The 1,042,874-nt window shown below is 41.6% G+C and overlaps 3 protein-coding genes and 2 non-coding genes across 8 annotated transcripts; 2 read left to right on the top strand and 3 right to left on the bottom strand.

Annotated features, from left to right (window-relative positions):
• Positions 1–200,388: 200,388 nt before the first annotated feature.
• Trnas-cga (transfer RNA serine (anticodon CGA)) lies at positions 200,389–200,463 on the bottom strand. The gene has a single exon. It is a non-coding gene; the product is annotated as a tRNA-Ser (tRNA).
• A 44,369-nt stretch (positions 200,464–244,832) lies between these two features.
• Positions 244,833–244,907, bottom strand: Trnas-cga (transfer RNA serine (anticodon CGA)). Its single transcript has one exon. It is a non-coding gene; the product is annotated as a tRNA-Ser (tRNA).
• A 173,972-nt stretch (positions 244,908–418,879) lies between these two features.
• On the top strand, positions 418,880–536,977 carry LOC126263358 (Down syndrome cell adhesion molecule-like protein Dscam2). Its single transcript, XM_049960448.1, has 7 exons — positions 418,880–419,096; positions 485,697–485,865; positions 490,948–491,087; positions 503,544–503,661; positions 512,372–512,582; positions 526,071–526,320; positions 536,637–536,977. The coding sequence occupies exons 1-7, from the start codon at positions 418,880–418,882 to the stop codon at positions 536,975–536,977; spliced, it is 1,446 nt and encodes a 481-aa protein (XP_049816405.1).
• An 8,246-nt stretch (positions 536,978–545,223) lies between these two features.
• LOC126263695 (Down syndrome cell adhesion molecule-like protein Dscam2) lies at positions 545,224–829,402 on the top strand. Its single transcript, XM_049960822.1, has 22 exons — positions 545,224–545,343; positions 560,523–560,804; positions 561,880–561,999; positions 562,112–562,285; positions 562,396–562,683; positions 568,377–568,673; positions 568,748–568,818; positions 592,995–593,235; positions 615,505–615,651; positions 620,363–620,521; positions 640,732–640,874; positions 660,822–660,978; positions 683,601–683,960; positions 691,507–691,692; positions 721,854–722,141; positions 736,769–736,913; positions 737,034–737,218; positions 746,724–746,993; positions 763,409–763,675; positions 783,819–783,927; positions 825,111–825,296; positions 828,645–829,402. The coding sequence occupies exons 1-22, from the start codon at positions 545,340–545,342 to the stop codon at positions 828,694–828,696; spliced, it is 4,131 nt and encodes a 1,376-aa protein (XP_049816779.1). The 5' UTR covers positions 545,224–545,339; the 3' UTR covers positions 828,697–829,402.
• A 2,984-nt stretch (positions 829,403–832,386) lies between these two features.
• Positions 832,387–916,020, bottom strand: LOC126263696 (DNA repair protein RAD52 homolog). Of its 4 annotated transcripts, none has more exons than XM_049960825.1 (6): positions 915,684–916,020; positions 883,338–883,518; positions 837,242–837,393; positions 833,712–833,910; positions 833,369–833,596; positions 832,387–833,290 (listed from the first exon to the last, which is right to left on the bottom strand). In XM_049960825.1, exons 2-6 carry the CDS (start codon positions 883,516–883,518, stop codon positions 833,097–833,099), a joined length of 954 nt encoding a protein of 317 aa, XP_049816782.1. In that variant the 5' UTR covers positions 915,684–916,020; the 3' UTR covers positions 832,387–833,096. The 4 variants fall into 4 exon arrangements, with proteins under 4 accessions (XP_049816782.1, XP_049816783.1, XP_049816781.1 ...); XM_049960826.1 differs by having other exon boundaries at positions 915,830–916,019; XM_049960824.1 differs by having other exon boundaries at positions 915,812–916,017.
• Between the last annotated feature and the right edge of the window lie 126,854 nt (positions 916,021–1,042,874).

Here is a 1,042,874-nt window from a genome sequence, read left to right on the forward strand (position 1 = left end):
CGCAGGTTCGAATCCTGCCTTGGGCATGGATGTTTGTGATGTCCTTAGGTTAGTTAGGTTTAACTAGTTCTAAGTTCTAGAGGACTAATGACCTCAGCAGTTGAGTCCCATAGTGCTCAGAGCCATTCACCGCCGGTAATCATTAAAGTTGAGGTAAAATATTAGTATGAAAAGCAAACCGCTTTAAAATAATTTGTTGCGAACATCATTCGTAACCTAAGTGATTGCCCATATGATTGCTGATATTGCATTTGAAATATCTAGTGAATTCGAACAGGAGAATCGACTTGCCTAAGCCACCAAGTTTCATCAGCGCCACATTTTTTATGACCTGACTGAAAGTAACTGCAACTAAGTGAGGGTTTTTCGTATCTTCTAGAGTGAGGCCCAGTACGTTGAAATACTAGAAACACGTCAGCAAGACGGCCACAACGTGCTTGACGGCGATTCTGATACGATCAAAATACTACACATAATCTGAAGACTCATAAAAGCATACTTGGATCCATTGAAAGTTCGAGACATTCTGTACCTTGTGTTAACTACACACTATCCGATAAAAAGTATCCGCACACCTATCGATCAAATTCAACGTGAGGCGTGTACACACTTTTCGTTTATGACGAACTCTGCTGGTGTCTGTATGTCTCTGAATGAATGGCAGCTCATTACTCCTCGAGAACCAAAACCAGATAATGTGATCTCGATCGACCTTGTGGTCTGCAGCGAAGTCGATATTCTATCTGGGAAGTGTTCCATTGAGTTCAGATCGGGTCTCTGGGCAAGCCAGTAGATTTTAAAATTTTATTGTCCCTAAAACACTGCCTCACCAATGCTTCTTCATGACGGTACACATTGTCACGCTGGTACAATTACAGTCTCTGAAGAGTTCCTCTGCTGTAGGCGATGCACAATGGCGCATAACGTGTTCATAGTTTTCCGCATTTAGCGTTTCTTTAAAAGCAATAATTGGATCACACCCTAACCACGAAAAACACACCAATACCAAGTATCGCTTAGCATCGACTACAGAAATGTGTAGTTTATGAGGAGCTGCTCGATCATTGTATCCCATCCCCACTTCCCACGTGCATTCGTTATGCTATATGGATTACTGGTAGCACTCTGGAACTCACGAGTAATTTCTTCGACAGATTTCATGCATGTTTTTATACACCCATTCTTCATAATGCTCGATAGTCCCTGTCCAGTCTGTCAGCACATGAGATCTGCGTGCTGTTGGTTTAGTTTTGGTTGTTCCTCTCAATCCACTTGGCAGCTGTATCAGCTTTAGTGGGTTTGAATGTCACTGATGAATTCGTTACTCAGCTGACATCCAAGGACTATACTCCACGTCAATGAGCTCTCCTGACCGACCCACTCTGACGTCACTGCTTCTCTACCGACAACCCAACACTCCCCAACTCCGTTTATGCTCGCTGTTCCGTTTTTCTTGACGTCTAGTGGTCAATTCGGAATTAGATAAGAGTACCCAGACAGTGTAGCAGAGCAGCCTGAGCTGCGGTCCACAGGGCGCAGTTTCCGTGCGGGCGCAGTTTTCTCATAGGCTGTAAAAAGGGAATGGACAAAAGAAAAGGAAAACAAGGATGAACAGATGACACGGGGAAGAAGAAAATAATTTATTGGGGTGGTGGTGTATCAAAGCGAATCATGAGCGTACTTGGATTGGACCATGTTGAGGAGAATTTCCATGAGACCTACCGATCCCTGGTAAGAGTGGTTTCGGTTACTACATAGAACTCTCATCAAGTTTTGCAAAGTGAACCAAAGTAATGAAAGTGTAAAGAGTACATTTTGCGTGCTATGTTTTGTTTGTTACAGCTTTGATCTGATTAGCAGTTAAACAATGAAAAAGTTATCAAGTAGCTGTAGGCAGTGCGACTGTGCACTCTGTCTTTTTCCATGATTTGAACTGTGCCTTCCAAAGAGAAGTACTGAAATGTGCACCTTTTACTTCGTTGCAAAATCGTACTGATTTCGATAAACTAACGGTGAATAAACAAATAATGGGGAGAAGTCTCACACGTCAGGTTGTTTTTCGGTCGCCGGAGAATTACGAGGGCAGACGTATCATCGGCTACATTTTATACGATACAAAGATTCCTTATTTGATAATACCTCAGTTACTAGCTTTAATGTTATCTTCTCCACATGTGGAACTCATCGTCTCCAGTATTTCCGACATCTCCTGCGTCTAGGCGCTACAGTCTGGAACCGCGCGACTGCTACGGCCGCAGGTTCGAATCCTGCCAAGTTCTAGGGGATTGATGACCTCAGAAGTTAAGTCCCATAGTGATCAGAGACATTTGAACCATCTCCTGCGTCAATGATTCTCTCTGTGCCACTGCATGTGCAGTGAGCTGAGGTTTATGTTTAGATAGTTGACGCCCAGTCTGTAAGGAGGAGGTGGTTCTCGATCATTGCTCACGGCAGTTGGCTCTTCGCATGCGGTTTTACCTGTACAGAAGTACCGAGAGAAGTACACGCTGGATTCGCATTCGGGAGTACAACGATTCAGTTCCCGTTCGACCATTCAAATTTACGTTTTCGTGATTTCCCTAAAATGTTCCAAAAAAATAACAGGATGTTTCCTTTGAAAAGGGCACGCCCGATTTCCTTCTCCAGCCTTCCGTAATTTGAGCGTGTGCACCGTCTTCAATGACCTCGCTGCCGATGGAACGTATCTTCCTTCCTTCCTTCCTTCTTCCGATTAGAGGCACTGGTAGTACATGCGTAACGCGGAGGTACGTGAAATTAGACGTTGTACCGCAATATCGGTCGAGTGTATCGTCAGGTCGCTATGGCCGAGCGGTTCTAGGCATTTCAGTCCGGAACCGCGCTGCTGCTACGGTCGCAGGTTCGAGTCCTGCCTCGGGCATGGATGTGTGTGATGTCCTTAGGTTAGTTAGTTTTAAGCTGTTCTAAGTCTAGGGGACTGATGACCTCAGATGTTAAATCCCATAGTCCTTAAAACCATTTGAACCATTTGAACCAGTCACCCATTGTGAGCTGTAGAAATGTCTAAATTGTTCTTCTTGAAAAAGTTCTATTCTTTACGCTAACGACATAGTGGTTGTCTCACCTACGCCGGCCAGAGTGGCCGAGCGGTTCTAGGCGCTTCAGTTTGGAACCGCGGGCCCGCTGCGGTCGCAGGTTCGAATCCTGCCTCGGGAATGGCTGTGTATGATGTCCTTAGGTTAGTTAGGTTTAAGTAGTTCTAAGTTCTAGGGGACTGATGACCTCAGATGTTAAGTCCCATAGTGGTCAGAGCCATTTGAACCATTTTTTTTTTTTGTCTCACCTACGGTCGTAAGGCTCATTTTCTCTGGTGATTCAGCAGATATTTGCAATTTCGTTTATGCAATGTTTAGCTGGAGTCGTCCCAAGCAAATACTGCTCAAATGGTTCAAATGGCTCTAAGCACTGTGGGACTTAACGTCTGAGGTCATCAGTCTCCTAGACTTAGAAATGGCTCTGAGCACTATGGAACTTAACATCTGAGGTCATCAGTCCCATATAACTTAGAACTACTTAAACCTAACTAATCTAAGGACATCACACACATCCATGCCCGAGGCAGGATTCGAACCTGCAGGCAGGGCGGGCCATGGCGGTGCTGTCGGTGCTGGAGTACTGGGTTATTCTTCGTGTTTTATTGTTCCTGTTAATACACGTCGATAAAACGAAAATCACACTAGGCTAATCTGGGATGTATCTTTCAAGCTTAAACACTGCAGCCTTCTTCCTTTAACGATTAAAGTAATATATTCTAAAATTTTGAAACTTAATTGTGGCCTTCAGCCATTTGTATTGCACCTTGCATATGTTTGTTCTATCTACTTTGCCTTGAGGCTTTCCAACTAGCTGCTATGTTTTCAAATGATTTTATTTGCTGTTTTAACTACATTATCTTGTTGATTTTAAGATTTCTTGTTTGGAGGCCTTTAGCCGTGAAAGAGTTGCATTTGGTAAAGTTTCGGCTATATGCCGCTTTGGTTGTAAATGTGTTATTAAATTACAATAAATTACAATTAGGTGAAACTTATCCCAACCTTATTTGGCCCTTTCCACAATCCTAATTACCTGTTCTGCCCAGCGGGTTTAGCGGGCATCTCATTAATAGTTTGAGAAAAAATTATGAAAATACAAAATAAGCTTAGAGTGATTCATGTAGGGTGTTTAAATTGCGAACGTATGTTAAAAGTCTCGACGGCAGTTAATCATGAAGGTCAATGTCAGTTTATTAAGATTCAGTTCAAGCGGGAATCATCGTTCTGAACGCTTAATACAATCTCTGGAAAAAAATCCTCTATTACATAAAATGCCGTTTTGTAGTTTGCGGAGAGAACTGAGTGCAGGTGTTCCCCCGGTGTAGGACACCGTTATAATTGTTGTGCCACGCTGGTCACTTTGATGTTTTACTGGTTTATTTCTAGCCAGTAGCAGTTTTATATATTTTTGCGGCTACATTGAGCCCAGTTAATACACGTTGTCGATGACAATAACGGCGCTGCTTATAAACACATGCAGTACTGCAGGAGTATAATTTATCAGCTCCTGCTTCTGTCCAACAGCACCTGTGTACTTCATGAAACTCGTCAACAAATGATGAGTGCCATGTATGGCTTATTTCAGTGAACCGTTTTACGTCTTCTGAGTGTACTTAATGCACTACAGCAGAAGAATGCTATCTCCACTGGGAAGATTCTCGAATCTAGCGGAACTTGTCAAAGTACCGAAAACGTGCAGGTTACTGATTGCTAAAATAAGAGCTCTGATTTAGATTCTGCTTCATTTTAGTTTGTTGATTTTTGCCTTGATACATCCACGACAAATTACGATACAGAGTGTGATGGTCCATATACAAATTTAAACTGTAACACAGTCCCAAGAGCTTCTACGGCACCGCGCTTGTAATTTTCATCATTTTGTTTATGCTTATTTATCCTTTGATTATCCAACGTAGAACTAATTCATGTTTTTTGTATATAAAGCACACTTATTAACACAAGTGAATGCTCAGCTTTCAAGAAATTCTGCTAGGGAGAAGTAGGATATAAACACCAAACATCATTTTCATTTGTTTTTTAAAACTATTCCCTTTATTATTTCTACTAGTACCACTTCTAATTTTGAATTATGTAAATCTTTTTCATCTTAGTACTACACCTGCTTCACTTATAATGGCATACATGTAATACGGCGTGGTCGTCAGTAAAATGAATTTTCTACAGTCATCTACAAGATGGTTTCATTCTGAACAAGACATACTATTCTTATTGAGTGTTTATGAGCTACGAGTACTTACGTCTATTCTGTAAAATTGCCCTTCGATATTCCTTGTGAATACTCCTTTCATCTGCTTTTGTTTAGTGTTTTAATATAAAGTAAAATAAGAGATTTTATGCGGTAGCAAATTAACCGATTTAAGTATATTGGTTTAGTCTAAATTTTGTGGCAGCCAATTTGCTGAGAATCACTTAACAGTTTTCAAGAAACTCCCATGTACCTTGTCTGGTGCTACAGTCCTTTTTATTAAATTGGACTATTAACGTTATAATAAGGAGCAAAAACGAACTACTGCACTTCTTTGGAATATATCTTTAGAGATCTTTTATACGTGTCAAAAACAAGTTGATTACCAAATACTGAATTCTGTAGGAGCAACTACTCTTCACTTCACTGCGAACGACAATTTATTACTAATACTCTCTGAGTTTCTTAATGCAAATCTCTGTAGCCTATTACTGAACTATACTGAAGATCAGTTTATCACTTTAGCTCTTAAACGTTTGTAAGGGACGATGTTTATGATTCCATACAATAATGTTATGAATGGTGGGAACAGTTCTGCCTTGCATAAGTCACAGATAAATCAAGTTGACAGTATTTAACTGTTATGAATTGAAAGATGAACTTCCGGTTTGTTAAAGCTCTGAAATTAATAGTAAGGTTGACGAAACAGTGTATTTTTCAGACACTTGCAGTTGTTCTACAACACACAATCTTCACCTAGAACATAAGCTTGGAAAGTAGTTGATAAATATTAATTCTATATTGGTTTCTTACTCGTTACGGAGCCCAGCAGAGTGGTTCTGAAGCACGGAACGTAACGTGTTGCTTAACTGACTGTACATGTAGAAAGTGTGACCTCCAGGTAGCGTCGCAGTCAAACTCAAATGCGGCCTCGCTAGACGTAATATTTTCGTTGAGTGCAATGAAAACTCCCCCTTTTTTAGTCTTCCAGGAGGGGGAAAAATTCAGGGTCTTTGTTAACGATGATTTAACAGTTTTGGCGTCTAAGAGGCAGATGAAAACGAGACAGATGGAAAAAGGTGTTTATTATTGCGAAGGTAATCACCATAACTGTTAAAACGTTTACTCCACTGTGCTACATCACGGTCAACGCCTTCATGTTAACAGTCGCCAACGGAACGATGATTGTACCCAGGCGTACATCTCTCCGTACGAAGCAAATAGACGGACACGAATGTCTTTCTTCAGGTCTTTAAAATACGGAAATTACATAGAAAGAAGGCGAGACTGTATAGAGGATCTGTAAGGGCTTCCCAGTGAAATTTCTACAACCTTGGCGACATGTGGCTGGGCATTATCGTGCAACAGAATGATGCCTTCCGTCACCGTTCGTGAGCGTTTGTCCTTGATGCCGCACTTCAGCTTCTGTAAAGTATCAACCCACCTTGTACGTTGACTGAAACGCGCTGTAAAGCCATAACGTCCAGGAATTCTGTTGCAGGGCAAGGTCTGCTCACATATTTCCAAGATTGTTCGACTACGCTGCAGAAGTTTCGAGCGAACCCATTACACATCATTCATAGGGTCTCGATCTCTCCTCATGAAATTTCAATTTTTTTTATGAGCCCTGAAGAAAGATTCGCTTCGGATGAAGAGGTGCACGCATGGGTACAATCATGGTTCCGTAGGCAACCACAAACATTTTCCTATGAAGGAAATGATCGTCTTGTCCCGCAGTGAGATAAACATACTAATAATATGGCGTTTACCTTTGATATAATAAACAATTTACTTAATATTTTTCCCATGTGTCTCCTTTAATTTCACTGCTCCTTATATGTTCTATGCCTAGTTCAGTATTTCGCATCTTCGTAATTCGGGTTTCATTCAGCTCTCGGATCCGAGTATAATTTGAGCGCGATAGTTTCCCAGGAGGCCGATAAATTCAGAGTCTTTGTTAAGAAAGCTTTGACAGTTCTCTGGTGAAATGTTAACATTCAAAATGTCTCTTCTTCTTACACGCTCTCTGCAGACTGATATAGGCTTATCCGGAAATATAACTACTCAAGGTGACGTGTTGTGTAACAGATTGCGGTAACATGCACTACCTGATCAAAAGTATACGTACACCAAATGGAGTGTGTTCAGCCTGAGCCATTATAACGGCTTGAACTCTGCTGGGGACACTTTGAATTTTTTGTCTAATTATCCGTGGAGGAAAGAAAGCGCGTTCTTGCTCACGGGATGAAACAGAAGAGGGTAGTGACGTTGGATGCTGGGTGGAGCGAGGTCACGTTCTAACTCATCCCACTGGTGTTCCACCGGGTTCAGGATGATACTGTGGGCAATTCAGTTCTCTTCAGGAATGTTATTGTCCACAAACCATTCTCACAGATGCTGCTTTATGAAAGTTGATACAAACAGTCGTGTCTACCCAACTGTTTCTCTACTGTACGCAGCACGCAATGCTGTACAATGTGTGTGTGAATTCCGAAGGGACGAAACTGCTTAGGTCATCGGTCCCTAGACTTTCACACTACTTAAACTAACTTATGCTATGAACAACACACACACCCATGCCCGGGGGAGGACTCGAACCTCCGGTGGGAGCGGCTGGGGCAGTCCGTTACATGACGCCTCAAACCGCGCGGCCACTACGCGCGGCTGCTGTACAATCTTTTCATATTTCCACATTTAGCGTTTTCTTACCGCAATAAGCGGACCACACACTAACCACGAAAAACACCTTCATGTCGCTACACTCTGCAGATGTACATTGGCACATGACAGCAGATAACTTTCTCTAGGTTATGGCCAAACCCAAATCCTTGTAGAGGATTGTCACTGGGCATAGCGCGAATTGCCACTCCAAATCAATCGTTTCTGGTCACCCACTGGCGTCCTAACTCAACTCCAAGCGTCGCTTAACATTAACTACAGAAGTGTGTGTCTTATGAAAAGCTACTCGAGCATTGTGTACCATTGTTTTTAATTCCCTAAGCACAATCATTGTGCTGTTTAGACTGCTGGTAGCGCTTTGAAATCAATATGTGATTCCTACTGTCGATATCATGCGATTTTTAGAACCACCTTCCGCAATATTAGACCGTCCATGTTCCCCAGTATACGAGGTCTGTCTTGTCTTGGTTTAGCTCTGGCTGTTTCTTGGCGTTTCCATTTCACAGTCGTATCACCAGCTGTTCAAATGTACAGCTTTAGAATGAGTTAAATGTCTGCATTGTATTTGCTACTCAGGGGGTATCCAATGACGAGTCACTGAGCTCTCCTGACTGATCCGTTCTGATGCTACACTGCTTCTCTGCTGACATCACTATACCACACGCCTCCTCCTATATTGGCTGGCTCCGCCTGTCGTGACATCTAGTGATCATTTTCACGTGAGATAGGGGTGTCCAGATACCTTTTATCTGATAGTGTACACGATGTTCCGAAACCGTATCGAAAAACTTTGACGTATTGTAGGAGACAATTGGAGGCACAAATATAGGATAAGAATGGCTACCACAACGCTGCTATAGAGTATCATAAGCACCTACCCGTAACTCATCCACGTCACTACTGGAATTACAAAAAATGGTTCAAATGGCTATGAGCACTATGGGACAGCTGAGGTCATCAGTCTCCTAGAACATAGAACTACTTAAACCTAACTAACCTAAGGACATCAGACTTCCATGCCCGAGGCAGGATTAGAACCTGCGACCGTAGCGGTCTCGCGGTTCCACACTGAAGCGCCTAGAACCGCTCGGCCAGACCGGCTGGCTGGCATTACACCATGCAGCAGTATATACTACCCACACGTAAGTTTGAAGAATTGGTTGATGTTGAGATTAACCATATTGTTGAAATGATAACAGTTACAGGAAGAATAAATCTTTTCTGAGACTCTATGTTTATTGATCATGAATTTTCGGTGTATGATACAGTGCTGACAATCTAAGTATTTCAAGAAAATGAAAGTAAAACACAAAAGTAATTATAAATAAAGAACGCGGTCCCGACAACTTCCTGCGAACATACAATAGAAGGAATCATTCTACTGTGATTTCAAACCACACAGCATGTTCGTGCCAGCAGACACTATTCTTTAATCACTACTAACTGTAAAGGGGGGTTTGCGGTGTTTATTTCCAGTATTTGCAGCACCTCTGAAACCCGGTGTATTCAGTCCAAAACGTTCGACACTTTGCCACCGCTTTCGTAGGCTGTATGTTTTTTGACAAAGACCTGTGTGATTACTATAGCGTCTCATAACAACGTAATTCAAATGAGCCCAAAAAAAACTATGTCCAACGGATGTGGTCAGGTGAGCTATCGATGCATCCCTGCATTTTCGGCGCTCTTTAGCAGCGGTGATGCCTTTTCTGTATAAGGGTTCCTGATATTGATCTTTCAGGTATCCATTACAGTACGTTGCTCTTTATTCTTCACTCTGCTATGCCCGGTAAAGGCATATCAAGATTTTAGTAAAAATCTGTTACGTCGTGTACTGAAGTCGTGTCTAGACAGCTCAGTCGGTAAAAGGTTGCTCTGGTAGTTCTAGGGTTCGGGCACAGTCCCAGACACGTACATTCTTTTGATCTCATGACACTGCAGGGTGTAAGGTTTATTCAAAACTCGAGTACTGGGATAAAAGGAGACGTACGCTTCAGCGTACAGTATCCCAGAAAGGCTCTGTTGTTTCTGGTGAGAGGAGAATCCCGCCACTCAAAGTTGGAAACACTGCTACAGTGAACAGGCGGCTGGCGGGAGCTACAGGTAGCAAAGGGACGTGTGTGTAAGAGGCGAGGTGCAAGGAACAAGGCAGGCTACCAGGGGCGGCAACGCTGTTAATTAACCGGCCCTTTGCTGAGCACGTGCCTCTGCGATATGTAAGTAGGCAGCCCGCAACGCGTGTCTAACCTTTGTACCGCACGCACTTTTTCTCCCAGCGCTGAGAATGCAGCGCTACCTCACTTGTCTGACAAGGTACTGGAGGCGAGATTAAAGCAAATAAAGACGCGAGGTAACCTGGAATTCTGACGTTTCTCAGTACTGGAGATAGGCAGCATTATTTACATTTGTTCGGTAATGGCGATACTATTTGTATTGTTTTTAATTTCCGTCCATGCAGCTACCAAAAGGTTATTGCGTAACACCATTCTTATACCGACGCTATTAGTTATTTGTTTTTACTACAATGTACACAACGTTCATCAAACTTTGCGCCCATTTTGAAATTTGTAAAATGTGAAAATATGTAATAATGGATCACGCTACGACTATGGATTCAACCTAAATTCTAAAGGCTATGTCTCGACTCATGCTACATCAGAATGACAATACAAAGTGGTAAACAACTTCAAACTAAAAACGAGAGATACATTTTTCTAAAATTGTATCGGTGCCGACAATACTAAATATCACATATTATGCGTGTATGCATCAAATGTGCGCACACAGACACACACACACACACACACACACACACACACACACACACACACACACACACACACACACACACATACTTTCTTTGAGTTATAAGTCTTCTGACTGGTTTGATGTGGCTCGCCACGAATTCCTATCCTGCGAAGTCCTTTATATCTCAGAATAACAATTGCAACCATGTTTCAATAGCATACAATGCTGTGCTCCGAGCGTACAGGAGTTCTGCCTCGGATTAGGTCTGTGTTTGATATCAGTAAACTTTTCTTAGCCAGGAATGTCATACTTGTCAGTGTTAGCATGTTCTTACGTCCTGCTTCCTCCGTCCATCGTGTGTTATTTTGCTGCCTTGTTAGCAAAATTCCTTAACTTCATCTGCTTCGTGGTCAACAGTTCTGATGTTTAGTTTCTCGGTGTTCTCATTTTTGCTACTTCTCATTACTTTCGTTTTTCTCGGTTTATTCTCAAACCACATTCTATGCTCATTAGACTGTCATCCCATTTAGCACATGCTGTACTACTTTTTCATTTCCACTGAGAATAGTAATGGTCAGGGAATCTTATTATTTATATAGTTTCACCTTGAATTGTAATCCCGTTCCTGAACCTTTATTTTATTTGCGCCATTCCTTCTTGTTCCATTTTGGTTTTGGTACAGACTACATATTACCCGTTTTCACAAAAGCGTACCGCTATTTTTCCCATAATTTCGAACATCTTGCTCCATTCTACATTGTAGAACCCTGTTTCAGGTCGGTAAACGGTAGAGCACTTGCCCGCAGAAGGCAAAGGTCCCGAGTTCGAGTCTCGGGCCGGCACACAGTTTTAATCTGTCAGTAAGTTTAATTAACTCTCCATCTGGAACATTTTTAGTTTTTGCACGTTGCGTTTTTTTCAAGTTTTTTAGATGTTCCTAGTTAAGACAAACACCATACATACAGGGTATTTCAGCAATACCTTTACAAACTTTGGGACATGTTCGTTTCACCAAAACAAGAAAAAAAGTTCATACAACGTGTGTCCGAAAATCCGCTTTCGAGCTTTTAAGAAAAGTTTACAGCTTAGGTGATTGGAGCTCAGAAACAAACAGACTTATGACAAACACTCAAAATGTTCTCGCCTTGCTTCTAAATTCTCATGCTATCGTCCAATTTTGGACTTTCGCACCCTTTCAAACACCTCCTGAATGTTTCTAATTGTTTCGCGGGCTTACATGAGACGTCGATGATAAGTTTTAACATCCGGGTGGTCTGATGCATAGATCAATTTTTTAACGCGCACCCAGTGACAGTAATCCGACTGACTGAAGTTCTCCTCTGCTTTTACATGGTAGATGTCAGCCAGTGCATCTCGAACACTGAGAAATGTGCTGGAGATTAATCATGCATCAGCTTCTTATTTGCAGGGACACATTTTGTAGTAGGTCTAGGAGGCTGTTCTGAATAAAGGTCGTGTAAATAGCACCTGTAAGACGTGTTAGGAGAACGTACGGTTCTACCAGACAGTCACCTACAGTTCCAGCCCACACAGTAATCTTGAAGTGATCAGACTTACAGACAACACGTGGTCTTCCTCAGTCAACAGTTTGTGATGCTACGGATCCTGTCTCGACAATGACACACAGCGCTAAAGGTTGGATGACTCAGCTGTCTTCGGGCTTTGCATGTACACTGTGCCACGCGTACAGAGGCTCTGAACAACGAGCGCCCTTTGTCGCCGTAGTATAGAACGGCCGGCGGCAGCCGCACAACCCGCTCGCGCTTGAAGCCTCTTCGCTACGTGATACTACACAGACGCCGTCTACTCGCAGCTCCGACACTGCCGTTCTTGCTTTAGTTCACAGAGCCTCATTCTTGTTGCTATTATACGAGCTAAACTCTATTTCTCGCTGCATTATTTGTAATGAGTCTTTGTATGCTTGGAGAAATACAAGTTAAATAAATTGCCTGTTTACTGCGTTAACTGGTTCGCTAATCATTTCTGCTCCTGTCCAGATTTCCTACAACGACAGTCCCCACATCACTCTCAAGCCCACCTCTCCTTACCGTTGTTTACCATGTTCTACATATCAAACTCACCAACTGCAGTGCTTGTACACAATGGACATGTTGAAGTCAGACAAATGACGAAGGCAGACAAGTTCAAATGGTTCAAATGGCTCTCAGCACTATGGGACTTAACGTCTACGGTCATCAGTCCCCTAGAACTTAAAACTACTTAAACCTAACTAACCTAAGGACATCACACAACACCCAGTCATCACGAGGCAGAGAAAATCGGCAGACAAGTCTCGCTGTCAACATGTCATCTAGGATTCAATTAGCAAACGGGTGCATAGATCTGTGAAGTTGCCGGAAAGCCATTGAGCGTCTAATTTGATTACATATAAATCCGACCAATGTACACATGTACATATTGTACACCATTGCAGTCACCGATCTCCTGATGATCCGTGTCAGTTGTAACTGACAAACCTTATTAAGCACTGTCAGCTGATTCAAAGATTACACTGTTTATCTGTGTTAACGAGCAACATGGCTGTACTGACCAGATACATACAAACTTTGTATCCACTCCTGTGGTTTGCGTTAGCGTCTGTAGTGCAGTGTAATAGAGTGGCAATCTGGAAGTATACACAGTTTTTCGATGCACTCTGCTTTTACATGTAGGCATGGTTCAAATGGCTCTAAGCACTATGAGGCTTAACATCTGAGGTCATCAGTCGCCTAGACTTAGAGCTGCCTGAACCTAACTAACCTAAGGACATCCATGCCCGAGGCAGGATTCGAACCTGCGACCGTAGCAGCCGCGTGGTTCCAGACTGAAGCGCCTACAACCGCTCGGCAACTGCCACCGGCCACGTAAGCATGGATAGATTACATTGTCGTATATCACTGCACCATCATTCGAACGTTCCCGCCTCTCTCATGAGGCACAAGACATTCTAGATCTCTCTCGTTGTGGATGCCGACAGTCAATAACATCAGCTGATGACTGTTGCCTAAAAATTATGATCCGTAGGTACCCCGCGGAGATTGCAGCAGAACTAACTGGGAGGCCTGGGTCAACACACATTGGACATAACCGTCTCCATACGATCAACTGTGCGTCTACGTTTCAATTGTGCGTAACGCTTAAATCCTACCAACTTCATAATGCGCAAAGTAGGGTGGACTAGGGAGCACTTGTATGGATCCTGGGTCACTTATCTAGATACTCTGTTACCCCCAACAAAGAGAGGAATGAATAGGTATTCATACATTCTGCTCAGATTAAGATAAACTTTTGAGAGCAAATTTTACAAAGTTTTAATCAATGTAAAATTGAAACAGCGCGTGACTAACTGAACCGTAAACGCAGATTTAAGAGAAATGTGTTATCCATAATACTAATCTATTCTTATCGCTACAAACATAAAGGTTTTACTATAGTTCAAAGACCCTTACCAATTGATCTTGTCAAAAAATTATCACTACTTTCTCAGCTCAGTGCTTTAACATACGAGTACTTCTCTCATTTCTTTCATTCTGCGCTGTGTCTTTTTTCACAAGAGGGCTCGTGCAACAGCTTCTCTGGATCTCAGAAGAGTTGGAAAAAGAGCCAGCTTAGAATTTTGAGTCATTAAGTAAAATTTGCTCTGTTGGCTCAGTTGATAAGAACATTTCTCGCAAAATGTGAAGGTATTGGTTTGAGTCCCGATCCCATGAGCATTTTTAATTTTAGGAGTTCCAGTGCAGCATACTCTGATGCAAAATAAAGAATTTAAATGATTCGTTCTGAAAGGATTCAGTGAATGTGATATTAAGCTATTACTGTCAAGTGATTTAATAGCTTACGCCCGTCTGTAATTAACAAGAAAGTGAAAGGATAAAGCAAATATGAGAGAAATTTCAGGTTACACTTTCTGCCTACGAAGCGCTTTGCCTACCGCCGTCTCATTAGAGTTGAAGCCACGTGGAGCGTGTTTATGAGCTCCGGCGGAATAGCAAGTGGGGATAGGGGAGCTGGGGATGGGGCGGAGAGCGACTACACTTCGGGGTGAGCTCCTCTTGCTCGGGGTGGGAGTTGGGGGGAGGCTTTGTAGCATCCTGCTAGCGCGCCACCGAAGAACTGGTGGGCGTGGCGATGTGGGATGGCGGGGTAGGGGGCAAGAATAGGAAGGAGCTGCGCTCGGGTCGGCCAGCATTTCTTGGAGGCGTCTCGATCCGCTTCGCAGAAGTTTGTATTTACTGCATGTAAATGAATTAATGGCCGAGAAGGACGTCTTGGAGTCTTTCTCAGAACGTGCCGAAGTTTGCGAGTTACCCCGGGGTTCTCGGGCAAGATACTGGCAGCCAGGCTGGCGAGCGCCTTCAAAACTGGAGTTCATACTCTGTGCGCTGCCAGGGGCACGGGCTCGGGAAGTTACCCAGCACAAATTTCACACAACTGACGCTTTCTGATTCAGTTTCAAAGATCACATAAAATGCCAGCCATGCTTAATAAATAGCAGGAGCGTTTTTCCGTAGAGTGTAAAAGTGTAATCAAAGAGAACGATGGTTTTTGTTCGAATTTAACACGTAAATTGGATTTCGCTAGCCATAGATTCTCTGTCTGTTACCAATAGCTTTTTGTCACTGTATTCCTGCCAACCAATTCACTTCTAGTAGCTACCGGAAGGAAATAATATAATCTCATCTGTGTTCACACAGCTTTCTCGTTAGTAACAGACACATTTAGAGAACAGTATTTATGTTATTGACATTTCGAGAGGTTAGGAATTACAGCTGCGTCAGGATAAGCTAAATTTAATTGCCGCAGATATATACAGGATGTTTCACAATTCATGTTACGCACTTCTAGAGGCTGTACATGGGACTTAGTAGATCAATTTTTGCATAGCAACCCATGTCCAGAAAATTCATACAACGCCGCTACACAGCTGAAAGTTATAGGCGACAGTGCCTGCAAGCTTATGTATATACAGGGTGATTCCGTGACGATGTTACAAACTTTCTAGGATTATGGAGAAGGATAAATGTATCAATTTGTGGTAAGGGCCCCTTGTTCGGAAACAAACCAGTCGAAAATTACAAGTGAAAACCGTTCTGATATCTCTGACAGTACAGGTACTGTTGTTCCTGGGATTGTATGGTAGCGATAAAGGATCTGACTGGGAGGGCGACTTTGTCCGTGGCCTTTAGTCTCGGCTTTTTGCCGACAGGCTCAAAACCGAAACTAGCAGTTTACCATTCCCACCGAGGAATAACCTCTCCCGAGGCAGACCAGAAGTTTCACGTCGATGGGATTTACAACATCTCTGTTAGTGGGTTTTCCAGTCTAGTTTAGCCAATGACAGTGTCTCCTGAGAGGCAATGTTCCCCTAGAGACTCAATGGATGGTGAGTGTGTAATGATGGTCTACACCACTTGCATTAAATGTGACGATAGAGAGAAAGTTGAGTCGATAGAGCGAGGCACATTGACTGGCTTGTCGGCCACGACTTGAGGCATGGTGTTGTGTGGTGCAACCAGCAGCTGGCGGTCTTAGGCGTGAGCAGAATGAATGGACATTTCCGGATTAAGGCGCTCGCCGCTGCTGAGCTCCCCCCCCCCTCTGCCCCCGACGCCCCTCCCCCTCCCCTCGCCGAACTGGTCAGGTGGGGTGGGAGTGTCCTGTTGACCGACAAATGTGGTTCTGCAGCCTCTGTGGTCTCCGACATTCAATTATGACAATTATAGATTGGATCGATTTACAAAGTGCACTGACCATAAATCGAGTATTCAGTTACACAACTGCAGTGATTCTATGTCAATGACAGGGGTTTGTGAGGTACTGTAAACCCTGTATACTTATTTCCTAGACAGTTGTGTGTAGGAAAGACAGTGTTCTGTTCATGTGTTAGTGTGTAATTTTTTATGTCAAAACCGCTGCTAAGCATTTGTCTATTTCCTCGTAAGATGTCATTGTTTCGTGCATTTTCCGTTGCTCACGATCATTTTATAGGACTGATGCGAGCGTAGCATAATTTCCGAACTGTAATCGGACGTGAACCATGTGGGCTGTCTACCTCCGGAAAGTTATAGAGTGCTTGTATCACAAAGAATATATGTTCCCTCTCTCTCTCTCTCTCTCTCTCTCTCTCTCTTTGGCGTAGGAAGTTGCAGTTATATCATCTGCATGTGTCTTCCCGTAGTCAGTGAGATATAATACTTGCTTGGCCGCATGATTATAGGTGACATAGCCATTAAACTCCTCCCTGTCCAACACCAACAATCTCTTCCATTCAACACATCTGAAAGACTTACGTCATCTTGTCCTGGAGCTCAGCACAGACTAAAGATTCTGCAGAAGTGGAGGAGGAAGAAGTGAGGGAGGAGTGGGGGATTAGGAGGAGGACAAGAACGACGTCTGGTGGAGGTAGTGTGAATTAGCTCTGTCAGTCCCTGCACGTCAAGGTGAATGCACAGAGTTAAGTTACAGGTGGTAGCCTAATTGAGCTATTAATAAATAAATAAAATAAAGTGTCTTCATCTTCAGCACAGAATTACCGTTTCTTGCCCTTTCCATGAGTAAGATTAGCCCAATTGACCTTTTCCCGCCATTCCATGGTTACATCATATGAGGGCTGAGGCATGGTTGACGTCATTGGAGGGGTGATAGGAGGTGGGAGGAGTGGAGAGGGAGTGGACAGGGGGAAGAGGAGGGGATGTTAGGTTAATGGAGGTAAATCAATCGACCTTTTCTCGCCAAAAATTTCCCGAAATATCCAGGGGTTGAGTGGGGTAGGTGACGTCATGGGCGGTCTGGGGAGACCGCTGCCATTTTTAATAAATTATTTGGGCTCGTACTGGTGCAAACAGTCAGATATCTGTAGCATCTTCTTCTTCACACATAACGATGCTAGAACAAACTTGAATGAATTGCACGACTGGTCTGCCACGTGGTGATCGGGTTAAAAGATACAGACAACAAAATCTCATAATTCGGTGTTTCTCAAGCCTATGGGATCTCGAGATGGAGCAAGTAAGTAGAGGCGTGATAGAAGAAAAGAAAAGAAAAACGCGACTGTAGGTCATTGCTTGACGTTGTGGTCACATCCCGTTTCTCGATGAAAAGGCTAGGAGGGTGGTGGTGATGTGCAAGTTAAGAACGTGACGTCATAGTTTGAGAGACTGTTATTTATTTTCAATATGTTCATGATTCGTGATGAAATCTGAGATACTTCAATACTCACAAGATGATGTTAAAAAAGTGGCGTTCACCTAATAGACCATGAAACAGCTGAAAGCGCACGAGAGGAAAGGTAGTCTACATGTGTGTAATGAATGTGTCAAAGCCACCGTTGTTTTGTGCTTCAGTAGAAAGAATCCTTGTATTTCACAGATAAAAGATCTCATTAGGTATTATAGGCCTCTGACTGCCTTCCTGGGAAACCAATGGATCGACAGGGCAACACGTCTTTTTTTCATAATGGCTTTCCAAGCTTTCCGCTTTTTGTACAGAAAATCCGTAATACTACCCGATAGACATCATCATTAAAACATAATTAATAAAAATTAGTGACTGCTTGAAAATCAGTATGTAGGTAATACTGTATGTAGGTAATACTGTACCTATGGATCACGATTTCACTAGGCAGGGAGATACATTCATACATCAACAAAAATAATAGCTATAAGAGGTAATAAACACTTCGTTATTAAGTTTTTCATTAATTATTACTGAAAGCACTAAGTACTACTAAAAATTATTGATTACTTTCACATTATACATAAGAAAAACATTCCGAATAAAAACTAATGTTTTCCCAAGCTAAAGTTATTTCTGTTCATCGCATAACCGAATTCGAATTATATCTCTGTAATACTGTATGACAATTACGAGAGGGTCAAAACCAATACAAAATTTTTTTTCCGAATGTACCGCTCTGTTTAAGCGCATCTCTCACATTTTGCGTTATCGCTGCTACTCCTTAGCATGGAGTAGTGAGAAACTTCGTGAGCGTTAGGTAGAAGGGGAATATAGGTGCCCAGTACCTTCCCTCGACAACTAACCAGTGTGGACACTCCATTCCAGTCCTACTGGACCTAATCAGCCGACGAGGTTGACAGCCGAGGAAGTAATGTGGTTTTATAAGATGTTAATCGAATAGCGTTTTAGTGCTGTGTAGTGTTGGTACAACTCCGTTCCTTGGTTATTTGTTGGACTGTGGACAGAAGGCCATCTCTTGAGGAATCTTGACGTCGAAACTTTTGGCTCTGAGCACTATGGGACTTAACATCTATGGTCATCAGTCCCCTAGAACTTAGAACTACTTAAACCTAACTAACCTAAGGACATCACACAACACCCAGCCATCACGAAGCAGAGAAAATCCCTGACCCCGCCGGGAATCGAACCCGGGAACCCGGGCGTGGGAAGCGAGAACGCTACCGCACGACCACGAGATGCGGGCTCGAAACTTTTGTTATCAGCCATTTCAAGATACCACTCTTGATGCTGAATGCCTTAATAACACCAACTACACTTCAAAATAAAAGAAGAAATTTGTTAGTAATTAAAAATCTACTACGCAACGTAATTTATCTTTTAGATCTTAAGGGAAATTAGTTGAAATCAGGAAACAGGAAAAGCATACGCTATCATAAATTGTTACTTGCCACTAAGAACTACAGTGAGTGTTACAACATTAGATTATAGCGGAACATCTGCAGTGTTATAATTACTCTGAGCCGCTGAGCTTACTTGATGTCATTTCGATCCGTGGAATGCTAATAGAGCATGTTTCTCAGATTTACTCTGTCCTAATTAGCAATCATTCTTTTCGTCAATACAGGTAGCATAATTTTATGCATTTTACCAAACTGGGGACTATATAGCCTATGTCAACAATGGAATCTGTAGCTCCAAAAATAAAGTTACAGCACGCGGTGAAATCTTAGTTCGGATGCAGAGCGGCAATATAAATAGCGAGAAACAGCTCCGAGAGTATATCTTCTTCCGTTTCGCGTCTCACTCGATTCACGAGAACCCACGACCGTCTCAATACTAATAAAAAAATTCCAATAACTTCTCAATATTGTCATGTGTGTTTGACGCTCAAAGAACCGCTCGACGAGTAGGAGTAACTCCATTGCTCGACCCACATTTATGTCGCTTTCGTGCTATAAATAGAAGCACTAGAAGCTTTTTGTTGTCAGATGTTTCGTTAACACTCAGGATAAGAGCAAGACTTTAATCGAGGCATTTACTGACATTGCATCCAACTGGTTAATAACCGTGTAGGCATTTACATACAATACTTGTATTTGCGTCTGTCATAGTTTCTACTTTATTCAGCTTACGAGGCGACTTTTTCTCATGATATTCGAAGCCAGAAGAAACACTGTGGGAGATGCAAAGAGTAACAGCTCTGGTATCTTAAATAGCCCGAGATTGGAATTAAGTGCGTAACGTAACGTAGATACGATTGGAAAATCAGATTGTGCTCACTGAAAGACAGTTTCTCAGGGCACCTGGAAAATCGTAAATCATCTAATTTAAATAAATCGATCTGATGATGGGAGTATTAACCTCCGAAACAAACAGTGGAAATATAAATAAATGTGACTGGTCGTAGTGATTCCTCTAATCATAACAGTTATAATTAGACTATTCATTTTGAAACAGAGAAAAGAAGATGGAAAATTGGGATGGCATTCATATGTGAAATGAAATAAGCTCACCGGAAAAGCTTAAGTCAAACGATGGAGACATCAGGCTCATACCGCACAACACTACATCTAGCTTTTAAACTGTCCTCAGTTTGGCTACGAAGAGAGTCCGCACGTTTGTTCGGTTACACCATAATGAAGCGACTCATTCTAGATTAGATGCCGCAGAGATAATAAATTGCAGGGATGTTGATGACTACGTTTCGCGAACTGTCCCAGGCTTTTTCTATGTGAATGAGATCGAGTGATTTAGCGGCCAGTCGAAGAGCATTATGTTGTCTAAGTGTTCGTCAAATCAGAAAACTATGCTTTGCAGTACTGTGAAGACGGCTGCTGTCATTGTCATATTGAAAAGAAGGGAGTATCAATAGCATAATCATGAAAATGCAGAAGAAAGGGGAACACTTGGTGGCCGCGAATATTGAAATAAGCCTCCTGGAGTGTATTCACGATACGCTACACATCTCTAGTCAGCTACCTCCGATAGTTACGCCATTTCGTCTATTGAAGACAGATAGCTCCGAGAGCTGCTGTGAGAAATGAGGTAACCGACTCCATTTCATGCAGTTTTACTTGTAGTGTTCGTTCGGAAACTAGTTGAGATGGACCTTCATTTAATTACAGCAGCAATTTCTATCAAGTTTGAGACGGATGTCGTTTGGCAGAGCTTGACACTGGTCTCCATATCATGTCGGTTAATGTCTTTTGTACACTACTGCTCTTACGCCGAGTGGTGCACCACTTCGTGTAAATACGTTGGACAGTTCACGTTGATGTACCTACAAATCTAATAACTTCATTCACTCTGTAGTCACGAGCAGATATCCAAAAATATGGAAACCCCAAAACACAACACATTACTGCGTCCAACACGGTGTAGGAATACCGTTGACGTTCAAAATACAGGTCCTGCAAGCTTTCAGTGGAATCCTATGGCATTCTTCCACAAAATAGTCCCATGTTCAGGTAACGATGATGTAGATAAAAAGCTATCACGTTGGTTCAGTCCGAAGTACACCACAAAGGCTTAATAACATAGAAAACTGTTGATTATAGCGTCCAAGGGAGGTGCGACAATTCATCGACGTGCTCCCAAAACCATTCCTGGACGACCCAAGCTGTGTGAACAGTGTCTTGTCGTCTTGGAGCATCGCCATTTGGGAACAATCATTGTACCATGGGATGGGCTTAATCGGCCAAAATGATGCCATAATCGTTGACAGAAATGCAACTTTGCAGAGTAACCGTGGGATCAATTGAATACCATGATATTACTGCCATCATCATTACCGAACTCCCACAATGTTTCACTCTTGGGACGTAAACATGACCAGAAGTTGGAATCAGTGTTGTACAAAACTCATCCGACCAAATGACTTACTTCCACTGCTCCACAGTCCAGAGTGTCTTGCTTGAGACCAAGTTTTCCTGTTAACGGTTTTTGCATCACCGACTTGCGATTTTCGAATTCCAGCTCGCCCTGCAGTTGTCAGCTTATAGAGCTTCCTTAGTGTTGTTTCGGTGCTGGATTGGTTCGCGAGTGAGACATTCAGTTCTTCAATGACTTTTGCAGTTGTCATGCTATGTTTCGTTACAGTCCTCTTCAGTGACAGTCTACAACGATCATTCAACACACACTTTCGTCCGCGTTTTCACTTAGCGAGAATGTTTTTCGCTTTCCCTATATGCGTTTTCTCTAGAAACACTGAACACTTCAGTTCCCTTGGTAACGGAAGGACTCACCATACGAGCTCCAATAATTTGTCGTAGTTCGAAGTCACTTAGCCCCAACATTATGCACTCACAACAACACAGTACACTGCCCTGACTATGGCTGGCACGTGATGCGCACTGAGGCACTGCGCAGGTACACTTCGTGATCAAAAACAACAGCGAAACCGGCATGCTTGACTAGCATCTGCAATTATGTTGAAGCATGCATTTCTGGCCGTGTTTCCAAACCCACTAGCTCCTTTCTGCCATATGGCCACGTCTTCGAGTTGAGCAACATCGTGATTCCATACGACTGCCTGACACACACGTACCCCATCGCTATAATACTTTTTTCTTCAGCAGTGGACAGTGACGTAAGATTCCGGTGACACTTAAACACCATCTAAAGCGTTCCATTGCGAGTAGTGTGCTTTTTTAAGGGGGAGATTAATACTTTTCGAAGAGAATACCCAGACACTCGACATCAGAGCTTCCATTAGAAGAAGTAACTTCCATTCATCCTAAGAGTCGTGCTTGGTTAGCATAATTTCTGGCGCGCTGCGACCAGGCAGCACGAGTCTAGGTACGAATTTTGGCCTGATACACAGTTGAAAATGGTCTCATACATTTCGCACTCACTCCTAGGTCGTTGTCTAGCATTAGCTTCCGATCTGATGTCCACGTTGCCACGAAAACGTACAGTTAGCTGGTATTGAGCTCACCTCATTCCCCCAATCGCTAATTATGTATGTCTCGGCTCGTTTCACATTCTGAATGCTAACTTCATTAGAACACTTTATATATCCACACCTGCATCAATACTCCACAAGCCACGTTATGTTACGGGCGGAGGGTACTCCTGGTAGCACTTACTGATACCCCTTCCCTGTTCCACTCGCGAAAATCAGTAGGCATGCGAAATCCTTTATTCATTCACTAGGTGACCATCAGTGCTTATTGGTTTTACTGATGACGAAGACCCTTTTCGCGTTTTCACTCAGATCAAAATTTCACTTGCAAAGCCATTCAACGCCGTTCTCTTTGTTTACGTATTACTTTTTAACTCGCCTATGAAACCCTTCTCGAACATACTTGTTTAAGGCAACTGATCGACGTTTTTGAATTTTTCCCAACTATGTTCCACGTCTTCGTCCTCAGCACAGAATATTTGATGCTGACTACTCAGATATTATGTAATTTGTATTCTATCACTCTTGCTAACTTAAAAATATTTTCCTGCCTTTCTTAACATTCCTTGTAGTCATAGATTACGATGAAAACGTTGCTCGCCAAGATGCTGCATTAAGCTCTCAGTAGGAGTCGGATAAGTATAAACTAACATGCAGTAAATTCATCGTGTAGTATCTCATAAAAGTCTCAATACAATGAATGTGAGACGAATTCACGCAACCTTATGCAGAAAAGCGACTGTAAACCATACCTAACTGAACTGACATTCTACACTTTCCTATGGTAATCTGCTCAGAGAGTCAAAGTCGCCTTTCTCTCGATTTACGCATTCTGTGGGCGCCGCCAATAACGCCATAGACTGACGTGTTACACTACAATCCTCGCTGCTGCTACGGTCACAGGTTCGAATCCTGCCTCGGGCATGGTTGTGTGTGATGTCCTTAGGTTAGTTAGGTTTAAGTAGTTCTAAGTCTAGGGGACTGATGACCTCAGATGTTAAGTCCCATAGTGCTTAGAGCCATTTGAACCATTTGATCTACAATCCTAGTTCAGGGACATGCACGCGGCCGCGTAAGGTCCGATGTCGTTTCACCATCAATAAGTTTCCCTTTACTTTATGATTATCTTACATTCACTAAGTGTTCTCGTTTACTTTAATGCTATCTTACATTCACTTATTGTTCGCCAGTGTGATAAAAAAGAAGCCACAGACGATGGTGAAACACGTTTCAAACACGAATGGGTGAAGAAAAACCAAGATTTTTTTTTCTTTTCAAGTTGGAAATTTAGAACCATATTTCAAGAGCACCGTTAAATCCAACTTTCCACCTCCACTCCAATGTATTGAGGCATTCTGAATCGCAACCGAAACATTAGAAACATTTAAGAATCCAAGTTATTAAGCCTACATGGTTTATGAACGCCTGAAAATCCTGAAGAATATCTTAGCAGAACAGTCGAAACTTCTTGGTAGAAAAAATTGAACTGCCTAACATCCTAGAAGAATTTTTCTTTAGTTGATTTAGTTCGGCAGCACAGTGCTTGGGCACATGGGCAGAAGAATGTACAACCCTTCGAAGAGGAATAAGAAGAAGAACGCGTATCGCTGTCTCTTTGACCTACACGTTCACGCGACGCGATCGAATATTATTGTTGGGAATGTTGTTCGACACATCTACATAGCCGTCCACAACTCCACCCGTACTTAAAGTAAACCATTTTACATTTTCTGCCACAAGGTATATCTGGCATCAATATTATTTCGCCAATTGCATAACGAATTATGCTGGGAAGCAACGACTTTCGGAAGCTTCAGTAGGAGTCATAATTTATCTTGTTTTCCTTGTAGCGGTCGTTTCACAAGACGTACGTGAGAGCAAGCAATGTTGCCTGAGCACCCGCTACAGTAAACCTCTCCTCTACCAGCTCTTCTCCAGTAGCGTCTGTCATTGAATATATTTCATTAGCATTTCTGTAACGCTCTCGTGCATATTAAACGAACTATTGACGAAAGACGCCATTCGTCCTTGGATCCTCTCTGTGTCCTCCACCAATCCTATCTGAGACAGCTCCAGGCTGAAGTGCAACATTGTCTTGCTCATAGAAGAGTGTTTTCGCCACTCATCGAGGCACCAAAATTCTTCCGCAACCATAGGGTGCATGTTTCACGAAATCATTATGCTGTAGTATCATTTACTCAGCCGATTACGGCTTAGATTCACAAGTCTGTTAATTGTTTATGCCGAGAACAGTACAGTTATTTAACTAACTATGAATCTGGGCGACATACGTCGTTGCTAGTTTTGGAATAGATTTTCAAAATTACATCTTTCCTCAAGATTTCCTAAATGTATCCCAAAGTGGAACTGTTGTTACTACGTGTAGTTTATCGTGGCCGTCCCGCTACTCCAAGAAATTTCAGAGTTGTTATTATGGAAAACAAAGAATGAAGAGCTGGGATTGGTGCAAGTTTGTGACGCAGTCCTTCACCCTCACTGATATACGTATCGAAGAAACAACGAAAGAAAGGTCCAGGAGTGGGATTAAAATTCAGATTGAAGGAATATCAATTATAAGATTCGGTGATCACATTTCTATTCTCAGTGAATGTGAGGGAGAATAACAAATGGCTCTGAGCACTATGCGACTTAACTTCTGAGGTCATCAGTCGCCTAGAACTTAGAACTAATTAAACCTAACTAACCTAAGGACATCACACACATCCATGCCCGAGGCAGGATTCGAACCTGCGACCGTAGCGGTCACGCGGTTCCAGACTGAAGCGCCTTTAACCGCACGGCCACACCGGCCGGCGAGGGAGAATAACAGGAGCTATTGAATTGAGTGAATAGCCTAATGAGCATAAATTATGATTGACAGTAAACGAACGAAAGAGGAAAACAATGAGGAGAAGCAGAAATGAAATTAACGGTAAACTTAACACCAAAATTGGAGTCCATGAAACGGGTGTAGTAATTCCTCTAGCTTGGAAGTAAAATAAAAGATGAAACTTCCTGGCAGATTAAAACTGTGTCTCGGTCGGGCACACAGTTTTAATCTGCCAGGAAGTTTCATATCAGCGCACACTCCGCTGCAGAGTGAAAATCTCATTCTGAAAATAAAAGATGTCGATGCAAGGAGGATATAAGAGACTATTACAGGCAATAAAGACATTCCTGGTCACAGGAAGTGTGCAAGTATCAAATTTCTGCCTTAATGCGAGGAAGGTATCTATGATAATATGCACAGCAGTGCGAGGTAATGAATGACGGCCTGTGGAAAAACTGGAATAGAAGAGAATCGAAGCGTTTGAGATGTGGCGCTACAGAAGGATGTCGAAAATTAGATGCTAAAATGAAGTTACGCTGCGCCGCATGATACCAGCCAAAGACTGAAAATCACAAAGAAGAACGCTCTCTCCCATCGACATACATACACATACATACACACACACACACACACACACACACACACACACACACACACACACACACACACACACACACACACAAATTTCCTGGGGTTAGAACTTTGTTGAATACAACAGCATCAACCACAAAGACTCCATGGAGCTTCGGACGACATGATGCACGTAATTCACTTTTATCTTGAACAGTAAATTCCTTAAGGTCTTCTCGAAATTACTTTGACGTGCAATGATGTGTTGGGTTGCACCTGCCAGGATATCCTGAGTCCAGTCACAATTTTTTTTCCTGTATTTCGTTAGTTGGCAGTTCAATCTCTAAGAGAAAATGCGGAATTTTATCAAGTGCTTTCCTAAAGTCGAGGAGCATATGATACTGGCAATCGCAAAACAATAAATATAACTACTTCTGTCTGGATGACTGGATGAACAGTCTAGAAGTAGTAACCACCCTTGTTGCTTCGAGGACTCGCATAGAAGTCGCACTGATTGAGATCCCGTAGGCACATATCCACGGGTTAAATGATTGTTGTTTAGAGGTGCGTGAGGAACTTGACATCACAGTGATGTGATGTGATATTACGTACGGATTTGTTATGCCATAGATCTGTAATCCTAAAGATGTTTGTATTGTCAGCTGCTTGAACTGACGCATTAAATTTATTACTAATAATTAGTATGAATCATTTTTAGTGTTCAGTAGCATTTCTTGCAAAATAAGAAAATCGTTTTGCATAATTACGTACAAACCAGTAGTCATCTAAATTACGAGACTGCTGCGGCCGCAGCTTCGAATCCTGCCTCTTGAATGGATGTGTTTTATGTCCTTAGGTTAGTTAGGTTTAAGTAGTTCCAAGTTCTAGGGGACTGATGACCTCAGTGCTCAGAGCCATTTGAACCATTTTTTTCATCTCAATTAACTATATAGTATATGAAATATTCCTCCCTCCTTTTCCGGTGGCCCTTATCCTGTCAATGCCAGATCGTGTCTGATTTCGCACGTCTCCCATTTTGTGCAGAACCAACTATACCCACATATCGTACGTTATTACGATGAGATCATTTTAGAGTTACTATCAGCTCATCTGAGGGAGATATCCATGTACCTCGTCTGCCTGCATCTATTACAATCGCATAGTCAAATGTAACATCATTTTTCAAAGAATGTTCGCACATCGCATATCTGAAGCTAAACATGGGAATTAGGTATTTACCTCAGTGGACGTGGAAAACCAGGACGGCCAGCACACCAAATCCCGTCGTTATTGCCCCAGGCGGCTTCGATATGGGGCAAATTTGCGGAGGAGGAGGAGATTAGAGTTTAACGTCCCGTCGACAACGAGGTGATTAGAGACAGAGCACAAGCTAGGATGAGGAAAAGGTGGAGAAGGAATGCGGCAGTGCCGTTTCGAAGGTAACATCCCGGCATTTGTCTTAAGCGAATTAGGGAAATCAAGTAAAACCTAAATCAGGATGGCCAGACGCGGGTTTGAACCGTCGTCCTCCATAATGCGAGTCCAGTGTGCCAATCACCGCTATGTGGCAGGCGTGCCTACCGAGTACCAGAAGCGGGCGCCTTAACGCTCTCGGCTTGATGTGAAATATTAGTGAAACAAAACAGGAATTTGGGAACACTTTGGGGTAATATGTTGTGGTGACCCTGTTGTTCGTCGGGCCCGGGCAGGCCGAAACGGCCAGCGGCGCCGGAGCGTCAGCCGCTGCAGTATGGCGGCGGCCCAGCGCCGCTTCCGGGAGCGGGCGGGGAGGCGCCTTGTTTATTAGCCGGCAGTTCTTCCCGAGGCACTCTGTATTACGGCCGCCGCCCACTGTATACGAGACAACTGCGGCGTCGCGAGAGGCGCGCATAATGAAATAGGTCCCCGCATTAGCTTGCAAACGACGGGGGATTTAGGAGCAGCAGCATCCCGTCCGCGTAATATGACTCGGAGCACGGCGTCACGGCCAGAGCCGACACGAGGCGTCTGGTCGGACTCATACGGCTGCATTTTCAATTACTCGACTGACGGGATGACCACCTCACATCACAACTCGCAGATAGTTGCTGCACAAACACGTAAATACACTACGGTCTGGAAAAAGTGAAACACCAGAGCCTAAGAGACGTGAAAACAATCAAATTTATTCCAACGATTAGGGATGTGACACTACACAAGCATTACAAACCTGTGCATGTGGATTGTGGAAATTCAATACGGACTAGCGCCACCACAAGCTACAATCAGAGCCGCTAGGCGTCGTGACATGGAATCAAAGAGCTCCTAAATAATCTGCAGGGGACTACTCCGGCGTGCGGTTTATAGGCGCGTGGACGTATCATCAAATTTTGCTGCAGTAGGACCTGGTCAAACAAGCTGCCGATCGGCCACATCCCAGGCATCTTCGATCAGCGACATGTCAGGAGAACGGCAGGCAACGGAAACAAAGGCACTCGACGTACTTCGAAGAAGGTTGCACATTCCTCGACACATGTGGCCGGGCGTTGTCCTGCTGAAATATGGCATATGGAATGAGCTATAGGAGGGGTGGTGCCTCTGGCTGTAAAACGTGTAGCGGTAACTGTTCAGATTGCCCTCAAGATGCAGGAAGCGATATTGCGTGTTACAGACAATGGCGCCACAAACCATCACAGTTTGTCCGCTAGACTGTTCACCATGGATGCGTCCGTTGACGCGTATACGGCCATCGTTGGAGGACAAGTTGAAGCAGGACTTGTCCGAAAACACTATATTTTGCCACTCAGCACGCCATTGTTGGCGTTCACCTGTCTATTGCAATCTGCGGCGTTGATGGGTTCTGGTCAATGAAGTCCTACGCAATGGAATGTGTGCCAAGAGTCCAGGCTGCAGAAGACGCCATCGAACAGTCGATGCAGATATGTTCAAATCCTTTTAGTGCTCCAACGTCGCACCAAAAGTACAGACGAAGGCGTTTTGTCCGTTACGGTCAAGCGGACAATATGGCGCTCGTCTCGCACTGTGGTCACATTCTGTCGTCCAGCACCTCGTCGGTGCCGTGTACGGCCCTTGTCTCTCCACTGAGGACATATATGCCCCACATTTCAAGTAGCGTGCCCTCTATGAGCCACAGTGTCTAGGAACGATAAACCCTTCCGGAGACCAGTCATTCTACCCCATTCGAGCCCGCTTACACCGCAATATTCCACCCTGTGATGTCGGCGAGAGATAGTGGCTCTTGGTTACATGTTACCACTTCGTAACACGGCTCTGCACAGGTGAGTGTTGCATAGAGTTGACCCATTCAGGACACAAAATAGGGCGCTGTTGGGCTTACGTGCAGGCCACCATTCTGCCATTTAAATCACTTACTGTGATTCGGCTGTTCTACATTTCCTCTTACCGTGCCTACTGCTGACCATCAGACCATTGCTTCTGAATGTTTCACTTTTACAAAAAGTAGTGAGGAACGTTTGCTCATATTCATCGACGTGATGGAAGGAAACTGTGTTTAACAAATATTTATCTTTTGTTGTAACTGCGCCGCAGGTCAGTGCTACACACTCTCCCTGCTATTCCTACACCTTCTTCAACACCATTGGCTTCAGAAGCAAAGTTAGCTAGAGTGTTCAGTCCCCGCTATTTTCTATACTGGCCTTCTCTTTTGATTTTTAGTTTCTAACGAAAATCAGATAGTGTTTCTGGGATTTTCCTAGGGAAGTGTATCGGTTCACCGTGTTATTATTTTTACTTAAATAGTTTATTTACTGACCCCCCTCCGTAGCCGACATCGCTAATACGTGGCTATGCAATGGCGCTCGACTTGGAGGTACCCCGCTTTGAATCCTCATGGTTTAAATTTTTTCTTTCCAGTATTTGGCCGGCAAAGAGAGGAGAGGCTGTGATGTAATGTTCATGATCACCAGTCACTGAGACAACGTCTTGGATTAAATTCCAAGCCTCATGAACTGAGGGCACGTTCAACTTGGCGTCTCCCTTCATTGGTTCTGTTCGAGAGGAGTAGGCCATGTGTGGATATTGAATGTCACCCCCCCTCCCCCCCCCCCTCTTCATCCACAACAACACAAATCCAACACTGCACTGTACAAGCACTCACCACAGTCATCCACACAAACTTGACACTTCGTAACATACGAGATAATTAGCGGCAGCACCTTACACCGTGTATTTAAATCTCCTTACTCAAATGCGACTGGTTTTGGTGACACACAACAGAGTCATCGGCCTCCTCTACTGGAAAAATCTGGAACTGTAGCCAACTTTCCGTACTGCCGTAACAGGTGGATAAAATGAAACTCTCCATCCGAAATAGGCGGATGTAAACTGTGTGATCAAAAATATCCAGACACCTGGCTGAAAATGACTTACAAATTCGTGGCGCCCTCCATCGGTAATGCTGGAATTCAATATGGTGTTGACCCACCCCTAGCCTTGATGACAGCTTCCAGTCTCGCAGGCATACGTTCAATCAGGTGCCGGTAGGTTTCTTGGGCAATGCCAGCCCATTCTTCACGAAGTGCTGCACTGAGAAGAGGTATTGATGTTGCTTAGTGAGGCCTGGCGCGAAGTAGGGGTTCCAAAATATACCAAAGGTGTTTGTTCTATAGGGTTCAAGTCTAGACTCCGTGCAGGCCAGTCCATTACAGGGATGTTTTTGTCGTGTAACCACTCCACCACAGGCCGTGCATTATGAACAGGTGCTCGATAGTGTTGAAAAAAAAAAAAAACATGTGTGAAATCTTATGGGACTTAACTGCTAAGGTCATCAGTCCCTAAGCTTACACACTACTTAACTTAAATTATCCTAAGGACAAACACATACACCCATGCCCGAGGGAGGACTCGAACCTCCGCCGGGACCAACCGGTAGTGTTGAAAGATGCAGTCGCCATCTCCGAATTGCTCTTCAATAGTGGGATGCAAGAAGGTGCTTAAAACAACAATGTAGGCCTGTGCTATGATAGTGCCACGCAAAACAACAAGGGGTGCACGCCCCTTCCATGAGAAACGTGATCACACCATAACACCACCACCTCCGACGTTTACCGCTGGTACTACACACGCTGGCAGATGGCGTTCACAGAGCAAATCTACAACCCGCCATGGGATCGCCACATTGTGTACCGTGATTCGTCAATCCACACAAAGTTTTTCCACTGTTCATCGTTCAATATTTACGCTCCTTACACCAAGCGAGGCGTCGTTTGGCATTTACGGCGTGATGTGTGGCTTATGAGCAGCCGCTCGACCATGAAATCCTAGTTTTCTCACCTCCCGCCCAACTGTCATAGTACTTATAGTGGATTCTGATGCAGTTTGGAATTCCTGTGTGACGGTCTGGGTACATGTCTGCCTATTTCACATTACGACTCGCTTCAACTGTCGGCGGTCTGTCTCAGTCAACAGATGAGGTCGGCCTGTACGCTTTTGTCCTGTACGTGTCCCTTCACGTTTCCACTTCACTACCATATCGGAAACAGTGGACCTAGGGATGTTTAGGAGTGTGTAAATCTCGCGTACAGACGTATGACGTAAGTGACACCCAATCACCTGACCACGTTCGAAGTCCGTTAGTTTCTAGGAGCGCCCCATTCTGCTCTCTCGCGATGTCTAATGACTGCTGAGGTCGCTTATATGGAGTACCTGACAGTATGTGGCAGCACAAAGCACCTAATATGAAAAAGTATGTTTTTGGGGGTGTCCAGATACGTTTGATCACATAGTGTACGAAGTTTCGCAACAGTTCGGAGGAAGGCACCACCCCACTAGGACCTTTGCGAGCGACAATGCAGAATTCCTGCATCTGCTACCCTACGCTCGTTCCCTAAGAATGGGACTACTCTTCATTTACACCGTTTCTAATATGACAAACGGTAGTTCCCAGCGTTGTTTTACTTCGAAGCTTTTGTAACCCTTGAGACGATCTTAAGCTACTACCATAGCTCAGATCTCTATTTATTACAACCTCTCCAACAGCATTATCACCTACATGGTCGTATACATGATCGCGTCCACACATACTGGAATTGATCTTATTCATATGAAAGATCTATTTGAGACCGCTTCCGGTCATCGCTTATAAATTCAAAAACTCGTGTTGCGTGACGATCAAAATCTGATAGTGTTACCTGTTGGACTGAAATCAAGCTTTATCAGCTTTTAATCCTCACAAACATACCTCTGTTTTTATAAGCTGTTCAAATGGTTCAAATGCCTCTGAGTACGATGGGACTTAACATCTGAGGTCATCAGTCCTCTAGAACTTAGAACTACTTAAACCTAACTAACGTAACGACATCACACACATCCATTCCCGAGGCTGGATTCGAACCTCCGACCGTAGCGGTCGCGCGGTTCGAGACTGAAGCGACTAGAACTGCTCTGCCACAGCGGCTGGCTTTTTATAAGCTGTTTAGACGGTGTCGTTAAGGTATGCTTTATTGCGATTCACATACCATTCTATAGGATCTTCAAGAACACCTTGCCAAATGAACAGTGTCTTTCTTACTATACAGCCTAATCCGATCAATAGTGCTATATTCTCATATATGTCTTTTCTCATCCATCTTCACCTACATGTCGAAAAATTTGTTTATCTCAAATCTCGAATAAAATGTTTCTCTTACATCTGTTACGTTTAGTGATATACAAACAAAATCACACCTACAATCTCCCAATCTGAGAACGCGGAATACATGTACACGACTTGAACGTGACTGGATGAAAGTATTGCACTTAGTTTTGATTGATTACAGTGTATAATTTGATAGTGTTATTACTACTAAATAAATCCATTTTCTTTTCTATCACGATACGTTTCTTAATAGTACGGAATCAACATTCACTCTGCCTCTAAACCAAGGTCAAAACTGCGTGAAACGGATGTCTTGTACAATACAACTGTGGCAAACTAATGCAGATTGTATATGAATCATAATCTGCTACTTGTTTTCGTAACGCGACACTCACACTTTCTTTTGTCATCAACCATTTCATTCGTATTGACAATCATCTTGACACTTGAAGCATCCGAGCTAGTAACAAGAATAATAAACAGCAGAATCGAAGAGAAAATTGAGGAGCTGCTAGGTAGGATCAGTTTGGCTTTAGGAAAGACAAAGACACCAGAGAGGCAGTTCTCTCGTTGCGGTTGATAATGAAAGTAAGACTGAAGAGAAATCAAGATAGGTTCATGGGAGTTGCCGGGCTGCAATAAGCGATCGACTATGTAAAATGGTGCAAGGTGTTCGAAATTCGGAGTACAACAGGGGTAAGCTATAGGGAAAAATGAATAATATACAATGTTTACAAGAACAAAGAGGGAACAATAAGCCTGAAAGACCAAGAACGGAGGATTAAAATAGGTGTAATAAAAAGGATGTAATCTTTCGCCCCCTACCTCTATCTTTACATCGAAGAAGGAATGATGCAAGTAAAAGGAAGTTTTATGAGTAGGATTAAAATTCAGGGTGAAAGGATATCAGTGATATGATTCGCAGATGACGTTACTAACCTCAGTAAAAGTGAAGAAGAATTACAGAGACTGTTAAATGGAATGAGAAGCAGCAGAAATAAGAACAGTGAGAAATTTAGATTAGGGGATCACGAAGCAGACTCAGTCGAGGAATGCTGCTACTTCTTTTTCAGTCTTCTGACTGTTTTAGCATGGCCCGCCATGATTTCCTCTCCTATGCCAACCTTTTCATCACAGAATAGCACCTGCAACCTATGTCCTCAATTATTTGCTGGATACATTCCAATCTACAGCTTCGTCTACAGTTTTTGCCCTCTACAGCTCCCTCTAGTACCATGGAAGTCATTCCCTGATTTCTTAACAGATGTCCTACCATCCTGACCCTTCTTCCTGTCAATGTTCTCCGTACATAACTTTCCTCACCCATTCTGCGGAGGTCTTCCTCATTCCTTATCTTGTTATTTTACCTCACTTTCAACATCCTTTTGTAGCACAACATTTCATACGCTTCGATTCTTCTCTGTTCCGATTTTTCCATAGCCCTTGTTTCACTATCATACAGTGCTATGCTCCAAACGTACATTTTCAGACATTTATTCCTATCTTTCATGAAATGAGATTATTGTATGACGATATTGGCCGGTAGGTCCCATCCGGGGAAGTTGACCACCGAGTGCAATTTCAGTCGACGCTACATTGAGCGACTTGCGTGCCGGTGATGAGGATGAAATGATTATGAGGACAACACAACATTCAGTCCACGAGCGAAGAAAATCTCTAACCCGGCCGGGAATCGAACCAGGGCCCGCTGCATGGAAGGCAAGCACGTTAACACTCAGATAAGCAGACGGACTCCTATCTTTGATACTAATCGACTTCTCTGGACTGCCCTTTTCGCCAGTGCTAGTCTGTTTTATATGCCTTCTTGCTCCGTATGTCGTAAATTATTTTCCTGCCTTGGTAGACCCTAAAAGGCGCAATAATCAGCGATGATCAACGCCTTGTAATGCAGAAGAGAAGAGAAACTACCACACTAAAGACACTTAATCTCCAGGAGGGGACTTTGTATGTTGGTTGCAATTGCTACTCAGAGGTGAAAGGCTGGAACAGGAGAAGAAACAATGGTTCAAATGGCTCTGAGCATTATGGGACTTAACATCGAAGGTCATCAGTCCCCTAGAATTAGAACTACTTAAACCTAACTACCCTAAGGACATCACACACAACCATGCCCGAGGCAGGATTCGAGCCTACGACCGTAGCGGTCGGGTGGTTACAGACTAAAGCGCCTAGAACCGCTCGGCCACACCGACCGGCGCAACAGGAGAGGAAGTCAGGGCTGGCCCCATCAAAACAGTCAAAATACTGATAACTCAAAACTTAAAAAATAAAAAATCATTTCTCAACATAGTCATAGCAACGAACACATTGTTCCTCAACGAGAGACTTGTTTGCTGATACCTGCACTGTAGAGGGTCCTACTTTGTTGATGAAGCTACAACATCACTTCTTCTTCATTATCAAACTGAAGTCCTCAAACATGTTCTTTAAATCTTGGAAACAAATGGAAATCAGACGGAGCCAGCTGAGGACATTATGGAGGACGATTGATGACAACGAAGTCAAAAGGTCAGGTTGTCTCAGCACTCATGTGTGGTCTGGCATTGTCATACTGAAGGAAAGGGTGCTCGCTGTGTGGACGAAGCTCGATTACAGCACTGTTTTTCACACATAGACATAGCTACGTTACACACGGCCATGTTACACACTACGATTCCAAGGCCTCTAGCGGCAGGGGCGAATAACATGCTTGACATGTTATATATTAATCGATATTGAGAATAGAAAAAAAAGTTGGAGGCATTACTTTGCAGAACGCTCTCGTGTATCGTGCTAAAATCATAAGTTTTACACATAGGCTACTTTTTTAGAACTTTTGTACAGTTCGTGATTTATTTACGATAATGATACATTTAATTTATTGTGTACAATATTTTTCATCAATACGGCTCATTTATGTAGTATTTATCAATCACCATTAATTTTTATTAAATCTGCTTCTAATATTATAAAACCTGCTAAATCTGCGTAAAAAAATTTTTAATGATAAGTGGAGGGGGAAGGGGAAGGGGCAGGGTATACAGCTTTTGCAGTGGCGCAGGTTCACCTCGGTACGGCACTCCTCGCGATAGGGATCGGTTTCGAGTCCGATCAAGAACAAAGTTTCATACCCCTTCGCCTGACGTATGTTTAATGTCACCTAGCGAGTTGGTTGTCACGATGTGAACAGTGTCGCCTCTCAGAGCTGGTCGCTGAGCGTCGCCACCTGTCCGTCGTGTTCTAGGGTCGCTGTCGTCGCACCTGCAGGGCCCGGTGTTCCTGCAGGAGCCGCCGCCTCGACTCGACTTCTCCAACAGCACGGGCGCCATGCTGAGCTGCTCTGCGCACGGCAGCCCGCCCCCGCACATACGTTGGCTTGACTCTTCCGACAAGGAGCTCACCCACATACCACGCCTCAGGTACGTGTCCACTACATAACTTCCATAAAAAGCTTAGCAACCTTTTTCTTGTACAGTTTGTAACACCTCACTTCATTATATGCAAGAAAAATCAACGTAGGGAGACTTTTGTCTTTCTCTTCACGATCCTGTAGCACTCAGCACAGACTGCGTCAAAAGGAGACGATTAAATAAAATTTACTTCCTTTTGATTATATGGGGATGTTTTGTTACTGAAGCTCATTTTGCAGTGTTGTCTTCTCTACCAAATTTTTCTTGCTGGCTACAAATATATTGTTTTTCTTCCCAAATAAAACAGTAAAAGTTATAATGTACAATCATGATTTATCCTGAATTATTGCTATTCAAGTGAAACTACTTCAATCTACCAATTGACTCCACTTCCATTTGATTTTTGACACTCCTGTCACAAAATTGCTTATGGTACTGACTGTGGGCAAATAAGACAATTATAATTTTCAAAATCTTACATCTGTTTTTCATAATATCAGTATCGGACTATAACATTTTTTTGTATTTTATTGAAATTTTAATATTAAATCTGAAACGTACATATTTTAATTTCTGTAAGCATGTTTTTGGCAGTTACTCTTCTTTACGATTACGCTACTCTCTGAAAATAATTCGTTAAGATTATTACATCACAAAGCCCAATATTTCAGCACTTTCAAAGAAAATAACAAATCTGGTACAATTTTCTTCAATAAAATTACGTAATATTCATTCACTTACGCTTCATAATTATTTTATTTGTTCATAAACCTGTAAAACGTCACTTGACATTAATTTTGGACACAACATCAATCGACAATCAAAAATCCTCTTCATTACAATTTTAAGTATCGTTTCGTAATTTGTAGCAACAATATTTTTTGAAAGGGCTGTCATATACATGGTCTTTAAAAATGAGATAGATAAAGAATTCGATAGTTATTATGTGATTCGGAGGTCAGGTAGAACAATACATCAACATTTTCTCAGTCAGTTACTAGGACTAATATTGACGCCTTACATAGTTAAATGAGCCTTGTTTCAGTACGCTGTTTATGTTGTAGTTCAAACATGAAATGCTAAAAAATAAGATTTTTTCCTTTGATGTAGGAGATCGTTGATGTATAAGGTTTCACTGATACATGCGGAACACAAGACGTTGAAAGCAATAATGAAGTAATGAGAACAGATTTACAAGCCAATGTTCAGGGTAACAATACATAAATCTATGCATTTTCACTGTACGTCTCATCTGAATCCACACAACCTCGTACGTCTGAATGCACAAACTTCAACCACTGTGCCACACGGAGTGGCCGTGCTGTCTGAGGCGCCATGTCACGGGGTGCGCGGCTCCTCCAGACGGAGGTTCGGGTCCTCCGGGTATGGGTGATGTGTTGTTCTTAGCATAAATTAGTGTAAGTAGTGTGTAAGTCTAGGGACCGATGACTCCAGAAGATTGGTCCCTTAGGAATACATACACATTTGAACACTTTTTTCTCCAAGCACTGTCAGTAATTTGACTAGGAACTGATGTTGCGTATAATGTTGAAAACATACTTCCTCAGCGTGCTATTGTCTGCACCTGGAGAAAGGAAAAAAACCCGTGGTTCTAATACAAAAAAAAAACTGATGTCGTGAAGGGTAGAAAAATATACATCGCTGCTACACAACAGATAAGTATTTCTTCGAATTATATATATGAGTAATGCTAATCAATATGTGCCCCTAGAGTACACTAATTCATCCCACTAATCTAAAAAGACGTGCATGCTGATGAACAATATATATTAAACTTTATTAATTCTTACATTCTCTGTTCGATTACTAAACGTGTCTTCCCGTCACGTCACACGTTTCCTTTTACTAACTTAACATATCGTCAGTGTTGGAAGAGAGTCGTTTTAAGCGTTTACTGTCCTATTTCTTCTTACATAGTGCTAAATCGTCTTCAGAACAAGACTAGATGCGGAGAGGCCACCTTTGGCCATGGTTTAACTGAATATATCGAATGTTTTTTTTTTTTTTTTGGCCATCAGTCTACTGACTGGTTTGATGCGGCCCGCCACGAATACCTTTCCTGTGCTAACCTCTTCATCCCAGAGTAGCACTTGCAACCTACGTCCTCAATTATTTGCTTGACGTATTCCAATCTCTGTCTTCCTCTACAGTTTTTGCCCTCTACAGCTTCCTCTAGTACCATGGAAGTCATTCCCTCATGTCTTAGCAGATGTCCTATCATCCTGTCCCTTCCCCTTATCAGTGTTTTCCACATATTCCTTTCCTCTCCGATTCCGCATAGAACCTCCTAACCTCCTCATCCCTTACCTTATCAGTCCACCTAATTTTCAACATTCGTCTATAGCACCACATCTCAAATGCTTCGATTCTCTTCTGTTCCGGTTTTCCCACAGTCCATGTTTCACTACCATATAATGCTGTACTCCAGACGTACATCCTCAGAAATTTCTTCCCCAAATTAAGGCCGGTATTTGATATTAGTAGACTTCTCTTAGCCAGAAATGCCTTTTTTGCCATAGCGAGTCTGCTTTTGATGTCCTCCTTGCTCCGTCCGTCATTGGTTATTTTACTGCCTAGGTAGCAGCATTCCTTAACTTCATTGACTTCGTGACCATCAATCCTGATGTTAAGTTTCTCGATGTTCTCATTTCTACTACTTCTCATTACCTTCGCCTTTCTCTGCTTTACTCTCAAACCATACTGTGTACTCATTAGACTGTTCATTCCGTTCAGCAGATCATTTAATTCTTCTTCACTTTCACTCAAGATAGCAATGTCATCAGCGAATCGTATCATTGATATCCTTTCACCTTGTATTTTAATTCCACTCCTGAACCTTTCTTTTATTTCCATCATTGCTTCCTCGATGTACAGATTGAAGAGTAGGAGCGAAAGGCTACAGTCTTTTCTTACACCCTTCTTAATACGAGCACTTCGTTCTTGATCGTCCACTCTTATTATTCCCTCTTGGTTATTGTACATATTGTATATGACCCGTCTCTCCCTATAGCTTACCCCTACTTTTTTCAGAATCTCGAACAGCTTGCACTATTTTGTATTGTCGAACGCTTTTTCCAGGTCGACAAATCCTATGAAAGTGTCTTGATTTTTCTTTAGCCTTGCTTCCATTATTAGCCGTAACGTCAGAATTGCCCCTCTCGTCCCTTTACTTTTCCTAAAGCCAAACTGATCGTCACCTAGCGCATTCACAATTTTCTTTTCCATTCTTCTGTATATTATTCTTGTAAGCAGCTTCGATGCATGAGCTGTTAAGCTGATTGTGCGATGATTCTCGCAATTGTCAGCTCTTGCCGTCTTCGGAATTGTGTGGATGATGCTTTTCCGAAAGTCAGATGGTATGTCGCCAGACTCATATATTCTACACACCAACGTGAATAGTCGTTTTGTTGCCTCTTCCCCCAATGATTTTAGAAATTCTGATGGAATGTTATCTATCCCTTCTGCCTTATTTGACCGTAAGTCCTCCAAAGCTCTTTTAAATTCCGATTCTAATACTGGATCCCCTATCTCTTCTAAATCGACTCCTGTTTCTTCTTCTATCACATCAGACAAATCTTCACCCTCATAGAGGCTTTCAATGTATTCTTTCCACCTATCTACCCTCTCCTCTGCATTTAACAGTGGAATTCCCGTTGCACTCCTAATGTTACCACCGTTGCTTTTAATGTCACCAAAGGTTGTTTTGACTTTCCTGTATGCTGAGTCTGTCCTTCCGACAATCATATCTTTTTCGATGTCTTCACATTTTTCCTGCAGCCATTGCGTCTTAGCTTCCCTGCACTTCCTATTTATTTCATTCCTCAGCGACTTGTATTACTGTATTCCTGATATTCCCGGAACATGTTTGTACTTCCTCCTTTCATCAATCAACTGAAGTATTTCTTCTGTTACCCATGGTTTCTTCGCAGCTACCTTCTTTGTACCTATGTTTTCCTTCCCTACTTCTGTGATGGCCCTTTTTAGAGATGTTCATTCCTCTTCAACTGTACTGCCTACTGCGCTATTCCTTATTGCTGTATCTATAGCGTTAGAGAACTTCAAACGTATCTCGTCATTCCTTAGTACTTCCGTATCCCACTTCTTTGCGTATTGATTCTTCCTGACTAATGTCTTGAACTTCAGCCTACTCTTCATCACTACTATATTGTGATCTGAGTCATTATCTGCTCCTGGGTACGCCTTACAGTCCAGTATCTGATTTCGGAATCTCTGTCTGACCATGATGTAATCTAATTGAAATCTTCCCGTATCTCCCGGCCTTTTCCAAGTATACCTCCTCCTCTTGTGATTCTTGAACAGGGTATTCGCTATTACTAGCTGAAACTTGTTACAGAACTCAATTAGTCTTTCTCCTATTTCACTCCTTGTCCCAAGCCCATATTCTCCTGTAACCTTTTCTTCTACTCCTTCCCCTACAACTGCATTACAGTCGCCCATGAGTATTAGATCTTCGTCCCCCTTTACATACTGCATTACCCTTTCAATATCCTCATACACTTTCTCCACTTTTTCATCTTCAGCTTGCGACGTCGGCATGTATACATGACCTATCGTTGTCGGTGTTGGTCTGCTGTCGATTCTGATTAGAACAACCTGGTCACTGAACTGTTCACAGTAACACACCCTCTGCCCTACCTTCCTATTCATAACGAATCCTACACCTGTTATACCATTTTCTGCTGCTGTTGATATTACCCGACACTCATCTGACCAGAAATCCTTGTCTTCCTTCCACTTCATTTCACTGGCCCCTACTATATCTAGATTGAGCCTTTGCATTTCCCTTTTCAGATTTTCTAGTTTCCCTACCACGTTCAAGCTTCTGAAATTCCACGCCCCGACTCGTAGAACGTTATCCTTTCGTTGATTATTCAATCTTTTTGGCAGTCCCTTCCCGGAGATCCGAATGGGGGACTATTCCGGAATCTTTTGCCAATGGAGAGATCATCATGATACTTCTTCAATTACAGGCCACATGTCCTGTGGATACACGTTACGTGTCTTTAATGCAGTGGTTTCCATTGCCTTCTGCATCCTCATGTCGTTGATCATTGCTGATTCTTCCGCCTTTAGGGGCAATTTGCCACCCCCTCGGACAATAGAGTGCCCTGAACCTCTATCCGCTCCTCCGCCCTCTTTGACAAGGCCGTTGGCAGAATGAGGCTGAATTCTTATGCCGGAAGTCTTCGGCCGCCAATGCTGATTATTTATCAAGATTTAGGCAGTTGCAGGGATCGAACCCGGGACCGAAGACGTTTTGATTATGAATCAAAGACGCTACCCCTAGACCACAAAAGTGGATAATGCGTTGAGCAGATTCATAATATCGAATTGCACGAAATTTTACTAGGGTGAGATCCAAAAGCCACTCAAAATAAGCTCTAATTTCACCGAGCCTTCACATCGAGATTATTTAATTCGACAACACCTGGTTGTGGCACATCGTATCATACTTCAGATAACGACAACTCACACAGAAATAGCGAAGGGACCGGTGTATAATAACACGTTCAGGAGGAAAATGTAGTTTTTACCCACGGTAGTCACTATTTTCCTGATACACCTGTCACGCATGCGCCCCATAGAGACTTCAGAAAATTAACTTGTACGTATAATTTTAGACTCTATTCTTTAGAAATCGAGGCTGAAGGGCTGTCACGTTTTTTTCCATAGCTTCCTTTCTTATAGTTTCAGACTCTCAAATAGCAATCGTAGTAGAACAAGATGATTTTGTATTTAAGTATCCGAAATAGACTCAACTCCGTAGCACGTTACTAACTAATAAACCTATTTGATTATAGGCATCGTCTCCAAGAATAGTCTTCGAAGAACTCTGAATAAAACTCAGAAATGAGAATTAATCACAAAAATTAGAACCGGTATTTGAAGCTGACTGGAGAGCGATTCTTCCGCCAACGTATTTTGCACGAAACTCCCACGACGATAAGAGCAACTGGGGATCATACGGAGGCATATAGACAGTCGCCTTTTTCTCGCTCAATTTGCGAGTGAAACAGGAAAGGTAATGAATAACGGTGATACGACTTACCCTCCCCCAGGCACCATACGGTGGTTTGCTGCATGTCTATGTGATCATAATGTGTAGGCTTACCAGGCCGTCGTCTTCACTAGTTAAAACGTCCGGGGTGAGAGGCCGTTGTCAATCTGAAAACCTTCTTCTTTCTGACGTTTCATTGCTAACTGCAGGCAACATCTTTCGGGGTTGGGTCAACGACTGGCTGCCAAGCTTTTTTCTTTTTTTCTTTATTGTGATTTCATTCCCCTGCCCCATATGGACAGGGGAGGGCTGTCAGCGGCACTATCCGCCGCTCTTCAGCTGAGTCTAATGACAGCTAATACAAGTAGAAAATGTTACATATGTTGTTGTTGTTGTTGTGGTCTTCAGTCCTGAGACTGGTTTGATGCAGCTCTCCATGCTACTCTATCCTGTGCAAGCTTCTTCATCTCCCAGTACCTACTGCAACCTACATCCTTCTGAATCTGCTTAGTGTATTGATCTCTTGGTCTCCCTCTCCGATTTTTACCCTCCACGCTGCCCTCCAATGCTAAATTTGTGATCCCTTGATGCCTCAAAACATGTCCTACCAACCGATCCCTTCTTCTAGTCAAGTTGTGCCACAAACTTCTCTTCTCCCCAATCCTATTCAATACCTCCTCATTAGTTACGTGATCTACCCACCTTATCTTCAGCATTCTTCTGTAGCACCACATTTCGAAAGCTTCTATTCTCTTCTTGTCCAAACTGGTTATCGTCCATGTTTCACTTCCATACATGGCTACACTCCATACAAATACTTTCAGAAACGACTTCCTGACACATAAATCTATACTCGATGTTAACAAATGTCTCTTCTTCAGAAATGATTTCCTTGCCATTGCCAGTCTACATTTTATATCCTCTCTACTTCGACCATCATCAGTTATTTTACTCCCTAAATAGCAAAACTCCTTTACTACTTTAAGTGTCTCATTTCCTAATCTAATCCCCTCAGCATCACCCGATTTAATTTGACTACAATCCATTATCCTCGTTTTGCTTTTGTTGATGTTCATCTTATATCCTCCTTTCAAGACACTGTCCATTCCGTTCAACTGCTCTTCCAAGTCCTTTGCTGTCTCTGACAGAATTACAATGTCATCGGCGAACCTCAAAGTTTTTACTTCTTCTCCATGAATTTTTCTTTTGTTTCCTTTACTGCTTGCTCAATATACAGATTGAATAACATCGGGGAGAGGCTACAACCCAGTCTCACTCCTTTCCCAACCACTGCTTCCCTTTCATGCCCCTCTACTCTTATAACTGCCATCTGGTTTCTGTACAAATTGTAAATAGCCTTTCGCTCCCTGTATTCTACCCCTGCCACCTTCAGAATTTGAAAGAGAGTATTCCAGTTAACGTTGTCAAAAGCTTTCTCTAAGTCTACAAATGCTAGAAAAGTAGGTTTGCCTTTTCTTAATCTTTCTTCTAAGATAAGTCGTAAGGTTAGTATTGCCTCACGTGTTCCAACATTTCTACGAAATCCAAACTGATCTTCCCCGAGGTCCGCTTCTACCAGTTTTTCAATTCGTCTGTAAAGAATTCGCGTTAGTATTTTGCAGCTGTGACTTATTAAACTGATAGTTCGGTAATTTTCACATCTGTTAACACCTGCTTTCTTTGGGATTGGAATTATTATATTCTTCTTGAAGTCTTAGGGTATTTCGCCAGTCTCATACATCTTGCTCACCAGATGGTAGAGTTTTGTCATGACTGGCTCTCCCAAGGACATCAGTAGTTCTAATGGAATGTTGTCTACTCCCGGGGCCTTGTTTCGACTTAGGTCTTTCAGTGCTCTGTCAAACTCTTCACGCAGTATCTTATCTCCTATTTCATCTTCATCTACATCCTCTTCCATTTCCATAATATTGTCCTCAAGTACATCGCCCTTGTATAAACCCTCTATATACTCCTTCCACCTTTCTGCCTTCCCTTCTTTGCTTAGAACTGGGTTGCCATCTGAGCTCTTGATATTCATACAAGTGGTTCTCTTCTCTCCAAAGGTCTCTTTAATTTTCCTGTAGGCAGTATCTATCTTACCCCTAGTGAGACAAGCCTCTACATCCTTACATTTGTCCTCTAGCCATCCCTGCTTAGCCATTTTGCACTTCCTGTCGATCTCATTTTTGAGGCGTTTGTATTCCCTTTTGCCTGCTTCATTTACTGCATTTTTATATTTTCTCCTTTCATCAATTAAATTCAATATTTCTTCTGTTACCCAAGGATTTCTATTAGCCCTCGTCTTTTTACCTACTTGATCCTCTGCTGCCTTCACTACTTCATCCCTCAGAGCTACCCATTCTTCTTCTACTGTATTTCTTTCCCCCATTACTGTCAATTCTTCCCTTATGCTCTCCCTGAAACTCTCTACAACCTCTGGTTCTTTCAGTTTATCCAGGTCCCATCTCCTTAAATTCCCACCTTTTTGCAGTTTCTTCAGTTTCAATCTGCAGTTCATAACCAATAGATTGTGGTCAGAACCCACATCTGCCCCTGGAAATGTCTTACAATTTAAAACCTGGTTCCTAAATCTCTGTCTTACCATTATATAATCTATCTGATACCTATTAGTATCTCCAGGATTCTTCCAGGTATACAACCTTCTTTCATGATTCTTGAACCAAGTGTTAGCTATGATTAAGTTATGCTCTGTGCAAAATTCTACAAGGCGGCTTCCTCTTTCATTTCTTCCTCCCAATCCATATTCACCTACTATGTTTCCTTCTCTCCCTTTTCCTACTGACGAATTCCAGTCACCCATGACTATTAAATTTTCGTCTCCCTTCACTACCTGAATAATTTCTTTTATCTCGTCATACATTTCACCAATTTCTTCATCATCTGCAGAGCTAGTTGGCATATAAACTTGTACTACTGTAGTAGGCATGGGCTTTGTGTCTATCTTGGCCACAATAATGCGTTCACTATGCTGTTTGTAGTAGCTAACCCGCACTCCCATTTTTTTATTCATTATTAAACCTATTCCTGCATTACCCCTATTTGATTTTGTATTTATAACCCTGTAATCACCTGACCAAAAGTCTTGTTCCTCCTGCCACCGAACTTCACTAATTCCCACTATATCTAACTTTAACTTATCCATTTCCCTTTTTAAATTTTCTAACCTACCTGCCCGATTAAGGGATCTGACATTCCACGCTCCGATCCGTAGAACTCCAGTTTACTTTCTCCTGATAACGACGTCCTCTTCAGTAGTCCCCGCCCGGAGATCCGAATGGGGGACTATTTTACCTCCGGAATATTTCACCCAAGAGGACGCCATCATCATTTAATCATACAGTAAAGCTGCATGTCCTTGGGAAAAATTAAGGCTGTAGTTTCCCATTGCTTTCAGCCGTTCGCAGTATCAGCACAGCAAGGCCGTTTTGGTTAATGTTACAAGGCCCGATCAGTCAATCATCCAGACTGTTGCGCCTGCAACTACTGAAAAGGCTGCTGCCCCTCTTCAGGAACCACATGTTTGTCTGGCCTCTCAACAGTTACCCCTCCGTTGTGGTTGCACCTACGGTACGGCCATCTGTATCGCTGAGGCACGCAAGCCTCCCCACCAACGGCAAGGTCCATGGTTCATGGGGGAAGATGTTACGTATAAGGCGATAAAAAAGTGGGACATGAAACAGAGTAAGGGGACATAGTGAGGTAAAAATACATTGACGTGGAGACGTTCATGGGGGAACAATTAAAAAAGTCGACATAAAGTTAAAAAAACACAGTTGACGATTTGTAGAACACAAAAAAGACACTGAAGTCACACGCACAGGTTAAAAGTTGGCCACACAATTAAAAACGCTCCAGAACAATACACTTTCAACCCACATGGAACACACACGATGAAGAATAAAACTGCCAGATTGTACCTGCCGAGGGAGAGGCCAGAGAGGATGAAAGAGGAGAGCAGAGCAAGGTGCAGGAGGGGAGGGGGTGGGATGAAAAGTGTAGGGGTGTCAGCGGGTGCACCAAGAGGCAGGAGACAGGTGGGGCAGGAGATAAAGAGGGAAGAGAAAGCAGGAGGAAGTGCAGAGACACTAAAGGGGAGCATAGGAGAGAGAGGGGGAGTAGGAGGGGGAAAGCCTCTCAGGAGAAGGGAGGGGGAGGAGAGGGACCCCTGAGGAGCAGGCAGGAGGAAGGTGGGGTTAGAGTTGGTAGGAAGAGTAGATGTCAGGGCGAAGCTCATCATCCGAGAGGGATAGGTGCTGAAAGTTGCGTTGGGAAAGGAGACGGAGGGTATTGAGACGGAGAGAGGATGGGACACAATGGTAAAGGCGCCGCAACGGGCTGGAGGGGAGAAGAAGGGAGACACCAGGGGGTGAGGGGGATCAAGGCGGCGGACAATGTACAGGGTGGGGCTGACTGTAAGTCTATCTCTTACCAACGTCATTATTCTCGATTGAAGTTAATCGATTGTCACATCGTTGGTACAAAGTCAAACAACATAACTTGTCTAACTTTAAGCCTTCCTCTTTTCTGTTAAAATTATTGTGGTGTTCCTTCATATCTATAGCTTCCCTATACGTACGTGCATAATAATGAGATGTCCTGGCAAGCACACTCGTCTCACTAAATTTTATTTCATGATCACCATCTATAAAAAAATGTTCCGCTACAGCTGATTTGTCGGTATGTCCTAGACGACAGTTCCTTTTGTGTTCGGTTAAGCGGGTATTGACACTTGTTTTCGTTGTTCAAATATAATAGAAAAGAGGTAGGCTTAAAATGAGGCAAGATACGGCGGTCGACTTTGCACCAACGATGTGACAATCGAATACCTTCAATCGAGAGTAATGACTTTAGTTATATACTTACAGTCGACCCCAAATGGCATATGGTGGTGCCCTCTAGGCGCTCTATATAAACGGGGCCGCCACTGCCTGGCAGCCAGTCGTTCACTCACCTCGGAAGATGTTGCCCGCAGTTGGCAACGAAACGTCAGGCAGAAGTTATACAGGTCGACCACAGCCTCTAAGCTCGGAAGTTTTAACTAATGAATGTCTATGTGATGTCTGGGACTACTTAGAAAATGGGTTAGGATGTACTAGTTAATATCCCCACAATTTGGAAGCTCTACAGATACTGTTCATCAATGCTTGGCTTCAGCTGGGTTTGGTATATGAGAAGAAACTTTCGAATTGACAGCATTGTCACACTGCTGCATGTGGTTGGGCAAGTCGTTAGCGTGACGCCTCCCTGAGGTGATTTTTTATTTGGCATGGTTTGCTTGCTTTGGAGTACACTGGACGCTTTTCGTATCTTAGTTCTGTTTTGAGGTCATTCAGCTGTGGTTTGAATACCGATTCGCATTCGATGTGCCGTGCAGCATCCTCCCGAAGTACGCGTGGTACCCTTCCGTATCGGAGGCTTCCGACTGCAGCATTCGACGCATAGCGCAAATACCTATGGTCGCGTGGGGGCGAGGGAGAGAGAGACAGCCGGCAGGCGACCAGCTGCGGTGGGCAGGGAGAGCGAGCAGGGGGACAGGGGGCAGGGGGACAGCGGATGGGATTGGACGGCGACGTGACGGGCCCGGCGTGGCCCGCGCCTCCCCGTGGGGCTGTTCCAGCGGCGCCCGCGATCGAAGCGCCGCTGTCCGTCGCGACGTCAATTAGCATCGGCGGCGGTAGCGGCGCTGCGGTCCTCTGGTGCGATCGCACTGCGCGCGCTTGTTACCTCCCTGCGTCCCTCCCTCCCTCTCCGTCGCTGATACCTGTAATTTTTCCCCGGCACATTCTGCGTGGGGTTTATGTAAACGTATATTGTTACAATACCGTAGTATTCAGGTCTGCATCTTTATTTGTGCAAAACACATTGTATAGTAGGGATAAGTACGGGGGATGAACAAACAACATGACCAGTATCATTGGGTTAATGCATAAGTTCGTACCATTTTTTCCTAAGTTTAATAAATTCAAGAGACACATAACAGACACTTTAGTCATCACTCATCAATAACATATTCTCCTTCACAACACGAAGAACTCGTCGAGCCACGTTCGGTGCGCATTTTCATCCAGAAAGGAAGTTCCTTGAAGGTTGTTAGATAGAGTGAAAAAGATGGAAATCGGAGGGCGCCAGATCAGGTGAATAAAGTGGGTGGGAATCACTTCCCAACTCATCTCAGCTATAGTTTCTTTTGTCACTCTAGCAGAATGCTGGCGGGCGTTATAGCGGAGTAGCTTCACTTAAATCAGACTTCCTGCTCGTTGTTCTTGGTTTGCGTATGCTAGATATTTTAGCTGACAGTAAACATCAGCAGTGTTGGTTATACTTCGGGGAAGCATGTCGTAGTACACTACACTGTCGCCGTACCACCATAAGCATAACATTGTCTTTTATGGACGCTCACAGGGCTTTGTAAGGGAATTTACTGCTTTGTTTGGGCTCAGCCATTCCTGTATAAAGAAACCATTTCTCATCGCCAGAAACAATACAGGATAAAAACGGTCGGCGTAGTCACCCGCTGATTTTTGTGATTTTGGATTAGAGCATGCGGTACCAATACACCCGATTTTTGAACCTTCCCCACTGCACGTAAATGTCGCGTTGATACCCTACGTGTACCATTTGGGATTAATGCGTTTAAAGATCTTCCTGAAACTGGAGGTCTCACTAAAGTCACAACGACCTTCCTTAAAACGAGAAAATTATTTTCTTGTCGTGCTCCGTCCAGCTGCATCATGTCCATACATTGTGTAGATATTTCTGGCTGCCTCCGCTGCTGTCACCCCTCTATTAAATTGAAACAGAATAATATGTCGGAAATGTTCCGATTTCTCCACTTGGCACTCCATTTTCTAGAACAGCTCCACTCACAATCCCCAAATAACCAAACGAAAATATTTTTTATCAGCTAGCAACAGTAACTAAAAATAAACAAAAAATCGATATTTATCGAAAATCGATAAATAAACCCATTGCAACCAGAATATTAGTGTTCAAAATAACGAACTTAGACCCAACCTAATACTTCGGAATTACTGGTGACCCAGCAGCTGATATTTATGGAAGTTTAGCCAGTATGCCTGAATTACATAGTGAGAGAAAGACTGATTTCACTACAATTAGATGGTATGCGTGCCATATTAGCTACACAATATGGTACATATTAGTATAGTAAAAAAATCCATCATGAGACCCTGTGCACCAGACGTGGTATTTTCACTATAGAAGTTAACGGTGATTGCTCACATACAAATATTGTTTGTTGGCTAGAGTGGTTTCGGCATTTAATCGCTGTATCCCGCATCATACGACCTTTGCTGCTGTGTACCAATGTCTGAGTGAGACCGGGTCATTTAGCAGATTACCTGGACAGCGACGCCGTCGCACGGTAAGAACGCTGCAGTTTGAGAAAGCTGTCTTGCAGCACGTGGAGCGGGATCCTTCAATCAGCACACGTGCAATTGCACGTAATATGGGGACGAATCAGACGAATGTAAGAACAGTCCTACGAGAGCAATTGTTACTTCCATTTCACTTACAGCGTGTCCACAACCTGGAACCAGTTGATTATCCACCCAGAGCACAGTTTTCGAAGTGGTACCTGGAAAAGTGTGAAATGCATCCAACATTTCCATCCTCTATGTTGTTTACCGATGAAGCAACGTTCGGGCGTGATGGAGTCTTCAACATGTACAATTCGCATGTTTGGAGTGAGTGTAACTCACAGGCCACTGTTACTAGCGCTTATCAAGTGCGGTTATTCGTTAATGCGTGGGTCGGTGTTGTTGGGGACTGTTTAAATGGACCGTATCTGCTACCTAGGCCATTAAATGGCAGGCACTATTACAATTTTTTCGGCAGAGCACTGACAGAATTGCTGGAAGACGTTCCGCTCCCTACAACGCATATGGTTCCAACATGACGGGACGCCGGCACGTTTCAGTCATCCTCTGCGTCGATTCCTGGACCGACGGTTCCCAGAAACGTGGATTGGCAGAGGTGGTCTTGTACCATGGCCTGCTCGATCCCCAGATATGTCCCCTCTGGACTTTTTTGTGTGGGGTGAGATGCGCAACTTTGTTTACGCAACTCCTGATGCATCAGAAGAGGATCTGGTTGCCCGGATAGTAGCAGCAGCAGCAGCAACAACAATTCAGGATACTCCTGGGGTTTTTGCGCGTATCAGACAGATCATGTTCTGACGTTATAACTTTTGTTTACGTGTTAACGGAGTCATTTTTTAAAATCTACTGTAATTGAAATTGGGTTGTGTTAATGTGTTGTCTCTTGGTCATAAAAAAATTGAAAAGTGTTTGTTGGTTTAATTAATTTGCCGCCAGAGAAATCTTCCTCTACCGGTTTAAATACTCCTCATAGGGAAAAATGACATTAAGGAAAAAATATTTGTTTTGATGTCCACTACAACCTCCCAGAGTTTGTCGGTTTAAATACTTTGCACCCTGTACTTTTTACGAACAACATTCGTGAGCAATAACTGTTAAACACTGCAGGGCAGCTTACTGCGATCTCCTCTGCTCTTTGCGAGCTATGTGGCAATACTAACTTGATATTTTAAGTCTTCCTTCTGGCATTAACTTTCTTCGTCCATTACCGGTTATGACTCTTCGTTGTGACATAATTCAAAAATAATTCAATAGGTGAGGGTTGTCCAGCAAGCAGTCAAGAGATGTATGTTGGGAACTGTTAGAAGAAACAGGGAACAGATGTACAGAATAGGGAAGAGACTGAAGTGAAAAACGTAACTGAGTTTAGTGAAACAAATTTTAAAACCTAGGTAAGTCTTTCCGATTAATCAAACACTTCTCGCGTAACTGTTCTCACGCTTATTTTGCTTTATTTAAGCTTTTATGTGTCAAGATTTTGGCTTCGTTGAGGTATCTACATCGGAAATATCGGCCACTAATTGACCCAGCCTCAAGCTTTAGAAGTGTCACTGCTTCTGGCGCGATTAATGTTTTGAAATTGCAGTAGGGAAAACCTTGATGGCAGAATGTGGCCGGGTGTGGCAGAGCACGCATTAACCGGTCGGCGCGTGCTTTACTGCTCATTTCCCGACTGCACGTCAAGAGCAGTCAGTAAAGCAGGGGCCGGATTGGCTCGCAGTAAACTTCCACATGGCAGCGCGCGCGTCCCGTCACTCAACACATACCTCACGCTGCCGTATCTCACTGGCGAGGAGTCCTGCTGCCTCCCGGAACACAATGACGAACACTTGTTCCTTTACGGCTTCTAAAGTAGCCGGCATTCTTCGGTAATGAAATTTTACGCGCCAGGGACGTCGGAACGGCGCTGAAAATTTCCGTCGCGGAAACGCAGGAGGGGAAATGGTTTCCAGTTTCTGGCGTACTGCCGATTTTATTTTCTTCTTTCCTCTACAGGAATGTGTCTCCTTTATACGTAATCTAAAACACACGTCTACACAAACTCTAACTTTTCTCTTTAGGGATTCAGACAGAATAACTCTATCTGAAGCAGGAAGCATTCTTTTGAAAATTCACGCCTCTTCTTCGTGTATAGATCTGGAGTGAATGACCTTTGGGACTTCCAGGATGGTTATGAACCTTACGTTTCGGTTCTCTCGTGCATTTCGGTTCACTCGTGCATTTCGGTTCTCTCGTGTTCTGGAATACGCTTAACAGTTTGCACACATGAAACTTCCTCATTGTGGAAAACTGTTTTTTATTGGGCCTAGGTATTACATCCCAGCCTTACCAAGGCAGTTCTTAACGGAGCTATTCAGGTTTCAATCTATAACAGTAATATTATAGGATTTTTCTCTGAACTAATAAAAAACCGCTATAGCAGGGATGTTCTATATAAGGCACTAAGGTCAAACAGAAGAAGTGACCTTCGGGTATGTACGAAAACTATATCGCAAAGAAACATTTCACAGAATAGTTGTAGCAATCGTTCAACTGCGACAGTATGATTTTAATTGAGTTATTTGGTCATGCCGTGGAAAAAGATTATATTCTTACAGCATGAATGTCTACTGCGTAGGGAAGGTAGGAATACTACAAAGTAACGCTCCATCATTGGGAAAGATTGCTAAAGGAAGACATCCGCGCCCTATTTATTCTATACGACTTTCAGGAAAGCACGGGAAACTAACACTGCAACAGAGGCGAATTTGAACTCTCGAATGCAGGTCCAGTGTCTGAATCATTGCCTCCTTTCTATGCGTCTTTCCGTCTGTGACTGGAACCTGTGTACTACCTACATCTTTCCGTTGACATTAAAGTGTCAGGAGAGGAATATATCGATGTAAGAAAATAGAGAAATCGGTATTATAGGATGCATGATCAAAGATCTTCCAGAGTAGCGACAGCCGAAAATATATCGTTTGCTGTATCTAACGTAGATTAGCGTTCTCATGGACCAACGTAAAACCTGCAATAAGTATTTCACATCTGAAGTCCTGAATTAGAAATCTTAAGCCAACAAAAATGGTTCAAATGGCTCTGAGCACTGAGATCTGTGGTCATCAGTCCCCTAGAACTTAGAACTAGTTAAATCTAACTAACCTGAGGACATCACACACATCCATGCCCAAGGCAGGATTCGAACCTGCGACCGTAGCAGTCGCGCGGTTCCGGACTGGACGCCTAGAACCGCGAGACCACTGCAGCCTATTAAGCCAACAGTTCTTTATAAGGAACTCCCTTCCTGCTCCATGTGGTGACCACATATTTAGTGTGGACGTCATCTCAACCGTCTAAATATGCCTATCAATTCCTTATGTGCCTAATAATGACATCCAGCTCACTGACTAAACAGAGCTCACGTTAACACTGCGATCGACGTTAGTTTCAGTGTGATAGAAATTTCTGCTGAGGATTCATCCTCACAGTTGGCTGGAGAAAAATTCGAAGATGCGGTTTTCTGTTGCTACGCTCTAGATGCCCACAGATTTTGCTCAACTACTGAACGCCATTTAAGATGACACCGAGAATTCGCCCCCGTATAAGGTGTGTGAGGAGAGATATGATGGCAGATCAGCACCACAACGATCACAATAGATATGCAAATTCTTGTAAGGCCCAGCATTACGAGTGATGATTTTCCGATTTGTCTCTGACTATACTGAGGTTTCCGCTGACTGTTGGAATAATATTACGGAAGACAGAGATCATCCCGTCCCATCGGTTATCAAGGCCAGAAGATGGAGACTGGTGCTAGACTGGAACTGTTCAGAAGGCAGTTCAGAATGTCCCAGCGGATACGAAAGCACATACTTGGTATTTAATCGTTTGAGTCCCAACAACATGTAAAATTGTATAATTTTAGAATTTTTCACATAGTTGAATTGTATCATCATACGAGTAGTAAGCAGTGAATACAAAAGCAAATTGGCAAAAAGTAAAGAGGTAGTTGTTTGAAGGAGGTGGTTTTACTTCGAAACCAATGGGACATAATTTTCAACCTTCCATCATTTCGAGTGATGCATTTGAAAGCAATTTCACATATTTCGTAGGCAAAATACCGCATCACGAAACTTATACGAACTCGTAACGCGTAAAACAAATCATAATCCTAAATAAAAAGCAAGAATGGGCCTAAAATTTACTAAATGTTGTATCAAGACTACATACTGTTCCAGTGCATGCATTTCGATAATAGCCATAAAAGTAATAGTACAAATTCAAATTTATGTTACAATAATTTACATACACTTATTTTCACAATCAATTATATTCTCAAATGGTCACTGTAAAAAAAATTTAAAAATAAAAAGAACCTCATGCCAGAATCTCTTAGAATCACGTAGCTCAGTCTCCGCCGACTGTCTGTTACTTTGAGCGCTATGTGTCTCCTACAATGCGCTATATTTGTAGTTGGACCTCAGAGTACCAATAAAAGTCTCTGTCTTGTAAGAACGTCGGTGGTTTAATGCGAAAGGCAGTGGTCCTTCAAAACAAAATTAGTCCATTGGTTGTTTCGGACAGAAGCTCCTCGTGCTGAAAGGGCTGAATAAGCCACACCTTGTTCATTATTATGGGGATGGAGGCACAGACTGAGGATTCTTCATAACATCCGAATTATAATGAAAATTGCGATGTCTTGTACTGCATGTCAGGGTGTAGCGTATTTCAAAATTTAACCACCAAATTTGAATGAATAGAGAGGCGTTCACTTGAAATTATGCGTTCAGTCTTACTACTTCATCTGTACTCATGAAAACCGGTTGCTATGTTCTGTTTTGCAGTTTAAAACTCATAGAAGCTAAATTTGAACGCTAAAGCTTGCCTGTTTTTAATTTTCACGGTGCACTGTACTGCGAAGATTGATACTTTGCTGCTGTGTATCAGATATACAGATATATACGATGTGATCAAAAGTTTCCCAATACGTATTAGTGGACGTTAATATGTATCCACTCTCTGCCTTTATAACGGCTTGAATGCTGGAAACGCCTGCAGTGACGGTTCTTACTCTCTAGGAAGACCGTTGGGTTCAGGTCGGGATGCTGGGCAGTCCAGTCCATTTCAGGAATGTTATTGTCCACAAACCGTTGCCTCACTGATGCTGATCAATAACAGCGTACATTGTCATGCTGATACAGTCAATCTTCATCTCCGAATGTTCTTCTACTGTAGCGTATACAGTACAAAATTCTGTAAAATGTGTCCTTATCCTCCTGCATTTAGCATTTTCTTAAGCGCGATTAGGAGACCACGCCCTAACCATGAAAATCGCTCCCAGACCGTAACACCACCTCCACCGTACTTCATTATTGGCACTACACGTGATGGCAAGTAACATTCTCCAGGCCTTTGCCAAACGCAAACGTTTCCATCGGACTGGCACGGAGTATGGCGCGATTCACCAGTCCTCATCAGTCGTTTTCAGTCGCTCTTCACACAATCGGCGCTTAGCTACAGAAACGTGTGGCTCCTCTACCACTCTTTGTAGCTTCCTAACCACAGTCATTGTGGCAGATGGGTTGCTGGTAACACTTCGGAACTCAGGTGTGATTCCTTCTGCTGATATCGTGCGAATGCTCGAAGGTCGTTCTCCGTCATTACATAAGGTCTGTCTGGTCTTCGTTTAGATGCGGTATTTCCTTTGCCTTACCACTTGATCCACATCATCACCAGTCGACGTGGGCATCTCTAGTAGTTTCAATGTCCTTCATGGATTTGTTGCTCAGATGACATTCAGTATGTAATCCACGTTCGAAGTCATTGAGCTCTCCTGGAAGACCCATTCTACTGTTATTGCTTTTTTACTGACGACACTATACTCCCTGCATCCTTTTGTATGCCTCTCCTGGAATCCAGTGGTCAGTTTCGCAATACGTAGGGTGTCCGGATGCTTTGATCAGGTAGTGTATTATCACACTGTGTACTGTGCGCTCCAAACTACACAACTGCATAAGAACAGAAGACGAAATCAGGTGCAAAACTACAATGTAATTATACTGTACTTATATGGCGATACAAATATAGGTAAAACTACGTTAATTGAGAAATCAGGTCACATATATACCGTATTGCTTTGAGTTCGGGTTTGGAGGATATAATGCTCGACTTCACAAAGTCATTTTGTTTGAGGAGTTTCACTGAAATCGCTGGAGACAGTATCCAGTGTATTGTTGAATGTAGAGCGATGAGTGTTAATGCTAAAAATAAGTTCGGCGTAACAATTACGCACCATGGTTTACTTATGAATGATTTTCATATACGTGACGAGGCTAACATTAGATAAATGTTATTCATACAAGTTGCCATATAACACACGATATTATTGTAAAGTTGGAGAGGGTGACGTAGTCGGAGAGCTATTCGACCTCGTGTGTGGACGTCTCGAGTGCGTCTACTAGTGAAATGAGACGGCGTCGTACACTCACCAAGTGTTTATGAAAACGTAAACGGTTAGGGACACTAGTACCTTGCTTTGGTCCAATGGATAGATGGGTTATACAGTATGTTAACATTTTTAATGTGGAATGTAAATACGCCAACACTGCGATTGAGGGGTACGCTGTTAATTTTCCTAGCCTTGATAAGTGTAAAATTAAGAATGAATTTTTTTTAAGAACAAGTATAACACAGTAATTATTAATAAGATGAAAGTGCATGTTTATCTTATTTACTTACGCACTGAGAGAATCTAGAATCTCCTGAGACAATACATCAAGAACAAAATAGTACTGAAAAGCCACATATCGCATTTAGTAATGAATTTGGAATGTTCTCTGTTCAAGGATTTGACTACACTACTACATCATGGCGTTCCTATAATGGTACAGATCTACTATATATTCAATATTTAACTGAAAACCTAAGAAAGCTGTTGATACTGATAGTGTTTGTAATTGGACTGATTTGGAGAAATTATGTGAAGCGGAGAGCAAAGTGTTTTACGATACTAATTCATTTTTTGTAGTATAGTATCTGTATTGGAATCAAAATCCGATGATAAAGAAATAACTCAGATAAAATATTTGTCATTTATAGTTAAAACCAAAGTTTGTGTAGTTTTATGTAAGAAAGGATCAAAGACGACATTTTAAACGAAGATTTCTTGTTTTCCAATAAACGTCTGCGTTGTAAAATATATATGGAGACCCATCTGCCCCTACCGCTGTCGTTTTATGCAACCCGTAATTTTATAGCTGGCCTTCATAAACCACGCGTAACATTTTCATATTCTCTCGCTGCCTAGGTGCAAACTAGTAGTCGTACATAAAAAAATGAACATGAGCTTTTTGTAAGAAATTCAATGTAGTTAAATTTTGTACTCGGATACGTTTTTCGCAACAGGGTGTAGTTTTAGAGTTAGTCAAGAGAAACATATACAAGTGACCTTCAAACGCAAACCCACATCCACATCCACTTCAGGGGAACCCCCCACCCCCCCTCTGCCACTGTGCAAATATTACCGACTGCGCAAATTATTTTCCACATTCGACGTTTTTTGGCCTTCAATGACTGGTATTATTAAGCCCTCGGCTTAGTCGAGAGGTTACAAATTGTACACAGCATAAAATAAACAGTTACATCATTTAATTCGTCAGGCATTCTGACTATGACACTGCTCTACTTGTAAGGGGTAAGTTTAGATCGAATAGCCAACGTAATTAGTTTGAGCGTAACGTTTACAAAAGTCTTTTTTTGGTTCATTACCCTTGCCTGCACGTTTAAATGATCAATGTTGACGTATCAGCCGACTTCGCTCGTGATGTAGCAGTCCAATCAATATAGACCAAAATAGGTGGAATATCGGGGATAGTTAGTGCAATCAGAAATTTTTGTACAGTGGTAAGTGGGATTGCCACGAACAACATACTAAATCGTGATTGGTGAGAGATGAGTGTGGGGTAGAAGTGCTTTTGAACGTCACCTTCGTACGTTTTTCTTGAGAACACGAAAACCGCTGCTTCCAGAAAAAATGTAGTCCAGTAGAAAATTTAACTACGTTAAATTTGCTGTAAAATTTTCCTGCTCTTTTTTTCTGTAAGGCTAGTAGTTCGATCGTAGAGAACGAGAGAATGTGATAATCTCACGCACGGTGTAAGGTGGTCAGTTATAACAATGTGGGTTGCATACAACGACAGTGGTAGGGGCATCTGAATCACGTGGTGTCTCAGATTTCACCCTGACGGGAAATATTTCAGCCAAGATGAACTCTCGTTACGTAGACGTCTCCATCTGTTCCTCTAAGAAGTTCAGAACGTGCAGAAAGTCGGAAAAAGGCGGTGGTCCGTTGGAGACATTTCAGTCGCCGGCGGCACCGTATTTTCCCAGCACAGACTGCGCGTTGGCCTGCAGCGAAGACTTCACCAGTTAGACGACCCACGCCGACCGCCGACCGCCACGACAAGAAGCTCGTTAAAAGTTGTTGCTGGCCGACATCATCGGCCCGATAAACGGCGGCTGCGTCCACGTGTATGCCGCTGCTAGGGGCGCGCTGAACTTGCAGCGGACGGCGGCTAATGAAGCCATTGTGAGCCTCGCCGTCTTAAAAGAATCATAAAATTTTCTGTGTGTGTATGTGTAAAAGTCAAAGAGGCCGAGAGATAAAAAGAGGGAGAGTGAGACTGAGGCAACGAGAGAAATCCCGGGCCAGAGATGTAGAGTCAGTACTTTTCTTCACAACTCAAAAAATTTGCTAAACTTGCTACATGTAGGTCCTCAACACAGCGTCGCACAGTTCATGGAGTTGCCGTGATAACGATTCTGTGATAGTAAATGCTGAATTCTGAAACAAAAGGAGTCATAATATACTACAACAAAAGCAATTATTTAATATTACAAAACTACTAAGAAAAGTTCATTACGTTGGACATAAATTAATACAGGCTGTCAAATTGCTAGGAACAGAGGCACCTACACATTCATTACCACGTTTCAGAGATGCTATCTTGCAAAAGAATTGATACAGCTTCCAAATTACTACAAACATGTTCTCGCACTCCGTTACAAAATGTCGTTGTACGACGACTGAAACTACATAAAAAATGGTTCAAATGGCTCTGAGCACTATGGGACTCAACTGCTGTGGTCATAAGTCCCCTAGAACTTAGAACTACTTAAACCTAACTAACCTAAGGACAGCACACAACACCCAGCCATCACGAGGCAGAGAAAATCCCTGACCCCGCCGGGAATCGAACCCGGGAACCCGGGCGTGGGAAGCGAGAACGCTACCGCACGACCACGAGATGCGGGCTGAAACTACATAACTGGGACTGATGGGGCAATTTTGTGTACCTACAAATCAATTACTCGTAGACTTCTTTAGAGTATTATTTCAGCCCACAATCATCTCATTCGTTCGTTCCACAGCACAAATCATTTCTGCAAGTCTTTTTCCGGGAGCAGCGCAGGAGCCCCACCAGTCAAGTTTTCCTACGCTCTGCAAGTAACGAAACAGCAAAACTCAAACATAGCAACGTGTGGAAATGACGTGGTTCTCTATCAACGCTCCACTACAGATTATAAATTAAAGTCACCGTGCTACGTTTTTTTGTCTGTGTGTTCGGCCTGATATCAGGAAGAGTCGAATGTATTTTGATATATTTTTCACTGAAAGACTGACGCACAACGAAGCTTTGTGTGTACACTTTATAATGTTTCGTGTAAATTGGCTTAATTACGATGATAGTTGTTGTTGAAGTGGCGCCTCGTGGGAGGTTTCTTGACGTGCGCTCCGTAAATTCAAGTTAGATGGTAATGATGACATTCAATGACCTAACTTTGTTCTCTGAATTTTAATAATAACACTAAACACTAGCCCGAAAACATAATCATCGCTACGCCATTCAAGTCGTCCACTCGTAGGTACAAGGAGTTTTCGATAACGTGCGGACAGTGCGGTACATCTGATGGGCCCTCTGAGTGTACTGTCTTCCAAGATGAACGGATCGACAATAATGGTGCTTATGTATCCACACCACACAAGCACATACGGCGAGTGCAGTGTCTCTTTGAGCACAACATGCGGTCTAGCAGTACCTCAAATTCGGCAGTTCTGTTTGTTCACTGCCCCCAGTAGTGTGATATGTCCCTCTTCACTCCACAGAATGTTACCCGGTCACACGTCATCAACTTCTATCCGTGCCAGAAACTGAAAAGCAAATTCAGAACACTGCTGCGGATCCTGAGGTTTCAGTTACTGCACCGTTTGGATCTTGTACGAGCACCAGTGTAAAACAGAGAGCAAAACTTTCCGTACTGTCGATCATGGTATGGGCCAATTTTGAGACGCTGCTAGAGCACTAGCACTACCCGAGATACCAGGAAGGGACTCTCTCCTTTTACAACTGCCACATCAAGCTCACTGCGGTTTCGAATTTAATTATCATATTCTTTAAACCAATTCTTTAAACCATTTAATGCTATTGGGCTTCTCATCTGACCCTCCTGTCATCGACACTCTCTCAAGGCAGCACTGTGGTTGCTGCCGTTCACATTAAAAAGCTTCACTAACAACGTACAGTCTCTCTCTTAGATAGCCATTCTGTTCACTCACGTTATGGCTTATCAAATGATAGGGTGGATGTCATCCCGTCATGCAAACAGTGAACAGAGCAGTATTTACACCTGATGACCAAAATATGAACTATTTTTTTTCAGCGTAAATCTGTTCCGCATTAGCATATCCATTAAGCTTCGCTGCCTTACGATAATTACTGGCCACGCTGGACTCCGTGAGCACCTGTGCGAAAACGGAGCCCTAATGCGACTAAATCCATCGATTTTAACGGACTTCGTCACATCGGTTGGACACAGTTCAAGGTAGATTGCAATGTATATTTCGTTAGAAACGTGAACAGTGTTTTTTTTTCCTTGTAAGAGTGAGTAACCGGTGTGAAGATATTAGCAAGTGGCACTGGCAAAGGGCAAGTAACTAGAAGACGTAACAGCGCTATCGGAGATCTCTCGCGAACAGAAAGGGCTGCTGTCAAGCTTTGGATCTATTCTCTGCTATACTGTTGGAAATGGAACCAGTCGGGTTTACTAAGTAATGCATTGGACCATAACTGCAAGGTGTCATCTAACTGATACTTATGACAGAAGACTTGCTGATGTTCTGACGGCCCTGCATGGCAGCAATGTTGGAATGGATTGAGATTTCACAGAACGTGTGAGTTCACTGTTACATGCACGAAGCGTAGGAGCACGCAAAAGGCATTGCCCTAGTTGGGAAAAGCGACAGATACGAAACTTCGGCACAAATTGTTTCAGACTTTGCTAACGCTTCACTTATTTATCTTGCACCACTGCTTCACAGATATAATGCCCTCCTCTGACAATGAGTCGCAATAATCGTACGTTTCTATCACAAATAAGCTGAAATTCTTACCAGTCAGAGATGATGATGGGAAATGATGGTTGGTTGGTTAGTGTTTAACGTCCCGTCGACAACGAGGTCATTAGAGACGGAGCGCAAGCTCGGGTTAGGGAAGGATTGGGAAGGAAATCGGCCGTGCCCTTTCAAAGGAACCATCCCGGCATTTGCCTGAAACGATTTAGGGAAATCACGGAAAACCTAAATCAGGATGGCCGGAGACGGGATTGAACCGTCGTCCTCCCGAATGCGAGTCCAGTGTGTTAACCAGGGAAATGATGGCTTGGGATTCCATTCTGATACTGAACACCAGACAGTGCAAAAGTTTACCTGAACTCACACTTGCGATCGCTTGAATTGGATGTAGCTGCTTCTCTCGCAAGACGGAACAGAACAGCTCGATGTATAACGTGACTGGGATGACGTTGATTGTTTAATTGGTTGCAGATGGCCAAGACGTGTAGGCGTTCTCCTTGACGTGCAGCCATCTCAAGGAAGTGCTGCTTGTTGCTTCGATCTGGAGGAAGATGTCAACGACAAAGTCAACTGCTGTGCTGTCATGGATTATAAAAGAGGATACGATTGCCACATTCAGCAAATCGCTAGCCATTTAATCAGACATACCATGAAATGCCAGCTTCTCACTATGAGCAACGGCAACTACTGATGCTCGCCGCAGACCGTAGAGACTGGAATGTAATAAGCACTGGAAGTCTGCCTTTGGTAAATCGTAGTACACGTTACTGGAAAACCACAAGAGGCTATCCAACCCGTAGCCGATAATGTCTCTTTCAAGAGGGCGCAGCACGAAATTAAAGTGGAGGCGTGGTGGGAGACGGCGACAGCGGAGTGTCTCATACTGCTGTCACCATCTTCCGCCTTACTGAACACATTTGGGATATCATTGAGTGCGATGTGCGGGACTCGGGTGGCTCCTGGATAACACAACGAGCCCCACGTCATCAGGACAACGCCACACTCTAGCGGCCTCTGGTGTAACTGATTCAATTGCTCACAAGTGTGCAGGGGTTTCACAATTCCTATTACTTACTTCCACGTGTTGGGGAGTGGAGTCAGTAGACAATATATTGATAACATGTGAGTTATTACTCTGTTCACAAGTCACCACTCACTATCAATGTTATGAACCGACACTGTAATGTAGTGTATTTTTCTAAAATCATCTCTCCGCATATCTGTGCTGGCTGAACAACTATCTTGTTTCATTGCTGCAATAATTTGCGGAAGGACGGTCATTCGTGCAAATTTTGCAGTGTTAGGAGGTGCTCTATCACTGTCGTAGCTATGGTACAAGATCTTTAGCGGTCACCGTTCCGATGGTTCCTCCAACGGCGACAGCCTTCTGAATGAAGCCTCGCCCCTCCACACCATGGAATGGACGCACATCTAGTGCCACATATACCTCAGTGACTTTTTGAAACTATCGCACACATCCAATAGCACAGAAAACTGCAAAAATTGTAGAGGGTTCAGAATTACTGTCGGTTATATTCTTAGGCAATGGAACTCTCTAATGATAAGCAACTACATCGTAGACAGATATTATTCATGTCTGTTTTAGCAGACGACTGTGGCCGAGCGGTTCTACGCCCTTTAGTCCGGAACCGCGCTGCTGCTACGGTCGCAGGTTCTAATCCTGCCTCGATAATGGATGTGTGTGATGTCCTTGGTTTAAGTAGTTTTGAGTCTATGAGACAGATGACGTCAGATGTTAAGTCCCATGGTGCTTAGAGCCATTTTTTGTCCGTTTTACCTGTTTTTAACATGCTCTGCTTCGGTTGGTGCACACTCGTCTTCGCAGAATTCGAATCAATGGATAATACGTGCTTGGAGTTCACACACTGATCAGATCCAGGAATAACTGTAGTGTCCTGCGGTCGGCAGGAAACAACTAATGGTCAGGGGTGAACACACTTTATTTAACTAAAACACCTTCTTTGCGTGCACTACTTTCCAAACTCAATAACAACGAGAAATGCAATAATCTTGTGGTAGCAAAAGACAGATAAAAGTTACAAGACAATGAAAAAATAATAACGACCAAAATACTACGCTACACGATTCCAATGTGGCGTTACATCCAACAAGATACAAATTTCTACAGAAACACTACGGCGAGTGTCTACTAGGCCAGATCCGGCATAGCTACTGGCCAGAGCTGTCTTAGCTGTAGGTACATACTACCGGTCTGAGTCTGCCGTTAGTTCCAATTGGTGGACCTCTCACATGGCTTTTCAGGGAATTAGTGCCGTGTTTATGAGGAACGTTTGTTGATGTTTACATTCGCTGGCGATCTTTTGATATGAGCTCTTCTAGGGAGGTCGGCAGCCCATTTTGCTTATCTCTTGTGAGGGCACTCTAACTGATAAGGGGCCGCTACGACAATAATAGCGTTGTCCCAATTTTTCATTGCATAACATTTGGGCTAGACTTTGCTTTCTGCTTTATTGAATTCTTCACCTGTGAACTGAATAAGGCAGCCACTGTTTCTTAGTAAAGTCAACAGTACCCGTATTCAAAGATCAAAAACACCAGTTCACAGCAGTTAATCAAAGAAACTGTGCGAGAGCTAACAAACGACGTAACTACCGTCAATAAGTGCGTTAACAATTTAATAGGACTATAATTCTTAATAGATTGTCTATGAGAGGATTTGTTTCTATCAGCTGTGATTGTAGAGAAAGCCCTCCAAGGCAGCTCAGTCAGAGGGAATCCAGAAAATCGCAGTTCTTGTAAACGAAAAACTGGGAACAGATTAGACGGCCTGCAAGTGGACTCCTTTCCGTTCATTACCTCTGATGCATGTGTGGAACAGTTTTCTGTTTCCGCTTACTCTGCTTACTGCAAACGTAGTATTATTTCTTATTCCCCACTGGATTCTAAATACGTTATTTAGTATTAAAGAAAAGCTCAAAAATAAGTAAAGAAGCAATTACTTTGCGGAAATGAGGCATGAGATGTGTTTTTCGACAATTTAAGATTTGGTGCCCCTTCAGGGTCTGTAAAGAGTGATTTTGGTTTCCGTTAGGTGGATGTCTGCTGCATCCCTCGCAGCTGTGATGTGTCATACATTGGTCAGACCATACGAACCGTGGAGGACCGGCGTACAGAGCGCAAGTATCACACACGCTTACGACAGATGAGTTAGTCTGCTACTGCGGAACATTGCCTTGGTACCAGTTATCCTAAAGTCTATAACAACAGAGATTCTGGCGTGCATTTCCAATTATCGAGATAGTGTTATTAGGGAAGCACTTGAGATTAAATTTTCTTAAATTCTGATTGAAATGAAAAAGATCTCTTCCTGATCAAACAACTGCAGCAGAGTTAATACTTTTTCACACATTGGTTGAAATGGCTCTGAGGACTATGGGACTCAACTTCTGAGGTCATCAGTCCCCTAGAACTTAGAACTACTTAAACTTAACTAACCTAAGGACATCACACACATCCATACCCGAGGCAGGATTCGAACCTGCGAACGTAGCGGTCGCGCGGTTACAGAGTGTAGCGCCTACAACCGCACGGCCACTCCGGCCGGCTCACTCATTGGTAATTAATATTCACTACTGATTGTTTCTGATGTTGATAATTTTGCTTGTGTGGTGGCGCGATCTGTTTACGGTGTGTGTGTGTGTGTGTGTGTGTGTGTGTGTGCGTGTGTGTGTGTGTGTGTGTGTGTGTGTGTGTGTATTTTGTCTTCCTGCATTTGTCGTGATATGGTTCTTGGTCAGCATAACCCTGCCCAACAAGAGTTAAATTTCCCTGCAAGGTGCTCTCTTATTGCATTTGTGTCTGGAAATTGATAGTGTGTTCACCCATCGAAATAAAGGTGGTTGCCAAAGACGAAACCCGTCTGCATTCCCGTAAGTTGCTTGGACATTTTATACGCAGGAAGAAATTTAACTTTCAAATTAATATCTTGCTACATGGTTCATTTCTACATTATCGAGACAGAAACAGTATTAAGATACATCGAATATGGTATTGTAAAATAACTAACCTAAGAAACTGTTTCGACCATTCGTTATTTGCAGAACTTCTGCATAGCCTCGAGAACAGGTTTGCTTCGAGAAGAGGTTTCAAAGAAATCGTGATTATAGTCTGCGGCGTCATAGACGTAGATACAATTTTCTTCCCCCTCTGTGTTGTAACTGGTTTGATGCGGCCGACCACGAACTCCTCTACTACGCCAACCTCTTCACCTCAAAGTACGACTTACGCCCAACGTCCTCAACTATCTGATGTTGTGTTCAAATCTCTGTCTTCCTCTACCGTTTTTACACTCTATAGCTCCCTCTAGTGTCATGTAAGTTATTCCCTGATGTATTGATACAGTCCTCTCATCTTGAGCCTGTTTCTTGTCAGTGGTTTCCATATCTAAGTTTCTTCGCCTATTCTATGGAGAACCTCGTCATTCTGTATCTCTTCAAGTACTTCAACATACTTCTGTAGTATCACATCTTAAGTGCCTTTGATTCTCACCTTTTTCGTTATTCTCGCACCCCGCGATTCACTGCTGTGCTCCAAACATACAGTCTCATAAATTTCTTCCTGAAATTAAGACGTAGGTTTGATGCTAGCAGGCTTCTCCCGGCCAGGAATTCCATCTTTGCCTGTGCCAGTCTGCTTTTTATATCCTCTTTTCTTTCTCCATCAGGGGCTATTTTGCTTCCGAGGCAGCAAAACTCCTTAACTTCATCCATTTCGCGATCACCAATTTTCTTAAGTTTTTCGCTATTCTCCTTTCTGCTACTTCTCATTACTTTCGGCTTCCTTCGCTTTATTTTCAACCTATTCCCTACACTCAGTAGTGTTTCGCAGATTTTCTTACTACTTTTATTATTTCATTGACACATGTCTTCAGGCAAAACAAACGTGACATGGGGACAAGGCTGTACAGTTAGATGCCGAACTGGCGCGGTGGCCAGTCGCCGTAGCTGGCTCGGTCAGCGCCGCCCCCGGTAGAACGGCACGGCAGGTCCGCCCATCGCTAATGGAGCGCCGCCGGTCTAATGGACGGCCGCTCGCCCACTCGTCCACTCGCCAGTCGCTACCGCGATCGCTCCCGTACGCCGCGGGTCGATCCCGTTCCGCGTGCTCTTATTCACTTGCCGCCAACGGCCACGCCATTCGGCGCTACGGGCCCGGAATTGCTGAGCGCGGGTCAGTAACTTGGCAGGAGTAGCCTCAACTATTCTGACTGTCGGTAAGCAGTCGATATTGCCCCCGCCGTGCAGGTCGAGATCAGTTAGCACAGTTACGCATACATAAAAACTGATGTTTCGAAAATAGCTTCTATGCCTCTAGTCACGTAAACGGAAAAGGGGAAAGAGGTTTGAAGGGAAGAGAATTTCTGAAAGAGCTTTCATACTGGACAATGATTCGCTACCTGCAGGTCTATGCAGTGAGGCAGGTAGAACGGGTGACTATAATTAAAATGACAGTGTTACGAGTGCTGCATTGCAGGCTGTATACATCGCAGGACGCTTAATATTCGTAGGTACGCTCATTAAACGATGCGCTCACCGAGCGCCCTGAAAAAAATTGTAGTTCCACTTTCTGCCACAATATGAAAATGTAGCGCAATAAGCTGTCACAATGTGAAATGTTTCCTATATTGACGTCAGTATGCTGTCTGTCGCTTAGTGACAAATGATTTCTTTTGTGAAACGTCTGTTGCTGTAAGGGGTTAAGAAGGCTACCTGTTTTAATGAACGGCAGCAATAACAACGCTAAATTGCGTTAATGTCGCCGAGAGAAGCAGCTGCGAACATGACCCATGACAACAAATGAGCTAAACAATATGATCAAGAAATTTGAAGCCGGCCGGTGTGGCCGTGCGGTTCTAGGCGTTTCAGTCTGGAACCGCGTGACCGATAGGGTCGCAGGTTCGAATCCTGCCTCGGACATGCATGTGTGTGATGTCCTTAGGTTAGTTAGGTTTAAGTAGTTCTAGGTCCTAGGGGACTGATGACCACAGATGTTATGTCCCATAGTGCTCAGAGCCATCTGAACCATTTTGAAATTTGAAGAAACATTTTAAATATGTGGTGCAGCAGAGAGATGGAGGCAACCCATTCCCTTGGCAGTAGTTGTATTTATAGCCGATCGTGCAGTACACGCCTCAAATTCTGCAGCCAATGCTCGAGCCGCGTCACGGAAATTTTCTCACCCCTGGTCTACGGTTCAAAAGATTCCGTGGCGCATTTACGCTGGTGTTCAAGACTCCAGACTACCACGCTGTGACTTTGCCCTTCCCTGACCTTTTTTTTTTTTTTTTTTTTTTGCGAGAAAATGGATGACACTTGGCCGGAGAATATTCTTTGGACGTGGCACGATGCCATAATGCTCAGAGCTGTCGCATGTGGGGTTCTTCTTCGCCACATATCGTGAAGGAACTTTCACTGCACCTCTTTAACTACAGTCACAGTATGTAGGAGCATGGGACAAAACTTTGGTTTCGTCAAACAGTCCCTACATACTGGAACTGTGTAATTAAAGAGGCCATATAAATAAGAATGTGCGATATAATCTTAGTGGTGAAAGGAAGCCAGCTCTCGATGCAGAAAAGAGCTACATATATTCGTAGCACTGTGTACCCTATGCTGGGAGCTGTGGCGCCACCCGTGCAGATATTGACACGATCTGCGACACCACTATGCAATTTCCAACCAGAGAGAAGCCGTCTAAGGGTTGTATAAGGCCACCTCAGCGACAGTTTTGAACTACCCACAATTCCAACTGCTATACCTTCTATCCCTCTCATGGTGTTCCCCAAGGCTCCGTCCTGTCCCCTCTCCTCTATCTGCTTACCCGCCTGTTCATCTACTCTAATTTGCTAAGGCCACCGCCTTCCTACCCTGCAACGGTCCCAACATACTCTCCAAACCCACCTAGACCAGTTCACCACTATGTGCATCCAGTGGTCCCTTCGTATCAACCCCTCCAAGGCCCCGGCGATCATCATATGCTGCACCACCCACTTTCTCTGTCTCCATGATTTCTACCTAACCGTTTATGGCCGTCCTATCCACCTCACTCCTACCCTCAAATACCTTGGCCTCATCCTCGACCGACACCTGAACTGGAATCCCTATCGCCTTACAATCCAACACAAAGCCCACAACAACCTCTGGCCGGACATGGGGACTGCATTCTTCCACCATCCTTCACACCTACAAATCCTTGATACACCCCATCCTTTTTTACGTCGGCATCGCTTGGATTTCCGCCCCACCCAGGTTCTATAAAGCCCTCCGAACCCTAGAACACCATGCACTCAGCCTTGCCTTTCGTATCTGCCTCCTGCCCCCCCCCCCCAAGTGCATCCTCTATGACCTCATTCCCTTCCCCCACCTCCTCCTTGAACACATCCACACCCTGTATGTTGTCTTGCGACCTGATCTCCCCCACCACCTGGTGTCCCCCTTCCTCTACCCCCCAGCCCATTGCCACATCTTTACCATTGTGTCCCACCTTCTCTCCATCTCCGCAACCTCCACCACCTTTCCCAATGCAACTTTTAGCACCTACCCCTCCCAGACGATGAGCTTCTTCCTGACATCTATCCCTCCTACCAAGTCTAACCCCACATTCCTTCTCCCTCCTCCTCAGGGCTCCCTCTCCTCCCACTCCCTTCCCTTGAGTGCATTTCCCCCTCCTACACCCTCTCCTGTGCTCCCCTTCGCGTGCGGGATTACCCGAGAGGTCTTAGGCACTGCAGTCATGGACTGTGCGGCTGGTTCCGGATGAGGTTCGAGTCCTCCCTATGGCATGGGTGTGTGTGTTTGTCCTCAGGATAATTAAGGTTAATTAGTGTGTAAGCTTAGGGACTGATGACCTCAGCAGTTATGTCCCATAAGATTTCACACACATTTGAACATTTTTGTGCTCCCCCTCAGTGTCTCTGCACTCCCTCCTGCCTTGTCTTCTCTCTTCATCTCCCACCCAGCCTGTCTCCTCTCACCCCCTGTCCCCCTTTTCCGCCCACCACCCATCCCCCCTCCCCTCATTTCCCTCCCCTCCGACCTCCCTCAGCACGTCCTTACCAGCAGTTTTTATTCTTTGTTAGAGTTCCATCGTTTCCAGTGGTTTTGTTTTCTAAGTGCCTCGCTCTGTGTGATTCTTATACTGTGGCCTACTTTTAACTTGTGTTTGACTTCTGTGATTTTAAGTGCGCAAGGAATTGCCAGCTGTGTTCTTTTAACTTTATGTCGACTTTTTTAGCTGGCCCCCTGTGCATGTCCCTGTATTAGTGTAGATTTTAACTCCCATCATCTCCATAAGCTATGTGTTTTATGTCCCACTTTTATCACTCCCTTTTTATAAGCGTTCCCATGGGGCAGGGGAATGAAATTACAGTAAAGAAATAAAAACAGTTTTGACAGTCAGTTGCTCCTGACGAAGTCTATGGACGTAATCATAAAAAGCTCGAGGTTTTACCCTGAATTCACATGGCAAGAATTCCGAGAACATTTCATAATGGTGAACACTTTTCAACGTACAAAGTTTGAGAATTTTCAGTTCAGCAGTAGTAGTATAAGCCAGGATTTGCCATGATATTTGCACAGTCCAATCACATTAACATAATCAACGCCTATGTTCGACGAAAACGTGCAATAACCACTCACAGACGGCGGGTTGCACTGCTAGCATCGGAGGGTTTTTTTTTTTTTTTTGGTCATCAGTCTACTGACTGGTTTGATTGCGGCCCGCCACGAATTCCTTTCCTGTGCTAATCTCTTCATCTCAGAGTAGCACTTGCAACCTACGTCCTCAATTATTTGCTTGACGTATTCCAATCTCTGTCTTCCTCTACAGTTTTTGCCCTCTACAGCTCCCTCTAGTACCATGGAAGTCATTCCCTCATGTCTTAGCAGATGTCCTATCATCCTGTCCCTTCTCCTTATCAGTGTTTTCCACATATTCCATTCCTCTCCGATTCTGCGTAGAACCTCCTCATTCCTTATCAGTCCACCTAATTTTCAACATTCGTCTATAGCACCACATCTCAAATGCTTCGATTCTCTTCTGTTCCGGTTTTCCCACAGTCCATGTTTCACTACCATACAATGCTGTACTCCAGACGCACATCCTCAGAAATTTCTTCCTCAAATTAAGGCCGGTATTTGATATTAGTAGACTTCTCTTGGCCAGAAATGCCTTTTTTGCCATAGCGAGTCTGCTTTTGATGTCCCCCTTGCTCCGTCCGTCATTGGTTATTTTACTGCCTAGGTAGCAGCATTCCTTAACTTCATTGACTTCGTGAGCATCAATCCTGATGTTAAGTTTCTCGCTGTTCTCATTTCTGCTACTTCTCATTACCTTCGTCTTTCTCCGATTTACTCTCAAACCATACTGTGTGCTCATTAGAATGTTCATTCCGTTCAGCAGATCATTTAATTCTTCTTCACTTTCACTCAGGATAGCAATGTCATCAGCGAATCGTATCATTGATATCCTTTCACCTTGTATTTTAATTCCACTCCTGAACCTTTCTTTTATTTCCATCATTGCTTCCTCGATGTACAGATTGAAGAGTAGGGGCGAAAGGCTACAGCCTTGTCTTACACCCTTCTTAATACGAGCACTTCGTTCTTGACCGTCCAGTCTTATTATTCCCTCTTGGTTGTTGTACATATTGTATATGACCCGTCTCTCCCTATAGCTTACCCCTACGTTTTTCAGAATCTCGAACAGCTTGCACCATTTTATATTGTCGAACGCTTTTTCCAGGTCGACAAATCCTATGAAAGTGTCTTGACTTTTCTTTAGCCTTGCTTCCATTATTAGCCGTAACGTCAGAATTGCCCCTCTCGTCCCTTTACTTTTCCTAAAGCCAAACTGATCGTCACCTAGCGCATTCTCAATTTTCTTTTCCATTCTTCTGTATATTATTCATATATTCTACACACCAACGTGAATAGTCGTTTTGTTGCCACTTCTCCCAATGATTTTAGAAATTCTGATGGAATGTTATCTATCCCTTCTGCCTTATTTGACCGTAAGTCCTCCAAAGCTCTTTTAAATTCCGATTCTAATACTGGATCCCCTATCTCTTCTAAATCGACTCCTGTTTCTTCTTCTGTCACATCAGACAAATCTTCACCCTCGTAGAGGCTTTCAATGTATTCTTTCCACCTATCTACCCTCTCCTCTGCATTTAACAGTGGAATTCCCGTTGCACTCTTAATGTTACCACCGTTGCTTTTAATGTCACCAAAGGTTGTTTTGACTTTCCTGTATGCTGAGTATGTCCTTCCGCCAACCAATCATATCTTTTTCGATGTCTTCACATTTTTCCTGCAGCCATTTCGTCTTATTTTCCCTGCACTTCCTATTTATTTCATTCCTCAGCGACTTGTATTTCTGTATTCCTGATTTTCCCGGAACACGTTTGTACTTCCTCCTTTCATCAATCAACTGAAGTATTTCTTCTGTTACCCATGGTTTCTTCGCAGCTACCTTCTTTGTACCTATGTTTTCCTTCCCAACTTCTGTGATGGCCCTTTTTAGAGATATCCATTCCTCTTCAACTGTACTGCCTACTGCGCTATTCCTTATTGCTGTATCTATAGCGTTAGAGAACTTCAAACGTATCTCGTCATTCCTTAGTACTTCCGTATCCCACTTCTTTGCGTATTGATTCTTCCTGACTAATGTCTTGAACTTCAGCCTACTCTTCATCACTACTATATTGTGATCTGAGTCTATATCTGCTCCTGGGTACGCCTTACAGTCCAGTATCTGATTTCGGAATCTCTGTCTGACCATGATGTAATCTAATTGAAATCTTCCCGTATCTCCCGGCCTTTTCCAAGTATACCTCCTCCTCTTGTGATTCTTGAACAGGGTATTCGCTATTACTAGCTGAAACTTGTTACAGAACTCAATTAGTCTTTCTCCTCTTTCATTCCTTGTCCCAATCCCATATTCTCCTGTAACCTTTTCTTCTTCTCCTTCCCCTACAACTGCATTCCAGTCGCCCATGACTATTAGATTTTCGTCCCCCTTTACATACTGCACTACCCTTTCAATATCCTCATACACTTTCTCTATCTGTTCATCTTCAGCTTGCGACGTCGGCATGTATACCTGAACTATGGTTGTCGGTGTTGGTCTGCTGTCGATTCTGATTAGAACAACCCGGTCACTGAACTGTTCACAGTAACACACCCTCTGCCCTACCTTCCTATTCATAACGAATCCTACACCTGTTATACCATTTTCTGCTGCTGTTGATATTACCCGATACTCATCTGACCAGAAATCCGTGTCTTCCTTCCACTTCACTTCACTGACCCCTACTATATCTAGATTGAGCCTTTGCATTTCCCTTTTCAGATTTTCTAGTTTCCCTACCACGTTCAAGCTTCTGACATTCCACGCCCCGACTCGTAGAACGTTATCCTTTCGTTGATTATTCAATCTTTTTCTCATGGTGACCTCCCACTTGGCAGTCCCCTCCCGGAGATCCGAATGGGGGACTATTCCGGAATCTTTTGCCAATGGAGAGATCATCATGATACTTCTTCAATTACAGGCCACATGTCCTGTGGATACACGTTACGTGTCTTTAATGCAGTGGTTTCCATTGCCTTCTGCATCCTCATGTCGTTGATCATTGCTGATTCTTCCACCTTTAGGGGCAATTTCCCACCCCTAGGAATAGAGAGTGCCCTGAACCTCTATCCGCTCCTCCGCCCTCTTTGACAAGGCCGTTGGCAGAATGAGGCTGACTTCTTATGCCGGAAGTCTTCGGCCGCCAATGCTGATTATTTATCAAAATTTAGGCAGTGGCGGGGATCGAACCCGGGACCGAAGACGTTTTGATTATGAATCAAAGACGCTACCGCTTTTTATCCACTTTTTTGAATTTAATGATTTATTTTTTTACATGATTACAGTTAGGAAACGAGTACAAATGAGTATTCTAGTAACTAAGTGTTACAAGTAAGTGTTACAACAACAAAAGTGGCATAAAACAGTTATCAAAAAAATAAAAATGTAAATCACTGATGCAATTCCAACTAAAAGGTTCTTCAATAATTGTAACTGGTTCCACTTGGTGCTTCGCCATCGTTATCTGATATCTCCAACAGGGCCTTTGAAGGGCATCGGCAACGGAGGAATTCTGCTTCGCTAGTGCCTCAAGGAAAACAGCATCCTTGCAGCAGCCTGTCTCTTCCGTCGCTCATGGCTGACAAGGCAGAACGTTCAGCCGTTAGTGTGATGCGGCTCAGAACGTTAACCGCAGCTTGGCACTCCCCAGCTGAGTGGGGGTTTAACATATAATAATTTGCGAAGAGCGTACGGTATTTCGGTGTGCGTTCGAGGACATTGTGAGCGTTTTGTAGGAACCACCAGTAATCAAGTTGCTCTTTCTCTCCGTCGCTAAAGATATAGCCGACGGTAAGTCCTTTGAAACATGTAAGCGCATGACATTTTGCGGCCGGGAAGTAAGTTTCATCTGGACAGAGTAGGGTCTGAGGGTCAATCATATCAGGTGTGACCAAGAGGTAAAAAGCCAATATCTTCTGTGTTAGTCGCCAAACTCCGGACGATGATGAGTAAGTAAAACGATGTTCGTCGGTATCCAAGAGGTGACAATCTGGGCAATAAGGTGAGTCTGCCAGTCCAATAGTGTGAAGTCGCTGTCGTGTGGCATATTTTTTGTTGGCGATCTGATACCACTTCGAACGCACCGTGGATGACAGAAAGTTGTGGTGTATCGTTTTCCACACTCTTGGCCAGTGAACCGTAGGGTACTTGTTTTCCACCACGTTATGGGGAACAGCCCGCAGAAGGTTGGTATAAAAATCTTTCGACTTTGGTGGACGTGTGGCGGAGAGGTTCGAGCTGACATAGCTGTAATCAAGAATGAAGGTCGACACATGGGAGAGCTGTGGTGCGACGTGCGCAACCGACACCGGCGGGACGTTATAGACTGGCATCATAACCTGTAGTAAACGAGCCGTTTCCTCATGTTGCTCATGTAAAGGGCAGCTGCTCTCGCCCTGACGTTGACCAATCCCAGCCCTCCTTTGTGCACTGGGAGGGTAAGAGTGTCGTATCATACTTTAAAAGATATGACCTGCGGAAACGTAGTAACTGAAGGCCGCCTGAAGCCGGCGACCTATCTGCAGCGATAGTGGGAGGACCTGTGCCACGTGGTTGAGTTTTGATGCCACGTAGAGGATCAGGTATTCAACACGTTGTAGCTGATTCAAGTCCCGGAGCAGGTTCTGTCGCACCATTGCGCGTATGATCTGTAATAACCGTCGGTAGATTGCTGCAGCTGTTTTACGTACGTCTTTCTTGAACGTGATTCCCAAATATCGCAGATCAGAAACTGGTGGGAGGGGAGCGAGGGCTTCCGGTCCGAGACCACGCCCAATATCCAACGCCGCCGACTTGTTGATGATCAGAAAACTGCCTGCGGCCTGTCCGTATCGCTCAATCCAGGTTAGTACGCTTTGAACTTCGTCATTGGAACGAACCAGCAGTAGCAGGTCGTTAGCGTATGTCCTATAGCGAAAGGTGACGTCCCGCAGCGTGATGCCAGATAGGCGGTGGTTAAGGCCCCCTAGGAGTGGCTCGAGTGCGATTGCATAAGGGTAGGTAGAAAGGGGGCAACCCTGTCGTCGAGACCTCTTAATGGGTACTGGTCCTACCGTCCTTCCATTGACCTGGACGTGTGAGCTGGCTGCGGTCCAAACACGCCATAGGGTGTCGATGAGGCCCGGGGGGAATCCCATACAGTCCATCACGCGTAGGAGGAAGTTGTGGTGCACTCTATCAAAGGCGCGGTTGAAATCGATGGAGACGATCGCCGCTCTCAGACGGCACGCAGAAGCGATCGCTATAAATTCCCTGCAGTCACCGGTGGCCTTGTGTATGTTGGCTTCTCCCCCATGCGACGTCTGTTCTGGAGCGAGAATCATCGGCAAAGTCGTCTTAATACGGCTCGCAATAAGCCTGGCGAAAATCTTGTAATCGGCGTTCAGCATTGTAAGCGGCCCATAGTCGTTAATCGATAGCCCTCCACCTGGCTTGTGTACCGGTATGAGAAGTCCTTCTACAAACGCTGGCGGCACAACACAGTCTGCAGACATAAGTTCGCGGAACATTATAACCCAGCGAGGCATCATGATGTCACGGAAAGTCCGATAGAATTCGATTTCCTGGTAAAGATGACGAAAATGATCCTCCACCGCCTTTACTATGGTTGCTTGGGCTGTACATAAGCGATCGTCGTGTGTCCTGAGTTGTGTGATTAAATGTTGGCGTTGTCGGCGCTTATCCGCCACAACGTGGTGCATAGTGGATTCCTCTGCAACCGTTCGGTCGTGCCGTCGCGAGCGGACTACTGCACCTTCTAGTCGGCGCTTCGTCAATGATAGTATGTGAGCCTTGATTCTGCTTTGTTCATGTTGACTCTCCGGGGAAGGGGGTAAGGCGTCGAGGTCCGTGAGTGCCGCGTAGTAAAAATCGAGGGGCTGTCGATGCCACGCAGTCACGTCCTTGCCATATTGCATAAGTGCCCTACGGATTGCTGGTTTGGCACAGAGGAGTCACCACTCCAGGGTGGCAGCGTTCACAGTCAGTCCACGTTGCTGCAACTTGCCGACGGCAATCCAGGTCCTGGAGATGAGTTATGTTGAGCTTCCAAAAGCCATTGATGCGCCAGACTTGTTGGGGGCGTAGGTGTATAGTGCAGATATAGGCACGATGATCGGAATAGGCTAAAGGTCATAGTTCGGCGTCCACCATACCTTGTGTGAGATCTTGTGACACATATATGCGATCAAGTCGGCTGGCCGAATGACTGGTAAGATGAGTGTGGCCAGAGCGGTTACCGTGGACGTTTTCCCACGTGTTGCACAAGTGAAGTTCTTGGATCATGGCACCCAGTTCCGGACAGGGCATGTAATGTGGGATTTGGTCCTTGGGGTGAAGTACGCAATTAAAATCGCCGGCGAAGACGCTGTGGTCGTACCGTCCAAGGAAAAGGGGAGCGACATCTGTGGAGTAGAATCTGGCGCGGCCGTGACGTCTTGTGGTACCCGACGGTGCGTAAACATTAATGAATCGGGTGTTGAGCGCCGTAAATGCTATTCCTCGCGCAGAGGGAAGATACGTGACGTCGGTAACTTCAATACCATCACGCACTAATATTGCCACTCCGGTGTCTGCAGGGCTACCGGGCGTCACAGGTGTGGCGTAACCGTAAAAGTTCTGGAGTTCGGTCGTTTTCACTTCTTGTAGGAAAGGAAAGTCAACTCCCATGGCTCGTATTGTTTCTTTCAAAAGTTGGATCTTGACAGGAGAACTTATCATGTTGATATTCATTGTCGCCAGGCGGTAAGCCTGGCAACGCGTTGTTTGGGCGAGGTTATCTATGTTGATGTTGGAGAGAAGTGAACATCGGAAGTGATGTCACCCCCCGCCGAACGCGGTCCTCCTTGTGCTGCTTATGCTGCGTGATCCGGCGGCGCCTCAGCTGGCCGCGGATCGGGATCTTGTGTCTCGACGTCCTCGGCCCACGAAGCGGGCGCGGATGTCTGTTCATGTTCCATAGACTCGGAATGTTTGATAGTAAGGGACCGGGCGACTTCGCTGCCTGCACTGGTTCCTTCCCGCTGCTCACTGTTTATGTCAATGGGCTGATGGTCGAAAGCTGCATGTTTTTCTGTCTGTTCTGCAAGGTTGGAGTCAGTGGAAACAGCCTCAGCTTCGCTGCTGGCTTCTAGAGTGGTCAGATGTTCTTCCCCGGCCGAATGCGAACCGCTGTGTTCAGACACGGTCCGGCGACGGCGCTTTCGGCGTTTCGGTGTTCGCTGTTTCCTCACATGGCCTTCATTGTCAGAAGACGGCACTGACTCACGCTCTGCCGGGACAAATGCTTCGGTCGGTACAATAAGGGAATCAATTGCCATCTTGCTGTCGTCAATGTCTGTTGCGTTCGGTAGCTCCAGAGTCGTAGTACTATTTTCCACCACTGGCCAGGTCGGCGGATCATCCAGGTTTTTGTCCGTAGAAAGTGATTCCTGTACCGCTGAAACGGTCGGCTGTGTCTGTTGTGTGGAGAACGTCGTGAGCGCCGCCGCGTAAGTCACGGGTAGAATAGTCTTCGTCGCTGGTGGTGCAACGTCCTTCGGTGGGAGTTGTGTGATCCGACGCTGGAGGCACTCGGAACGAAGGTGACCTTCCTTGCCGCATCCGGAACACGTCTTCGGCTGGCCGTCATAAATATGGCCCGGCATCCTCCTATCTGTAGATAGGATTTCACATGTCGTTGGAGATCAATGCGCACTTGGCGTACTCCATTGAGTACTGGATACGTCTTAAACTGCGTCCATTTTTCAGCCACGTGTTCGTGTACCGTGCCGTAGGTGCGGAGCGCCGCTACAACTTCTGCCGCCGGGAGTTCAAATGGAAGTTCGAATATGCGTATAGTCCGCAGTCCCATTGCGGCATGGCCGACCTCGACGTTGCCGACATTTCCATCTGCGTGGCAGAAGCGGAGTTCTTGTTTCATCTCACGAAGCACCTTGTCGCATGTAGTTTCGTTTATCAGCTTTACATACACCGTGCTACTGACGATCGAAAAGTGAATGCCGACAATGTCGGCAGCCGGTATCTTGGCTTCCTCTTTTAAAAATCGTTCGACTTCGAGCGCCTTTGGTCGGGTAAAGTCGCCGGCCGAAGTGGCCGCGCGGTTCTGGCGCTGCAGTCTGGAACCGCGAGACCGCTACGGTCGCAGGTTCGAATCCTGCCTCGGGCATGGATGTGTGTGATGTCCTTAAGTTAGTTAGGTTTAACTAGTTCTAAGTTCTAGGGGACTAATGACCTCAGCAGTTGAGTCCCATAGTGCTCAGAGCCATTTGAACCATTTTTTTTTTCGGGTAAAGTCGTTCCGAAATGTAAATTTCAAGGTTGATCTTCTGTATTGGTTTGCCATGGTCTTCTAGCGCTACGGCGTCACGTTAGTGTCGGCCGAAGAAAGTAAACATGGCGCGAGGGCCCTCGCTGAAGGCGGAGAACACACACCGCACGTCTGCTTCGCTCGGCTGCGAGAGCCGCACTGTCCCCACTTCAATCGCTCGCCGCGGACAGACTGTCCCCTAGACCACGGGTCTATCTCGGAGGGTATATAAAACGTCTATGGGGACACGGAAAACAGTCCTTTCGTTATCGTTATGTGGACTCGGAGAAATTTATCTGTCCATAAGAACATGACCATTAGCTTTCAGACCAGGGTGGAAGCATTTCCGAAACAGCTAAGTTTTTTAACCGTTGACGTGGCGTCGTGGTTAAAGTATACCAAGCATGGCAAAATGGCACTATTCAAAAACGGTGCCGAGGCAACTGCGAAACTGTGGCGCACCACGGGCCGTAGATGACAGGGGTGAAGGACGGTTACAGAGATGTGTACGTGTGAACAGAAGAGCAGCTTTTGAGCAACTGACTGCCCATATTAACAAGGGGCTACCAACAGTCTTTCCTCAAAGACTATTCAGCGAACAATGGTGCATATGGGCCTCGGCAGCAGGCACCTGCTGACTGCTTCTCATCTGCACAGATGAACGTCCACTGTGGTGACTGGTGTCCTTTTCAGATGACACACTCCTTATGCTCCATCGAACAGATAGCCGTCGGCGTGTACGGCCCTACAACAATCATCGGAAGGATCCAGGTCGGAGGGGAGTGCGTTGTAGTCTGGGGAATGTTTTCGTGGCGATCCCTGTTATTCTGGAAGACACAATGGATCAACAAAAATATGCATCTGTCCTTTGGGACCATGTCCATCCCTACATGCAGTTTTCTCCTCAACACGATGGTATCTACCAGCAGGACAATGATGCAACGTGTCACACAGTTCGCAGTATACGTGCGTGGTTTGAAGAGCAGCAGGAGTTTGCCATAATCCGCTGCCCACCAAACTCCCCGGATTTAGGCTTAATCGAGAATATGCGAGACCACCTCTGACCGGACTGTTAGCGTCATGGATCCTCAACCGAGAAACGTGGTACAGCTGGCCACGGCGCTGGAGTCGGCATGACTTCAAAAACCTCTATGTAGCCCGCCTCGATAGCTGCGCGGTCAGCGCGAGAGGTTGCTAGCCAAAGGGGCCCAGGTTCGTTTCTCGGCCAGGTCGGAGATTTACTCCGCTTCGAGACTGGATGTTGTGTTGTCCTTACGTTTATATCGTCGTAACTGACAAGAAAATCGTCTGTAATTGGCTATCATATTGTTTTCCATTACTTAGATGGCTGACTGGGCGTGACCCGAAACCACATAAACTGAAATTTAAAAAAATATCGCATTGACTACTTCCAGAACCTTACTACTCTGTTCGTGCATCTCCGAGCTGCAAAGGTAGTTAGACAGGTTATTTTGACAGGTGATAACATCAATGCCAATGGACAGTTTAATATGTAGGTGGTTGCATGCAAACACTAATAGTATAATTTTCACTGTGAGAAATGGGATGGGAATATGCATTTTTGGAGAATTCTATACGTTATCTTACAAATACTTCATTAGCCCAAAAAACTCTCGATGCTGCTTTCTTCTTCTTTCGAATACCGGAAAGCATTAAGGAAGGGTGCAGAAAAGGGCAGCTCGTTTTGCATTATCACGTAATAGGGGAGAGAGTGTGGCAGATATGATACGCGAGTTGGGATGGAAGTCATTAAAGCAAAGACGTTTTTCGTCGCGACGAGATCTATTTACGAAATTTCAGTCACCAACTTTCTCTTCCGAATGCGAAAATATTTTGTTGAGCCAAACCTACATAGGTGGGAATGATCATCAAAATAACGTAAGAGAAATCAGAGCTCGAACAGAAACGTTTAGGTGTTCGTTTTTCCCGCGCGCTGTTCGGGAGTGGATCGGTATGGAGATAGTATGATTGTGGTTCGATGAACCCTCTGCCAAGCACTTAAATGTGAATTGCAGAGTTATCATGTAGATGTAGATGTAGATGTAGGCATCATGCTACGATTGTTACAATATTTAATCGTCACTAATATCCGAAAGTAAGAACACTCTTACGTAACTATTTCTCCAAAAGCATGTTCCATTTATATATATATATATATATATATATATATTTAGCTGATTGGAGTACACTGGTGTTCATACCACACCAGATCAAAGTTATTCGACTGGGATCACATCTGGGAATTGGACTCGTCAGTTCAGCAAGTCAAAGAATTTTTCATCGAATAATGAGCTATTAGCACCCGCCCGTGGACAAGTGCGTCATTATGTTTATATAGAAAGATTCAGAGTAAAAACTTTGGTGACGGCATGGAAAGCATAATATCGTCTTTACGTTTTCGCAAACATATGTGTTTATTTTTCAAGCGACTAAAACTAGCAGTTCGGGGCGCAGTTAGGGAAAACCATATTTTAGACCACCACTCCATCTCTAGAATAATTTCACTGTTGCCATCACACACACAAATAAATGTCATTTTGTAACCGCCTACCGACCGCACGGAAGTCTATGCGGTCCTGTGATTCAATGCTCCGTAGAACCACTTCTGCTGTCTCAGGTGTAGCTGATTAATTTCTCCTAGTGTTTGACTAGAAGGCAAAAACGTTTATATAACAGCATGGAAGACTGCATCTACCGACGCAGCTTAACCCCACATTTCGAAAACCAAGACATGTTTTCCATCACATCTAGACTACCACTTCAGCTACCGAGTGAGGTGGCGCAGTGGTTAGCACACTGGACTCGCATTCGGGAGGACGACGGTTCAATCCCGTCTCCGGCCATCCGGATTTAGGTTTTCCGTGATTTCCCTAAATCGTCTCAGGCAAATGCCTGGATGGTTCCTTAGAAAGGGCACGGCCGATTTCCTTCCCTATCCTTCCCTAACCCGAGCTTGCGTTTCGTCTCTAATGACCTCGTTGTCGACGGGACGTTAAACACTAACCACCACTTCAGCTAGTTAGCTGTGGGCTGTGGGAGTAAGTTCTGCTCTGGATGGTAAAGCAATTTGCTGGGTTCTGATATATGATATGGCTTTAAAACAACTGTTATTTGAAGTTATGTGACTTCACAGAGTGTTAATGAAACATAAAGAAGCAGTTCCGCCTCTCTTTTTATTTGTATATGTGGTTAGCAGAAGTCTGATGTAATGACCTCCTAGGCTGCCATCCTCCACCACACACTTCCGCTCTCTCTCTCTCTCTCTCTCTCTACCTATCTATCCATCTGTCTCCCTCCTATGGCCTGCACCGCAAAAATGCACCAGTTACAGTGACGCTGCAGGAGGAGACCAGCGCGCCACCGACCAGCCATCGGTAATGTTTGCGTGATAAGAAACAACGGTCTGCTTTTTAAAAATCTGGTGAAATAAATTTCGTATTTGCATTAATAGCGTATTGTTTATATTCCATCAGCTCCATTCGTGCGTTTTATCCCTCCAGACTTCGATTCAATTAAATCTGCGTGATTACTTTGGCCGCCTCATTGTGCCCGAACTCATTATCTATCTACCCCATAATTCATTTGCGCAGATAGACTTGGTAAACAACTAGGAATTTCATTTTTTACTACTTATTGGTATTTCTCAATTTTAGCTCTAAGTGTTTTTTTATTTCTTTCCATGCCACCTGTCTTTCTGCTTCTGGTAGAGGAAATTGGTTTGTGTGACACTCATATCCTTATTTTACGAGCGTTTCCATTTCCACATTTGTGCCTTCTAACCGTTAACTCAGAACAAACAACAGCTTTTAAGTTGCAGAGAACATTTACTCCGAAAAGAAAACCACCGGGAAAATAAGGCGACTGTTTTGAGCACTGGAAATAATTTGATTAGGTCAATTTGGGGATTACCTATCAATTCCACAGAGAAAATTTAAGACAGTGGTATTTGTCAATTTCTTACATCTTGCTAAATTTCTTTCAGCGACGTCATCTAGATAACACATCGCTTTAAAGATGGTATTGAATCTGAAAGAAATACATGCTTGAAAGCAACACTATTCAGTAGACGTGACATAAATAACCGTTACTAAACTACGACAGCAGTGATATCTTGTGCGTCAAGCGCTCACTGTATTAAAGAGATGTGTTTCAATATTAACTGGAGCTAAAGCAAAAACTGTCCCAAATAGTAAGATTGTTATGACAAGCGAATAACATTACAATATGACTTCAAGACCCGTTTAAGAAAAGAGATAACCCAGTTGCGAAAGGTACTTCAAAACGAATGACAGTAATCAAATTTCTGTCGAAATAGAAGTACCCTTGAATACGACCTGCATAACGATACATTTCGGTCATTTATTCACAGCAGTCATCAAAATCTTTTTAATATTCAAATTTATTTTTAATTTAAAATTCTCCTACTTTCCTCTCCTGGTCCGTCATTCCACTTTCCACACGAAGATAGAAACGTCACTCACCAGCGTAAATACACTCCTGGAAATTGAAATAAGAACACCGTGAATTCATTGTCCCAGGAAGGGGAAACTTTATTGACACATTCCTGGAGTCAGATACATCACATGATCACACTGACAGAACCACAGGCACATAGACACAGGCAACAGAGCATGCACAATGTCGGCACTAGTACAGTGTATATCCACCTTTCGCAGCAATGCAGGCTGCTATTCTCCCATGGAGACGATCGTAGAGATGCTGGATGTAGTCCTGTGGAACGGCTTGCCATGCCATTTCCACCTGGCGCCTCAGTTGGACCAGCGTTCGTGCTGGACGTGCAGACCGCGTGAGACGACGCTTCATCCAGTCCCAAACATGCTCAATGGGGGACAGATCCGGAGATCTTGCTGGCCAGGGTAGTTGACTTACACCTTCTAGAGCACGTTGGGTGGCACGGGATACATGCGGACGTGCATTGTCCTGTTGGAACAGCAAGTTCCCTTGCCGGTCTAGGAATGGTAGAACGATGGGTTCGATGACGGTTTGGATGTACCGTGCACTATTCAGTGTCCGCTCGGCGATCACTAGTGGTGTACGGCCAGTGTAGGAGATCGCTCCCCACACCATGATGCCGGGTGTTGGCCCTGTGTGCCTCGGTCGTATGCAGTCCTGATTGTGGCGCTCACCTGTACGGCGCCAAACACGCATACGACCATCATTGGCACCAAGGCAGAAGCGACTCTCATCGCTGAAGACGACACGTCTCCATTCGTCCCTCCATTCACGCCTGTCGCGACACCACTGGAGGCGGGCTGCACGATGTTGGGGCGTGAGCGGAAGACGGCCTAACGGTGTGCGGGACCGTAACCCAGCTTCATGGAGACGGTTGCGAATGGTCCTCGCCGATACCCCAGGAGCAACAGTGTCCCTAATTTGCTGGGAAGTGGCGGTGCGGTCCCCTACGGCACTGCGTAGGATCCTACGGTCTTGGCGTGCATCCGTGCGTCGCTGCGGTCCGGTCCCAGGTCGACGGGCACGTGCACCTTCCGCCGACCACTGGCGACAACATCGATGTACTGTGGAGACCTCACGCCCCACGTGTTGAGCAATTCGGCGGTACGTCCACCCGGCCTCCCGCATGCCCACTATTCGCCCTCGCTCAAAGTCCGTCAACTGCACATACGGTTCACGTCCACGCTGTCGCGGCATGCTACCAGTGTTAAAGACTGCGATGGAGCTCCGTATGCCACGGCAAACTGGCTGACACTGACGGCGGCGGTGCACAAATGCTGCGCAGCTAGCGCCATTCGACGGCCAACACCGCGGTTCCTGGTGTGTCCGCTGTGCCGTGCGTGTGATCATTGCTTGTACAGCCCTCTCGCAGTGTGCGGAGCAAGTATGGTGGGTCTGACACACCGGTGTCAATGTGTTCTTTTTTCCATTTCCAGGAGTGTAATTAATTTATAGCTGGATTTAGAGTATTTAAAGTTATTTAATGCAAAGGTATCCCAAAAAATTTTGGTAAGAAAGTCAACAAAGAATAAAAAACGGTAATATAAAATTGTGCGAGTGGATTGTGATTAAACTTAGTCAACTTGTAGAACATACATCAAACCAAAAATAAAACCGTTAACACTACATATATTCGGGCATATAACAAGTCTAATATTGAGACACGGATATGTTACTGCAGTTGAACAATGTAATGTCAATACGGAGTTTGCACGAACTTCAGTACAGCACATTCGGCAATGCGCGAAGGGGCGTGTGGTGTCTGCAGGCTCCATAAAAATATAATTCATTCTCTTTGCAAAACTACACAGCCCGGCAGGTTTAGAGATTGGACAAGCGACCCAAACACGAACAAGTTTTGCGATTCACGCCAGAAGATGGAGCCGGTCATGCTATTCTCAAATTGTTGAAGATACCTGTCCGCGGCAGGAGCCCTTTAAGATCTAACTGCGTCGTCTTGTAGGAATAAACACTAAGTATTCCACCAGAATGATGGATTATATCAACTCAAAGGAGTTGCTCACTTATAATTCTAGGCGTAATTCTTTGAGTCCTGCTTAGAATGCCACGGTACACAAAGAAGTGTCTCCTCTAGAGGTGTCTTTGCACAGATGTTTGATGTATGATAACAGGTTCAGGCATCACGACAAATTAGTACACGTTCGTTATTATTACGGAGGCGAATCCAAGCCCAGTCGGCGAAGAAAGCGTTCGTTCGCAATTATAATGTCCAGTTTACTAGTAAGTGCATCCACTGCAAACCTATATATGTGACATTCATGGGGGCTTTCGTGTACAATCCGCTATTTGGTTTGTCCACTTTGTTCCGTAGTGTACTAACATATGGATATTTGGAGTCGTACAACTCTTAGATCGACAACATATTGTAAAAATTGAGACATCTGATTGGAAGATGCCAAGCATATATTATTAAAATACGGCCAAGAATTCCACTTGGAAAGAAGTGGATGCTAACGTTAATGATGGCCGCAGTTAGAGTGCTTTACAGCGGACATTCGTAATGCACTCATGTCGTAGTCATTGACTGCCTTTACTGACCTTTCTAAACTGTGAACCGGTTATTACGTGTTACTTCGACAGTTTTTAAGGCAGTGTATTTATAAACTGTCTCCGATCAGCTAAGCCCAATCAGAAGTCCTAGAAGTTTTCTCTCGCACTCAAAGCGCGTGCTACAGTTCCATTCTTAAACCTGCGGTTTCTGTCACATTCAGATGACTCAAGTGAATTGAAACACTGCTGGATTATATGCGGTAGTTCAGACGATCAGTATAGTTCCAATGACAATTTTATGTCAGTAGACATTATTTTCACAAAATTCTTCTTTTCTCGTGGTTTATACATAATTTATGAAAATTATTATTCAGTGTTATAATGTAGATGTATGACTTCCTTGGACGATAGAAATCGAAAAATAGTTTTCTTCTGCGTAAAATGGTGATTGATTATAGTGGTAGGAACTTCAGACACTACGTGAGGTAAGATGATGAGTTTATGAAGCATATTCGTGATGCTGCTTTTTAAGCTGTTAAGCGATTAAACTGCAGTGCCACAGATTATGAGTGTCTTTCTTAGTTACTCGAGAGTGTGTAGAGTTGCTGGACTGGAACTGCTCATACTTTGGTACAATGGTGCAATGCTTTATTGTTCCCGCGCGGATGCAGTTTGTGTACTTGGAAGTGTATCATCTGTGGTATGTTGTTTCTCTTTTCGGGACGCGTCAGTTTTCTGTGACTGGAGCGCGATGTTCAGAAGATGACACAGTGCACATAAATTAAAATCATATAATTACAGTTGGACTCTGCAAGACAGTATGCGCCTGCGTAGTACACCATTTACATATTACCTCATTCCCGTAATGTCTGTGGAGTTATTAGACAAACGAAATTTTGTGAGAATAAAGACTTCAACGGCGAAGAGATGGGCGCACTCTCGTAGACTGCACGTGAGCGGCGCCTGTGATCCAGCGGTGAGGTGACCGGCGCACAGTGTTTGCGTTATGCTCGAGAACATGGCATGACGTCAGAGCAGCTCTAGGACCGCCGATCGATCAGCACAGCCTACCGTTAATCCACACAGTGCAGCGTCCGGTCCTAGGGGGATAGGCTAGCACAGATCAGCTAGGTCCCGTACCCACCTCAAAGCTTCGCTTCGCCAGCCGGTTCAGTGCCAATGGAACAGACACCAGACCCTGCACACGATGCGAGAACTACGTGTCGCCCTTTGTTGTTTAATGACCTCCTATGTCATGGAAAACGTTCATAAAAATGTGAACTAACGCGGATATTTATATTGTCCGACAAAAAAGTGCGCCGATTTTGATAAATGAAAATACGAACTACATTTTTTTTTAAATACGTTAACAAAAGATATAAATCTCTTCGTCACACCTTCACATTTCAGGTATAGAAAATGATTTCTGGCGTACGACCTCCTTTACTGAGCTGGCATGCAAGAAATTCGCTAATACTGCCCGACAAAACTCCTCTCGGTAACACTTCGTATCCCCCCTTTAACCCAATGATATTTCGGGATACATAGACATACATGAAATCATTGATGTATGTCTATATATCCCGAAATATACAACCACAAAGAAAAAAAGCATAACGTCTCACTATTGGTTACCATGAACTGATATGAAGATATCCGGAAACCGCTCATGGAGCACCTCAGTTATTTCGCGGTAAATACGACTGATGACACCATTCTGCAGAAACCACAACTCTTGAACGTGCATTCTATTGAAATGAGACAACAAATCCATCATCCAACGATATAGGGTCGATGATGTGGGCTGAGCAAAAGCTACACCAAACTGTCACTAGATGTGTATGTACTTCCTTCTCTGGGACCCCTAGATACGCCTGTTTATTAAAAAATCTATTTAAGAGCAAGTGGTCCTCGTCGTGTGATCAGACAGGAGAATTCATCGTATTGAAGAATATCCTATATCCAATTCTTTAATACTGCGAAGAAACAACTTCACCGGACTAACAGCCACACTGTCACTAATCACCGCAATGTTTCGCACAATCAGGCCAGAAGTAGGCCGCCCAGAAGTCTTAAAGTTAACTGTTGATCCCATTTCATTCAACTTCTCTTAATTGTTGATTCATTCGCTCTTTCAATGTGCCTCCAGGATCGCGCAAAGACGTCTTACAGTTACTGCATAATTTTCTCCGTTCTGATATAATGTACTCACTATTAGCACACACGGCGGAATGATAAATTTCTCCATTGTTATACTCACAACGAAGAAATGCGAAAAATTCAGACTGAAGCAACAATCGGGTCTTCCATATGCACATGTTATTTCAATAATTAAAATGCTTCGAAAACGTCATCTGCAATAAGAAACACAGTAATTCTTCATGGGTACTACTTTTCTTGTATCCAGACTGTAAACAGTCGGCAACTGTCATTTGACCAGCTTCTTCTGCACAGCTGTAGTCGTCGGCTGGTTCCTGAGCCGTTCATAAGAAGAAACGTTCTTTGAAACTGCGAAACTGCAGCACGTGAAGCGGTACGCTGGTTATTACATTGGGCTTACATTTGCGTCCCAATACATGTTCGACATCTCTGTAATAGAGTTTATGTGATTTTTTTCCGAACAAAGCCAGAAGGTTCTTCCAAAATTCACTCCCGATTTCCTCGAAGACAGAGATAATGCTCTGTATCTCATTCCGATGTTAACGACACGCTGAACACTAAATTTGTTCCCCTTTTGTAATGATACAGTTTTGACAAGGTGTTCTCCGATGAACTTCTCAATTCTAGATAACGTTTTAGACCAGAAACCTCATTAATTTCTTCCGAAATAGTTTCTACATCTACATATATACTCCGCTAGTCACCAAGCGATGTGTGGCGGAGGGCACAATTCGCGCCAAAGTCACATTTTCCCCCTCTGTTCCACTCGCGGATCGCGCGAGGGTAAAACGACTGTCTGAACGCCTCAGTACGAGCTCTAATTTTCCTTATCTTTGAATGGTGATCATTGCGCGATTTGAAAGTTGGTGGTAATAATATACGCTCTACATCCTCAGCGAAGATCGGATTTCGGAATTTAGTGAGCAGCCCCTTCCGTTTAGTGCGTCGTCTATCTGCAAGTGTGTCCCACTTCAAACTTTCTATGAGATTTATAACGCTCTTGCGATGGCTATATGTACCAGTCACGAACCTTGCCGCTCTTCTTTGGATCCTCTCAATCTCTTGAATCAGACCCAGCTGGTGAGGGTCCAATATAGACGAACAATACTCTAATAGTGGACGAACTAATGTATTGTAAGCAATTTCCTTTGTTGAAGGACTACATCGCTTCAGTATTCTACCAATAAACCGCAATCTAGAGTTCGCCTTGCCCGTTATTTGTGTAATCCGATCATTCCGTTTGAGATCATTTCGAATAATCACACCCATATACTTGACGGATGATAGTAGCAAGGGAAACCACGTATTTTACACGTCTTCTGAAATTGTGTTTAGAAAACAGAGCAAGTTAGATAGCTCAGACAGTTTTGATCAAATGGCAGCTAACTACAATTTTAGAGGTCGTCAGTAGTCGTTCTTATTGCGTTACTAGTGTCTATACAGTCCTTTTGGTAGTATCAATGTTATGCAGCTGCAGATACAGGCGATACTCATAAAGAATGAAAGAATCAAGGCCTTGCCTACGTCGTTCCTGCTGAAATAGTTTGGTGTGAATGCTTGATGATAAACAATGGTAATACTGCTTCTAATATCTAGTCTTGCACATTGTATTGGTTGAAGGTATACCACAGCAGTATCGACACCAGGAGGAAAGCTTTTTTAGAGACTCGAGTTATGTTGGGGAGGGTGGAGATTCAAATCCCCGTGTTGCTATGCTGATTGAAGTTCTCAAGTATTTACCTTAAATTCTTCGAAGCACATGACGTTTTAGTTTCCTATATAAAGCTACCGGTAATTTCCTTCCTCATATGAGACCAGACCGAGATTGTGCTAATAATTACGTACTTACCAGAAATACAATGACGGTTCTACGCTTTTTTATTACCAACAGCCGTATTTAAATTCAGGTTTCTTCGTAGATCGTTGATTTGTAACGTGAAACAGAGGGGTGTGGTAGTAAACCTAAAGAAAACGATACGTATTTATCACACAGCTCTAGAAAAAGCAATTTTCTAAAAAAAAGGTAAACCAAAAGAACCACAAAACAAAAATGTATCAAACATCGCTCCATACTTCGTCGAACTTTTACAAACCATGTTTTAGTTATTCACAAACAACTTTCGCTTTGATCAATGACAACAGGAAAATCTTTGCCTTTGATCACGATGAAGAACGTCCCATTGAGTAGAAAATAACGACTATACTTACGTACATTTTATGTTATGCATGTAAACTGTAGATAAAAAGTAATTACTTTGGTTACATGAAATTAAAGTGCATAAGTTAAGCAGTCAACTAATTTTTATTACTTATGAAATGAAATTTATCTTATGTAAGGATATAAAATACACCACGGACTAACACTGAATGATGTGCTCTTCTATTTATGTGCATAACAAACAACGAAACAAATAAAAAAAACGTCGGAGAAGCCGTCGGCTTCCAGTTACTCTGTTACACTTTTACTTATATTTCTTTCCCTAGCAATGCTACCAATACTACTGGTAATCCTACAGTTTACTATATTCATGTACTACAGCCAAACCTAGTAAGCGTCATACGGGGCCAGCACATGGCGTGATGGGATGGTGTGGCACTGGTTCACATAGTCCGTAATTTGCACAAAGTGCATTACATTTATGACTTGTTAAGGCTGATGGCTGTACCCTATCTTCAGTGTCTCCGTGGTGTTGTATTTCAACAAGATTTAGAAGTTGTTCGACTGCTATCCAGGCCACAACCTTCTCCAGATCTGACAGCCACTGAAAATATTTGATAGTGGACTGCCGACAGACTGGTGAGCCAGCACTCGGCAGCCACTACGGCTCATGACAGCTGGCGCACAGCTGAAGGTGAGTGGAATGACGTTCAGTCAGGCACGATGTCCAGCCGCATTTGGGTCGTCGTTCTTTTAGAGATGGGAGCTCTACGTACTAAATCCCCACCCCACCTCCTGTACACCACAAATCACCTACTAATTTAATCGTGTATTCTTTCTTCTATACAGTATGATATCTCATATCCCTGTCCACGCTCATTACCAAGTAGAATATTATGTAATAACGTAAATTACTGCAAAGAATACATTACTGGAGATAATAGAGGAGGAAGTGGAATAACCATCTATTATCGGAGCAGAAGCTGAGAAATCCTTGAAGCAGATGAAAGGAGGCTGGGTCAGATGAACTGAAAGTAGATATGGTCAAGGCAGCATGTATCCAAGGAATACAGTGGCAACATCGAATACTGGGAATCATTTGGAAGAAAAATAAAGTACCAGATGACTGGAAGAAGTGGATTATATTACTACTGTTCAAGGTAGGAATTAGGACAAAGTGTTCTAATTACAGAAGAATCTCCCTGTTATCACACTGTCTTAAGATACTGGGAAGATCAAAAAATTATTGAGATTACTAAGATTAAGATCACTGTTACAAAACCAGTTTGAAGAGGAACAGCATGATTTTAGGAGCAACAGAGGAATAACACACCTCATATTTGCACTAAAACAATTAATGGAAAAGTATTGGGAAAAAGGAAAATATCTCATAATTGTGTTTGTAAAATTTGAAAAATCATGTGACAGTATGTCAATATGTAAGATCTGAGAGTGTTCAGAAAAACGAATGGTTCCAAATTCCCTAATAAGGAAGGTGCAAATCCTATATGAAAGGTGCAAATGTTGTAAGCAAGTGGGCAATGGCAGACTGGAATGCGGGGAAGTTTTAAGTTGCCCGGGAAGTATAATACAAGAAACGGGACTGCCAGACTAGAAGTACCGCGTCTCTGGAGTCGAACGAAGATGACGTTGATGATGATGATGATGATTATGATCATGATTATGAATAAACTGTGGCGTGCTAGCAAAATATGCAGTGCAAATGACTAATACAAACTGTATACAAACCGAAGTTATGGTTTGAAAAACTTTGAACATAGCTGCTAAGGTTCAGTGACTGTGTCAGAATTATATTAGAACAAATAAGCCCTTGGTCACAAATATTTTGACTTAATATTTGTGACCGAGGGCTTGTTTGTTCTAATATAGTTATGGTTTGATTTCTATGCAGTTAGAAAAGTAAGACGGCGTTTGAGTGGACCTATACCCGTTGGGTGCAGAGGATTGGACTATCCATGTCCCTGAAGTGGTAGAGACTTGAAATAGTCCGTTGTCAAAGGTACCGTTTGGGTAAGAAAAGTACATACTAAAATTCTGCCGGCTGGTGTGGCCGAGCGGTTGTAGGCGCTTCAGTCTGGAACCGCGCGACCGCTACGGTCGCAGGTTCGAATCCTGCCTCGGGCATGGATGTGTGTGGTGTCCTTAGGTTAGTTAGCTTTAAGTAGTTCTAAGCTCTATGAGACTGATGACTACAGCAATTAAGTCCCATAGTGCTCAGAGCCATTTGAACCATGCTTACATGTAAAAGCAGAGTGCGTCGAAAAACTGTGTAAACTTCCAGATTGCTACTGTATTACACTGCACTACAGACGCTAACGCCGGTGCGCCGTCCGGAGCGGCCGTGCGTTTCTAGGCGCTTCAGTCCAGAACCGCGCTGCTGCTACGGTCGCAGGTTCGAATCTTGCCTCGGGCATGGATGTGTGTGATGTGCTTAGGTTAGTTAGGTTTAAGTAGTTCTAAGTTCTAGGGGACTGATGACCTCAGATGTTAAGTACCATAGTGCTCAGAGGCATTTAAACTAAAATTTTCGTAATAACTGGTCTAAGTGTTCATCTCGTTCTTCGCAACTGGTACTAACAGAAGTGTCTCAGTTGCGTCGGCTATGTAAATTGACGTATCTGACATCAAAGATTTGGAATATATTACAAAAGAAGGCGGCGGTCCCCTATTTGGAAGAGACCGTAATGAGAGTTATCTGAATGCAGATCATGCCGATGGGGTCGGTCGAACCTCAGTGGAGCAACTAGCTGAATTATTAAGTTATCAGATTTTGTCAGCCAACAGCCTAGCCGCAGTGGTAACAGCGGTTCCCATCAGATCACTGAAGTTAAGCGCTGTCGGGCTGGGCTAGATCTTGGAGGGCAGACCGCAAAGGTGTGCCGCGCACAGTTGGCAAGCGGGGCGCACTGAGCCTCACCACATGAACCTCCGTATCCGCATCCAGTGACGCATGGCGACTCAGGATGACACGGCGGTTGGTCGGTACGGCTGAGTCTTCCGAGGCCTGTTCGGACGGAGAAGATCTTATCAAGTGAAATATGTATATTCGCACTGAAAGTGACTTTGATTAGTGAACAAAAGTTTTATTATGAATCGTGACAATAATTACAGACTTAGATGAGGATATAGCAAATGAACAAAGCTTCTGCCGCTCTTCTGTGTCATTGCTCTCCACGTACCAATAACAAGGACCATACCAGTTGTCCTGCTGCAAATATGTTGTTCCCAGTTTTCTGTCATTTTGCCCACAACGCAAAATCAAAATCCGACGACTGCTACTTACAAGTGCTTGCTCGTCAACAGCTCGGCAGCGATTGCTTGTTTCCGTAGTCGTTAAGAAAATTAGGCATGCGCATTGCGTAAGCCTACAAACATAGAGTGGGCGCGCAACCCGATAACATTGTTGGTTTCAACAACAAAAAACCAGCGTCGGATACTTCTTGAACAGCCCTCCTATTATCAGTGGTCGTTTTAGATAATCGCCTTGCGGTCGTGAGTGAGTAGGCAAACAGGATGGGGATGGAGAATTCTTTGGTGAACGGTGCCAAGCACTATTTCAATATCCTGGTGTTTAGTGTATGAGGACCCACGTGGCAGACTATCTTTTACAGTCATCGTTCCATGTGCTAATGTTCACCTGCTATTTCACCTTCCACGAGTATCACGAGACGGTAGAGAGTATGATGGGATGACGGCTACTCCGAATTAGTCATTTTTGTTAAGACTTCTTGAATTCTGTTGTCAAGAACACATAGCTTTAATTAAGTGAAGGTGGCAGAAATCATGAAAAAATCATATTTTTTTATTTGCTTCTTTGAAAGTAAACATAATAGAGAATCTTCCTCGCAGATTAAAACTGTGTGCTGGACCGAGACCCGAACTCGGGATTTTCACGGGCAAATGCCCTACCATCTCGGTCCAGCACACAGTTTTAATCTACCCGGAACTTTATATTAGCGCACACTCCACTGCAGACTGAAAATTTCTTTCTAAATATAATTGATATTATTATTCCTACTTATTTCTGTGATATTGGAACTACAGATGGTACGAAAAAATTAAAACTGTAAACAGTGTAATGCGCCATGCCCACTTTTCATGGTGTCCACTTTTGCCTATGAACCTGGAAAATATAGCTTTAGAAGGCTGTGTCTTTTTGTGTACAACAGAGAACAAAAATACAAGAAACTGTTACAGGAAAAAGGAAATACGAAAGGTTGAAGCAGCTAGCTCGAAACCTGACGGTCGTCAGTTTGCCGAATCCCCAAAAATTACAGATTCTCCTGACCCTTTAAATTTGTTCACTATATTGACAGCCTGCAAGTCTATTACGGTGCTGCAATTAGAAATAATCTCACAAATTTGAATAGTATGAGCAAGGCAGTATGGGCTAAGTGGTTTCATTACTTGTCGACGGACACTACACCTCAACATGGCCTATGTTCTAATGAGTGGTGGAAATTTCGAAAAAGCTAGGAAGGGGAGAAAGTTTACAGCCATAAAAATAATCTTCCTTATGAGGTTGCAATGGCCATTAAACCAACTTTTCATGCAATTACTTCACCAGAACTGCTAGAAAAATGTCTGCATGACAAAACGCAGAGCCCAAATGAAAATTTCAATGCTGTTATTAGAATGATATGTCCGAATACTGTGTTTGTTTCCAATTTGGTAGTAAAGATTTCTGCTTTGGAAGCTGCATTAGCGTTTAATGATGGGAATGTGGCAAGACTTCAAATCCTCAGCAAGTTGGTCTTCTCACCTGGAGTCATCACTGAGCAGATACTGCGAATCATCGACGAGCAACGAATCGTGAAGGGGGGAGACTTCAGTAGGGAATACAAAAAAATTGCTAAACAAAGGATCAGAGCGGCTAAACAGAGGATGATGAGGAAGGATTGGAATATGGAAATGAGCAGTTTTAATTTAGCTAAGTTATGATTAAAAATTTTTTGAAAACATTTCGTCCAAACTGTAAAACGATTTTTCTGCAACTTGAGGTTTTCTACTTTCAGGAACACCTATATCAGAAACTATTGGAAGGATTTCGATGAAATTTGGCACACTTATTCTTTTACATGGAAGCAATATTCAAGCGGAATAAAATTTTAATCTAGACATCATAAACAGTTTTATGGTAGATAATACGCGGAAGACGTGTCCGTAAAAAAATGTTCACATCCAAAATATCACAGAAAATAGTAGAAATAATTTGCCAAAAAGTAACTGCACTTCATTGTATATCTATTTGTGAAGATTACTTTACTGTAGAAAAAAATTGCCAAATTTGACAGGAAAAGTGTGCCTTAAAATAATAATGTCACAAAAAATTAAAAATTTTCTCCCAGCATTAAAATTTTATTAATAATTCTGTAAATATTATTTAATGGATAATGGATCAATACACAAAAGTGTGCAAAATTTCAATAAGATTGAACAAAAAATGACAGAGATATAGATTTAAAAGATAGCAATGCAAGTCTGCGAACGCCTCCCCTTAATCGGTGGAACAGGGGCTCGACAATAAAGTCGGTTTTTAACAAACGAGATTGGAACTCTTTCGCTGGGCAACCCGCCTCCTTTCGTGCCCTATCATTTGGTTCAAGATACACACACGTGTCATCATAAGCAGAGCGACGTCACATCATGTGCAATGAAAGTGAAACAGATAAATTTTACAGGCAGGAGCATCGATGAAGTCTCAGACTCGTCGAACCAAGTAGACGAACGCGTTTCACAAAGTAGTTGTGCGTGTCTGTAAACCGGTTAGCGCTACTGCTGTTTTTTTTTTTTTTCAAGCATTGTATTTTGTACTTCTCACCCAACTGATACAACCTTTGCAAAATTACGACGCACCTTAATCAGTTAAAGGTATACACTAATGGTACAAAAGTCATGCGATAGCGATATGCTCATATACAGATGGAGATAGTATTGCGTATACGAGGTATAAAAGGGCAGTGCATTGCCAGAGCTGTCATTTGCACTCAGGTGATTGATTTGAAAAGATTTACGACGTGATTACGGCCGCACGGTGGTTATGAACAGACTCTGGACGCAGAGTGATAGTTGTAGCTAGTGGCATCGAACATTCCATTTCGGAAATCGTTAGCGAATTCAATATTCCGAGATCCACAGTATCAAGAGTGTGCCGGGAATTCGAAATTTCAGGTATTACCTCTCACCACGAACAAAGCAGTGGCCTACGACCTTCACTTAACGACCGAGAGCAGCGGCAATCAACATTGCGTAAAATACCGCAGAAATCAATGTGGGACGCACGGCGAAAGTATCCGTTTGGACAGTACGGCGAAATTTGGGGTTAATGGATTACGTCCACAGACGACCGACGAGAGAGAGCTTCCGCTAACAGCGCGACATCACTTGCAGCGCCGTTCCTGTGTTCATGACCATATCGGTTGGGTTTTATACGAATGGAAAACCTTGGTCTGGTCAGGAGAGTCCGGAAATTAGTTGATAAGAGCTCAAGATCGGGTTCGAACTTGGTGTAGAGCCCACGAAGCCACGGCCCCAAGTTGCCAAGAAGGCAACCTGGTGGTGGCTCCGTGAAACGGATTCTCTGGCCCAACTAAACCAATCATTGACTGGAAATGGTTATGTTTGCCTACTTGGAGACCATTTGCAACCGTGTATGGACCACATTTATATGGGTAACAATGCACCATGCCACCGGGCCGCAGTTGATTGTGATTGGTTGGACGAACGTTCTGCCACCTATCGAACATTTATTGGACATAGTCGAGAGGTCCTGTACCGATCCTGCACCGGCAACCCTTTCGCAGTTATGGACGGCTATAGAGGCAGTATTTCTGCAGGGGACTGCCGACGACTTGTTGAGTCCATGCCACATCGATTTGGTTCAAAAATGGCTCTGAGCACTACGGGACTTAACATCTGAGGTCATCAGTCCCCTAGAACATAGAACTACTTAAACCTAACTAGCCTAAGGACATCACACACATCCATGCCCCAGGCAGGATTCGAACTTGCGACCGTAGCGGTCACGCGGTTCCAGACTGAAGCGCCTAGAACCGCACGGCCACACCGGCCGGCCACAACGATTTGCTGTATTACAACAGGCAAAGGGAGGTCCGACACGATATTAGGAGGTATCTCACGACTTTTTTACATCTCACTGTACACGCACGATTAGTAAAAGTTCTCATTTTGCTACTGGCGTCAAAATTTTAATGTTAAAATTCATGGTGAAACATTCAACTGTAATTTATTTTGCACAGCTGGAGGTTTTACCATGATTTTTAACAGTTATTTGGCGCCTGATATCCACACCTGCAAACATACATAAAAGATTTAATGGCCTGCAGTATACTGAAGATGTTTCAACGAGTGCCTACGAGGCTCACAGGAACAGCGCGATGCCGGGCCTGGGAGGCAGCACAGCCGTGTCCGTCCATCAGCCAGCCGGCCAGAGTGCCTCCCGTCGCACAGTGGTGTGGTGTGGTGTGCAGCGCCGCGCCGCGACGGCTCATTTGGACCGGCGGGGTCGCAATAGCGGCCATTAGCCGGGGGTGGCGGGCGCGCCGCTCGTTCGGTTTGATGTGGCCGGACCGCGTGCGCTCCCTTACGACCGGGCCGCGCCGCGCCGCCGCTCGCGATCGCTGGGAGCCGCCCTTTCCGACTGCGGCGCCGTTATGGGCTATTAAGAGGCGCGGGCCGTCGTCGCTGGCTGACGGAAGTTCCCAACTTTGTGGCGCCGCCGTCCACGCTAATCGTTCACTACGAGCTCCGCCATCTCTCCCCTGAGGAAGGAAAGCGTATCCGATCCGGTACGGCGTAGATACGGCGGTCGTTTACCTTATAGGAACGACTGGATGCCGTTTGGGTACTTGGAACGATCTACTGTACGATCCGGCAAAACACACCGTCAAGTTGCCTTAGAGTGGAGGTTCTGATGATTGTTATATACCTCACTAAACGGATACTCTAACCTTTAATCAATTACATTTGCGATGTCTAACGCTTCACTAACTACGTTAGTTGACAAATGTAAACACATCAGAAATACGCGTACAAAGTTGACAACGACGCCTAGGGCATGATTGTGTTCAAATGGTTCAAATGGCTCTGAGCACTATGCGACTTAACTTCTAAGGTCATCAGTTGCCTAGAACTTAGAACTAAATAAACCTAACTAACCTAAGGACATCACACACATCCATGCCCGAGGCAGGATTCGAACCTGCGACCGTAGCGGTCGCTCGGTTCCAGACTGTAGCGCCTAGAACCGCACGGCCACTACGGCCGGCCATGATTGTGTGTGATGTCCTTAGGTTATTTAGGTTTAAGTAGTTCTAAGTTCCAGCGGACTGATGACCTCAGATGTTAAGTCCCATAGTGCTCAGAGCCACTTTTGACAACAACGTACTTGTTGATACACTTGTTTGCTTTATGTAAACGGCTGCAAAAACGAAATTGTAAAGTATATGCACAAACGGGTGCATTAGAAGAAATTCCAACATTGATCAGTGGCAGCAATGCACAGTATACAGCAAAAAGAGACGATTAGTTCCTTTCACTTAGGAAAACTTTTAAACTAGAAATTCCACAACATGTAAGATTTTAAATATTCATAGGATAGTGGGCAAAATCTACATGCAAGTTTTCTTATTAGTTATTCCGTCAGCAAGATAGTATATTACAAATTTTATATTCTCCTACAACTTTTGCCATCTGCGAATCACAGAAGCTACTCCTTAATTTTTTATCCTGTCATCGTATCCCATCTCCTATTTAGTGTTTCCCACTTATTCCGTTCCTCGCTTGTACTGAAAAGAACATTCTCAGTTTTTAATCCCATCACTCCATTTTAACATCCTGTAACATCACAAATCAGTTACATTCTCTTCCATTCCAATTCCCACAGTCTATTATTCACAGACCATTATTTACATCAATAAAGCACTGTGCTCCGCATGTATATTCTCATATAGTTCTTTCCCAAACTGAGGGCTACATTTGATACTTGCTAGATTTATTTTGGCGAGGAATGCTGTCTTCGGTTGTAGTAGGCCGCTTCTTAAGTCCTCCCTGCTTTATACGTTATGCTTTGCTTTCTTTCAAACGTAATTCATTGTATTATATGCACTCATTTAGTACGTCATCGGCCAAGTTTTGTGTGTTCTACAGCAGTATTTGCATTTCAGGTGCCATGACTCAGTGGACAGGGAGGAGCCGGTTCCCGCTCAGTGTACACTGTACTCGCACCTGTATGTGCAGGGACTGGACGCTCTTAGATTTTCATTGTAGGAACTGCGATAGTGATTTAAATTCCATACGTGCAGCTTTTGGAGATACAGTTCTCAATGCACATGTTGCGTAACGAACAGCAAAAGTAATAAAAAAGTAAATAAAGAACTGACAGTTTCAGTTGCTTAGCTGCAAATGTTGAACATTTTTAACAGTTTACAGTACTAAAGGCAGTTTCCCTAAATATTTGCTTTTGAATGAAAACTATCACAAATGTCTATAAAATATGTTTGACAGGTATACGTGTAGATATTACTACAGGTGCCACTGAAATCTTCTTATATAAAATAATTCTGATCAAAATGGTATTGTGGCTGAAGCTCCTCGTCTCAACAAAGGTGAAATAAAGAACATTACCGAAATAAAGACTTTCGCGAACATAATGAAAATTGGAAATTTTTGGTAACGTCTTATGGGACGAAACTGCTGAGGTCACCGGTCCCAAAGGTTACGCAGTAATTAATCTAACTTAAACTAATTTATGCGAAGGACAACACACACACACACCCATGCCCGAGGAAGGACTTGAACCTCCGATGGAGGGAGCCGTGTGGACCGTGACAAGACGCCCCTGACCCCGCGGGCTACCCCGCGCGGCCGAACATAATGAGTTACGAAGGTTTTCGTGTAATGAAAGCTTAATTTCAGCCACTCAATGGATTAAGTTCTTGTAAACCTTCTGAGACGAAAACACCAAGAATATATCTCTTCTGCAGAAAGCTAGCGCGTATTACGGAAGCAAAAGAGACACAGAGAGCCCTGGGGATCAATCTCGACCACGAATAGCTACGCCATGCCAGTACCATGCCGCAAGTCTAGTTGCAATCCTGACAGAGAGCACAAGGAAGACCACTAGAAGATTCCTGTGAGGCTGCATATTGTTTGAATAAAATTGTTTGTTACTAAATGGCTAACCCAAAGAACAGTCCCACTAGCAGGTTGCCTATGTAACGATTTCCGGGGGCATACTATATTCGTCCAGCGTTTAATAATGAGAGCACTTATCGACTTTCGAAAAAATCTCTGTAATCACACGCTCGAAGCTGTTATATACGAGGGAGTCCGATTCTTTAAGGAATCGAGGGTGGGGGGGGGGGTGTTGTGTCTTTCTTTTTTATTTTCTTTTATTGAATTTCGATTCCCCGGAAGGGAGCGGGCTGGCAGCTGCTTAGTACGCTGCTTTTCAGCCTACAGAATTTTTAAAAAATAAGAAGATAAGAAACAATAAAAGTAGACGATAAAACGGTGACGCAAATTGTAAAACGGCGGAAAATAGTGGAAAGTTAAAACATAAAACAAAGGGTGGGCGATGCTAATAAAATACACAGAAAGCAGACCGGTAAAATAGTAGACATACAATTAAAAAACATTCTGGTTTCTGTTCGCAAGAGATATAAAAATCACACCCAGCGAAAGCATTATGTCCGTTCGCAACACTTCGGAAACGCCGCACAACATTTAACAATCACTGGAAACACTGCACGAAAAAGTCGGCACGAAGATGACACCACAGCCAAGGGCAGACTGGGGGGTGGGGGGACCTGGACAGATGAGGGGGGGGGGGGGAGTGGGGGAGGAGAGGAAAAACGAAAGGGGGGGGGGGAATGTATTGTGTCCTGCCCACTCCTCTAATATAAGATGCCTAGGAAACCAGCTTTCTCGGATCGCTAGACAATTCAAGCAAATCGTATTAATGAGATTTTATTACAGTAAGATAACTGGCAATACTTTGAGCGTTTACAATGATAGACAATGCCAATACAAGCGAAACGATACATTTCCTAAATCACTGCTGTAGAGCTCGTAGACGGAAAGGCTTGAACTGGCTGCGGCCAGGCGGAGCGGCACTTACGTTCTCTACGCCTGCAGGCCGCTGCTGTCTCGGTGTCGTCCTTCAGAGGCGTCGGTCAGCGTACTATTGGCTGACGTCGCCCCACAGCCCTCTCTGCTCTAACGTTCTTGCCCGTCGTACCGGCGCCTGTCTTTACGCCGAAACAGTGTGTTACTGATTTCATCGTAATAGACATTTTCGAGTACGTCTAGTACACATACCAACGTATGTGAACGAGGGGAACTGCCTACGTAGAAAGTGACGTCCTAAGTATTTATGCAATGATGAGATATAAACATGCGAAGTAATAAGAATCTAATACATATAAATAATATACATTGTTATACGTAATTAGTAGGTCGTACAAGAAGTCAAAAAGGAAGAGAAAATGTCGAGGTATCTTCTAAACACATCATCAGCACACATAAAATGACAGGAGATTTTATGCATAATATTTGACAGTATCAAATCTTTTCTGTTGAATAATTCAAGGACAGATCTACGTGGAATATGCGTCGCCATTTTCTTTTACGTTTTTTTTTTCTTCATTTCAGGTGAAAATTACCCTAAGTTTGAAACCGGGCAATAGTGGCGAATGAAGTACCTTATTCTAATCATATAAAACCCATCGAAAATATGACTGTGGATGCAAGCACAAGGAAAACAACTGAAATAAAAAACCTTTGCTTACAGCACGCAACGAAGAGTCGTCGGCTACAGACTAGCTTTTCTTTCTATCATCAACCTTGCTCGGCCGAAAACACACTATTATCAACAAGCTAGAGATTATCTTCCAAAGTACAACAATAATCACTTTGTACATTTCCCTATTTTATCATTTCCTGTTAGCACATTTCGAGGAATTCCTGGGTCTTCTGAAATAATTATTTTATACAATATTTGTTGATTTAATTATCCGAAAAAAACGAAAGAGTAAGCCTTGAGTCAATAAGAACGTCATTAGTGAGGGAAGGCTGAGGGAAAAAATTGGTCATGTATCGTTATGCTATCCGGCTCCCATGATCAGTACGAAATATGGAAAATACGATTGTCCAACAAGGTACAGATATTCGCAGTATACGACCTCAATATGATGAATGATTACTACCACTGTTATCTGCACCCATCTCTATCCTCCGCAATTTACGGTAAAGTCATGGGAAGAGAACTTCACATTTACCATTCCGTTGAGGTCTGGAACATGAGATGAATGTTTATATGGACTGTCATTAGTCTGATTTTACCGTCATGGTCTCTATGAAAGGGGTATGCAGGAAGTTGGAGAAATTTATAGATTTCAGAAACAAAAAGTTACCTTGAAGGTTTTTGTAAAATATTAATCGTATTCCTTCAATCGCCTGCTAGTTGATTTTTTTAAAGAATTCTGTTAGATTCTAGGTTAAAAACAAGTTTCATTCTACAGGTATGACATGCTGGAAACGTACGCTCGCCTTCTTCCTGGTTTCCGTCTGATCGACAAAGTCCGATCATATCTGGCCGTCTTGCTCATGGTTGAAGACATTTCGCGTCTAGAGTTACTATTTGCTGCATGTAATTAGACTCTATTGAACATATGGAAGACTGATCAGCAATGAGAGCTGTTACAGTGAGTCATGCCGTTCAGCATGTGGACATTTTTTGCATCTTGTTATCCGATGGCATCACATCACACATTCACTACCGGTAGACTGTTTTCCTACGTACATTGTAACCTTATCACTGTGTTATTGTCAACATCAAAATGTTGTTAGGGTACCTTTTAGAGAACTCGTTACTGTACACCACATAATATTTCATGGCTGGAGAAGTGTGTACACTTCCCAAGAATCCATCCGACCATTTTCTATATTTCAACACAACACACTGCGACGCTACTTGGAACGTCTGACGTAAACTGTTCTGAAAAATCTTCGAACCATAGTACTCCCTTTTCCGTCTAGGTAGCTGCGCGCTCAGTGCGGCGAGTTGCTAACCGGAGAGGTCCGGCTTCGATTACCGGCCGGGCTAGAGATTTTCTCCGCTCTCACGAGAACTGGGTGTTGTAATGTCCTTATGTTCGTATCGTCATAATTGACATTCCACTATTGAGACGGCTGTAGGGGCAGGTCCCGAAAGCCAACAAATTAAAAATGTATTTCTAATGCTTACTGCATCGTGTGAAATCGGAACCTCTCTCGGGGTCGGAGCTATAGTCCAGCAAGCACGTAAGCCGCCAGCTGCTGTGGGGAAGACCGTGCGGCCGCAAGCACGGTCCCGCTGGCTGTGCACGCAGCCCTGCGACCGCTACCGCTGCTGGTGGCGCCGGCAGCGGCCGCTCACGCACGTAAAGTTTTACGATGCGCGGAACACAGCTCGGTGACATGTCGGCGTTTCCCGAGCGTTGCATTACCGGGCGGGCCCGTATTTACGACCAGCCGCCGAGTATTACCAAGTTTGCCGTAGCACACGCCGCCCTCTTATTTCATTATTAAGTACGACGAAAGTATGGTCGTAAATAACGACCTAAAGTGTCCGCTAAACTTTGCGCTCGTGAAGTTAACTTACAGGCACTCGCGTTTTCATGCTAATTTCCAAAGTGCGGCAACATATGGGCACGCACCAAAAGTACTGTAGTGCGCGGGACAAAGAAGAAGTTTCCTTAGCCTGTCCATGTGTTGGATGACTAAGAGACTGAGACAAAGAGCCGCTTAAAGCGCCATATATGGACGTCAGAAACGTAGAGGTCACTCAGGGGATTGAGAATTTCCGAAATTAGAACCGTACGTAAATATTTACTGTCGTAGCGCCATTCGAACACTGTTAAGTACCTGCTTGAAGCGTAAGGGTACATTTTTGCTTTCTCCCAACACAGTTGTTTCATAAAATTGTTAAGGATTTAGTGGCCAGTTGTTGACTTTTTTTTTTTTTTTTGCCTCGGGATCTTCTCACAACGTTTGTTTAACGATTTTTTTGACGTTTTGCCAGTGTGTAAAGTTACTAAAGGTTCACTTTCCACCTACAGAACTGGATAAAGCCTTATAACTTTTCTAATCTGTAAGATCAGAAACATATGCTTTCAAGATTAAAACATAGTAAGCATCGTAAAACTAGTTAGTTAACTTACATTACGTTTCACAGCCCACATGAACTTGTCAAAAGTTGAAACAATAATTTAAGACGGGATGTAAGCTCTCTTGCGATAGTTAAAATGTATTAATACAACAACTGATGCTTCCAAACATGTTAAATATAGGAACACCAGACCAAAGATTAAACATGCACAGGACGCATCACGATTATGCTGTGTTGATAAAGGCATTATTTCGGAGTCGGTGTTTCTTCAGGTATTTTATAACCAGCTGAAGCCACTGTTTGACCCTTCAGAGCCAAAAAAGTGCAGGGATCCTGAATGCTACGTATCATCTACTATTACAAATACTCAAAGACTTTTCTAAATAAAGAAAAGTGCGAAGTCATTTCCATGAGTACTACAAGGAATCAGCAAATTTAGAGATTGAAATTACGAATAAATTAAATTTGAACGATCACTTAGATAATGTTGTGGAGAAAGCTAACCAAAGACTGCGATCTATTGGCAGAACACTTAGAAGATGCCAGGACTACTAAACAGACTGCCTACACTACGCTTGTCCTCCGCTTCGTCTTCGCAAAGTCAGAGAATCGTGGTGCTTGGGTTGGCCCGGTAGTAGTGATTGTTGAACTTTCAACCATTGAATGTCTGCCGTGCTATAACTGTCGTGAAGCTCCTTGATGTTTGTGCCCCATTATACCATGATACTCTTTGAATCGTGGGATAAATTAGTGCATAGTGACTGCCTTTGATTTTAGATGTCCGTGACCATTCTCCTTGCCAGCCCTAGGACAACCGGTTTTTGAGCATTGGTATCATATCTGTGAGATATTTGCTTTACTAGGGTATCTACTCGTTCATTCCCAGGTATTCCAGAGTGTCTTTTCATCAGTACTATCACGATGTTGCGACAGTTCCTCTCCAGCCGACACTCAGCGTCGACAATTGCTGCAACTATGGGGTTGGTACATCTATAATGATTTATAATCAGTTGTAGGTCTGAGATACTATTACAGATGATGACTAATGTGTCTGCTGTGGTAGTCTGTGCGAAAAGTAGGGTTTCCAAAATGGAAATCAGTTCTGCTGTCATAATAGTGGAGTGTGGATCCAGCTTGTACAGGCCTTGTTATTTACTTCCAGGTATCCAATAAGCTCTACCAGGAAATTCACTAGGCTTGGATCCATCTGTATCCACCACAAATCCGTATACACTACGCTCGCATCGTGATAGTGAGACAGGAATTCTAATATACGCCACTCCATGTCATGACTTCCATCGGCAGTGGTGGGTCTCATGACTGCCTGTTGCCAGTCCTACATCATCTACAGCGCTCCAGAGCGCAAAGACTTGCGTGGCCTAAGCCAGAAGTTTGTTACTTTAAAAATCTTTATTCAATAAACCATTAAGCTCGCTGTCTTTCCCTGACAATGCTGTGCTTCACTAACTCAGAAAGTAAACTGTAACATCAGAATCACGTAAACACGTTGGTAAATGAAAACAAATTTCGTACACTTCATTACAAAAACAGTAATATACACATTCAATAGCATGTGAGAGTCATACAATTAAATGACAAGGTGAACTCGAGTGTGAGAACGAGAACATAGTACTGACGAAGTAAACACAGACGATCTGTAATAATATCTCTTCTAGCTGTCATTATCTTAGGAACAGGACACAACACGTGTCTCCAGCTCGTGTAGATGTACTGAGTAGTTACAATTTACGGGTATTATGCTTCCTCCCCCTCCCCGTCGTCAATCTCGATTCTGATCAAGAATTACGTAAACAAAACAGCAAACTGTCACGTACCACATCCAAAACAGTTGGACTTCTGTGCGTCCCTAGTAGTTGCATGGTCAAGTGCCTCACTATTAGGAGGTTAATCCCACCACTTCCAGGTGGCAGAATGCTCTCAGTTTCTGATGATAACTGAGGAGCTATCTCAAACACAAGTGGCAGCTCCGGTTTCGGAACGCAGCTTATAAGAGAGATCAGTGTTCCAACCACACGTCCCCCAAATATGCCATCCTTTGGTATCTTTAGGCCTTGTGTTATGTAGCGGACGTTAGCCTACGAATGGTAGTGTAACAGAGTTTAGCGTTCGTTTACACTTCGGCTACCTCTGTGTTATTTGAAACATCACAGTCACACGTTCGGAAGGGATATGAGAGGGCGTAGATGAACATATAAATGTTACATTATTCCTGAGTAGTTCGGGAACGCAAAGTATGGTCATTGTTTGTCAACTACTGTACGATACATATTTGAACATAAGGATGATAATAAAATGTTAATTAGTACGTAAAGATAACTGTAGTGACATCAAGAAACGTAACATATGAAACAAAAGTAAATGAAAAAAAAAAAAACACAGAAATGTTCTCTACATAGAAAGATGGACTATAAGATTATGTATTGGTGTGTTATATGAGTTGTGTGAGGCATTGATACGTTTTTATTTCTAGAAATACGGTATCATATCGTTTTATAATTAAAGGTTCACTGGCTAATATCCCAGACATTCGCCAGGCACATTTTATAAGCGTACAGTCGAACATCCGCTACTCGCTTGATAATGAAATGACTGTAGGAATATTTTAGAGAGTCTGGGTGACTCTCCTGTGGATATGTAGGAATGTGCTCGAGAGGCAAATATCGAGAAAACAGTGCTTCACTGTACGTGGCAATCCAACTATTGACGCTCCAAGACGCAATGCGAGTAGATTGTCAAAATTACGGACAGGCGCTTAATGTGCTGGTCAGAAAAATCAGAGTGTGGGCATCTTCCGGGCCATCAAATTAGGATATGGAGATTTTCATGGACGGAAAGGAAGTTTATTCGTTATATCTGGTATAGTCATGGTGGTTACGATAGATGATCGTTAGAAATGTAAATCTGTCGTTTCGGCCCTGCACCCACAAAGGAACTGGAGAGGAAACATGTCATAGCTAAATGATTCCTGTGGCAGACAGAGCATGCAGTTTCGTCCGGCATTCTTCCCGGTGGTCAGCAGTCAACATGCGACTCCTCTACCATGATCTCTAACGGCTACACACAGCTACTACATAGAAATCACACTTTCAGAACTTTCACGTGAAGACACCATCTCTGCTGAGGTGACGATCTTACTTGGTAAATAGGCGGCACTGTAGTATAATTGATTAATACTAGAAACATATATAAGGAAAAGTTCGAAACAATAATTAGACTATCTGGGGCTCCTGTGTAATTTGCTTACAGAAAAATACGCATTAAGTGACTGATATGTCTCTGCGTATACTTCTGATTTCGTACTACTTGGATGTAGGAACGGGCTGTACATTGTGTCTTCTGTGTCATTACAGAGATTGTTCACAACAAATGTAGTGTATTACTTATAAAAATGTAGATAGGCGCAACGTACTCAATCACACAGTCTGTTAAGTTCGATAGCGGCCGCAGGGGTTGGGAATATTGTTCGCATCTTTTTTTTCTACTACTGATGCACGGGACAACCACAGTGCTTTTTAGCTCCTATCTATGTGTTAATGGGCTTTTAATATTATGACATAACGATTACGTGTTCGGGATGCATCTTCCGGATATTTTAATTGGCACACTGGACCGCAACACCACACAATGTTGGAATAAACAAATGTAATCATCTAATTCGTTTGTCGATGACAATGAAACGTGGGAAGCAATTCTGAACTGGTAACGCTAATGCATCTGTCAAATTATGTCTAACTTCCTGTCTGACCGGGGTCGTTTTATTGCAGAGCAGATCGTTTCTCACCACTTCGACTATTGATGTTAAACAAGCCCCCAACTAGCACTGGTGATCGATTTAGAGGTCATCACATCCTTATTACCGCCGAAAAATGGGTTCCTTTGTGTGTGTGTGTGTGTGTGTGTGTGTGTGTGTGTGTGTGTGTGTGTGTGTGTAGGAGTTAGAGGTAGATTTCGGCTGTTCAGAGCTAAGGTTATTACCGTACTAGAACCCAGGAATGCTGTACGATTTAATGCACACATCAAAAAAAGTTTTGCATCACCTCGGTTCCGAGAGCTCCGGAACCTGTACGGAAAATTGGAATATACATCAACATAAACATCATTTCCGCCCTTTGTATTGTTCATGAAGACCACACATTGCATGTTGTCCCGCCATACAGCGAGACCTTCAGTGGTGGTGGTCCAGATTGCTGTACACACCGGTACCTATAATACTCAGTAGCACGTCCTCTTGCATTGATGAATGCCTGTATTCGTCGTGGCATACTATCCACTAGTTCATCAAGGCACTGTTGGTCCAGATTGTCCCACTCCTCAACGGCGATTCGGCGTAGATCCCTCAGAGTGGTTGGTGGGTCATGTCGCTCATAAATAACCCATTTCAATCTATCCCAGGCTTTTTGATAGCGTTCATGTCTGGAGAACATGCTGCCAACTCTACTCGAGCGATGTCGTTATCCTGAAGGAAGTCGCTCACAAGATGTGCACGATGGGGACGTGAATTGTCGTCCATAAAAAGAAAGCCTTGCCAATATGCTGCCGATATGGTTGCACTGTCGGTAGGAGGATGCATTCACGTATCGTACAGCCGTTACGGCGCCTTCCATGACCACCAGCGGCGTACGTTGGCCCCACATAATGCCGCACAAAAACAACAGGGAACCTCCACCTTGCTGCACTCGCTGGACAGTGTGTCTAAGGCTTTCAACCTGACCGGGTTGTCTCCATACACGTCTCCATCGACTGTCTGGTTGAAGACATATGCGACACTCATCGATAAAGAGAACTTGATGACGGTCCTGAGCGGTCCATTCGGCATGCTGTTGGACCCATCTGTACCGCACTGCATGGTGTCGTGGACGCAAAGATGGATCTCGCCATGGAGATCGGGAGTAAAGTTGCGTGTCATGCAGCCCACTGCACACAGTTTGAGTCGTAACACGACGTCCTGTGGCTGCACGAAAAGCATTATTCAACATGGTAGTGTTGCTGTCGTGGTTCCTCTGAGCCATAATCCGTAGGTAGCGGTCATCCACTGCAGTAGTAGCCCTTGGGCGGCGTGAGCGAGGCTTGTCATCAACAGTTCCTGTTCCTCTGTATCTCCTCCATGTCTGAACAACATCGCTTTGGCTCACTCCGAGACGTCTGGACACTTCCCTTGTTGAGAACCCTTCGTGACACAAAGTAACAATACGGACGCAATTGAACCGCGTTATTGACCGTCTAGTCATGGTTGAACTACTGACAACACGAGCCGTGTACCTCCTTCCCGATCGATGACTGTACCTTATCGGCTGTCTAATAGGCGCTGCTCATATGGTTGTTTACATCTTTGAGCGGGTTTAGTGACATCCCTGAGCAGTCAAAAGGACTGTGTCTGTGATACAGTATCCATAGTCAAAGTCTATCTTCAGGAGTTCTGGGAACCGGGGTGATCCAAAACTTTTTTGATGTGTATAGTGTCTTAATATGTAGAAGGTGCCTTAATGACGCACTCATCTATCTAATTCATTATCTCACACGTCTTGCGGCAGTACGGCAAAGGGAAAGAGGCGGAGTACAGAAAGCTGGTCTGAAAACTCCTGACTCAACCACAAAGCTTAAATAACTGAGACTGCGTTTACTTACCGTAATTAGTAGTAAATGTTCTACTCTTCGTCACCGCAGATTTCATGTTGTACGTAACACACATATTTCTGGAATAATCTTCTTGCTTTTTTTCAGATGTGTGACAATGAAGATAACTCATACGCCGCGATCGCAGTGCAGACACATCATCTACTGCTCCAAGAGACTGGTTTTAACAGTCTTCTGCTGCCATCATCTGATCTTCTGGAACTTGCTATAAAATTACCATGTTACACATTTCAAGAAGTCAGAGCCTAAAAAGCACTCCCCTCGTATACATCTCTTGATAAAAATGCAGTCGATAAAATACAACCGGCCGGGGTGGCCGAGCGGTTCTAGGCGCTACAGTCTGGAACCGCGCGACCGCTACGGTCGCAGGTTCGAATCCTGCCTCGGGTATGTATGTGTGTGATGTCCTTAGGTTAGTTAGGTTTAAGTAGTTCTAAGTTCTAGGGGACTGATGACCTCAGAAGTTAAGTCCCATAGTGCTCAGAGCCACTTGAACCATTTTTGATAAAATACATAGAGTTGGTAAAACGTACACAAGTGATGAAAGGCTCACAGTTTTACCAACTGTGTGTATTTTATTGACTGGATTGTTATCAAGAGATGTGTACGTGGGGAATGATTTTTATACTTCGTATAATTTAACGTGTAATTTTATAGCAAGTTCCAGAAGAGCAGATTATGGCAGCATTAGACTGTTGAAACCGCTCATCTTGGAGCAATACATGAGTCTGCACTGCGATCGCGGAGTATGGAGTGTGTTCACTGTCAACCATACCGATCGCCCCCAGCAAAATATGTGTACCTTACATTTCAGGTACGATAATGTTTGGTTTGTGGGGCGCTGAACTGCGCGGTCATCAGTGCCCGTATAATGTCTTAAGTTTTACACAGTCCAATTTACCCACTACGAAGAATGATGATGACGATGACGATAATATGATGTGAACAACACAAACACCCAGTCCCCGGGCAAAGAAAATCCCCAACCCGGCCGGGAATCGAAACTAGGTCCGCGTGATCCAGAGGCAGCAATGAAAGATCGTAGACCACGAGCTGTGGACTGTTACATTTCAGGTATGTGCTTCTATAATATAAGCAGTGCCGATTGCAAGGATTTATTTACGTACAGGGAGGTATACGATACTGAATGAAGTAAAACCGTCAATATCTGGGAAAATGAAAAACAAGATGAAATGGCAACAATTTAATAGATGTGCTGCACATAAATTCGAAAACGTTCAAAAGGTGTGAAAAGGACGAATGGAAAAAAAAATTACAGCAGGTATTATGAAAATGTGAGTATTCCATGCTAATTGTTATAGAAACTTAAGCCATTAAATTAAATTATTTGGAAACATCTACTGGAGGATATAATGAAGCATTTCTTACAGAAAAGGCTGTAAGTGACAAAAGAGCTCAAAACACGAACTTTTGTTGGTTAGATACATCATTTCATCGGATACGAAGCGCTTTAACTAACAGCAGAGATAAAATTGTACCAGTGTTCTAAAAAAGATGTCCACCAAGAGAAAGTAATCACTGGATTTTTAATATTGCATTCTACGATTCAGAAACCTGTTCAGTAATTTGCAATCTATATTACTAATCTCTACCTACCACTTCCCTCCAACACCTGCTTTCTTTACTACGATATTTGTCAATGTCATGCCTTGGCCCATATGACATTACATGTAAAACATGAGTGTAACATTTTTCTTTACTTACGTATACACTTCACAGTGGTTAATCACATAGCATATAATCCAACAGTCTTCTGCGGCATTACGTTTCAATCGACCCCATAACTATAAAAGGGATGATGGGCTGTGACATTTATGGATGCAGGATGACGAAGCGTGGAGCACAGTGTTTAGGGCTGTTCCGGAACCATGGACGCTAATGAGTATGCATTAGTGAATTATACATTTATTAGCTTTAGTTTTAGCACTGAATCATCTTCTCCGCGGCGAGGAGGGCGACGGTCACAGGACGCAGACTGGAAGCCAATTACGTACTGTTCAGCAGACTCCGGAAGCCATCTGTGAGGTCACGGCAGCCGACGCAGCCGGGGCGGCGCCGTGCGGGTAGCCGACCCAGCTGGTGGCAGGCGTTTCCCGCCTAGCGGATTCGCCCAACAGCTCGACGACGCTTTTGACTAATCCACAGTCGTGGACCTCTAAGGAAGTGCCCCAGTAAACTTCCAGCAGCTCTGCGTGGGACGGCAATGGCATGCAGATATACATCCTGGCCTCCACAGCTGCAAGCCGGTGGGACGGGGAAGGGAAGGAGTGGAGAGGAGTGGAGGCGGAGGAGGTGCAGCACCTCACCAATACAAGACAATGTGATACTGTATTACGCTCCATCAGGTTGGCCCCCAGTGAGATCATCAGGGAACGAGAAATCGGCAGCTGAGGATGTCTAGGTCCACAGACCAGGCTGGCTGCAGCCTTGAAGGCGACTAATGGGCAACCCATTGCGGATCCTGTATCAAAACTGGCTGACTGCAGCTGGAATACGGAATGGCCTGGGAACGTGGGTATTTACAACTGTCTGCCAGAGGCAGTTACGTTATATTTTGGCTGGGATGACCGAATGTGGTTTGATTTTCTATGTTAGTGAGCAGTTTTCACTGCACATCAGTATCTTAACTGTGGATTTTTGTTCTTTAGCCTTGGCACTTTCTGTAATCAACAGACTGAAGAGCATTCTTATGTAAGACTTACATGTTGTTACGACATCTTGCAGTGCTGTTACATTGACTTAATGTTTTCTCTTCAAAGAGGTCACATTGCATTGATCATTCAGATATCTCACTCGAACTATGTGTGGCAGTGGCGCAGGCTGTGTGCCAAAATATTGCAGTATCAGCCCTTCTGCCTGTTGGTCATTCCAGGTGCAACTCTGCGCTCAAGCCTGTCTTGGCTTGGCTTGGCGCTGGTTGGTGAAAACTAAATTTTTACATTTGCAAGAACTTCGACTGATTTGTGCCTTCCACTTTTCATTTTTCGCTTTGGTTGGTTGGTTGGTTTGGGGAAGGAGACCAGACTGCGTGGTCATCGGTCTCATCGGATTAGGGAAGGATGGGGAAGGAAGTCGGCCGTGCCCTTTCAGAGGAACCATCCCGGCATTTGCCTGGACTGATTTAGGGAAATCACGGAAAACCTAAATCAGGATGGCCGGACGCGGGATTGAACCGTCGTCCTCCCGAATGCGAGTCCAGTGTCTAACCACTGCGCCACCTCGCTCGGTTCGCTTTGCTATAGTTCGGTATGAAGGTTGAAAAATAGTATTCCCTCACCCTGTTGAAACTTTTTATATTCAAAATTTCTCACTTCTGACCAAATCTATTTTTAATGTCTGTCCCGCTTTGGTTCACGTTTAACATCTTATCCTAGGTGGAAGACTCACTTTATCACTCCCGACTGGTCCTGCGCAATTTTGTTTTTCAAGTTATCTTTGTCCATTCTTCTAATCTCAGTTACTGAAGTGCAGGTGTTCAGCTTTATACAACGCAAATAACTTTAACTTTTAGATTTTTTCTTGGCTATCGCCATAAGGTGTACGTCATTTGAGAAACACTAAAGAGTATTCATACTTCATCTCAACTCCTGATACTTCTCCTTATTTCTGACATTCTCTAATTCACACACAGGATTAAAAAATAGGCCAAGTTTCAACCTTTCTTAACAATCATTCTAAAGTAGCATGGGTTTAAAGTTCTGCGATTGTTATTTGGTTTTCACATATGTGTAAAAGTGTAATCACTATATTGATTGTTTCTCATTTTTCTTGTATTATTAAGAGCAAAAATGAAGTCTTTCAGATGGCTTACCGTTTGGATGCAGAAGTGACCGTCTCTTTATATTCTTTTGTATATTATTCTAGCTAACAATCTCTAAGTATGTGGTATTTCAAATAGGATCTTCTATTTACCTCATTCTTGCTACGAAAGCTACAAAGAGCTACGCGACCCTAAAGAACAACGTAAAAATAGCTGAAGAAACATTTTAATTAATTCTAGGTCATTTCAGTCGTTCATTAATTAGATATTAAAACTTACATTAGTGACACTTGCAAACAAAGATCCTAGTATTCTGAAGAATTATTGCCGAAAGAATTATTGTCCACAGCAGTAAATGTAAATAGTCAATTTGGAAAATAGCGATTCCTTATGTGAAGTATATGAAGAGAAGGTAAATTCGGGTAACTCTTAGTGAATAGAAAGTTTTTACATGAATATAGAGAGATAAACAGCTCAGGTTTCTTTTTAATACTGCTGTGTCCGCCAGAAGATATGACACACAGCCAACACAGTGATACACAGAGAGGATGGCTCAAGGAAAGGCTAGCGTGGAGAGAGGCCAACGTACTTACAGTCAGACGCCGTAGAGAGCGCGCACAACACAGACTGTGATATGTTATTTCACCCAGATAATTTCCAGGTGGATATCCAAAACGCGGATGTAAGAAGACGCACGGCTCCACTCATTCAGTTAGTAGCAACCAGTAAATGTCCAATTCTTTAAGAAATACAAATCCCATGTATAAAACAGCTTCAACTGTTTGACTACGTTATACATTAGTTAATTTGTTGAAGCTTCCTGGCAGATTAAAACTGTGTGCCCGACCGAGACACGAACTCGGGACCTTTGCCTTTCGCGAGGGCTCTACCATCTGAGCTACCGAAGCACGACTCTCGCCCGGTACTCACAGCTTTACTTCTGCCAGTATCTCGTCTCCTGCCTTCCAAACTTTACAGAAGCTCTCCTGGTCCGTAGGAGAGCTTCTGTAAAGTTTGGAAGGTGGGAGACGAGATACTGGCAGAAGTAAAGCTGTGAGTAACGGGCGAGAGTCGTGCTTCGGTAGCTCAGATGGTAGAGCCCTCGCGAAAGGCAAAGGTCCCGAGTTCGAGTCTCAGTCGGGCACACAGTTTTAATCTGCCAGGAAGATTTATATCAGCGCACACTCGGCTGCAGAGTGAAAATCTCATTCTGGAGTTAATTTGTTGTTTGAGACAGGCACGTTACCGCCCAAAATCTTAGGAAAATATTGAGATTGAGTATAAAGTTTGTTGAAACTCGCTAAGTGCACTCATTCTCAAACATTGGATGAAATAAGTACAGGTAACTATGCGCCGCCAGTTTCACTGCCTCAAGACAAACACAGTTTCTATAAAAAAAGTAATACTTGTCTTATTTTATTCAACTTTTAACATTAGATTATACCACTTCATGAGTTGGTTATGACAGAATTTACATTCTTAAATTCGGTCATTAATTATGCGAAATATTGAAAATTAATTTTTTGTTGCCCCTGGAAGCTGTTAGATAGGCAACCCGCAGTTGGTACTGGAATCCAAGATAGTCACTTAGTATACAACTGGCCATTAAAATTGCTACACCAAGAAGAAATGCATATGATAAACGGGTATTCATTGGACAAACATATTATACTAGAACTAACGTGATTACATTTTCACGCAATTTGGGTGCATAGATCCCGAGAAATCAGTACCCAGTACCTTTGGCCGTAAAAACGGCCTGATACGCCTGGGCATTGAGTCAAACAGAGCTTGGATAGCATGTACAGGTACAGCTGCCCATGCAGCTTCAACACGATACCACAGTTCATCAAGAATAGTGAGTGGCTTATTGTGACGAGCCAGTTGCTCGGCCACCATTGACCACACGTTTTCAATTGGTGAGAGATCTGGAGAATGTGCTGGCCACCGCAGCAGTCGAACATTTTCTGTATCAAGAAAGGCCCGTACAGGACCTGCAACATGCGGTCGTTCATTATCCTGCTGAAATTTAGGGTTTAGCAGGGATCGAATGAAGGGTAGAGCCACGGGTCGTAACACTATGAGCGCTTTTGACAGCTTTCAACTGCGAAGCACGAAAGGCTGTAGACGAAAACATTTGGCCGGCCGCTGTGACCGAGCGGTTCCAGGCGCTTCAGTCCGGAACAGCGCTGCTGCTACGGTCGCAGGCTCGAATCCTGCCTCGGGCATGGATGTGTGTGATGTCCTAAAGTTAGTTAGGTTTAAGTAGCTCTTGGATGTTAAGTGCCATAGTGCTTAGAGCCATTTGAACCACTCGAAAACATTTGTCGTCTATAGAGATATGAAGAGCAGTTGCCATAGAGACGTTTACAAATTGACTTTATAGACACGCGAAGCAGTGCGCCCAGTGCACAGAAACTGTCCGGGACCAGGTTACACGTTTGTACATTATGTTTATTTCTCTGTGCGACTATTTCATAATTCCAAAGGTGTTTTCATGAATACATAAAAATGGTTCAAATGGCTCTGAGCACTATGGGACAGGTCATCAGTCCCCTAGAACTTAGAACTACTTCAACCTAACTAACCTAAGGACATCACACCCATCCATGCCCGAAGCAGGATTCGAACCTGCGACCGTAGCAGTCCCGCGGTTCCGGACTGCAGCGCCTAAAACCGCACGGCCACCGCGGCCGGCATGAATACATAGAAATGAAATTTTATCGATACTTCACTACAAATACAGCTCATATTTTGTTTTCGTTCGTAATAGAAAATTGGACAAGTGAATACCTCGACAATACCGGCTTTGTCATTTAGTAAATTAACAAATAAAAATATACACAGATAAAATACTTTCGGTGGTAAGCGATTCCGTCCCCGCAACCTACATTTGGTGTATGCAGCAAACAACCGTTCTTCCATTCTTGTTGTCTGTTCTTTACTCGTTGCTTCTTTACCAGTTAATTTATTAGTAAGTACTTGCATTGAAACACACAAATCTCATTTAAATCAAGTACATAGTGAACTGTCGAAGTTTAAGGGTAAGCAAGTAATTATTACGGTTTGTTTATCGAATGGTATTTTGTATACTTTTTTTCAGTTTGCAGGCTCTCTTAAACTGAATAACGTCTGTCATTGGAATTATTATTACGTAAAAACTGAATAACTAATTATCCATTGCAACTAGGCAGGCATACAAAGACACAGTTATGTACTGCCATGCATACCCATCACACCCTAAAGACATGAAGAAATGTGCGGTAAAAGCTAAGTTAAATACTGCGAGAATAGATGCAAACAGAGATAAATAAATACGAAATTCATATCTTGGAAGAGCTGATGTATAACGCACATCCGGATACCGTAGTCGGAAACTTCTCAGAGTTTACGTCGATGTTGACAAGACGTAAACTTGGCTCTCACCCTCCGGGAACTATAAGTTGTGATCCACAGGATAAAAGCAATAAAGTTATCTTTTTACGTTGCAGAGTTGCGCTAGACGCGTCGAAACTTGCTGGTTATGCAAACTGCGTTACATCTACGAGAACAGCTCGTTTTCCGGGAGAATTTCGCTGCTGTGGAGCGTCGCAAAACCCGGAAGTAAAAAGGCGGCGGCCATAACGAAACCAAGGGGCGGCTGCGGCCGCGGCACCTACGAGGAACGCGGCCGGCTCAGCGCGCTGCCTGTCCGCCTGCGTCGCCGGTGCGTGCGAATTGTAGAGCGGGCCGCGCGCAGCCGGTGGAGCGGACGGGCGCAACTTTTTAACGAAGTGGCGGCCGGGCGGCGCCGGGGACGTCAGGAAGCGGCGGCCGGCCGCGGGCGGCCTCGTTAACTTGTTTACTGCCGCCGCCACCGGGCCGGCCGGCTCTCCGTCGTGTATGCTCCGGCGGACCCAAGTAGTCGCGCAGCGCAGCGCAGAGTCCGTTCAGCATTGTGGCGAAGCAGGTACTGTTTGCCGCAGTTGGAATGTCCTTAACCACGTTTCCTGATTCCACGAGGCATACTGCGAAAGTGAAATCACGTTACTAAATCCCTCCAACCATACTTAAGAGTTAATTTCAAAGTTTTAGTACACACTCGTAGAGCCTAATTTCCTTCATAAATGTGGACGTCGGAGAAAGAAGAGCAGTGCATTTCGTTTCTGCATCCCCTACTAAGCGTCACGGAGATACCATGGTTGTGGTTTAGTGGTAAAATTTCGAGAGCGTACTTCCTTAGGTCAAGCAATATTTCGCGAATGGAAAAGGGTGAAGTGACAGCGGTACACAAAATACAGTCTGCCACACACTGTAAAGTGGCTTGTGGAATGTAACTTCTTCAGACCCAAGCAAAAATTTTCAATTATTTCAAATATTTGTTAGTAAGGGTGTGGCATATGGACGCATAAATGAGCATTGCAATGGTAGCTTTTAGTTATTAGTCATACGGTTAAGAGTTTTTTTTGTCCGCTGGCTGGACTTAGTATACTCTCGGGAATAAATAATACTCTACAGGCCATTAAAGTTGCTACACCAAGAAAAAATGCAGGTGATAAACGGGTATTCATTGGACAAATATATTATACTCGAACTGACATGTGATTACATTTTCACGCAATTTGGGTGCATAGATCCTGAGAAATAAGTACCCAGAACAACCACCTCTGGCCGTAATAATGGCCTTGATACGCCTGGGCATTGAGTCAAACAGAGCTTGGATGGCGTGTACAGGTACAGCTGCCCATGCAGCTTCAACACGATACCACAGTTCATCAAGAGTAGTGACTGGCTTATTGTGACGAGCAACTTGCTCGGCCGCCATTGATCAGACGTTTTCACTTGGTGAGAGATCTGGAGAATGTGCTGGCCAGGGCAGCAGTCGAACATTTTCTGTATCCAGAAAGGCCCGTACAGGACCTGCAACATGCGGTCGTGTATTATCCTGCTGAAATGTAGGGTTTCGCAGTGATCGAATGAAGGGTAAAGCCACGGGTCGTAACACATCTGAAATGTGACGTCCACTGTTCAAAGTGACGTCAGTGCGAAAAACAGGCAACCGAGACGTGTAACCAATGGCATCCCATACCATCACGCCGGGTGATACGCCAGTATGGCGATGACGAATACACGCTTCCAAAGTGCGTTCACCACGATGTCGCCAAACACGGATGCGACCATCATGACGCTGTAAACAGAACGTGGATTCATCCGAAAAAATGACATTTTGCCATTCGTGCATCCAGGTTCGTCTCTGAGTACACCGTCGCAGGCGCTCCTGTCTGTGATGCAGCGTCAAGGATAACCGCAGCCACGGTCTCCGAGCTGATAGTCCGTTCTGCTGCAAACGTCGTCGAACTGTTCGTGCAGATGGTCTCGCGTTTCTAGGCGCGCAGTCTGGAGCCGTGCGACTGCTACGGTCGCAGGTTCGAATCCTGCCTCGGGCATGGATGTGTGTGATGTCCTTAGGTTAGTTAGGTTTAAGTAGTTCTAAGTTCTAGGGGACTGATGACCACAGCAGTTGAGTCCCATAGTGCTCAGAGCCATTTGAACCATTTTTGTTCGTGCAGATGGTTGTTGTCTTGCAAACGTCCCCATCTGTTGACTCAGGGATCGAGACGTGGCTGCACGATGCTTTACATCCATGCGGATAATATGCCTGTCATCTCGACTGCTAGTGATATGGGGCCGTTGGGATCCATCACGGCGTTCCGTATTACCCTCCTGAAACCACCGATTCCATATTCTGCTATCAGTCATTGGATCTCGACCAACGCGAGCAGTAATGTCGCGATACGATAAACTGCAATTGCGATAGGCTACAATCCGTCCTTTATCAAAGTCGGAAACGTGATGGTACGCATTTCTCCTCCTTACACGAGGCATCACAACAACATTTCACCACGCAACGTTGGTCAACTGCTGTTTGTGTATGAGAAATCGGTTGGAAACTTTCCTCATGTCAGCACGTTGTGGGTGTCGCCACCGGCGCCAGCCTTGTGTGAATGCTCTGAAAAGCTAATCATTTGCGTATCACAGCATCTTCCTCCTGTCGGTTAAATTTCGCATCTGTAGCACGTCATCTTCGTGGTGTAGCAGTTTTAATGGCCATTAGTGTGTGTAACGGTGTTAGGTTACTATACTGACCGTAGCGTAATTTGTTGATCTGTTTACAACAACAATGGCGATAAAGAAGTACAGAAAACTCAGTATGACATTCGTACTTATGTTTCTTTCGAGTAGACGTTGCAGAGAGATCGCCAGCAGCTGCGGCCATGTCGCAGTGAGCGGAACATCTCAATATAGCCATCAGCACAAAAAAACTATCACCGGAAAAAATTTCTGAACACAGCTGAAGTATCCAGTGCACTGTACACACGGTTCTAGCATAGACGAAACAGTAATTGAACTTAAACCAAAATAGAGATGTTACGTCCAGCCAGCTGGACCTTCTACTGAAAAGAATAGATACAGATGTAGATGAACAGCAAACAACAGTTTCATGGAGATACAGATAGACCATATTAAATTTTGTTTCTTGTTTCATTAAGAACTTACATAAATTTATTGGCCAATTTAGCGGTCAGTTCAAAGGATTAAGATTCGACTAGCAATATCACTATGATCCTGAGGAAACGGAGTGTTACCTTCTCAGTTTATAAATTTAATAACTTTGTGCTTCTTCCTCACATCACGGTGTATCCGAAATGAGCATAGCGTGGAGAGCTCAACTGGCGACATCCCTGGATCTGGTAGTCGTGGCGATGGCGACATCGATGATGACGACGACAGTTTCCATACAAATCGTTTAAAGCTGATACTTTATGACCTTTACAACAAAGATTATATCTTCAGTTTTCACCTACCAACGAAATGAAATGTTTCTTGTCAAACAACTCTAATAATACCGAATGGTCACAATTAACACACACATCCTTTATTTATATTACACATTATCTACGTTACATAAACCGAGTCTGAGAATAACAAAAGATCGAAACACTTCTGCAAACACTTCCAACCACAGATCAGCATGGATTTAGAAGACATCTATAGTGTGAGAGTCAAATTTCCCAGTTTTTCTCATTTGAGAAAGGAAAGAAGATCAGGGATTAACATCCCGTCGAGCTCGAGGTCATTAGAGAGGAAGCACAAACTCAGATTGATTCAAGGATGGGGAAACAAATCGCCCTTGCCCTTGCAACGGAACTATCGCGAAATTTGCCTGGAGAGATTAAGGGAAATAGGAAAAACCCAAACCAATATGGCCGGACGAGGATTTTAAATGTCCTCCCGAATGCGAGTCCAATGTACGCCACTTCGCTCAGTCTTCTCACATGATATGCTGCGAAGCACAGATGAAGCGCAGCAGGCAGATTCCACAATACTAGATCTGCGGAAAACGTTTCAGACGGTGCCCCACTGCAGACTGTTAACGAAGATGGGAGCATACAGATTATGTTCCCAAATATGAGAGTGGATCGAAGACTTCTTAAGTAACCGAACCCAGAGCGCTACTAAACCTTTCTAGCCAGCGAGTATTCATCAGAGACGAGGATATCGTCAGGAGTGCCCCATGGAAACGGCATGCAACCGCTTTTGTTCTCTATATACACTAACGATCAGACGGACAGGGTGAGCAGAAATCTGCGGCAGTTTGTTGTGGTGTATGGGAAGGTATCGCCGCTGAATGACTGTATGAGAATGCAAGACGACTCATTGTCAGTTACAGTTGTAATGTACATTCTCGGAGTGTTAACAGTAAATCTCTATCCATGACTGATACACGGTGCATTTCTTGTGGCAAATCTACTGAAGTTGAATAAGCATTTCTCATGCTCTTACTTTACTAAATGAACCTCTGAGGACCACACTGATTTCTCCTAATCTTTTAATCCCACCCGATAAGAGTCGCAGGATGAGAAATCTACAGCAGATCAAACGAGGAATCCTTAAGTTACGACCTTTATGTGTGAATTACAAATTCTTAGGATTCTTTCAATGAATCTCCGCCTGGCATCTGACGTTCTTGCAGCTGTTTTGATATAGTCATTATGTTTAATGATCCGAGCGTGTGGTTCTAAATGGTTAACGATTGTGGCGTTATTGAACGGCTGATCTCCGGCCATATAACAAAACGTTAATGATCCTTTGCTCATACGCAATACATAACATGTGTTGATGTCTAGGGTCAACTTACACGTTCCTGAATATAACGCAGGTCCTGTGCAATTCCTAAACTCATGCGTTGTTGTGACTTCTCCGTATACAACTAGTAAGTGGTCAGTGGATTCGACTCGCATTCTGGAGGACGATGGTTCAAATCTCAGTTCTGCTATCCAGATTTAGATTTTGCCTGATTTCCTTAAATCACTTAAGTAAATGCCGAGATTTTTCCTTTGAAATGGTACGGCGTACGGCTGATTTCCTTCCCCATCCATCCCAAATGCGAGCTTGTGCTCCGTCTCTAATAAGTGACGAAATATAAGATTTATTGTTGGTCAAAGTCCGACTCTAGTCCTGCGCGAAGGTGAGATAGAGTGTCTGCATCTGCGTGTAGCGCTATTGGCTTCTGCTTTGTTGCATAACTGTAGAAGCTGAGGAAAAGTGACCAACAGTGGAGCCGTTGTGCTGTTCGTTGTGGAAGACTGAAGCGTGTTCCGAATAGAGGTACCACCGGTTTCTGGTCCTTGCTGAAAGTGAACTTAGTCAAGAATAGGTAAACATGGATCTTCCTAATTGGAAGAAAATGGTATAAGACCGGGTTCGGAGCGCATCATATTCTTTAAATGTGAAGAAGCGCTCACAGGCTGCTGTCCACCTGTACTGAACACCTTCGTTCCCCAAATGGTTTCGTGGTTGCATGATATGAGCCACTTATGGAAGGAAACCTCAACAATAACTCACGTTTCCGAAAAAAGTTTGTAGCTGTTGTACGTTTCGGGGCAGGGTAGGGAGTCAATACCTGTTACTTTGTGATAAGTGGACTGGATCCCTCCTTCGTTTAGCAAATGCCCTAGGTATACCACATGCTCGTGTAAAACTGGCATTTACATAAGCGACACGCAATGTTGTAAATATCATGCAAAGGTTTGTCAGGTGTTCCTGACAGACATGTACAGACATGGTTCACTATTCCAGGTATTTCTACAAGACTATAGGAGCGGAAGAGATGCCAAAAGGCAGGTGCTTGTACGTGAACAATTCAAATGGAGTGTTGACAATTACGACGCTTTGCGACTCTTCATCCAGCAGTTTTCGTAAATATGCATTTGCAGGGTCGATCTTAGAAAAATTTTCTCCTACGACAAGATCTGTGACAATATCTTCTGGAGGTGGTATAGGGTAGGTTTCTACTTGTGTTTGGGCTTTAATTTTTTATTTAAAATTGAAGCATAGCCGTAGGAAGCTACTAGTAACATGGCCCAATCCTCTGTAATAACTCAGCCATTCTGTCTTCTTGAAGTGAGTAGAGTTCCTGCATAACGACTGTCTGTATCAACATTGGAACCGGCCCTCCTCGGCAGAAACGGAAGAGGAGATTATTGTTAACGTCCCACCGATACAAGACCATTAGAGGCGGAGCACAAACTCGGATTAGGGAAGGTCGGAGAAGGAAAGCGGCCGTGCCATTTCGATAGAATCATCCCGGCATTCTCCTTAAGCGATTTAGGGAAATCGCGGAAAACCTAAATCAGGACGCCTGGGCATAGCTATGAACCGTCGTCTCCCGAATACGAGTCCAGTGTGCTAACCACTGCTCTGTCCCGATCGGTTCGACAGAAACAGGGCACCACATCGCAACGAGAGATGTATCTGGAAATCCATGACACACAGAGGTCATCAAGTTACTCTGTATCGATATGCTCAGAGACGACCAGAACATCAGCGAGGGAGAATCCACACAACTAGAAGACATTCAGACCGACAAAACGTGCAGCGAGGCTGCTGGCAGCTCATTCTTCGTAATGACGACAGCCTGAGTCTTGTTTCCGTTGAAGGGTAGCCGCCATGCTGTCACACAGTCACGGATTTGATTTTTCGCCGTCTGAAGTATTTATACATTCAGGCTGTTGATAAAACAAGGCTGCATCATCAGCATACAAGGCTAGCTTCACCAGTGTTGTTGTGAGCATGTCTTCCTTATACAACGTATGTAGGATCGGGCATAATATCACCCTCGCTGTGCACCAGCAGTGATGGGGCGATGTGATGCCTCTCCGTCGGTAGCACGTACATCAAATGTGTGTCCATTAATGTAGTCATACAGTAGCCTGGCCTGCGGTGTTGGGACTCTGTATATTACCAAATCATGTCTCTTGGAGTTTAAAGCTTTGGTGACATAAAGCAGCAGGGCTCCAAGCCTCTTATGGTGTTCATCGTCCATTAAGCACATTGTTGGGCTGTCAAACGCCCTTTCCAGAATCTGAACTTTGCTGCGAGGCGACCGCGATCTCCAGCAGGCCGGCGGTATGGCGCCGCGGCAAGGAGAATTTAGAGCTCGCGGTTGTAACAGCTCCACCATGCTACCGGGGATCCAGGTCTGCGTTGGGGGCGGCCTTTCGAAGTTGCCGGGCCAGGATACCGGACTTGTCATCTATGCCAGCACGCGAGCCGCTTCGAATGGAACGATGGTGGAAATACCTGCGGTACGTGCAGATCCATCAGTCAAACCAGCGACACTCATTATTTACGGCTCGTCAACACGAATGTCGCGCAGCGATAAACGAGTACTACCTGCGCGCCTGCCAGAGAGGGTGGTGGGGGTGGGGGGGTGGTGGGGAGAGGAGGGGCGCCTATTGTGTGGTGAGACGGCTCTAACGCCCCGGCCGCAAGATTAATTAATTGTCCTCCACGCCGACAGCCGAGCTACGAATGCCTGCTGCTCGCCATGCACACACAACCATTCCTTAAAAAAAAAAAAAAAAACAATATTAATGTGCGAGAATCGTCGGTCTACAGCTATTGCACATTTCGCACTCGCATCTCTTCCCTCGTGCGCTTTTATTCTCTGTTGAGTATCGTTTTTTTTTTTTATTCTTTTGCCACCTTCCTCGATTGCATTGCCACTGCATGCCACAGCGGCAGCTGGAAAAAGCAAAAAAAAAAAAAAAATGAAGGAGAGAAAAAGTGAGGTAAATTTTTAAAAATGTTTAATCCCGCTGCAGTTCTCTGTTTGCGCGCGTTTGGGATGGCTTGTGGAGTGACGACGTTCGTATTTGTGGCCGCTGCGGACTTCCCAGCACAAGGTAAGTATTTACCGACTGGCTCGTGAAGCGCCAAAATCGAGTGGAACAGATTTAATATAAATGCAACGTTCTCCACTGGGCTATTTGCTGTGATGAAGAGCAAGCAGAATTAATTACTCCACTTTTACCGAGCGAGGTGGCGCAGTGGTAAGACACTGGACTCGCATTCGGGAGGACGACGGTTCAATCCCGCGTCCGGCTCATCCTGATTTAGGTTTTCCGTGATTTCCCTAAATCACTCCAGGCAAATGCCGGGATGGTTCCTCTGAAAGGGCACGGCCGACTTCCTTCCCCATCCTTCCCTAATCCGATGAGACCGATGACCACGCTGTCTGGTCTCCTTCCCCAAAACCAACCAACCAGATTACTCCACTTTTGTGTTTATTTCTTTTTACCCTAAGATTCCAAAGCCTTTCCGAGTTTTTTAGTCTGTTTTATAGTTTTCGATTGTATTGGAGGAGCCAAAATCAGTCCAAATGTGCAGCATTCAAAGGGCATCATCGCCGCCGGTAGCTAAGTGGTCAGCGCGACAGAATGTCAATCCTAAGGGCCCTGCTTCGATTCCCGGCTGGGTCGGAGATATTCTACGCTGAGGGACTGGGTGTTGTGTTGTCCTAGTCATCATCATTTCATCCCCATCGACGCCCAAGTCGCCGAAGTGGCGTCAAATCGAAAGACTTGCACCCGGTGAACGGTCTACCCGACGGGAGGCCCTAGTCACAATACATTTACATTTTAGAGCATATCATGAAACAATTCTAGAATAAATACAGATGCCTACTAGGTATCTTAAAACAGATCAATGAAACGTCGGAAAGCGAGGACCTGGGAGTGAAAGGGGTAGACGGACAAAAATTTATGCCAAAGAAACAGATTATTTTTATTTTTTGAAGCTAGGGCACAAAAATACTGCGTTATGTAGTTTTATATCCGTGAGACTTAACAATAAGATAATCAACGACTCACTTGTCAAACTGACACCAGAGTTAAATCAGGCAAAATACGATCAAGAGTCGTCCTCTCTCAGTAAGACTGGACGCACACCCCACTTGGCAAACGTGAGGAAAACCGTGGCAATAAACAAGGTTATACAAGAAAAATGAACTCTGACAATGCAGCGTGTTATCTAACATGTGAGAAACATCTGGGGAGTAGATAGAGGATTTAGAAAGAAGTTCATGTATACGTTTATGCAACAGGTATCACACAACTTCTGAACTGTGAATGTGCTACGGTCGCAGGTTCAAATCCTGCCTCGGGCATGGATGTGTGTGATGTCCTTAGGTTAGTTAGGTTCAAGTAGTTCTACGTTCTAGGGGACTGATGACCTCAGATGTTAAGTCCCATAGTGCTCAGAGCCATATTTTGTGAATATACACGGTGTTATCTAATATGCGGGAAACTAAGGAACTGACAGAGGATTTAAAAAGAAGCAAAAAAATTTTGATCATTTTTTTATTTTCTTAGTTACAGACACTTTTTTCGTGTTACATGTTTGCTTCGTTTCTGTCTTTTTGTTACTAAATTTCCAGCCTGATTTTACAGGTTGTTTTTTTTTTTCAAATATTGTTTGTCTTGCAACGTGTTAAAGCCTTCTAGTGTTTATCTTAGTTGTCACAGTAGTAGTAAATGAGCTTTTTATGGCACATTTAAATTTCCCACTACAAGTCAGAACATGTTGTTCATGCACGATGGGCACTATCTCATTTTGCTCTACAATCAAGGACAATTTTAATCAGCGTTTTCCAAATAAATGGATAGGTTTTTGGGGGAAGCAAAATGTTAGCCATCCCGATCTCCTGATCTCAATCCATTGCATTTTTATTTTTAGGGGAATTTAAAGGATATAGCGTACACAAGAGCTATTTCGAATATTGACACTCTTCGCCAACGTCTTCAAGAAGGGTTTCAGCAGATACAGCAGACACAGAAATGGATAGAGGATTTAGTAACAAGCAAATAAATTAAGATATGATACATTTTTTAATTTTCTTACTTACAAGTTCTTTTTTTTTTCTTACATGTTTGCTTCGTAACTGACATTGTCTCCAAATTTCCACCTGGTTTCTTCAGGTATTTTTTTCTTTTCAAATGTTGTTTGTTTTGGGAATTCTTAAGTCAGTGCCTTCTTATTTTTTTCTTAATTGTCATGGTATTAGTGAATGAATTTTTAGTGGAACATTTAAATCGTTTGCTGGAGGATGTATTGCTGCACTTCACGTTAGAACACGTGGTTCATACACTATCGGCATCAGCTCATTTTGCTCTACAAGCAAGATCAATTTTCGATCAGCGTTTCGTAATAAAGGTCGCGGGGCTGCAATATTTGACCTGCCCAATCTTCTGATCTCAAAAATTAAATATAGATAATACCCTGTATATTCACAGTTCAGAAGTTCAAATATGGTTCAAATGGCTTAACATCTGAGGTCATCAGTCTAGACTTAGAACTACCAAAACCCAGTTAACCTAAGGACATCACACACATCCATGCCCGAGGCAGGATTCGAACCTGCAACCACGGTTCTGATCTCAGTCCACCACATCTTTATTTTTGGGTACATTTGAAGGAGGTAGTGTATTCAGTAACAATTACGAATTCCATCATCCTTCGGCAGCGTATTCAACAAGGATTTCAGTAGATACCACGGATACAGGAGTGAGTATGACAATCAATCATGCGGCGTTTAGAAACTTGTGTCACACATAATGGTAGACTTTTGAACATTTCACTTACCCATCAGAAGACATCATTTGGAAAGGAAAATATACCTGCAGAATGAAGCAGGAAATATGGAACGTAACAACAAAAAAGTATTTAAACAAGAAAATAAAATAAATTGACTATAATATATAAACGAACTTTTTTGCTACTTTTCAAGTCTTGTGTCTATTTTCCAAAGGTTTCCCACATAATAGTATTATTACAAAATATTAATATTCTTTTTAAAATTTCATCTCTAAAATTTTTTGTCTAATACCTTTCTCACAATTTTTTCTTCTTTTCTTGTTTGTCTTCTTTTTTATTTCATTCAAAGGTGCTAAATTAGAATTTATGATTGATATGAGTATTTTCGAGTATTTTCACTGCAGTATTGTCTTCTAATGTTAATTCTAGAACGCGAACACGTTGTTGTAAATATGTTTTATAATTTTATTCTGTTTTCCTTTTTTCATTCATTGATTATTACATTTGGACACATGCATACAACAAGATAAACTACATAAACAAAACAAAAACTTTACTCTTCTCTAATTCGACTTAAAGCCCTCAAATACGATTCCTGGCAAATGAAATACAACTGTACTACCGCTTTTTTGTTGGCGCGACACCCGTGTCGTTCCCTCGCTGTCACAGAAACAGCGCAGCGGCGCATTGATATCGGCGTATCCTTCTGCGATAGGGAGTCAGTCCGGCGCAGAAATGAGATAAATCGTAAATGCGTAAGTGATACGCGCGTTATCTGCTCAATTGCTCATGATCATGTGAAATTTTGCCGTGAAATATGCGGGCCATATCGGCCTTCGTACGCAGGCCACGCGAAAGCAATTATTCAAAGCGTAGTCATCTGTCCAGCTGATGGAATATCGGCTGTCAGTCGCAGAGCGGGGGTCGCCAGCTCGTGCAGCGACGTCAGCTGCAGCCACCACCGGCACCCTGTCCATCAGCGACTTGACTGTATCACAGCAGCTCAGCTCACATTGGACCGGGACACAGTTTGCCATCATTTAAAGTCCGCACGTACATCGTCCGTCACGTCAGCTGTCCATGTTGGGTAACAGATTAATTTTTGTTCATTGTCGGAATTTATGTGCTGTCACATTTTAAGAGTCTCAGCACACCATCAAGTGAACATCTGTGAGTCACTAAACATCTGAAATGACTGATTTCTAACAGTGTGTACTGTTATCTTCCAACCGCTCCCTGTGCAATTTATTTTACTAATTTTCTTAGCCATCAGCGATTAATTCAAGTTAGAAGAAAGTAAGCGATATTCTCCATCGAGAATCACTGCATGTCCCACACAGCAATGAGACAGTACTGAACGTTATGACCAGCTATCAAAGCTCCCTTCAGTCAAGTCCGACATCTCTTCAGCAACATATTGTGATGACGGGCTCCGTTCTCGCGGCTGCGTAAAATAGGATGATCTGTCGCCCTGTACGAGAGATTAAGGGAGAAGTCTATGAGCACTAATCGATATGCAAGACGAGTGTAACGAGCTAAACTCTCATCATATCGTGTGGCGTCCTTATGGCTGAATTTACAAACATTTTTCCGGGGACACAAGTTTAAAGTAGTTGTGAGGGAATTTCTCTGCTACGCCGCAAACTGAAGAGCGTATGTCATAAGCAACTGAGCTACTGTTAATCATCTACAGGCAACCTACGAGACACATGAAAGAGAGGAAAGTACTGTGCACAACTGGAGCGAAGAAAATAAAGTGGCTACACAGAAACCGTAAAAATGATTGGAAAGTAATAGAACACTGTTGACTGCTGTGTAGAGCAAAAGAGCATGTGAACATCCTAACTTTCCACACCTTGCGGGTATATTGGTTATTTGTCTTTGAATGCTGCTAAACGCAGACTTTATCCGCGTTCGTTCTGCATAAATCCTGCTAGATGATAGCACACTCCTTAGATATGCTAATTCACTCGCTATGTACTGTAGTATAATTAGACTGGACGTCAGTATTTGTTAAAGCTTTACTGACAGTAAATCTATTTTGTGGGTTTCTGAATGGGTTATAACATATTAAGTTACGAATTTTATCATGCAGTTATACATTTGAGGCGCTGAGAATCATAAGGATCTAATGTACATCACCGTCAATTGCGAGATTGTAGTATTTATTCATGCTACTGAAATGTGTTGATCTTATGGCGAGTCAGGTTTATCTGTGCTATACGCCCACATTGCATTTATGAAAATTCACGATGAGCTGTATCAGTGGTTCCTCCGATATTCATTTAATTGTGGCATCGACGGTGGTATGCTTTCGGCCCTTTTGGGTCACAGCGCCTCATTTGTATTCCAGTCACGTGACCTTGTTAGTAGACATTACCACTTGAGTTTAATCATTTCCATAAACAGCACTTCGTGTTTGGAGTTGGTTGTTTACTGTGCGGGAATCGGCTTTCGTGTGGAATGTAAATATGAAGTATGTTGGATTTATTTTAAATGCTAACAGAAAAGTACAGCTGTGAGGACAGGCCGTGACTCGTGCTTGGGTATCTCAGTCGGTAGAGCACTTGCGCTCGAAAGGCCAAGGTCCTGAGTTCGAGTCTCCGTCCAGCACACAGCTTTATTCTGCCAGGAAGTTCCATATCAGCGCACACTCCGCTGCAGAGTGAAATTCTCATTCTGGGAACGCAAAACTAAATTACCAGGAAACGTTAACCGGGAAGGAATTGGGGCCTCCTAGAACAGATCCTTTGATTGAGAAAGCGACGAAGTCAAATAAGCTTGAGTACAAGCGAGCATTTAAAGGAAGTGTACAATTAGCACAGGTTGTTATGTGGGTGTAGCTTAAGAATATCTGATTTTCCGCGTGGAAATAAATTCGTGAACTAATACAGCTGTTAGGGATCTCGTAAATTTGTCAGAAAAAATGGAAACGCACAAAAGCTCCCACTTACACATAAATTCGAAATAGAGAGTTGCGAAAGATTACACATTATTTCGTTATTGCCCTAAACTGTACTTAATTATGTACAAAACAACAAAATCCCACAAAAACAATTCTTTCTTTTGTCAGATAAGTTATGCATCTTATTATTATTATCATCAGTACTGTTATTATGGCAGTGGCTGTAGCTGTATAAACTTGTCGATAAGCATAACTGTTATACCTCAGATGCCATTAATTTCACACTCTCAAATTTATCTTAATCTAAAAATTTGCAGACGCCCAGAATGTACACTCAGAGCCGCCACTGGAATAGAAAAGCAAAGTAGAAAAAAGTATGTATTTACAAAATAATCATGTCAAAAGCAACTTACGAGTAGTAGTAACGCGAGTGCAGGTATGTAAAAGATTGTGAATACAATACAAAAAATTCATACTGTACGAAATCAAGAATTTTAAGTATTTGGTTCAATGTAAAGAGGCTGTAGCGTATAAACAACCACACTAGTCCATATATTACGAAGTACATAGAGGAATATTTTGATATGGCGGATTGAGGATTATTTAACAGTACCAGTATAAGCTCTTCTGATTATTACTGACGTCTGATTCATATTACTTTGTGGGGCATAGAGACATTTTTACTGTCTTATAAACAGTGAAATATCCATACTGAACACGCTCTGATACATCCACGTTTAATGACATATACACAGGGAGTCGTGTAACTTGTAACGTGCGCGTGGGGCACACAATACTCCTTAAAGCCTGTACTATGGTACGTGAACGGGCTTCACCTTATGAGAAAGGGTTTTCGTATAGATATCGACCGCGTGTACCTGAATGGTGGCAAATCAGACTTACACCCACTCTGTAATAACAATGATACGTCAAGTAAGTTCGAAATGCAACTACACGTCAGAACGGACAAAAAGCGACGCAGAAGATGCTACCAATTTGTTAATAATACGGTCGCCAGCCTAATTAGGCATTAACTGAGTTTCTTCCCTGTACAAGTTGGCAGATATTCGTGCAAAGCAACAAGTAGTAACACTGCATAATATAGTAGAATTTTAGAACCAGAAAGTCTATTGAACTGATAGTTTCAAGTTCTGTACTGATATGGAAAAACCATAAATACATAACACTACACTATAATGTATACTACAAAACTTCATACTGTCTACTGATCTGATTAAAATCGGGCATAGGTTACCCTAGAAATAGCACTTTCGAACCACCCACAAAATGTCAATTTTGATAAAGATAAAACACTGATAAATTTTACATATATATTGACTTTAACTTTTGCTGGTCAAACTAATGTGGAACACTTCAGAATTCAAATGAATAAAAGTCGGGGGGGGGGGGGGGGGGGGCTGAAACTGTTATGATCACTGTATTAAAAAAAATTGATTACTGAAATTATTATGCGCTCAAGATTTCCAGTTTATGAGTTACTTCTCTTTTTATCTTATTTCCTGCGTATTTAAATACCTTTATATCTGTCACGAAATAATTAAATTTCATTACTATATCAATCTTAAAGTTATCTTTCAACTTTGTTACACCTTCGTTATTCATTTACTGGTTCATTAACAAAACAGTTCTTTAAACACCATTCTAACATAACTAGGTCTGCAAGTAATTATTATTAACACAAATTTTAATTTTTCATTTCGGGACATTCGGATTGCACAACATTTGGTAAGGACCCTATCTAGGTTAGTTGTGAGGATAATTAAATGATAGGAAAGTTCTGGTAAAATTTAAGTTGTTATTGAATAGTTCACTCTCTGGTCCATACGAATACAGTACTAAAAGTTTCAACCCGCTTGTATCGATGCGGCGGTCGGCGGGCGGCGGGTATTCACCCGAGGTTTTGCATTCTACATATTCTAACACATTGCCTACGTATGGACCAGACGCACAGTTACAATTTTAAACATCTTACAACAGTCTCAACATTTGTTATATTTCAATTCTATTACAATATTGCTTGACATTTGACGTAAACATTAATATTCACATTGAAAATTGTTTACAGTTTTCTTAACCCAATGGCATGAAACATAAAAGAAATGAAAGCAGAACATCAATTACTCAAGTTTATCGAAAAATCAGAAGAAAAAAAATTACAAAATTGTTAAGGCTTTCGTGGCCACTTGTTGACAAACTGCCTATTGGCTTCTGTCTCGGGTTCTTCGGCCGACGTTCATCTAATGATTTTTCTGACGTTTCGCCAGCACGAATGGCTGGCATTGTCAAAGCTTCACCCTCCATTGCCGGTGGTGAACTGGAGGCGAGCTCGCGACCGCAGACTATATGTACCTGGCGGGCCAACGTCCGAGGGCTTCTCCGCGGTCATTTCCGGTGCGGTTCTCCTCTTGCTACCTGCTACGGTCGTTCGCTGCAGTACGGGAAGCCAGGATCCGTTTACCTTAAGGCTTTCCTCTTTCTTGTTGAAACTGTTCGCGTGTTTTTGGATTTCTACAGCTTCTCTGAACAAGCGCGTGTGATAGTGCTTCTCTACAGCCAGAACTTCCGTGTCGGCGAATTTTATTACGTGGTCGGTCTCATTCAGTGCGTGCTCTGCCACGGCCGATTTCTCCACCTGTCCCAACCTGCAATGTCGCTTATGCTCTTTGATCCTGGTGTTAATGGATCGTGTATCGAAAACCGACACACACGGACCGATACCTGCACAAACTGTCAAATCACCACCCGAGCCAGAAAAGAGGCATGATTATTACGCTCGTAACGAGAGCAGGACGAATATGTGAGCCTCAACACCTCAAACGAGAAATGCAACACCTGGAAACTGTTCTGAGGAGTAATGGGTACTCCACAAATTACATTAGAAGTGTAACAGAGCCAAACACTCGGCGAAGTAAGGAACCAGAAAAAGAAATGTCGGGTACGGCCTTTCTGCCATACATTCCCAGAGTGACGGACAGAATCGGCCGTATATTGCGCAAACACGGCGTAAAGACGATTTTCAAACCGACAAGGAAGATCAAAGAGTGTCTTAGATCGGCGAAGGAGAAAAGAGACCCACTTGCAATGTCGGGAATATACCGTATACCTTGCACATGCGGAAAAGTTTATGTCGGAATGACTGGACGATCCATTAACACCAGGATCAAAGAGCATAAGCGACATTGCAGGTTGGGGCAGGTGGAGAAATCGGCCGTGGCAGAGCACGCACTGAATGAGACCGACCACGTAATAAAATTCGCCGACACGGAAGTTCTGGCTGTAGAGAAGCACTATCACACGCGCTTGTTCAGAGAAGCTGTAGAAATCCAAAAACACGCGAACAGTTTCAACAAGAAAGAGGAAAGCCTTAAGGTAAACGGATCCTGGCTTCCCGTACTGCAGCGAACGACCGTAGCAGGTAGCAAGAGGAGAACCGCACCGGAAATGACCGCGGAGAAGCCCTCGGACGTTGGCGCGCCAGGTACATATAGTCTGCGGCCGCGAGCTCGCCTCCAGTTCACCACCGGCAATGGAGGGTGAGGCTTTGACAATGCCAGCCACTCGTGCTGGCGAAACGTCAGAAAAATCATTAGATGAACGTCGGCCGAAGAACCCGAGACAGAAGCCAATAGGCAGTTTGTCAACAAGTGGCCACGAAAGCCTTAACAATTTTGTATTACGCCTCTACGGGGAGGAGATTTGCAGATTGTACCGACGCCTTGACCAACGACGGAAGAAGAAAGCGCGACTGATGTCCTCTCCCGCCTTTCTGTCACGGTGCCGAGATGAATGTGCTACACCGAAGTTCTTGAGATTCAAGCGCCTATTCACCACCGCCCAAGCACATCGTATCTACGACGGAATGGAACGAGCTTTTCTTCGTGAGCGAATACATACAACACGGAGAGACTTGGCAAGAACGGATCAGGAACTTCTGGACATTTTCTATCAACTAAGTAGCAGAATGCATCGAGACGACTGGGACAAGATCGACAGCATCACTCACAGGAGCATGCAGAACGAACTCGAGCGCTGCACCGAGCGGCAAAAGAAAAAGTTTGAAAGATGCCGGAAGCAGACCGACAAGGCGATTCCCGACATGTCACGCACAGTGGTCAACCTCACTGAACGACAATTGACCGAAGAGGAAGTGTCAATTCTTCAAAAAGGAGGGAATTTCGCTATCATCCCGAGAACTATACCTATGGAGGACATCATTGCCAACACCGAAGCTGCCATTCGGACCCTTCATTGTGAAAGGGCAGAGGAAATACGCACTGAAACAGCCAGGATACTGCGCCGAACAAAACCACCAGCATGCAACCTGAAGAAAGAAGAGGTACAAGCCATTAAGAATCTCAACGCCGACAAGAGTATATTGGTACTGCCTGCCGATAAGGGGAATGCGACCGTCGTAATGAAGACCGAAGATTATGAGCAAAAGATCCGAGACCTATTATATCCGACGACGTACCGAAAACTAAGCGCAGATCCGACGCAGCGTATCACTCGGAATACGAATCGATTAATCAAGGCGTCTTCTCTGCCGGCGGACATACATAGAAACCTGCGCAACTCAGAAGCCCTGCCACCTCGGCTGTATGGATTACCCAAGATCCATAAGAACAACGTTCCACTGAGACCGATCGTTAGCGCTCCTGGCTGACCAACGTATAAACTGGCGAAACACTTGGCCTCTCTGCTCCAGCCACACGTGTGAAAGACCGACACATACATTAAGGACTCAGGACATTTCATTGAGAAGCTGAAGAAACTGAAACTTGCGCCAAACGACATCCTGGTCAGTTTTGATGTTGTTTCGTTATTTACGAAAGTGCCACTCAGCGACGCTCTGGAGCACATCGGTTCCATGTTCCCGCAAGACATCAAAAAGCTCTTCCATGCATGTCTCACCACGAGCTATTTCACGTGGAATGGCGATTTCTACGAACAGCTGGAAAGCGTCGCCATGGGTAGTCCTCTCAGTCCAGTGGTGGCCAACTTCTTCATGGAACAATTCGAAGCACAGGCACTGGACTCGGTGACTTGCAAACCTAAGGTGTGGTACAGGTACGTCGATGATACTTTCGTGGTGTGGAGCCATGGTGAAGAACAGCTCGGTGAATTCCTGAGACACTTGAACAGCCTCCATGCCAACATAACATTTACCATGGAAGTAGAAAAGGACAAGAAACTGCCATTTCTAGATGTGCTGGTCACAAGGGACGGCGAAAACCTGGGACACAGCGTGTATCGAAAACCGACACACACGGACCGATACCTGCACAAACTGTCAAACCACCACCCGAGCCAGAAAAGAGGCATGATTAGTACGCTCGTAACGAGAGCAGGACGAATATGTGAGCCTCAACACCTCGAACGAGAAATGCAACACCTGGAAACTGTTCTGAGGAGCAATGGGTACTCCACAAATTACATTAGAAGTGTAACAGAGCCAAACACTCGGCGAAGTAAGGAACCAGAAAAAGAAATGTCGGGTACGGCCTTTCTGCCATACATTCCCAGAGTGACGGACAGAATCGGCCGTATATTGCGCAAACACGGCGTAAAGACGATTTTCAAACCGACAAGGAAGATCAAAGAGTGTCTTAGATCGGCGAAGGAGAAAAGAGACCCACTTGCAATGTCGGGAATATACCGTATACCTTGCACATGCAGAAAAGTTTATGTCGGAATGACTGGACGATCCATTAACACCAGGATCAAAGAGCATAAGCGACATTGCAGGTTGGGGCAGGTGGAGAAATCGGCCGTGGCAGAGCACGCACTGAATGAGACCGACCACGTAATAAAATTCGCCGACACGGAAGTTCTGGCTGTAGAGAAGCACTATCACACGCGCTTGTTCAGAGAAGCTGTAGAAATCCAAAAACACGCGAACAGTTTCAACAAGAAAGAGGAAAGCCTTAAGGTAAACGGATCCTGGCTTCCCGTACTGCAGCGAACGACCGTAGCAGGTAGCAAGAGGAGAACCGCACCGGAAATGACCGCGGAGAAGCCCTCGGACGTTGGCGCGCCAGGTACATATAGTCTGCGGCCGCGAGCTCGCCTCCAGTTCACCACCGGCAATGGAGGGTGAAGCTTTGACAATGCCAGCCACTCGTGCTGGCGAAACGTCAGAAAAATCATTAGATGAACGTCGGCCGAAGAACCCGAGACAGAAGCCAATAGGCAGTTTGTAAAAAAAAAATTACTTATTTGTACAATAATACAGCGTTGTTGTTGTTACAAACTGATATCCCCAGTGATGAAGAAACTGTGTTAATGAATAATATTTCCTCATCAAAGACTTTTGTCAAATTTTTAAGTTGGTAAGAGGTGTAACCGCACTTCTAGAAAGGGAGTTAATTGGAGGATAAGTGATTAATGTGATTGTAGGCTGCTGGGAACTCAAGAACATGTAATTTCCATTTCTAATCTGAATACTAATATTACAGATGATGAGAGAAAGTTACTCATCAATAATAGAATTTATAACATAAGGACGTACTATTATCTGAAACTATCCAAAAAAATAGCACACCAATTATAACTTCGCGATAGAAGCACAAGAACCTGTTATTTTCTTATTTGTTGGTATTTTAAAGATGTTATGCACAGCTTCGCTCTGCTAGCTGGAGTCCCATATTTAATAAGTGGCTCCAACAATTGCTAAAACCGTATCGACTTCAGTACATTTACTTAATGCTGCACACAACAACAGAAAAGAATACCAGTGGCACATCACATGCAACAAGACATCTAACGGCCCAGTTCTTCGATCGATGCCAGCTCACTGTCTTGGGGTAACACCTGCTTCCTTTAAGCAGGTCAACCCGCCGTGCGCTCAGACAAGACGGGATCCGCCTCGCAGACGTCGACCATTTCACGGAGCTATCGTGGAGACCTTGTGGCTGCTTTGATGTGGTCAGCTGCTTTCTTGGCCACAAGTGCAGCGGGTGCCAACAAAGTAAGTTACAGAACGGTCCCGTTAGCCTAGTTGCATTAGATAAGACCGACTAGCCTGCCTGCAAATTATTTCAAATAACTCCTTCACAGTGGAAGCACATCTACCCGAATTAGAGTTTCTTGCAAGTTCACAATGCTGTCTCGAATCAACGTGTTTTCACCGGTAATCGAAAATTGTGGCAGGAGTATGCAGCAATATATTCAGGGTGTTCAAAAAAACGCGTCGAGTGCTTTGAGAGATACTGGTACTCACCGAAACAAGAAAAATAAGTGCAATAAACATGGGGTCCGGAAATGCATACTTTCAGGATAAACACATAAACACTTATTTACAGGAGGAGATACAACGTGGCGTTCATTCATGACAATGCTCCCCTCTGCCCCCCGGCATAATGAATGACGCACCCTTTGAAGTATACCCGGTTGTTGTTGCGCCTGCTGGCACTCATTGAAGACAGGACCCTGTAATGTAAACGTATCGTTGACTAGCGTGGCGTAGACTAATTCCTTCAAGTGTCCCATAACCGAAAATCGAGGGGATTGGGGTCTGGGGAACGAGCAGGCCAAGGTATTGGGTCCCAACGACCAATCCAGCGGCTCTGAAATCTCTGCGTCAGATATTGCTGCATATTGTGACGAAAGTGTGCTGGCGCGCCCTTATACATGAACCACATTTGCATTCGTTGTTGCAATGCCACAGTGTCCAGCAAGGTAGGCAATACATTGATGAGTAAGCCCAGATAATGAGCACCAGTTAACCTTTGTCGTAGCACGTAAAGCTCTAATAATCTGTCAGCAAGTACGCGTGCCCATCGTCGCACACTGGACGCAGGGGTTGTTCCACAGGCTCCTCCATGTCAGGCGTGCGGACTGTGAGGGGCCTTCAACTGGCAGTCTTCCAATGTGCAAAGTTACGTGTGTACCTCAGACGCTGGAAAGGTCTGCCGACCAGCTTATCAGAGGACACTCTGCGTTGTGGATATTTTTCAGCGTAAAGGGCGCGGGCTGGCAGGCTCCGTCCATTTGCTAAACCGTAGAAGTATGTCATGTCTGCCATTTCACTTGTCGAGTACTAGGCTTGCATTGCTAACAAGTGAGGGAAGAGAAAAAAAGTAGATGTATTACACAATTCGTATGTACAGACAGCGCAACAGTAGTAAACACTTAGGTGCATCTGCGTTTGGAAGAAGGCAAACATAATGATAAGTACCCAGGATTGACAGTACTGTACAATAAGACACACAAACACGACGAAAACTAACGTAGTCTACAACACTACTCGAACCACACTGCTGACTGCAGATTGCCTAATGGCAGGTAGAGTACTGAGAGTAAGACGTCATAGGCCTAAGTCATAATATCCTGCCGACACATTTGACGGAGCGCCACTGCAACGACTGTGCTAACATCCGCAACCAAGCGTCGCACTTCCGTTCCTATAAACACATGTTTATCTCGGAAAGTAATCGTTTCTGGACGCATGTTTATTGGACTTATTTTTCTTTTTTCGATGAGTACTACCATCTTTCAAAGGTTTTGAACACCCCGTGTACCACTGCTCACATTTTATACCCAAGTAACACTGCCTGGAGTTTCCACAGAGGGTGTGGATGGAGAGTATGGACGGATGTAACTGTTGTTCATGGACAGCGTTCCACACGTTAGCATGACATGTGCCCACCGCCTGCTGCACTTGAACAAGGCAAGAGGGCCGTTCCTTTTCGGAGTGTACCAAAACGTTCTGTTCATAGGCAAAAGCGGTTCTAAATGAGCACGGACGACCGGCATCCGATTCTGACGTCTAATACCGGACAAAAATGCAAATTAATTGAGTTATATCACTCAACTCCTCATTCGAAGATCTTTCGAATTCTATTGAAAATCTGACTTTAATACCTTGATTGGTATGGGAGTTCAGAGCATTACCCGTACAACCATAAAAATGTTCAAATGTGTGTGAAATCTTATGGGACTTAACTGCTAAGGTCATCAATCCCTAAGCTTACACACTACTTAACCTAAATTATCCTAAGGACGAACACACACACCCATTCCCGAGGGAGGACTCGAACCTCCGCCGGTTACAACCATAAGATGTGCCCTCTGTCTATTATAATTTGCCGAAAACGTCTTTTTATACTAATGAAATAAGAGGAGGGTATGTGTTACGTAATTCATTCTGAATCCAGAAAAACAAATATTGTCATTCTGTGACAGCATTACCTAGACATATTCTACTAACTACCTTGGATTTCCCCAGTCTTTTGGTTACAAGACTCTGTTTCTCAGATTAATCTCCGTTCAGTGAGACGGCCTTACGCTACCTTAGTGTGTGAGCCCGTGCGCACGTGTGGTACCGACCGCTCGAATGGTCGGCGTGGGAGCCAAAGTCTTGCTGCACCAGTAACCTCCCCATCATCCACCTACTGCTTTCCGCGAATTGCATCCTTCATTAGGTCAGACAGCACAAGTAGCAGGCAGTGTGTTCCGGGCTGTAGGGTATTGAGGAAGAAAAGTCCAATGAAATTCCCAGAGCTCTCTCTGTGCGTAGACGTATGTGAGGCCTTGTGTTGTCATACAGAAGGAGAAATCCGCTTGCGTTTTTGTGGTGACGAACACGCTGTAGTTTCTTCAGTTTCTTAAGAGTAGTACAATACACTTCAGAGTTGATCGTTGCCCGGCGAGAAAGGACATCAAACAGAGTAACCCCTTCACAGTCCCAGAAGACCGTCGCCATGACAATCTCTTCGGAGGAGAGGTGGGATGGCACCACTCGACGTATTACCGTTTTGTTACCGGTTGGATATGATGAACGTTTTCATCGCCTATGACGATGTTCGACAAAAGATTGTCACGATCAGCCTCGTAACGCGCAGGCAATTCCGCATAGATGGTCCTTCGTTGCTCTTTGTGGTCTTCTGTCAGGCGGCGAGGAACCCAGCGGGCCCACACCTTCGAATTCTCCAACAGGTGGACGAATGTGTCAACACTACCAACAGGAACGTCCTGCTGAGCAGCGACGTGTTTGACCCTGATCAGTGGATCAACTCGGATGAGAGTGTTCAGAAGTTCCGGAAGCATTGCAGGAATCACAGTTGTGTGCGCCCAGACGATACGCGGGAGATGGACAGGTTTTCACGATCTTGTTACAATTATAGCAAACGCCTCACCCAAAGTTTCATCCTTCTTAGGGTCACTGTAAGGTCTCCGTAGACACTGTGCAAGCTCTTACGAATATCTGCGATGTTCTGGTATTAAGCCAGACGAAATTCAATAACCCCTCTGCTTGGTTGCATCTTCGTTACAGATGCCATTTTGCGGGCTACGTGGAGCGCTGCCTGCCATCGGAACTTCATGAAATGACACAGACTTAAGCGAGAATATTCCGCGATATCCCACGACCAACTGAAACTGTCGGAGGAAAAAAGTGTTGCATTACTTATCGAACGCCCCTCGTACTCTGTTGGTGTAGCACGCGCGTGCTAGTTACGTAGAGCACGAACGCGTTGCCTCGGGCCCCCACCGGCATTATACGTGGAGGGCAATATCGGCCCGGCCTTTCGCACACTCGCTTGGAATCTCTCTTTGGCGGCGCTGTGTTGTGATTCCGTCCGGGTCGGCGCGCCCCCGGGGCCGTTCGCCGCGCGCAGCCTGAGACCTCTCCATCAGCTGTCAGCCGTGCCACAGGCTACGCCACGCGCAGGATGAAAGGCCGCGTGCGTCGCAGCGGCACAAAACACCACGCGTGCTCTCAATATGTGCATGTCAGCTTGTGTCAAGCGTATACTGTCTGATACTATTGCGAACGGTGCATCAAAAGAAGTAGCGCATGGAAACAGCAACGGAAAACGCGACACTGTTGCATCTGTGCACCCAGTACAAGTCTCCAGAATGTAATTATAGAGATGACTGTGCCATTTCCTAGCCATTCTGTCTTGATTGTAGTTACATAGTCCGATGAACAGCACTCACGTTTTCTCAGGATTATTAATTCCTCACTTAGCATACGAGGGGAAGTCGGAAAGCTTTGCCGCGCGGTGTAGCCGCGTGCTCTAAGGCTCCTTGTCACGGTCCGAGCGGCTCACCCGTAGAAGGTTCGAGTCCTCCCTCGGGCATGGGTATGCGTCTCGTCCTTAGCGTAAGTTAGTTTAAATTAGATTAAATAGTGTTTAAGCTTAGGGACCGATGACCTCAGCAGTTTGGTCCCATAAGATCTTACCACAAATTTCCAATTTTCGTAAAGCTTTCATTATCACCTCGAAAAAATAAAGTTATATAATTAATATTTTCTTTACTTTCGGGTACATGTCTACACTTACTACACACTGAAGGCCCCCACGATATCACAGTACCACTACAGTATAGGCGTGAAAACAAAATGTGGCAGCCCACTGATAAAGAAGAATATCGTGCGGTAATCCGTTCTCTGCATTTGAAGAGGCACAATGCTGCAATACCCATACTTCGTTGAGGGAGTGTACGACAATAACGCACCACCATAATATACACTGACTAGAGACGTTATCAGAGTGACCAAACAAGTCCCCATGACGAAGAGCAAAGAGGCAGACTACCTCCACACTTAAGTCTGTTCGCTGCAAGCCATCTTAGAGTTATTCGGAGGGAACTTCTGGTACCGACATCTGATCCTTACTTCCCTGTTCTGCCGCGAATGGCATGAGAAGAATAATCGTCGATAAACCTTAGCATAAGCTCAAATTTCGCAGATTTTCTCGTTGTAATCATTTTGCGAAACGTATGTGCGAGGAAGTAATATCTTGCCCGACTCTTCCCGGAACGTTCTCTCTCAGAATTTCGACAGTAAACCTCTTCGTGCTGTGCAACGCCTGCGACTGGATTTTATAGAGCATCTCTATAATACCGTAGCTAAACGCGCTGCTCCTCTTGGCTTTCGTCTATTAATCCACCCGCATAAGTTCCTTAGGCTGATGAGCAACGCTTAAAAATTGGTCGAACAAGTGTTCTGTAAGCCACTCCTTTCGTGGATTAATTATATTTCCTGAAGATTCTTCCCATGAATCTCAACGAGGCACGTGCTTGTCCTCGTATTATGTTGTCATTCAACTTTAGATGGCTTCGAATATGTACTCCCAGGTATTTTACGGTAGTTACTGTTCCCACCAGTTTTTCATCAATAGGGTAATTGTACAGTAGTCGATTTCTTCGCCTGTTTATGCAAAATATGTTACATTTATTTACATTCAGGGTCAATTGCCAGTCCCTGCTCAATTCACCAATCCACCTCAGATCTTCCTGCGGGTCGCTACCGTCTTCTGACCTCCTTTCTTATAGACATGCACACCTCATATGTAACCAGCCTCATAGAATTTCCTACTGCCGGGCGGTGTAGCTGCGTGGGCTCGGTCGCCTTGTTTCGGTTCGCGCGGCTCCCCCCATCGGAGGTTCGAGTCCTCTCTTGGGCATGGGTGTGTGTGTTGTCCTTAGCGTAAGTTAGTTTAAGTTAGATTAAGTAGTGTGTAAGCCTATGGACCGATGACCTCTGCAGTTTGGTCCCACAGACCCTTATCAAAATTTATCAGTTTCCTACTTTGTCCACTAGATCACTTACACATTTTGTAATCTGTAATCCCCCGGCAAACTGAAATCTCTCCTTATTACAATAAAGTAACCGACAACCTTATTCGCGATATTCTGCAGGTTCTCTCTGCCACTACAGCTCTGGATGCAGGTGCTCCACAAAAACATCTGATTACTTCACTGGTATTATTTCACAATCGGGTTCCGAATTAACCTCATTAGATATTAGCGAATTCTATAATACAATAAAGAAGCCGCCGCCACTCTCGTCTAACCGTCGCTTGCCATAGTTATTCCGGTTTGTATTTAGGGCTTTGTATTTAGGACTTTTCGGTATTCACTTTCGGTTTGATTCAGCTTCCTGTTCCTGACTAGCTGGGCATAATTAACCTTTAATTTTCAGAGGGCATCTACAGTTCTCCCCCACCCCCCCACCCCCCCCACCCCCCACCCCTTCGCTAGTGGAGACAGAGCGCATCCATTATCGTCGTACAATCGTGTTAGCCTCTGGTTTAGAACTTCCAACCTGCTCCAAACCAGAGGACTGCGGTTGACCTGGGATACGATCTTTCAGACAGTGAGCCGAGCTTGCATCTCCTGTGTGGTGCTAGCAGCCATCCCCCTGTAGGAGCTGAGGATGGTATAACGGCCCAAGCGACATGAATCACAATTTGCAGCCCGTCGCACCCAGTGCCTTCCATAGCGACCAGCAGAGCTTCTCCAGGTCTCGGAAGAGATCTCGGCGGACATACCGAGTGCACACTGGCATTATTGACCGACCGACCTGCTTGCTATTTCTCTGAGAGGCTTCGTTACCTGCCTAACACTGGAGCTCCCAAAGACTAGCACACCCACCCTTTGTACTTGCTCGGCCTGCTCATGAAAATCCTGCTTTGTCTCGAAGCTATTATCAGTGCTGAGCGACCCCTCGTATCTGTTGCTAAGGCGTTAGGATTCAGCCGTGCGGCCAGTTCCCACTTTCGTCCTCCGCCTAGAGATAAACACACTACTGGCCGCCATTTACCTTGAGTGAAGACAGGTTGGTTAGGCGTTGTGTATCGTAAGATGTAGTAACTACGGGGTTACCAGGGGATTCCAACGGCTGGGAATGTGTCTCAGCTGTCGCCACTAGTGTCCCGATATTTCAGCTTTGTGCAGCAGCCTGATGCTTTTCGACCGCGGCCAACTCGGCTTCGAGCCGCTTCTCGACTGCGGCAGCACACAACTATTATGGTCCATATCCATACAGTGTAACAAAACTCTATTAATTTTTTAAAAAATACAGTCATGACTAATCGATAACGAAGAAAGTAACCTCACGAAATATAAACGAGAAAAATGAAAAAAAAAAGAATTAGCACTAGAAGCTGGTCTACCAACCGCTCACTCTACACTAAGGAACAAAGTCTTAAAACAAATGCTAATAACTCTGTTAAAAACATATGTAATCAGTTACTTTTCACTTGTAACGCACCTCCCGAAAAGATAATGCACGATAAAAATACACAAGCATTTAGGAAATATATTTAAACGTTAGTCAATCTTATTAACTTCCTGACGGATGCTAGGAAAACACTAAACTAAACGCTGCGTACAAACACAAATCGCATCTGTTGCTAGGGTGCTGCCACCGAGAGATAGGGGGAGGGGGTTGGGATTGGTTTGGAACCCTGGGTTTTCTGTGGAGAGTCGGGACATGGAGGCCCTTATGCTTATAGACCGGTTTTCCCATACTCGAGGCGGTAGTGGAAACATTGAGAACCAAAGATGGTTCACTTTTCAGCATCGTACACAACATTTTGAAAAAGAGAAAGGTCGATGGACGGTAGATTCTTCAGAAGTTCACACCCGTTCACAACGTATGTCAAGCTGAGGCAGTAGCGGAAGTATGTCAGCTGTGTGTTACGTTTTCCAGATAAGTTTGTAGGCTCCTTGTCGGCACGGCCGCGTGCCGTGCGTATCGGCAAGACCACAAGACAAAGGAGAAAATCAAGCATTGGAAGCATGTCGCTTTACCTGTGGTCAAAAAGACAAAGACCCAACTATGACTTTGCAAAGCGATTCTGCTTTTTGCTATTAACACGGACCGATGTTAGAAGATTATGCTCGTAAGAGGTAAATCGTCGCATAGACGAGCAACTAAAATGAGTACGGTACAAAACGAATGCGGCTGAAATCTACCATTAAATACGGCGCGAACGTAAAAATTAGTCTGCGCTACAGATCGTCTGTTGCCACTACCTTTATTTGGCATTCATATTTGCTGGATCCGCCAACTCACAACCAAATTATCACCTCTCAGGGAAAACACAGACATCGGGCTACCCTACAAATCAGTGTGTTACCAAAAAGAAATCGACCAATTTCAGTTGAAGACCAGTTGTTCCGTACTCATTTTAGGGACCCTTGAGCGTAGCAAAGAACAAGTCAAGACGAAATGTGGCGGGTTCCAGCTCACGCTGCACAAGCCACGCTCATACAAACTGCTTTTTTGGGGCAATCATAATTTTGCCACTTCCCCACTATTCTCCTGACGCGGCAACCAAAGACTAGGCCTACTTCATGTTTCCTTAAATGGAGAAATCACTGTGTGGCAGGCATTTCCAGATGATCACGAGGTGATTATCATGTGGTACATTCCCTGAAAAGCCAAAAATGCAGTCTTATGCGAGTCAGGTCTGCGCAGAGTCTTCCATCGAAGGGTTACTTTGTAGATGATAACAAAATCAGTATGTTTTCTGGTCGCTGATAGGTTTTCCCGAGGCGGCAAGTGAACTACAATTACCAGTCGAGTTACTGAACCACTTAATCCAAGGAAAGCTTTAAACACGAGGTATTTTGTCAAAGGGTTATGGCAATGTGGAAGAAACATGGGACTTAGGGAAGGCAGGAAAAGGTGTGGACGGGGCGTTATACAGTTACCGTTAGTTGCTCAGTTTTCTTTTTTTTTCTTTTTAACACATAAATTATATTTGGAATCAACTGCATATAAGGTTGACAACATGCAACAATTATGAAATTTGACTGTAAGACAACATCTAATTAAAAATTCCTTAAACAAATTGCATTCACGACTGAAGGCCTTATTGACCAGATATTCAGATTATTTGTCGGCTGAATGTCCCAATAGTAACTACTCGAAACAAGTTGACGGCTGAAGGCCTAGATAGCAAATTCTTACTAAAATATTCTAAAAATAACAATCATATTAAGAAACAATACCTAAATTTAAAAATTTCTTGAGTCAAAGTCGCATTCATGGCTGAAGGCCTTATTGACCAGATATTCAGATTATTTGTCGGCTGTCAGCCACGAGCAATACTTCAGAACAATTAACAGCTGAAGGCCTGAATTACAAATGAAGAAGACAATTACACGTCTAAAATACTAAAATCTTTTTTTAAAACAATCATATTTAAAAAATTGACTGTAACAGAAGCTACACTGACGGCTGAGGGCCTTATTAAGAAGAATTCAAAAATATTTGTTGGCTGAAGTCCACGAACAATAGGAATAATTTAAACAAAATATTATTTTTAAACAATTGACACACTCAGACCAAATAAAGAAGGGAATGATCCACAGACAGTGCTCCAAGGATCGACCTGACAAAAAGTCCCTACAGCTGCGTAAGTGGTGAGACAGGCAGCCAAGAGTTATGCTCACTTAACAGTATGGCAGCTCAAACTAGGGACAGCTTAAACGCCGACCGGCACACTCGCAAAATCCACCTAAGATGCGATAACCAATAACACGATAGAATAACAGTTAACATCGTCAAATGAGAAGCATCTCCGGCGGGAGTGGCCGTGCGGTTCTAGGCGCTACAGTCTGGAGCCGAGCGACCGCTACGGTCGCAGGTTCGAATCCTGCCTCGGGCATGGATGTGTGTGATGTCCTTAGGTTAGTTAGGTTTAATTAGTTCTAAGTTCTAGGCGACTGATGACCTCAGAGGTTAAGTCGCATAGTGCTCAGATCCATTTGAACCATTTTTTTGAGAAGCATTTAATTACACAAGTTGGCTCCACCAAATCCTAATAGGCAGACAGGGTTAAGACCAAACTGCCTATTCAAAATCTGACTAGATGCACATGGAACCGCAAAAGACAGTTCCACAAACAACTCATACAATGCTAAAACAGTCACTATACAGCAACAAGACAAATTGCACGTCGACATGAACGCTAAGATCATAGAAACGGTCGAAAGACCAAATACACGTTGTTCACTGAGACGATCGACCGAAGACCAACCATCGGTCGCTGCCAATCAAGTCAGGCAAGGGAAACGTCGAAAACCGCCAACTGACAGCTTGATGGCATGAGGTCACTTCGACAGACGGACACACACACACAAGTGAAAGTTGCACTACTCGAATATAAGGATCCATTCAACTTAAACTCGCTGAATCCGGACCTCGACGTGGTCGTGCACTCTCTCGACCACATCCTTCCATCGGGCAGTGCATACCGGGTGATCGAAAAGTCAGTATAAATTTGAAAACTTAATAAACCACGGAATAATGTAGATAGAGAGGTAAAAATTGACGCACATGCTTGGAATGACATGGGGTTTTGTTAGAACCAAAAAAATTTCTAGACGCGTGAAAGATCTCTTGCGCGCGTCGTTTGGTGATGATCGTGTGCTCAGCCGCCACTTTCGTCATGCTTGGCCTCCCAGGTCCCCAAACCTCAGTCCGTGCGATTATTGGCTTGGGGTTACCTGAAGTCGCAAGTGTATCGTGATCGACCGTGATGCTGAAAGACAACATCCGACGCCAATGCCTCACCATAACTCCGGACATGCTTTACAGTGCTCTTCACAACATTATTCCTCGACTGCAACTATTGTTGAGGAATGATGGGGGACATATTGAGCATTTCCTGTAAAGAACATCATCTTTGCTTTGTCTTACTTGGTTATGCGAATTATTGCTATTCTGATCAGATGAAGCGCCATCTGTCGGACATTTTGTGAACTTTTGTATTTTTTTTTTTTTTGTTCTAATAAAACCCCAAGTCATTCCAAGCATGTGTGTCAATTTGTACCTCTCTATCTACGTTACTCCCTGATTTATTCATTTTTCAAATTTATACTGACTTTTTGATCACCCTGTATATCGCTCGGCGAGTACTGCCGCTGACGGACGTCACTGCTGCTCCGTCCCCACTGAACTCCGACACACGACGACCCGGAAATACTAGAGGTAGCTCCAAAGACAGTACCACAGTACTCGCTATGAACGGACTAAGAAAACAAGAGGTCACAATCCGAACACATGACGCCAACCTGTCAGTGGCACGAACACGAGCTGGAGCACGGCTCAGTAGAGGTGTTCATTGTGTTATTCTACCCTGATATTACGTCAGCTTACGCCGGAGAAAAACCTCACCTACAGTGTATGTGACATTAAAATAATCTTCTGAGGGTGGCAGGGCTGTGAGTAACTGAGCCACTTGGCTGCCGCCACGGGCGCATCCCCCACCCCCTCTCCATCCCCGCGGTCCACGGTGCTGCGGGGCCAGTGCTACGTGCCCCAGACAGCTCACCCTCCACCCCCTCAGCACCCGCCATGCCACGACATGTGACGCCGGTTCCTGGAATGACGGGCGCGCCCTCGGAGAGCCCCGCCTGCTAACGTGTCCCATAGCCAGTAATCAGGTTAGCACGTGTCGGCTGCAATTACCGCACTCTGATACGCGCGTGCTGCAACCCAATTATGTGGCGCCCCTCCCTCGGCCGCCTTGCTCGCGGGACGTGTGCCCTCGCCGCAGACACGAGCCGCCTGCCAGCCGTGCGACCGCGGGTCACTGCCCTCTGCTACGACGAGAGGAAGAAACAAGAGACACAGTGCGCAGTGCGTGGCACTGAGCCGCGGCTAGAATTGCGGGAACTTCTGGAAACTTAGACGTGAAGATTATACTTTGGAATACGGTATGTTCAGAAAACGGCAGTTACAAGTTACCTTTTCCTAGGTTCCTGCAAGTCATCCACATCTACATCCATACTCCGCAAACCACCATAATGGGCGTGACATTCACGCATGAAGCGAGAGAAGAACGGCTAAATGCCTGTGTGCGCAATGTGATTAATTTCATCCTCACGATCCCTGCAGGTGCAATACGCAGCAGGTTATCGTAAACTCCTATGTTCACCATTAAAGCTAGATTTTGAAACTTAGTAAGTGGGCTTCCTCGGATAGTGAGAGTCTATCTTCAGTGGTAGTTGAGTTCTTTTCAGAATCTCTGGGACACTCTCCAAAAGGTAAAAATAACTGTGTCCATTCGTGCTTACCCTCTTTGTATATGTTCAATATACCCTATGCTGTACGGGTCCACTTGAGCAACATTCTAGGATGGGTCGGAATTTCCACACACGACTTAACTGGTCATCGGGACTCAATTCGAAGTGGGATTCATCGCTGAACACAATTCTACTCCAGTCAATGACATTCCAGGCAGAAGATGTGACTCGTGACGCCCCGGACAGCAGTGGAATTCCAACCTGAGAATCGCTCGCCATACTGCCCGACAGCCAGATGTGACGGTCTGAGGTGCCACTTCTTTCATCTCTTTACCATCCACGACACCCTGACAGTGTTACATGGAGGATATTCTACGCTCCATTTTGTTCCCCTTCATGGTAGGCCACCCTGGGCCTACTTTTCAGCAAGGTAATGTCGGTGGGCACACGGCGAGCGCTTCCACTTCTTGCCTTCGTGCAAGACCAGCAAGGTCGGCGGATCTCTTCCGGATTTTGACGATCGGCCCGATTAGACAGGATCTGGCATGCAGGACTGCTGTCCGGGGCGTCTCCAGTCACATCTTCTGCCTGGAATTGCACTGACTGGAGTAGCACTGTGTTCAGCGATGAATATCGCTAAGACGAGTGTGGAGATTACGACCCATACTAGAATGTTGCTCTAGTGGACCCGTACAAAACCGCATAGGGTATATTGAACTTTATCCATCAATGACAAGCCGAATAACTGCTTGCATAAGGGCCAGAGATGGGCCAACGCGTTATTGACTTGCTCAATTTATGAAGAGCTTTCTTTTGGATAAATCAACCAATTTTACTATAATTGTAATCATTTGTTTGTCCGCACATATACATCACATCTAACGATTTCTGTCCAATAATTTCTTCGATGTGCGTCGTTTATTTTTTATTTTTTGGCTTTCAATCTATAAATAAAGAAACGTTCGAACTGCACAGAATTTGCAAATAGCTAGTTTCGTGACACCTTTTACCTTAGCGTACCAAAGATGTGCACTGCAAACTCAGTATATACCGCAAAAATAAACCAATATGTAGAGCTCAACAAACCATCTTCCCTTTGGGACTTGTAAGTGTCTAGCGATGTAAGTGACTTTTCGGATAATTTCATAATAAGGCCATTTCTATTATTTTTTCAGCCTTCTTTATGTCACCTTAGAGCCACGCTGCTTTGAACGAACACAGTTTGCAGTAAATCAGGTGCGACAGTTCATTCGACAGTGTAACGGTCTCTCCCTTCTTCGAAAACCAGTTCGTAGCCAAGGATCGTCGGCACTGCAAGCACAAATAATCCATGAAGAGCCAGTGACGGAAATCTAAGTACCGCAGCAACGTTCGTCGTTGATGCTGCCCAGCAGATCGCTATGGTAAAAAGCATGGAATTGAAACCAAGTTGCAAGGTGATGTGATCCTAATGCGGTATATACTCTACTGGCCATTGTGCTTATCTGAATTCTGACAGTGCTGAAAATGGTCAGAAAAATAAAACATCTTTGTGCTCATCTGAATTCTGAAAGTGCTATACAAGGTTAGAAGAATAAAACAGCTTTGTGCAGTGTAACTTTCTGGTATCTCTAAAATATGACAGGTACTCAAGTGTCGTGTGAGGGCCTCTCTGGGCTTTTGTGAGAGAATCTGGAGATTTTTGTCCTAACGAATTTGTGAGATTATGGGAAGAAGAACTTTTTTTCCCATCAGATTTCTTCCAACTCAGGTTGGAGACTATTGGTCAAGGCCATATGACGCAGTGCGACCTGCGATGGCGTCAGCTCAGTCTTGCGTAGTAGCGGGCCTCCCCTGGCCACATACCATCCTCAGCTGCATCTGGCAGGTCTATTCGATATCCCTGCCGATTACTAAATCTATTTCTTTGCTGACGTGACTTTAATGTGCTGTTAAGTCCCAATAAAACATTAGAGCAAGAAGAAAGTTTCTCCACTTGGCACAGAGTTTACGAAGATGTTAACGAAATTTGGCATCCTTTTTTACAGGTAAATATTGCACAGTGATTTCATTTGTGTCATATCCTCTGCGTACTTAAAATACATATACAGAAATTCAAATGCTCAGTTGTAATAAGTATTGAACTGCAAATGCTTTTACAAGAAATTCAGGGGTCCTCCGAGCTTCTAGATGCAAACATATTTCCGTCTCTCACGTTAGTTGCAAGATTTCTTCATTATTTTATTAAAATTAGATCGTTTAATTTGTCAGCCTCCCACATCACACAATAAAACTGTTCAACTATAGTAACCAGTCACTGTCGTTGCGACTTTAGCTCCGTATGGATCTGCCTACGTACTTGGACTATACACTGCTCTGTTTACAAAGGATGGCTCGATAAAGTCGTATGGTCGAGCTGTACATGTCTGCTTTCATGCCTGCAGCTAAACTCGCTGCATATAATATCATGCGCCTGTGATCCTGCAGTTAAATAGTCCACACACGGAATGGAACTGCGAATTAACAAAATAACCCGAAAAATTAAACAAAAGATAAATGTATAATTAATAAAAAGGGTTTTATTCTAACGCCTGAAATTGATTTAGTGAATCATGTTGAATAATGTTTCTTCACGTAAGTAATCAATATATATTGTAAAAGTAAGTGAACAAAGTGGGTGCCGCTAAAACTCAGAAGCGAGTCCCTGTACAATCGAGGGGGTTAAATCGAGTGGTAGCCCTCTATCCCCCAACCATGAAGGAGGGTCCCGTTTTTATTGGAAGGGAGTTCTTTTGAGGATATAAGGGTTGGGAAGTTTCGCCATCTAGAAATTTATGGAACATTCCATAATATTCTACAGTATTCGAAAATCTTTTCGAATGTTCTGAAATCTTTCAGAACATTCGAGAGTATTTAAGAGCATTTCACAACATTCCAGACTGTTCAGGAATGTTTCACAACGATCCGGCATGTTCTAGAATGTTCGGGAATAGCCGTCACTGGCGGGGCTACCCTTTCGTAGCGGTGTATAAAGCAAGACCCGTCGTAGATTCGAACGTCAGTTTCTTATCGATGATGAAGGGAGAAACCGAAAAGGTAGTGCAGTGAGTAAATAAAAACAAACAGTGAAGTGTCAGTACTCAAAGTGATATAGTGTCTAAACGTAAATCGAAAATCAAATGTGAACAGTTTGTAAAGTGTGCTTAGTGTATTTGTAAAAGAGGAGGTGTTCCTGCCAATTCTGAAGCAAAACGGCGAAAACAGAAAGAATAGAGAAAAAACGAAACGGACGAAAAGCGCAAAGCACCTTTAAGTTCCCAGTGAACGACAATGAGCACCATGACAAGCAGAGAAACTGAAGAACAACGATATGATTGAAGAATCAAGAACTGCAACACAGTTTTATAATAAAAGACTCAAGCTAGCCACGAAAATATCACCCTACATGTAGCGCGGACAAATAAACAGTACAACTTAACAAATGAAGCATTCCACTACGAGCCGACGAAAGAATATAACAAACACAAATACATCATAATCGTAAAAATGGATAACATCTGCAAATTTTGCAATGCGAAAAAATTCAGTAGAGAAACACCAGGAGTTGCATGAATAGAAAAATTCAATTACCCCATCACTGGTAGAAAATCCGGAGGAATTTTTACATTACATGGCGGAGAATCTCCAGAATCAAGTCAATTTCTTCAAAATATAAAAGCGCATAATGTCAGCTCACAAATGACTTGTTTCGGTGTCACTTCGATCAACCACTTAGATCAACACTAACAGAGATGAAATCGATTATGGTTTTTTTTTTTCATACAAGGATAAATCTACCATAACATGATATCATTACTACCACTACACAACGAAGACAATAAATTTCTGCAAGTGTATTTCATCGGAAATGAAGAAACAGAAACTGATCAACGACGTACAAATATCAGTGGATTGAGACGAGAAGATGTACAGAAGATCTTACTGAAATACAATCAACTGATTCACATATTCGAAACAGCACTAGACCGAATGATTTCTGATATTCATAAAATTATGATTCCAGGCGACTGGAGAACACTAACGTCGATTTAATGCACCTCAGATAGACGAAGTCACCATCGTAATTGTGGATAATGAAAACATAACGCGTGACATAATTGTACAACGAAGAAGAGATGGATGGGAGATTTTCGACAAACACTTCCTGTTGTCCTCGAGTCAACACTAGCAAATGAGATCAGTGCATGCTTTAAAAGAACGCAACCCTTGCCACACATACAAATACTACGACTAACAAGAAATATGAGGGTTGAACTATCGATAGACGAGACAGCAGCACATTTTGCTCAACAACTGTTACAAATGCGTGAAGGCACATGTCCTACTGACCAGACGATCGGTTTCCTTAGACTCAACAGTGATTTCTGTAACATAGCCACTGCTGAAAACGAACTCATCTACCAAATTTATCCAAACATTGGTCATAAGTATACCAATCTGGACTGGCTATTCCAGACTGGCTATTGGAATGGACAATTCTGGCGACAAAAAATAATATTGTCGACGATATCAACTTTAATATTCAAAGAAAATTCATCACTGAATAGCACTGTCAACCAACGTCCTCAAGTATATGCTGGAAATATTCCAGTCTCTGCCTTTCTCTACGCTGAAAGAAGTCTCAACTTCCCTACAGAATTTATAAACTCTTTGCAAGTACTAGGTATGCCGCTACACTGCTATCAACTTAAAATTGGATCTCCTATCACATTACTCAGAAATCTCAACTCACCAAAACTATGTAATGGAACAATGATGATCGTCATACAGCTATGGATGGAATAACGTAATCGAAGCCGAGCTTACGACTGGAAGGTACTATCTATCCCCAGAATACCACTGATCTCTACTGAACTGCCATTCCAATTCAAGAGACTGCAGGTTCCAATCAAATTATCCTACAGTTTAACAATTAACAAAACGCAAGGACAGACTTCAAAATATTTTGGCATCTACCTCAAAGACTCCCCCTCCTCTTACGGTAAATATACCTAGCTTGCTCTCGAGTAGGAAATTCGAAAAATTTGTACATACATACCCCGGATTACAAAATGCAAAGTGTTGGTTATAAACAAGTATTGTAAATAATTAGAATTTGTTTTCAATTTTTTTTCCTCTTGTACTTTAAAGTGTATCCTTTTATTTCACATAATCTCGTATCAACTCCCTGAGTGACGTCAGGTATCCCACCTAGTCTCAAATAAACGGAACTTGATCCTGTAATCAATAATTACAATAAACATAGAAATATAACGTTGTTAAAATGGAATAAAATGCGTTAAGTGCGTTACAAGAACGGTAGCGCAGTCCCCAAGCTAAGTAATAATCGAAGACGTGCGGAAACTACGTTCATTTCATGATCACAAAAACGAAATATTCACCAGCTGAAAATATATCAGAGTTCAGCATGACGATTTATACATCAATTCACTAGAGATAAAGAGTATAAACTCATGTTCTTTTCTACTTTTAATTTAATAATGTGAGAGGAAAAAGTTAAAGTTCCGAACTACAGCACAATCAGACTTCATGAAAATTAAAGTCTCTTCACCGCCCACTATCCGTCACTGACCAAATATCACCCGTTACCTCAGAAAGGTCTGCTTTCTTCCAGATCTAAATGTAAAAGTGTACTGTATCGCGCCCTTGCACACACCACTCAAGAAGTGCCTATCTTCCCTTAACCTCGGTACTGCTCCACCATTGCTTAATTCTTATTGACTGAAAACCATCCTCATCAAAAATACGTTGTTCTTGTGTTTCCCAGACACGATGTGACTCAACTTGCCACTTTCTACGCTAACTAATTACTTGTAACAATATTTAATAAAAAGAATGTTATAACATTTGGTCACACTAAGACCATTTGCAGTAAGTATAAATAACACTTCGTTCATAAATAAAAATTCCAGAATTCTTGTGCATAAGTGCTAACGTTACTTGACAGCAATTTTTTTTTCAGTCATTAGTCTTCTTACTAGTTTGATGCGGCCCGCCACGAATTCCTCTCCTGTGCCAGCCCCTTCATCACTGAATAGCACTGTCAACCAACGTCCTCAAGTATATGCTGGAAATATTCCAGTCTCTGCCTTTCTCTACAGTTTTTGACCCCTACAGCTCCCCCCGGTGTCATGGAAGTCATTCCTTGATGTCGCAACAGATGTCGTATCATCATGTCCCTTTTCTTGTCAGTGTTTTCCACAAATTCCTTTCCACTCCGATTCTGTGCAGAACCTCCTCATTCCTTGCCATATCAGTCCACTTAATTTTCAACATTCGCCTTTAGCACCAAATTTCAAATGCTTCGATTCTCTTCTGTTACGGTTTTCCCACACTGCATGTTTAACTACCATAAAATGCTCAAAATGCACATTCAAAGAAATTTCTTCCTCAAATTAAGGCCTATTTTGATACCAGCAGATTTCTCTTGGACAGGAATGCCCATTGGCCACTGCTAGTCTGCTTTTGATGTCCGCTTTGTTCGTCATTCGTTATTTTGCTGCCTAGACAGCAGAATTCCTTAACTTCATTTAATTCATGTCCATCAATCCCAATGTTAAGTTTCTCGCTACTTCTCATTACTTTTGTCCTTCTCCATATTCTATATTCATTAGACTGTTCAATCCATTCAGGAGATTCTGTAAGTCTCCTTCACATTCACTCAGGATAGCACTGTCATCAGCGAATCTTATCATTGACATCCTTTCACCTTGAATTTCAGTCCCACTTATGAATCTTTGTTTTATTTTCGTCATTGCTTCTTCGATATACAGACTGAACAGTAGGGACGAAAGATTTCATCCTTGTCTTACATCCCCTTCAACCCGAGCACTTTGTTTATGGACATCCAATCTTATTATTCTCTCTTGGCTCTTGTATGTTACCCGTCTCTCCAAATGGCTTACCCCTATTTTTCTCAGAATTTCGAACATCTTGCACCATTTTACACCTTCGAACGCTTTTTCCAGGTCGACAAATCCTATGAACGTGTTTTGATTTTTCTTTAGTCCTGCTTCCATCATCAACCCTAAAGTTAGAATTGCCTCTATGCTGCCTTGACCTTTCCTAAACTAATCGTCACCCAACACATCGACAGTTTACTTTTCCATTCTTCTGTATATCATTCTTGTCAGCAACTTGGATGCAGGAGCTGTTAAGCTGATTGTACAATAATTCTCGCACTTGTCAGCTCTTGCCGTCTTCAGCATTGTGTGGTTGATATTTTTCCGAAAGTCAGATGGTATGTAGCCAAATTCATACATTCTGCACACCAATGTGAATATCGTTTTGATGCCACTTCCCCCCTCCCCCCGCCCCCCATGATTTTAGAAATTCTAATGGAATGTTGTCTATCCCTTCTGTCTTATTTGTACTTAAGTCCTCCAAAGTTGTCTTTAATTCTGATTCTAGTACTGGATGCCCTATCTCTTCTAAATCGACTCCTGTTTCTTTTTCTCTCTCATCAGACAAATCTTCCCCCTCATAGAGGCCTTCAATGTACTCTTTCCATATATCAGCTCTCTCTACTTCATTTAACAATGAATTCCCGTTGCATTCTTAATGTTACCACCATCGCTTTTAGTTTCACCGAAGATGGTTTTGATTTTCCGGTATGCTGACTCAGTGCTTCCGACAATCATTTCTTTTTCGATTTCTTCATGTTTTCCATGTAGCCACTTCGTTTTAGCTTCCCAGCACTTCCTGTTTATTTCATTCCTCAGCGACTTGTATTTCTGAATTCCTGAATTTTCCTGAACATTTTTGTGCTTCCTTCTTTCATCGATCACCTGAAATATTTCTTCTTCTAGCCAATGGTTTCTTCGCAGTTACCTTTTTCGTACCTATGTTTTTCTTTCCAACTACTGTGATTGTCAATTTTAGAGATTCCTCTTCATTGTATTGCCTACTGAGCTATTCCTTATTGCTGTGTGTATAGCCTCAGAGAATTTCAAGTGTACCTCGTCATTCCTTAGTACTTCTGTATCCCACTTCTTTACAAACTCATTCTTCGTGACTAATGTCTTAAACATTAGCCTACTCTGATGAATTCTTCTCGGGTTATCAGCCGAGTGGTGGCGTCGTCTTGTCGCAACGTTTCAATGAACTCATTGCGACAAGACGGCGCCACCACTCGGCTGATAACCCAAGAAGAATTCATCAGTGTAATACGCCGAGAAAGACTGAAATCGCATATATCAGCCTACTCTTCAGCACTACTACACTGAGATCTGAGACTATATCTGTTCCTGAGTACGCCTTGCAATCCTGTATCTGATTTCGGAATCTCTGTCTGACCATGATGTAATATGACTGGACTCTTCCCGTATCACCCTGCCTTTTCCATGTATATCTCCTGCTCTTGTGATTCTTGAACAGAGTATTCCCTGTTACTAGCTGAAATTTATCACAGAACTCAATTAGTCTTTCTCCTCTCTCATTCCTTGTCCCAAGCCCACATTCTCCTGTAACCTTTTCTTCTACTCCTTCCCCTACAACTGTATTTCAGTGCCCCCTGACTATTAGGTTTCCATCTCCCTTTACGTACAGTATAACCCTTTCAATATCCTTATATACTTTCTCTATTTCTTCATCTTCAGCTTGCAGCGTCATCATGTACACCTGAAATATCGTTGTCGATGTTAGTTTGCTTCGATTTTAATAAGAGCAACCCTATCACTGATCTGTTCATAGCCCAAATAACTGGTACAATTAGTAGTACTGTATGCCACGTTGTTCACACTGGCTTGCAGAGATGTAGATATGTGAGCAGCAAGCCGCCGCAGCAAGGTCGCGCGCGCATAGGTTACAGGCATGAGGATCACTATGATTATACTGAAGACATTTTCCCGTCCTTTTACAGTGTCTTCTGTCATCTATAATGTCAAATTTATTACGTTTTATAACTGAATACGTTTTCCTCTTCTTTTATGGCGTCTACTATTGTTTATAATGTCATCACTGGTTTTGTAAGAACTTTCATTGCTTTATTCTAGTAAATTTCTTTCAAATTGCGTGAGCTGCAGTTTTTAAATAGAAAGAAACGAAATAAGTGTAACACACCGTCGAGTTCGTGTCGTTAGAGAAGAACTACTGTCTGCACAACTGGACTTTTCTATATACTTTGTTTACGACCAGGATTCATAATTACGCGTTTTTCTTTTGCTATAGTTCAGCACACTGATTAAATACTGTGCCTGAGCACGCCTTAAGCTATACAATTACGCGTATTCCAATAGGCATGCGTTTCCTCACCAATAGCGGTGTAATTAGAGGACATTTAGCATCCTGTGACGTTTTATTCCGCTTCGCAGTTACCCTCATCCTGTGAGGTTCACATTAGACTCCAGTATACAACCGGCATTTAACAGGAGATATCCCGACGAGATGATGTGAATATGAGTATCACGTTTCCCACAGCGAGGCAGTTAAAAGTAATAACTTTGAGAGGTGGCATGAGCCCCCTCTCATATTTCTATCTTACGATTCTCCTCTCTAGTTGCATGCGGTGGAGGGTTGCTATTCCTTCACACGCGGACTTCCCACGCAGCGTCTCTCGTCACCCGGGTGGTCCGGTGACAGGCGGGTTAAGCCGACGTGTGTGAGGCAGTCGAGTGAATGCTTTGCAGACGCCGACATTGTCAAGAGACACGCCCGCTGGGGTGTGAAGTAGCGGCTGGGCTAGAGGTTCCGTTACTTCGGAGAAACTTAGCGAAAACACTTTCTGGCGGGCTACCAGCGAGGCGTGGGAATGACTTGTGTACCCAGGCAGTTGTGGCGGGAAAATTCCCGCACTTTCTGCAAAATAGTAACGGTGATTGGTTTGCTCAGGGCATGGCGCCGTGACGTAGCAAAATCAGCACAGAAATTGGCGCCAAGAATCTCCATTGGTGGAATGGTAGTGCTCCGGCAATGGAGTGGAATTTCCGCTGTTTTCGACTTGCTGATTGGAACGTTTAACCACGACCACTGTCGTGGGGGCGGGAATGTTCTGTGTTCGGCCTGTACGGGTGCTCTTGTGGGTAGTCGGGGGTCGCCTTTCGGTCGAGGACGTCGAAGCAACCAGCCCTCGCCTGCGGTACGCCAGATCGTGTTCTGGCAGTTAAAAAGACAGTTTGGTAATGTATGTCCGCAGCACCGGCAGATAGGGATTTTCCTAGGTGATAATCAGAGCTCAGCAGAGCGCGCCTGTTCATCCTTTTCTAACTTTGTTCTGTCTTGAGTAGCAGCAATTACTGTTGTTGTTAGCTGTGTGTCTCTCTTGAGATTTGAGTGGCAAGGAATTGGCTCCACATACCACTTCGTCTTAAACCTCACGATCTAGTTTAGGGACAACTTCACCTTCACAGCATTTGTTTGTGTTTCCAATTTGAGCCAATTTAATGTATCATAAATTAGAATTCATGTGTTTTTGTTTATTATTTTGTGCTTAGTCGTAATAAATCATATTGTTGTTTTCGACAGAACTTTCATTCTGTTAATCGGTAGAGCAACCCATCATTTCTCACTACGTTTATGACACCTTCCTTTATTTAACTTATTTATCAAATTAAATTATTGCAGGTGCCAAACGCTTTTCTACTCCACTTGCAGGGTTGATTACAGTCAGTTCGCGTATATTTTTAATCCTTGTGCAACAGCAAAAGTCGGAGTTAGAAAAGGGGGGGCTTAGAGCATCATTTACATATGTAGCTTCTAGAATTTAGTGTTAAATACACTGCTTGCCCCGGCACCTCGCAACTTCAATACCTTAACAGGATGTTACTAAATTTATTACGAAAAATGTAGTTCCAAACATGGCCATTTCGTTTGCCTTCAGAGACGAAAAATTTTTTCTGGGTCTTCGGAGGCTGTAAAATGCAAGGCTTAGTCGTAGAACTAAAACCACAGCCAGACGAGCTTAGTTTATGGCGACATTTATGGAAGCTTTTAGTATATCAGCATTCAACAAACACAATGTACAGGCGAACTTTTCCACAATTTATGGCTACAAGGAAGACAACATATAACACTCAATAACTCGCGTATTACTTCATTGTAAGATATAAATTTACGTAAGGTTCTCTAGTCCATACACTGTTCGGCAAGAATATCCTGTAGTTGTTAATAGCAGGGCTTAAATACATCAAATGTTCTCGTGGTGAAAACACACACACGCACTAAAGCACACACACTTGCGCGCACTTGAAGGTACGAACTATGTACGGACACGTAAGATAAGCAGAATATTGCGTCGTAGTTGCAGAATCATATATTTATATGAACCATATAGACTTTTAAATAATAGAACATATCGGTAATGAATAGCAAACAAAAATTGATTCTAACATTCGGATAAATTGCTATACAACTAATTTTCATGTTGCACTTTGTATCAATGCTATTATTAAGTTTCCTTTTGCAGTCCATAAGCTACCTACATTTTGAGCATTTGATCTTGTTATAATTTAGAGATCATTTCGCTCATTTCATCGTTCTTGGATAGCTCTATGTCCTCAGATAGTATACTCGTCCCTATAACACCCAACTTTATGGGAACGGGAAACTTATATTGTGTCCGAATACATACATTATGTTTCATGCAGTACATGTGTACTACGTCATAGTTACACAGCGACAGACTGGAATTGTATTCGATAGGAGATGGAAAGTAAATTCCTCATCCACATTTTCTCTAGTTACGCTAAACCACTTTAGACAAATGCCGAGATGGTACGTTTCAATTAACCACGGTTGATATCTCATCCCACAACAGTTCTGTGCTCCATCTCTAATGACTTCAGTGTCAGCGGAAAGTTAAACTCCAATCTTTGTTCTTCTTTTAATTTTGTTATAATAGTTCAATGAAGAATGAAGAACAGACAAAAGTTCATACAAGACGTTTACTAAAACCTCAGCGAAGAGGAGAATTATAAGCTACATCTCAGTAATTATCAATGAATGAACTGACCTATCAGGCATTATCACTAACTTGGACGATTCTACTTTCAGTGCATTTTGATTTTAGTAAGTAAAAATATGAATGAACTGACCTATCAGACATTATCACTAACTTGGACGATTCTACTTTCAGTGCATTTTGATTTTAGTAAGTAAAAATAATTACTCCAAGTATGTTAAAACAACAACTGTAGTGTGCGGTTAGTTAAACACGTAAACTGGGATAGAACGAATAACAAAAGCAGCGAAAACGATTATTTCGACGTAGTGCGATGCAAGAAATGACATATTTTCAGTTTTATGTACACCGGTACTTTGTCTGCATAGTAATAGACCATAAACATCCCACACATACTCTGTTCTCGTTGCAGATTGTGCCACAGTCTTTTCGCAAGCTGTGTAATACGTAAAATAATTAAATCCCCTTTTACAGCATCACTTCTTTCATCAAAGGAAACTACGACAAAGAAGACAAAAGAGAAATTCAATTTATCAGAGACCAGATAATATCAGAATTCTCAAATGAGTTTCTCTTTCAAGTAAAAAGCAATTTACAGTTCTGAAAAAAGAATCTTTACTGAACGAAGCGTCATAATGACAATAGGATCAGGTGAGTAAATCAGTGCGACTTTTTGTAACCGGGAGGCTGTTGAGACAGAGAGAAACGAATAGAACAAAGGTAAGAAAGTTTTCAATTAACAGTTCGTTTTTAGTACGCTTGGTAATCCCTGATTCGTCTGCAGATCATTTTTTGAGGCATCTATATTTCTTTTTCAAGTATTCAAAGTATAACAAAGATGCAGTAACAGTTATGGACCTATATCGCAGACGTAAATCTGTCGAAAAGTTGTTGAATATGACTTATGCTCACGTACTATGACGCTTTTGGAGAATGAAATTCTCCGCCATACAAAAAACAACAAAGGATTCCGCAGACTGAGGTCTTGCGAAACTCAGCTTGCTCTGTTCATTCGTGAGATCCATAGCACTGTAGACAACGACGCTGATGCTGGTGCGGTGGTGTTCCTTGAAATCAGGGAGAGATCTGACTTCGTCTCGCATTGCCATTTAGCGAAAAAAAATAAGAGTCTACCAAGTGCGGACCATGTATGCGAGTGAATTCAACAAAATCGACAGCTCTAAAGGTAATTTCAGAAGTACCCCAAAATACATAAATGATCTAGTAGAAAACATCTGAAGTTCCATAAGGCTGTTCGCAGATGATGCCGTTGTCGACAAGAAGGTAGCAAAGCAGCGGTTTGCAGGAGAACCCGCTGAAGATTGATGAATGATGCAAGGACAAGCAGTTAACTATGAACGTAAACAAATGCACATACATAGGAGAAGAAACCCACCATTGTATTACTACACTATTGACAAGAAATTACTGGAAACAGTATCTACCATAAAATACCGAGGAGTAACTATCGGAAGCATATGAAATGATCACCTAAAACAAACAGCAGGACAGGCGGATACCCGAATTTCATAGGACGAATCTTAAGGAAATGTAATTGATCCACGAAAGAAGTGGCTTATGAAACACTTGCCCCACCGATTCGTAAGGACTGCTCATCAGTCTGGGACCCTCAACGGATTGGACTGATAGAAGACAGAGACAGGTCGTAACGAAGAGCGGCGCGTTTCGTCAGAGGATTGTTTAGTCGGCGCGGGGGTGTTGTGGAGATGCTCAACAAATTCCAGTGGCAAACGCCACCAGAGAGATGCTGTGCATCGCGGAGAGGTTTACAATTGAAATTCTGAGAGTACGTTCTGGTAAGAGTCGGCAAACATATTACTTTCTCCCATATACATCTCACGAAATGACCGCAACGAGAAAATGCTAGAAATTAGCGCTAATAGTGAGATTTACCGCCATTCGCCATTCACGAAGCAAACAGGGAATGAGGGGATCAGATTGTGGTAAGACCCTCCTCCGCACACTATCAGGTGGCTTGCGGAGTATTGATGAAGATGTAGATGTAAGGTTAGAAAACACAGATTACAGGTCTCTTAGTTGTCTGACCCCGTATTTAACAATCATACAACCACTAGCTCGACGAAAGAGCTTTACCTAGGCATTGCAAAGTTTCACAGTTCATCCCAAAACACAAGAAAATAAACAAAAATAATGTACTGAATGATACACATCAATTTGCAGTAACATTTTGGAACAAATACTGTGTTGTAACATTATGAAATATCTGAAAGAAAACGAGCATTTGACACATAGCCAGCGCGGATGCGCCGGCCGCGGTGGTCTAGCGGCTCTAGGCGCTCAGTCCGGAGCCGCGCGACTGCTACGGTCGCAGGTTCGAATCCTGACTCGGGCATGGATGTGTGTGATGTCCTTATGTTAGATAGGTTTAAGTAGTTCTAAGTTCTAGGGGACTGATGACCATAGATGTTAAGTTCCATAGTGCTCAGAGCCAATTGAACCATCAGCGCGGATGCAGAAGATATCATTTTTGCGAAACACAACTGGCCCTTTACACACACGAAGTAATGAATACTATCGACACTTCTAGAAGGCTCTTGACACTGTTTCTCGCAACAGTCTACTAATCAAATTGCTTGCTAATGGATTCCCACAAATGACATACTTCATGGAACTGAAGGGAAGTTATCGAGTGAAACGCAAGAGCTTTGGCGTTACCCAAAGAAGTGTTAGTTTTATATACCTTCCGCTGCTTTTTCATTAACAAGGGGCAATGTAACACATTTTCTCTCGCCCAGTTTAGATCGAAGAAATTCTGAATTTTTTGTGGCGCATAGTGGAATATTCCGGATTCAGCACCTAGAGTTTCATGAAGTTCCGACAGGTAGCGGCGCTATAAGTAGCCTTCAAAATAGCGTCTGTGACGTAGGTGCGTTCCAAGCAGAGAGCTGTCACAGTGTTTCCTTTGCTGGAAACCAGACCATTGCCGATATTCACGGGCGCTTTCAGAATTACTTCGAAGACTAGGCAGTGAACAAAAGTCTTTAGGCAAGGGAAACGCCAAAGCTCTTGCGTTTCACTCGATGACTTCCCATCAGTTCCATGAAGTATGTCCTTTGTGGGAGTAAATCACGAATCCAGTCGCAAAGGGTAATCCATTAGCAAGCAATTTGATTAGTAGACTCTTGCGAGGATGTGTCAAAAGCCTTCTAGAAGTGTCGATAGTATTCATTTCTTCGTGTGTGTAAAGGGCCAGTTGTGTTTCGCAAAAATGATATCTTCTGCATCCGCGCTATGTGTCAAAAGATCGTTTTCTTTCAGATATTTCATAATGTTACAACACAGTATTTGTTCCAAAATGTTACTGCAAATTGATGTGTATCATTCAGTACATTATTTAGTCGAGGCGTCTGTCATCATTGCAACGAAGTTTCGCGAACTTGTCCGATGTCTCGTTTGCCGGGTGGCCGCACACAGCTGTGACACCTGCAGTGTTGGAACGTGCGGACACGCTCATTCTAAGTGATCGCTCACTACTCAACTGGTCTCTTAAGGCGTTATTTCTTGTGATGTTCTCCCTTGCGGTGCAACGATCAACTCTGAAATGTATAGTGATACTCTCACGAAATTGAAGTAACGCCTTCATCGAGTTCATCGCCACAAAAACGCAAACGAACTTCTCATTCTCCACGACAACGCAAGACCTCACACAACTCTTCGCATCCGAGAGGAGCTCACAAAATCCCATTCGAATGTTCTTTCTCATCCTACCTACAGCCTGGATCTCGGAACTTCCGACTTCCATCTGTTTGGCCCAGTGAAGGATGCATTCCGCGAGAATCAGTATGTGGATGAAGAGGAGGTCACTGATGCAGCAAGACGCTGGCTCCGACGTCGACAAGTAGAGTGGTACCATGCTGGCACACCAAGATGGCGAAAGACCGTCTCATTCAAAGGAGATAATGTTGAAAAACAGAATTATGCACCCAAAAGAATGGAAAAAATATGGTGTATTGCAATCTTGAATAAAGCACCTGCTGTCAGAGAAAACTGTGCTGCATTGCTTAGTGAAGGCGCTTCATACCGTATGTAAACGATTTGGGAGACAAGACGGACAGCCCTCACAAACAGCTTGCAGATGATGCTGTCATTTAGTTTCTAGCAAATTCGTCAGAAAATCAGTAATAATTACAAAATGATGTAGACGACATATCTGGGTGGTGCGAAAACTATCAGTTGACACTGAAAACTAAACAGCGCGAGAGCTCCTCCACATGAGTTCTAGAAAGAATGGGCAAAATTTCGGTTGCACGATAAATAATCCAAATTTAAACGTTGCCTATTCAGCTACACACTTAGGGATTACATTATGAACAATGTCAACTGGAAACATCACATAGGAAATGTTATGGGGATGGCGAACCAAAGACTTAGTTTTGTTGGCATAACAGAAGATGCAACAGGTCTCCTAATGAGGCTACCTGCACTAAGATCATCAGAAACTAAGATTTTGGCTCTTCTACTACCCGTCAATCGGAACAGATGACTGGGTCACAGGCAACAGACAATGCATACTAACCCGGCAGAATTCCACCGAGCGAGGTGGCGCAGTGGTTAGCACACTGGACTCGCATTGGGGAGGACGACGGTTCAATCCCGCGTCCGGCCATCGTGATGTAAGTTTTCCGTGATTTCCCTAAATCGCTCCCGGCAAATGTCGGGATGGTTCCTTTGGAAGGGCACGGCCGACTTCCTTCCTCATCCTTCCCTAATCCGATGAGACCGATGACCTCGCTGTTTGGTCTCTTCCCCCAAACAACCCAACCCAATTCTTACACCCTGTCGCCTCTCAGAGGCATGACAAGTATCAAACAACGCCTCGCTTCGTAGGAAGCGCCGGCGTACATTTTGTCTCTAACAAAAGTTCTGCGCCATAATGTCATCATCGCTTCTATACATTTCTCGCAAACGTTTTGAAACGCCCTTTTTACAGGGATATGAAAAACGAACCTTCGAGAGATGAATGACATTCATCGGTGCTAATCGCAAGATTACGTCATTAACTGACGTTACAGTGGACTTGACAGCAGCCCCATCCGTTACTCGTCCGGGATCACAGCGACTGGAACCTCATCAAGCAATCCCAGCTGCCGGCAGCAGCAGAAGCAGCAGTGACTGGTGTCCAGCCGTCCGCGACGTCGCACAGGCAGGGGTGCGCCGCGCCAACCCCCCGCGCTGAATTATGCAGGTATTCCGCGGACTTGATCTCCGCCGTGTGGGCGGCGCGCAGGCACCTGTGGCGCCTCTGCCGCCCCGCAGGCAGCTCGGCTCGGCGGTGATCGTCGCCTCCATCCCAGAACTGCTCTCTCATTCTCTTTTGACGTCTACAGCTCGGAAAAGTGTTTTGTTGTTTCAGTCATCATAATCCGACATTTTGATGTTCCACAGGTACGGTTTTCCTCCTTCTAACAGGCCTGCTACTAATCCCATCCAAACTATATTTGATTTCAACGGAAAAAAATACTTCTTCAAATGAGGGTGTAGTGGTTGTAGCATTATCCTATTCGTGATAGTAAGAATCCTGGAAAACCATATAAATGAGTCACATAAAATAAAAAATTAACTTACCTCAAGTTCACTCGAATTTTATTGTCCAAGGATATGACCAGTTCCTGTAAGATAGTTTGTATTCAAATTTTTCAATGCCGTTGGCGAGTAAATTGTTTCCATTACTTCAGTTATTTCATTTTTTGCTTTTATTCTTGATTATAACTTTGATGGTGCTGTTCGTACCCTCATAAGCGAGAGTTGGGAACACTCAATGCTCCCAGGAACATTGTCGAACATGATCGTTTTGGTGGTGCAGTTGTAATGGTGTGGCGAGCATAATGTACCATGACGTACTGACCTCCAAATCTCGAATACGCAACACTCACCAGTCAACGTTTATTGTGACACTCTTCTTCTTCCCCGTGTGGGTCTTTTCAGGACCACATTCGACCCTGTCTTAATTTTTATGGATAAAAATGCGCGACCGCATCGATCTGCGCATGTGGAGAAACTCTTGGAATGAGAGGATATTCCGTGAATGGGCTAACCTGCCCGTTACGCCACCTTAAATCCCATCGAGCAGGGGTGGGATGCGTTGCGGAGAGATACAGCAGTACGTCGACATGCACCAACGACCAACGACCATCCAGCAGTTAGGTGAGCTAGTGGATGAGTGGAAAGTCCTGCCAGAAGGTCCTTATCAGCCTTGTGGCCAGCAAGGGAGCACGTTGCAGAGTATGCATTTCCGTTAGTGGTAACACACACCCCATTACGTACATACCAAGTAACATCTTTTATAATTTGCATGGGACTATCATGAATCGCGGTATCGTCTTTCAGTAAATGTGTCTTTTGTACCGAATGAGGTGGCGCAGTGGTTGGCACACTGGACTCACGTTCAGGAGGACGACGGTTCAAATGCGCCTCCGTCGACACGATTTAGCTTATCAGTCATTTCCCTAAATCTCTCCAGCAAACGCCAGTATGCTTCTTTTTCCACGATTTTCTTCTCCCATTCTTAAAAAATAAGAATTTGAGGTTATGCTCTGTCGGTGTCGACGAGACGTTAAATCCTTTCTTTTTCATGTGAAAGTTACTTTCGTTCTTAAGTTTTGTACACCGTTGTAATTTTGTAGTAATATAATCATTTTTGAATACGATATGTTAAACAAATGCAGCAAAAACTATTATAATTATTACATTGTAGCCCTAATGACATCTACATTTATTGGGAATGTTATCTCTGAACATAAGCATGCTCACATACATTCAGCACAACATTATGGATTTATTATCCTATGCATCACAAGACATCATGAAATCTTACAACGAAAAGATTCTCGACGAGGTAATCCAGAGGAACCCCATGGAATTGTTCATTCGTTACAAATTCATAGTCTTCCTTTTGTGAAACAAGAAACTCCACGCCCCGCGGGATTAGCCGAGCGGTGTAAGGCGCTGCAGTCATGGACTGTGCGGCTGGTTCCGGCGGAGGTTAGAGTCCTCCCTCGGGCATGGGTGTGTGTGTTTGTCCTTAAATAATTTAGGTTAAGTAGTGTGTAATCTTAGGGACTGATGACTTTAGCGGTTAAGTCCCATAAGATTAAAAAAAAAACCTCCATCAGTCCGCTGTAACCTGAGAAAAATTCACAATGATAAATTACAACACCCAAATAGGGTCCGCTGTTATAGAAATGAGACGTAATAAGCCATAAAGAAAAGTATCTCAATTTATATCGGAAAATCCGTGACAGAGATTTTTCAGCCACTGATGTAAATAACAGGCATACTGATCCAATATCCACCTTTTTATCCTTGGCTGCCGTACACTAAACCTACTATGTACGAATTCACAGAGAGAACTGTCATATTTCAGTGGTCATGAAAGGTTATGAGAGTTTAATCGTTCTTCACGCTCTGTAAATTTAATATGTTCATATCCTGTACCGTTTTTCGTTCCTCTTAGTTGCGTTGTGACTGACACTCTTTGACTATTTACTTCTAATTTATTTATTGCATTTTTGAAATAGCTTCTGCAGACCTCCATTTAAAAATCTGCTATTTTTCAGAACAGAACCAACTACAAAACCTGTAAATCAACAACTTAGAGTCATAGGATGTAAATATTGACCACAAATATGTCAACAAATCCTTATAAGTTCAGGTTGACTTCAAATACAATATTCTTAGTTTAAATATTATGTACGCCGCTTCATTTCAGTTTCATGAAAAAGAGATACAGCGTAACGTAACTTTTATGTTTTTGGTATTAAATTCTGTTAGAAAGTAACCAAACCGGTAGTATTTTGCTACGTTGCTTTTCTGCAACGGAAACAGTTTCATTTTAGAATCGACACAATAATTATGTTGTCCTCCGACAGTTTCTGATAAAATGATCACACCGTACTCATAGAGTTTTGTAAAAACTGCTGACCACTAGGTCGTGTTTCCGTGGGGTGAATTACACTGCATGAACCTAAATTATGTATTTTAATTTACCGCGGGTAACTAATCTGGAATCTTCTGCGCGTAACTAAATCCGAACACGGAATAAAATACTCAAATTTTATCCTATCATATTCTGTGTACCAAAATACTGTTGCGGAAATCAGCTCATACCGGCAGCAATGTTCAACCTCATATTTACTGACAAAAGAAAATATGTTTAGAGTGATAAGGACACGAACGTATGAAGCTCTGAATCTATTAAATAGATTTTCCACAAGTGTGACTTATCTCAGTTTGCAAAATATATTTCTAGATCAATCCACATATTTTTCTAGATCGTCCACCCTACAAATATATGTGGAATACATGTACGTACTATTCACGTTATCTGTAATCTGCTTTGTAAAACAGATTTCTTTTGGTTATTATACGGAAGATGTCAATTGCCATTTTAAGAATAGGTCGACTCTCACAGAGCCGAGCGGAGTGGCTGCGCGATTAGAGGCGCCGTGACACTAATTGCACGGCCCCTCCCGCCGGAGGTTCGAGTCCTCCCTCGGGCATGGGTGTGTGTGCTGTGTTTAGCTTAAGTTAGTTTAAGTAGTGTGTAAGTCTAGGGACCGATGACCTTAGCGGTTTGGTCCCTTAGAATTTCACACATTTGAACATAGATATACACACAACGACTGTCACAGAAAAAACTGCAAAGATTCTCTTGTTAACTACTTAACTTTATTACTTCAATAATTTATTGTGTTTTATTGTTTTCGCATGTAAAGCGGATACACGAAGAACTCTGATAATCTTAAATGCAGCCTGCTTATCATACTATATCGATATTTTAGAAAAAAAAATTGTTTCATGGAGAATTCATGAAAACTTTAATAGGTGCAAAAGCACTTGAGCACGGAAACAACACTGCATCCACCGAAACGTTCAGGAAAGTTCAAAGTGAAATACAATTGCAGATGTGTTCTATAGTTACTAAAATATCGAAGAGAATAGTAATATCTAGTGTCTACACATTAAAACAAATGTTTATAGGTATAATGCTCCTGTGCAACGTAGGAATCTCGAATGACCGCTTCACGGTTGCTACTGTAGAAGGTGTGAAGGTTGTACGCCAACTTAGGCTTGTGAAACTGATTTCAGAAACTTTGTATGCCTCCAGGAATTCTAAAAATGAAAATATACTGTAGTCTTTGTATAGCAGAAAAAGTCATAAGTAAACAAGAAAATCGTAAAAAGCACTATCCGCCATCTGACTCTTTATTTTCGTCTCTCGAAGGCAGCTGTCTTTCAGCAGAATCGCATACAGCTGTGCCAGAAGTAATCAATTGGTACGGTACTTCGTGAACGACTTTATCAAGTACGTTAGTAAAAGATTTGCCGGAAAGCAGCATTTCAGACAAGAATGAATCCTTAATACCAAGGTAGTTGATTAAAACACCACGCATCTTACACGATTTCCAATTTCAGTTATTCCCCTATTAAAAAAGTTAATTGAGTGAAAATCCATGTACTATGTAGACAGACGCGCGAAGAGAAATCAGAGTCACTGACCCAGAACACCCAATTTTCACGGTATATGTCCATAGTATGGTGCCACACCCCACAAAGCATTACCCATAATGTTACCGTTTCGACGACGGTGGGAGAAACAGTATAACCGCTGCATATCCAGCTGATCAAAAATAATCACAACAGTGGAAATCTTGCTAAGAGTAGAAGGACTTCAATCTCAGTTAGATACGTGGAAGCGCGAGAAGGCTGTTTGTGGAAAACCGAACACGGAATAACTGCAGCAAAGAGCAGAAGAACCTACAGACTTGCCGACGCTTGGTCTAGGGTCAAGCCGCAGGGCTCGTGTCGTAAAGAAACATAACTTGTTGTCACTAACACGGGCGGGAAGGTCAATTATGTTACTGAGGACAGCCAGGATAGATAAAACTCTTGGAGTATGCGTCCAAAGCGATTTAAATTGGACCGAAAACAGAATATTAGTTGTCGGACGGGGAGAACCGATACTGGTTCACCGCAACAATTCTAAGGAAACGGAATTAAAACACTGAGGACGTAGCTTACAAAACTCTCGTTCCGCTGATTTTAGATTATCTTCCTTGTGTGACCCTTACAAGGTAGTAGTAGTAGTAGTTGTAGGAGGAGGAGGAGGAGGAGGAGGAAGAAGAGAGATACAAATGATCTAAAGATGAATTTCGTGTTTTGTCAAGAGTTGTTTTAGTAATTGTGCGAACGTTACGGAGAAGCTCATAGAATCTAGAATCAGACAAAATGTTCAAATGTGTGTGAATTCCTAAGGGACCAAACTCCTGATATCATCGGTCCCTAGAGTTACTATTTAAACAATCAGTGACATGGCGCCTCAAACCGCACGGCAAGCAGACAATGGAAGAGTGGTTTTGTGCTTCAGTGTTATACTAGGCTACAATTATGACAGGATGCCTGAGCAGAAATAAAGTTCTAAAAAAGTGGACCAAAATTATTTTCCGGTAGATGATATGATAAACATTTACGACGTGCCTGAAGGTTCAGTTATTTCACCCGCAATCGTTAACACTTTGAAACGAAATGGGTGCCATAGAATATAGCTGTAAATAAAACCGAGTGTTCGTGGAAATCACCTCCACTTATAACCTGCTAATGTGTGCAACCCCATAATGAACATAAGAAACTAATCTGGGTAATCTTCGCTCCTGTCCATATTCGTTTAGCGGTAAGCGGATGCTGCTCTAGTCCTGTCGGACAGCAGTAGCAGTGTCGGCCATATTTTCTTCACAATACGCGCGGATCGCGTAGTGCGTAGTTCGGCTTAAGGCTGGAGCTCATGTTCTCGACGAAGCACCAAATCTCCGGACGGAAATAGAAAAAAATGTCGGGTGGTGGTGCGGGGGGTGGGGGTGGGGGCAGAGAAGGACCTGGCCAGCACAGGGCAGCCCGCGCGGCGCTACTTCATTTGCTTATCATGAAAATGCATGAGCATAAGCCCGCTGCTGCCTGCCGCCGACCGCCAACCTCACCGGGCTTTTGTTAAAAAAATGGATGGGAAAGAAAAAAATTGTGAAATCCGGGTGAGTTGGCGGCAAGAACTGGCCACAGCCAGCACTACAATATAGTCCAGCGGCTCAAGCTGGCCTACCGTTCACCCCTTCAGTGGAATCCCCATACATAGCCATTAGTTTTATCTTGTTGACCACTAGCCAAAGTTTATACACAAGCTTATCATAACTAACTGAAGCGATTTCATAAATTCACTGTAGCTACATTGACATATTGTCACAAAACTAAACACACATATAGAAAAACTAAAAAGCATTGTATTGTCGCAGCCGCACTCCAGATTTCTGCCACGAGATCGCAGCAGTGAGCAGTTAGGCAAGGTGACGGCAGGTGACGAGAAAGCGTACGTTGTGCTTGAAAGGGCACAGCGAACAGACACAACGAGCGAATCGTGGGGACAGAGAATCCACACGCCATCGTGCAGCACGTTCGAGATTTATCTAAATTTAAAGTGTTCTGTGCAGCCTAATAGTTTAAAATTTTCGCTCCTTTTTTCCATCTGCAAAAAGACAGTTACAGGACATGCTGGAAAATTGGCTCATGCTCCAACTGGACACCGACAGCGTGGACTTCATCAACCAGTAGGATGGTGTTCCACCACCCTTCCATCATGTTGTTAGTGAATTCTGAAACAGGAATCTGAGAAATCGATGGATCGATCGTGGTGTGAGTGATGATCACCAATTCATGTACTCTCCCGACAAAACCCAATGTGATTTTTTTGTATGGGGTTTTGAGAAAGATTCAGTGTTTATACCTCCTCCACCAACCAACTCACCAGAATTGCGAGCTCGCAGCGCTTTTGAGCAGATTGATAGGGTCATGATGCTCCGAAATGTGGGTAGAACTTTACTATCGACTTGATACCTGCATTGTCAGGAGGGAGAGCCCTGTGATAATGTGTTAAATAATACAACTACAGCGAATCTGTGAAGTCCCTTCAGTCATTTTTAATAACCACGGCTGATCATTGGTCAGTAAGATAGATATCACCGCGAAAAACAAAGCTGCGACCATGACACGTGGTGATGGTCTTAGTTCTTTGCTACATGTTCGTTCTTCAATGCTACGTATTTTTCGCTAGGATGACATGATTTATCGACGAAGAGAGGAGGAAGTCAGTAGATGCCACAACAGGAGAATGCAGGACATTAGGCAGAATTTTATGGCCCAAAGGAGCAGTGTGTAACACCGAGTCCTGTGCAGATTGAGCTGCGGCGTTGAATACTGAAAACATCTCTTAGGGCAGCTCTCCACAACGCTTCGTCCTCACAGCCTTCCATAACCTCTTTAGGAGACTTCGACATTACGATCCTGTGACGGTTTGCCCCTTACGAGCGTAACCCAGGAATTCTAGAAAGGTAAATATACTGTAGTCTGTGAATAGAAAGAAAGTCACGAGAAAACAAAAAAAATTCCTCAAATATACTATTCGGCATTTGACTAATTATTTATTTTCGTCTCTCGAAGGCAGCTGCCTTTCAGCAGAATCGCATACAACTGTTGCAGAAGTAATCAATAGGTCCGGCACTTCATAAACTATTTTACTCAGTATATTAGTAAATAATTTGGCGGAAAGCAGCATTTCAGACAAAAATGAATCCTTAATTCCAAGGTAGTTGATTCGAGCAGCACTCAGCTTACACGATTTACATTTTCAGTTATTCCAATATTGAAAATGCACTTAGTTAATTGAGTGGCAATCTCCAAGTAGTACGTAGACAGACACACGGACAGAAATCAAAGCTACTGAACCAAAACTCCCAATTTTCACGGTACATTCTCGCAGTATGGCGCCACATCGCACACAGGATTATCCATAATGTTGCCGGTTTATCGACCGTCGGAGAAACAGTATAGAGAAACAGTACATCAGCTGCAGGCCTAACTGACCAAAAATAATCATAACAGTGGAAATTTTGCTAAGAGTAGAAGGATTTCAAGCTTCAAGTGGAAGCTCCAGGAGGATGATTGTGGAAATCCGAACGCGAAATAATTGCAACGAACAGCAGAAGGACATACAGAAGGTCGACGTTTGGTGTAGGATCAAGCCGCAGACCTCGTGTCGTAAAGAAACATAACCTGTTGCCCTTACATAGGCGGAAAGATTCATTATGTTGACTGAGTACCCTGTGACGATGAATTACTGAAAACAGCCAGTACAGAGAAATCTTAATGCATGCAAAGCGATTTAAGGTGGACCGAAAACATATAATTAGTTATCGGACAGCCAATATTTAACGCAGTTATTTAGTTTCTTAGGTGAGGTGAATAAGTGATTTTAGTACGTGCCATAGTGAGCATTCTCAAGGTCCACTTTAGCGACAGGTGTGTGTGGCTATGACGCATACGGCAGGCCACATGTCGGCCGCCACCAAACGCTACTATACTGCAGGCTTCCATAACAGCTTGCAATAAGGTAACAAACGTACTACAAAAATCTGCAGTCGCGTAATAGCTGCGACGCTGCAATATTTCGAGAAGATCATGACAGGGTACTCAAAGACATCAGTGTAAAAAAGGCCACTGGAGTTGGCAGCATTCCCTCAGAGATATCTTGTGTACAAAATATTTGAAATGGGCGAAATACCCTCACACCTCAGGAACAGTATAATAATTCCATTTCGATAGAGAGCAGATACTTACAGATGTGAATATAACTGAACCATCAGTTTAATAAGTCATGGTTGCAAAATATTGACAAGGATTATTAACAGAACAGTGGAACAACTGGTAGAAGTCGACCTCGGGGATGATCAGATAGATTGGAGAATGGCAGACCTGTGTTTATACCGTTACAGTTTTAGTGCAATATTTTGACAATGTTTACTTAGGACACTCTGCATTTCCGAACCTACTAGGAATAAAATACGGGGAGTGAAAGCTTATTTACAACTTATACACAAACCTGACTCCAAGAAACCTGTAAGGGTTGAAAGACATGAAAGGAAAGCCACAGTTGAGAAGGGAGTGAGATTCGGTTGTAGCCTCTCAGCAATGTTATTCGATCTGAGCGTTAGGCAAATTGTGAAGGAAGCTAAGGAGAAATTTGGAGAAGAAGAAGAAATAAACATTTGAAGGTTTGCCATAGATGGCAGTTTGGAAGAACTGTTGAATGGAATGGATACTTTCTTTAAAAATGCTTATTCACTACGGTGAAAAAGTCATGAGATATCTCTTAATATCGTGTCGGACATCCTTTTGCCCGGCGTAGTGCAGCAACTAGACGTGGCATGAACGCAACAAGTCGTCGGAGGTCCCCTGCAGAACAGTTGCAGAAACGTTGCCTGCGTAGGATTTTGTCCACAAACTGACCTCTCGATTATGTCCCATCAATGTTCGAAGAGATTCATGTCGGACGATCTGGGTGGCCAAATCATTTGTTCGAATTGTCTAGAATGCTCTTCAAACCAGTCACGAACAATTGTGGCCCAATGGTATGGCGCATCGCACTCAGTAAAATTCCGTGGTTGTTCGGGAACGTGAAGTCCGTGAATGGCTGAAAATGGCCTCCGACTAGCCGAACATACCATACCCAGGGTACTCCACGTAAACACAGTCCACACGATTGTGGAGCCACTACCATCTTACACTGTGCCTTGTTGACATCTTGGATCCACGACTTCATGAAGTCTGGGCCACACTCGAACCCTACCATCAGCTCTTACCAACTGAAATCGGGACTCATCCAACCAGGTCGCAGTTTTCCAGTCTTCTCGGGTCCAAGAGCCCAGGAGAGGCGATGCAGGCTACGTCGTGCGTTTAGCGAAGACACCCGCATCGGTCGTCTGAGACCATAGCCCATTGATGTCGTATTTCGCCGCATTGTCGTAGGTGATACGTTCGTCGTACGTCCCACACTGATTTATGTAATGTTTCACGCAGTGTTGCTTGTCTGTTAGAACTGACAGTTCTACACCAATGTCGCTGCTCTCGGTCGTTAAGTGAATGCCGTCGGCCACTGCTTTGTCCGTGGTGAGAGGTAATGCCTGAAATACGGTACTCTCGGTACACTCATGACCGTGTGGTTCTGGGAGTATCGAATTCCCTAACGATTTCCGAAATGTTCGAAATCTGTAAATCTGTAAATTCCCGTCGCGCGGCCATTATCATCTCGACAACGACTTCACTTTTATCACCTGAATACAAATAACAGCTCCGCCAGTGTACTGCCCTTTTACACATACCACCGTCTGTGTATGTGCATATCTCTACCCTATGATTTTTGTCACCTCAGGGTAAGATGAAGAATATCTACATAAGGGAGACAAGGGTAATGCAATGTAGCCGAATTAAATCAAATGATGCTAACTGAATTAGATTAGGAAATGAGACACTAAGAGTTGTAGGTAAGTGTAGCTCTGTGTCACAGTATGCGAAAAATGCTCGTTTAAATATCCCGAGAGGTTGTGACCTGTTCTCTCAGTCTCTCAGCTCCGGCTACTGGCCCTGTTAGCTGAGTGATGCCGTCACGGTAGCTCAGCGTGTTCGGTCAGAGGGTTAGCTACCCTCTGTAATAAAAAAAACTGAGTGAACGGATCAACGAACAACCCGAACAAGTGTCATCGGACGTCCGCCACGAACAAACTGAACGAACAATAAAAGCCGGCACGGTAGCTCAGCGTGTTCGGTCAAAGAGCTGCGTGCTCTCTGTAATAAAAAAACTGCGTCAAAGAATCAACGATCAACTTGAACTGATATCTTGTGACGTCCGCCCAGACCAAACGCAACGAACAATATCGAACAAAATGAAATAGCCGGCACTGTTGCCCAGCGTGTTCGGTCAGAGGGTTAGCAGCCCTCTGTAATAAAAAAAACTGAGTTAATCGATCAACAACGAACTTAAACGGTTGTCGTACGACGTCCGCCCCGAGCAGGTGGAATGAACGAAAGCGAACAAAATGACATTAAAAAAAAGTGGTCTGTGCGACAGAATATCAATCCTAAGGGCCCAGGTTCGATTCCCAGCTGGGGCGGAGATTTTCTCCGCTCAGGGACTGTGTGTTGTGTTGTCCTAATCATCATCATCATTTCATATCTATCGACGCGCAAGTCGCCGAAGTGGGGCCAAACCGAAAGACTTGCGCCCGGCGAACGGTCTACCCGACGGGAGGCCCCAGTCACACGACATTTACATCTAGCTACTGGCGTGTATTACATTACCCTCTTCTGCACAATTTTGAGGAGGCAATGATCTAGTTTTTAAACAGCAATCAAGCATTGGCTCAGTAACTGTACGTAATATCTTTACTGAAACACAACCAGCCTTAGTCAAACAATAGGGGCATTAAGAACATTAACCAGTGTTGTTCGTAATGCCTGTAGACGGTCTGTCATTTGATTGAAAAATGATGTATACAGTTGCTGTATTAAATCACGATTCTTAAGATTTTTCTGTTACACCAATTTAAACAGACGTTCCGAGCATTAATTGGACGAGGGCATATTAGGAGAAAACTATTTAATAGGAAGTTATTTACAAAAATAAAAGAAGAAAAAAATTGTTCAAATGGCTCTGAGCACTATGGGACTTTACTTCTGTGGTCATCAGTCCCCTAGAACTTAGAACTACTTAAACCTAACTAACCTGCGGACACCACACACATCCATGCCCGAGGCAGGATTCGAACCTGCGACCGTAGCGGTCGCGCGGTTCCAGACTGTAGCGTCTAGAACCGCTCGCCCACTCCGGCCGGCTAATAAAAGAAGTACTCTAGCATTCAAAAGACCAGTAACAAGAAACCGCGCCTCGTATTTCAACTGAAGGTAAGACAGGGGAATGCACCGTAATAGCAAGAAAGTAATCTAACGTGTTGGAAGCAATAGCAGCTGCGCATTGTCCCGGCGAGCATGTTTGGCGCGATAGCAGTGCGCCGCCGCTGTAAGTGCGCGGGCCCGCCGCTTGGCTGGCAAAGCGCGTTCCCTGCCGTGCCGCTGAATTGGTACACAGTGGCGCGGGGCGTCAAGCGTCCATTAACAGCGGCTATTGTTCCCGCAGAGGCCCTCCAACGCGCCGGCCCCGGCGCCCTGGCAGAGCCGGTCCAGGCTGTAGGCCAAGACACGTCCTCACGGGCCGCACTGTGATTGCGGTCGGCACAACACCTCACCGTTGGGGCGGCAATCGAATCATTTCGGAAACCAGACATTGAACTTCCTACGAGCAACGTGTATATCACAACAATGACACGCTATTCTAAAGCAGCAGTCATGACTGCTGAACTTTGTTGTTATAAGAATACTGGACAAAAAAGTTAGTCACCCTCAAGTCATCACGCAAAAAAAAAAAAAAAAAAAAAAAAAAAACGAGTAACACCACCTGTACCCTTAATAATGGCCTCAGTTCGGCGAAGATGAACAGCCCTATGTATCTTCGGCTCTGCCTGGTAGTCGAGTAGTCTGCTTTCGACAACGGTAAGGCGAGCACGTCTAGCTTGCGTCTCGCTTGTACTGCTTGCGAGAGAGCGTTTGTTTTCTTCCGCGTAGCTACATTTATACTCCGCAAGCCACCCTGCGGTGTGTGGCGGAGGGTACTTAACGTGCCACTGTCATTACCTCCCTTTCCCGTTCCAGTCGTGTATGGTTCGCGGGAAGAACGACTGCCGGTAAGCCTCCGTGCGCACTCGAATCTCTCTAATTTTACATTCGTGATCTCCTCGGGAGGTATAAGTAGGGGGAAGTAATAATTCGATACCTCATCCAGAAACGCACCCTCTCGAAACCTGGACAGCAAGCTACACCGCGATGCAGAGCGCCTCTCCTGCAGAATCTGCCACTTGAGTTTGCTAAACATCTCCGTAACGCTATCACGCTTACCAAATAACCCTGTGACGAAACGCGCCGCTCTTCTTTGGATCTTCTCTATCTCTTCTGTCAATCCGACCTGGTACGGATCCCACACTGATGAGCAATACTAAAGTATAGGTCGAACGAGTGTTTTGTAAGCCACCTCCTTTGTTGATCGACTACATTTTCTAAGGACTCTCCCAAGGAATCTCAACCTGGCACCCACCTTATCAACAATTAATTTTATATGATCACTCCACTTCAAATCGCTCCGCACGCATACTTCCAGATATTTTACACAAATAACTGCTACCAGTGTTTGTTCCTCTATCATATAATCATACAATAAAGGATCTATGTTAAGGGTCCATTGGCAAAAGATTCCGGAATAGTCCCCCATTCGGATCTCCGGGAGGGGACTGCCAAGGGGGAGGTTACCATGAGAAAAAGATTGAATAATCAACGAAAGGATAACGTTCTACGAGTCGGGGCGTGGAATGTCAGAAGCTTGAACGTGGTAGGGAAACTAGAAAATCTGAAAAGGTAAATTCAAAGGCTCAATCTAGATATAGTAGGGGTCAGTGAAGTGAAGTGGAAACAAGACAAGGATTTCTGGTCAGATGAGTATCGGGTAATATCAACAGCAGCAGAAAATGGTATAACAGGTGTAGGATTTGTTATGAATAGGAAGGTAGGGCAGAGGGTGTGTTACTGTGAACAGTTCAGTGACCGGGTTGTTCTAATCAGAATCGACAGCAGACCAACACCGACAACGATAGTTCAGGTATACATGCCGACGTCGCAAGCTGAAGATGAACAGATAGAGAAAGTGTATGAGGATATTGAAAGGGTAATGCGGTATGTAAAGGGGGACGAAAATCTAATGGTCATGGGCGACTGGAATGCAGTTGTAGGGGAAGGAGTAGAAGAAAAGGTTACAGGAGAATATGGGCTTGGGACAAGGAATGAAAGAGGAGAAAGACTAATTGAGTTCTGTAACAAGTTTCAGCTAGTAATAGCGAATACCCTGTTCAAGAATCACAAGAGGAGGAGGTATACTTGGAAAAGGCCGGGAGATACGGGAAGATTTCAATTAGATTACATCATGGTCAGACAGATTCCGAAATCAGAGACTGGACTGTAAGGCGTACCCAGGAGCAGATATAGTCTCAGATCACAATATAGTAGTGATGAAGAGTAGGCTGAAATTCAAGACATTTGTCAGGAAGAATCAATACGCAAAGAAGTGGGATACGGAAGTTCTAATGAATGACGAGATACGTTTGAAGTTCTCTAACGCTATAGATACAGCAATAAGGAATAGCGCAGTAGGCAGTACAGTTGAAGAGGAATGGACATCTCTAAAAAGGGCCATCACAGAAGTTGGGAAGGTAAACATAGGTACAAAGAAGGTAGCTGCGAAGAAACCATGGGTAACAGAAGAAATACTTCAGTTGATTGATGAAAGGAGGAAGTACAGACATGTTCCGGGAAAATCAGGAATACAGAAATACAAGTCGCTGAGGAATGAAATAAATAGGAAGTGCAGGGAAGCTAAGACGAAATGGCTGCACGAAAAATGTGAAGACATCGAAAAAGATATGAGTGTCGGAAGGACAGACTCAGCATACAGGAAAGTCAAAACAACCTTTGGTGACATTAAAAGCAACGGTGGTAACATTAAGAGTGCAACGGGAATTCCACTGTTAAATGCAGAGGAGAGAGCAGATAGGTGGAAAGAATACATTGAAAGCCTCTATGAGGGTGAAGATTTGTCTGATGTGATAGAAGAAGAAACAGGAGTCGATTTAGAAGAGATAGGGGATCCAGTATTAGAATCGGAATTTAAAAGAGCTTTGGAGGACTTACGGTCAAATAAGGCAGAAGGGATAGATAACATTCCATCAGAATTTCTAAAATCATTGGGGGAAGTGGCAACAAAACGACTATTCACGTTGGTGTGTAGAATATATGAGTCTGGCGACATACCATCTGACTTTCGGAAAAGCATCATCCACACAATTCCGAAGACGGCAAGAGCTGACAAGTGCGAGAATTATCGCACAGTCAGCTTAACAGCTCATGCATCGAAGCTGCTTACAAGAATAATATACAGAAGAATGGAAAAGAAAATTGAGAATGCGCTAGGTGACGATCAGTTTGGCTTTAGGAAAAGTAAAGGGACAAGAGGGGCAATTCTGACGTTACGGCTAATAATGGAAGCAAGGCTAAAGAAAAATCAAGACACTTTCATAGGATTTGTCGACCTGGAAAAAGCGTTCGACAATATAAAATGGTGCAAGCTGTTCGAGATTCTGAAAAAAGTATGGGTAAGCTATAGTGAGAGGCGGGTAATATACAATATGTACAACAACCAAGAGGGAATAATAAGAGTGGACGATCAAGAACGAAGTGCTCGTATTAAGAAGGGTGTAAGACAAGGCTGTAGCCTTTCGCCCCTACTCTTCAATCTGCACATCGAGGAAGCAATGATGGAAATAAAAGAAAGGTTCAGGAGTGGAATTAAAATACAAGGTGAAAGGATATCAATGATACGATTCGCTGATGACATTGCTATCCTGAGTGAAAGTGAAGAAGAATTAAATGATCTGCTGAACGGAATGAACAGTCTAATGAGTACACAGTATGGTTTGAGAGTAAATCGGAGAAAGACGAAGGTAATGAGAAGTAGTAGAAATGAGAACAGCGAGAAACTTAACATCAGGATTGATGGTCACGAAGTCAATGAAGTTAAGGAATTCTGCTACCTAGGCAGTAAAATAACCAATGACGGACGGAGCAAGGAGGACATCAAAAGCAGACTCGTTATGGCAAAAAAGGCATTTCTGGCCAAGAGAAGTCTACTAATATCAAATACTGGCCTTAATTTGAGGAAGACATTTCTGAGGATGTACGTCTTGAGTACAGCACTGTATGGTAGTGAAACATGGACTGTGGGAAAACCGGAACAGAAGAGAATCGAAGCATTTGAGATGTGGTGCTATAGACGAATGTTGAAAATTAGGAGGTTCTATGCAGAATCTGAAAGGAATATGTGGAAAACACTGATAAGGAGAAGGGACAGGATGATAGGACATCTGCTAAGACATGAGGGAATGACTTCCATGGTACTAGAGGGAGCTGTAGAGGGCAAAAACTGTAGAGGAAGACAGAGATTGGAATACGTCAAGCAAATAATTGAGGACGTAGGTTGCAAGTGCTGCACTGAGATGAAGAGGTTAGCACAGGAAAGGAATTCGTGGCAGGCCGCATCAAACCAGTCGGTAGACTGAAGACAAAAAAAAAAAAAAAAAAAAAAGGGGGGGCAGTTGCCACTCCCTGCACTAAGTGCCTATCCGCTGCAGATCTTCCTGCATTTCGCTGCAATTTTCTAATGCAGCTTGTGTTCGTATCCGACCATCATGGTGTTTTCCTATCGCCAAGCCACGATTGAATAATCTTTTCCTTTCAATCATGCAAGACCAATAGCGTATAAAGTCCAGCTGTTTGCACGGGACGAAATGCGTCTCCTAGCGCAAGACGTTCTCGAGATTCAATTTTCGATATGTAAATATAGAAATGGCGAATGAGGAGCTGTGCACCGTGGTTCTCAAGTTCAGACTGTCGGCCGTATAGGGACTGCCGTGATTGATCATGCTGTTTTTTGGCTTCCAAATGTTGAGGGTTTCCGAACTCCCGTGTGAGGAGCCGTTGGACGTTGTGGTAGCTGCCTTTAAACCTTACGGCAAAGTCGTCAGTCACGTTTCCGAAATGTGGAAGACGTTCTAAATCCGCGATGTCCTGAATGGAGTCTGCCAGGTCAAAATTGAACACAGGGACAAGTGCCTTCTTACTTGGTTGTTGCTGCCTTCACGGCTGTCATCATATACTGGAACCCATTAATGGGTTCAGGATAGGAAAGAATCAAACATAAACACGTGGAAGGGAAACCCATCAGATAGTTCTTCGTTTTCACTGGAACCCATTAATGGGTTCAGGATAGGAAAGAATCAAACATAAACACGTGGAAGGAAAACCCATCAGATAGTTCTTCGTTTTCATCAAATTAACATGTATGTAAGAAAATATAGTCATCAATTAAATTTCAGATTAATAAAATGAAAACCATCAGGATTATAGTGATATATAAAGTGAAACTACTGAGATTTACCTGTATAACCAAAGGGAAACAGTATTCAATCAACACATATCGTCTGAGTTAATAACAGAAAAAAATGAAATATGAATCGTAATTTACAAAGTTCATGACTTAATCCCACAAAACTCCACAGCCTACAATCCTGGCGGCAGTCCCTCAACCCAGGTGTAATTCCAAGAAACAAGACAACTACTCGACTTTTGCTAGGTATGACAGACGATGCGGCACTGCGCTCCCGCGGCTGTAACTTAGACCTCGGGCGATGGGCAGGATGCCGCCAAGGTAGCGGCCCAGACGTCACGGCTGCAAACACCAAGGTAGAATAGCATGTTTCGCAATCAACTGTGAACATAAATCATACGCGAGGTAGCACCTTCAAACAATAGCAGAATATACACTCACAAATGATGATACTCACTTTAGCAAGGTAAATACAACTCGTAACCTTAGATAAAACAACTAGTTAAAGCCAAAATTAAATATGTATATACCTTCGCAAGGCTGTTAATCAGATCAGAGGAAACTCGCTAAAATTTAAAGAGATAATTAGAATGGATCTGTCGTACACAATAAATACATACGCCTCTGTCTAGATAAGATGATAAGCGAGTACATGTAACTAACAAGCTGCAGGTACAAACAGAGCAGTTGCAGTAAAACACTTAAGCAAGGGAGAAAATTTCACTCAGTAGTAGCCCTACGTAATTCAATTATGATTAAAACACGCCAACGTAGGTTATAGTAAATACACTTTACTAAATCACAAGTAGATTTCAAATTCATACCCAATACCACGACATTGCCACCGGGTACAATGCCACTCACAGGTGCTACCACTTCAATCCATAACATCACAGGCCGGCTGGTGTGACCGAGCGGTTCAAGGCGCTTCAGTCCGGAACCGCGCTGCTGCTACGGTGGCAGGTTTAAGTAGTTCTAAATCTAGTGGACTGATAACCTCAGATGTTAAGTGGCACAGTGCACAGAGCGATTTGAACAATAACATCTTACTCCAAGCGGGTGCACACAAACGGTTTACCAATTAACAGAAACATGTGGCTTCAAAGAAGACGACGCCACTCTCAATCCAAGGCACATTGTAGAACAAACGAATACATATTATTCACCGAACACAACACAATAATATTGCGCCAATTTTCCTTTAAACAATAAAAGCACAGCGCCAAAATGTCCATAGTTCAAACGTGTGTGAAATCTTATGGGACTTAACTGCTAAGGTCATCAGTCCCTAAGCTTACATACGACTTAACCTAAATTATCCTAAGGACAAACACACACCCATGCCCGAGGGAGGACTCGAACCTCCGCCGGGACCAGCCGCACAGTCCCTGACTGTAGCGCCTAAGACCGCTCGGCTAATCCCGCGCGGCTGAATGTCCATGGGCAGTATGTTATGGTGCAGCCTACCCACCATTAATTATCCTTTTAACTCCTCAAGTAACAGCAGGAGGCCCCCGTCACCAGAGCTCCAGAGCACGCCTTTTGTCACCTTCTTTAGCGGCGGTCCAACATTCGACAAGTCGCTCGACGATCCGGCTGGGTTAATGCGTTGTCCATTCCAAACTGCCCAACCAAACCTCCCCGCCAGGTATTGCTGCTCCAGCCCTCCTCCTTCCTTACGTGCGGCTCACAACTCACCCGCAGTGCCGAGCCTCCACACGTAAACCAGGAAAACTAAAGATAAGTCACAAGAGAGGTAACTATCAGCACCGGGGGCAGAGGTAGTTAGGCCAGCAAACCGAGCCGCCACGGTTCATATACGATAGCCAGCTGTTCAGTTTTTAAGGTTGTGGCCAGGAAAGCCATGTTCGTTCGGAAAGTCTCCGAAGCAGACCGGTTGAGGCGCCGGTAGGAGACGTCGCTCTCCTATGACTCCCACTGTGTTACTTTTGCACTGTGAATCAGCAGGCACCGGCGTCGAATCCTATCGATGACGAGATGGACGTTTCGCTCATCTCTCCCACGGTGCCTCCGGCTGCCGTTAGCAGCAACAAGACGTCTCCCCAACCATATGGTTGTTGATTATGGAGCTACACCAGACTTCACTTTTCTGCTATCTGACCATATGTCGGACGAAGGCCGTCCGCCATCCGACGATAACGTTGACTGTACCCACATGGTAGGATGAGGACATCTTAATACAGAGTATGTAGATGCAAGTGGTAATGGGGCCGCATGTTTAACGCGGTCCTTCAGCTGGTGTTATTCTCTCGCCAAATGGAGCGCCAGTCCTTTGAGGTGGAGGAGCGTCAACGACGCCTGGTGCGTCTTCTGCCTCCATTTCAGCAGCCCAGCCACCGAGAGGGGAATGGGTCGGTGACGGTGCGTCTTCGCACAGTGGGTTGCGTCACCTGGTCTTTATCCTGAGAAGCTTCAGTCATGTCCGCAACTCGTGGTCGTGCGGTAGCGTTCTCGCTTCCCACGCCCGGGTTCCCGGGTTCGATTCCCGGCGGGGTCAGGGATTTTCTCTGCCTCGTGATGACTGGGTGTTGTGTGATGTCCTTAGGTTAGTTAGGTTTAAGCAGTTCTAAGTTCTAGGGGACTGATGACCATAGATGTTAAGTCCCATAGTGCTCAGAGGCATTTGAACCATTTTTAGGAATGATCATTCGAAGCAAAAAAAAGTATAGTAAACATGGGCTCTAAAATGCACACCTTCAAAGCTATGAGCACAGGGCCAGTTGAAGAGATGTGTTCACAGTAGCGAAGATGAACAACTGCTCATAGCTGCTAAGGTATGCACATTAGAGCCCATGTGTACTACACATTTTTTCTTTGTTTTGGTCCATACTACCTCCTCCCAAAATATGGAAGGCAAAAAGCCTGTAGTAGAATACACTTGCTTCATAGTATCGAAGATGAAAAAGTGCTCATAGCTCTTAAGGTATAAATTTATAGACCATGTTTACTAGAATTTTTTGCTTCGAATGATCGATCGTTCCCGTCATGTCCCTGACTGCTGACCATTCTTTCTTGGACGACCTCTATAGATACAAGGAAAGTAACTGCGTAAAATTCAAATATTCTTAGGAAGAAGGAAGTACAAAATTTTCAGGAAAAGACAGGAATATAGAAGAATGCAATCAACAGGAAGTACAGGCAATCTAAAGCGAAATGGCTTTAGGGAAAGTGTGAAGAAATAGAAAACGAAATAGTGTTTGGAAGGAAAGATTAAGCCTGTAGTAAACCCAAAAGAAATTTTGATGAAATTAAATGGCTCTAAGCATTATGGGACTTAGCATCTGAGGTCATCAGTCCCCTAGACTTAGAACTACTTAAACCTAACCAAACTAAAAACATCACAAACATCTATGCCCGAGGCACGATTAGAACCTCCGACCGTAGCAGCAGCGTGGTTCCGGACTGAATCACCTAGAACCGCTCTGTCACAGCAGCCGGTGATGAAATTAAAATCAAAGGTGTCAACGTTAAGATCGCAGATATAATAGCATCGTTAATGCAGAAGAGAAAGCGGATAGGCCGGAAGAGTACACTGGAGGTGGGGGAAAAACTATCTCTCGACATGTTAGATAAAGAAATGGCTGTCGATTTGGAAGGCATATGGGCTACAATATTAGGAAGACACAGCTAAGTAATGCTGAAGAGATACATAGCATACTTTCGGTACTGAGGAACGTGACAACCAACGACTATTGAAGTTGTGTGTAGAATGTGTGATCCTTTTGTAAAATATGATCCAAACACCAAGCAGATAAATTTGAGAACTATCGGACAATCGAGTTTCGGAAAATAATTATTTGAAGAATAATAGAAAAGAAAATAAAGGATGTCCCAGATGAAGATACGTTTGAAGCTTTACGCGTCAAAAAGGCAGTTCTCAGGTTGTGATTGATAATGGACGCAAGGATTAAGAAAAATCAAGATTTTTAGTAGGATTTATGAACACAGTAAAAGAGTTCCAAAATGATGTTGGAAAATCACAGTATAATGGTTATTTGCTAAAGGGAAATAGAACGTCTGTAAGATGTACAATATACAATATGTACAAGAGCGAAGAGCGATCAATAATAATGGAAGATCAAGAACATAGTGCTTCGATTTTACATTGTGAAAGACATGATGCAGTCCTTCTCTCCATCTTTTCAACCTGTACATCGAAGTAGCAATAATGGTTATTGAATAAAGATTCAGGAGTGGAAATAAAATTCAGAGTAAAAGTAAATGGATAATAAGATTCATTAATAACATTACTATCCTCAAGCGAGAAACAATTATAGGACTTGTTGAACGGTGTGGAAAGTCTAATTGGCACAGAATATGGATTGAGATTAAGACAAACAAGGGGCGAAACTAATAAGGAATAACAGAAAACAGATTAGCTATATACGTAACATAAAAATTGAGGACGACATAGCAGACGAAGAATAGGAATTCTGCTACCTTGGGAGCAAAATAACGCATGACGGGCGAAGCAAGGAGATTATAAGAAGGGTCAGCGTAGGCGAGGACAGCATTCTTCGCTAAAAGAAATCTACTAGTGGCTAACATCGTCCTTAATGTGAGGAATAATTTTCTTGAAAAGGTATGTCTGGAGCATTGCGTAGTGTGAAAGCGAATCAAGGGAAAAGCACAAAAGAAGTGAATCGAAGCGTTTGAGGTGAGGTGCTGTCGACGAATGTTGAAAATTTGGTGTACTGATAAGAAACTAGGTTCTCTGCAGAATCGGCAAGGAAAGCAGACAAGAACGACTGAATGACAGGACATGAGTTGAAACACCAGGGGATATCTACCGTAGTACTAGAGGGAGCTGTAGAGGGTAAGAACTGTTGGAAGGAAGAGTCTGGAGTGTATCCGACAAGCAATTGAGGAAGCTGGATGTAATTGTTAGACAGGAAGACACTGATACAGAAGGGAAAATGCTGGTGGACCGCATCAAACTAATTACAAGACCGAAGACAAAAACTGTGAAGTAGAACAGTTGTGTTGAAACAGAAATCGCACGTCTTTCAGATATTATAAGAAACAAATTAGTACCAACAAATTCCTTTTCCTGCCGATCTGCTTCATTTGTTCCTACAATGGCCCTACACCCAAAATTCCCCCTAACTCTGAAGCCAACGTTTCACGAAATGGCGTGGGGTAGGACGCCTCGGCCTCCCTTTGCTCCGTGCACCCTCCGTCGCATTCCAACTGCCATTCTGCCAGAGTTTCGAACAAGGCGCGCCGCGCCGTCTTCAGGCCTGCGGCGGTGATTGCGATTTAACGCGCGCTGGCGCCCCGCGATGGCGCCCCCGGGCCAGATTCGGCCGCCCTGCGGAGGAGATGCACTGCGGCCCAACTTCGCGCCGGCTCTAAGTGTAAACTAACCACTCCGGCAAATTACAGCACGGGGCGGCGGCACGCACAATCTGGCGCCGCCTGTTCCCCCGCAAGTTTGCACTCGCGGACGCAATCGCAGAAACCGCTCGTCCGCACCTGAGACTCGGCTCCGTAATTAATTGGAACTCGAGTGTGCGCCGAGCATTCCGTCAGGGAGCGCGTATGCCTGACACCTGTCGCCTCCCACATTTTCCAGCACACTAATGCGACGATCCACGCTCGAGTCAGTTCTCTGTAGTTGGTCCCAATGCTGGAAGTCACTGAAGTGCGGCGTACATGTACTTTTAAGAAAATGCCAACTGTGCTCTGATAACGCTTTAAATGACATTGGTAAATACATATGAGGGTTGGCTTCATAAGACCGAGAAAAATCCAAGAAAAATCGTTTCGTATTGCCAAAGGCACATTCTCAAGCAGCCCAGGCAGAAAGTTCTGTAGGAAGACCAGGTACGTCCAGGCGTTGTTGAATAATATCCGGTCCAAGTACATGGTCGCCAAGAATCCTTGCCCACACATTGGTGCTGAACCGGTGCTGATGAGACACCTCAACCATTCCCCGAGGACTATCTGTAGCCCTTGAACCCTATAATTACTACTGGTTCACCAAAGGTTTTTAATCTCAATCAATACACAAAATGTTAAGTGGAAGTAGGTGCCAAGGATTAACTGGTGAAATTACACACAATTTTCAATAACATCCTTTATTTAAATTTGGTGCAATACTTTACGATTTTTTTAAAAAGAAAGACCAACAATCATTTAACAAATAAGTCACAATTTACGATAGGAAATTACTTTTAAATTATTAAATTATTATAAAAAATTTCACGCCAGTAAAAGGCAAGTACAGGTAAGCAATTTAACGTATACAAGGCGACGCTGTATAATATTTCAAGCTCAGCTAAATTACAGGTGAATTTTACTCCATTCATTAAATGACGCAGAATCTAAGTTGTCTGCAACATATAAAGACAATCCTGTTTATAAAAGTTCTCAAAATAGAAAAACCAAAACGCATGAGTCATGCACACGGGGGGGGGGGGGGGGGGACACTCACAGCTAATAACATTAACATTTCCAAAATATATAAAAAGAAACAAATTTTATAAATTTCTGCCACATAACACACACGCTCGCCAGGTAGGACTTTTACAACATTCTCCTTTCAAGGCAACAATTTCTATCCGTAATGAAATGGAAAACTTTTGCACGGCAAGAAAACACACTAATAACTAACTACCTGAATACAACACATAAGCACGTTGAGTAAAAGCCTTAAAAGGTATTGAATTGGAAAAACACACAAAAGTTTTTGCTGACTAGAAACAATACAAAAAATCCACTACGGCGTACATTAACAACCTTGCTTATTGTAGCCAAATATACATAAACACAAATTTACGTAAGTCACAGCTTCCAGATGAGCAGGAATTCGTTATGGAGTTGACTAGTTTTTACCACGAGGCAAAAGGAATTTTTCTTATTTCTTAGAGTACCTTTTACACGTGAGTCTAGTAATACTAGTTATGGCAGGCGATAGAATGGATCAGGTCTTAGTGCCTTGCGTTTTAAACAGTGCAGTCATTGGTGTCTTAGACTTTCACAGACATGGCAGAGGCTAACAGTCGAATAACCCCGTAGGTAAGCTGGGAGGGGAAAGAAGCAATCCGAACCAGAGATTTACTCTAACTCCCCCCCCCCCCTCTTTCGTCCTCAAAGACAAAGGGGACAAACGGACCACCATTTCTAATATTACCGCCTTTTCAAAAAAAAAAAAAAATGTTCAAATGTGTGTGAAATCTTATGGGACTTATCCGCTAAGGTCATCAGTCCCTAAGCTTACACACTACTTAACCTAAATTATCCTAAATACAAACACACACCCATGCCCGAGGGAGGAATCGAACCTCCGCCAGGACCAGCCGCACAGTCCGCCTTTTCGCGGGTGGGTAGACGAGAATGAATGGCGGGAACCCCCCCCCCTCAAAAACTAATACGGCTGGTATAATTAACAAGAATAAGTAAATTGAATTCAATTAAACTTCCTAAAATCTGTTAACAATCAATACTCAACTTCTGGTACGTTACGACTCTCAGGACTGAACCAACGCAGCACCTCCAAATGCTCTGCCGAGCCGTCCGCTGCCAGCCGTTTCAACGGACGCAGGAAGGCGCGCCGATTTTCAGAACCTCCTCGCCGGTCGACAGCATACGGCCGAACTGCAGATTAGGCCCCTTGCGGACCCACGCTCAGGAAGATTCCTTTCGCGACGTGCAGTTAACGCGCCATACCACGGAGCCGCTGCTCGCGTCGCTTACGCTGATGCGTGCTGTCCCTCTAGCCCCGGCAGAGAAGTCGCTTCTTGATGCCCCGACTGCCAACGCTCTCCGAGAGCCCCTACAGCCACTTCTTAAACCCACCCGAACAGCCCACTTTTCCCCTTTCCCGCTAGACGGACACACCGAAGCCTTCAATTGCGACAACGGCGCCACCGCCAGAAAACGGAGGGCGCCTGCTTCACGCTAAGCGCTGCGGCGCGCTTTTCAAAGCTAACTTTACTACGGCTCAGCCCTCAGATGACGATTATGCAGATTGATGATGAGAGATCTGGTAACGTTTGCTTCGTCGGTAAAGAGAACTGATGACAGAAATCCCATAATTATGAAGGTCTGTTGCAAAAACCATCGACAAAATCCTTTCCATAGAGGGAAATGCACTGCTAATAATCCTATACTCGGTGGGTATAGTAGCGGTTGTCGTGCAGGATACATATAATTGTACGTTGGCTTACATCATGTTGGCGGACCACTTGCCTAGAGCTTGTACTAGGGTTCGTCTCAATATCCTGTGGAACCCTGTCTCCAAATCTGATGTACCCACCATCCCCCGTCTCCCCGCACGTTCGTCAGTCTGAGAGATGATCACCCAAACGCCCAAAAATCGCTTGAAATGTTCTGTGACGTAGCTGGTGTCTGTGAAGGTAATTGTTTTTCTATAGTGTGCTGCCTCTCGACCGTTCCCATCTGCTTGGTCGTACACACCACCACCTCGGATTGTTCTCGACATGAGTACCGAGCCACTCTGCTGCTTACAGTACGCTGCATCAATCGCACAGTCTGAAACGCACAAGAAAAACACGGCACGTGATCAGAAGAACTTTCATTCATCAGTGCCTTCTACCGTGGCAGCGATGCATTTCCGGACACTTATTCATAGAGCATTTTTCCCTCCATTTCCACTCAGGTATCCGTCCCTGGAGTTTGTCGGATTTATTAATGTTCACCCTGTAGTGGCTGACTGCAGCCAACATTTTCTTATTTAATATAAATTCTTCCCAGCAAGCCAAAGTTTCGATTTAGGGAACAAGAGGAAGTCACTTGAGGCTACGTCTAGTGAATAGGGTGGATGGGAAATCCATTCAAAGCCCATTTCATTAACGTTCACCATTGTTATTGCTGATGCGTGGGATGGTGCATTATCTTGTGCGTTTCAACCTTTTTACTTTTTCAGAAAATGTAAGTTTCAAACGATCCAACAGAGAAGCATGTTAGGGTCCAGTTATCGTTCTGGCTTGTTCCAAATAATCTATTAGGATTATTTATTGGGAAACCCAAAAAACAGTCACCATCAAATCACTCAAAACTTCCGGGCTAATAGGCCGTGGGAGACGTATGAAACTTTCTCCTAACGTTTCCTCTCCGACTGCGGGAGAGGTAAAGTGGCGAACTGCAATCAAAAGTCGAGAAAGTGCCGAATACATGGGCAATATAAAGGGCACCAAAGTCTATCAAGTGACGTCGGCTACGAGATTGTCTGTGGTAATGCCAACATTCTCAGTTGAAAGTATTCGGTAGTCATTCTTACGTTGTAACGTTGAGATCCAAATTTTATCTAATTTAACACCTGCCTTTTTCTGTTAAAATTATTACGGTTATAGATGCACGCTTGATAATTCTATGCTTCCGATAAGACTCTCGTCTCACCGAATGTTATTACTTGATCACCCTTTGGTAAACATGTTCTGCTATGGTCTTGACCTTATCAGCTGACAGGTTGATCTATGTCTTCTTCGGTGCGCTTTCACCAGCCTTTGTCCATTGTTTCGACTGCCTCTTTGACTCTGTTGTGTAATTATGGATCCAGATTTAATCAACAGTCACATATGGATGCCAAATTTCTTACGCATTCCGATTAAACATCGCGAGACATTATATTGAAATGTTGTACCCCACTAGCTTTTGGTCGACTTGAACAATCGCGGCACCCACCTCCCACTCAGCTTCTTTATAGCCAGTTCTAGGTACAGGATATTATGCACTCCCTTTGCATTAACATATCATGGCTTTTATTAACTACTTCCTTTAAGTGATATCAGTTGGACGGCCGAGGGCGCTTCGCTTTCGATGGATATCCTACCATGTTTAAATGCGTAAATCCGAAAGTAAATGGTCTTCACTGATGATGCACAGTCAGCGTAAACTTCATCCAATTTTGTTTTGATTAGTGTTGCAGTCCAACCCTTCAAATGAAAATGATTAATAACAGCACGAAACTCGATTTTCACTATTTTCAATCTCAGTCAACACACTGACTATTTCAGACGGTTTTCAGCAATGAACTGTATGCAGCATATTGTTGAAATTCTTTACACGATCCTTGAAATAATCAACGTTACAAATCAACGTTACAGACCATGAAGGCGCAACAAAAATGTTCCATTCTTTTATGAAAATTTACCAAACTTTTCAAAGCACCGTCGGTACAACCTAAATTACCATGTGTAGACCATGTATGATTTTTTCCTCCTGATGCACTGGTATGAATATTTACCACACGATACCTCATGGTTAACTTAGAAATGAATCATTATTCCTTACTAGTGACTCACCATGGCTTCGCATGCATAGCCGGACGGCTTGTCTCCCGTAGCAGTATTTTCCTGTGAGGAACGCTGCTAAGGTTATGATTAAAAATCAAAGGACAACTTTAACTGAGTATCATCAATTGACATAAAATTTTTCTGAATATCGTACCGCTTTATAATGTAAAAAAACTGTACTGGAGAAGGAAACGTTTCGGCCACGGTGGCAGTCACCTATTTCATCCGTGGACCCGGGAGAAGGCCACTGTAACCATGGCCGAAATATTTCCTTCTCCAAATTTTTGCTTTATGACGCGGTACGACCCTCAGAAAACTTTTATGTCATCTGAGTGGTTTAAATGTTGCAGTTGCATGTCAGTTCGGTGAATTGCGTCTCCCTAGCCAGACATCAACCGGAAGAAGACGATCAACAAAAAAAAAAAAGGTTGAAATGGCTCTGAGCACTATGGGACTTAACATCTGAGGTCATCAGTCCCTTAGAACTTAGAACCACTTAAACCTAACTAACCTAAGCACATCACACACATCCATGCCCGAGGCAGGATTCGAACCTGCGACCGTGGCGGTCGCGCGGTTCCAGACTGAAGCGTCTAGAATCGCTCGGCCACAACGGCCGGCAAGACGATCAACAAATTTAAGTGGAATCCATAACACGTTTCGTCTGTGTATGTCCATCTTTCTGATTAGAAGTTTCACGGACTTCGGCCCTTCACTTATGTAATAAAATGGAACACATACAGCCGTCATTGCAGCCGGCCGAAGTGGCCGTGCGGTTAAGGCGCTGCAGTCTGGAACCGCAAGACCGCTACGGTCGCAGGTTCGAATCCTGCCTCGGGCATGGATGTTTGTGATGTCCTTAGGTTAGTTAGGTTTAACTAGTTCTAAGTTCTAGGGGACTAATGACCTCAGCAGTTGAGTCCCATAGTGCTCAGAGCCATTTGAACAGCCGTCATTGCGATGTTGTTTATTATGTGGCTACTAGTTCCGCTGCTTCTGTGTGTCATCTTCTGGCCATAAATGACCCTGAGGAAGTTAACTTCAATTGCACACACGATTCATCATGGTCAACATCTATGAACTGGTTTTCGCAGGCTACCTGTAACAACATTGTTATGTCGCTCACTTCACAATACACGGGCTTGTCCTTGTGGTGGAGTGAGCGAGATACACATGACCGGACGTCTGGCAAACGGCCTTGCCGTTCTGAGTCTCCGATGCACAGTTTGTTGGGAAACAACTGCTGAGGCAGCTGCAAACTCTGCAGCCAGTTGTCTCGCAAGTATACTCCATTTTCTACGTGCAGCTATGGCCAGACATCGGTCGTGCTGAGGGTTGTGTATTCTTGATCGACCTTGTACTGGTCTACGCCGAATATCTCCGTGTCTCGAAACCTTAGTCAAAGCCTCGAAATGACACTTTGTGGCATACACGAGAGTACTGAGATCTCGATCTGTGTCTTGCCCGCTTCCAGGCTGCCGAGCCTGCAAAACAGGTACTAAATGTCGTCTTGTGGCATTACGTAGTCATCTTCATCAGACTACACTCTGCTCACTATGAACGGACAAAAAGACTGATGTCAAGCACTGTTTGTGTTTATCTTTCGGTTGCGTCGCCATTCGTAGCACGAAGTACTTCTTTCCTATACAGAGCGAACAAACAGGGTTCTTACTTAACTATTTCCGGTGATGTTAAGGTGTTGCTCACCTCTTCTATTCATTTTCGTGTTTTCATTATCATGATTAACTTTTGGGCACTAGTGTAAATCCATGGACAAGTAAGTCTCTGTAGGCACAAGGTATTGTATCAGTCATAGTAACTTACTGTTCAACTACGTTAATTTACCTAAAGACACCAGTATCCCTCACCATTCGCTGTGGGTGCTTTTGCTATCGTTTTGTCGTGTTCTCTATACCGGTACTGACTATTTTCCCTAGCCATTTCTCTCCCACTATTTTTCATTTCCACCACCACCGCCATGACACATGATTTCCGTTCAGTCTTTGCTACGTGTAACGCTAAGTGACATGTTTTTAGAACAAAAGCGTTAGAAAATAAACACTACATCTCACATCTGTGAGGATACTTCTTGATGTTTCTTTGGGTCCTTTGTGTTGTGTCACTGGTTACAGTGATTTTCTTCACGAGAATGTTTTGTCACTGTGGTCCTTCATTCTCCTTGCAGGCTAGTTACTGTCCGTTTTAGTTGTCTCTATTTCAGAATGATTTTTCACCAGCGACGTTATTTTCTGACTTTACTGAAATTTAGTTGTTCCACTTTCTATGTTGCTACATTTCCGCATATAGGCGCTAAACAGGGTGTTTCAGAAAGGTACGGCCAAACTTTCAGGAAACATTCCTCACACACAAAGAAAGAAAATATGCTATGTGGACATGTGTCCGGAAACGCTTACTTTCCATGTTAGAACTCATTTTATTACTTCTCTTCAAATCACATTAATCATGGAAAGAAAACACACAGCAACAAAACGTACCAGCGTGACTTCAAACACTTTGTTACAGGAAATGTTCAAAATGTCCTCCGTTAGCGAGGATACATGCATCTAGCCTCCGTCGCATGGAATCCCTGATGCGCTGATGCAGCCCTAGAGAATGGCGTATTGTATCACAGGCGTCCACAGTACGAGCACGAAGAGTCTCTACATTTGGTATCGGGGTTGCGTAGACAAGAGCTTTCAAATGCCCCCATAAATGAAAGTCAAGAGGATTGAGGTCAGGAGAGCGTGGAGGCCATGGAATTGGTCCGCCTCTACCAATCCATCGGTCACCGAATCTGTTGGTGAGAAGCGTACGAATACTTCGACTGAAATATGCAGGAGCTCCATCGTGCATGAACCACATGTTGTGTCGTACTTGTAAAGGCACATGCTCTAGAAGCACAGGTAGAGTATCCCGTATGAAATCATGATAACGTGCTCCATTGAGCGTAGGTGGAAGAACATGGGGCCCAATCAAGACGTCACCAACAATGCCTGCCCAAACGTTCACAGAAAATCTGTGTTGATGACGTAACTGCACAATTGCGTGCGGATTCTCGTCAGCCCACACATGTGGCGGTGAATCGAGGAAGTACAGTACATACTGACGAAACTAAAAATGGAAATTAAGCGTTTCCGGACACATGTCCAAATAACATATTTTCTTTATTTGTATGTGAGGAATGTTTCCTGAAAGTTTGGCCGTACCTTTTTGTAACACCCTGTATATTGTAGGCAATTGTGTTCGCTACTGACATAATGCGTTCCGTGTTTGCTGAGATTGCGTTTAGGTTTTCTCCAAGCTGCCTGTGGCATGTGTTTCTCCTTAACTTTTTTTGCGAATTTCCTTCATTTTACTTTTTTCCAACTGTCTCATTTCTAAGTGAACTATTCCTCTTTCGACAATATTTTTGTTTGTTTAGTTTTTCTTTGGGGCTGAAAAAGTTTCACATTGCAAAGTTATTTTGTGGAATGTAAAGGCCCGACATGAACCATTTTCCTGTTCTTTATGCAGCTGGAAACGGTCATAAATTTGACTATGGAGTGAAATTTAGTACATGTCAAATAATCATTTTTGCAGAAATATTCTCGTACATTAACACAAATACTGAGTCAGTCGAGCTGACAGCCGGCCGCCGTGCCGAGCAGTTCTAGGCGCTTCAGTCCGGAACCGCGCGACTGCTACGGTCGGAGGTTCGAATCCTGCCTCGGGCATGGACGTGCGTGATGTTCTTAGGTTAGTTAGGTTTAAGTAGTTCTAAGTTCTAGGGGACTGATGACCTCAGATATTAAGTCCCATACTGCTCAGAGCCATTTGAACCATTTGAGCTGATAACCGCTAAAGATCTCGATGCAGGGTAAATAGTGGTGCTACGCAATGGGACGAGTACAAAGCTGTATATTCCTGCTCGAAACTGTTTTGTCGGCCTACGTATTTTATTAACTATGTCTCTGTTTCAATGTTTCGCTGTACCATGTTTCAAAAGCAATAAAATCCCTTCAAAATGGAGCCTAGTGCTATAGTATTCCGAAAACAGGAACATAATAATTATAAAGAACAAAACTACCGGCACTAGCCCGTTTCGGTTTTTCGTGTGTATGCGGAAAGGAAAGGAATCGCCACCGTGCCGACAGTCTTGGTCTTATGTGTAGCACATTCCCCATCTACCACATCCTTCCCCTTTTTTATAAGTGAAATGTCACTAAATTACTTTGTTAAGGAATTATCAGTAGTCTCAGAAGTCCCCAGAAGTGTCAGATTAGCGCCGCGTGGGATTAGCCGAGCGGTCTCAGGCGCTGCAGTCATGGACTGTGCGGCTGGTCCCGGCGAAGGTTCGAGTCCTCCCTCGGGCATGGGTGTGTGTGTTTGTCCTTAGGATAATTTAGGTTAAGTAGTGTGTAAGCTTAGGGACTGATTACCGTAGCAGTTATGTCCCATAAGATTTCACACACATTTGAACATTTTTGTCAGATTAGCAACTTACGTGATTCACCCTATACATCTTGCACGACTGCAACGAGCGTATACGCTGTGTAGATCTCTATTTATTCCAAAACTAAAGTAGAAATGTAAACTATTGCACGAGTGAATTCTCCGCTTTTCCACATTGCTTAGACGGATAACTACTCACCGGGTCTCTAGTGACCTAATGCGAAGGTTCAGCATATTGGGAAAACGTCAGGACACGATTTAATTACAATGATAATATTACCCTGTTCATTCTATTTACTGTTGCAGTGTCTTCGGGAATACGTGAGCTTGTCCACATAGAGAAAAAAAAAACAACCACATGTTATCAGCATAGAATTAGAGCCGTTATTATTAAACCAGCGAGTGAAAATGGAAGAATTCTATTACTTAGACGTTGAATGTGAACGTTGTAGAATAGATTACTGTGCTCGCTGTAATTTTGGTGATCAGGGAGCTGAGCAGCATATAGAGAAAAACATCAGAGTAATTACTCAGAATTTATGCCCAACTAAATGGACTGTTGTATGACTACAAGAAAAGGCGCAATGGAAAGAATGACGAACAGAAAATGAAACGCTTCATCGCATATCGCCCCTGCACAGCAGGAGAGTTAAGACTTCGTATGGAAGCTGAACAGCTTTCATAGTGGAGTGGAGCAGGCAGATGTCAGATAGATTTAGCGAGGCAGTCGGCAAAGCGCGCTCCCCGAAGACTTTTCTAGTGCCGAGAATATCTGACAGTGATGGAGTGGCACACGAACGAGTTTGGCATCGATCCGTTTGCGATCGCGATAGAGGGCCGAGCCCTCGCTTAAGGCGCTCTATCGTCTTCCCGGCGCAATCGAGTTAAGGATATACGATTGTCTCAAGTTCGCAGAAGAACAGAGAATCTTCACAAACTTTCCTACTTATTTTTCCATTGATATTTTCTCTCGCAGCAAAGACTAGAGGGTTAAATTATTCTCCGGATATTCATTTCCTTTGATTCAACATTTTCCTCTCATAAATGAAATACAGCCTCGTTCTTCAGTTGTTACACAGCACCACCGTCAGGTAACAGATGATAATTATAAAGTGATAAGAACGAAAATTGGGAGGATGTCAGAGAGTATAAGACGAGATGTTCAGTTTGAACGTGATAACTGCCTTTCACAATTTAAAACTTTGACGTTTCTGCTTTATGTTCGTCACTGAACTTCAGTTTTCTGAATGCAGTCGGTTTATTTTCCCACTCAACAGATACGAAATTCACAAGAAGTCGATACAGGTAACAAGAATAGTTTAGTTTACTCGTGTACTTTCGTATCTTTCTCACATCGGTTCTTAGTTTTAGTCTTATTATCCTAACGGAGCATACCTTGTAGCCTCAACTAGTACCCGTCTCCCAGTCATGTATTCCTCCACTCTTAAGCACTGTCGAAACTGAAGGTATTCTGAAACTGAAGGTATTCGTTACGGCCGGCCGAAGTGGCCGTGCGGTTAAAGGCGCTGCAGTCTGGAACCGCAAGACCGCTACGGTCGCAGGTTCGAATCCTGCCTCGGGCATGGATGTTTGTGATGTCCTTAGGTTAGTTAGGTTTAACTAGTTCTAAGTTCTAGGGGACTAATGACCTCAGCAGTTGAGTCCCATAGTGCTCAGAGCCATTTGAACCATTTTTTATTCGTTTCGTCACAGCATGTTTTTGGTATTCTACGCGGATGTCTTTTTCTTTCTCTGATTTATTTTCTTGGAAATAACTTAGCTGTAACGTATCCAGCGTCAATAAGAAGCCATATTGTATAATAATTAAACTGCTCTTAATTTACTTGCAGTGTTCGCAGATTCCGAAAGTGACATGATCGGTAGTACGTGTGGTTCTTGACCAGGGTTGTTACTGTTTTACTTTTGCCCAGGCTGCCTTTGTTCTTGTTTGATAAAGCGTCGTAGACTTATTATACTCACATGGAAAATAGTAATTGTATATGGCGTACGTCTCTTCTTAAATAGAGCATACATATTTTGTGAATTTACTTCTTTTCCTCAAGTCTTTCAATCTCAGATGTGAAATCAATTTTCTTCTATCCATTATGTCATGGAAAAATCATTTTCATGCATATGACTGGAAACGCGTTTTATTGAACAGCTATTTTGTGAAAAATAACGGATTTTCATTAACTTTCTATTATTCTTAATGCTGTTGGAGACAATATAACAATTTTGATTATCTAGTTGCTGAATTTCAGTGGTGGCGTGAAATAACAGTTATTACATGGGGAATGATTCAGTTAATCTGTAACAGCTGAAGACGTCGCAACAAGTTGTTTGACAAATGATATCACGAAATGGAAGACCATAAATCTATATGTGTAACTTTAGAAGTTGTTTTATCTATCTACATACAGAGTCAACTACGAGCTTATTTAAATGACACCCTGTTTTATCTCTGAACAGCATTAGAAATCCTTTGAAAACAGGAGTATAGTGTTACGATGGCGTTGTTTTATTTAATTTTTCGCGAAAAAGTGTAAATATATAGTTTTTCCGATCGTTTTCGCTGCAAATTTTAAGAAGCTTCATATAGCTACGTGCATCTATTAAAGTTACAGAAATATGTCAGAGTAATAGCTTATCGATTCACCCTGTATAACAAGCATGATTGCAATAAAAGTTTGCGAAGTATAATTTTGTATTTATTTATACGTTAATATAGAGATAGATATTGTAAGGGAGAAGTAATACCATTATTGACGGCATTAAACTTTTAAACAGATTTAACACCCGATTGTTTTTATGATTGCTGTCATACGATTCAAAAAATTGTTGAAGACGGTGTCATACAGTAACAAAATGTCTTAGTTTTGTAAGAAATAGGCGGGATTACAACTCAAATGAAACTGAGAGATGTTTCGGAGTACCGGTGTTTGACAGAGAAGAAGCATGACTGGAAAGAGGCGTCTACTAAAGAAACGAATGTAGGGTCGCGGTAGAGGATCGACACATACAGATTCGTGTGATTGTTGCGATGATAAGAATGTTAAACTAACTAGCGTCACAAAGACGTTGAGAGAGCGATGAGTGGATTTTAGATCGGAAATGGACTAGAAATGAATGAATTCCTTCCATAGTTGAAACTTCCTGGCAGATTAAAACTGTGTGCCGGACCGAGACTCGAACTCGGGACCTTTGCCTTTCGAGGGCAAGTGCTCTACCAACTGAGCTACCCAAGCACGACTCACGCCCCGTCCTCACAGCTTTACTTCCGCCAATACCTCGTCTCCTACCTTCCATAGTTCTTTATTCGCGCTGCAAATCCATTTTATGAATTATATATGACGCCAGTTAAGCAACAGAAAAACTTATGCGGAACATTCTATAGAGATCTGCTGTAATTCACAACAATTCGCAGAAAAATTGAATGAAGGCGTCATAGTATATAAGATAAACTGTATCTGTTTGGCATAGGCTCCTGTAAATGCAACCCCTGAAACGTTTCACAGATGGTATAAACAAATAATATAAACGCACTTCCGAAGATTCTTTAGTAGAAAAACGTGAGATTTCGTTGCCAAAATTGAAGAATATTTCGGGAAATATTATAGTGTACAAGAGCGAGAAATTTCGTAGCATCCTATATTTTGAAAACACCTACGTCACTTACTACAGGAAATAAAATTTTTGCATACGTTATTTCAGACGTGCATACTTCATAAAACATGGCCAAGAGTCTGAGAAATATCAAGCAGAAGATTTATGTACAAAATTTATCGCCAAGATGGGAGAAACACGACGGACGTACAGGTTTTATGAAAACAGTAAAAGAGTATCAATGGAAGGTTCGAAGGAAAGGCAGTGGTTTACTTGCAAGAGTTCTTCCGAATTAGATGCTAGTCACGGCATACAGTTTTGACTTCGCACAAAGTATCAGCCGAAAACTATTTACCGAAAATTGTGTAAAAAGTTGTATATTGGGATAAGTGCCGCCGTGTAACAGAACGAAAGTATAAGGAATACTTTCGCATGGAACTTATCCGTTCAAATAAATGTATTGCATGTAAAATTGTATATTTCTCACCTTGGCTTTCGTAAGTGTTAAACTTTGCAAGGCTTATTACTGGCTGTAACTATCGACACTACTGTCTTGTCTCTAGCATGTGATTAATATGAGTACAAAAGACTGCTAACAGGCATCGTAATCTAAAGAAGGCAAGGCATCATGACATTCGACGTTTTACATCATGGAAATCTTTTGAGTCTACAATCGGTGGTTGTTCATTAAGCCTAAGGCTTTCATGGCGATTACGTATTCCTTAAGATATCATATTAAAGGAACTATGAAGTAACCAAAACCAGTGCTCCCTCCGATCTTATGCAAATTTAAAGAGTGGTATTTGAGACATTTTGTTGTCTTGCTTAGCTTAAATCTGTATAACTGATTTATGTTCACAATCATTTTAATATCTGTCGTTTACATGAATTTCTAACTTGCACACCACAGAAACTACCAAAACAATTAGCTACCACATTCAACAATAGCGCTATGTTCAACGAGGGTGTCAACTTATATAACGGAAACCATAAACAAATGTCGGCTGTCTTTCCTCCAAACGAGCACAAAATTATCTACACGAGATTAGTCTCTGTCAGTGATTTGGCTGTGTATGAATAATATACGGCCCTAGCAAAGCCTCCAGGTCAGACTTCGCAGGAGTCTCACAGAAAATCTGCTGAAAATCTAAAGACGTTTCGCGGTACGGAGGAAAAATCTTGTCTTGGTCAGTACCACGGCAGTTCTTGTGAAAGAATGTGATTACTCGACGTTCCGTAACCATCTTATGATACAGTCATATCGAGACTTCGGATAAGCTAGCGACAGAGCCTTGACCTTAAGCTTCCTTGGCACGAGAGGACGCCACTTCCGCGTGTGTGCCTTTCAAGACGATGCGCAGGTCAGGTGCGATACTGAAGAAGAATGCCGTAAGCAGGATGTAGACCGACAGTCTGCTAGCAGCGAGGAATAAGAGAAGATCGCCCAGGACAGTGAATAGTATTGATTTTTGAAAGGCGACAGGTTTTCCCGTTTGGAGGTGGCTACGTGGCGGGTTGCAACATGTAAAGTCGTCGCTTCTTCCATGCTATTTCCATTGCTGTCGCGGACATTCAGTGTGGTGTAACCACAAAAGTACTTCATCGAAGTGTAAGTTAACTGCTGCGAGGATGAGTGGCAGTTATTGCCATCACATAACGGAAGTTAATGGTGAGCTCCTCTCTGCCGTATTGCGAAATAAATGAGTTGCGCCAGATGCGAGTGAACTTACAGTCACAGTTCTGCTGCCCAACCATATATCAGTATCTTTTATTCAAAATTCTAGTTGGTATGACAGTGGTAGCATGGGTGTTTCTCGTGTAATTTGATTTCTTTTGTAGTTGTTACGCCGCCTGTGCTGTATTCTGTCATAAACTGCTTGAGGCATAACCGACAGAGCTGACACTCAGTTAAAAGTCTGCGATTCAGCAAAAGCGATCGTCTAGTAAATGATCATTCATTTGCTAAATGAATTTATGATGTAATTGATGCGTAAGATAGATATCTCTTTGTTTTAAGGCATGTGGTAACACAGGATTTTTCTGTTTTAAAGCTCTGGAACTTAATTGTTTTTATTAGATTACAATTAACTTAAATGTTTTTATTAGGGTATAATTTATCCTGCGTCATTGGAAGTCTGTTGGTGCTAACTTCAACTCCATGCAACGGTACAGCGTTTATCCTAATTGTGATTTTAAGTTTACCCAGGGTAGTAAAATCTTAAGTAGACGGTAGCCGACTGAATAACCCAGAACAATTCATGTTTACTCCAGTTACTAGTGCCCGTTAAATAATTTTTTATATTATATTGTTTAATTTAGTATTTGGTGTTTAATAGGTTTTTTTATGCTCGAAAGGAAAATTCAGGTTTAATCCAGATACAGTGGAAGTCAGTGAAGTAAAACTGAAAGAATACAAGGATTTCTGGTCAGATGAGTATAGAGCAATATCAATAGCAGCAGAAAATGATGTAACGCATGTAGGATTCTTATGAATAGGAAAGTTGGGCGGAGATTAAGTTACTGTGAACAGTTCAGAATGGTTCTCATCAGATCTGACAGGAAATCAACACAGACAATAACGTTCATGGGTATATGCTGACATCACAAGTGCAAGATGCAGAGATAAAGAAAGTGAATGAGGATAATGAAAGGGCAATTCAGCAGGTAAATGGAGATGAAAGTCTGATAGTCACGATGGAATGGAAAGCGGTTGTAGTGTAAGAAGCAGCATTACGAGAGAAATGAACTTGTAGTAGCAATGAGAGAGGAGAAAGACTAAGTAAGATCTCCAACAAATTTCTGCTAGTAATAGCAAATCCTCTGTTCAAGAATCACAAGAGAAGGAAGTATACTTGGAAAAGGTCGGAAACACGGGAGGATTCCAGTCAGACTACATCGTGGTCAGGCAGAGATTCCGAAATCAGATATTGGACTGCGAGGCGTACCCAGGAGGAGACACAGACTCAGGTCACAATTTAGTAAAGATGACGAGTAGGCTGAAATTTAACGGACTAGTACGTGTTGTTATTTATTTTTCTGCAAGCTTTAACTAATTCAAATATGCCTGCTGTTTGGTTTCTGTTCTACATACTGTCTGATTAACCCATTAACCGATGTCCCGAGTCAACGACGGATCCAAGAAGTTTAAGAGAGTAGTCAGAAATTACTAGGTAGTGAAGTGGTACGCTCGCAGTTATCTGAGGCTATAGATACTGCGATAGTGAATAGTTCAGCAGGCAATTCGTTTAAAGAGGAATGGACATATCCAAAAAAAGCAATCACAGAGGTTGGAAAGATAACATGGGTACAAAAAAGCTAACTGGATAGGAATTATGGTTAACAGAAGAAATACTTCAGTGGATCGACGAAAGAAGGAAGTACAAAAATTTTCAAGGAAATTCAAGAATGCAGAAATACAAGTCCATTAGGAATGAAATAAATAGGAAGATCTGGAAAGGTAAGGCGAAATGGCTGCATGAAAAAGTGAAGAAACCAAAACAGAAATGATTGTCGGAAGACTGATTCAACATATAGAAAAGTCAAGACAACCTTCGGTGAAATTAAAAGCAAAGGCTGTACTGTTCAGAGTGCAATGGGAATTCCACTATTAAATGCATAGGAGAAGCGAATAGGTGGAAAGAGTACATTGGAGGTCTCTATGAAGAGGAGCACTTGTCTAAGGACGTGCTCTAAGAAGAAACAGGAATCGACAGGGAAGAAATAGAGGATCCACCATTATAATTAGAAAGGAGCTTTGGATGACTTAAGATCAAGTAAGCCAGATGGCATGGATAACATCCCATTTGAATTTCTAAAATCATTGAGGAAATCGGCGACAAAGCGACTGTCCAGAATGAATGAAGCTGGCCATATACCATCAGACTTTCGGAGAAACATGATTCACACAGTTCCGAAGATATCAAGAGCCGCCAAATGTGAGGATTATCGCACAGTCAGCTTAACAGCCCATACATCCAAGTTTCTGACTAGAATAATATACTCAAGAATAGAAAGAAAATTGAGTATCAGATGATGATCAGTTTGGTTTTAGGAAAGGTAAAGGCACCAGAGAGACAGTTCTGACGTTGTGGTCGATAATGGAACCAAGGCTGAAGAAAAATCAAGACACATTCATAGGATTTTTTGAACTGGAAAAAGCGTTCGACAATGTAAAATAGTGCAAGACGTTCGCAATTCTCAATAAAATCTGTAGGCACAGACGTGTCATATACACTATGTACAAGAAGAAAGAGGGAACAATAAGATAAATGGTGTAAGACAAGAATGTAGTCTCTTGCGTCTAGTGACCAATCTATACATCGAAGAAACAATGGAAAAGAAAGAAGGTTAGGGAGCAGAATTAGAATTGAAATTGAAAAAATATCAATGACTAGATTCACTAATGATATTACTATATTCAGTGAAAGTGAATAAGAATTACAGAATATGGTGAACGTTATGAACAGTCTAAGGAGTACAGAATATGGACTGAGAGTAAATCAACGAAAGACGATAGAAATGGGAAGTAGTGGAAATGAGAACAGCGAGGAACGTATCATCAGAATTTGTGATCACGAAGTAGACGAAGGCAGCAAAATAACCCATGACGGACGGAACAAGGAGGACATAAAAAGCAGACAAGCACTGGCAAAAAGGGTATCCTTGGCGAAGAGCAGTCTACTAATACCAAACATAGTTCTCAATACGAGAAAGAAAGTTCTGAGACTGTATGTTTGAGAACAGCATTGTGTGGCACTGAAGCATGGAATGTGGAAGAACCAGAACAAACAAAAAATCGAAGCATTCAAGATCTGATACGACAGAAGAAAGTCGAAAAATAGGTGCACTGATAAGGTAAAGACTGAGGAGGTTCTCTGTAGAGTTGGCGAAGAAAGGAACACATGGAAATCTGTGACAACAAAAAGTGACAGGATGATAAGACATCTGTTAAGACATCAGGTAATATCTTTCATTGTACTAGAGGGAGCTGTAGAGTGTAAAAAGTGTAGAGAAAGACAGTGTCTGGCATTCATTCATCCAATAAACGAGGACGTAGGTTGCAAGTGCTACTCGGAGATGAAGAGGAGGACGGGCCGCATCAAACCAGAAGACGATGAATCAAAAAATTATTCGCGCCTTGAACTATTTAATCCTTTAAGAATGAGCGTGCTTGATGGCTATTTTAAAAATTATTCGATTTTAAACTGTTTTGATTTTGGTAGCCTTACAAATATGACTTTATCAAATTTGCTCTGGTACCCAGCGTGACCCCTTTGCATTGTTAGTGCTGCAGTAAAATTGAAAAGATATTTCTGCTGAGCCTGGTCTTTGTCTTTTAGCACTCCCGGACAGCCTGTCAATATCACTTTACGAAAAAATGTGAACGGTGATGAGGTCGTCTGTGCTTGTGACGTTAGAGATTTCAGTGGCCTCTTATAGACGAAAATCGGTCGGCAACAAATCCAGACATTATGTGGACACTGTGGACACCGAACACCGAATCCGAAAACAAGTACCCGAAAACTTTTAACTGAAATTTTAAAAGTGTACTGATGGAGCTTGATACTTTCTGCGTATAGGATTGTCCGTAAACATGTGTCACCTCTTACGAGGACTACTGCACTCCCTCAGTCCGTCAGGTTGATAACCTGTCCATTCTATGTGTACAATGAATGTGCCTCGACTGCACTCAGGTAAGATGCCTTCTCGTGCAAGATCCGTCGTCCTCTGAAATCTCTGCAGTCAGGTTAGATGACAATCGCGTTGACATAAAAACATGTCTGGAGCACCCCAGTCCCACAGTAAACTTTTATTCATATAAAATCTCGCATGAAACTGTCTCTATGAACTGTACGGTCTTCTGTTAACCATATAATTTAATAACAGGTATTACTACAATAAAATATTGTATAAATACGACCCTGCCATTACCTTCTTACTAGGATTTAGCCTGTTTCATAGCACGACAAAGAGAACACAGCAATCTACTGTTTCCATGGATAGCTCTTACCTGTCGAAGCAGATGACGTCGTCCACTCAGGTTGCGTTGTCATTATTGTAATAACGACCGAGAAGGCGAGAAAGAATAAACGAAATACAGCGCCTGGTTTGGATTGCTTGTATCACAGTCTTAGTTTAATTCCAAACATTTCTACTGTTTCGTTTGGTGTACTTTAACCTCGACATTCTACTGGTTAACCTTGTCAAACTACAAATACATATTTCTTCAATCTGTTCCTGCCATTTTCCAAAGATTTTCAGAAAACACAAAAACCAGATCAGTTTAATTCGTGGTTTCTACTCCACTGAGACACTTCAGTTCAAGCTCGTAAATAGAACGCCGAATGATTACAAAAACTATTCTTATTTTTCAGTACTCATTCCCTTCCTAGGTCAAACTGTCATTACTAGATGATTGTGCAGATGTATCTGAGAGTGAGATGATGTTCAATTACGGTGACTGCTCGAAAAACTTTTCCAGTTCGTCATGCACGTGTCAATTGAGCTTCTTTGTGTAACTGAAACTGTTATAATTGAGTTAACTCCCTTACCTAAAGGAAAGATATGATCCGAAACTATCGAAAAGCCACAAATTGAAATCGTTTTAACGATCGCATGGGAGGTGATTGGGTCGTCATTAGATCATTAAGACTGCATCTGACTACCTAGGGCAATTTGAGCGAGATAGCCTTTCCCAAAATTCAATTAGGCTGGGGCTGTTTGATAGTAATCACTGGCATACTAGAGCTATACTTGCTATTTCGCTGATCTAATCAGCATCCATGCCTATTTTAGCTGTAAATGTTTACAGCCCGAGAGCTTGCTAATAATGCTTTCTGTTATTTGCAATAATTGTTTTCTTTACCAATTCACAATGACTGTCGCTAAGAATCCATGATTACTAAGGAACACCGTTGAGATTCATTTCCATTACTATCCCAGGGATCAGGTTTAAATTAAAACAGACATCAAATATTTAGAGTAGCTAACAAAAAATACATTTAAATATACAGTAAGAATGTGTTCCTAATGTTACATGCAATTGCCAGCGTATTAAACCATTTTTTTTATTTTTTTCGATAATTCATTTATATTCATAATACTTACACTTTCTTGGATGTCTATAGTGACCCTCAGAGCGCAAATATTTACTGTGTGATCTGGAATTGAACTTAAATCTATTTCCACCTCTTGAGAAATAGTTTATCTCTTTCTATTAATTTTTTTTACATTTAAAGTACAGAATTCATTGTTCTAGAAACACTGAATGAAGTTAACGAAAAAATATTTCTATAAAGACAACACGACCATAAAGGACATAAAAAACTGTAGGTATGATTTTTGAAACCAGAAACAACTTTCCAACAACGTTATCCAGCAGCATCTAATTTTTTTAACTGTCATATGTATTACTTCATAAAAACTCTGTTATGTCTGTTATTCCTATAATAAAACAATAATGTGTCCCACATCGATCAAATAAGTTATTCTCTTCTATTCTTTTTCTATTATTTTCTCTTTTCCAGAAGTTCCATAAAAGAAAGATATTGAAGAATAATAATCTTAAATTTTTGTAGCACAAAACTAAGTTTACTCAAGCACCATTCCTATAGCGTTAGACAGATTTACAATGTGCTGAAGTGTGGTGACGTGAATGAGTGAAGACTCTCCGCTGACTCAGATAAGGGCTACGTGGAGTCGCGATATCAAGAAGATGGAGCATAATACCTGCACACATGGGACGTCAACGTGAATTTTTACTGTTGCTGAATGTCATACTCCGTCTCTGATGACGGAGTTGTCGACGGATTGTAAACCCTAATCTTCCTTCCTTCCTGGATATCACACAGAGATCAGCCGCAAGCAATTCACAGGAAGAGAACTCCTCTAACAGAAACTACAATAAATTCAAGATCTTTAACTATCGGCATAAATTATGAGAAATTTTCTAATAGCAACGTATATATTTATTTCATTTTTCATTCTTTAGATAAAGATATGCCATACTGAAAAACATTATACGAGGGTAATCCCAAAAGTAAGGTCTCCTATTTTTTTATAAGCACATAGACCTGTTTATTTCTATAATGGTTTATATCAGTTTACAGCTTGAACATTTAGCTATTTTTCGACATAATCACCATTTCTGTCGATGCATTTATGTAGACGCTGCGGTAGTTTTTGTATGCCCATGTCATACCATCTCGCCTCCATGCTGTTCAGAAAGCTATGAACCTCTTCTTTCATCTCGTCGTCGGAGCTGAATAGCTTTCTGGCCAAATGTTCTTTTAACCTAGGGATAGTCACTCGGCGCCAAGTCAGGACTATAGGTTTGGTGGATGATTATGTTCAACTGAAAATGTTGCAAGAGAGCAACGGTTTGCCGAGCGATATGTGGGCGAGCGTTGTCATGGAGAATGTGTACGCCCTTGCTCAACATTCCTCTTCTTCGGTTCTGAATTGCCCGTTTGAGTTTTTCAGAGTCTCACAGTACCTGTCAGCGTTAATTGTGGTCCCAGCGATTCAGTTCCGTCGACGAGGTGAAATAAGAGGTTCATAACTTTTGGGATTACCCTCGTAATAGCTATTTTCTCAACATTTCATAACCGATGCGAGTATGAAGGCTTCCACAGTCACTGACAATTTGAATATCATTAGTCTGCCTCATTTTGAAACTAAGAACGTCTATTAAAACGAATGTTTCGGCCGTCTTTCAGGCTGATTGAAGAGGTACGCTGCGGATATATCGATATATCATTTCTAATAATGGTTTTAATTTCAAAATTACGCGGAGTAATACCAAAAAGATTTTATTGGAATTAAGTAATTTATTAACAACTGCAACATGCTAGAAGATAACTGTGTTTACAACTAAAATCAGCAATCCAAATTCGGCTGAATTTTCAGCGATTCGATTTTTAAAGGTGTTTGTAACTGGTTGTATAAGTAATCAAACAATATTTTGCTCGTCCCTGCTATACCGCCATTTACAGCACTCCAACAGTGTCCACGTTTTGGTTCTTTTTTGTTGACAGTGCTTGAGGCTCTAGCCGCATTACTATAAATGCATGATACATTCTACACCTGGAAAATGCGTTAGGGGTATGCGAACAGAGTCCCCTTTTTTTTAATTTCATATTTTTAGTCGGTATGGTGGCTATTAACGAATTGTTTTGTTACTGCACCCTCCAGGGAATTCCAATAAATGCTGTCGTGGCGTATTTTGCAGGGTGAATTGGGTTTGCGCAGCAAAGCTTTCCGACACGGCACATTCTGGAACCTTGATATATATCTCGATGAAGGCCAACAGAAAAGGCACAAAAGAATCTATGCCCTTTTGAGAAGACTTCAAGAAAATTACACCTGTCCATCTGTGAAGCTTCGAGAGAGATATTACAGCAGGGAAGCCGATAGAGCGCAAAACTTCCGCGTTTCATATTGCTCAGAGATGAAGAGAAACCGGAGAAGCTTAGGGGGAAGAGGGGAGGGGGGGGCAGTGGCAGTCTGGAGAAGACAGCTGAAGAGAACGCGCTCTCTCTGGCCCTCTGTGAGGAACACGAGAGGCTATCTATCGCTCAGAAGACTGGTGCTCCACCATTTCGTCTGGCCTGGGCTCTTCGGCCCGAATACCTTATCGGACACGTCACAGGGATGGGGTGTATGTGCGAGGAGGAGCGAGAGGGGTATAAGGGCGCATTCCAGCCGTTCCTGCAGTCGCGTCGCATTCCACGGCCGCTGGTAGTGACGATGCTCCGTTCCTCGCCGCGTCAGGCAGGCAACGCTCCGGAAAAACCTAGCGACCCTCGGCGCCGAGTGCTCCTCTCAAATGTTTGCCGACGCGTTTATTGGGAATCGATAGGGGGGCCACCGCCGATGCCGCCACCGCTCAGCTCTTATGAAGCCGGCGACGCCGAGCCGTGGTTTGTGCATTGCCTTCCGGAGCTGCCTTCTCTCTCGCACGCGCTGTCCTCTCGTCCACCACCTGCCCCAAGAAGCGCGCGCCTGACTCACTGTAACTGCTTATGTGGGAAGGAAGCAGTAGCCGTGGGCGAATCCCTTCCACGCCATCAGACCGCGCAAGTAACGGGGCCGCCAATGTCTCTTTCGCCCGCAGCACAAAGTCGTTTCCTGGGCGGTCTGGTCCGTAACGGGCTGTGCCGCTGCGAGCTTACGTCAGCCCCACTTTGCAAACCAAAGAAGTCGTACTGTGGAAAAACGTGCACTTGGACCCTGCAGAGTCAGGTGTTCGGAGCTTGAAGGAAAAAAGTATGTGTCGAGCCTACTGAAAATGACGTGTGTTAGATGAGTGTTCCTTCATTGTGTGCCACCGCTAGCACTGCCAATTTTAAATTTATTTTTTTTCTTCTATTCCGTGGAACAAGATGAGTTACTGCTAGTCAGTTATGAACGAGTCACAATATGTTGCACGTAGAATCCCAGATCGCCGTTTGGAGTGGCCGAGCGGTTCTAGGCGCTGAGTCTGGAACCGTGCGACCGCTACGGTCGCAGGTTCGAATACTGCCTCGGGCATGGGTGTATGTGATGTGCTTAGGTTAGTTAGGTTTAAGTAGTTCTAAGTTCTAGGGGCCTGATGACCTCAGAAGTTAAGTACCATAGTGCTCAGAGCCATTTGAACCAATCCCAGATCTAGGATGTATTTTATGTAATTATTTTTTTTAGGCTAGCCTTTGAAGCCGAGTTGAATGGTGAACCTCGAAGTCCTAGGAGCATGTTGGTACTGGTACTGGAATTCTAAATCGACTAGGATACTTAACTGCTTTCGTTGAATAGAGTCGTCTGACTCTAGAGCGACAGAAACTTCGGAAGTTGTTCAGATGTATATGGGACCGTTGATCTCCGAGTACTCGTTACGGAGTAATTGCATTTAGGTTTTCTTACTCCGATATACGTACGCTTTTGTATTGCACTGAAAATGTCTGTACAACAGTACAAGTGTCTACGGTATGCGCTGAACCCTTTATTTGCAAACAAAGATATTCCATCAGCCACTGTACCTGTTACTGGAAACAGTAATTCCCACTTTACTCTTCGCCCTCTAGCTTGCAATGGACACTGCAGCAAAAAATGCAGTACCCTCACGGACCGTATTCTGTAGCACCAGGGAACAGTATGTGCGTACTGAGAGTTTGTTATGACAGCGATTGATTTGTAACGTTCATCGGCGATCAGGTGGCCTGTGCTCCCTCTGTTTTCACTCTGCAGGCAGTAACTGTTCTGAGTTTAGAGTTGAACAGTGTTTGCAACATTCATTTCAGGGTACAACCAAGCACCACCGAGAAGTAGGTACTCCTCCTGCAGAGCTTCAGCTATTTGAACGGGGTCGCCTTGTGATCTTGCGGGAAGTTGGATGTACTTGTTGATGGACTGCTGTGTTGTGTGGTTGCTTTCAACAGTTGTGAGTGGATCATGCCCACACGTGTAAACCAGGTTCCGGACGTCCTCGTGTGCGAGTAGCGGTGGCCGACCGAATGATCAGGGACGGAATTCGGTCACGTTTGCTCTGTCATCAGGAACCGTAGGAAACAGTCTGTTTGCAGCAGGATTAAATCCGCTGGTGTCTCTGGCCAGGCTATCACCGACACCATGACAGCACCAAGTATGGTTATTCTGCAGCCGTAAAAGAGTTAACTGAGAGTGGAACGGCGCTCTATTGTCTTCAGTGATGAGAGTAGGTTGCGTGAGCATGCTAGTGATGGACGTATATGTCTGTGTCGCAGACCCAGTGAGCTGCCAGAGTGCATATGGCCACGACTAACTTGTCTCGTCCCAGGCTTCCTGGTGTGGAGGGCCATCAATTATAGCTCGCTGTCACATTTGGAGTTTCCTCACAGTAAACTAACCAGTGCCCACTACATTGCATCTATTATTATCCCCACGCTGCTTCCATGTGGTTATGTGCTTTTTCAGCAGGACAATACATCTCAAGATACGGCTGCTCTGATGCATCATGCTTTTCGTGGTGTACAGTAACTGTCCTGGGCAACAAGGTCACCAGATCTCTGGTCAACTGAACCAGAAACCTACTTTCTCCAGGGCCTGCACGAACAGCTGCCGAATTGCAACAAAGACGCAAGATGCTTGGGGCAGTCTATTGCACGATGCCGTTGCGGATCTTTATGATAGTTTGCATGCGAGAATACACGCCTGCTTTGCCGTCAGAGGTGTTGATGCAAACCTATACTTTGGTATGTGTATTTTATCTGATATTATTTACAATACACTCCTGCTATGATGAACATGTCAGCCCACTTGGGAATGATATAAACTTGATGGTGTTGCATTCCTTTCCGGCAGCGTACTACTGTTTTGTTCCGTCTCGGGATTGTCTTTACAGCAGTCATAGCTGTATCAGCGATACATACAAGTGTTGTCCTGAGTCTCTCTCTGGCATGCGCTCACAGAATAAAAAGGGAGAATGGTACAATGACGCTTCGCTGAGCTGTTCCCACGGTGACAGCAACCACATCACAGAACTTCTGCACCTGTACAAAGGAATCTGAGACAAAATGGATAGCATATCAAAGGTTTTTTCGCTGTTGTGAAGTCATTTTCATAGAATGAAAGATAATAAACAAACGACTATTAACGTTATAACTTCGTAAAAGCAACCTGAGCGCAGGGGTCTCTTACGCCAAATAACTCAGACCTTTTGTCGGTGGAGTCCAGGTTCACCATATCAGTTGTTGGTACACCTCAGCTCATGTGGAACAGGGCTCTCTCACAGAACCCTATTTTGGGTGAAAAGATTTTTGTGATGCTTCATCTATTCAGTTTTTCCATACGATTTATCATTTCGGCTTTACTGATGTGAAACAGAAACTTTGTTGGTTAAAAGAAGTATTTAAAATATCTCTCATATGACAGTAGTGAGGAAACAACATTCTCCTACACATCTCAATTCAAAGAAGCTGTGTAATTCATTTCGAGGATAAAATCGTTTCTTTAGTGACTATACTAGCTGAGAAACTCGACGTTCAAAAAAATGGCTCTGAGCACTATGGGACTCAACTGCTGTGGTTATCAGTCCCCTAGAACTTAGAACTACTTAAACCTAACTAACCTAAGGACATCACACACATCCATGCCCGAGGCAGGATTCGAACCTGCGACCGTAGCGGTCGCACGGTTCCGGACTGCGCGCCTAGAACCGCGAGACCACCGCAGCCGGCAACTCGACGTTGCCCAGGTATTTATGTTTAGCTGTGCGTTCACGCTTATACTATATAACTTACTTAATATTCCTGACATTTCTCCTGAGCTACGAATCGTACAATGATATAATTCCTTAGGGACATTCAGCGGCATATTTACATACTGTGTACAAAATGTGTTGCTAATGCCGGTAATAGTAAAGAAGTAATAAGTTATATCGTCGAGCCTCATGCAGTACTTTCACTGCTGAACAGAGGAAAAGTAGTAAGCGATAAACATTTCTCCTTTCAACATTTTTTAGGGGTTGTCACAGGCAAAAAAATTCGTAGTTTGAAACTATGTGTAAAGTTTGTTGCAAATCATTAAGTGCTCTCATTCTCAAATACTAAATGCAAGAAGTCTGGAAATTCACGAGTCGTGAACTACACTTCTTTTTCACCCCCATCCCGTTTTATAGGTTGGTGGTTTTTACACCCTCAGAGATTGTTACTTGACAGTGAGGTATATATGTACCAAGTTTGATTGAAATCGATCCAGTGGTCTAGGAGGAGAAGTGGAACACGCACGCACACACACACACACACACACACACACACACACACACAATTTTATAGTATGTATGGATGAACTTGACCTTATGTACATCATGCATAACCAACTGGTTCGGCTGTACCATTTGATCAATGTATGCGTAAAACAAGTTCGGTTTCATTGATTCATTTGGAACTGCTCGATTTGTCGCTAAATGAACCTGCGAATATTTGGGTGAAGATGCACGTCAAGTCTGCGATTTTGAACATATCCCAGATATACATCCACACACTCATCACTTCAAATTGACAATTATACCCCAGAATTCCGTCTAACCAGCACAGCCAATAAAGGAGCACAGACTACACCAAATAACTTCTTCCTGGCTAAGGATCACAGTTGGTTGGTTGGTTGGTTGGTTGTTTTGGGGAAGGAGACCAGACAGCGAGGTCATCGGTCTCATCGGATTATGGAAGGACAGGGAAGGAATTCGGCCGTGCCCTTTGAAAGGAACCATCCCGGCATTTGCCTGGAGCGATTTAGGGAAATCACGGAAAACCTAAATCAGGATGGCCGGACGCGGGATTGAACCGTCGTCCTTCCGAATATCACAGTTGGAAGAAACTATTACTTTCAAGAGCAAAAATTTTGTAATTTCCATGTTTGGATATTGTGGCCAAATTAGAAACAAGAAGCTTTCAAACTGACTCCAAAAATCGTTAAAAACTCTCTTTTATACAACCGTCATTTCCGAAATTACAGTACTACCTCAGAGTGTGCCGGGACACAATGGAGTAAAAATATGAACCTTCATTTACATTTAATCGCCAGTGGAAAGGACATAACAAGATGCGAAATTGTAAATTTACATGCTTTCAGTTCTTTCAATTTCCGATGTAATACTTCATTGTTTGTGTGATAATTTTGTAAGTGCTGCATCTACGTCTATAATCAACCTGATGGTGTGTAGCGAGGGCATTTTTTTTACCACTGCTACGTCCAAGTCCTGTCGCTGATGGTTCATGTGCTTAACGATTGCTGATAACACTCCGTAGGAGCTCAAATCTCTCTTCTAGAAACGTATGCCCTAGGGATTATATCAACCGCACCATGAAAAGGAACTATTCTCTTGGAGCGTCTGCCACCGGTGCTGTGTGAGCATCTCCATTAAGTTTTCGCGCTTACTAAACGAACTTTAAATAGACACCGACTCAACAAACTTTTCGCTTATGAAATAATGCAACAAGTCAGTAGGCTACATAATTAGCAACAAGAAGTCATATTAATCTGGGTCAAAAGCCATAACGGCATTTGCGGCAATGAACAGGCTGAGTAGTTGGTTAAACATTTCGCAGCTTCAGGAATGCCGCACACAGACTTTTTTTTAATTTTTTTATTTGTGAACCATGAGTCTTGTGACTGGTTTTATGTGGGCCAACCTCTTCATCAAAGTGCAGCACTTGCACTCTACGTCCGCATTTATTTCCCGGATATATTCCAATCTTCCTCTACAGTTATTACACTTTACAGCTCCCTCCAGTACCAAGTTATTCCCCGACGTCCTAACACATGTATTATAATCCTACCCTTCTTCTTACCAGTGTTTTCCATATGTTCCTTTCTTCGACGATTCTGTGGAGAACCTCATTCCTTACTTTATTAGTCCCCCTAATTTTCAATATTCTTCTGTAGCTCCACATCTCAAATGCTTCGATTATCGTTTCGGTTTTCCTACCGTCCATAATTCACTGCTATACAATGCTGTGCTACACTCTCAGTATACAAAACAGCTCGTAAAAATCACTAGAAAGAAATTCGAGATAGCTCAGGAAGGTCGCAGCCTCTTTCCTAACTCCTCCTGTTCTATTGCGGCACCGGATCCCTCTCCTTGGTTTTATCGTAATTTGAAACGTTTGTATCAAGTGGGCAGTGGAGCGAGAACTGGTTGTCAAAAGGCAGACAAACACTTTCAAACATTAATTACACTGAAACCTTCCCGTCTCCTCTATATCTCTTTTGTTTCGCAACATTCCCTTCTACAATAACCTATGAAACCTTCCCTTAGGATTTCTTGCTTAATAATAACAAATTAAATCTTCCCTTTGAAATTAATTCTCTTGCTCAATAATAATAAGTGCAATCTTTGCAAACATATTTAAATGCTACTTATTAAAAGTGATTTGCTGATTATTTCGACGAAACATAGAATGTGTCGTCGTCGCGGCCCTCAGTCGTTACCTGCAATAACCCAAAACTGTTCCTTACCTTTTTTACTGTTACTGGATCGCCATCTGACTGCTACATCGAACTGCGATATGAATATACTTACTCTGTTTTACTATATTAGCAGCTGGTGGGCTGTCATAATAAGTGGCTGTACTTATTACCAAAGCTGATGTTATTCTTAAATAGCAAAGCTGACGTTATTCTTTAATAAATTTCACTGAAGTTACGTAATTCATAGTTAAACTTTTTCTTGACTATGATAAAAGTTTGCAAAGGTTTACATTGATGGTTTTTGGGATGGATTATAATCAGTAATGCAATATTGCTGGCAAAATTTAATTATATTCTAAATGAAATGATTTTACAAACGTTCAAATGGGACTTAATTTTTACAATAATCTTATAACTAGCATTGCGCAAACATACCTTCAGTAGTCTTGAGTTTGTCAAAAATATAATTCAATAATATTAGTTACTCTTATGATAATAGTTAGCTGATGTCTCTGTACATCCGTTTATAATCTCTTGCAAGGACTTGGAAGAGCAGTTGAGTGGAATGGACAGTGTCTTGAAAGGAGGGTATAAAATGAAATCAACAAAAGCAAAACAAGGACAATGGAATGTAGTCGAATTAAGTCGGGTGATGCTGCGGGAATTAGATTAGAAAATGAGTCAATTAAAGTAGTAAATAGATTTTGCTATTTGGGGAGCAAAATAACTGATGATGATCGAAGTAGAGAGGACATAAAATGTAGACAGGCAATAGCAAGGAAAGCGTTTCTGAAGAAGAGAAAGTTGTTAACATTGAGTATTGATGTAAGTGCCAGGAAGTCGTTTCTGAATGTATTTGTATGGAGTGTAGCCATGTATGGAAGTGAAACATGGACGATTAATAGTTTTGACAAGTAGAGAATAGAAGCTTTCGAAATGTGGTGCTACAGAAGAATGCTGAAGATTAGATGGGTAGATCACATAACTAATGAGGAGGTATTGAATAGAATTGGGGAGAAGAGGAGTTTGTGGCACAACTTGACTAGAAGAAGGGATCGGTTGGTAGGACATATTCTGAGGCATCGAAGGATCACCAATTTAGTACTGGAGCGCAGCGTGGAGGGTAAAAATCGTAGAGGGAGACCAAGAGATGAATACATTAAGCAGACTCAGAAGGATGTAGGCTGCAGTAGGTACAGGGAGATGAAGAGGCTTGCACAGGATAGAGTAGCATGGAGAGCTGCATCAAACCAGTCTCAGTACTGAAGACCACAACAACAAATCATAACTGGTGGCTGGCAGGCACACCGCTCCTCTCAACCTCTCGCTTCAGGCCTGCTACCGACTCGCTTCACTTCTCGCTTGCTATTGACTTCCTACGAATGCTCAAGTGCGGTCTCTCCAGCCAACAATGCTTTCTGGTGCAGATAATCCCTGCTACCATTACAAAATGTGTCAATGCGCGGTCTTTCCCGCTCTTCTCTTAAAATGTATCCATACGCGGTCTCTCCCGCCCTTTTTAAAATTACACTCCTGTAAATTGAAATAAGAACACCGTGAATTCATTGTCCCAGGAAGGGGAAACTTTATTGACACATTCCTGGGGTCAGATACATCACATGATCACACTGACAGAACCACAGGCACATAGACACAGGCAACAGAGCATGCACAATGTCGGCACTAGTACAGTGTATATCCACCTTTCGCAGCAATGCAGGCTGCTATTCTCCCATGGAGACGATCGTAGAGATGCTGGATGTAGTCCTGTGGAACGGCTTGCCATGCCATTTCCACCTTGCGCCTCAGTTGGACAAGCGTTCGTGCTGGACGTGCAGACCGCGTGAGACGACGCTTCATCCAGTCCCAAACATGCTCAATGGGGGACAGATCCGGAGGTCTTGCTGGCCAGGGTAGTTGACTTACACCTTCTAGAGCACGTTGGGTGGCACGGGATACATGCGGACGTGCATTGTCCTGTTGGAACAGCAAGTTCCCTTGCCGGTCTAGGAATGGTAGAACGATGGGTTCGATGACGGTTTGGATGTACCGTGCACTATTCAGTGTCCCCTCGACGATCACCAGTGGTGTACGGCCAGTGTAGGAGATCGCTCCGCACACCATGATGCCGGGTGTTGGCCCTGTGTGCCTCGGTCGTATGCAGTCCTGATTGTGACGCTCACCTGCACGGCGCCAAACACGCATACGACCATCATTGGCACCAAGGCAGAAGCGACTCTCATCGCTGAAGACGACACGTCTCCATTCGTCCCTCCATTCACACCTGTCGCGACACCACTGGAGGCGGGCCGCACGATGTTGGGGCGTGAGCGGAAGACGGCCTAACGGTGTGCGGGACCGTAGCCCAGCTTCATGGAGACGGTTGCGAATGGTCCTCGCCGATACCCCAGGAGCAACAGTGTCCCTAATTTGCTGGGAAGTGGCAGTGCGGTCCCCTACGGCACTGCGTAGGATCCTACGGTCTTGGCGTGCATCCGTGCGTCGCTGCGGTCCGGTCCCAGGTCGACGGGCACGTGCACCTTCCGCCGACCACTGGCGACAACATCGATGTACTGTGGAGACCTCACGCCCCACGTGTTGAGCAATTCGGCGGTACGTCCACCCGGCCTCCCGCATGCCCTCTCGCAGTGTCCGGAGCAAGTATGGTGGGTCTGACACACCGGTGTCAATGTGTTCTTTTTTTCCATTTCCGGGAGTGTATATCAATAAGCGGTCTCTCCTACCAACGATACTTTGATGCAGACATTCCCTGTTACCACAGTTATTTCCAATATGACAAATATTAATTATTCCTACTTAATCCTATTAATAAAATATAAACATGTTTCATAAATTGTGGTTTGACAATAGACAATAGAAATATACGAGTCTTACACCTCTATAAATTTTTACCTCCAAGCGTACCAATTAAAAAAACAAAAAAAGAAATTAAAGTCTTTCGCAAGAACCTTGAAAGAGGCCAAGCTCTCGTGGCTTGTCGCCTTCCATTATTTTGCCTTGATTCAACTTTTTGTTGTTAAGTAACCGAGTGGTGACGGCCAATTAAGATCATTGGAGTAATAAAATCTGAAATGCTTTGATTTTCTTTAGGTAGCAACTGGGTGACGGGGCTGTCGCACTTTATTAGGGGTGGGACGATGTGTGGTGGCGGGGCTACTTGAGCGACATGAGCAGAGTACAGCCCACTCTTTGCCTTGGCCTTTTGCAGCGAGACGAGCAGAGTGCCTGGGACGTGGGCAGCAGCGGCGCCGGCGCCTCGCGCATTGTTTTAGTGCACTGGAGCCCGCCGCTCGCCTACCAGACGACGCCGCACAGCTGCACTGTCTACGACACTTCCGAGAATTTTAGTGTGTGCCTCCATTGGGGGTCGACAGTACAGCGCCCACGTAGATCACTGCCGTCTAACGTCCAGGGGCAGTTTCAGGTCTTACTCGTGGACCGGCTGATACAAAAGAGCGCAGTCCGAATTCGGTGGGACGATCCGTGGTAGGAGGAAAATTTGTTGTAATGGTCTGGGGAGAAAATGAGCGGCAGAATCTAAGAGTATCATTTGCAGCTGTTTCTGTGTGCTCCAACAATTGGAGATTTTCTTGCACGGTCGGGGCTAGGTAGTAATCTTTCAGTGTGAAGGCAAAGTGACGGGTCCAGGTACGCGCTTCTGGACGGCCGGAGAGATTGGTCGTGTTTCACTTCTGGACCGCCAGAACAAACTTTAGAGTTCTTCAGTTCTGGTCAGCAAGAGTGAAGGTGATCGCAAGAGCGAGAAGTATTACTGTAGTCCGAGCAGAGCCTGTCTGTTATCACTTAGTGACAGCACTCGGATTTGTTTGTCATTTCGCGCTCGCACTATTTCGGTCGGTCTTTATCCACGGGCGCGGATAGCCACTGAGAGCAGCTGCAACATCATCCCTGTGCTCCGAGCTGTCGGCGCGCGGCCAGTCTTGCCGGTGGTAATGTATTCGCAGCACAGGTGCAATAGTCTAATTAACTTGACCCCTCCCAGCTTACGCTGTCACTTTGTCGCCACGGCTTGCATCTATGATCTGTATCAAGGGCTCTCATTCCCCATCGATAATGTTTGTAGTAGTGAGGGGTAACGTGTTAAGGTATACTCTCACAAAGTTTGTAGGGCAGTATAACATGATAGTTGGATCACACTCCGGTATGCGAAATCCGTCAACATCTCATTACCCAAGTTACATTGTTCTTATTTATATTCCATTCAATCCTTGCGTTTGGTAATACTTTAGGAATCATCGCAATAAATCACTCTGTGATACCAAAAGTTTTGTATTACTTAGTAGTTAAATTTCATCTTTATTATCAGGGCACTTTGCCAGATACAAGTAATTAATTATTAAATTATCATAAATAGAATTATATCGAAGGCGCAACTCTTAAATTGACCACACACAGGTTATATGTTTCGTGATAGTAACTGTGGTAGTTAAAGGTGGGGCAGGGGGCTGGGTTGAGAATATTAGCCTAACTGACACGGATTTCCTTCTCAAGCCCGGAACCTTTCAACCTTTATTTCCAGTCAACGGAATTTAAAAACATAAAATTAAAAATCATTCGCCAGAACAAATTTAAACAACAACAACTCCTTGTAAGAGTTCTAAATTCTTACGGCTCTATGGTGAAGGTACCCTTTTCCTTTTCGAATCATAAGCTGTTCATTTTAACGAACTCCATTGGTAATCCACAAATATTAAACAATAAATTTTAAGAGATCATTTACGCACCTTGAAATCAATGAAATATCCAAAACATATGATACATTGAAACACAGTGACGATAATTAACACTTTTCTAAAATACAAGACTCCATCCAAAAAAATAGTTTCCTGGGGCCTTACTTCGTTCAACACAATCAAGGGGCCCCAGTCCGCTGCTGGCCAGGTATTGCTATCAGCCGTGGCTCCTCAGTCGGTGACATCGGATATTTCGAAGCCGAACACTTATTGGACCTCCAATGTCCATCCATAACACCAAGAACAATAACTAACATTCGGAAAGCAAACGGCTTATAAGTGATAGCCAAGTTACAAGATAATTACAATGATAGTACGAACGAGTATTTCCTCACTCTCGATTTCATTTGTCATATTAATCACACGACTGTATTCATGATAAGATAAACACTCACACAATATTAGTACTTTTAGGTAAGCCCATCCATTCGCAACATACAGTAATAAAACAAATCCCTCGGGTGCTAGCACCAGTCCTTTACAAATTTCTGTGTCATAATACCAACAACCAGTAGAAGTTTTCGTACGTGCGTACTTAACCACCTCCCCCCCCCCCCCCCACCACGCAGCGGTGTAGGCATATGGCGTATCAGACCAAAGACCATCAGACCAATAAATAGTGTGAAATTCAGAAAAATGAGAATAGTATTGGATGTCACAGAAGAACTGCCTGAGGACTCCTTCGCTTTATGACTCCAGATGACCAGCGCGGATCAAGGAGCTGATTATTCGCAGATGTGGCGCTTATCGTCACACTTATTATTTCTACTGCGTTACCAGGTTTATTGTTGTTACCTTCATTCCAGTAACTGCATCTGGCTAATTCTAATTGCGTGCCGGTATATGAAAAGGATACTTCACACTGTAGAGATGCTAATGTAAAAAATTAAATGTCTTGTGGCATCATTGTTTATGATAACCCTCGGGGTGGTTTCAGTTGTCTGTTAGAAAGCGGATTCTTCCACTGCCCACGTTGGCTCCTTACCTTGCGAATGTATTAGAGTTGCGTAGTATGTGTATTTGTAGAGTGAAGTTGAGTGTAATGGATGCGTATATAGCGAAATTTTATGTTTGTATTGTACAATGATGATGAGGGAAAGGAGAAGGTGAAACCCGGTACCGGCACGTACCCGGCTTCTCTCAAATAACCCCAAGAGAGCAACCGGGCTTAACATCCCCATCCTCATGGCCATCAATAGCGTCGCATGCTCTCACGTCATGAGACACTGCGGAGAGGTTTGGAATTTAACCCAGGACATCGGCGCGACGTATGGTGACCAGGAATCTCACGCTACAGCCTTTCCCTCTTTCACCGGCGTAATACAGTCAGTGAAAATTTCATCCATCACCATGATCCAAACCAGCTGACCTCCGAGCCGAGCGCCACCGCACAGGCGTGCGTTGCCGATCTCGGCTAAGGAGGCTGCTGAGGCTCCAATCGACCACAAACACTGAAAAACGCGAGAGTTTGATGTATGATACAAAAACTGCCTGTATATTTTTCTGGTACGTGATTCACCAGGTATTCCTCTCTTACTTGTTACTTACACCGCCGAACTAAACTCGTCATTCATTACCTACAACATAAATCGATAGAAAGTTATATCCTCTATATCTTCCAACAGCACTCACAGGAAGTCTGTCACACAATGCAAAAGTAAAATTCTGCGCTCACTGAGCTGCGCAGCGTACACCAACCATGCTTTTCTCACGAGAAATAATTTCCGGCCGGTTCTTTTGACTGTGGCGCTTCGATTTTTCTGTCGTCTGCTGCAGGCTTGTTGCCAGAGGCTGAGAGTTAAAGAAAAAACTCGTCAAGAAGCAACTAAATTTTCAATTAAGGTCCTTTTTTTCATCGTGTAACCGTACAGCATTTTTCTCTGAAGTTTATTCGGAAATGAAGAATTTTCTCGCACAGCAAACTGGGCAGAAACCATAGAGAGACCGAGCTATTTGGCTACCGTGCTCAGAAGAACAAAAGTCATGTGGATAAAAATCAGCACATTGTAAGTGGTTTGTCATAACTTAAATATATAAAAATATAAGGCATCTTGTTTAAATGACCATGTCCATATATATAACGCTCACAGAATCTTGTTACATCACAAAAAAATATCTGTACACAGTAGCTGTGCTACTGTGTACTGTGTTTTTGTGATGTAAAAAGCATCTCTGAGCGATATATACAGGCTGGGGTAAATAAAAATTCCCCGGAGGACAGAGTTCCGAGGCAAAGGAAGCACAGTAGAGGAAAGGAAATACAGCACTAACCTGACTATAGCAGATGTTGGAAGTGACCACCATGTCTGAGGTATATCGCAACAACCTTCATAGTCTTCAAGAGCTCCAGCAGAACATTTCGGATCAGACTGCAGCAATTCCACCAGGTCTAGCGTTGATCCGCCTTCAACAAGTTGCTGATCGGTACGCTAAGCGCTTTTGGGCACCGATCAGCAACTTGTTGAAAGCGGATCAACGCTAGACCTGATGGAATTGCTGCAGTCTGATCCGAAATGTTTTGCTGGAGCTCTTGAAGACTATGAAGGTTGTTGCGATATACCTCAGACATGAGAGCTCCCCACACAAAGTGATCACACACTGACACATCAGGTGACCCGTGTGGCCAGCTACGGTAGCGACCAGACTGACCTCTGATAACAACTCTCTCAATCGTGAACATTATGTAAACGTGCTCCGAGTTTCGACGGCTGTACAGGCAGTTGCACCATTCTATTGGGGTGTAGTTATATGCATACATTCACGTCCAGTAGTATGCAACCGTCCAGGCCATTTCCACAAGATGCTTTACGTTTTTAAATAGTTTAGTTATGACAAACCATTTATAATGTGTCGATTTTTATCCACATAATAGCTTGGCGTGAGGTCCAACGTAAAATGAACATGTTTCACAACAAAAAGATTTTTTGTGTTCTGAAGATGACAGAAAAATATGCGATCTGCGCTGTTGAATGTTTTTATCAATCATATTTCAAAATAACTCTATCGTAATTTTCTTTGGTGACACGTACTGATGTTATCAGCAAAATCCAAAACGTGTAACATTGTCTTCTTTAAGCGTTTATTTTGTCTTTTACACTTGCTTGTCCCGAACATGATTAGGAAATGCGTCAAAATGCTGCTTTAAAATTGCTGATAACCTCATAGTATTTTACCATCGAAATTTTCAGAATTTTCTTGAATTTCCAATTGATCATCGCCATACATGGACCAGTAATCGAATGCATACCGTGGAAAAAGTTAATGCCACAGTCATTATGACATTAAAAATGGGGCAGTAGTCAATAAGATCACATAATACTGTACAGTAACTAATCATTCCGGATTAATGGTTGTCTTTTCAATCATCTTCTGATTGGTATGACGTGGTCCGCCACAACGTTCTCTCCCGAACCAGCCTCTTCTTCTCAGAATATTACATCTAACGTCCCAGATTATTCATTGCATATGTTACAACAACTGGTTTTCCTGTGTTTTTTGCCCTAAACAGCATGTTGTAGACTTAGAAAACTCTTTCAGAATATAATCTGTATCTATTGTGAATTCAAAATATCGCTTCCAGTAGTTAATTTGACACTCCACAAATCTTTCTTAAGAAAGTGTTTATCTAATGTATGTCTTTACCAACTTCAATTTTTGAAAGACTCCTTCCCCACTAGCTACACATATAGCTAAAATCAACAGTTTAGTAATTTTATAAAATTATTAGGAAAATGTCTTTTTACAACGTAAGATGACGAGCTTTGTGGAGAATTTTCACTCGAAGTATGGGCGCTAAAACTTAATCGCTTCCCTTTTATGTCTCATTCATCATCAATTAACACAGTCTGAAGATCTATGCATGCCACTTTCAATTCCCTTACCCAACGACTTCTGATCATGAGTGCCATATAGAAAGCTGAATCTCTTATTATGACCATCCATAAACTTAAATCTATATTTAGTGAGCAGATAGATGCATCTACAACAAGATAATAAAATTAACCTTTAAGGAGTAACCTTGTCCACCTTTGTCAATAGTCTAATCGTTCAATTCTTAGGTAAATTACCTCTTCACTTTACTGGGTCGGATATTCTCTTTTTCAAGTCTGGATGAGATCGGAGTTCATTAGCAAACACTTTTGCACCCGTTATCACACTATAAACTCCTCTTCGGATCACGTTTTCTTCCAAAATAATTATTAACACTTTCAGCTAAATATCCAGCATTCTCTAGGTTATCAGTAACTCTTTGGAGAGCTTTACCGAGCTGATTTACAATATAATTTCATGCAAAAGCAATGTACAACAAAGAGCACTGAATTCTGGTGTCACTCTCAGCTTGGCTCCTCAAGCGGTCGGTTGAGTTGCTACGGCCTTAAACCGGACTTGTGCCGTTGATCCAAGTTGCTTCTTCCACCTTTAGGGCGTTTAACCATCCGAAGGGCAACAGTGCAGCCTCAAACGTATCCTCCACTCCGAGCAACTATGACAATGCCTTTGGCCGATTGAGTGCGACTAGTCTTCGACCGCCATCGGCTGCTGAGTTTTACGATGAGTATTTCACGTTATAACAGCAAATAGGTCACAGTTCAGCAAATCACACACCAGTTCACACACTAGTTGATGGATGGCAACTGCCACTCAGAACCTCATCACTCATCTGATTAGTATGGGCGCAGGACCATAGCCACTAAATGTGTGCTCGAATCATTCCCACAGTCATATGTGCATCTAAAGCTTTGCGTTTCTCCTCATTGTTCTTGTCCATTTTGCACTTCCTTCCAATCTTATTTATATAGGCCCGTTTTTGGTTTTGTCTGCTACACTTCCAGTGTTTTCACATTTTTGTCCCTTCATCGAGTAAATTCAATGTCTCGTGAGTCATACAATTATTCTATTTGGTTTTGCCCTTTTACCTAGTTGTTCATCTAGTGGCATTACTATTACATCTCACAAACCTACCTATTCGTCTTTTATTGTGTTCCTTTCCTGCTTTTAAGGCAACCGCTGCCTAATACTCATTTTTGAAACTCTCAAGAATCACTGGGTCTTTCAACTCACACAGGTCCCATATCACTAATTTCTTTCCTTAATGCAGTCTCTTCAGTTTTAATGCGCAAAACATAACCAATAAATCATGAGCAGAGTCCACATCTACCCCTGGAAACATTTTACGGTTTAAATCCGGCTTCTAAATCTCTTTCTTCCCATTATATAATGTAAATGAAACTTTCCGTTGTCTTCAGGTCCCTTGCATGTATATAAGCTTGTTTCGTGATCCTTAAACCAAGTGTTAGCTATGTTTAAACTCTGCTGTGCGCAAAACCCTTTCGTTCCTTTCCCCCAGTCCATGCTTCCGTATTTTTACTTCTCCTTTTTTTCCTACCATATAATTCCAGTCCCCCATCATGATTAAACTTACGTCTCCCTAAAAGAATAATTTATTTTATCGTACACTCTATCAATCTCTTTACAATCCTCAGAGCTTGAGGGCATATGAATCTGTACTGCTGTGGTGGGTATTGGCTTTGTATGTGTCTTGGCTATGATAACGCGTTAACTGTGCTGTTTACCCTTCACTTACAGCTATAAATTTAAAAAGGCCAATGAAGATCTTCGGCAATTTTGACTGTTAAGAAAATGATGGAACTGGAAATACACTTACATATTTCCAGTTGGGAACGTTCTGTTCTCAGAGTTCAACAAAGCCAACTCGGGTAGTGAAAGCATTTTTTAAAGACTTCGTTCTTCATTGACTGTCTAACCATTAAGTGAAGAGAAGCTAGAGTTGTAAGAAGAATAACTTTAAGTTTTACAGTGCTTTTGTCTCGATTCGATTAATGAGGCTCATAAGCTGCCTTGAATTTCAAGTCTTTCAGATATGAATGAGTCTTTCTCACCTACAGAAATCGCAGAATATTTCGTCGCTGTTCAGTTGCGTGTTAATGATGTGTTTTGAAAATATTTATGACACGACCTCCGACCCCACTCAGTTCACGGCGCTATTGCACCATAATTTCTCAAAAATGGCTCTGAGCACTATGGGACTTAACATCTATGGTCATCAGTCCCCTAGAACTTAGAACTACTTAAACCTAACTAACCTAAGGACATCACACAACACACGGTCATCACGAGGCAGAGAAAATCCCTGACCCCGTCGGGAATCGAACCCGGGCGCGGGAAGCGAGAACGCTACCGCACGACCACGAGCTGTGGACCATAATTTCTCGCGAAACTATGCCATTAATGAGTATGTGAGAGCTGTTATCGGGGTACATCGATGTCGGTAGCTTTTTTTCTGACGTAAAAGAAGGGCTGAAAACGAAGGTCAGAGTTTGTCGCGTGTTAATTATGTAGTTGGAAACAAGAATTAAGGTCCCTGGAATTGGGCAGAAAGAGAGAGAGGAGGGGCTGAGCTTTAAGTGCGACCAGGAAGGCATTAGGAGAAGGGCTGGGGTGGGCGGTGGCGCGTGCGGCTAAGCCGCGGCCTTGAGAGCTCACTGCGCGGGCACTCGAGGCGACGTGAGCTGGCCGCTACTGAAGAAAGCTTTTAGTGGCAATTAAGGGGCCGCCAAGGTGACCCACGCGCTGCGCAGACTCCCAGCCAGTGCCCGCTGAAGCCAGCCGAGGGAACACGAGGCCGCGCAGGCGGGCACTCTCAAGACACAACCAGCAAAAATATTGTCTCTGCACACTGAGCGAACATCTCTCATGCGGCGAATACTCTTCCCCTAAGGCGAACGCAAACACAGACTCAACGAACAGTCTCCTCGTAACTTACATAATAAAATAAAAAGAATCGACGATTCGAAGCGAAACAACAGTTTGGGATAACTGTTGTCGCCTTTAGAAAGTTCTAGAAAATACGACCTGCTAAAGAATTAGAATAGCAGAATAGAAGAATATAATAATTCCAATCCCAAAGAAAGCTGGTGTTGACAGATGTGAAAATTAACGAACTATCAGTTTAATAGCGGTTCTAGGCGCTTCAATCTGGAACGGCGCGACCGCTACGGTCGCAGGTTCGAATCCTGCCTTGGGCATGAATGTGTGTGATGTCCTTAGGTTAGTTAAGTTTAAGTAGTTCTAAGTTCTAGGGGACTGATCACCTCAGAAATTAAGTCCCACAGTGCTCAGAGCCACTTATCAGTTTAACAAGCCACGGCTGCAAAATATTAACACCAATTCTTTACAGACGAATGGAAAAACTGGTGGAAGCCGACCTCAGGGAAGATCAGTTTGGATTCCGTAGAAATGTTGGAACACGTGAGGCAATACTGACCCTACGACTTATCTTAGAAAATAGATTAAGGAAAGGCAAACCTACGTTTCTAGCATTTGTAGACTTAGAAAAAGCTTTTGACAGTGTTGACTGGAATACTCACTTTCAAATTCTGAAGGTAGCAGGGGTAAAATGAAGGGAGTGAAAGGCTATTTACAATTTGTACAGAAACCAGATGGCAATTATAAGAGTCGAGGGGCATGAAAGGGAAGCAGTGGTTGGGAAGGGAGGGAGACAGGGTTGTAGCCTCTCCCCAGTGTTATTCAACCTGTATATTAAGCAAGCAGTAAAGGAAACAAAAGAAAAATTTAGAGTAGGTATTAAAGTCCATGGAGACGAAATAAAAACTTTGAGGTTCGCTGATGACATTGTAATTCAGTCAGAGACAGCAAAGGACCTGGAAGAGCAGGACAGTGTCTTGAAAGGAGGATATAAGATGAACATCAACAAAAGGAAAACGAGGATAACGGAATGTAATTGAATTAAATCGGGTGATGCTGTGGGAATTAGATTAGGAAATGAGACGCTTAAAGTAGTAAATGAGTTTTGCTATTTAGGGAGCAAAATAATTGATTATGGTCGAAGTAGAGAGGATATAAAATGTAGACTGGCAATGGCAAGGTAAGCGTTTCTGAAGAAGAGAAATTTGTTAACATCGAGTATAGATTTAAGTGTCAACAAGTCGTTTCTGAAAGTATTTGTATGGAGTGTAGCCATGTATAGAAGTGAAACGTGGACGATAAATAGTTTGGACAAGATGAGAATAGAAGCTTTCGGAATGTGGTGCTACAGAAGAATGCTGAAGATTAGATGCGTAGATCACATAACTAATAAGGAGGTGTTGAATAGAATTGGAGAGAAGAGAAATTTGTGGCACAGCTTGGCTAGAAGAAGGGATCGGTTGGTATTGGAGGGCATCGTGGAGGGTAAAAATAGTAGAGGGAGACCAAGAGATGAATACACTAAACAGATTCAGAAGGAGTAGTTTGCAGTAGGTACTGGGAGATGAAGTAGCTTGCACAGGATAGAGTAGCATGGAGAGCTGCATCAAACCAGTCTCTGGACTGAAGACCACAACAAACAAAGAATTATTCACTGTGATTTTATACGATTATAATTAGATTCGCGAGTAATGGAGAAGGAACACTGTAAGTAGGCTGTTTAGGTTCTTATATTGTTAACGCCACCGCCACGTAGCGCTCTGTATGAAAATCACTGGCTGCGCTGCGTGCAGTCTGTGGCTGGTTTGCATTGTTGTTGGCTATTGTAGTGTTGGGCAGTTGGCTGTTAACAGCGCGTAGCGTTGCGCAGTTGGAGGTGAGCCGCCAGCAGTGGTAGACGTGGGGAAGTGAGATGGCGGATTTTTGAGAGCGGATGATCTGGACGTGTGTCCATCAGAAACAGTACATTTGTAAGAATGGATGTCATGAACTGCTATATATATTATGACTTTTGAACACTATTAAGGTAAATACATTGTTTGTTCTCTATCAAAATCTTTCATTTGCTAACTATGCCTATCAGTAGTTAGTGCTTTCAGTAGTTTGAATCTTTTATTTAGCTGGCAGTAGTGGCGCTCGCTGTATTGCAGTAGTTCGAGTAACGAAGATTTTTGTGAGGTAAGTGATTTGTGAAAGGTATAGGTTATTGTTAGTCAGGGCCACTCTTTTGTAGGGATTATTAAAGGTCAGATTGCATTGCGCTAAAAATATTGTGTGTCAGTTTAGTGTTGATCAGAATAAGTAAAGAGAGTAATGTCTGAGAACGTTCAGTTTTGCTCAGCTGTTTGAAAAGCAAATAACGTAAGAGGTTTATCAGCACAGTAATTCACTAATTTTTCTAAGGGGACGTTTCAACACTTTCAGGCCATCACCCCACGTACGTGTAGTTTTTGTTTCATAGGTCGCTCAGAAAATATCATCATAACAACTCACATATAAAGGATACTCAGAAACAGTCTGAAAAGCTTGTGAAGGTGCAGCGCTTTAGGTTTGGCTGAGAAATACTTGTTCAGAAAAAAATTCGATAAGTTGCGCCGTTCTCGAATTAATTAGCCATGAAGTTAGCCAACCGGTCCATTGCGCGTTCAAGTTCAAGCGGCCCGCCAGAGACGGTGTCGCCAAACATCTTTTTACTTACTTTCTTAAAACCGTACAAGAGAGCGATACAAAAATTGGGCATGGGACAGTAGTAAGGATCTAACCTGAGCCAAGGACTGAGGAGTCTCCTGCGCTATCATCTACACTATGAGCACAACTGAGCAGGTCACTTAAACTTGCCCGTGTGACGGCCTGATTACCTAACTTCAATGCTAATTAACTCGGAAAAAGTGCAACGTATCGATTTATGTCTTAACACAACCTACGCTGCTGCACCGTTACGAGCTTTTCAGATTATTTCTGACCACCCTGAACAGAGTGCGTTAGGCAACAATTTCTGTGTCTCATGTAACCTCATCCAGCTGCAACACAGTTCTGCAATGCTGCCTACGGACGAGCTTAGTGTAGCGGTCATATTGCGCTATGACCGTTTCACCAACACCAGCATTGCGGGTTGCCTCCAAACCAACACGTGCTGTGGACTGGGATCTCCAGTACCGATGCGACCGTGGAGTCAAGAATGCTTACTCAACAACGACGTTCTTTACCAATCAGTGCCTCCATAATAGAGTCTGTGTCTCTGATACAAATGCCAGGGGTGGCTAAAGAGCAGTGTGTGAGGAAGTGCCGAAGCAGTAGGATGCTGTGACAGCATAACAGCTCTTGTGGCGACGAGCGGTCTTGTTGACACAATGGGGGAGTCCGCTCCTCGCAAATGAGACTAGACTGTTTGGACAGTGTACACTGCTCACGGCCCAAGCCCTCCCGTATCGAACCCAAAACTCTCGTAGACTGACTGGCTGGAGTAGGGCGGTGGCACCCACTGGCCCCGATGGAGTGCCGCTAACGCCTCAGCGGCGATTTATATACTTGCTCGATTTGCTCCAGTTGCTTGTGCGAGCAACTTTTTCCGCAGTGAAGAGAAAGAAATCAACACACAGAAGCTCACACACAGAGCGCTCGGAAAGTGGTACGTCGACGCTGTAGTGAAAAGCAAAATTAGTAGATATCATTGACATACAGGGTTTTTGTGTTTAATGTGTGAATAAAACATTCACGAAATACAAGTTGATGTCTGTTTCAACTTCGACCGAAAACGATAGTTATCGCACGGCTGTATCAGTCGTAAGGAACATCATGTTTCCTAGACAGCTGCCCCATTTTCTTGGTCTCAAACTAAAATAAATGTAAGTTTCATTGCATTGTCATTTCTAATCACTGCAACAGTCTTAACGAAATCAATTTGACACAAAAGGCATTACTTAGTCACAGCGAAGCTATACATCTTCGTAGAACTAACATTACCGGTTGTAGAATATATTTATTGATAATAGTCTCTCGTGCCGAGATGCTTTGTTCAGATTCCTGTTCCCCTCCCCTCCGCTTCCCCCATACTTTTCCCCATCATTACTGCCGAGGCGCGAGCGGGAGCCGGCTAGCACGTGTAGATCGGTGAACAGATCTGATGAAGACTACGAATATTTCTGTATACTCATTGAGCAATAAGTGATGCGCAAAGTGTCGCTAAAGAAGGACTGAGCGTTAATGTGTGAAAGGAAGTCTGGAAGAGAGAACTTTGTTCGTAGCCTAACTTCCAGCAAAGCATTTTAGATGGTCCAGCTGACGGTCTAGGAGAAATGTTTGATGTGTGGTCAATTTAACTGAGACTATACGTGCAGAAGTTTTAAACACACTACGGGATTAAGATACAGAAAGCTGGGGAACGTCAGCCACTTGTGAATTAGAGGACACTACGTACTGCCACGTTGTCTTTTGGTAAAGGACAAAATCGACGGTTTCCGAAAATGGGTTTTGTCACACTGTGACAAATGGTTCATTTAGATAATGCTGTTAAGTTAGATATGTACATGTGGAATAAACCGATTATGGAGTGTGGTACGCAATGACGAGGCTACTGAGTGACGCAATCTGATCGCAACACGGAGTTACTCCTATCCTATTCACTTCGCCGTAACCGACAGTTCTTTTCGTCCATCGTAGGCTCGATGCTGGAGGGCTGCAACAGATGTGAACTGTGAGCGTCGACGGTTCGACGGTGCGTGTTGCCAGCTGGAATAGTGAAGACATTGTAAGCAGTTCACCACCCTGCTGCAGAAAATGTGATTTCGATGTATTGCTCACGCCCTGCCGGCGACAGAAAATATCTTTGCTGCAACAGAGTCGCAGATCAGAGCAGTCTCGGCAGTTGTTGCAGTCGCTCGCTGCTACAGGGCAGTCGTAGTCCGTCGCTGGTACAGAGCAGTTCACAGCCATGCACTGTAAGGTAAATTTTATTATTTTTATTGGCATGCGCGTTGTTAAGTCACTTGTCTGAGATGTTAATATGAATTTGTTTCAATCTTTTTGTGATTATTCAGCACCAGTTGACCCAGATTTGTAATATTCAATTTTGCATATAATGGATTGTAGATCGTTATCAATAATGTAAAAGATTTTCAGGACATAATTTTTACCAGCCAACAAAAAAAGGAAGGAATAATTTTGCCTTAAGTCATTACCAGTCCTGATCCGGTCATTTATTTAAATTTAAATATTTAAGAAATTTTCTGAGATCATAGTCATGTGTTCTTTAGTAATCAGACCGACCAGGTGCGTAGCTATGTCAACAAGCAAAGTCAGTTTTTCTAATAATTCAGATCTCAGACAAATGTTATCCAGTATTAGTAGATAGGCCAGCATTGCACTAAGCTGTGCCATTCACGAGCCGATATATAGACAGCGTTATCCGGCGACACCATCATGAGGTAAGAAATTTCCAGTATATTCAGACTGATTTCACAGGGCCATGGTGTAGAGCTGCTTACGTCAAAATTCATCATTTTTCATGATATTAACAAAAAAAATCATCATTTTTATTATTTTATAAGGGAAGGTTAGAATTTGGAGCAACGCATTTGCTAATTTGTCATATTTTTTCACAGATCATCGGCAATTTATTGCTCTTTATTGTCATTGTACGTGCTCCACTTTGTGTCCGCTTTGTCTTCGATTTTGTGTCCACCTTTGACTTATGAAAATGCCGCGAAAAACTGGAAACAGTATATCGCGAAGTGCAATAAATGAAAACGACGATTTGAGTAGTTTAACTGAAAATACTAGAGATATTCAGTCTCACAGTTCTAATTCTTCAACCTTAGACAATCAGTGCGTGTCAACCACCAGTAACATTTCAAATTTAAACGATGAGCAAACAGATTTAATTATGTCCACAGTCAATGTAACAACAATTTATGACGTTCCACTACAACGAACGCTGCCCAGTTTCATACATCGGATGTACAGAATTTACACAGTGAGCAACTAAATGTTGCTAGTGAAGACGTGCAATTTACTCAAAATACAAGTTTATTTTGTACCGATATAGTGACTAACAGTGCACAACTGCTCTGACAAAGAAGAACATTAGGCCCTTCGCCAACTGAACGCGTATGGGACGCTATGCAGTCTAACCTTCCCGTATAAAATAATAAAAATGATAATTTTTTGTTAATATCTTAACTCATGAAAACTGATAAATTTTGACTTAAGCAGCGCTACGCCATGGCCCTGTGAAATGTCTGAATATACCGGAAATTTCTTACCTCATGATGGTGTCGCCGGATAACGCTGTCTATATATCGGCTCGTGAATGGCTCAGCTTAGTGCAATGCTGGCCTATCTACTAATACTGGATAACATTTGTCTGAGATCTGAATTATTAGAAAAACTGACTTTGCTTGTTGACATAGCTACGCACCTAGTCGGTCTGATTACTAAAGAGCACATGACTATGATCTCAGAAAATTTCTTAAATATTTAAATTTAAATAAATGACCGGATCAGGACTGGTAATGACTTAAGGCAAAATTATTCCTTCCTTTTTTTGTTGGCTGGTAAAAATTATATTCTGAAAATCTGTTACATTATTGATAAAGACCTGCAATCCATTATATGCAAACTCGAATATTACAAATCTGCGTCAACTGGTGCTGAATAATCACAAAAAGATTGAAACAAATTCATATTAACATCTCAGACAAGTGACTTAACAACGCGCATGCCAATAAAAATTATAAAATTTACCTTACAGTGCATGGCTAAGAACTGCTCTGTACCAGCGACGGACTACGACTGCCCTGTAGCAGCGAGCGACTGCAACAACTGCCGAGACTGCTCTAACCTGCGACTCTGTTGCAGCAAAGATATTTTTTGTCGCAGGCACCGCGTGAGCAATAGATCGAAATTACGTTTTCTGCAGCAGGGTGGTGAACCCCTTACAACATGCCACTGTGCCGTCCTCCGTTTTCCAAACATTAGAAACATCTCGGGCTGCAATGGATTCGTGAACACATTCCTCGAAGAACTGATGCACTTCTCGGACTGTGGTGGCCTCACATGTATAAAAATTTACCGTCGTCAGCTTTTATTGTTGAATATCACATCGGACAAATGCAAAGTGTGATGGCTGGGGCTTCAGTCTGCAGAGATTACTACATCGAACCTCAAATGTTGACAGTAATCTGAAAAAAAAAGGTGCAGCCAACCTTGGGTACAAATTACACCCCAGGTCACACGTTGCCCCTTCTGTCCGGCCTTACTGTTACTCCGGCCAGCACAATCTTTAGATTTATCACCCACTGAAAACACCTCATCATGGGTTGCCGAGTGACCGGCATGCAACAAGTTGCCAAACACTAACATTCTGTCATACAAGCTCAGTTGGACTCTGTGCCAAGCCTGGTTAGAGACATGCTTTCTGCCAGAGATGAGAGTTCTATCTAGTGTATTTCGCAAATTGTACACCTCCAAATCTGTAGACTACTATATCAAGAAAAGTCGTAGTTTAAGTTTTACTTCAAATTTTTACATGATACTTTAATAAATGCTCAGACGGACATAGGCTACATACCTTTTTAATATTCATAATATATAAGTGTATATATGTACTATAGAAAGTGGAGGCTACATACATTTTTAATATTCATAGTATATAAGTGTATATATGTACTATAGAAAGTGAAAACGTTGTTACCAAAAATCAAGAAAAGTTCTAAATCGATTTACTTCACATTTGTACATGTTATTCCAATAAACATTTGAATGGACGTAGGCTTTTTTTAATGTATATAATTACAAATATAAATATATCATACGACTATATATCCATATATAAAGAAGAAAAGATGGCAAAAATCTCGAAAAGTTATTGACCGATTTACTTCAAATTTTCACACGGTACACTAACAAATATTCATATCGTTATAGACTACATTTAACGACAATTTGTCGGTTTTCTGCTTAAGTTATCTATGAGAAAGAACACGCTGTTCTATGAAAATGCGTAGTTTTGTTAACATATGCACAATCAAACTAAGATATAGGAGCATTTAAACTTTTCTCTCAAATATATTCTTTCTTTTTACATGTATTTCTAAACAAAAATTGTATACACAACAATGTGCAGTTCTTTCTTCTTCCTCGCTCTTGGTTTTAACAGAAGACAGGAAAGTATTTTCTATTGCTTACTCGCTTTTGTTCAGAATACTGCTACTGAGCTTGAATCATCCGAAACTTCGTAATCTTATGCAGAATAGTGTCATTGAAGTTACTATCCTCTCAGATCCAACAGCTGAAGATCTCTCTCTCATATCCCGCATACCAATTGTACCAACGATTTTCCCGTTCATTTTAAGCGAATTCAACTCTCAGTCAACGTTTCGTTTGAAATAACAGTAAACAAGGATCAAGATGAGGGAAAGGGTGGAAAAGGAGATGGAAGAGGAGATTGATGAGGAGGGGGTGGACAAAAGAGGGGAAGGTCAGAGAGAAAGGGAAGAGAAAATTAAGAGAAATAGATGGGAGGAGTCATGGACAGAGAGAGGGGGGCGGAGGATGAGATGAAGAGAGGACAGAGAGACGGGAAATAATGAGATTAGGATGTATATCCAGTTCGCAGACATGTTTAGCAATTGTGAAGCATTGCCGGGTTCGCCAGTCACGTAAAAATCCATTCTTCCTACGGTGCTCTGTAAGCACTACAAGTAAAATTTCATTATTTGGTGTCCTCCTTTATGTAGATTTAATGGCCAGCAGCGTAAACAGTGTTTCACTATTCCCATTACCCCATTATAAGGTCTGTAGACAGGAAAGCTTTGAAAAAAGGACCCATGTCGCAGAATGTACCGTTTGCATAAAAAGAAGTTTGGAGGCTAGATCACTTTCTAATTTTCCGGTTCTCGACGCCATCGTCGGTACGTGTTGGAATTATGGCACCACATACCATACTGTGTCAACTGCTGCGAGGAACTGGTACTTTCACAACTACGAGTATTGACGGTAATTCTCTTCGGACACGCCGCACTCTCAGCTTTTAAGAGGACATCCTTCGTCAGCTAGAAGAGAGCCAACGGCAAGTACTCGAAACATTGCCCATACCAGGAGCTACTGCAGAGCACACAGGTCAGAGCTCTGAGCCTACCGTGAAGCGGGGAATTTGGAAGTGATGCGGTCTTCAAACTCATTTTACATACTAGTGGTACATTTCCGGACATGGTTCGCTTATCAAGTCTCCGCCCTGCGGCCCCTAGAAGCCTGTAATAGGAATTGTTAACCATCCTGTGCATAGCTTCAGAAATTAATTGTTCTCTTTGAAGTAACAGCGCACATCTAGACACGTGTAAAGTGTTTTCTAAAGAATCAACCAGCAGGAAATGGCAGATCGTAACTGTAATGTTTCTCATTTACTTTGCATCCCTCCGAAACGCTGAACATACAGAGTAAGATCACGCCCCTGTAGCGTCCTCGCGTCACACTAGAACACGCTTACAGCGTAGGCTGCCGGGTAATCACGAGCGCTGCACGGGTGGCCGACCTCCCCGATTGCTTCTGGCTGGTAATTATTGGGTTAATGCAGGGCCGGGAATAATTAACGAGCCCCGTCACGCGGCCCAACGTGCCACAGGCCGGCCGCGCTAAGCCGCGCCGTAGCGGACCGCCGACCGCCGACCGCCGCTCGCAGTACACCCTCAGTGTCCCAGCGCAGTTTTCGCTGCTGGTTTCTGCTCCCGACCTCTTGCTCCCTAAATTGAAATTAGGGACTAATTTGAACGTCACCAACAATCACTGAAACAGTCACCTTACAAAGTGCATATATACGATATGGACTTCAATCACTATTACCGAGAACTGCTATTATGTATTTAATCTCTCAGTCGCACTGTGTTTCCATAAAAAGTGAATTCGCCTGAAGCTAGAGTTAACAACTTATTATATTCTAGCAGTAGCCCTAAGTAAAACATATTTTACAAAATGTGGGAGGTTCTTCGATTGAGATGATACCTGCTGTGTCTCTCTCACAAATAGAGTTGTAAAACTTTATTTAATTATGTGCAAACGAACAACCAAATACACAAAGAGAAGTCGTCGGGTCCCAGTTTCTCTCTTGCACATTCATTAATGTTTCTTTCCTACCATTACTACCAGAAATCCTACATTTTACTGCGTTATTCATATGCCGTACCAAAACTACCAAACAGTAGTTTTCGTAGTGAGCAATTGTACTCACATATAATGAGAATTCTGTGTACTCTTTTGTATTCATCAATACAATAATTTAAATTCTTAAGTTACTTTGCATCAAGTGTGATCGTTGCTCTAGGAAGACCTTGTTGCTGAATATAGCTCGTGCAAGGCTGCAAAAATCCCTCACCGTGACGGTCTCATGGTCCAAAGCAGTATTCACTAACTTGCCTGAAATTGCACATTCATTCCTAATTTTATTTATTCGCTTCCTCGTCAAACTGATTTTCTCAGTCAGCGTCGGTTACTTGGAAACATGATTTTAGTAGAACTATGTGACAGCCGAAATAGCTGATCATGTAGGATCTCCTTACTATAATGCTATAAAAGCGATTAGCAGCAAGTCACAAACTATTGGAAACTATTGGAAACCATTATCATTGTCATCACCTTTTCGACATCCACTGCCCTAGGTTTTTCCATATATTACCGTCTAATCCATGCTGCTCCTGTATGTTTCCTAACGTCCTCTAGCCACCTTCAGTTAAGTCATCGTCTCTCCTTTTCTTAAGTCTTGCCATCCAGCAAATAACTTCCTTACTCCATCAGCTCTAATTGGTCTTGCTACACGTGTCGCTCTTCTCCATTTACAGTCATAATTATGTCTTCCACCTAGTCCGTTATCTTCTTCACGTATGGAATTGCATTATATACCTCATCTTACATTACTTCGGAGATGGCATTATCATCATTGTAAACAATGTTTCTGACTGATACAAAATTGTTAAGGCTTTCGTGGCCACTTGTTGACAAACTGCCTATTGACTTCTGTTTCGGGTTCTTCGGCCGACGTTCATCTAACGATTTTACTGACGTTTCGCCGGCACGAGTGGCTGACATGGTCAAAGCTTCACCCTCCATTGCCGGTAGGAACTAGATGTTCTGGGACGGTTAGAGATTACGATACACAGCAGGAAAAATGAAAATACATTAAATAATCAGAATACAGGAAAATAAACCACTTTTTAAATACTTTTGTAGATCTGTTATAATATGAACCTCTGGTTAGCTAATTTGATTATAGCCATATCGTTCACATTAAGTGTGTAAGGAGACTCGAAGGCCCAGGCATCTCCGTAATGGAGCACATTATTTATGATCGTTGGAAGCAGTGTCTTTGATTTCTTAATTATTCACACGAAGCGCTCAGTAGCGTCACATGCGCCTTTGTATCCGGGTGTGTCATTCGTGGAGATATACATATAGACCGCGCACGTTGGCGTGACACTGCCTGTATTCACGGAGTAATTTGTTTGTGTTTTTACCGACTGGGCAAAAATAAAGCCAAAGAATACATTGGAAGAGGCGGTTACAAGTGAAGTGATCCCGAAATTTTAATATTTTTATTTATACTTTTGTCTTTCTTGTAGATTAATTCTGATCCTGAAGGCTTGCTCCTTGGAAATGCGTCCATTTTAGTACCTTTTCATTTTGAAAGATGATTGAGTCTAAATTTTCTGCATTGAGTTTAACAATTGCGACTTCATATCCAGTATGGACAAAATCAGAGGAACTACTTTGTGTACATTCATCGGCATATTGGTGACTATGCAACAACTATAAAACTAACGATTCAGCTTCCAATACACGTTTAATTGAGATACTTGCAACACTAAAGTGGTTTCAATACAGTGAGACAGGTTTATGCATACAATTTTCAATGGCTCTGAGCACTATGGGACTTAACTGCTGTGGTCATCAGTCCCCTAGAACTTAGAACTACTTAAACCTAACTAACCTAAGGACATCACACACATCCATGCCCGAGGCAGGATTCGAACCTGCGGCCGGAGCAATCGCGCGGTTCCGGACTGAGCGCCTAGAACCGCTAGACCACCGCGGCCGGCCATACAATTTTGCTTCTGAATAGGTAGTGATATCACATATATGCAATCTACCGGAAGATTTAGTTCACCATTTAAAAAAAATGAGAAAAGTATTTGAAACATCACAAAAAAAGAAAGACAACAACGACACATCGAGTATTTATGCTTAAGAAAAGGGTATACGTACTAACCAGCCGCCACAGATCGTACGCTGTCTTTCGGACTACAGATACAGATTTAGAAGTGTGGGATATAGCACAGTATATAGTTTTGCAGTTCTGGCACTGACATCTCGGAACACCTTAACACACACAGTTTCTTTGGAAATGAGCATTGCTGGTAAGTGTCAACGAACTAACCGTTACCGGAAGCATTGAAGAACTGAGCAAATCTCGAATGAGGGTCACTATCTTTACCGTATCTTCGTACTTGATAAACAACGGTCTTTAAAGCTTTTTTCATTTTGATATTACGTCTGGTTATGTCATCTAACGATTATATTAACATTTTACGTCTTCATCTCTTTACTCATATTTATATACTCAGCCAGTCCAAAAAGGTTCAAGACTGGGATAACAAAACACGAGAAACGTAAGATGGTGATTTTAATACTTCAGGTGCTCTACATAGGTTCTCCATCACACGAGTACAACGCACAGAATGTTCACACAAACATGTTAAACTGTCAGAAAAGTCGTTCTTTCGAATGTTGTTGAACTAGTGTGTCACAACTGCTTGAATGTTGGTTATGTCGTCAAAGTGTTGACACTTCGTGTGAGTTTTATGTTTTATAGTATTGTGTTAGGGTCTTATTGATAACATCAGATTTCGTCACCGGTGAGGACATTTTCCAGATGAGAACTGTTGGTGTTTTGCAATTCAATCAAGTCGCGGCAGGAGTCCACGGGTCGTTCGTTTTGTCCAGAAAACAAGGTGTATGGAAAAAAATTTCACACACACTCTTCTCTTCTTCAAAATATTCTGCAGAATATCGAACTCTGAATTTGGAGATTTCACCCACCGACATACTACGGCAGCACGTCCACTAGCTCACAAGTGATTATTTGTAAAATGCCTGACACAAGAAGTGAAACACCCAGAAGACATTGTCAGGTGTACACACTACCGACTGGTGTATAAATGATTACAGTTTAAATTCTCCGAGACAGGTAGAAAGGCCACCGGAGCGAATTACTGTTGTTGTTTACTGTTGCTACCAGCCCTGCTAGGGTAAATATGTGCGTCAACAGCATCAAACGTTCAGTGATCACTGGGAAAGATGCAAAGAAGTCGCGCACTCTTGTGTAACACAGTTTTCAGTACCTTTTCGTGAGTCTCCATTCGGCCGGCTGATCGAATCGCGTAATACCGAGATTTGTGGGGTATTCAGATATGACAGTGGTAGGAGTCGGACTACATGGGAACATGAGCGCAGGCACACCAGTCGTCAACGTTCCGGTCGACCACGTGTGGCCACCACTACATGGAATCACAAAATTTTGCATCAAACGCATCGTAACTTCTTCGCTGCCAAGCGAAAGCAAGTCGTTGACGCCTTCAACATTCTGTGTCATCGTGCACCATTAGTCGTAGACTAGCATTAGCCGAACTAGCAAATTACCGGTCGTTGTGTAGGTTGCCGTTAAAACACAACACAAACAGCTGCTTTTGGTGTGATGTCGTGACCCGGAAGAGTAGACTGCTTACGACTGGCGTTGCACTGCGTTCAGTGTTTAATCGCTCATCTGCACTACCGCTGGCGAGAACAGTGGCGACTTACGCACACAGATTCCATTCTTCGAATGTTTTGGGGATAATATCGGTGATACTCCTGGCGTCATGGCGTGAGAAGTCATCGAGTATTAGTGGTTAAGGGAACCCTGATCGCACAACAATACGTCACGAACATCCTGCGTCGACATGAAACAGTCTCTTTGTGCCAGTTTTGCTCAGGACAATGTTGTTCATACATGAGACGGGTCAGGATGAACAATCTACGTGAGGCTGATGTACTCTCGCGGCAGGATCTGAAGATATGGCCCCGAAAGTATATATATGGAACGTCAGCTCCTCCCCAGTGCCAGCATCCAAGACATCAAGTACGAGTTACAATAGTTGCTGTGGGCCATCTTGGCGCAGGAGAGAACGGCCTTACGACACCCTTGCCATCCGAATCGATGCATGCTTCCAGTACACAGAGGACGCAACATCAAACTGCCCAGTTCTTTGTGAATGTGACATTTTGTGATCACTAAAATATCATCGCTACCCTCTTACCTGTAAGTTTTATTTCCTTTCTTCCTCCGTTTCTGGATGCTTTACTTTCTTTGTCAGGCAGTATACGTGCACTGTGTGATCAAAAGTATCCGGTGGTGGTGGTGGTGGTTAGTGTTTAACGTCCCGTCGACAACGAGGTCATTAGAGACGGAGCGCAAGCTCGGGTTAGGGAAGGATTGGGAAGGAAATCGGTCGTGCCTTTTCAAAGGAACCATCCCGGCATTTGCCTGAAACGATTTAAGGAAATCACGGAAAACCTAAATCAGGGTGGCTGGAGACGGGATTGAACCGTCGTCCTCCCGAATGCGAGTACAGTGTGCTAACCACTGCGCCACATCGCTCGGTAAGAGTATCCGGAAGCTGAAGCTGACTTAACAGTTCGTGGCGCCCTCCATCGGTAATACTGGAATACAATATGGTATTGGCCTACCCTTAGCCTTGATGACAGCTTCCACTCTCGCAGACATATGTTCAATCAGGTGCTGCAAGGTTTCTTTGGGAACGGCAGCACATTTTTCACGAAGTGCTGCACTGAGGAGAAGTATCGACGTCGGTCGGTGAGGCCACGCACGAAGTCGGCGTTCCAAAACATCCAAAAAGTGTTCTGTAGGATTCAGGTCAGGACTCTGTGCAGTCCAGTCCATTACAGGGATGTTATTGTCGTACAACCACTCCGCCACAGGTCGCGCTTTATGAACAGTTGCTCGATCGTGTTGAAAGATGCAATCACCATCCCCGAATTGCTCTTCAGCAGTGGGAAGCAAGAAGGTGCTTAAAACATCAATGTAGGCCTGTGCTGTGATAGTGCCACGCAAAACAACAAGGAGTGCAAGCCTCCTCCATGAAAAACAAGACCACACCGGAACACCACCGTCTTCGAATTTGACTGTTGGCACTACACACGCTAGCAGATGTCGTTCACCGGACATTTGCCATACCCGCACCTTGCCATCGGATCATCATCACTTTACGTACAGTGATTCGTCACTCCACACAACGTTTTTCCACATTCAATCGTCCAATGTTTACGCTACTTCACCAAGCGAGGCGTCGTTTGTCATTTACCGGCGTGGTGTGTGGCTTATGAGCAGCCGCCGGCCATGAAATCCAAGTTTTCTCACCTCCCGCTTAACTGTCGTTGTACTTACAGTGGATTCAGTTTGGAATTCCTGTATGATGGTATGAATAGATGTCTGCCTATTCTTCAACTGTTGGCGGTCTCTGTCAGTCAACAGACGAGGTCGGCCTGTACGCTTTTGTGCTATACTGTCCCTTCACGTTTGCACTCCACTATCACATCGGAAATAGTGACCTAGGGATGTTATGAGTGTGGAAATTTCGCGTACCGTCGTATGATACAAGTGACTCCCAATCACCTCACCATGTTCCAAGACCGTGAGTTCCGCGGAGCGCCCCATTCTGCTCTCTTACGATGTCTAATGATTACTGAGGTCGTTCATATAGAGTACCTGGCAGAAAGTGGCGGCACAAGGCATCTAATATGAGAAACGTACGTTTTTGGGGGTGTCAGGATACTTTTGACCACACAGTGTACCAGTAGAGAAATGCTCGGAACCAGCTACCTCTATTCTCATTCAACCTTTCTCACCAAAAAATTTGGCATGCAAAAATATTCACTCTTAACACGGAACTTTGTAATTCTATTTATCCAGTCTCTCTTCGTCATTCAGCCTTCATGCTCAACATCTCTCTTTTATTTCCACTGTTTACGTATGTCTCTCTCACACTATCTCCTTTTTCTACTTTTGGCATTTACTCCTGTCTGTCTCTCCCACTATCGCTGTCTTCATCCCTTTTTCTTGCTCTTCTTTACTACTGCCTTCTTCTCTGTCTCTCGCTGTCACTATTTTCTCTCTCTTTGGCTCCCATTGCTGTTGCCAGCTTCTTTCTCTCTCACTGCCACTTTCTCTCTCCCACCTACACTGTTACATCGCTCTTTCTCTCCCACTCTCACTGTCTTCTCTACCATCTGTCGTCACTGATTCTCCATTATCTTTCATCACAAAAAAGCGTGAATATAATCTCGTGGCAAAATTTTTGGTGAGGATCGCGGGATGAGGATTAAGGCCGCTGGTTCCCCATTATTCTGTCGGAGACTTTTAAAGAGCAATATTTTCCTGCTGGTTCCCTTCCTTTCCCTGTTACCGCAGGGTGTGCTGCTTACATAAAACGAATTTTAAATGTCAGTAAACTTTCGTCAGTTTGAAACTTCCTGGCAGATTAAAACTGTGTGCCCGACCGAGACTCGAACTCGGGACCTTTGCCTTTCGGGGGCAAGTGCTCTACCAACTGAGCTACCGAAGCACGACTCACGCCCGCTACTCACAGCTTTACTTCTGCCAGTACCTCGTCTCCTACCCTCCAAACTTTACAGAAGAGCACTTGCCCGCGAAAGGCCAAGGTCCCGAGTTCGAGTCTCGGTCGGGCACACAGTTTTAATCTGCCAGGAAGTTTCATATCAGCGCACACTCCGCTGCAGAGTGAAAATCTCATTCTGGAAACATCCCCCAGGCTGTGGCTAGGCCATGTCTCCGCAATATCCTTTCTTTCAGGAGTGCTAGTTCTACAAGTTTCGCAGGAGAGCTTCTGTAAAGTTTGGAGGGTAGGAGACGAGGTACTGGCAGAAGTAAAGCTGTGAGTACCGGGCGTGAGTCGTGCTTCGGTAGCTCAGTTGGTAGAGTACTTGCCCGCGAAAGGCAAAGGTCCCGAGTTCGAGTCTCGGTCGGGCACACAGTTTTAATCTGCCAGGAAGTTTTATATCCGCGCACACTCCGCTGCAGAGTGAAAATCTCATTCTGGAAACATCTCCCAGGCTGTGGCTAGGCCATGTCTCCGCAATATCCTTTCTTTCAGGAGTGCTAGTTCTGCAAGTTTCGCAGGAGAGCTTCTGTAAAGTTTGGAGGGTAGGAGACGAGGTACTGGCAGAAGTAAAGCTGTGAGTACCGGGCGTGAGTCGTGCTTCGGTAGCTCAGTTGGTAGAGCACTTGCCCGCGAAAGGCAAAGGTCCCGAGTTCGAGTCTCGGTCGGGCACACAGTTTTAATCTGCCAGGAAGTTTCATATCAGCGCACACTCCGCTGCAGAGTGAAAATCTCATTTTCGTCAGTTTATTTACTTGTTTTGTCACATTAATATAGTTTGATACATATAAACAACAAATTAGTATGCACAATAGAAGGTTAACATAGAATGCCGAATAGTTCTTTTCGCGCAAATGAGAGTCACCGTTCGTTTCATCTACAAGCGTACAGCGTAAAGTGATCAAATCTCAAACTAAATGCTTACTCACTTCACACTACTTTAGATAAAAATGCACTAAAGTATAGGCTTTTTCTACAGTATACCAAAAAATGCTGTGTTTGATCTGCGATTACAAGAAATTTCAAATGACATAGAAATTTTTTGTGAGCTGTTTACGCCGCCAGGTGGCACCATTAAGTAAGTTCCTGTCAAGGGAGCATCTATAGGAGTGAAGTGCCCATTATACAGAGACAGCCTATCATGAAGTTTTATTGGACCACAAATAACATAGTTTGGTGACCTCAGGACACTTACGAAGATCCTAAAACTGTATTTACGCCCAAACAGGATATTAAGTGTCCATTTTAAGAACATGAGCACGATAACTTTGAACTTCTGGATCTCGGTGACGGATAGACATGTTGAAAACAGTTTCAAGGTTCCATGATAATATCGTCTTAAGAGTATATGAAAAACTATCGACAATCTGACGAACAGAAATTACAGAAGTGGTCATACCCACACCAGGTACTTTCATACCCAATAACGATGGTCTTCGGGATATTCTCAGGAACGGTCCATGAACAAAAGGTACTTTAATCAGCCGCCTAAGATCCGCCCTATTCCACAACTAATACAAAAGAATCAACCGATTTTTTTTTCAATTTGCTAGGATGACTGTTCTGTAGGATACCTACAGCATGCCCTTTCCTCCGCAAGGTAAACAATTCGTCGCTATGCCAAGGGCTGGATCCCTTAGCTCTTTAATAAATAGAACCAGAGATACGGCTCCCTGAAAAATAACATTTTCGGGCACGGCTTTTTCTAAAATATAGGTTCCGCTCACGACCGATGTGTAGGGTAAGTCAAGTAAGACGTAAAACTCCTTTTCGCTGCAGTCATGGACTGTGCGGCTGGTCCCGGTGGAGGTTCGAGTCCTCCCTCGGGCATGGATGTGTGTGTTTGTCCGTAGGATAATTTAGGTTAAGTAGTGTATAAGCTTAGGGACTGATGACCTTAGCAGTTAAGTCCCATAAGATTTCACACACATTTATAAAAAAAACTCCTTTTATTTCGTGAATGGCTCAGGAAACAGGATTTCCGGCAAATGATAGTAGTCAGAGGAACACGCAGTTTTGTTGCATGGATAATAGTCTTAACTTGATGTTGTAGCAGGTAAGTTTCTTTTGATGGAACGATGTACTTTTTAACGGAATTCGAAAGCTATAGAAAATAAGAGTACAGTGACGTAAGGTTCGTTATCATTGACGTCGAAAATTCTAACAAGAGTATCCGAGAAATGAGCTAAACGAAATATTGTAAGGCAAGGTATCAGGAATCGGCCATTGCGTTGTAAACATAGCCGAGAAAGCCTTTCATGTCATGCTCCGTCTTCATATCTAGCAAGAAGTTAGGCCTCGAGTGAGAAGACAAAATGTATTGCCTCTTTGCCTGACCCTACACAACATAAATCCAGGCCACCACAGTGAAAATAAAAAATAATTTATTCGCTGTAGTTAGCTACACCTTACAGCTATATAGTCACCGCTCCGACTTATACATTTGTCATAGCGCTGTATCAACATTCCAGTACCCTATTCACACAAGGCAGCTGCCTGTGCTTTGTGCCAGTTCTCCACACTCGTTTACAGCTCGTTGTCTGTGCCAATGTGTTGTCTTCATAGCCAGTGGTTCATGTGAGCAGAGATGAAACTCAGGACGAGCCAATTACGGGCTGTGGTGGGTGTTCAAACACTTCCAAGCTAAAACGCTGCAGGAGCGTCTTCATTACCCATGCACAGTGCAGCCAAGGATTGTCATGAAGAACGAAACGCATGACCGCTGTGTGATGTGGGCTGCATGACATCAGGCAGACTGTCTTACCAGGCCACCATACTTGGCGGGAGACACTGTTTTCTAGCCATCTTCACGTGCTCACTGTGCGCACAGAATTGAAAAGAGCAACGTACTGCGATCGACGGGCATACTAGACATACTACCCAACACATCTGTGCAAAACGTCATCGGTTTTTTACAGTTGTTTCCATTTTACGACCGATAGGAACATACTTTCCGAAAAGCCCTCGTATCATAGTACGCGTATTTGTAATAGATTTTGAAATATACGTAAATCGCTTCATTAAAAAAACAAAGGATGCACTTGCCTCCGTATCTCTGTTGACACAAGAGTGAAGAGGATTAAAGACACAACATATAAAGGCACATTTGCATGCCGTGGGTGAGTTTCCTCGGAAACGCGAAATCTTAATTAAATAATTAATCTCTGACAAATAAATAAAGCCTATGGCACAGAACTGCAGTGCTATGTCGCTGATAAAACAAAATACAATTAAGACACTCTTATGTTTGTTTAAGAAGGGACAGGTTTTGTAGAATAGCTGAGGCTGAAGCACGTATATTTTATTAACTGGCACACCGCCATATTTGATGTTACATAAGAACACTGCGAGTTGCAATCTCACTAGGCACTCGATCCTGTAAAGATTCTATATTTATGAAAGTAAGTTGAATTATTTAACTGTAGGCTTATTCGTTGAATATATCTGATTTAACTAACTGTGTAAACTTTTTTATGCTTAGTAGACAGTCACCTCTGTACGACGTATTGACATGGCTGGCAAATTATGCTAATATTGCACCTACCGCAGCAGTCTTTGGAAACGATTTAAATACGAAGTCCGATTATTTGAATCACATTTCACGGTCAACTACGAATAACATTGAATTTACGAAAAAGCCATTGTCAAGCGTCTGATACCAAATAATTAATCGTCCACGTTCCAGATAAGAAAATATTAATTACAACCAATCACTATCATAAATATACAAGAATTAATATTTTATAAACATAATTCATACCACTCTGCTTTCTATCATTTGCACAAATTAGTTCCATTCAGTCTCACGCTCTTTACCCCGTACATAGACGTTTCTTCGGTTGGCTGACCTTCTTGCACAAGCATGGATGTGACTACAAAATGTAGACATAACGCAAATTTTTCACTATAGGCTACACTGAAATGAACATCATCACGCAGTGCCGACTTTTTAGAGTTATTAATACGATTATGTAGATGGCAAAGTGCAGCATTTGGTACTACATACTGCATGACTAATCGTGAGGAGGGGAACAAGGCTTCAGAATCAATAAAATACTCGAACAACAGAATCAATGGAAGCTAATATCATGTCTCCGTTAAGAGCTTTGCTTACAGGAACTTGGGCAGTTGACTCTGATCCACGTCAATAGCTTCTAGCGAGAGTAGACGTTTCTTTAAAACTGTAACGATAATGAAATCAAACACATTCATTAACCCTCTGCCAGGCACTTAAATGTCATATGCAGAGTATCCATGTATATGCAAATGACAGACTATGTCGTGCAAAATAAAATAATTCATCCTGGATGTCACGACTGCGAGACAGGAATAAACCTGCATCGATCGAACACAGGACTAAACCAGGATAGGGAGATTACTCCAACAGTGTTCCTTTTCACGTCGACCATCGAAATTTCATGTCATTTTTATGAAGCGATCATAAGAGCCATCAAAGGCTTCTAAGTTTACTGTTGTTTACCTATTATCACCCAGCGCTAAACAAAGGTATGAAGTGATTCTGTGGATACTGAAGCTGTAGGAAGTTGGTTGGGTAGTGGTAAGGTATTGGGCAAATTATATCTTATTTCCATCAATAACGATTTATTATCCCTTAAACAAAAAAGTCTCTCAGTAACAAACGGTAACAATTAAGGTGGGAGAGTCAGTGGCCTATAAGCAAATACTTAATTCGAAAATAATTAAGTGAAATATTCAAAATTTCAAAAGCACAGAACAGTTATACAAGTACTGCAGCACGTAAAATAAAATTTCGGGACGAGTCAAGGCAGCATTTTCAGTTTGTGACCAAGAGCTTCAGGCCAAGAGATAAATTAGGAACCTAGGTCCAGTGAAATTGTTACAGAATAGTTCACTAGAGTACAAGAAGGCTCAGCAAAGGTATGTCTACAATGTTAATAGATAGTATAGCAAAAAATCACCTGCCAGCATGACAGTGAAATTAAAGCAAAACCACTTTGAGGCAACAAAATTAAACGCTCAATTAGAAGAACTAACATTTAAAACAGTTAGTGGTTGTGTACAGCCAGAAATATAGACACTAAATAAGCCCACTGTGGCAGCAGAGGGAGACACAAACACGCAACGCGACAATATCACAAGAGGCGAGCACATTCAAACGCAGTTAGAAGTAAACATCTAATAATAAGGTGCATACACGAAGTTAACTCGCCGGCCGTGTTACGATGAAAAGAGATACCTCTGTCCAGTGGCGTAAGGGATTAACAGAACCCCGAGGTGACTCTTGTTCCCTACTTTTTCTTTTTTCTTTTTTTATAACTAGCCGTGAACTTAGTTCCACTCGGCGGCAGACAGGACAATACAGCGAGATCCACTTCCAGGCTCCCTGCTGAATTGAATATAACAATAATTGTGAAATGAGCATTAGCTCCCTGCAACATACAGAATGAGTAGACTAAAACAAGAGAACTAGTGGGGCAAGGTTGGTGACCACAAGAAATACAAACGCCAAGAAAGTTTCAGAACAATTACTCGCCATGTATCTCACCACACAATTCAAAAACGCGGAGCTTGTACAAAACTGCCAATAGTAAATTTATATTAGCCCGCATTTGCCACAAGTCTCGATACGTGCCAAAAACGGCTAGAGAGTGCTTACACGTCCCACAGTATATCGGGCCAGCCACAGGAAAATCACCTGCAATCTCGAACGGTAAACTGGATCCCCGTGGCCACAACACTTGTTCATCAAATTCAAAATTGCTGTCTGTAGTGCAAAATAAGCGCTCAGCATAAAATCCACAGTACTCAGGTGAGACGTATTCCCAAGGCAAGTTTGCTTCCTCCAAATGGTTGAGTGTGAATTCCAGTCAGCGTCTCTGCGTCAGAAAATACACCCCAAACCAGACTGCCGACTTCACGCGATTTTCAGCCCTCAGGAGATGGGCAACACGTCTGCTTCAACAGCAAACCCCGAAATACCCAGCAACTAGCCAAGAGACATTAACCGTGAACGGCCACTATTATTATAAGCGAGCGGCCTCGAAACGGAACACGTACGGCTCAGATACGTTGTCGTGTAAACAGTGAGAGAAATTGCCGCTGACATTTCTGTCGTAATTATTCACTAAGGCACTGATCATCCACATGTGGCGGTCAGTGTTCGGAAGTATTTGGCAAAAAATGAATCCGATATGTTGCATAAGCTCCCCATTAAGCTACGAATTTCCAACTCTGAGATATCGAACCATTTGTTTCTTGCGTCAGAGGCCAGTAAGTACACAAAAATAACTACAGATAAGAAAGCTGAAACCATGCTAACCTGTCATAATTTTGCTCCAGAGAAAGTGAAAAATTCCAAAAGCTGAAAGTCTTGCTACTGACAATAACTGAAAGTCCAGTGACAATTTTATGAACAATGATGATAAAATGTCTGCCGTATTATGAAGTGTATGACTCTCAACGCGTAAAACAACTTTTCAAAGATAATATACTGACGAGAAGTGTTACACCATTAGGCGCCAGTCTGATCTCCTATATTTATGTATGTATGTATGCGAAATTTTTTACAACTAAATGGGTGTTCAGTGATTAAAGTCTCATTCCATTCAGAACTGATATCTATTAGGCATGAGGTGTGATCCCCACACGGACGAACACATTCCTGTAACCTTTTGGTATGGAAAAACAGACTCTGACTATCATGCTGAGAAATTTTTTTCCTTGCTTCAAAATGTTGCTGTATCAGTTGCCTTCATAGGAATTTGTGACAGGGGCTGATGTGAATTTAAACATTTTCCAGTCGCATAACAAAGATACTCTATGGGTGGCAACTCATAGGACCAGGTGGGCTACTCAAAAGCGGTATAGGGTCTTGCATTATCCTGCCTAATAATGTTGCCTTATCATGAAGGGTTTAGCACTCTTGCCACATATTAGCCAGCATTCAATCTGCCTCCCAAAATTACCAAGTTAAGCTCATTCCACATTTCCAAAAGGTGGAGAAGTGTGGCTCTCGAGAATCGTTGTTATCTACGACCTTTCACCAGCTGGTCTTCTGATACGCTATCGTCAGTCGGACAGCTACCGACAGAGCGAGTCTCATTACAGAACGCAACGCAATGCCACTTAACGTCCTAGTTAACACTGGCTCTACAGCATACAAGTCCCCGTTGTCTGTGTAGAGCATCAGCGATAAACCATGATTGTTGACTGAGATCTCAGCTTAAAGTGATCTGTTCCTGACGGTTAACGGTAAATGGCTATAATTTCAGCCCAGTTTCCAGCTGTTGTCATCAGTCTGTTTATTGGAGCTGACGACCAATTCTAGCACCTTCTTGAAAGACCAGCACCTGCTCTTCTGACCTAACTTTTACCCTATCTCCCCGCCACTTGTTTTGGAATCACTGTACGAGAGCCAACTGTCTGCGTGATCTATCGGTATGTTGATCCCCTCATCCCAATGATGCGACCTTTCTCAAATAGCGAAAGACGATGATGAGCTACACGTGTACGTCATCTGCACCTAAAAAGTGACAACAGAGGTAAGCAATAGTCATAATGCGATCACACTATTCTTCGTCGGTAGGAACTGCTTTTTTCTGTAGCTCACACAAGGATGAAATTTTAATCAATATATCCTACAGGTATGGTCATACTGGTGGTGGTAAGTTCCCATGGGGCCAAACTACTGAGGTCACTGGTCCTTAGGCTTACACATTACCTAATCTGACTTAAACATACGCTAAGGACAACACACACTCATGCCCGAAAGAGGACTCGAACTTCCGATGGGGGGAGCCTCGCGAACCGTGGCGAGACGCCCAAGACCGCGCGGCTACCCAGTGCGGCTATCCCGCGCGGCATAGACATACTGCAGTGTCCGTTTGGCAGCGTTCGTTCTTAGATTATGGTGCTGCACTTCACATTAAAGTCAGCGAATTTGACGGTGTGACAGAAGTATCACGTGACAGGACGGATGTGGGAGAGGAGAGACTGAGCTTCACCAGTCTGGTAAATGTGGAGGTTGACCTATTTGGAAACTGGTGCATGTCCAGAGAGCTCCCAGATTAGGAAGTGGCGTTCGGGTGGCGGATACAAGAGCGCAGCAGAGCGGGCGCTGGCGCTAACAGCCTCAAGCGACAGGGAGGAACCCGCGCTGAGTGTGTGGGAACTACGCAGCAGCGGTCAGCCGGCCGTGTGGACCAGTTGAGCTCTGACAGGCTGCGCGGAAATTAAAAACCAAGCAGGTGCGAGATTAGTGGCTCGTCCCGGGGCCCCGCAGACAACGGACGAGACGGCACGGGTAGCACGGCGGTAATTACGCTGTCACAAAGCGCTCCTCCTAAATTCTGCAATCTGCGTGTGGTCCCAAATACTTCTCTCCAATATGTAGCTTCCTTTCATATATCTGCGTCGTACCGGGGACAGACGTACGGAAACAAGCAAATGCCAGCAAAATTTCAAATAAATGGCGGTGTTGATACGAATTAATAATTCGGCTTTTAGAAAGACATGGTTTGCATTCGTTGGCTGAGTCTTCTCTTCTCCAATTACATTATTTCTCACGCCTAGTTCCAGTTATATGCTCCGTGTTCCTTTATTTCGGGGCATCTTGATAAGATTCATTTTCATAAACGTAAAATTGTACACTCTTAGATAAAAAAATTCGTAATACCGTATGAGTACAATAAAAATGAATCACAGCTGGAATCAACCAACTCGTGAAATTACATTGTAACTATAAAGTTCATTTGTACACATCAACCACGGGGTATTAGCCGAGCGCTCTAAGGCGCTGCAGTCATGGACTGTGCGGCTGGTCCCGGCGGAGGTTCGAGTCCTCCCTCGGGCATGGGTATGTGTGTTCGTCCTTAGGTAGTGTGTAAGCTTAGGGACTGATGACCTAAGCAGTTAAACCCCAAAAGATTTCACACGAATTTGAATTTTTTTGTACACAGCAATGCTTTGATCAAATAAATTTCCTACTTTCCGTGATCTACTTCTCTAGTAAAACTAAAATTTAACTCAGTTATTTTCTTCCTGCGGGGTACAACAGCCGTATATTTGTTGAAAGACATTGCAGTTGTCGCATGTCGGCTTTTCTTCACATGTATTTGCTTTAATTTCGATTTACTTTAATTTCGCACCACGGCCAATTTCGGCTTGATGAGCCTGTAGCCATTCTCAAGTGCTGTTAAAAAATCTCTGATTTGTTTTTGTTTTTCTGTTGTTTTTTTTTCATCGCTTGAGAGTGGCCTGCAAGGTCGAAATTGCGAAACTGGCGCATCACGTGAAACTAAAAAAAGTAAATACGTGTGACTTTCAGCCAAGGTGAAACTATTACAGTGTCCTCCGACAAAAATAACCGTAACTGTAATTTGCAACAGGGGCCGAGTTAGATTTGATAAATGTAAAATCATGCAGGAATAATAAAGGGATATGGCGCTACGAATTTACGGTGTTCATTGCTTTAAAGCCAGCGCCACCAAGTTAAGTGCCCCAAAATATTTGCAGACTGCTGTTTACGATTGCTTCTTGTTCTCAATTACTGTCATTTGCAGGCAACCTCTGTTTTAAACAGTAAATATTACAGTGCTTTCGTGAAAAACACAGCGCCAGGAAAGCCTTTCCAGGAATTTTTCTCGTTTTAAATGCATTGTTGACCTAGTAACACAACACATTTTGGCCTCGTACATGTCAGTTTCTTTTTGTTATGTGTTTCGAATAACCAAGATGAGAAATATGTGATGTCAAAAAACTGCATTCGTAATCCAGCTTTTCACTTAATACTGAGTGGCAATACTGATCTTCGGCCTATGTCCTCTTTCCAGAAATGCTGTTAACACGTTTTGCTGCCGGCCGAAGTGGCCGTGCGGTTAAAGGCGCTGCAGTCTGGAACCGCAGGACCGCTACGGTCGCAGGTTCGAATCCTGCCTCGGGCATGGATGTTTGTGATGTCCTTAGGTTAGTTAGGTTTAACTAGTTCTAAGTTCTAGGGGACTAATGACCTCAGCAGTTGAGTCCCATAGTGCTCAGAGCCATTTGAACCATTTGAACCACGTTTTGCTATATTTATTCAGTTTACAATCTTTCCTTATCACAACGTTCACCCAGAGAGCTTTCAGAGTTTTAGAGACAGGAAATCTAAAGTCAAATGAATAAAGATAAAAAACACAAACCAAATTCATGTATATAACAAAAATATCGCTTGAACGAGTCCCTTTATGAGCGAAACGTGTTTTTAAGATAATTCTCATTTATTGCTCCATTTCAGTTGCACATTTTTAATTGGATTACATGTTTCGACCATTCTAGATCATCCTCAGATATAAGCAGCTGCGTCTGCAACCCATTTTGTCTACTCAGAACCACACAGTACTGCCCTCTGATATGTAATTCTGAATAGACAACACGAGTTGCTGACGCAACTACTTAGCTCTTAAGATGATCCAGAGTGGTCAAAATATGTAACATAATTAAAAATGTTAAACTGAGACGGAGCAATAAATGTGAATTGCCTTAAATATTTACACAGTTGCTGAATATCTCAACACGATTACGTCTACTATAGTGACTGTTTTGTCTAATGCTTGTTCCTCATGGTTGGTGCACATAATTGTTAAATTTTTCTTTTAGATTGGAAAAAATAGCTGCTTCACAGTTGAAAAGTGACATACATTAAAGTATCATTCTATTAAGTAAACGTATTATTCTTTCAAGTAACTGTCCCAAGTTCATGAGCGATTATTTGCTAAACTCTACATTTTAAGTGCAAAATACTAGACCATTTTGCATTAACGCGGTATTACGACAGTTATTAGTGCTATTCATTTATAACATCGCTGAGCTTTTCAGTTATGAGCGACATCATTTGTGGTAACTAATTTTTCGACCACATTATCAGCCTGTTGACTGCGTATCTAAATTTAGGGGCATTTTTAAGTAAGAAGTGAATTAACAGCTACTGAAAAATAGTATGACAACACACAAATGTTGTGTGTTAGAGAACTTTGATCTCTAAATTTCTTTCATGTGCTAAATATTCACTTGGGTGCAGGATTCATCGATTTAAGTCCCTAATTTTCTTATTTAGTGACCTTTGGGACACGCTGTATAGCTAAAAGCATTGTAACGTGGTTGTAAAAATTTATAGGGATGTTAAATATCGCTGGTAGGCAATGAAAACCTCACAACTCCATTTTCTTAAATTTTGCAGGTGAAAAAAAAACTGTTTCCGAAAAAAACAAAATAAAATAATACAGCAGGATGCTACACGTGTATCTGTATAGTAAAAGCCTAGTTATTGACAGATTAGAGAAATATATGCACTTCAGACGTATGGAGTTAACGAAGTTTTCATTGCCTACCATCGATACAATGAACACGTAGGCTCAGACATGTAAGAGTCGATCAAAAAGTTTCCGTTCGAAGGACATAGAGTCCAGAATCGGTATGACAATCAAGAAAAATCGCAGCGAGCAATGAGGCAACCATCCAGCGACACGCCAGGTTGAAGATACTCGTTTGGTAAAACACGATGCTGCGTGAAGAAGTCCGTAACTGCCTGCTGCAGTTTCTCGTTCGACAGGAATCCTCGACATTCCAAGCCCTTTCTGAAGGGACCGAATGCTCGATATTCGCATAGGGAGAGATCAGGACTACGGGGCACAAGCTCGACTGTCTCCGACTTGAGTTGGCGAAACTTCTGCGTTACGACATTTGCGATACGAGAACCTGCGTTACCACGAAGCAGCACCACCCGTCTTCACCGTTTCCTTGGACGTGGTTTCCAAAAGACATGCTGCACCCTACACATTCGTCATTCTCCGATCGATGTTTACCGGTGTTTGTCCCAACAGCACGTTGGTCCTGTCTGGACGCATTTGGTAATAACGTCGCCATAGCTCACGTTTCGGCATTTACTGTACGAACGTCGGAAAGGCACGAAAGTCACACTAATCCGTTACCCACATGCCGTTGTTTATATGCACGTATCCGTGTCGGAATGCAACATTGCATAGACGCTGTAGCAACGCCCTCAAACGGAAATTTTTTGATTGCTCCTTATAATAAAGGAGACAGCAGATTTAGGTTCATTGGTACGGTAGTGGCAATGCACCGTCTATGTGTCAAACTTTTCACTCAGATTAGAAATTTCAGCCTACGTACCCAATTTTTCCGCTACAGTTTTTACTCTCCCCACCTTCCTCTAGTACCATGGAAGTTATTCCCTGATGTCTTAATACATTTCCTATCCTCTGTCCCTTCTTCTTTTCAGTGTTTTCGATATGTTCCTTTCCTCGTCGACTTTTCGGAAGACCTCATTCCTTACCTTACCAATCCAACTAATTTTCAACATTTTTATGTACACTACTGGCCATTAAAATTGCTACACCAAGAAGAAATGCAGATGTTAAACGGGTATTCATTGGACCAATATATTATTATACTAGAACTGACATGTGATTACATTTTCACGCAATTTGGGTGCATAGATCCTGAGAAATCAGTACCCAGAACTACCACCTCTGGCCGTAATAACGGTCTTGATACGCCTGGGCACTGAGTCAAACAGAGCTTGGATGGCGTGTACAGGTACAGCTGCCCATGCAGCTTCTTCAACACGACACCACAGTTCACCAAGAGCAGTGACTGGCGTATTGTGTCGAGCCAGTTGCTCGGCCACCATTGACCAGACTTTTAAATTGGTGAGATCTGGAGAATGTGCTGGCCAGGGCAGCAGTCGAACGTTCTCTGTATCCAGAAAGGCCCGTACACGACCTGCAACATGCGGTCGTGCATTATCCTGCTGACATGTAGGGTTTCGCAGGGATCCAATGAAGGGTAGAGACACGGGTCGTAACACATCTGAAATGTAACGTCCACTGTTCAAAGTGCCGTCAATGCGAACAAGAGTTGACCGTGATGTGTAACCAATGGCACCCCATACCATCACGCCGGATGATACGCCAGTATGGCGATGACGAATACACGCTTCCAATGTGCGTTCACCGCGATTTCGCCAAACACGGATGCGACCATCATGATGCTGTAAACAGAACCTTGATTCATCCGAAAAAATTACGTTTTGCCATTCGTGCACCCAGGTTCGTCGTTGAGTACACCACCGCAGGCGCTCCTGTCTATGATGCAGCGTCAGGGGTAACCGCAGCCATGGTCTCCGAGCTGATAGTCCATGCTGCTGCAGAAGTCATCGACCTGTTCGTGCAGATGGTTGTTGTCTTGCAAACGTCCCCATCTGTCGACTCAGGGATCGAGACGTGGCTGCACTATCTGTTACAGCCATGCGGATAAGATGCCTGTCATCTCGACTGCAGCCGGCCGAAGTGGCCGTGCGGTTAAAGGCGCTGCAGTCTGGAACCGCAAGACCGCTACGGTCGCAGGTTCGAATCCTGCCTCGGGCATGGATGTTTGTGATGTCCTTAGGTTAGTTAGGTTTAACAGTTCTAAGTTCTAGGGGACTAATGACCTCAGCAGTTGAGTCCCATAGTGCTCAGAGCCATTTGAACCATCTCGACTGCTAGTGATACGAGGCCGTTGGGATCCAGCACGGCGTTCCGTATAACCCTCCTGAACTCACCTGTTCCATAGTCTGCTAACTGTCATTGGATCTCGACCAACGCGAGCAGCAATCTCGCGATACGATAAACCGCAATCGCGATAGGCTACAATCCGACCTCTATCAAAGTCAGAAACGTGATGGTACGCGTTTCTCCTCCATACCCGAGGCATCACAACAACGTTTCACCAGGCAACGCCGGTCAACTGCTGTTTGTGTATGAGAAGTCGGTTGGAAACTTTTCTCATGTCAGGACGTTGTAGGTGTCGCCACCGGTGCCAACCTTGTGTGAATGCTCTGAAAAGCTAATCATTTGCATATCACAGCATCTTCTTCCTGTCGGTTAAATTTCGCGTCTGTAGCACATCATCTACGTGGTGTAGCAATTTTAATGGCCTGTAGTGTAGCATCACGTATCATATGCTTTGATTCTCTTCCGCTCCGATTTTCCCACAGTCCATGTCTTACCACCTTGCAATGCTGTGCTCCAAACGTACATTCTCAGAAATTTCATCCTTAAATTAAGACTACTTTTGGGCAAGAATGCCCTTTTTGCCGGTACTAGTCTGCTTTTTATGTCGCCTTGCTCCGACCGTCACGGGCTATTTTGCTCCCTGAGTAGCAGAATTCCTTACCTTCATCTACTCTGTGATCCCCAATTCGGATGTAATATTTCTCGCTGTTCCCATTTCTGCTACTTCTCATTACTTTCGTATTTCTTCGCTTTATCATCAGTCCATATTCTGTACTCATTAAATTGTTCATTCCATTCAACATCGAATCTTATCACTGATATCCTGTCACCTTGAATTTTAATTCCAGTCTGAGCTTTTCTTTCATTTCCGTCATTGCTTCTTTTATGTATAAAGAGTAGGGGCGAAAGAATACACCCCAGTCTTACTCCCTTCTTAATCTGAACACTTCGTTCTTGGTCTTCCGGATTTATTGTTCCCTCTTGGCTCTTGTATATATTGTATATTACCCGGCTTTCCCTTTAGCTTACCCGTATTTTTCTCAGAATTTCGAACATCTCGTACCATTTTACATTGTCGAACTCTTTTTCCAGGTCGACAAATCTTACGATGTGGATTGATTTTGCTTGTAATTTATCTGAATATCGTTTTGACCTTTCTGTAAGCTGAGTCCGTCCTTCCATTGTCGGTATGCAGAGTTCAATGGTGCCGAGTGACAGCTGACTTAAAACATTCTATACATATTATAGTTAAAGGTCCCCGCCGTGCTTTCTGTCTATATGTGGGAACCAACCTCATGAACTGCTGTAGCGATTTAGATACGGTTTTCACTATTTGTGTATATAATTTTTAGCCGTACGGCAGAGAAGTCGTCTGGTCGTAGATATTTGACACACACGCCTCATTATATTTGCTGAGACAGTTTACAGAAAGATTAACATAGGTGGATGTTTACCTTCTGTCATCTTTCAAAAAAATGGTTCAAATAGCTCTAACAAGGGAACCTCCCCATCGCACCCCCCTCAGATTGAGTTATAAGTTGGCACAGTGGATAGGCCTTGAAAAACTGAACACAGATCAATCGAGAAAACAGGAAGAAGTTTTGTGGAACTATGAAAAAATAAGCAAAATATACAAACTGAGTAGTCCAAGTGCAACATAAGCAACATAAAGATGAAGGTGAGCTGAGGAGCGCCGTGGTCCCGGGGTTAGCTTGAGCAGCTGCGGAACGAGAGGTCCTTGGTTCAAGTCTTCCCTCGAGTGAAAAGTTTACTTTCTTCATTTTCGCAAAGTTATTATCTGTCCGTTCGTTCATTGACGTCTCTGTTCACTGTAATAAGTTTAGTGTCTGTATTTTGCGACCGCACCGCAAAACCGTGCGATTAGTAGACGAAAGGACGTGCCTCTCCAATGGCAACCGAAAACATTTGATCGCAAGGTCATAGGTCAACCGATTCCTCCACAGGAAAACACGTCTGATATATTCGATACGACACTGGTGACGGCATGTGCGTCACAGGAATATGTTGTCGACCCGCCTAACTTGTACACTTGGCGAATGGGTAAAAAGGTTCTTCTACCTTGCCCGATTTAGGTTTTATTTTGGATGTGATAATCACTCCCGAAAAAGTGATCGCATCGGACGGACGAACGGACAGATAATAATTGTCTGAAAATAAAAAATTTAAATCTTCTCTGGAGGGAAGACTTGAACCAAGGACCTCTTGTTCCGCAGCTGCTCACCCTAACCAAGGGACCATGGCGCTCCTCAGCTCGCACTTTCCTTGATGTTGCCTACGTTGCGCATGGACTACTCAGTTAGTACGTTTTGCTTATTTTTTCATACTTCCACACAACTTCTTCCTGTTTTCTCGATTGATCTGTGTTCAGTTTTTCAAGGCCTATCCACTGTGCCAACTTATAACTAAATCTGAGGGGGGTGCGATGGGGAGGTTCCCTTGTGAGTATGCGTATAACTCCTTCCTGCAGAATGGATGTAAACTCAGTCAATGAATATCATTGATAGTCTTACCGTAAGTAACAATTTCCTTGTATTAATTTATAATGCAATGTTTAACCTTTGGTCTTTAGAAAACTGTGATACAAGTGATCTTTGTAGGTGAAATGATTGACCATTTTCCTCTTTTGATGCCTGCTGGTACGAATATTAATAGAGCACCAAATGTCAGACGCATACGTGCCCCCGACAGACCAAAAAAAGCACAGTACTGGTAAATGCTTATAAAGGTCGGAGATTCTGACCGGAGTAGTCACCGAACGACAGAGAGTTTTATTACTTTAAAGATTTTTCACCAAAATGACGTTGTCTTTTATCGAATTTAGTAGCTATCTGGTTAGCTCCCATGTTACACATATCATATGGACCATTCCTATCGAAATCATGTGCACTGACGTAACCATCTCACTATACTAGGATGAATCTATTACTCTGCTTTGTTCGTTTCAGAAGGAGAAATCAGAGTAATGATCTTAAGAAATTCGGGTCTATTATTCACCAGAATCTCACATGCCATCCATGTCAGAAGGGTATATAGCTATCTGAGCCTAAATGAATAACATTTACTCAGATGACACGCACCTGGAGATTGTCTAGTTAAAGGAGACCACGTCTTCAGTACGTATCCAGTTAATACTCTGTAGCAGAAAGTGTGTGCACTTCTCGTGAGGTGTACATGAGCTCAACACGTAAGAAACACTGCAAAAAATTGTAATATCACGAAGGAACTGTAATAGGAGCATCAAAAGGATGCTACAAAACACCACTGACGGCCAACTAACGTACTAACAAGGGAGCTTCCCCATCGCATCACCCGCAGATTTAGTTATAAGTTGGCACAGTTGGTAGGCCTTGAAAAACTGAACACAGATCAATCGAGAAAGCAGGAAGAAGTTGTGTGGAACTATGAAAAAAATTAGTAAAATATACAAACTGAGTAGTCCATGTGCTAGATATGCAACATCAAGGAAAATTCTAACTGAGGGGCGGCGTGGTCCCGTGGTTAGCGTGAGTACCTGCAGAACGAGAGGTCCTTGGTTCAAGTCTTCCCTCGCCTGAAAATTTTATTTTCTTTATTTTCGCAAAGTTATGATCTGTCCGATCGTTCATTGACGTCTCTGTTCACTGTGATAAGTTTAGTGTCTGTGTTTTGCGACCGCACCGCAAAACCGTGCGATTAGTAGACGAAAGGACGTGCCTCTCCAATGGGAACCGAAAACATTCGATCGCAAGGTCATAGGTCAACCGATTCCTCCACAGGAAAAGACATCTGATATATTCTATAAGACACTGGTGACGGCATGTGCGTCACATGACAGGAATATGTTGTCGACCCACCTAACTTGTACACTTAGCGAATGGGTAAAAAGATTCTTCTACCTTGCCCGGTTTAGGTTTTCTTTTGGATGTGATAATCATTCCCAAAAAAGTGATGAAAACATAAGAGTTTGTCACATAAACTGAAAATAAAAAATTAAACTTTTCACTCGAGGGAAGGCTTGAACCCAGAACCTTTCGTTCCGTAGCTGCTCTCGCTAACCACGGGACCACGGCGTTCCTCAACTCCTATAGTCCTTGATGTTGCGTATCATCGCATGGACTACTCAGTTTGTATATTTTACTAATTTTTTTCATCGTTCGACACAACTTCTTCCTGTTTTCTCGATTGATCCGTGCTCAGTTTTTCAAGGCCTATCCACTGTGCCAACTTATAACTAAATCTGAGGGGGATGCGATGGGGAGGTTCCCTTGTAAGCACTATGGGACTTAACATCTGAGGTCATCACTCTCCTAGACTTAGAACTACTTAAACCCAACTAACCTAAGAACAACACACACATCCATGCCCGAGGCAGGATTCGAACCTACAACCGTAGCAGCAGTGTAGTTCCGAACTAACGCGCCTAGAACCACTCGGCCACAGCGGCCGGCTGTCATCTTTCATTCCTATCCTGCTACCGTTAAATATTGTAAGTGTAACAGCCATTTTTCCTCATTCTTTCCTATCTTCAACTAATTACTTTTGCTTTCTTTTTCACGGTTCTCATTTCCTGTGCATGTATCATCTTAGTCGCGTTAATTTTGCAACGGTGCCGGCCGCTGTGGCCGAGCGGTTCTAGGCGCTTCGGCTGGGAACCGCGTGACTGCTACGGTCGCAGGTTCGAATCCTGCCTAGGGCATGGATGTGTGTGATGTCCTTAGGTTAGTTACGTTTAAGTAGTTCTAAGTTCTAGGGGACTGATGAGCTCAGATGTTAAGTCCCATAGTGCTCAGAGCCATTTGAACCATTTGCAACGGTCTCAATAACTGTTATTTTCCTCTTATGTCAAAGGGTACAGTTTTTCATTTATTGTTTCACTTAAGCCGACTACCCACTTATTGACTTCGTTGTGGAGACGGTTCCATACGTCAGCCGCGATAAGACGCAATACCGCCCTCCCTCTCTTTCTGACAAAGCGGCATGTTTAAAAATTAATAAAGAGGAATGTTGCTGACTGAAGTTCCCTCCAGCTCAACTACCGACTCCACTGCTCGCTTCTTGGCGTGCATCGTTTTATCGCCGGGACGTTGCAGAATTCCATTTCGGCAACAGATTACGAAAGTTCTGATGGATGCGTGAAATGGATTTGAAAGATCGTACCATAAGCACTTGCCGAGGCTTTTCTTACATCTTGGCTCTGGAACGAGCCCTTCCAGTCTTTTTTCTTTGCAGTTTTTCCCTTTTTTTATTTCTTGTTAACCCTTTTCTCGCAGTCCTCCCTGTAAAGAGAGGGATAGCGCGCAGCAGACTCCACTTTAAGCAAATCGCCGAAGGTGGGGTGAGATGCTCTTTGCGTCTGCTCTCCTCTCAAATACACCGCTGGCAGCGAGGTTAAAAGGCAGCGCTAGCGACCAATGAATAATAAAAAAGACTAAAATGGTCGATGCTAGGCTGTGGAACGATCATAAGCTGTGAATGTTGAATGTGTAGCGAACTATTTATTCGTTTCGCCACTTTTATTTCCCCCATAACTTTTATTTCATATACAAGTAGCTTAATAATTTATAATGGGTATCACCATGCAGTCATTAACTGGTGACTTCACCTGCAGGCTCTGCTTACGAAAATGGAAGACCACACGAACAGAGAATAACATTAATAGGAATAACATTAATAGAATACTGCGTGATGCGTAATTTCTGAAAATGTTACGTTTATTCATACTGTTACAGTGGTATACCAATTTCGAAATAAGTACAAAGTCTTTGTGCACTGTTCACTCGCCCTACCTTCAAAATTTAGAGTCGGTATATTTTTCTTTCGTGGTAAAATCAATTCAGGTCGCTAAATAAGGGGCAGAGTCAAATTTCTAGAATACATATCGAGTTTATTTCCATTGCATTCTTTGTTATGTGACGTTCCACTATATATCGACACATTCAAACGTAGTCTCAAGTTAGTAACGCGTCGCACATTACACTGTGGGGTAAGTTTTTCTCATTATTTGCGATACGCTTCCGTTTGCATTCCAGCAAGTTATGTTGATGCTTTCTTTTTATTATTGCTAAATATACAGGCATACACCGCAGGTCGGTAAAGTTCCGAGACTGGTTTCATTCCCGGCGTATAGGCAACATCAACGCAGTAACTAAGGTGGCAGATTGAACTAACAACTGTAAAAAAAGGAGGTGCATTCGACCAGTTAGTTGCAAGCGCGTAGTGGTGAGATTATATAGAAAACCTTAAGTATTAAAACCGCCATCTTAACGTTTCTCTATTTTTTTATTCAATCTCTTTTTAGACTGGCGGAGTGGTGCAGGTATTTTTCCTTGTGTGGGACACTTCCGATTTACTTCGTAAACTCGTGATTTATAATAGGCTAAAGACTGGGAAGCGATGAATTAGGGCACAGTGAAATATACTTTTCGTAGCGCAACTTCTGATTAGCGATCAGCTAGGACCGTTTGCCAATGAACAAAGTACCGACGGCAAATCTCTCTGTGTGATACAAAAATCTCGTACATCTCTTACAGGTGGTGATATTTTCTTCAGACGAGAAATGAATTAATTTAATCTGTCAGCAAAGTATGGTAATGGGCTATTGTTGATGTAAAGATGAGCTGTTGAAATTTTAGAACTATTTGTTATGGTTAGGATCCTCATAGCTCATTGCAGATATTTAACTTATTTCGAGAATGAATCTTTCACTCTGGAATGGAGTGTGCGGTGCTTTGAAACAGCTTGGGTTGTTGAAACTGTGTTCTCTACACGAATGAATTACCCGAGCATTGCTAAAGACCCCCTCACAGCATCATTCCACTTCCACTTTCCAAACTACACGGAACTACTTCTGCATACCTTGCGGAAGTAGCACGAGAGGAACAAACACTTTACTGCAGCACTTTACGCGTTGTATACGGAAGGTAACCTGTCGTGGGTCTCAACACTCTGGCGCACGATTCTCACCAAGCGCCACATCAGTGCAGCCAGCAGAACAGCGTGAAGTGTCTGAATGTAAGCTCACAGCCCCAGAGAGCGGCTCGAGAGCTCTGAGCGTGCTGCCCTGTATTCAGATTAGCTTTCTATTTGCCTTCATTAGCCACGCTACCCAGATGAATCATTCCTAGTTTGTGACAGATTAATGGAGCGAACGCGGGTGGATTGTAATTAGTTCGCAAGTGGTCGGTCAACAAATCAATGGCGACCGCTGTTTCCAAAATGTTAGCTACCCACGCGTGGCAAAGCACTAACCGCCAGTTTCCGCGAGATAATATACTGGTCATGAACATCAATATTTGCATATTTACTGCTGTTTAAGCAATTCCGTGTGTCTCTTCTGTTACTCTATATTACTGATGAAAAATTGAAATGTTTATGGTTAGTCCGGGCATTTTTTTGTTACTTTCAATACAACAGGCATCTGACATTTAGATATTGCAACGTTCGGCGAAACAATTCCACCCGCATTTTCAATAACGTCTTGTTATATAACCAATACCACAACAGTCTTCTGATGAGAGTATGATGAAAGAAACATTAGCTTCTACAGTAATCAATGAACCTAATGGCCAAGTTAGCAGTGAGATAACGTTTCAGATAATGTGCTATAGTTACCTAATAATATGTCGTTCTGCATTGCACCGTCTGGTGTATCTCAGAGATTATGGCGTATACCCTGCATCGCAGATATTACGTAGTATACAAGTATCATACTACTCTGTCGTTTCGCGGGAGGTGCACACGAGAAACAACTATTGGTACACCGCCTAGCAAGCCTAAATCTCTCATTTTAGCGCCATGAACATTAGGCGCAATGAAATGAATAGAACCGTGGAGTGACTGTCGTTGTTAAGCGTGGGATCGACCAACTGTCGCTCCTCGCCTTAGCACCATTTATCTATTGCCTTCACAGAAATGAATGTCGACTTTCTTTAAAAAAAACTCCCAAGAAAAGTTAAAACTTTGATTCTGCGAAATGCAATTTTTGGTGACTTCTATTTCTACCGGGTACTCATTTCTCAAAAAAGTATTGAGGAAATTATTGATGTTAAGTTAATAAGAAGTAAGGAGTTTGAGTACTATCTCTATAAAATTAAGCTAATTATTGTGCATTTTGAAAGTCAGAGAAGACCGAGAAAATTAATAATAAGTTTCAAGAACAAATTAAAATCACTCGACATGGCCGCGCGGGATTAGCCAAACGGTCTGGGGCGCTGCAGTCATGGAATGTGCGCCTGGTCCCGGCGGAGGTTCGAATCCTCCCTCGGGCATGGGTGTGTGTGTGTTTGTCTTTAGGATAATTTAGGTTAAGTAGTGTGTAACCTTAGGAACTGATGACCTTAGCAGTTAAGTCCCGTAACATTTCACACACATTTGAACATTTAGAACATCCTTTGCAGAGCAAGATGTCAACACGTGAATCAATCTATAGTGATACGATATATTACAAACACACACACACACACACACACACTGGGACGGAGGGAGGGAGAGGGAGAGAGACAGACAGAGACGTTAAATCCCACATAGTTACACATCCACACTTGTATCTGGGATCTGCATTGTTTAGATGGCGAATAATTTAGACTACAAACGTGACGATCGTGTAGTAGCAAAGATAGAAACTGAAGTTTAAAAAGCATCATCCCTGTCCTTGAGAAACAACTGAAAGGGTTGAAAACAAGTAAGTCCCTGGGTCAATAAATAATTCAGTTTTTACAGACAGTACACTTTGGCACTGCCCCATACCCGTACAGGCCTACTGACATGTAATTATCGTGAATCTTTCATCCAGCAGAAAGGGCCATGCGATTGGAGAAATGCGTAGAACTTGCTAAACTACAGGCAAATATCCTTAATGTCTATTCACTGCACGATTGTTGAGCATATTCTAAGTTTAAATGTAAAGAATCTCTTTCAGACAAAATCATCTATTCAGAAATCAACGCATGTTTAGAAAGTATCGCTCGTGCGAAACACACCTTGCCCTTTTGTCACACGATATACTTCAAACCAAAGCTGAAGGGCAACAGATTTCACATTCCTAGGACTCCCGAAGCATTTGACAGCATCACTCTGCAGACTGTTAACCAAGATCCGTGCACTCGAAAATAGGTTCACAGTTGTATGAGTGCCTCAAAAACTTTAATAGAACGGTCATCGGAGACAATGGTACCTTCAAGAGTGCCCCAGGGAAGTGTGATAGGATCTCTCTTTGTCTTTTTTGACGATGGGGTTAGCAGCAACCTGCGACTGTTTGCTGATGTCGCTGTAGTGTGCGGAGAAATGCCGTCTTTGAGTGGCTGTAGAATAATACAGCTTCACTTTAACAGGTTTTCTATTTGGCATCGTGAATGGCAGATTTCTCTAAATGTGGGAAAATTTAAGTTGATGCAGACGAATAGGCCAAATAATCATGCAATTTTCGAATAATTAGTGGTGTGGTGGCTGACAGTTATGTCGATTAGACATCTAGGCACAACTTTGGAAAGCGACATGAAATGGAGCGAGCACTTAAGGTTCGTTGTAGGAAAGGAAAATGGTCTATTTCAGTTATTGGGAGAATTCCAGGAAATTGTAACTCATATATAAAGGAAAACGGGAACAGACCACTTATCCGACGCATTCTTGAGTATTGTTTGCGTTTTGGAGATCCCCAACAGAAAGACTCAAAGCAATACAATGACAGGCTGTTACAAATTTTGCAAATAGGTTCTCTAAACACTATAGTAGGCCTATTCCGGAAATGCTCTGCGATCTGAAATGGGAATTCCCGGGGGGGAATAAAACCTTTTCGGGAAGCACTATTAAGAAAGTTTAGAGAACCTGCATTTGCGACAAACTGCTCAACGATGCCACTATCACCAACATACATCTTGCTCCATTTGCGAATGGATCAAGATAGTGAATGACTACAGTGGTACAAGGTATACTCCGTAATGCTCCGTGTAGCTGCAGATCCAACTGTAGTAGTGTAAATATTGATCACAATATTTCTGACCTATTCGAACCCACTTCGAGCCGATGACGTGGCGAAATGTTTTTCTAAAAGATCCCACCATCCGCAGAATCTGGTGAAAACTATTTTCCGAGGAATGATTCTTAACCAGATCGGCGTAGAGCGTCTTTCGCATGAATTAATAAGTCCTAGATGATGTCACGGAAACATTTCATTTCATTTATTGTATTTTTAAAGACTTGTTCCCTGATATTTTAAAAAGTGTTACATGAAATAGTACATTGCTCCATATTAATAGTAAAGTTTTTTTGAGCAATAAAACAATGGTAATAGCAATGAGTTAGAAAGTTAACTGTAGGAACGGTGTGTTAAAAAAAATAATAGTAATTTATAAGAAAATAATAGAAAGATAAGAAAGGGGCAATCTGCAAAGTTTCTTTTACTGTTAAAACAAAATATAACATATACATTATGTTTCGTGTTGTTGCAGGTGGGAGAGCCTCGGTAGAAACATCGAGCTGTTCCACCTGAAGCACCATATAAAATTATGCATTTCGTTTAGTGACATAAGACGATATAATTTTGTATGCTATTTCATGTGGGATAGGCTCGATGTTTATGCCGAGGCCCTCCCAACTGGAGTAGCAACAACACAAACCATAATTTATGTTTTATATTTTGCAAGTAATGGGTAACAATGTAATATTGCATGTAGAACTGTACAATGTACGACCTTCTTTTTAAAATACCATGCAGCACGTCTTTGGATATTGCACGGAAACAGTCATCAGACCACGGCGCTGCACCGCTACGTCTAATTTTAGTCGTGACAGCGGGTGTTCAGACACTATTGCTGGCTGCGAGTGAAAGTGGTTAACCCAGGAAGGCTTCTCGTAGACGATCAACAACATTTGAGTTGAGACAGTGTGGACAAGAGGATTTGCAGAAAATAAACGCATGGTGTAATGATTGGCAGTTATCTCTCAATATTATTAACTGTAACCTACCGCGTATAACAAGGCGAAAATCCACATTAATGTGTGAGTACAAAATAAATGATCAGTCTTTGGAAGCCGTAACATCAGTCAAGTATCTGGGTGTGTGTATTCGAAATGATCTCAAATGGAATGATCAGATTACACAAGTAACGGGTAAGGCGAACTCTAGATTGCGGTTTATTGGTAGAATCCTGAAGCGGTGCAGCCCTTCAACAAAGAAAATAGCTTACAATACGTTAGTTCGTCCAGTCTTAGAGTATTGTACGTCTGTATGGGACCCTTACCAGTTGCGTCTGGTTGAAGAGATTGAGAAGGTCCAAAGAAGACAAGAGCGGCAAGATTCGTGAATGGTACATTTAGCCATCGCGAGAGCGTTGCAAATCTCATAGAAAGTTTTAAGTGGGACACACTTGAAGATAGACGACGCGCTTAACAACGGGGCTGCTCACAAAATTCCGAAATCGAATCTTCACCGAGGATGTAGAGCATATATTATTACCACCAACTTTCAAATCGCGTAATGATCATCATTCAAAAATAAGGGAAATAAGAGCTCGTACTGAGGCGGTCAGACAGTCGTTTTGCCGTCGCGCGATCCGCGAGTGGAACAGAGGGGGGAAATATGACTTTGGCGCTAATTGTGCCCTCCGCCACACACCGCTTGGTGGCTAGCGGAGTGTAGATGTAGATGTAGAAAAGTATTTTTTATCACGCCGTTACGTAAATGTATAACACAACGGTTCAAATGGTTCAAATGGCTCTGAGCACTATGGGACTCAACTGCTTTGGTCATCAGTCCCCTAGAACTTAGAACGACTTAAACGTAACTAACCTAAGGACATCAAACACATCCATGCCCGAGGCAGGATTCGAACCTGCGACCGTAGCAGTCGCACGGTTCCGGACTGCGCGCCTAGAACCGCGAGACCACCGCGGCCGGCAACACAACGGTAATTGTCGACCTAAATTTAAATAATGTAAATGACCGTGCAGTCACGTGGTTGTGTTATACTGAGTGAACGTAAGTGTGCTACTTAGTAACTCCACTTACGTATCTCTGGCCCAAAAGAATGGCATTAAATTTACCTTGCAAGTCAAAAGCAATAACACTGTACTTATACATTCGTCTTCCAACGCTACTCTAACATTCGAAAATCAGGATCAAGAAAATTGAATAAACATAATTTTCCGGCATTAAACGTGATTTCCACAAGTACTTACTTCAAAATGGTTCAAATGGCTCTGAGCACTATGGGACTCAACTGCTGAGGTCATTAGTCCCCTAGAACTTAGAACTAGTTAAACCTAACTAACCTAAGGACATCACAAACATCCATGCCCGAGGCAGGATTCGAACCTGCGACCGTAGCGGTCTTGCGGTTCCAGACTGCAGCGCCTTTAACCGCACGGCCACTTTTTTTTTTTTTTTATTTATTTTTTTGTGTAATTGATCAGAGGCCTTCTGCGCCCCGCTGGTAATATGTTGAGTCACGTCTTCTCGAAATTGATGTGTTCCGTTCAATTGTTCAGAAATGTTCATTGGTTCAAACAGGAAACCTTCTTCTCTCTTGGCTTAACACATTCCAGCTGCGAGGCGGCTCGTGGAAAGCACTCCCAAGGAAGTTCGAGAAAAATTGTCTGTATTTTGGGTGACGGACAACGACATAATGACGGTCATTGAGGTATGTCCAAAAATCGAGTACAGAGTCTACAGTTTGTCCAAATAAGTAGTGAATGGCATGTCCGCGAATCCAATTCACAGCATTGGCCTTTGTCCGAGGAAAATATTCACGTTCCGGAAATAATAATGAAAGGGGAGTAATCCGATCCGGAATGTCCCGCGTTAGAAAAGCCACAATACGTCGAACCAAGTGCCAAACCTCCGCCGCCGGTCCGCAAACAAACCGATGTTCATCATTGTCTGGCACTCCACACGTGGAGCATAGAGGTGATTGGGCGAGGTGGATACGATGAAGGCGAAATTGGTTGATTTGCTTACCATTGACAGTTAGGTACCAGACAGATTGAACATTCGTGTCAAGGTAACAGGCGAACACCGCGCGCCATACATGACGCCAGTCAACCTGGGGGAACTTTTGTTCAATCGGGTTAGGTGGACGACCTAATTGGAGGACATTGTATACTGCCTTTGTCTTGAGTAAAAGCTGTCTTGGTAAGGTGAGGCGTAGATAACTGAGTTCCAGAAAGAAGTACCGGAAATAATGGAACTGGGCCGGAACATCCGAGATCAGCACTGGGGCTGACAGTGAAACCGGCGAGTATGCCGACAGGAGGAGACCAGTGAGGCTCGTTGGGCAACGGTTCCATACCGTCATCTGGGAGCTGATAAATAGGGCGCGAGCTCTATCCGGCACGTGAAACAGACCTATCCCACCTCGTTCACGGGGAAGAGTAAGGGTTGTATAGTTAACTTTGAACAACATCCCAAAGCTGACGAAAGATGCCATCGCTGCCAACATGCGACGTGCCACAGTAAGCGGGAAAGGTAGAACTTGCGCTACATGGGGAACTCGGGATGCGATATATGTATTGACATATCGAGCTCGTTGGAGAATATCTAGGGATCGAAGGCGATGGTCCATAAGACCTGCTCTGATCATTAAAAGGAGGCGTCGGCAGTTGATGGTGGCTGAACGCCGGAGATCAGATGAAAAATCTATTCCCAAACAACGAATGGTATCAACGATGGTGAGAGGTGTAACGCACTCCACGGGAAGTCCCGTGCCAATGAACATAACTTGTGACTTACGTACGTTTAAAGAGCTACCCGACGCCTCACCATAAGTCGCTACCCACGTCAAAACAGCTCGAACCTCGTCGGCATTACGTAAACAGATGACTACATCGTCAGCATAGGCCGTGCAACAGAATCGGTAGCGATCTATGGACAACCCTACCAAACGTTGTCTTAGTCCACATAGCAAGGATTCCAAGGAAAAGGCGTACAGAATTGCTGATAGAGGGCAACCTTGACGTACAGATCGACCTATTGTTATCGGTGGAGTGAGTCTGCCATTGTACATAATCCTGGATGAGGCACCCCGCAGAAGGCGCATCACTACCGTGATAACGGCGACTGGGAAACCCATATGGTGGAGAACGGCCGTAAGGAACGAATGGTCAACCCTATCAAAAGCTTGACTAAAGTCCAAAGACGCAAGTGCCCCAGAGAGGCGTTGTGCCTGGGTAACGGCGATCATATCCCTGTAGCGGCATAAAGCCGTGCGAATATTATTATCTCCTCCCAAAGATGCTTGGTCTGGCGACACAACATATCGGGCAACGTTTTTAAGTCGTGCTGCCAAAAGGCGAGTGAAGATTTTCATATCACTGTTAAGGAGGGTGAGGGGCCGATAATCACTGATATTGTTGCCACCGTGCGGTTTATGTACAGGAATAATAATTCCTTCCATGAAAGCGTCCGGCACGGGTACTTCCGGAGACATCAGTTCCCGACAGATGGAGGTGAAGGTGGATTCTAACAAATCACGGAAGGTGCGATAAAATTCGAGGGGAAGACCGTCGGGTCCTGGGGAGCGATTGATGGTTCCTGCCCGGATCGCATCGCGGACTTCCTCACCAGTCACCTCCGACATCAAGTCAATCGCCGCATCTCCTGGGATACCACCGAAGTTGAGCTGTGAGACTTCCTCGATCAACTCTGGGGAATGTGGAATTGCGGCGTAGAGCTGCCGGTAGTGGGCGTGAAGCACATTCCCTATTGCAGATTGGGTTACGTAGCGACGCCCTTCTTGATCCGTTAGGACGTGAATCAATTTTCGGCGTCGATTTTGTCGTTCTTGGATGATATGGTACATCGACGGATGTTCATGAGGCATGCGATCAGCAGTACGAGATCGTACTATCGCTCCTTCCAAATGCCGTCGCATGAGATTGGAGATTTGGGCCTTAGCTTGGTTCATCCTTGTATGGCGCTCAGGGGAGGCTGGCATCGTGGAGCATTCTCGTAGGATCCTGTAGGAAAAGTCCATAGTGCTCTTCCTCCAGGCGACAACATCTTTGCCATACCGGATTAAAGTTTTTCGAAGAGCAGGTTTTGCACACTGGATCCACCAGGATATGGTAGACGGATACGTGGGTCGGCGTCTATTACATGTAATCCAAGTGTCTTCTATTAGAAGTCGACAGTCAGGTGAATTAAGAAGTGCCGTGTTCAGTTTCCATAAACCACGTCCGTGCCATACTGCCTGTCTTGTGAGAACAACATCACAGAAGTAAGCCTCATGGTCTGAGAAAGCAACAGGCCAGATTTCAGCCTGTCGAGTGTGTTGAATTAGGGATCGCGAGATGTAGATTCGATCCAGTCGGCTAGAGGAGTGCGCAGTGTAGTACGTAAAGCCCAAAAGATCACCGTGAACATGTCTCCACGTGTCGACAAATTGTAGCCGCGTGACGACTGTTTCCAGAGCTGCGCATGGTGAGTGACGCGGCAATTGATCCTGAGGTCGCTGGGTGCAGTTGAAGTCTCCACCCATGACCCAGTCATCGTGTGGTCCCATAAAAAGGGGTGTGATTTCATTCGCGAAGAAGGCATTGCGTTCACGACGGTAGCTGGAGCCCGACGGCGCATAAATGTTGACGATGCGTACACCAAAGAGAGTAAGGGCCATACCTCTGCCGCTGGGGAGGTATAGGACATCTTCGGCAGGAAGACCTTCGCGTAAGATGATGGCAACACCACTACCGGTGTCCGAAGCGGGAGAAAGATGCACCGTGAAGCCATGTGGTGGTGAAAAATCGGCGACATGCACTTCCTGAAAAAGCGCAATATCTATGTCCGCATCATAAATCATATCGCGGAGCAGCGCTAGTTTGTGGGGCGCACGAATGGTCGCGAGGTTAATCGTTGCGACACGATAATGCTGGTGTTGGAGTCCCACAGGCACAGGTGGGGCTTCTTCTTCAGGAACGAGAGGTCGTCGATCTTGCCGGTCCGCTGAAGAGGCTGCTATTGTGGAGAGTTTGCGGGCGCGGGCGCAACCGATGGGGGTGCCCCATCATCAGCAGCGTCCACCCCAGTCCCTTCGATCTCCACGTCGTCTGCCCAGGAGACTGATACTGCGGTAGGGCATCGGCTGTGCACGTCATCCACGTGGAGAGGAGACGTAGTTTTCGTCTCATCGGATAGGCTCTCTTCAACGTCGACCTGTGGGGGCGACGGCGTCAGTAAGGAGGGGTGTTCGTTGCCAGTGGTCGCCTGTGGCGGGTCTTTCGCATCAGACTTTGGTCATCAAAGAGCGGTTTGTCGTCCATCTTCGGGTCTGCATCCCTGGTATCCATCCGTAGAATGGATTCATCAGGGGGTGTACGGCTACGTTTCTTTCTCTTTCGTGTCGACCCTTGTTTTCTAACATGTCGTTCAGAGTCCGATTGCGGGTGGCTTTCGTCTGACTCTGGACCAGTCTGAAGGAAAGCAGAAGTAGGTACCACTCCCGGATCAACATCCATCTCAGTAGCATTTTCAGTCACAGTGCTGCGATGATTCGGCAGGTTAGGATCTGGCGTCTGGGGCACCTCAGAAGGAATCTCAGGAGCGGTTGCATCTACCTGATCAGACGACGTCAACGGAGCAGGAAGACTCTGTGTAGACGTGCTACCTTCCTGGGCAACCTTAGCGTATGTGACAGGGATCTGAGTCATCACTGCTGGGGACGCTTCCTCGCCGACCGGCGTCTGGATCAGGCGGCGTCGCATGCAGGCGGATCGGACGTGGCCTTCTTGTCCACAACCCGCACATGTTCGGGGTTGGCCGTCGTACATGACAATGGCTCGCACCCCGCCAATGGTCAGGTATGATGGAATATGTTTTTTCAGTTCAATTTTGACCTGACGCACACCATTAAGGACATGGTAGGTCGTGAAGGTTTGCCATTTTTCCTCTACGTAACCGATGACGTTACCGTATGGTTGTAACGCAGAGACAACTTCGTCCTTCGGCACTTCAAAAGGTAGTTCAAACACCCTAATCGTGCGTTGACCGTACTCTGCGAGTTCAAGTGTTACAGCTCCGACGTGACCATCAGAGTATTTGAACTTAAGTCCATTGGCATGGCGGCGAATAACATCTTCACACACCTCGGTGTTTGTCATTTTAATATGAACGACACTACTCGTGATCGAAAAATGGATTCCGATAACGTGGTTAGGATCTAAACGAACTTCTTCACGTATGAACGTTTCAACTTCATGTGCACGAGGTCGCGCATGTTCAGCTGGGAAGGAAACTTTAAGGGTCGCACGGCGGTAAGCGCTCGACATGTTGTTCACGGTGGACGGAGACAAGCCTTAAAGCTACGACGCGGAAGTAAACAACGCCTGCAGCGGAGCACTGGCCGGCGCGCGGGGCCGTCCGCACGCTGCCACGGCTGAGAGCCGACTGTGAACAAAATTCCGAAATCGAATCTTCACCGAGGATGTAGAGCATATATTATTACCACCAACTTTCAAATCGCGTAATGATCATCATTCAAAAATAAGGGAAATAAGAGCTCGTACTGAGGCGGTCAGACAGTCGTTTTGCCGTCGCGCGATCCGCGAGTGGAACAGAGGGGGGAAATATGACTTTGGCGCTAATTATGCCCTCCGCCACACACCGCTTGGTGGCTAGCGGAGTGTAGATGTAGATGTAGAAAAGTATTTTTTATCACGCCGTTACGTAAATGTATAACACAACGGTTCAAATGGTTCAAATGGCTCTGAGCACTATGGGACTCAACTGCTTTGGTCATCAGTCCCCTAGAACTTAGAACGACTTAAACGTAACTAACCTAAGGACATCAAACACATCCATGCCCGAGGCAGGATTCGAACCTGCGACCGTAGCAGTCGCACGGTTCCGGACTGCGCGCCTAGAACCGCGAGACCACCGCGGCCGGCAACACAACGGTAATTGTCGACCTAAATTTAAATAATGTAAATGACCGTGCAGTCACGTGGTTGTGTTATACTGAGTGAACGTAAGTGTGCTACTTAGTAACTCCACTTACGTATCTCTGGCCCAAAAGAATGGCATTAAATTTACCTTGCAAGTCAAAAGCAATAACACTGTACTTATACATTCGTCTTCCAACGCTACTCTAACATTCGAAAATCAGGATCAAGAAAATTGAATAAACATAATTTTCCGGCATTAAACGTGATTTCCACAAGTACTTACTTCAAAATGGTTCAAATGGCTCTGAGCACTATGGGACTCAACTGCTGAGGTCATTAGTCCCCTAGAACTTAGAACTAGTTAAACCTAACTAACCTAAGGACATCACAAACATCCATGCCCGAGGCAGGATTCGAACCTGCGACCGTAGCGGTCTTGCGGTTCCAGACTGCAGCGCCTTTAACCGCACGGCCACTTCGGCCGGCCAAGTACTTACTACTAATGTTGCTGAGTTATAAGTGTGCAAGCACCCAGAAAACTCACTCAGTTGCCTGAAATACACTGACGCTCCCAACCCATGCAACTCGGGGAATGTGGTAAACAAATCAGGCCCAACCACATGTACACCAGCTGTCAAATACAAATACCGAGCAGGCTTCATAATATTAAAGGCACGTGTATAATTTGACCAAATGGAGACGTGGATGTGGATAAAAGTAATGTGGCACCGTCGCTAGTATTTTCGTGGCAATGTTACTCCATAATGACTGGTGATGGGCAGGAAGATTGCAGTGTCACGACTGGGAACTCGTAGAGCGCCCGTCACCGGCTGTGACGGGCGGCCCACACGACAGAACTTGCGATTAGTTCGAGCCCCTGGACATATTGATCCGCACGGTCGTCATTTCACTTGTCAGCAAGCAGGCGGGCGACTGCGGCTGCCACCGGCGCGATTACGGGATTAGCAACGCTCGGCGCTCGGCGCTCGGAGCCCGCGCCCTAAGCCCCGCCCGGGAGATGAGACCTTTATTCCGGCAAAAATGGGGGCAGCGAAAACACTCCGATGGAGCAAAATGTTTGCGCGGCGTCACGCCCGAGTGACAGTGTATACAAGCATCCACTGGGATTATACAAAGACGGCAACGCTTCGCTGATGTCACTTTCACTGTTCTCACAGTTCCTGTTCCTACGAAGTTTCAAATGAACTGCGTTACGGATGATGCATGGTGAGATAAACGTCAGATACAAAAGTGTGCATTTAAAAATTTATCTTTATCAAAAAAAGATCCCCAGGCATAGACTCAAGTGCCGTAAGACTTCCACATCAGCCCATCGGACAATATGTTAGTTACTACATAGAAATAGTAGCTGCACTGGGTTGTAAGTGGTGTCAAACTGGTCTCAGGCGTACGTGTACCCTCCACCGTCGGCCCCTCCCGCCGGAGGTTCGAGTCCTCCCTCGGGCATGGGTGTGTGTGTTTGTCCTTAGGATAATTTAGGTTAAGTAGTGTGTAAGTCTAGGGACCGATGACCTAAGCAGTTTGGTCCCTTAGAAATTCACACATATTTGAACATTTGAACCCTCCACCGTTGACGGTTGTCATAAAAGTAAGTTGTTGCATAGACTTTGGAACTTTGGAATTATTGCGGCAAGAAGGGTGGAGATGGAGACATGACAGAATGGTTGAAAGGAAGTCACGTTTTTGGACTTGTCCGTGGCCACGTCGTGAACGAAGCTGCCCGATTTGTTGGTGTATCAGTGTGGATTGTCCAACGTGTCTGCAAAGAATGGTGTAATACTTTCAGTCCTGTGTTGGCGTAGGAACAATGTCCGCAAAAAGATCTTGACAGGGGCCGGATATGCGCGCCACGCCTTTCTAATGGTGATCGGCTTCAAATCCGTCAGAAACTGCTGCTGTGAGTGAGTACGTGCTCGTCTCAGCCAGTTTCCAAGCGAACATTGCGAACTGCATGTGACGGAAATTTTAAATCCGGTACCTCGTAAAAGGCAACTTCTCACATCGCCTCATAAACGTAAACGTCGCCGATGGACCACTCGACTCGGAAACTGGACTATAGCTGTCTTTGGCATGTATTTTGGTTCAATGAGACGATATTTTGCCTCTTTTCAGATGTTGCCAGGTGTTGAGTGCACCAACGGTCCAGTGAGGCGTTCTGTGATGCTTTGAGGGTGTTTTCGTGCCGTGTCTTTGTCCCAGCCATTCATGTTACCCTATCTTGAAAATGAAACGGGACTTTTATTCAGCGTCATCTGTGGCCAAGATTTTCCCTATTTCCTATATCTACGTGATGATTATGTTGTGGTCAATCGGGTCTTCCGAGATGATTTGCTCACAGTGTTACACGCATTGGTTTCTCGTTTGACGAACACTCAGGCATCCTGTCACAGACCTAACTCCCCAGTCTGCTACCATCTGGAGCAGTGTGTGAAACGTAGCAACCAACGGCCTCGCAGTTTGATAGTACCTATCGTATCTGTTCATCAACGAGTGTCTTCAGCTGAACATTCATATCTGGAGACACTTGTTCGTTGTCGAAATGAGGTCTTTATCAAGGTTACAGGCGGTGTAGGACGGTGTTAGCATCAGGACTCCTTAATGTGATTAATGTTTTGTCCTGCGTGCTTAGTTTCTTTCACAGCCCACTTTTCTTACTACAACAAATATCAAGAATGAGAAATTATGCTCTCTAACTCAGAAAATACCAGAGCATGCTGAAAAATTGTACCTCCGATTATTTTATGTGAAAACTCTTAAAGCCTTTTAAATTAAAAAAACGTTATTTTCGTCATCTTTATTCTTCATGTCTACATATTTATTTATGTCTACCCTGGTGACAAAAACATTTCTCTCGATGAGAGACTAGTTTCTTGAAACCATCACTGTAGAATGTGTGTTGACGGAGCCACAGCCCCACCGCGGCTCGCACCGCTTCATCGCTATATAAGAGAAGTCCTTCACGATGTCCTTTAAGTTTTGAAAACAGATGAAAAGCGGTTGGGACAGTCGGAACTGGATGGTGGATGGTGTTCAGCTTGGGAGCAGTGCAATTTCCTGTTTCCTTTTCTAAGACGCTTCGTTGTGCTGCTTTATATCGTGAAGACAGCGTTACATTTGAAAGAACTGATGTCTCTTACCCCATGAGTAACATCTAGAATTCCTTTAAGTATCAGATTAAATTGAATTTCATATGAATTTGAGGAAATTATCCTGGGAAAGGTGCAAGCCAGAAATACAAGTGTTGAATTTTAATGCTAGTACTGCTACTAATGAAAGGTTTTATTTGTGTTCGTTGTTATGTAATTAAATCCTGGCGGAGTGGCTTTACCGTTGAAATATCAGAGAGTAGTTACAAGCCCTACTGAAACCAATGCTTAATTACTAATTTACCCTGTAAACATTCGTAGCATTTATATTTACCACTGAACTGTTTTTCTTGAAAGCCGGCACGTAGTAGATTAGTTCTCTGAGATACAAAAAAAAAGATTGAATATTAAATATTATTTTCGTATATCGTGCAGATAATAAACGGCGGTTTTTTGAACGCCCTGTTGAGAGGAATTTTTAGGTACGAAGAAGTGCAGTGACACTTTCTTCCGTAACAAAACACCTTTTTCAGAAAGTAAAATCTCCGATAGTTCGTGGTAAATGTGTGCTCCAGTCATTCCAGAATCATGCTGCCCGATTACTTAGAAAATATTCGCATAAATTTTTCTGTAGCGTAAACCTACATTTCCTTGTTATGCACCACGATAAACTATTATACGTATTTAGTGCGAACAAATGTTAATACTCACTTGATTTCAAAGAGTTGCCACCTGATTTTTGATATATAGCTGCCTTTACATTTAAGTGTGACAAATTAAAGTGAAATAAAGGTAAACAATTCGAATTTCCACTTCTAGGTCATTAGAGATTGAACTGCGTTTCATTCAGACAAGGACGACAGAGGAAACTGGTCGTGGTTTTTTTATAGCAGCTATGCCACTGTTTAATGTCAGCAGGAGCAATCACAGAAATCCGACATTTGAATTGCTCGGAGAGGTTTTGAATTGCTCGACGAGATTTTGAACCCAGAACCTCCAGAACATTAGCAAATTGACCTATCAATATGATGTTTAGTACATATTCACGGTTTCCTGTATCAGTATTTGCACCGATAAATAACAGTGTTGCTCTGCAAAGCAAATGATGAATTGCAGAATGAAACATTTACCCGAATTTGCTATCTACCCTGTAATCAGATCTCCCGAAAGACTGAAATAGCACTGAGAGCCAGACGGCCACTGAACGTTGATAATTTGTAAATTTTAAAAATTTACTCACTTTCCATATTACTGATACTGATCTGACCTGAATGTAGACTTGTAACAATGTTTTATTTCTCAGTACTGCTCTATGCACACACGTGCTCACACGCACACATTTGCTTAGGTACCATCATATTACCATCATCATCATCCTAATGCTGTGAGCAGAAGGGTTCACGTTGTCAGTAGAGTGTAGGCCGACAGTAAACCAGTATATTGTTTTCCGTATGTCATCGGAGGATACTTTCCCAGTAGGTAAGCCACCTTGTAGTCTGGTCTTTCACGGCGAGGCCTTCTTTAGCTTGAAAAGGATCAGCGCAGCCGAGAGCGTGCTGAAAAGGAATGCCTACGAATTTTTATACTGGTCTCAGTATCGGTTGGAATATTACATGCCATGCATATTACTAGGTCGACTTTCTCACCTCTCTGACGCGACTTGCAGCCCTCTGCCGCTAGAGCCCTCCGAATTGCAGCGTATAACATCGCAGTGTGTAACGTAAGTATGTCGGTGCATGCGGAACAGCGTGCTACGGTCGACTTTCTAACCGCACAAATGTTCATCCACATACGGACCACCCTCTCCTTTAGCACAAGAATGCCAAGACTATAAACGAGCGCTGCGATATCTGCAGCAAATCGACGCCTTGGTTTCACTGTCGAGGTAATCTATGTAGAACAGGTAATGCAGATGCCAGTAGTGGCCGAGGCTCATGTTTAAGAGGAAGACGCTTTTATCTGCAAGTACGCACTCCCACTTCGGAACTCAGTGGACCAAACTATCTGTGACCTAGATCGGCTAACAGTATAGGCACTTCTCTGAAGAAATAGCGACGAGTCCCTGCACTCAGGACGGCATTGTCGATCCAGTACCCGGATCCAATGCCTCCCAAAGACGAGCCACTCAGAAATTGAGTACAGCCCCCTCCTCGGAAGCAGTTCCGTGATGGGAGAGTCTGCTGGGACCGCTGCGGCCTAAGCACCTACGTGCAGTTAAGAACTCTATGCTCAGGATGCATCAAGCGAAGAAATAAGAATGTAAATTACAAATACGTTTCTGGGTAATCGTCCGTACTGGATTCGAGTGAAACGCTATTTCCTTATGTCACATCAGTTCACTCTCCTCAGATTTAAGACACAATCGTATCGGCTTCGGATGTTGTACAGTAACTCGTATTCCCCAAGTCAAATGCTGGATTGTAAGGAGTACTCAGATCAGTATTTAATGATGGACAAGAGTAGGCTCAATTTCAGAGATTTGTCAAGAAGAAACATTGCGCAAAGAAATGGGACATGGAAGCACTAAGTGACGAAGAGGCGCCCGCCATAGGCCAGGAGTGATGGTGGGGGGCTCCATTTCATTTCATAGTAGGGCCCCTTTGTCATCGGCGGCACCCTTACACCACAGCGGCTACGTCGACGATATTCTGCTCAACCTGTGAAGCTCTTTCTCTTGAATAAATTATTCTATTTTTCTGAAATTGTAATCATTTGTTTGGCTGTACAAGTACATCACATCTACCGATATCCGTCCCATTCTGATAATTCATTCGCTGTTTGTATTTCTTCTTCTTCTGCCTACAGGAAGTTAAGAAATAAATTAAAACGTATGTCAGTCTTTGCTAGAAAGTAGAAACAATCTTTCCTCATAGGCAGTACAAAGTGAAATCCTACTTTCAGCCGTGGTGCTTCCTACGGCGTACACATAAGTTAAGTGGACTGACAGCTCTGGTATGCATGCAGCACTCAGCTGCCGAGAGGAATTTGAGCCATTTGAATGGTGCAGTGGTTTGGGTGAGCATTGTTACGTGCACTTAACAGTACGCGCCATTCCAAAATATTTTCACAAATTTTTCAAGATATTGAACGTTGCTACGCTTCATCAGCTGTGCATGCCAGAACTGCAATGGATTGGAAATAACAGCCAACCAATTGCAAAATACATGTTTATGAAACTCTGACCATGGTTTAGACAGTTTTGAAGCCGTCTTCCTCATAAGGTATTGTACGTTGAATCACATATTGTCTATATCAGATGTGGGAGTAATTGACTCTCTCTAGTACATTCGCGTGTCATCCAGACAGAACACAGTCTTAAAACTGCCAAAACCATGATCGAGGTTTAATAAACCAGTACTTTGCAAATGGTCAGTAGTTATTTCAAATCCACTGATTTTCACAAATGCAGTTACGTCGTCATTGTAATTGTGACCGACTTCGTGAGATTAGAGTGACGTATATATGCAAGATATTCAACAATTCCTATCACAGACTTCTAAGGGTTGTAGATAGGACTTATTGCTCATGAGTAGTCTGGAAATGCACAGTATGGATGCACACATCGGAGGCGATAAGCTCTGACCCGTATCTCTAGAGGAGCCCTTGGCATGGGCTGTACTTCGAAAGAAGGAAGGAAGGAAGATTGGGTTTAACGTCTCGTCGACATCGAGGCCATTAAAGACGGAGCACAAGCTGGGATTGTGCCAAAGGATTGGAAGGAAATCGGCCGTTTCCTTTCAAAGGGCCGTGCACTATCAAAGAGCAACCTTTATCTACTAACAAGGGAGCATTCCCAGATGTAAATAACGAAATTTGACAGGCATGTAAAAGGGTCAAAATCATGGAACACGTATTTTTTGAGAGGTAGAACACAACCTCAAACATAATTTGGCGTATTACATTTAGAGGAAATATCTTCGAAACCAAGAAATATTAAAAATGTGTTCCATATGAGAGTTGAAATGTTATTAACGGTCGTGAAAAGTGCATAATCAACAATTGTAATAATTTAAAATTTTGCAAAATACCTCACCACCAGTAATTAACTTTGAAAAATCAAAACTTTGTTAAACCATATATTAAAGAGGTTCTCACGCCATAGACATCCATGTTTCGTAAATCCGGTTTTTTAAATACCATTATTGGAAAATGAGCTGTACACAATATTCTGTAGCAGTATATCCAACATAGCTAATTAAAATATTGACTTATTTTTGTTTTATGTTTCAAGTTTTTATTTTACGTTTTACATACATCTTTTTTGTTTTTTAGTTTACCGTTTCACAAATGTTTATTTTATTAATTGAAAGTAATAAGTAACTCTTTATTATTATATAAAATCATTACAGTGATGATTGTATGTAAAGAAATGCTTAAAACATTACTTTCTGTACACCAAAAAAGTAAATTAAACCAAATTTATTCACATAATACACACGACGGACAACACAGTATAAAACAAAATTCAGGAGGAATTCAAATTGTGGTGGGTGATACTCTAATCATCTTGGTTTGTACCAGGCATGTTTCAGTATGTAGAAACCTTGGCAAAGAGTATTAGTTATGTACTAGTGACTGCGGATTGATTATATTGTTTGTTAAGTGGAGAATGACATCATAATCATTCAGCAGAACTAGATCTGAAAATCTTCCCGTAAAGTTCTCCCAAAATCGAATTCCATGTATCTTTTGACTTCGTCAGACGATAATTTACTAGATTTCGATGCTGTCACAAGAACATACGGAGCTTCAAAAAGAGATTTGCGAACTCTCGTCCCAAACTCTCCCTTAGTTCCTTTTGAAACGAAAAAAAGAGGACGGTGGTAAGTGTAAAAAAAAAAGCTGTTTTGAGCGTCGTACCTATTGCATTATTTTGAACCCTCTAAATACTGCCAAATTACATGAAGATCGTATATTTACTCCTGACAAAGTTCTCTTGTAAGTCTTCTCCACAACCGATGGAAGCCTATAATAAGATTTGTCAAACACTCTGTATTAAATCGGCTCACCTCTTCAGTTACTTTCGGAGTAATATCAGTCAAATTCTTCATTAGTATGCTATATAAAGAGATTATTACTACTAGTACTGTGTATACAAAAATTAAATGCATTTTTTACCTAGATGCAGGTTTCGTTTATTGAGCTGAAACATTGCCAGTGGTAAAGATTTTCGTGCTTCTTGTTTACAGTCGCGATGCACGTTTTACACGAATTTTCCCTCTCCTTCTAGTATTGTATAGAAAAAATGAAAGAAAATGTGACAACACGAACGGAGAACAATGAAGCATAAGGCTGACAATGAAGTCTAGAACTAAGGAGATTTTTTTCGGACGCCTAATACTGCAGCAGACGATAGGCACTCACAGGTCGTAAGGGGGCCACTTGGTCTCTCATCGGCATTCTTCTCAGCTGTGTACTGTATATTTTTACTATACTATTGTGACAACGAACTCCACTTTGCTCTTAATTTATTGTTGCTTCTTTCAGAGATATTTCTCTAACATACGAAAATCAATATAACTTCGAGTCGTTAGCGCAGGTCAGTATTGACTCTCTTCAAATAACACTATCAGATTGCTGCAAATATAACCTCTTAAAACGCTTATCTAGCCTTGCCATCTGACAATAAAATAAAAGAATACTGAAATAATTCAGACAGAGATTTCTTGAATCGTACGACATAGGCTTCCCGTTAAACAACTACCGGTCTCGTAGTTTGTGTACATAAAACATCCACGCTAGACGAACAAAGTTCGTTCATTGAGTTGTGGCGCCACATCTCTCTATTCCACAGCAGCGCCGCCCCTCTCGTTTTTAGCTGTGAAAGAACAGTGGCCGCGTCGGAGCGAGTAGGGCTTCCCTCACCACGTCCGAGACTCCCCCCCCCCCCCCCCTCCAGCCCGTAGTTCTTTCAGCAGTAGCAGTAGAGTTCCCGTGACGGCGACACGCCGCGGCGCCGTTATGGTCTAGCGTGGCTCAGCTGTTGCCGTAATTAGCGCTCCCTTGCAACCGACAGCCCTTCGGGGCTTCGCTTCGGCCCCCTTGCGTCGCAGCGCTCCGCAATTAGTAATGCTTCCCCCGGCGCCAAACAACGAAATCGTGTTTGAGTTGTAACGCACCACGAGGGTTTCATAAGCGCTACTCTCACACGCTCCTACCTATTCGAAGTACAAACGTTATTGCGAACAACAGATGTCACCGAAACCGAGAACTTTGTCCGCTAAATAGGTCAATGTAACTTTCTTCCGAAACCACGTAGTTGCACAAAAATGTGCACCAACAGGACACACATAGTTTCCAATTTGCTATCGACTTAGAATTTTTTTTTTTTTTTTTTTTTTTTTTTTTTTTTTTTTTTTTTACATGTGAGGTCGTGTAGCCTCGTGTGGCTTTGACTTCTCACTGACGAGGTTGCCTTTTCCACAAATTTCTTGAACATTCCGTGAAATCCAAATTAATCGATTTGGAGGTTTATTTCACCTTTTATATCTTAATGTATTGTCAATTTTATGTTGCGTTTTACCACTACATTTCTTAAAAATTCTGTGAAGTACTACATTAATGTAATTATATGTTCTTACTTTCTTTATTTTTAATGTTTATTTTCTCACTTTGAAAACGTATAATCTATCAAAGAAACCTTCTCGGTTAGTTTCAAAAAAATGTTCAAATGTGTGTGAAATCTTATGGGACTTAACTGGGAAGGTCATTAGTCCCTAAACTTACACACTACTTAACCTAAATTATCCTAAGGACAAACACACACACCCATGCCCGAGGTGTGTCTCGGTTAGTTTATTATCAGTTATACATACTACTTCTACTACGCTAAAAGCCGTAGATTTAGTGTTATTGTTTGCACTATCGGTACTGTTCTATTTAGGTACAGTCTAGAACTCACGAATGGGTGTTTCTGAGGGCGTATTGTAAGCAATTACCTGTTCATTGTGAAACAGAACATACCTTGTGTATTTAGTGTTACATAACCTAAACGTATAGCGCAGAATCCTCTGTATCCACTGCTGTAACATAGTAAGTAAAGAAGTCATCAATCCGAAGATCATTTTGAACAGCACAGTGCTTTACTAGAGATGGCCCTGTTGGAGGTGGTATGCCATTGCCGTCCTTAGAGCTTTGAACTGACTTACTCAGCCAGTTATAGGGGGACCCACAGTTTAACGTGGATTCAAAACCACGGTGTATCTCGGCATTTTTCACATCAGCAACCATTGCCAAAGTCTAAAGAAGTGACCAGTTACAGACAAAAGTATTAAGATTGACCTGGGAAGGAACCAGAGACCTTCGCATTTTTAATCTGACATTTTACCACTAGCGTATCATTTACATAGTAATAACGAATGTTGCACCATTACCTCGGTTCTCAACCTATTTTCAACCCGTATGTTCTTCACTTTTAGCAATGCCGGATTATTGTTTCAGAAGGAAAAGGACGGTTAGGCTTAAATATCCCATGGACAAGCATGTCCATGTAGTTTAAGCTTGTCTCGAACGTGGTGTGAGAGCGGTGTGAAATACAATTCGTATTTGTTTCTAAGGAATAGTATTCGAATTTTACTTAACTGGTTTGGGAAAGTCACGAGAAACCAAAATTGCAAAGTTGAAAGAGGATTTGAATCTTCCCCTAAACGAAGTCCACTGTCGTGCCAAAGGGAACGTTTCACTCTATAAATAAATGTAAAAAAGGAACTGGAGATGTTTTTAACACGATAAATCAGTTTTTCAAGATATGAGCGATGTCTTTGGTGACAAGTTAGTAGCCATGATTTGGATAATTGGCCTTCACACAACAATGATACGCAGAAGGAGAGTACGCTCATTTAAGTTTTTTTGGTGTGTTTCTGTCAGTACAGATCATATTTACTCAGTATTGGTGTCAGAGAAAGGTAAAAACCCCGAATGTGTATGAATAACCACGGGTCTGATGCTTCTGGTGCAAAATATCGTGTCACATTTATGGTTCCAATTTCTTCATACGACAACTAAAACGCGTCCTACACTTTATACATTCAATACTATTGCAACTGAACTGGACTATGAAGAACTGCAGTACACTACAACCAGCAGCATTAACCAGCAATGTCACATAGCACTAGCAGATGGAGTCGAAGTTTCAAAAACAGTTCATTACAGCTCTGCCTGATTATTTTCTACGCAATTCTGTGAAAGCGATGTTTCGCGAACAAATCGCAAAAAATTAAACAACAAAAAACGATGTGATACGTGTCTGTCTACCTAATTTCTGCCTCGTACTCTGCATAAAACGTCACTGGCCGTTTGTACAGCTGACTATGTGTCCAGGACATGTTTTCTTTGATGTTCCTTCTCAGTGGTCCTCACTTTGATGGGCTACGTTCCATTCCTCCCATCAACAAAACATTATTGAAGTAGGTAGGATAGTGAGCCAAACACCTGATTTACATTTCTAGTTAGAACACCCCCAACTCTTAATGTGTGATGTTTAATGTTTTTTATAAAATAAGTTGATTCATTTGAAATTTCGTTTCACTTTTTTCGTTAACAATGAATGTATGAATGTGGGGTATAACAAAACAGTAATACGAAAGCGAGAAAAGCCGGACCACAGAATTCATGTAAATAAAAGTTATTCAGTAAGTCGTGAATATGGAACAATACGCAATAACTGTTTTGTAATATTCTCGATATTCAAGAAAATTCCCTGTCTTCCCTTAAGATCTTGTAATGTCTCAGACGTAAAATGTCTTGTGGGCAACTGTGTTAGGTGCTTGTGTACTGTACGTTTGCGTCTGTGGCGATATGAATGAGTAGACACGTATTTACTCGTAGGTAGAGAAAGGATAATAGAAGTCACCTCGGCATTGTTATCAATGTCCTGAAATTAATATCTGCAAAGGTCACTCAAGTGAGTAAACAGCATCTTTTTATTCTTCTGTTTCTCGTGGAGAAAATGCGATTAATTATTTTATTAGTTAGGTTCAGCATTGTTCATTTTCAGCTGTATTGTTAAGTACATAACTGTCCTTTTCTAACAGAAGTAGAAAGAAATCTAGGAATGCTTGAAGTTAAATAGAATCAAAGGGAATACAATTAATAGACTTGTACAATCTCCTGCAGCGTTATCGAAATAAACAAGGAAACAGTGACGCTGCAAACATTGTTTGACGACATGATTAATACATCTAGAAATCGGAGAGTTCTTTGCGCTCGCCTATTAGTTTCTTGGGAACTACGTAAGAGGACGCGCCAGTGTGCGAGTAATCGAGTATGAAACCTCCAGTGCATCTCGTTCAAAACAAAAGCAAAATTCCCTTTAAATAATGCAGAATTGTCCGTTTCCTGTGTAGATGCAGTAAATAATGTTTTATACCACGTGTAATCCTTGGTCGTTGTGCATATTAACGCATAAAAGAATAGGCGACGGAAAAATTTCTAAAGCCCAGGGAAACAATAAAATCCGAAGGCCGAAACTGAAATTTAAATATTTACCTTTTAGGCGTGTATAACACCGCGGGTGTGAGACGAAATTCAAGCTACGTCTCTCACTATGCATTGTGGGAGAACCTACGTGCAGTCTACGAAAGAAGACCAGTGCTAAAATTTCGCAAACGGTAACACACTGCCTATTAATGGTAATTAATTTTGTTCGAGTCGTGTATTGACAGTTTTAAGATGTCGTTCATAAACATCAGTGCATTTTTTCCTTTAAGAGTAACAGATTTTATTCTAAACATGTATACTATCTGATCAATAGCATCCTGACATCCCTATGCAATGCACAATTGACCACTAGGCGTCACTAGAGGCGGACAGTCAGGTTAAAGCGGGCCAGGGGTATTTTGCTGTCAGTAGAGTAGCAGTAACAGAAGAATGGCTCCGTCAGGCAGGCTGAGTGACTTCGAACGTGGCTAGTCATTCGATGCCACCGTAGTAACAAATCCACCACAGACATCTGAACTCTTATAAAACAGCCTTCATCGAATGTTGGTGATTTGTGTGTGCTAGACAGACCTCATGTATTGATGAACGGGAACCGTCGATCATCGCGGAGGATGATTTTAAAAAATCACATGAAATGAATACTGAATTCCATACGGCTAGCAGCAGTACAGCTAGCACTAAGTCTGCGTAGGCAGTTAAAAAGAACGGGATCCGACTGTCGAGCAGCTCACTATAAGCGACACAACTCTGCAGTCAATGCTAACCAACGCTTGAGGATGTGTGGATGACTGGACAGTGGATGACTGGAACGGAGTGACTTGAGATGATGAATCACGCTGTAGCCTGTGGCAATCCAACAGATCGGTTTGGGTTTGATAAATGCATGGAGAAAGTTAGCTGTCACCACGTGTAGTGCCAACAATGACCTACAGAGTAGGTTGCGCTACGGTATGAGAGTGGTTTTCGTAGTTATGGTGTATTTTATTGCGCTTAAGGAAATGCTTAATGCGGTAGAATATGAAGAGCTTTTACAACATCTGCGCGGCATACAGTAAAGGAACTGTTCTGAAATGATGATTGTATCAGCGTGGCGATGTACCCTGTCGTAAAGCAGCATGTGTGAGACAGTGGTCTGTGGATCAGAACATTCCTGAAATGGACTAGCCTGTCGAGAGACCCAAACTAAACCTTTGGGATGACGTAGAACATATGTTCTACTCCATACCCCGGGGCCCAAAATCCTCTTGTTTCGGCTCTCGAGGAAGAACTGGTTGCCATTCCTCCACAAACATTCAGACACATGAAACTTCCTGGCAGATTAAAACTATGTTCGAGACCGAAACTCGAACTCATGACCTTCACCTTTCGCTGGCAGGTGCTCTGCCATCTGAGATACCCGAGCACGACTCACAACCCGTCCTGACAGTCTCAATTCCGCCAGTAACTCGTCTCCGACCTTCTAAACTTCACAGAAGCTCTCCTGCAGATCTTTCAGAAGTAGCACTCCTGGAAGAAAGGATATTGCGCAGACATGCCTTAGCCACACCCTGGGGAATGTTCCCAGAATGAAAGCTGTGAGGACGGTTCGGGAGTCCTGCTAGCTCAGACGGTATAACACTTGCCCGCGAAAGGCAAAGGTCCCGAGTTCGAGACTCGGCACACAGTTTTAATCTGCCAAGAAGTTCCATATCACCGCACACTCCGCTGCAGAATGAAAATTACATTCTGCATTCAGACACATCGCTGAATGTACCCGCAACAGAGTTCAAGCCGTCAGAAAGGCTAAGGGTGGACACGCACCATATTAATGTCTGCTAATTGGGGGTCAAATACATCAGATAGTTTACCTGTTACATTCCGATTAATTGCCTGGCTCCTGCAACATTTGTTCTTGTGATCGCCAGAGCAGAAAATAGATTATTTCTTTAACAACAATGAATCAATAGTACCGGTCATTCGAAGATCCACTGTAAATTGCAGGTACGTAGACTCGGCACTGAACCTGCGATATCGAGTTGCGCTGTGACGGTGACACGGCAGACTACAGGAGTACTAGCGTCACTCGCTTCTTTCAAGCGAGAAAACGGCCGTCCAGCCACGGCGTTGCGATGCAAGGATACCGAGAGCTCTTAAAACTCGCCCGCTATTGTCTCCGTTCTTGCTGTTGCTGTTGCGCGAGCTGCATTCTTACTGGGAGGGCGAAAAAAAAAAAAAAACGGAGAAAGAGGAAGGCATTGTACGGCGGTCCGGCCGGCGAGCCCCAGGCGGGACGGGCGCTCGGAGCGCGCGGCGCGCACCCCGACGACGCAGACGGCGACGGCGCCGCCGGCAGTCCCCGCCTGCAATTAAGAGAATGGCGCCCGCGCCATCAGCGCCGATGTGCAGGGGATGCCCGCTGGCCATTATTTACGAAATTCACCAGGGGCAGCCGAGGGCGTGCTGCGCTACCGTTTCGCCTGCTCCAGGGCGCTCGTTTTTAGCGCATCGGTAACGACCGTCCCCTAATGAGAACAGTGCGCGTAGCTGACGTCGTGAATACCAGTGGCGGAAACTGCCAGGCCGTGAGTCCGTACATCGGAGTACGCGCCTGTGTTAAGAGTGAAGGTGGCAGCGGCTAAGTACTTACAGGCGGAGGCGACGACGTCGGGATCACAGATTTACTTCGAAATTTGTACGCCTTTAGAAGGCCATTAAAACAACATAATTCCGAGAAAATCTCAAGAGAAGTTTTACGCGTCTGTTATGTAACTGATGTATCTGTGCGTAGATGCTGCACGTTAGCGTTCACAGCGGTCACGTAGATGCCGGCACGGTGGCTCAGCGTGTTCGGTCAGAGGATTAGCTGCCCTCTGTAATAAAAGCTGAGTGTGTGGATCAACAATGAACTTCAGCGGGTATCATGGGACGTTCGCCCCGAGCAAATGCAAGAAAAAAGTGAGATAAAAAAAAGTGGTTAGTGTTCGAGCTACGTAAGACAAACATGTATGAGCCGCCGGTTCGACTCCCGGTCAAACTTAATTTTTAACCTATATTTTTTTCATCACTGGTGTTATTATTTAATTTATACATTTGAAATGTAATATGATTTAAAAAAGCCACATGTGTTTGCATAAATTTTTAGCGAATTTCATATTATTTGACTACTCACTATTTGTAATCAAATTTAATTATTAGAACAAACATGTTTACAACTACCGAAAAGTAAATAAAGAAACGTATAGAGTTTTCCTGAAAATGTATGCCTCTCGTGATTTGCGAAATCCGTTATACATGCAGTCTGGTAAAGTACCCGTAACTACTTTGCATTCGACGCTTCGAGCTGCAGACACAGAAGCAGGTCCCATTTGGCAGTTAGTAGTAATAATGAATAGTGTAGGTGCAAATTTTTTGAATATCAGACAATTTACACTTGTAGCACAAAAATGAAAGTTTCTCGGAATTGCCAGATTAGTGCACCTTACTACTTGCGCATTATGTTGTTTTAATGGCCTACTGAAAGTGTACAAGTTTGAAGTAAATCCGTGATCCCAACGTGGTGGAAGACGATAATACCATAAACCAATTTGGTGCCTCACTTGGTAACATGCTGCTTTCAGTGAAAAAAGTATCCCCACTGACGAATCTAACTACAGTTATATGCTAATTCGCTGAGTTTTAAAGAGTGAACATGCCCACATTAAACAGTTTTTGAATCTGGTGTTGCTGTTGTACACAGCCGAAAAAAAATTTGTGCACCTAGAAAGACGACGTTGATTTTGACCCGATGATGGCGTACGCCACCCTGTGGATGTATGTATGTATGTATTGAACTGGAGACCTAGAAACGACGGAGAGGCTTCGTCCCCACAGTTGCCCTCTGTGATACGCATCCCCACAACATTCTACAGCAGTCCACTCACCCCACCGCCGCCCCACACCGAACCCAGACCCTGTGGATGGTGGATGTAATGACAGTGGTTTCAACATCGTCCAGTAACAGATACCGTGGTCGCATAGCTACCACAGCGCTATCTGTGTCTACCCTTTAACAGGGAATGCTTACAGCCAGAAGGCTCAGTGTAGAGCAAAATGTGAAGCAAGCAGGCAACCATGTCACAGAGACGCACTCGTTCCTCTTGCAGCCAACTGAGCAAGTTTTAGGTCAAATTGTCGCTTTCCGAGTGACGAGATGGTCCTTTTGGAATATTGGCACACAAGTTGGACGTGCTACGGCAGTTGTGATGCTTGCGACAGTAATCACGTGAACATTCTCACACCCGTAGATGCTTTAGACGTCCGACACAGGCGCCCGCCAGGATCGCGGAACTGTAAGAAAGGGCAGCAGTGGCAGATCGTACAACTATCATAGCACAGATAAGAGGACGCGTGAGCCCAGAGATGTCAATACGAACTGTTGCGAACCGGTTGTTAGCAGTGGGTACGTAAATGTCTAGCCACCTTCCACACAGGCTACTGCAACGACGAGCACGGTTCGACTGTTGCCGTCAGAGGATCACTTGGATGATGGAACGGCACGCCGTAGTATTCAGCGATGAAAGCAGATTCTGCCTGCACGCAAGTGATGGTCGTTTGCGTGTGCGACGTAGAACTGGTGAGCTCTGTCTCGTAGAGTGCACTGGCCTCAACCCCAGACCTTCTCCTCTGGGGTGTGATAAGCTACAACTCTCGTTCACCTTTGGTGTTTCTCAAGGGGACGCTAACCAGCGCCGGTACGTGCAGACTGTTTTTAGACCTATTCCTTTGTCATTCTTCCACCAGGAAGGTTATGTATTGTTCCAACACGATAATGCTCGCCTACACACTGCCCATGGAACTCAACGTGCTCTCCAAGATGTGCAGCAACTTCCCTACCCAGCACGATCTCCGGACTTGTCTCCGATCGAGCACGTGTGGCATATGATGGAACTAGAAGTGACTCGTGCGACTCGTCAACCAACAATTCTTACAGAACTACATGAACGGACCGAGCAGGTGTGGCTGACGTAACCCAGGACTGTATTCATCATTTGTACGACAGACTGGTTGGCAGAATCAACGCCTGCATTGCCGTCCGTGGAGGTTACACCGCTCACTAACATGCGTGTTTCAGCACGGGTCTATACCTGGTGCCTCAGAACCGCTTATTCTATTGGTCTGTAAAAGTAATCGTTTCATGTACGCCAACGCACTGTTGCGACAATAAATCTTAATCAATAAAACTTAAGATGAAAAAAATGGAGTAGTATTTTCTTCCAGCTGTGTATGTCACCTTCGTTGTGCCCAGATTTTCCTGTACAAAGAAATGTGAAATTCTCCAGAATTGTAAAAGTTCCATGGATCACTAACCACGATATAGTAAAAGCCAAATATTCCAAGCGAGAGTGGAAAGACCATATTCTTTTAGCCAAAGAATTTAATTATTAACATCGCGGCCAAAAACAGTATTTAGACTGAAACAAGTCCTTTGCGTCAAATCAATGAAATTTTAGTAGAAATATAGCAGATAACTTTATAAACATTACGTTGTCATGTTTCAATACACATCGCATGTAAATAGCAATAAGCAAAATATGAGATTCACTTATAAACATTTTTGTACGATGCTATTGTCTTACAAATGAAATTATCGATGCTCACCGATATCAGAGTGCTCATAATGTGCATTAGGCTTCATTACATCACACTGTCCCAAGTCTGACTTCTTTCTCGCAACTGTCAAACCTTGGTGAGGACATCGACGAACTCTGTCTCCACATCTGCATTTGTGTTTCTAATTAACAGACATGTTTTTCTATTAAATACTGGAATTCATTGTACCTTTTTAAGAAATACAGTAAGCTCCCAGCTAATTGTCGGAGGGTGTACTGCCTGATTTTCAGATTATCCGCGCATACACTTTATGAGCAAAAGTATCCGGACACCTGGCTGAAAAAGACTTATATTTTGATGGCGCCCTCCATCGGTAATGCTAGAATTCAATATGGTGTTGGCCCACCCTTAGCCTTGATGACAGCTTCCACTCTCGCAGCCATACGTTCAATCAGATGCTGGAAGGTTTCTTGGGGAATGGCAGCCCATTCTTCACGGAGTGCTGCCCTGAGGAGAGGTATCGATGTCGGTCGGTGAGTAGTGGAACGAAGTCGGCGTTCCAAAACATCCCAAAGGTGTGCTGTAGGATTCTGGTCAGGGCTCTGTGCAGGGCAGTCCAATACAGGGATATTATTGTTGTGTAACAACTCCGCCACAGGCCGTGCATTATGAACAGGTGCTCGATCGTGTGGAAAGATGCACTCGGCACCCCCGAATTGCTCTTCAATAGTGAGAAGCAAGAAGATGCTTAAACCACCAATGTAGGCCTGTATTGTGATAGAGCCACGCAAAACAACAAGCTGTGCAACATCCCTCAATGAAAAACACGACCACACCATAACACCACCGCCTCCGAATTTTATTGTTGGCTCTACACACGCTGGCAGACAACGTTCACAGGGCGTCCACCGTACCCACACCCTGCCATCGGATCGCCACATTGTATACCGTGATTCGTCACTCCATACAACGTCCTTACACTGTCCAATCGTCCAATGTTTACGCTCCTTACACCAAGCGAGGCGTCTTTTGGCATTTATCGGCGTGATGTGTGGCTTATGAGCAGCCAATCGACCATGAAATCCAAGTTTTATCACCTCCCGCCTAACTGTCATAGTACTTGCAGTGGATCGTGATGCAGTTTGGAATCTCTGTGTGATGGTCTGGATAGACGTCTGCCTGTTACACATTATGATCCTCTTCAACTGTCGGCGGTCTCTGTCAGTCAACAGACGAGGTCAGCCTGTACGCTTTTGTACTGTACGTGTTTCTCCACGTTTCCACTTCATTACCACATCGGAAACAGTGGACCTAGGGATGTTAAGGAGTGTAGAAATCTCGCGTACAGACGTATGACACAAGTGAGACCCAATCAACTGACCACGTTCGAAGTCCGTGATTTCCGCGGAGCGCCCTATTCTGCTCTCTCACGATGTCTAATGACTACCAAGATTGCTGATATGGGGTACCTGGCTGTAGGTGGCGGCACATGTGCACCTAATATGAAAAACGTATGTTTTTGGGGATGACCGGATACTTTTGATCACATGGTGTAGTTCAGCGATTTAAAAAAATAAAGAAAGGACAACTTGAGCTGCTCTAATTATAAAGAATATTTTCAATCAGAATACAAATTTATTGGAGTGTATGATAAACCATCTGCAAGTATTAAAACAGTGATGCGAGTGTACAAGAACTTGAACAGCTAAGCAATGCGAATATATTGAACAAAATACGTTCGGCAGCCGGAGAGAGCCAAATGTGGTCATCGAGGAACACGCCGCGACACTAAAATGAATTGATCCGTAGATGGGACAAAATTCGTTTGATTGTACCGATGTTTTGACAGTCTGGATAATAAGCACAATCATAAGGAACGAAGTGAATCAAAGACTGAAACAAACAAAACTAGGCTATTACTTCCCGACAGTGAACAATAAGTAACCGATAAGAAATATAGTGTGTTATAAATGTATGTTTTTAAATAATTTCTTTTTAGCGAGTAACACTTAACTACTGCAGAGACCTATCATATGTGACTTGTAGCGTTTATAAATACGATAAATAGCAGTCATCGGTAAAAAAAAGTTTAAATTGGATTATCCGTGTTTCTCGGCTATTCATGCCATTCAAATGGCTCTGAGTACTGTGGGACTTTAACATCTGAGGTCATCAGTCCCCTAGAACTTAGAACTACTTAAACCTAACTAACCTAAGGACATCACACACATCCGTGCCCGAGGCAGGATTCGAACCTACGACCGTAGCAGTCGCGTGGTTCCGGACTGAAGCGCCTAGAACCGCTTGGCCACCACGGCCGGCTATTCATGCCGTGTTTTGTCTCTGTTAAAGGGAATAATCGGGAGATTCTTGTACATAAGGTGCCCCAACATTGGGGTTCAAAATTATGTAGACTATAAACGATCTTAAGCTGAATGTTTTGAAATGAGGAGTGATTACTTCAGGTGGATCTTGAATGGCAAATAGTGCGAGACATGTTAGTGCAATTGTTCCACCACCGACATCTATAAAGATTTAATGGTCTGCGATTTGCGTGAACTCTAAAAATCCGCTAGCGTATGAAACCCCATTAGAAGTTGAATAGCCTCTCTCAGTTTGCAGCGGGCAGCAGAAGATATTTGACAACGTGTGGCGAAAATTCATGCCCTGTTGTGATTCTTGTACTGAGATTGGCGAGCGTCACTATAAACCGTTTCTATGAGCTTAGGAATGTCGCTGTACGGCGTAATTTATGTCAGTATAAAGGTACTGACTAAGATCTCATTTGACATAGGACGATAGGATACGTATTAACACATCGGAGAATAGCTTCTGCAATACTAAAGGGAACCGTATAGGGCGAAAATCGTAGCTGAAGACAGAATATCAGAAGTGAAAGAAGTCCCGTACTCAGGGAACGAGCGTTCTAGACAAGGTCCCATTGGTGGAGGTTTTCCATTGCCTTACTCCGACCTGTTATGAAGTGTTGTTCAAATGGCTCTGGGCACTATGGGACTTAAATTCTGAGGTCATCAGTCCCCTAGAACTTAGAACTACGTAAACCTAACTAACCTAAGGACATCACACACATCCATGACCGAGGCTGGATTCGAACCTGCTACCGTAGCGGTCGCGCGGTTCCAGACTGTAGCGCCTAGAACCGCTCGGCCACTCCGGCCGGCTATGAAGTGTCAAATGGGTATTTGTGTCGTGGGATGGCTATGATGAGTGCTTGTACGGTTTAGTGTTGGGTTTGTGTCGTTAGTTTGTGTTGTTACTCGTGCCGGGTAGCAGAAAGGGGGCAGCCGAGCTTCGATGGACCGACCACTATCAACAATGTTGGATGGCCTCATTTCATGACACGCTGCAGAAGGTTTGGAATTTAAACAGCAAATTGGCCCTAAGACTGATGACCAGGAACTTCCCGTGAACACTCCTCGTCCCCTTGCCAGCCAAATATCGACATCGTCTGGATTCGATCTGGCTTGCCTACCAGTCTAGTGTATCTGTACAAGAGTGCGTTTCTGGCCTCAGTTACGGAGGTGCGTGAGATTAACATACGTAAAACAAACAACTGACAAACAAATGACGACGTTCTTACTCTGAGAGATGTCGAATGAGAAAAAAGAAATAAAAAATAAAACCAAACATAGTTGTGTTCAATTTTTATAAATAATCCAAGGAAACTGATCAGCGGATAGGATAATACACTGTCGTTGTGTAGTTCTATTCCGTAACAGGTACAAGCAGTTATCGCATATCGTATTAGTGATTTGCCGCGGCTTCGCTCGGGTGGCAGTATGTATCAACGAACCCACCCGGTTAGCCGTGCGGTCTAATAACGCACGGCTTTCCGGATTGGGAAGGAGCGCCTGGTTACCGGTACGAATCCGCCCGGAGGACTTGTGTCGAGGTCCGGTGAGCCTGTCAGTCTGTGGATTAGGAGGTTTTCCATCTGCCTCGGCGAATGCGGGCTGGTTCCCCTTGTTGCGCCTCAGCTACCCTACTCGGCGATTGCTGCGCAAACAAGTTCTCCACATACGCATACACCACCATTACTCTACCACGCAAACATACGGGTTACACTCGTCTCAGGTGAGACTTTCCCTCGGGGGTTCCACGGGGGCCGAACCGCACAATAATCCTGAAAGAGTGGTTCGGTGTGAGGCTGCGGAGGGGTGAAGTGAACTGCGGTAGTTGTAATGGGGTTGCGGACCACTGCGGCTGCGGCGGAGACGGAGCCGTCATTTCTAGGCCCCCGGTTAACATACAATAAATGTCTCAACGACCGGACGACTTGCGTTGTATAGCGGTAATTATTTACGTACACAAATCTTGTTCGTGAATCTGTCTATCCATCAGTGAAAACTGTATCAAAATTCCTAAGTTGTCCCTGGAATCAGCCTTTACATGAAACCAAAAACAAAAAATGCAGTGGGGGACTTCAATTTATAATGCGTAGGGGTCTATAAACATTTAGTGACATATGTATTGATTCTGATCAATCTTCACTGCTGTATAGAATTGCGGTGGCTGTTTATAAGTACTTTACTGCTTTTTCCGCCAAATACCAACTTCTCCGAAACTAAGTTGCTCGCATGTGTCGTCATTGCCCCGAAATACATCCCAAATGCTAACAAAATTTGGTACAAATAACACTGCAGATTTTTCAAATGCATCATTACATTTCGGGGATGACGGAGGAACTAAGGGACCGTGGACCGGAAACGACCCAGTTGAAAGTTATAAGCGGAAATCGGTGACCCCTCTGAAAATGGTTTACATGTATTGGAATTGTTGTAGCTATGATTGTGGGATAGACAACTTTCAGAGATGGTGGTATGGACCAAAACAAGAAAAAAATGTCTAGTAAACGTGGGCTGTAAAACGCATCCCTTAAGAGACATGTGTACTTGTTCACCTTCGGTACTGTGAAACATTTCTACTGAACAAGTGACCTCGACTCTTAAGGCATGCATTCTAGAGCCCATGTTCACTAGACTACCTTGTTTTTAACCATACTACTATTTCTGAAAGCTGTCTACCCAACAATCTTGGCGACAACAGCATCGATACATGTAGTTCACTGTCAAAGGTATAAGAAAGATTTTCGCTTATAACTTTTGGCTCAAAAGTGGCTCTGAGCACTATGGGACTCAACTTCTGAGGTCATCAGTCCCATAGAACTTAGAACTACTTAAACCTAACTAACCTAAGGACATCACACACATCCATGCCCGAGGCAGGATTCGAACCTGCGACCGTAGCGTACATCTTTTGACTCTGACCCTTTCCAGGGGGGTTTCCCTCTGATTGATATATTTATTCTTCACCATCATCCCAGAAACTTTGTAACATCGTCACGGAATCACCCTTTAATGATCATATGTGCATGTATATTTATTCCGAACAGTGTATAGTAGGTACCTAGAGGATAAATCTGCAACTACCACCCCTCCGTCCACAGGAAAGAAGACGTTACATTTTGGTCCTTGCGTAATGTCAATAAATTAATAATTCATCTCGTATTCTTTTTAAATGAATGACTGCTTGATCTATTATCTGTTATTATTTAACACAACGTCCAGTTCTTGCTTTGTTTTCATGCCCAGAATTAATTTTTCTTATACCGGTAATGAGTTTTGAGGCGAGCTGTCCGTTCTTGTATGTCAGCAAAGCTGCTGTTCTTTGATGCACATTTAATGTTTACATTATTTTTCGTTATAACCATGGAATAGAATCACAGATTCTTGCCAGTTTCTTAATGAAAATTATATTACACAAGTATCTTTATCAGTTACTTTGTCGATGCAGTAAGTGATTCGTCGTTTTGTTTGGAATTATACATACACTGTTAGAGCACGTGGACTCGCACATTTTACAGCGGACACCTTTCCATGCACACGCGATACTGCAGCAGAGAAAAAAAGCGTCGCTTTTTCACCGAGAATGCACACGCGCGGCAACGGACACGTTCATTTCACTTTAATTAAAGCCAGATCTGATACATTTCCTCTGCTATGTGCGGGCCAAAGCGTTCGTGCCGTTTCATTTGCACCGCTCATTAAATTTAATTACACGAGTTCAACAATATAACTCGGCGCGACTTTCGAAAATAATTAGAGCGTTTATTTCCACCGAACTAAGCGCGGCGGTATTTAGTAACTTTCAGATGCGGCAGTAGCGGCCGGTTAGTTTCGGCGGCGCCGAACTTTCTGAATGGTGTCCGGCGTTCTTTCAGGCAACCGCTGCCCGCCTACGCGACGGCGGCGGCGGCGCGCGGGGAGCAGAAAGCCTGCCTGCCAGCCGGCCGGGTCCGCAAGTCCCACTAAACAAACTTGGCCCGACGCACAAAAGGCGCTTGATATGAATACGCACAGTACCCGACCCCGCCGCGCCGAAGCCGTTCTCTCGTCCCCAGCGCCCGGTTCTGCTCTTTTTAGGTGCGCGCTCCATTGGGGCTGCCGCGGTGCCCGGTGCTCGCGCTGCAAGTTGACGGAGAGCGAGTAATTAAAAGGGCTTAAAGCGCCTAATGAGGCCGGCCCGCCATTGGGAAGCTACCGCAACCACCGAGAGCGGAAATTTCGGCCAAGTGGCGGCCGCGAACTGGCCCCCCCGTTTGTCGGGGAGAGGGTGCGGGGGAGTGGTTAGGGGAGGGGGGAGGGCAACGCTGCACAGCGCCAGGCCTAAGCCGATTGGTGAGCAGCGCCGAGCGGAGCAGTCGCTGGCTGCACTGCCCTGCGGCCGCAGCGCCGCCTCCACTTCCGGCCACCGGATGGCTCGCCGCCGGTCGTCTCCCCCCCCCCCCCCCCACAATCTCTGCCACGAACCGGCTACCTGCAGGCTGCCCGACCCGAAAAGCTCTCCCCCGTAGCGCAATGTACCAGGGGCAGTCATAAAGTTTTAATTATCGCCTTGCAAAAATAAAGTCATGTAATTAACTTTTCATTTGTTTCCAAGTACATGTCCGTAGGCCTGGTAAACATCGAAACGCTCGCGGCACAGCACCGTAGCACACCGCTAGAGGACCGAAAACAAAATAACGCAGCCCATTAAGAAAGTGGGGACTGGCTGCAACACGTATTTTCCTCTTGCGGCATGCTGCGCTACTGTGGCTGTGGGACTTAAGTATGTACAAGGACTGCAGGTATATACCTGGAAATAAACCAAAAAGTGTGTTATATAGCTGGTGCATAAGTTATATAGCTGGTGCATAAGTTCGTAGCTTTTTTTCCATAGGTTCAAACTGGCTCTGGGCACTATGGGACTTAACTTCTGAGGTCATCAGTGCCCTAGAACATAGAACTACTTAAACCTACCTAACCAAAGGACATCACACACACCCATGCCCGAGCCAGGATTCGAACCTGCGACCGTAGCGGTTGGCGGTTCCAGACTGAAGCGCCTAGAACCGCTCGTCCACACCGGCCGGCTCCATAGGTTCCCAAGTGATAGACATAACAGAAATTTAAGTCATCAATAAAATATTCCCCTTCACTATTTCCAACAGTCTACCAACGCTGGCCGAAGGACTTGTCGACCCATGTTCCATCAGTAAAGCAAGTCCCTTGAAGGTTGTTACTTTGAGAACAGGAAGATTAAAATCTGTGAGCGCTAGATCTGGTGAATAAGGTCGGTGAGGAATGACTTCCCAACCGATCTACTGTATTGCGTTTCTTGTCAGTGTAGCAACATGCGGGTAGGCGTTATCGTGGAGTAGCATCACTTCACGCAGTCTTCCTGGTAGTTGTTCCTGGATTTCGTCTGCAAGACGTCTCAGTTGTTGACAATAAATGCCAGCAGTCATGGTTACACCGCGGGGAAGGAATTCGTAGTACACCGCATCGTTACTGTTCCACCAGATTCATAACATTGTCTTTTGTGGATGTGCGTCGGTCTTTGTACGGGGGGTTACTGCTTTGTTTGGGCTCAACCATCCCTGCTTTTTGCTTATATTAGCATAACAACATCATTTCTCGTCACCAGTAACGATATAGGATACGGATGGTTGATAGTGTTGACGAGCCAACTAATCACGAGCAAGCAGAGATGCACTTATGGTCCCCCGCTAAGTTTTGTGATTTTGGCTTACTAGAACACCCGATTTTTGAACCTTCCCCAATGCATTTAAATGTCGCACGATGATGGAATGATCACAGTTCATGATATTTGCCAGTTGAGTACATTTCCGACATATTCTTCTGTTTGACTTCAGTAGAGGAATGACAGCAGCGGAGGCAGCCATAAACATTTTCGCTTTGTATGGGATAACGTCATTGGACACAGCACGACAAGAAAATGGTTTTCTCACTTTAAGGAGGATCGTTTTGACGTTAGTAAGTCTCTCCAAGCTCAGGAAGACCTTCGGAGTTTGATGAAGATCGTTTAAACACAGTGTAATGAATCAGCGTAAAAGTCCAGTCAAAAGAAGGCAAGTCGAGTGACCTGAGCGAACAGGCGAATCACACAGCCAAACAACTAAATTTTGCGCCACTTGTCGATCAACCTTGAACAGGATAATGAATACCGTGTACTGACGCTATTTTTCACCTATATTGTGGTCATTTATTTGAGTATTTGTTTTATCGTTAACTGTTTCCGCTCCGGTTTGAAATTTAATGCACTGGATTCTGTTTTTTATTATTATTAATTTCATTCAGGTCAGTCCTATTTTTGATCATTTGAAATGTCTGCTTTTAATGGACCCCTGGCCGTTGTAATTATCACTTCTTGAAACTTATTCATGCATTCTAGTAATTTCTTGAAATTGTCAGTGTGTTGGGTAGATGACAGTTTTAACAGATTCTGAACTGATTCGAACAATTGTGCAATCCTTGTAACGTCTGTATTGTCAAAGTTGTGTGACCAATTTTATTGTCATTTTGGTAAAAGCTTCAACAAAATTTTGATATTTACCCCTTTTGTACAGTTGTCTTTTGGGGTTTTGAAATAACGTTTATTAAACTTCAGATTTTATAGGCACAACACCTTACTAATCTGTCCTCCCGTTCCCTACCGCTTCAAATTTAAATAGTCTATTTATCTTATGAGAACCAGGATGAGCTTGAACAAAGACTTTATCATCCTGTCAGATTCATTCATACAGATCATCATCAGATCCGTAAACCAAGCTGATGTGCTTACTCACCTAATATACTGAAAACAATAAAATCTAAGTCGACTAGTTCTTTCATAATCACAGTCACCGGCATGGCAACTACAGTGGTCAAAACATGCCAGTCTTAAATGCCAGACGATGGAGATCATAAAAATATCATTTTCAAATGGCTCTGAGCACTATGGGACTTAACTGCTGTGGTCATCAGTCCCCTAGAACTTAGAACTACTGAAGCCTAACTAACCTAAGGACATCACACACATCCATGCCCGAGGCAGGATTCGAACTTCCGACCGCAATAGTCGCGCGGTTCCAGACTGTAGCGCCTAGAACCGCTCGGCCACTCCGGCCGGCAATATCATTTTCCACAAGCGACCGAGTTAGATGGCGCAATCGTCAGCATATTGCACAAGCATTCGGGAGGCGTCCGACCATCCGAATTTAGTGGTTCCGTAATTTTCCTAAACCGCTTAAGGCAACTGGGATAAAGAGAGTTCCGCGTTGTGACCCTAGACGGGAAAAGCGGGCACGGGCCGCCCGTTTATCCTCCACTAAAGGCGTCACTGGATGCGGTGTTGGTAGACACGTGGTCAGCACACCGGTCTCCGGATCGTTATTTATTATCAACCTAAGATGATGTACATGAGATCATGAACGTGTTTAAATATTCATGAACTCACCTACATAGTATTTACTGGAATGTCTTTATTCTGAATTACGTTGTTGATCATGTGCCAAGTTAAGTAATTAAATTAGAGACGCCCCATTAACAGCCTAACAACCGTCGATGCATTAATGCACAAGGCGTTGGAGCCATTAGGGATTTATACTGCACCGAAATTGCTGGAACAGCTTCTGTTGGTTTATCACATAATGGTGCTAACTGCACGCGTTCCACCTAGCCATACCAACAGCGATAATTGTGACGAAAAAAAAGTTAGGAAGTCAATGCTAACAACAAATATATATTTTTCTGTATATCACTGGGTTCAGCCGCCGAAATCATTTTTCACGACATCCACCACAAGACAAACACTTCTTTGATCAGATAAATTAAAGGATATTGATCGACAATGTGTATTGTAGACGCTAACAGGAAGTAACTGTGTCACATGACAGGGTACAGCTGCACTTCATTTCAGAGTACCTATTGCTTATTGTTATCAAATAGCGCGCAGGGAAGGTGTTTATGGTCAATTTTTCGCAGACACCTACTACAGTTATTAAATATATTGACGATAAGGACAAATGAGTGATAGTGGTGGTAGAATGGTAATTATTCAATTATATGCATATTCCTGGTTAAGGAAACCGTGCCGAGTGGGATTTAACGCTGATAAGCTTAATAAACCTAACTTGGATTTGTCTTTGAAAGGTGTCGGAATAAAAGGGAAGTCATGCACGAACAACTGCACATAATTCGTCATACATTTGGTATTTATGTAAATAACATTGCATCAAAAGTCAAGTAGCCAATGGTTTAATCAGACGATACCTAAATTCATTCACATTTCCGTTTGAAAATAATGGCTGACACTGTATGAGAATTATTGCCCAACAAATGTGCCACTCATTTTATGTTTGTTGTGCAAACGTATGGTGGCGTTGTTTTTATCCGACTTTTACGCTCATATATGATGCAGATTACCATTCATAAATGAAGAGCAATGTTTGAAAAGAAAATACCCGGAGGGCCACCTTATTCCAGAATTGTCTCTTACTAGCATATTATTATTTATAACAAATCGAATAATTTAGATCGTTAAAAGGTGAAATACAGTCCTAGTCAGTAACAAAGACGATCTTTTCGAGTTAGCCAAATGAGTCAATCTTCTTCTACTTATTGTAATGATGAAATTTTGAAAAATAAAATAGGTATGTGTCCCTCCTACTGTCCACACATCACACACGCCTGATTGAATGATCTGGAAATACGCGGACTAAGATCCATAACGTTAATATGTCACCCATGTATCTACTAGAGCTGAAACGACTCTTTGATGGATACAAAAACCTATGTTCTTATAAACATAAATATATATAAATCCACAGGCATTGTAGATACTAACAGCCTAGCCATGTGCTTCCCAGGACAAAAAGCAAATTGTATGTATGAACATCTGATATCGTCTACATCCGACCATGTACGACTGCCTCATAGAAACTTGCCACGACGTATTACAGTTGTTTTTTATGCCAAATCTGGACAACATACTTTAAAGTGAGTATTGATATCTTTTAAGAGAACAGTGTGAGTAACAATACATGAAAAGCAGTGGAAGTCCCCCATTATATTTTAAGTTCTGCCGTAACGGTGTATCTCACGAACCGACGTATGTGCGACTGTGCGGTGCTTTTGTTAACAGTGAAATGTTAATTTGAAATTCTGGAAATTGTCTTTCCATATCCGACCTGCTTCAGTTTCCAGTATAGTTACGTGAGGCAGATCAAAGGATTCTTTCTGTCGCTGTCAGAAGCACAAAGGCGCGATCTCCATTCGCTTTTCGATAAGCTATTAATGCAGATGAGTGGAAGAACGTTAAACGCGAAATACATTTCCGAATGGTAAATGCACACTCTATGAACGCATTACCTACGTCTCTTTCACTTGAATAGTCACGGTAGCTTCGCAAAGCTGTAGATACATTTTCATACTTTCTATAGTGAGAATAAATTGTGTAAAACTATCCTGTTCGGAAGATTAACAGCCTTCAAGAGTCAGACCGGACGTGATTAAATACTAAGCAATGCTTCAATGGTTAAAACTTTGATGTCTTCAGGTGGTTTCTCTGCGTGTCCAGCATACAATTTCTGTTTCTTGTGGCTACTGACTGCTTGTATCGTAGCAGGATTTATTCATTTTCTATTTGCTGTAAGTAGTTGGAGTATTCCATTACTTCAGAAATCACTATCACCGTGTAAGTCAATGTCATCTTCGCTCTTGTTATACGTTGATTTTTCTGCGGTCGAACACGTCAATCTTACCCACAATACACATAGAAAACCCACTCACACGACTGGTATTTGCGCATTTCCAGCCATCACTACCCAACGCAAAAGCGCTCTGTTCTAAGGACCTTAGTTCATGGAGCAAAAGCCGTCACAGTAGCTGAAATCCTGCCGCAAGAATTGATCCAATTAAAAAAAGTTTTCTGTGAGGTAGGCTATAACGTTCAACAAACATCAGAAACAATTTGAAGAGGTATCCACAAGACGGATACCGCATAGGTGGAGAGTAAAAACAGACTGCATTTTTTGCCATGTTATGATTGCTACTGTGAAGACTGGCCGGCTTCTGAAGAGACAGTCTTATTGCTTCCAGTTAAAGTGCGCCCACCCATAAGCCTGTGAAAGATAATGCAGGCCTCAGAGTTCCCGACGCTAACAAAATATATAGTGAATGCGAGCAGAATTACGTCGCTCAGACCATCCAGATGGTAGAAAAACGGCAGATCAAACATGAGAGGTGCCTGCGACTATGCTACGCAGAAAAATCAGTGGTAGCTTAACATGTCTTGGAAAATGGACTTAAAATGGCATTCGACGACAGCTCTGTCGTCAAGGGGCGCTAAAGGTTCCGGATTGCGCTATAAGAGAAGGGTAATAGACTGCTGTCGCTTTAAATCAAATGACGCTGGTCAAGTTAGATTATGAAACGGAACACTGAAAGCAGTAGATGAGTTTTCCTATTTTCGAAGCAAATTAAAGTAATGGAAGAGGTAAATATAAAAGACCGACCGGAAATAGCAAGCGCAGTTCTACCGAAATTGATCTCAGGAAGTATTTTCAAAGTATTTAGAGATTTATAGTGTAGCCATTTCTGAAGATGAGACGTGGACTATTAACAGAACCAGCAAGAAAAAAAATGGTTTTCTAAATGTGGCGTTATAAAAGCCAAAGAACAATTCTTAAGATTAGATTGAATAGTGAATGACAAAGCATTGAATCAAACAGGGGAGAAAAATTCGTGACACAGTTTGTGAAAAATGTGGGAGAAGTTGACGGAGAACATCCCGAGACGTGAGGATATAGTTAAATTGGTAATGCAGGGAAGAGAGTGGGTACAAATTTTTGAGCGAAATCAAGACTATATCACGCAGGTACAAGTAGTTGAAACAGGGTATAGTTATGCATATATGGAAAAAATTGCACTGGATACATTACTACAGGGATTAGTATTGAATCAGTCTTCTGACTGAAGAGAACAAAAACGGTCGCTAGTTTTCGCGTTGGCTGTCTACTACGAAATAATCTGTTGGTCTTGACATACCTACCAAAACAAACATCGTGCTACGTGCGTTAAAAAGACCTGCATGATCACGCTTATAGTGAGTCATGTCGAAAACTTCTAACCAATTTATGCACATTTCTCTAACCGTCGAACGCAGAGAAAGTGAAGACACATATCATAGTATTTTTCCACATTTAAAAAACAGCTAAAGACAGGCAAGGATCATGAAAATGTACGGATGGTTAGGAGACATAATGTTAAACTCATTCACAAAGGTTTGCGTCAGCGGAAGATCTATTCATGTTATGTGCACGAGTTAAATGGCAAACAGATGGGAACACGGTCGTAAACTAGTGGAAATTTCATTGGCACAAGTGAATAACGTTCATCTGTCCTGCAGACCGCCGTTCCAGAGATTGAGGACTGCTGCTGTTGTTTCGATGCATAGTAGTGTAGGCAAATGGCACAGTTGGAGTGTACAGCTGTCTGCATCACATTTCGACACATAGCCTTAGAGCGGCTTCGATGCCTAAATATGCCTTAGACCACAGATCCCAGGAGCTTTATAAAAGTTTCGAAACGAATGTCATACTCATTTGAAATTACATGGAAGAGGAATTAAAGTATTTTCTTCGCATGTGTCTATTGTATTCTTAGCAACACATATTTCATCGAACAGTGTGTGCCATGTTTACTAAAAGTTCATCCATAGCCACTCCTTCACGTTTTCCCTTGTATTCTCTCCGAACAGACTATAGTAGTAAAAGGCTGTTTGATTGTGAATGTATGCTTTCCCGGCGTATACAGCTGGCGAAGATTTCTCGGGCTTCCAGCCGGGTGGTGGTGTCTTCAAACTGCGACGTTTCGACGAGTGACATACTCATCATCTTCTGGCGAAGTGCCGAGACTTTGCGGATGCCGGTCCCTTTATACCTGCGGCGTGCCCCCCCACCACCTGGCCGCGGGAGGCTGGGTTCAGAGGAGCCGGCGGGAGGGGTGGAGGGAGAAACGGGTGCGCCGTTCGTGTCTCCGTCAGAGCATTCTAATCGCGTCTCGTGAGCTGGACGGTTCTTGGTGCGTTCCTGGCGTATTGCGGCTAATGCTGGATTCCAGGCCGCGCTCAGTTGATAGCCTTCGTCCCTGTTCACAAGATTCTCGTGGACCCGTATTTCTACTGATTCTTTAATGACGCTATCCCAATAGCTCCCGGCTCGGCACAGCACCAGGGTGCTATCCCAATAGCTCCCGGCTATTGGCATAGTGTGGGGGGGCACACCGCAGGTATAAAGGGACCGGCATCATCCGCAAAGTCTCGGCACTTCGCCAGAAGATGACGAGTATGTCACTCGTCGAAACGTCGCAGTTTGAAGACACCGCCACCCGGCTGGAAGCCCGAGAACTCTTCGCCAGGCTGTTTGATATTTTCAGTTGATGTGTGTTTATACATAATTAGTTTCTTGGAGTTTTTTATTCTATAATTCATTTGAACGCTATCATTCTAGAGCGTCAAAATCCAGATGTTCCAGTCTCCTCCTGCCTTACTGTATTTTCTGCCTCTCGTTCGTAATTTCTTTTGCCTGTAGTACGCTAGTCCTTATGCCTTTCTGGCTTCAGCCACTTCGTGTAGCCTATTTGGCAGATAAACCTCACTTCTTCCATAATTTCTGTGTCAGTTCTGATTATTATTTCGTTCTTATTCTCGTTTCTAATGTCCCTTACTACGCGTGTATTTGCTACACTTCTCCTTGACACAAATTCCTCAGTGCTTTCATCTCCAAGCTGTTAACTAGGCACAGTGATGGGAAATACAAAAGTATATTTCAGTAATGAAAGCTAACAAAGATTTCCAGTAATTTAAATCAGATTAGAATGATACATTAAGAATACTTAGGCCGGAAACAATATGTCAAATAGCAACGCTCAAGAACAAACTTAAGAACAAATTGAGAAATGTAATTCGATAGCATTAACATGCTGCTATTTTTGTTTTTCAAGATTCTTCCGTAGCAAAACATCTCAAATGCTTCTATTCTTTCTATTTTCTATTTTCTCACAGACCATGACTCACTACCACAAAATTCTGTGCTCCAAACGAATATTCTCAGAAATTCCTTCCTCAAATTAAGGCCTATCTTTGATACGAGTAGAAATTTCAGTAGAATGATATCGATCTCTTCTTCCTTATTTGATCTCAAGTCGTCCAGTGCTCTTTTAAGTTCTAATACTGGATCCCCTACGCTTCCTTATGGACGCTAATATCTTCTCCTATCGAGTAATTAGTCCTCCCTCTTGTATATTCAATACACTCTTTCCAGTTACCCGCTCTTTCTTCTGCTTTTAATAGTGGAGCTCCCTTTGCACTCTTAATGCTGCCGCCCTTGCTTTTAGTTTCATCGAAGGTTGTTTTGACTTTTGTATATGCTGAGTCAGTCGTTCCAACGTACATTTATTTTTGATTTCTTCACATTTTTCCTGCAGCCATTTCACCTTGGCTTCCCTGCACTTCCTACTTATTTCATTCCTAAGTGATTTACTTTGCTTTATTTCTGTCTTTCCCTGCACATGTTTGTACTTCCATCTTCGTAGATCAATTGAAATATTTCTTGTGTTATACAAGGTTTCTTCGGAGGCACCTTCCTCGTATATTTGTTTGGTTGACCAATATCTGTGATTCCCTTCCTGGAGATGCTCACTTCTCTTCAACTGAACTGCCTAATGTAGTATTCCTTATTGCAGTATCCACATGAACATCAAACGCGTCTTATGAGTCTTCAGTACTTCAGTATCCTATTTTCTTCCACGCTGATTCTTGTGATCAGAGTCTATGCTTGCTTCTGAGAACGCCATGCAATCGAATATCTGATTTCGGAATTTCTGTCTGACCATGACGTAATCCACCTGGAATCTTCCCGTGTCTCCAGGTCTTTTCGAAGCATACGTTCTCCTCTTGCGCTTCTTGAACAGACTTTTCGCTATTACCATCTGAAATTTATTGCGGAACTCCATTAGTTAGTCTTTCTCAACTCTCATTCCTCCAACCAGGCCCACATTCTCCCGTTATCCTTTCTTCTGTTCCTTTCCCTACAACCGCGTTCCAACCCCCTACGACTATTAGAGTGTCATCATCCATCACATACTGAATTACCCGTTCAACATCCTCGTATACTTCCTGTCTCTCCATCTTCGGGCTCTAGCTATGTGTTGTAAAAGTGAGCTGTCGAAATCTGCATCTCTGGAGATATTAAAAGAGATAAACATGGCCGGCCGAAGTGGCCGTGCGGTTAAAGGCGCTGCAGTCTGGAACCGCAAGACCGCTACGGTCGCGGGTTCGAATCCTGCCTCGGGCATGGATGTTTGTGATGTCCTTAGGTTAGTTAGGTTTAACTAGTTCTAAGTTCTAGGGGACTAATGACCTCAGCAGTTGAGTCCCATAGTGCTCAGAGCCATTTGAACCATTTTTTTTTTTTTTAGATAAACATGGACCACCTTTCTGCAGCGGTGAAATTGCGGCAGATCCAGAAGAGAGAATCTGTAACAGTTTGTTCACAGTAGTCTGAAGCCCATTCGCGATCACGTACCTATCGGGGATGTATAAAATAAACAGAATGCCCCGTTGCAGTTAGCACGAAACAAACATAAGACTTACCACATGTAGGTTACTGCGATATTCAATTCAATTTTCCACACAGGCCATGGGCTGCCACAAAGTTATGGAAGCAATCATTCGAAGAGCTGACAGAAACACAGACTGGGTACCCAATAAATACACAACGAGAACTTGCCTTGCATTACTGCTACACTGCGGTTTCTGTAGAATCGCATATGACGTCCGGGAGCTGTGCGCTCATGTCGCCAATACAGAAACAGGGTCTGTGTTTATTGACATATGGCTCTCCGTAAGTACACCTCAGTGGGCATTCATTGTGTAAGCATCGGCAGTCAATGCTTACTTTGCAGCTTATTGTAGATTGATAGACACACTGTACGTCAATACCAAACAGCCGCTGCGTACTTCGACAGTCCGTTTTGATTTTGTGTTGGAAGAGAAATGAAAATTTCGCTTACTGTCGATATCCTGGGGATCCCAATGCGGAAAACAGGACAATGACAAAGGAATTTCTAAATGACCTCATACACGATTCCGCAAGTGAGCTATGTATACACTATAGACAAATAAAAAATCTCTTCAGGTTTTCACCACGAGAGACAGGTTGTTAGTCTGCATGCATTATGGAAAAGATTAAGCCATAAATCATCTATTGTAAAATAAGTTTTCTCGTGCATTTTAATATGAATTTACACCGAAAAAATTATTCCAAGTCCCCTGCTGTAAAGAGACTTCGAGGAGTAGTCATAAGGTTTTCACTATTACGCCGCAAAAATTAAGGTGGATAATTAGTTTTTTATTTGTTTGCGTGTTTATTTTTGTATTCGTGGTACACATTGAAATTGCCCATCACAGTACAGCAGCAAGCCGCTAAAGGAGCCGAAACAAAATAGCGCAGCTCACTGATCATGCCGAGTATCGTGCTGTAATTAGTTTTCTGCATTTGAAGAGGAATAACGCCGCAACAATTCAAGCTGAGTTGGTGAAAGTGTACGACGAAAATGTACCAACATATGACACAATAGTTCGGTGGTGCAGTCGCTTCCATGGTAGTAAAAAAAAAAGTCTAAGTGAAGAAGAACTAAGTAGCCCAAATTGTTTCTGTGAAGAATCGGTAAGAGCAAAAGTGGAGTCTTTGATTCAGGAATACTGGTGAATTCCGTCGTGTGATACAAATACAATAACCAGGCGGCACTTAGACGCTAGAGCTTACCCCTCGCTCCCCCATCGGCCCGGTAGGCGGCGCCAGGGCGCGCTCTGCGCACACCACCGGAAAGATGACCCATACCGGTGGCGGGAATATCGCTGATCGAGCCACACGGATCACTATCCACAACAGGTTGTGTAAATACAGCAGATGCACAGGGCGTACAATGAACAATTAGACGTACTGCCTTAATCCATTGCTGTCCATAGGTCACCCAGCACATCGTACAAAATTCAACAATCCCCGCCTCGGGGCACAGTTGCACGATATCTCCCGACTGTGAAATCTGGATAAACACTGATCTCTCCTAAGGTCCACTGAATGCTTTTAGCCAGACAAATTAGCATGCAGTCGGAACTAAGAGTGCCTAGGAGGAACCAGCCGTTTCCCCATGCCAACTCGTACTGCCTGCCACTCTGTGCGTCTAGCTTCGGTCTCCGGCCGAGGATGGCGCCGCCTCCAAGTGCTGAAGACGATGGACATCACAAATGTCCACTCCACAAATCAGGTTTCAACGTCTTTTACGACATTTTGACACACTGCAAAGGTAACTCACGCCATTTAAAAAGCCCAATGAGCCGAGACAGCAGCAGAAATGCTGCGGTTTATGTAATTTCTTTAGCCGCCTACTCACCATGGACAGTGCATCACTATGACCCCCAAAGAAAGGAGCAATGTAAGCAACGGAACCATGTGGATTCAATACCACTGAAAAAGAAGACCCTACTATCATCGGGCAAGGTGAGGCTGAGGTTTTTTTAACTGCCACGGAATAGTGCCAACAGTCTAAGCCCGTAAGGGAGAAACCGTCACAAGAGAGTGCAACCAAAATCTCCCAGCGAAGTTGCTAGAGACTGTTAAGAAGAAGCGTTGTGGGTCGCTGTATAAGAGCACATTTCGACTCCATGACGACGCCCTAGTACTCTATGCATAGGACACAATCACGCCTGATGCTTCTTTGCTGGGTTATTAAATGTATGCTCCTGGTGTGGCACCCAGTGCTTTCTTCTTCTTTCTTCTCATGACATGCACTTGCAGAATGACAATTTTCGAGGTAGAACATTTCCTGAACAGCAAAAATACTGATTTTTACAACCAAGGTTTCTGACAAGCCGCCAATCGTTGGCAAAAATATCTGTCACTGAAGGGTGAGTATGTAGCGAAGTATGAACAGCGTAATGCTCGCAGCTTGACTGTTATTCGTACGAGGATTAGTCACATGGTTTTAATCATAACCTGTAAAAAAATCATTATTTTTTTGGAACTATCAGTAATTAGGACCAGACACTCTTATTTGCTTTAGTTGCACTCACTGTAAATACTCACGTAAATACTTCCAGCCGTGACTTGAAAGCCAATTATCATGCCCTTTTGGACGTGAGACAAATCGCTTCTTTTTCGCATTACGACAACGACTACCCTGTTTTTCGCATCCCCCCCCCCCCCCCAAGTTTCATATACTCACCACTTTTAGTGCTGCCACCTGATGTCTGTGAGTGGTTATTGCTGTTGACGTCTAACGTAGGCGGTGGTCACATTAACGTGACTGAGACGTATAGTTCGAATACACAAAGTTGCGTCCGTATTAATTGTTGCGTGACTTATCTTGGAAAACCAAAATTAGCTTCATTGCGAGGGAGAGGGTTTAATATGGAAAAACACTCGTTCATTAAAGACCTCCAGTGCAAAACGTACCTTTAGTATATAGCACCATGCAAAGTAGCAACCGTTACCTGCTACTGCTTCCGGGTTTCTGTGGTTACGGATTCTAAAATCGAAGTGCAGAGTTATCTGAAGGGTTCTTTTATTGACAAACCCACGTTAATTGGACTTCCTGTTTTTATAAGTATTGCCGCCTCTCCAATCATTCTTCATTTCTTCCTAATATCCGGCAAATGAGATGAAAATAAGGTTCCTCGTCCCATATAGGATTCGGCGAACGGCAAATCATTTAGGAATGAGAATCAGGCATAAAGTCCAGACATTCGCGTTTCCTCTAGCCGTTCTGTCGCCGTATTGACCTCAGCCTCACGTCGAACCAAAGGATTCTCCTGTGCGCTTTCGTTCTGCGGCTCCAGTTCCTTTATCTGGCATGTCATGGGGGCAGAAGGCCGCGCCGACCGCGGTCGTCACGTTAGGGTGACAGTGTAATTCCCGCGCCCACCGGCGGCAGGCCCAGCTACGCCGCAGCCCCGCAGGCGGACGGGATGAGCGTCCAGGGAGACAATACGAAGCCGGCCGGCCGACGCCTTCCCTCGTCTCGCCTGGTCGCAAAGCCGATCAGGCCGTCCTGTCCGCTACCAATATGGAATCCCCGGGTCGGTCGCTCGCGGATGACCCTGCCCTGTTGCTGCGGCCTTTCTGCCGTTTCTGCCCTTCCTGGCACTGACGTACCGAAACCCGGCAGCAGCAGCTAGCTTACTCAGCGGAAAATAAATGTGTCTCGAGATACGACCACATTCAAGAGAAAAAAACTGAAGGAACAGGAAGAGCTACGGACTTTTTTTTTAAAAAAAAAAGCTGCATTTACGTTCTCAGTGAACGACGCTCACGCTGAATATTCACGCTCACTGTAACCGAGGTGACTTCACGATCATAAAATTTTGCATAACGTCCTGAATTCTATAAGACCGTCTTGCTTTTGGTGACGACCTGCGGTGACTTTTAAGTTAGCTCATTTCGATATACCGGGTGATCAAAAAGTCAGTATAAATTTGAAAACTGAATAAATCACGGAGTAATGTAGATAGAGAGGTACAAATTGACACCCATGCTTGGAATGACATGGGGTTTTTGTAGAACCAAAAGAATACAAACGCTCAAAAAATGTCCGGCAGATGGCGCTTCGTCTGATCAGAATAGCAATAATTATCATAACAAAGTAAGACAAAGCAAAGATGATGTTCTTTACAGGAAATGCTCAATACGTCCACCATCATTTCTCAACAATAGCTGTAGGAATAATGTTTTGAACAGCACTGTAAAGCATGTCCGGAGTTATGGTGAGGCATTGGCGTCGTATGTTGTCTTTTAGCATCCCTAGTGATGTTGGTCGATCACGATACACTTGCGACTTCAGGTAACCCCAAAGCCAATAATCGCACGGACGCCAAGCATGACGAAAGTGGCGGCTGAACACACGATCAACACCAAACGACGCGCGCAAGAGATTTTTCACGCCTCTAGCAATATGGGGTGTTATTTTTATTTTATTTTATTTATTTATTTATTTATTTATTTATTTATTTTGTTCTAATAAAGCCCCATGTCATTCCAAGCATGTGTGTCAATTTTTACCTCTCTATCTACATTACTCCGTGGTTTATTAAGTTTTCAAATTTATACTGACTTTTTGATCACCAGGTACATATTTGAGAACAATGAATCGTAATGTTTGGATTTTTTTTTCGAATTATCTTCGATAAAGCGTCTACTTCCGGTTAATTTTCAATTTATGGTGGCTTGACGTGACAACAGATTTTAGCGTTCAGTTTTCTTGAGATAAATTTGGTTCAAAATGGCTCTAAGCACTATGGAACTTAACATCTGAGGTCATCAGTCACCTAGACTTAAAACTAATTAAACCTAACTAACCTAAGGACATCACACACATCCATGCCCGAGGCAGGATTAAAACCTGCGACCGTAGCAGAAGCGCGGTTCCGGACTGAACTCCTAGAAACGCTCGGCCACAGCGGCCGGCGATATAAATTTGCACACTGATTATACTATTAATACAATATTGTACTACTTTCAGTACGATACCATGCAACGTCGGGACGGAGATTTTTAAGTAAACAATTCTTCTTCTTCTTGTTTTAAGGCACTCTCCAGCTCTTTCTCTCTTGTTTAACCTTTCAATCTCGGCGTAACTATTTCTTTATTTATTGGTTGCTTTATTTGTTGCAGTTTTATCAAAAACTGCCCTCTTGAATTCCTGTTCTTGATCGCTCGACGTACATTACTGATGGATACATTACTGTCCATTATTGTTGACATTACTGCCGTAAGGTTTCTGTGGCAAAGCAAAATGTTTAAAACATCATAATGAGCTCAATGAAAAGAAATGATATGCTTCACTCCGCACCCTCCTGCTGTAAGTAACTCAGCACTGCTATAGTCTCAGTCAATTTCTGCAGGTTATCCTAATTCCAATTCCTTTTCTAAATTCTATACGCTACTTACATAATATTGTACAAAACAACCAATTATGTTCTGGTATATTTTAAATTTAAAGTAGCATATGTAGCTAATACACCTAAAAATCTTCTACAATGTTCCTCATCTTCCAGATTTTGTCAGCTGCTATCATATTTCGTTCCTACTCTTTCTTACAACGCCAAGTTAACTATTGCTGAACACCGTAGCAAAGGGTCCAATAAACTGTCTTCCTCTAGTACAGTTTTTCGACAGACTTCTTTTCGCGCCTATTTTTGTTTTAATCAGAGTGGCTTCAAATGGTTCTAAGCACTATGTGACTTAACATCTGAGGTCATCAGTCCCCTAGATTTAGAACTACTTAAACCTAACTAACCTAAGGACATCACATACATTCGTGCACGAGGCAGTATTCGAACCTGCGACTGTAGCAGCAGCCCGGTTCCGTACTGAAGCGCCTAGAACCACTCCCCCACAGTGGCCGGCTGTTTTAATCCCTATTAATATTGTGCTTTCCCGTACATTAAATTTTTCAAATTTATCCAGTTTCTTCTTTACCAGATCACACACCGTTCACTTTTCACTTCCGTGCGATGTTATGCTCCAGAAAAATACTTTCAGGAACTCCTTCTTTTCAGTATAAATATTTCGTAACACTAGTTAATTTTATTTGAAAAAAATTCTTTTCGTGTGCAATCTGTTTCTGGTACATTTCTTGCTATGACTACAGTGTACAATCTTACCGCCTAGGTTTGAGTACTATTTTACTTCTTCTGGACCTAAGTGCTTACTAATAATGATGTTTTGCTTTCTTTGTACTGGATATTTCAGCCGTCTTAGCTTCGTTTACCCTCAGCCCATGTTCTGTGCAGAGCACGTAGCAGGTTCTCCAAATCACCTTCAGTTTTGGCCAGTTGAGATATGCTGCACATCTTAACGTTAGTAGCTGTTTCTCTTATGCTTCATTCCTCAATCTCTGTAGTTCTGCCCCACTCGCCTCACAAGCACACTGTCTAAGGCTTTCTCTAGGTCCACAAATACTACGAAACTATTCTACAGTTTCTTTAATCTTCTTTCCTTTACAAGCCGGTATTGGCTGGTTTGTTTCCTTTCCTGAAACTGCTGCTATCTTCGTCTAGCAAATCTTCAATTTTGTCCTCAGTGTGATGTTCCGATTGTTTTCATTCTAATCTGCTCGTGTCTTCCTCGTTAACTTGATGATAACCACTGGAAGTCGATGGTAGCTGCTATCTTCGTCTAGCAAATCTTCAATTTTGTCCTCAGTGTGATGTTCCGATTGTTTTCATTCTAATCTGCTCGTGTCTTCCTCGTTAACTTGATGATAACCACTGGAAGTCGATGGTAAGTTACCCGTCTCATAGATTTTTGGGATTACCGTTTATAAAGTAATTCCTATATGTCCTGCAGATTTCAATATCTCGGTAGATATATCACAGCGATCTGCTGACGTCACTGAGCTCGGATTATTCATTGCTCTGTCTACGTTACTGGATCATCTGGTTACTACACATTACCCTCCTCCTCTGTTACACTTAGTCGATGTCCTAAAAAGCTATTAACCATTTTTCTGTATTTAACAAATGTTTTCTATCTGCACCTCGTAGGCTAACACTTTTTCTCTTCACTTCTTCGATGTCATGTTGAGTTTTTCTGTACACAACGTCAATTTTTTCCTATGTACTGCCCTTTGCAGTCTCTTAACTTGTATCTCTCATCCATTGCAATGTACCCTTTTAGCTTTTCCTGTTAATTTTGTTCCTAAGCAATCTGAGTTGCTGGTTTCCTATCTAATTCTTTGCCTAAGGTTTTCTTCTGTCATAGATAGAGCATTTCTGCATTATACATGACTTTTTTTGTTTTTCTTACATTGTGTCGATAGCGTCTTGGTATGAAGTAACTTTTCTTGATTACTTTCCACTTATTTCCTAGTGCAATATTCTCGAAGCTTCTACTCAGACCACTAGTCACTGCCTTGGGAAATTTGCACTCGACTCACTCTGTCGTAAATTTTCAGTATCCCAAATCAAGATATACTCTTTTTTTTCTTTATGCTCATGCTTTCTTCAGCTTCATCACTACTAGGTTATGATCCTTACACTCTGATTCCCATCGTCAAGCCTCCATTCTTCCTTCCATTATATCCCAAGGACTACTAAAAGTACGTTTCCATGGCAATACTTTATTAAGTCGTACTTTTCCTCAGTATTCTCACTATTTCATTCGTTTAGTGAATAAATGACCCCGTAGAATCGTGGTAGGCGTTCGATTATATTCAGTATTCGCGAAAAACAATACATTGCTAACAATAAATCACCTTATTACGCATCTTCCTATTCGTACATGTTCCAATATCTGTTACACCTTTCCGTGTTATTGTTACTTCACAATAATATAGCGATGCCTATTTGTCCTGTTTCCATTTAACTTCGCTAATAACCCGCTTACATCTATTTTCAGGTTCTTCAGTTTCCTAACAACATTCTAAGAACAACTTCTAACATAAAAAGCCTTATTCATCTTCCTCCTGGTAGCCCCTTCCTGAGAAGTGCTCATCTGAAGGTGTCTGGAGGTGGCGACCTCCAGTCATAGTAAGAATATTTCAGAAGACTGCATAACATGTAAATTAAACACAAACAGACCCCACCTTAATTAGTCACACTGGAATAGTCAGGAGTTCCAGTTCCTGCAATATTCGCCAGGGCCAATCCTGATGTATCAGTGTTGTTTCCGTGTGTTCGAATCGTACCGATTACGAGCACAATTTTGCCCTTCCGTTGTCGCATTTTGTGGGTTGCGCAGTTGAAGAGCCTCAAGTCTACATGGCACGTATTTCAGCCGCTGGATCTAGTTCATAGACGTCACTAAATCATGTCAGTCCAAGAGCAGAAAGGTCGTCAGCGCCATACGGATACGAATTGTTTAAATTATGTTGAATTTATTTTGATGTATTACATTAGTTTAAATTGTTGAATGCTTTTACCGGTCGCCCGATTCTACTGTGACAGTTATAGAATCATTCAAAGAGTCAATGGCCAGCAGCGCGTAAATACCCAGATCATGCATTACTACTTGAAGACGATTTTAACTTACCGAATCTATGGATTCCTTGCCAAGGGGGAGAGGGGGGGGGGGGAGTACAGATACAGTCATGCGAAGTATTCTTGAACACCTTTTCTGAAAAATTTTTTAAGCAACTAGTTTTGTTGCAGCCCACACGCAATTAAATATTATAGACCTTGTAGCTACAAATCAGGCGGATCTTATCGATTCGATAACGTAAGTAGAGAAACGGGGATTAGCGATCATGGTGTCATAATAGCAACCATGGTTACGAAAGTTAATAAATCAGTCAAGAAGGCTATGAGAGTGTTTCTACTACACTGAGCAGATAAGCAGTTGTTAGCACCTCACTTAGACAGTGAACTGACATCACTTAGCTCCAGTAAGGTGGACGTAGAGGAATTATGGGCAAAGTGTAAGCATATTGTAGATCGTCGTCTGGAGAATTATGTGCCGAGTAAATGCATTAGTGAAGGAAAAGATCCACCATAGTTTAACAACGAGATTCGGGAAATGCTGAGGAAGTAGAGGCTTTTGCACTTTCGGTGCGGAAGCGCTAGTGACAACAAGCAAAGGTTAGTAGAGGTTCGTGCGTCTATAAAAAGATCTATGCGCGAAGCATACATCTGCTACCACCGTCGTACTTTGCCAAAAGATTTGGCAGAGAATCCGAGAAAATTCTGGCCCTATGTAAACTCGCTAAGTAACTAAGGCTTCCATTCAGCCCCTTGTTGACCACTCTGGTTGCAAACAGCAAAACTAAAGCCGAAGTTTCAAATTTCACATTCAAGAAATACACTCCTGGAAATTGAAATAAGAACACCGTGAATTCATTGTCCCAGGAAGGGGAAACTTTATTGACACATTCCTGGGGTCAGATACATCACATGATCACACTGACAGAACCACAGGCACATAGACACAGGCAACAGAGCATGCACAATGTCGGCACTAGTACAGTGTATATCCACCTTTCGCAGCAATGCAGGCTGCTATTCTCCCATGGAGACGATCGTAGAGATGCTGGATGTAGTCCTGTGGAACGGCTTGCCATTCCATTTCCACCTGGCGCCTCAGTTGGACCAGCGTTCGTGCCGGTCGTGCAGACCGCGTGAGACGACGCTTCATCCAGTCCCAAACATGCTCAATGGGGGACAGATCCGGAGATCTTGCTGGCCAGGGTAGTTGACTTACACCTTCTAGAGCACGTTGGGTGGCACGGGATACATGCGGACGTGCATTGTCCTCTTGGAACAGCAAGTTCCCTTGCCGGTCTCGGAATGGTAGAACGATGGGTTCGATGACGGTTTGGATGTACCGTGCACTATTCAGTGTCCCCTCGACGATCACCAGTGGTGTACGGCCAGTGTAGGAGATCGCTCCCCACACCATGATGCCGGGTGTTGGCCCTGTGTGCCTCGGTCGTATGCAGCCCTGATTGTGGCGCTCACCTGCACGGCGCCAAACACGCATACGACCATCATTGGCACCAAGGCAGAAGCGACTCTCATCGCTGAAGACGACACGTCTCCATTCGTCCCTCCATTCACGCCTGTCGCGACACCACTGGAGGCGGGCTGCACGATGTTGGGGCGTGAGCGGAAGACGGCCTAACGGTGTGCGGGACCGTAGCCCAGCTTCATGGAGACGGTTGCGAATGGTCCTCGCCGATACCCCAGGAGCAACAGTGTCCCTAATTTGCTGGGAAGTGGCGGTGCGGTCCCCTACGGCACTGCGTAGGATCCTACGGTCTTGGCGTGCATCCGTGCGTCGCTGCGGTCCGGTCCCAGGTCGACGGGCACGTGCACCTTCTGCCGACCACTGGCGACAACATCGATGTACTGTGGAGACCTCACGCCCCACGTGTTGAGCAATTCGGCGGTACGTCCACCCGGCCTCCCGCATGCCCACTATACGCCCTCGCTCAAAGTCCGTCATCTGCACATACGGTTCACGTCCACGCTGTCGCGGCATGCTACCAGTGTTAAAGACTGCGATGGAGCTCCGTATGCCACGGCAAACTGGCTGACACTGACGGCGGCGGTGCACAAATGCTGCGCAGCTAGCGCCATTCGACGGCCAACACCGCGGTTCCTGGTGTGTCCGCTGTGCCGTGCGTGTGATCATTGCTTGTACAGCCCTCTCGCAGTGTCCGGAGCAAGTATGGTGGGTCTGACACACCGGTGTCAATGTGTTCTTTTTTCCATTTCCAGGAGTGTAGATCACACAGCACACTTGTACAAACATACCGTCGTTTGTTCATCGAACAGATTCCCGTAAAGACGACATAACAATAAGCATCCCTGACGTAGAGAAACAACTGAAGGAGTTGAAGAAGATAAATCACCAGGTCCGGACGGAATCTCAATTCGGTTTTTCAAAGAATACCGTGCGGCATTGGCCCCTTATTTAGCTTGCATTTGCGGCCAATCTTCCACCCAGAACGGACCCGCAAAATTACAGACCAATATTCCGAACATCGGTTCGCTACAGAATCCTTGAACATGTTCTCACATCGTATGTCATAAATATTCTTGACACAGAGAAGCTTATATCCGGAAAGCAATGCACATGCGATACTCAGCTTTCCCTTTTCTTGCGAATTACGGATGGAGGGCAACAGGCAGTCCCATATTTCTAAATTTCAGGAAAGCGTTTGACACGGTGCCCCTCTGCAGCCTGTTAATGAAGGTAGGAAAATGTGGAACAGATACCCAGATATATGAGTGGCTCGAAGACTTCTTAAGTTATGGAAGCCAGTATGTTGTCCTCGATCGTACCGTACTGTCAGTCTGATGAAGGCGAAAGGGAATGATTTCTTCTGATAGAGAGCGGTAAAAAGGGTAGAATCAACGTTTGTAACATACATTTATTCAATATGAGTTGACAAAACCCTATTTGTCATCAGAGACTGCATGCATACTGGGAGTAAAAATAAAATATTACGCGCGAAGTCCCTACATAATACATATTTCTGAATCTCAGTCATTCCCAGATCAGCTTACACCCACAGCCTATCGGCAATGCCCTGCTCATTGCCCGACGTCAGTTCTAACTGTCATTCCTGCAGAACGCTCAAAGATCAGATGAAAAGAGAACAGACTAGCATCTATCCGTATTACGACATGAGATCTCTCCTCGCAAGTGTGACACGTGTATCTATGTACACGACACCAGCAATGCTCTGAAGAGCGGCCTGTAAGCTACTCACAACTCGCGAACGTCTGACAAATTCCTTCTCTGTCTCCTTCCGTTTGAAATCCATCAACTCTGAACGTGCACTTACGACCAATGCTATATTGCTGTATCTGTCACGTGGTTAGCTACTTCTTTTCATCTTCCGACATTGACTAAGTAACCTTGTGGATGAAGAATCATTTATCGAAACTTTATATACGTGAATGTTCTGCGAATCTTTTGTGTGTTAAGCTAGAAACATTGTACAAGGCAACATATTACACGCAAACATGCGACAAACAGTTTAGAAATTTCAGTTACTTCGGCAAGTGTGCAAGATCAACAGTCGTTAATACGGCCCATTAATAGGATTTGATTCCGGCTCTTTTCCTCTCTTACCACGTTGCGTTACGCCCGTTATGCTATACAGGCAAATATGGGAAAAAATGGAATGGCTCTGAGCACTATGGGACTCAACATCTTAGGTCATAAGTCCCCTAGAACTTAGAACTACTTAAACCTAACTAACCTAAGGACATCACACACACCCATGCCCGAGGCAGGATTCGAACCTGCGACCGTAGCAGTCCCGCGGTTCCGGACTGCAGCGCCACAACCGCTAGACCACCGCGGCCGGCAAATATGGGAAAAAAGCTAGGCATGTTACAGCATAAAATATCCTCTGCAAAGCACTTGATTGTGAATTGCAGATTATAAGCATAAATGTAGAGGTCATACCGTAAGGTTTTCCTAATAGCCCCTTAGTGCAGGAACGTCGCCGAACTTCTCTATATTTAGATGACAAAAAATGGAATGAACTGGAAACATAAAAGGTAGATTTTATTCTGACGCTGTAACATCGAGTCGTGTAAGTGAGCGCAGCTTAGCAACGACGTGATGGAGGAAGCGGTAAACGGCACTAATCATCCCATAGTAGCTCTTGAATCGAGCGTCCTCAATTATTGGACCGATACGTTTCAATCTCTGTCTTTCCCTACAGTTTTTACCGTCTACAGCCCCCTCAAGAACAGTGGAACCTATTCCTTGATGTCTTAACACACGTCTTACAACAGCTCCGAACGTACATTCTCATAAATTGCTTACTCAAATTTACGCAGATGCTTGATACTGGTAGATTTCTTGCAGCCACGAATACCATCATTGCCTGTGCTAGTCCGCTTTTCATGTCCTACTTCCTTCGTCTGCTTTGATATCAGAATTTTTTCGTCCCCAGTTTTTATAGATTTTCTCGCTAACCTAAATCTGTTACATATCATTACTTTCGTTTTTCTTCGGATTACTCTCAATCAATAGATTGTTTACTCCATTCAGTTGAATCTGCATTTTCCCTGAGAATGGTAACAAATGTCAACGGCAGACTGCCCCCGTCCCCCTCCCTCTCTCTCTCTCCCTCGCTCTTTGTTAGCGTCTCCCTGTCGATTTACGGTTAATAATACATGACGATAAACATCTTCGTACATCATCTCAGTACATTGCCACCGGTCATATACCGAGCTAACTCTTTTCCTCCAGACACCAGAAGCGCATACACGTACATCAGAATCCAATGACACACTCACTACGAGGAAAAGAGACTGCAATTGCTCATCTCTTCCACCAACAAATACTGTCTTTGGCGTACACAATGCAGTTCTCTTTGAAACGTTAACAAAAATAATTATATATACTCCCCACTCCCAGCATAAAACGTTTCGAGTCTAGATTAATAAAAAGTACATAAAAGTTAAGCTAGTGGTTCTAATGCTTCAGATGTTCTACATAGTCTCCGCCATCTTCAGTACAACATACACTGAAACACTAAGAAAAGTCCTCCTGTGGGATGGCGTTCAACTCCCACGTCACATTCACACCTTCGCCCCTGGTGAACCATCGGAGACCCGTGCCGCGCTGCACTTTGTAACTTGGTGGCGGTTTCGTATCGATTAGACCAAGTCTCAATACCCATCATGATCTTTCCAGACAAGAACTGTCTACGGTTTTCATTTCAATCAAGCCGCGGCAAGCGACCACGAGTCATTGTGATTGTCCAGGAGTCAAGGTGTGAGTTGCTCCATTGCGATTTGTGTCTCAACAACGTCGACACACTTCAGCCGCAGGTCCACAACATGACACTGCCTGCTTACAACTGACTGGCCGAATGCACATCTGCTGTTTCAAGTTGTCAGTTCAACTAGACGTCACCTTTTCTTCTTTTTTTTTATCATCCGTCTTCCGGCTGGTTTGAGGCGGCGCGCCATGAATTCCTATCCTGTGACCTACGTCCTCAGTTATTTCCTGGTTGTATTCCTATCTCTGTCTTACTCTATGGTTTTTACCCTCTACCGCTTCCTCTAGTACCATGGAAGTCATTCCATGATCTATTAAGAGATGCCCTACCATGCTGTCCCTTCTTCATGTCAGTGTTTTCCATACATTCCATTCCTCTCCGATTCTGTGCAGAATCTCCTCATTTCTTACCTTATACGCCAGGAATAAAATCAGACTCTGAAGTTGTTGGACGGCTGGTGTAAATTTTATTTTTTACTACACATTCTACTGTTTGCATATCGTTCAGGTTTTTAAGAAAAGCCATCGCAAAAATAATAAAAACAGAATTACAAATTTGCATAGTCAGAGGGAAAGCATTTACACAAATAGTTCCCCACGTCACTAACAAATGGCACTACTTGTTTTGTTTACAGTATACTGAGCTACTTCAGCGTAAGTTATTTAAGAAATTGACGAACAAAAGAAACAATTTTTTTATGTAACTGCCGCGAGTTTTTCTGTGTCGTTACATACTTTACCCAATAATTTTAGAAATTTCGAAGGCTTTCCGAAGCTTTTTTACACTCTGACTCAAATACTGTATCCGCCAAGTCTTCCATCTGAGGTTTTTGTTCTGGCACACAGATATTTCCTCCCAATCGGATAGGCTTCCATGTGTCCTTTCCACCTATCCAGTCTCTTCTCTGCCTTTAACAGTGGAACTCTCATCGCACTCTTACGTTGTTTTTAATTTCACGGAAATTATCTTTTACATTTGTGTACACTGAATCCTGCTTCCGACGGACTTCTCTTTTTAGTTTTCATAGCATTTTTCTTGCTCACATTTCAGCTCAGTGGTTTCTCTGCACTTCCAGTTTATTTCATTCTTAAGTGACATGTATTGCTGTATCCTTTGACACTTCTTAATTCCTTCTTTCGTCCATCAGTTAAAGTATTTCTTCTGTTATCCAAGGTTTCTCCGCAGTTACCACCCTTGCACATATATTTGTCTGTTCAACTTCTGTGGACGCCATTTTTAGAGACGTCTATTCTTTCTACAGCTTTACAGGACTTCAGATCACCTCATCATTCCCCAGTACTTCAGGATCCCACTTAATAATAAAGGTAACATATGTGCCTATTGAGCATGCTGCTCGTAACATCTGGGCCGCCTTCACATTGGATTGCTCACCTGTACTACTGCCTTCTCGAAACATTGGTATTTTATTTTTATCGCGCTCAGTTTGTCACTTTTACATACCCGTCTGCCCAAGGCAATTTTGCCTGCGTAGTCTCAGTACGTCTGCGCGAATTGTTTCTCTTTCTTGTTTTTATTTTGGTGGCAAATGAATAATTTTACGGCGTGGTATTCCTGTCACTGACAACAGGACTGGCAGTTTCAGTCTGCAGTCCCGGACAGCGTTACGTCAGGCAGCACACTGTAACTTCCTCGAATTCTCGGTAAAACCCCCACTCGCACACACACACAGGAATACCGCAGCTGGACGTTGAAATTAAATGTTATACGTTCACCATATCTCTGTGGATGACGGTGAATAACATTTTTAGCGGTTGCTTTGTATTGACGTCCTGTGCCCGCAGCATTAAATTCCGGCCGTCGACTCAGCCCGCTCATGTCATTAGCAGAAATTGCAAAAATAACGTGGCACGGGACGGGTAAAATAAAGTAATATAGTTCCCGCTAAAGACCAAACATATGTATGCGACTCGATTCAGACGTGAGATAAAAGCATTTAATTTTTTTTAAAGTGGTCTTGTGTGGGGGTTTTGAAGGCCTGTGTCGGGTTATTTCAGTCATTTCATCCGCTGCGAAGGACTGTCGACTGCCTTTCTATGCGAATTTCGTTTGTTCGTAACATATTCAAATAAATTTCTCTTCCTGCAATATTTAGCCACCAAAATGTCCGTAACACGTCAGATTCAGAAGTTCTGTCCACCTCAAAATTACCAAACGAGTTGACAGAGTGGTTGCGGCAACGGACGCGGACTCGCGAGAGGTATGGTTTAAACCTCCATCCAGCCATACAGAGTTAGATTCTCTGAGGTTTTCCAAAGACAGTTTACGTGGAATTATGGTGCTTCCTTTGAAAAGGCCGACCGTTGTGGCCGAGCGGTTCCAGGCGCTTCAGTCCGAAACCACGCTGCTGCTACGGTCGCAGGTTCGAATCCTGCCTCGGGCATGGATGTGTGTAATGCCCTTAGATTAGTTAGGGTTAAGTAGTTCTAAGTCTAGAGGACTGATGACCTCAGATGTTAAGTCCCATAGTGCTCAGAGCCATTTGAACCATTTTTGAAGCTTTGGAAAGTGAATGATTTCCTCCCCAACCTATGAGCGTTTTGACCTTATGCAGCGACTATAATGACACCATAGTCGACTGGACCTTTCACTCAAGTCGAATGTAGATCACCACTCCATTTCGGTAGAGGAATCTGCGATCGTCTGCGGCCGTACTCGTCATGACGGAATTTTGAGATTGCAGCTACCTGTTATTTAAACCTGCTCGAATAGCAGTGCGCTAGCTTGCATGACACAGAGGTGAGCCGGTCCCGGATCAAATCCGCGCAGCCGATTAACGACGTTGGGTTGACATACCGGTCGGCCTGAGTGTGATTCAAAGGATGTTTTCCACGCTCCTTTAGCCAGAAGCTGAGGTGGTCCCGGAATTCCATCTGAGAGAATATGATACGCACAGTCAAAATACGTGACGCGCAGAACAAGTTTTACAGAATCCACAGGCAAATGATGCACACGATTCTCCCCTTTACGCTACCTTGACGAATGCGGCGCCAGGAAGAGCATCCGGCGATAAAGATGTATAACAAACTAATTTGCCGAATCCTGCAAAAGTGGAGCGCGTACTAGACGGGACAAACTACAGGAAAAAAGTCGATGGTCGAATAAATTCTGTTTCGTTAAACTGGTTTCGACTAACACATTTTCAGCAGTCCATTACTTCTTCGGCGCTGGTTAAGTCATAACATACATGTAATGATATAAACTATAGCATGGACGTAAGGTAGGGGCAAACGCTATGTTGACGTCGAAGTCGTTAAAGCACATACACGAGCTCAGACTGAATAAAGACAGGAAACAAATTCTGTATTAGTTTTCTTTTCTTCTCACTGAATTAATTTTTTGAAATTCCCGTCATCTCCAATACAACATAAAAATCATTGACACAGCCAAATATCCATAATCAAAAATGGCTCAACTTATTTTAAGAGTAAATTATTTCTAGGGTCTTTCTATTATAATTGCTGCAAGTGCCCCAAACAATACTTCCTATTTCCACTGATCGCTAATGTTCGAAGGTATATACTACTAAACGGCTAAACCGGTCCATGGCACCCGGTCCCAGTTGCAGGTTGCCTCTCTAACGATTTCCAGGGGCTATAAAAACTTGATCTTCTTTGTTTCATATAACTGAAAAAATTTAAAATGTCGTCCATAATCCATTCACTGCGAGGCATAATCTTATGTTAAAGGTATAATACGTAAGAAAAGTACTATAGTTATAAACTGCATATGTACTGCGCTAGGGCAACATACCCTCCGCAAAGACCGGACTATATTTGAGAGTGAGAGCATTTAGCAACGCTAACTGTATTTACGCATAGCTCTTATAAAATTTTTTCTCGCTGACACCCCCACAAAATGGTGAAAGGAACAAATTTTATTGTTTACTGCAGTTTCGTTGTTCACGAAGTAAAATTTCAGCATCATACCAGACGTTCTAATTTATTACTCCTTTAGTACTGACTCTATTTACAGCAGATTTTTCAAACAATCTCCATATCTAGCACTGAATGCACCTGTAAAATTATATTATCGTTGTACGACACATAGTTCAAGAGACAAGACATACTTAACATCGAGCCGGTCGCGGTGGTCTCGCGGTTCTAGGCGCGCAGTCCGGAACCGTGCGACTGCTACGGTCGCAGGTTCGAATCCTGCCTCGGGCATGGATGTGTGTGATGTCCTTAGGTTAGTTAGGTTTAAGTAGTTCTAAGTTCTAGGGGACTTATGGCCACAGCAGTTGAGTCCCGTAGTGCTCAGAGCCATTTGAACCATTTGAATTAACATCGAGATGTATAGAAAAATAGCTTTTGCTTAAAACGGAGCGCTAATAACCTAGACTACACGCAACGCAATGTCTGATACCGAGAGCATTTAGCGAGCTCCAACGAACTTTAAACATAATTTCAAATTTTTCTAAACTTTTTCTCGATAACATGATTAACAACAAATATTTGATACACTAACTCATTTGTAAAGTAATCAGAAGTTTGAAGCTGTTATATACGTGGAAGTCAGATTCTTTAAAGAATCGGGGTTTCCTGGCATGCTACTAAATCAGTAACAGAAGTTCAGACTGTCCATTCCTCTGCAGCACTGTTTTTTATGTCATGTTATCTTCTGGTACATTTTCCAAGATTCACTCATTAACAGTTAAATTACGGAACCTACCTGAGACACGTGCCGAGCAGCGCATAGCGGCCCCTGCTGCCACTGATGACAGCCACAGTGCGTCGCGTCTTTGATTCCACGAGACACTGGAATCGTTCGCGAGATATCCTGATCCATGACCTCTCAACCCTCGCTTAACACACTGAGACGGGCAGGAGAGCGACCAACGCATATACCTCACTCGGTGGCGGAGCTAGATGTACCCAAAAACTTTGACGTCAGATGACCTGAAGAGCCACACACGATACTTAGTATCGGAACCGATGGGATTACCTTGCCGAAGATGCAGGACGCCTGTAGGATGCTTATAGCCGAACGAATAAACGATCAGTATTTGTACCATGGATTCTTATGTAGATCACCAAACCGCCAGGGTAGCCGAGAGCGCAAACGCGCTGCTTCCTGGACTCGGGTAGGCGCGCCGGCCCCGGATCGAATCCACCCGGCGGATTGACGACGTAGGGCCGGTGTGCCGGCCAGCCTGGATGTGGTCCTTAGGCGGTTTTCCACATCCCCCTAGGTGAATACCGGGCTGGTCCTCAAGTTCCGTGTCCGTTACCCGACTCGCAGACATTTGCAACACATTCGCGCTATTCCATGGCTTACATTAGACACAGACAGCTGGGGTACACTAATTCCTTCCCGGGGGGGTACGGGGTGGCGGCAGGAAGGTCATCCGGCCATCCCTTAAACTTACCGTGCCATATCCGATTAACCGTGGCCGACCCTGCGTAACTACGGGGGGCAAGGCCCAGACAAAGAAGAAGAAGAAGAAGATTCTTATGTAGATCACCGATAAGAGACGATGGTAGTCACTGTCAGGAGCCCCACTCCATCCCATGTAAACATTAACCACATGAGGAAACGATAAGGGGACTTGTTGATAACTGGAATGCCCCGAATAGTGTAGTTTAAAACGCACTAGCGACCTACTATTAGAGTGTACCAAAGTGTTCCTTGAGTTACCTGTCCACCCAACTTTAATCTGTAACTAGTTACCAACAACGGTGTTTCTAATCTCATGCCAATCTCAATGTTCTATGACGTACATTTACTACGGGTTCAGCAGCAGAGCGGTAGCTTCTGTACACCATAGTGAGGATGGTATGTCTGCACTTGGCAAGTAATTAGCAGCACTGTTGCCCCTGTGCCCGGTATTAAAATCAATTACGGTCAACGGCGACGCCTTTGATAAACACTATGTTGTTTACTGCTTGTGACTATGGCTGTGACATTTTTCTCCGAATCAAGATACTCTCGGTCAACCACTGACCCGACGGCAAATGAAAAGGACAGCGCCTTTATAACCTCTAAACGGAGCTTCTCGTGTGGCTGGTATTCACTATTTGTTAATTAGAGCCAACCAGGGTTCCACTTGTTAACTGATGATACTGTCAATTTTGGATAATTAATCTGAAAAAGTTTTACTTGTAAAATAACCCAGCGCTATTCACAAATTGTATGTTCTGCAACGAAAATTACGTCATTCGTTTTTCATTCATACAGAGGTATGTAGCAGGTTTCAAAGTCGACATTATGAAGCCTATAAAAACAGTTTACTTTAGAAGCCTCTTCTAAATATGTAATAAAAGTGTAGTTTTACTTCAGATTTATTTTCCGACGTAAACAAACATATAAGTCGGTCACCTACTTCGTTGTTGCCGCTGCCTCGCTGCATCGGTCCATCAGCGAAGCTAAAAGAGTGTGGCTTATGCAAATAAATGGAAACATCATTCACTCGATATCGCCTGACTTGAACATCATTCACTCGATTGTCACACCGATGTCCGGTACATGGTCTCATGACATCCCCGTCACACTTCACGCTGAACAACTTCATTGCCCGTAGCGACAGCTGCAAGGGAGCTTTTTGCAAAACAACAGCTTTCTCCTATTGGAGAGATCTATATCATGATAGTATTCTCCATCTCCCAGTCGTATCATGTAACGAAACTTCCGTATATTTCTCAGACGTACCATTGATGCTTCTTCAGTCAATGCAGAAAAAATCGGAAACTCTTGTGCTAGATTTTAAGTTGGTATCTCCAGGCTGCCTGCACGGTAGGCGTATCCGGCTGCGCTGTTAAGAATGAAGTCACAGCGCCAGCTACCAACGGTCGCCAGACGTCCCAGATAACATCGGCCAACAGCTAGGTCACAGTGTGCCCGATCTCCTTCGGCAGTTTTTGGCAGGGTCAAGGTTGTTAAGGCCCCCGTAAAAGATTAGTCAATTTGTCCTGTTTTACTATGTTTGCCAAATATTTAACCATTTATGATGCTGTCTGAAGTGATTGCCAAACACAGATAGTGTTCTACTTATGTTTCGCCGCACATATTCAGGACAAAAAAACAGTTCTATTACAATTTATGTCCACAACTATGTAAACTACGATCAGCTGTAAAAACAAAATACCACTGGCATATACCAGCCATATATTGCGCAGGAAGACGTTAATAAGGAAATCAGTACTCTACGCAAAACACATAAGCGAGAAGTTCTCCTGTTCTTCCGCAGACAATGTAGGCTCTTTTATGTTTCCACGTTGAGGTATTTTAATAACCTAGCGTTAGAGGACCAAGTAGAAGACAATAAATTTTCGCATACTGATGCTTCTTTTTCAATGTGAAGGCGAAGCAATTCGAAACAAGTTATTAAAATTCACTGTCTCGTCGCAGAAAGTTCATTGTAATCGTCTTGTTCCGACTTCATCATTTTATATGTGTATTTCTCATTTTAAACAATTCCCTGGACTAGCGTCTTGCTTTCATCATCTCCTCCTTTTAAATGCACTGCCAGAGTCACTGTTAGAAATACATTATCTGCAGTTATAGCCATCCCCATTACTGTCAAAATACAGCATACACATTAGTGTATGCTTCAAAAGTTAGGTTAAATTGACAGGCTTTGTTGGTACGTATAAGGGCTTCTTTGACAAATCCGTGGCTAGTTAAGAATGTCTTCAATAAATAAGATGTTCGTCTATGAGGGCCATTAGGTTAGGTTAGAATCTATTCAACGTATGAAGTAGGTTAGATTTTAACCTCCTGGGGTTGGACGGATACTCAATGTGTCAGTGCTTGGAGACGAGTGCTGCAATGCGACTTTTTTCTATTAAAAAGATGCTGAATGCATGTGAATTAGCCATAACTATCTCGAAAAGAACTTGGCAGAGTACCGGTATTGTACACTCTGTCCTCTGTTATTTGAACTAATAAACAAGTTTCACTGATTTGTCAGGAGATGGAGGAAACGTTCTTTTACATACTCGAGTGGTTCGTTGTGACTTTGAAGACCAAGATTATGAATTCTCTGCCTTACTGAATTTATTTGTAGTTCAGTGGACATATGTCAATTAACCTTTAATGCCTGTAATTCAGATTACGTTTGAAACACAAACATAAAGCTTTGAATAAGATACTCTGAATACCTAAATCACTGGAAAGTGGAAACGTGAACAAAACATTTGAAACCCACTTCATGTAACAGAATCACCACCCTGATGGTATAAAAAGCCAGTAAGCTGTAATAATAATTTGTAGGCAGTTAATGTCCACATACAGCAGCACAAAGAAGATCCACTGCAGTAACTTTAAGCATAAAATACGAAACCCTTCTTATTTGAATTAATTATTTTTGGAGGTTATAATTGACGCCTAAAATTTCTGATAAAGTTTTTGCCCACTTGTGGTTTGCAATAAATTGAGATTTCAGCCCACAGATTCCGAACTATATCCCGGTTATTATCTTTTTCATTCTCAGGATTCCACAAAACCACAGTTTCAGCCAATATGACCCCATGAAACAGACTAATTTGGATTCCATTGATCGTCGTCCGAAGTCTGTACGTTCGAGTGATGAAATCGGTTACGCGCACGTAGTGGCGTACTGATTTGAAATGAACGGCCGATGTCAGTCGTCACAGAGTCCACCGATATCGGTGCCACTGTGACCGCAGTCTCTATCTTTCACTTTGTATCCGTATCAATGCTGTGCTATAAGGGCATACCCTTTGCTGTTCTGCGTACAAGCTTGCCGGCCGCGGTGGTCTAGCGGTTCTGGCGCTGCAGTCCGGAACCGCGGGACTGCTACGGTCGCAGGTTCGAATCCTGCCTCGGGCATGGGTGTGTGTGATGTCCTTAGGTTTAAGTAGTTCTAAGTTCTAGGGGGACTTATGACCTAAGATGTTGAGTCCCATAGTGCTCAGAGCCATTTGCGTACAAGCTGATAGCTCGCCATCTTAGACTGCCTGCACGGCGTAACCTTTCGGCTCCCTTCAGACATGAAGAAGTATAAGAAAATGCAAACTTCTGCAACAATGAAATGTTGCACCAATCGAACCATCAGCCCTCCCGGAAACTACCAAATGAGAAACACTTGGGAAGAAACAGGATCAAATGTCAACAGGATACGATACAGACCTTGCTGTGAAGCACAGATGGAGACTTCGTGAATCTTCCCACGTCATTTCGGAGCATCCGAGAAAAATTCATCAGCCGTCATTATTTCGAATTCTGTGGTGCCACCTCTTCCTAGCTCCTGTTATATCCCTACCAACGCTCAACATACATTCCCAAAATCTTCTGTATCGCGTTTACAATATTGGATAGAATGTTTTCGTTTCTTATTCAAATTAACGTATTTTTATCTGTTTTGGAACCACCAGATGTCGATATTGGATTGATTTTTAATTTTAATTTTTGATTTTAATATATAAAATTTAACAAGACACCTTTTAAGTTAGTGACAAAGCGTGGTCATACTGAGCAGCAACCGGGTCTAAGGATTGTATTATCTCATTATTTTATTGTATTTAATGTATTTTACATTTAACATCTCAAATCATATGCAAGATTTAATTTTTATTTTTAGTTCTCAAGACGGTTGCTTGAGTTAGTAGAAAACGGTGATCTAAAAAGATAACTGTATTTGAATAGCAAAATAAAAAAAACACAAAAGTCCAGTATAAAGTTATCTCTGTTTGATACTCTGGCACATTGACTCCGTTTACACATCTCTCATTTTTTTACGAACATTCTACATAAACTAAATTCTCCACCAGTTCTTTCTCTGTCCAGAGAATTTTGGGCACCTTTCTGAAGCACGACACTCCAAATTATCATAGTTCATTCTTCTTCAGTCTCCACATGGCCACGTGCTGCGTATTACGTCATAAGTAAATTGTAGAGCATATCGTGTGCAATGATAGTAACAAAGTTCCTAAACGAGTCTGTGATCATTGTGGATTTTTGCCAATAAATCCGTCTCATTCTCTTAATAATTTAACATTTGTAATTACAACGTTTAGGTAACAGCTATCAGTAGATCAATACCTTGAACTTGTAAAACAGTTCTGTGTCACTTACGATAAAACCTATGCATATGTGGGCCAGAGCTGGTGCCCTTCTGACAAGTATATTTTATTACAAGTTACACTGGACAGCAGTCGCAATGTCATAATAAAAAATATAAATATATTGAGCAATGCAGACGGCTTTATTCGCAAATAAAAGTACATCACGTCAATTTCTTGTCGGGTCTTCAGCCGGATCAAACTGTCATCTGTACAAAATATTTCCGCGGTCTACCTGACGATGGCGACCAGGTGGAGCGCGGATTTGTTGTATGCAGATGACAGTTTGATCCGACTGAAGACCCGACAAGAATTTGATCTGTTAATACGCCGGGAAAGTCTACATAGTCACAAAAGTAGTTCAGCGGAAATACCGAGTACCACTTCTTGACTTTATATGGTATACTCATTCTATACTGTACGTACTATTAGATGTTAAGCAATAATATGCTTTTCTGAAGAAGTTTCCTATGTTTATTGTTTGTACAACAGTAATTCATTAAACTGTTTTTCTGTAGTAAGCATTATATTATTATTTCGTCCCCTCCTTATCTGAATGGTCAGCGCGGCTGATTGCCATACGGAGCAGCCGGGTTCGGTTCCCGATACTGCATGGGATTATTTTCCCTGATGGAAGGACTGGTAAGGAATGCACTCAGCCTCTTGAGGTCAGCTAAGGTGCTACTCGAACGATTTATAGCGGTTACAAAGTCAAGAATCGCAAGAACGACCGGGAGAGTCGTGTTCTGACAACATGCCCCTCCATAAAGCATCAAACGATGCCGTTGAGAGAGGATGACATGGAGGTCGGTCGGGTCAGATTGATCCTTCTAGGGTCAGAACACGAAAAGCAAAATTTCATAAATAGCGGTGTGGAAACAGTGCACTCAGTAGCAGCAGAAAGAGATATACACCAGAGATACGTAACAGGACGGAAAATGTAAATACTGTACATTAACAAACCTAACATCCACCCACGAAACAATACTTCAGAAACGCACAAATAATTTTCTTCATGACTGCTTCTCAGACCACATGCTGTCAAAAACGACAAAAAGGACACTAAAACCCATTTATAATAACGCAGTTTCCCTAAGACTGTAGTTTTTAGATGAAAACCGAAACAAACCAAATAAAATGTTCATAATTTTTATGTCTACAATAGATAAATGGTTATAAACGTTGTATGTTACTTTCCAGAAATAAATCTGATACACAGAAGATGGCACCTGAGCGTCCAAACATATCTACACGAATAAAAAGAAATAAATAGTGTTTGCGTAAGGTCGATTTTCAAAACAACGCAAATTATCTACAAGGTTGATATCAGTTACTGCTGTTTTGAAACACTTTTCCACCCTGATGTTGTACAGGTCTTGACCTCTCATACATTTAAAGTATGCAATAGTTGTCTGCAGCTATGCTGTACAGTTTTACTCTCTGGACACAAAGTGAATGAGACAGCTAGTATTGCAATCGCAGTTTTCATCAAAATAGATCAGCTCGGTAGATGTTGACAACATTTTTACTACAATCGTGTTCTTGCACTATTTTGGACAATACTGTGTACGAGGACTAATACTGAAAACGCCTGTGCTGACAAAATATTTTGAATTAATAGTGATCGTTCTAAAAACCAACCCACATCGTCATACGTTGCTTCTATTGATATGTTTTTGCATGTCGGCTCCGGAATACGACTGTACATCTGCAGAAAATTACACGTTCAATGCCTCTGAATGTGTCAATGTTTGCGATACTGATCACAATACAAGGAGACAGTAGATGGTCGGAAATCCGACACACACCAAAGGTCCAGCACCAATAGCTATTAATTCATCCTTTTTATGTGGAATTGTTAAACTCATGGTCAGCTTCAGCTGGCCAAGTTCCACACACATCTGAGATAACAGTCGATACAGCACAATCCGTCATGTCTATCTAAGAATTTCTCATCCTTCATAGGTCCTAATCGTAAATAACTTTCTTGCAGGTACTCGCACGTCATTATCTGATGTATCAAAGAACAACTGTTACTTATAATCCGTCTTGATTCCAAAAAAAATTTTATTCACATGACCGGTTTTGGTTCCTCTAGAACGATCTTCAGATCTGCAAATTTCGGTTACAGGAGTAACCCGTCCTCACTCAGCAACCTTCACATGCTGCGTCACAGCACCGAAATTGCAGATCTGAAGATTGTTCTAGAGCAACCGAAAGCGGTCATGTGAATAAAAAAAATTTTGCAATCCAGACGGATTATAAGTAACAGTTGTTCTTTGATACATCAGTTTATGACGTGCGAGTACCTGCAAGAAAGTTATTTACGATTATGACCGATGAAGGATGAGAAATTCTTAGTAACAGTGTATAAAAAGTGAATGCGGTATCCCTGCAGACATTATGTCTGTTTTTCAAATGAACAACTGCATTGACCCAGTCTTCCGACAGTTTTTATAAACACACTTAAGGTGAGTTCTCGATACTTACGGAACTTCGCCTGCAGAAAGTATAAGTAATATGCAGAATAAAATGCCTTTTGCAATTTTTTGGAACGTATTTAGTCAAAAATTAAGTTTAAAAGTTTGTTGTTCATGAAAACGACCCTCGGACCTGAGTGTGACGTACAGAGGCAGTTGCACTCAGACGATAGAAAAGGCAGTCATGTAGGATACTTATTGGTTCATGTTGACTATCTCCGGTGGGTACATGAAAGGTACACCATATGCACGCGATAACATTTCAGTCAAATGTGGCTGAAGTACGTTATTTCTACACTACTGGCCATTAAAATTGCTACACCAAGAAGAAATGCAAAAGATAAACGGGTATTCATTGGACAAATAAATTATACTAGTACTGACATGTGATTACATTTTCACGCAATTTGGGTGTATAGATCCTGAGAAATCAGTACCCAGAACAATCACCTCTGGCCGTAATAACGACCTTGATACACCTGGGCATTGAGTCAGAGCTTCGACGGCGTGTACAGGTACAGCTGCCCATGCAGCTTCAACACGATACCACAGTTCATCAAGAATAGTGACTGGCGTATTGTGACGAACCAGTTGGTTCAAATGGCTCTGAGCACTATGGGACTTCACATCTATGGTCATCAGTCCCCTAGAACTTAGAACTACTTAAACCTAACTAACCGAAGGACATCACACAACACCCAGTCATCACGAGGCAGAGAAAATCCCTGACCCCGCCGGGAATCGAACCCGGGAACCCGGGCGCGGGAAGCGAGAACGCTACCGCACGACCACGAGTTGCGGACTGACGAGCCAGTTGCTCGGCCACCATTGACCAGACGTATTCAGTTGGTGAGAGGTCTGGAGAATGTGCTGGCCAGGGCAGCAGTCGAACATTTTATGTATCCAGAAAGGCCCGTACAGGACCTGCAACATGCGGTCGTGCATTATCCTGCTGAAATGTAGGGTTTCGCAGGGATCAAATGAAGGGTAGAGCCACGGGTCGTAACACATCTGAAATGTAACGTCCACTGTTCAAAATGCCGTCAATGCGAACAAGAGGTGACCGAGACATGTAACCAATGTCACCCCATACCATCACGCCGAGTGAAGCGGAAGTATGGCGATGACGAATACGCGCTTCCAACGTGTGTTCATCGCGATGTCACCAACACGGATGCGACCACCTTGATGCTGTAAACAGAACCTGGATTTATCCGAAAAAACGACGTTTTGCCATTCGTGCACCCAGGTTCGTCGAAGAGTACACCATCGCAGGCGCTCCTGTCTGTGATCCAGCGTCAAGGGTAACCGCAGCCATGGTCTCCGAGCTGATAGTCCATGCCGCTGCAAACGTCGCGAACTGTTCGTACAGATGATTGTCGCCTTGCAAACGTCCCCATCTGTTGACTCAGGGATCGAGACGTGGCTGCGCGATCCGTTACAGCCATGCGGATAAGATGACTGTCATCTCGACTGCTAGCGATACGAGGCCGTTGGGATCCAGCACGGCGTTCCATATTACCCTCCTGAACCCACATATTCCATTTTCTGCTAGCAGTCATTGGATCTAGACCAACGCGAGGAGCAATGTCGCGATACAATAAACCGCAATCGCAACAGACTACAATCCGACCTTTATCAAAGTCGGAAACGTGATGGTACGCATTTCTCCTGCTGACACGAGGCATCAGAACGACGTTTCACCAGGCAACGCCGGCCAACTGCTGATTGTGTATGAGAAATCGGTTGGAAACTTTCCTCATGTCGGCACGTTGTAGGTGTCGCCACCGGCGCCAACCATGTGTGACTGCTCTGAAAAGCTAATCATTTGCATATCACAGGATCTTCTTCCTGTCGGTTAAATTTCGCGTCTGTAGCACGTCATCTTCATGGCGTAGAAATTTTAATGGCCATTAGTGTATATTGACGTCCCTCTTTCCTTTGGTTCACGACTAAAGCTTCATGTACATTTTTCGATCAAAATGCTTCGTTTAGACAAAGCAGCTACATGACATTTTTTGTAAACGAACTGGTGTGACCAAACGAAACTACCTTCGCCCGTCGATAACTGTGGTTTCATTTATTGTTCAGGGAGAAGACTCATCGAACTAGAACACATGAAATATTAGTTCACTTCACAGCATAAAAGAATAAAACATGTACTCAACTTTGACACAGTTCTTCGCCATAGGTGTACTGGATACCCTGCAACTACAAGTGACTTTCAAGCATCACATGATGCACTAATTAACAGACTGTTCTCTTGAAGTCAATGTTCCACATTTACGAAAGTTCAAGTTCAGCTCGCTGGTCCAACACTATAACCTTGACTCCTCCTCACGGACTGGGCAGAGTTCTTGCATGCTCGACATTATATTGACCTCAGCGTGAGGGCGCTGCTGAGCTGAGAGGGAGGCTTCGACTCCTGGAGTGCCTCCCTTGATTGTTGAGGATTGCAGCGAGCCCTCACTAATGTCTGTGGTGTGGCCCCGCGACCTCTGGACGATACTACATCAACATTTTAGTAATTAAATAGTTAATGACCTTCTGACTTGACACTTGTGAGTTACAAAAAAGTAACGATGGCTTTAAATATTAGTGTGCATGAATAATGCTACAATAACTTTTCGTTTCAGCATTTAGTGTACGTCGTTTGATTTTCTCTAAACATCGCTCTCTGTTTTATTCAAATGGAAACTAGAAAGAAAGCAAACAGTCTTTGGTAATATCGTAACATCAACATGTGACATTTTATATTAATGTGTAATACGGAGTGCATCAGCATGCATTAAATAAAATAAGTTGAGGAGCTTCATATTTTAACAACTTCTCTGTCATATCTGAGCATGGTAATGCCACTTTACATTTGATGAAAACAGCTGAAAAGAAATATGATAAATAATACTTGCATCTGTAAACTCTGTGAGGTGACTGGGACGTTAAGCCTGAAGTATATTAGTAACGGCAGCAGAAAGTGTTCTCGTTGTTGATATAATAATAATAACAATAACAATGATAATAACTCACGCAACTTGACATTTAAGCGCGAACAGCTGCGGTTGATGTGGGGCGTTAGTAACGGCAGCCTGCAACTGAGACGTAGCGCGGCAGCATGTAGGGGCGTATGTAAATTGGGTCGTTAATAATATGGGTCGGCGGTCAGACAAGGCGTGTAAACAGGCGGCGCATCTGCATGTTATTACGGGCGGCCGGCGCGCGCTGTTGCAGGGAGCTGCTGAGCAACGGCAGCCTGTTCCTGCCGCCGTTCCCCGCACAGGAGTACAGTCCCGACGTGCACGCCGCCTCCTACCGCTGCAGGGCCACCAACCCCGTGGGCAGCATCGTCAGCCGCGACGTCCGCCTGCGAGCCGGTAAGTGACAGCCTTCTGCTTCAGTCCAAAGCGCTGAAGCAGACCAGCTAGTACACAGATACCTCTGCGAACAAGTGTTGATCAAATAGTAGGAGGGGCGTTCAGTAAGCAATGCAATACTTTTTCTTTTTGAAAGCAGGTTGGTTTTATTCAGGATACCAATACACCATACTATTCTCCACTTCTTTGGCTACGAGGGTGGCTTGAAAAGTTCTCGGAACGGAATATGAAAAAAGTACTTACATCACTGATTTTTATAATTATTATTTTCATTGTAGCCTTCTTGTAGAGTAATGCACTTCGTCCAACGATGTTCCAGTGCCTCGATCCCATCTCGAAAATGAGTTTCCTCCAGGCCTGCAAAATAGTTGTCAACTCCGGCTATCAGTTGTTCGTTTGCAGTGCATATTCGTCCACCAAGAAAAATTTTCAGTTTAGGGAAGAGATGGAAGTCTGACAGAGCCATATCAAGTGAATAAGTCGGGTGTGGCAATAATTCATACCTTAGTTCATGTAATTTTGCCATGGCGACGGCACATGATTTTGATCCAGCGTCAAGAGTCGCGGCACCCATCCTGCAGATAACGTTTCCATTTCTAATTCTTCAGTTAAATTGATGACATATGGCCAGCGTCAGTAATTTCACGCACTTCCAATCGGCGATGTCCCATGACCATTTTATGCACTTTTGCAATGATTTCTGGAATAGTGACACATCTTGGCCGACCACTGCGGGGATCATCATCTAAGCTTTCCCGACCAAATATAAATTCATTTGTCCACTTTGTAACAGTTGAATGTGAAGGAGCAGGGTCCTCCAGAGTATTCTGGTAATCGGCATGAATGTCCTTTGCTTTGATGCCTTTCTTTACGAAGCACTTAATCACTGCTCGAATCTCGATTTCTTCCATCACTACGCGGGAACAACAACAGAGCCACGTCACCGCCACAGCTGCCTCCCAATAGCACTGATGTGGCACGCGTTTACAGGAAACAGTCCAATGAGTATCACGGGAGCAACTCGTTGCTGTAGCACTGACCTCTCGTGGTGATTCTGAGAACTTTTGAAACCACTGTCGCACAATACCCTATTTTTCAACAAAATCTCTGTTCAATGCGACAGCCTCACGCCACCTTACTGGGAGGGACTGTATGCCCTGGTTTTTTTTTTTTTTTTTTTTTTTTTTTTTTTTTTTTTTTTTTTTTTTTTTACATTGTGCCTGTCTGCTTACTGTGTGTTGTGCCTGTCTACGTACTGTGTGTCTTCATTAGCATCGTCAACCCCGTGTTTCTCTATTTTAACGAGGACCATTCGGCCGAAACCTAGCCATTCCCAACTCAGAGCACTAGCAACGATCACCTTTTTTTTATTTAACAGTTTACTATTTATTTATTTAACTGGTTATTATTCTATATTAACATAAAATAATATACGAAGTTAAAAATAGTTGATGCTGTTAATGACAACTTGACGGTGTTTTGATGAAAATGAGGATTGATTTGAAGGGGACACATGGTCATTTGGACTGGAATGTGGGAAGCATTGGGCAGGATGTTTTATGCAAAAGGATCTGAAATGTGTACATGGATAGAAGCTGATAGATGGTATGTTCGGATTACATGATGTTTGGGATACCTTTTCGGATAGGAAAGGGCGAGTTGGAATCTTCATGTGGGATGAGCTGGGAAGGGTTGAAAGGAACGATACATTTCAGGTATACGTTCATGGTCTGAGTCAGCAAGTCATTTGAATTACGTTGCAAAACGACATGGAATGCTTGGAGGGAACTGCTAAACGGGAAAATTTGATTCGGTTGTGGGCACAGGTGGCTGTTATAGAGAAGGGGAATACATACTGGGCAGCTAGGGAGATTTGGTACAGGGTGTAGAGACATTCGAAAGGACGGTTGTTTTCGAAAAAACTGATAACAAGTTTGTCTTCAATTACAAAAATGGTTCAAATGGCTCTGAGCACCATGGGACTTAACATCTTAGGTCATCAGTCACCTAGAACTTAGAACTACTTAAACCTAACTAACCTAAGGACATCACACACATCCATGCCCGAGGCAGGATTCGAACCTGCGACCGTAGCAGCCCCGCGGTTCCGGACTGCAGCGCTAGAACCGCACGGCCACCGCGGCCGGCTCTCTTCAATTACAGGAGGGGGACGAAGGAAATGGGAAGGAGGAGATGGATTACGGTATCTGTGGACAGATTATGGTATCTGTGGATGGGGCTTCGTCCTTGTACTTTTGGGAGTACGTGGGATGGGGCCCACTGTAGGTTTCACAGGATTTTTGCATTTGTTACTGGAGACAATGGCCATCGAAGCTACGTAAGGCTTCCTTGCTCACAAGGGAACTGCCCACTGTGACATGTTGAAACCAGTCAAGAATACTTCCAAACAGAAAGAATACTCCGAAAGAAACACTATGCAAAAATTTTAGATGATAACACACATTGCAGGTATTTTTTTATGTTGAAAGTCGCCAAATTCCAATATCTCCAGGCATATGGAGAAATGTACGTTCCTGGCGTAGTTGTAGCGGGCAGCACATGCACAACGCGGTGGATATATTTCCTAGGTTAATGGCACATCCGTAAACAGATAACACAGCGCAACGTGATCGTAATTTGGAACATGAATTTCGGTTTCCATTGATAGTTTCTCTGACGCAGTTATTCACAGTTACTATCCACTCGAATTTACAACGCACTTAACATCCACAATAATTAGCAGTTGCCTTCGCTTAACCATCAAATGTTAACAATGGAGGTAAAACTGAACGAATTTTCTTTGTAATTTATTCGTGTGTGCTTTCATATAGCACGTGACTTTGAACAGGTTCTAGAGTTTCACAGTAATGTGGAATCCAATTAATGTTTTCAACTTACAAAGATGGAATACGAAGAACGTGATATGCGATCTAAATCTCCTATTTTTCCTAAAGATGTAGCCATGTGTTATTTATTAGTTAATTTCTTGGATATTCATTCGAATGATGTCGACATTTCGTTGTAAACTGTGGAACCATTAGTGGAAACAGGAAAAAACTCGTTGGATTACGTGAATTGTGATTCGAACGATGATTAGTCTGCTAATTAAGAGCGAGAACAGAAATACAGTAGGCTCCAAACCCAATCAAAACATGTACAGCAGTAACTTCCAGTAAGAAAGAATAGGCTACAAATTTTTAGTCAAAGGAAGCAGGCAGAAAACGCATATACACAAGCAATATGCAAAGGCGGTTTCGTTTCGTAAAATCTGAACTTGAATTTTATAAACGGATAAAAGATTTACAACAAATATGAAACTTGAGCCAAAATGAATCTCTCAAAAGTTTGGAAGGAAAGCTACCCGAAAGATACAGAATTGCTCGCGAGAAAACAGTGAGTGAGATTAGGAGACTGGACGCTCTGAACTGCAAGTGAGGTGAACATTACTCATTTCCAGGATTTTTGGACTTGGTTAAACAATTTCAGGAAACTATGCAGAAAATGAACTCAGAAAATAACGAAGTTTGCTTCAAGCAATAAATGTAGAGGTGATGTAATTAATAGGTAATACTACAGAGAAATTCGTAGCTAACGTGAAGGGGAAGTTTCCTGTTATACCCCCTAAAATAATGTGTATACAGCCGACCAGGCAGTTTCAGGGAACAACTGCTTGCTAACCGCACTTGACCATTTCGAACAAAAAAAGACAGAGTCCCTTTGTACTCGATGAATGATATTACACTTTAGCATACAACAATTCCAGTGGTAAGTATCTGTGAATTACTGTTTCCGAAGCTTTATATATTCCTTCAGGAGCCTCAGGGCAAAACAGGACCAAAAATTTATAAAATGACATTTTAGTTGCAAAAGTATTGTAAGTGACGTAGCAAAACCTGGAAAAATGGGAGTGAATTAGTTTCAGCATTGCATCTTCTTTTAGTTGCAGAAAATAATTCATTGCTTTAGTTGCACTCTTGGTCTGGGCATAAGAATACCTGTGTCTTGAGAAGGATAACGAAAACACTATTAATATAATGTGGATTCTACCCAGAACTGATACAGTGAGGTGACAAAAGTCGCGGGATACCTTCTAATACCGTGTCGGACCTCCTTTTCCCCCACGTAGTCCGGCAACTCGACGTGGAATGGACTCCACAGGGCGTTGGAAGTCCCCTGTAGAAATGCTGAGCCATGCTGCCTCTATAGCCGTCCATAATCGAAAAACTTTTGCCGGTGCAGGATTTTATGCACGAACTGACGTCTCGATTACGTCCCATGTCGGGCGATCTTATCGGCCTAGTCATTCGCTCGAATTGTCCAGAATGTTCTTCAGAACAATCGCAAACAACTGCGGCCGGGTAACATGGCTCATTGTTATCCATAAAAATTTCATCGTTGTTCGGAAACGTGAAGTCCATGCATGGCTGCAGATGGTATCCAAGTAGCCTTACGTAACCATTTCCAGTAAATGATCGGTTCAATTGGAGTCTCGGTCCGGCACACAGTTTTAATCTGCCAGGAAGTTTCAACCTGCCAACAAGTTTTAAGAAAAGACGGAAGCACTCGCTGGTGCACATCCAAGCATCAGGCCTAGTCTGGGCCCTTGTGATAACCCCAAATGTAATCTGGGATTTTCGTTCTACTAGACGCCTGCAGACACAGATACGTCCACTTGATGATATACCCTGATTGGGCACTCATATAAAAAAGGACGTGGTTCCTCTCACGCGTCCATTGTTGTCACGTAGTGCCCCACTGTCGGCATGACTCTCGGCTGCTGCGTGAAAGGAAACTGGAACAACAGCTGACTGTATAGATACTTTCCTTGCTGTAGACAAGCCCTTTTCTAGACTTGCGGTAAGTGAAGTGTACAAGTGAACAATATTGCTGCCCTCTCGGGCGCTAGTCACGTGGAACCATTGAAATCTTGCAACTCATGAATTCCATAATCAGATGACAATCGCAGGATACCGACCAATGCGTCCGGTAACATAGATGAACGACAAACCGCAGTCTTGATAGGCAATGACACTGCAGCTGTCAAATTCCAGTATGTGCTGGTAGACATTTCTCCTCCTTAAACAAGACATAACTCGAGCTTCTTACAAACAAGCAATATTCAGAATGCGATTACCGACTTATTCACGCTGAATACACTTTCTTTATATGCCGAATGTAGTTGGCGTCACGTCTGCCTGCTTCAAGCGGTTGTGCATAAATGATAATCATTTAAATCTCCAAGTACGTAATACGTTTCACGCCAATCTGACGTCCTTTGTGTTGTAACCGTAACGGCTAGCAGATAACTTTCCTATAATTTTTGCTTCTCTCTGGCCCTCGTCCCATCACTGGCCTTGTTTACCTTCTTGCCTACATTATGTCTTGCGCCCATTAAGGAAACTCAAGAGCCGCGTTGTCGTCGGTGCTGTGGCGCGGCAGCTCGGGTTTTCTGAGACGACGCGGCCAGCAACCGGACACCTACTGTAGGCCTGCGGCAGCGGCGGCCAGTCTCGGCAGCGCGGCCCAGCCTGCCAGCCTGCCAGCCGTCCAGATCGGCCGTCGTTAGCGGCGTAACGCGATCGCGTTAATGGCTCGGAGGCAGGGAGCGCGGGTGGCCGTCCCGTCTCCTGCAGGCCTGCCTCCGCGTCTTCAGCCCGAAACCTGAAACCCAGCAGGCGCTGCTGTCAGTGCGTCTCCTCAAAAGCGGCAAACAACTCCGGCGTCTCTAAAGATCTCATTATCCTCAATCCTCCGCTATGAGCGGCGACGCAGGGAGACCGCAGTCTCACCGGTCACAGATACACCAAAAATGTACGTCGTCTAGCGTAAGCAAATCTCTTTCGTCCGAATGGTTCTAATTCGTTTGTGACGGTCAGGATGCATTGTGGAATTCAGCTTTTACAATCATACTTGATAGCTTTTTATATTTCCGAGCAATAAACCCAGATGTAAAAATGAGTAAAAGTGATGAACACATAGAAGAATCGCATCTTCTGGTACATTTCTTTTACATGTAGTTATTTCAGTTTACGATTGACAGAGTGTAATGGTCGACGCTGACCCGCAATAACCTCAACAGTTATCAAAACTGAAACATGCGTGCCTGCCTTTGACTGTGTCGTACCGGCTGGAATATCAGATGTATTTTAAGAGATACCTGTCGGCGCGACACACACCAAAGATGGTCACACATATGTTTTAATTTTCATAATTGCTGAGGATATTGCGGTTTAGCGTCGGCTGTTAGAGCTGGAGAATCGTAAACTGCAATAACCACCTGTAACAGCAATATATGTATCAGAAGATGTAACTGAATATGTTGTCAAACGGGTAGTGTGAGTCCATAAGGACGTCAACACACTGTACAGTCAGAATATTACGAACATCGATCTACTGTCGATTTAAACCCGTCCAGGCGGTAGCAGCGTCACCTGACGACGAGTGACTGGTAGTCAGACACATGCACTGTGCATGTAGTAGCAGTGGGTGTGTTGTCCGTGTGTAGAATGGAAGGTGCACGATCTGTCTGACTTTGACCGACGGCAGACTGTCATGGCCTAGAGGCTCAGCACCAACATTTCGGAAATTATACGACTTGTCGGGTGTTCGAGGAGAGTTGTGGTGAGTGTCTTCAACACGTGGTGAAACCAAGGTGAGACAACGTCCAGATGTCATGGCATTTGGCGGCCACCAATCATTACAGGTGTCGGACGTCGTAGGCTGGGCAGACTGGTAAAACAGTCGGCGAACTGTGGCGGAGCTAACATCAGACTATAATGATGGGCAGAATAAAAGTGTGTCTGAACACACATTGCACCTAATACTCCTAGATGGCCTCCACAGCCGACGACCCATGCATGTGCCAATGGTAACACCGTGACATTGGTAACTACGACTGAAATGGACACGTTACCATCGGCATTGAACGTTGGCGCAGTGACAGAGTGTTGGATGGTCTGATGAATCCCGATACCTTCTTCATCATGCAGGTGGGAGGGAGCAAATTCGTCGTCTTCCAGGGGAACAGCTCCTTGACGTCTCTACCGCGGAAGGGAAACAAGCTACCGGCGACTCCATCCAGTGGAGTTCATGCAAGGCATCATGACGGCCAAGGAGGATCGTACACTGGTTGCAGACCACGTGCACCCCTTCATGACGATCATGTTCCATGGCGGCACTGTCATTATTCAACAAGATAATACGCCATGCCACAAGGCTAGGAGTGCCATGTAGTGGTTCGAGGAACACGTGGCGAGTTCCAATTGATGTGCTGGCCCCCCAACTGCCCAGATCTGAACCTGATCGATCACATCTGGGATGTGATTGGACGTGAAGTCAGTGCTCACCACCCATCCCTCCTCCAAATCTACGGGAATTAGGTGAATCGTGTGTGCAGATGTGGTGCCAACTCACCAGAGGTCCAAGTCACAACGCATCACCGCTGTTATCTGTGCCAAAGGTGGACATACCGACTCTTAGATAGGTGGTCATAATGTTCTGGATGATCAGCATGAATACAACTGTAATGGATTAACGAGCTTTCATTCAGCTAGATGTTCATCATTTTCACAGCTGTGTTTTACTGCTCGATCGTTCTATAAATTAGTACTTTAGCTGTGGTTGCCCTTGGTTTAAAATTATCTGCATTAATGACAACTCCCCTATCCAGTCTCGCACTGAAACTTAAAAAAAAGTCTTTCTCATGTTCAAAATGGTGGCATTGTCCTTGGATACCAAACGGAAGCAATTTCTCCTGAGAGTCAGAGGGTGGAACGCTTTTTAGTATCGGTAAAACTAGACCGTGAAGAAGTCAGTCATGTCAGAAATATTCTACCTGGTATACAATATATACGGGACAAGGAAAATACCCTCAGACTTAAAAAATAATACAATAACACCAATTTCAATGAAGCCAGGTGCTGACAGGCGTGAATATTATGGAACCATCAGACTAGTAAATCATCATTGCAAAATACTGAAGCTAATTATTTATGGAACAACGGAAACACTGATAGAAACAGTGCTCAAGGAAGATAATTCGGATTTTGGAAAAATATAGACATGCGAGGCATTATTGGCCTTACAATTCATCTTAGAGTGAAGAATGAGAAACGTACATTTTTAGTGCGTGCATATTAAGAAAAAGCCTTTTACAGTGTTGGATGGAATAGATTTTCTAAAATACTGAGGATACATGAACCAGTCACGTATCTGGGAACCTGTTCCTATGCTCGATCCTTCATTAATAATCTGCTGTGTGGGGACGTGTCAAACGCTTCTCAGAATTCTAGGAATGTGGAATCTGCCCGAAGCTCTTCCTTCATGGTTCGCAGAATATCATGTGAGAAAATTGGAAGCCGAGATTCGCAAGAACAATGCTTTCTAAATCCGTACTGATTCGTAGACAAAAGCTTTTCTGTCCGAAGGACTTAGAACATGTTCAAGGATTCTGCAGCAGACCGATGTTAAGGGTGCGTGTCTCTAATTTTGCGGGTTCATTCTTTTACCCTTCTCATACACAGAGGTCATCTGCGCCTTTTTTCCAGTCGGTTGGGACTGTACCTGTAACTTCAGCAACCATTAAAGAAAACCACAGAGAAAACTGTTGTGGGAATTAAAGTTTAGGGAGAAGAAATAAAAACAAAAAAAAATGTTCAAATGTGTGTGAAATCTTATGGGACTTAACTGCTAAGTTCATCAGTCCCTAAGCTTACACACTACTTAACCTAAATTATCCTACGGACAAACACACACACCCATGCCCGAGGGAGGACTCGAACCTCCACAGGGACCAGCCGCACAGTCCATGACTGCAGCGCCTAAGACCGCTCGGCTAATCCCACGCGGCAAAATAAAAACTTAGAGATGGCAAATGGCATGGAAGATCAGTTGAATGGAATGCATAGTACAGGTTATATGATGAACATTTCCATAACTAAAATAATGATAAAGTAGTATAGTAAAATTCAGTCACGTAGTGTTCAGGGAACTAGTCACTGAGACACTATAATCTGTAGACTTTTTTGCTATTTATGCTGCGCGATAACTGGATTGACTATGGTCGAAGTAGAGAGGATTGGCAGCAGCAAGAAAGATTTTATCAAAAAGTATAATATGTTGGCATCTAACAAAATGTGCCAGTAAGACTTTTCTAAAAGAATTTCTATTTAGTATAGGCCGATATGAATGTGAAACGAGGGCGGTAAACAAGAGGAAAGAAAATAAACTTCCGAAATGTGGCGCTACAAAACAATGCTGACGATTAGATGATGTTCTTGTGGTCTACAGTCCAGAGACTGGTTTCATGCAGCTCTCCACGCTACTCTATCCGGTGCAAGCTTCTTCATCTCCGAGTAACTACTGCAACCTACATCCTTCTGATTCTGCTCAGTGTATTCATGCCTTGGTCTCCCTCTACGATTTTTATCCTCCACGCTTCTCTCCAATACTAAATTGATGATCCCTTGATGCCTCAGACCGTCTCCTACCAACCGATCCCTTCTTCTAGTCAAGCTATGCCACAAATTCCTTTTCTCCCCAATTCTGTTCAGTACCTCCTCATTAGTTACTTGATCTACCTATCTAATCTTCAGCATTCATCTGTAGCACCTCATTTCGAAAGCTTCTATTGTCTTCCTGTCTAAACTATTTTTCGTCCATGTTTCACTTCCATACATGGCTACACTCCATACAAATACTTTCAGAAAAGAATTCCTGACACCTAAATCTATACTCAATGTTAACAAATTGCTCTTCTTCAGGTACGCTTTCCTTGCCATTGCAAGTCTACATTTTATATGCTCTCTAGATGATAGATCGCAGAAATAATGAAGAGGTACTGAATCGAACTGAGGAGAAAATAAATAACATTATGCCACAACGTGACGTAAAGAAGCGTTCGACTGATAGGACACATACTGAGCTGTGATATTCAGCTGTGTTATGAAGGGAAGTGTGGGGAGTAAAGTTGGAGAGAAAGGTTACAGCAAACAGCTTCGAATGGCAGTACGTTGCGATAATTATACGACAATGAAGAGGCGAGCACAAGATAGACTAGCACAGAGTTGCATTAAACAAGTTTTCGGACTGAAGATCGCGGCAGTAGCAATAAAGAAAACATCTAGCGAGTACGTTATCAACGTCAGCAATACCGTGCCCAGGCAATCCTTTTATTTGGTTAGCTACTTAAGAACTCTTCCCCCATGAAACATGGACCTTGCCGTTGGTGGGGAGGCTTGCGTGCCTCAGCGATACAGATGGCCGTACCGTAGGTGCAACCACAACGGAGGGGTATCTGTTGAGGGGCCAGACAAACATGTGGTTCCTGAAGAGGGGCAGCAGCCTTTTCAGTAGTTGCAGGGGCAACAGTCTGGATGATTGACTGATCTGGCCTTGTAACATTAACCAAAACGGCCTTGCTGTGCTGGTACTGCGAACGGCTGAAAGCAAGGGGAAACTACAGACGTAATTTTTCCCGAGGACATGCAGCTTTACTGTATGATTAAATGATGATGGCGTCCTCTTGGGTAAAATATTCCGGAGGTAAAATAGTCCCCCATTCGGATCTCCGGGCGGGGACTACTCAAGAGGACGTCGTTATCAGGAGAAAGAAAACTGGCATTCTACGGATCGGAGCGTGGAATGTCAGATCCCTTAATCGGGCAGGTAGGTTAGAAAATTTAAAAAGGGAAATGGATAGGTTAAAGTTAGATATAGTGGGAATTAGTGAAGTTCGGTGGCAGGAGGAACAAGACTTTTGGTCAGGTGATTACAGGGTTATAAATACAAAATCAAATAGGGGTAATGCAGGAGTAGGTTTAATAATGAATAAAAACATAGGAGTGCGGGTTAGCTACTACAAACAGCATAGTGAACGCATTATTGTGGCCAAGATAGACAGAAAGCCCATGCCTACTACAGTAGTACAAGTTTATATGCCAACTAGCTCTGCAGATGATGAAGAAATTGATGAAATGTATGACGAGATAAAAGAAATTATTCAGGTAGTGAAGGGAGACGAAAATTTAATAGTCATGGGTGACTGGAATTCGTCAGTAGGAAAAGGAAGAGAAGGAAACATAGTAGGTGAATATGGATTGGGGGGAAGAAATGAAAGAGGAAGCCGACCTGTAGAATTTTGCACAGAGCATAACTTAATCATGGCTAACACTTGGTTCAAGAATCATAAAAGAAGGTTGTATACCTGGAAGAATCCTGGAGATACTAATAGGTATCAGATAGATTATATAATGGTAAGACAGAGATTTAGGAACCAGGTTTTAAATTGTAAGACATTTCCAGGGGCAGATGTGGATTCTGACCACAATCTATTGGTTATGAACTGCAGATTGAAACTGAAGAAACTGCAAAAAGGTGGGAATTTAAGGAGATGGGACCTGGATAAACTGAAAGAACCAGAGGTTGTAGAGAGTTTCAGGGAGAGCATAAGGGAACAATTGACAGGAATGGAGCCGGCCGCGGTGGTCTCGCGGTTCTAGGCGCGCAGTCCGGAACCGTGCGACTGCTACGGTCGCAGGTTCGAATCCTGCCTCGGGCATGGATGTGTGTGATGTCCTTAGGTTAGTTAGGTTTAAGTAGTTCTAAGTTCTAGGGGACTTATGACCACAGCAGTTGAGTCCCATAGTGCTCAGAGCCATTTGAACCATTTTTTGACAGGAATGGGGGAAAGAAATACAGTAGAAGAAGAATGGGTATCTCTGAGGGATGAAGTAGTGAAGGCAGCAGAGGATCAAGTAGGTAAAAAGACGAGGGCTAATAGAAATCCTTGGGTAACAGAAGAAATATTGAATTTAATTGATGAAAGGAGAAAATATAAAAATGCAGTAAATGAAGCAGGCAAAAGGGAATACAAACGTCTCAAAAATGAGATCGACAGAAAGTGCAAAATGGCTAAGCAGGGATGGCTAGAGGACAAATGTAAGGATGTAGAGGCTTGTCTCACTAGGGGTAAGATAGATACTGCCTACAGGAAAATTAAAGAGACCTTTGGAGAGTAGAGAACCACTTGTATGAATATCAAGAGCTCAGATGGCAACCCAGTTCTAAGCAAAGAAGGGAAGGCAGAAAGGTGGAAGGAGTATATAGAGGGTTTATACAAGGGCGATGTACTTGAGGACAATATTATGGAAATGGAAGAGGATGTAGATGAAGATGAAACGGGAGATAAGATACTGCGTGAAGAGTTTGACAGAGCACTGAAAGATCTGTGTCTAAACAAGGCCCCGGGAGTAGACAACATTCCATTAGAACTACTGATGGCCTTGGGAGAGCCAGTCATGACAAAACTCTACCATCTGGTGAGCAAGGTGTATGAGACAGGCGAAATACCCACAGACTAATATAATAATTCCAATACCAAAGAAAGCAGGTGTTGACAGATGTGAAAATTACCGAACTATCAGTTTAATAAGTCACAGCTGCAAAATACTAACGCGAATTCTTTACAGACGAATGGAAAAACTGGCAGAAGCGGACCTCGGGGAAGATCAGTTTGGATTCCGTAGAAATGTTGGAACACGTGAGGCAATACTAACCTTACGACTTATCTTAGAAGAAAGATTAAGAAAAGGCAAACCTACGTTTCTAGCATTTGTAGACTTGGAGAAAGCTTTTGACAACGTTAACTGGAATACTCTCTTTCAAATTCTGAATGTGGCAGGGGTAAAATACAGGGAGCGAAAGGCCATTTACAATTTGTACAGAAACCAGATGGCAGTTATAAGAGTCGAGGGGCATGAAAGGGAAGCAGTGGTTGGGAAAGGAGTGAGACAGGGTTGTAGCCTCTCCCCGATGTTATTCAATCTGTATATTGAGCAAGCAGTAAAGGAAACAAAAGAAAAATTCGGAGTAGGTATTAAAATTCATGGAGAAGAAGTAAAAACTTTGAGGTTCGCCGATGACATTGTAATTCTGTCAGAGACAGCAAAGGACTTGGAACAGCAGTTGAACGGAATGGACAGTGTCTTGAAAGGAGGATATAAGATGAACATCAACAAAAGCAAAACGAGGATAATGCAATGTAGTCAAATTAAATCGGGTGCTGCTGAGGGGATTAGATTAGGAAATGAGACACTTAAAGTAGTAAAGGAGTTTTGCTATTTAGGGAGTAAAATAACTGATGATGGTCGAAGTAGAGAGGAAATAAAATGTAGACTGGCAATGGCAAGGAAAGCGTTTCTGAAGAAGAGAAATTTGTTAACATCGAGTATAGATTTAAGTGTCAGGAAGTCGTTTCTGAAAGTATTTGTATGGAGTGTAGCCATGTATGGAAGTGAAACATGGACGATAACCAGTTTGGACAAGAAGAGAATAGAAGCTTTCGAAATGTGGTGCTACAGAAGAATGCTGAAGATAAGGTGGGTAGATCACGTAACTAATGAGGAGGTATTGAATAGGATTGGGGAGAAGAGAAGTTTGTGGCACAACTTGACTAGAAGAAGGGATCGGTTGGTAGGACATGTTTTGAGGCATCAAGGGATCACAAATTTAGCATTGGAGGGCAGCGTGGAGGGTAAAAATCGTAGAGGGAGACCAAGAGATCAATACACTAAGCAGATTCAGAAGGATGTAGGTTGCAGTAGGTACTGGGAGATGAAGAAGCTTGCACATGATAGAGTAGCATGGAGAGCTGCATCAAACCAGTCTCAGGACTGAAGACCACAACAACAACAACTTAAGAACTATAACCATGTCAAAAATCCTCTTATGGCTGAATATTTGATTCGAACTGTTTTATGAAAACCTACTACTGAAATACAACGAATGACGTAATATTACAAGTTATTCTCTCAAGGGAGAAGACATGGGTTTGAAACTTATGTTATGTTGATCAGTGACAACAGAGTTTCCAGGCGTGATGTGGAGGTAACATTGTCTGACATGGAATTAGAATTTAATTTAATAGCCATACACACCTCAGGATTTTGCGGTATTTATTAGCTTTTTGCGCTTAGAAGACCACAGTACGGAGGCATAGTCATACGACATCTTGATGGTGGCTATTAAAAACATAGCAAGGAATCACAGATACTGAGGTGACGAAAGTCGTGGGATACCTCCTAACATCATGTTGGACCTCCTTTTGCCTTGGTGACAACTTGGGTCTATGGCTTTTTAGTGTCTGCGCCTCACACGAACCCTACCATCAGCTCTTACGAACTGAAATCGTGACTCGTCTGACCAGGTCACGATTTTCCAGACTTTTGGGGACCAATCGATAAGGTCACGAGCCCAGGAGAGGCGCTGAAGGCGTTGTCGTGCTGTTAGCAAAGGCACTCGCGTCGGTCGTCCCCTGCCACAGCCTATTAACGCCACATTTCGCCGCACTGCTCTAAGAGATACGTTCGTCGTACGTCCCACGTGTATTTATACGCACTGACAATGTCAACGCCGCTGCTCCGGGTCGTTAAATGAAGGCCGTCGGCCATTGCCTTGTCTGTGTTGAGAGGTAATGCCTGAATTTGATATTTTCGGCACACTCTTGACACTAGAGATCTCGGAATACGGAATTCCCTAACGATTTTTGAAATGGAACTTCATAGGCGTCTAGCTCCAACTACTGTTCTGCGTTCAGAGTCGTTCGCCATAATCACGCCTGAAACCTTTTCACGTGAATCATCTGAGTACAAAGACAGCACCGCCAGTGCACTGTCCCTTTATACCTTGTGTACGCAATACATCCCGTGACTTGTCACCTCTGTGTACTACTGATATATTGCGGCTCACAGGAGAATGTACATGCAAGTTATGAAGTTTACAGTCCGCCTCGATAGCTCGGTGGACAGTGCGGCGGAATACTACGAAAAGGGCCCGAGTTCGATTCCCGGTTGTGTTGGAGATTTTCTTATCTCGGGGACTGGTTGTTGCGTTGTCTTCATCATCATATCATCCCCATCGACCCACAAGTCGCCGCAGTAGCGTCAACTAAAAAGACTTGCACCAGGCAACCGGTCTACCCCACGGCAGGCCCTCGCCACACGACATTCCATTTCATTTCATCAGGTATACACATTTTCGGGTGTTACAATGGTTGTCATTTTATTCATTTTGCTTGAGGTACTGGTTGAGCTGTATGAACCTGCTGCGCAGTCATCCGATAATGTCCCACATCAAAGCTTGCTTTGAAATCATATACACTTTTTATGCTGCGTAGTTTCTTCCAGACAGTGTAACATCCCAACGTAATACTGCATTCTTGTGTGACCTACAAAACAGTAACCATTGTCAGAATTTTGTATAATAGCTCGTATATCATGTTAGAGCTGTACGAACTGAATCAACTAGCATCTACGTCCTATAGTGAAGAGATCTATTCACTCTCAAACGCATTCGTCTTCTAATAACTGATAACATAGGATAGTTGTGGGAATTAGATATCTGAATATATTTCCGGAAAACTTTAGATCACTCACTTAAGTACAACATATTGAGTTGCTCCTCTTGGACGAGCTAGACTGGGCAGTAACAGGTTGTCACCCTATGAGTAATCCTGAGAAGCTTTCACTCGAAACATTGAGTAATTTTCCGTAGCTCGTAGGATTATATTTGAAAGCAAATCCCTTGTAATGTTGTGACGTTTCATTGATACTTTATTGTTTGAAAATTACACTGCCAGGTAGAGTTTTTCCATCGCTTTTCTAAATGTTTTCCCCAGTCCGTCCACAGCTTCCCACTTGTTTCCAATCTCTCTCATCCAACCTTCTTATTTTCTTTTCTTCCAATTAGTGGTCGTGTCTGATATCGCTAATTGGTAGCACTCCAAATGTCGCTCGCCCCTTAATAACCGGATCATAAACCGGCTGTGGACGGCTTTTTCGTCGTCAGAATTTATTTGAAAAGGTGGCGTAAATTTTTCATTATTAATAGCAATTTTCTTTTTTTTCCCTTTCTACATAATGGGGGAGAACGTCTCTTTTGACGCTGCAGCGCCCATTCTTAAGCCTGCGGACATCTCGGCGCTTTTACAGAGACGTAAATTGCTCGTATCGGATTTAATCCTCCATCTTTTCAATTTCACCATCAACAAAATGAACACTGTGCGATACTGCCCACGCATCCGTCGCCATATTTCACTGTGAACAGAGAAATATAACAGATAGATTGCGTTAAACATCAGCAGGAGTAAAAATCTGATGTGTCATTTGTCCAAGAACCATTCGCCATCTCCCAGACATTACAGTTTTATAGAAGTTGAGTTTTCTGGAGGTTGCGGCTTAATTATTCCGCTATATGACAGAATACTCTCAACACGCAGTTTCACTCTTGCAAAGGACTATTGCATATGTGGCAAAGTAATTGATATGCAGTTACAAAATGGTTCAAATGGCTCTGAGCACCATGGGACTTAACTGCTGTGGTCATCAGTCCCCTAGAACTTAGAACTACTTAAACCTAACTAACCTAAGGACATTACACACATCCATGCCCGAGGCAGGATTCGAACCTGCGATCGTAGCGGTCACGCTGTTCCAGACTGTAGCGCCTAGAACTGCACGGCCACTCCGGCCGGCATGCAGTTACACAAGCAGGACCATTGATGGAACTATAGACAGTTACTCTGGCATATATGCAGATATGTAACGTCCCGGAAATTGTGAAGACGGGCTAAATATTTCAATATTTTCGAACCTGATGACGGTCTATATCAAGAAACCGGGGTCTCTTAACAAACAGCTGGTTCATTAAACCATGACCTTCAGAAAATAAATTACATATGTCAGTATCTATCAATTCATAAACTCAACCTGAACTGCCACTGTCATATTATTTTGTAAGTTACGAACATTCCAGAGTGTATCAGCAATAATTCTAAACACCAACAATTAACCTAGATGAGAATATTTTACTACACAGGTACTTGCAAGTGATGTATGTCAATTTCTATCAATACATAAACTTAAACTGCAACTGACACTTGTGCATTGCTTTATAAGTTATTTACATTCCAGCGCGTACGTCAGTAATAATTCGAAACACTAGCAATTAACCTAAATCAAAATCTTTTACTAGGTAGGTACTTGCAGACGCTTTAGTTCGCAGAAGAATCAAAGACGAACCATGTGTGACAAAATTCGTTCTTTCGTTTATATCTGTTACTTTATTAAGGCGATTATTACTATCTATTTACTAGTTTACCCACGAAAAACTGAATCTCAGTTTTCAAGACGACTAAATTAGCCTGCCGCCCATCTTCTACCAACATCATATGATTTTAGGAAACCAAAATTTTTATGGTTTCTGCAAGTATGGTAAGTCGTAGGGACGTTAATTTTTCACACTTATTGATAGAATTCAAAAAAATTCAAGAAGGCATGAGCACACAACTAACAGGCAATGATATTAACGGCTCGTTTTAAAATTACACTCTCCATATGGAGAGCGGGTAAAATTGATTATAGTTATTTATCCAACAGTCTGTTATTCATAATACTCAAGTAGGCTTCATGCCACAGTGAACAAATGTCACGTTTCCTGAACATCAATTTTCAGGTGGTAAGTGTCATACGATAATTTCTTCAAGCGTTTCGGTTATCGCAAGCAGCTAGAGCAGGATCTCTCAACTCGTTGACCAGTGACATACTTCGGAACAACTTTAACAAAGCCACATACCACTCCTTCTACGTATTTGAAAACTTTGCTCAAAAACTCATACATAATTTCCCATTTCTTTACACGAAGTTTATTTAAAGGCAGATACACATTCTTTGCACAGTTTCTCTGCCGAATAATCTTTGTACTTTCCTAGTACATGCAAAAGTACATGTGAAATTAAATTAACAGTACTGCAAATAAAGACATACAATGATCTAATGGACAGAGAAAAGTACACAAATGAAGTTCAGTTAAAATACGAGCACTGAACCTCAAGGAATCAAGATCAGGACAAACACGAGAAATGAAATTCCTCAGCTCGGTAGAGAGCAGGCAGAATCAGGAATAACTGCTGAATGGGTGGCTTTGCTAACAAGAACAAGAAAATAAACACATAGAGTACAAAATTAAGTATAATGAGCACCACACATAGACTAATATTAGAAACTGCTGACTCATGCTTATGATTGCCAACATTATGTCAAGTTACAGCTTCGTTTCAACTAGAATATGTAATTTCGGCATTTATTTTCATGTTTGAGGCGTCTTTATATTGTTTAGGCTGTATGAAGATGAGTTTTCGATAATGAGGTTACGTGAAAATAAACAAAGACTTAGCGAACGTAGGCATCGCCTGCAGGGAGCACGGCGCCATTAGGAATTATTGCACAGACAAACCGCCTTAGGTTACACCAGTTAAAGTTTTATGAAGACACTAAGTGTAGTTCTAAGCTACTGATGTGTTGCTATCAGGTAATTATTATCTAAAAATGTTCACCTTCGCAAATAAATACACATTAATAAAAAGCCAGACAATAAAAATTGTAGCACCCAGAAGGGGTGGAGGGGAAAACAGAATGATGACTCGCTGGGTGACAGAGAGCAGCTGATATTATTTCAATGATTACAAAATCAAGTCAAAACTACAAAGAACTTGGTAGTATGTGCCAACTTATCAGTATGACGTTGCATCTGCTCCAGCCTGGATGCAAGCACTGAATCGGTTGGGCATTTCCAACCTGGCCAAAATTTTTGGTAACGTTTTCGGAGAACAGCGATCTTGTAAGCTATATAAAATTAGTGAAAATCACTCTAAATCACAGTGGTTATTTTATTTAAAACGATCGGTTTCGGTCTGGTGTTGGGCCATCTTCAGAATAGCACCATCAGCTGAAGTTGACGATTTCCAGGAGAGTAAGCAGACCCCAGTCGCTGCAACTGCTGCGTCAACTTCAGCTGATGCCGCCTTTCTGAAGATGGCCTAAGACTAGGCCGAAACCATCAATTTTAAATAAAATAAACATTGTGATCCAGATTGTTCTTCACTAATTTTCTACACATGTTGTAACTGATTTTCTATATTATGGATACTGTCACTACGACGGAATTAATGTCCGAGCGGTTCCACGAAGCCGGCCGCTGTGGCCGAGCGGTTCTAGGCGCTTCAGTCCTGCTACGGTCGCAGGTTCGAATCCTGCCACGAGCATGGATGTGTGTGATGTCCTTAGGTTAGTTAGGTTTAAGTACTTCTAAGTCTAGGGGACTGATGACCTCAGATGTTAAGTCCCATAGTGTTTAGAGCCATTTTTGGTTCCGCAAATGACCTATAGGGGACAGACCTGGTAATCTTACTGACCACAGGGGCGCTTCAGCATCACTCATAGAACGAAATTACAAAGAAATCCAGACCATTAGCTGCTTACAGGCATTGATAAATATCAACGGGGATAGTTGTAATGTGTGCCCCGCCTGGGACACGAACCCGAGATCTGCTGCTTACATGGCAGACGCTCTATCCGACTGAGCCACCAAGGACACAGGATAGTGCGACTGCAGGGACTTATCTCTGGCACGCTCCCCGTGAGACCCACACTTCGAACTTACTGCCCACACATTACTATATTCATTACTCGCGTCAGTCAATCTACCGACTCCCGTGAGAGATCGGGCAATGTGCGTGCATCCGCACTAAAGATCGTTGGCCGGTGATCCTTATCTACATGAAGATGTTATCTGTTCTTTCGGACATGTCCGAATGAAACCCAGACCATTAGCTGCTTACAGGCGTTGATAAATATCAACGGGGACAGTTGAAAATGTGTGCCCCGACCGGGACTTGAACCCGGGATCTCCTGCTTACGTGGCAGACGCTCTATCCGACTGAGTCTGTCATCGGACCACTCCCGAGGTCGCTGCCATACTCGCTGACGATGGCCATCCGAGGTAGTGCAGAGCCGCGATGCATCGCTGAACATAATGCAATGGCATTCATCAGCAGTCTGTGCTTCCCAGCCACAGTGTCACTCCAAATGCAGCCGTTTTTGTTGTCTGATTTAGGGCAGCCAACACATGGAACGGTAATTCCCTAATCCGGATGGTGCCTCTCTCCGACTAACGGTGCGGGATGGCACAGAATGTTGCAGGGAGTTCATTGGTGCTTCCTCTCGAATGGCAGGCGCAGGTTTGAAGGGGTTGTTGTGTGATTGGTACACATTGTGGTTGTCAGACGTGGTCAACCGAAACCTTGACGAGAGTATGTCTGCCCTGACGTTCCAGCACAGTCGAACGTCGGGTCTGTAGCATCCGAATACCTCACACATTTGGATAATACACGATTAAACCAGCCGGCCAAATGGAGACTCACAACGTGCTATTATCAAACTAAGGTACAGGTAACACTGTCTCAGATGAATATGCAGCATCTCCCTGTCCTTGACCGAGCGCAGTGGTTAGCACACTGGACTCGCATTCGGGAGGACGACGGTTCAATCCCGCGTCCGGCCATCCTGATTTAGGTTTCCCGCGATTTCCCTAAACCGCTCCAGGCAAATACCGGGATGGTCCCTTTGAAAGGATTCCTTTGAAAGGGCAGGACCGACTTCCTTCCCCGTCCTTCCCTAATCCGCTGAGACGATGACCTCGCTGTCTGGTCTCCTCCTCCACAACAACCCAACCCTGTCCTTGACAGTGATCACTCATCGTCTGAAACTGTTTACGCCCCTCATATAGCCTACGAGGCCTGGTAACAAAGCTGAACACGAACAACGCTAATGGACCAGTGGCCGTTCTGCCTGCCACAGAGAACTGCAACCCTAGTCACTCACACACCGTGCAGATGGCATGTACGTGTCCGAAGTCAACTGACACACGACGATATCTTTTGGGTGCTTCACTTTTCGTCTGAGGCAACGTAAAAAAATGACATCTGTAACGGTGGAGGACTTGTTCCCAGAAATATTATCAGCTGCGGACTCATGATGATTTGCCCTGAAAGATTGGAGACGAAGATGGCGGGAGTCTCGGAGTGAGTTTGTCAAGTCAGAAGAAAGAAATTCGTTCCGACTAGCGCGCTTCGTAGAGAAAATACCAAGTTTCCATTGCTATAGAAATGACAGGACTCTTAGCGATAATAATGATCTTGTGTAAACTCATCCGCTGTATTTCAAAGGTGTGTGAGCTCAGTAAATCACCATAAGCCGATCGATAAACCCGTTTCGGAGACTGATTTGCTTTCCTGTAACTTTTCTCTTTGCACTTCCATGCTGCATAGCTGCAGCTAATGTTACTTTACTGCACTATTTTGGTGATCCGTTTTGAAATTCGATTCGTCGTCGTCCACAGCAGCAGAAAACTGATACATATACTTGAGTACGCAAACTTTAAAATGCATTCTTAAATCAGAAACAACGACAGGTTGTTTCATATTGCGATTACTGAAGTGACTGACACAATATACAATTTGAGGGATCAATAGCAAAGACAGTCCCAACACCCTGCATGTCATTTCGATGTCATCCTCGAATGCTGTATTTGATGCTCGCAAAAAAACTCACTATCTGAACTCCAGTTACTGTGAAGCACTGTTGGGTACGAGACGCTACTTTTGCACAAGTTTTACCACTAGTGTTGACATTTTCCTTATTCTAGCTATGCGTTTGTCTTCTGACACCGACGTTCCGTAAAATGTCCATCGCCAGGGCTCTTCGAGTCCCATGGATCAGACGGCTTGTGAAGTCTTTTTAATTTTATGTTGGTCAGAGCTACATCTACACCCACACGCTGCAAACCACTGCGTGCGTGGCAGACGTTACACCTCACTATACCGGTTATTAGGGATTCTTCCCTTTCCAGTCACGCACGCAGCGCGGGAAGAGTGTAATTAATCTGATCCCTACCGGAGTGATACGCAAGGTGTTGTAGTATATTCTTAGATTCGTGATTTAATGCAGCCTATTGAAATTTTGTAAGCAGGCATTCTCAGGATAGTTTGCTCCATCTTAAAGTTCAATTTCTTCAGCATTCCGTGACACTCTCCCATGGAACAAACAGATCTGTAACCACTGGTGCTGCTCTTCTTTGTATATGTTCAGTACTTTATGTTAGCACTGTCTGATACGCGTCCCACACATTTAAGCAATATTCTAGGATGGGTCGCACGAGTGTTCAATAACCAACCTCGTTCGTGTTGTACTTTTTTCCTTCGTCATCGGCCTTGGTGGGCTACAGTGTTAGTTTAAGAGACTAGCCGCTTCAGACTTGTGTACTGGGTAAGCGGGCATAGCCCCCTAGCGTTAGCCACAGGAGCGCCAGCGGCGACCCGGCGAGCGAGCAATGGGTCGACGGAGCCTCCAACGTGGTGTGTGCAGTAGACGCGTTGTCGTCTTTTGACAGCTCCTACGAGTGGTTTTGTTTTTTGATATTTTATGTTTTTGGCGAGTTACTTTGAAGAATTGTGTAGTTGCCATCGTTGACTATCTCGATTAGCTTCCGGCCGACGATGGGCATGTTCAATGATGCTCTGTTTTCCTTTGATATTATCTCTTATTAAGGGAATACGAGCAGGGGCTAAGAATTTATCACTTTTGGTGATATTTTGTTGCTCTTGTGTACTTTTTCTTTAAAGGAATTCGTTTGACATTTGTTAAGCTGTGTTTACCGTCCCTCTAGCTGTTCTCTAAAGATTTATGTGGTTTCACGTACTGCGCCGAGTAGCCGAGCACATATTAAGTCTGGTGTAATGCTGATACGTCGTCATTTTATCGTGTACAAGCCCGTCGGTGTTAGTAATATTTATGAGAAGCGGACTAGATACCTTTACAAGCATATCCGTCGAAAGGGCTAGTCCTTGGTTGCAAACATTTCCTTAAATTGTCTGTTAGCAAACAGCAACAGGGTTACGCTGCTCGTGGTTATATTTTAGCGCATCCAGAATTGAGTGGTCTCAGTTACCAAATTTTTCTAATAACTCGATAGGCGATGGTGCTCGTATTTATGGTTTTACAACTAAGTTTAATTGTTTGTGCTTCATTTCGTTTCCAGATTATGTTTACTGGTGGTCACTGGTTTTTGAAGTTGTTAAGAAGGGCAATCACTAGAGTATTCAACTGGAAATAAAGTTTTTAGTAGTAGTAGAAGTAGTGTTGTGACTGTTTTTCTCCTTTTCTTCCGTCACTGGTTCTTATTTGCTCTTCATGGACTTTAAGACAGTTCTAAATTATAGTAGATCTAATGCCCGTGTATGTCTTACGTCGGTTAAAGCTGCTCACTTGCTGTATTCAGTTGTTGGTGTCCATATATTGTTGTACTTCAGCGTATATAAACCTCATCAGTGTCGCATTTCTAGGTACACTGTGAAACACATATAATCTTAAGGCTCTCACAGTGGTAATTAGTGTGGGGCTTATTTGCCGTGAAGATTTTAGTGTATAGTAGGACTGCAGACATGTACCTGCTAACAAACAAAAAAAGTAATTATGTAACTTTATTTACTCGAGGTGATGATTAAAAACTTATAACTAACCCTCATAGAGTTGATACGTGCTGTTAGTTCAGAGTAGTGAATAAACGGCATCCTTGTGTCATTTATGCAGATCGCACATTTTGACCATAAAAAGTAGGCTTTCATGGCCGGTGTTTACTTTAGTTGAAACTTCCGAGCTGAGAAGCCGTGATCGATACACAAAACTATTCGCTGACGTTAAAAGGTGTGCTCCTTTATGTAAAAAAAGTATAGATTGCTCTCGTAACTCGTGATATTCAAAATGGTTCAAATGGCTCTGAGCACTATGGGACTTAACATCTATGGTCATCAGTCCCCTAGAACTTAGAACTACTTAAACCTAACTAACCTAAGGACATCACACAACACCCAGTCATCACGAGGCAGAGAAAATCCCTGACCCCGCAGGGAATCGAACCCGGGAACCCGGGCGTGGGAAGCGAGAACGCTACCGCACGACCACGAGCTGCGAACGTGATATTCAAACCCTGATACTTTCACGAAATGCAAAGTGTATAATTCAATTTGAAAACGCTATCTGACTCGTAGATCTCAATATAAATACACAGTGGACTACATTTAATATGTGTTAGCTTTATGTATATAGTGACCAGCTGTGCAAATAAGGTGTCTCTCCCATCTTATAATCCTAGATTTAGTATGCAAAAGTATTTAAATCAAGTGAGTGATGGTATAAATCCTGACTCTCATTCCTACTTTACATCGCAGCAGTGGGTGAGAATTGTTGGTTGGTTGATTTGTAGAGGGGATCAAACAGCGACGTCATCAGTACCATCGGATTAGGGAAGGATGGGAAAGGAAGTCGACCGTGCCCTTTCAAACGAGCCATCCCGACATTTGCCTCAGGTTATTTAGGGAAATCACAGAAAATCTAAATCGGATGGCAGGCGCAGGTTTGCACCGCCCTTTTCCCGAATGCGAGTTCAGTATGTGTGTGATGTTACGCAGCACAATGTTTTACAAACAACAATCAGCATAACAGTATGCATCGACCTCCCTTTAACAGCATCTGAAAATTAACAGCATACAAGAAAATCTGTATATTGAGCAAGCAGTAAAGAAAACAAAAGAAAAATTCGGAGTAGGAATTAAAATCCATAGAGAAGAAATAAAAACTTTGAGGTTCGCCGATGACATTGTAATTCTGTCAGAGACAGCAGAGGACCTGGAAGAGAAGTTGAACGGAATGGACAGTGTCTTGAAAGGAGTATATTAGATGAACATCAACAAAAGGAAAACGAGGGTGATGGAATGTAGTCGAATTAAATCGGGAGATGCTGCGGGAATTAGATTAGGAAATGAGACGCTTAAAGTAGTAAATGAGTTTTGCTATTTGGGGAGCAAAGTAACTGATGATGGTCGAAGTAGAGAGGATATAAAATGTAGACTTGCAATGGCAAGGAAAGCGTACATGAAGAGGAGCAATTTGTTAACATTGAGTATAGATTTAAGAGTCAGGAATTCTTTTCTGAAAGTATTTGTATGGAGTGTAGCCATGTGTGGAAGTGAAATGTGGACGATAAATAGTTTGGACGAGAAGAGAATAGAAGCTTTCGAAATGTGGTACTACAGAAGAATGCTGAAGATTAGACGGGTAAATCACATAACTAATGAGAAGGTACTGAACAGAAGAGAAATTTGTGGCACAACTTGACTAGAAGAAGGGATCGGTTGGTATGGCATATTCTGAGGCATCAAGAGATCACCAATTTGGTATTAGAGGGCAGAATCGAGGGTAAAAATCGTAGGGGGACACGAAGAGATGAATACACTAAACAGATTCAGAAGGATGTAGGTTGCAGTAGGTACTGGGAGATGAAGAAGCTTGCACAGGATAGAGTAGCATGGAGAGCTGCATCAAACTAGTCTCAGGACTGAAGACCACAACATCAACAACAACAAAGAAATGAAGGTGATTATTTTCTGTGAGTTATTGTATCGGAGTTCATTTATTGATTTCCAATATACCCTGAGTCATTGTGGAAGTGAAGCGATCGTAGAAGTTGTCACAAGATGGTACCCACACAGCGTGCCACACTCAAGCGCCTTAAAACAAAGATGTGGAGGGATATTTTATAATTACTCAGAAATATGTGAGATGATGAGCAAATGTGTTGAACTTCATACAAGGAAGTGAGATTAGAACCCCACAGGGCTAGTCAAAGCACCAAGTACAGGATTTAGGTTTACAACCAACAATTGAAACATTGTATTCGCATCTCGGAGTTTAATTGCAAACTGTTTTGCACCCGTACTTAAATAGAGGATAATATTTATGAATGTGTAGCGCAACTAAGTGAAGTAATCACATACGACACAATTATCATCTTCCATCCAATCAAGCACTAGCAACCTATGAGGTCCTATCTTACCACACGTAAGCACACATCCCTATTCCTATGCCCGGAGTGATCGCAGCTTCCAATCCGACCTCGGCACGCAATAACTTCACCACGGCAAGTAAAATAAACTCGTCTCACCTGATTCTTCAGTCATCTGTATAGCAGCAAGATCTCCACCGGACAAAAGCAATCTTCTCTTCAAATACGGCTCCATTTCACAACCATCCAATCAACCCGGGTCATCACATAGACTCGAATAAAACTCAGTAATGGCAAATTCCTCTTTCAAATAAGGAACACCACATGGGCATGAAGCCTCGAACGATTCTCATTGATCTAAAACAAACTGACTCGCCAAAGACGTAAAATACGATCGGTGACTAATCAAAGAAGTTGCTACGCTGCTTGTATCGACTAATCAAAACATTATATGAGACTCTTGTAAAGTATGGCAAAGGTAAATATCGCCATCTATTACAAACAGCATATAGTGGTTAGAAATGAAAGAGCCGCGTAAATAGGTGCATTTCAAAGTTTAGTCTGCGACTGCAGGAGACACCCAGCAGTAGCTATTTTATCTCCAAAGATGTTCCCAGCAATCAGAGCCGAAATATCAGGTAACAGTTTTATGTATCGACCAAGACCTCTCAGCCGGCAAGTTTTCACTGAAGCAAACACATTTTATTTTATTTTTCTGCTTTGGATAGGATACACAATCACGACCAAATTAACTCGTGATACGTGTTACGTTGGAGTGAATGGACGAATGAACAAGTTTCTTGTATCCCGTGACTGGGAAGTCGTCTGGCCTTGTATTGTCCGAATTCGTGACACAGAAACAGACGAGCACGCATACACACACACACACACACACACACACACAGGCGGGGGGGGGGGGGGGGGAGACAGAGGGGAAGGGGGTCATTGAGTCACTGACCACCTGAGCCACCTGCCACCTACCTTAGCCAACAATGAATTTGTGACAGGAGTCATTCTCGACCATTGTTATTGTTATTGCGGTTAGGCGAGCCACAGTGCTGCAAGTCATTCCACCATTCAGTGACTGATGTGCAGCTATACCATCCAGCACTACTTGCTAATCATATTGCGTCTTACATATATGCCTGTTCACCGCAAGGGAACGGCTAATAAAAATCAGCTAGGGCCCAGGAACATAGGCTATGGAGGCCCGAAAGATGAGGAAAAGTCGCGCAGACTGACGAGTAGTGACACGCGTTGGACCAGGTTGATAATGCGAGGAGCGTTCAGTAAGTAAAGAATCACATTTTCTTTTCTTTTCTGGAAGCAAGTCGGTCTTATTCAGGATTCCAATATACCATATTATTCCCCACTCTTTAGGCTACAAAACCGTATTTTTCAACGTAACATCCACTCAATGCGACGGCGTTACCCCGCCTTACTGAAAGGACCTGTACCCCAGCATGGTACTACTACACTAATCGACGTCGGAGCCACTGTCTTGCTGCATAAATAATCTCTCCATCATCCCCGTATTGCTTACAGCGGAACGCACCCATCATTGGAACAAACAGATGGAATTCTGAAGGTGCGACAGTTGGGCTGAAAGTTAGATGAGGAAGAATAGTCCAGTGAAGTTTGTGAGCTTTTCTCGGGTGTGCAGACTTTTGTGAGGCCCTGCGTTGTCATGAGAAAGGAGACGTCCGTTTGCGTTTTTGTCGTGACAAACACCCTGAAGTCGTTTCTTCAGTTTCCTGAGGGTAGTACAATACAACTCAGAGTCGGTCGTTGCACCATGAGGGTGACATCAAACAGAATGAAAATGGTTCAAATAGCTCTGAGCACTATGGGACTTAACAGCTGAGGTCATCAGTCCCCTAGAACTTAGAACTACTTAAACCTAACTAACCTTAGGACCATCCATGCCTGAGGCAGGATTCGAACCTGCGAACGTAGCGGTCACGCGGTTCCAGACTGAAGCGCCAAGAACCGCTCGGCCACACCGGCCGGCAAACAGAATGACTCTTCCAGAATCCATAAGTCCGTCGCCATGATTTTACCACCTGAGGGTACTACTTTGAACTTCTTCGGAGGAGGAGAAGTGGTGTGGCGGCAGTCCATTGATTGCCTTTCCGGTTCGAAGTGGTAAACCCAAGTTTCATTGCCTGTGACGATATTCGATAAAAAATTGTCACCATCAGTCTCTAACGCCGAAGCATTTCTGCACTGATGGTCCTTCGTTGCTCTTTATGGTGACCTGTTACGCAGCGAGAAGCCGAGCCGGCACACATTCTTTAGTATCCCTAACTGGTGGACGGGTATGTCAGCACTATCAACAGAGACGTCCAGTTGAGGAGCTAGGTGTTAGACTGCGATCCGTCGATTACCGCGAATGAGAGTGTTCGCACTTTCTAACACTGAGAGTGTCGCAGCTGTGTGCGGCCGGCCGGCACACGGGAGATAGATTTTCGAGACCTCCTTGCGATAACGTTAGACGCCTCTCCCAACGACTCAGTGTGCTTGTATTCACTGCCAGATATCCGAAGACAATCTGCAAACGCCCATGAATACCTGAGATGCCCCTGTTGCTCCACCAAAAGAAACTCAATGACAGCTATCTGCTTAAAACGCACCTCCGGTTAGGACGTCATTTTGAAGGTTACATATAGCGCCGCCACATATCAGAACATCATGAAACTATAGGACCTGAATCGGGAATATCCCACGATATCTCACAACGACTTTCGCATTTTTTCCAACCGAAATTGGCTGAGCAAAAAAATGTGTTGCATTACTTATTGAACACTCCTCGTACATTTCGGGCACTTCGAAAACCGCTTGAATCTATTTATCTTCCATGCCAACAGAGTGCCGATGAGGACTGAAAATAATATTTTCCATTGCAGATGAAGTTTATATGGTATGAAATGCTGCTAATACCACCGTCACCGTTTCTAATTGGTGGACGATACACGTACTCACTATCTGAAAGTGTACAGTCGTTTATTGATCGACAGCACCTTGCTGTATGCGATTGCTATCTTCTGTAAGACAATCTCAAGGCTAACCCGTTGTGTGAAAATGGTTTAAGAGCTCTGCCAGTACCATGACAACGATCTAAAACCTATTTAACACAGGAGCTCACTAGCGTATTAAAATTGCGCACATTGTATCCAACTCTGACCAGTCCCCCGGCGGTTCATGTGGCATAGAAGGGGATGTCTCCGTAACATTTTCAATCTCGTGGAGCCAACGCTACTCTGTAGTCACAGGGGAAACAGATACTTCACATACTGGTTAGCTTTCTGTTACTCAGTTGCTCATAACTGAGTTATTTTAACGATTTTCAAAGGCGTTCAGACATACTTGAGGCTCCCTGCTAAGCCCGCAGGACAAGACAGGTAGTTTAAATTGTGGAAAGTGGCCAAAATAAGCGGCCGTCAGGTACATTCGAACATACAACTTTATTTATTGAACCAAACACTACAAGAGCCAAGAAAATTTTTAAAGAAACACAGCATCAATTTACCGGCTGAATGCGCCATACAATCTCATGCCTTAAGGGCAAGACCACTTTAATTTAAAATCGGCTGAAAGTCAATAACTTAAGACTCAAACCAAAATCAGAAATTAAAAAGGCAGAAGACATTATCTTAAATGAGCCCTGTCAGTTAGGCTGAAGGCCCAAACAATCTCACACCTTAAGAGTAAAACAAATTTAATTTTAAAAAAATCGGCTGAAGGTCCATCTCTTAACTCAAGGCAAAATTAAATTTTTAAAAGGCAGAAGGCCTTATCTTAAAACAGTTCTTTAATTAGGCTGAAGGCCCAAACAATCTGACATCTTAAGAACAAAACAACTTTAATTTAAAAATCGGCTGAAGGCCTATCACTTAACACTCAAACCAAAATAAATTTTTAAAAGGTCAAGGCCTTACCATTAAATCAGGCTGAAGGCCCAAACAATCTTACGCCTTAAGCGCAAAACAACCTTAATTTAAAAATCCGCTAGAAGCCATACAAAAACAAACAACAAGAACAAATAAGAAAAGGCAGTACACCCAACGGCGCTCAGAAGTTTCCGAGGGTCGGCCTGGAATTCAAATACTAACGCTCGCTTAGGTAAGACAGGCAGTCGGCCCAACCATTCTCGATCCGACGACAACCCAACCTACAGACAGTCAATGGACCCACCGACAACATAACTTCCACTCCACCCGACCAGCACACAACAGCGAATTCAATGGAACAACGTAGAAGATATTAGCGCCCACAACCAATTAGACATTCAGCTGTCAAACTACACACCGTGCTGGACAGCCACAACACGATGAGGAAAATACGCTGCCTGAATTTACGTCAACGGCCAGGGTAGGTAAACGGAACGTTAACGGCCACAAGGCAGAAGATTCCACTGGTGCACTTCAATTCAAAATAACCAAGTACAGTTAAACTCCACCGGAGGGTGGATAAAATTTGCCAACTTGAAAACACACGTTGTTGCACGCGGGAATGTCCCAACAGCCGACAACGAAATCCAAACGACACAATGTGAACAGTCGTGACTTGCTGGTAGATTAAGTCAAAACTCAACTTTCGTGTCCAGGATGGGTGAGCCACGGACCTCGTAGCAATGGGAACAGCACCACACACTCCGACCGCGCGTGGACGCCGCCAGCGGCCTCGGCCAAACCACGAGCCGCGGAGATTTCCTCACTGCTCCACGCCAACCGACCAACAGGTCGCACACAGCACAGCCGGAAACTATAAGCGCCAGGCCAAAGATAGTGCAAGGTGCGAATATCGATAGACACCGCTGCTGCCACTCGCGGAGAGAGAGGATAACATCATAATCTCGATAACCGGTGGAGACTAAACACAGAATACGCTACCAAGGTTTAATACAACGCATAACATGAGCCAGCCACGGCTCAATACTTTACGACCGTATATTAATTGCTATTCTAGTAACAAGAACTCTACCCAAAATAAATTAAGCAGCTACTCATTGTACTGGGAAAGTTACTAAATCTTCAGATGTTGCTCCATCCTAGTAGAGAACAAAATATTCGTCCTGTACCAGTAGTTTTGTCTACTACAGAAGATATAAGGCACTGCAAATGGTCATCCAGTGCTGAAATCAGTTCAAATGGCCTTAGATGACTGTGGTGAAAGACATGTGTTGGGATGTCAACTGTTGAGAAAGTGGTTGTCCAGATGAACCAAGGGGCTACCAACAGTGTCTCCTGAAGGAACGTTCAGCGATCGTGCGATCGTGTCTGCATATAGGCCTCTGCAGCAGGCAACCGTTTCATGCACACCTGCTCACTGCTATTCATTGGCGACTAAGGCTGGAATTTGCCCGCAGCTGCCAAAATTGAACGTCCACTGAGTGGCGGTAGGGAGCCTTTTCAGAAAATCGCATTTGATGCTCCGTCGGACAGATGGCCGTTGGCATGTAATGCGTGAAACGCCTGAAGCCAAATAAACTGCAACAATCGTCAAAAGGGTTTAGGGTGGAGAGCATTCCCTGGATGATCTCGTCATTCTGGAAGGCACAATGGATCAACAACACTATAAATCTATCCTTGGGAACCGTGTCCACCCCAACATGTAGTTTGTTTCTCCTCGGCACGATGGCATCTACCAGCTTGACAATGCAACGTGTCACACAGCTCACAGTGTTTATGAATAGTTCAAAGAGCACCAGGATGAGTTTAACGTACTCCGCTGGCCACCAGACACCCCAGATTTAAACCCAGCTTAGAATCTGTGGGACAACTCCGATCACGCTGCTCACGCCGTGAATCCTCAACCGAGCCGTGGATCCTCAACCGAGAAACCCAGCGTATATGGTCACTGCACTGGAATCGGCATCGCTCCACATCCCTGTCGGTATCTTCCAGAACGTCACTGACTCTCTTGCTGCAGGCTTCTAACAGGTGGTTCTATTAATGTGATTGGAGCGTTTAAAATACAGACGCGCTATAGCAAGAAAATCGTTTCTAAAAATGAGGAATTTTTTAACTTCTTATGTAAATTTGAGCTTACGAAAGGTTCCGAAGGTATTTTTCTGGAGTGTAGCGTTGTACAGAAGTGAAAAGTAGACGATAGGCGAAAGCAGACGATAAACAGTTCAGCTAAGAAGATAATAGAAGTTTTTAAAACGTTCTGCTACAAAATAATGCCGAACTTGAGATGGGTAGATCGAATAACTAATGAAGAGGTACTGAATCTAAAGAAGAAACAAGAACTTTGTGGCATAACTCTACTAAAAGATGGTTCAGAAATGGCTCTGGGCACTATGGGACTTAACTGCTGTGGTCATCAGTCCCCTAGAACAGAACTACTTAAACCTAACTAACCTAAGGACATCACACACATCCATGCCCAAGGCAGGATTCCAACCTGCGACCGTAGCGGTCACGCGGTTCCAGACTGTAGCGCCTAGAACCGCACGGCCACTCAGGCCGGCGCTAAAAGATGGGATCAGCTGGTAAGACACATGATGAGGCATCAAAAAATAGTTTGTGTCGTAATGGAGGAAAGTGTGGAGGCTAAAAATTGTACAGCTAGACCAAATTTTGAGCTTGGTAAACATTCAAATGGCTGTAGGTTGCAGTAACTATGCAAAATGAAGAAGTCTATACAGGACAGACTAGGTGGAGCGGTACATCAGACCTCTCCCATTGAAGACCGCAATAACAAAAATACCTGATCTACGAACTAACAGCGAGCAGCATTTCTCGGCTCAAACCTGTCGCGTGGCAATCCTTAGTTCATGCTTCAGTCTATTCTACATATGGTATCTCCCGCAGACTTTATTACACGGAACTCTGGTATAGTACTGAACAACAAATGCAAGATTAAGAAAAAGCAAAGCTTTCATGAATGGTACCTAGGTTTCATTCTGTCGAACAAGATCCGTAAGAGATACAGATAGATGCTATTGAATTCCTTAATGCAAAGTCGATCATTTCTAAAAGTTATTCAGAAGAACTTTCGACATTGAAGTTCACAAAAATTAGCTCTGTTCCTATCCTTCCTTCTACGAAGTACTTGTTATAAGCTCATTAACACACACGTCAGCTATTGGGAACTGGTTGACTAATTAGTTTAGCACCGGCGTCAGTTTTTTAATTAAAACATTGAAAACAGCCCGAAACGGAAAGCTCGTATTGGCCAATTACCAGCAGCGTTGGACGCAGGCGCGAGATGAAAAATGAATCTGCGTACGCGCGTTTTTCCGAGTCTAATTTGAAATACCTTTCAGCCGCATGAAATTAATCCTGCGGGGTTTCTAAGTGAGGGCCGGTGATGAATGCGGCCGCGAGCGCCTGTCGGCGCCGACAACCTGTGCGCAGGCGCGGAAACCGGGAGCTCCGGCAGATTAAAATGCGCCGAATGTTGTGCTGCTCGCACGCTGAAAGGCCGCGGGCTTTTTAATGGCCTGAAAAAGTGCGTTTAGGTCCAAGTTCCTAGTTATTTCACGAACGTCCTGAGGTAGCTCAAAGCACGACGAACAATACGTGCAGCGTGCAATTGTCCGACTTCTACGCCGCGAACATGTTCCAAGAATTTCACGTGCTTTGGTTCACACAACTCTGCTTCGTACGTTGCAGTAAAGGACATGATGAAGGACATCTATTATCCCACTGCGGCTCCATTTTTGTTTTTCGGTACGAACAACTAGGAAACATACTTTTTTTTTCTAAAAAGGGGTGATTACAATCTCCAGGAGCAGTGCCCAGAAACGACCCGTCAGACCTTTGTTCTCGCATTTTCTTTCTTAATGAGCAATCAGTTTTCCGTTTATTTTGCGTCATCCTATAATGCATCGATTTCTAACAGACGATAGGAATTAATTCCATAATCTTTAAAAAACATTATATGAGTGGTCTACACTAATGGAACAGCCGTTTGCAGAAACTATCTTCATAGATAGTCCAGCTATCTTAGAAAGTCGGTTCAAGAGACTAACCTACTTTTATAGCATTTGTAGATTTATAGAAAGTTAATGATAATTTTGATTGTAATACCGTCTTTCAAATTCTGAAGGTTGCAGGGGTAAAATACACGGAGTTAAATACTATTTACAGCATATACAGAAACCTGACAGCAGTTACAGGAGTCGAGGGGCACGAAAAGAAAGCAAATATTGAGAAGAGAGTGAGACAGGATTGTAGCCTATCCCCGATGTTATTCAATCTTTACATTGAGAAACCATACATTGAGAAACCACTAAAGAAAACCAAAGAAAAATTTGGAGAAGGAATTAATCTTCAGGAAGAAAAAAAAGCTTTGAGTTTTGCCAGTGACAACGTAATTCTGTCAGAGACAGCAGAGGACTGGAAGAGCAGTTGAACGGAATGGATTGTTTCTTGAAAGGTAGATATAAGATCAGCATCAACAATGTAGTCCAATTAAATCAGGTGATGCTGAGGGAAGTAGATTAGGAAACGAGATACTCAATGTAGCAGACGAGTTTTGTTATTTGGACACCAGAACAGCTGATAATGGTTGAAATAAAGAGGATATAAAATGTGGACTTGCAGTGGTAACAGAAGCGTTTCTGAAAAAAACAATAAACATCGAATATAGATTTTAATGCTAGGAAGTCTTCTCTGAAGTAATTTGTATGGACTGTAGCCACGTATGGAAATGAAACATGGATGATAAACAGTTTAATTAAAAATAGAATATAAGATTTTGAAATGTGGTGCTGCTGAAGAATGTTGAAAATTATGTGGGTTGATCAGTTAACTAATGAAGAGGTTCAAATGGCTCTGAGCACTATGGGATCTAACATCTGAGGTCATCAGTCCCCTAGAACTTAGAACTACTTAAACCTTGAAACGTCCCCTTAGAACAATTATACACGTGACGGCTTAAACTGACATACAATATTTTTAGCGCAACGCAATCTGACTTTCAAAATTCCCTACAAAAGAATGGGCCTGACTAACATTAAACTATACCTTTCACAAATCACTTACCTCACCAAAAATCTTCGTTACTCGAACTACTGCAATACAGCGAGCGCCACTACTGGCAGCTAAATAAAAGATTCAAACTACTGAAGGCACTAACTACTGATAGGCATAGTTAGCAAATGAAAGATTTTAATAGAGAACAAACAATGTATTTACCTTAATAATGTTGAAAACTCATAATATACATAACAGATCATTGTATATCTTACAAATTTCCAAACTCCGCCATTTCTCTCCCCACATCCACCACTGCTGGCGGCTCACCTCCAACTGCGCAACGCTACGCGCTGTTCACATCCAGCTGCCGCTGCCCAACACTACAATGGCAGACAACAATGCAAACTAGCCACAGACTGCACACAGCACAGCCAGTGATTTTCATACAGAGGTGGCGTTACCAATAAAAAAACCTAAACAGCCTACTTACAACCTAACTAACCTAAGGACATCACACACATCCATGCCCGAGGCAGGATTCGAACCTGCGACCATAGCAGTCGCGCGGTTCCGGACTGAAGCGCCTAGAGCCGCTCGGCCACCACGGCCGGCTAGTGAAGAGATATTGAATAGAATTGGGGAGAAATGAATTTCCTGGCGCAATCAAACTAGAAGAAGGGATTGGTTGATAGGACACATTCAGAGACATCAAGGTATCATCAATTTAGCATTGGAGGGAAGTGCGTGGGGGTAAAATTTACAGAGGGAGACCAAGAGATGAATACAGAAAACAGATACAGAAGAATGTAAGTTGTAGTAGTTATTCGGAGATGAAGAGGCTAGCACAGGATAAATTAGCATGGAGAGCTGCATCAAACCAGTCTTCGGGCTGAAGACCATAATAACAACAAGAACAACATGACTGTTTTGTTGTTAGTGTCAGTAGGCGAACCAATTGCATCGTCATAATGTAGAGTCGACAGCAACAGAAGGTTCAAATAGCCCTAAGCACTATAAATCAACGGAAGTGTAATATCTGTCTGTGGTGACATTGCCTCCGGAATTATGTATAGGAACAACCAGGTTTTTTCGTACAGGCTTCCTCAGGATAGAGTAGCATAATCATGTTCTCTATAGTGGCTTTCGTTATTTCGACGTTTTGTAGCGATTCAAAAAAAATGGCTCTGAGTACTATAGGACTCAACCGCTGTGGTCATCAGTCCCCTAGAACTTAGAACTACTTAAACCTAACTAACCTAAGGACATCACACACATCCATGCCCGAGGCAGGATTCGAACCTGCGACCGTAGCAGTCGCACGGTTCCGGACTGCGCGCCTAGAACCGCGAGACCCCCGCGGCCGGCTTGTAGCGATTCGAAGACACTGTTTTCGGTACATTTTGAACATGTGGTAGATCATAACACAACAGAAACATGTCAACAGCGAAGTCGATGAAGATGAACTATTAACTCACCGTTGATGTAGGTGAAGATACAATGCTTCTTCTGCTGAAGAAAAGTCTGCATTCATTTTTGACTCAAAACAATAAAAAATCTAGTTCATGGTACCCGAGAACACTTTAAAACCCACATAAAAAAGAAAACAGAGAAGTCTGACTTGAATCATCTGTCCGCATTGAAATAACTATAGACATAGAATGAGATTTTCACTCTGCAGCGGAGTGTGCGCTGATATGAAACTTCCTGGCAGATTAAAACTGTGTGCCCGACCGAGACTCGAACTCGGGACCTTTGCCTCTCGTGGGCAAGTGCTCTACCAACTTTTAACTATAGACATACTACTAGCTCACATGGAAACAAATTTTTGAAACGGATTGCCTTCTAAGGAAAGAATCCAGCCATTTACGCGAAGGCAAACTGTGTTAATCAGTATGATAATTTAAACCAGGCTCGTACTGAAGTCCAGTGTAGCCTAATAACTGTATTATTTCCCTTACTCTTTCTCCTTACAACGGAACCAACGTCTGCCACGGTGGCACCAATTCCGATCGCATTGTATGCTCTTTCTTAATACAAATACCAGATTAACAAGTTCTTAAAATACTTGTTCGTTTTTTAATGCCGATATCGATTGTAATAATCCGATCATATAACAATGACCAACAAAAATTAATTTCGAATGTTGCAGCTGAGTTTATGGGTAACCCTGGTCTCCTGATAATGTTATATTAAAGGCCCAAATAAGTGGAGGAGTGATTTAGTCATTGATGACACTACCACTCCAGTCAAAACAGAGACACTTAATGCAAAAAAACTGCTGCAGTCCACGGAGACTGAAATGTCGACGCCTACATTCTCATTGGCGGTCGATCCTAAGACAATTCTTTTAAAGCTTGGGGTCGTGCTAGATAGTTCACAAGACTATAAGGGTATTTGCTGAAAACCTACCCAATGTGTATAAATTAAGACCGATTTCTCTCTGACACAAGGAAACTTTATCCTGATGCATAACTAAATATCAAACTGAAGTCAATCTTCATTAAAAAAAGAAAGATGGACGTTGCCAGTTTCCTGAGGTTACGTGAAAATGAGATCCTACATTAAAAAAAACAGTGTGACATGAGATAATGCTATTCTTTCCTCAGAGCGTTTGAAAATTTCTTGCGGCAACAATGGTCCGTAACCGTTCCTAAAATTCTAGGCCAAAAATGTTTTACGTATTTAAGGTCTTGAAATTATTAACTCCCACCAGATATTATTTCATAAGCAGGCTGGAAACTAAGTTGTCTGATAGCTGACTCTGGCCACAATGGCAAATAACTAAGCAGAAATGAAAGCATTTGAATACCCTGAGCCTCTGATAACACGCAGCCAGCTAGAAGTGAATCTGAGTATTTTGATATTATGAGAAACGGATAAACCTATGTAAGTGATCCTTAACCTTTGGATATCCACAAAACACTGAAATACCACTCTTCGGAATGCCTTCGCAGTATTCATTGATCAATTATAATCAAACAAAATGGAACAATACATTTTTATTATTTTACTCACTGTCAGTGTAAGTTCATGATTACAAGAGTCAGGACATAAAATTAAGTATCTTATTAGCATTATCTTGAATAAAATCATGGCAGAACAAATCGCTAATATTCCATAACTGTGAAACAGATGAAGGGTAATATTTTATATTGAAACCATGCAATGCTAAAACCACACGACCGAGTGGATTGCGCGAGTAGTTAATTCGCTGAAATATTATTGGGAGGAATAGAGTTCAAATGGCCGTCCGGCCAACGAGATTTCGGTATTTCTCGTTTTTTTCTAGATTGCTTGAACTGGATACCAGTAACATCCCAACTTGAGCAAGTGTTCCTCTCTAATGAATTCGTCCACGTAATGTTAAACAAAGTCCCATAGTGCTCAGAGCCATTTGAACCATTTGAACTTATTCTGCGTATCAGGGATCCGACAGTTTGTTGGTAGGTTTGTGGAGGTATGTGGCACTAAAGGGCTACGCACAGGTGATGTAATTCGCTTAAATAATGTGCCGCTGATTTGCGTACTCAATGATGGTGTCCGATAGCGTCCCACACATGGGTTTCATAAGTGTTACATCAGGCGAATTTGATCGCCGAGACATCAACGTGAGTTTATTATAACGCTCCTAAAACCACTGTAGCACGGTTCTGGCTCCGAGACAAGGACAATTATGCTGCTGAAAGCTGACAGCGCCGGGGGGAAAGACATCAATTATGAAGGGATGCAAGTAGTTCGCAGCTGTCAGCGTGTCTTCGATTACTACCACAGGTCCGATGCAAGCGCAGCAGAATGTCTCCCGTAGCATAATACTGCTCCCACCAACGTGTGTGCATGGCGCGCTGCACGTTTAGAGCTGCCGTTCACCACGATGGCGGCGTTTGTGGAGACGACCATCGACCTACTGTAGCAAAAATGTGATTTATACGAAGAGCCAACACGTTGCCATCGATCGGCAGTCGAATCCCGATGATCCCGTGCCCACTGCAATCGTAACTGAAGATGTCGTTGGTTCAGCATGTGATCACGTAGGTCTGCTGCGGAGCTTCCTGTTTAACAATGCATTATGTGCACCGAAACCCTTTGGCGTGCACCAGCATTGTGCCCTTTCGGCAGAGAAGCCACAAATCATCTGTCCTACTTCAAAGAGCGGATACGCCTCCGAACCACACGTTCTGTAAAGCGTCGTGGACGTTCTAACAACCCTACCACAACAAAGGTCAAAAATTAATTATGATTGTAGTGTTGCTCCCGCTGCTAAATATTGCATTTTCGGGCAACAACAAAGTTATATTATGTGGCAGGTGTCATTAGAGCACAATTAATAAAGTCATTTCTTGAAATAATGGATAAACTAGGCACTCATCTTTTCGTGTTTCCCACGCTGGTCTCGTTGTGAACTCACGGCTCAATCGTCGAAAATCTAGGTAGTGATGATTCCAAGCTCGGATGCAAAGAGGCCTAGGTGTTATTCTGCGATATTCAAAAGTTTTATAGATGTGTTTCATAAACCATCTTGAAGATTAAACTTTTGCAAGTTAGAACAATAGTGATGTAAAAAATTAATCAGCACTCCGAATTTAAGTTACACTTCGTTTTTATTACTTTTGTTGCAATATCACGTAACTCGTTCCAAAACATCACTTCACAATATAAAACATACTTGAAAATATCTTCCTCACTGTTAAAGTTCACATTTCATAAACTGACTACAATTTGCGTCTTTTTAACATGACGACCAAAGCTTGACTCTCCAATAACCGCTTACGCGCCCAAAAATCAGAGTTACAAGTACGTCAGAGATCATAGTGACAGAAGAAAGAATACACATAATAATAATATGATTGCAATATATACATATCGATGTATCGAAGTACCTCTACATTAATGAAATCAAATCTGAATGTTGTCACAGAAATATGTTAACTATTTTGTAGAAACACACTAGAATATTGCTACTATCGAGAGGTTGAGGTGAGGTGCCGTAATGGTTACGTAATTCAAGTACCATTACAACGTCCAGCCATTTAGCGCCTAGTGGTAGGTTCACTGTTCTTCTTCTTTCCGTAGATATTCACGACAGTAGCATGTGAACATTCAACCAGCATAGCGGTATCGAGATACTCGTTCACAGGCTCTGCGTAATAGTAATCTGTCCTTTGTCAAAGTCGCTTATCTCAATGGATTTCCCCATTGGCAGCCCATGTCTTCGCGAGTGTGATCCCTAGCCCGTGTGTGCACCGCTTTCATAATTTTGTCACCGCGACACGTGCTCGCAGCGCCACCAGGCGGCAAACAACGTCGCGGTGGGCTGTGGTCGTAATGTTGTGGCTTTTCGGAGTAGACACCACGGTGCTTTGAAGGTGGCAAACTGTTGCCTTCCTTCGGCCATTGAACTGACTTACCCACCCAGTCATATGGAAACCTACAGTTTAAAGGGTATTCCGAACCTTTGGTCAGCTTGCCATTTTTCACATTGACAAATCTTTTCCAGACGGGAGAGAAGCGATTAGTGACAGTAAAAGCCCCTCCGCTCTACTGAGGATCAACTTTTGGAGCTCTGGAATTGCAGTATTTTATCTACCCACTTGATATTAGAAGCTAGTTACTATTATAAAATACATACATCAAAACCGTCAGTGTTTTTGACTAGTAAGAGGCCGCTTTTGAGCCATCAGTCAAAACCCTCTATTCCATACAGATTAGTTACTTCCTCATTAAAGTTCCGATTCAGCAAAGTATCGTAATGAAAACTGTTCGTGACTGCTTACATAATACCTACCAAAATTTCTTAATTATTCAAAAGGCTAACCACCAAGTAGTTTGTTTTGTCCTCAGTACTGCTAATAAACTCTAATCACGAGAGCGTGCTGAAAAGCTATGACTCATAATTTTTTATGTGGAAGTTCTTAATGATTTGAAAGTAAAACAAACTTTATTACTAGTCTACATCTTTATTCTTCAAGTCTGCATATTTATTTCTCAACGTAGTCACACTAGTGACGAACACATTTCTCTCAACAAGTGACCAGTTTGTTCACACCGTCGCTGTAGAACGTTTAACTTTATTGAAAGAGCCATAACCTCACCTCAACGCTTCATCACTATGAAAGTTAAGTCCTCGAAGGTGTTCTTTAAGTTTTGGAAATAGACGAAAATCAGACTGGGCCAAGTTGGGATTGTATGGAGGATGATCGATGACAGTGAACCCACCGGATTCACTGCAGGCTGACTTGTGTGGACGAACTCTTCGAATTCGAAACTCGATTACAGCACGCTGTTTCTCACGCGCTGACATAGTTACATTAAGCCGCCCCCCCCCCCCCCCCCCAATGTTACACGCCTCACTACGGAGCTCTCTATGGTAGAGGGCTGCGCATATGTCGACATGAACAAAAAAGGTGTAGAATGTTAATAACGTTTGTTTTATTCAAAGGTCTGTAAGAGATTCCAAATAAAAACTTCGGAGGCATTGCTTTTCAGCTTGGACTCGCAACTTGACGCGGCAACATGAGTATGATGAAAGTTAAATGGCTCCAGAAGGAACTATACACTTACAGGGGAGTGTGAACTGTTATTCAGCTTCCTCGCGGATTAAAACGGTGTGCCGGACAGGGGCCCGCAATCGGACCATTCCCTTTGGCTGGCAACGCTCATAGCGACTAAGCTAGTCACGCACGACCCACTTCTGGCTTTCCATCTTTCATGGTGTAGTGACAGAACTGAAACTGTGGATAAGGGTCGTGGGATGTGCTTGAGTTGTCGGTCTTCTAAATACAAGGTGAAAAAACATTTGAAATTCAATAAGTGTTGACGGGTGAAACTCTGTTACTGTATTCTTCCACTTACGGACATATCCTGGAAAAAATGGTATTGTGTTGGCCGAACTCGTATCACGTAATCTGCGAAAGTGTAATATTAATAGCCAATGTAACCACAGCTAGATGAGAGAGAGACACGGAAAGCCATAATTTACGTTCAAGTAACAGATGCTCACGTTGCAAATATTTTCTATGTGAAATGCACAACAAATCATCCAAGTATTGACGTATATTGTATTTAACACCAGCAGAAATTAGTTCAAAAATGTTTAAAAATAACATGTCCCACTATGGAACAATTCCAAATTTCACATCTTAAAGAAGAAAAGAAAAGCCGCTGATGATGGCGACCATTCAGTGGAACTAGATTGGGGAGAACAACAAAATATTGACGTCAGGGCTGACCCACAAATTCCACACTGACAGAGGCAAAGACCTAATGAAGAATGTAAAGCGTTCTTGTCACTTCATAATGTGGTAATAGCGCCTTTGCTTTTTTAATACGAAGTTTGTTGCAATCAACCCAGTGAAACGTAAAGAGTGACCAAAATGGTCTCTCTCTTTAAGTGTCCTCTGTAAAAGATGCAGACACTATGACTTACTGATCTTTTAACTCGGTGTTTTCTTTCCTGATTGTGTTCATTAACTCTACTGTCCGTACCCGAAATTTGTCTGACATTAGATCCACTCTGACGACAGCTAAAGTGTTTTCAGTAACCGCTGCCCTGTGATTTTTCTAAGTTAGTGTAGCACTCGTAATTATTCTGGTTCGAAATGTTCTCAATGCTATCTGAAAGCAAACTGCAAAATTGGAACGTAAAAGTTATCAACATCGTAAACTTCAATGAACTGTGATCGAGCAACTGAAAGAATCCTCAAGAAACAAACAATCGTTTGAAAGAAAATAAGCATGTCGGCTTCCGTTACCTAGAAAACTCTTTCTAACAAAGGACGAGTGTTCCTGAAACCAATTCGCGTAAGCTGTCCTTACAATAAATGTTTGTGTTCAAGAAAACTAATTTTTTTTTTATTTTTAAACGAATACACCACAGTTTGACTGTATTGTTCTTTATTTAATTACGACCCATGTTTCGGTCTTTTATGCCTTCTCAAATGAAATTTAATAAAAAAATTATTAAGTATTAAAGTTAATTTAATGAAAAAATGTTAAATACGATCTGCTTCCACTCTTATTTACTGATCTTTTTACAAGTTGATGATTTTACATCTGGCATATGTGGGGAGCGAATATTTTTCTTAATTTATGGCCGATTTTGAGCTTGATGTCCTGCAGCATGTATTAATGACGTAAACTTCATTTGAAAACGACGTAAAAGGCCGAAACCTGGGTAGTAATTAAACAAGGAGAATTACAGTCAAGTGGCGGCGTGTTCATTTAAAAATTATTGTATGACTGTTTTTCAGCATCATCAGAAACTATTGACTGATTTTTCGTCTCTTTCATCAACTTCAGTGAAAGAAGGTTGACTAGCTTTATCTTCAAGAACTAACTTTTGTATGACAACATGTCCCAGATAGCCTTTCAGCTATCCTTCCTATAACTTGGTTCGAATTATCCAATATTTCAAAATACGTAATAAAGTTACAAGCATGTCTAAAAAAAATTTGTTCCATGTTGTCACTAACCTGTCCTCATCACTGTAATTGTCGGACTGTTTTTTCATCTTACAAGTGGTAACACGCCCATTTACGTTTTGCCTTGTTCACTCACAGTTAAGAGGAAAAGTTTCCTATTTTTGTAAACGGTGTTTTGTTCCTTCTGAGACGAAATCTTCCGTTTCTCCGTCGTTACGGACAGCTTGCCTCGTTAGCAGAATTCTATAAAGTGCTGAGTATCTCCATGTGACCATGTGCGAGTTCTTTTGCTTGCACCGGGTTCCAACAAAGGTAGTCGTACTCTCAGGACGAATTCAGCGGCGTTATGGCTTTGTATTACAAGCTTATGAGCGCAGAAAATATAAAAATATGTAACCTAAACGAACCGCAGAAAAACTTTTCATGACCAATAGGTGAGTTTTATGGTCTATAAAAGTTCATCACTTATAAAATTTTGCGGTGTTGCTGTCGTAAACGCACGTTACGGCTCCGTCCCGCGTCAGAGACGAAACTTGGTAGGGGAAACATGACACTATAGAAATATAAATTAGTAATAAAGACGGTATCTGCTGGAAGTGTCAAATACGACTGAGGTATAAAGGCTGTTATGGGCCAGACGTCACGGCTACATGAGAGTCCCTCGCTAGGTATGAGCGCTATTGGCCTGGAATCCATTAAACCTTAATTAAATGGGGCTGTTCCGTATTCCAGAGGGATTCATTGCCGCGCGCATAAAAGTGTATATCAGCAGGGAGCGGCCGATCCCGGCTCGCTCTGCAAGTGCGAACTGCGACTCGATGAACTAGTCTCACCGGCAAATAGGCCAATAAATTTCACGGCTGACTGTCAGTTAGTATTAAGATTTATTTATCAGTGCAGTTCCGCGTTTCTCTCCTCATCTTCAGGTGATAAATTTTCTAGTTAACTCCTGTAACAAGAGTTCCAAGAAGAGGGGGGTACGAAAATACTGCACGTTTCTGGACCCGAGAGCTCTTTCTTTAACAGAACCTACTCATGATACCACCTGCATTGCTGTGTAAACAAGTATTCTCCTTTTGTCTTCCAAAATGGTGTTGCCTTCAATAAATAGCAACCTTTACATAAACTGAGAGAACCTATGATTCCAAGAGTATGTTATTTCTTCATACTTTTAGGAACCGCAGAGTGGATTTCACGAAGGACAGTGACAGTACTAAACGACGATCCATATTTGTGAGTGTATATTATCATTATGATCTCTTCTGAATAAACTCAGGAAAACAATATCACATATACACCTTTAGGAAAATCACTAATATACCTCAATACATTGGCAGCTTCAGCACCAGAGAGTATATTATTGTGTACGTACGTCAATTAATAGTGTAAGCTTGGAAGAAAAATACGTAGTGCTTGATAACAAGCACGTTGGCTTTGCGCGCCCCATTGTGAATGTGACGGGTTCTGTGAGTAATGCGCTTCTCAGGACAAGACTCGCCACAGGAGAAATACTGCACATTTATTGATGGAAATAATTTTCCTTAAATACTGTTTGTTGATAAAAGATACTACGGCTAATTTCGCATTCAACTGTATTCACAACCGCTTCAGTTCCAGTATCCGTTTGAATAAGAACCTAAAACCACTAGCTCTCACTTCCCACTAGACATATTAATTTGTTTTCAGGCACCTGATCGGTTTATTCTTTTATACTTATCATGTGCATATACGACTTATTAACCTCCAATTAAAAGAGCTTTTCCGCACTGGAACAAAATTTATGGTAATTTGAATCTTTTAAACACGCTGTTTTCTATGTTACACAGTTGGGAGAATACACAATTCACTTGTCGAATGAAACGAACCGATAACTCCACTGACCGTGCTAAAACCTGCATTTAATGCCCGGCACACAACTGCAGGACGATAAACAATACTGAATATTTACAGGAGTGTGTACTGTATGGCCGGCCGAAGTGGCCGTGCGGTTAAAGGCGCTGCAGTCTGGAACCGCAAGACCACTACGGTCGCAGGTTCGAATCCTGCCTCGGGCATGGATGTTTGTGATGTCCTTAGGTTAGTTAGGTTTAACTAGTTCTAAGTTCTAGGGGACTAATGACCTCAGCAGTTGAGTCCCATAGTGCTCAGAGCCATTTGAACCATTTTTTTGTACTGTATGGAGCGTAGATAAGTGACTAGAATAAAGGTGGATGTGAAAACTACGCTACATGTTTCTTGGGTTGCACTAAACTATCTGATCAAAAGCATCGGGATACCTATTAGTGGTGGTGGTGGTGGTTAGTGTTTAACGTCCCGTCGACAACGAGGTCATTAGAGACGGAGGGCAAGCTCGGGTTAGGGAAGGATTGGGAAGGAAATCGGCCGTGCCCTTTCAAAGGAACCATCCCGGCATTTGCCTCAAATGATTTAGGGAAATCACGGAAAACCTAAATCAGGATGGCCGGAGACGGGATTGAACCGTCGTCCTCCCGAATGCGAGTCCAGTGTGCTAACCACTGCGCCACCTCGCTCGGTACCTATTAGTGGATATTAGTATGGGGTGTACATCCACCCTCCGCCTTTATCATGCCTTGAACTTTGCTGGAGACACTTTCAGGGAGGAATGGTAGCCCATTTTTTCTCAAGAGCCAAAACCAAAGAAGGCAGCGATATCGGACGATTGGGTATGGAGTCAAGTCGACGTAATAAATTATCCTCGAGGTGTTTAATTGGGTTCAGGTCGGATTCTGGGCAGGCCAGTCCATTTCAGGAATGTGACTGTCGGCAGACCATTGTCTCACATATGCTCCTTTGTGATAGGGTTCACCATCTTATTGATACAAACAGTCGTCCCCCTCATAACTGTAAAATGTGTCCATATCATTTCGCATTTGGCGTTTCCGTAAGGACAGAGACCACGCTCTAACCAGCAGAAACGACACCCCCCCCCCCCCCCCCCCATAGCGTAACACCACCTCTTCCGTACTTCAGTGTTGCGATACACATGATAGCAAGTAACGTTCTCTGAGCGTTCGCCAAACCCAAACCTTCCATCTAATTGTGACAAGTTATAGTGTGCTTCATCACTCCACTTGTTTCCTATGATCCACAGACCCGTGGCGTCTCTCTTGTACGAAGTGTCGCTCACCAATGACTCTAGAAATGTGTGACTTATTTGGAGCTGCATTTTAGCATTGTGTTGGTTGAACTGATGGTAGTACTTTGGAACTCACGAATGATCCCTTCCGCTGATTTTCCTACAACCAGCCTCCGCAGTGCTGGACGTGCCATGTCGATAAGCACAGGGGGTCTGCCTGGTCTTGGTTTAGCTACGGTTGTTCGTTACCGTGTTCACTTCACAATCACATCACCAACAGTCGACTTGGGTAGCTTTAGAAGGGTTGAAACATCACTGTTAGCTACGGTTGTTCATTCCCATGTTCACTTCACAATCACATCACCAACAGGCGACTTTGGTAACTTTAGAAGGCCTGTTAGCTACGGTTGTTCATTCCCGTGTTCACTTCACAATCACATCACCAACAGTCGACTTGGGTAGCTTTAGAAGGGTTGAAACATCACTGTTAGCTACGGTTGTTCATTCCTGTGTTTACTTCATTATCACATCACCAACAGTCGACTTTGGTAGCTTTAGAAGGGTTGAAACATCACTGTTAGCTACGGTGTTCATTCCCGTGTTCACTTCACAATCACATCACCAACAGTCGACTTTGGTAGCTTTAGAAGGGTTGAAACATCACTGTTAGCTACGGTGTTCATTCCCGTGTTCACTTCACAATCACATCACCAACAGTCGACTTTGGTAGCTTTAGAAGGGTTGAAACATCACTGTTAGCTACGGTTGTTCATTCCTGTGTTCACGTCACAGTCACATCACCAACAGTCGACTTGGGTAGCTTTAGAAGGGTTGAAACATCACTGTTAGCTACGGTTGTTCATTCCCGTGTTCACTTCACAATCACAACACCAACTGTCTACTTGGGTAGCTTTAGAAGGGTTGAAACATCACTGTTAGCTACGGTTGTTAATCAAAACACAAACATTAAACAAAGTTTCTTAGTATCTTCGCGATCACAACATGCCAGAAAACACTCAGTAGGAGACAATCTTTGTCTTTGTGTCGTGGCACCGATATTTTTCACAAATCCTTGAGTTGATGTGTTTCTTAGTTGTTGTGGTGTCAACGATGAGTGCCTATCACTGCATATTAATTTCCTACTAATGCTGAGACACGCTACTCAAGTTGGCGGATCCATTGGAAATGTATGGAGAAAGACCGTTTAAAAGGAGATTCGTGATATTGACCGAAGGGCGAATTACCTTGGTACCCTCGGTTATTGACATAAGTAGCATTGGATGTAATATGGAGAACTTTGGACATAACAGAGGACAAAGCAGTAAGGAGGAGAGAAAAAATACATAGCTATACGTTATTCTGCGACCTCAGTGGCCTCAAAATCGCATAGTTTCCTTACAATATGATGTGCATTGTTATCAGTAACAGAGGAAACTACAAAGAAAAAAACAATTGTCGCAACATGTTCAACGCTTTGAGCGTAATACAAATTTAAACGAAACCTGGGCCCTTTATCTAGGTGATTCGTAAAAATTAGTCATACTTATTGGTTATAAAGTCACAAGAAGAGGTAAGTAATAATTAATTGTAATGTCATCGAAATTTTTGCTTGCATTGTCATTGTTACATGTGGTTTAATAGGTCTCCAAACGTTATTTCCAATATGTGATAATAGGAGCCATGGCGCAATCATAATAGCTGGCAGTTTACAGCTCAAGCGATTTGATAATTCCTTATCGTTTATTTAAATTTAAACTTACTTTATTTGTGCTTTTAGAGACATGCGTTTATTACGTTTTATCTAGAGCTTCAAACGCTGTGTAAAATGGCGATAGTGGAAAATTCGAAATCAAAAATCAACAGCAAATCAGGAAGTGCCTATTACAATCCTAAAATCTTAGAATAGATAAATCTCACTACGTCAGAGTTGTACAGGAAATACGATAGACTGCGTTAACTCTCAAGTGGATTTTGTTTCTCTTTCAGTTAGATATCAAAGATATTTCTAAAACATCCCTTCTGAAGGAACATTATGTCACAAAAAGAACTGTTTCCAAGCTACAATAAGAAAAGGTAAATATTTTTTTCCTCTCCCCCACACATGCGCTGAATGGAGGAACCACATTATGACAGTGAACATTATTTGATTTGTAATCAGCTTAGTAGTTTGCTAAGGATGTCCACCTCTAAGGAACAAACCGAACATAGAGTATTCTTGTGTCACAGTACGCTGCTGACCTCTCTTATCCAATTGATATGCTAGTGCAACATTGGTCAGCGCTGGACACTGTTACTACACTAATTGGTTGCAGATTCAATAAACTACAGTGCCTCAGAGAGACCCTATAATTCTTTCACCTACCAGTCGGAGGAGAATGGGATACGTAGTTTTGTATTTTCATCATCATAAATCATATGATATATATTAGTGTTCCCTATGGAGTATGATCTTCAGCTATATGCATCCCTATTGCTCCGGCAAGTCTTCCAATCTCTTCCACCCACCTTCCAGTATGTCATCATTTCGAAATTTTATTATTTATTAACATAACATGAATAGGTCTGACGAGGAGGGGGCTCTAGTATGTGCAAATAATCAAAGACGTATATTTTCTTCAAATGCAGTATGCTGGAATTCCTTATTTTTATGAAAGGCTGTAATATTGCAGTGCTAATATTAAAAATACTAAAAAGAAAAAATGGATTTGAAGAAGTTCTGCGAAGACTGTGATGGAGCAGAAGGAATTGCTCGACGGGAAGTCCTTCAATTCAGTGTTTAAGTTCACCTAATTGTCTCTTAGCCATTTATCATTCCCCGTCATTTATGTGTATTTGTGTATCTACCTCCTTGCTTTGTGTGCTGTCGCAAAACCCTTTGCATCTTTATGATGGTCGTTCTTGATCCTAGTATTATATTCAGGGTTTCTACAATTTTTTGTGAAATAAATATTGATAATGACAAAAAAAATGGTTCAAATGGCTCTGAGCACTATGGGACTTAGCATCGGAGGTCATCAGTCACCTATAACTTAGAACTACTTAAACCTAACTAACCTAAGGACATCACACACATCCATGCCCGAGGCAGGATTCGAACCTGCGATCGTAGCGGTCGCGTGGTTCCAGACTGAAGCGCCTAGAACCGCTCGTGCACGTCGTCCAGCGATAATGACAAAGGACATTAATGAGTACATCTATTGTGAAACATTTTTCAAAATACCAAGTTTTTCTGAGTTCTCTGCAGGATTACAAACTAGGTATAATGAACAATATTTTTGTTTCCTGCAAATGTTATTCTTACAACTTATCGCTTCAGGAGAGTATCACGGAGTCTGTATGTGTCTGGACTTTCCTAGTCGAAATGATAGCTGCTCGCCTTTCACTGTAAATGAGTAGCTGATTAAAAACACACCTAAGTCCACTTTTGGTGAAATATGAATTATAGGCAGAACTGCAAACTCCGCTTGTAGCTTCTCGAGGCTGATCATGAAAGCAACCAAAGTTAGTAGTCTTGTGAATAAGGGTGTAGAGGTTTGTAGCAATAGTTATGTGAAGAAAAGAAGAATCGGACTATCGAAGAAATGGAAAGGAACATAGGAATTACAGATGCAAAGCAGTTCCGAAAAAGGTAATAGGAGAAGACTTCAAGGGTCGAAGAAGATTTTTAGTATTATTGCAAATGACAAGAGAACACTTGCTTTAACACATTTTCTAAACATGCAATGCAAGAATGACCAGAACCTTTTCCTGCAAGGAATGATCATAGCTTGTGATTTAAATGCACATCGCCCAACAGATGAGGGGAGGGGGGGCAGGTATAAAATAACTTTCATTTACTTTGTCCTGAACGATTTGGATACCGTCTCTCAGTTGTGTGACTGGATACGAGATCTCTTGTCAGATAAGTACAGTTTGTAGTAATTGTCGGAAAGTCATCGAATAAAACAGACGTGATTTCTGACGTTCCTCAAGGTAGTGTTATAGGTCCCTTGCTGTTCCTCATCTACAGATTTGGGAGAAAATCTGAACAGCCGTCTTAGAATGTTTGCAGATGGTGCTGTCGTTCATCGCCTAGTACAATCAGAAGATCACAATCAATATCGTTATTGTTGTTGTTGTGGTCTTCAGTCCTGAGACTGGTTTAATGCAGCTCTCCATGCTACTCTATCCTGTGCAAGTTTCTTCATCTCCCAGTACCTACTGCAACCTACATCCTTCTGAATCTGCTTAGTGTATTCATCTCTTGGTCTCCATCTATGATTTTTACCCTCCACGCTGCCCTCCAATGCTAAATTTGTGATCCCATAATACCTCAGAACATGTCCTACCAACCGGTCCCTCCTTCTTGTCAAGTTGTGCCACAAACTCCTCTTCTCCCCAATTCTATTCAATACCTCCTCATTAGTTATGTGATCTAACCATCTAATCTTCAGCATTCTTCTGTAGCGCCACATTTCGAAAGCTTCTATTCTCTTCCTGTCCAAACTATTTATTGTCCATGTTTCACATCCATACATGGCTACACTCCATACAAATACTTTCAGAAACGACTTCCTGACACTTAAATCTATACTCGAAGTTAACAAATTTCTCTTCTTCAGAAACACATTCCTTGTCATTGCAAGTCTACATTTTATATCTTCTCTACTTCCACCATCATCAGTTATTTTGCTCCCCAAATAGCAAAACTCCTTTACTACTTTAAGTGTCTCATTTCCTAATCTAATTCCCTCAGCATCGCCCGACTTAATTCGACTACACTCCATTATCCTCGTTTTGCTTTTGTTGATGTTCATCTTATACCCTCCTTTCAAGACACTGTCCATTCCGTTCAACTGCTCTTCCAAGTCCTTTGCTGTCTCTGACAGAATTACAATGTCATCGGCGAACCTCAAAGTTATTATTTCTTCTCCATGGATTTTAATACCTACTCCAAATTTTTCTTTTGATTCCTTTACTGCTTGCTCAATATACAGATTGAATAACATCGCGGAGAGGCTACAACCCTGTCTCACTCCCTTCCCAACCACTGCTTCCCTTTCATGCCCCTCGACTCTTATAACTGCCATCTGGTTTCTGTACAAATTGTAAATAGCCTTTCGCTCCCTGTATTTTACCCCTGCCACCTTTAGATTTTGAAAGAGAGTATTCCAGTCAACATTGTCAAAAGCTTGCTCTAAGTCTACAAATGCAAGAAACGTAGGTTTGCCTTTCCTTAATCTTTCTTCTAAGATATGTCGCAGGGTCAGTATTGCCTCACGTGTTCCAGCATTTCTACGGAATCCGAACTGATCTTGCCCGAGGTCGGCTTCTACCAGTTTTTCCATTCGTCTGTAAAGAATTCGTGTTAGTATTTTGCAGCTGTGACTTATTAAACTGATAGTTCGGTAATTTTCACATCTGTCAACACCTGCTTTCTTTGGGATTGGAATTATTATATTCTTCTTGAAGTCTGCGGGTATTTCGCCTGTCTCATACATCTTGCTCACCAGATGGTAGAGTTTTGTCAGGACTGGCTCTCCCAAGGCTATCAGTAGCTCTAATGGAATGTTGTCTACTCCCGGGGCCTTCTTTCGACTTAGGTCTTTGAGTGCTCTGTCAAACTCTTCACGCAGTATCGTATCTCCCATTTCATCTTCATCTACATTCTCTTTCATTTCCATAATATTGTCCTCAAGTACATCGCCCTTGTACAGACCCTCTATACACTCCTTCCACCTTTCTGCTTTCCCTTCTTTGGTTAGAACTGGGTTTCCATCTGACCTCTTGATATTCATACAAGTGGTTGTCTTTTCTCCAAAGGTCTCTTTAATTTTCCTGTAGGCAGTATCTATCTTACCCCTAGTGATATAAGCCTCTACATCCTTACATTTGTCCTCTAGCCATCCCTGCTTAGCCATTTTGCACTTCCTGTCGATCTCATTTTTGAGACGTTTGTATTGCTTTTTGCCTGCTTCATTTACTGCATTTTTATATTTTCTCCTTTCATCAATTAAATTCAATATTTCTTCTGTTACCCAAGGAGTTCTACTAGCCTTCGTCTTTTTACCTACTTGATCCTCTGCTGCCTTCACTACTTCATCCCTCAGAGCTACCCATTCTTCTTCTACTGTACTTCTTTCCCCCATTCCTATCAATTGTTCCCTTATGCTCTCCCTGAAAGTCTCTACAACCTCTGGTTCTTTCAGTTTATCCGGGTCCCATCCCCTTAAATTCCAACCTTTTTGCAGTTTCTTCAGTTTTAATCTACAGTTCATAACCAATAGATTGTGGTCAGAGTCCACATCTGCCCCTGGAAATGTCTTACAATTTAAAACCCGGTTCCTAAATTTCTGTCTTACCATTATATAATCTATCTGATACTTTTTAGTATCTCCGGGATTCTTCCATGTATACAACCTTCTTTCATGATTCTTGAACCAAGTGTTAGCTATGATTAAGTTATGCTCCGTGCAAAATTCTACCAGAAGGCTTCCTCTTTCTGTTCTTACCCCCAAACCATATTCACCTACTATGTTTCCTTCTCTCCCTTTTCCTACTCTCGAATTCCAGTCACCTATGACTATTAAATTTTCGTCCCCCTTCACTACCAGAATAATTTCTTTTATCTCATCATACATTTCATCAGTTTCTTCATCATCTGCAGAGCTAGTTGACATATAAACTTGTACTACTGTAGTATTCGTGGGCTTCGTGTCTATCTTGGCCACAATAATGCGCTCACTATGCTGTTTGTAGTAGCTTACCCGCACTCCTACTTTTTTATTCATTATTAAACCTACTCCTGCATTACCCCTATTTGATTTTGTATTTATAACCTTGTATTCACCTGACCAGATGTCTTTTTCCTCCTGCCATCGAACTTCACTAATTCCCACTATATCTAACTTTAACCTATCCATTTCCATTTTTAAATTTTCTAAGCTACCTGCTCGATTAGGCAATCAATAGCAAAATGATTTAGAAACGATATCTGTATGGTGCGAAAATTGGCAGTAGACATTAAATAATGAAAAGAGTGAGTTCATCCACATGAGTGCTGAAAGGAATGCTTTAAACTTCGGCCACACGATAAATGAACCAATTATAAAGGCCGTAAATTCATCTAAATACGTAGGAATTACAGTTACAAACTGCTGGAAAGAACACACAGAAGATGTTGTGGGGATGGTGAACCAAACACTGTGGTTTATTGGCAGAATCCTTAGAAGGTGCAACAGATCTGCTAAAGAGTCTGCCTACACCATGCTTGTCCGTCCTCTTCTGCGGTACTGCTGTGCTATGGGATCCTTACCTGTAAGACAGGATTAACGGAGTACATCGGGAAAGTTCAAAAAAAGCAGCACGTTTTGTGTTATGTCAAAATAGGGGAGAGAGTGTTATGGCCATGGTACAGGATTTGGGGAGGACATCATTAAAATAAAGGTGTTTCTCGTTGCGGCGGAATCTTCTCACGAAATTTCAATCACCAACTTTGTCATACGAATGCGAAAATATTTTTTGACGCCTACCTACAGAGGGAGAAATGATCATCATAATAAAATAAGAGAAATCAGAGCTCGTGTGGAAAGCTATAGGTGTTCGTTTTCTCCGCACCCTGTTCAAGAGTGGAGTAACAGAGAATTATTGTGAAGTTGGTACGATGAACCATCTGCCAGGCACTTAACAACCGTGAATTGCAGAGTAGCGATGTAGACCTAGACGTAGATGTGGATGTGGATGTCGAGGTATGCGGTAACTAATGAGAAAGATGAAATTATTCGTAAATTTCTATGTAATGGGTAGTCACCGAAAGATGGAAGTGGGAAAACTGAGAGTGTTAATTGCTATGCCACCTGAGGAAACTGTCAAAATTACAGATCACATTATATGAGAATCATTCCTCATCAAGGAAGGTCATTATGGCACCCGTATAACGCACTGCCTACACTGTGTGCTACCTGTGGAAAAATTGCACCAACTTTTTATTGCAAGCATCGTAATTCGCAAGTGAAATTCGAGTACTATAATAAGTTTTGTAGTGAAAACTTTTCACTTGTTTTCGGAGGACCTAAAGTAGACACTAGCTCACCTGCGAGGAGTTGCTGCTGAAGATTAAGTCAAAAACACTCAGCGTCATAAAGCGAGCATCAGTAGCAGAGAAGATTGTCCATACCTGAAGATCTACAAAATGGGAAAAGACAATCGCAGGCTGATCCTGGAACTACTGCTTTATGTTTCGACTACATGCAAAATGTTCAGCTTCAGTTACTGTTGTACATGCGCCAATTAACTGTTGCAGTACTTTGTACACACAACACACAAACAAGGTTCAAAATGGCTCTGAGCACTATGGGACTCAACTGCTGAGGTCATTAGTCCCCTAGAACTTAGAACTAGTTAAACCTAACTAACCTAAGGACATCACAAACATCCATGCCCAAGGCAGGATTCGAACCTGCGACCGTAGCGGTCTTGCGGTTCCAGACTGCAGCGCCTTTAACCGCACGGCCACTTCGGCCGGCTACACAAACAAGGTCATCAGTTTTTTTGTCTATCACGAAGGGAATGTTAAGAGAGGAGCCAATAAAGATTGTGATTTTCTATTAAGCTACATCAATGAATATATAGCCCGGTATGAAGAAGTGACTTCTGCTTTGCGATAACTGCCGACGACAAAACAAACACAACACAATGATCCACCTGCAATTAGCTCTTGTGGAATTATAATGGGTTGATATGACAGAACAATTTTACCCTAACCGCGGTTATTCATTCCTGCCGTGTAAGTCATTAAAAATGTGTACGGTTTATTCCTGGTAGTGAAAGTGCATCATCTTTCTGGGATAAAACATGTCATTAAAAATGTGTACAGTTTATTCCTGGTAGTGAAAGTGGGTTATCCTTCTGGGATAAAATATCAGCTTGGCCTACTACAGATGTGAAAGAAACATAGGTAGGCCCATCGTACTTTAACATTAAATACTATTTTGTTTTGTTGTGTTTTTCCTTCAGTAAAGAGTATTAATTCGCAAAACCAACGAAACATGTCGTATTGCAGTCCTGCAAGAAACATAAGAGCAGTGCATTGCTTTCTAGCCGGCCGGAGTGGCCGAGCGTTTCTAGGCGCTACAGTCTGGAACCACGGTCGAAGGTTCGAATCCTGCCTCGGGCATGGATGTGTGTGATGTCCTTAGGTTAATTAGGTTTAAGTAGTTCTAAGTTCTAGGGGACTTATGACCTGAGAAGTCCCATAGTGCTTATAGCCATTTGAACCATTGCTTTCTAGATAAACGTACTTAATCAGTTTTTGCATTTATTGAAATTTTTTATCAACAACTGCTTTGATCGAAAAAAGAGCCTAAATCCACAGCATAAAAAATCTTTCCCAATACAGATGGCATGGCAAGCTGAAGTGAGATGTCAGCAACAAACTTGCTGTCTGCCACTTAATCTTCAGTCCAAGTTTCTTCTCATTCCAACAATCCATGTAAATATTACATTGTTTTTATTACATTTCTTAAAATTAGATCCATGTGACGTAGGTTATTTTTCCAATCAGTGATTCAGGTACTTTAAGCTGGAGATAATATTAGAAAAAAAAACATTCCAGTAGTGTACTACAACGTTAACGTAGCGCTTAATGATTCAACACTCAATAACTGTTTCGTGAACTATTAATACGATGTCAGCACTAAACGTCTCCATCAACGACAAGAATTTTTACCTACTATTCTTCTTATCAGTCGTTCCCATTTCATTAGTTTGTTTAGTACACGAGAACTTTTGATGTTGCCAGAACAAAGTCGGTAATTTATTAGTGAAGGTCATAAGTGAAAAGTCGTTGGCTCTTGCTGCCAGTAATTCTGCCCATGGCTCTAATTTCGGGCTGCGGTGCGCCTGCGAGATATGCCGTCCCGCGTGACACGTCGCCAGGCAGCCTGCTGGCACCTGCAGCCGCAGCGGCGCAACTTTTCTCATTAATCTCCGCGGGCATTGTCCCGCCTGCGGGACTGTTTCCTTACGGGCCGCGCAGGTACTCCCGCCGCGGGAGGTAATAATTTTACAACTCAAATATTTGAAGACGGCGGCTGGAGGAGCGGCAGAATCGAGCCTGCGGAAGACGAGAGATTCGACAGCCGCGGTGGCGGCAGTGGCGATGACAAACCGCGTTACCGGCGTCAAAGGCGGCCCATTAACTACGTCGCGCTGTCACAAAGACGTAAGTACACCACAGAGGTGGCCACAAAACGTAGTTATACAGGAGATTCGCCTATACATTCCAGAAGCATGTGAACCACTTTTGCACCACGTATTATACCTAAATACAATACTTTAAGTGCTTAATAACGGTTCAGGGAAGAGTTTGTCAGTCAGGTCCACGTGATTCGACACATTTAAAATGGTATATTTTAATGGAACATGTCGACTGGAACAGATAACTGATAACGATTGGTATAGAGGTGAAGGAGAGGCGCAGAATGAGTGTACAGCATTAGCAATATTTGGATTGTCATTGATTTAAAACCATATAGCATTTAAAACATTCATTGATTGCTAGGGCTGATATTTGCGCGTTTTGACACCTACAGTGCTAAGAATGGAATGGAAACCACACAGCATTTAAAACATTCTCGGATTTCTAGGGCTGCCTACAGGCAGCACAACGCGCTGGATACCCGCGGCTCTCGGGGATCACACCACAGCTACGATACCTGAAGATTGGCTTATAACAGTCCGAAACCGGTCGTGTGAAAATAAAGAAATTTAAAACTGAAGCGGTATTTTCAACCTCTGCTATAATGGTCAGTTGCGGATCTTCTTCCAACAGGATTGTTTGTATTCTCAATTTATTATATATTCCAGTTTGTAAATCAACTAGTTATCACGCAAAAATACCTTCGCTTCTTTTCATATTAGAAAGAGTAGTTCTGTCACGATGGTATCCTTGGTAATTAGCTATCATTAGATTATATTCTTCGTATTAGTAAAGCCAGCTTTGGCTGTTCAACTGTACTGTTGTTTTGTACGAAATTTAGACTTTACTCGCCAACTTTAATTAAATATTTTGTCGTCGTATAATCAGTTTCAGAATCTTCAGTCGTCTTCTCAGATGCCCAAAAACATACGTACCGGGTATGTGTGTTGTCCTAATCGTTTCATCTCACCTTCATCGACGCACTAGTCACCAGAATGGCGTCAGATAGAAACACTTGCATCAGGCGTTCGAACAATTCCAGATGGAGTCTACCAGCCAATAACGGCATACCATCATTTCACTTCATTCTCTTGCATGTAGGTGTAAGTACGGTGGTACTCAGTTCTGCTGAAAAACGAAATTTTCCGGATGTTCTCACTAGCGTGGAAGAAACCAAAGGAACGCGTTTTCTGCCCCAAGGACAAACCTACCGCAAACCACGTGAGCTGACTGTTTACAATTGATGCCCAAGGTAAACTTTTAGTATCGGTGCAGTCTGCCTGCGGTCTGGCCAGAAGCCCGTTCATGGGCTGAGCGCCACAGACTTTACCTTTTTAGCGCTTCTCGGCGCGCCACTGCAGGCAACGCGGCGCTGCAAGGGCGCTAATCCTTAATGTCTTCTGCGCTGTTATGAGAATTTATCACAAGCAAGTCGGGGCTCAGAGGGGCTCTGTTTGGTTTGCTTTAACACAAACTGATGGCGACACCGGCAGTTAATGTAGCGGCCAGCGGGATCCCAGTGTCCTGCAGCCCCTACCACACCGACCGCCGTAATCCCCTATCACACCAGTCTCGTGCGCTTGTAGTGTACCAGGCGGTTGCCCTCGCTACCTTCCACAGATACGCTACCGCAACATAGCGTTGCTGTGAGTCGGTAGGCGTCACTGCTCCTGTAGTTGTCTGCTTCATTCCTTTCAGTTTAATTAAACATATTCTGCATGCTTTTCGCGCGAGCGTTGGTATTTGCAAATTAAATTTGCAGTAAGTCTCCCGTTTCTCCATTCCTCTGTTAACGAAGCTATTGAAAAATAGTTTATTACATTCTTTATTCTTTTAGGAACGTATTCGCAACAGCACACATGACAGCCTACGAGAAGAAATTCATAACGTGAAATTCACTAGTTAATCAAAAGAGCACTGTCACCTGCTTCTGACTACCGTCAGATTTCTATGTGGCATATTTTCAACTTCCATACAATAATAGAGATCCACCGACACTTCTGTTTATTGTTGTGATGTCTTTACGGGGACCGGGTTCTGGTATATATGAATTTTTATTTCTTCTTGTCTACCAAGGAATTTTACAAAACTTCACATTTTGTCTTCTTGGAGAAATCGACAATTTCTTCACTCCTGACAAACCACATGTTTTAATTGTGGACCATTTTTTGTGATTTTTAAATTTTTAAGCGTATATATTGTCTGTCGTGATCATAGATTGGCAACCAGAAAATTTCTAAATTTAAATATTTTCGTACTTTCCATAAACGTAGCCTCAATAAAGGTTTTTTAATTAAGTCTGAAACATGCTTTTAATTTACATGTGACAAATGCAGCAAACGGAGTTCACGGGTTCCGTCAATGCAACCACACTACTCTATCGTGCTGCAATGCAACATTCAGGTTCCTTCTCGTACACTGGTTTTGTATAGGGTATAATACCAGTATCGTGTATCTTAGGTTACAGAATGGTTAAGTTAGATCATTTTTTCTTCCCGCCGCAGATCTGAAGACAGTTCGATGGAACTAAAACCGATCATAACTTAAGAAATATATACAATCTAGACGGACAATAAAATCTGTTACATCAGTAAATTATCATAAAGCAGTCATCAAACGGAATGTGAATTTGCGTATAGCACCGCTTTACTAACGGAACTCCCACTGAAGGTGACATGCTCTTCACTTCATCCAATCCGTCAAGGGCGTCATCCAAGCAGGCCAAACCACGGTGCAATTTCGAACGTGGTACATAGCAAACAACTATGACGATGTTATATAACTAATGACAAGCCACAATCAAAAGAGATTACGATCTAAATTAAACGTGACAGATAATTGGTAACATGTTTTACTGATGCTATGTGTAATTGTGATATATGAGGAATGTGTTTGTAACTATGTACGAAATAATACCGCAGGTGGCTTAAACTGAACAGATCGTCCGTGAACTGCAAAAAAAAAACACTGCTTACAGCTTCGGACATGAAAGGAAAATTTTACTAACAAACAATGAAGAAATCTCCGAACACTACAAATTTTTAGGATTAAGTTAGTTAAACAGCTTCCTTGGAATTTTCATCGTCATGACATTGTTCATAAACTGTTGTGCCTTAAAGTGTACGCTCTTTTCCCTGAGACACAGAACCGCGAAAGTTTGTTTTATTTTCTTGCTCTCACTGCAATTTTTTGATAGGGTATCAGACTTTGGGACAATACACTGCATCTGCAAGGAACTTTCTTAGCCAGACAAGAGCGGTCAGAACGATTTCTGGTGTCAGCTCACAAACCTGATAAAGAACGTCCTTCACGCGTCTTTGAAGAAATAAAGCAAATTATGGTTTAACGTCCCCTTATGTTCACCTGGGAAGGAAATTGCCAATGGCCATTTAAAAGGCACTAGCCCAGAATTTGCCGTAAGTATTCGACTTAGGGAAACCATAGGAATCCTATGGAATGGGGATTTGAACCCCAATACTGCGAGTCCAGCATGCCAGTTACGTTCCCACTTTTTTCGCCCAGCGTCTTGAATATCTACTCATACGTATTCTCTATCATAGGATTTACAGGGTGACAATTATTGAACTGTATGAACGGCCTGCGTTAGGACGTACAAACTTCACGTTTGGCTACGGGGCATGGTGGGAATTACAAAAGCGCATGCATGGCTTGGATTAGCCACGAAGCCCATTTTCAGTTAGATGGGTTCGTCAACAAGCAAAATTGGCGCATTTGGGGGACTGCGAATCCGCATTTCGCAATCGAGAAATCTCTCAGTACGATGTTCCTTGATGGCACGGCGACCACCGAACGGTACGTGAAGGTTTTCGAAAATGATTTCATCCCCATTACGCAAAGTGACACTGGTTTCGACAAGATGTGGTTAATGCAAGACGGATCTCGACCATACCGGAGCAGGAGAGTGTTTTATGTCCTAGAGGAGCACACTGGGGACCGCATTCTGGCTCTGGGATACCCAGAGGTCATTGGCATGGGCCTCGATTGGCCTCCATATTCTCCGGATCTGAACAAATGCGACTCCGTTTTGAGGCTATATTAAAGACAAGGCGTACAGCAATAACCCCAAAACCATTGCTCAGCTGAAAATAGCCATTCAGGAGGCCATCGACAGCATGGATGTTCCGATACTTCAGCGGGTCGTGCAGAATTTCGCTGTTCTTCTGCGTCACATCATCGCTGATGATGGCAGGCATATCGAACATGTCATAACCTAAATCCGAATATCTGTAATGATGTTTACATGTTGAATAAAGTGTGTGCACGCCGTAGTTTGTAAGAAATTTCCGTTTATTTTCATATAGTTCAATAACTGTCACCCCATATGTAGCCATTCTCAGCAAACGTCAACATTCAGTCAGTGAACAGTAAATAAAAAAAAACGAGTTGCACTTCGGCAACACTTCCTTAATCATTATATAGAGGACCGAAGTATTCTGCAAGTTGCGTTTGCAATAGACTTCCGATAGAACTGAGAAATTTGTATGATGAGCCCCATATTTTTATGTCTAACTTCCACAATTTTTGTTTTATATAGGAGTTCCTCGTTTACACGCTTTTAAGTTCTGAATTTCATCTGAATCTCGTGACTTGGTCTCACTGAGCGTAGAAAACAATAAATAAGTAAATAAGACGCAACTAAGACATGGTTCGAAATTTGTGGTCGTGTTGAGTTATTAGTTATCAAAGCTAGTGGCGACCGTCTTTGGCATTATCATCATCAGCACAAAGCTGAACACCGAGTGTAATGATGATAACGCAAAAGATGGTCACCACGAATCTGATGTTTTCATGACAGTCTCCCTCTGCAATATTTGTTATTTGAGTTCCAGACATTTTTCTGACACAAATAAGACATCCTCGACATGGAATATTGATCTGGGGGTGAAGTGAATGGAGGGACAGGCAAAAAACTTCTTGCGTGCAATCCACCTTTGAATCGATAGAGACAGGGACACGCTTGAACAAGAGTGAAAGAAGTAACCGATTGTAATCTTACTGAAGGAACCAATCAATATGTACATTCCACTTCATTTAGATTTCATTCAAATATTTAATTAATGTACCTTTCTTGATCTATAAAAATGTTAGTATAGCATTAGCACAGTTAGTTAAAATTACCCCTTTTAGACCACTGAAAGACCCACGTCGAAACAAGGAATCTGGGTTGGATGACGTTCCCTCAGAATTGTTATTGTTCTTGGAAGAACATGTCATGACAAAACTCAGCTAGTACGCAAGAAATATACGAGAAGCAAAATACCCTCGTACGTGAAGAATAAAGAACCGAAGGTGCTGACAGGTGTGAAAACTACCAAACTGTCAGCCTAATAACTCTTGGTCGATAATCGTAATACGAATTATTTACAGAAGAATGGAAAGACTGGTCTAAGCTGACCTAAAAGAAGATGAGTTTGGGTTCCGCAGATACTTAGGAACGCACAAGCCAAAACGGGCCTCTGACTTATCTTACACGGCAAACTAAAGGAAGTTGAACATACGTTTGGAAAATTTTGACTAGAATACACTTTATGAAATTCTTTAGGTAGCGGGAATGAAAAACAGACAGCGAAAGGTTATCTTCTATTAGTACGGAAATCAGACTGGAGTTATAAGACTCGAAGGACAAGAAAGGGAAGCAGGAGTTGAGAAGAGAGTGAGACACTGTGCAGCCTAACCCCGATTTTATTCAATCCGTTCATTAGGCAATCATTAAAGGAAACGAAGGTGAAATTTGGAAAGGGATTTAAATTTCAAAGAAAAGAAATAAAAATTATCAGCGAAGCAAAGGACTTGGAAGAGCACTTTAATGGAATGAATGATTTCTTGAAAAAATAGGTTATGATATTAACAGCAAGCTGGCTATACGAAGGCAATTAGATTAAGAAATGAGACACTAAAAATAGTAAAAGAGTTCCGTTGCTTTGGTAGCAAAATAATGACAAGTAGAGAGAATATAAAATGTAGATTGACGACAGCAAAAAAAATCCCTTTAAAAAAAAAGAAATTTGTTAACACTGAATTTAAATTTAAGGGTTAAAAAGTTTTTCTGGAGGTATTTCTGCAGAGTTGGCCTTGTACAGACGTGAAATGTGGACGATAAATGGTTCAGACAAGAAAAGAATAGAAGATTTTAAAATTTGGTGTCACAGAATAATGTGAAGGTTTCATGGGTTGATCGAATAACTAAGAAATTTATGGCACAATTTTACCAAAAGAAGGAATCGGTTGATACGACACAGTGTGACCCATCAAGAAATCGTCAGATAGGTGATGTAGGGCAGTGTGGGAGGTAAAAACTGTTGAGGGAAGCCAAAACATGAGGTAAGCAAGTTCAAACGTATGTAAGCTACAGTAATTACTTACACAGGATGGAGTAGTGTAAAGAATAGGATCACACCAGTTCTCGAACTGAAGACCACAACACTAACAACAACAACATTTTGGTTCTAATTATGTTTATTTTGCAGTAGCGATTCATGTTCCGGTGCCAGCTGTGATGGGCGGCAGTCCTGTATTGGTTGCGCCACTATCGCTAATTTAATTGAGTACAAGTTGCTGTTGCGGCATGAATGCAGTTGAATTGGAATTCGTTTCACTTAATAAAAGAACGGCACCACGACAGAGTAATATTATTGCATATTACAAAGAATTACTGCTATTTACCTGTCAATAATTCATGAGTATACTTTAACATACAAACCCTTATTAGTTGAGTAAGTAAAATTTGTCTCCGTCCAATACAATCATCCCGTAACTGTCGATAGTCAGCCATTTCGGACGTTGGTGCAGCATTGTGACGTGGATTAATCCCTAGCCAGGTCAACAACAAAAACAACTACCATCAGTACGGCGTTCCTAGTATTTCAATTCTCATTCATCTGAAAGGTTATAAGAGTTTCTCCCGCTGGTGTAGGTTTCAGATAAGTTGGACTGTAAATGTGAATGAGTCAGCTGCCATTTGTAAATCAGAGTGCCATCTCGATCAGTCTTTCTCCTCCTATTCTATTCACCATTCACTTGATCGTTAATTCACGAATGAACAGCAGAAAATCCTTCCTCTTTTACAATTTTACGTTAGCTATTAATTTACTTGCTACTTCTCCCTTTTCAAAGTTAGTCACGGTCTGGAAGAAGTGAAATGTTAAGTCATAGTAAACTGTTGCTGCTGATGATAGTGATTTGAGTATTAGAGCCCTAAACAGCGAGGTTATCAGTGCACTCATAAACTGTGTGCTCATAAATTGTACTCATCGTCTCCAGGGGATTAAAGGCTAAATAAAAAGGCATTCTTGGATTTCAATAACATAAGAGTTTTTCCATTAGTTTTGTATGGGACATATTTCGTTGAGTGAGTCCCGAGTTACAGAAAATTCGACAGTATTAATTGTGCGTTCTGTCAGTTTACAGTCACGGTCTCGCCGTTTCCGAGGCGAAAGAAGCCGTGCCTGTGTACACATTCTATAGGTGTATGACATTTCCTGCAGACAGTAAAGGACAGCCACTGACCTTCAGCGTCCATATAAGCCCCTGTTTGGCTCGAACTATCGACTTCAAGTGGTGCTACTTAGTCTGCAGATGTTATTGGAACATCGTATCAACGCACTTTCATAGCAAGTACATATTCAGCAGAATTTTCTCACTACTGTTCAAAGGTTAACCGCTGTCGAGAAAAGGGAGAAACCTAACAGAAAGAGCGAACAGCAACAGCAAGTGATAATAGATGTTTCCCACAAAATAAATGTTGGTGAAAGCATACCCCCTTGCTTCGATATGGCTTTTCCTTGGAAGCTGACAAAAAGCAGTGCATCGGACTTAAAATATCTCAGTCGCACTACATATTTCATCACGCGAAGACTATGGTCTCTTAGTGAAGCTAAAAAAGTAACGACAAAAAACTGTTGTGAATCACAGAGCCTTCTGTCAGGTCAGGCTCAAGCCCCAGTTTCAGAAGTGCTGACTATGTTACAAAATATTATTTCAAGACTTCGGTGACGAGCAATAGACACAGATTATGTTCGTCATAGGTCACTGCAAGGCTGTCCAAGAGCAACCGCTATGCAACATGACCTGTGGTACCTCTAACACGATTATCTGTAGAAATTCCCTCGGTCTCCCGACATACAGTTTCCAGACAAACTGTCTATCACAGTCACAAAGAGTCGGACAGTGCATCGTGGCCCAGGAGGAATGGTCAGTGTTCAGTGATCTGACAAGAACGATCATCCGAAGCGAAGAACTCTACTAATCTTGGGCTTTAAGGTGCATACTGTAAGAGCGCTTTTTCAGTACAAGAGGTATGTTTCGCAGTGACGAAGATGAACAAGTGCTCATAACTCTTAATGAATGCAATTCAGAGCCCATGTTTACTGTTTTTTTTTATTTGTTTGGTTATCACTGCCACTTCTCAAAATATGGAAGGCATAGAGCTTGCGGTAGAGGAGATTTGTTTCACATTATCGAAGTTGAAGAACTGCTCGTAGTTACAAAGGTGCATTTTAGGGCCCATGTTTAATGGACTTTTTGTTTCAAATGGTCGTTCCCGTCAGATCCCTCGGTATTGACCATTCCTCCTCGGACACGCACCCTGTATAAGCAGACCATAGGATGGGAATGTCTTGTCTCGAATATGAAAGCCAATACAAATCTTCAGTTCTACGAAAATTATGGTAGGCGGTGGTGGTGAACGGAGCAGGCGTTACGACTCCACTTAGCATCATGGTGGTATGTATGAAAATGGTCTAAAACATACCGAAACCGGTAATCTCATAAAGAAAAGAAGTCTCTTGCAGTTGTACCTGTTCATGTTCATTTCTTGTCGTATAGTCTTTGTCATTGTTAGGTTCCGTTTGCAAACTCATCCAATGAACAATCGACACTGGTTACCACCCCTATAAATCTTCCTGCTGGGTCATAAAGTTTCCGTTCATGCGAATCGAAAAGTTCCTTGGCAGGGGTTTCACTGTAGCATCGGAACTGCCACATTATTCCTACGGTGTTTCATGTTGCGGCGCTTCACAGCTTATGCTGCGGGTTCTTTAGCGACTTCCGGGCCAGATTTTCTTCTGAAACCTGCTAAGTATTTCTTAGATTGTCTACTATTCAAGAACAAAACCACTTGTTTATCAAAGGAATAACTGTAAACCTTCGCTCAGTATCCCTCACCTCCCTCAGGAGGTTTCCCCCTCTGCTATCAGTCAGTCTGCAACCTGGGCAACCCTTTCCAAGCGAAGCAAACACTTCAGCTTAACCATACCTGTCTGGTTTTCAAGAGATTCTCACTATGTCCATGTTTGGCTTAAGTGGAGCCGTATTAACCTGAACGCCTGGCGGTGAAGTATTGCAGTATGCAGATATCTCAGAATCTCTAAGCTGCAGCAGTCATAGTCAATTTATTTGTCCACTGGGAAGTACAGAAATGTTAAAATTTAAATTTATGATGTCAAAAATGCAAATCAGAACGTAAGAGGATCCCATTAACTGACTGTGGTTCTCGTCATGTCATATCAATACCAGAAACCATATTTGAAATGTATCTCATTTATATTTATGTCAGGATACCGGCGTCAGCTACAAATGCTTTCGTTCTCGTGGCAAAAAAAAAAAAAAAAAAAAAAAAAAAAAAAAAAAAAAAAAAAGTCCTCGGGATGAAATGAAACATCCTTAACAACCTGTCGACAAAATTCAGTTAGTTTTTGTGTCAGCCTGCCATGTGAATATGCCTGCAATGCAACTGATGTTCTCAGACAAATATTTTGTATCAAATACGAAAACTTTATTGTCTTTTTCTTCTTATTTTTCTTGTGTCTTTGTCCCAAATCTCCGAAGGGTCATCATGGTTATTAACGGATTTGGTATGATTAATTTAAGGGGTGGCCCAATTATCCCCGCCCCTCCCCCGAGACGAAATGTGTGTACATCTACATAGCTACTCCACACGCCACCGTACGGTGCATGACGGAGGTTACCCTGTACCACTACTAGTCATTGCCTTTCCTGCTTCTCTTGCGAATAAAGCTATGAAAAACGACTGTCTCAATGCCTCCGTATAAGCCTAAATTTCTCTTATCTTCTTGGTATTTACGCGAAATGTACTTTGGCTGTAGTAGAATCGTTCTGCTGTCAGCTTCAAATGCCGGTTGTCTACTTTCACTCAATAATTTTCCTCGAGAAGAACGTCGGCTTAGTCCCTAGAACTCATTTTAAAACAGTCTTTTTTTCCTATATGTTTTTTTACTCCAAATTGTACATACTACTGTTTCTTCCGGCTTCAAAGCTCCGTTTATTCATGGCTGGACAAGTTGTACTATTATAGCATAGTGTCAACATTTATCGAGTTTCAGAGGACAGAGTACTGGAAGTGAAAGGTTACGTAAGTGTGTACTTGACTGATTTGCCGGCCGTAGTACAGCGAACACAATGGGAAGAATGCCGCCAATGTTTACATGAGGGCGAAATCTCTGCGGACCAACTGTTTGACCGGCCAACGTCGTGTCCGGCTAACCGCATTAGGGAGCGACGTCCTGGGGCGTGCGCCGGCATGCGGCTCCGGGAAGACACTGGTCAGATAATTAGTTTGCTGAAGACGGCTGCTCCGGGCGGCGGCGCCATGAATAATGGACGGTCACGAGCAGTGCGGCGCGCAGCTCCTGGCCGCGCTTGAGCCGCTGGCCGCCAGGGGCGCGGCTGTCGCAGCGCCGGCGTGCGTCTCTCGACGCACCGCGGTCGACTTTTATATTCATGGTCTGTGCGCTAGCATTTCGTTCCACTCGCTCGGAAATTCAGTTGGCCTCTGCCATGTGGTTTTCCCTTTTTTTCGTACTGCTTCACTTTAGAGCACTCTTAAATGTTCTATATGTAATTTACCGTTTCAAGTCCGTATGCGGGCTAGGCAGCGACACGCGGTCTGGCGCTTTGCAGGCAGTGGAACGTGGAGGAACGAGGGAGTAGGAACATAGTCTCATTTACTCTGACATTATGTGCAAGGTCTCCAAGGACATCATTAACTTATCATACAAAATTTCCTGCTATACGTCAGTTCCAAACCAGTTTCGCTTCTCGTCTTCCGTCGCAGAAACACTGGCCAACTTGTAAGGTTTTCTTCGTCGCAGAAGAACAATGTCATGATACTAGCACTTTACGCACGATTCCAGTGAAACGCCGCCGAAGCTGCGTAAGATGTATAGTCAAGTTTCACCAGAAGTGTCCAGTCCCTAGCGAATGAGACAGGAAGAGAAATTGAGGGTAGCAAAGCAAAAGCTGAAATATTTGATTCTGTTTTCAAATGTTCCTTTACGAAGGAAAAGCCAGGAGAGTTGTCCCAGTTTAATCCTCGTACCACTAAAAAGATGAATGAAATAAGTATTAGTGTCATCGGTGTTAAGTGACAGCTGAAGTCGTTAAAAGTGAACAAAGCTCCAGGACCCGATGGAATCCCTATCAGATTCTATAGTCACTTTGCGGCTGAGTTCGCCCCTCTTTTAACAATAATCTGTCGTAGACCTCTTGAACAAAAAACCGTGCCCAGTTCTTGGAAAGAAGCACAGGTCGCACCCATCTACAAGAAGGCTAGTATAACTGATCCAGAAAATTATCGTCCAATATCCCTGACTTCGATTTGTTGTAGAATATTAGAACATACTCTGAGCTCAAGCAAGATGAGGTATTTTGAACAGAATGGCCTCCTCAATGCTAACCAGCATGGATTTCGAAAACATCAATCGTGTGAAAACCGACTCATGCTTTCCTCACATGACATACTGAAAGCTGTGCATGAAGGCAGTCTGGTACGTGTAGTATTTCTTGATTTCCGAAAACCATTTGACTCAGCACCACACCTACGCTTACTATCAAAAGTACGATCATATAGGGATAAAGTAAAATTTGTGACTGGATTGAGGACTTTTCGGAAGGGAGGACGCAGCATGTTATCTTGGATGAAGAGTCATCGTCAGATGTGGAAGTAACTCCAAGTGTGCCCCAGGGGAGTGTGTTGTTGCACCTACTGTTCATGTTGTATATCCACAGACAATTTTATATTACAGACAATTTTAATCGCAACCTGAGATTTTTTGCAGATGATGAAGTACTGTCTCAAAGAAGCTGCATAAATATTCAGTCAGATCTTAATAAGATTTCAGTGTGGTGCATAGATTGGCAACTGGCTCTAAATGTTCAGAAATGCAAAATTTTCCACTTCACAAAACTAAAAAACGTAGTATGTCTACAATACCAATGGGTCACTTCTGTAACCGGCCAACTCGTACAAATACCTGTGTGCAACACTTTGTAGGGATATGAAATGGAATGATCACATAGGTTGGGTTGTGAGCAAAGCACGTGGTAGACTTCGGTTTATTGGAATGCTGGGGAAGTGCAATCAGTTTACATAGGAGATTGCTTACAAATCATTCGTGCGGACAGTTCTAGAATATTCTCAAGCGTGTGGGACCAGTACCAAATAGGAATAACAGGGGATATTGAACGTAAACAGAGAAGGACAACATGAATGGTCCCAGGTTTGTTTAATCCATGGGAGAGTGTCGCAGAGATACTGAAGGAACTGAACTATCAGACTCTCGAAGATAGACTTAAACTATCCTAAGAAAATATATTAACAAAGTTAATGATTACTCTAGAAAAATACTGCAGCCCCCCTACGCATCCCTCACATAGGCATCGTAAGGATAATACTAGAATAATTACAGCACGGGCAGAGGGGTTCAAACTATCATTCTTCTCGAGCTCCATATGTGAATGGAACTGGAGGAAACCCTGATAATTGGCATAATAGGACCCACCCTCTGCCGTGCACCTCACGGTGGTTTCCTATGTTGCGTCAAACAATTATTTAAAAGTTAAATGCAATTATTAAAATCTGACATTCATTAATTGCACCAGCGGCATATTTCTATAAAGTGGTAAATTACGTCTCGTGAGTGTAGAATATGGTCCCCTAAACTGTGTTAGATATCACAGTTGTAATATCTGTATGAAGTCCCATTGATTCGCTTGATTATCTCCAAAGCTGATAATGGAACGAAAGAAATAGCTATGGACATTTGAAACAATTTGTGAATGTCTCGAAAGTTCTCTCTGTACAAATTATTAATGAATTCCTTCTCCTCTGTGACAGCCGATTAGTAACGAACACCGACATATAAACTGCCGTGTGACGTTTAACTAAAATGTCGTGTCACAGAAAACTTAAACTTGCAAAATTTTTCGTTTTTATTAACGAAGTTACCGTGCACCCTAAAATCGCAGTCAGTCATTTCACAGCCCATCTGAATTCATGTACTGTTTCCAGAGCAAACTAAGTACCATTCCAGGTAAGCAGTCGTACACTGGAAACCTCTGTTTATGTGTAAGGTGTCAAAAACGACTCGTTTAGGAAGAACTGCATGCAATAAAAACTATTTTTGTGTACATTTCGTATACACAAATAAATTTTAATAGCCTTCAGTACATTATTAGGAGTAAACTCGATCTCCTTCCTTCAGCAGTAACGACTTCTTTGGTTTTGAAATGGCGAATCCTGCTGATACAAATTTTTAGGCTTGCTGCGCTGTATTGGAAAATTGTGCGATAGGAAAAACACATAAAATCAAATACAGTTGTTTCTTCTTCAACCGCTTTTAGTTCACAGACTATATTTTGAAGATTTCTGGAAAGTTAACATCATCGGCATTCCAGGTAGAAAGCACTAAATAGTTATCGACCATAGTACGGCGCTTGGAATAATGACAAAAACATCGAGAGGTGAAGAAGGTACATTCTGTGCTATCAAAGGCTGCTGATTTTACGGGGAATATGATATTTTGTTCCGGTTTCTTCCCCAATCATGAGCTCGCAGGTGAAGAGAACTTTCCATCGCTTAATAGAAAAAGTAGGAGATGAACCTGAATGGTGTACTTTTACGATGACGCTCTCTAAGCTTAATCTACCTCCCACCAGACATTGCCTCATTGATCTTCCTCCTGAAAAAGATATCTCAATGTCAGTCGACAAGGTATGTACCACTATTATTGATGACTCTCACTCAATCAACAGCAAATACCATCCTACTATCAAACACGTAGTTTTACGTTATGCATATCTACATCTACGTGATTACTCTGCAATTCACAATTAAGTGCTTGGCAGAGGGTTCGTCGAACCACATTCGAGCTACTTACAGTCTGGAACCGCGTGTCCGCTACGGTCGCAGGTTCGAATGCTGCCTCGGGCATGGATGTGTGTGATGTCCTTAGATTAGTTAGGTTTCAGTAGTTCTGAGTTCTAGGGGACTGATGACCACAGCAGTTAAGTCCCATAGTGCTCAGAGCCATTTGAACCATTCAAGCTACTTCTCTACCGCTCCACCCGCGAACAGCGTGCGGGAAAAACAGACGATTAAATCTTTCCGTGCGAACTCTGATTTCTCTTATTTTATTATGATCATCGTTTCTCCCTATGTAGGTGGACGCCCACAAGATTTTCTGTTGTTTTTTTTTATTTCATTATTTCTTTTTGAATCTGTTCTGACAGCAAATTTTGTTTAAAGCACTGACAGCGAATGTAATAGTGGCGGGACAATAATTGATGAAAAAAATATTTATTCACAAGAGGGTGGGGTGGTTCGTATTTCCTTTCTGGTTTTATCTTTAAAGGTCACTTCCTGCGAATACCGGGACGGTTTCCTCAAAACGACTGCTGCAAATTCCTTTCATTATCATCAGTCTGTAATGGCTTCGAAATCAAATTCTAACCTTTATACCTTCCTTCTTTACAATAAATTGTTAAGCTGCTGAAACAGCAGAAAATTCAAGTTCGCTTTTCATATAAGTATCTAGTGCTTATCATATTTACTCTACAGTGTTATTATAAAGATTAATCGTGTCATCTTAGCCACACTGTTTAGTGTGAAGGAGATAATCCATTATCCAAGCTAGTGATCAAGTTCCTCAGTGTATGTCTCAAAACTTGACAACGAAGGTTTACATTTGGTTGTCTTATAAGGTATATAAATCTAACTGCCGGCCGCGGTGACCGCGCGGTTCTGGCGCTGCAGTCCGGAACCGCGGGACTGCTACGGTCGCAGTTTCGAATCGTGCCTCGGGCATGGGTGTGTGTGATGTCCTTAGGTTAGTTAGGTTTAAGTAGTTCTAAGTTCTAGGGGACTTATGACCTAAGATGTTGAGTCCCATAGTGCTCAGAGCCATTTGAACCATAAATCTAACTGAACTCTCATTTAAAATGCAGTCTCATCTTCTCAAGCCATTAACCTACGAAGCAGTGTAGAGTAGAAAAATATCATACACGTTCATGACCCCTCCTAAGAAAATGAATATACATGTTCGCTTTTCTCGTTAAAACGAAGATTACATCCAAAATTCGTTTCTTTCGTTTAATGTTCATAGGTCAGTTACGGAATGCGTTCAGAATAAGTCATTTATGAATTGTTTATACAATTTCTCACAATAAAGGACAGATGATGTTCTCAACCTCATTTCTCCTACGTCAATTACCGAGTCAGCGCTGACATGGCGAATGGTATCTGTGACAATATACACGCAGACATAATGGCATTTGTCTACTTCAAAGAATCGCCAGTGCGTACAAACTGTACCCCGTTGGAGCCAGTTGACAGCCATATGAAAGCAGCCGTGATACAGACATTGCAAAGAATAGCTCTACGATGTAAGTGCACCTAGGGACTTCGAAAACTTTAGCGTGCATATTGATAGTAGAGTTCACTCAAACAGATCTTCGAGAAAAAGAGAGAATTTTTCAATGGTTCTCACAAATAAGGCTTTCCTTCCTTTATTTCAGTCCATCCTCGGATCTGTGATCATAGACAAAAAATAAAGGAAGAAATATTACACCTCCAGGATCAGTGTTTGTTTAAAAGAACTCTGTCGCAGGACATTGAACCTTAAATTCCGGTTCACCCATGAGGAAGCCGACTCAGAGTTACGCAGAAGAATAGAGTGGCAGGATACTGAACTTCTGTTAAGTTCTTGCACTGAGAGCGGAGAAGTCTACTTGTTTTCATTGTTCTTCTGAATTATTTAGTTCCACTGAGAGATTTTTCTCTGTTTTATTCCAACGAGATATCTAAGAGAGCACTTGGACAAATACGACGTATAAGAATTCGTTACAGCTGTCTGACTTGATAGGTGACACGTTCGCCACATTATCACTAGCGGTTCCGTCCTACATCAATATGTTCATCATGTAGCGCAGTAATGATGGCTGACGATCGCTGTTTCTTTATTTACCACAGAGACAAACCAAGTGGCCATATCTGGTCATTACATATCACATTAACAAAAGTTGATGAGACAGAAGCAGATTTTCTAACCTACGACGATAGGAGGTATACCTAGCGAGGTGCGACAATAGCGATCCTACCGAACCAAACTGTTGATAGCATGTAAATTTACCCCTGACGTGAATACGCTCCAGCCGAACAGCACCGACAAGAAGATTCCAGGTGGCGAGTACAGCTGGAGTGCAGGAAGTCACTACACCCTCTGTCACCTCACTACACAGTATCAAATTCCATCAGATAATGCAAAGCCTCTCTGACTTTTTGCAGCAGATTGGTTTTCATCCATACAATGCCCTATTGAAATACCACATGGTTTTATTCGAGTGTAAAGGAGTATTTCATAATATGGGGCGTGTACGACTTGGGGTGATGTAGAAATGTTCGAAAATGATCTGCTTGTTTCCTGTATTTAGTTAACTTGCAACACTTTTAAAAGTATGAAGTGCACTTTGTTTGTTATTTGTTCTGTTCAGTGTGTCAGACAGGTCGCCAGAAGGAGCATGGCACCGAGCCAATAACTTTATCAAAGTGTTTGACCTAAGATCAAATCGCAGATAAATTTAACACCCTCTCTGGGGTTGAACGATGTAAAACAGCATAGAATTGGACATATATTCGTGCAGTTATGTCGCGTATGCCTGTGTTCAATACCTACTTCTAAGCACCTCTAAAGAAATACTGTGGGTGTAGATACCACGAATCTCATATTAGGGACGGTTTTTTTTTTTTTTTTTTTTTTAGCGTTGTGATGGGAAGAGAAGGGAGAGGAGAAGGTGGACAGAAAGAGGAGGAGGTGAGGAGATGGAGGAGGAAGGAGGAAACGGACAGAGGAGAGGATGAGATGGACAGAGAGAGAGGGGGAGGAAGCAAATAGAGAAGGAAGGATGGGATGAATAGTGAGAGCAAGTGAAAGAGGGACAGAGAAAGGGAATTAATCGAGAGAGGGGGAAGGGAAAGGTGAACAGAGAGAGGGGGGCAGAAGGAGAGGGACGCAGAGAAGGGGCAGGAGACAGGCAGAGAAAGTGGTGGCAAAAGATAGACAGAGAAGAGGAAGGAGGAGTTGGAGGAGGAAAGGGTGGACCGAGAGAGGGAGGAGGAGGAGGAGTTACACAGAGAGAGGAAGGAGGAAGAAGTGGACTTATACAAGCTTGGAATAAATAAATACCCGCGAAACGTCGGGTTTCAAAATGGTTCAAATGGCTCTGAGCACTATGGGACTCAACTGCTGTGGTCATAAGTCCCCTAGAACTTAGAACTACTTAAACCTATCTAACCTAAGGACAGCTCACAACACCCAGCCATCACGAGGCAGAGAAAATCCCTGACCCCGCCGGGAATCGAACCCGGGAACCCGGGCGTGGGAAGCGAGAACGCTACCGCACGACCACGAGATGCGGGCGAACGTCGGGTTTCTCAGTCAGTAAACAATATGTACAAGAATCAAGAGGAACATTAAAGAATGCCAGACAGAGAGCTTAAAACAGGGATGCAATCTTCCTCCCTTCCTTCAACCAGTACAGCGAGGAAGGTACGAGAGAAATGAAGGATCGGAAATATGATAAAGTTCAGCTTGAGAGGGTGTAAATCATGAAATTCGGTGATGACTGTGATGTCCACAGTATAAGTAACGAAGACTAAAAATTTCTGTTAAATGGAATGAATAGTTTGGAATGATAGTAAACCAAAGAAAGACGAAAGTAACGACGAGTTCCACGATAAATTTAATATCTCACGTTGTAGATGAAGTTAAGGCAGTCTGCTACTCTGGAAGTAACGCATGACCGACGAAGCGACGAGGATATATGTAAGAAGCAGACAAGCACAGGCAAAATGATAATTCCTCGCTAGATGAAGTCTACATGTACAAAGCATAGCCCTTAATTTGATGAAGAAATTTCTGCGAACGTCCAGTATTGCGTGGAAGAGAATTATGGAATGTGGGAAAAACCGAAAAGAAGAGACTAGCATCCGTTGTCATGTAGTGATACAGAAAGATGTTGAAAATCGATCGGATTGATAAGAAGTGGCAGCTCTCCGCAGAATCACCGAGGAAAGTAATGCGGAAAACGCTGACTACAAGAATGGACAGGATGATAGGATATTGATTAAGACAGCAGGGCATAACATTCATGATATCCGACAGAAACAGCAGTATATCTTACAGGTAATAGAGGACTTTGCTGTAAGTGCTACTCTCAGATGAAGAATTTAGCAGAAGAATGGAAGCCATGATGGACCACGTCAAACAAGTAAGAGCAGTGATGATCAAGAAAAACTGACCAGTTCAAACAAGAGGGCCTCTATGACTGTATGTATGAACCTCTCCCCACAGTCTTAACCAATTATTTCCGTTCTGTGCATCTTCCGAATTTGCATTCTTCTGGAATATTGTTATCAGAAGCTGCATACATGAAGGTTATGGAATTTTAAGTAATGTTTCCGTATCGTTAGATTTCAACGGCCTTGTCGCGTTGGATACACCGACTCTCGCTCGATCACCGGAGTCAAGCAGTGTCGAGCCTGTTTGGTAGTAAGATGGATGACCGCCTGGGAACAGCTGGTCAGAGCAGTATCGTGGTGATCCTGCGCTACTATCACAACCGCCAAAGCTTCCAGCCATCCCAACTTCTGTCGTAAAATTATCGTTCTGTTTCCTACGCATATTTAGCAAATTTTGTAATTATTTCGTAAATAGGTCCAATAAAAAAGTGTAGCGTAATTCAAAAATATCAAGTGAATGACCTATATTGATGAAAAATGTAGCCGGCCGCTGGTGGCCGAGCGGTTCTGGCGCTACAGTCTGGAACCGCGCGACCGCTACGGTCGCAGGTTCGAATCCTGCCTCGGGCATGGATGTGTGTGTGGTCCTTAGGTTAGTTAGGTTTAAGTAGTTCTAAGTTCTAGGGGACTGATGACCACAAATGTTAAGTCCTATAGTGCTCAGAGCCATTTGATGAAAAATATAACACATCACGAATTAAATGTATCACTGTATCACACACATTGAGGTGACAAAATGTAATGGCACAGCGATATGTACATATACAGATGACGGTAGCATCGCATACCATCTAGTACACGAGGTACGAAAGAACAGAGCATTAGCAGAGCTGCTATTTGTTCCAAGGTGAATCGTGTGATAAGGTTTCCGACGTGCTATGGCCGCACGACGGGAACTAACAGACTTTGAAGGCGGAATGATAGTTGGAGCTAGACGCATGGGGCATTCCATTTCGGATATCGGTAGGGATTTCAATATTCCGAGATCCACAGTGTCAAGAATGTACCGAAAATACTAAATTTCAGGTGTTACATCTCACCACGGGCAACGCAATAGCTGACAGCCTTAACGACCGGGAGCAGCGTCGTTTGCGTAGAGCCGACTGCATTAACAGACAAGCAACACTACTTGGAATATTGATGTAGAACGTGCGACGAACGTAGTCGTTAGGACAGTGTGGCGAAATTTGGCATTAATGGGCTGCGGCAGCAGACAACCTACGTGAGTGCCTCTGCCAACAAAACGACTTTGTCTGCAGCGCCTCTCCTGGGCTCGTGACCAGGTTGTTTGAACCGTAGAAGACTGAAAAACCATGGCCTGATCAGATGAGTCGCGATTTCAGTTGGTATGAGCTACTGGCAGCGTTCGAGTGTGGCGCAGACATCAAGAAGCCATGGACCCAAGTTGCCAACAAGGCACTGTGCAAGTTGATGGTGGCTCCATCATGGTGTGGGCTGTGTTTATATGAAATGTACTGGGTCCTCTGGTCCAACTGAACCGCTCATTGACTACAAACAGTCATTTTCGGCTATTGGAAACCATTTGCAGCCGTTCACGGACTTCATGTTCTCAAATAAAGATGTTATATCCCCGGACCACAATTGTTCGCGTTTAGTTTGAAGAACATTCTGGACAATTCGAGCGAATGGTTTGGCTAGAAGCGGTTCTGGGCGCTACAGTCTGGAACCGCGCGACCGCTACGGTCGCAGGTTCGAATCCTGTCTCGGGCATGGATGTGTGTAATGTCGTTAGGTTAGTTAGGTTTAAGTAGTTCTAAGTTCTCAGGAGTTAAGTCCCGTAGTGCTCAGAGCTATTTGAACCATTTTTTTGATTTGGCTACCCAGGTCACTCGACATGAATCCCATCGAATATTTATAGCACATAATCGAGAGATCAGTTCGTGCACAACATCCTGCGCCGGCAACACTTTCGCATTATGGACGGCTATAGAGGCAGAATGTCTCAGTATATCTGCAGGGGACTTCCAACGACTTTTTGAGTCCATGCCACGTAGATTTGTGCACTACACCGGACAAAAGGAGGTCTGACACGTTGTTAGGAGGTATCCCATGACTTCTGTCACCTCAGTATAAATCATCTTTTTCGGTTGCTTCCTCTTCGATCGTTTCTCGCACCAGTCCCCGGTCGGCAGAAATGGACAAATGTCGTAAGCTTTCGTTCAAAAGGTCATATTTGGTCCGGATTCCGCTCGCAGATCCTTGTGATCCATAAATGGCTGTTACGAAGTAGACGTTTCATTAGGATGCTACTTGCACGAAATGACACCGTTTGCAAGCTACTACTCGTAAACAAATTCTAGCAACACGAGCGGTAGGAGATTTCATGTGTCTCCACGTTTAATTATTAGATCTTCTTCCTCAGTTTTTGCTCCCTCTTGTACCTGCGCCCTTGGCAGGAGCCGATCTCGCCACATCGTCAGTACGGCCCTGCACCTGGTGGCGTTGGCCGGCCGCTGTGGCCGAGCGGTTCTAGGCGCTTCGGTCCGGAACCGCGCTGCTGCTACGGTCGCAGGTTCGAATGCTGCCTCGGGCATGCATGTGTGATGTCCTTAGGCTAGTTAGGTTTAGGTAGTTCTAAGTTCTAGGGGACTGATGACCTCAAATGTTAAGTCCCACAGTGTTGACAGCCATTTTTTGAACCTGGTGGCGTTACCTCAGTGACATGCAATTCGCCGAGATGGGACCCAGTTGAAAGACTTGCACCAGGTCATGGCAGTCAGTGACATTATTGTTATTGTCGTAAAACGGTAGAACAGCAAAAGAACCCACACCATTAATGCTCGTGTTTTCGTCGGTAGTTTGATAACGATACTTCTACGAACATTGTTCCTTGAAAGTATAGGGGATGTTTAAAGAAAACGAAAAGGCGTTGCAAGAAGATGCCTCCTGCTGCGAAACGAGCGTTTGGAAACAATGCACGTGGGCCGCAGGTGGCGGCACGTGAGGCGCATGGGTTCGGCAGCGGCGCTATGGTGACGTGGGTGGAGTGGCGCGGCCTAACTCAGACTGATGACCGGCTAAGTGCCGGGCCCATCACGGCGCAGGCACGGACGCAGGCATTTCTCCAGGACGGCCATTCTTCTCCGGGCCCCGGGGGTACATCAGCCGTCGCCGGCGATTACGCTACTAACGAGGAGGTCGTGCAGGTTCCGGGTTGCCGGACACCGCGTCCCGCGACCTTTCCTTCTGCCCGCCCGTTGTCACTTCGCTAACGATAACTGTCTCCCAGAACACATACCACCTCTTACTTTTTATTCCACTAGACAAAAAAGTTGTTATGCCATAAAAACTTGTAATATTTAAAGTAACAAATAGACTGATTAGAAAAAACATCACAACCACCCACTCAACAAATTGTTGGTCCCACCTTAGCAACGCATTACAGCAGCGATTCTATGTGGCATATCTCCGACATTCTTGATAGGTTTTCGGAGGTGCGTGACATGAGACAGTCTCCTGTAAATTACGAACTGGTAGTTTATGGGCGCAAAAAAAAGTTTAAATGTGTGTGAAATCTTATGGGACTTAACTGCTAAGGTCATCAGTCTCTAGGCTTACACACTACTTAACCTAAAGTATCCTAAGGACAAACACGTACACCCATGCCCGAGGGAGGACTCGAACCTCCGCCGGGACCAGCCGCACAGTCCATGACTGCATTGTGGGTGCAGATCTGGCGCCCAGTGTCCTCCCAGATGAGTTCCATCGAGTTCAGATCAGGTGAATTTGGTGGACAAGACATCAACATGAGTTCGCTATCTTGCTTCTCATACCAAGTCAGTATGATTCCGACTTTTGGCATGGGGAGTCATCCTGCTGAAAGATGCCAGAACCATAGTGGAAGATATCGTGCATGAAGGGCTGAAGGTTGCCCGCAACAGCATTCATGTAGCCCGCAGTTTTCACGGTGCTTTTGATTACTCCCGCAGCTCTCACGCAGGTGTAGTTGAATCTCCCACATAGTCCCTGTGACTGCGTTCGTGGTGCGGTGCATGGTTTGTGCAATTTTGACTAGGATGGCGGCATATTATGCAGTATCATCAATGACCCCCAACGTGGCGCACAGAGTTTCGCGGTCAGGAATCAGACGGCGTTCAGCTCACGGCCGATGGGCGGCGGCACCACCGTCGCATAACAGCGCAGGCGCGACCAACCCTAAGCCGTTACCGCGGTAACGGCAGCAACGCCAGCCGGCGTACATACGGAAAATAGCAACTTACTGACTGTGGGCCAATCACGCCACGCCACGCCACCGCGGCCTCACCGGCGGCCTGTGCAATAGTACACGCCCGGACTAGTTAAAAGCGCACTCCCCGCCACGGACGGCAGAGCAAAGTCAGGCTGCAATCTTGTGAAGTCCTTAGACTCCCGCTTTGTAACTACGGACATATACAGACTTGAACTGATAGTGGTGTATGTTTGTGATAGGGACTCAGTATCTGGCAGTGTTTGTATTCAGATCTTGTGTGAACTTCAACTGAGAAATTTAACTTGTTTTTCCACTCACGCCGCCAATCTTTGTTTTTCCACACTTCCCCGATAGAACATACTCTGAAACGACCATCGACCTCGTGTAAGAAAAAAATATGATTTTTGCGAACAGAAGACAAGTTTCTATTGATCCATGGACCAACCTCGATGATTTCGTGCCCACTGCAATCTTAATTGGCGATGTCGGGCCAGTGTGCGAAAACGTAGCGACTGTCTGCTGCGCAGCCCCATTTCAGCAGCGTGCGCTGAACGGTGTGCCCCGAAGCACTTCTACCTGCACTTGCGTTATACGCTGTCGTCAGTTCTGCCACAGATCGCTGTCTATCCTGCTTTATACAGCGCTCAAACCACTGACCTCCGTCCACCATCTTGTCGTCTGCTCATGGTTTCACAGTCCTTCAAGAACTTTTCTTAGATCCTAACGACTGTGAAACACGTAAAGCTGATTATCTTCTCATTTTCCGAGATGCTCGTTCCCAGGCACCGGAAAATAACAATCTTCCCTTAGAAACCCTCCGATATAAGCAACTTTTACTCAATTTGCGATTCGCATCGTCGGTAGAATGATTTCTAATTTGTCACTGCTCTGCTTACGTACTTTCCTTACCCTGTCAAGTCTACGCAACGCCATTGGGAGGCATTCAGTCTCGTGGAGGACACTGCTCTTCAGTTGCGGCTCGCCAGTGTACATCACACGTCAGTTAATGTCTATCAGATACACGATTAGAACTCCACAGCAGGCACACTTGCATTAAAATATTTTATAACCGTTAATGCTGCCCTTCCCCACCGCTATAGAAACAAATATTACCTCAGGCGATATAAAACTGACGTTTGATATAAGATGAGGGCCGCAAAGTCACTGGAAGAATATTCCCATTATTTTGAGGATGCACCATGTGGCCGGCCGGAGTGGCCGAGCGGCTCTTGGCGCTACAGTCTGTGACCGCGCGACCGCTACGGTCGCAGGTTCGAATCCTGCCGCGGGCATGGATGTGTGTGATGTCCTTAGGCTAGTTAGGTTTAAGTAGTTCTAAATTCTAGGGGACTGATGACCTCAGCAATTAAGTCCCATAGTGCTCAGAGCCATTTCAAGCATTTTTTGCACCGTGTGCAATGTCCGCATGTTGCACCTACATACGGCTTTTATATATTGACCCGATATCTAAGCACTGTGTTACAGACAGACGTGTAATGAACATGACAACATGTCGCTAGTTAACCGACTTCAAACGTCGTACAATAATCGATATGAAAAGTAAGAATCGTAACATACCGGAGATCTCACAAGGATTCGAATTTCCGAAGTCAACAGTGACTAGGGTGGCTCTTTAGAATCACTGAGACAATGTGTCCAAACGCATATACTGCCGCACAGGATGATCACAAGTGTCTGACGAATTGCCTTCACGTCGCCTCCGTTGAGCCACGGTTGTGTACTGCATGACCGCCGCCACTTAGAATGTTGCGCATCAAGAATCTATTTCTACCGAGACTGTTAGGAGATTAATGCACAGCAAAGGCATCAGCAGCCGGTGACCGTCTCCTGTCCCACTGCCTTCCAATAACCTTCGACAACTCAGTTTATAAACTAAGGCTTTCTTAGTGGGAAGCGAAACAGGTGGTGCAATCCTTAAGACACTGGATTCACACTAGCTTGAAGTGTTCATCTCCATCCGCAATCCTGATTTAACATTCACGATAGGCGGCGCTTCACATCTATTAAATGATTAAATAATATCGTGTTGAAAGTATCACTGTTTTTAGAACCATCCTCGACCATAAACGATCATCCTAATCAAACACGATTTTTTGTCCTCGATGGTAACAAACGCAAATCTTATTGCCAGGGATAAAAAACTAAATCAGGTTTAACCTTATTTGACAGAGAATGGTCATGACTGTTTACGAATCAGCATGCGAAGATGATCGAATCTGTGCCTGGAGACGAACATAAACGATCGAAACAGATATTAAAAAAATGAACTGTCGCTATTTTCAATAAGACTTTCTTTGAATCATGATTAAGTTCCTGCGAGATTCTTCCAAACCTCCTAGGGGGGATACTTGATTGATACCTTAAACAGGTCTCCATCATTATCCAACTGAGCCATTGCTGCATGATGTAATGTTAAACGCTAATCTTCCTTTCTTCCAACCAGACATTTTGATTTACAAGTCAAGCCGTAGAAATATATTTTCCGCAGCGAAGAAGCGCTACAGATAAAAAGGAATTGCATCGACATATGGCTTCAGGGCTGTGCCGCAAAAAGGGTCTGACTTATCTTTCTACGAGAACCCACACTAGCAACTGATGTTAGGAACTCGAGTAATAGCTGACGGTTCCTACGATGTTCGAAAACCACCGCACCATTCTCTACTACGACCGGCCGCAGGCAGTCAGATATTGTATATTTGCCCGAAATTTTAGGTAAGGGACACCGTTGGAACACTTTTCCGAGCTACGTCTCTAGCCAGCCTTGTGATAGCAGATTAATATATTTTCTTATTCCATTTTTAAATGACGACATTTACTTTTTATGTGCTGCAATCTCCTTCCGAATTTGCAAAAATTACTCCAGAAAATTAAGGTATTTTTCCACATGTGAAGACGTGTTCCAAGACACATCGCTATGTACCTAGGAACTAATATTCTATTGAAATTTAAATACGGTGCCGCTCAGAAAATACTGTATTTAGTCGCCTATCTGTTATATTATTACTCCACTATACACCAATAATCAGTAAGGAATCAAATTAAGCAGCAGTTTTATCTATTACATACTGAAATACCTTTTGTGTCCTGTGGTTCTCTCTCCCTTCCCGCCCCCCACCTGAGTAGAGGTAGCTAATGCACGCCTATTGGAATGTTAGTTCAGGACAATTCCGTGAGCAGCCTTTGGCGTGTAACGAGAAAAGAAACATTCATATATCGCTACAGTTCCTGATCTACGGACTGCACAACAGTGCAGTGAATTGCAGCCCAAATTTCTTTGTATTACATGACTGTGAATCGGTCTGTGACATAGATGGTGACGGTTCATCCGCGCATTCAATGGAAATGTTAAGCATCGAGACTTCATTAGTGATACTATAGAGAAGTAAGATACATGCGAATATCAGACACACATGCCGTTGTCACCTAGACAAAAACAGTTGCAATGCAGGGGAAATTCAGCATATAGGATTTTGATTCTTGACGTACTCGAACTATGTCGGAAAAAATAGCATTTCATTTACAGTCTTGGATCATCTTCCTGAATTCTTCTAGTAAGGTTCGCCAGACATTCTTTTAAGCGCGAGACAAGGTTAATTACAACTCCCACATCACTAGTTTAGGCCCTGGTGATACCTGGGAGTACTGAGTAGGAAATCACACTGCACTTAACCTACACCAGTTTCCTTGGAATTTCGTTGTATCTCAGAAAAGAAACAAACCTCGAGATAGTAGTTCAAAATTAAGTAATTCAAACACACAACACTTCAGCTTCTACAGGAATATTTATTCCCACTTTAAATAACGTGGACACCTTCGTTCCATCTTACAAGACGTCCTCAAGCTAGTAATTGGCTCTAAGTAATGTAAGACAACCGCAACAAAAGGACACAGATAAACAACAACAACAACAAATCTATGAAAGTTTTCATTTCTTTATGCCATCAGTATTACCATTGATTTCACGTTGTTCCTCATCATTTCCTACGTGTGCTAATTTTTTTCATTCCTATGTAACGAATAAATCCTGCAACTTCTGTGATCTAGTTTGTAAATTCTAAAGTGTCCCTGCTTCCAGGAAGATTCTTGAGACTTGTTTACTCACCGTCTCTGTCTTGCAATTGCAAGCAATCCGTTGCGGGTTACGTGTATTGTGCTTTCCGATACAGTTATCATATCCACACTTTATCTGCCCAACCGCTCTATAACACTCGATAGTAACACATTTAAAATGTTTCCAGTTTCTTCTTCTCTGGACTTCAGATGGTGCACGTTTCACTTCCATACAATGCTGTGCTCCAAGAGTACACTGCGGACTCATTTTCGTATGAATATCTAATACCAACAGAGATCTTTCACTAATGAAATGTTTCCTCATATGAGTCAGACTTCACCTGATATCTTTATTACTTCATCCACACTGAGTAATCTTACTTCCTAGCTAGAATAATTCATTCACTTGTTCTGCTACTGTGCCGCCCCCAAATTTATTGTTAAGAAAATGGTTATTCTCCATTCTATTTCTCTTTGTCGCTTTGCTCTGTTTATGTCATATTCCGTCCCAGTATGTTGTTGACTCCTTCCTACAGGTTTAAGTCTTCCTTACATCCGCCTAGAATGGCTATGTCGGCCTCGTACCTTATTATTGTTTCTAGTTCTCCTTGTACTTTCATTCCTCCTTAGAATTCTTCTTTCGCTTCGTTTACTGCTATAACGGACATTAGCAATGAAATGGTTAGTATTAGACAGAACTAAAGCCATGAATAAACATACAGGAGAATGGCACTAAAGAAAAATATGTGCTGTAGGAAAGAAGATAACGCAGATATCGTGAGAAGGGTGCCGGATGCGATGCAGACGTATTTTATAAGACAGCGCACCATAACCTATCCACGTAGAGGTCGCATGCTGTTCCGCACCCAAGGCGCTTCAGACTGCCTGGGTCACGGAACATGAAAGGTTTAGGTGTGGGGACTGTCACCCGTAAGCCAGCGGAACGACAGTATATTCACGATAGCTCCCAGTCGTAAAAACGATACGACGCCATCAACTCTGCCGACAACAGCAGTAAGCTCTGGGTGCCGAGTTACGAGTGCCCATGAATATGTGTAAACGAGCCAAGATTCGACGCTGAAGCGTCCCTCTTACGTTACTTTCGCCTTGACAGCACGACAGGAGGTGATACAAGGCTATTCGTTCCCTGAAAGACGTCAGCCAGTACGTGAGGTGGTATTATCTCGTGTGTTGATGCATGCCATGCAGCGAATATCATGCTTATTTTGCGTAGCTAAAACGTAAGATGACTGGTATCAGGTGTGAGATGTTTCGTTACTGGGTGAATTGTGGGATTTCCATCATATGAAATCATGTTTCACAAAATCACCAAATGACATTACAGTCCTGTTATGAACAATGTGTTTCCGAAACACAAATGTCATAGTTAAAGAGACCAATAGTATCGCCCTTTCTAAATGGATACATTAAGATTTATCTTGGAGGACAACGGAGAGATTCTGCTTCTAAAGAGACGTATAAATTGCAATTTAATCTTTCATAGATCACTGAGGATCAGGGGATATGCTGGACTCTGTTTACTGATCGAATTAGACGACAGCAGCAAATGAAGCAATTTCGGTGTAATAAACAATTTAGAAACTATCAACAACAGCAAATTATAGGATTAGTGTGCCGCTAAAACCTGTTTGTTTCCTACCAGTTGCCGTATATTCGGTGCTCGGGCTCGAGCTTTCAGCAAACAGCAATATCTCTCTACAAACATGCGAAGACACAGGAAGTTACTCTCGTTTCATTAATGAAATTCGAAATGGTCGGACAGCAACGCTCACGTTTACGCCATCTCTATTTGTAACCAGAACGCTTACAGTACATATTCACGGAGCATTAGGTCACACAGACTAATTGTTCTATAAAAATAAAAAAAGTAAGGCGGTATATCGTTCTCATCATTAACTAAACATCTTCAGCAATGAACATGCTATTGGATGCTCTCCAAGAACATCATAGAATGATTGATAATGACATGATATTTCAAAACCAATTATATAGTAAGAGCCTGCAATGATTTAGGGGACCATTTTTTACAATAAAAAAAGACCTGGAGTTTATTAGTGTCTAAGGATTATGGAAGAGTCAAACAAAGACAGCAGCTTAAATACCGAACTACAGATGGACTTTCTTAGTTACATGGCCACAAGTTACCAAAAAAAGAAAAGGAAATATCCGTGTTAAAGGGTAAACTAATGGGTACAATATTTTCCTCACACAGGGAAATCTCAACGGAACATGCGCCAAAACGCCAAGAATGAGGTACCTCTTTGCATCAGAAGGTAAATAATGTAACGGTCTGAGTCTGCCGTATGTGCCTCAAATTACGTATGATGATAGAAGCAAAATACTCCTTAGCTGAGTTTCGTGCTGTAAAGAAGTGAAAATTTAAATAAGTACTTGAATAAGTTTTTACCTCCTTATTTCTCCCCCTCCATTACCATTATGTTGAAATAATTGTTGTAGGGTACAGGGCTTAAAAACCCACAGTGTCTCTCTTTAATCTGAAGACAACAGAATCAAAACAGAATTATCAATTTCCGCATTTAAAAATGCACGAAGACATTGTTGTTGTTGTTGTGGTCTTCAGTCCTGAGACTGGTTTGATGCAGCTCTCCATGCTACCCTATCCTGTGCAAGCTGCTTCATCTCCCAGTACTTACTGCAACCTACATCCTACTGAATCTGCTTAGTGTATCCATCTCTTGGTCTCCATCTACGATTTTTACCCTCAACGCTGCCCTCCAATGCTAAATTTGTGATCCCTTGATGCCTCAGAACATGTCCTACTAACCGGCCCCTTCTTTTTGTCAAGTTGTGCCACAAACTCCTCTTCTCCCAATTCTATTCAATACTTCATCATTAGTTATGTGATCTACCCATCTAATCTTCAGCATTCTTCTGTAGCACCACATTTCGAAAGCTTCTATTCTCTTCTTGTCCAAACTATTTATCGTCCATGTTTCACTTCCATACATGGCTACACTCCATACAAATACTTTCAGAAACGACTTCCTGACACTTAAATCTATACTCGATGTTAACAAATTCCTGTTCTTCAGAAACGCTTTCCTTGCCATTGCCAGTCTACATTTTATATCCTTCCTACTTCGATCATCATCAGTTATTTTGCTCTCCAAATAGCAAAACTCCTTTACTACTTTAAGTGTCTCATTTCCTAATCTAATTCCCCCAGCATCACCCAACTTAATTCGACTACATTCCATTATCCTCGTTTTGCTTTTGTTGATGTTCATCTTATATCCTCCTTTCAAGACACTGCCCATTCCGTTCAACTGCTCTTCCAAGTCCTTTGCTGTCTCTGACAGACTTACAATGTCATCGGCGAACCTCAAAGTTTTTATTTCTTCTCCATGGATTTTAATACCTACTCCAGATTTATCTTTTTTTTTCCTTCACTGCTTGCTCAATATAAAGATTGAATAACATCGGGGATAGGCAACAACCCTGTCTCACTCCCTCCCCAACCACTGCTTCCCTTTCATGTCCCTCGACTCTTACAACTGCTCTCTGGTTTCTGTACAAATTGTAAATAGCCTTTCGCTCCCTGTATTTTGCCCCTGCCACCTTTAGAATTTGAAAGAGAGTATTCCAGTCAACATTGTCAAAAGCTTTCTCTAAGTCTACAAATGTTAGAAACGTAGGTATGCCTTTTCTTAATCTAGCTTCTAAGATAAGTCGTAGGGTCAGTATTGCCTAACGTGTTCCCATATTTCTATGGAATCCAAACTGATCTTCTCCCGAGGTCGGCTTCTACCAGTTTTTCCATTCGTCTGTAAAGAATTCGCGTTAGTATTTTGCAGCCGTGACTTATTAAATTGATAGTTCAGTAATTTTCACATCTGTCAACACCTGCTTTCTTTGGGATTGGAATTATTATATTCTTCTTGAAGTCTGAGGGTATTTCGCCTGACTCATACATCCTGCTCACCAGATGGTAGAGTGTCATCAATCTACTGAATGGTTTGATGCGGCCCGCCACGAATTCCTTTCCTGTGCTAACCTCTTCATCTCAGAGTAGCACTTGCAACCTACGTCCTCAATTATTTGCTTGTCGTATTCCAATCTCTGTCTTCCTCTACAGTTTTTGCCCTCTACAGCTCCCTCTAGTACCATGGAAGTCATTCCCTCATGTCTTAGCAGATGTCCTATCATCCTGTCCCTTCTCCTTATCAGTGTTTCCCACATATTGCTTTCCTCTCCGATTCTGCGTAGAACCTCCTCATTCCTTACCTTATCAGTCCACCTAATTTTCAACATTCGTCTATAGTACCACATCTCAAACGCTTCGATTCTCTTCTGTTCCGGTTTTCCCACAGCCCATGTTTCACTACCATACAATGCTGTACTCCAGACGTACATCCTCAGAAATTTCTTCCTCAAATTAAGGCCGGTATTTGATATTAGTAGACTTCTCTTGGCCAGAAATGCCTTTTTTGCCATAGCGAGTCTGCTTTTGATGTCCTCCTTGCTCCGTCCGTCATTGGTTATTTTACTGCCTAGGTAGCAGAATTCCTTAACTTCATTGACTTCGTGACCATCAATCCTGATGTTAAGTTTCTCGCTGTTCTCACTTCTACTACTTCTCATTACCTTCGTCTTTCTCCGATTTACTCTCAGACCATACTGCGTACTCATTAGACTGTTCATTCCGTTCAGCAGATCATTTAATTCTTCTTCACTTTCACTCAGGATAGCAATGTCATCAGCGAATCGTAGCATTGATATCCTTTCACCTTGTATTTTAATTCCACTCCTGAACCTTTCTTTTATTTCCATCATTGCTTCCTCGATGTACAGATTGAAGAGTAGGGGCGAAAGGCTACAGCCTTGTCTTACACCCTTGTTAATACGAGCACTTCGTTCTTGATCGTCCACTCTTATTATTCCCTCTTGGTTGTTATACATATTGTATATGACCCGTTCTAATGAATTCTCTGATTACTTTGTTTTGTGGTTTTGATTCTGATGAAAACCTATGTGTGTGATGAATGCAGCTTGCCGCTAACTTGGTGTAATGTTTGTCTGTACAGAAGAGTATCTGTCTTATTTATCGCTCCTTCACTCTCACACCTGAATCAGTACAGTAAAGTCAGGGCTTCGTGTATTATGGCTGGCTGATCCGTAAGAGGACAGACAAACAATTATACTACTGGAGGATTCTAAGTAATTTCTAGAATTACATTCACTCTTTCTCTCTCTCTCTCTAATTTATCTGTGTACAATTCAAATATAAATTACTTGAGATCAGCCTGGTCGAATCTCCGGTAGAGCCCTTCGTCTTAATACTCAGCGGCGGTCTTGCTAGAAAAAATCTTTACATTTGTTATTATTATTAAGCGCTGCATTCAGTTGGGAAAATCGATCGTTTGAACAATTCGTTCAGTTTACGACAGATGTAATATTTCAGATGTGGACGAAGCCTTTTTGGACGATTTATAAAACTCATAGATTGCAGGTTCTCTTCGTCACAGCTGAAACTTCCCAATTAATTGCAGGCCTAGACAATCATCAATGATTCATACAGAGAACTCATTCTTCATTCACTCTGTAATAAAATGGTCACAAACCTTATTTCTGATGAAAGATGTATATTGAATCCTTGTTAATTACAGGTTCCGTTTCCGTGTATTTTAAGTCTCAGGAAATTTACCCTTTTACAGGTTTATCATTTCTTTATCTATCCCGCTATCGGCACAAATTTCCCTTGTTCGCTTTAGTGCGAAGAAGAGTACCTAAAACTTCTTTAGCAATCCAAAATTCCTCCCACCGATATTTCTGAAAACTGTTCCTCTCTCTCTCTCTATACTATAATAACCATGGAGCATACATATCTGTACCTCTGTTGTTCCAGAGAATAAACGTACTAGAAAATTACCTTGGCGTCGACGAGCTGTCGGCGCATATCTTACTAGAAAATCTGATCAGATATTTTTCAAACGTAAATAAATGTGGATGATTTTATTGATCACTATTAATTAGTGCGTGGTAGAGGGTAATTTTCTGTGGGGATATTACAATGCATATTACAATGCCCCTCGCAGCGAGCGAAGTTTGTGAGCTCAATTTTGATTCACCGAACACACTTCGCGAGCTATCTATTAGCGTGGATAACCCGGAAGTGATGATTGTCAGTCCTCCGACTGAAAAAGAATATTCTGTTTGAGACAGACGAAGAAAAGAAATGTGGAAAACAGAAGAAATGAAGAGACAGGTACCGCGACTGTATTGCTTTTACGTGCATCTCGGTGTTATGTTTGCTGTGCACAACCAAGGAAGATGATCTTTCATGAACTGTTGTCAGGGTCTACCCATTCGGGAACTTTCTTAAGCAGGGAAACCTTGGAAAACCTCTTAAGCTTAGACCCCCAGCCTACGGTACATAGAAGATAGGAAAGCCTATAGAAGAACAAAAATAATTTTGAAATTTATCTCTAAAGAAAAGATAGGGATCAATTTGTATCACGATTTGGAGAAGGGTAGTTTGTGCCTCTAGCAAAAAAACGTTTTACAATAAATAACGTGAATTTGCGTTTTACAATCTTGCTCCTAGTACAATATCTTGCGGTGCTAAACTCCCCCAGGTCTTGCATGTCCCCGACGTCCACATTTGTAGTCGGTCTTCTACGCGGCCCCCTTTGTAGTTGATCTTCTACGCGGCCCACCTAGGGAAGAGTAGAAGGAACAGGGATACTCGAATTCACATGCAACATTCATTCCAAAAGAATTAGCAGTGACCAAAAGGAAGACTCTTCCTGTAAGAGAACTGATTAGGTTGCACCATCCAAGATTCTCCTTTTTGAAAGCAAAATCCTTATGGCTTCATGGATCCTTTTTGTTACGACGTATTTCAATGAATTCAACTCTTAATTAATGATGTTGCCAAAAGCATCATCCGATTTACTCTCGTTTGAATACTCCTTTTGACTTTGCCTCCCCACTTGTACTTAGAAGTCCAAACGCTTTAACAAATTTTCTATGACTGATTTGTTCTTCGTAATTTAAAGGATTCATGTAACTTACTATAGATTTTGGATTCAAATCATCGAATAATGGAAAGTGTAGTTCATTTTATACCAAGACATCATCCATATTCCCTTAATAAGTTATATAATTTAGCTATCCTCAAAACCTTTTATTCTAAACACATATATTTCCTCGCTTTAGTGCTGAAATGTAAAAGTTATTAGCATAGAGGAATGCGGATTCGCTTCTTTCATTTACTCTCTGATTCATACTGCGTTCATCCATGCTCATCTATGGAAATGGATTTTTCAAACAGAATTCCCAAACGAACACAAACCATTAAACAACTATTAATTCTATGAATATTACTTTTTTTTAATTATTCATTAATAAATTAAAAACTCTTAACTTCTAATTATAACACCTATTCCTTTTAAAGTTCAACATGAATCAATTTATCCTCGCGTTTGGTGCGAGTCTCTTATAAAGCATATCTGTGTCGTCTCTATCGATTTTAATTCTCGCGCCGACGTCAACTGTTTTGCGCGGGAAATTGTCTTTGCGGCGTTAACCGTCACTCACGATTCACTACCACAACACATCCCTTCACACGTTTACCCATCTAAGCGTTCACATGAGATTATATATGAATATTCACTTTGAACCTTTTTTTTGATTATTCAGCGTCATTTGCGGGAAACATTTCATTCTTCTCGCAGGTCAGTCAGATACTTTATACATCTTGATCACATTAGCAAAGCTAAAGTTCTATGTTCACTCAAACCACAGGTGAAGCCTATCTCCACTATCCTTTTTACAGCACTCAATAGTAATAATTAGTCACTATTTCTATATTCTATGTCATTGATTAACTACTTCACTTTAAAGGTTTTTAACACTACACACACACAGTTCATTGTTATATTTTTTACGAGCGTTCACCTCCGTCACTCGGAACACCATTCCTCCCTATCTCCTATTCTTCATTATATCTTTTTAAGTCATTATGAGGAAATAACCCTTTTATTTTGTTCGATCCCGGGTATGCTATGTCACGACCAACAATGGGGAGCAGTATGGGCTTCAACATGCGATCTATTTCTTTTTGAACTTGAGCCTTTAACCTCCAGGGAACAGGATAGAAAGTTCGACAATATGTTTCATGCGGCTTAACGTAGAGATGGCATATGTATCCTTTAATCACTCCTGGCCTTTCATCAAACACGTTTTCATACACTAATAATAATTCTTTGAGCTGCTTCTTCTGGTCTTCAGTGATGCAGTCGGATTCATTTAACTTCTCATACACTAATTGACCGAAATCTCCTTTAACTTGGAACTCATTATTTGCGTGCTGTTTAGAATTCTGTGCAGTCCTGATTACTTGCACACTGATCCCACTATTATATTTTCTGGTAAGGCTTTCTTTTTTCAACAAGTCCAACTCAATTTCTTGTTTATTTACATTTAACCAAATTTTTCCTGTTTTAAAATCTATTCTGCATCCGTATTGACGTAGGCTGTCGACTCCGATAATGCAGTCTACCACCAAATTTTTCACAACAAGGAATGTGCTTAATATTGCTACATTTCCTACTTCTACACTAAGTAGTGACTGCACTTTTACATTCGCCGATCGAGCCCCAACGGCGCCTATTATTTTGCAATTTTGAACTGGAAAAATTGGTACTCTTCTTATATTTCTGATCTTGTTGAATAGAGCCTCCGAAATAACATTTGTGGTTGCAGCTGTGTCTAAAACCGCGGTTATAGGTACAGTCTCCAAAATGACTTGCACTTCGGTTACTGCCACCTGTTCCTTATCTTCATCTTTGGGTTCTAAGTCCTCGGTCAATTCATCTGCCAGTAATCGTCCATCATTGTACGTTAGCATTGGTACACATATCCTGTTGCCCCTCAACCTATTGTTGACCGCTCCTCCGGGGCACGAGTGGGTCCTTACAAGTTTGTTGGATTTTGATTCGCCTGGTTGTTGACATCGTCCGTTACTTCGGTAATTACCGGTTGATTCGTAGATGTCCGTCCCCACTGATGTTGGTTGTTGGAGTTTATTCCCCCCGGTTGATTCCACTTTCTATTACCGTTATTATTCCAAGCTTGCGGTCTGAAATTCCTTTCGTTTCCCCATACGGGATTGTATCTTTTCCCATTCCTGTTATTCCTTGGATAGCCCCTCGCAAGACTATTACCGGTATTATTGTTGATATTTTGAGGGGTTTCTCCACTATTTATCGATCTCTGTGCGTTCCCTTGCCTACCATTTGCCGGAAGTTCTATCTCTCTATACTGGAATCTGTTATTACGTGCTTTCTGGCTGTTCTCTTCTATAATGTCTATATGATCTAACGTCGTTAGGAACGACTCCAGGTCTTTATCGTTGCCGTAAATTAATTGATTCCGGATGCTAGTTGGTAATCTTGCCTTAAGTATGTTTATTATGTCTGGCAAAGGCATAGGTCTGTCCCAATATCTTGCTTTATTTATATATTTTTCAAAATACTTCCTAAGGCTTCCTTTCGAAAAAGAGAAAAGCTCTGGGTAGAGCACCTCCTGCCTTAGGCGTTCCTGTACCCCTTCTGACCAGAATTTTGCTAAAAACGCTTTTTCAAAATCTTCATAGGTCGAGCAAACAGAAGTCATGTCCGAGGCCCAGATCGCCCCCGAACCTTGTATATACCCAGTAACGAAACTGATCTTCTGCCACTCCGACCAACTTCTGGGTAGCACTCCTCTAAAACTTCGAATAAAAACAATCGGATGGACCCCCCTTTTGTCAGTGTTAAAAATCTGAAATTGCCGATGCTTTATCATTTTTTCTTCGGCATGACAAAGGCTTTCATAATCTCCATCCGCTAAAACGTCACGCGAACAACTAGCTCGTGGCCATTTGATATTCGAGTTACTTACACATGTCGGTATTGTGTGCGAATGTGCAGTAACGGGGTCTATAGTCGCTGACAACTTCTGCTGCTGGCCTGTATTCATTTGTTCTGAGCCTTGTTGTGAAACGCGTATCGACTCTTCGATCGTTTGTTTCCAGTGCTCGAAATCAGCACCTAACTGCTGTCGCACTTCCTCAAGTCCTTTCGCAAACAAATTCTCTTCCTGTTTGCCGCATAGACTCTGGAATGCTGCTTTAACATTTTGCTCAACGTTTTCACACATTAGCCTTTTGTTTTCTAATGTGATTTCGGATAATTTACCCGTTAATACATTAAGCTGGTGGTCAATAACGTCTTGACGTTCTGTCAGATGTTCCACACTTTCCTTTAGGTTCGTCTGCGTACGTGCCAATTCAGGAAGTTGCGCAATTGCACATGACATGGCATCTTGCTTTTGTACTAACTGCGGAACCATTTCCACCTGTTCGCGTACTGTATCTATCTTAATTGCCACATACTCCTTCATTTCTACACGTACGCGTTGAGTAGATTCCTCACATTGAGCTTTAACTAATTCGATTTGTGCAGTTAATTTTCGTTCCGTCTCTTCGGCCTGATCTTTTAGTTCCTTTGTCTTTTCCTCTATCCGCTGCTCTAATTCGGAAAAACTATCATGTAACTGCTGCTTAATCTCAGCTTTCAAATTTTCCTGCCCTTCAGTAACTGAGGCTAATTTTGTATTCAAATAGTCTTGCCCTTCAGTAACTGAGGCTAATTTCGCGTTAATGTCGTTTTTCAAATTTTCCTGCCCTTCAGTAACTGAGGCTAATTTTGTGTTCATATTATTCATGGTCTCAGTTAACATTTGCATCTGCCTCATTATAATTACTAATGGATCTAATCCATGTTGCATCCCTGCTGTTACATCTCCAGCCGTGTCTACCGGGCGTTCTATTGCGCTATCTGTAGCTATCGGTTCTACAACACTTCTTACTACCTCATTATCATCGGTGCTCACAGCTGAAGGCTGTTGCATGTTGCTCTGCTCTGCTTGACTCATCTTAAACATTGCCCTAGTTAAAACCATATAAATGTTCTACAGTGAAGATTTATATATATCTCCCTTCACACAAGAATACTTTCGTATAGTACTTATACGGTTAAATGCAACTAGGGCAGTTCAATCAAACTACGTCTTATATGAACACAATTAGTAAATGTTCAAATCTTCGTCTACTTCCAGAATACTAGCAAGCTTTAATTAAAAAATTATAGATCTGGCCTTTTGTCTGCGCCCTGCGTGCTAGTTATCTGTGGATCCAAGTAATTCGACTGCGAGTATTTCTTCTCTTTTTTCCAAGTTAGGTTGTCTCGTCGTCGTTCACATGAAACAAAGAACAAAATTATTTTAACAACGTCCAAAAACGTGTCCTGTCACGGATTGGCCATTCTAATGAATTCTCTGATTACTTTGTTTTGTGGTTTTGATTCTGATGAAAACCTATGTGTGTGATGAATGCAGCTTGCCGCTAACTTGGTGTAATGTTTGTCTGTACAGAAGAGTATCTGTCTTATTTATCGCTCCTTCACTCTCACACCTGAATCAGTACAGTAAAGTCAGGGCTTCGTGTATTATGGCTGGCTGATCCGTAAGAGGACAGACAAACAATTATACTACTGGAGGATTCTAAGTAATTTCTAGAATTACATTCACTCTCTCTCTCTCTCTCTCTAATTTATCTGTGTACAATTCAAATATAAATTACTTGAGATCAGCCTGGTCGAATCTCCGGTAGAGCCCTTCGTCTTAATACTCAGCGGCGGTCTTGCTAGAAAAAATCTTTACATTTGTTATTATTATTAAGCGCTGCATTCAGTTGGGAAAATCGATCGTTTGAACAATTCGTTCAGTTTACGACAGATGTAATATTTCAGATGTGGACGAAGCCTTTTTGGACGATTTATAAAACTCATAGATTGCAGGTTCTCTTCGTCACAGCTGAAACTTCCCAATTAATTACAGGCCTAGACAATCATCAATGATTCATACAGAGAACTCATTCTTCATTCACTCTGTAATAAAATGGTCACAAACCTTATTTCTGATGAAAGATGTATATTGAATCCTTGTTAATTACAGGTTCCGTTTCCGTGTATTTTAAGTCTCAGGAAATTTACCCTTTTACAGGTTTATCATTTCTTTATCTATCCCGCTATCGGCACAAATTTCCCTTGTTCGCTTTAGTGCGAAGAAGAGTACCTAAAACTTCTTTAGCAATCCAAAATTCCTCCCACCGATATTTCCGAAAACTGTTCCTCTCTCTCTCTCTATACTATAATAACCATGGAGCATACATATCTGTACCTCTGTTGTTCCAGAGAATAAACGTACTAGAAAATTACCTTGGCGTCGACGAGCTGTCGGCGCATATCTTACTAGAAAATCTGATCAGATATTTTTCAAACGTAAATAAATGTGGATGATTTTATTGATCACTATTAATTAGTGCGTGGTAGAGGGTAATTTTCTGTGGGGATATTACAATGCATATTACACCGTCTCTCCCTATAGCTTACCCCTACTTTTTTCAGAATCTCGAACAGCTTGCACCATTTTATATTGTCGAACGCTTTTTCCAGGTCGACAAATCCTATGAAAGTGTCTTGATTTTTCTTTAGCCTTGTTTCCATTATTAGCCGTAACGTCAGAATTGCCTCTCTCGTCCCTTTACTTTTCCTAAAGCCAAACTGATCGTCACCTAGCGCATTCTCAATTTTCTTTTCCATTCTTCTGTATATAATTCTTGTAAGCAGCTTCGATGCATGAGCCGTTAAGCTGATTGTGCGATAATTCTCGCACTTGTCAGCTCTCGCCGTCTTCGGAATTGTGTGGATGATGCTTTTCCGAAAGTCAGATGGTATGTCGCCAGACTCATATATTCTACACACCAACGTGAATAGTCGTTTTGTTGCCACTTCCCCCAATGATTTTAGAAATTCTGATGGAATGTTATCTATCCCTTCTGCCTTATTTTACCGTAAGTCCTCCAAAGCTCTTTTAAATTCCGATTCTAATACTGGATCCCCTATCTCTTCTAAATCGACTCCTGTTTCTTCTTATATCACATCAGACAAATCTTCACCCTCATAGAGGCTTTCAATTTATTCTTTCCACCTATCTGCTCTCTCCTCTGCATTTAACAGTGGAATTCCCGTTGCACTCTTAATGTTACCACCGTTGCTTTTAATGTCACCAAAGGCTGTTTTGACTTTCCTGTATGCTGAGTCTGTCCTTCCGACAATCATATCTTTTTCGATGTCTTCACATTTTTCCTGCAGCCATTTCGTCTTAGCTTCCCTGCACTTCCTATTTATTTCATTCCTCAGCGACTTGTATTTCTGTATTCCTGATTTTTCCGGAACATGTTTGTACTTTCATCAATCAACTGAAGTATTTCTTCTGTTGCCCATGGATTCTTCGCAGCTACCTTCTGTGTACCTATGATTTCCTTCCCAACTTCTGTGATGGCCCTTTTTAGAGATGTCCATTCCTCTTCAACTGTACTGCCTACTGCGCTATTCCTTATTGCTGTATCTATAGCGTTAGGGAACTTCAAACGTATCTCGTCATTCCTTAGTACTTCCGTATCCCACTTCTTTGCGTATTGATTCTTCCTGACTAATGTCTTGAACTTCAGCCTACTCTTCATCACTACTATATTGTGATTTGAGTCTATATCTGCTCCTGGGTACGCCTTACAATACAGTATCTGGTTTCGGAATCGCTGTCTGACCATGATGTAGTCTAATTGAAATCTTCCCGTATCTCCCGGCCTTTTCCAAGTATACCTCCTCCTCCTGTGATTCTTGAACAGGGTATTCGTTATTACTAGCTGAAACGTGTTACAGAACTCAATTAGTCTTTCTCCTCTTTCATTCCTCGTCCCAAGTCCATATTCTCCTGTAACCTTTTCTTCTACTCCTTCCCCTACAACTGCATTCCAGTCGCCCATGACTATTAGATTTTCGTCCCCCTTTACATACTGCATTACCCTTTCAATATCCTCATACACTTTCTCTATCTGTTCATCTTCAGCCTTGACGTCGGCGTGTATACCTGAACTATCGTTGTCGGTGTTGGTCTGCTGTCGATTCTGGTTAGAACAACCCGGTCCCTGAACTGTTCACAGTAACACACCCTCTGCCCTACCTTCCTATTCATAACGAATCCTACACCTGTTATATCATTTTCTGCTGCTGTTGATATTACCCGATACTCATCTGACCAGAAATCCTTGTCTTCCTTCCACTACACTGACCCCTACTATATCTAGATTGAGCCTTTGCATTTCCCTTTTCAGATTTTCTAGTTTCCCTACCACGTTCAAGCTTCCTACATTCCACGCCTCGACTCGTAGAACGCTATCCTTTCGTTGATTATTTAATCTTTATCTCATGATAACCTCCCCCTTGGCAGTCCCCTCCCGGAGATCCGAATGGGGGAGTATTCCCGAATCTTTTGCCAATGGAAAGATCATCATGACACTTATTCAATTACAGGCCTGTGGATACACGTTACGTGTCTTTAATGCAGTGGTTTCCATTGCCTTCTGCATCCTCATGTCGTTGATCATTGCTGATTCTTCCGCCTTTAGGGGCAATTTCCCACCCCTAGGACAAGAGAGTGCCCTGAACCGCTCCTCCGCCCTCTTTGACAATGCCGTTGGCAGAATGAGGCTGACTTCTTATGCCGGAAGTCTTCGGCCGCCAATGCTGATTATTTATCAAAATTTAGGCAGTGGCGGGGATCGAACCCAGGACCGAGGACATTTTGATTATGAGTCAAAGACGCTACCCGGAGACCACGGGTATGCACTTCTTTGTTTATAACTGGGTTTATATCTGAGCTTTTGATATTCATACAAGTTGTTCTCTTTTCTCCAAAGGTCTCCAAAGGTCTCTTTAATTTTCCTATAGGCAGTATCTATCTTACCCCTAGTGAGATAAGCCTCTACATCCTTACATTTGTCCTCCTGCTTAGCCATTTTGCACTTCCTGTCGATCTCATTTTTCAGACGTTTGTATTCCTTTTTGCCTGCTTCATTTACTGCATTTTTATATTTTCTCCTTTCATCAATTAAATTCAATATTTCTTCTGTTACTCAAGGATTTCTACTAGCCCTCGTCTTTTTACCTACTTGATCCTCTGCTGCCTTCACTACTTCATCCCTCAGAGCTACCCATTCTTCTTCTACTGTACTTCTTTCCCCCATTCCTGTCAATTGTTCCCTTTTACTCTCCCTGAAAGTCTCTATAACCTCTGGTTCTTTCAGTTTATCCAGGTCCCATCTCCTTAATTCCCACCTTTTTGCAGTTTCTTCAGTTTTAATCTACAGTTCATAACCAATAGATTGTGGTCAGAGTCCACATCTGCCCCTGGAAATGTCTTACAATTTAAAACCTGGTTCCTAAATCTCTGTCTTACCATTATATAATCTATCTGATACCTTCTAGTATCTCCAGGATTCTTCCATGTATACAACCTTCTTTTATGATTCTTGAACCAAGTGTTAGCTATGATTAAGTTATGCTCTGTGCAAAACACTACCAGGCGGCTTCCTCTTTCATTTCGTATCCCCAATCCATATTCACCTACTATGTTTCCTTCTCTCCCTTTTCCTACTCTCGAATTCCAGTCACCCATGACTATTAAATTTTCGTCTCCCTTCACTACCTGAATAATTTCTTTTATCTCATCATACATTTCATCAATTTATTCATCATCTGCAGAGCTAGTTGGCATGTAAACTTGTATTACTGTAGTAGGCGTGGGCTTCGTGTCTATCTTGACCACAATAATGCGTTTGTAGTAGCTTACCCGCACTCCTATTTTTTTTATTAATTATTAAAGCTACTCCTGCATTACCCCTATTTGATTTTGTATTTATCACCCTGTATTCACCTGACCAGAAGTCTTGTTCCTCCTGCCACCGAACTTCACTAATTTCCACTCTATCTAACTTTAACCTATCCATTTCCCTTTTTAAATTTTCTAACCTACCTGCCCGATTAAGGGATCTGACATTCCACGCTCCGATCTGTAGAACGAAGACATTACCACATCAATATCTGATCACTGCGTAGCCTCCCAAATAGGTGATGTCAGAATATGCACCAGAAGAATGGAAAAACATTTAAGACTCCTCAAAGTGAGCAAGCCACCTGGCTTGATGGAATTTCTATTACATTTTACCAATACCCAAAAATGGAAGTAGGAGTGATCCGCTGAATTACAGGCCCATATGACTAACGTCGATTTGCAGTAAGGTTTTGGAACATATACTATATTTGAACATTATGAAGTATCTCGAAGAGAACGATTTATTGACACATAGTCAGCACAAATTCAGAAAATACCGTTCTTGCGAAACTCAACTAGCTCTTTATACTCTTGAAGTAATGAGTGTTATCTACAGGGGGCAGGGGATGTCAAATTGGCTCCATATTTTTAGATTTTCAGAAGGCTTTCGATGCCGTTCCTCACAAGTGTCTTCTAACCAAACTGCGTGCCTACAGAGTATCGCCTCAGTTGTGCGACTGGATTCGTGACTTCCTGTCACAAATGATAGACGGAAAGTCATCGATTGAAACAGAAGTAATATCCGGCGTTCCCCAAGGCAGTGCTATAGGCCCTCTATTGTTCCTGATCTACATTAACGACACAGGAGACAATCTGAGTAGCCCTCTTAGATTGTTTGCAGATGATGCTGTCATTTATCGTCTTGTAAAGTCATCAGATGACGACCAAAACGAATTGCAAAGTGATTTAGATATCTGTGTGGTGCGAAAAGTGGCAATTGACCCTGAATAAAGAAAAGTGTGAAGTTATTCACATGAGTACTAAAAGAAATCCTGTAAATTTCGATTACGCGATAAGTATACAAATCTAACGGCTGTAAATTCAACTAAATACTTAGGTATTACAATTACAAATAACCTAAATTGGTACGATCACATAGTTAATATTGTGGATAGAGCAAACCAAAGACTGCGATTCATTGGCAGAACACTTAGAAGGTGCAACAGGTCTACTAATGAGACTGCTTACACCGCGCTTGTCCGCTCTATTCTGGAGTATTGCTGCTCGGTGTGGGATCCGCATCACGTGGGACTGACGGATGATATCGAAAAAGTACAAAGAAGGGCAGCTCGTTTTGCATTATCGCAAAATAGGGGAGATAGTGTCACAGACACGATACGTGATTTGGAGTGGCAATCATTAAAACAAAGGCAGTTTTCGTTGCGACAATATCTTCTCATGAAATTTCAATCACCAGTTTTCTCCTCCGATTGCGAAAACATTCTGTTGGCACCCACCTACATAGGGAGAAATGATCTTCATGATAAAATGAGAGAAATCAGGGCTCGCACAGAAAAATGTAAGTGCTGGTTTTCGCGCGCGCCGTTCGAGAGTGGAACGGTAGAGAGACAGCTTGAAGGTGGTTCATTGAACCTTCCGCCAGGCACTTTGTTGTGAATAGCGAAGTAATCACGTAAATGTAGATGTAGAAGACGCTGCCGACTAAGTCTCTTTACTGTCTCATATTTGTCGAGAAGCTGTCGTGCAGCGAATTGTCATGCGTGATTGGAAAAGAGCGCAAGTCACTTCTGTTGACAAAAAAGTAAAAGATCGGATACTAATAATTATAGGCCAATATTGGGAAAAAGCTTTTCTCAAAGAATCAGAATGAATTCAGGAAAAACCAACAGTGTTAAACACTTCTCGCTTTATCACACAGCCGGCCGAAGTGGCCGTGCGGTTAAAGGCGCTGCAGTCTGGAACCGCGAGACCGCTACGGTCGCAGGTTCGAATCCTGCCTCGGGCATGGATGTTTGTGTTGTCCTTAGGTTAGTTAGGTTTAACTAGTTCTAAGTTCTAGGGGACTAATGACCTCAGCAGTTGAGTCCCATAGTGCTCAGAGCCATTTTTTATCACACACATCTTGCAATAGTGCATACAAATAAACACATAGGTTACTCTTCCTAGTTGTAGAAAGATCCTCAACGCTGTACCACATACTCGAATGAAAACCAAAATAGATCGTAGGAAGAATCTTCCTAATATGAGATTGGGTAGAAGACCTTTTTACTAATAGATTGCAGAACGTCACACTAAACAGCGAATGTTCAATAGGAACAAAAGTAAATTCTGGAATTGCTTATAGTTTTATGTATAATGACGCTCAACATCGTGGTCATCAGTACCCTTACTAAAATAAGTTGAGAGGAATGTGGTTAAAATGTTCAACTTATGTTTTAAAAAGTAGAATGTGAAATTTGAATCTGGTGCACTCTCCTCCTTCTCACTCACTTGCATTCATTCTTCACATAAGCATAAAAAACACGTGTCTTCTACAGTGTCCACAGCTCGTGGTGTAGTGGCTAGCGTGCTGCCTCTGTATCATGGGGTCCCAGTTTCGATTTCCGACCGGGTACGGGATTTTCTCTGTCCAGGGACTGGGTGTTTGTGTTGTCCTCATCATTTCATAATGATCATCATCATTTGTGACAGTGGCTAGATATGACTTTGTAAATAATTGGACTGTGTAAAAATAGGGACTTGGTACAGGTGCTGATGTCCGCGCAGTTGAGCGCCCCACAAACCAAACATTGTTATGAAACACTGCCTACAGTCAATTTGTAAACCAAGTTGTTAAAATGCAAGGCATGTAGCTACACAATATCTAAATTAATGTAACAGGGAACTGCTTCTGGCTGTCTATATTGTTATCTTCGGGAAACAATTCGGTTTGATGACAGTATGGAGATGCGTAATGATTGAGAAACTATTTCATCTTTGCGTCATAAATGGCAGCTCTGTTTTCATGTTGATAACTGCAAAATAGTGAAATAAGAAAGTGATAGAACCAGATACTATGTAATTACAAGATTAACGGTAAAGCTTAGGAAGCCTTTACGTGTCTTAAATATTTAGGGTAACACTATGAAGCGGAATGAAACGTGTCTTTTCCAGAAGCGTCCTAGGGTCTACTAAAAACACAATGGGTGCATCTCTCATATGCAGAGACGAGCGAAGCGCACGTTACCTGTGAATAAATATTTCTCTTCGTCTACTGTTGGCAACAGCAAGCAATGTTATGTCACGCTAACCTCCGTTCTTTGTGTACGCGCAATGAATATCCTTCCGCCCGTAGTAGTTCCTATCTCGTAATGAAGTGGCCTTTAATTAACAGCATAGCAACCAGCCGGCACTGTAGTTGGCCACTAATCTAATATGAATGTCTCTCGCTCTGGTATGTTTACTTCTACCACCAGCTCTCAAGAGCAATAAGCACGGATAAACAAGCGAAGTTCTCCGTTTCATAGAAGAAAGATGTTTTGTACATCTATACCGCCGGTCCTCTACATTTGCGTTCCACCTCAGTCAAACGCGGCGACTGATAATCACAAAGATCTCACAAAGATTCGTGCCATCTCCCCAGTCATTCTCCGCTCCACGTCGTCCTGCACCGTCAGTATTTACCGGAAATGATGTATGTTAATGATTAATGGAAACCACTCCAGTTGCATTTTCACACATTTATTGTGTTATAATCGGTTACGTTTCTTTGAACATCTTCAGTTGCCGAGCTGTGCTGAAGCCAGGATATAGATAGTGTGGTTGTCGAACGTAATGTTAAAGGCAATATCGAAGAACACTGATTGCAAACATTCTGCCGACCGCTAGGTGGAAGTATGGCGAGCCGATACGGTATGCTGCATACAGATGTATCAAAATATATCACTTGTCTGATTTTTAATTAAATGTATTTGTTTATATAACCACAATGGCAAAAAATCAGTCGCCCCTAAAGCCTTGCAACACCGCCTCTAACCATAATACCAACGGAGCTTCAATTGTGCGAGGAAGTGAGTCAATCATCTAAAGGTACGTCATATCTAACTGAAGTCACTCATTGATGATTAGATTTCAATCAAATTGCGGAAATGTTGACTAATATGTTCCATCCGCTGTTCCAAGTACTCTCACAAATTTTCTATGGGTAAATTACCTATGGGAAATTTAGCTTACAGAACAGCCCAGCAGACATGTCTGCTGTCTTGGAGAACGGAAATGCACACAGCACATTCACCATGAAGATGTATAAGAAAGGATAATACTTGGTCACCAAGAATGTTGAGTTCAACATTCTGGTTCATGTTCATGGTAACATAAACGAGTGGGCTCATCACTGCATGAAAAACACGCCAACATTATCAAACTAGTTACCTCGAGGCCTGAACTACAACCTCCACACACTTTGGGTTAAACACCTCTTTAGGCCGTCGGTGCACTCGATATCTTCCATCATTTGAAAAGAGGCAGAATCGCGATTAATGGAACAATACCAAAAGGCTGCAGTTAGCGAATATCCAGATTCTGTTTTTCCGCCCATTGACAACGAGCGACTTTATATGCAGCTGTTGGCAACATCATTTTGCGAGGCATACGAATCTCAATGTCTATTGCAAGCCGTTCTCTCCGAAAAATTGTCAAGATGGGCTTACATTCACTGACAACATTTAATCTCGACTGAAACCGACTGTCAGTGACAAGGTGTGACACTCGTCTCTGATCCGTGTCGGTCGGCATCCTGTCTCAATTACTGTTCTTACGCTGTCTTATTGGCTGTGAGTGGTGCACTGTCTCTTTTAGAGACGTTGAAATGTTTTGCGTTGATGCACCAACAAATCGGCCAGCTTCATTCACGATGCCGTTATGAACACGTCCAAAAACTACAGAAATTTTCTGACATAATTTACACCACCGGTGGAGAGTCACACCGCCGTCTACATCGTTCTATTGCGACTACTATGCTGTTTTAATGGGATGACTAATATTCTCTCCAGTGAGTACAGATTCGTACAGACGTAAGTAATAAATGCAGAGATACTTCATATCAATGCACAGAATGGTTCAAAATGGCTCTGAGCACTATGGGACTTAACATCTGATGTCATCAGTCCCCTAGAACTTAGAACTACTTAAACCTAACTAACCTAAGGACAGCACACACATCTATGCCCGAGGCAGGATTCGAACCTGCGACCCCAGCGGTCACGCGGTTCCAGACTGTAGCGCCTATAACTGCTCGGCCGCTTCGTCCGGCTGCACAGATACTCTACTGATGGGTTTTATACAGTACGCAATACCTTCAAATACCATGTGCAAGATATTCTCTCGCTCGCTACGAGCAAACTATTAATCCTACAGAAAAAAATGAACAGGATCTTTTTGCAGGAAATGTAGTTAAATTTTGAACTGAGATACGTTTTCGCTAGAGGCCGTAGGTTCCGAATGATTCAAATAAAACATGCAGAAGTGACCTCCAAACGCGTTTTCCCCGAATCATTCGAAAACCGTGGCCTTCAGCGAAAACATATCCCAGTACAAAATTTAACTACATTAAATTCCCTGCAAAAGATCCTGCTGAAATTTTTCTGTAGGACTAATACTTTGAACGTAGCGAGCGAGAGAATATGAAAATCTCGTACGTGCTTTTTGAAGGCGTTATTGGTTGCGTAAAACCCATTGGTAGGGGCAGCTGAATCACCCTGCATACGTCGTTAGATAGTGAATACTTTCAGACTGTTCAGTATTAAGGTGCAGGAAGACGTATCTTTTCAAAATTGAGAAAAGTGTAGTAGTCAGTCGCTAATAATCTGTTTATTGCAGACCTATAAACAATTGTGTGGCCATGATCAGTGCTAAAAACATATAAAAATGCATTACGACAAGACACATGCATGAATCAAAAAATATACTGCATTTCACACGACTGGTTGTTCGTTTTAAAGTTGTTAAGTAAATAATGACGTTTTCTCTAATACAATCTTTTAAATCTACAGACATAATGACATCAGCATCTCTCCGTCTAGAAACTAATAATACATCGTGAGTTGGTATCTGTATCCACTTCCCAATTGCATTCTATTTAATTGTATACGGTTCTACCGTGAAGTACTGGTATTGCGCGAATATTCCTACAACTGGAAATTATATTTTAATGTGCAATCTGGCTTGATCAGTATCCTCTCTTACATCAGATATGCGATAAAGTTCTTACTGTTTATAGGCACGACATATTGTTGTCACCCTCAAAAGTATCTTTGTGCTTTCTGCAATGCCATCAAAATTTGCTGTGGATTTAATAACGGTGCGCTCTATTGTCCTTGAGTAGTGTGACTGCTTCACGCAAAGTTTCAACCTCAATCCTTTCATCGTCTAATCTGTCTGTTGAGGTCCATAACTATGCAGCTATTACCACTTTGTCATCTAGTTTGCTTAACCGGATTTGTATTTTCTCTAAATCACTATTTAAGACATTCCTGGTGTTCTGCGGATATTATTCTACCTCTGTTGTTACGTTTCGTACTGCTTTAGAAACATTCAGTATTCCCTGCTCCAGGTTTCCTATACATGTTGCGTGTCAGTGTACCTCTGCTTTTGTATCTTTCTGTAACGCTCACGAAAATCCGAAATCCGATCTTCGCCGAGAGACCATATATTATTACCACCATCTTTCAGATCGCGCAATGATCACGTTTCAAAGATAAGGGAAATCACAGCTCGTACTGAGGCGTTCAGACAGTCGTTTTTCCCTCGCGCGATCCGCGAGTGGAACGGGGGGGATATGACTTTGGCGCGAATTGTGCCCTCCGCCACACACCGCTTGGTTGCTAGTGGAGTATAGATGTAGACAAGCTTTGTACAAGAGCAGATGAGAAAGTAACAGACCGGCAAGATGCAAGTCAGGTCATCATTATATACAATTAACCCCAATAGACTATCCATGTCAGTATTTCAGTTCACAATGAGGCTGCTGTTTCAGTTATTATACAGCCAACTTCCAGTTATTATACAGCCAACTTCCAGTTATTATACAGCTAACCTTGGTGTATGCAGAGCTCTCTGTACATAGTTTAATACACAGAATTTTCTGGCCTTGTTCATAGAATGTTGGCTCATATTTGGGAAACATCAAACAATACAGATAAAAACATTGCTAAAAGTAGGTAAGTATGTATTATTCAAAAGTCAGTCGCCACTTATTCGCTGATAGACCTGACTCGTGGTTGCTGTGTGAACTAATAGTAGTTTGTACATTTTGCTGTATATAAACGTAGATAAATAGTAAAAAGTATACAATTACTTTTGTTTGCAGGAATAAAACTATGCTAAAAACTATTTATGAAAAACAATTGATTTAATTTTAACACCAGCTCCAATTAAAAATACACACCATAAGCTTTGGAAAGCCATGTACCAGCAGTGGTACATTATAAGAAACATATCACATTATACTTTACAATAAATTCACACCCAGATTTCCCACAGAATCATATAACTGTTGGTTCACCACTAATCTTTAAAGTATGTTGGCTGTTGATGTAGAAAAAAACCTTTGTTTAAATGATATTTCCGACATTTGAATCTACAATTTTTTTATTTTATATTACTCATGATTCAGGCCTCAAGCCGTTATCAGGTACAACGATGTTGGGTATAATTAGACTTCACTTCACAAAGCCTATTTACAGTATGTCCAACAGTGTTGTACTTGTTAATGGCTCGCTTTGAACGAAGTGGGCGGCAAAATTATATTTTTCAGTCACATTATTTCTTTCTAAAGCGAGAAAAGTAGATTACTTGCGACTGATTACCATACATTCTCAGTTTTAATAAACGCAGTTTCTGAGCACATGCGTTCCATACGGAATGCAACGTGATAAAGCTTCCTTCTCTGCCATTACCTCTTTAAAAGATATAACCTCGGAACTGTTCTAGATGAGTGCGAAAAACTAGTACGTAGGCCAGAGAATGTGAGCTGAGACATTCGAGGCACCAGGCTTACGGAAGCCGGGCAGGGCGTGGGGCTGCGGGCCCAGCTCCCGCAGTGCCGCCTCCGACACGGGAAGGCCATCAGCGGCAGCCGGCCGCAGACACCGCCCCGCATTTTTCACGACGGCCACCGGAGGACCGCTAACGCTCCGGGGACACTCAGCCGCCTTCCGGCGCCACACAGCCATTCATCCACTTTGTTCCACCTAATAGCGGATGCTTCCACTCTGCTGAGACGCGCATCTTCCAACAGCATCGAATCCTTTGTAAGACGTCGGACGTTCAGCTTACACTACGGAGATAATACGAGTTTGAAAATTTTTGTAATGACGAAGATAAATGAAGTTTGTTTCTATTTGACAACTACTGTCTAATGTTTTGCGAGTTGATTGTCATCTAGTTTGTTCGATTCGCTCTAATAAGTTGTTAATCTTCGTCATTAAAAGATTTTTCTATGCACCGAAAAACGAATGTGACTCCAGAACATTTCGGGGTTATGATTTTCTTTACTATTTTAAATCTCTATTAAGGCCTAAACAACGTGAAGAATGGCTCAGAAATGCAGTTGGCGAATAAACCACATCTTATTACAAAAATTTATAACTGGTATAGCGACTTCAAAAGAGATATGTTTTTTCAAAAATGGTTGAATTGGCTCTGAGCACTATGGGACTTAACTTCTGAGGTCATCAGTCCCCTAGAACTTGGAACTACTTAAACCTAACTAACCTAGGGACATCACACACATCCATGCCAGAGGCAGGATTCAAACCAGCGAACGTTGCGGTCGCGCGGTTCCAGACTGTAGCGCCTAGAACCGCTCGGCCACTCCGGCCGGCTCAGTTTTTTCTTAGTGACGAATTTCGCAAAGCGCTCCAACGGCTGTTACTGATGAAAATATTACTGCTGTTCGAGCAATGCTTCAAGAAAATCGACGGACATCCTATGGGTTTATTCGGGTAACAACGGACACTGGTATGAATCAAGTACAAAAAAATTATCACAAGTGAGAAAACTTTGTGGTATGTGGATTCCACATGCAGCAGCTGTCTATCAAAAACTACACTGATTGGTGCAGAAAAACTCTTGAAAAATTCCAACACTGCAATTCAAATTTCGTTTGGAACATCGGTTTTGTTCATGAAATTAGAATTTTTTGTTATGACACTGAACAAATAAGTCGAACGGCTCAGTGGTTCTTCCGAACAGAATGAAAGCCTAGAAAATCCCGATGAACTCGCCGTTCTAGTAAGAAGCTGGTGGGCTATATTGTATTGCATCAGAAGACAGAAGTGCCGGTACTGCGGACTGGTACGCAAATGTCTGTCTACCGAAATTTTTTGGAAAAGTTCGTGAAAAATCTCCAGAATAAGAGATAATTTCGCATCACGATAACGCATTGTCGCATACAGCAAAACTAACAATTAACTATCAGGATGTCCTAAAGGTCACAACGATGGACCCTCCAACAATACGCCCCCGACCTAACAAAAATGGCTCTGAGCACTATGGGACTCAACAGGTCATTAGTCCCCTAGAACTTAGAACTAGTGAAACCTAACTAACCTAAGGACATCACACACATCCATGCCCGAGGCACGATTCGAACCTGTGACCGTAGCGGTCTCGCGGTTCCAGACTGACCTAACACATGTGAGTTCTCTGTTCACATAAATGAAAGATACAATGCGTATAATCACTTTTTCGTCATCAGAACTGCAGAACGTTACACGAACTTGGTTTACGGAGTGCCAGATTACATTAAGGAGTGATTCCCCGAAATGTAAAAATGTAATAATTTTAAAGGGGAGTATCTTGAAAAACAACAACATTTAAAATTTTTTGAACTAATCTTTGTTTTATTTTTTTAAAAATGTTCAATGTCGTCCTCTTACGACCTACACTGAAAGCCAGCAGACTAGCTTGCCAATACAGAGTTGGTCATTAACAATAAATGAAATAATCTGAAGTTGTTTAATTTATTGCTATTATTATCCGTGGCTGTGTTCCCACCATCCATCATGATGGATGATTAAGGGTGGTTATTGTATTTCCTTTTATGTTTGAGGGCCGAAAACAGGATTCTTCCCTGCACAAATGCTTACCATTTCTCCATACACATCGTTGCCAAATGTGACTTTTGGTAATGAGTTCGGGCATATATCAATTTCATCATCTGCTTTCCATATTAAAATGAGTCTCAGAATACTTGTATCTTTTTAATTTTAGTTTTCAACAACATGCTTTGCCTTCATGATAAATTGAGAAGCACAGTGACGAAAACAGTGTTTCATCATGACCAAAGGCTGCCCAACTGACACTATAATATTTCCATGCATTTCGGATACGTTGCTTAAAATTTCATCCTTACGTTAGCATATTTTCTGTATTTCCAAATTGTTGATCTTTTTTTTTTCTTTTTAGTCAGTCTTCTGATTGGTTTGATGCGGCCAGTCACGAATTCCTCTCTTGTGGCAACCTCTTTATTTCAAAGTATCACTTGCATCCTATGTCCTGACTTTGCTCGGTAGATGTATTCCTGTCGCTGTCTTTCCTACAGTTGTTACCCTCTTACATCTTCCTCTAGTATCATGGTAGTTTTTAACTAACGTCTTAACACATGTCCTTTCACCCTGTCAGCGATCTCCATTCTTCAGTGTTTCTTCGAGGTTAAACTACTTTGTTTCTCCAACTTCTGTGAGTGCTCTTTTTTGAGGCGTCATTTGCTCTTCAATTCAACTGCATACGGCGTGGTGTTCATTATCACAGTATCTACACTCCACAGCCTCAGAGAATTCAAACGTAATCATTCCTCAGTGGTTCGGTATAGGACTTCCCTTCGAGCTGATTCTTCCTTTCTCTTAAGCTTCAATCTCCTCTACTAAATCTGCCAGAAATCTGACTGGGGGGATAAGCCGGTTTCTTTTGCCAATGGAGCGATAAATTACGATCTCTCTTTTTAATTACAGGCCACATGTCTTCTGGATGTACATTATGTGTCTTTAATGCAGGAGTTTCCATTTCCTTCTGCATCCTCACCCGTTAATCATTGCTGATTCTTCCGCATATTTAGGGCAGCTTCTCACCCCAAGAGCAAGAAGGTGCCCCGAGACCTTTTCAGCTCCCCCGTCCTCTTTGACTAGAACAGTAGCAGAACGAGGGTGACTTGTCATACCGGAAGTCTTCGGCCGCCATTTCTGATGATTTTTATTTTAAATTTAAGCTTCGCGAACACGGAACCCAGGACGTTTTCATTACCAGCCAAACACGGAAGGCCTATGCCACAGTCAACACTACAGCCACTTCTACAGATTAAGCATGGAGTCAGTACGTGATGACTATAGGGTGGGCGTAACATTACTGGAATTTTTCGCACGGCGAGTCCATATGACATGCATATTATAGCCATGCTTCCGAGTCTGAGAAAAGTCTAATCATTTTCTAGAAGGAGTCACAAGAATCACACCGACTGATCGCATAGATGAATTGTTGTTGTGCAACGATTACAGAATGAGTGGTGCCTAGACGGAATCAGGATAACAATGTAACACGCAAAGCAGTAATGTAATCTTCCAGAAAGGATTGGTTCAAATGGCTTAGAGCACTATGGAACTTAACATCTGAGGTCATCAGTCCCCGAGAACCTAGAACTACTTAAACCTAACTAACCTAAGGAAATCACACACATCCATGCCCGAGGCAGGATTCGAACTTACGACAGTAGCAGTCACGCGGTTCCGGACTGAAGCGCCTAGAACCGCTCGGCCACCGCGGCCGGCTCTAGAAAGGAGATCGTAGGATTGTTTGAATGGGTCTGACGAACAGACAGATGACAACAGTTGTCATCTGGACAGAGCTTAAGGGCAGTGTGTGTCCACAAACCGTAGAGAACAGAAGCCTGATTCAGATCTCGAGTTGGCATACGTTGTTTACCTCTGACGCCATTCCACAGATAACAGAGACTTGCATGATTAAAGCTAAAGTGATCCGGTACACCGAGTGGCATGTATGGTGCCTTCGTTTCTGTAGTGTCTGTAGATAACCCCGTGAAAGGACAAAGGAAGCAGTGATTCTCGAGATGCACATCTCTTCAACTCCTGGAATCAAAGAGTAGGAAGTCACTGCACACGACAGCAGTGCTAACTTGCTAATTGTTGATTGGAGGCTAAATGCTAGACGGTATTTGGAAAACATGGTAAACGTTGTTGTCATACGGGCTATGACCATATTACCAAATGGGAAATGCTAGCAGGAAAATGTAAAAATGCATCCTGCAGTTCACATCACAAACGCCGGATCGTTGTCTGGCCTGCCCGGTTTCCTGATTAGCCATCCACAGAGCACACGATGGGAATACGCAAACTTTCATACCAGCCTTCGGCCAGAAATCTTCATGACCTGCCACAGAACGCGTTTCGTTTGATAATAAACACCTCAAGATGATATTTGGAGTCTATTTGTTTCCGAGTCACATAGAGCACAAGAGTGTATTTGTGCCTATGGTGGTCACACGTCATACTGATATTGATGGCGGAAGTCAGATCCGAATAGAATGAAACTTTAATCATTTAATACCAGTAATGTGAGAATATCTCCACAAAGTTTGATAAAAATCGGACACAGTGCAACACTTTCCATTTCCACTAGTGCAATTATGCATTCGCTAAATAAACACAAGTAATCGTATGTAAAAGTTGGATACAGGTACGAAACTGGTAAAGATAAAATAAATTTTCATAACGAACCTTTTTATTGGCGTCATTGTGATTCTAAGCAGCCGTAGAGCACTATAGATATCGTAGATAAAACAAGGCCACATCTAGGAAAACCCAAGTAGTACTTAGTGATAATGCAACCAATACTTAGGCATACGTCAAATCCAAGTAACAAATGGTATTCCACCTGCACTGTCTTGTGCGCACATTATCAAGTATAAATGGTTCAAATGGCTCTAAACACTATGGGACTTAACATCTGAGGTCATCAATCCCCTAGACTTAGAACTACTTAAACCTAACTGAGAACTTTTAGCATACTGTAGCCCCGTCAGCAACTGCGATAGACTATCTGAGGCTGATTCTTCAAAATATTAAACCTAACTAACATAAGGACATCACACACACCCATGTCCGAGGCAGGATTCGAACCTGCGACCGTAGCAGCAGCGCGGTTCGGACTGAAGCGCCTAGAACCGCTAGGTCATGGTGGAAGGCTGTGAGGTGTAAATATTTGTAACACACAGTAGGACTGAGGTTTCTATTTCACCGTCACATCGCTAATAGGACACCTTACCACATGTTCAGGATTTGGAAAAAAATGGAAACTCCCCGAGAAATGCATGCTTGAACACATTTGAACCAGGCCTGCAGGTTGGACTGTTGCGTTTGACTACGAATGGCACCTGTGCAATGTACTCAGTACGGTGCAAGTGTAAGACGTGGTCAGAACAGTGTTCTGTGAAGATGTGAGTGCGTTATGTTGGAGCCAAGTGAATTTGAACGTGAGCATATTGTTGGTGCTCGTAGGGCGGTGCTTTCGTAACGAACGTAGCCGAAATATTTGGTGTTTCAAGAGGCATGACGTCGAAGATTTATATAGCATGCTGGGAAAACAGAAAAACATTATTTGCTAAGTCATAATGCGGGCAAAGCTGTTTGTTGAGTGATCGTGACGCACGATTATTGAAGACAATTGTGACGAAAAATGAGATGATGGCAGCTGTAAAAATCACTACCGAACGGAATGCTGTACTCGCGAACCCTGTCACGTCCAGAACAACACGAATGGAGGTACAGAAACAGGATTCCAAGACGAGCTGGAATTCCAAAACCACTCATCAGTGACGCAAACGCCCGTAACACAGAAACGTGGTGCAGAAGCCAAAAAACCAGATCTACAGAGCAGTGGAGGATTGTCATTTGGTCGGATGAGCCTTATTTCACACTGTTGCTAACTTCTGGCCGAGTTTGCGTGCCAAGATTGAAACATGGCGGGGATCTGGTGACGATTTGGGCATTCATATCGTCGTATTCCACGGACTCCATTGTTACTCCGCAAGGTCGTATTACTACCAAAGATTATGTGATGAGGTCATTCCATGGTATATTTCTCTTCTCCAATGGTTATACTATGTTCGTGGACGACAGTGCCCTTGACCAGGCAATTCTCGTCTTCCGGAACTTCGTGTATTATCATAGGGGTGAACTTTCGAATGCGACCAAAACTCATTATTTTTGAGACTTTGTGATCTATGGTCTGCTGTGGAGAGGAAGGTGCGTGTTCACTATCCACCTAAATGATCGTTACCTTAATTTGCCAGTATATGATTCCCTTAAAAATTATACAGGGCCTGTATTTATCCGTTCCGAGACGACTGGAAGTTTCTTTGAATGCCAACAGTTTTCCTATGCAGTATTAGGCATGGCAAGGTGTGTTTTTGGTGCTTCCGTACTTTTGCCCACCCCCTGTAAATCACGTGAAATAAATAAATCAACGAACTATTCATCTCATATTGTCACCACCTTCATATCTCGACTGGAATCTAATCACATTTTGGATATCCTCGGGAGCCGACAACGGGACATTAATCCCTAATCTTTCTTTATTTGTTATGGAAGCCACAGCGCTGCCGATTGTCCATCTTCTTTTACGTTTGCAGTCCGAGATCATGACTGCAGTACTAACTGAATTAACACACACACACACACACACACACACACACACCACCACCACCATCATCATCATCATCATCATCATCATCATTAGACAGCATGTGCTCTATTGTTACACTACTGGCCATTAGAATTGCTACACCAAAAAGAAATGCAGATGATAAACGTGTATTCATTGGACAAATACATTACACTAGAACTGACATGTGATTACAATTTCATGCAATTTAGGTGCATAGATCCTGAGAAATCAGTACCCAAAACAACCACCTGTGGCCGTAATAACGGCCTTGATACGCGTGGGCCTTGAGTCAAACAGAGCTTGAATGGCATGTACAGGTACAGCTGCCCATGCAGCTTCAACACGATAAGAGAGTTCATCAAGAGTAGTCACTGGCGTACTGTGACGAGCCAGTTGCTCAGTCACCATTGACCAGACGTTTTCAATTGGTGAGAGATCTGGAGAATGGGCTGTCCAGGGCAGCAGTCGAACATTTTCAGTATCCAGAAAGGCCCGTACACGACCTGCACCATGCGGTCGTGCATTATCCTGCTGAAATGTAGGGTTTCGCAGGGATCGAATGAAGGGTAGAGCCACGAGTCGTAACACATCTAAATGTAACGTCCACTGTTCAAAGTGCCGTGAGTGCGAACAAGAGGTGACCGAGACGTGTAACCAATGGCACCCCATACCATCACGCCGGGTGATATGTCAGTATGGCGATGACGAATGCACGCTTCCAATGTGCGTTCACCGCGATGTCGCCAAATGTCCGAAAAAATGACGTTTTGCCATTCGTGCATCCAGGTTCGTCGTTTAGTACACCATCGCAGGCGCTCCTGCCTGTGATGCAGCATCAAGGGTAACCGCAGCCATGCTGTCCGAGCTGATAGTCTATGGTACTACAAACGTCATCGAACTGTTCGTGCAGATGGTTATTGTCTTGCAAACGTGCCCATCTGTTGATTAAGGGATCGATACGTGGCTGCACAATCCGTTACAGCCATGCGGATAAGATGCCTGTCATCTCGACTGCTAGTGATACGAGGCCGTTGGGATCCAGCTCGGCGTTCCGTATTACCATCCTGAATCCACCGATTCCATATTTTGCTAACAGTCATTGGATCTTGACCAACGCGAGCAGCAATGTCGCGATACGATAAACCGCAATCGCGATAGGCTACAATCCGACCTTTAGCAAAGTCGGAAACGTGATGGTACGCATTTCTCCTCCTTACACGAGACATCACAACAACGTTTCACCAGGCAACGCCAGTCAACTGCTGTTTGTGTGTGAGGAATCGGCTGGAAACTTTCCTCATGTCAGCACGTTGTAGGTATCGTCACCGGCGCCACCCTTGTGTGAATGCTCTGAAACGCTAATCATTTGCATATCACAGCATCTTCTTCCTGTCGGTTAAATTTCGCGTCTCTAGCATGTCATCTTCATGGTGTAGCAATTTTAATGGCCAGTAGTGTACTAAACTCTGTATTGACATTACCTGTGCTGTACCACACTGACAAATCAATTCTGTATATTTCAGACGTGTTCCAAATTCGAACACAACTTCTTTGTCTGGAACTGTGTTTTCAATAATATGTTGAATTTACATGACATTCGACAGAAATGTTTTTTACCGTCTCTTACTTTCGTTATTTTGTCTCAACTTGTTTCAGCTAGGGCCTACATTTTCTCCAGGATAAAAAGCGAACTGCCAGTAGAGCTAGCAGTCAAGTGCGGAGGAGCATTTTCGTATCATAACGGCTCGTGTCGCGCAATCGCTACCAGCGCAGCCTTCTGGTCCGATGCACAGCGCTGTGTTCCCACAGAGCGGCGGTAGCGGCGGTAGGGGCCAGCGGCGGGGGCGAATGTTTGCGCACACGCCTCGTCAGAGCGGCGCAGTTGTCGCGTCGCCGGCCGCGGTGAATCGTTGCCACTGATAACCGGGCGCGCCCTCCTCGCTCGCCACAGCCCCGCCGCAGCCAGTGAAAACTGCGAGCGGCCGTACCGGCGTGGGCGGGGTGCTCCGCCGTCATTACGCGCGATAGACTGCGCGCCAGAAAAAGCCGGGGTGGCCGCGCAGGAACCGCTGATTAGCGCAATTTAGCGGCACTAAGCATCTCGTTAGGAGCAGGCGAACGGTTTGCACGCCCAACACACACCTCTTTCTCTTCTCTCTCTGTCTCGCTCGCTCGCTCACTCTCTCTTCCATTCTTCCTTTTTTTCCCCTATCCCATCTCTCTCTCTCTCTCTCTCTCTCTCTCTCTCTCTCTGTCTCTCTACATACACACACACACACACACACACACACACACACAACTTGAGAATCCAACCAATACTCTTTCTACAGCCAATATCTGACCACTGTATTACTTTTTGCCTTTCTCCCACTTTGTTTACACGTTCTGTCTCTATTGACAGGCGCACCTTCCCCTTCTCAACCCTTCCTCCCCCCCCCCCCCTCGGCCCCCCTCTACAACATACATACTCCGCAATCCACCATACGGTGCGTGGCGGAGGGTACCTCGTACCACAACTAGCATCTTCTCTCCCTGTTCCACTCCCAAACAGAACGAGAGAAAAATGACCGCCTATACGCCTCTGTACGAGCCCTAATCTCTCTTATCTTATCTTTGTGGTCTTTCCGCGAAATGTAAGTTGGCGGCAGTAAAATTGTACTGCAGTCAGCCCCAAATGCTGGTTATCTAAATTTTCTCAGTAGCAATTCACAAAAAGAACACCTCCTTTCCTCTAGAGACTATCACCCGAGTTCCTGAAGCGTTTCCGTAACACTCGCGTGATGATCAAACCTACCAGTAACAAATCTAGCAGCCCGCCTTTGAATTTCTTCTACGTCCTCCCTCAATCCGACCTCATAGGGATCCCAAACGCTCGAGCAGTACTCAAGAATAGGTAGTATTTGTGTTCTGTAAGCGGTCTCCTTTACAGATGAACCACATCTTCCCAAAATTCTACCGATGAACTGAAGGCGACTATCCGCCTTCCCCACAACTGCCATTACATGCTTGTCCCACTTCATATCGTTGTGCAATGTTACGCCCAAATATTTAATCGACGTGACTGTGTCAAGCGCTACACTACTAATGGAGTATTCAAACATTATGGGATTCTTTTTCCTGTTCATCTGCATTAATTTACATTTATCTATATTCAGAGTTAGCTGCCATTCCTTACACCAATCACAAATCCTGTCGAAGTCATTTTGTATCCTCCTACATTCACTCAACGACGACACCTTCCCTTACACCACAGCATCATCAGCAAACAGCCGCACATTGCTATCCACCCTATCAAAAATGGGTCTGATCACTATGGGACTTAACATCTGTGGTCATCAGTCCCCTAGAACTTAGAACTACTTAAACCTAACTAACCTAAGGACATCACACACATCCATGACTGAGGCAGGATTCGAACCTGCGACCGTAGCAGTCGCGCGGTTCCGGACTGAGCGCCTAGAACCGCGAGACCACCGCGGCCGGCTATCCACCCTATCCAAAAGATCATTTATGTAGATAGAAAACAACAGCGGACCTACCACACTTCCCTGGGGCACTCCAGATGATACCCTAACCTCCGATGAACACTCACCATCGAGGACAACGTACTGGGTTCTATTACTTAAGAAGTCTTCGAGCCACTCACTCGCTTGGGGACCAATCCCATATGCTCGTACCTTAGTTAGGAGTCTGCAGTGTGGCACCGAGTCAAACGCTTTCCGGAAGTCAAGGAATATGGCATCCGTCTGATACCCTTCATCCATGGTTCGCAAGATATCATGTGAAAAAAGGGCGAGTTGCGTTTCGCAGGAGCGATGCTTTCTAAAGCCGTGCTGATGCATGGACAGCAACTTCTCTGTCTCAAGGGAATTCATTGTATTCGAACTGAGAATATGTTCGAGAAGCCTGCAACAAACCGATGTTAAGGATATTGGTCTGTAATTTTGAGGATCCGTCCTTCTACCCTTCTTATATACAGGCGTCACCTACGCTTTTTTCCAGTCACTCGGGACTTTACGTTGGGCAAGAGATTCGCGATAAATGCGAGCTACGTAAGGAGCCAATGCAGTAGAGTACTCTCTGTAAAACCGAACTGGAATCCCATCAGGACCTAGCGATTTGTTTATTTTTTCTGTCGCCTGTCCCACTGCAAATGATGGGCCAGTATTTGTCTGGAAGAAACGGCGAAAGGGGGTGTATTAATTTGCCCTCTGGTACTTCTTTTGTTTCCAGTTACAAAACGGAACAGACTCGCTACGGGAAAGGGGGGAATTATACTTAAGGTTGTAAACTAGACAATGTTTTATGCGCAGTATTTTGCCTCGTGGCTGGATAAGTCTTTCACTGAATCTCCAAAGGTCGTACCGGACATCGACTTGTTAAAGTAACAACCCTAAGCCCTGCCCTTTTTAACTGATCCAACCAAATAGAACAAAATCAACAAAACAAACGCAACGAATGCGCTATATCCGGCACGACCATGGAGCGACGAACTTTTTGCTTTCATTCATGCATTTATTGTGCATCTTCTTTGATTGTTTCTGGGATCATTACCAAAACTATCTGAAGGAAAAGGAGCGGAATAAGCTTAACTGGCAGTAAGACTCCATCCAGGAAAGTGGTTAATTTTGTTATTATCATTTAATGGACGTAGCCAAAACATTGATAATCGTAATCTATTTTAGTCCTGTACATACACACACACAGGAGGGATAGATTACATTAATTTAGCATGATAATTCAGCATGGAAAGCCTCTTTATATTTTTGGAAGAATGAATCTATGGGCACCACATTGTACAACTTGTGTCTACAAAGTAACAGCACTGTTGCTCTGAACCATGTTATTTCAAAAACATGCTTATTTAATTGTTCAAATGGTTCAAATGGCTCTGAGCACTATAGGACTCAATATCTGAGGTCATCAGTCCCCTAGAACTTAGAACTACTTAAACCTAACTAACCTAAGGACATCACACACATCCATGTCCGAGGCAGGATTCGAACCTGCGACCGTATCGGTCGCGCGGTTCCAGACTGAAGAGTCTAGAACCTCTCGGCCACAGCGACCGGCATTTAATTGTTGTCATCCTCAATATACTCCTCTGTTCTATCCTTAAAACGCTCCATGCGAATTTTTGCTGTACTTCGCTGGGAACCTCTTAGAAAATGCTGTATGAGCCGGGGCGTTTTCTTGATGCAGAATCCATGACTTGTTCGTCCACGATTCAGATCTTTATTTTATTATTTTCTCACGACGTTAAGCAAGAACCTCAACGTAGTAATGTTGATTAATAGTCTGACTTTCAGGATCCCAGTGAAGATACACAATTCCGCGAAGAGCTATAAAAAGCAATCATCATCACTTTGATCTTGTTTTGCTCATTCGTGCTTTCGGTGAAATTGGGTCCTTTGAGTGCATGGAATGGCGGTTAGTTTCTAAATGAACATTCGCCACATGTTAACGCTCTTTCCAAGAAATTAGAATCATTTTTAACGGTGTTGAAAGTATCAGTACAAGCAAGAGCTTCTTTCTGTTCGATCGTAGAGAATTTTAAGCAAGAGCTTCTTTCTGTTCGATCGTAGAGAATTTTAGGGCGCTGATTTGTCTACAAAGATGCCGCATTTTGACTGAGAAGGCTTGACGTTTCACAGCTTTCGGTCGTTCATCTTTGGCTTAATCATGTTTTGTGACATTACTTTATAGCCACATACCGTACATACGTCCATTATTAGGTCTTAGAATTCGTCTCCCGATAAAACACGAAAGACTAATAGCAACATTTTTCCTTTGCTGAAAACGAACAAGTGTAAGAAGAATGAAACATACAGCAATCTGTTAATACTTCATTTTCATCTGACACTGTCGTAAAATCATTAAAACAATAACCGTCATCGGCATACACTGGCCATCAGCAAAACCGTAAAACGAAAGTAGTAGTGTAAGCCGATATCAGTTAATGTTTACAAGAGTTTTGACTCAGATGAGAACATAGTATAACTCTTGTAATGGCAGAGTTGTCGATACTGCAGTTTATATACCGCATCGACCCTTATTTATTCTTGACAAGCCGGAGGAGCACCGATGGTGCGGGGATGTTGTCATACCATACAGGTATGGTATGGAGCCCGCCGATTTGGCGCACATGAATGCGTGAGTCGAGCCTAGTTGCGCGTACCTATTGGGCCATGGACACTCGAGTTTGCGTGCGAATTAATGGTCGACGACGATTTTTGTTTTATTGTGGTCTTTAGTAACAACTCCGTTCTGATAATACTATGTTTATTATAGTTTACAATGAGGAAAAATGTCTATATTCGGGACACAGTCGTGGTCACTTGCTTTTGTATCGATTTTTCAAGACAACGTCATGATCAAAAATTGGCTTTCCAACTATAACATCCCACGCGTTGCCAGCATTCAGTGTGCGATTACGAGATGAGGGAAAGATCAAATAACTGGCCGTGTCTCACTGTATTCTATTACTGTCCGTGAGGAGAACGCATTAGCCATTTCCCTTCGTTAGTGCACACTATACAGTTTGTTCGTTCTTGGACTGCTGGCAGAGAGATTAGGCCAGCAAAAAGACAGGCTCTCAGTAACGAGAATTCATTTTGTGTGAAGTTGCATCATTATAGACTCTCAAGTTGGTAATTCTCTCATGCCACTCTTTCAAAGAATCTGCATCCGATCTCGTAGGCACCCTTCGTTCATACTTTCCATCCCAGCTAGTTGAGAGCTAGCGAGGACAGCAGATTTCGGGTATTTGATTCGGATGGGAAAGCAGTGTGTGGGTGAACAAGGGAGAAGTAAGCAAAAGTGCGTATCGCCGTTACAGACAATGTAGAAACGTGTAGAGGCTACATTTCTTTATGTGAACAATGCTGCCAGACAAATTCGCGAGCAATGAAAGAATATGTTAAATCACCGTAAAGTGTCTTTTTTTGTGCCCTACCCACCTACTTCGTGTTACACGTGATTTTGAGTAAATGGGACGCAAGACGACAAGTCCCAGATATTGTTGACACTCGCAAATAATGCAATTGGTGTAACCTTCTGAAGAAGGGCACTAAGTGCCTGAAATCGGTAAATAAATTGAATTTATTTTATGCAACTGGTTGCTTATTATTTCGTTATAACCGATTACAGTTTATGAGGATGGATAAAATACTAAAATTAAATCTTTCCACGCGAACTCTGATGTTTGCTATTTTATTACGATGGTTTGTCTGTTCTCCCAAAGTAGGAGGAGTCAAAAAAAAAACATATTTTCTCATTCGAAAGTTTTTAAATTCCCAACGGAAAACGGCTTGGTTTTAATGACTACCGGCTGAACTCGCTTATCATGTCCGTGACACTCTCCCCCTTATTTCACGAGAACGCAAAACGAGCTGCCCCGTATTTGAACTTTTTCGATGCCATCCGTCGGTCCCACCTCGTAAGGTTCCCAGAATGCACGGCTTTTCTCGTTGCATCTTCAATAGTGACGTGATCTGTTTTGTGTACCATGGGGCATCTGCTCAGCCTCGTATTAATTTACTTGGCCGGCCGAAGTGGCCGAGCGGTTCTAGGCGCTTCAGTCTGGAACCGCACGACCGCTACGGTCGCAGGTTCGAATCCTGCCTGGGCATGGATGTGTATGATGTCCTTAGATTAGTTAGGTTTAAGTAGTTCTACGTTGTAGGGGACTGATGACCTCAGATGTTAAGTCCCATAGTGCTCAGAGCCATTAATTTACTTGGTTGTTCAGTGTCGTCTGCAACAGTTAGCTGATGGATACAGCATACAAAAAGGAAAAAATTGTTATTTTACTGCTGTTTGACATGTTGTTTCATTGTTCTCGAGTTTTTCTGGTTACATTGTTCGCCTAAAAGAATCAAACCTACACATATTTCTTCATTCTCTTAAACAACACAAGCACTTTCACCTCCTGTTCCCTAGACGACTTACTCACTGCCTCCCACCTCACATTTACACCGCCAAACATGATCGTGCGAGCTCTCGACTCGCTGGGATGGAAAGCTTCTACGAAGGATGTAGACAAAGTTCACCTTTAATCATCTGCGTTCTATCTATTACGATTTCACGATAAGTGTTCTTCTTACAGCCTCATCAGTGAGACTATAATACTAATCACCAGGCAAGGGCGGCTTTTCAGCCTCTCTGAATGAACCCACTCCAATAATTTTCATGTATCCGCGACTGGCTATGTCGCCCTTGTATCCCTAAATGCGCATTGTTTTCCTTTTTCGTACCCTGCCTAACATGACATTTCTGACAACGGCGCAACTTTTTTTCTAATTCTGGCGCATTGTCCGATAATTTCCGGCCGGCGGCCTCGCTAATCACTGCCGCCCTCCGTGATTTGGTGTTATTTCAATCAGCCCGCGGCGAACCCTGCGACGCCGCCGCACGCTGCAGTTGGCGCCTAGTTGTCGATGGCTGCGCGGACGTGTCCGGGCCCTGACAGGCGCTCGTATAATATGGTTCGGCGCGCAGTGTGCTTTTGTTCCGTTGCGCCGAGTCCGCCATTTGGTAAATGCGGAACAAGCGACGGCCCTCCCACACGGGCTCCTAATGAATAATGGGCGAAATATTCAATGCGCGGATTACGTGATCAGGAGTTACAAATAACACAGGCGAACGCTGCGTTTGTGGGATCCGCGAGCGAGGTCGACAAAATTCATCGCCTGTGTAACTCAAAACTTTGTGCCAGCGTACGGCCTGGTACATCGTGTTGTGGCCGCATCGTCCACCGAAAAAGATCTGCAAATCTTTTAGGATTTCCTTTCTGGTATAATCCTGAGCAATGACTCCCGTTCCTGATAAAAAAAAATGCTGTTCTCGTGGATGTACTCGCACGTAAAAGAAGCTGATGTCGGAGAGAAGCGGGCAGATATACAATCGCAGGAACTTTCTGCTCATCGGTGACATTTACACAGTTCCTGTTTACCTTCTGTTTTTGGAGACTGGAAATAATTTTATGAACCTAACGGGCTCGGGATTTGTTTCTGGTTTATATAATGTTATAACGTCGCCCTATGCTGCTATGTCGTTCTGCCATCATGTCGAGCCAGTCAGACATCTAACGCCTGGGGAAATTTCGGCATCAATTTACGCGGTACGTCCATGACAAATCTACTTTGTGTATCTGAAAGTACTGGATCGAGTGTCTTGGTAGCATATAGCGCTCATCAGCGAACTTCGTCTGCTACAGGCAAATAGAAGAACGAGTAACCTCATTGAAAGAGGCAGGACTGTGTTAAACTGGATTTTTATCTCTAATAAGAATGCTACTTTCTCTAAAGTAACAACTTGCTCCACTATGTGTGAAGAGAGCACTGCGTCAATGAAAATAGTACAACGTGAACAGAACATATACGACAAAGAAATGCTATTGCTTGTAAATTAGGAGAATTCAAAGAAGAGGTGCCTTCTACTTGAACTACAGCACAATAGTAAAAATTTGATGCAGTCCCATGACTAGTGTGTTACACTGTTTCATATCCGATGATGCCTTTTCGCACGAGAAATCAAAATAAATCTTTTCTTGTGAAATTTCATATTCTGTGACTCATGTCAAAATAAGCCATTTTTGACGTTAATTTTTACATGCAGGTGTATTTACTTTCGTCATGATACTCGTAAATTTTTGTAATCAGAATCGTGATTATGTACAAGTGTGATGTTACTCTATTGATAATCATCTTTGTTGAGAGGTTTTGCGACAGTGAATGTCTTCAGCGATGTTATGGTTTGTTTATCGCCGTCTGTCACTGAAAATATTTGTATTAACTTTCGGCTGAGATGTTAACGGGGCCACAGGGACTGTTTCACTTACTTGACTCCCATAGTTTTAGAGTTTATTTGTCAATAGTTTATGACCAGATCGCTCGGATGAAGACCAACCTCTAAGACATAAGAGTAGACTATGTTGTTTACATAACTCGTACACTGAAGTTCTTACATCTATTGTTCTAAGGGCCGCTATGAAATTACTAGAGTATTAGTAATTTCAAAAGACAAGCTGTGATAAGGCTCTAAAGGAACATTTATAAGCATAATTTCTTTTTACTTCTTGTCAAGAAGAAGTTGCATTTGGGCCGCATCTGGCTTGCGACCAACAAAAAAAAAATGATTCAAATGGCTCTGAGCACTATGGGACTTAACTTCTAAGGTCAGCAGTCCCCTAGAACTTATAACTACTTAAACCTAACTAACCTAAGGACATCACACACATTCATGCCCGAGGCAGGATTCGAACCTGCGACCGTAGCGGTTGCGCGGTTCCAGACTGTAGCGCCTAGAACCGACCAACAACTAATGGTGTATCCGATAGGTAACATAAAAAGGTTGAAATAATCTGTCACTGTTGTACCAAATCTAGCTTTCCACTGCAGTTGTCCAAAGAGATGAATTTAAATGGCTTTGTTCTACAATTATCTCTATTGATCTCATTGTCAACAGATCGTAAAACCTTCTCTCCGTTCCTCTCGTTCTACGAGGGTTGCCCAGAAAGTAATGCGCCGTATCTTTTCCTCGGACGAAAAAGATGCAACGAATGCGAAACGTTACGTATGTATAGTTGAAGTCTCTTGAGTGGTACGCCCAACAGATAGCGTAGCTGCCGGACAGTTTCAAAATGGCGTCCGTAGGTGACGTGTGTTACAATCAACCTGCCCTCATTGCATTTCTCACTGCAGAAAAAGAAACTGTGGGAAATATTCACAAACGCTTGTCTAAAGTCTGTGGAGCATTGCTGTGGGAAATATTCACAAACGCTTGTGCAAAATCTGTGGAGCATCTGCTGTCGACAGAAATACAGTCTGTCGCTGGACACGGAGGGTGACAGCATCAGAAGGTTGTTCGGCGGAGCTCCACGATTTGCAGCTGTCGGGAACACCATCCGCGACTGTCACAACTGACACACCTGACCTAGCCCCCTCGGGCTTCCACTTGTTTGGGCCCTTAAAGGATGCCATACGTGCAAAACATTTTGAGGACGATGAGGAGATGATTCACACAGTGACGCACTGCCACCATCACCACCAAGACAAGGATTGATACCGACAGGGCATACACGGCCTTGTTCCGCGTTGGAGGAAGGCTCTAGAATGAGATGGAGATTACGAAGAAAAATAGGTCGTGTGTTCCTTGTATGCCTTTGGAAAACCGTGACCGTATGACTTGTTTTCAGGAGTGAAATTAAAGTGCAGTATACTGTTGCTATAATTTATCTAAACATGTCGTAAAATAGATCTCACAAGATCTGTTTTAAAATGTTTGCAAAATCATAGAACTGATAGAGGACTAGGTTACTAATGAAAATTTACAGTTATTTGATTTACACATGACAGCTAGGTTTGCCGACTACCTGTCCTGTCCATGTGACTAGGTGCTGTAATGAATAGGCAATGAATCAGATGATTACAACGCTCACAAAACGCTCGTTCGACCCTATTCCGAGTATTTATAGTCAGTCTGTGACTCTCATCACGTATTATTAACAGAGGAGACAAAAAATAACTGTTCAAATATGTGTGAATTACTAAGGGACCAAACTGATAAGGTCATCGGTCCCTAGACTTACACACTACTTAAACTAACTTAACGCTAGGGACAACACTCACACCCGTGCCCGAGGGAGGACTCGAACCTCCAGCGGGGGGGGGGGGGGGGGGGGCACAAAATTAGTGACATGGCGCCTCTAACCCCGCAGCCACTCCGCGCGGTGAGACAGAAAAGATCCAAAGAAGGGCGTGCGGTTCGGCGTGGGTGCGTTCAGTAAGCACTCCTATGGCAACGTTACGAAAGAAATTTCGGAGAAATTTGCTGTTAAAATCCAAACTGCGAACATTCTAAGAAGGCTGAGGCAACATAAATTTGGAAATTTCTGGTAAGGTCTTATGGGACCACACTGCAGAAGTCGCCGGTTCCTAAGCTTACACACTATTTAAACTAACTTAAAATAACTTACGCTAAGGACGACGCACACACCCATGCCAGAGGGAGGACTCGAACCTCTGACGGGGTGAGCCGCGCTAACTGTGACAAGACGCCATGGACCGAGCGGCTACCCCGCATGGCGAGACAACATACATCTTCCACACACATTCTCGTGAAATACCACGACGGGAAATCAAAGGAATTGGAGCTCTTGCGGAGGCTTATATTCATCTTCCCACGCACCATTACGATTGGAATATGCTAGGCGGGGAATGTTAGTGATACCAGAAGTGCACTCCTTCGCACACCTTAAGGTAGCTTGCGGAGTACAGAGTTAGACGTAAGTGCTCAGAGTGTAAGGGTATAGTCCACGAACTTCAGCTTCTCCATATCCGGTAGCCATAGGTTTTTCAGCCGCAGCCAAAATTTCGTGAGCCGCTGCGATAAATAACAAGTTCACAAATGAGGAAACTCCAAATTCTTTAAAGCCTGAGCTTTAATGACAGTATCAGGGGCTAATGGATCTATGACGTCACCCTTATCGTACGACCTACTCTACTCAACGCACGTAAACTGACAGCGCCGGCTTGCGGTTGCCCGAGCAGTATGTGATTGCTAATCATTTTTTCGTTGTTGCAAGAATTTTATCTGAGCCTCTGGCTGCGTGCGTTTCAACAGATACATAATCTGGAGTACTACGTAGGTTTGCAAAGAGATTTAGTTTTAAAGCAATTTATAAACAAGTGTGTTGCTAAGAGAACAAAAAGGGATATTGTCTACCAGAACCAGCCAAGTTATTTGCCTGGAAATGGAGACTTGTTCAAATGGTTCAAATGGCTCTGAGCACTATGGGACTTAACATCTGTGGTCATCAGTCCCCTAGAACTTAGAACTACTTAAACCTAACTAACCTAAGGACATCACACACATCCATGCCCGAGGCAGGATTCGAACCTGCGCCCGTAGCGTTCACGCGGTTCCAAACTGAAGTGCCTAGAACCGCACGGCCACACCGGCCGGCTGAGACTTGTTCGATGGTGCTATGAGTGTTATCATCTTTGGCTTCATCTAACGCTGGAAAGTACTAGGTGTTTCAAAAAGAATGACCTGATTTCAAAATTCCATATTTATTGATAAGACATACTAAAAACGGGGGATCAATTGTAAAATATTCACAAAATCTTTAAAGTTTTAGCTATGCTATTAATAAATGCTCTATGTGTACGTCAGCAACAGCACGAATAACATCTTGACGATGGCTAAATTCGCCATAATCTTTACACAATGTATCTACTTTTATACAAGTTATGGCAGCTGTTATTCTGTTCTTCACTTTTTCTGTGTCACGAAGTAAGGGGGAGATAAACACACATTCCTTCACGTATCCCCACAAAAAAACCGCGTGATATCATGTCTTGCGAGCTTGGTGGAAATAATGAAGGGTAATGTCTCGGGGACCCATGCGCCCTATCCATGAAGTAGAGTTCTACTGAGAAACTGATGTACGCTGTTGTCTCAGTGTGGTGGAGCTCCATCCTGTTGGAGAATTTAGTCATCGGAGTCCTCCGGAAGTTACGGAAAAAGCCAGTTCTGTAGCTCTTGAAAATAGCTCATTGCAGTCACTGTGTTTTCCAAAAAAATAAGGGCCCTATACTTTTTCAGCAGAAATGGCATAAAAAACCTTCACTTTAGGTGAGTCTCTTTCGTGCAAAATAATGTCATGAGAGGTCTGGAGACCCCACATGCGCGGTTTCCTCTACCACTAACATGAAATGTTGCTTAATCATTGAAAATTAAAAATGGTAATAATGTATCGTCTTCCATGTCCTCTGGCACAGCACTTTTAAAATCATCCCGTTTCCTTGTGTCACCAACAGGAAGAGCTTCCTCTAATTGTAGTCTGTAAGGTTTATAAATAAAATGACGCCTTAACGCTCTCCAGATAGTGGTATGAGGCATTAACAGTTATCTGCTTGCGCGGCGAGCAGATTTACGTGGACTTGGCTCGAACGTTTGCCGCATTCTTTCCACGATGTCATAGGATGTGCGAGGTCGACTAGGACTCTTACTTTTGCACAAGCATCCTGCCTCTTCAAATTGGCGATACCAATGACGAATGTTTTTGGGTGCAAGAGGATTAATGAAAAAACTCAGACGAAAACGACGCTGGGCCGAAAACACTGACTGTCTCTGGAAAATACAGCACACAAAACGCCTTATGTTGGACGGACGTTGTCTTACTTCCGACACACTGCAAACTGAGAACACGTATCGACTGATATCAAACGACGATATTCTGAAACTCTAGGCCACGCCCGTTCAAACAAAGGAATTTCCTTGCCTGCACGTCCCATGTTTTGTAACTATTACGTCCAAAATCAGGTCATTCTTTTTGAAACACCTTCCATTGCAACTATGGAGTATTAACTGTATTTTCTTAGATTGTGGCACGATGATTATTTATTGCTCTCGAATGAGTAGCAGTAACATTTGCTGTTGTTGGTGTTGCAGATATTCCTAAAAATGCAGTAGCTTTTGTTGAGAACATGACTCCTAAAGTTTTTAAAATTCATAATCCACAGTGGATTCCAAGTTCTTGCCTGTAACAGGCCCCCCTCCTGTAACAGGTGAACTATCAGTTTTCACCTTAGGGGCCTCGTGACCACTTTTGAATTGCCACTGGCACAGTTTCATTGACACACCTCGATGGTTGCTTGGTATAGAACATTACGTTTGAGATACGATACAAAGCCCTAACTGTGGGGTTGTCGTACGTTTAGTCACAAGCTAGAGGTGAAAGCAGATACTGAGAAAATCCAAATCTGTTGCAAAACGTCCTCCACCGGTGAAATAAAACGTTTCCTCCACGAAACCCTGAGTTAAGGCCACTGTAATAAGTCGAAACGTAGATTTTAAGTTTATAATTAAAGTATTTTATACAAGACGCGGTATAACACCCAGAAGAATTTTATCATCATATGCAATATACAATTTTCCGATCGTACTGCGTGATTCTCGAGAAGGTAGTCCGCGATTTCTGTAGAACGTTCACGTCGGTGTCCATGGGTCCAGTGGAGCTCATGCAAGGCACCATGACGCCCAAGGAGTATCGTACACTGGTTGCAGACCATGTACATTGCTTCATGACAATGTTTCCTAGGGCAGTAGCACTTTTAGCACGATAACACGCGATATCACAAGGCCAGGAGTGTAATGGAGTAATTCGAATAACACAGTGGCGAGTTCCATTTGATGTGCCGACCTGCCATCTCGCCAGATCTGAACCCGATCTAACACGTCTAGGATGTGTTCGATCAGGCGTCAGAGCTCATCGCCTCCTCGTCGGAATTTACGGGAAGCAGGTGACTTGAGTGTGCAGATGTGGTGTCAACTCCCTCCAGCGACCTACCACGATCTCACTGCTTCCATGCCACGACGCGTTCCCGCTGTTATCCGTGCCAAAGGTCCTCATACCAGCTATTTGGTTGGTGGTCATAATGCTCTCGCTGACCAGTCTGCATAAAGCGCGTCGGGAGGACGCGGAAAACAGCGCCGTCGCTGTCGAAGTGCGGAAACTGATCGATTTGTCTGATGTCTAACGAGACATGGTCATTGGCTTTCGGGCCAAGGGTAGAAGCACTTCCGAAACAGCTAAGTTTGTAAACTGTTTGCGTGCTCCGTGGCTAAAGTATACAGTGCTTGGAAAAACGGCACAACTTGGAAAAACGCGGCACAACACAAAACCGCGCATAAGAACCAAAGGGCTACCAACAATGTAGCTTCAACAACTGTGCAGCGAAGGTTGCTGCCTATCGGCCTCTGCAGCAAGCGCCTGGTTCATGCACCGATGATGACTGCTGTTCATCGACAGCAAACGGTGGAATTTTCACGGCGATACTGCAACTAGACGACTACTGAGAGCCGACGGAAGGGGTTTCCAGATAAATCACGTATTGTATTCCATCGGACAGATGGCCGTTGGCGTATACGGTGTGAAACGTCTGAAAGCAAACACACGGCTACAACCGTCGGAAGGGCCCAGGTCGGAGGTGGCACCATTATGTTCTGGGGAATGTTTTCGTGGCTCTCCCTGTCTGATCTCGTCATTCTGGAAGGCGTAATGCATCCACACTAGTGCATCTATCCTTAGGGACCACGTCCACCTCTAAACATTAAAACATTAAAATTGTGAGTAAACAACTCACAGACTGATGGTACCCACGACTTTTCTCCTTCATAGTTATGTCATTATAGAGACGGAATTTAAAAAATAGAATTAATTAAATTTGCCATTTCGTGAATGGTTTATTTCTGGTCCCTATTGGATTCTGTCGCTGCCATAACATAAAAGTGAGATTTTATATTAAATTAAAAGATGGAACTAATGAAACAATCAAAAGTTGCTAAACCCATACTTCTTTTGGGACTTCGATGCTATTTGCGTTTTTAAATCTCAATGTACAGATAAAATGTGATCGACGTACACTATTGGTCATTAAAATTGCTACACCAAGAAGAAATGCAGATGATAAACGGGTATTCATTGGACAAATATATTAAACTAGAACTGACATGTGATTACATTTTCACGCAGTTTGGGTGCATAGATCCTGAGAAATCAGTACCCAGAACAACCACCTCTGGCGGTAATAACGGCCTTGATATGCCTGGGCATTGAGTCAAACAGAGCTTGGATGGCGTGTACAGGTACAGCTGCCCATGCAGCTTCAACACGATACCACGGGTCATCAAGAATAGTGACTGACGTATTGTGACGACTAGTTGCTCGGCCACCATTGACCAGACGTTTTTAATTGGTGAGAGATCTGGAGAATGTGCTGGCCAGGGCAGCAGTCGAACGTTTTCTGTATCCAGAAAGGCCCGTACACGACCTGCAACATGCGCTCGTGCATTATCCTGCTGAAATGTAGGGTTTCGCAGAGATCAAATGAAGGGTAGAGCCACGGGTCGTAACACATCTGAAATGTAACGTCCACTGTTCAAAGCCAAGTGCCGTCAATGTGAACAAGAGGTGACCGAGACGTGTAACCAATGGCACCCCATACCACCACGCCGGTTGATACGCCAGTATGGCGATGGTGAATACACGCTTCCAATGTGCGTTCAACGCGATGTCGCCAAACACGGATGCGACCACCATGATGCTGTAAAAAACCTGGATTCATCCGAAAAAATGACGTTTTGCCATTCGTGCATCCAGGTTCGTCGTTGAGTACACCATCGCAGGCGCTCTGGTCTGTGATGCAGCGTCAAGGGTAACCGCAGCCATGGTCTCCGATCTGATGGTCCATGTTGATGCAAACGTCAAATGGTTCAAATGGCTCTGAGCACTATGGGACTCAACTGCTGAGGTTATTAGTCCCCTAGAACTTAGAACTAGTTAAACCTAACTAACCTAAGGACATCACAAACATCCATGCCCGAGGCAGGATTCGAACCTGCGACCGTAGCGGTCTTGCGGTTCCAGACTGCAGCGCCTTTAACCGCACGGCCACTTCGGCCGGCTGATGCAAACGTCGCCCAACTGTTCGTTTAGATGGTTATTGTCTTGCGAACGTCCCCATCTGTCGACTCAGGGATCGAGACGTGGCTGCACGATCCGTTACAGCCATGTGGATAAGATACCTGTCATCTCGACTGCTAGTGATACGAGGCCGTTGTGATCCAGCACGGCGTTCCGTATTACCCTCCTGAACCCACCGATTCCATATTCTGCTAACAGTCTCGCGATACGATAAACCACAATCGCGATAGGCTACAATCCGACCTTTATCAAAGTCGGAAACGTGATGGTTCGCATTTCTCCTCCTTACAAGAGGCATCACAACAACGTTTCACCAGGCAACGCCGGCCTACTGCTGTTTGTGTATGAGAAATCGGTTGGAAACCTTCCTCATGTCAGCACATTGTAGGTGTCGCCATCGGCGCCAACCATGTGTGAATGATCTGAAAAGCTAATCATTTGCATATCACAGCATGTTCTTCCTGTCGGTTAAATTTCGCGTCTGTAGCACGTCATCTTCGTGGTGTAGCAATTTTAATAGCCAGTAGTGTAGAAGCTTCTAAGAGTACCATTATATTTATCTGTAAATGTGAACGACAGATGGGGGATCCCGGCGGAGGTTCGAGTCCTCCCTCGGGCATGGGTATGTGTGATTGTCTTTAGGATAATTTAGGTTAAGTAGTGTGTAAGCTTAGGGAATGATGACTTTAGCAGTTAAGTCCCATAAGATATCACACATATTTGAACTTTTTTTTTGACATTTGGGAAATAGGTTGTTTTCTGTAACGCGAAATGTCTCAGAAGCTAATATTTTGTAGGAGTTAACAAGAACACAAGCGTAGTAGAGAATAAGAGTAAAAATAGTGTATTACCAACCGGGAGTTCAGCTTTAAGCCACCATTACCGGGACGACAGTTCTCGAGTTATTAAGTAGGTCCCATTATAAAGACAACGCTGACGCTAAGTTGCGACAACTGAAATGGCTTCTCACTGTCTTTCCCCGAAACTTCGGCAGTCCTCGCTTTGAAGGAATTAAAGCAAGGTTCTTTATTAGCAAAAGATTTTCCAAAGAGATATTGCGACAGTGAATTCCGTCAAGTGCATAGTTATAAGAGTTTGCGTTATGAATACCCAGTAAATACTAGACTGGACCCCTGTCTTTTTTACCTTTTGTCAAAGGAGGAAGTTTCTCTCTGGAGCAGCTGAGATTAAGGCATAAATCTTTCGCGCCACCCGCTATTCAATTTGGATAGGAATGCTGTTGATTTATCGAAGAGATAAGCCGCTTCGGTCCTCCTTGCTCCATAACCCACTCCTACAGGCCGGCAAGCCCCAGAATCGCCTTCAGCGAGCAGCTAGTATGGAAATGAGACCCATTTTAAGTTTCATTCGAGAAGCGTAACCGGCGCTTGACAATTTAGAAATAGTTCTGTCGTGATTCTGAGAAAGACTGATTGCAAGCCAAAAGGTCGCAATTTATGCTAAAAGTCAGGTACTGCAATTTACAGAGAATTACGAACTTACATGAAGTCCAATTTTTTGCTCTGGAAGATCTTCCTTACCGAGCGAAATAATGCATTAATTAATATACTAGACGCTCTTTCTGGAGGACAGAGGGTCAGAACATCTTCCGGCCTTCCAACTTTAGGCAAGTAAAATTCTGGCACAGTTCCTTTGTGTGGCACAGGATAATTTTGGATTTTCTGACATTTTGTATGAGCACCACAACAATGTAGCTGTCTTTACGGATGGGTCTAGACAGGGGCCTCAGTTGGTTGTTCTGCCGTTTTCCCGAATCGTGTCCCCAAGGTCCGACTGTCTCAAGAATTTACTGTGCTTGACGCAGAATTACATGCGATCTTGCGGGCCCTGGAGCACGTTCTTCCAGTGCTAAATTTCTTGCCTATTCTAATTCTCTGAGTTCCATTCACTCTCTGAAACGTTTGTACCCAGAAGATAAAGTATTCCAGAATATCCAGAATGCCCTCCTCCAACGACTGGGGAAGGAGGTGTCTTTTTGCTGGGACTCTAGGGGAACGAAAGGGCGGATCTAGCAGCTAAGGAGGCGTGTCGAGATGCTCATGTATTTCAGTGTGCCATCCCCTTGCATGCTATAACCTCGCTGTTGAGGTCTACAATCTTTCGTCAGTGGAAGAATGAATGGTTGGAAGTGACAAATAATAAACTCCGTCTAGTAAAGCCCACAACGCGACCATGGCGTACCTGCTTCCCGCAACGTCGGCGGAACGAGGTACTCCATATTCGTCTTCGCACTGGCCACGGACCTATGACGCATGGCTTCCTGCTCTGGTGAGAGGACACTCCAATATGTGGTGCTTGTGGCGTACGGATAACTGTGCGCCACATTTTAATGGACTGTGTTTTATTTTCCGACCAGCGGACCGCGGCGGATTTGCCGCGGGATATGCCCTCACATTTAAGTAATGTTGAAACGAATGTCTTTCGAGTTTTAAGGTTTTGTGAGTTGTCCAACATTTTTCCCAACATTGTTGTAAGTGGTCAGCCAGTCACATTTGCCTGTGCGTTTCTTTTAGCTCCTTTGTCGTTTTACTTTTGTTTTAATCTAAAGTATAGCTACTTTTACTGTTTGTACGTTGTTTTAGTGCATGTAAGATAGAGTGATTGTGTGCTCGATTCGGGTGCAGAATGTGGAACAATTTTTGAGGTTTTAATAAGTGCAAGGGCGCTGATATTTCGCCGTTGAGTGCCCATAAGCTCCAGACATCATCAACATCAAATGTATTGACAGTTTTGGCGATTACCTTTGAAATAATCAACAGTTAGTTACTTCCACAAATGGTTCAAATGGCTCTGAGCACTATGGGACTCAACTGCTGAGGTCATTAGTCCCCTAGAACTTAGAACTACTTAAACCTAACTAACCTAAGCACAACACACACATCCATGCCCGAGGCAGGATTCGAACCTGCGACCGTAGCAGTCGCGCGGTTCCAGACTGTAGCGCCAGAACCGCTCGGCCACCAGCGGCCGGCTGTTACTTCCACATCTGTCTTGTTTTCATTTCACTGCCTCTCATACAAATGTATCAACAGGTGGCTAGTTATAGCATCTAGCTCCATATGTTGATCCAGACCTTGAAAAGTGCATAAAACCCTTTGGGTTTGTTTATGTGCAACAAATAATTTCTTTTGGCCCAACTCCTTCACTTATTCGTTCTGTCATGTTCTTAAGGTAACACCACTAAACTAAAAGCTAAACTCCGCCCGAACATGCCATAAAGGCCGCAAGGTACCGGCCGCCATGTCATTCTTAGACCACAGGCGTGACTGGATACGGATATGGAGAAGCATGTGGTCATCACACCACTTTCCCGGCCGTGTGTCAGTTTATGATACAGGAGCCGCTACTTCTCAATCAAGTAGGTCCTCAGTTAAGATAACACCAGAACAAGAGTAAATGAAGGGGACGTCACCTATGCATTTAAGTCATGTCATTCAAAAGTATAGAAAATTTTTTAACACACGTATTTACTAAAATCTATCAAAAACTGAACACAAAACTGATATTCTACAGACTTTAATTGTTACTATGGAGAGAAGCATTATGCATTTAGGAGAAATCACGCTCAAGTTAGTCTATTTCACTATAGGAGTTACCCTAACATTGTTACAGCTAATTTAACTAAGCATGCATGAATTTCAATTCGATCAAACCATTACCCTCTTCCTCAGGTTATATTGATCTACGAGCTAATCTCCTAACTTAAAATATTGTACGAAGTGTACAATTAATTAAATGCGAGTTATACGACTATGGTAGTTCATTTTATACAAATAGATGACCAATTTTGAGATGGCTGTTTCCGGACGTTCCATACTGATTCATCCTGGACAGGTCGTATCGTTACATGTTACGTGCAGGAACGATGCTAACTTTCCCATTTGCATTTGAAACTATCTTTGTCGGTTTATATACAATTCACGAGTAAAACGATAATGAGGTGGCTCCATGTCGATTTGTATTCTAAGAATGACTTTATTCTCAGCAAAGGGTCTGATCGTACAGGGCCTCTACCACTACCTCTTCATTTCCCTACAAACAATAAGTATTAGCACTCCATTAGAGTAACTGAAATTTTGAACTTGTCTCCATACAACGACGTCTAGAATATTTCTATACTTTTAGCAAAATGTAATTGTAGAGTGACAATACGCAACTGCTACCCAGAGCTGACAACTGTTTCATTACTTTAGGGGAAAAGAAGACGAAGACATAAGTTCTACTAGAAGCCTTGTTCAATTAATTAATTAAATTTTTTTCGTAAGGGTGAAAACCTAACAACTGACAATATAGGTTGTGAAGGCTTTGTTCACCAAATACCGCCTATGAGTATATAGTCTGAACATGTTAAATGATGCTGGAATCGGTTATGACTATCATCACATCATTCCATAACTGGATGGATCTGATAGAAACATGTATTAATCAACTCAATGAATAGTTGTAATGTGGAAGGAAATTCGAATTTTCAAGAAAAGTTAGGATACAAGGATGACAACACAGGAAACAGCTTTTTTAACTGATTACTTAGGACACTCTTTCTATCGGAAGCTCGCGCTTAGTCTGAATGCCACAAATTCCAGGAGTTTTACTATGACACAGTTGTTGCTCTCATCACTGTCACGGTACGTCGCTGTAACGGTCGGGGATGCGAATGACCACTACTGGTTAGGGGTAGCCGACTAAGTGCGTGTCAGGATGGGCTCTGTTCCCACCTGCAGTGTCCTGGGAGATGAAAGCTGCAGACAAACAAACAGATCTTTATTAGTCTGTTAAACTTGAATAGTCATCTGAGTTCGCCCTCGTCTCCGGCGCAGTTTGACGTCGTTCCGCAGTATTTGTACTCGGCCCGGTAAGCGAGGCAGGTGCCCAACGGCGCTTCGTACGCAACTGGGAGGCCAGCTGCTTACGCGGGAATGCCTATTCGCGCTGACTCGGTGAGAGGAATGAGAGAAATCGATAGGTTAAAACTGATGTCAGTATTTTAGTTCTGAACAACCGGTATTTTCGGTATTTGTTTGGTCTCAGCTGTAATAGGTATTTTTATTTGTTACTAATAACCGGGCACGAAACCGGTAGAGGAATATGCAGGAACAGTGAGGTAAAATTTTTCGTTTTTAGATATAAATGTTTTTAAAAACCAGTTTGGAGCGAAGTTCTGTAGCTGCTCAGTGATATTGCTTCTGGTAAAAGGCGTCAACAAGATATATATTAATTTTTTATATGTGAATTCCTAAGGGACCAAACTGCTGCCGGCCGTTGGTGGCCGAGCGGTTGTAGGCGCTTCAGTCTGGAACCGCGCGACCGCTACGGCGGGAGTGGCCGCGCTGTCTCTGACATGACGCCTCAAACCGCGCGGCCACTCCGCGCAGCGTCGTTATAGAACGACTATTTACGAACCGACTGAGGAATAAATGTTCGCGATTCGAATAATTCTTTACTGAAATTTTAACTATTGTCTTGTACCTGTTCCTAATAGAAGTTACATTTTGGCCACTATCTAACCTGTTCATTTGAACATTTTAAATGAGCGTTTTTGGATTTGTCAGCAAAAAGATAAATTGCATTCAAATTACTACTAAAAACTAGAGATATGTATTTGATCGCAAAACTAGATTTTTATTCGAAGTAAATAAAGAATAAGAACGCTTCAAAGTTTACACAAGATCGTTCAAAAGGCTCTGAGATCTATGGGACTTAACATCTTAGGTCATCAGTCCCCTAGAACTTAGAACTACTTAAACCTAACTAACCTACGAAAATCACACACATCAATGCCCGAGGCAGGATTCGAACCTGCGACCGTAGCAGTCGCGCGGTTCCGAATTGAAGAGCCTAGAACCGCTCGGCAAACGCTGCCGGCTACAACGTTTACACAAAACCTTATTATTTTCTTCCATTTCTATGAAATAATAAAAAGAGAAAGGAAGTTATGGCAACAGTAATAAATTAAAAAGTTAACAGTTCACACATAATTTACAATAAAAGTAGAAAGTAGCTGATCTTCTGCCTGTGTCTACGTAACATGTCTTTATCTGTTCGGAGTCCTTGTAAAAAGAAAACTTACACGACACAAAAAATATTCTCCAACCTCAGTTTTCATCCCCTAACACTGACTATTCGTAATGCCCAAATATTGGTATGATCTTCGATTACAAAATGATTTTCGAGGAAGGATTTAAAAAATTAGTATCGTAGGAGAACAGTGGTCAATTTTCCGTGGTATTCAACCCCTCATTACTTTTAGAGAAATTGCACCGAACCGTGTACAGACTAAGGTTTCCTTTATTTGCCTATCTGAGTTGATGTTTTTATTCTATATGTCTTGAAACGTATAATGCAAAAGGTTGAGAGAGTCTTAAGTTTTTCCATCTTTGTTCGGTGAGTACGTTTATTGTTGGCAATAAAAGCAATTTAAAAAACCGAAAATCGTTTATTTCATAACCCGGTCATTTTCAACGATTTTTGCCGACAGGTTAAACTGGAGATGAAACCGGTATAACCGGAAACCGGTTCTATCAGCGATAACCGCCATCCGTACTCGGTATCGGGAGCAGGGCACTGGTCGCAGCTCTGCTGTGTCTTCTAGTGTTGCGTCAGGTGGCGGCGCGCCCAGAGTCAAACTCCGGACCGAAGGCTGGAGAGCAGCGGCGGACGGCTGGAGGACAGGCGGGCTGGAGTTGGGTGGTCGTCCGTTCATGCCTCCGACCGGGAGGGGCGCAGATACGTTGGCGAGCGCTCCCGAGGAGACGGTAGCAGGGTGCTGGTTGCGAGGGCAATCAGGCGGCGTTCGTTGGCTCGGAGCCCAGCGGCGGTGTTGACAGCTGCGACATCGCTATGGCGTTGCTCCGAGGTTGTGACCGACACATACTTGGTGCAGCAGCAGTGCACAGCTGTTCGAACGTCATGACGCCGTGCACCCACGGATTTAAATGCTGCGCTGACGTCGCAGAAGGGGCTGCGTTTCTGTATAGCACGGAAATGTCTGGAACTGGGTCGGTGATTGAAGTCCATTTGTTGTCATTCGGCAGTGAAGTTTGTTCAACACCCCATGTCGTTGGCACGTGGGACTCCTGTGTGGCAGTCCCCCTTGTGCTGTGCCGGTAGGTCGATGTCCGTAGCTGTTCTTGTGCTGTGCCCTAGATACGTCTACGAGTTGTGGCTGAGCTGCACGCTGTTACATCACGATCGTGACATTGTGATAGAGTAATGGTTCACTTTCGGCTGGATTTTGCCGTAAGGTGCTGTCTAATTGCGACAGGTCCTGCGTCTCAGACGTTGCAAAAGATTTTATGCACTTTGTATACTGACACAGCGTATTTGTTAACCACAGAATTTATCAGACAGAACAGAAAGGCGGAAAAAATGTGGCCTATAAGAATCCTAGTTGAGTTACTGGTACAATGATGATGACCGAACTTTGCGTACACTATGAAAGGGGGAAGAAATGGGGCCTGTGAGAGTCCTGGTTCAGTTACTGGTATGGCGACAGTAACAGAACTTCAGGCACACTATGAAGCTAGGGAAACGTTCATAAAATCACCTCAGAATATGTATTGCATATTCCTTAAAGATGGCGCCATGTCTTTTTCGTGAGTTTCATGAAGAATACATTTACTGTGAATCAAGAGCACAGCTTTTATCATCAGTGAAGGAAATGAAAATTGTGGAAAAGATGCCACTATTCGGTTTTCTTTTTCTGAACCCACTTCTGTTACATCGCTTTGTGTTTCTCGGTTTGTTACCATAAGGATTACTCAGACACAATGGCAGTGTGATTTGCAGCTGACTGTTGTTAGAGAAAATAACAGATGTCGAATACTTAGAATATTCGTTAATGTGTGAGCGCAGAAAATAATAGGGAAATGTGTTACAAGCAGAATACCGCAGTCTAATTATAATTTCAAATTCTTCATTTTCATAATTAGGACTTCTAGTATGTGTTCTAATTACTCAGTGTTAGAATAATACCTCGATTATCAGAATCAACCAATACTAACATTATTGCGAAAATGGCGAAAAACCTGTCTCAACAGTGAAGTTCAGAGTTTTAGTTTACCAAGCGGCTTCATTGAACAATGAAAGATTCATTCAGTCAAATAAGCCTTCTTATCTCCAAGACCAAATGACCATCAATGCGCTCTTTTGCTGCTCAGTCCGTGTTGACTTTAAAAGAATGTACTCGTTTGGGGGCTACGACGGTCTTTAATAGCCGCAACCTATGAGTCACATATTCCCATTATACTTTGGTATCAGTTGATTAGATGTTGTGATTATTTTCCACGCAACTTGAAAGTAGTTTACTCACGAGGTCTGTAATTACGTGTACAGTGCTTTCCTGTATGTTTGACGATAAGCTTCACATTACCAGTTATGTTCCGCTTTCCAGAAAAAAATTATCATATTTAATAATCCAACTGGTCCTTACCCTACACCTCTTATGAACCACATGTGCAAGGCAACAACCAACAGTTCGATGCAAACACTGCCGGACACGCTCAGTCATCGCTGCTGAATTGATAACATATCAACTACAATACCATCTCCCATTTCAGTCACACAGAAGAAACGGAACTTGATCCTTGAGAGACACCACACAACTTGTTTGTAGCATGCACTGCGCAGAGCGTACACCTTTGATTGTATGCACCCTGTATAGTCCATTGATTAAAGGATCCCCGACGTTCACGAGAACATTTCTCATCATGGTACAATTTTGTGGGTCACACTGTTGCTAGACTCCCTTTCTCCCTTCAATTTTTTTTTAATTGATGTAATTTTTCTAATCTTCGGTGTAGAAATTGCATTAATTTTACCACTCGCGATACTTATAAAAACATCAAACATTTTGATCTGAACAGTATCAACAATATTCATCATTCTCCTTTAGGAGGGTAATATCACGAATGAAATCAAGGAGCCCTTCAAAAAAAGCTTGTGCTGTACCTCGTACGCCGAGTGCGAGAACGCTTAATATGAACGCAACAGTCTGTGTACAGAGACGCCTTGAGTATTTTGCTATATTTGTGACCTGTGTACACACAGTATTAAACTTAGGAAAGTAGCATTCTCACAGTAAATACATATGGGCGGCCCTACCATATACTACACTAGCATTTTTTCACGGCTGTGTTGAAGGTTTCTGGAAGGAGGAAATATTCAACGGTAGCACAGGAGAGGTGGATAACGGTCACTATCTTTCCTGAAGTGAATAAATATGCCGACCAGCATTATTAAACTCACTGCTGTCGACACATCGCCCTTCAATTTGGATGTCGTCGCGTTTCAGCAGCTGCTGCTCAAACTCGATGATCTGTCAGAATTCTTCTCACACAAAGGCGTCGCGTCGTTCGACGAATGTGGTGCCTTGTTCACTGTAAGTGGACAGTGTGATTCCTGGAGACCGATCGTTGCCGTCAACATGACTCGGCCTGACACCATCCTTAATGACGTCTGTGTCTAAGGGACGTTAAATCCTAATCTTCCATCCTTCCTTCGACCTAACGCGTTACAACTCTATCAAAATTGTAGAAAGGTGCCGATGTGGTGGCACTAGTATACTCATCGGAGTGACTAGATGTGCTGCATACGTTGTCTACGTGTACCATGAAGGCTGCAGACCTTAGGGTTTGTATTCTGCAACGATACGTGCGGTTTTTCTCGTAAGGCGTACGGAGCTCAGTTCCATGTGACGGAAGTTTTCAACAGTACAAAACTGGAATCCTTATGTCACCACAATTAATCTTACAACGCCTCATTCTCAGTATTATGAGTTGCTATACCGGAGCCAAGGTAGCCCCTGAGGGCCGGCAACCCATATTACACAACAGAGGACGAGGTTGTCAATGCCCAAGGCGTACCAAAAGCACCATGGTAAAAACCTGCTATTTACTGGGTGATCAAAGAGTCAGTATAAATTTGAAAACTTAATAAACCACGGAATAATGTAGATAGATAGGTAAAAATTGACACACATGCTTGGAATGACATGGGGTTTTATTAGAACCAAAAAAAAAAGTTCACACTATGTCTGACGGATGGCGCTGGACAGCAAAACGTCAGTGACTGCGCGTGACAATCGTGTATAAAAGGAGCTGTAATGAGAGAGAGAATCAGATGCGCCAGCAGTCGCAGCATGTTGACGTTACCTGAAAAGGTGCTTTTAGTGAAGCTGTATTATCGCAATGGGGAATGTGCTAGTTCAGCGTTACGATCGTATCGCCATAGGAAGGGGATTCGAACGGGTAAAGGTCCATTGACAAATGCAGCTGTGGCGAGAATGATTTCGAAGCCACGGGCTGTTTAGACGATAGACCCCGTAGTGGCCTACCAAGCACAAGGCGTAATGCTGCTGAGACAGTTCAGGAGGAAATGGTGACTGTAGCGGATTCGTCTATGCGCGGGGAAGTCAGCGCTCGTGCAGTCGCACGTCGCACCGGCATTCCATACACTACTGTTTGGTTGGCACTGAGGCGTACCCTCCGATGCTATCCGTACAAAATCAATCGGCATCATGAACTGTTACCTGGCGATTTAGTGAAGCGGAGAGCATTTGCGCTGTGGGCGCTTCAAAAGATGAGGGAAAAGGACGATTGGCTGAGTAACATGTTGTGGACCGACGAAGCTCATTTCACGCTCCGAGGGTCTGTCAACGCCCACAACTGCAGAATTTGGGCTACCTAAAATCCTAGAACTGTCGTGGAAACTCCATTGCACAACGAGAAAGTCACGGTATGGGTTGGATTTACCAGGTCTACCGTTATCGGACCTTTTTTCTTCGAGGAAAGACGTGATTCTGGTTTTGTAACTGCTACCGTGACGGGTGAGGTACGCCGATATGTTACAGAATCGCATCATCCCCAGCCAGGCTGATAAACACCTGCTGGAACGTACGATGTTTATGCAGGATGGCGCTGCACCCCATATTGCTAGACGTGTGAAAGATCTCTTGCGCGCAAGGTTTGGTGATGATAGTGTGCTCAGCAGCCACTTTCGTCATGCTTGGCCTCCCAGGTCCCCAGACCTCAGTCCGTGCGATTATTGGCTTTGGGGTTACCTGAAGTCGCAAGTGTATCGTGATCGACCGTGATGCTGAAAGACAACATCCGACGCCAATGCATCACCATAACTTCGGACATGCTTTACAGTGCTCTTCACAACATTATTCCTCGACTACAACTATTGCTGAGGAATGATGGTGGACATATTGAGCATTTCCTGTAAAGAACATCATCTTTGCTTTGTCTTACTTGGTTATGCTAATCATTGCTATTCTGATCAGATGAGGCGACATCTATCGGACATTTTTTGAACTTTTGTATTTTTTTTTTGTTCTAATAAAAACCCATGTCATTCCAAGCATGTGTGTCAATTTGTACCTCTCTAACTGCATTATTTCGTGATTTATTCAGTTTTCAAATTTATACTGAATTTTGATCACCCGGTACATCCAAGATAATGGAAACAGACATTCCGAGCACTACTTCCTGCAGGGGGAGCGCGAGCCACGGCCTGCAGGAAGTATCACTACGCCAAAACCTGATTGGCTGTAGACAGCTGTTTAGGGGCTAGAACCAGCCCCGAAGTTAAATTCATGCCGGATGCTGACCTCGTGTACTGCGACCGTTGAAGATTACGTCTCTGAATTGGACTGTTACTAGCGTGTGTGTGTGTGTGTGTGTGTGTGTGTGTGTGTGTGTGTGTGTGTGTTACCACGAGCCTTTGTGGAAAATTAGAAGTGAACTTTTGTTTGCATCAATTAGGAGACTTTTACTGGCATCGCTATTGTTACCTTTCGTTTTTTTGTTCTGTCATCAACCTTGTGAACTTACATCAATAAAATTTGTGTTTGTGAAAAATTGCGAATTGTCAGTCACAACATGAATCATTCTGCATCATGTATTTATGTGTGAGAGGGCGTCTCTAAAATCAATTAAAGGGTTTAACTGAATGAAAATTACAACTGATCGTCGCTGTATCTTCTACAAACATAATTACGAGAGCACTGAAAAGTAATACCTCCGAATTTTTATGTGAAATCTCTTACAGCTTATTAAATAAAACAAATGTTATTAACATTCCATATCTTTACCCTTTATGCCTGCATATTTGTTGCCCTCTGCTGTTAGAGAGCTCCTAATTGACGCGTGTAACATGGTGGTGTGTAAGATAAATGTGTTGGTGTGTAAGAAATAGTGTGCTGTAATCGAGTCTCGAATTCGATGAGTTCGTCCACTCATGGAGCACCCTCTCCTTCAGCATGACAACACCAGTACCTAACAAGGGCTGAGACATCTGCAACAATCTGACGCCTTGGGTTCACTGCCATCGATCATCTTCCTTACAATTCAGGCTTGGCTCCATCCGATTTTTATCCGGTCCCAAAACTTAGAGAACGCCTTCGATGACTTTACTTTGATAGTGATGAAGCGGTAAAAGCAGAGGTGAGGTTGTGACTCCGTTAATGAAGTTCACCATTCTACAATGATGGTATCAACAAATAAGTCTCGCTGGCAGAAATGTGGTCGTCACCACGGAGATTTGGTTGAGAAGTAAATTTGTAGACATGATTAATAAAGACGCATAATGTTATTAACGTTTGTTTTATTTTAAAAGATTTAACAATTTTCACATAAAAAATCCGGGCGCATTACCTTTCTGCACGACCTAGTATAAACTCTCTCGGCAGTCAGTATATCCCATTTTAATATCAACATTTTTCTCGATTGTTGTCGTTCATATAACGTGTCATAAGGAGACACTGACAACCTTGGGTGCTCATCAGGGAATTGCCAGAAAGATAGTGCTCCTACAGCACTATGCTTGCGCTCACTACCCACTTGGTGAAAACAGCTTTGTCTTGTTTCCATTTTTCATTGATTCCACTCTTTTCTACACCACGCTCTCTCTCTCTCTCTCTCTCTCTCTCTCTCTTCGTCCTGATCTAGCGTCTTTCAGGCAGAAAACTTGAGCGGACTTCCCACATGAAATTTTTTCAGTTGTACGTAGGGAGGAAAGGAGTCTGAAGTTCTCCCTCACAACCCACAATTATTTCAATTTATTACGGCACATCGAGAGCCTTCTGTGTGCTAGAGGGATACCACGCTTGCTACTATGGTCAAATGAGTCTCGTTTTACATATCCAAAATCAAAAATCAATTCCATGCCTCAGACTCAACTGTTTATTTCTTCAGAAAGTTTAAACAAACAGCTGTTTTTCTCTGACGCATTGTTGAGCAAATATCCTGTTCTAAGGACAACAGATTTCTGGACATTACGACTTTGCTTATTTAATAATCAAGGTTTTCTGGCTGTATAATAAATGTTACAGTGCACTACAGGATTGTGTTAGTTATCGTATTTCTATCCTACCTTCATTTTCCCAACGACACGGTAGCTTAACGAATCTGTTTACGTCGCTTTCCAGACGTGTCACAGGGGTACCAGCTGCAGGTGCACAACGTGTTCTGCATCCGCGGCAACGTGGCGGTGCTGACGTGCAACATCCCGGCGCAGGTCCGCGGCCTGCTCACCGTCACCAGCTGGCTCAAGGACGAACCCCTGCTCGGCCGATCGGCGCTTCACCCCGGCGGCAGGTGAGGTTCAGCTGCAGCTGTTCTCCAGTCGGTATCAGGGCGTCCACCTTCTGTAACACACTCGCCCCTGATGGTCTATTTTCAACAGAGTTTACAACTCTTGTCGAGTGAGATAGCAGTTACTCTAGGTTTCATGAGAAACCTTACGACCTTGCATACATGGTATCAACAATTTATCATTTATTTTTGTTAAAACTCTCTACTGTTTATGTTAGATGTACTTAGAAATAATCAAATTATTCAAATGACCCTTTGTCTCTGCTAGAAGGTTTCTCGGTAAAGGATGACTCCATTTCGCTGAAACTCCATTCAGAACTACAGAGCTCCTCCAATGGACAGCGTCATTCAAAAAATTCTGTTAAAAATCGCGTATATCTTGGAGTATACATCAACAGAAAACATTTAGAATACGTTAAAAGCAAATAAATCACTTAACTAACAGAGTTACGGGGATATTATTCATCTGTCGATATAGTTGAAAATTTATGCCGTCCGGCAATCGAACCCAGATATCTTGCTTATTGCGAACAGACGCCATGAAACCTCTAGGACTAGCTCAAAACTTCAGTGTTACTTATCTTTCCCTCCGAACACTACAGTCAACGGTACCCTCAGGGGATATGCTGCAAGTAATAGGGAGTAAACATACCTGTTACTTTATGTCTGGGTCGGTTCTCGAAGCGTGCTGGATTGGCCTGATTGGTTAAGGTGACTGCCCGTGATAAGCAAGAGGTAGTATTCGAATCCCGGGATGGTACAATTTTTAATTGTCAAAATAGCTTCAAACTTAATTAATTAACCCAAGTTTTGACCCTATTTCTCCACTCAGCGCTTGAATGCAGCAACTTCGAATAAAACCAAAATTATGCTTAGCTTTACAGGACGATGAATTCCACCTTATGCACGACACCTTTTTTCTGTTTTTTTTTTTCATCCAGACGTGTTTCAGCACCCATAGGTCATGCAATCAGCCCATTCACTTCGCCAACAACATATGAGAGAGCACCACAATATCAAAACCATGAGAAGTTTTAGATTGTGTAGCAGAATAGATACCAAAATAAATGTCCAATAGCATCTTGTAAGTTAGAAAATAAAAAATAATCCATTGAAGATAGCACAAAAAGTGCTGAAACATGCCTGGGTGAAAGAAAACAGGAAAAAAGGTGTCTTGCATAAGGTGAAATTCCTCGTCCTATTTTCGTAGCAAGCACAGACATAACAAGAAGAATTGCAACACCACAAAATGATTATGCTTAGCTTTGTAAACCCCTTAACTTCATATTGACTGTGTTTTGTGGTGTGACTGATAAAGTTTTAATTACAGTTCCACTTAAGTAATCTAATAAAATTAATAATCCTTCAGAAAAATATAAGAGCAGTAGATGGACCGTTTTAATTATATTACTGAGGACACTCTGCATAGTTAAATTATTTCTATCCGTCTTACAGACACAAATTCAGAACATGGTACTCTGCAACAAAATGTAAACAGTACTGTGTGTGCACCTCATAACCTCTTCAACTGTACAAATGAACAAGCGAGGTGAGGCGCTGGTACTCTAAAGTACTATTCCTCATTTGTATTTCCTGCTCTTTCATTCGCCTAGTTTCAGTGTCCAGTAATCCAAAATATTGTCAGGGCACTCCTGGTCCGTACAGTTGTATTTTGTCGTGTTCCTACGTAATTTACCTAACTGCATGAAGAAGCTAGTTTGACTTTGTAACTTAATCTCTTAGTATTTTACTTTACTCCTTTTTATTTGTTTATGAACAGCTCGTTTGATGGCAACTTGCTAAGAATAGACATCATTTGTGTAACCCGAGGTTGAAAAATATAATTACAAGATTTCGTTACGAGGCGATCCCTGTGTTCCCCTAAGGCAGCGTTCCTAGTCTGCGTGAGCGCTTGTCCTCACCACTCTTGTAGAAATCAGTTTTTAGCCGTTAAAGCGAAGAGATAGTTGCCTGTATGCTAGTCACCTCACACTAAAATCAGGCAGTTTGTGTAATCTGGTACCTATTCTCTGGTGTCGATACACTCGGGAAACATTCACACTCGACTTTTACCGGAAATGCGAGCATTCACTGCAGCTCATAGGCATTTTTATGAAAAAGGGACTCCACAAACATTGTATCGAGATGTTGATCATCCTATGTTGACTATCCAGCATAATGTTTTTGTGCGAAGTGTAACTCGTCGACAATCGTGTTTCGACATGTTGATCTGTTCATGAAACACTGCAGGTATTCACGTTACAAGATCCAGCCGTCACATATAAACTATTAAAAAGTTCTTACAATTACTAGAATGGATATTCATTAAAATGTGATATTATAAAACTGCATTGAGGCAGAAGTACAAATAAAAATTATAATTCCCAAATACAATTATTTAGATACGTGAAGTTACGTTTATGTCATCAATTGTTCACAGCCAGATAAAGAAAATAAAATTACGAAGCATGAGAGAAAGTAAACATGTGAGAGCACTGTAATCAATCAGATTACGTCAGTAGAATAAATTGATCTGAACACAGAACGAGAAACAACAACAGTAAACCAGTTAATTTCACAACTGCTACAAAAAAAATGGCTCTGAGCACTATGGAACTCAACTGCTGAGGTCATTAGTCCCCTAGAACTTAGAACTAGTTAAACCTAACTAACCTAAGGACATCACAAACATCCATGCCCGAGGCAGGAGTCGAACCTGCGACCGTAGCGGTCTTGCGGTTCCAGACTGCAGCGCCTTTAACCGCACGGCCACTTCGGCCGGCGCAACTGCTACATTTAGGTGATCGTTATATAAGACTTCAGCAAATAAACTTCATCCGTTATATGTCTGTATTCCCTATTAGGGAAGAAGAAGAGTTCTGAGTATGAAATGACAGTATTACTGGTCCACTTCGCATCTGCACTGAGCGCCCTGTCTCAGACAACAATGTAACACGGCTATGTGCCGCCCTGATCGAGAGATGAACACTTCACTATGTGATTGTTGAACCTTACTACAATGGACGCAACAGTGATTCTAAAGGAAAGAGAAAAATTAAGAATTAACGTCCCGTAGACAACGAAGTCACTACAGATTGAGTGTAAGCCCGGATTTCAGAATGAAATAGGTCTTATATTATTGAAAGGAACAGTCCTAACATTTGTCTTAAGGGTTTTCGATAAACCACATAAAACAAATATCCGGATAGTGGCCGGACGGGAATTCGAACTGCCGCTCTCAGTACCTTAACCACTGTCCCACCTCGTTCTGTAAGACGATATGAAATTCAACCGTAGCAGCAATCGAAGGACCTGAGGCTGGTGCACGTAAATGTCTAACTCCGTTGTAGATACAGCTGCCACTATTGTTAATGAGACACAAGTTTTCCTCAGCCCTAATGGAATACAAGAAATTTAGCAACCCACATTCAGTTTTGAACCTGAACCTCGTTCTCGTTTACATAAGCATTGCGAATTTAAAATTGTCAAGTGACTTATCTGTGACAGAAGATTCCCTTGGCTATTTTGTTGTTCTCCCCTGTCCCGTCTTCAGGGTTCGTTGTTTCGGGGCTGAAGTTCATTTTCTCTGTGGCTTCCTATCGGTGGAAAATCTGACCACATGTTCCAGATAATATAGAACAAAGTAAACAACACTCCCTCTTCGCTACAAGCAAGAGAAAGTGTGGTATCCTGCAGGGTATCAGTAGACTTGGTTATGGAGGGCAATTAGTTGACAGATACCGTAGTTATGAAACGCAAATCTTCCCTATTAAGGATACATGTCGAATGATTCGCTAAAGTCAACGGACTTCAAGTTCCAACTGATAAAACCTTGGAAACCGCTCCAGCGAAAGTACTCACAGTTTTCTAGCGTCCGTAGCGTGGTCTTTCCGCCGCAGCACTTTTTAGTTGATTTATTTCCTGTTTAGTTGGACGAGGGCAAGCTTTGGTAAAGCAGCTACGTGTAATTTCTGTCTTCTGTTTCATATAAATATGAGACTAATGTGGCTCAAGCGTTAAAAATTTGAGACAGCATTTTATATTTTTTACCATTTTTGGCTTGCTTACATTCTGTTTGGTGCTAATAACACTATCGATGATCACCAAAACTACTATACCAATCGCAGTTTATACTGACCTCATTTGTTTAGTCAATAAACGTTGTATTCCTGCTGACCCACTACACAGACGGATAGAGAAATATTTTATGCCCAAGATCAACCTGTGATCCCAAGAAAACCGTGGATGTTTAAGTTAAATCTGAGCATACGGCACACAACATCCATCATTAGGATGGGGCTAGGACATGCATGTTTTCCAAGTCATCTCCATAGTATAAAAAGTCCTTATTGTTCCGTGGAAACTCTCCAGGTAGAGACTCCAAATACAGAATAATAAGTGTACTGCATTTAAGTATTGTTATACTTTGTGATTTTTGAGAACATTTCTCGTGGAGAAACAGCGGTCTAGCTAGAAGTACTTTCAAAATGGATCACGTGAAAAAGAGCGCGCTGGCTGGGGTGGCCGAGCGCCTTTAGGCGCTTCAGTCTGGAACCGCGCGACCGCTACGGTCGTAGGTTCGAATCATGCCTTCGGCATGGATGTGTGTTATTTCCTTAGGTTTAAGTAGTTCTAAGTTTTAGGGGACTGATAACCTCAGAAGTTCAGTCCCATAGTGCTCAGAGCCATTTGAACCATTTGAAAAAAGAGCCCTTACCGCAAAAACACTTATTTCGATGTCAACCGGTATCGGTCAGTGTTTGACCTTCTACAGACCCTCACACCACAATGGTAGGCGGTGGCGGTGAATGGAGCGGGCATTGTGACTCCACAAAGTAGTTGACGTTCGTGGAGTCACAACACCCGCTCCATTCATTGTCACCGCCCACCATCATGGTATGAGGGTCTGAGGATGGCCAAACACTGATCGAACCCGGTTACCTTCGAAATAAATGTTTTTGACAGTCGAAACTATTTTGTAATCTCTTTTTAAAATGTAGTTATAGTTTGTTTTCTAGATCAGTGATCGTTAAGGGAGGTGCTTGTACAGTTACATTGGCAGTAGTACACCGCCTACCCTTGCAGGTACACTCCGACGACGGGCGGCACGCTGCACGTGCGCGACACAGCGCCAGAGGACACGTACTCGCGCTTCTACTGCCAGACGGTGCACCAGCTGACGGGGGAGCGGCGCATCAGCATGCCGGGGCAGATCATCGTCACTGGTATGGAGCAGTACTTCTATATCTCACTTCACTTACGCTGTAGTTTAAGCAAATTACCTCTCTTCCTACTGCCACATTGCAGCGGGGCGGGGTTTGTACTTACAACCGCTGTACTTTCATGGACTGGATTGGATTGTGTGGGGGAGGAGACCAGACAGCGAGGTCATCGGTCTCATCGGATTAGGGAAGGACGGGGAAGGAAGCCGGCCGTGCCCTTTCAAAGGAACCATCCCGGCATTTGCCTGGAGCGATTTAGGGAAATCACGGAAAACCTAAAATCAGCATGGCCGGACGCGGGATTGAACCGTCGAACTCCCGAATGCGAGTCCAGTGTGCTAGCCACTGCGCCACCTCGCTCGGTGGTGGGGTTTGTTTTTTGTTTTTATTCTCGTTACGTCATTGTCACTGTGCAGGCTGCAAATTAAAATTCACCTACCTCTGAACGGCGTCTGCTCTATGTCCCTTCACTCGGCAACGTAGATACTTACAAGATGATGTAAAATCAGCTTTGATTAAAAAAAAAAAAGACACCATCTAATATATACAATTACTGAGGCCGAGCAACTCTATTCATGAAAGAAAGTTCTGTAGAAAAACTGTCATTCAATTTTATCGAACAGTAAAAAAATGCATTGGCTTCTGGAAAATAACGTTATAAATATCCACACAAAAATGTTTATGTTGTCCTTGATAGCAAAAAAAGGTACTACTCAATCCACATTTAAACTATTGGCTATTTTCTTCCAGTTCACAACTCATATACACATTTCACAAGCACAGCAGCCAGAAATCTGTCCAAACCCGACCCGAACTAAACAACGTTTTCACAGTCATTAATTTCACCACTAATTTGAGTTATTACATTAGGTCTTTCTTGTGGATTTCTAAAAAAGCAGCCGCTCGCCAAAAAAGCTCAGTGGCTGAAAACTGAAAAATGCCATGTGGATACTATGAAGGCCAATATTTCACACGCGAATATCTGTCCAACAGATTTAGTCAAAATCTCTGAAATTTCGCCAAGCAAGCCTCAACAGCAACTTGCTGTCGATTTAGCTCACCAATATCTCAAACACTAAGAAATTCTTCATCTTACACATTATTCTGACTTGCACTAGTAACATGACCGTCCGCGTTCAAAGCTAGCGAGCGACTTCCTTCTTCCACCCTCACTCCCAGTATAACTATCAGGTAACGATTGGGAACCATCTCAGTTCTGATTGGCTGACCATACTCGTTGCCAATCAGAATGCTCGCTTATGATCGTACTCGCGCCAAAACTGGCCTGCACCAATCCTTATACACAGACGCATTTGCATCAATCTGACATGCAAATATTAAAGTAATGTTTAATAAATGGAAACGAAAAGTCAATAATTCTAGAAATATTCTTTAGATACAGATTTTACTCCAGCTGACGTTCTGGCTGCGTCATCAGCAAAGTGAGTAAATCCCCTAGGATCATTTTCCCACGACAGGCTTGTGTAACTCTTGCAGGTTACTTAAGACGGTATATAATGCAACATTGAAATTAAACTAATGTCCCACATACACACTCTCATTTATTCACATTTACTCCCACAACCGTAATAGACACAAATAATAACTTTGTCTGACTTTTATATTACAAAAACGAAAAATAATTAAAGTTTTAATATGAAAATCTCAATTAATTATTTCTGCACACTGAGAGTTCGGTTTATGTTTTCCAATTATACTAAAAGATAAACTATCATATTTCCTAACTGAATTTAGTTCCCTAAGTGTCAGCGTTTTACTTTTTTGTATTTTTTTATCTCCGAAACTATGATAGTTACTATGTTTAAATTTTTTACAGTGTTCTCCTGTATAACAAAAGGGAGTGTACCGATTTTAAAAGGGTTGAATAATATTTAATATCATTTATTTACGTTCTTATAGGTGATGAATGTACGCGTCCAATAAAAGACCTTGAATAGGTTTCCCACTGCAGGCACTGACAAATGCTCGTGTGTCTCTTGGTTAGGCCGCTAGATGTCAGCCCCAAAGTTACATGCAGCAAGCTATCTTGAAAAAAACGTTCGCTCGAACAACCTGAGACGCTACAATATGAAAAGCTGCCAACGCTGTATATGATTAAATGTGTTGAACGTTTTACAAGCGCGTATTAAAAATTTGGTAAACATTAGAGTTGTAAAACTACCATAGACTACCGCAAACTATCATAAGTAAGCGTACATTGTGGTAATCTCCCAAGTAGCTTTGGTTGTTTATGGTCGTATCCGCATTATCTGTTCGTTAGGTTTGTTGCGTCACCTTCTAACAAGGGCTTTCTTTATGTATGTGATCAGTGTCTTACTAAATTCCTCCAGAGACTGAGAGCGCTGAACCATCTAGAAGCTGAGTCAGGATAAATAAAGGGCTGTGTAACCAGTGGAACATTTTTATTCTACTAGCTATTCTCCTGTCTGTCACTTAACAAATACGCAGTATTATACAAAATTCAAATTTTTAATGTCTGATTCAGGCATTATTCGAAAATTGGTTATTTGTAACGTGGAACAGAAGAATGTTGTAGTAAAAGTGAATAAAACCACACACATTTATCATATAATGCTAGAAAAAGCAATTTCCTAAATAAAAAAAGATAAAATAAAATAACTGCAAAACAAAAATATATCAAACATAGCTTTAATACTTAGTCGATCTCATATAAAACATGTTTCTGTCATTCACAAACAACTTTCGCATTTATTAATAATAGCAGGAAAATCTTGTCTTCATGATGTGAGAGAGGGAGTATGTTACGTGTCGTATGAGCGGTGTGGAGGGTATATATATGTGAAATAAGCGCGTTATAACTTGTCACTTCGTGAGACGGTCAGATAAAACAGATTCCACAGTGCACGAATGGCGTGTACATATCGGTTTTTCGGGATAGAAAAACCTATCTACAAGCACGTTAAATTACATACTGGTTTCGAAAAGCAGGAAAATTAGCCACACTAATTACAAAGAGTAGCTTTCATCATGGAAACTGGGAGAAATTAAATGTTAATACAGCTTTAGTTAACTGCAGGAACATCCGTGGAAGGATCACAGAGCTACTCTCATTATAATGGTAATAAGGCGCGCATAGCAGGGCTACTAGCAACAGGGAACTGGTTGCAGCCAGATGTGAAATGCAATGAAATTTTAAAAATCTCTTATTATCTATACTGTAAAAATCAGGTGGAACCAAGTGGTGGAGGCTTGTTTACAAGCGTAAATTATACCGTAACGTCTAGTAAGATTAAAACAGATTCAGAATGCGAAACATCTTGGATGGAGATAAGTGTTAAAGCTGGATCAAATACGGTAACCGGCTGCTTTTTTTATAGACCCCTTGCCTCTGGAGTCGTTGTGGCGGAATATTTTAGAGAGAATTTGGTGAAGACCGCACTTAATTTCGCCAGTCATGTTATAGTATTAAGGCGAGAATTCATTTTACCCATTACAAACTGGAAGACTCATGTTACAGGGCGGGGTAGTAGTGAACGGATTCGTTTTATATTATTCGAAATCGTTTATTCCAGAAAAAACTGCTATTGCGTGTAGCTTGTTAGACTTCATGTTCACTGAGTTGAAAAACTTGGGCCTATTTCTAACCATACAGTAAGGGGTTAGTGATCATAAGACCGTTAGAGCATCACTGACTACGGATATTAATAATAATGTAAAGGAAAGTGGGAACATATTTCTGCTTGTAAATTCGACAAGAAATAGGGTTCAGATTAAGTGAGTAGCCAACGTCAAATATATGACCCTGAGACTAAAAATGTTTTGAAAATGTACAAAATTCAGGAGTATTGTACAATATGGCTAAGACAGATGTGTAACAAACAGAGTTCTTTGGAACTGGAAAGACACATAGTGATTCGACAGCCTGAATAAAAAGCCGCAATAGAAAGCTGCTCCGAAAACAGAGAGTTTCACCACATACTTAAATGTAGCCAAAACCCTGTGGACGAAAAGAAATGGAACACGGCCAAAACCAGCGTGAGGAGAGATATACGTGAAACATTCAACGAATCCAAAAAGTAAAATTCCGTAGACCGATCTGGCACACAATCCTAAGAACATTTGGTCTCATCTTTAATTCAATAAACGGATCAAAGCAACTTGTCCACTCGAATGGCGACAAAGAGAAAGACTTAAAGCTAAATTCTTTTTTCTGAAACTGTTCCACAAGGCCGGCCGGTGTGGCCGTGCGGTTCTAGGCGCTTCAGTCTGGAACCGCGTGACCGCTACGGTCGCAGGTTCGAATCCTGCCTCGGGCATGGATGTGTGTGATGTTCTTAGGGTAGTTAGGTTTAAGTAGTTCTAAGTTCTAGGGGACTGATGACCACAGATGTTAAGTCCCGTAGTGCTCAGAGCCATTTCAATCAATTTTTTGTTTCACAATTGAAGACCACACTACGGTTCCTCCCATCAAAAGTCGCAGGAACAGCAAAATGACAAGTATAGAAATAAGTGAATGCAGGATAGAAAAACGAACTAAAGTCACTCGAGAAAAGGCGATCGGACGTGATGGGATACCTATACGATTCTACATAGGGTATGGGAAAGGACGGTCGTCTAGCAAAAAAATGGTTCAAATGGCTCTGAGCACTATGGGACTCAACTTCTGAGGTCATTAGTCCCCTATAACTTAGAACTAGTTAAACCTAACTAACCTAAGGACATCACATACATCCATGCCCGAGGCAGGATTCGAACCTGCGACCGTAGCAGTCGCGCGGTTCCGGACTCAGCGCCTAGAACCGCTAGACCACCGCGGCCGGCGCTCGTCTAGCAGCTGTTCCTGCAGGAAGTAAGGATTCGAAATGATATCGATATCAGGCGTGTCATTCTCGTTTTGAAGAACGGTAGTCGAGCAGATGCACATCACTGCAAGGCAATGTCGCTAACGTCTGTTGTATACGAGTGGGAAAAGATTTTATGATCGCTTATTGTGTGTTTCTGAAGACGGAAAATCTTCTTTGTAGGAATCAACATGCATTCCGCGAAAACGTTCTTGTGATACCCAGCTCGCTCAGTTCCTCCGCGAGACACAGAATTCAATATATTCCAGCGCCCAGATAGATGCCGTATTCCTTGACTACCGGAAGGTAAACGATGCAGTTTCGTATTGTCGCTTATGAAGAAAACACGAGCGTGCGGAATGTTTGACTAGCTTTGTGACTGCATTGAAGAGTTTCTGACAAATAGAACACAGCATTTAATTCTTAATGGAATTAAGGCGTGTCCAAAATGAGTGTTATAGGATCATTATTTTTCACAATATACGAGGGGCGTTCAGAAAGTAAGCTCCGATCGGTCGCGAAATGGAAACGACTATGAAAATCCGATAAAGCTTTGCACAGATGTGTTGGGTAGTGTCTCTAGTATAACCCCAGTTAGCATCACGTCGCTCTTCTCATTTCTGAGCTCGCAGTGAGTGCGTAAAAATGTCTAGAAAATAGTGTCTGCCGCCAAGTACGAGGGCCTGGTGAGAAATTTCGCCTGAAGCCATGCAGCTAACATTACATAACTGTCGTGCTCTTTCTTCTTCAAGACAATTCTCAGCCGCATTCTGCAGGGGCAATGAAAATGCTCCTGCATCGTTTTCAAATGGAAATGTGAGATTACCCACAATACAGTCCGCAATTGTCTCCCCCTGAGTTTCATCTCTGGTCACATGAACCGCTGTCTTCGAAAAAAACATTTTGACACAGACAACGAGGTGTAGGCCAGCGTGGAGAATTGGCGGAAAGCACTGGCGGCTGCCTTCTATGATGAAGCTATTGAAAAGTTGGTACAACGCTATGACAAAAGTCTAAGTCAGAACGGCGACTACGTAGAGAAGTAGCTGAAAGGTGTAGCTAATTGTTACAAGTAAAACATTTCTGATGTTCACTGTGGTTTCAATTTGGCAATCAATCGGAGCTTACTTTCTGAACAGGCCTCGTATATGAATGACGTAGTTGATAACGTCGGCAGCTTCATGACGCTGTTCTTGGATGATACCGTTGTACACAGTAAAGAAGTAACGCTATGAAATCATAGCGAAATAAAGGAAAATCTGCAGATGGTCGACGCTGGTGCATGGATCGGCAGCTTACGCTCAAAGTAAACGAATGTAACGTACTGCGCGTATATAGGAGGAAAGACGTGTTGTTGTTTCCCTACACAATTGTGAAACAATCAACTGAAAGTAATCACATACACTAAATAGCTGGTAGTATGCGTGGGAGCAGTTTAAAGTAGAATGAGTAGATAAAACTAATAGTAGGAAATGCAGATTCCAGACAGAGTCACTGGAAGAATCGTCAGCAATAGCTATTCACCTACGAAAGAGGTAGCTTACAAAACCCTCATTCGACCGATATTTCGGTATTTCTCCTCAGTCTAGAATGCTTATCAGATAGCACTAACAGACAAAACAGTGAATATCCAAAGCAAGCGGCGCGTTCTGTCATGAGTTCGTTCCGTATGTGCGAAAGTATCACGGAGACCATCCAACACCGGTGGCAGACGCTACAAGAGAAGTGTTGTACATAGCAGTGGGGTCTACTGTTGAAAGTCCGAGATTCTACGTTGCTAGAAAAGCCAACCAATATATTGCTTCCTCCTACATACGGGCTGTTAGGGGTATAAATGCACATATTTTCATTGGTGCCGGAGGACAGTGTACTGAAAAACATTACATTAGTATTTACTTCATTTCCAGACTAATAATTATATCTATTAGGAGAAGAATGCCATTAATGCTTGTTTGCCCCTGCGTAGAAAGCCAAGTGTCGAAGTGCGGACGCGTGAACGCAAAACAGTTAGTCTATAGTGACAGGCATAGTCCACATAATGGCGCAGTAACGATGGTGCTGAAAACAACAGGTGGTAAATTCTGTGACGTGTTTACGGGAAGATGGTTAGACGCAGAGAAAAAATAATTAACACACTGAAGTGGGTAACACGACTTGCGTCAGTGTGTTTCGTTTTGGGGCCGAGTTATGACTAAATTTCAGAGAACAACGTTAACTAACTAAATATCATCACTTCCATATAACTTATACAATGTAAGCACCGCAAAGCAGAAAAGTTGTCTGAAGGCATATATGTTGAGTGTCCGTATTGAATTCGCATTTGGAGTGACATCTCATGGCAATAATGGGAGCACATAATGATGTAAGTTATATGTTAATAATAAGTTTAAATATCGTATGCGAATCATGGGTTGCGTGTGTGAGAGATTAAATACTTATCTGAGGCTGGCTGAGGCGACACAAATAAAATAACAAAATAAGAAAAAATACGTATGATGTACATGTTAAGTTCGTGTTACTGTGCTGTGTTGTTTTAGACTCACTGACGCAATTCTTTGTCTTGGACTCTTTATGGTAGACTTCTTCGCCCTGCCATGCAAAGCATCGTGTCCACATCTCTAGCTTTGATTCAAGGTGGGTGGAAAGCTGGAAGCTAAGTCACCTGCTGCGCGCAGAAAGAACGTACTGTATATAAGTTGCTGAAGTAGCTTTTGGGAAAAAGTTTAATTTGTAGCATAAAAAATGAAAGGCCACGTATTCTGGATTCGCGTGTTTTTCGCTACGCAATTATTCTCAAATGACTGCAGGGAAATTATTGGTTAAAAATATTTGATTATCTCAAACCGTACATCTCACATCACAGCCTGATGATGAGGTGGTTATCTTTTCGTTATTGGTCATAGTTACTACGATACTCCAAACCTGAATAACTCACTGCTCGTTGTTTGAAGAATTTGCAGTGAATTAAGAGTGCAAACTGCGACTGGTAATCTAAAGGAAGCAGAAACTGGCAGCCTGGAATTGTCTCATACAGTATTTCGAAGTGCATATACAGCCTTAAAAGAAAAGGTGACATGTGAAAATTTGTGCCGAGCCAGGATGCTGAATTTTTCTAGAACGGTTGTCTTAACCACCTCGACCATCTTTTCCTTTCTTTTTTTACACTATATGTACTCAACTGAGTATCAGTCACACCTGGTGATGTTTCACTGCAAGAAAAGGAAAGGAAGGTATTACCCTCATCACAGTATTATCAGATACACCAAAAAACATTGAATGAATAACAGCCACAACCGAGAATTGAACACGGACCAGAAACTTGTCAGTCTAAAGCCTTAACCGCTTTTTTTCTTTATAACAGGACGGAAAAAGAAAAAACTCGCTCAAAATAAGGCTCCATCTTGCGAAATTCACATTTTTTACCGCTTTTTCCCATCTTATAAGCTAAGAGACCCATTTCTTGTTGTGTAAGAATTTTTTTAACAAAAAAAATTCTCTTGAAAACAAAATTCTTTTCTTGAAAGACGGAAAAGTCGTCTTGAAAAGTCGTCTTTGAAAAACAGAAAAACTGTTCTTCGAAACGTAGGATCTAGTCCTCAAGAAACTAATGACTTCGCTCCGAAAAAGTAATAAATCTTCTTTGAATTAATAAATCTCTACGTTAAAAAACTATGACTCAACCCCGAAGGCACTGAAACCGTTAGACCACCATCCGGCTTTCTGCGTTCGCGAGGCACTGCTGATCTCTCGAGCTATACTAACTGTTCGCTAAGTGACAATGGCATCATTTCCACAAGTTACCTTTAATTCATCATGATTCGAACCATTTGTACGAAATATTTATAAATCATACACAGAAAACTTCCTCGTGAGTCAGTGTATCTATTAGTCGAAACCATATCAAAGTCCTTACAGCAGTCTCTAAGATTAGCCCGCATATACAGACCGCCACGAGCAAGCGACTACAATTTATATATAGAGATATGCTGAAAAGTTCTTGTAGGTAAATTTAGAGGGCGCACACGAAGGGTTACTAACATTCCAACAATCGGTTTTCCCGCCCAACGTTCGCGACTAAGACAGAAAAGCAGGGGTGGGGTTGAGGGATGGGGGGGGGGGGGGGGGGGGAATGTCACTGTGGAATGACACTTGCAGAACTAGTACAATCTGCCACGCATCGTAAAGTGACTTCTGGATTGTACTCGTAGATGTCCCGATTCCTCCGTTCTCTGCATCCACTGCCATGCAAACTATCATGTTACTGCGCACATTTGATAGTGTTAGTGGGACATTAACATATAGATGCGACGGATAAGAAAATTTGATACAACATTTAACGTACAGTTTACAAAAGGTTTAAAATATTTATTCCTACTCAATGTAGTGAGGAGGGTGGGGTGACTGATTGGGTGATGAATTATTAGAGTCGAGGAAGAGTAAATGAATTCAGAAAGTGAGCCACACGTATGAAAAAACGTTGTTCCCTAGGCAGAGAAATCCGGTGGCATTTTCACAGCGCAGAGTGAGTATGATAAAGGCTTTATACGTGTGGAGAGTGGTAAGGAGATGTTGGTTTTAGTTTGTTGTGGGCTTTTTATTGGACTAACTGCATCGTGCAGGAAACACGTAGAAAACACCGCAGCAAGGCTGAGATCGTGCAATAACATCACAGAAACGGGTGCAAGAGCTATAACAGTACGGTAGTACGGTGTTCTTTCTTAGGACTCGTCTACTCTGCCACCAAATACTGTGCTCTAATGTGACTTAATAGTCCACAGGTGACAAAAATCGCCGTTCAGCTAAATGCAGCAGTCAGGGCAATAAGAGGTTGCGTCAGATACACTCCTCTTCTTCTTCCCTTGTTACCGCCTCTAAATCACGCTGCGCTACCAGATCTTCGAAAACAGAATGACCTTCTCAAGCAGAATGAAAAATTAATTTCTCAGTACGCAATCCAGTTTTGATGTCCCTGTACTTTATACGATCCGAATAAAACCCAGGCAGTCACCAGTAATATTGGCAAGATCATTGCAAGCCCAGTATATTTCAAATTGAGCAATAAATGGTCAGCAATGTGGAATAGTATTGCCCAAGAGCAGTATCAGAATCTCATAAGACGTCGTACAAGACCAGTCGTCATGGAATTACCACGAAGAGCTTCGAAAACAGTTAAGAGGATCCGTACAAGCCATGGCATCTGTGGAACAAGCCTTCAGCGTTAGGAAAAAGCTTCATCTTCTCAATGTGACTGTGACAATGAACATCAGACCATCAAACATATTGTAACAAGCTGTTTCAGACGAGTTTATCCCGGAAATCTAGAAGATTTCTTTGAAGTGACAAAGGCAAAGAATGGATTGAAAATTTAGATATTAATTTATAGATTTAGTTGCTTAGTTCTATTTATTTTATAAAATTAAGTAATTCCTGAATGTTGGTTGTAGTTCAGTTTGAATTGCCTTGCGGTAAACAAATAAATATTGAGTTGTGTGTAAGCGTCGAGTCTATTTTTTTCGTTCGAAGTTTAGGCCAAAGTACTTGAGTTACTTATTATATTACAGTGCTATGTTGTTAAGAAGAACGATGCAGTATCGTATTTATCCGCCGAAACCGGGCAGTAGTTGTCAATTAAAATGTGGTCCCATGTACAGGAATTACATAATGTGTGTACGAGTACAGATTGTGACGCATAAACGACGACATGTGAAGTTTGGATCTGACCTTGAGTAGTGCACGGATAGCCGAGGCTGAGAAGGCGGCCACTCTTGTAAGGCGAGAAATCGGATTGAGTCCTGGTGCGGCACAATTTTCGTTGTCATCATTCCCTAACACAGCTGATGGTTGTTCGTATTCGCAACTGCATATATATTTCATATAGTTGAGTTATTATTAAAGGTATTTTGAATCCATCTCCGTAACTACAAAAAATGCGTGTTTCTATCAACAAATGCGTTTCATTTTATTGAAATAAAACTCCATCAGTGGTCTGTAACGGAAAATATTTAGAATTTTGCTAGCGATGAGATCGAAAAACAGCTCAGTACAAAAGATGTGAATTTTACGAACAGTCAATGACATTCAGTTTTAGCTGACACCAGGAAACGCCGTCTGCTTGCAAGTTTTTTTAGGTATTCCTTAGTTTGGCACTTTTTTTTCCATCTAATCCCACATTGCTTTGCAGAACTACGCATTTATTGATGCTAAACACAACACAATGTAGCACCACTACTGTTTGTTTCCATCTTTCTGGATAACATTTTCTCTGTGTGTTTTGTGTGAGTAGTACTACCACGAATTAACTGCTAGTTTTTCTTTGCTCTAGAAATGTTCTCTTTCTTTGTGATTCGTCAGACGCTTGTGTTATGTCATTTAATTACGTTACTGTGTACTTATTTAAGGTGTAAACAAAGGAGTAGTGATGGAGCTGAAGATCCGAATGGTGATTGGTAGTTGGAAACTTGTGGTAAGTTCTATAGGACGAAATTGCTAAGGTCATCGAAAAATGGTTCAAATGGCTGTAAGCACTATGGAACTTAACAAATGGCTCAGATGGCTCTGAGCACTATGCGACTTAACTTCTGAGGTCATCAGTCGCCTAGAACTTAGAACTAATTAAACCTAACTAACCTAAGGACATCACACACATCCATGCCCGAGGCAAGATTCGAACCTGCGGCCGTAGCGGTCTCGCGGTTCCAGATTGTAGCGCCTAGAACCGCTCGGCCACCTCGGCCGGCCCCGAGGCAGGATTCGAACCTGTCACCGTAGCAGCCGCTTGGTTCCGGACTTGAGGTCATCGGTCCCTAGGCTTAAACACTACTTGATGTAACTTAAACTAACTTACACCAAGGACAACAAACATGCCCAAGTGAGGACTCGAGCCTCCGACGGGGGGAGCCGCGCGAACCGTGGCAAAGCGCACAGACCGCACGGCTATCCCGCGTGGCGAATGGTGATTAGCGGGAGGGGGAGCAGCCGCACGAGAGTAGCAGAGCGGTCTAAGGCGCTGCAGTCATAGACTGTGCGGCTGGTCCCGGAGGAGGTTCGAGTCCTCCCTCGGGCATGGACGTGTGTGTTTGTCGTTAGGATAATTTAGGTTAAGTAGTGTGTAAGCTTAGGGACTGATGACCATAGCAGTTAAGCCCATAAGATTTCACTCACATTTGAACATTTTTCAGTGAACGCAAAGTAGGGGAACTGAGAGTGAGTCGGTAATGGGATGGAGGAAAAGATATGAGGAGAAAGAGATGAAATAAAAGGGTGGGGAGGTAAGGCGAGAGAGCGAGGTATGCGAAAGAAAAAGCTTCGTTTTCAGTTTTTTTGATTGTGTGAGTTTTTCGATTATTTTATATTGTGTCTGTTTTCCAGTATTGATCTGATGATTAAGTAGTGTACGTTAATGCTTTGTGTTTCTGAAAGTATTCTTGAAAATGGTGGAGATGTCTGTCTTTTCTGATTTTTATGACCGTATCTTTCTCTGCTGTGCTTGGCCTGTTAAAGGCGGTCTGCAAACACTGAGTGGTTTGTGCTGTATTTCCGTGCCCTGAAGCTAGCTGGATAGTACAGTAGTAGGCAGAGCTGAGATATTGGCAGACCCTGTTCCGCTGCCTGAGTCGCTGTACCCGGTGTGTTGCAGAGCCGGACGGCAACATGCAGCCCCGCATCGAGCACTCGGCGGCCAGCGTGGTGGCGCGCGCCGGCAGCCCGGCGGACCTGGTGTGTGCCGCCCAGGGCTTCCCCCCGCCCACATACAGGTGAGGGGCGTCGCGGTGACTCGCCACGGGCTCGCTCTCTTAACCGAAACGATTTGTTTATTCGAGGCACTGATCTTTTCAGGTAATTATATTCACATGGTGCACACTTCGAAGACGCTGAAAAGCATTTACTTAACGTGGCAAGTTGTCAGTTTCAGAACGACTTTGTTGCTCCGCCCATTCTAGTTCTAATTGTATGTTCGGTACTACGTTACACTACATTAGACGTATTCCGTGGATCCTGTGGAAGGTTGTCCCTCAGATGTGCAAAGACGCGAAAGACTACATTTTATTTGATTTAAACACAGTACAGTTAAATGACTGTACATTACGAAATACTGTTATGTTTGGTCGTTGCATAAGTTCATAGCCATTTCGTTATGCAGGTCGTTATGCCGATTGCTATGGATTTATTTATCGACTGTCATTTATTATTTGTAGTTCACTGTTTCCCTTTAAGTTTACATACTGTCATTTTGTCATTTGGAGATAGTGAGTGCAGCTGTGCGCGCTAGAAAATGGAATACCAAGTGGAGAAATCCAAACATTTCCGACATATTACCCTGTTCGAGTTCAGTAGAGGGGTGACAGCAGCGGATGAGGCTAGAAATACCGGGTGATCAAAAAGTGAGTATAAATTTGAAAACTTAATAATCCACGGAATAATGTAGATAGAGAGGTAAAAATTGACACATATATGCTTGGAATGACATGGGGTTTTATTAGAACCAAAAAAAAAAGAAAAACAAAGTATTGCTAGACGCGTGAAAGATCTCTTGCGCGCATCGTTTGGTGATGATCGTGTGCTCAGCCGCCACTTTCGTCATGCTTGGCCTCCCAGGTCCCCAGACCTCCGTCCGTGGATTATTGGCTTTGGGGTTACCTGAAGTCGCAAGTGTATCGTGATCGACCGACATCTCTAGGGATGCTGAAAGATGGTTCAAATGGCTCTGAGCACTATGGGACTCAACTGCTGAGGTCATTAGTCCCCTAGAACTTAGAACTAGTTAAACCTAACTAACCTAAGGACATCACAAACATCCATGCCCGAGGCAGGATTCGAACCCGCGACCGTAGCGGTCTTGCGGTTCCAGACTGCAGCGCCTTTAACCGCACGGCCACTTCGGCCGGCTGCTGAAAGACAACATCCGACGCCAATGCCCCACCATAACTCCGGACATGCTTTACAGTGCTGTTCACAACATTATTCCTCGACTACAGCTATTGTTGAGGAATGATGGTGGACATATTGAGCATTTCCTGTAAAGAACATCATCTTTGCTTTGTCTTACTTTGTTGTGCTAATTATTGTTATTCTGATCAGATGAAGCGACATCTGTCGGACATTTTTTGAACGTTTGTATTTTTTTGGTTCTAATAAAACCCCATGTCATTCAAAGCATGTGTGTCAATTTCTAACTCTCTATCTACATTATTCCGTGATTTATTCAGTTTTCAAATTTATACTCACTTTTCGATCACCCGGTATTTGCGCCGTGTATGATGATGTCATTGGACAGAGCACGGTAAGAAAATGGTTTTCTCATTTTAAGGAGGATCATTTTCACATTAGTGACTCTGCAGGTTCACGAAGACCTTCGGGGTGTGGTGAAGATCGTTTAATCGCATTAATCCAAAATATCCACGTCGGTATACTCGAGAACTGGCAAATGTGATGAACTGTGGTCATTCCACCAACGTGCGACAATTACGTTCACTGGGGAAGATTCAAAAATCGGGTGTATTGATACCAAATCCTATAAACCAAAGTCACAAAAATCAGATGGCGGCCATACGTGCGTCTCTGCTTGCTCCCCATCAATTGGCTTGTGAGCAACCCCGACGATTCCCTTTCTGCATCGTTACTGGTGAAGAGAAATTGTGTCTTTATGCTAAAATAAGGAAAAAATGGTTCTAATGGCTCTGAGCACTATGGGACTCAACAGCTGTGGTTATCAGTCCCCTAGAACTTAGAACTACTTAAACCTAACTAACCTAAGGACATCACACACATCCATGCCCGAGGCAGGATTCGAACCTGCGACCGTAGCAGTCCCACGGTTCCGGACTGCGCGCCTAGAACCGCGAGACCACCGCGGCCGGCTAAAATAAGGAAAAGAAAGGAACAAACCAGGAACTCTCCGAACAAATACCTGTGTGCATCCATGAAAGAAACTGTTATGCATCTGGTGGAGCAGCGACGGTGTGGTGTACTACGAATTGCTTCCCTTGGGTGTAATCATCATCCTGATATTTTTCAACTACTGAGACGTCTTCCAGACGGAATCCAAGAACAGCGGGGAATGACCGCCTGCATTCTACTAGACTGACAAAAAACAGGGTACAGGAGTTGGGTTGGGAAATGATTCCGTATCCACCTTGATCATCTGATCTTACGCCCACAAATTTTCACTTTTTCCTCTCTCTATCCTACAACCTTCAAGGGACTTCCTTTCCGGATGAAAATGCGTCCCGAACATGGCTCGACGAGTTCTTCGCCTCAAAACCACGTGATTTCTACAATTGCGGAGTCGAAAAGTCACCCCACCGTTGACAAACTGTTGTAAATAGTGAAGAGAATATATTATTGTTACGTGTATCTGTTGTGCCAAACCAATAATACAGTGCCAGTTCTAATTAAATAACTTGAACATTATACTTATCACTGTAAGATACTCTTCCATGGAGCAGAAGGAATTCCCCAACAGATAGTCCTTTCCAATCACACGAAATCTCCAACGCATTATCCACATGTTTAATGTCGTCCGGCAAGTAGTTGAATTCATGTGTACCCATTTATTTCACTCCTCTCTGTACTAATCTTAATGCTTTGAAGTTTTGGAAAGGTTGTTTTTGGTCTAGTGTTATGTTCACGCTTTTTATTATTTTTACAGGAAAGAGAAATATTGATGACGACAACAGAAATTAGTGAATAAGCATACATTGTGGGGTAGTTGTCAACATTTTGAAGATATCTCTTCAATATGTTCCAAAATTAACGCCAAATATAATTCTTATAACACCAGTCTTTATTCTGAAAAAAAAACTGTCAGTAAAATTTGAATTTCCCGCAAAAATTATTTTTGGTTGAATCTATTTATTAATTATTTTAATTTTATTATATTAAGAAGTGAATATCTCGATAGTACTTAGAAGATGCACGGATACCATCAGTCAGGACTGTTTTCCGGACAATCACAAGTTAAGAAATCAACTGATTGTCCTCCATGTAGAATTCCACTCTGGATACTTAGGACATAGAGGTATTTGAAACTACAATGCATTCAAATAAAAAAACCTTGAAACTTTGAAAAAAAATTGTTGCTATCACTTTCGCATCAACAGCTGTCCTTTTTCTCCGGGCTAGGAGTGCAATTTAAAGCACCTAAGCAACAAATTGTTTCACTTGCAATTCCAATTTTTCTTGCCGTGATATTATTCCTGCGCTAAGCATTTGACTTGCATAGAAGGCTACCTAACAAATTTGCGTTTATTCTTGCGCTAAGCATTTGACTTGCATAGAAGGCTACCTAACAAATTTGCGTTCATGTTAGTTGCGAAGATTCCATTCAGATAAAAGGAAGCGTATTCCAACTACTTCAATAATTATAATACGAGGGTAATCCCAAAAGTAAGGTCTCCTATTATAAGTACATAGACCTGTTTATTTCTACAATGGTTTACATCAGTTTACAGCTTGAACATTTAGCTATTTTTCGACATAATCACCATTTCTGTCGGTGCATTTTTGTAGACGCTGTGGCAGTTTTTGTATGCCCATGTCATACCAGCTCGACGCCATGCTGCTCAGTAAGTTATGAACCTCTTCTTCACCTCGTCGTCAGAGCTAAATCGGTTTCCGGCCAAATGTTCTTTTAACCTAGGGAACAGGTGATAGTCACTGGGCGCCAAGTCAGGACTATAGGGTGGGTGGGTTATTACGTTCCACTGAAACTGTTGCAGGAGAGCAACGGTTTGCCGAGCGATGTGTGGGCGAGCGTTGTCATGGAGAATGTGTACGGCCTTGCTCAACGTTCCTCTTCTCCGGTTCTGAATTGCCCGTCTGAGTTTTTTCAGAGTCTCTCAGTACCTGTCAGCGTTAATTGTGGTCCCAGTGGGCATAAAGTCGACCAGCAACACCCCTTTCCGATTCCAAAAAACGGTTGTCATGACTTGACCGGCAGACTGTGTTTGTTTGAATTTCTGCGGCTTTGGCGAAGTAGGATGCCGCCACTGGCGTGATTGTTGCTTGGTCTCAGGTGTAAAGTGGCATGCCCAGGTTTCGTCACCCGTGACAATTGAGTCCACAAAGTTGTCCTGTTCGAATGCAAGACGGTGAAGAAAGGAAGCATCAACTCGTTGCCGCATATGGTCCTCAGTCAGCATGCGTGGCATCCATCTTGCGCACACCTCCCGGTAATTCAATGTTTCCGTTAAAATTCTGCGAGCGGTGCTTCGGGAAACCTCAGGAACCAACGTGCTGAGATCATCCGGGGTGATCCGCCGATCTTCACGCATGCTTTGCTCAACCTTCAACTCTGTCTCCTCAGAAATTGACGGTCTCCCGCTGCTTTGTTCGTCGTGAATTTCGGTCCGACCAGCTGCAAACTGTCTACACCATTTACGAATTTTTTTGACATCCATGCACGACTCACCATACACTTCCGTCAATTGGCGATGGATCTCAATCGGCGCAGTGCCCTTCGCGTTCAAAAACCGAATAACTGCGCGCAATTCGCACTTGGCGGTAACATCCAACGGGAGCTCCATTTTCAACGGCTGCCAAGCCATGACTGAGCGCCTCAGAGCGTCGTGCGCATGTTTACACACAGCGCGTGAAGCACTCCTAATAACAGTGTGACGAACTGCCACACAAACAGAGTTCTGGAATATTACAAGAGGATAGGGGAGCAGCAGAGTATAAAATGTTTAAATTGTTCCTGATCTTTAGAAGGGTTTAACGATAAAATGATGATGAGGAGGAGGAGGATGAAGAAGAAGGCAGAGAGAAGTAATGACTGCAAGAAGATGTAAAAGAAAAATTACATGACTTTTGAAGGGCTAACGTAGATACAATCAACCCAAGCGCCGTTTAGAGTAGGCTGGAAGATATATGAAAAGCAAAGACTTGCCGGCTTCTACTAACACGAACATAGGACCTGGAGAAAAATTCCGTCTTAAACAAGACAGAGTTTGATTGATTTTGTTTTAGATAAAACACAACCAATCAATGCTGTTTTGCACAGGGTGGAATTTCTCTCCAATATTTCTTAGCAAGCACGGAAAATAAGAAGTGCTACAACATACAAAAGATGACTGTAGCGAGGAGCTCAACGGTGACTGGGCCATTATGTATAAACATATTGAGATACAAGACCAACTGATTGTTAAGCATATCTAATTAATATTTTAAGGTAATCTTGTACCATCAATATTTTTTATTAAGAGGTGCCGTAATCAGATAGCGTGGCAGATTCCATTTTGAAAAGGCTCAGAAGATTTGTATCTTGTGCGACACTTCAGAACTTCAAGGCTTTCTTGTGCTGTAAGGATGTAGTTATCGAAACACTACTAATATGTGCTATTAATCTGTTGCCTGAGGCGAAAAGTCAAGTAATGATAGCCAAGTGGCCCTGTCAGCCCTTTTCATCCGTAATAAAATAAAACTCGTCAGAGCTTGTGAGAAATAAATCATGTTACCTTTACATGTTTCTAATCTTCCGTCAAGATCCGCCCTTCAAGCGTAAAAATTTTAGACTGAGTGATTCTAGTACGCTTCTTTTGCGGAAAACAGCTTTCTTAGCATGTCGATCGGCTTTCGTGCCTTGACCATCTTTTACCATGCGAATTTTATATTCCTTTTCTAGTCTTCTTGATTTTTTCTTATGTTCCTACTTCGACGTACTACTTGAACAATTATGGCAATAAGCTACGTCTTATCATTTCCGTGGTTGAGTGGACAGCGCTGTTAGGCAGATGGCGTGGAGTTTCCCTGAGATGGCCGTACTGCTTCTCTGAAATCTATTATTAGTACTCAGACACTCACTTCGATGTAGTAAACTACTTGTTTTGTAGCGACTCGCTGAAATTCCTTAGTTTATTGCGATGTTTTAACTACTGCCATCATGAGACATCAAAACACTTAGAATTTATAGAAGAAGATGCTATGTCATTACTTATACAGAAAGTTCTTTTATAAGTCCTATGCTTTTTTATGCCTGATAGTGGCAGTAGCCGAAACATCGCAGTACGTAAATAAAGACTTAATGAGCGGTCTAGATAGACGGTGTTATGACAATGATTGCGGAGTCAGACACGAAATTCATTTCCTCTACTAATAAGTAGTAAAGTACTTTCATTTCTGCATTGTGGCCGATTTAGAGCGTCACTTAGCCGTTGGTCAGAGGAAATTTGATAGTGAAATGGATATTGCCCTGTACCATAGCGGGTTAATTCAATGATTAATTGAACGGGTTTCTGTAGTCAGCGGTACATTGAGGACTGAAGATGATTCATGTGGGAACGAAACTACTCACAGTTTTAAAAATCAATGCAAACTAGACAGACAGTAAAATCCTTTGTACAGAAGTTGACTGCCGAAAAGAACATCATGTCGATATCTGCGTACATCGAATGACCTGTTTACTATTCCTTTTACTCACACACTTCTCTTTATTATCAAATTAACTATTCAACTATGCTTCACGATGTTCCTACCAACCTGCCGCTTCTTTTACTCAAGTTTTTCCATAAATTTATTTTCTCTACGATTCCATTCAGTTATCCTGTCTACCCGTCTAACCTTCGACATTTTACTTTACACTATATTTAAAAAAGTCTTTTCTTTTCTTGTATGTACTGTTCATCGTACGTGTTTCACTACCACATAAGAATACACACTAGAAAAAATTCTCTGAAAATACTTCATAATGGTTACATATTTTATGTTACACGTTAACACATGTTCTTCAAAAAAGTTTTTGTTGCTATCGTCAGGCTGCATTTTATAGCCTCTTTACTTCTACAATCGATAGTTATTTTGCTTAAATATCAAAACTCGACGATTACTTTTCGTGTCTTATTTCCTAATCTAAGGCGGCCAGGAGATTCTGATTTAAGCCTAGCAATACTATGGCATTTTCCATAACAAGCATTTACGGGTGGGGGGGGGGGGGCGTGGGCGGGAGCGTACTACTTTACGCCCATCCTAAAAAATTTAAAAAATACACAGTTCGTTAATTGTTGTTGAATTATGTTAACAAGAAACTTCTTAAAGAGGTACAGGTGAGTAAGTAGGGACCGGAACCGGAACCGGGAAATACCTTTTAGCACACTCTTAGCCGCGAAAAATGAAATGATCACATGGCACTGATGGCCGGGAATCCCTACCTGGGGAAGTTGGCTGCCAAGTTGCAAGTCTTTCCAGTGAACGCCATATTGGGCGGCTAGCCTGTCGATAATGATGAAGACAAGACAACACCCAGTCCCCGAGAGGAGGAAACCTCCGACGCGGCCGGGAATCAAACCCGGCCACTACATATCAGTCAGACGCGCTGACCATTTGGCTAAGGAGGCGGATTTCTTAGCAGTATCAACACTTTTCCAATAACATGTACTACCGGCTTTATGACCACCACAAAAATATTTTTAAATGCAGATTTCGTTCATTATTGTTGAATTTTACGCTCAACATACTTTTTAAAGAGATATTGTCGTGTAAGTAAGGACCTGAACCTGGAAATATTGATGGTTCAAATGGCTCTGAGCACTATGGGACTCAACTGCTGAGGTCATTAGTCCCCTAGAACTTAGAACTAGTTAAACCTAACTAACCTAAGGACATCACAAACATCCATGCCCGAGGCAGGATTCGAACCTGCGACCGTAGCGGTCTTGCGGTTCCAGGCTGCAGCGCCTTTAACCGCACGGCCACTTCGGCCGGCGGAAATATTGAATACGACATTCGTTTGGGTATGGGACTTGTGGGGCTTAGGTTTAAGTCTAACAGAAAGTTTTAAAACATATATGGAATCTGTTAGAAAACCCGCCAGGTTAGCCGAGCACGCTAACGCGCTGCTTCCTGGTCTCGGGTAGGTGCGCCGACCCCGGATCGAATCCGCCCGGCGAATTAACGACGAGGGCCAGTTTGCCGGCCAGCCTGGATGTGGTTTTTAGGCGGTTTTCCACATCCCCCTAGGTGAATACCGGGCTGATTCCCACGTCCCGACTCAGTTACACGGCTCGCAGACATCTAAACACTTTCACACTATTTCATGGATTACACTAGTCGCAGACAGTTGGGGTACACTAATTCCTTCCCAGGGGTATGGGGTGGCGGCAGGAAGGGCATCCGGCCACCCCTTCTACTAACATTGCCACATCCGATTAAGCATGCCGACCCTGCGTATACGCGGGGAAACGGCACAAGCAAAAGAAAGAAAGAAAGAATGGATTCTGTTAGAAGAGTTCATTAAAATCAATAAAAAACGTTTCGACATTTAAAATGTATAGAAACTTACATAGAAACTCCTAGATTACAGTATTTTCAAAAAGTGAGCGTTAACTATCCCGCTCTCGTTATTGTGAGCATTAATGCGACCACACTCCATCTATCTTGTTTTTTCTTTGGTGTTCATCTTACAGTCTTATTATTTCGCTACATTCTAGATCAGTTGTAGCCCAGGGAAGCCACTATGCTCGACCTGTGCAGGTGGTTCCGGGAGACGGGAGGTGCGCTGACAGAGGTCCGCGCCCAGGGGCTGGTGCGCCCCCTGCACAGCGTGCTGCAGTTTCCGCGCGTGCAGCCGGAGGACTCTGCGCGCTACGTGTGCGTCGCCACCAACAGCGTGGGCGAGGACCGCCGCCAGATCATGCTCAGCGTCTCCACACCGCTCACCGCGCACATCCGCCCTCAGCAGCAGGTGAGCACCTCTCGGCCCCGCAGCACCTGTTGAACGCGCCCGCGAAATATAGGGAAAGAATAGGCGCAGCACTGCGACACTTTAAACAACCAGGACCAGCACCAACATCCTTCACTGACCGAGCGGTTCTAGGCGCTTCAGTCTGGAACCGCGCGACCGCTACGGTCGCAGCTTCGAATCCTGCCTCGGACATGGATGTGTGTGCTGTCCTTAGGTTAGTTAGGTTTAAGTAGTTTTAAGTTCTAGGGGACTTATGACCTAAGCTGTTGAGTCCCATAGTGCTCAGAGCCATTTGAACCATTTGACATTCCTGTAAACTGACTCGTTCCACATCACTTCAAGAAAAGAATCGTTCAAATGATCTATGGAAAATGTAACTAACAGAGGGGTCTAGCAGCGTCACAGAATGTCATCTAACGCGGATTTGCTCAGAGAGCGATTGGGACCATTGGAGAGTTCTTTCTCAGCTCAAACAGAAAGAAATCAGTTAGGGAAAGCAGTTAGGGAAAATTTGTGGTATGTTCCTATGGGACCAAACTGCTGAGGCTATCTGTGCCTAGGATTACACACTACTTGATCTAACTTAAACTAACTTAGGCTAAGAACAACATACATACCCTTTCCCGAGGGAGGACTCTAACCTCCGACGGGCAGAGCCGCGCGAACCGTGGCAAAGCGCCAGACCGCACGGCTACCCCGCACGGCAAGCAGTTAGGGGTTACTCCACATAAGGCAGCACTGGCAGCACTGCAATCGTTAAGACGTCCAATTCATGCAAACAAACTTTAGCTAAAGGAACGGATGCAGTCGAGCTTGTGATTGCTATATTTTGAAAGATATTTTCCCCACATGTAACTTGGTCAGTAACATGCTTATGTATACTTTCTCTACATGCCGCTACCAGTGCTGCTTAATGCCTGCAGGCTGTCATCGGATGCTGCGTTTGTATCAAATGTTGCTGCTATGACATACAACAAGGTGGTCCTGGGAGTCGTTATTGGTTTGTTCTGCCACTTCTTCTTTACAACTTTTATAACGGATGCTTGTCCCTAAGTCTCGTTTAGATTACTTGAATCCTTTGTTTGAGAGGCCCACGGTATCACTTGATACTGTAACACTTTTGGATAATATCAGCTCATAGTATGTCACGAAACAGTACCGTAAATTCAAATAATCTACTGGAATGCAACCGGGTAACGTTCTCAACAAATGAAACGACAGATTGCTGCACATGGCAAGTTAAACAATCTGCGGACGGAGCTACGTCAACAGGAATCAAAACACAGTGTATTCAGAAAGACAATTCATACACCGTAAAAAAACTGTGGTGGTGCTAGTTTTCACCTACATAAATATCGGCGGATATCGCGGAACGTTACCCAGTTGCATACCGGCAAGTTATTTCGAATATTCTGTGCACCGAGGCAAGTCGTACAAGTGACAATTCATATAATTTTTATGTGTTGATTTTTTTTTAGTTAATAAACATCAGTGTGTTGTATTACAGTCCGCATTCATCACTCTAGATATTATCCAGTTACAATACTGTATTCCGTTGAAATACTCGTATGTTTATGCTTAGTGACGATGGTGATCCAACTTACACATTCGTAAGTTCTTTGGTGGTCGAGACACAAATACATTACATTAAAAAATAATTGACAGCCTATTGAACACTACTGAATTAGCCTAATACGACTGCGGCAATGATTGTGATTAAACTGTTGGCAATATGTGCAATTCTATGATGCCCCACCAATGAGACTTCATACGAAGCTTATTCTCTATGGGTAATCAAGGCTCCCCTGCTTCCCATTGTAAATGCTACCTAGGAAAAGTGTGATTAATGACACTGATGGTCGTACTCGCAACAAACAAATGCGTCTCTCAGTTCGTCATTGACGCATAGTGAAAATCATTTCACTTCATTGAAAACGTTAGCTACTGCACGTTTATTTTCTTCTAGTTCCAGTGGACCATATAAGCTGCTCGAACATAGAACATCCTGCTACATAATCATAGAACTCTGGTTAAAAACATTAAAAATACGAATGAAAGATGTTTGCAATACTGATTACACTACTGCTGCATCTACTACTACGACTGCTCCTACAGTTCAAAATAAAATAAAAGTGACAAGAAAGCCTCTCATCTTCTATTTTAGTCTTAAGTGTAACTCTCAAATTTTACATTTGTGCTGGAAATAATATTACTAAGTAAGAGCAAGCATGGGGTTAATAAATGAAAATGATACGATATTTCTTGTGATAAACGGGCCCAAGCGTATATATGTTGTCAGAGAATCCCGTGCACGCAAATTGCTATAGCGCCTACTCCCAATGAAATACGGTTAGGATCCAGTGACATGAGCAGAAAATCCACTCCAGCCGTAAAAGCGTATCCGTCTTCTAACACTGTGCTAGTACTTTCAGTAATGAAGTTACTGCCGAGACGGTGTTGACAGTTCTTCCACATCAACTACTTCCACAGTGAAATGAATGCCTCGGGCATGGATGTTTGTGATGTCCTTAGGTTAGTTAGGTTTAACTAGTTCTAAGTTCTAGGGGACTAATGACCTCAGCAGTTGAGTCCCATAGTGCTCAGAGCCATTTGAACCATTTTTGAAATGAATGTCGCAGCTTAAACACTCGTAGCATTCTCCCTCAGATCTCTCAGCTACCACTAGATTCTTTTGTTTCAAATATAGTTTGAGTGCCCCGTCTGAAAATCGATTAAATTCATTCTACCACTGACGGTTATCCTTATTCTCAATTGTGAATACATTTAATGTATTTCATAACGGCTGTAGTCGTCGCAGTGCCTGTTCCTTTGGTCATTCATGCATGTCCACAGGACCTTTGCATCGTAATCAGAATAACACAGGCCCTGAAATATCGTATTTCTCTGATGACACCGGACAAGAGACTTTCAAGGACAGCGCCTGACCTGTACGGGAATATACACTATGGATGTGCGAGTCCAGGTCGCAGACGCATGGTTGGCGACATATGGAAGTTTGGGTCCGGCCCTGGGTCGAGCACGGATGGTCGGATGGTAAGGCAACCGCTCGCGGTCAGCTGGAACTCCGGGTTCGAGTCCCAGTCCGGCACAAATTTTCATTGTCGTCAATCCATTCTAGAGCTGATGGTTGTCCTTATTCGCAACTGCGAATACATTTAATGTATTCCATAAAAATATGCTCACTCAAGCCAGCTCTGGATTTTGTCACTACTACCTAGCCTTATTCACCTTCCTTCGAAGGCTGTTCTTTTCTAGATGAGGCCCAACATCATTAAAAGATTACCCGACTAGGAAAATTCGCCTCCAACTTAAACATCAATTTATGTTTGCGAATAGCATTTTTATGTTACAGTAACACTCAAGTCATTGTCTCTGCCACCAATTTATCAAGTATCACTTTTCGAAAATGCTGGCCTTTGGGACAGATTCTATGATTTTAAATTTTCCTTCAGAGTCACAATTACCACGGTGATTAGGAAATGTCTCTTCGTGTGATTTCTTCTAGCTTCGTTCACATGTACGCTTAAGAGGAATAATCCCTATAGTTCAGGGGAGAAAACCCACTAGCCAGCGATGCAACCCCTACTGGCTTCAGGAAATCTGTCCAGCACTTGAAACTCTGATTTTGGTAATCTCCCAAAATGATTTACGTCCACTATGAGCTTTCCAGGCAATTTCCCCACAACACTTGTGGAATGGCTATGAAATTTATGTCTTACAGGGTTTGGAAACGCATGCAACATAGTCGAATGCAACCAGTTTACATTCAGCAGCATACACAACACTTCTTCGCCATAAGTCGCTCATACACCTCTAAACTTTACACAGTACGTCTCGGTCCCTTGTGAGGGCGCCACAACCACAATCAACCACTCTGTTTTCGGCAACTAGTGGGAAATTCTCACTTCGTACAACTTCAGTTCTTAAAGATCCCAATTTTATAATCGCGCATCCCTCAGTAAAGCTGCGTCTTCGTTTATCAGCGTGTACGTGTTTCTGTTCCTCCCATTTTGCAGTACGACAAGCTATCATTGCGCTAGACCTAGTATCACTATCCTTTAGTTGTACAGTCACAAATAACACTTACATGATTGACGATTCAAACATCAAGAAACTACGCTGGTGTGAAAAACTTAAGGACGAAAAAACTTTCGCACGTTGTGTCACTGTCGAGTAACACAGCCCGGCGAAACTTGGAACATACATAGAAAAAACTGCTGCAGTACGCAAGATAACTGAAAGAAATACACAACGAGACGAACAGAAAAGACATTTTTATTCAAATACAATAATTACACTAAAGTTATCGCGATTGATGTTGGTCTCCTGGACGTTACAAAAGGTGCCATGGTTCTTAACAGGGCGTGTGGTAGTCACGACGGCAGTGCATGTTCTGTAGCGTGCTCCCACGGTGGCCACAACGTTAGTAAGGAGTTCTTGTGGCAGGGCGTTCCATCCAACAGCTTCCCATACCGGGGAGCGGATAGGCCAGACCATTCACCCAATATTCCCTCGTTCCAAAAGCTCCTCCACCTGCGGAGTTTGGTGGGGTCGCGCACTGTCATCAACACAAATGAAATCAGGGCCGAATGCACCCCTGAAAGTTACATTCATCTTTAACTTTTGCACACCACTGCAGTACTGTTAGAGTAAAGAGCTGTTTATTATTTCTGTACAACAGCCGCAGCTCAACGACTCCACCAGTATCTCACTGCTAATTATTACGTTGGTGTTAAAGTTCGTAGCGTTTTTGTTTTGCATGTGTGGTATTCCTGCTACTACGGGTTTATTATTCGACTATCATGTATCATTTGTAGTTCACGGTTGCTGTTTGACTTTACATGTTGTCATTTCGTCATTTGGAGGTAGTGAATGGAGCTGTGGACGCTAGAAAATGGAGTGCCAAGTGGAGAAATCGAAACATTTCCGACGTATTCTTCTCTCTGATCTCAATAGAGGGGTGACAGCAACGGAAGCATACAGAAACATTTGCACCGCGTATGGCGACGATGCCATTGGACAGGGCACGGTAAGAAAATGCTTTTCTCGTTATGAGGAGGATCGTTTGACGTTAGTGACTCTCCACCTTCAGGAAGACCTCCGGAGTTTGATGAAGATTTGTTAATCGTATTAATCCACAACGAACCACGTCACCGTACTTGAGAACAGGCAGATGTGATGAACTGTGATCATCACGCCGTCGTGCGACATTTGCATGCAAGGGGGAAGGTTAAGCAATCGGGTGTATGGGTGCCAAATGCTCTAAGGCAAAATCACAAAAATCAGCAGGTGAACATGCGTGCATCTACGCTTGCTCGTCATAGATTAGCTCGTGAACAACACCGAACTTTCCTGTCGTGTATCGTTACTGGTGACAAGAAACGGTGTCTTTATGCTAACATAAGGAAAAGAAAGGAATGGTTGAGCCCAAACAAAGCATTAAATCCCCATACAAAAATCTCTGTGCAAACACGAAAGATGATGCTATGCGTCTGATGGAACAGCGACGGTGTAATGTACAACGAATTGCCTCACTGAGGTGTAACCATCATTAGTGATATTTATTGTCAACAAATAAGACGTGTTGCAGACTCATTACAAGAACAACGACCACGAAGACCCCGTGAAATGTTGCTACTCCACAATAACGCACGCCTGCATTCTGCTGGACTGACACAGAACACTACGCAAGAGTTGGGTTCGGAAATCATTCCACTCCCACCTTATTCATATGGCCTTGCACCCTCAGATTTTCAACTTTTCCGCTCTCTACCGAACAGTCTTCAAGGAACTTCCTTTCCGAATGAAAATGCGCTCCAGACATGGCTCGACGAGTTGTTCGCCTCAAAACCACGTGATTTCTACAGTAGTGGAATCGGAAAGTTACTCCAGCGTTGGTAAGCTGTTTTAAATAGTGAAGGCGAATATATTATTCATGACTAAAGTCTCTGTTATGTGTAAATGGTGTGTTTTTTAAACGTGTGGAAAAACACTACAAACTTATGCACTAACCCCATATAAAGGCATAATCAGGAGCTCCGGTGCTCGAACAGACATACGTGAATAATTCCGCGGGCAGGAGTGTCCAGTACGTTGGAATGTAGAGAATATTCTGATGATTTAAAATTTCAAGTTTCAGATCACAGTAACCGCGGTCTAAGGATAACGTTTTCGACTACTATATCAGGGTTCGACCACAGCCTTGCACAGATTCTGATAAAGGTAAGCAGCTCTCCATTCTCCCAACGGCCTGGTCAAAAGAGAACGGAGGATCCAATAGAATTTCAGAGCACCCTCTTGCCCTTGATACGAAAAACTGCCTCAAAAGTCGTAAAAATCAGCAATGATTGACAGTAAGAAGTGCAAAGGCCAGTGGTAACCACTGCCTTAAAAACGTAGAGTGCGTCCATAGGAAATATAATATTATAAACTCATGATTACATAATAAGCAAAAAGTTCCGAATTTCCAGGTGGCGACTACTCGGTAGAGGGTTACCAGTAGAAAGAGTAACGAGATTAACCTTCAAACAATAGAACGTATAATGCTGTAAGTCAGAATGCTGTAGGGAAAACAGAGGTTTTAAAAACAGACATAAGTGGTTAACACTGAAACTTGGTAGGGATTAGTGAAGTCATACTAAAATACACTACTGGCCATTAAAATTGCTACACCACGAAGATGACGTACTACAGACACGAAATTTAACCGACAGAAAGAAGATGCTGTGATATGCAAATGATTAGCTTTTCAGAGCATTCACACAAGGTTGGCGCCGGTGGCGACACTTACAATGTGCTGACATGAGGAAAGTTTCCAACCGATTTCTCATACACAAACAGCAGTTGACCGGCGTTGCCTGGTGAAACGTTGTTGTGATGCCTCGTGTAAGGAGGAGAAATGCGTACCATCACGTTTCCGACTTTGATAAAGGTCGGATTGTAGCCTATCGCGATTGCGGTTTATCGTATCGGGACATCGCTGCTCGCGTTGGTCGAATCCAATGACTGTTAGCATTAGCAGAATATGGAATCGGTGGGTTCAGAAGGGTAATACGGAACGCCATGCTGGATCACAACGGCCTCGTATCACTAGCAGTCGAGATGACAGGCATCTTGCCGGCCACTGTGGCCGAGCGGTTCTAGGCGCTGCAGTCTGGAGCCGAGCGACCGCTACGGTCGCAGGTTCGAATCCTGCCTCGGGCAGACTGCAGCGCCTAGAACTGCACGGCCACTCCTGCAGGCTTAAAAATTAATCCGACCGATAACGTACTAAATAAAGACATACTAAAAGGAATAGGTAAGGAAAGCAATCTATGGAGAACTCTTCCCGTAACGATGGCTCGGTTAGTGCAACATCAACTCTGGCATACAACTGTAGGAACTTGATACTGGAAATAGCGGTAGAGCGTAAAAAACCAAGGGGCAGATATAGACTAGAATATAGCTACATAGAAAATGATAGAGGTCATAATGCAGCCATTTGAAAGACTAACGGCAATAAACAAAAAATTTCACGTTTGAAAACTTGCGAGGTTGAACTGAAGATATGCTCATTTAGACTGCACGACACTACATTATACTGCTCGATACTGTCCTATTGGGTTGGTGCATAAGTTTTTAGTGTTTTTCCATGAGTTATATAAACACAAGAGATACACATAACAGAGATTTTAGCTGGCCACGGTGGTCTCGCGGTTCTAGGCGCGCAGTCCGGAACCATGCGACTGCTACGGTCGCAGGTTCGAATCCTGCCTCGGGCATGGCTGTGTGTGATGTCCTTAGGTTAGTTAGGTTTAAGTAGTTCTAAGTTCTAGGGGACTGATGACCACAGCAGTTGAGTCCCATAGTGCTCAGAGCCATTTTTTGAACAGAGATTTTAGTCATCAATAATATATCCTCCTTCATTATTTACAACAGTCTGCCGACGCTGAGGGCGCAAGATCAGTTGAAAAAGGTGAGTGCGGAATGACTTGCCAATCCAACTCCTTGTAGTGTCTTTTGTCAGTCTCGCAGAATGAGTGTGGGCGTTATCGTGGAGCGGCATCATTTAACGCGGTCTTCCTGGTCTTTGTTAACAAAACTCTGAGCTCACGTACCCTAGAACGATGCAGCGTGCTCCTCCACTGTATTGTTTTCGACCACTCAAAAGATTTGCGGCACATTGTTATTTAAAAAAAAAAACTTTTATAAAACATTTTAAACTGTTTTCCAAGAATTCTTTACTGATGAAATCGTTTTATACGATGCAACAATGTAAACGCAGCAGTAAACAAATAAGTGCAGCGTGTAGCACGTATCCGGCGCCGCCTAGCGGCTTAGTCCACTCGACTTCCAATTTGTTCCTTGGTAGTAGTTTGCATTTGTCTCGTAATAGAATGGTTCAAATGGCTCTGAGCACTATGGGACTCAACTGCTGAGGTCATTAGTCCCCTAGAACTTAGAACAAGTTAAACCTAACTAACCTAAGGACATCACAAACATCCATGCCCGATGCAGGATTCGAACCTGCGACCGTAGCGGTCTTGCGGTTCCAGACTGCAGCGCCTTTAACCGCACGACCACTTCGGCCGGCTGTCTCGTAATAGAGAATGTTCAAGATATACAAGGTATCTAATGAAAACTTTTACGTGATTGACGTATCACCGGTGAGCTAGAAAGCCACATTCTACCCATTATACTATATCTCTAATAAATGGTGAAATGTAACATATTTTCATATGTTTTGTGCGCCCCGATATCTGAGTGGTCAGCGCAGCGGTCTGTTACGCAAAGGGGCCCGGCTTCGATTCCTGGCTGGGTAGGAAATTTTCTCCGTTCAGGGACTGGGTGTTGTATTGTCCTCATTATCATTTCATCATTAGTGCAAGGCAACGGGAAACCACCACTGGAATCACTTCCCTAGACGCTCATGCGGTGGACCTCTCTGACGAGGCTTCCCCCATGACAAGACGTGCCGTAAGGCAGAACCAGGCCCCCACAACCGCACGAGTGGTCGACTGTGAAGAGCGGACAAATTGAATACCTGGGCGGCGGCCATTAGAGTGGTAAACTGACGCGCGGAGTTCGAATGTTTATACATCGCTTTTGGTTATAAAATGCCTTCCCTTGAGTTAGGTCACAAACATAATGACTCATTTAAATACGTTACTACAATATACTTTTTAATTTATGAACAAACAGTAACTAGTCACTGTTTATGAATTTATCTTACGTACTACATGGAATCTGCCGTAGCTAAAAGGTATGTACTGGACCCCTAGCATTTTTCGTAGTTCATTTACGATAGATGTAAGCAAAATGCATCAAAATACTCGAAGATTTGCCCACTATATTAATAGATATTTTCTGACTCCACCTTGCTTTAGATTTTATGACGAGAAGTGCGTTATATATGGCATAGTGCTTTGGCAACTCACGACCAAATTATCAAGTTTCAACCTAACCTAGACCATGAAAACACTACCGATCAGCCAACTTTCTTCAAAATGATCAGAACATATAAAATGGTATTCTGTCGGTCGGAAATCTTGCCTCCTGACAGCGTGTAACCAATTTTGTAACAGCTGTGGTTTTGAGAAAGGAAACCTGCAAATAGATGCACAGACATTATGCTATACCATGTTGCAAAAACATTTATTAAGCAAGTGCACTGACATACAAAACAACTTAAAATATCCTCATACCTGTGAAATGCAATATTCGTTCCTTTCTCGAATTTATTTGTATAATTAATCGCTGCACAACTCTTCACCATTGTACTTCTTTTGATTGGAACGTGCAGACAGTAGAATTACGAGTAACAAATACTGTATGTACGCCCCAACAAATATACAATGTTGAATCAGGGTCTTCATAAACAACAATACTACACAACACAACAGACTACAACCACTATAATGGCGTCCAGCTGAAGTTTCAAATTATCCCGCGACTGCAGCGCCATCAGTGAGTCTAGTTATTTTTAAAAGGTCTTTGGGCAGAACACAAAGTTGTTGTTGTTCATATCTCTCGATACTAGTTTTGTGTTGTTTTTTATAGCCTTTGAAAATGACGGAATGTCGAAACGCGTAAGGTTGATTTTGGAAATAATAAAATGTGTGATCAAGATATCAAACAAGTTATTAAAGTGATCCAAATGGCCGCTTCGTCTCGTAGTATTGTTATGCTAATTGCAGCAATTACAGTTTTGTCACTTTTGCGGAATTTCCTTCTTTCGCAGACATTATGTAAATAAATTCCAAATTCCTATTTCTTTACTTTGCCTCCATCTTTAATCATTGGTATTGAAATGATATTATCCCAAGCGACTTTCTTTCCTTCATATATCGAATGGCTTTGTGTACCTCATCTAAAATTGCTTCCGAAATGTAGAATAACTATAAGCGAAGAAAAAATGTATGTTGTCAGTCAAAATTATGTTCTTTTAATTAATGTTCGTCCAAAATGTGTGGAGCTCCTGTTGACCGCATGTTAGAAGAGTTCCCACTTATTCACAGTCCTGCTTCTTAATGTCACCATCATAGTAAGTTTGGTGTAGGGGGCAGCACTACATGAAATCATTCGTACAAACTGAAAGGGCTTTTTACTTTCGGATAACAATTTTGCGTCGGGTGGACGGTTTTGTAGAACTTGTGGGTATTATGGAACGCAAATTACCATTAAAAGAAACCCTAGAATGTGAAGAGCCCTGCCGTCTTAGCGGCGCACATTCGGAACGTGTCGAATTACCACCCTGCTGCGAGAGGGAACAGGGATTCTTAAAGACCGCTAATCCCGTCACGCACGCACGCGATGAATCGTGGAAGGGAGGCGGAAGGCCAGAGGGTTCTGTGAGCTGCTTAACCGGAAAACCTCCCAGCCGGCGCGTTGGAACTTGCTGTTTTGGGGATTCCCTTTAGAGCACAGTGCCCGTTGCCATGCTCTACAACATACCTGACTTCGTAAATATCTGTTATACAAGTTGACAATATTAATATTTAAAAGGATAAAAAATTGCTTTATAAAGAAGTTATTATTACAGTTACTTTGAAAAATAACTTCTCTATAAAGTAATTTTTGTCAAACACTATCATTACAACACCTAAAGCTGATGTATTTTTCTCTCATGAAGTAGGATTCATTAAATCAATCGTTTGATGCTGGATCCGCCATAAATACAATGCATGGTTACAGAGATGAGTAGTAAACTGCAAGAGTACTAGTTTCGTGGTGAATGATAAACTATTTCAGAGATTTCATCATCCTGGGTACACTTGCTGCTGGTGAATATCCCTTACTTGCTGCTTGCTTAAAACTGACACGTCTGTCGGTTTAAAAGGTAAGAATTCAAGATCGGTTTGCAACTTTTTTTTTTCTAACGGCGGAGCAGAGAGGGAGAGGAGCAGAGTAGAGTTTTCCTCGCCTACTCTCGCTGGCCATGGTAAACAGGAAGTGTCAGGGGAAAGGTCAATATTTTGACAACCTTCACAAATTCATTGCAGTTTCGTCGATTTCTACACTTTTACCATCAACATAAATACTCAGGTTTCATTGGGTGGGATGACTTCATCAAAAATTCTTTTGGTAGTATTGTCAATTCATTATATAAAGCTTTTGCAGTAATAAAGCAATCGACATTTCAGCATACTGCGTTTTATGCCCATTACAAAGGCTGGTGCGACACCACCGGAACACTAGTTATTTTATAAATTTAATAATGTTTGTATTTTGAGTATTTTACATGGTGATTCGTCTGTTCCCCCAGAACCAATTCAATCAAGTTATTTTCGGAAAACAGGAACTTGTCAACATCTAGTAGAAATCTAAAGAGCTAGGAAGTTTTGTTGAGATATTTGTCTGGAGTATAGCCTCGTGCGGAAATGACATACGCAACGTGGGTGATAAGCAGTTCAGACAAAAAGATAGTTTTAAAAATTTTAAAAACATTAGAATGCTGAAGATTAGATGGGTACCTCGAATATCTAATGAGGAGTTACAACTTGTCTAAAAGAGGGGTCCGAGACATCAAGGAATAGCCACTCTGGTAACAGAGGAAACGAGAGGGGGGAATTGTAGTAAATATGAAGACAGTATGGAAGTGAAACATGGACGATAAATAGTTTAGACAAGAAGAGAATAGAAGCTTTCGAAATTCGGTGCTATAGAAGAGTGCTGACGATCAGATATCTAATGAGGAGGTACTGAACAGAATTGGGGAGAAGAGAAATTTGTGGCAAACTTGACTAGAAGAAGGGATCGGTTGGTAGGACATGTTCTGAGGCATCAAGGGATCACCAATTTAGTACTGGAGGGTAAAAATCGTAGAGGGAGACCAGGAGATGAACACACTAAGCAGATTCAGAAGGATGTACCTGTAGGTTGCAGTAGGTACTGGGAGATGAACAAGCTTGCACAGGATAGAGTAGCATGGAGAGCTGCATCAAACCAGTCTCTGGATTGAAGTCCACAACAACATGAAGACAGTAATCAGAATATATATATATATTTCAGTAGCTATTCAGGGATGGCGAGACTTCCACGGGGCAGATTGGGGCGGAGAGCTGTATGAAACCGGCCTGACTAAAGACTGCAACAACGTAACTACAAATACCGCTCTTTCGTCCTTACGGGAAGTCCAATTAAATCAGGCGATTCTGAGGGATTTAGATTAGGAAACGAGACACTTAAAGTAATAGCTTAGTTTTGCTATTTGGGCAGCAAAATAACTTATGATAGGCGAAGCAGTGATGGTATAAAATGTAGCTTGGCAATGGCAAGAAAGAGAAATTTGTGAACATCGAATATAAACTTAAGAGATGTATCTAAGTGAAACATAGACGACAACAGTTTAGAAAAGAAGAGAGTAGAAGCTTTTGAAAGTAGTTCTACAGAAGACTTCGGTCGCAGGTTCGAATCCTGCCTCGGGCATGGATGTGTGTGATGTTCTTAGGTTAGTTAGGTTTAAGTAGTTCTAAGTTCTAGGGGACTGATGACCACAGCAGTTGAGTCCCATAGTGCTCAGAGCCATCTACAGAAGAATGCTGACGGTTAGCTGAGTATATCACGTAACTAATGAGGAGATGATGAATAGAACTGGGCACATAAGAAATGTGTGGCACAACTTGACTAAAAGAAGGATCAGATGATAGGAATTTTTCTGAGACATCAAGGGATATCCAATTAGTATTGGAAAGAGGAGTGGGGGGGGGGGTGTTTAAAATCTTAGAGAGAGACTAAGAGACTAAGCAAATTCAGAAGGATGTAGGTTGCAACAGTTTTTCGGAGACGAAGAGGCTTGCACAGGATAGAGTAGCATGCAGAGCTGCATCAAATCGGTCTTCGGAATGAAAAGAAAAACAGTAACATGTAGACCTGCATCAAACCAGTCTTCGGAATGAAGACCACAGAAACAATTTGCACTGAATTTTCGTTTGTATCACCAGAAAGGGCTGCTTCCTGATTCACATTTCAGAGTCTGTATTCCCGCAGGTGGTGGACGCTGGCGCGCGAGCCTCCTTCAATTGCTCCGTGCGCGGCGGCGGCGGCGACGGCAGCGGCCTGCACGTGGCTTGGCTCAAGGATGGTCGCCCGCTGGCGGAGGGCGCCGGCGTCAACGTGCTACACGGTGGAGAGGTGCTGGTTATCGAGTCCGTGGGCAAACACGATCGCGGCATGTACCAGTGTGTCGCGCGCTCCGGCGACGAGAGCGCGCAGGGCAGCGCCGAGCTCACCCTCGGAGGTACCCCTCTTCCCTCTCGTGTCACAGCGAAGCTTGTATTTTCTGTTTTGTTTTTCTTCTTTTTCTTTTTTTCGTGTCTGTGTCGTTGCACTCTGTCAGTAGCTGAGTACCTGCTCTTCAGCTAAATAGGTTCTGAACACTATACAACAAAGTTGAAAATAAAAGTACCAAAGGATGATAAACAAGAGTGGACTTCATATTAAAACTGGTGATTTTGATATGATGAAGAAATGTTGCGATGGACTGGTAATCCTGCTGGGGGTGTTGATTTTATGACTTTCGGGGTTCCACTTTGCATTCTCTTCTGGTGCTTGATGATCCGGTTAAGAACTTGTTTGGATTGGGACAGTGGAATAGAAAAATAAGGTGCTGAATGTGTGGGGATCTGTTTTTGGAGAGTGGGTTGGAGTAGATAAATTTCAAATTATTATTGCGATATTGACTTCTAGTCACCACATCCTCAGGCTTAATAAAGAACTCACACAAAACTGAAAGCCTGATGGAAACGATGCTCTTGAAGATTATTGCCATTGTTAGAGTAGTGGGATAGTTCCTGGTTGTGCTGATGCTAAGGAATGGGTGAAGAAGGATAGGACACTTCTTGCAAGGTGGGATTGGGTTTGGATTAGACAAAAAAAGAAAGCAAGATTACCAAACTGGCGTCCAAAATTAAAGCAACAAACGGAAATTTTGCGATGTTGCTTTTATCTTGCCGTAAAACAGTATAAACAGGTGACAGTGAAGTAGGAACAATGTAAAGAATACAGAACATAATCAACTGCAACATGTATGATGGTAGACAAAAATGTTCTTCGTCTTTTTTCCAACTTAACTGATTTGCACACACATTCTGACAACTCGTAAATGTGTTCATCATGGGGTGTGACCACTTCTGGCATCAATACAGGCCTGACAACGACGGGACATGCTGTGAACGATGTCATCAATCTCGTGTTGAGGCAATAATGCCCATTGTTCCTACAAAGCTGCTCGCAAGTCTTGGAGAGTGGTTGGTGGATGCTGACGTGATACGACCCGTTTCCCCAATGCATCCCAAACGTGATCTATGGGATTCAAATCGGGAGAGCCATCAGGCCACGCCATGTGTGCAATGTCTTCGATTTCCAAAAAAACATCAACCACCCGCACTCTATGAGGTCGAGCATAATCGTACGTCAGTACGAAGTCTGCCCCACAGCACCTTGCAAAAACTGCATACGAGATCTCAAGATCTCCTCACGGAACCTGACAGCAGTTAAATCTTACCGATTCACCTGTACAATCTCACAAAAATGTGTTCGAGTGGTCAACATAATCCCTGCCCACACCATTAGGGATCCCCCCAGGGGGCTCGCCACTCTTTGGCAGTTTCGTGCTTGCCTACCACGGGACCCCGGCCTTTGCAGCACTTTTTCCCTTCCGTGCTGCATGTCTATCCCCTTGATATTCTTTTTCTCCTCCCTTGGGGAACATGTCTGGGGTATTATTGGGAATGTTCTGCACACTGTCACTGACATGCTAACAGTCTCACCTTTGATTATGGCTACCTTTTCCTTTCTTTGTTTACCTTCTCCTCTCGTTCTTCCGCTTTGGCGTTTGAGGATCCTTTTTTTTCTTCTTCTTCCTCCCTGGGCGCTCCTGAAGTATGGCCCACACATCTGACGCTTAACAGGTGACTGGGTAACGCATAATTCCCAGCCCCAGGTCGACTGGTAGGGTTCGCAGGTACCCCCTGGTACAGGCCCGGCCCATGTGGGGTGATTGCCTGAGATGTAACCTTCCCAAATTGCCGATTGGTCCCTCCGTCAGGTGTTCGGTGTGTGTAACCTGAGGTGTGAATAATCACCTAAGACGGGTGTGCCCCCTTGTGAAGGGGGCCCCCAGTTAAGGAGCGCGCCATCAGAGACGCAATGAATCACTCATCCTCCCCATCTACGTCTACGAAACGTAAACGTAATGACGCTACTGATTCGAAGACCTTTCCCACTGCACCGCCGTCCCTTGTGGTCTCAAGTACTGAAGACCGCTAGTCCTTCGCCATAGTCAATCCGTTTATTACCCAGAAAGGTGTTGATGCAATTGCTGGCCCTGTGAAATCCTGCTCTCGTTTACGAAATGGCACTTTCCTTTTGGAAACGGCTCCTGCTTCTCAAACAAAACAACTGCTTGCTACCTCACTTCTCCACAGCTACCCTTTTCGTGTCGAGACACATTGAACTTTGAATTCTTCCCGTGGTGTAATTTACACCAGGCTGCTTGACAGTCTAACTGAGGCTGAAATACAATCTTACCTCTCTGATCAGAGTGTCATCCGCCGTCCAGGCCGGCCGCGGTGGCCGTGCGGTTCTGGCGCTGCAGTCCGGAACCGCGGGGCTGCTACGGTCGCAGGTTCGAATCCTGCCTCGGGCATGGGTGTGTGTGATGTCCTTAGGTTAGTTAGGTTTAAGTAGTTCTAAGTTCTAGGGGACTTATGACCTAAGAAGTTGAGTCCCATAGTGTTCAGAGCCAACCGCCGTCCACCATGTAATGAAAAAGGTCGATTTCTCCTTGGTTCCCACCCGCACTCTTTGCCTCACCTCTGATAGAGTGGTGCTGCTGTCCAAGATCAAAGCAGGCTATGAAATTATCACAGTCCAGCCATACATTCCGAATCCGATGCGGTGCTACCAGTGTCATCGTTTCAACCACATTCAAATATCTTGTCGACACTAGCCAAATGCGTAACCTGTGGCAGGGATGCACACAAGGGCGAATGTCCGCCTCCTTCTCCCCGCTGTATCAAGTGCAATGGCGGCCATACAGCCTCCTGTCGGGAGAGGCAGAGATTCGGGTAAAGGAAAAAGTGCCTTACACAGTAGATCGCAAGTTATTGGCTAGTCGCAAACCCCGTGTTCTCCTGTCTGGCACCTATAGTTCTGTTCCTGTTTGTGGTGTCACCGCCAGACACCACACTTGCTAGGTGGTAGCTTTAAATCGGCCGCGGTCCATTAGTACATGTCGGACCCGCGTGTCGCCACTGTCAGTGATCGCAGACCGAGCGCCACCACACGGCAGGTCTCGAGAGACTCACTAGCACTCGCCCCAGTTGTACAGCCGACGTTGCTATGAAAGGTTCACTGAGAATTACGCTCTCAATTGCCGAGACGATAGTTAGCATAGCCTTCAGCTAAGTCAGTTGCTACGACCTAGCAAGGCGCCATTTATCCTTTGCTATGTATCTAATGAAGCACGTACAGTAACAAGACCAATGTTCACCAATTGTGGATTAAAGTTAAGTATTCCAGCAGCTACGTACTTTTCTTTATAGCATTCATTAAGTATCCTGTTTCAGACCTCACGCCATCCTGCGTGAGCTTATAGCGTGCATTTCGGCTTCCTCAAACAACACGGTGTTGGCACTTCTGCCGACACATCACTGTTACCCATCGCTCCATGCAGGACATCGGCTCTGAGGTTGTGAAATCGCTCAATGTCAAGGTAGCATCGCCGTCCCCCCGTCCTGCTGTGCAACAAACCGTCAAACTCTCGCCCCAATTGGCGAAGCCACCCACTACACAACCTGCAGGCTGGATAGGACAGAAGGAGTACTCCCGTGAAGACTTCCTCCGTCCCTCCAGCCAAACAACACCCAAGTCTTCCTCTAATCAGAAGGGCTCGAAGAAGTCCGCTAAAGACAAACGGTCTTCTCCTTCGCCAACTCGAAGATCCTGCTTGGTAGTGTCGCCACGTGGTCACTTAGCCCAGCCGACCTCTGTCTCGCCGGTACGCACCACCAGCCGTTTTTAAGCATTGGACTCCACAGACCGACTGCACAAGTACGCCAATACTTCTGTGGACCACATGGAGCAGGATTCTCTTGCTTCTGTGCCCTGTAGTAGCGACTCTACACCGTCACTCGGTGGCAGTGGAGTTGACACCCCTACGTCTCTCCCTCCTCATGACTGTCCTCCAATGGAAAATTTGAGGCCTTAGATCTCACAAAGAGGATTTACAGCTGCTTTTAGCATCGCAGCGTCCCCTTGCACTCTGCCTTCAGGAAACGAAATTGCGCCATCATGACCACTTTGAGCTTTCACGTTACTTACCGATTCGTTTTGACCTTCCCCCTGAGGTCGGAATTCCATCTCATGGGGGCGTCATGCTGCTCATATGGGATGACCTTCATAGCCAACCCATCTCCCTGACTACCCATCTCCAAGCTGTTGCAGTTCATCTTTTCCTTCCCTACCTGACTTTTTCCCTCTGCACCATTTATGTCCCTCCATCATTCGCTGTCACCCGGGCAGACTTCCTTCAACTTATTGGGCAGCTACCACGGCCCCCCCCCCACTTTTTTTACTACTCAGTGACTAATGCACATCATCCGCTTTGGGGTTCTTACAGGGCCTGTCAGAGAGGTGCCCTCTTAGCTGACCTTCTTAACCAACTTAACCTCTTCTGCCTTAACACTGGAGCACCCACTTTCCTTTCCAACTCCTCGCACACCTACTCCCATTTGGACCTATCCTTTTACACTGCCCAGCTTTCCCATCGTCTTGAGTGGTCCATTCTTTCTGACGCCTACTCGAGCGACCATTTCCCGTGTGCTCACCGTCTACTGACTCCTACCCCATCCGCATCCACGCCCAAATGCAGCTTACTAAAGCTGACTGGCAGCTTTACCCCTCCCTAGCGACATTTGAAGAACAAGATTTCCCCAGTTAAGATGACCAGGTGGACTATCACACCAATGTTATCCTTACTGCTGCAGAATGTTCATTCCTCGCACTTCCTCTTTACCACGTCGTGTTCCAGTACCTTGGTGGACTGAGGCATGCCGCGACGCAGTTCGCACACAGAGACGTGCTCTCCGCGTTTTGTAACCGCCACCCTACGCTGGAAAACTGCATTTATTATAAACGGATGCGTGCAGTGTCGAGTTCTTCGAGATAGCAAAAGAGCTGGCTGGATTTCATTCACTAGTTCTTTTAACAGTTCCACGCCTTCTGTTGTGTTAGACAACCTCAGACGGCTCTCTGGAACCCAGATCCATTCCCCAATTTCCAGCCTGACAGTAGCTGACGATGTCATCGTGGACCCTATTGCTATCTCCAGTACCTTGGGCCGCCATTTGCGGAAGTTTCGAGCTCTTCCCACTATCACGCTGCCTTCATCCATCAGAAACGAGTGGAGGAGGCTCGGGCGATATCCTTCTCTTCTCAGAATCGTGAGTGCTGCAATGCTGCCTTTACTGTGAGGGAGCTAGATCATGCTCTCAGTTCATCCCGGTCTTCTGCCCCAGGGCCAGATGCCATCCACATTCAGATGTTGCGACGCCTCTCTATTGAAGGCAAGCACTTTCTGCTTAACACGTACGGATGCATCTGGGCTAAGGGCACATTTCCTGGACGCTGGCGTCAAGCCACCGTCATACCTAAGCCCAGTAAGGACAGAACCTTCCTTCCAGCTATCGCCCCATCTCTCTTGCCAGCTGCGTTTGCAAGGTGATGGAACATATGATTCACGCCCAGCTGGTGTGGTGGCTTGAGTCTCACCTTTTGCTAACGAATGCACAGTGTGGATTCCGAGCACTGCGTTCTGCAGTTGATCATCTCGTTACTTTGTCCACCCATGTCATTAATGGCTTTCTGCGGAAATACCAGACTGTGGCCGTGTTTGTCGATTTGGAAAAGGCCTATGACACCTGCTGGAGAACTGGTATCCTCCGTACTCTTTAAACGTGGGACTTCCGAGGGTACCCGCCCTGTTTTCTTTGGGCATTTTTGCAAGACAGAGTTTTCAAGGTGCGTGTGGGTTCTGACTTGTCGGACACCTTTATCCAGGAGAATGCTGTACCTCAGGGTTCCGTCCTGCGAGTCGTCCTCTTTGCTATCGCCATTAACCCTATAACGGCTGTCTTCTACTGGTCATCTCCAGCTCCCTTTTTGTGTATGATTTTGCTATCTATTGCAGTTCTCCACGGACCTGTCTCACTGAGCGGCATGGTTCAAATGGCTCTGAGCACTATGGGACTTAACATCGATGGTCATCAGTCCCCTAGAACTTAGAACTACTTAAACCTAACTAATTTAAGGACATCACACAACACCCAGTCATCACGAGGCAGAGAAAATCCCTGACCCCGCCGGGAATCGAACCCGGGACCCCGGGCGTGGGAAGCGAGAACGCTACCGCACGACCACGAGCTGCGGACCACTGAGCGGCATCTTCGGCGCTGTCTTGATCGTCTTCACTCCTGGAGCATCGACAATGGCTTTCGCTTTTCCCCTGACAAAGCCGTCTGTACGAATTTATGGCGGCGCAAATGGTTTCTCCCACCATCTCTCCAACTTGGGCCTGTTTCCCTTCCGTTCGTTGACACTACGAAATTCCTGGGGCCCCTGTTCGATAGGAAACTCTCTTGGTCCTCCCAAGTATCTTACTTGGCAGCCCGCTGTAAACGGTCCCTCAGTGTCCTACGTGTCGTCAATGGTACTTCCTGGGATGCCGATCGAACCACCCTCCTCTGTTTGTACTGGTCCATTGTCCGTTCGAAACTCGACTATTTTATTTCTAAGTATCTAAAGATTGAGGAGCGAATTAAAACAACTAAATAATTACAGAAACGAATGAAACCTTGTAATAATAATTCCATAAGTACAGAGAAAGCGAAATCTGTGAACAGATCTCGGCTGCCCACATTTTGAAAAGAATTAATAAAGTATTCAAAATAAAAATGATTCAAATGGCTCTGAGCACTATGGGACTTAACTTCTAAGGTCATCAGTCCCCTAGAACTTAGAACTACTTAAACCTAACTAACCTAAGGACATCACATACATCCATGCCCGGGGCAGGATTCAAACCTGCGACCGTAGAGGTTGCGAGGTTCCAGACTGTAGCGCCTAGAACCGCTCGGCCACCCCGGCCGGCTATTCAAAAACAGTTTAAAAACAGTTTAAAAACAGAGCATGTTCTTCGTCTTGAGGCGCTCACGAATTCAGAACACACCGCCGTCCCAATGCCCGAGACTGCACCAGGTTACGAAACTTCTGGGGCAAAAAGGCAGCGACCAGGTCTATGGCACAGCAGGTGACAGGTAGCCATTTGACCAACCAGCAAGTTGGCACCGGAACTGCTTTTGTCAGCTGTAGACACATTAGGGTCAGGTGCCGACCAGATAACATAGTCCTGAGCATCGCCATTCCAGCCCACTCTGGAACGTCTTCTTTGGAAGATACCCTAGCTACCGTCTCGCCCGCCTATTGTCCGTAGGTACACTCCGCCATGTGATGGTAAAGCTTAACGGTTCGTGACGTCGGGCAAATTTATTTATTTATCTGCTACAATTAGCCCACTGTGTATATAACAATTTGTGGGTAGTATTATTACTAATACGGTTCTATTAATACCAATATTGCTGTGACAGTGTGTTAACAATTAGAATTTCTTTTCAGTTCTTTGTTAATATAAATACACGTTATAAAATAAAATACACATATTGTAAAACGTAAATAAATAATGAGTAAAGAGAATATAAATAGTAAAGAAAAGTGTGATGGAAGTTAGTGAAAGAGAAAATTTTTCCCAGAAATCGTAGCTGTTTCAGTGACATGGGTTCGGAAACATGTCGAGCCTGTCGTCACTAAAACAGCTTTACTTGTATTTGGTTTTACATCTACATCTTCTGCTTTGCAAAACAGTTTTGTTTCATTAATTGTGTTATGAATTAATCCTAATCTAATGTTAATTACACAGTTTTTTTATTTGTTCGATTGTTTTATTTTTCCTATTGTTAGGTTCTGTTATCACATTGGCCTTTTGAACTCGTATGGATAATTACATTAATGTTTGAATGCCACGTTCATTTTCTGTATCTGTTGTTTCATCCGATTCATCGTCAGTGTCTGTGTTTATTTCGTGCCACGTGTTTTGTTGTCGAGCTTGTGTTGCGTTTTGTAGAGTTATTCAGTACGGTCTATGTGGTCTGTAAGCTTCATGAAGGGTTTGAGACACGTCATCTGCTAGTATGTTCAGGATGTGCCATTTGTTCCGATCTCTTATTGTGTTTCCTAGGTCTTGTAATTCTACTTTCGGTCTTAGGTGTGTTAATGTTGTTGCAGTGGTGAACTAGATGTTCAGCGGCGCCGTATTTACCACATTCACAAGTGTCAGTTCCTTTTAGATCTACACGATGAAGATGGACAGTATATGGGTTATGCCCCGTCAGGAAATGGGTCATTCCTCTTGTGGGGTCGATGTATTTTAGTCTTATGCGTTGTCGTTTGTTTGGGAAAAAAGAGTAGACGCGTCGTCCCTTGGCAGGAGAAGTGGGACCAGACATACATCACCACATTTTAAGCTGTCTTCGGTCTGTTATGTTTCATACAGTTACGTCTTGTATTTTTTCTGGTCTACCTTTCTTTAATCAGCATGTCGCTGCTCGGTGACGAATAGCGAATAGTGACATCATGACCACACACAGTCTAATAATGATTCGGTTTCGATCACCGTTTCGGTCGTTTGGTGATCGTGAGTATTTCGGGATACTATGGGTGAGCAGCAGCGCCATCCTTGCGGTAAGATCACTCCCCACCCCCCTGCCCCCCACCCGCCATTTTTGTTGCCGAAACCTAGTTCTAGTTCTCATGGTTCAGGATTCTCGCTCTGAAATGTTCTCAGTTCGACTTCTGCAGCTTTAGGTGAATGCAATTTGTCATTCCCTGAATGTGTCTACGTCAGTGGAGGCTTGCCCTCGGTTAAGTTTGCGCTGTTCTGTACTAATTTCAGAATATATTCTCTGTGTTAGTTTCTAAATTTTCTACTTGTGTCGCAGTTTCTACTACTTCCTCCCAGCATCCACTTAAATCAGTGGTTCCCTGCGAGGAGGGACGTAAGTCCATCCTTTCGCACTGTCTGATACTGGGTAGAATAATAAGACGAGACCCGACTGCCTATCAATATTTATCCGCACCCACTTAACTGGGGCAACTTCTTTTCAATTAGGTCGCCTGGGATACGAAAACTGTGGCAGTCAGTTTATATGTGGTACTGCACATTGTCGTTGCTCGCCAAGTTAGCGTAGACTGTTGCAGCGTTTTTCCCCTTTAAACGCAGGGAACGAGTTATTGCAAGGTGCTCCACGTTATCAAAGGATCGCTCCATTTGTTTTTCAGTCTCCAGTCATTTTAGGTGTACACTACTGGCCATTAAAATTGGTACACCACAAAGATGACGTTCTACAGACGTGAAATTTAACCGACAGGAAGAAGATGCTGTGATATGCAAATGATTAGCTTTTCAGAGCATTCACACAAGGTTGGCGCCAGTGGCGACACCTACAACGTGCTGACATGAGGAAAGTTTCCAACCGATTTCTCTTACACAAACAGCAGTTGTTTGGCGACATCGCGGTGAACGAACATTGGAAGCGTGTATTCGTCATCGCCACACTGGCGTATCACCCGGCGTGATGGTATGGGGTGCCATTGGTTACACGTCTCGGTCACCTCGTGTTCGCATTGACGGCACTTTGAACAGTGGACGTTGCATTTCAGATGTGTTACGACCCATGGCTCTACCCTTCATTCGATCCCTGCGAAACCCTACATTTCAGCAGGATAATGCACGACCGCATGTTGCAGGTCCTGTACGGGCCTTTCTGGATACAGAAAATGTTCGACTGCTGCCCTTGCCAGCACATCCTCCAGATATCTCACAAACTGAAAACTTCTGGCCAATGGTGGCCGAGCAACTGGCTCGTCACAATACGCCAGTCACCACTCTTGATGAACTGTGGTATCGTGTTGAAGCTGCATGGGCAGCTGTACCTGTACACACCATCCAAGCTCCGTTTGACTCAATGCCCAGTCGTATCAAGACCGTTATTACGGCCAGAGGTGGTTGTTCTGGGTACAGATCTCAGGATCTATGCAACCAAATGGCATGAAAATGTAAATCACATGTCAGTTCTGGTATAATATATTTGTGCAATGAATACCCGTTTATCATCTGCATTTATTCTTGATGTAGCAATTTTAATGGCCAGTAGTGTAGTATTTCACATTGTTGTTGCACACCAACTTAGCGTGGACTGTTGCAGCGTTGTTACCCTTTAAACTCAGGGAACGAGTTACTGCAAGCTGTTACACGTTATCAAAGGGTCGCTTCATTTTGTTCTGTCCTCATTGGCGTGCTACGCTGATTTCGCGTGGGGATTTCAGTGTGCAACTGGGCTGCGGACATTACGTGGAAACGATCAAAAAATTAATTATGTAACCGTATTTTTCCCAGACGATAGTTAAAGTGTCGTGACTCGCGCTCGCATGTTCGGGCAGCGGTGGCGCCGGAGCTGCAGTGGACGTTCATCGAGCAGACGCTGCAGCCGGGGCCCGGCGTGTCGCTGCGCTGCGTGGCCTCGGGCAACCCGCCGCCGCGCGTGCACTGGCTGCTGGACGGCGCCGAGCTGAGCCCGCGCGCGGGGCTCGTCATGGGCAGCGCGCTCGACGCCCAGGGCGACGTCGTCGCGCAGCTCAACATCTCGAGCGCGCGCGTCGCCCACGGCGGCCTCTACACCTGCGTCGCGCGCAACGACCTCGGCTCCGCCCAGCACTCCGCCACGCTCAACGTGTACGGTCAGTACGCATTCTCTCCATCCGCTTCCAACTCTTATTTCTAAATTAGTGTGACGACTGGTGCTGGACGCTCGGTTAAAAATGTAGCCTGCTGACTTTCTACAACGCATTCGTGTCCATAAAGTAAAGGATCATCGGCATCGACTAGAAAGCACTATGCTACAGCGACAATGTGCCTACTAAACTGTGGTGTACTGTTACTTACACGGAACATCAAACCAGTACTGCTTGATTTGATTCCGACAGTCCCAGTAGACAGCGGATATCTTGGCACTAACTAGGTGCAGAAATGTTACACTTCAAAGAAGTCTAAGTAGTGCACTCTATTACCTCGCAGTGGGAGCAGTAGTGGAAAACTGCCTGTGTTAAAATCTACATCCACGCTGACGAAGAAAAGTCGCAGCACCAAGAAGGAGTTGTGCGGCATAAACGAAAGTTGGTAGGGCTCTTTCTGAATCTGGTATATGATGTCTGCTCCAGTTTCGCGCTAGTCGCATAAGACTGGCGCTGGTAGCGCCACTGAGGTTGCAAATTAGTTTTGCCTTAAATACACACTGTAACGGTCGTGAGCTTTTGAATTTGGACGTGGTGAGTTGATGTTAGTCAAGAAAGCACCATTGGCAACACCTCACTGAGTTTGAACCAGTTCGTGTAATAGGCCTGAAAAAGCAGAAAATTGCTTCTGCGATATTTCAGAAACATTTGGCAGAAATGTAGCGACTATACATGACTCCTGGCAACGGTGGTCATTAAAATATGCCACGTGGCGCTAACGAGGCGGAAGACCGGGTTCGGCGTATGGCTCTGGTGATTCATACTGCATCTGCAGCAGCAATTTCAATAGCAGTTGGGATCTCAGTGACACAACGAACTGTTACAAATCCGTCACACCAAGGGCAGCTCGGAGTCAGACGCCCTGTAAAGTGCGTTCCACTCAACCCAAACCACAGCCAATTTCGACTTCATTGGTGCCAATTGAGAGCTCATTGAAAGGCAGGATGGAGGTTTGTTGTGTTTTCTGATGAAAGCTGGTTCTTCCCTGGTGCTAGTGATGGCCGTGTGTTGGTTACAAGGAGGCCAGTTGAGGGTATGCAACCAACCTGTCTGTGTGCTAGACACACCGGACTTACACCTGGAGTTACGGCCTGGAGTGCGATTTCGTATTACAGCAGGAGCACTCGCGTGGTTACCCACGCAAATTTGAACGTCAAACTGATGAATCGACGTGTTGTGCTGCGCCGCCATTCATGAACAACTTCCAGGGGATGTTTTCCAACGCTCGCCCACATACCTCTGTTGTAACCCAACGTGCTCTACAAGTATCGACATGTTTCCTCGGGCTACTCGATCACCAGATCTGTTTCCAATCGAGCACGTACGGGTCATCATCGGACGACAGCCCCAGCGTCATCCACAAACAGCGTCCCTGAATTGACACACCAGATGCAACAGCCATGAAACTCCATCCCATAATCTGACACCCAGTACCTGTACAACACAACGCATGAACGTTTGCACGCTTACTTTCAAAATTCTGGCGTTTGCACCGGCTATTAAGGTAGCAGCATTTCACATTTGCAACGACTTCTCTCATGCTTACATTAACGTGTGATATTGCAATGTTAACCACTTAAACATGTTACCTAGACAAATATATTCCAGAAATTCCATTACTCTACATTATTTTTTGGTTAGCGATTTTTTTCCGTCAATCTATATATGCACTTTGCAAAGTACCTTAAGCCGCCTTCACACGGGATCAGGTAACTTAGTTGACGTGGAGCTGTAAGAGTTTTGAGACTTCTGTTCCTAATGTTTCGCGTTGAAGAGCCTTTTCGTCACATGTAACACAAAATAAGTCCTTGGGTATTTTCGCAACGTGCCACGCAAAGTAAAGCCAATAAGAAGCAAGAACTGCAAGAATTCTCTTTTAATTTATGCAGTCTTTATTCGGCTGTGTAACACTAAACGCTAGCAGTGATAATAACAACAATAAAGTACTCAAAGCGTGAGCTCGAGGATGAACTGTCGCGTCCTCTCTGACCACCACGGTCACCAGATCTCAATATTATTGTGGTCTACCCTGGAGAGAAGCGGACGCTTTGTTCCCCATACGCGTCTGTGACGTATGGACTTAGAAGATGGACAAAGTAAGTCTGAAACTGATAACTGTAAATTTGTTCCGTAACGTCTTGTAAAACTAATAAAAATAATGTACAGATGGTACATAAAAATATGGAAACAACAAAAACATCAGAAACATAACACTTTACTATCCTAATAAGAAGCAGGAAAACAGTTGGCTTTCGAAACGGCGTCCAGTCGTCTCGGAATGAATGAATACAGCTCCCGTATTGTTTTCGATGGAATGTTATACCATTCTTCCTGCTAAATAAAGTTCAGGTAACGATGATGGAGGTGGCGCCCACTTCACAGTAACGTTGATTGGTGAGTGTTCCGTGCAAAGATTTGGTGGTCAGTATGCTATGAAACATTATGCCTCCCTAAAGCAAACAATCGAGTTCGACGTACTGGACGTACCCTCATATGGCGAGAGGTGGGTACACGAAAGGCACCTAGGTACATTGTCGAATATGATCGTTCTGGTGGTCCAGGTGTTATTGTGTGAAAGTCACAAGTTGCATGGTTGCACTGAACTGCAAATCTTTCAACACGGTACACTCACCAGTCAGTATCGTTGTGACACCGTATTCCTTTCGCATGTGCGTTTTACCAGGGATCCGTTCGGCCCTGACTTCATTTTTATGGATGACAACGTGTGACAGCATCCGAACAGTGTAAATGGAGAAGCTCTTGGAACGAGAGGATATTCGACAAATGTACTGGGCTGTCGGTTTTCCAGACTTAAGTCCCATCGAGCACGTGTGGGATGCATTGTGGAGAAGTACTGTACACGACCACTTGAACGAACGACAATCCAGCAGTTGTCAGCCGTACTGGTGGAGGAATGGAAGACCCTACCATAATAAGTTTCTACCAACCTTGTGGAGAGCAAGAAGGCACGTTGCAGAGCGCGCACTGCAGTCCGTGGTCATCACACACCCTATCAAAAACCATGTCCCACCGTTTGCAATGTCCACGGAACCATCACGAATCGCGGTGATCTCGGTGTAATTATTATCTGTGAATAAACCTGTCATTTCTGTTGGTCTGTGAAATGTGTAATGGTAGTGACACACCAAAATCACAATAGTAATCCGTTGTAGTTGCTACATATGTTATTACAATCAAAAGAATTATAAAATCACCATCACAATAATATAGGAGACTGCCTTACAAGCCCAGATCACTTGGACAAATAACAAATAAATTTCTTTAACCGGAACAAGACCCATAATACTTAAAATCTGAATACGACCAGGTAAACATACTCAGGTAAAGCTTTACTTAAATAGTACAAATGTCCATGCAATTCCCATCAGAACTCTCAGCTGAGGAACAGATTAAGGGTAACAACACAGTTCCTTTAAGGTTTGGCTAGCCAACTTTCCTAAACAAAAATATATACAAATGACTAAAACAATTAAGCAGGTGTTTTAATTTTGACCAAACCAATCTTCAAATTTACTTACTCAGTTGATTAATTAACATTATTCTTAGAATGAATACAACTAGAACATGACCATATGACAGTACCGCTAAAATGAGGTTGCTTAAATATTGCGTGTGAATTAGCGATAGACGCGAGCAGACCAAGGATTCAAATCAATACGAGAGATCCACGAGACAGGAAATGACATAGAAATGTACTCAACTTTGCACTGCAATTGAGCTTCAGATGCTATAATTCTCCACCGGAAAGATGGAATCACGCAACACTGACAACATAACCCAAGATGTAAAGGAGAGGACAGGGCCTTAAATATCTCTCTGCCCCCGTGGTGCTCTGTTCCCAGTATGCTCGCGTCAACCGGTGCCAATTATCTGTAACACAACACACATCAACGGCAGACAATATTCTGAGACATAAACTACACAATCTTATCTAGAGAACAGGCGATCAATACAACTGAATAGAAACAATTAAGCCTCCGTGAGTTACTTGGCCAGTGCCAGCCCTTAAACTTTGATTAATAAGTTCGCTAAAAATCATGCCCTAAAGTTAAGATGACAAGAATTATCTCGGCGCACATTTACACGCCAAACTACCAAATGAAGTACAAGGTAGAATAGAGGACGTATCTCGGAGTGTCTTGTACTGTATTGTATGTTAACCGGGGACCTAGAAAGGACGGAGAGGCTCCGTCCCCGCCGCAGCCGCAGTGGTCCACAACCCCACGACGACTACCGCAGTCCACTTTACTCCTCTGCCGCCCCACACCGAACCCAGGGTTATTGTGCGGTTCGGCCCCCGGTGGACCCCCCAGGGAACGTCTCACATCAGACGAGTGTAACCCCTATGTTTTTGTGGTAGAGTAATGGTGGTGTACCCGTACGTGGAGAACTTGTTTGCGTAGCAATCGCCGACATAGTTTAAGTGAGGCGGAATAAGGGGAACCAGCCCGCATTCGCCGAGGCAGATGGCAAACCGCCTAAAAACCATTCACAGACTGCCGGTTCACCGGACCTCGACACAAATCCGCCGGGCGGATTCGCGCCGGGAACCAGGCTCTCCTTCCAACCCGGAAATCCGTGCGTTAGACCGCACGGCCAATCGGGCGGGCCGGAGTGTCTTGAAACGCCAGAGCCGGACTTACTCACTACTCGCTGCACTTCTAGCTACGTCTTTAACCACGCTTCATGTCGGTTGGTTGGGCGTAGCCACACTTCCTCAACTACCATTAAGATAGATAGTCACGACACCGAGGTATGTGATAAACAACTAGAACAATTCCAAAGGATTTTTAGTACACTGGCATACTCAATTAAGCCGCACGCAACCCACCGAAGCAACTCGGCGACTCCAGTTCAATTGGCCGGCGTAGCTTATGACAGACTCGAAGGAGCTTGTCCTTCCGACCTCTAGGAAAACCAAATCACCATGGACGGTGGATCTGCGGTCACGACTCAACACGCTGTAGCCGCTGGCCCCGCTCCTTCGCTGTCCGACTCGTGCCCGTGCCGTCCTGCCTGCGTACACAGTCCCACGTGACTCTCGCTCACCGCCGATCCCGACACACCTCCCAGCAGAGCTTTTTTTTTCTTTATTGTGATTTCATTCCCCTGCCCCATATGGGCAGGGGAGGGCTGTCAGCGGCACAATCCGCCGCTCTTCAGCCGAGTGACATGGCAAACTAAAATAAGAATAAAATGTTACATACATAAGGAGATAAAAAAGGGGAACATAAAACAGAGTAAAGGGAGAAAATGGAGGTAAAAACAGACTGACATGGAGACGTTCATGGGGGACAGTTAAAAAAGTCACCAGAAAGTTAAACAACACAGTTGGCGATTCTTAAAACACAGAGAAGACACTGAATGCACATGCACAGGTTAAAAGTCTGCCACAGTATTAAAAACACTCCAGAACAACACACTTAAAACCCAGTTGTAGCACACACGACGGAGAATAAAACTGCCAGGTAGGACCTGCCGAGGGAAAGGTCTGAGAGCATGGAAAAGGAGGGGAGAGCAAGGAGCAGTAGAGGAAGCGGCGGGATGAAGGGAGGAGGGGCGTAAGCGGGTACATGGAGAGGCAGGAGACACGTGGGGTGGGAGATGAAGAGGGGGGAAGACAGGGTAGGAGGGAGTGCAGAGACACTGAAAGGGGGCACAAGAGAGGGAGGGGGAGACGGTGGAAGTTGCGTTGGAAAAGGAGATGGAGGGTGTGGAGATGGAGAGAGGGTGGGACACAACGGTAAAGGCGTGGCAACTGGTTGGGGGTGGAGAGGAAGGGAGACACCAGGGGGTGAGGGGAATCAAGGCGGTGGACAATGTATAGTGTGAGGATGTGTTCAAGGGAAAGGAGAAGGTGGGGGAAGGGGATGAGGTCGTAGAGGAGGCGCGTGGGGGACAGAAGGCGGATGCGGAAGGCGAGGTGGAGTGCATGGCGTTCGAGGATTTGGGGGGCTTTATAGAACCGGGGAGGGGCAGAAATCCAAGCTACGCTGGCATAACAGACGATGGGACGGATCAAGGATTTGTAGGTGTGAAGGATGGTGGAAAGATGCAGACCCCACGTCGGTCCGGAGTTTGAGGAGGCAGAGGCGGTTGTGAGCTTTGTTTTGGATGGTAAGGAGATGGGAAGTCCAGGTGAGGTGGTGGTCGAGTGTGAGGCCAAGGTACACTCCTGGAAATTGAAATAAGAACACCGTGAATTCATTGTCCCAGGAAGGGGAAACTTTATTGACACATTCCTGGGGTCAGATACATCACATGATCACACTGACAGAACCACAGGCACATAGACACAGGCAACAGAGCATGCACAATGTCGGCACTAGTACAGTGTATATCCACCTTTCGCAGCAATGCAGGCTGCTATTCTCCCATGGAGACGATCGTAGAGATGCTGGATGTAGTCCTGTGGAACGGCTTGCCATGCCATTTCCACCTGGCGCCTCAGTTGGACCAGCGTTCGTGCTGGACGTGCAGACCGCGTGAGACGACGCTTCATCCAGTCCCAAACATGCTCAATGGGGGACAGATCCGGAGATCTTGCTGGCCAGGGTAGTTGACTTACACCTTCTAGAGCACGTTGGGTGGCACGGGATACATGCGGACGTGCATTGTCCTGTTGGAACAGCAAGTTCCCTTGCCGGTCTAGGAATGGTAGAACGATGGGTTCGATGACGGTTTGGATGTACTGTGCACTATTCAGTGTCCCCTCGACGATCACCAGTGGTGTACGGCCAGTGTAGGAGATCGCTCCCCACACCATGACGCCGGGTGTTGGCCCTGTGTGCCTCGGTCGTATGCAGTCCTGATTGTGGCGCTCACCTGCACGGCGCCAAACACGCATACGACCATCATTGGCACCAAGGCAGAAGCGACTCTCATCGCTGAAGACGACACGTCTCCATTCGTCCCTCCATTCACACCTGTCGCGACACCACTGGAGGCGGGCTGCACGATGTTGGGGCGTGAGCGGAAGACGGCCTAACGGTGTGCGGGACCGTAGCCCAGCTTCATGGAGACGGTTGCGAATGGTCCTCGCCGATACCCCAGGAGCAACAGTGTCCCTAATTTGCTGGGAAGTGGCGGTGCGGTCCCCTACGGCACTGCGTAGGATCCTACGGTCTTGGCGTGCATCCGTGCGTCGCTGCGGTCCGGTCCCAGGTCGACGGGCACGTGCACCTTCCGCCGACCACTGGCGACAACATCGATGTACTGTGGAGACCTCACGCCCCACGTGTTGAGCAATTCGGCGGTACGTCCACCCGGCCTCCCGCATGCCCACTATACGCCCTCGCTCAAAGTCCGTCAACTGCACATACGGTTCACGTCCACGCTGTCGCGGCATGCTACCAGTGTTAAAGACTGCGATGGAGCTCCGTATGCCACGGCAAACTGGCTGACACTGACGGCGGCGGTGCACAAATGCTGCGCAGTTAGCGCCATTCGACGGCCAACACCGCGGTTCCTGGTGTGTCCGCTGTGCCGTGCGTGTGATCATTGCTTGTACAGCCCTCTCGCAGTGTCCGGAGCAAGTATGGTGGGTCTGACACACCGGTGTCAATGTGTTCTTTTTTCCATTTCCAGGAGTGTATTTGAGGTAGGAGTGAGGTGGATAGGACGGCCATAAATGATGAGGTAGTCCCAGCAGAGCGCACGCGCTGCCGTTAAATCCGCGCCGCCAAAGATGAGCAGAAGACAAATAAGCATCGAAGTCGACTCAAAGATCAAAATGACGATCGATGGAAACTGGCGACAGAAACGCACCAGCTCACTCTCTCTCTCTCTCTCTCTCTCTCTCTCTCTATATATATATATATATATATATATATATATATATATATATATATATATATATATATATTAGTTACATTATGTAGCAAATCTGTCCACGTATGGTCCAAGTTTCATCGAACTATTTCACTTGACATTGATTCACCACGGGAAAGTTACTTTCGTCCTTCACATTTGCGCACCAGTATATATTGGTTTTTAAAGTATGTGAGCAGCTTTTGATTTGTTTGGCTCGCTGCACAAATAAAGTAAGCGGCCGGCCCCACAGGCCCGCCGATGGCACGCGCGCCGCGCAACCTGACGGCGGTGGCGGGCCGCGACGTGTACCTGCGCTGCCCGGTGGCGGGCTACCCCATCGCCAGCGTGTCGTGGCGGCGCGCGGGCGAGCAGCTGCCGTCCCACGTGCGCCAGCGCGCCTTCCCCAACGGCACGCTGCTGCTGCGCCAGGTGGAGGGCGCCTCGGACCGCGGGGAGTACTCCTGCACCGCCACCAACCAGCAGGGGCAGTCCGCGCAGGGCCGCCTCCACCTCGACGTCATGAGTGAGTCCACGCCGCCTACCTCTTTTCTGTACCACAACAGGCATCTTTTAGCACCGTAGGCTGGTTTTTTTACCAAATGCTGCGGCACCTCCAATTAGATCACGGAACTGGAAACTGACTGGCGTTGGTACAAGGTATGATAGGTAATGACGGCTTATCCGGAAGAATTAGGCGACAAAATTACATAATTACGAGGGTCACTCCAAAAGAAACTTCACACTATTTTTTAAAAAATACAGTTTTCATTCTGCATGTATGAAAGCTTTACAGTGGGTAGATGCATCCTTCCCGCTTGTTTTCAAACTTAGTTCAACCTGTTCCCGTGAGTGGCGCCGTCACAGCATGTCTTCAAGATGGCTGCCACACTTGATGTTCGTCAAAAGCAACGTGCTGTCATAAAATTCCTGTGCTGCGAAAACGAGACAGTGGGAAACATCGACAAGAGGTTGAAAAAGGTGTATGGAGATTCTGCTGTCGATCGCAGTACAGTTAGTCGGTGGGCAAGCAGATTAATTGATGAAAGTGGGCACTGCAATATTGAGGATTGTCCTCGCAGCGGCAGGCCTCGTACTGCACACGCTCCAGACAACGAATTGGTGACTGCTGACAAACGTATCACAGTGAACGAATTGTCACGCTACGTTGGGATATGGAAAGGGAGTGTTTGCAGAATACTGAAAGTGTTGGCGTTAAAAAAGGTTTGTGCCAGGTGGGTTCCCATGATGTTGACAGTGGCTCAAAAAGAATCAAGGAAAACGGAATGCAGCGAGCTTTTGGAACAGTACGAGAATGGTGGAGATGAATTTCTTGGAAGAATTGTGACAGGTGATGAAACATGGTTCCATCATTTTTCACCAGAGACGAAGAGGCAATCAATGGAGTGGCATCATGCAAATTCACTCAAGAAAAAAAAATTCAAAACCACATCTTCTGCTGGAAAAGTTATGGCTACAGTGTTTTTCGATTCCGAAGGACTCTTGCTTGTGGACATCATGCCAAGTGGAACCACCATAAATTCTGATGCATATAGGACGACACTGAAGAAACTTCAAGCACAACTGAGACGTGTTCAACCACATTGGCAAAAGCTGGATGTTTTGCTGTTGCACGACAATGCACGGCCACATCTCAGTCAAAAAACCACGGAAGCGATCACAAAACTCAGATGGACAACACTGAAACACCCACCTTACAGTCCTGACCTGGCTCCGTGTGACTATCATCTCTTTGGGAAACTGAAAGGCTCTTCATGGAACAAGGTTTGAAGATGATGACTCCCTTGTGCACGCTGCCAAACAGGTTGGTCCAGAATTTTACTGTGTGGGTATACAGGCGCTGGTTCCAAGATGGCGTAAGGCAGTTGAGAGGGATGGAAATTATGTGGAGAAATGAAAATATTGTTCCTAAAGGATGTATCTACACACTGTAAAACTTTCAAACATGTAGAATAAAAGATGGATTTAAAAAAAAAAAGTGTGCATTTCTTTTAGAACGAACAAAAAAAACTGTTTCCCACTCTATGGCCTCCGGTCAATGGAGCGTACGTCTTGCGTTCAATGTAATAACAAATCAGAATTGTTTAACAAATTAGTTTATTTACAAATCAAACATTACAATAATAAAACATAATATCTCCTTGAACAGTACAGTCATTACCTAGAGTACCACCAGTTTTACACCATACATATACATGTTCAGAACTTTCAATTTTCCGACATACACGACTTCTTAAAACTAAAGGTTCATCACTTGAAAGATAACTGCCTCCATAAGAACTGTTTGACTGATGCACTATGTTGAAAGTCTTCCAGGCGATAACGTCTCTTGTAGGGAAAGAATCCAAGGAACTCTTCTTAGGGTCACTTCTTAAAACTAAAGGTTCATCACTTGAAAGATAACTGCCTCCATAAGAACTATTTGACTGATGCACTATGTTGAAAGTCTTCCAGGCGATAACGTCTCTTGTAGGGAAAGAATCCAAAGAACTCTTCTTAGGGTCACTAGTACGTACAAAGGCTATAGTAAGCCATCCATTAACTTTATCACCAAAGCCAACCGACGAGGCTTCTATGTTTGAAGGAGCTCACAGATGGATGGGATTTGTTGCAAGATTTTCGTTGGCATTGAGTGTCCAAGGAACTGGTAATGGATGGCTTACTATAGCCTTTGTACGTACTAGTGACCCTAAGAAGAGTTCTTTGGATTCTTTCCCTACAAGAGACGTTATCGCCTGGAAGACTTTCAACATAGTGCATCAGTCAAACAGTTCTTATGGAGGCAGTTATCTTTCAAGTGTTTTATTATTGTAATGTTTGATTTGTAAATAAACTAATTTGTTAAACAATTCTGATTTGTTATTACATTGAACGCAAGACGTACGCTCCATTGACCGGAGGCCATAGAGTGGGAAACAGTTTTTTTTGTTCGTAACGCAATGCATTGCGTCACCACAGTGGTGACGTCACTGCTCTGCCTTGCCTTAGCACTGGCGCTGTCTCAAGAATCTTTGGATTCTTTCCCTACAAGAGACGTTATCGCCTGGAAGACTTTCAACATAGTGCATCAGTCAAACAGTTCTTATGGAGGCAGTTATCTTTCAAGTGATGAACCTTTAGTTTTAAGAAGTCGTGTATGTCGGAAAATTGAAAGTTCTGAACTTTCATCCTCCTTTCTTTTATTAGGCCCTTTCTTTTCATCATGAGGAATATTTCCGCAAAGCCGCAAAGGCTGTCTCGCAGACAGCCTGACAACAATAGTCATTGAACCCTATAGTATGGGAGTAAAAGCAACTGAAGTGACAAGGGTGAATCACAACGATTGGCATTCATCCGCAATCCCTAAAAACTGGCTCACGAAAGTGGGAAAACATACTGCTGGACATTAAACTTGCAACACAATAAACGTGGTAGGCAACACACGTCAAATTGGCAGATACTATTAACACTACCTACATTCTGTATATTATGGAGATGGTTTCTCATTCAGAAATTGCATTTTAATGTTAGCTCTTTGCGGGAAAATTACGTATTCGATAGGTAAGGTGGGCCGTAACGCCAAGCAGTGTCTCACCTGTAACGCACGACCAGCACTCCAGAGAGCAGACACATTGTTCACTCTGCTGACCTGGATCATGTAGCCACGCCACGTACCTCCAATCTGGAAACGGCCAGATTTGCATTAAAAAATGGTTCAAATGGCTCTGAGCACTATGGGACTCAACTTCTGAGGTCATCAGTCCCCTAGAACTTAGAACTACTTAAACCTAACTAACCTAAGGACACCACACACATCCAAGCCCGAGGCAGGATTCGAACCTGCGAAAGTAGCGGTCGCGCAATTCCAGACTGTAGCACCTAGAACCGCTCGGCCGCCAGATTTGCATCGAGAGACGTCTGGAGCACCACACAGTATCAACATGGCAACCATTCTAATGGCTTCCCTAGATGCAGCAGCAGAGGCAGGCGCTGCAACAGTGACATTCCTAATGCCAGAGCTGTTCACAAGAGTGGCATCTCATCATCTTTTCATATGAGTCCCAGTTCTAGTACACTATCATGGTGGATATATCTCTGTGTGGAATGTGCCATATAACATTCAACGTCATAATGCAGGTTCAGCATAACGTGTGGTGCTATGAGAGTATTTATCAAGAAGGATTCTGGCTCAGGAGCACAGGGAAACGCAACCTGCACATCTGGTGATATGATTATACTGTAACTGATAAGCAGTAGGTTATCAAGGCCAGTTATGGGTGAGATAACGACCTTGTCACTTCCAGTGTCAGGTTATACACTTGGTATCAAGTTACACACTTGGCTGACATATATCCCCACTCCCTTCCTCCTAAGAAACCACAGGGAGTTGATCAAGGTCGTCCAGGGGAACCTTGCACACACCTTAGGCACTTGCGCGAGTTATATTCAAGATAATGACATAGCTCGATACTGGTCACGTGATATGAAATTGGTGGTAAACTCCTCCCATCTTCCTATCTCTCTCAGACAATGGTAGCACAATAAAATGACGGGAAACCCATTAGACCAATAAGATTTGTCCTACTCCGCCTCCTCCCTCTTATCATCCTTTATAACTGGCTCAACTGTGTAGGTGTCTTCAGTCGAGATCTGTGCATCATGGGATGAAGTTCAGATTTCTTTATGTCCATCTTTTCAGAGACGGTTGAAGGACAAGGCTGTTTACTACAGAATGTCAAATGAAACACCATTCAGCTATCTAATTTCCTCACTTATTTTATTTAGTTACCAGGTTTGGCGTTTTGCTATGGCTCCTTCAGACCTCTGACAGATGTGTAGGAAGATTCCACCTCAGTTCCTGTCAAAACAGGTGCCAGCATTCAAATATTGGTATCTGTAGATTTCTACTTGCTATAGCGGCAGGTGCCGACAGATGATGGTTGAAGTGATTGCTACAGCAAGCAGAAATCTACAGATACCAATATTTGAATGCTGGCCCCTATTTTGACTGGAACCGAGGTGGAATCTTCCAGGACGTCAGGGAGGGGCCTGAATACGGGGAAGTAAATCGACAAAACTTGTAGCCAAATAAAATTTTGGAAATTAGACGGCTGAAAGGTGTCTGATTTGACATCCTGAAGTTTAGGTTTGTCATAAACAATAATTTTATAGTGAAAGCGTTTAAAAATAACAATAATGATACAACAAATGAACTACATTATTAATTATTAGCAAATTTGTTTGTAATACAGTTCTTTACAATAATTTTTGTTGTTCACTAAGAATTTCTTCTTTTATTTACAAAGCTATTTGTTTGTATTGTAATATCTTACAATGGTTTTTTTACAAAGCTACTTTTTCTTACATACAATAATTTGAAAAGCTAACTGTTTTTACAACTTTTTTGTTGGTGTATTTACACAGCAATTTTTTCCTTACACAAATACACACACACACACACACACACATACACATACACACACACACACACAGAGAGAGAGAGAGAGAGAGAGAGAGTCAGTTGTGTACATGGTGCACAGTGTATGCACACAGTGTGCAATCAGGCTTAAGGCATTCATGAAGGTATGAAACGTGTGTTACTATACTTTCAGCTACCTACTTTCGACTGTTTCTCATGACCGCTCAACTACCCAAAGTCCCTATCTGAAATACATGCACTTAGATCACTGCAAATAGGAAAATACTTACGGTTGTAATTTATTAATTGCCGGCCGAAGTGGCCGTGCGGTTCTAGGCGCTGCAGTCTGGAACCGCGAGACTGCTACGGTCGCAGGTTCGAATCCTGCCTCGGTCATGGATTTGTTCGATGTCCTTAGGTTAGTTAGGTTTAACTAGTTCTAAGTTCTAGGGGACTAATAACCTCAGAAGTTGAGTACCATAGTGCTCATTGCCATTTGAACTTTAAGTTTTCTGTCAAAGTTCCGAATAATATTTTTGTTAGTGAGTAGCTTCCAACCCCCCCCCCCCCCCCCCCCCATGAACCATGGACCTTCCCGTCGGTGGGGAGGCTTGCGTGCCTCAGCGATACAGATGGCCATACCGAAGGTGCAACCACAACGGAGGGGTATCTGTTGAGAGGCCAGACAAACATGTGGTTCCTGAAAAGGGGCAGCAGCCTTTTCATTAGTTGCAGGGGCAACAGTCTGGATGATTGACTGATCTGGCCTTGTAACATTAACCAAAACGGCCTTGCTGTGCTGGTACTGCGAACGGCTGAAAGCAAGGGGAAACTACAGCCGTAATTTTTCCCGAGGACATGCAGCTTTACTGTATGATTAAATGATGATGGTGTCCTCTTGCGTAAAATATTCCGGAGGTAAAATAGTCCCCCATTCGGATCTCCGGGCGGGGACTACTCAAGGGGACATCATTATCAGGAGAAAGAAAACTGGCGTTCTACGGATCGGAGCGTGGAATGTCAGATCCCTTAATCGGGCAGGTAGGTTAGAAAGGTTAAAAAGGGAAATGGATAGGTTAAAGTTAGATATAGTGGGGATTAGTGAAGTTCATTGGCAGGAGGAACAAGACTTTTGGTCAGGTGATTACAGGGTTATAAATACAAAATCAAATAGGGGTAATGCAGGAGCAGGTTTAATAATGAATAAAAACATAGGAGTGCGGGTTAGCTACTACAAACAGCATAGTGAACGCATTATTGTGGCCAAGATAGACACAAAGCCCATGCCTACTACAGTAGTACAAGTTTATATGCCAACTAGCTCCGCAGATGCTGAAGAAATTGAGGAAATATATGACGAGATAAAAGAAATTATTCAGGTAGTGAAGGGAGACGAAAATTTTATAGTCATGGGTGACTGGAATTCGTCAGTAGGAAAAGGGAGAGAAGGAAACATAGTAGGTGAATATGGATTGGGGGGAAGAAATGAAAGAGGAAGCCGCCTTGTAGAATTTTGCACAGAGCATAACTTAATCATAGCTAACACTTGGTTCAAGAATTATAAAAGAAGGTTGTATACCTGGAAGAATCCTGGAGATACTAAAAGGTATCAGATAGATTATATATTGGTAAGACAGAGATTTAGGAACCAGGTTTTAAATTGTAAGACATTTCCAGGTGCAGATGTGGATTCTGACCACAATCTATTGGTTATGAACTGCAGATTGAAACTGAAGGAACTGCAAAAAGGTGGGAATTTAAGGAGATGGGACCTGGATAAACTGAAAGAATCAGAGGTTGTAGAGAGTTTCAGGGAGAGCGTAAGGGAACAATTGACAGGAATGGGGGAAAGAAATACAGTAGAAGAAGAATGGGTAGCTCTGAGGGATGAAGTAGTGAAGGCAGCAGACGATCAAGTAGGTAAAAAGGCGAGGGCTAATAGAAATCCTTGGGTAACAGAAGAAATATTGAATTTAATTGATGAAAGGAGAAAATATAAAAATGCAGTGAATGAAGCAGGCAAAAAGGAATACAAACGTCTCAAAAATGAGATCGACAGGAAGTACAAAATGGCTAAGCAGGGATGGCTAGAGGACAAATGTAAGGATGTAGAGGCTTTTCTCACTAGGGGTAAGATAGATACTGCCTACAGGAAAATTAAAGAGACCTTTGGAGAGAAGAGTACCACTTGTATGAATATCAAGAGCTCAGATGGAAACCCAGTTCTAAGCAAAGAAGGGAAGGCAGAAAGGTGGAAGGAGTATATAGAGGGTTTATACAAGGGCGATGTACTTGAGGACAATATTATGGAAATGGAAGAGGATGTAGACGAAGACGAAATGGGAGATAAGATACTGTGTGAAGAGTTTGACAGAGCACTGAATGACCTGAGTCGAAACAAGGCCCCGGGAGTAGACAACATTCCATTAGAACTACTGATGGCCTTGGGAGAGCCAGTCATGACAAAGCTCTACCTACTGGTGAGCAAGATGTATGAGACAGGCGAAATACCCTCAGACTTCAAGAAGAATATAATAATTCCAATCCCAAAGAAAGCAGGTGTTGACAGATGTGAAAATTACCGAACTATCAGTTTAGTAAGTCACAGCTGCAAAATACTAACGCGAATTCTTTACAGACGAATGGAAAAACTGGTAGAAGCGGACCTCGGGGAAGATCAGTTTGGATTCCGTAGAAATGTTGGAACACGTGAGACAATACTAACCTTACGACTTATCTTAGAAGAAAGATTAAGAAAAGGCAAACCTACGTTTCTAGCATTTGTAGACTTAGAGAAAGCTTTTGACAATGTTAACTGGAATACTCTCTTTCAAATTCTGAAGGTGGCAGGGGTAAAATACAGGGAGCGAAAGGCTATTTACAATTTGTACAGAAATCAGATGGCAGTTATAAGAGTCGAGGGGCATCAAAGGGAAGCAGTGGTTGGGAAAGGAGTGAGACAGGGTTGTAGCCTCTCCCCGATGTTATTCAATCTGTATATTGAGCAAGCAGTAAAGGAAACAAAAGAAAAATTCGGAGTAGGTATTAAAATTCATGGAGAAGAAGTAAAAACTTTGAGGTTTGCCGATGACATTGTAATTCTGTCAGAGACAGCAAAGGTCGTGGAAGAGCAGTTGAATGGAATGGACAGTGTCTTGAAAGGAGGATATAAGATGAACATCAACAAAAGCAAAACGAGGATAATGGAATGTAGTCGAATGAAGTCAGATGATGCTGAGGGAATTAGATTAGGAAATGAGATGCTTAAAGTAGTAAAGGAGTTTTGCTATTTAGGGAGTAAAATAACTGATGATGGTCGAAGTAGAGAGGATATAAAATGTAGACTGGCAATGGCAAGGAAATCGTTTCTGAAGAAGAGAAATTTGTTAACATCGAGTATAGATTTAAGTGTCAGGAAGTCGTTTCTGAAAGTATTTGTATGGAGTGTAGCCATGCATGGAAGTGAAACATGGACGATAAATAGTTTAGACAAGAAGAGAATAGAAGCTTTCGAAATGTGGTGCTACAGAAGAATACTGAAGATAAGGTGGGTAGATTACGTAACTAATGAGGAGGTATTGAATAGGATTGGGGAGAAGAGAAGTTTGTGGCACAACTTGACTAGAAGAAGGGATCGGTTGGTAGGACATGTTTTGAGGCATCAAGGGATCACAAATTTAGCATTGGAGGGCAGCATGGAGGGTAAAAATCTAGAGGGAGACCAAGAGATGAATACACTAAGCAGATTCAGAAGGTTGTAGGCTGCAGTAGGTACTGGGAGATGAAGAAGATTGCACAGGATTGAGTAGCATGGAGAGCTGCATCAAACCAGTCTCAGGACTAAAGACCACGACAACAACAACGGCATCCAACATTTTCATTCATTCTCAAACCATTACCTATATTAGAAGTTACAATGTTATTAATCAAAACATGAAATACAGCATTTTCAAATATTTTGTATCCACAGATCACAGCACTTTTATGACACCTCTGCTTTTGTAGTGTTCCATCGGACATAATGCATTTGTTTTACATCAGATCAATATAACAGATGTTACTGCGGTATCGACCACTATCCGGTCGGCCGCAATTCAAAATACGCGAGCCGCCAGTTACCCTGCCACGTTTCCCACGCCCCCCCCCCCCATCCCCCCGCGGTACGAGGACGCTGCCAATGAGATGCAAGCATCTCCTCATCGGAGCTACAGCAGCTGTTGTACTTAAGTTCGAACATTCTTCCACTGGACCTATTTTGTGTGTTTGCCAGTTGAATAACATTTGCAGACTTTCACAGTGGCCGGGACTCGACATCTTCCGAACAGACATCGTACTGGAGACTGACAGATTTGTAAATCTTTTGTATCTGTATATACTTCTGCATTCTAATCCAATGTTAGCAACTGAAGTTACGAATACCGTACCAAAGTTATGTATTATTTTTAGTATTTGATATTGGATGTAGAATAAATTAACATCTGAATTCCCGGTTCATGAACAGGATCTGTTCCTCGCTCCTGCATCCACTAAAGAACCACACTGCCTGCAAAGGAAGACATAACAGTTACTTGGCTGTATTACCATTGTCCTGATGCATGCAAATTTCGATAGGTGTCTAGTCGTTTATTCATAAAAATCTGACAGGCGCGGTCAATTGTTTATTGTGTGTTCACATGCCCTGCCTCTCAGAGATAATAATGTTATTGTTGTGGTCTTCAGTCCGGAGACTGTTTTGATGCAGTTCTCCATGGTACTCAATCCTGTGCGAATTTGTTCATCTCCGAATAACTACTGCAACCTACTTCCTTGTTAATTTGCTTACAGTATTCATCTCTTTGTCTCCCTCTACGATTTTAACCCCCTACACTTCCCTCCAATACTAAATTGGCGATCCCTTGATACCTCAGAATGTTTCCTATCAACTGATCCCTTCTTTTCGTTAAGTTGTGAGACAAATTTCTATTCAGTACCTCCTCATTAGTTAAGTGATCTACCCATCTAATCTCCAACATTTTTCTGTAGCACCCCATTTCGAAACTGTTTATCGTCCGTCTTTGATTTCCAAACATGACTATAGTCTAGACAATTGCCTTCAGAAAAGACTTCCTAACACATAAATCTATATTCGATGTTAACAAATTCTCTTCTTCAGAAATGCTTTTCTTGCCATTGCCAGTCTACATTTTATATCCTCTCAACTTCGGCCTTAATCAATTACTTTGCTCCCCAAATAGCAAAACTCATCTACTACTGTGTCTCGTTTCCAAATCTAATACCCTGATGAAATCGACTGCATTTCATTATCCTTGGTTTGTTTTTGTTGTTGTTCATCTTATATCCTCATTTCAAGACACCGTCGATTCCGTTCAACTGCTGACAGAATTACAATGTCATCGGCAAACCTCAAAGTTTCTATTTCTTCTCCCTGAACTTTAATTCCTACTCCAAAATTTTCTCTGTTTTCGTTTACTGCTTGTTCAGTATACAGATTGAATAACATCGGGGATAAGCTACAACTCTGTCTAACTCCTTTCTCTACCATTGCTCCCATTTCATCCCCGTCGACTGTTATAAACGCCATCTGGTTTCTGTACAAGTTGTAAATAGCCTTTCACTCCCTTTATATTACTCCTCCTACCTTCAGAACTTCAAAGAGAGCATTTCAGCCAACTTCGTTAAAGGATTTCTCTAGGTCTACAAACGCTGTAAACATAGGTTTGCCTTTCCTGAACCTATCTTGTATAATAAGTCATAGAGTCAGCATTGCTTCACGTGATCCTACATTTCTTCAGAATCCAAACCGGTCTTACAACTCAATACATAAATGCTTTATTGATAAAGGTCTCAGACATTTTTTACTATTTTATAAATTACCGATGCTTACAAGCTAATTGCTTTACTGTGTCATGAATCATACTTAAAAAGAGCAAAAAATTATTGTATTTAAATTGGAACTGTTCGTTCATTAATTTGTCTGGTTCCTTCATCTTCCATTTCAATATTTCCGTTCTTCAAGTATATTTAACCGCATTCCTTTAGGTGCTACGTGTAAAATTTTCGTAGTACTCCCAATACTACGCGGGGTATGATTTGTGCTCCAGAAATGTGGCCAAAAGCAGTCTTATTGGGCTGATACGTTCCTCGCACCTGTAATTTATGAAATAGTGCGATAATGTCTGAGATCTTAATCTAAACAGCAGTTTTTTTGTCTTATTGTGCATATTTTATATATAAAAATGATCAGAAAGAAATGATTGAAATGTAAGTACTATACATAAAACGACCAGAAAGGAAATGTAAATATTGTATAAAAGAGTAACAAATGTATCTAGAAACAAAATGGGAAACGTTGTACGTAATATATTTATATGGTGACGAAGAACTTACGTACTACATTTCCCATTTTGTTTCTAGATACATTTGTTACTCTTTTATACAATATTTACATTTCCTTTCTGGTCGTTTTATGTACAGTACATACATTTCAATCGTTTCTTTCTGATCATTTTTTATATATACAATATACACAATAAAACAAAACAAAAACTGCGCCCGGGTTCCCGGGTTCGATTCCCGGCGGGGTCAGGGATTTTCTCTGCCTCGTGATGACTGGGTGTTGTGTGATGTCCTTAGGTTAGTTAAGTTTAAGTAGCTCTAAGTTCTAGGGGACTGAAGACCATAGATGTTAAGTCCCCTAGTGCTCAGAGCCATTTGAACAAAAAACTGCTGTGTATATTAAGGTCTCAGACATTATCGTACTATTTCATAAATTACAGGTACAATGAACGTATCAGCCCAACAAGACTGCTTTTTGCCACATTTCTGGAGCACAAAATATACAGCGCATAGTATTGGGGATACTACGAAAATTTTACACGTTGCACCTAAAGGGTATTTCATTTTTTCATGATAAATAGCAAACCTAATAACTGTTAAAATGAGGCCTGAGTTCCAAACGAAAGAAAGAGACGGGTACAGAGTAAATTTTACTATCTGTTTCCTTTTGATGGCGTTTTTCACAGCCAGCTCATACTCATATTAATGCCTTTCACAGTGCCTACAATTCACAGTGATTTGAGCTATTCGTTGAGGGGGGGAGGGGGGGGGGGGAACTAAGTGTCGTACAATGTACAGACTGTTGAAGTAGCCCATGAACAAGAGTCGCTTGTTATAACTACCTCCGTGGAAGATTAGTAGATTTTCCCCACCGAACGCAGTGGAAATAGAAAAAAAGTAATCATGTCGAGAATGTTTTGATAAGTCTTCTAAAATTAATATTTAATGAAGGAGATACAGGCAAGTGCTGTACCAAGTTAATCTAAGCATAATGGTCAATATTTATTGTTTAGTGGACAACCCCTTAACTCACTTTTTAAAATTTTTGATCATATTTTTATTTACAATATCGTATCTAACACAATTTATAATAACACTTACCCATTTGCTATACATTCCTAGTGTAACCATGAAAAGCAGTGTAAGGAAAGTAAGTAGTTCTGACACAGTGCTAATAGTTCCCTCTTCTGATTCTTTCTGTCTCTTTCTTTGTTGTTTCTTCCTCGATTGTTCGAAAACCAGACACAGTAAATGAACAGTGAAGAAATCCAAACGGCCTAACACGTCGATTGGAATGACGGTTATGGATGTCGGGAAAGCTACAGTCTGGAACCGCGTGACCGCTACGACGGCAGGTTCGAATCCTGCCTCGGGCATGGATGTGTGTGATGTCCTTAGGTTACTTTGGTTTAAGTAGTTCTAAGTTCTAGGCGACTGATGACCTCAGAAGTTAACTCCCATAGTGCTCAGAGCCATTTGAACCATGTCGAGAAAATAATTAGTGCAATATTAGGGAAGGATATCACTATTTTAGCTGATTGTATGACTTTTTGCTTTTCTAATTATTTGGTTTCGTTTATTTACTTTTATTGGTTTTGGTTCATTGCGTCTTGCCGCCAATAAGTTTGTACAAATATAAAATATTCACGTAGAAATACCACAACAGAAAGAATCTGCCCAATAATTTAAGAACATTGTACAGAATTCAGGTAGATGCATAGTAACTTAGCTAAAAATGTAACATGACACCAACTGTATCTGAAAGAAAATACAAAAAGGGGACGCAACAGAGTTGGCAGCCATTTAATAGGATATTAAATCGTTAATGTAACATCTGATGATGCACTAAATTTTATAAGTACAGTTTATTGCTCATTACGAAACCACAAAGGGCTTTATATAATTGGATATATTTATGCAGCAATGGAACTGGCGTAGTTGTTGGGAGGGGAACCTATAATTTCGCAGGTTTCAGGAATCAACGTTTTTGCCCTTCTTCGTACAAATCTTTTGAGGAAAACAACAAGTAGTTTACGTCTACTTCTTCTCTCTTCTTGTATTCACAGAGGGGATTGCCCTTAACCCTTATCCGGTATACGTGAGGAGAAGTTGAGCTGTTGTTGATACCATTCTCTTAACTGGGTTCAAAATGGTTCAAATGGCTCTGAGAACTATGGGACTCAACTGCTGAGGTCATTAGTCCCCTAGAACTTAGAACTAGTTAAACCTAACTAACCTAAGGACATCACAAACATCCATGCCCGAGGCAGGATTCGAACCTGCGACCTCTTAACTGGGCAATCGCCAGTTCTTGCACATCTGACTTTTCCGAAACCAGTGTGAATTTATGAGTTGAATCGCAGCATTATCTTGAACTGTAACAGAGAATGCAAAGCGCCAATCATATTGCCATTCCTCCCTGGAGATTTTCTGTCATCAGCTCTTTAAACCAGAGCGCGGCAGAAAGGGGTTCATTATTGGGCCGCCAGGAACACAAGCTTTCTTCGCAAACTTCTCTATCTAGTCATCGTAAACAAGGACTACACAAGGTGAGACCTACATAAAGAGGAAACACATGCCTCACCTTTTGCTCTGTAGCTTTTCGTGTAAAGCTACCGGAATTTTGATGTTCATTTTACTGTTCCACTTTGATTCTCAATGAACTGTAACAAACTTTTTGAGTCTGATACAATGAATAGGTTCTGAAGACCAGAACGGTGACCAAATTTTTAAGCCTCTCGTATTGCTGTCGCTTCTGCAGCAAAAGCAGAACAATGTACATGCAGTCGAAAATGCTTACAAGCCCTCTGCTTGGAGGTTAGTAATGCATAAGGCACTACTGCAATCTTTTGATATCGAGAGCCTTCAGTAAACACATGAGCAAAGTGTGATCTATAAAGATCAACGTAAGTGCAAAAACTTCAGTTAATTGTGCTGAGACCATATTTCTTAAAACTGATAGTGAACGCCTAGGTTTTTCATTTCGTATATAAATGGAATCCCAAGTGGGACTATGTGATAACCAGACTGAATCCAACGGTTGATGTACACACGGAGACCAGCATATTCACCAGAAAATGGCAAAGAGTCCGCATTTCCAAAAATAACTGCAGTTATTATTTTTCATATATTTAGTGAAAGAAACTAACAATTTTCTTCGTAAAGTTTATTTCTAATTGAAATAAATTACACAATACTAATACTCAAGAGATGGAAACCTTAAGAGGTAGAACTGATGTTCGCCATGAATTATGAAACTGAAGACTGACCATCAACTCTCGCCACCAAACAGAGGGAACAAACTGGAAAAGGTAGACTCACAGCCAAAAGAAGCTGCAGAATCAAACCAGGTTAGAAATGATGAATATGTTGTAAAATTGAAGTTTCCGAAGAATCAAAGTAATTTCCAATGTTTACACCTAATCAGCTGATGTATGCAATTATACAGCGTTACTGACACGAACATTAGATCCTATTTGTGACTCAGAAATATAACTCTCTTCTCAGTACGCACACAAGATGCCAAACCAGATAGTTGAGACAGATTTTCTCCGGAAATAACAAAGTACAAGGGTGGATCGAGTTTTGTTTCTGAAGCAATTGGTAAAATACATAATGTTCTCTCACTTTTTTACGTAATAATAACTCATATCTTCAGTACTTTTTTGTTTAATGCTCTTTAACCTAATACTGTATGCGCGGAGTTTTAGCTGTGAATGTGTTAAATAACAATGCTAGCCTCAAGAGTAAAGTTTGTTGACTATGTACCAGAGTGACGAGAATCCTTTTCTAAAAAGTCAAAAGTAATTTTCTTGACGCACCGGTATGCGGTTTCGAATTATCTCTCTCCACCAGAAGTACAGTAAAATTTTAGACTGAATGTCTCTGTGATAAACACGCCTAACTGTTTATCCTAGCCTGTAACAGGGTATATGTTACTTACATTCCAGAGCCACCTCAAATTGCTCCATTCCAGTTTCCCAGCAACCTGCAAGAAGGCATGAGAGCACAAGTTTCTTGCAGCATCATATCTGGTGACTTACCGATCACCATTACGTGGCGGAAAGACGGAGGCCCTCTTCCACAGGAGGCCGATGTTCACGAGCAGCAGCATGAGTTTGTCAGCAACCTGTTGTTCTCCAACCTGGCCGCTCGACACTCCGGCCACTACATGTGCATAGCGAGCAACGCGGCTGCCGTGGCCAACTACACGACCAGACTCATTGTCAGAGGTGAGTTTTCGTGCCGTTCTGTATACAAGCAAACGAGGATGCCCTCAGACTCCTGTGCTTCAATCTTTACTGTAAGAAATAACATCATTCTTATTTTCGATGTGCTTCCAAAACACAATGAAAATTTTATTGCTTGAAAACTTTCCCAATTCTTTAAGTTTTACGTTTTAACAAGCGTATATATAGTTTAATGTGAGCAAAATGAAAATGAAACAAGTTTCTTTTAAAGCCTACATTTTTTTCTAAACTTACTTACAGTATTTCACTTGGTTTACCACAAAATGGCCATGAGACAGTATTTTTTCATTGGCAAGTATTAAATTCACTTGAGGCGTTTCTTTAGTATTCTTCCATCATGAAGTCAAAGTCTAACTAGTTTTCATTGAACTAAATATAGACACGTGATACTTCCTGTTTACGTGCATGGTGTTTTTCCTAACTCTGTCGTTTAGGATATATGACACTATATGGTGATTGACTGAAATAAACACCAAGATGTATCTTATAATGCCGAAATACAGCCTTTTTCACAACTACTCTTAATTAAATGTGTCTACTTACATATGATGGTTACAAAGCTCTTGTGACACTCTTAAGTTAGTGATATCTTTGCACTTACAGACTCACCGAGTTCAAACTGTATGGTACAGAAACTTAAGTTTAGCATTTACTCTCGAAGGAATGTGAAATTCACATATTTTTTGTACTTAACATTGCAGATTAACGAGTTTGACAATTAAAATGATTAATCGACATTACATAATGATTATTTGCTCATAGGACTAGAATAAAATATATTATTTTCTTTATTTTTCGTGGATATCACTAACAACGCTGTTTGAAAAATCGTAATGGCATATTAAGCTAAAGGAAAATATAGGTACAGGCTTAAAATTCCCTCTAATTTTCAGTGTCAGCGTTATTCATAAAAGAGCATCCTATTTACGTTACAAAAGAATAAAAATGTTATGATGGGTTCTTTTATGTATTTCTGAGAAAATATTCATAGTCACTTAGAGTTGAAACACTTACCAGATGAGATTGCAGCAGATGTATCACGTAATACTGATTTCAGTTGCTCCAACATGGTTGATAGAGCCTCAAGACGTATCAGTACTGTATCAGCACCCTGTTTCGCTTCACTGTCAAGCCAATGGTTTTCCGGTTCCTACCATCACCTGGATGAAAGCCAAAGGTTTGTTATGCCACACGTCCTTCCATGAAACATTTATATTAAATTATTAATGTCTAGTCACAAAAAAATTCTACAATTTTCAGTCTCACTGAATTATTTCTCCCCCTGCAAGGTGGCCAACCAATGGAAGACATACCCTTGGAAACAGGACAAAGGATGATAATTTCTTCTAATGGGTCAGTTATAATCAGAGCAGCGGATCCAAGTCACGAAGGTCATTACACATGTCAAGCTAGCAACGGTATTGGTCCTGAACTGAGAAAGGTGGTCTACTTACGAGTTAATGGTAAGCAGCTGAGTAAAAGTCTTAACCACTGTTGGGAGTTCATTTTTCAGTCGCTGTATTTAGTTCTAAGAGAACAATATCTGATAATTTACACTGTTTTCCTTTCACAGTGCCAGCACATTTTCGCACTAGGGCCATGAATCAGAGCGGCACTGCTGGAGAAGCGACAGTTCTAACGTGTGAGGCTGAAGGTGACCTTCCACTTCGAATATCATGGACAGCATCTCATCGGTCATTAACACCAAGCCACACACAAACGTTAGAGAGGCAGATACCCAATGGTATCGCTGCAGAGCTTCACCTAGAAGATCTCAGTCGGAGAGATGCTGGACCTTACCGATGCTCTGCAACGAATGAATTTGGACAGGATGAAATGACAATTTATCTAACTGTGAAAGGTATATATCTGCCTTTCACGCAACAGCATTTATTTGCATGTAATAATTCTTGTTACAAGTACGCTTCAAAAGAACCAAGGGTTTGGAGCTCTTTGCTACCTACAATTTTTATCTAAAACATTTTGCTGTATCTCATCTCTATACCGAGTTACTCCTCACTGTGGATTAAAATGGTCCACCTTGTATAACGATACAGCCAGAGACACGATATTACACATACTAAGCAAATCATTATTTATCTCAACAACACCTTTCACTCGAGGGGCCTACACAATTCAGGAATAATGACGAAGGGCTACATGGACTGTTTAAGATATATCTAAGGAATTTTCTTAAAAGTGATTCATAATGTCGAGCATAGTACATGCTCCAAAATCCTACTGCAAATTGAAATCATTGATATGGGTCTGTAATTCAATGGGTTACTCCTATTTCCTTTCTTGAATACTGGTGTGTCCTGTGCTACTTTCCAGTCCTTAGGAACAGACCTTTCGTCAAGTGAGCGGTTGTATACGATTGCTAAGAAAGGCGCTATTGTGTCCGAATACTCTGAAAGGAACCTGATTGGTATACCATCCGGACTGGAAGACTTGCCTTTCTTAATTGATTTGAGTTGTTTCGCAACACCTAAAATATCTACTTTTATGTCACTCATGGTAACAGCTGTTCTGGTTTCGAATTCTGGAATATTTACTTCGTCTTCTTTCGTGAAGGAATGACGGAAAACTGTGTTTAGTAACTCCGCTTTAGTGGCACCATCATCGGTAACATTTCCATCGCGCAGTGACGGTATTAACTGTTTTTTTGCCACTGGTGTTCTTTACATACGACCAGAATCTCTTTGGGTTTTCCACCATATGTTGACACAATGTTTCATTGTGAAAACTATTAAAAGCATCTCGCATTGACGTCCGCACTAAATTTCGACCTTCCATGAAACTTAGCCAGTCTTGGGGATTTTGCGTTCTTCTGAATTTGGCATGGTATTTGCGTTCCTTCCGCAACAGTGTTCTGACGTGTATTGTGTACCATGGTGGATCAGTCCCGTTTCTTATTAGCTTATGCGGTATGAATGTAACTATTGCTGTCGATACTGTATCTTTGAATTTGAGCCATATCTGGTCTGCACTTACATAATTAGCTTGGAAGGAATGGAGACTCTCTCTTAGGAAGGCATCAAGTGAATTTTTATCTGCTGTTTTAAATAGATATATTTTGCGTTTTTTTATAGTGGTTTTGGTTGATATGGTTTTGAGCCTCGCTACAATGACCTTGTGTTCACTAATCCCTGTATCCGTCAAGACGCTCTCTATTAGATCAGGATTATTTGTGGCTAAGAGGTCAAGTGTGTTTTCGCAACCATTTACAATTCGTGTGGGCTCATGAACAAATTGTTCAAAGTAATTCTCAGAGAAATCATTTAGTACAATTTGGGAAGACGTTTTCTGTCTACCACCGGCTTTGAACATGTATTTTCGCCAACAAATCGAGGGTAGATTGAAGTCTCCACCAATTATAACTGTATGAGTGGGGTACTTATTTGTAATGAGATTCAAGTTTTCTTTGAAGCGTTCAGCTATTATATCATCTGAGTCGGGGAGTCGGTAGTAGGAGCCAATTATTATTTTGGTAAGGCTGTTGAGTATAGCCTCTACCAATAGTAATTCCCAGGAACTATCTATTTCAGCTTCACTACAAAATAAACTGCTACCAACAGACACAAACACACCACCACCTACGTTATTTAATCTATCCTTTCTGAACATGGTTTGCGCCTCTGTAAAAATTTCGGCAGAATCTATCTCTGGCTTTAGCCAGCTTTCTCTTCATATAACGATTTCAGCTTCAGTGCTTTCTATCAGCGCTTGAAGCTCTGGTACTTTTCCAACTAAGCTAAGACAATTTACAATACCGACTGTTGCTTGGTCGATTCCCGTCGTTTCTTTGACCTGTACCCTTCGAGACTGGAGGCCTTTTTGATCTTTCCCAAGACTGTCTAACCTAAAAAAAAAAAAAAACGACCAGTCCACGCCCCACAGCCCCTGCTATCCGCGTAGCCGCCTGACCTATTTAGCGGAACCCGAAACCCTCACCTTATGGCGCAAGTCGAGGAATCTGCAGCCTACACGGTCGTAGAACAGTCTGAGCCTCTGATTCAGACCCTCCACTCGGCTCTGTACCAAAGGTCCTCAATCGGTCCTGTCATCGATGCTGTAGATGGTGAACTCTGCTTTCATCTTGCTGGCAAGACTGGCAGTCTTCACGAACTCAGACAGCCTCCAGAAACCAGAGAGAATCTCTGCCGATCCATAGCGACGCAAGTCATTAGTGCCGACATGAGCCACCACCTGCAGTTGGCTGCACCCTGTACCCTTCATGGTATCTGGAAGGACCCTTTCCACATCTTGGATGACTCCCTCCGGTATGCACACGGAGTGCACATTGTCTTTCTTCCCGTCCTTAGCTGCCGTATCCCTAAGGGGCTTCGTCCCCCGCCTAACATTGGAGCTCCCAATGACAAGCTATCTCAGCCTTTGCGCTTGTGCGGACCTCTGAAGAAGACCGGCCACTGCCACAACAGGCGAGGCCACCCTTGCTGGATCAGAAGTACTTTCAGTAGTGGGCAGTACCTCAAACCTGTTAACGACGGCGTAAAGGTACAGCCTTGCGGCCAGCACCAACGTCCGCCTTCCGCTCAGCGATTCACGACCCCGCCACAGTTCGCCAATCACCGTCAGGCAAGTGTCGACCGGCAGGGACGTCCGAATCCGAGAGCGCAGTGGCATCAGAGATCGCAGGCGATGCTACAGCTTCCAGAGGCACCAAAGCGCTCGCCTCGGGTGTCTCAAAGTTACCGCGGCCCAGGGCAACAGCGTGGAGCCCGTCGACCACGGCCAACACAGCTTCCAGCTGTTTACGGACGGTGGCCAATTCCCCCTAAATCCGTACACAACAGACGCAGTCCTTATCCATCCCTAACATTTTTTTTCCTCTCTTTTATCTCACAAGCCGTGCAGAACAAACAGATGACTGACGACTATGCAAATTTACATTATACCGGTACTAAAACGCGATGCTAAAACTCTCAAATACTATAATACGCCCGAAATTTGTGAATTAAACTATGCAAGTACCCAAAAACACGCAAAGAAATTAAGAATTAAACTGTAAAACAAATAAGTGAGCTAAGAGTGCGACTTGCTGCTGGCTGCTGACTATGCAACGGCCGCAGGGAGTGTCCAAGCAAAGAGGAGTACTGAATTTCTTTTCGCGGAAAACCGGATCATCAAAAATATTCACTGGTGTTCATAGAATATTTACGGACACCAAGCTGTGGATAAAAGCATGGTAAATTGCTGGACAAAAAACATCCGCCGTCAACAAGCTATGGAAAGCGGAATCTGATCTCCCACTAGCAGACTGGTCCCACACAGCTGTGACGCCTGTAGTGTTGCGAAGTGCGGGCATTATTATTCGCGGTGATCAACAAATAACAATCAAGCAACTTGGTACCGTTGATACACTTGTGCACAAGTTAGCGTTTACAAAGGTTCCTGGCCGCTGGGTTCTCGAAGCCTACTGAGGAGCATGAAGTGTAAAGAAGGAACATCTATGCCGCGTTGTTTCACCGTTTTGAGGATGATAATAACGATTTCACAGACGATGCGATATGAAGTCACCTCTCTGAGCCAGAAAGGACACGGTAATCCACGGAGTGGCACCCTATAAAGAAGCAGCTCAAAACGGTATCCTCAACGGGGAAAGTCACGACTACAGTCTTTTGGGCCTCTGAAGGGATTATTCTGTTCAATGAACTCCCTCATGGCCAAACGATCAACTTCGAATTCTATTTGGGACTCTTGGGGAAATGAAGAAATGTTTACAGCATGTTCGTGGTCACAGAAATGTAAACGCAGTACTCTCTCTACGTGATAACACAAGGTCGCTCTCAAGTTTGCGCCCCCGAGAGGAGATCACAAAAATTCGGTGGACTGTTTTGCCTCGTCCGTCCTGCAGCCCAGATCTCGCACCTTGTAGCTTCCGTCTTTTCTGTCCACTGAAGGATGGACTCTGCGGGAAACATAGAAGCAATTATGGATAAGTTAGTGATTCAGCAAGAACTAGGCTGATAACCCTCACTGGTACAGTGCTACCATGACGGCATACAGGCTCTCACATTAATGGGGCGTAAGGCCATAGAGATGAACGGAGATTTTGTTGAAAAATAGTGTTTTATGTTACTAAAAGCCTTACCTGACACCTGATCAACCCCTTCTAGTTGCAGGTTGTCTGTTTAATGGCTCTCAGGGGCAACAAAAACGTTATTCCCAGTATTTCATGTAATTACTGACCGATTTTAAAAATTTTAAATGCTGCCGTAATCTCCTCATTAAGAGCTATAATCTTACATTAAAGGCTTGATACAGTAAGACACGTATTACAGCTAGAAATTGTCGGTCATGGCACATACGTCGCACTTGTCACTTGCGACGAGTTTTATCTCCGCCAGTCCTTGGTTGGTTGGTACCGTTCTGTTAACTATTTTGTACCATGCATCCTTCGCATGTTTAGGCAACACGTCTTCCGAGAGGTTTCCCCATATTTGTTTCCAATTGTATTGCGGGAGTTTGTGTTCAGTTTTGTTTTTTGCCGGCTTCCCCCTGAGGGCCCAGTATATTCTCTTGGCTGTTCTGTGGCTGGAGTTCGCCAGGGTGTCCAGAACGTAACTTTTGCTGGCGTAGTGCAGCCTGACGTGTCGCATTCTGAAGGGAATGTGCCTCGTGTCGACCGGCGCTTCTTTTGATGCGGGTTTGTATCTTCCAATTATCTTGGCTGTGACGCTGTCAGGGTTTTTGTCCTGGATGGCGAGCGTTCGTTTCAGTAGAAGGGCTGCACATTTGGTCTTCATATCAACTAGACCTAGTCCCCCTTCTTTCCTTGGCAGCGAGCACGTTGCTTGCGCCACTTTGAATATATTTCGACCCTACAACAGGTAGTACACTGCGCTCGTTAGTGCTCGCGCAATTTCTGTCGGTATGCTTAAGATTTGCTCCAGGTACCATGCTTTCGACAGAATCGTCGTATTTATCAGGTCTGTTTTCTGGTGGATTGTTAATTTCCGGTTCGCGTGCTGGCTGGAGAGACCTCTTATGGTGTGTAGCACGTCCCTCCAGTTGTATGCGGCCATTCTAAGTGGACAAGACTGTATATATATTCCAAGAACTTTATGGCTTTCTGCTATTTTATACCACTGACTGTCTGGTTTGAGTCGTTGATTCCCGGGACCCCGTGCGCGGGAAGCGAGAACGCTACCGCAAGACCACGAGCTGCGGACGAAACAAAGTGAAAATTACCTAGGCTACACTCATCCAGTATTTGATAATGATAGCAGTGGACGACTTCCCACGAACTTCGAACATAATTTTAAACCTCGTCTAAGCTTTTTCTTTCTTACAGGTTAATATCAGACACTTAACATATTAACTTACCTGTAAAGTAATCAGACTTTGGAAGCTGTTTTACACACATAAGTTTGATTGTTTAAAGAATCAGGGGTGCTAGGTTTTGCTAGTAGTAAATTAAATAGGGAACGGTATGGCGTATTTAAATGATGAATAAAACCATCCTGCTTTCAGAAAAAAGTGTTGTGTTTCTTATTGAACGTTCTCTCGTGCAATGAAAATCTTTTCCAGAGCCTCCTGAATCTCCAGGACGAGTTGAGGTCTTGGAGACTAACAGCCGTTGGGTGAACGTCGCATGGGGCACTCCCTACTCGGGCCACGCGCCGATATCACACTACATAGTGCAGTTCCAAGAGGAGGACTCGAGTCTAAATGTATGGAACAATGTCACTGTCGGAGGCAGCGCACGCACAGCGCGCCTAGGCGGACTGAAACCAGCCACGGCGTACAAACTGAGGCTCGTGGCCGTGAACGAGGTCGGGCCCAGCGCCCCGAGCGACCCAACAACTGCTTACACTTTGCAAGAAGGTAAGGTCTCATTTCTAAACAGCTTTCATCAGAGGAAATCTTTTGCTTGATCTAAACCGAATTTTGTGTTACAGCTCCCAGTGGTCCGCCTATTGATATCTCAGTCGAAGCCACCATGCCTGAATCCCTGTTAGTCAGATGGAAGGTAAGCATCTACTTCATGCAACAAAAGCAACAAATATTACACCAGATAAACAGCCAGCCAACATGACGCATAAATTCACTCTTTATTTTTAATATCATTATCACAAGTAGCCCCCTAACGCAACCCACTGTTCCACTGTTTATTATCATTAGTATTACTATTATTATTATTGTTAATTATTATTATTAGTCTCCTAATACATCTCACCATTCGTGGGGATTAAGATGAGTTATTTGAACCACATACTTTATTGCTTTTGTGGTTAAAGTAATGGCAATGGTATCCACTGAGGCACAGAGGAATAAGATGACATTTACAATTCGTTGTGAGTCAGATATGGGTCTATTTAAGGTCATTTACGTTTCCCGCATTGTCCTAAACCGTTTACGGCAGGGCCTTTAACGTTGTTTCCTCCGATTTTATGGAATGAAAAGACATCTTCAAGATATTTGACATTTTAATATTATTCCCCCCCCCCCACACACACACACAAAAAAAAAAGAAAAAGAAGTAGCCGAAAGGCATGAATATGCCACATGCACCAAAAGAAACCTCTAAAAAGATATCAAGGAATTGACATTAGTGTAGATGGGAGACAGACACAAGCTTATACAGATACTCATCAACCTGTCTGAACATACTAAATTTGTTATAGCTAATGTGCTGTAGTTTTAAGACTGACTTAAAGAGCCTTCTCATGTTAATGTTTTAGGTTAGTTTATAGTTAGTATGATCACTGTAATAGTCTTTCAAAGTGTTAAGTCGTTTCATTGCACAGCACATGAAATAAATTAAATGAATATCTCTGACTTCTTTCAACTTACTGGAGACGACTTTCGACGGAGTCCGTGGAATATGTCTAATGCAATATATTTTAATCCGTTAATCACATTCACTACATTTTCTTGCACTTCTTCCATGCTTGGATTCATTCTGGCAACTGTTTCTGAGTGTTACAACTTTCAGAAACTTTGATCATCCTGCAGATTATACTTTCTGTTCATGCGCGCCATGGCGATAAAACTGGATGATCTACGATGTCTCTTCTTGTGTGGAATGAGGTAAATTCCGAGCGCGCCGAATCCCAGTTGTCCCTAACTTCGCCCAGAAACTGCTTTTTACATCAATAGAAAGACGATCTTTATCTCCCGTTCGGACAAGCCTCTCTAGAATCTGTAGATAGAAGCGACAGCGAATGGTAGCGCAGTGTTTAGCACACTGTAATCGCATTCGGGAGGACGAAGGTTCAAACCCACGTCCGGCCATCCTTATTTAGGTTTTCTGTGATTTCACTAAATCGCTTAAGGCAAATGCCGGGATGGTTCCTTCGAAAGGGTAGAGCTGATTTCCCTAGCCCGACCTTCTGCTCCGTCTTCAATGGTCTCATTGTCGACGGGACGTTAAAGACTAATCTCCTTCTCCGAATGACAAGAAGCCATCTTGCCTTGTATCTCCATTATCGTCGTACATCGGCCACTTTAGTGCTTGCTTGTTGGTTTTTTGATTGCATTGGTGGGGAGTAAAACTCCCAAACCACATGTTAGTCTGAGAAACGATCGATAAGGAAACCCACTTCGTTCACCGCATATACTTCCGTTACACCAGGACTATGTTGCTGTTTCACATTTCGCCAACGTTTTAAAGCAGACTGAATTAAAAATTTTGTTGTTGCGGTATGTTCCTGTCCTGTGTTGGCCTTCCTCTACCTCCCTCCTCCCCCCCCCCCCCCCTCCTATCAACCCCTCAGGACAGGTGAACCAACACGTTATGCAACATATTTAATAAATACTTTATCTCTCCACCAGACAGTCTAGTACACGCGATAGATGTGCATGAACAGATACCTACACTGTTCCTTCATTTCTCAACAAAGTCTTCTGAAACTACACCATCTTTATGATTTTGTAATCTCTATCTCATCATGATGTAATGCAGCTGGTATCTTCTCTTGCACACATTCTTTATCCTCCCCCATTCCAAAATGAAACCCATATTACCCCATAGTTTTTCATCTCCCTTCATATTGCACGAATTATCTCTCTCTTCCTCTTTTGCTGGTGGTATCTGCATGTATACCTGAGATATTGCTGTTGGTTTACTGTAGATTCTGATGAGAATATTCCTTATAACTGAACTGTTTACAGTAACTTGCTCTTTTCCTCTCCTGCCTATTCATAAAAAATCCTACTCCCATTATACGAGGGGTCTTCAGTAAGTAATGCAACTGCAGTTCGCCGCTGTACCTCCGAGGAGTCTCCCGCAGTCGGAGATGAAACGTCAGAGGAGAGTTTTATACTTCGACCACGGCCTATCAGCCCGGAAGTTTTAAGTGAAGTGTTCGTTTACTCTTTCGTTCGCCAACTTTATTTTCTCCACAAGTGGATTAATATCCTACACGTCCATTGACAGTAATTTTTTTTTCTTTTCGTGCAGCTTGTGGGCTCGTAGTGCAGGGTATACAGGGTGGTCCATTGATAGTGACTGGGCCAAACATCTCACGAAATAAGCATCAAACGAAAAAACTACAAAGAACGAAACCCGTCTAGCTTGAAGGGGGAAACCAGATGGCACTATGGTTGGCCCGCTAGATGGCGCTGCCATATGTCAAACGGAGATCAACTGCGTTTTTTTAAATAGGAACCCCCATTTTTTATTACATATTCGTGTAGTACGTAAAGAAGTATGAATGTTTAAGTTAGACCACTTTTATTTGTATTTTATTATTTTATAAACCATTATTTGTTTGTTAAACAAAATGTTTCTACCATTTGTTACAGATTTTGATATTCCAACAAAACGTTGTCTGCTGTAAAACTGTATAAAGAGAGTATCTAATGTTTGCAAGGGATTATAGTACGTTTTTTATTATCCATGCATTTCTGATCCTGAGAGTATGTACTAGAAAATTTCGAAATAATAATTACCTAATTAAAAATGTAGGTACTGGTACTTAATTTTGGTTTCTCTTAGATACATGATAGTACAACCAAATTTTAAACTCACTTAACACGCCCAACAAAGATCAAAGAAAAAATCACATTAACTACGCAGTATTTCTAATCGAGTTTTATTAAAGTGAAATGACATGAAGACTAAACTGAATGACACTGGACTCGCATTCGGGAGGACGACGGTTCAATCCCGTCTCCGGCCATCCTGATTTAGGTTTTCCGTGATTTCCCTAAATCGTTTCAGGCAAATGCCGAGATGGTTCCTTTGAAAGGGCACGGCCGATTTCCTTCCCAATCCTTCCCTAACACGAGCTTGCACTCCGTCTCTAATGACCTCGTTGTCGACGGGACGTTAAACACTAACCACCACCACCACCACTAAACTGAATGCAGGACTACTCTAGAGTGCATGTGGACGCGGACTGTTTTTTTTTTTTTTTTTTTTTTTTTTTTTTTTTTTTTTCCCGTGCTGATTCCTCGAGAGTTCGAAATGGACGTCGAGGGGAACTGGAAGTCTTGCAGTCTCCTAACAAGTTACAATTTATAATGTAATTTTACGACTATAACGTTCAAATTTGTGCTCTCATTGCTGTTTTTAATGGGTATGTTTTTTTCCTTTACGAAAGAAATAATCAGATAATTTCACTGTTGTTCAGATCTGTTATTCATGTTTTGCGCCGAAGCCACCAGTTGGGTTTTTTCTATGGTTCGTTCCGGCGTATAAGGTTTAGATGACTCTAGGGTTGATCTTGACTTCTACAGCTGACAGAAACCGTTGCTTAAATCAGATTACTAATTCATCTAATTGAATTTTCATATTAATGAAATAAATTTTATAATAATTTTGTATAAACTTTCAGAAAGTAGTTTTTAGAATATGATACTTTAGTTGAAAATCTGCCAAATCATTGCTAAGCTTATCTTCCCTCTCTTAAAAATTCTTCACTATGAGGCAGAACAGCCACCAGGAGTAAACTGACTGTGCTGGTATGTGTCGATGTCACTTGTGGGAACATGAACACGTTTTCTTGGATCGAGGTTAACACTAACATGCACAGCTAAGACATGTTCACACAATGAAAACTGAAATAGCTTTGTAGATTAACAACAGAGCAGTGGTAGTGTATCTGGCTGTTGTATAATTTCTATACTACCTGAAAATACGAGTACATTAATATGGACAGTCTGCGTTTCACTACAGTATTTTCTAGACATTTTCTTGACGAATGCTTTTGCAGCCACAGTAAATTGTTTAACATAAGTCATCTTTTGCTTCTGGCTATAAACGTATATTGCAATGTGCTATCTGTCGATTTCGATTATCACATTATTTTCAGTTGAGTGCCTTGTATGCACTGAACATACATGTTGCAGACGGCATTGCCTGATACCATAGTTTACCGGGTTCAGCTCGACACACGTGGGCCGAAAACTTTTGACTTCTGACGACTGAGGTGTATGGCAAGAACACTCGTGGGGGAAGCGTGCAGAAAAAATGGAATAGGTACCATACTTCCTATACTTGTCTTTTCAGACACCAGTTTTCAGTTTTGCTGCTCCCCGGTATTGTGGAAAACAAAAAATGGCACATGAGACTGTTTACAGAAGATGCTACTGGATGTAGAGAACTCGCATTTATATTAAATTGAACCGAAATGCAGGAAAGCCAGCAGAGGGTGGGTGCTTGGTCAAGAAATGGCAGTTGACCCTTAGTGTAAATAAAATTAATTTTAACTTACTGTGCATCCATAAGTGGAAAGCTCCATTACTGTCCGATTAACAAATTAACGAGAAAGCACTGAAAACAGTCATATCTAGTAAATATATGAGAGCGTACATACGAGAATCTCTTCACTAAAAACACATGACGCGTATCGGTGAGAAATGTAGTCTGTAAAAGAAAAGGTGTCTTGGTGATCTTTCCACTGGCAAAAAGTTGCTGGTTATTCTCCCTTTAGGTCTCCAGGGGAATGCTGCCAATAGGGAGTGACAAAGAAGAAAGGATTGAAATGCAAAGGAAACGGTAAAATTCTACATTTTGGAACACGGAATGTCAGAAATCTCAATATGGTACGCAAGCTTGAAAATCTGAAAGGGGAAATACAAAGGCGCATGCACGTACTATGAAATGGAAAGAAAGATTAGTGATCAGATAAGCATTGGGTAATAATGACAGCAGCCATAAGCACTACGAAGGTCGCTCGAAAAGTAATGCAACAAATTTTTTCTCGGCCTATATCGGTTGAGAAAAGCGGAATTTACTGTGGGACATCGGGCAATATTCCCGCATCCGTCCATATACTGTAGTTTCATAGTGTTCTGACAGATTGCGGCGCTATACGTAGCCTTCAAAATACCGTTTGTAATGGACATGCGTGCCAACGATCTTGCCGCGGTGGTAACATCGGTTCCCGTCGGATCACGAAAGTTAAGCACTGTCGGGTACTTGAATGGGTGACCATCTGGTCTGCCGAGCACTATTGGCAAGCAGGGTGCACTCTGCCCTTGTGAGGCAAACTGAGGTGCTACTTGACTGAGAAGTAGCGCCTTCGGTCTCGTAAATTGGCATGCGGTCAGGAGAGTAGTGTGCTGACCACATGCCCCTCCATATCCGTATCCTGTGACGCCTGTGGTCTGAGGATGACACGGCGGCCGGTCGGTACCGTTGGGCCTTCCAAGGCCTGTTCAGGCGGAGTTTAGTTTAGTTTTAACGGAGGTGCGTTCCAAGCAGAGAGGTTTCATATAGTTTCTATTGGCGAGCGGAAAACCAGATATATTCTAGACGCTTGCAGGAAGACTACAGAGACCTACCAATAAACAAAAGCACGGGTAGTCGTTAGGCGAGGTATCTGTCATATTCGCAATGAGGTTTCGCAAACCGTGGCTCCTGCAATGTTGGAACACGCGGACACTCTTATTTGAGGTGATCAATGAATCACAATCCACACCTTGCTTCTCAACCGTACGTCTCTGCTGATAGTGCTGACACACTCGTCCACCAGTTGGGGTACTCAAAAGGGTGTGCCTGCTGGGTTCCTCACTGCCTAACGAAAGACCACTAAGAGCAACGAAGGACCGTCTGTGCGGAATTGCTTATACTTTATGAGGCTGATCGTGACAATTTTTTGTATAACATCGTCACAGGCGATGAAACATAGGCGCATCACTTCGAAACGAAAACAAAATGGCTATCCATGGAATGGCGCCACACCACCTCTCCTCCGAAGAAAAAGTTCAAGGCTGAACCCTGAGGCGGTAAAGTCATGGCGACAGTCTTCTGGGGCTCTGAAGGGGTTATTCTGTTTGATGTTCTCCGTTATAGTGCAACGATCAACTCTGAAGCGTATTCTGTTACCCTCAGGATACTGAAGAAACGATCTCAGCGTGTTTGTCGCCATAAAAATGAAATAAATTTCTCCTTCTCCAAGACAACGCAAGACGTCACACAAGCCTGTGCACCCTAGAGGAGCTCACAAAACTTCATTGGACTGTTCTTCCTCATCTGCCCTACAGCCTGGATCCCGCACCTTCTGACCTCACTGTGTCTGATCCCGTGAAGGATGCAATATGCAGGAAGCAGAATGTGGATGATGAGGAGGTTATTGATGCAGCAAGACGTTGCCTCTGACATCGACCAGTAGAGTGGTACCATGCGGGTATACAGGTCCTCCCAGTAAGGTGATGTAAGGACGTCACCGTGAACGGAAATTATGTTGAAAAATAAGAAATTTTTGGTAAAAGAATGGGGGATAATATGGTGTATTGGAAACTTGAATAAAACCAATCTGCTTTCAGAAAAAGACAATACTGGCCGTATGAGTAATCAAACTATTGAATCTGGCTCCGGCGAACAGATAATTATTGATGTTGAGACTACAAACAGGTGAAAAGATGTGATTTTAATGAAGACTTCGCCGTAATTGGCCAGTATTGAAACATCCCCTTAGAAAAATTTATGAATTACTGTGCTTCGATACCTCTTACGTTATTTCATTTTCAAACAGCTGAGCAGAAATGAACGTACTCAGACATTTCGCTCTTTACTTATCCTGGTCAACACTAAACTGACACACAATATTTTTAGCGCAACGCAATCTGACTTTCAATAATTCCTACAAAAGAATGGCCCTGACCTATATCTTTCATGAATCACTTACAAAAATCTTTGTTACTCGAACTACTGCAATACAGCGAGCACCAATACTGCCAGCTAAATAAAAGCTTCTAATACTGAAGTCACTAACTACTGATAGGCATACTTAGCAAATGAAAGATTTTTATAAAGAACAAACAATGTATTTACCTTAAAAGTCATGTGAGCCGCCAGCAGTGGTGGATGTGGGGAGAGAGATGGTGGAGTTTTGAGAGCGGATGATCTGGACGTTGTGTCCATTAGAGACAATAAATTTGTAAGACTGGATGTCATGAACTGATATATATATATATATATATATATATATATATATATATATATATATATATATATATATATCTTGAATAAAACCAATCTGCTTTCAGAAAAAGACAATACTGGCAGTCTTACAAATTTATTGTCTCTAATGGACACAACGTCCAGATCATATATATATCAGTTCATGACATCCAGTCTTACAAATTTATTGTCTCTAATGGACATAACGTCCAGATCATCCGCTCTCAAAACTCCACCATCTCTCTCCCCACATCCACCACTGCTGGCGGCTCACCTCCAACTGCGCAACGCTACGCGCTGTTCACATCCAACTGCCCAACACTACAATAGCAAATATTCCAACAATGCAAACCAGCCACAGGCTTCACACAGCACAGTCAGTGATTTTCATATGGAGTGCTACGTGGCGTTACCAACATAAAAACCTAAACAGCCTACTTGCAGTACCTGTTCCAGAGCATAGGTCTATCAGAATTGTGGCTACTGAAGAGAGTAGTGAAGTATATCAAAACAATATGGGACCTTTGAATCTATAGAAAGACCAGGTGAACACACTAAAGGGCTACATCGTTTAATTTCATCGCGGTTTTTGCCCATACTTGAACGACTAAATATTTAAGGAAATGGATGTTATATTCACAGTCAACAAAGAAAACGTACTGTATTTGCTGCTGATAATGTGCCTCTGAAGGCGACACCAACAAAAATTAATTTATTTCTGGCATCCGTCAGCGGTGGAAATTGAATCCAAAGATATCAAAGCATGAATCATCACCTGAGCATCTTTCAAATTTAGAAACAACACTTTCTACCGGCTTGAAACTTAATGAAACCATTGACAAAAATAATCAGAAGATTGTTAATGGTGAGAAGAAGGAAAGGAGAAACATTTTACATTGCCTTTTAAATATTACATTATTTTTAGCACAGCAAAACTTCGCTTTCTGATGTCATCCTGAAGATGTTTCATCAAAAAACAGAGGAAGTTTCTTAGAAAGGATGTAGGTGATGGCAAAATATGATCCAGTACTGACAGGGCGTTATAGTTGCGTAGGCTTCCGCGGCCAGTCAGTCAACATAAAAGTTTTCTGGGTAGGGTACTGGGTCATAATGTAAATTTTCTACAGCAGCAGTAGTTTTGCATTATGACGCGGTACCCAACCCAGAAAACTTTCATGTCGGCTGACAGGGCGTTGTTTAAAAATTGAAGAGTCTGCTTGTGGGTCCAAGAGAGTATCTTCTTATTTGTCAAAAGGGATACAAAATGAATTTTTCATTTTGCACAAACGTCTTAAGGAAAAAATATTGCATGTATAAAAAGGGCTAAATATTATGGAATGATTTTTGGGAGCACTCCCGATGAAAGCAGAACTGATCAAACAACTTAGATAATTATATACGTCCATATAGAAAACAACTACGTGGAAGTTCAAAAATTCTTCTTTAGGTTTTTTATACCGGAAAAGACTGCAGAGGATATGTCAAAGGATATTTGGTAGCAGCTGGAAGGAGATGGCCTGGGAATTGTGTTGCGCAGTACTCAAGGTTATGATAATGCCGCGTCAATGTCAGGTGTACATTGAAGAGTACAACGAAAAATTAGAGTTGTCAGTCCAAAAACTCTGTTCAGTCTTTCTGCAGTTCATGAATTCTCATGTTTTCCCTGTTAGCATCACCCGTTTTGGAACTGTAGAGCAGTTACATTCGTTCTACTCGCCTTCTGCATATTGATGGTGATTACTTTTAAAACAAGAAAGTGTGAAATGATTGGATCGCTCATTACAATTCAGTTAAAGACGAAAAGAAACCCTGGAAACAATTGTGATTACTCTGGAAGATATGCGAAATCTGTCCGAAGCAAACATTAATACTAGATCTGCTGCAAGCTTCCTCATTCGAGCTATAAGTTATATGTGATTATACTGAAGGAAGTAAAATTAGTCCACCTTATCTACAGTCTCCAAAAATGACTTTGGATAAAGGACTCAACATATTAAAAACCCTGACTAAGTTTTTAATGACAGAACCAATTACCATCATAGACAATGCTTTCACTTTCGGAACTAAAAATTTAAATGATGTGATCATTAACATTGAAATATGAGGAAGAAGGGCAAATAAAATGATGCCGGGTGAACTAGCCCATAGTGTTGGATTATCGATTCAAGAAAAGTTAGCCACCCAATATTTGAATGCATATACCGATTTATACAAGAATTGTCATGATACACGGCCATGAAGGAAATTACCAAAATTTTCCAAATAGTTGAAACAGAATTTATACATGAAGCTTCCGACGATGCTTTGGCTATAGCACTGGAGAATCTAATAGAAACTGATTACGAGTTTGATATGGAGCACGCGCTGCAAGAAATAAAATGGTATCATAGGCATCAATATGCCACAGATACGAGTGTGGACATTGTTGCTAAATGAACAGACCGGGAAATCCTCTCTCTCTCTCTCTCTTGGAACTGGAACTGTAGAGCAGCTACATTCGTTCTACTCGCCTTCTGCATATTGGTGGTGATTACTTTTAAAACAAGGAAGTGTGAAATGATTGTCTGATATTCAATGGATCGCTCATTACAATTCAGTTAAAGACGAAAAGAAACCCTGGAAACAATTGTGATTACTCTGGAAGATATGCGAAATCTGTGCAAAGCAAACATTGATACTAGATCTGCTGCAAGCTTCCTCATTCGAGCTATAAGTTATATGTGATTATACTGAAGGAAGTAAAATTAGTCCACCTTATCTAGTCCCCAAAAATGACTTTGGATAAAGGACTCAACATATTAAAAACCCGCGTCAATGTCAGGTGTACATTGAAGAGTACAACGAAAAATTAGAGCAGTCAGTCCAAAAGCTCTGTTCAGTCTTTCTGCAGTTCATGAATTCTGAAGTTTTCCCTCTTAGCATCACCCATTTTGGAATTGTAGAGCAGTTACATTCATTCTACTCGCCTTCTGCATATTGATGGTGATTACTTCAGAATTTATACATGAAGCTTCCGACGATGCTTTGGCTATAGCACTGGAGAATCTAATAGAAACTGACTACGAGTTTGATACGGAGTACACGCTGCAAGAAATAAAATGGTATCATAGGCATCAATATGCCACAGATACGAGTGTGGACATTGTTGCTAAATGAACAGACCGGGAAATCCTCTCTCTCTCTCTCTCTCTCTCTCTCTCTCTCGGAGCTGTAGAGCAGTTACATTCGTTCTACTCGCCTTCATTTTAATTTCTGACTTTCCCGATGGATTTTCAAAAACTTTATATCATACAAACCTTGTCCTGATAATAACCTCCTGCATCCATGTCTCTGTACTTAACCTCCTCTTTCCTCTCTCTGTCAATCACCCCTTCCCCCTCTTAGTGTCCTTAACCATCTCAAAGTTCAGTAGAGTATCGTGCAAAAATTTGAAGTTAATCTGTCAAGATCTTTTCGTGAGTTTTGGTGACAGTGTTTCCTCTTTATATGTATTTATGTATATAATATATTTGAAAAATAGCCTATGTCTGTCTGAATGTTCTTTAGAGCATTGTGTAAAAACTGAAAGCAAATCGGTCAAGAACTTTTCGAGATTTGTGGTGACTATGCATCCATTTATATATTACGTATAAATGTATACATTATATGTATTATAAAACTATACACCTTGTGTCCTTCTGAACGTTCATTGGAGTGTCGTATAAAAATTTGTGCTAAATCGGTCTAGTACTTTTCAAAATTTTTGATAATTACGTTTCCAGTTTACATATTTTATGTAGATTTATATATTACATACATAACTTTAAAAGCGATTTTTCGTTGTGAAAACTTGTCACAGCAGAACTGTCAAACTGAATGCAATTTTTTTGTAATTTTGTTTACCAAATGTATCATTACCATTCACAGTTACGAACACAATGGGAAAGTCAGCCATATCGGTCGAGTCGTTGTCAAGTGGTGATCTTTCACAACTCATTTTAATTTCTGACTTTCCCGATGGATTTTTCAAAAACTTTATTTCATACAAACCTTGTCCTGATAATAATGAACACAACAAAGAAGAAAACAAAGAGATTGGTCAAGCTGTTCTCAGGTGATAATCTTTCGTATGTGCAGCAATTGATTTTTATTTACATAGATGGGACTTCAGTGACTGATTACCCTGTATATCACTTATAATGCTATACTTTGCCCATGATAACATCAGATAATGAAAAGACTAATGAAGCTCTTTGGTTTAGGTTTATTCAACAGTGAGCTAATGGAAATGCAGTAAGTGGCCTGATGATTCAGAAGAAGACACATTTATTTCGAAAACGGCTGGATCGGTAGGGGTTCACCAACTCAAAATCTGTGGTGAAAAGTTATTCACTGACAGTGGAGCTGACAAAAAATAAAAAAAATCAGGAAAATCTGTCACTAGATTAAATGCAGTTACAGAATGCTTCTGATTAATACGCTAGCCTCTACGAATGAAGCTTCCACTCCGGGTTATAAGAAATCAAAAGACAGAGTAAAGCTTCAAGCTTGCAGCCAGCGCCTCTGGAGATCATAAACTGTCTCTTTTGTTTATTGGTAAGTCTGCCAAGAGCATTCCAAAATATACAGATGTCAGGCTTACTAACTTTGTATAAAAATCAAAAAAGTATGCGGATGGACATCTCGAGTTTTGAGGGGCAGTTTTTTTGGCACATTTGTCCCAGAAACAAGATAAATACTGCTTAACAAGCAACCAATTACCACTGAAGGCAGTACTTAACAACGCACCATACCACCCCAAAGCTGAATAATTTCATAGTGGAGACATTTACGCAATTTTTTTAACTCTCATTACTACCAGCCTTATCCAACCAATGGACTAAGGAACGCTGATATGTCAAAAAATTGTATCGGTGTAAGTTGTTGCAATCCCTTCTGCACACTATAGAAAATGAACCCCAACTGTCCAGTCAACAAAGGAAAACTAAGAGATTTTGTGTGGTGGTAGGAGGGAGTGTCACGAATAACATATGAAAAATACCCAATGGCGGTATGTGAGCAGGAGTTTTGGGAGGCAGGATGGGACTTTAGGCCTTTTTATTGGGTTTTTCTTGAATATCTCAATTACTGTAGTTTCTCATGAAAATGTTTTCCAATATAAAATTAAACTATATTAAATTCCCTATGAAAAAGATCTTATTCATTTTGTTCTTTAGGAATAATAATTTCTCCATTGCAGGGGGTGCAAAAATCGAAGTTATTAAAACATTGTAAAAGGGTGGAAGGGGTGAGGGTACAGGGTACCAACATGAGGATCTGGTCTGGCACTTCCCTCCTTCATAGATCTGCAAACTGAGGAGTGAGAAGGTACTTCTCCATTCTACCTACCCCACTACATCACAGGAAACAACTGCAGGGTGTTTCACAAAGTTACACCAACTCTCAACAGTGCACTTAAGAATCATTGGCGACACAGTGTCAAATATCCCTGGGGCAGAGAGAAGGGGGTCAGATATGACTTACTAATAATACTAAAGCATATGGACAGAATCTATGTAAATCCGTGCACACTCTTCTACACTATTATAGGGGAAATCAATCCTTAGTCATTCTGTATGGCAGTCATAGCATTGTTCCAGGAAAGTCAACTTTCCGCACTGCAAGTGCCACATTTCCTGTTCTATTCTCTTATGTGAGTAGACAAAATGATTTCACTGAGCGCATGTTTATATAGTGTTTATTTTCAGTTTATTAAATGAGTACCTATTTGCAGCTGTTACGTGAGCTTTGATGTAAAATATGTTCCCATAAACAGTTGCTGGAAATTGCCTAATTTGTTAGTGAAATTTTGTCAGTAACCTCTTTAGTGTGGGGGAGAAAGGGACTGGATTGTTAAATGTGACATCTTGCTGCTGTCTATCATTGACAGTGTATCTTACAGCCATGCAGTTGTTTTGTAGTAAATTAATGAATGACCAGAAAGTTACTGAAGTACTCACAGTATTAATTGTAGTACTGGTAGACTACATAAATCTCTTCCATTCAGGAACTGCTAATACTTGTAGAGTGGGCTGCCTTGAGTAAGCCATGTCTACAGCCTATATTCCAAGGTGGTTGTGAATACACCTGATGGAATTGGACTGAGAATGTTCAGATCTAGGACAGCAATCTGCTGCAATGCATTGCTTCACTTATGCTGAAACATCTGAAGTTCCATAACACCTATGAGACCCATTTAGGTGGCAGAGACAATTTAAGCCTCTGGGTCACTTCAGATGTTGGAATGATGCGTTTGATACCACTCATACTGTGAAAATTACTGCAACCAGTGACAGTGGAGAAAACAAAATACATGTCACAGCATGGAACAATTGGGACAGGCTCTTCAGTGTGGTAGGCAGTTGAAAGCTCCAGCTGTGGAACTTTTTTTTATAAGAGCTTACATAACAACTGCAAAGAGGTGTTCATTTAATAAACTGAAAAGATCCTCCACTATATAACACAAGCTCAGTGAAGCCATTTTGTCTACTCATTTAAGAGAAGTGGACAGGAAATGCTGGGAAGGTATATGAAATGCGGGACTTAGGGAAAGCAGGAAAGATGTGGATGGGGCCTAATGAGTTACTGTTGGTTGCACAGAAAACACGTACACATTATTTTTAAAAACAAAACTCTCAAAAATTATTTTTAAAAATTTTACTACACTGGTGGCTGAAAGCCTTATTAGAAGAATTGCAAGCTATTGTCGGCTGAAGGCCACAAGCAATGTTACACACAATCAACAGCTGAAGATCTGATTACGAAGGTTGAAAATTATTTGTGGGCTGAAGGGCACAAGCAATTTCAGAATACACAAGGGCTGAAGGCCTGAATTACAAATAAGGTGAACAATTACACTTTATAAATACTAAAACCCTTTCTAGTAATCGTAATAACTTGAAACAAACCATAGTGATGGCTGAAGGCCTTACTAAAACAGGACTGAAAATTATTTGTCAGCTGAAGGCCACAAGCAATGTTACAAACAATTAATGGCTGAAGGCCTGATTAAGAAAGGATTCAAAATTACTGGGGGCTGAAGGCCACAAGCAGTTTTCAGAATACTCAACAGCTGAAGGCCTGAATTACAAGTAAGGAAGGCAGTTGTATGTTAAAATACTACAACCTTTTTAAAAAAATCTTATCGAACTGTAACAGACTATAGTGATGGCTGCAGGCCTTATTAAGAGAAAATTGAAAATAATTTGTCGGCTGAAGGCCACAAGCAGTGTTACGCAATTAACGGCTGAAGGCCAGAATTACAAGTGGTGAAGGCAATAACATGTTAAAACATTAGAGTAAATTTTAAACAATTATGACAACTTACCCAAATAAGATGGAGTGATCCACAGACAGTGCTCCCTGGATCAACCTGAGGAAGGTGAGACAGGCTGTTTAAGCAGTGAGACAGGCAACCAAGAGTTGTACTCAAGTAACAGAATGGCAACTCACACTAGGGGTAGCTTAAGCACCGACCGACCAACTAACCAATCCGCCTAATGTCCGATGACCAGTACAATGACAGAATATTTTTAGGAAAGGGGGAAGAGACGGACAGCACCACATCTTCAGAAACACACCCAAGGCCGAAGGAAACACTAGAACCCAGGTAGACCTCCCAAAGACATATGCACACTACAATTCAAGAGGCTATCGAATTACGTGATGTGTCGGGCAGCATCAACACGACGAGGAAAGGTAAACCGCTGGAAAAGTATGCTAACCTCCAGTGCAGGCAACTGGGGTGTTAGCAGCCACAAGGCAGAAAATACCGCTCATTGCACTTCACTAATAAGAATAACACTAAATCCAGACTAAAATCAAGGAGTAGAAGGCAGCTAATAGCTTCCACCAACCAGACTGACTCTACTTGTTGGTTGGTCTCACCGACCCTGGGAGCAGCAACACGCAAACAACAGTGAAACCTCAAACAGTGGAGGTTTCAGTACTGGACACAGTTCACACAACTTCAAATGTCCTGGGTTCAGTCGTTGGCTATAGCAGTCCCGGTCTGCCCTCATGCTGCAGACCTTCGCGCTGCTCCATCCAAAGGTGAACTACCGACACCAGAACGCAGGCAGCATTTAAATAACTGGACATTAAAAACCACACAAGATATACACAGATTTGTGAAGACAATTCCACAATGTCTCAGACAATACTAAAACCAGTCACTGTGAAACAATGTGGACGAATTATAAGTCGGCACACACACAGAGAAGCCATAAGTGGTGGGAAAACCAAATGCATATCATCCGCTGCAACAACCAACTGAACGACCAACCAATGGTCATCTCCACTCAAGTCAGGCATGGAAAAGATCTCAGTATAAATGGTCAACTAACAACTTATTGCCATGAGGGCACTGCAACGGGCAACGGGTGGACACACACACACACACACACACACACACACACACACACACAGGTGAAAGTTGCACTACTCGAATATCATGGTACATTCAACTAAAGCTTGCTGAATCTGCTCCTTGATGTGGTCATCCACTCTTGCGACCACATCCTTCCACCAGACGGTGCATGTGTGTCACCAACGGTCGGGCAAGTACTGGCTGTCCGGCCCTCACTGCTGCTCTGTCTCAACTCAACTCCCCTCAAAACACAACAACCCGGAAATACTAGAGGCCACTCCAAAGATGGTACCACAGGATGCCCTATCAATAAACACTGCTGTTGCCACTCGTGGACAGACAAGATGAGCAAATATAGTGGCGCCAGTGAATACACTAAGAAAACCAGACACCACTATCGCTATTACAAGATGCCAAGCTATGAAAGGCATCAACGCGAGCTGCAAACAGCTCAGTATAGTCTGTCTGCAATATGAAAAGCAAGCAGTGCTCAAAGTTACCTTTCTCGAAAGAATGCTACAGCCACCATACATGATGGCTAAAAATCAATTTCACTTCTAGCACTGTACAACAGTGTGCACAGATTTATGTAGATTCTTTACATAAGTGTATCTTGTATTAGTATTATTAGTAACTGATATCTGTACTCCATGCGGTGTTAATGCAATTTGTGGCAAACAACCCCCCCCCCCCACCGCCCCCCCCCCCCCCACAGCACAACTGCACATTGCATGAGTCATAAGCTGTGCTGTTGAGAGTTGGCATACCTGGATAGATAGAGTTGGGAAACATCCACTCATGCTTCAGTCTGCAGCCCTATGAATGAGGGAAATGCATGACCACAACCCAGCAACCTACCTTTCCTCGCACTGCTACCCTCCACCCCCACCCCCTCAACCTCCACCCCCTCCACCATTTTACACCCACAGAACACAATTTATCTTTTAATAGCCCTTTACTGCACTTAGACATGGTGCATACATTTAATAATTGTTCTTAACCCACTTTATTTAATTGTAAACAGTAATTTTATATCATCAAAACATTATTTTTAATATAAATTTAATGTTGTTGTTGTTGTGGTCTTCAGTCCTGAGACTGGTTTGATGCAGCTCTCCGTGCTACTCTGACCTGTGCAAGCTTCTACATCCTTCTGAATCTGCTCAGTGTATTCATCTCTTGGTCTCCCTCTATGATTTTTACCCTCTACACTCCCCTCCAATGCTAAATTTGTGATCCCTTGATGCCTCAGAACATGTCCTACCAACTGGTCTCTTCTTCTTGTCAAGTTGTGCCACAAACTCCTCTTCTCCCTAGTTCTATTCAATACCTCCTCATTAGTTATGTGATCTACCCATCTAATCTTCAGCATTCTTCTGTAGCACCACATTTCGAAAGCTTCTATTCTCTTCTTGTCCAAACTATTTATCGTCCATGTTTCACTTCCATAGATAGCTACACTCCATACAAATACTTTCAGAAAGGACTTCCTGACACTTAAATCTATACTCGATGTTAACAAATTTCTCTTCTTCAGAAACGATTTCCTTGCCATTGCCAGTCTACATTTTATATCCTCCCTACTTCGACCATCATCAGTTATTTTGCTCTCCAAATAGCAAAATTCCTTTACTACTTTAAGTGTCTCATTTCCTAATCTAATTCCCTCAGCATCACCCGACTTAATTCGACTATATTCCATTACCTCATTTTGCTTTTGTTGATGTTCATCTTATACCCTCCATTCAAGACATTGTCCATTCCGTTCAACTGCTCTTCCAAGTCCCTTGCTGTCTCTGACAGAATTACAATGTCATCAGCGAGCCTCAAAGTTTTTATTTCTTCTCCATGGATTTTAATATCTACTCTAAATTTTTCTTTTGTTTCCTTTACTGCCTGCTCAATATACAGATTGAATAACATCGGGGACAGGCTACAACCCTGTCTCACTCCCTTCCCAACCACTGCTTCCCTTTCATGTCCCTCGACTCTTATAACTGTGATCTGCTTTCTGTACAAATTGTAAATAGCCTTTCGCTCCCTGTATTTTACCCCTGCCACCTTCAGAATTTGAAAGAGAGTATTCCAGTCAACATTGTCGAAATCTTTATCTAAGTCTACAAATGCTAGAAACGTAGGTTTGCCTTTCCTTAATCTTTCTTCTAAGATAAGTCATAGCGTCAGTATTGCCTCACGTGTTCCAACATTTCTATGGAATCCAAACTGACCTTCCCCAAGGTCGGCTTCTACCAGTTTTTCCATTCGTCTGTAAAGATTTCACGTTAGTATTTTGCAGCTGCGACTTATTAAACTGATAGTTCGGTAATTTTCACATCTGTCAACACCTGGTTTCTTTGGGATTGGAATTATTATATTCTTCTTGAAATCTGAGGGTATTTCGCCTGTCTCATACATCTTGATCACCAGATGGTAGAGTTTTGTCATGACTGGCTCTCCCAAGGCCGTCAGTAGTTCTAATGGAATGTTGTCTACTCCCGGGGCCTTGTTTCAACTCAGGTCTTTTAGTGCTCTGTCAAACTCTTCACGCAGTATTGTATCTCCTATTTCATCTTCATCTACATCCTCTTTCATTTCCATAATATTATCCTCAAGTATATTGCTCTTGTATAGACCCTCTATATACTCCTTCCACCTTTCTGCTTTCCCTTCTTTGCTTAGTACTGGGTTTCCATCTGAGCTCTTGATATTCATACAAGTGGTTCTCTATTCTCCAAAGGTCTCTTTAATTTTCCTGTAGGCAGTATCTATCTTACCCGTAGTGAGATAAGCCGCTACATCCTTACATTTGTCCTCTAGCCATCCCTGCGTAGCCATTTTGCACTTCCTGTCGATCTCATTTTTGAGACATTTGTATTCCTTTTTGCCTGCTTCATTTACTGCATTTTTTTTCTCCTTTCATCAATTAAATTCAATATTTCTTCTGTTACCCAAGGATTTCTACTAGCTCTCGTCTTTTTACCTAATTGACTCTCTGCTTGTATACATGGAAGAACCCTGGAGATACTGGCAGGTTTCAGATAGATTATATAATGGTAAGACAGAGATTTAGGAACCAGGTTTTAAATTTTAAGACATTTCTGGGTGCAGATGTGGAATCTAAATTCAATATTTCTTCTGTTACCCAAGGATTTCTATTAGCCCTCGTCTTTTTACCTACTTGATCCTCTGCTGCCTTCACTACTTCATCCCTTAGAGCTACCCATTCTTCTTCTAGTGTATTTCTTTCCCCCATTCCTGTCAATTGTTCCCTTATGCACTCCCTGAAACTCTGTACAACCTCTGGTTTAGAATGTTTATCCAGGTCCCATCTCCTTAAATTCCCACCTTTTTGCAGTTTTAATCTACAGTTCATAACCAATAGATTGTGGTCAGAGTCCACATCTGCCCCTGGAAATGTCTTACAATTTAAAACCTGGTTCCTAAATCTCTGTCTTACCATTATATAATCTATCTGATGCCTTCTAGTATCTCCAGAATTCTTCCATGTATACAACCTTCTTTCATGATTCTTGAACCAAGTGTTAGCTATGATTAAGTTATGCTCTGTGCAAAATTCTACTAGACGGCTTCCCCTTTCACTTCTTACCCCCAATCCATATTCACCTACTATGTTTCCGTCTCTCCCTTTTCCTACTCTCGAATTCCAGTCACCTATGACTATTAAATTTTCATCTCCCTTCTTCTTTTATCTCATCATACATTTCATCAATTTCTTCATCATCTGCAGACCTAGTTGGCATATAAACTTGTACTACTGTAGTAGGCTTCGTGTCTACCTTGGCCACAATAATGCATTCACTATGCTGTTTGTAGTAGCTTACCCGCACTCCTATTTTTTTATTCATTATTAAACCTACTCCTGCATTACCCCTATCTGATTTTGTATTTATCACCCTGTATTCACCTGACCAGAAGTCTTGTCCCTCCTGCCACCAAACTTCACTAATTCCCACTATATCTAACTTTAACCTATCCATTTCCCTTTTTAAATTTTCTAATCTACCTGCCCAAATAAGGGATCTGACATTCCACACTCCGATCCATAGAACGCCAGTTTTCTTTCTCCTGATAACGACGTCCTCTTGAGTAATCCCCGCGCGGAGATCTAAATGGGGGACTATTTTACCTCCGGAATATTTTACCCAAGAGGATGCCATCATCATTTAACCATACAGTAAAGCTGCATGCCCTCGGGAAAAATTACGGCTGTAGTTTCCCCTTGCTTTCAGCCGTTCGCAGTACCAGCACACAAGGGCGTTTTGCTTAGTGTTACAAGGCCAGATCAGTCAATCATCCAGACTGTTGCCCCTGCAAATACTGAAAAGGCTGCTGCCCCTCTTCAGGAACCACACATTTGTCTGGCCTCTAAACAGATACCCCTCCATTGTGGTTGCACCTACGGAATAGCCATCTGTATTACTGAGGCACGCAAGCCTCCCCACCAACGGCAAGGTCCATGGTTCATGGGGGGGATATGTTTAATATTCTGTGGTTTTTGCTCGCCCTGCAACATGGAAATTATATGTCCTAGAGAAAAACTGAGTAGGATCTATTTTGTAGGAAATTTAATGTTGTTTCATGGGAAACATTTTCGCTAGTATCTGTGGTTTTTGAGTTGAAGAAAAACATAACAGTGCTCTTTAAATGCCCTCTCACTACCGCACATTCACACCCTATTTTTAGTAGATTGTTCATGACACTCCCTCCTACCATTGTATTAAATTTGTGACTACATTAATTTTTTTACATATTCAGTTTTTTTTTATCTTCAATATTATGAAAAGGTTAGTTACTAATCACCATACAGCAGAGATGTTGAGTTGCAGATAAACACAACAAAAAGACTGTCACAATATAAGCTTTCGGCCAACAAGGCTTTTGTAAAAACTGAATGACAGACACACAGACACACTCACACTACACTACTCTCTCTCTCTCTCACACACACACACACGTACACATACACACACACACATGACCAGTCTGTGGCAGCTGAAGCCGGACAACAAGCAGCAGCAGCACATGATGGGAGAGGCAACTCTTTTGTCTTTTTGTTGGGCATATCTGTGACTCAGCAGCTCCGCTATATGGTGAGTATCAACTATCCTTTTCATAATATTGTTACATTCCTTCTGGATTTTCCACTGTTTTGCTCTTCATTGATTGGGCTACAATCAGTAGAAGCTGCCTTGAAAAAAAAATTAATTTGAAGGATGTTGTCTACTAGTTTGCAGCTTGGAACCTTTTAAAATCAGAAACATAAAAAAAAATGTTGAGAAATTCTCTTAGAGAACATAATGAAAACTAAAGAAGAAAACAAAAATAAACAGTTGTTATATCTCATTCATTTTTCTGGGTGCAAAAATGCAGATGACAGTAAAATGCAAATGTGTTTGAAACAGCACAGTCAGTATGACGTAATTGGCAGTGCTATTGTGGAAATGGTAAATATATAGAGGAAACAGCGATTCAAGTTATGAAGAAAAAGAGGACGATTTTGGTGGCAACGAAGCAATTCATAGCGATGCAGTCAATTAGCACGGCATTACGTGGAGCACAAGAATGTGACAACCGCAGCTGACATTATGCTTCTACAAAGACAATTGTAGTACACTCCTAAAAACAGGTGTTGTTCACAAAAACAAATAACTATTGATTCTTTTTTCCAAAAATAAAATTTGTACAGTAGTAACAGCTGTACACAAATTCAAATAATAAGTATGTGTTTACAGTACAATTTCTGAGTTTCTACTGGAACATTATTTTGAAAGCAAACTCTAAGTAATATGTTAACTGATAAAATAACTATGTTTACTGTAATAATACTGCAAAGAGCAAGTTCTGAATCTGTATTTAAATAAAAGTTCTCTAAAGTTGTCACTCTTAGTTTTGTTCAAATTCAAGCTCTACTCGGAGCAATTCACATTGCTGAGGTTTTACTGTATTGTAAAAAGTAAGTATCAGTACCCAACACTACCTTTACATGTGAAGATTTATCTCTGTTAAGAATGACATCTTGTATTCTATTTGTTAGGTATTCTTCAGTCCAGTCACAAAGCTGATCTTATTGTGTTCCTGACGCAATAGTCACGAACAGTATCAAATTATCCTCTGTAAGTCAGGAAACACTGCTTCATCCATAAGCACCATTATACACTGCTTTTTTTTAAAATCCATGTTTATTTCTATGGAGGAGGTTTTCAGTCTCCAGGAAAGATATCATCCATGTTCCAAAAATCTACAAAATGACTTTAAAACATAGGCCCATAGTTTTGTGCATCTTTTTGATGACCCTTCTTGAACTTGTAAAGGATCTGGCTACTTTTCCAATCACTTGCAATGCTTTGATCTTCCAGCCACCCGCAATAAATTGCTGTTGGCAGAGTAGCAAGTTCTTTTCCATAATCTTAGAGTATCCATGCAGATACTCTGTTGTGCAATTTAGTCAATTTTCTATTCCACAGACATTGACTCAGGTTTACTCACTCAGCATAAGTGTACAACTTCTTAGGTTTTTTGTCAGATCAGTACACTGAATATTATTTTCATATTTGTTGAATGATTCGCATATGTGCCTCCCAGCACTCATTTTGGCTTCATTCAGCTTTTGTTTGTTAGCAAGACCTAAGCTACAATAAATCTGTGGTCAAGTTCTCTTTGTTTTCAAGGCAACTTTTTAACTCAGTTATTGAACTACAGTGGGTTTCTCCCATGTCTCACATCCCATGTCTCCCAACATTGCTCATCACATATGTGTCTAAAGCATATTGTACAATACCCTTGAGTTTTGTCCATTTATACTCAACATTTCCATCCCAGATATGAATTTTTGATGCTGACTGCCCAGGTAACCTAAAATTCTTTTATTGTTGCACTTTCTATGCAGAGATCTTCCTGCATTTCTACTGAATGTTGTATTCAGTGATACTATAACACTGTTAGGGTAACTGATTCCTTGTTCCATGTACCCTCTAAAGTCAATTTTCTGATTGTTAAGGTAATTTTTGGATAACAGCACTATGTGAACCTTGGGTCTGATCATCCACCATAATTGCTTGAGGCAGGGAGGATGAAATACTGCCCTATATTACAATATCTGGAAATCTCTGCACAACCTTAGCCAAGTTTTCCCTTAAATGTTTTGCTAATATAGCTCCTGAGACAGAGGATCTATAAAAGTACTATACAACCATCTTTGATCTAACTTTGACTCTTATCTTCACTAAAAGTATTTCTCATCTAGATTGTATACTAATGTTATTAGATATAATATATCATATCATTTACAGTTATTAACATTTCCACCACTGGCATCCAGAATCACATATCACATACTACTACCACTGGTGTTCAGTCTATATGTCCCCCCCCCCCCCCTTGTGATGAAGTGGGGGGAGGTAGGGATGAGGACAAATTTTTGCTGCTCCCGGGTGCCGACTGACTTAAATCTGCCACTGTTTACATCATATATCATCAACAGTGTACCTTAAGGTAATCATATCTTGACATGTTGCTGCGATTTTTCCTTCTACTATCCTTTCAAGTACAGGTCGCATCAACAATGCAAGCCACAGTATTTTCCTAGTCATGCAATAAAACCACATAATTTAGCAACTGTGGCTATTTCACATCTAAACATTGTTGCTATATACTCTGATATTTCATTATTATTATTATTATTATTATTATTATTATTATTATTTATATATAGAGAATATTAATTGCAAACAGCTTTTGGGGGAAAAATATTTTATTGTAACAAGGACTGAAGAGTTATCATGGCAAATTAAAACAGTATGTGCCAATCAACTCAAAACAACATATCTCATTTCTGCATCTAATCTCTGTGATTGACCAATCCAATCATAATCATGCCTACACAAACCAGTAAATCTACAGTCTCTCTGTGCTTCATCTCCAGTACTTCAAAATGATTGGTGATCTTATAGCAGAGATGCCCACTAAAGATACAGAGTTTGATAACTCAGGTCTTGAGTAGAAATCTCTGTAACATTATTATGAAAAGGATAGTTGCTACTCACTATATAGCAGAGATGTTGAGCCACAGAGAGGCACAACATAAAGACTGTTGGAAAATGAGTTTTCAGCCAACAAGGCTTTCATCAAAATAAGGCGACAAGACACACACACACACACACACACACACACACACACACACACACACACACACACACACACACATGCACACTCACACACACACACAAACACAACTCACACACATTCCATCCTGAGTTTTCCATTGTTTATTCTCTGTAACATAATAGATACTGTGCATATGCTAATTGTTTTATTGATTTATAACAATTTGTAAACAAAAATTACTGAATCCTAATAATTCATTAAATGAACTTGTGCTATGTTGTAGCCACCACTGCAGAGCTATGCAAATGGAGAGATCCTTGGCTACCACGTAAACTACCGGCAAGTTTCTGGACCAGGCGGTCAGGGGCAGCAGCTGCAGCGCACTGTCAGGGGTGCACATAGGCTGGAAGTGCTGCTCACTTCCCTGGAACACTACACACGCTATGAGGTTACTGTGCGTGCTTTCAACCAGGTTGGCTCAGGCCCTGCATCACCACCTCATTTTGTCACCACTCTCGAGGGTGGTAGGTAAATATTGCATGGTTTGTGTTTTCTGATGCTTATCATAGTACTTATAAAATAAAGTCAGGTATTATTTGAATGGGGTAACTTAACGCAAACATGAATAGAAGTGAATGATACTCTTAATAAATATCAATGTAAGTCACTAGTACAATATCATAAACAAAAGGAATTACACATAGTTTCCAACATGAAGTGTTGCCCAGCTCTCATCTATGCAATATATAATATATATTAGTGAGGAAGAAGTCACAGCAAGCAGGCGCTATCTAGGTTTTTAAATTTATTCCATTGCTCTTTGCCGGTTTTTGATGTTCTTGCATACCTAAATGGAGGGTGCATATTTAGTGCAAAACAACAATTTATGGTTACTTATGCCTTCTGCTTTCTTCTTGCCAGTATATCTGCAGAATTATTATCAGAATGCATATTAATTCACTTATTGCTGATATTCAACAATCAAGATTTTATAATCTCATTATGTAAATATATCACTGATTTAATGTACACAACTCTCACCATGAATATCACAAGGAGGAAACCTTCAGGAGAGCATAAGAAGTCAAGTTACACATTAACAAAAGAGAAGCACCTGTTGAAATAATAATTTAGCACTACACTGTATTTAGAAAGGCTAAATTTAACATGTTAAAAGTAGTAAGGCAGCTACCAGTATACTTTAAAAAACTGCTGCTTCCTCAGTTGTGTTACATTGTCCTCTTTAAAATTCTGGCACAACATATAATTGACAATTTCCTGTTTACCAAAAGACTGACAGTCAACTACATTTGTAACAACAGAAGCCTGAAAATGTACTTTTCATGCAATCAGTCCTCCAATATAGATGATCATGTAATTTGTAGAAGCCACTAACAAGATATATTTTGCTTCGAATTTGTAGGTATTGTTGTGCTACAGAGTAGAAAAGGAGAAGAAATCAACATTTTTCTTAAGTTCATGCTATCAGAGATAGCCACGTGCAACACCTGATAGAGGTGGTGACAGCTATGCGGTGGAAAGAAACAATAAACAGTGTAAGCTGGTCACATACATAAGCAGCGCATGTTGCTCCATCGGCACCGACTGCCAGGCATGAGTTATACATTTAGCAAAATATCCACAGAGAGAGAGAGGGGGGGGGAGGGGGAAGGGGGAGACTGATTATATTCATTAGCTCTCATTACATGAAGCAACAAGCTTTATCTCAGATGCAATAACACCTTTCAGAGACTTGACATCACAGTTGAGAGCCTGTAACAAACTGGTAAGCTAACACAGTGGAATGAGGACCAGTGCCCACAAGTAAAGGAGGGGGTCACATTCAGTTGTAACAAATGAAGCCTCACATCAATCATATCCCACCCGTCTCGATAAATATTGCAGGTTTCCAGCTCTGTATTCTGTTGGGCATTAGAATCAATGGTGTTTGTACTGAAGCACCCAGTTCAATGACTATTATGTAGTGACATTGATATATTAGATGTTCAGCACATCTCAGGAAAATGCAGCTTGCCATTCCCAAGTTGACAACATCCAATTAACCATGATGTGTTGGGCATGGTGGTCTAGTGGTAAAGCATTTGCCTGGATATCAAGAGGTCGCAGAACTAAATTCCAGTTGGACCATGGATTTTTCAGCCTGCATTTTAACCCAGCCTTCACTTCACAATTATGTGTGGAGTCACCAGAAATGATACATGGTTCAGAATTCTGTCAAACTGTGAGCCCCCTTTCCCCAGTTGGAAAATTGGGGCTCGTTAGGGACATGCAAGTGGCTGAAGTGGAGTCCAATTGAAAGACTTGCATCAGGCCAGTGAGCCACATGAAATGATTAGTTGTTATCATGACCTGCCACTCACAGGACTTCACATTGGCCATCAACTAACACATCACTGATGGGGAGACTAAGGTCTACCAAAACCAGTGCATCACACAGTGCTTAACACACTAATATCATCATCATCATCAATTCTGTATGAAAGAGTCATTTGATGCTGCTGTTCCTGATCATTGCAGCAGAAACTTCTGGGGGCCAAGGGCCAACCTAAATGGGGTGGGGGAATCATGATCAGTTGACCACATGACTTCTGAAAGTGTGGTACATCCCAATGGGTCACTGTGGGTCATCGCCATCTTCCAGATCAGGATAAAGTATGCTCAAGTGCAGTGTGGGGCACATACTCATGCTACAGCTTTGCCCGTAGACTGCCAGACAGCAGCTCATAAGACTTCAGCTGAGTTGCAGAGTAATGGCCTTGATGATAGCCATTTGAGCTGACAACAGGAGTCAGTGGAATTCCACTGTGTCACTGGCACAAGGTGTCACCTGAGGCTGACAAAAAGACACTGAACTGTAAATCAGAATCAATAAATGTTAACTTTCTAATCATGTTTTATTTGTGCCAAAAGATGCTCTACAGGTCCACATCACCATCCTGCAAGCTAGATGTGACTCTGCTCGACATCCACAAAGTTTGGCATCAGAAATGGTTCTTCAGCAACATCAACATGACACTGATGTTCTTTAGTGATCAGCTATGACTGCAAAGCAGTGAGTCAAAAGAGCATTTTTTACTGGCCTTTCTATTTTGTTGTTTTGTAATGGCCAGGTTTGGACATAGAGATTGGCATATAAAGTGGAAAATTACTTTTGTAAAAACCTACAGATCTATCACAACTTCGAGGCAACTGCAAGGAAACTTATTTGGTACCCATGATGCATAATAGCTATAATTTGAATGGATATAGTGTGCCATGTATTATAATGGTGCTAGTAACTTGCACCACTTGTAGGCATTGTGATCATGCAGCACATGATTGTTCCAAGTGCCACTGGTCAATTAGACACAAATATTAGTTAAGATTATTCGTATGAGTTTTGGGTGTGATAGTCTGTTGAGTTTGCTTAAAACAGGCAGTGTTCATTATTAATCTTGTAAGTGTAAAAGTAGTGTGAGCTAGGAAGTCGAGATTAGCATGGAAGGTCAAGGCCTCTATAATGTCTCTCCTTAAGCACAACAACTAGTAGATCAATAATTTATTAAAGATGATATTCATAAAACAGCTAACATACAATCAACACGTGGCCATCTTAAAACAATCTCCAAAATGACCAATGGCTTCCTTCTCAAGCAATCAGCAAATTAGAATTACTTAATGAACAATGTGTTTTGCTCCTTTGTCCCCTCAAGCATGTCCTAGCATCTCGTAGCAAATCCCACAACCAACTCCCTGACCGCAAATACCTGCCACCAGATCACAACAGGGGCAAAGATCATAGTACAGCCAGGTAATTGATAGTCGTCCAAAGAGATGGTGTGCCAGAAAAGGCGCACCACAGCTCAACCTCTCCCACTCAAACCTGTCCAGCCTCCCTCCCCTTTTGTCTTACCACCGCTGAAAGAAGGGAAAGAGACTTATCTGACAGGCTTGATTTAACTAAGGTGTACTCTGAACCTCTTGCCCATTGCAAGCTCCTTAACTAACAAATTAATAGGACCTAAGACTCTGGTGACAACACACAGTCCCAGGTAATGCTGTACAAACTTACGAGTTCCCATAGCATTAGCATTCCGACCAGTGATGTTCTTAGTAAACACCTTATCCCCCGGTCTTAGCCTGAAAAACGCTTCTGCCTTGGTTATAACATTCAGCTTGCCAACGATGGGCTAACTCCATTTTGTTTCAAGCACATTGCAAATTTTCCCTAAGGGTATCCAGAGTAATGGAAAATGGCAACACGTCATTGATCTGCCAAAGTTTGGAGAGAGGGGAATTGACCGTATATGCCAACATTAACTCAGCCAGAACTGCCCTAGAAGTTTCATGCTGGGCCATGTTGAACGCGGAATTTAACCACGGGAGTGTAGTATCCCACCTACTGGGGGATTTGGCATGGTAAATTATAAGCACTGCCTTTAGGTTACAGTTAATCCTTTCTGCCAAGGATGCTTGTGGATAGTAAGGGGTAGTTGTAATATGCCTGATTCCACTATGTAAGCAAATCTGTTTATACTCTCTTGAAACAAAGGCAGGGGTATTATTGCTAACGAGTTGTTTTGGGGGGCCAAACCATGAAAAAATATGGGTCAGATGATGTATGGTTATACTCGCAGTGACCCCAGTACTGGGCAGCAACCATACAAAATGCAAAAAGTCGTCCACGACGACGAAGCTGTAATGGTACATTCCCTTAGTCCTAGGCATAGGTCCTACAAAGTCAATAAATATCTTATCCATCGGTCACTGCTCTCTTTGAGATTGAGGTAGACCCAAAAGGGGATGAAAATTGGCCTTGCTCCTACAGTCATCACACTGACTGAAGAGCTGCTGCACATCACGGTACAGAGAAGGCCACGTCAATGGGGCCACACCTTGGCCAAAGTTTTATAGAGGCTGAGGTGCCCACCTAGTACAGAATTACGGAAATACTGAAAGAGAGGTGAAACTAAATCAAGTGGTAAGCAAATCCTAGCATCTCTGGGCTTACCAACCTCTTTACAGAGTATCCCACTCCTTAAAGAGTAACCAGGCAGGCCTTTGCCAACAGTAACCTTCCACTAGATCGGACCCAAATACGGATCCTCATTCTGCTTGGTTTTAAGGTCAATGAATAATTGAGGGATCTCTGTGAGCTCACTATTCACCACTTGACTACCTGAGTCATACTCTCCCCCTGGTTGAGATTTGAGGTCTTCACTAAACATCCTGCTAAGAGCGTCAGCTACCTGATTGTTGGAGCCTTTAATATGATGCACCTTAAAAGGAAAGGCTGAAATATGGACTGCCCACCTAAAAATCCTTCCGGTATTTTGAGGCCGCACTAGGACCCAACTCAGTGCTTGATTGTCAGTTTTGAGGATGAACTACCTATGTTCTAAATAAAATCAAAATTTATCCAAGGTGAAGAGCACTGCAAGAGCCTCACACTCATAAGCAGAATAGTTTAACTCTGTAGCGGTGAGCTTCCTTGAAGCAAAGGCAAGGGGGTGCTTCATGCCCTGATCCTCTTGAAGAAGGACAGCTACTATCCTGGCATTGGAAGCATCAGTTTGGACTCAAAAACGTTTCTGGAAAACTGGAACTGCCAAAATAGGGGGGTTCACTATTGTGGTCTTAATCGCCTTGAAATCACTTTGTTGGCTGTCTCCCCTGATAAACTCTTGGCCTTTCTTTCGCAAGTCATTGAGAGGTGCAGTGAACTGTGTGAAATTGGGGATGAACATGTGAAAATAATTCTCCACGCCAATAAAACACACGACCTGCTTCTTTGTCCTTGGAGGCAGAAATTTCTTAATCTCACTGGTCCGCTCTTGATCAATTCTAACTCTGTCGCCTGAGACAAGATGGCCTAAAAATGAAACTTGGTGTCTAGCAAGAGTAATCTTGGCTGGCTTAACAGTCAATCTAGTGGAACGAAATCTACACAACACCTGCTCAAGATGGGAAAGGTGTTCTTTGGAGGTTCGGCTATACACCACAACTTCATCCAGATAGTTATACACACACTTAAGTTTTAAATCTCCCAAAACACGGTCCAACAAGCTTGACAATACTGCAGCACCAGTAGCCAAACCAAAGGGAACACTGTTAAATTCAAAGAGATTCCAGTCCATGCAGAATGCGGTAACATGTTTTGATTCCTCACTAAGGGGAATCTGATAATAAGCTTGATTAAGATCAAGAACCATCTCGCCCCTGAAAACCAAATAAAACAATTACAAATATTGGGTAAGGGAATGGATTCCAACATAACCTTCTTATTCAATAACCAATAATCAACTACAGGTCTATAATCCTTACTGCTGGCTTTAGGAACAAGAAATATTGGTGAAGCATAAAACAAGGTTGACGGTCTGATAAGGCCCTCCTGCAACATAGTGTCATATGGCGACTGCCAAACTGGTAGTCCATCATACAAATGAATGTGATATTCAATCAGGCTAGTTACACCAAGTTCTCAGAAAGCATGTCAGGAAACTCATCTAACAATTCTATTAACTGAGCCACATGATCATCAGGAATGTGACTAACCTCAAACCTGTTGGCTTTGCTTCCACCATACTGACCAAGTTACAATGATCACATGCACACAGCACTATCTCTTGCTGCAGTCTGAACTTAAAGCTTAATGTGTGACTAGCGTAGTCTAATACCAACCCAGTGTGCTGAATGAAATCACAACCGAGGAGTAAGGGTATGGCTAATCCCTTACCCACCAACAAGATAACTGGCCATGTAAAATCACAGACTGATAGGCTACCCTGCACTTCTCCCACCACAGGCAACTTGTCCCCAATTGCAGCGTGACAGTTCTGCCAGGTAGGTCCCACAACAGATAACCTATTCAGTCGTTGTAACTCCAAATACCATTTATGGTCAATCAAGGACACTGAACTCCCGGAATCAAGCAGTCCACAAAGGGGCTCTGTTCCCACACTAGTACAAATGTAGTGGAGAGGGGGCATACCGGGAGCACAGATGTGTGCACATCAGAAGGGTAGCTTACAATCCCTACCTCCTCTCTTCCTATGGCATCAGAGATTTGCCTGTGATCCTTTAGGAATAGGGCAATCGCACACTAAGTGATTAGTGTCGTCACAGCAAAAACACTGCTTCCTAGTCTGCACAACAGGCTCAGCGCATAACTTGCTATTCGTTGGAACTAAAGATACTGTCCCTATGCTATAATTAGTACTACACTGGGGATCAGTGAACGTGAGGGCCTGAATTGACTCCACTACTTGGTCCAACTCCGAAAGGCCTAGTCGGTCATCTAGCAAAAACTAGCCGTGACTGGTCATCAGGGTGCATCCCCCCAAGAACGTTAGATATGACAATGGACTCAGCCATAGACATATCCAGAGCCAACAATGCGTTGCGGATCCCCTCCATGTATTGTTCTAATGTTTCAGCAGAGCCTGCACTTGCCAAAAAACTTGCGCACAAGTTCGATTCACATTCGTGCTGACAATTTCCTAGCTATAATTATAGTCCTCAGATATTTAATAGACTGCTGACTTGTTAAACTTCCAAAACTAATACATTTAACACTCCTTTAGTTAAAGGATACAGTAGCAAGAGAATTACCTTGTGCGGGGCACGCAAGGTATCAGCCTGAAACTCCAACTTGGCTAATAACCACAAAAGCTCTTGAACCTGACACAAATTATTGGCAGATAACTCCAACAATCCAGTAAATAAACACATAATGGGATTGGGCAGTTCAGCAAACCCATCGAAACTTACCTGACTGCGATCATTTATGTCACAATTCTGAGTGCCGCTAGGCCCTGACTACCAATGTCCCCTTGTTTTGAACTAGCATCTTCCATATTTAAACTTAGGGCCATGGTTCTGGTTTGCAAATTTTGCACGACTGACTCATAACCTGTTTTATTTTCTGTCTCTTGGCATCTTTAACTACCATGCAATCAAAATCTCTTAAATGGTTCCCCAAATGAACTAACTGGTAATGTATATGAGATATTTGCCTCTGTATTGGCTGGCTATCCTCTAAAAAGGGGGATTAATCAGAGCAACTTTAGAGATAGTGGATGAGTATGATAATAATAGATCAACATATGATCACAGCCTTAAGCAAACCATCAACACATCTGCACTATGTAGTTTGTCACTTCAAAGATAGTGAACAGGAAGCCATGGAAACATTGTTATTAGAAAACTCAGACTTGTTTAACTCACATGGTCCACTGTCAGCAACACTCATAGCATGACTTCACATTCCAACAGGCGATAATACACCAATCTACAAGCCATATACAATAGTAAAGCACCTGCAAGCACTGGTTGATTAATTTATAAGTCAATAACTAACTGAAGGCATCATTGATCATTGAACATAGCGATAGCCCATGGTCAGCAAATATTTTCATCATACTGAAAAAGTCATCCGATGGCTTCTGTTGTGGCTAGCATTTCCTAAATTTGCACACTATAAGAGATGCCTGACCAATCCTAAACATCAAGGAAATATTAGACAATTAGAAATAATATCTTAGAAGGTTATAACCAACCTGAAGAATTTCCAGATGACAGGACTAAAACAGCATTCGCAGCACCCTCACATGATTATCAAAACCACAGGAAGCCATTTGGATTATAAAATGCTGCTGCTACATTCCAGCACTTGTTAAACGGAGAACCCCATGGGTTGAAACCAAACATATGAGTGATATATCTTTGTGATACAGTAGTCTATTCCAGAAACATAGAACAATGTGTTAAATGCTTTGATGATGTGTTCAAAAGACTGAAAACAAGACATCTTACACTTATCATAGAGAAGTGTCATTTTGCTCAGACAAAAGGTAATTAACTGACATATTATCAGTCAAAAGGGAGGAAGGATGGGTCCTCATTTCATGTCATCCATGCATGATTTTGTAACACCACAGACACACACAGTTGCAATCAGTTATCATACATTTTTAAAAAGCTTTGCTGAAATTGCAGAACCATTAACTCAGTTACTTTGCAAGGGAGTTAAGTGTCAGTGGACAGGAGTGCGAAGAAGGTTTACATCCTTGAAGTGGATGTTATGCCTAAAATACCATCCAAATCAATCAACAAGGTGGGTAAATTGAGTGAGTTTGATACTGAAGTGTTTCCAATGCAGGAGTAAAGCATACAAACACAGACAGCCTAAATAGAAAAGTAGTGGTATTACAGGCATCAGGTAAGAGTCAAGCAGATTGGGAAAAGTGCAGGTTTCGAACGCAGTCTCAGTTTATAGCACACGAGAGCTTACTGTGCTGGTCTACACACTGAGGTTCCTGCAACACAGAGAACTGAAGTATTACAATAGGCGCATCACCTTGCATTATTCATCATGGTGACAGGAGCACACCTGGTAAATTAGTTGCAGAAAAGTTTTGTGGTAAAATAGTGTATTGACATAGAGTAATAAAAAACTGCACCCCATATGTGCAAAGAGCAGATTTAAGTCATCAGAAAATATAGGTACAGAGGTTACCAGCAGTTGAAAAACTGTTTCAGATGGTAGGACTTTATGCATTAGGACCTTTCAACAGAACTCCAGCTGGTAACAAATATATACTCACAATCATAAATCATTTTACAAGATATCTAATAATGGTCACAGTTCCAGATGAGAAAGCTAATACTGTTGCATAGGCAATGGTGAACAACTGGTTACTGTAACATGGTGAAATATCAGACACAGGTAAATTTAGAAGGGGGCAGTATACTTTTATTGCTGTGTTGGTACCACTGCATGCAAGTTTTTATTTATGCACATGTTTTGCTGTTTACACTTTATGGCAGCAAGAGAGGGGAAGAAAACCAATGTGCACTCCGTGTGCATACTGGGGGGAGTCATTCCAGATGTGGAAAGGGTCCTTCCGGATGCCATGAAGGGTACAGGGTGCACCCATCTACAGGTGGTCGCTCATGTCGGCACCAATGATGTGTGTCGCTATGGATCGGAGGAAATCCTCTCTGGCTTCCAGCGGCTATCTGATTTGGTGAAGACTGCCAGTCTCGCTAGCGGGATGAAAGCAGAGCTCACCACCTGCAGCATCGTCGACAGGACTGACTGCGGACCTTTGGTACAGAGCCAAGTGGAGGGTCTGAATCAGAGGCTGAGACGGTTCTACAACCGTGTGGGCTGCAGATTCCTTGACTAGCGCCATAGGGTGGTGGGGTTTCGGGTTCCGCTGGATAGGTCAGGAGTCCACTACATGCAGCAAGCAGCTACACGGGTAGCAGGGGTTGTGTGGCGTGAACTGGGCGGTTTTTTAGGTTAGATGGCCTCGGGCAAGTACAGAAAGGGCAACAGCCTCAAAGGGTGCGGGGCAAAGTCAGGACATGCGGGGACCAAGCAGCAATCGGTATTGTAATTGTAAACTGTCGAAGTTGCATTGGTAAAGTACCGGAACTTCAAGCGCTGATAGAAAGCACCGAAGTACAGAAGCCAGGGATAAATTCTGCCGAAATTTTTACAAAGGCACAGACGGTGTTTAGAAAGGATAGATTGCACGCAACCGGTGGTGGCATGTTTCTCACTGTTAGTAGTAGTTTATCCTGTAGTGAAGTAGAAGTGGATAGTTCCTGTGAATTATTATGGGTGGAGGTTACACTCAACAACCAAGCTAGGTTAATAGTTGGCTCTTTTTACCGACCTCCCGACTCAGCAGCATTAGTGGCAGAACAACTGAGAGAAAATTTGGAATACATTTCACATAAATTTTCTTAGCATGTTATAGTCTTAGGTGGAGATTCCAATTTACCAGATATAGACTGGGACACTCAGATGTTTAGGACGGGTGGTAGGGACAGAGCATCGAGTGACATTATACTGAGTGCACTATCCGAAAATTACCTCGAGCAATTAAACAGAGAACTGACTTGTGGAGATAACATCTTGGACCTACTGATAACAAACAGACCCGAACTTTTCCACTCTGTAAGTGTAGAATAGGGAATCAGTGATCATAAGGCCGTTGCAGCATCCCTGAATATGGAAGTTAATGGGAATATAAAAAAAGGGAGGAAGGTTTATCTGTTTAGCAAGAGTAATAGAAGGTAGATTTCAGACTACCTAACAGATCAAAATGAAAGTTTCTGTTCCGACACTGACAATGTTGAGTGTTTATGGAAAAAGTTCAAGGCAATCGTAAAATGCGTTTTAGACATGTACGTTCCGAGTAAAACTGTGAGGGACGGGAAGAACCCACCGTGGTTCAACAACGAAGTTAGGAAACTACTGCGAAAGCAAAGAGAGCTTCACTCCACGTTTAAACGCAGCCAAAACCTCTCAGACAAACAGAAACTAAACAATGTCAAAGTTAGCGTAAGGAGGGCTATGCATGAAGCGTTCAGTGAATTAGAAAGTAAAATTCTATGTACCGACTTGACAGAAAATCCTAGGAAGTTCTGGTCTTACGTTAAATCAGTAAGTGGCTTGAAACAGCATATCCAGACACTCCGGGATGATGATGGCATTGAAACAGAGGATGACACGCATAAAGCTGAAACACTAAACACCTTTTTCCAAAGCTGTTTCACAGAGGAAGACCGCACTGCAGTTCCTTCTCTAAATCCTTGCACAAACGAAAAAATGGCTGACATCAAAATAAGTGTCCAAGGAATAGAAAAGCAACTGGAATCGCTCAACAGAGGAAAGTCCACTGGACCTGACGGGATACCAATTCGATTCTACACAGAGTACACGAAAGAACTTGCCCCCCTTCTAACAGCCATGTACCGCAAGTCTGTACAGGAATGGAAGGTTCCAAATGATTGGAAAAGAGCACAGGTAGTCCCAGTCTTCAAGAAGGGTCGTCGAGCAGATGCGCAAAACTATAGACCTATATCTCTGACGTCGATCTGTTGTAGAATTTTAGAACATGTTTTTTGCTCGCGTATCATGTCATTTTTGGAAACCCAGAATCTACTCTGTAGGAATCAACATGGATTCTGGAAACAGTGATCGTGTGAGAGCCAACTCGCTCTATTTCTTCATGAGACCCAGAAAATATTAGATACAGGCTCCCAGGTAGATGCTATTTACCTTGACTTCCGGAAGGCATTCGATACAGTTCCGCACTGTCGCCTGATAAACAAAGTAAGAGCCTACGGAATATCAGACCAGCTGTGTGGCTGGATTGAAGAGTTTTTAGCAAACAGAACACAGCATGTTGTTATCAATGGAGAGACATCTACAGACGTTAAGGTAACCTCTGGCGTGCCACAGGGGACTGTTATGGGACCATTGCTTTTCACAATATATATAAATGACCTAGTAGATAGTGTCGGAGGTTCCATGCGGCTTTTCGCGGATGATGCTGTAGCATACAGAGAAGTTGCAGCATTAGAAAATTGTAGCAAAATGCAGGAAGATCTGCAGCGGATAGGCGCTTGGTGCAGGGAGTGGCAACTGACCCTTAACATAGACAAATGTAATGTATTGCGAATACGTAGAAAGAAGGATCCTTTATTGTATGATTATATGATAGTGGAACAAACACTGGTAGCAGTTACTTCTGTAAAATATCTGGGAGTATGCGTGCGGAACGATTTGAAGTGGAATGATCATATAAAATTAATTGTTGGTAAGGTGGGTACCAGGTTGAGATTCATTAGGAGAGTCCTTAGAAAATGTAGTCCATCAACAAAGGAGGTGGCTTACAAAACACTCGTTCGACCTATACTTGAGTATTGCTCATCAGTGTGGGATCCGTACCAGATTGGGTTGACGGAGGAGATAGAGAAGATCCAAAGAAGAGCGGCGCGTTTTCGTCACAGGGTTATTTGGTAACCGTGATAGCGTTACGGAGATGTTTAGCAAACTCAAGTGGCAGACTCTGCAAGAGAGGCGCTCTGCATCGCGGTGTAGCTTGCTCGCCAGGTTTCGAGAGGGTGCGTTTCTGGATGAGCTATCGAATATATTGCTTCCCCCTACTTATACCTCCCGAGGAGATCACGAATGTAAAATTAGAGAGATTCGAGCGCGCACGGAGGCTTTCAGACAGTCGTTCTTCCCGTGAACCATATGCGACTGGAACAGAAAAGGGAGGTAATGACAGTGGCACATAAAGTGCCCTCCGCCACACACCGTTGGGTGGGTTGCGGAGTATAAATGTAGATGTAGATGTAGATATATTGTCAAGCAGATTTGAACATACACAGTTGCACTTGCAAATACTTTCACCACTGTACTAGAAGAGTAAAAAGTGGTAAGCATAATTCATTTATAAATTACTCATTTAAATGTTAAGAAGGAAATATGAATGTAGTTTGACCATGAATCTGACTTGCACCAATGTCTAATAAACTATTTACAGACATCTACATATGGTGGGGTTTATTGGACAATGTCACAGGGTTATAAAAGGAGGCTTGGTGCTTTTCTGATGTACAGTCTTGATGCTCAAACATTTTGGAAATACGGTTGCTGCAGTAAGATCAGGAAAACTGTCATACAGAAAGGCATCAAACAAATATAACATACCACTCTAAACATTAGATAATAAACACACGATTGGAAAGAAACAGCTAAATAGGCAGTTTGGTGGAATCATAACAGAAAAAGGTGCAAAAGACATGGAAGACAGATTTTTGCATCAGCATGAAAGCAGAAAATCTGTGTTTATTTTTCTTGAGAGTCCAAATGATGATGGTGTAGAAAAACGCCAAATTGCCAGTGTGTTGTCAACTCCCAGAGAAGAAAAAGGGATTATATTGTAGATTTATGATTTATGATATGAATAGATTGTCATTATTAATGAAATATTTTCTAAACATATGTGTCAATTTTTTTTCCCCTAAAAACATGTCAAATGTTCTCAGAACACGTGTAAATTATTTTGTTACCATGTGCAAAATATTTTCTAAACATGCAAAAAGAATTTCTGAGCATGTGTATTTTTTAAAAAGAGTTTCTGTCAGAAATTATCCTATTAGAGGTAAATCTGGAACTTTGGATGGAAATTCAATGAGTGTCCTAAATTCCTCCATCATATGGGATAACAATAGACAATCTTATTCATTAGGATGTGGTTACTTACATAATATTTTTGGTTCACATTCTTTGATTATATTATTCTTCAATGACATCCCAAATATCTCACACTTTTTGTTGTGTGAATTTAATATTATTGGGAAGCTCCCTTAAAGAATATTAAAATTCCATCTCATATTATCCCATCTTATGGTACAAAAATTTGGCATACCAGAGAGCATAATCATAGATCAAGGGACTAACTTTGTGTCTAATCTGATGAAATAGTTATGCTATTTGCTGCAAATCAAGAAGCTACATACTTGCCCATTCCATCCACAAGCAAATAGTTGAATGAAAAGCGCTCACCACACAATATCAAAAATACTAAGCCATTATGTGAATAGCCAACATGTAGACTGGGATACCTACTTAAGTTTTGCAGTCAGTGCTTATGATTCAAAAGAAAACACAGGAGCATTTTTTCACCATACAAAGTAGTGTATGGGCAGAAAATACCATCATCTTTTGACATGATACAACCAAAATTAGGGACACAAGGTGAACCAGGCAACAAATTTGCAAAATGGTTAAGAGAAGTTTGGCAGAGGATAAAACATGCCAACACTGAGGCTTTGGAAAATTAGGAGCGTATTGGGTAATGTGCAAGTAAACTATCACAATATAGGATACAGCAGTGGATATTGCTGACAAGCCCTTATACCCCAAAGGAACTGTATGAAGCCATCACAATGATTTTACCAGTAAATGTAAAACTACCACTACAAACTGAGACATCTGTAGCGCATATCAGTAGAGTGAAATCATTTAAAGGAACAACTGATGCATTATCTAGGTTAATTATGTTAACATTACTTTTCAACTGCTTGTCTTTGATTCTGTAGGTATACACTGGTCTGAAGGAGGGAAGGGATTGATGGTAATTCTTTTTTTCTTACATGATGTTCCAATGAAGGTGTCAAGAAGGATTATCTCGGATGTAGTACTACAACACTTTAGAGGGTGGTTAGATGCCAGGGTAGTCCAGACTAACAAATAGGCTTATTAAATGTAACTATTTATTGGGACAATGGAAGCAATACAGTGTAAAAGGGAAATCTAGCCCTGCAGCCATCTTTCCAGAAAATTGGAGGCCACTCCATATTTTCACCAGAAACAGTGATTGTCAAAACAGTGATGGAAAGTCAGCAAGGATGACAAAAATAGAATAGCAAAATAGCAGATTACTAATCATCAGAAACAAGTGCAACATAACCAGAACACAGTTTTCAGTTACAGTTACTATCACAGGACAATAATTACCCTTTCTCAACCAATGTTGTACTGGCTGTAAGAATCAGTATACATATTATCTGTACAGAATGTAACCTTCCCTAGCAAAACCTTGAATTAAGTCTATTACACTCTTTAGATGAAAGATAATCTGGTAAAAGAGAAGAATTTCAGTTGAATAGATGTTATAACATATGAAGCAATATCGTGACAAACATCAGCAAAACATAATAACTGTTAGTACATCCACAAGTGTTATTCTAATAGTAAAGCTCATTTGTGCAATTTTTTCTCCTTAAAATGCAAAATATCCCATTTAAATGAACCACCAATCCATCAAATACCCATGGAGCAGATACATACTATTGATAAGGATTAAGAATAGACATTTTTAAACTATCAGTAGTAGGGAAATGGACCACAAAGATATTGTAAATTTAGATAATTAAGTTAACTCAGACTAATATTAAGAACCTTATGGTTGAGCTCAATAATCAACCAAGAGATTGAACTCGGTCAAATGTGAAATTGTAAATTCAAAACACATACAGATTTGTTTAGTAATGGATAGATTAATTTCGTAAAGAAGAGGGAATGTTATGCCATAGAGCAAAAAAGGGGAAGATATTAAAATTTTTTGCAAGTTCACACTAGCACAGCCACAGGCGACCACTTCCTTAATATAGCAACTAGAAACCTGTTCTTTTTCTTCATGATGTTGCAAAATAATGGGCACAAATTGTTAAGCAAACATAGTGGAACAAGAACCACTGACCACTAGTAAAGAAGTGGGCCACATTCAGTCATAATGAACAAATCTTCACATCATAGGTTAATTATGTTAACATTACTTTTCAACTGCTTGTCTTTGATTCTGTAGGTATACACTGGTCTGAAGGAGGGAAGGGATTGATGGTAATTCTTTTTTTCTTACATGATGTTCTCAACAAATGTTACAGTTCTTCGGCTATGAATTCAGTTGATGATTAGGATTAATGGTGTTTGTACCAAAGCACTCAATTCAATTATCATTATGATGTAGTGACATCCATGCATTAGATGTTCCAGCACTTCTCTCGAACAAGATGTTTGTCATTACCAAGATGACAACTTACAAGTAACCAAGACCTATCACTCAAGGGGCTTCGCATTGGCTGCCATGTACCACATTGCTGAGGGTCTTCTTACATCATCACATTTCACAGTGTTTAACAGGCTAACATCATCATCATTGCTGGGTGAGAGATCCATCTGGTTCCTCTGTTTCTGAACACTGCTGCAGGAACTTCCAGGTGCCAAGTGCCTATCTGTCCAGTGGGGCCAGGATCAGCTGACTACATAACTTCCAACAGCTTTTTATCTCCTGATAGGTCGACATGGGTCATCATCATCTTCTGGAGTTGGATCAAGGATGCTCTAATGCAGTTTGGAACATAAACTCATGCGACAACTTCACCTGCCAAGCCCAGGCTGCAGTCCACAAGATTTCAGCTGATTTTCTGGAGCAGTGACCTTGATGACAGCCAGCACAGACATCAACAGAATTCAGTGGACTTTCATTGTGTCACCGGCATGGGACGTCAGTTGAGGCTGAAGAGAAGATACTGAAGTGTAATTCAGAATCAATACATGTTAACTTCTTTGTCATCTTGCATTAGTGTCAAAGGACACTCTGCAGTCCACATTATTAGCATAACAACATGAAGTGTTTCTGCTCGGCACCCCTATAGTATTCTCATGTTCTTGTTTCATATTTTATGGGGTATTGTGAAAGGTCTTTACATCAGAACACAGATCAAACTTTTTTTACACTTTGTAATAGGTTTTCAGAAATTATTGTTCACTTAAATCTGGTGTTCATTTGCAATGAAGGCAAAAATCATGTCTATTATTTGCTTTGTGTAGTACTAAACTAACTGTACACCTTCTGTAGTTGGGATGAAATTGTCTGAAATTGTTTAAGAGTAGTAAAATAAAAAAAATGTTTAGCTTTAACAACTATAATGAATGTGAGAAACTATAAAATTTATACAGAAGAACATTTTATCGATTGAAATACTTTCACTGCAGCTACAAAAAAGAAAATAGGGCTTAACTGCTTTGTTATAATTCAGATAATTAACTATAGAGAGAATTAAAATATTTTATCCCACTGCCATTGCAAATATATTCAGCAATTCCCCTTTCTAAAATTAATAGCTTTAGAAAGAAATAAAGATGTAATGTTTCAACCTAATAGTAACCACTGGGGTATTAAGTAAGAAAGTCACATAGTATGATAGGTCAGACAGACACAACTAAACCAAATGAGGAGAAAATCAACTTCTCAGCCATCAACTTTGCCACTGTCAGTTTCTTATGTTTTATAATTTGTCCACTGTTATTTCAGTCTTGAAATTATCTTCTTCTGGTCTGCTGTGACGAACCAGGAGTACTGTGTGATTTTATACCTAACCCTTCATTAGTCCTATTGTTCTATCTACTTCATCTCTTTTATCCTGTTAAAATAGTTTCTATTTCTGGAAGCTAACATTTACATCAGTTTTCAAGTATGCTGATGTTATTGCAAGAACAAACATGATTTATGGAATATAGTACTTTATAGAGCCAATGTAAGATACTATGAACTACAGGTTGCACATAGCAGTGAACACATTGAATGGACAACAGTAATTCAGGTTACAGAATTGCCTAGCACTCATTTGTGATGGCTTTAATAACACTGTTTCTTTGGTGGCTCACCAGAGTGTGCCATGAGACTGATACAGGTGGCCTCTATAAGCAGGCCTGTGATCTGTATGGACGCACAATCTCTGAAATCGTGCACGTCATGAGTGAAGGTACATCACTACTCCTGTCTAGAGGTGGGAAAACTCCATACACACATGAAAGAACTGGGCACAGAAAAATACATGTTACAGAAAAAAATACATGGTACAGAAAATAAACACTGCTACAGAAAAAGACATTGGTGCAGAAAAAAAGCACTGGTACTGGAAAATAACAGTAGTACTGGAAAAGAGCACTGACACTGAAGAAGCATTGGTATCAAAAAAGCACTGATACTGTGAAAAAGAAAAGCACTGATCTGACAAGGCACTGAGATTAGTAGTCATAGAAAACACCGATGACAGCGCTGATGTCCATTTTACTGCCCAACGATGGCAGCTGCTGCAGCATGGGGCGAGCAGGCACTGGTGAGTAGGGATGGAATGACGATTGAGCGGTTTGGCATGCCACCCCCCTCTCATGAGAGGCCATAGAGCAGGACCAGGGATGGCATCTCCATAGCAACATCCTCATCAAGCTCAACGATTGGTGCCAGAGGCATTAGTGGGGGCATCGGAAATGATGACCGCACAGGTATCAGCAATGGAAGTTGTAAGTGGCAGTGTCTGTGGCATTAGTTGCAGTGGGAGCACACCAGCGATGGCAGTTGAGGAGTGCGGGTGGGGGGGGGGGGGGGGGGCAGTGAGGCAGGGACTCCATACAGTGATCCAACAGGCAGCGACCCCTGCTGCGGAGAAAACCAGAGTGTCTGCGACATGGGAACACCATTGGCAGAGGCTATGGACACTCAAGAACATACCCCACGATGTGCGGCCACTGCTGGCTAAAGTGATGGTATGTCTGCTCATCAGAAGTGTGGATGATGCACGGATGCCAGCCCTGGAAATGCTTGGTGACAGCAGGAACCTAGTTCAGCCTGTGGCCGAAACCACAAGCCCAACAGCTCTTCCTAACTCAGTATTGGTTCATTGCAGTGGATGTCTATTCCAAATATCCTTACATGGCACATTGTCTGTCCACAATTGTGGTGGCCACTATTTTGGCCTTATCTAAGATTTTTGCAACTGAGGGACTTGTTTCCAACAAGTCAGTCTCAGAAAGTAGTAGCCACTTGATAATTTTGTGAGCAACTCATCAGAGAACAGCAAAAGGTATGTATCTAACATAGACTGTACATTAATCATGACACTGAAGTCACCACAGAGGTGGAGCTTACCTGTCAGCCTCTTAACAATGACCAATGGTGTAGCCCATTCACTGGAAGACTTAGGCTGGACAACATCGAATGATGTCAAATGGTCTAATTCGGCCTGGACAGAGTCATGAAATGTGACAGGCACCTGCCACACCTGAAAAATTGAGTGTGGGCAAACCCTTTCATGGTAATGTGTGCCTGAAAACTTGAAAACTGGTAGCACAACTGAGTCTAGGGGAAAACAATGATGAAGACTCAGAGCAGAGGGACTCAAGTTGCTGATATTTGATTTAACACTGAATTTACCTCATTGATAATGGAGAAACCAAAAGCATTGAATTCATTTAACCTGAACAGGTTTGGGGTTTGGGAATCACCCATAACAAGGAAGGTGAGAGAGTGAACAAATGATTTGTAAGATACAAGAATGGATAACTGACATAGGCTCAGAATCTGCTGTTTCTTGTAGTTAATCTCGCTGCAAAAAGCCTAACGCTTAGAGCAAGCAATATGGGCAAGATGGAACGGGGGCACATGGCTGGGGGCATATGGCTGCTGTTGTGACAAGGCCTGTTGCTGCTGTAGCAATAACCGATGCTGTCCCATGTGATGCGAAGGTTGTACTGCTGCAATGGCTTCCCATCATCCTGAATACTTGCAGTGTGACTGACAGGAGTTGACTGAGCAACTTCTGATACCTTCACCCATGCAGCAATCTGATTGCCTGTAGCTCATTACACTTCAAAGGACTGTGCTATATTGAGCACATTTGTAAAGGTCAGATTCTCACACTAAAATGCTTTTTTGCAGACTTCCCTATCTGGGGCCAGATGAATAATAATATCAAGTTGAGAGAAGTTTGCACATTTCATCAAATGATAAGCTGGCTGGTTCTTCATCAAATGATAAACTGGCTGGTTCTTGCAAAGATGCAAGTTGGAACAACATCTGATACATGTGCGATGAAAGCCAGAAAAGAAAGAAAGCCCTACACAGGTCTGCATCACACATGCAAAAAACATGGAAATGTTGGGATAACAGTGTCTTGTAGAAGTCCCAATCCTCAGCTGGTTTCATCATATGTTGGAAAAGGTGGTGGTTCCACCGACAGAAGAATAACTTGCCATGAACATGCAGATATCACTGGATTGAGAGCAGTGGTGAGAGTCTGCTGTTGTTCTGCGAAAGCTTGCTGCTGGGCAAAGATACATTTGAGTACATCTTCCCTTGAGATGTTTGTCAGGTGACTTAGCACACACACTAACACACAGCAAACCCATAACCATCACTCATGACCAAATTTGTTACAGGAAGAAGAAACACAATTTATGGAACACAGCACTATATAAAGCCAACATAAGATAGAAAGAAGTATAGGTTGCACATAGCACTGAACACACTGAGTCTACAGCAGTAATATGGGTTATAGATTAGGCCAAGCACTTGTTTGAGATCACTTAAATAATGCTATTTCTTTGGCAGCTCACCAGAGCACACCAGGGGGCCAACTCACGTGGTCTATGTAAGTGGACCTGTGAACTGTATTGACACACAATCTCTGAAATTGGATGCTATGTGAATGAAGGTACACCAGCATATTAGTGTGCTATACAGTAAAAGCTATTGTTTCAACACATTTCCACTCTGATGAACTTTAGCATAACAGACAAGTAAAAACAGAAACTCCTATTACCTAACACATGCAAACAGGACAATATACTATAATAGAAGGTGACATACAGTTACTTTCCTTTCATAAAAAGTTTTGGGCATGTACATAAGCATACAGATACTTATTTTCCCCTCACTCAATAAGAAAGAAAGTAGATAATACTGACATCATGTACTGTACAGTGGACTGTGAAATGTATATTTATATTAGATTTAGAAATCTGTCTTCAGCAAGTTCAACAGCACAATTCACTGTGGTTAATATTTAAATATTCTTACATTATGATTTGCTTTACATGCATTCTTTTTCTTTCTGCAAATCACATTTCATTAGCTACTTCAAAAAATAATAATTCTATGATGAGTCATCATGTTATTGCTGGTAGCAAAGAATATAAAATACATGAAATCTACCAACTTTTAGATGAAACCACTATTCCACTGAAGAGTATGTTCACTAGAATTCTTAAAACTAACATATTAGGCTTTAATATAATTCATAACACTGTAATATTATAATATTTCATAAAATTAAGTCATTCTGTTATATGACACCAATGGCTTTGCCACAGTGGTTAACACTGGTTCCCATCAGATCACCAAGGTTAAGTGCTGTTGGGCTTGGCTAGAAGTTGGATGGGTGACTATTCAGGTCTATTGAACATTGTTGGCAAGCAGGATGCATTCAGCCCTTGTGAGGCTGACAGGAACTACTCGATTGAGAATTAGCAGCTCTGGTCACAAAAGCTGTCAACAGCTGAGAGAGTGGTGTGCTGACCATGTGCCCTGCCATATCTGCATCAAGTGAGGTCTACCAGCTGAGGCTGACATGGTGGTCAGTCGGTACTGCTGGGCCTTCCGTGACCTGTTCGGATGGAGTTTTTTTATCATATTGCACTTAAATAAAATGTTCATTTTTGAAGTATTTCCACATCCCAGAGAGTTTTTTTTCCCTGGGATACATGGAATATGTTTCATACATGTAACATTAGGCAATGTATTATCCCAGAACTACTTCAATGATGACTGATTACCCACACTGATCTAAATGACATATTAACAAATTGACCTTTTCCCCAACCAACTAGAGTCTTAAGAATAACCATGATGGGATGATCCATGGCTGGAACTTATTTCAGTTATGCACAAATAAAGTGCCATAACTAGTCATTGCTGAGTACATTTTTAAAATTCATTAGGTATTTTTAAGATAAACATGTCAGAGAATATTACTGTAATTTTCATATGTGTAGTTTTCTAGTCACTACAAGAGTGAGCATGTAACCAACGATTAAATTTATATCATACGAATAAAGCAATACAAAAGAAGTGATCAAAATATATCATCTCAAGAAGGAAATGTCTCTCCAAAATTAATTCTGAACTTAAACATGAATTCAATAGTGACTGGTTACAGTGGTTTAATTATGTGTACATTTTAGAACTAGATCCTCTCTTATCTGCCTTGCTGCTCCTTGAAAAATTCTTTTTTCTCACCATACTGATCAAAGACTAGTAGTTAGCCATCATGACAAGATAAATGGAAGTAGTGAGAAAATGACAGAAATGCAAATTATTATGATAGTTGTTACTGTAGTGATAATAAATCTTGTTGCTTATACATTGCTCTCTCTCTCTCTCTCTCTCTCTCTCTCTCTCTGTGTGTGTGTGTGTGTGTGTGTGTGTGTGTGTGTGTGTGTGTGTGTGTGTGTGTGTGTGTGTATTTGCATAAACTGATTCCTATCACGTTTGTTACGCTAAACCTAAAAATATTTTAAATCAAAACTAGTTTCTTTGCAAAGGAGGAGAGAAACAGAATTCTTACCATGTGCTAAACAGTTCCAGATATGCCTCCACAAGATTTACGCTGTTCAGCACTGTCCCCGCAGAGTATCAGAGTGCGCTGGGATCCACCACCACCAGAACACAGGAATGGTATCATAGATAGCTACAAAGTATTCTACAAGAATGTGCATTCTAGGCATGGTAAGTTCCAGTTTCCCAACACTGTTCTAACCGTACGATTAAAACTGAAATACATTTACTAGTAAATTATAAGCAACAAAATAGAGCAACTGAAAATATTTTCTCTGACAGAAATTTAGTGAAATGAGTAGTGAAAGTATAAACATTAAATATAAACAGGAAAGATATAAGACCTGTAAACATCAAAATATTAAATAGATATGTGGCCTGTAGTAGAAGCCAACTAAATGAAAAAAGAGTCAAATACATTTTCCCCATCAGTATATGGAGCAAACTAAAACACCAATAACAAAGCAAATCAGGATAGTGAGGATTATGCTCAGTGGCACTCATTTTTGTCAGAGATTATGGGTATAATGTGAGAAAAGGGATTACATGATTAAGGGGGGAAAATGCTAGACTTACAACACCAAAGCCAACTACAATGTACACGTTTCAAATGAAGGTAAAGATGAAACTTAGACAAGTGGGAAAGGCATGTAAATCCAGCCAACTAGCTTAAACTGAATGAAAAAGCTGACTAGCTCATAAAGTAAAGAAAAGTCTTCAATAAACTGTCTGCAAATCAACAAGAGACAGGAGGTTAGACATCCTCTGAAATTCAGACATACATGACAATAATATCTTGTCACCAATTTCTTTTATGGTTTATGAGAGTATATTGAGTCTATAATTGCAGTTCCTTACTAGAACAGCAGGAAACAGTGATATCAGTAAAACAAATACTCATATACATGATAAATAGATAATTTTTTTTTACTTCATAGGTATCCACATACTTGCAAGTATGTAAATATACTTCAGAAGGAAAACAGTAAGTGAAAAACTAGGTAAGCATCATTTCTTCAGTATGTTTATCCCAATGCATTTATTTGCAACCATTTTAATTATTAATTGTGAAAAGCAAACATCCCTGTCACTGTCACAGTGGTTAATAATGGAAGTAATAGCTTCACTTCTTGCCTAACCTATTCCTTTAATCATTCCACACCTTTAAAGCCTGCCTTTCATGCTGAGATCTACAATACATGGTGTAAATGGAGATTATAAGTAATCAGCACAAACTTTTAAACTTAACAGTAGTGGAGTAACAGACAACAAAGCAGTAAGACATGCAAAAGGGATGAATTTGATAAGTGTGGTGGATCTATTGGATGGAGCATTGTGTCTTATGTAAGAATATTTGTGGATTTCTGTCTGATTCCACAGTCCTCCCATAATATGGATGGTAGTAATCTGTGACAATTTCTGAAAAGCATATGACACAGTGCCCTACTGCAGACTGTTGACAACGGTACAAGCATATGGAATTGGTTGCCAGATACATGAGTGGCTTAGCTCAAAGATTTCTTAAGCGATAAACCCCAGAGTGTTGTTCTCAGTGGTGAGTGTTTATCAGAGATGAGTATTGCAAGGGGCACCCCAGGGAATTGTGACAGACTGCTCTTATTCTCTATATACACTGTGTGATCAAAGGTATCCAGACCTGGCAAAAAATGACTTACAAGTTTGTGGCGCCCTCCATGGAATTCAATATGGTGTTGGCCCACCCTTTGCCTTGATGACAGCTTCCACTCTCACAAGAATATGTTCAATCAGGTGCTGGAAGGTTTCTTGGGGAATGGCAGCCCATTCTTCATGGAGTGCTACACTGAGGAAAGGTATCAATGTTGGTCGGTGAAGCCTGGTATGAAGTCAGCTATCCAAAATATTCCAGAGGTGCTCTGTGGGGTTCAGGTCAGGACTCTGTGCAGGCCAGTCCATTACAGGGATGTTACTGTCGTGTAACAACTCTGCCACAGGCCATGCATTATGAACAGGTGCTCGATCTTGTTGAAAGATGCAATCTCCATCCCTAAATTGCTCTTCAACAGTGGGAAGCAAGAAGGTCTTTAAAACATCAATGTAGGCCTATGCTGTGATATTGCCACAAAACAACAAGGGGTGCAAGCCCCCTCCATGGAAAACATGACCATACCATAACACCACCACCTCCGAATTTTACTGTTGGTACTGCACACGCTGACAGATGATGTTCACCAGGCATTTGCCATATTCACACTCTGCCATTGGATTGGCGCACTATGTACCATGATTTTTCACTCCACATAACATTTTTCCACCTTTCAATTCTCCAATGTTTATGCTCCTTACACTAAGCAAGGCATCGTTGTGCATTTACCGGCATGATGTGTGGCATATGAGCACCCGCTCGACCATGAAATCCAAGTTTTCTCACCTCCTGCCTAACTGTCATAGTTCTTGAAGTGGATCCTGATGCAGTTTGGAATTCCTGTGTAATGGTCTGGATACACATTACGACCCTCTTCAAATGTCGGCCGTCTCTGTCAGTCAACAGACAAGATTGACCTATACGCTTTTGTGCTGTATGTGTTCCTTCACATTTCCACTTCACTATCACATCAGAAACAGTGGACCTAGGGATGTTTAGGAGTGTGGAAATCTCGTGTACAGACATATGACACAAGTGACACCCAATAATCTGAACACATTCGAAGTCCATCAGTTCCGCAGAGTGCTCCATTCTGCTCTCTCACAATATCTAATGACTACTGAGGTCACTGATATGGAGTACCTGGCAGTAGGCACAATGCACCTAATATGAAAAACATATGTTTTTGGGGGTGTCCAGAGACTTTTGATCACATAGTGTATATAAATGATCTGACAGACAGGTTGAGTAGCAATCTGTGGCTGTTTGCTGATGATGCTGTGATGTATGGAAAGGTATTATCATTGAGTGACTGTTAGAGGATACAAGATGAGTTAGACAAAATTTCTAGTTATTATGATGAGTGATATTTTGCTCAAAATGCAGAAAAATGTAAGTTAATGCAGATGAGTATAGGAAAACAATCCCTTAATGTTTCCATATAGCATTAGACGTGCGCTCACTGACACAGTCATGTCAATTAAATATTTTGGTGTAATGTTGCAGAGCAATATGAAATAGGATAAGCACTTAAGGACAGTAGTAGGGAAGGCAAATGGTGGACTTTGGTTCATCAGGAGAGTTTTTGGGATGTGTAGCTCATCTAAAAGGAGACAAGATATAGGACACTAGTGCAACCCATACTTTAGTATTGCTAAAGTGTGTGGGATCCCCACCAGGTCTGGTTAAAGAAAGGTATTGAAGCAATGCAAAGGCATGTGGCTAGATTTGTTACCGATAAGTTTGATGAGAACACAATTATCATGGAGATTCCTTATTAACTCAATGGGAATTGCTGGATGAAAGATGACATTCTTTCACAAGGCACTATTGAGATAATTTGGAGAACTAGCATTTGAGGTTGATTGCAGAATGTTTTTACTGCCACCAACATATATTTTTTGTAAGTACCACAATGATATGAAAAATTAGGGCTTGTACAGAGACATATAGATGGTAATTTCTCCCTGTCTCGATTTGTGAGTGGAACAGGAAAGGAAATGGCTATTAGTGGAACAAGGTACCCTCACCAGTACCATATAGTGACTTGCAGAGTATGTATGTAAATGTAGATAGACATAATGTCTGCATACAAAGGATTTGAAATGTTTAGGGTAGCAAAACTTACAGAACAGTATTTTAACCTTCATTGTAGGAGAATGATTTGAATAAATCCTATACAGATAGATAAAAATCTAAGTCATTACATACAGGAACGGAGATGGTGGTGCAACAGTCAGCAAGGAAAGATTTTCAAGTAGTGGCATCCAGACACAAATCAAGGAAATATTTGACAGAAATCAATGATTGAACTGTACCACCACTGATCTCTCCCAAAAGATTTCATCTAATTGACTGCAGTGTGGTACTAATGAAACATGGTTTGATCTTATGTTCCCATGTAAAACTGATGTCTGATGCCAGAAAGCCATTGGGGGATTGGGAGGGGTAGGTGTTACCACAGTTGTTCACAAGGAAATTACTCTCATGATGTTGAATTTCAGTAGGAATGTTCCTCTCGCAACTGCCCTGCATCCCAGCACCAGTTACTTGAACAGTGTTGGTGGAAATAACCTCTCTCTCTCTCTCTATCTCTCTCTCTCTCTCCCTCCCTCCCCCTCTCCCCCCCCCCTCTCTCTCTTTATCTGTTTTGCAACGTACATCATTTATGTTCTCATTTTGCTGTTGTCACTTGCTACAGAGAACCAGTTGCCTCTCCCTCTGTCATGCTCCTCATGGTGATTATTAAAATTATTTTATGTTGACTGTGGTTACAGTTAAAAATTTTCAGCCAAGCAGGATAAGGTACTTACAGAAATTTTGTTGATTCATTTCATTTCAGTGCAACGTATAATGTCTGATGAAATCTACTTGCATTCAATGAAGTTCTAAATTTGTATGCTATGGCTCATATTTACCTTGCTCTCTAAAACATATTACCATCTCTTGATTATGCTTAACTTGGACATTAGCATACCCTCACTCTCCAAAGGCTTCTACAATGAATCTTAGTTTAAATATAAGCTTCATGAGTCTGTTTTGCTGAGGTTGATCAGTAAATAGAACCTGGGAACCCAATGCCAGAAATTTGGTGTGAACTTTTAATGCTGATAACTATAAAATTTGTCAAACTATAACTCCATTTCCACATCCATATAGTTTCATAATATTGTGAATGTTGTATAAAATATAGTTTTTTTCAGTTTCAGCATTTCTTTTTTATGTCAGGGTTCTTGACCATAAATCAATGATTTTTAGGTGGTTCTACAGATGTGGAGGTAAAGAAAACAACAAACTTAGAGACCAACCTCCACGGATTAGCAAAGTTCACAAATTACAGTATAAGAGTGTTGGCACTAACTTCTGCAGGAGAAGGCATTCGGTCAAACCCAATTCACTGCACAACAGAAGAAGATGGTAAATATACAGCTTGATTAATTACTGGTATGTAAGGAATGAAGAAAGTACAACAAAAATACATTGAACATTTTTGTATATGATAAGATTATTGATAACAAAGAAGTGTGTTAGGGCGATTCATTAGGAATATGTCTTCATGTGTTACAATATGTAAAGAAACTTAGTTTAGAAATTAGCATTAGAATGTAAACTGAACACCCCAGACTTCGCTGGCTGGATACATGTCTGGTGAATCCAGAATTCATGAGCTGGGGATTCATTCATTCAGATGTTTCGTAGACCAAGTGAAGAAAGAGAACTGTCAGGAATGTGGACTGAGTCAAAGTATACATTAATATACAACAACAACATCATAGTAACTTAATATACAGAGTGCAGAAAAGCAATTTAACCAAAAGTGTAGGGTAGAAAGACAGCATCAAACAAAGGAAGTTGAGTATATGAACTAGGGATTGTAGCTGCATATTTTTGGTGCTACTTGAATGTAATTTAAATCTTGTGTATAGATATCTTTACCCAAAATGAAAAGCAATTCACAGAAAATGTACACATAAACAAATGTTTGGACTAAATGTCATGATGAGATAAGAAAAACATTAGCATGACATACATGTGTACTGTACTTAGCTGACGTACCATATGTCCTTCTTTAGAAATGAAGACAGTCACATCTCTATGATTCATATTACAACATAACCTAAAAAGGTGAAAGTAAATGAAAAATGCATATTCTCTAGTACACAGGCTTGCCACAACTTAATTAACATGAATATGACACAGCAAATGCTCAAACTGACTACATTTTTCATACTGGCATAACTAATGCTGGGATTGACATGTACTCTGAAACACTCCTAGAGTAGTCTGAATTACTTAAGCTGCCATAAGCCTTGTTCCATCTTCAACCCATGTTGCATACATGCTGTTTTTCATGCTATCCTGGGGAAAAACTTCAGTGGTCCTAAGTCTGGCAAACATGGAGGCCCCCATGTCCAATCTATCTGTCAGCTAATTTCCTTCTAGATGACCTCAGACATCAAGTGCAAAATGTAGAGTTGTGCTGTCATGTTGGAACCAAAGGTTCTGCCTAATTCCAAGCAGTACATCCTCCAGCAGTGCTGGCAATACTTGTTGCAAAAGCACAAGGTACTTGTGAGCATTCGACCTTTGAGATAATATGTAGGCTCAATGACTGAGTCATTCAAAATTCCTGCCCACAAGTTTACAATGGATTGCTCTTGATTACCATGGCTGTATGCTGCATGAGGATTCTGTAGTGCCCAAATGCAGCTGTTTTGTGAAGTGAAGATGCCTTCATGGGTAAATAGAGTCTCATTCCTAAACAACACATGTTCAGGGAAATGCAGCTCTCATGCTACACATTGAATGAAACAATCAACAAATTCCAGATGCCTAGGGAAGTTGTCCAGACCCACAGCTAATACCAGCAGAGATGTGACACTGGTCCACACCACATTCATGAGCAGTGCATCTGGTACTTGTCATCGTATCTTGCTCTTTGCAATGTATCACATCTTCATTTAACTCAACTGTACAAACAGTATGTCTCCTTCTTGCATCATGCTTATTTGCCCACAAAGATCCTGTCTCTCCCATGTGTCTATCAATTGACAAAAAAAAAAATTTTTTTTTTTTGAGACAGCCTGCAACATGGATAACATTCCTGGTAAATCCTATGAGCTGCCCTTGTTTTGCCATGAGCAGCACCTTAGGCCTTAGGCCAAGTACATGTCACTTGGTTCATTTCATGTGAAACCATTTTCTGTGTTGCTGCTTCACAACACTCACTCATTGATACACTACACTGTATCTATGGAGAGTATGATGAATGGATAATTAAAACCAATATTCTGCATTGTACATTGGTCCTTCATAGTGACAGTAAGTAGAGTGCAGTTTGTTTGCGTCTGGCAAAGACCAAAAAAAAATAAAAAGAGTTTCAGGCTTAAAGACCATCACATAGCTAGAGTGGTGCATGTAGTGCCACAAATATGCAACTGTGACCCCAACTTCCTATACACAAATTCCTTGACTAGAAGCTGTCTTTCTGCCCTGCAATTGTGATCGAATTGTTTTTCCACACCCTGTATGTAGCATGTTAACAATTAATTATCACTATACTGCTTACTGATACTCGTGCTTATACCAACTAAATGTAATTGAGTAAATTAGTACAAAAGTTGCTACTTTGGAAAAAAATTGCTGACTCATCAGTTTCACTATATCACTGCTGATTCTCTAGTATTAGGCTTACATATATATGATTACAATGGTATTTTTCCACAGAAATATTTTATATAAATTCTTAGTCCTATTTGCAGTAACTTATCGCAGTTTTACAACAAACACTGCTGCTACTTCCCATTTAGCTAGCAGAACTTATAGATCGCTAAATCTAGATACCCAGTTATTATGTAGAAAAAGTGGCTAGTGAAGTGTTGTTAATTTTCTTTTGAACTGGCAGTGATACTCAATTTCCTACTTTACATTTATAGGAACTTGTTAAACATTTTACCTCCAGAGAGCATAACTTCATTCTGAACCCTGGACAAGGACACAAAGTCTACATGAAAATTACTTTTGTGTCTTGCATTGTGATTGTGTACATCACAGTTCAGCTGAAACTGATTTTTATTGTCAGCAACAAAAACTGTTGCAGAATAAATGTACTGAGAAGTAAATGTAAGAATACTAAGATCCTTAAAAAGGCTTCTGCAAGATGTATAGTTATATACTTTACACAACGTTCTTACTGCTCACTTTTGCTGAATAAACATTATATTTACTTTAGGTGCACTGCTCCAAAGGCAATTCCTTAACACAACAGGGAGTGATAATATGCAAAATAAGTTAATGCAATGAGAGACGATTCTAAGAGCACCAAGTGTAGTACATCACATTTTGCCAATTGTACATATCATCTAATATTGAGTAATACTCGTGACAAGTAGTAATTAAAAGTTACACTTTATTGTGGATAAGTTACTTTAAAAAAAATCTGCAGTTAACTGAGTGCTGAGTTCCTGTTTCATGTGGAAATAACTAATTTTTTATGTTCAACAAAAGACTGCTAAACGAGTAAGCTTTTGGCCAAAGGGCCTTCTTCTGAAGTAGACAATACACACACATATTCATGCAAACACTACTCTCTCTCTCTCTCTCTCTCTCTCTCTCTCTCTCTCTCTCTCTCTCTCTCACACACACACACACACACACACACACACACACACACAACACATATGTGACCACTGCCTACGGCTGTGAATATAGACTTAGCAACAGCTGTATGTGTGAGTTTGCATGAGCGTGTGTCTGGTTCAGAAGAAGGCCTTGTGGTCGAAAGATTACTTGGTCAGCAGTCTTGGTGTTGTGCTTGTCTGCAGATCAGCAGTTCCACTATACGGTGAGTAGCAAGCTATCCTTTTCATAATATTGTCATTATTCCATCCTGAATCTCAGTTGTTTAATTTTTTATATTATACCATACATCTGAAGCACTAACCTGTAGGTCTAACTGTTGAGGCTCACAAATAACAAAAATTCTTGTAGTGTAAAGTGTGTTAAGTGACTTTGTTCTATTTTTTAAGTGGGCAGTCTTTGTTGAAATGTATGATAAGTGTGGATGTTGCCATAGGGTTGTCAGACAGGGAGTGGTATGTGCAGAATTCCATTGGGGCAATTGTGGTGGGAAACTGAAGGGGATCTCAAGGAGGGTCTCTCATGGAACAGTAGGCACTGTCAAGAGAATCACTGAACATGAAGTAAAGGTTTGTGCCCTTCAGGCTGAATTAGATTATGTGAAATTTCAACTAGATAGGAGGAAGGGGGGAAAGACTGTGGTAACTGGGTAAAAGTAACAAGTAGTGGGCAAAAGCAGAACAGCTCTTCACCTTCTTAAATTACACCTGAGCTCACAATATATAAAAAGTTTGAACTTGTTACCTGAAGTAGGTGAGAAAGAGCCTCATCCTACTGTAGGTCACAGTAGGGGGAAGCAGACTTCTAGCGAACAAACTACGTGTAGTTCAGTAACAAAGATTACAAAGAAGGGAGTCTTGTGTTAAGTAGTAGCCATGGCAGGTGGTACAGGACAAATTAGACAAAGGGCACCAAATCACACAAGTATTGTGAAGTCAAGTGCTAGCCTTAGATGGCTGACACAGGATTAGGAAACGTGTGCAACAATTTTGATTAAGAGCATCAGGTGATCATAGTAGGTGGTGCAGGTATCAGCCTGACTAAAGAGAGAAATTACAGCATTAGGGGTGACCTGGATGGAATAAGAGTAGCAAATTCAAATACAAATGTGAGTTCTTTGCCTCAAAACCACACGATTTCTACAGCTGTAGGATCAAAAAGTTGCCCCAATGTTTGCAGACTCTTGTAAAGAGTGAAGGAGAATATATTGTTGATGACTAAAATCAAACAATGGAAACTCTAGGTAAGAATATCAACAATGTAGGAAAAGACAGATTTCTACTTACCATAAAAAAGACATGTCAAGTTGCAGACAGTCGCAATTAAAAGGTACTCACATATAGCTTTTGGCAACAGCTTTTGTCAGTAAAAGCAACATACCGTACACACAAACACACAAGCAAGCACACCTCACGCATACATGACTGTCAACTCCAGCATGTCCACATTCTGGCCTGTGATGCTGGAGTTGGTGGTCACGTGTGTGTGAGGTGTGCTTGCTTTTGTGTTCTTGTGAATGGTGCATGTGCATCTCATTTACAGATGAAGGCTGTGGCCAAAAGCTATTTGTGAGTGTCTTTTAATTGTGCCTGTCTGCAGCTTGACATGTCTCCTTTATGGCAAGTAGCAATCTGTCTTTTCCTGCATTGTTGTTATTGACGACTAAAGTCTCTGTCATTTATATGTTGTGGTTATTAAGCTTCAGGAAAAATACTGCTGACTTATGCACCAACTCAATATTACTAATTGAAAAGCAGAAGTGTTGAGTCGTCAACAGGCAGACACAAAAAAAGAAAGGAAGACCTGTTAGCTTTCAGAGTATTCCTTTTTTGAGGTAGAGTACACACACACATATGTGGGCATGCACACACACAAAAAAAACCTATGCCAGGGATTACACTGCAAGCTTGGAAGTTTTCTTTCTTTTGTGTGTGCCTATCAATGATTCAAAGCTTCTGCTTTTTGATGAGTGGTCTCCTTTACTCCTAAAGTACTTACATTATACCAGAAATTTCCTACAAAATTTGCTACATATTCATAGTTTTGCCAAGCTGTATCAGTTTGTTCTGATTTTGCAGTTTTCACTGTAGCTATATTTATTCTGCAGTTCTTGCTTCCACATGTATTTACCCTTTAAAAATGTGGTAATATCTGGCATAGAATGAATCCTTCTTTGGTCAGACTGGATACTTGTGGTATTTAGTCATGCAAGTAAGTTCTTACCAGAAGCATTCAGATGTAAACCATTCTGTGTATACCATGCCATGCATAAGGATGCAATGTGACAAGCACACCCATGGTGTGAATGTCCCTCCATCATAGCAATGTTACAAATGCTGCATTAACATTTACCAAAGTGTGCTTCATCCAGGGTTATCATTCTGTTTCCAGAGTGACACAGTTTATACACTAAGGCAAAGAGCATTTTCAGAAATGCGCTGTAGCTCATCTTCAATTGAATAATTAATGTTATGGCCCAATTTTTGCCTGTACATCCTGCTATTACTTGTTGATCTTTTTTCTGAGATAGTTCTTTATATAGTTTAAACTGCAGGTGGCATTGCTATGCCCTACACTTGTCTTAAAATACTAGGTGCCTGGTGGAGTTCTGCAGTAGTTCTGACACTCGTTTGACTAATAACCCTTGGTCTTCTTAAGACTTTTCTTCCCAGGCCTAGCTTGTAACTTATGCCTTGTGCTATTAAACTGCTTCTGAGCTTCTTGTGTTGTCTGTTTTCGTCCACTATCTTCAAAGCACTGAAGCTATTGGAAGTAGCTATTCTCTTGCTATGACTTGAAACATCTTCTGAATCTTTTAAGTGATTTTGAATGACTGACTATAATCCAGTCTTCTGATATAGCCCTAAAAATACTTCTGCAAACTGTAGCACCCTATTGTGCTAACACTTCTTGTATTACTGCCAGATCAGCTGGAAGTTTTAAGATAAGCTGTCCACATCTGCAGAAGTGGCGACTATTATTCCTCAATTAGGTAGTACCACAACATTCCAAACAAAAAAAATGGCGACATTGTCACACCAACTGTCATTTCTGATGATGCTGTGGCAGATTTGTACTCATCCAATTTGGTGGTGACGTTTTACTGCAAGGTATTTGGTTAAAGATCTTTCTTGAGTGAAAGGCAAGTATTAACTGATGTTTTGATGGTTTGACAAAAAAAACTGAAATGTGAACTATACAGCAGCAATTATGTTATGAATTTAAGCTGAAACATTGCACACAATGAAATTTCCATAACAGAAATTAAAGAAAATCATTCATGGAAGAAAATAAAAATTACTTTGGCAGGATTACAGTAAAGTGACTTAATAGTTAATTTAATTTAATGTGTTGTTCAATGAAGTTTATTATATAGATGATTGAAAACTTTTATTACCACAGAAATAAAGGAAAGGTTAATTTACAGTAGCTACACAAATGAGATAGTAATAATTTGCCATTGCATTCACTAACTAGTTTTCTGAACACTGAAGTGATGCAAAATGAGAATAATTACACAAAAACACTAACAGGGCTACCTTTGTAAACCTAAAACTTGGCTTTTTATGACTAGGTTGGTGCCATATATTTCCTCAATTTAACCTGTAATCTCTACTGGGAACAGATATGCTAATTTTGCCATAGCTGTAAATGCACAAATAAATATCTATAGTTATGAAACTGTAAACAACTCGGTCTAAGTTATTAATTTACCTGATTTGAACATCAGTTCAACAGTCACCATTAAATAAATTCTCTAACACTATTCTCTCTGAAAAATTTTCATTAATGAACTACTATGCCAAAATAAACATATTTAGAAATTCCGTAATTGCTACCTTTCATTCAATAATTGTCTTTAACTGAATAATAACCACAACTTCTTGCTGCCATAGTGAACACATGTGGATTGAGTGTGAGGAATATCAGAGTTGTTTTCATGTGGGATGCTGTACTACAATCAACATCAACAGCAATGCAATTAATGCAACTATGGCTATGTGACAACAGAAAAAACAGCTGATTTTGAAACTATGACTTCATTTAACAGCTGCACAAGGAAATTTATCAACATTATAAGTTGTTGTCTGAAGAAATAATGTTAAATCTAGTTGCAGAATTAGACTGCTGTCAAGCCTACTAGACAGTGAAAAGATCCAGGAGACATTGCAAGTCTGATAACTTATATCTATATATCCCAAATAGCTGTACTGTTTTGAATATTGTGGAAAAAAGCATTCAGACAATCCAACAAGCAGAAGTAATCTAACAGTACACAGCATAAAGTATAACCTCAGGTTTAGAAATAAAAATGCTACTAAGACCAAAAAGGAATCCGGACTGGGAAGGGTCACTTGAGTGCAAGTCATCAGCTACTCCTCGTTATGGAATGTGTGTAAGGCCCGCAAAGCATTCCAAGAGATCAATAACAGTGGATGACCTTGTTGCAATGCTGAAGATTGTGAGCTGCTCTCTGTTCAATAGACATGTATTTGTTGACAGCAGGAGACCCTCAACACCTTTGACACTGGAGATATGTAGTTTCTGAGCCCTGTAACACATTGTGTGCATGAAAATCTCCACTTAGGAGGAATGGTTGGAGGGAGCTGCGTAATAAGTTCAGTGAGAGCTTCTTGGACTAGAATTTCATGTGTGGCAGGTAGAGCGAACATATTGTTAATCTATGGTGCACTGTGCTTTAAACATCACTGCTTGTAAATTGGTGTTACAAGGGAGAGCCAAGGAGTTGTATACTGGGTGTCCCAGGAGAAATGGCCAGTACTCAAGGATATGGCAGGAACATTCATTTGAAACAAAATGGTTTCATCAAGCAAAGTGGCACAATGTTAAGCACACAGTACTTGAATTCAGGAGGACTATAGTTCAAATCCAGCACAGCCAATTTTCTTACCCATTCTTGAAACCCCATCTCTAATGACCTTGGTGTCAACTTCTTGAACCATAATCCTCCTTCCATCTGTATATTTTCTGAAATAGAATACATTTAATGTACATTTCTTTTTGGGATAGTGGCATGCACATGTGCTTTACCCACCCAATCTCTTTGACATTTTATTTTAGCTCAACGTACCTTGTTACTTTCAAGCTCTTTACTTGGGATTTATTTCTGCCATTTAACATGCCCATTGAATGCACAGTTGTCCATAATATGTTGTGAGTAAAGTAGTATGGGAGACTGAGTTCGTGTCAGAGAGAAGCATCAGTTAATTGTGTTTTTACACACACTGAAGTGCCACACATCTACACTAATGAAGAACATGCAGATATGGCATATTTTCATGACATCTGTGATGGTAGTGCTCCTGCTACAGTGAAAAATAAATAACAATGTACATTAAACTTGTTCTATCTTGGAAATCATTTGAGGTAGAGCAAATACCTATGTTAAGCTTTTTGCTTCAAATGATCATTTCTGTCATATCCCTGATGCTTGACCATTCCTCTGGGGCACCCTGTTAAGTGTTCACAATAACAGCCACTTCTTCTTTGATTGTGCCCCCTCCCTCCCACCCACCCCCACCCCCCACCCCCCACCCCCACCCCCATCCCCATCCCCACCCCCCCACCCCCCACTCCACGCCCTCTCTCTCAGATGTACATAGACTTTGGTCTTCCCTTTGCTAGAAGCAATAAGTTCACCAAATTTGTCCTGAAACCATTGATGTTACACCACAATACGGGAAGCCCGTTTGCAGGGAGGTGTTTGTGTATCACCCTTGTACTCCATAGAAGTATGGAATATTTCCAGCATAAAAGGGGGGGGGGGGAGTAGTTTAGATTATTGCTGTCCCTTTGCCATTACCAACATTTGCTCGTCTGTATCACTGTACACTCACTATCTGATCTATTAGACAAGATGAAGGTCACATGTTCTGATGGTTTTTACAAAATGTTTGAGGTCTGTGGTTCTTACTCGTAATCCTGCATTTGGATTTTGGAGACTATGCTAAGAATGTTTCACTTGGATACTTTTTTTCTCTCTCTCTCTCTCTTTGTCATCCTGCTGTGAGGGCACATGGTTCTTCTCAAAAATACATTCTGCTATCACCATTATTTTTGTTAAGTGTGTGCTTGGTTTAGTCTGTGCAACATGTTTACAGCCACATTTACAATGTTGTGATTTCATCAACTGTCATTGTCTGGCTGCCAATACTGGTCTTAAATACAGGCTGCTTCATTGCCAAAGAGAAAGACATAAATATAGGTAGATAAATGGCCTTAAACTCCTGTTTCACCTCAGAGTGTGACATAAGTTTTGTGACCTTTATCTTCCGTATCTTTTCTCCTCTATGATCACTGTGCACTCACATTTTGTTACAATTAATTCATTCACATGGCTACACTCCATACAAATACTTTCAGAAACGACTTCCTGACACTTAAATCTATACTCAATGTTAACAAATTTCTCTTCTTCAGAAACGCTTTCCTTGCCATTGCCAGTCTACATTTTATATCCTCTCTACTTCGACCATCATCAGTTATTTTGCTCCCCAAACAGCAAAACTCCTTCACTACTTTAAGTGTCTCATTTCCTAATCTAATTCCCTCAGCATCACCTGACTTCATTCGACTACATTCCATTATCCTCGTTTTGCTTTTGTTGATGTTCATCTTATACCCTCCTTTCAAGACACTCTCCATTCCGTTCAACTGCTCTTCCGAGTCCCTTGCTGTCTCTGACAAAATTACAATGTCATCGGCGAACCTCAAAGTTTTTATTTCTTCTCCATGGATTTTAATTCCTACTCCAAACTTTTCTTTTGTTTCCTTTATTGCTTGCTCAATATACAGATTAAATAACATCGGGGATAGGCTACAACCCTGTCTCACTCCCTTCCTAACCACTGCTTCCCTTTCATACCCCTCGACTCTTATAACTGCCATCTGGTTTCTGTACAAACTGTAAATAGCCTTTCGTTCCCTGTATTTTACCCCTGCCACCTTCAGAATTTGAAAGAGTGTATTCCAATCAACATTGTCAAAAGCTTTCTCTAAGTCTAAAAATGCTAGAAACGTAGGTTTGCCTTTCCTTAATCTTTCTTGTAAGGTAAGTCGTAGGGTCAGTATTGCCTCACATGTTCCAGCATTTCTACGGAATCCAAACTGATCTTCCCCGAGGTTGGCTTCTACCAGTTTTTCCATTCGTCTGTAAAGAATTCGCGTTAGTATTTTGCAGCTGTGACTTATTAAACTGATAGTTCGGTATTTTTCACATCTGTCAACACCTGCTTTCTTTGGGATTGGAATTATTATATTCTTCTTGAAGTCTGAGGATATTTCACCTGTCTCATATATCTTGCTCACCAAACGGTAGAGTTTTGTGAGGACTGGCTCTCCCAAGGCTGTCAGTAGTTCTAATGGAATGTTGTCTACTCCCAGGGCCTTGTTTCGACTTAGGTCTTTCAGTGCTCTGTCAAACTCTTCACGCAGCATCATATCTCCCATTTCATCTTTATCTACATCCCCTTCCATTTCCATAATATTATCCTCAAGTACATCGCCCTTGTATAGAACCTCTATATACTCCTTCCACCTTTCTGCTTTCCCTTCTTTGTTTAGAACTGGGTTTCCATGTGAGCTCTTGATATTCATGCAAGTGGTTCTCTTTTCTCCAAAGGTCTCTTTTATTTTCCTGTAGGCTGTATCTATCTTACCCCTAGTGAGATAAGCCTCTACATCCTTAAATTTGTCCTCTAGCCATCCTTGCTTAGCCATCTTGCACTTCCTGTTGATCTCATTTTGAGATATTTGTATTCCCTTTTGCCTGCTTAATTTACTGCATTTTTATATTTTCTTCTTTCTCTGACCACAATCTACTGGTTATGAAATGTAGTTTAAAACTGAAGAAACTGCAAAAACATGAGAATGTAAGGAGATGGGACCTGGATAAACTGAAAGAACCAGAGGTTGTACAGTTTCAGGGAGACCATAAGGGAACAATTCACAGGAACGGGGGAAAGAAATACAGTAGAAGAAGAATGGGTAGCTTTGAGGGATGAAATAGTGAAGGCAGCAGAGGGTCAAATAGGTAAAAAGACGAGGACTAGTAGAAATCCTTGGGTAACAGAAGAAATATTGAATTTAGATTCCACATCTGCACGCGGAAATGTCTTACAATTTAAAACCTGGTTCCTAAATCTCTGTCTTACCATTATATAATCTATCTGAAACCTGTCAGTATCTCCAGGGTTCTTCCATGTATACAACCTTCTTTCATGATTCTTGAACCAAGTGTTAGCTATGATTAAGTTATGCTCTGTGCAAAATTCTACCAGACAGCTTCCTCTTTCATTTCTCTCCCCCAATCCATATTCACCCACTATGTTTCCTTCTCTCCCTTTTCCTACTCTCGAATTCCAGTCACCCATGACTATTTAATTTTCATCTCCCTTCACTACCTGAATAATTTCTTTTATCTCATCATACATTTTATCAATTTCTTCCTCATCTGCAGAGCTAGTTGGTATATAAACTCATACTACTGTAGTAGGCATGGGCTTCGTGTCTATCTTGGCCACAATAATGCGTTCACTATGCTGTTTGTAGTAGCTTACCCATACTCCTATATTTTTATTCATTATTACACATATTCCTGCATTACCCCTATTTGATTTTGTATTTATAACCCTGTATTCACCTGACCAAAAGTCTTGTTCCTCCTGCCACCAAACTTCACTAATTCCCACTATATCTAACTTTAACCTATCCATTTCCCTTTTTAAATTTTCTAACCTACCTGCCCGATTAAGGGATCTGACATTCCACACTCCGATCCGTAGAATGCCAGTTTTCTTTCTCCTGATAATGATGTCCTCTTGAGTAGTCCCTGCCCGGAGATCCAAGTGGGGGATTATTTTACCTCTGGAATATTTTACCCAAGAGGACGCTGTCATCATGTAACCATATAATAAAGCTGCATGCCCTCGGGAAAAGTTACGGCTGTAGTTTCCCCTTGCTTTCAGCCGTTCACAGTATCAGCACATCCAGGCTGTTTTGGTTAATGTTACAAGGCTAGATCAGTCAGTCATCCAGACTGTTGCCCCTGCATTAAGTAGGAACTGCAATTTGAAATGGTTTTGAATGATAAACTAGGTGGGCTCTATGATCAGGGACATCCTGGTGCGGCTTATGCCCCACTCACATCTGAAAACCACATATTGAGGAAATCAGATTCCCCCCCCCCCTCTCGCAAAGTAATGGGAGTAGCTCAAGCCCAGAAAACTGCCTCCACAGCCCAAAGAAACATCACCACAGTACATTCTCCAGTCTGGTTGTGTGGCATGACACACCACCTACAGTGGGGCCCTCACCTGCTCCACAGTCCAAATGACTCCATAAAACAGTATATCAGTGGTGACAGGTCACATTGGCAGCAGCTCTGTTACCTGGCTATAAATATTGTTTCCTTTGCCATATAAGCAGTGCTCACTTTCACTGGCAGGGAACACATCACAGATGGGGCAAAAATGGACATTTGTGAGAGATGTATTGGTAGTTATGCTGCAAATAACTCCAATCTGCAGAAGTGAACCAAGTGACTGATTAATCTATGTAACTGCAGACTTCTCAGAATGCTACCCAGAAAATGTGCTTAGATGAGTTCATTGACAAAAAGTTACTCTTGGATACTGCTGCTTCTGTGTCCTTGCTAAACTAATTTCCTCACTTAGGTTTAGGGTTGCTCCCTCTGCAGGCACTTGAGACAAATGTTTCGCCCTATGAATGTCATCATGTGCCTTTACTGGGAATGTTTTCAGTTCCACTTACTTACATCCAAGTCACTGATACAGGAAATTTTCTAGTGGTAGTTGACCCCAAACAATGTTTAAAGACTCTCTGTGGTTAACAACCAATTTTGGAGCTCATGTTCTGATGTTACCATTCATCGATTTACTAAAAGTCCTTAACATAAGTTTGAACAGTTAAAAACACTGCAAATGGTTCAAATGGCTCTGAGCACTATGGGACTCAACTGCTGTGGTCATCAGTCCCCTAGAACTTAGAACTACTTAAACCTAACTAACCTAAGGACATCATACACATCCATGCCCGAGGCAGGATTCGAACCTGCGACCGTAGCAGTCGCACGGTTCCGGACTGCGCGCCTAGAACCGCGAGACCACCGCGGCCGGCAAAAACACTGCAGATGAGTAGATTGGAACACAGTGACAATGTACATCATAGAGAACCAAAATCTTTGAATAGTAATACACAACTAAATCTATTTTCAAGTAGATATTGATCTCCAGGAAACCTAATTCAGTTCTGCCTGGTTTTACTTTGTGATGTAACATAACAACCAGGCAAAACTTTTGAATGTTCTATTTATTTATTCTTTCCATTTGCACCAGAATGTATAAAAATTTGTACACTGAACGTTTTCCACTGAAAAAACTTTGACAAAGACTGTTGAAGTTACTGGTGAAATTACTATGAAGTCCAACTCCCTTAGATTAAATGCACACTAAGAAGCACACACTGGGCTCTTCCAGTGGCATATAAATAGGTTACCATAATACATATATTTTGAAGTACTGTTAGTGCTTAAATGTGGTTAAACTTATAATAAAAAGTTATGCTTTTACGGACATCCAAATTCTACAAAAAATGGAAACTCTCTTTACATAAACTGAATCACTATTAAACATGTTTTCTCAGTATAAAATTCTATTAGTTACATTTTGTTAACAATTACTTTGGAAAATGCTAATTTACTTTTTTATTATGAAATGATTTTTATTACTAACATTTGATATGAATCTTGATCTAGTAATGAGTATTATACATCTAACAATTTGTAACTGAAATTTCAGGAACTGATACCAAAGTAATTTTCTGTGAAAGTAGATTTAGGTAAAATTATGATAATTCAAAAACTGGAAACAAGCCTATTTGTGTGTAAAGGTAGTTATAATCCCATATTCAAGTGCAATCAAGAACAGTCATATCTGCACTCATCTATGATATATCTGTTCTGTACAAAACCATGAGAGCAAATTCATTCATATTTTCATTGCTTTTTTGTGTGTGTGTGTGTGTGTGTGTGTGTGTGTGTGTGTGTGTGTGTATGTGTGTGTCAAGTACCATTTGGCTCATCATGATTGATTCTTTTTCTCATTTCCCTTTTGTGTTTCACTTGTCTCAGGTCTCCAGTGCTGTCTTTGCAGCCTTGGAAAGAATCTTTGCCCTGGAAGGCACCTCACACCTCTTGGGTTCTGATAGTGGGACAACATCTAGATCTTTTGACTTCAAACAGTTTTATGCACATAAATAAGATTCAACACCTTCATACTGCGCCTTTTTACCCAGTCTCCAACAGGTGTCTGGAACACTTTATCCATTTAGCCACACCTTCAACACCCATGTCCATTAGAAAATGATGTACAATGCCACACTTAATTCCCTCCGTAGTTTTCTACCAACTTAAAAGTGATGCCCCAATTGAAGACCACAACCCTGTGGAAAGGTTGCCTGGTCATCCTCACCACACCCTCTTCAATATGCTGTGCCCATAGCTGGTGGATGTTGTCGTCAAGGCCAATCACTTGCGAGTGGGCACTGCAATCCGATACCACTTAGTCTGGATCCACATGAAGATACCTGTCTGTCAAGGGTCTATCTCTGCAGTGTAATCAAAATCAACTTCATCTTTGCAATCCTGGTCAGCAGCCACTGGCTTCTTTGTCCTAGGTGGACCCTCCAGTCCCATGAAGACTTATGCATTTTCCATCAAGGCTCATTCTGCCTCAGCTTCCCACAGTGACACTCATTGACACTGATTTGCCACCTTTCCCGGTGACAGCCCTCTCTGACCACGCAACACCTGTGTCTACTCCCACAGAGGTCATTGCTAGGATGAGGAGGGGGAATATACTGGCATCATCCATTGTCACTATGAGAACCAAGCAGCTGGCACAACTTTACTGTTGACTGCTGTGACATCACTATCCAGAAGGCACTTGCCATCAGGCATTTGGCATGAAAACTGGCCCAGCATACATCTGAGTCAGCTGTGATGTGATCTGCAGATTGTGCAGCAAGTGTGCTTTCCTGAGGAGAATCCTCTTATATTTCTTGTTGTAAGTAACATGGGGAGCACCTTCATTGTTGCGAGTAAACACAGCCTTTAAAAAAGGTAATATATAAGCCTTATTGTAAGTAGTTATTTTCTACACAAAATTCCAGTGAAATCATGTAAATTGTAAGCTAAAACAGCTGCTGTTTAATATGGGTGAGGAAGCAGCACCTTTTTTTCCATATAGTATCTTTTTTGCTAATTGATGTGGTTAAATTTAGCTGGCATAAGTATCAACCGCATCAAACAAAATAGTGACGCTTTATTTATTTTTAATATAGAATGCAGATTAAAGTTTTATGATTTGCTGCTCTCTTGTAAATGTATACCTTGGCTCACTCTGCATCTCTGAAGATTCTCTTTCTTGATTGTAACTATAAAACACAAGTGAAGGAATAGTTAAAATAATTTATGAAATACAATAAAATTTATTTATGAAAGATAATATTAGATAACTCTGTAGGAGCTCTTTGTTTGCTCTAAATAATTTCATTTTGAGGAATAATGAAGACTTATGCATTTTGCATCAAGGCTCATTCTGCCTCAGCTTCCCACAGTGACACTCATTGACACTGATTTGCCACCTTTTCCGGTGACAGCCCTCTCTGACCACGCAACACCTGTGTCTACTCCCACAGAGCTCATTGCTAGGATGAGGAGGGGGAATATACTGGCATCATCCATTGTCACTATGAGAACCAAGCAGCTGGCACAACTTTACTGTTGACTGCTGTGACATCACTATCCAGAAGGCACTTGCCATCAGGCTTCTGGCATGAAAACTGGTACTGCGAACAGCTGAAAGCAAGGGGAAACTACAGCCGTAATTTTTCCCGAGGGCATGCACCTTTACTGTATGATTAAATGATGATGCCGTCCTCTTGGGTAAAATATTCCAGAGGTAAAATAGTCCCCCATTCGGATCTCCGGGTGGGGACTACTCAGGAGGACGTTGTTATCAGGAGAAAGAAAACTAGCGTTCTACGGATCGGAGCGTGGAATGTCAGATCCCTTAATCGGGCAGGTAGGTTAGAAAATTTAAAAAGGGAAATGGATAGGTTAAAGTTAGATATAGTGGGAATTAGTGAACTTTGGTGGCAGGAGGAGCAAGACTTAATAGGGGTATTGCAGGAGTAGGTTTAATAATGAATAAAAAAAATAGGAGTACGGGTAAGCTACTACAAACAGCATAGTGAACGCATTATTGTGGCCAAGATAGACACGAAGCCCACACCTACTACAGTAGTATAAGTGTACAAGTTTATATGCCAACTAGCTCTGCAGATGACGAAGAAATTGATGAAATGTATGATGAGATAAAAGAAATTATTCAGGTAGTGAAGGGAGATGAAAATTTAATAGTCATGGGTGACTGGAATTCAAGGGTAGGAAAAGGGAGAGAAGGAAACATAGTAGGTGAATATGGATTGGGGCTAAGAAATGAAAGAGGAAGCTGCCTGCTAGAATTCTGCACAGAGCATAACTTAATCATAGCTAACACTTGGTTTAAGAATCATGAAAGAAGGTTGTATACATGGAAGAACCCTGGAGATACTAAAAGGTATCAGATAAATTATATAATGGTAAGACAGAGATTTAGGAACCAGGTTTTAAATAGTAAGACGTTTCCAGGGTCAGATGTGGACTCTGACCACAGTCTATTGGTTATGAACTGTAGATTAAAACTGAAGAAACTGCAAAAAGGTGGGAATTTAAGGAGATGGGACCTGGATAAACTGAAAGAACCAGAGGTTGTACAGAGTTTCAGGGAGAGCATAAGGGAACAATTGACAGGAAAGGGGGAAAGAAATACAGTAGAAGAAGAATGGGTAATAGTGAAGGCAGCAGAGGATGAAATACGTAAATAGACAAGGGCTATGAGAAACCCTTGGGTAACAGAAGAAATATTGAATTTAATTGATGAAAGGAGAAAATATAAAAATGCAGTAAATGAAGCAGGCAAAAAGGAATACAAACGTCTCAAAAATGATATTGACAGGAAGTGCAAAATGGCTAAGCAGGGATGGCTTGAGGACAAATGTAAGGATGTAGAGGCTTATCTCACTAGGGGTAAAATAGATACTGCGTACAGGATAATTAAAGACATATGGCGAAAGGAGAACCACTTGCATGAATATAAAGAGCTTTGATGGAAACCCAGTTCTAAGCAAAGAAGGGAAAGCAGAAAGGTGGAAGCAGTATATAGAGGGTCTATACAAGGGCGATGTACTTGAGGACAATATTGTGGAAATGGAAGAGGATGTAGATGAAGATGAAATGGGAGATATGATACTGTGTGAAGAGTTTGACAGAGCCCTGAAAGACCTGAGTCAAAACAAGGCCCCGGGAGTAGATAACATTCCATTAGAACTACTGACAGCCTTGGGAGAGCCAGTCCTGACAAAACTCTACCATCTGGTGAGCAAGATGTATGAGACAGGCAAAATATCCTCAGACTTCAAGAAGAATATAATAATTCCAATCCCAAAGAAAGCAGGTGTTGACAGATGTGAAAATTACTGAACTATCAGCTTAATAAGTCACAGCTGCAAAATACTAACGCGAATTCTTTACAGACAAATGGAAAAACTGATAGAAGCTGACCCCGGGGAAGATCAGTTTGGATTCTGTAGAAATGTTGGAACACATGAGGCAATATTGACCTTACGACTTATCTTAGAAGAAAGATTAAGGAAAGGCAAACCTACGTTTCTAGCATTTGTAGACTTAGTGAAAGCTTTTGACAATGTTAACTGGAATACTCTCTTTCAAATTGTGAAGGTGGCAGGGGTAAAATACAGGGAGCGAAAGGCTATTTACAGTTTGTACAGAAAGCAGATGGCAGTTATAAGAGTCGAGGGACATAAAAGGGAAGCAGTGGTTGGGAAGGGAGTGAGACAGGGTTGTAGCCTATCTCCGATGTTATTCAATCTGTATATTGAGCAAGCAATAAAGGAAACAAAAGAAAAGTTTGGAGTAGGTTCAAATGGCTCTGAGCACTATGGGACTTAACATCAGTGGTCATTAGTCCCCTAGAACTTAGAACTACTTAAACCTAACTAACCTAAGGACATCACACACATCCATGCCCGAGGCAGGATTCAAACCTGCGACCATAGCAGTCACGTGGTTCTGGACTGCACGCCTAGAACTGCTAGACCACCGCGGCCGGCTTCGGAGTAGGTATTAAAATCCATGGAGAAGAAATAGAAACTTTGAGGTTCGCTGATGACATTGTAATTCGGTCAGAGACAGCAAAGGACTTGGAAGAGCAGTTGAACAGAATGGACAGTGTCTTGAAAGAAGGATGTAAGATGAACATCAACAAAAGCAAAATGAGGATAATGGAATGTAGTCGAATTAGGTCAGGTGATGCTGAGGGAATTAGATTAGGAAATGAGACACTTAAAGTAGTGAAGGAGTTTTGCTATTTGGGGAGCAAAATAACTGATGATGGTCGAAGTAGAGAGGATATAAAATGTAGACTGGCAATGGCAAGGAAACTGTTTCTGAAGAAGAAAAATTTGTTAACATCGAGTGTAGATTTAAGTGTCAGGAAGTCGTTTCTGAAAGTATTTGTATGGAGTGTAGCCATGTATGGAAGAGAAACATGGACGATAAATAGTTTAGACAAGAAGAGAATAGAAGCTTTTGAAATGTGGTGCTACAGAAGATGCTGAAGATTAGATGGGTAGATCACATAACTAATGAGGAGGTATTGAATAGAATTGGGGAGAAGAGGAGCTTGTGGTATAACTTGACTAGAAGAAGGGATCGGTTGGTAGGACATGTTCTGAGACATCGAGGGATCACCAATTTAGTATTGGAGGGCAGTGTGGAGGGTAAAAATCGTAGAGGGAGACCAAGAGATGAATACACTAAGCAGATTCAGAAGGATGTAGGATGCAGTAGGTACTGGGAGATGAAGAAGCTTGCACAGGATATAGTAGCATGGAGAGCTGCATCAAACCAGTCTCAGGACAACAACAACAACAACAACAAAATTATATGCAAACAAAAGTTTGGTGAATGCTGATGTGACACAAAATCAGTTCATATGTACTTAAACTAAAACTTGTCCAGTTGCTATGTCATGATTAATTTCTGTTTATCATGCATATTTCTTGTGTACGAATATGCTAATAAAACATTACTCCAAAATTACTAAAATTGAGTTTGATAATAGTCATTTTGTAAACAGCAGCATACAAATGATGAAAAGTACTTTCATGACAGTGTCTTTCCAGTGTAAACAATTAAGCAGTTTGTCTGTCTGTTGTTTTCATACTTTGCAAAACTGCTAATGTAAATGTGATTTACACATTGCGATACTGTTAGTGCTACAGATATGCCAGCTCAGCTTTTCATTTAGCATCATGTTCATTTCAGCCATCACATTTCATCTGCATAGCATCTGAACATCCAATTACTGACTGGTCTCTCCTTTGCCTTCCCATTTTCAAACATAGCAATTATTTTTTCCTTTTTCTTTGTATCGCTACCTCTGCAAGAAGAATTTTGTACATCTGAACTTTGATTGTTTTCAAATATATTTACTGTCTACATCAAGGCAATGATTTCTTTTTTGAATGTATTGCTATGTTAATCTAATTAGATATCAGCTTCCAGCATATGAAAAGAATAAAAAGAAAAGGAAAGGACAGATAAAAATATAGTACATCATCCAGATTCCCAGTTCAAGAGATAACACTCAGAATCATAATGGAAGCAAAGAGTAAATAAAATAGCTATTAGAGGCTTGCTCTATTGTTCACATAACTATCTTAATGGAATTCACAAAACTAATGTACATTATGACATTCTTTCTTTGGTTTATTACCTTTTGAAAGAAACAACAGAACTACTTAAAATTAGTTTCTCCTTTTAGTTCCAGGTCCACCAGAACATATCAAAGCATTGGCAATGACATCTGATAGCATCATGGTAGCATGGACAAAGCCGGCTGAGCCAAATGGAAATATAGTGAAATACAATGTATACATTAGCACTACCCAGCAACATGGAAACAAGGTAAATTTTGCTTATAGGAAGGAAAAGACCACAATTAAAATGCCATCAGATAGAGATGAAAAGTGTGATAGGCCTACCAACAATACCGGTCCACAAGCTCACTGAACTTGAAAATCCATACTGTCCCATTAACCTTCCTTACCCCATGGTTCTCGTTAAGTTCACTGTATCTGTCTTTTATTGAACATTGTAATCATTAAAATTTGTGTAATTGGATGCTCAATAGGTACAAATTCAAGTAAGGGAGGGATGTCCAAAATGGGGCAGTCTTCAGGTCATCTTAGAATAAGCACTTCCATTTTTGTGCTGATCTATGGATCTACTTGCAGTCAGTCACTTGACTTTTTCCTGTCTAATCATTCAAAAATTCAATTTCCTACATGCGTTTTTCTCTCTTTTCCAAACAGATGATCCTCAAGCTGGTGTGTGCATTTATTAATAACCTATTACCATTTAGTACTTAGACATCTTTTTGTATTTTTCGTTGGATGTTTTGTCTGCATACAATCAAATAATGAAAAATAGTCCAACATCTTACATAAAATATGGAAGTAATTCAAGCAGAGGCCAACTTACAAAGTGTGGCAAAATTATTTCAGAAATATGAGATTAGATTGGTGGTGTGCAGTGGCAGTTGGTAGATAGCATGTAGAGTGGTGTCAACACAATTTAAGGGTTGGAACAGTCATGCATGCAGCACATTAGTTTTTCACAGCCCTTACTGCTGTAAAGTTTGTGTCTTCAGTTCCATATCTTTTTATCACATTTAATTGGTGGAGAATGAATCACAATGAGTATGATCCAACTTGGAACTAAACTGCATCAACTTCCAAAAATTCCTTTATTTTTTTCATTTCTTTACTTCCTCATGTCTTCTCAATGCTAATTTGAAAGTGTGCCGGAAATATTCAATCTCAGAGGCACCTATCTCTGTCTATAGATTCTCTGAAAAGAGAATTACATCTGGAATGTCTTAATTGGTCCAGTGCAACTACCCACTGAAAAGAAGGTACAGAAAACGTCAAAAAAATTGTACTCTTCACAACCACATAAACATATGATATTTAAGTACAACATGGTACAACACTTCCAATGTCCCTAACATTTGCTTGCTTGTCATATGTAATTTAGATTTAAATTAAGTGTAGTACAGTCAAGTTCCTACAACTTCAGTTTGTCTCTGCATACTAAGTTAGAAAAGCAAAAATAAGATAAAATAAACACTGTATATTTAATAGCCCATTCATGTGTTCATAAAATTTTACTTGTGCTCTTCATACAGAAAAGTAAACATTCTAGTTACTACAGAAAATAAAACACACATACTGCAGAAAAAACTACAAAACGTAGACATGATACTGCCTCAGTATGCTTTGACACAATAACAAGCAACATTAACCTTGATTGCTAAAGCACTTAAACAATAAAACACTGAGCATTTCACTGACAGACATAATGGCAATGTAGTCAGGAACAACTTTAAATTTGACACCAACAGAGACTTCTCAGCAGAGTTTGGCTGACAGATTACTTCTACTAAGAGAAGAAAAAAATTTTTTCACTGAGAATGCACAACATGCGTGAAAGTGCCTGGAAGTGATGCTCCTGAACTGAACTGAACTAAATGAAAACCATTCACATTTCAGTCAAAATACTCTTCTTCCCATCCTGGTGAAATTATTACTTTATATGCTACCATGGCATCACTTTAAACCCACTCCTACTACATCAAACCTATACTGAGAAGATAATTTGGCTATAATCTACTGTCAAGGAATATGACAAACTCAAGAAAATATGGATAAATTAATTTTTTTTCCACTGTTAGACAAACACTAAGTTTAAACTATTAATGTCAGTTTAGTGTCAATTTATCACACAGGGCAGATGAAGTAGACCCAGAAAAAAAAAATTTTGAAACTTGCTAAAACCACGTGGAGGGTGAGCATGTTTTACTCATCTTTTGTCCCGTACTGTAACAGCAATTCTGGTGAATGTCAGTAGTATGTTTCAGTGACAAACCTGATAATAAAATGAACCTGCAAAATTTTTGTCTCCAACAAAATAATATATGTGACAAAATATTAATAAAAAATTTGTTCTAAAGATTTAAATTACCGGTATATCTGGTATGCAATACACTATATACAGATTGGAAGTCTCTTATAAATTATGGCAACAGTGGGTACATTAGCATGTGACTTGTACACAGTGACAGCACTCACACAGATTCATCACTTATTGTTCACCAAAGGTTTAAATTTGAAGACAACAAATACGAACAATAACAATACACACAGTAATATCAACAGAAATACACAAAATAGTTCACAGAACAATGAGACCTTTTTTAAGTAGGAAAGAGGGACAGGTTAGAGACAGGGGAGGAGGGGCAGATCACAAAATACATCTAAGAAAAACTATCCTATTATGAAGAAGAAGGGAGGCAAGATGAAGGGAAAGGCATCAGAACTAGTAGGAGGCCAATGAAGAACATTATTAAGCATTTTACATAAGACATTCTCACCGTGGGGTTCCTGCAGCTGTCACCACATCCCACATATATGAGGTCTGTTCAAAAAATTCCAGAACATTTTAATTTCGAACAAATGATGTGTTGGAGCGAAATGCAGTTGGCACTCCTGCACATGGCTGTGTTTAATGTGTAACTGCTGGATGTTTCATTGGTGTATGTCTATTATTGATTGTTCAGTGTTGTACTGAGTAGAATATCATTTCACACAGTTTGCAAGTTTCATGATGGCAGCACTAGAGGAGCAACATGTTTGCATTAAATTTTGCTGTAACCCATGAAAACATTTACAGAGATACACCAAATGGTGCAGGAAGCCTATGGTGATGAGTGATTAAGCCTTACGGTGTTACAAATGGTTCACACAGTTTAAAAATGGCCAGACAGAAGTTAAAGATGACCCTCATTCGGGACACCCTTTGACATCTAGCAATGATGCTCTTATCAGGAACATCAACAAATTGTGGGTGCCAATCAAAGACTGAATGTCAGAGGGACTGCAGAAGAATGTAACGTTTCAGCTGGATCCTGACACAGTGTCTTGGAATGTATCATGTTGCCACCAAGTTGGTCCCACGGCTCATGAGTCAAGACCAAAATGACCTTCACCTCACAATCTGTGAAGAGCTTTCAGATCACGTAAATGAGAAAAAGATGTTACTTGAGAGAATCATAACTGGGGATGAGCTGTGAGTCTATGTTTATATTGTTTAGACTAAGGGTCCATCTTCACAATGGGTCAGGAAAGGTTTCCCAAGACCCAAGAAAACTTGCCCGGTCAGGTCAACTGTCAAAACCATGCTGATAGTTTTCCTTGATGTTGAAGGATTCATCATGAATTCATGCCACAGGGAAAAATTGTTAATCAATGGTACTATCAGGAGGTGTTGCAACTCCTGCAAGAAAATATGAGGAGAAAACATCCTGAAATGTGGTGAGGCAATTCATGGCTTTTACTTCACAGCAACACAACCTCACATTCATCCCTGTTGGTGCATGACTATAGCACAAAACTAAATCACTGTGCTGCCTCATCCTCCATACTCTTCAGCCCCTGTCAACTTTTTTTTTATTTCCAAAGCTGAAAATCCCATTGAAAGGACGAAGATTAGCAATCATAGACAAGATGAAAGAAAATTCACAGATGCTGCTTCGCATGGTCCAACAGTGGGCATACGAAGACTGCTTCCAGAAGTGGGAACGGCATTGGGAACAGCGTATCAATTGTGGAGGAGGGTATTTCAAAGGAGACGATGCACCTAAGTAAAAGTGTAAAAATTTTATGGAGGTAGTTCCAGAATTTTTTTAACCAACTTTGTATGTCACCAAGAGCTTCTATCAAGGCTTCCTTGTCTTCTCCTATTTTTCTTTTTCTCATGGCCTCCAATATCCCAATTAACCAGCCAACCTTCAGTCTTCCTCTTCTCCATCTCCCATGAGGATGATCCATTAAGATCTTCTTTGGCCATCTGTCATCTATCATTCACGTTGTATGTCCACACCAGACAAGCTTCCATTCTTCTATTCTATCTATGATGCTCCCCAGAATATGGGCCACTTCCCTGCATTTTTTACATGGTCTCACTTACATATTCTAAATGATTTTCTGAGATACCATAGTCCATTTCTATAACTCTCAGTTTATGTTTGTCCAGTTTTATATTATATTTTTCATCATTTACTTATTGATCTGGAAATCACTGGTAATCAATTTAAATTCTCTGGATTCATAAGTAAATGATACAAAAAGGGATAAAATTCAAGGTCTCCAGATTAATAAGTAAATGACAAAAACAAAAGAAGATAAAAGTCTAACAAACATAAGTATGACATGTGTTCAAAACAATAATTGTAATTTTGTATGTTGTATTAGTCCGATTCACATGATATTTACCTTTTTGTGTTGGTAGACACAACTGAAGACTATCTGTACAGTGTTAGCCTGTATTCAGCAGTCAAAGTGTATTATAGTAGTATCAGAAGTAGTTTATTTGGTATAAAGATGGATTAGAAAATTTGGTGTTATATTTTGCTATAATGAGGAAATATAGTTCAGAAAAGTTTTAGAATAATGAAAATGATAGACTGCTGCTCACCATATACAGGAGATGTTGAGTAACAGACAGGCACAGTGGAAAGACTGCTAAACATGTGAGCTTTCAGTAAAAAGGTCGTCTTCTAATGTAAAAAATACACATTCACACAAGCACAATCCACGCACTCATGACCATTGTCTCCAGTTACTGAGGCCAGACTGTGAGTAACTGCACCTGATGGAAAAAGCAATTGAGGTGATGGGGGTAAGGAGGAGCTGGGCCTGGGAGGGGAAGGGATAGTAGATTATAGGTGAGGGAGGGTGCAGTGCTGCTAGTGTGAGCAGCAACAACATTGTGAGGACAGAGTAAGGCTACTAGGTGCAGTTGGAAGGTTTGAGGGATGGAAGGGGGGTAGGGACTGGGGGAAGAAGCAGAAACATAGAGAGGGAAGAGAGAGAGAGAGAGAGAGAGAGAGAGAGACTAGTTGGTACGTTGGTGGAATAGAAGGCTGTGTCATTCTGGAGTGGGAGTGAGGAACCATCATCCTTCACATGGGTGAAAGGGGCAGTGTTGATTGGTTGGCTGGTTAGTTATGTGTTCCATGGATCATTTTGCACAGCAGATCACAATGATGTGGAACAAGCCATTTAACATTTACTCACAAATTAATTTGTGCATTTGATTACATCCACTACCTTTTACACATTACAGTAATAGAAATTATTCTACAGAATAGGAGTTGTCGAGGAGAAACTTTCTCAGTTTGTTTTCAAATTTTACTTTGTTCTCTGTCAGACATTTTATATCACTGGATAAGTGATCAAAACTTTTTGTTGCAGCATTGTGCACCCCTTTTTGTGCTAAACACAACCTTAATGTGAAGTAATGAATGTCATTTTCCCTTCTGGGGAGTTGGGTTGGTCGTTTTCGGGAGGAGACCAAACAGGGAGGTTATTGGTCTCATCGGATTAGGGAAGGATGAGGAAGGAAGTTGGCCATGCCCTTTCAAAGGAACCATCCCGGTATTTGCTTGGAACGATTTAGGGAAATCACGGGAAACCTAAATCAGGATGGCCGGACGTGGGATTGAACCATCATCCTTCCCTTCTGGTATTGTAATTACATATGTCATTGTTCCTTTTTAGCTGCAGTGGATTATTTACAACAAACTTCACGAGGAAATAAATATACCGTGAAGCCGTAGTCAGAAAGCACAACTCCTTAAATAGACGCCTACAAGATTATCTTGTGTGGGCGCCACATATTATTCTTACAGCATGTTTTTGCAAAACAAAGACTCTCTTTCTTAAAGATGAGTTACCCCAAAACATTATTCCACATATCTTTATTGAATAAAGATATGCAAAATATGTCAGCTTACTGATTTGTCTCTCTCCAAGATTATCAATGATTCTAAGTGCAAATATGGTTGAATTAAGTGATTTTAGGAGTTCCAAAATTTGCTTTTTCCAATTTAAATTCTCATCAATATGGGCACCTAAGAATTTTGAAGTTTCCATCCTATTTATTATTTCTTCAGCATGTGATTCACTTATTGGTGTGTCTGACTTCTTGGACACTGAGGTGACTAATAATAATACAGTTAATTAGAACACCATGAATAAGTAATACTTTCTTAATTACAACAAAATTTATCTTTGCTCACCAGGCTCAGCTGTAGCCAGAAGTCTACATGTGCAAACTTGTGGCTCAGAACACAGTAAAAGAGCCACGATTCCTGAGTGGCAAACCGATTCAAGTTCAGAAAGGCTTTACTGTGGCTTCACTACAGTAACTATAAAACACAAATTCATAGACACTTGTTCACACAGTTCTGATAATATTGGCACTTACACACAGCTCACAGGAGATGGAAATCTCTTCATTTCTTGATTGTTGACATGGACTGTGTCACTGCGAGTAGGCAACAAAACAACATTACTCCATTAGAAACTTCCTGGAAATGGACAGGATCTGACCTTGAACAGAGCTGCCCTCCTGGCCTCTGGCGATGTTATTTCAGGGCAAAGGGACAGCAATGTGCCATGGATCTTCAGGAGGCACTGCCTCTTCCTGACATCTCATTGGTGCCTCATGATACCTGTGCAGTATCTCTGCTGTTATCGATACTTCTTGTACTGCTCTTGGTACTCATGACACCACAATTATCATGGTGTAGTACCCTAGGTGTGCAAATCTGAATACACTGTGTCTTTTTAAAATTGAGGACGAGACCATCCACAGAAAATCAGTCAATGATTCTTTTAAGAACTCTGTTTACCATTTCTTCTGTTTGTGTATGTATGCTTGGATTGATTTGAATACTAGTCATCTGCAAAAAGAACTAATTCTTCTTCTTGTGTACTACATGGAAGATCCATTAAATATGTGAGGAACTATAGTGGACCTAAGATTGAGCCTTGGGAACCCCATATGTGATTTCTCCTCAGTCAGAATAATGTCCCCAGACTAAGCTGATTGAATTACTAAGTAAAAGTTTTTGCATTCTTTTGATTAGGTACAGCATTATCCATTGGTTGCCTATGCCACCAACCCCATAAACCTTCAATTTATCTAGGTGAATACTGTGATTCACACTGTCAAATGCCTTACATAGGTCACAGAAAATACCAAACAGTGCTATTTTAGTACATAATGCTTGTAAAACCTGGTGAGTGAACAAGTAAATGGCACTCTCAGTAGAGCAATGCCTCTGAAATGCAAACTGTGATTTGCTGAGGATATAATTGTTGCTAAGGTGAGATATTATTCTAGAATATATAACCTTCTCATAATTTTTGGAAAATGATGTGAGCAGAGAAGTAGGTCAGTAGTTATTGACATCTCTCTTATCGCCTTTCTTAAAGAGGGATTTAACAATAGCATAGTTCAGTCTCTCTGGAAAAATGCCTTGAGTTAGTGATGAATCACGTATTTTGGATAAAACCAGGCTTATTACATGGGAACAAATCTTTAGTACTCTATTCGAAACACCATCAGAACTAGATGAGCTTTTATTTTTGAGAGAATATATAATTTTCTTGATATCAGAAGCAATAGTTCGTGATACATTCATATGACTAAATGTTATGCAACGTATTTTATCAACAGACCACTGTGGTTTTTCTCTTGAACTGTTTGTCCTTATGCTTTTTACTATATTTAAGAAATGATTTATAAATACATTTGCTACCTGCAACACATCATTTATAGTTCTTACATTCAGTTCTATAGTGATGTTATATTGTTCTGTGGCTGGTTGTCCTGCCTCTCATTTAACAATATTTCATGTAGCCTTCAGTCTGTTGTCAGAATTACTGATTTATGACATTATGTGCATGTTCCTTGATCTCTGTTAATAACCTTTCTTAGTAATTTTGAATAGTTTTTGTAGTGTGCACCTGCTGCAGAATCCCTTTTGTTCTTGCCAAAAAGGTAATTTCCCTTTTCCTTTCACAAGATACTTTAGTCCCTCTAGTGATACATGGATTTTTACATGACTGTTTAGTGTCCATTCTGATTAGCTATTTTCAAATAATATCATGAATTTACCATCAAATAGATTACATTTTATGTTAGTTTATGGTTCATTATAAATTTCATCCCTTGTCATCTCCTATAAACTGTTCTTAAAACGTTTGTATTGGAGTCATTAATTGTTCTAACTGATTTACACGGGTGAGTATCCATTCTGTAAGGCACTATGCTATTTATCCTAACAAACTGTGCATCATGATCAGAGAGAACATTGTGCTTCACCAAAGAAAACATGATCAATTAAGGTCCTAACATTTTTATCCACCCGTTCTGGAAAGTTAATTATAGAGATCAAATTGTAGGATCCAAATAAGGTTTCCAGATAGTTTTTCCTAGCAGAGTCCTTTAGAAAATCTACACTGAAGTCACCATGAAGTATTAACTCCTTGCTGTTGTCTGGCTGATAGTACACTAAGGAATCAAATATTCATGCACCTGTGGTCCAGGGGTAGTGTCTTTGACTAGTAATCAAAATAACCTCAGTCCTGGGTTTGGAACCTGCCACCGGATAAATTTTGATTAATAATCAGCATTGGTGGCCTAAGACTTCTGTATGAGAAGTCACTCTCATTCTGCAATGGCCTTGTCAAAAAGGGCAGAGGAGTCAACAGAGGTTCAGGGCACTCTCTTGTCCTTGGTGTGGGAAACTGGACCTAGAGGTGGAAGAATCAGCAATGATCAACATCATGGGAATGCAGAAGGCAACAGAAATCAGTGCATTAAAGACACATGTACCCATGGGCATGTGACCTGTAATTGACAAAGTGTTATGATGATCTCTCCATTGGCAAAAGATTCCAGAATAGTTTCCCATTCAGATCTCTGGAAGGGGACTGCCAAAGGGGAGGTGACCACAAGAAAAAGGTTGAATAACCAATGAAAGGATAACATTCTGCAAGTCCAGGCATGGTATGTCAGAAGCTTGAACATGGCAGGGAAGCTAGAAAATCTAAAAAGGGAAATCCAAAGGCTCAGTCTAGATATAGTAGGGATCAGTAAATTGAAATGGAAAGAAGGCAACGATTTCTGGTTAGATGAGTTTAAGGCAATATCAAGAGCAACAGAAAGTGGTACAATTGGAGTAGGTTTCATTATGAATAGGAAGGTAGGGCAAAGAGAGCATTACTTGAACAGTTCAGTGACATTCTTATCAGAATTGACAGCAAACCAACCCCGACAACAATAATTCATGTGTATTTGCCGACATCGCAAGTTGATAATGAAGAGATAGAGAAAGTATATGATGATATTAAAAGGGTAATGCAGCATGTAAGGAGAGATGGAAATCTAAGTCATGGGGGACTGGTATGCAGCTGTAGAGGAAGGAATGGAAGAAAAGGCTACAGGAGAATATGGGCTTGGGAGAAGAAATGAGAAAGGAGAAAGAGTAATAGAGTTCTGTAATAAATTTCAGCTAGTATTAGCGAATCCTCTGTTCAAGAATCACAAAAGAAGGAGGTATACTTGGAAAAGGCCAGCTGATACAGGAAGATTTCAGTTAGATTACATCATGGTCAGACGGAGATTCCAAAATCAGATACTGGATTGTAAGGCATACCAAGGAGCAGATATAGACTCAGATCACAAGGTAGTAGTGATGAAGAATAGGCTGGAGTTTAAGAGATTAGTCAGGAAGAATCAATACACAAAGAAGTGGGATACGGAACTGCTAAGGAACGACGAGATACGCTAGAAGTGCTCTAAGGCTATAGACACAGCAATGAGGAATAGATCAGTTCGCAGAATGCTTGAAGAGGAATAGACATCTCTAAAAAGAGCAATCACAGAAGTTGGAAAGAGATACATAGATAAAAAGAAGGTAACTGATAAGAAACCATGGGTAACAGAAGAAATACTTCAGATGATCAATGAATGAAGGAAGTGCAAAAGTGTTCAGGGAAATTGAGGAATACAGACATACAAGTGACTGAGGAATGAAATAAATAGGAATTGCTGAGAAGCAAAGAAAATGGCTGCATGAAAAATATGAAGAAATCGAAAAATAAATGATTGCCAGAAGGACTGACTCAGCCTATAGCAATGTGAAAATAACCTTCAGTGAAACTAAAAACAAGGGCAATAACATTAAGAGTGCAATGGAAATTCCACTGTTAAATGCAGAGGAGAGAGCAGAGAGGTGGAAAGAGTACACTGAAGGCCTCTATGAAGGAAAAGATAGGAAAGGAAACAGGAGTTGATTTAGAAGAGATAGCAGATCCAGTATTAGAATGAGAACTTAACAGAGCTTTGGAAGTCTTAAGATCAAATAAGGTAGAGGGGATAGATAACATTCCATCCTAATTTCCAAAATCATTGGGGGAAGTGGCAACAAAATGACTATTCAAATTGGTGTGTAGATTGTTATAGTCTGGCGACATACTCTCTAATTTTCAGAAAAATATCATCCATACAATTCTGAAGACTGCAAGAGCTGACAAGTGGGAGAATTATCACACAATCAGCTTAACAGCTCATGCATCCAAATTGCTGACAAGAGTAATATACAGAAGAATGGAAAAGAAAACTGAAGATGTGTTATATTATAATCAGCCTGGTCTCAGGAAAGGTAAAGGCACCAGAGGGGCAATTCTGATGTTGCAGCTGATAACACTGGCCAACAAAAAAAAATTTGAATGTTCCCTGCACTTCATGAGTCAATTCTCACAAATTTTGAGTCAAGAAAAACGAATATGACAATGAAAAATTTTCCTCAGCTCTAATTTCTGTGATACCACTAGGTGGAAGTATTTCATGTTAACGGATTAAGAAAAGAGATACATTTAAATTATGTATGCTAACAACACTGAGTGTGTATTTGAATTTTTTTAAATGGTAGTTTCATTTTGAGAGTTCTCAATTGCTGGAAGAATACCTCACAGATGGTTGGGTCTGGAGAGTGGCTGAGTGAGATTGTCATCTTTGAGCTTGCCTCTTGTAACAGAGTTCCAGAGTATCCCTACGCAAAGACCAACAGTAATTTGCAAGCATTGCTTCATTTCAATGGCCCTCATATCTTTGTTCCATAACAGAATCTCCTAATGGAATCTTTCTCCATGTTCATCACTGACAGCTCCACAACTATAAGGGAAAAAGCCTGGATGGGAGCGGAGAAAATAGATTTTATGGGGCATGTTGCATCCATTGTTCTGGTATTTTTGCAGGGGCACTGTCACCAGCTGAGTGTAGTTATCATCTCTTTTGCTGCCTAAAAATCCACGAACAACTCCCTTGAAGGCTTCCCAAGCTTCCTTTTCTTTCCCTCCTAAAACTTGGTCAAATGCAAGATCCTTTACAAGTTCTCAAGTCTGTTGCCCAATAAAAATACCTTCCTTAACTTTTGCATCACTTAATTTTGCAAATTTCTCTGTTGTGTACTTAAATCCCCATCCTTCTTGGTTCATACCTTTGACAAAATGTTTCATCAAAAACAACCTGATATGCAGCAGAAGAAGAACATCTTTTGGGTCCAGGAGAGGCTTGGTAATGACATTTTTCTCACCAGGATTAAGATTTCTTGCTGGTCAGTCTGCTTTGATATAAAGCAATTTCCTATCCCTACTGCCCCACATACATAAGAAGCAGCTATGTTTTGTGTACCCCAGTTGCATTCCTAAGAGTATGGCAATGACATTTATATCACACAGATATTTATGTTCATGATATTTGATTAAGTCCAAGAGGTCTGTCATATTTGCAGATGTCTCCTTCATGTGAACTGCATGACCAACAGGAGTAGAAGGAAGGCAGTTGCCATTGAGAAGTAACAAAGATTTCAAACTAAGCTAAAGGAAGCATCCATTCAGTTGGATCATTGTTCAGATTCAAAGATTTCACTGAGCCCTTAATGTCACACCAAACTACAAGATTGTTTTTGTTCTCCAAAACAAAAAGGAAACAGTTCCATGTAACATATTCTGTACTAAGACTATGACATAAGTTTCGAGAAGAGTCCATCGCTGCAGTCAAGACCCAAGAATTTCTGCCTTATCCTTTGACTGGTCAAGGTCTCTAATGAGATCACATAATTCTGCTTGACTCAGTCTGTGTGGTTTATCATCTTTTCCCTCAAAATCAGGGTCACAGGATGTGGAAGGCTTGTTTGGTTCTTCTTCTTCTTGTTCCAGACAATCTCTATTTTCTATTTCAAACACATAATTTTTGGAAACTGGTAAACTAATTGAATGCAGAATGATTCAACTAACAGAACAAAGATTCAGGTACTGAACTGTTCTTCTTATCTTCATAGACAATCCTGCCTTTATAGGTGGAGTTGAACAGAAATAACAGTCATCTGTTTGATTTGTAGATTCCTGCCAATCCATAGCCACAGCAAAAGCCATAGATCGTTTCTTATTTTTCAGCCATTCTTGCAGCATAACTGAACATGCATTGCAACATGTATGTGGAGCCCAAGACTCATCCTGGTCCCCTACTTTCATACCAAAATAACGCTGATAGGCAATCTTCACAAGAGGTGTCAGATTGTGTTTCTGTGAAGAAGATGTTGTTTCACCACAAATGTAACAAAAATTATTCATATTATTTACATATTTTCATGGTATTGTTACAAATTTTACACTACAAAATCACTCTCAAACCAGAAATTCTGTTTTAATCACAACACAAACTATATGAAACTCAGTCACAGCAACAATATCTATGTTTGTGACTTACAAACAGCTTAAGAGAATCTGTGTTTTATCATTGGACAGGTGTGCCAAGTCTGAAAATAAAATTTCCCCCAAACTGAAAAAAATGAAATGTCACTTTATCTCCAGAGCAAGAGCTAATATGTCATTTTTATGGATTTTTTAATTCAGCAGATGGAAATAAATAAGGATTAACTATTTTTGAGCCCAAAACATTTGCATTGTTGCCCAATGTAATGGAAGCAAAACCACAGAAAAATCAAGACACATTCATATGATTTGTTGACCTGGAAAAAAATTCAACAATGTGAAATTATGCAGGACATTCAAAATTCTGAGAAAAATATGATTAAGCTGTAAGGAGAGATGGGTAGTACGACAAGAGCCAAGGGAAATAAGAATGGACAACCAAGAACAAGATGCTCAGATTAATAAGGGTGCAAGACAGGGATGTAGTCTTTCACCCCTGCTGTTCAATCTGTACATGGAAGAAGCAATGATGGATATCAAAGAAAGGTTCAGGACTGGAATTAAAATTCAAGGTGACAGGATATCAATGATACAATGTGCTGATGATGCTGCTAACCTGAGTGAAAGTGAAGAACAATTACATGATCTGCTGAATAGAAAGCACAGTCTAATGAGTACAGAATATGGATTGAGACTAAAGCAAAGAAAGATGGAAGTAATGAGAAGTAGTAGAAATATCATACTATACTGTCGTGTGACTAGGGCGGGTAGACCGTTAACCGGGTGCAAGCCTTTCAATTTGATGCCACTTTGTCGGCTTGTGCTTTGATGGGGATAAAATGATGATGATTAGAACAACACAACACACAGTCCTTGAGCAGAGAAAGTCTCCAACCCAGCCAGGAATCGAACCCAGGCCCTTAGGATTGACATTCTGTCACGCTGACCACTCAGCTACTGGGGGCAGACAGTAGTAGAAATGAGACTAGCAAGAAACTTAACATCAGGATTGATAGTCATGAAGTAGGGGAGCAAAATAACCACTGATGAACAGAGAAAGGAGGACATCAAAACAGAGTAGTACTGGCAAAATGGGGATTCCTGGCCAAGAGAAGTACACAAGTATCAAACATAAGTCTTAATTTGAGGAAGAAATTTCTGAGAATGTATGTTTGGAACACAGCATTGTATGTCAGTGTAACACGGACTGTGGGAAAACCGGAGATGAAGAGAATCAAAGTATTTGAGATGTGGTGCAACAGACAAATGTTGAAAATTAGGTGGACTGATAAGGTAATGAATGAGCAGGTTCTGTGCAGAGTCGGCAAGGAAACAAATATGTGGAAAACACTGATGAGGAGAAGGGACAGGATAGTAGGACATCTATTAAGATGTCAGGGAATGATTTCCATGTTACTAGAGGGAGCTGTAGAGGGTAAAAACTGTAGAGAAAGACAGAGATTGGAATACATGCAGCAAATAATTGAGGACATAGGTTGCAAGTGCTAATCTGAGATGAAGAGGTTGGCACAGAAGAGGAATTTGTGGTGGGTTGCATAAAACCAGTCAGGAGACTGATGACTCACAAAAAAATGAGGGATATTAATGACATTTTGAAAGTAGTAGCTACACTATTCAGGGGTTGAAGGAGAAGACTGCCTAGTGTCTCTGGGTGAAGCCTGCAGGATAAGTGCAGGACAGAAACCTTGGAATAGTTTATTGATATAGATACTGAGAGATTTGGTATTAGAGAACTTACATTAAGGCTCCAGGGATGGTAGCATTTCATCTGGAAGTGAGGTGGCAGTTGTTAAAGTAAAACTTCACACCCAGGTACCAACCCGTTAACAGGAAGACAATCAAATGAATTTTTCTTCGTGGGGACCACAGTTATGGAGAACTTTTTGAAAAAAGTTTCTGCCATTTGACTCTAATACTCATTTACTTCATACAATCATTATTTCAGCTTTATAATCATTCTCAAGTGCAAGTTCAATTGAAAATTAATAAAGCATACAAATCACACAGTACTAGGTTTAATTTGAGAAACAAAAAGTTGTTATATATTTGAGAAATTCACTTACATCTCACAAAATGTCTGACTTGCTTAAATGACATGTCATCATCAAAATAACGTATATCTGGTATTATAAACCAGTCTTCATATTACAGAACATGAGTACATATCAAATATATATAATATGGCTGTCATTTTGCACTGTGGATGATATTAAAATACTGTACAGCATACTTGACAGTTCTGACAGCCAATATGTACTATACAAGAACTGATGTTAACATTTGTCATAACAGCACAGATTGTTACAACACAACACCACTATGTAAACCATATGACCTTTGTATTGCCAAAGGCATTACTAGGAGAGATAAATGGGACTATTTATTTGGCTAAGTATTTAATGTATCCATATAATACAGGATCATAACAGCCTCTTAAAGTTATACAATGCAATACTCCATTCTCAGTACATAAATATGTCCATTGTTAACTGTACAACAAAACATGATTCCTAACATAACTGCATAGATGCAATATTACAAGATGATAATCCACTGATTCTTGGTGACTATAAAAGGAAGGATACATATGTGGCAATATGCAAGAGACATGTGAAAAGAAGGTAACACCACAAAACCAAAAAAACAGCTCACATGCAAAATCCTTAGCCAGAGCACACTCAACGACATTCCCTACACATTCCCATAACATAACAGTGCCTATAATATCTACCTAAAACACAACTGTACATTAGGAGGATGATGAAGGGAGGAATGAAGAAGGTGGTGGATGGCAATTGAGGGGTAGGGGGGGAGGTGTATAAACAAAAGATGGTACAGTTGTAAGCTGTATTATGTACTTAACCATATGTTGCAGTATTACATGAATATCCATTATTTTTGTTCTAGTGCAGTCTTACTAATTACAGAACATGAAGATCCAACGACGTGTACATAATATGTTCTATACACATTTCTAAAGTGACATATCTGTATATTCATTTTTAAATAATAAAATGAGAAATCTATCACAAATTGTTAGGAGTTATTCAAAATTAAAAATTATTCTATACTGCTGAAAGGTGCTACAAAACATATGCTTATATTATAGAGGTAGTACATTAAAACTAACTTAAAATCAGTGGCTCTGCTAAAAACAAGCATACTGTCACAGGTTTGGTGGTGTTAATACCTAGACAATATGGGCCCAGTAGTTAAATAAAAGAAAATGGGGATTGGGATGGATGGGGAGGGAGTGCGTTGGAGAAAGGGGTAGGAATGGATGAAAGATGGTACATTGGTATACATACTACACTGTGTATATGAGCATTCATTGCTGTATTACATAAATATCCATTTAATTTCATACTGATGGAGGCTCAATAATTGCACCAAGTGGAGATCTGAAACATACATAAGTCACTGCATATACACTTTGTAATCATAATGTATTACCTCTATAATATAAGCATACATCTTACAGAACCTTTAATCAATATGTATTAGTTTTTAATAATTCCTAGTAATCTTTGATATATTTCTCATTTCATTACCTGTAAAATGAATATATAGGTATGTCACTTTAAATATGTGTATAGAACCTAATGTATGTGTTGGGTCTTCACACATTGTAATTAGTTAAGACTACATTAATATAAAATCAAAGGACATTCATGAAATACTGTAGTATATGATTATGTACCTAATGCAGCATACTGATGTACCATCTTTTTTCTAGCCCCCCTCTGTCCCCTACACCTCTGCTCCAACTCCCTCTTCCCCTCTACACTGTCCTTCACCTTCCCTATAATCCCCCCACTGTCATCCACCATCTTCTTCATTCCTCCCTTCACCCTCCTCCTACTATGCAGTTGGACTTTAGGTAGTACGCTAAAGACACTTTTGTTTTGTGAATGTGTAAGGAATATTATTGATCATGCTCTGGTCCAGGAATTTGCAGGTGTGTGGGTTGACTGCATTTCACATGACTCTTGTGTACTGCCTTTTATGTAAGTCACCAGGAATCAGTGGATCATTGTTTTATAATATTACATCTATGTCATTATTTTAGGGATCAATTTTTATTGTACATCTAGAAAATGGCATATTTCCACACTGATAATTGACTACTGCATTGCAGCACTATAAAAAGCTGTTATGAGCAAGTATTACAAGGAGTATTATAAGGATACGTTAAACACTTAGCCAAATAAATACTCATGTTTCCCTCTCCTGGTAATGCTTTTGGCAAACCAATGAGCATGTTGCTCACACAGTGGTGCTACTTCGTAACAATATTTGCCATTATTTTGAGAAATGTTAACATTGGTTCTTGTTAAAGACATATTGTCTTTTAAATGTGCTGTATAGTTAGTTAATGTTATCCTCTGTGCAAAATGTCAGCCGTATCATGTATCTTTATATGTTGTCATATCCTGTAATACAACAACTGGTTTATAACACCAGATATGCATTATGTTTCACAATTGATATTACATATATCTAGAAGTTGAAGACAGGACTCAGTAAATCAAGTTTTACACAGGGATCCATGCCAAGAAACAGTTTGTTTCCATATTACAAGGAAAACAAGATGTCCAGATTTCACTCCTATGTATTATGATATTACAGTAGCTGTTCAATACAATGACCATCAAGTTCGATGCACACAGTGTATCTGTGCGATAAGTTCGCATAAACTCTGTTCAACATGTGTGGCATATGGTTAATCACTTCTGTCATAGCCATGATCTTGCAATCACATATTCCTCTGACTGGACAGGTGTCTCGTAAACAAGATTCTTCATGTAGCCTCACAAGAAAAAGTTCAAAGGGGTTAAATCTGGGGATCTTAGTGGCCAAGCATGTGGACCAACTTGACCGAACCACTTGTCCCCATAAATTATGTTCTGATGGTTTCAAACATAAACTGCAAAATGTACTGCCATGCCATCTTGCTGGAACCACAATTCCTGCCAAATGTTCAATGGCACATCATAAAAAAGCCCCATCAGCACTTGTTGCAGGAATATCAAGTACCTGGCACCTGTTAGGTGGGGATTTACAAGCCAATCACGTGACCATCACAGATACCTGCCCAGATATGATGCTGAAGGTGTCCTGAAATCTTCATGAACTCGTAGCTTTGGGGAATGTGGCTATTTTGAGCATCAGAGCACTTTCCCTGTTGAAATGTGCTTTGTCGGTGAACAAAATTTGCCTTGGAAACAGGAAAATCCACGCAGTGGTGAAAAAAACCAAGTACAGAAATTGACACATGGCAAAAAATCTGCTGGAAGCCTGGTGTGTACCTTCTGAGGGTGATATGGGTGGAGTTACTGTTGATGCATGCCAGACAGACAAGTGAGACACATGCAAGTCACTTGTTCTCGTCCCATGGGTTCTCTTCAAATTGATGAAGCACTTCATCTTCCAATATGACAGTACACCGCCTTCTTGGAGCACCACTATTTGCTCTACTGCTTGCGAATTTCTCACTTTCCTGTTGTTCTATACTGCCAAATATGAGATGCAATGGCATCACATGATTTGGAAAGTACTCATGGTACAGACATTGAGCTTCTCTTCCATTATAGCGAGCTTCACCACAAACTAATAATATATCAGTGTTCTCAGCAAATTTGAACTCAGGCATCCTGTCACTGCAGTGTTAGTCACTGTAATGTCAACAGATGTATCAGCAGGAAGCATGAAAAAGAAAGGCAGATGGAAACAGAGGACATCACATGACATGTCATCATCATACTATTCATGAATGTGAATAGCTTACCATAAGAAGCAAACTGCATAAGAAACATCTAGTGCATAATTGAGTAGCTCTTGTTTTCCTTTCTGGACATGGGTTGCTATGTAAAACTTGATCTACTAAGTTCTCTCTACAATCTCTAGAAGTGTGTATCATGAATTGTGAAACACCCTGTATGTTATTTCAATGATGACATGTCATTTAGGCATGCCAGAAATTTTGTAAAATGTAAGTAATGTTCTCATATTTGTGATTTCTTCCCCCCCCCCTCTCTCCACCCTGCCCCACCCCCACATTAAGCCTTCCACTGTATGATCTGTATGCTTTGTTAATTTTCAGTTCAACTTGCACTTCAGAATGGCTATAAAGTCAGAACCATGATTGTATGAAATAAATGATAGAATTTAGTCACATGGAAATTTGTTTAAAAAAACCACACAAATGTGATCCTCCTCTAAAAACAATCTCTGTAAGTATTCCAGGAATTCCTGACTTTCTGTATGAACCCTCCCCCCCCCCCCCCCAAAAAAAAAAAAAAAAAAAAAAAAAAAAAAAAAAAAAATACTTCTTGAAAAGCAGCTTTGAAACCTCAAACCCCACACCAACTCATAAGCTATCAGATAACTGTTAAAAGATTGCTCTATCATGAGCCTCACTGCAGACTAAAGCTCTACTGATGTGGTACCTGATTAAAAAGTGTACACGGAAGAGAGGCTACATCAGCTCTTGGTCACGTCACTGTTCAGGAAATCATTCTTTCCATCCAGACTGAGCTTAAAAAATCCTGCAAAACATATGCCCCTCACAAAGTTTCACAGCTACCCCACAGAAATCTTCCCATCCCTTATCCGTATGTCCCTACCATCTACCTACTACTTAAAATGCATGATGAGAGCAATTCCCTGGCAGTATTCAACAGATTGTGTGCTGATATGAAACTTCCTGGCAGATTAAAATTATGTGCCAGTCTGAGACTCAAACTCGGGACCTTTGCCTTTGGCAGGCAAGCGCTCTACCATTTGAGCTACCCAAGCACGAAGGTTCAAGACAAGGTACTGGTGGAATTAAAGCTGTGTGGACAGGTTGCGAGTCATGCTTGAGTAGCTCATATGGCAGAGCTCTTCCCCGTGAAAGGCAAAGGTCCTGAGTTCGAGTCTCATTCAAGCATGCAGTTTTAATCTGCCAGGAAGTTTCCCATTGGTGCACACTCTGCTGCAGAGTGGATATGTTTTCTTAAACTGCAGTGGCAGAGAAAACTGGGGAGTTTGGTGCAGGGGTCTGTTATAAAGAATCATTTGTGTACCTGTTTCATTCATATTCAGGTTATCCGGTGCTTTCACAGACACAAACTGACATACAAATAATGGTTCATTTATTAGGAACATTAGATACATTTTTATGCTATTAAAATTGTATGAAATTTTCTTTTAATTATAGGAAACACAGAAGGAAACTGTGTTTGGAGACAGGGAACTAATATATGAAGTAAGAAGACTGAAAGAATTTCAGAGATATGATTTCTGGGTTACAGCATCGACAACAGTTGGAGAAGGACAGCCAAGTCCAAAAGTCTCACAGGCTCCTATATCTCGTGGTAAGAAAAATCTTTTTTTTATCTTTTGTACACAAATTATCTTATACACGGAATAAGAGAAATTATGAAATTTGCAGCAAATCATACATTTTGATCTAATAAATCCAAGCAGCACTGCTACCTATCCTTATTCTCCTGCAGATTCAATACTTCATTATCATGCCTTTTCAGGTTGACATAGCATCTCTAATAAAGAGTGATAAATGTATCTACAGATAAGATTGGAGGAATATTAACTGTACCCATAGCAGTGATTAAGCTAAGTGTGCCTCCATAGTGATGACACTTGATAATTACTTGAGGGTTTACTGCCAGCATTGGTTGAGTGTAACAGTCATGGACCAAGGTTCTCAATCAAGTGTTTAAGGTGGAAGACCACTTAGCTACTATATGTTCTGTGCATACTTCTGAGCATCTGTGGGGAGGAACATTGCAATTATCAGACAATAGCAACATTAATATCACAATCTGTATCTATGAAAAATTGCTCTTCCAGCCTCTATATGAAAAACAGTAAGGAGGTGAATGAATATTGATGCAAAACAGTTGATACGATTGAACCTCTGGGTCTCACTTCGCACCAAACTTGAATAGGGATTGTTCGGTCCTGAAAGTTTTCAGCTTCCATTGTACATCTCCTTGTCAGACAAAACTGAAACATCTCCATCTACATCCATACTCTGCAAACCACTGTGAAGTGCACCTCAGAGGATATTTCCCAATGTACCAGTTATTAGAGCTTCTTCCCATTCCATTCACATATGCAGTAGGGGAAGAATGACTGTTTAAATGCTCTTTGTATGCTGTGATTAATCTAATTTTGTCCTCACAATCCCTGCAGGAGCAATACATAGTGTACTGCAGTATATTCTTGGAGTCATAATTTAAAGCCAGTTCTTGAACCTTTGTAAGTGAGCTTTCTTAAGATAATTTGCATCTATCTTCAAGTGTCAGCCAATTCAGTTTCAACATCCCTGTGACACTATCCCATGTGGACCACTTCTTTATCCTTCTTGTAGACAGATGTGATGTGCTTTCTTCCAGTTACTAAGTGCAGTTTTTTGTTCAAGGGATCTATGGTACATTATAGTAAATGAGTCCCAAATTTGGTATAGAATTTGATAAGGATTCCATTGGGACATGGAGTTTAGTTCAGATTCAATAGTTTCAGCTGTTTCTCAGTGCCATTGTTGCTAACTTAATATGACTTATCTTTGCAGTGATATGAGAATTATTTTGGTGCAATACTCTTGGGTTTTCATTTTCAAAGGAATGTTTGAAAACTGAGCTCTGTGTTTCTGCTTTTGCTTTGCTACCCCCGTTTTCAGTCACTGTCTAGTCCATAAGTGAGACTGAAGGTAAAATCTTCTGGGTTGTTACATAGTGTATACTTCCTCTATGAGGACAGCTTTAAACTTCCAACTTCATGGATTCCCACTATCAAGAAAGTGAATACATAACTGCAGTATATGACCAAAACAAACAACATATTTTTGATAAGCATTCCCCCTCTCCAGCCCCAGATCTACAATATTTCTGAACCAATACAAAAACCTGATAGCAGCACCCCCCTTCCCCATCCCCCCCCCCCCCCACCAAAAAAATTGAACGTTTGAGTTAGGAAGTAAAAAATTAAAATATATATATATATATATATATATATTATTCGAAAATATGCTCATTCTGTAGCACACATCTTTTTGCACAGTTTGATACATAAAACATATATGTTCGAGGAAGTGTAAGACACATTATTTGATCTTATGAGGTGTGTTCAAAAAGTAAGGTGACTTCATATTTTTATGAAAAAATATTTATTTATTCATCAATATTCATGTTGTCCCCTTCAAAGTAATCCCCTCAGATACAATACAGTTGTGCCAATGCTTCTTCCAATCCTCAAAGCACTTCTCATAAGCACTTTTTGGTACAGCCTTAAGTACTTCCAGTGATGCAGTTTTTATTTCCCCAATCATTGAAAATCTTCATCCTTTCATAGGTCTCTTCAGTTTTGGGAACAGTAAAATTGCAGGGGGCCAGATCCATTGAATATGGTGGCTGAGGCATGATTGTCATGTTGTTTTTGGCCAAAAAATCTCTCACAAGCAATTATGGATCAATACACGCACCGTCGTGATGCAAAAGCCATGAATTGGTTTTCCACTATTCCGGATATTTTTTGCATTTTGCCTAGCTCACAAACAGCACATAACATCAAGGTAATACTCCTTATTGACCATACAACCTTGAGGCAAAAATTCATGATGCACTATGCTATGGTAAATGAAAAAACAGTGAGCAAAACTTTGCAGTTGATTGAAGTTGGCTTGCTTTTCTCAGTCTTGGCTCTCCAGGATGCTTCCATTGGGATGATTTGGCTTTGGTTTCAAAGTCATAATTGTAAACCCACATTTTTTCACCAGTTATGTCCCTTTCAAGCAAATCAGGGTCATCACTTGTGACATTCAAGAGCTCCTGAGCAATGCTCATGTGACGGTTCTTCTGATCAAAATTGAGAATTTTTGGAACAAACTTCACTGACACACGTCTCACACCCAAAACATCCGAAAAAATTGCATGACATGAGCTGATTGATATGCCAACATCCTCAGAAACTTCCCTTACAGTAACAATGATTTTCCAAAACAATTATTTTCACAGCTTTGATGTTTTCATCTGTTGTTGATGTGCTGGGGCATTCAGAGCGAGGTTCGTCATTGGCATCTTCTTGGCCATCTTGGAAGGGCTTGTACCACTTGTAAACATTTTTTTTTACTTAGAGCAAACTCACTGTATGCCACTGTCAACATTTCAAGTCTTTTAGAGCACTTTATTCCATTTTTGACACAAAATTTGATTCAAATTCTTTGCTCCATTTTGTATAACAATCGAAAATCGGCGAGCACACTAAAACACATTTAACCTTTCTATCTGTCAAAAACAAATGAATTATGCTGTACACTTGAAACAGTGAATATATGTTTTGGACATGTGTACCAACATAACTAAAAGAAGATCGATAATCAAATGTATGTTGCCCGCGCAATTTGACAAGTCACCTTACTTTTTGAACAGCCCTCATAAGTGCACCAAAGTGCAGTGCCATGCCTCTTGACATAACATTCTTTTATTGTACATCACTGTATTTCACCCTGTGGTATTCAAATGTGTATGTTTTGTAATGGAAGCCATCAAACCTATATTCAGAACCGTGGAAATTAAAATGTCCTGTCGCGCCTCTCCCACTCCCAGTCAGCTGGTTTGATGTCCTACCCCCTTTAAAAAACTCACAATTAATACCGTGTGTGATTAATTGTAACTGTGAGAATAAGAATGCTTCAGAACATTTGTGCTCATTATTGCCTATAAGCTAATAACTTTCTCTTTTGTGTGATATAAAATTAAATATAGGAAACATAAAACCAGAAAAGACAAGAGACAAGTAAGAAAATACACATTTCTTCAATCCTTAGGTCCCAGCATCTTTTTCTCCCTGATCTTGCTACAGTTTTACATGACATGTTTTCCTTTCTGCAAAAAAATCTATTATCTCCTCAAAGTTAGTCAAACATTCTGCTACATGAAAAATTAAACTGTTGTTGTCTAATACATAAAAAGCTGTTAATATGAATAGTACCCCAAACTGGTGTGCTTTCTAGATTTGATTAATTTTGTCACTGTCTGCTAAATAAAAAAAATAGGCCTTTCTAATATTTCAGCAAGTATACACACATCAAATAAGTGACACTGTTTTAGCACAAATGGTCATTTTTATCTACCGCATTCAAACAAATAACAGGACAGAATATATTTCACGGAGTACCAATATCAAATGCCTATTAGGACTACTACAAACAAAAAGTTTTATGTTAGGAAATAGCTTCACATTTCATTCATACGCTCCAGTTTGTCAAGCCGGATATCGAAAAGTAGTAGCACGAAATGTTTATAAAAATTTGGAATCATCATATTACTCCATATAATTTGTGTGATGTCCTCGTTTCTTCTCCTTACTCATTCCAACAAACAATTTTGTCACCACTAATTCTGTAGCTATTCATACCATAGACAAAACTTATTCTCCATATAACTTCACTAGCCCTACCAGAATCACCAGTTCAGTTATCCCGCATTTATGCTCTGGTTAGGTGTTATTATGTGTTTGTACAATGCATTTTCTGAGCTATTCTGAGAATAGAACTTAAGCGGCTTCTAACCGGGAACTGTGCAAGTGGCTCATAGTAGTGTAGTGATCCGGCAAATATTTTCTGTCCAAGTTTCATTTTCTTTGACACAGCGAGATGATTAATATGTAATATTTCTTACCTGCTATTTCTGTTATTCATTTATTTCCACTCTGCTAGTCTTAATATGTGGATTTTGCTAATAATTATAACAATACTGATCATTTGCACACCCATACAACCATATAAACAAACAACGATTAGCATTCACCTGTTCAAGTAGCCCCATCCCCTTTTGTCTGCAGAAAAGTTTTTTAGTTCTAGATGTGACAGGGATTCCCCTGGTAGAGACTTTACATACATTGTGCACACATTCAAAAATCAACTTTGATTTATTCAGAAATCAACTTAGAATGTGTTAAAAATGTTCAAATGACAACAGTCACATGTTTCAAAATCATAATAACAATTGATAGACCAATGTGACTGGATGCTAGGCGCTTTGTGATACAAGGTTTTTTCCTTCAAGAATATGAATTTGGCACGCTCTAAAATTGCTTTATGTAGCAGATACCCCAGTTTGCCCCTGCCCCACAGATCCAGACCTGCCCCTCTCTGGCTCTGCCTGTTTCACTTTTATCCAATGACGGTAGCCCACCAAGAGCAGCAGAAAGAATTTTAGCCAATAACTATCCTCAGTGCAAGTGCAGGAAAAATCCCTTTCTATCCAGTCATGTTGGTCCACCAGTCATAGTCAAATGAATTCTAGCCAATAACCGTACCTCCTCAACATTAGTCAGGGGGAAAGTTACTTTACTACCCAGTGACATGATCCACCAATGGTAGCCACAGGAATTTTACCCAATAATCCCACTTCCCCAGCATAAATGTGGGTAGATGTCCCCCTTCCTCTATAACATAATACCACACTGATCTTTGACACTGTTCAGTTAATGTGGACACCACACCTTCCTGAAGAAGATCCCAGCAGAAGAGTTGAAACATCAATTTCAAACAATGGAAAAGCCAGCCTGGAATCTACAATACAAGAGAAAGAAAGTTGCCACTCACCATATAGTGGAGATGCTGAGTCACAATAGGCACAACAAAAAGATTCATACAATTATAGCTTTTGGCCATTAAGGCCTTTGTCAGCAGTAGACACACATACACACACGTACACACACACACTCACGCAAATGCAACTTGCACACCAATCTGCAGTCTCAGAGAGCTGGAACCACACTGTGAGCAGCAGCACCAGTGCATGATGGGAGTGGTGAGTGGGTGGGAGTAAGGAGGAGACTGAGCGGGGAAGGGGAGGGATAGTATGTTGGCAGTGGCGGACAGTGAAGTGTTGCAGTTTAGATGGAGGGCAGGAGAGAAGGAGCAGAGGGGGGAGGGAGTAAGTAGCGGAAAGGAGAGAAATAAAAAGATATTAAAAAGAAATTAAAAGACTGGGTGTGGTGGTGAAATGACAGCTGTGTAGTGCTGGAATGGGAACAGGGAAGGGGCTGGATGGTTGAGGACAGTGACTAACAGAGGTTGAGGCCAGGAGGGTTACAGGAATGTAGGATGTATTGCAGGGAAAGTTCCCAACTGCGCAGTTCAGAAAAGCTGGTGTTGGGGGGAAGGATCCATATGGCAGAGGCTGTGAAGCAGTCATTGAGATGAAGGATATCATGTTTGGCAGCGTATTCAGCAACAGAGTGGTCCTCTTGTTTTTTGATCACAGTTTGTCGATGGCCATTCATGCGGACAGACAGTTTGTTGGTTGTCATGCCTACATAGAATGCAGCACAGTGGTTCCAGCTTAGCTTGTAAATCACATGACTGGTTTCAGAGGTAGCCCTGCCTTTAATGGGATAGGTGATGTTAGTGACCAGACTGGAGTAGGTCGTTGTAGGAGGATGTACGGGACAGGTCTTACATCTTGGTCTATCACAGGGGTATGAGCCATGAAGAAAGGGATTGGGAGCAAGGGTTGTGAAAGGATGGACAAGTATATTGTGTAGGTTTGGTGGACAGTGGAATACCACAATAGGAGGGGTGGGAAGGATAGTGAGCAGGACATTTCTTATTTCAGGGCACAACAAGAAGTAATCAAAGCTCCCCATCTGGGAAGGACCCACCATCCCATCCCCCTATTTCGCCCTCCGTGTAAATACACATACTTCATGCAGTTGCTATATACTGTATATCGATGGAATATAATAGTATTTGTTAATTTTTTATCAATTTGTTGCATCCTTGAGCCCCCAGTTCTCGGTGTACGTTTAGCGGTTGATGACATCAGCAGTGGGAGCTTAAGGCAAAAAAGTTAAAGTTCTTATACATTGAGGTATAGGAGAAGCAATGTTTACAATGCCATAAAATAATGGTAATATCATTTTCAATGGGAAAAACTTGTTCATGTTACAAAGCACTAAAAATAAAGGGTGCACGCTGATCTTAGTTCTACAAAATTATACCAACATCACCACTGCTGAAGCCCAAGCTATCCGTGATCTGAAGGCTGACCGATCCATCGTCATTCTTCCGGCGGACAAGGGTTCCACGACCGTGGTACTTGATCATCGGGAGTATGTGGCTGAGGGACTGCGTCAGCTTTCAGACAACACCACATACAAAGTTTGCCAAGGTAATCCCATTCCTGATGTCCAGGTGGAGCTTCAAGGAATCCTCAGAACCTTAGGCCCCCTACAAAACCTTTCCCCTGACTCCATCAACCTCCTGACCCCACCGACACCCCGCACCCCTACCTTCTACCTTCTTCCTAAAATTCACAAACCCAATCATCCCGGCCGCCCCATTGTAGCTGGTTACCAAGCCCCCACAGAACGGATCTCTGCCTACGTAGATCAACACCTTCAACCCATTACATGCAGTCTCCCATCCTTCATCAAAGACACCAACCACTTTCTCAAATGCCTGGAATCCTTACCCAATCTATTACCCCCGGAAACCATCCCTGTAACCATTGCTGCCACTTCCTTATACACAAATATTCCGCACGTCCAGGGCCTCACTGTGATGGAGCACTTCCTTTCACACCGATCACCTGCCACCCTACCTAAAACCTCTTTCCTCATCACCTTAGCCAGCTTCATCCTGACCCACAACTTCTTCACTTTTGAAGGCCAGACATACCAACAATTAAAGGGAACAGCCATGGGTACCAGGATGGCCCCCTCGTACGCCAACCTATTCATGGGTCGCTTAGAGGAAGCCTTCTTGGTTACCCAGGCCTGCAAACCCAAAGTTTGGTACAGATTTATTGATCCCATCTTAATGATCTGGACTCACAGTGAAGAAGAACTCCAGAATTTCCTCTCCAATCTCAACTCCTTTGGTTCCATCAGATTCACCTGGTCCTACTCCAAATCCCATGCCACTTTCATTGACATTGACCTCCATCTGTCCAATGGCCAGCTTCACACGTCCGTCCACATCAAACCCACCAACAAGCAACAGTACCTCCATTATGACAGCTGCCACCCATTCCACATCAAACGGTCCCTTCCCTACAGCATAGGTATTCGTGGCAAATGAATCTGCTCCAGTCCCGAATCCCTGAACCATTACACCAACAACCTGAAAACAGCTTTCGCATCCCGCAACTACCCTCCCGACCTGGTACAGAAGCAAATAACCAGAGCCACTTCCTCATCCCCTCAAACCCAGAATCTCCCACAGAAGAACCACAAAAGTGCCCCACTTGTGACAGGATACTTTCCGTGACTGGATCAGACTCTGAATGTGGCTCTCCAGCAGGGATACGACTTCCTCAAATCCTGCCCTGAAATGAGATCCATCCTTCATGAAATCCTCCCCACTCCACCAAGAGTGTCTTTCCGCCGTCCACCTAACCTTCATAACCTGTTAGTTCATCCCTATGAAATCCCCAAACCACCTTCCTTACCCTCTGGCTCCTACCCTTGTAACCGCCCCTGGTGTAAAACCTGTTCAATGCACCCTCCCACCATCACCTACTCCAGTCCTGTAACCTGGAAGGTGTACACGATCAAAGGCAGAGCCACGTGTGAAAGCACCCACGTGATTTACCAACTGACCTGCCTACACTGTGAAGCTTTCTATGTGGGAATGAACAGCAACAATCTGTCCATTCGCATGAATGGACACAGGCAGACAGTGTTTGTTGGTAATGAGGATCATCCTGTGGCTAAACATGCCTTGCTGCACGGCCAGCACATCTTGGCACAGTGTTACACCGTCCGGGTTATCTGGATACTTCCCACTAACACCAACCTATCCGAACTCTGGAGATGGGAACTTGCTCTTCAATATATCCTCTCTTCCCGTTATCCACCAGGCCTCAATCTCCGCTAATTTCAAGTTGCCGCCACTCATACCTCACCTGTCATTCAACATCTTTGCCTCTGCACTTCTGCCTCGACTGACATCTCTGCCCAAACTCTTTGTCTTTAAATATGTCTGCTTGTGTCTATATATGTGTGGATGGATATGTGTGTGTGCGAGTGTATACCCGTCCTTTTTTCCCCCTAAGGTAAATCTTTCCGCTCCCGGGATTGGAATGACTCCTTACCCTCTCTCTTAAAACCCACATCCTTTCGTCTTTCCCTCTCCTTCCCTCTTTCCTGATGAGGCAACAGTTTGTTGCGAAAGCTTGAATTCTGTGTGTATGTTTGTGTTTGTTTGTGTGTCTGTCGACCTGCCAGCACTTTCATTTTGTAAGTCACATCATCTTTGTTTTTAGATATATTTTTCCTACGTGGAATGTTTCCCTCTATTATAACTATATATATTTTTTATGAATTTGGCCAGCTATGGACCGCATACAACTTAAGACTTATGGTGTTTCTTTTTCTTCCGTTCTTCCCAGTACTTCTTCATTTTCTCGCCAACTGCTCGTCTCTGCTCATCTGCCCACACTCTCTTGGGTCGAGGTTTTGGCGCATCTTCTTCATAGTTTGCATTTTCTATAAGTAGCCTAAAGTTATTCCTGTGACGTATTATTTCTTCTGTAACACCTATTTTGTTGGCGTCTTTCTTTACTGCTTCTATCCATCCTACAGTGTTTTTCAGCTTACTAACGTAATTAAAAATTTTCTTTGTAATACGTGTTTCTTCCATTCTTTTTAAATGTCCATAAAATTTTAGCTGTCTCTTCCTCATTGTATCTGTGATCTTTTCTGTATTTTTGTATAGGTCTTCATTTCTCTTTTTAATCCACCTATTTTCCTTGTTTTTCTCAGGACCTAGAATTTTTCTTAATATTTTTCTCTCTCTTTTTTCTAGTTCTCTTAATTCGCCTTTCTTATTCAGTGTTAGGCACTCTGATCCATATGTTGCTTGTGTCCTAATAACTGAATTATAATGTTTAATCTTTGCTTGTATGGATATTGATTTCTTATTGTAGTAGTTTTGTGTTAATTTATATGCAAATTCCAACTTTTTTATTCTTTCTTTATTTGTTGTGTTATCCAGTCTATTGGCTTGGATCCACTCCCCCAGGTATTTGAATCTATCAACTCTTTTAATTTTTCCATACTTTGTTTTCATAAACTTTTCTGTATTATGTTTGTGTTCTATATACTCGGTTTTTTCATAGGATATTTTTAGCCCAGTCTTTTCAGCAATCTCGTGTAACATATCAAGCATAACTGTTGCGTCTGTTCGGTTTTCAGTTATCAATGCCATATCATCCGCAAAGGCTAAACATTTTACTTCAAATTTGTTCTTTCCTTGGCCCATGCTTATACCCTTTGTGCCTCTGTTTTTTAATGTGTTTTCCCATGTTTTTACTACTTTATCTAAAACCAAGTATAAACATTCCACGTGGGAAAAATATATCTAAAAACAAAGATGATGTGACTTACCGAACGAAAGTGTCTGGCAGGTCGATAGACACACAAACAAACACAAACACAAACACAAAATTCAAGCTTTCGCAACAAACTGTTGCCTCATCAGGAAAGAGGGAAAGACGAAAGGATGTCTGTTTTAAGGGAGAGGGTAAGGAGTCATTCCAATCCCGGGAGCGGAAAGACTTACCTTAGGGGGAAAAAAGGACAGGTATACACTCGCACACACACATATCCATCCACACATATACAGACACAAGCAGACATATTTAAAGACAAAGAGTTTGGGCAGAGATGACAGTCGAGGCAGAAGTGCAGAGGCAAAGATGATGTTGAATGACAGGTGAGGTATGAGTGGCGGCAACTTGAAATTAGCGGAGATTGAGACCTGGTGGGTAACGGGAAGAGAGGATATATTGAAGAGCAAGTTCCCATCTCCAGAGTTCGGATGGGTTGGTGTTGGTGGGAAGTATCCAGATAACCCGGACAGTGTAACACTGTGCCAAGATGTGCTGGCCGTGCACCAAGGCATGTTTAGCCACAGGGTGATCCTCATTACCAACAAACACTGTCTGCCTGTGTCCATTCATGCGAATGGACAGTTTTTTGCTGGTCATTCCCACATAGAAAGCTTCACAGTGTAGGCAGGTCAGTTGGTAAATCACGTGGGTGCTTTCACACGTGGCTCTGCCTTTGATCGTGTACACCTTCCGGGTTACAGGACTGGAGTAGGTGGTGGTGGGAGGGTGCATTGAACAGGTTTTACACCGGGGGCGGTTACAAGGGTAGGAGCCAGAGGGTAAGGAAGGTGGTTTGGGGATTTCATAGGGATGAACTAACAGGTTACGAAGGTTAGGTGGACGGCGGAAAGACACTCTTGGTGGAGTGGGGAGGATTTCATGAAGGATGGATCTCATTTCAGGGCAGGATTTGAGGAAGTCGTATCCCTGCTGGAGAGCCACATTCAGAGTCTGATCCAGTCACGGAAAGTATCCTGTCACAAGTGGGGCACTTTTGTGGTTCTTCTGTGGGAGATTCTGGGTTTGAGGGGATGAGGAAGTGGCTCTGGTTATTTGCTTCTGTACCAGGTCGGGAGGGTAGTTGCGGGATGCGAAAGCTGTTTTCAGGTTGTTGGTGTAATGGTTCAGGGATTCGGGACTGGAGCAGATTCATTTGCCACGAATACCTATGCTGTAGGGAAGGGACCGTTTGATGTGGAATGGGTGGCAGCTGTCATAATGGAGGTACTGTTGCTTGTTGGTGGGTTTGATGTGGACGGACGTGTGAAGCTGGCCATTGGACAGATGGAGGTCAATGTCAATGAAAGTGGCATGGGATTTGGAGTAGGACCAGGTGAATCTGATGGAACCAAAGGAGTTGAGATTGGAGAGGAAATTCTGGAGTTCTTCTTCACTGTGAGTCCAGATCATTAAGATGGGATCAATAAATCTGTACCAAACTTTGGGTTTGCAGGCCTGGGTAACCAAGAAGGCTTGCTCTAAGCGACCCATGAATAGGTTGGCGTACGAGGGGGCCATCCTGGTACCCATGGCTGTTCCCTTTAATTGTTGGTATGTCTGGCCTTCAAAAGTGAAGAAGTTGTGGGTCAGGATGAAGCTGGCTAAGGTGATGAGGAAAGAGGTTTTAGGTAGGGTGGCAGGTGATCGGTGTGAAAGGAAGTGCTCCATCACAGTGAGGCCCTGGACGTGCGGAATATTTGTGTATAAGGAAGTGGCAGCAATGGTTACAGGGATGGTTTCCGGGGGTAATAGATTGGGTAAGGATTCCAGGCATTTGAGAAAGTGGTTGGTGTCTTTGATGAAGGATGGGAGACTGCATGTAATGGGTTGAAGGTGTTGATCTACGTAGGCAGAGATCCGTTCTGTGGGGGCTTGGTAACCAGCTACAATGGGGCGGCCGGGATGATTGGGTTTGTGAATTTTAGGAAGAAGGTAGAAGGTAGGGGTGCGGGGTGTCGGTGGGGTCAGGAGGTTGATGGAGTCAGGTGAAAGGTTTTGCAGGGGGCCTAAGGTTCTGAGGATTCCTTGAAGCTCCGCCTGGACATCGGGAATGGGGTTACCTTGGCAAACTTTGTATGTGGTGTTGTCTGAAAGCTGACACAGTCCCTCAGCCACATACTCCCGACGATCAAGTACCACGGTCGTGGAACCCTTGTCCGCCGGAAGAATGACGATGGATCGGTCAGCCCTCAGATCACGGATAGCCTGGGCTTCAGCAGTGGTGATGTTGGGAGTAGGATTAAGCTTTTTTAAGAAGGATTGAGATGCAAGGCTGGAAGTCAGAAATTCCTGGAAGGTTTGGAGAGGGTGATTTTGAGGAAGAGGAGGTGGGTCCCACTGTGACGGAGGACGGAACTGTTCCAGGCAGGGTTCAATTTGGATAGTGTCTTGGGGAGTTGGATCATTAGGAGTAGGATTAGGATCATTTTTCTGCGTGGCAAAGTGATACTTCCAGCAGAGAGTACGAGTGTAGGACAATAAATCTTTGACGAGAGCTGTTTGGTTGAATCTGGGAGTGGGGCTGAAGGTGATGCCTTTGGATAGGACAGAGGTTTCATATTGGGAGAGAGGTTTGGAGGAAAGGTTAACTATTGAATTAGGGTGTTGTGGTTCCAGATTGCGTTGATTGGAATTTTGAGGTTTTGGAGGGAGTGGAGCTGGAAGTGGGAGATTGAGTAGATGGGAGAGACTGGGTTTGTGTGCAATGAGAGGAGGTTGAGGTTTGCTGGAAAGGTTATGATTATAATAGAGGGAAACATTCCACGTGGGATATATATATATATATATATCCAAGGCTTGTATCTGTATATGTGTGGATGGATATGTGTGTGTGTGCGAGTGTATACCCGTCCTTTTTTCCCCCTAAGGTAAGTCTTTCCGCTCCCGGGATTGGAATGACTCCTTACCCTCTCCCTTAAAACCCGCATCCTTTCGTCTTTCCCTCTTTCCTGATGAGGCAACAGTTTGTTGCGAAAGCTTGAATTTTGTGTGTATGTTTGTGTTTGTTTGTGTGTCTGTCGACCTGCCAGCACTTTCATTTGGTAAGTCACATCACCTTTGTTTTTAGATATATTTTTCCTACGTGGAATGTTTCCCTCTCTCTCTCTCTCTCTCTCTCTCTCTCTCTCTATATATATATATATATATATATATATATATATATATATATATATATATATATATATAGAGAGAGAGAGAGAGAGAGAGGGAAACATTCCATGTGGGAAAAATATATCTAAAAACAAAGATGATGTGACTTACCAAACGAAAGTGCTGGCAGGTCGATAGACACACAAACAAACACACACACACACAAACATACACACACACACAGTACAGTAATGTGTGTATGTTTGTGTTTGTTTGTGTGTCTATCGACCTGCCAGCGCTTTCGTTTGGTAAGTCACATCATCTTTGTATATATATATACACTCCTGGAAATTGAAATAAGAACACCGTGAATTCATTGTCCCAGGAGGGGAAACTTTATTGACACATTCCTGGGGTCAGATACATCACATGATCACACTGACAGAACCACAGGCACATAGACACAGGCAACAGAGCATGCACAATGTCGGCACTAGTACAGTGTATATCCACCTTTCGCAGCAATGCAGGCTGCTATTCTCCCATGGAGACGATCGTAGAGATGCTGGATGTAGTCCTGTGGAACGGCTTGCCATGCCATTTCCACCTGGCGCCTCAGTTGGACCAGCGTTCGTGCTGGACGTGCAGACCGCGTGAGACGACGCTTCATCCAGTCCCAAACATGCTCAATGGGGGACAGATCCGGAGATCTTGCTGGCCAGGGTAGTTGACTTACACCTTCTAGAGCACGTTGGGTGGCACGGGATACATGCGGACGTGCATTGTCCTGTTGGAACAGCAAGTTCCCTTGCCGGTCTAGGAATGGTAGAACGATGGGTTCGATGACGATTTGGATGTACCGTGCACTATTCAGTGTCCCCTCGACAATCACCAGTGTTGTACGGCCAGTGTAGGAGATCGCTCCCCACACCATGATGCCGGGTGTTGGCCCTGTGTGCCTCGGTCGTATGCAGTCCTGATTGTGGCGCTCACCTGCACGGCGCCAAACACGCATACGACCATCATTGGCACCAAGGCAGAAGCGACTCTCATCGCTGAAGACGACACGTCTCCATTCGTCCCTCCATTCACGCCTGTCGCGACACCACTGGAGGCGGGCTGCACGATGTTGGGGCGTGAGCGGAAGACGGCCTAACGGTGTGCGGGACCGTAGCCCAGCTTCATGGAGACGGTTGCGAATGGTCCTCGCCGATACCCCAGGAGCAACAGTGTCCCTAATTTGCTGGGAAGTGGCGGTGCGGTCCCCTACGGCACTGCGTAGGATCCTACGGTGTTGGCGTGCATCCGTGCGTCGCTGCGGTCCGGTCCCAGGTCGACGGGCACGTGCACCTTCCGCCGACCACTGGCGACAACATCGATGTACTGTGGAGACCTCACGCCCCACGTGTTGAGCAATTCAGCGGTACATCCACCCGGCCTCCCGCATGCCCACTATACGCCCTCGCTCAAAGTCCATCAACTGCACATATGGTTCACGTCCACGCTGTCGCGGCATGCTACCAGTGTTAAAGACTGCGATGGAGCTCCGTATGCCACGGCAAACTGGCTGACACTGACGGCGGCAGTGCACAAATGCTGCGCAGCTAGCGCCATTCGACGGCCAACACCACGGTTCCTGGTGTGTCCGCTGTGCCGTGCGTGTGATCATTGCTTGTACAGCCCTCTCGCAGTGTCCGGAGCAAGTATGGTGGGTCTGACACACCGGTGTCAATGTGTTCTTTTTTCCATTTCCATGAGTGTGTGTGTGTATATATATATATATATATATATATATATATATATATATATATATATATATATATATATAGAGGGAAACATTCTGTATGTCTGTATATGTGTGGATGGATATGTGTGTGTGTGCGAGTGTATACCCGTCCTTTTTCCCCCTAAGGTAAGTCTTTCCGCTCCCGGGATTGGAATGACTCCTTACCCTCTCCCTTAAAACCCACATCCTTTCGTCTTTCCCTGTCCTTCCCTCTTTCCTGATGAGGCAACAGTTTGTTGCGAAAGCTTGAACTTTGTGTGTATGTTTGTGTGTCTATCGACGTGCCAGCACTTTCGTTTGGTAAGTCACATCATCTTTGTATATATATATATATATATATATATATATATAATTTTTCCCCCCTCATCAAAATGGCTTATCCCGGTCACGCATACTAGTCTTATTAGGTATGCGCGCCGTCCGGGAAGGCAGATCAAGGCATTATCAAAACTTTCAAATGGTATTACAGAAGAGAATTGTTAAGTAAGTTATTGTTAGAAATGGAAGAGGAGAGAGCAGAAACTCTGTTATGAAATCATAAAAATATCGATTTGAAACATTTCCTACATGATCGGTGCAGCACAGGACAGTGTAACAGAACAGAATTTGAGGAAAGCCTGAAATAAAATTTTGGTCTGGTCAAAGTTTCTCAAGTCTAATTGTAAATGATGAACAGAATGATATGTGTGAAATGCTCAGTATGCAAAAAGAACTCAACTGCCATGAAAACGACGAAGAAGATGTTCAAAATTGGATTAGTGTCGACGGTGCAGTTTCAGGGCGCAAAATCAGGCAAGATAGTGAAATTGTATACTTCACCATTGATAAAGCTGATGCCAACTAGTGTTCCAGAAAATGAAGATGAAAATATACTGTCTGCTTTTGAAGCATTTTCATGTTTTAGATACTGTATTGTGATCGTTTGAAGCTCAAGAAGAAAGTGACCAGTGTCAGATACCTGTCATGAAAAATGTTAGCTGCTCATAAGCAGATAGGCTTACTTAAACGGACCAGTGTTAAGAATTTTTTTAAGCATTACTGCTATACATATGTACAATACATACAAATTTCGTATGTACTACATATTTTTTGTTTACTAGGCTCTACTACATACATTCCTACAGTACTTCCTTCTGTGATACTAAAAAAGATTTATGTGCAATAACATATGAATGTAGTTTTTATTGCTAAATAATGATCCTCTATTGAACTCAAAAAAAAAGAAAAGGAAAAAAAAAAAAAAAAAGTTTTTCAGTGGAGTGAGATGTATCATTCACTGGGAACAGCTAAATGAAAGGAATTCTGGAGTTTTCTTGCAGATCTGTAATATAAACAGCTATCTTTCCAATGACAAAATATACAGCTAGAATATTACCCTGAGTAGAAAAAGATCACAGCAGAATTCTTGCTGCCTTTAGCACTTCTATCATCAACAAAAGTAAAGAAATTTCTGAGGAAAATCAGTGACAAAGATAACAGCTTTTCAATACCATGCAGGATAATGACATAGTGGCAACACCACTACCAAATAAAGCCCAGATAACATTCACCATTTCTCACGAGGTGGTAATAATGATAATTTATGAGGGTAATTCAATAATTAAAGAGACAAATTGGTTTGGAGACAAAAGCATTTATTTTTACAAAACAAAACTTTTTCTACTTTTAAACATAATCCCCTTGAACATTTACACACTTATTCCAATGGGCTACCTTTTTTATTCTGGCTGCAAAGAACTCTTTATCTTGATGTTCAAACGAATTTCCCACAAACATGTCCTTGTTGTCCTGGAATCTCTTCCCACGTAATGCCTCCTTCAGGGCACCACACAAATGAAAATGACTAGATGCTAAATCAGGACTGTAAGGGGGATGAGGCACTACTTCCTAGCCCATTTTGTTGATGGTTTCATGGTTTAGTTGAGAAATATGGGGACATGTGCTGTCTTGCTGGAGAATCACACCTCTCCTCTAGATCCACGATGTCTCTCTCTCATGGCTGGCTTCACCTTGTTTAAAAGCAAATCTGAATAGCATTGGCTGTTAATTGTATGCTGCTCTTTGAGATAATCTCAAAAAACTGGACCTTCAGCATCTCAAAACATTGTCAACATGACTTCTCCTGCTGATGCTTGGGTTTTGAATTTTTCCTTGACAGGTGAGTTGGTGTGCTTCCACTCCATGCTTTGTCATTTTGATTCTGGCCCATAATAGTGAACCAAAGTTTCATCACAAGTTAAAATTTTGTTGAAAAAGTGCTCACACTACCAGTACTAACTTGGACCTAATCAACTATCATTTCCACAGTCACATGGTGGTCGGCATGAATAATGTCCTCAATTCGATTTTCTAGTGAGGGAGTTGAAACTGCAACTCGTCAGCCAAAATGGTGTTCGTCAGTCACTGAGCCACAACCAGCTCTACCCACTTGTAAAAATTTGCACAATTCATACAACCTTCACCATAAACTTAAGACATTCTACAGTACATATTCACTGGTTTCTCGCCTTCAGCAAATAAAAAATGAAGAACAGAACGTTGTTCAACTAATGTGGACGTTTTAAGCGGACTCGCCATTTTGAAATGTATTTTTGAGGGTATAAACAAAATAATGTTGATACATCAGCTGATCAGGGCTCATCACATGGATACCAACTTAAAGCCATAAAAATATCAAACTTGCCCTACTAACAGTTTTTTCACCAGGCCAAATTGTCTTTTTAATTACTGAATGACCCTTGTGTGTTTACTTCTACAGCCATATTCTGCAGACCACTGTGAACTGCACAGCAGAGGGTAATTCTCAATGTACCAGATATTACAGATTCTTTCCATTCCATTCACATATCGAGCATGGGAAGAACGACTGTTTAAACAACTAATCAAATCTTGTCTACACTATCCATATGCAAGTGATACATAGTGCTATGTAGTGCACCTCTAGATTCATCATTTAAAGCTGGTTCTTGAAACTTTGTAAGTAGGCTTCCTTGGGATAGTTTCCATCTATCTCCAAGTGTCTGCCAATTCAGCTGAGTTACATGAAAAATCCTGATAGTATTTTTTGTATCTGAGGGTGATTTAGATTCCCCGCATTGAGTGAATATCAAGAGAGAGAACACCTAAGAGATACTTGGCCTCCAGGTAAAAGCCATGGATCATGCCAGTGCAGGATGCAGTAGCAGTAGCCAGCAGGCGAGATGCTGCTCCTTTGATGAGTGTTTTCTGATACACCCCAGCTCGCCAATCGCAGGCAGTCTCTCACTAATCGCTAAAGTCTTACGTCTGTGCCATTGGATAGCAGAGTGTTTTGACCTTTCCTGATTAATGTTTTGTGATTTGTACTTTTCCCTGGATTGTGGTACATGCTTAGACAATCAGCTACATTCTGGACTTGTGTTGGTTGCTAATTCACCTTATGATCTCCACTGTCATTCACCATCAGAACTATTCATTTCACTCCAATGGTCTTCTCATTACCACCAGTGTGATTAATGATGAACTGTGTTTCTACGTATGCAGAGTAGGATAAAAAAGTAATTGTATCAAAACATATAATTTACCACTTTCTGTCCTGTAACAGTTCCTCATGGTGTGACTTGAATGGAACAGCCAGTCAAATCCGAAAAGTCCATACTGCAACCCCAATTTTTGAGATTCAAAGGACTCATATAAGGACAACATACATAATTCATGGCTAAGTCAAGATAAGCACCTACAGACCATTATACATAGTGAGTCATGTAAGACATAACATCCCTTTTATTTTGTGAATGGTTCCAAATATCGAAACGAGCTTTTCACAGTTGAGAGTATGCTGAGGGTACATAATGTTTGGTATGGATATTACTCTGAATTCTGCTATCAACTGAGGTATTGAAACAAGTATGAAATCTTTCATGAAAGACTCTGAGAAATATACTAAAACTGGAAAGCAATGTGACCAGAGTTAGCTATTGTGGTGTAAACTGCCAAGCAGAGCTCTTACATCATGCATCCCTTTTATATGCAGTAAGACAGGCAAGATAAAACCTCATTTCTTATATGACATAGATATAGTGCTAGGTATGATTTTTGTATTTGGAGCTCCAGAAAATGCTAGCTTCTGGTGTATCAGATGGTGCTTAGGAAACTATTTCAAATGTTTGTACATTTCCAAGTTTTTTTTTTTTTTTTTTTTTTTTTTAGAAACAGCTAGTTTTTTCAGGCAGTTTTCCATTTAAACCATTCCCATTGCTGATTACATGTCAAAGCTGAAACAGAAATGTTGGTCATTCATACTTCATAATGATAAACAGACCTATTCATGGGAAAAAAGAAACCACTGTATTAACTTCCTTAGATTTGAAAAAAATAAAAAAAAAACTGACATGACTTTGCCTGAATGCTCCTTAAAGGTAAAACACCAACTCTACTTGAAATAGTAGTTAGATGGAATACACTTCAAATAAATGAAACATTTTATTTATCCAATTCTCTATCCAATTAAATAATTTTGTCAGTAATTGATTGTTTTCATTGAAACATTTTGTTCAGAATGATATGTCACCCACAAAATAAACACATAACAAAACATAGTTTTACACTTTAATTTAACATATGCTCAAATTATTTACCATTGACCGCAAGGTATTTTTGCAATTGCCTTTCAAGAGATAGATGAACCTATGAAAGTAAATAGGATCATATGCTGGTGCATGCTTCAACCTTGCATATCATAGAGTGTAATTGGGTTTCATGATGGATTGCATTTTTAAATGTTCCCCATAGAAATAAATCAAGATGAGTAAAATCAGGAGGCCTGGCTGGCCACTGTACTGCAGCATTCCATCCTATCCAACAATCAGAAAACTTTTCATTCAATATTTACAAGCAACACAGGAAGAGTGAGCTGGGAAGTCATCATGTTGGAACCACATACACTGTCGCCCATCCAGTGGTATCTTTTCTAAGAGAACAGGTAGAATGTTTGTAAGAAAGTATCCCCATGTATTTTCATTTACCACACATCGCATGCAGTAAGGTCCCAGAATGGAATTTCCTATGATGCTGCACCATACATTTACGCTTCATGGTTGTATGTGTTGTACCTTGCAAAGCCAGCATGGATTTTCAGCTGTGCAGTAGTGCTTATTATGAAAATTGGCATTATCATGGTTTACAGAGTTGCTTTGTTTGTGAAAGGCACACATTGTGAAAATGTAGTGTTGTCTCCCAGGCGCCACCCAGAGCAAACTGACAAAATTCTATATGACAACTGAAATCACATCCTCCAAGTGCCTGAAGTAGTGAAAGATGATAAGGGTGGAATTTATGTTGATGCAAGATGAGAATGACACTCACTTGGCTGATCCCTCATTCTGTGGTAATACATCTCATGCCACAATGCGGGTTGATAAGCATTGTAGCCACAACAGCTTCTTCATGTGCTCTGTCAGTTGTCTTCATCCTTGTCTTCTGTTTGATGTTGAAGTTGCCTGTTTGCACTAGTGATCTAATAATTCATGACAGACGGCAATGATCAAGATAGATATCCCTACACCACCATACTGTTTCAAGAGCATTTCTTTGACATTCTCAGGATAAAAGAAGCATGTCTAACTTCTCCATATTGATGTATGTCTGCATGAAAGGAATGATGAAGCTGAAGTGATCTGCTGATAGACCACACAGTTCCTGCTAGTTCTGCAGTACAGACAAGTAAACAGTCAGAAGGCTTGATACTATGATGTAGCCTGACATGAGGCTGTTTGCAGTGCAATAGCCAATTATGACCATCTTGCCTTTTATTTTTAGAATATTCCTTGGATTCTTCTGCAGAGAGTTTCAACCTAAAAATTAATAACCATTACATTGCTGTACTTGTCTTTTCAAACACTACATTACAAGAATTACAAAAATTAAGGCTCTTTATCACATAAAAATTTTGTGTCCCTTCTCTTATCATTTGCAAACACCTCATTTCGATATCTGGAACCATTCATGAAATAAATGGTGTGTTATCACTTAAGTGACTCATCCCATATACTCAGCTGGTCTCTTCTTTCCTTTATTGCTCTGAATTGTGAATAGTTTAAGGTAGACATCTAAGAAGCATTTTAAAAGGGGCATCAGCGGTTGAAATATACCATATCCAAGAAGGTACTGTAGACATTTAAGAAGCATTTTAAATGGGGCATCAGTGGTTGAAATATACCATATACAAGAAGGTACCCAAAAGGAACTGAACTAATGTTTTTGGTGGGCAGAGCTTTTGTAGTACTGCATTTTGGCACTAGGAACGCAGAGAGCGAACATTCCAGAGTCAGTAAGCTGAGTGCCATCACTGAAGGAGGTCAGGACTAGTTTTGGCAGAGTTTATAGTGACAACTTTTGTGGGACTGTCATTTTGTAATGGCTGCTTTTTGTAGCCAGTGCTTGACAGTGAACTTCTGCTTTTCACTCAAAAATGGAACAGAAACTCTTGAAATGTTAAAAATGGTGTACAAGGACAAATGCTATGGGGAAAACTGAAGTGTTCATGTGGTTGTTCCATTTAAAAAATGGTGAAATATCAGTTGATGACAAACCTCATTCTGATCATCCTTTCATGGTCCAAACACATGAAACTATTGGAAACATTGATGCAGTCATCAATGAAGATTGCCAACAGACCACTCAAGAAATTATGGAGCTGTCAGGAGTGACTTGGAGTTCAGTAAATTGTGACAGAAGAAAAATACTGCTGCCAAATTTCTGTCATGACTGCTGACTGCTGAACAAAAACAACATCATGTGGAATCATGCTGTTCTTTGAGAAAAGAGCCCTGAATTGATCGAAAATTTTTAAACAATTATCACAGCTGACAAAATTTGGATCTATTCCCATGATTCTGAATCAAAGCAACAATTGAGCTAGTGGAAGACTTCAAGTTTTCCTCACCCCAAGAAAGCTCATCGTGTGAAGTCAAACATTAAGCCAATGCTGATTTTTTATTATTTTATTTTATTTTATTTTATTTTATTTATTTATTTTTAATAAGAAAGGAGTCGTCCATTCAGAGTTTGTTCCACAGGGTCTGACTACTTGGAAGTTCTGAAAAAATTGCACAACAGTGTGTGACAGATGTGTCCTGATTTGTGGCAGTCGAGTGACTGGTTTTCCATTATGACAATGCCCCTGTTCACACAGCCCTGTCTATATGACAATTTTTGACCAAAAATGGTATGACTCCTGTTTCTCACCCACCATACACACCTGACCTAGCCCTGTGCAACTTTGTTTTCGTTTCCTAGAGTGAGAAAAGGCATGAAAGGAAAGTGTTTTGCTCATGTTTCTGAGGTGAAGAAAAAATGACAGAGGCACTGTCAAGTATCACGAAAGATGAATTTAAACAATGTTTTGAAAAACTGAATAAAAGATTAGACAAGTGTATTAGTGCAAGTGGAGAGTACTTTCAAGGAGATTGAAGGTTTTTGCTTAAAATGTGAATAAGTAAGTTCAAAAAATATTTAAATTCAGTTTCCTTTGGGTATCTCCTCATATTTCACAAAAATAAAACAATCATTCACTTTTTATACCCACCTCATCAAATTTTTACCACATAAGATGGTGTAGTGGTTGTCAAAGACCTAATTAGCCCCTGACAGTGCTCCACCATCAATTTACATTCTTATACCATATAATGAACTAAAGTATTATATGTTTTCATTGCAGTGCCAGCACGGATAGCATCATTTTCCAGACGTGTTGTACATGGTGCTGGACAGAGCCTGGTGTTACCATGTCGGACAGTTGGACTTCCAGCTCCTTCTAGACAGTGGAGAGGGCCATCTGGTGCCTCAATTACATCCCAAGTTCTTCCAGACGGTGGTCTTGCACTAGGGCCGCTTCGTCCTCAGGAAGCAGGCAATTATACTTGCGTGGCAGAGAATGTCTATGGGAAAGATGAAATCAACTACTGGGTCATTGTTCAGATTCCACCCAGCCCTCCTGTATTGTCTGTTCCAGCTTCCACATCTCGCAGCCTGTCACTGCAATGGAAGTTATTTGATGACGGGGGAAGCCCAATCACTGGCAAGTGTATTCATCATAACTCATAATTTTTCAGCACAATGAGATAAGAGTTTTCTGATAGATAAATATGCCAGATTAAAAAACACCTAAACAGCAATGGAAGCTTTAAACACATTACCTGTAGTGAAATTAGTAGTGATTAAACAACCAAACGGATAATTTCTTGGTGTGAATGAACTACATGTACAGAGAATACCAGTATTATTTTAATTTTTATACTTAAAACCATAATTACAACTGTAGAGAACATGTAAGGATAATGTCATCCACTATCTTTATTTCGTATGTGCATGTATTTCATTTCATGCACCACTCTCTTTTATTTACTTATTCCTACTGATGGTTTTTGTTTTGTAACAGGTAAATAATACTCTTACAGTGTATTTATATAACTGGCTACAGATGTACTTTAGTTGATGTAAAATTCACAAATAGATGAATATTTCAGCTTTGTCACTATGTAAGCCTTACCACATAATCTCAATACACTTCACAATCATATTTTTTTCACTTTCAGTTTGTAACCACATATGAGATGCCACCTGAAAAGCTGAACCTTAAAAGTGCCTATCCTGATGCCATCCAACCCTTCTCCCGTGTCCTGAGCAAAAGTATCTTTCATGTACAGAATTCACCCACAGTTTTACAAACATCAGAAATATTGTGCAATATTAGTTCCCTCATGCTACACAGGCTGAGACAACTATAGATTAGATCAACAAACTAAATGTCAGTACTAAAGTTAATAAATATGTTATTTCACTAGCTCAACAGTAGTGTCTCTCTTGCTGTCCCTCCCAAGTAACTCGAACACAAACAACAGCAATTTCTATTCTTTTCCTGCAAAACTGTGCCAGATTAACCTCTTCAAACTCCAGCTACAAACAGTGCTTCCATTCACAAGTAAAAATTCCACTCTAAAACTGATTGATCTTTCCACAATAAATGGGAGAGTACCTTTTGTGCTTCAGTACCACTCACTTCAGGAATTCATTAACCCATATCTCCTCAAGAACTATGTTTTTGTTTTTTTTTTTTTTGTTTTTTTTTTAATTTCTAGTCTAAGATGAGGTGCACCATAATCATCATGCTCTCCATGCCAACTGTAATAACTTTTCCTCACCTTCCCCACATCAATAATACCCTTATCAATCATTACGCATCTTGTAAACTCTTTTCAATGCCCTATGTTCTGATCAGCCATTGATGTGAGCCCTATTTTACCAGCTTTCTATGTTGAACTACAATGCAAAAGAATGACTGGCCAGAGCATACATTCAGGATGCAAACTTCCACGTGTGTGCTGATAGGAACACTTAAAAGCAGAAAAAAATATGTATACATAGCTTTCAGAACTCGACTGTTCTATGCCCATGGAGGAAATAGGGATAAGTTGGGGAAGGATGGAAAGGAGCTTCCTCTCAAACTGTAGTCAGTGTGTCTTTACTCTCTAACCTTATCTAATCTATCACTTTGTGTCAGCATCCACGTGATATACATCGCTGATGTAAGATAAGTGGAATATCTGTGACTTAATCACAGACTTCAGTGAATTCTTATCTTCCAAATGGAACAGACATATACCTTTTACAAGGTTCATGTAATAGGGAATTATTATTGTTCTGTATCATGTCACACTTCAGTTATATGATACTTGCACTATACATCCACTATAATGATGATTCTTGATGCCCACAAATTTCACCGAATATGCAAAAAACTGAATACTATGCTACAACAGTGAGAGCTGAGCATAACCGTCATGTGCCAAAATTCACATGCCATACCCACATTTTCCATTCTGGACAATTCAGTGCTTCTCACCTAACTCTTCAACTACCTACAGTGATCAATAATGTGTTTCAAACTCTGACAGTAGCACCAAACAATCGAAAACAATGAACAATTTACTGTGGGACTTCATTGGCTTCTCAGGCCTGCAGAAATATTATGCAATCACTGAACTGCAATATTCCAACAGCTCAGATTTGCACTCATTTGCCATGATTCAAGACCTCACAAGGACAATTGATAATAGATTAAATCAAGAATACTCTACCAAACATCGACAATGTCTACACACAGCAGCCAAGCCTGACTGACTTTACCAGATCACTTGACATCACTGTGTCCACCTCAATCAGTGACCCACCTTCACATGATATCAACAAACCCCTGCTTCCCTCCACCTGTGTCAGCACAGAATTCTGCTAGCCACACGTGACCATGAGTAGATCATCAGCATTTGCATCACTCCCATGCAGCTGCATCATACCACTGACCTCACTGAGCTCACACCTGCACAGCGCACCACTAACAGCATCACAATGAGCAACCATGCCCCACCATAAGCTTAAGAGTTCAATTCAGTGACACTGCTTGCGATTGTCACCTGACTTGTGACTACTTGATAGTGCCCAAAGCAATAAGTTCATCTACAGAGAAGACTATCGTCGTTGCCTCAACACTCTGCACGGCAGTGAATCTCCCCTCATTTCAATGGCAACAACAGCTACCAGACTTCACATATCCAGTTTGGCACATGAATGTGATCTTATCATTGACTTTGACTCTGATGAGTGTTCCACTGGACTTCCATCTCCACTGGTCCCACTTCTTAGAACCGGGTTTTCAACTATGCTGCCTGCCTCACCACCTCAGGCAAACCATCTTCCAGTGGACTCAAGTTCTGATGTCAACCTACCACCACTTGACACCTTATCAACAAAGGGTGAACCTACAGCATTGCAACTGTGCAAGGCTGCTAGCTCATTGACCACAGTGCATGGATCCATGATCAGGATACTACAACTGTCACCATCTCGCTGCCTCACATGGACATTCTCTGTTAAGAAAGTCATTAAATAAAACCTAGTGATGGGCCTTTTATGCCAATTCTACTTCTCCTCAGTTGTACACCAGACTGCATTCCTGTACTCTGACATGTGCTGCTGCATGCCAGGACCTTCTGCCCTGCTGCCTCCACCCCTACCTGATACACTGACTGTTCAAGACAAATAAAAGGAAGACAATCATGCACTTGTTGACACGCTGAGCAGTGTGACTCCTCAGCTGACAAGCTCTTGGTGACTCACCAATGCTACACCAGCTGCCGTGCATCATCGGATGAACTCCATATGAAGAACATGTTGCTCCCATAATGTAATAACGACATGGCTGCTACCCTCACCCAGATGCACGGTCAGCTCATGGCCTTGACACACAACCACCATGAAGATAAGAGTGAGAGCACATGCATGGCCCCAGTCCCACACCCAACCAACATCCTACTATGCCCACTCCCCACACTACCCAGCACCGACTCTACACACGTACAGAAAAGCACATAGGTCAGTACACTGCACCCTGCCTTGCCATCCAGCTACACCACCACTGGCATCATCAAGCATACCCTTCTGGCTCTACAGCACATCATCGCCATGTCTCTTCTGCATGACTCACTGCCACATAGCTCAACCACTGCCCACTATTGATCTTCACATGTGAACACCTACCCCACCTGCTACGTTCACCTGGTTCCTCATTTTACTACAACACACCTATCACATGTTGATGATGTTCTAAGATGACACATTCAGAACATATTGGGGGACTGAACACAACACAATGTGTTTTTGACCACCTTCAATTGCACATTTTGCATCCAAATGCCACTGACAACTTTAACACCTCTTCCTAACATGAGCTCAACACAAAATTCTGGACTCTATGATTGCATCTCTGTCTACATTGACTTCAACTATGATCTGAAACAGGCTGGCACCCTGTGTTCATGCCTATACATTGATCCCATTCACCACCGACAGCCTCCACACAAACCCATTGAAGTTTGCTCCCGCAAATAGCAAATAAATTACCAGTTTACAACAAGCACATGGCCCCCTCAACATACACCATTGCTCTGATCAGGTCAAAGTTCTTTGGCACACCTGGCCTCCACATGCCGACATCCTTCCCACCAACAGCCCACTCCTGTCCCTTTGGTTATACCACTGGTGACAGGTGTGGACACAATGGATGGTTCCCATGTCAGCTACAGCCACACCTCTAGTTTAGCATTCGTACCATGCCAATCATGACTTCAAGAAATGATCCAGTCTGTCTCATGAAAGTGTCAGCCATAGCATGATTGGCCACATGCATCTATAGGCATCACTTCAAGAAATGGTCCTATCATGTCTCAAAAGAGTGCCAGCCATGGCATGAGCAGTCATTCACGTCAGTATCCACCACTGAAGCAATTACTGATCCCACTATTGTCTTCCCTTCAGTGGTCCACACTAAAGAGGAGGGAGTTCTCTGAGGGAACATCCACTGCGATATACAATGAAGAGCCAAAACATTATGATCAGCTGTTTAACAGCTGTTTATCAGTCTTTGGAACAAAATACATCACAAATTCTGCCTATCAAGGATCCAACAGTTTGTTGGTATTTTCATAGAGATATGTGGCATTATATGTCTATGCACAGGTCATGTAATTCATATAAATAATGGGCAGCAGATTTGCACATGTGGTGACTGCATCTGATAATGACCCAGATGGATTCCATAGGATTTACATCAGGTGAGTTTGGTCACTGAGACATCAACATGAGTTCCTACAATGTTCCTCAAACTACTGTAGCATGGTTCTGGCTACATGAAGTCACCATCAGGGAAGACATCAAGCATGAAGGGATACAGGTAGTTCTCAGCTATCAGTGTGTTTTCAATTACTACCATAGGTCACATGCAAGCGAAGAGAGAATATTTCCCATAGCATAATACTGCTCCTACCAGCCTGTATCCATGGCATGCTGTATGACTTGAGCCGCCATTCACCTCAACGGCGGTGTTTGTGGAGTTCATTATCAACCTAGTGTAGCAAAAATGTGATTATTCACTGAAGAGCTGACATGTTTCAACTGATTGATGGTCAAATCTCAATGGTCCCATGCCCACTTGCAATCATAATTGATTATGTTGTTGGATCAACATGTCTACACGTAGAGGTGGTCTGCTGCGGAACAACATGTTAACAATGTACGGTGAACGGTGTGTTCTGGGATCTTCAGCACACACCAGCATTGTGCTCTTTTGCCAGAGGTGCCACAGATCACTATCTATCCTACTTACAGGGCAGACAAGCCTCCAAACCCCATGTTCCATGAACAGTAGTGGACACCCTACCATTTAGCTCCTAGTGATAGTTTCACTGTCCTTCTACTTCATTCTGTAGATTCTCTTGACAGAAGCATGTGAACATTAGACCAGCTTCACCATTTTCAAGATACTTATTCACAGACTGTGCATAATAATACTCTGTCATTTGTCAAAGTCATTTATGTCTATTGCTTTCCCCATTTAGAATCCATATCTTCACTAGGGTGATCCCATGTCCATGTCTGCTCTGCTTACAAACTTTTGCTAGCATATCATGTGCCCGCAATGCAGGTAGCATCCAACATCAGAGTGGGCAGTGGTCATAATGTTTTGGCCTGTCAGTATACATCACTGATGCACAATAAGTACAATATCTGTGAACTAATCACAGACTTCAATGTGTCCTTAGCTTCCAAGCAGAATAGACTTGTACCTTTCACTGGGTGAATATTCGTGCAATAAAGCATCATTATCATTCAACACTGTGGTTGTACGTCAATTATATTGTACCCTCAACATACACACACTACATCTCTTAGTTCTGAAAGCTAGGAATAATGTTTTCTAGTTTTAAATATTTCGATTGGCATGTACTTGGAATTTCTTTATCTTGACTGTGTTACTGACCAGCTATTCTGTAATTTATGGATTTTATTTTTTTATAATATAGACAACAGAAGTTGACATTACATAGTATTTTAACTTTATACTCCGTGAACACCTTTGTTGATGTATTTCTAGATTGTACTTAACATTTTTTCCTGCAGTCAGTTCCTTATACTGTCAGAAAGCACAACGCTTTCACATTAAATATTTTGTATGTGAATGGTACCAAATATTTTTTACATTTTTTTAAATGTTTAAATGGCTTTTGTTAAAATCTGTTGACGTATCATCAAATATTATACAGTGTTCTCTTCATTGCCAATTTCAAATGTTACCTATTGAAATTTAGTGTCAGCTTTACCTTTAAGATCTTGTTGAGATAGAATTTATGATCACCACTTATCTCAAGGAGGCAAATTATTTAACACTGCAAAATAAATCACATAAAAATATGCACAATATCCTAGCTTTCCGAACTATTAATTCCCTGTTCCTTCCTCATGGAGGGGAAAGAGTTGAGGGGATAAGTTAAAAAGAAGGAGCCTGAACTCAAACACCAGGGTCAGAGAGACCCAGCTGTTGTGAGGATGAGGATGAGGAGTTCTGGAATGATGAGGCCAAGTGATGGGTGAAGAAGGATTGGAGGAAGAGAAAGAAGTAGTGGAATTAAGAGGTATGGGATAAAAGGATTTCATTTCTCTTCTCCTAACCCACCTTTACTTCTCATTTTGTCTTATCTCTGGACTGAAGCTGGCACAGTGTTCACCCATATACTATATCTGACCTCCTAATCTCTCTGACAGCTCCCTCTTCATCTATGTCTCCCATCATTCTCACAGAAGATGGATCCCTCTAACCATGGGGTCTGAGAGACTTGCTGTTCCTCTCTTTCTCCAGTTTGAGGAAGGAACCAATGTTTCAAAATGCTACAATAGTGTATGTACTTCTATATGCATCTGTCAGCAGTACTAAATATTTTGCCTCCTAGAGATAAGTAATGACCAGTAGTTCTGTCTTACAATTTCTTCTGTATTCTTGACTGACTTAAATAATGATGTTTTCACCAGGCTGTTATTTTAAAATAGTACTTTATCAAGCTTGTGTTTGGTAAAGTACTATTTTAAATACTGTTCTTCAAAATTATTGAGGCCATGGGAGATCAGCCATAAGAAGGTCTCGGTTTTTTGCTACAGCCAAAATTTACATTTAAGGTTATCATTCTTATATAACAATTAACAAAATGTTATTACTCTAATAACATAACCAAATCTTCTCATTCACTGTATATATAAACAACCACACAATACAACATTGTTCCTTGGTCTCTGGTGATTACACCACAGACTTCAAACTGCATTGTGCATAGGAAATAAAATTTTATTGTGTCTGGAGGTAGGATTACATTCCAAAACTACAATTATGGACAACATCCATAGATCAATGAATGCAATAGAAAAATTGCAGTGCTTTGAGTAAATTATCCTCAGTTACTGCTTTTAATGTCCATCATCTGTCTTGTGAAAAGATTCAACCTACTTTCTGTCTGTAAATTTTCACAAATGTATCTTTAAATTTTTCTGTGAAAATATCAACATACATTACACTTCATCTTGAAAAGCATTTGTTCTGTCTCATCCCCTAACAATAATGGATGATAAAAATTTTGCGCAGTATCAAAACTGGAAGATATACATAAAAACAATAATTCAGTAAATGCTTATTCGCCTATTTGCATTTTAACTGTTAGTGAAACAAAGCTTTCTTGTTCATGTAGGATACACACTTAACTACAAAAGAGATTTTGGTGAGTGGCAAGAAGTATCAATTGATCCTGATCGAAAGACATACAACTTGGAAGGAGTAAAATGTGGTTCAAATTACCAGTTGTACCTCACAGCAAGTAATTCTGTTGGTACAAGCAAACCAAGTCCAGTAGTAAATGCAGCCACCAAAGGATCAGGTAAATTAATAATAATGTGTAGAATCAGCTCACAGTACCTCATGTTTTAGAAGCAAATAGTAGTCTCATGAAAATCACTTTGAAAGTTTTGACATTATATCTACTTTTTCCAGAAACTTTATTTCACAGTTTGTCGATGTTCTCTCCTTTAAGTTATAGTTACTAGTTTATCATCTTATATCACTAACTAATGATTCCATGATATGCATCTTGTGAAGACTGATGCAGAATTTTTCCTAAGGAGCACTAACAACTACTGTTAAAATACCATACACTACTTGTGTTGCCTCAGCCAAAACATAATGAGTAAAATTATAAGGAATTTTCTACTTTGGAAAAAAGAAAAAAGCAGCTGCTTCAGTTGTATCAAGAATTTGCTGTTAATGTCGTACTTCTAACGGTACACCTATTGGATCGCATGCATTTTTATCATATAGGGAGAGTTGATAGAGTGGAAAATTTTGGAAAGGAAATTAATGGAAAAGTGCAATTACTTAACACATATTTATTTATGTCAATGTATAGTACCGAGTATCAAGTTTGATATATGTGCTCCACCTTGGTATACACACATACCTGCAGCTTGATAGGAACATTATGCATGGCTCAAATGGAGACTTCCTCCCATATTCTTGTTGTAATTTATTCAGTGGCAGGGCAGGTCGAGTATGGTAAACCATGCTCTTAAGGTCCCCACAAGAAAAAATCACACATTCTCAGATCAAGAATTCTTGGAGCCAAGCAATGTCACCATGCCTTGAAATAACACAGATACAAACAATCATCACACAGCTTCCATCAGTATCCGTGCTGTGTGTGCCACTGCTCCATCCATCATGTTGAAACCAACTGCTGGCAGGAAAATGGGGCAGTTGTTGCACAACAAAACTCTCAATTATGGCATCATACTGAATAGATAATACAGTGGTTGTACACCCATCATCATCTTTGAAAAAGAAGGGGCCTATAACACCATTCAATTACATGGTGCATCATACAGTAACCTTTCTGCTGTGCAATTGACACTTGTGTAGCTGACATGGATTTTGCTGGGAAAAATAATGAAAATCCACTTAAATGGAAGTGGGCTTCATCCAACATCCAAAGGCTGTTAATGAAGCTGTCATCATCATGCACTTTTGCCAACATGCATTCACATAATGACTACTTGTTAGCAGATTGTTAGGTTGAAGTTGATGAACGATCCACAGCTTTTACAGATAGAGCTTTAAATTTACTTTCAGTATTTGTTGAACACTCGAACAATGCAAATGTAGAGATTCTGTGTGACATCAAACAGAGCACTGAGAGTTTCTCCCAAAATCAGTTCATGCAGCTGCAATATTGTCTCCTATACTAGTGGTTCGGGGTCTCCATGCAGATTGCTTCTTCAGTACAGAATCCATTACTTGAAAATTGTGGATCCAGTTGCTGCTTGCATGTGCAGCAGGAACACAACCATGCCTTCTGATGTTGAAATGACATTCTCAATCCAACATCCTCCATCCTTCCATTCTTGTAACAGGCTTTTACCACAAAGGCATGCTGCACACCATTCCATTGTTCCATGTTTACTAAATGGCAAGACTGTACGAGCAGCATTCTATATGTCATTTGGTGCCATCTACCTTGCAGCTTTGCCATGACATGTTACCACTCTTCTGAATCATCCTCTAGTGCAACAGATATTTACATACTTAATAATAAAAGCCTATTTACAATTATGCTGCTTGTCATGCAGTAAACAAGACCATTCAATCATCAGATTTCGATAATCAGACAGTTTTTTAGAGGAATGGCCAATGAGAACTTTTTATTTTAAAATTAATAGGGATTCCCACTTTTGGTGCTATGTTTGCTGAAGGCTTTTTGAGGACCTTAGCATCAGAGTACAGAATCCTATTCTAAACCTTAGACAAAATTGCAAAATCAGAACTAAATAAAGTAAATTACCCTGCTGAAATTATCTGTAACCTTTAACTGTGTTCACCATGAAATTCTACTTGGAGAGCCAAAATATTATGGTATTAATATCATCTCTTTAGTGTGGATGAAGTCTTTTCACAATAGAAACAGCTAGTCACATTGTCAAATTTCACCATGGGAGTAAAACAAAAATCAAAATGGAGGAACATTTGAGTCCCACAGAGTTCTCCACTGGTCTTCACCCTGTCTCAACCTACATAAATGTCCTTCCAAATACATTAATTGCCTGTTCAACAACTGCAAATTTTGACGATGATACAACCATGTTAGTAAAGGGTAAAAACTCACTCATGTGAAATGTATTACACAGCACTGAACACGTTTACAAATAATCTAATATTATGTTTCACCTTGACTGCTTTTCCCTACTTATTTTTTACTGTTATGATGCCAAACTCACATTTTGATGTTATATCTTTTAATGACTACAAGTAATTCACAGCAAACAAATCTATAGTCTCACAAATACTTATTTTACACAATTTAAATTAATTAAAAATTATACTCTGGTACCAGAAATAAATATCAGTACTCATTCACTGGATGAAACTCCTTGATAAATTACTGAACAAATTATGTTTGACATGTTTTTAACTTGTTTGACTCTCTTATTGTGCCGCAAGGAAATGAGATATCATGTTTTGAATACTTTCATTCCCTGTAGTCTATGAGATTATCCTCTGAAATAATGCAAAACTAGACAGGAAGAATATTAATATGGAATGTAAAGTTCTGGCAGAATGTATATAACTTAGAAGTAAAAGGAACAACTTACCAACAGTAGAGGCATTGAGTTGTTACAAGTGCATAATCAAGAGTGAAAATTTCACTAGCTTACACACACACACACACACACACACACACATCTTTCATCTGGACAGCTAAATTATGCCAGATGAATAATAAACAGTGTCAGGATAGCTGGTCTTCAGGTTGACTAGGTAGAGAAGCTGTGTCAGATGGTGTGGAGAAGGTAGAGAATGGGAGGGAGGGTTGGCGAAGAGCGGCTGACAGCTTAGAGAGAGGCAGCAGGTATAAGAGAGAGGAATGTTGGAGGGAGAGGCAGCAGATCCATGGGACTGGAATGCAACACACGACCACTGGTGCCAGTGAGTTTGTGCAGTGCACAATGACAATGACATGAAAGAGTGGATTGGGAGGGGCTGACAGAACAGGGGAAAGAGAGAGGGTGTAGGTGCAGGAGGAGTTAAGTTGTGGTCCTGGGACAGGGTGGGGTGGGGTGGGAAATACATACGCAGACTAAGTTTGGGGAATAGTACCTATCCGTGAAGCTCTTAAAGATGCCTTCAGCCTACTGAGCAATGAATTCTTGTCACTGCTGATGTGCTATCCATGGATGGCCAGACTATATGGAAAAGATTTTTTGGTGTGGAAGGGGTTATAGCTGTGAAAATGCAAGTACTACTGATGGTTAGTAGGATTGATATTGACAGAAGTATGTATGGAGCCATCATAGAGGTGGTGGTCAACATTTAGGAAGGTTTACCAAGAGCAGGCATTGCCTGCAGGGGGAGTGACTGTTAAAACTAAGTTTTTGAAAACAGCCACAAGCCACACTTTGTGTTTTTTATTGATTGGTATTGTTCTTCAAATGAACAAGAGCATCATCATCTTTGGCGATGTCTTCATGTAGTACTGTGTCTGCCCCTGGTAGCTGAGTGGTCAGAGTGACAGAATGTCATACCTAGCAGCCCGGGTTCAATTCCCAGCTGGGTCAGAGATTTTCTCCACTCAGAGGCTGGGTGTTGTATTGTCCTTTTCATCATCATTTCATCCCCATTAATATGCAAGTCGCTGAAGTGGTGTCAACTCGAGAGACTTGCACCAGGCGAATGGTCTACCCGATGGGAGGCCCTAGCCACATGGCATTTCCATTTCCATGTAGTACTGTACTTTAAATGTAAGTTTAAGTACTATAGTACAGCCACATTAATCTTTTAGCTGTCACCCAACTTTAAAGGCAATCTTTAATGCTGTCAGACAACTTTAAATCGTATATGCTGATGATGCTCACTGAAGAGCAAAACTGCTCAATTAAAAATACAAAGTGTGACTTGTGGCTGTTTTGAAAAACTTATTTAGGAAGGTGGCATGTTAGGCTGAGGATCACCAAGTGAAGAGAATGTGGGAGAAGGTGCTGAGTCTATGGAGGAATGAGGACAGAGTGTCTTGGACATGATCCCAGATTTTGAAGATGTCATTAATAAACGTGAACAATACTGGAGGTATGGGGTCTTGGAAGGCCAGCAAATTATTGCATTTTACCTCTAAATTGATTCACCTCACCTCTACACATTGCTCCCATCATCATTTTATGGCAGGCACTTATTTTCCCATGTGTGATGATCACTAATCACTAATCACTAATCACAAAACCATCCTACAACCAACAGTATAGGTTTCTTTGTGCATTTTCATTACTGGAACCTGCAAAATGTTATTGTTACTTCCCTCTACAAACATCTGACACATTCATCTGCCTATTTCCCTCATCTGTTTCATATTCCCCACCCACCACTCATCAGACACATTCCAGTTTCACCTCCAGCATTCCCGTAGGGTTTACGCATCACTCACTTATGTCATTTACATTTCTTTCCTCCTCCTTAGTGACATCCTATCCCAAACAGACCCATGTCCATTTACTTTTGTCGGTTCAGAAAGATAACCAGTCCCATATCCTTTCTTTAAATGCTGCCTAAGCCCCAAAATTCTGCCACCCTCCACCTGCATTTCCATCCCCACCACCAAGGCTTAAGATTAAAAATTCCCCTCTCTGGATGCCATTCCTTCTTTCACAATGGTCAAATTTCCAGATTCTGACATCCCTATCCCTCACTAACCTAATACTATGAAAACAAATATCCATGGCACAACCACCCCTGTACTACTTCTGCTCCCTTTTAAAATATCAACTACTGCTACCCACACCATATCTCCCAAACTGAAACCCTTGCCCTCCAACACATGAAAAGAAATTCCTGACACCAAATTTACTGACATCTTGTTTCCCCCTTGGAGCACCATTACCTCTCAACACTTGTCCTAATCCCAGTGAACCCCTCACAGCTCCCAGCCTTTGCCTTGCTGACTTTTTCCAACTGCCACATCCCCCCAAATCCCCCCCCCCTCCCCCAAACATCCCACAAAATCAAGCTACACAAACCCAAAACATGTTATCAACCGATCCACCAACAACCTGAATTCCATAGTAGAGGTTTCAGACCTTTGATAGGCCTGACCTTCAGCCAACTTCAAAGCTAAATCATATCAGGCTTGTAAAAGACCTGCTTCCTCCTCCCAATCCCTACAGTGGAATACTTTCTACCAATCCCTCACACCAAAGCCAGCCTAAATCCAACATTGAACCTTGCCTCCTAGTTTATACCACCATTGAACTGTGACCCTCCTCCTCTCCCATCTAACCAATCCTGGTTATATTCTAAGGATTCCTTATCTCGAACTTGGCCTCATCACATCTTCTCAGGTCCCTTCCAACAACACAAATCAGTCAACAGAAGGAAGAACAGCTATTCACAACCTCAAAACACACCCTGTTTTAATCATCCTCCCTCAGAAACTCACTCTGTCTCTGTCATGATGAATCACAGTGACTACCTGATACATCTGCCAGCTGTGAGACTGCTCCACCTAAAAGCCTTTCCACTGTCATACCATCACAGAATTCCAGCATAAACTACAACCCCTTCTCAAATCCTTAGGCCCACCCCAGGTTCTTTCCCCAAATCCCTCTCCCTCCTCACCCAAATGACCTCCTCCCCACCCTCCCCATTGCACACTCACATTCTACATGAGTCTCAAATCCATAAACAGCAATCCCCGCTCCTGTCAACCAACACATCCAACTAACTGCTGTAGTCTAGCCTCTCACATTGAAACAATGAACCACGTCCTTTACCAACTCTCAAGCACCACGACCCCATTACCACCTGGATCCCTACTCATCACAGTTGATGCCAACTCCCTATATTACATATATGGATCCAGGTGGTAATGTGGTCAGCGTGGTTGGTAAAGGGTGGGGTTCATTGTTTCAATGTGAGAGGCTAAATTACAGCAGTTAGTTGGATGTGTTGGTCAATAGGAATGTTTATGGATTTTGGGGCACATGTAGGAGGCAAGTGTGTAAGGGGGAGGGTGGGGAGGAGGTCATTTGGGTAAGAAGAGAGAGGGATTTGGGGGAAAGATTCTGGATTTGAGAAGGGATTGGAGTTTATGCTGGAATTCTGTGATGGTTTGACAGTGGAAAGGCTTTTAGGTGGAGCAGTCTCACAGCTGGCAGATGTATCAGGTAATCACTGTGGTTCATCACGACAGAAATGTAGTGTGTTTCTGAGGGAGGAGTATTAAATCAGGGTGTGTCTTGAGATTGTGGATAGCTGTTCTTTCTTCTGTTGAATGGTTTGTGTTCTTGGAAAGGGACCTGAGAAGATATGGTGAGGCCAAGTTGGAGATAACAATCTCCCTCCCTCTGCCCCCACCTAAGCTCAAGTGGTCTTGCTGTTATGATACATTAACTCTCTACCATCCTTCTTATGACTCCAAACCCATTACCTCATTCCTTATTCATCAAGTTAATTACTTCCATACACATAATTGAGATATCCAAAACAAACTCACTTATGACCAGACGAAACTACAGTCATCCGGCCATAACTGTGGATTCTTTGGTTTCTCTGAGAGGTGGCTCATCATAACTACAATACACCAAACACTGCAAAATTGAGGATGGAATTATGAAAATATTATGAAAAGGATAGATTGTTACTCACCATATGCGGAAATGTTGAGTAGCAGACAAGCAAAACAAAAAGACTACTAAACACATAAGCTTTTGGTCAGAAGGCCTTCTTCTGAAATAGACAACATACACACACACACACACACACACACACACGCACACACACACACACACGCACACACACACACACACACATTCATGCAACCACAGCTCACACATGCATGACCACTGTCTCTGGCTGCCAGAGCCGGACTCGCAGAAAGAGAAAGTGGTCATGTGTATGTGAGCTGCATTTACTGAATGTGTGTGTGTTTGTTGTCTATTTCAGAAGAAAGCCTTCTGGCCATCAACTTATGTATTTAGTGGCCTTTTGGTTGTGCCTGTCTGTGACTCAGTCTCTGCTATATGGTGAGTAGCAACCTGTCCATTTCAGAATACTGTAATGACAACATATGAAACATCAGTTCGTTTTATTATATGAATGAGTAAACAGATTTACTTAACTTGATGATATCCTTTGCACAGGAGTGCCTGATAATTTACAATTATCACTGACTCTTAAATCATCACTTGATGCACTAATTAATAAACTGTTCTCCTCAAGTACAATGTTCCACATTTACAAAAGTATATTTCCATTTGAAACTTAAATAACACTTTAATCTTACTTGATGATGCGGACTGCTTCAGCTGAGGTCACAAACTGGAGCTCAGCACTTCCAAGCTCAGCTCTATGTTGACCTCCATGTGAGGGCACTGATGTGTTGAGAGAGATGGTGTTTCTTGTTCAGTCTCTTCCATTTGTCACTGCAGACTGCAGTGAGACATCACTAATGTCTGCAGTACCAATGTGCATTGCTGACTCTTATGTGGCACCATGATCATCAGATGATACCACACTTTCAACACCCCAGACCTCTGGTCTAGTTCAGGATCACTAAAGCTATCTTCACCAACTTGGCCCAAAACCCAAACACCCTATCCTTATTTCTCTGTAGCTCAACACATTTGTCTCCATTTTTGCTTCACCTGCTCCACCTCAGCCAAACATGCTGCCTTCCAAGATGCTGACTTTTTAAAGCATTAAAACTTGAACAAGAACAGCAAAATGAAGAGACTTTTACCACCTTATGTTTTCTATCATTTGATACTACTTATGTTTCATAATATCGATAAATGTTATCTGATGAAGCGTACAGTAATTTGAACAAATACAGCAATTTTATTTTTCTGTACTATTTTACAAGGTTAGTCATCCTAAGAATTCATTTTAGATGGATAACAGTATAGTATTGTATATGAAATTACTAACCAATTTTCTTTTAAACATTCTTGTAAAAAGGTTAGTTACAATGAGCTACAATGCACATTTGAAAAATATGGAATTTAAACATTTATATATGGAAATTCATTATTCAAGACAGTTTTTTGTATTGCTGACAACACAAATTAGCTAATTTAATTAAAAATAATTTTGGATTATAGCAAGGAAAACCAAAAAGTAAACAGCCCACACAACATAAATTTTGTTACAAACAAAAAATTATAAAATTGTCAGACATCAAATTAAGATTCTATCAACCTCTTTTCAGTATTTGTGTGTGTGTGTGTGTGTGTGTGTGTGTGTGTGTGTGTGTTAAAAATGCATTTGTTCAAAAATAGTCAGTTTTTAAAGTTTAGACATTCTGGAACATTCCATCCCAAAAATGAAATAGTGAAAAGTCCAGGATGGAGTAGTAACAACAATATATAAAGGATAGATTACTACTCACCATATAGAAGAGGCATTACATCACAGGCAGGCACAATGAAAACCTTCACCAGCCAGAGACAGTAGCCATCTGTGAGTGAGTTGTTGATATGAGAGAGTTCTACTTCTGATGAAGGTCTATGTCCAAAAGCTTAAATATTTCTAGTATTCTTTTCATTGTGCCTGTCTGCAACTGAATGCCTCCTCTATGTGTTGAATAGCAAACTATCGTTTCCAACCAAAAAATGTAATTGCAGTAGACTCTCAGTTGTCCATCTCATGAGTACCTGGCCTCCATACTATCAGGCCTACTTACTCTCACCTACTTAATTAAGACCATAATCACATTTCTCCATAATAAAATTAGGACTAATTTACTGTACATCCTGTGCTTTTCCCAAACTTTAGCAAGCAGGTGCTGCCTACAATGTTTTATGCATCTTTTGTGTTTCTGGCACATCAATAGTCACAATTAAAAGGTAAATATTGTATTGTTAATATTGAATAAATTACCAGAACCACTTTTCAACAAATGATACTTAGGAGCCTTGATACTTAGAAACCATCTTCCTGCACTCACAAACAACAATGAACACACATTCAGAACAGCTCTGTTGGCAAATCTGTGCTCTTTGTTTCTTGAGTTGCACATACCAGATGACTAATGTGTGTGCATTAGTAAATTGATGCTTTGTACAGTCTCAGTATTTTAATTAGAGAGCCCAAAATGGGCAAAAAAAGATTTGTGATGACAATGGATCAGAAACTACATGCTGCAATGGGACTGGATTCTGGTGTAGGAGACAAAACTATTGATTTGGAGGAAGGGGGAGTCCAAAGTACTATTCGAGACTGGAAGAAAAATCAAGCAGAAATTAAAAAGTGGTGTGCTTCCCAAGGTAGTGGAAGTGGAATAAAAGTAGGGGAGACAATGTTGAAAGGTAAGCACAATGAGAAGTTGAGGAAGCTTTATTCCTGTGGCATGATCATTTAAGAGGGAAAGGTTTGTCCATTACTGGGCTGATATTGCAGTAAATGGCATTGCAATTTCAGCAGCAAAGAGAGAAATTTCAGCATTGACCACCAGTGATGGATGGTTGGATTGTTGGAGAAAAGATTCAATATCTGCCTGATTAAAGTTAGTGGCCAGATTTTATCCACTTACAAAGAGGCTGTACCATTGTTTAAAGACTATTTTTCAAATAGGGCATTTCTGGTAAACAGTTGTTCAATTGCGTTAAGAGTGATTTAAATTATTAGATGCACCCTACAAAAATGGTTGCTTCAAAAAAGGAAGGAATGAGTTACCAAACTGGCCTGCAGTAATGCAACTGGTAACCTCAAGCTTTGCCTTACATAAGCAGGGAAATCATGGAAACCTACAGGTTTCAAAAACCTGAAAAATTGGGACTCACTGCCCCTACACTACACTCATCAAATGAAAGTGTGCATGAATTCAGAAATCTTTAAAACCTGGTTTCAAAATTAATTTGTACCAGCTGTGGAGAAATATTTGAAAAACAACAATTTACTGAGGATAGCTCTGCTGCTTTTCTGCCAGTGATTAACTCTCAAATGGAGATATCAAAGCATTACTTTTACAGTTAAATGTGACAGTTGACCAGGGCAGTTTTGAAATGCTCAAGAAGTATATCCACCATCTTCTCAGTTTGTTGATATCAGCGATTGAAAATAACTAAGACTGTGTGACCATTCTAAAGAGGACTGACCTCCTAAATGTCATCAGATGGTTGGTCAAAGCATGGGAAGAAATTTTGAACATGTCACTTGTAAGGCCTTGAAAAAATGTTATAGACCTTGGAGGTGAACATTTTACTTTGAATTCATCTGTGAAATCCGAAGTCAAAGATACAAATGATGATGTCACTTCGTTGCTCAAAAATGTACTGGGCTATGAGGAAGTTGATGCAGAGGACATCACAGAATGTATGGGAAATGATGAATTTGATGATTTTACTGACAATAATATTGTGCAAATGGCAACGCAGAGAGAAGTAACACAAGAGGAGGAAGAAAATGTCAAAAATCATTGCCAGTATCTCAAAATGTTTTGATGTTGCTGCTTCAATCAGTTCTACATAAATTAATCCTGACCCATTGCTCAGGAAATTAGATGCATATTGGACTTCCTTAGGGATTCCAGATGGGATATTATCATTATTAATTTCAGTTTCTGGTGATTTCTCAGTGGATGCTGCTCTGTTCTGAGTTAGTAGTCCTTGGTGGTGTTGTACCCATTCTTGCACACTAATGAGGTTTATGTCCACTTTATTTTGTGTTCTCATTGCTTTAAATATCTTCCAGCTTTATTTGTCCCCCATACTTTTTTCTCTCCCTTTGCCAGTTTTCTGCCAAGCTTCATTCTTACCCTTAATCACTGTTCTCTGTCTATCTTTTCTTCTAATTGTCTGATTCTGAGTTTAACTGTTTGTTATATGTTTTTTTCTTATTTGCTACTTTATCTTAGATTGTGTCACCCCAACACTTATCAAAATTTCTGTTCTTCTTCTTTTTCTCCCTTCCAGTGCTTCGTAAGATGCCTTATGAATGGATTCTTTAACCGTTTCATACATCTTATCTTCTGCGGTCCCTTCAACAGTGGCAAGTTTTTCTGCTAGCCTTAACTGCTATAAAAAATGGGCAGATTTATGGTCAAGACTCTGGAAGTTGTATTGGACATTAGTGACTTTGTGTGATTCAGTCTCCAATTGAATCTGTGTGCCCTCAGTAAACATGAATAAGATCTAGAATTGGCAGACATGGTGTGATCCACATTCTGCACCTCTCATAGCCCTTGTTGTTTAAATTTATACTTAAATTAAAAACCAGATCTAATTAAAATAACTGAAATGACACTAGGGGTTTCACCAACATTTTAGTGCATAACAGGCACGGTCACTTCTATACAGCCTCTCTTCTCAGTTTTTTGTACACACTTCCTTGTAAGCATTCTTTTATCTGACTACAATGCTCAAGTTGATTCTTTTGCCCACAAAAACTTTTTTTATATATTATGAAGTAATATATCAGTATTGTTTGTTAAAAAACTCTGACATTCCAATAGATGTGTTAGCCAGTAATGTTGCCATGTTGGACTTCATAATATAAACTTAATTTGTGTTAATTTATGTGGAAAGTATGACCAAAGCATGATGAATAATAAATCACAAGTATGCAAAAACCAATGTCCTCATTCGACAGTGAAGCTGGTCTACAGATATCAACAACTGAAGATGGGTATTAAATTTGTTCTCTTTTTTGCCCTTTGCTTTCCCAATGCAAATATTTGGTACCTTATTAGCACTGGACTTGACAGACAGGATGTGACCACAAACTATGATTTATGCAACACTTAAAATTCATGGGAAATTTCTTTTTTTTTTTTTTTTTTTTTTTTTTTTTATGAAATGGAATTAATGGTTAATGAGACGAGTGAGTGTCCCAATTTCCAGCTCTCTCATGGCTCCATCCATACTTCTGTCCATCTCAAACCTACTTGTTACTAACTGTACCTGCTTTATGACAGGTGTCATCACTTCCACACCAAGAAATCATTCCCATGTTGCTAGTCTCCCATGGACAGTGCATCTGCACTGATGAGAATTCCCTTGCCCAGTATGCTGAAGATCTCAATAAAGCATTCACATACAGGTACTATTCACCTGACCTAGACCACAGACAGACTTTTCATATCATATTTTCACACACCCCTAATTCTCTCATCACCTCCAAGAACCAGCTGCAAAAGAGCAGCCCCACGCCCTCACTACACAATATTGTTCCAGACTGGAACAACTGAATCACATCCTTTGCCACAGTTTGAACTATCTATTGTTGTGCCCGGAAATTATAACATTCTACCCATAATCTTTACCACAATTGGAAGAGTGGTATCCTATTGCCCACCTAATTTACACAGTATACTGGTTCATAACTATACCACACCCACACCCACATCCAACCATTTGCCACATTGGTCACATCCCTGCAGAAGATTTAGGTGCTAGACAGGCCTTATTCATGCACCCCACACACCCTGCACAAGTCAGGTGCTCTCTGGATCCTTTCCCCCAGCAATAGCTTTTTTTCCAACTAGGTTGATGAGAGCTGACCTTGGAAAACATCCTTAGTTCCTGTAATCCTGCTAGCCTAATTCTCTGTTACCCCCCTGCACCAAACCCACATCAAACATACCCCAGAACCATAACCCCACCTCATCATCCAACTACACCTCTTCCCAACAGTCTCTCCTTCCTCTGTTCTGTCAACCCCTTCCAGTCCACTTCTCCATGTCCTCATCAACATGTGCTGTACAAACACACTGGAGCCCATATCTGTGTATCATGTTTCTATCTCATAGTCACTGAAATATATCTGCTTCAGTGGCTGCTTGTTAGTGTCCTTGCATTTGCCAAACACCTGAATGACTGTGAAAGGTGCGTAGATTTGGTAATCTGCATAGCTGTCCTCTGGAAATGTCGTGTGTGCCCTCCATGGTAGGTTTCTGCACCAGTTTACTGTGTTATCCATGCCAGTTTGTCTGCCTTTATCTCAGTGTCCACGGGCAGGGACACTAAATCCATGAAACCAACCAATAATATGACAAAACTGACATTTTGATATTTCCTGCAATTGTACACTGAAATAAATTCAATGCTGGCAAGTGAAAATTTGTGCTAGACAGGGATGTGAAACTGAATTTCCTGCTTTACATGAGTTGTCACCTTAAATGCTTTGGTTATCCAAGCATGTTTCCCATCCAACCCATTTTCCCATCTTGCTGCACGCTACATATAAGGGGCAGTTGAAAAGTTTCTAGCTAGATGTTGTTACCACAATGTCTCGCACAAACACCACAACCTACTTTTACAGTGACCCTTTGTGGGTATGCCAGTCAAATTTCACAGCTCCAGCTTCGTTTGTTTTCCCACTAGGATAAGTTGTACACCTAGTGTAAGCAAAATAGCAAATATCAAGAGAATCCAGAACCATGCTGTGATTGAATATTGTCATTTGTAGGAAATAATGCCCAAGGAAATTGTGGGAGACAAGCAGAATACAGTTAAGGACAGTGCTCCATCTTATGCAACAGTGGAAAACTGGGTGTCTGACTTAAAACGTGGAAAAATGAGTGTGGAAGATGAGCCAAGGAGCAGAAGGCCTTTCACCATTGTCACTGATGAAACAGTGGCTGCAATTCACAATATGACTTTGCAGGATCATCAAACAATGTTGCAGCATATTGAAACCACATTTGGAATCTCCCATGGGCATGCTCATGACTTTCTTGTGAATATTTTGGGAATGTGGAAAGTTTCATGTTGTTGTGTCCCAAAAGACTTGAATGCAGATCAGAGGTAGTAGCATGTGCAGTGTTGTGAAGACATGGTCTGCCAATTTGAGGCAGATGAAGATGGCTTCTTGCAAGTTATGTGACAATGGATGAAATGTGTGTTCACTACTTTGATCCTGTGACAAAACAACAGCCACAACAGTGGAAACATCCTTCATCCCCTATCCAAAAAAATTCCAGGTGCAAAAAACAGTCAGTAAGGTGATGGTGTCGGTCTTCTGGGATGCAGAAGAGGTAATTATGGTGGATTATTTGCAAAAGGGCATAACTTTCAATGCATCATTTGATTGCACCCTCCTGCACTGTTTGAGAGAAAGATAAAGAAAAAATGGGGCAGAAAATTGGTGCTTGGAGTTCTTTTGCATCAGGACAACACTCCAGCACACAGAGCCCTCACAACACTGCAAACACTGCATGACTGTGGGTTTAAATTCTTAAGTCATCTGCCATATTCTCCAGATTGGCTACATCTGACTTTTTTCTTTTCCCAAACCTTAAAAAATACCTCAAAGGATAACAATTTGGCAATGATGATGCAGTGATTGATGCTGTGAATGCTTGCTTGGACTTGAAAATGAAAATCTTTTATTTGGATAGTTTGCAGAAGTTATCTGAGTGTGCCCACAAATGTATTAGTGTACAAGGGTATTACACTGAAAAATAAATTGGTATTATGAAATTTCTGTCATTCTTTATTTGTTAAGCTAGAAACTTTTTGACCCCCCCTTGTATGTAGCACGTTGTGTATGTTACCCTCACTGCTTGCACCCTCATGCTGGTTCCCCCTAGAGGTTGGTGAAAGAGTGCATCTGCACTGAATAGTCTTTAATTGTCATCAAGGTGCATACATTTATACGTGTGGTGGTGTTCTTTCAGACATATCTGAAAGAACAGAAACCATTTGTTTTTGATTCCTGCAGCCATATACATACATAACCAAATTGAAATTCTGACATTAGGGTAACAAAATAAATTCAATGCTGATGAGTGAAAATTTGTGCCAGACCGGGATTCAAACCCGGGTTCCTGCTTCACATTAGCGTTTGTCTCAATTGTGTTAGACTGTTCTTTAGAGCATGTCTGAAAGAATAGACATCACACATATAAATACATTTGCCTTGATGGCAATTAATAATCATCCAGTCCAGATGCACTCTTCATCTGACCTCTAGCAGGATCAGCATGAGGCTGCAAACAACAACAAGGGTAATGGACAGGGGACACTATAAATGTAGTGTGTGGCAAGTTGGGAATTTTGGTTGGATGGGAAACATGTTCAGATAGTTGAAGCAGTTAAGGCAACAGTTCACGCAAAGCAGAAGTCCAGTTTCGAGTCCCAGTCCAACACAGATTTTCAATTGTCACAATTGAATATATTTCAATGTCCAATCACAGCAAATGTGAAATTTCAATTTCGTTATGTACGCAGACAGCTTTAGGATTAAAAACAAATGGTGTCTGTTCTTTTGGGCAAGTTCGAAAGAATAGACACCACATGTATAAACAAACAATAATAATTCTCAGTGGAAATTAAAATAAACAATAATTCCAGACAGAAATTCACATGAAAAAGTTCCTGAGTGAAACCGATATTAAGTCCTAGTACTATTCAATGTATGCATATTCTAACAACTATATTAAGCAAAGTTCCATTAAGCCTGGCAGGGGTGAAAACTACACATTATTAAGTCGAAGTACTATGCAACACAACCCTAAATCAGTTCAGGTAAACAGCAGTGGTGGTCTTAGTTCATTTGCCAGAGGCAAAGTCAGATAATAGCAACTAAGGGAGAGACTGCTGCTAGCTGGTCTCATACATGCATGACTGGCCCACAATCTCAGTGGCATTCCTACCACAGGTGCCCTAACCAGACTTGGATGATCTTACGCATATTGATACATCCATATCTTCCATTTGCAGATTCAATGGGGTTACTAGCAGTTCATTTTAACTTGTTCAACTGGACCAAAGGAATTTTACACAAAGAGTTTTTTCTCATTCATTCATTCATTCGTTCATTCATTCATTCATTCATTTACTGTGTTCTGTAGACCTCATCAAGGAGATGTGGATTGAGTTAAAGTGCACATTAACTAGAGAGAGGCAACTCTTAGAAACTTAATGTTTACAGCATTTTGAAATAAATTGTCATTTAATAGTATCTGTGCCTATAAATGTAGCTCAATAGATTAGCAGGTAAGCTGCTACTCCTTCAGTTTTGTTAACTAAATGCTTTTATCTTCTATTGATAGTTCAATATTTACTTGACTACAATGTTGTTTAAAAAAACTTACCTAAACTAATAACAATTGAATACAACTATTTCTTATGCAGATGTACATTGGCACTGGTATATGCTATGTAGCAGGATTTTTAAATCTTTGACTCTACATAGCAACATAAGATGTAGTACAAAATATAGTAGTAAAAACTTCAAACAGCCAGTATCACTAATTATAATTTTATTTTTGATGACCAGTCTTGGGAAATATGCCATCATTGGATCTTATGCAAATACATCTCAAATTTTCATAAGATCTTATGATGGCTACATAGATTTGCCAGAACCAGCCATCAAAAATAAAATTATAATAAGTGATATTGGCTGTTTGAAGTCTTCATTTCTAAATTTCACATTACTCTAGATCGCTCCCACACTTGAACAATATCAAGCATACATAATATTTAGGAGTAGTGGCTACTGAGATAAGTCTTTAATTTTCTTTGGAACTGATTGGGATTCTGAATTTCTTTATTTGCATTAAATAAGAGCTCATTGAAGTACATAACTCTGACACTAGAAAAGAACTCAAAGTCTACAAGAAAACTGAGTGAGATGGCGCATTGGTAAGGCATTTGACTTGTATTAGATGGCAGTTTAAATCCCATCCAGCCAACCAGATTTTGGTTTTCTGTAATTGCCCTGAATCGCTTAAGGCAAATGGCATGATGGTTTCTTTGGAAGGGCATGGCTGATTCTCTGTCTAGCTCCAATTCAGGCTTTTGCTCTGTCTCTAATGATGTCATTTGCAACTGGCCATTAAACCTTGATACTACTTACCTCTACATAATTCTTTGTTTTATATTACTACTGTGTATATCACAGTTCAGCTGAAACTGATTCTTGTTATTAATAACAAACAACTAATAAGGGAAGTGAGTGTAAGAATTCCATATTCCTTACAAAGACCTATGCAAGACTTGTGGTTATCTACTTTACTAATGAATAAATACTGCTGAATAAATGCTTTATTTATTCTTCCACAAGGAAGCAAGGAATGAAAATATGCAAAATAGGCCAACAGGCTTGCACTTAGGACAGATACTCCAAGAGTAAAACACGCTAAACTAAGCATCTAGATTACATTAGCTGTGTGTAGGATCCATTTTAGCTTATCATCCAGCTGTGCTGCTAATAATCTGTCATTAGCAGGTTGTTTCTGCATTTATGCTTGTTTTGAATTGCATAATATGAATCTTCGTGGCATTATGAGTTGAAGTGTTTGTGTGAACCATTTGGAGGCATGTTGATCTATCATCAGAGCTGTGTCTGATCATTATGATTAAATCATCAGCAAAAATCACAGTTTTTTTAAGGATCCTTAATATTATTGGAAGATCATGTATGTGAGTCCAGTGTGAAGATGAACCCTGATGATACACTCCTTCATTCTGAGCTTAGTTTCATTCCTATGACACTGTCGGGCAATGTGGCCAAATGCTTACTAATATGGAAGACAAATACTGTTAATGCCATAACACTTTAGCTTGTCAATAAGAACGTTTTGATCCATGAAATCAGTAGCTTTGTCCATTCCACTTAATATATCAATATGAAACAGTGACTCCACATAGGAATAACAAAAATGTAAGAAATAGGACAGATTGCTTCTCACCATAAAGATGACATGTTGAGATGCAGACAGGCACAACAAAATGACTGTTACCCTAGCAGCTGTCAGCCAAAGCCTTGCTCAGCAAAGAAAACATACATACTTTCACACAAGCAAGCACATCTCACACACACTTGGCTGCCACCAGCAGCAGCTCTGACTGGTGGGAGCTGCCAGTTGTGTCAGCCAAGTGAGCAGGAGATGTGAAAGTGTGAATGTTTTCTTTGCTGAGGCAGGCTGTGGCCAACAGCTGTATGAGTAACAGTCTTTTTGTTGTGCCTGTCAGCAAATCCAGGATGGAATAATGACAATATTTTGAAAAGGATAGATTGCTACTCACCATATAGAAGAAATATTGAGTCTCAGTCAGGCAAACAAAAGACTGCTAAACAAGCAAGCTTTTGGCCAAATAGCCTTCTTCTGAATTAGATAACATACATACACACATTCTGCAAACACATCTCACACACACAACCACTGTCTCTTGGCTGCTGAGGCAGGAACCCTACAACATCAAGTAAATTATGATTTTGTATATGTCCATACATTTTTTTAAAACTTTTTTACTTGCGTAAAATAAAATTGTCTCTATCTTTTAGGTGCGCTAAATTGGCACTCATAAGCCAACAGTAATTCTGTGTAATATTTGTTTTCTGCTATGACCCTGTACGCAACACATGGATATGCACCACGGCACCAGGCCACTGATGCATTACTCATCAAATAGTCTGCCTATGGCAGCTGCACAGGCCAGATACCAGAGGCTACCTGCAGTGGATCACAAGAATTGTATACATTGCATATCATTGCCACACAGCCTACCGAAGCCCTCCTCTATATAAAGACATCGCAGCCAGTGCTCCTTTTCAGATTGTGTTCTACTGCTTTTGTACTGTTTCTAAGTTTGCTGCTTACTTGAATATAGATAAATAAACTCTTGTTCTTGGAGGCCAGACTGTTGGTTGTGTCTAGCATTATGACACAATTGGTGATGAGTGTGGTGTTCACTTCGGTGTGCTCAGTCTATTTGGTCATTCCATCTGTCCTGTCCATGGGGGAAATGCTCAAATCTCTCCTTGGGTAACAGCAAGCTCTTGCAGTTTATATCATGAATTTTTCAACTACTCTGACTACACAGGCTTCTACGCTGGTGGTGAACTCACCACCCTTTTCCCTTTATGCTGGTGCAGCTGAAAACTGAGAGCCTTATGTGAAGTGGCTTCAATAACACTTTCTCAGTTTTGGTGTCGCTGATGCCAACATGTGTAAGGCTTTGTTACTTTCTTGGATTTTGCTTGAATTTACCAGTTGCTGTGCCAGTTAGCCCCACTCCAGGAACTAACATCACTTTTGTTTGACTAAATGTGTACTTTGTTGTCCATTTAGCACCATAAGTGCAAACATGTCATTGCAGCATATGTCAAGTTCTGTCGATGTCATAAACAGCCCCACCAGTCCTACCAAGCCTGGACTGCCAAACTCCATGGCCTCAGTCACAAATGTCAGTTTGTTACTGATACTCATCATGTTTCCTATGCTCATTCTATGGTCCAAGACACCATTATTCAGTTAGCTCCCAGCCAAGAAGTGCATCAATGTGCACTACAGTGAGAGAATCCATCTTTGGCTGAAATAAAAATAAATACTGCTCAATCTTTTGAGGTATCTCTTACTACTGATGATCAGATTGAGGCTTGGGGTGACATGACTGCTGTGGCTCCTGTTCCTGGTTGTCAGGTGATCACTAGTTTTTTTTTTTTTTTTTTTTTTTTTTTTTTTTTTTTTTTTTTTTGGGGGGGGGGGGGGGGGGGGAAGCACAAAGTGGGGCAGCCATGCAAACATGATCTCCACACCAGGCTGGACAGAAACATGCCAAACACCACCACCAGCAACAACAACAACAGCAGCAGCAGCAGCAGCAGTAGTGCTCAGTGCTCCCATATTGCCCATACTGTTCTGTGCATTGTGGCAGGGCCGCATAATAACCAACTGTTTATTGAAGTGAGTGATGGACAAAGTGCTCTGACTACAAGTGGACATGGGTGCAGCTGTGACTCACAGACATATGGAGTTGGGATCTCCAGCATTGTCTCCAGTTACTCGACGTTTGGTGAGCTACAAGCAGCATATTCCAATTTTGAGCAATTTATGGCTCCTACTGTGTATAAATATGTGGTTCATTTCTTGACTGTTCTTTGGTGGGTGATGCTGCCATCAACAATTTGTTTCATCTGGATGCTTTCAATGGTTTTGCTTTACCACTGCGGATGCTGTGCACCTCATTTTTGACCAGGTCCCTCACCAGCAGTTAGATTCTCTGTGCTCTGAGTTCTCGACTCTTTTTTCTGATGAGTTAGATTGTGCCACTAACTTAATGGCTCACATTATCCTGAAACCTGTGACCTGGCCACACTTTTTCTGTGCGTGCCCTGTTCCAGTGGTCTAGCATGATCAAGTGAAACCAGAATTGGGCAGGTTGCCTTTGTAGAGGTTGTACAACCTATTGCATCACGTGAGTGGTTTATCTCCTGTTAAAAAACTGAACTGTCAGCTTTGCCTCTGTGGTGACTTTAAAGTTCCTGCTAACTCACAGTCTATCATTGGCACCTGTCCTTTGTCCCATCAGGATGAATTATTGGCCAAACTCACTGGGTACCAATTTTTCTGTAAAACTGATTTATCTGAAGCCTATTTAGAGGTTCCATTAGATAAGGATTCGGAAAGCCTGCTAGTGATTAACACGCCCTTTGGACTGTACCAATATCAGTGTCTTCTGTTCAGTGTAGCTAGTGCATCTGCAATTTTTCACAAGTTTCTGAAACAACTGATAATGTCCATTACAGAGTGCATCAACTATCTCAATGACATTTTCATTACCGATGTATCTATGGACTTGTTCATAGTTTTGAATACTGTTGTGTTGAAGTGCACCTAGGCCAAGTCACACTTTCTGCACCCATCCACTGCATGTTTGGGTATGAGATTTCTTGCATGCCACCAACACCACTGTCACAGATCTGCCTCACCTTTCCAATGTCAAAGAATTTTAAGAGTTTGCAGGAAAAATTGCCTACTATCATAAATTCATTCCAGGTGTGGCCACATGGGCCCATACTGTCAAGAAATTGCTCCATAAGTATGTTCCTTTTCAGTGAATGCCAGTCTGTAAGTGAGTGTTCCTGCTTTTGAAATCTAAATTATATTCTACTCCCTGTTTGGCTACCTTCCATCCTGGCCACCATATGGTCTTCCTCCAGGTGCCTCTCAGTATGGCCTTGGGACCATTCTTGCTTACTGTTATGAAGATGGTTCCGAATGTCTGATAGCTTATGCCTCAAAAGCACTCAACTCCACTCAGCAGCACTATTCCCAAGTTGAAAATGAAGTGCTTGCTATCGTTAACACCCTCAAGAAGTTTCACGTATTCTCATGTGTGTCTAAGTTCCACCTCAGTATGGACCACAAACCCTTGATTTTGTTGGTTAATCCTTCTGATTCTTTGCCCAACAAGGCTGCATGTGGAATCCAATGTTGGGCCTAGTTTTTGTCTCATGAGAATTACAACTGTGAAATACATTTTCAGACTACCAAGCAGCATGCCAACACTGACACACTGTCCTGGTTTCCAATGGGGACAGATCCTACTTTTGATCAGGATGAGTTCATTTGGTTTTGCTAGATGCTGAAATGCAACATACAGTGGAAAGGCTTCCTATGGTGGGCTTCAGAATCGTAGCTGTTGTTGCTACAAATCCATTTCTGCGCCAAGTTGTTCATCTTATTCAGCATGTATGGCTGGACAGTTCTCTGGGCAGGGCTTCTGATCTTTTATGTAATTATTCTGCCCTCTGCCACCACCTATCAGTGTTCAGTGGTGCTGTTCTCTTAGCTGTGGATGCACTATTGCTGAGTGGCATAATCCCACACACCCTTCAGCTGGATGTGCTTCAGCAACAACATCTGGGACACTCAGGGTTCTCTCAAACCAAGTCAGTGGCTAGGTGACACATTTTGGCTTGGCATCAATGGTGATATTGTGCATCTTGTTGCGGCCTGGTCTCTGTGTGCTATGCAACAGGTGGTGCTTTGGGTAACGTGCTCTCCATGGTCCACACTGCTGCATCCTTGGAAACACCATGCCAGTTTTGCGGGACCATTCCTCAGTTTTTAGTGGTTGCTGGTTGTCGATGCTTTCTCTAAATTTCCACACATTATCCACTGTTGTTCTACGTCAACCATGGCTGTGGCTCAGGCCCTATCACAACTGTTTTTTATTGAAGTATTGCCTTATGCACTTCTAATGGAAAACAGCCCATGATTTGTGCCTCAGACCTTCCATGATTTCTGCACCATGTGATTGCTTCTCCATTTCTCCCACAATCTAACAGCAAGCAGAATGTCTCTTCTGCTCATTCACACTTCAAATGAAACAGTATGTTGTTGACTCCCATGGATGACACCTTGATGTACTTCTTGAGTTCCTACAGGTTTACACACCACTAGGGGGATTGGAGTCCAGCTGAGATGCTTCACAGTCATCAATCATGTGCCCTCCTGCTCTAGCTCATGCTGCATCACCAACATCTAACAGCATTGCCCTCTATATAATTCACTCCTGACTCAGCGATCTGGGCTTGGGGTTTTGGCCATCTACCAAAGCGGATCCTGCCTACAATCCACAGCTGCTGTGGCCACTGCCTCTGTATGGCATGCACCAATAAAGGCCTGATAGCACACCACCATGATTAACTGCATCCTCGCGCCTTGACGAGGTCCATAGGTCTGATGCCACTGCCGCTGCCCTTGCCTCCTCCCTCAGTATGTGAAGCAGTTGTGAGGATAGTCGACCCACCCTCCTTGTATATATCATAGGGTCCTGCCTCTCCTCTGGGTTCCTGTGCCCTGATGCATGCAGTTCTGTTGCCAGCTGGACCAGTGCCATCAGGTCCTTCATGACTAGTGTCCCCGGCACTGTCACTATTGGCACTGTTCCACCACGTTGAGGATCTGGACATCAAAATGTTGCCAGCACCATTATCGCCAGTGCTCCTTTATGGTACTTCATGAGGGCAAGTGCTGCACGTGTCTGCAGACACATCACTTCCATCCCGGAATCTCCTGCCACTACCATCAACACCTGCAGTACCTGCCACAGAAATCAGGGATGTATCATTAGTCACCCCAATGTCGCAAGAGGGGACAGGTGCTATAACCCTGCATGCAACACCTGGATATGCACTGCACCACTATCAGTGTGCAACAATCCAAATAGGCTGCCAATGGCAGCTGTGTGGGCCAGTTAACAAAGGTCACCAGCATTGGGTCACAAGACTAGTGTGCATGGCATGTCATCTGACACCTATTGGAGCCTACCTCTAAACGTAAAGACAGCATGGCAACTGCTCTATGCATATTCTGTTTGCATTTAACACACTTCCCCTGCCTGACCCATGCACTGCAATTTATGACTGAAGTGCATGGCAGTTACACAGAAGTATATAATAATTTCATACACCCAAAAACAGTTTCTCAAAGCCTTGTGCAATTTGTCACTCTACAGAAAATAGCTGCCAAAAATAGTATTATTGTCTGATCCTGTCCTAATGAGATGGGGTACCTGGAATGACAATGTCACTTTTTAATGAACATTTTCAAGTTGTTAAATCTGTGACTGTTTCACTTCCAAAGGATCTTTAGTTTCTGTATAAGAACAACAAAACGCTTTCACTGAAGCTAAAACTAAAAATGCTGTGGTGTGCATCCAGAGCATCTCCAGATTCCTTCCCAGCAGCATTAAAGGATTAGAATCTATCAGATTGGCTTTGCAGACATCTTTAGAATTCCAGAATGAGATTTTCACTCTGCACCAGAGTCTACGCTGATATGAAACTTCCTGGCAGATTAAAACTGTGTGCCCAACCAAGACTCGAACTCGGGACCTTTGCCTTTCGCGGGCAAGTGCTCTACCATCTGAGCTACCGAAGCATGACTCACGCCCGGTACTCACAGCTTTACTTCTGCCAGTATCTCGTCTCCTACCTTCCAAACTTTACAGAAGCTTGCAGGAGAGCACAGTTTTAATCTGCCAGGAAGTTTCATATCAACGTACACTCCGCTGCAGAGTGAAAATCTCATTCTGGAAACATCCCCCAGGCTGTGGCTAAGCCATGTCTCCGCAGTATCCTTTCTTTCAGGACTGCTAGTTCTGCAAGGTTCGCAGGAGAGCTTCTGTAAAGTTTGGAAGGTAGGAGATGAGATACTGGCAGAAGTAAAGCTGTGAGTACCGGGCGTGAGTCATGCTTCGGTAGCCCAGATGGTAGAGCACTTGCCCGCGAGAGGCAAAGGTCCCAAGTTCAAGTCTCAGTTGGGCACACAGTTTTAATCTGCCAGGAAGTTTCATCTTTAGAATTTGTTGCGAATGTCAAATGCAAGCCAACTAACACAAGATGTGGACACTGGGCTATGGATAATGAATAAGACTGACATTGTTTGGACATTAAATCCAGGCTATACAACTTCTGATACTGTCTGCAATATCTTCAGTGCTGGAGAAGAAGCCACCCTCCAGGAATCTCTCCTCTTCTTAAATGCACTATCAATGTCCTGTGATTTGGAGAGATCATTTTTCTCCCAAAGAAACATTCTTTCTCATTAGTGACATTCCATGAGTGGAGATTTGGAGAAGTACCAGGTTATTCACTGGTCTTCAGAATACTGGACTTCAGAATGAAAAGCAAAGTAGGGTATCTTAGTAACTTCAGTGAATGTGGACATTTTAAAAAACAGATGTAACTGAAAATAACTTTCTTTTATTAATGTGGTAAAAATAAGAATGACAGACAAAAATAAAATATTCGGATTAAAATTGGTATAAGATGTGGATTCAGTCTTTCACCACTGCTATTCAATAAATACATCAAAGAAGCAATGACAGAAGTAAAAGAAAGTTTCAGGAGTGAAATTAAAATTCAGTGTGATGACATTGCTATCCTCCGTGAAAGTGAGGAAGATTTCCAGGATCTGTTGAATGTAATGAAATCTTCTGAGCAAAAATTATGGATTGAGAGTAAACTGATGAAAAACAAAAGTAATGAGGAGTAGCAGAAATGAGATCATTGATAAACTTAACATCAAAAGTAGATGAAGTGAAGAATTCTTCTACCTCAGAAACAAAATTACACATGAGGGACAAACAAAGCAAAGAGGCTATAAGAAGCAGACTATCACAGGTAAAGAGGGATTCTTTGCAAAAAGAAGTATACCAGTGAGGGAATATGGAATAGTTGTAGGTAAACAACTAGAATTCTCTCAGATACAGATTTATTCACACTTAGCTTCTACACAGATAGCACACTTACGCACTGAACAAATATCGAAATTTATGGCGCTCTACGCCACATAGCCACCCCCCCCCCTCCCCCGCACAGTATGGAGATGGAATACGTCCCTGTGAATGATGGGGGGGGGGGGGGGGGGGTGAGAAGTTAGGAAGGTAACATACAGTTCTTCTGCGTCAGGCGGAAGCGGTCGACTGGTAGGAGACCGGGGGGGGGGGGTGAAACCCGGTACGTTGACGGCGAAGTCAGCAAGCCGGCGGCTGAAGACGACGTCCCGTCCTGGAGTGGAGTGGAGGTGTAGCACTTTGTCAGCCGGCAGGCGGAGAATCACCTTGCCAGAAGGCCTAACAAAGGCACGCAAATTGCCACACACAGCACTTCTGCTCAATTTAAAGCGGCGCACCACACGAGATTCTGCACTTCCTCCCTCAACATTGTCACACGCGAGTACCACACACACCGTATCGCCATCTACGACAACAGATAATTTATGTATGTCATCAGGGTGCACATGTGAATTCTTGGGTGGCACCTGTACGAGCAATGGTAGGGAGGCAGGGAGGTGTGGGAAAGCCATGGCAGGGGGAAGCATCTGCTAAGAGGGGGGTGGCATGTGCACTGGACTGCGCAGGAGACAACCTCGGGCGATCAGCTGACAGACGAGGGAGCGTGACCAAAGGCAACGAGGAGTCAGCGTGGATTGAACGGCGTGACAAAGAGCTGTCACACGAAGATGGTAACACAATGTAGAATCCGAGTGGTTGGCAGTTCGACTGCGAGGGCTGTGAGGAGTGAAGCCCCGAAAAGATTGGCCACTCGAATTAGATGAACGCGGAAAAGGAGCAGTGCTCGGCAGAGAAGCACGCTGTGGAGAATCAATACCTGAATGCATGGTATGGGAAGATGGATGGCTGCTCGAAGCAGGAGTGGGAGAAATAGGGGCAGAATCAGAGAGGTTCACCTGAGGCTCAATGAAAGCTGGTTTCACTCGGTTGAGTGAGACCGTGGTTACGGAGTCTTTTATTAGGAGATCCATGTTATTCTCAGAGCGTTTGACGACCTTGTAAGGACCTGTGTAGGGCGACTGAAGTGGGGCTTTGACTGAGTCATCTCTGAGAAACACGTACTCACAAGAGTCTAGCGCGCACGGTACGTACACGCGCGGAGGTGTATCAGCAGCCGGAGGTGGCGGCTGAATTTTGCTGCACTGCAAGTGCACCCGCTCAAGAACTGAAGGGAGTTCAGAGGGCCATGGAAGTGGGGTGGGAGTGACTAATTCTCCAGGCAAAACCAGAGGTTGGCCATACACAAACTCGGCTACGGAACCCTTGAGGTCTTCCTTGAAAGTCGCACAAAGGCCAAGAAGCACAAAGGGCAGTGCCTCTGTCCATAGTGAGTCATGGCAACGCAGGGCAGACTTTAAGGTGCAATTCCATCGCTCAACAAGCCCATTGCTTTGGGGGTGGTATGCAGAAGTATGAATTTTGACAATACCACACATTTTGCATAAGTCAGAGAAAACTGAAGACTCGAATTGTCGCCCCTGGTCAGTGGTGAGGTAAACAGGTGAGCCAAATCTAGAGATCCACGAATCTAAGAATGCTCGACTTACCGTCTCAGAGGTAATGTTCGGAATAGGCACAGCCTCAGCCCACCGAGTCATCCTGTCAATAGCTGTAAACAAGTAACAGAAACCCTCAGAGGGGGGCAAAGGGCCTACGAGGTCGACATGAACATGGTGAAACCGGCCTGGCGGTTGGGCAAAACAGCCAAGGGGTGGGGAAGTGTGCCTGGAAACTTTGTTCTGTTGACACAACATGCATGCCCTTGCCCAAGACTGGCAGTCACGGCGCATGTCTCTCCAGACAAACCGTTCAGCTACCAGACAGGTGGAAGCTTTGACACCGGGGTGTGCTAATGTGTGTAGTTTGTCAAAGACCTGGCGTTTAAGGGGCTTAGGAATGAATGGCCGCAACGTACCAGTCGATTCATCACACCACACTAAGTCAGATATGCCAGGGAAAGTAGAGCGTACCAGTTGGAGAGAGGAGCTGTGGTCCAAAATTAACTGCATGGTATCGGGGTCTGCCGATTGCAACCGAGGTAGGTCTGTTAAGTCAATTAAGGTTGTGACAGCACCAACATGCGTGAGAAAATCAGCAACCACATTGTCCGCTCCTCGGATGTAGCGAATGTCATTTGTAAATTGTAAGATGTAATCAATGTGACGAAAGCGTCGTGGGGGCAGATCAGCCGCAGGATTTTTTATGGCAGGAACCAATAGCTTGTGATCAGTGAGCACATAGAAATCTCGTCCCTCAACATCAGTTCTGAAGTGTCTTATGGCCTCGTAAACTGCAAGTAATTCTCTGTCGAATGCTGAGTATTTCTTCTGCCCGTTGTTTAGCTTTTTTGAGAAAAACTGCAGGGGGGTCGTAACATCGTTGTATGTCTGACTCAGTACAGCGCGAACAGCATTGTCACTAGCGTCAGTAGTGATAAACATTGTGGCGTCCGCACGTGGGTGAGCAATAGTGACAGCGGAGGCCAACAGCTGTTTGAGTTCGTTAAATGCCTTGTCCATGTCTGGTGTCCATGGTACCTGGTGGGTGCCAGAAGTTTGTGGGCCAGCGAGAGCATCTGTGATAGGAGCCTGCACCGCAGAAGCAGCTGGCAAATGTTTTCAGTAATAATTAACTGTTCTGATGAACCTGCATAATTCCCTATAGGTCTGAGGGCATAGCATCTTGAGAACAGGCTTGATCTTGTCCTGCGGTGGTGTCAGACCGTCCGATGACACAACATAACTTAGGAATGTGACGGATGACTGGTGCAATTGAGTCTTTTTATTGTTTAGTTCAATACCAGCGGCTGCTAAAATATCTGTTACGACTTGAACACGCTCCTCACTCTGTTCCAAAGTAGAAGCAAAAACCAATATGTCGTCCATGTATACGAAACAAAAGTCTAGATGGGATAAAGTTTGCTTGATGAAACGCTGCCACGTTTTGGGGGTGTTTTTCAACCCAAACAGCATAAATTTGTATTGGAACAGCCTGAAGGGAGTGGTTATGGCAGTCTTTTCAATATCCTCCGGAGCCATAGGAATCTGATGAAATGCGTGCTTACAGTCCAAAACAGAGAAGTACTTTGCACCTGCGAGCGTATGATTGAAGTCTGCAATGTGTGGGACCGGATATTTATTAATGATGGTGCGGGCATTTAAACGCCTATAGTCTCCGACCATATGCCAAGTACCGTCTTTCTTTTGGTCAAACAGGATAAGACTAGCCCAGCAACCAGAAGAAGGTTCAATTATTCCCTTTTATAATAGATCATCCAATTGTTCTTTTGCAATTTTCATAAATTCCAGCTAGAGGCGGCGTGGGCATTGCAATATGGGCGGCCCATCGGTTAGACGTAACCGATGAACTGTGCCATTAGTGACTACTGCAATACGTGGCGCGGCACGACAGTCAGATGTCCATGAAGCAGAGCAGGCAGTGGCGGATGGCAAAGCTGTGGCGCTGAGGGCAGGGAAGTACAGGTGTGCCAACCGCTCGTAGGCTGCGTAAAGGCCACACGCGTGTTAACATGGGCGAGGTTGGTACACTGGTTCTTGGTAGCAGGCCATGCCGCTACGAGCGCTGTAGGCACGAGTGGGCGTGGCCGAACAGCAGATGGCCGTAGTTCATTGCCATGAGCTTGGCAAGTTAATTGTCCATTCAGACCGCAAGGAGCATGAGCACTCGGGCACACACTATCATTATAAAAGGGGGTGCTGACACAGTTTACAGAGTTCATAACATTGTCGTTAAGGTGCGCGGGCACGGGAACACCAGATTGGCATGGACTGACCTTGTATGTAGCCGATGCTTGTAGCGCCGCGAGGCGTTGTTGTGTGGAGGCCAACTCGTGGTGTATGTTGTGGAGATGCAGCAGCATTTCCATATGTTCCATCTGCAACTTCGAAGACTTGGCGCACTCCACTAGCCACTTGTTTGTCCAAGATTGCAGCTCCAAGGATAGGTTTACACACTTCTTAGCACAACAGCACACATGTTTGGTGTTAGCCGAACTGTCACTCAGCAGAGCGAAAGGTATATGTTTGTTAAGGGGGGGGGGGGGGGGGACACAGTATTTTGTACAAAATCTAGTGACAACTGATAGTGCTTGAGGAAATCAATTCCGAGAATAGGTTCTTCAATTGTTGACACTAGAAACGTCCACTCCAGCTTGCACTCGGGCGAAAGTTTCACTGTATACAAAGTGGAACCCGAACACTGTAGGGTAGACAAGTTCACTGCACGAAGTACTGTTTTGTGTGGTTGCACTTTATTGGTTGCTAGGCGAACCGGCTGCAAAGAGACGTCTGCGCCAATGTCTACCAGAAAACATACACCTGATCATAAATCGCGAACATAGACTTGACCACACTTACTGTTGTTGTCCGAAACGGAGTGCAACGTGGGATGGTGCCTGTTGTTTACATCACAGGAGGTGGCACCGTAGCCTACCTGCGGTTGGAGTTTGGGTAAGAACACAGTGACTGGCATTTGCGAGCTTGCTCCCCGAATCTCGCGTGGAAGAAACAGTAAGGTTGGGCGGGCCTGTGCTCTTGTGGGTAGTTGCTAGGTGACGGAGTATGTGCCCCAGAGTCTTCCACAGAGGCCGATGCACTGTTGTTGGGGGGAGTTGAAGGTGCAGGCAGGGCGGCTAGTGTGTAATTTTTCAATATTACACATTTTATTACAAATTTTACCCATTTTCATCACACAAATATTGTATATTTTGTGTGTTGACATTACATAACAATCCAGGCTGTAGTAATGAGACGGCAAACATATGACTGAAATTAATTACCAGAAAGTTTAGTGTGGTGTGATTGCCACTTCCCTAAGTAGTTTCACCCCATGCCCATTTAGTCATGAATGGTGGATTACATTAGAAAGATAATTCTCATACTATGAGATTAATTTAATTTCCTGAACATTTTTTCAAAAGATGGTGGCAATTTATACGTCTTTTATGTTGCAGCTCCAAAAATTCCAAATCAAGAAGATTTATTATCCGTAAATTCGACATCAGTAATACTCTTTTTGGATTCCTGGCCAAGTGGTGGGTGTCCATTACAGTATTTTGTGGTGGAATATCGTGCAAAAGATCAAAAGTCTTGGACTCTTGTTTCAAACAATATCCAGCAAGAAGAGCTGGTAATCCCTGATCTTACACCTGCTACTTGGTACGCTATTCGAGCAACAGCTCATAATGATGCAGGTTCTCGTCAACATGAATTTATGTTTGCTACAAGGACAAAAACAGGAGGTAAGTGTCAACTGATAGTGATAAATGGTTACAGAGTTGCAAAGAAAATATTAAGAAGAATAAGTGGCCCCAACAAAGGCACATAGAAAGTGGTAGTTACTGTTGATAATCTTCCTATATGTGGTCTGTCATTAACCTGACTTGCAGTTGCAGGAGCTTTCACTGGTGACATATTCGTATTATTCTCCCTTATTCTCAGTTTTATCCATCACAAACAATGTTTTACAAAATCTTGCAACTGTGTTAATAATGATTTAAATAATAAAATATTGCAGCAATTGCATTTTTCATGCACAGCACAAAGTACTTCATGAACTTATTACTGTTTTCAAGATCTGTGGGAGTTCACAATTATACAACAGTAATAAGAGTTACGTTGTGCTATGCATGAAAAAGCAACTGGTACAGCATTTTCTTATTTAAATCATTCCCTTATTATCTTCTCCATCCACCTATCCAGTCCAGTGTTTTATGATCTTGTGTTGTTATCTTTTGTCACCAGCTGATAGGCTGGGAGCATGGGTTCCTGCAGAAATTTTATCCAATGGATGTTAAAATTCAGAAATTACCACTTTTTGATACCACATCTACAATTCATTGAGTTTCAAATTGTGTCATGCTTCAGGAACTAAATTTGACAAGAAGTACACAAAACTTAATATACCTCAAACAATTGATAGTAGTTATCCTTTTAATAAGATACATTACTTTGATATTCAAATGGTAAGCATATTCAACATTATAAGAAAAGTACATTTATTTCTTTTTTTTTACTAATTTGAGTATTGGTTCTACCTTTTTGGTTCAATGTTCTTAAAGTTCACCTTCATATGATGATATCCAGGGTATACAATGAGTTCTGAAATAAAGGTAGAAAATATATGCAAAAAATTATTTATAGCCCCATTCTGTTGACTGGAATGTAAATTAAAAATGAATAAATCCCATGGATATGGGGGAGGGGGAGGGGGGGGGGTCATTAGATTTCATGTCATCTACAACAATTCCTATGCACAGAAAACATATCTGATCACGTTAATTGATTTTTTTCATCACTTTCAAATTTCTGTTTATAATGCTGACTGGCAAGACTAAAACTGAATATGTTGTGTCCTGAAAACTACATTTTTTGGCTTGGTTAACAAAAAGTGTAGCCTAGGGTGTGTAACTGACTTGATGAATGTGAGAAAGCTTACAAAACCACCCTCAAATTGGTTGGTAAAATCGGCTTTTAACACCCTATGATTGAACCACGTCAATCATGTCTCTCAGTTTGTCACATTATTGTGCAGCCAAACCAACTGGAATGCTGAAAATTTAGTGCTATGACTGAATTTGAAGCTGTATTATACTCCATACAGTTGAGAAGGGCATAATGTCTGGAGAGGACATCTTTTGTCCTTGAAATTCTACACTTTTTCCCCCTCTCTGTTAGCACATAAAATCCATTTTCCTGTTTCAACTGATGCATTTGGACTCATAGATTAAATACAGGTGACTGTTTTCATCACAATCTACTGCAATTTCTCTGCCATTTAAAATTGAATGTACAATTTGCAAACCATCACAGACAAATGGTAAACTGCTATTGAAATTCCAATGTGTAGCAAATGGGTGGGGTGTTCTTGAGTGTACTGACACAGGTAAGAGGCACATACATTGCTTAGGTTGTACAGGAGTCTGCTCTTCGGGTACTGGACAGTCCTTTTAAACAGCCCAAGAATGGTTCTACCAGGAGAAGACAGAAAAGATCGGCTACGCTATTTTGGCATGTTTCTGTAAAGGTTCACATCTGTCTCAGCTATAGAACAGTGCCAAAACAGCCACCACACCAAGGTCTCAGCATAATTTCTCATGAACAGCATGAAAACCAAATAAATCCCAAGACAAGTAGTCACTGCTAAAATCACAGTATTTTCTGTAGCACTCAGCAATGTTACATCAGCAAATTAATAGGATTGCAGACAATCACCAGTAGAAATTAATGAGAATTCTGTAATGAATAAAAGCCTGTATCCCCTTGCAGATGCCTAAGGATGTGAGCAATATCTGCCAACAGCTATAAAACCCGACACTTTCTTTCTTCATGCAAGCATAAGAAGACAGACACATATTTATTTGTACTAATACTTTTAAGGTACTATTAGTTTTTCTCAGGTGCACATTATAACACAAAAATAGTGTAATACAGTATTAGGTATACAGTCATACTCGTGAATTTACCAAATAAGGAAAAATCTCATTCTAAATCAATACAACGGGTATAAAACAAAGTGTAGGCCTATAAGCACAGAACTTCTGAGTGAAACATGTTTGGCTGTCAAGAGGGCAATGTGTGAAACCTGTAGCAGAATATTACTGAAGGATCTCTATGAAAATCCAAAGAAATTCTGGACATGTGTAAAGGCTGTTAAAGTGGTACTAAAGTCAGTGGCCAGACACCCATGGACAAGCCAGGGACTAAAAATGAAGGTAGCAAAGCAGAAGCAGAAATGATGAACTCAGATTTCAATTGTTCCTTTAAAAATGGAAATCCAGGGGTACTGCTCCAATTTAATTCTCATTCTGCTGGAAAGATGACTGATATCAATATTAGTTTCTGTGAAGTTGAGAAATATCTGGAATTGCTGAAACTGAACAGCTCCAGGGTGCAACAGAATATCTTTCATGTTCTATACCAGATTTGTGGACTAATGACCTCAGCAGTTGAGTCCCATAGTGCTCAGAGCCATTTGAGCCAGATTTGTGGCTGAATTAGCCCCTCTTTTAAACATGACCTACCATAGGGCCCCTTGGGGGGGGGGGGGGGGGGGGTAAATCCTTGCTCAGCTGTTGGAATAAAAGCAGAGGTCACACCTGTTTATGAGAAGGATAGCAGAAGTATTCACAGAACTGCTGCCCAATGTCCTTTACATCCATGTGTTGTAGTTCCTATGTAAAGATATATCTCAAACAGAATGACCTCATCCATGCCAACCAGCATGGATTCCAAAAACATTAATTATGTGAAACCCAACTCTAAATTTGCTCACATAATATCTTGAAAGCCATGGATTAAGGCAGTCATGTAGACACAGTATTCTTCAATTTCTGAAAAGCATCAGGCCCAGTATCATACCACTATAAAAAGCACAGTCATATGGGATATCAAGGTAAATTTGATACTGGATGAGGGATTTCTTGGTAAGGATAGCACAGCACATTATCTTCAATGGAGAATTGTATTAGATGTAGGAGTAACTTTGGCTGTCTCCTAAGAAAGCATGTTGAGACCCTTGCTGTTCATGTTGTATATTAATAACTTGCAGCCAATATTAATATAACCTCAGACTTTTCACAGATGTTGCAGTTATCTATAATCAAGTGCTGTCTAAAAAAAGATGCACAAATATTCAGTCTGAACTTGACAAGATTTCAAAGTGGTGCAAAGATTGTCAATTTGCTTTAAATGTATAGAAATCTAGAATTTGTGCACATCACAATAGGAAAAACATGTACTGTCTTACGATAAAAGCATCAATAAGTTACAATTGGAATCAGTCACCTCATACAATTACATGGGTGTTACAGTTTGTAGGGATACAAAAAGGAATGATCACTCAGACTCAATCATTGGTAAGCAGGCCACATAGTTCAGTTCAATGGTAGAATATTAGGGAAATGCAATCAGTCTGCAAAGGAGATTGCTTACAAATCACTATGTAGCCCATTCTCGAATACTGCTCAATTGTGTGGAACCTCTGCCAGACAGTACTAATAGGGGATATTAAACATATACATAAAAGGACAGTACAATTCCCACAGATTTGTCTGACCTGTTGTAGAGTATCACAGAGATACTGAAGAAACTGAACTGGGAGACACTTGAATATAGATGCAAACTGTCCCAAGAAAGCCTGCTTAGAATGTTCCTAGAACCAGCTCTAAATCATGAACCTAAGAATATACTACAACCCTCCTACATATTGTCCCCATAGGGACTGTGAAGACAAGACTATGTTAATTACAGCTCACACGGAGGCATTTAAACAATCATTCTACCTGTACTCCACACATGGAAGGGGAGTAACCCTTATAACTGGTACAATGGGAAGTACCCTCTACCATGCACTTTGCAGTGGTTTGCAGAATATGGATGTAGATATCCAAATACACATGATACCTACAACAGAACAACAGCTCGTATATCAAAATTCAAATACGAGACAAGCATCAGAGTAAATAGCACATTCAAAATAGAAAATAAACATGACAAACGGAAAATTTCAACATTAAAAATAGAAAATAAACATCACAGTAAACACTGTTCATTCATTTATCCACAGACATTATTGTGCACTGACATTAGGTATGCAGTTTGTTTGATATGTCAATAACAGAATCACTACTTTCAAAATTTCAGCTGTTGTATGACTACTTGAAAATGTTTTTGCAGTTTTTTAACAATTAGAAACATATATGCAGCAGTGAATCCTTTCTTACAAAACAATTATTTAGAAATAAACAAGTACAACTTCTAATATGACTGGATAGATAGTTTACATTATATTATCATTACATTGTACTATCAGTTATTGATTATTTTTGTTGTTCTAATAAATTGGATGGATAAAAATTTACCACTAGGCAGTGGCAGCAGAAGACAAATATAGTAATTATGGAAATATGCAAGCTTTTTGGGCCAGTGGCTTCTTATTTTGGCAAAGGATTGTAGGAGAAGAAAGAGGAATGAAGAAAACGGACTGGCAAATGAAAAAGTTGTGCAGAATCCCAGATCAGGGGGCACTTACCAGACCAATCTCAGATTAAAACTAATATTGAAAAAACAAAATCTTTGAGATCTGTCAGGTATGACAGCCAGCATGGTCCCGATGAAAAAATATTTGTTCGAAGAAATTTGTACAGAAATTGTGACTATTAATGTTGTACCCTTAGAAAAAGATGCAAGAATCCAGAAAATCTCATAGATAATGACAGAAAGAAACAAACCAACAATGCGACTAAGTGACGTAAGAAATAAAGGGAAAGTTAATAATGGTGCTGGAGAAAGCTTATAAGATGTGGTGGTCAGGAAGAGACAAAAGAGGAAAGGGTATTGCAGTAACAGTAGCTAAAGAACTAGCAAACAAAGTACTCAAAGTAGAAAGTGTAAGTGATAGAATAATTAAATTTAAAATAATGATGAAAGGAAATATTCTTGATGTATTCCAGGTTTATGCTCCTCAAATATGACGTGAAATAGATGAGAAGGAAGAGTTTATCAATAAACTGGAAGATGCTGAAACAACTAACAAGACTTCGACTATAGGAGACTTTAAGGCTAGAATTGGGAATGATAGAAGAGGATATGTAACAGTTATAGGAAGTCACGGATGAGAGAAATTAGGAAGGTGAGGTATTACTAGCCACATGTGTGAAAAATAAATGAATAATTAGCAATGCATGGTATAAGAAAAGAGAAAGTCACAAGTTTACCAGATAAAGCTGGAACTTGGAATAGAAATCTGTAACACACTGTATAATAATAACTGGAGAAATCGGAAGATGCTGACAGAAGTGAAAGTGATGCCAATCTTTAATCTTGAAGAAGACCATAGACTGTTGGTAGGAACACCAAAAAGCTTCAGAAAAGGTACCTAAGAGGGGAAAAGACAGGCAAAAATGTAGTGCTGAAAACTGAAATATAGAGAAACACAAGAAATATACAGGGTGAAGATTAAGACTCAGCTTCCTACAGATGAGAAGAGGGATGTGGAGGAAGAATGAAGCAGGCTCAAACAGATCCTAGGCAATGCAGCAGAAGAAACATGTGGAAGGATGTCAACAATAGTGCCATTCCATGGCAAGTGGTCTAGTTTAGAAGAAACGTTCCCACATGACCATCACAGGCTGCGCTTAAATTTTATGTGAACATTTGCAGATGTTTCCAATGAATGATGGTAAAGTTTTACTTAAGCCAATCTAATACTTGAAGAGGTATGGTCATTTGTTTGAACCCATAATGCAGTCATTTGTTTGAACACGTAATGCAGCCATAAGTTTTTGACAACTTTGAGATATAATATCTAAGGTAATATTTTATTGAAAGAAACAAAACTAGGTCATCTTGTATAACTTTCTGCATTCTCTTAAGGAAAATAAGTCACATTTGTTGACTTTAAAAAAGCATATGACAGTATAGACCAAGAATCCCTTTTTGAAGTGTTAGCAGAATTTGGACTAGACAAAAGACAACAAACATCATAAAAGAAATATTCACGGAGACCAAATCCAAAGTAAAATTAATGGGAGAAATGAGCACAGAATTTGAAATAGACACAGGAGTACATCAAGGGGATGGACTGCCCCCAGTGTTCTTCAACTGTGCTCTTGAAAAAGTTGTTCAAGAATGGAGAAAAGCAGGTGCACCAGTACACAGACCGAAATGTAAGGGCATAGAATTAGACTGTTTAGCAGTTACTGACAACATGGCACTGATCCCCCAAGACACTACTGATACACAGAAACAGCTAGGATTATTACAAGAACAGGCAGCAGAAATAGGATTAGAAATTTCATTTGAAAAAACAAAATTTATGACTGACATCAAAGATGCACCTTCTGATCTCAAAATTGGGAATAACTACATCTCTTGAGTAAAAGAACTTAAATATTTAGGTGAATGGATTGCAGAAAATTGTAATGAAAAGAAATCTGTCAGATCAAGGGTCCAGAAAATGGAGATGGCATTTCAGTTAACAAAAAACTTTTACAACAAACAGAGTCTCTCATGGAACTGCAAAATACAACACTACACAACCTTAATTAAACCCGAAGCTCTCTATGCATCTGAGACACAAAATCTTCAACATGGAACACTAAAAGTGGAATTAGAAGTGAAAGAATATAAAATAATGAGGAAAATCCTAGAACCAAGAACTAAAGATGGTGTGCAATGTCCAAAACCCAATGCAGAAACATATAAAAATATCTCCAAAATAAAAGCACATGTACATGAGAAGACTCTGATTCATAGGGCTTTTAGAAAGAATGGACTCAAACAGATTAATGCACACAATCCACACATTTTTAAAGAACAAAACTACAAGACTGAACTGGTACAAACAGATGGAAAAAGACCTGAGAGAATTAGGGCCTCTAAATCTACATGACGGAAATGAAATCAGAAAAATCACAAACGCACAGGGTTTTGAGGAAGATGAGAGGAAAATTAACTGACAGACATGGTCTGCACAATGAAAATTAGCCTATTCATTGCGTATGAAGGAATACTGGGCAAAAAGGAAGGCCAACAAATGTTGATTATGTGTAGTCCTAAGTGATCCATCCATGAAGAAGAAGAAGAAGAAAGAACATGTTCTAAAGCATCTAAAAACTATATCTGGTTTTGCAACATGAGCGTATAAGGTCCTAAAAAACCAGTGGTAAGGTGGAGATGGATTGGAGATGGACCCATATTCTGCTGGTACTCAAATTAAATCTGACTTCTTTTATTATGTTCTACAATTGTTTAGTACTGTCTGTGGAAAACAAAAGTCTTGATGACTAGCAAATGTGCTTGAGTCAGAAAATCTGCAAGTAATTAGGCTCTTTTATTTATTTATTTATTTTTATTTATTTATTTATTTTAATTTTTTTTTCATCTTTAAAGCATTCAGCTCAACAAAATTCTTTTTAATTAAAAATTGAATGGACTAAAGAATCCAATAAAAAGGATAGTTTTCTCTTCTTTATGGCTCTAATAATTTGTGGCAATCACATTAGAAAAGTGTAATTTTTTGGGGTCTGTGTTACATAAATTTCTTCCCAAATAATCCCATAGTGACATCATCTGGCCAGCTGTGTAGTTTTCTTCATGACATTCTACAGCAAATTAAGTAATAATAATATTAATAATAATAATAATAATAATAATATTTATTCAACATTGAATAATCAAATACAATCCCTAGAAATAATACAGTTTCAGGACATCATACAGATTATTCTTCTGAATATGTCAGTTTATAAATTACAAACTAAAGATTTGTTTGTATTAATAAATTTTACATTTTGATGGATTTTACATTTGGTAGTATACAATCACAATATTACAAATATTGTTTTTATCAACATTATATTAGTTGTAGGTTACTTAAAACTATGAGCTTGACATACTTATGAAGCACTTTTCATACAGATATAATACTCATCTAGGGAATAAAAAGGGTTTTCAATTAGAATTCTTTTTAGCTGATCTTTTAATTTGTTAGTAGGAAGGGTTGTGAGACTTTTTGGTAGAGCATTGGCTAGCTTCAGCCCAGCATGAAGTTTTTTTTTTCATATAAAGCTGTTCTGTGGCTATTGACATGGTATCTGAACTTTTGCCTTGTATCGTACTGGTGCAGGTCACAGTTGAAATATGGATTTATTGTTTTCACAAGCAATATAACTTTCAATATGTATACACCTATAATGGTAAGCACACCTAATTTTGGGAACAGATTCTGACATGATTCTCGAGGTTTGGCACCACAAATAATTCTGATAACTTTTTTCTGTAGCATTAATAAGGTACCTAGGTTGGCTTGAGTTGTTGCACCCCATATTTCTACAGCGTAGTTTAAGTTTGATGAGAATAGGGCATGATAAGCAGTTTTTAGTACACACATGTCCTTACAATATTTGCTAATCATATTTATAGCAAGCACATTCTTTGACAGCTTACATGCTAAGGAATCAATATGCATGTCCCATTTGAGGCTGTCCTGGATTGTAATTCCCAAGAACTTTGTCCATTTTTCCTTTTTTACAATGTCATTTCCTATGGATAATTTCATGTCAAATTCTATTTGTTTCCTTGTGTTAAATTCCATCATTGCAGTCTTTGAAGCACTTACATTTAGATGGCTTTCATTAAAATACTTGACTATTTCATTAGTTACACTGTTGCACAGTACCTCCAGACTCTCATAGTCTTTGTGTTTACACACTATTGATGTGTCATCTGCATACAATATTTTTGTACAGTTAGGAGAACAATACTGTATATCATTAACATAAATCAAGAAAAGAAGGGGTCCCAAGACAGAACCTTGAGGCACTCCATATTTGATATAAGTAATTTTAGATCTGTAAGACACACTGTTTGTTTTAAGCAAGACAAATTGTTTTCTATTGCTCATATATGATTTTATTAGCTCATAGCCAGTTCCTCTGATACCCAGGTTCCACAGCTTGTCAAGTAATATGGTGATGTTGACACAATCAAAAGCTTTTTCTAGATCAAGGAACACTCCAGTTACATACTCCTTGTTCTCTATGGCTGTTATTATTTTGTCTGTTAATTGTGCTGCTGCTACTGATGTTGACTTGTTTTAAATAAAGCCATTCTGATTTTCAAATATTAAATTGTGTTGACTCAGGAATGTCATTGGTCTAGTATTAATAACTTTCTCAACTACCTTAGAAAGTGCAGTTAAGATTGAGATGGGGCACTAGTTTTCAATTTTAGATTTACCACCTTTCTTGTAAATCGGGGTTACTTGTGCTATCTTTAGACTATCTGGGAAACAACCTAATGCAATTACATCATTTACTGCTGTGGCCATGGCATCAGATATGTTGTCTATGCATCTTTTCAGTGTACTGATAGACAATCCATCATAGCCTGCTGATTTTGTATTTTTAATGACATTACTGTGTTTTTGACTTCCTTGTTATTTGTTTAGTTGGAATGCCCCTATATCTATGCTGAAGATTCTTAAAATGGTCGTTGACAGATTTTCCAACAGAAGAAAAGTACTCATTAAAAACATTTGCAACCTGACATTGACATTTCATGATATGCCCTTTATGGTTTATAGTAAAATCACTTGTTATTTGTCCTTACAATCCCTAAAGCTATTTATTACTTTCCAAACAGCTAAACCTGTGTTAGTAGAGTTTCTTAACATTGTGGCTACATATTTACCTTTAGTTTCTAGCAGAAGATCTTTATAGTAATCCTGATAGTTCTTAAATTCTACCTTTAGTCTATTATTAATGTTATTATTTATCATTGCATACTGGAAAAGTCTAAGTTTCTCCCTTGCTGTTTTTACTTCATGATTTATCCAGTTATTTTTTTGTATCTTTTTGCAGTCATTTACTGTAAAGGTCATTTCTGGACATGAGACATTGAAGCAATAATAAAATTCTGATGAAAAAAACCACTGAAAGTAATGCTGTTTTTTTTCACCCCATTGTAAGCTTTTCAGCAAACTGTTGAAATCTTTAACATTGTAGTCATTGGTGGATTATTATTATTATTATTATTATTATTATTATTATTAAGTAAACCCGTAAAACATTCAAATACCCTGGCTTGAAGTAAACACAAGCTTAGGATCCTAAAAGAGACCTCTTTTGACACTTATAGAAATGTATCATCTGCTTGGAATCCTGTGTAAAGAAACCTGTATCAGGTTAGGGAATGTGTGTAAAGAAACTCGCCCATGGCTGCTGTTGTACAGCTACTGGGCATGGCCTCTGTGGTGATGGTGATGCTGGTTTTCTCACATTAAAAGGCACCAGTAGTGTTTAAGCCACCATGGACCAGACCAACAAATTTTTACAATTTTTCATGTGTACACTAATATTCCACATTAACCACAAACTATACAAACACAAAGTACACTGTACTTTAACCCAGAATTAAACTAGCATATCAATAGCATTATACAATAAACAGACATACTAAAAAATCTCTTCAGCATGGATTCATTCCAAGAAAGTCAGGAAGACTGCTGGAAACATCACCAAAATTTACACAGTGTGACAGTGGTGTAAAACCTGCAAGCTATTTATACACTGTGTGCTGCAGCCATTGTGCAACAATTCTACTACCATGATCCCCACTGCCTTGATAATTCACAGTTAGACTGTTAAGTTTATAACCAATTTTATCTGTGGTTATAACAGAAAAACAGATTGAAATTGGTGACTTGTGACAAAAGACACTCCTTTTTTGTTTGGACTTTATTTTCCTTTCTAGCCATCAAGGCATTTGATATTACCTTCCCCAGAGTACTAAACAAATATAAAACATAATAAAACTGGTCAGATTTAATTTGAGTACCAGCAGAACGTGAGCAATTTTCAATGCACCTCCATCTTGTTGCTGTTGTTTAGGACCTTATATGCTCACAATGTGAAACCAAATACAGTTTTCTAGGTAGCTTAAAACTTGGTCTTTCTAATGAAACTGGTCTGAAAGGTTTTGCAAAGCACTCTTTTTTTTTGTGAAAATGGGCGAAAAAGGGCAGTTTTTTTAGAAAAATCATCAATTTCTTCCTCAATTTGTGAACTATCAAAAAGCAGAAGAAGAATGAAATTTTATATTGTAAGGTCTTCTGTTGGCAAGTTATCATGTGAAAAGTTTCAGATTTATCACACAATTACATCTGGAGAAATAAAAAGCTAAACTTCACATTTTTCCAAGTGTCTATTTTTTTGATTGACTTTGCTTCAGGTCATACATATGCAAATTGCCCAAGAAATCTTTTCTATTATTTTGCTTAAGAGAGAGCAAAAAGTTCTATAAGATGACCTAGTTTTATTTCTTTCGAGAAAATATTACCAGAGATATTGTTGAAAACTCATGGGTGCACTGTTGACAGCTGCACTATGGGGTCAAACAAATGACTATATCTCCTGCAGTATTGAATTAATGATCATGAAACCTTACCAATATTCATCAGAAACATGTGCAACTGTTCATACAAAACTGATGTAGTCATGTGAGAACCTCTAGACCACTTGTCATGGAATGACCCATAGTCTGACACAAAGAAACTCCATGGTGGAATGAGACAATTTCAGAAGCAGTCAAGAAGAAGAATAATACACAGAGAGAATGGTTCAAAAACAGAATGAAACATAATAGAGATGAATGGAAATAACTAATCAGAGCAGCGAGGAAAATTACTGCATGGGTAAGAAAATGTCTTAGGAGAAATCCACAAAAGAAATAGAAGAGTATTTTAGAGATGACAAGAAGATATTATACTGCATATTAGGTAATACAAGAAAGAAGAAACAAAATATTCCAAAAAGCATCAACAAAGAAGTATAATCCATGTGGGAGAGAGAAGTTTTGAAAGTCTGGAAAGAATAGTCCAAAAATTGTATGAAGGCCAGGACAAAACAATACATGTGATAAGATAAAGGGAGACAAAATAAATAATATGATCACAGAGGAAACAGAAAGAGAAGATCTGCAGATGTTGAACATAGTGAAAGCTTATAAGAAATGAAAAATGGCAAAGCTCCTAGAGTAGATGACATCACAGTGGAAATGATCAAAGTTGCAGAACCTGTTAGAAGTTCAGTAGCTGCATTGAATAATGAGGATAGTACAGACATATGGAAAGATTCTTGATAACTGCACAAAGGCAATTATTGCAGCTATATTTAAGAAGAGTAACATCACACTCTGTGAGAATTACTGAGGGATAGAACTATTGTGCCACTGCATGAAAATTTATGAAAAGATAATTTTACAGAAAATCAGGAATAAGACAGAACCACAATTAAGAGGAGGACAACAAGAATTTCAGCCTGGAAGATCAACTATAGATGCCATGTCTACAGTAATACAGATTGCAGAAAAGAACTGGGAATTTGGGGAAGACATTTTTGTTGCATTCATAGACATAAAAAAAGGCTTATGACACGGTTAAAAGGGAAGAGATATGGCAAGGTATGAATAGATTGGAATTGTCAAAAGGAATGCAACTGAGAATCAAAAACAAAGCCAACCACTGCTTGAACTGTGTTATAACAGATGGCAAAAAATCAGAATAGTTCAGAAAGGACAGAGGGGTTCAGCAAGGAAGTGTGCTCTCACCAGTGCTATTTAATTTAGTCATGATGACATCATAAGGAACGTTCACCAAGGGCCAATAGCAAATGATATGAAAATCATATCATATACAGACAATGTGATGATTTGAGAAGAAAAGGAGCAGAAACTGGAAGAATAACTAAATACTCAGCATAGAGTAATTGATGAAGCAGGCATGGAAATAAGCTTGACAAAACTTGCCGTAATAAAAGAAAAAATGAAGGATGTATGTTGTAATGGAAAAATTGTTAAACAAGCAGGTGGTTTCAAGTATCTGGGAAGCAAATTAACAACAAAGGGAAACATCAAGGATGACATTTTGGAGAGAATAGAAAATTGTTCAAAATTTTATTATTATGAATAGTAGAAATTGAAAAACACCTGTCACAGTGAAGTTCATGATATACATGTCGTGTTACCTGCTAATTTTGACCTATTGATCAGAATGTTGGAGCTGAGCAGAATACAAGCAACAGAAATGCACTTGCTATGAGGGATAGGATGAGGAACGAAACAATATGGGACACCCTTCAGATCAATCCCCTAAAAAAACTAAGGAGAAACAGGCTTAAATGGTTTGGCTCTGTGAAAAGAATAGGACAAGAAAGACTTCCAAGAAGAACCCTAGAACAGTCAGAATCTAGATGAATACCAACTAGGAGACCACGAACAAGATGGAAAGATAAGGTAAAGGATGACATGAAACAAAGAGGACTGCAATGGGAGGAGATGCTGAATGACAGACTGGGGGGATAGATAATCTTGATGAGGATCTGTGAAAAATCTATATTGGCATAAATATTTCAACAAGAAGAAGATGATGTTAATAGTGGTGATGGCCTTCAACAAGATGAATATTAATCAGTTCTCTATTCTTGATCTTCAATTCATACTACTCTTCCATGTAGCACATAAATAACTGAGTTTCTTATGCATGATGTTTGTATGTAAATTAATAAACAGCTACCAGTTACCTGCTGCTGTCAAGTACACATCACTACTGCCACACAGGATTTAAGTCATCATTGTACTCTTTGGAGGACAATACTGATGACTTAAAACTTTCTACAGCGAAAGATGGGGTGGTGGACAGCAAAATTTTGGTCATTGCTGAATACAGTCATACAACAGCTGTATTTGATTTTCACTTTGCTACTTATTCATTACACTTGGGACCCTAACATGAATTATGGAACTTGCCAAAGTGGGGTGGCTTGTCTGCTTCAGTGTTACAGATAGCAGTACTGTAGGTGCAACCACAATGGAGGGATATCAGTAGAGATGCTAGACAAACCTGTGGCTCCTGAATAGGGACAGCAGCCTTTCCAGTAACTGTGCAGGCAGCAATCTGGATGACTGACTGATCTGGCCTTTTAACACTCAGCCAACATGGCTTTACTACATTGGTACTGTCAACTCCTGAAAGCAAGGGGAAACTACAGATGTTATTTTTCACAAGCAATGGAATGCAGTCCTACTGTATGGCTTAACTGATGGCATCCTCCTGAAGACAATACCACAGAGGTAAAATAGTCCTCCATTTGAATCTACAAGCAGGGGCCACTCAGGAGAATGTGGCCATAATGAAAAATAAAACTAGTGTTCTATGGATTGGAGTATGGACTGTTAGATCTCTTAATCGGGTAGTTAGGTTAGAGATTTAAAAGGGAAATATCAATCTGACATTTACCATTTTTTGTCTTTAATGCATTAAAGTTATGTCTAAAGTCACTGAATTTCTTACAAAAGCCTCATTTTGCAGAAATTGTGCATCCAGAACTTGTCACTGACACATCAGAAAAGCAAGAATCCTTCTATACTCATCTGAACATCATTATTCCAATCCTGTCAGGAATAATATGCACAGTGGCAGCATCAATCTGTGTTTGCATTATTGTCCATAGAAGGTAAATGGTTTGGAAATAAATAAAAAGCTATTTTTAGTCTTTATAAAGCAATCAAAATTGCAGTTTTTGAATGTCTATTTAATATAAATTTGGAAAGCCTCATTTTCAAAATATTTGCAGGCACTATGCAGGATACAAACAAGGTGATACTGGCTTTGGTGCAAAATCACTTGCAGAACTTGAAAATCAGCGAAACAGTGACCAACAAAGTGGAGGACACCTACAGGGAGGGCAGTTGTATTCACCATCTCCAGCCAGAAAAGGAGACTCTTCTCTCAGTGGCCAAAAGGGCAGTGATACATCAGGTATGTTGTTTGGATTAAAAATAATTTGTTATGTTTGCAATCATGCACAAGTGTACTGTTGCATGTTACAGGTGCACTTTCACGCGTGCTCACACACACACACACACACACACACACACACACACACAAATGAGAGAGAGAGAAGTGAGGGAAGGAGAGGGAGTATAGGAGAGATGGGGTGGGAGAGAGGAGCAGGAAGGGAGGAGGTGCTGCAGCTATGCAGCATATGTAGATAATAATGTGAAGAAGGCTCACACAAGCACTCATTTCTCTCTTAGTTCACTGCAGTATTAAGACACACCAGTAGTTTACTTGGATTAGTTTTGTAATGCCATTAACCAGTGTCCTCATATGGCACACTGATCACACTGATGATAATATTTTGAAAATGCAAGGACAGAAATGACAGATTGCCAGGGACTATTATGCAGAACTAATGATAATTAAATAAGGTAAGTCATTTGTCCAAAATGTCCTTATAATCAGAAACTTTCATGATACTAAAAGATCCATGCATTTGGCAAAGATGCATACCCATACCATAAAATTTCCTCCTCCATGCTTCACGGCTGGTATATTGCAGTCTATCTGCTGAACTGACAAATTTTCTTGTAAGTATGGCTTTCTATCAAATCTGATCATGAAGTTCATGTTTTACTGTAGAGACATGAACTTCCATTAGATTAGATTAGATTTACTTTCATTCCAATTGATCCGTAGTGAGGAGGTCCTCCAGGATGTGGAACATGTCAGAAAAACAACAATACATGACAAATATTTACAACTAAAACAAATAAGCTAATGTACCATTCCACAGGTCCCAAGTGGAATGATCGTCATTTTTTAATGAACACTAAGAGTCATTTTACAAATACTAATGCTCTGAATTTAAAATAAAAAAGTTTTTTATTTATTTATAAGGTAATACAACTACTGTAATACTTATTTACAATGAACACATTACTGCACTGAAATGGTGCAGAAGTTAGATTATACTAACACACACACACACACACACACACACACACACACACACACGCAAATTTTCAATGAACACATTACTGCACTGAAATTGTGCAGAAGTTATGTTGTACTTATATACAAATCAGCTTGTTCAGACCACCAATAAGCAGTTCTTCTGAGGATCTGAAGCAGACTGTCTTCTAACAATTCTGTCAATTTTGATGGTAGTTTCTCATGACTGACCTTGTCATAGTTTGTTGCTCAGTTGGGCAAGGATTCTATACATTTTGTTCCAAACACACTAAATTTATAAATACTCCAAAAGTGTGACAAGTCCCAGCATATGTTTTACTTTCTTTCAAAGCCTGCAGCAAAGCCTCCATTAAATCTGTGTGATATTCTTTTCATTTTGATTATGATATAATTCTCTATAAATGACTATGAATTTATCTTGAACAGGACACTTTCAAAATTAGGTAAAGAGGACTTTAAAATGTCGAAATACTTTTGACCTGCAGTTAATCTTTTTTCCTTGTCCTGCACATGCTTACTCTGCTGTGGAGACTCTGCTGTACAGTGGAAATGACACCAAATTCCACAATCCCTTATGGTCTTGAGTTGATCAGTTTGCTTACATGCTGGTAACTTTATTGCACAGAAATGCTTTGTCCATTCACTTAATGAACATTACTGTAGCATATATTGGTACCAGGAGTGTTAAGACTCATTAAGAAGGAGGGCCAACTGGAAGATCCACAGGAGGAAGAGAGAAGGAGAGCTAGGGGAAGGTAAGATGACATATACAGGAGACACTTCAAAGGAATAAGGTGGTTGAAGAAACCGTTCTGGGGAAGATAAAGTGGCCTTGAAGGAGAGGAAGGAAGACAATGTTGACAGTGGAACTTGTCGAAAAAGTGATGTGGGGAGGAGGGGTGCCGGGAGAGGAAACATATATATATTACTAAAATGCTATCCCAGAATCTGGATCCAGTTGCAGGTTGCCTAACTAACAGCTTCCAGGGGTAACAAAAATTTGATTTTCAGTCTTTTGTATAATTGTTAATGGAATTTAAGACAATGTCATAAGCTACTCATTAAGAGGTATTATATTCACCTAGTATTTGAGAATGAGAGGACTTAGTCACTTCCAACCACCTTTACACATAATTTCAAACCTTTATTAAATATTTTCCTCACTGACACCCCGTACAAAATGAACAAAGGAAAATGTTCATCGCTTACTACATTTTCATTATTCATGCAGTCAACAGAAACAGGCATGACATTTTAATTTCTTACTTCTTTAGTACTAGCTCTATTCACAACACACTTCACAGACAATATATCACTGAATGTACCTGCATAATATACCATTGTGTGCCACATAGTTCAGGAGATATGACGCTATAAACATTTAGATGCAGGAAAAATGAACTTTTCCATATAGTGCACACAGAATGCCACAGCCGCTAGATGTACAAAGAGCAAGGCATGCATGGGGAGAGTGCTAGGGATGAGGGTTAAGGGCAGGCACTGTAGGGAAAATTCTGAGCACTGGAGGGGAAACGCTATTCTAAACTGAAGCCTACGCTCACATCTTCTGTAAATGTTAAGTGTGGGGCCCTCCACACCCATACTTGCAAGATGGCCATTCAAAACGATCTACTGTCACCTATGCTTTGGTTAGTATCTAAAAAGAATTTCACCAAAAATGTAGTGATTTATTTTTACCTGGCTTGTTAACCATTTGTAACTTTCAGAGAAGCATCATGAGTGGCAAATTTTGAGTAAAATGTACACATTTCTCTGGCTTCCATAATAAAATTTGCTTCTTTTGCCAAAACACATCGGAATTTACACAGCCTCACCTCACTAACATGTTGTGCACATGTAGATGCAAAAGAATTCTGAAAATGCAGTTTATTAATTTATTAAGTGAGGAACTGAGGAAAAGTAAGGTCAGTAGCTTATGAAAACGCAGTTCTCAGTACAAAATAAACATGTAATGTCTTCACTTATGTTGTTCCAAAACCCATAGCATTTCTCATGACCATTCAAAATTGCATTATTTCATAGAAAAAGTCTGTAGTTAGTTGAATAAGACAAGTTTTGCATAATAACCATGTCACAAAATACTCTGCTGTTTGCATGCTGTTATTTGTCAAAATCTCATTTTGATATTTCAATCCTTTTATGAAATGTGAGGAATGCTTTTGTGTTAGCAGAAGAGCCAATACCATGTTACAAGAGGAGGCTGAAATGCATGTGTTTTAGCTCACACAGGCTGGTGTGAGGAGGGAAGAACTATACTGACCTGAGGTCTGGAACATGACAAGGAATGAGAATTCAGAAAGCGGACGTAATTAGTTTGATACTTAACTTCAATCCATTAATGATGAACGTTACTCTTGACGGTACATGATTCACAATATTATCTGTTCAGAATACATTCTTGAAGATAGTAATTATAGTAACTGAATATGGCACCTTGCTAGGTCGTAGCAAATGACATAGCTGAAGGCTATGCTAAACTGTCGTCTCTGCAAATGAGAGCGTATGTAGACAGTGAACCATCGCTAGCAAAGTCAGCTGTACAACTGGGGCAAGTGCTAGGGAGTCTCTCTAGACTAGACCTACCATGTGGCGGCGCTTGGTCTGCAATCACTGATAGTGGCGTCATGCGGGTCCGATGTATACTAACGGACCGCGGTCGATTTAAAGGCTACCACCTAGCAAGTGTGGTGTCTGGTGGTGACACCACAAATGCTGTGGATATTTCACTCTTGCTTTATCACTGGTGCGGCACAATCGCAAATGAGTGTGCTACGTCAGATCAGTTCTCTCGAGATTGGTGACAGACAGACCTCCAACTAAGTCTAAAGAACAATTTAATATGTTAGCTAAATTTCATACACTGCAACATATTATGTAATATGCACCAAATGCAAGATGATAGCAACCTCTATTTTTCATTAAAAACTTTCTTTGAATTTTGCACAGTGTCTTACTTCCACATAAATATCACAATAACTATGACCATTAACGAAATGATGGGCACAACATTATGAAACTGACATTTAAAGCTATAAATAAAGCAAAAATGGATTTTTTTACCAAGGAATTTCTGTAAAATCGTTTGGGAAATGCTGCAGGACATGTGCCTCGATTCTGTCATCACTTACTGGCCGAGAAGTTTCAGACACTGTTGGCCTTCCATCCCAAACAAACAAACAAATGAACTCGCCCACCTCTTTGGACAAAAACTGGTCACTGCTCATAGGCCATCATATACTATGTGTGCTGTACAATGTAGCACAAATTACCCAGACTATATTCATTCAACATTTCACAATGGGACCATTTAGCAACTTCCAACAAACTTTAAGCATAATTTCAAAAACTGTTTCTCACATACTTAAAGTCAAATATTTAATGCATTACCTCATTTGTAAAGCAATCAGACATATGAAGCTGTTTGATAATGGGAGTTTGAGTCTTTAAAGAATTAGGGGTTTACTATTGGTGAAATAAAATGGAATAAAAATGTACAGTTTCTAGAGCTAAGTGAAGCAGAGTAAGCTGTGAAACATCAAAGTACTCATAACAGCACAAAAAACTGTGGTTTAATACAGATTCACAACAAATTAAATGTCAATGGTATAGAAAAATCAGATTTAATTATAAAAAAAAGCAAAATGAGTAAGTTGAAGAATAGATGCTGATAAAAAGTATTAAGCTATCACTTAGCTCACCAAATTCTCATGCGATTGTATGCTGGGGTTAAAAAAAAGTCACCTATTCTTACAGGATAGCCACCTGTTTGCAGACAATTCAGCAGTTACTCAATGTGATTAACACTCATTCTTATACATCTTTCAGTCCTCCTCCTTAATGAAACAGGAGTTCATGCAAATACACCTGGCTGCCCTTGATTTCCCCATATGCATAAGAGACAAGTTCCTGTAATGTGTACCCATTTTCAATGGATCACATTGCTTTTAAATGTCCCCATAGTCAGAAATCTAAGGGAGTAAGGTCACATGAATGGGAATATCATGCTGCTGGACGTTCTTGACCAATACATCGCTCATTAAATGTTTGTGTTAGGTACTCTTGTATAATGCATCGAATATGGGGTGGTACATAAACCACATCTGTTGTCTTCCTGCAAGGGTAATGATCTCCAATTGCAGACAGAAACACTGGAGCACATTTCACTGTTCATGTTATTCACACACCGAGGAATCACCAGTTTCGTTCTGATGTCAGTGCGCATCAAAAGATATGAAAGGAATAGCTGATATTGGAGACAGTTTTAAGTGCTATATCTGACATCGTCATCACAATCAGAAGGCTCAATACAAAAGCAAATGCAACCAATAATAAGTGAGCAATGAATATCAAAGGCAAGGCAGTCAACACCATTAACACTGACCACTCTCTACGTAAGTGAAATGGCCCATGTCTCAAAAACTATTTTTTCTGTGACTAATGCTATGCTTTCTATGAATATGAAACACATTTTTAATACACCCTGTACATATTACATATGCTTTCACTCATCTGGTATTTCCTTATACTCAGTAATTGATCAATCTGGTCAGGATAAATTTTGTTTTAATAGAAAACAGGAATATCCTATGTGTCATAACTCACACTAATTCTGCAATTTAAAATGTTTCAATTTGATGACATCTTGGTTCATATTAATGAATAGGGTCAAAAGAACAATGTTAATACCAGGTCCATAAACATAATGGGGCTTGGGTTAGGTAAAAAATAAAATAAAAAAAAAAAACAGCTGCAATAAAAGTTTCAATTGAATTAACTTAATAATCCCAAAAGAAAGTTCAATGTGGGACAATTTTAAAATTCATTTCTCTTTCATTATTCTCATGCAACCAAACATTACTCATTTAACAAATTTCATGCGGGTTATGTCTCATAACTTGTAAATATTTGAATACACAATCTATTAAGCAAATATAAGCTGCTGGTTGAACAAAAAATTTATTTACTGCCAGTTTTAATTACACAGTCTTCAAAAGTTATCATAATATATCAGCCTGTGAGGATATGTTGTAGTCATAACCACAGATCTCACACAAGCAATTGCAAGCAAAACATGTAGGTCGGAAACTGTGGGCCCTAATTCAAAACTTACCAGTTACTATCAAATAAATGATGACTAACTGAAACCCTCAGCTGCTGACAGGTGTTGTTGATATACCTTGATGTGGACAGCTGAAAATGTGTGCCCCGACTGGGAATCAAACCCGGGATCTCCTGCTTACATGGCAGATGCTCTATCCATCTGAGCCACCGAGGACACAAATGAATAGCGCGACTGCAGGGACTTATCCCTTGCACGCTTCCCGTGAGACTCACATTCCCAAATGTCCACAATTCTACATATGTAATGTACCTTATAGACATTTGCCCATTCACTCATTACTCGCGCACGCTTTGGCGATTCCCGTAAGAGTTTGGGCAACCTGTGCGCATTCGCACAGACGAAGGTCAATGGCTGGGAAACCTTTAACTATATATATGAAGACAGTAACTGTTCTCGAAAGAACAGATTACTGTTGATGACTGTGCAGGTTTTCCCTGGAATAAATGATGACTAACTGAAACCCTCAACTGCCGACAGGTGTTGTTGTGTCGGGACACACATTTTCAGCTGTCCACATCAATGTATATCAGCAACACCTGTCGGCAGCTGAGGGTTTCAGTTAGTCATCATTTATTCCCGGGAAAAGCTGCACGGTCATCAACAGTAATCTGCTCTTTTGCGAACAGTTACTGTCTTCATATATATAGTTAAAGGCTACCCAGCCATTGACCTTCGTCTGTGCGAATGCGCACAGGTTGCCCAAACTCTTACGGGAATCACCAAAGTGTGCGCGAGTAATGAGTGAATGGGCAAATGTCTATAAGGTACATTACATATGTAGAATTGTGGACAGTTGGGAATGTGAGTCTCACGGGAAGCATGCAAGGGATAAGTCCCTGCAGTCGTGCTATTCATCTGTGTCCTTGGTGACTCAGATGGATAGAGCGTCTGCCATGTAAGCAGGAGATCCCGAGTTTGATTCCTGGTCGGGGCACACATTTTCAGCTGTTCACATCGAGGTATATCAACAGCACCTGTCGGCAGCTGAGGGTTTCAGTTAGTCATCATTTATTCCAAGGAAAAACTGCACGGTCATCAACAGTAATCTGTTCTTTCAAGAACAGTTACTGTCTTCATATACTATCAAATAGTTCAAATGGCTCCAAGCACTATGTGACTTAACATGTGAGGTCATCAGTCCCCTATACTTAGAACTACATAAACCTAACTAACCTATGGACATCACACACATCCATGCCCGAGGTAAGATTCGAATCTGCAACTGTAGCAGCAGCATGGTTCCAGACTGAAGCACCTAGAACCGCTCAGCCACAGAGGCTGACGCCATTATTGTCATCAGACATTAAATTCAATACATCTAACCGACACAAGTCCTGTATAAACACAGCTATTGAAGCCGTACTAGCAATCTTCTTTCTTGGTAACAATAATGGGTACTTTTTTAATCATCCTCACTTTTCACAATAACAATTTGCGACTGATAACATATGTCTATCAGAACTGTGAAGCCGTAAGATTTTGTATCAGTGATTTTTGCTAGTTGGTCTTCACATGTTTTATTTCATTACTGATGACATTGTGTTATCTCTATTGAGTACACTGGATTGACTTTTCATAACACCTGGGGATGAACTGTTTAATCAAAACTGCTAGTAAATAAAATAACTATTTAGTCAGCAGCTTACATTTGATGAAAATGGCTGTCATTAACTATAATTTATCTTTATCTTGTTCAATGTTTTAAGCAAACATCTTGCTGTTTTATTTGGTAATTATAATAACCACATTTACACTGAAGTGCCAAAGAAACTGGTATAGGCATGTGTATACAAATACAGGCAGAATATGGTGCTGCAGTCGGCAATGCTTGTATAAAACAACAAGTGTCTGGTGCAGTTGTTAAATTGGTTTCTGTTGCTACAGTGGCAGGCTATCGAGATTTAACTGATTTTGAACAAGGTGTTATAGTCCGTGCATAAGCAATGGGACACAGCATCTCTCAGGTAGTGATGCAGTGCAGATTTCTCCATATGATCATTTCACAAGTGTACCGTGAATATCAGAAATCCAGTAAAACATCAAATCTCTGACACTGCTGTGGCCAGAAAAAGATCCTGCAAGAATGTTACCAATGACAACAGAAGAGAATCGTTCAACATGTCAGAAGAACAACCCTTCTGCAAATTGCTGAAGATTTCAATGCTGGGCCATTAACAAGTGTCAGCATGTGAACCATTTAATGAAAAATCATCGATGTGGACTTTTGGAACTGAGGGCCCATTCATGTACCCTTGATGACTGCATGATACAAAGCTTTGCTCCTTGCCTTAGCCCATCATTACTGACATTGGACTGTTGGTGACGAAACATGTTGCTGGTCAAATGAGTCTCATTTCAAATTGCATCAAGGAGATGGATGTGTATGGGTAAGGAGACAACCTCATGAATCCATGGACCCTGCATGTCAGCAGAGGATTGTTCAAGCTGGTGGAGGCTCCGTAATGGTTTGGAACATGTGCAGTCAGAGTGATACGGGACCTCTGATACATCTAGATATGATTCTGACAGGCGACTTGTACATAAGTATCCCATCTGATCACGTGCATCCACTCATCTGCATTGTGCATTCCAACAGAATTGGGCAATTCCAGCAAGACAATGTGACACCCCACAATCCAGAATTGCTACAGAGCGGCTCCAGGAATACACTTCTGAGTTTAAACACTTCCACTGCCCACCAAACTCCCCGACATAAACATTATTGAGTATACCTGGGATGCCATGCAATGTGCTGTTCAGAAGAGGACTCCACCCCCTTGTACTCTTACGGATTCATGGTGACAGTTCCCTCCAGCACTACTTCAGACCTTATTGAGTCCATGTCGCGTCATGTTGCAGCACTTCTACATGCTCGTGGGAGATCTACATGATATTGGGCAGGAGTAACAGTTTCTTTGTCTCTTCACTGTACATGTCTCAAGTTGGTAGACAAATTATTGAATTTAATTATTAGTTATTATTACTGTAAATTTGTTTCTTCTTGTGTGCAAATATGAATACAATAACCATTAGTAATACAGAGAAACTGGTTTGTCATGTTGTATTTTACTCTCATTATACTGAAATTGTGGCTCTAAAAATGGAAAAAATATAGCATAAAGTGTCTCTAAACACTTTTGTTTACTGTCCTGTTTGGAAAAAAGCATTAGGAGGAAATATATGTAACCAAAAGTACAAATCGCAGAAGGCTGCAATAATTGTCAGCATTCTATACATCCAGAATATTATGTCCTTTCAAATTCTACTGTGAGTAAATGTGCCTTTTGTTTTTTAAAATGTCTTTTTAGAACTTAAGAAACAGGGTAATATTTGTAATTTCATGTAGTTTACACAAACATGTTACAGGTCAGGACTACGAAATCTGTCCATATGCAACATTCAGTTTACCAAGTGGGCCTAACAATACACAGACAATGGACTATTCAATGCAGTTCCAGACATTCAGCCAACAAGAATGTTATTCTGGGCAGCCTCGACCAAGTACGTCAGGATATGGAAGCAAGTCAACCAAAGAGTATTACTCACGTGTAAGAGCCAAGTCAGCAGCATCACGTAATTCTGGCGAAATCAAGTTACCAAGATCTTCCAAAAGCCCACCAGATGGCCTTAGCTTAGGTAATGAATCAGATAACATGAAATGTGTTATATATTTATACAATTATAATTTGAGGCTCACACACTGTATGTCTTAATACATGCAGTATAGAACTATATGCTACAACAAATACCCCACATGAGGCAGGACAAGTTAATCCAAAGAGCAGGTTTATTTACAAGCAAAAATCAAGTGTTTTCAAAGTCATACTACACTACATTCTGCACTTACATTACATGAGGTGTTTTGCAGTATATACTACAGGCTTCCTGGGGTTGGACTTAATTGATAAAGTTTTGATATGTACAATGCTTTCAGATTCAAGGTCCACAAATCCTAGGATACACTGAATGATTTCTCCTGCTCCCAAGATCTGTGCAATTTCTTCTTCTGACCATATGGGAGTCATACACAAAGCTCTTCATACGATCCCATAAGAAAAAGTTAAGGGGAGTTAAATTTGGTAACTGTGGTGGTCAAGGAGTTGGTCCACCTTGACCTATCCACCTTACATCACATGTTTGTTTGGGATATTCACAGATGCAACAAGTTAAATGCATGGTGCACCATCATGCTGAAATCCAGTTTGCTGACCGAGTGACAGTACCTCTTGCAGGAATGCCAAGTATCTGGGAACTGTTAGGTGGTATGGAAGAATGTGTGGCCCAGTAAGATAACCATAAATGATACTAGCACACACACAGGTACCGAACCACTGCAAATTCCACATGAATGAGTGTATTGAGGAATCTTGTCATCCTAAGTCTGGTTGTTTTAATAGTTCAAAACAGCCTCCCTGTTGAAGTGAGCTTCATCCATAAAAAAAATGTGGTGTGAAAATTCAGGCATGTTAACACAATGATGTAGATACCACATGCAAAAATTGATATTTAGTGCAAAATTTGCCAGAGACAATGCATGCACCTTCTGTCAGTAGTAAATATGGAGCTGGTGATCATGCATAACACACCAGACACTAATAAGGGGCATGGGCAATGTTTCAAGTACACGTCTTTGGGTTTCCTTATATGTCTCGAAGGAAGTACTTTTCCTGAAACTTCATCCCTACCTTAAGTTTCACTTTTGCAAATGCAGGAATAATTTGAGAATATACAAACTTTATTAAAAAACATCTAGCTTGAACATGTTTAGCTGATTTAAGTCTATTCCACTGATAATTCAAAACCACCTTTCTTACTTTGCCTCACATAATCAACATTATTTATTTAGGTGTGTGTGTGTGTGTGTGTGTGTGTGTGTGTGTGTGTGTGTGTGTGTGTGTACGTACGTGCATGTGTTGTCTTATTCTGATGAAGGCCTTTTTGGCTGAAAAGGCCGTTTCGGCTGAAACCTTACTTGTCTGACAATCTTTTTGTTGTACTTATCTTGCTGAGTAGCAACCATCCTTTTCATAATATTGTCATTACTCCAACCTGGATTTTCCATTTTTGTTCATTACAGTACTGTAGTCAAAACAAAAGGAACAGCTACAATCTAAAAATTAAAACAATCATCCATATCAAATGAAACAGCAGAAGTAGAAATTTAAACATTAAAAATCAACATTGTTCATATGATAGAACTTGTTTATGTTGTAACATGAGTTCTCTGCCAGCCTTTTGTATAGTTTTTTCTCAAATAGTGCAGAGGAAATTCATAAAAAAATTTTGAAGGCATTCATTTTGTGGAAGTTTCCTCTTACTTGTAGCCTGTGACTTGGGATGTCACTATTTGCCTAATTTCTGGTATGGTGTTTATGAACAGCTTCCCTGGAATCATATTATTTAATGTTGTTCCTAACAAAGAGTGCACAAACATAGGTATGCAGACCCACAGTGGTTACTATTAAACTCCATAGGACTAGTCTTACTTATCACATGGAAAAAATTTTATTTGTATTTTTAAAACGTTACTGGAAAACAAAGAGAGGTCAGCCCTGGAAAGAGGATTGGGGAAAAACAGCTAGACCATGTAGCAGTCCATGACAAGAATCACAGAGAGATTATGAACATGAAAGTGAGGGAAACTAGCAGGATGTAATCAGATCACTACCTTGTCAAAATAAAAATGCATATGGATACCCAACAGAGCAAGGAAACATAGGACCATAAACACTCACAAAATTGACCTAGATCTTCTGAAAAAATACAGAATAGAGCATGCAAAAAGAATGGTAGTTCAGAGTGATTGGAAGAGAGTGAGAGATATGATGGAAGAAGAGGCAGTGCTATTGGCTACTAACAACAAGAAAGGAAGCATGAGTAGTGGACGGATGAATGTGAGAATGCAGTCGAGACCAGGAAGAAAGCATGGATGAAATGGCAATCCTGTAAAAAGCAAGAAGACTGGTTAAACTTCCAGAGTGCGAGAAAAATTGCTAGCAAAACGATCAGAAATGCCAAGAGAAATGATAAAATTAAAGAAGCAAATCTTGAGTCTTTTTCAGGGTAATGAAGAGCAGAACTAAAGGTTTTGAGGCAAAAGAATTCTTCATAATAGGACAAGATGACACAATAAAACTTGGTGAGAAAGAGATGTGTGAGGAAATGGCTACGTATGTGGACACACTTATCTCTAGGGACAAAAGTCAGGATAGTCTAGACAATGCACCCACCAAGGCAGAAGTAGCAGAGGGAATTAAAAATCTCAAAAACAACAGGTCATCATGCAATAATGGTATCTGTGCTGAAGAGATCAAGTGGGGTGGGCCTGAAATAGAAAGAAGTATGTACAATATAATAATGGATATCTGGAAAAATAAGAAAATACCCATAGACTGGAAAGAAGCCATTATAATACCACTACACAAAAAATTGGACAAGGAAGTACTGGATTACTACAGGGGCATCTCTCTCTTAAACATAGGGTACAAGGTTTTGTCGAGAATCTTGCTGAACAGAGTTGAAGAACAACAGGGGCTGACAATAGGGGAGTACCAGTGTAGCTTTAATAAAGAGAGTAACTGTACAGAACAGATATTTGGAATCAAAAGGGTAACAGAACACAGACACAGGAAAGGAAAAAAGACAATAGCGACATTTGTGGACTTCCAAAAGGCCTACAATTCAGTTGACAGAAGTACTCTGCTTGATGTATTAGAAGATAGAGGACTGGGTGCTACAACACATGTAATAATAAAGGAAATGTTAAGCAACTCTACTGCCAGGATCAGGCATCGCAGTACACTGTCAGACAGCTTTGAAATAAAAACAGGAGTCTGGCAAGGGGATGAAATGTCACCAATTTCATTTTTTTATCTAACCTGGTTTTGCACAAAGCAGTAAAACAGTGGAGACAAATAAATAGCAACATGGAGATCAAAGGTGTGCAAATAGGGAACAAGGTCAAATGTAATGCAACAGTGGGTTGCCTGGCATTCGCAGATGACATAGCACTCTTAAATGAGACAGAAGAAGAGGCAAAGACAGCACTAAAAAATCTAACCAAAACAGCAGAAAAGGTCAGATTGAAGACCAAGACATTCAACACTGAGTCTGACTGGAAGATGGATGGCCAAGTGGTTGAGAAAATCAACAGTTTTGGTTATTTGGAGGAGAAGATAACTGGTGGCATACAGAACTACAGTAGCATAGTAGACAGGGCACTGCTTTTGCAAAAGATTCAGTATGCAGTGAAAACGACATATGGCAAGAAAAATCTGTCATGGAATGCCAAATTGTGACATTACATAGCAACTGTAAGAAATGCTGCTGTGTATGCATCAGAAATGATCACACTCAGCAAAAGAGAGAGAGGAGTGGAAACTTTTGAGAGACATATGGGGCACCAAAACACATGGGGATATCTAGATACACAGAACATGACAGGAACTGTATGAAAATATTGAACCCATATCAAGTGAGGCACGGAAAAAGAGATTACGATTTCTTGGGCACACCATGAGGATGGATGAGTATAGGTTGACTAAGAAGATATGAAATGCAACATGTCATTTATTTTATTTATTTACATTTTCTTTGCGTGGAGCCATCATAATGATGGCTTTTGCAAACATCGGACTTAATACTATGGTTATATTTATACTTATAAAATACACTATATTCTGTAGCTGTTGCTTCTTATGTCTATTTTTTACATTTATCACATTACAACTGACATGCTGATGCCTCATGTTACAATCACTATCTTAAAATTCATTGAAAGAATATAAACATTTTTCTATTAGAAAAGATTTTAATTTTGTTTTGAAAACATTTCCCGTGTACGTTCTTAGAGAGTTTGGTAGCTTGTTATACCAAATCGAACCACTGATATATGGACTTCTATCAGTCATTTTTAACATTGTTCTGTTACGGAAATAGTTACACTTTGTTCTAGTGTTGTGATTGTGTACATCACTGCCCTTGATAGCTTCTGTTGGTTGACTTATAAAAAATACAACTATTTTGAAGATGTACAGAGAATATATTGTCAGATATTCATGCTGCACAAACACTTCACGATATGAATCTCTATGTCCCATCCCATGTATAAGTCTTATTGCTCTTTTCTGTAGTAGTAGTATTTTTTTTAAATGTACTTCAGCTGCACAGCCCCATAGTTCAATTCCGTAATTGAGAAAGGGGTAAAGTGTTCCATAATATACTCATTTCAGTGCTTGGCTAGGAACTATCTTTGCGAGCTGGCTGAGGAGATATATGGCACTACTGACTTTTCCGCATACGAAATTAATGTGGCATGTCCACCGCAAATTTTCATCAACATATACACCCAGGACTTTACAGTTACCATTTTCTGTTGCAGAGATATTACACACACTATTCATAGTGTTGTGATGAGAACTGCCTGTTTTAAATGTCAGTAGTTGAGATTTGGTGAAATTCACCTTGAGTCCCTGCTCATTGAAGTATTTTGTTACTTCTGTTACACCACTAGTAGCAATAGATTCTAGCTGGGTGAAGGAAGTCAGAGATGACTGGAAGCCTGTAGGAATAAAAGGAAAGAATGTGCAGGCAGTAGTACAGGACAGGGAGAAGTATAAAGTGTTGGTGGGTGGTGACAGGTGGCTGGACACCAAAATGAAAGTTGTCTTAACAGAAGAAGTGAGAGAATGAAGTGTTATTGGGAAGAAAGAATATGTGCAAAACAAGCCACACATGACCCTGAACAGTCCTAACAAAATCAGAAGAAGAAGAAGAAAATTTTACTGGTATGAGGGCAGTTATAAGAGTCAAGGGGCATGAAAGGGAAGCAGTGGTTGGGAAAGGAGTGAGACAGGGTTGTAGCCTCTCCCCGATGTTATTCAATCTGTGTATTGAGCAAGCAGTAAAGGAAACAAAAGAAAAATTCAGAGTAGGTATTAAAATTCATGGAGAAGAAGTAAAAACTTTGAGGTTTGCCGATGACATTGTAATTCTGTCAGAGACAGCAAAGGACTTGGAAGAGCAGTTGAACGGAATGGACAGTGTCTTGAAAGGAGGATATAAGATGAACATCAACAAAAGCAAAATGAGGATAATGGAATGTAGTCGAATTAAATCAGGTGATGCTGAGGGAATTAGATTAGGAAATGAGACACTTAATGTAGTAAAGGAGTTTTGCTATTTAGGTAGTAAAATAACTGATGATGGTCGAAGTAGAGAGGATATAAAATGTAGACTGGCAATGGCAAGGAAAGCGTTTCTGAAGAAGAGAAATTTGTTAACATCGAGTATAGATTTAAGTGTCAGGAAGTCGTTTCTGAAAGTATTTGTATGGAATGTAGCCATGTATGGAAGTGAAACATGGACGATAACTAGTTTGGACAAGAAGAGAATAGAAGCTTTCGAAATGTGGTGCTACAGAAGAATGCTGAAAATAAGGTGGGTAGATCACGTAACTAATGAGGAGGTATTGAATAGAATTGGGGAGAAGAGAAGTTTGTGGCACAACTTGACTAGAAGAAGGGATCGATTGGTAGGACATGTTTTGAGGCATCAAGGGATCACAAATTTAGCATTGGAGGGCAGCGTGGAGGGTAAAAATCGTAGAGGGAGACCAAGAGATGAATACACTAAGCAGATTCAGAAGGATGTAGGTTGCAGTAGGTACTGGGAGATGAAGAAGCTTGCACAGGATAGAGTAGCATGGAGAGCTGCATCAAACCAGTCTCAGGACTGAAGACCACAACAACAACATAAGTAAGCTATATGAGATATATGACTGAAAGACCCAAAAATACATCATACAAAGATAATTACTAATAACCACATCTCTTAGTTTTCAGTTTCCATATGAGGTGGGATATTCACGAGGTGTTTTTGCAGACTTGGTTGTTCTCAGTTCAGTTTGGTGGCAATATGAATTCCTAAGAGTTTGAATTTTTTTCACTACATCCATAGACAAACCTACCAGAAGCCATTGAGCTTTTTCCTGGATTTCAAACAAGTTTATTGGCTGGAAACCGATTTAAAACTGTTATACTCTACTGGCCATTAAAATTGCTACACCAAGAAGAAATGCAGATGATAAACGGGTATTCATTGAACAAATATATTGTGCCAGAACTGACATGTGATTACATTTTCATGCAATTTGGGTGCATAGATCCTGAGAAATCAGTACCCAGAACAACCACCTCTGGCCATAATAATGGGGCATTGAGTCAAACAGAGCTTGGATGGTGTGTACAGGTACAGCTGCCCATGCAGCTTCAACACGATACCATAGTTCACCAAGAGTAGTGACTGGCATATTGTGATGAGCCAGTTGCTCGGCTACCATTGACTAGATGTTTTCAGTTGCTGAGAGATCTGGAGAATGTGCTGGCCAGTGCAGCAATCGAACATTTTCTGTATCCAGAAAGGCCCGTACAGGACCTGCAACATGCGGTCATGCACTATCCTGCTGAAATGTAGGATTTTGCAGGGATCAAATGAAGGGTAGAGCCATGGATCGTAACACATCTGAAATGTAACATCCACTGTTCAAAGTGCCGTCAATGCGAACAAGAGGTGACTGAGACATGTAACCAATGGCACCCCATACCATCACGCCAGGTGATACGCCAGTATGGCGATGATGGATACATGCTTCCAATGTGCATTCACTGCGATGTCACCAAGCATGGATGCGACCATCATGGTGCTGTAAACAGAACCTGGATTCATCTGAAAAAATGACGTTTTGCCATTCATGCACCCAGGTTCCAGGTTTGTCGTTGAGTACACCATCGCAGGCACTTCTGTCTCTGATGTAGCATCAAGGGTAACCGCAGCCATGGTCTCCGAGCTGATAGTCCATGCTGCTGCAAACTTCGTCAAACTGTTTGTGCAGATGGTTGTTGTCTTGCAAACATCCCCATCTGTTGACTCAGGCATCGAGATGTGGCTGCACAATCCGTACAGCCATGCGGATAAGATGCCTGTCATCTCGTCTGCTAGTGATACGAGGCCATTGGGATCCAGCACGGTGTTCCGTATTACCCTCCTGAAGCCACCGATTCCATATTCTGCTAACAGTAATTGGATCTCGACCAACGTGAGCAGCAATGTCACAATACGATAAACCGCAATCGCAATAGGCTACAATCCAACCTTTATCAAAGTCGGAAATGTGATGGTATGCATTTCTCCTCCTTACACAAGGCATCATAACAACGTTTCACCAGGCAACACCGGTCAACTGCTGTTTGTGTATGAGAAATCAGTTGGAAACTTTCCTCATGTCAGCACGTTGTAGGTGTTGCCACTGGTGCCAACCTTGTGTGAATGCTCTGAAAAGCTAATCATTTGAAAATCACAGCATCCTCTTCCGGTCGGTTAAATTTTGCGTCTGTAGCATGTCATCTTCATGGTGTAGCAATTTTAATGGCCAGTAGTGTACAATGACACCTAAAATCCATCAGAATCACAGAATAAGACCCATTGCACTATTTCAAAAAAGGTTGTATAAAGATAAGGAAGATTTAATCAGAAAGAAAATTTTTACCTGTTTGTTAAATCACTCCTAAATTTGACCTGTACTTTAAGTGTTTCATTTTTAAAAAATGCACTCCTGCTGAGATTTTTTAGTTCTGTTCATAAATCAAGTTTAATTCTTTTATTGTGATTATGGTTTGTTTACGAAATTGTGTGACTCTTGCCAATAAAGCAAGGAAGTGTGATCCTTGCCAACAAACCAAGGAGGTGATAAGTTTCATCAGTAGTTTAGCCAATTCCTGGAAGAGCATCTAGCATGGTCATTAATCAAAACTCCAATGACTCTATAATGGTAATTTTTGTTTGTGATTTGTTTCTCAAAAATGTAATACCATATGCCATATGCAAATGGAAATAGTCATAATATGCAACTTAACATTATATACATGTCACAAATGTATGCAATAGTTTAAATATCAAATCCTTCTGAACTCACTCCTTTAGATGAAGCAAGAATTTAACCAATAAGTTCTGGTTGAACCAACAAGTTCTGGTTGTTTTTTCATATGTAGACACACGAATTTGACAGACTTGACTTTCAATATTTCTTTGTCATTGAACTTTATATGCATAGCTTTCTGTTTTAATTGTGTCGTATGAAACAGAAAAAGCTATTTCCTTATGCATGAAGTGGGATTCCATTTTATGTGAAGCAGCTACTACCTCTCTGAAGAAAGGGCCTTTATACTAGTGTACTGTAGTTCACCAATCATAATGACTGTGCTATGTGATGATAAAAATGCAGTACCATGAAAAGTCATCTACAAAGCCAAAGAACAGTAAAGAACTAAGCTTGGAACCATGTGGTACTCCGCAAATCTAGCACATCAATCTGACGTGACCAAATCTGAAATTTTCACTACTGTCTTCTGTTTTCCGTGTGTGAGACATGATTTGAGCCAGATTCCTGTTTTTCCTTGTAAGCCACAATGCTTTATATCCCTTAATAAAATATTACAGTTCATACAGTTGAGAACTTCGAATATACCATAAAATATTCCAACTAATAATAGTCTATTGTTTATGGATTCTAGGAATCGTTTAACATAAGAACATGGCTTATTTCTTGCTTAGTTGACATCTTCTTTAAGATAGGAACTGCCTTTTATTAAGAATATGGCAATTATTAAGATCCACAATCCTATGTACATTGTTGCTACCACCCATATACAACAACTTTTCAGAAATGCCAATTGGTATGTGAAACACATAAATGGCCAAACTGGGATGTACTAGGAAGGTTTTCAGAAGAAACATCCATGTATTAAACATATTCTGAGTCTTATGTTAAAAATTCCTAAAGAACAGAAGGTTTAATGTTATAGGTAACCTAGGTTGTGAATTCCAAAATTTTATTAACTGAACACCCTTTTGTAATATCAGCACTTTTTTGTCCACGTAACATAACAATTCAAGTTAACTGTTTTCTTAGAAAATAAATTCAGAAGAGGAGGGGAAATGGTGTACATGAGCTGTGACTACTGGGCTATTAAACAAAATAACTTGGAATTAACTGTTTGATTTTTGTTGTTGTTCAAACCATTTGTACAGAAACACAAAATAAGAAAAGAGATCAGTAATAAATAATTACACATTTAATAAATCTCACAGCAAGGCATCATTTTATAATTCACACAACTAGATGTGATGAAGAATTGAAGCTGCATTACAACAAATGAAATTGCAAAGTCCTCCACTGTATCATAAAAAAAACGCAACTATGTACATAAATACTAAACTCACATAATTACACAAACACAAACTAGTAAATTATTAAAAAGTACCATACTTTATTAGTGACAGATTTTATTCCCTAACAATGAAAGAAGTGATAACAGAATGAAATCTTTAGCAATTAAATTCACTATATTATTCCTAATGATGCCAGACAGCATTGAAATATCAGGGATACTACATTTTCCCAGGCGCATGCTGATAGAATGTCAGGTTCAAGGAAACTACCAAAAACTTGATTGCAAATATCAGTACATCACTGAATAATCATATAACAACAAAAACAATCAATTATTGACAAAATAATTTAATTGGATATATAAAAAATCTACTCAGCAAGTGACAGTAGAACACACACATAAAAGACAGTTGTAATTGGCAAGCTTTTGGAACCAGTGCCTCCTTCTTCAGGCAGAAGAGTTTATGGGAAAGGTATAGGGGTGAAGGAAAAGGACTGAAGAGGTCTAGAAAAATGGGTAGATTTCAGGAAAGTCACCTAGAGCTTCTCTTCCTGTGTGGTAAGTCTCCCTTGACCCGTGATCACGGTTTAGCATGGAGTATGAGGTGAATTTCGTGCTTGGCCATAGAAATCAGACACCAGTATATGTCATCTGCTTTGATGCCTGCTTTGTTACCCAGAGTACAGCACAGTATATTGGAAAGTAACCTGGTAGGTGCATTCTGAGGACATAATAAGGGAAGCTGAAATTACTGCTTTGCTCACAGACATTAATGAAGATAAATAAACATTCACAATATTCATTTAAATATATTAAAGCTAGTTTGAAAATGCTTGGTGGATTATTTACATTGCTGTAGTATCCAACTGATTCTGAACTGAGCCTTGCCTTGACAAGTATTCAAGTGGGATATTTGTTCTGTTCCAAGTTAGGAAAAAAACATTTCTTCTAAACTAGATCTTCTATATCAGGGCCTTAAACTGTATGATATGAGATGTTAATCACAAAATCGAAATAAATCTTCCTACACATATTCAGAAAAATTTAGTTTTGTAGTGGGAAGCTATTATGATAACCCTTCTGGGACAAATAAAGGAGCCCATTATCTCTAGGTAGTCATATAATGTTGTTCTCAGTAGCTGCAGAGGGAAGACTTGAAAACGTAATCAAGCATTACCAAACATGTAAACCATAAAAAAGGGCTTATTAACAAATATCAGTCTGGATGTAGAAAATAACATTCCATCCTTTCTTCAAAGCACAGGAGCCACCAAGCCAAACATTTTCAAGTTTTATTAAACAACTGAAAATAGTTCAAATTTTCTTATGTCAAAGCTGGAGTTGATCATATCACAATGTCTTGACTCCATCCATGTTACTAAATTTCTCATTTTAAGCTGTGGATTTTTTTTTCTTCAGGAGCATATACCTTTGTTTCAAAGTGCTATGAACCCAATCAAAGCACACACACACACACACACACACACACACACACACACACACACACACAAGGTCACTGCACCAAACAAGGCCCATTGAAGAAAATACATTGTTTCCCAGCTCAGGATATGTTGTTTCCCAACTACAGCCCCTGAAAACACTGTTTGAACACCCCAGAGAGATGATGTGAGAGGCCAACAGACAGGAATATTATGAATAGTTTTTAAATCTCATGGAGGATTTCAGCATACACAGTTATGGTTGATCAACTGTATGGTAAAATTTTCCCTACCCTGTTGACTGAAGACCAACGGCAAGAAAGAAAAAAAAAAGTTTCTCCACTTTCTGTCCTTCAAGGTTAAGAAATAATACAATGTTTTTTTATTGGTATTGTTCCTAATTATAGCCTATGATTTAAACGAATGTTTCAATTTTATGCCTCTTAAAGTAAATGATAGACGTGCAGACGCAATTTTTTTACTTCTATGTTTAGATCAAGTATCAAACTATGGAAAATCCAAGATGGAATGTAACAATATTATGAAAAAGATAGTTGCTACACAGTGTATATCAGAAATGCTGAGTCACAGATAGGCACAACAAAAAAACTGTTGGGAAGTGAGCTTTCGGCCAACAAGGCCTTCCTCGAAACTAGACAACATACACACACATACTCATACTCATGCAAACACAACTCGCACACATGACCACAGTCTCTGGCAGCTGAAGCCAGACTGTGAGCAGTAATGCACGATAGGAGAGGCAACAGGGTGGTGGGGGTAAGGAGGAGGCTGGGCCGTGGTGAGGGATGGGGAGGGATAGCAGGGTAGGGGCAGGTGATGGATAATGCTGCTTGTGGGAGCATACAGGGACAAGACGTAGAGGGGCTGGGGCACCTGGGTGCAGCTGGGAGATTAGATGGGGGAAGGGAGGCTTGCAGAAAAGAAGTCAAAAGACAGAGATCCATTGGTGGAATGGAGAGCTATGAGTGGTGGAATTGGAACAGGGAAGGGGCTAGGTGGGTAAGAACAATGACTAATGAAGTTTTAAGGCAGGAGGGTTACAGTAATGTAGGATATAATGCATGGAGAGTTCCCACCTGCACAATTCAGGTTGGGAAGGAACCAGATGGCACAGGTTGTGAAGTAGTCATTGATATGAACAATGTCGTGTTGGGTGGCGTGCTCAGCACTGGGATGGTGAAGCTGTATCATGGCCACAGTTTGTCAATGGCCATACATGTGGACAGACAGCTTGTTGGTTATCATGCCCACATAGAATACAGCACAGTGGTTGCAGTTTAGTTTGTACGTCACATGAATGGTTTCACAGGTAGGTGATGTTTGTGGCCGGACTTGAGTGGTAGGAGGTTATATGGGGCAGGTCTTTCATCTAGTTCTACTACAGGGATATGAGCCATGAGGCAAGGGGTTGGGAGCAAAGGCTATGTAGGAACGGAAGAGGATATCATGTACATTCAGTGAGTGGTGGAAAACCATTGTGGGCAAGGTGTGGAAAGGGTAGTGGGTAGGACATTTCTTATTTCAGGGCACAATGAGAGGTAGTCAAAACCCTGGTGGAGAATGTAATTCAGTTGCTCCAGCCCTGGGTGGTACTGAGTCATGAGGGAAATGCTCCTCTGTGGCTGGATGGTGGGACTTTAGGAGTTGGTGGGTGACTGGAAAGATAAAGCATGGAAGATCTGCTTTTGTACAAGGTTGGGAGGGTAATTGCGGTATGTGAAGGCCTCGATGAGATCTTCAGTATATTTCGAGAGGGACTGCTCATCACCATAGATGCAATGGCCATGGTGGTTATGCTGTACGGAAGCGGCTTCTTTGTATTGAATGGGTGGCAGCTACCAAAGAGGACGTATTGCTGTTGGACAGTAGGTTTGATATGGACTGAGGTATCCATCTTTAAGGTGGAGGTCAACATCTATGAAGGTGGCTTGTTAGGTTACTTAGGACAAGGTGAAGTAAATGGTGGAGAAGGTGTTGAGGACTGGAGGAATGTGGATAGGGTGTCCTCACCCTCAATCCAGATCATGGGGATGTCTTCAATGAGCATGAACCAGGTGAGGGGTTTGAGATTCTAGGTATTCAGAAAGGATTCCCTTAGATAGCCCATGAATAGGTTAGCATAGGATGGGGGTACTGCAGGTGCCCACAGCTGTACCCCAGATTTGTTTGTAGGTAATGCCTTCAAAAGAGAAGTAGTTGTGGGTGAGAATATAGCTGGTCATGGTGACTAGGAAGGAAGTTGTTTCTTTGGACTCTGACAGGCATTGGCAAAGGTAGTGTTCAGCAGTGTTAAGGACATGGGCATGTTGGATGCTAGTGTAAAGGGAGGTGGCATCAATAGTGTGTGCAGGGCACCATATGGTAAAGGGACAGGAACTGTGGAGAGTTCATGGAGGAAATGGTTGGTATCTTTTTTATAGGAGAGTAGGTTGCGGGTAAAAGGCTGAAGTTTTTGGTCCACGAGAACAGAGATTCTTTCATGGGGGTGTCTCTGATCTCATCGACCAACACCTTCAGTGTATTAGCCGCAACCTACCCTCCTATATTAAAGATACCAACCATTTCGATGGAGGAAATGGTTGGTATCTTTAATATAGGAGGGTAGGTTGCGGCTAATACCCATCGACTCTCCATGGTTCCACTTCCTTTACCACATGGTCCCCTGCTCATCACTATTGATGCCACCTCCCTTTACACTATCGTCCAATATGCCCATGGCCTTAATACTTTCCCAATGCCTGACAGATTCCAGATCAATAAGCTCCTTCCTAGTCACAATGACTGACTATATCCTCACCCATAATTAATTCTCCTTTGAAGGCATTACCTACTAACAAATTATGGGTACAGCTATGAGCACCTGCATGATACTTACCCTATTCCAACCTATCCACATTCCTCCAGAACCTCAACACCTTCTCCATTCACTTCACCTTGCTTTAAGTAACCCAACAAGACACCTACCTTGATGTTGACCTCCACCACAAAGATGGCTACATCAGTACTTCTGTCCATATCAATCCCACGAACCAACAGTAAAACCTCCAATTTGACAGCTGCCACCCATGCCATACCACGAACATCCATTCATACAGCCTAGGCACTCATAACCATCACATCTGTAGTGACAAGCAGTCCCTCTCAAAATATGCCAAGGGTCCTCACTGAGGCCTAAGCAGATCATAATTACCCTCCCAACCTTCTATAAAAACGGATCTGCCATGCCTTATCTTCCCAGTTACTCACCAACTCCCAAAGTCCCCACCATCTGGCCACAGAGGAGAATTCCCCTCATGACTCGGTACCACCCAGGACTGGAGCAACTGAATTACATTCTCCACCAGGGTTTCAACTATCTCTTGTTGTGCCGCAAAATAAGAAATGATCTAACCCAACCCTTCCACAGTGGTACTCCACCACCTATCAAACCTACACAATATCCTCATCCATCCCTGCACAACCCCTGCTCCCAACCACTTTCCTCATGGCTCATATCCCTGTAGTATACCTAAATGCAAGACCTGTCCCATACATCCTCTCATCACTCAAGTCCAATCACAAACATTACCTATCCCATCAAAGGCAGGGCTATCTGTGAAACCAGTCATGCGATTTGCAAGCTAGGCTGCGACCACTGTGCTGCATTCTACGTGGGCATGACAACCAACAAGCTGTCTGTCCACATGAATGGCCGCCAATAAACTGTGACCATGAAACAGCTGGACAATCCCATTGCTGAGCACACTGCCAAACACAACATTCTTCATTTCAATGACTGTTTCACATACTGTGCTTTTTGGATCCTTCCCACCAACACTAGCTTTTCTGAATTGCACAGTTGGAAAATCCCTTTGTAATATATTCTATGTTCCTGTAATCCTCCTGGGCTGAACTTGCATTAGTCACTGTCTGTACCCATCTCACCCCTTCTGTGTTCCCATTCTAGCACAACACAGCCCTCCATTCCACCAATGCACCCTCAGTCTTCTTACTTCTCTCCTTTTCAGCAACCCCACCTCTCCCTCTCTGTCAGTCTAACCTCCTAACTGTACCTAGCTGCCATATGCCCCCCCCCCCTGCCACCTCTTCCCTGTATGGTGCACCCTCAGTCTTCTTACTTCTCTCCTTTTCAGCAACCCCACCTCTCTCTCTCAGTCTAACCTCCTAACTGCACCTAGCTGCCCTATGCCCCCCCCCCCTACCTCTTCCCAGTATGGTGCCACTTCATTAGTCACTGTCCTTACCCATCTAGCCCTTTGCCTGTTCCCTTTCCAGCACTACAAAACCCTCCATTCCACCAACACATCCGCAGTCTTTTTACTTCTCACTTTTCTGAAACCTCCCCCCCTCCACCCCTCCCTCCATCTAACCTCCCAACTGCACACAGCTGCCCTATCCCCTCTGCACCTCATCCCAGTATGCTCCCACAAGCACCACTTTACCACTTTCCATTCCCTACCTCAATCCTGCTATCCCTTCACCTCCCCAGCCCAGCCTCCTCCATACCTGCACCACCCAATTGCCTCTCTCCCGTCATGTGCTGCTGCTTGCAGTCTGGCTTCAGCTGCCAGAGACTTTGGTCATGTGTTTAGAAGTTGTGTGTGTGTGTGTGTGTGTGTTGTCTAATTTCGAAAAAGGTCTTGTTGGCTGAAAGCCCACTTCAGACTTTTGTTGTGCCTATCTTCAATTTAGACCTAGTAGGTATCATTTCATACTCATGGTAGTGTTCTTTTGTAGTGAACTTGATTACATATTGCAATAAATTCACTGTAGTTAAATGGACTAATGAGAATAAATCCAGTGAAGATGAAACAATATCAAATTGCTTTCTGAAAACTGGTCTGAAAATATAGGTGGAAATGTCAGTGGCAATAAAAGTTTGTGTCGGTTTGGAAGTGTGTTCAGTTAGCCTACGGGTTAAGGCAACTGCTTGAAAAAGCAGTTAATTGTGTGTAATACCATTAAGTTTTGCCTTGGGGGTTTAATAGATATTTCATTTTATTAAAACATATTCACCTTTTACATACATGCTTAGAATTTGAGTTTACCTTGACTTACTGGTTATTTCTGCAGTTTTTGGCCCAAGTGCATCTGGTGAGAAATTAAAAATTACCAGAAAACTTACAAAATTCATGATTTCATTAGATACTCATTTCTTGCTGCGCTGACAGAGTAGTAGGATCAGAAATAAAGACAAATAATTCAGCTTATCATGATGGTAAAAGTGATATAGTTTACCATATAATCATATTTGCCAAACATAACTTTATCACCTATTTTAGTTGAAATACAAGTAATAATTGTATTAGTTTAGTATAAGTGTTCATAATATGAAGTGAGCAAGTCGTGTTTTGCACAGAAATCTCTTGCATCTCGAGTCAGCAGACACTGCCTGTCTCTGTGGCAGTCGCATCCAGTGGGCATCGACGCACCAAGTCACCTCCAAGTCATGTCCACAACAGTTCCAGTGCAGTAGGATTCAGCAGGTCACGCAGCTGTTCCATGGGTGCTGATCAGGACTCAGACAGCAGTGGAGGTCCTGGCAGCCCAAGACGGAATGAGTCCAAACCCGTTCAATATCGCATACCAGCTTCCAACAGCAGAACATCTAAAGTACCACATCATGGTTAGAAGCCTCCTATTGGAATTATTTAATAAACAAAGAGAAGGAAAGAATGAATTTAATTGATTATTTAAAAGTTTTCAATTTCATATGAAAGTTTACATATGTATATAATTTGTACATAAAGTTACTCACTTCCTCATTTTATAAAAATACTCTATCAGACAGCATGATCAGCACTCTAGAATGTTTGCTTCACAGTGTTATATCAGAAAGTGTTATCACTGAGGAAGTCCAGAATTTAGAATGGCAGACAAAATTACTGCTTGCTGTAGGGGTGATTGCTTGTCGTAAATGAAGATAAAAACAAGATAATGAACATCAATTCCAGTAACTTTAGAGTAGAGTATCAGTACTATGCTCATGGTCCCAAACACTTTTGATTAAATATTTGGGTCTATTGTTATAGATTGAATGGAACAGGACAAACACATGAAACTAATTGTGTGAGGATAATGGAAGACCTTGCTTTATAGGGGGGTTACAAGGCTCACAGTTCATTTTTGAGTACATGCTTGGCAAACATGAGGCCGAGGCCTTTTGGTACTACTCCCTGTTTGGTGCCACAACTGTAACTTCTGGCAATTCATTGTACTCCCTCCCCTATGAGATCAAGCACTAGAATAGATCCATAACTCTTACCTGTTGTAAGAGGCGAGCGTTTTTGTCAACAACTCTGCTATTATCAAGACAATGCTTAGTATTAGCTCCCCTCACTAACACCCTGAACTACTTCTGGTACTTGTGTTTCCATTTTTAATTTTGCCCTTCACTTTCATATTTTCTCCAGAAATGTGGGCCATTTAGGGTAAGACACCTTGTGTTTACTCTATCCACTGTATGTGGAGGTCCTTTGCACTTCTCATTCGAGTGGATTTATGTTAGCACATGAAAGCCAGCAGAGTAGCTTATCAGTCATGGGGAGAATGGTGGAGGAGAGGGAGATCATTATGGACCTTCACAGTCATAACCCTATAACCACAAAGAGATCACAATGCTAATGCCTGAGCTGCAAACTCCACTTGTACACCAAGAAGTATGTGCCATTCTATTACGTGGCACAGACTCAGGGCAATGGGCTATTATGCCAGAAAGCCTTGGTGTGGCGGGTAACAGCAAATAGGAGCCTCCTATCTTAATGAAAGTAACAGAATGGATAATCTTCAATGAAACAGATCTAACTCACCCGTACCAGTGACTGTGCCAACACTCTTGTCTCATCAGAAAGGAAAAAGGGGTTAAATACAGACATTAATAACTAAGAAGAGTTCCTAACTTTGGTCTCACCCTCTGTTATGAGCCAATGAAGAAGAAATGAAGACAGACAATTCACTTCAGTCTTGATATGCTCCAGAACTGGTGGAGAATCTTTTGCTACAATGAAGCCACTGTTTTCTGTTGAAAATATTGAAGACAAATTCAGAGAGGTCACTGCAATAAAGAAAATCAAAAACTGATCTCTGTTGATCAAAACTTTGAGTGCTAACTAGTTACAGGCACTGCAGGCCAGTGGAGATATAATAGTCACCATCACTCCTCATAGTAAACTCAAGGTCTCATCTTCCACTGGATCTTAATGCTGCTAACAACTGAAGAATAACATGCTACAGCACAGAATGCATTTTTGTCACATTTAGAGAGGACTTAATGATAACTGTGTAGACACTAGTTCATTTATACTGGCTTCTGGTGAATACGTTTTACCAAAGAGGGTTAATGGTACAATTTATAAGCATGCCATCAAACTCCCTATGGGGCAGAAAATCGCATTCAGTAGAGGTCAGTCAATAGAGCAATTAATAGCTGAACTAAAACTCTTGTCTGCTCAGCACCAGAGCTCCAACATGCTTTATGATACTCTGCAACAGATATTACAATTTGCCACCCACAGCATCTCCCCCTTTATCCAGTAGAACATCCACAGTAATTTCTGTGTAAGGAAACTTTTTAAGCCAGTCAACAAAAGAGAATTAAAGAAGTTGTACTAGATGCTATGACAGAATTATATACACTGCAGAAGCAAAAGTCTGCTTTTCACCTTGTGTTCAAAAGACTGCACCTGAGTATACCACTGGCTGTAATTTTATCAACGCACAAGCCACCTATCACTCGACTCATTTACTATGAGAACAATGCACAGACATCTAGCTACCTGTCCCTTGAAAGGTGCTGCCTTCTGTTATCAATTTATGGTATTATTCAAAAAAACATTTGCAAACATAATGTTTGACATCACGAATGGCTAAGCCAGTATTTGACTGCGTTGACATAATTTCATGCCTGTACTCATTAGATTTTGTAGCTTATGAATTCTGATACAAATACATCATGTTTGTTTAATGAGCAAGAAATTTTGGAAGCTCAAGAGGAAGAAATTGCTCAGTAACTCATCATGCACTTCTATTTTGAAAGGATAATTACACTTTTTGTCATAATTATTTTCAAATTTGTAACCTATCAAAAAACTGAAGTAAATATCACAAATGACTCTTGAAGCTTGGTCCTTTTTTAGTATGTATTAATGCTGAAGATATATCAATCACATATGTGCCTGTAACACTATAAATAATGACATAAATTGCCACTCTTCTTGGCCCTGACATTCCTCTAAGTGGCCAGTGTTCAAAGTGTTAAGGATGATCAAGGGGATGACTAAGGCACAAGGTTCTCCACACCTCACAAAAGAAGCAATCATATTAAGCTGACTATAGAGGGTGTTACAAAAAGGTACGGCCAAACTTTCAGGAAACATTCCTCACACACAAATAAAGAAAAGATGTTATGTGGACATGTGTCCGGAAACGCTTAATATCCATGTTAGAGCTCATTTTAGTTTCGTCAGTATGTACTCTACTTCCTCGATTCACCACCAGTTGGCCCAATTGAAGGGAGGTAATGTTGACTTCGGTGCTTGTGTTGACATGTGACTCATTGCTCTACAGTACTAGCATCAAGCACATCAGTACGTAGCATCAACAGGTTAGTGTTCATCACGAACGTGGTTTTGCAGTCAGTGCAATGTTTACAAATGCGGAGTTGGCAGATGCCCATTTGATGTATGGATTAGCATGGGGCAATAGCCATGGTGCAGTACGTTTGTATCAAGATAGATTTCCAAAATGAAGGTGTACCAACAGGAAGACGTTCGAAGCAATTGATCAGCGTCTTAGGGAGCACGGAACATTCCAGCTTATGACTCGCGACTGGGGAAGACCTAGAACGACGAGGACACCTGCAATGGACGAGGCAATTCTTTGTGCAGTTGACGATAACCCTAATGTCAGAGTCAGGGAAGTTGCTGCTGTACCAGGTAACGTTGACCACGTCACTGTATGGAGAGTGCTACGGGAGTACCAGTTGTTTCCGTACCATGTACAGCGTGTGCAGGCACTATCAGCAGCTGATTGGCCTCCATGGGTACACTTCTGCAAATGGTTCATCCAACAATGTGTCAATCCTCATTTCAGTGAAAATGTTCTCTTTACGGATGAGGCTTCATTCCAACGTGATCAAATTGTAAATTTTCACAATCAACATGTATGGGTTGACGAGAATCCGCAGGTAATTGTGCAATCACGTCATCAACACAGATTTTCTGTGAACGTTTGGGCAGGCATTGTTGGTGATGTCTTGATTGGGCCCCAGGTTCTTCCACCTACTCTCAATGGAGCACGTTATCATGATTTCATATGGGATACTCTACCTGTGCTGCTAGAACATGTGCCTTTACAAGTACGACACAACATGTGTTTCATGCACAATGGAGCTCCTGCACATTTCAGTCGAAGTGTTCATATGTTTCTCCACAACAGATTCAGTGACCAATGGATTGGTAGAGGCGGACCAATTCCATGGCCTCCACGCTCTCCTGACCTCAACCCTCTTGACTTTCATTTATGGGGGCATTTGAAAGCTCTTGTCTACACAACCCCAGTACCAAATGTAGAGACTCTTTGTGCTCGTATTGTGGACGGCTGTGATACAATACGCCATTTCCAGGGCTGCATCAGCGCATCAGGGATTCCATGGTACGGAGGGTGGATGCATGTATCCTCGCTAACGGAGGACATTTTGAACATTTCCTGTAACAAAGTGTTTGAAGTCACGCTGGTACATTCTGTTGCTGTGTGTTTCCATTCCATGATTAATGTGATTTGAAGAGAAGTAATAAAATGAGCTCTAACATGGAAAGTAAGCGTTTCCAGACACATGTCCACATAACATATTTTCTTTCTTTGTGTGTGAGGAATGTTTCCTGCAAGTTTGGCCATACATTTTTATAATGTCCTGTATAACAGCTACACTAGAATGATCCGTGAGTTCCTCTTACACTAAGAGGGTCTTCCTAACTGCAGCTGTAGTAACATTTTAATGATAGCTCATATTCACACCAAGTTTGTCCCTCTGGCTAATGAAAGACCAGCTGTTAACCAAAACAGACATTGGAACAGTAGTTACGCACGTCACAATTTCGTGAGAAAAAGTGGTAATTGTCATAAAATTTTATGTCTTTCACACTTCTGTGTTGATTCCAGGGATGAATGTAGAGGGGGCATTCGTGTAATATATGCAATGGGGGTGGAAAGGGGGGCCAAGAGCTTCCAGCTGCATTCTGCATCTGTCATATACTACAAATATCATTTTTTAACCCCTGAACCTAAAATCTTGAGTTATCTCATTTTTATTATTTTGACAGAAGCTTAAAATCCTGAATATACTTGGGCAACTTAAGAACAGACCTTTGAAAAAAATAAAACCTCACTTATATCTGTTTTGTCACTGTCTTGTCTTTTAGTTCTCCTTGTTCTGGTACTATTTTAGTTGCCTGTGGTTTTATTTATGTTTAAACTGTCTCTCTCATTTAAAACACTGCCCTGCAAATTGTAGCCACAACGACAAGGTTAAAGACCCTGGGGTAGACCGTTCTTGTCTATTTGATTCATATCATGTTGCCTGAACTTCCTGAGGAAGTGTCCAACAACAAAGCTCTTTGGATCCTTTAAACTCATCACCATCATCACTGTCACACTTTTTAGAAGGATTCTGGGGTGTGCACCATACCTGCAAGTAAATCATGTATAAAAAAATGTTGAGTACTGACTGCATGTTTGTCAACTTTTATATGTTAAGATGCAGGAAGAGAGTGCAAGAGCTCATAAAGATGATGCTAGAGTTATAATCAGCCAGCTCATTCAGAACTATCATAAAATGGGGTGAACAGTAACAAATTTGAACTTTTGGTTGAAAAATTTACTTATTGTCTGTCCAGTTTAAACAAAAAAATACTACCCAAAACTGTATAGCTCTTAACAGCTTATGATATTATCAAATTATTTTCTTTCAATAAATTAAAGAAAATTAAACATGGTGTTTCTAATCACCCTGCAGGTAGGTGTTAATAGAAACAGTGTTATAAAACTATCATTATTTATATTATAAAATAAACAGATAAACATTTATTTCAAAAGATAATGGTTTGTTGTTGTTGTGGTCTTCAGTCCTGAGACTGGTTTTATGCAGCTCTCCATGCTACTCTATCCTGTGCAAGCCTCTTCATCTCCCAGTACCTACTGGTAGCCTACATCTTTCTGAATCTGCTTAGTGTATTCATCTCTAGGTCTCCCTCCACGATTTTTACCCTCCACACTGCCCTCTAATACTAAATTGGTGATCCCTTGATACCTCAGAACATGTCCTACCAACTGATCCCTTCATCTAGTCAACTTGTGCCACAAACTCCTCTTCTCACCAATTCTATTCAATACCTCCTCATTAGTTATGTGATCTCCCCATCTAATCTTCAGCATTCTTCTATAGCACCATATTTTGAAAGCTTATATTCTCTTCTTGTCCAAACTATTTATTGTCCATTTTTCACTTCCATACATGGCTACACTTCATACAAATACTTTAAGAAACGACTTCCTGACACTTAAATCTATACTCAATGATAACAAATTTCTCTTCTTCAGAAACGCTTTCCTTGCCATTGCCAATCTACATTTTATATCCTCTCTACTTTGACCATCATCAGTTATTTTGCTCCCCAAATAGCAAAAGCTCCTTTACTACTTTAAGTGTCTCATTTCCTAATCTAATTCCCTTAGCATCACCCGACTAAATTCGACTACATTCCATTATCCTCGTTTTGCTTTTGTTGATGTTCATCTTATACCCTCCTTTCAAGACACTGTCCATTCCATTCAACTGCTCTTCCAAGTCCTTTGCTGTCTCTGACAGAATTACAATGTCACTGGCGAACCTCAAAGTTTTTATTTCTTCTCCATGGATTTTAATACCTACTCCGAATTTTTCTTTTGTTTCCTTTACTGCTTGCTCAATATACAGATTGAATAACCTTGGGGAGAAGCTACAACCCTGTCTTACTCCCTTCCCAACTACTGCTTCCCTTTCATGCCCCTCGACTCTTATAACTGTCATCTGGTTTCTGTATTTTACCCCTGCCACCTTCGGAATGTGAAGGAGAGTATTCCAATCAACATTGTCAAAAGCGTTCTCTAAGTCTACAAATGCTAGAAACATAGGTTTGCCTTTCCTTAATCTATTTTCTAAGGTAAGTCATAGGGTAAGTATTGCCTCACTTGTTCCAATATTTCTACGGAATCCAAACTGATCTTCCCCGAGGTCAGCTTCTACTACCAGCTTTTCCATTCGTCTGTAAAGAATTCGTGTTAGTATTTTGCAGCCATGGCTTATTAAACTGATAGTTCAGTAATTTTCACATCTGTCAACACCTGCTTTCTTTGGTATTTGAATTATTATATTCTTCTTGAAGTCTGAGGTAATTTCGCCTGTCTCATACATCTTGCTCACCAGATGGTAGAGTTTTGTCAGGACTGGTTCTCCCAAGGCTATCAGTAGCTCTAATGGGATGTTGTCTACTCCCAGAGCCTTGTTTCGACTCAGGTCTTTCAGTGCTCTGTCAAACTCTTCATTCAGTATCATATCTCCCATTTCATCTTCATCTACATCCTCTTCCATTTCCATAATATTGCCCTGAAGTACATCGCCCTTGTATAGACACTCTATATACTCCTTCCATCTTTCTGCTTTCCCTTCTTTGCTTAGAACTGGATTTCCATCAAAGCTCTTGATATTCATGCAAGTGGTTCTCTTTTCTCCAAATGTCTCTAATTTTCTGGTAGGCAGTATCTATCTTATCCCTAGTGAGATAAGTCTCTACATTCTTACATTTGTCCTCTAGCCATGCCTGCTTAGCCATTTTGCACTTCCTGTCGATCTCATTTTTGAGACGTTTGTATTCCTTTTTGCCTGCTTCATTTACTGCATTTTTATATTTTCTTCTTTCATCAATTAAATTCAATATTTCTTCTGTCATCCAAGGATTTCTACTAGCCCTCGTCTTTTTACCTACTTGATCCTCTGCTGCCTTCACTACTTCATCCCTCAGAGCTACCCATTCTTCTTCTACTGTATTTCTTTCCCCCATTCTTGTCAATTGTTCCCTTGTGCTCTCCCTGAAACTCTGTACAACTTCTGGTTTAGTCAGTTTATCCAGGTCCCATCTCCTTACATTCCCACCTTTTTGCAGTTTCTTCAGTTTTAATCTACAGTTCATAACCAATAGATTGTGGTCAGAGTCCACATCTGCCCCTGGAAATGTCTTACAATTTAAAACCTGGTTCCTAAATCTCTGTCTTACCATTATATAATCTATCTGATACCTTCTAGTATCTGCAGGATTCTTCCATGTATACAACTTTCTTTTATGATTCTTGAACCAAGTGTTAGCTATGATTAAGTTATGCTGTGTGCAAAATTCTACCAGGCGGATTCCTCTTTCATTTCTTCCCCCCAATCCATATTCACCTACTATGTTTCCTTTTCTTCCTTTTCCTACTATTGAATTCTAGTCACCCATGACTATTAAATTTCACCTCCCTTCACTATCTGAATAATTTCTTTTATCTCATCATACATTTCTTCAATTCCTTCATCATCTGCAGAGCTAGTTGGCATATAAACTTGTACTACTGTAGTAGGCATGGGCTTTGTGTCTATCTTGGCCACAATAATGCATTCACTATGCTGTTTGTAGTAGCTTACCCGCACTCCTATTTTTTTATTCATTATTAAACCTACTCCTGCATTACCCCTATTTGATTTTGTATTTATAACCCTGTATTCACCTGACCAAAAGTCTTGTTCCTCTTGCCACCGAACTTCACTAATTCCCACTATATCTAACTTTAACCTATCCATTTCCCTTTTTAAATTTTCTAACCTACCTGCCCAATTAAGGGATCTGACATTCCACACTCCGATCCGTAGAACACCAGTTTTCTTTCTCCTGATAACGATGTTCTCTTGAGTAGTCCCCACCCAGAGATCCAAATGGAGGACTATTTTACCTCTGGAATATTTTACCCAAGAGGATGCCATCATCATTTAACCATACAGTAAAGCTGCATGCCCTCGGGAAAAATTACGGCTGTAGTTTCCCCTTGCTTTCAGCCATTTGCAGTACCAGCACAGCAAGGTCATTTTGGTTAGTGTTATAAGGCCAGATCAGTCAATCATCCAGACTGTTGCCCCTGCAACTACTGAAAAGGCTGCTGCCCCTCTCAGGGACCACACTTTTGTCTGGCCTCTCAACAGATACCCCTCCGTTGTGGTTGCACCTACGGTATGGCTATCTGTATCGCTGAGGCATGCAAGCCTCCCAACCAACGGACCAATTTTAATAATGGTTTATTAATTTTAAAAGTAAGTAAAATGTACAAAAATGTTTGTGTCACATAGCTAATCTTTCAAACTTAAGGTGAACAAACAGAGCACAGCTGTTTACCATGAGCCTGGTCCTGTATTATTAATAAATTGTTAAATCAGACAGATCATCCTCAAAACATAGCATGTCTTTGAAACGAGCACTTGAACTGAGAACCGGCAACGACAATTTTAGGACGAAATCGTTTCTTGAGACAAAAGATTCTTCTTCAGTCATTGTGAACTTTTTGGTTTGAGGAACTCTTTTTTAAAAATGTTCCAACAAAACCATTGTCAATAAGGTAATTAACTTTGCAAACATAACATCGAAAAGATGATGTTTTCCATATACTTCGACCACCATATAGTCACCTTGGTTTATGGAGATACCAGTATTTTCATCTTGATCTGCCCTCTCCCCATTGTCTTGGCTTGTTTCAATGTACAAGGGCTTGGATCACTTCAAGGTGATGAATTGGGGGTTATATCCTCCCCATCCATGTCCTCAAAGTCATCAACACTAACACTTCTGCCAGGTTGGATATTAACTTTTGTCCTTTGTTGAGGAGTCTGGTCTTGTCTAAGATTCTGCAAGAGTTCTTTAAAACTGTTGTCAACAGCATTGGTGGATTCTTCAAGATTGTTCTTATCTTGGTTTTCACTTACGTGTATACTGGTACCAGTACCTGGGAGCATTGACAACACTTTATTGTGGTCTAGAGGCACAATCCCACGTTTCCTAAAACCTGTAATAACATGTTTTTCCTTCAAGGAGTCACACAACTTTTTCAAAAGCAGAGGAAATTTATCCTTAGGAACAGTTGCTTCATTTCTTCCTGGACCTTTCTTCCATTCTTCAAATATTTGGTGCCAAGTAGTTTTAAGAAGCCGAAAAAATCCCACATCCAGTGGTTGTGTCAGGTGTGTTGAATTTGCTGGTAGGAATATAAATCTTATATTTTTGTCCTGACACAGCTTAACTGATTCTATGGACTAATGTGAAGATAAGTTGTCTCCAATGAGAAATTTCTTACCTCCAGCTTTTTCAGGTATGGGACAGCAACTATGATGACCCACTCGTTGAAGCAGAACAAACTGAACCAGCCAGATTTTGTCCAATTGTATCTTGCATATTTTGGCCCACCTTCGGTCCAGCTTCAATATAAATGCAAAGCCTTATACATGACATAAGGGGGTTGTATAGTGAGATCTGCATATGCCTTGAGAAGTTCATGACCCTTTCGAGATATTTAGCTCCCCTCCATGTGACTACCTTTCGTTTTCCTGGATCATCTGTAAGGTTTGTCTCATCATAATTTATTATATAAGACAGCGGCATATTCTCCAATTCCTTTGACAATTCATCAAAGTAACTGTTGATAGCTTCTGGTGTAACACCAGCTCTGGAGCATTTTATGTTTTGGCACATTTGCACTGCCAACTGATCTTTGTGTCGCCTCATAAATGATTCCACAAAATCATGACCAGGGAGATTATTCATAAGCCTTGTCACTGCCTCCCCCCTTCTGTCCAGAGAATCCTATACTAGAAGTCTTAAGGTTGTAAAGTCAAAGTTTGCTGCATATTTTCAATCTATCTACAAACAGCTTCTCTTCTTCAAAAGATAAGGCAGTTTGTCCACTCTGAGGTTTAATGTTGGTGTCTCTTCTTAGGTGTCTGTATAGTATGCTAAAATGAATCCCATGTTTTTCAGCTGCTTTCCGCAAGCTAACCCCTGATTTGATGTCAGAGCAGGCATTGTTTATACCATTAGGTCTGTGTTTTTTGTAACCACCTCCTATGATGAGTTTGTATTTCTGTGGCCTATTTAAACAGCAACTCTGAAACAAGGAAGCTATGTTAGTTGTGCATGTAACATAACTGGAGAATTATATAGTATTAATATGGCATACTAATAGCTTTTTTTAGGTTTTGTTATTGTAGGGTGAATAGAAACACCAGAATTCATATGTTTCTATTCGCCCCTCAAAGTTTACAAACATAACCTAAAAAATTTGAAAATTCACAGCACCTGCCTCTAGCTCAAGGTACACCTTTTACACCTTTCCTTGCCATACTAAGGACAATACATTGCCTCACAAAAGCTTCCTTTATACACCCTAGTATAATTGCTCATACAAACACAATCATCAGAATCTCTTGTGTAACAATAAATCTGACCTCCAACATATATATAACCCCCCTTCTTTTTCGTGAACACACATCATAATCCCTCCAAAATTTCTTATAATTGTACACACAAACAAATAATACACATATACCTGAGGGTGAATTTCATTAATAACACTTCCGTTACAATAATTCACTCACTCATTCAACATTAGCATTCATTCAACATTAGCACCCTCTAGGCCCACATAATAATAAATGAAGAATCCCGTGATAAACTTATGAAAACATGCACCCTTTGAACCTTCCATATAATAATAAATGAAGAATACAATCATCACAAACCTACCAGAACTTGCTCCCTTTGAATGCGCCCATATAATAATAAATGAAGTATACCTTCATAAAGCAAACAGCACATGCTCCCTTCGAGTAGGCCCCCATACAATAACTCAATAACTTCTATTCCAGTAACTAGATTGCCCCTCAGCTCTGTTTCTACACTTGTTCCGATTCTTGCAACATTACTGTCTGTATTACAGACATCAGAGTGATAGCAACAGATGCCAGCTCACAGATGATGTCAATTTTCACTCCATCCTCTTTACATCAGCTTACAGTTTTAAAATAATACACATAAAACACATTGCTTTTTTTAATTATTACTATGTACATGGCATATATTCCTTCTAATAAGATATTTCGCTCTTGGTTCATCATTACATAGCCTGGTGGAAATTCCACTTCACCAGCCTTTAACATTTTCAAATTTTCTTCCAAATCTCCTGATCTATTCGACATACATCCCAATACCTATTCTCATCTTCAACCTCTGTATCCTCTTTAAACAACCAATTAAGTATTTTACTCAATTTCTCATCATTCAATTCCTCCATCTTTCTTGCCACTGATCCTATGTGTCTGGCCCCAGCACCTGATGCACCTTTCCATGTGACACCCAATGATTTGTATTATACTCATGCTTATCTTCCCCATCCATTCACTGTTAAAACAGCTCACATCGATTTGCACTACCTTCAGTACTGGCACATTGAAATCTTTCACACTTACTGGACCATCTTCCCCATTTGTGACAAACTCATTTACAATATGCGAAGAAGTCTTGAGACCTACTCCACCTACACTGTCAGCAATACTTTCATTTATTATACTTCTAACAGGCTCAGCTCCAATTTCCAGTCCCACTGTAGCTTCCAATGTAGCCAAACCAATCCTATCCTCATCCTATCAATGCTCCACCATCTCATCTCTGTCAGATAACTCCCTTACGTAAGACATGTGATTGTGTCACCTTTGTGATTAACACATTTCCCATCTGTACAACCTTTATGCCTCCTACTGAATTTCATATAGCCTCCCCACACATCATTACTCGTAGACCATCCTACCATTCTTCCTCTCTCCCTCACGGCAAATTCTGTTAAGATTTCCTTGCTCAAACTCTACACTAAACATGTCTTTTCTTAAATTGAATAAATCGCTTTACTGAAAAATTATGTATAATTATACTTCCCATGGCCCTTGGCAAACTGCGCTGATGGAATTACTTCCCCAATGACTTCACCAAATATTACATTCCTTAAACTGGATCTGTCTCTCTTTCAGTATTGCTCAGTTCACTTCTTAACCTTTTACTGTTACTTTCAATGCTCTTACATTCATTTGCCCTACAGCATCTTAATCCTGCATCTGTTTGCAATTCATACTGTGCACATCCCTGCAATTTTGTCTCAAAAATCCCAAGATCACTAAATACAGTTTTCATATGAGTCCCTATTTCCTCTGCTAAATCTTCTATCACTGAAGAATGTTTCATAACTTTAATATCACCCTCAACATTATCATTAAATTCAATTATTTTGTACTCAATGTGATCTAATTCTTCACAGACTTAATCTGTTTTTTCATTAATTTCTGATTCTGACTCCCCATGACTGACTTCACCCTCCTCACAATTTGATTTATCCTCCCCATGACCACTTTCCTGAGTTTTCTCGAAAGAACTATTCACCTTTATCACTTCATCAGATGTTGATAGCATATTATCAAATTTGCTAGACACTTCATCTACACTCCTGGAAATTGAAATAAGAACACCGTGAATTCATTGTCCCAGGAAGGGGAAACTTTATTGACACATTCCTGGGGTCAGATACATCACATGATCACACTGACAGAACCACAGGCACATAGACACAGGCAACAGAGCATGCACAATGTCGGCACTAGTACAGTGTATATCCACCTTTCGCATTAATGCAGGCTGCTATTCTCCCATGGAGACGATCGTAGAGATGCTGGATGTAGTCCTGTGGAACGGCTTGCCATGCCATTTCCACCTGGCGCCTCAGTTGGACCAGCGTTCGTGCTGGACGTGCAGACCGCGTGAGACGACGCTTCATCCAGTCCCAAACATGCTCAATGGGGGACAGATCCGGAGATCTTGCTGGCCAGGGTAGTTGACTTACACTTTCTAGAGCACGTTGGGTGGCACGGGATACATGCGGACGTGCATTGTCCTGTTGGAACAGCAAGTTCCCTTGCCGGTCTAGGAATGGTAGAACGATGGGTTCGATGACGGTTTGCATGTACCGTGCACTATTCAGTGTCCCCTCGACGATCACCAGTGGTGTACGGCCAGTGTAGGAGATCGCTCCCCACACCATGATGCCGGGTGTTGGCCCTGTGTGCCTCGGTCGTATGCAGTCCTGATTGTGGCGCTCACCTGCACGGCGCCAAACACGCATACGACCATCATTGGCACCAAGGCAGAAGCGACTCTCATCGCTGAAGACGACACGTCTCCATTCGTCCCTCCATTCACGCCTGTCGCGACACCACTGGAGGCGGGCTGCACGATGTTGGGGCGTGAGCGGAAGACGGCCTAACGGTGTGCGGAACCGTAGCCCAGCTTCATGGAGATGGTTGCGAATGGTCCTCGCCGATACCCCAGGAGCAACAGTGTCGCTAATTTGCTGGGAAGTGGCGGTGCGGTCCCCTACGGCACTGCGTAGGATCCTACGGTCTTGGCGTGCATCCGTGCGTCGCTGCGGTCCGGTCCCAGGTCGACGGGCACGTGCACCTTCCGCCGACCACTGGCGACAACATCGATGTACTGTGGAGACCTCACGCCCCACGTGTTGAGCAATTCGGCGGTACGTCCACCCGGCCTCCCGCATGCCCACTATACGCCCTCACTCAAAGTCCGTCAGCTGCACATACGGTTCACGTCCACGCTGTCGCGGCATGCTACCAGTGTTAAAGACTGCGATGGAGCTCCATATGCCACAGCAAACTGGCTGACACTGACGGCGGCGGTGCACAAATGCTGCGCAGCTAGCGCCATTCGACGGCCAACACCGCGGTTCCTGGTGTGTCCGCTGTGCTGTGCGTGTGATCATTGCTTGTACAGCCCTCTCGCAGTGTCCGGAGCAAGTATGGTGGGTCTGACACACCGGTGTCAATGTGTTCTTTTTTTCATTTCCAGGAGTGTATTTTATCAACAAGTTCATCTTTTAAATCCCCAGCTTCAGACTTTATACTATCAACAATTTTAGACTTTATATAATAAAATTTTGGTTCCATTCTGCCCATTAGTTCCTCACTCTATGAGTTGAAGAATAGGTGAAACTGATCAGCCATGGCTGATAACAAGCAACACAAGATCTATAATGCAACTGATGCTTGTATTTAACTTGGGGCTGCTGTGATGCTGCAACATCAATTGTTACTGTGACACATTGAGCAGGGGACAATCCAGACACTGTGATGACAGCAAAACGAAAACAGTGTGGAACAGATGGTGATGCTGGCCAGCTCTGGTGTGGTCAGCAGCTTCTTGCAACAACTACCATGTGGACTGGTAGCAGCATGAACATGCCAGCTTTGAGAAACTCATGCGGACTAGCGGCATCCCGAATTCATGCAACAGACTGACTATGGCATGAAACGTGGTGGCACGAACTAGGCATATACCACAGAGTATCTTACACTACAGTCTATCATTATGTCAATGTTTACATATGCACAACGAATGTACTGCCAGATTATTAATACTATGAACTGCCTATAACTCTCAGCCCCCACACTGATTGTTCATAGGCTTATCTATTTCCTGGGACACTCGATACTGGAATACTTATTGGGTTGAAAGGAAACACTACAACCCAGAATGAGCATACTCAATTGCAACATTACCTATGGTTTGAGGTAACTACTGCTGCTAGCAATTCAGCAGAGGGAATGTGCACAACATGTTAAATGGCTTGTCTGCACAGGGGTTTCGTTGCACATCTTTGCATTACGCCCTTACGTAAGTGAAAAATGATTGTTAAGGTGGCATGAGAGATTACTCAGTGAAATAGTGACATATAAGACAAGAATAAATTAAGTAATGAAATCAGGAATTAAGGCTATGATCCCTTGGGGTATTAATGAACCTTAAGCATATGTCTGAATTGTACTCTTGCTTTATTCATAGTAAATTACTTTGCTATGAATGATAGTACTACACATACTATACACAATGGTCCGATCAGAATCTCAAACAGTTTTAGCAGAGCAGCCTTTTTTAAGAGATCAGAAGTCGGGCCAGAAATATTTAGTGGATATTGGATCAGACTCTTATTTCCTTGAACTCTACTGAATGGCAGCTGGCCATCAACCTCGTTCTCTCTTACTGCAGTAAATAACTCTTTTATACAGAAGTACAGCACACAGCAATAGTTATGGGCCTGCACTGTGTCTTTGCGTGGGATTTCACAATCAAGAATGTGACTTGGCTCATCATTGGAGTTGATTTTTTACTATACTGCTGGCCAACATGGCAACTGTCGACATAATCATAGGCCTGACAGCTTCGGGATTCTGACATATTGCAGCAATGCACACAGCTGAGATTGTGCAAGTGGAGTGTATGCAGACCTACTGCAGCAATTTCCAGCCTTGAAACGACTGACTGGAGTACCAAAAGGATTATGTGACAACACAGTACACTGTATTAAAACCGTAGACCTAGACCTCTAGCTCCTATCTGCTTAGCCATTGCGAAGGCGGAATTTAACACCATGCTTATGGAAGGAATTCCCCATCTGTCTGGTAGCCCATGGTCATCCCCCTTGCACCTTGTGCCAAAGAAGGGTGGCGCATGGTGTCCATGTAGGGACTACAGGGCACTCAGTGCTTGAACAGTACCAGTAACAATTGCTCGCCTTGCCAACATATCCAACTGGTATTTATCGCACAGTTCAGCATGGACTTCAAACACATTTCGGGAATCAACAACATAGTAGCTGATTGTCTTTCCCGTGTTGACAATATATCAAGCACCATCAACTTTACTCAACTTGACAAGACACAAGCATTGCACCAAGAACTCCAGAACCCCCTCAAGGGTATTGGAATTTCGATTAGTTGATGTTCCTGGTGCAGACCTCTCAACCTTGTCCACTCTTGCTGCTACATCCCAAAGACGCACCTTTGACAGCATACAAAATTTGTCATCCTGGCATCAGACCAACATTCCATCTTAACTCTAAGTGATTTGTTTGCCTGGGATTTAAAAAGATAGCCGAGAATGCACTCATTTGTATGTCAAGTGCCAGCAAAGAAAAGTTTCCTGCCACATTCACCCACCAGTAGAGGACGTTCCTGAAACAACTACATGATTTGCTCTTGTACATGTTGATGTGGTAAGCCCATTACCTCCATTGAATGAATAACATTACATTCTAACTATGACAGATCGATTTACTCGCTGGCCAGAAGCAGTGTCTGTTGATAACATCTCGAAGAAACCTTCACTTCTGATTTTGTTTCAAGCTGGATTTCTCAATTTGGTTGCCCACTACATGTCCCAACAGACTCCAGCCACCAATTTGAATCACACATGTTCGCTCAACTCTACAAATTCTGTGGCACTGTTCACAACAAAATGACAAGCTACATCCAGTGAGTTATCATTATGAAAGAATGCTGGCACCATTCTCTAATGGTAGCACTTGTGTGCCAAGCACTCATGGACCACAGCTGTACCAATTGTTTAACTTGGTCTAAGGAACATTTACAGGCCTGACTTACATCAGCGAATCTAGTTTTCTGCAACTTCCTGGAGAGTTGGAGATGTGCAGTTCTCCAAGCTATCCAACCACAACCATTTTGATTTTGTACATTAATTGAGAGAACATATGTCAGAGATTCACCCTTGCGAAGCTTTGGGACATGACTCACCTTCCCACTATGTACATAGTGACCTAGGAATATGTGCAAATGTCTTCTACATACAGATGTCATCTTCATACAGATGGAGTCAAACACCCACTTCAACCACTGCACTTAGGTCCACACAGAGTCCTACAATGAGTAGTAGATGCTCTGAACATAGTAGTAAACAGCAAGCTCTCTATCATCTTGATTGACCATGTCAAACCTGCATCTGTTTTCTAGGGAGTACTACCAACTGATATACCACAGCTAAAAACTTCTTTGCAAGTATCAGAACCACCAATAGTGCCAGCACCTACACCATCTGCTTCAGACCATCCTCCAGAACTCAACACATGATCAGGACAATGTGTACATTTCCCAAGATACATCCTCGACAGTGCTCCACTTTCCCCAGCGGGACTGGTGTAGCAACTCACATTTTCCTGGTGCAGTGTCATGACATGCAGTGTTGTGTGTGTGTTTATTTACATCACAACAGCCAAACATTTTTTGCGCCAGCTGCCAAAGGTGCTGGTTTATTTCCTTAGTAACATGCTTATTCTTAATTTGTGATCTACCGTTTCCAGAGATGTATTCCTTTCAAGTTACTTCATTACAGACTAAATAATATATGTGATACAAAGCAAAAAACAGACCTCTTGTTGAAAAATTTGGATTTTGGATATTTGTGATGGAAAAGAGGTGTTTTGAGGTAAAGTGTTTTAAAGCTTCACTTTTTACCATTGTTTAATTGGACTATTTAAGAGACAAATTCTGCATATAAATTATCTTAAAATGTCCTTTGTCAAATGGTGCAGAGTTTTGTAAGTTACCATTCCATATTATGCTGTTAGTCCCTTCAGACTATAGCACATTGTAATATACCTAAATTTAAAACCAAGTGACTTGGTCCCAAATTGAGAGAAATTAGTTAACATTGTGCTGCTTTTTTGGGACAGAATATTATTACATTCATTCTATGTTATGGCCTAGTGCAAATTGGCAACAACTGTAGGCATTTATAACTCTCAAACAAAAAGGGGCTGCTTGTCTTGTTTGGCTGTACTGTAATCACAAATTGTTTGTCATTTATGCAAAGCTTCTCTGAGCTCCTTAAAATGCCTCTAAAAATTAGGAGATGCTGTTTTGTAAAGCATTACATACACTGTTGTGAGATTTTGGGAAGAAGCCTCTTGTTGGCCAAAGTTATTTCCCCATAATGACAACAGATCTGTTTTCAGAATCTGACATCAGTTGCTTTTAATGCTGTTATTGGCTCCTGTTTGGTTCAAAGAACTTCCAAAACAATGCAAGCATGTGCAGAATGAAGTAAATTATAATAATAAAAAAAATGAAAATGAATATTTTAGACTTTATCAAAGATTTTTGCTTTTATTGAATATTTCACTTCTCTGGCATGAGGTCAGTTTCGACTTTCTACCTCACATATAGATTCATTCTTATATTTCAGAGAAGATTCTACACATAAAACTTCTCTGGGCTGCTTCATCTTAATAGCTCCCATTTCTGTGCAAAGTAATATAGTTTTGTTTGTTCCTTGTATGAGAGTTTATATTTATATGACAGTCAGGCTAGGGCTCGACATAATAAATTTAAAAGTTTGACAGCAGTGTCAGCCAAACAAGTTGATACATGATTAGTATTACACAACATAATAAAATTGTGAGTGGGTTCTTTTTCTGAACTAAGAACAAACTTGATCTCCACAGTTGTTTTACTGTAGTTAAGGTATATTTTAGATTCTCTTCCTGATGGGACCTGTGAGCCATGGTTAATAAATGAAAGTAAGAACCATAAGCATTTGAAAATTCCTAAATACTTGCCTGTTGATGACTTGCACAAAAATATGCTACTAATTTGTTTTTATTCCACCTTATTCCTTAACCATTGGCACAGGACGATCACACCATGTTAATAAAACTGTGTTTCTTAGGATACAAGTATTATTTGTGTATGAGCTAATGAAGATGAAACAAAGAAACTTTTGGAGAAAGTAGTATGACAGCACTATTTTAATCCAACAAAGGTTCAGGTAGAGTCACAATACTGAAAAAATGTAAATTCTTTTATAGAAATGTTGCTACAAGTTTCTTGATGTGCATGTTCCTTTTGTTACTAAATGAAAATTAGTGAAATTACACAGACACATTTTAATATTTTTATTCTTGTTGACATTATAGTCACAATGTATTTTATATGAGGACCAATCTATTCCATGATTAGTTTTGATAGTTTTGACATACAAACTATTATAGAATGCTTCTGAAATGCCTTAGTGTATGTTACAATCTGAAATCAGACAACAGTGTATCAAAATATTCCACTTCATTCAAGTTCATAACTGTACATAGGAGCATAAATTGCACAAACATTGTACAATGATGCAAGTGATGATACTTAATGTGTTCCACTTGATGGTGATTCTAGCACTCTGTTTTTGTACAATTTATGACCCTGTGTGAACTTTGCACTTTAGATGATGACACATACTAAGGTGCTTCATACCACTTGAAAATGGCTTGTTTGCCAAAACTAATTGCGGAATAAATTGGGCATTATACTCATTACAGTTGCCGGGTGAATTGTGATTTCATGAATATGTATCTACATTGTCATTTGTTTGTTTGTAGCTAACATAGAGAATGTTAATGATTTTTTACTTTCCATAATTTTCCCATTTGGCAATGCACCATTCCTGGTATTATCAAGTTATTCTTAGGCATATAATTTATTCATACTTGCCTCAAAAACTGTCAATGTTGTTCATCTCTTCCTTTCTTCCATGATTTTTTTTTAAATACAGTTTTCATTCTCAACATTTTATGCAATCACTAACAACAACAGATAAGGTACCAAATGGAATAAAAATGGATAAGTTTAATTACTAGTCTTTATTTCATACCTACTTCAGTTTTTAAAAAAGGAACAAAGTAAATATACTGTAACGAACAAAATAGAAAAATTGTATTTGAAAAACCACAATTAAATACACCTAATAGCCATATAAACTGTTCTGTTTCAGCTGAGTCTACATTTGATCTTGACTCAAGCACAGAATCCACAGAAGCATCACCAGAAGTGAGCCACAGATCAAGACGTGGCATGGTAGCAAGAAGAGGGGCGCCCTCCAGGTAGTGCAAGTAGGTGCTGCGATATTTGCATGCATGAGTAATGAAAGTAAAACAGTTCATATTTTATGTATGTGTTTAGTTAGGAAATGGAGGTTATCAGACTCAATCTGGTTAGTGGTACACATCTGGATGATGGGTAAGGTTAACTGCAGCAAGTACCATGTATAACAAAATTATTAATATGACTCAGCTCTTATAGGATAATCTACATTTGTATCTGCATGGATACCCTGCAAATCATGCTTAAGTGTCTTAACAATAATTCTTTATTATTCCTCTCTCGAACAGCACACGGAAAAAATAAACACCTCTTTCTTTCCGTGTGACCTCTGATTTGCCTTATTTTTTTATGAAGATCATTTCTCCCTATGTAAGGTGACATCAACAACATATTTTCGCATTCAGAGGAGAAAGTTGGTGATTGAAATTTCTTGAGAAGATCTCGCCACAATGAGAAACGCCTTTGTTTTAATGATGTCCACTCCAAATTCTGTAGCATGTCTGTGACACTCTCTCCCATTTCTCAATAATACAAAACATGCTGCTCTTCTATGAACTTTCTTGATGTACTCTATCAATCCTATCTGGTAAGGATTCCACACTGCACAGCAGTACTCCAAAGAGGATGGACAACTGTAGTGTAGGCAGTCTCTTTAGAGGGTCTGTTGCACCTTCTAAGTGTTCTGCAAGTAAATTGCAGTCTTTGGTTCACCTTCATTACAACATTTTCTATGTGTTCCTTCGAATTGAAGTTTTTTGTAAATGTAATTCCTAGGTATTTTGTTGAATTTATGGCCTTTAGATTTGACTGATTTATTGTATAACTGAAGTTTTACAGATTCCTTTTAGCACTCATGTGGATGACCTCAGACTTTTCATTATTTAGGGTCAATTGCCAATTTTCACACCACATAGATATCTTTTCTAAATTGTTTTGCAATTTGTTTTGATCTTCTGATGATTTTTCTAGATGATAAACAACAGCATCATCTGCAGACAACTTAAGATGGCTGCTCAGATGTTCTCCTGAATCATTTGTGTGGACAAGGAAGAGCAGACAGTCTATAACACTACCTAGGAGAATGTCAGAAATCACTTCTATCTTACTTGATGACTTTCCATCAGTTACTATGAACTGTAACGTTTCAGACAGGATATTATGAAACCAATAGCATAACTGAGACTGCTTGTGAGGTACAGTGTCAAAAGCCTTCTGGAAATCTAGAAATGTGGAATCAAATTGAAATCCCTTGTCAGTAGCACTCAACATTTTGTGTGAGTAAAGAGATAGTTGTGTTTCACAAGAACGGGGGTTTCTAAATCTGTGTTGATTGTGTGTTAATAGACCATTCTCTTTGAGGTAATTCACAATGTTTAAACACAATACACAGGGTGTTCATTTTAACTGAAGACATCGGACTATCTTGAAAACTACACATTGCATTAAAATAAGTTATAGTTCCAATTTGTTTGTCTCAGAGGGGGACATCCAACGATACCACACTTGACCCCCCCCCCACCCAACCCTGTGATTGGGTGGTTGGTGCAACTTTGAAATCTGCAATGGAAACTCCCGTTTTGTATTGCAGATTACTATCCTATGGTAAAATCTACATACATTTTGTCTGAAGTATCTTCATTTCACCACTGATGGTGCTGTAATTATAGGAATAGAAATGTGTATACAACTGTAATTTATGACATGTACTTCAATTGCATAATGTGCTGGGCAACTGTCATGCTGACTGCATACATTGTCAAACATCCAGGGCAACATCCTGTTATAGTACCGATAGTTCCTATCAAAGACTTAATACTGTCATTTTCACTATTCAAACGGTATCAAAAGTGAGTGATACTTCAACACGTAAATTAGTCTACTTTGCTTATTTTCATTCACTTATGTCATATGGTATTATGTTTTGCGGTAACTCTTCCCATTCTAGAAGGATATTTTTGGCTCAGAAATGGGTGGTTCGGGCAATAAGTGGTGTGAGTTCACGAACCTCTTGTCAACCTCTGTTCACGAGTCTGGGTATTTTGACATTGGCCTCTCAATATGTATGTTCCTTATTGTCATTTCTTGTTACCAATATTAGTTTATTTCCAAGAATAAGCAGCTTTCACTCGGTTAATACTCGGCAGAAATCAAACCTCCATTTGGATCGGACTTCCTTAACTCTTGTGCAAAAAGGTGTGCAGTATACTGCTGCATCCATTTTCAATAAGCTGCCACTCAAATTCAAAAATCTTAGCAGTAAGCCACACGCTTTCAAATCGAAACTGAGGAGTTTCCTCATGGGTCACTCCTTCTATTCTGTCGAGGAGTTCCTTGAAAAATTAAGCTGATTCTTATTGTATTGCTGATAGCGTTTACTTAAATTTATGGACTGACTTTTTTCAGGTTCATGAACCTTTATTTTTATCTGTTATTACTTTTATGTTGTAAGTTCATGTACCGACACGTTGCATGACCTTGGAGATTTGCTCCTCAATTTGATCCTATGGAACTTGACGTGTAAATAAAATAAATAAATAAATATTCCAAAAACATTTGATATTTGCATCCACTCGTGCCGTTGATAAAATACAAACCAATGAGTTTGTTCCCCATGATGCCCCACCATACATTAATCAACTAAGTATGTTGATGGTCAAGTTGCCGCAATCAGTGGGGGTTGTCTACCCTTCAGTAATGCATGTTATGCTGGTTAACGCTACAGTGGTTTGTGGATGTAGGCTCAACAGAAAATAGTACCTCAGCAAAGAACTGGGGGGTTAGCATTTCTTGACATGCCCATTCACAAAACACTGCCTGGTTATGGAAATCAGTTACATGTGGTATGGATTGTACTTATGACACTGCAGTATTGTGTCAGTATTACCTACAGACATACCAGAATCGTGGAATAACTACTAGGTGTTTATCTGTTGGTTGTGGTGCATTGCCACTAGTACAGCTATTTCATTAGCTCCTCCTGTAAAATGTCTGCTTTGTTTCCTTTTGCCAGTCTATATGCTGCCACCAGACATAAAGGCATTCACAACCTTGTAAAAGAATGAATGAGAGCAAGCTTTCTCTAGAAAATGCTCGACATACAAGGCAACAGCAGCCTCAACATTTCTCCCACCTTCTTCATATATAGGATCATTTCCATTTTTCCATCTGTGGTTGCAATATTCATCGTCGACTTGCATGTCTGTTGTCCAAATGATAGGTAGGTCTGTGGATAATAAACATTGCACAACTACTGTAATGTTTAGAGCCGCTATCTGTTCTACATCTGCATGATATGTGAGCTCCGGTCACAGTGTACTGCCTACTGTGATCGTCATTGTTTGCTACACAGCCACAGTGGTAGGTCAAGTAGTCCCCTGCTCATTAAGTCAGAGGAATGTAATGTTGGGAATGGGGTTTCCAATTAGAAGTTATGATACACTGGCCTGTCGTACCCTCACAGCAAGGAGACGGGTTCCAACATGCCACTGGATATTCAAGATCCATTGAGTAGCATGTCAAATTATGATTGTGTACCCATTTCTATTCCTCCGGTTACAGTGCCATCTATGGTGAAATGAAGAAAATGCTTCAGAAAAAATGTATGTAGATTCTGCTGTAGAATTGTAATCTCCAATTAAAAATGGGGGTCCCCATGGAAGACTGAAAAGTTGCCTTGCTTCTCCACCCACCCCCCCTGCTGCCCCCCCCCCCCCTGCTGCCCACAAAGAGGGTGGGGTGGCAGGTCGAGTGTGATATCTTTGGATGTCTCCCTCCGAGATAAACAAATTGAATTTATAACTTTTTTTGATCCAATGTGCAAAGCAGTTTTCAAGATATTCCAAAAAAGAACCTAATTGGTATATAATCTGGCACAGGAGACCTGCTTAAAAAATATAATCTAATTTTTCCTCTTTGTTGCATGAGGTAATGCAGCCTCTGGATGAAATGTGAGCCCAATTAGATGAGAACTTAATCAAAAGATTGCATTTCAAATATATTTTACCAACTAGGACAACAGTTAATACTGAAGTTAGTGGCGGCTCATAACCACACATTCACTATTATCTCGCAAATGGTTTGTTTGCAAGCCCATGTTTACAGGAACATTTTTCATTCTTCTGTTGTAGACTTCCACCCTTGTCAGTTCTCACTGATAATCATGATACACTCAGTACACTAATTTTGAACTAGGCACATCTTTCAGCCTTGTGCCCTAAGTGGCCGCTTGTGCTGCTTGAGCCTTAAAACAGGCCTGCCCCTATCTCACAGTAACAGTAACAGTAATAATAATAATAATAGTAAGAGTGATAATACTGTTGTTGTTGTTGTTGTTGTTGTGGTGGTGGTGGTGGTGGTGGTGGTGGTTGTTTGTGGAACACCAGCATGTGAACTACGGTCAACTATTAGGATTTACAAGGCAATAAACTATGCTGAAATGAAGTATGGTATTTTGATAACACTGCTCCCTATTGGCTTTCCATACTTTACTGACATGGGCATGGGCATCAGTACTGTATCTTAAGAGTCTCAAAGGACACAATCTCCTGAGCTGACATCACAAAATGTCTTGAAAAGAAATTACATAAGTCTTCCCCAACTGATACATACACCTAGCTGTAAAGATGATGACTATGATAAAAATCATCACATTGTTTAACAATGAGAAATATAAAACAACAGGTCAATGATGTGGGGCTTGTGATCATTTCTAAACAATCTGAATGAGCCAGCCATCCTGGGAAAACATTAAAATACCCTCCATGACAGTTTAAGACGCAGGTTATAAATTTCACAAAATCTTACTGTAGAACAGTTGGAAGATCAGTTGTAATGCCATGTTGCCTGAATATTATTTATTGGTAGAATACCAGGGAAATGCTGTCGGTCAACAAAGGAAATTGCTTAAAAATCACTTGTGTGATCAGTTCTAGAATATTTCTCAAGTGTGTGGAACCAATACCAAATAGGATATTGACAATGCGACAATGCACGAAAAGAAAGATTGCTACTTACCATAAAGAAGATATGTCAGGTTGCAAACAGGCACAATTAAAAGACACTAACATAAAGCTTTCGGCCACACCCTTCATCAGGAAAAGAGGGACACACACCATTCATACACACAAGCGAGCACACCTTATGCACACATGACTGCCAACTCCAGCATCTCAGACCAGAGTTGGTGGTCATGTATGCAGGAGGTGTGTTTTTTTGTGTGTATGAATGGTGTGTGTGTGTGTGTGTGTGTGTCTCTCTCTCTCTCTTTTGCTGATGAAGGCTGTGACAAAAGTTTTATGTAAGTGTCTTTCAATTGTGCCTGTCTGTAACTTAATGTGTCTTCTTTATAGTAAGTAGCAATCTGTCTTTTCCTGTGCTGTTGATATTCCTGTCTGGAGTTTCTATTGTTTGAATAGGATATTCAACATATACAGAGAAGGGCAGTATGAATTGTCACAGGTTTGTTTGATCCATAGGAGAGTGTCACATCTATACCAAACAGAAACTTGAAAAGGGGGGGAAAGGGGGGGGGGCAATAAGAAGCACATAAATTACAATGTAAGACAAGTGGTTAATTTTCATTGAAATTTACTAACCAACACAAAAATTCATGCATCATGTCATGCAAACACTTAACATACAGTCATACTAAATAATACATATTTAAAGTTTTACAGCCAATGCCTGCAGTACTAATGTATCAGAGGAAGAAACTTGAATTAAGTGTCTTGAAATTATGTCTGACTCTACATGGGTCACTACATTTTCTTAAGTAAGGCTCAAAGTTATGAATGGTGTCACAAAACTTGTGAATTTTGTTGAGTCAAACAGTGACCTACTGGAAAAAAAGAAAATCATCATAAATACAAAATAAGTGCTCAAAATCATTTACTGGATCTCAAATCAATCAGAGGTTCGGAATTCATAGACTCAGATATTTATTATTTTCTGTTTATCATATGTACCAATGGAGTAAATAAGGATTACAAAATTTCATAGTCTCACAAGGATACTCATTTTTCTGAGAATGCCATGAAACAAAAATGTAACTTCAAAACTACTTATACTACAAAACTGCAACTTATTTCATAGCAAACGTCTTGGTTTATGTGGAACACAATAATGTAATATTTGCTTGATTTCACTCAAACTCAAAGAAAAAATATTCTAGAAGTTCTCAAAAACACTCCTTTTGTTTTCTCAAAAATAATATATTTCTTATGAGTATGTCTAGGAACACTGGTTTAATTTTCAAGACAGAGAAAATGGTTTCTTCGGATATAATGTTAACATTATATAGTGTAAAAGAAAGCTGCTCACGTTGGTCAAGATCCAATGACTGTTAGCAGAATATGGAATCGGTGGCTTCAGGAGGGTAATATGGAACACCGTGCTGAACACTATGTGCCGCAAAACATTTTATACAAAATCTTCAAGCTCACACACTTCTTTTATGTGGTTGTGTTGCTTCCCTGGTGATTTGAAAAAAGCTGAGCCACAGGCTTGCATTGATGTCTTAGCTTCGCTGGATACTCTCTGAACGGTCCTCAAACCAACACCACAGGTTTCAGCTGTCGCTCCTGGCATTTGGCAATGGTGTGACCTGTGCCTTGTGCCAGCGTGGATTCAGCAGAAGATTGCTGACAGTGATTTCATGACAATATCATCGCTGTAATGGACTGGCCTGCACAGAGTCCTGACCTGAATCTTACAGAACATCTTTGGGATGATTTGGAATGCCGACTTCGTGCCAGGCCTCACCACCTGACATCAATACCTCTCCTCAGTGCAGCACTCCATGAAGAATGGGCTCCCATTCCCCAAGAAACCTTCCAGCACCTGATTTAACATATGCCTGCAAGAGTGGAGGCTGTCATCAAGGCTAAGGGTGGGCCAGCACCATACTGAATTCCAGCATTACCGATGGAGGATACCACAAACTTGTAAATGCAAATCAGTGCAAGATGTTTGAAATTATCAGAAAAATAGGTCTAAGCCTTTGAAAGCTTGCAAATGATGTTGTTTTATTAAATAGATCCAGATGTTCTGTTGATTTCATGCCTGACCATTCTTATCACCTTTAATGTAGAGCTTTGCTGAAAGCAGGATCTCGCCTCACTGATGTTGCTTTGTCACAATACATGGTGGGGACCTCTTGAGGGTTGGATGATGTTTTGGTATATTTGTAAGCATATAGTTTTCCTGTCTGTCAAATGCTGAATCAGGTCATATACACAGTCCAGATTCTGTAATCTGCATTTGACTGTTTTAGTGATGGATGGTACTAAATAAATAGATGAACAGAACATTAAAAACTTAATGAAGCTCAGCACTGGTGCCACTCCACAGTACCATTGGGCAGCTTAGAATTTGGCCCAAAAAGGCAAAGTCAAGATGTGTTGTTAGTAATTAGGCGAAATTTGTAGTCATATAAAAAGATTTTAAATTTCTGCAGACCAAAAATAATGTTCAGAACTCCCTTTCCAATCTGATAGCACTGCTCACATGTTGGTGACAAGGTTATTGATAGAAAACACAAAAGCTTCTCAGGACCTTCTGGAAACGTATGTGAAGAAAGACTGTCATGATTCCATGCTCAAAATCATCAGTTGCTAAGATCAGGCACTCATCTGGTTGACATGTTGCTTGACGGGGTGTTAATTTTAGTTCGTTTTGCAGTTTCTGAAACACCTCTTGATGAGACCTGGGACCACTCGTACTTCTTTTTTTTTATTCTTTTTTTCCAGTGAAGTTTACAATGTTTTATAGAACTATGTCCTATGACAGCACACCTAAATTAAATAAAATGGCTATTCATCTCAATTGAACAGTAAGAATATTCACACTATTTGAAATGCTACAGTCTGTTGTGCCTTGTTCTAATTTTTTTTTTTTTTTTTTTTTTTTTTTTTTTTTTTTTTTTTTTTTTTTTTTTTTTTAAGAAACACTTTGTTTTGTATACCTTTGTGCAGGACAAGGTCAAGGTGTGTTGTAGCTTCTAGGATGGTCCAATTCACACACTGACTTGTTACTGACAAGTTAAATCCAATTAGCCATTGTTGGTTATGTTATCCACTATTACTTTTGCCCCATGATGGAGGACTGATACGCATCATCTCTAACTCCACAATCCAAATACCATTCCATTTTACAATCTCCTCCCTGATTTTTTTCCCTTTTACAATTATCCTTATGTCTTTCTAGTCACTTTTCCACTGTCCTTTTGGAGTACCCACACATGTCTCCACAAGTATAGCATATCCTGTAAATTCCTACTTTTTTCAGCAGTTTTTGAGCATCTGTGCTCAACCTTAGGTGTGCCTGTATGTTTTGGACATGTTTGTAGAGATGACAATATTCTGTTTCCTTGAGATCTTACCCATAACATCTTCAAAGGACCTCACATTTCACAGATGGCTGTACATAACTGTGACCTTTATGTGGTGGTCTAAAATCTCTTTTTATTTCAGAGGACAATTTCCCATTCTTCAACAACACATTAATGAGATTTTCCAGTGCAACATAGAGCACCTACAGTTCACCGATCTTCTTGCTCTACCTGAATACAATTTTGCAACACTGCTCTTTTGCCACAGATGAATATTTGCATTCTGGTTGCAGTGGCAGTCCGTTTGTAAGTAGAGTACACACTGCTGCAGAAAATCAAGTTCCCCCCACACCTTTGCAACTCTGCATACAGCCACTTCAGTGTGTTTATGACATGACAGTAGCTTTCCATGCTGTAAGTTTGACCACTAATGTGAAAGAAGATATAAAGGTTGAAGACTGTAACTCCCTGTTGATCTCCCAATCTGTGCATAAGGGAAATGTGTAAACACTAGTCTCTTATGTCTGTATTTCCTCCACATAGATATGTCACTTACTATCCATACAGTGTACTTACCACATTAGTTTAGTTATGTCATGTTCCATAGACCATTTTCATGATTATGTTATCAATATGATGTGGAACAAGTCAGATTACAGGATATATATGAAACACATGAATAGTGCTAATATTAATATTACTGAAATTTTTAGTTTTACACATGGAACTACATTTAGAGGTACAATATTATTATTATTATTATTATTATTATTATTATTATTTTACCAGTTCTGAAACAGAAATTCATCTATGGAATAGAAGGAGTTGTCCAAAAGAAATGATTTTAAGTTAGATTTAAAACTTGATCTGCTACGTGCCAGACGCTTTATGTTGGGCAAATGATCAAAGATTTTTGTTGCTGAATGATGTACTCCTTTTTGAGCAACTGACAGCTTCAGTAACAGATAGGAAAGGTCATTTTTCCCTCTAGTGTTGTACATATGAACATCACTATTCTTCGCAAATTGAGATGGATTATTTATAACAAATTTCATTAGCGAATATATGTACTCTGATGGTGCAGTTAAAATACCTAACTCCTTGAATATGTGCATATATGATGGGTGAACACCACTAATTATTCTCACTGCTCTCTTTTGTGCAATCAATACTTTATGTTTAAGAGGTGAGTTACCCCACAAAACTATTCCATAAGACATTATTGAGTGAAGGAAGGTGTAAGCAGATGAATGATAAATACTAACTTCACTTAATGAAGGTTTATTCACCACTTATAAATACAAGAGCGTGGAGCGAACTGCCTCTGGCCAGAACACATAGGGTATATATACAGCTACAGAACATTCCAGTACAATGATTCCTGCCATTTGTGGATACTTCTAGAATGTATTCGAAAAGAATATAGAAATTAAAATTTCTCAGTTCAGGTGAGTTTTGAACTCATGACCTTCCATGCAACAATCTAGTATCATAACCACTACACTACAGTGACTGCACTACTCACAATGAAACCTCCCTATCGCACCCCCCTAAGATTTAGTTATAAGAAGGCACAGTGGATAGGCCTTGAAAAACTGAACACAGATCAATCGAGAAAACAGTAAGAAGTTGTGTGGAACTATGAAAAAAATAAGCAAAATATACAAACTGAGTAGTCCATGCGGAAGATAGACAATATCAAGGACAATGTGAGTTCAGGAGCACCGTGGTCTCGTGGTTAGCGTGAGCAGCTGCGGAACGAAAGGTCTATGGCTCAAGTCTTCCCTCAAGTGAAAAGTTTAATTTTTTATTTTCAGACAATTATTATCTGTCCGTCATCACTTTTTTGGGAGTGATTATCACATCCACAAGAAAAGCTAAATCGGGCAAGGTAGAAGAATCTTTTTACCCATTCGCCAAGTGTACAAGTTAGGTGGGTCGACAACATATTCCTGTCATGTGACGCACATGCCACCACCAGTGTCATATAGAATATATCAAACGTGTTTTCCTGTGGAGGAATCGGTTGACCTAAGGGCTTGTGATCAAATGTTTTCGGTTCCCATTGGAGAGGCATGTCCTTTCGTCTACTAATCGCACGGTTTTGCAGTTCAGTCGCAAAACACATACACTAAACTTGTTACAGTGAACAGAGACGTCAATGAACGAACGGACAGATCATAACTTTGCGAAAATAATGAAAGTAAATTTTACTCTCCAGGGAAGACTTGAACCCAGGACCTCTCATTCCGCAGCTGCTCACGCTAACCACAGGACCATGGTGCACTTGATCCTACAATATCCTTGATGTTGCCTATCTTGCGCATGGACTACTCAGTTTGTATATTTTGCTTATTTTTTTTCATAGTTCCACACAACTTCTTCCTGTTTTCTCAATTGATCTGTGTTCAGTTTTTCAAAGCCTATCCACTGTGCTAACTTATAACTAAATCTGAGGTGGGTGCGATGGGGAGGTTCCCTTGTCAGCTTCTTCTGCAAAATTACTCCCTCCTTAAGAGAGCAGCATCTCGGTGTTACATCGTCCTATTGCGGGAACGAGTCATCGGTCCTGCATACTCCGACTCCCGATGACTGATGTTCACCCCGGCAGTGATCCTCTTAGAAATTCCCTTGCCACTACACTCTTCATTACCTTTCTGCTTGTTGCCTGTCGCTGGAGCTTCGAATTTACCCTTGGCTGCACGATCCTTATAGGGCTTCATTCAAAGGACATGGACCGTATCTTTGATATTTTGTCGATTTGTGTCAGGGTCAAAATCTTCAACTTCATACATAACATCACACAACTCTCTTACAACCTTGTAAGGTCCAAAGTAACGCCTGAGGAGCTTCTCCGAACAGGAGTGAAGGTAGGCAACAGTGCGGTGGCTCACATCATACCTTCGGCGATCATTTTCATGAGCCTGCAGCATGCGGAGTCAGGCTAACTGCCAAGCTTCCTTAGCTCTGGTTAACGTCTGGCCGATGTAGTCATCGTCCATGTCATCAGGATGTAACAGAAACACAGTGTCCATTATCATCGTCGCCTCATGCCCATCCACCAAGAAAAATGGCATAAATCCTGTGGTGTCTTGTTTGGCGGTGTTGTAGGCAAACGTCACGAATGGTAGCACCTCATTCCAGCTGCTCTGCTCAACATTGATGAACATTGATAGCATGTCGGCCAAGATCTTATTAAGGCGTTTAGTAAGCCTGTTAGCTTGCGGATGGTAGGCAGTCATCATGTGATGAGTAATGTTGCACCGACGGTTTATCTCTGTCACAAGATTCAATTGAAAAACTTTCCCTTGATCCATAATTAACAATGTCTTCTACGACGAATTTGGCTACCTTGAATGCTTCGGCTGTTTTCACGGCTTTTGTAATGGCATAGCGCATCTGATAATCAGTGCAAATAACAATCCGTCTATTGCCACTAGCAGACGTTGGAAATCATCTGAGGAGGTCAATACCAGCACACTGGAAAGGTGTTTCAGCTGGTGGAGTTGGTTTGAGTTGGCCAGGTCATTTCTGAGGAGCTGCCTTTCTCCTCTGGCACTCTTGACAGTGCGACACATAGTGACAGATACTCCTAAATAAACCTGGCCAAAAAAATCTCTTGCAGATCCTATCATATGTCTTAATAAATCATAAATGTCTGGCCTCGGGTGTGTCATGGAATTTCTGTAGAACATCTAAGCGCATGTGTTTAGGAATCACTTGTAGCCACCGACTTCCAAATGGAGCAAAGTTTTTCTTGTAAAGTAATCCATTAACTACCTTAAATTGTCCTTTCAAACCCTCTGTCCAATTTACGGCAAGCATGATTTGAGATATCTTGGTGTCCTTCTTCTGCTCAGCAGAGAGATCCTGGAGTGCAGCGAGACAGTCACTATCTTCATCAAAGTCTTGGTGGTCATGCACAAGGTTTCTTGAGAGACAGTCAGCATCTTGGTGTTTTCTTCCACTTTTGTACACTATGGTAATGTCAAACTCTTGAAGATGTAGTGCCCACCTGGCGAGTCATTCTGTTGGATCCTTAAGACCTGTCAACCAACAAAGTGAATGATGGTCTGTAACAACTATGAATGGCCTTCCATAGAGGTACTGTTGAAATCTGCACATGGCCCAGATCACAGCAAGACATTCTCTTTCTGTAGTTGAGTAGTTTCTCCTGGATTTTGTAAGTGTCCTAGAAGCATAAGCTAACCTTCTCTTTTCCGTCCGAAATCTGCACCATAACAGCGCAGAATCCATACCCACTGGCATCTGTGTGTAGTTCTGTAGGTGCTCTCTCATCATACAGACCAAGCACAGGGTCAGTCGTCAGAGTGTTTTGCAGCACATTGAAACAATCTTGTTGAGCACCACCCTAGATAAATTTAGAATCAGCTTTTAACAACTCTTGGAGTGGCCTGGGTTTGATACAAAAGTCTTTAATAAAATGATGGTAATAAGAACACAATCCGAGGAAGCTTCTCACATCTCTAATACTTTTAGGAATAGGAAATTCCATTATAGCTCTCACCTTTTCTGGGTCTGGGTGCACACCTTCATTTGACACAAGGTGCCCAAGTATTTTGATTTCTTCTGCTCCAAAGAGACACTTTCTTGGATTAAGTTTCAGTTTGGCTTGTTGGAGACACTAAAGAATGGCCCTCAGTCTTTTTATGTTTTCATCAAATGTCTCTGAGAACACTGTAATGTCATCTAAATGACAAAGACACGTTGTCCACTTCAGGTGCCTCAGACGATTATCCATCATTTGCTCAAAAGTTGCTGGTGCATTACACAAACCAAACGGCATTACCTTAAACTCATACAGGCCCTCAGTTGTGATGAATGCAGTTTTCTCATGATCAACCTCATCTACTTCGATTTGTCAGTATCCCGAGTACATGTCCATGGTTGAGAAAAATTTAGCCCCCTTCAGACAATCAAGTGTATCGTCAATTTGTGGAAGAGGGTAAATGTCCTTTTTAGTTATCTTATTAAGCTTCCTGTAATCAACACAAAAGCGCCAACTGCCATCCTTCTTCCTGACGAGTACCACTGGTGACGACCATGGGCTCTGCGAAGGCTGAATGACGTCATTCGTCATTATTTTCTCTACCTTGTCGTGAAATTATTCGACATTCCGTTACTGACACACGGTATGCTCTTGGCTTATTGGTTGATGGTCTCCAGTGCTAATCAAGTGCTTCACCATCGATTTGTCTAATTTTCTCTTCACCTGTGGAATGAAGCATTCAGAGAACTCTTGAAGAATGGAAAGTAGCTTCTTCTGTTGTTCCTTAACGAGATCTGGTGATGGTTAAGCTAGAAGATCTTATCTCTTAGCGGTAGTGCTAATTTCGCCCACAGACTCGGAATGGGAGGTTTCTGTGATGCTCAGCTTTTCTGCAATTAATGGCTCAGCATTTCCTATGCACATGTGCCTTGGAAGGATCTGCGGTTCTTGGCGACAGTTAACTATCCACAATTCACTGAATCCATTCTTAAATGAGACGACAGAGGCTGGGATGACCAAGTTATTCTTCCGTGGTATGCTTCTCTTACATTCCACTACAAGATCCATGGGTTGATGCATGGCATGACACATTGACCGATACCTTTCCAGCACTGACTGCAGGAATGATAACTTCATCCAGCACACATACTCTCCACACACTTGGATGTGCATCTTCCTGTCCACAGTACCTCATCTTGTCTAGCATAATCTTTGAGCGACCACAATCTATAATTGCCTGAGAAGCTTTCAAAAAGTCCCATACGAGAATGACGTCATGACTACACTCGTGTAAGACAATGAATTCTAAATGGTGTCTATTGCCACTTATACCCACACAAATGACACATCTTTCTGTAGGTTTTACATATTTCCCATTAGCCACCTTCAGCAGAGGTGTTTTGTTGTCGAAAATACGGTTTTCTGCAGCTGGTGACGGTACTTTTCCAAAATGACTGAATATCTGAATATGATGCTCCAGAGTTCATGAGAGCTTGGTCTGGTCGGACATCCATGAGAATATCAATGTAGTTTCCTATCATTTTTGTAGCGATCAACGGCGGAGGATTCTTCTCTTCGGCAGCCTCATCTCCAAGGAAGGTCACACCCTTTAGTTTTCCAGGTTGTGGCGGCTAGGTGATCGGCTGGAGCTTCTAAACGGCAATGGAGACCTTGATCAGCGTGTTGGGGAACATCCTCTTCATTCCAGAATGAGATCTGCCAGGAAGTTTCATCCTCTTCATTGGTGCCTGAACAGATTCCTCATGCAGCATTGTAGGAACATAACTTCGCCTGGGTCTCAACTTTTTTACCATTTTAAAAGGAAATGGAGGACGAGAGTGGGTTCAATGTCTGTTCCACTTCCTCCCTTATGACCTCTTGCCCAGCGTGCAGTCCAAGTACCTTCTGATCTTCCTCTCTCACTATCTGACAAAGAACACTTGTGAAATCAGTTTCTTCCTCCATTACAGACATCGATATGATGTTTGGAAGCCATTCAAACTTCTTGCGTGTAATTCTTTTTTGATGCATTGTCTCGACATACTGGCACCATTTTATGAAGCCGTCTGCTGTTGAGACCTCCTCCAGGAACAGGGCTTGGTACATGTCCTCAGCAACACCCTTCATGAGATGTCCAACCTTATCTTCCTCCTTCATTCAAGGATCCACTATTTTACACAGCTCCAAGACATCTTGAATGTAGGATGCCATCATTTCTCCTGGGTGCTGTGCCCTGACAAATTAATCTTCAGCCTTGCACTTCTGTCATTGTGTGTTGCCAGAATACTTGCGCAGTTCCGCCTGTAATACTTCCCAGCTTGTGAACTTCTCCTCATTGTTCTCATACCACTGCTTGGCATGGTCCTCCAAGTAGAAAATTACATTAGCCAAACACACAGTGTCATCCCATTTGTTAAATTTGGCTATACACCCATATACATTCAGCCAATCGTTTGGATCTTGGCCATCGTCACCAGAGAACCCAGGATGTCTCATGTGGTGAAACACAGTTGCTGTCATTGTACCATCCTCTTCTTCTTCTGTCTCTGATAGACTGCAAACTGTTGAATATGGCTCGAACTCTGGTTTCTCGCCACTTAAACGGCGGCCCTGATGGGAGCCACTGTGTCGTCGATAATGTGTGCTATCACAAGTTCCAATACCCAGCGCCTCCACCAGAATTATGTCACGTAGAAGAAAGTGTAATTAGACGAATGATGAACACTAACTTCACTTAATAAAGGTTTATTCCACTTGCGCATACAAGAGCGTGGAACGAACTGCCTCTGGCCAGAACACATACAGTATATATACAGCTACAGAACATTCCAATACAAAGATTTTTGCCATTTGTGGATACTTCTAGAATGGACTCGGACAGAATATAGAAATTAAAATTTTTCATTTCAGGTGAGTTTTGAACTCATGACCCTCCATGCAACAACCTAATATCATAACCACTACACTACAGCGACTGAGACACTCGGCTTCTTCTGCGACAATATGCAAAGTACGTTAGGAGGCTGATCTGTTTATTACCAAGACTAGCGATTATACAAAGAGCAAAAGAAGCTGAATTTAATTGTTTGAGAAACTCAGTAATATGATTCTTCCAGTTCAAGTTGTCATCAATATGAACACCCAAAAATTTGGGGAAATCTACCATGTTAACTGAGCCCTGTTCATCTGCCACATCAATTGTCAGTATGACTCTATTCGGTGTACAGAACTGGCTACAGTCAGTTTTTTCAAAATTAAGGGAGAGTCCATTTTCTGAGAACCACTTAATAATTCTTTGAAAGACATCCTTAACAATATCTTCAGCTGCTTTTTATGGAATTGGATTTATTACAACATTCGTGTCATCTGCAAAAAGTACTAGTTCTGCTTGCTGAACGTTAAGTGAGAGGTCATTCACATGAATAAGGAACAGCAGAGGACCCAAAATTGAACCCTGTGGGACTCCCTTTGTGGAACTCCCCATTCACTAGAATTTACCACTCTCCCAACATTATCGGTGTTATTCAGCACATATTTTTGCTTTCTATTCGTTAAGTATGATTCAAACCAGCTGTGTGTATAGCCTTCAATTCCATAAAACCTGAGTTTTTCTTAGAATGTGACATGATCCACACAGTCAAACGCCTTGGAAATATCACAAAAAATACCAACTGGCGATTATTTCTGTTATTTAGGGCTTGTACTATTTGATGAGTAAATGTATAGAAAGCATTCTCAGTCCAGTAACCCTTCCGGGTTCCGAACTGTGACATGCTGAGTAAATTATCTTCACCTAAAAGTACCACTACTCTTGAATACATAACTTTTTCGAATATTTTAGATAATGAAGTCAGCAATGAAATTGGTCTATAATTATTTAAGTCACCCTTGTCAACTTTCTTATGAAGAGGTTTGACAATTGCGTATTTCAATCTGTCTGGAAAAATTCTCTGTGCCAGCGAAGCATTACATATATCACTAAGGAATCCACTTATTAACAACACTTCAACATTCTGTTAGAGACTCCATCAACACCACATGAGCTCTTGTTTTTCAGTATATTTATAATTCCCTTAATTTCAGTGGGAGATGTTGGTGCTATTTCTAAAGGCCTAAAGTCCTGGGGAATGACATTTTTAACATACTGTTTTTGCTTCTTCGACTGAACCCTTTAACCCTATTTTTACTGTTACATTCAGAAAGTGATTGTTAAAAATACTTGCAACTTGTGAATTATCACTCATAACATCGTCATTTAGCTTTATTGCTAAGGTATGCTGTGCACTGTCAGGCTGCCCTGTCTCCCGTTTGACAATATTCCATATAGTTTTATTATCTGCATTATTCATTTCTGTCAGAACACATAAGCTTCTCAACTTCTTAATGACTTTCCTTAAAATATTACAGTATCTTTTGTAGTAAGCAAGTAACATCAGATCCTGACTTATTCTGGCCTGTCCATTTATTTTCCTCTTCCTCTTACACAATATCTTAATTCCCTTAGTAACCCATGGCTTACTTGACTTTGTAATGGCTTTTTTCGATAACGTTTCAGGAAAGCAACTCTCAAATATTGAGATAAATTTATGGTGGAATAAAGTGAATTTGGCATCAGCATCATTTCCTGCGTGTACTTCATCCTATTCTAAATCTTCTAGGCTGCTCTTAACACTCTGTACCTTGTTCGCATCAATAAGCCTCCCTGCCTTGTATGAACCTGCCTGAAGCCTGTAAGATGCTATATGTGTTATTTCCATTAACTGTGCATCATGATCAGATAGCCCATTAACAACTGGGTACACATTAACTGTTTCTGCCTGAGCACTGTCTATGAAAATGTTATTAATAAGTGATCTACTGTCCTGCTGCACACGAGTTGGAAAATTTACAACAGATATTAGATTGAAATAACCAAACAAAGATTCTAGCTCATTTTTCGTATCTGTATCTTTTAAGAAATCTACATTAAAATCACCACAAACCACTAACGCTTCTTTTTGTCTGACAGGTAGCTCAATAATGCCTCTAGATTTTCCGTGAATAGCTGAGAGTTACCTTGAGGGGATTTGTAGATTGTTACAATTACTATAGAAGTGTATTGCAGTAGCAACTCACAAGCACAGGCTTCAAGGATATGATCTACACAAAAACTATTTGTTTCAATATTTTTGACTTTGTGTCCAATTTTTATATAAGTAGCAACTCCTCCTTTTTCCATGTTGACTCTACATGAATAAGATGCTAATCTGTAATCCCTTAAATTTAACTTCTCCATCCCTGCGGTTACATGGTGTTCAGAGAGACACAAAACATCCATACCTTCAGAATTTACCCCATTTTCTAGGCATACAAGAAGCTCATCTATCTTATTTTTCAATCCTCTAATGTTCTGATGTAACACACCAATTTTACTTCTTTGGATACTCCTACAGACATTATGGCACTGTTCTGTTTTAATCTCTTTCAATACTCTCTGTCTGTTACCTGGCTCTAACCTAAAAAATGTGTTTCTGGAGGTGAACAGGTTTTTGCTTCACCATCAGCCTCTCCAAACTTGCTATCCATTTCTCAGCCCATTATGTGCCAATGGGCTGAATTGAAAAGTAGAAATCCTCTCTGAGGAAAGTACGCTTGTGAAATTTTTAACAGTAAATCACACTGTGATTGTAGTGTCTGCCACTGGAGTTGGATGAGCATCCCCATGATGCTTTCACACTATGCACCACTAATTAAATATGCTGCTCTTCTTTGAATCACCTGAATTTCCTCTATCAATTGTTTCTGTTACATGTCCCAGAATGATGAACACTTTTCAAATATAGGTTGAACAAGGGTTTTGTACCGAGCGAGGTGGCGCAGTGGTTAGCATACTGGACTCGCATTCGGGAGGACGACGGTTCAATCCCGCGTCCGGCCATCCTGATTTAGGTTTTCTGTGATTTCCCAAAACAACCAACCAACCAAGGGTTTTGTAAGCTGCCTCCTCTGTGAGTGGAATATATTTCCAGAGAACTCTTGCAATTAATCTCAGATTGGTATCTGCCTTACATGCAAGTAGTGTTATGTGGTCATACCAATTTAAATCACTTCATCTGCACACTCCCAAATGTGCAACAGGCGTGACTGCTTCCAATGCTTGTTCATCAATTGTGTATTCATACAACAGTGCTTGTCACCTATTTTGTGTAATAAGTTACATGTTGTTGTTGTTGTTGTTGTTGTCTTCAGTCCTGAGACTGGTTTGATGCAGCTCTCCCCGCTACTCTATCCTGTGCAAGCCTCTTCATCTCCCGGTACGTACTGCAGCCTACATCCTTCTGAATCTGCTTAGTGTATTCATCTCTTGGTCTCCCTCTACGAATTTTACCCTCCACACTGCCCTCCAATACTAAATTTGTGATCCCTTGAGCCTCAGAACAAGTCCTACCAACCGATCCCTTCTTCTAGTCAAGTTGTGCCACAAACTCCTCTCTCCCCAATCCTATACAGTACCTCCTCATTAGTTATGTGATCTACCCATCTAATCTTCAGCATTCTTCTGTAGAACCACATTTCGAAAGCTTCTATTCTCTTCTTGTCCAAACTAGTTATCGTCCATGTTTCACTTCCATACATGGCTACACTCCATACATATATTTTCAGAAACGACTTCCTGACACTTAAATCTATACTCGATGTTAACAAATTTCTCTTCTTCAGAAACGCTTTCCTCGCCATTGCCAATATACATTTTATATCCTCCCTACTTCAACCATCATCAGTTATTTTGGTCCCCAGATAGCAAAAGTCCTTTACTACTTTAAGTGTCTCATTTCCTGATCTAATTCCCTCAGCATCACCCGACTTAATTCGACAACATTCCATTATCCTCGTTTTGCTTTTGTTGATGTTCATCTTACATCCTCCTTTCAAGACACTGTCTATTCCGTTCAACTGCTCTTACAAGTCCTTTGCTGTCTCTGATAGAATTACAATGTCATCGGTGAACCTTAAAGTTTTTATTTCTTCTCCATGGATTTTAATACCTACTCCGAATTTTTCTTTTGTTTCCTTTACTGCTTGCTCAGTATACAGATTGAACAACATTGGGGAGAGGCTACAACCCTGTCTCACTCCCTTCCGAACTACTGCTTCCCTTTCATGTCCCTCGACTCTTATAACTGCCATCTGGTTTCTGTACAAATTGTAAATAGCCTTTCACTCCCTGTATTTTACTCCTGCCACCTTCAGAATTTGAAAGAGAGTATTCCAGTCGAATTGTCAAAAGCTTTCTCTAAGTCAACAAATGCTTGAAACGTATGTTTGCCTTTTCTTAATCTAGCTTCTAAACTAAGTCGTAGGGACAGTATTGCCTCACGTGTTCCCATATTTCTACGGAATCCAAACTGATCTTCCCCAAGGTCGGCTTCTACCAGTTTTTCCATTCGTCTGTAAAGAATTTGCGTTAGTATTTTGCAGCCATGACTTATTAAACTGATAGTTCAGTAATTTTGACATCTGTCAACGCCTGCTTTCTTTGGGATTGGAATTATTATATTCTTCTTGAAGTCTGAGGGTATTTCGAATGTCACATATATCTTGCTCACCAGATGGTAGAGTTTTGTCAGGACTGGCTCTCCCAACGCTGTCAGTAGTTCTAATGGAATGTTGTCTACCCCGGGGGCCTTGTTTCGACTCAGGTCTTTCAGTGCTCTGTCAAACTCTTCACGCAGTATCATATCTCCGTCATCTACATCCTCTTCCATTTCCATAATATTATCCTCAAGTACATCGCCCTTGTATAGACCCTCTATATACTCCTTCCACCTTATGCTTTCCCTTCTTTGCTTAGAACTGGATTTCCATCTGAGCTCTTGATATTCATACAAGTCGTTCTCTTTTCTCCAAAGGTCTCTTTAATTTTCCTGCAGGCAGTATCTATCTTACCTCTAGTGAGCAAGCCTCTACATCCTTACATTTGTCCTCTAGCCATCCCTGCTTAGCCATTTTGCACTTCCTGTTGATCTCATTTTTGAGACGTTTGTATTCCTTTTTGCCTGCTTCATTTACTGCATTTTTATATTTTCTCCTTTCATCAATTAAATTCAATATTTCTTCTGTCACCCAAGGATTTCTATTAGCCCTCATCTTTTTACCTACTTGATCCTCTGCTGCCTTCACTACTTCATCCCTCAAAGCTACCCATTCTTCTTCTACTGTATTTCTTTCCCCCATTCTTGTCAATTGTTCCCTTATGCTCTCCCTGAAACTCTGTACAACCTCTGGTTCTTTCAGTTTATCCAGGTCCCATCTCCTTAAATTCCCATATTTTTGCAGTTTCTTCAGTTTTAATCTACAGTTCATAACCAATAGATTGTGGTCAGAGTCTACATCTGCCCCTGGAAATGTCTTACAATTTAAAACCTGGTTCCTAAATCTCTGTCTTACCATTATATAATCTATCTGATACCTTCTAGTATCTCCGGGATTCTTCCATGTATACAACCTTCTTTTATGTTTCTTGAATCAAGTGTTAGCTATGATTAAGTTATGCTCTGTGCAAAATTCCACCAGGCGGCTTCCTCTTTCATTTCTTACACCCAATCCATATTCACCTACTACGTTTCCTTCTCTCCCTTTTCCTACTACCGAATTCCAGTCACCCATGACTTAAATTTTCGTCTCCCTTCATATGTCAAGGAGGAATTAAAAAATTTACTTCTGTGAGATATATGTACAGGAATTGTCGCTCAAGTTTAACAGAGTAGACAACAAAGCAATATATATAAAGGGCAATGCATGAAGCATTCCACTACTATAGCAGAATCTTAGTAACAGAACTCTTACAAACTGAAAGAAATTCCATTTATATGTTATGCCTGAGGATCGGACATCATGTTGGGTGGTGGTTGAGGGCAGGTTGAAGTCAGGATGTCATGGATCAGCCCCAAGGACACAGGTGAATAGTGGCTTTGTCAGTGGGTGTCTGGCACCTGATGGGTATTAGCAGAACAGTATTAACACATTGACTGCCATGATGAAATTTGGACCATGCGTTGCTAAGCCCCATTGAAATCACGAGTATTACTTCTGAAGCCAAACTGATTTTTTGCATCAGATGTCTTCTTTTGAAAGGTAAAATTAAGTTACTTGATAAAATGTCAATTTATGACTGATTTGGACTGATAACAGGCATGAGCCATATATGGCTCACATGGCCCAACAACAACATTTTAACACAATTATAATCTATGGCCATTTGAGCCACATGTGGCTCACATGATTTAAAACCACAAGAGGTATTAAAAAATCGTTTTTCAAAAAATGATTCAAACACTTGGTTTATTTGATTATATTAGCTATATACAACATTATTTACAATTTCTTTTTACATGGCCGACAATAATGTTCATGAATAGGGACCTTAGAATATTCTACTTCTTCAACACAACATTGTGAATGTCACTAAAGCACTTGCTGCACATAAAACTATCACATTTGTTGCATTTAGTGCACACCCTCTGCACTTTCTTAGCAGCATCTTTTCTTTCTTCTGTTCTTCACAGGCACTTATAACAGCCCAAACATCATCTTCGACAGCTCTGCTTTGGTCCCTCTACTGTCACAAGGCGATGGCTTTTATCTTCATCGAACGGTTGTAGTGTTGCTCGTAGTTGCGGATCTTTGGCACTCAGTAGCAGTAGAGTCAAGCACTCCCTGAACAGAATTATTTGTATGCGAGACTTGGAGCCTTTGTTCGCCAAGTTGTACAGCACTTGAGCATTTACAACAAATGTTCCAAAAAGGATTTAAAAAACGATCTTTCTGTACCATTTAGTCATACACTGAAGTTAGGAATCATCATAGCTACCAACTGCAAAAATATTGAGTGCTACGAAAATGAGAGTGTTCAGAGGTGCCACCACTTTTCAACCCATAGTTAAAACATTATCTGTGAGCCCTATGTGGCTCACAAGGCCCCCAAACACAACTCTGCATGTGAGCCAGTTATGGCTCACGTGGCCCACAGTACAATGTATACACAAACCAAATATGGCTCATGTGGCATCACAACCTGTGTAACTGTGAGCCAACAATGGCTCATGTGGCAGACAATGTGTTACGGTTGGCATTTATTGTTCAGACAATACACAAATGATGTGATGGCAACCCAGGTGCCCATGATAGAAGCAATGTATGCCCTGCCAGAAATGCATGGACACCAGTGCTTAGTTCACATGGACACTGCCGTGACACAGTGGTGACACAATGATGCTGAGGTAGCAAGGCAGCTTCGGGCTCCGCTACACTGTCAGCAGCAGCTGGCAGCCTTGAGTGCAATGTGTGGAGTCAAGCTGAGTCATGACATGGCCTCAGAGTAGGAGAGTTACCAGCAGCTGTGGAGTCTCCCTAAAAGTGTAGGAGGTGGGCAGCGAAAACTGCACACCGCCGCAATGACAGAACAGCAACTGATCATGTGACCTGTAGGCTAGGCCACCAAGTAACCCACTTAATCAGAGATGCATAAGTCTCCCCCATCGAATTCAGCATGGATGGTGGTGCTGCGGCTGACAGCATCTAAATCCCAGGGTGCGACTTGCTGTTGGACAGAGGCATGTAGACAGCTAAAGGGACAGACAGCAGACCAACAGAGGTTCCTCCTCGAGACTGGCTGGCTGCAGAGTAACATGGGTCTGCTGAAAAATTAGCAATGCCTATATGAGACTAGCCCAAGCTTTCATGCTGGAATAGTCATTTCTTCACCCCAACTCATGCGACTGCTGTAGCCTAAGCATGGGGAAATTAGGCCATGTATTTTTGTTGCATCCATAATTTGACACCTCAAGACTGCTCAACTTGGCCATGGGGTGATGCAACCAGCTTTTGGGTTGCCCCTAATAGTGTCACACCAATGGACTATCCTTGCATAATTCCACTCAACTGTTACGGCTCGACCCACTTTCCTCTGCTCCTTGTATCGCCCAGGAAGGTATCTGAATTTTTTACTTGGATGTGCCAAATATAATTTTTTGTGGCCAAACACTCTCCTCTCCGTCACAAACTCTGCCACAGATTTTGCTCAAGGTGTCTTTGGAGAAGTCCTTACATGCATATGCTACACTCAAAAGTTACATACAGTGCTCTCAGTTTCTTCCTTACTTAAGTCTAGCTTGACCCAAATGGTTAATCAGCTTTACTTTTAATCCTAAAACATTATTTTCTCCACTCTGTCCACTGAAACTCTTATTTCAATAGGAACACATTTTATCCAAGACATTACTTACACACTAGCACAATCATTTTTCCATAACACAATCCGAAAACACACTATTATTCCTAATTTCAAACATTCCACATTACTAATCAGGTAGTCTTATTCTTCTATCACTTAACTATTTCTTACTTGCTACTAATTCTCCAGTTAATTGGTATCTGGTGTACTGACAATTTGGGGAGGGGAGGGTAAAAATTACAGGTCTTCACTTATGGTAGATGTAGGTTACAGGTTACATAGAATGTACTCAGAACCAATATAGCATTAGAAGCTGTGACACAGTCACAACTTTATGTCATTGCTTCTCACGACATTGCTGTATGCTCTGAAACAGTTGTTTGACTGTGTTTAAAATAGGAAGCCTGGTTCCAGGCTATCAGGTTAGGTTCTCAGTAAGCAAAACATCTAGCATATTTTTCAGCCAATACAACAAAGATGATTCACACATATGGCAGTTGTTTCAGTGACAGTAGCAGGGAGGTAGAATGTCATATCCTTAATCAGTATTTAGCTGTCCCACGATTCCAAACTCATCATGCCCTCTGGCTTTCCATGCTCATAACAATTTCCTATTACAAGTTCCGAAGAAAATACTGGGTAAACCCAATGCGTCCCCACATTCTGAAAACAAGAGTGTGGTCATAAGGCTTCCCTTTCACATTTGGCTGCTTCCGTCATACCCAGAAATAGCTGTACTTCACAAGGCTGCACACTGGTCTGAACCATCAATGGGCAGACAGGTCATAATACTCTCTCCTGGCATTATCATAGCTCTTCTGGTGACTTCAATACAAAGGTCTCCTTCCATTCCAAAACTAGCAACATGTCTTGTGATTTCCTATAACTTTCCACTTCACTGGATAGGGGTGTACCTTGAAGCACTGATAGTGCGCATTCATACTCGCCACTGGTAATCGTACCAGCATGTGTAGTCTCACTCAGTCTGTGTTAAATCCAACTGTTGACATTTGGTAGAATAGTGACAAACACCATTTCGTTGGTTCCACTATGTGCTCAACACTTCTGTTATCTCCCAATGTACTTTTTGTTTTATGGCTAGGAACTGCTGTGGCGGCAATGGTGCAGGAATTAAATGGTCCGTGTACTGCACAATAAACTGCTTCTTGCAGTGTTGCTACTTCCGGCATTGCATGACTCAGACTGTTTGGCAGTGAGCTTAGCAACCATACTACAACTATTTTTTCATCCAGTAAATTTAGTCAATTCTGCACTTTAACCAGATAACTATTTATTGTTCCCACAGTACTCCTTACATGTCATGCCCATTCTACAGTCAGTTCTACCCTAGTGTTATTCAACACATCACACTCTAGATCCATCAGCTGTGTGGTATGCCATTCCACAATTACCCTATTAGCCTCTGTTACTACCTGTACTTGTTTAAGCAAGATGTTAACTCCTGAACATCATAATTGCACACCATACAAAACACTGTTATTAGTAGTTATCACCCCTCTCATCTGTTTACCAGCATCTGTCATGTCAAATACAATACTTGAATGTAACTTCCTCTCAACGTCTCGCACAAAAGTCATAGCCCCCCTTATTCTCCTTGTACTTTTATTTTAACACTTCCCTTTTCTTTGTTTTGCAACTTAACTCTGTAAATGTTTCCTGCAATCTCATTTCCCACATATTGCAGGTGAACGTCAATGTCCACTGGTGACTAGTTAGTACGATGTCCATCTGTCTTAAAAATAACTCTTCTGCTTCAAGTGGCTGATTTCCAATTGCATCCACCACTTCTCCCCTGAAGAGATATAGAATCACCTGGATGCTCTCGGACATACACCACCTGGGCTAAAGCAATTTGTGCCACTTCCCTCCCCCCCTCCTTTCAAAAAGGGTGCGTACAGAAGTCACCACTGCACTCAAACTATTTGACAATACCCCATGTCCTATTCTTACAACCTTCACAGACACTACTGCAAACTCATAAAAACTAACACTTGATAATAACAAAAACAAACTCATGATATACCTGGACTACATTAAAACAATGAAAAACTGCCCCACACATTATCCCAAAAACAATTCACGAACAATGTAACAATATTGTCAAAAGGATAGTTGGTACTCGCCATACAGAAAGGATGCTGAGTTGCAGATAGGCACAACAAAAAGACTGTCACAAAATGAAATTTTGACACACACACATACACAAATGCAACTTTCACAAACATAACCACAGTCTCTGGCAGCTGGAGCCAGACAATGAGCATCAGTGCACAACTGGTGAGGTAACCGGGTGGAGGTAAGGAGGCTGGGGCAGGGAGGGGGAGGGATAGCACCCAGGACTGGAGCAACTGAATTACATTCTCCACCAGGGTTTTGACTACCTCTCATTGTGCCCTGAAATGAGAATCGTCATACCCACTATTCTTCCCACTATTTTCCACCAAAACGTTGCTTTGCTGCACTTTCTACCTGGTTCATGTATCAATTCATAATCAGATTCATGTAATTTCAGAGACCGTCACACCTACCTACTTGGAGGATTCTTTACTCCTAGCAACAACTTCATAGCAGCAAGGTCTGTCATAACTTAAAATTTTTCCTGTACAGGTAATAATGGAAACATGTATACTATAGATGACAGTGAACATCTCCTTCTCTGCTGTCTATTAATTCTGCTCCATTTTACTTAACTGCCTCAATGCGTATCCCACCCGGTGTTCCTTGCCATCCATATTTTGGCTGAGAATAGATCCAGTCAGCATCTCACAATAAATTAAACTGTTTCTCAAAACTTGGAACACCAGTACCACACTCATCGTTAATGCTTGTTTTAAATTCTCAAATGCAGTCAGACAATCAGACCATTGAAATTTCACCCATTTCATTAACAAACAGGTTAATGGTTCAAAATGGCTCTGAGCACTATGGGACTTAACATCTGTGGTCATCAGTCCCCTAGAACTTAGAACTACTTAAACCTAACTAACCTAAGGACATCACACATATCCATGCCCGAGGCAGGATTCGAACCTGCGACCGTAGCAGTCGCGCGGTTCCGGACTGAGCGTCTAGAACCGCTAGACCACCGCGGCTGGCAAACAGGTTAATGGCTCAGCAATTTCAGCAAAAATGTTAGTGAATTTTCTATAATAATTACAGAGTCCTAGGAATGACTGGAGCTGCTCTGTTGTCCATGGGGGTTACGAAATCACGTACTGCAGAAATCAAACACCCACCTGCTTAATTACATGACCCAGACACTTCACCTCTGTTAGTGCAAAGTGACACTTATCAACACTCAGTGTTAAATGTGATGTACATAGCCTCTTGAACACACCTACAGTTGTCATAAATGGTCTTCCATGTCTTTAGAAACTGCAATTATATCATCAAGATAAACTATAAACTGTTTCAGTTTCAGTCCTCTGAGCCTTTGGAAAGTAGCTGGCATATTCTTGAGACGAAATGGCACCTGACGATATTGATGGTGACCCAACAGAACAGTAAACGAAGTCTTCGTCTAGTCTTCCGTAACCACTTCCAACACACGAAAACCACTTTTAAAAACTATCAGACAAAAGGTATCAGCACTGACCCACGTTGTCCAGAGTCTTCGTTATGTTCAGTATAGGTTATCCATCAGTAATAGTTCTTGCATTCAGGTATCTGTAGTCACAGCAAAATTTATACTTTTTTGTGTGTCCAATGGCTTTTTTGGAACAGTTACAATGGACTAACTTTGTTTAATAGTGCCATCAGCCAACTGCTAATCGATAAATTCTTCCATTCAATAATGGAAGAATTTATCATAGGTGCTTAGGGATTCTGTATGGCTTCTTATACATGGGAATGTTATTACCTGTTGGTTTTCTATATTGCATTACAGGCAGTGCTGGTAATGCTCCACAAGGATTAAACAGATCTGTGAATCACAGCAACAAAGGTTCCAGCATTGTTTGTTTCTTCCCTCTAAATGCTTCACCTTTCCACATAACGTAGATGCACTGACAGTTTGTTTCTAGCAAACATCTCCACTTCACCTATCCAGATCACCCTCCTCTAGGATGGCTATCCAAGTTGACAATCAGTAAAACATTTGACAGACTCACCTTGTCCATGCCAAAGTTATCCACACTCACTAGAACCACAGATAAGCCCCATAATTTTCTCTTACATACAAAAAAATGCAATGCATCATCTCTTCATTGCATTCCAACAGCTTTACAATATCCAACATTTCGGTAGGTCAGTATCCCCACTTACCCAAACCAGCTTTCCTGTATCTTTTGATACAGACATGTGTCAAAACTGCCATATGCTCCCGAAACTTCCTTGTTCAAACACTGAAATTAAGCAGTCTTGATCCCAATGAAGCCACATCATTTTCCCCTACTCCACATAACCTATATCATAGAGACTTCAGTCTCTTCCTATCTAAGAGGTCCAGTCTAGCTACTAACATGAGCCTCTGTGTCCACCAAAAATCTATGTTCTGTTTCATTTACTATGTCAACAACCACATGTTTTTGCAGTTGTCTGTTTTAATGGGAATGCTAACAGTGGTTGAGAAATTCCCATTTGTGTTTAACAAATGCTTGTCCTGACACCGTCCATTCTGCTTCTTGTTCCGACAGTCTCATGCCTGATGCCAACTTCTCCTCACTCATAACACTTAAGATTCCCAGAACTGCTTCATAACATGGCCTATAAACCCATGCCTACAGCGTTTCACCTCAGAGGAAAACACACTTTGCTCATCTTGTTCTCACGTCATAAAGTCAACGTCTTCAAGTTGTGTAGCAACCATAATATCAGCGGCTATGTCCCTTGGGGTTTCCATTCTTACACTCCTCAACATATCTGCTGGAAGTCCCCTAAAACATATGCATCCAGCAGCCCGTTCTCTGTCTCTGGCAGAATAATTCTGTCTGTCAACACTTTTAGCATTAACCCATGCATTTGCACATTGACTTTGCCAAGTGTGTCTATGAACCCATTCCATTTCTAGGATAAGCCATTAAGCTGTTCTCTAAAAAATCGCTCACTTTTCTGTTTGCAGTAGTGTTGATAAAGCTCCTTTGCAAGCTGTTTCAATATATGTGCTTTATTTAATTCCTCACAATACATGACATATGTATTTGCATTGACAATTCATTGTAACTTGGTCATTTGGAAGCATGCCTCATCTGAGCAATTTACGAACTTAGCAGCAGCTTTAAGATCACTAATAAACAATAACACATTCTCATTCGCTTTTCCTGGAAAAGATTTACCACATTAACTGCAACAGTATCTATAGAAGCGGCAGGTACAATAACCATAGCCTTTACCTCTACTGACTCTGCTTATGCACACTCATTAATGGTTGGATGGTTTAAAAGAGGGGGGAAAGGACCAAACTATGAGGTCATTGGTCCCTTGTTCCGAAGGAAACAACACCACAAGGGTGAGAGTAAGACAATGAGACTTACGACACAAAACAGAATGAAAGGAAAATCCGCAACAATAACTGAAGGGCAACAAACACTTAAATAGACAAAAGGGGACAAGAAAACCACAAAGACACAAGAAACAGGTAGAAGAGGTTAAAACAAGCAGCCGGCTGACCATGAGGACAAAAAGGAAAAGCCAGCCACTCTGCAACACATTAAAACCTCCATCCTGAAAGCACTAGGGTGGAGGACACACAGGGACAAAGGACATGAGCTAAAACTTACAGCAAATGATAAAACTAAGGCTGCTGTTGAGGCATTATCACCCAACACTGTAGGTAGTGTGCTGGGAAAGTTAAAAGTCCGCCTTAGAGCGGCTAAAAGTGGGCAGTCCAGCAAGAGATGAACGACCATCTTTCGTGAGCCACAGCAACACTGAGGTGTGTCCTTGCGATGGAGGAGGTAACCATGTGTTAGCCACGTATGGCCAATGCGGAGCCAACAGAGAACCACAGAGTCCGTGCGAGAGGTGCGCAAGGAGGTCTTCCACATATTCGTAGTTTCCTTAATGGCATGCAGCTTGTTGTGCATACTGAGGTACTGCCATTCCATCTCCCAAAGCCGCAAAACCTTGCAGCGTAATATTGAACACAGGTCAGTTTCAGATAAGCTGATCTCCATAAGCAGTTTCCGCACAGCCTGTTTGGCCAGCCTGTTAGCAAGTTCGTTGCCTAGGATTCCAACATGACCTGGGGTCCAGACAAACAATACTGAATGACTGGACTGTTACAGGGCATAGGTGGACTCCTGGACGGTCGCTACCAAAGGATGACGAGGGTAGCACTGGTCAATAGCTTGTAGGCTGCTCAAGGAGTCAGTACACAAGAGAAATGACTCGCCTGGGCATGAGCGGATGTGTGTTCAAGAGCACGAGATATGGCCGCCAGCTCTGCAGTGAAAACACTGCAGCCATCTGGTACGGAGTGCTGTTCTATATGTCCTCCATGAACATAGGCAAAGCCAACGTGACCATCAGCCAATGAGCCATCAGTGTAAACCACTTCATGGCCCCAGTATACGTCGAGAATTGAGAGGAAGTGACAGCGGAGAGTTGCAGGGTTAACTGAGTCCTTAGGGCCATGTGAAAGGTCCAGGCAAAGCTGCAGCCTAGGTGTACACCATGGAGGTGTTCGTGAATGAACCTCCAGTATAGGTGGTAAAGGCAAAGACTCCAGTTTGGAGAGAAGGAATTGCACATGAACTGCAATTGTAAGCCCTGACCTGGCCACCAATGAGGGAGATGAACTGCCGTGGGTGGGAAAAGGAGACGGTAATTTGGATGCACAGGAGAACTACAAATGTGTGCAAAATAACTGGAGAGCAATTGCACATGCCTAACCTGCAATGCAGAGACCCCGGCCTCCACCAGGACGCTGGTCACCAGACTCATCCTAAAAGCTCCTCTGTCACTAGGCAAACGCCACAGTGGTGCACTGGGTCGAGTAAACACAACACTGAGGGTGCCGTCAAACCATAAACCACACTCTCATAGTCAAGGTGAGATTGAACAAGGGCTCTGCAGAGCTGCAGCAGCGTAGATGATCAGCACCCCAGTTGGTGTTGCTCAGGCAGCGGAGGGCATTGAGGTGCTGCCAGCACTTCCACTTAAGCCGACAGAGGTGAGGAACCAATTCAATCAGGCACTGAAAACCAGTCCTAAGAATCGATATGTCTCCACTACTGTGGGTGGATTGTCATTAAGGTAAAGTTCTGGTTCCGGATGAACAGTACGACACCGACAGAAGTGCATAACACACGACTTTGTGGCCAAAAACTGGAAACCGTGGGTTAGAGCCCATGTCTACATCTTGTGGATGGCTTCCTGTAGGCGCCGCTCAGCAACACCAGTACTGGTGGAGCAGTACGAAATGCAAAACTCATCAAAGTCATCTGCATACAGAGAAGGTGAGACATACGGCCCTACAGCTGCTGCCAGACCATTAATGACCACTAAAAATAGAGATACACTTAATACGGAGCCCTGCGGACCCCATTCTCCGGCATGTGGGGGGAACTATGGGAGACACCAACTCGGACATGGAAAGTACGAAGTGACAGGAAATTGTGGATACAAATTGGAAGCGGGCCTCGGAGACCCCACTCATATAATGTGGCAAGAACATGATGTTGCCAGGTCATGTCATACGCTTTTCGTAAATCAAAGAAGACGGCAACCGGGTGTTGGCGTCTGGAAAAAGCTGTTCGGATGGCAGACTCGAGGGACACAAGACTATCAGTGGTAGAGCAACCTTGGCGGAAGCCACTCTGACATGGAGCCAGTAGGCCACGTGACTCCAGGACCCAACCCAACTGCCGACATACCATATGTTCCAGCAGCTTACAAAGAATGTCGGTGAGGCTGATGGGCCGATAGCTATCCACATCAAGCGGGTTTTTACCGGGTTTAAGCACCGGAATGATGGTCCTCTCCCACCACTGCGATGGAAAGACACCATCGCACCAGATCCGGTTGAAGATGATGAGGAGATGTCGCTTGTAGTCAGATGAGAGATGTTTTATCATCTGACTGTGGCTCTGATCTGGCAATATGCAAGCGCACTGAGGAGCTCCCGCTCTGTAAATGGGGCGTCACAGGGTTCACTGTGGCGTGTAGCGAACAGAGGGCTTTCCTTTCCATCCGCCATTTGAGGGTGCAAAAGGCTGGTGGGGTAGTTCTCCAACACAGAGGCTTGAGCATAGTGCTCAGCAATCATGTTTGCATCGGAAAATAACAAGCCACTGATGTTAATGCCAGAGGCACCTGTTGGGGTCTGGTACCCGAAAAGATGTTTGATCTTTGCCCAGACTTGGGAAGGTGACGTATGGCACCCAATGGTCAAGACGTATCTCTCCCAACACTCCTGCTTCCGTCTTTTGATAAGCTGACGAACGTGGGCATAGACAGACTTAAAGGCTATGAGATGCTCCAGGGAAAGGTGCCACTTATGCCGCTGTAGAGCTCACTGGCACTCCTTAATTGCTTCAGCGACTTCCGGCGACCACCAAGGTACCGCCTTTCGCCAGGGGCACCCTAAAGAGTGAGGGATCGCATTTTCTGCCACAATTGTTGTAGTCACCTGCTCAAACATCACATCAATGTTACCGTGTGAGGTAAAGTCAACAGTGACAAGAGAGATGAAAGTTTCTCAGTCTGCCTTGTTTAAAGCCCATCTGGACAGGCGTCCATGGGTCTGACGCCGGGGCAGTGACAGGAAGATGGGGAAGTGGTCACTACCACACAGGTCGTCATGTGCTCTCCATTGGGTAGATGGGAGAAGTCCTGGGCTGTAAATTGATAAATCAATGGCCGAGTAACTACCATGAGCCACACTGAAATGTGTGGTGGCCCCAGTATTTAAGAGGCAGAGGTCAAACTGAGACAGTAGATTTTTGGCATCTCTGCCTCAGCCAGTAAGCACAATGCCACCCACAAGGGGTTATGGGTGTTAAAATCTCCCAAAAGTAAGAAAGGTTTAGGGAGTTGATCAGTCAGTGCAGTTAATACATTCAGGGATACTGCACCACCTGGAGGAAGATATACATTGCAGACACTTATTTCCTGTGTCATCCTTATTCTAACAAGAGGGGTTTGAAGGGGCACACGTTCACTAGAGACTGAGTTTAGGACATAAACGCAAACTCCACCTGACACTTGATTATAGTCTCTACGGTTCCTGTATTGCCGCAAAGGGCAGGGGTCCGCATTTCCAGGAACCAGGTTTCCTGGAGGCCAATGCAGAAAGCAGGTGTAAAGCTTAACAGTTGCCTTATTCCACTGGAGCGTAATGTCATCGTGAGACTGGGAAGGCATCGAACATTCAATGAGGCAGTTTACACCTCAGGGTCACCTGCTGCCACCGATTTATTCCCTGAGCAGTCTATATCCATTGTGTCTGGGGGTCCGGCGAGATCTCGGTCCTCAGTGGATGCCAGAATCTCCACCTTATCTCCAGACGTAGAGCTTGTAGGTAACGGTGGTGTTGGTGCCTTGGTCTTAGGGGTCTTCTTTATTGACTTTCCTCGCTGCTCCTTTGGTTTCTCTGGCTGGGAGGGCTTTGCTGATTCAGTCTCCAGGACTGAGGACAATCGTGAAGCACTACAAACAGCTGCTTTTGGGCACTTCAGCCACTGGCGGGCATCAGCTTTCCCATTGGCTCACTCTTCGGGAAAATTTTGAAAAATGAAGCTCAAACCCTACAGGAGAAAATCACATAAAGGCTGAAACATGTGAGACTCCTTGTAGTCACCTCTTAAGACAGGCAGGAAGACCTCAGGCCTATTCTAATCCCCAGACCTGCAGGGGGTACTCACCTCACCAAACTTGTCCTCTAAACCTGGGAATGGAGTGACCCAAGGGACCCCTTCCTGGTGAGAGGAGCCAAAGAAGACTTACGTTTCTCTGGCTCAGAAGTGGGGACTGGTGTTCCCAATGGATTGGGAGGGGGGAGGGGGGGGGGCAGTGCTCCCGAGGTAGGTGGTGCGGGAGCAACAGAGGGTGAAGTGCTCCCCACCATCAAGGGGGCAAGTGTAACCTTCTGGCTCTGAGAGCCAACTGGAATTTGCGGAACTGATGCGGCTACAACTGCTCTCATAACAGTGGCTTATGAGGAGGTCATAGCCACAGGATGTACGCGCTCGTATTTTCTCTTAGCCTCTGTGTAGGTAAGTCGGTCCACGGTCCGGTATTCCATGATTTTCCTCTCTTTCTGTAAAATCCTGAAGTCTGGCAAGCAAGGTGAATGATGTTCTCTGCAGTTGACACAGATAGGAGGTAGGGCACATGGATTATTGGGATGTGATGGATGTCCACAATCTTGACATGTGACACTGGAGGTACAGCGGGAAGACATATGGCTGAACTTCCAGCACTTAAAGTACTGCATTGGTGGTGGGATATATGGCTTGACATCACAGTGGCAGACCATCACCTTGACCTTCTCGGGTAAGGTGTCACCCTCAGAGGCCAAGATGATGGCAACGGTGGCAACCTGATCATCCTTCGGTCCCCAGTGGACACGCCACATGAAATGAGCACCTCATTGCTCTAAATTGATGCACAGCTCGTCATCAGACTGCAAAAGAAGGTCACTGTGGAAGACAATACCCTGGACCATATTTAAGCTCTTATGTGGCGTGATGGTAACAGAAACATCCCCCAACTTGTCACAAGCGAGTAAAGTCTGTGACTGGGCAGAGGATGCTGTTTTTATCAAGACTGACCCAGATCACATTTTGGACAAGCCCTCCACCTCACAAAACTTGTCCTCTAAATGCTCTACAAAAAACTGCAGCTTCATCAAAACAAAGGAGTCCCCATCAGTTCCCCTGCATACAAGGTACCGGGGTGAATAAGGTTCGCTGCCATCCTTAGCCTGGCGTTCCTCCCATGGTGTGGCCAGGGAGGGGAATGATTTAGGATCGTACTTTCTTACATTGTACTGAGACTTGGAATGCTTAGAGACTGCTGGTGTTTGATCACCAGCAAGTGATGATGTGATATGCTTCATCATGCGTCATCTGCCCTGATGCCACCCACTCCGACCAGGAGCCCTCCCCACGGGCACCACCCAGCCGCTGCTAAGGCCACCTGGCAGGATGGCCATTGCTGGGAGTCCCGATGCCCCAGGATGATGGGCATCTATTCCTTGGCATATGTGTGGAGTTAAGGGCGCAGGCATCAGCAGAGCGATCCCCGTGTTGTCAGGGGACTACAACAAACAGGGTACATGGCGGCCCTACCACAATAGATTGGCTACCGTGCTGGAAATGAGGTGCAAAGAAGTCCATGGTCATTGGCAGCACAAAAAGTGACACTGCATAGTGCATGGTGGAAAATGCATCCAGGAAGGCGTCCTCGCCCAAGAGATGGAGAATGAGCTTGACTGCAGAGCGACGATGAGAAAGTGGGCTAAAGATCTCAAGGCACGATGGACACAATGCACCATGAAAGGCATCCTTCCCCTTCCCCAGTTGGCTCACTCTTCGGAAAATTTTGAAAAATGGAGCTCAAACCTTACAGGGGACCATCACATAAAGGCCGAAACATGTGAGACTCCTTTTAGGTGCCTCTTACAACGGGCAGGAAGACCTCAGGCCTATTCTATTCCCCAGACTTGCAGGGGATACTCTTTAATGTACTTGAACAGGGCCTACCTGCTTCTGAAATGCAGCATTTTTATTCTCCACCTTGGTCAATCGCTTCCTGCATTGTTGCTGCCTGTTTCCAGCATCTGACAATACAAAAAATGAGACACAACTACAGAAAACATATAGCCTGGAAAACAGACTAATCTTTATGCCACATCACGGCCCAATGTGATTCAGAACACTGATTTACATAATGGTCAAACCTTTTGCATGTACTATACAGAGCTGGCACTGCCTTCACATACTGCAGCTCACGCCACCTAAGTTAAAGTACTGGCACCTCACCAGTCTCAATATCATTCAAATACCACTCACTTCAAAAAAATGGTTCAAATGGCTCTGAGCACTATGGGACTCAACTGCTGAGGTTATTAGTCCCCTAGAACTTAGAACTAGTTAAACCTAACTAACCTAAGGACATCACAAACATCCATGCCCGAGGCAGGATTCGAACCTGCGACCGTAGCGGTCTTGCGGTTCCAGACTGCAGCGCCTTTAACCACACGGCTACTTCGGCCGGCCACCACTCACTTCAATTACCTCTGAACTGAAAGAGATCTGCAGGCTCTTGCACATTCACATTTGTCACTTTTAAATTTCTATTGATTTTCTGTTTACTGGTCATGGCCATAACAGAAAGAACAATAAAAGTCAAAACAAAAGTGTCACACACCAACCTGTAGTGCTGGACTGCAAGCTGTGGCTGAAGTTGCAATGCTGAGCCAGCTACCGTTCTTACACCAGACATAACAACCAAGTGCAAACTTTCCATTGGATGTTAGCTGAGAACAGGTCGAAGTCAGAATGCAGTGGACCACCACTCCAGGACATGGGTGACTAGTGGCCTGGTGTGTGGCTGCCTGTCTGATGCCCAATGGGCATTAGTAAAACAACATTAAATTAAATTAAAAAATTATTGTTCAACAATACACAGATGAAGTGATGATCCCAAGCTGCCTGCGACAGCAAGACAGAAGCAATGTACACCCTGCCGGGAGTGCACTGACACCAGCATTCGGTCTGCATGGATGCTGGTATGAATGACAAGGGTGGTACAAGGCTGCTGAGGTGGCGGGTGGCTCCTATCATCAGCTAAACTGCCACCAGCAGCAGTAGCAGCAGCAACAGCCGACGACCCTGAGTGCACAGCACAAAGTGACAGTGAGTCACACTGTGGCTTCCGGACAGGAGAGCGTGCAGCAACAGTGGAAAATGCCCACAGGAGCAAGCGGTAGGCAGTGGATAGGCATGCATGCACAATGATGGAAGAGCGGCTGCACATTTGGGACAGTAGGGTACGCCACCAAGTGACCCGCTGATTGGTATTGCTACAGTCCCTCCCATCGGACTCAGCATGGATGATGGTGCTGTTGCTAACAGCGTCAAAGTTCCCAGGGTGAGACTCGCTGTTCTACAGAAGCATGTAGACAGCTAGAGGAGCAGATGGTAGATCAACACAGCCCCTCCTCCAGACTGGTCAGCTGCAGCTTAACATATCTCCACTGAACACTAAGCAATATTTATACAAGACTGGCCCTTACTTGTTATGCTACAGTACTAATTCCTTTGCCCCAACTTGCCAAATTGCTGTGAACTGGACACAGGGAAATTAGGCTATCAGAGTAGTAGTGGTTCATCTTTTTGCTACATATGTAATATGGCACCTCGGACAACCCAGCTTGGCTGTGGGGGTGAGGTAACCAGCTCATGGTGCACCCGTAATATTGTGACAGCAGCAGAATTCCCTGGTTGAAATTCTGCTCATCTGTTATGGCTTGACTTGCTTTCCTCAGTATCTTGCGCCAGGCAGAAAGGCGTCTGAATTTTTACTATATAACAGAATCAGAGATGAGTAGGTAATGAGTTTAGCAATTATTTGGGCCACAAATAGAAAATTTCATTGACATTAACAAGTTTCACATATGGCAGATAGTTACACCAGAGCATCCAAAAATTTAACTGGACATAGAGGATGCTCCACTGAACAATTTGAGGCAGGGAACCTGGGGTCAGAGGAGCCACCTTAAGGAGATAATAGGAATAACACATTACTGTGTACTTTTTATTTACATTAATTAACTGTAAATACCATCATTGACACAATAAATGTACCATTTGTACTGTATCTTACAAAATCTGCCGAAACCGACAACCATCAACCTCAAAGCAGGCATGACATTGCCGAACAAGATTCTGACACACGCTGACAAATATGCCTGATGTCTTTCGAATCACATTACTGGCATCTACAATTCTGGCAACTAATTCCATCTCTGTATCCACTAAGGTCTCATACACATGTGGCTTTAGATATCTGCATAGCAAACAATCAAGGGGTTTCAGGTCTGGTGACCTCGCAGGCCATGGCATAGGACTTCCCCTTCCAATCCAGTGACCAGGAAATGCTGCACCGGTACTGCTCCGTCAGATTGCATTGTATGTCTCCGAATAGCACTCATTAATGAATGGGTCTGTCAGTTCACAGCATGTTCTGTCATGGGACAATGTAAGAACGATACAACAGAGCCACTTTATGGACAAGTAAACAAAACCTGCATCATGACTTCCTGGTAATCAGGCTCATCCTCCTTGTTACCTTGCAGGAAATAAATAATATATATGTAAATAAACAGCACAGTGTGAGTAAACTTGTATGCATTTTAGTTGTAAATAAGCTGGAAAACAGTAATATTAGACAAAGCGGTACACGAGTTTACTTTCATATCTCTCAGGTTCCCTATCTCAAACTGTTCAGTGGAGCATTCTCCATATCCATCACGCTCTTACAGAAACACACAAAGCCACTGGTCGTGCCCAGAAACAATGTGGATGCTTGAAACATTAATTAAGCCGGAGATGCAGGCAACGGGGGAAGAGGTGCAAGTATTATGCCATGAGGGACATTCACCTGGCTTCCATGGGACCTTTGTAGTAATTTAAGGCATCATGACAGTGAGGACTACAGGAATATTATTGCATATCACCTGCATCTCATCATGCTTGATTTCTTCTGCAATGGTGATGGCATAGTGCAGCAGAATAACTGTCTGTATTGTAAGGTCAGAATCATGCTAAAATGGTTTGAGATGCCTGAAAGTGACCTCACACATGGTTTAAACCCTATGGAACAAATCTCAGATGCTATGAGCACCATAAAATCATTGTCCAAAATTTACAGACTTGCATGACCTGTGTGACACACAGGAACCTACCAAGGACTTCTCAAATCCATGCCATGCTATTAAGCTGGTGTATGTATGTGCAAACAATGGAAATCCCTAGATGGAACAACAAAAATACGAATTAATATAGACTGCTCCTCACCAAAATGAAGGACATTTGAAAAATAGGCTAAGCTCTCTCTCTCTCTCTCTCTCTCTCTCTCTCTCTCTCTCTCTCTCACACACACACACACACACACACACACACACGGGGAGAGAGGGGAGAGGGAGGGAGGGGGGCGGGAGAGAGAGGGAGGTAGGGGGGTGGGAGAGAGAGGGAGGGAGGGGGGAGTGGGGAGAGGGAGAGAGAGAGAGAGAGAGAGAGAGAGAGAGAGAGAGAAAGATTCTTACTTTCTCTTTAATCTATTCTAACTCTAAAATCTTTTCTTTAACTGACACGTTCCACACCATAACATTTATCAGGAATTTGATCTACAGAATATGAAACTGAGGGTAGCCAAACAAAAGAATAAATGCTGAAACCTATTTTCAAATGTTCCTTTAAAAAGAAATCAACAGAAGTACTGGCCCAGTATAATTTCGACACCATTGCAAAGATGAGTGAAATGGATATTACTGTAAGTGGCACTTAAAAACTGCTGAAATCACTAAAGCAGAAGTAGTTTCCAAGATTCGATGGAAGCCAATCACATTCTATAATAAATTTGCAGCTGTGTTAGCTCTCACTTGAACCACAAGTTACTATATATCCTTTGAACAAAAACTGTTCCCAGCAGTTGAAAGAAAGTACAGGTCACATCTGTCTTAAGAGGGCAACAGAAACACAAAACTGTACCACCCAATCTCACAACATACAGGTTGTAGAAGGCTAGAACGTATTCTGAGTTCCAACAGTATCTGCTCCATGAGACGCACCATGGTTCAGGAAACATTAGTCAAGCAAAACTCAACTGACACTTTACTCATAGCTTTCCTGAAAGCCACAGTTCTAGGTAATTAGGCTGATGCACTATTTCAACCTACGAAAAGCATTTGACTTCACACCTCACTGAAATTTATTAAGAAATTTATGTTTGTATGGGATATCAAATAAAATTTGTTACTGGGTTGAGGATTTTTTGTAGAAAGGCTGCAGAATGTTATCAACAGAAGTCGTGCCAAGAATACCATGGGGATGGGTGTTGAGATATTTTGTGTTCATTTTCAATATTAATAACCCAGCAGACAATATTAATAGTAACCTCAGACTTTTGCAGATGAAGTAGTTATCTATAATGAAGTACTAATCAGGAAAAAAAACTGAAAAAATATCAAGGCAGATCCTGGTATGATTTCAATGTGCTAGATTGATAACTTGCTTTAAATGTATAGGAATGTATAAAATTCTGCACTTCACGAAAAGTAGATGTAAACTATCCCACAAGCCTGCTTAAAAAGTTTTAAGAACGATTATTAAGTGAAGAATCTAGCAATAAACTTTGGGTTCCTATGTGTAGCTCCTGCAGAGACCGTGAAGACAAGGCTAGACTGATTTCTGCATACATAGAGGCATTTAAGCAGCTAACTTTACTACAGTTGTATGTGACTGAGACAGGAATAGAAAGAAACCCTAACATGTGGTGCAATACTAAGTCCCCTCTACCATGCCTTTCCCTGTGATTTGTAGAGTATTTATGTAGATGTAGGTACATTATAGTCTTGCATGTTACAACATATTTGCGTAAGTTAGTGTGTTACACCAGGTTAGAAACTACCAATGCACAGAGAAGCACAGAATGCAGATTCCTACAATATTGTCCACTGTTTTCTGTATATAGAATGGTTATTCTTTTCAATGAAGGCTCTGCTCTTTCACAATTAATAAACATTTTCACAAACAATGTGTGTTTCTTTACCGTTATTTTCTGCCCTGTATTACTTAGTTGCGCTAACCTCCTCCTCCATGCTCCACAGTCTAAATCCTGCATCAAATATGTATCAACAATCATAAATCATTTTAATATACTGTCAAAGTTAATGTCATTAAATGTGATAAAAATAATTTTTCTGCAGTAGCAAAACTTTACAAATGCCCATCAATCAGAGGCTTCTTTAGAACACTCCCTCAAGTTTACATTAGTCCTACTCATGGGACTGCCAACTTCATATGCGTTTTAACAAGCATTTTGTGTCCCGTGTTTCATTGTTGAGGAAAAATTTAGGTATCATCTGAAATTCAAAACATATGTTTAAGAATATTATTACTTTATCCTATTCTGTACAGAGAATACATTATTATAAATTTTATTGCAGGCAGAATACCAGCAGCAGTACAGTGTGTCAGGAAGTTGTTCCTCTGCAGCCTCCATCTGGTTTTTCTGATGGTCAAGAATTATCAGAAGCTGAATGTGATAGAGAAACCGTCAGAGAAAATGTTGCTGGTCTTCCTCTTTTCAGGCATGAAGAACTAGAACAGGAATTGTCCACTCTTGTAAAACGGTAAAATATTACAGGCTTTTTTTTCAGTATTAATACCATTTACAATTTGCTCTCAGAACTAAGAGTATGGCAACCCACTTCTGGTACAGAATTTAACATGACCCTGACATTCTCAAATAAATTGCTCTCTAGCCTATCTGTCTAGTATAAAATTATAGGGTATCAGAGTAACTGAAAATAAGGTTTCACTGTGAGATTACTTCTACACTCTAACTGGGCTTGAACGTAGAGATATTGGTATTAACCCTGACAATGACAAGACATTTTTAATAATTTGTGTTACCAGTGGGAAGGAGGTACTTTATGTCCTTCATAAAAAAATATTAAAAAGAAATCAACGTTAATTATTTTTGTTGTAACAACCTATGTTTTTAAAGAGCTACTGATGTGTAAGAAAAATCCAGAATCTGAAAATATATTTTAGCACAGTCTTAGCATTACCTACACCCTTTCAATAGTGTGTACTACCGAGGGGAGGGAAGGGGGGGGGGGTGGTTGATGACCACAACAAATTTTGTTAACTGTTGTTGGCTTTTACTCACACTTTTCAAACAGATATTGATTGTAAGCAGGGTCCTAAATCTGAAGATATTGGATACGACAGTCAACAATGTAAAGAAAAGACAGATTGCTACTTACTGTAAAGATGAAACATTAAGTTGCAGATAGGCACAACTATAAGACATTTACATAAGCTTTCACCCACAGCTTTCTGTGACTTAATGGCATTCCGGTCCAAGTTGTAGCCGGAGATGGCGGTCTTGTTGTGCCTGAGGTATGCTTGCTTGTGTGTGTGCTTGTGTTTTCCTGACGAAGTCTGTGGCTGAAAGCTAATGTGTAAGTGTGCCCTAGCTGTGTCTGTCTTCAGCTTAACATTTCACCTTTACAGTAAGTAGCAACTATCTTTTCCTTACATTGTTGATATTCCAACCTGGAGTTTCCATTGTTCGTATATGGGATTCATTGTGAAAAGTCACATTTAGTACTAACACATAAATTTTTGGTTTAAGTTTAACAGAAAAATTTAAATCATTTATGGAAACTGGTAGAATACACCTTTGAAAACAAAAAACTTTTTTTTTTCAAAATTTTAAAATACAAAGTACCTACTAGATCATATTGCAAGGGTTAAGCAAAATGTGATTTCATATATATGTAACAATTGTTTTTGGATATACTGTAAATATTAGTCTTCTATTTTGATAAAACAAACAGCCTTTCAGTTGGACATAGCACATTGCATTTACGCCAGTAACACAATTTTCTTTTATATTGGATGTCCCATGGTCTTCGCATTTCCTGGTAGAAGTTTCAAGGAAGGATAAGTCTATCAGAATAATGCTAAAAGATAAAGTATTACTGCCTCTAAAATGTGGACTTTGAGAATTTAGTGACATATTAGCACTAACTTAGCAATCCTATGCCTGTTAGCAAACTTGCGCTACCAAGTTGAACGCAACTTGGACATCGCATTAGAAGTGAAACATGAAGACGTGGTATAGTTTCAGAAAACAATAACAGTGGCTATATATGCCTTCATTGACATTTACTACATCATTAGCTATACTCTGTGATGACTTAGTGTACTATACACAGACAGCTACATTGCTGCCATTCAGGCAGTAGGAGAGTTGTTCAGAACTTGCATCTGCATATTACAGATGGATTTCATACACTAAGTTCACGTCAACACCTTTCTTGTGGAGCACGTCACCCAATTTGCTAACACATGGATGGATGTTGGAGAATCCACAGAGTTCCAGCTGAAACATGGTTGCAATGCAATGCTTGTTCTCACTTGAAGGACCATCTCTATGGCTACATTGTCCTCTGACACAGCCTACATGATCCTATGATAATGTGCAGTACTGTGTTGAAAGGAAAGAGGTACTGCTGTGCTCTCTTTCTCTTGGAGCTATGGGGTATGCATTTAAAGCATTGTAGGGTAGCAGATGCTAGTAATCTGGTTTTCTTCCAAACTCCTGCTGCTCTTTTCAGCCAGGACTATATTAAAAGCAGCAATGCTCAGTGCGTTAATGGTATCTAAAGACCAGATTCAAACTAGGTTATTTGCTGTAGAGACTAATACACGTTGCAGGATCAACTCAGGGCCTTTTGATTATTTTAAGTCCTCACTCTGTGTCAATTGGTACAAAAAGTACACCTAATCTAATGTATCGTAATACAAGCTGAAACTCACCTCTAAAAATTCTTTTTTCATTTATTGCATACTTACATTAAACATTAGCCCACAAAAAGCTGTCCTCGTGTCATTTGTACAGATGGGCGACTCCTCTGCTGCGACCACCTTGTTATCAATGGCAGTCTGCAAGCTCATCTCATATAACTCCCCAATACCCTTAAAACACTAAACATCTTACATGTCACTTTGTAAAGCAGAAGGTTGGTTGATTTGGGAAGGAGGAAGGTCTTCGATCCCATCGGATTAGGGAAGGATGGGGAAGGAAGTCAGCCCTGCCCTTTCAAAGGAACCATCCCGGCATTTGTCTGAAGCAATTTAGGGTAATAATCGAAAACCTAAATCTGGATGGCCAAACACGGGTTTGAACCGTCATCCCCCAAATGTGAGTCCAGTGTGCTAACCACTGCGCCATCTCGCTTGGTAAAGCAGGTATTTTGTAGCTTTGCCATCTGGGTGGTAATTCTCATTCTATTGAATGAGTTTGAAGGAGTACACACCCAAACTGTGAGTGTGAGGCTAGCAGCAGATGTAGTAAGCCTTACATATTGCACCCATCCACTTACTTCCTCAGACCTGTGGTAACTGGCTTCATCTTTTTGGTTCTTGACGTAATGCTACTGCCTATTAATGTGACATCTGTCCATGAAAAATCAAAGTCCATATTTGTCACCACCATATAAGTAGTTTTGCTAAATGTTATAAATATAGTACATGATACCTCAAAGTTTTCCTTTCACATTTTTGTAGCGCAGCACACAAAATTCGCTTATGTTTGATACAATTGCTTACACTCAGAGCCAAATAGAGAAATGAAAGCTGAAAGGAAGCAATTTTGCTACAGCTCAGGTCATAATGGATTAGGCATGATGAGACTACTTATCAGTCACTGTAATGAAAAGAGCAAGTATATACTAAGAAATATCAGGCATGGTGCATCTGTCAGCTAGGTTGCAGTTTCTACTGCAGAACAGGGTGAAGGATTCAAACCAGATAATTAGGAAATTTACTTAAGTACTTTTTTTAAAAACCTGGTGGTTCAACCGTACACGTCACAGGCTCATTTGAGGTATTATGTATGAAATTTAAAATAAAACTCAGTTTGCTTTGTTTTAAGCATATGATGAAAGTCTATGAAATTGTTTCAGATATCGACAGGAACGAGACAGGGAGAAACAAGATTACACAATACATGTCTGAGCCCCCAAAGCTACATAGAATTCCATTGAGGCGAATGAGCTTTAAGACTTGAATCACAGTGCTCACAGAATTCTCCTTCAGTGTCTTAACATTTCAACAGCACAGTGAGCTGTTTAGCTGATTGAATATAGTGTGTGTATGTGTGTTAATGCAAAAACAGTGTGTGAAGAAAGTGTGAACTAAACAAGTGAAACACTATTTCATTTTGTACATGCTGCTGTATATGTTTCTGTCCAATGAACACCAATATCAAAATGGTGCAATTTATACTGACCTTGTGAAAACCAATGGATGAGATGTTGAGTGGTAACGTTAGGAGTTTTTTGTAAAAAAAGTATTTTGTAAACAAACTATATACATATATATATATATATTTGTAGCTTCTATTAATGAAGCATGATAAATGACTGCAACAACTGTTATATTATCTATGACTGTTAAAGAACCGTGACATATATACAATTATTAATTAAAACACTGTTATTAAGACATATATTCTATTAATGTATGTCTGTGTGGTGCAGGCAAAGTCCAAAATGTAGCCTCCAGTCTTACGCTCAGTTTTATTGCTCTTCAAATATTTTCCACAGATACAGAAGGTTACATGATCTAATTGTTGCTGTTAGCAGTAATGAAGAATGACTTTAATGCAATTCAGTGGTCTTATTGCAAGATGGTTTTATAACCTGATACCATATTTACAGCAATGGGATATTCAGGTAAATCTGAATAAGTACAAAATAATGTTCTTTTTTTAAAGTATGGAAAAGAACTGACAAAAATTTATTTTCTGTATTCACTGATTTTATAATAAAACTGAAAGAAAATTTTGAAAATTTACTTTTCAATTACAAATGATCTTCACAATCACTCTCGCCTTGTGACATTCAGTTTACAGGGACCAGAAATTAATAAAATTATGCATGTTATAACAGAACTGAAAACATACCTGTTGCTCAGCTTATATTTACTATAAGCAACTACAGGGTGGCAAAAAAGTCATTGGACAGTTGTTTAAAAGGAAATAAAAGTAACAGCAAGACCTAGTACAGAAAGAAGTTTTAACCCATTAGCTTGTTATTACTAAATGGTGATAATTACGCTTTGTCAATTTGGTATAAAATGCAACGACAAGCAAAACAAACAAAGTAATCATACCAGTGAATTGTTGAAAGCATGATCAGTGAGACATGTTTACAGCTGTAGTTTTCTGAACTGCCACATTGGTAACTAAAGAAGAAAGGATTTTTGTGTCAAAAACATTTTATAAAAGTGGTGCTACTGTTATTGTTAATGAATGGGGAAGGTATTTAAGAACCGAACCACCATCTGGACAGACAGTGTACTACATACGAGGAGATTCGAAGAACATGGATTTGTTATGGATGCACCAAATCTGGCCACCCAACAACAGTCACAACTGAGTAAAATGAACTGCGGGTACATTTAGCTCTGACCCAAAGTCCACAAAAATCAACCACACAATTAGCAACTGAGCTGTATTTATCACAAAGGTCAGTGCAAAGAATGTTACACAAACAGAAGTTTAAAGATTGCATTCTACACTTACAACATGGGTTACTTGAATTTTGTGAACTGATGCTTGACCAACAGAAACCTAACCTATTCAATAAAACTGTGTTGTCTAACAAGGCCAATTTTAAGTTATGCAGACACAAACAAACATGACTGGTCTTACTAGTGTACCGACAGTCAAAATCTTTTGTTAGAACAACCACTAAATCAACCTAGCATGAGTGTTTGGGGGGCAATATGTTCATTTGGTATACTTGGACCATATTTTCTTGAAGGAACAGTGACACGAGATAACAATTTGGATATGCTTCATAATTACGTGATACCAGGACTTAAATGAAACTTTCCAAAGAAAAGTGACTGGTCGAAGGTCAGATATTGACATGCCTCCACGTTCACCCATGGATTTTCTCCTCTGGGGTGTCATCAAGGACTCCGTTTGCTCTCTAAAGCCTCAGATCATTACTGAACTAAAAGATTAAATACACAATGCATTTCATGGTTTTGACAGTGATACCACACTATGCTGTAGAGTATGTAGCAGTGTTCCAAAAAGGCTTCAAAAATGTATTAATGACAATGGAAAACAGTTTGAACATAAAAAATAATTTTATGTATTCCTTGTATTCAATCTTTTGTTTAAATCAGAGTCCAGTAACTTTTGCACCACCCTGTATAATTATAAAATAGTATGTATTAACTCAGTGTTCGTAGTGAGACAAATGAAAGCCAACAGATTAAAAAGAAAAGAAAAAGAAACATTAAGGTAGACATGGTTTTACATTAACAATTAGGAGAATACCCCAACAACCTTGGGTTATGATACAATCTCAATCACACAACACTCTAACTTATAGTGGCACAAACAGCAAAATACTGAATACACAAAACCATATCATCACCATCATCATCACAAGCTTGACAGACCTGTATAAGTTTGCTTGGTGCATCTCAATCCTCACTTCAGCAATGTGGTGTTTCCAGTTCTCTCTGTTCTTAGATGCAATCTTATTCAGTTCCCCATGAAGGTCTTCATTTCTAACGTGATTCAATCTATACGCTGCTCGGAAAACTTATTTCAGATAATTGGATAATTGATTGGTCTTCTGCTATGAGAACTGAGTTCTCACTTCTAAAGAGCATGACATACTTTGTCATTATCTTGTGAAATTTAATCTTTTGGCAGTTTTCAAATGATGACTGACTGTGCCATATATGTGCTGGAATTTTAAGTTTTTGGTTTACATCTTTTTGATGTTGGTATCACCACCCTCGATATCTGAAATGTGACAATTGCTTAAGGATTTGGGCAGTTACTGAAATTTTACATCTTGCTGGCTCTTTCTCTTTGAAAGCTAAGATTTTTGTCATTTCTGTTGATACATGAAGGCTGTTTTTCCTACACAGTTCATCTGAAATAAACGGTGACTTTTTGCAGTTTATCTTCATCTTCTCAGATTATTGTCATTCCATCTGTGAACAACAACCAGATGATGTGGCATCATCAGTTCAAAGTAATCCCTTGAGGAACACTGTTTTTCCACATAAACTAATCCAAATAGATATTATATAATGTAGGTTACAAATCACAACCCGTTCGCACTCCTTTTTCATCTGAACTGATCCCATAAATCAACAGCCAGTGTTTATCATCACTACTATGTCACCAAAGATACTTTGTCCCATTCTTGTGAGATGCTGAGAGTATCCAGCCACCCTCAAATTGGAAATATCTGTCAATCATGTTAAAAACTCTTTCTAAACTGCTGTTTTAAATCAAGAATAACACAATTAAACATCCTCAATGTTTTGAGGCTTCCATGCACTAAAACAATGGTCTCAACAAGTCAGGGTTATATAATTATACAATCTGTCAGTGTGTGTGAGGAAAATAGCTTTAGTTTCTATCAGAGTTCATAACACAATTATTTTCACACTATCACTCTGTCACATGTATTACACATCTCAGACTAGACTGATCCCTGAGAAAAGCTAACAAATCATCTAGATAACTTCACAAGTTTCAGTTATAGTTACATCAGTCATTTTTAAAAACAGCATCTCCTGCAGGATAGAAAATCAAAGTAACAACACATCTGTAATGGATTACCATATTCATAATTAATTCTGTTCCATATAATCTTTTCAGTGCCAGTGTGTGTGTGTGTGTGTGTGTGTGTGTGTTTGGGGTGCAACATTTTCTTGAATTTTTGCACATAACGCTTCTTGTTGGTTTTTGTCCAATGCTCTATGCATGCTTCTGAAAAGTGTGATCATTGTAGTTAAAATATTTTCCCTACAACTGTCTTTTTTCCATTCCTTTTCTGAAGGATACATTATAGCTGAATGTCTAAGCACAGTTTAAATGACTGAAAAAGTGATAGCATTGATTCTCCTGACTTTCAGTAATCATAGCAATAGCATGCTGAAAAGAAGCATCACAGTGTGTAGAAATACATGACCCACTACGAATGAGTAATAGCAAAAACTGATGAAAGTCCATGAAGTTTATGCACTCCATGGCTCTTTCAACTGCAAGATTAAAACATTTGGAAATAAAGTACTGTTTATTAAAACAGCTATCAAACCTTACATATCACAGTCATAATTGTTTTTAAAATCAGTACTCCAATTCCATTTCATATACATACGCAAAACTTACGAAAGTGGTTTATAACAATTAGTCTTGTTTTTAATTACAAAGCTTCTACCAATCTCTTTTAGAGGTAATAGTTCCTTTTGGTGTTACTTGAGATGCATGCAATTATAAGCTTAGAAAAGTTAAAAAGTGTGATCATTGTAGTTAAAACATTTTCCCTACAACTGTCTTGATATTTTTACACATTTTACAATGTTTAAATAGATCACTTTGTGTTTTGCTGTGGCTTCTTTGGAATGAAGCTGTCTGGTCTCAGAGGAGAAAATCTTTTTGGTGATCTCATGTCAGCTGACACAGCCAATAGAGGTACAGTTTTTGTCTGAACCATTTGCTCCACTTCTTGTGTTGATAAGAATTCTTCCTCTGCCAGTGGAGTTTCAATGGCAATTGGCCACTCACCTGAGAAACAAGACTCAGCATAAAATGTTAAAGTACTTTTAATTCATAATCACGGTAGTAATATCCTTAAAAACTCACATGTATTCCCTTTGTCTGCTATGCTGTTTGATGTCTTCTGTGGAGTATTTTTAGCTGATGAGTTTTGTATTAGTTTCTGTTGTTTGAACTGTTGACGGAACTGTTCTTGTTTCTGTTGCTGTCTCCGCTTCCTTTCAAGTCGACTTTCTTCATCAGACACGCCATTCTTGTTCACACTATGTAACACTGGTGATGTGCAGGTGGTACTAGGATTCTTTGTTGTTTTCACTACAAAGCACAAAGAAAGAAACAACATAAAGGTTCACTATAAAGTTACCCTATACTTAATCTCAATATTATTTCTTTTTATTAATGAATTACTGTAACAGGCAAAATGAATCACCTGACATGGAAGGTGTACATTCTTGATTGTTGGGAAAAAGTTGTGCCAGTGGTTTCTTTTCTGGAGTTATTCCTACATTCTGGGGAATGCCATCACAATTCCTTGTTTCAGAAGGATAAAAATCAGAATTCATCAGAATTTCTGATATCTTTCCACCGAAACTGAGTAAAGCTGATCTTATACCCCTTAACACAGAATCCTGTTGTGTAAAAATAACAAAGAGCTTTAGTTAAAACCACATACTTTTCCTGTAAGGGTCCAACATTATTATTATTATTTCTTTCCTTTCTCAGACGTTATGTCTTATTACTATTATTATTATTATTATTATTATTACTGTTGTTGTTTTTGCACAAGCAAGCAGAATGTAACAATATTGTGAGAAGGGAAGCTGCTACTCACCATATGGTGAAGATGCTGAGTTGCAGATAGGCACAACAAAAAGATTCTCACAATTAAAACTTTCAGCCATTAAGGCCTTCGTCAACAATAAACACACATACACACTCACGCAAACGCAACTCAGTCGTGTGTGCAACTCTTCAAAAGGTAAGAAAGATTATAGTAGTTCGTTCCAGTATTATAGATGCAAGATATCAATATTAGAAGACCTATCCTTTTAATTCCATTAATATAATATACTTTTGGTAGCATGGAATTGTCAGTCTGATAATGGAGGCAAGTATGGAGATGGTGGCAAGTACTGTAGGGGAGACCAAGGCTTGACTATAATAGGTTCAAATGGAAGTAGGATGTAACAATTCTGCAAAAAATGTAAAGGCTTGCACAGAACAGACCACTATTGAGAGCTGCATCAAAGCTGTCTTTGATCTGAGAACAACAGAAACAACAATTATGGAGACAGTTTGTTGCAGCAGTTTTAGATGAGGGTGTTGGAGTTATGGTTGCTTACGATACTGGTAGGCCTCAACTACCACATTCACTACACTGCCAACATCAGTAAGCAATTACACAGTAGCCACTACCAAATGTTTTGTGTACTCTGCCTTGATCTGGATTGTGTGTTACTCATTGTTATACTTTCTTATTTTGAAATAAGTTAGGATACTGATCCTGGTCCTATATGAGGTTTGAGTATGACTGTCAACACCAGAAGGAATCAGTAATCCGTACCACTGTATGTCAGTTCTGCTTTCACAGAAGCAAAATCTTGGCTCTCAGCCCTGCAGGAGGGAGGAGGGACTTTTACCCCCTCCCCTCTCCTCACCCCTTGGGTGTCTAAGTGTTTCCTGTACTTGTTTACACTTGCCATGACTGCAATATCTCCAGGTATCTTCCAGTATATTACCTTCTTTCATGAATCTTAAAACAAGTGTTAGCAGTCATTAACTTGTGCTCTGTGCAAAATTCTACCAGGTCACTCCCCTTTTCACTCCCTTCCCCCAGTGTACCTTCTCTTACTATCTTTCCTTCTCTTCCTTTTTCTGTTATCAAATTCCAGCTCCCATCACAATTAAATTTCTATCTCCTTTTCATACTTGAATAAATTATTTTATCTCATGAACCATTCTTTCAATCTATCATGTACACAGCTAGCGGCCATATATACTTGTACTTCAGCTGTGAGTGCTGGCTTTGTATCTGTCTTGAATATGATCATTTGTTCATTATGCTGTTCACAGTAGCACACTTGAATTCCTATTTTCTTATTCATTATTAGAACAGCACCTTCCTTATTGCTGCTTTGATTTTGTTTTGATCATCCCATGGTTACCTAACCAGAAGCATTGTTCTTCCTGTTGGCATCCTTCATTAATTCCCATGTAATTTAACTTCTAATTATCACCACAATACATGAAAAGGTGGATTGCTACTCACCATAAAGATAATATGTCGAGTTGCAGACAGGCACAATGAAACGTTACAGCAAACGGTAACAGTTCTGAAATTATTTCATTTTGTTAGCTGGTTTTCAATGTTTTCACAACCATCTTCAGAAAGTGCATGTTTATTTAGTTTAACATTACACAATGCAAGGAAGTTCTCACATTGTATACTCTGAAAACCCCACAGCACCTTTCTTCTTGTGAGTGTGGCTCTAGAACTTCTATCAGAAAGCATAATAGGTTTTTTTGCAAGTGTGACACACATGCAAAACACAGTGCACAAAAACATGAAGGGGTAAATTGCTACTGAAATTTCAACAAGCAAACAGTTATTTACATATACTAAATTAGTAAATGCTTGTGCAATACATGACAAACATGTTTCACTTTAAATAAGCTAGGGCAAATTTAACATTTCTATTAGCTTTACAAAATGTGTGTATCACACATTCCAATAAGAATTCAATGGCCACACTAGAAAGAGGAAAGAAGTTGTCAAGAAATGTGAGCAAATAAAAACTGAGCTCTTTTTTCTATTGTAAGGTGTTAAATTACACACATGTACACATCGAGAACTGAAAACATCTGAAAGCAGCAAAGGGCATAAAAGTAAATTTTGAAAACCTAAATAGTAACTGGTTGCTGCATACTCCCTGTTAGTGATAAAGCAAAATTTGTCTTTGCAATATCAAGATTTCTCAGTGTTTTTCTAAATCATATAATGGGTCAGATCATCAAGGGAACAAGGCCCAAAAAAATATTTCTTTTGTGCACTTATTAAGTTAGGCAATCTGTCCAGCAGAACTGCTCACCCAGCAGTTTGAAAAAATAGGTACGGGTGGCAAGTGAGAAAACATAAAACTGAAGATTCATAAATAATAAATTTCTTGTGGTTTCAGAAGTGACAGTGATGACAGTCACATACTACAGCTGGAGGAGGAACCAATCACACATATTTCATCTCTGGCAAGGGTTAATGTAAATGCAATTACTTTATCTGACCACTAGCTACTTTGATTGCAACAACTGCTGCTGATGGGTCAGCATACAGATTACTAATGACCTCATGTGAAAATCAAATGAAAATGGAATGTCAAGACTGCATCAGTTTTGGGAGTCATGATTGTTGCCTCAATTAGTTATTGTATCAAAATACAGACTCAAAATACCGGACCGTGGGGAAAGTTAGTTTTAGTTTTTGTTATTTATAAAAATTGGATATAGTTGTGGCAGACCTAAGTAAAGCTTTCAGAGACACAGTAAGGTAAGGATTTATTATTTTTTTGTGTGAAAATGTGGCCACTTCTCAAAAAAATTTTACAGATAAAAGGAAAGAGTAGTGGTGAGGAGAGATAATTTGACATAGAATGATGGAAAATTTAACCACATACAAAGAAACACCTGTTTTACGGTAGCTGGCATCAAGCAAACTCCCACTCACCAGCCAAAATATGTCTGGTCTATTTAATTATGTTACAGGATTCACTAAAATGCAAAATAGAAAATCCATTTCACTTGTGTGTGAGAACAAGTTGAAATTCATGAAAGGGCTACTCTCCTAATACATGTCGTACAAGATGATCTATAAAAAAATCAATAACAAACAGATTTATCACTGTACCTCAAAAAAAGAACAGAAAAATATTAAAATTCAAAAATCACTAAGTATTATTTGATCATTACCTCCCTTGCATGTGACATACTTCGTATTTTACTTGTGAGACCCTCAGATATTCCATAGCCGATTTCCTGGTGGTAAGTGCCATCTTTCAATTCTACTTTGACAACTGATGATATTCCAACTGAAAACGCTCCTTCACTGGAATCTACATAATCTGTAAAATACCACAGCCTCAGATAACCAATTCATTTGCAGCATTAAGTTCTAGTATATTAACAGGTTCAAAATTCAAAAGAAGGTCATTGGTATTGTCAAACAATGTGAGATTTTTCAGTCCAAGTAAATAACATACTGAAGCCAATACTATGTTAAACCATCTAAGTCATTACATATTCTATTTATACCCTGTCATTGTGCAAAGACAGAGCAGTGGTTTTATGAAAATTGGCAAATATTGCTCCGAGTGTCTGGAAAGTATGTTTGAATGACACATCGCCCATAAAATGTTATGCTTCTGCATCTACATCTACATCTACTCTCTGTGAACCATTGTGAAGGGCATGGCAGAGGGTACACCTCACCATACTAGTTATTAGGGCTTTCCCCCATTCCATTCATGCGGGAGTCAGGGAAAAATGATTGTTCAAATATCTCTGTGCATGTTGTAATTAATCTACTCTTATTTTCACAAAACGGCCTTGCTGTGCTGGTACTGCGAACGGCTGAAAGCAAGGGGAAACTACAGCCGTAATTTTTCCCGAGGGCATGCAGCTTTACTGTATGATTAAATGATGATGGCGTCCTCTTGGGTAAAATATTCTGGAGGTAAAATAGTCCCCCATTCGGATCTCTGAGCAGGGACTACTCAAGAGGATGTCGTTATCAGGAGAAAGAAAACTGGCGTTCTACGGATCGGAGCGTGGAATGTCAGGTCCCTTAATCGGGCAGGTAGGTTAGAAAATTTGAAAATGGAAATGGATAGGTTAAAGTTAGATATAGTGGGAATTAGTGAAGTTCGGTGGCAGGAGGAACAAGACTTCTGGTCAGGTGACTACAGGGTTATAAACACAAAGTCAAATAGGGGTAATGCAGGAGTAGGTTTAATAATGAATAGGAAAATAGGAATGCGGGTAAGCTCCTACAAACAGCATAGTGAACGCATTATTGTGGCCAAGATAGATACGAACCCCACACCTACTACAGTAGTACAAGTTTATATGCCAACTAGCTCTGCAGATGACGAAGAAATTGAAGAAATGTATGAGGAAATAAAAGAAATTATTCAGATAGTGAAGGGAGATGAAAATTTAATAGTCATGGGTGACTGGAATTCGAGTGTAGGAAAAGGGAGAGAAGGAAACGTGGTAGGTGAATATGGATTGGGGCTAAGAAATGAAAGAGGAAGCCACCTGGTAGAATTTTGCACAGAGCACAACTTAATCATAGCTAACACTTGGTTTAAGAATCATGATAGAAGGTTGTATACATGGAAGAACCCTGGAGATACTAAAAGGTATCAGATAGATTATAAAATGGTAAGACAGAGATTTAGGAACCAGGTTTTAAATTGTAAGACATTTCCAGGGGCAGATGTGGACTCTGACCACAATCTATTGGTTATGACCTGTAGATTAAAACTGAAGAAACTGCAAAAAGGTGGGAATTTAAGGAGATGGGACCTGGATAAACTGAAAGAACCAGAGGTTGTACAGAGTTTCAGGGAGAGCATAAGGGAACAATTGACAGGAATGGGGGAAAGAAATACAGTAGAAGAAGAATGGGTAGCTTTGAGGGATGAAGTAGTGAAGGCAGCAGAGGATCAAGTAGGTAAAAAGACGAGGGATAGTAGAAATCCTTGGGTAACAGAAGAAATATTGAATTTAATTGATGAAAGGAGAAAATATAAAAATGCAGTAAATGAAGCAGGCAAAAAGGAATACAAATGTCTCAAAAATGAGATCGACAGGAAGTGCAAAATGGCTAAGCAGGGATGGCTAGAGGACAAATGTAAGGATGTAAAGACTTATCTCACTAGGGGTAAGATAGATACAGCCTACAGGAAAATTAAAGAGACCTTTGGAGATAAGAGAACCACTTGTATGAACATCAAGAGTTCAGATGGAAACCCAGTTCTAAGAAAAGAAGGGAAAGCAGAAAGGTGGAAGGAGTATATAGAGGGTCTATACAAGGGCGATGTACTTGAGAACAATATTATGGAAATGGAAGAGGATGTAGATGAAGATGAAATGGGAGATACGATACTGCGTGAAGAGTTTGACAGAGCACTGAAAGACCTGAGTCGAAACAAGGCCCCCGGAGTAGACAACATTCCATTGGAACTACTGACGTCCTTGGGAGAGCCAGTCCTGACAAAACTCTACCATCTGGTGAGCAAGATGTATGAAACAGGCGAAATACCCTCAGACTTCAAGAAGAATATAATAATTCCAATACCAAAGAAAGCAGGTGTTGACAGATGTGAGAATTACTGAACAATCAGTTTAATAAGCCACAGCCGCAAAATACTAACACGAATTCTTTACAGACGAATGGAAAAACTAGTAGAAGCCGACCTTGGGGAAGATCAGTTTGGATTCCGTAGAAATACTGGAACATGTGAGGCAATACTGACCTTACGACTTATCTTAGAAGAAAGATTAAGGAAAGGCAAACCTACGTTTCTAGCATTTGTGGACTTAGAGAAAGCTTTTGACAATGTTGACTGGAATACTCTCTTTCAAATTCTAAAGGTGGCAGGGGTAAAATACAGGGAGTGAAAGGCTATTTACAATTTGTACAGAAACCAGATGGCAGTTATAAGAGTCGAGGGACATGAAAGGGAAGCAGTGGTTGGGAAGGGAGTAAGACAGGGTTGTAGCCTCTCCCCGATGTTATTTAATCTGTATATTGAGCAAGCAGTAAAGGAAACAAAAGAAAAATTCGGAGTAGGTATTAAAATCCATGGAGAAGAAATAACTTTGAGGTTCGCCGATGACATTGTAATTCTGTCAGAGACAGCAAAGGACTTGGAAGAGCAGTTGAACGGAATGGATGGTGTCTTGAAGGGAGGATATAAGATGAACATCAACAAAAGCAAAACGAGGATAATGGAATGTAGTCGAATTAAGTCGGGTGATGTTGAGGGTATTAGATTAGGAAATGAGACAATTCAATTAGTAAAGGAGTTTTGCTATTTAGGGAGCAAAATAACTGATGATGGTCGAAGTAGAGAGGATATAAAATGTAGACTGGCAATGGCAAGGAAAGCGTTTCTGAAGAAGAGAAATTTGTTAACATCGAGTATAGATTTAAATGTCAGGAAGTCATTTCCGAAAGTATTTGTATGGAGTGTAGCCATGTATGGAAGTGAAACATGGACGGTAAATACACTCCTGGAAATGGAAAAAAGAACACATTGACACCGGTGTGTAAGACCCACCATACTTGCTCCGGACACTGCGAGAGGGCTGTACAAGCAATGATCACACGCACGGCACAGCGGACACACCAGGAACCGCGGTCTTGGCCGTCGAATGCCGCTAGCTGCGCAGCATTTGTGCACCGCCGCCGTCAGTGTCAGCCAGTTTGCCGTGGCATACGGAGCTCCATCGCAGTCTTTAACACTGGTAGCATGCCGCGACAGCGTGGACGTGAACCGTATGTGCAGTTGACGGACTTTGAGCGAGGGCGTATAGTGGGCATGCGGGAGGCCGGGTGGACGTACCGCCGAATTGCTCAACACGTGGGGCGTGAGGTCTCCACAGTACATCAATGTTGTCGCCAGTGGTCGGCGGAAGGTGCACGTGCCCGTCGACCTGGGACCGGACCGCAGCGACGCACGGACGCACGCCAAGACCGTAGGATCCTACGCAGTGCCGTAGGGGACCGCACCGCCACTTCCCAGCAAATTAGCGACACTGTTGCTCCTGGGGTATCGGCGAGGACCATTCGCAACCTTCTCCATTAAGCTGGGCTACGGTCCCGCACACCGTTAGGCCGTCTTCCGCTCACGCCCCAACATCGTGCAGCCCGCCTCCAGTGGTGTCGCGACAGGCGTGAATGGAGGGACGAATGGAGACGTGTCGTCTTCAGCGATGAGAGTCGCTTCTGCCTTGGTGCCAATGATGGTCGTATGCGTGTTTGGCGCCGTGCAGGTGAGCGCCACAATCAGGACTGCATACGACCGAGGCACACAGGGCCAACACCCGGCATCATGGTGTGGGGAGCGATCTCCTACACTGGCCGTACACCACTGGTGATCGTCGAGGGGACACTGAATAGTGCACGGTACATCCAAACCGTCATCGAACCCATCGTTCTACCATTCCTAGACCGGCAAGGGAACTTGCTGTTCCAACAGGACAATGCACGTCCGCATGTATCCCGTGCCACCCAACGTGCTCTAGAAGGTGTAAGTCAACTACCCTGGCCAGCAAGATCTCCGGATCTGTCCCCCATTGAGCATGTTTGGGACTGGATGAAGCGTCGTCTCACGCGGTCTGCACGTCCAGCACGAACGCTGGTCCAACTGAGGCGCCAGGTGGAAATGGCATGGCAAGCCGTTCCACAGGACTACATCCAGCATCTCTACGATCGTCTCCATGGGAGAATAGCAGCCTGCATTGCTGCGAAAGGTGGATATACACTGTACTAGTGCCGACATTGTGCATGCTCTGTTGCCTGTGTCTATGTGCCTGTGGTTCTGTCAGTGTGATCATGTGATGTATCTGACCCCAGGAATGTGTCAATAAAGTTTCCCCTTCCTGGGACAATGAATTCACGGTGTTCTTATTTCAATTTCCAGGAGTGTAGATTAGACAAGAAGAGAATAGAAGCTTTCAAAATGTGGTGCTACAGAAGAATGCTGAAGATTAGATGGGTAGATCACATAACTAATGAGGAGGTACTGAATAGGATTGGGGAGAAGAGGAGTTTGTGGCACAACTTGACCAGAAGAAGGGATCGGTTGGTAGGACATGTTCTGAGGCATCAAGGGATCACCAATTTAATATTGGAGGGCAGCGTGGAGGGTAAAAATCGTAGGGGGAGACCAAGAGATGAATACACTAAGCAGATTCAGAAGGATGTAGGTTGCAGTAGGTGCTGGGAGATGAAGAAGCTTGCACAGGATAGAGTAGCTTGGAGAGCTGCATCAAACCAGTCTCAGGACTGAAGACCACAACAACAACAACATTTTCACAATCCCTATGAGAGTGATACGTAGGGGCTGGGGGGTATATTCCTCGAGTCATCATTCAAAACTGCTTCTTGAAACTTGGGATGGTTTCCGCCTATCTTCAAGAGTCTGCCAATTCTGTTCTTTTAACATATCAGTGACACTTTCCAGTGGGTCAAATAAACTTGTGACTATTTGTGCTGCCCTTCTCTATATATATTCAATATCCCCTGCTAGTCTTTGATAAGGGCTCCACACTTGACCCATATTCTAGGATGGGTTGCAAGAGTGATTTATATGCAGTTTCAATTTTAGAATGATGGCCTTTCCGTACTATTTACCAACTAACCGGAGCCTGCTACTTGCTCTATCCATGACTGATCCTATGTGATCATTCCATTTCAAATCCCTCCAAAGTGTGATACACAGGTATCTCTATGAGCTGGCTGATTCCAACAGTGACTCATTGATATTATAGTCATAGGATACTATGTTTTTTTCTTTTTGTGAAGTGCACAATTTTACATTTCTGAACATTTAGAGCAAGTAGCCAATCACTTTACTATTTTTAAATCTTATCAAGGTCTGACTGAATATTTGTACATTTTCATTCAGGCTACTCTTCGCTGTAGAGAACTGCATTGTCTGCGAAATGTCTGAAGTTACTACTAATATCATCTGCAAGATCATTAATATACTGCATCAACATCAAGTGACCCAACACTCTTCCCTGGAGCACACCCAAGTTACTTCCACATCTGTCTACTACTATCCACCAAAGATAACATGCTGCATTCTCCATAACAAGAAATCCTTTTTTGCTTGTCAACAAGTGAGTAAAAGAAATGCAAAAATCTGCTTAAGTCAGATGAAGTGTGAGGTGTTAAATCCATACAAGTTAACCAACCGAAAACACAGAGCTTACTGAATATATCTTTGTATTAACATACTCATCTTATAAAGTTTTTATTGCTATAGTTGGGGTGACATAAGTTGATCCCTAACAGTTGCAGCGGGCTGGGAATGACAGCTTCACAGGCCTATATCAATCAATAACATAATGCAAATTTGTAAACGTCTCTATGGGAATGCCTCACTGTTGTCACAGCTCTGTAGACAGCTACTGTTTCACCTGCAAACATTAGCACCCCACAGCTGGAAGCTCACAACAGCACTGCGAGCTGTTAGGGATCTTCTTACACTGTCTCAACTATGGTGTGTAGTGGGATTTGGATGGGGGATTTAAGGGTTTCTCTGCCGATAAGGCCAGTGACAAGCCAAATAAGTTGAACACTGGGCAGTATGATGAGAGCAGGCAACTCGGCTGAACAGAGTGGTGGCTATCTCTAAAAATGGCAATCACAGATGTTGGAAAGACAAACATTGGTACAATGAAGATAACTATTGGGAAACTTTGGGTAAGAGATGACATATTTCAACTGAGCAAAGAAGGAGTGCCAAAAATGTTCAGGGGAAGATAGGGATGCAGCAATATAAATCATTTAGGGATGAAGTACATAGGAAATGCATGGCAGCTAAGGCAAAATCATTTCAGGAAAGATGTGAAGAAATCCAAAAAGAAATGATCAACAGAAAGACTGACTCAACATACTGAGAAATCAAAACAACCTTCAGTGAAATTAAACACAAGGGTGGTAACATTATGTGTGCAATGGAACTCCACTGTTAAATGCAGAAGAGAGCAGATAAGTGGGAAGAGTGCACTGAAGGTATCTACAAGGAGAACATGTCCGATAATGTGGAAGGAGAAATTGGAGTAACAGGAATGAGATGGGAGATCCAGTATCAGAGTAAGAATTTAAAGGAGCTTTGGATAAAATAGTGCAGAAGGTATAGATAATATTCTATCAGAATTTCTACAATCATTGAGGGGCTTGGCAACAAAATGACTATTCACACTGGTGTGTAAAATGTATAGTGTCTAGTGATATACCATCACACTTTTGGAAAAATTATGTTCACAGAATTCCGAAGATAGCAAGAGCAAATAGGTGCAAAAACTGTCGCACAATCAGCCTAACAGCTCTTGTATCTAAGCTGCTCACAAGAATAATATATGAAATGGAAAAGAAAATTAATGATATGTTAGATGATAAGCAGTTCAGCTTTAGGAAAGGTAAAGGCACCAGAGGCAGTTCTGACATTGTGAATAATGGAGCAAGGCTGAAGAAAAATCAAGACATGCTCACAGAATTCGTTGATCCAAAAAAAGCATTACGACAATATAAAATGCTGCAAGATGTTAGACATTCTGGGAAAAAAATAGGAGTAAGATATAGGGAAAGACAGGTAACACATATTATGTACAAGAACCAAGAGGGAACAATAAGACTGAAAGATCAAGAGCGAAGTGCTTGGCTTAATAATGGTGTAAGATAGGGATGCAGTCTTTTGCCCTATTGTTCAATCTATACGCCAAAGAAACAATGATAGAAATAAAAGAAAGTTTCAAGGGTAGGATTAAAATGTAGGGCAAAAGGATATTTATGATAAGATTCATTGACGACATTGCTATCTTCAATAAAAATGAAGAATAACTACAGGATCTCTTGAATGGAATTTACAGTATAATCAGTATAGAATGTGGACTGATAGTAAACTGAAAAGAGACAAAGATAAAGAGATGTAGCAGAAATGACAATAATGAGACACTTACCACGAAAATCGGTGATCAGAAGGTAGGCGAAGTTAAAGAAATCCAGCTACCATGGAAGCAAAATTACCTACAATGGCCAAAGCTAGAAGGACATAAAAAAGCAGACTAACACAGGCAAAGAGGGCATTCCTGGTCAAAAGAAGTCCATTGGTATCAAACACAGGCCTTAATTTGAGGAATAAATTTCTAAGGATGTATGTTAGGAGCATAACATTATACAGTAATGAATCACGGACAGTGGGAAAATCATAACAGAAGAGAATCAAAGTGTCTGAGATGTGGTCTACAGAAGAATGTTGAAAATTAGGTTGACTGATAAAATACAGAATGAGGAAGTTCTCCATAAAATTAATGATGAAAAGAACATACAGAAAACACTGACAATAAGAAAAGACAGAATGATAGGATGAGCATGTGTGTGTGTGTGTGTGTGTGTGTGTGTGTGTGTGTGTGTGTGTGTGCGCGCGTGCGTGTGAGCACGCACAGAGAAAGCGGGGGGGGGGGGGGGGGGGGGAGTTAGTATTTTATGTTCATGGAGAGATTATGTTTATGGAAAAAACACGAGTTTGTTGGTTATGTCCTTTTGTTTTTTGGTAGTTCAATATTAAATTTCATAATGAGGAGATTAATAAATAGTTCTTCATGAAAGTTGTAACTGTTTTTCCTACAAATTTTGGGGGCTCGTCTGGGATCAATTGAACAAGTCACGATGCAGTTTTTCTACCTAATCTACATTTACGACAAACCTTTCTGAGTACCATTTTGCCTGCAATGACACAGCGACATGTAATTGTCCTGATTCTGGATCTTTGTGAAGGATTCACATTTTATTACAATTAGCAGATTAGATTAGATTAATACTAGTTCCATGGATCATGAATACGATATATCTTAATGATGTGGAACGAGTCAAATTTTCCAATACATGTCATAATTAAGTTAATTTAACAACATAATTATGTTGTTAAATTAACAACTTTTTTATTTTTTGTTTTTTTTTTAAATTTTTTTTATAATTTTTTTGTTTGGTGTTTTTCATTTTTTTTCTTAATTTATATCTAAAAATTCCTCTATGGAGTAGGAGTTGTCATACAGAAATTCTTTTAATTTCTTCTTAAATACTTGTTGGTTATCTGTCAGACTTTTGATACTATTTGGTAAGTGACCAAAAACTTGAGTGGCAGTATAATTCACCCCTTTCTGTGCCAAAGTTAGATTTAATCTCGAATAGTGAAGATCATCCTTTCTCCTAGTATTGTAGTTATGCACACTGCTATTACTTTTGAATTGGGTTTGGTTGTTAATAACAAATTTCATAACAGAGTATATATATACTGAGAAGCTACTGTGAATATCCCCAGATCCTTAAATAAATGTCTGCAGGATGATCTTGGGTGGACTCCAGCTGTTATTCTGATTACACGCTTTTGTGCAATAAATACTTTATTCCTCAATGATGAATTACCCCAAAATATGATGCCATATGCAAGCAATGAGTGAAAATAGGCGTTGTAAGCTAATTTACTAAGATGTTTATCACCAAAATTTGCAATGACCCTTATTGCATAAGTAGCTGAACTCAAACGTTTCAGCAGATCATCAATGTGTTTCTTCCAATTTAATCTCTCATCAATGGACACACCTAAAAATTTTGAATATTCTACCTTAGCTATAAGCTTCTGATTAAGGTCTATATTTATTAATGGCGCCATACCATTTACTGTACGGAACTGTATGTACTGTGTCTTATCAAAATTCAGTGAGAGTCCGTTTACAAGGAACCACTTAGTAATTTTCTGAAAGACATTATTGACAATTTCATCAGTTAATTCTTGTTTGTCATGTGTGATTACTATACTTGTATCATCAGCAAAGAGAACTAACTTTGCCTCTTCATGAATATAGAATGGCAAGTCATTAATATATATTAAGAACAACAAAGGACCCAAGACCGACCCTTGTGGAACCCCATTCTTGATAGTTCCCCAGTTTGAGGAATGTGCTGATCTTTGCATATTATGAGAACTGCTTATTTCAACTTTCTGCACTCTTCCAGTTAGGTACGAATTAAACCATTTGTGCACTGTCCCACTCATGCCACAATACTTGAGCTTGTCTAGCAGAATTTCATGATTTACACAATCAAAAGCCTCTGCAAATGGGCAGTGATAAAAGCTTTAGTTTATTTGAAAAATGACGGAATAACTTTCCAATTTAGAAATAGGCAATAAAAGCGAAACATGAGTCTCGCCACATTCACTAGGTCAATGTAAATTTTCTCTATCATTTTGCAACATCAAGAGTGCTCTTAAGTCATTTAGTGGCAGTGACAGATATCCAGTTATTAAGTGGTTTACGGACTTCAAAGAAACAGCATTTTAAATGGGTTGGAGTCTATCGCATATGCTTGCTTTTGCAAAAAAGGTACTTGGAGAGTTAGCTAATACTTTTATTCAAGGTGAGGAGTCTTACATCATGAGTTACACTAAAGGAAGCTTTGCAGAAAGAATTCAACGTGAAAACAAGTGCTATGGAGATAGAAGAAGAAATGGGAAAACTGAGGGGTTTGGTGCAGAAACGGTGTAACCCACAAATACCCATTTTTTTATATTTTTCTGTTTTTTGTTACTTCATTACATTGTTTTTATAGCCTTTACTTCGTTACATTGTTTTTATAGCCTTTACTTCGTTTCATTGTTTTTATAGCCTATCATTTTTGTATTTCATTCAGGTGCCATTCAGGAGTAAATAGTGTTGTAACTTGTAGACAACTATTTTGAAATTAATCGAGTGCAAAATTGGTGTAACCCACTACGGATTCATTTAATGAAGAAAATCTGAGTGATTCTGGTTCTGATCAAGAATATGTTCCACATGCTTCTTCATATGAATATGACTTATTATGAAACCCCCAAAAAGAAGCTTAAAAAGAGAAATGTGAAAAGACAAACTAGTGCTGAAACAGCAAGCCTGAAAGCATCTGCCGTGTCAGTGCCTATAAATGATCCACAAAGTAAAAGAGGTAACCCTACTCTCACAGATCCTGAAAATGATGGACAAATGCCAAGTACCTCAGCTAAAACAACAGTTACTGTTATTGAAGGAGATGGAATTGCTGATCTGGATGCGAGTGGAAACTTTATTGGTGTTGAAGATGACCCCCAGCCATTCAAAAAAAGGGTAGAAAGAGAACAAGGAATCCTGATTTGTGGAAATGAAATGTAAAGAAGATGTAATGTGTAACTGGCACATAGAAGAAGTTTAGTTTCTATCATTGCAATTGTCCTAACAACTGTGAGGTTAATGTTCCTGAAGAAGACAGGCAATGCAATTTTGAAAGGTTCTATTCCCTTGAAGGTGAATTAACTCAAAAAAGTTTTATCTGTGGATTGTTGCAACAAACAATGAAGAAGTGGTCATATAGTACAGCAGTATCATATCGTGCATTCACTCGTACATAAACCTTAAAGAAACAGGATGGTAATGTTAATATTTGCAGACTTGTTTTCCACAACACCTTTCAAATTTCTTCTGGTTCGCTAGACCGTTTTATTACTTCTTACAAATGAAAAGGAGAAGTAACTTCAGATAATTGTGGTAAATGTGAACCTGCAAACAAAACTCCTGCAGAAGTCAAATGTCAAGTTAAAGAACACACAGAATCATTCCCAAGGTACCACTCACACTATTCCAGAAAGGACAACCAAATCGACAATACCTTAATCCTGAACTGAACATTGCCAAAATGCACTGTTTGTATTTGGATTGGCGTAAAGAACGAGATTACACCCCAGTAAAGGAATCTCTTGAAAGTCTTATTAGAATTACTGGGATCGCAAAAAAGAAAGGAAACAAATTTCAAGTCACTCATCTACAGGAAGACGATTTTAAAAGCACAAAATTACCAAATATGCAGCAACCAGTCATAAAATCATGTTTTATTTATTCACTATTGCAAGGTCAAACATAACTTTATGTTTGACCTCTGCTTAAGACAGTATTAATACTCAAGGCACATATTGGTTGAAAGCACCGATGAAGGCTGTTAATCAGTTGAAATTGATTTGCAATAGTGAATAAATACAACACGTTTTCATGAGTGGTTGCTGCACATTTGGTAATTTTATGGTTTACGGTTGCTGCACGACTAGGGAACCACATGGAGCCCACCATACATGATTTTAAAAGAATCAAGCCTTTGAAAGATATAACTGTTAAGAAGAAAATATGTATGGATGGTGACAAAATCAGCTGGCTGAAGATACAGCAGGTGAAATTTCACAAGGAAAAACCTTTCGAAATCGATTTCTCTGAAACATAAATCGAGATATGCCATACAGAGCCATGAATTGCAAGAAAACCAGAAAAGGATGTCAAATATATCAACCAGGTTGCGTCATGCTTTTGAAGTTATCTGAGGTGAAGAAATATACAATAACACATGCTAAAGCTAATGATTTAAGGAAGCTGATGAAATCTGTTCCTCCCATCCATCACAGGTTTTATGAAGATATTATTAATTCACAAGCTACACTTCCAGAGTCTGATACAGACATACAGGGTGTTTCAAAAATGACCGGTATATTTGAAACGGCAATAAAAACTAAACGAGCAGCGATAGAAATACACCGTTTGTTGCAATATGCTTGGGACAACAGTACATTTTCAGGCAGACAAACTTTCGAAATTACAGTAGTTACAATTTTCAACAACAGATGGCGCTGCGGTCTGGGAAACTCTATAGTACGATATTTTCCACATATCCACGATGCGTAGCAATAATATGGCGTAGTCTCTGAATGAAATTACCCGAAACCTTTGACAACGTGTCTGGCGGAATGGCTTCACATGCAGATGAGATGTACTGCTTCAGCTGTTCAATTGTTTCTGGATTCTGGCGGTACACCTGGTCATTCAAGTGTCCCCACAGAAAGAAGTCACAGGGGTTCATGTCTGGCGAATAGGGAGGCCAATCCACGCCGCCTCCTGTATGTTTCGGATAGCCCAAAGCAATCACACGATCATCGAAATATTCATTCAGGAAATTAAAGACGTCGGCCGTGCGATGTGGCCGGGCACCATCTTGCATAAACCACGAGGTGTTCGCAGTGTCGTCTAAGGCAGTTTGTACTGCCACAAATTCACGAAGAATGTCCAGATAGCGTGATGCAATAATTGTTTCGGTATCTGAAAAATGGGCCAATGATTCCTTCGGAAGAAATGGCGGCCCAGACCAGTACTTTTTGAGGATGCAGGGTCGATGGTACTGCAACATGGGGCTTTTCGGTTCCCCATATGCGCCAGTTCTGTTTATTGACAAAGCCGTCCAGGTAAAAATAAGCTTCGTCAGTAAACCAAATGCTGCCCACATGCATATCGCCGTCATCAATCCTGTGCACTATATTGTTAGCGAATGTCTCTCGTGCAGCAATGGTAGCGGCGCTGAGGGGTTGCCGCTTTTGAATTTTGTATGGATAGAGGTGTAAACTCGGGCGCATGAGACGATACGTGGACGTTGGCGTCATTTGGACCGCAGCTGCAACACGGCGAACGGAAACCCGAGGCCGCTGTTGGATCACCTGCTGCACTAGCTGCGCGTTGCCCTCTGTGGTTGCCGTACGCGGTCGCCCTACCTTTCCAGCATGTTCATCCGTCACGTTCCCAGTCCGTTGAAATTTTTCAAACAGATCCTTTATTGTATCGCTTTTCGGTCCTTTGGTTACATTAAACCTCCGTTGAAAAGTTCGTCTTGTTGCAACAACACTGTGTTCTAGGCGGTGGAATTCCAACACCAGAAAAATCCTCTGTTCTAAGGAATAAACCATGTTGTCTACAGCACACTTGCACGTTGTGAACAGCACACGCTTACAGCAGAAAGACGACGTACAGAATGGCGCACCAACAGACTGCGTTGTCTTATATATCTTTCACATCACTTGCAGCGCCATCTGTTGTTGAAAATTGTAACTACTGTAATTTCGAAAGTTTGTCCGCCTGGAAATGTACTGTTGTCCCAAGCATATTGCAACAAACGGTGTATTTCTATCACTGCTCGTTTAGTTTTTATTGCCGTTTCAAATATACCGGTCATTTTTGAAACACCCTGTATATTTGAGTGAAGAAGGCGACAATGAGTGATTGTTTGTTTATGGGAGAAATGTATAGACATTTTTGTAATATTACCTTAGAAAGTTACATTATTTTGAGTACTAAAGCCAGTAAAGAAAGAAGTTGTAATTTCCATCCCATGTTTGTAGCAAAATGTGAAATAAATGTTTTTTGTCTTCTTCAATACATACTGTTTATGTAATTTCAATAGTGCTATTTCCATCAGTTTTCTTAAAACTATGATAATGTAGGTTACTTCATTCTGGGAGTAAATACATATTTTGTTCATAGATAGCAACAATGACGTATAGAAGTACAAAAATGTGGAATACACCAATTTTTCTTGGAGGTAGAATGGTGTAACCCACAATTTTGGCACTGAAAATGCAATTTTTAAGTTCATGTAGGGAGCAAATATTCACATTTAATAATACCACTACAAGTACAAACAACATTTTTTTAGCAGTAATAGTTAATTTATATAGTTTATCTTTACTTACTTTTCCTAAAAACAAGAAACATGTGGGTTATGCCATTTCTGCTGCAAACCCCTCAACTCTCTTCAAGAATATTTTTTTCATAATGAAATAAATTGCCAGCTGTCCTGATATTAGTAATGACACTATTTCAGCACATGACTGACAGGACAGAAGATGACTAATGCACAAAACTTCTACTTTATTGCACTGGAAGTGTGAGAGTTTAAGGAAAAAACAAGGCATTAGGAAAGAGCTGTGAAGTCACTGTCGCAAAGAAATAAAAGTTACAGCAATGAAAATTTAAACTCCAGTAAGAAACATGCTAAAGACTCACATAACGGAATTACTGTATGTGCAGTTTGGGATCCAAAAAAAAAAAAAAAAAGTGTTTCAATTGTAGTGCCAGTGGTCACAGGTCAAATGATCGCAACCTCAAGAGCAAGGCAAGGAGATGCATTAATTTTAACAAATTTGGCCACATGTCATTCGAACACACAAAGGAGCAAAGTGATCAAGAGGCTACAATTAATGCAAATACCATTAAAAGGAGTATGTTGTTGTTGTTGTTGTTGTTGTTGTTGTTGTGGTCTTCAGTCCTGAGACTGGTTTGATGCAGCTCTCCATGCTACCCTATCCTGTGCAAGCTTCTTCATCTCCCAGTACTTACTGCAACCCACATCCTTCTGAATCTGCTTAGTGTATTCATCTCTTGGTCTCCCTCTAGAATTTTTACCCTCCACACTGCCCTCCAATGCTAAATTTGTGATCCCTTGATGCCTCAGAACATGTCCTACTAACCGGTTCCTTTCATTTTGTCAAGTTGTGCCACATACTCCTCTTCTCCCCAATTCTATTCAATACTTCATCATTAGTTATGTGATCTACCCATCTAATCTTCAGCATTCTTCTGTAGCACCACATTTCGAAAGCTTCTATTCTCTTCTTGTCCAAACTATTTATCGTCCATGTTTCATTTCCATACATGGCTACACGCCATACAAACACTTTCAAAAACGACTTCCTGACACTTAAACCTATACTCGATGTTAACAAATTTCTCTTCTTCAGAAACGCTTTCCTTCCCATTGCCAGTCTACATTTTATATCTTCTCTACTTCAACCATCATCAGTTATTTCGCTCCCCAAATAGCAAAACTCCTTTACTACTTTAAGTGTCTCATTTCCTAATCTAATTCAAAAATGGCTCTGAGCACTATGGGACTTAACATCTATGGTAATCAGTCCCCTAGAACTTAGAACTACTTAAACCTAACTAACCTAAGGACAACACACAACACCCAGCCATCACGAGGCAGAGAAAATCCCTGACCCCGCCGGGAATCGAACCCGGGAACCCGGGCGCGGGAAGCGAGAACGCTACCGCACGACCACGAGATGCGGGCCCTAATCTAATTCCCTCAGCATCACCCGACTTAATTCGACTACATTCCATTATCCTCGTTTTGCTTTTGTTGATGTTCATCTTATATCCTCCTTTCAAGACACTGTCCATTCCGTTCAACTGCTCTTCCAAGTCCTTTGCTGTCTCTGATAGAATTACAAAGTCATCGGCGAACCTCAAAGTTTTTATTTCTTCTCCATGGATTTTAATAGCTACTCCGAATTTTTCTTTTGTTTCCTTCACTGCTTGCTCAATATAAAGATTGAATAACATCGGGGAGAGGCAACAACGCTGTCTCACTCCCTTCCCAACCACTGCTTCCCTTTCATGCCCCTCGACTCTTATAACTGCCACCTGGTTTCTGTACAAATTGTAAATAGCCTTTCGCTCCCTGTATTTTACCCCTGCCACCTTTAGAATTTGAAAGAGAGTATTCCAGTCAACATTGTCAAAAGCTTTCTCTAAGTCTACAAATGCTAGAAACGTAGGTTTGCCTTTCCTTAATCTTTCTTCTAAGATAAGTCGTAAGGTCAGTATTGCCTCACGTGTTCCAATATTTCGACGGAATCCAAACTGATCTTTCCCGAGGTCGGCTTCTACCAGTTTTTCCTTTCGCCTGTAAAGAATTCGCGTTAGTATTTTGCGGTTGTGACTTATTAAGCTGATAGTTCGGTAATTTTCACATCTGTCAACACCTGCTTTCTTTGGGATTTGAATTATTATATTCTTCTTGAAGTCTGAGGTAATTTCGCCTGTCTCATAAACCTTGCTCACCAGATGGTAGAGTTTTGTCAGGACTGGCTCTCCCAAGGCCGTCAGTAGTTCCAATGGAATGTTGTGTACTCCCGGGGCCTTGTTTCGACTCAGGTCTTTCAGTGCTCTGTCAAACTCTTCACGCAGTATCGTATCTCCCATTTCATCTTCATCTACATCCTCTTCCATTTCCATAATATTGTTCTCAAGTACATCGCCCTTGTATAGACCCTCTATATACTCCTTCCACCTTTTATTTTCCCTTCTTTGCTTAGAACTGGGTTTCCATCTGAGCTCTTGATAGTCATACAAGACAAGGGCTAGAAGAACTCCTTGGGTAACAGAAGAAATATTGAACTTAATTGATGAAAGGAGAAAATATACAAATGCAGTAAATGAAGCAGGCAAAAAGGAATACAGACGTCTCAAAAATGAGATCGACAGGAAGTCCAAAATGGCTAAGCAGGGATGGCTAGAGGGCAAATGTAAGGATGTACAGGCTTATTTCACTAGGGGTAAGATAGATACTGCCTATAGGAAAAATTAAAAGGAGTATTAACAACTGTAAATTATAAAATGTACGAATAAATAAAGGTGAGGTCGCTAACTGACTATGGTTGTCAATTTATTATTACAGCATGTTCACAAGATAATGGATGCTCCTTGTTTGCAAGAAACTAATGCAGTCTTGTCAGGGTTTAGGAAAAACTGTCTCTCCACAAGGATATTTTACAGGCATTGCTGAGAGTGATTATGTGAAAATTGTAACAGATATTTATGTGCTTTCTATAAACACAATGAATTGAGAAATGGTAGTGTGAAATGATGTAGAACAAACTGAAGTTTGAATAAACAAAAGCGGAGTTACTACCAGAATGCCAGAAGGAGAAGCTCATCTCGTGTGAATCCATATACCACGCAGACCAAAATTAGATACCAAAATCTCCGTTAGTGATGAAACAAAGGAACACACTGAAGATTTAGTGACTAATTACACCATGACAAACACAAAATCCACTGATGTTAGAATGAAGATTATTGAGAGAGAAGAGCAAATGATATATAGCAGAACCAGCAGATTGCAACAAGAAGAGAGAGAAATCATTGATAATCATGTCCAAATGTAGCTTATCAAGAATTAATAGAACCAAGTTCATACGAATATGCTAGCCAAGTTGTAGTTGTAAAAAACAAAAATGGAGAATATCCCATCCATATAGACTACAGAAAATTAAACAAGATCATGGTAAAAGAGCATTACCCAAGAGAAGAGCAAACAATATATAGCAGACCCAGCAGGTTGCCACCAGATGAGAGAGAAATCATTGATAACCATTTACAGATGTAGCTTACCATGAACTAATACAACCAAGTTAATATGAATATGCTAGCCAGGTTGTAGCTGTAAAAAAAAAAAAGAGAATATAACATCTGTATAGGCTACAGAGAATTAAACAAGATCATGGTAAAAGATCATTAACCCATGAAGGTCTTTTAGAAGGTCTTTTAGGTAAATTACAATATGCCTGAGTGTTTTCCAGACTAGACCTCAAGAATTGATTTTCTTTCACATTGATGTTGAAGAGGAAAGCCAGAAATACAACTCATCTGTGACACACTCAGGGCAGTTTCAGTTCAGTAAACTTCCATTTGGATTACCACATCCACCTACAATGTTCCAGCATTATATAGACAATGTTTTTTGAACACTGGTTCAAGAGAACATTATTTAAATGGAAGATGATATAATATCAACAAAGGGTGGTGATGAGGCATTTCGATGGCTTCATTTAGTGTTGAAAACTGTCGCAGAATACAGTTTGGAAGTTAATTTTCCAAAGTGCCAGTTCTTGAAGAGAACTGTTGAATTTTTTGGGTATGTTATACAGTGTGAACAAATCTGACCCCCTCCTGAGAAGACAACAGCCGTTCAAAACTTTCCAGTACCAAAATCTATTACAGCAATACAAGCCGTTCAAAACTTTCCAGTACCAAAATCTATTACGGCAATACAAAGATTCCTTGGCTGAACAGGATACTTCACAAAGTTTATCTCAAATTACTCTGCAATTGCCAAACCTCTCAGCAATTTACTAAGGAGTAATCAAGAACATACCAAGTATTAAAAATGTACAACATAAAACATGAAACTGGACTACATATAGGGCAAGCAAAGAAGGGTTTGGAGTTGTGGTATTACAAAAAAACTTCATATGATTAATTCCATCCAGTCTTGTACGAGAGTAAAACTTTCAAGAGGAAAAATACAGTAGTTATAAGCTTGATGTTTTAGGTATTGTTAAATCTTTACAGAAACTTCAGGTATATTTACTAGGATTATGTTTTAAAATTGCAATGGACTGTGCTGCATCCCAAATGACTATGGATAAGGACTCGTTACTGAAAATAGCAAGATGGGCTGTGGCCTTGGAAGATTATTCCTACACCATCAAACACCAATCTGGTTCTAGGATGAAACATGTAGATGGCTTAAGTCATCACATGAATGTACGGTTTGGTTTCACAGATACTTTAATAGCTACAATCAGGAAAGCTAAAGAAGTATGATCGTTTAGCAGCAATCAAGAGCAATCTCAGAGAATGGCCTTACAAAAACTTTTTAATGAGAGACAGCATCCTTTTCAAGTACTATGATGGACAAGAGGCTTCAGTGGTTCCATGCACAATGCAATGTGAAATCACTGAGCTTATGCATGAGAAAGGTCATTATGCAGTCAAGCAAACTGAAGAAGTAAAACAAGATTATTATATGACAGATTTGATTGCCAAGTTTAAAAGAGTGATCTCCAATTATGTAAAATGTTTAATTGTGGATAAGAAATCAGGAACGAAGGTAGGCTTCCTTCATCCCATATTCAAAGAAAGTGAGCCATTACATACTTTTCATATGGATCATATTCGACCGCTTCAATCAATGCACAAAGGATACAACCACATTCTAAATATTATTGATGGATTTACCAAGTTTACCTGGCTACATCCTGTAAAGATACAAATTCAACGGAAGTAGTTTGTGTAATGAAATTAGAGAACACTAATTTAGGGAATGCAGTTCAATTAATTACCGATAGCTAGGGACTTGCTTTACTACTCAAGATTCCAAAAAGTGTCGCATTAAAAAATGAATTGAGCACATTTTCATACCTACGGGACTCCATAGAGCCAGTGGACAGATTGAGATCAATTCTACTTTGGCTAAAATCATTTTCAAGCTTAGTACTGATAGCCCTGATGAATGCTATAAGTCAATTCAACACCTTATGAATTCAACATGCCATAAAAGTATTGGGAAAACACCATTTGAACATTTGATAGGAATTAAGATACACACAAAAAGTGACCTTAACATTACAAAATTACTGGAAGAAGAAATTATTAATTCATTGAAGAGGGACACTGTAAACTGACCTTCTCATTGCCAACCAGCATGGATTTTGATCAATGCCAACCAGTATGGATTTTGAAAACATCAATCATGTGAAACCCAACTTGCACTTTTCTCACATGACATACTGAAAGCTTTGGATCAAGGCAACCACGTAGATGCAGTGTTTTTTGGTTTCCAAAAAGCATTTGACTCAGTACCACACCTACGCTTATTGTCAAAAGTACGATCACATGGGGTATCAAGAGTAAATTTGTGACTGGATTGAGAACTTTTTGGTAGGGAGGACAAAGCATGTTACCTTGGATGGAGAGTCATTGTCAGATATAGATATGACTTCGGATGTGCTCCAGGGAAGTGTGTTGGGACTCTTGCTGTTCATGTTGTATATTAATGACCTTGCAGACAATATTAATAGTAAAATCAGGCTTTTTGTAGACGATGCAGTTATCTATAATGAAATACTATCTGAGAGAATATTCAGTCAGATCTTCACAAGATTTCAAGGTGGTGTAGAGATTGGCAACTTGCTCAAAATGTTCAGAAATGTAAAATTGTGCACTTCACATAACGAAAAAACATAGTATCCTATGAATATAATATCAATGAGTCACTGTTGGAATCGGCCAACTCATACAAATACCTGGGAGTAACACTTTGTAGGGATATGAAATGGACTGGTCACACAGGTTAAGTCATGGGTAAAGCAGGTGGTAGACTTTGGTTTATTGGTAGAATACTGGGCAAGCACACTCAGCCTACAAATGAGATTGCTTACAAATCACTTGGGCGACCCACTCTAGAATATTGCTCAAGTGTATGGGATCCATACCAGATAGGACTAAAGGGGGTTATTGAACATATACAAAGAAATGCAGCACAAATGGTCACAGGTTTGTTTAATCCGTGAGAGAGTGTAGCAGAGATACTGAAGGAACATAACTGACAGACTCTTTAAGACAGGTGTAAACTATCTTGAGAAAGCCTATTAATGAAGTTTCAAGCACCAGCTTTAAATGATTACTCTAGATGTATACGACAACCCCCTATGTATCGCTTGTATAGAGACCATGAGGATAAGATTACAATAATTACAGCATGCATAGAGACATTCAAACAATCATTCTTCCCATGTTCCATACAGGAATGGAAAAGGAAGAAAACCTAGTAACTGGTACAATGGGATGTACCCTCTGCCCTGCACTTCACAGTGGTTTGGCAGAGTATAGATGTAGATGTAGAAGATGCTAAGCTACAAATCAGCAAGGTGCAAGAAGAAAACCACGCTAGCTTCAACCGACATTGGAAGAAAGCCTCCATTACAAAGTTGGTGACCTGGTGGCAATAAAACAAATGCAAACTGGGCTAACATTAAAGCTGAAGGCCAAGCACCTAGACGGATATCGAGTTACAAAACTTTAAAAAATTACACATAGATGTGTGCCCAGAAGTTCATGAGAAACTTCTAAACTAAAGAGGCTCTGTGTCCATATGACTTATGTAATCAACTATAAGAGACATATAAACAGCTGCATCTGAAAAATAAAGTGACACACCAATTCAACAGGAAGGTTTTCCTCTATCCTTAATCATTCTAATTAGGCAAGTGTAATAATTAATAATTATGTATATCAGCTTATATACAGCAATATAATAGAAGGAAACATTCCACGTGGGAATTAAAGATATAGCTTATATACAGCTTATTTTTAGAGGAATAGTAAATGTTTTAGGACATGGTCACGCAGACTATATCAAATATAACATTCCATGTAATGCGTCCCATTTTTATTAGTTACAGAGGTACAGCTGGTTACACAGGGTGTATACGTGGACCAGGAAAAAATATTCCCGGATTTTCCCCAGGTTTCCCAATTAAAAATACACTTATTACCAGTGAAAATAAACTTTTTCCATGTTAAATGAATAAATAAAAAAAATAAATAAAAAATGGAAAGATCTTTGATTTACAGCAACATGTACACTGCATATTTTCTTATTATGGTACGCTGCATATTTTCATATTACAAAAGTATAAATTCGAATTCCAGCATGCAGTTCCCAAAGCACTGAAATCGAGATTGCATTGCACTTTTATAAGCCAATCATGGCCCATGTCACATGATCTCGCCAGCCAATGACAGCAGATGTTCAGAGCATAGGACATGTGATGTAGTCAGCCAGCAGCAACATCACTGTTAAGTAGTGCGAACACACAAACTGGGAAATTTAATGGTTTAAATGAACATACATAGTGTAGCCACAAGAAAAGCTAAGCTTTCACATATAATACTGGTCTCAATGATTAATAAGCTACAAGAAAAGCTATAATATTGGTCTTTCTTTTGTGTGTGTTACAACTTCACGATACATCACACAAACCTGCCAATAAAATTTTAAATAATGACATAAATGTCTGGTCTTCTGGGCTCAAAATTCTTCTAAGTGGCTGGTCCTCAACGAGTTAAGTTTAAGAAAGCCATCATGCGTTTGAAAGTAACACTTTTAAAACCACCATTCGCAAAATTTTTCCTGCAAACTTTTAGAAATTGAGGGTGACAATTATTGAACTATATGAAAAAAATGTAAATTAGTTACAAACTATAGTGTGCACACTCTTTATTCAACATGTAAACGTCACTACAGATATTCGGATTTAGATTATGACATGTTTGATGTGCCTCCCATCATTGGCGATGATGTAGCACAGATGATAATGAAATTCTGCATGACCTGCTGAAGTGTCGGAACATTGATGCTGTCGATGACCTCCTGAATGGCTGTTTTCAGCTCAGCAATGGTTTTGGGGTTACCGCTGTATACCTTGTCTTTAATATAGCCCCACAAAAAGCATTTGTATTTGTTCAGATCTGGAGAATAAGGTGGCCAATCGAGACCCATGCCAGTGGCCAGAATGTGGTCCCCAAACACTCTCTTGCTTCGATGGGGTCAAACTCCATCTTGCATGAATCACATCTTGTCGAAATCAGGGTCACTTTGGACAATGGGGATGCAATCATTTGGACAATGGGGATGCAATGATTTTCCAAAACCTTCATGTATCATTCAGTAGTCACCATGCCATGACAGAATATCGCACCAATTATTCCGTGACTGGACACTGCAAGCCATACAGTCACCCGTCGAGGGTGAAGAGAGAATTCTCGATCTCGAAATGAGGATTCTCAGTCCCCCCAAATGCGCCAATGTTACTTACTGATGAAACCATTCAAATGAAAATGGGCGTCATGTTAAACTAAACCATACAACATATACTAATTCCCATCATGCCCCGTGGCCAACCATGCAATTTGAACATCCTATCACAAACCATTAAGAAGTCATGACAATTTTATTTCATATACTTCAATAATTGTCAACTTGAAGGTTCATTTCAGCAGTTGCTAGAGACGGCCAGAAAACAGGTGTTCTGTGCGTGTGCAGCTACAATGATGTAGGAATCCCATATGTTTGTACGTAAAAAGCATTAAGAGAACTTACATTACATCATAAAGGAAACAGAACACCAGAGGAAACTCCAAGAGCATTAGTATTTTGCAAACCATACTAGAATGCATAATTTGGCTTAAAGTGCACATTCGTATGTCCAGACTCACAATGAAGTAAGCCCCAACCTGATGTTAAGCATTTCAGTGTGGTTTTCAGGATGTAAATTTTCTTGGAGTACTAGTACCATATTAAGTCATGTTTGGTTCTTTATTATGACACAATGCCATTCGTGCCAGAAGATGAAAACATGCACTTGAAATTGTGTGAATAGTTGAAACTGTCCAGTAGTGTGGTCTGCCTCAGCAGAAAAGATTAATAAAAGCCAAATTTCTTTATAAGACCAACAGAAATGACTTCATTGTTCTCCCAGGCAATCAATGTTTGACTGTCAAAAACGTGGAAACAAAATAAAATCACAAAATTGAAACTCATAACACGTTTTAGCCTTCTGTAATTATGCTGAATGTATTTTAATACATGTGATAGCTCCCGGCCACAGAAATCTGTATTGTTTTCAATTGACCTGAGAGCTATAAATGAAGAGAAAACAGCAAAATCACTAAACAAACACTGGTCACATAGAGACTATCCCCTTCCCACTATAACACAGATTGCTCTGGGCATGCACGAATCTAGCAACTTGGGCGTTCCAGAAAAATGTTTCCGGATAGTATGTGGCTGCTTGTTGCTATTGCTGATACATTTTAACAGCCACACTTCAAGTAGCCAGTTGTGGGATAAGGCACTGCTCATATGCGATTCAATTGCGCGTGTGCATGGACCCGCTGGCAACTACTCAGATGAACCTAATGTAAATAGTTGTTACGTCTCGCTCATCAGGAGCAGTTTGCTGTTATGAAGAATTATGTACTGTGTGTCCTAAAGCATTTGAAACATTTTGCTGTGGTAGATGCTTCTGTGCAGTGTGTTTTGTTGTTGGAAATGGCCCATTCCTTTGCAACTTCAAGTTTTATTTTTTTCTCTCGTTTATGTTTTATTGCTGCAGCATTAGTCTGCAACTGCATGAAATAGTAATATTCTTTGTTAGAGTATCAGTTCTTAACATTCAAAACTACAAATATTTAACTAAAAACTAAAACAATGAAAAATTCCCGGATTTTCCCAGGTTTTCCACTGGATGAAAAAATTCCCGGATTTCTCCTGCATTTCCTGGTTGCCCGGGCCGTATACACCCTGTTACAAAGGTAAGTTCTCATTATATGTATTGATGCTCGAGTTGTCATGGATGTATTTACTGGCTGTCATTTAAGTTTTGAAACAATTTGTGACATTGTGCTTCAGTTTACATCAATGAATTTTTTAAACTGTGAATGTGATTAGTTGACCAATTCTTCTGCATAGATTGAACCTGCTGCATGTACTTACAAATGCTGGGTAAGCTGATAGGTATTTGTGTGGGAGTTTTGTAATGGAAATGCTGCTGCTGCCACTGGAGTGGTGGTAAAGCATGTGGTAAATGATTTCCTAACGACAGAGTACCTGATTTAAGAGTAATTACTTGTATTTTCACTATATTGTATAAGACTGGTGCAGTGCTAATCAATCATATGTTACTTGGATGTGAAAATGAACAGAGTGTGAATGCTTAGAAGACATTAGTTCTTCAATTGGCACATAGAAAATTTCTTCACATATCAGTGTTCCACATGCAAGAATATGGAGGTTATTACATATGCAAGGTCTCTATCCTTCTCATTTACAGTGGATTCAATACCTCAGAGAAAATAATGAATGAATATATGAAATTTAGTCACTGGAAAATTTTAAAATGAAACTAATCCCATTAATATTGTTTTATAATGAAGGAACTTTCACTCATGACAATATCAGTAACACTCATAGCTCATATTGGTAATGTGACAAAAACTGACGTGCCTTACTGGAGAAACATTTTAAAGAATCTGGTGTAATATGATAAGTAATCAGTTATTCGGGCCTGTCGTTTTACCACATCATCTTACAGGGCCTCATTATCCAGACTTACTTGAAAATGAGCTTACAGTATTATTGGAAAAGATTCCTTTGGCTACAAGGATGGGCACGTTCCTCTAGCATAACGGGGCCCCTGCAGATACACAGCAGACCTTCTGTGAAATTTGGACGGTAGGAAATGAGGTACAGGAAAAAGTGCAGCTGTGATGTTAAGTCATGATTCGTCCTTGAATAACTGAGTTGGTAGAGCATTTGCCCACAAAAGGCAAAGGTACCAGGATCAAGTCCTAGTCTGACACATGCAGTTTTAATCTCCCAGGAAGTTTCAAATCAGTGCACACTTTGCTGTAAGGTGAAAATTCATTCTGGGAATTAACTGAGTGTTGAGATTGTGAATGTTAGTCATCCTTAAACACACTGTATTATACAACAGATTGAGAGTGAAGGTCATTACTGCAAGTAATGTGAGCTAAAATCAGTACTAATCAACAAAGAAAGAATGACAAAGAACACAATATCAAACAGAGTTATAAAATAAAGTGAAATCCTAGAAAAGCCAGTTAGCAGCTGTATTCACGAATCGGTCTAACAACGTCTTCACAGAGGATATACCAATTGCTGGTCTTATTTCTGGACAGGAAATTCATTCCTTTGTAAAGTGGAACATACATTTTGGAAACAATCCCTGAAGTTGTGGCTAGGCCATTTCGCCAAAATAAAATATCCTTTTTTCCAGGAGTGCTAGATAGGCAAGAGATGCAGGATAGCTTCTGGTAAGTTTGAAAGCAGAAGAGAAGTACCGGCAAAGCAGTCTGTCAGAACGTTGTTCACGAAAGAGTAGTTTCTGTGTTAGGATCCTGCATGGAAGTTCTGATATGAATACAAGCCCTGAAAGCCTGTACCATACAAACAACAGTATTTTCAGAGACAGTTCTAAATATTGCAGAGCATCAAAGTGTGAGCAATGTTTTATCAGGGAAGGATAGTATGCTAGAAAAAACATTTAAGAAAATGAGGATTTCAGAACAACTTCGCCAAACAGATAATAACCCATTTGATTGAAGACTTTCCTGGCATATTCCAATGAAAAAAATCTTCTTTGGCAATCAGGCGAAGTGCCTGGAGATGAAAGGTACAAAACTTATGAAATGTTGTGACAAGATGATACATCACTCGGCTGATCTCCCAAGGTGGTTCTGCCACAGATAACATTTCATTAAGAAATTTGCTAAACAGATAACAAGACTTCACAAACAAATAATAAACCAACCAGTGAACTGAATTTTCAGATAGCTGAGTTTAGAAGTGAACTGAGTGTGAAGTAGCAGCTGGACCATTCCATGCCAAATTGTCTAATCAGGGAAAAATTTTCCACGTGACTGTCAAGGAGTTTGACGAAATTCTGTATGAACATTCGCACATGTTCCCATTGAACATTGGAAAAACTTTACTTTCTCTAATTTAATACATCTTTTGGACCCCAATGCCTAACTTTCAACAGTGTATCCTTCGAGTTTTCGGCAACTTTGGGACATAATATCTATGGCAACATTTTCTTGAAAGAAACAAAGCTATGCAATGATAAACAATATTTTGTGCTCTCTAAAATGGAATAATAATAGAAAATTTCAAGAGTAATTTTCATATAGACAATTTGACGCGAAGTCGGCTGAGAAAATAGCCAATTGAAAACAAAAAAAGTGAAGCTTAGCTTTTTATCTCTCAGGACATAACTGCAGCATAAACTTGAAACATTGCACATACCAAAACAAGGTGTTAGAATATAAAATTGCACTCTCCTATTGCTTTTCAATAGTTTACAAATCAAGGTCAAATTTTCTGCAAATGTTTTTATGGCATTGTCAATAAACAAAAAATATTCTAAACCACTTAAGAAAACTACATTTGGTTTTGCAATGGGAGCATGTAAGGCCCCAAAAATCCGATGACACGATGCTAGTGCAGCAAAAATATGGTGATACTCTGCAGGTATTCAAATCTGCCACTTTTTATTATGTCTTACAATTATTTATTAGTATCTGAGGGAAGTAAAATAGGATGTCCTAATGAACAGGAGGAGAGCTTGCGGCAAAAAACTCTAAAAACTGGCAAAAATTTTTTTAATTTTTTGAACATCTTCATGTTTCAACTACATACATTAAAAAAATAAAAGGCCACAAAGAATCTAATAAGGAGAACAATGTTCTCTCTATTTTGTGACTTTAATGTCAGAGGTAACCACACTTGAAAAATGTAATATTTTGGTTGCGTCTTATCAATCATTTTCCTGTGTGTTGAACTATGCCTTGCACGATAAAAATTTTCATGATAAATATTGTTGAGTACTTAATTCTCTGTTAAATGTTTATCTTATGATTTTTTTAATGTGAAATTAGTGTGTTAACGGATCTTAAGTTAAGTCTGTATTTCAGTACCTTCAAACAAATATACTACCTGTAAGTATTTAACTGACTAATTGCACATGAAAAATATCAGAAGGTACCCATTTTAAAGAAAATATTGTGTCAACAATTACTTTGACAACAAGCTACGTTTCTGTCTGGTTCAGTCTTGTGAAGCCTTGTTGAAACAATCTGCATTTTATAGTTGTATTTGCAGCACAGTGAGTGGTTTCTTATGGCGCAGAGTAACTTCATAAGATGATGCAACCAGATCTATATTTGTAATAATACTACATTTGATTATTTTTTCTTAACTATATACATGTGTATTTTATCAAACAATGGAAAACCAGGATGGAATGTGTAACGACAACTGTACATATAATAATTTTTTTTCTTTATGAATTTCTCTAAATTAGTGTGAAAAATGGTTGATTTAATTTCTTGCTCTTTTCGTGATGTTAAAGAAACTGTGAGTAACTTTTGAAATGAATATTATTAATTATGTTAGATTTCAAATGATGTGATAATCAAAAGAAAGTGTACTTGATGTTAAAACTATTGTAAAATGTGGAAATTGTACTTTAAACACTTGGTCCATACGTAGGTAATGCATTAGGATATGTGTAGTAGAAAACCTGTGGTGAATACCCTACCTGTAGGGGAGCAGGAAAAGGTGGAGGCAGGCGAGCGCGGGAAAACGCACACTGGGCGCGGTTCGGCACAATTGGCTCAGTAGACAGTCGGAGGCGAGCATCAGTAAGAGTCGGAGTGGTGAATTGGTCAGAGGAACACGTACTGTACCGAGGCAGCTACCCAGGAAAAGTGGATTCCATTGAGCCTCGGATGAACCGATTCCGATGACTACTTGGCATGGCTATATTCTGAGGCACAAAATTGGAAAGATTACAACGCTAAGAAGATGGAAAGTGCCTATATAGTGTGAGCCTTAGCCGTGCTTGTATGTGTGCCGTGCTGCCCGCTATCTCGCTGCCCGCCAACCGTCGCACCGACTTGCACAGGTCAAACATTTATTTCATATTTAGAAGTGTATCTGTGTGGACCAGTGTCGAAAATGTTTCTAACTGTTCAATAATAACGTGACTTTCACCAGAATTGCCTTAGCCATGACTTATCCTGATCACTGACCTAGACAGGATCCTTACCTCGTATTGTGCAACCCGAGTATCCTGAACTGAAAGTTTATAATTAGTGTAAATGAGAATTATCAGCAGTCAAACTTTTGCTATAAAGAAATTTAAAAGTTCTGTGAATTATTGCAAATGTTGGAAAAGAACAAAAGTATGACTAAATTGGAAGAGAGTTTTTTGAATTGAGTTAGCGATGCTATTTAATTAATTTGAGACAGAACTAATGACAGTTAAATTATTCAGAAGTAAAACAAAAGAGTAGTTATCCTTAGATTGATAATTTTGAGTGTTAATTTGCCTTCAGTACTTAATAGTTTCAGTATAACGACCATATCAGTTTCAGCCTCCCCCCCCCCCCCTTCTCTTGTTCATTCTTTCAAACCTTGAAATGTGCTGATCATATTTGACCAGTAAATTTAAGTCCTTTATTGAACCTAAGTGTATTAGTTTTGTTTTCCAATTTTAATAGTAACATTGTATGTGTGCTTTCAAAACTGCTCATTCTAGGACAATCTATGCCCGATTTCAGTCTGATCAATATACAAAATGCAGTTCGTAGTAGTCATTGCTGTTTGGTGTTGTGTGAATTTATCTCGTCCAAATTAGTACAAAAAGGGAAAGCTTTAGTTCAGTGGATTTTTCCGGGTCCAAACTTTGCCATATAACGCGTCATTACTACGTGTTACTATGCTTGTACATGCACCCACTTGTACAAGGAAAAGCTCACTCATTGCCTAAGTAGGCTGGCGACCGAATCATTAATTATAGGTAGCATCTACTGTGTATACTTCTTGTCCATGCGAACGAGCAATTATGCTTTACATTTGCTTGATGCATCACTGTAGTTATTGACTGAGTACAAGTCCGATCTTGCTTCTATTAGGTACACGCGGTCAATTTATGTACTAAAATCCTTGGTTATAAGGTGAAGCCCGTGAACTTATTACAGTACAGGCTTTATACAGTTAACGCACGTCCGTTTAAGGGCGGTAGCGTTACACGTGGCTTCCCGGTGACAGGACATCCAGTTGTTGTCGATTACAAATTAACGTAAAGATCGAACAGTGGATGTTCAGTGGCACGAATAGCAATAAAAGTCAGTAAAAATAAATTACAGTGAGCATCAAGTATAATAGTGTGGTGTAGTTGGCATTCAATATGGACAGAAACGTAGGCAGGGTAGATGCGCCAAGCGAAATGGAGAATACGGCTGGCAGTAGCCGGAGTTTACGCGGCCAGATAACAGATGGCATTAGCAGAAGACAATTGGCGTACATACAATACCATGAACACGTCAACGAACAGATTGAAATGTCGAGATCGTCTCGAACACAGCAAGGGACAAAACAGGAAGTAGAGGGTGACTTTGTAGATGATAGTGGGTACGTGAACGAATCCACTGACATGTTTGAGTCATCACAGATAAAGAAAGAACCGAAAGAAACTTTTGAAGTAGGATCGGAACACACCGATTCCGTAGAACAAAACAGTGTGAACATTTTAAGCATGAACGATTTATTTGAACAATTAACTAAACAAATTGCGGGACAGAATGAGCAACTTCAAAAACAAGTCGGCAATCAGGTTAATCAGCTTAAAACACACGTTGACGAGCAACTCAAAACACAGAATGAGCAGCTCAAAACACAAAATGAGCAATTTCAAATACAAGTCGGCAATCAGGTTAATCAACTTAAAACACATGTTGCAGAGCAGCTCAAAACACAGAGTGATCAGATTAAAGCACAGGTCGAAGGACAGGGAATTAAAATTAGTAAACAAATAGAACAGGTAGAACAAAAAGTGGGTAATTTAAGTTCTGTGGTAAATACACTGAAATTTGAAATTGATACCATTAACAAGAATATGGATACTATGCAGGGGGAAATTGGAAACATTAATAGTAGATTCGATGTTGAAATTCTCAACATCCAAGAGAAAGTAGAACCTCTGGTTGAAACTAAGATAGACGAAAAAGTTTTCGGTCTTAAAACTGAGATTGTAAACGAATGTCAACACGGAATATCACGGTTGGAAAAGGTAGTTTTAGAAACTGAAAGGGATTTAGATAAAAAAGTAACCGGATGTGTTCAAAACTGTGAACAAAATACTACGAAAATTCAAGGCAGAATTTTCTATCTGGAGAGCAAAATTAAAGATAGGCCTGGTGTTGTCTGTAATGGCACACCGATTACGAAGCTGTTAGAAGGCGAGGAACGCTTCGATCCAGCCAAGAAACATAACGGGTGGCATCCGTTAGATTTTATCAAAAATTGCGAGAGAGTATTTCCTGAGCACTTGTCTGATCAGGAAAAGATAAATGTTGTAATTAGCGCCTTAGCAGGTGATGCTAAGCGCTGGGGAATAAATTTAAATTCCGAACGAATGACGTTCGAAGAATTTAGGCAAAGATTTATGGAAGAATATTGGTCTGAACAAAAGCAGGACCATTTATGGCGGGAGTTCATCATGGCCAAACAGCATGATAACAGGGGCAGGAATTCTTTAAAAGATTTCTGCGAGCATTGGTACCGGAAATTGACGCATTTAAGAGGCCGAAGATCAGATTCAGAAATTATCTGGGAGTTATATAAAAAGCTTCCAGAAGATTCAAAGAGGTATGTAGGAAGCAATCATCGTAGCTTCCAAGCATTTCTAGAAAGGGTCGAAGACGAAGACCATTGGCGCGCAAGTTGTGCCAATTATCGAAATTTTGGTAACCGTAATAACCAAAACAATGACGAAAGAAATGACGGCGATGGATTTCGCATCAATATAATACAGAGAGGAAGAGGCAGAGGAAGAGGCAGAGGAAATAATTCAGGTCGTGGTAGAGGGTATACCGCGCAAAATAATAACGACGCGGGAAACTAATTTCCGCGAACGTTGCGGGCCAAACGGAAGCGGACAATACATACCGGCCCCGATTTGAAAAAAGATACTGGACCGACCGTAATGTAATGAAACAGGATAGAGACAGGCGTGGAACGACGCGACGTGTTGTGACGAAACAAGCGTCAGCTGCGAGCCAGAGTGAGTCATCCCTGCCGCAAAGAGCGCTACATGTTAACAGGCGAGTGGAGCATCAGCAGAACATGTTGGGAAAGAAGCCGCTAGAAATACGGCAGCAGTAGATACGAACATAGCCGTCAGAGCTAATGAAAATTTTACGAGTGATAATTCCGTGGCAAAGGAAACGATAAAGGAAACTGTGAATACACAGAGAGATGCGGTTAGCAGTGTTTGCAATGAAATTAAAGGCGAGGATGAATTAGCAGAAGTAACTGATTGGCGTGTGCAGATCGATAATCTGTACAAGGGCCTAAAGCAATGTGAGTGGGAGGATTTTAAGGAGTATGAGGCGAAGAAGGTAGTTAATAGGAAAGGAAATGATAGGGACGTCGATAAGGTGACGTGGCCCGAATTGGAAGAGGAGAGAATAAATAGCGCCGCGCAAAGTACGCGTGCCGCCAATAGGATGCAGATTAAGGATAGGAAGGATTTGGAGGATGAAATCCTCAGCATTGACGAAGAAATAACTTCTGCTAACAGTCCGCCAATGGTACAAGCTGCTACCGAGAGGCACCGTGGAGAAGGGGCAGATGATTACCTGAAAGTAATCAAAGTCCACGAGGATTACACCGAATATGAAGTCACAGTGGAAGTGAATAAAGCTGAGGATGAGGCCGTATTGCCAAAAGAGGAGATTGAATTGAAATCCAAGCCTGACGACAATACAGAAGAGGAACTTAGTGCCTGTCTCAGAAAAGCTTTTATGTTAGAACCTGAAAGCGATCCGGAATGGTCGGATTCCGACGATAGTTCGGATGATGAAAGGTACGCAAATACGGACGAAAATGAATGTACTAACTCTCCCTATTGTGCAAAAGTAGCGTACTTAAGTGAATCTGATGTTGAGGGAGAAAGTAGTGGTGACTCTAGTGACGATGAATTTGCAGGTGTAAACGAAAGTGAATATACTTTTACTGAAAGAGGGTATGAGAAAATTAGTGACATTTTTCCAAAGAAAGATACAGTAAATAGAAGTGGGCAAAAACCGAATGAATTATTTAGTAATGTAATACAGGGGCATAATTTGCAGGAACCTCCAGATGATACTATACTGGGGCACGCCTTAATAAATGTTTTGAAGGAGTGTGAATTACAGGAACAGAAAGAACCACCTGATAAAATGATGGCAGAACAGGGAATGTTGTACCTTGCTAAAGACTTTGAAATTTCAAAACCTAAAAAGCCACCTGATGAAAGGAAACGTTGGCAAGATCTGAATGGCTTAGTGAAAGATGTAGAAAACAGGAGGCCTAAAAAGCCACCAGACTTAAGTGACTGTTTTATGAACACTAAAAGACTGCCTTGTTAATAAAGAGACTGGGGGCAGGATACTGTATTTGTATATATTATTAGTATTATGCATGACTTTATTATTACTGTATCTCTGTGTTACCTGAAAGTGAATTATTGTTTTGTTGATTTGGAGTCTGGGGCAGATTTATATCGGATTTTGAGAATGTCATGAACACATTACATCATGAAACTACAGGGTTTCCACCGGAAGAAATATTGTTAGACAGAAGTAGTAAAAGTTTAATTGAAGAAAAACTAGAGTTTCCACCTTGTACAAGTTTGGAATTGGATCAAAAGAAAGAATTGGTGATAAAAAGGGCAAAGCAAAAAGCTGAATCTAGATCTAAAAGACACAATAAAAATTTAAAAGTTTCGAAATTTAAAATTGGAGATTATGTTCTTTTAAAAACCCACGAAAAGTCTAGTGAATTAAACCATGAAATTTCGAAATTTAAATATATTTATAATGGACCATATATAATACAGAATATTCCACACGACAATGCTTACTACCTGATCTACCCAAAATCCAAAAGACCTTTAGGTGTAAGAAATATTGTGGACCTGAAACTGTATGTTCCTAGAAATGAGTGAGATAAAAATAATCAGAAAGCGACTGGCAATAAATGTGCTGTATCTTATGCTGAACCCAAGTTATTCTAAATGTAACTAATCTTTGTAAATGTCTGTATACCCTTGAAAGTGTGCTAATGTAGTTATGTGAGTTTCAGATTACCAATTGTACTGTAACTGTAAAAATATATGGAGAAAGGGACTGAAATGAAAGGATAAATGCTATCAGCCAGATAAAAGATGGGACTGTCAAAAATGAAAATGGGCAGTGTATGAACCATGATATGAAGGACTGCCAAATACCAATGAGGGCAGATAAATAGTCGATGGAAAATTGTAAATATGATCCAGGAGATGTGATAATATGAAGTGAAAAGGACTGCCCAAATCCGCACAATAGGCAGCAAATATGTGTAGTTAATTTTTTTGAATATATGTGTGTGTATTTTGTTTAGTAAGTAAGGAAATGGACTGCTATTCAAAGCAAGCAGCGACAAATTATCTTATAGTGTGTACAAAATATGCAATTGTTTTTGTTGTTAAATGTTTGTATTCCAAAATTTAAATTATTTCTTTGAGAAAATTAGAAGAATTAATTAAATTACTATTTTAGTAATGTTATGATGAGAAGTTGGACTGTGCAAAAGGCACTTGAGTAAATGATAAAAAATTATTCTGGAAGTGTTAAAAGAGTGTAAACTTATATACAGGGAGTAGAAGGACATATGTAGTGTAAACCTTTTGGACATTTAAGTAAAGATTCAGAACCACTGTATAATTGTAAGATTAAGTGTTCCCATAAAATTTGGACTTAAGCAAAATTTTCTGGAAACAGGGGCATGTGTAACGACAACTGTACATATAATAATTTTTTTTCTTTATGAATTTCTCTAAATTAGTGTGAAAAATGGTTGATTTAATTTCTTGCTCTTTTCGTGATGTTAAGGAAACTGAATGTTATTAATTATGTTAGATTTCAAATGATGTGATAATCAAAAGAAAGTGTACTTGATGTTAAAACTATTGTAAAATGTGGAAATTGTAATTTAAACACTTGGTCCATACGTAGGTAATGCATTAGGATATGTGTAGTAGAAAACCTGTGGTGAATACCCTACCTGTAGGGGAGTGGGAAAAGGTGGAGGCAGGCGAGCGCGGGAAAACGCACACTGGGCGCGGTTCGGCACAATGGGCTCAGTAGAAAGTCGGAGGCGAGCATCAGTAAGAGTCGGAGTGGTGAATTGGTCAGCTTTAGTTCAGTGGATTTTTCCGGGTCCAAACTTTGCCATATAACACGTCATTACTACGTGTTACTATGCTTGTACATGCACCCACTTGAACAAGGAAAAGCTCACTCATTGCCTAAGTAGGCTGGCGACCGAATCATTAATTATAGGTAGCATCTACTGTGTATACTTCTTGTCCATGCGAACGAGCAATTATGCTTTACATTTGCTTGATGCATCACTGTAGTTATTGACTGAGTACAAGTCCGATCTTGCTTCTATTAGGTACACGCGGTCAATTTATGTACTAAAATCCTTGGTTATAAGGTGAAGCCCGTGAACTTATTACAGTACAGGCTTTATACAGCTAACGCACGTCCGTTTATGGGCGGTAGTGTTACAAATGTAACAATATTATGAAAAGAGAAGTTGCTACTCACCATATAGCGGAGATGCTGAGTCGCAGATAGACTCAACAAAAAGACTGTCACAAATAAAGCTTTCGGCCCTTAAGGTCTTCATCAACAACAGATGTACACACACACACACACACACACACACACACACACACACACACACACACACACACACACACACACACAACTACAGTCTCAGGCATCTGAAACCACACTGTGAGCATAACGGGAGTGGTGACCGGGTGAGGACAAGGAGGAGGCTGGGGTGCGGAGGGGAAGGGGTAGCATCTCCACTATATGGTGAGTAGCAACCTTCCTTTTCATAATATTGTTACATGTCTATTTTATTTTATACCAGTATTATTTAATGTGCACAATTTCATTCAGTTGTAGTTTGGCTGCCATTTGAGCCAGTGGTGTTTTGCAAGTAATACTTTTGCAATTAAGTAGAAACAGACCCAGATGGGAGTAGCTTGCCTTTCTGCTCAATTAGGTAAGCAGCTGGAGCATCAAAGTGTCATGTCATTTACTATGGGGAAAAAAACTGCTTTGAGATTGTTTACCAATTTTAGTTAATGCTAACAAGAGTTACGAGTCTGATGCTCTGAAGGAACACTGGAACTATTCATATTTGTTTGCACCATGAAGCTTTGTTGCTGTCTTAATATGAGAATTTACAAAAATAAATAAATAAAATAAAACTAAAATGCTTTGAGCCCTTTGACAAAAAGGATCATAATGTACAAACAGGAATTCAGTAAGGTAATACTGAAACAGCAGATAAGGCTTGTTCTACGATGAAGAGGCTTACTTTTATTCACAACATACAGCCAGGTAAGAAAATTTGTCCAGCTTGCAAGACTGTGTCAAATAAATATCTGGAGGCAGTTTTGACAGCCTCATCATCACAGTGTAATGATGAACTCACACCAAATGAAGTGTTAACCACTGTCTTATCATCAGTACTCATCCCTGAGACAAGTAGTAAGCACCAGAGACAAAGGCTCAGTATATGAAGCAGAAAATTCTAAAAGCCACATAGTGGGATTGGAAATCACATTACAAATGCTATGGTTGTAAAATGGCAAACTGAACAAGCAAGTAAAAGCAAGCAATGTGGAAACCGGGTTGACTATGCATATTTGTTGACTGAACTGAAGGGCAAGATAGGGGAATCCAATCATAAAGATCAGATACAAATTTTAACCTTGGCACCCAAATTCTGGGCAAAGAGAAACAGCAAGACATTCTGGAGTACCAGCAAGAAAAGTAAAGTGTGCTCAAAAGCTTAAGACAGAGAAGGATATGCTAGCACTCCCTGAAAATTGACAAGAACATACATGCAGAAAAGATTGTTGCTCTGCAATTTAAGAGAAATGTATGCACGATGCAGGAATCCAGCTTTATACACTCACATGCAAATTCATTTTAATGACCCCCAAAAAAGCAACAAGAGCTGGGTTCCAGCACAGCACGTTATTGTAATTAAGCTATATCAGTGACATCTCTTGACTGGCAGTACAGTTTTCATCATGTTATTCAACAGCAAATTAATGAAACCTGTACAAATTTCAAGTATCTTGGAGTAAACATAAGCTTAGGATTCTAAAAGAGACCTCTTCCAGCTTCGGGCAAGGACACTTAAATGTATCATAAGGCTGAGACCCTGTGGAAACAAACCCCTATCACGCTTGGGATCAAGTGTAAAGAACCCCTTACCAGGCAGAAACTAGCCTGAGGCTGCTGCTGCACAGCAATGAAAGAAATATGCAGTGGTTAAACCATCATGGACTATAGCAACACATTTATAGAAGTTACACTACTGGCCATTAAAATTGCTACACCAAGAAGAAATGAAGGTGATATCAACAGGTATTCATTGGACAAATATATTACACTAGAACTGACAAGTGATAACATTTTCACGCAATTTGGTTGCATAGATCCTGAGAAAACAGTACCCAGAACAACCACCTCTGGCTGTAATAACGACCTTGATACGCCTGAGCATTGAGTCAAACAGAGCTTGCATGGAGTGTACATGTACAGCTGCCCATGCAGCTTCAACACAATGTCACAGTTCATCAAGAGTAGTGACTGGCGTATTGTGACGAGCCAGTTGCTCGGCTACCATTGACCAGACGTTTTCAATTGGTGAGAGATCTGGAGAATGTGCTGGCCAGGGCAGCAGTTGAACATTTTCTGTATCCAAAAAGGTCCGTACAGGACCTGCAACATGCAGTCGTGCATTATCCTGCTAAATGTAGGGTTTCGCAGGGATCGAATGAAGGGTAGAGCCACGGGTCGTAACACATTTGAAATGTAACATCCACTGTTCAAAGTGTCGTCAATGCGAACAAGAGGTGACCGCGACGTGTAACCAATGGCACCCCATACCATCACGCCAAGTGATACGCTCGTATGGCGATGACGAATACATGCTTCCAATATGCGTTCACTGCGATGTCGCCAAACACAGATGCGACCATCATAATGCTGTAAACAGAACCTGGATTCATCCGAAAAAAATGACGTTTTGCCATTCATGCACCCAGGTTCGTCGTTGAGTACACCATCGCAGGCGCTTCTGTCTGATGGAGTGTCAAGGGTAACTGCAGCCATGGTCTCCGAACTGATAGTCCATGCTGCTGCAAAGGTCGTCGAACTGTTCGTACAGATGGTTGTTGTCTTGCAAACGTCCCCATCTGTTGACTCAGGGATCGAGACGTGGCTGCACGATCCGTTACAGCCATGCGGATAAGATGCCTGTCATCTCGACTGCTAGTGATACGAGGCCGTTTGGATCCAGCACGGCATTCCCTATTACCCTCCTGAACCCATCGATTCCATATTCTGCTAACAGTCATTGGAGCTCAACCAACGCGAGCAGCAATGTGGCGATACCATAAACCGCAATCACGATAGGCTACAATCCAACCTTTATCAAAGTCGGAAATGTGATGGTACACATTTCTCCTCCTTACATGAGGCATCACAACAATGTTTCACCAGGCAATGCCGGTCAACTGCTGTTTGTGTATGAGAAATCAGTTGGAAACTTTCCTCATGTCAGCATGTTGTAGGTGTCGCCACTGGCGCCAACCTTGTGTGAATGCTCTGAAAAGCTAATCATTTGCATATCACATCATCATCTTCCTGTCGGTTAAACTTCGTGTCTGTAGCAAGTCATCTTCATGATGTAGCAACTTTAATGGCCAGTAGTGTACCATCAGTACGGTAAAGTTCTACATGAGCTGCAAAGTATATAAACACAAAATACGCTGTACTTCAAACCAGGATTAAAATAGCACATCAATAGTATTACAAAATAGAAACACACATTCAAACTTCTCATTAACATGAATCACCTTTCAAAAAAATTCATGTGTACTGCTATGAACTTCATCAAAATTTACACACTGTAACAATGGTGTAAAACTCGAGAACAATTTATTGGGTGTGTATGGTGCAGCTCTTCTGCAACAATTTTAACTACTATTGTCTCCAGTGCCTTGCAAGTCATGACAAAGGACAGCTAGGTTTTATTTATTTATTTTGTAGTTTTTCCAGTTCTTCTGACTCAAGCTCGCTTTCTGTTTATCAGGACTTTTGGTATTACCTTTCCCAGAGAGTGCTAAACAATTGCAAAACATAACAAAATAAATCAGATTTAAGTACCAAAGGAATATGGGACACATTTTCTCTATGCCTTCTCCTTGTTGCTGCTTTTCTGCGCCTTATACACTGGCATTCCAAAAACAAATCAATTTTTTTTAGGTAGTTTGGAACATGGCCTTTCTAGTGAAAATGCTTTAAAGGTGTTTGGAAAGAATACTTTTTGTAAAAGTGAACTAAAAATACACGTTTTTGGCATTTTTATAAAAAGCATCAGCTTTGTGCTTGATTTATAAACTATTGTAAAGCAGTAGAAGAATGAAATTTTGTATTCCAAGATCTTGTGTAAAGTTTCATGTTTGTCATGCACTTACTTCCAGGGATATAAAAACCTAAACTTCAAATTTTTTTCAATCTGTTATTTTTTCGACCTACTTTGCTTCAGATTACCCATACACAAATTGCCCACGAAATCTTTATTGTTTCACTTAACAAGTGCAAAAGTTTGTCCAACACGGTCTACTTTTGCTTCTTTCAAGGAAACACTGATAGAGCTATTATGTCTCAAAGTTCCAGAAAACTCAGTGGTACATTGTTGAAAGCCACACTATGAGACTAAAAAAATGACTTTCTCTGCAAGTACTGAATTGGTGGTCTTTACCAATGTTTACTGGGTACATGTGGGAATTTTCACACAAAATTTCATCTAAATCCAGATGGTCATGTGCGAATCTGTAGACCACTTGGCATGGAAGTAAAAAGTAGTTAATTTGACTTGAAGAGTGAATGGTGTAGGCGACAGAGTAACTTCCACAGAATCCAGGTTGCTATGAACAGCACTGAAGGTGGCAGTAGTGGAACCTGATCTCACAAATGAAATTTCTAATATCCTTTCAAAACTGAGCTGCCAAATTTAAACTGTCAACAGCCATATCAATGTCCATACTAATAATTAGGTGAGAAGATTGAAGAAGTAGAAAAGTTTGTAAATTATACTGGTGGCCATTGTAAAGTTAGTGTGTTAGCTCTGAAAGAGAAAGTGGTATCGTCCAAAAAGTAATTGAGACAATTCCAAGAAAAAAATGGCTCTGAGCACTATGGGACTCAACTGCTGAGGTCATTAGTCCCCTAGAACTTAGAACTAGTTAAACCTAACTAACCTAAGGACATCACAAACATCCATGCCCGAGGCAGGATTCGAACCTGCGACCGTAGCGGTCTTGCGGTTCCAGACTGCAGCGCCTTTAACCGCACGGCCACTTCGGCCGGCCAGACAATTCCAAGAGGAAGCATGTTCAAAAATTTTCCTTAGTATTGGGTACAATATGTGGTCAAATATGCCAATGAAATCTTTTTACAGGGATGGGAATTTTTGCACCCAATAGACTTTATGCAAAATTGTAAGGCAACATCCTTCCTAAAAGAGTAGTGAAGTAAAATGCAAATCTGTAAAATAATTTCTTGAGGGAGAAGCACTGGCTTTAGCTAACCACATAATTGTCAAAACTTAACACTTGATGAGTTTAAAAAGGAATTTTTTGAAAAAGTTCTGATCAGAATCAGAGCAGGCTACGATCTAGAGTGAGCTTCCAAATGTAATACACTAATAGAGATCAGAAGTGACGTATGAAATAATTTTGCAAAACTCAGTTGAAAAGTTTGGTACACTTAAATCAACTTTTTGATGAATTAACACAGACTCTCATGTTAAAGAGGACATTACCTGAAAGGATACGCTGAGGTTTTGTTTATGGAGGAAATGATTAAGTTGAACAATTTTTGAAACATATGGACAAACTGGATAGGGAATTTGATTGAGGAAATAAACAAAACTTCGACTTTGGGAGAAAAAAACTGGACGGATGGTAAACTTAATAAACAAGGGATTAGTAAAGGCTATAATTACCAAAATAATTATGCAGAAAGGTGACCTATACGAGGGAATCAGTACTCCAATAGACAGAAATGGTAATAATGATTTTGAAGGGAGCACTATCAATCCCAATAACCATATAAGCTCAATGAAGCAAGAAATAACTCGTTAAACTGAGGACCTCTCTGTTGGCAGTTCACAATGGGAGAGTATGTGATGGTTTTAATATAGGGACCAAATGAAGAAATAATTGCTAAAGTCAGAATTGTGACTGCAAAGAAGTGAAAGTGTTTCAGATAAGCAAAACTGCCAGGTGAGGGATTTTGTAAAGTGTTTTATATGGTACTTATAAAATCAAAAAGATAAAGAAAGAATGGTTGATGAGTTGTTTAGAGGAAGTGTGCTGTTCAATCAATCACCAGGGTGGGGGGGGGGGGGGGGGGGGGTGAGTGAGGGGAATGAATGAATTAGGAACCAGGAATGCAAAACATGTATGGAGGGATTGAGGAAATAGAAGTACATGAGAAGGATGAGGGCATGATAAGCAATGGGATAACTAATACTTTTGTGGTGGGATAATGGTTCAAACAAAGATTCAGAAAAGTTGAGAAATGGAGACAAAGACGACGAAGAGACAGGTTATTATATTGGCTTAAATAAAGAATTTTTGTCAGGCAATGAACAGAGTGAAATCTCAGATATGGTGAATTTGTTAAATGCCATGGAAGATTATGGAGAAGATACATGTTATCATAAGTCTGTGGTGCTGGAAATGACAGAGTATCAAGGTGTCGGTGCAGCTGAAGAGCCTTTAGCTGCTGAACAAAACTCACAATGTATAAGAACAGATGTTACAACAGGATAAAATGAAAAGTTTCTTTATAAAATTTAGTGGAGCATTGGAAAAATGTCTTTTAGTAATTCCTTTTGATAAAAGTTGACTGTTATAAAGAAACAACCATATTCCCATATTCAGAGTGTTCTCTTGTGGGGGATGTTAACTAGGACAAAAATGAGCCCCTGATGAATTTGTCATCATTTTTCAACTGCAAACAATACACTAATCTCACGAATCTACTGTCTAATGATCTACATCCATTTTTTTACCTACTGTCTGAAATTCAGGTTTTTGAATCATCACTTCTTACAATGAAAACAATAAAACCGAAACTAGAGTGAGACAACAGCAAACGCGAAACAATATACGTATCATGTCATGTTTATATTCGTATTATCCTTATGCCTAAAAGCGATACAGTCAGAAATGAAGCAGGGCAAGTGACTAGATTTTTAAATCTAAGATGACTAATTTCTGTGCAGAATGTAATGTACTAAAGAGGCGTCTGCAAAGATTTTCAAACGGAGAAAAATTTTCGACAAACTCTCGTTCAGAACATCTTCTATCATACGCAGTCTATTATTTGGTTCTTGTTGATCATTATCAAAGAAAGCAGCAGTGGAAGTAACAACAAATAGCAGTCTCTTGCCATTGTTTCGCTAATGAGACGATTCCTCTCTTTCTTTTTTAATTGTAAGCGCGATAGCGTGCACAAAAGCAAGCCATGCCGCGAGCGGCAACAAGCCGTAAACACTCATTATCTGAATGTGACAAACAATGCATGACACAGAACAGTAATGCATTTTCAGATTAGAGTGACGAAAACACCTATAACAAAGAGAACGGCACTTATCAGATCAAAGAAAAAAAGCAATTAATTCAAACCAGATGAAGCACTTGAAAAAGGGAGGATACCCGTATAAATACGGACGGAGCGCCTGACGCATAGCAATGGCTACCTGTAAAGCTGAACTGCTAAGCTTACGACTCGAACCAAACTACTATAGCTGTATCGTCATTCATTCGACCTAAATTGTGTCTCATATTTGAATGTACCAACTTTGTTTTGATTTGGAGGTGCGGCCTAAAACTTTTCTCTCCCCTTGAATTTCGAGTCTCAAATTTCAGGTGCGGCTTAGATTCGGGAAAATTTTTTTTCCTCAATTTTGAGTCTCATTTTTCAGGTGCGGCTTAGATTTGAGTAAATACGGTAATTTCCTTAAGAATTCTGCCATTCTAAACAGACTGAGATGTTATACTGACCAGTAAAAATGGAAGTAGGAGTTCAAAAGAGCATGGACATTGCTTGCAATCAAACACAAAATTGCTCTATGTAAGAGGCCAACAGGAAGTGCTATTGTTCTTTCCCCCAAGTAACTTCTGTTTGATCAATACTAACACTAATCATATATACATATGCTGTAAAATGACTCACTCACTCCACAGCATTTTGATAAAAGAATTGTTCAAATGATCTATGGAACATGTCACTAACTAACTAACTAACTAACTAACGAGGGTCATCCATCTCCAGGTTCTAATTGATGTGATTAATGACAGCTTGCTCCTAATGTAGAAAAATGTACATTAATGTGGATGAGTAGGAAAAACAATCCTGTATTGTTTGAATACAGCAATGTGCCACTTGATACATCAATTAAATATCTAGCCATAATGTTGCAGGTTGACAGTAGGGAAGGTGAATGCTCAACTTAGCTTTATTGGAAGAATTCTGAGACAGCGTAAGTCATCTATACAAGAGACAGTGTATAGAACACTTGAGCGACACTGTGGTGACATGTCAATGTGGCTCCTCCCTCCCCCATAGGACGGAGGTTATACAGGCCTGCACCAATTACTCCCCAAAGTACGAAGTGGATGTAGGCTCTTCAGCTACAAGCAAGATGACTCCACCATCTTGGGAAGAAGGGATGCAGTATCTGCTCCTACATTTTGAAGGGACAGCAACTGCACGTACACCTGTGTCCTGCAAATGATCTGGCCTCAAGCATCATCCACTTCTTGTACACACATCCACAAGTGAGCAATGATGATAACAGTTCCAGGCAGCAAGCCAGCACAACAACAAATACAATGCTGTTTGTTATTGCTGGAAACTCAAGATACCAACACTGCAGGCGCTACTCTTGGCATCTGGCTGTGTTCCAGTTTACATCAGGAGCCGACACCTCCATGGAACTATTTCCCTCCACAAGTCACATGCCTGAAAATAGTCCGCATTGTATTCCTTTGCTTCAGCAGTACTGAAGTCAGTGCACTGTCTCCAACAAGCCAGTCATTGCAGGAATTATACCAAGCAATTCCACCGAATGCTCCGCGGTCTTCATTCAGAGTAGCTCCTCACTGGTGCCGACTTCTGCAAATCTAATTAATCCCTCTTTCAGCGGACTCTCACTCACAGACCTAGCCTTTGGCTATGCCTCACTGTTAAGCTTGCATCACGCATCGTCAATGGAGTTATCAGCCTGCTGGTATCTCCTCTAGTAACTCCATAAGTGGTTACTCGCTAAGTCTTCCTGTGACAAACATAAACTCTACAGTTGTGTCATAATGTTATTTCTTCCTGTAATTCTGTGTTGAATAAATGTGTTATTACTTCCAGTCTACTTGACTGCTGTCTGTAGCACACCCTAGTCCATAAAATAGATCATACAGTTGATAAGCTATTAAATGAGAGATAGCTGCCATATTGGAGAGTGAGAAATAATTGGGACCCTGTAAACTGGGCAGTTCAGTGTAGTAAATAACTTATGACATCTGTCATGACAATGGCTGTGCACATGGGAGGGGGAAAACACACAACTATCTCCACACTGTAGCACAGAGATGCATTGCCCCACACAAAATACCTTTCCTAGTTCTGCATCACAGAAGACTGGGATTAGCATGAGTATTTTGATACTGATAACTGATCCTCGACACACAGTTCAAGGTTTTTTTCAACTCCTTAATCAAGATACATGTTGATACGTATGATGAGCGGCGTTAGATTTCATAGATAGGATAATATTTGCTTAACTCTTTCAGTCACCTGATTTGGGAAGACTGAGCATATTTGTAATGCTGTTAAGAGGAATGTAGGCACTCTGGACCAATCATTACAACTTATGGGCAGAAGATCGGCATCATTTATTTATTCACTGTTGTTTTGTGGGGCCATACTATAAATTGCCAGCCTGCTCATGAAGTAATGAGGTGTCAAATACAACAAAGTCAATTTATTGTCAATGTGCACTAAACTTCAACCTGCATTTTTGTTTGTTATGGGGAGAGTATTATACAAGAAGTTTTTCTGAATCATCAGATTCTTATTTCACTAGGATAGATAGGCAGATCTGGAATTAATGTCAGATGTTTTCAGTAGCACATTTTAAATGTCAGTGATCCTTCTGCATGAAGAGTTCAACAGTTTGCAAGCTTCCGAAATGGAACGAGTTAATATGCTGGAGGAACTATATATGTGAAGGTTTTGTACATTCTTTAGTCACATCAATTGAATGACTATGACATTTCCTTAAAATACGTCATTACAATTTTTTTCTAATATTACTGTCTATGTGTAACTGACTTCTCGTTGCTAGCAGTGACACAACCTGAAACCTATCGAATACTGCTCAAACATGGAAAGTTGCAAGGGAGTGGGGTGCTCAGTTTCACTTAAGTAAGAAGCAGGGAATTCGGAAACTGGTACCTACAAGAAGGAAAACATTTTTAAACACGAGGAATTTTATGGTTCAACAGTTTGTAGTTGGCAGTTTGTGCTTCAAAATGTTACTAGTTCAACACACACTGCTAAAGTCTCATTTTTAATTAAAACTAATATGTTACATAGATATCATCTAATCAATTTACCTTGCAGTTTAACTTACGCAATACATACAAAAGAAATACTTTTATCTGTTGACAACCCACTTAAAATACAATTTAAATGTTTGAATACTCAGTTTACTCCATTTCATGCTGAAGAAAAAAAGACATGTTTGAAGGAACTCACTCATATTGTGCTTAACTTAATTTCACAGATTACCGTTAATATGCTTATAAGTTGGAAGCCATGAGCTCACACATGTTGAAGGCTCTAGAACGCACATGTTAAATAGATAATGCAAAGCTAATTTGTACAATAACATGTGTTACTTTTAAAATTTCCTTCCTGATTTAAAATATTTTACAAATGTTTTCAGAAAGTCACGGTATACCTGTCAAACACTCACCAACATTTTGAGTCACAACAGCATGATTCCAATTCAACGACCCAAAAACACAATTAGCTGCATCAATTAGTCTCTTTCGTGCCTCATCAAAAGTGTTTTTCTTCTTTTCCACAGGTTCCGGCAGTTGCTCAAAAACTATTTTAGCTGCTAATTCATCTAGCTCATCCTCTGGGCCCTCCATCTATAAAAAAAAGTTATAGAAGCTGCAATATTATCAAAAAAATTATCATCAGCAGATACAAATACACACTGTTCTTTTAATGATAATGTCCACTTTTTCTGCTGTTCCTTCACCACCAGACGCACTGCCTACAAAGTCTCTGAAGCATACTCAAAAGAAATTTTACACCACCTGCATATTTACAAATGTGTGGGGGCTTAGACTCAAGAGAAGCAGGGAGTGAAAGAATAATACTACCTTAACTATGAAATAACACCAAAATAAGAAAAAAAGGGCAGCCAGTTGAAAAGTGGGAATCTGTGAAACAAAAATCTGCTTTGGTTAACATTAAAAACAGTAATGCTTCATCCCATGCATTGTAACATATTTGATCCTCAGCATGCTGTCCACAGTGTGTTGAGATGTTGCTCCGTAAGCCTACCCCACCCTTCAACGGCAGCTCTCCTGTGGTCACCCAGAGTGCGAGGAACGTTCCTGCAGTGCCACACTGATAGTCTCAATTGGTCCCAAGCACACTCAATCTGGTTCATGTCAGCTGATATTGCTGGCCATTGTATTACAGTTGTTTGGGCCTCCTGGAAGAAGGTGTTCATAAGTTGGATGCCATGAGCTCACACATGTTGAATGCTGCGGCCAAAAGCTGTGTGTAAGCGTGTTTTAAATGGGTCTGTCTGCGACTTAATGTGCCTTCTTCATGGTAAGTAGCAATCTAGCTTATCCTACACTGTTGATATTCCTACGTGGAGTTTCCATTGTTTGATTTTGCTATAAATTATAACCAAACGTTAAAAAGTTTTCTTTGCTAAAGTTCCTTCTCATAAGGGTTTTCAAACTTGAGATGTTCCTGCCTGTCTGTGGTTGCTCAATGAACAATTTAGATAATAGACTTAGAAGCAAGACCTGTCCCATACAACATCCCACAACCACGTATTCCAGTCTAGTCACAAGCATCAACCATACCATCAAAGGCAGGGCTACCTGCTAATGCAGTCATGTGATCTACAACTAAGCTGCAACCACTGTGCTGTGTTCTACATGGGCATGACAACCAACAAGCTGTCTGCCTGTATGAATGGCCACTGACAAATTGTGGCCAAGAGAAGCTGGACCACCCAGTTACTTAGCACACTTCCGAACACAACATTCTTCAGTTCAATGACTGCTTCACAACCTGCACCACCTGGATCCTTCCTACCAACACCAGCTAAGCCAAACTGCACAGATGAGAACTGTCCCTGCAATATACTCTGCATTCCCATGACCCTTCTGTCCTCAGCCTTTGTTAGTCCCTATCCTTCACCCACCCCTTCCCTGGGCCCACTCCACCAGCTCACAGTCTTCTGTTCCAAAGCTACTGGTATGTCAGTCATACCACCATTTATTCAACAGCTTTGTTTTCAGCACCCTGCATTGACTCACATGCAACAGATTCCACAGCAGCTCCAATAAATCCTGCTTACTTGTTGATTTTACAAGGTGGGTGTGGCATATTCATCATGGCACACATTGTTTCTGCTGCAGTGTGCCCTTTGCCAGTAGCTCTCAATCCATAAAACCACCTAACATTAACTTCAAAATAATTATCTTTACACTTATCAGAATTCCAAAATGAATGAGTATATTTACAACTGGCACAATTAATGATAAGTTTCCTAGCTAGTCCATTTGATACCTCACTGTCTTCATGTAACCATATCATGTTTGTTTTGAGAAAACTGTACATCACAATGTTTTATTTTAATCTTCGAAGCACTAATGGGTGTTTCTCTAGATACTGACGAGTTTGCCAGTATTTCATTGTCTGTAACTTCACATACCGCATGTTGAACACACAATGTTTCCCTTTATTCAAAAATCTATTACCATGAAACCCATGTTTCTTAAAAACACTTCGTTTTGATGTCATACTTTACTTTGAGAGATTTACCAATCTATTCAACACTTTTCCCCAGAAAAACATTAGCACTTCGACATACAACACTTGTATATACTATGAAACGATATGATACTGTTTTTGACAGTGCTACCAATACAGTTATTTAACCTTTATAACACAGCAATCCACAGCCTTCTACATAAAAAATTACTGATTTTATTAGATCTTGAAGTAATGCTCATAAAAAATTTTAACATTTTCAACCAGTGTAGATTATATTCAAAAATATAAAATAAAATACTTCCCATGTGAGTTTATAAGTGATTTATATATATATATATATATATATATATGTGTGTGTGTGCGAGTGTATACCTGTCCTTTTTTCCCCCTAAGGTAAGTCTTTCCGCTCCCGGGATTGGAATGACTCCTTACCCTCTCCCTTAAAACCCACATCCTTTCATCTTTCCCTCTCCTTCCCTCTTTCCTGACGAAGCAACCGTTGGTTGCGAAAGCTAGAATTTTGTGTGTATATTTGTGTTTTTTTGTGTGTCTATCGACCTGCCAGCGCTTTTGTTTGGTAAGTCCCATCATCTTTCTTTTTAGATATATATATATATATATATATATAAAAGAAAGATGATGAGACTTACCAACCAAAAGCGCTGGCAGGTCGATAGACACACAAACAAACACAAATATACACACAAAATTCAAGCTTTCGCAACAAACTGTTGCCTCATCAGGAAAGAGGGGAAGGAGAGGGAAAGACGAAAGGATGTGGGTTTTAAGGGAGAGGATAAGGAGTCATTCCAATCCCGGGAGCGGAAAGACTTACCTTAGGGGGAAAAAAGGACAGGTATACACTCGCACACACACCCATATCCATCCACACATACAGACACAAGCAGACATATTTAAAGACATATATATATATATATATATAACAAAGATGATGTGACTTACCAAATGAAACTGCTGGCAGGTCGACAGACACACAAACAAACACAAACATACACACTACCCTCTGGCTCCTACCCTTGTAACCGCCCCCAGTGTAAAACCTGTCCCATGCACCCTCCCACCACCACCTACTCCAGTCCTGTAACCCGGAAGGTGTACACGATCAAAGGCAGAGCCACGTGTGAAAGCACCCACGTGATCTACCAACTGACCTGCCTACACTGTGACGCATTCTATGTGGGAATGACCAGCAACAAACTGTCCATTCGCATGAATGGACACAGGCAGACAGTGTTTGTTGGTAATGAGGATCACCCTGTGGCTAAACATGCCTTGGTGCACGGCCAGCACATCTTGGCACAGTGTTACACCGTCCGGGTTATCTGGATACTTCCCACTAACACCAACCTATCCGAACTCCGGAGATGGGAACTTGCTCTTCAATATATCCTCTCTTCCCGTTATCCACCAGGCCTCAATCTCCGCTAATTTCAAGTTGCCGCCACTCACACCTCACCTGTCATTCAACAACATCTTTGCCTCTGCACTTCTGCCTCGACTGACATCTCTGCCCAAACTCTTTGTCTCTAAATATGTCTGCTTGTGTCTGTATATGTGTGGAGTCCTTTTTTCCCCCTAAGGTAAGTCTTTCCGCTCCCGGGATTGGAATGACTCCTTACCCTCTCCCTTAAAACCCACATCCTTTCGTCTTTCCCTCTCCTTCCCTCTTTCCTGATGAGGCAACAGTTTGTTGCGAAAGCTTGAATTTTGTGTGTATGTTTGTGTTTGTTTGTGTGTCTGTCGACCTGCCAGCACTTTCATTTGGTAAGTCACATCATCTTTGTTTTTAGATATATTTTTCCTACGTGGAATGTTTCCCTATATATATCATTTTGTTCAGAAAATTGCAAATTCTGTAATGAAATAAAAATCCTAAAATGTGAAAAGAAATTTTTTTCTGTTCTAACTCCTCTTAAAAGTGATGAGGGTAGTCTGAGAAGGCCATCACTTGAGACGTTGAGGGCCCATATGAGGATCCTGAGTAAGTGTTGCAATGTCTTTGGCCCATCACAGCAACAGCTGGCATCAAAGTAGGCTGCAGAGAGGGGGACAGTAGTTCCAGCACTGAGAGTGACTGCATTGGAGATGTCCCCACAGCCTAGTTGATGCAATCTGACACAGAGCAGGTGTAAGTGGCGAAAGAGGCATATAACTGCCATGTTCACCGAAAAGTGGTCGATGTCACAAAGATCATCATGCAGTGACAATTGTAGGAAAGCCTTGAGAACAGGGGAAGAGTTTGTAATTTCAGTAGCTGAAAAGGTGTCATGCGTGGCACTGAAGTGGGCAGGCATACCATCACTGAGGAGAAACAAATCAAAATTGGAAAGAAGCTGAAGGCCCCTACCGCAACAAGTGGCACTTCCTGACAGGGGGCAATGCACAGTGGAATTCCTAAGTGGGAGTAAAGGGAAGGAGAGTTGTTGAATTAAGGAGGTCATCTCAATGTAACTTCCCTGCCTAGAAGTAAATAAACAATATAAATCACAATTGCTGGAAATGTTTCCTCTTGCACTGCTAATGCTTCAAAAATGGTGTGGAGGGGAATCCACACACTAAAGATATATGTGCAAACCAGAGTACAGACCCCTTCAGATGCTCTCACAGGGCCAGTATGGATCTGACACAATGCACAGTAATCTCAAAAACTTGGAAAATGGTCATCAGTGAAGTGTACTTCTTGGAGAGTAACAGGGATCACAGAACAAGAGGAAAATAATTGCAGTTCCAGCAGGAGACAGTAACAGCCATTGCAGTTCAATTGGATCATCATACTGAGGGTGAACTGGTTAGGTCAGAAGGAGCTACGACAGGTCAAGTACCAATATCACTGTGAGGCTGGAACAACACCAACAAACATCAGTTCAGAGTTTGATGGCATGGGAGGATCTGGCATCTCTGAGGTCACCAGTGTATCCCTCTCCCAAGGTTTCTTCTTCTTCTTCTTCTTCTTCTTCTCTTTAACAACTTAATATTGGAAGCTGTCACAATGCAATTCTTACCACCTTAGGGAATGCAGGTGAGAAAACATAATTAAATTTTATATATGTAAAGCGAATTGATTTAAATTTATGTACTTAATTTTCATATTATGAGAACTGTTTATTGCATGAATGTTTGTTTTCTTTGTTCAATGTTGAGGCCAATGGCGACACAACATGCCGACATTCAGGGTCTTCGCTTTTGCAGCCAGAAATGCTGAACCACCCACCAGCGCAGCCAGTGATAGTGAGAAGATCTTACCAGCAACTGCTGCAAAACCCTGGTTCCATTGGACATTAATTGATACTATGGTAATTCAAGACAAAAAGAAAATGAACCATAACTGTAATTAAACTGTAATGATGTAGTAGTGGTCTGGGGCTGGCTGCTACTAATGATGTACGTATTGTGTATGTCTATCTAATTAGAAGGCAATAAACTTTTACAGAGCTGAAAGTTACTTTTACACTGTACTTACTTAATCTATCCACAAGAAAGAATAAACAACAGGTTACACACTGTTCATATATTCAAGTATTATTATTATTATTAGTAGTAGTAGTAGTATGGTTCAAATGGCTCCGAGCATTATGCGACTTAACTTCTAGGTCATCAGTCGCCTAGAACTTAGAACTAATTAAACCTAACTAACCTAAGGACATCACACACCTCCATGCCCGAGGCAGGATTCGAACCTGCGACCAGAGCGGTCGCTCGGCTCCAGATTGTAGCGCCTAGAACCGCACGGCCAGTAGTAGTAGTAGTTTGAGAGTATGATCACAGTCTAAGATAATTAAATTTTTGTACAAATTTCACCTATGTACAGAATCTTTGTCTTGTTATCAACTAAACTTCAATTCCTAAGGCAACAAGTGAACTGATCTCCCCTCCCTCATTCTGATACAAAGGATCTGCAAGTTTAACAAAGAAATATTTCACTACTACACTTCAATAATTTGACATGGCTTGTATTCCGGTTACATGAAAAGCTAGCATGGTTGAATTGATTTACTGATGGTCAACTAATCTAAACACAATTCTTCAGACAAGAAGTGTAACACTGTACTGATGATCTTGCAAGGGATTATCAACTGTGGGTGTAGGAAAGGAAGGTGAGTGGACAGCTCTGAGACCCACAGCCTCTGGCTCCTTCAGCCACTGGCTGGCACTTTTTGCTGATCTTGGATTTCTGGAGAGATAGTTCCCGAATGGGAGCTATCACTAGCATAGGAAATTGTGCTTCTCTGGTGGGATACATGGAGACATTCCTGAAAATGTTGCCGCAGGAACCACAAGAAGGAAGTTCCTATCTTCTCCATAGTCCAGTTCATTTGTGGAACTACAAAAGGTTGATGCCAACAACCTGGGCATAGCAGTGGCACAGTCAATATCAGTGGGACTCGATACAATCATATTTTTCACAAGCTCCAAGACATAAGTTTTTTTACTGCTTGATTAGGATTGCACACTTCAGGGATCAGGGAAAATGGTAGGCTGACAACTGACAAAGACAGTTGTAGTGCACGTGATGAAGTTTTGTGAAGCAGCTCGCCAGTCTCCCAATATCGGGTTGTGTGTAAACTGGGAAGTCATATGCCCATAGTAGTGGTATTTAAAGCACAATTTTTACCTTCTCTGGAAGTTAAGCCCCTGTCATATGTGAGGATGACTGCACCAGTTCCAACTTTGTTGTCTGGCAGGCTTTGATGTACACGCTGTATGGAGTGAATCCCTCCCCTACCCAAGTGTTCGAAAGTTTAATCCCTGTACCACATTGATGTTCTTATGGGGTATTGTAGTAACAGGTACATCACCACCAACTTTTTTACAACACAGGAACACCCAGGACTGGGTAGGATTTGCAATCTTAATTATGATGGAACAACTTTTTAATTTACTAAAGGATGACGGTTAAATATGTTTATGATATTCTCCCCAATAAACATTGACTTACTGCAGAGAGAGTACCCTGCAACTATTTGGGTACAAACCATGAACTGAGCGAGTATGTCTCGACTGGTTTTCCTTTCCTCCCATGGCATATTCAAGGAGGGAAAATTCCAAGGGTCGTAATGATCTGCACTAAATTTCAAACTGCCTGAAGAAGCTGTTGGAGCCTCATGGCCACTGGCTGAGAACTTCAGTCATTTCATGATCCCAAATATCTGTCAAGATGCCACCTATTCCAAACAAGCCAGCCAGGTCAAAGGCTACCAGGCCTGATGACCGCTGCCCAGAGTCCTAGAGCCGCTAAACATACAGACACTTACTCTTCAGCAAGTGCAGGGAGGTAACAGCTCAGGTATCAATAATGCAACTCCTGGGTATTCACGAGGCTACCAATGTATGGACGACACCCACATGTGAAATGGCTGCCATGCTGGGTATTGGGTGACAGCTTAGGCATCAATAGTGTGACCTCTGCATGGTCAGGAGGCTACCGATTATGGGCACCTGACGATGCCAACACTTGAAATGGCTGGCACACTGAGTACTGGATGACTTGCTCCACATGGCCCACACATTCCGTGAAAATTTTAAATAAGTGTAGTTCAAACAAAGACGTGGGAACGGGATATAAGTTAACCACAACTCTTGGTGTAAAATAAATGGAACAAAGTGGTAAAAGCCATATTCTACATCCTACGAGTGAGCTATGTTCTCAACAGGAAATCTATCCTAGGGTATAAACCTGAGAGAAGATATAGTCAGGGTGTAAAATTGCAGTACAAGTAACTGACTACCAGGTGCATATTTGCTAAAGAGTTGTGAGCCTTCTGGGTGTGTCAAAAGGGAACTTCGCCCACAAGAATTAAAAAATTATATATATATATATATATATATATATATATATATAGGAAATAAAATTGCTGACAAGTGTCTACCAGGGGATGGACGTTGGGAAGGTTAAAAAGGAAGGGCAGGTGTCTCAGGTTCCAGGATGAGACAGACCTGCCAATTGTGAGGATGAGGGGAGATGAAGATTAAACAAGATTAATTCCTCAAAAGTTTAAATCTCTACATGATTACTCTGCAATTCACAATGAGGCTTCATGGAAGCCATTTCTCTACTGTTCCACTCTCTATCACTGTGCGGGAAAAATGAACACTTAAATCTTTCTGTGCGAGCTCCAATTTCTCTTATTTTATTATCATCATCATTCCTCCCTATGTAGATGGGCAACAACAAAATATTTTCTCACTCTAGTGAAAAAAGTTGGTGATCAAAATTTCATGAGAAGATCCTGCCACAACATAAGAACACCTTTGTTTTAATGATTGCCACCCCAATTCACACATCATATCCGTGACGCTCTCTCCCCCATTTCGTGATAGTATATAACAAGTTTCTTTGAAGTTTTTCGATATCTTATCTGATGTGGATCCCACACTGCACAGCAATACTCCAGAAAAGGGCATAAAAGTATAATGTAGGCAGTCTCTTTAGTAGACTTGTTGCATTTTCCCAGTGTTCTGCCAATAAATCATAGTCTCTGGTTTGCTTTGCCCACAACATTTTCTATGCGGTCATTCTAATTTAACCCACTGCAATTGTAATCCCTAAGTATTTAGTTGAATTTACAGGCTTTAGATTTGTGTGACTTATAGCTGAAATTCAATGAATTCCTTTTGGTTCTCATGTGGATGTCTTCAAACTTTTCATTATTTAGAGTTAAACTGTCACTTTTCACGCCACGCAGATGTTGTTGTTGTTTTCAGTCCTGAGACTGGTTTGATGCAGCTCTCCATGATACTCTATCCTGTGCAAGCTTCTTCATTTCCCAGTACCTACTGCAACCTACATCCTTCTGAAACTGTTTAGTGTATTCAATCTCTTGGTCTCCCTCTACAATTTTTACCCTCCACACTGCCCTCCAGTACTAAATTGGTGATCCCTTGATGCCTCAGAATATGCCCTACCAACCGATCCCTTCTTCTGGTCAAGTTGTGCCACAAATTTCTCTTCTCCCCAATTCTATTCAATAACTCCTCATTAGTTATGCGATCTACCCATCTAATCTTCAGCATGCAGATATCTTGTCTATATTGTTTTGCAATTTGTTTTGACCATCTAATGACTTTCATCATCTGCAAACAATCTAAGAGTGCTACTCAGATTGTCTCCCAAACTGTTTATGTATGTCAGGAACAGCAGAGGGCCTATAACACTTCCTTGGGGAACACTAGGTATTACTTCTGTTTTACTCGATTACTTTCTGTTAATTACTATAAACTGTCACATTCCAGACAGGAAATCACGAATCTAGTTGCATAACTGAGTTTACTATAGGCATGCAATTTGATGAGAAGTCGTTTGTGAGGTACAATGTCAAACACTTTCTGGAAATCTAAAACTATGGAATCAATTTGACATCCCCTCTCAACAGTACTCATTACTTTGTGAGACTAAAGAGCTAGATGTGATTCACAACAACGATATTTTCTGAAACCATGTCTACAAATTGTTTTCTTCGAGATAATTCATAATGTTCAAACACAGTACACGTTCCAAACCCTACCGCAAATCAACACTAGTGATATGGGTCTGTAATTCAGCAGATTACTTCTATTTCCTTTCTTGGGTTCTGATTTGACTTTTACAACTTTGGCATGGATCTTTCAATGAGCGATCATTTGTATACAATTGCTAAATACGGAGTGCGTGTATCAGCATACTCAGAGGAACGTGACTGGTATACAATTAGGATCAGAGGCCTTGCCTTTATTACATGATTTAAGCTGCTTTGCTATACCTAGGATACCTACTTCTAAGTTACTCATGTTGGCAGTTGTTCTTGGTTCGAATTCCAGAATATTCACTTCTACTTTGGTGACGGATTTTCGGAAAACGGCATTTATTAACCCTGCTTCAGTGGCATCTGCCATCGGTAACATCACCATTGTTATCACACAGCGAAGGGATTGGTTGTGTCTTTCCACTGGTGTACTTTACATACGGCCGGAACCTCTTTGGATTTTCTTCCACATTTCGAGACAGAGTATCGCTGGCAAAAGTTTTAAAAGTATCACTCACTGAAGTTTGCGCTATATTTTGAGCTTCTGTAAAACTTTGCCAATGTTGTGGATTTTGCATTCTTTTAAATTTGGCATGCTTTTGTTGTTGCTTCTGCAACAGTGCTCTGACCTGTTTTGTGTATCATGGACGATCACTATCATCTCTTATTAATTTTTTTGACAATGTCACTCACCAGCCATTAATATTATTTCTTTGATTTGAACCACATCTGGTCTACGCTTACATATTCAGTTAGGAAGGAGTAGAGACTGTCTCTTAGGAAGGCCTCAGGCAAATTTTTATCTGCTTACGTTTATTTTTGCTGAGTTTGGATGTTATGGTCCTCAGTCCTGCTACAACAACCTTGTGGTCGCTAATCCCTGTATCTGTCATGATGCTCCCTATTTGCTCATGATTATTTGTTGCTAAAAGGTCAAGTACGTTTTCACAACCATTTACACTTTGAGTTGGCTCATGAAGTAATTGATCAAATTAATATTCCAAGAACACATTCAGAACGATTTCGGATAATGCTTTATGTTTATCTCTGATTTTAAAGATGTATTTTTGCCAACACATTAAGGGTAGATGGAAGTCACCAACAGTGACAACTGTATGAGTGAGGTACCTATTTGAAATGAAACTCAAGTTTTCTTCGAACTGTTCAGCAATTGTATCATTTGAGTTGGGGTCAGTCAACGGAATCAGTTATTAATTTATGCTGGTTGTCTTGTATAACCTCTATCCACACTAACTCACACAAACTATCAATTTCAATTTCACTACAAGCTAAACTACTTCCGACAGCAATAAACACTGCACCCACCAACCGTATTTAATCTATCCTTTCTGATCACAGTTAGGTCCTTTGTAACACTTTTGGCTGAACTCATTTCCAGTTTTAGTCAGCTTTCTGAACCTATAACACTTTGAGCTTCAGCGCTTCATATTAGCGCTTGGAGCTATGATTCTTTTCCAACACAGCTATGACAGTTTACAACTACAATACTGACTGTTTCTATGTGTTTTATCCCGTGTTTATCCTGCACCCTCTTACGATTGATGTCCTTTCTGTAGTCTCCCAAGATCCTCTGACCTAAAAAAACCATCCAGTCCTCTCCACACAGTCCTCTCCATATCTGTGCATCTGATTTCTGCATGTAGTCAACTCCTGACCTATTAAGCGGAGCCTGCGAACCCACCATCCCATGGTGCAAGTCGAATCTGCCGCCTACATGGTTGCAGAACCGTCTGAACCCGATTTGTGACAAGTTCTGCCTTCCATCTAGCAAGCCTATGATGTCAAATATGTGGTTTCTAGCTCTTGAACAAGCTGCCTGTATTTTCTATTACTCTTAAAAATTTTACAGTCTAGTTGTTACAAATTATGGTAGTATGATGACATCTTTAACATGTGGAACTACTCGTCAGATTGGGAATTTAGAGATCAACTTCACAGCGTTTAACCCTTTTGGGACAGAGCGCATTTCCCCAAGTGGAGCAATTCGGCAGCACTGCGTGGGTTCCATATCCCTTAGGTTTCTTTCGTCACTTATAAAATCTACTGTCTTTGGTGTAATTTTTTTTTTTTAAAAAAAAAGCTTAAAACAAGCTCTTCACCAGAATACTATTTTCATTATTCCATATCGCGCACTTTGTGACTTGGTGGCGATGTTAATATAGAAAAAAGAAATATTTGATTATTTTCCTTTTTTTTTTTAGTTGATAGGTGATGCATTGAATTAGACATATTAAAATTAGTTGTATCTTATTCTTTAAAGCTTTAGCTTTAAAACGACATATAAAATACAATTTTATCTCTTATGGGACATTTGTGGGAAGAAAAATAAAAAGACTATTTTGAGGGATGAAAAATTTGATTTATGTCAATAAACTACAAAACTGAATAAATTTGCTTAAAACAAACTTTACAACTTTGGCATATCGATTTTTCGATAGGCAACCATATTTTACAAGTCCTTTCAGTACTTTGCTACTTTGTGATACCTGTTGAAGCACTCAGGCACACGAAGAGAAGGGTTGAACGGACAAATTTAGCAAAAAAAGGGGGACTGTTTTCGACCTCCTGGCTTGGAGCGATCACTGCAAATGATACAGTCACCATGTTTTCCGGTGTCCATTCTTGCAATAGCACGGTACAGACCGTGTAGGTCACCATGCTCAGAGCATGGCCTCTTCCTTGATGGGATTGGTTGAGCCGACGTCGCCCACAAGCTCCTTGACGAGACTGTTCTGAAACTGCAAATGACTCTTTGGTGTCTCTCCTCTTTTCTTTGCTATGATGACATATAGCAAGTAAGCGTTGACGACCCCCACCTGAAATTAGCCAGAACAATTACCCTTTGGTCAAAATAAAAATTTTTCAAGTAGGCCAAGGCCTATTAGAAAAGTGAATATCGTACCTTGAATAACCAGAAAAAAATTTTCCTCCACCATCTGAGGGATTTTCTGGCAAAATGGTACGACACGCAGTAGTGATCGGCTCTGTCTAAGGCTCCCACATTTGCCGTGTAGTCACAAATCATTAACGGCTTCTGGATCACCTCTTCACCACCTCCCCATTTTTTCCGGGTGATTTATTGCATAGTATCTTTGTGATGAGTAAATTCCATGATAACTGGCCTTTTGTCTTTCCACGCTAGAATAACTGCCACTGTGTTCTCTAACACCTTCACGTCGGCCTTTTTTTAGTTTTGACAGCTTTTTTCCCTTTACCTGCAAGTAAAAAAAATATATGATAAATTTTATACAGTCCTATTTTGCAAAATATTTAGTGAAATAAGCTAATTACCTCGACCGGTAAACCTTCTCGGTTTGCCATTATTGTCACGGTTAGATGAGTTTTTTCTTTCTTCAATTCCAATTTAGAATATCTGTCGGTGTATATGTGCCTCCCCTGAGCCTGGCAATCTTGATGTAGTCAAACAAACAAGCGAAGGATGATTCGGGACGTAAAGGAAAGTTCAGGGCACACCAAGGACTCCGTCATAGGAGATCCGTAGTAGAGCTCAAACGTCAAAATGTATCCTGTTTCGGAATCGGCCAGGACGTAGACTCGTAGGCCCCACTTCATCAGTTTCTGAGGATTACAGCACTCGAATGCAATTCTTCCCTTGAAACTGACAGTAGACTCATCCACTGCAATTTTTTCTCCTGGAGAAAAGTGCTCAACACTTGCTGTTAATGAAATCGACGACATCCTTCACTTTTTGGGCTCGATTAGCTAATTTTGATGAGCCCCGAAGAGTCAGAGGACAAATGTAAAAGGCCCGGTAAAGTTTCAAAAATCGGTCACAGTGAAATACTTCTGGAAAAAAGTCCTGCTTTGTTGTCCAATCAGTAGGCTTTTATGTCACTTTTTTCATTCATTGCCACGATGAGAATGGTACCCAAAAAAGCTTTTATTTCCATGAAAATCACATCATGCCAACCTTTCTACTGTGAACAGGGTTTCAGGGGGTTCATTTTTTCAATCTTATCGTGGGCGTATAGGTTTGTCTCGGACGCAATGTCATTCAAAAATTCATCAGAAAAATGTAGTTGGAAAAATCTACGAAACTCGTACAATTTGTCACTACTTCAGAAATTTTTTCCCTTTGTGGCGCAAAATCAATGTCATTAGGGAGCTCCCCTTTTCCTGTAATATTTGTCCACACCACCGGCCTGAGGAGCACCACTGTTCACGCCACCGCCATCATCCAAATCACCACCATCTTCTAAATTTTCTTCAACGACATTTTCTTCCTCATTGTCTTCTTCATTTTCCTCTTCATCATCTATTTCGTCATCACTACTTCCTGACCACTCACTCTCACCATCATATTCATCTACATTCCACTCTTCATTACTGTCATTCAGCAAACTCTCAATGTCCTTATTAGATAAACGAGCCCTAATTATGTAGCCACTAACACAAAAATCACCACTTCATTCGAAAGACAATAAATAACTGAAGCGCAAACATAAACACGACTGCAGGTGTCACACAAGCTCCCTAGCAACAGTGCGACCAATTAGCAGAGCGCTGAGAAGAAGACTGGGGGGAGAGGGGTTGAACACATGCCGATCACCCGCGCTCAGCGTGTAGTTCACATTTTTCCCCAACAGAATGCGCCCCATCCCATGTCGATACTCCAAGCTAGTCCCTAGATACAGCGCTGGGCGTGTGACGCAACAGTCGGGCCACGTACAGTAGAGTCTCGATTATCCAACCTAAGCCGGCTGCAGCAAGGTCGGATAAGCGGGAAGGCTGGATAACACAGAAAATAATACAAAAAAAAAGAAACACAAAAATCAAACTGAAGTAGGCCAAATGAGTTAAACATTTAATACAACACAAATCAAATTAGACTGAGTAGATATTTATTGTGTGAAGAAGTTAGCAATCGTCTTTTGTTTGCCTGCTGTTTGTCATATTTTGCTGCTAAATCATGTGGTCTCTTAAGAAGTAAAACCTTGGTAGATGATGTTTCCTCCAGTTGCTCTAAATATTTTAAAGCAGTTTTTAAGGCCTTGTGTCCTTTGTGTGAGAAATCTTGGGCGCACTTTCCTCCACTACATCCATTTCTTCTTCTTCTTCTTCTTCTTCTTCTTCGTTTCCGTTTACCATGTTGACTATTTCTTCATCTGTCACTTCAAATTCTTCATCTTGGACAATCCATTCATTTTTGTCATCTTCTTTGGCATTAGCACATCCCGGAACTTTTCGTAACAATGAAAGCAGGGTAGTATTTTCTGGTTCGGTCTGCTGCTGTAAATTTTCATCGTCTGGAGAATTTTCTTGATTTTCCTGTAGCAAAATTTTCCAGGATTTTGCAATTGTATTTGCTCCAACACTCTCCCAAGATTGGCCCACGTCATAAGCTGTCTTTCAAATTAATACGGTGCAACTGGCTCTAGGATGTCTTCTCCCTTGTACATAGCATTAATTAAAGAGGAAAGCAAGTTTCTGCTATAGTTTCTCTTCAGTGTCTCTAAGGTCCCTAGGTCCATAGGCTAACATTAGGACGTGACATTTGGAGGCAAAAACATGACCTTTATATCTTGATCTTGAAGTTCATCTTCATCAGGATGACAAGTGGCATTGTCTAGAAGCAACAGTGCTTTGCGGGGCAAGTTGTTGGCTTTCAAAAACTTTTCAGTTTGTGGCACGAACTCGTTAAAAAAACATTCTTTAAAAATGTCTGAGCTCAGCCAAGCATTTTTTTGGTTCTAATATTTCACCGGTAAAGCACTTTTAGATACATTTTTAAATGCTCTCTGGTTTTTTGGCTTACCTATCATAGACAGTTTCATTTTCAAATTTGCTGTGGCATTACTGCATGCTCATTACTGCATACTCTTTCTTTGCTACATTTGTAGCCTAGCGCTGCCTTTTCGGCCTTTTACGCTAATGTTTTTTCCGGTAACATTTTGTAATTGAGACCAGTCTCGTCGCAGATAAAAATTTGATCTGCCTGTTAAGTTTTCCTTGTCCAATACCTTGTGAAGTTTGTTGCTAAACAATTGAACAGCTTTAAAATTTGCTGAAAGCTTTTCACCACACACATAAGCAGCCGAACTCCGTATCTTTTCTTCCATCTATCGAGCCAGCCTACACTAACTGTGAAATCAGCTTCACCTTCATTTAGTTCGTTACAAAACTTTAAGGTTTTTTCCTGCAAAATAGGTCCCGACATGGGTACACCTTTATCTCTATACTGAGTAAACCATAGGAACAAAGCTTCACTTACTTTTTCATAATTACATTTTTTCATGGCTTTCCGATCTTCCAAAACAGCCGAGGTTGCTCGCTGAGAACACCGCTTCTCAATTTCACTGCGGTTCCTTTTCCAGTCTCCAACTGTTGTTTTCCCGATGTTATAATCTTGCGCCACTTTTAATAAAGTTTCACCACTGTCTATTCTTTTTAAAGCTTTAAGTTTTTCTTCCATTGAAACGACCATGTTTTTCAGTTTTGAAGCCATCACCACAAAGTTTTACAATAAACGAAGTGCAACACCTCCACTCCACTACAGATCTAAGTTAGCACTGAGGAGTGAGGAGTAGCAGACGGCGACAATGAACTAAGTATCAACAAACAACACGTTAGTCACTGACCTGTCATTGGCTGGCACACAGCCGGTGCGGTGAAAGGGTCAGATAACACAGAATGTCAGATAACCAAAGATTAGATAACCGAGACTCTACTGTATATGGGCCTCGCATCCCATAGTGACTGCCGCGTCGGGCCAGGTATGTGGGCCTCACGTCCCGAAAGCGTTAAAGCACACTTGATTTATTCTTGTGAAACATGCACTAATTACTAAAATGAAGACAGTAGTTTGCTCAAATCTGCTGCTGGCTCTATTCTTAATATTACTTATTTCAAAAACATCAAGTTCTGAAATAGTAACATGCATGTGTCCCATCATGTCACATTATGACCTATATAGAATTTATGATGATGTGTATCCCCCCAGTAATTGGATAGGGACTGAGCTTTTTGCTGATTCCAGTGTTACAACAATTTTCTCAACACCTTTACACACCCTGTATTTGCCCACAGTTTTAATAACTCCTTATATCTCTCTAATGACAGGAAATTCTAACACTGTTTTAGCCTGTCACTATTTAGCAGTTTCATTGACATACAGTCAGGTACGATTTCCTCTGCTGATTTTTGGGAAGATTAATCTTGACATGTTACACAAACTATCCTGGTGACTCTTCAGTGTTTATGGCAAATCAAACATATCACTGAAATAAATCAAAAAGATATGTACCATTTTTCACTCAAGCCAATGTTCACAAGGCTAAATCTACTTTTGTAGATCAAACAACAAGCCAGAACAACATAAAACTAAATAATTAATACATGATAACACTATAAATATATCCTGGAGCTGCCTCATCTAAATGGAGCATGTTAGTCACAAAACTCAACAAACCTTTCAACAGTAACCTGAGCACAAGACAGTCCTAACTCTGAAACCACTGCACTTCCTCTGTGCTTGTATGGCAGGGCTACTTGGCGAAGGTCATCAAGCAAATATGATATACTTTTCCTTTTGCATATCCACCATGTATTGCCAATAAGAATCAGAGAGTCTCCCATATGGCTCCTTCATGGACAGCTGTCTGCTCTGGGACAAGCTGTTTCCTAAAATCATTCCTACAAACAAATAACATAGACTTACAGGGTTACAGAAGTGTCTGATTCCACCTGTCTGCTTTGACCCATGATATCATCAATATGGTGGAAATGACTATTCTAAGCGTCTCCAATATGACGCCTGTGACGTCAGAACATACACATGGCTACAAAGACAAAAATACATATAAATAAAACAATAACATCTCCCTCCAAAGATACAATCAAACAAAACAAAATTACAACATTCCGCTACACCACAAAATCTACAGGAATCGGACACTTCTCTTGACCTATACAGATCAACCACAGCTGATGATACCAACACCTACAACTACATAAATTGGAATAGGACATTTCCCTTGACCTATATACGTCAACCACAGCTGACAATACCAAAACACCAAAATCTACAGCCGAAAATTGGAATTGGACATTTCCCCTGACTTGTACAGGTCAACCACAACTATTGACACCAAAAACCAAGACTAGCAACTACAAAAAATGAAATCAAACCCACACCTCAAAAATCTAAAAATCGAACATCCCTACATAAATTTAAACACATTCAATACACCATAAATACACCAAACAGGGTGGCCATGCAAACCGTGCACGCACAGACACTGTAAGTTGAGCCCCCTCCCCCTACACACACACACACACACACACACACACACACACACACACACTGCCACTTGTGCCCATCCCTGGCCAGAAATGACGCAACTCTGGTCAACCTCACGTTCTCACGATAAATACTACACTTCACAATGTCAGCAATCTGTCCAAATAACTAGAGAAATTTAATAATGAACAACATGTCCTCCCCATCTCCGAACACAAGATAGCACTGTTATATTTCATTGTCATATCCATACCTAACAACAGAAGCCACACAATAAATTGAATGTCTTACAGCACCACAAACAGCAAACCAGTAACACCCAACGAAAGTGCCAAACAGGTAAACAAAAAAAGTAATTGATAACTCACTGAAAAAACTTCCAAACCTTACATCCCGAACTGCAAACACTGCCAATGGCTTCACACATATAACACCAAGGCTCAAATGAACCCAATACAACACGACACGCACGCACGCACGCAACCGCGTACACACACACACACACACACACACACACACACACACACACACACACACCACCACCACCACCACCACAGGGCAGCATTAAAAAACAGCAAGGCAACATCTACAAAGACAACAAACTCATAAACTCCACGCCATAACGACATCACACACACAACACCATTACATCACGGGTCAAAGCAGACAGGTGGAATCGGACACTTCCATTGACCCAACATTACTGACTGACTCAATTTAGCATAACTAAGGAAGCGAATGCATCTGGGGTGCAACAAATTATTATTTATTCTTTTAAGATCAATATTCAATGCTATTAGGTTTCTGCAACTGTTAATCCTGTCTCAATTATTCTTGTCTATGGTCAAGTTTATTTGCTCTTGTGATGTAAACACTAGCAGTGGCACACCCTCGCATTCCTCCATTGTTTGCAGTGATTTACCCAGTGATAGAGGATGCTTAATGTGGAGAACAAACTATGGTGCAACAGGCATTTTTCACGTATGCAAACTACTGCAGAGGTGAAGGAAGAGATACGAACAGAAAAAAATCATAAAACTGATGTTTCAATTTCCAATCTGTGGTATAATCAGCAGTGCTAGCAAATTTTTGCGACTCCATAGCATTGTGCAAACTTGTCTTATATAAGGCTACTACTTGTTCAGTAGATCCATGTAGTGTACAGATTGTGGGACATGAAATGAGAATATTTTAAATACTTGTTGTGCTTATTACCACACAACATTCTACACGATTACGTAAATAACATTATGCAAATACTTAAAAGACAGATCTGTGTGGCCGTTTCCCTTAGAAAAAAATACAAAATTTAAATACACTTGTAGTGATAAATAAACACATACATGCAAGGATCTGGGGATAAATCAAGACATTACAAGTACATGGACACAATACATGAGGATTCAGGATCTCTTTTATAGTGTAAAATGACTCTTCCAAGATGAGAGGCTTTAGTTTTTCTTTCCATTTCAGAAACAAGCTTAATATCCACTACACAATTTGTGAAACGATGACACTAAAAATCTTGCTGCAACTGAACAGGTTGCCCTTCTGCACCATAAATAGGTCCGTTTTTCTAAGATCAAAGCAAATGTTTTCTTTCTTTCAGTGATACAAATGTGATATACATTATTGGCTTTTTGTTTAATTATTCGTCTACACATCGTATTACAATGATACAGGATTTGCATTTTAAAACAGAGAAAATAAATAGCTCAAAATACACCACACAAAATATATAAATTTGCTTTTAGGAGGATAGGACAGTTGGTCGATCATGAGCTTGACGAAGGTACCACCAATGCATTTGACTGAAATGATTCAGGAAAACCATGGAATATCTAAATCACGGTGACCACACAAAGAAAAATTCATCCTCCCAAATATGAGATTCAAACGGGGATTTTTAGGTAAAAACACAGCAAAAGCAGAATATATAAAGTGCAACAGTTGTAAAGACTTCAAGTTCCTTAAAATATTTCTGCATTATGACGTATATTGAACAACACTTGTACATCATATGACTCATTTCTGCACATACAGAATTTTTCTAGTCAATAGCTGATTCTCTCAAAATGAGTCTTTATTTGCCATAACGGTTTGAAAGTAACGGTAATGGCCGATTTAATAGTTTCAGTATTTCTACGAGTGTAATCATTATATAAAACAAACAAAGCAGAATACCATCCCCTGCACAGATCTAGAATGCGGCTTGACCACTTCAGTTAACCATCAACAGGAAAATCCAGACCTTTTATAAGAGTCCACCATTGCTATTTGCTGGCATCTCATCTCATATTTCAACATCAAGTCATTCCATGTCAATTCAAAGCAGTAAAGTAACATTATCGACTTGACCATCTCAGATTTCTTTCAAATTTGGTGCATTCAATGAGCCAGATAAGAGATCGAAAAATACCAATTTGCAGGTGTGTGTTACAACTGCGAAGAAAGTTATAGGTCTGTAAAGTTTGGAATTAGTGTGAAATTTACATGCGTCTGTCACAACATAAATGACTGTAATTCTAGTTCTAATTCAGTTACAGCAATGAAAATGATACCACTGGAAAACTAACGAATAGATCTTTACATTGATATGCTACATGGCGAGTTTCTGAGAATTTTCATACTAAAGGTCACTGACCTTAATCTTTGACCTTGAATATCTCAAAACACCCCATCTTCAATTTTTTTGAAAAAAAAATATATTTAATTGATCCAGTATGTTACTATAAATATGGTAAATATCAAGATGCCACACCAAATGCATCATGCACAAAAAAATATTTTGTCAGCACCAATACACTACCGAAATGAAGAACATAACACACATATGTGAAACACAAATTATGATTAAGTACAATCCATAAGTAATATTGTACAAAAATATGGTTTACATTATTATAGTGGTATTAGGAATTATTTACACTACAGGTGTAATGAAAAGGCAATGAAAAGTTATTAGATCTCTCCTCACAATTCTCCAACAAAATTGTAAATGTTCACCAGATCTGATGCAGGGAGATTGTATGTCCTTCCAGTTGGTGTCACTGGATCCACTCTTGTGTTTTTGATGACACAAGTGTCTGGTTTGGCAAGAAACACAAATGACAGAGATGGTCCATATGGATGCAAGAAGTTGACCTTTACTTCATCTGTTTCTTCACATGTTTGTAAGACATATGCAACCCACCAATGACTGTCATACATACAGGCAACAAATTCATATATATTTGTTAACTGCATTTAATTCACCATAGCTATCACTGACTATTCTCTACTCACTAAAGAAGCAGAGTGTGTCTTTGTCTTTACTAAACCTTTGTTAAACAGGTATTACACAATGAAGCTTATGGGTACCTAGAATCATCCTTGTAGTTTTGAAATGTTGTTTCACCTTGGCCGTATCTTCATGATGGGAAACTGATGTATAATGGACGACACATGAAGGAATATTTTCCTTGAACCACTCAAACAACTGTCGTGATGTCAAAATATGATTTTCATAAGGTCGCTTGAGGCTCACAAGTCTTGCTAATCTCTTTCCAGTCCCTGCTACCCCCCCCCCCCCCCCCCCCAATCACAAGGTCCTTTACTATGTGCTGTAGGGAAAAAAAGAGCCATTCTGTTGTAACATCAAAATCTTCTTGATTCATGAAGTTCTTTCTGTTTTTGTATTGGGCAGCACATCCATTCAAAAAGTAATAAATATGCTTTGGATTTTAAAACTGGCATTTTAAGAAATTGATGAAATTTGTCTGGAAAGAATAAACATACACTGTATCATGCTGAAGGCAGTCAGATATTTCCATGTATGATACATGTCATATTTCATTAGTTCTTTAGCCTCTGTAGTAAGCTACAAATGGGTGAATTGTAGCCTGGGTCATTCCATGTCAACTCAACCAATTTGAGGAAATGTTCCAGCTGATAGTCTCAGATTTGGCTGAAATTTAGCACACCAATGCTACCAAGTGTGGAACACTCATGTACAAAATTTTAAGTTCCCCTGTCAGTTAGTTCTAGAATTATGGCTTGTGAAAGAACATGGCGTGACCCGGAAATTGCAACCCGCATCTGGCAATCTATCTTCACACCCAACTTCAGGTCTTAATAACTTTGGAACTATTCCGCACAGTCCAGTGAAATTTTTATAACCCAGTAACATCCACTTAGAGAACACATTCTATAAATCAAAACACCAACAACATATTTCTAGAGGGAAAATAAAAAATTCCAAAATGTGATTTAAAAAATGTAATATGCTAAAAGGTACAGATTGTAGGTGCCCTCTATGCCAAATATAATTCACTTAAAAATGGTATACATTTTTTTGTGTAAGCTTAATGTGGCCTAAACACACACAGAACTCATCTTCCCCATATCAGTCACACAGAGTAACATGCACACAAAAATACAAAAATTTGAAAAATTACCTGAAAAACATGGATTTTCTAAGTGTGGTAGCACAAAAGGGACAAGTGATATCCAAGCCAAATTTCAAACATTGCATAAGTAGACCATAATATAACATGTGGCAAAATTTCAACTTGTTACTGCAAGGCATTTGTGTACAATAAAAGTTGACAGAGATGTATTTGGTTACGTTTCTTTTATCACGATTTAGCAAGTAATAGTGATGATGCAGACAGCTTGTTTCAGATAAAGCTGCAGCAGTTGTTGGGGACCATTAGGCAACAGAAAGTTAAACAATGGTAGTTTTCAGGGTCAGAATGAGTCATTGTTAGGTAGGAACAGCAAAGGAAGCAAGCAACAATTACAGGTTCCTCATGTTTTTAAGATTCTAGTTCAGACAGGTCAGTACTGTTGTGGAAAGTCAGTATGGAGGCAGAAGAGTGTACTAGTGGTGCTTTTGTTCAAACAAGTTGCAGTATTGGTAGAACACAAGAATCTGAATGTCATAAAACAACATATGGAACAAAATGTGGCATTCACTTTGTACTGTATGATCTGGATGAATCAGACCAAGATTTGTTGCTATGGAGATCCGGGATACACCCTGTGGGCACAAGAAGTGCAGTTTCAGGAAACTTTAGTGTTTGTTATCATCATATGAAAGTGTTTCTGGATAAGTATTCTTTCCTACAAAGAAGTTGTTTTGATCCATTTTGGATTCACAAGTCGACAGTGAAGTGTAGCTTCAGAGAAATTGATATAAAATCAATATGGAAAGTGAATCAGTGCATGGGACTTAACATGAAACCAGGACAAAAGTTATGTTCCAGGTGTGTTACATTGCTAAAAAATGAAGAATATTCTGATAATTTACATGACAGTGATGAAGAGTATCAGCCACCTACAACCATAGCGGATGAGCAATTAAATACTTCAGTGACTGCTTTTGGTTTGTCTCCCACGAAGACACACAAAGTTAGGAAAAAGAGACAGGCCCAGCTATGGTAGAAGAAAACTACAAGAAGCTCAAATGGAATTAAAACACAAAATAGCTGACAGACTGATGGTGGAAGAGGAAGAACTATCTGCTCCAAAGGAACAGAAATCATGCCAGAAATGCTCTTGATTTGGACAACATTGTGCATGATTTGAAAGAAAAATGTGCCATATCCACACGCCAGAAAAAGTAGCTATTCTTACCCTTGCACCTTCCAGCTGGTCTATTGACTCCACTGCAAAGGAATTCAATGTTTCTACATATATGGTAAAGCAAGCTAGGAAAATAAAAGCAACCCAAGGAGTGCTTCCACAACTTCAGCAGGCTCAGGGTAAGCAATTGAGTTCAGAAATAAAAGTGCTAGTGTCAGAGTTTTATGAAAATAATGACTACAGCTGAATAATGCCTGGAAAAAAAGACTATGTAACGGTGAAAATGGGAAATGTACTTGTACAGATGCAACAAAGACTGTTGCTATGCAACATATCATAACTATATGTAGAATTCAAGGAAAAGTATCCCAATACCAAAGTAGGTTTATCATCTTTTTTCAATCTTCTGCCAAAATGGGTTGTGCCTGTAAGTGCAAGGGGCACACACAATGTTTGTGTATGTGAGACCCGTCAAAATGCTAAGCTGATGTTTGCTGCTATAAAGGATTCTGGTCTGGATTACAAAGGTGCAACGAAGCTCCTAGTGCGTGACATCAGTTCCTACCAGTGCATGATACACAGGTGTGAAAAGTGTCCTGGTAAGGCAAATCTTGCAGAACATATGAATGACAAACTGTATGGTGAACTCCTTATGGATGACGATGAACTCGTTTCTTATAAACAATGGACACACATGGATCGCACAAATCTTGAAACAAAGCAAAGTACAGTGGAAGATTTTGTTGAAATGTGTTGTCAAAAAATGGACAAACTGACCACACACAGTTTCACAGCAACAGCACAATCGGCTTATCTCCAGTTTTGTAAGGATAATTTGAAACAAGATGAAATTATAGTAATACTAGACTTTTCTGAAAATTATGAATTTATAGTTCAAGATGCCATTCAAGGATATCATTGGGACAACAGTCAAGCAACTCTCCAGCCATTTGCGATTTACTATAGAGGTGAATCAGGTGAAGTGTGTCACAAACCTGTGCGTTTTTAGTGACTGTTTAATTCATCATGCCATTGCAGTTCATGCCCACATTCGCACTGTCATGGCATATGTGAAAAACAAGCTGTCTCACATACATTTTCTGAAATACTTCAGTGATGGAGCAGCTAGTCAGTACAAAAACTGTAAAAATCTCAAAAATTTATGCATGCGTTACCATGATTTTCAGTCACGCAGAATGGAATTTTTTGGAAACAAGTCATGGTAAAAATGTATGTGATGGTATTGGTGCTACCATTAAGCGCATGGCATCATGAGCTAGTCTGCAGCACACTACAGAAGGTCACATTCTAACATCTCTTCAATTATTTTCTCTGGGTACAGAAAAATATCTCTGGCATACAATCATTCTATGTTTTGAAAGATGAGGTGAAATCAGTTGAAGAGTTGCTAAAAAGCAGACTAGAACACGTTAAAACTGTTGCAGGCACAAGGAGCCATCATCACTTCTCTCCAGCGGACTCTGACAATGTGCAGATGAGCAGATTGTCTAGTTATAACTATAGGTTCGTGCGCAACATGTGTCTTCACAGTGTGTCTGACTCAGGATTCAGAAGCAAAAGCAGCAACATACATAACTATAGGTTCGTGCGCAACATGTGTCTTCACAGTGTGTCTGACTCAGGATTCAGAAGCAAAAGCAGCAACATACAACCAGTTTGCTATGTTATTGCTGTTTATGATGACAAATGGTACTTAGGATGTGTTGCAGAGTGCTGTGAAGCAGAAGGTGATGTAATTGTGAACTTCATGGCACCAGCAGGACCAGCAAGATTATTTCATTGGCCATGTTTGGCAGACAGGTGTTGGATTCCTTTTGAACATATTCTTATGACAGTTCCAGTTCCTACCACAGTGTCAGGAAGACAGTACAATTTGCCACTCAATGTACAGAGTACAGTAGCTAAAGTGTGGGAGAACTTCTGTTCGAAGCACAATCGACTGGTTTTTAGCAGTTAAGGTGCAGTAAACATTAATGATAGGTTGTGTTAATCTGTCTATATGTTGTTGCTTAGTGATTAAACAGTTGTGGGAGAGGATAAGAAGAGGCAGAACAGTTTACGATATGTTTCTACAAAATTGTGTTGTGGAACAATGATCACATCACCAAATACATCTGTCAACTTCCATTGTACACAAATGTCTTGCAATAACATGCTGAAATTTTGAGATATATATCATTATGCTCCCCCCATGAACCATGGACCTTGCAGTTGGTAGGGAGGCTTGCGTGCCTCAACGATACAGATAGCCGTACTGTAGGTGCAACCACAACGGAGAGGTGTCTGTTGAGAGGCCAGACAAAAGTGTGGTTCCTGAAGAGGGGCAGCAGCCTTTTCAGTAGTTGCAGGGGCAACAGTCTGGATGATTGACTGATCTTTCCTTGTAACACTAACCAAAACAGCCTCGCTGTGCTGGTACTGCGAACAGTTGAAAGCAAGGGGAAACTACAGCCGTAATTTTTCCCGAGGGCATGCAGCTTTACTGTATGGTTAATGATGATGGCGTCCTCTTGGGTAAAATATTCCAGAGGTAAAATAGTCCCCCATTCGGATCTCCGGGCAGGAGGACGTCGTTATCAGGAGAAAGAAAACTGGCGTTCTACGGATCGGAGCGTGGAATGTCAGATCCTTTAATCGGCCAGGTAGGTTAGAAAATTTAAAAAGGGAAATGGATAGGTTAAAGTTAGATATAGTGGGAATTAGTGAAGTTCGGTGGCAGGAGGAGCAAGACTTAATAGGGGTATTGCAGGAGTAGGTTTAATAATGAATAAAAAAATAGGAGTACAGGTAAGCTACTACAAACAGCATAGTGAACGCATTATTGTGGCCAAGATAGGCACGAAGCCCACGACTACTACAGTAGTACAAGTTTATATGCCTACTAGTTCTGCAGATGATAAAGAAATTGATGAAATGTATGATGAGATAAAAGAAATTATTCAGGTTGTGAAGGGAGACGAAAATTTAATAGTCATGGGTGACTGGAATTCGAGAGTCGGAAAAGGGAGAGAAGGAAACATACTAGGTGAATATGGATTGGGGCTAAGAAATGAAAGAGGAAGCTGCCTGGTAGAATTTTGTGCAGAGCATAACTTAATCACAGCTAACACTTGGTTTAAGAATCATGAAAGAAGTTTGTATACGTGGAAGATCCCTGGAGATACTAAAAGGTAACAGATAGACTAATAATGGTAAGACAGAGATTTAAGAACCAGGTTTTAAACTGTAAGACATATCCAGGGGCAGATGTGGACTCTGACCACAATCTATTGGTTATGAACTGTAGATTAAAACTGAAGAAACTGCAAAAAGGTGGGAATTTAAGAAGATGGGACCTGGATAAACTGACTAAACCAGAGGTTGTACAGAGTTTCAGGGAGAGCATAAGGGAACAATTGACAGGAATGGGGGAAAGAAATACAGTAGAAGAATGGGTAGCTTTGAGGGATGAAATAGTGAAGGCAGCAGAGGATCAAATAGGTAAAAAGACATGGACTAGTAGAAACCCTTGGGTAACAGAAGAAATATTGAATTTCATTGATGAAAGGAGAAAATATAAAAATGCAGTGAATGAAGCAGGCAAAAATGAATACAAACGTCTCAAAAGTGATATCGACAGGAAGTGCAAAATGACTAAGCAGGAATGGCTAGAGGACAAATGTAAGGATGTAGAGGCTTATCTCACTAGGGATAAGATAGATACTGCCTACCAGATAATTAAAGAGACCTTTGGAGAAAAGAGAACCACTTGCATGAATATCAAGAGCTTTGATGGAAACCCAATTCTAAGCAAAGAAGGAAAAGCAGAAATGTGGAAGGAGTATATAGAGGGTCTATACAAGGGCGATGTACTTGAGGACAATATTTTGGAAATGGAAGAGGATGTAGATAAAGATGAAATGGGAGATATGATACTGTGTGAAGAGTTTGACAGAGCACTGAAAGACCTGAGTCGAAACAAGGCCCCCGGGGTAGATAACATTCCATTAGAACTACTGACAGCCTTGGGAGAGCCAGTCCTGACAAAACTCTACCATCTGGTGAGCAAGATGTATGTGACAGGCGAAATACCCTCAGACTTCAAGAAGAATATAATAATTCCAATCCCAAAGAAAGCAGGTGTTGACATGTGAAAATTACCGAACTAACAGGTTAATAAGTCACAGCTGCAAAATACTATCGCGAATTCTTTATAGACGAATGAAAAAACTGATAGAAGCCGACCTCGGGGAAGATCAGTTTGGATTCCGTAGAAATGTTGGAACACGTGAGGCAATACTGACCCTACGATTTATCTTAGAAGAAAGATTAAGGAAAGGCAAACCTACATTTCTAGCATTTGTAGACTTAGAGAAAGAAAGCTTTTGACAATGTTGATTGGAATACTCTCTTTCAAATTCTGAAGGTGGCAGGGGTAAAATACAGGGAGCAAAATGCTATTTACAATTTGTACAAAAACCAGATGGCAGTTATAAGAGTCGAGGGGCATGAAAGGGAAGGAGTAGATGGGAAGGGAGTGAGACAGGATTGTAGCCTCTCCCCAATGTTATTCAATCTGTATATTGAGCAAGCAGTAAAGGAAACAAAAGAAAAGTTCGGAGTAGGTATTAAAATCCATGTAGAAGAAATAAAAACTATGAGGTTCGCCAATGACATTGTAATTCTGTCAGAGACAGCAAAGGACCTTGAAGAGCAGTTGAACGGAATGGACAGTGTCTTGAAAGGAGGATATAAGATGAACATCAACAAAAGCAAAACAAGGATAATGGAATGTAGTCGAATTAAGTCGGGTGATGTTGAGGGTATTAGATTAGGAAATGAGACACTTAAAGTAGTAAAGGAGTTTTGCTATTTGGGGAGCAAAATAACTGATGATGGTCGAAGTAGAGGGAATATAAAATGTAGAGTGGCAATGGCAAGGAAAGCGATTCTGAAGAAGAAAAATTTGTTAACATCAAGTATAGATTTAAATGTCAGGAAGTCGTTTCTTAAAGTATTTGTATGGAGTGTAGCCATGTATGGAAGTGAAATGTGGATGATAAATAGTTTAGACAAGAAGAGAATAGAAGCTTTTGAAATGTGGTGCTACAGAAGAATGCTGAAGATTAGATGAGTAGATCACATAACTAATGAGGTGGTATTATATAGAATTGGGGAGATGAGGAGCTTGAGGCAGAACTTGACTAGATGAAGGGATCAGTTGGTAGGACATCGAGGGATCACCAATTTAGTGTTGGAGGGCAGCGTGGAGGGAGACCAAGAGATGAATACACTAAGCAGATTCAGAAAGATGTAGGCTGCAGTAGGTACTGAGAGATGAAGGAGCTTGCACAGGATAGAGTAGGATGGAGAGCTGCATTAAACCAGTCTCAGGACTGAAGATCACAACAACATATCATTATGGTCTACTTATGCAGCGTGTGAAATTTGGCTTGGATACCACTTGTCCCTTTTGTGCTAACACACTTCGAAAATCCATGTTTTTCGGGTAATTTTTCAAATTTTTGTATTTTCGTGTGCATGTAACTCAGTTTTTGTGGCTGATATGGGCATGATGAGTTCTGTGTGTGTTTAGGCCACATTAAGCTTACCACAAAAAAATTTATACTCTTTTTGAGTGAATTATATTTGGCATAGAGGGCACCTACAATCTGTACCTTTTAACGTATTGCATTTTTTAAATCACATTTTGGAATTTTTTATTTTTCCTCAGAAATATGTTGTTGGTGTTTTGATTTATGGAGTGTGTTCTCTAAGTGGATGTTAGTGGGTTGTAAAAATTTCACTGAACTGTGTAGAATAGTTCCAAAGTTATTAAGACCTGAAGTTGGGTCTGAAGATAGATTGCCAGATGTGGGTTGCAATTTCCGGGTCACGCCACCTCCTTTCACAAGTCGTAATTCTGGAACTAATTGGCAAGGGTAACTAATACTTTGTATACGAGTGTTCCACACATAGTAGAATTAGTGTACTGAATTTCAGTCAAATATGAGACTATGAGCTGTAGCCCCTGGTTGAACTGACATGGAAAGACCCGCCTGTGCATTATTCCAGTGGAATCCTTGTACCTCATTCTGAATGGTGAAGGAGTAATTTTCTGACAGAGAGAGAGAATCATCTTTAGTGATTCTACAGAAATGTGACTGCTGCTTGGAGATAAATGAGTGTGGTAGGAGCTGCTGTAACATCGATGCAAACTCCTCAATGAAATCATCTGTTGACTTTGTTATAGCCTCTAAAACTACCCTGCCTGTAGTTAACCAACACTTATATGCAATTTCATCAATGCAGTTCTTATCAAACAGACCACCATAATCAGTCTTGTCACGCCTGGACAATAGGGACATGAACCTAAGAAACATGCTGTTAGTGCAGAATTACATGTAACAAATGCTACACAGTGGTTGTATGATGGTAATGTGTATTCTTCACTCTTTATTAGTGCTTTAAGTTCACAACCTTCAATCATTAACTTGAAATTCTGGTGCAAGACACACAAACAGCATGGGTTCCACTGGTATTGGCAAGAACATAGTGTGTTGGCCACAACTCACAAAATTTGGAGAATCCAATATTTATATCTAGGTATTTATCTTTGAAATATGCATACAGTTCCTTAAGGTTGTGCAACACCAGCTGCTTTTGTTTATGTACTGTAATTCCATTTTCTTTCACAGACACAAAGTCTTTTCTTCCTGGCATCATACAGCTCACGTCATGATCACAGTAAAAATCACGCACACACTGAACGGTTTTCTCACATAAAGTCTTACCTGTCTTTGAATTTTGTGTCACTAATATACCGTGTTATGCTACTAACTGTTTTTCTGTCCGTAACATGTAATCTGAAGCAGAAAATTCGTTCGTAGTTTTCCTTATACTCCAACTCTTTGGATGTACAGTTAGAACTTGTGTTTTGTCACACATACAGTCTGAATTGTGAAACTTCTCTTTCAGCTGGATGATAATTTCACTTTCTCCATTTTCACTCTCCTTTTTCTGGTTGTGCCACATAAGTATGCTCTAACACAGAGGGTATTCTTTTCTGTTTTTGCTTTGGGTACTTTTTCTCACTCTGGAGCCTCTTTTTCTTCACAGAAGATTCACCTAAATACTGAAGGCTGTCTTTTAAAGCATTGAGTGCCAGGTCTGATGCTACTTCATCTACACTAACAATACATTAGGATATTTGTTTATCATCCACTCCTGAACATTCCTTAAATTCTTCTGCACTTTTGCATGACCTTCTTCCCTAAACAGATTGCAACAATATGATTTTGACTTGAAATCCATTTGTTACTAAACATTACTTTACGACACATTTACATTGCACTTTGTTAATCAAGCCACAGCCATAAAACATGCAAAACAAAATTTTCATAATATACAGAGATCAGTGGATTAATGGTGACTAGTTGAAATAAGCGTCTCTCTGATTGACTGTTCGCTAAAACAGCCCAATGTTGCTTGGTCGAAAACAAAGTGTCTCTCATTGGCTGTTCACAGAACCTGGCCTGAATAAAGTAACTGCTATTGGCTGGTGTTATAGAACAAACTGGATACATAGCTGCTTACTGCATGTCGATGGTGTACTTAAGTTGACAAAATATTTTTTTTATGCATGATGCCTTTAGTGTGTCATCTTGATATTTACAATATTAATTTTTTTTTTTCAAAAAAATTGAAGATGGGGTGTTTTGCAATATTCAAGGTCAAAGGTCAAGGTCAATGACCGTTAGTATGAAAATTCTCAGAAACCTGATATGTGGCGTATCAATATAGCTTTACAATGGTACCATTTTCATTGCTGTAACTGAATTCTAACCGGAACTAAAGTCTATGTTGTGACAGACGAGCATGTAAATTTAGCACAAATTCCAAACTTTCCAGACCTGTAACTTTGGGTTGTTTTTGGGGAAGGAGGCCAGACAGCGAGGTCATCGGTCTCATCGGATTAGGGAAGGATGGGGAAGGAGGTCGGCCGTGCCCTTTCAGAGGAACCATCCCGGTATTTGCCTGGAGTGATTTAGGGAAATCTCGGAAAACCTACATCAGGATGGCCGGTTGCGGGATTAAACCGTTGTCCTCCCAAATGCGGGTCCAGTGTCTAACCACTGCGCCACCTCGCTCAGTAGACCTGTAACTTTCTTCACAGTTGTAATAACATCTGCAAATTTGTATTTTTCCATCTCTTCACTGGGTCATTGAATGCACCAAATTTGAAAGAAATCCGAGAGGGTCAGGTTGAGAGGTGCATTGAATTGACATCGTTATGTCATGGAACAAATCTAATGTGTGGTATCATTACTTTCAGTTGACCTAACTATTTATCACCTATTACATCACACCATTCACATAAGTACAATAATATTATCATCAAAGAAGATACATTCACAGTAATCTTTAGAAAACAATAGGTAACTAATATAAAGGTCTGAGTGTGACAACAGACCCCCATCAAAATGTTGGTTGTGACAACAGACTGATGTCAAGATTATGCCATGGTCTATGATGTTAAGCGGGTAGGCGATAATTTGATTGTGAGATGACGAAGGCAATGAATTTAAATATAAAATGAAAGTTGTGGGAACACAATGACCTGTAGCGTAATCTGGGGTCCATGTTCAATACATCTTAACACACTTGAAATTTCTAAACTTAATTACTTTTCCTACAGTCTTATTTCCAATTTTAAACTACACTGTTCTACATAAAATCGAAGATACACATCTGTACAGTGTATGTTCTTAAACCGCCAGCGTGAAAGCACAATGTATAGAACTACAGCATAGCCTACTTGCCAACATTCGTACGTAGTTTTGGAACAATACTGAATTGCAATGCAAAGAAGTTTGTCTGCTAGAACTTATATATACATTGTATTTCATAACAACAATACCTGGAAAAATTCGTAGCTAGAAACTTTTTCTAAATGCTGACTGACAATGCAATATTACTTGCTTGGTACAACTATTTTAATACAAACGAGATGTTTTTCAGTAACATTTTTTGTGGAAGATACAGTACCACGGACGTTTTCCGTACCTAGGATGGATACTGGTCTTCAAGGCAACACCTAAACAATAATACAACTAGAAGTCAACATAACCGTAATTCCAACTAGAATCCCCCGCCTAAGTGAAATCAAAACACTTAAAAGAAGACATGCCACTACCACACCACAAAACAAAATGTCAGTTAATGTCTGATAACGTCCGTCGGTGGTCACAATCAGATGCGAATTCCACATTTGAATGTAGACCGTCACATTACTTCACATCACCTCACGTCCCGTCAAAACAACTGCAAACTGTAGTGCATTTCAATTGGCGGTATTCACATTGGCCGCCACGTCACACCATGGCATTGTCAAGTTTTCTTGGGTTTCCATGAAGAAAGTTTTGGCAGGTGATGTAAAGGCCCGTCCACACGTTACGATCTGTCTGCGCAAATGTCTGCACACATCACTTCTGTGCAGACAGATCGTTGCGTGTGGACAGAAGATTTGCACCAACCTGAGGTGTGTGCAAACCTGGAAGTTGGAGTTGGAGGTTTGAGCGAAACCTCTCAAATCTGGGGGTTCAAACCACATCTGCGCAGACAAGTTGGAGCGTGTGGACAGGAGATCGCCGCAAATCTGTCGCGAAACAGCTGTTTGCTCAGTGTAGTGTTTGTATTTGTGCGAACAGGGCATTAAATTGGCTGATACTCGTCAGTGCTCTCGAGAGTTTGTAAGTGAATACATTGAATTTATAGAAACCACCCATGTTTGCGGAAGATTAAAAGTAAAGAATATAGTGACCGAGACAAAAAGATTGCAGCATACAATGCTCTAATTGAGTTACCCAAAGTTCAGAAATCTAGATATGGTGTAGGAGTAGATCAAGTATACCAGCCAACGTTATGGTATTTTGATCTGCTTGGCTTTCTTAGTGATCAAGAAACACCAAGACCAAGCAGGAGTACAATTGAAGATGAAATTGGAGTGTCAATGTTACCGCCAGCCGTTCATGAGGAGAAATTGCCCTTCTCATACAAGTATTTTTCCTCATAATATGAAGGGTTACAAGCTTTAAGAGATAATTATAAGTTTCGACATCCATCCGCAAATAATTTCGCCAGTCGTTAGGTTCGTCCTGCAACTCTCTCAGAAAATTTACGTGAGAAAACTGCTTTCGCTTTAGCAGCCACTGTCTACACCATTTTGCCCGCTTTCTCTGTTTCCTGCGGTTGGTCTGAATGTTTTTTGCAACACAAGTTGCGAACACAGACCACAACAGAACTTCCTCCATTTCTATATTTCAAAATAACTGAATTTAATGTTTGACGTTTACGGGGAGCGTAGTCGCTTGCCACTGATATTTCTTTTCTACACCGACAGATGGCGGGCGAGTAGTAGATTGGGGTTTGTGTCGTGTGAACACACCACATTTGCAGCGATCTTTTGCATGTACAGACATCTGCACCGATGTCTGCGCAGACAGATCGTTGCGTGTGGACCGGGCTTAACACTAGCGTTGTTAGCTGCAAAACGTGCTTTGTTAGTGCTGTATGTTTTCGCGATTTTGACTAAGCTAAACATATGATGCAGACTTGTTGTAGCTGGGATTCACAGTCATTGACATAGAGAAGACGTACTATATTGTATTTTCATATTACTTTCGTTTGCTATGGCGAGGAACAATTTATGTGCTGAAAATGCATGTAAAGCTGACAAAATGTTACGCCAGCTGTGTTGGATTTGAGTGAAGGCGGTTCCAAGGGAGCGGGCTACTGATTTGGTAGCACATGAGGTACTGCATGACATCTCACTGCCTCTGTCAGCTTGGTTATTGTACACTTACTTGTTTATGACCTACTATTTTACTCTTCGATGCTGGTAGCCGTTTTATATGATTGACATAGTGAAGACATACTGTATTGTTTTTCATATTACTTTCATCCTGTACAAACTACCCCCAACTCTCCCTCCCCTGTCGCTGTTGCACCATCGCCATCTGCAGGCTTCCCACCGCTCCCTGCACCACCTCCGACAGGCTCCAAGCTAGCACGGATTTCGGCTCGCCACTCCACAGTCTCTGTGCCACCCACGCCCCCTCCCTCTGCATTATCCACCCTCATGGTGGGAACTTCCCCCCTTCATCTCCCCCTGCAACCCAGCCCCCTCTCCACTCTGTCCTGTCCACGAAACCTTCCAAACGCCCCAATGTTGACCCTTCCCCCTCAATCTCTACAAAGAAAACGCCTGATCCCCGTGACCCACCTACCCACATGGACGCGACCCCAAACCCCATCCCTGCCACACCAGCCACCCACACCTTTGTCCTCTCCAATCCTGACCCTCATTTCCTTGATGCCCGCACCCTCACCCTGGCCATCCGTAAATACTTCACCCATGCCCCCATCTCCCTTCTTATTCCTCGCAAGGACTTGGTCCTCATTAAATTCCCCAATGCTTCCTTCCATACCAATCTCCTCTCCCGAATTCCACACATCCAATTTGGCCAACGAGACACCCTCACCCCTTACCACACCCCGTCCTCTCCCATCAGCCTCAACCCACCCCCCCCCCCCCCGACATCCGCCAGTCTTCCCTGCCATGATCTCGAAGCTTAGCCCCATGGTCACGGAGGCTGAGGTGTTGGCGGAACTCAACTCCCAGCCCAACATTGAAATCCGCTCGGCCCGTCGCATCTTTAATGATGCCGGGCTGACTTATCTGATGTGGATGTTCAACGAGTCCTCCTCCTACATTGACTGCCTCCTTACAGATGGGGCCCTCATATACAATCACTGTCACAAAGTGGACCCCTCCCGTTCCCCAGTCCAATCCTACCACTGCCAATGCTGCCTCAAGTACAATGACCATGTTACCTCCACCTGCAAGAACAAGAATTGCCCCAACCTCACCTCTCCCCATCCTGCAACACCTGTAACGAACCCCATCCTACTTACTCCTCGAAGTGTAAAGCAAAACCTCCTCCAGTCACCCCTGAGCTCAACGTCCCTGTCCATCCTGTTAATGCCCCCTCCACCCCAACAACTTGCTCCGCTGACCCCTGCAGAGGACATCATCCATTTCATGACCATTGTGCTCCAAAACATCCACCCCTTCCACCGCTCCCACACCCTTTCCCAAATCACCCTTGCTCCCCATTCTATCTCTCATCTTATCACCTACACCATCTGCTCCCACAACCAGGCCCATTTCACCTTCAACCCCTCACCACCCTCTTGGCGCGACAACACTACAGTATCCTGTACCATAATATCTGGTCCTTGACCACCCACAAACTCCTGTTCTTCCACACCCTCCATCAGGACTGCGTGGATGCCTTCATCCTAAATGAAACCTTCCTTCAACCCCGTATCTCCATCTCCACAGCTGCTTATACCCTTCACCGCACCTATAACCCGTACCCTCTGGCACTTGGCGGGGTTGCTATAGGTCACCTCAAGCACTCCCTGTTCGGCTCCAACCTCTCCTCAACAATCCTGCCAAGCTTCTCACCCTCAGTCTCTTCTTCCCCACCCTTACTGTCACCTGTGCCACCATTTATGTCCGACCTCAAACCCCCATCCCATATGATTTCCCACAATGAGCGCACCTTCTCCGCCTATGTGATTGTTGCCGACCTCAATATCCACAGCCGTGCTCCTGCTGACCTCCAGCAGTGGCATCGTTTTATCACCACCCTCCAGGGAGACCTGGTTCCCCTCCCTCAGCACACCCTATCCAAATTCAACACCACTCCCAATGTGATCCTTGCCTCTCCCAACCTCCTTGGGCACATCACCGCAGATGTCCTTGACCTCTTTGGCAGTGACCATACTCCCATTCTCCTCACTATCTCTGATGGTCACCATGCCCGCCCCACTCCTCACCCAGACATCCCTCGTAAACTTGTCCATGATTACTCCCGTGCCAACTGGGGTGCCTACCGGGACTCCATTCACACCCAGGTTGAAGGCCACGACGTTATACTCCATCTCCTGATGACATATCCCACACTGCTGCCTTCCTGCACCAGACCTTGTCTGACGCCGTCACCACCCGTATCCCTACCAAAGCCATTCACCCTCACCGCCCAGCCCTGCCCCAACAGGCTGTCCTTCACCTTTCCTGAATCCCGCCGCCTCTACCGCTCTTATCTCCGCACTCGTGACTGGGACACACTCACCTGCCATTGGCAATTACAACGACACATCCGCAACCTGCTTACTGCAAAGAAACGCCACGCTTGGCGACAGACATGTACACAACCCAACACCACGCTTCCAATAAACTCTTCCAAGTATTGGTCTGCTTTCCACTGCCTTACTGGGAACCGCCCCACCCCACAGTACCCTCACCTCCTTGATGACCATCTGTTTCCTGACAACCTCAGTAAGGCCAACCACTTTGCCTCTCACCTATGCAATGTTCTTTCCATCCCAGATGATCCCCAATTTGATTATTCCCTCTTCCCCGACATCATCAACCATACAAATACCTCTCTTCCTCCCCTTGCTCCTAGTTTCCAGTACTTGGGCAACATACCACCATCTGAACTTAACACTCCCATCACTACACAGGACATCAGCCTCACACTCCGCACTAAATGCAACACTGCTCCCAGCCACGACTGGGTTACCTACCACCACCTCAAACACTGTCCTCCCTCCTTTCTTGCAGTCCTTGCCACCAGCTTCTACCCAGACCTGTGGAAAACCTCCCGTATCCTGATTTTCTCTAAACCCAACAAGCCCCCATCTCATGCCTCTTCCTATCGCCCTATATGTCTCACCTCGGTGTTCAGCAAGCTCTTGGAATCCATCCTTACCCAGCGCATCCATCACCACCTGCACCAAAACCACCTCCTCCCCAACACCCAATGTGGCTTTTGGCCTTCCTTCTCTGCCGATGACCAACTCCTACACCTCACTCATCTCCTCTCCCTCCAGCTTAAACCCCATCGCTCTGCTTTTTTTGTCTCCCTCGACCTCAAAAACGCCTAAGACTGGGTCTGGCATCCCAGTCTCCTGTTGAAACTCCAGACCTATGCCCTTCCTGTCAACTACGTCCATCTGATTGCCTCCTTCCTCTCCTGCCGCCCCTCCTATGTTACCATCCATAACGCCGATTCCTGCACCTTCTACCCCGCTGCAGGTGTGCCACAGGGCTCCGTCCTCTCCCCTCTCCTCTACCTCCTGTACACAGCAGGTATGCCCCAACCCCCCCTCCAGTATACCCCCCTGCAGTATGCTTATGACACAGCATTCCTTGCCCTCGCTCCTACCCTCCAACAGTCCCAATGCCTTCTCCAGAATCACCTTGACCTTTTTGCCGCATGGTGTAGCCAGTGGTTCCTGAAAATCAATCCTTTCAAGACGCAGGCAATCATCATAGATCGTACCACTCGCTCCTTGATTTCTCCCTTACCATCTGCTCCCGTCCTGTCCGCCTCTCCCCCACCCTCACCAACCTTGGCCTCACCATTGACTGTCACCTCACCTGGATCCCTCATCTCCGCTCTATCCAATCCAAAGCCCACAACCGCCTCCAACTCCTCAAACTCCCCTCTGGCCAGACATGGGGGTTGAACCCCTCTACCATCCACCACACCTACAAATCCTTAATCCATCCCATCCTCTGTTATGCCAGTCCTTCCTGGATATCTGCACCCCCAAATTCTATCATTCCCTCTAGATCCTCGAGCACCATGCATTCTGCCTCGCCTTCCATATATGCCTCCTGTCCCCCACGCGGATCCTCTACAACCTGATTCCTTTCCCCCATCTGCTCCTATTCCTCGAACATATCCACATACTCTCTCATCCCCTGGTTGCTCCACTCCTGTCCAACCCCTGCCCTCTGCTGCGCCTTCACTGTTGTGTCCCTCCTACCCTCCATCTCTACAACCTTCATCTCCTTTCCCAAGGTGGCTTCCGTCAACTCCCCCTCCCGGATGATACCCCTCCCCCTCCATTTATCCCTCATATCAACTCTGATCCTCATATCCCCCTCCTTTCCTCTGTGCTTTCCCCTGGCTCCCGCTTCCCCCCTTCCATCCTGTTTTCCCCTCCTACCCTCTCTCTGCCTCCCTTCTCTCCCCTGAGTCCTTTCTGCTCTCCCCTCTACTGCCTTTCTCACTCCTTCTAGCATCCACCCAGCCCCCCCCCCTTTCTATGTCCATCAGTTCCCCCTTTTCTCCTGTCCTCCCCCCTTTTTCCCCTTCGTAGGTCCGCTGTCGTTAGTTGTGTTTTTGTGTGTCTTCAAAAGAATGGTTCAAATGGCTCTGAGCACTATGGGACTCAATATCTGAGATCATAAGTCCCCTAGAACTTACCAAAGGACATCACACACATCCATGCCCCAGGCAGGATTCGAACCTGCGACCGTATCGGTCGCGCGGTTCCAGATTGAAGCGCCTATAACCGCTCTGCCACGTAGGCCGGCTTTTGTGTGTCTTCATCCACATCGTCACCACAGTGTTTTTATATTTTAAATTCCGCGACTTACCGCCATTTTACAGTTTTTACAATGTCACCGTTTTATTGCCTGTTTTTCTTGTATGTTTCTATTCTTGTTATGTTTTTTAACTTTTTAGTAGGCTGTAGAGCGGCATATTACGCTGCTGCCAGCTCGCCCCTGGAGGGGGTGAATTGAAACCCAGTAAAGAAAAAAAAGGACACACAAATACGACCTCAACCACTTCCCCTACCTCCTCCTTTTCCTCCAACATCTCCACCTCCTTTACACTGTCTATAGGCTTGACCTCCCCACCCCCTGGTTTCCTCCTTCCTCTCTGCCTCCCCCTGCCCGATGCGATGCCTCTATTGCTGTATCCCTCCCTCCCTCCCTCTCACCACCTCCACACCCTCCAACTCCTTCATCAGGGTAATTTCCAGCACCTCCCCCTCCCGGATGTTGAACTTCGCTGTGACATATATACTTCCTTCCAACTGTAATCTGGCCTTGCTCCCCCCTCCCCTTTTCTATGTCCCCTCCATCAGTTCCCCCTTTTCTCCTTTCCTCCCCCCTTTTTCCCCTTCATAAGTCCACTGTCGTTAGTTGTGTTTTTGTGTGTCTTCATCCACATCGTCACCACAGTGTTTTTATATTTTAAATTCCTCTCCCCTCCTTCTCCCAGAGCGGATTTTCCTCCTTCACCCCCCCCCCAAGTCCCTGCACCCCATCCACGCCTCTTTCCCTCCCACGTCCTTCCCTCCCTGACCCTCTTTGGCGCACCCCCCACCCGTCTCCCCCCTCTCTTCCCCTCCCTCCCTTCTCCCTCATCTCCTAGCAGCTGGCAGATCCTCTGATTTGCTCATCGCCAGTTTGCTATGTCAGTGTTGTGTTTGGTGCTGTTCTCCTGTGCGTCGAGAGGTGTGATTTTATTTGTGTGCTGGACTTGTACATAGTGTGCTTGTCAGTGATTGTTATGTTCTACGCCGTCTGTTGATACTTTTGTACTCGGGTCATCAATTGCCTTGTGTTCTTTTAATTGTCCCAGTGTGTGGTTTTCTTTCTTTTTGTGTGCGCTACGTTTTTATGGTTTTTATCTCCATTTTACAGTCGCCCCTTTTTGTCTATTGTCTTCCATAATGTTCACCCCCTTTTTATATCTATGCACACCATGTTTTCTCCTTTATGTCTTTTTTAAATTTCTTCTATTATACGTTTTATGTGTTTTGGATGAAGAGCAGTGCATATGCTGCTGCCAGTCTGCCCCGATGGGGAATTGAATTACAGTAAATAAAAAAAGAAAAAGACACACAAATGTGTCAGCTTACATTACGTTGACATGGCTTAAGGCCATAATAAATAAGTAACATGGCTACATAGTTAAAATGTTTTGTATAATCGGCGTAACGTCGAGTTACATAATGAATCTGTAAACAATTTTCTTAAACATTCTGTATTTTTCAGCAGCACTTGATAAAGGCCTAGGGCCGAAATTGCAATAGTGTAATAAAAACTTGTAACAGTCACTGGCCTAAAGATGATGTCCTTCCATGCTGCAGAGTTCTTCAGCACGCCATTGTAGAACCTGACATAGAAACAGCTAAGAAAAAAAAGCCAACTTCGAAAATTTGCTTTGTGTGGGACAGCCTATGCAGGCTCACTGATTGTATCAGTACCTGTTCGTATTGTGATATATTGTAAAAATTTCTAACATTCGCGTGTATCGCAATAAACTCGTGCTGTTACCGTCAATTGTAGGCTGGAACTTACTTGTGCTCTTTTAAAAATTTTGAGAACGGAAGGCCTATCCTTGTTCAAAACAATCGTTCTCCAGTTTCATCTTAATTACTTAATACCTATGTATTATCCCAGATCTTACGTGATCTGGGGTAATACATAGGTTATTTTTGAGAATTTTCTGTCAGTTACAAAACTATATTTTCGTAACTTACCGGTACGAGAACGGATAACTTATTCAATAGCAAATCAGCATTTGTGATTCACAGTTACTACCATGGAATACATCACGCTGAACTTCATTGTATGTCAACGCAGATAAATCTGAATGTTCGGAAGTTACCATTGTCCTGTGTGTAATTTCATTTGTAGTAAATCGGCGTTTGTGATTTAGTTACTATAGCAGATACTGGAACTAAAAACTGAATTACATATAGTTTTTCCTTAAAGGGGAGTGCATATTATCTACATTTATCGAATTTAACTCTATTTTCGAGTTTGCTAACAACTATAATTAACCTTAAAGAGTTTTAGTAAACTAATATATTTACCACAGGTTCTTTCTTGCCTTAATACAAATCTTGTTTTGTGTATTTCCTTCAATTCCTATAGAATTGTAGTAATTTTTTAGCTCAACAGATTAAGATATAATGAGCAACCTTAAAGGCCAATTTACACTGGCCGTCACGACACCGTCATGACAAGGTTTATTCACACTGTCTATCACATCACAGAACTTCAAATCAACTCAAGTCACGTGATCTCAATTCTCATGGCTGTCTTCATCTATGTTTTCGCAGGAATTGCGATATTCACAAGGTGATTTTCATCTTTCTTTATGCGCAAAATGCACACACGCAGCTTGGTAGCTTATATATATATACATATTTAAGTCCACATTTGTATGACAGTGACGTTTCTTGGACTCACATCTTTTTCAGCTTGCAGAGATAGCTTTACATCACTGAAGGATGACAGATGCGAAAGAAAACACAAAAAAATTGTGTGGGTCCGAAAAATGTCACGTGGAACAGAACATTATGCGAGGTACCCAAAGAAGAGGAATCTCCATTTTATGTTTTAGAAAGTCGAAGCATTAGTTTTTTTTTCATTTTGCACCCAGAATTACTAAAAGAAACGCAAAGTGTTACGAACTCCCATCACATCCCATGAAAAATTGGTTTGTTTAAGGTTAAGTTTCGTTGCTGTGCAATACTCATATCTCCCTCAACACCTCTCCTTGGAGATTCCAAAAGGACAGGATAAACAAAGTTGTCGGTAGCGCGTTCCTTGCTGTTAGAAGCATAATTGTTTTATCTTATAGCGAAATTGAAGTAGATCATTTTCGTTGCTGTGCAATACTCATATCTCCCTCAACACCTCTCTTTGGAGATTCCGAAAGGACAGGATAAACAAAGTTGTCGGTAGCGCGTTCATTGCTGTTAGAAGTATAATAGTTTTATCTTATAGCGAAATCGAAGTAGATCATTCCTGAGAGTTAGTGTGGGCAGATATCATTCATGGCAACCAGAATAAAATAACAATTGGATCTTTTTAGTGACTTCCAAACTGATAAAATTGTTGAAATGTTTAAAGAAAATTTGAGTTTATTTTCAAACACATAACCCCCTCCCCCCCAATATGTTCGCAGATATATATGTTTAAATACGAAGGTAAGCATAAAAAAATCATCCGAAATTTTTCGAAAAGCATTCTCTGAAAATTGTTTCGAGTAGTCAATTCATAAGCCCACGTGAATAGTAAACGGTTATGAAAACACTACCTCTTCACAACAAATAAGCCCGAGTTAATAACAAGCATCAAAGCGGATACAGGGGTTAGTGAACACAGGTTTGTCGTAACAAGACTGAATATTGTAACCCCTAAAACCTTCCAAAATAAACGAAAAATATACCTATTCAAAAAAGCAGGTAAAAATTCATTTGACGCATTCCTGAGAGACAATCTCCACTATTTCCAAATTAATAACATCAATTTAGGCTAGATGTGGCTTGTATTCAAAGAAATAGTATCGACAGCAATTGAGAAATTTGTACGAGTGAAATTAAGAAACGACGGAACTGATTCCCCATAGTACACAAAAAGTGGCTCAGAGCACTCGCAAAAACAACGAAAAAAGCATGCCAAATGAACGCAAAATCTCGAAGACTGACGATATTTTACACAAGCTCGAAATTTAGCACAGACTTCATTGTGAGATATTAATAATATGTGCTGTTTGAGGCTTTCCCGGCGCTGCATCTGCTTGATAGGTTCCCGGGATTTACGCCGGATAATATTGTAAAAACCGCACAATATTTCCGCGAGACAACTGCCCGCCATCTTCAGGTGCTACTGTCGCGTCGCTGAGAAGCGCGCCAATTTATATGCTGGCTTTCTAGAACAGCGCAGGCGCCAGCGGGGCATAACGTCATCGAAGACCAATCGTAGACAGCGTCGAATATCAGAGCCCTCTGCTGGAGAAACGGGTCGCGGTCTGCGGAAGCGCGCCGCGGCGCGGGAAATGCGGCCTCCAGCAGAGGGCTCTGATATTCGACGCTGTCTACGATTGGTCTTCGATGACGTTATGCCCCGCTGGCGCCTGCGCTGTTCTAGAAAGCCAGCATATAAATTGGCGCGCTTCTCAGCGACGCGACAGTAGCACCTGAAGATGGCGGGCAGTTGTCTCGCGGAAATATTGTGCGGTTTTTACAATATTATCCGGCGTAAATCCCGGGAACCTATCAAGCAGATGCAGCGCCGGGAAAGCCTCAAACAGCACATCTGGTACCTCTACGGGGAGGAGATGGTTGACGCAGTACGTGAGTTCGATAAACTCCGCAACAAAAGGGAGAGACTGTTGTGCTCTCTCGCGTTCTTACTGAGATGTCGGGACCAGCAAACTACACCAACTTTCGCCAAGTTTACCCATTATGTGGACTCTGCGAAGGCCAGGAGAATTAAACAACGAGCAAGTAGGGCACTGGTGAGAGAAAGAATACGTTATACTAGACGAGTATTAGACCAAGTCTCCAGAAGCCTACTCTCACTTCACCTGAAGATCTCGTCGGGTCTGTCAGCGGATTCCTGGGAGTGGGTGGACAGCTCTACTTGGGCGTTTTCGGACTGGGTGCGGCAGCAAATCACAGCGCGTCAAACTTCTAAGTTCCAGCGCCTTACACACCGGTCATTGCAAGAAGAGAAATTTAGCAGACGGACTGTGTTTAATCTCACAGATAAACCACTGAGTGACGCTGCAATGTCAGTGTTAGAAAAGGGACTTAATTTTGCGCCTACTCCCAAGACCTTGCCCATCAAGGAGTTCATCAGTGCCGTTGAACAAGGTGTTTTAAAACTTCCGAATGATGCTGCTGAAGAGATAAGGCGAGAGGCTTGTAGATCAATAACCAGGATGCCTGCACCCAAGCAGAACGTCACCATTGAAGAAAGAAGAGCGCTCCGTTCGTTAAAAGAAGACAATGATATAGTAATTTTATCAGCTGACAAGGGTAACGCCACTGTTCTTATGCCTGCTACATCTTATTTTGGCAAGATGATGGACCTACTACAGGATACAGCGTATCGTCGACTCCAGAAAGATCCGACGGATGCCGTACAACGGAGGACATCCGCTCTCCTCAAATCCAGCCAACTCCCTGACCATCTGAAGAAGAGTTTAAGAGAACGAGCGCCAGTTCCGCCACGACTTTATGGCCTGCCTAAGATACATAAGGAGAATGTTCCGCTTCGCCCTATCGTTAGTAATATAGGTGCCCCAACATACCATCTAGCTAAACATCTGGCTTCTCTTCTGAGTCCCAAGGTGGGGAAATGTGAACACCATATTCGAAACTCAGAAGATTTTATACGGCGAGTGAAGAACCTGCGTCTTGAATCTACAGACTTACTAGTGAGTTTCGATGTGGTTTCCTTGTTCACACGGGTGCCTCTGATGGACTCATTACAACTTATAGGAGCCAAGCTGGAAGAGGACGTCTTACACCTATTCAAACATGTGCTTACCTCGACTTACTTTTTATTTAACAACCAGTATTTCGAGCAGACTGACGGTGTTGCTATGGGTAGCCCTTTGTCTCCCATAGTAGCAAATGTTTTTATGGAAGATTTCGAGGACAAAGCACTTCAGACGGCGGTTCTGAAACCCAAATGTTTTTGGAGATATGTAGATGATACGTTTGTGGTATGGCCGCATGGGACAGCAACGCTTCCTTCTTTCCTGGAACATCTGAACTCCCTCCATCCAAGTATCTGTTTTACCATGGAGGTAGAAAAAGATGGTGAGCTCCCGTTTCTGGATGTTTTGGTGCGTAGAAAAGGAGACGGCTCCTTGGGTCACAGTGTGTTCCGGAAGCCTACGCACACAGACTTGTATTTACAAGCTACGAGCTGTCATCATCCCTCACAGCGCAGCGGTGTATTACGGACGCTAGTGCACAGGGCTAGAGCCATCTCAGATCAGGACAGCTTACCGGCAGAGCTCAGCCATCTCCGCTCTGTATTTGCCCAGAACGGGTACTCCGAGAAGCAGATCCGCAACGCGTTTCGACCAGCACGCTCCAAACCTCAAGAACAACCTGAAGAAGCAGACACCACCACGGGGTTGGTTTTTCTACCGTATGTGGGTGGCGTGTCTTTTAAGGTGGGCAGAATTTTCAAGAAATACCGGATTAAATGTGTTTTCCGGCCTCCAGCAAAAGTGAAATCAATGCTGGGCTCTGTTAAAGACAACCTCGGCCTGAGGAGACCAGGAATATATAAAATCCCGTGCCAATGTGGGAAATCTTATATTGGCCAGACGTGTCGTACGGTCAAAGACAGATGCGACGAACATAAACGTCACACGAGGTTGGGTCAGCCAGAGAAATCTGCGGTTGCTGAACATTGCCTTGACACGGGACACGGCATGAATTATGAAGAAACCAAGATCCTCTCGCATGCTTCCACATACTGGGACTCCATCATCAAAGAGGCGCTCGAAATACGTATAAGCAGTGACCTAATAAACAGAGACACGGGGTTTCACCTGAGTAAGGCCTGGGAGCCAGCCTTGGCGGCACTAAGGAATCGTCAGCCACAGATTAGCAACCGCAGCGAGTCAACGCAGATGGGAAGCCTCAGCGCAGATGCTTAAATCGCGCGCCAACACCTCGCGCGCGCGAACGGGGTCCGTCGCTCCCGGCCGCATTTCCCGCGCCGCGGCGCGCTTCCGCAGACCGCGACCCGTTTCTCCAGCAGAGGGCTCTGATATTCGACGCTGTCTACGATTGGTCTTCGATGACGTTATGCCCCGCTGGCGCCTGCGCTGTTCTAGAAAGCCAGCATATAAATTGGCGCGCTTCTCAGCGACGCGACAGTAGCACCTGAAGATGGCGGGCAGTTGTCTCGCGGAAATATTGTGCGGTTTTTACAATATTATCCGGCGTAAATCCCGGGAACCTATCAAGCATATTAATAATAGTTTGCACAATGAAAGTCTGTCTGGGAACCTGGCACAAAATCCAAAGATATTCTGGTCGTATGTAAAATATGCTAAATTGCTAGGGCAAGACACAGACACTGCCTTCTCTGCGCAATAGCGATGGAAATACTATAGACGACAGTGCTGCCAAAGCAAATTTACTAAACACAGCCTTCTGAAATTCTTTCACCAAAGAGGACGAGGCAGATACTCCAGAATTCGAATCAAGAATAGCTATCAACATGACTAACTAGAGTAGATATCCTAAGTAGAGTAGATATCCTCAGAGTAGTGAAGCAACTTCTACCACTTCATGAAAGAAAATCTTCCGGTCCGACTGTATACCAGTTTCGTTCCTTTCAGAGTATGCTGATGCAATAACTCCCTACTTAACTATCATATACAACCGCTCACTCGATTAAAGATCCTTACACAGAGACAAGAAAGTTGCACAGGTCACACCAATATTCAAGAAAGGTAGTAGGAGTAATCCACTAATTTACATACCCACATAATTAACGTCGACACGCAGCAGGATTTTGGAACATATATCGTGTTCGAAAATTATGAATTACCTCGAAAAGAACGTTGTATTTATACAAAGTCAACACAGAGTTAGATAACATCGTTCTTATGAAACACAACTAGCTCTACACACATACAAATTGTTGAGTGCTATCGACAACGGATTTATAATTGATTCCATATTTCTAGATTTCCAGAAGGCTTTCAACACTGTACCACATAAGCAGCTTGTAGTGAAATTGCGTGCTTATGGAATATCGTCCCAGTTATGTGACTGTATTCGTGGTTTCCTGTCAGAGAGTTCACAAATCGTAGTAACTGACATAAAGTCATTGAGTAAAACAGAAGTGATTTCTGACGTTCCTAAGATAGTTTTATAGGCCCTCTACTGTTCCTTATCTATATAAGCGATTTAGCAGACAATCTCAGCAGCCGTCTTAGGTTGTTTGCAGATGATACTGTCGTTAAAATCATCAGAAGACCAAAATAAATTGCAAAACGATTTAGAAAATATATCTGTATGGCGCGAAAATTGGCGATTGACCCTAAATAAAGAAAAGTGTGAGGTCATCCACATGAACGCTAAAAGGAAACCTTTAAACTTCGGTTACACAAGAAATTAGTCAAATCTAAAAGCCATAAGTTCAACTAAATACCTAGGAATTACAATTACAAACAACTTAAATTGAAAAAAACACATAGAAAATGTTGTTGGGAAGGCAAACCAAAGACTGCGTTTTATTAGCAGAACACTTAAAAAATGTAAGATATCTGCTAAAGAGACTGCTTACACTATGCTTGTCCATCCTCTTTGGAGTACTGCTGTATGGCATAGAATCCTTATCAGATAGGATTAATGGAGTTCGTCTGGAAAGTTCAAAGAAGAACAGCACGTTTTGTATTATCGCGAAATATGGGAAAGTGTCACAGACATGATATGGGATTTGAGATGGACATCATTAAAACAAAGACGTTTTTCGTTGTGGCGGAATCTTCCCACGAATTTTCTGTCACCAGCTTTCTCCTCCAAATGCAAAAATATTTTGTTAATGCCAACATACATAGGGAAATCGATCATAATAATAAAATAAGGGGAATCACATGGAAAAATATAGCTGTTCGTTTTTTCCGCACACTGTTCTAGATTGGAATAATAGAGAATTATTGTGAAGGTGGTTCAATGAAGCCTCTGCCAGACACTGACATCTACAAAACTGTTTCACACACAAACCAGAGAGCTACTTAACAATAAATAAGCCTGCTACAAACACATATTTAGATAAACAATTTGCAGTGTCTGAAAGTTTCAATACATTTCTTTGTGAAATGCTACAAATTCCTGACAATATACAAATAAATTCCACCCACTAATCAACCTGATTCTACCCACAGTACTCTTCTCATTTCAAGTTGTGCCATGTTGCTTGCATTTAATTGTAAATATTGACTACCTTACCGGTATGCATGAATGTATGAAAATCCACTTTGTAAGTGTGGTAGAGGGCAAGTAATTTAGTACACTCATGTCATACAATTCAGACTGCTATCTCAATGCTTCAAGTAATTTTGATTCATTTATTTCAAGTTTTAACAGAAGGAATAAAGAAACGAAAAACTGTATAACAGATAGCAAACAAAAAAAGCTGATATTAACCAGTAAAACCATAAACAAACACAGTATGGACAGCTTCGTACAGCTGTGTATTGAGAGGAAGTGAGCTTGGGGTCACTTGATCAACAATGTATGTGTGACGTCAGGTGTCAAGACTTTCTTGTCAAGAAACCTTGATGGTGCTGTTACATGACATGACAGGATGGGACATGACACGACTTGATGGTCAATGAGAATTGCCCTTAATTCAAAGTTCTTTGTTCACTCTCCTGTAATACATTGCACCAGCAAAAATTCAGCCCCAATGTGAATGCTCTTCTCGAACATGGAATAAGTTGGTTGACATTCATAAGCAGCTGGAAATCGTCCTTACAACACTCCTCTGTTATGCCAGTGTTGCCTGGATCACCGCACACACCCGCTTTTACAAGGTCCTCCAAATCCTCGAACGCCATGCAGTCTGCCTTGTCTTCCGTATCCGCCTTTCTTCCCCCACAAGGCTCCTGTATGAACTCATCCCCTTCCCCCACCTCAGCCTGTTCCTCCAACATCTCCGCATCCTTTACATTGTCCGCAGGCTTGATCCTCCCCACCCTCTGGTTTCCTCCTTCCTCTCCACCCCACACCTGTTGCCGCACCTCTATCGCTGTATCCCTCCCTCTCTCCACCTCCACACCCTCCATCTCCTTCATCAGGACAATTTCCAGCGCCTCCCCCTCCCAGATGATGAACTTCGTCATGACATATACCCTTCCTTCCAACTATAACCTGGCCTTGTTCCCCCCCTCCCCAGGCCCCCTTTTTTCTCTCCCCTTTTTCTCCCAGAGCGGATTTTCCTTCTCCCCCCCCCAGAGACCCAGCACCCAATCCTTGCCAATTTCCCTCCCACATCCCTCCCTACCTGGCCCTCTTCGGCGCCCCCCTCCCATCTCCCCCCTCTGTTACCCACCCTTCTTCCGTTCTCCTTCATCTCCCTGCATCTGGCAGATCCTCCGTTTTGATCATCGTCAGTGTGCCACGTCAGTGTTGTGTTGAGTGCTGTTTCTCCTGTGCATCGAGAGGTGTGGGTTAATTGTGTGCTGGCCTTGTACTTACAGTTACTGTCAGTGTTTGTTATGTGCTACGCTATCCGTCGATACCTTTATGCTCTGGTCATACTGTGTCTTGTATTCTTTTAATTGTACCAGTGTGTGGTTTTATGTGTGCACTACTTTTTTACGGTTTTTTATTTCCATTTTACAGTGGCCCCATTTTTGTCTATTGTCTTCCAATAATGTTCCCCCTTTTTTATATCTTTGTTCACCATGTTTTCTCCTTTGTAATTTTAAATGTCTTCTATTGTTTGTTCTATGTCTTTCGGCTGAAGAGCAGCGCATATGCTGCTGCCGGCCCGCCCCGGTAGGGAATTTAAATACAATAAAGGAAAAAAAGTCCTTACTACTGTCAATCGATTGTGTGTTGTAAAAGTTCCAGAGAGACATGTACCTGTGGTTCAGGTACCTCAAGTACTATCCTCCTCTGTGGAGTCTGTCTCCTGTACAGAAAGTGTAGGATTTGTCATTATTTGTCCACTTGACTATGAGTGGCCTTTTAGTGGTTGAAGGAAGCGTCCTGTATGCTGTGGACAAGGACCAGGAATGACTCAAAGTGTTGTACCACTTCCTCTAATCAAGAATTTCGAAGTGCTACCTTTCACTGAAACTGAAACTAACCCTGTGGGGCTCACTTCACTTGTTTTGGGGAAACCTGTTTTGTCTGGTGCCGGGAGGCAGCAAACCCTAAAGGGTATGGGTCTATCACCAGTCAGCAGTTCAAACATATAGTGAATGATGGTACCCCTTAGAGAAATGGTAGCAAAGGACAGAAAATGGCACCAGGTGCTCTCAGGGTGTACGCTTGGGGGCTTCATTCAGTATGTTGAAGGCTACTCCAGCAACCACTGAGGGAAGAGGGTACAACCAACTGCAGATTGTAGTGCACAAATTATGCCTGTCGCCTGGCTCTTAGGTCATATTTGGATCATTCCAGCGACTGGCAAAGAAGATTGAGAAGACCAGCCTTACACACAGTGTTTCAAAGACGCTCAGATTTTGCAGCGTTGTCCTCAGAACTCATTGTGGCCACTTGGTTCTGAGTCGAATGGTAGGACTGAACCAAACACTTCCAAGGTTCTGTAACCCTTGTGCCATAGGGTTGTGAACTGTAAGATCTCCTTAAATGGGTCAGATGTCATAGCCTGCTACCCACATGGTGGACTGTGTGTCGGATGCACACAAGGATATTTTAGATCAGGCTACTCTCCACCCAATACAGATAACGATAACTCTAGGAAACACAGAAGCAGCAGTGTAAGATCGAAATAAACCCTTTCATGAGAGAGGGTATTAAAATCCTAGCGCTGAAGCATTCACAACAAAGGGCCAGAGTTATCAGTGTTCCTGAAAAGCAGTGAAGCTCTCATAATAAAAGGCACAGAAAGCTGAAAGCAACTTGAACCTGATAGCAGTCAGACTTAAGTGTATATCGAAAGTATAGGCCAGTGGGAAATGAAGATGGCGTATTTGTTGGATCGGACAAAAAACTTAGATCCATCAAGATAGAAACTGAAACTACATGTCAAATTGTTTGGGCAAGACTCAGTGTCAGGGGTGGATATAAAATGGTAAATCAATCCTTCTCACGCCCACTGGACTCATCTTCTGATGTAACCAAAACCTTTAGAGAAAAGCTCTGTTTGCTTCTACATAAGTACCCCAGTCCCACTGTAATCATCCCAGGAGACTTTAATCATCCAACAATGAACTGGGAAAATTACAGTTTTTCTGATGGTGGGTAAGATAAGACATCCTGTTAAACATTACTAACTTCCTTCTCTGAAACCTACTTATAATAAATATTTCAGAACCCCAGTCGCGATGGCAACGAATAGACCTGATCTCTTTGAGCCTGTCCACGTCAAAATTGGTAACAGTAACCTTGATGTGGTTGTGGTAATAATCATTACTGAAGTTCAAAGCACATCTAAAACAAGTAGAACGATATACATGCTCAATAAACTAGATAAAATATCAGTAGTCTCATGTCTGAATGAAAAATTTGAACCTTTCAGCACATGGCAGTAGCATGTAGAGGAACTCTGGCTCAGAAAAAAAGTTGATCATGTGCTGGATAAATACATACCCAGCAGAACAGTTCATAATGGGAGGGACCCTCTGTGGTATACAGTAACTATAAAGAAACTTCTAAAGAAACAGACACTACTGTATAATAGGTGTAAAACGAAGCATAGGACTATAGACAGAGACATTCTGAATGAAACACGTTCAGTTCTTAAGAAAAGGAGGAGGAGAGAGGAGATTAGTATTTAACGACCCATCGAGAAAAAGGTCATTAGAGGTGGAGCACAAGCTCTGATTATGGAAGGATGGGGAAGGTAATCAGCTGTGCTCTTTTAAAGGAACTACCCCAGCGTTTGCCTGGAGCGATTTAGGGAAATCATGGAAAACCAACATCAGGATGGCTTGATGTGGCTTTCAACCAAAGTCCTCCTGAGCACAAGTCCAGTATGCTAACCACTGCGCTAACTCGTTCAGTCGGCTGTCTAGACAGCAATGCATGAAGCCTCAGTGAATATTGTCAAATGATCTTTCACAAAACCCAAAGAAATTCTCCTCGTATGTAAAGGCAGTTAGTCGCACCGAAGTTAGTGTCCACTCCCTAGTGAACGATACAGTAACAGAAACTGAGGGTAGCAAAACAAAAGTTGAAATGCTTAACTCTGTTTTCAAATTTTCCTTTATAAAGGGAAACCCAGGAGAAGTGTCCCAATTTAATCCTCATACTGCTGAAAACATGAATGTAATAAGTATTAGTGTAAGAGCTGTTGAGAAACAGCTGAAGTCGTTAAAATCGAGCAAAGCTGATAACCCAATGCAATCTCAGTCAGATTCTATACTGAATTTATGGCTGAGCTAGTCCCTTTTCTAACTGTAATCTATTGTAGGTCCCTCGAACACAAAACTGTGCCCAGTGGTTGGAAGCAAACATAGACCACACCCATCTGCAAGAAGGGTAGTAGAAGTGACCCACAAACTACCGTCCAATATCCCTCACATAGATTTATTGTTGAATCTTAGAACATTTTCTGAGCTCACACGTAATGAGGTATCTCGAGCAGAATGACCTCCTCCATGCTAACCAGCATGGATTCCGAAAACATCAATCATATGAAACCCAACTCGTATTTTTCTCACATGATATTATAAAAGCTTTGGGTCAATGCAGTCAGGCAGATGCTGTATTTCTTGACTGCAGAAGAGCGCTTGACTCAGTACCACGTCTATGCTTATTGTCTAAAGTATGATCATCTGGTGAATCAAGTGAAATCTGTGACTGCACTGAGCACTTTTTGGTAAGGAGGATGCAGCATGTTATCTTGGATGGACAGTCATCGTCAAATATAGAAGTAACCTTGGGTATGCCCCAGGTAAGCGTGTTGGGATCCTTACTGTTCATGTTGTATATTAATGACCTTGTGAACAATGTTAATAGTAACCTCAGACTTTTTCCAGTTATCTGAAAAGAAACACAGTCTGAAAAAAGCTGCATAAATAGTCAGTCAGATCTTGATAAGATCTCAAAGTGGTGCAAAGTTTGTCATCTTACTTTACATGTTCAGAAATATAACTCTGGGGTTATTTTTAATATCGTCTGCAATGTCATCAATATACAATATGAACGGCAAGGATGCCAAAACACTTTCCTGGGCCACACTTCATGTTACTTTTACATTGTCAATGACTCTTCATCCAAGATAACTTGCTGCATCCTCTCTACTTGATACCTAGTAAGATCCTCCTTTTACCTATAACCTGAAGCGTGGTACTACTGATGGCCTTGGGAGAGCCAGTCATGACAAAACTCTACCATCTGGTGAGCAAGATGTATGAGACAGGCGAAGTACCCACAGACTTCAAGAAGAATATAATAATTCCAATACCAAAGAAAGCAGGTGTTGACATGTGAAAATTACCGAACTATCAGTTTAATAAGTCACAGCTGCAAAATACTAACGCGAATTCTTTACAGACGAATGGAAAAACTGGTAGAAGCGGACCTCGGGGAAGATCAGTTTGGATTCCGTAGAAATGTTGGAACACGTGAGGCAATACTTACCTTACGACTTATCTTAGAAGAAAGATTAAGAAAAGGCAAACCTACGTTTCTAGCATTTGTAGACTTAGAGAAAGCTTTTGACAACGTTAACTGGAATACTCTCTTTCAAATTCTGAAGGTGGCAGGGGTAAAATACAGGGAGCGAAAGGCTATTTACAATTTGTACAGAAACCAGATGGCAATTATAAGAGTCGAGGGGCATGAAAGGGAAGCAGTGGTTGGGAAAGGAGTGAGACAGGGTTGTAGCCTCTCCCCGATGTTATTCAATCTGTATATTGAGCAAGCAGTAAAGGAAACAAAAGAAAAATTCGGAGTAGGTATTAAAATTCATGGAGAAGAAGTAAAAACTTTGAGGTTCGCCGATGACATTGTAATTCTGTCAGAGACAGCAAAGGACTTGGAAGAGCAGTTGAACGGAATGGACAGCGTCTTGAAAGGAGGATATAAGATGAACATCAACAAAAGCAAAACGAGGATAATGGATTGTAGTCAAATTAAATCGGGTGATGCTGAGGGGATTAGATTAGGAAATGAGACACTTGAAGTAGTAAAGGAGTTTTGCTATTTAGGGAGTAAAATAACTGATGATGGTCGAAGTAGAGAGGATATAAAATGTAGACTGGCAATGGCAAGGAAATCGTTTCTGAAAAAGAGAAATTTGTTAACATCGAGTATAGATTTAAGTGTCAGGAAGTCGTTTCTGAAAGTATTTGTATGGAGTGTAGCCATGTATGGAAGTGAAACATGGACGATAACCAGTTTGGACAAGAAGAGAATAGAAGCTTTCGAAATGTGGTGCTACAGAAGAATGCTGAAGATAAGGTGGGTAGATCACGTAACTAATGAGGAGGTATTGAATAGGATTGGGGAGAAGAGAAGTTTGTGGCACAACTTGACTAGAAGAAGGGATCGGTTGGTAGGACATGTTTTGAGGCATCAAGGGATCACAAATTTAGCATTGGAGGGCAGCGTGGAGGGTAAAAATCGTAGAGGGAGACCAAGAGATGAATACACTAAGCAGATTCAGAAGGATGTAGGTTGCAGTAGGTACTGGGAGGTGAAGAAGCTTGCACAGGATAGAGTAGCATGGAGAGCTGCATCAAACCAGTCTCAGGACTGAAGACCACAACAACAACAACTGTTTCGTGAGCAGTATGCACTTGACTTCCAGTGGACTATCTCTTAGCAATTCGATCAAATTAGAAATGCTTTCCTAATGGCTCCCAACAATGAACTTAAATCTCCCAAAATTCAGTACACATCTTTTTTTCTCACAAAGCTTCACACCAACATGATTAAAATTTAATAACTTAGTACACATATTACACTCAATCAGAAAAAAATAATCATACTGTCAGAGAATTCACTATGCTGGTCAGTGTCTAACTCACTCGATTATCTCTGACTGTTTGAGGTGCATTACACATTCATCTGTAGATTACACATTCATCAGCGCTCACTTGCTGGCTATATCAGCTCTTACACATCACTTGAACATCTAATTACCTATATTTCAACATAAGAATGTAGTTCATTAACATCATAAAATTTGCAAAATAACTGTACACTATACAGAATAAGGTTCCACTTGGCACCAAATGCCATATATTTGGGGTCACACTTCCCACTTCACTATTGCACATGTGTCCACAATTCATTAGATTTCAAAATTTTTTTTTGAAATCTCTTGTGTCATATACCTCAAGAACAAAATTGTATTAAGACTAGGATATCATCTGTTGCTCAGATAATAATTCTCATAAAACTCTCATAATATTTGAAATTTAAACTAAAAGTAAATCATCTCGAATTAGCTCTTGATTTAGCTAGTTAAGATTATAATTAGACGAATCTATTAACTAACTTAATCTAAACTAAGGTTGAAAATTGGCAATAGTATGCAAATGAACTAGTCCTTGCACTATTGTTACCATGGTTCATGACAATACCCAAGTTTCCCATTCAGCAATTGGACCTGAAGGAAACACAGTGGAAAAACCATGACTAAAACTCCATCAACCTTGGTGTATAGTAATTAATTTCTGAAAAATTTGGGTTTGAAAATTCAGAAGATAAAATCAGAATATTTCTGTTTCGATAACAATTTTAACTTTGAATATAAACTGAAAAATGAATTATTCAGATATCATTAGACAAAAAATTAGGCGAATTTACATTTGGATCAAAAGGTGATCTGTAAGATAAATATCATTGTACATAGCATGAGGAATGATCATTGCATCACTGATGTATTATTGGTAAGTTAGATTTTAGATTATCTGAATTTTGAATCAGCAGCAAGTGGTTCTTGATACTGCAAAGCTGCTTGGGATAGATGTGGGTGATGGTCATGAGTCAGATGGTCTGCTTGGTGAGAGTTGACAGGTATGGGTTGCTCATCTGCGGGTCTGGACATTAGAGCAGTTCAGTCACCAGTAAGGATTGGACATGTAACATATATATATAATAACAACTGTAAAACAGAGAACACATAAATTTATGTGTTCATTGTTTTATAGTTGTTTAGTTTTCAAATATTGACATTGTCTTATTGTTCTTTGGTAAACATGGCCTGAGAATGGAGGTAATCTGCCGCCGGAAATAGCCATCCGAGACAATAAAAACATTCTCAAGATACAGCTGTGGTGGTACTTTTTCTCATATATCAAGTAGTATTTCTAAACTTCCTGGCAGTATTTCCTCTGTACTTTCCTCTTGATTCATAAAACAGGAAATTCAGTAGCCTGCACATCAGATTTCATTCATGTGTTTAGGCCTACGAAAAGTTGTGGCAAAATGTCCACAATGAAGTTGTCCTTCCCACTGACATACTCAATTTTGAAATTATATTCAGGAAGAAACAGAATCCACTGAACTAGCCTTTTATGTAATACCTTGCAGATTTGCAGGGAACTTAAAGCTTGATGGTTGCAGAAGACACAGAAGACAACAGTGAAATTTTCATACAAATAATTGTGAAATTTCTTAAATGACCTTATAATAGATAAAGATTCTGGTCTGGTAGTGGTGTAAGACACCTTGCAGTGAGGTAAAGTCGGACTAACAAGTGCTATGGGAGGACAGAATGTGCACTTGCCATCTATTTCTTTGATTTGGAAACGATATGATCTGAGGTCTACAGCTGCTGCAATGAAATGAAATGATTGTATGGCACCAATGGCTGGGAGTTCCAACCAGGGGAAGTTTGGTCATCGAGTTGCAAGTCTTTGCAGTCGACGCCATATTGGGCGACTTGCGTGTTGATAACGATGAAGTAATGATGAGGACAACACAGCACCCAGTTCCTTAGCGGATAAAATCTCCAACTTACCCAGGAATCGAACTGAGGCCCACTGTATGGCAGGTCAGACATGCTGACCACTCAGCTAAGGTGACAGACACAACTGGTGCATCATACATTAATCCAAATCCTAATGGCATGTTGTGGTAATGTAACAATTGTGATTCTGACTGCTCTTTTAATAGTGTCAAATGCACTTTCACATTCACCTGTCCAGTGCCAAATAACATTCATGTGCAGTACTTGTAACAGAAGTCGCATTCAGTGACTGGTCTGGCATGAATTGTCTAATGAAAGACACTATTCCCATAAATCCTTTGAACTGTTTTCTTGCCTATGGGGTTGTGACATTTTCTGTGCCACACAGTTTCTCACAATGTGGAAGAATCCCTTTTGAGTCAATCAAATGCACCAAAAATATGATCCTATGTAATGAAAAGTGTGAATTTTGCAATATGGCTGAGATTTGGCTAATTTGAATGCCTCCAAAACTCTTCTTAATGATGTAATATGTTCAGACCAGGTGGTAGTAGCTATTAAAATATCATCGACAAATGGAGTGATTTGACTACGAAGCTGAGACTGTAATGCAAAGTCTAATATGGAAATAAAAACACCAGGACTTATATTTAATCTAAAGGGTAATCTGATGAATTGCTAGCTATGACCTACGAAGGTAAAAGCCGTGTATTCCCTCAGTTCAGGCTTGAGGGGCATTTGCCAGTAAGAGGCTCTCAGACAGATGTTCATCAAATAATTCACTCCACCAAATCTCTGAATAAGTTCGTTTATATTTTTGGGGTGAGTGTGCATAGATATAATGATATTATTGATTTCTCATGCATCTGCACTTTTTCATCTGCTTGGGTACTACAAGCAGCAGACTGCAATATGGAGTGCTTGAAGATTCTATTAAGCGCCACTCCAGCATCCGTTTCATTTCCGCTTTGACAGCTTTCTTCTGGACCAGGCTTCAAGATAAAAATGTTGACGGAGCACTTCAAATGGGAACATCTCAATCTTATATTTATAGCCATGGATAGTTTCTGGGTTTTCCTCAAATCCTTCCTGATTGTGCCACAAGATATTTGCCAATTGTTTCTTTTCAAATTCATTTAAATATTCAGGCTCACTTTGCTTCTGATTAGTAATTTCAGAGGTCTTCACTTTATTGACCAAGAAAATGGAAGGACTGAACTTTAGTTCTCCTTTGCAACTCAGTGTTAATTAGCTTATTCCGACGATATCTGTCATGGCTTCTCTCTGTCTAGATCAGTGGAATTGCTACTGTAGCTCCTCAAATTTTATGAGTGACTTGGCCCCACAAGAAGTCAATTCTCGTACCTGTCTCACGGAAAATAACAAGTCCATGATACAGTCTGACTGCAAATCTTTCAGTATAAGGAATATGCAGTTTGACACTCCACTGACAAAATTCATACATAACAGGGTCTGAATCCTTACATTCTTTGAACAAGTGCCCACAACTGTGACTATCTGGCAGTTTTGAAGAGGAAACACTAATAGCTTTATCCAGGATGCCAACTGATTAAACAGAGACTGGAAGAGAACATTCACAGAGGTGCCCATGTCGAGAATAATCTCTACAAATATACCAGCTGTAGTTACTTGCAGTGCAGATAAAGGTATTTTACGGTATTTCTTTCCACACTTATTAACACCTTGCACTGGGTCAACTTCAAAGTACATTCCATTTTGAAATCAGAAGGAATCTGTTTCACTATTGTGCCTCTAGCCCCTTAGGTCGTCTGTAATTTTGGCCTAAACTCAGCCACCTCTCGTTTAACGGTTCCTGAGCATTTGGATGTACTTCATCTTGTGTCACATATGTGATTATTGGTGCCTCGTAGATGCAGGTTGACTGGGTGTACTTATATCTTCATTATTCCTATTCTAGTTACAGTTATTATTATCAGGTGATATCTCTAATCAGATTTATTTAAGCACTTGTGACTGTTTCCCTGAAATGCAATGGCATTGCCATTTATTTTAAAATTGTGTGCCGGTGGTGTCCCTTATTGTTATCTGCCTTTAGCAGTCAATTCGAATTCTTGTTGTGCATTGTCATATTATTTCCATTTAATCGTCCTTATTTCATACTACCCTGAGACTAATGATAACCATTATTTCGTGCCTTTACCTCTTGCTGAACTGAGTCAACAGAATCGAGGGTGGACAGCAATGTTTCAAGATTTTCTTCTGGGACACACAACAATTTTTACTATGGCAACAGGCAACTTCCTTTTCAAAATACTTATTGTGTTGTCATGTGATATTGGAGCGTCTCATTATGGTTCACGCAGCTCCCTCCGCTTTAGGTTCCTGTCCTCCCTTGGGCATGGGTGTGTGTGTTGACCTTAGCATAAGTTACTTTAAGTTGGATTAAGTAGTGTGTAACCCTAGGGACCGATGACCTCAGCAGTCTGGTCCCACAGGAACTTACCAGCACCACCATTGAAACGTCCCCTTAGAAAAATTTATGAATGACAGTGCTGATAAACCTCTTACATTATTTGATTTTCAAACAGCTGAGCAGAACTGAACGTACTCAGACATTTCCCTCTTTACTTATTTTGATCAACACTAAACTGACACACAATATTTTTAGCGCAACTTTCAAAAATCCCTACAAAAGAATTGCCCTCACTAACAATAACGTATACCTTTCATGAATCACTTACTTCACAAAAATCTTTGTTACTCAAACTACTGCAATACAGTGTGCGCCAATAATGCCAGCTGAATAAAAGATTCTAACTACTGAAGGCACTAATACTGATAGGCATAGTTAGCAAATGAAAGATTTTGATAGAGAACAAACAACGTATTTACCTTAATAGTGTTCAAAAGTCATAATATATATATCAGTTCATGACATCCAGTCTTACAAATTTACTGTATCTGATGGACACACGTCCAGATCATCCGCTCTCAAAAGTCCGCCATCTCTCTCCCCACATCCACCACTGCTGGCGACTCACCTGCAACTGCGCAATGCTACGTGCTGTTAACAACCAACTGCCCAACACTACAATAGCAAATTCCAACAATGCAAACCAGCAGCAGACTGCACACAACACAGTCAGTGATTTTCATATGGAGCGCTACATGGCGTTACCAATATAAAAACCTAAACAGCCTACTTACATAAGTCAGTGATTTTCATATAGAGCGCTACATGGCGTTACCAACATAAAAACCTATACAGCCTACTTACATAGCCCCCATGCTCCCCACAAAAATTGTTTTGGGCACTGGCCAATACGTATTTGTTAAATTTTTTCATAATTACAATAACAAAGATATCAAATGCCCACACTTATTGATTCACTGTTGGGCAAAAGCAAAGATTTTGTCACAGTCCAGAAAGACAGCCCTGATCATTCATCACAATATTAATTACAATTTTATGCACAAAGTCTGAGCAGTAAAATAAAATACACACGGAAGTAGTGGATTTCCATGCAGTCTTAAAGAAGTAGTGTTGTCCTTCCAACAGAAAGAGAGTGCTGACTCTTGACATGCAGACAGGTAATGGGCCACAACAGAGCAAACCCACAGCAGAGTCAGTCGAAGTTTTGAAGAATATTGGTAGGTAGGTCATCACAGAGCAGACCCACTGTAGTCCTGGTAGAGAGTATGGTATTGGTGGGCTACCAGAGGTGCAGACCCACTGCAGTCCTTGTAGAGACGGCCAGCAGCCATCTGTTGCGACTGTGCAGGTGCACAATCACCATCGAAGAGTCTTGCGGACAATATAGCAAGTCCACAACCACCACTTGTGCACTCACAAAGTTTTTTTGGAATTGTCCTTAGAACCAGCAATACTGTTAACCAGTCCCTTGCTGAATTATTAACACACGTGCAAGCACTAACAGTCCCTTTTTTTCACATATTGTGCATATACTATGACCAACAGAAACGTGTGCACTGAAATGAAACTTAATTTGGAGAACGGGTGTCTATGTAATTATAAATTTGCAACGTAATAATACAATTACAAAGGTACAAAATACATCATTAAAGAACATAACAGTACAGATAATATTTGTAGTAACACAGGCTTTACAAAAGAATAGAAATAAACATATACATCAGTGTTACAGGAATTTTTATATAAGTAAATAAATAAAATAATGAGAATAGTTTTCGAAACATTAATTTCACACATTAGCATTAAAAGAGAACAGAGTAAATAATGTCTAAACATCTTTACAAAGAAAATAACATATTATTAGAAAAATTCTACAACATAACTCGTATCAGCTAAACACATAAAGACAGGAAAAACACAAATACACAAGAGTACATAAACACATAGCGGAAATACACAAAAGGAAAGGACAGGGTTTGTTTTACTGTAGTATTTTGCAAACAAAACTTTCTTTACTTCTTGGAGATTTCCCTTCGTTCTTCATTATTCCCAAAAAGTCCTATCTATACCTGCTTACTGTACTTTTTTCGTATACCTTCTCAATGCATTTCTTCCAATTCATCGCAACTCATTCTCTTATATAGCCTACCCCCTCTTAAGCTAACTTAACTCTACTGAGCTCACATGCATAAACTAAGGGATGAGGCAATGAGGCAGCAAAAAAACAATTAACACACACAGCAATGACAAAAAAATGCAAATTGGCAAAGCAAGCAGCAGTATATCTAAATTAGCAAAGCAAGTGTAATATTACAACTAATATGAGCCAATGTGCAGGAACAAGAAAAATAAATCAGTAGTAAACTGCCTTAGCAGAGTAACACAAATTAAAATTCAGTAGCACTATACCTGGCAAACAGCAGCAGCAAATGCAATAACTTATATCTAAACACGACAATGCTCAAGTAGAAAAAATATTACAGTAAAGATAGGAAATGTCTAATACCTATGTCACATCTTAACACTAGAGTGAAGCATCACCTTGACTTACTCTACGAAACAAGTTACCCAGTCATTGACAAAAATTATGTATGCAATTCCTGTGAAGGGAAATGTGTTTTTGTGCTCCCTCGTTTTTTTAAGTAGATCATAACATTATTATTTACTGGATCTGTAGGCATAAAATATCTATATTAGTACATCTCATCATCATCATCATCATTTAAGACTGATTATGCCTTTCAGCGTTCAGTCTGGAGCGTAGCCCCTTTATAAAATTCCTCCATGATCCCCTATTCAGTGCTAACGTTGGTGCCTCTTCTGATGTTAAACCTATTACTTCATAATCACTCTTAACCGAATCCAGGTACCTTCTCCTTGGTCTGCCCCGACTCCTCCTGCTGAGCCCATGAGTCTCTTGGGTAACCTTGCTTCTCCCATGCGTGTAACATGACCCCACTATCTAAGCCTGTTCGCCCTGACTGCTACATCTGTAGAGTTCATTCCCAGTTTTTCTTTGATTTCCTCATTGTGGACACCCTCCTGCCATTGTTCCCATCTGCTAGTACCTGCAATCATCCTAGCTACTTTCATATCCGTAACCTCAACCTTGTTGATAAGGTAACCTGAATCCACCCAGCTTTCGCTCCCATACAACAAAGTTGGTCGAAAGATTGAACGGTGCACAGATAACTTAGTCTTGGTACTGACTTCCTTCTTGCAGAAGAGAGTAGACCGTAGCTGAGCGCTCACTCCATTAGCTTTGCTACACCTCGCTTCCAGTTCTTTCACTATGTTGCCATCCTGTGAGAATATGCATCCTAAGTACTTGAAACCGTCCACCTGTTCTAACTTTGTTCCTCCTATTTGGCACTCAATCCGTTTATATTTCTTCCCCACTGACATTACTTTCGTTTTGGAGATGCTAATCTTCATACCATAGTCCTTACATTTCTGATCTAGCTCTGAAATATTACTTTGCAAGCTTTCAATCGAATCTGCCATCACAACTAAGTCATTCGCATATGCAAGACTGCTTATTTTGTGTTCACATATCTTAATCTCACCCAGCCAGTCTATTGTTTTTAACATATGATCCATAAATAATATGAACAACAGTGAAGACAGGTTGCAGCCTTGTCTTACCCCTGAAACTACTCTGAACCATGAACTCAATTTACCGTCAACTCTAACTGCTGCCTGCTTGCAAAAGTTTGCATCCTATTCCATAATCTCGTAGAACAGACAGGAACTTCCTCCTAGGAATCCGGTCATATGCCTTTTCTAGATCTATAAAGCATAGATACAATTCCCTGTTCCACTCATAACACTTCTCCATTATTTGCCACAAGCTAATGATCTGGTCCTGACAACCTCTAAGAAGCCTAAACCCACACTGATTTTCATCCAATTGGTCCTCAACTAATACTCGCACTTTCCTTTCAACAATACCTGAGAAAATTTTACCCACAACGCTGATTAAAGAGATACCTCTGTAGTTGTTACAATCTTTTCTGTTTCCATGTTTAAAGATTGGTGTGATTACTGCTTTTGTCCAGTCTGACGGAACCTGTCCCGACTCCCAGGCCATTTCAATTATCCTGTGTAGCCATTTAAGACTTGACATTTCAGTGTATTTGATGAGTTCTGACTTGATTTCATCCACCCCAGCTACTTTATTGCACTGCAATCTATTGACCATTTTCTCCACTTCCTCAAATGTGATGCTATTTCCATCATCTTACTATCCCATTCTACCTGTAAATCTGAAACATTACTGATCGTATTTTCACCTACATTGAGCAACTCTTCAAAATATTCCCTCCATCTGCCCAAGGCATGCATGGTACTTATCAGTACATTTATTAAATTTTATTTTAACCAATACTGCAGTGCAGCTAGAAACTAGATATTAAACAAAATGAGCAAAAAATACATAAAGCAAGGCGTGAAACGTCATTCACTAGGCAAATGGCGTCTCCAAAGGCAGTAAAAATATCTCTCAACTAGAAAGACAATAGATGTAAAATGTTTTTCATCATTTCATTAGGCATTTTAGTAAATATCATAAATTAAGAGCTCCACAGTGTAATCATGTTTTCAAGTTTGAGTGTGTCATATTTGCGATGCTTTCTACAAAGAAATGTCAATAGCGAGGATAATGGCCTCTTTTTTTCTCCACCTAATGGCTTTCTTTTTTTCAGGCGACTATCGCTCAGCTGGGCGCCCACCACGCATTACATCAAGGTCACTTTTCTTTCTTACCGAAATATTTACGACAGCAGTTTCTGATACAGTGACAGTTTGATACAAATAAAATTTCATAAGTCGAGAAATTACAGTAGAAATGTGTAGAATCAAAATCCTATAAATATAACAGTGTCCAAAAAATTATTCGCTGGCATTGTGATACATTCACGCATTTACACATATTTCATAACTCTTAAAATACGATTCTTGGTTTCCAACATCTTTCTTCACAAATCAGAGTCCCTAACCACTACTCATTATTCCTTACCTTATTACACTTATACATATTCGTCGACACTTCTTCAATATTTCATCATAATAAATACGTAGCATAATCAAATTCCTCATATAGCATCAGCTTATTGATTATAAACATACCTCAACAGAATAACACACATCGTCATCGTAATAATAACACATAACACCTCAGCCAAATCTCAAAAACGTCGTAGCTTTCTGCAATAATTTCAAAACCTAAAAAAAAAAATTCTCTGCTCATTCAGTAGTGTCATCTACCTCAAAGTACTTTAAAAATCATGATCCCATACCAAATACGTCATTCAAAGCTCTCATAGTATCACAATGGTTCCGAAAAAAACGAACAGTTCACAAAGTACAGACGAAATACAGTTTCATAAGTATGAAGTTATCCAACTGTGGAATTGCGTAAACATGTGTCACTGACATAGTAAAAAAAATGTTTGTCTTTCTCAGTTAAATGATCAGACACCTGTGTAATTTATGTGTTAGAGAAATATGGTACCGATCTGTAAAGTTGTATAAGCAAATACCATATTAGCTAGGGCTCCTTGTGCTTACTACACACATAATACACAAAGTAAGCGTGTACACCCCTGAGGATTAAAGTAATTATACCCTCAGTTGTTACAGATTACAGCAGTGGAATGAAATGTATCACAGAAAACCTTTGTATCTTTGTAATTCAAAAATCTTTAAAAATAAATGTTTTAAGTACAAAATTAATCACTCAAATGCGTGTCCTGTAGCGTTAAATGTGTGTCTTGCTGTAAGATAATTCTGTGGAAATGTTGTAGTTATCATCCTCTGTAAACAAAGTTCTGCTGAAGTCTATGTACTCACCTCATCATAAACAAAAGTGAAATGCTTTGCGTATAGATATCGTAGTTATTACGCTTATTGCCGTGATGAAGAAAGTACTGTACTGTAATGTATTGTTGTGCTATGGAAAAGGCTGTCTCATTGTAGCTATACCACAAAAGTTACTACTAAAACATGTTTTACTTTCCAGAATAATACAGAAAAACTGTGCAGATATAAAATAGATACACCGCAAAAGCAACAATTTAAATTGTCACTCATTAGTAGCGTCGTGATATAATCGTGTAGCTGTCACATAAACTAGCCACTGTGTCATCTGGTATCTCTCAGAAAGTACTTTAAATCCAGAATGTATTTTCAAGTAAACCAAAATGTTGCATTAAAATCTCATTAGCAGTACCAGTATAGGTTCTAAGTATGTAAGCCTTATAGTCATTATGTAATCGTGCAACTAACAAGCAAGAATGTACACACACAATAACACTGTGTCGTCTGTACACTATAACAATGCATTCGTAATTACTGTCTAAATATGTTCCCTAGGTTCTAGACTGGATAGTTAATTTTAAAACATAGTTGCATGTTAACACTTTCGAAGTGTGACAAAGAGTACTAGTAACGTGAAGTGATAAATTTTATAGCAAAGACTAAGTTAGAAAACAGATTATCTCTCAATAAACGGCTTTACGTGTGAAATGTGGTGCAATCCTTTACTCTTCGTAGTACTCAGCGTTCCAATTTCAAAGCAATTATCAAGTAGTATACATCGGTAAGGAATGCTGAAATTTTTCTCAGGGTTACCGTCTATGTTATTTTTCTCCGAGCCAGCCGGCGCACGTGGCTGCCTGCGGTGCGAGTCATTGTCTGTCTCTTTGTTGGCGCGCGTCGTTGTTAGGATTAGGAGACCTAACTTCTACAAATTCACCTTGACGAGAAGGCCCTGCCCTGTTTGAATCTCCCAAATTCTTTTGAAATTCAGGTCTGTCGTTATGATTATATCGTCTGTCGTCATTTCGGTAATTTCTGTAATTAATTTCTTGTCGGTCACGTGGTGGAGAACTTCACCCTGAGTCGTAACTGCGTGGAGGACTGTTGTGTCTGAAGTTATTCTGTCTCCCTTGATAATAGTTGTTTTGGTTCCCATATTGTCTGTTTCTATGGTTGTCTCTGTCACATTCATTACTATGGAAGTGCGATCTTTCTCTGTAATTATTACTACTCTGCCAACAGTTGTCATACGGGTGGTGTCTGTTTTGGTCACGATTTGCGTTGTAAGAATAGCCTTGTCGTGTTCAGTTATTATTTCTGTCATCGCGGAATTGTGACGGATGTGACCTGTAATTGTTGTGCTCCAGTTTTCGCGTTCCGCGATTGTCAGTGTCAATTTCCAATTCTCGTAACAGTCCCTGAAAAGCTTCAATGTCGTCTTTGCAACGTCCTGCCAAAATAATATGTCGTAAATGTTCAGGCAATTTGATTAAGCAAATGCGGATGAGTTCTGAGGGGCTGTATGGGTTTGAAAGATACTGATTCTTATGTAACATGTCTTCGATATATTTGACAAGACTGGAAAATTCAGATTGTTCGAAATGTTTCATCATTATGATGCTATGTTTTACTCGGTCTTGTGAAGCTTGAGACCAATATGTTGAGAGGAAGGCATGATAAAATTCTCCTTCACTGTGACAATCGTGAATGACCGATCGCATTCCTACAGCTGGTTCATTCTCTAAGTAGCCACACATATATTCTAACCTGTGCTCCAATGATCAGTTGGGAGGAAAACATTGAGAGAATTGATGAAGCCAGGCTTGTGGATGAATGTCGTTGCCAGAATTCTTAAATGTTTTGAATTTACATGTAGTAATGAACAGCTTATAGTCAAAATCATCGTGTCGGCGAGTCGCAAATAGGTCATTGTTACGTCGTGTCGGCGGTTCCATCTCAAAATTCGGTGCACCTTGCCAATTTCTTTCATAATTTCCGAAATGCCCTGTGTTATTATTTTGTGGCTTTCCCGTATTTCTAAGTCCCTTTTCCCGTGTTGGAGCGCGAGTGTCCTCTGAAATATGTAATTCTTGTATTACTTGTGCCAACTGATTTTGTACTTCCCGGATTTCTCTTTTGTGTTGCGTATTAATGTGATTTTGATTTTGTTTGAATTTCTTAATTTGTTCATACTCTTCTGTGTCAGTAAAGGCTACAGGTCTTGTGTCATTCAGATCATCATCTACCTTTGTAGATAAGTTAGTAAACTGATCCGAAAGTTCGGCCACTTTCTCTGACAGTTAACTTATTTCCTCAGTGTGTTCTTTTGAACCAAGTTTCAGAATGTCCATTTGTGTTGAAATCGTATCTACTGTGTCCTTTAAGTTTTCCTGAGTTTTTGCAAGTTGCGTAAGCGAATCGGTAGATGCAACTGAGTCAGTTTTAGCTTGCAAGGTGTCGTGATTTTCATGAACAACAGTCTGCAGTTTCTTTATGGCTGCTTCGTGATTCTGTAATGCATTTTTATGACGCGAAAAAATAGGATGGAAATGCTGACAAATTTGTGTTTTTACGTCGTTACAGGCTCTTTGACATTTCGATTCGATTTTAAGTAACTCAGCAGTTAAACCTTCACGTGTTTGTTCAAGCTTAGTGTCTAACTTTTGACGCTGTTGCTGTGACTGCTTTTGATTTTGTTCCATTGCGTCTAACTGTTGCTGTGTTTGTCTCTTGTGTTGTTCCATTGTGTCTAACTTTTGAAGATTTTTTTCCATTGTGTCTAACTTTGGAAGAATTTGTCCCATTTGTTTCTGATTTTGTTCAAGTGTTGTGTCTAACTTTTGTAGCCTTTGTCCCATTTGTTGCATTAACTGTAATAACAATGCACTGGCGTCTGAAACATGTTCATCAGTGCTATTCGGCAGTGCATTTGAACCGGCAATATTCGCATTTTAAAAAGCAGAAAATTTGTGTTGACTTATTTGAGAAAATGGTGAGGACGCAAAACCTGAATCTACAGTATTTGCAAGATTGTGTCCTGTCATTTCGGATTCCTGAGGCGAGCTGTTGCCGACCGATCGATCGATAATGCTTCCCTGTTCACTAATTGATTTACTGTCTACACCATTATTTGCAGCCTGCTCCATTTCCCTATGCAGAGTTACCAAATTATTGCTTTGAACATTAGTTAATTCATTACTCGGTGGTGCTAACACACTACTTTCATCTTCACTGTCATTTCTCAGTTTACTTTGGAGCCTAGTATTACGTTTTTCACACGCCATTACTGACGCAATATTTCACACGATAACACAGAAAAGTACAATCTGAAGAGCAAAATAAAAAAAAAAACACATTAACATAGCACTGAAAATAATACCTAGTTAACTGCAAGCGCAGCTGCGAAATACTTGGTGCAAATCTACATGCATGCCACAACTGTTTTACTGTACAACAATGCAAAACTACAACTACAAAGGAAATTCTCTCTATAATTACGCGCTAGCAATAAACAATAGCTACACTAATTACACAAACTACAAGAAAAAATCAGAAGATTCCAGTGAGGTATCCTCAGCTAAGGGTCGACATATGAAACGTCCCCTTAGAAAAATTTATGAATGACTGTGCTGATAAACCTCTTACATTATTTGATTTTCAAACAGCTGAGCAGAACTGAACGTACTCAGACATTTGGCTCTTTACTTATTCTGATCAACACCAAACTGACACACAATATTTTTAGCGCAACGCAATCTGACTTAAACCTCTTACATTATTTGATTTTCAAACAGCTGAGCAGAACTGAACGTACTCAGACATTTGGCTCTTTACTTATTCTGATCAACACCAAACTGACACACAATATTTTTAGCGCAACGCAATCTGACTTTCAAAAATCCCTACAAAAGAATCGCCCTCACTAACAATAACGTATACCTTTCATGAATCACTTACCGGCACTAATACTGATAGGCATAGTTAGCAAATGAAAGATTTTGATAGAGAACAAACAACGTATTTACCTTAATAGTGTTCAAAAGTCATAATATATGTATATTAGTTCATGACATCCAGTCTTACAAATTTACTGTATCTGATGGACTCATGTCCAGATCATCGGCTCTCAAAACTCTGCAATCTCTCCCCCCACATCCACCACTGCTGGCGGCTCACCTCCAACTGCACAATGCTATGCGCTGTTAACAGCCAACTGCCCAACACTACAATAGCAAATTCCAACAATGCAAACCAGCCACAGACTGCACACAGCACAGTCAGTGATTTTCATATAGAGCGCTACATGGCGTTACCAACATAAAAACCTAAACAGCCTCCTACTTACACTATCAATATTTGATCAAAAAGGATTTTTCGAATGCTTCATTCATTGTACAATTCTCCATTGCCTCCATTGCCCATAATGAGATTTCACTGTGACTGTTTCCAGATACATAGCTTATCTTCTATTGCTCTGACCATGAATGTAGAAGAAAATTGTGAAATCCCTTTATGAACACCAAAAGATTTACGCATTTCTTATCGGGTGGAATTGCCTGTACTTTCGGAAAGTTTCGTCCATGAGCTTAGAGACATATAGATTTTGTGACGGTATAACAGCACATTCCATTTGCATCACAATTCGCGATACATCAAGGCTATATGTGTTAATAAAACCTGCTCTGTCACCTGAAGTCTGTGTTCTACCAGCAGGCGAGGCTACAGAGGGAAAGGCTAAATTAGTCCGCCTGGCCTCCTTTACTCCTTTTGGGATATTTTCTACCATTTTAGCTATATCTTTTTTCCATTGTCCAATGTAGTGGCTCTGTGTTAGTTCAAAATTTCAACATCTTGTTTAACTGAACTGTCAATTGAAGCAAGAATCCGTGGAAGTTCTTCCACTATGCACTGTAACTCTGTGTATTCTGATCGGGTATTTGTTTATTCTTTTCATTCACTCAGTTTAGTAATTTTATCGAAACGGCTTCACAATATGTCTCAAACATTTCTTTGATCAAGTCTCTATGTCCTCAATTGATATGATATACCTTTCTGGTTAAATTTTTCGTAGCACTATCTACCTCATCTAGATGTGTTCGAATAGAACTTACATGTGTAGACAGCTTCCGAAATTGAGAAATTACTGAGACTTGTGAATCTCAAATTTCTTTATTTTCGTGTATCCTTTAACTTTTGCTTGGCAGCTAATACCTCTAATTTTGTAAGAATGGCTTGGATAGTTCTCCAGCAGTGCTGGCTGTAGATTCCTCGACATGTGCGATAGGGAGGTGGGGTTTGGGATTCCGCTAAATAGTTCAGGGTTTCATTACATGCAGCATTACGTTCAGGAGGCGGCTGCACTAAGAGCGGGGGTTGTGTGGCATAGATTTGGTGGTTTTTAGGTTAGAGGGTCTCGGAAAATCAGAAATAGGGCGTCAGTCTGACAGGGTTCAGGGTGAACACAGGAAGAATGTAGATCTAGGAACCATCGGTGTAACAGTTATAAATTGTTGTAGCTGTGCTGTGACAGGATCAGAGCTTCATGTGCTAACAGAAATCACTGCCAAATTTAAGCATGCCAAAATTAAGTGAATCCAAAATCCCCAAAATTGTCGATCTTTTACAGACGCTCGAAATTAGGTCCAATCTTCAACATGAAATGCATATAATAGTTTCCACAACGAAACTTTGTCTCTAAAACTGGCAAAAAGTCCAAAGAGATTCTGGTCATATATAAAGCATGCTAGCGCAAGACACAGTCAATACCTTGTCTGCACGATTGCGATGGAAATGCTATCGATGGCAATGCTGCTAAAACAGAGTCATTAAACGCAACCTACCGAAATTCCTTCTCCAAAGAAGATGGAGGAACTATTACAGAATTCAAGTGAAGAGCAGCTGCCAACAAGGGTAACTTAGGAGTAGATATTCTCAGAGTAATGAAGCAATTTACATCACTTAATAAAAGCAAGTCTTTCAGTCCAGCCTGTATATCTTTTCGGAGTATGCTGATGCAATTATTCCATATTTAACAATCACATACAACCTCTCGCTTGATGAAAGATCCATACCCAAAGACTGGAAAAATTGCACAAGTCACACCAACATTCAAGAAAGACACTAGGAGTAACCCACTAAATTACAGGCCCATATCATTAACATCGATATACAGCAGAATTATAGAACATATATTGTGGTTAAACTTTATGAATTACCTAGAAAAGAACTCTCTATTGACACACAGTCAACACGGATTTAGAAAATTCGTTTTTGTGAAACACAACGAGTTTTATACTCAAACAAAGTATTGAGTGCTATCAACAAGGGATTTCAACTTGATTCCATATTTTTAGATTTCCAGAAGTCTTTTGACGCTTTACCTCTCAATTGGCTCGTAATTAAATTGCATTCCTACGGAATAACGTCTCAGTTATGAGACTGGATTCGTGACATGCTGTCAGAGGGATTTCAATTCGTAGTAACTGATGCAAAGGCATCGAGTAAAACAGAAGAGATTTCTGACAGTCCCCATTGTAGTGTTATAGGCCCTCTGCTGTTCCTTATCTATATTAACTATTGAGAAGACAATCTGAGCAGCTTTCTTAGGTTGTTCGTGGATTACACAATCATTTATCGTGTAGTAAAGTTATCAGAAGATAAAAACCAGTTGTAAAATGATCTAGGTACAATACCTGAATGATGCGAAAATTGGCAGTTGAAATGTGTTAGGTCATTCACATGAGTGCTAAAAGATAAATCAATCAAATGTAAAGGCCATAAATTCAACTAAATACTTAGGAATTACAATTACAAACAACTTACATTGGAAAGAACACACAGAAAATGTTGTGAGGAAGGCCAACGAAAGAATGCGTTTCGTTGGCAGAACACTTACAAGAAGCAACAGATCTACTAAACTTGTCCATCCTCGTTTGGAGTACTGCTCTGAGGTATGGGATCCTTACCAGATATGATTAACCGAGAGCATCGAGGAAGTTCAAAGAAATGCGGCACATTTTGTATTATAGAGAAATAAGATAGTGTCACGGACATTATATAGAAATTATGGTGGAAATCATTAAAACAGAGCCGTTTTTCGTTGCTGCAGGATCTTCTCACGAAATTTCAATGACAAGCTCTCTACTCCGAATGCAAAAATATTTTTTTGACGCTGACCTACACAGGGGGAAATCATCATCTTAATAAAGGGAAATCAGAGCTTGCACAGAAAGGCACAGGTGTTCATTTTCTCTGCGCACTGTCTGAGGGTGGAATAATAGAGAGTGGTTTGATGAACCCTGTGCCAGATACTTACGTGCGATTTGCGGGTCAGTCATGTGGATGTAGCTGTAGATGTAACTGAGCTTCCTGAACAATCATCTGATCTTGCCTAGAAGCAAACTGATCAATTTTGCTCCTCAAGCAATTGCATCGTAGTAGCTTGTTAGCTTGCCACCTTATGCTGATATTGAGTATGTACCATTAATCTAATTATGTCAAACAATGTTCTTTCCCTAACACACAGTTTTGACACAGAGATTATATGACTTTAATGTGATATATGGTGTTACACACAAAAGAGTAATGTCAACTCTACCTATTTTTGTGTAGACAATATTAGAAGAACAGAACAATTTTCAACTTGAGATTGTGTGAGTACATTTAATGCCAAATTAAAATAAATAAAAGTATATTCAAACCAGCACAAATAGATCACAAAAAATGTAAACAAGTACTTGCTCATTTCCTTTTATAGCAATTGTGAGAGATGGCGAGTAGCTACTTTAAATTGCTCCTGGCTGCTTTAGCTAACATCCTCACATTCATTGGTAAGTGCATGAAACAAAATTGCAAACAGACACTTGTGTACCGTATAACAATTATACAAATATACTACCACTTGTATTTTTAATTATTTCACAATCACTCCTTCTTTCATCCTTTGCATGCTGTTGTCACATTGTATTGTCATTAATGTTATTAGCATGTAATTATTAGTTGTGTATATATGTATTACTGTATGCCACTGTACAATTACTATGTGGCCATTTAACTGTGATGATCTGACAGTATGCAGAAAGTCTCTCTAGTACAGAATTATCTTGAATAATTATGTTGTAAGTGGTGTATACATTTGTATGTCCTATCCACACACCCATGATGTACAAACACGTAGTACACACAGTACAATTTAAGAGAAAATTGCTTCATCAGATTTCTCCAAAAAATAAATTTCAGATTGTCATCATTAATTCCTATCATTACTTATAGAGCAATAAAGTATATGTAAGCAAAGTAAATAACTTTTGGGACGTTAATGTGAACTGTATAGATTCAATCATTCGCTACACACCCATAATTAGACATACACTCCAAGGTTTGGTCACCAAGAAAATCATTTATGTGAATAAGTAATCTGATCGACACACTTTCATACACACAAACTGACAGTCACTTACTTGTGGTAGATCAGTCCACTTACTTGTCAACTCTGGAACTTCAGTGATTCCTGGATTGTTCTGTTATTTCTTTTCTTTTATGATAATGATTCATTTGGTTTTCATGAAACTGTGGAGATCATTATAGTGCAATGAAGAAATGCTGTGTAGGCATTAAGCTTTGGCAGAGTAGAGTGAACAGAAAACTTTTGCAAACTTTTGAACTGTGCATATAACTGTAGACCTAGCAATTGTTTGCAGGCTCTTCCTGTTTCTGTCATAAAATCAAAGTATGTGATACAGTCAAGTGAAATGGATAAAACAATTATTTTCATGAACTTTTTTTGATTGAATATGACTTAAGTCTTCATTTAATAGCCTATAAATATCGTACACTTGACTTTAAGTTGATTGTGTCTTAGCAATTCCATAAAATTAGCAGTTCTTTTCTAAATGGGTTCAACAATACATTTAGACCTCCCAAATTTCAGCACACATATTTTTTTCTTACAAAGATTCACACAATCACGATTAAAATTTAATAACTCAGTACAAATCTTACATTTAATCAGAAAAGAATAAGTTACTGTCATAGCATCTCTTCATATTATCTCTGACTCTTCAAGCTGCATTGTACTTTCATCTTTCCATTGTGCTCACTCACTGTCTATATCAGCTCTGATACATCACTTGTACACCTAATTCCCTACATTTTAACATAAGGATGTACAGTTTGTAAACATACATAAAATTTGGAAAATAATCATATGTGATATAGTGCAACCTGCATGTACTTCACAGACAATTTAACGTCCATTGGGAGAATTTAATATTAATTCTGTAAACTGTGATGGCACATGTTATGTATTCACTCTGTTGAAAGAGTAGCTGGTCATACGTTTGCAGTAAAACTCATGAAAAAGGATACAAAAGCATCTGAATGTAAAGTTATGCATGTATTGCATGTATTTTTTTAAACATGTACACAAACTTATAAGATCAATGGGCCACCAGATAAGAATATATTTTAAATGAACAACTGTGATCTGCTAAATTTATTTTTGGTCTCTAACAGACAGTGAAAAAGACTTTTTTATATTTTCGTTATGAACATTTTTTTATCTCTCTGGCATTTCTTTGTGAGTATAATGATAGGCCTGTTATCGTACAGTGGTTATTATTTCATTTATGATATGAACTCTGTTGTAGGATAATTATACCAGAAAATGAAAAATAATGTGATTTTTGTGATTTGCATAAAGTAATTAAGTATGTTGTTCAATGCCTTTTTATTTTCTGGGGTTTTGAGAAATGTTTGAAAGAAAAACTTTTGTCATTATTTAAAAACAATATTGTGCAGATTTGCAATTTACTATTTTGATGAGAAGCATTACTGAGGATTTTTTCATTGGATGTGCTCTGACCTGTACATTACGTGTAATAGTAAAATATTGTTAGATGGAATTTAAGATTATTTGAATTATTTTTACATTGTCTATATTGTAATAATTTTGCAAGGTAGTACCATTTAGCTTATTTTGGATTTATTTGCTGTTTAGGTTATGGAAGTGTTTATGCATGTTTTTGGATACATTTTGAAAATATTTAATGTCTAACCTGGTGTTTTACCATTTGCTCTCAACAGCTGAACAGTATTATTACGACTGTCTGAATTAATAAAGAGTATTTTGCATTAAGTATGTAATACATTAACCTGAGTTCATGTTTAATATTTATTTATTTCATTCCAGTCATGTACTTGTGGAGAATGTTCTTTTTAGAAAAAGTGGAATGTTCCTCATACCATATACAGTAGATAGCATTTAAAACCATGTCATAACATGGAAGTGAGAAAAGCTATGAACAAATACTGAACTACTACAATTTGAATCTTATATCCCTGTGTGTGTGTGTGTGTGTGTGTGTGTGTGTGTGTAGGATCAGAATACTTTTATTTTCGTAGTAATGTGGATGAGATTGCTGTTGGTAGTGTCTGCATCTTTTGAGAAGTGGGGTGATTAAGGTGGTACTGGGATGACGGTGTATTTGGCAATTGGTAAGAATTATTGTTGTCAGAACAGATGATGCAGTTACACTTAGGGAACTGTATTCTGATTTATAGTACAGTATTGACAACTGTAAAAATGAAGAGTGTGTTTGAATGGGGAGGTGAGCTGAAAGTTTATAATGTACTTACTGTGGATCTGATAAGTAGGTGAAAATTACTATTTTCATTAAATAACTTTGACAGTAAAAACATGTGATGGGATGGCAAAAATATTGAAATCCTCGAAAGTAACTATAATACAATGAAGTATGCTGATCCGTATTATATACTGTCTGTTGGATAAGACAAGTCTAATTACTTATGAAATGAAATCAGGTAGAGATGATTCTTAAAGAATTTGAAGATAAGAGAAAACCATTTTTCACTGGAAAAGTAGTTGAATATTCTCTGGTACTAATCAAATAATGAAACATAGATTTACATATTGTCAATTTTATGTACATATAATTAATTACTATTACTTTCATTATTTTGTGTGAGTTATGTCAACTTTGTACGATGATGTAAAATGAATCCCAAAGAGGATTTGTATATTATGTACTTAGTGAAGACAGCAACTTGAGCCATTGTAGCACTGTTTCCTCTTCGTTCTCTCTGCTAAACCTTCTTTTTCTGTCTTTATATCTATCCATGTTATCTCTTTTATATCCTTTCTTCCATTTGAAAGAAGTTATGTGAACGTTTAGAGTTAGATAATCTTTTCTTTGAAATCAAAACAAATATTTTACTTTTGATATCAAATTTGCCATTTAACAAATTGTATTTGCAAATTTATTGTGTCCTAGTTGGTTAAAAATATTTGATGTTAAACTTATTGTGTAGTTATAGGAAACTTCTTTTGTCATTTTGAAGATAGGTCATACCTGGCACATTGTCAACGCACTGCCAGCTCTTGAATTGTGGTAGAAGAACTAAAATGCCATTATGAATTAAAGCTTTTGATATGAATTTGTGTGCATGGTACTTCATTTTGAATTATTGTCCCATTGATGTTATTAAATTAAGGATACTGTTTTTCTAATCACATGGATGAGAAGAACGTTGATAATGATAGTAATATTTTCTCAAGGGATAGTTGAATGGGATGCAATAACTAGAACTGACTTCAGTTTAATTATAAATGGTCTGTGTAGAGAATTACCTGTTATATGAAGTTGATGGGTTTAAGGATGTCTTGAGATGATATATATTGAAGTAGTCTTTCATCACTGTGGTTTTCATAATTGAAAGAAAAACAAGAAATTAATACTAAATAATTAGTATAATAAAAGGGAAACTCTGGACAGTAAAAATGATGAAAGTTGTAAAAGGATCGAATAAAAAGGAATATTTGTAGTAGCAGAATGTTAATGAGTATATAATAACATAAAGAAGGTAAAACAAGTTTGACTATAAGGAAAATTTATTTTTAATAATATTTGAAAATGAGTTAGATCACATTTTGAGAAGATAATTTATGAAATATGTTAAGCTAAAGGACAATTATGTTTAATATGATAATGACAGCAATAATGATGCAATCCCAGATTTTAATATGTGTTTATATATGTTTGAATAATGGTATTATTATCTCATTTTTTGACTCACACTTTAAGGATTGAAATGTTTATTACATACAGTTTCAACTTTGGCACATTATTTTTGTTTGTATTACTCTGAGGAAACGTTTGTGTTAGTCTGCTTCTTCCAGAAATGGAGACAATCGCATCTATTTAAATATGATACCCATTAACCTTTGTATAAATGGTAATATCACCAGAATCTAAATAGTGGTGTTTTTTGCACCTGACATTACAATTCTACAAAGCCAAGATGTGAAAAGAGTTTATGTTAATGTAAAGGACATTCAATTAAGCCAAGATGAGAAACGAGTTTACACTAATGTAAAGGACATTCTATTAAGCCAAGTTGTGAAAAGAACTGTTACATTACACATAATAAGGTGATGTGATACCAACGAAATGGGAAAGGCTAAATGAAGTGAAGAAAGATTTGATGTTTCTGCGATTATTTTATAAAGTGAAATCTGTGACATGTTCTTATCTGCTGTCAGAAACACTGATAACTGTTATAAACATGCTGTTAGGCATTATGTGCCAAACATGAAAAATATTTTGTTTGAAAGAACTTCGACACTAAACATACCTATGTTTAGTATTGTTTAATTAGTTAACTAATCATTTTCTTGTGCCATTTGTGAATGTCTTTTCATCTTATGTAATTGTGTTTAAAATAATATCTAATAATATCTATATGTATGAGACATGTTTCAGTTTTTAGAAAGTCAGTTGCTTATTTCATTTTTTTTAGAAAACAGATCCATTATTTTGGTGTCAGAATATTTTTCCCATGTTCACACTTACAAAACTGGCAATTCTAATGGAGCAGCTCAACACACCTCTTCTTTGTGGAGTATTGATGTAACAGATGCACTGTAATTTAAAGTTATCAATATTTAAATTCGGTTTTGTAACCTTCTGAAATACCTTGTACGTAAACAGAGTATATCTTTGTAATTGTCAACAAGTTGTTGAAGTCTGTTGTTCAATGTTGGAGTAAATCTGTCTGTAGTGGTTGCTCTATGGAATTAGAATGTTAAGTCTGTGGACTGAAGATACTGTAAAGAGGGAGGTCAGTTTCCATATTGCATACTTGTTTTTGCGTCTTTAGTCTTCTGACTAGATGCATCCGTGTACAAAATCCTCTGCTGTGCCAATGTCTTCATGTAAGGGTAGCTCTTGCACACTGTGTATTGTTCAGTTTTGCTGCAGTCCATTATTTACGAGCATACAGTGCTGTGCTTTATTTTCAGAAATTTCTTCCTTGAATTAAGATATATGTTTGATACCTGTATATTTTTTTGATCAGGAATGCCCGGTTTGCCTGTGACAGTTTGCTTTTTATGTCCTCTTTGCTTTGGACATTATAGGTTTTTTCGCTTCAAAGGAATTAACTTTGTCTACCTTGCTATCACCAATTTTGACATTAAGGTTCTCGCTATCTCATGTCTGCTACTTCTCATTACTTTGACTTTCTTTGGTTTGCTCTCAGTCTCTGTACTCTTAAGTCTGTTTATTCCATTCAACAGATCTTGTTCACTGTTCTTCATTTTCACTTAGGATAGAAATGTAATAATCGAATCTTATTATTGATTTTGTTTCATCCTGAATTTTCATCCCACTTTGAAACTTTCTTTTACTTCTGTCATTGCTTCTTTGATGTACAGATTGAAGAGTAGGGGCGAAAGACTGCATCCCTGTCTTAACCCCTTTTTCATATGGTAATTCGTTCTTGGTCTTCCAGTCTCATTCTTCCTTCTTGGTTCCTGAACATATTATATATCACCCATCTTTCCCTGTAGCTTATGTCTATATTCTTCTCAGAATTTCGAAGGTTTTGCACTATTTTACACTGTCAAATGCTGTCTCTCTAGGTCGACAAATCGTATGAAAGTGCATTGATTTTTCTTCAGTCTTCCTTCCATTATCAAATGTGTCAGGGCTGCGTTTTTGGTGCCTTAACCTTTCATGAAATCAAATTGAATGTTATCTAACGGATCCTCAATTTTCTTTTTCCGAAAGTCTGATTGTACATCACCAGTCTCATAGATTCTGCACTCCAACTTGAGTAGTTGTTTGGAAGATATTTCCCACAGAGACTTTAGAAACTCTGATGGAGTTTAATTATCCTTGCCGCCTTATTGAATTGCAAGTCTTTCAGACTTCATTTAAATTCTGGCTCTACTACTGGATTCCCCGCCCCTTCCATATCGATTATAGTTTCTTCTTTTATCACGTCATCAGACAGTTTCTCCCCATCATAGAGGCTTTCAGTGTACTCTTTCTACTTATCCACTCTCTCCTCTGAGTTTAACAATGGAAATCGCAAAGCGCTCTTAATTTGATTGGCCTTGTTTTTAATTTCACCAAAGGTTGTTTTGACTTTTCTATACGTCTAGTCAGTCCTTCCGACGACCATTTTTTTTAAAGATTTATTCGCATTTTTACTGTAGCCCTTTCGCATACTCTTAGCACTTCCTGTTTATTTCATTCCTAAGGGATTTACGTTTCTGTGTACTTGCCCTTCCTTGAACGTTTTTCTACTTACATCTTTCGTCGATCAATTGAAGCATTTCATCTGTTACCCAACGTTTCTTTGTAGTTACCTTTCTAGTACCCATGATTGTCTTTCCACCATCTGCGACTGCTCTTTTGGGAGATGGCCACTCCTCTTCATCTGAACTGCCTACTGTGGTATTACTTTTCGCAATATTCATATCTTTAATGAACTTAGAAGGCATCTCATTGTTCTTCAGTACTTTAGTATCAGACTTCCCTCCACACTGATTTTTTACTACGATTCTCTTAGACTTCAGTCTACTCTCCATCAATACTAAATTGTGAGCTAAGTCTACATCTGCTCCTGGGTGAACCTTACAATCTAGTACCTGATATCGTCATCTTTATCTGACCATGGTGTAGGAAAGCCATTTTCCAAGTATGTCTTCTCCTCCTGTGATTTTCGAGCAGTGTATAGCAGAACACTCTTAGTCTTTCTTCTCCCTCGTAACTACTACCAACCCGATATTCTCCTGTTACTCTTTCTTCCAATCGTTCTCCTACAGCCGCATTCCAATCCCCATGATTATCAGATTTTCATTTCTACATACTGACTTACGCATTCAATATCCCTGTGTACTTTAATTATCTCTTCATCTTCTTCTTGCGACATTGGCATGTATACATGGACTATTGTTGTCAGTATTGGTTTGCTGTCGAGTCTGAGGAGAACAACCCTACCACTGAAATGTTCATAGTAACTCAATCTCTGCCCTACTTTCCTATTAATAATTAATACTAACCCATTATACTATTTTCTGTTGCTGTTGATACTACCCTATATTCATCTGACTATAATCCTTATCATCTTTCCATTTCCTTTCACTGACCCCCTCATTGTATCTAGAATGAGCTTTTCCATTTCCTTTTCAAATTTTCTAGCTCGCCTTCTTAAATTCCACACTGCAACGCATAGAATACTGTGCTTTTGTTGCTTATTCCATCTTTTGTTCATGACTATCTCCCCTTTGGCAGTCCTCTTCCGGAATCTCTTGCCAATGGAGAGATCATCAAGACACTTTTTCAATAACAGTCCACCTGTCCTTTGGATACGCTTTGTGTGTCTGTAATGCAATGATTTTCATTGCCTTCTGCACTCTCATGCCATTGATCATTGCCTATAGTTCCGTCTTTTCGGTATAATTTGCCACCACAAGGGCAAGAGAGTACCCTGAACCTCGATTTGCTCCTTTGTTCTCTTCCATGAGGCTGTTGGCAGAATGAGGATGGCTTCTTATGCCAGAAGTCTTCAGCTGCCATTGCTGATGATATTTATTCAAAATTTAAGGGGTGGCTAGGTTCATGTCTGAGTCCCATGACGTTTTATTAATCAGAGACAATACTCCTAGATCAGAGTTCATAACTTACTGCATATATGGCTCAAGAAGTCCCAGACAGACAGTATACAAGAGGCCTTGAGAGTGCATATTGAGCAAGTTTTTTCATTAAAAGTATTACTTGGCTTAGCTTATTGGAAAAAGGATTCATCTGGTGTTTCAAATTTAGCTCACTGCCTGTTGTTATACCTAAAACCTTTACTGAAACTATTTCTTCCAGGACTTTTCCATACAAAATCATCAATGTGTCCCTTTTTTATCTATAGTTGAAAACTGTGTATATCATTTTTTGTATATTAATAATTAGTTCATATCCTATGAGCCATTGTGCTGCACTATTAACTGGAATGAAAATATTTTTCTCAATTACCCTAAATTGTTAGCAACGGTTTGCATAGTTATGTCATCTGTATACATTATCTTATTTTCATATTCATATGCTTGTACATTATTTACAAATAAAGTGAACAGATCTTTGAGGTACACCATACTTACATTTTTTTAACTTCTGACCTGAATTGGTTTTCAATGATTACATACTGCCTCTTGTTAGTCCAGTCCGCTGCATGTTCACAAATACCAGTATTATCTAGTTTGTTTGCCAGGACTGCGAGATAAATTGTGTCAAACGCCTTGTTTACATCACAGAAAATTCCAGATACTACCATTGTCTTGTCCAACCATACAACTCAGTCACGACTTGTCAGTTCTAATACTTCAACAATATGATTAAGGTTACCAGGTAAAATAAAATCTTTATGTTACAGTTATCTGTAAGTGTTTTAGTACTATACACAGGTATTCCATAACAGTTTTATGTAGCGTTTCTCTTAATACATTCAGGAAATGATTTATGTAAGAGCTAGTGACTGGTATAGACTTAGTATTACTTTTTCCGTCCCTAGAATGCCAACTGTATGGTCACAGCTTTGTAATCATTTTACTACCTGTTTTCCACAAGCCATGGGATGCTGTCTGATTTTGTTGCTAACATGTATCTCCTTCATCAAATATCTCGAAAATAATCATCTATTTTCAGTAAGGAAAAATTACACAGGCAGTAAATGAATATACACAATTAACGAAGTGCTGTAGTCTAATTTATGTATGTACATTATACCAAATCATAATATGGGGTATGGTAGCTGAAGTACATATTAAAACCTAATGTCTTTAGCTACTGGTAAAAGGTTGACTATAAAGTGATCTGTTGCTAGACCATAAGCCCTGACCAATTTGTCCCTGCTGAACAGTTAATCACCTTCTAAAACGAAGTCCCTATCTATAATTCCTTAGAATCACCTGTACCCCCTATGAACTCCTGTGAATCCATCAGACTTCCATTAACCATCCCCATACACACTGCAGTCAATCGACTCTTTACAATCTCCTTGCACCATTGAATGTATTCTCTTTTTTGTTACTTCTGTTCCAAACATGCATCTATTTCAAAAAGTGAAATTGGTCATCTGTTCTACATTCTGCCTTCATTCCAGTGCCATGTACTCCCAAAATAACTCCCTCTTCCATTACTCAAGTTCAGATTACAAGTGATGCCAAAAAAAATCAAGACAAAGACCCAATTTGAATAGGTGACATAAAATGTGTTGTTATAGCATGTTTGCATGTCACAAAAGGAGATAATGCATGGAAAAATATAGAGGAAGCCTTTATCTAGCAGAGAATATCGAATACCTGAAACTGAAGTCACTTATCTTTATATCAATGAGGATTATGTATGCGAGTGCATAAAATATTGTTTAATTGAAAAGTTATGTCGGTTGGTTGATTTTCATCGAATGGAGGTATAAAATATATACAGGAGTAACACTAAATTCACAAGGCTTGAGGCATATGGGACATCATTTCAACGCTACATTCTGTATCGAAGACTGCAGGAATTGCTATCAGCTTTTGTGTGTGTTCAATGCCAGATACTTGGATGATAGCATATTGTATTATGTAATTTTTACTTTAACCTTGTATTTGGTTGGTTTTATATAATAGATTATGTCATATGAATAAATGTTGTATCCAAACTCCAGCACATTGAGTATTCTCGAAAACGTGTCAGCATTGGTTCAATTTATTGTAATAACATAACGAAAAACATCTTATTGGTGGTTAAAGAATTTTCGTATCTGATTGGTCATGTATCATAATTTATGTGTCATAAAAGTATGCCACTTCATGGCAACAGCATATTGAAGATTTATAAAAACGCGTCATTCTTCATACGATTTGCTATAATTAAACATCTCATAATAACATAACGGTGATTAAAGCCTTCATGAGATAGAAGTCAGTGCATAGAGTCAACAGTTTCAGACCTTGTGGATGACATTGGAAGTTCACTGAGGCTTTTTGCAGATGATGCTGTGGTGTATCGAGAGGTTGTAACAATGAAAACTTGTACTGAAATGCAGGAGGATCTGCAGCGAATTGACGCATGGGCATGGAATGGCAATTGAATCTCAATGTAGACAAGTGTGAATACATAGAAAGATAGATCCATTATCATTTAGCTACAAAATAGCAGGTCAGCAACTGGAAGCAGTTAATTCCATAAATTATCTGGGAGTACGCATTAGGAGCGATTTAAAAGTTGATCGTCGGTAAAGCAGATGCCAGACTGAGATTCGTTGGAAGAATCCTAAGGAAATGCAATCCGAAAACAAAGGAAGTAGGTTACAGTACGCTTGTTCGCCCAATGCTTGAATACTGCTCAGCAGTGTGGGTTTCTTACCAGATAGGGTTAATAGAAGAGATAGAGAAGATCCAACAGAGAGCAGCGTGCTTCGTTACAGGATCATTTAGTAATCGCGAAAGCATTACGGAGATGATAGATAAACTCCAGTGGAAGACTCTGCAGGAGAGACGCTCAGTAGCTCGGTACGGGCTTTTGTTAGTTTCGAGAACATACCTTCACCGAGGAGTCAAGCAGTATACTGCTCCCTCCTACGTATATCTCGCGAAGAGACCATGAGGATAAAATCTAAGAGATTAGAGCCCACACAGAAGCATACCGACAATCCTTCTTTCCACGAACAATACGAGGCGGGAATAGAAGGAAGAACCGATAGAGGTACTCAGGGTACCCTCCGCCACACACCGTCAGGTGGCTTGCGGAGTATGGATGCAGATGTAGATGTAGATGTAGATGAAGTTCGTCATGATGTAGTGATTGAAAGTATGGAGTTAGAGGTGTAAAGTAGCTAATTTACACCCCGCAACTTTTTTACATTTCTAAAAGATTCTAGGACTTCACTATTAATTTTATAGAAGTATGTTCCATAATATCAGATATTACATACATATAAGGGTGTTCTCTCTTAGATTCAGTTTTCATTGTCAGTTATTTACAAACTAAGCATGAAATACACAAATGGGAGTAAATTTTCGGAACATATTGATTAAATTAAACCATAGAAGGGACTGACATATTTGCAAAAGTATTAACCCTTCTAATACCGAGTATTTTTTGCTACACTGAGTACCATTCGGGTCTTCAGTGACCCCAACGAAATTTATTTTTTATTAAGGATAGTTTTAATAATGGTAGAATAAAATCACACTCCTTATTTTTTGCACAATCTAAAACATGATATCAGTGACATTACATTAAATTTAAATGCATATTTTTTTAAAAAGATTTTACAAACGATTCTCATGAAACTACAAAGATTTTTGATTAAATCCCGAATTGACATTTATGATGCATTACACTTACAGCAATAAATTGCAGAGTGGTTTTTACACACAGAACATCCACGTTTTGAACATTTATTGGTGAATTTTCTATCTTCAGACCTTTTACAAAACGGACACCTACCTCTTTTTTATGTCTGTACTGTTGATAGAAGTACTGGGGAAATAATTTTGTCTGGCTTTCTTGCGAAGAGCTGCTTTCCTAATTCTATGAAAAATGCCCATCTTTTGTAGTTGGTCCTTTCTTCCCAGTCTGGTGTAAGATGTAGCCATATTATAAATGCATTCAGTGCACTGATATCAATCATGTTGTAAAATAATACCATTGGCCACCTTCTGCTCATCCTCTTTGTGGTGTATTTTCTAACCAGCTTGTCCATAGTATCTACTCCTCATTTTGTATTATTATAATCCAGAATCATTACTGGCTTGCATTCTTCACAATCTTCCACTTCCTTCCTTGAATGCATTGTACTGAGCAAAGTTACAACTTTTCCCTTTTTAGGACAATATGAAAAAATTGAAGCATGCTCTTGGAATCCAAAAATAGATGAATATTTGACTCGACCTTTGGTCTGAGTGAAAGCTTTTGGTAGTTCTCCTTTATTTTTTCTAATTGTTCCTAAGAGTGTGAGATTGATTTTCAGAAGTTCTCTCGCCAAACTATGGCTAGTGAAAAAATTGTCAGTTGTTACATTTCTACCACTGCTTTCTAAGCCTTTCACCATATCTAAAGCAACTCTCTTGCCTTGACCAACTTCACGAGTGTCATTTTCTTGTCGACCAGTGTAAGCTTGGAGAATGAGAATGTAAAACGTTGCATTATCACATACAGCCCATAATTTCAACCCATATTTTCCTGGTTTTGAAGGAATATGTTGCCGAATTGAACATCTACCACGAAATGCCACAAGTTGTTCATCAATTGTTATGTTGCTGTGAGGAACATATGCTTCTTGAAATGTGTGTACCCACATTTCAAATATTTCTCTAATGGGAGCCAGCTTGTCAGAAGCATGGTTGTGATGTCTCACATCTGCGTCATCAAATCGGATGCACCTTCTAAGTTGTCAATTTCTCCATCGCTGCATGAGACATCATAAACTATATCGCTGATATCACTATTTGATTCTCCAGATAGAGGATTATCCTGCAATAGTATTTCAAGCACTTCGTCTTCGGAAAGATGATGTGAGATTTTCCACTAAGTGCAACACACACAATAATGGTATAAACTTGTATGGAACAAATAACTGTCAGCTTATAAGGTATTGGCAACAATCACGAATCACAACAATATTTACAAGAATAAAACAAAGGCAGTACAGCAACAGTTACGGATTCAATGCAGCATTATTGGGTAACAATAACACAAGAGAGAAATGGGGTCGCATTTAACCCCAATGGTATTCAGTGGTTCTCTTTTGATTTTCGGCAAAACTAAATATTTTCAAAAAGTTACATTAATATATTATGAACCCATTACTTAATTCAGGAAAAGTCCGAATTTTTCATAATTTTTAGGAATAGGAAATAGAGTATATTTTACAGAAAATTACGGCCTGGGGTCATTATAGACCCCACGGTATTAGGAGGGTTAAAAGGTAACTTACTCTCAGACATATGTAAAATGTAACAGAAAGTTTATGAGGTGGTTCCGGTAGGACTTTTTGTCCAAAGAATAAAATCTTCAATGAAGAACATCTTCAATTAAAATACATCTTTAACCACCAGTGTGATGTTTTTCACCATTTTATTACAAAAAAATTTACTCATACCGACGTGCTTTCGAGAGACTCTTAATGTACTGATGTTTTGAAAAAGCATTTATGCATACGACATGAATTAAACTAGGTGCTGCTTTAATTTGTCTGCTAGGCTGGCTACACATTCTTTCTAATTACAAAAAATGGCTCTGAGCACTATGGGACTTAACATCTCTGGTCATCAATCCCCTAGAACTTAGAACTACTTAAACCTAACTAACCTAAGGAAATCACACACATCCATGCCCGAGGCAGGATTCGAACCTGCGACCGTAGCAGTCCCGCGGTTCCGGACTGAGCGCCTAGAACCGCTAGACCATCGCGGCTGGCTTTCTAATTACAGACTACCTCATGAAGATAATTTCAGGGTTTCTAAGTATGAACTTATGTTGTTGAGACACCATAATGAACTCTGTTAAATAAGTACATTGTTGGAGTCAGTGCTGCTATCTCCAAACAGTTTGTTGATCGTAAATCAACTAGCCATCTTATTTTTCGGGTTGATCAAGGTGTACAAGGGAAAATAGTACAACTTTTTCAGTAAGTATCAGAATAAATTCCTGCAGAAATGTAAATCTCTCCCTTATCCACTACCCAGGCCACATAAATGCAGGACTTCACACATTTATAATCAACGTAACTTTGAAGTTAATTTATCCTATAGTAAAGAAAAAGCGTAACATTCAGTTTTAACTGAGGCGAATGTTATTGTTTTGAATACCAAGTTTGCATTGCACATTGTGTCACAGAAGTCGAAAGACGGCTGTTTCCGTTTCCAGTGCAGCATCTGACGTCAAAATAACGTCACGTGTGCCTTACATCTTATGAATTGTTAACTGTTGTGACTGCAGTAGCCATTCCAGCAGATAAATTAAATAAACAGCTCACTATGTCCTCAGTTGATGCATTCATTGCAACTCTGCCAACGGTTGCTGCCTTTTTTCTTTGAAAGTAAGAATTTGCTAACTTCATACCCAGTATTTACATATGTATCACAAAAAGATCTTAACGATAACTTCCTCCTCATATCCAGTAACGAATGATGGTTGTATGAAGTATGTTCTAATTTGCGTGGAAAATTACAATTCACAGCGAGAAAAGTAAACTTCTTCCTTTGAATTTGAATGTAATAGTAATTACTAGAAAAAAAGCCTCAGAAAAACTCCTGTATTGGGACCAGAAAGCATTTTATGTGCATATGCAGAGGATGGCCATAATTAAAGTTCCAATTTCAAAACACTAGAAAGAGAAGTGCTGCTCAGAATGACATCAAAATTGAATGGTATATTAATGATGCAGGGGGAAATGTCGCAGAAGAAAAAAAATTAAACGAAAATTTGGTAATAGATTCTGCTGTAAGTGTCTTAATGACAGTAGGGTCGGCTACAAACGACAGATGAATCGCAATATCATGGCTACAGTTTCACTTGCACATTACACCATTTGTACTGTTCAATGTGCATGACAGCATAAGTTCGGCAGCCAACTGTTGTGGCACTGTTAGTGAGGTAAGCTCATCCTCCAGAGCAGCTGGATGGGAAAAAAAGGTTTTTAATCATACTGAGCCCCAAAACAGCATAAAAAGCAAAATAACTGCGATTTTTAATTGTAGTAGAGCAAAAACATGACATCGGTTTTTATTTCTCCTGGAGACAAAAACCGCATAGGAAGCAAAATGGCATTGGTTTCTAATTTTCACGAGACTGATGTAAGCCATATTCAGTACGCTGTCCACTGCTTTCTGTCACAAACTGAGATCGAGAAATAGTGTATTCCACAACTGATCAGAGTGGCTTGTGGTTCTTATTCAAAATGCATTTCGCAATAAATGCCTTCGGTTTAGTAGCTCTGTAATTGGAGCACTGAAAAAAACATCTTTCATACAAGCCCACAGCCAGAAGTCGCACAGATTAAGATAAGGTGAGCTCTATGGCTAGTCTGTAGGGAAATGACGACCGATTATTTTAGCATTTCTGCAGCAGCCGCTTCACTGCCTGTGTAGAGAGCGCATAAAAATGATCCTACCCACATAAAAAGGCAATTGAAGGGTTGGACTGATGTTTGTTCACAAAAGACTCTCATAGTGTTTACCACTGACTGTACAAGTAACAGGAGTGCACGACTCATCTCCTCCAAAACATGGGAACCTGGTATAAATGATGCCATCAAACTACACCATACAATCACCTTTGTACGATGTAGTGTTGATTGATGTGCATGTGGATTTTCCATTGCCCACACTCTGCAATTTACGTGTCTTTGGAGACGGAAAAGGGCTTCATCTGTACTCAGAATCTCCACAATCATACATTGTCTGCTTCCATGTGACCGTTTGTCTTGCTGGCAGGTTAGCAGGAAGCAACTCTTGAATATGGATGATTTTGTATGTACAGGAATGCAGGATGTTTCGTAGGATTTTATACACCATGCTTGCATGCATGTCCAACTTTTGGGCTATTCTCCATGCACTACATGTTTGCTACCCTACCCTCCACGCGACCCACAGTACAGTGCTGCAGCCACGTCTTCGACAGACTGCTTTGCTCCCTTTGTCACATTGCATTTTAAAGAACCTGTCTTTTCGAATTTTGTAGTCTTTTTCCAGGCCCTTAACAGATATCAGACTAATGCCTTTTTTCGTACCCTTGAGTGTACGGAATTTCTGCAGGACTACTGGCGCACAGTCACCATTTGTAAAGAGTTTAACTAGCAGTGCGCGATCCTTCATGGAGACAGACATGTTGGACATCTCTGACGCTAACTGAGAAAGAGCGTGTGCCATGCGTCTTATGGTGGGCATATTCTGATACCTATAGCGCCATCTTTTGGTCAAATTTTCGTTAATGTTTTTGTTCCACGACGTTTCGCCCACCGTCAATAATATGCTGTTCAAATTTGGTGTCATGCTAACCTATGGTTCCCTTTCTACAGCGTTTTGAATGTGGAACTTTAATTGTGGAAACTCTTACTTTAGTTGAAGACATTATTGATTGAATTTCTATTATACTTTATAGGTGGCTGAAACGAAGCTACATTTTAGTTCTTTTCCAAACATATCAGTCTTTTCTTTGGTTTCTGTTCTGAGTTGTAGTTTGTTTTACCAGGTGATGAATGTCTTTTGAATATTCACTACCACTTGCATGCATCATGATCATTCCAGCAGACGCACCTAATGTTATCGCATAAGCAGGTACACATTGTAAAATTTACACACAGTTATTTTTTAGAGTTCTGTACCTCTCCCCACAAATATGGCATACTTGTAGGATCACTTTGTTGTCTGTCTCTATGACTGCTCAACCATTAAGAACCCTGGTAGAGGTATAAAACTGAAGTTTAAGTCATAAGCAAATGTGTATAGTCCCTTAGCGGTGTGAAAAATTAATCTTCTAAGTCAATATAACTAAACATATGACCACTTACCAGCGCAATCAAAAAATATAGCCATTTACATCACATACTTTGATACTCTCAAACTCACTTATCAAAACCTATCGGGTACTTCCTGTCGACCTAGAACAATGATATTTGACAAGAAACAAGGTTTCGCAGCAAAAGCAAAGAAAAAATTATGAAATTTGTGATTTTGTCATACAAAAAAATACCTTTTGCCATTTAATGTCCTTATATGTGTGTGTACATGCGTTAAGATCCCTTTTTTTCAGAAATGGGTAGAGGTATCAAGTTTGAAATTGATGTCATGTGCTAACATCCACGGTCCCTCAGCAGTGTAAAAGATTAAAGTCAATGCAATCAAAAGATATGGCCGGTAATCTCACAAATTTCACTCATCAAAACCCATAGCACACTTCACCTTGACCTAGACCTATAACATTTCGCAAGGATCAAAGTTTCATAATAAACATAAAAGAAAAAATTCGAAAATTGTTAATTTGCAATAGAATCACATAAAAACATTTTTTACCATATATTGCCCATGTGAATAAATAAATAATAAAATAAAATATAGTAAATTTTATTGTCATTCAACAGATTACAGCAATAGACAATGTCAGGGTTACAAAAACATGAATAAAGCATCTTATATTAACAGCATTATAGAAATTATGATACCCTCTCCAACAGTTACTTCTATGACATCAAATTTTCACATTCATAAAATTCATTAATTGAGAAAAAGGATTAATCAATAACCAACTGTACAATCTGTGCTTAAATAAATCGTGTATAGTGTCTACCCATTCTACAGGCAGTTTGTTGAACATTTTCATACCAATAACTTCATAGCTCTTCAATGTTTTCGATGATCTTCAGTAACGGATGTCAATATGCCTGTTATTTCTAGTGCAGCAGAAGGGTAGATCCTGTCTAAGCTGGTATTCTGGTAAGTTATTTTTTTGTATATAAGAGAACAGTGTAAATGTATAAATTTATTACAGTTAATATTTTTAGATCAATAACAATGGCCTGTGGTGGGCACAGTTTTCTGAGTTTGTAATTATCCTAATAACTTTCTTTTGTAGTACCAAAATATCCTGAATGTGCGTATTATTACCACAAAGTAAAAGTGCATAGGATATGATATTGTGAAAAAAAGCAAAATAGGCTGGTCTTACATAAAGCAAAGGTACATGATTTTTTAAACTTCTTAACAAGTACATCACTCTAGACAACCTTGCACTGTTGTTGTTGTTGTGGTCTTCAGTACTGAGACTGGTTTGATGCAGCTCTCCATGCTACTATATCCTGTGCAAGCTTCTTCATCTCCCAGTACTTACTGCAACCTACATGCTTATGAATCTGCTTAGTGTATTCATCTCTTGGTCTCCCTCTACGACTTTAACCCTCCACGGTGCCCTCCAATGCTATATTTGTGATCTCTTGAAGCCTCAGAACATGTCCTACCAACCGATCCCTTCTTCTTGTCAAGTTGTGCCACAAACTTCTCTTCTCCCCAATTCTATTCAATACCTCCTCATTAGTTATGTGATCTACCCATCTAATCTTCAGCATTCTTATGTAGCACCACATTTCGAAAGCTTCTATTCTCTTCTTGTCCAAGCTCTTTATCGTCCATGTTTCACTTCCATACATGGCTACACTGCATACAAATACTTTCAGAAACGACTTCCTGACACTTAAATCTATACTCGATATTAACAAATTTCTCTTCTTCAGAAACGCTTTCCTTCCCATTGCCAGTCTAAATTTTATATCCACTCTACTTCGACCATCATCAGTTATTTTGCTCCCCGAATACCAAAACCTATTTACGGTACTACTTTAAGTGTCTCATTTCCTAATCTAATTCCCTCAGCATCACCCGAATTAATTCGACTACATTCCATTATCCTCGTTTTGCTTTTGTTGATGTTCATCTTATATCCTCCTTTCAAGACACTGTCCATTCCGTTCACCTACTCTTCCAACTCCTTCACTGTCTCTGACAGAATTACAATGTCACTGGCGAACCTCAAAGTTTTTATTTCTACTCCGTGGATTTTAATACCAACTCCCAATTTTTCTTTTGTTTCCTATACTGCTTGCTCAATATACAGATTGAATAAAATCAGGGAGAGGCTACAACCCTTTCTCACTCCCTTCTCAACCACTGCTTCCCTTTCATGCCCCTCGACTCTAATAACTGCCCACTGGTTTCTGTACAAATTGTAAATAGCCTTTGGTCCCTGTATTTTAGCCCTGCCACCTCCAGAATTTGAAAGAGAGTATTCCAGTCACCATTGTCAAAAGATTTCTCTAAGTCTACAAATGCTAGAAACGTAGGTTTACCTTTCCTTAATCTATTTTCTAAGATAAGTCGTAAGGTCAGCATTGCCTCACGTGTTCCAATATTTCTACGGAATCCGAACTGATCTTCCCCGAGGTCGGGTTCTACCAGTTTTTCCATTCATCTGTAAAGAATTCGTGTTAGTATTTTGCAGCCATGGCTTATTAAACAGATAGTCTGGTTATTTTCACATCTGCCAACATCTGCTTTCTTTGGGATTGGAATTATTATATTCCTCTTGAAGTCTGAGGGTATTTCGCCTGTCACATACATCTTGCTCACCAGATGGTAGAGTTTTGTCAGGACTGGCTCTTCCAATGCTGCCAGTAGTCCTAACATACTTAATGTGTGGCTCCCAAGAAAATTTACTATCAGTGACAATACCTAAAAACTTAACACTACCTAGACAATCTTCTACTGGAAAATCTCTTAAACTAAATACTGTTTCCTGAGTTTTACTCTCATTGAGCAAAAATCCATCAGCTCGGAACCAGATTGCTGCTTGTAATAGTGTATCTTTGGTCATAGTTTTCAACATACGTTTCAAGACACTGTCCATTCCGTTCAACTGCTCTTCCAAGTCCTTTGCTGTCTCTGGCAGAATTACAAGGTCATCGGCGAACCTCAAAGTTTTATTTCTTCTCCATGGATTTTAATACCTACTCCGAATTTTTCTTTTATTTCCTTCACTGCTTGCTCAATATACAGATTGAATAACATCAGGGAGAGGCTACAATCCTGTCTCACTCCCTTCCCAACCACTACTTCCCTTTCATGTCCCTCGACTCTTACAAGTGCCATCTAGTTTCTGTACAAATTGTAAATAGCCTTTCGCTCCCTGTATTTTGTTTGTAGTTAGTAAAACTAAAATTATATTGTCTTAACAGATTTTTAAATTCATTTACACTGTGTGTATCTTCTGTTATATCAAATGCAGCATTTATGTCACCACCAGTCACTATACTATAGTCTCCACTGGTATCCATGAAAGAAATTTAATAAATTCTCAAGTCTTTCTAAAAAGATTAGTGTATCACCACTGGTTGACCTGCAAAGTGATACAATGACAATTTTTAAATTTTCAAGGTATATACCTGTAGCTTCAAAGTGTAATTCAGTACACAGAAAGACTACATCTAATCTACTACTACTGTTTGTTAAAGTTTTCTTAACATAAATTGACAAACCCCCATGAATATGTTGTTCTCTGCTGAAACTATTAATTAACTGGAAATCATCTAACACATGAAAATAAATTTCATTACCTTTACACCAGTGCTCACTCAAACACAATGAAGTGAGCATATTATCATTTGCGAAATCATTTAAAACTACATGTTTTCCACTCATACCTTCAACACTAAGGTAGCCTATCTTAAATGATAAAGGTGATGTATAAGTTTTATTATAAGGGCTATCCTTACTCCTGTTGTTTTTCTCACAACAATGACTAACTTCATACTAAACTGTGTGGCAAGGGGAAGAACTGTTACGTACAAATTTCTTAATGCTATTTTGGTTCTGACCTTTCATATGTTCCCTGACCATATTCAAGGGCTTAGTACATATGTTTATAAAATCTTGCTTATCTTTAAGCTGGTTATCCATTGTGAGTCTGGGCAAACCAACTAGGCCCTGGTCTTCCTCATTACCTCTAAAAAAGAATTTTCCTTAAAACTAAGTGGTATTGTCTCTAACCTATTAATTTGTGCTATGCCCAACTTCTCAGCTAGATTGATGATTTCATCACCCACATATTTTTTCCCAAGTTTATTCAGATGTAAGCCATGTGTGGTATGGAATCTATTACCCAAGTCAGTTATGTTTGCAAAAGACACATTTCTAAAGAATTTACTAAGATTTTTCATTTCTTCATTTACTTGTGTCACTTCTACTTTCACACACGACCAGAATGGGAGATCATGCCAAAACTGTACTGCGGAGAGGACTATTTTTCTGTTTCATAGATCATGCAACATTTTTCTTAATGACAGTAAGAAGCCTTTTCTCTCTTTTTTCGCTACCTCGTTTGTTCCAGCAAGAAAAACTGTCATTTCAGTAGAATCGGTTGCTGAAGAACTTGCCACAACATCTTCAAATTTTGCATCTGGTTTTACTGTGGCTGACACATGATGGCTCGAACTGTTTTCAATAATATCTCGTATTTTCCGTTCTTGGCTATCTGCGTAGACATGTATTTTCACAGGCCTAGGTCTGCCATTAGAACTTGGTGTCTTTGGGCATTTCGTTTCATTACTTCCACTGATATTTGATCTAAAAGTTTTACTACACTCTTTACTCACTTCACTTTCATTAGGCTCACTTGGGTTAGGCAGTTTAACTTGTAGGCCAACTTCAACGTTTTTTTCTGTGACATTAAGATGTTCAAGAACACAAAATCTATTTTTCAAGGCCGGAAAATTTACATAACCTTTCTTCAGTGCAGGTTTGCTTTTTTTGTGATAGGTACAATGTTCCATTATCATCTCAGGAATAAGTACAGTTATGGAGTTGAAATCTATGTCAAATATTAAGGTCTACAGTCCTTTAATGGTCTAAATAATTTAAGCTTGCAAGTCATTGCAGTCAAAAGGTATGGCCATATACACTCCTGGAAATTGAAATAAGATAACCCAGGAGCAACAGTGTCCCTAATTTGCTGGGAAGTGGCGGTGCAGTCCCCTACGGCACTGCGTAGGATCCTACGGTCTTGGCGTGCATCCGTGCGTCGCTGCGGTCCGGTCCCAGGTCGACGGGCACGTGCACCTTCCGCCGACCACTGGCGACAACATCGATGTACTGTGGAGACCTCACGCCCCACGTGTTGAGCAATTCGGCGGTACGTCCACCCGGCCTCCCGCATGCCCACTATACGCCCTCGCTCAAAGTCCGTCAGCTGTACATACGGTTCACGTCCACGCTGTCGCGGCATGCTACCAGTGTTAAAGACTGCGATGGAGCTCCGTATGCCACGGCAAACTGGCTGACACTGACGGCGGCGGTGCACAAATGCTGCGCAGCTAGCGCCATTCGACGGCCAACACCGCGGTTCCTGGTGTGTCCGCTGTGCCGTGCGTGTGATCATTGCTTGTACAGCCCTCTCGCAGTGTCCGGAGCAAGTATGGTGGGTCTGACACACCGGTGTCAATGTGTTCTTTTTTTCCATTTCCAGGAGTGTATGTCACACACTCTTATACTGACTCACTCATCAAAACGTATAGATAAACATTCAGTATACATGTGGGGCCTGATGATTTAGATGTAAAGCACATACTAGGAAACAGAGAGATAGTAGTATCGAATTTTGATCGGTCCATGGATTTTTCAGTCTTCTTTTCAATGTACCCTTCACCTTTCAACGATATGACAAATCGCCAGAAACCACACATGGTTCAGAATCTGGGTTGAGTTATAGGACCTCTTTGACTGATGGGGTAACTGGAGTAGATTAGGGACATGCATATTGCCCAAGTGGCATTCAGCAGAAAGATATGCACTAGGTCATTGGACCATATTAAACCACTATCGATTATCGTCTCACAATCTCTCTCTCTCTCTCTCTCTCTCTCTCTCTCTCTCTCTCTTTCTCTCTCGTCTGTTCTTTCAGACATTTCCAAAAGAACAGACCCTATTCTTGATCCTACAGCTATACATATATACGATAAAACGAAAAAGTTCTGACATCAGCCACAGTTGGCACTTTCTATGTTGTGTGCGACAAGATGTGAATCTGGGTCAGACAGTAAGCGTTTTTGCATACCTGAAGCAATTAAGGCAACTTAAAGCAGGAAATCTATGTTCAGGTCCCAGCCTGTCACATTCTTCACATGTCGCCATTGAATTCATTTCAATGTCTAATTGCAGCCAATGTCAGACTTCATTTCATTTAATCATAATTAAGTTTGTACAGAACCTTCAGAATATGATACCTACTCAGAACTGTCCAGCTTTCTAAGTAACAGCAAGCCTGTGTTGAGCACACTGTTAAATATATTGAAGGAAACAGTTTACAGCCACTATCATCTCCTATTATAACAAAAACTTCAGCAATTTTTGTTCTTTTACTAACATTTTAGCCAGTTATTCTGACATACATTCACTTCCATAAGACCTTTCACAGACAATTTGTATCTTAGTGTACTGTTTACAAGCAAACATTTTACTGAAGTAGACGATTTTTTTTTTGCCATTCCTAAAGGTGCATTTCTTTGACAGAGGTTCGAGGTTCTGATCTTTGGTAATGTCGATATTTGGCATGAAACTGCATAAGAAATATGGGGAGATTGGCTGGCAACGTCCTGAGCCAAGCTCTAGTTATCAATTGTTATTTCATAAAACCTTCTTCTAGATTTTTCAGTTAAATACAGCACATCTTATCTCTGGCTTTGTGAAGCCAAAAAAATACATGTAAATTAATGCTTGCAATGTTCAATAGTGAAAAACAGCCAATGGCCACATTTTGTCTACAATATCAACTCCTCCTTTTGTCACACTGTAGTGGCTGGCTCTGAGCACTATGGGACTTAATATCTGTGGTCATCAGCCCCCTAGAACTTAGAACTACCTAAACCTAACTAACCTAAGGACATCACACACATCCATGCCCGATGCATGATTCGAACCTGCGACTGCAGCGGTCACGCGGTTCCAGACTGAAGTGCCTAGAACTGCATGGCCATACCGGCCGGCCACACTGTAGTCAATTATTGCTTTATGTTTTGTGTTTCATCACCAGCTACTGCCTTGTGATACTCTAATCTACCAACAACTCTGAAGAAAATTTCGACTTGAAAATTAGAGTTAACTATCTGAAAATATTCTGAGGCTGCCACCTTGAAGTTACCTAGTCTTAAGCAATTTGGAGTAATTTTTGTTGAGGTTGAAAAATTAATCACTGTCAGATCTGTTGTATGAAAAGAGATTGAGAGCTTGTGCTTGATTTGATTTTTGATTTGATTTTTTCAGGGAAACAAAAACAACATGGTCAAATCCACTGATGCCCACATCGAAACACAGTTTATTGTGCGGTATCGTTCCCTGTGTCTCTACTGAAGTCAATCAGTGCCCCTGAATAGTTTTTTGCTAGACACAATTTCTTCAGGTCTGGTTGATCTGAATATTCTCTGTCTTTTAATCTCCAATGCCTTGAATTTGAAGATCAGTTGTGATGCGGTTTCCTCGCCCATATCACACATCATACATTTGAGGTCTTCTTCCATTATCCCCATTGTATGTCGGTAGCTTTTTGAAATTCCCATGACATGTCAATAGTCCAACGATGAGTTTTATTTCTCTCCTGTTCAAGCCCAGGATTGAGAGACTTCTCGTAGAACACAGCTTCGGCACCAATACCTTGCCATGTTTTTGCTTTCAGATCTTATCCCAATATTCTATATGCTGTCTCCTTGTCCACTCTCTTAGTTTTTTTTTGTTCATCACTTTGGTGATTGTCGGGACAGGTTCCGGTCCAATAAATGGTGTCATAGCCCCTATCCTGGCCAACCTATCGGCTTTCTCATTACCACTAATCCCTGCGTAGCCAGGGACCCACAACAGGTATACCCTATTGCTTTCCCCTATCTCCACAAGTACTTTGAGGCATTCTGCCACGATCTTTGATCTTGTTGCAGATGCTGCCAGAGTTTTCAAGGCGGCTTGGGTGTCTGAATAAATGAAAATACTACTACCTCTGTAGTACCTCCGCAAATTCTCCTCCATGCACACCCTGATAGCAGATATTTCTGCTTGAAACACAATGGCCATCTTCACTAGAGAGATTGCACTCTCCAGCCTTGGCCACACCCCATATACCCCCCCCCCCCAACACCTTGGTCTCTTTTTGAACTGTCAGTGAACCAGACGGTGTCGAAATTTGTTCTCCCAGAGCTCTATACATCCAACTACTACATTGAAAGGCTTGTTGAAGCAGCTGGAAGTTATTATATAATCGACCGGCATTTCCCCAACTACACCCATGTCTATTTTAGTGTGAGATCTTGGATACCCCAGTGAGTTCCAGTTTTTACCACTCTTTATCCTGTATGCTCTAGCTGCTGTCTCCATCTTTAGCCACAGGTGTAATGGGAGCATGTCCAGCATGGTTTCCATTCCAGCAGCGGATGTGCTGCTAATTCCACCTTCAGTGGCTAAACAGACCAATCTCTGCACCTTAGCAAGCTCCTTAGCGGTTACCTGCTGTTCTACCTTTTTCCACCACACTGTAGCCCCATAAGTGATCACAGGTCTTACTACCATGGTGTATATCCAGTAAATACTCTTGGGGCTTAAGCCCCAGTTCTTACCACAAGCTCTCATGGTACTCATTAGAGTACCTTTCGCCTTGGAACATGTACTCCTTATGTGAGGGGTCCAAGATAGTTTCTCATCCAGTGTTATCCCTAGATATATCACTGTCCCCTTCAGTGGTAGAGTTTCATCAAGAAGCTTGAGATTTCAATATGTGTGTTGGATCCACATCCTCATAAATGGTACTATAACAGTCTCCTTAGGACTGACCGTTAGATCCTGTTTCCTGTAAGAATTTCTGCACAGTGTTCAATGCTCCTTGTGCCATAGCTCTGACTGTACTTGAAAATTTGCAAAGTATTACTATGACTACATCGTCTGCGTGTCCATGGCAAAAGTACTGTCTAGAGTTTAATTCTACAACGAGTTCGTTCACTACAAGGTTCCACAGTAGAGGGGACAGGACCCCTCCTCAAGGACAGCGTCTGGTGGTGTTGATTACCATTTTTCTTTGCATCATGGTGGCTTCTGCCTTTCTACCAATAATCATGGCTCTAATCCATCTGCAGATGGTGCTATCCAAGCGATGCACCTCTGCTGCCTTAACCATTGATTCGAAGGTTGTGTTGCTAAAAGCCCCTTCGATGTCAAAGAAGATGCAGAGGGCTATTTCCCGAAAGTGTAGTGCTTTCTCCACATTCCCAATAAGCTGGTGGAGTGCAGTTTCACACGATTTTCCTGGTTGGTATTCATGTTGGTTTATGTGTTGGGGGACCCTAGTTAATCTCCTCTCCCTAACAGGGACATTGACCAGTTTCTCTAATGTTTTAAAAAGAAAGGAGGACAGACTGATTGGTGTCACATTCTTGGCCTTGGTATGATCAATTTTCCCTGGTTTTGGAATGAAGGCAACCTTCATTATTCTGCAGACGTTATTCCGATTCCTTCTGCTAGGCCAGTCCTAAATAACCTGCATAGGAATCTCATTAAGTTCACTCCTGATTGTTGCAGGAGCGTTGGAAAAATTCTATCTGGGCCACGTGACTTGAACGGTTGGAATGTTCGAACTAAGCTTTGGATGTTACTATGATCAACACATTCACTGGCAGATTCCCAGTTCTCCCTTCGAATACGTGAAAACCGATATCTCACAGGGATTTCGTCCTGGTCTATGTTGTATGTCAGAGTAGATTGAGGACAAAAGAGTCTTGACGAGTATTTCCAGCGTTTCATGTGCTGTCCTTGTATACTCCCCATCCTCTTTCCTTGTAGATCCTCTTGGATTAGTTACTATCCTAGTGAAGATTTTGCAAAGTCTGGCCTGCACAGCTGTATCCTCTACCTCCTAACAGACTATCTTCCAGGATACCTGCTTTGCTTGTTTGATTGCAAAACTGTATTTGACAAGGGCCTCCTGATATTCTGCCCATTGTCCTTTCCTTCTCACAAGGTTAAACGGTCTTCACGCCTGTTTGCTCTGTGATTCCAGGTTATTGTTCCACCAAGATACATTCCTATGTGTGCAGCATGCACATCTTGGTGATTGAGCAGTTGTCATAGTATGAGGTCACTTCCTCTACTACGTCCTCAAACTCTACTGGATTCCTTATCAAAGTAGTGACTTCCGACAGACTTGAGTCGAGGTCCCCCCTATACGCCTCCCAGTCCGTTTTCCTGGGATGCCTATAGGACATGGTCTGTCTAATGCCCATTTCAACCTCGAGCTTTATATACATGTGGTCTGATGAGGATGGCTCTAAAGCCACATGCCGTTGTTTGACATAACTACCCATTAAAGTGGAACCAAAGGTTATGTCAGTTACCCCTTCTTACTTTCCTACCCCTTCTTACATTCCTATCTGTAGGTTCCTTGCCCCTCATGAGGATCTCTAAGTTATTAGCTAGAAGAAATTGTAGAAGGTACTCACCTCTACTGTTGGTGTTGGTGCTGCCCCCACACTAGGTTGTGGTCATTGGTGTCGCATCCAACCAATAGTTGGTCATCTTGTTGTGCACAGGCTTCCATCAGTCTCCTCACCTTTTGAGAAGGAGGAGCACTGTCCTTGTAAGGAAGGTATGCATGGGCTATTACAAACTCCCTCGTGATACCTTCCTCTCTTTGCTGCATCATGGTGGTCACTAAGTCCCTAGAACAAAAGTACGCCATTGGTGTGAAGGGGATTCCATGTTTTACATAAAAGCACATTCTGTTGTTTCTTATATTTCTAGCATAAATCAGCTTACCTCCAGTGCAGCTGAGGCCTGATACACCCCCATTATATAAATATGGTTCCTGAATCAGGCCACGTCCACTACTTCTCTTCCAGAACACGACTCAGGGCAGTGGTGGCCTCTCTACTGTGTTGCAGATTTATCTGCAGCACATTCAGTCTCTATCTTGCTGCCATTTTCGCTTCTGATGTCTTTGATTACCCTGACAGCAACCTGTGAGAACCCCAAGAATAGTCATAAATCCTGTTCCCACGTTGCCTTCAGAGACTTCTCTCTGACTTCCATCACAAGGGTTTGGCCGTTTGACCCAACCTTCTGGTTGATAACCTTCCAATCCTCTGTAGAGACATCTTGGTTTTGAGACCCAATTTTCTCAATCAGAGTCTCTGGAGAGGTATCATAAGATGTATCCTCAAGGGGTTTTGGTACCCAGAATAATATCTTTGCAGTCTTTAGCAGCAGCTTTGCATCCTCCCATGGTGATATTATTGGCACCGTTTCTGTAAGCCAGTCCATTGTACCCACCCCACCACAGACAAAGATGAGAGCACCATGATCCGGATAGACACTCCTGAATTTGGGTCCTGGACCAGCGTCCCCCCAATCTCCTCAAAGAGAGCTATCTGCATGAGCTCCTCCTGCTATGAGGTGAACTTGATCAGTGGATAGCCTTGCTGTATAACCACCATCCTAAAAACTGAGACTGCAGTACTATAGATCTGTTTCCCTATTTCTTGCCTGGGCTTTTTCTGGATACTCTTATCCTAAGAAGTTGGAGTCTCAGATTCCTCACTTGATCTCTTACTGCCTGCCTTCAATGTAGAAGGGGTTGTACACGCCCTTCGCCCTGGGACAGTCTTTTCTTGGAGGTATTGGGCTCAAGTTCTTTTAGTTTCTTCCACTGTTGTTTGGGAAGCCACTCTTATCTTTCCTTTAGCTTTTGTTCTCTAAGAAGTTTCCTCCTCAGTGCCCCAGACAATTCATTGATCTTAATCTGGTGCAACTTCTTAGTAACCATTTCCACTGCTTGAACAAGTGTGTCCCCCTGTTCAGCTGAGGGGATGTTTGGGTGTTGAGGTCTCAACTTGCCCCTCAGCATTGCTATTTTCTTTAGTGTTAATTTTGGTCCCACAAAAGTTGGGTATCTAATCGGTCCACACCACGGAAACCCCATGCAGTGCAAGGTTAATTACACAGGGAGGTCGCCCAGTATCCCTGAGTCTCCATTCACGACACATCTTCCCAAGTGCCACGCACTCCTCAGCATAGATCACATCACACCTTGGGTTAGGTGTTGAGGAGTTGGGAAAGGACAAGGAATGGATGTGGGATAACAGGAGTGGAAGGGCAACCTATGTTGTGACACATTTAGTTAGAGCTGGTTGCCTACACCACGGGCAGGTATGCACTAAGGGGCACACCTATTGTTCTCCTTTGATCAACAGGTCATTAATCTATTGTTCTCCTTTGATTGACAGGTACTTAACCTATTGTTCTGCTAAAAGGATCCTTCCTTTTGATCGACAGGTCATTAGCCTATTGTTCTGCTAGAAGGATCGTTCTTTTTGATTGACAAGTCATGTCTGCCCCTTGTAGCTGAGTGGTCAGCGCAACAGACTATCAATCCTAAGGGCCTGGGTTCGATTCCCAGCTGGGTCGGAGATTTTCTCCTCTTGAGGGCTGGGTGTTGTGCTGTCCTAATCATCATCATCATTTCATCCCCACGACGCGCAAGTCGCCGAAGTGGCGTCAAATCGAAGTACTTGCACCTAGCGAGTGATCTACCAGACGGGAGGCCCTCGTCACATGACATTTTTTTATTGACAGGTCATTAGCCTATTGTTCTGCTAAGACAATCCTTACTTTTGATTGAAAGGTCATTAGTTTATTGTTCTGCTAAAAGGATCCTTTCCTTTGATTGACAGGTCCTTTACCTATTGCTCCCACTCCCCCCCCCCCCCCCCCCCCTCTGCTCAAGAATCCTCCAATCCACCCATTCCTCCTCATGCTACAGGTACACTTTCATGTCTGAGATATTAGAATAGCAACTCTCACTCTTATCAGTTTGACTGACTTCTTAATTAAACTGATCAATTAATTAACCTCTCTCCCTCTGGTAAAGCGCCTCCCCTCCCACCCTCCCTCCTGGAAACTGGAGGGAAAAAGACTCAATTAATCGATCATGTGGAAAGAATGCGACTGCATTGTATGGAATATTGTTTAAACAATTTAGACAATTTATGAAATATTGTTTATTTAAACAATTTATGGGATGCAAATCAGTGTATGGAATACAGTTTATTTATTTAAAGAATTTTTTCAGGAAATCAATCCCCCTCCCCACCATCCCATTCTCCTTCTCCACCTCTCCCCCTCCCCTCCTCTACCTAGAAATTGCCGGCTCTGTGGTGGAGAGGAAGGATCTCACAAAGGGAAATTCAAAGGCATATTATTTATAAAAAAATTTTTTGCGGGATGGGATTTCTCTTGCTCATCATTCTCTGCTGTTTAGAAAGATGCTGGTCTTGTAAGAAGTAATTAAATCGATCACCTTTCTTTTTATTCCAGTCACGAAAGGAATACTGTCATGAAACACATATCACATGTAATTAAACAGTTTAAAATCTTTCGATCGCGAAGCACGCACCACCTGCCATCCCATGTCCACTGGACCGCGCAGAACACCACTGCACACACTGCCAGGAGTCTGGATCACCAGCAGCCCCCGCAAAGTGATGACGCGGCTGGCGTAGTGGATCACCCTCAGCAAGATGTTTGCATACTGGCTCACCCTCACAGGCGCAGCTAAAGGGTTGTCAGTGTTACATTGATGCCACATGTCTATGTAAATAAGAGCCAAGTCTCCATCTAGGAAATCGTAAAGTGTTGCAGGAAATAGTCAATGGTCGCTTTTGTTGTTGTAGGAGCTTTCTTGATGTCTCAGCTTTTCTGCATGGAAACTGTTGCCCTAATAGGACCTGATTACGAAAACAGTCCAGAATAACACCGAATGCATTCTCCCTGATGGTCCTTAGAGGCATCACATGCTACCCTTCCTGGAAATCGTGACATCCTGCTTTCAACATATGTCACAGAAATGGTAAACGTTCTCACTGCTAAAAGGCTTCATCGTGTATGTGCACACTTGGAAAACACAGTTAATTGTAAAAGCATTCTTGTTGTTTGGAAAGAGAGCACTGTCTAAGCACATTTGGGAAAATCAGAACAATTTTGCAAAGAGAATTCGAAGCGCTGTCCTACAGAAGAGAAAATACCTGGAATTTTCGGTCTCCTACAGCTGTTGGTACACAGATGCCACAATGCCACAATGGCAGATGACGAACAGCATCCTGCCAGAGATGGATGATCTGCTTCAACTTGTCTTCAACACTTGAACACTCTCAGATGTTTCTTGTTCAAACCAGTCTGTAGAGGCTCGTATGTCACAGCACAGAGGATGTCTTGCGAATGAATGGAGCATTCTAACTGGCTCTTACTGAATTTACCCGCCAAATTACTGATGCTGTGTGGAAGCACTATCCGCCTTTTTTTCTGCAGACAAGACTTTCAGCGGCAAAACTATTTTGTACAGATCACCATATTTCCACTGATAGTTAAGACCTGCAAAGGTGGTCTACAGATCTTCAAATATGGAAAGACATTTCCTCAATTGCACTGCTCCACCACTGACGTCAGGTGCTTGAATATTTCAGCGTGATACCGATCTCCAACCTGGCTATATATCACCACATACTGTATCGATGTAGTAAACACGCAATTCGTATCCTGCGCCATACAAAATCATCACTTCTGCATCCTGCATACAGCTAACGACCACCAGACACTCGTACTTATACCACAAGACAGATAGGATAAGCATACGTACCAAATATAGTCCTCACAGCACTAGGTATTTCCCTTGAGGTCAATAGGTCATCCACCACAGCTTACCGTCACGAATCATGTGCCCCTGCTCACACACACTGGCCTGACACATGACCAGAGCACCCTCAGCGGACCAAGGTCACTCTTCCAACTGTTGTATAATGGCTGGGTTGGTTCCCCTCAGCACAAAGGCATTACAGTTTCGGGTCCCGACCTGCTTGTTTGCTTGCTTTCTACACCCATTTCCAGACTCTGGGATTACAAGAACATACGTATTTTCAGATGGTTTGTCAGAATATCATACCATTTACGTGATACTTCTCAATATCAAGCCCATAGCAGTACGCTACCGATCGCTTGCCCAGTATAATTCCCAAGATATAGACTGGAAATTATTTCTCTAGAAACCCGAAACTTCAGCGATGTGGAGCGTACTGTAAACCACTGAGTAACTAGAAACTTATCTGCGTAGACCTTCACGTGAAAACTCGAAAACATATAGGAAGGAAACTCTTATTTCCACTCGTGAATACCGATGTCGGTGATATAACATATTCCAAATCAACCTTATAACTTACAAAGTCAACTATGGTGTTCCTCATGTCTAGAGAATCAGCAAACATGTCTACCCCCGTCTTTCACCTGCAAGATGCAGACAACACACAGCACAATCGACGTTCTCTCGACCAAATAAAGACAGGAAATATGCAGAAGCAGTCAACCGTACATGGGAGGGAATAACGGTAAAGCCCAAACATATGTCCATATTGAAACTTTTCAAAGTTCCCCAGAGAACACAAACGATCACAATGGCTGCCCGACACTTACTGAGTATTAGTTCGCTATTCAGCCATCTAGAGGACGACACGGTTAGGTCAGGTACATTTCTGTACCCCAACAGGCCTTTCCTTTCACACAGCTCCTGCCGTTAGCTGGAAACATGAGTATTTGGCAAGGGGGACATCACCCCGAATTACCGTTATCCAATATGGCGGCGATGACATCATTCAAGATGGATTCCGTGACTCATCAAAGATGGCAGGTGTGACGTCATCCAAGATTGCTGCTTTTGGCGGCAAGTTTGAATTTTGACGGGAAGATAGGTCAGTTGGACTACCTGCACTAACCTAACGCCCCCCTCCCCCTCGCCTCCCCCAGAAAAATGGCGGGAAGTTGAAATTCCAACAGGATAATGCATCACACCAAGGTTATCTCTAATAACCTAAGAAAATAGAGGGAAAATATGTCACTTGGGCTACCCCCACTAACCTATGTCCCCTGACCACCACCTCTTCCTAGGAAATGGCTGGAAGACGACTCAGCCTGTGCTGTAAATAAGTCTTTATTTAGCAGTCTGACTTTATTTAAACAATTTGAGGCAATAGCTCCATGCAGTGTGTTCTACATGAGGTCTGGACTCCAACTGAGCTTGTACACATTACTACCACCAGAGAGCACTGTCGTCCGCAGTATGTGAAATCCCATCACCCCCTCCCTACCTGCAGTCAAGTGCTGATAGAGAGATGTTGCAATGCTTTCTCTCTCATTCGATTCTAACGGGGCATGTGCCACATGTATAGGCCATGAGTGTGCGAATGCTGAAGTCACGGCCTCTAGCCCGCACGCTCATACTGACGTCACAGATAGTCTTCTAGAAATATGCTAGCGATCCTAACAGAACACATGTGATGCATCACGCACCTATCGTATGTATTACCTAAGTACTTAATTCCAATCTGATTTTAATGATATCCGATAACTGAATGTATCACTTGGAGATTCAGTAATCAAATGAGAAGTTCGAGGTTTTCCGACTAGCAGCACACTCATAGTTCATTCATCATGTAGCATCCCTCACCCCTAGAATGCTGCGCTCCTGTTGGATACTGCATCAGTGACGTGATTCGACGTCATAGAAGCTGTATAAGCCAAGCCACAACCGAACTCGCTGTCATTCTGCTTCTGTACTTCTACGAGTTTCCCAGAGGTCAATCGTTTGTATTTTCATCATGAAGCGTACTAACAGCAGCAGCAGTGACAGCAGCAGCAGCAGCAGTGGCAAGCGCCGCCGAGGAGATGAAGATCAATTACCTGGTAAGTACTTTTTCCGTGTTCAAATAACCGTTTGAGTCACAGTCCACAGACTGCTGTGTGCTTTAACGGATTGTATGTATTACATCTGGCCGCCCGGTGTTACCGAGCAGTTCCAGGCGCTTCAGTCTGGAACAGCGCTGCTGCTACGGTCGCAGGTTCGAATCCTGCATTGGGCATGGATGTGTGTGATGTCCTTAGGTTAGTTAGGTTTAAGTTGTTCTAAGTCTATGGGACTAATGACCTCAGATTTTAAGTCCCATAGTGCTTAGAGCCTTTTGAACCGTTTTTGTTATACCTGTTTTGGACCACAGTCTGCGCAGACTGCTGCATCCTTTAATGGATTGTGTTTGTCAAATATCTGTTTCGGCCACAGTCCACAAACTGCTGCGCCCTTTAACAGATTCTATGTCTGTGTTATGTGTTTGTTTGTCATATATCTATTTGGGCCACAGTCTACAGACTGCTGCGCTCTATAACAGATTGTGTGTGTGTGTGTCATGCTATAGAAATTTTTTCCGTACTGGATATTATACTCAGTCTTTTCCATCTTTCTAGAATTCATCCCTTGCATGTTGGCTGAGCTAGCCAATCATCTAGAGATCGAGAGGGCTGGAGCACAGTGCGAATGTCAGTACATTTGTTAAATGTAGTTCTTAGAGTAAATAATTTCGTGTAATATATATTGGTTTTCCAAGTGCCTAGATTGAGCTATCTGTGACAGATTCTTTTCTTTCCTTCTAGATGATTCTGTGCATAGGAAGGGAGCCCCTGAGGGTGTTGTGCAAGCAGAGCAGGGCGGGGGTGAAATCCCTGATAGGGTTCATGAGATGTCGGCCACTGCGGATGAAGAAGAAGAATCCGAAAACCGCATGCGTATGGCCCTTTTAGATGAAGCAGAGGATATACGTGAGTTGTTGGGAGATCTCACTGAATGTGCTTATGAGTTGCTCAAGCCATGGAGCCAGAGTGGAGACAGTGAATAATTTTTAACTTTATCATTACAGCAAATTATTACCATTATTTAGTCTTATTACTTATTGTATTAAATCTGTTGTTGTTGTGGTCTTCAGTACTGAGACTGGTTTGATGCAGCTCTCCATGCTACTCCATCCTGTGCAAGCTACTTCATCTCCCAGTAACTACTGCAACCTAAATCCTTCTGGATCTGCTTAGTGTATTCATCTCTTGGTCTCCCTCTACGATTGTTACCCTCCATGCTGCCCTCCAATGCTAAATTTGTGATCCCTTGATGCCTCAGAACATGTCCTACCAACCGATCCCTTCTTCTAGTCAAGTTATGCCACAAACTACTCCTCTCCCCAATTCTATTCAATACATCCTCATTATTTATGTGATCTACCCATCTAATCTTCAGCATTCTTCTGTAGCACCACATTTCGAAAGCTTCTATTCTCTTCTTGTCCAAACTATTTACCATCCATGTTTCACTTCCATACATGGCTACACTCCATACAAATACTTTCAGAAACGACTTCCTGACACTTAAATCTATACTCGATGTTAACAAATTTCTCTTTTTCAGAAACGTTTTCCTTGCCATTGCTAGTCTACATTTTATATCCTCTCTACTTCGACCATCATCAGTTATTTTGCTCCCCAAATAGCAAAACTCCTTTACTACTGTATGTGTCTTTTCCCAATCTAATTCCCTCTGCATCACCCGACTTAATTCGACTACATTCCATTATCCTCGTTTTGCTTTTGTTGATGTTCATCTTATATCCTCCTTTCAAGACACTGTCCATTCCATTCAACTGCTCTTCCAAGTCCTTTGCTGTCTCTGACAGAATTACAATGCAATCGGCGAACCTCAAAGTGTTTATTTCTTCTTCGTGGATTTTAATACCTACTCCGAATTTTTCTTTTGTTTCCTTTACTGCTTGCTCAATATACAGATTAAATAACATCGGGGAGAGGCTACAACCCTGTCTTACTCCCTTCCCAACCACTGCTTCCCTTTCATGTCCCTCGACTCTTATAACTGCCATCTGGTTTCTGTACAAATTGTAAATAGCCTTTCACTCCCTGTATTTTACCCCTGCCACCTTTAGAATTTGAAAGAGAGTATTCCAGTCAACATTGTCAAAAGCTTTCTCTAAGTCCACAAATGCTAGAAACGTAGGTTTGCCTTTCCTTAATCTTTCTTCTAAGATAAGTCGTAAGGTCAGTATTGCCTCACATGTTCCAGTATTTCTACGGAATCCAAACTGATCTTCCCCGAGGTCGGCTTCTACTAGTTTTTCCATTCGTCTGTAAAGAATTCGTGTTAGTATTTTGCGGCTGTGGCTTATTAAACTGATTGTTCAGTAATTCTCACATCTGTCAACACCTACTTTCTTTGGTATTGGAATTATTATATTCTTCTTGAAGTCTGAGGGTATTTCGCCTGTTTCATACATCTTGCTCACCAGATGGTAGAGTTTTGTCAGGACTGGCTCTCCCAAGGACGTCAGTAGTTCCAATGGAATGTTGTCTACTCCGGGGGCCTTGTTTCGACTCAGGTCTTTCAGTGCTCTGTCAAACTCTTCACGCAGTATCGTATCTCCCATTTCATCTTCATCTACATCCTCTTCCATTTCCATAATATTGTTCTCAAGTACATCGCCCTTGTATAGACCCTCTATATACTCCTTCCACCTTTCTGCTTTCCCTTCTTTTCTTAGAACTGGGTTTCCATCTGAACTCTTGATGTTCATACAAGTGGTTCTCTTATCTCCAAAGGTCTCTTTAATTTTCCTGTAGGCTGTATCTATCTTACCCCTAGTGAGATAAGTCTTTACATCCTTACATTTGTCCTCTAGCCATCCCTGCTTAGCCATTTTGCACTTCCTGTCGATCTCATTTTTGAGACATTTGTATTCCTTTTTGCCTGCTTCATTTACTGCATTTTTATATTTTCTCCTTTCATCAATTAAATTCAATATTTCTTCTGTTACCCAAGGATTTCTACTATCCCTCGTCTTTTTACCTACTTGATCCTCTGCTGCCTTCACTACTTCATCCCTCAAAGCTACCCATTCTTCTTCTACTGTATTTCTTTCCCCCATTCCTGTCAATTGTTCCCTTATGCTCTCCCTGAAACTCTGTACAACCTCTGGTTCTTTCAGTTTATCCAGGTCCCATCTCCTTAAATTCCCACCTTTTTGCAGTTTCTTCAGTTTTAATCTACAGGTCATAACCAATAGATTGTGGTCAGAGTCCACATCTGCCCCTGGAAATGTCTTACAATTTAAAACCTGGTTCCTAAATCTCTGTCTTACCATTATATAATCTATCTGATATCTTTTAGTATCTCCAGGGTTCTTCCATGTATACAACCTTCTATCATGATTCTTAAACCAAGTGTTAGCTATGATTAAGTTGTGCTCTGTGCAAAATTCTACCAGGCGGCTTCCTCTTTCATTTCTTAGCCCCAATCCATATTCACCTACCACGTTTCCTTCTCTCCCTTTTCCTACACTCGAATTCCAGTCACCCATGACTATTAAATTTTCATCTCCCTTCACTATCTGAATAATTTCTTTTATTTCCTCATACATTTCTTCAATTTCTTCGTCATCTGCAGAGCTAGTTGGCATATAAACTTGTACTACTGTAGTAGGTGTGGGGTTCATATCTATCTTGGCCACAATAATGCGTTCACTATGCTGTTTGTAGTAGCTTACCCGCATTCCTATTTTCCTATTCATTATTAAACCTACTCCTGCATTACCCCTATTTGACTTTGTGTTTATAACCCTGTATTCACCTGACCAAAAGTCTTGTTCCTCCTGCCACCGAACTTCACTAATTCCCACTATATCCAACTTTAACCTATCCATTTCCCTTTTTAAATTTTCTAACCTACCTGGCCGATTAAGGGATCTGACATTCCACGCTCCGATCCGTAGAACGCCAGTTTTCTTTCTCCTGATAACGACGTCATCCTGAGTAGTCCCCACCCGCAGATCCGAATGGGGGACTATTTTACCTCCGGAATATTTTATCCAAGAGGATGCCATCGTCATTTATCCATACAGTAAAGCTGCATGCCCTCGGGAAAAAATTACGGCCATAGTTTCCCCTTGCTTTCAACCGTTCGCAGAACCAGCACAGCAAGGCCGTATTGGTTAGTGTTACAAGGCCAGATCAGCCAATCATCCAGACTGTTGCCCCTGCAACTACTGAAAAGGCTGCTGCCCCTCTTCAGGAACCATACGTTTGTCTGGCCTCTCAACAGATACCCCTCCATTGTGGTTGCACCTACGGTATGGCTATCTGTATCACTGAGGCACTCGAGCCTCCCCACCAACGGCAAGGTCTATGGTTCATGGGGGGAGGATTTCTTTACATACTACACGAATATGTAATAAAAAATGGGAGTTCCTACGTAAAAAAACGCAGTTGATATCCGTTTGACCTATGGCAGCGCCATCTAGCGGGCCAACCATAGCGCCATCTGGTTTCCCCCATCAAGCTAGACGAGTTTCGTTCTTTGTAGTTTTTTCGTTTGATGCTTATTTCGTGTGATATTTGGCCCAGTTACTATCACAACCAATATATATATATATATATATATATATATATATATATATATATATATATATATATATATGGTGGGTCTGACACACCGGTGTCAACGTGTTCTTTTTTCCATTTCCAGGAGTGTATATATATATATATATATATATATATATATATATATATATATATATACACACACTCCTGGAAATGGAAAAAAAGCACATTGACATTATATATATATATATATATATACACTCCTGGAAATGGAAAAAAGAACACATTGACACCGGTGTGTCAGACCCACCATACTTGCTCCGGACACTGCGAGAGGGCTGTACAAGCAATGATCACACGCACGGCACAGCGGACACACCAGGAACCGCGGTGTTGGCCGTCGAATGGCGCTAGCTGCGCAGCATTTGTGCACTGTGCCGTCAGTGTCAGCCAGTTTGCCATGGCATACGGAGCTCCATCGCAGTCTTTAACACTGGTAGCATGCCGCGACAGCGTGGACGTGAACCATATGTGCAGTTGACGGACTTTGAGCGAGGGCGTATAGTGGGCATGCGGGAGGCCGGGTGGGCGTACCGCCGAATTGCTCAACACGTGGGGCGTGAGGTCTCCACAGTACATCGATGTTGTCGCCAGTGGTCAGCGGAAGGTGCACGTGCCCGTCGACCTGGGACCGGACCGCAGCGACGCACGGATGCACGCCAAGACCGTAGGATCCTACGCAGTGCCGTAGGGGACCGCACCGCCACTTCCCAGCAAATTAGGGACACTGTTGCTCCTGGGGTATCGGCGACGACCATTCGCAACCGTCTCCATGAAGCTGGGCTACGGTCCCGCACACCGTTAGGCCGTCTTCCGCTCACGCCCCAACATCGTGCAGCCCGCCTCCAGTGGTGTCGCGACAGGCGTGAATGGAGGGACGAATGGAGACATGTCGTCTTCAGCGATGAGAGTCGCTTCTGCCTTGGTGCCAATGATGGTCGTATGCGTGTTTGGCGCCGTGCAGGTGAGCGCCACAATCAGGACTGCATACGACCGAGGCACACAGGGCCAACACCCGGCATCATGGTGTGGGGAGCGATCTCCTACACTGGCCGTACACCACTGGTGATCGTCGAGGGGACACTGAATAGTGCACGGTACATCCAAACCGTCATCGAACCCATCGTTCTACCATTCCTAGACCGGCAAGGGAACTTGCTGTTCCAACAGGACAATGCACGTCCGCATGTATCCCGTGCCACCCACCGTGCTCTAGAAGGTGTAAGTCAACTACCCTGGCCAGCAAGATCTCCGGATCTGTCCCCCATTGAGCATGTTTGGGACTGGATGAAGCGTCGTCTCACGCGGTCTGCACGTCCAGCACGAACGCTGGTCCAACTGAGGAGCTAGGTGGAAATGGCATGGCAAGCCGTTCCACAGGACTACATCCAGCATCTCTACGGTCGTCTCCATGGGAGAATAGCAGCCTGCATTGCTGCGAAAGGTGGATATACACTGTACTAGTGCCGACATTGTGGATGCTCTGTTGCCTGTGTCTATGTGCCTGTGGTTCTGTCAGTGTGATCATGTGATGTATCTGACCCCAGGAATGTGTCAATAAAGTTTCCCCTTCCTGGGACAATGAATTCACGGTGTTCTTATTTCAATTTCCAGGAGTGTATATATATATATATATATATATATATATATATATATATATGATGCAGCACCTATTCATTTGTACAGCTCGCTGCACAACACCGGTGAGTGGGCAGTAGTTGATCAAATGGTCATGTCGAACTAGAGCATATGTGAAAGTGTGTTATGAGAAATTTGTCAATGATTCAAATTCAATTCGCACATCTATAGGTCCAGATTTAATTATCTCATTCTGTTTCTGGCCGTCTATTACAATGATCGGTGAAAGTTCTTTGAAATTACATGGACTGAGTAGACACCCTCCTCCCTCTCCTTTGGCAATCTCATAGTAAGAAGCGCGAAAACTTGCATACGTATCATTCGCTAGATTATATACATTTTGATTCCACAGCAGATGTAAATTGTCATATGGGCAGAATTCTGAACTGAGGTAGACTTTGGTATTACTTAAATTGCAGTTGTCGAACATGGTGGAATCATTTGCTATACCTCTTCTGTCAGTCTGAAACGCAATTATGATGAATCTAGGTGTCTCTAGATGGCTGGACGTTTTAATAGCCCATGTCTGTCTGCTCGCAATCGGTAACACAGGGTACTCGAAAATCTCCCACAAGCGAAACGTTAGTGCCAGAAATGTACCTGACTTCAGGACTTTTAAAAGGTTCAAACTCTCCTTGTCTGATACACTGTTGTGACACATTTTCCATATTACCTTGCTGATTGTGCTCATATTCTCCTCTTGAATTCCTTGAACATACGAGTTATTGTCCATCGCACTCTGCACCAGAATGAGTTCCTGTTTAGTGTTCATAATAATCTGTCTCAATTTCTCAAAGTACCCCATAAGCATTTTTAGAGTAATGCAGGCTGTAAATCGCTTGCACTCTGCAACTGTTCTATCCTCTGGATCGTCTATGAACCATCCTGCCTTTTCTGAACTATGCAAATCATCTGGTGATGCCGAGACGTATGTTTTAACAGTTGATGTTATGCCGACATTGCATGTACAGTCGATCTCAGACCCATTGAGGTCATAGCGTATCTCTTGGACCAGGAATGCTAAAGTGTTACGAGTCAGCTTGATCCCACTGTATCGCTGCTGTCGGTTTTCTTGAATGACCCCTCTAGATATATGAAACTCTTGCATGGAAGCGTGAGTGTCTCTTGGTGCTAGATGACAATTCTGATTTCATCGTTCTTGTTGAACGTGGTTGAAGTGTGAGGTTTATACCTGCCGTATAATTCTCTCATCATACTCTACTGGACTGTTTATATTGAGTGAGGACGTCATTGCGTGGCTTCCCGCCAGCAGATTTAAGAAACTCGTAGTCCAAACATGTTATCAATTTGCTGTTCAGTAGCAAAGTGGCATGCTGTGGATTGCTCTCACTTGTTTCATACCGTACGCCCATCCTGCCTTACATGTAATCATACAATGATTGCCTCACCACGGAAGTCAACAAGTTGATTATTCTGATCCACAATATGCAGCCCCAAATAGTCCTTGTTTCAGATTTAAGTGCATTGATGTTTGCACGTAGTTCAGTGCCTTTTCCAGACTGCTTTAAGACTTCGTTTAAATCGTCGATGTCGTATGCACCCAGTTCTATTTCCACAATATCTTTTTCACCATTAATATCCCGATGCAGTTTATTGTTAGTCTCAGTGATATTTGGGATGCTGTTGTACGTCTCCAGTCCAATCAATGCAATAGTCCACACACCAATGCTCAAATCAATTGGTGGGAAGTAATTTGCACAAAATGCAGATGATTGTTCTTTTAATATCAAAGTGTACGACATTGTCTCTGAACCTCAACTGGTGAATGAGTGTTTAAGCCTCCTCCTTATAGAGCATGCTTCTTCTTCTTCTTTGTGAATGTCAAGAGAAACATGATGCACAGATGTCCCTAGAGGTATGTATTAAAGTCCTGATAGCGTCCATAATTGTAGAGCTCACGTCTTCTATGAGTGAAGTATCGTTGTAATTCTTCTGGTGGTTGCAGGTCACCAAATGAGTCAAAATAGTAGATGGTATCCGCATTTTTCATAACATATGACACCCAGTGGGTGCTGGGGCCTCCAGCAACATCTAAATTCACAATACCACATTCACCAGTTTTCCACATAGTCTTCGGTAATGTATCCCGCATAAACACACCACGTAATCTTGGTATCTTGAATTTGTCTCTAACAAACTTAAGAAGATCTGCATTTCGAGTGGTTGATCTGGTAGGACCGCTAATGGGCTTTTTTTATTTATGAATAGACCAAGCCCTTTCCTGTACAGTTTCAAGTATAGTTCTTTTCCGATGGCTTCGGCTTTAATCATGAAGTTCTGTCTTCTCACCTCTTCTGACTGTGCTTGGGAGTTTTGCGCGTTCTTGACCGTTTGAGCAATAGCTGCAGCATCACCGGCAAGGGAACCTACCGCTGAGAGAGCGGAGAGGGCCAGGATGAGAAAAGGAATAAAACCACTGGATGTCTTGGGTGTTGGTAGAACTCGAGGTGCTTTAACCGATCCTCTTCTTCATCTTCCGGCACCTTTCAGTTTCAGTGCGTTTTTACCTACATACATCGCTGTGAGGATACAGTTCTTCAAACAACCCTTCTTTTTTAGTGAGCAATGTGCAGCATTCATAGCTCGCTTGAAATTCATCACTCCTAAACCCAACTTGGTTTTTCCATGCATGGTTTTATCAACTGCAAATGCTGTGATGCGTTGACCTACACCAATATCCTTCCTTCTCTGTGTCGCCTTAGCCTTATCAGCTAAAAACCTATCTGCAATATGGCGACTTGATAGATCTTTATTTGCAGCATATGCAATGTCGTGTTCCATACACGCTTCGTCGAGCACTTTAACTCTCTTAACACCTCGCGCCAAGCGTTTCCGAAACTTTGTCCCGGGTCCACAGTAGTTATACCCATGGATGTGCAATTCCACTGGCAGTTTGTGTAGAATACCACCACCTCCTCTAATGCTTCTCCTCGCACACATGTTATGTTACTGTGGGGGTTGTGGACTATGCTCGCCCATTATACAGCAGATCGTCGGCGTCAATCCAGCTATTTGGTGTAGCAGGAAAACCAAGCCAGTTGACTAGTGCTTTATTTCCCCGATGTCTTACGACTCTCTCCACGAGAGAAACATCCGGTTCTGAGCTTTTATGCAACTCCTCGGTGTAGAAGCAGCCTGCAATTTCTTCACCTTTACTATCCTTCAATATATAAGTTCTAGGATTCGTTCATTCATATCTCAGTTGACCATTTCGGTAGGTATGATTTCTCAAATGCCATCTTGTGTTTTGAGATATGCACCAAATCACCTACATTAGATTTCCGTTTGGGTGGATCTAGCATCTTAATGCGATAGTACACCATATCCATGAGTCCGTTATCACGAACATCAGTTGGTCTCATTTTTATTGTGCTATGTTTGGCTCGATTAGAATGAGCAATTATTTCTGGGAGGATATCTGTCCATTTGTATGAGTCGCAAAGGTTAAAATGCATCCTCATTCGACCTTTTATTGTTCTGTTCAGTCGCTCCATGATACTTGCCTTGAGGTGAGTGAATGTTGTGTAGTGATGTATTCTGTACCGCTGAATCACGGTCTTGAAATACCTGTTGTAGAACTCCCCACTGTGATCGGTTTGGAGGTTGTCTGGGCATCAATTCGTCTCTGTCTGTAGCAAATGCTCAAAAACATCCGTGATATTTCTACCCATTTTTGTTTTGACAGGTAATGCCCAGGCAAATTTGGAGTATGTATCAATAACCATTAAAATATATTTGAATCCATTATTCTCATGTAAATATTCCCTCATATCTACAAGATCAGCTTGCCACAAATCATCCAACCCTTTACTCATAACATGCCTATGAGGATATGTTTTGCGTGTTGGTTTGTGCAGTTCTCGAACTACTGTCTCCATACTTATTCGATGATACCTCTCTCTCTAATCTCTGAGATTATTGAAACATCCTCATTCGAATGAGCTGTATTACCTGCAGCAGCTGATGCTATGAACAGCTGTAGTCAATGTATCAGCTCGTTGGGGTCGTCATAATATATATATATATATATATATATATATATATATATATATATATATATATATATATATATATATATATACAGTGGGATTCGACTGTTCACTGCTTTATGTTCAATGTCAGCACCATCACCACTGCTGCTGCTGTTGTTGTTTTCACCTTCAAGTATTGGTTTTATAATGATTTTATATTTCTTGTCGCTCAGGCTTTTCGTGATCTTGTGTACACCAGTCATGTGCAGTATTTCACGTTACGTTTCCCTATCATTAATTGTAACTGAATAATTTATAGGTTTTTTGGTATGTCTTACGAAAATAAGATTCATTAAGTCAGGTGTTCTCTAAAACCGTCTATCACCAATCTGTATTGTGTCATCAGTTACAGTTATATGATGCGTACCCAACATCTATGGTCTTCCCCTTCCAACGCCGAATGTTTTATCTATCTGACAAGGAGTGTGACAAATAATGAATTCATCAATGGCAACATCCTCGTTATCATGTGTTTTTGTTTTTGCTGAGAGCTGTCAGAGAAATTCAGTAACCGGGTTAAAGGTCTCTCTTAGTGTTTGCTGTCGATCCATATGCCCTAACCTCAGCAACCGTAATTTCTCACAAACTGCTTTCCACGCTTGAATCACTTTCTGTTTCGTCGACATCTCAGTGTATACCAATCAGACATCTCCGCAGTGTGAGATTTTATACATCCAGTCATTTTATTCTTCCTCTTACTATAAACCTGCTCCCCCTTCTCAACAACAAGGAACTCTACATCTATTTTCCCTTGAATAGCATAGACCTTTTCAGTTAAGGCAGTTACTTTCTTACTGACCTGATTAACTAGCTCATTTAACGCATTCACCATTCTCAGAAGAGTCTGGTAATACTTCTCTAGTTCCCTGCACATACCTGCAACTTTATGCGCAATAGCCTGAATTTTCGCATCCATGTACAGGCGAATGTCCTGTGTACACCCATACTCTCGGGTTGAGAGGTATATATACTCGTGAATTTGTCCATGGTGTAGCGTAGACTGATGTACCAACCTCTCTAACTGTCCTATATATGCAAAAACTCTTGAAAGTTTCGCCTGCATCTACCATCACTTAGTTTTCTTGTTTTATCAATAACGAGAAACCCATACTGTGAATGATTCCTGCAATCTGCACATATCTTTACAAAATCATTGAACGATGTGTCCATTCTGACATGTGCCTGGTAAATGTGTTTTAGATTCAGGTTGTCTTGTTTGAAGGATATAATGAGGTTTTCGTTATCCCTAACCAACTGTTTGGGGATACTGGAATATGTTTGACATAGATAAAATACATCAGCACCCATGTGACGGCCGAAACAGAAGTATTTTCGAATTTGGTCTTGTTTTTCCACAGCAACGTCGTCATATATGAAGAAGGTGTTTGGCATTGCTCTTTCAGATTTAGGAATATCACCGCTTTCACTGAATGTCGTGTATGAAACACCATCTACACCGTACATTATCTCCTGCAGTAACTGATACTTGGGTTGAAACAGTGTTTTTGAGAATACACAAACATGTTCAAATCGGAGCCCATCTACGTGTGTTAGCAGAGTCATGAGGACATTGGTCTTCCCACAATTGGTTTGACCTACAATAATTGCTCGTATATTATCAGGAAGGAGAATTCCGTTCTTCTTCAGGTCTTCATTTGCATCTTCACAGGACCAGTCACCGACAACAAAGTCCTTGTGGTGATGGTGGTTCACCCAGCCTGCCATAATACTAACTACGTCAGGTACAGACAAGTAGTTGACATATATAGAGAAATACACTTGAAAGGATAATAATAGTATGTGTAGTCACTATAGTTCCATTACTTAACCAACTGAGTTATATTGACTACACAGAGAAAACAGCTATATATTTTACCCATGAATCATCTCAATAACTGGTATAGCATTGAAAAAAATTTATAATTGTAATACTTTGATTATAATGAGAAAGGTATGAAATAAAACACAAACACGGTTTGAGATTATATATACATAAATTATTTATTAAATATCATACATGGGGTGTAGTATTTCAGGAATATCATTACAATTTGTATGTATCTTCTTCTTCGAACCTGTACAGTATTTACCAAATACAGCTTTTTGACATGTAAAAAATTCAGGGTGTATCTCCCTCAAGCCAATAGGTGCCTCACAGTACTCACGTTTTTCACACACATGCACATTTAATATGTTTCTCTTAGGTTTACCGTTCATGTGTGAACAAAGATGCTGCTTAAGATCATCAACATGTACACTATGCACACGTATGAGTTTACAACAATGTCATATGCAGAGTCTATGCTAGGTAACCAACGATTCAGTCTGTCCAGTGCAAGACTATGGCAGTGTCCAGATCATATAACTTCATAACTGAGGCATGTCTTAGATAAACACAGTTGTCACCCGATTTCACACATAATGCACAGTCATCATACACTGTTGTAATAGAAAGTCACACCAGTAAGATGAATGTCTGGGGGGGGGGGGGGACGAATTCGATAATACTCTGTAGTCATCTGTTGATTGATGTAGCTCTCTGCACGACATATTTCATCCCAGTCGAACTTGGAACTTTGCACTTTAACACATCTGGATACATTTTCAATCTCCATTCTCGCATGCAATCCGCAGACATGATGCGCTTCTATAGCAATATACACACGTTTCAATCCACTGGGAGTTAAATTGTATGTGGAGGTGAAAAGTGTAGATACACTCGACGCCTTCTTATCCACAGTATCTGCACTCTGTGGTTGCGCTATCACAGGGGTGTTCTGCTGGGATGGGTCATATGTTGGCGACCAGTACTGACCTCCATCTTATTAATTAACACCGCCAGCAGGAGCATTCGATGTGTTGGGGGTAGATCGTATGGCCTCATCACACAAATTGATGAGGGGGGCAGACAAAGTAACTCCTTGTCCTGCTCCATCAAGTGGGCTATGTGCGCTACAGGATCCCACGTGACTGTTACTGGATCAGATGCGCTAGATGCTGTTGTTGCAGGTCTTGACAAGATGGCAGCTGAGGTCCAGATGTGTCAGCAGAGCTTGGCATGTTGGTGCTTGACTCTGTTGAACAAAGACGAGGGAGCATTAGACATGGACCAAGATGCAAAAACATTGAATAATATTAGTAATAATAATACTAAGGTTAACAACATAGAAAGATGTGATATGGGATGCTTACTTTTCCATTTAATTCTGTTCTGCATGACTGTGCTGGGGTGCAACTGCTGTTGGCACTTCATGGTTCTTCTTCTTCTGCTGCTGCTGGCTGACTGAACAAGACTGAGATCCCAGAGCTGCTGAACCTCGCCTATATCTCCTACAATGACGTCGCCAGACACTACCATCCTACTGGCTGAAGTCGAGCATGTGACTGCATTAAGGGTTGCTATTGGTTCCCACCATTTCCCCCACCCCAGAACGTCATCTTGGATTATGTCACAGAACGGACGAGAGCGCCATCTGGTGGAGGTACTGTGCACTAGACCACTTGGGCCTTGTGGTGAACACACTGTTTTCCGCTATCTTGGATAACAGTACTTGCATCATCAGCTGACGTCATGTCCATCATCTTGGACAACAGCACCCTCTGCTGGTGGTACTGTGTACTAGATCAGTTGGAGTCCAGACCCCATGGCGACCACACTGTTTTCCGCTATTTTCCCCCACCATCTTGGATTACATCACAGATGAGAGCACCCTCTGGTGGTGGTACTGTGTACTAGCTCAGTTGGAGTCCAGGCCTCGTGGAGAACTCAGTGGATGGAGCTACTGCCTCAAACTGTTTAAATAAAGTCAGCCTGCTAAATAAAGACTCATGTCCAGCACAGGCTGAGTCCTCTCCCAGTTACTAGCTAGCTGTTAAAAATAATATTGGGGATTTTATTTCTTACTCATCATAATCTGTCGCAGCCATGGTCTTGGATTCTTAGTCAGCTACTGTAAAATTTAACACAAAGTGAAATGAATATTTAATCAAGTATAATATTTTAACAGAGTGTTTATTACGATCTCAAAGAAAATCAAAGCATCTTTACAAAACTCAAATAAGTAGTAACATACTTACAATAATGAAATGAATCTTACTCAACAAGCTACATGCTTTCTGTCTGACTTCACACAAAGTACTGACTCCCTCATGCCAACATCATTCCCACTATATATCTTTTAAAGAATCCTAATTCTAGGTATAGTTACAAGATGTGCTCTTTAACAAAATTATAATTAAAACTTTCATCCTAAATCCAATGACACATTTCAATAATTACCTTGAGTTCTATATATTAAACTCATGAGTAATTCTAGCGTGCACATTAATTTAAGCGTGTGTAAACGCTTAGGTATCAAATGCTAACAATACACTTGTTATATTTATTAATTACAGAATATTGACACCATATAAAATGTTCCTACCAATTAAATGACTTCTACACATTAGTGTAATTACGATTCCATAATTATTTTCTTCGGAACTTCTTTACAAGTACATATTTGCGTACATCTCTATGTCAGAAATTACTGTTTGTGGTTAAAATTAACGTGTTTAAATAGGTTTCATTTAGTCTGTTACGTCTCAACAACCCCCAAAAGGATTTGTGCAACTGAAAGTTGAACGAAACATTTTCTGACAGATCTCTGTAACAGTATACATTTTAAAATAAATTGGAGGAAAAAGCATTTTACTTATGGTATGAGATAAACCCTGTGTTTGATTAAATATGTAATTAATATGAAGCATTATGGAAAAATTATTACTCAACAGTACAAGGAAAGAACAAGTTATTTCTTAACTGTATGAAGTAACATGTAACATTGAGTCTCAAAACTAGTCTAAAATTCCTAAGTGTAAATGCACTAATCTCTGTACTCTACATAAAATATCAGGTTACGGTATATAAACCGTTTTGTAGAAAGTCTTGATGTTTGTAGTACGCAGACTGCTTTATGGAAAATCTTGAAGTTTGCAGTACGCGGACTGCTTTGTAGAGAGTCTTGGAATTGGCAGTACACAGACTACTTTATGGAAAATCTTGTACTTTGCAGCATGCAGACTGCTGTGTAAAGAGTCTTGAAGTTTGAAGTACGTAGATTGCTTTATAGAAAATCTTGAGGTTTGCAGTACACAGACTGCTTTATGGAAAATCTTGAAGTTCACTGTATGCAGACTGCTTTGTAGACTCTTGAAGTTTGCAGTACGCAGACTGCTTTGTAGAAAATCTTGAGGTCTACAGTACGCAGACTGCTTTATAGGATGAAATGTCTGACCAATGACCAATCTTATTATTTTTCATTTGTCGAGACACTTCCAACGCCTCCTTTCCACCTTTACAGGCATTCAAACATTAATTAATGTATTTTTTTAGGAATATATGCGCAATGCAGTTGTTGCTTTTCCCTTCACAGTAAGTGCTAGCATATAACGGAATGATACATGAGAGTACGGTTACTTATTACTCTGAGTAACAATATACAATAACTTCGATAAGTGACTGATAGATCATATCAGTTGTGTTTTATAAATGATTGAAACATCACATCAATTTTGTGGCTCGGCCTTATAGATAGGTAAGTGTTCACCACCTGGGTGTGAATACACAATAAATATATCATAAGTGACTGGTACATCATAACAAAATATGAATAGGCATTATACATTTGTAAGTTGGTTTGAGCAATTCATTTAAAACATATTTAAGTAAATTCAGTATCTTCAATAGTGCAGAAATGCTAGCTTGTTTCCTGGATCCTCCTATATAATAGGCTTTAGTCACTTGAAGCTGACATGGTAAATGAGAAGGGTCTCAGCAATGGAGACATATGCATACAGATAGAGGGATGGACAGTTTGGTACTCTGCTGATAAGTAAGAAATGAAATTGAAGATTTGGAGTGTTGGAGCTGAAGAAGGAAAGATGACAGACCCCAAATATTGGAACCCCCCTACCCCTCTCCCCAGGACCCCTACAGTTCCAGTACTTCACTGTGGCACCAGATGGAGAAGTGTTGTTGGCATTCCCTGCAGAATGGACTTGCCACAGCTTCACCTTCCCAGTCCCCAAAAATTAACCCTAACACTCCTTATTGACTGATCAACAAAGGCTAAACAATTAACATTCTGCAAGACAGAGTAACTGACATATTTAACGTTAAGTTGGTTAATTCAAGAAATAAATGCTGGATACAAACATTTTTCATGTGTTTAAAGCAGAGGTAAAAGATATTTCAAGCAGATGCACGTATAAATAAACAGTCGTAAGTTTGAGAATATCTGGATAATGGGTGATTATAGAAAATTATATTGCATGTAACAGTATCTCATTGTATTAAGCCTAGATAGACCTGATTAAAGAGATGACTATAGGGTGCATTGTATCATGTAAAGGAAGTTGTCAAGTAACTTACAAGAAACAGTAATTGTTAGCCTTTCAGACATCAATTTTCATGGAAAAATTATGTCAGTTAACAACTGTTGGATTACACCAAGACATAACCACTATACCACTTGCAGGACCAAACGTCCTTACTGCCTTAGAAGTCAAACTCAGATTTTAGAGTAACTGAACCAACTTGAACATTTCAGGTCAGGAAACCACAAGGATGGATAGAGGGATTTGCCTCCAATAACTGTCAACTAGAATGTTGGGCTGATAGATGTGAATGGACCCTGAGGGACGCAGATTTGCTTCGGACTGCAGTACCTGTATGATGTTGAGTCTTCCTAATTTTCCCACTAAGAAACACCACCATAACTGTTTGTACTGTCTTTATACTACATCATGTTGCAGGAGTGGGCTTAATCTGGCGGTGACCTTACACATTGTGCATGGTTGGCAGAGCTGCAACAACATGTTCCCATTTCTATCGAATGGTCAAAACACCGTCCTGTCACACTAACTCAGTTTAGCTTGATTCTGCACAGATTGCAGAATGCGGTAGGTATAGGTCTCTCCGACTCCTAATCAGTTCTGACTTAAATTGGAAGGATCACATGCTCAAAGCTGCAGGGTGGCAGCGCAGAGTGTGTGGAGCAGTTGCAGTATGCATAGAGACTATCTAAAATTTCACTGTTGCAGATAGGTTCGAAAAAGGTGACTCGTTTCGAGATAAGAGAGTGCCAGAAATATGATTCACTAGTGGCAGTATTCATTAAAAGACTTGTCCATAGTATCCAAACGCAGGTACATGGTTGAATGGAAAGACTTGATTCCAAATCAAAGACAGCATTTCTATTGGAAAGCGTGGAACTAGCGATCTGAAAAGCCTGTGTACATTTCTCACAACTTCAATCAGTACACCATCTGCTTTTTGTAATCATTCTCAATCAACCATCACCTATAAGCCAGTGGATATGTCGCAAAATCTCTGAAATGACATCGAGACAGAATTCATTACAAATACTGGAGGAATATATAGCGGCAGCATGAGGGAGCTGCAAATACCGGCTTCATACTGCGTTCCTTAGCCGAATCACTTTCTAAATTCGATGATTTTATTGCGATTTTACACTATCAGCGACGTGTAACCGCACTTTCAGTCCGTTAATATACACACCGGCGATCACCGTCTGTATTCAGTGTCGCAGTATTTGTGTGGAAAAAGAACTTCATTCGGAGGTAATGCCATACCACGATTTATAAGCTTGTATAGTTTTTAACATGGATATCGTTAGCGACACTTGTGAGCACCTGTAGCCAGAGACCGCCTTTGACAGGAATATAGTCGTTGCGATCGTGTTTTTAACATCTGGCGGCTTGTAAGACGATTATGTCACTCTTTCTAAGACGCTGTGGTACCACTTGCAAGAAAACCTTATGAGACATGTCCACCCATCGCTGATTTCCGCTCAGTATTACTTCGTATCGCGAGCAATCAGTTATTGGCGGAGTATTATACTTAGTAGTAGGGGATGCGTGATAGGTTCGCCTTGAGCATCAGGCTTATAAAGTATGTGTGAGAGTGAGTGAGTATGTGTGTGTGTGTGTGTGTGTGTGTGTGTGTGTGTGTTCCGACACGTGCAAGAAAAGAATTATGTCCTGTCGTAAGGGAAGGTATAGATTTGACGTGGAATACTGCGATAGCTGCAAAGGGAATGAAAGATTTTTTTTTTACTTGGAAAAGTATGTCAAGTCATAAGCATGGTACTGATGTTTCATTTTCCAGAGCCGCAGCCGTCAGCAGGGGGTATTTCCGTCATTGTCGAATGTTGTCCAATTGAGATCGCAGTCGTAATATTTAATTGCAAGTATAGCGATCAAATACGTATGTGGCCGGTTTCCTAGGACGATTCTGTCTGTGGGTGCGTGGCGCGCGACAATGGCCTCTGGCGGGAGTGATTCACGTTTCCAGCTAAAGGCAGGAGCTGTCTGAATGGAAAGGCCTCTTGGAGTACAGGAATGTACCTGACCCAACCGTGTCGTCCTCTAGACGGATGAATAGCGAACTAAGACTCAGTATGTGTTGGGTAGCCTTAGTGACTGAGTGTGTTCTCCGTGAAAATTTGAGAAGTTTCAATATCGACGTGTGGTTGTGCTGGACCATTATTCCCTCCCATGTACGGTTGACTGCTTCTGACATTTCCCATCTTTATTTGGTTGGGAGAACATCGATTGTGCTGTGTGTTATGTGCATCTTGCAGGTGAAAGACGGGGGTAGACACGTTTGCTGATTCTCTAGACATGAGGAACACCATAGTTGACTTTGTAAGTTATAAGGTTGACTTGGAATATGTTATATCACCGACATCGGTATTCGCGAGTGGAAATAAGAGTTTCCTCTATGTTTTCGAATTTTCACGTAAAGGTCTACGCAGTTGAGATAAGTTTCTAGTTACTCAGTGGTTTACAGTACACTCCACCTCCCTGAAGTTTCGGGTTTCTAGAGAAATAATTTCCAGTCTATATCTTTGGAATTATACTGGGCAAGCGATCGGTAGCGTACTGCTATGGGCTTGATATTGAGAAGTATCACGTAAATGGTATGATATTCTGACAAACCATCTGAAAATGCGTATGTTCTTGTAATCCCAGAGTCTGGAAATGGGTGTAGAAAGCAAGCAAACAAGCAGGTCGGGACCCGAAACTGTAACGCCTTTGTACTGAGGGGAACCAACCCAGCCATTATACAACAGTTGGAAGAGTGACCTTGGTCCGCTGAGGGTGCTCTGGTCATGTGTCAGGCCAGTGTGTGTGAGCAGGGGCACATGATTCGTGACGGTAAGCTGTGGTGGATGACCTATTGACCTCAAGGGAAATACCTAGTGCTGTGAGGACTATATTTGGTACGTATGCTTATCCTACCTGTCTTGTGGTATAAGTACAAGTGTCTGGTGGTCGTTAGCTGTATGCAGGATGCAGAAGTGATGATTTTGTATGGCGCAGGATACGAATTGCGTGTTACTACATCGATATAGTATGTGGTGATATATAGCCAGGTTGGAGATCGGTATCACGCTGAAATATTCAAGCACCTGACGTCAGTGGTGGAGCAGTGTAATTGAGGAAATGTCTTTCCATATTTGAAGATCTGTAGACCACCTTTGCAGGTCTTAACTATCAGTGAAAATATGGTGATCTGTACAAAATAGTTTTGCCGCTGAAAGTCTTGTCTGCAGAAAAAAAGGCGGATAGTGCTTCCACACAGCATCAGTAATTTGGCGGGTAAATTCAGTAAGAGCCAGTTAGAATGCTCCATTCATTCGCAAGACATCCTCTGTGCTGTGACATACGAGCCTCTACAGACTGGTTTGAACACGAAACATCTGAGAGTGTTCAAGTGTTTGAAGACAAGTTGAAGCAGATCATCCATCTCTGGCAGGATGCTGTTCGTCATCTGCCATTGTGGCATTGTGGCATCTGTGTACCAACAGCTGTAGGAGACCGAAAATTCCAGGTATTTTTCTCTTCTGTAGGACAGCGCTTCGAATTCTCTTTGCAAAATTGTTCTGATTTTCCCAAGTGTGCTTAGACAGTGCTCTCTTTCCAAACAACAAGAATGCTTTTACAGTTAACTGTGTTTTCCAAGTGTGCACATACACGATGAAGCCTTTTAGCAGTGAGAACGTTTACCATTTCTGTGACATATGTTGAAAGCAGGATGTCACGATTTCCAGGAAGGGTAGCATGTGATGCCTCTAAGGGCCATCAAGGAGAATGCATTCGGTGTTATTCTGCGCTGTTTTCGTAATCAGGTCCTATTAGGGCAACAATTTCCATGCAGAAAAGCTGAGACATCAAGAAAGCTCCTACAACAACAAAAGCGACCATTGACTATTTCCTGCAACACTTTACGATTTCCTAGATGGAGACTTGGCTCTTATTTACATAGACATGTGGCATCAATGTAACACTGACAACCCTTTAGCTGCGCCTGTGAGGGTGAGCCAGTATGCAAACATCTTGCTGAGGGTGATCCACTATGCAAACATCGCACTGGACTGCAGATACAAAGGCTATGTGTCACTGCGCAAGTAACAGTGCCTAGGTAACCACGTGTTTCGAGTGGTATTTCTCAAGTATCAAGTATGAAAGGGATGCTGCCACCTCATCTTAGCGGGACCCAAAGTGATACCTGCACGTGATTCGGCAGCTGACAGCCGCGTCATCGCTTTGCGGGGGCTGCTGGTGATCCAGACTCCTGGCAGTGTGTGCAGTGGTGTTCTGTGCAGTCCAGTGGACATGGGATGGCAGGCGGTGCGTGCTTCGCGATCGAAAGATTTTAAACAGTTTAATTACATGAGATATGTGTTTCATGACAGTATTCCTTTCGTGATTGGAATAAAAAGAAAGGTGATCGATTTAATAACTTCTTACAAGACCAGCATCTTTCCAAACAGCAGAGAATGATGAGCAAGAGAAATCCAATCCCGCAAACAATTTTTTTATAAATAAACAATATACCTTTGAATTTCCCTTCGTGAGATCCTTCCTCTCCACCACAGAGTCGGCAATTTCTAGGTAGAGGAGGGGAGGGGGAGAGGGGGAGAAGGAGAATGGGCTGGTGGGGAGGGGGATTGATTTCCTGAAAAATTCTTTAAATAAATAAACTGTATTCCATACACTGATTTGCATCCCATAAATTGTTTAAATAAACAATATTTCACACATTGTCTAAATTGTTTAAACAATATTCCATACACTGCTATCGAATTTCCTCGACATGACCAATCAACTGTGTAAGGCGTATGCTTCGCCGGCGATGGGCGAAGCATGACAGAATCCCTGACCAGAGAGTAGTTTATTGTTAGTTGTTGCTTGTCGCGAGTCTGCGCGAGTCTTTAGTAGCGAGTCGACAGTGGTAGTCAGTCGGATACAGTAGTAGTCGGTCGGCTTTAGTAGTGAGTGGACGGTAGTAGTCTGCGGGTGTCGGCATGCGTCGGCTGTGTGCTCTGCTCGCGACTCTGGTCAGGACTCTAGACGATGAGTATTGTTGTAGAAGGTAAAGAAGCAGCCTTGCGCATATTTAATAATGTATGTTAATTGTAATCTAATTTGTTCAAAGAAATGCCCCAATAATAATTTTTATAATATAAAGCAACTCTTTTAAAGAAAAGCATTCATTTCAATTTAAAGAATTTCCAATGCATTATCATTGCTGCCAAGAATAAAAAAAAAAATATACGCCAGCATTGCACGAAGCTGTGTCGAAAAATGACTAATTGAGAGCAGATATAATTGCAGTTTTATTGAGGTAAGAATTTTTGTTTTTTTTTATTCAGAATACAGGGCCGAAGGGCAGCGCTGCTGTCCTTATAAAATTTACCAGATATTATTATTTCTGTTGGGAGGTTACATTTCGTTCATGGTTCATTATTTAATTAATATTATTGTGTGGTTCATGGTCAATTATCATTCCATAAATTCTGAGGGGAGGTTACGCTTGGCTTCATTTCCATTATATTTAATTTTTGTGGGGAGTTTACACTTGGCTCCATTTTCCATTTTCATTTAATTATTTAAAATTTCTGCTGGGAGGTTACACTTGGCGACATCCTGCCAGGATCGTATTTCTTTGTGAATCTTCTGAGAAGTAGTCATATATCTGCTCTTATTTACTTAAATGTAGTTTGCATCTGGCGCAATGCATTTACTAATTTGTCGCTCTTTCTTCCACAGATCATCGGCAATTTGTTGCTCTTTGTTGTATTTGTGTTTGCTGCATTTTGCATTGTCTTTGTTTCATTTGTGAATAATTTTGATTTTTTTTATTGGTGAAAAATGCCGCGAAAAACTGTCAACAGTACATCGCGATGTGTAATGAGTGAAATAGCCGACTCAAATAATTTGACCGATAGTACTTGCGACACTCAGTGTAACGGTGACAATCCACCAATTACAGACAATCAGTGTGTACCGACCACTAATGTTGATTTTGATCCTAGTGATGAACAGACGAATTCAATTGTGTCCTCTGTTAATTTAACGACAATTGATGACGCGGGACGTTCTGTTACAATGAACGCTGCCCAGCTTGACAAACCCGGTTTGCAAAATTTACGTAACGAACAGACAAATTTTTCTAACGAAAATGAACAGTGTAATCAGAGTACGATAGATTTATTTGATTCCGAGGTAGTGACTAACAGACAACAGTCCACATCCGATTAGCAAACATTTTCAAGAATCGCAGAATATCCAAATGGATACACAAAACGCGACTAAAGCAGATACACCAGCACACAGCACAGAGAATACAGTAGGTAATATTGGCTTGGATCAAATTATGGCATTATTGCTACAAATTAATGAATCGTGCAAACAAATCAATGAAAATTATGAGAGGTCGATCAAACTAATTAGTGAAAGTTTCAAACAGTCAAATGAAAAACACGACAACCTTAATGAACAGAATAAACAACTTAGTGAACAGATTACAGCCGTTGCCGCGCAGTGTCATGATACTAAAGAACAATTACGTGAGGAAATTGAGGTTTGTGCTAGTAACAGTAGTGAAGAAATTAGATCTGTTGCACAAGAATTAGGTAATAGACATGCAGGCACAACAGAATCACTTGGAGATGAAAGTAGTGCGGTCGCTAAACAATGTTCTGAAAATGCGACACAGTTACACGTCGAGTTTGATTTAAAGTCACCAGAACTTTCACACACTCTGGATACGGAAGTCGATAAGAAATGTGAACAACAGAACAAGCAAATTGACGAACGTATTAAAGTGACAGAAATAAAAAATATTTCAATTAATAACACGTCACAGCATACGGCACATTCCGAACATTTGTCACACTCACACAGCCAGTGTAACTTAGGTAATTTACAGAGACTACGGGAGTTAAAATCCGAAACAGACAAACAGATTCTTATGTAATCGTGAACCTGTTCACACATTCAGTGACGATAACGTTGATTACTAGCAATTTTCATCCGTAAAAAAGTCTGATGACAGAGCACAGGTACAGGCTTTGAACAGTATATGACAATTTGTTTTTGTATTTTCAATAGCATTGCCTGTAATACAGAAACTACAATTAGCATGGATACAGCAATTTGTTTTTGAATTTTTACCAGCATTGCGTGAAACGCAAAAGCTAAAGTTTATCTGCAGCGCGTAATAGACCTCAGGGGATTCATTACGCTTCAATGAGTATGTGCCGTAGCGTGCACAGGGCCCCGAGTCGTAGTAGTGCTGTTTCATCCTTAGTTTTCTACACTGCTGCCTTCTCTTCTACTATCCTTTATATATATTAAAACAGCTCTTCAACTATTGCTCTACCTAGAATTAAGAAAAGTGTAAAGAAAACCCGATAAGACAAGTTTTACCGAAAGTGGCATTTTTCAGTAGACGCTCCAGAAATGACAACCATGAGAACTTTAATAACAGACAAATAAATTTTAATCATCAGTATGTGCAAAATTTTCAGCAGTCGCAAACACATTTTGGTAATAACAGACGTTTTTCACAGCAACAGCAACAAAATCAGCCGGTTAGCATACATAAACAACAATGTAATGCACAAGTTCAAACAAGCTTTAATGTTTCGCCGCGTACACGTATAGTGTCAGTTCCAACAAATAGTAACGCACAGCAATAAGGAAATCAGTACGTACAGAAAACACACTATTTCAATTCCTATCGCAATGCGCCATATAGAAATGATTATCACGACAGACGTAAAAATAATGAGCACAATTTTCAGCGTACATTTAATAACAGTCGATCTTATCAGCAGCAAGAACATCAGCAAAAACATATTATCATGAATGAACCAGACAGTAGATATCATCCAGAACGTAATACGTCAGGAAGAAATAACAGAACAGTACAAATAGTGGAAATGCCACAGCATCCTCCCGAAAATAATAACACGTCAGATAGAATTTGACTAGATACGTACAGGTTGCGTCTTCCAGCAACGCAAGCATTACTTTTGAGACGCATAATCTTGTTCACGAGAATGTTATTTGAAACATGCTTTGTTGAATGCACCACTTTTATCGCACCCAGATCTTACCAGAAATTTTTCCATTGCCACCGACAGTTCTAACACCGCTTTAGGCGTACATATTTTTCAGGAAATTGAAGAAGATGGTTCTACAGTAATTAAAAACATCGCTTTTGCAAGTCGCATTCTGTCACCTGCTGAACGAAATTATCCTGTTACAGAACTTGAAACATTATGTGTTGTATGGGCTTTTACCAGATTTAGGCATTTTCTTTATGGAAGACACACTACCGTTTATATAGACCATAGAGCGATATAGTTTTTACTTTCCGCTAAATTTACACACGACAGATTAAGCAGATGGAAACTTTATCTACAGGAATTTAATTTTACAATTGTTCACATTCCCGGCACACAAAATATTGTAGCAGACGCACTATCCCGTTCTCTTAACAACAATCAGCAAGACATCGCAACCAACTTCTGCAAAGCAAATTTCAGCGTAATGTACAGTCAACAAGTTGCATTTGAAAGTTTCATTTCGTCGTCATTACAAGACATAGCACAAGAGCAGAGTAAAGACAACGTATGGAAAGAGATTAAACACCTTTGGCAAGATAGGAATAATGTTACCATCAGAAACCATTACACTGTACGCAATGACATTCTGTTTCGCCGCTTTCATCCGGACAGCAACAGTTGGTTATTATGCATTCCTGACGAACTTGTTAACAAATTAATCTGGTATACTCATTTAAGTTATGCACATTACGGAGCCAGAAAATGTTTTCTTATACTGAGACAGAACTGTTATTTTACCAACACGGTGAAAAGTATACGACGAGTTTCAGCGTCATGTAAAATCTGCCAGAAAGCTAAATCAGACACGACTTCACATATTCCTCCACTACATCCCATTGTACCTGTTAAATTGAGACATATGGCCGCTGTAGACATTTTGGTCCAATTCCCAGAACTAATAGAGGTTTTTGCTACATCTTTGTCGCTGTTGAACTCACTTCAAAATTTGTTACCTTCACTCCGTTACGCAAAGCTACTGCTAAAACTGTTTCGAGAGCGTTTGTAAAACATTTTCTATCTCATGTAGGGCATGTGTTGAAAGTAATTTCCGACAATGGACCACAGTTTCGATCTGCTATATGGACACGTATGTTACGAGCTAGAAACATTTCTCCGATATATATATCCAGGTACCATGCTTCTTCGAACCCTTGTGAACAATTAATGAAAGAAGTTGGTAAACTGTGTAGAATATACTGCCATAAAAAACATATTGATTGGGACACACACATACTCTCATTCCAAGATGTAATTAATTCCATACCAAATGAATCTACTATGCTATCTCCGTTTGTTATACTGAAAAATGTTGAACCACCTAATAAAATTAAAGAATTAGTAACCTTTCCTACATCTCGTCGACTACGACACCGGTTTGTACACGCTGTGACTTTCACATTGGACAGAAGATATTAGTACGTACACACTATTTATCGAATAGAGGAAAAGGTAGGTGTAGTAAATTTGAACTTCTATACGCAGGTCCATATCGGATTCGCAGCATTCATCACCCCAATGTAGTACACGTCGAAACTTTGAGAACCAGAAAAACCAAAGGGAACCACCACATATCCAACATCAAACCTTTTATTGAATGAACATACTTTATGATTTACCACACTGTAATGCCATTTCCTAATTTTTATGACCACTTATGCAATTATATTCATATGAACACTTACTGATGATTATCGTATTTTTTCTTGGCAAATGCCCGGCAAGGTAAGGTTAGCAGGTCGCTCTTCTTGTCGTTACACATCAGACCGTGCATATTTTTCCAAATGAACTTACACATTTTATGACCACTTATGCAATTATATTTATGTGACTTCTTACTGATGATTGTCATATTTTTTCTTGGCAAATGCCCGGCAAGGTAAGGTTAGCAGGTCACTTTTCTTGTTGTTACACATCAGACCGTGCATATTTTCCATTTTTCGTGTATGTATGATTGTTTTCCTGTTTTGTTTGTATGCACTATGAAATAGTTAAGATATAACAAACACCAGTTGACTTTAACATTTTTGCCATATGATATCTCAACAGCGTGACTACTTTTTTTTTTTTTTTTGCTGCTACATTATGATACACTGTGTACATTTTTGCTTCTGAACACTGTCGATGTTTTTGACATATTACGTTTTCTGTCATGCTATGCTGTATGCTCAATTATGTTACTATAAACCAGTTTTTATCTAATGGGCATATAAATTAAATGCAAGACATTGATCTTTGTTCATCATTTTCAGAAAGAAATAACGTGTAAACGAAATAAATTAAACAGAAATGGGAATTTCACCTTCAGAATGAACGAAAGAGGATGCAATACCTCGTGATGAAGAGTAAATGGATTAGAATTAACAAGCATTAACAAGAATATACTATACACATCGTAGAATAGCAGTCTTAACTAATTTTTTCTTTCAGAATGCGAGGCGATTGATGCAGGCTGTCAGACAGAACTACACATCTTAGTTTTAGTGATGAAATATGCTAGAAATAAGGAATAGTTGTATAATGAATAATGAAGTGACTTTTTTGCAGATGATAATGAATGGTGATGAATAATGATGAAGAATATGCTACTATGGATAGTGAAGTTTTTCTTTACAGGTGATGATAATAATGGAGTTATGGTGATATGGATAATGACGTTTTTCTTTGCAGATGAAAATAATGATGAAGTTTATATATTTGCTGTTATTTAAGTATTTGTTGCAGTTCGTTTTGACAGTATGTCTTATATCGCATGGTATGATGACTGAAGGTTTTGGAAAGGACAGCTAGAGAACATATATATTTTTATACACATTTCACTACCTGTTAATTCGAAGTTCACTACTTTTCAGCATCATATGCGTTTCTTCTTTCAGTTTAATAATCCATTCTGTATATTTTGCAGGAGAAATTATTCATGAAATTAATGTGCTATAAGCAGTTGTTTATTAAACCTATGTCGTTTATGAATGTGATCACATATACTCTACTTGTTTCATAACCTTGCTACAGCTGACTCATGACGAATGACGTTACACATCTTCATTTGCAGCAATAACTCAAAAGTAAACAAAGGAATTACCAGTCCCAAATAATGCTACTAGTTTAAGAGAGTTCTGAGTAATATTGATCAGCTCTGAATAGTATGTCACTTCAATAATGACTTCTGAACAATACATACAAAAAAAATGCTTTGTAACTGGCCAATGAATGCCACTGATTATTGTAATAAGATGACCTATGATGCCAATGATTACTATAATTAGATAAATTATGTATAAATGCTTTGCCAATAATTAACTCATTTTGAACAATGACTTCTGAATAATGCAAAAAAATGCTTTGCAGCTGGCCAATGAATGCCACTGATTACTGTAATAAGATGACCTATGATGCCAATGATTACTATAATGAAGTGAATTATGTTAATACTATGCCATTCATTAGCTTTTGTTTTGAATGATGACTTCTGATGGTTTGTAACCGGGCAATGAGTGCCAATAATTACTATATTCAGATAATGTATGAACATTATTCTGTAATACTACATACATGGTACAGAAATGTTCAGTAACTGGGAGATGAGTGCCACCAATTACTCAAATCAGTTGTTAGACTAGTGTAATTCTCAATGAAGACTACTATGTGACTTAATGTCCTTCACCTGCTGACCTAATTACCAGAAATTACTGCAATATCCGTTTGTCCTGCCTATCCTCATGATCATGGAGCACTATATTTGGTTTTTGCACTAATTCTACGTTGGTGTACTTTACAAAAACATGGTGTTGACACGACATGCTGTCCACCACCTTGAGTGATGGAGATGTTATTATGGTCCCACTGTTTGGTGAACCTAATGTACTACCAAAATGATAACATGAAATAGTACTACAACATTTCAGTGTCTTGGCTGATTAATACTTCAAAGGAAAAGAACTTCAGATTGTCTCACTTGGTGTTGTGCTTCTATAGAAAGATATGGACTTTCAGTGCAGCTGCGTGCAACCTAAAGTGCTACAACCATGACGCAATCCTTCCCATTCCTTTCCTAATTCTTGTAAAATGATAAAGACATATACAGTGCGTGTGCACTTTATTTCATTTGTTAACAAGATCAGTTGTCCTAAAAATACTAAAAACTTCTACAGTGAATGTGCACTTTATTTCATTCCATGATATGTTATGTAAAAATGCTAAAGACTTATACAGTGCCTGTGCACTTTATTTTACTCCATGATATGTAAAAACGCTAAAGACTTCTACAGTGCCTGTGCACTTTATTTTACTCCATGATATGTAAAAACGCTAAAGACTTCTACAGTGCGTGTGCACTTTATTTCACTCCATGATATGTTATGTAAAAATGCTAAATACTTCTACAGAGTGTGTGCACTTTATGCCATTTGTACTCATTACGTATACATTTTGTGATTCCCTGATATGTTCTCTACTACAGTGCGTGTGCACTTTCGTCATTTTGTTAACATAATTTGTATTCATTGTATATACATTTTTGTGATTTGCTGATATGTTCTGAACTACAGTGCGCGTGCACTTTTGTCATTTGTCAATATAATTTGTACTCATTATGTTTATTTGTTGTAAAAATGCTAAAGAGTTTTACAGTGCATGTGCACTTTTGCCATTTGTTAATATGTTTTGTACTCATTGTGTATACATTTTGTCATTGCCTGATATGTTCTGTACTCAGTGCATGTGCACTATATTTTATTTCATGTTCTGCACTGATATGTGTATATATATATTTTGTGATTGTAAAGTTAATTAATTATGAAAAATTTGTTACTCATGGCAAGTCCAATTGACTCACCATCGCTGCCAAATTTTTGCACCCCCAGTGGAGGGTTATGTAAGGCGTATGCTTCGCCGGCGATGGGCGAAGCATGACAGAATCTCTGACCAGAGAGTAGTTTATTGTTAGTTGTTGCTTGTCGCGAGTCTGCGTGAGTCTTTAGTAGCGAGTCGACAGTGGTAGTCAGTCGGATACAGTAGTAGTCGGTCGGCTTTAGTAGCGAGTGGACAGTAGTAGTCTGCGTGAGTCGGCATGCGTCAGCTGTGTGCTCTGCTCGCGACTCTGGTCAGGACTCTAGATGATGAGTATTGTTGTAGAAGGTAAAGAAGCAGCCTTGCGCATATTTAATAATGTATGTTAAATGTAATCTAATTTGTTCAAAGAAATGCCCCAATAATAATTTTTATAACATAAAGCAACTCTTTTAAAGAAAAGCATTCATTTCAATTTAAAGAATTTCCAATGCATTATCATTGCTGCCAAGAATAAAAAAAAATATACGCCAGCATTGCACGAAGCTGTGTCGAAAAATGACTAATTAAGAGCAGATATAATTGCAGTTTTATTGAGGTAAGAATTTTTTTTTTTTTATTCAGAATACAGGGCCGAAGGGCAGCACTGCTGTCCTTATAAAATTTACCAGATATTATTATTTCTGCTGGGAGGTTACATTTCGTTCATGGTTCATTATTTAATTAATATTATTGTGTGGTTCATGGTCAATTATCATTGTATAAATTCTGAGGGGAGGTTATGCTTGGCTTCATTTCCATTATATTTAACTTAATTTTTGTGGGGAGTATACACTTGGCTCCATTTTTCACTTTCATTTAATTATTTTTTTGCTGGGAGGTTACAACTGTCTCTTTTTCCCGCCAATTTCCGGGTAGGAGGGTGAGAGGGGTGGGGGTTTACCAGAGGGAGAGAGGCTAATTAATTGATCAGTTTAATTAAGTAGTGAATTAATTCTATACGAGTGAGAGGAGTATTCCAATAACTCAGACCTGGAAGTGTACCTGTAGCAGCAAGGAGGAGGGGGTGGGTTGGAGGTTTCTGACTGGCGGGGGAGAGAGGGAGGGGGAACAATAGGTTAATGACCTGTCAATCAAAAGTAAGGATTGTCTAAGCAGAACAATAGGTTAATGACCTGTCAATCAAAATGAAGGATCCTTTTAGCAGAACAATAGGTTAAGTACCTGTCAATCAAAGGAGAGCAAGAGGTTAATGACCTGTTGATCAAAGGAGAACAATAGATTTGCCCCTGAGTGCATACCTGACCCTGATGTAGTCAACCTGCACTAACAAAATGTGCTACAACATAGTATGTCCCACTACTGACTGGCTGTTGTGGGACACATTTAGTCTGGTCCATCAGGAAGACCTTATCAACCTTAAGTTCCCACAGCCGGCATAGCCCTCACCTTCACGCAAACACACGAACCTTTCTACCTTCATGGACAGTGCTGCTTCAAGTTGGTGTCCCCTGGAGAGGAGATTGTGCTTAGTGAAAACAATTAAGTCCTTAGGCATCAAAACTGTAGGAAACGTTCACTTTTAACCTCTGATTAACCAGTAAATAGATTTTTCTTTCTGATTAGATGCAAGTCGACCATAGTTTGTGTAAGAGTTTCAAACCTCCGATCGATATCTCATACAGCTAAAATAAGAGTAGCCACACCTCGAAAACCCTCTTCTCCTCCACCCTTCTGCAGCTGGTGAACTTTCTGACCTTCTAGAATTGAAATTGTCTGTTCAAGGTAGCCTAGTAGACATGTCGGGGACCACTTTAGTGCAATACTGTTTGCTCTCCAGAATAATGATCACTGGTATCTGGCTGAGGGTATATGAATTTGGACAAAACAAAACACAGTTCTGCTTAAAGAGAATTCCTAAGTTGATGGAGTGCAGGCTCATACCGGCAATCAATTTTCTTGGAGTCCAACAGTCTATACTTGTAAGCATCCAGCTCTTGTTATTGTTGTTGTGGTCTTCAGTGCAGAGACTGGTATGATGCAGCTCTCCATGCTACTCTGTCCTGTGCAAGCTTCTTCATCTCCCAGTACCTACTGCAACCTACATCCTTCTGAATCTGCTTAGTGTATTCATCTCTTGGTCTCCCTCTACGATTTTTACTCTCCACACAGCCCTCCAGTACTAAACTGGTGATCCCTTGATGCCTCAGAATATGCCCTACCAACCTATCTTTTCTTCTAGTCAAGTTGTGCCACAAATTTCTATTCTCTCCAATTCTATTCAATACCTCCTCATTAGTTATGTGATCTACCCATCTAATCTTCAGCATTCTTCTGTAGCACCACATTTCGAAAGCTTGTATTCTCTTCTTATCCAAACTATTTATCGTCCATGTTTCACCTCCACACACAGCTACACTCCATACAAATACTGGGCTATTACAAATTATTGAAGCGATTTCATAAATTCACTGTAGCTCCATTCATTGACATATGCTCACGACACACTACAGATACGTAGAAAAACTCATAAAGTTTTGTTCGGCTGAAGCCGCACTTCAGGTTTCTGCCGCCAGAGCGCTCGAGAGCGCAGTGAGACAAAATGGCGACAGGAGCCGAGAAAGCGTATGTCGTGCTTGAAATGCACTCACATCAGTCAGTCATAACAGTGCAACGACACTTCAGGACGAAGTTCAACAAAGATCCACCAACTGCTAACTCCATTCGGCGATGGTATGCGCAGCTTAAAGCTTCTCGATACCTCTGTAAGGGGAAATCAACGGGTCAGCCTGCAGTGAGCGAAGAAACAGTTGAATGCGTGCGGGCAAGTTTCACGCGTAGCCCGCGGAAGTCGACGAATAAAGCAAGCAGGGAGCTAAACGTACCACAGCCGACGGTTTGGAAAATCTTACGGAAAAGGCTAAAGCAGAAGCCTTACCGTTTACAATTGCTACAAGCCCTGACACCTGATGACAAAGTCAAACACTTTGAATTTTCAGCGCAGTTGCAACAGCTCATGGAAGAGGATGCGTTCAGTGCGAAACTTGTTTTCAGTGATGAAGCAACATTTTTTCTTAATGGTGAAGTGAACAGACACAATGTGCGAATCTGGGCGGTAGAGAATCCTCACGCATTCGTGCAGCAAATTCGCAATTCACCAAAAGTTAACGTGTTTTGTGCAATCTCACGGCTTAAAGTTTACGGCCCCTTTTTCTTCTGTGAAAAAAACGTTACAGGACACGTGTATCTGGACATGCTGGAAAATTGGCTCATGCCACAACTGGAGACCGACAGCGCCGACTTCATCTTTCAACAGGATGGTGCTCCACCGCACTTCCATCATGATGTTCGGCATTTCTTAAACAGGAGATTGGAAAACCGATGGATCGGTCGTGGTGGAGATCATGATCAGCAATTCACGTCATAGCCTCCACGCTCTCCCGACTTAACCCCATGCGATTTCTTTCTGTGGGGTTATGTGAAAGATTCAGTGTTTAAACCTCCTCTACCAAGAAACGTGCCTGAACTGCGAGCTCGCATCAACGATGCTTTCGAACTCATTGATGGGGACATGCTGCGCCGAGTGTGGGAGGAACTTGATTATCGGCTTGATGTCTGCCGAATCACTAAAGGGGCACATATCGAACATTTGTGAATGCCTAAAAAAACTTTTTGAGTTTTTGTATGTGTGTGCAAAGCATTGTGAAAATATCTCAAATAATAAGAGCTGTGAAATCGCTTCAATCATTTGTAATAACCCTGTACTTTCAGGAACGACTTCCTGACACTTAAATCTAAACTCGAGGTTAACAAATTTCTATTCTTCAGAAACGTTTTCCTTGCCATTGCCAGTCTACATTTTATATCCTCTCTACTTCGACCATCATCAGTTATATTGCTCCCCAAATAGCAAAACTCGGTTTACTAATTTAAGCCTCTCATTTTCTAATCTAATTCCCGCAGCATCACCCGATTTAATTCGACTACATTCCATTATCCTCGTTTTGCTTCTGTTGATGTTCATCTAATATCCTCCTTTCAAGACACTGTCCATTCCATTCAGCTGCTCTTCCAAGTCCTTTGCTGTCTCTGACAGAATTACAATGTCATCGGCGAACCTCACAGTTTTTATTTCTTCTCCATGGATTTTAATACCTACTCCGAATTTTTCTTTTGTTTCCTTTACTGCTTGCTCAATATACAGACTGAGTAACATTTTGGAGAAGCTACAACCCTGTCTCACTCCCTTCTCAACCACTGCTTCCCTTTCATGTCCCTCGACTCTTATAACCTCCATCTGGTTTCTGTACAAATTGTAAATAGCCTTTTGCTCCCTGTATTTTACCCCTGCCACCTCAGAATTCGAAAGAGAGTATTCCAATCAACATTGTCAAAACCTTTCTCTAAGTCTACAAATGATAGAAACGTAGGTGTGCCTTTCCTTAATCTTTATTCTAAGATAAGTCGTAGGGTCAGTATTGCCTCACGTGTTCCAACATTTCTATGGAATCCAAACTGATCTTCCCCGAGGTCGGCTTCTATCAGTTTTTTCATTCATCTGTAAAGAATTCGCGTTGTATTTTGCAGCTGTGACTTATTAAACTGCTAGTTCGGTAATTTTCACATCTGTCAACGCCTGCTTTCTTTGGGATTTGAATTATTATATTCTTCTTGAAGTCTGAGGGTACTTTGTCTGTCTCATACATCTTGCTCACTAGATGGTAGAGTTTTGTTAGGCCCGGCTCTCCGAAGGCTGTCTTTAGTTCTAATGGGATGTTGTCTACTCCTGGGGCCTTGTTTAGACTTAGGCCTTTCAGTGCTCTGTCAAACTCTTTATGCAGTATCATATCTCCTATTTCATCTTCATTTACATTCTCTTCTATTTCTATAATATTGTCCTCAATAACATCGCCCTTGTATAGACCCTCTATATACACCTTCCACCTTCCAGCTTTCCCTTCTTTGCTTATTACTGGATTTCCATCTGAGCTCTTGATATTCTTGCAAGTCGTTCTCGTTTCTCCAAAGATCTCTTTAACTCTCCTGTAGGCATTATCTATCTTACCCCTAGTGATATGCACCTCTACATCCTTACATTTGTCCTCTAGCCATCCCTACTTAGCCATTTTGCACTTCCTGTCGATCTCATTTTTGAGATGTTTGTATTCCTTTTTGCCTGCTTCATTTACTGCATTTTTGGATTTTCTCCTTTCGTCAATTAAATTCAATATCTCTTCTGTTACCCAAGGATTTCTATTAGCCCTCATGTTTTTACCTACTTAATCCTCTGCTACCTAGCTCTCTGCAACATCTGGTTCTTTCAGTTTATCCAGGTCCCACCTCCTCAATTTACCACCTTTTTGTAGTTTCTTCAGTTTTAATCTACAGTTCATAACCAATAAATTGTGGTCAGAGTCCACATCTGCCCCTGGAAATGTCTTACAGTTTAAAACCTGGTTCCTGAATCTGTCTTACCATTATATAATCTATCTGATACCTGCCAGTATCTCCAGGCTTCTTCCATGTATACTACCTTCTTTCATGATTCTTGAACCAAGTGTTAGCTATGATTGTTATGCTCTGTGCAAAATTCTACTAGGCGGCTTCCTCTTTCATTCCTTACTCCCATTCCATATTCACCTACTACGTTCCCTTCTCTTCCTTTTCCTACTGTCGAGTTCCAGTCACCCATGACTATTAAATTTTCGTCTCCATTCACTATCTGAATAATTTCTTTTATCTCATCATACATCTCATCAATCTCTTCGTCACCTGCGGAGCTAGTTGGCATATAAACTTATACTACTGTGGTAGGTGTGGGCTTTGTATCTATCTTGGCCACAATAATGCGTTCATTATGCTGTTTGATTTAACATGAGAGGAAGCCACTTTTGTGCATAAAATGGAGACTGCATTATGAAGGGAAGATAATCTAGGGTGGTAATCTGTTGCCTTCCGCAGTTCTGGAGGCCAACCCTAACATGGGAGACAGACACCTTTTGCAGTTGCTCACTCCAGGTCAGAGGCTGCATGAGAGGTATTGGTTGGAAAATGAAAGACTCCCAGCCCTCAAAACCTAATAGCATCAGTGTCAGGAAAGAACAAGAGTTGGCCAAGGATGGCCAGATAGGAAAAATAAAAGTGAGGAGCCTGGTATGAGTAAGGGGAAGCAATGCCAGGACTCAGCTCAGGGCCCTGTGTTCGCCAGCTGCATACTCACTAGGTGTGAGATATCTGTTCCTTACAGACCTAATCTGATAATTCGGCTAATTCCACTGACTGTTATAGTTTGCATTTGGATTGTTGTTGTAGATGGGACTGAATCTTCCATCCAGTCTGCTTTGTCATCCTTGGTTAGATGTAAACCATTCGAGCTGTTATTGTTATTGTAGTCATTCTGAGCATTGCCTCAGTAATTAGTCATCTGATCCTTCATCAGATTGAAATTATTTTCATGCCTATGTGATATGCTCGAAACTGGTGTATCTCCATTCCCTTGTCCGTATCTTACGCTTTTATCTTCCTGAATAAGGTCAATAGAGTCTAAGACTGATATAAATTCCTCCATTGCAAACGGTCTTTATATGTTTTCTGTTCATCCCAATAATGGGCCTTATTTACATACTTCTCAAAATGTTTCCTTAGACTGCAACTATTAGACGAAAAAAGCATGGCATTGAAGACATCCCTTTTCAATCTCTCTTGCATGCAACCTGACCAATATTTGAAGAGAAATGCATGCTCAGATTCCTTATACGATTTATAGATATCCATCATGTTGGTAGCTCAAAGAGTGGCATCTACTTGGAAATATCCTGTGACATAGTTGACCTTTTGATACTTGTTCCATATATGTGGTGAAACACCTCTGAATCCCCTTATGAAGACATCCGGATTGACTGGTCTTTTGTCTGCTGAGAAAGGCTAAAACTGTCTACATTCAAGCAGCTTTTCTATCATCAATGGATTCGTAAAGAGGTTAGTCTGTTACAAAATTCCGTTCGCAGAGCCTGGATTATTCGAGCAACACATGTGGTTTGCATGTGAAGTTTCGCTATGTGAGATGGGGCTCAAAGTTTGTTGTATGTTCTCCTTGGGCGACTGTCATTTATTGCCTCTCGAGCCTCTTTGATAATTTTCCAAAAATTTTCGGTCATTGAGCTATATGTGTCCTGTACTGCAAGAAGTTGGAGCCAAGCTGGTCTCTTACTTCTTTTAATTCGGCTTTATGCTGTTCATTCGATGGCAGGTCACTAACTGATAAATTTGAAACCGTATGTTCAGTGCCCCTATGACCACAATCTAAAATCGGTTTCTCCTTTAACTTTGCCCACTTGTAACTACCCTGTTTCTATGGGTTATTACGTTAAGAGTGGAAATGGAAATGCTTATTGATTGTGAAATTAACGTGAGAAGATTCGGGTCGCCACCGACTCTAACCATACAACTAATCAAAGGTTTGGCCGAGTCGGAAAATAAATTAATTTGATCACAGACCAAAAACTCATAAAAATACGTACGTCGTGATATCGCTCATAGGGGATGCGATGTAATTAATAGTATTTCCCATGCACTGTCCACGAGAATCAACCATTCAAAATAAAATAGTACATGCATGAACACTGTGCAGAAGATCAGCTCCCAGCAACACACCTGAAAATAAGACTTAATCTAAAGCATTTGTTTTAAAATAAAAGGGGAAACTAATCACTGGACCTGTGCATAAGGAAACGCGTTGGATGTGCTAACAGGAAAGCTACGAGGTGAGTGGCTTAGGTGCAAAAACGTAACCTCGGAATGCAAGAGAAAATTGTGTATAAAATGATTTTGTTCCAGAGAAATGGATGTGAGCCATGTACACAATTCCTGATAACATTAATTCCTAAAACATTAAAGAAAAACATCGAAACATACATCGTTATAATCTACACCTAAAATCATTGGTGTGAATCATTCATACAACTGCTGTTGCCTGATAACTGATCGCAATAACTCGTGAAACGGTACACGTTTCGCAGTACACCCGCGTGCCCACGTGGTTTGTGGAAACGCAATTTCTAGGTATCATGGCCAAGTTGCAACAATACCTCATCACACAATTATGAACAGTTAACATTCTTTAAGACAAACATGAGACCGGACAGTTAGTGATGACGGTAGCCCAACAAACTTTAATGTTCAACCACGTGGTCGGCTCCCCACAGACGAAAGATACATAAAGCAAGGCAAATTTACGAGAAGGCAAAGCTATTAATACACTCCTGGAAATTGAAATAAGAACACCGTGAATTCATTGTCCCAGGAAGGGGAAACTTTATTGACACATTTCTGAGGTCAGATACATCACATGATCACACTGACAGAACCACAGGCACATAGACACAGGCAACAGAGCATGCACAATGTCGGCACTAGTACAGTGTATATCCACCTTTCGCAGCAATGCAGGCTGCTATTCTCCCATGGAGACGATCGTAGAGATGCTGGATGTAGTCCTGTGGAACGGCTTGCCATGCCATTTCCACCTGGCGCCTCAGTTGGACCAGCGTTCGTGCTGGAAGTGCAGACCGCGTGAGACGACGCTTCATCCAGTCCCAAACATGCTCAATGGGGGACAGATCCGGAGATCTTGCTGGCCAGGGTAGTTGACTTACACCTTCTAGAGCACGTTGGGTGGCACGGGATACATGCGGACGTGCATTGTCCTGTTGGAACAGCAAGTTCCCTTGCCGGTCTAGGAATGGTAGAACGATGGGTTCGATGACGGTTTGGATGTACCGTGCACTATTCAGTGTCCCCTCGACGATCACCAGTGGTGTACGGCCAGTGTAGGAGATCGCTCCCCACACCATGATGCCGGGTGTTGGCCCTGTGTGCCTCGGTCGTATGCAGTCCTGATTGTGGCGCTCACCTGCACGGCGCCAAACACGCATACGACCATCATTGGCACCAAGGCAGAAGCGACTCTCATCGCTGAAGACGACACGTCTCCATTCGTCCCTCCATTCACGCCTGTCGCGACACCACTGGAGGCGGGCTGCACGATGTTGAGGCGTGAGCGGAAGACGGCCTAACGGTGTGCGGGACCGTAGCCCAGCTTCATGGAGACGGTTGCGAATGGTCCTCGCCGATACCCCAGGAGCAACAGTGTCCCTAATTTGCTGGGAAGTGGCGGTGCGGTCCCCTACGGCACTGCGTAGGATCCTACGGTCTTGGCGTGCATCCGTGCGTCGCTGCGGTCCGGTCCCAGGTCGACGGGCACGTGCACCTTCCGCCGACCACTGGCGACAACATCGATGTACTGTGGAGACCTCACACCCCACGTGTTGAACAATTCAGCGGTACGTCCACCCGGCCTCCCGCATGCCCACTATACGCCCTCGCTCAAAGTCCGTCAACTGCACATACGGTTCACGTCCACGCTGTCGCGGCATGCTACCAGTGTTAAAGACTGCGATGGAGCTCCGTATGCCACGGCAAACTGGCTGACACTGACGGCGGCGGTGCACAAATGCTGCGCAGCTAGCGCCATTCGACGGCCAACACCGCGGTTCCTGGTGTGTCCGCTGTGCCGTGCGTGTGATCATTGCTTGTACAGCCCTCTCGCAGTGTCAGGAGCAAGTATGGTGGGTCTGACACACCGGTGTCAATGTGTTCTTTTTTCCATTTCCAGGAGTGTATTTAGAAAAATGAAAGCTTATACAGGCACAGCTGAAGGTAAACAGACGTTCATACAGAAGCGAGTGCTCACTTCTTATCGACACCTTTGTGTGGCGCTCTTCCGGTGGATACAGGTCTGCTATAGAAATTTACTAAAAGAAAAATTTGCCAAAGTTTTGCATTCCTTGCTGCGACAAGACAAAGCAATCTTTCAGAGTTGAAAAGCGAGACCAAAAGCTAACAACTCTCCCCTCGCCAAGTAACAACGCTCCACGCTGTCAGTCTAACTCACCCTTCTTCGACTGGAGCACAGCTGTGGACGCTTCCCGTACCGGCTGCAGACTGCCTCCCTTTTTCATCTCCAGCCTCTGCCACGCTCTGCGTGGTCCAGAAAACCCAAAGATGCCATTTCCGCCACCAACCTAACGCAAGTGGATTTCTCACAAGTAGCGCAAACCTCTTTGCCTACTTGACCACTACGAGAGTTGGCTATTCTGTACAATTGCTGCTGAATCTGTATCACTATCGCAGACTTTCTGCAGCAGACTACGCCACCGTCTAGCAGCGTGATACACAACCACATTCATTCAATCATACCACTATGAGTTATGAGAAAAGATAAACAAGGAAAAGAAAGAGAAATGCTAGTGAAAATGGGCTACCGGACTAATGAAAGGTGGCTACAGACCCTTTCACACTCTTCTAGTTTATTTGAAAATTGTTCTCAGTGCACATCATACTTATTTGCAATTAGCTCTTCATAGCCTGATGAGTTGCTGCTAATGGTCACATTCAGTTGACTGATCATAGATTTCGCCATACTCTGATGATTGCTCAGAACCTGAACTGCTGTGAAATTTTCTGCAGTTCGCTTGGGAATTGCTCTTGAGGTTGGTGCAGTTGGACAGTCTCTTTTGACATTTCATCTTGTTTTGTAGCAATAGCAAAAACCTGAAAGGTGACAATTTCGAAATCTTGTTTAGTGACATTTTCAACTGTATGTGTTATCACTGCTTTGGCAGACTCCATGTTGGCAAGATACAAAGCAAGAATTAAACACTATCCACACTAAACACTATACATAATTAATTAATATTCATGCAAAATCTGTACATTCACAATGAAACACTGTCACATGATGGCCATTCTAATCTACTAATCTACCAACTATTCTCCATAAAATTTGACTTGAAAATTAGAATTAACTGTCTGAAAATGCTCTGCGACTACCACCATGAAGTTACCTAGCTTTAAGCAATTCAGAGTAATTTTATTGAGCTTGGAAGTTTAATGTGAACCATTGTCAGATCTGTTATATAATAGGAGATTAAGAGTTTGTGCTTAGTAAAAACAAATAATTCCTTAGGAATCAAAATTGTGGCAAACGTTCACTTTTAACCTTTGATTAACCAGTGAATAGATCTATGCTTTCGTATTAGATGCATTTCGACCACAGTACATGTGAGAGTTTCAAACCACCAGTCGATATCTCGTAGAGATGGAATAAGATTTACTATGTGGAGAAAATTTTCTTTTGCTCCACCCTGCTGCAGCTGGTTAACTCTCTGACCGTCTAGATCTGAAATTGTCTCTTCAAGGTAGCATGATAGTCACGTTGGATACCACTTTAGTGCAATACTGTTTTCTCTCCTGAATAATGATCACTGGCATCCTGTTAAAAGTGTATGAATCTGGACAAAACAAAAGACAGTTCTGCTTAAAGAGAATTTCTAAGTCGACGGAATTCGTCCATGTGCAGGATCGTTCTGGCTATCACTTTTCTTGCAGTTCAACTGTCAATACATGCAAGCATTCAACTCTTAAATGTTCCATTACTCATGATAGATTTAGTGAATATCTGTCATCCAAACTCGAATCAGCGCGATGCGCAGCTGGGTTGGGACCACTGGCATTACTGCTGGCAGTGCCTGAGCTTGTGCTGGTTCCCGAAATTTATCGTGAGGTAGCTGAGAATGATGAACGCTTATCTGTCACCCAATATCTGTACAGCGCGTTGGCCAGCTGTGTTAGGGCTGATTAACGACGAAACTTCTCTGACGGAGACTAGCAAAAAACGGGCCTGTTCTCTTCCTCTCTAAAAAACCTATCTGTTCAAATTAAAGTTCACTCTTGGTTTCTTAAATACAGAGTAAAGGAAGTGCACAATGTACCAAAGAAACTAGATAAAACTCACAGTCGATTGCAGCGAACTTGCCATTATATGACTTGTTTCTATCATTGCTGTCACGTACTTGGCACAGCGTCGTTGTTCTAATACATTTGTATAAGTGATTCATAATAATGCATAGTAGACAAAACCCTGACAGCCCCGTTTGTACTAGGAACATATGAAACAAAGGTCTTGTCTTTCTGAAATTCAGACATCGTTCTTCAAATCTGTCTTGCTTTGTTTTTGGAGACATTCTGGAGAAATTTCACATATGTTCTTCCTGATTGTATCAATGCAAGTGATTTTTTTTCTTCTGCAGTAAATATTCAGAAAGGAGGTAGCTGTGTGCAAATTGTCTGTTGTTAAATTACTGTTACAATTTTTTATAGGCACCACAAGTCTCTTCACTATGTTCTCAGTAGCAATAGGTATCCAATGTAGTCCTTCTGATTAGATGCCACAATAAAACTTCAGATTACTGCAATAAAAGTTTTGCAACAAGTAGTGCAAACATGTTATCCCGTATTTAGCTGGCTCGCTGGGTATGTACTGAATCCACCCACAGGGAGCTCTGAAAGGGTAAAGCATTCACCTAATATGGTGAATTCAATCAGACTGTAAGAACTTTGGCAATTAGCGACAAGAGTTTCAAGTACCGTACGAATTTCAGCCAACTTATCAATTTTTGTCCTTCGTTTCCTCGATTTCCTACCATTAAAATGAATACAATGTAGAAGAAACAGAAACTTTTTGTAAGTCGTTGCACCCTTGAACAGTCGAATTCCTGTTCCATCTGCTGCCCAGAGATCCACTACATTAGAATAATGCCCTTTCCTTGTTCCGTTCAAAAAAAGAATAGCCAGCACAGACATTCTTTTTGCATCTTGATGTCACTTTATTACTCCGTTCATATGAGAATTGATGTGTGCGCCTCGCTGTCTATTTATACACATATTTATATAATTTATGATTTCATCATGTGACGTCCCTTCCCTTCTTCCTCACTCGCCGTGAGGAGATGCGACTCGTAACGATGTTCGTCGCCGTCGGTGTGACGTGGAACAGCACCTGTAACTTTCGTCAGAACACAACTCCTGGCGTGATTTAGAAATATTCTGTTAGCTGTCCGCATTAGTCTTCTCGGTTTGTGCGAACTGGTAAACGGCAATCGTTTATTTTTATTTTTATGCCCGGTTAGATCTGTGATGAAATAAAATCTTGATTTTTGATTTCATCATTGCAGTCGTTTTTCACATCATACATAGCAAGGATGGAATTTGCTGTCTACTATTCCATTGCTATGTCCAGTTATTAACAACGGTCCAATGTAACTCCAGAGATAACTTATGTTGGAGTAAATGCTTTTTTTTATTTTTTTTAATACGCCGTAATACTAGTTTAAGCTAATCACTCTTCACTATCCGTTATTCATGTACTCACTTAGTCACTTAAAATGTTTAAAGAGTTAGACGCCACGTAAGATTTATCTTTTGATTCAGATTTTATTGTTCTTTCGGTAATTAATTGTTTGTCCCTACAACATATGCACACCGATATGTCATTCAAGATTAACTTCTGTTCAGGTCAGTAATCATTACGCTTACAACAACTTTGGACTAATTGGGGTACTTGTCTTTCTTCATGTCTTCGTTTTATTGTGTCCTACTCAAGACTACGAATTGTTTTTCTGTCGTTGATCCATTGCTCTCAAAGTTTGTAATGGTTCATCAGTAGGAAGGCTAAGTCCAATAAACCAATATCACTCAATCGAAGTCGAACACTGGTCTTACTATAACGTCGTGTTGAGTTCGGTACAGATTAACTTTCATCAGTCCAACGACACAGAAAGACTTCAGTCTGTATCTCACGAATTATCAAACTTCCAAAACTGAAACAATCTAATAACGTTTCCGTCCAGACAACTATCGCAAAACTACTCTAGAGCGACTCAAGAGCAACTAACTAACTGAACATTTCCATATCCGAGTACATTGTAGTCGCATTGAATTTCCTTTTCGATGCAGCTACAATTCTCTTCCATGGTAAATGTTATCTTTGACTGAATTACCTTCTTGGATTTAACCTTTGTTCATTTGATTTTGAATTTATTCTATAGATGTTCGATAAAGAACCTAGGATAATTCTTTCCTTTTATCTCCCCTTTTTGTATGCTATTCTCAGTATTTGAGTAATATAGGTGTTAATCAAAATATTACCAGTGCAGATTTTATCGTCAATAGTTGCCATCCCTGTCAAGATGACTCACTTCCCCACTTTAAGTTTCCACAATGTTTGTTAATTAGGGTTTTCTGTCCTTGGGGCGTTACAATCAGTAATGTCAAAGTCCATTATTTTCTGAAAGGCACTAACGTCATCAGTTATAGCCATCACATTAATCTTTGGACTTGGCACAATTTCCACAATGTTATTCTTGATGGTTTTTGATGTTTTTGCGCACTCACTTTTATACCTTATTGTTCAGATTTACTTTCAGGGCTCTCATATTCAATGTTTTCATCACTCAAATCCATATAACTTTCCACCGGGTCTGAGAAGTCTGAAAAGATTCCGTCATCACTTTCTTGAAGTAGTCTGTGTGTTTCCTCATCTGATAAACACTCTGAACTGAAACAAAATGTGGAAATAAATGAATAAATTCAGATTCTGATATAACCAAATTAACATTTAATGTGCAACAATCCAAAATAAAAAACAATGAATAAGTGGAGTTAGCTTTTTATTACTCCTACCTCTGCATATTGACTGCTAGAACAAAACTTGCATCTGTCAGTACATCAGGAACACATTGTACTTTTTGCAACAGACAGTACCTCACTGCTTGCAATTCAGAAATCTAAATAACAAAGATAAACAAAGAAACTGGAGCCATTTTAACATTGCTGAGTATGGGATGTGCACAATGTAGGGTGATAGAGAAAATGGAGAAGATCCAAAGAAGAACAGCACATTTCGTTACAGGTTGATCTAATGAATGCAAACATCTCATGGAGATGCTCATCCAACTTCAGTGGCAGACACTGTGAGGGGCGTTCTGCATCACTATGGTCTACTGTTAAAGTTTCGAGAGCATACATTCTTAGAAGAGTCAACCAAACTAGAGGTATTCGAGCCCACATGGAGGCTTATCAGTAGTGATTCAACCCACAGAAAATTAGCGATTGGGAAAGGAAAATGGGGAAGTGACACTGGCACACAACGTAACCTCCGCCATACCCCATAAGGTCACTTGAGTAGTATAGATGTAGATGTAAAAAAACTGTGCAGTAAGTTGACAGGAGATTTATATCTCCTTAGGAAACTGAAGGATTGTGTGGTAATTTGCTCGTGCTTTGCATTACGGAATACTTCTTTGGTGAAACTCTGCTGGGTTGAAGGATATTTTCCTCTGTCAAAAGAAAGCTATTAGATATATTTTTGGTTTGAGTAGCTTAACTTCTTGCAGCCAGTAACTTATTGAACACAAAATCCTTCAATACCCAGTAAAAGTACTTATGCATGCCACATAGAATGCCCACAAGCATGAAAGCAAATCAGGTGTGCCTCAAAAGGAACCAGAAACAGGAAGTTACGTCTTGGAATAGTTTACATAAAATCGAAAACAATTTTATACATACTGGCAAAATATTTTCAACTATGCACCATATGACACAAGGCATTACATGACAATAAATTTAAAGTGGTGATAGAGACATGGTTGAAAGAAAAAGCATCTTATAGCACAAATGAAAAACGACGATCTTTTAATATAAATGAGATCGTGAACAAACGAAAGTTTAACTTATGGCATACCATCTAATTTATGGTCTAAGTACTGTGTTTGACAAAATTAATTATGTAATAAGTACGAGAGAAACAATATCTTTGTAATAATATTTATGCATGTTAACCATTTGTATAACCATTTGTTTGATTATGTATGTTCAGATGATGTCTTATACAACATAATAGTTTTTACAGGCAAACAAAGCAGTTCAATTCAATTCAAAACTGGCACATTAAGTTATAATTGAAACAGGTACCCAGAGTTTGAAGACATTTTATTCTTCACTGTTTATGTGACTCTAAGAACTCATAATTTGTTTGTGCGACTTAGCGATGTTGACTTAATACTTTGTTCTCCGGGAACTGAGGTTTTACTGTCCCTAAAGCACTCACTACAAATCCTAGCTGGAGTATTTCTGCAGTAGTCATTTATGTACTTTGCTAGAGTTAGATTTGTAACAAGGGAATGCTCAGACTTCTCATGCCGAAACATGTATTGCTTTTTTTAGCACTGTTATTTAACTGTGCAAAAGGTCCGTATGCAAAATTGTAGCTGCTGACATGAACTGGAAGTCACCTAAAAAAAATCACAAGCATGGCTGTGTTTCCTGCTTGGCGCTTGCAGTGACGGCTGGCCACCCCTGGAAATGGCGAGTCGCGAGCGTTGTGCGCATGGTCGGGAAGTGCGGCCGTCTTATCACGGCGTTCACTAAACAGGAATATCGTTGCACGGTTTTGGTGGAAAGGGGAAACGAATATTCGTTTCTGTGGCATGCACGTCCTTTTAATTTCTGGTACGTATTTCGAAACATACCGTCCTGAAAGTGGTTAGAGATGTGAAAGATGTTCTGTACATGTTCATCTATACTCCGCAAGCCACTTTACGATGAACATTCAATCTCCCCTCACAGGTGAGGGCGAACCCTGTACATGTTTTGCTGCTTGCCATGGAGATATACTACAGACGCCAAATGAAGCAATCAACAGAAAACACGCGTGAAGGCTATGTGTTGTGCGACATGGTTGTTAAACTTCTAGACGAGCATGTAAATGGCGCAGACATGTGGCTAGAAACAACTGAAACACTCGATATTGCAGACTGTGAATCTACAGACGCCGAAGACACCGACGAAAGTTGCACTCATGAAGACTCTTCGAGTGATAGTGCCACGTACCATCATCAATTATCTCCGAAAGTATCACCAGCAACTACAGTTACCTTATCAGGCATAGAAAAAGCGGTGGCGTATTGGCTGAACGAAAGTGGTATGAAACGCCTACGTGTCAGTACTGTTCAAAATAAGTATCGCTTTGTCCGTTCTGAACGTGAATTCTATAGATGGAAAAAGGAAGTCGCTGGACGACATAAGAGTCGACTGGAAATTACGACAGAGATAAATCCGCGACTTTTTGAGCTATTTACTGATGCCAGACAACAGTCATTTAGTGTCAGCGACAAAACTTTGCGTGATTGGGCTTTAGAGATTGCCAACGCGATAGGCGCTAAATAATTTACAGCTTCTCAAAGTTGGATTAGTCGCTTCAAAAGATCAGATAAAATTGTGGCAAGAAAAATAACAAAATTTGTAACGAGAAACAGGTAGGAAAATGAAGTGACATAAATCGAAATGATAGAAGCTTTTCTTACGAATGCAAAAAATAAGATTGCTCATTTTAGTGAATCGTACGTGTACAATGCAGATCAGTCAGGTTTTCAAATAGAAATGGTTGCGAAAAGAACACTGTCATTCAAAGGGGAAAAACATATTATGGCGATTGCGCAGTCCACGACTGCACTCACTTATTCATACTCTATAATGCCCATAATTAGTCTGGGTGGTTCATTGCTGCCTAAACTATATGTGTGTCTTCAAGACCCAACTGGACGTTTTGGACCACGTGTCAAAAGAACAATGTTCTACGAAAACAATCTTGTGGTAAACGCATCGATGTCTGGAAAAATGGGAAATGAAAACGTTACACTTTTCATGCGTCATGCTTTTCTTCCGTTATGTGGGAACAAATTTCTTCTCCTTCTAAATTCGTGGTCAGGTCATAAAAGGTCTGATTCATTAAAAGCTGTATTTCGAGCCCACCCTGACAAAGAAGTAGAGATACTTCAGATTCCACCCGGCACGACGAACGTAATTCAACCTCTAGATAGAGAATTTTTCAGTCAGTGGAAGGCATTTTACAGAAAACTAACCGAGAAAATTATTGTGTGCAGATCGTTCCAATTTCCTGTCTATCACCATGACAATATTATCAAGCTGCAATCAGTAGTACATTATCAATTTTCCTCCCCACGGTTTCAGAATTTGATTAAATATGCGTGGCACTCCTCGAAATATACTGATACTTGGCCTGATTCATTCCTAACACCAGCCCAGTTTTGTCTATGGACATCTAACAACGTCTGTGATTCGCAGGGCTGTCATATGTCATATGTTGTATGTTCTTGGTGCACAAAAAAACCTATGTTTTGAACATTGTATTAATATTTCGCATTTTTGCGGTAATTACAAGAAATAAAATTTGGACGTGTTCTAAACCGTATATTTATTTGTGTCTATTTCATAGCTATTTGGAAAGAATGTTGTAGATAACATATCAGCCATATTTGTCAACGAATGCTTAATTATCATACGATCGCTTTCACTGGGGGAATCAGCTCTCTCACTGCTGTGGCAAGAGAGCGGCGCGTAGCTAACGCCACCTTGTCCCTACATGGCGTTGGTATAACGTAGAGAGAGGTCAGGGTTGTACAGTTATAAGCGCGGAAACCATGCGACAATGATGTCTTACTTCATAAAATTGTTTACAGACTTCCATGTCATGTCAGCAGCTAAAATTCTGCATACAGACTTCTTGCAATGTTAACTCACAGTGGTAAAAAAAGCAACACAGGTTCGACATGACAAGTCTGACCATTCCCTTGTAAGTAACACTGTCCGATCATCTTTTAAAACAATGTCATCTTTATCATTAACATTCTTGTTTTTTTGTAATAATAACCAACTAAAGGACTGAACGTTGTGATTGTTAGGATAATTGTTACAGACATTTTAGCATATAACAAGTAATGTTAGGGACAGATTCCTCACAACACGTTTCAGGACACATGCTCCCATCATCTGGCTGTTAATCCTATACAAACATGTAGTTAAAAAGCACACAAGTTCAAAATAAATGTCCAAATAATTTAATTTGTTTCTGTAATTTGACCTTGTGTGCTTTTGAAGTGCATGATTTTGTAGAACTAAGTTAGACAGCCATATGATGGAAATTTGGCTCCCAAAACGTGTTGCTAAGTATTATGTTCGTAATATTAGTGGTGATATGCTAAATTTTTATAATGATTTTTGTTTATTTTTATTTACTAAATTTCATATTGATTTTGATTTGTATGATTAACATAGAGCAGTATAGCGATAGTTTTTTGTCTAGATAAGTATATCGATTAACTCTCGATTGTTTTGCTAACATTTGTTAAAAGTTATCTCGACTTGGTCCATATCACGGGATGTCCTATTCTTTTAATGGGATATATGAAGCACATTGGATGAATAAATACATAGGGGTCCAGAAAAATGTGGACTCTCTTTAATAGTCAATATTAATGGAAAAAATGACATACTGCTACAATTCTTGCATTGCAGGGGGGCTGAGGGGGGGGGGAGAGTTATCAGGCAAGCAAACTTGTTATTCTGTGTAGCAGTAATAGTAGGTTTATTCATCTGTAGATCTCTTTTTACAAGGATATAGGACAGGTCAAAGTATTTACAAATTTAGATCAATTTGAAATAAGCTAATTCGTATACACGTATATTTACAGACTTCTAGTTAGAGACAATCATTAGATTTACTCCTGGTATACAATACTTTTTTTACAAATAACTTATTAAATAATGTAATGCCACATGGTTCACTCATATCCCACTATCAATCACTGCACACACTATACACACATTATTTCATAACACTTCACTCACTACACACACACACACACACACACACACACACACACACACACACACAGAGAGAGAGAGAGAGAGAGAGACTGGTGAACTCTGGACCGTTTTCTGTACCGCAACTTCCCATTTGCTATCCTTAAAAGCTGAGTCAGCATCCCTCCATAATGAGTGAGATGTTGAGCTCAGAAAGAGGAAGAGGTGTTAGTACTGTGCTACACATAGCCTGGGGGTAAGCATTTCTAGAAAGGAAAAAAAAGAAGGAAAAATATAAAGTGAAGGTGTAATGTGGAATGTTGGATATTTTCTAATTATTATTATTACTATGATTATTTATTAGTATAACATTCTTTATCAAACCCCTACTCCTTCAATGCATAAAATGTATTGCACAACAGGTACTTCTTAGCTGTCTTCTTAAGTAAGTGTATTTTGGCAATTTCTTTAATCTCTTTTGGTAATTTATTGTACAGTTGGTAGAATATGCTGTTTTGAATTTTATGTTTATTTTTTCTTGGTAAATGTAAGTTGAGTCTATCTCTTGTTGCTTCGTCATGGACAGAGCTGTTCGTGCAGTAATTACCAATGTTATTTTTGATGTGTACAACTGACTGGTAAATGTATTCACATGCAGCAGTCAAAATCCCCAGTGTTCTGAACATAACTTTACAATGAATATTGTTACGCTCTTTTCTGAGTTTGAAAATTGTGTTCATATTTTGTTCCCCAAAAAAACTTCCATAGCTAAAAATTGAGTGTACATATGAATAACATGTAACTAAAAGACACTGCATGGTACACACTGATGAATCTAAGGGCATAATATGCTGGTGACATTCTGTTTGCAAGTACTTTTGTGTGTTCACACCACTTCAACTGAGAATCAATATTCATTCCTAGAAATTTTGCATTTGTTACACAGTCTATAGAGGTGCCATCTACATTTGATTTAACATTGTCATTTTTCCTCTTCAAACTGAAATTCATGGCATTAGTTTTCTTTATGTTCAATGTCAGTTTATTACTTATTGACCAAGCATAAACTTCCTTGAGAGTTTAACTTGCTTTCTCGGCAAGGAGTTCTCTTGTTTTCTCAGTGACTATAATATTGCTGTCATCAGCGAAGACTATTTGTTCACCATGAGTAACACTACTGGGAAAGTCATTGATGTATATCAGGAAGAGTATTGGTCCTAATATGCTACCTTGCGGAACTCCTATATTAATGTATTTTGGTTCTGATAAGTGTTTTACTAAATGTTTAGCTCTATTTGAAGAACGTGTATCTCTACTCTTTGTACCCTATCTGCTAGGTATGATCGAAACCAGTCGTTAGCTACCCCTCTTATTCCTAATGCTTCTAATTTATTTAATAGAATCTTGTGGTCGATTGTATCAAACGTCTTTGAAAGATCCAAAAATACGCCTGTCACACACTCATCTTTATCAAGTACAACTTTTGTGAATTCTGCTATGGCTGACTCTGTATTTTTGCCACTTCAGAAACCAAACTGTGATTCGCTTAAAAGATTGCATTTATTCAGGTAATTCATTAATCTGTCTTTCATAATTGCTTCTATTATTTTTGAGAATGCTGATAGCAGGGAGATTGGCTGGTAATTTTCTATGTCTTCTGCATTACATTTCTTAAGCAAAGGTACAACTCTTGCCTGTTTAAACCGCTCTGGAAATGTCCCTCATGTGAAGGATTCATTTATTATATTTGTTAAGGGGCCTTGTATAATCGCTATGCATTGTTTCAGTACACACATTGGTACTTCATCTAAGTCTACAGACCTACTGACTTTTTATTTTTTAGTTTTTGAATTGTTTTACTGACTTCATTCTCTGTGGTTGGAAGTAACATCATTGTACTTAGTGCAAAATTATTTACAGGTGTTATATTCGTTTTGGGGAATTTTTGTTGTAACTTCTCTGCAATACTTGAAAAATGCTCGTTTACATAGTTTGACAACTGCTGTGGATCGTTTATTACTTTCTCCCCCTCCCTTAGCAGTATGTTATTCTGCTTTTATTTGCCTCTCCCTGTTTCCTTTTTTATAACATCCCAAACTGCTTTGCTTTTATTCTCTGCATTATACATTATTTTGTCATTAAATGACTTTTCTGCAGCAATCAGCACCTTCCTATAGATCTTTTTGTATCTGTGATAGAAATGTAAGACTTCTGGATCATTGCGAATCTTTTTCATGGAACTGAGGTATTATGTGTTTGGGAAGACTTCTTAATACCTGATGTTATCCATCTGTTTTTTGTGAGATGTTGATACAGACATGCATACTTTTAAAATGCCTTTTCAAAGTTCCTTGTTCAAAGCGACACCCATTAGCAGCCAAGCAACGTCGATTCCACTGAACTGTTGACCGAAATACAACTGCCAGAGTTGAGGCATATGATGCCTCGATGGTTTCTCGTAGCTCACTCAGTGTAGCTCGTTTCTGTTAATAAACTCCATTTTTCAATGTCCCCCTCAGGTTATTAGTTAAGAGATGTAAGGTATGAAGACCGTGGTGGTACTCAACAGCTCCCCTTTGACCTATCCATCGACGAGATAGATTTTTATACAAGTAGGCTCTGACATCTTTTCGGTAGTGAGGCAGAGCACCATCTTGTTGTAGGTAAAATCTTTCATTACTAAAACATCTCTGAGATGGCAGATAAAATCGATGTTTGCAGCATATGAAGATACATCCCACTAGTTGGGGTAACTTCAAAGAGGAATGAGTCAATCAAACCACGTGATGACATACCACACCACGCATCAAGTAGATCAACATGTTTTTCGATGTGAACACGACGATTTTCAGGAGGATAGTATTCGCAGTTGTGGCATTTTACAGTACCATTCGGTTTGAATTGTGCCTCATCAGACCAGATAATCTTTTCTACAAACTGTTCATCTTCGTGAAACATGCCTTCAAGCTACTCGCAGTAATCCATCCTTCCTTCTGTGTCGTCCTCGTTCATAGTGTGCATCGATATTGGAGTGTACACTGCCCACTTTGCAGTCTTCAGAATCTGTTGTACACTTTCACATTCACCCTGCTTCACAGATTTTTGAGGTTCTAATAAAATTTTGCAACACTGCAGCGTTGGAAGCTCGACTTGTCGATATTTTTTGGTCTGCCAGACCTGAACAGTACCGTTGGCTTCAAATTTATCTCGAATATGATAAATTGTTGTACATGTTGGTGGCTGGTTTCCGTACACAGTATGCCATTGCCATTGTACCTACATCACGTTGTTGTACTTCCAGTACCACATCAATGGTGTCTTGCGTTGCTCAAATGACGATATTGCTTCAGTCATTGGTGGACTGTCATCTGCTAGAAAACGCGTGCCGAGATCTGTTGAGAAAGCAGTGAACTACGCTACCTCACGAAATTGCGACATGTCATTTTGTTACGAAGAGAGTCTACATTTTTCTGTACCCCATCTGTATATGTATGTATGGTCCAGAAGACAGTCGTAAATACACAGAATGGCGTGTTGTCTTTCCTGAATATTCTCACTATGCCGAGACACCAATAAATATTTTACTTTTTACTCTGACGTTCACATTCTACGAGTAACTGATGACCCAGTAATACATAGTGAACGATTGACTGACTATTGTAGTATCTGTACTCTATCACAGCAACATGATATTCCATTAGTTTCTCTTTCTTTATGAACATTGTTTCCACTCTTTAACTAAACCTTTTTAATTTTTGTGTGACACTGAATGACATAAATCATAACACGACGATAAAACATAGAGTTAAAGATTATCATTCGTATACAAGCCGAGATTTACTGCCAACATGTAGAAACCAG

Source organism: Schistocerca nitens, chromosome 6 (assembly GCF_023898315.1).
Source record: "Schistocerca nitens isolate TAMUIC-IGC-003100 chromosome 6, iqSchNite1.1, whole genome shotgun sequence".
Lineage (NCBI taxonomy): Eukaryota > Metazoa > Arthropoda > Insecta > Orthoptera > Acrididae > Schistocerca > Schistocerca nitens.

Coding starts and splice junctions, on each gene's coding strand:
- LOC126263695 (XM_049960822.1), top strand. Junction 562,286..562,395: donor GGTCTACTTACGAGTTAATG/GTAAGCAGCTGA, acceptor TTCCTTTCACAG/TGCCAGCACATTTTCGCACT. Junction 825,297..828,644: donor TTGTCCACTCTTGTAAAACG/GTAAAATATTAC, acceptor AAATTGTTTCAG/ATATCGACAGGAACGAGACA.
- LOC126263696 (XM_049960825.1), bottom strand. CDS start 883,518: ATGGAGGGCCCAGAGGATGAGCTAGATGAATTAGCAGCTAAAATAGTT. Junction 837,394..883,337: donor TGTTGTGACTCAAAATGTTG/GTGAGTGTTTGA, acceptor GGTATTTTACAG/ATTATGTAGATTCCAGTGAA. Junction 833,911..837,241: donor GTATGTCACATGCAAGGGAG/GTAATGATCAAA, acceptor TTTACACAACAG/GATTCTGTGTTAAGGGGTAT.
- LOC126263358 (XM_049960448.1), top strand. CDS start 418,880: ATGCCTCCTGCTGCGAAACGAGCGTTTGGAAACAATGCACGTGGGCCG. Junction 419,097..485,696: donor TTCTTCTCCGGGCCCCGGGG/GTACATCAGCCG, acceptor GTCGCTTTCCAG/ACGTGTCACAGGGGTACCAG. Junction 485,866..490,947: donor GCGCTTCACCCCGGCGGCAG/GTGAGGTTCAGC, acceptor CTACCCTTGCAG/GTACACTCCGACGACGGGCG.